Source organism: Stegodyphus dumicola, chromosome 5, assembly GCF_044657685.1.
Source record: "Stegodyphus dumicola isolate Sdum_Otavi_A_Nest chromosome 5, ASM4465768v1".
Classification (NCBI taxonomy): domain Eukaryota; kingdom Metazoa; phylum Arthropoda; class Arachnida; order Araneae; family Eresidae; genus Stegodyphus; species Stegodyphus dumicola.
The window spans coordinates 15245611-16399043 of NC_140772.1; the positions used below are offsets into that span (position 1 = coordinate 15245611).

At 33.9% G+C, this 1153433-nt stretch overlaps 5 protein-coding genes and 2 long non-coding RNA genes across 17 annotated transcripts; 2 read left to right on the top strand and 5 right to left on the bottom strand.

Annotated features, from left to right (window-relative positions):
• Nucleotides 1-187371: 187371 nt before the first annotated feature.
• Nucleotides 187372-227297, bottom strand: LOC118202894 (uncharacterized). Its single transcript, XM_035375114.2, has 8 exons — nt 227072-227297; nt 225442-225491; nt 216807-216911; nt 205016-205054; nt 204813-204833; nt 198328-198369; nt 190718-190759; nt 187372-187611 (listed from the first exon to the last, which is right to left on the bottom strand). Exons 1-8 carry the CDS (start codon nt 227211-227213, stop codon nt 187570-187572), a joined length of 483 nt encoding a protein of 160 aa, XP_035231005.1. The 5' UTR covers nt 227214-227297; the 3' UTR covers nt 187372-187569.
• Nucleotides 227298-262118: 34821 nt separating this feature from the next.
• Nucleotides 262119-277631, bottom strand: LOC118202896 (uncharacterized). 2 transcript variants are annotated; one of them, XR_004760483.2, is made up of 3 exons: nt 277505-277631; nt 267300-267478; nt 262119-262629 (listed from the first exon to the last, which is right to left on the bottom strand). It is a non-coding gene; the product is annotated as an uncharacterized LOC118202896 (long non-coding RNA). The 2 variants fall into 2 exon arrangements; XR_015041088.1 differs by lacking the exon at nt 277505-277631 and adding an exon at nt 277291-277422.
• A 19042-nt stretch (nt 277632-296673) lies between these two features.
• Nucleotides 296674-400231, top strand: LOC146997057 (uncharacterized). 2 transcript variants are annotated; one of them, XR_015041089.1, is made up of 2 exons: nt 296674-296889; nt 399600-400231. It is a non-coding gene; the product is annotated as an uncharacterized LOC146997057 (long non-coding RNA). The 2 variants fall into 2 exon arrangements; XR_015041090.1 differs by lacking the exon at nt 296674-296889 and adding an exon at nt 319788-320534.
• On the bottom strand, nt 396866-807626 carry IP3K1 (inositol-trisphosphate 3-kinase-like protein). 5 transcript variants are annotated; one of them, XM_085816461.1, is made up of 10 exons: nt 806788-807626; nt 409719-409964; nt 409507-409591; nt 407846-407992; nt 407654-407726; nt 407422-407557; nt 406418-406474; nt 403526-403699; nt 400229-400402; nt 396866-397730 (listed from the first exon to the last, which is right to left on the bottom strand). In XM_085816461.1, the coding sequence occupies exons 1-10, from the start codon at nt 806893-806895 to the stop codon at nt 397692-397694; spliced, it is 1239 nt and encodes a 412-aa protein (XP_085672587.1). In that variant the 5' UTR covers nt 806896-807626; the 3' UTR covers nt 396866-397691. The 5 variants fall into 5 exon arrangements, with proteins under 5 accessions (XP_085672587.1, XP_085672589.1, XP_035218984.1 ...); XM_085816463.1 differs by lacking the exon at nt 806788-807626 and adding an exon at nt 531165-531288; XM_035363093.2 differs by lacking the exon at nt 806788-807626 and adding an exon at nt 483785-484057.
• A 36620-nt stretch (nt 807627-844246) lies between these two features.
• Nucleotides 844247-923448, bottom strand: btz (CASC3 exon junction complex subunit). Of its 3 annotated transcripts, XM_085816465.1 has the most exons (13): nt 923019-923436; nt 910326-910442; nt 910173-910241; nt 906385-906567; nt 902240-902391; nt 900043-900207; nt 891908-892146; nt 891320-891793; nt 884803-884985; nt 883303-883443; nt 870861-871057; nt 861388-861519; nt 844247-852655 (listed from the first exon to the last, which is right to left on the bottom strand). In XM_085816465.1, the coding sequence occupies exons 1-13, from the start codon at nt 923145-923147 to the stop codon at nt 852506-852508; spliced, it is 2331 nt and encodes a 776-aa protein (XP_085672591.1). In that variant the 5' UTR covers nt 923148-923436; the 3' UTR covers nt 844247-852505. The 3 variants fall into 3 exon arrangements, with proteins under 3 accessions (XP_085672591.1, XP_085672593.1, XP_085672592.1); XM_085816467.1 differs by lacking the exon at nt 883303-883443 and having other exon boundaries at nt 923019-923448; XM_085816466.1 differs by lacking the exon at nt 910326-910442 and having other exon boundaries at nt 923019-923432.
• Nucleotides 923449-923734: 286 nt separating this feature from the next.
• LOC118191727 (RNA-binding protein 5-like) lies at nt 923735-1002381 on the top strand. Of its 3 annotated transcripts, none has more exons than XM_035362561.2 (21): nt 923735-923901; nt 935459-935537; nt 954844-954909; nt 955176-955241; nt 958684-959040; nt 968900-968969; nt 970149-970222; nt 977116-977229; nt 977542-977602; nt 977724-977783; nt 978099-978326; nt 980596-980638; nt 986979-987036; nt 987158-987242; nt 988498-988529; nt 989959-990265; nt 990381-990478; nt 997015-997240; nt 999217-999428; nt 1000018-1000046; nt 1001716-1002381. In XM_035362561.2, exons 1-21 carry the CDS (start codon nt 923897-923899, stop codon nt 1001717-1001719), a joined length of 2274 nt encoding a protein of 757 aa, XP_035218452.1. In that variant the 5' UTR covers nt 923735-923896; the 3' UTR covers nt 1001720-1002381. The 3 variants fall into 3 exon arrangements, with proteins under 3 accessions (XP_035218452.1, XP_035218455.1, XP_085672594.1); XM_085816468.1 differs by lacking the exon at nt 923735-923901 and adding an exon at nt 925015-925517; XM_035362564.2 differs by lacking the exons at nt 954844-954909; nt 955176-955241.
• Nucleotides 1002382-1010944: 8563 nt separating this feature from the next.
• On the bottom strand, nt 1010945-1124012 carry LOC118191726 (KH domain-containing protein akap-1-like). The gene is made up of 9 exons (XM_035362560.2): nt 1123840-1124012; nt 1119471-1120482; nt 1032784-1033003; nt 1028117-1028247; nt 1023263-1023440; nt 1022937-1023102; nt 1021826-1021893; nt 1018779-1018915; nt 1010945-1012759 (listed from the first exon to the last, which is right to left on the bottom strand). Exons 2-9 carry the CDS (start codon nt 1120398-1120400, stop codon nt 1012691-1012693), a joined length of 1899 nt encoding a protein of 632 aa, XP_035218451.1. The 5' UTR covers nt 1120401-1120482; nt 1123840-1124012; the 3' UTR covers nt 1010945-1012690.
• Between the last annotated feature and the right edge of the window lie 29421 nt (nt 1124013-1153433).

Genomic DNA, 1153433 nt, shown 5'->3' on the forward strand with positions numbered 1-1153433 from the left:
AAATTAAGAATTTCGGAACTTTCCTTCAACTCTTCTAATTTGGCTTTGCTTCTCTTTGGCTAATTTCCAAGTCTTAACGTGAGGGTTAATGTATTTGCAAAAACTTAAATTCACTTAATGGAACACATGTAAGTAAACAATAAGTAAAATATTTATTTGTAATTAATAGTTTATCAGCTTCATGAAATTTCAAACGATTGCAGCTATAGAATGAGCTCTTTATACTTCGACTGGCTCGACTGCTCGGAGTGGGCCCCGGATTTCTCCAGATGTTTTCTCTGGGCATCTCTGCTTTTGGCAACTGTTTTCCAGTTTTTGAACTTTAGAATGTTTAGGTCATTTTCAACACAATCGGTTCATCTCACCGGGAGTCTATCCAGAGGTCTGGTTCCCACGGGCTTTGGCGAAAGGATTTTCTTACAAACGATCTCCATGCGTTCTGGCCAAACGACCAGCACATTTAAATGTCTTCGCAGTTTGAAGAATTTTACTACATCAGGTTGTCTATAAATCTTGTATAGCTCTAAGTTATATCTTCTTTCCACGATCTACTCACGAAGACTCCGCCAAGCACGTAACGTCAGCGTCCAGGCTTCCGACGCATAAGTTAGAATAGATCTTATAAAACTCTTGTAAAGAAGTAGTTTGCTCTTTACACTACTTAAATTAAATTTCTTGAACCATGTGCACAAACAAATATTCGTGTGCAGCTTTATTAATTACCAATGTGTACGTACAAATATGGAGTGGTTATAAATTGTTGAGCGCAATTCAGTAGAACATAATATGTGAGTTAAAGAATATACATGTTTCGTATTTCACATTACTATAAAAATAGAAGTGTTTTTCAAAGTATTACTAAATATTAAAACACTTCAATTAAACCTCCCTTTCGTGTTGCATACACTGGTGCATTCGAATTCGAAAGTCTGGCGATGTGTTTCCCAGCATTTCGAGCAGTTTTACGCTTAACAATGAGCGTTATTTAATTTTGAAAACATTGTTTTTTTTCCAACTCTCGTTGAAAGATGCCTTGATGTTGTGTTTAAGAAGGTCGAGCTGGCCAAGAAATTGATTTACATACTACCCCTAAGTTTATGTGAGGAATGTTTAACGACATGTTTAAGCAACACAATGTGCAACAGCGTTCAGTTTAAGGGGGCTCATACACCTTAAACCCCTTATGATCATCGAATATGTGACTATTGCAAGAATTGGGGTATTTTATTTATTTTAAAAGCAATTACTACCAATTTTTAACAGCTTACTACATAATATAGCTGCTTTAGAAACTAGTAACCAGATAGTTTGTGTTGCCACAAATATTTTTGTAATTTAATCCGCTTTATGACAAAATATTTCGTCATGTTTCCACCTTGTGCGCGGCCCACCAGCGACCGAGCGGTAAAGACGCTGAACACTGGCATTTCGGTCCGAGGTTCGAATCCCGCGAACGGGCTGGCTGCATGGGCGTTTTCGTGGTTTTCCCAATGTGTAACGTGTATACGAGCCAGTTTCGCTTACAAAGTCCTCCACGAAGGCATTCCACCCTTCCGGCACATAGCCCTCGTGTGCTTTGCCATAATTGAATACTCCCATCCCACCTTGCGCGCATGATATTTTAAAAATGGCTAATGGTACGTACCTGAAATTTCATGGAATTCTTTATATGGGCACTGAACCAAAAATTTGATGAATATTTTAGTATTAAAAAAATTTATGCACGAATATATAAAAGATTTTTTTAATAAAATACATTTTATAAACTCAACTGCAAATAAATAAAAATTTAACATGAAATTCTTAGAATTTTTGATTCACAGTAGTTTCCAAATGATATTAAAGCTATATATTAAATATGGAATTAAATTATGCAACAGAATGTTTTAAACTGTGCACGCAAGGTGGAAACTTGACGAAAACGTTTGTCACAGAGCGGATTATATTATAAAAATATTTTTGGCAACACAAACTTTCTGATTACTATTTCAGAAAGCAGCTATATTATGTAGCCAGCTGTAAAAAGTTGGAAGTAATATCCTTTAAAATCAATAAGTTATCCCAATTCTTGCAACAGTCACATATTCGAAGATTTTATGAATTTTAAGGTGTATGAGTCCCCTTAACCCCTTCGCGCCGACTGTCACGTATACGTGCCAGCAACGAACACACTTATCTACCAGTAGACACGCAGGCGTGCCAGAGCATTGTTGCATTTTCTACCTACTGTCACGTATTTGCGCCAGTACCTTGGAACGTTTTTCAAACTATAATTTCTGCCACAAGATGGCACTGTATGTCCGTATGGTTTCAGATACGTGTACATTAGATTTTCTACTCGAAATGAGAGAAGCATGACTCACATACACGTGTTTTTGATTATATAAACAAACGGGGAACTAAATGTTTCCGAATGGCGTGATTTATGACGTCTCTTTAAATCGCACTTTACTCGCACGTGGTAGTTGTTTATTGTAAGTAGAAGTTTTATATGCGCTAAAGCGTTGAGTATTTCCGTTTACAGTTCAGTTTTTAGAAAATAATTAGATCTTGTTAGACGTGAATTCTTTCTGTTTTTACCGTTTCAATGTCGAAGCGTCGAAAATGTTTAACAGAGCATGAAATAGCAGAAATGATGCAAAATATTTCAGATATTGATTCTGAAATTCTGATATTGATTCTGAAAGATTAACTGAAAGACATTTTCCAAAACTTTGTTCAGAGGAGACCGATAAGAAAATGAGACGACGATGCTTCGTTTGTTCACATTCCCGGAAAAATCCTCCAAAACGGCAAATGAGTTATTACGAGTTCAAGGAATGTAACGTAGGACTGTGTGTAGATCCCTGTTTTAAAATTTTTCAAATGAAAAGAGAATTTTAAGTAATATATTTAGTTTTCAGATGTATAATGTTAAAAGTCATAAAATGGTGAGTAATTAAAATAAAATGTGTAAAATATGCATTTAAACAAGAAATAAGGTAATTAAAGTATGTATATAAAAATATTTATAAAGAATAAGCCGTTTAAATACTCTATAGAGCATTATTAAACAATGCGTTGATACTTTGGAAATTTCATGGATTTAGGCTTAGTAGCAAAAAAGGCTCCGGCCCTGGAGAGACGCTCGCGGAAGACACTGCCGGCCTCCGCGATAAGCGCGCGTTTTCGCTACCCGGCTCGAAGGGGTTTTAAACAACAAATTCCGAATGTCATTAATTAAAACAATAACCGGAAGTGCTTAGGAACGCATCACGAGTAGAAGTTTATGATTATGAAAATTGGTTGGAATATTCTATGTGCCACTAAACGATCCCTTATATAATTGCTATAAAAGTTAGCACATATGCCAAAACTGCGTGAGATGTCGTTAGATTTAATCTGTTCTACAAATGAACAGGACCGCTTTAGATCCTTCTCACGTTCATCGATGAAATACTTTCTGAAGTATATGACCATGTTGTAATTTACTAGGCTTCCCACTCTGGAAGAATAGTTTGCTGAATTGGTTCTCATCAACTCTAATCTGCCAAAGGATAAGAGAAGTCTCTGTTGCCAAGAAATTGACAAACTTCTCATTTAGTTTTATGGACGGCTAAGTAAACGCTACACAGCGAAAAAGTTGCAAAGTACCTTAATGCACGAGTAAACTGATCACAGCTCAGATCTGCTGCATCTTAACGAAGTAGCTCATATTTTAGACTCAAGAAGAGATTGATGACAAAAGGCAAATTGAAAGAACAGAAATGCTTTTAAAATTCCATTAGTTACTGTGGTTACAGCCGAAAACATCGCGGCAAAAACATGGCGGACGAAAACGTCGCGGAGAAAACAACGCAAGGCGAAAACGTCGTGATACAAAACATCGTGGGAGAAAACATCGCAAAGAGAAAACATCGCAGTTCTAAAACATCGTCGTACAAAACATCGTCGTCGAAAATAAAGCGGTTCGAAAACTTCGCAGTTTAAAAAAATATCGTCGTCGAAAATATCGCGGTAAAAAATAACGTATCTACAAATCATCGCATGACGATAACATCGCAGACATGCTTTTTTCAGAATGCTTTAATAACGGTAAATGGATATTCCCATAATGATTTATGAGCGCAAGATGGAAAGAAGGATAATTTTTACTTTCCTATTTTTATTAATTAATAAATTTTTGCTGAGAAAATAAAAAGGAAACTTAAGCATAGAAAATTAATGCAACTTACAGCACTTAATAGAATTTTAAACCGACATAGTTAACTAACAAAGAACATTAATAAATCCTTTTTTATAAAGTTTTTGCTGGTAATTTTTCATTAAAAGTATAATCTATTTAGAAAATGGAAGCTACGTAACTGCATGACCTTATCTATAAAAAATTGCTAATTATGAAATTATTTTCTTCACTTTTGTCAATCTAATACTCTTACAATGAAAATTATTTCTTGTTCTGCTTCAGTTTATTCTTAAGTATTAAGTTTCCTTCTTACATTTTCAGCAAAAATTTATTAGTTAATAAAAAATATGAAAGTAAAAATTATCTTTCTTTCCCTCTCGCGTTTACTAATCATTATGGGAATATCCATTTACAATTATCAAAGCCCGAAAAAAGCAGGTCTGCGATGTTATCGTCCTGCGATGATTTGTCGATACTTTATTTTTTACCGCAATATTTTCGACGACGATGTTTTTAAACTGCAAAGTTTTTTAACCGCTTTATTTTCGACGACGATATTTTGTACCACGATGTTTTCTCCCACGATGTTTTGTAGCACGACGTTTTCGCTTTGCGTTGTTTTCTTCGCGACGTTTTCGCCCGCGATGATTTTGCCGCGATGTTATTGGCGGACACCAGTTACTGTAAATATACTTTAACATTCTGAAAGATTTGAATGAAAAGAGTACGCTTGCTTATTTACATGATAAACAAAGATATGATAAATTTATTCGCATAAACATTTGTAAGTAATCAGCTTTTTAATGTAACTAGTGGCTGAACTTTTATAAAACTGCAAGTGACTTATCGTTATGTTTCTGAAACGCATTACCGAGAGTCGAGAAGGGTGTAAAAAACTCTCTGTTTCAACACTAGGCACAACCGGTGCTTACAAATCAGCCAGCATTTATGGCGAGAATTTGAAATAGAAATTCAGTCTAAATCTAAATATAAATAGGTAATAGCCGAGAGCTACGCAAAGAAGCTTAAACTCGAAGTCTCTTACAGCTTCACTAGCGTGAAATTCTATCACCAATGATAATCCAAGGCCAAAGAATAAAACTCTTATCTTAGACATAGCTCGTGGTCTTTAGCATGCAAAACGCACTCTGACTAAAATACCTCAAAACCTCACTTAAATAGACGTGAGCTAATTTGCTTTCTGGTGAGCAAACGGAAAGAGAAAAGTGACAGTAAAAATTCTTAATGTAAAATAACAGCTGGTTAAGCAAATTAAATTAAACCAAACACATTTAAGGAGACTCAGACACCTTAAAAACCATAAGATCTTCGAATACGTGACTGTTGCAAGAATTGGGATAGCGTATTTATTTTAAAAGCAATTATTTCCAACTTTTCACAGCTGACTACATAACACAGCTGCTTTCTGTAATAGTAATCAGAACGTTTGTGTTGCCACAAACATTTTTATAATTTAATCCGCTTTGTGACAAAATTTTTCGTCATGTTTTCCCTTGCGCGCACAGTTTAAAACATTCTATTGCATAATTTAATTCCATACTTAATATATAGCTTTAATAACATTTGGAAATTACTGTGAACCAAAAATTCTAAGAATTTCGTGTTAAATTTTTATTTTATTTGGAGTTTATGAAATGTATTTTATTAAAAAAATCTGTAACGTTTCCGTGCATAAAATTTTTTGATATTAAAATATTCGTCAGATTTTAGGTTCACTTAGAAAATAGTGCTCATATATAAAGAATTCTATCCAATTTCAAGAATGTACCATTAACCATTTTTAAAATATCATGCGCGCAAGGTGGAAACATGACGAAAAATTTTGTCACGAAGCGGATTAAATTACAAAAATATTTGTGGCAACACAACCTTTCTGGTTACTAGTTCCCAAAGCAAATACATTATGTAGTAAGCTGTGAAAGGTTGGAAGCAATGGCTTTTAAAATAAATAAAACATCCTAATTCTTGCAATAATCACATAGTCGAAGATCATAAGGGGTTTAAGGTGTATGAGTCCCCTTAAGCAAAACTAGTACAACTGATAATTAAATAAATTTGTATGTAAGTAAGAGGTAAAAGCAAAGCTATTATGCTTATTTTTCACTTTGCTACACTAAAATTAAGCAAATGCATTTTTATATAAATCAAAATGCGTAACCTTCTTTTCTTCAACAACAGATTATATTTTTACCAACATGAAAAAAATAAATTTAATAAACACACATGTATGACTGATTTTTTTTAGCTCACAGTTTGCAAATAAGGGAAAAATATTGAAAATATGGGATTAAATTATTTACAAAGATCATTTTACTCTGACGAAAAAGAACAATAGCGGATTCAGTTAACTGGAATTCTCGATGCCGCAAATCAGGTTAACTGGTGCTTCTACTGCATGATTGCTTTTCTGAAAGGTTTGTTTTGTATCTCGTAATGCGCTTCGGCTTTAAACTAATTACACAAAGTAAACCGTGGCGAAATTAAAAAATTAAGTTGTATTCTCTTTTATATATTTATTTTGATTAATGCAGTTTTTTTCTGTGATTTTTTTATAGCACTGGAAATCATCTGTAGTCACAGTCAAAAAGAAATAAAACTAATCTTTTCTATTTGCAAGTTTACGTTGTTTCTGGCTTGTAAAACATTTAAACAACTAAACAGAACGATTTTTCCATGTGAATTACAGTTAAATAGCAAAACATAATATGCTCTAAGTAATCTAAAATAATGCCTATCCTGTAATAACAAAAATTATATTTCAGAGTGCAAAAGTCTATTACTGCCTGAGACATTTTTAACTGCATTAGAAAGAAGTTACCTAGAATTAGAACAGTAAAAATAAGCATCGAGATTTAAATTCTTATCTAATTAGTTTTGAAAAAGAAAAAGAAAGAAAATCAGAAAGGTCTCAGATTTAACGTCGCACCAGAGCATTTATTAATGTTTTTTTTACTCTCGCTCAGCTTCGTATCCAAGTCTACTCTTGGACGCACTCTTGCTAACGATTTTTTTTCTTCCTTTTTAGCTTTATTATTAAGCATCGCTTTCTTCGCACTTATTCCATGTAAAATTCAAAACAAAATTACAAAATATTTAAAAAACTATATGTCTTTAGAATTACCGATTGATTTTTAAGGGTTGCTAAGCATTTCTGTTTTATATTCGCCATATTATTTCTTTGAAAACTCGATGCTCGAGGATTGAATATTAAGGGCTGCCATGAATTTCTTTATATTTGCTACATTATTTCTTTGAAAACTAGACGCTGGAGGATTGAATATTAAGGGCTGCCATGCATTTCTTTATATTTGCTATATTATTTCTTTGAAAACTCGATGCTCGAGGATTGAATATTAAGGGCTGCCATGCATTTCTTTATATTTGCTATATTATTTCTTTGAAAACTCGATGCTCGAGGACTGAATATTAAGGGCTGCCATGCATTTCTTTATATTTGCTGTATTATTTCTTTGAAAACTCGATGCTCGAGAATTGAATATTAAGGGCTGCCATGCATTTCTTTATATTTGCTATATTATTTCTTAGAACACTCGATGCTCGAAGATTGAATATAAAGGGCTGCCATGCATTTCTTTATATTTGCTATATTATTTCTTTGAAAACTAGATGCTGGAGGATTGAATATTAAGGCCTGCCATGCATTTCTTTTTATATTTGCTATATTATTTCTTTGAAAACTCGATACTCGAGGATTGAATATTAAGGGCTGCCTTGCATTTCTTTATATTCGCTATATTATTTCTTTGAAAACTCGATGCTCGAGGACTGAATATTAAGGGCTGCCATGCATTTCTTTATATTTGCTGTATTATTTCTTAGAACACTCGATGCTCGAGGATTGAATATTAAGCACTGCCATGCATTTCTTTATATTTGCTATATTATTTCTTTGGAAACTCGATGCTCGAGGATTGAATATAAAGGGCTGCCATGCATTTCTTTATATTTGCTATATTATTTCTTTGAAAACTAGATGCTGGAGGATTAAATATTAAGGGCTGCCATGCATTTCTTTATATTTGCTATATTATTTCTTAGAAAACTCGATGCTCGAGGATTGAATATTAAGGGCTGCCATGCATTTCTTTATATTCGCTATATTATTTCTTTGAAAACTCGATGTTCGAGGATTGAATATTTAGGGCTGCCATGCATTTCTTTATATTTGCTATATTATTTCTTTGAATACTAGATGCTCGAGCGGCCAACCTTCAAAAGAAGCTGTTATAAAAAAAATAAAAAAAGGATATAATGATTTTAATGAAAAGAGTTATTGTCATAAAAATATTAATATTTCTAATGTCTTAAGATTTAAATGCAGAAAGAATAATTAGAAAGTTAAATATGTTTACGCTTTAATGAATGGCAACACGCTGGTGCGTGGAAATAATGAAGTATTCTATTTGAAGCAGTCGCAAAACATTGCTTCCACACAGCCGAATTTGTGGATTAAAACTTAGAGTTTGACGAATGGCAACAGTCTGACGCCCTTGAAATAAAAATATGTTATTTCGAACAGTGTTGCTATTTTTCGCTTTCAAACCGCTGAAATTGTTAAAAAGAAATATTCGTTAAATTTACACAAAGTATAAAATAAAGCAAAAACGAATTCAAATTCGGGTTCCAAGATGCCCGTCTTCGGGGTGGTTTAACGAAGTGCTTTTTCCACAATGCGAGAAACGTACGTACACATTCTTCATTATTTAATCTTATCTTTAAAAAAATGACACAACATCTGAAAGGTTTAAGATTTTAAATTACGTCCAAAGGGGCGTTTTTTTAACGTTTTATGTGTTACGTTTATTTAATAAATATCATGTTTTCCGTACTACTCAAAATCTAAAATTCAGTTCAACAGAAATATCTCAAATTAATTTTAAAATGAGAGCATCTTTGGAATTTAGGATACAATGCCGCGCGCTGGAGATAAAATGTTTTTTTTTTCGTACAGCGTTGCCATTGCTCGCTTTGAAATCGTTTAGTTTTTTTTTTTTTTTTAATCACAAATTCGTTGAAGTGTTACAAAAGTATGAAATCGATAATAAAATAAATTTCAAATTCAAATTAGCGCTTCTACATGCCCATAATCTATGGAAGATTATTCAAATTTTGATGGCTCTAGGTACCGTTGTTTTATCACAATGCGAGAAACATACATACATTCATGCCAATTCGTCATTATTTAATTTCTTTAAATATAATATAGGGCGATAATATTTGGTGGAAACAATTTGAAAAGTGATTCGCCGTTTATAATTTTGAACAAAAAATGCTAAAAAAGTTAATAGTCCGTCAAGGCATATTGCCCCTTTGGGCTAAAACGTACAAAATTAGAGTAAGGCGTAAAGAAAAGCACATTTTCGGATGGTTCCATAAACTTCAGTTGAAGAATTTGTTACCTTTTTGGGTGGCAGAAGTATATATAATCAAACAGCATAATTCGTGAGACTTTGTTTAATATTTTATTCTACAGTATAAATTATTTTTTATTCTACAGTAAAAATTATTCTACAGTACAAACCTAATTTACTTAGTTTTAAATTATTTTTTCTTGGACAGCAGAAATATTCTATACTCTTATAGCGTTAGTTATACGTTAGGTTGCCTTCAATTTGTAAGTGCAAATATTCTACAATTCATGAGCTTAACTGGGGAAACTTTATACTTTCCATGTGTGAAAATCTGTCCGCTAACTATTTTTACATTTTAAAAAAACACAATAAATATAATTTTATTATAGACATATGTAGGCAGGTTCATATTATTTCTACACGATTTTCTTAAAACATCTGTTAAAAAGGTTAACTATACAATACTCTAATATATTCAGATCCTTTATTTTTTATTTGTTAATTCAATATTTGTATATGATGACTAATTATATAGCATTTATGTATTTTCACGAACGCAAGACGGTGTTTTTCTAAGTTTCACATCATCATAACTCGAAAATTAAACTTCCCTTTTCTTCTGTAGAACAGGTCTTCCGGGAGAAAAAAAGAAACGCTTTCAGAATGTCATTCTCCTAATGGAATCTAGTTCTAGCGAACTGTGTCACGAAACTGAATGATCGAAGCATTATAGATTATTTATAAATTTACGTCGTTAGGGCAAATCCATTCTTTCGGTCTTGGTATTGGCAAACACTTAGCACTCTTCAAAAGAGATTTTTTGCTTACAATAAGATTTTTTTCACTGAAAAGAATAATGATAATAAATAATTACTGAAAACGTATCAGGATTTTAGTTTGCTTCTCATGTAGCAAGGCCTTTATGTTTATGAACACATTATCTCGTTATTTTTATCTTTACTGTTATTTCTACTTTTCTTGTTTCCCCCCCCCCAAGATGTAAATTATTTGACATGCATATGAATTTTCAACAATATTTGTAACTGTAAGCTTTATTATTAAACTCCTGCACTTCGTGCAACGCGCGGGGGGAAATTCACTGCCTAATTTATAATTTCTAAATCAAATATCTGATGTGCACACCACATGACTTCCTTGTACGGAATATTAAATTATACGCACTTTTTCTTGCATTTCATTTAAACTTATTGGATTGAATTATATCTACTTCGCCGACACCGCATAAACCACAATAGAATAAATACATTCTTTAAAATTCACTCCAGTATTTGTTTACCATAGCAAAACTCTGGCGCTAGATTCACTTAACAGTATTATATTTCGTTCATATTATAACTCATAATGCACAAAATTTATATCATTTAAAGAATAGAATCATCTAATCGTTGCCACATGTTCTTATCAAATACTATAATAAAGCTAGAATGATGTATAAAAGAAATTAAGCAAACAAAACAAAAAATAAACAGTTTTTCACAGACGATTGGGTATTTCGCATTCAATTAATTCAGTTCTCACTTCGCGAGAAGGCAAAAATACATAAAAACTCAAAATATCTATATTAAAATTACGAAGTAAATCTTAAACACTTATTTCCTGGAAAAAAATTCCAGAAACGATTAAGCATGATTTAATTGGCAATAAATGAAGGCGTTATCTTTGTTGTTGCGAAGCTAAGTTTCTCTAGATTGGCAACAAATCCACTAGTCTGCTGTTTCAAATGTAAACAATCAATGGCCGCCATAAAAAAAGGCTTAGCGGCACTTAAACAACTTTAAAATTGTTGATAATTCTAAAAATATTGCATACAGATTTACTAAAGGCATAAAAACCTTAACCGGAAGATAAAAACAACATAATTCAATCATTTTTAAAGCAAAAAAATGTACAATTTACAAACACATAAGCGTAAAGAAACTGAGATCACTGAGCCGGGTAACAGAGTGGATATATATATAAATATATTTATATACATTTGGTGCGGTTGATTGCAACCAAAATACGAGGTGCACATCTACATGTTATAGCAGCCCTATATACAAAATTTCAACGTTCTGAGGCTACTCGTTTTTGAGTTATACTAGATACGTACGTACGTACATACGTTCGTACAGAAGCCACGAAAAATTCTTTTCAGAATTAAGTTTAAAGCAGTTTTATAATTTTTTTGGAGGAAACGAATCTTTTATTCTGTCCTTACGTACAGATATCACGCGAAAACATCGTTAAATTGCATTCGATATCGGTCAAAATGGTTATTTTCTTTGAAATATGCTGCCTGAAACTTTTCGCGATTACAATACTTCCTTTTCACTTCGTACAAGGAAGTAAAAATGCAATTTTTGCCAGATATATTCCGTCATTAATAGTTTTACCGTCAAATATAATCAGATTATGGATTGTATTTGCAAGATTAGCAGAGTAAATAACTTCAGACATCTAAATTAACTTTATTACAAGCACATCTTGCTGAAGGAATAATAGTCCTTAGTTCCTCAATAATTGATTTATTGAAAGCTAGGGAATCCCAATGACAAGAGAAATGGAAATGATTTGTTAACTACCTACAGCTCAGCCGTCGCCATTTCCATTCTAAATCAACAATACCTAAAGTAAAGTGCAGGAATTGAAGCTGATGAAGGAGTTTATAGCGAATGTGTTGGCAGTATCAGGGTGAGGTCTAGAATACTGAAAGGATCCCTTCATTTCCATTAAAATTCGATAGGCATTCGTAGAGCCAATCGTTACTCATCGAAGCTTACGTGACAGAAGATTATTCGCAATGGCGTAATATTCAGAAAATACGGCTATGCCCATGGTTTCAATATTAGTTATTAGCTTCGAATAGATGCTCGAGAAATGCGAGTGACTACAGGAATCTTAAGTTTCTGTAAGTTTAATGCGTGTTGTTTCTTTTTAAGGGGAGTTAATAAGTTATTTCGTGCGGAGGAGAGGTTACGGGGGCACCCTTGTATGAGATACTGCCTCGTGCACATCCCGCATCTCCTACGAAAATGGAAATACACTTCTGAGAACAATTTTTTCTCTTGAAGGAACGCTATTAAAAAGAATTAAGAAGAGTTTTGTTAAACCATTGAAACATTCGAAACGATTCTAAACTCGAATTCTGATTTACAAAATTGATGTAAATAAGATCTGTACACAAGTTTGGGTCGGATAAAGATAAAAACCTTTTTGTTATTGCAAAGTATGTGAGGATGGTCAGTCTTAAAAATAATACATTCGTGAAGAGCTTTCTGGGGAAAGGTTGTTTGTATTGACGTTTTTCATGAGAATAATAGCAAAGTGCTCGTAAAGGATCCCCTGTACGCTTACACACAGGATCGGATACATAGAGTCGTCACTAGAGTCAGCGTTGCTTAGAACTGACATTTGATAGGATGGATACCGATGATAGCGTTGACGCTTAGTATCAGCACCAGCATACGACCGATATAGTTAGTTGTTTCAAATAGGCATTTCAAGGTCGTAACGATCCTCCCTTATTTACAATCGTAATGGATGTCGTCATTACTAGAGAGAGCAAATTAGGAGTTTTTAGGAAATTGTAGAGACATTAGGTATTTTTAAAAGGCAAGCGTAAATTAATCCTTAAAACTAACCCTTTTTGGACGATCCTTAAAATCTGAACTCTTTCAGAGTTTTTGAAATACCGATTTAATTTACGTTACTAAATGAATTTATTCTTAAAATTAAACTGTCTGAAATGACAGGTAAATTGTTATGAATACTATTTACTAGTTATATTATGAAGGCGATTTTTGAGTTAACCCTTTCCATAGTCTTCAGTATTACTAGGGTTAATAAAGAAGGCTCATACACATTAAATCCCTTATGCTCTTCGAATATGTGACTGTTGCTAGAATTGGGATATTTTATTTATTTTAAAAGCTATTACTTCCAACTTTTTACAGCTGACTACATAATATAGCTGCTTTGGAAACTAGTAACCAGAACGTTTGTGTTGCCGCAAATATTTTTGTAATTTAATCCTCTTTGTGACAAAATATTTCGCCATGTTTCCACCTTGCGCGCATGATATTTTAAAAATGGCTAATGGTGCATCCTTGAAATTGGATGGAATTCTTTATATGGGCACTATTTTCTAACTGAACCAACAATCTGCTGAATATTTTAATTCTCAAAAAAAATTATGAACGAAAACATTACAAATTTCGTTAATAAAATACATTTTACAAACTCAAAATAAAATAAAAATTTAACATGAAATTTTAGAATTTCAGGTTCACAGTAGTTTCCAAATTTTATAAAAGCTACATATTAAATATGGAATTAAATTATGAAACAGAACATTTTAAACTGTGCGCGCAAGTTGGAAACATGACGAAAAATGGTGTCACAAAGCGGATTAAATTATAAAAATATTTGTGGCAACACAAACTTTCTAATCGCTATTTCAGAAAGCAGCTATATTATGTTGTCAGCTCTAAAAAGTTGGTAGTAATTGCTTTTAAAATAAATAAGTTATTCCAATTCTTGCAACAGTCACCTATTCGAACATCTTATGGGTTTTAAGGTGTATGAGTCCCCTTAACATCAACACTTGTTACCTAATAATTGATATTCTGCATGAAATTTTTAGAAATATATAAGTTGCCTCGTAGTTAGTATAATCACTTAAATTATAAATACCTCTTTCCTTGCAATGTTTTTATTTTTCTCTATAGGCTTATGCATAGTCAGTGGTTAGATATTATAAAATGAAAAGGTTCACCAACAAATATAGAACGAAAATTTTAAAATTAATGTTTTTAATAGAAACATTCTATTATTTTGATGCAACATGTTATTCGTATTTCTAATATATAGAGGCACCCATAATTGCGATTGTTTACTTATTTGCTTTCATATTTTCGGTGAGAAAGAATGGCACTTTGTAGGGAAAGTTTTGGTAATTGCGTGATATCTCGATTTTCAAATCTTAACTGATTATAATGACTGCCAAATAATTTATCTGGAAGTATTTAAAGAATTTGTTTACGTAAATTAAACAATAATCAATAACTAACGATGAAGTATTCAATAAAACAGCTATTCGAAGAGCAATAAGAGTTAGGTCTCGAAATCTTAACAAAAATTATGGAAAAGTTCCACATTAAGCCAACGCAAAGAATGGCCGCCATCTGCCAGATATTTCTGTAAAAATATAATGTTAACTTATTTCTACAAATTTTGTTTAACGTTACATATAGAAAAAATAAACGACGTGGAAAGAAAAAAAGGTTTCAATATTTTTTTTTTAAATTACGCCTTTAATTATGTACTAGTATTTTAAACTGCCAGTATGTCGAACCATTAAACTCCCACTATACGCAAGCAGATCTTACTGTATTACGAAAAAATCTGATGTATACACCACATGACTTCCTTGTACGGAATATTAAATTATACGGAATTCTTGCATTTTATTTAAACTTATTAGATTGAATTAAACCTACTTCGCCGACAGCGCATAAACCACAATAGAAAAAATGCATTCTTTAAAATTCACTTTGTTTACCGTACCGACACTCTGGCCCTAGGTTTACTTAACAGTATTATATTTCATTCATTTTATAACTCATAATGCACAAAATTTATATCATTTAAAGAATAGAATAATCTAATCGTTGCCACATGTTTTATTTAAATACTATAATGAAGCTAGAATGATGTATAAAAGAAATTAAGCAAACAATACAGAAAAGAACCAGTTTTTCATAGACGGTTTAGTATTTCTCATTCAATTAATTCAGTTCTCACTTCGCGAGAAGGCAAAAATACATAAAAACTCAAAATATCTATATTAAAAATTACGAAGTAAATCTCAAACGCTTATTTCCTCGAAAAAATTCCAGAAAGAATTAAGCATGATTTAATTGGCAATAATAAATGAATACGCTATCTTTGCTGTTGCGAAGCTAAGTTTCTCTAGATTGGCAACAAATCCACTAGTCTCCTGTTTCAAATGTATACATCAATGGCCGCCATTAAAAACAGGCTTAGCGGCAATTAAACAACTTTAAAATTGCTGATAATTCTAAAAATATTGCACACAGATTTACTAAAGGCATAAAATCCTTAACCGGAAGATAAAAACAACATAATTCAATCATTTTTAAAGCAAAAAATGTACAATTTACAAACATATAAGCGTAAAGAAACTGAGATCACTGAGCCGGGTAATAGAGTGGATATATATATAAATATATTTATATACGTTTGGTGCTGCCGACTGCAACCAAAATACGAGGTGCACATCTACATGTTATAGCAGTCCCTATATAGAAAATTTCAACGTTCTGAGGCTACTCGTTTTTGAGTTATGTGAGATACGTACGTATGCACGTACGTACATACGTTCGTACAGACGCCACGAAAAATTCTCTTCAGAATTAATTTTAAAGCAGTTTTATAATTTTTTTGAAGGAAAAGAGTACTTTATTCTGTTCTTACGTACAGATATGACGCAAAAACCTCGTTAAATTGCATTCGATAGCGGTCAAAATGGATATTTTCGTTGAAATATGCTGCCTGAAACTTTTCGCGATTACAATACTTCCTTTTTACTTCGTACAAGGAAGTAAAAAAGAACGTTTCCAAAATTCGATTTCACTTTGGGCTAAACAAGGTATTATCGTTTTTAATAAGGAGTAACATTTCATCATGCTTTAAAAAATTAGCATAATACTTAAATTTGTAAGTAAACATAAAGTTGTACAATTGAAATAGAAACGTATGTGTTTTAAAAGTCTGAAATAGAACAGTTTGAAATTAAACGAATTCACAACGAAATCCAACATTCATAGACCTTATCTTCTTCCAACAAAATTATCAATAGAAAGATGTGCAAGGAATTTGCGCAGAGATCTTAAGTACGTGATTTGCTTACTCTTAATACACACGTTTGAATGCACATGGAAGTATGTTCCATATTCGAAGAAATTTTCTCATCGAAAGCCTTATCAGTGAGGTATTGTGCTAAAAATATGTAAAAAAACTTGTTTGTTGAACTTTTGCGGTGACGAATGACTCAACCGAAAAAATATATGCTTGAGGTATCTGAACCGGAAGTGGCGAGATGGTTAAAAACAGAGCCCTGTAATATTTAGGAACCAATTATATCCTGTTGCCGCACGGGGTAATGCGCAGTCTATATTCCTTTGAAATTTAGGCGCGCTAGAAAACGCGTTTCTTTAGTCAAACTACTACTACTTCTACTACCAGATGCTGTTCGCACATTTTTCAGACGATTTTCATTGTATTTACAGAAATATTTTACCTAACATTTTTGTGTTTTAAATCTTTTGCTTGATAACCCTTATTTTTCTTTATCTTTCAACACCATGATTTTCATAACAATAAAGTCTTTTGTATTATCAGAAGAGGTACATTTCCCAGTCCTTTTAGCTTTCCTTAGACCAAGGAAAGATGTTGGTCGACGTTTGGTCAGTTCCCTTTTTAAACGCCCAAACTTGCAAAATTCCATAGGTGATACGTCAAGAGATTTATTAGGGATATGGTGTTGGTGTTGGTGTATTTAATTATGGCAAAGAACACGAGGGCTATCTGCCTAAAGGGAGGGATGCCTTTCGTGGAGGACTTTCTAAGGGAAACTGGCTCGTATACACGTTACACATGGGGAAAACCACGAAAACGCCCATGCAGCCAGCCCGTTCGCGGGACTCGAACCTCAGACCGAACTACCAGTGTTCAGCGTCTTTTCCGCTCGGCCGCTGGTGGGCCATATTAGGGATATGAGTAAAGGGTATATATAGACTTAATACCTGATTCTTGTTCCATTTTTTACAGGAAATTAACAGTGTATTTTGACGTGTGGCTATTTGCTTTGTTTCGATGCAGTTCTATTGATTGGTGATTCTGTATGTGAAGAGTAGGTATTTCATATTTGAAAATGGAGTATAAAATATGCTCTGATAGTATGAGGAGTTACTTTTAACATATTTCTCCGCTCTCTTTATTTTAATTTGCCGTTAGAGGAAAAACCAGCAACAATCATAAACTCCTTTGAAAAACCTTTCTTTGGATCCTTTGAACCATATTTGAAGATTTTATTCTACCCTTTGATGATAATAAATGGATCTCGTTTTATTGCAATCATTTAAGTACACCCAAGATTCGTTTATTGTGATAACATTTTCTCATTTTTGTCCAGATAAACGTTTCTCATAGGGAATTCCGCACCGCATTCTGCTTTCGGCGATATGTTAAGGAGAAAGACGATGCACATTACGTTTTTTCTCCTTTTTAAGATTCTGACCAGCAACAAACACTTTGTTTACAGTTAACACTGAGCATTTTAAGGATTTTGCAACTATCTTTTGACTTGGCGGATTTCCTTTTAATATTAAATATCTTACTTCCAAACGGATGGAAAAGTACCTTTCGAAATAGTCTTTTCTTTTCCCTTGGATACGTATTTGGAGCAATTTTTCCACGTAAAGCCATGCTTTGACATTTGTTTCCCTTCTCGTTTACAATATTACATATCGTAGCTTTAGATATAAAAACACCATGAGTTTCATAGCCTTTTGTAATAACTAAACACTAATAGTTTTCTTTGGAAAGAGCAAAAGTGCACAAACATAGCATTCTATCCATTGCTTCTTTAAAAGCGCCATTTTGCATGAAAACAAAAGTATCAAGTAGCAGAGGATTATTTATAAATTATTTATAAATAATACTTCAAAAATATTACTGCAAGAATTTCCAAGCAGATGATTTTTTTTCCATAGCAAAGATAAATCGTCTAAAATAGGCGTGAACGACCTCTATATTACAATTTGAACGAGAGAATTGTATTTCTTTGTCTTTGGTACCTTATTTCGAAAATAATTAAGTTGTTGGAAGGGAAAAAAAGCACGTTTTGTCTGCTAAACAAAAAACAAAATTAATTTTTTTGATTAAATTTTAAAATGATTTTTTTTCATTTGTCTAAGCACACAATTCACTTTATTTCGATTGAAATCAAATTACCGAATTAATTTTGATCTGCGTAGAACTTAAAACAAGATATGCAAAATATTTTTTCAATTTTTACGGTTCCAAAATCAAGCAAGTTATTTATCGTTTGCAAAAGCAAAATGAATAACTTGTTTTTCATCAACTGTAATATATATATGGTTACAGCCGAAAACATCGCGGCAAAAACATCGCGGACGAAAACGTCGCGGAGAAAACAACGCAAGGCAAAAACGTCGTGCTACAAAACATCGTGGGAGAAAACATCGCAACAAGAAAACATCGCAGTTCTAAAACATCGTGGTACAAAGCATCGTCGTCGAAAATAAAGCGGTTCAAAAACTTCGCAGTTTAAAAACATCGTCGTCGAAAATATCGTGGTAAAAAATAATGTATCTACAAATCATCGCATGACGATAACATCGCAGACATGCTTTTTTCAGGTTTTAATGTAAATGGATATTCCCATAATGATTTGTGAGCGCAGGATGTAAAGAAGGATAATTTTTACTTTCATACTTTTTATTAACTAATAAATTTTTGCTGAGAAAATAAGAATGAAACTTAAGCATAGAAAATTAATGCAACTTATAGCACTTAATAGAATTGTAAACCGACATAGTTAACTAAAAAAGGCCATTAATAAATCATTTTTATAAAGTTTTTACTGGCAATTTTTCATGAAAAGTATAATCTATAATTTGCATTTAATTTTTTATGCTTAAGTTTCCTTCTTAGGTTTTCAGCAAACAATTATTAGTTAATAAAATATGTGAAAATAAAAATTATCCTTCTTTACATACTGCGCTCACAAATCATTATTAAAATATCCATTTACAATAATTAAAACCTGAAAAAAGCATGTCTGCGAAGTTATCGTCATGCGATGATTTGTAGATACTTTATTTTTTACCACGATATTTTCGACGACGATGTTTTTAAACTGCGAAGTTTTTGAACCGCTTTATTTTCGACGACGATGTTTTGTAGCACGATGTTTTAGAACTGCGATGTTTTCTCTTTGCGATGTTTTCTCCCACGATGTTTTGTAGCACGACGTTTTCGCCTTGCGTTGTTTTCTCTGCGACATTTTCGTCCGCGATGTTTTTGCCGCGATGTTATCGGCGGACACCATATATATATATATGCGCAAAAGTTAATTATTGTCATTAATTAAAATACATTATTTTTAGTTTCATTTTTGTTTAGCAAAAACTAATAAGTAAAATATATTATATGAATACAAAATATTTAAGTTAATATCGAACACATATCCACATGTAGTCTTACATTTTGCAATTTTAACGATTTTCATGAAAAACATATAAACCCATCATATGTTTTGTACACATAAATTAATTATTGAGCTTCTTAAAAATACAAACTGTACTTATTACTTGTTTTGTTGTTCAAATAATATAAGATTTTATCAATCAAATTATCATGAAAGGAAATAAAGGTGGGCTTAATTTAACTGTTTCAGAAGTATGCAAAACTTTGTTTTTTCCTATTATTTCGAAATTTAGATATTTTAGGTACTCGATTTAGATATATGTTGTTATTTTAAATTGCTTTATTTAGCGTTCTAATGAGAAGAAATAATCTTTAAATGCAGAAACGAAAATTTAAATAATCTCAGCTACGAAATTTTAAATCATCGCTTATAAAATACAAAACTTTTAAAGTAATATTTATGAATTTAGATGCTTTCATCTTTGTAAGGAAAGATTTTACTTGTAATTCAATATTTTCAATTCGTCTTCTCATATCTCTCTCTGGCCTTATTTTCGTCTGCATTTATAATTCATGGTGCTTTTATTTTTGCATTCTTTCTTGCACGTTATTCTCTAAACAATTCTTAAAAACTGTTCTTAATATTTGACACTATTCATGGTTATTTTATTTAATTTGCTTAACAGAATACGAATGTTAACATTTTCATCAAGGTTCATCGGCAAGATAAAGAAGTTTCAACTTCTTAGATTTACCCAGAAATTGTTATTTTGATAGCTTTGTTGTACTTATTTTATGCATTTCCGATGCACTGAACAGAAAGGATTTTTATATGGTTATCAAGCATTTATCTTACGCTAACTGAATATTTTACTTTGAATACATATATTCAACGATTAATTTATACGATAATTATTTATCTGACGATTAATTTATACACTTAATGATAATAACTTCAATATTTAAGTTTATTAATATTGTACAAAACATTTCATTACTAAAGATAACATTGACTTTCATCGATTATTTCAAATAACATATTTATATTATATGTGCTTGTCTCTTATTTTCGACTGTATAAAATGACGAATGATCAGAGTTTACATTAATACCAAGGATGATAGGAAAATAGTTAAGCTAACTTTGGTACATTATTCAGTTCTAAAATAGTTAACTTCTGTCTCACTGTCAAAAAGAACACTTTAACAGTTTTCATATAAATAGTATACGGAATCAACTTAACTAAACGTTTCGTAGGTAATTTCAAATCCGTACTGCTGCCACCAAATTAAAAAAAAAATATTAAAAAAATAGTTTAAACACAGTACAAATAATACTAATTATAAAATAATAATAAAATGCCAGCTCTGAAATCGAAAAGAAGGGATCTTTAAATGCTGTTACGGAATTTCAAACCGCTTTTAAATTACAGAAACTGATATACGTTTTTAGATACTATCATCTTTACAGGAAAAAGAGGAAAATATTTCATGAGTGGTAAAACGTTTTCTGTTCAGGCATCTTATAAAAACATCGACCGTATGCCACCTAAAAATATCTGCTGTTTAAAGGAAACTTCGCGTTTCTTCATTCGCAAGCAGACGAGATACTTTAAATGTTGAGTTTAATCTAATTACTTCTTAACCTTACAAAATTCAGAAGTGGTTCTATAGCCCATTAAATCATCTCGAAATATAACATTACGCTCAATTTTAATTGTTCATATCCATTTAGTTATCTATGTAGTGCGTGTCGATAAAAGTAATTACTTTTGAAAACTTTCGTTTAATCTAGACATTTAACAAGATGGAGTTAAATGAGTTACCAGAGCATTAGTGCATACGTTTCTTCAAAACTCGTAAACAGCACGATTAGCAAATTAATGTGAATAATCAAACATAATTCCAGTATATTGTTCTTATCTTAAACAAAGATTTTACGCTACTATAATTAATGTACAGATCTACTAAAAAGACACTGATCGTCTGAAGGTAACATAATATTGTTTAGAAATAATTTATTAGCAAACTTAAACATATTATTAAAACAGTGATTAGTGATTATCTTGATAATTCATAAAAACTTGATTAAATGTCAAATTTTTTAAATAATATTTTTAATATGACCTTTTATTCTAACAATAAACAAGTGATATGGATTGATACTGTGATCCCTTACAGTTGCTAATGTTTTAATTAAAGCATTTGTTGCTAAAATATAAAACATATAGGCACTTTGAAAAATAATTCATTTGTGACTATAACCTGATTAAGAATTTGTTCTAAAAATTGGTTTATGAAAAAGATCAATTTTTATGGGAAGATTTCCACACTTATTGACTTTTAATGAACGATATATGTATCTAAAGTACAATTAGTCTTGACCTGAAAACGAGTTTGTTTCAAATGAAACGCTTACACCAGGGATGTCAAACTCATAGGTACACTTGGGCCAAACAAACAAGGTTTAACTTTAGGCGGGCCGCAAAAAAAAAAAAAAAAATCAATATTCATAGAAACGTAGATTTATTTCGAATAATACAATAATAAACACATATATATATCTATATAGAAAAGAACAAGAAAAATTTAATGTTTACGTCCTGATACTTGACATCTCTTCTCTGCTATTATCTTTCCTATTTCGGGAGAAATTTTGTTTGCAGTGATAACTTTCAACGCTGACCCAAGGTGAGCATCATTAATACGGTTTCTAATAGGAGACTTATTACCTTTCATGACTGAAAATAACTGCTCGCACCGATAAGTGCTACCAAACATGGAAATAATTTCATATGCGAATTTTCGAGTATTTTCAAACCTGGCTGGTAAATATTTGTAAAATTCAGGCACGCCCACTTCAATGAATTTTGCTTTCAAATTTGAGTTGCATTGAATCTCGATCACCTCCATTTGCGTATGGCTGGGTACTGAGTCAATACTTATTGAGAAAATCGAAGAAAACAAAAAAAAATTTGTCTTCGAGGGAACTAAAATAATTAAACTTCGTTTCAAATTCAGTTGTTAAATTTGCAATTTTTTCTGCGTATTTTTGATACAAACAAGTATCATCTAAACTTGATTTGTTCATGCTGCACGTCGGGGTTTTTCTTCGTCGATATGTTATTTTATTATTATATATTATTATTTGCCGATATATTGGCCGGGCCGCAAAAATATTTATTGTGAGCCGCATGCGGCCCGCGGGCCGCGAGTTTGACATCCTTGGCTTACACGAATGTAACTTGAATACATTCGAAGTAATTTTAATGATCTCGAACAAAAAATGTGTCTAAAGCAGCATTTTTTACCTAATTTATCTAAACTATACTGAATATAAATGAAATCTGTCCCTCTTTTCCTAATCGAAATAATAATTTCTTTCTAGAATTCAAAATAGTAATTTCTTTAAAACACTGTTTCCATCTTCACCATTTATATATTAAGAGACGTAAAATATAATTAATGATTTTTTTCGAAGTTTTAACTGCAACAGCCACGTTTTGACAATTTTAGGAAACAAATTCGGCTATTTAAGCTTTCAAAATGTAATAGTAAACAATACTCAAGTTACTTTAAATAAATAAATAATTAAAACTGTAAAATAACTCACATATTATTACACTGTGTAAAAATATAAATAAACAGAAACATATTAAAAAAACACATAATAAAAGTGTGTTTAGTTTCAGATTTTTATCATTTTTATTATATATTCCTAGAATGCTTAACAATATGTCAATTAAAGAAATCCCATTTTTTACACATGATTAAATTTGAATCTGTCGTCGGGTATTATCTCTAAACACAAAACGTAGTGTTATTTTCTATATATAATAGCGATTTATATTTAAAACATGTACAGTAACATCTAAGAATAAAATTTTCTGCTTAGATAATTATTTTAATCTTCTTAAGGTGTCATTAATTGCGGTATGTGTAAATATTTTCTGTATGTGTAGTTAACATACGGGTTAATAGTAAGCAGTAGTGCTAAGAAAGAGAAAATCATGCACATTTAAGAACGCTTCAAGAGTTCATTAACATAAAAGTTACATATTCTCAAAATTCAGACAAGCAAAAGAAATTTTACTTGTTTAAGACGATGAACGTATCTCATTATGCTCAGAAATCCTTAATGAATTTCTAGAGCTCGTTAGACTATGTCTTCATTAAAAGTTGCATTTATTTTAATAATCCAAAATAGATTTCTTAGTAATATTGCATTCAGTTAATGACTTGAATTTAAATCACTGACTGCAATGAATATCCAAACCTAATTTCCTTTCGATAATAATTTATATTTAAAATGATGACTTGAATTTAAATCACTGACTGCAATGAATATCCAAACCTAATTTCCTTTCGATAATAATTTATATTTAAAACTCACCCACTGGTGAGTTGTGAGATATTTTTTAAGAACAGTATATTTTCCATTCATTACTATTTAAAAATATATTTCACAATAAAACAAATTTCCAAACATTTTCTAAATAAAGCATACATAATTTCAAATCTAAAATATATAAATTGATGATTATCAAAATCATACAAAAACGAAAAAAGCTGGACTTTGGTAAAAGCCTTCACTTACCCATTGAAGATGAAAGCAGAACTTGAGGTAATCACTAATGGTAAACCTAACATTAAATATGAACATAAATATAAAAAGGATATGGATTAATCACCATCTTCAGGCACCAGTCCCTAGGATGTGTGGTCTGTGTCATGCAGAACAATGTCACCGGACGGAAACCTGGATAAGGAAGACTTTCGTCCGGCTCATGACCAGAACAGATGCTGTCCCTGGTCGGTGAGTAGCCCCTCGTACTTCTGGTGGAAGTGCAACTGCCAGAATGGTGATCATGGTCGCAAGTGCTACCACTGGCACAGCTTAATGTGCTGCTGCGACTACTGGTACTGGTACCGCAGCTGCAAATAGATCCCCTTCTGTGCATTGTACCACCGACCACAATGGAACCCTCCAGATCCAAAGGATGGCTAGACATAAAGGATAACCTATCTGGATAATATCCTCCAAAGTCGCTACTCGCGTCGTCGTCCGGATCTTTCTCGTCATCACCTCCCTCGTCGTCGGCGTCGTCATCCATTTCGTGGTGCTGTCGAGGATTGCTGTCCATATCGGACATACTTGTGAATACGCCCGGAGTATTATTAGGAACGAAAAAGTGCACTTCGGACATGACTTCGTCGAGTTGTCACCTGGTAACCCGTCTAGGGCACAACATTTTTCGTAATTCGTTCAGCAACTAAAAATTCGGTATTATCATCTTTCCATTACTACCGGCTTCGAATTTTTACTAACGTTTTATTCCTCAAACTAGAGAACACTGCAACTGTAAAATATATCGCACATAACAGGTGAATAATACTTATGTATCCGCCAGACTAAGGCATGCTTATTGAAGTCTGTAGGGCAGATAAATCGTATTCCACAACGGATGAACTATGGCAGATAAATAAAACTCGGATGTTTTATAGTATCTTGGAAGGCGTATATTTATAAATAATTTAATTAATATTCCACTATTATGCTGTCATTTAATCTACTTTCTCTATAAACAGTTGAACATATTTGGTACCTTTGCTAAGTATCAGCTGCGGAGCGAAAATGTATTTGGTAATTAGCAGCAGTAGCTAACTAGGGAAAGGAGATGAAACTTGTCGTGTTAGAACAATATCAGCTGCGGAGCGAAAATGTATAACATAAACGTTCGTTCGTAACATAAACGTTCACAAAAAAAGTTACTTCGGCGATCGAAACATCCAATATCAATATGTATCCAAGTATATGTGATAGCTTTCCTATGGTATTACCCCATGCTTGGTCTTTAATCACAATAAGCCAAAAGCAAGCCACGCAGCATTTTTCCACATTTAAGAATCTCCGGGAACTTTTACAGCAGTTGAAATCAGTAGATCCGAAAATAAAAAAATGCGGAGTTTCTTCCGCCGGAACTGAATGAATGCAGGAGTTCGCAGAAACGGAGAACTGAGAAGCGAACTTCACCCCGCGAAGGAAACACGCAAAATGATGATTTTTGCGAAGGCGAGGGTTTCGGAGAGTGGGGTAGACTGCGAACCACGTGCCCTTTCGGCCAATCAGCTGCTTTCGTAACAGCAAACCTCTCTGCTCTCACTGTCTCTATCTTCGCTCACTGAGCTTCTACGTCCCAGTCTCTCTTGGTCTTCTTATATCAATTTCTGTCACTCAAGACGCTGAGTTTTCTCAAACCTAGAGCAAACGCACTTCTGGTAAACAGAACCCGGTTATAGATCTCAAATGCCAAGCGATTAAACGGTTTAAAGTCTTCTTCCAATGGTTTAGTGCAATTACATCCAAAGGCAAGTTCCCTTTAAAAGAAAAAATGATAATTCCAAAAATATATTTAGTCTAACGCTTTTACAAAGTCACTGCCTCAGCCTTAAAATGGAATAAGCTGTTCTTGGAAATAAAATAACCTCCTAATTTACCGAAACGCGAATTAATCAGGCATTGTTTGAAATGAAATTACGGTTATTTATTGTGTTAACGATAAAACAAATATAATAATAAACCTTAAGAGTAAAATAAAACTGTCGAAATTTTTGCGAAAAATACAAAAAGAAAAAATCTGATGTGTACACCGCATGACTTCCTTGTACTGGAATATTAAATTATACGCATTTTTTCTTGCATTTCATTTAAAATTATTGGATTGAATTAAATCTACTTCGCCGACAACGCATAAAACACAATAGAATAAATGCATTCTTTAAAATTCACTCTAGTATTTGTTTACCATAGCGACACTCTGGCGCTAGATTCACTTAAGCGTATTAATAATTATATAACAGTTAACTTATATAATAATTATATAACGGAAACTAAGTTAACTGTTATATAATCCAATAATTATATAACAGTTAACTTACATATTTCGTTCATATTATAACTCATAATGCACAAAATGTATATCATTTAAAGAATTATCTAATCGTTGCCACATGTTTTATTCAAATACTATAATAATGCTATAACTATGCATAAAAGAAATTAAGCAAACAAAACAAAACAAAAACAGTTTTTCACAGCCGATTGAGTATTTTTCATTCAATTAATTCAGTTCTCACATCGCGAGAAGGCAAAAATACATAAAAACTCAAAATATCTATATTAAAAATTACGAAGTAAATCTCAAACGCTTATTTCCTCGAAAAAATTCCAGAAAGAATTAAGCATGATTTAATTCGCAATAATAAATGAATGTGTTATCTTTGTTGTTGCGAAGCTAAGTTTCTCTAGATTGGCAACAAATCCACTAGTCTCCTGTTTCAAATGTAAACATCAATGGCCGCCATTAAAAAAAGGCTTAGCGGCAATTAAACACCTTTAAAATTGCTGATAATTCTAAAAATATTGCACACAGATTTACTAAAGGCATAAATCCTTAACCGGAAGATAAAAACAACATAATTCAATCATTTTTAAAGCAAAAAATGTACAATTTACAAACATATAAGAGTAAAGAAACTGAGATCACCGAGCCGGGTAACGGAGTGGATATATATATATAAATATATTTATATACGTTTGGTGCGGCCGATTGCAACCAAAATACGAGGTGCACATCTACATGTTATAGCAGTCCTATATACAAAATTTCACCGTTCTGAGGCTAATCTTTTTTGAGTTACGCGAGATACGTACGTACATATGTTCGTACAGACGCCACGAAAATTTCTCTTCAGAATTAATTTTAAGGCAGTTTTATAATTTTCTTTGGAGGAAAAGAGTCTTTTATTCTGTCCTTACGTACAGATATCACGCAAAAACATCGTTAAATTGCATTCGATAGCGGTCAAAGTGGATAATTTCTTTGAAATATGCTGCCTGAAACTTTTCGCAATTACAATACTTCCTTTTTACTGCGTACAAGGAAAGAAAAAACGCAAGGGGATTACAGCAGTGATAGCAAATGATGTTGTAGGATTTGAGAATTACCTATCTCTGAAAGAGTACGCAATTTAATTTTTGTAAACCAGAATCTATCATGGGTCTTAAAAAATAGAACTATCCTCAATAAATAAAATCTCTAAACGACTTTTTGAAGTGAGTTGATACACTATGGCAGTTTTCAGGTTCTCTTATAAATATCGTTCTTTGAAGTCATTCTAACGTAACCTATTTCTCTCATAATGTTTCATTTTTCTGTCCTTTTTGCTTTGAATACTAATTTAATTATCGTATCTAAATGAGCTTATTCTTCAGCTTGAAAACTGCAGCAGCTTAGCTTAAACTCCTTAAAAATTGCAGGTAAATTTATGTTTCTCAATTAACTATAGTCTCTTACCTGTGCTTTTAACTTCTAGCTAATTAACCACGATTCTGAGTTATCGATGCACGTCATCTCTGGCATAGGTTCTGTAAATTAAGACTTGATTTTATCTGTTCGAGTTAAATCATTGTCGCTTATATCATAAATACTTCATTCATATCGAATACAAAAGCTGTTCTCACACAATTTTAAATGCTTTTGCTTTGCTAAGTGAGAAAATCGTCTGCCTAGAATCGTCTGCCTAGTCTGCGTTTTTTTAATTCGAACTACATTTTTAAAATACAAATTATCGTCTGCTATTTGAAAGTTTTGTTCTCATGCAAAATAGCGCTTTTAAAGGAGCAGCGGATAAAAGGCTGTGTTTATGCTATTTCCGAAGAAAATTATTGATATTTAGTGATTTAAAACCCTGTGAAAGCCGGAGTTTTTCGATGTCTAAAGATACGACACGAAATATTTTCAACAAGGAAGGAAATAAAAGCCTCAAAGTTTCGCTTCAGGTGGAAAAATTGTTCCAAATACATATAAAAGGACAAAACGGAATCTTTCGTATGTTGCAAAGGTAAGATCTTTAATCTTCAAAGTAAATCTGCCAAATCAATGGACAGTTCAGTTTCAGAATCATTTAAATGTTCCGTTCCAACTTTAAACAAAATGATTAGTGCTGATTTGAACCTTAAACAGGCGAAAAAAAACATAACGTGCATTATCTTCCTATACGATATAGTATGAGGGAACGTAGAACGTACTACATAATTCCTTATGATAAACAATTTATTTGGGCGAAAATGTAAAAAAAAATGTTGTCACGATAAATGAATCTCCATTTATTATCATCAAAGAGGATAAAAAAACTCTTGAAGCAGGAATCAAAGAATCTACTGAAGGGTTTTCAGAGGGATTTTATGGTTGTTGCTGGGTTTTCCAATAATGGTAAATTAAAAATAAAGAAAAAATATCTGAAAGGTTTCAGATTTTAAATTACGTCAAAAGGGGCGTTTTTTAATGTTTTTGTGTGCTACGTTTATTAATTAAATATCATTTTCTTCGCAGTTAAGCCATAAATTTCAGTTAAAGAGCAATATCGCAAAATAATTTTAAATTGAGGATAGCTTTAGAATTTCCTATGCAGAGTCTCACGCGCTGCAGATAAAAATGTTTTTTCTGTAAAACGTTGCCATTGCTCGCTTTGAAATCCTTGAGCTTAAGATACAATAACACGCCGAACAAATATTATTAATTTAGAAGTCAAAAATTAACTTCTATATTAATCCTTGAGTTTATTAAACAAAAGTTCGTTAAATTCTTACAAAATATGAAATCGATAATAAAACAAATTTCAAATTCAAATTAAGGCTTCCACATGCCCATATTCTATGGAAGATTACGTTATTCAAATTTTGGAGGCTCTAAGTACCGTTTTTTTATCACAATGAGAGAAACATACATACATTGATGCAGATTATTCATTATTTAATTTCTTTAAATATAATATAGGGCAATAATATTTGGTGGCAACAATTTCAAAGGTGAAATAACGCTTATCGTGAATCGACACAAAATGCAAAACGAAATTAATAGTCCTTCAGGGCAAATTGCAACTTTGGACTAAAAATTGAGAATAATATCTTAATAGACTATCTTAATAATCTATCTTAATAGACTCCTCATATTATCAGAGTTATGATTTATGCCCAATTTTCAGACAAGAAATACCTTCTGTTTACTCACAGTGTCATCGATCAGTTTAATTGCATCAAGACAAAGCAAGTAACCACACGTCAAAATCCGCTGTTAATTTCCTTGAAAAAAATGGAACTAGATTTTAGTCTGAAGGCCACGCCCTTCACAGATATCCCTACTAAATCCCCTGATATATAACCTGTGGATATTTGAGTTTTGCACTTTTAAAGAGCGGATAGTCGAAACGTCGACCTACAGCCCTCCTGTGATTTTTACTTCCTTGTACAAAGTAAAAAGGAAGTATTGTAATAGCGAAACATTTCAGGCAGCATATTTCAAAGAAAATATCCATTTTGACCACTATCGAATGCAATTTAACGATGTTTTTGCGTGATATCTGTACGTAAGGACAGAATAAAATACTCTTTTCCTTCAAAAAAATTATAAAACTGTTTTAAAATGAATTCTGAAGAGAATTTTTCCTGGCGTCTGTACGAACGTATGTACGTATGTACAGATCTCGCATAGCTCAAAAACGAGTAGCCTTCAGAACGTTGAAATGTTGTATACAGGTCTGCTATAACATGTAGATGTGCACCTCGTATTTTGGTTGCTATCGGCCGCACCAAACGTATATAAATATATTTATATATATATCCACTCTGTTACACGGCTCAGTGACCTTAGTTTCTTTACTTTTATATGTTTGTAAATTGTACATTTTGTACCTTAAAAATGATTGAATTATATTCTTCTTATCTTCCGATTGAGGTTTTTATGCCTTTAGTAAATCTGTATGCAATATTTTTAGAATTATCAACAATTTAAAAGCTGTTTAAGTGCGGTTAAGCCTAATTTTTAAATAACATGGCTGACATATTTGTTTACATTTGAAACGGCAGGTTAGTGGATTCGTTGCCAATCTAGAGAAACTTAGCTTCGCAACAACAAAGATAACGCCTTCATTTATTATTGGGAATTAAATCATGCTTAATCCTTTCTGGAATTTTTTCGAGGAAATAAGTGTTTAAGATTTACTTCGTAATTTTTAATATAGACATTTTGAGTTTTTATGTATTTTTGCCTTCTCGCGAAGTGAGAACTGAATTAATTGGAAGTACAAGGAAGTCATGTGGTGTACACATATGATTTTTAAACGTTGTTTAAGAGTAAAGGAATAAAATTGTACCTCTTTCAATACCGCAAAAGACTTTATTACTATTCTTGGAAATTACTTTGTATAAAGATAGTGAAGAATAAGAGTTATCAAACGGATTATTTAAAACATAAACCTTTTATACAAAATATTTCTGCAAATAAAATGAAAATCGTCTAAAACATGTTTGAACAGGTTTTTAACTTACTTAACCACGATTCTGTGTTATAGGTGTACGTCATCTATAGGACTGCTTCTCTAAATTAAGAATTGACTGTATCCCTTCAACTTTAATTGTTATCGCATGTATCGTAGATATTTCATTCATATAGAAGAAAACTCTAAAATTTAGGGTATATTTTATTTGTAGTTCAAATAAGTGTTCATTGTTGTGCAAATAAGAGTATTTTTTAGTCTAAAGGGGAAATTTGCCCTGAAGGACTATTAATTTCGTTTTGGCATTTTGTGATGGTACACTATAAATGTAGGTTCACTTTCAAATTGTTGCCACTAAATATTATCACCCTGTATTATATTTAAAGAAATTAAATAATAAAGAATCCCCATAAATGTATGTATGTTTCTCGCATTGGGATAAAACAACGGTACCTATATTCTACCGAATATAGTCATCTGGAAGCCCAAATTTGAAATCTAAAATTTGTTTTATTATCGATTTCATATTTTGTAACACATTAACGAGTTTTGGTTTAACAAACTCAAAAGATTTCAAAGCGAGCAATGGAACACAGTTACGAAAAAAAAATTTTTGTATCTCCAGCGCGCGGGACTGTATATCAGAAATTCTAAAGTTATGCCCATTTTAAAATTATTTAGCGATACTGCTGTTGAATTGAATTTTATGGCTTATGTGAAATCTTATACGAAAAGAACATGATATTTAATAAATAAAAGTAACACACAAAAACGTTAACACAACGCCCTTCTGTAAAATATGAAAGCTTTCAGAGTTTCTCGATTTTAAATTTATGGCAGGAATTTTGCTTTCACTTATCATATTTTATCTCAAGAGCGATTATACTAGTAAAATATAAGATAATTATTTTGTAAAACAAAATACAAAACTCTTTTTGAAAAAAATCAAACAATGGACTTGCTACTTAAACTAAATTAAATTAAACATAGAAATTAATTTTTATATGAGTTCTAATTTTGCTTCATTTTCGCAAGAATTTTAGCCCAGAAGAGGTATTAATTTCGTTTTGGCATTTTGCGTTGGTTTACTATAAAAGTCTAAATCGCTTTTCAAATTGTTGCCACCAAATATTAGAACCCTGCATTACACTTAAAGAAATTAAATAACGAAAAATCTATATGACTGTAAGTATGTTTCTCGCATTGTGAAAAAACAACGGTACCTAGTGACATCAAATTTTGAATAACGTAGTTCTCCGCTCGAATATGGGCATCCAGAGGCCCAAATTTAGAATTCGAAATTTGCTTTTTTATCTATTTCATATTTTTTAAAACTTTGACGGATTTTTAATTACAAACTCAGCAATTTCAAAGCGTTCTATTAACGTTAACCTCGAGTACATTTTTAAGCACGAATATCTTATGCGCGAGGTTTCTTTCCATACGTTTAACATTACAATGTCTAACGGTATGACTTTGAATGTCTGTATCGCGTTTTAAATAATTTTTTGAGCTCCCGTTAAAAAAACACCCCTTTGGGCTTAATATGAATTCTGAAAACTTTTTTTTTTACTTTGTTATTTACTTTTTCTGCTGAATTAAACTAAAAATTAATTTTTACTTAGACATAATCTTTAAATTTTTACAAAACGCATAATCTATTTCAATTCAACTAAAATTATGTCCAAATTCTTTTAACTTATGTCTATACGAAAATTAGTCACATAAAAGATGAGATTGAAAATTACTTATTTATTTTTCTATTTTTATTTTTTTTTCTCTCTTAAGCAAATTTACATCTTTAAAACATTTTAACAGAAAAACTGTCATATTTTTCCTCTCATAAAAATGTATTTTTAATCACGAATATTAAATTCAAAGAGCTGAAAATTTCAGTCTTTTTAAAAAACAAACGCCATGTATTTCTGTATCAATGAATACTTAGAGCTTTCCATGCAGATAATCTTTCCTATTCCAACTTTTAAAGTTGAGTTACCTGTTTCATTGCATATCTGTGATAACTAAATAAATGATACTCAAATTGAGCTGCCTGTAGTGCTGAAGATCTGGCTGTCGTATCATTAGGCGTGGGATAGAATACCGGAAACAACCTGGATGTTTGTAAGATATCTATGTGGTGCTTAGATATTCAAGAGCCGGAAGCTTTCAACAAGTCTGATGATAGGGGAAGTGTAGTGGGAGACCCCGATGCATCCGAGGATCTATCAAAATTGGGACAGTGCTTCTCCATTCTTGTGAATGGAATTCGACGCCGCCTGTTGTGAAACCTGAGTAACGTACTCGGTGATGATGCGACTTAATGACAGACGATTACTGCTCTTTCTAACAAATGCATTAATTACAAGTGTCTGGCCTGCTTAGAACATTTGTTAAATAATACAACAATCGTCGCAATTTGGTTTCTTATTTATGGGTAAAAAGCAGACTAGTCACCTCCTGTTCTTGGAAAAATATGAACACAACTTCATCAGTAAATCTCAAAGGAAAACCATAAATGATATAAATAGAAAGTAGAGTCCTTTTTTTACTTCCTTGTACGAAGTAAAAAGGATGTATTGTAATCGCGAAAGGTTTCAGGCAGCATATTTCAACGAAAATATCCGTTTTGACGGCTATCGAATGCATTTTAACGATGTTTGTGCGTGATATCTGTACGTAAGGAAAGAATAAAATACTCTTTTCCTCCAAAAAAATTATAAAACTGCTTTAAAATGAATTCTGAAGGGAATATTTCGTGGCGTCAGTACGAATGTATGTACCTACGTAGGTACGTACGTACGTATCTCGCATAACTGAAAAACGACTAGCCTTCAGAACGTTGAACTTTTGTATAAAGGACTGCTATAACATGTAGATATGCACCTCGTATTTTGGTTGCAATCGGCCGCACCAAACGTATAGAAATATATTTATATATATATCCACTCTGTAACCCGGCTCAGTGATCTCAGTTTCTTTACTCTTATATGTTTGTAAATTGTAAAGTTTTTGCTTTAAGAATGATTGTATTAGGTTGTTTTTATCTTCCGGTTAAGGATTTTATGCCTTTAGTAAATCTGTGTGCAATATTTTTAAAATTATCAGCAATTTCAAAGTTGTTTAATTGCCGCTAAGCCTGTTTTTAATGGCGGCCATTGATGTTTACATTTGAAACAGGAGACTAGTGGATTTTTTGCCAAACTAGAGAAACTTAGCTTCGCAACAACAAAGATAACGCATTCATTTATTATTGCCAATTAAATCATGCTTAATCCTTTCTTGAATTTTTTTCGAGGAAATAAGTGTTTAAGATTTACTTAATTTTTAATAATTTAATTTTTAATAATTAGTAATTTTTACTGCAGATACTTTGAGTTTTTATGTATTTTTGCCTTGTCGCGAAGTGAGAAATGAATTAATTGAATGAGAAATACTCAATCGTCTGTGAAAAACTGTCTCTTTTTTGTTTTGTTTGCTTAATTTCTTTTATACATCATTCTAGCTTTATTATAGTATTTGAATAGAACATGTGGCAACGATTAGATAATTCTTTAAATGATATAAATTTTGTGAGTTCTGAGTTAAAATATGAACAAAATATAATACTGTTAATTGAACTTAGCGCCAGAGTGTCGCTATGGTAAACAAATAGAGTGAATTTTAAAAAAGGCATTTATTCTATTGTGGTTTATGCGCTGTCGGCGAAGTAGATGTAATTCAATCCAATAAGTTTAAATGAAATGCAAGAAAAGTGCGTATAATTTAATATTCCGTACAAGGAAGTAATGTGGTGTACACATCAGTTTTTTTCTATAAATCAAAATCTGAACTATATAAAATCGCAGTCATGAAAATAATCGATGAACCATTAGAAAAATAGCGAAATTATGGTTAACTGATATTTTCATTGCCACTGCAGGCACATTATTTCTTAGGTGATTTTATTGGCTTTACTTTTCATAAAAGCCCATGTTTCTTCTATTTATTTCACATTATGAACATCCTTGCTCTTTGCTGTTTTGAATTTTGAACATTCGTGAGAGTGACACGGCAGTGCTATAAAACGTGGATTCTGCCAAAGGAGTAAATATCCTTGCTGTAAGTTGAATACATACGATTAAATGCGGCTTTCGTTAAGCTTAATAAAGTAGATGAACATACAGGGGTTGGACAAAAATATGGAAACACCTTTAAAAAAACATGCTTGTTTGCTTAATATGGTGTAGGAAACCCGTTGGCATCCAAAACAGCTTGCAGTCTTCTCGGAATGGATAAATACAGTTCCTGTATGTTTGCCAAGGGAATATTATACCATTCTTCCTGCAAAACGGTGGCAAGTTCAGATAACGATGTTGGCGGTGGATAACGAGAACGCACTTTCCGTTCCAATGTAGACCACAAAGGTTCGATAATATTCGGGTCTGGTGACTGTGGAGGCCAGGGAAGATGGGACAACTCATCCTCGTGCTCAGAAAACCAGTCCTGGACAATGTGAGCTGTGTGAATAGGGGCTTTGTCGTCTTGGAAGACACCATCACCATCGGGGAACAAAGTTTCTACCATGGGATGAACTTGATCGGCCAAAATGTTCACATAAGTCTTGGCAGTCATGTGCCCTGACACAGTTATCATGGGGCTAGCAGAGAACCACGATATGGCTGCCCAAACCATAACAGAACCCCCGCCATGTTTCACTCTTGGCAACAAGCAGTCTGTATTATAGGCTTGAGATGGCGTTCTCCAGACGTAAACTCGGCCAGACGTGGGAAACGATGTGAAAGAAGACTCGTCAGACCATATTACTCGCTTCCACTGCTCTATAGTCCATGCTTTATGACTTAAACACCACCTTTTCCTGTTACGGGCATTAGCATCACTGATGAGTGGCTTCTCAATTGCAGGCCAGCAATTCCCTGTTTATGAAGCCAGCAATTCCCTGTTTATAAAGCTCCCTTCTAATTGTTTTGGTACCCACAGGGTTCAGTAACACAACATTCATTTCAGCAGTAACTTTTGCAGCTGTGGTCTTCTTATTTTTCGTCACAATTGCCCTTAATGATCGTCTGTCACGATCACTCGGGACACACTTTCGTCCGCGCTGTTATTTAGCAGATGATGTTTTCCCGCTTTTCAAATATGCGGAATAAATCTTCGATACAGTACCTCTTGACACACTAAACACCTCGGCTACCTTGCTTACGGAAGCACCTACCATACGTGCTCCAACAATTTGCCCACGTTCGAAGTCTGTTAACTCTGACATAATGACAACCTCACATAACAGTACTCCGACAACAACTGAATTGTTTAGCACATTTACGAAGTTGTATAGGTGGCGTCAGTAGTCAAAAACGCCAGCGCCACCTACATATTTCATTAAAATCAATCTTTCTTTTCAAACATGCATTTCACAAGGTGTTTCTATATTTTTGTCCATCCACTGTATGTCAGAATATAGTACGTTAGTAAAATCACATGATGAATAACAGATGAATATACTTGACTGGTACAACATGAATCCACTTCAAAATTTATTTAGTCAGGCAGGTACTTGGCGGCGTAACAAATTATCCTGGATACTGTTCTAGATTCCTGTTACAATCTAGTTTTCCATAGCTATATTCCTCAGCAGGTTTTCAAGCCCTGAAATCATCATTACACCATCACTAGAATGATTCACCGCTGTTGGCTACGTCGATAAGCGACTTCGAGAGGACATACATTCTTCACCACACTTCAGAAAATTGCACAGTTTTCACCACACTGGAAGGTTTAAATAAAAAACCAAAAACCGTATCAAATAAACCAAACCAAACCAATCTGTTCAGTGAACCAATATAAGCCACAAAAAGAGAGCACATTTTTCTTTATATCAAGATCTATCATCATTGTTTTGGGGGCAATCTATGTCGAAGTTAAGTTCATCAACTACGAATCAAAGAGACAGGTAGCGATTTTTTCCGCAATCGTTGTCGAACTGTTCCTCACCTGTTCGAAAATACGAAAATGACCATTTCTGGATTCGTTGCCAATACCATATAATATATTTTTAAATCAAATTTTCAGTTATTTCTTTTATTTTTGCGCATGATGTATTATTTCTGTTTTACATGTTTTTAGGGCTCGTCCCACTCGTGCAAAATATTATTAAATTTTTTGAAGTTTTTTTCCTTGTTTATAATTTCTGCTGTTGTTTTTTAACCCACCTTGTATGTTTTAAAACTCTGCATATAATTTTTTATCAAATTCTGGATTAAAATTTGCGTATGGTTTTGTTTTTTTTAAGTACTGGACTAATTAATTATTTTTGCAAGTTTAGTTTCTGGATTCAATCTACTCAAAACAATTTTTAAAATTTGTCTGTTATTTTGCATTTTTTTTTAAATTTTCCTATGTTTATAATGCTAAAATTTTGCAATTTTTTGCACTGCCTACTGCAATCTGTAGGGGTTAGACTAAAGGAGACACAGATTGTTTTGATTATTTTTATGACATTATTTTTAATTTCTAAACTTTAACTTGTGTCTATATCATTCCAGAAAAGGGTCGTTTTTTTATTTGTTTCATTCGTTGCGCCAACTAACGATGACGATGTAGCGAAAAATATATATATTTCATATATCATTTTTCATGTATCATTTTCATGATTTCATTCATATATCATTTTCATGATGTAGCGAAAAATATATATATTTCATATATCATATTCATCATATATCGCGAGGTTTTAGTAAATTTACTACCTTCCCTGTTTCTTGCAGTTTACCACTGGGCTTCTGGTTTCTGGTTTTTGCATGTGGTTTATTCAGAAATAAATACGTACTGTTTTTCTAAACGTATTTTTTACCTGAAAGGGCCAATTTGCCCAGAAAGGCTATTAATTTCGTTTAGGGATTTTGCGTTGGTTCACTATAAACGGCATTTCACTTTTCAAACTGTTGCCACCAAATGTTAGAGCTCTGCATTATATTTGAAGAAATTAAATAATGAAGAACCTGCATGAATGTATATTTTTCACATTGTGAAAAAGAAGCGATGCCTAGGGACATACAGTTATGAATAGCGTTGTTCTCCGCTCGAATATGGGCATCTGGAAGCCCAAATTCGGTATTTGTTTCATTATCTATTTCGTATTTTGTAAACCTTTAACGAATTTTTGATTAACAAACTCAACGATTTCAAAACCAGAAATGGCAAGATTGTACAGAAAAAAAATCATTTTTATCTCCAGCTCGCGAGATTTTCTATCGAAAAATCTAAAGATATCCACTTTAAAATATTTTGTCATATTTCTGTTGAATTAAATTTTAAGGTTTAAGTGCGAAGAACCTAATATTTAATAAATAAAGTAACACAAAAAACGTTAGAAAAACGCCCCTTTAGACGTAATGTAGAATTTGAAATCTTTTACATTTTTTAAAATTTGTTATTTATTTATTTATTTATTATTTTTCTATTTTATTTTATTTTGTATAATATTACCTGCATATATTCATGTCCCATATGCATTTATTTTGCCCTTTTGGAAAACAAATATTGTTTGAGGGGAGAAAAAGTTATTTAACAATAAACAGTTTCCTTAAAACGGTCATTTTTAAAAATTAAAGTATGCTATTTTATTCATTCTATCCATTAAATTCACTTAATCGAGATACTACACTATCTACTTCCTAAAATTCAGACTCTTTAACTAGAATGACGTATCTAAGAAACAACTACAGCTTTAAAAATGCATAATGTGCTCACATAACCTTTCCTCAAAGTGAAACAAGTACTCTCGAAAATGATGCACGCAGCATGCACTCGTTTCGGACTCTAATATGCCTGAAAGGTTTCAGCTTCTTATATTATTAAGATCGTTTATTTCGAATGGAATGTAAGCTGCTCCGGTCATCTGCCGCATCTTCCACTGGATAATGATGTTTTTTACTCGTGACAGAACTATTGCCAATATCTGTTCGCTGTATGGGTTGGAAGATCGTTTATAAGGCAGTGTGTACATTCCAGAAAATCCGAGGATAGTAATTTATGAAAGGAAACGTAAATTGTCTGAATCCATTATTCTTTTAATACCCCTCATATATAAAGAGACACTCTCATAAGATGTCTCAGGTTTCGTCCATGGTTGGAGGACTGCCTTGTTTAATCTTTTCTCTAAATTTAGCAACAACTGATTCATAAACAATGACGAAGCACTCTGTAGCATATTTCAAAATAAAATTGATTCCTGCTTTACCTCTTTGAGGCTTTTGTCTAGGAAATTAGCCTATTTTATTGCACAGTTATATTCAAAGAGTGTAGAAAGAAGAATCTATTGAATCTGTGAAACACTTTCGTGATTTACATATTTTTTTGGGGGGGAGCTTATATTTCATTTTTATATTATTTTGTAACATTGTAAAGTCGTTAGGTTATTTTGGAGCAGGACATATGCAAAATGTGCAATTTAATCGAAATTATCAAATCTGCGCCCAGTGTGCTGATCGTTACACCACGAAGGCATGCTGGAAGGAGGGAGAAAATCCCCCTTTTAAAGGGCGACTGGGGATTAGGGGACTCAAACGCCAAATCCTAGCGGGGAAAAACTATCATCCACCATATATTAGTTCGAGCGCCACTATAGTCATTAGGATTTTTGATAGCAGGAGACTTGAAAAATGAGCAATGCCTTCGCCGAGACTCGAACCTGGACCTCTCGAATACACGCCGAGTGTGCAAACCATTACACCACGAAGGCTTGCTGGAAGGAGGGAGAAAATACCTCATAACATGTGCCGGCTAAGTGGACTGGGCACTGCGCCCGATAATTCTAATACCTTATAACATTTTTGTTAATCTTCTGTTATTCAAAGTTATCGGTAATTTTAAACTAAACTAGGAAGAAATTTATAGGGTTTTCTAACATAAAGCGTGTACTGACATTAAAAATTTGATACATTTTTTGTCAATCAGATTTTAATAATCGAGCGGCTGCGGTCTGTATTAGATTTTCGTAATTTCAGTCATGTGTAATGCAGATATTGTTAAGATTTTTTTTAATTTTCGGTGCAGTTCAGAAACAGGAAAAATCAACAATGCCCTACCAAGGACTCAAATCATGGATCATCCAGCATTAGTTGTGTGTGCTAACCACTTACGTTGTAATTTCAGGTACGGGGGATGCACTAATTTCTTAGATTCCGCCTAGCTAAAGAATTTATGAGGAGAGGCACGAAACCCAGTCGGCCAGATTTTAAACGAAGTACAACAACAGAAATACAAGGATTTATATTACACTTGTTTACTTATTTTGTGTTTGAATTTAAAATATTTTGCGGTCGGCCTAACCCGCTCTAAACCTTGTTACTTGAAATAAATCTAAATATATCATGCTCGTAGCATGTATTTTGAATACTGATGAGTAGAATTAGTGTCCGAGTACTAAGGTTAAAAAAAGCCTAAGTTAAAAAAATGATTTCGGCTAAAAAATTCGATTTTTTTTAATTGCCCAATTTGAAAGGTCAGTTTTGTAGGATTCCGAAAATGGTTCATTTTTACGTTTCTGATAATTAGATGAGAAGATATAGCCAATTAACTGCACTGAAAGTGAAAGAAGAAAGACAGGAAGTGCCATTTAAAAGGCTCAACTTAAAGGTAAACAATGTTGTTATCCGTGTTTTTTTTTTTTTTAACCTGTTTGTGTGTAAATTGTGCTAAAACATTTCATTTTAATTCTTCGTACATTTTTTTGTTTCTAGTAATAATTATTTGCCTTAATTTTTTGACCTGGGACTGGCAACATTGCGGTTTTTTGAACTGGGTCTGGCAACATTGCGATTAGGTATAAAGACTATGTTGCTGGGTGCATATATAGCAGTTTTAAATTTTAATTCAGGGTATCTTGGATTACTTCCTGTGTTTGAACATTTAGGCATATCAATTGAACAAGAAATGATTAAAAATTACTTTGGAATTGATAACGAAAGAATAAAGAACTCGAAACGTCATTCGTCGCTCATTTCGAAAATAGCCAAAAAAAATTAAAATCAAATAGGAAATCAAAATTACTTAAGTATAAAGATATGGAGGGTGTGATGTACAAATGTAGAGAATTTTAAGTGTGTAAATACAATAGAACAGTTTTTCTGTTAATGTGAAATCTTTAAATACGTTTTCTGGAAAACTAATTTTTCTAATGGTTTTACATACAAGAAATGTAATTACCCAAAATGTTCTAAAGGTATGTCTATTAAATTTCACTGAAGTTTTTTCTATATTATTTACTAGGTTTTAAGATACAATCTAAGTTATATTTATTAATTTGATTGTTTTATAAGTATTTCTATATAAAACGATAAGAAATATTTTACAAAAAACTGTGTTTTTTCATGTAATTACACATATTTTAGTAAATTTTAGAAATATCATAAGCATTTTAATTCATAACACAGATGAGTGTTGTAGTAGTGTACAGTATAAATAAAATTGAAATATATGCTGTGAAAAAAAATATACGACATTTAACATAAGTGTTAAATTCTCCTTAAAATGGTCATAAAATGGCATATATTTCAAAAATTTATGAAAATATTCCTAAATATTTACCTATTTTCATGATTTGATATCATATTTTGACTAAATAAATATATATTTCATCAGAATTCTATGTTTTTTAAAAAAAGTGCTCTGAACGTAGGCAGGTAAGATGAACAGGATACGTTTTATTTTTAGGATTTTAAGTTTTTCGGATTTAAGAAATGTATCATTGTTCTTGCATATTAATCCATGTTGTTTGCAACATACGTGGAAATATGAATACGAAGCTCAGTACAAACTTCAAAAATTTAATTGTGAAACGAAAGGACATGTAGAAGAAAATGTTATTGTGTTAAGGGAATGTGTGTTCTTGGAAATGTGGATATACACAAAGCATATTTTTGCTTCCCTTAAATAAAGCTAAGATTAATCTAAATAAAATTCATGCTTTATTCCGTAAATTAAATTAAATTAAAATAAGCTAACATTATAGACTTTAAAACCATTTGAGGGAAAGAAAACTAGCATAATGCTAACTCAGAACACACACATTCGCGGATACCGGCGTACGTATATAGTACATGCTCGGCCAACCCGCCGATCTTGACGTCATCGGCCAATCAGCGGCAACCACGTTAGCTTACCGCCGATTGACCTCGAATCAAAATTTGCATAAGGAAAACTAAATTCAACAAAGTCACGTAGAAGAAAAACAGTAGAAACTTACCCAGAGTTGCTTAGCAACGTATAAGGTAGAAAGGAGAAAAGAAAGTGTAACAAAATTTTACCTGTAATACAAGTTACTTAGTAAGCTGCTCTGTTATGCACGGAAGCGCGCTACGCAGAATTCACCAAAAAGATGTGACAGTTACATAGTGAAAATGAACCTCGGTTCTCAGAGTTAGTCTAATAGGATTATTAATTTCGCTTTGGGATTTTGTGGCTTTTCAGTTTTCAAACTGTTGCCACCAAATATTAGAGCCCTGTATTATATTTAAAGAAATTAAATAAAAAGAAATAAAAAATAGTGTAATAAAATTAATTTCGTCCAAAGAGGCGTTTCTTCTTTTTTTTAACATTGTTTTTTTTTAAACATGTTTTTTTTTAACATTTTGTGAGCTACATTTATTTATTAAATAGCATGTTTTTGCACTTAAACGATAAAATTCAGTTCAACAGCAATATCGCAAAATAATTTTAATATGAACATACCTTTAAAATTTCTGATACACAATTCCGCGTGCTGGAGATAGAATTTTTTTTTCGCTCGTAGTGTGTTGTCATTGCTCGCTTTTAAATCGTTGAGTTTGTTAATCAAAAATTCATTAAAGTTCTAAAAAATATGAAATAGATAATAAAACAAATTCCAGATTTGGGCTTACAGATCCCATATTCGGGTGGAAACGTACCTTATTCAAAATTGGACGGCTCTAGATACCGTTGTTTTATCACAATGCGAGAAACATACATACATTTATGCATATTCTTCATTATTTAATTTCTTTAAATGTAATACAGGGCGATAATATTTGGTGACCACAATTCGAAAGATAAATCGGACATTTATAGTGAACCAATGCAAAATGCCAAAACGAAAATACACTCATGTCCATAAATTAAGGATAAGTCGGAGTCACGCGGAAATCGAACTCTAAAATAAATATATCACCTGTAAATTCACTGCACACATCTTCAAGAATCATATGCAAATTTCAGGACGTAACCAGATCACACCGATGGTACGTCACAATGACGAGAGTGTAAGAGAGTGATATATGTATATAACTAACTACGATATAATAAACTAAAATAATTAGCTAACTTTATAACAAACTATAGCTAACTTTAATAACTATATAACAAACTATAACTAACTTTAATAACTATATAACTAACTTTAATAACTATATAACTAACTTTAATAACTATATAACTAACCTTAATAACTATATAACTAACTTTAATAACTAACTATATAACTAACTATAACTATAATAACTAACTATATACTTTTAATGTCTAACAATATGCGAATATTTTCAGTGTTAGGCTGCTTCGGTTGTTTGAAACAATAAGGCAATTTTTTTTAATATATCCCTGTTTAATATCTCGTAGCATTATTGTGACTATAGTAAAATGAGCAGAATCTAAGATAATATGTGACTTCGGTTAAAAAGGTCCAAGTACTTTGTAATGAAAATTATTTTGAATTACATTTTTCCTCTTTATTAATGTTAAAGTTAAAATTTGGGGAATAAAGTAAGATTCGGCAGCTATAAAATCTCATCACATCATAATTTACATAATGATATAAAAGGGCTGCCATCAAGTTTTCAGCATCCTCTATGCTTCCTCACATAATACATTTATTGTCACTTCTCAGCACGTTTTGGGAGAAAACGGTGTTTGAAGCTCCAATCAAGTGCAAGGTCAGATTGTACGGTTTTGTGTATAGTTAGCGTCATTCTTTTCCTTTTTGTTTCGTAAACCTTTTCAAGTTTGGACATTGAAAAACAAACTTTCAACAAACTGTTTACGTAGTTCTGAATCTCCTTTACTTTTATTCTGCTCTTATTTTCCGAACTCGAAAGAAAAGAACCGACCATCATGTAAATTCCCCTTTTCCTGAAACGAAGTATTGCTGAAATGTAAATGTACGAGTTTTGTTATAGTAGAGCACAAAATCACCAAATATCCAGGGTAACTCTTTTTAAGACCACAGCGTGTAGAGATGCTTGAAAATTTCCGATCGATAGGTGGCGATATTTTGCTGTTTCAATACTTATTCCTTGTAGTGTAAGTAGGAGGTTTTAAATTTTGATCCTATCGTATTTATGTCAATAAATATAACACAGTTAAAAAAATAATTATCTGTATTTGCATAGCATAAACAAATATCTGATCTGGACACCACATGATTTCCTTGTATGACCAATTAAATTATGAACATTTTTATGCTGCATTTCATTTAAAATTCTTTCCTGGAATTTCATTCAAGTTATATTTCTCATTCAACTAATTCAATCCCCACTTCGCGGAAAGGCAAAATGTACATAAAAACTCAAGACATTTTTCATTAAAAACTGTAACATGTAGAACCATAAAACATCAATTACAGTTAAAAACAATTTTCACAATTAAAATTAAAGTTTGTATGTAAAAATACGCAATTCGGGCAGCAGACAGGAAGACAGATTTTTTCCGTGCACAAAACCGAAAGTTTATGTCTGGTCCCACCCGGCAGAAAGACGCTGAAGTTGGTGCAAAAACATTATTCTACTAAGAGTTTCAAATGCAAACGAATGGTGGCCTCTTTAGGCTTAACACCTCTTGAATATATTTTTAAATATTGACAATTCTACAACTATAGCATGCAAATTAACTAAAGGCATGAAACCTTAACAGCAACATGAAAACAGTAGAATTCAATCACTTTCAAAGCAAAAACTGCACATATATAGCGTTATTGATTTGATACTTGCGTATATTCCAACGGTTTTCACACTTTTATATAATGTTTTTCATTTTATATGTGTGTTTCAAATAAATTTTAAATTAATTTACATCGCGTAGAGGAATTCTCGACATGGACATGAGTTAGCTAAATTTGGGGAATTGTAAATTCAGGAATTTTTAAATCACAATGCCCCTCCCCCCCAAAAAACTGGCACAGAACGTGCAAAAAAATGCGTATAATTTAATATTCCAATACAAGGAAGTCATGTGGTGTACACATCAGACTTTTTTCCTCTCATGCACAATGTAAAAAGCTAGGAACGCTGTATCTTTTTTCCGCTCCTATACAATGGAAGGGGAAGGAAAATAGGTTGCCATACATTAAAAAGTTCGCCAAGTGCATTATTCTTGGCGCAAACTGAAATAAAATGCGCAAAGATAAATTTTTAAATTTCTCCATAAATTTCTCACCAAATTTTACAAAATTTAACATCTAGACATAATTTGAGTCATAGAATCGAAATAATGAAAACAATTGGTATGTTACTTCAGAAAAAGTCCGGTTTTATGTCAAAATACCTATGTTAGATCAATGCTATATATAAATCTAATAGATATTCTAAGTCGCGCTTTCCAGACACGAAAAACGCAGTTTGAATTTTGTCGATCGGCCCAGTAGTAGGGGGGATAAAAACTGTCCCTGCCCCCATTTTTTTTTTTTTTTTTTTTTCTTCCAGTGTACTTACAGATGTCACGAAAAAAATTTCTTCTGCACCCACTTTAAACCATTTTAAATCCATTCTACATTTCGTTTTGTAAAAAAGAGTCATTTATTCTGTCCGCAAATTCAGATGTCATCCAAAAACATCGTTCAGATGGATTCAACAATGGTCAAAATGAGTATTTTATTTTAAATACGATGCTAGAAATTTTTCGCGATTGCAATACTTCCTTAATTTCCTACAAGGAAGTAAAAATGGACAATCAAATCATTAAAACACTTTTTATTCGCTAAATCTCGAACGCATTTCTGTATTAACTAAAATAAAACAATTTTCATTTGTTTAATGGTTTGTAGCAAAACATGTGCCTGCTTTTATCAAGGGTATTCCAGGAGAAACTATCTCTAATTCAAATCAAAATTAAGGATAAAATTTAAGATTATGTAAGTATATTTTTAAAAAATTAAGAGAAAACTTCAAAAACATCAAAAAATAAAAATTAGAAATTACTATTAATTTACATTTATCCTAATATCAAACGCATTAGCTTGCTTTTAGTTATAAGGGATTAAATAAAAAATTACTTTTAGTCCAAAGGGGCTTTTTTCTGAAGGACTATTGTTTTTGTTTTGCGATTTTGCGTTGAATCGCTATAAACGATCGTTTCATTTTTCAAACTGTTGCCACCCAATGTTAGAGTCCTGCATTATATTTGAAGAAATTAAATAACGAAAAATCTGCATAAATGTATGTATATTTCTCGCATTCTGATAAAACAACGGTACATAGAATCTTCGAATTTTCAATGACGTAATCCTACTGCGAATATGAGCATGTGGAAGCCCAAATTTGAAATTTGGAAATTGTTTTATGATCGATTTCATATTTTGTAAAACTTTACCGAATTTTTGAGTAACAAACTCAAGGATTTCAAAGCGAGTAATAGCAACAATCTACGGGGATAAAATAAAATCTTTTTATGTCCAGTGCGCGGAACTGTGTGTCGGAAATTCTAAAGATAGGCTCATTTTAAAATTATTTTGTGACATTGTTATTGAACTGAAATTTATGGTTTAAGTGCGAAGAACAAAATATTTAATAAATAAAGGTAACACACAAAATGTTAAAAAAATGCCCCTTTGGACGTAATTTTAAATCTGAAACGTTTCAGATTTTTTTTTTTATTATTTTTTTTTCTGTGATAAAATCGGAACACATATTTCTGTTCAGCTATATACTTAAATTAAGACATTGTTTTTTTATTTACTTAAAATAATGAAATTAAAAATAGAGTGCCTGCTTTAAGATTAATAATTATTTATACGAGTATAAACGATATTATTCAAAACGTATAAGGGAACTATCAACAAACTGAAATTCACTTAGATGAAAAATGAAGAAATTAAAATAGCTGAAATTCAGCATGTATGGAAAATCAGAATTTACTTTTTTTTTAATTTGTGAAATTTTGGATTTACAAATTCTTGCTAAACTGAAATTCGATGGAGATGACGAAAGGACATGTATTCAATTGAGAGCGATATTATTACGAAGAATTGTATTGGGAAATTAAAAAAGGATTTGACTACTTTGCTGAAAGTAACTGCATTCAAAATTTTAATTCGATATTGCATTCTTTGTTTAAATGTGTGCATCTGAAGTATTTTAAGCACCACGTACTTTATGTAACCTTCTACTTTATGTGGATTATGTAATTGCATTTCTACAAGCAAAAAATCTATTAAATTACCAAAACTCTTGACATAATATACTAAAACAAAACAAAATTATATAAAACAAAATTCTGAAATATTTGATATTTTAACGGTCGCCCAAAAAGGTATGTTAAAGCTCTCGCTGAGATCGCAATCTACCAATCTGTTGTTACAACTTACTCATAACAACCCTATTTGTTTTGTCTTTTTAGCTTTATTATGAAGCATAATGCAATTCAACAGCAAAATTACAAAAAAATTAAAAGCGGCATAGCAATATATGTTTAAAATTCCTGATGCAGCGTTAAGAGTTAGAATAACAATTTGCTATTTTTTTTTCAGTCTTTTAATAGTTTATGATATCAGTGTTCATTTTCCTTCTTAAGATGGCTTTACAATTTTTTTGGTTTCTTTATTATTAACGTTTTTTGTGTTTACGTATTAAATATCACTTCTGGGCCCTTAAAATTCAGTTCTACAGAAAAATCACAAAATAGTTGAAAGCAGCATATCTTCAGAATTTCCGATAAATCTTTAGAATTTCCGCGAACTGGTGATAAAAATGTATTATTCTGTAGAGTGTTGCCATTGCTCGCTATGAAATCGTTGATTTCCAAATTTCATTATTACACGATATTATATTACACATTTTTTATGTGGTACGGAATGTTTCATCTCTTGTATGAAGAAACAATTTCTGTGTGAAAATATAATTAAGTTCTATCAAACAATGTTCATCTTGTACATCTTGCTCATCAACATTTTAACTATTCAATATACCGAGAAAACATCGTAGGTTAAAAAATGAAAGTAATTAACGTTGCAAATGTTTCGAAAACTTCATTATGAAAACAGAATGCTATGTTCGTAAATAAATGAAAGAGAAAGGTTGTCAAAACAAAGATTTCTTAAAGAGAAAGGAGCGAAAATGTCTATTTGCTTTGCGTTTTTAGAAATTAAGCTTCAGCTGTTTTAGTTCGACGTCCATTAAGCATCTTTTTCCCTTGATAATTGGTTTACCTCAAATCTGCTGAGCAATTGTGATTTTCTCGTTTCAAACATGTGATATGTTCAATATATCCTCAGATAAATCCCACCGCTAGCATTAAGCGTAATAGCATGTTTCAAAAAAAGATTAGCAAGACTTTTTTCCGATTTGTTTTGCACGCTTTAACTTAGTCGATGTGTTCGTAATAAAATTCAGAGCATTCGTACAAAACTGTATTTTGTATTTAAAAAAATCTGATGTGTACACCACATGACTTCCTTGTACGAAATATTAAATTATACGCATTTTTTCTTGCATTTCATTTAAACTTATTGGATTGAATAACATCTACTTCGCCGACAGCGCATAAACCACAATAGAATAAATGCAATCTTTACAATTCACTCTAGTATTTGTTTACCATAGCGACACTCTGGCGCTAGATTCACTTAACAGTATTAATAATTATATAACAATTAACTTATATAATAATTATATAACGGAAACTAAGTTAACTGTTATATAATACAATAATTATATAACAGTTAACTTATATATTTCGTTCATATTATAACTCATAATGCACAAAATTTACATCATTTAAAGAATAGAATTATCTAATCGTTGCCACATGTTCTATTCAAATACTATAATAAAGCTAGAATGATGTATAAAAGAAATTAAGCAAACAAAACAAAAAAGAAACAGTTTTTCACAGACGATTGAGTACTTCTCGTTCAATTAATTCAGTTCTCACTTCGCGAGAAGGCAAAAATGCCTAAAAACTCAAAATATCTATATTAAAAATTACGAAGTAAATCTTAAACACTTATTTCCTCGCAAAAATTCCAGAAAGAATTAAGCATGATTTAATTGGCAATAATAAATGAAGGCGTTATCTTTGTTGTTGCGAAGCTAAGTTTCTCTAGATTGGCAACAAGTCCACTAGTCTCTGTTTCAAATGTAAACATCAATGGCCGCCATATAAAAAAGGCTTAGCGGCACTTGGACAACTTTAAAATTGTTGATAATTTTCAAAATATTGCATACAGATTTACTAAAGGCATAAAACCCTTAACCGGAAGATAAAAACAACATAATTCGATCATTTTTAAAGCAAAAAATGTACAATTTACAAACATATAAGAGTAAAGAAACTGAGATCACTGAGCCGGATAACAGAGTGGATATATATATATAAATATATTTATATACGTTTGGTGCGGCACGTACGTACATACGTTCGTACAGACGCCACGAAAATTTCTCTTCAGAATTAATTTTAAAGCAGTTTTATAATTTTTTTGAAGGAAAAGAGTATTTTATTCTGTCCTTACCTACAGATATCACGCGAAAACATCGTTTAATTGCATTCGATAGCGGTAAAACTGGATATTTTCGTTGAAATATGCTGCCTGAAACTTTTCGCGATTTCAATGCTTCCTTTTTACTTCGTACAAGGAAGTAAAAATCTGAAAGCTTTCAAGTTTTATATTACGCACAAAGGAGTTTTTTTAACGTTTTGTTTGTTACCTTCCTTTACTAAATATCATGCTTTTCGCACTTAAACCGAAAAATTCAATTTAACAGCAATGTCACAAAATAATTTAAAAAGCGCATATATTTAAAATTTCAGATACACAGTCTCGCGCGCTGGAGATATTTTTTTCCCCGTACAGTGTTTCCATTGTTCGTTTAGTGAAAGCGTTGAAATTGTTAATCTAGAATTGGTTAACATTTTACAAACTATGAAATAGATAATAAAATAAATTCCAAATTTAGGCTTTCGGATGCCGAAATTCGAATATAAGACGACGTTACTCAAAATTTAATGTCTTTAGGTACCGTTGTTTTTCACAATGCGAGAAACATATATACAGTGTCTCACAAAAGTGATGGGACACTTGTGCTTTACGAAAGGAAACTTAAAATAAATTTAAAAAAACATCTAAAATTTTTTGTGGGTGTGTTTCATACTTAAATTTAGTAACGATTATTACATAACATACATTTTCTCAAAATATTAAAATAATAATTTCATAAAAATACAATTGTTTAGAACGGAGCAAAAAATGGCTCACATAAGTTATGGGACACTTACTTTTCCATCAAATATTTATCCAAAAATTTTACTTCTTAAAATGTTTTAATATTTTGCTGGATTTCCTTTTACTTTTAAAACATGATTTAATATTCTTGGAATGGATTCGACTAATTTTTTTTGTGATTTCTGGAGTGATTTTACCCCATTCTTCTTGAAGCACCGATTTTAATTGTTGTTTTGAAGAAATGGTGTGTTTGCGAATTCTTGATTCCAATTCTTGCCAAATATTCTCTATGGGATTTAAGTCTGAAGATTGTGGTGGTGTTTTTATTATTTCAGGACAGTTATACAACAGCCAGAGTCTAACGTTCAAAGCAGTGTTCTTAGGGTCATTGTCCTGCTAGAATTTAAAATCGTTATGAAGGATCAATTTTCGTGCTGAAGATTTCAAATTTTGATTTAAAATGTCAATATACTTGTACTGATCCATTATACTCTCAATAAAAACGAGATTACCAACTCCAGCGGACGACATACACCCCCATACCATAACTCCTCCTCCACCATGTTTTACTGTTGGCACCAAGTTCTGTTTGCGAAAATTCTTTCCTGGGTTTTCTCCACACCAAGATTCTACCGTCAGAACCAAATATATTAAATTTACTCTCATCAGCAAATATAACTTCATTCCAGTAATCAGAGTTCTTATTTATGTTGGATTTTGCGAAAGCCAGTCTGAGTTTTCTATTCTTTTCACTTACGAAGAATTTTTTCCTGGCTGCTCTACCGTGATATCCAGCAGATCGAATTATGCTTCTAATAGTCTCAGGATTAACAATTATTCCATATAATGCTTGTAAATCAGCAGCAACTTTAGGAGCACTCATTCTTCGATTTTATTTTAATATTTTGAACGATAATTCGCTTTATTACATTGGATAGCTTTGATGGTCGGCCAGGTCTTCTTTTATCCTGAATCATAGGATTCCTTTTATATCGTTTAATGATATTGAAAACTGTTGAATGACTCATGTTAACTGTTTCAGCAGTTTCTCTAATAGATTTTTCCGCGTTCAATATGCAAATTAATGACTAATTTTCGAATTTCAGGCAAAGTTTCTTTTCGTTTAGCATTCATGGCTGCACAGAGCTAAAAAATACAAAAATTCCGAAACAAACTGAAGAGAAAGACTGCAAACGATTTTATAAATTATTGCCAATTGCTTTTGAGTAAAAATAAATAACCCCAAAAATATTTTTATTGCAGTACGTAGTAGTATCTAATGGTGTCCCATCACTTATGTGAGCCATTTTTTGTGCTCCGTTCTAAACAATTGTATTTTGATTAAATTAATAGTTTAATATTTTGAGAAAATGTATGTTATGTAATAATTGTTACTAAATTTAAGTATGAAACACACCCACAAAAATGTTTACATGTTCTTTTAATTTATTTTATTTCAGTTTCCTTTTGTAAAGCACAAGTGTCCCATCACTTTTGTGAGACACTGTATATTCATGCATATTCTTCATTATTTAATTTCTTTAAATATAAAGTAGGGCTCTAATATTTGGCGGCAACAATTTGAAAAGTGAAAAGCCGTTTATTGTGAGTGTAAAAAGTAAAGGAACCAACACAAAATACCAAAACTAAACTTGATCTAAAATTTCATAATGTTGTTCATTTTTGTGTTTGTTTGATTCTATTTGGTTTTTATGTATATTCTTCACGAAAAAGAATGTTCTATATCCCCCAATCTATTGGGCCGAGTGTAGAAATTTAACTTGCGTTTTTCATGTCTCAAAAGGTCAGCTTCACATAGGTATTAATCAGATATATATATAACATTGTTCTAACATAGGTATTTTGAAGAAGTTTTTTTAAAAATTAGCTCTCAAAATTTTACCTCCTCAGTGTTAATTCAATTTGGTATACATTTATTAATAGCTCTTTGTTTATTAAATTATTTGGTACCTTCTTTCACATTTCAAAATTTAGTTTCAATCCAAATAGAATTTACAGATATTTTCTAAATAAATTTTAAAATCTGTACTTTTTAGTAATTTTTATAAATTTTTAGAAAATATTTCTTAATTTTAACTTCTAAAATTCTAACCATCATTTTAAAGTGCATGTATTTTCTAGGCATACCTGCAAACAGTTAGAGATTTTTGTCCAAAATATCCTAAAATACACATGAATTTATATTGGTTTATTTAATTATGGCAAAGCACACTAGGGCTATCTGCCTATAGGGGAGGGATGCCTTCGTGGAGGACTTTCTAAGGGAAACTGTTTCGTATACACGTAACACATGGGGAAAACCACGAAAACGCCAGCCCGTTCGCGGGATTCGAACCTCGGTCCGAACTACCAGTGTTCAGCGACTTTACCGCTGCGGCCGCTGGTGGGCCATGAATTTATATATCGGTGCGTTTTCAAATTTGGCATATTTGCTATAGGTGATAGTAACACTAAATTTGGTTTCCTTTCGTGCACAATGAAAGGCAAAGGTGTGTGTGTGTGTGTATGTGTGTGTCATTATGGCAAAGCCTCTAGGGCTATCTGCCTAAAGGGAGGGATGCCTTCGTGGAGGACTTTCTAAGGTTAACTGGCTCGTAAACACGTTACACATGGGAAAACCACGAAAAAGCCAGCCCGTTCGCGGGATTCGAACCTCGGTCCGAACTACCAGTGTTCAGCGACGTTACCGCTCGGCCGCTGGTGGGCGAAGGGGAAAGGAAAATAGGTTACGTAAAATTAAGAACTTTCTGAAATCAATTATTCTCGGCGCAAACTGAAATGAAGTGAGCGAAGAAATTTTTTAATTTCTCTATACGTCTCTCACCACATTTTACATACCAGCTGACTTAGTTCACTATACTACTAAGCGTTTCAAACATAAACAAAACTGTCTGCTGTTAGGCCTAGCGCCACTTTAAAATTGTTGATTATTCTATTGCATGCAGATTAACTGAAGCTATAAAACCCTTAACCGGAACATAAGAACAACATAATCCAATCACTTTTAAAGCAAAAAAAAAAAAAAAAGTGCAATTTACCAACATATAAGAATAAAGGATCAAAGCTCATTGAACCAGGTAAGATGATGGTTATACCATAGTCCCCATGTACAAAATTTCAACGTTCTACGGCTAAACATTTTTGAATTATGCGAGATATATACGTACGTACGTGCAAACGTTATGAAAAAATTAGTTCTAAATTCGTTTGAAATCCATTTTACAATTCCGTTTTGATAAAAAAAAAAAAAAAAAACAGTCCTTTATTGTGTTCGTACGTAATGATGTCCGCAAAGCAAAAAATCGTTCAAATGGAATCGAGAGCGGTCAAAATGAATATTTTCGTGGAAATATGATACCCGAAATTGCAATGTTTCGTTTACTTTTTACAAGGAAGTAAAAAGGAAAGAAATGAATCATAGTTTTCTTGATGACAAAGTAGGCATACGTTTTCTTTGGGAAGATGCCGCCTTATGCTTTTATTAAAGCTTTGTACTTTTGCCCGAATTGCATCGTTTCTGAAGTGAAGTTTTTTTTATCCAAAGCGGATGCAAGTTTGATGCTTGAGAAACTAAGTAATAAACCACAAAGAGCTCCAAATTTTTAGAAGGATGTTTCAGTCATTGTAAGAAACGTAGAGACACGGGTATTCATCCAACTTGAACGCCATATGGCAAGTTTTAAAATAACAACATGTGTCAGCCAATGCAAATGTTTGGGTTTCTGAAGGTAAGGCTGGGCGCGGAGCCAGAATCTGATTTTTACGTGCACTTTAACTCTTTTCTGTTTTTTCTTTTCCCGCTACTCTCTTTTTTGTACTAGTCTCGACACATGAAGGTAGTTGCGAGCGAACGCGAAAAAAAAAAAAAAATGTTAGTAACAATTTTCATTCATTGTTTTAAGACTGCATCGTTTCGCAGCTGTCCATGCGGATTTCCTCAAACAGAGCAGATTCTGTGTGAAACGTGCTTCCTGAAGGCAAATACAGAGAGAGGTTCAATGGTCTGTTTTCCTAACTGACACTTGGTTGCAAACAACTTGGCTTCGTACAATTCTTATATTTCTTTGTTAATGACTACATTTCTCCCTTCACAAGAAATTAAAATGTGGATCTTTGAAGTTGATTTCATAAGAGGCAAATTTATATTTCATTTTCAAGAACAAGTACCGTTTTGAAAAAAAAAAAAAAAAATAGTAAAACAAATTTTTTCGAATCCAATTTTATTTTTACATGAAAATACATGTCTTAAACTACTTTTCAACATAGTTTCCGCCAATGATCAAACACTTGTCATAGCGGGTGACCAGTTTTTGTATACCATCGTCAAAGAAACTTTCCGCCAGTTTCGATAACCACGACTCCTCAGCATTTTTCGTGTCATCGTCAGATCCAAAGCGCTTGCCACCAAGCTCGCGCTTCATGTGCAGGAACAAGTGATAATCGGACGGCGCCAAGTCCGGGCTGTACGGCGGGTGATCGAACTGCTCCCAATGAAACTGTCGAACTAACGATTGAGTGACACCAGCAGTATGGGGCCGAGCATTGTCATGGAGCAGCACAATTCCTTTACTGAGCATTCCTCTTCGTTTGTTTTGAATGGCACGCCTTAGTTTTGTTAAAATCTCCTAATATCGTGCCGCATTAATGATTTCACCTCTGGGAAGAAATTCAGTAAACAAAACGCCTTTCCTATCCCAGAAGACAGTGCACATGATATTTTGTGATGACATTGTCACTTTGAACTTTTGTTTTTTCGGAGAATGATTGTGTCTCCACTCCATCGATTGTTGTTTCGATTCTGGTGTGAAATGACACACCCAAGTTTCATCACCTGTCACAATTTGGTTTAAAACGTTTTCTCCCTCATCACTGTACCGGATGAGAAATGTCGGGGCACTACCAAGTCGCTTTGTTTTGTGAACATTTTTGGAACCCATCGGTAACACAGTTTGCGATAATTCAAGCGGTCAGACACAATTTCGAGCAAAACAGTACGTGAATTTTCTGGAAATGCCTCTGAAAGAGTTGTCATTGTGAAGCGTCTGTTCTCATGAATTGCTTCATCAACTTTCCTTACCAAATCATCGGTGACAACAGAAGGCCGACCACTCCGAGCCTCGGCGTGGACATTTATTCGACCTGCATTAAACATTCTTACCCACTTTCTCACAATTCCATCACTTATCGCGTATTCACCGTAAACTTCTGTCACTTGACGACAAATTTCGGCCGGTTTAACATTCCTCGCGTTCAAAAATTTAATCACGGCACGAATCTCACAGTCAGCGGGAGAATTAATTGTCTTAAACATTTTGAATGTGCACAGCAAACTGAAAACACAACATAGAGCAACCAAAATGGCGACAATTGAAAGTCGGTGAACAAGAAAGACTAGTGCGCATGCGCGGGACGCCTACCACAGCGCTGCGACGGCGCTAGAATGAAACGGTACTTAGTTTCCGAATACGCTACGTACATTCTCAAAAGACTAATCCAGGTTCAACCCAAACATTTTTATCTTACCCACGCCATTTTAAAGTTTTTATTTTCAATCAGTGCTTCCCTTCGGTCCGTTCAGCAACTTGTATTCTTAAAACAATAACACAATGGATATCTTTTTCAGTGTTACCTGTAGGTGCTGATTTACTGTGCATTATTTTTTTTAAACAGGTGCTTATTTTGCTTGAAATCTGGAATTTTGTAGGTAATGAGTAAAGACCTTTCATGCATTTTTAATTATAATCAAGAACCTAGACTCTTGCCACTTCATTCCTGCCAAACTTTTAAAACCCTGCGGTTAAGACGAAATAGTGTTATCTGTGCATGCTGGATAACGCTGCAAGTACAAAACATATTGATCTGAGGATTTTTTTATGAACTTATGTAACTTCCATCTTGCATCTTTCCTTGCAGTAAGCAGCAAACTTTCATGCATACGATATATGCTAATATGTATGAAAGATCTAGTGAAAGGGTTTCGTATGATTGTTTCCAAAGCCTGCTAGGGCTATTTGAATAATCAGATAAATATTGGTGTATTTGCTAATATATTGTTTACGTGATAAGGTATGTCTCCCGCCTTCTTGGCATGCCTTCATGGTGTAGTGGTCAGCACGCTCGACCCATATTTCGAGAGGTCAGTGGTTCGAATCCTGGCGAGGGCATCGTTCATTTTTCATATCTCTTGCTTTAAAAAAAAACCTAATGTCTCTACAGTGGTGCCCGAACTAAAAAAGGTGGTGGTTGATCATTCTCCACCACCAGGAATTGGCGATTGTGTCCTCTAATCCCTATTCGTCCTTTAAAAGGGGGAATAAATAAGTTATTTCTCCAGCCTTCATAGCATGCCTTCGTGGTGTAGTGGTCAGCACGCTCGACGCATATTTCGAGAGGTCCGTGGATGGAGTCCCGGCGAGGGGATTGCTCATTTTTCATCTTTCCTGCTTCGAAATAACCTAATATATCTGCAAAGTAATCACCACTTTTTTTAAACCTGTTCTATATACATTTATCCCTAAACGCCTCCTTTCTGCCATTAGAACAAGTAATGCCCCAGACGTCTCCTTAGCTCCAATCGATGGGCGATTTTTCCCTCGTTGAGAAACTATGGCTCAGTAATTAATCATTCAAGGATGTATAGATTCCTTATGGAAAGAGTCGATATTTTTTATGTTTGATATAGCTTTAGCTTAATCCTTCCAGATGTTTTGATCCATTACGTTGAGTTTATCATTCCATTTTCAACTTACGCAATGCACGAGAGGGAGGGCCCTTAATTTACCTTAGAAATTTTATTCGAATTGATTAACTAACTGAGTGACGCAATAAACATTGTCACCAATTTTTTTCAAGTAAAAACATTAGCATATTTTATGCCCTGTTATGTATCCTATTTATGTCAGCTTACGGTCAACTTTTGTTTCTTGTTAAATATTAAGTGTTTCATCTTGTGCAAAGCTTTAAAGAAATGATGTATCTGAAATCTTTACAAAACAGGTAAGACAGAAGCACTAATTGGATCTATTTCACTATGAAGTGATCTTCACCAATAAAAAATTAAAAAATTGCCCTATTTGGAAAATGCTCTCTTCCTCAATTTCACATGGACCTGCCCGAATTTACACTCGTTGTGAATATAAGGCAACTATAAAACCTTTTCTTTATGCATATCAGCATCAACGTTTACAGTTTTCCATTTTTTCGCCCAACAGTGTATTTTAAATTGACTTAAATATCATATAGAACAGTCTCGAAGAAGTCATCGTGTCTTATATGTTGGACTGTAGTTGGTCAATCTTCGCTGATGCTTCATCTTCGAACTTCTGAAGATACATGAATTAATGGACCTAATTTAGGTTGATGTGCTAGATCATGGAGGAGAAGCCATAGTAAACGATAACAAACTGTTCATAAAAGTTCTATGTTGGACTTTAGTTGAACGATCTTTGTTGATGCTTATCTTCGAACTTCTAAAGATACATGAATTAATGGACCTAATTTAGGTTTATATGCTAGACCATGGAGGATAAGCACTAGAAAAAGATAACAAACTGTTCATTAAGTTCTATGTTGGACTTTAGTTGGTCGATCTTCGTTGATGCTTCATCTTCGAACTTCTGAAGATACATGAATTAATGGACCTAATTTAGGTTGATGTGCTAGATCATGGAGGAGAAGCCATAGTAAACGATAACAAACTGTTCATAAAAGTTCTATGTTGGACTTTAGTTGAACGATCTTTGTTGATGCTTATCTTCGAACTTCTAAAGATACATGAATTAATAGACCTAATTTAGGTTTATATGCTAGACCATGGAGGATAAGCACTAGCAAAAGATAACAAACTGTTCATTAAGTTCTATGTTGGACTTTAGTTGGTCGATCTTCGTGGATGCTTCATCTTCGAACTTCTGAAGATACATGAATTAATGGACCTAAATTAGGTTTATGTACTAGATCATGGAGGATAAGCAAAAGCAAAAGATAACAAACTATTCATGACGTTCTATGTTGGACTGTAGCTGGTCGATTTTCGTTGATGCTTCATCTTCGAACTTCTGAAGATACATGAATTAATAGACCTAATTTAGGTTTATGTGGTAGACCATGGAGGATAAGCAATAGCAAAAGATAACAAACTGTTCATGAAAGTTCTATGTTGGACTTTAGTTTAACGATCTTCGTTGATGCTTCGTTGACGCTTCTAAAGATACATGAATTAATAGACCTAATTTAGGTTTATGTGCTAGACCATGGAGGATAAGCAATAGCAAAAGATAACAAACTGCTCATGAAGTTTTATGTTGGACTGGTCGATCTTCGCTGATGCTTCATCTTCGAACTTCTGAAGATATATGAATTAATGGACCGATTTAGGTTTGTCAGCTGGATCATGTAGGATAAGCAATAAGCAATAGCAAAAAATAACAAACTATTTATGAAGTTCTAAATTTTTGCACTATAGGCATTTTACGACTTAGATTTTACTTTCTGCTAAAACTACAAAACCTAAAAATATAGTTTAACATAAAATACGTCTGTCGTGCTGGACTTCATATCCTAGCAATCCTTAAATATACTCAGAATATCCAGACAATTTGCCTTAGCTTACAGTCAGCAAATTCATGTAACGAAAGATCGCTTTTACAAATAACTGTTTAATGCACCATTTAACTCACCAAATAATCCATTAAACGTGCAGACGAGAACGGCAATTCGCATTATTTATTTTAATGCATACAGCGAAAAATGAACTAAACCTGAAGAACGTTTGAAATTAATTTAATTCTTGGATAGTAAGGATGTTGCAGTAATCATTAATCTATGCTTTCCTTGAGGGACTTGAAGAATAATTAAGAAATATTACAGTTACATTGTCGATTAATGAGTAGTTGGTAACATAGTGCCTTTTAGCGACGCATTAAAGTATACACTCATTAAGAAAACTGATAGAACTCGACTGTTATCGTTTAAAATTTAGAAGAATAGCATTCTGCATTTGAAAAGTAACATATTTGTCGGTATAGTACATTATACCGTATATTAATAATAGTTTTTAAAACATCAGAATTCTACTGAATACGCCTCTCTGGCTTAATATTGAAAAACTGTAAATTTAACCATCCTATGTTGGAGGGCTGAAGATATTTATTTTTACATTTTTTATGCTTTCTCACACCAGGAGTACATAGTCAATTCGCACATTTGTAGAGGATTTTACTTTGTTATACTGTTCAAGAAAGCTGTTCAAGAGGAATGGGGTAAAATACCTCTTCTGTTACTCGAAAAAAGCTTTATTGTCTTTGCAATTGCAGTGTTAAAAGGTAGTGAAGAATAAAGGTTATCAAATGGAACATTTAAAACACAAAACTTGAGGTACAATATATCTGTAAGTACAATGAAAATCGTCTAAAAATGTGCAACAGCTTTAGTATAAATTTTTTCAACTACCGTCAGTCACGCAAGAACAATTTTCTACAACTAGAATGAGTATTAAAAACTTAAAAACAAATGGCATAAATGTCTAACAATATGCGAGTTGTATTTCAGAATATGATGTTTGTCAACTCTGTCATGCGCTAAAGCTACTTCTGTCATGCTGTGTCAGATTCCGACACTCAAAAGATAATTTAAAAAAAAATATTTTTGGGGAAGCTTATCAACGACAAAGAAAATAACGACGAATAACGACAAAAAAATAATTTTAAGTATTTATAAGGACATAGAAGTAGAGCAAAGAAAATAAATAAACTAAAATGTAACCTACTTAAATTCATGACACATTAGAAAATCAATTACGAATTTATATTTCACTACTGAAACCAGATTGGGAAACTACAATGTCTAAGCACTTAGAAACAGTTTTACTGACAAACTCAAAAGAAGCCTTTATTTCTGAGCACTTATTTATAAATTTAACCCAACCATCGTTACGAAATTGCATAAAGTAAAATAAAATTAAATTAACTTGATATATACATATTTCTCATTTTAGTTTGGTACGTGAAAGCTGTTATAATCTAGCATCCTTAAGGCGCGAAAAGTAAGAAACGTGTATCAAATAATGTTTATAAAATAAGAAGTTTTAATTGCCTCATATTTAAGCTATGTCCCGTTCCGGTCAATAGTAAAGAACTAATTACTCTACGAATCACGCAGTCATCTCATGGCACTACCAAATGTACAAAACACCGCTTTAACTTCGGTACTTCGCTTTATGCAATGATGAAATAGTGAGTACTCTATGTTCGGCATCAGAATTTAACACCCTAAGCAATGCGCCAGTTTAAAACAACTCAGCTATCTTGAAGTTTCTGCTGTGCAATAAGCAAACATTTAAAAGTACAACTAGTCACATTTTCAATTCTAAGAGCACTCTATAGAATTTGCACTACTTCAGGAACATTTTATCTATTATGAAAAACATTCTTGGCTCATTGACCCATTCCAAAATGTATCTTTTGTTCAACAGCATTACCGCGATTGTCTACTAATGCTCTTTCTCTGACAGTCATTTCCACAATGCAGCACGCAATCACTGTTTCAGTTAGCACTATGGACAATGCTTACCCAATCAATGTCTGCCTACTTTCCGCCAAGCTTTGAACTAGATACAACTATTAAAGTACATGAACTTTTATTCTCTCAAGCAGCATTCGAGCACACAACTTCAGCGTTCTGGGGGAGATTTAAATACATTAAGAAGCTGTCGTTGGATTTCTACTTTATACGGCAACAAGGCTATAGTTGTTAAAAGATTCTTTGTATCTAGCAGACTTCACATCCTAAACAAACACGAATCTCCTTAAACTTTATGGACACCCAGAGCGAAAGGATGGATAGACAATTCCACTTGCAATAGCACAGTGGTTCCCTAGATCATTGATTGGACGGTTCAAGTGGAAATACCTAGTCTAAGTGATTATCATACTATCACTTATTCTATAGGTGTTCCCGATGCATATACTAGTAAAAGGATGTCATGAATGACAAGGTACCGGAAAGTCATCGAACGTCTGGAGCATATCGTTGTGAATCTAAATCGGTACTTCGAGTTCTGTAACAACAGAAAGACCTTGGACACGACTCTTCATCTCAGCAAAGAAAACGAAGCCAATAATTATGGGTCCCAAGTGCATTTTAAAGCGTAATCGCTGAATCAACTTATGGACCAGTCAGTGAAATTCGAAAAGAAACTGCACTACATGGAAGTGGCAATAAATAACAGACTCTCATGCAACCTCCACATAAAGAAAATCAAATTAAAAGTTGAACATATACGCTGTACCATGCACAAGGTAGGTAGCTATAATGAGCGGATACCAGAAACTTCAACATAGCTATCATAGGTAGCACCCCAATACAGTAATCATATAGAGAATTAACTCCACATGGGACCTCAATTTTAAATTGCTGAGTTTGAAAAGAGGAAATAGGCTGTTCCTGAGGATAGGACTCCTCCAGTCCTTTGAAACTGTTCTGGAGTGGGAGGGAGTCCCAGCATGCTATCTCGAGCAACTGTACCAGGTGATTACATAAGGTATAATTTTATATGCGGTTACCGTGTGGGGCACCAAACTGACTCACCGAGATTAAATGACTATGCAGAGAATACACCTATTTCTTATTAGCGTGGCATATCTCCAACGAGTTCCTTAGAGGTCCTTACTAGGATTCTCCCCCCTTAGCGCAGCAAGAAGAACCGCTTTCTAACATCCTTCATCTCCAGCATCCCCTTTTACTCATGAGCTCACTACTATATTCAAAACGAGTATGAGCATACACGGTTTTCTGATGTTTATCATCCGTTTCAGACATATTGTCAAGTCTGATGACTATCACCCATCCTGTTTGACACCCCGTACAAGATCATTTTCTCTCACTTACAGTACGCCCAAACAGAGTTCTCAGTCTATACGGATGCAACCAAGTGGACCTTTTGGAACATTCAGTGGTCTTTGTGTCATCAATCAAAATAAGGTCATATACGTTTGGAATCGTAGCCTGTGCAAAAATAACCCAGGAGCTTCGTAAGGCCAGTATCTTCTAACCTAAACAAGCAGTAATAAAACCGCAATTTTAAGTGACTCAGGCTACAGTCTGGAGGCAATTCGTACTCCAGGAGGTTAGCATGATAAGAGAAATATAAAAACTTCTGCAATATTTCTATTACTTCTTCGACAGCCATTGTCTGGGTACCAGCACACAAGCGCAAAGCAGGTAACGAACTGACAGGTGAAAACGCAAAAGTACCTGCCTTGAGCATGAAACTCTAGAGCAGGGGTTCTCAAGCAGTGGTACGCAAGAGAAAAATATGTGGTACACAAAGAAGCAAAGTATTTTTAACTACTAAATTCAAAACTTAGAACCCCAACATCCTGTTGTGTAGAGAATTGGGTTTTTTGCATAACACTCTTAAATTTATGCGATCTGAGATTTGTTCAAGAGTGGTGGTGGTACTAAAGATTTTCAATTTTTGTTTAGATGGTACGCGTTAGTCAAAAGGTTAAGAACCGCTGCTCTAGAGTCTTTCCTTCTACTTCGGTTCCATATTAAAAAAATACAATTGGCAAGACTTGCTCGAGTAATGACAACATAGCTAGAACTTTGACTTCTTACCAAGACAAACTTTTAAATTCATCCTAAAAGTTTCCAACTCCCTTATCAGCTCCACATCTGCTATCTCTCAGTTTATAGTACGGTTTTCTTTTTTATTGAAAGGCACTTGATTATACATCATTGGGCCCCATTCATCAAGGATGGGAGCATGCAAAAAATGGAATTACAAAAAGACAAAAGAATAATTACCCTCATTACAATAATAATAACTACATCAAAACTGGAAAATAGAATAACAAATTAAGCATTAAAATGACAATGATAATAATAATAATAACAAAAACAACAACAAATTAGTCTCTGAAGATACACATTGCGTTTTTTCGCTTTCTTAAGATTTAAATCAACGTTTATCATTTTGTTTACAGCAGACACCGAACATTTTAATGATTTTCCAACTGTCCTTTTACTAGGGGGATTTTCTTTTAACATTAAATAACGTAACTTTTCAATAGTCGAAGATGTCTGTTTTTTCCTTGGATACTTGTTTGTAATTTTTGTCCCACTTGAGGCTCCAACTTGACGTTTTTTTTTCCTTTCTTGTTGATGATATTACCTATCGACACTTTCGATATCACAAAACCATGACTCTCACATCGTTTTTGGATAACGGAGTATGCATATTTCTCTTCGGAAAGAGCGTAAATGTAGCCTTCGAACCACTGCTTTGTTAAATTCGCCATTTTGAATAAAAACAAAACTTTCAAGCCACAGACAATAACTTTGACTTTTAAAAACATAGTACAATTGCAATTAATTCTTTTGCAGCAAACTATTTTTTATTACCGTTTACCAAAATCGTCTAAAAATGTGAGAACTGCCTCTGTATGATTAATCTTTGTAAGTGTTAACAGCATCACCAGTCTGGTCTGGATTAATAAGAGAACACACGTGTTAGAAGGACTATGCGTGCTAAATTTTAGGCACTCATGACCCGCTTATAATATGAAGTCATGTCAGGGATGTTGGTATCTCAAAAAAATGCGACGCAAATAACGCCTTCTGCCCTACATTTCATATTTCAGGAATGGGAGAGATTCTAGTTCACTAACCCTAATTACGGCCCCCTCGCTTTATGTCTCAACGGAAACAGCCTCAAAGGTTTCCAGGTAGAGAAATATGAATGAGACAAGCCTCTAGCCAAGATTATGTTTACAACTCAGAGTTGGCGGAAACCTCATGGTAAAGTAATCTATTCAAACGAGGGTTTACAATGTTACATATATATTCAAAGCACTGCACATCTGACTGTCATCGGCGCGTGGTAACCTGAATGCTCAATGATGAGGATACATAAACCATTATGTATTCTAAGCTATATTTAAGCAATATATCTTACAAATGTTTTCTATCCAAGCGGGATTCAGTAATTATCATTACGACATTGAGTTAATTAATTAATTACATATAAGGCCCTTATTTGTAAGGTATAATAATGAAATATTTATTTATAATTACAATCTGCTGCTAATTAATTTAAGACCGAAAAGTTAGACTTATTTTCTCCTTTATTAAAATGCAGATTTTAAGGTTGTTTCAGTGTAATGAAACAAGATGGTAAGATTTACTAGAGGGTAAAAATGCGCAGTGTATACTATTTCAGAAGAGACAGCTTAAATGATAAACATAGCACTTTAAAAGACACACATGAAAACACATTAAAATTATTATGTTATGTGTTACAAAGGACTTATAAGATTCAGTAGTGTCGTTTTTACTTGTGTAAAATAGTTTCCTATTTGTCCATACATTTTACATTGTTAGTGATACAGTGTCTCACAAAAGTGATGGGACACTTGTGCTTTACGAAAGGAAACTTAAAATAAATTTAAAAAAACATCTAAAATTTTTTGTGGGTGTGTTTCATACTTAAATTTAGTAACGATTATTACATAACATACATTTTCTCAAAATATTAAAATAATAATTTCATAAAAATACAATTGTTTAGAACGGAGCAAAAAATGGCTCACATAAGTTATGGGACACTTACTTTTCCATCAAATATTTATCCAAAAATTTTACTTCTTAAAATGTTTTAATATTTTGCTGGATTTCCTTTTACTTTTAAAACATGATTTAATCTTCTTGGGATGGATTCGACTAATTTTTTTTGTGATTTCTGGAGTGATTTTACCCCATTCTTCTTGAAGCACCGATTTTAATTGTTGTTTTGAAGAAATGGTGTGTTTGCGAATTCTTGATTCCAATTCTTGCCAAATATTCTCTATGGGATTTAAGTCTGAAGATTGTGGTGGTGTTTTTATTATTTCAGGACAGTTATACAACAGCCAGAGTCTAACGTTCAAAGCAGTGTTCTTAGGGTCATTGTCCTGCTAGAATTTAAAATCGTTATGAAGGATCAATTTTCGTGCTGAAGATTTCAAATTTTGATTTAAAATGTCAATATACTTGTACTGATCCATTATACTCTCAATAAAAACGAGATTACCAACTCCAGCGGACGACATACACCCCCATACCATAACTCCTCCTCCACCATGTTTTACTGTTGATACCAAGTTCTGTTTGCGAAATTCTTTCCTGGGTTTTCTCTACACCAAGATTCTACCGTCAGAACCAAATATATTAAATTTACTCTCATCAGCAAATATAACTTCATTCCAGTAATCAGAGTTCTTATTTATGTTGGATTTTGCGAAAGCCAGTCTGAGTTTTCTATTCTTTTCACTTACGAAGAATTTTTTCCTGGCTGCTCTACCGTGATATCGAGCAGATCGAATTAATCTTCTATTAGTCTCAGGATTTACAATTACTCCATATAATGCTTGTAAACCAGCAGAAACTTTAGGAGCACTCATTCTTGTATTTTTTTTTAATATTTCGAACGATAATTCGCTTTATTCCATTGGATAGCTATGATGGTCGGCCAGGTCTTCTTTTATCCTGAATCATATGATTCTTTTTATATCCTTTAATGATATTGAAAACTGTTGAATGACTCAAGTTAACTGTTTCAGCAGTTTTTCTTATAGATTTTCCACGTTCAATATGCAAATTAATAACTAATTTTCGAACTTCAGGCAAAGTTTCATTTCGTTTAGCATTCATGGCTGCACAGAGCTAAAAAACGCAAAAATTCCAAAACAAACGGGAGAGAAATACTGCAGAAGGTTTTATAAATTATTGCCAATTGCTTTTGAGTAAAAATAAAAACCCCCAAAAATATTTTTATTGCAGTACGTAGTAGTATCTAATGGTGTCCCATCACTTATGTGAGCCATTTTTTGCTCCGTTTTAAACAATTGTATTTTTATTAAATTAATATTTTAATATTATGAGAAAATTATGTTATGTAATAATTGTTATTAAATTTAAGTATGAAACACACCCACAAAAAATGTTTACATGTTCTTTTAATTTATTTTATTACAGTTTCCTTTTGTAAAGCAGAAGTGTCCCATCACTTTTGTGAGACACTGTATAAGTTTTAGTAGTGTCCTTTTTACTTGTATAAAATAGTTTCCTATTTGTCCATACATTTTACATTCTTAGTGATATGTCGTGAGTTTAACACAGTTAAGGCGTTTGAGTACACTATCCTCTATTTCGCACAATTTTATTAATTTTATTAAAGATTCATAAGTCAGGATAAGTACGAAATCTTTATGTAACAAGTTAGAGAGATTTCTTAGCTCAGACAAAACACAAATAAAATACAAGTTAACAGTCTTTTCAAATATTTAAATCGAAATGTTGAAAAAAAAAAGAACTTACAAGACATTCATTTATAAGCTTTAAATAGCTTCAGGCTTAGGTAATATTATCAGGAGTATATTGTATAAAAGAAGGTAACATGCTGAAAAGGATGAAGCACAAGTATTAAATGCAAGCATAAAGTCTTTTTAATGCTTCTGCATCTGAACCTAGGTAAAATCATCTCTCTCTCTCGCCAATATATCGTTTGGCGTTCGTTTGTTTTTGACGTTGTCGAGTTTCATTGTGCAAAATTGACACAAATTTATTCTAACAGTTATTACACTTTAGAAATTTCTAAATCATATGCTGAAAACACTAGGGGGAATACGCGAGGGGTAACATGAAAGTAAATACTGCATATGCTGATTTTAAAGTAAATACTGCATATGCTGAATACTCCATATGCTGATTTTAAAGTCAACTCCGATTTATCGGTGTAATACGGGAGATCACGTCCATGATAAACTTAAAATTATGATTTAATGCGATGACTTTTAAAAGTTCACTCGTAAACGGAATATTGTGGGATAACTTGTTGTTAATTAACATAAAAACAATACTAACAATTTACTTATACTTTTAAACAGCAACGTTTCGAAAAGCACCTTTGTTGTATGTTGAAATATATGGGATAAGAAGAAGCTTGTAGCATGAACTACACTGGTGTGCAAAAATTAACGAGGAGACGGTTTTTTCAATATAACTTTCTACAAAAGCTTTCCAAATCAACACATTTAATACCGTAAAATCCCCAATACGTAAGGACATGAGTAATGTAAGCAACACTTACTAAAAGAAAAATCAGAGGGATAAAAAGAAGCTTTATTGAAAAAGTAGCACGGAGCGCAATGCGACTGAAGGCTGAAACATCCCTGTGATGGGTGTCCAGCAAGAAACATCCGGTCTTTAATAGGGGATATGATCTCCCCTGACTGCTAGGCAGGTTTCACAGCGTCTGCCCACGCTGAGAATGAGGGTGTCAATGAGTTGTTGAGGCATTGCTGCCCATTCGTCTCGCAGCGCCAATAGAAGCTCCGGAATCGTTACTGGTGGTAAGGTACGAGCTGCCAAGCGTCTGCCTAGAAAATCCCATACATGCTCGATGGGATTGAGATCCGGAGATCGTGCCGGCCAATCCATACGTTCAATATCCTCACTCTCTAAGAGCTGTTCGGCAGCTACTGTGCGATGACATGGTGCATTGTCGTCCATGAAAAGGAACTGCGTACCCATAGCGCCTCTAAAAAGACGCACATATGGAAGAAGAATCTCGTTACAATAACGGATCCCGTTGACTGAACCTGCGTCGAAGATGTGAAGGTCTGTACGACTACCAAGCATGATGCCTCCCCAAACGAGAACACCGCCACCTCCATACCTGTCCCTTTCAATGATGTTCGAGGGATGATTGCGGCTTCCCCGCTCTCTCTAGATGAGTATGCGATGAGAATCGCTACTCAGACTGAATCTGCTCTCATCTGTAAAGAGTACTCGTCCCCATTCATTGTTTCTCCAATTCCGGTGCTCCCGGCACCACAGAGAACGCCTTCTCCGATGGGCAGGCGTTAGAGGTACACACCGTACAGGACGTCGTGCAAACAGACCACCACCGTGCAGTCTTCTGGCCACGGTAAAACGCGATATCGGTCGTCCAGTTGCCTGTGTCGTGTGTCTAGCGATTTCTCCCGCTGTCTGCCGCCTCTTTCTTCTGGCCTGTAAGGCAATATACCGGTCATCTGCGGGTGTGGTTCCTCGTGGACGACCACTACTAAACCCTGATAGCTGTTCCTGTAGTTTGAAATTGTCTCCAAAGTCGTGAAACGATGCTGTGAGCAATTCCGAACTCTGCAGCCACACTTGTCACACTGCGGCCTCCCTCCAACTTCCCAATGATTCGATCTCGGGTAAAAGCATCCAGATGTCGTCTAACAGATTGATTATTCGCCATTTCTCGCTGAGGCAGCAACTCGGTGTGATTTTAACTGCTATACGGCGTGCAATCTCTTTGCCAGAAATACTGATCTTACACCGACAACATGCTTTATACTACTCAGACACTCTCCCATTACGTCTACCTGCATATCTGCGCATGTGCTACCGTACATCTCCTTACTTAATCTCCTGATTGGTCTTTCTGTTCGCTCTGCCTCTTCGTTCAGCTGATATGCTAATTTTTCGATTTCGTCCTTAATTTTTGCACACCAGTGTATACTAGTGAGTTGCGTAGAGTTTTTTAAATTGCTAGGAACACCGTTACAAAACGAATGCAATCTCTTCTCAACATCTCTTTACTATTGTTAACGAATACAGACCACGCCATGATCATTCTAGTGCTACTTCACACCATTAAAGAATCTTCCCTTTCAGCGCACAGGATTGCTTATTACAATGTCTTTTCATTCAGCATCTACGAGAATAAATAGTCTCATATTCTTGAGCTACCAAAGAAAAATTTCTTCAACCTTTTATTTTACTAATTTCTTTCTACAGTTCACTTTATCGCCTTAGAACCTTATCGATAGTAAATTATAGTACTAGCGCTTAAAACGAATCTGCTACTTGAAAAATGTACTGTTCTCTAGACCAGATTTAAAGACGTACCTTCCATTCGAAACATGGAATTGCTAGCTGCTTAACTACAAGAGCACGTACTCAGTATTCGATATATCCGCCAATTAAAGAGCGAAGAGTGAAAGACACGAGACTCTGTCGACAAAATCCAGGCAAGAACGAGTTGTCACTCGCTATACAGTGAAACGTCGATTTGCAAATTTGATTCTTTTCTGAAAGTCGTTCGTCAACTGAAATGCTCTTAAACATATTTCCGCAAAATGCATTAATTCGTTCCTAAGATTAATGATTGCTTATTTAAACTTTTCCAACACTACTTAATACAGTTTCATATCCTACAGTACAATTTCGTAACCCAAATCCAATGAAAAATCATTAACCATATAAACAAAAAATATCGATACAGTATAAAACAAATAAAATAGATGAAAACTGAATTCGACTTTACTGCATCTGCATGTTATAACTTGTATGCGAAATTCTCATCCAAAAACACCGATTCTTAGGGACATATTTTTTTACCGTATCTAATCGTTACTCGATTTTGCGTGAGACTTACCGGACTTTTGGGTTAATCTTTGGATTATGGTAACTTGGCGATTCTTTGGCGACCAACACTGCTACAGCAACCTTCTAGTTTTTTTTTTTTTTTGGATGTAAAAAACTAGATGTTTCGATGTAAAATTTCTAATATATTTATAAGGAATTTCCTCCCTCCTTTCTGCATGCCTTCGTGGTGTAACGATAGCAAACTTATTGCGTATTCGAGAGTCCCGGTATTAGCATTTCTCATTTTTTGTGTCTTCTGCTTGAAAATAGCCTAGTGACTCAACAATGCCGCCCGAACAGGGATGGTGGATTTTGATTCGGTGAATATTCGGATTACAGTAACTTGGCGATTTTTTGGCGAAACTTTGGCGACCAACACTGCTACAGCAACCTGCAAGTTTTTTTTTTTTTTGGACGCCATTTTGTTTTCACGAAGTAAAGGCATGTTTTTTTTTTTTTTTAAATCAACATTTCCAACATTTTTTCCAACAATCTGCTAGCCGAATTACGCTTATGCTAGAACTTTTATGGAACAAAAGTGCTTAATCATGACGAAGATTAGTTGCGAAATTGGGACAAAGGGCAGAATCGCCCACTGCTTGCCGCGTTTTTACGAATTGCTCATATACGGTATCATCCATGTACACGTCGACTTATTTTCACTTAAAAAAACATCCCAGAATTGCACAAAAATGGCACTGCGCACACTCTTGACTATATCCATGTACACTGCTAAAGTCCTACCTAGTAACCTTTATCGCCTTACCAAAATGTCGCCAAACTACCTGTTACCATATTCCAAAGATTAGCCGACTTTTGTCTAACTCAAACTTAATTCAGTCTGAGCAACCCCGTCTGACCATAGTTTCCTCCACACAGAATTCATGATCATTTGATTTGTTGCTATGTCATTTGCTGCCAAAATCACTTGTTGCCAAAGTCACTTATTGCCAAATTTTGTTAATGAATTAAACAGTAGAGAATACTGAAGCGATGTTCCCAGAAGTTACTGTGTATTAATTAAGTTGTAAAATCTCGCTCTTTTTGCTATCAGAACGTTAAAAGGATCTTACGAGATAGCCTGGCGACTTCTCGCACAAGCGCAAAAGTATACCAGCATAGAAGAAGGCTAAAATAAGCCGTTATTATTCCTCAAACTCTTAAGATAAAATGCGCACACTTTGTGCTTGCAAAAACACTGACGACTTGTGGTGAAACTTAAAAATAGTTTACAATAAATTCAAAGATCAAGAGAAGTGCTGGACTAGCAGTTTAATTTAATTCTTTAAAAACCGCAGTTTTCGCTAATGGGTATGCATAAAATACCGGACCGCCCGAAAAGGTTTTCGAGAGTCACAGTAATTTCCTCCCCTCCCCATCCATTAACGCACAAAGAAGACTGAAAATTTCAAATGTCATCCTGTCTACTTCCTAACAAATAAAGATAAGAAACCACAAATAAATCCTTTTAGGACAAGCCGTCTGCAATAAACTGATACAATGCATACCTTAGGGGATGGAAGAAGACAACATCAGAATTTCGGCCATTTTGGGCGGTTGTGGTCGATTGAATGAAAGGCCGTCTGGGGCGTTATGGTCTTCAGAGACTTAATGCTAGCTAGGCTGACTAAACAACCTATCCGGCGATGTACACTGCGAAAAAAAGGGGGGGGACAGTTCTATATCTCCCGTTCCACTGGGCCAACTGACGAAATTCAACTTGCGTTTTTCATATCTCGAAAGCGCGACTTAGACTATGTATTAGATTTATGCACAGCATTGTTCTAATATAGGTATTTTGACACAAAATCCGACTTTTTAAGAAACGGCATGTCAATTTTTTTTCCATATTTCGATTCTACGACTCAAATTACAACAAACTGCCAAGTTTTATAAAAATCGCACGAGTAGTTTTTAAAAATTTAGCTCTCAAAATTTTAGGTTCACGATGTTAATTGAGTATTAATATCTCTTTCTTTATTAAACTTATTTGATTTTTTCTTTCTCATTTCGAAAATTAGGTTCCTTCCACATAACATTCTTCCATTTTTTATGATTTATTTTTAAAATTTGTATTCTTAAAAAATTTTTGTAAATTTTTCGGAAAAAAGTTTGAATTATCTATATTTTTTTTTCCATCATCCTAAATTAGATGTACTTCTAAGCATACCTGCAAAAAATTACAGCATTTTATTCAAAACATCCGAAAACTTCCGAAGATATACGTAAATTCATATATTGGCGCGTTTTCGAATTTGGCATATTTGTTAACCTTTTCTGGCAGGTTACCTTTTAAAATCGGAGTTTTGATAAAAAAAAAAAAAAAAAAAAAAGTGTAGGCAGTCTAATTAGGCCTAGAAGAGTACACAAGTAAAATTTTCTGAAGATAGCACTTATCGTTTTAATTCTGATGAGATGCGGAGAAACAAAGAATACAGACTCTCAGTTGTCCTAGATGATCGGTGTGCCCGGTCTGGGCCCACCTAGGGTTCGCCGTTTAATTTTAGACAAGATTTCAAGGTAAAAATTTAAAACTAATATAGAATAAGGAGATTAGCATACAGCCAATAAAATAACATAAAAACTTCTTTTCAAACAATTCCTTTCTTTGAAAAATGAGGGTCTTAAAAAACCAAACTTCGCTAAAATATATGGACTGGTTTGTGTTGAGCTGCCATCTACTATACATAAAGAAGGTTCAGAGTAACCTATTAGTAACCAATAAATCCTTTTTATTCAATTTTTCTGTGCGCGCAGAAGGAAATTTTTAGGTGTGTACAGACCGGACACACTGTGCCGCAAAGGGTTAAAAGTGATAATAACATCAAATGTGCTTTAGGCACTTTGTTATTAAAATTACACTCATGTTCATAAATTAAGGATAATTCGAAGTCACGCGGAAATCGAACTCTAAAATAAATATATCACTTGTAAAATCACTACATACATCTTCAAGAATCATATGCAAATTTCAGGAAGTAACCAGATGACACCGATGGTACGTCACAAAGACGAGAGTGTAAGAGAGTGATATATAAGGAATACAGGAAAAGAAGTAAAATTGTTCGCAGGCGCTTAATAAGCATTTCAGTGCAATAACCAAATAGTTATGACACAAAGGACGCATTTGGATGATTTTTAACGTGGTAAAATTACCGGCCGTCTGGAATGTGGGCGTACCCAACTGGAAGTATCAGACGAACTTGAAATTCCCCAGAGTGTCATCTCCAGACTTTGGCAACGATTCCAAGATGATGGTAATGTGAGTAGACGTTACAGCACAGGTCGCCCCAGAGTTACAACGCCGAATGAGGACCGGTAGTTGGCAGCTACTGCCAAAAGAAACAGGCGGAGCACAGCCTCAGATGTACTTCTAAGCATACCTGCATCACAATTCTAAGCATACCTGCACGACAATTTCAAGGCAGACCGTGTACAGACGCTTAGGGCAGATTGGTCTATATGCCCGTAGACCTGTCAGTTGCGTTCCACTTACTGCAACTCACTATCGCCTGCGGTTAGCCTGGAGTAGAGAGCATGCATTTGTGGTGCCGGAGTGCTCGTTTGGGGTGGAATTATTCTGGGTTCCAGAAATGACCTGCATGTTCAAATTGGAACCATGACAAGCCAAATCTATCAGGACGTCATTCTGGAACAACATGTACGCTTGTTTCGGGGCGCCATAGGTGCACAATTTGTGTTTATGGATGACAACGCCCGTCCTCACCGTGCAAATATCGTAAGCGTAAATATGCCTTCAAACGGAGGACATCACCCGTATGGATTGGCCAGCATTCTCACCGTACTTGAATCCAGTACAGCACGTGTGGGACATGCTTGGCCGACGAGTTGCAGCCCCTCAACCTCCTCCTACATGTCTACCGGAACTTCGGAGAGCATTGCGTTTTGAGTGGTGTAATATCCCCCAAGATCAGATCGATCATTTGATACTCAGCATGCTTAGGCGTTGTACGGACTGTATTGCATCGTCTGGGAGACATACGATGTATTAACAATTATACCAACCATGTAATATTGGTTTTTCGTAAATAGGTTTTTTTTTTTTGTAAATTGCTCCAGGAAGAAAAAATCGCTATTTTTTTTAATAATATCAAACATATATCATCTTTTTTTTGCTCTCTACCTTTTGTTTAATACATAAGCTTTACATATAAGTCAAATTTGTTTTGCTTCTAACTCTTCGTTTGCCTGATTTTGCATTATCCTTAATTTATGGACATGAGTGTATTTGGAAGTAGGAACGATGTGACTTTCCGCTCATGCACAATGTAAAAAGGTAGGAATGATGTGATTTTTTTCCGCTCCGGCACAATGTAAAATATGTTGCCATTTATTAAGATGTTCGCCAAGTGAACTATTCTTGGCGCAAACTGAAAAAAAGTTCGCCAAGTTAAATTTTTTAATTTCTCCGTAAATTTCGCACCCAGTTTTATAAAATATAATACTTAGGTATAATTTCAGTCGTAGAATCAAAATACGGAAAAGATTGACATATTATATCAGAAAAAGTCCGATTTTGTGTCAAATACCTACGTTAGAACAATGCTATATATAAATCTAATATATATCCTAAGTCGAGCTTTCGAGACTTGAAAAACGCAATTTCAATCTCGTCAACGGGAGATATAGAACTGCCCGTGTTTTTTTTTTTTTTTTTTTTTTTTTTTTTTTCTGCAGTGTACTTATTAAATGGCCAAAAGAGCGTATCAGAAACTCAGCGGAACAGCGAGGACAAACTAGTAACGTACGCTGGCTACGAAATCACGCTCTGAATTAAGTGCAAGATATGTTCATTTAAATACTCAATTAACTTTAAATTTGCATTCTGGCGAGGAAATGCGAGGGGAAAAATGAGAAGTTCAGGAAAGCTGTCAAACTTAGAATAATTTGTTATGCAAACTAAGGGAAACCCTACAATGTGACCTCAAACTCCCAATGAAAGTCACATGTTACAGATATGTGCTCATGTTGCCGAATTCGAAAGTCGAGACACGGTTCGTAATCTAAGGTGCTTTTTCAAATAATTTGTTCGTGAGCCGAAAGGTTCGGGATCCGAGGATCCAATGAATTTTAGATTGGGAACTACTGTTGCAACGGTTAAGGTTTTAAAAGTAGGTAATGTGATAAAATAATTGTATCCTAGCCAGGATTTGAGCCATGGATCTCCCAGCTGTCAGCGAAAAGTGTTTGCCGCTGACATCAAAGCGTGAGGGAAAATGGACTTTCTTTATAAACTATCTGCTAAATGTTTTCTCATTCAGCAGAAATTCACTGTAATTAACTGAGAAACAGAAATACCAGAAATATATTAATTAAAAGAAGAAATAAGTCAATTGTATGATTCCTAGCAAAGGTAATTAATTATATTTGTTTCTCGAAATTTATTTTTAAAAGCTTCCATACAGCAAAGAATGAAAATAATGCTTTAGAAGATGATTTAAATCCGCTTCAATTAACAACTACGGAAATTCCACACTTATGCAATTTACAAAGACAGGAGTTCATTTAAGTTGACAGGTTTTAATTATTTTTATTCGAATTACATTAAGATTTAACATCAGTGAATTTATTTCTGACATTTCTACCCTCGCTGTTAAATACGCTTAAGTAGTTTGAGACTCTTCCAGAATTTCAGTGAGTCATTTAAGTATAAATTAAGCAATTAGGAGCTTAAGTTTTATTTAAAACATTTTTACAAGTTTCTTTTGTCGCTTTGGAAACTGAATTGATTTTCATGACACTTTTAGATAAAGATAGTTATTATTATAGCCCATTCAACAGATAAACGTTATAAAGAGGAAATGTGATTTACGGAAGCAGAAAATGTACACTATAAACTACTTTTAGTACATTTCTAACTCGTACTTTTCATGTGCTACATAATTATACATTCTTTACTTTATGTTGTAGGGTTCGACTCTTTGTACTAATAGCTATTTTATTGGGTACTACTTTGGTAGACGGTTGCACGGATTTTTGGCGATTTACGTTGGCGCAATCGTTGGCGCGATTTTTACAAACGTCAGCCATCTTGAAAAACACTGTTTTTACGCATAGTAAAGTATTCGAAACTTTAAAAAAATAAATATCGTTAAAAGTAATGGATTAATTTTTTTGTTGAAAATGTCGTTTTTTTTAAGATGGCAGGCAAGTATAAATAAATACATTTACTTTCAGTATAAAATACTAAAGAAAGGTTATTATTACTTTCATATAGCAAAGAAGAGAATAAAAACACCGCTATAAAAACATTGTGCCAACGTTTAATTAGATTAAAATATTACTGAAATTGAATATCGAATTAAAAACCATCGTACCAATATTTAAAAGAGTTAGAATATTATTAAATTCAAATATTTTTAAATACGTTATATAGAATATAAGTAACATTAAAACATATGGACAATAATTATCCCAGCAATTTTTGAAAATAGTGTATTCATTTTTTAACAAAAATTGAAGTATACAATTATAAAATAAAATAAAAGTATGTACTTACATTTTTTTGAGTCATTTAACCTGTTGTTTATTGATAAGTACCACAAAAAAAATCGGAATCATAATTTAGATAACATCTTTGAAGATATCTTTGAAGGAATTCGAAGATATGAATTAAATTTTAAAACGGCGCGGAAATGCACAAATTTTCAGTAACCAATCAGGGAGCTGATTACAGCTCGTTAATGCATAAATATTCTATAACCAATCAGAGAGCTGATTACATCACGCCTAGAATTAAAATTATTTAAAAATTCATACATAATAAAATCATTTTTTTTAAAAAATGCAAAATTAAATTGTATTTTAATATTTAAGAGCCATAAATAATGTTTAAAACATTAGATTAAATTTACACATATTAAAACCAATTACTTTTAAAGTAAGGTGACGTCATTGATTACATCATCCACAACATAAAATTTCATAAAATATGATAAACAATACACTTTTATTTCAAATAAAAATGCAAAATTAAATTGATTTTTAATATTTAGAAGCCATAAATAACATTTAAAACACGGAATTTATGCACAGTAAAACACATTATTGTTTAAATAAAATGACAACAAAGTATCTGTTACCATAAATAACTTAGCCACCAATGGGTTTACCATAAGTTGTATTACTCGCCAAAAGAAATCGCCAAAATCCGTGCAACCGTCTACCAAAGTAGCACCTTTTATTGAGTCTTTCCTGAATTCTCTGATTTCCCTCCGCGTTTCCTGGCCAGGGTGCAAATGAAGTGGAGTCAATGAGATTATTTAAATTGCTGGAATGAAAAGATTAGATAGAGCGTGATTTAGCTAGTGAAAGCGCACGTTTGATAGTTTCCAGCTGTTCATCTTAATAGCGACTACGCATTCTGGCCGTCTACTTAGTGTATTGCTGGTGTAGGATTCTGAGTCAGCCTGTTGGATTAAATTGAATTGTGTAATCTACCACTACATCTTTACCTTAAAACTGTTTGTTAAATTAACTTTTAAGATCTCACTGCAAGTGGTCGGTACTGCTTTGTACGCACTTTAACTCTTTGAAGGACTGTGGTTACCTACAGTAACCACCTTTTCTATTGAACGTCTTACTCACTCGTGTGAATGGTTTTCAAGACTGGCCGCTTCTGACGTTACCTAGTAGCTCATTAGATGGCAATCAAGAAACATAAGCCAGTACTCGTGTGCAGGCAAGCCTCTACTTGCCTGCACACGAGTACTGGCTTATGTTTCATACTCCTCCTTAAGTATGCAACTTAAGGAGTTGAGGGCTTGCATTCTCCTCCTTAAGTATGCAATCCTCCACATTATTCAGCGTCAGGTGTGCTATCCGCAACTGCTCAAGGGCAACAACGAAAAAGATTGCAACAACCGGTTTCTCGCTCTTCGGCTGCTGGCGTTCGAGGAGGTAGGACGGGCTTCGGGCTGTCCTCTTCCTGGCCGATACGATGTGCCATTTTCCTGCTTCGCTTTGCTATTCCTTCGATGCTGTCTGTCATACATGAAAATCCTTTTAGCGAGATTTTTACATGAAGATTCAAGAAAATAATTACTCCTGTTTCCTGTACATCATTGCAGAAGTAAATTTTGTTCAGCTTCTTCCTCCTTTCAAGAACTCTTCGCGCGCACGTGTTTGTGAGATCTCAAACTTCCTGATTTAAAGAAGAAAAATACCATGATTGATTAAGTATGCTTAATGACTACCATCAAAATTTGATTGTTCCTTTTACACCAAGACTTTGTTTCTAGTGGATCGAGAAAGATTGACTTTATTCTGAGTGAAACGTTAATTCTGGTGTTGCGCATCACTCGTGCTTGATGTTCAAATTTATTCGTCTGTCTGGTTGATGAAATTATTTATATGAATGCTTTATTCAGTATCAGAGATGAAGAATAAAATATAATTGATTTGGTAACATATAGTTGTCGTACTTTGGGGTAAGTACTTTGATTTCATATATCCTTCTAGATCACACATTTTGAGCTGCACGTTAGTATTTATAGCTTATTGCTACACAAAGCGATTTACCAAGTAAGCAATTCATTTGATTTACATTTGTTGATCCTTCAATTCAAAAAAACGCCATGTGATTATTTTTGGTGCTCAAATAACTCTGATTCACTACACTTAATTCTATTCCATTTTTACATTTAGCACAGCAACACAACATTTATTATAACAATTTGATGCAGCAATTCGTCTTCAAGAAAATAAGCATCAGCCATCGAAGACAACACCACGACGATGTGCGCTGTGCAGTACCAAGAAAAAGCCTGTAAGAACAGTGTGGGAATGCAGCACATGCAAAGTTGCACTCTGCTTGAAAAAGAAAAACTACGGTAAAAGTATAGTTTAGGGTACCCCTTGGCGCGATATTTGGCGGTACATGGATACCGATTTTGTGCAATTCTTTGACTCGTTATTTTGGGTTGCGAAGCGGCGATTTTTGCGCCAAAAATCGCCGCTACACAAAGGCAAAATAACAAGACAAACAATTGCACAAACTCGGTATCCATGTACACATTGACGTATATTCACTTAAAACAAAATCTCCGAAATGCAAAAAAATGGCATTGCGCACTCCTTTGACATTATCCATGTACACATCGACCTATTTTCACTTAAAAAAAATCCCCGAATTGCACAAAAATGGCATTGCGCACACTTTTAACTTTATCCATGTACACGTCGACCTATTTTCACTTAAAAAAAATCCTAGAATTACACAAACTTGCATTGCGCACTCCCTTTGCTTTGTCCATGTATACATCGATATATTTTCACTTAAAAAGTCAAAGGAGCGCCCAATTCTACAATATAGGTAAACAAAAAATACATAATCTCAATAAAATACATTTTAAACCAAACAATAAAATAACATAAAAAAGGAAAAACATGTTATACATTTAAGGACTACCAAAAGCAAATATTCACTTACCATGATTTTGGAGTTCGCTTCGTACACCCAGAGCCACGTAAAAATCAAAATATCAATCATACTCAAATGACTTTTTTCAAACCAGGTACTCTTTCTGATCGAACGCTTCACATAATGATCATCTGAACCTTACTTCCTACAAACAAATTCAAATCCATCTAACTGGTTTTTACGTTCGACTAGACGCATATCCTTCCTACATACAGGACACTTACAATGGCTACTAAGTAAACCTTTATTTATACACCAGTCAATTAAAGCTCTTTTCTCCTTTCGCTCCAAATCGTACAGAAACTTCAAATTAATCTTACTACATTCGGCCATTCTACCTTCTAAAGAATCAAACCAACACACACCACAAAAACGCTTACAAAACATCTCATGATTCAAAATTTCTCAGAATCAGGCACCCGATTACGTCACAATAGGGTTTCCATAACATTCAACTACTCAGGCTACCATAAATGAAACAACATTTTGGCGATAAATCAAACAACAACTTGGCGATAAATCAAACAACAACTTCGCCATAATACAAGGGGTACCTTAAAGTCTACTCTACCCAAAACTATTTCCATGAATGCCATAGAGACAGATTTGTAGGGATGTGTTCTGTGAACGGTGGTCACTGACACTAATCACTAGAAGTGGCCCTTTTTTTCACTCGTCTTGGACAAAATATGTGTAATTGTCGCAAATAATTTCATTCTAACACCTGATATAGTAACTAAAACAAGAGTTTTGCTGAAAACGTTAGTTGCCCCTCAAAGAGTTAAAACTCTTGCCTTCTGTTAAACAGTCTGTGATAAATAAAAGTGTCTTTTACACCATTTTCCTGGTTGTGTTCTTCCGGCTTGCGCTAGACATCTCAAGGTTTAACACTTGAGTATATCTAGTTGCCATTTTATGATACCAAAACGCACTCGATCCTACAATGTGCCATAACCGAAAGTTTTCCCGTTTTAAATTGCTACATCGAACTGAAATTGGAAATCTTTAAAAAAAATTCTGAAAGCACTGCTTTCACCTTGAAACAGAAATACCGGGGGGGGGGGATAATTAAACTGACAGTACTCACAGTGTTCTGTAGCGCGATCTATTTGCGAGAATGACGCCACATTTTGTAAGAAGACTAAACAAGACGGGAAACGAAGGATTCCGCGAAAAAAAAAATTAGTTCCAAAAGTCACCGCTGGGGAAATATTTGGCGCTGTGTAATGGAAAATAGAGTGTTAACAAATGCGAATTAGTACGGAATAAAATTACCTTTTATTATGCACATTTTCTGATTTAGTTCAAGTACAATATGGCAACACTTTTAAAAAAGCGATTTTAAAAAGCGATAAAAGACAATGCCTGGGGGAAATTTTCATGCAAGATGAAGCCTTTTCACACGTTGATGTATGGGTGCAACAGAAATTTTCACAACAGAAAGAGTCATTAGCCGCTACTTTTTAACTGCATGGCCACCTCGGTCGCCTGATCTTACCCCATGCGACTTCTGGCTATGGGGTTACCTTAAGTTCAAGGTCTATCAAGGAGTGGTCCAGGACCTGGCTACGTTGAAGGATAATATATCACGGACTGTGCGGGAGATTCCTGCAGACATGTTACTTTCTGCTGTTCTGCATACTGTGCAGAGAATGCAATATGTGGTCCACAACAACGACAGCCACACTGAACCTCATTTGAATGCAAAATAAAAGGTAATTTCCGTATTGATTTGCATTTGTTAACACTCTATTTTCTATTACACATCGCCAAATATTGCCCTAGTGGTGACTTTTGGAACTAATTTGTTTTTTCGCGGAATCCTTCATCCCCCGTCTTGTTTAATCTTCCTACAAAATGTGGCGTCATTCTCGCAAATAGATCGCGCTACAGAACACTGTGAGCAATGTCAGTTTAATTATGGCCACCCGTTATATACCAGGAAAGAGAGAATTAATGTAAATAATGATATTATTTAAAAATGATACAACGCCTTCAAGTGCTTCGAAGCAAAATGCCGTGTCAAGACTAATATCCCCTTAGAGACTAAGGTCCCTTTTGGGCTAATAAATAGCTCCATTATAATTATAATTAATTATAATATTTACTTTTTGGCTTGGATCAATTAGAAAACATATTTAGCAGTTTATTAAAATACTCTGATATGACCTCTCTGACGACCTACAAAAATCAAACGCTGAGAAAATTTTTTTTAAAAAGCACGCACAAATAAACTTCTAAATAATAGCATTTTAAATTCCAGTTTCTCGTAATGGCAGATATAAAAAATAACTCGAAACTTTAAATTTGGTAAAAGTAATAAACATTACTGCCTTCCCGAGAAAATAGCAATATAAATTTCCTGTAACTTTAGTTGCGAATCAGCGAATGCAAATTTGAATAAATCGAAGATTTTGAATCGGAATAACAAAACATATTGCACAAAATGACTTGAAAGAAATCGATTGGATGCAAATTCGACGGAAATCTTTTGTCTGAATATTCAACAATAACGACAGTTCGGAAAATAGGTTGCGATGAAAGAAGCTGAAAAGTTCAAGAATGCTTTTGTGCTGGCATAAGATTTGAAGAGAGGAAAAAGCGCTTAATGATAATTCATTGCGAATGAATTTTAATGTTGAATATTTTCCCTTTCTGTTTTTTTTTTTTTTTTTTTTTTTTTTTTTTTTTTTTTAAATACGTCCGTATTTGTGTGTTTGAAAGAAGTTGTGGTGCTAAAAATGGGGGAAAATTTATTTGTGGTGTGTTAAAAACGAAAGCACAAAGGAAGAAAACAAATTATTTTTCTGAGATATAATAGAAACTTTCTTTTAATTATCAAGAAATAACTTAAAATTCTTAACTTATTATAACTAAAAAATACATCCCCCTAAAAAAATTATAATATGCATTACGTAACATAAATAATGGTCACAACTTTAGGGGGTTCAGTCCAACTGGGATAATAGTTAACGGTTTGGTTTGGTTTATTTGGTTTACACTAGGCTATCTGCCTAAGGGGAGGGATGCCTTCGTGGAGGACTTTCTAAGGGAAACAGGCTCGTATACACGTTACACATGGTAAAAACCACGAAAACGTGCATGCAGCCAGCTCATTCGCGGGATTCGAACCTCGGACCGAACTACCAGCGTTCAGCGACTTTACCGTTCGGCCGCTGGTGGGCTAATAGTTAACGACGCTGATTTCCGTACCGAAGGGCTCGGTTCGAAACCTGGAGAAGGCATGGATGTTTGTAAAATTATAGTGTCTGTGCCGTATTGGGCACAGATGCAACAACTCCCTGGAGCCGCACAAGGCCGCACCGGGAGCTTATTCATATTCCATTCAGATCTCGGTTCGAAACCTGGAGAAGGCATGGATGTTTGTAAAATTATAGTGTCTGTGCCGTATTGGGCATAGATGCAACAACTCCCTGGAGCCGCACAAGGCCGCAGATTAAACATCTGAATGGAATATCAAAAAGCTCCCGGTGCGGCCTTGTGCGGCTCCAGGGAGTTGTTGCATCTGGATAGTGGAAGGCGTGGGACCTATGCCTGCTTACCCCTGTTAAACACCAGGCGTCTCCGTCCTCCGTCACCTGTCACCTGTGCCGCATGGGGGGCATTCTAAATATGCCATGAGCCAAAATTCCTCCCGAGAGGTTGTGATGGGAGAAGAGGGGTAGGAGACACTCGAGCCCGACTTCCCGGTGTGCTCTCCATCAGTATGGGGGCGGAACTGAGCTAAACCGCACTGTCACCTCTAAAGTGCTCAAGGCTGTTGCCAACAACACGCATAAACTTGCTCTCCTAAACCCACGAGGAATTTCGTGGGCTTAGGCTGGCATAGCTACTTTCTTTTAAAAAATACATTACGAATGCATCTCTTTCATTGGACATATAGCTCATGTCCTCTCGTTGTTGGTAGAGGAAGAAGGGAGGGGACCCTCCGAATCGCCCCCCCCGCAGGGTGCTCTCCTTCAAAACTGGGGGGGGCGGAACTGAGCAAAGTCTTACTATCACCTGTATGATGCCCAAGGCTGTTGTCAACGACAGCGCAATCTTACGTTCCTTGACACGATAAATTTCGTCGTCTTGTTCTGATGTTACGGTCAGACAAGTGAGATAAATCACAACACAACACAACTTTAGGAGGGCGATATAATACTACAAATAAAATAATTTCCATAATATATCGTGCTGTGTATGAACAATCACCAACTACAGTACTTCCATCACAGCCGGCGACGAAGTGATTAGCGCAGAAACTTAGAGATGGCCGGCGTGTCACTTACATTGTAGCATGAGTGTAACGTACGTTGACCAAGTGAACACTGGCGGCTAGGAGCGAGCGGCGATTTGAAGGCGATGTTAAAACGGAACGGAATAGAGGGTTACAACGGGGCGTATCCACTCCCATTCATTTTTACCTCCTTGTATATGAAGTAAATGAAGTATTGTAATCGCGAAAAATTTCCTGTATCTTATTTCAATGAAAATATCCATTTTGCAAGCTATCGAATGCAATTTAACGATGTTTTTGCGTCACATCTGTATGCGAAGCCGAGCTTTAAATTTCAGAGAGCTGGTAGAAGTAACAACGTGCTCACTCAAGAGCGAAATCACGCTCTGACTAACCTATTCGCTACGCCAGTTTAAATACACTTTCTTCCAATATGAGAAATAGGATTCATGAAATCTTATAACGAGAATAATACCCCCTCTAGTGCTAATGACGTGTCATTTTCAAAATTAAGTTATAAATACATTTTAGTAATATTTTACATTTCTTATTCGTGTAACGCAATTATTTTTTATTGCTCCTAATTTCCGGTACATGCTTAGTTTTAAATTCCGTACAACGTTCCGCTCCGCCTTTCCCTAAATGATTTATTTTGCATATAATACGACCAGAAAGCCCGGCGGTCATACGAAATGACCGCTGTTCTTGATATTATAAATTGATTATAGAGAGATGATTGCTAATGCAAACAAATGTTCACGCTCCCCCTGACACGCTCAATTTGCGTTCAGTTGTAAACCATCTCAAAAACAGATGATTGCGAATGAAAACAAATGTTCACGTTCCCCCTGACACGCTCAATTTGCGTTCAGTTGTAAACCATTTCAAAAACAGATGATTGCTAATGCAAACAAATGTTCCCGTTCCCCCTGACACGCTCAATTTGCGTTCAATTTTCGGCATTCGGCTGAAAATTCAGTTTAAAATACAATGTCGGAATAAAATCGGGCAAAATTTTAAACTCTTTACCCGAAAGGATATTTAGCATAGGAGTTTGGGTAAACCTACACGATGAGATGTACTACGCACAACTCGTTAGTTGGTTTCGTCTCTTTTAATTTATCAACGTTTGCAAGTTTCAAGATAATTCATATGTAAATATAGTTAAATGCATAATAAGCAACAATTGTATGAATTAAAAATATTTAAATGTTCTTAAATACCATGATAATTTAATTAAAACAAGGATAACTGCATGTATGGTATCAGTGCATATGGACTATTTGAATGCCGTGGCAACTTCACCCCATTGGCTAGTACAGTTACGCAAGCAACCAATAAACTATCGGCGACAAACAGACACTTAAGCCGCAAATAATAAAGTACGCAAGCAACCAATAAACTATCAGCGACATACAGACACTTAAGCCGCATATAATAAAAGATGATTTACCATGTGTAAACATAATTATAATAGAAATTTTAAATTATAAATTAAATTAATAATTATATTATATTATTATTATTATTATTATTATTATTTATTAATTTTAAATGTTATTAATTAAAATAACCCGAATTTAAACGTAAATTGTCTAATCATTGTCCTTACCACTTAAATACCTGCAACAGTGAGTACACAGGAATCAGTTGTACCGTTTATGGTTCCATGCCGCAGAATGATCTTTACACTTTCTTTGCATCCATATATTTTATCTTTTATACAAACCCAACTGATGAGCTGTTCGTATTTTCTATGTGCACGATGTTTAAAGCACTCGGCCATTAAAATAAAAATGTACACGACGTTGATATCTATCAATTACCAAACAAGGTTTCAAACCAAACAACATTTCTAATTGACAGCAGTTCAACAGGCTTCATCATGAATTACTACGAATTACGCTATGGTGAAATATAAATTTTCGCTTTGAAGAAAATGTGGCTTTTCCTTAGACCGTTTTCAGGTCACTAATAAAGTAATAATTTAGTTCTGCACTCTGTGTTTCAGAATTTAATCTGACCGGATGAAGAACTGACCAGGCCTTGAAAATAAACTGGAAAGGTTTGGTTTAAGACCCCTCATTCTCATCTCCTGCAATTCAGATAGGAAAGAGGATGATCAGCAAACGGATAAACGTTCACTAGTAATTCTGACGACAGTCTTCAAGAGTGTCAATCTGCATCTCGCAAATGAGAACCGTTGTCGTTTATGATGCAAGTATTGTAGATAAGACCCGTTCACTTTTATAAATATTATTGCGTGCGTACGGGTTTCGTAATAGATTGAATGAACAAGTCCGATAAAAAGTTGCAATTTATTCGTATCACAAGAAATACAGCAAAACGCAGGATTTTTGCTCAACGATATTCGTATAGTATCGCAGTATCACGCAATATAATCATTAGATATATTTTAAACTACTAAAATGTTAAATAGAACACAATCCAAAGCGCAGAGAAAGCTAATCCGATCAAAATTACAACACCTCACTAAAACAGCTGAGCTGAGATGTTCTCTCTCTGGCTTTTATAGCTTTCTAAATCGGCCTCACGAGAGAATTCTAGCAGTTTCTGGAAAGCAAAAAGAGGTAGAATTACGGTTACAGTTAACATTGCAGTCAATTATGTTTATTCAATTCTATCAGTTTCTGGAAAGCAAAAAGCGTAGAATTACGGTTACGGTTAACATTGCAGTCAATTATGTTTATTCAAATTACGGAGATAAACTTTCATTAAATGTTAAATGCACGTGCTCTTGTATTTTTATTTTTTCGGCGTAGCTTTCTCTTAAAATTCGTCACGCGCTGCATTTCATAGGGAAATAAAAAAATTTTAATTACAATTCTACTAAAAATAACCAACTAAATACAAAATCCGTAACAATATCAAACTTTGGTTTTTGAAAGTAACCGTGATTGAAACAACTTTTCTTTCTCCAAGTATTCTAGCACTTACAGTACTTCCGCATTCGCATTTCACATTCTGCTATTCGCTGTGTTAAACTTACTGTTACTTTTGCCATGTGTGGAACATTTAAATTTGTGAGCGTCAATTCAGTTACATCCTGTATATTTTAAAAACTAAATTTGATCATTTTATCCAGATACATGTGACACCCATATGCTTTGATTTCAAAAAATTAATTTTACAGAGTTATCTTTTGGATTATTCTGAGATGTCTGTTTCTGATGAAAATGGTTCATTCAACTTTAAGGATCTTACCGTAATGTCTTTCAGTCTAAACACCTTGCCATACGAAAAGCAAAATTTGCTTTAATCAATCACCTACTTGAACACTTAGATACATTCTGTGGTTTGTATTAGATCTTTAAAAAGGAAGCAAATAGGCGAAATGTACATAGAAAAAAAATAAAAATAGAAGAGAAGTCAAATTAATAACTCCTTAAGGACAATTATCAAAATTTCCTTTAAATAATAAAATAAAATACTATTATGTCTTCTGTTATAATTGTATATATCTAATAGAATATTATTACCAACTTTACAATAATTTTCCTTTGATTTCTCCATATGCATAGAATTGCAGGCAAACTGTATTCATTAGCTAACGGGTTCTGAGGCCTGTATCAGCCTTTGCTATAACACAACTTCTTAGGAAACCAGGTCAGATGTTTACGAAGACTAGAAAAACAGAACTTTAAATGGGATCAGAGGGTTATTCCGTTCGCCTTTCATTCTTTGCGTATCACAACGTCTCGTTTGGGGTTTATCAGAGTATTAAAAGTAAGCTGGCTTAGCGGTTGAAAGAAACTCATCAGAATTTCTTGGAGTGGTGATCATTTCAAACAACACAATAGAATCCCACCGTTTATGAAATCTAGTGTCAGCTCTTATTGAAGTATTCTGATTCAAAACTCTTTAGAATTCAAAGCAAGAGCTGTGGACAAAATTTAGTTCTTTATCTCGTTGAAAAGCTTTTAAAAGCATTGGTATTCTATACTATTAAACTCTGTGTACGTCTGTCTGTTTATTTGTTTATAAGATCATCTCCCCCGGAACGGCGAGGAATTGAGTTTCGGGAGAGATACCCCTGGAAGCCAGAAAATTCGTAGAAAACCATTCCGATCATTCTGATCTTTGTGCGACTTTAATCAGCCAAGATATTAATTAAAAACTCTGAAAACGCTAATTTTAGCGCTCATTTTTCCTCGTGGCAACAGTCTTGCGCTTGAAATAAGAATACTTTATTTTGAAAAGTGTTGCCACTTCTCGCTTTCAAATTGTAGAGGTTGTTAATAAAAAATCTCTAAGTTTTACAAAGTATGAAATAAAAACAGCATTTCCAAATCTTATATATATTATATTTATAATGCTCTATTTTAAATAATAAATATATTATTTATTTAAGGTTATATTCTGATGTTGAAGAAAGCACGCCATTCATGGGATGTGACATCATAGCATGTCAAAACGTTTTCGTCAATGTTTAATTAAACAGCCGATGTCGGCAATTTTTACTTCCTTGTACGAAGTAAAAAAGAAGTATTGTAATCGCGAAAAGTTACAGGCAGCATATTTGAACGAAAATATCCATTTTGACCGCTATCGAATGCAATTCAACGATGTTTTTGTGTCATATCTGTACGTATGGACAAAACAAAAGACTCGTTTCCTCCAAAAACATTATAAAACTGCTTTAAAATTAATTCTGAAGAGAATTTTTCGTGGCGTCTGTACGAAAGTCTGTACGTACGTACGTACGTATCTCACATAACTCAAAAACGAGTAGCCTCAGAACGTTGAAATTTTGTATATAGGACTGCTATAACATGTAGATGTGCACCTCGTATTTTGGTTGCAATCGGCCGCACCAAACGTATATAAATATATTTATATATATATCCATTCTGTTAACCGGCTCAGTGATCTCAGTTTCTTTACACTTATATGTTTGTAAATTGTACATTTTTTGCTTTAAAAATGATTGAATTATGTTGTTCTTGTGTTCCGGCTAAGGTTTTTATGCCTTTAGTAAATCTGTATGCAATATTTTTAGAATTATCAATAATTTTAAAGTTATTTAAGTGCCGCTAAGCCTAATAATTTTTTTGATGGCGGCCATTGCTTGTTTTCATTTGAAACAGAAGACTAGTGGATTTGTTGCCAATCTAGAGAAACGTAGCTTCGCAACAACAAAAATAACGCCTTCATTTATTATTGCGAATTAAATCATGTTTAATCCTTTCTGGAAATTTTTCGAGGAAATAAGAGTTTATGACTTACTTCGTAATTTTTAATACAAATATTTTGAGTTTTTACATATTTTTGCCTTGTCGCGATATGAGAACTGAGTTAACTGAATGTGAAATACTCAATAGTCTGTGAAAAACTGTTTCTTTTTTGTTTTGTTTGCGTAATTTCTTTTATACATCGTTCTACCTTTATTATAGTATTTGAATAGAACATGTGGCAACGATTAGATAATTATTTAAATGATATAAATTTTGTGCATTCTGAGTTATAATATGAACGAAATATAATACTGTTAAGTGAACCTAGCGCCAGAGTGTCGCTATGGTAAACAAATAGAGTGAATTTTAAAGAATGCATTTATTCTATCGTGGTTTATGCGCTGTCGGCGAAGTAGATTTAATTCAATCCAATAAGTTTAAACCAAATGCAAGAAAAAATGCGTATAATTTAATACTCCGTACAAGGAAGTCATGTGGTGTACACATCAGATTTTTGTCTTTTAGGTACTAGGGGAAAAAAACTAATTTTTCAAAAGTGTATTTCAGGCTTTCATCTCCTTTGACTTTAAGTTTCCAAACTGTTAACTTTCATTGCCTTCTATATAGGCGCCCTTTAGATATAAATTCAGCTATTTAATAGCTAAATTGCTTCAAATATTACAGTGCTAGGGATTCTTTTAAGCTTATTAATATTGTCATGTTTTCAGTTGTCCTAGTGAACGTGATTTTGTGTAAGTAAGATAAATCCGCAGATATTTAAAATTTGGAAATTTTAAGTAAGGCTTGTGGCTGCCCTCGCACATAAAATAAATTTATTCCCTATAAAATTAAGCATTGTAACATCGACAATTTCGCTTAAAATGGCGATGCATTTGCAGAAGCAATACAAAATATGCTTGAGATAAAGAAAGGAGGTCACACTTTTTTTCCTTTCCCAGATATGAAAAGTGTTGCCAAAGAGCATTTAAGGAATAATGCAATTTCCCCAGAATCTGCCATTGCCGATGAAATTGAAAACCATGGCCATAGTTTTCGAGTAAGCAACGGCCCAAATTGTCTTACCGACAAATTTCGCTTTCAGAAACACTTCAGACAGTAAATTGCATTTCCTTTTTTTTTTTTTTTTTTTTTCGCATTTCAAATCCCATCGAAGCATAACGCTTTGCACGGAATTAAATCAAGTTCCGTTTTCTTTTCCAATTCCTTGGAAGTATATTGAACATTTGTTTTCTAACTAAACGGAAGAAAATAATATTTCATGCCTCTGTTCTTGTTCTTGTCTGCTCCACGAGGAGGGTAAAAGTATTCCAACCGGAAAGAATTCTTATAAGCATTTAATTTTCAGGTAATGCTCTTCTCCACCTATAAGAGTTTCTTCTCAGATAAGAAATTCAACCACAATGTGCAGAGAATTCAAAGGTCGTTTATTAAAAACGGAAAGTATGAAGGATCTGCTCTGGAATAACAATTACTTTTCTTGAAACTTCAAACTAGCTATTTGCATGTGGGATTAAATTTACGTGAAGAGATTTAAAGGATCACTCAATTTCCAAGAAATATTTTGGGTATCCACCGGTTTTTCTTTTCCAAAGTCTATTCCTTTAATAATTTTTTTCAATATTATTCCCGCTAAAACCAATGCATTTTTAGACGACTGTTTTAATTCAAATCTTTTTAATCCAAAGGAGAATTGTCCTTGAGGGACTATTGTTTTCGTTTCGCGATTTTGCCCAGAATCACTCTGAATGTCCGTTTCACTTTTCAAACTGTTGCCACCAAATATTATCGCCCTGCATTATATTTCAAGAAATTAAACGATGAAGAATCTGCAAAAATGTATGTATGTTTCTCGCATTGTGATAAAACAACAGTACCTAGATTCATCCAATTTTGAATGACGTAATCCTACTGCGAATATGGGCATTTGAAAGCCGAAATTTGCAATTTATTTTATTATCGATTTTATATTTTGTAAACCTTTAACAAATTTTCGATAAACAAAGTCAGGGATTTCAATGCGAGCCATGTCAAAGTTGTACAGAAAAGACATTTTTGTCTCCAGCGCGTGAGACTGTGTATCGGAAACTAAAAATATACTCATTTAAGAATTATTTTGCGATATTACTCTTGAACTGAATTTTATGGTTTAAGTGAGAAGAACACGATATTTAGTAAATAAAGGTAACAAACAAAATGTTAGAAAAAAGCACCTTTGGACGTAATTTAAAATCTGAAGCCTTTCAGATTTTCCTTTTTTTTTTATTTTTCCCTGTTTAAAATCTGTCCTGCACTATTACTGTTTCGTCTACTTCACCAGAATCTAAAAAATAAATTTTACATAAAAACGTGTATCTGTAAGTTTAAGGGGAAGAGGATCAACGAGTTCAGCTTGCCGTGATAAAAGCTGTGTGATCGTCTTCCTTAAGTCCTGTTGCTATCAGCTGAAACTGTGTCTTTTTTTTTTTTTTTTTTTTTTTGAAGTAGACATAGAATACCAGAGCCAAGTTATTAGTCTTGAGATTTCAATTTGTAAATAATTTGAATCATTGTTGTATGTTCAGCCCTCAAAAAGTGGAAATTAATTTATTTGTCAGTATATAACTTCATGTTAAAGTTAAAATAAAACGCATAATTATTTTACATTGCTGTAGTTATTTAACGTAAATTTGCCAGTAATCTAAGAAGATTAAAATAATGTTAGAAGCTTAGAATACGAAGCTTAGAATAATGTTAAGCAGAATGAAACATATTCTTATATTTTAAACATACTTTATAGATCCTTTTTGATTTAATTAAATTTCGAAGACCTTTCCCTACTCTTATCAACAAAACACTATATTGTAAAAGATTTTTTTTTTACTTCCTTGTACGAAGTTCGTGCGTGCGTACGTATCTCGCATATCTCAAAAACGAGTAGCCTCAGAACGTTGAAAATTTGCATATAGGACTGCTATAACATGTAGATGTGCACCTCGTATTTTCGTATTTTGGTTGCAATCGGCCGCACCAAACGTATATAAATACTATATTTATATATATATCCACTCTGTTACTCGGCACAGTGATCTCAGTTTCTTTACTCTTATATGTTTGTAAATTGTACATTTTTTGCTTTAAAAATGATTTAATTATGTTGTTTTTATCTTCCAGTTAAAGTTTTTATGCCTTTCGTAATTCTGGAAGCAATATTTGTACAATTATCAACAATTTAAAAGCTGTTTAAGTTCGGTTAAGTTTTAAATAACATGGCAGACATATTTGTTTACATTTGAAACAGCAGAATTGTCAATTTGTTTCCAATCTAGAGAGACTAAGCTTCGCAACAACAAAAATAACTCCTTCATTTATTATTGCGAATTAAATCATGCTTAATCCTTTCTGGAATTTTTTCGAGGAAATAAGTGTTTAAGATTTACTTCGTAATTTTTCATACGGATACTTTGAGTTTTTATGTATTTTTGCCTTGTCGCGAAGTGAGAACTGAATTAGTTGAATGAGAAATACTCAATCGTCAGTGAAAATTTGTTTTTTTCTCTTTTGTTTGCTTAATTTCTTTCATACATCGTTCTAGCTTTATTATAGTATTTGAATAGAACATGTGGCAACGATAAGATAATTCTTTAAATGATATAAATTTTGTGCATTCAGAGTGTCGTTATAGTTAACAAATATAGTGAATTTTAAAGAGTGCATTTATTCTATTGTGGTTTATGCGCTGTCGACGAAGTAGATTTAATTCAATCCAATCAATGTAAATGAAATTCAAGAAAAAAATGCGTATAATTTAATATTCCGTACAAGGAAGTCATGTGGTGTCCACATCAGATTTTTTGTTTAAGTGAAAGTTTGTTAAGTGAAAAAACAGTGAAAGGTTTTGAATTATTTTACTACGGTAGTTTTTATTTTGTTCATATCCTTATATGCAGTAAATTGTCTTTCTCTTTAATTTTTTTTATTTTAGTAATGTAACAAATTAAATTTTCATTTTAAATACAGGGTGCATCAGAAAAGTGTATACACGCCTTGAACTCCCATAGAAAATTTATTTTAAACCTAAACTCCAAGAGAAGGTGTTCTGTTAAATCTTATTTGAATAATAAAGGGTTTTTTAACCCTTTAACTAAGATTTACTTCTTTGGTGTGTTCTTGGAATTTCAGACTCCTAGTTAAATGCAAAGAAACAACGTCGTCCAAAGCACACGAATGTTAAAGAAAGTGTAATTTAATAACTTTGAACAAATTAATTAGGTTTGAACCTGCATATAAATTCAGAACTCAAAGTATGTTTAAAGTAAAAGAAGACACATGCTACAAAGTAGTCGACGATATTTTTTAATTTTAAGAAAACAGATATTATACCATGGAAACTGAGAAAAAAAATAGAACGAAAAGGGACTGTTCTACATCTCCCGTTCTACTGAGCCGATTGAAAAAATTCAACTTGCGTTTTTCATATATCGAAAGCGCGATTTAGAATATGTATTGGATTTTTATATAGCATTGTTCTACTATAGGTATTTTGACTCAAAATCGGACATTTTCTGAATTTCAATTCTACGATTCAAATTATGCCAAACTACCAAAGCTTTGTAAGCATCGCAAGAGCAGTTTTTAAAAAATAAGCTCTCAAAATTTTAGCTCCTCAATGTTAACTGAATTTGGTACATATTTATCAGTATCTCTTTTTACTTCCTTGTACGAAGTAAAACGGAAGTATTGTAATCGCGAAAATTTTGAGGCAGCATATTTCAAAGAAAATATTCATTTTGACCGCTATCAAATGCAATTTACCAATGTTTTTGCATGATATCTGTACGTAAAGGCAGAATAAAAGACTCTTTTCCTCCAAAAAATTATAAAACTGCTTTAAAATGAATTCTGAAGAGAATTTTTTGTGGCGTCTGTACGAACGTATGTACGTACATACGTATCTCGCATAACTCAGAAACGAGTAGCCTCAGAATATTGAAATTTTGTATATAGGACTGCTATAACATGTAGATGTGCACCTCGTATTTTGGTTGCAATCGGCCGCACGACTAAAGCTGATACATCACATATATATACATATATATATATATATATATATAATTTATTTCCTAAACAGTATTGATTAATTGATTATATTATCTCCTAAGTTTAATTAAAGTAGAATTATTTTAAAAGTGTGCATCCATACTGGTAAGTTATATTTTGAAAGATGTTTTGAAGTAATTTGAAAGCAAAATGTTAATAATGTTTTAACGGGGACTGGAGTTAAATCATCACGAAGAATAATATTACAATTGTAAAAGTAAAAATTAAAACATGTAATTATTGTCATTGATCGGAAATTAGTTGCCTTTTCAAGGGGAACAAACCAACTCCCGTTCAATGATCAATAATTGATAAAAATACGTAAATATGAAAGTGTTTCGTCTTTACTCGAGTTATAAGTTAAAGCCAAACCGGCAATTCTAGTCAGGCCATACATTTCCGTGAATAGTTGTTACTCAAAGAACTGATTCTCATGAAGCATTTTAGTCAATTCAATTTGGAGTAAAAATCAATTACTGTAGAGAAATCTTGTAAAACTCGAGTAATCGTCCCCGACACTATCATCTTTATGTATTTGAGTACTATATTATTTGTAGAAATTAAACATTGGAAATTGTCATTATGAAATCGAAATCAAAGTAAAGTTGAAATAAACATAGAAGATTATAAAAAAGATAAATAATGCAAACTTTGCAAAAACAAATCAAAGAGAACATAAAAATAATATAAAAATAAAATAGAAAATAATATAAATAAGATCAGTGAATGTACATGAAGATATAAAGGCCAGAAAGGTATTAAGTAACTTACATTCTTTCTAGTGGGGGAGTTGGCAGTGTGTTCTCTTCGTGTCTGACTCAGAAGTGTAGGGTGTCCGAAAATTCTTAGCGGCAGTAGGGGCTTTGAATTATATCAGTCGGTAAGACTTGGGTGAAGAAATTTATGGTAGTGGGTGGGACTCGGAATTCTTGAGGGATGTATTTTGTGGAGTTCTTATCTGAGAGAGACCGTCTGTTAAGATTTTTTTTAAATACTAGTGAATGGAAATTAATTAATTTCTGGCTAATTGTCGTGTCGCAATGATTAAGAATTTAAGAAAGGAAAAAGGCATTTTCGCTATCCAAGAGCTAGTAGACAGTCTAAAGGCAGGAAATAGGCCCATTTTTTTAGTAGCAGTATAGTAACAGTATATGTCTGAAGACAATTAGCTTTTTACAATATATACAATTGAGTAATTACACTATATACAAATCTTTCAACTGACAGTCATCCAACTTATACCGCCTTCTCAGGTTTAGGAATAAATTATCATATCCCTATCAGTTAAATGATTTAGAGTGAGTATTTAACGCCTGCTCTTTTAAGGCAATGGTTGATAAATTGAAAGGGAATTAGATTATTTTTGAGAATTTTGATAAGGATCAAAATTTCGCGTTGCAAATCTATTGTATCTGTGCATATAGTTTTAATTCGTTGTATTTGATTAATTATAGTATTGTTAATTACTTTTTTGGATATGTTGGAGTTCCAATTTATTAATTTGTTAGTATTGAAATTGAAGTTTCTTGTTTTGTCAAAAAGTAAAATTTTTTTGTAGTTAATGATTTGAAGATCTAGAAAGTCTATGCTATTTTGTGAATTATTAGTTTTATTAAGTTTAAGACAATTCGGATAAATGTCGGAGTTTTCAATTTTACCAAAATTATTAATTGTAATAAGGTCATCAATAAATCTGTAGGTGTGTTTGTAGTAATTTAACTCTTGTGGTTGTAGATTTTTTTGGAAGTTAAATTCTTTGACAAATAAAAAGATATTACAGATCGAGGTGCTGGAATGTAAGCCCATTGGCAATCCTCTGACTTGTTTAAAAAGTTGATTTTGAAACTTGATGTAGTTATGAAAAAGTGTGCATTTTAGGTAGGTTTTCCATTTGTCAAGAGTCATGATATTGAGTATATTAGGGAAAAGTTTTGGTAGATCAAGTAGACTGGTATAGATTTCTTCTAGAGGAAGTGAGGTATATAAGTTTTCAAAATCATAGCAGTTAATGTTTTGGATGTTAATGGTATGAATGGTATTAATGACAGGAGTGTTATTATGAATGATCCAGCAATAGTTATGATTAGTGTTACAATCATTGAAAATAAATTTACAGATTTTATTAAGTTGAATTGAAAAATAATAGTCTATATTTTTCTTGTAATTATTAGTTCCATTAGCTATAAATCTAAATTTTAATGGTGTTTTATGGAATTTGGGAATCGCATAAAGATTAGTAAATCTGTTGTAGTTTGCATTGAAAGTAATATTGAGTTTCTTATGAAAAGTTTTAATCCTGTTTATTATAGATGTTTCTGTAAGGTTGGCTGATTGATAAGTAGTTGCGTTGAGAAGTTCTTTATGAATAATCTCAGTGTAGAATTGTTTTCATATAATGCTAAAGTTATTAGTTGCTTTATCTATTTTTGTAATAGTAAAAAGCTGTTTTAATTGACTAATATCAGATGTAAGTTGCCACCAGTTCAGTGTACTTTTAAATTTGAGGTGACTGATTTCTGTGGATATACGTTGAAGAATTTTAGCTTTCCATTTTAAGAAGGTATCTATGGGAAAATTCAGTTGATAGCTTGCTTTAACTATAAATTCGTTGATGTTGTTTTCGAAAGTCTTGTAACAGTAATTTGTAGTCATGTTTCTGACTGGTCTAAATTTTGTACCATAACTCATTAGTGTTTTTAGTTGATGGTTTTGTATGATATTCAGGTTGCCAGTAATTATGTGCTGGTGATGAGAATCTACGTAATTGCTGTAAATTGGTGTCTTACAATGTCATTCTGCAGTTTCATCTATTTCATGGTGGTTAGTAAGCAAGTTGCTTAAGGTTCTTTGATATTTAAATGCAATCATTGGTATAGTGTCAGCTGCGGGGAAGTAATCTTTACAATCTCTGATGATTCTTGAGAAATGAATATTGTCAAACTGCGGATGCAGAAAATTGACTTTAAAATAAATTTTGCGTTGAGTGAGACTATTAGAGAGTCTGAAAAGACTAAAATCAAGAATCATGTCTTTAATGATTTGTATGTCGTCGTAGCTTTCTTGAATGAATTTTTTTTAGTTTGATAAGGAATTTATTAGTACAGGAGTGTAACCAGTTGAGAAGTTTCTTGGGAAAACAGTCTGAGTCAAAAAAACATTTCAATTGTTTTTTCAATGCAAGTGTATCCAAAGTGGATAAAAATCTCGCATTATTTTTTATTTTGCTTCCTCTTTTTCCTCTCTGCGTTTTGATGCTGTAGAGTTTAAATTGGCTGAAAATAGACTTCTTAGAAGTATCTCTATGACTATGTATATAAGTGTTAAGTCCATATGGATAAAGTGAATGTTGTTTTAGTATATAGAGAGATTCCTGAAAAATTCGTGTTTTGTGATTGGGTATTATATCTAGTATCTGAAGTTGAATAGAGTTGAAGTCATGGTGTTTAAAGTGTTCTAATTCTGCTGTATTAAGTTGTGATGGTGTACTTATTTTAATGTTATTTTTTTGTGCGTTGAATTTTTTGATTTGAGCTCTATGGTTATTGATTCGAAAGTTAAGATTGTTTTTAGTCTGTCCTATATATTTAATATGTCAAGTACCGCATGTAATCATATAAATACAGTTAAATGTTTTTCATAGAAATTGTTTTTTGGGTTTACCTGTAGCAGGCATGGCGTTAAATTTTCAAGTTTGTCATCTAGTGGAATGACATTTAGTGATTTCAATATGAGTTAAACTAGCAAGATATAAAAGTAAGGAGGCTGCTAACCTTCAATACAGTAAAGTTTTTGTATAAGAACTTTAAAACTTAAAAAGGTTGGAGATAATATATAAAGTGGGTACATTAGGTAAGAGATAAATAGCGCTAATAGCTGCTATTTAGCATATCAAATGTTGTATGAACTTAAATCCATTTAGTGCGAATACAAGTTATTATTACTTGCGCAATTGCTGCAAAGTTAGTTAATAATAATTTATTTCCTAAACAGTATTGATTAACTGATTATATTATCTCCTAAGTTTAATTAAAGTAGAATTATTTAAAAAGTGTGCATCCATACTGGTAAGTTATATTTTGAAAGATGTTTTGAAGTAATTTGAAAGCAAAATGTTAATAATGTTTTAACGGGGACTGGAGTTAAATCATCACGAAGAATAATATTACAATTGTAAAAGTAAAAATTAAAACATGTAATTATTGTCATTGATCGGAAATTAGTTGACTTTTCAAGGGGAACAAACCAACTCCGGTTCAATGATCAATAATTGATAAAAATACGTAAATATGAAAGTGTTTCGTCTTTACTCGAGTTATAAATTAAAGCCAAACCGGCAATTCTAGTCAGGCCAAATATTTCCGTGAATAGTTGTTACTCAAAGAACTGATTCTCATGAAGCATTTTAGTCAATTCAATTTGGAGTAAAAATCAATTACTGTAGAGAAATCTTGTAAAACTCGAATAATCGTCCCCGACACTATCATCTTTATGTATTTGAGTACTATATTATTTGTAGAAATTAAACATTGGAAATTGTCATTATGAAATTGTAGTTAAAGAACTTAAGGAATAAAGAATCTGCATGTATGTACATACTATTTTCTCATATTTTGAAAAAAAAAACATAGGTCCTTTAGCCCTTAAATTCAAATAACGTTATCCTCCACGAGAACATGTGCATCTGTACGGAAGAAAATATTTTCATTTCCAGTGTGAAACTCTAAAGTTATGCTGTTTTAAAAAATTTTATAATTTTGCTATTGAATTAAAATGAAATTAAAATTAATTGAATTAAAGAAAATGACAGGAAGCGTAAGAGTAAAGTAAAAATGAATATACGAGTGGCATCATCTGTCTCAGGAAACAAAAATGAAATGCGGAAAAATTAAGACAAAAGAGTTCTGAAAGCATTGGAAAGAAGTAAATTGAGATTAACGTCATTACGTTTAAGTGAACGCTATGAATTCCAATCCGTTTCAGAAGATAAATTTTTGTGAAAGTAAAAGTTTGACAAGAACTCAATTTCGGCAGGTAAAGAAATATGTGACATATAAATTGGTTGTCGTTCTATATAAAATTGCTTCCCCCCACCCATATAAAACCAATGGCAAAATGATTATCGTTTTTAAAACTCTCGCAATTTTTTTACACTCCTGAAGAAACTCGATTCGTGTCTTATCAACCTCCAAATCAATAACATTTTATTCAAAATTTACATCATCCAAGGTTACTTCATGACCTAATTTAAAATTTTACAACCACGTGTTTCCTTTACAATTAAACTAAATTATTTTTCGAAATATAGTTAAATTTGAAAAGAAATATGCATGCGTGGTAAATGAAAAACCAAAAGTAAAATTTGACTTGAAGAAATATTAAACAAAGAACATATAAAAAGATATATTAAAAAATATGAAAGAAATCAGATTTTATATTACGCCCAAAGGGGCGTATTTTTATCGTTTTGAATTTTACCTTTATTTATTAAATACCACATTCTTCGCACGCCTATCTTTAGAATTTCCGATGAAAAGTCTCGCGGGCTGAAGATAAAAGTTTTTTTTTTTTTTTTTTTTTTTTTTTTTTTTTTTTTTTTTAATACAACGTTGCTAGTTGCTATTGTTCGCTTTGAAATCGTTGAGTTTGTTAATCAAAAATTCGTTAAAGTTTAACAGAATATGAAATAGACAATAAAACAAATTCCAAATTCCAAATTAGAACTTTCATATGCTCATATTACGTTATTCAAAATTACCGTTGTTTTATCCCAATGCGAGAAACATGCATACATTTTTGCAGATTCTTCACTATTTAATTTCTTTAGATATAACACGGGGCGATAATATTTGGTGGCAACAATCTAAAAAATGAAACGGAAATTTAAGTTTTTCGACGCCAAAATGCCAAAACGAAATTAATAGAACTTCTGGGCTAACGCCCTTTGGAATAATAAATTTAGATTCGTTGAAATAATAACGAAAGAATGAGTTTTCTAAATAATTTTATCAAGTATAAAAGTGTTCAATCAAATGTGTACTGTTCCACCCGAAACAACCTGCTATTCGAAAGCCCCAGAAATGTAAAAGATGACAGAGAACTTATTTCAGAATGGACACGATTTTCTAATTCCTGCAGCGTCAAAGAACAACTTTTTTTGTTTAGTTTTTGCACTAAATATCGGGAAGCTCATAAGAACAAAAGCGGGCGTTTATAAAGTCCCTTCATAAGAATCGGGGTTGAGAAACAGCGAGCTTTCTTTCATTTTTTGCGCAAGTATGACGCAAGCTCTTCAACCCAACAACAGCATGTGCAGACGACAGACTGAAGCTGAAAACGCAACAATAATCTTTCAGAAGACTAAAGAAGCGAACGATGCTATTATAAACAATCGCTCGCAAGCGCTGACCTGAGCAAACTTTAAATACTTTAAGCGAAACATTTAGTTTTTGAAATTCAGAAAACATTTTCATCGCAATTAACTTTCGCTTGCAAAATATTTCCTTTTAATTGTCTTAAATTTAAAAATAATATGCAGAAAACTAAATCCGCTTATGAAAACTTTTTTTTCCTGGAAAAATATAATTTTACGGTTTTCATATACTTCTGTTTACACTAAGTTAATAGCTTAAAATGGACATTAGTCCTAAATGGTATTTTGCGTCTAAAAACTTAAATGCATTCTATTACTTAAATGCATTCTCTTACGAACGTATGTACGAACGTGCGTACGTACGTATGTCGCATAACTCAAAAAGAAGTAGCCTCAGAAAGTTGAAATTTTGTATATAGGACTACTATAACATGTAGATGTGCACCTCGTATTTTGGTTTCAAATGGCAGCTCCATACGTATATAAATATATTTATAAATATATCCACTCTGTTACCAGGCTCAGTGATCTCAGTTTCTTTACTCTTATATGTTTGTAAATTGTACATTTGTTTCTTTAAAAATGATTTGAATTACGTTGTTTCTAATCTTCCGGTTAAGGGTTTTATGCCTTTAGTAAATCTGTGTGCAATATTTTTAGAATTATCAGCAATTTTAAAGTTGTTTAATTGCCGCTAAGCCTGTTTTAATGGCGGCCATTGATGTTTACATTTGAAACAGGAGACTAGTGGATTTGTTGCCAATCTAGAGAAACTTAGCTTCGCAACAACAAAGATAACGTATTCATTTATTATTGCCAATTAAATCATGCTTAATTCTTTCTGGAATTTTTTCGAGGAAATAAGTGTTTAAGATTTACTTAATTTTTAATAATTAGTAATTTTTAGTAGAGACATTTTGAGTTTTTATAAATTTTTGCCTTGTCTCGAAGTGAGAACTGAATTAATTGAATGAGAAATACTCATTCGTCTGTGAAAAACTGTTTCTTTTTTGTGTTGTTTGCTTAATTTCTTTTATACATCGTTCTAGCTTTATTATAGTACTTGAATAGAACATGTGGCAACGATTAGATAATTCTTTAAATGATACAAATTTTGTGCATTCTGAGTTATAATATGAACGAAATATAATACTGTTAAGTGAAGCTAGCGCCAGACTGTCGCTATGGTAAATAGATAGAGTGAATTTTAAAGAATGCACTTATTCCATTGTGGTTTATGCGCTGTCGGCGAAGTAGATATAATTAAATCCAATAAGTTTAAACAAAATGCAAGAAAAAATGCGTATAATTTAATATTCCATACAAGGAGGTCATGTGGTGTACACGTCAGATTTTTTTTAAACAGTTTTAACTGTATTTGAGGTTTTATGCTTTTCTGTATTTTAAAATTTTTAATGAAGATGTTTTGAGTTTTTAATTATTTCCTTTTGCCGCAAAGAAAGAACTGAATTAATTGAATGAGAAGTATATCTCTAATGAAATTCGAGGGAATAAGTTTAAATGAAACGGAGCAAAATGTCTGTAATTTGATAGGCCATACAAGGAAGTGATGTGGAATCCACATAAAACTTTTTATTGTTATTATACCAAAGGGGCGTCAGCCTGAATGAGCTATTACTCTCGGAACGGGATATTGCGTTTTCCAGTGTAAGGGAGGAATGGCTTTTCAAATTATTGCCACCAAATAGTATCGCACTATATTATATTAAAAAAGTAAATAATGTATAATCTGAATGAATGTGTATATTTTTCTCGCATCCTAGAGCCATTAAATCTTGAATAACTTAGTCCTCCACCTGAACATAGCCACCCGGAAACACGAATTTTGAATTTTGAATTTGTTTCATCATTTATTTCATATTTTGTAAAGTTTTAACTAATTTTTGATTAGAAAATCAACGATTTCAAAGCGAGCAACGGCAACACTGTACGGAATAAAACTTTTTTATCTGAAGCGCGCGAGACTGTTTATATGTCGAGACTGTTATATGACTGTTTATGTAAAGATATCATGTTTCCAACATCTTAAAAATGAGCAACGTCCTCGCCAGTAATCGAACCACGGACCTCTGTAATACAGCCCTGCGTCCAGACCACTATACTATGAAGGCATGCTAAGAAGGCGAGAGAAATAGCTTATAATAATATTTATTTAAGTACGCACTGGTTGTATGTGTTACTGCTTAATTTTTGGTCAAATTGCCCCCCCCCCCGCGCTACGAAATTTTAGTATAAATTTTCAACATTAAAATGTTTTTCGGAAGAACTTTTTCAAGAGGATGTTGCGAAAAATCCCACAGCAAAGCCCATAGATGAAAATTTTGCTAAACTTTACTACTTACATAACGGTAACCTCACAGAGTCTGCATTTTTTACCTCCAGCCAACTAACAAGACAAAGCAGGCAGTGTTTTGGGTCCAAAAATTCGATAGTTAGTTTTCAGTGAATAAGCACATATTCGGGACCCCATAACACATTTTAAAGATTTTTTACAGTAATATCTGTTTGTTTGTGTAAATACGTATGACGATTTTTTCATCCCCGATAAATCTCTATCAACTTTTTCTCTTTTCAAAATTTCTCTTTTTCTTATTTTATAAGGTATTTCTCCCACTTCCCTAGCGTGCCTTTTTGGTGTAGTGGTTCAACACGCTGGGCCGGTATTCCAGAGGTCCATGGTTCGATTCCCGGCGAAGGCGGTTGCATATTTATCATCTTTTCTGCTTCCAATTAACCTAATGACTTCCAGTTGACCTAATGTTAACTTAATTAAGTTAACCTATTAACTTAATTAAGTGGCGGCCGAACTAAAAGGGTTGTGGATGATGATTCTCCGCACCCAGGATTTGGCGACTAGGTCCCCTAAAACCCTAGCGCCCTGTAAAAAGGGGACTATATAAGGTATTTCTCCCACTTCCCTAGCGTGCCTTCGTGGTGTAGTGGTTCAACACGCTGGGCCGGTATTCCAGAGGTCCGTGGTTCGATTCCCGGCGAAGGCGGTTGCATATTTTTCATCTTTTCTGCTTCCAATTAACCTAATGACTTCCAATTGACCTAATGTTAACCTAATTAAGTTAACCTATTAACTTAATTAAGTGACGCCCGAACTAAAAGGGTTGTGGATGATGATTCTCCGCACCCAGGATTTGGCAACTAGGTCCCCTAAAACCCTAGCGCCCTTTAAAAAGGGGAGTATATAAGGTATTTCTCCCACTTCTCTAGCGTGCCTTCGTGGTGTAACGGTAGCACTCTGGGCCGGTATTCCAGAGGTCCGTGGTTCGATTCTCGGGGAAGGCGATTGCTAATTTTCCATCTCTTCGGCCTCCAAAAAAATCCTAATGTTTCTACAATTTAATCTTTCTCTATTCATACAAAGTGTTGATTGGTGAAATTCCACAACCGGAAGTGGTACTTTATTTTAAGCCCATGTTGTTGTTTATGTTCACTTCTCTGACGTAGTCAGCCCAAGTCCACGAAACACCTCCTGGCAAGGAGCGCTAGAATACGCCTGCCGTTGGCAACAGCCTTGAGCACCATTCAGGTGACGGTGTGATTTAGCTCACTTTCGCCCCCAATTTTGATGGATAGCATCCGGGGGGACAAGTGCGAATGTCTCCCACCCCTCTTCCCTTCCAGCAAACTACACGAGAATTTTAAATCCATTAAAGTTTTTAATGAGAAGCTACATTAAAATTTAATGCGAAGCTTTCCAATTTTAATGTTTAAGTCTTTTGTATCAATGGGTATGCTAGATTCTGGCTAAAATTGATATTCGGAAAGTAATATTTTACTTGAAAAGATATATTATGGTATAATCCAAAATTTCATGAATTTGGTTTTAAGACTCAAACATGTATATACAATGCATACATAATAATGAATGAGAACAACAATGCTATAGGTTTTGACTATATATTATAGACGGGAAATTGCACTACACTTAAAAATCTTTGCACAATTTACGAGGAAAAACATAGAATTACTATAATAAAGTTTAATCTAATATAATAGGACATATTAAGCCTATTTCTGTTATATCTAGACTGATACATACTTATATCAAACGGTAGAGCAGAATGATTTTATATCAGCATTTAATTAGCTGTATTTCAAAACTCTTGTAATGCAATCATACCAGCAAACAATGCACTGTTGATGATGAAGAGGCGCAAGAGCAAATACCAGATTCGAAAACACCCATTTTTTTATTTCTTACTGACCTCAAAATACATTGCAATCATTTCAGAGGCTGTTCACACATTTTTTAGACGATGTATATTGTATTCACAAAACTAAATTACATAAAATTCTTGTGTTTTAAATGTTCTATTTGACATCCCTTATTCTGAACTATCTTTCGACACCGCAATTTCCAGGATAACAATGCCTTTTGAAGTGGCAGAAGAGATATTCTATCCCATTCCTCCCGAACAGCTTTCCAGAGTCCTGTTAGGGTTTGGGGACAATGTTTGGGTAATGCAGTTTTTAAAAGTCCGAAAGCACAAAAATCCGTAGGTGCCACATCGGGAGATTTAGTAGGGATATCAGTGAAGGGTATGGCTTTGATACCAGTTTTTTGTTCCATTTCATTTAGGAAATTGACAGTGGATTTTGATGTGTGACTGCTAGCTTTGTCCTGATGGAGTCTCACAAATGGATGGCACTGTGGGTAAAGCGATGGTATTTCATTCAGAAAAATTGGCGATAAAATATGTTCCTGATAGTATTTGGAGTTAATCTTGACATTTTTTTGCACTCTCTTTATTTTTAACTTGCAATTATAAGAAAAACCAGCAACAATGATGAATCCCTTAGAAAAACTTTCTTTCGATTCTTTGAACCATGCACTTAAATTTTTTCTCCCCTTTTATGATAATAAATGGCTCTTTTTTGTTACAATCATTTAAATACACCCATGCTTCATCTACTGTGACAATTGTTTTCTATTTTTCTACGGACAAGTGTTTCTCATATAGAATTCTGCAGCGTGTCCTGCCTTGAGCGATATGCTTTGGAAGAAGACGATGCAAATTGCGTTTTTTCGCTTTCTTAAGATTTAAATCAACGTTTATCATTTTGGTTACAGTGGACACCGAGCATTTTAATGATTTTACAACTGTCGTTTGATTACGGGGATTTTCTTTTAACATTAAACAACGTACCTTTGCAATAGTTGAAGATGTCTGTTTTTTCCTTGGATACTAGTTTGGAATTTTTGTCCCACTTGAGTCTCCAATTTGACGTTTTTTTTTCCTTTCTTGTTGATGATATTACCTATCGACGCTTTCGATATCGCAAAACCATGACTCTCGCATCGTTTCTGAATAACGGAGTATGCATATTTATCTTCGGAAAGAGCGTAAATGTAGCCTTCGAACCACTGCTTTGTTAAATTCGCCATTTTGAATAAAATCAAAACTTTCAAGACACAGACGATAATTTTGACTTAAAAACATAATACAGTTGTAATTACTTATTTTGAAGCAAACAATTTTTTATTACCGTTTACTAAAATCGTCTAAAAAATGTGCGAACAGCCTCTGTATTTAACTGCACGAAACACTCTTATGGCTCTATTCAGCTGTATAAAACAGGCTTCAGCTGTATGAACGGGTTTGAGCTGTATGAACAGGTTTTAGCTGTATGAACAGGTCCAGTTGTATGAACAGGCTTCAGTTGAATGAATAGTCCCTGCTTCATACAACTATTTAGACGTATAAAACAGGCTTCACATGTATGAGTATTAAAAATATGAAAGGTTCTTGAACAAGAAAATTACAAATTTTTAATGAGCTCCAAATGCATAATAGTAAAAAGAACCTACCTGGAGAATGTCTCCTGCCAGAATTCATTGTGCCAACAGTCAAGTTCGGCGGAGGTGGAATTATGGTCTGGGGGTGTTTCTCCTGGTATGGGCTGGGACCCTTGGTCCCCATTCATAGTAAGCTCAACTCCGATGCCTACTGCACTATTTTGGATGACAATGTGTTTCCTACGTAATGGTAGTTTTACGCGTTGGACACCCTGTTACTTTCAGGACGACAATGCCAGTTGTCATGTTTCGACGTTAACCAAGGCTTGGTATGGTGCCAATGGAGTTCATCGAATGGACTGGCCTTTCCAGAGTCCAGACCTGAACCCTATCGAGAGCCTCTGGGACGAGTTGCATTGCCGAATTCGGGGGTGCACTACCCGTGCAAAATCGGTGAAGGAACTTCTATGTCTTCTCCAAGCCGAGTGGAAGAAAATACCACTAGCTATCATGCAAAGACTTGTGGAAAGTATGCCCCGGAGGGTCCACGCTGTAATTACCTCTCGTGGAGGCTCTACCAACTATTTATTTTGAATAAAGTTAGTTTTTCTTTTCTGCCACAGGTGTTCAAATACTTATTGGTAGTCAGTGTATATGATAGACGGGAAATTGTACTTCACTTGGAAATCTTTACAAATTTTACGAGGAAAAATATAGAATTACTATAATAAAGTTTACTCTAATATAATAGTATATATTAAGCCTATTTCTGTTATATCTAGACTAATACTTACTTATATAAAACGGTAGAACAGAATGATTTTATAGCAGCATTTAATTAGCTGTATTTCAAAACTCTTGTAATGCAATCATACCAGCAAACAATGCACTGTTGATGATGAAGAGGCGCAAGAGCAAATACCAGATTCGAAAACACCCATTTTTTATTTCTTACTGACCCCAAAACACATTGTAATCATTATTTAGCTGCACGAAACACGCTTAGGACACTATTCATCTGTATGAACAGGCTCCAGCTGTATGAACAGGCGTCATCCGTATGAATAGTGCCAGTTTCATACAACTTTTTAACAGTATGAAATAGGCATAACTCAACTGTATGAAACATGCTTCAGATGTATGAACATTAAAAATATGAAAGCTGCACAAGAGAATTACCAATTTTTCATGAGCTTCAAATGCATAATAGTAAAAAGAAGACATTTTATGCTTAGCCGAGTGACATGATAGAGCATGAGGCAATAAGCAAACAAAAAAATGTTTGTCATTAGGCCATTTGGAAGCTGTAGAGATGAAAAATTAGCAGCGCCTTCGCTGGGAAGTGGACCACGGACCTCTGGAATATGCGTCCAGCGTGAAGACCGCTACACCACTAAGGCACGCGAAGAAAGCGGGAGAAATACTTTATATACTGGGGACCTCTGGAATACGCACCGGGAGAAGTACCTTATAGGTTTACGGTAAACAAGTAGTGCTGAAATCAGATTCATTGCATTTATAAGAATACCAAGGAAACGGAAGACCCAGAATCTGACAATACCCTTCCTTTATAACTGAAAGATTTAGCGCTTTATTGTAAAACCCTGCAGTATCATAAGCTACTAAAACGGTGGTCACACATACGAAAATTAGCCTTAGTTTACAAATTGAAATTTTGCTTAAACGATTTTAAATCGTCAATGCATGATAAATATCTTGTATCCGATTTTTTGAAAAATAGCACAAAAGTCTGAAGAACGAAATTTAAAATTTTGTTTCTAATTCTAATTTTATATTTTCAAAACAAGTATTGAGAAAAATGGTATTTAAAATATTAGAAAACTTAAATACTGTAGAAGTATTTAGACGTAGAGGCCTGAGGCACATGCCCTGTTTGCTCTTGTTCAAATCACACCTTGTGTGTACCCAGAAATTTTCATTAATATAATATTTTTTTTTCTAAAGTATGTAATTTGTCAGGATGCGCTGAATTCAAAAATAATGTTAAAATTTGAGAATATACCTTTTGACTGATTCGCTCTTTTATTAACGAATAAAATTCTAAATATCTTGGTAAATTTAATCACGAATCAGAAAGAAAACGGGTGAACTCTAAACTATGTCTAATCAGATTAAGTTCTTATGTTTTAATCAAACAGTCGAAAATTAGGTTCACCAAGTATTTTGCATAATGCTTAATTTGTAATCGTTTAAAAAATAAGCATTACATATTATTAATTCCACCAAATCTTCTATCGTTAATCATTATTGATAGCTTGATTTACTTTATTTTTATCCTTTTATATTTTTATGTTTTTTACAGCAAACAAAAGATAAATACCATTGCCTGGTAAAATGAACTGAGACACTTTTTTCTTTGGTTCTGATATTAAATCCAATCTATTTAATTTATTCTTTCATTAACATTCAGATTAGCATGCAGTTCTTCCATTAACCATATTAATTTCTCTCATAAATGGCAGATTTAACCTTTCCTTAGAAACCAATATGAGGATTAATTTTGCTGTCTGATGATTTTTTTTTGCGGGGGGGGTTGCATGCAAAACCTAGAGAATATGTCAAAAATAAGTTAATGTGAATGTAGTATGGTACTTACATTGTAGAAGGAAATGATGAATGGCTTTAATAAATATGAAACTTCACCCTTTCTCGTGTCCCATTTCAAATTATAGTCACATATTACAGCTTTTACCGTTAGGTAAGTTAGCACTGAACATGCAGCAGTAGGGTGCATTGTAGCCTGGTATCGTACCATTATGATCACGACGCCGTGATACTGGAGTCATGTGATCTTACTAAAGCATTTTTGTAATTGAGTGTGGGATAGTGGAGTAAATGACTGCTTACTGCAAAAATTATTCAAAAACATAAACTCCTTGAAAAGGTTTATGTTTATAACGCTGTTGCAACATTGCAATAACAATAGTGTAGCAACATGGAGCACAGACTGGGAAATAATTCGGAAAGGCAAGAAATTTGAGACAAAAGTCTGTTTGGCTGCTACTGTTCTTCAGTTTAAACCTAACTTGCTGAAGATACAATCTCAGTTTCCTGGCCATAATATTGTCATTGCACGATACAGTTTAAACGTCTAAATATATTTCTGACTTATTGCGTAGATATTAATAATTTCATATCATAATTATTGCCAGAATAAATGGTGTGACGACCAGACTATGCGCATCGCGGACTCCCAGGTGCTTAATGAGAACTTCCTGTTTTGTTCAGAGACAAAATGGACAGCAGAACTTTGAAGGAAGGTGTAGCGGAAAACCCCTGGTGCGATTTCCGGACATAAGGGACTAATTAAACCAATTCCAGTTTTTTAACAAAACGAAGAGAGGGCTATGTGTAAAGAGCTTTTGATGCAGTAAACGAGTGAAAGTAGACGCATCCCAGCGTCGTCGCCGCGTCAGCGGCCTTTGTATGATTTATGGCTGAAATGATTTGGTTATTTTAATTACTATTCAACAATTTCTTATTAAGTTTTTAAAATAAATATTTTAAAAGACAACTGGTCTTTTCTTTCACCCAACACAAGTGTTTCCATAACTTAATCACCGGATAATAAAATTAAGTTGTTCTATTTTTTGCGAATGGCAACAGGTAAATTTGTTTACAGACAAATCGGCATCATGCGATGAAAAACCAATGTACCTTCTCTGATTAGGGCAAATGAAATCTTCAAAAAACAGTTCAGAGGCGATTCTCACATGAATTTTATAAACCTCCACCAACGAAGTAATCACTTAAAAAATGATTTAAACAGGTTCGAGAGACCGAACATGTTTTGCATGAACGAGATGCAACTAGTCCAAACGTTAGTTACAAAAACTTTCCGCCATTCCAGATGCATTTGCGCTCAGTACTAGTAAATCCATTTTCCATGTCCGCATGCAAACTGGAATTCCGAAGTCGACCGTTCATAAAGTTGTTCATAAGTACACTGCTGGCTACCCAAATTGTACCGCCAAGAAAGACAAGAGATATCACAACAAAATTTATTTAGTAGATAACATGTTGACCAAGTATCAAATGATTAAATTTATAAACTTCTGTGAAGTGTGGTTCCTTCCAGAATGAGTAGCCAGAGTAGCCGCCATTGTTGGAGATCACCGCTGCCACACTCCTCGGCATTGATTTAAAGAGACTTTGGATGTGTTCTTGGGGTATAGCAGACCAAGCAGCTTCCACACGTTGCCAAAGTTGATCTGGTGTGGCAGCTTGGGATGTAATCTGGGTCAATAGTTCAGCAACCATGGATCACATGTTTTCTATCGGCGAAAGATCCGGAAAGCGAGCCGGCTAGGGAAGCAATTCAATCTGGAGTTTCACGAAGAACCCTTGGACAATGCGTGCCACGTGTAGTCGCGAATTATCCTGGTGAAATAAAGCTGTGGGCAAGCCCTCAAGGTAAGGAAGGACAATGGCTCCAACACCTCGGAGATGTAGCGCTAGCTATTTAAAGTACCAGCAATGCGTATTAGAGCAATGCGAGAGTGATATCCAATATCGCCCCATACCATAATACCCGGTGCAGGACCAGTTGTGGAGGTGCATAATGCAGCGCTTCAGCATCCTTTCTCCACGGTGTCTCCAGACTCGAATCCGACCATCGTGCTGTTGCAGACAGAAGCGTAACTCACCAGTAAAGACAATTTCATTTTTTTTCGCCGTCCACATCCTTCTTTCATTGCACCACTGGCGGCGGAGACGTCTGTGGTTCTGCGTCAAGGATAGACGAAGCAATGGACGTCTTGCGGACTGACCACTCTGCTGTAAACGGCGTCGAATGGTACGCGCAGACGCTGGATGATGCATTACAGACTGAATGCGCTGTGCTATGGTTCGTGATGTGACTGAGGGTCCGTCACTGCCATGCGCACAATGTTTCTGCCATCACGTGAGGTGGTGTGCACTGAGGTGGATGCGATCGAACACGTAGCTCCGTCGTACCCACCTGCATCCAACGGTCACATATCCGCATTACAGTTCTTTGGTTTCGTCCAGCACGACTACCGATTTCCCTGAAAGGTAATCCACACTCTTGGTAGGCCGCTATTCTTCCTCTGTTGATCTCAGATACTTGATCACACGATGATCACTGTTTACTACGAGGCATAATTGATCGGGTTGTTTTTCTTTGAAAAAAACCACAAGAAAAACCCAATTGCCGAACTTGAAATCGTCGAAAACTCCAAGCTTCAAATAGCGCTTTGAAGTGGCGCCACAGGCGCGCGTGATGTGCCTCTGCGCTGAAATTCTAATCATTTGCATATCTTACCTCCGCTAATGCATGTTGTAAATTTCATGTTATTTGCATGCTTCCTTCAGGGTGTTGCATTTAGGGTGGCCAGCAGTGTAGTTGAAATTGACTACTAATAAATTGCAGATTTGTCAACAATTCAAATATAATGATGGAGTTGGCAGTAAGGAATTTTCTGTGTATATTCTTAATCGTATTAGTAATAATTATCAGTTTCTTCAGGAAACCTTTGTCACTGGGATACACGTGTGCATGATTTCCTTGATGACATATTCACAGATCGTTGAAATGGTGCAGGTGGACCAATTCCATGGCCTTTCAGCTCTCCGAACGTCACACCGCTGGAATTCATTTTCTTCGTATACTTGAAGAACCAAATTTATGCTGCAGCATTTCCCAGCATCGAAGAGTTAAAAAAAATCGATTACCACAGTAAAAGCTACTGTGACTCCACAAATACTTAATAACTTGTGGAGAGAAATCGAGAATGGAATTTATATTCTCTGACCTACTAATGGTGCTCATGTTTAAGTGAATTACTGTAAACTTCTTTGAAGCGCTAACTAAAATTCAGTCCGATTTACCTCTATCTCATGCTTTGTATTATTTAAAAGATTTGTATATACGGTGAATAAATTATGGAAACCCTGTATATCTTTTCATAGTGTTAAAAAACATGAAAGATGTTTGTTTCAACTATGTTAAAACAGCACCTATAACACGTATATTTTTGAATATATATATAGTACTTATTCATGTGAAAAGAACCAATCGAGGTTTATGTTTACAGGAAATTTTTGCAGTTACCACAGCAGCGTGTAAATTATACTTACTTCTCGAGAAAAAGGAAGACAAATTGTTGACCTATCCATCTTACTAAGGAACCATCCATTTCAATTTCAGCTAGCGTCGGGGAGAGTTCTATAAATAGAAAAGCTCAAGGGATGATTCCATCAAGACTGAAAACAATATCCTTCTTCGATGAGATGTCGGTTCGTGTTCTCATTTTAATCAGAGTGATTAATGAGGCCTTGAACTACCAAACTGTTAAGACTCAGACAATGTTTAGTTCGTTAATGGAGAGGTTTGAAGCCACGGTATGAGGAAGCCGATTTTCGAGTTAAATGAGAACAAACTAAACTTGATGAAAATTCAGGTTGCTATACGTTTTCGAATTCATGGCTTGCTAACAATGCATTTTAATTACAGAATAAAAAAGTGTACGTTTGTTTAGTAACTGGCATTTCTCTTCATGAAATGGCGCTAAATATTGTTGCCAAAAATAATTACTAAATACTTGAAGTTAAATTATAAAAGCAGTATTTTATATTAATACATTGTATCAATACATTCAATTCAAATTGTATCAAATTGTATCAATAAATATTGTATCAATTATAAATCATTCGCGAATATTATTTATTTGTTTTTAATTACTTAATCGTAAGTAAATTAAAAGACTTACATTACTGGGATCGAAAAGGCATCAATACTGCATAACGTCGGCACAGAGTAGAACCGAGGTCAGCATAGAATCGACAATAGTTACCAGTATATAATCTATAAGATGATAAATAAATATTGAGTGCCATTTAATAAAGGGCATGTTTATTATTATTGCTAACTCTAATCCAGTTCCTCGTGTTCCGCAAAATACATCACGAGGCTAACACTAGTAAATTACAGCACTGAGAAAATAAATAAACAAATATACAATAGTATTGCAAATTGAGCAAAAAATTATATTAAAAAATAAATAATAAGTAAAAGAAAAATAAAATAAAATTTAAAAATAATAATAATCTAAATTGAAAAAGAAATTCCGAAAAACAGAAATTGTCTCTTCAGTCGTAAAAATTTCAGTAAACATTGGTAACCAAGATACAGATACTTGCTTCGAAACTTCCTGAAGTATCTTCCTCTGTTAGACATGATGAACGTACTTAAGAAAAATATGCTTAACATCTGCATCGCCGCTACCGCAACTGTACAAAGCACTTGAAGCAACTCCATATCGCTCTAAATAGCTCCTAAAATTGCCATATCCAGACAAAAATTGAGTTACTGTAAAATATGTTGAAAGTTGACCAAATTTTATTCTGTGAAAAATTGTAGGCGAGAAAAAAACCTTTTGGACCATTGTGCTTTTGGTCAGGGCAGATATTCTGTGCTTCAAACACAGATAGCATCCTTTCTATAAAAGCTTTTCCAATGAGAAACAGAAACATGAAGATTTAAATCAATGTAAAGTTTCGTGGTTACTTTCTACAGCATCAGTCGTATCATTTCTAAAATTCCCAAAGTGTCCACAAACGTAAGCAGAATGAATGTTTATACACTGACTACCAATAAGTATTTGGACACCTATGCAAATGACGATATCTGTGGTCCTAAGATACGTCAAGGACTCCGCCGGTATATATCGTGTAGGAAACAACATCGACTTTAGTGACATGCAAGATGCCTCGCAGTTCGGAGCTCTCTGATTTCGAAAAAGGTATAATTATCGGGTATCACAAATGTGGCCGATCCTTAAAGGAAATATCTAGCGATCTGAAGTACAGAAAATCGACAGTGACCTATGTGATTAAGAAATGTAAGATTAGCGTTGATTGTCGGAATGTGCCCCGAGTCGGCAGACCAACGAAACTGGAGATAGAGATCGACGAGTGCTGTCCAGAGAAATTTGGAAGAACCGCACCCAACCGATGGTCCTCATCCGCGAGGAGTTTCAACAGGCATCTGGGAGTATTGTTTCAATGAATACCATCCATAAGGAAGCACATCTGCTTGGTTTTCATGGTCGTGCTGCTGCCCATAAGCCTTTGATCACAAAGTCCAACCGCGCTTCTCGGTTAATGTTGTGCAAAGCACATCGAAGTTGGACCGTAGATAAGTGGAAACGGGTTCTTTGGAGTGACGAATCAAGGTTCACCCTTTACCGTTCGGATGGCAGGGTCTCGGTCTGGCGTCTACCTAGAGAACGTATTCTGCTGCCAGAATGCATTGTGCCAACAGTCAAGTTCGGCGGAGGTGGAATTATGGTCTGGGGGTGTTTCTCCTGGTATGGGCTGGAACCCTTGGTCCCCATTCATGGTAAGCTCAATTCCGATGCGTACTGCACTATTTTGGATGACAATGTGCTTCCTACGTTGTGGCAGTTTTACGGGTTGGACCCCTGTTACTTTCAGCACGACAATGCCAGTCGTCATGTTTCGACGTTAACCAAGGCTTGGTATGGTGCCAATGGAGTTCATCGAATGGACTGGCCTTCCTAGAGTCCAGACCTGAACCCTATCGACAACCTCTGGGACGAGTTTCATCGCCGAATTCATGGGTGCACTAACAGTGCAAAATCGGTGAAGGAACTTCTATGTCTTCTCCAAGCCGAGTGGAAGAAAATACCACTAGCTGTCATACAAAGACTTGTGGAAAGGATGCCCCGGAGGGTCCACGCTGTAATTACCTCTTCTGAAGGCTCTATCAACTATTGATTTTGAATAAAGTTAGTTTTTCTTTTCTATCACAGGTGTCCAAATACTTACTGGTAGTCAGTGTATAAAGATAGTGCAATGTCTTAATAATAACCTGAGTTTCACCAGCAAATTTATCTGAAACATTAATTTCCTGTAACAATGGTAGTTAAAATGAGAATCACTACGTATTAAAACGCAAATTGATCTCTAACCACTACAAGAATTTTGAACTTATTTCATAGAAAGATTTAGACATAGCAGCTCAGCCTGAAACACAATTATCATCAATTCTGTACTTTTTGAAATCTCTTTCTTGATTATCTTAATACACAACAAAAGCAAGACCAACTATATCATTCCTCTCTCTTCCGTCTGTAACACAAGTTAATTTGTTCTCTTCAAAAATAGCGTCTGAATAGACAACTATTGGCATGTGATTCCTGTCAAAAAGATGCTTCGAAGAAGAAACTGGAAGATAGCCGTCAAGAAAATTTCATGAGGATGGTTTGCAAACTTCTCCTTCATCGTAATCTTGCTCAAAATCTCAATATCTTTGGGTGAAATAACAGCAATAGTAAAAAGTGCCTCAAAACTAATAGTCCTATAGCCACGAACATTTCTTAAAATAAATCTTCTTTGAATTTTCCTTAGAAGCTTGCAGTTTACTTTCTTCAGTAAAGAATTGCACCAAACTCTTAAAGCGAAGAATATAACCGGCACTATTACTTGGCTACAGATCGATTTAAAAATATCTGTTTTGACTCAATATGTGTTTTAGATATGTTAAATAATCCTGAGGATACCTTTCCGCATTTTCCTTAGAGCTGGGAAATATGACACTTGCACTGAAATGTTTTATCCAAGATAACGCCTAACTACTTTATTGGAGCAACTTCTTCAATAGGAACGTCCGCAAGAAATAAACTTATCCTGCAGTCAGTATTCTTCTTTTTATTTACCATCATAACTTTCCTTTTAAGTGGATTTAATTTCAGACTATAAAGTTTAGACCACCCCAAAACAGTATCAAATAAATATTGACACAAAGAACAAGCATCGACGGAACTTTTGCATTGAAAAATTGAAAGCAGATCATCCGCAAAAGTAATTTTGAAACAGTTCTGAAAATCAGATTGTTAACACAAAATATTCCTTAATTATAAGATTCTACAAAAAGGGTCCAGAGGCTGATCGTTGGGTACAGCCCTTTTCCAAACTATATTCTTTCGTAATATCACCTAGAGAAAGTTCTACAGAGCGAGTATACAAAAAGCCCTTGATCAGGTAGAAGGTGTTCCTGGGTACATTAAGCACGTTTTAGTAAATTTATCATTCCTGGCCTCCAAGCATTCTCAAAAGACCATTTTATAGGAAGAAACATGAAAATCGTAACTTATTTTTTTCCTTTTATCTCCCTTTACTATGTCACATAAGCACAAAAGCGCCCTTTCAGCTGAACGCTTAATTATTAAGTTATGAAAGCTCCAATTTTTTACATATTTCTATCCGTGGTAACTTTGCAGTTCTGCCTTTGGAAAGTACAATCAATATTCTTCTAATTTACTTATCTTCAACTCTTCAGTCCAGTCTTAAAATTTATAGAAATTGCTATCCTTTAAATTGATTTGAAAGCAAAATTTTTAACGTGACATTTTAGTACGTATAAATTCGAATGCAACTTTTTTATATTCATCATGTTATAGGGTATTTCTCCCGCCTTCTTCACGTGCCTTCGTGGTGTGGTGGTCTGCTCGCTGCGCGCGTAACCAAGAGGTCCGTGGTTCAATTCCCGGCAAAGGCATTGCATATTTTTCATCTCTCCCCGGTCTCAAAATTACCTAATGTCTGTACAGTGTTTTGAACCATGCAAAATCACGAAACTGTATTTAAATAAATATGAATATCTAGAATACTAGAATGCGTATTTCCCCGCTTGTGTTACTTTATACTAATCTAACATTACTTTAAACTAATCTAACATCCATGCTATGAATGTCTTCTTTACTAACAATGGATCACTTAGATGCGGTCTTAAATTGTGATGGTACCACTAACAGTGGTAACAGCGTAAGGGTTTTCTTCCTCCTTCCTTCGTGATGTACGACAAATTCGTCTACTTACGCCCTAATGTCAGGAGTTTAAGCCCTGGCGAAGACACTGCTCACTTTTTACATCTCCTGTTCGCACAAATCTAATGATTCTGAAAATGTCGCCTGAACTAAAAAGTGCTGGATTATAATTCGTCACCGTCAGTAATTGACGATTCAGTCCCATCCAGTACACCAGCGGCCGAGCGACAAAGTTGATAAATACTGGTAGTTTTGTTCGGCTTTCGAATTCCGACGAACGGGCTGGTTGCATGGAAGTTTCTATGGTTTTACCCAATGTGTAACGTGTATACGAGGTAGTTTTCTCCAGTCCTCCAAGATGGCGTCCCTTCCGTTAGGTAGATAGCTCTCCACTGGTTTGCCACAATTAAATAAACTAAATCAAACCTATCCTCGCTAATCGCCCTTTAAATGGGGGGGGGGGGATTGTAAGGTGTCTCTGCCTCCTTACGGCGTACTTTTGTGCTGTAACTGGAAAGCACATTTGGCTAGCCTGGATTTACAGTCCTGGGGATGCCACTGCTCATTTTTCATTTGTCTTGATTCAACAAATTTATCTCTACTACAGTGCATATTTTCACATCTCAAATTTTTAACGAATATCTTAAAAATATTTTTGGATAGAAGAATTTAGATATTTGTATTTCATAAAGACATGACTGCTACTAATGATCATGCTTTGTCTTGGACCTTAAACCCGCGACCATCCTTTTAGTATGCAGCTTCAAGCTGTACATTGTTCAAGATACTTTTTCCTTGTTTACATTTGGTGAAGTTGCTAGCCCATCCAGCCAGAAGATCGAATAGCCCTCATGTTCCCTGTTGGATTCATGGCAATCGCAGGATTCATTTTTCAACTTTTCCTCGTTGAAGCGCAGATATAATGATGGCTAAATATCAGCGTCTGGAAATCATAAGGTGGACGGTAACTCATGATCTTGATTTGACAGACTAGGTTTCAGGTCATTTGCAATCAGTCCTTAAGTTATAAGGTATTTCTCCCGTCTTCTTGTCATGCCTTCGTGGTGTAGTAGTCAGCACGCTCGATGCGTACTCGAGAGGTCCGTGGTTGGACTCCCGGAAAGGATATTGCTCATGTTTCATCTCTCCTGCTTCCAAAAAAATACCTAATATCTCTACAAAATGAGGGAGAACGTATGAAATTCAGGACCTTTCTTGGGGTCAGCAAATCCAACCTAGCAACCAGAAGTCTTTGAGCTCAATTTCAGTCAAGAAAATTGTTGATCTTTCAAATTTTTCCTCATGTAAATATGTAATGGTTTATAATCCATACTATCAGCGTGATTTGCACACTAAACTCCTTACTAACTAATGACTGGTTAACGGGTTGTGGGTTAACAAGACATTGTCTAAAAAAAAAATTATTTTTATCAGTAGGGGAACGATGGAAAATTGCTCGTATAAGCCATCAACGCAAAAATAAACAGTTTACAGAAAATTAAAGGAGGAATCGAAAGGTGCATAGAGTAACATCAATGATAACTGCAATAGCTGAAATACATGACATCAAAGTGTTCGGGAATTACTTTTATACAAAAAATATGTAATTTAATTTTACGAAAACGGGAATATTTAAACTTTCTTTTTGTTGTTAAGGTTATTGCGTGTTAAAAAGCAGTGACAGTGTTCAGGTTATAAGTATTGTTCTTCAACGCCATTTCTTTTCTTTACTTTTATTTTGTTCATATTTTCGTTTCTCATTGCGTGTTCCTTTTGTTTTGAATACTGATTTCATAAAGGTATCCAAACGAATTTGTTCACCCGAATAAACAGTTTGAAAACAAGTTGTTAATAACCTTTTTTCTGTTTTTTATAATTTGGGTTATTTCTTTTACTTGTGCTTTATACCTTGCCTTTAGATACACCGAATGTGGATGAACCATGGATAACGTACCCAGAATAATCTCGGTAAACTGGAGGTTGATTATACTAGCACTGCAATAATGAGAATTGCAATAGACGTAAATTTTCATCAACACGATAATCACAGTTCTTCGTATTTAAAGAATCTAATCTGGCAACTTTGTGTACTTAAAGAGAAAATGGCTAGAATACTCAAATTCAACACTGCTTTGTGATGTGTATAAAGGTAAAGAGTTATCCAAGGATGTAAATTTTCTTTTAAATACGTACTATATTTATAAGCAATTAGGAATAATCATAAGCAAAATTTCAATTCAAAAGTAGCAAAGCAGATTCTGATTTTTGAACCAGCGTAGGTCATTCACATCGCTTCGGATACGACTAAGAATTTTCGGAAGGGAGTTATAAATAAAATTGTTGCTCACGATACTATGGTCGATATCTGTCCCAAATCTGCAAATGTTAACAAAATTCAACCATTTCTAGAGTGCCAAGCTTTGGAGAAAAAAAAAAAAAAAAAGAGAGAGAGATTTTCCAGTCAAGTCAGCTTCTTCCTCGAGTTTCGCATTTCATTTATGTTAATCATAATACACCATTTTTTGTGATATTTTTTGTAAAGTTCATAGAGGAAGTACATTTTGTTGGCAACCACAGTTTTTCCTCATGTTGCAGGTAAGATAAAAAAAAAATAATTCTTCCAAGCTGAAATTTCTTGGAGGTTAGACAACCCAAAAAGTCACAGCTGTTATGAATAAGAAGATATGTTATGTTGTCACACTTTTTCAATTTGTAGAGTTTATATTTATTTTAACTAACATTTATTTTAAGTTTAAACTATCTTTCCTGTCAAGCCTTACTTTTCCCTGGAATTGCCAATGCCAGAGTATGTAAATTTTAGTAGAACGCGCAAAGTATTCAAAATAGTCAGCGGAAGTATTCTGAGTTAAATAGAAGGGAAACGAGTTCGAAAGTGTGCTTTCTTGCTTCACGAGCGGGGAGGTGGCTAGTTAGAAATTGAAGAACCATGCGTTTCGGCCTGTGTGCTTGCCTCGGCAGATAGTTAAATCTTTCAACGTAATATTCAGAAGTTTGCTGAATTATCAGGGGTATTTTAGAACGCGGTTAGGTTAGTTACGTTTAGAGAGCCTCGTAGGTAGTCACTTGTTATTATTCATTTTTAGTTTCTTATTTTTATTTTACCGCCGGGTCGGCGTAGTTTGTGAGCGTCAAGAGCACGCATCTGTAATTTCTAAAGTTGAATAAAAAGGGATTTAAACCCTTCTCAAGACTTTGTATACTTTCCAGTTCATAGCAGTCACCACTATTGTTGCGGCAGGTTGGAAGCGCGCAACATTACAAATTAATCACTTTGCAGCTCCAAAACTACTGAATATTAATATTATAGCTCGCGATTAATCGAAGACGTATTTACCTGACTGGCGGATTGACAAAGCTATGTTTAAAAAAAATGTTACATTTCTTTACTGAGGAATGCTACAAAATTACTGACGCATGAATATAAAACAAATCTGCCTGAAGAAAATACAAAAGAAAGTGAAAAGTGTGTGAGATAGCAGCAATGATAGAAAATGAATCCATAGCATTTCGGAGTAATCTTTATTTCCCAGCATTTAAAAAAAAAAAAAAAAGAAGGGATGTGTTTCTATACCTTTCCGTTTGACTCACCCGTTTTAAGAAATTCAACTTGCAGTATACATATTCCAAAAGTACGACTTAGGATATATTAATTTAGAAGTCAAACAATAAAAACCAGCGTAATATTGCAAATTTTAACAGGACTCGTTTCGATGGATGTACCAAGCCATCATCCTCAGCTGCCTAAGCGCAAATGAACGGGATAAAATATAGTGATCAAATAAGACAAGACAAGAATGGTTGGACAGGAGTTAGGCTCCTGGCGCCATCTATTGAAGAAATGAAAACTAAAACATAATTTCCTTAAAGGCTGAAGGCAAAGATGGATTGGAATTAGGGTCGTTAACTAGAACTAAAAGATTTTTTGAATGTGAAACGCCTCAATAAAATCTAATTCTCCAATAGAAGATGTTTTTTGAATAATTTTGCCTGCAGAAAAATTGAAAGTGTGATTTTCGGACCAACAATGCTGAGCAACAGAGGACTTCTGTGTTTCCTTTTTTTAACATATGCCTCATGTTCCTTAACGCGGTATTTTAAGTTTAACGCGGTCTTAGTTTGACCAATGTAAATTAAACTACTCTGGCAGGAAATCCTGCAAATACCCCAGGAATTCATATCCGGAATGGGATCCTTGAGTATGGAACTCGGAATTTTATTAATAAGAGAATAAACGACGGGATAGTTAAATTTCTGTAAAATGCGTGCAATTTATAGCTAATTGATGGAAAGAAAGGAAAGACAACAGAATTCTTATAATGTCCTAAATCAAGAATGTGTTTTTGGTTCGTCGAGATTAGAATTTTTTAACCGCTTGATTACCCCTGTCAATAGGATATATATTAATTCAGAAGTCAAACAACAAAAATCAGCGTTAGATTTACAAAATTTCACAGGACTAGTTTCGATGGTTTTACCGAACCACCATCTTCAGCTGCAAAACCGCAAATGAACAAGATAGGAAAAAATGATTAGATAAGATAAGAAAGCCTGGACAAGAATAAGCAAGTGGCGCCATCTGTTGGTGAAACGAGAACTAAAACATAATTTCTTTAAAGGCCGAAGGCAAATTTGGATTGGAATTAGGATCGTTAACTAGAACAGAAAGATTTTTATGAATGTAAAATGCCTCTAGAAAATCCAGTTCTCCAATGGAAGATGTTTTTTGAATAATTTTGGTAGCAGAAAAATTGAAAGTGTGATTTTCGGACCAACAATGTTGAGCAACAGAAGACCTCTGTGTTTCCTTTTTTCTAACATATGCCTCATGTTCTTTGACGCGAAATTTTAAGGCTCTCTTAGTTTGGCCAATGTAAATTAAACCACACTGGCAAGGAATCTTATAAATACCCCAGGAATTCATATACGGAATGGGGTCCTTGAGTATATGAATGCGATTTAACAATGTTTTTGCTTAACATCTGTACGTAAGGACAGAATAAGGACTCTTTCTCCCCAAACGAATTATGAAACTTATTTAAAACGAATTCAGAAGAGATTTCTTTTGTGCGTCTGTACGTACATAAGTACGTGTGTATGTATGTATTTATCTCACTTAACTCATAAACGAGTAGCCTCAGAAAGCTGAAATTTTGTATATATGACTGCTATAACATGCAGTTCTACACCTATGGTTTTGGTTGCAATTGGTCTTTTTTAAAACTAAATTTTATGGAAAAAATCTGATGTGTATTTTTACAGGAATAGTTTCGATGGTTTTACCGAACCGTCATCCTCAGCTGCCAAAGCGCAAATGAACGAGATAAGATATAGCGGTCAAATAAGATAAGACAAGAATGGTTGGACAGGAGTTAGGCTACTGGCGCCATCTATTGAAGAAACGAGAACTAAAACATAATTTCCTTAGAGGCTGAAAGCAAAGATGGATTGGAATTAGGGTCGTTAACTAGAACATGATCTTAAATTCACTTAGTTCGAAACAAGTTATTCTATATATATACACATATATTTGTACACATATATCATGACTTCCTTGTACAGAATATAAAATTTTGCTCATTTATTGCTGCATTTCATTTAAACTTATTTCCTCTAATTTTATTAGAGGTATATTTCTCCTTAAATTAATTCAGTTCTCATTTCCCGACAAGGCAAAAATACATAAAACCTCAAAATATATACATTAAAAGTACAAAGATATGGAAAAACACAACACATCAAATACAGTTAAAAGATTTTTTTTAAATTTATAATTAAAATTACAGTTTCTACGCAAAAGCAATTCGGCCAACGGGTTAGAAGACAGATTTTTCGGTACATAACACTGACAGTTTACTTTTGATCTCACTCGGTAAAAAGACACTTAAGGAGTAGAAAGATTTAATTTGCTGTGAACGCTATTCTGAGTCAATTTATGGGATAATTTAATAACTTAAATGATAATTCCAGAATGGATTAAGCATAATTAAATTCGCAGTAATAAAAGAAGACGTTACTTTGTTGTTATGAAGCTTAGTTTCTCTAAATTGTCAACAAATCCACTGTTCTGTTAAGTTTCAGATGTAAACAAATATAGTTGTTTTGATAAAAAATTAGGCTTATCCGCCCTTAAACAACTTTTAAATTGTTGATAATTCTACAACTATAACATGCAGGTTAAACTAACGGCATACAAACCTTAACCGGAAGATAAAAACAGCATAATTCAATCATTTTTAATGTAAAAAATGCAAAATTTACAAACATATAAGAATAAAGAAACTGAGCTCACTGAGCCGGTGTAACAGCGCGTGTATATATATATATATTGTTGCGTTTTTCCTTTACTGCTCTTCTGACACCAGTTGTTGCGTTATTTCTTTTCTTCACGTTCTTACAGGGTTTGTGTAGATTTGGAGTGAATAACGACGACACTTGATGAATATCGAAACACACTTTATTTGCCAGTATTGTCAGGACAGCTCCAAAACACGTTTTACAGTCGTCGAAGATCTACTATAAACACGCTGACACGATCAGCGACACAACCTTCAGGTTATCAGGCTATCACGGTGGAGACAGCTTCCTGCAAAGCAGCCGACTCTGCTTTCTGGAGCACAGCTCCCGACTCTGCTTGGAACTCCACGTACTCTCGAGACTCTCCACGCTACAACTCGCGATGCACTGGACGACACACAGAGCACAGCCCCCGACTCTTCGGTTCAGTCTTTCCCGGAGCTCAACACGCTGTCTCGACGATGCACTAACCGCGATACACTAACAGACTCCTTCGCTAGACTCGACGACCCACTCGGCACTCGCTGCCCAGCTGTCAACTCGATCGACTCCGCAGCGATTGACTCGCTAGACGACACACTCACTCTCGATGAGAGACACACTAACTGACTGCGGACCAGCAGGGTTTATATAGCTTTCGGCTTGTGTTCGGAAACATTGTGGGCTAAACCGGTAAGAATTTGTTCCAGAAAATTCTCCAACCGTCCATGGTATATTGCCAATTTTGTCGCCAAACGTCACCAAATGGGCTATTTCTCGCCAAATGTGGCAACTCTGCCCTCATTTGCCATTTTATGGCAACCCTAAAACTACTTTGCGTGGAAGCCATCTCACCGCGCCTATACATTTCGTAACAATATAGTATATATTTGTATACTTTTGGTACGGCCGATTGCATCCAAAAAGGGAGGTGCACATTTAGATGTTATAGCAGCCCCACATACAAAATTTCATCGTTGTGAGGCTACTCGTTTTTGAGTTATGCGAGATACATACATACGGACATACGTACGTACGTACAAACGTCCCGAAAAAAATCTCTTCTGAATCCATTTTAAATCAGTTTAATAATTCGTTTCGGTAAAAAAAGTACTTTATTTTGTCTTTACGTACAGATATCATGCAAAAGTATCGTTAAATTGCATTCGGATAGTGGTTAAAAATTGGTATATTCTTTGACATATGCTACCCGGAAGTTTCGTGGTTACAAGACTTGCTTTACTTCATACAAGGAAGTAAAAATGTTTTTTCTTCTTAATGTCTAGATAATACCTCGAATTTTTCTTCTTATTGTATTATTATTATTAACACATACAATCTCTTCGTGCACCAGAAATATACAACATGGGGCTTAAAAATATAAATAAAGCATTAAATATTACACATAAATAAAACGAACAAAAACAGAGAACAGCATTCTCGACTTCACAAAAACAAATAAGTCCACTGACCAAATCACACCAATTTTTATAGTACTTCGGCAAGTATAATCTAGAGCCATCGAAGGTAGGGCAGAGGGAAAAAATCAAATATTCTACATCTTAATGTACGTGGTTTTCCCCATGTGTAACGTGTACACGAGCCAGTTTTCCTTAGAACGTCTTCCACGAAGGCATCTCTCTCCTTAGGCAGATAGTTCTAGAGTGCTTTACCGTTATCTTAATAAACCAAACCAAACCATCTTAAGGTACGTTTTATTTAATACACATAAATTATTTGATTTTAAATTGAAACGAAACAAGTAACTTGCAAATTTGCTGTGACAAGATAAAAAAATTGCGATATTGTAAAATTTATAAAGCGAAAAGACTCAAAATGCAGTCTATGGTAAATAAAAGGAGAGAACCTTTTGGTGTCTTAAACAATACAGAAGACGAAATATATTCCTCATTAAACTTAGCTTGAAATGAAACTTAGCTTATAATGAAAGAACATCCAATGATTCTTTGGAATGCTAATATTAATATCTGTGAATAAATTTAAAGAGCCTTTAGCTAAGAAATCAGCTTTTTCATTTTCTTAGAGTCCATGATAACCATGCACATAAGCAAAACGATATCAGTTCTCCTGTTTCTAAGTGAACTGACGGTTAACAGAGAATCTGGATTGCTAATTTGCCGCTGCTGGTAATACTGAAGAGTGAAGAGTAGAAAGATATCCAGAACATACAAGGTACCTTGAGGATGCTGTCCCATTATCCTTGATCCACTAGATAACAAGATAAATACCGAGAAGTTATGCTTGAAAAACTGTGCATTCATTTCAAATACGGTGCTTAAAATAGCAAACCTCAGATTGGTTTTCAAAACGAACAAATGCAAGGCCAACCATATTGTTCATTTTACCGCCATTTGTGAAACAAGCCATATGAAAAAACTTTTCAATTGTCTCTTTATAATTGTAGAAATTTATGGGCCCCCAAAGTAGCTGGATGAGGAATATCGGGGAAATGGACATTTCCATTTATGCAGTCTTCCAAAGTACCAGTTGTCAATGTCTCGAAACTATTATTTTTTAATTCAGTTTTAAAACCAACGGGCCAAACTCCTCCAAGAATAAAAGTAGCCTCATAAGTTAACGTTCCATAACTACTAATAATACGAAGAAGAATTCTCCGTTGAATCTTTCTCAGATTCCTTTTATTAACTTGTAGATTTTTCTTATTCTCTTTGTCCAAAGTAAATGTTGAGGAACTTAGTGAACTTGTTTACTAGTGAACCACTTTGTTTTTAAATTCCGAATAAGAAATAAGAACTAAATTAGAACTAACTAAAAGAGACTTAGCCGAAGCTTATACAATTCTAACGTAGTGGGCGCTTAATTTAAACTAGCTGGCGAATATCAAAAGGTACGTATTATGTACCCTTTGATATTCGCCAGCTAGGCCGAGCGTAACAGCTTCAAAAGAGACTTCAACAAACACTGGGACCCGAAAGTTGGACGGCAGCGAACCCCATTGGCGGCTCTGGATAATGGCGGACGTGGTGCTGTACTGATTAGCCATTAAGGTAAAGGGACAGTGCCCACGTCCTCCGTCACTTATCACTTATCAAAAGAGACTTAGCCTGAAGGCAAACAAACGCTACTCAGGATTCCTAGCTCTCTCTCACGAAGTAAGTGGAAACCTTCCTTAAATACTCCTTCTAACTCATTTGTATTCAAAGCGATTCTAAAAACTTATTCTGGTAGGGACTTGTAAGTGGAAACAAGACTCGATAGGAAAGTGCATCAAAATTAAAATATACCTTACAGCCTTTTTTGCAAGAACATGTCCCCAAGCATGACAGCACGTACGAAATGAAAAGCACAATATACTGCTTATACATCAGTTTCTTGTCTTCATAGCTTACTCCAAAGTGTTTTTGGTAAATTGATGAAAACCATAAATCCTTACTTCACATTTGGTAGAAAGGAAATCGATATGCTTTTTTCATGTTAATTCCAGCGGAGAACCATCGAGTATCAAAGGAGTAATATTTTGCTGATCAAAATTTCTGGAAATAATCACAGCTTTGCATTTTGAGAGACTGAAAGTAAGTTTCGCCCAACTGGAGACTATTCAACACTGCTTGTATTCTCGAAAGAACATGAGTCAAACATCTTTCTTCGGAAAATTAAAAGTAAATCGACCGCTAATGCAATTTTTAAACATCTGTCGAGATGATTTAAAAGATCGTTTATGTTCCAAAGAGTAGGCTGGGACACAGATCCCTGGGGACAGCCTTTTTTCCAAAGAACAAATCTTTCTTCAAACCTAAGCTGAAGCTCAGGGATTTTTCTGTTTAAGAAGCTTTTAAGCAAGTTATAGATATTATGTGGTATACCAGCCTCTTTTAGAATTTTTAAGATAGATGGCCACTAAGCATTATGAAATACCATAAATCGTCGCCAAGCAAAACTATACATATTAAGTACAAAATCATCTCTCTCTATCAATCTGCAACAAAAAGAAATGACAACAAGCAGTTGCGTGCCGTCAGTGGTCTAGCCTAGTCCTGTAACAACTCAGATATTAGCACTTTCAGGCATATCTTTATCCAAAATTCGAAGGCATGATTTTACCTGTTTGAAACTGCAAAATTTGCAAATTTTGGTGTCATTTTCAACTTGCCTTAAATGACCGATTAATTGGTTACCGCCGAAAACATCGCGGCAAAAACACCGCGGACAAAAACGTCGCGGAGAAAACAACGCAAGGCGAAAACGTCGTGCTACAAAACATCGTGGGAGAAAACATCGCAAAGAGAAAACATCGCAGTTCTAAAACATCGTAGTGCAAAACATCGTCGTCGAAAATAAAGCGGTTCAGAAACTTCGCAGTTTAAAAACATAGTCGTCGAAAATATCCTGGTAAAAAATAAAGTATCTACAAATCATCGCATGACGATAACATCGCAGACATGCTTTTTTCAGGCTTTAGTAAATGTAAATGGATATTCCCATAATGATTTGTGAGCGCAAGATGTAAAGAAGGATAATTTTTACTTTCACATTTTTTTATTAACTAATAAATTTTTGATGAAAATGTAAGAAGGAAACTTAAGAATAGAAAAATAAATGCAACTTATAGATTATACTTTTCATGAAAAATTACCAGCAAAAACTTTATAAAAATTATTTATTGATGGCCTTTGTTAGTTAACAATTTAAAATTCTATTAAGTGCTATAAGTTGCAAAAATTTTCTATGTTTAAGTTTCCTTCTTATTTTCGCAGCAAGAATTTATTAGTTAATAAAAAAATGTAAAAGTAAAAATTATCTTTCTTTCCATCTTGCGGTCACAAATCATTATGGGAATATCCATTTACAGTTATTAAAGCCTGCAGAAAAGCATGTCTGCGGTGTTATCGTCATGCGATGATTTGTAGAAACTTTATTTTTACCACGATGTTTTCGACGACGATGGTTTTAAACTGCGAAGTTTTTGAACCGTTTTATTTTCGACGACGATGTTTTGTACCACGATGTTTTAGAACAGCGATGTTTTCTCTTTGCGATGTTTTCTCCCACGATGTTTTGTAGCACGACGTTTTCGCCTTGCGTTGTTTTCTCCGCGACGTTTTCGTCCGCGATGTTTTTGCCACGATGTTATCGGCAGACACCGGTTAATTAAGTTAGAATAATTCAAGGAAATAAGTTTAAACGAAATGCAGCAAAAAATGTGCACAGATTAATAGGCCTTGCATGGAAGTCTGCAAATCAGACTTTTTGAACTTTGTGTAATGTAATCCTGAATATATATATAAGCATTATATGGTTAAAAAAAAATAAAACGCTCTAAGACACGTTTTACTAGAGTTCAATGACATTATAAAGTTTTCTTATAAATATTATTCTTTATTGCCATTTTCAACTTCTTTTCTTCATTTCGAATGAGTATTTTCAGAATCTAGAACAAAAGAGCATACTCAAAATAAGGCATGAATAAACACCGTTAGAAAAGTTAAGTGGCATACTGTAAAATTTAGAAAGGGCATTAGAGAAAAATATTTATAAACGAATTTCAAAAACATCATTAAGAATCTTTAGAGATGTTTACGCAATTTGGGTTTTATTATGCATAAGAACAACTTTCATGTAATACAATAGCGTCTGCTATCACTATTATTATACCCCTACTTTTGTTTTCCTTTTTGCATTTCCATAAGCAGTTTTATTTTAAGCTCACTATCTGTAAAAGTGATTTTGCCAAGTTTCCACAATGAGCTAAACCGGAAACAAAATCTGATGTGTACACCACATGACTTCCTTATACGGAATATGAAATTATACGCATTTTTTCTAGCATTTTGTTTAAACTTATTGGAATGAATTAAACCTACTTCGTCGACAGCGCATAAACCACAATAGAATAAATGCATATTTTAACATTCACTCTATTTGTTTACCATACCGACACTCTGGAGCTAGGTTCATTTAATAGTATTATATTTCGTTCATATTTTAACTCAGAATGCACAAAATTGATAGCATTTAAAGAATTATCTAATCGTTGCCACATGTTCTATTCAAATACTATAATAAAGCTGGAATGTTGTATAAAAGAAATTAAGCAAAAAAAAAAAAAAAAAACAGTTTTCATAGATGATTGAGTATTTCTCATTCAATCAATTCAGTTCTCACTTCGCGACAAGGCAAAAATACATAAAAACTCAAAATATCTGTATTAAAATTTACGAAGTAAATCTTAAACACTTCTTTCCTCGAAAAAATTCCAGAAAGGATTAAGCATGATTTAATTCGCAATAATAAATCTTTGTTTTTGCGAAGCTACGTTTCTCTAGATTGGCAACAAATCCATTAATCTGCTGTTTCAAATGTAAACAAGCAATGGCCGCCATCAAAAAAATTATTAGGCTTAGCGGCACTTAAACAACTTTAAAATTGCTGATAATTCTAAACATATTGCATAAAGATTTAATAAAGGCATAAAAACCTCAACCGGAAGATAAGAACAACGTAATTCAATCATATTTAAAGCAAAAATTGTACAATTTACAAACATATAACAGTAAAGAAACTGAGATCACTGAGCCCGATAACAGATTGGATATATATGTAAATATATTTATATACGTTTGCGCGGGCGATTGCAACCAAAATACGAGGTGCACATTTACATGTATTAGTAGTCCTATATACAAAATTTCAAAGTACTGAGGCTACTCGTTTTTGAGTTAGGCGAGATACGTCATACGTACGTACATACGTTCGTACAGACGCCACGAAAAATTCTCTTCAGAATTAATTTTAAAGCAGTTTTATAATTTTTTTTTTGGAGGAAAAGAGTATTTTATTCTGTCCTTACGTACAGATATCACGCAAATACATCGTTCAATTCCATTCGAAAGCGTCAAAATGGATAATGTTTTGAAATACGCTGCCTGAAACTTTTCGCGATTACAATACTTCCTTTTTACTTCGTACAAGGAAGTAAAAACATGTCTTTAGTTCCGATAAAAAGAAATAAATAAAAATCTTTAGAACTCTGTCTTATTGTTGCCACTTATTTTTGTTAAATATTAGAATCCCATTTATCACAGTCATGTACTATTATTTTTAAGTTGTTAAAAACATAATTTTTACAGCACGTGAGAATTCCTAATAAACGGTCATTATTTGTAAGTCTTATAATACATTAAAAAAACATATCTTTAGTTCCGATAAAAAGAACTAAATAAGTCAGAATTGACTTTAATATGTGAAAAAACTGTCTTAACATCCAGTGTCATCCACTAAAAAATTGAAAGTGTTCATATTTTTATGATCACCCAAAAGAATTTATTTTTACGCCCTCGCTGGCGTCGCATTCTACCAGTTTGCTGTAGCGTTCACTCCTTGCTAACCCATTTTTGTCTTTTTAGCTTTATTTTTAAGCTTCATTTTCATCGCAGTCATGCCATATGCAATTCAGCACCAAAGTTACAAAAATTTTAAAAGCAGCATAATAGTGTACCTTTAGCATTCCCAATACAGCGTTGAATGTTGATTTACATTTTCGTATTCTTTTTCAAGCTTTTCTGAGTTCATATGAATGTTCAATTTTCGTAGTAAAATGGCTTGAAAAATTGCGTGTGTGTGTTGTGTTTATTATTAACGTTTTTTATGTTAATTTTATTTATTAAATATCACTTTCTTCCCACGTACGCCTCATACAGTTCAACTGAACAGCAAACTCACAAAATATTTAAAAACAACATGTCTTTAAATTTTCCAATAGACTGTCTAGCGGCGCTGTAGATAAAAATAGTTTATTCCGTACACTGTTGCCACTCTCGCTGGGAAATCTTTGAGTTTGTTAATCGAACATTCCTCACCATTTTACAAAATATAAAATATAAAATCCGAGATTAAAAATTCAGCCTTCCACGTGCACGTGTTTTGGATAGAGTACAACGTTATTTAGAATTTGATAGCCCCAGCTACGTCGTTTTTCACAGTGCGAGGAACTATATCCATGCATGCAGATATTTCATTATTTAGTTTCTTTAACTCCTTCACATCCACTCCGCCAGACCCGGCCCTACCTTGAAACAACCAGAACCGCCCGAAAACGGCCGAGATTGTAATCTATCTTTTCTTTCCTCCCCCTAAGATATGCAGTAGCAGGTGCAAATGCATTGTATCAGTTTACTGCAGACAGCTTGTCCTAAGAGGTTTTTTAATCTTTTGTTTGATCGTAACATTTCGTTGTTGATTCTTTTGTGGTACAGTGTGCTTTTAAGCTTTAAAAAGTAATAAAAGAGCAGTTTAAAAATTTAAAGATTATGTTTATTTTTAAACAATTTATTCCTTCTTATAAAATTAACGGAAATAAAATCTCAGTCGTGATCATAACAAAGCCGCTGACCTTCAGAATAGTTTTATAAAGAACGGAGTCAAAGGCTAATGTAATCTTTGTTAGAAAGTATAAAGGATGTCATTGGAAATCTTCACACCTATTTTCTGCGTTAATGACGGGAAGGGGAGGAAATTGCTTTAAAACTGGAAAAGTATTTCGGGCGATTCGCGTATTTTGAGGATACAGCTTAGCGCAGTGTCTGGATTCCAAAGAGTTAAGAGTAACACAGGGCAATAATATTCGGTGGCTATTTGAAAAGTGTTTCGCCATCTATAACGCACCAACGCAAAATTTGACTTGGAGATAAATAGCTCCTTTGAGAACTTAAAAGAATAAAAGACAGGGAAAGATAAATTTGTTACCGGCTAATCTGCCCATGGTTACTCGGGAACTGACTATATTTCAGATATAAACAACCAAATGTAATGGCTTCATTTGCAAGAACAATCATTAAACTAAGTTTTATATATGAAGCGCTATTGCACTGCATTCACTGCAGAGGCTTTCTGGAAATTCCGTAACTGTTCATCGCCATTTTCCTGAATCTCAAAAGCTAACTTGAATCACGAATTCAACCGAGTCGGTAAATCCTCTCCGATCCACAGAATACACGCTCTTACCGAGTGGGTGTATAAGAAGTGAGGAGAAAAAAAAAAAGGCCTCTTTGGTCTCCATTCTTCGCACGGGGTTGTTGAGGAATTCCGGCGCGGCCGAGAAGTTATAAATATTTTGATCCCGCGCGCCTCTACGGGAACAAGTTGGGGGCATTTCCCTCCGTCCGCCTCTCCCTTCACCGCGTCCCGATGACAGACGATTCCGATCACGTGACTGCTTTTCTCTCCATCACGTAACTTGGATTGACTCTCTCTCTCCTTTTCATTTTGCTTCGATTTCTACGAGCAAACATCTACCGGCAGGCACGGAAAAAGAAGATCGCGTAATCTTTCACACTTAGGTGCGGTCGTGGCACTTGTAGACAGTCAGTGATCGATAAGAGCATAACACTATGCATCGGTGCATATGAAATTCAAATTTGAAGACATGGGGGAAAATAAGTGAGTAAAAAGAAAAAAAAGAATAACTTCAAATCTAAAAATCTTCAGATTTCAGCTTAACAGATATTTTTAAAAAATTAAAATTAAATACAGTCAAAAGTCTTTAATCCGGACCCGTCGGGACTTCGGCGATTCCGGATTATCGACTTTTCCGGATTAAAGATCATCAGTTTAAATCTGGTAAGATGGCATACAGAAATTATAAAATTAAAAATATGAAACCGTAATGTATGAAGTAAAGAGCAATTATGATCTAAAGGGTATCAAAATTTACAAAAGAAAAAAAAGCTTAATATTTATTAGTCCAAAGGAATTTGAATCCCGAAGGACTATTAGTTTCGTTTTGGCATTTTGCGTCCGACTCATAAATGTCGGTCCACTTTTCAAACTGTTGCCACAAAATGTTAGAGTCCTGCATTATATTTTAAGAAATTAAATAATGAAAAATCTGCATAAATGTATGTATATTTCTCGTATTGTGATAAAACAACGGTTCATAAAGTCATCGAATTTTTAATAACGTAATCCTCCAACGAATATGAGCATGTGGAAGACCAAATTTGAAATTTGAAATTTGTTTTATGATCGATTTCCTATTTTTTAAAACTTTGACGAATTTTTGATTAACAAACTCAAGGATTTCAAAGCGAGCAATGGCAACGTTGTGCAGAAAAAACATTTTTATCTCCAGCGCGTGAGTCTCTGTATCGGAAATTCTAAAGATATGCTCGTTTTAAAACTATTTTGCGATATTGCTGTTGCACTGGATCTTATGATTTAAGTGCGAGGAACATGATATTTAATAAAGAAAGGTAACACACAAAATGTTAAAAAACGCCCCTTTGGACGTAATTTAAAATCTGAAACATTTCAGATTTTTTTTTTTTTTGTTTACTTTATTAAACATTTCTTTCAACGCGTGCATGCGTAAAGCATACACTAGGCATAGTCAAAATTAGAAAACTGCAACCAGAAAACTATTTGATGTGTATTCGTGATATTTATACTGACGAAGAATTTAATTTAAATCATATCAAAGACGGAGTACATCGAGATGAAATACTACATTTAGTAAGGAATTATAAGCCGAATAAAATAAAAACATCTGCCCTGAAGATAAGCATAATGCTGACAGATCAACTTCCAGTCCATTCCGCGCCGCGACGTTCCCCCTCCTCCCCGAAGAGCAGCGTGAAATTGATAAACAGATTTCGGAATGGTTAGAGAAACAAAGGATATGCCTTTATCCATTTTTTGCAGCAATTCCACTTTTTGTTTGATAGACATCGAAACATGCTTTCGCTTTGTAGATCCTTCGGCAGCTCCAGAATCGGAAATTCTTTTTGACATAATGGAAAGTTCAAGCTTACTTTTATAAAGTTGCTCTAACAGTCTGCAAAAAATAATAAGCCGGATCCAATTAGAAGATTAAGGAACAACGCAATCTGCGACATTAACTAAAAAAGATAATTAGATAATTTTAGCTTAGCTTATACCGTCCGTTATATAATAAACGCACAGCGTAAACGTGTTATGCGCATGCGTAAAGGGATTCTGCGCATGCGTTGACGTATGCGCAGAAAGTTTGTAGCTTTGAAGTCCGGATTATGGGCGTCCGGATTAAAGACTTTTGTCTGTAGTTAATTTGCATACCTTTGACTACTAGAACCTTGCAAGGTATTTCTCCCCCCTTCTTAGCATGCCTTCGTAGTGCAATGGTCAGCACGCTCGACGCCGTAGTTCGAGTCCCGGCCAGGGAATTGCTCTTTTTTCATTTCTTTCCTGCTTTTAAAAAAATCCTTATAATTGTATAAGGATCCTAAGGATCTATTCTATTCCTTATAGTCGTGGTGTAATGGTCTGAACACTGGGCGCGTATTACAGGTGACAGGTGACAGCAGGGCCAGACAATCGGACGGCTTTCAAAGACTAATCGGGTAAAGTCCAGGACCCGCTCCATCTAGAGCATAACATGTTTACAACATAAAATACCTAGAGTTGCATTACCTACACGACAGGAGAGCATTGCATGGCGACATAACATAGCTCAGCACAGACATAACATGGCATAGCATTCGACGGGACATAGTATAGAATACAGTCATTGCATAGTGACATAACATATTTACAACACTAAATACACAACGTAATGTAACTTACATGACAGGTGGATATAGTATAGCAACATAACATAGTTAAGCATAGATAAGACATAGCGACATAACATATTGTGGTTACATATTTACAACATACAATTCGCAGTGTGGCATGACCTATGCGAAAGGTGGACATTACATGATGACATATCATAGCTTAGCGTAAACATAACATGACAGAGCATTAACATTGCACCATCATGTGACATAGCATAAAATAAGGATTACATATTTACAGCATTGCATATTTACATATTTATATTATTATTACATATTTACAGCATCCGACGAAGGCGTTGCTCATTTTTCAAGTCTCTTGCTCCCAAAATTCCTAGTGTCTCAACAAGTGGCGCCCGAACTAAAAGAGGTGGTGGATGGTGATTCTCCACCACCTGGATTTGGCGACTGTGTCCCCTACTCCCCAGTCGCCCTTTAAAAGAGAGAGTATATAAAGGTATTTCTCCCGCCTTCTTAGCATGCCTTCGTAGAGTAATGGCCAGCACACTCGGCGGGTATTCGAGAGGTCCGTAGTTCGAGTCCCGGAGAAGGCATTGCTCATTTTTCATCTCTCCTGCTTTCAAAAAATACCTAATGTATCTACAGCGGCGCCTGAACTAAAAAATGGTGGTGAATGATGATTCTCCACCACCAGGATTTGGCGAGCTCTTTAAAAGGGGGAGTATATAATGTATTTCTCCCTCCTTCTCAGCATGCGTTCGTGGTGTAGTGGTCAGCACATCCGGCCCGTATTCGAGAGGTCCGTGGTTCGAGTGCCGGTGAGGGCATAGCTCATTTTTTATCTCTCTTGCTTTCCAAAAATACTTATCGCCTCTACAACACGGGTTCTTTATTCTATTCATACGTACAGATGTCACGGAACATTCGAGAGCCGTTAAAATATGATACCCGAATTTTTTTCCCTATTACAATCCTTTCTTTACTTCGTACAAAAAAGTAAAAAATCAACTGCACTTCCTGCGAAGTTCCACCATGGATCATCCAATTACAAGCTCAGTATGGTAACCATTGTAACGAACAGAAGGTCGCAAGGGAGAATTATGGTCAAATGCCTATTTTCGTTAAAATATGATGTCCAAAATTTTTCCCGATTCCAATATTTCCTTTACTTCGTACAAGAAAATAAAAACCAACCGTACTCCGTACGAAATTCGACCACTGGAAGTTCCAGCTCAATAGGTTGACAATTTAAACCAACGGTAGCTCGCATGGGGGAATGCAATCATTCCTTATGATGTTTCGCTTGAGAGACGACTTCAATGACGATACCTTTTAAAGAACATTTCGATAACCGTCATTTATCCAAGCATCGAAATAAGTGATCCATATATTTAAGAAGTATTCTTTCACAAAAAGAAAGGTTTATAGCCAGCCACTAAAAAAACGATGATGAAAAACTCAGAACTATGTGTGAAATTTCGGGAATGATACCATCCCGTGCGATTTTATTCTTACGCATTCTCTTTTTACGACGTAAATGTCTTTCATTAAGGGGCAGAGACTAATGACTGTTTGCGGAGCTCGATTTATTTTTCGGGACCATTAATAAAAGGAATCTTAATGGAGCAATATTATCATAAGAGGCGAACAAATTAGATGCTCGCCTTCCTCCTATCAATATATCTCCTCTTTCCCCTTTAAGAAGGCTGTTGCTACGTGAATTATTTCAGTTGAGAATGGATATTGCGAAGCAGCTGGAGGAGAACCATGTATTTAAAGAGGAGGAGGTAATACATATTTCCCTAATAAGGGCTGTTATTCACTCAACTTAGATCTTTAGAATTAGAAAGTGAATTTTCGAGAAGTGCTCCATGATTTAGAAACCTAATGTAAACTTACTTGTACGGCTTATTAAATAATACACATTATGATTTTTTTGTTGCATTTCGTTTAAACTTATTTACCCGAATAATTTTAAATTAATTAATCGATCTCTCAAGGCAAGTTGAAAATGACATCAAGAACTACAAAATTTCAAATTAAATATTGTTGCATTCTACCGGTTCGCGCATTTGGAAGGATGGTTGACAACATTTGATGAAGAATTAATATATAATTTATTCACTAGTATTACTCAAGTCAGTTCCAAAACCCCGTTTGTAGTCGTCGAAAAGACCACGCTGAAACAATCAGCAACACAGCCTTCCGGCTACAACAAAAATACAGCTTCACGGCAAAGCGCTAAAGTACAGCTCCCGACTCGGTTTGGTCGCTGTTAAGCTAATATCTGAGCTTAAAACACTCTTATTGAACTCAAGGTACTCTTCACGATAAGCTGCTACTCCGGGTACAGGTACGGTTTATATACCTTTTTACCTGCCTTCGAGAGCATTGTAGAGAAAACCGGTCAAAATTCGTTATAGAATGTTCTCGCTCAGTCTATGGCATATCATCAATTTTGTCGCCAAAAGGGCGGTTTCGCCCCATATCTGGCAGTCCTACTTCTCTTGCCTCTTTCTGGAAACCCTAACCCAGGGGAAGTTATCTTTTCGCAGCTGGGCATGGCGTAACAATATTCAGAACTATTTTTCTCGTACGGGAGTTAAGCTTCTTATATTAATTTTGTTTTTAATAAGGAAGGTAAAACTTTTCCAAATATAAGTATAGGAAACGACAGAATACATTAAAGGTTAAATTTCATTATTTGTTGAAAATTAATAATTATTACTTCTTTGTACTAAGTAAAAAGGAAGTATTGTAATCGCGAAAAGTTTCAGGCAGCATATTTCAACGAAAATATCCATTTTGACCGCTATCGAATGCAATTTAACGATGTTTTTGCATCATATCTGTACGTAAGGACAGAATAAAATACTCTTTTCCTTCAAAAAAATTATAAAAAACTCCTTTAAAATGAATTCTGAAGAGAATTTTTCGTGGCGTCTGTACGAACGTATGTACGCACGTTCGTGCGTATTTACGTATCTCGCATAACTCAAAAACGAGTAGCCTCAGAACGTTGCAATTTTGTATATAGGACTGCTGTAACATGTAGATGTGCACCACATATTTTGGTTGCAATCGGCCGCACCAAACGTATATAAATATATTTATATATATATCCACTCTGTTACCCGGCTCAGTGATCTCAGTTTCTTTACTCTTATATGTTCGTAAATTGTACATTTTTTGCTTTAAAAATGATTGAATTATGTTATTTTTATCTTCTGGTTAAGGATTTTATGCCTTTAGTAAATATGTGTGCAATATTTTTAGAATTATCAGCAATTTTAAAGTTCTTTAATTGCCGCTAAGCCTGTTTTTAATGGCAGCCATTGATGTTTACATTTGATACAGGAGACTAGTGGATTTGTTGCCAATCTAGAGAAACTTAGCTTCGCAACAACAAAGATAACGCATTCATTTATTATTGCCAATTAAATCATGCTTAATTCTTTCTGGAATTTTTTCGAGGAAATAAGCGTTTGAAATTTACTTCGTAATTTTTAATATAGATATTTTGAGTTTTTATGTATTTTTGCCTTCTCGCGAAGTGAGAACTGAATTAATTAAATGAGAAATACTCAATCGTCTTTGAAAAACTGTTTCTGTTTTGTTTTGTTTGCTTAATTTCTTTTATACATAGTTCGAGCTATAGTATTTGAATAGAACATGTGGCAACGATTAGATAATTCTTTAAATGATATACATTTTGTGCATTCTGAGTATAATATGAATAAAATATAATACTGTTAAGTAAACCTAGCGCCAGAGTGCGCTATGGTAAACAAAGTGAATTTTAAAGAATGCATTTATTCTATTGTGGTTTATGCGCTGTCGAAGAAGTAGGTTTAATTCAATCTAATAAGTTTAAATAAAATTCAAGAAAAAATGCGTATAATTTAATATTCCGTACAAGGAAGTCATGTGGTGTACACATCAGATTTTTTTAAAATGAGACATTGCCAAAATTTAAATATTTTTGTCATTTAAAATATTTCTGTAATTGGAAGCATATGACTACGACCAACGTTTGCGAAAATAAAGTGAAGGACTTCCAAGTTGGATGAGGTTGTGAGTATATATATGTCTAGATAAAAAAAAAATATTCAAAATAGATTCGGAAGCGATCACAATGGATATCAAAATGAAATATAATACCCGAAAAATTTCGTGATTACACATTTCCTTTACTTCGTACAAGGAAGTAAAATTTCGAGAGAAGTTTTGATAGTTGAAATATGACTTCAAAGTGTAAAAAGCAACTACAAATACAATATTACTAGGAATTTACTTAATGCTCACAAAATATAATATGCACTGATATGATGATAATAGAATACTATATAGAAATAATATAATATTAATGCTTTAATAGAAATGCTACATTAAAGAAACGAATATAATATTATATATAATACTATAATAATTGAATGCAATGTATACTAGTGTAATACGAGTATTAAAGCATTATAGAAGTCTTATGCGGCTTTTTGTTTTCGTCATTGTTGTCGCAGAGTTATATATCAAATTACAAAATACTTTTAATGTCGTAAATATTCAATTTGACATTTATAAATTTACGAACTCATTTCTGTAAAAGCCCACCAGCGGTTGATCGGTAAAGTCGCTGAACACTGGTAGTTCGGTCCGAGGTTCGAATCCCGCGAACGGGCTGGCTGCATGGGCGTTTTCGTGGTTTCCCCCATGTGTAACGTGTATACGAGCCAGTTTCCCTTAGAAAGTCCTCCACGAAGGCATCCCTCCCCTTAGACAGATAGCCCTCGAGGCTTTGCCATAATCACACACACACATTTCTGTAAAAATTAGTAAAATGGAATTTTACTACTAATTTGAGAAATAAGAATTTTCTCAAACTACAATATTTTCCAGTATAAAAGAAAAGAGAAATTAATATTAGAAGATAATATATATGTAGAGTCATTAAGTTACTTTTTACTTGAAAAATGAGCAGTGTCCTAGTCGGGACTCAAATCTAGACCTCTCGAATACGATCCGAGTATGTTACAGTTACGCCGCTGAGGCATGCAAAAAGGAGACATAAAATATCTTATATAAATCCCCTTTTTAAAGCGAAGCAGGTCGTTTCGACGCCGACGGTTCGACGCCAACGTTTCGACGCCGGGGCAGTTCGACGCCGTACGTTTCGACGCAGGGGCAGTTCGACGCCATATTTTGTTCGCATTTTATTTATTTTTAGAATAAATATGAAGTAATATAAATAAGTAATATGACTGATTTTTATTTATTGAATTAGTGATTGTTTGCATGCATATTTGAAATAAATATATGTGTGTATATGTGTGAAAGTGTTCTAGAATTTTGTTTACGTTCCAGATTAGTGAGAAGCCTTCTCGCCAACGTTAAGGCCCCGGAACATGAGGGAGGTTTTTTTTTTTATTTATTTATTTCACAAAACATCAAAAAGGCAAAATACACAAATGGTAAATAAACATATGGTTACAAAGTAGTTATATTATATTGCAGACAAATATAATTACAGATAAATAAGATTAGAGATAAATAAGATTACACATAAATAAGATTAGAGATAAATAAGATTACATCACTGAACTGTTATTATACTAATCCATTGCAAAGTTATGGGCCACACCTTTCAAGTATTCTATTATTTCTCGATTTTCAAAATCTTCAACTATTACTTTAATTCTCATATCAGCTCGCAGATACCTATTCCGCTTGTGCGGCGGTTCATCTCCACGTACAAATTGTTCATAACATTGATCAAATGATTTTTGAACACGCCTGAGACCATCCATGAATTCCCATAATGTGGTGTGCAAAACACCAAATTTATTTGAATGATGATGCAAACTTATTCTAAAAATAAATAAAAATACGAAAAGTATGGCTTCATACAAAAGCAAAAAACGTATGGTGTCGAACTGACCCCGCGTCGAAACGACCTCCTGTCGAATTGACAACGCGTCGAAACGCTGGCGTCGAACCGTTGGCGTCGAAACGTTGGCGTCGAACTGACCTGTACCGTTTTTTAAAGCGGTACTGGTATTAGCGGATTTTAATCGCCAAATCCTGTTGGTAAAGAATCAAAGGCTAATCTTTGGAATATGGTAACAGGTAGTTTGGCGACATTTTGGTAAGGTGATAAAGGTGATACTAGCTAGGACTTTAGCAATAATCTGAGAAGTACACAGTTCGAATCACAGATTATTTTGTCTCCGAGAAATGAGAGATCATGAGACATGTAATGTAACATTTTCCGGAAAACTGCAATCGTGATTTTAGCTAATAAGCACTTAGAAACAATTTCGCTGCTAAAGTGCAGAATCGTCCACTTATTTGTTTGGCGCTTTTTACAAGAGTAAGAAGAATTGGATTTTTGTCAATTTTCATTAAGTGAAAGTAGGTCGATGTGTACATGGATATAGTCAAGAGTGTGCGCAATGCCATTTTTGTGCAATTATGGGATGTTTTTTAAGTGAAAATAGGTCGACATGTACATGGATACCGTGTATATGCAATTCTTAAAAACGCGGCAAGCAGTGGTCGATTCTACACTTTCTCCCAATTTCGCACCTAATCTTCGTCATGATTAAGCACTTTCGTTCCATAAAAGTTCTAGCATAAGCGTAGTTCGGCTAGCAGATTGTGGGAAAAAATGTTGAGTAAAAAAAAAAAAAAAAAAAAAAAAAAAATGCCTTTACTTCGTGAAAACAAAATGGCGTCCAAAAAAAAACTTGCAGGTTGCTGTAGCAAGGTTGGTCGCCAAAGTTTCGCCAAAAAATCGCCAAGTTACTGTAATCCGAATATTCACCGAATCAAAATCCACCATCCCTGTTCGGGCGGCATTGTTGAGTCACTAGGCTATTTTCAAGCAGAAGACACAAAAAATGAGAAATGCTAATACCGGGACTCTCGAATACGCAATAAGTTTGCTATCGTTACACCACGAAGGCATGCAGAAAGGAGGGAGGAAATTCCTTATAAATATATTAGAAATTTTAAATCGAAACGGCATGTAATTTGAGTATTATTTGGCATTTTCTTAAAAGGGAGAATGGTTATGATTCTAAGCTCTGCATTACACAAAGTGATTACGTAATATGCTTTCTTAGACTAACATCTCTAAAATAACAACTTGGAATTCAAGCGGAGTTATTAGCTGTACTTACGGCGGAAGATATTTCTAATAATAACTCTATGATACTGGCTCAAAGATCATAAGATGTTATGTTATTCAATAATACTCCATTAGTCGACACAGGCAAAAATGTTTCTTGGGTATTTTCTCCTTACATGAAAGCAAAAATAGATGATATTTGCTCACGACATTTTTGAGACAGAACTGGTAAGTGGTAAAACTTACTTAACTAAGTACCTTATTGAAAATTTAGTCTTGTAGTACAGTACTCGCCGTTTATTAAAATCTCTTCCGTTCCATGCATATTTGAGTTTATTAAGCGGATTACTTTAATAGACTGAGGTCTGTGTATTGGAAATTGTGATTAAAGTTTTAAAATTATGTAGTAAAGTAAAAAAGTAATAACTAGCAACTAATCCAATAATTAATTGTAGAATAATAATTAAAGATTAAGGTAAAAATAAACCAATTACGCAATTTTGAAATTTCATTTTCACATTTTTATAATTATGTACTTGAAGAAATTTTTAATTTTTACAAGTAATTTTACAAGGTATTTCTCCCACTTCCATAACGTGCCTTCGTGGTGTAACGGTAGCACGCTGGCCCGTGTTCCAGAGGTTCGTGGGTCGATTCCCGGCGAAGGCGGTTGCATATTTTTCATCTTTTCTGGCTTCCAAAACCTAATGACTCTAGAAATGGCGCCCGAACTAAAAGGGTTGTGGATGATGATTCTCCGCAACCAGGATTTGGCGACTAGGTCCCCTAAAATCCTAGTCGCCATTTAAAAAGGGGAGTATATAAGATATTTCTCCCACTTCCCTAACGTGCCTTCGTGGTGTATTGGTAGCACGCTGGGCCGGTATTTCAGAGGGCCGTGGTTCGATTCCCGGCGAAGGCGGTTGCATATTTTTCATCTTTTCTGGCTTCCAATAAACCTAATGACTCTATAATTTAAGTACTATTTATTTCGTATTGTTAAATTAGCAGTTTTTCAATCGTAGTCTAATTTTCGTAAAACTTGCTAGTAGCTTTTTTTGTTTAGTCCGTTTCACTACAAGACGTTTTCTTAGAATCTACAGGGCTTTTTCTAGATTCAATTGACATTACTTTCTTCTATACCATTCAGTTTCTGAAAATTTTTAACACTTTCTATAATATCACATTCAGGCTTTGCATCTTGTGTTAACGTTGTCATCAAATGACGCACAACCTAAAAATGAATCTTCGTAACTTCCCTCGGTGATGTCCGAAACATTAGTTATAAACTGCACTTTCTCTGAAACGTCTTCTACATAAAATTTAGATTTTCCAAAACAGTTTTTAGCTGTGTTTATGAGATTCAAGACAGCCTGCTTTGACTATGTTGTTTTGACTAGTCTCACCTCTCTGAGATCTGAACAAGCCCACGAAAGTCATCACGACTAGAAGGATAAGATTATGCCTGTCATTGGCCAGAACCTTGGTCACTGTATAAATGAGACTATTTTGCTCAGTTCAGCCCCTCATGTTTGAGGAAAAACATCCCGAGAGGTGGGTCAAAGAGTTTCCCACCCCTCTTCTGCTACCACCAAATCACACTAGAGCACTTTCGGCTAGTCATACATCTAGAGTGTCCCCAATGTCTCAGAAACACTATGCATTTACAAACACTTATGCCTTCTCCAGAATTGGGAACCAGGCCACTCGGTACGGTGGTCAGAGTCACCTAACGTTTAGACGGCTGCATTAAGTACAATATGCATGATTTCTAACTGACATATCGGCTTTGTTATCACTTTCCAAATGCTTTAGAACTCTTTTGAATACAATGTGTGCGTTTGAAAGGAATGATTTTGAGCGTGGATGCTGTAAAAGATGGGATGCAGAAGTAGGTAGGTAGGTAGGTTACGGAGGACAGAGGTAAACAGGCATGTGTTCCAAACCCTCCTCTAACTACGGCAAAAGCTTCCTGGAACCACACGAGGCTGCACCAGGAGATTATTGAGGTTGTCAAAGGGAAGTGCATGGCCTTACAAGGGCATTAGTAGGGTTGTATTACAGTTTGAAGAGGCAAGCTGTGGTGTTACAGATAGTAGGTAGTTAAACTAAAAATACTTGGATAATAAGACGTACGCATAAAAAGACATAAAAATGCATAGGCAACAATACTCAAAGCACAATGCGTAAAATGCATAAACAGAGAGCACAAAAAAAAAAGGTACATACACATAGTCACTTAAGGCACAAAAAGATAAATGGAGTACATGAAGTCACATGAAAGCTGGAGCACAATGTTAGTGTAAGGCAGTTCTGTTGGATATAAATACAAGTACATCTTGAATGATGAATGATGAGTTCATGAATACTCATGTGTGCAGAAGAAGAGTGCGGTTAGATTTCTAAGGCGTTGATTATTGTAGCATCGCTAAGAACATAGATAGAAACACTGATAAAAGGCACGAGGATGTTGTAGCACTAATTATTGGGCAGTGCCCCAGCAATGAGGCACACAAGCGTTCACTAACACTGCGTAAGAAGATGTTCACATGCTGTTGAAGGAATTACACACGTATCATTATGGAGGTATAACACATTTCTCTAAGGGGATGCCACATATTTGCGAATTGTTAGTATGCCACTTTAGATTGTGGGCAGGCTTAAACACACAGTTGTGGGGAAGCCCAGATATTGTAAAATTCACTGGACTAGTCTTAGAGCTTATCGTCAGTACACCATAGCGTCATTTTAGCACGGTAGGCAAAGGTCTGTGCCCAATGCCGCGATGGTATTCATGATGCTGGAGATTGAATTAACCGCTCCTTTATGCGTTATAAGGAACCGGTGATAGGCGTTCCTATTATTTGTAGGTAGCGGAAGATGGTGTGCAGCCGTCAAAGGACATTCAAATACGTCTGGAGCAGGTCTGGTGACCCTTCTGATCCACAGACACAGATATCTGTATTTGAGATGCAGAAGTAGCACTTCTACCTCCTATCAGCTGATATTCGAGAAGGAAGTGCCTCTGAGGATTGTTTTTATTAACCTTTAAGGGGAAAAGTCTCTGCCCCTTTGAGCTTCAGTGCAGACGATTCCGAATATAGTATATGAAACTTAAAGGACTGGGGATTAAAACGGTTTCTACAGCCTTTGACAGGAGGAATATTCTGGCTCTGAATTATGATAATTTAGCACTGACAATCTTTTTCCAATCTAAGTTTTCATAAGCGGCGAAGATGACTTTAATAAACGGCGATTTTTCTATCAATGTTGTAAGGTCCCTCACTTGAAATTCTAAGCTAATGTTGGAAGTGAGGAACCTAGGAACTGATAAGCGAATAATCGCTAGAGTTCGAAGACAGGAAACAACAAGAGAGAAGGGTAAATAACCCTTTATTAATTCGATAAGATTTAATAAAACTCCGACTGGGAGTGTACAAATAAAGTCCGCACTTTGGACTTGAACTTAAAAGGCTAAGAATTAAACTAAAACTAAGATCAACTAAATAAGTATAGCCTAAGCTATCAAGGTTCAATGAGAGTTGGCCTCTTACCCTATTTTACTACGAAGCTTAGCAAGGGCCTGAGTACGGCCGAGCGTAAAACAGCTTTGAGAGAGAGCGCGGCCAAAAAGGCAGACGCGCATAGTTCAGAAACTCTGTTTCTCTCTCCGTCTCAGTAAGTAACTTCGTGGTTTAAATACCGCTCCTTCTCATTAAATATTCAGCAAATTCCAAAACTACGTTCTGGCCGGAAGTAGTAAGTTGAAGTTAAGAATTTGACAGGAAAGGAACTTTAACTTAAAATTTAACTGTTAATAAAATTAACATAATCCTTATGTTTTCCGTGCTCTTCAAGTTTGCTCCTCCAAACTAGCCCTTCATGAAAAACTAAATTATTTAAAAGCAATAGCTATCGACAGGGGCTTTTCACCCAACATTATTAATCAAGCAGTTAAAAAATTCTCATCTCAACACACTAAAAGGCACACTCTTGTTTTAGGAGATTATAAAAATTCTGTTGTCATTCCCTTCTTTCCATCAATTAGCTATAAAGTTGCACATATTTTGCAGAAATTTAACTTTCGGGTTGTTTATTCTCCCATCAATAAAATTCCGAGTTCCATACTTAAGGACCCCATTCCGGATATGAATTCCTGGGGTATTTATAGGATTCCTTGCCAGTGTGGTTTAATTTACATTGGCCAAACTAAGAGAGCCTTAAAATTTCGCGTCAAGGAACATGAGGCATATGTTAGAAAAAAGGAAACACAGAAGTCTTCTGTTGCGCAACATTGTTGGTCCGAAAATCACACTTTCAATTTTTCTGCTACCAAAATTATTCAAAAAACATCTTCCATTGGAGAACTGGATTTTCTAGAGGCATTTTACATTCATAAAAATCTTTCTGTTCTAGTTAACGATCCTAATTCCAATCCAAATTTGCCTTCGGCCTTTAAAGAAATTATGTTTTAGTTCTCGTTTCACCAACAGATGGCGCCACTTGCTTATTCTTGTCCAGGCTTTCTTATCTTATCTAATCATTTTTTCCTATCTTGTTCATTTGCGGTTTTGCAGCTGAAGATGGTGGTTCGGTAAAACCATCGAAACTAGTCCTGTGAAATTTTGTAAATCTAACGCTGATTTTTGTTGTTTGTCTTCTGAATTAACATAATCCTTACAATGTAATAAGCTGCTGATTTTAATACCCAGTTACCAGTGCATCTAAAATTTAAGAAATCTTAGCTACCACTATTTTGCAGGGCATCAGAAATTCAAAGACTTAAATATGCACCAGACAGAAGATAATTTCAATGCCTAGTTAAGCAGACTTTAGCTCTCTGACGTCTAGACCTACATGTTAACAAATTGTTCAAAATCACTCACAAGGGTAATCGACGTAGTTCGAAGGGCTTTGTTTGAAATGTTTGTTATATATCTGAAGTTTTACATTGGAATGCAACTCACATTTAATTATAATCACTAGAAAAGTGATAAAAATTCATTATTTTGTGAAATTTATACAAAAATGTAAAAGTTTTACATCGGAATTAACGAAGGCGTTCACCGTCACTGGGAAGAAAATGATGATGACGAAGGCATGTTTTTGACTTTATTTAATGTATATTAACCATAATCCTGTCCAAAGGTATTACACCTCCACCACCACAATAATCCTTTTCTCTGATGAGGGACATGTGGTATCGTGTATCAGACTTTCTCCTTGCTGAAGCTCGACTCATCTATAAAAAGCACTGTGCTCCACTGAAGTTTGTTCCAAGGCGCAAGTTGTGGTGCACCAGGCTAACGCACTCTCTTGTACGCTGCAGTGAGAGAGACGAAAGCAGTGAGTCTTCTGGCGTACAGACCTATCTCATGAAGCCGTCAGGCAATTGTAGACCGTGAAACTCGGCTTCCAATGCTAGCACATAGCTCAGATGAGAGCTGCTAAGCTGTAGCAGTTCTTCATCGCTATGCTTAGAGCGCTAAATAACTACTCTCATTCGTCGTTGTAGATCTTGTTCGACCTTTCCCAGGTCTCCTCGATATGAATACAGCATCCTAAAAATGTTTCTGCAAATTACACATACCACTGGGCGTTACACTGAGCTCCTGGTTGCGATTTGTCTACCTCCATTCTACACACGGCCCACCGGCGGCCGAGCGGTAAAGACGCTGAACACTGGTAGTTCGGTCCGAGGTTCGAATCCCGCGAACGGGCTGGGTGCATGGACGTTTCCGGGGCTTTCCCCATGTGTAACGTGTATACGAGACAGTTTCCCTTAGAAAGTCCTCCACGAAGGCATCCCTCCCTTTAGGCAGATAGCCCCCCTCCCCCCGGGGGTCGACGTAGAGAACTCTGCGAAGCTACTGGCTAGGATCTGTACCTAGGCAGTCTCGGCCACGGGGGTATAAAATTTATGAACTTGGTGGTTCTGAAGGCTCTGGGAAAGGTCACTTATTGGCCGACCCCGGAGTCTGGCACGTCCTAGCGCGGCGTGATTCTAGTAACCCGGGGGTCTCCCCCGGGGTCGCTGGGTAATGTCCCGCCGCGACGGGCTCGCCCAAGCGACTGGTAGGAGCATTAGACGACCGGTGCTGCCTGGGGCCTGTCCCCAGGTGGTGCGCTGCTCTTCTGGAGGGTAATAGTGGAGGTTGAACCTCCACGACGTGCCCAAAGGGAGAGTAGACCTGTAGTGGGATTCAGTTCCCGGAGCAGGGCAGTGCAAATCCTATAGTTAGGCAGGTAGCCCTCGTGTGCTTTGCCATAATTAAATAATCCAATCCATTCTACACACAATTCTTCATATTCTCACAAATCGCCGAAAGCCCCTCATGCGCTTACGTTTCCTTCATAATAACAGCCCACCAGCCGCCGAGCGGTAAAGTCGCTGAACACTGGTAGTTCGGTCCGAGGTTCGAATCCCGCGAACGGGCTGGCTGCATGGGTCTTTTCGTGGTTTTCCCCATGTGTAACGTGGATACGAGCCAGTTTCCCTTAGAAAGTCCTCCACGAAAGGCATCCCTCCCCTTAGGCAGATAGCCCTAGTGTGCTTTGCCGTAATTAAATATACCACCACACCACACCTTCGTAATAACAACTCTACAGACACGCAAGTGTGCGTTTACATATTCGACCCTGAATGTTTGAATAATTCTTCGGCGGCATAATTACTACCTTTGGTTTAGTACATTTGTAAAAATAGACATTATTTGCTAATTCCCTTAATTCTGTGCACGAGTGTATATATACAGTTTTAAGAATGCTTCGTTAAAACAGCAAGTCTTTGTCAGAGTCATAAATCGCTGAAGGCACTTCACGTACATAAATGCTTCTGAATGTTACTAACAATCACCTTTTGTATTATTACTAGCGGGCAAACCCGCCAGCTGAGCGGGCTGAAACCCGCTTTTCATTTTTCAATGTTCATGAGTTCAAATGTTCAATTTCGCCGGTTTTCGAAAGTTGGACCGAACTACCAGTATTCAGCGATTTTGCGCGGGCTGTGCCCGCTTTATTCACGTAAACATGCAGAAGATAGTACATAAATGATACACATGCGTAAAATCTAGAAAACACCCATGAAGTCAGCCCGTTCGCCGGGATCGAAAGTTGGACCGAACTACCAGTGTTCATCGGTTTTGAGCGGACTTCCCCCGCCTTACTCACGTAGGCATCAAGAAGATACTGCATACACGTTACACATGCGCAAAATCACGAAAACACCCATGCACCCAACCCGCTGGCCGGAATTCGAAAGTTGGAACGAACTACCAGTGTCCAGCGGTTTTGGGCAGCATTATTAAAGTATGCATCCAGAATATTCTGCATACACAACAAATGCGGAAATTCACGAAAACACCCACAGAGCCAGCCCGTTGGCTTTTATTCGAAAGTTGGTCCGAACTACCAGTGTTCAGGAATTTTACTCGGGCTGCGCCCGCTTTATTCGGTTGTGCATCCAAAAGATACTGCATACACGTTACACATGCGGAAAATCATGAAAACATTATTATTATTATTATCATTACCATTATTATTTTCATTATTATTAGTCCATAGAGGCTTTGTCCCTGAGGGACTATTGTTTTCGTTTTGCGATTTTGCGTCGAATCACTCTGAATGCCCGTTTCAATTTTCAAACTGTTGACACCAAACGTTATCGCCCTGTATTATATTTCCAGAAATTAAGTAAAGAATCTGCGTAAATGTATGTGTGTTTTCTCGCATTGTGTTAAAACAACGGTACCTAGAGCCATCCAGTTTCGAATGATGTAATCCTACTGCGTATATGGGCATCTGGAAGCCCAAATTTGTAATTTGTGATTTGTTTTATGATCGATTTCATATTTTGTAAAACTTTAACGAATTTTTGATTAACAAACTCAAGGATTTCAAAGCGAGAAATGGCAACGTTGTAGAGAAAAAACATTTTTATCTCCAGCGCATGAGAATGTGCATCGGAAATTCTAAAGATAGGCTGAAATTAAAATTATTTTGCGATATTTCTCTTGAACTGAATTTTATGGTTTAAGTGCGAAGAACGTATATTTAATAAATAAAGGTAAAAAACAACATGTTAAAAAACGCGCCTTTGGACGTCATTTAAAATCTGAAAATTTTCAGATTTTCTTTAATATTGTTATTCGAATCTATAACCAAGGATCTGCTTTGACACTGATAATAAAGAGTTATATTCTTCAATCCACTTTCAGTTTAACTCTTGGCTTAATTTAATTAAAGAATGCTTACTGGACCTCAACGTTTTTACTTCCTTGTACGAAGTAAAAAGGAAGTATTGTAATCGCGAAAAGTTTTAGGCAGCATATTTCAACGAAAATATCCATTTTGACCGCTATCGAATGCAATTTAACGAGATTTTTGCGTGATATCTGTACGTAAGGACAGAATAAAAGACTCTTTTTTCAAAAAATTATATAAATGCTTTAAAATTAATTCTGAAGAGAATTGGCGTCTGTACGAACGTATGTACGTACGTACGTAAGTATCTCGCATAACTCAAAGACGAGTAGCCTCAGAACGTTGAAATTTTGTATATAGGACTGCCATAACATGCAGATGTGCACCTCGTATTTTGGTTGTTTCGGCCGCAGCAAACGTATATAAATATATTTATATATGTATCCACTCTGTTACCCGGCTCAGTATCTCAGTTACTTTACTCTTATATGTTTGTAAATTGTACATTTTTTGCTTTAAAAATGATTGAATTATGTTGTTCTTATCTTCCGGTTAAGGTTTTTATGCCTTTAGTAAATCTATATACAATATTTTTAGAATTATCAACAATTTTAAAGTTGTTTAAGTGCCGCTAAGCCTAATAATGTTTTTGATGGTGGTCATTGCTTGTTTACATTTGAAACAGCAGAATAGTGGATTTGTTGCCAATCCATAGAAACTTAGCTTCGCAACAACACAGATAACGCCTTCATTTATTATTGCCAATTAAATCATGCTTAATTCTTTCTGGAATTTTTTCGAGGAAATAAGTGTTTGAGATTTAATTCGTAATTTTTAATATAGATATTTTGAGTTTTTACGCATTTTTGCCTTCTCGCGAAGTGAGAACTGAATTAACTGAATGAGAAATACTCAATCGTCTGTGAAAAAGTGTTTTCTTTTTGTTTTGTTTGCTTAATTTCTTTTATACATCATTCTAGCTTTATTATAGTATTTGACTAGAACATGTGGCAACGATTAGATAATTCTATTCTTTAAATGATATAAATTTTGTGCAATATGAGTTATCATATGAACGAAATATATAAGTTAACTGTTATATAATTATTGGATTATATAACAGTTAACTTAGTTTCCGTTATATAATTATTTTATAAGTTAACTGTTATATAATTATTAATACTGTTAAGTGAATCTAGCGCCAGAGTGTCGTTATGGTAAACAAATATTAGAGTGAATTTTAAAGAATGCATTTATTCTATTGTGGTTTATGCGCTGTCGGCGAAGTAGATTTAATTCAATCCAATAAGTTTAAATGAAATGCAAGAAAAAATGCGTATAATTTAATATTTCGTACAAAGAAGTCATGTGGTGTACACATCAGATTTTTTGTTTTAATTGTTACCATTTAGTTATTGCTGATAAATATGCTCCAAATATTAAATAGTTCTTAAGTGTGTTTAAGCAAACTGTAAATTATTTATGACGTCTCTTAACGAAAAATTAGTAAATTACTATTTATAATATAAATTCTATATTAAAATCTTATACATCTGTATCAAATTGTAGTTACTGTAATTTTGTGAATTAGCCTGCATATTTTTATTCATTTGTCAAAATGGTGATGAACGTAAGAAAACATTAATACTCTAAACGCACAGAAAGGTATCAGCAGATTCCCAATAATGAATTTTTTGCTATGTTCTTTCTGCATTCCTTTCTTGATTTTGCTCATGTTTAGCTAAGAGAACATATTAGTTAATTTCTTCAGAAATTGCTGCCTTTTTTTCTCAGATTGTGGCAAAGGATCATGGGAATCACTTCCGATAAAAACGCAATTTAAGTCCAATTTTATGCAGTCAAAAAAATAAAGGTTTACATTTCTATAACCAAAAAATATTTTTTTCTGATTTAATTTTTAATAATAGTTGTACTTTTTTATACTTTAATATTTATAATTACTTTCATGGCTTTTTTATGAAGGTACACATTTAATTAATTTTATGCTTGATGAGCTTGAGGGATAAAGCAGCTTGTCGAGCAGAAAACAACATCTCAAAGCATTAAAATTCAAGCGAGCAAATTAAAAAATTTCTGCTTTCTGCAGGGCAACTTAATTTATCTGCATGTTAATGCATTTTTTGTCGTTTTCTATCCGACGTTTTTAAAGATGGATATTTTTCCGGAATGCGCTTTTTAAAGACCTTCAGGCACACAGTTTGTCTTTGTATACTACTCTGAGATAAATAAAATAAACAATAAATGAATAAGCAATTAACTATTTCCATATTTTAGAGAAGGTGTAAGAATTTAACTACCAACTATTAGCTTGAAATCATGGATAACTGTCATCATATCGACAATGACATTTAGATGCGCAATCTAACTACGAATCTAAATTCTATAAGTGGTGGTTCAATAATGATTCTATGATCAAAATACTCAATCTAGTTTTTAAAAGGATTTATTAAAATACTAAACAAATTAATCTTATCTAGAATATAGAATGAAATCTAATGTTACATCTCACGAGCAGCGTTCAAGCTGCGTCATAACAAATCGAAAGTCAAGTTTTCACTGTTGCCATTCTGAGGCAGAGAAAAGTTTGTTTCTAATCAAACCGGAACATCAGTAGAGTGAAAGTTTCTAGTCAAACCGGAACACCGCTTTCAGAATAGCATCTAGGAATAATTAATAGAATCGTTTTAATTTCGAAGTAAAGTAAATGAAATATTGTAATCGCAAGAAACTTCGAGTAGCATATTTTAAATGTGTGTGTGTGTGTGATTATGGCAAAGCCTCGAGGGCTATCTGCCTAAGAGGAGGGATGCCTTCGTGGAGGACTTTCTAAGGGAAACTGGCTCGTATACACGTTACACATGGGGAAAACCACGAAAACGCCCATGCAGCCAGCCCGTTCGCGGGATTCGAACCTCGGACCGAACTACCAGTGTTCAGCGACTTTACCGCTCGGCCGCTGGTGGACCCATATTTTAAATGAAATATCTATTTTGATTGTTCTCTAATCCATTTGGACTCTAATCCAACTTTATGACTCTATCACCTTTCGTATATTATGCTGGTGATATGATCGCTACCAAATGTACACGAAACATATCAATGTACATTTATATTTTATGAATGATTTAACCAGCGAACGTTTATCTGATTCTAACGTTTCATTTTGAAGGGGCAAAAACAATTTCGAATCACTTGCTTATCGGAATCTTTTAACCCTTTGTTGCATAGAAATAATCTAGAGAAGTTAAACAAAAATGTTTGTATTTTTTCTACTAACCTCAGTAATAATAAAAAAATTAATTTTATTCAAATTTCGTTTTAAATACAGTTTGTTCACCACAGTGGACTACGGTCATTGCATTTGAAATCATTTCCTACTTTGTTTTCAGGGAACATTACCATCTTCTAAATGGTAAATCTACAACTGACATGTACATACAGATCCCCCAAAATACCTCCATTTCGTCGACTGTGATTGAATTCATTTTGCTACGATTTTGTAACCTGTACCTATTGGATTCAAATGTCAAATGTTCTAGAAATTCCTTGCCAAACATAAACATTTCCAGTGGTGTTTCGGCTTGATAAGCAGTACATTTGGGCTTCAATTCACTCTTTTTGGTAGATCTTTATCTACCCACTCGACAATTTTCTTAAACTGACATTTAAAATAAAATGTCTAAAATGACTAATTATGAATAAAAATGGCAGTATAAGAAAATGTAAGCAATATTATAATATGTTTACTGTGAGAAATGCTACTAACTTGGAAACAGAAATCGCAGCCATTTTCCAAATAGCAATGCTTTACTTAGTGATGATATACAGCCATCTAGGATCGACAGTTGAAAGTTCTAATAATATAGAATGAATAAACACAGGAATGGAATCAGTTAAGGCATTTACAGAAGAATAAACAAATTTAAACTTTTGTCTACTAGAGTGGACATGATGCAAGAAAGGGTTAATAACACTACGTGCCTGTATTTATATTATACATTTTAAAATGGTTAATCAAAGGGACGAATACACTCAACAGCCAAAACATTATTACCAGCCCTACATTTTGCGATGAACGCGCCTGGATGACATGGAAGGCACGTGATCAGTTGGAAGTGGTATTTAACTGCTGCTGGAGAGTCTGAAGAATCGTTCTTTCACTTACTTCTGTGTGTGATGGGAAAGTCTGCGGATCTAAGCGACTTTGATAGAGTACAGATTGTAATGGCTCGAAGGCTCGGAACAATTATTTCCGAAACTGCACGACTCGTGGGTTGTTCGCGATCTGCAGTTGTTAGTACGTATGAAAAGTGGATGAATGACGGTGAAACGAGCAGTAGACGACATGATGTTGGACGTCCACACGCTATCAAAGATAAAGGTCGTCGGAGACTGTTTCGCATGGTGAAGCAAAACCGGAACCAGACAGTGACTCAGCTGACAGCCGAATACAATGCAGGGCCAAGTAGAAAAGTACGGAGCACACTGTTCAGCGGACACTGTTGGATATGGGGCTACGCAGCAAACGTCCCACTCGTGTGCCTTTGCTGACCAAGCGTCATCGCCAACTGCGCCTGCGCTGGGCCCGGGAACATTGCGACTGGTCCATGGATCAGTGGGAGAGAGTTGCCTGGTCAGATGAATTACGGTTTGTCATTCATCACGCCGATGGCCGTGTCAGGATACGCCGTCTTCCAGGCGAACAGTTGCTTCCTCAATGCTCAGTAGGTCATACACAGGCTGGTGGTAGAGGTATTATGCTCTGGGGGATGTTCTCTTGAGCGTCTCTGGGACCCGTGGTTGTGGTAGAGCAGACCATGAATGCTACAGGGTATCTGAACATTATTGCGGACCAGTTGCACCCTTACATGGCCTCTGTTTTTCCAGCTGAAAATGGAATGTTCCAACAGGACAACGCCTCGTGTCACAAGGCTACAATTGTGTTGGAGTGGTTCCAGGAACATGACGCTGATTTCCAGTTAATGTCCTGGCCGCCTAACTCACCGGATCTCAATCCGATAGAACACATTTGGGATGTCATGGGCCGGCAGCTCAGAGGTCAAAGACCACCAATTTGCAATATCTCGGATTTGCGTGACCGTTGTTACAATATCTGGTACAATCTGTCTCCGGCCATCTATCAAGGACTTCTGGCATCCACGCCAAGGCGGGTTGAAGCTGTGTTGCGCGCCAAAGGTGGCCCAACTTGTTTTGACAGGTGGTCATAATGTTTTGGCTCTTGAGTGTAAGTTAAAGTCGTTCACAATTTCTTCGCGAAGAAATGGATAGATAATGATGCCAATCTAAAGTTACGTGAAAAATCAATTTTAGTATGACATAGACTTTGATAATAACTCTGATAATTTCGAAGGTGATTAGACACAAGATTTTTGTCTTCAGTAGCAAAACTTTTCCAAAAATTTTACAAATGGCACGTTTTATATTAAAATCAGTCTTCAGAGCGAAGAGAAAAGCAATGTAATATCAACCGCGGAGAAACTAGTAATGGAAAAATAAGAAATTGGTAATTTTTAAAAGATTCAGAAGAACTTAACAGAATGAACGTCAATAAATAAAGATAAACATCTGTGTGTCTGAAATGCCTCAAAAACTTAAATTTATCAAATGAACGACATTTGTCGATAATTTTCGTAGAATTATATGGGAAAATTGTTGCTAAAGGACCAGCTATGACTAGCTACCGAAAATTGGTTTATTTCTTCTTTTCGAACACACGTGAGGCTTGGTTGTAACACCAGAAAAAGCTTGAACATAAACGTTTTGATACATTCTTACATTTCAGAAAATTTCCCTATTCACATGTACAGTCATTAGGTGTTTTTTATTTTTCTGAAGCAGGAGACAGGAGACAGGTGACAGGTGAGAGCAGGGTCCGGACACCCGATCGGCTTTCACTGACTATTCGAGTATCGTCCGAATTCCGCAACTGTCCAGAAAAAGAATATTGCAAACAGGGGCAGATGGAGGAAAACAGAGGTATTGCGGATTCCTACAATAACAGTGCTTATTATACAATAAAAAGATACTTTCATCAAAAAGTGCTCTTACTATGTTGAATTACCACAGTAGTAGTACATCGTATAACATTATACAGTGCACTATTATAATAGTCGATGCATGGACGATAAATTAATACGTATAATAATAAAATTTTCTAAACTCTACAGACATTGCAGAGCGGTATCAATGCGCATTGCTAAATATATTATACAATACCTATAGCTATATATATTATACATTAATATTACATGCATACAATACACTAATACACACATAACATAAAAGTTGCATTCGATATATTGATACACTATATATTAATAGTGCACTCGATTTAAGCCATCCAATAAAAAAAGTACCTAAACTCTACAGACATTTTGGAGAGCAATACCAATGCGCATTACTATATCCTTCACCTTCGGACTTGTCAAAAATAAAAACTGCGATCAAATCTTCGCAAATTATTTCAGACAACTTAAAACATTCAGTTATCCCATCTGTTGCGAATTGTGCCAGATTATATGCTCTTCCCAAAATTCATAAAAGTGGTATTCCTTTCCGCCCTATTGTATCAAATTTAGGTACTGCCTCGTATCCATTAGCTAAATATTTAGTTTCTAGATTTTCAACTCTATTAGACAATGACATTTTCACCACAAAAAATTCAATAGAGTTTGTAAAAAAGGTTAAAAACATTTCTCCTAGTAATTTACTCATGGTTTCTTTTGATGTAAATGGTGATGATGATTCACCAATGTTCCAGTGGAGGGTGCATTAATATGTCTAGAAACCAGACTTCGCGAATTTCATTTCTCTTGCATCGAAATTGAGGAGCTAATTTCTCTCACTCAACTCTGTTTGAAACAAACACATTTTGTTTTCCATAATAAATATTACAAGCAAACTGAGGGATTAGCCATGGGAAGCCCCCTCAGTCCCATCCTGGCTGATATCTACATGCATTATTATGAATCAAAATTGTTTGAAACTTTAAACTTCCCGGCATGGTTCCGTTACGTAGACGATACTTTTACTCTGTTTGAAGTTAATAAAGATGATTTTAAGTCTATTGATCCTGCTATTCAGTTCACTTTTGAACTTGAGACTTGCAATTCTCTTCCGTTTCTCGACATTCTGGTCACACGTAACACATCCAACTTAAGTACTACGGTTTACCGTAAACCTTCATCGGTTTGCCTTCCACCACACTTTAAATCATGTCATCCGACTAAACAAAAGTTAGCTTCATTTTATTCCTATGTTTTCCGTGCTCTTCAATTTTGCTCCTCCAAACTAGCCCTTGATGACGAACTAAATTATTTAAAAGCAATAGCTATTGACAGGGGCTTTCCACCCAACATTATTAATCAAGCAGTTAAAAAATTCTCATCTCAACACACTAAAAGGCACACTCATGTTTTAGGAGATTATAAAAATTCTGTTGTCATTCCCTTCTTTCCATCAATTAGCTAATCAAGCAGTTAAAAAATTCTCATCTCAACACACTAAAAGGCACACTCTTGTTTTAGGAGATTATAAAAATTCTGTTGTCATTCCCTTCTTTCCATCAATTAGCTATAAAGTTGCACATATTTTGCAGAAATTTAACTTTCGGGTTGTTTATTCTCCCATCAATAAAATTCCGAGTTCCATACTCAAGGACCATTCCGGATATGAATTCCTGGGGTATTTACAGGATTCCTTGCGAGTGTGATTTAATTTACATTGGCCAAACTAAGAGAGCCTTAAAATTTCGTGTCAAGGAACATGAGGCATATGTTAGAAAAAAGGAAGCACAGAAGTCTTCTGTTGCTCAACTATTATTGTTGGTCCGAAAACAACACTTTCAATTTTTCTGCTGCCAAAATTATTCAAAAAACATCTTCCATTGGAGAACTGGATTTTCTAGAGGCATTTCACATTCATAAAAATCTTTCTGTTCTAGTTAACGATCCTAATTCCAATCCAAATTTGCCTTCGGCCTTTAAAGAAATTATGTCTTAGTTCTTTAAAGAAATTATGTTTAGTTCACCAACAGATGGCGCCACTTGCTTATTCTTGTCCAGGCTTTATTATCTTATCTAATCATTATTTCCTATCTTGTTCATTTGCGGTTTTGCAGCTGAGGATGGTGGTTCGGTAAAACCATCGAAACTAGTCCTGTGAAAATTTTGTAAATATAACGCTGATTTTTGTTGTTTGACTTCTGAATTAGTATTTGTTCGGCGTGTTGTTGTGTCTCAACTTATAGCTATATACATTATACATTAATAACACAAACACATGTCCATTACATTGATACATACATAACATGAAAGGTGCATTCGATATATCAATATAATTACATAATACATTATACATTAATAGTACACTCGATATATTAATAGATACAATAATAAAATTTGCTAAACTTTACAGACATATTGCAAAGCTGTATCAGTGCACATTACGCAGCTTATAACTATATACATAAATAATACAGGCACATATACATCACATTAATACATACGTTACATAAAAGGTGCATTCGATACACTAATAGGTGCACTTGATATATTAGTGCTTACAATAATAAAAATTTTCTATATTCTACAGACATGAACTATTGCAAATTGTACAACTTATAACTATATATTTCGTTATACATTATACAATAATAGTACATGCATACATACATTACATTAATATAAGATAAAATGTGCATTTCCCTATTCGATTAGATTGAGCATTTAAGTTATACATTGACATTGCATTAACTGATATAAAGATATCAATATCCATGAAGGATTAGGACTCCTATAGCTAGATGGGACGGTGTTCCGCACTGCAGAGTTCAGTGCCATGCGCTTCGAGTTTTTGCATCATTAATCGTATTTTTCTCTGTGTTAAAGGTTGCTCGACCATGAATCTTTTGTAGGTGACTGTATATTTGTAGTTGGCAAAGACTAGTGGAAGTCTCGTCAGATGATTTCAGATAATGATCAGGCTTGCCCACATCTCCACATACACAGAATCAGGAGACAGGAAAAATATGCATAGGCCTAACGGAACTCGAACCTTGGAAATCACGAACACGCTTCGAGCATGCTTCCAGGTGTACCACAAAGGCATGCGGAAAGGAAGGAGAAAATGCCCTATACACTCATCCTTTTAAAATACGACTGGGCGTAAGGGGACACAATCGCTAAATCCTGGTGGTAACGAATTATCGTCCACCAATTTTTCTTAGTTTGGGCTACAATATGCTTCCAATTACACCAAGAATGCACGCTGAAAGAAGGGAGAAAATACATCATAACCATTAATGCTAACTAAACAGTTAGTGTGATTAGTGAGCTACGATATTATGCATCTTGTACATAAAGCGTTTTATATGTAAAACAAACGACACCCGGTTATTAAGGGCTTTTATTTTGCTAACCGGTTACTCTTTTCGTTTGCACTAACTCACCCCAGAAACAGTCAAATTCACCACCAAATGCACTCATGTTCATAAATTGAGGATAATGCAAAATCAGGCAAAGGAAGATTTAGAAGCAAAACAAATTTGACTTATTTGTAAAGCTTATTTATTAAACGAAAGATAAAGAGCAAAAAAATATGCTATATGTTTGATATTATTAAAAAATTAGCGATTTTTTCTCCCTGGAGCAAATTACAAAAAAAAATCTATTTACAAAAAAACAATACTACATGGTTGGTATGATTTTTAATACATTGCATGTCTCCCAGACGATGCAATACAGTCCGTACAACGCCTAAGCATGCTGAGTATCAAATTATCGATCTGATCTTGGGACATATTACACCACTCAAAAAGCAATGCTCTCCGAAGTTCCGGTAGACATGTAGGAGGAGGTTGACGGGCTGCAACTCGTCGGCCAAGCATGTCCCACACGTGCTCTACTGGATTCTAGTCCGGTGAGAATGCTGGCTAGTCCATACGGGTGATATCCTCCGATTGAAGGTATTCGCTTACGATGTTTGCACGGTGAGGACGGGCGTTGTCATCCATAAACACAAATTGTGCGCCCATGGCGCCCCGACACAAACGTACATGTTGTTCCAGAATGACGTCCGGATAGATTTGGCTTGTCATGGTTCCAATTTCAGTTCTGGAACGCAGGTCAGTTCTGGAACCCAGAATAATTCCACCCCAAACGAGCAATCCTGCACCACCGTAAAGGTGTCGTTCAATGATGTTTTCTTGGTGGTAACGGGTACCTGGAGCTCTCCATATTAATGTCCGGCAAGAATCAGACTGCAATCTAAACCTGGACTCGTCGGAAACGATCACACAAGCCCACTGTTGCGGTGTCCACAATGCATGCTCTCTACTCCAGGCTACCCGCAGGCGACAGTGAGTTGCAGTATGTGGAACGCATCTGACAGGTCTACGAGCATATAGACCAATCTGCCCTAAGCGTCTGTACACAGTCTGCCTTGAAATTGTGGTACCAGTGGCTGAAGAGAGCTGACGAGAGAGGTCTGAGGCTGCGCTCCGCCTGTTTCTTTTGGCAGTAACTACCAAATACCGTTCCTCATTCGGCGTTGTAACTCTGGAGCGACCTGTGCTGTAACGTCTATTCACATTACCATCTTGTTGGAATCGTTGCCAAAGTCTGGAGATTTTACTCTGGGCAATTCCAAGTCCGTCTGATACTTCCAGTTGAGAACGTCCTCATTCCAGCCGGCCGATAATTCTACCACGTAAAAAATCATCCAAATGCGTCCTTTGTGTCATAACTATTTGGTTATTATACTGAAATGCTTATAAAGCGCCTGCGGACAATTTTACTTCTTTGCCTGCATTCCTTATATATCACTCTCTTACACTCTCGTCATTGTGACGTACCATCGGTGTCATCTTGTTACTTCCTGAAATTTGCATATGATTCTTGAAGATGTGTGTAGTGATTTTACAGATGATATATTTATTTTAGAGTTCGATTTCCGTGTAACTCCGAATTATCCTTAATTTATGGACATGAGTGTAAAAGGAGCTATGAAGAATGTTTGAGTATGGCAAACTTGCTTGGTGGTGTTTCTTAAATATCTCCCATTTTTTCGGACTTTTCTGTAGTATTTTATGGGCAGAAATGTTTTGAGAGTTTGAGAGATAGTCTAGGATAGAATGCTATTGTAATTTAAATTCATTAGTATTTAATTTAGCTTTTCAGCTATTTTCAATATTTAATTAGAGGGGAAGAAAGGATTATATTTTTAATGTAAAAATTTAAACCTTCAGTTGGAAACTTAGAAAATAAACTTTTTATATAAAATTATTTGCTTAGCTTTTTGGATAACTTTAGTTAGGGTATGCCGGACATCTATAAGCTTTTCAGCATTTGTCATACGTTTGATTAGACTGTCCAAGAGTACCCCTGGTAACAAAAGCTTCAATCTGAATACCTTTTGTCACTTTCTCATTTTGAAGCATGATAAAATTCAACCCTCCTGTTCCGGAGCTGTTTAAGAGTCAACAGTTTAAGATATTCACATATTTTCAATGGAACTTAAATCCGGTAAATCGACGGGAATACTACATCATCTGCTCTACTCCTTCTTTTTCAGCATAATGTGACATCAGTTCGGTGCGGTAGGAACGAAAGTTGTTGCCATCCTACCGCACATAAAAATCGCTCAGGCGGAGTTATTTACCAGCAGTTATCGCATCTCTAGCGATGAACAATAGCAAGTCTTTATGGTTATTCAAAATGATCCCGTCCAGACTAAGACTTGTATGGATGGCTTATCGTAAATGTTGCAAATATTTTTCTTTTTTTTTTTTTTTTTTTTTTTTTTTTTTTTTTTTTTTTTAAAGATTGCAATACGTTTAAATACACTATCCAAAGGAATGTTTGACGCGGTACGGAAACGAAAACTAGGCTACGGTCAGTGCAATTCCAATTGCGAAGCTCACTGCCAGTTTTAACAGGCCTTTCACGGTACGGACGCTATTTATGCAGAATTTCACCCATGGTATATTTGAATCAGGTTCGACTTCAGCATTTGCAGCGTCCAACGCCATCAGAATTTGCACCCAGATGAATTAAAACTAATGATCACTCGAAACCAAGCATATCTAGTTGTCTCACATAAGGCATGTATTTAGTTGGCGCCGTCTATTATTTGTTACTATTAGTTGTCCATTATTAGCCGCATTTTGTTGTCACTTAGGTAAACAACTTAGCAACCGCCGTCCAAAATTTAACACAATAAGGCAGCAGCCAATGTCGCTAATGCTGGGAGCTATAAGAGATCGTGACGTCATATCCTGCAGCTGCAACAAATTTTCTGGTAATTTGAGACGCAATGATATTTCAGTTCCTCTGCACAATTCTAGGCAATAAAATTTCCCAAGAAGCTGTCGCGGCAAGTTTTCGCTTCGAACTGAATACCTAGATAACCTCTTTGTGCATCTGAATTGCTGAATGATATTTTTAGCACTTTTAAGTGCCTAGGTTATGAGGTATTTCTCCCTCCTTATTAGCAAGCCTTCCTGGTGTAGCGATCAGAACACTCGGCGCTTGTTCGAGAGGTCCGTGGTTCATGTCCCGGGAAAGGCATTGCTCATTTTTCATCTCTGCAGCTTCGAAATAATCTAGCGTCTCTACAGTGAACCCCGAACTAAAAAAAGTGGTGGATGATGGTTCTCCACACCCTTTAAAAGGGGGAGTACATAAGGTATTTTTCCGCCTTATTAGCATGCCTTCGTAGTGTAGCGGTCAGCACACTCGGCGTGTATTCGAGAGGTCCGTGGTTCGATTCCAGGGTAGAACATTGCTCATTTACAACTCTTCAGCTTCGCAATAATGTAATGTGTCTACAAGGTACTTCAACTTGTTTTCGTCCAGCTCGCAATCTGACGATCATACATTTTACATAACGCTTTCTCAAGGCCATATTGTTCCATCTATTCTACTATATAATAGTACTACTATATAATAGTACAACCTGAAAACGGCAGAATTTGAGAGAGGGCTCACATATTCTCTTCTCCAAAGTCTGTCTGCGGTAATCCATATATGTTGCATGATCTAATCCCTTAAATTACTCAGTGATATTGACATTGTTCGACTTCCATGCCAAATGTCATTTATTTTATTCAGTATCACTAACGTTGTACTCATTTATAGGATCGTTCCTCTAACTTTCCACTCCAGTGTATTTAGACAGGAGATTAAAAAACAAAAAGAAAGAAAGACGAATAGGTAATTGTATACCTTTACTTAGTTTCGCCTTTTCTTAAGTCTGAGTTCACATTAACATGCATTTATTATTCATACTCATTTATAAATTACACATATATATTTTATACACATATATTACATTATATACAATATATGTACATTTTTACAAAGTCTTTGTGTTTGAAAATATGCCATATGATTTTGCTTTTCTGAAAATTTTCTGTTAAGGTAATTAGTTAAAAATTAGTAGAAGAAAAGACATAGCATGCTTATTTCTAGCATACCGTAGACCGCAATTTAAGATATTTTTATTTCCATTAAAGGTTTGGAATGGCAGCTTGTTTGGTAGCATAATCTAAACTTGAGACTCATTCTGAACGTAACCATTATATCGCTATGTCCTGTAAACATATAGCGACATACAAAGCGGTCTAAACAAACCTTTTATTAAACTTACTAATTTAACAGAAGACACTTCTTGTGCTTACAAAACCAGCCAGTGTTTATGCCGTAACTTAAAAGTAATGCATTCAAATTAGAACACAGTCAGTCTTGAGTCAGCCGAAAGCTACACAGAATAAATAACACACAAGTTGGCTCAAACGTGAAAAGAATTCTTCTTCACTGACTCGACAGCCCAGGATGGGCTCTAGGTTTCTGCAGGTGTCTTCTCCGGGTATGTCTGCTTTTGGAAATTGTTTCTAGTTTTTGAACTAGAATGCATAGGCCTAACGGAATGTTTAGGTTAGGAACTACGGAATGTTTAGGTTAGGCCTAACGGAATGTTTAGGTTAGGAATGTTTAAACTAGGAATGTTTAGGTTATTTTCAACACAATCGATCCATCGCAAGCCAAATGGCGAAAATAACGCAATGCCGCCAGACAGACCGCTACCTAAGAGATTCAAATAGTAACTTGGCCGTCAGCAGACGGAACACACTCTGAGTAAACATTATAAAAACCTTCCTTTAAATACGATCTCTTTTTGCCTTACTTGAATACGCACGAACTAAAATTTACATTCTGGTAGGAAAACTGAAAAGAAGAAAGACAGTAAAGCTTTCGAACGTAAAATAACCAGTTAGATAATCCCTTAACTGCCGCGGGCGTATCTATACGCCTTGCTCAGCCGATGCGTTAACTGCCACGGGCGTATATATACGCCTTCAGCCGATGCGTTAACTGAAACGGGCGTATATATACGCCTTGCTCAGCCGATGCGTTAACTGCCACGGGCGTATATATACGCCTTGCTCAGCCGATGCGTTAACTGCCACGGGCGTATATATACGCCTTTCCAAAATACTATCATTTGCGCTGCTACCCGTAAAATTATTCGCTTTGGAATGCAACACCACAATGACCTTGACAAAGTATACGAAGGAGGATACTATTTTAAAGAGGGGGGATTGGAGAGGGGATGTTTGCCGTGAAAGTAATGACTGCGCGGTATTGGCTGGTGCTGTTTTGAGGGTAAAACGTACTTTTTTTTTTTTTTTTTTTTTTTTTTTGAGGGGACTCATACACCTTAAAATTCATAAATTCTTAGAACATGTGACTGTTGCAAGAATCGAGATAACTTATTTATTTTAAAAGATATTACTTCCAACTTTTTACAGCTGACTACATAATATAGCTGCTTTCTGAAATAGTAATCAGAAAGTTTGTGTTGCCACAAATATTTTTATAATCTAATCCGCTTTGTGACAACATTTTTCGTCAAGTTTCCACCTTGCGCGCACATTTTAAAACATTCTGTTTCATAATTTAATTCCATATTTAATATATAGCTTTTATAACATTTGGAAAATACTGTAAACCTAAAATTCTAAGAATGTCGTGTTAAATTTTTATTTTATTTGTAGTTGAATTTATAAAATGTATTTTATTAAAAAAATCTGTAATGTTTTCGTGTATAAATTTTTTTAATACTAAAATATTCATCCAATTTTTGGTTCACTTAGAAAATAGTGCCTATCTAAAGAATTCCGTGAAATTTCAATTACGTACCATTAGCCATTTTTAAAATATCATGCGCGCAATGTGGAAACATGACGAAATATTTTGTCACAAAGCGGATTAAATTACAAAATATTTGTGGCGACACAAACTGTCTAGTTACTAGTTTCTAAAGCAGCTATATTATGTAGTCAGCTGTAAAAATGTGGAAGTAATTGCTTTTAAAATAAATAAAATATCCCAATTCTTGCAACAGTCACATATTCGAAGATCATAAGGGGTTTAAGGTGTATGAGCCCCCTTAATCTGTGTCCTCCGTTTTCGTTTACTTTTTGTAGTAGGTTCCAGGAATAAAGAAAGATATAACGGATGTTTCAAACCCATTTATTTTTTTTTTAATTATTTTTTGATGAACTGCTCGGGCTTCATATTGTTACTGAATCTAACCGTTTTGTAGATGAGTATATGAGCTAACACCTTGCAAACGGAAAACCAAGAACAAAATCATGGCATTCAAACAGTTCGAAAGAAATATATGTTTTTTAGGCATACTGATTTCACAAGGAATAACACTGAAGCCTGATATTACACTTTACTGGCCTAAAAATGACTTGATCGAAACTCCATTTCAAGGAATCTTTTTTATTATAAAAACATCAATTTTATTACACTTACATCTTTTTATTATACTTTTACTCAAAGTATTAAATTTTGTGATTCATTTTTTTTCTTTTATTCTTCATTTTGTGAAAGTAAACAGTTTTTAGAAAGTAAAACTTGCACTTATTTTCCCCCGAATACGTCGCATAACTACGCGCGCCTGTGTGAAAAGCCGTGGCACTGGCATAATTCACAAAGCCTACAGACCGTTTCTTCTACTGTTTGCTCCGATTGGTTAAAACAGGAAACGTAGGGTTACAGAATCTTGTACTTGGCGACTTTTGCTTCATCGCCTATACTATTTGTATATCGGCCTCGTGTACGGAAAAGTGTGCAAAAACCAAAGGCTAAACCGCAGCTGAACGGTAACGAGGATGGAAAAATTTCTCGGATTTCTAGATCGCCGGTTCTATCCCCGCTCGTGAACTTTTACGAACTCTGCCCTTTGCTTTTATTCTCACTTTATTGAATGACTTTGTCATTATTGGTCTTTTTGCCTTCGGGTGTGGTGTTAAAAATTTAACACCTTCATTTTCTCTATTTTTGTTAATGCTAATTTTTCTTATTTTTATGTACTGGTTTGTACTCTTTGTAGTAGGTACCAGTAGCAAGATTATGATCCAAGATCCCGAAAAGCATTTGAATAGAAACAGCGCATAATGGAATAAAATATAATTTTAGCTATACTTATTCATAATTTAGGCTAAAAGACTAGGTATCCGACTCCTTTAAATGTTTATTAAATTGATTGTAAATATTGCCTGTAAACATTTTTCTTGCAAAACAATTATCGTACTTTTAATAGTTTAAATTCAAATACAAAAAAAAAAAAAAAAAAAAAAAAAAAAAAATCTGAAATGTTTCAGATTTTAAATTACGTCCAAAGGGGCGTTTTTTAATATTTTGTGTGTTACCTTTCTTTATTAAATATCATGTTCCTCGCACTTAAACCATAAGATCCAGTGCAACAGCAATATCGCAAAATAGTTTTAAAACGAGCATATCTTTAGAATTTCCGATACAGAGACTCACGCGCTGGAGATAAAAATGTTTTTTCTGCACAACGTTGCCATTGCTCGCTTTGAAATCCTTGAGTTTGTTAATCAAAAATTCGTCAAAGTTTTAAAAAATAGGAAATCGATCATAAAACAAATTTCAAATTTCAAATTTGGTCTTCCACATGCTCATATTCGTTGGAGGATTACGTTATTCAAAATTCGATGACTCTATGTACCGTTGTTTTATCACAATACGAGAAATATACATACATTTATGCAGATTTTTCATTATTTAATTTCTTCAAATATAATGCAGGACTCTAACATTTTGCGGCAACAGTTTGAAAAGTGAACCAACATTTATGAGTCCGACGCAAAATGCCAAAACTTCCTTCGGGATTCAAATCCCTTTGGACTAATAAACTATTAATAAGATCAGTAGGTTATTTAAAATGTATTTCATTCATAAAATAAAAAATTATCAAATGAAATAAAAGCTGTTTCTGCTCGCTGTACTGAAAGCCTACAAGGTTTGTTTGGTGTTAATTACCACGCCTAGAAGGCGATTACTCGCCATTCCAAATATGACCGACAAACAGATGTTTCATCCAATGAGAGCAGACCGTAAAAGAAATGGTCTGTAGGCTTTGTGAATATGCGTGGCACTGGGAAATGGATCTTGTACGTTTTCCGCGACAGTTAAGATTAAAAATAAATGAATTCTTATAAAGTTTGAAAATTCTTTCAAAATTATAATTTTGTACAGGCATGTGCAGAAATGTAATTTAAAGATGGTATTAATGCTGTTAAATTAGTTGCCACAGGTTGAGGTAAAAATTATTTAGAATTCGATCGTTTTGACCGAATCATGCATATTTAAGAGAAGTTCTCTTTCTTTCCAATATATATTTTTCTCCCTTCAATCCGGATTTTCAGCATTATTCGAGTAATCTAAGCTATTCTGATGTTGAAAATTTAAGAATCTATCCCTTAGGCTGAATCTTCGCCTTATCCCTCTTGTGCAATGGAGGTTCGTTTCCCCCTTCTGAAGCTAGATAGAAGAGAGTGGGCGGTAATAATATCTGCTGAACTTTAATCACGAAGAAAATAACATTTCCGTGTTAGGTAACAGGAAGTTCGCAATTATTTTAAAATTCCGTCTAGAGTCAACACCGAGGCAAGCCAGCTTCTTTTATTTTATTTTATTTTTGTTAATGCTCGTTTTCGTAAAATTGGCAAAGAACTGGGAAATACTTTCGAGAATATTTTCTTTCAGATAAAATAATTGCTTTTATTTTATTTTTTTTTCTGTCTTTCACGTTGGGAAAGGTATAAAAAAGTTTCTTCTAATGTAATATAAGAAGGGATTCACGATATTAATAAAAATTCAAAATTTTCATTCGTTTTGAAAACTCACATGTTTTACCTCACACATATCGGTTTTTATGCGAGAAATTTAAATCTGTATTTTATTAGGCTGTCGTTTACCGTACGTCCAGTTAAATCACTGATAAATGACTCATTCGCTTAATCTCTAAATATAATAGAAGAAAGAGTCTGTCTGTGTGTGTGTCCGTGAGTCTTTCGTTTCTACTTTATTTTTATTCTTTGCTGAGCTTTCAAATTTTAAGATTTTTGAATGGATCAAAACAAACGATTGAAAGGATACCAATTCAGAAGTTAAACAACAAAAATCAGCGTTATATTTACAAAATTTTCACAGGACTAGTTTCGATGGTTTTACCGAACCACCATCTTCAGCTGCAAAACCGCAAATGAACCAGATAGGAAAAATGATTAGATAAGAAAAGAAAGCCTGGACAAGAATAAGCAAGTGGCGCCATCTGTTGGTGAAACGAGAACTAAAACATAATTTCTTTAAAGGCCGAAGGCAAATTTGGATTGGAATTAGGATCGTTAACTAGAACAGAAATGAATGTGAAATGCCTCTAGAAAATCCAGAATCCATCTAGAAATCTTATTCATAAAAATCTTTCTGTTCTAGTTAACGATCCTAATTCCAATCCAAATTTGCCTTCGGCCTTTAAAGAAATTATGTTTTAGTTCTGGTTTCACCAACAGATGGCGCCACTTGCTTATTCTTGTCCAGGCTTTCTTATCTTATCTAATCATTTTTCCTATCTTGTTCATTTGCGGTTTTGCAGCTGAAGATGGTGGTTCGGTAAAACCATCGAAACTAGTCCTGTGAAAATTTTGTAAATATAACGCTGATTTTTGTTGTTTAACTTCTGAATTGGTATTTATTCGGCGTGTTATTGTGTCTTAATGATTGAAAGGATATTCTGTTCATAAGCACACAATATTTTAGAAGGAACTAACTGAAATCTTTTTTATAAAAACTCTGTTAATTATAACTTACTTAGTTTATTGGAATTTTCACAAAAAAAAAAAAAATATTCTTAAATCTTCGTAGAAGCGTAAGTTATTTCCAGCTTCTGAATCACACTTTTTATCGAAAATTAAAAATTCACTTGTTTTCCCCCCGTGGGGTTGTTTTCAGCTTTTGATTGCTTTATCTGAAGCATACTTGTATGTAGTGTAAGCCTGCCAAAACAGTGCTTTAAACCATTTCAGTTTATTTATGTATTTCGACTGTAGGTTCACTCAATGCAACGTTTTTTAGTTGGAAGCACATTTGAAACTCAAAAAAAAAAAAAATATGAAGATAAATGAGATAAAAAATTTCTGCTGTCTTCCACTAAAAGAGGAAACTGGTATATTATTATAAGTAATCTGTAAAGATAAATGGAAAAAGTATTCACTTTCCGGAGAATGTAGCCTTCTGTCAACAGGAATGTCGTAAACATCCTGGGTCGCTCTTTTCTACAGATATTCACGTGCTATTCAACACGTTTCCAAGCGCCCTTGGACTATATTCTACAATCAAAAAAGCAGAAAGCGCTAAAAATGAAAGCAGCCGAAGTGTGGAAACGGCAGAAAATAGAAGAAACTTGTGCGCGCTTTCAAAAACAATTTCTTATCTTCTGCCTGGAAGATTTAATACCCAGTAACTTTAAGCAAATTTCATTTGCGAAAAAAGTTCGTTCACAGTTTTAGATTATCAGAATTTTATTTCGTGATTTTTCCTTTGAAACCCCCTTACTTAATAGGATTTTAGTAATTATAAGTTGAATATGAATTCTTTTCGCTTTATCATATCAAGCAGTGTAGGGAAATATTTTTCAGAAACAATTCACAGAAATGAGTTTTTCATGCTTTAAAAGCTTGGTTCAAAGCATCTTTCTATACACTGGATTCTCGATTAAAAGGAGTAATTCCGGGTATGATGCCCACGGTCAACTTGTAGAGATATTAATTTTTTTTAATCCCATTTGGCGCTCGCCCAGAAGGGCTATTAATTTAGTTTTGGCTTCTTGCATTGGTTCACTGTAAACGGCGTTTCACTTTTCAGATTGTTGCCACTAAATATTAGCGCCCTGCGTTATATTTAAAGAAATTAAATAAGGAAGAATCTGCATGAATGTATGTATGTTTCTCGCACTGTGAAAAAAAAGTACTAACAGCCATTTAAAAATAAATAATAACTAAATAAAATTAATTTAAATTTTGAATTAAATTTTGAATAACGTAGTCCTCCATTCGAATATGTGCTTCTGGAATCCAAAATTTAGATTTCGGATTTGGTAACACTTGTCTGGTGCTCAAAGCTCATATTAACAACAGGTGCAATCTTGCAGTGCTTGCCATGTTGAACTTCTGCGCTTGTTCTGATGTTACTGTCAGACAAATGAGTCAAATCAGTCACAACACAACAAGACTGTTTATCTGAAATTATAAAGATATGCGGTTTTTAAATATTTTCAGTCTAAATGCTCTCGAAACGTGCATGGGTGCGTAAATTTAAAAAAAAAACCCTCTCTGGACGGAATATAAAATCTGGAAGCTTTTTGTTTTTTAGGAGGATATCGAACTTCCATTTTACTGCAGTTAGACATTTATCACTATGATTTAATTCTTTCAGACTTATCACCGCAAATCGAGGAAGCTCGGTAGATATAGAAAAACCTTTCATTAAATATATTATATTATATTTCCATTGCGTTAACATTAGTTCACAAAAATATTGATTCCATTTATAATCATAACAGATTATGAAGCGTCGTGTTTTTACAAGAAATATCAATCACTGTGAGCTGTCATAACATGCAGTACTTCATTCGAAATAAGTCTCATATTTTTAAATTCCGTAATTCCTACATATTAAAAAGTCTTAAAAGATATCCTTTACATAGACTAAATAGTATTAATGTTCTATGTGTACTCTGAGAAGCAAACTCCTGTATTTAATATAATACTATAAAGTACACTGAAGTGACAATAGTCATATAATACTTCCTAATATTTTATCGGTCCTCCTTTTGCCCGGCAAAGTGCAGCAACTCGACGTGGCATGGACTCAGCAAGTCATTGGAAGTCCCCTGCAGGAATATTGAACCATGCTGCCTCTATAGACGTCCATAATTGTGAAAGTGTTGACGGTGCAGGGTTTTGGGCACGAACTGACCTCTCGATGATGTCCCATAAATGTTCAATGGGATTCATGTCGGGCGATCTAGGTGGCCAGATCATTCGCTGGAATTGTCCAGAATGTTCTTGTAACCAATCGCGAACAATTGTGGCCCGGCGAAATGGCGCATTGTCATCCATAAAAATCCCATCGTTGTTTGAGTACGTGACGTCCATGAATGGCTGTAAATGATCTCCAAGTAGCTGATGGTATCCATTTCCAGTCAATGATCGGTTCAGTTGCACCAGAGGACCGAGTCCATGCCATGTAAAAACAGCCCAGACCATTATGGAACCACCACCAGCTCGAACAGTGCCTTGTTGACAACTTGGGTCCATGGCTTCGTGGGGTCTGCGCCACACTCGAACCCTACCACCAGCTCTTACCAACTGAAATCGTGACTCATCTGACCAAGCCACGGTTTTCCATTCGTTTAGGAACCAACCGATATGTTCACGAGCCCACGAGAGTCGCTGCAGGCGATGTCGTGCTGTCAGTAAAGGCACTCGAGTCGGTCTTCTGCTGGCATAGCCCAAGGAAGACAAATTTTGCCGCACTGTCCTATCGGACACGTCCCTCGCACGTCCCACATTGATTTCTGCGGTTATTTGACGCAGTGTTGTTTGTCTGTGAAAATTGACAACTCTATGCAGACGTCGCCGGTCTCGGTCGTTAAGTGCAGGTGGTCGGCCACTGCGCTGTCCATTGTGGGATGTTATACCTGAAATTAAACACTCTCGGCACACTCTTGACACTGTGGATCTCGGAATGTTGAATACCCTAACGATATCCGAAACGGAATGACCCATGCGTCTAGCTCCAACTACCATTCCGCGTTCACAGTCTGTTAATTCTCGTCGTGCGGCCATAATCACGTCAAAGCCTCTTCACATGAATAACTTGAACACAAATGAAAGCCCTGCCAAAGCATTTATATATTTTCTACGCGATACTACTGCCATCTTTATATTTGCATATTGCTATCCCATGACTTTTGTCATTTCAGTGTATTTACGATCTAGCAATAGCCAAATCATGCCCTGTCTAATTGCATAAAATGGTTAGTGATTCTTTTCACCTTAGCTCAAAAAAAAAAAAAAAAAAAAAAAAAAAAAAAAAATAGTATTTCAAAGACTGTTCATTAAATTTGAAATGCGTATATGACTGCATTCCTTGCACCATGTCGGTATAAGAGGAGATGCTGGAAATGCTACCGCAACCACTGTCTGTCCATAGCCGAAGGTGATGCTTTACGGTTTTAAAAATGGACTGAAAAATGTTGTCACTAACCTTTGTAGTTTTATGTGAAATATTCTTATCCAGCGGTCATTCGTTGTCTTGATAAAGTCAGGAATTTTTGCATCGGCATTCCGAATGAGAAGGCTCACATTTCTTTCGTGAAAAGTTCACACGTGTACACCTGAAAAGTTACTCTAAATATTGGCATTTCCTTGGTCTACTATTGAAAGAATCACCTGTGCCTATCAGTCATGGATCACATCTTCAAGGTTGAAGCACTGAATTTCATCCTGAAGTAAAAAATAACCACTAGAAATTTTCAGGTGGATCTTGGGCTGAAGTCCAAGTCACAGGTCACGTTTGAAACTTTTATAACAGTCTTTTCCAATTTTTGAATAAAAGGGGAAACGATTTGAACAGTTTACAAAAGCTTGTTGATTGTACATCTTCCATAACTTTACCAATTTCAGAGATACAAAAATATATTTATAAAGTCTACCAGAAAGTTATATCTAATAATGTTATTCCCCCCCCCCATGTTTCAATGCACACGCACTTGTTCATTTAAGACTTATGAATGTATGATAACTCATTACATTTATGCACGTTATAGATAATTCTAATCAAATAAAATAAATGTGTCTCATGTCATTATCAAGTGAGACACGTCGTGTAAACATGGGTACCAATGAAGCTCATTTACGACACTGTATTTCTTAGGAATTCCAACAAGGAATAAACAGAAGTCAGAAACAAAAGTTGCTACAGAAGTCTTTGAAATTTAAAGAAATTTTTGTTGGAAATGCAGTTTCGAATAGAACGTCCAGGATACGGTTCAAAAATTCTGAAGCATGTGATTTCGATCTCATAATAATCCAAGCTCAGAGTGGCCATATGTAATCGATGACAATATTGTCGTGACAATTTCAAGACAAGAGCAACAACAGCAGACAAGACAACAGCAAAGATTGCAGAAAAGCCTAACTTCTCAAGAAACCATTTCATATCATATTCAGAAACTAGGATTGGTTATAAATATTCCAAATGGATGCCTCATAAGTTAAGCAAAACCAGATTGCATGACTGAGTTGTCAAATGCACATCTCTGCTTGCTCGGAACAAAAAGGAAACCATCTTGGACAGAATGATAACTGTTGATGCAAAGTGGATTACTTGCGATAATATCGATAGGAAAAGAGGTAAGCTCAGCCAACCAGCCACCTTGAACCTTTCTACACGGTGTGAAAAGGTCGCATAGAGTTTCTTTGTTCAGGATGAATGATTTCAGAGTGCAATAGTTTTCAGTCCATGAGTGAAATCCTGTTGAAATGGGGTGCTTTTGTTAATGATTCCGGTTGCAGCCTCGAATGTCGCTCCAATGGACAAAGAGATAAAAGAAGTCTTTTCATCAGGGTCAGGAGATGGACACTTTTGTTATGTACAAGTGAAGGCATTTCCCCCCTCCAAGAGTTCAGCAAGTAAACACAGTGAGGTATAAAAGGTGGTTTCCTGAGAAGAGGGGACTTCTTTCCTGCTGGAGCTATGGGCATGTTGGTCCGCTAGAACTATCATTCTTAGTATGTAATGCGATAAAGAATTTTTCCTGTTAACAAAATTCTGAAATTATGTAACTAAATATATTCAAGTCCCAGACTGCCAAGAATGGCAACTGTTAATGTTTTTATTTTATTAAAATTCAGGTATTGTTATAGCTTGAGTTAGAAGTTCATTTCAACCCGGTATTACAACCCGGGTTTGTGTAGCGGTTTCGGCCACTGCATCACAACGGTTTAATCCCAAAATAGCTAACTTGCATATCGTGCTTCTATTTATAATTGCTAACACGTAGTTGATACGCCTTTTACGAGCTCGGAACTTCGTCTGCAGTCGGAGCGTGCCGTCTTAAACAGCCCTGGATATGAGGAATGACTTACAGATAACTGGATTTGGAGGAAAGGAGCTGGTAATTTCTCCTTCTGTGCTACACTTTGATTCTTTGGCCTCTTTATTATTCCTGCACTTTATTTAATTCGTTTATCATCGAATATTTCGTTCTTGCGCCTGAATAAGAGAATGATGTGTATATGATGAGGCATCCTAGGACAGTTAAGAATACTAAAAACCTAACGAAAAGCTCAGTTCCAAAACGTGCTGTCTGCAGACGGATGATTTAAACAAAGCTATTAAAGAAAAGAAGCCAGTGATGCTCTATAGAAAGCCCATCGTATTGCGTTATGATAATGTCAGACCACATGCTGCTCAAGCGACTCGTAAATCGTAGAGCCAGGCCGAGAATTTCTGCCTTACTCACCATACTCTCCAGACCTAGAACTCACAGATTATCACTAGTTTCTCTCCTTGCAAAATTTTTGAAGGGAAATAGTTCAGAATTGAAGCAGATGTCAGCCAAGCACTACTTCAGTTCTTCGCCTATAATGGCAAGATATTTTTCAAAAATGGTATTTACGAATTACGATCATGTTGGCAAGAGGTCATAAAAAAGTACAGAAATTATATTCTACAATAAGTATTGTTAAAATTATTATTTCCTTTTGTTTCTGAAACGGACAGAATTTTGCGGTCGACCTTATAATTTTTATTGCATAGAAGTAATGAACTGCATTCATTTCAGTTCGTTCTTCTGTCCGATGAATATATTGACATTTAATCTTAAAATTAAAACACTCTTAGGTTGGTTGGACACGGAGGGGTTTTGTACCCTTTTCTAAAAATTTTTCGGATGCAAAGGACGGCACCTCTCAGGTCAGTTTTTTCGTTTCTATTGTCTGTGTTTTTTTGGTCCTAATAAAACCCTGCGACGTTTGTTTTCTTGCAAATTTACTTGCATTTTTATTTGATTACAGCACCATTCTCTTTATAAAAGTTCTATCTTCTTTAAGCTATACAGAACCAGGCCGTACGTTGTTGTAATTTTTTGACTAATAGCAGACCGCTATTTATTTTATTTTATTTTGATTTTGATTTTGATTTTACATTGTTCGGAGTTGCAATTGTTTTTAACACCCTAATGTGTTTTTCAGCAGACGCGTCGGGAAAAAGGAACAGAGCAGTGAAGCTCCAAAAAAGATTTATTCGGGAATATTAATGTTCTTTTATAAAAAAAAATTTTCGCATTAAACAAGAGCTTCAATGGTCTGTTTCGGCGAAACGCGTAATGGTATTTAACCTAGTTCGACACTCAGTTTTTTTTTCCCTTGAAAAGCCAATTGAGGGTACAAGTGGGATAATTTACCATTTTCCGGTGTGTAATTATTGTATTTTGTTTTGTTGCAATTTATGTTTTCATTTTAATTTTTGCATTTTATATATTGGCATTTTTTCAGTCTATATTTTTTATATGTATTAACTTTTCATATGTATTTTTTCCGTCAATCTATTTTTCATGTGAGTTAACTTTTCACATATCACAACGGTCAGATTAATTTTTTCGTGCATTAGCCTGTCTTCCAGCATTAATTCTGGTGGTTTTCTTCGCGTGTTTACAGTTTTTTCCAGTTTTTCCAGACAAATTTCTTCTTAGTTTATATTTTAGTAATACAGCGTTAAAATATTTCGTGGAGCTTCTGGTAACTTTTTAGCAAGATCGCTGCAATGTTTCTACCTACTGCTATTATTTCATATTTTTTTGCAGCATTATGCGCAAATTTTTAAGACCAAATAGGTCTTACGTCTAATTACTTGTTAGCTTTACAAGTTTTTTTTCAATTAATATATATATATGTGTAAGATAAAAAAAAAATGTGTGAAACAAAATCATAATTTAAACTAACTGTAAAACATTAATTCTCCCTCTCTATTCTAAAAATCGCAATAACTTCTCTGGATTGCGTCACTTCTAGATCATTCTATGTCTTGCGCAGCTCTCATGACGTAATAATTGGGAACTGAAACTACCATTGTAAACTAAAACATTTCTCTTCTATTTCTCGTAGTTATGAAAGTGCTTCCATCTTTCATAACTACGCACTTCAGCTTCTGTCTGTGCTGTGCTTGAACGCAATACCGCTACTCTATTGCAATAATATCAATAATGTAAATGTTCTTGAACAGGCACGATTAGGGTACCAAATGATATGTGGCCACATAATGTCGATTGGAAATAAAAATGGAATTAAGATCGCCTCGACTGCCAAGTTTTATTTATGAAGTGCATTAGCTTACGACGCAATCAGAATACTTCTTCTTCAATGTAGGATAACTACGCATCAACAGTGTTCCGTCTTTTCTTTTCCTTGCTTTTATTATGTCAAATATATATATATATATATGTGTGTGTGTGTGATGTATCAGATTTAGCTTAAATAATCAGACGATAGTTTTAAAAAACAGGATCCATTTATTATTATTCAGGAGATACAAAAATCAGATATCCGGAGTAAATAAAAGAATTACTAATATCTTTTTGTATGAAGTTTACTGCATCGTGACATTTAAGAAAAAGCCCCGATATTCCTTTTGCGAGTCCTTTTATAGCCTCTGGAAAGGCGGAACTTATAAAGAAATGACGTCAGCCTCGTCAGCCAATCCAGTTCGTTTTAAATATCTCGAGAACATTATATAACTGTACGTGTAGAAAAGGCGGGAAAAACAACTTGACTACGGGGCTGTGAATTTAATTCCACGTACTTTCAAAGAAGAGAACGTCGCCATTAAAAATGAAAAGAACATACAGTTAGAATTTTAAGTGTATTCTTGACTATGGAATTTTGTTATTACATATATATAATTTGTTAAAACAAAAGTGGATAAATCATTTTGGTATATTACCAAAGAAAATAAAATAAAGAAAAGAAAAATCACGTTTCGGAATAATAGATGATTTCGTCCATGATATATATTCTTTGGCGTTCGTTTATAAATCCCTACTGGCGTCATTCAAACGAACGATCTATCTTTCTTCCTCTTTTTAAGTTCGATACGGGCAGCAACACGTCCCTATTTGCAGGTAATTCCAACATTTGGATTCTAACAGAATATGAGAGATATATTCAGCGGTGGCGAGGTCAGAATAAAAATGTTCTTTTGAGTTTCGATTTGAAGGTTGAATAGGTTCTTGAATGCAAGGGACGGCTTTAGAAAAAGCTGAATGTTTTGCTATTGTGATTTAACGTCAGATTTATCGAAGTTGACCCATTTTTAGTTCCTGCTGAGTCAGGGAATACTTTCGTAAAAGTTGTTACTCTGTTCTGCAGAATCTGATGCTATGCTATGATTCTTAATATTTCAGGAATGGAGCGCAAAATGAAAATTTCCAGAATGTTATTAAGAAATATGTACTTTGTAACCATAAACGTTACGACATTTTATAAAATGCAAGTACTTAAGCCTATGCTCTGTGTTGCTTGGATTAGCATTTCTTCAAGTTTGGTAAACAGTCATATTCCTAGCTTAATACATATTAATAATAAATGATGTCAGTTTGAATAAAGATCTGTGTTCATTTCATTGTATCTAGGTTTGATTAGGACTTACGAAACAGGAAGTGAGGACTGACGACGTAGTTATGCTGACCCTGACCGTGAATACGTAATTCATAAAAAAGAAATTAAAGGTTTGGTTTGGTTTGTTTCATTACTGCAAAGAGCACTAAGGCTGTCTGCCTAAGGGGATGGATGCCTTCGTGGACGACTTTCTAAGGAAACTGGCTCGTATATATGTTGCACGTTAGGGAAAACCACGAAAGCGTCCATGCAGCCAGCCCGTTTGCCTGAACCCGAACCCAGGTCGGAACTATCACTGTTCAGCGACACGGTTCAGCGACTCTCGACCACGGATAGACAAGAAATAGGCTTTTTAAATGTGAAGAACCAGCCTTAAAATGTATTCTGTGTGAAAAAAAGATATAATTTAGATAAAAAGATGTTATTATTCTATGCATTTATAACCTTGTAAGGATTATGTTAATTTTATTAACAGTTAAATTTCCTTTCCTATCGATTCTTAACTTCAACTTACCAGTTCCGGCCAGAACCTAGTTTTAGAATCACGTCTGAATACATAATGAGAAATTATATTAGTAAAAGAAATATTGAGTTAATGGAAGTAAAATTATTATTTGCTAGCGAAGGTAGTAAGGATTATGTTAATTTTATTAACAGTTAAAGTTTGAGTTAAAGTTCCTTTCCTATCGATTCTTAACTTCAACTTACTACTTCCGGCCAGGACGTAATTTTAAAATCACGTCTGAATACAGGAAGAGCGGTATTTAATCGCGAAGTTCTTCGGTCTTAGTGAGAGAGAGATACCAGGTATTCTTTCTGCACGCGTGCGCCTTTTTAGGCTACTTTCTCGTAAGCTATTAATACGCACGGCCGTACTTTAGGCCCTTGATAGCTTCACAATCTGTTAACGTTAAGGGGCCAATTCTGTTAGAATTTTGATAGCTTCGGCTATATCTCTTTAGTTAAGATTGGTTTAGTTTAATTCTTAGTCTTTTAAGTTCAAGCCCATGTGTCAGCTTTATTGTACAACTCCAAGACGGAGTTCTGTCAAATCTTATTTTGAATAATAAAGGGTTATTTTACTCTTCCATCTTGTTGTTTCCTGTCACACAAACTCAAGCAATTATTCGCTTACTAGTTCTTAAGATTCTTCACTTTCAACAGTATCTTAGAATTACCCAGTGAGGAACTCTACAACCTTTATATAAGGGCGAGTCAAATGAAAGTGAGCCAATGCGAATATATGACAAGCAGAGTACTTTATTTAAAAGTAGTCTCCATGAACATTGAGACATTTATCCCATTGACAAATGAGCCGGGTGATCCCCGTGTCGATTCAAAAAGTCTGTAACCGACTCCTTCACGGCGTCGTCCGACACGAATCTGGTACCCTTGAAATGTTTTTTCAGTTTCCCGAAAATGTGAAAATCGCATGGCGACGGATCTGGGCTGTATGGAGGATGTTGCAGCGTGTCCCACTTGAACTTTGCCAGTTGTGTTTTAACCACAGCAGCGACGTGGGGACGAGCATTGTCGTGTAGCAAGATCACACCATTCGTCAATCTTCCAGGTCGTTTGTTCTTGATTGAGACACGTAGCCGATCCAGCGTTGCACAATATCGCGAACTATTGATAGTCTCTCCACGTTTAGCAAATTCAATCAGTAATGGCCCCTGACGATCGAAAAAAAAAGTCAATAGCACCTTTCCCGAGGAAATGCTTTCTTCGCTTTCTTCGGGGGTGGTGAATTCAAATGTTTCCACTGTAAGCTTTGCCGGCGTGTTTCAGGTTCGTAGTGGTGGCACCATGATTCGTCTCCGGTCACAATTGCAGACAAGAAGTCGTCACCCTCATTGTGATACCGGATGAGATGAGTCAAAGCAGCGCCGAACCTCTCCGTCTTCTGGCGGTCGTTCAAAATCTTGGGCATCCATTGAGCACACAAAAGCCGATAACCGAGATGATCATGAATTATGGTGTGAACCGAACCGTGACTGATGTTCACACGCTCTGCCAGTTCATCGATGCTTATCCTCCGTTCTTGTCTAATCAGCTCATCAACCTGTGCAATTGTGTCGGGGGTGATTGCAAGGTGGCTTTGGCCCGGTCTTGGATCGTCTTTGCAACTTTCACGTCCTTCTTTGAACCGTTTGCTCCAACGCTTCACAGCAATGTTCACCGTACACAGCAGTCATACGGCGACTAATTTCATGTTGGGAAACACCTTCAGCTGTCAAAAACCTGACCACACCACGCTGTTCCTCTTTTGGAGCGTCCATTATGTCACGCTACCGTCTTCAACCCCGTGTAAAAGCGCCGTAAAGAACTTTAACCTCACACTTTCGCGCCACTTTCGTAAATGAAGGCTGTCTCTGTACTACGCGCATGCGCCGCAGATGATGGACCAAACCATTCTTGCTGAGGAGGGGTTGGCTCACTTTCATTTGACTCGCTCTAATACTTATTTATTAATTTCCAAATAATAGATATGTTACGTTATGTAGAAGCGAAGAGGACACTTAATATGTACCCTGAGTAAGTAGATATTAGTCTCACACACTAAGTAGAAAACCAACAACATTTCGGATTCCTGGTGTCATGATGAAATTGTGACTCCAACCAACACAACAAGTTCTGCCACCACCGGCGTCATCGACGGCACTCTTACCTTTCAGCGTTAAATTAGCTCAAGTAAAATGCATGACTTTACGACATCATGTTTTAGGACATTATATACTGCAGTAGATACAAGCGTGATGTTCTCTCGTTACAAATCGTTTTTGCAAACATGATCTGTTTACCTCAAAATAATTAGATAAAATACGTCTCCGTTTCGTTTCTGTTCAGTTGTAAAGTCGTTGCTTCATCCCCCTGGTACATTTACAGTCAAAGGTCTTTAATCCGGACTCGCCGGGACTTCGGCGATTCCGGATTATCGATTTTTCCGGATTATAGATTATCAGTTTAAATCTGGTAAGATGGCATGCAGAAATTGTAAAATTAAAAATATGAAACCGTATTTTATGAAATAAAGAGCAGTTATGATCTAAAGGGTATCCAAATTTACAATAAAAAAGCTTAATATTTATTTGTTTACTTTATTAAACATTTCTTTCAACGCGCGCATGCGTAAAGCATACATTACGCATAGTCGAAATTAGAAAATTGCAGCCAGAAAACTACTTGATGTGTATTCGCGATATTTATAATGACGAGGAATTTGATTTAAATCATATCAAAGACGGAGTACATCGAGATGAAATACTACATTTAGTAAGGAATTATAAGCCGAATAAAATAAAAACATCTGCCCTGAAGATAAGGATAGTACTGACAGATCAAGTTTGCGCGCCGCGACGTTTCCTCCACTCCCGCAGAGCAGCGTGAAATTGATAAACAGATTTCGGAATGGTTAGAGAAACAAAGGATACGCCTTTATCCATTTTTTGCAGCAATTCCACTTTTTGTTTGATGGTAAAAATGCTTTCGCTTTGTAGATTCTTTGGCAGCTCCAGAATCGGAAATTCTTTTTGACTTAATCGAAAGTTCAAGCTTACTTTTATAAAATTGCTCTAACAGTCTAGCAAAAAATAATAAGCCGGATCCAATTAGAAGATTAAGGAACAATGCAATCTGCAACATTAACTGAAATAGATAATTAGATAATTTTAGCTTAGCTTATACCGTCCGTTATACATTAAACGCGCATGCGTAAACGTATTATGCGCATGCGTAAAGGTATTATGCGCTCACGCATGCGCAGAAAGTTTGTAGCTTCGAGGTCTGGATTATAGATCATTCCGGATTATGGACGTCCGGATTAAAGACTTTTGACTGTATTATTAAACCATGAAGAAAAACCCTGGTATTCATCGTCTTTTCCTCATAGGCATTCTAAATTGGTGAATTACGTTAATCTTTCCATGATAACAGCTTTTCAAAGTTAGGCAAAAAGAATAGCCTGAGACTGGCGTAGTTTTGAACATGTGTGAAAATTCCTTTTCTGCCGCTAAAGAACGGGAACTTAAGCTTGACTGCCATTGAAATGGTATTCATATTTAATCCAATCTAAGATAGCTTTATGGCCTTCATATAGATTTTACATTAACGTGTTTCTCTTTTGATTTGATACACATACATTACATTCCACGGACGTTTAGCAAGGTGATATCTTAATTCATGCTGAACTAACAACTCGCAACAACAATAACTAATTACTACTGCGAGCAGATGCTGTCTCCGGCCATATATAGTTTTCACCCGGCCGCCAAGATCTTTCTAGTAAGTTCTGCTTCCCAAAATTGCTGGAAGGCAATATGAGTGTCGAATTACAGTTACAGCTAATATAGTAATCACGTACATTTATTCAGTTACAACACTTATTACCCTAATACAGGGACTGGACCAAAATGTCGTCTAATGGTCGCCAAGTTTTGGCTACCTTTTCAAATTCCTCGCCAAATTTGGCGCCAAAAATTAGTTGTCAAAATCATTGTTAGCTTGGTTTCTATCTTGCAAATTTGGCAAGATAGCAATTTACCTCAATGTTAAATGGATTTGCAACTCGTATCACCTGTCAACAACAATCTGCCTAAAACATTATCAGCAAATAATGTGTAACAAATTTTAAATACTAATAAAAGCACTTTAGACATAGTGTGTCTACAAAGTTTTAGAAAAGTGCGTTAAAGAAAACAACGTTTTTAATTCTTGGCTTTCAATATACAATCCTTCTATATTTGTACAATACTTCGCTCCTTCGTAACATTTCTTTAATCTCTTTACAGAACTCGTCTTTTGGAATATTGATAAACTCTGTGGTTATAGCGGTCTTAATTTAATTAAAATTACTAAAAAAATGGCGTTTGATATGAAACTTCAATTTACGCAAAATCTAATCAGTGGGGAGAAAGGTTGAGAATTTCACACTTTTTTGCTGGAAGTATATATATATATATATATATATATTCACTCGGTTACTCGGTTCTGTGATCTCAGTTTCTTTATTCTTATATGTTTGTAAATTGTGCACTTTTTGCTTTAAAAATGATTGAATTATGTTGTTTTTATCGTCCGATTAAGGCTTTTATGCCTTTAGTTAATTCTGCATGCAATAGTTGTAGAATTATCAACAATTTAAAAGTTGTTTAAATGCGTCCAAGCCTAATTTTTGTTTACATTTGAAACTTAGCAGAATAGTGAATTAAGCCAGTTTCTGCATCATCAGTGTCTTTTTCCCAAATGGGACCTACGGTAAACTTTCAGTTTTGTGCACCGCCAAAAATCTGCGTTCTCACTCACTAGCCGAATTGCTTGTTTTGCGTAGAAATCCAAATTTTAATTGTGAATATTGTTTTCTTAATTGTTTTAACTGTATTTGGTGTGTTTTATATTTTTCTATTGCTTTCAATTTTTAATAAACATATTTTGAGGTTTTATGTATTTTTGCCTTACCGCGAAGTGAGAACTGAATTAAATGAATGAGAAATATATCTCTAATGAAATTTGAGGAAATAAGTTTAAATGAAATGCAGAAAAAATGCGTATAATTTAATATTCCGTACTAGGACGTCATGTGGTGCGTACATCAGATTTTTTTTACGAAAAGCAAACTTCCATGCCGTTGATTAAACTCTGTTGTCATCTATTATTTGACAGGTGGTTTGGGAATATGTTGAAAAACTAGTCTTAAACTGTAAATGCAAGATCCACCAGCGGCCGAATGATAAAATTTCGGTCTGTTGGTTGAGTCTCAGAGATGGAGTTGCTTGCATGGGCGTTTTCGTGGTTTTGCCCATGTGGATGTATATTTCGTGGTTTTGTAACGTGGATACGAGCCAGTTACCTTCAAAAGTCCTCCACGGGACATCCCTCTCTTTCTGAGTAGTGCCTAGTGACGAAGCACATAAGAAATAAAAACAATCTGTAAACGCATCCTGTATAACATCGTAGTGCTTTCACTGAGTATGGATTTTAAATCTGTGAACATTAATTTTATTTTAAGCATGTAGAGTCATTAGGATTTTTTGGAAGCAAGAAAGATGAAAAATAAGCAACGCCTTCCCCGGGAATCGAAACGCGGACTTCTGGAATACGCGCCCAGTGTGTAGACCACCACACTACGAAGGCATGCCAAGGAGGCGGGAGAAATACCTTATATACTCCCACTACCAAAGGACGACTGGGTTTTTAGGGGATCCAATCGCCAAATCCTGGGTCAGAAGAATCATCATGCAAGACCCTTTTAATTCGGGCTCCACTGTAGAGATATTAGGATTTTTTGGAAGCACGAAAAATGAAAAATTAGCAACGCCTTCGCTGAGAATTAAACCGCTGACCTCCGAAATGCGCACCTAGTGTGCAGACCACCACACCACGAAGGCAGGAGAAATACGTTATAAGCAGCATTATGAATTATTATTTACTTCATCAAAATTCGTAAACAGCCATATCTATCTCAAAAACAGAAAACTGTAATACCTCCAAGAGCGATCTTCCTAAAATTGCCGGAGATTAATGTGTTAACAGATTTAAAATAATAATATATAGATGTATAATATATGAACGAAGATAACTGCAAATGAATCATAATCTATACATTTCGAGTGGCACAGTTAATTATAAACTTCCCCAAGAAAATTGCTTGGCCTTAGGGCTTGCTTACCGTTTCGGGGAAAAAAAACCTTCACTTACGTGCCAAAAATTCTCATCTCTGCTCTTGGCACCTTATCTACGGATGGCAAAATATAACTGCCTGTTATGAACTCAGAGGTATTTTAAAAGCTCTGGGGTATATAAATAAAGCGGTTGATTGATAAAAAGAAAGTTATTTTCTAATGCTATTAATTCGCAACCCAGAAGGATGACGACTCGTCCCTCTCAATTTGGGAATGATTCGAGAATGATGAATGGTTCGGAACGATATTCGAAGTAAGATAAAATGCGTTACAAGGAAAGAAATACGATCGTCTTTCTAAAATCAAATGCATTCCAGAAATATAGCCAAGAATTCGGTTATGAAATCTTTGCACATTTTGAGGTCTTCGACTCTTTCGCCATGGCTCTAGAATATCTTTTCTTCCGAAGCCAAAATCTTCTTTTAGTAAGTAAGCGAAAAAATTTGCATCGTTTTACCCTATACTCGGCTGTTCATGGGCAGTGAACCCAATTTATGGTGTTTTTCGTTTAAAACTGGATAAATAATGCCCAGGTTAGGACATATATAGCTCAAAATAGGTTTGGCGAAATGTTATATTTGCAATTTTGTTCATGATATTTCCGTTATGTTAAAATAAACCTAGATATATCGCCCAAAACATGTAAGGAAAATATTTATAACGACATCATTTGCTTTTCTGTAATCTAATTTTTCAGGCTTTACCATTAATAAAAAAGCTACTTTTCTGTGAATAAAAAATCATAAGAATTTCCAGGTATCCAGCCTATCTTTTGATGGCTCGAAATCACTCGATCGTTCTTCGCTCAGTAGCGAGTAGAGCTATCATATTTACTTATATTTTATGTACTCAGGCACTGCAAATAATGCATTAAAATGAATTTTTCTCTTATATAAACTAAATCAAAATACTTTGTCATATGTTAAACGAACATAGTTTTTTAACACGAAAGTTTGAGAAAATTCTTCATTTCCATGCATAATTACATTTATTTATTTAATTATTTTGTAAACTCTTGTATTTAAAATAGGCTTATTCTCCTTCCCCCTCAAAAAAAATTAATTTATCCAATCTGTATTCTCCTAACTGATTCTTACCCTTCAAATTCATCATCTCCAGTTAGTACTAGATGATCTAGAAGTTTGTTTGCTGATCCAGAGACATCTTTATCAATATTATCTTTATCATCTTTATCAATATGCATCTTTATCAATATTTTTTGGGTATTGATTTCCAAAAATATTATTTCTTTTCCTTTCCCTCGGTCTTTAACCTGAAGCTCTTTTGATATCATTATTCATTTAATTTCAAAACAAAATTCTTTATATAAACTTTTACTCAGTAAAACAAACTTGTTATGAAAGACCCAAATAGAAACTCTCAAACAGCGTTCGATTCAGCGTGGGAATAAGAAATATCAAGTAAACAAACTACCAGCAGTAAAGTTGAGTAGTTGCCATCCTTCTTCCCGTGTAGGAAATTTAAAAAAAAGGCAGTGTAAAATATTTCTGTGTATAATAATAATGAAAATGTGAGCTCGTACACAGGGTAACCCAAAATGTAAACAACCACCACATTTCTCTCTTTAAACGAGCATCCTGTCCGATATGAACTTTCACAACTCAAGAAATAATGGGAATTTTGCAATGCGGTTTTTTGTATTTTGTTCAGAAATGTTTATAAATTCATAAAATGTAAAAATCTGAAAACTGATATTTTTGAATATTTAAAGGCCATGTGCTCCTCATTTTCCTTAGATGTGCATTGCAAGACATTATTAAAGGGCTACTACAACGCCAAAAATAAAAAATTTTTTCTTAGAATTTAGGCAAATGAAAATTCTTAGAAATTGATTTATAGCTCTCGTCTTAAATAACATGCGTAAAAAGAGAATAGTCGTTTTCATTCAAAATGATGCACGTACTTTGTTCAAAATGGCATACGTAAAAAGAGAATGAAATATTCATTTTTAATTCATGTCAAATTGAATTCAGGTAAAAGAAAGACTCATGTGAAAACAGAATTAAATGTAATTTTAAACATCATGCTTCTGTTTTTTTTTATTTTGTCATAATTCTTGTAATTATTATTTTTTAATATTCACGGATACTTGAAATATTCATACCTATCCTTATTAACTTAAGAATCGTTTTAAACCCCTAATCTCCACAACTTGGATATTTTCCTTGATAACTACAGAGAGTCTAACATGCACTGTGTTTCCGAACAAAATATTAACTTGTGGATTATTAAACATAAATTAAACTATCATATAAAGTTATTTTCAATTCACGTTAGATAATAGTCATGTAAAGTTTGATTGAGGAATAAATATTGGCGAAATAAAACTTAGCGTTGGAGATTAAATGTCTGTTTCAAAATTCTCTTGCAAATATAGATAAAATGAACTATGCAATCATCGAAAAGTTTTCATATTTAATAGTCTGCTAATTACATTATAAATATCAAAACCAGAACCCGTGCATATCCTCTTCAGGCTCTTACATACTACCTTTTCTCATAAAGTTTCAAATATGGTAATGTGTGGTAAATACAATTTACTAACAGATAGCTGTACATCGTTGAATTTGCTGCCTGAAAGTCAACGCTCTTCCATCTAACTCTTGGCCTGTATTTCTTCCAGATAACTAAAACAGTGCTGCAACAGAAAATAAAATTAAGCTAATGAAACATGACATAATATTTTAAGTTTTAAATATATGCATAACAACTACAGAATTCCTTTTTATAGTCGACAATGCATGTATAAAACGTATTAGATTACTTATTAGAAAGCTTCTCTTTCAATATTATTTGTCAGTTGCTGACAAGCGAGATACATTTGATTTTTAAGTTGCTCCATTTTGTTGAAAAAGAAAATATCCTACTTATTGTTAAGAACACTAGTCAAGCAATTATAGCAGGTGTCTAACGGTTGTTGTCTACTAGATGAGAGTAAATTCTGGCATGATTTGACAGCAAAACGAAAAACAATAATTGTAGGTTATACTAGAGATTTTTTTATTTTGATGCAAATATTCGCAAGAACAGTACGATTAGCATATGTAACCTTTCTGTGGAATAAAATTTTAAAAAATACAAGTATTTGTTGTTACTCAGTGTTAGGAGAAAACATTAACATTACTGCATTGCAAAAAGATAGAACTGCTGCCAACAGCAGGTGGTAAATATAGACCAATAAAACTGAAATCTGTGATCCCATTGAACCATTCTTGAGTTTTCAATCATCATACTTGTAATCCAAGATTTTTTATTGTATAGTTCGCTTCAGTAGAAGCATTTATTCAACAATAAATACATAGCAAGGTAAACTATAATATAAAAACAGGGCATTTTTCAAACAGCGCCATTTTGTTGATATATTTTTACGTTTCAAAAATTTATAGTTCGAGCACAAGCAGCTGAATTGCTTCTGTCAAAATATTCTTCATATTATTTGTATAGCTTGATTTTCCATAAGCTTCTGATATTCTTGCACAACATTTTGTATAATATAGCTTTATCTTCCATAACATCTAAGAACCATAATATTACTTCAGATCCTTGTTGATGCTACATAGTGTTCGGTAATAAGCTGTGGCAACGCTATGCTTCCCTTTTTCTGGCTCAAATAACTTTCTCCTAATTACAACTGTTTGAGAAGGCTTGTTCCTAGCCATCTTGAAAATTTAATCCCCAAAAGGATTTAATTTTATAGCTAGTGGAAAACACTGCAAATAATGTAACTGTAACTCACTCTAACTAATGCACTGTAATACATACCATTTTTAATTTGTAATATATATTTCGGGCTCCTTACCGCTTATCTTGCAAAATCAGGCAAAAGTTTTGTCTGTAACATGTCTTTTACAAAATATCGAGCGTTCGACAACCATTGCCGAATCTTACTTTTTTAAATTCCTACTATTAGCTCACACTCTCCCAATATGTTGTTCAAATTTTCAATCTTTAATAAAATACTTTTTATTCATCGACTTAAGTTCAAATACGTTTTTAAAATTTTCGTGGATGACACTTGATGTTAATACAGTTTTTTCACATATTAAAATTTTTAATTAAATTTTATTTTTGTATTTTATTTATTTATTTATTTTATTTTATTTTTGTATTATTTTAAAAATTTAAATTTTTAATTAAATTTTATTTTTGTATTTTATTTATTTATTTATTATTTTATTTTTGTATTTTTTAAAAAATTTAAATTTTTAATTAAATTATATTTTTGTATTTTATTTATTTTTTTTATTTTATTTTATTTTTGTATTATTTTAAAAATTTAAAGTAAAAATTGGACTTTAAAAAAAATTTTATATTACTTGTTTTCTTTATTAATAGTACTAATATTGTTTCCGTGCATTATTAATCTCTTCTAATATCCGTAACTTTAAATTTTTACGGCTATAGCAAAAATGTTTTGAGTTCATTAACTTCTAGAGTGCAATATATTAAATAGTAACGAATTCCAGAAATGAAATGAGAAAATAATGCTTCAATTGCAGAAATATTTATTCAAAGAATAAATTAAATCTTTTTTTCAGTCATATAATGTGCTGAAATCTAAACGGAAATATAAAGTGAATAATTTAAATACGTTTCGAAGAAAATAAACTGAAATCGTAAAAGCATTGCTACCGATTTATACATATGTCACACGATCAAATAATAGTTACTCAAGGGAAATAGTTATTTTAACTTGAATGTTTTAATTAGCTGCTAAATAAGCTAATAATAAGCAACAGAAATCGGCGCAATGTGAGTAAATTTTCAGAAGTGTAATTTCAAAGTTAAATAGAACTTTCCTCTTTATCTGCAATAGTGAAAAGGGAGATTAGAAACATGTCTACGAGAGGACAGTAAACATTTTTATGAGTATTTTAACTAACTGATAGAAAAGCGAAACTTATGTCACCATCTGTTGAAGTGAAAAGGAAAAATACTAAGAAATAAATTCTTCAAAAGTAAAAGAGGGTTAGAATTGTGATCATTAAAATATCTACTCATAAATAACATCAAGTCTTTAAAATATTCATACTACTATCTTAGTTAAAGCAGTAGATTTAAGGTGTATTGTTTTAAATAAATAATATTTTGCATTTAAATTCACATTCCTGCTAACACATAAAGGTGAAATGTTGTCTGTATGCTAAATCACAGAAACCGGTTGATTAATTAACTATGAATTTTTAGTGAGTCATTAATTAACAAAATTTTCCTTTATAAATTAGACATAGTTCATTCTGCCCTTTACCTCATTTGTCCTGCTAAGTGTTTCATAAAAACACTCTGATTTTTCTCTTAAAGCGGGAATAGTCTGCATTTTAGAGACAAAGGAATGAAATAAAATTAACCCATTTTATGTAAATGACAGGTAAATAATAGATTAAATAACAGATTTATCACGTATTTAATTTTAAACTTTATTAAAATTGCAGCAACATTAAACGCCCCAATAAATGAAATGATCACGTGAGTAGTTAGTGAACACAAAGCTGAAGGTGAGCAAAAAGTTTAACTCTCACTGCTCAAGAGAATATAACACTCACAGTGTTCAATACATAAAAATAAGTATATGTTTTAAGTTCAAAAGAATCATTTGCAACATTGACCGAGATACTCGCAAGCACTCTCATGTTACCTACTTTCCCGATATTTTCATTAAAATACTGTCAAGATAAGATATAGATTTTTTTCGTCTCGGAAATGGAAAACATAAGTCATTGAAAAGTAAAGAGAATTCTACTTACCATAATCGTTTTATTGAAAGGTTCAGGTTCAATATTTTCATTCTGAAAAATGAAATGAGTTCTTAAGCAGCAAAATTACTCCATGCAATGGTTTACGTTATTTCAAACATATAATAAGCAGTGATTTTATTAGTTAAAATATATTTAAGAGTATTTAAGAGAGTAAATTAATCTTTTTGGGCAATATAGAGCTATAGAAAAATGAAAATTTTAGGGCGAAAGACAATAAAGTCCCAGAAAGCTAAAATACTTTCAAATATTTCTTATAAATAAGTATTTAAAATACTAAATGTTCTTGTAAACGTTTCGCTACATTCAGTTAATTATAACCACTTTGTTTCATAACTCACTTATTTATGAAATTTTTGCCTCGATTGGCTATAGCTTATACACATAAAAAGTGAAATCCCATAACCAAGGCGATATCAGTTTTGAGAAATGAAATATAAGGAAAATATTTGTCTAGGCAATGCATTTATTTGATTAATATTTCAAATCACAGGTTGAATGTTTCATGTGAGTCACATATTTCAAATGTGGAATGGTGGGACATTATTAACTATGTAGTTGACACGATGTTGAATGTAAGCATGTAAACTCGCGTGCCTTGTGTCGTATAGGTATAGGTCGTATATGTTGTGTAGGACGGACTTCCATGGCTTTTGGTCAGTCAAATCAGCAACGGCCCATGCTGGATGTGGATGACGCTGGATTTGTCATCCTATCATGTTCCATACGTGTTCGATGGGAGAATGATTGGGTGATCTCACGGGTAAAAGCATGTCGGCATCTCTACAGCACCTTGGCTGGTAGCAGCGGTATAGGAACGAGAGTTATCCTTTCAAAAAATACCTTAGGAATATTGCTTAAGAATGGCAGCTCAACCAATACAATCTCCAGTCTGAAGAACAGGTTTGGTGTCAAGGTGTGCGGGATAACGAAGAGGAATCGCAGGAAACTCCTGATTCACCTCCAATGACTGGAGACTGTAAACTCCTGATTTACCCCCAATGTGTCTACGTCACAGAAAGCTTGGTTTCAAACGCTCAATGTAGCTTCCTTATAACCAACATGCGGCCATTAGTGGTATTAAGCCAGAAATGGCTCTCATTTGAGAACACGACAAATCGTCACTTCGTCCTCCAGTGAGCTTTGGATTTAATTTGGAATTAGTGGCATGACCGCCACAGAGAGTCTGACTCGGAACTGTCCTTGATGTAATCGATTTGTTACAGTTTTTTGTGTCAATCTGATGCCAACAAAAGCTCGAATGTGGGCTGCAGATGCAGCGCAATTTGTCACAGACGTATTACGAATACTATTGTAGTCTTTCCTTTGAGTCATGTACGTATGTAGGCACACCCCGGCATTCTTAAGACAGTACCTTCCGGTAACCACTGCTGCCAGCAGGTATGCACAGTGGATACATACCTGCCAAATCTTTCTGCCATATCGGGAAAAGAAAATCCACCTTCCCATAGCTATATGAAATGGCTCGTTCAGTCCCAGGAAGCTGCTGATAATACTCCAATCTCGCTGACACGGCCCAATCCGGAAAATAAAGAAAGCATCGTGTATTTTAAAGCAAACGTGATTTGCTTGTTCATAGTGATGCTACCACAGTTATTCATCTAGAACGAAATCTGAACAGACATTCCTAAATCTACCACAGAAGTGATGCTACCACAGTTTTTCGTCTAGTGTGAAATCTGAACAGACATCTTTCAAATGTCCTCCTAAATGTCATTTATATATTTCACAGGTTCCCAAAATTACTATGCCTATGAGACCCCTTCTTATATTAAAAACTTGACCATGAACTCCCAAGTGAAAACTCTACACTGCATTAAATGAAAACTACAGATTTAACTTTGGTGATTTGAATGATAAATGGTGATGTACAAATAAAATATAAATAAAATATTTTATTTTTTATAGTACTATTTATTGAAATTATAATGTTTTTTAAAATTACAAAACATATTAATTTTTCCCAAGGAGAAGTACGAAACTGAGGAGACGATATGAGATTATCTATGTTAGCTTCTGTGTTTTTGAACAATATTAAAGTCTCCAAGAGGACTAATTTTTAGTCTTTTTTTTATGTTTCATAAGCGCCTTAAATCCACATTCTACTCGATAGGAAGTTACGGACACCTTCCCTACAGTGACTCATAATGCAGGATGTACAATTCGTGGTTACAGCCGAAAACATCGCGGCAAAAACATCGCGGACAAAAACGTCGCTCAGAAAACAACGCAAGGCGAAAACGTCGTGATACAAAACATCGTGGGAGAAAACATCGCAAAGAGAAAACATCGCAGTTCTAAAACATCGTGATACAAAATATCGTCGTCCAAAATAAAGCGGTTAAAAAATTTCGCAGTTTAAAAACATCGTCGTCGAAAATATCGCGGCAAAAATAATGTATCAACAAATCATCGCAGGACAACATCGCAGACCTGCTTTTTACAGGCTTTAATAATTGTAAATGGATATTTCCATAATGATTTCTGAGCGCAAGATGGAAAGAAGGATATTCTTTACTTTCATATTTTTTATTAACTAATAAATTTTTGCTGAAAAAGTAAGAAGGATATTTAAGTATAGAAAATTAAGGCAACTTATAGCACTTAATATAGTTTTAAACTGACATAGTTAACTAACAAAAGTCATTAATAAATCATTTTTTATAAAGTTTGTACTGGTAATTTTTCATTAAAAGTATAATCTAAAAATATTTAGAAAAAGGAAGCTATGTAACTGCATGAACTTATCTATAAAAAATTGCTAATTATGAGATTATTTTCTTCACTTTTGTCAATCTAATACTCTTAATGAAAATTATTTCTTCTTCTGCTTGAGTTTATTCTTAAGTTTCCTTCTTACTTTTTTAGCAAGAATTGATTAGTTGATAAAAAAGTATGAAAGTAAAAATTATCTTTCTTTCCATCTCGCGCTCACAAATCATTATGGGAATATCCATTTACAATTATTAAAGCCTGAAAAAAGCAGGTCTGCGATGTTATCGTCCTGCGATGATTTGTTGATACATTATTTTTTGCCGCGATATTTTCGACGACGATGTTTTTAAACTGCGAAGTTTTTGAACCGCTTTATTTTCGACGACGATATTTTGTACCACAATGTTTTAGAACTGCGATGTTTTCTCTTTGCGATGTTTTCTCCCACGATGTTTTGTAGCACGACGTTTTCGCCTTGCGTTGTTTTCTCTGCGACGTTTTCGCCCGCGATGATTTTGCCGCGATGTTATCGGCGGACACCACAATTCGTATCTGTTTTTGTAAGCAGAATTTCTAGTATCCTTCTTCAAACACTGGTTTAAATTCCTGAGTTATGGATAATTCAAAAACTTCCTTTATTAGCATTTATTCATCTGAATTTGCGGGTCTGTTTTCAAAAGGATCATATACCCAATCGAGGATAACCAATAAAAATATCTTCAAATCTTTGGCTGGGGTCAGCATGAGATATTAAGCATTGACAATGAGCAAGCAAATTTTCATCTGGTTTTTGCGGTTTTGTAAGATTATAAATCTAAGAGAATTCTCATCTTCCCAAGTTTTCTTCGTACAGAAAACTTTTAACAATAAACTCAGATATTAATTTACATTAAGTTTAAGTAATTACCATTTTGCTTCAGATTGGTTTCGCTAAATTTGGCAAGCAAATAAGTTAGTAGTATAAGCTATGTCGTGTTCGGAAAGAACTTAACTGAGCCGCAACTCATTGTCTTTAATTTCCATTAATTCCAACACTGAATCAAAGGGCCCATAAAATGGATTCAAACATGCATTTTTAGATAACTAACGAACTTTTGTGTTCGTAAGCAATTATAATATTCGTCATTTTCTATACAAAGTTGAACAAATGTTAAGTTGTTCAATTCAAACATTATTTTCGATTATATTGACTGCTCTGATGACATAATCTAGTGAGCCATGGAAGCGTTCTCTAAGATTTTTGGTGACTAAATGTTTTCGATTAAGATTTTTGGTGACTAAATGTTTTCGATTAAGATTTTTGGTGACTAAATGTTTTCGATTAAGGTTTTTGGTGACTAAATGTTTTCGATTAAGATTTTTGGTGACTAAATGTTTTCGATTAATGATTTTTGGTGACTAAATGTTTTCGATTAATGACACAATGCATAGATCATACATTCGGTATAGCTCGTTTTATGTATACCACATAGACCCGGTGTCGTCTTTCCGTTGCCGAAGCTTCTTCAGTAGCAACGGAAAGGAAATTACTCGAAGTCATAGCTCTTATATCCAAAATGCTTTTTAATTCATTAAATATTATCTCACCTTTGGTATCAGCATCCAAACAATTTTCGAACATTTGGCATGTAACAATTCTTGGAAATTTTGTTCTTTTACAAATCTCGTATAGGTTAAAAGTAAAGTTTCTTCTCCTGGAAAAAGTTGACGCTTCATGCTGAATAGAGAATTCATATATTTTTAAGAACTCACGTGAATAATTTTCTATGCACTAAACTATTTAGCCAAACCTTTTTTGTATTATGCCATTACTTGGTGAAATTTTTATAATATCAGAAGCAAAATTAAGCCTCACAGAGCAAAATGTAATTAGAAATTTCTAATTAATTAATGTGAAGAATATTGCTTATAATTTTATCATAGCTCACAGATTTTCGGATAACTTCAACAGGGTATCGAAAATGTTCGTTTGACTTCTCCATTGCCCAACTTTTCTGGAAGAGTAAGATCTAACTTCTTTCTGGAAGTGTAGATTTCTAGAGATTAAGATGTAATAATGTGAAGTTTTGTAAGTAAACAACATGTAATTCACATATTCACATGAATGTAAGAATGAAATTATTGATGAATTCATATTTCACCGCAGATCATTAAGATAGAAGTTTGAGATCAGACCATCTCGGCCATAAGATCCCGTAACTGAAGCTCTTCTGGTCACTTGCAAAACAATTAGCCTCCTTAGTGGCAGAATTGATACGATCTTTGAAAATGGTACAGTACAACTCCAATTATTAGAACTCCGACTAGGGAGTCTTTCAAGAAAATCAATAAAGGCAGCATCAAACAAAAATTTAGAAGATGTCGTTTTCAAGTGGATTTTGCAGCAACGTTCTAGGGGAAACCCAATCTTGGGTCTGATTCTTTGTGAAAAAGCTTAGCTTAGAAGCTTGGTTGTTCATCCTTTAAAGCAAGTAACGGCTCGTTAAGAAAATTGCAGGCACGGTGTAAGGATCCTAAGTTTTACTAACGTTTATTTTATTTTAAAACTGTACTATTACTTCTTATTTTCTACTTTCGGCCAGAATTAAATGCTTTCTTTAACTTGTTTATGCAAATTGTCTTGCTAACGCCCCAGTACTTAAGTTGTGGCTTTTTGACAAGAGAGAGAGAGAAGGAGTTTTAGGAAGCAAGCCGCTGGCCACTGTAGTTTTACGAGTTTTTCACTCTGTTGGTGGTTGCCTTTAAGGCCAGAGGTTTAACCCTCTTGATATTTACAAACGTATTATAGTTTCAGCAGCTCGGCGTACTACATACGTAAACCCTATTAAGGGGACTCATACACCTTAAACCCGTTATGATCTTCGAATATGTGACTGTTGCAAGAATTGGGATATTTTATTTATTTTAAAAGCAATTACTTCCAACTTTTTACATCTGACTACATAATATAGCTGCTTTGGAAACGAGTAACCAGAAAGTTTGTGTTGCCACAAATATTTTTGTAATTTAATTCTCTTTGTGACAAAATATTTCGCCATGGTTCCACGTTGCGCGCAAGATATTTTAAAAATGGCTAATGGGTCATATTTGAAATTTGATGGAATTCTTTATATGGGCACTACTTTCTAACTGAACCAACAATCTGATGAATATTTTAATATTGAAACATTTTATGGACGAAAACATTAAATTTTTTTTAATAAAACACATTTTATAAGCTGAACTCAAAATCAAATAAATATTTAACATGAAATTTTTAGAATTTTAAGTTCACAGTAGTTTCCGAATGTTATAAAAGCTATATATTAAATATGGAATTAAATTATGAAACAGAATGTTTTAAACTGTGCGCGCAATTTGGAAACATGACGAAAAATGTTGTCACAAAGAGGATTAAATTATAAAAATATTTGTGGCAACACAAACTTTCTGATGACTATTTCAGAAAGCAGCTATATTATGTAGCCAGCTGTAAAAAGTTGGTAGTAATTGCTTTTAAAATAAATAAGTTATCCCAATTCTTGCAACAGTCACTTATTCGAAAATGTTATGGGTTTTAAGGTGTATGAGTCCCCTTAAATAAAGGCCAGTCTTAGAGCTAGGCATTTGTATACTAATTCAAAGTTAGCTTTTAGTTAGAGTTTTAGTTAGTAGTTTTATATTCTTACTTTCAGACCACAAGTGGTTGGTCTCTGTATTCCGAAGTTCGGAAGTACATGTAAAGTATTGAAAATAAAAGGTTTCGTATACCCTTCCTGCTTGTGTTGTCTACTTCACACATTCTCTAACACAGCTTGAGTAAGCTCCCTGTTCCTATTCAGGATTATTCATGTTTCCAAAGCAAATCAAGAGAAACACAAGTCCTGACAACGGTGCCTGTGAAACAGCTTACTTTGACAGAGATGTTCAGCAAGAAATGACTTTCAGCACTTGTACTTACGAGTACACTTGTACTTACTTGTACTTGTACACTTGTACGTACTGTACAGTATGCTATATAACGTGTACGTAAAAGTGTTGCCTTTTCATTTTACTTAATTAACACCACGTTTTCTTTAAAAATAGATTTTTTCTCCCATTTTCAACATACAGTACATACAGTAATTAATTACAAGTCTACGTAGAGCCTTTTTTCGGAAACATCCAGTTATCCGAATTTTTGATTATCCGAATGGAGTCCGGTCCCAATTGATTCAGATAATTCAAGTTCTAGTTTACTTCGAAAAGGATTCAGATTCCAAGGAAACCGGTCGGTTATAACAGGCTTTCAGGTTTTACACGTTTAACGTAATAACGAGACAATTTTTTAATATACGCAACGTAATAACGAGACTTAAAATAACTGCACGAAAGCTTGTTCCTTTTGGCATGTAACTAACTATCTTGTATTTAAATAATCAGTTAACTAATCATAATGTAGACTGTCATCACATGAATTACCATGAAGAAGTCATTTACACGGCGTTTAAACAATAGTGTTCTTTAGCATAAAGTAATTACTCCTATGAATTTTGAACTACAGATTTTAACGCATTCTTCTAAATTTTAAAGTCATTAAACAGTTGCTACGACCTGATGTGCATATGCATGCGTGACAGACATTATGCTCTAAAAAGAAGTATTATTGTTGAAATTGTTGATTTTTAATAAGTGAGTAGCAAAACATTAGTAAAATCCTAAACATAAACTGACATCCATACAGCGTATTAGATAAAATCGATCGATCCAGATTGCGAACCGGAAGTTTACTTAAAAGTCCGACGGAGAAGATAAGTACAAACTCAAAGCGAAAAAGAATACCTCAGTTTATTAATTGAATTCTAAATCAAATTTTCCATTAACAAATTTGCCAGAAGAATACTTACCTTCGACGGATCGTATTCATTTGAGAAGCTTCCAGTTTCCTCCTGAAAAGAATGTAAATAAGTAATTTGCATTACCCACTTAATTAAACAACTAAATATGATTTATTCAGTATGATCAGAAGAAAGTTTGGCTGCTTCCGAAAATATCAGTTAGAGTTATCTAAAAGACCTCAGCGGCTTAAAATTTAATCAGAAGTTAATCAACACGCTTTATGAAATTTTCATTCCTAATGTTACATACACTGAAGTGACAAAAGTCATGGGATAGCAATATGCAAATATACAGATGGCAGTAGTATCGCGTAAAAAATGTATAAATGCGAAGTGCTTTGGCAGGGCTTTCATTTGTGTTCAAGTTATTCATGTGAAGAGGCTTTGACGTGATTATGGCCGCATGACGAGAATTAACAGACTTTAAACGCGGAATGGTAGTTGGAGCTAGACGCATGGGTTATTCCATTTCGGATATCGTTAGGGAATTTGACATTTCGAGATCCACAGTGTCAAGAATGGGCCGAGAGTATCTAATTTCAGGTATAACATCCCACCATGGACAGCGCAGTGGCCGACCACCTGCAGGTAAAAAGACCGAGACCAGCGACATCTGCGTAGAATTGTCAATGTTCACAACCAAGCAACACTGCGTCAAATAACCGCAGAAATCAATGTGGGACGTACGAGGGACGTGTCCGATAGGACAGTGCGGCGAAATTTGTCTTTCTTGGTTTCTTGGGCTATGCCAGCAGAAGACCTACTCGAGTGCCTTTACTGACAGCACGACATCGCCTGCAGCGGCTCTCGTGGGCTCGTGAACATATCGGTTGGTCCCTAAATGAATGGAAAACCGTGGCTTGGTCAGATGAGTCACGATTTCAGTTGGTAAGATCTGATGGTAGGATTCGAGTGTGGCGCAGACTCCACGAAGCCATGGACCCAAGTTGTCAACAAGGCACTGTTCAAGCTGGTGGTGGTTCCATAACGGTCTGGGCTGTTTTTACAAGGCATGGACTCGGTCCTCTGGTGCAACTGAACCGATCATTGAGTGGAAATGGATACCTTCAGCTACTTGGAGATCACTTACAGCCATTCATGGACGTCACGTACTCAAACAACGATGGGATTTTTATGGATGACAATGCGCCATGTCACCGGGCCACAATTGTTCGCGATTGGTTAGAAGAACATTCTGGACAATTCCAGCGAATGATCTGGCCACCTAGATCGCCCGACATGAATCCCATCGAACATTTATGGGACATCATCGAGAGGTCAGTTCGTGCCCAAAACCCTGCACCGTCAACACTTTCACAATTATGGACGTCTGTAGAGGCAGCATGGCTCAATATTCCTGCAGGGGACTTCCAACGACTTGTTGAGTCCATGCCACGTCGAGTTGCTGCTCTTCGCCGGGCAAAAGGAGGATCGACAAAATATTAGGAGGTATCCCATGACTTTTGTTACTTCACTGTAAGGAGAGAGACGCATCAACCCATTTGTTCCAAAAGAAATGTTTTAAGTAATTTAAATCCATTAACCGTTAAAATTTTCCCGTTAATACTTTAATCCATCAACTGCTACTTTTCAAATTTGATAATGTTAAAGTTCATGATGACTGCTATGACCATAAAACAAGCGAATTTTTATCTCTCGGTGTTAGCAATCAAAGAATTCTTTAGGCGCAGAGAGGCTAAAATACTATATTTGCAGGCAAAAGAATAAATACGAATGTTTTAACTAACGAAAGAACGCGCTTCATTTGGAAAAGTCTATTATTAGTCATTTAAAATAATAATTCCGAATTTTTTAATGATTAACAACAAAGACATATTTACGTTTGAAGTAACGTTAATACTAAAGGTCACCTAATATAACCTTAATAAGGTCTGGAAATTAAACTTAATACATAACAATAACTAGCAAACAAATATTTAGCAGTAAATAAATAAATTCTAGCTGTCCTTATATAATATTATTATAAATTATTTAATTATTTCTTTATCATATCTATGATTTTCAAGGTACTTTTGTATTCCTTTTACTTTTATTAGTAAATGCATTTTTGTAGCAATTTTATTTATCCTGTTTGAATCTGTGGGCTTTTAAATATGCTCATCTGTGTTTATTTCAAGTATTATGTTGCAGGTTTATTAATTCTGAGTGGAAGTTCGCAACAGCGGATGCAAAAGGAGCCAGGTCAATTGGCTTTTAGAATGTCTACCATATTGAGCCTCACCGTTATTTACTCAGTTTTGATCCTTTTTGTGAACACTCCCCCCCCCGGGAGACTGATCTGTAGGTATCTTGTTCCTCTTACCCTACCATCACACTGGACCCGGGCACTTTGGACGGGTGTCTACCCTGTGGCATTTGGTTCGCGGAACTGCCAACCGGATGATCCAGGTGTTGGGTTTGGGGGCCTTGTGCAAGCCTCCCATGTGGCCTCTCTGTATAAGGGCGGACGTGGCCCTATATGCTAATTAACTTAATAGTAAAGGGGGGGTGGCCACGTTCTCCGTCACTATCACTATCACTACCCTACCATCAGCCCTTCGAGATGACTTTCGGTTCAACGGTAGTTTCAGCACCTTCACGCAGCAAAGATGTTATACACTTCACACATTTACAAATAAGTATCCATGTCTTGTCAAGGATTCGAACGAGAGCTCAAGGCTATGGCAACAAGTTCCTTTGCTTCAGTGCTAACCGTCCAGTAGTCTGAAGCCCACTGATATTTGAATTATAAAAGCAGACCTTTGGAGACATCAGATTATTTTTGAAATAAGAAGAAGTTAAAAATCAGCGACCCCTTTCTCTGGAATCGAGCCAAGGACCTCTGGAATATGCACTCAGACCACTACACCATGAAAGACCTATTTACGTTTGAAGTAAAGTTATTACTAAAGGTCACCTAATATAACCTTAATAAGGTCTGGAAATTAAACTAAATACATAACAATAACTAGCAAACAAATATTTAGCAGTAAATAAATAAATTCTAGCTGTCCTTATATAATATTATTATAAATTATTTAAATATTTCTTTATCATATCTATGATTTTCAAGGTACTTTTACTTCCCTAAGAAGGCGGGAGAAATACCTTATATACTTCCCCTTTTAAAGTGCGGCTGGGGTTTTAGGGGACCCAGTCGTCAAATCCTGGGTGTGGATAATCATTATCCCCCACCCTTTTAGTTCGGGTTCCACTGTAGAGACATTAGGTATGTTTGGAAGCAAACGTCATGAAAAATAAGCACCGCCTTTGCCGGGAATCGAACCACGGACCTCTGGAATATGCGATCATCATGCAGAACACTACACCACGAAGGCACGCTAAGAAGGTGGGAGAAATACCTTATATACTTCCCCTTTTAAAGGGCGCTGGGGTTTTAGGGGACCCAGTCGTCAAATCCTGGGTGTGGATAATCATTATCCCCCACCCTTTTAGTTCGGGTTCCACTGTAGAGACATTAGGTATGTTTGGAAACAAAAGTCATGAAAAATAAGCACCGCCTTTGCCGGGAATCGAACCACGGACCTCTGGAATATGCGATCATCATGCAGAACACTACACCACGAAGGCACGCTAAGAAGGTGGGAGAAATACCTTATAGATCAATTCGCGATTGGAACCATCTTCTAATTGGCAGCTGCGTAAACTAACCATTTCCATAATTATGGCATGTACGAAGGAATGCAATAAATCCTTATAGCCTCTCCCACTTTAAAGGACGACTGGGGAAAGACACAAAAGCGAGTGGAACGAATGGTAACGAATTATTGTCTCACATATTCTTAGGTTGTGCCAACTGTAGAGGACCATTATGTGTTTGAAGACGCAAAAATTAACAACTATACTGCGAGCTTGAGATTCAACCCTTTTATTTGCTATAACCCTTTATAACCCTTTTATTATCCCATGCCAGATATTCACCGCATGAAAATATGCGCATGGGAATGAGGTAATTTCTCATATCCGTATACCAACTGCATATGGACATTTACAGTATTTCAAGGAATAACATCACAAGAATAGTTAGATTAAGTTCGCTTAATTAATTCAGTTCGCTCTTCGTTTGACAGTTATAATTCGGCTTTTGTTCTCACTCCACCATTCTATTTTTAACCATGTATGACCAAGAATATTATGATATTTAAAACGTCATGTCTATAGGAACGTTACTGTCTATAGGATTTTGGCTGCCCTGCTCCGGGAACTTAATCCCACTACAGGTCTACTCTGCCTTTGGGCACGTCGTGGAGGTTCAACCTCCACTATTACCCTCCAGAAGAGCAGCGCACCACCTGGGGACAGGCCCCAGGCAGCACCGGTCGTCTAATGCTCCTACCAGTCGCTTGGGCGAGCCCGTCGCAGCGGGACATTACCCAGCGACCCCGGGGGAGACACCCGGGTTACTAGAACCACGCCGAGCTAGGACGTGCCTGATTCCGGGGCCGGCCAATAAGTGACCTTTCCCAGAGCCTTCATAACCACCAAGTTCATAAATTTTATACCCCCGTGGCCGAGACTGCCTAGGTACAGATCCTAGCCAGTAGCTTCGCAGAGTTCTCTACGTCGACCCCCGGGGGGTTTTACTGTCTAATGCTTTGAATTAAAGCCATGTAATTGAAAACGTTTGCGACATACACTAAATGTGCAAAACTTAAGCAACAAATTCATTTTTCAACATAAATCATGAAATTGCTGGAAAAGGTTTTTTGCGAACCAATACAATGAAGCGCCAACTCAGTAGAAAAGTAAAGCGTATGCAAATACCAAAACCATTAAGTTAGAGGATATGTCATTGCAAGCAAAACGCAGAGACAGCGCGTAGCGAAAGCCAACTTTAAAAAAGGAAAGAGAGGAGCATTTCCAGGCATTCTTCTGCAAATGAAAATAAGGTTGTACATGCAACATGGCTACAGGAAAACATCAGGATGCCTATATACACGGGTAGAATGATTGGCAAGATTGAGAAGGGGCATAGTTTCACATCTGTTGCCCAAGATTTTGAATTGATAAAAGAGTTATTTCACGAGCTTCCATTTGACAGGTATAGCTGCAAGAAGAGTTGACGGTGATCGAGCAAGATAAACAACGGTGTCTAATGACCGATATATCGCCCCTGTAGGCGAAATGAGATCGAAGCCAGACAGCGGGCAACATTGCTCAACAGTTGCGCACGGCAACCTCATAGCAGCTTCACATTGATCAGGGGCCTACATAAAGGTTACTACCTACGTAATAGCGTACGTAGAACGTACGTACTGACAGCAGTACATCGACGACGTCGTTTATAGAGGGTAGAGAGCACAAAGCCTGAAGTCTCATGAATGGAATCACGTCCTCTTTACCAATAAGATTCATATCAGTCTGATAAACAAAACTCGGTCGGGGCAGCTGATATGGAGAAAGGTAGGGACTCGTTTTCATCCCACTAACATCAGGGAAAGAGACTGTTGGGGCAGTCCTGGTGTGCTTGTATGGGGAGGCATTATGATGAACAGGTAGACGGAGCTCAACATTTTCGACAGAGGTTTGCTGACTGGAGATTGTTACTGAGATGAAATTATCCTCTCACGTACGTCTTTTCTAGGGTGCCGTTGGTTCAGACTTTGCTTTTGTGTATGACAATGCACGGGCTCATTCTGTTGAGGAGCTCCTGGAAAGTAAAGATATCCTTAGAATGGAATGGGCCAGCGCGCTCTGATTTAAATCCTATGGAACGTGTGTGTGACACATTAGGGAGGCACCTGGCAGCACGATACATAAAACACCACAAAACTGAAGCAGATGCTTCTTAAACAATGGGGCCCACCAGCGGCCGAGCGGTAACGTCGCTGAACACTGGTAGTTCGGTTCGAGGTTCGAATCCCGCGAACGGGCTGGTTGCATGGGTGTTTTCGTGGTTTTCTCCATGTGTAACGTGTATACGAGCCAGTTTACCTTAAAAAGTCCTCCACGAATGCATCCCTCCCTTAAGGCAGATAGCCCTCGAATGCTTTGCAGTAATCTAATAAACCAAACCAAACCAAACCAAACCTTAGACAATGGGAACTTTTACTCCAAGAACTGTTAGATAATTTGATGTTGAATATCGCCAGACAGTGCAACACAACCATTACAATTAGGGAAGGTGGTATCCCTTACTAAATCTCTTTGGTTTGTTGTTCTCCCTTGTAACCAGATAGTGTTTTTATCCTTTAACCATAGCACTTCTATGAATAAAGCCGTTTCCTATTCATTTTGTACTGTATGCATCTTATTCATTTTCTTGCTACTAGATTTTTCTCATCCTTTTATCCGTCTCCTACACTGTACCTCTGTAGTATGAATTTCATTGTAATATGTCTTCTGGTTGCTTGTTTGCTGAATTACGGTCAAAATCAGAAAAGTAGCTGAAGTTTTGTTTGTAATTTACGTGATCAATGTAATTTAATATAACATATAAGATAAAAGTAAAGAAAGAAATGTTGTTCACTTACTTCGTACGAATAATCCTCATACTGGAAAAAAAAAAAAAAAAAAAAAAAGGATTAATTAATTAGATAACATTATCATATAAACAAATGTTCGAAGGAAATTTCAGATTTGGTATTTCATTGTTTGAAATTCTAACTAGCTTAATTATAGCTTGATTAGGTTATTGAAATTTGAGTTTGATTAAAGAAGGAGTTTCAAGACTCACCATTAATTTCACCAAGCACTGGCAAACACAATCAGATGCCTGAAATGAAAAAAAAATATATATATATATATATATTGTTCTAAACAAGAATACGAAAAGGATTTTTACAATTTTCGGAATGAATTACAACGCTTAATAACGTTCTACCTTTCATCCAGTCTATCGAACCTTTAAAGTCATTAAATACTAGCAGCTCAATTCAGGGAACAAATATTAGCATTAGCCTGGCTGCATGGGAGGTTTCGTAGATACCCCCATGTGGGCCATTTTTCTTAGTTATTTCACCACAAAGGCATCCCTTTCCATAGGCAAATAAACTTGGAATTACTTTTCTTTAATCAATTGACCTAAACTACCGTGTATCCTCATATCCTAATAAATTTTCTATCTCATTTTGAATGTCACAGAATTCGCACTGGCTAACTATTGTGTAACAAACTTCTCCTTTTTTCCTCCAAATAATATCTCTTTTAGTTACTAAAGTAAGTAATGTAATTAGTTGTTAATACGCAGTGCGTCTACGACGTTTTAGGACTAAATTTTTAACAAATACCAATAAACTCACCGATAATAATTGGCAGCATTTAATACTATGACATTTACACTTGCTTTCCGTAAATATGGAAATGTAGTTAATCTTAGTTCCGTAAATATGGAAATGTACTTAGGAAATGTAGTTAACCGTTTCCTTTGATTCAGTCCTAGATTCGAAATCACATCACGTTTTGATGTAAAGCACAAACAACAGAAATTTACAGCCATAAGAATAAAGGCAATCATCTGCCAAAGTTCGAGGAGGTTCACGAGGGCCACAGAAGACTGCTTCAAAAATTTTAAGCAAAATCATATTGTTGAACGCTTTTGATTGGAAAGGTATAATTTACACGGCATTTTTTCCTAAGAAACACATATGCGAAATTCCATATTTGAAAGAGGGGTAACGTATACATTCCTGGTAAGAATTCAGCGCGTTAGGCTTAAAAACGCTTATCAAGTGAACGGTTTCTTTTACCACATAACTGCATTCTCGTCAAGCTATTTCTAACAAAGAAATGTATCATTGTTCTGAAACACCGCCTGACTGGACAACTGCCTGTTTTCTTAGGTGAAGTTTCACTTCTTAAGTCATAATTTTAACAGCATTGAATAAGACTTAAAAAAGCCGTAACCAGAGATTTAAAGAGTATTTCAAAAAACGAAGTTCTACGAAGAAACTGTGAGAATGTGCAAGCGAGTATAAATTTAAAATCATTCTATACTGAAAGTCCTTTAACCTTCCATTTTTCACGAACTTTGTATTAAAACTTTAATTTCAATGCTTATCCCCTCATCATATTTTTCACGTATTCAATTATTTAAAAAGTATTTCCACACAAAAAGGGCTACTTCTCCGTTCAAAGCAATCATTATAACCTTCTTGTTATTTCCCTTTCCTTCTATTTGTTACGAAACTGAGTTTAATATCCAAAATTCTCTTCTATTAATTATGAAATTGTACCATTAACTAAAAGGTTTCTTCTAATATTATAATATATTGTTGTTCTTGCACTCAAGCTGGGTCTGAATATATTTTTAAAAATAATACATGTTATTAATGTACATATATTGGACAACGAAAACGTTGCCCACCTCCAGCAGTAATATTACAAGATTAACTAGGAAGTGGATAACCTAGAAGTTAGCACAGATGCTGAAAGTGCTCTTTGTTTATTTATGTACACATTTGGACATGTCGCAGCACTCTGTCCGCCACTGATTGCCAGTTCTTATTTTCCTTGAATTCATCTGCAATATGTGGATTTTTGGTTTACAATTTTTGCTTTAAATTATCACAGAGATAAAACATCGCATGTGGAAACGTTGAAAACTGACCATAACCTCTGTAATACTTCTTTGGCGAAATGAAGCAAATCCAATGATGGAACACAGCAATAACTTTTATTTAACACTCAAAAAAATGGCGACATACAAACAAGAAGCGAAAACATATTCTCAAATTTAAAAATAAATTACATTCTTCGTGCGAGAGTCGCACGAGTCTGGTTTCAAATATTGTCATTCACAAATACCTTAATGTTCATCTATTTAAATTATTTAAACTACAATATTTTAATATTATTTAAAGCTGTTACAACCTCTCCCCCAACGGAGAGACTTTTACCGAAGGGAAAAGTTCTGTAAATTTCGAAAGCTTATAAGCTCGGCTTGCTCAATTGCTTTAAAGAGAAAAGATAACTTCTCTCATACGTTTCCAAATTTTCAGGCCGAAAATTTTTAATTTTAAACAAATATTTTTACACCACATTTAAATAGGAAGAAAATGGACAGTATTCAAATTAGTCTTCTTTTTTTTTTCTTGACGGCGCCTAGATCTCTTCCATGGCGGACCAGTTCATCGGCTATAATTCACAGCAAAGCCTTTCCTAAATTCATCTGTGCCTTTCGGATAATATTCATTTGTCATTTGCTTTCGACAATTGTTTTCTTCGTCTATTAGTAGCGGCTTTGATATTAAATCAAAAGCCGAAAGATGATGATAACGCTGCATTGCAAAATGATTCTCAATATTAATTTCTTTATCGTTTTTCAAATTTTCGTGAACATCTTCCACGTTTAATTCTGGTGATTTAACTTCTTCAAATACATCTCTGGATGCTTTATTTTCTTCCTTCATCGGTTCCAAGATCTGCTCTTCAGCTATTTTTGTTTTCCTTTGAGCTCTAGTAGAAACGGCATTAAAATGGTATCACTAAGTTTACATTCAAGTGATAAAATAAGGCAGTTCAGTGTTAACAGGAAGTAATAACCTGATATCACTAATATTATGTTCAGTGATGAACTAATAAAATAAGACAATTCAATACCAACAGGAAGTTACATTCAGTGATGAACTAATAAAAAAAGGCAATTTAATATCAACAGGAAGTAATAATCTGGTATCACTAATATTATGTTCAGTGATGAACTAATAAAATAAAAATACGCACGATTATTCGATCTGGTCGGTGCCTCCAAAATAATTAAGACTGTAATACTTCTTTGGCGAAATGAAGCAACTCCAATGATGGAACACAGCAATAACTTTTATTTAACACTCAAAAAAATGGCGACATACAAACAAGAAGCGAAAACATATTCTCACATTTAAAAATAAATTACATTCTTCGTGCGAGAGTCGCACGAGTCTGGTTTCAAATATTGCCATTCACAAATACCTTAATGTTCATCTATTTAAATTATTTAAACTACAAGATTTTAATATTATTTAAAGCTGTTACACTTCTTGCTCACAGTTTACTATTTCATGAATCCCTACAAGTGAGTCGCGTGAGATGTGGCATATCACCACATTTAATTCGAAAGCAAAGCCATCTGTTCCTGATGCTAGTGTTCTGTAAATTCGTTCAAAGATTCTAGGACATCACTGGTGGTTCTTGAGGTATCAACCGCTAGGAGTTTTGGCCTCTAGCTGGCGTGGTTCTTGAGGCATCAACCGCTAGAAGTTTTGGCCTCTAGTTGGCGTTGTGCTTTGAGGCCTTTGGTCAAAGATTCCAGATTAATCACTGTATGTATATGTAACTGGGATAAAAATGAGCCAACTATTGTTGTTGACATTGCGCACCAAATGCCAGTTTTTTGGGTCGTGAAACATTAGTTCGTGAATTAAGTTGGGATTTTCAATGGGTACCCCATATTTTAGGAATTCATGTGACTACAAAAATAAAAACCAAGATTTATGAACATGAAATGGGTACAAATGTCTATTACTGACCATAGTCAGCAACCACCTATAGTAATATATGGGTTTAGCTTTGTCAGGCTCATTCAGATCCTGCGCACATGTTATTCGGTATGGTTTGAGGTATAGAGGTTTCAGCATTCATTTTGCTCGTGATACACCGAGACAATCTTTGAGTTAATCTTTGAACTCTGCTTGCGATCCATTGCTTAATAAGACGGATGACTTCCAGCGTCCGGACTGATGAACGTCTATATGTCTTCACGACTAAACAGGTTGGATGTCATTTCTAAACCAGATACTGAATATAATATTTCGTTGGTTATTTTGAGCTTAGGTACTTGTCATCAAAGGTTGCTTGCGTTTTCTTAATTGGTCCGCTTCGTACATAACCCCCCACAATTGCTATTCCCTTTTCTAGGTAGAATATTATCCTTCTGAATCGATGTGAAAGAAGGGCTTAGTTGGAAAACAAAAGAGCCGAAACACTCCTGTCGACACCAATAGAATGACGGATCGTTGGCAGACAGACTACAGTGGCATATGGCATCCTTCAAACAGTATGGCTCTAGTACTGAAGGCGAGGTACTTACTCATAGTCCAACCTGTAACATCTGGGTAAAAACTGTGGTTATCTCAAAATTCAATTATAAATTTAAATCTAATAAGATTCATCTCGTCTGATTCTTATCAAACTTAAATCAGTTTCAGTAAATATTCATTAATGTTTAAATAAATATTTATTATAAATATAGCGAACAAATCTAATACCTCGAACTCTAATTTACATCTAAAACAAGACTGACAGGAATATTATGTGTTACTGCTTGTCTTTTATGTGCGCCCAATGCACTTTTACCATTTTTTGCTTTATCATTCAACGAAGTATCTTTCAGAGAGGAATAGTATCTCTTATCAGAAACTGTTATACCTTAGATTACGGACGAAGTTAGACAGTATTCAGAGAGCTTGGGGTTTAGCTTTAACCCGATGTTTTAGAACTGTGCCTACCGAGGCCGTCTTTGTGTTGGCTGGGCTGCCTCCTCTCTCAATTTCATACGAATTTTTTATGAGAAATTTTTATTTAGAACTGGACGAATGGAATTGAAAATGTATGAAGATTATTTAATTACAAAGAATGTTTTTGAAAAAATTAATATTCATTTAATACATCCTTCCAATAGAATTGGTTTTGTTTTTGATAAATGTAATCCAACTGTTGATGTGTTTGATATTTATATTGATATTTATACAGATGGTTCTGGGGTCGGAGGGAGCGTAGGAGCTGCTTTTATTATTTTTTACTATGAAACTGAGGTGGATTATAGAATGTTTAAGTTGAACATATATAATTCAGTTTTCCAGGCAGAAAGTGAAGCGTTCAAACAAGCCTTATTATGGATTAAAAATAACTTGTTTATACCCACGTCTGTTAATATTTACACTGACTGCGTGTCACTTCTCCATGCGCTCTCCCGCCCAGACAATTTCAATCCATTAATTGTCGAAATCAAGAGTCATTTAGAAACTTTGAGTTCATATTTAAATATTAAGCTACATTGGGTTAAAGCCCATATAGGCTTTATTGGTAATGAGAGGGCCGACAGCCTGGCCAAGTGGGCGGGTCTCAAATGTCAGTGCAATGGATATTGAAGTAACAGCTTCGAAGAGAATTGCAATTCGAAGAATGAAAATATATTACGTTAACAAATGGAAAATACAGTGGTTCTCTTCACCTAAAAACAAAGGATTTATGGAACTAATTAAAATCATAAATAAAATGAAATGTATGAACAACATTGATGTTAATCAGGTTTTAACTGGACATGGTAGGTTTCTTTTCTATTTCAGCCGATTTAAACTGCAGGAAAATAAATTATGTAATAGTTGTCAGGTTGATGGTGATGCTAGGCATTTCGTGGTTGATTGTAGTTTAACAGCCCCTATTAGACAGATTTTTAACATTACTGATTTTAATGTAAGTGTCATTAATTTTAAAGTTTTTAAATCATATTCTATTGCTCTAATGAAGCTTATAAATGAAAATAGGGCGCTGGTAGGAATCTTCTGTTAAAATTGAATTTTGTGTTTATATGGATTTTGGATATCTGCAGTGTTTTATGTTGTGAATTTGTGTTTATGGATTTTTTTTGTTTGTTTGTTAGTCTGTAATATTGTGTTAGATGTACTTATTTAGTTTTGATTTAGTATTTTTGTTTGTTGTTTGGGGGTGGCTGGGTTACTGGCTGCCCTCGTTTGTGGAGATACGGGGCCCCTTCTTTAGAGCTATGGGGACACTTGTGTCCAGGTGGGCTGAAGGGAACCTCCAATTCTTACAATTCTTACCTTAATCTTAGTGGCTATTCGGTGATATCTCTTGGATGCCGTTGTGTACTGTCCGCTCAGGCGGCAATTCCAAGCTGAATATTTAAACCTTAATCTTGATCGAGGAGATCTATATTGGTCATAAGGTCTTTACTGAAAAGGGGGAGCGGATCGTCCTCCAATCCAGCCTTAATCATGAGATGGCATGGCCTTTTATGACCATATGACCAACTTGTTTCGTTAGGTGGGTCGTACTGCACCCTTTTCTAGTACATTAATCATGAGCTTTTCCTATTTTTATATTAAACTAGTCTACATATTTCTGGACTGAATTGTAACAATCTAAATAACAGGAAAGACAACGGAAAACCTTGTAGAGTTCCTCACTTTGTAATACTAAGTTACTGTTGGAAGTGAAGAATCTTAAGAAGTAATAAGCGAATAATCGCTTGAGTTCGTTGCGACAGGAAACAACAAGATAGAAGGGTAAAATAACCCTTTATTATTCCAACTAAGGTTTAACAAAACTTCGTCTTGGAGTGTACAATAAAGCCGACATCTGAGTGTACAATAAAACCTTTGAACTTAAGAGACTAAGAATAATACTAAACTAATCTAAAGAGGTATAGCCGAAGCTATCAAAATTCTAACAGAGTTGGCCCCTTAACGTTAATAGACTGCGCAGCTATCAAGGGCCTACAGAACGGCCTAGCGTGGTAATAGCTTACGAGAGAGTAGCCTAAAAAAGCGGACGCGTGCAGCCAGAATACCTGGTATCTCTCCCCCTAAGACCGAAGAACTTCGCGGTTAAATATCGTTCTTCCTGTATTCAGACGTGATTTTAAAACTACGTCCTGGCCGAAAGTAGTAAGTTGAAGTTACGAATCGACAGGAAAGGAACTTTAACTCAAACTTTAACTGTTAATAAAATTAACACAATCCTTACCTTCGCTAGCAAATAATAATTTTACTTCCATTAACTCAATAATTCTTTTACTAAAATAATATGCATAAATAGGATTACAAACATTAAAATGTTTCCTCATATTCTCAGTAATGTTCAATAAAAGTGTTTCAGAGTTCATTCAGCAAGATCCACATTAATTTTAATCTCTTTGAATGCTAATAACAAGAACACTAATTAAAAAATGTATTAACTGTTTTGGTTTCAGACATCTTAAAATTACAGATGTTCAAAATAACTGCCATTGGCGACAGGAATTTTCGACAGGAAAGGAACTTTAACTCAAACTTTAACTGTTAATAAAATTAACATAATCCTTACCTTCGCTAGCAAATAATAATTTTACTTCCATTAAATCAATAATTCTTTTACTAAAATAATATGCATAAATAGGATTACAAACATTAAAATATTTTCTCATATTCTCAGTAATGTTCAATAAAAGTGTTTCAGAGTTCATTCAGCAAGATCCAAATTAATTTTAATCTCTTTGAATGCTAATAACAAGAACACTAATTAAAAAATGTATTAACTGTTTTGGTTTCAGACATCTTAAAATTACAGATGTTCAAAATATCTGCCATTGGCAGTAATACATCATCGGTTGGAATTTAACATAGCAGAGGATATGAATTAACAAAAGCGGTTATGAATTCAGAAGGAGGTGATGAACAGGTTATCTCACTCGTAATACCTCTGGACTTCCAGTGCCCGTTTGCTATGTGTCCATTTGCTTGTCCACACTTTGAAGTCTGTAACACTGTCCCTGCACTTCTTCAGTCGTTCGGTTGTTGTTGCATCATCCTTTCTTCAGATCACACATCTTCTTCCTCCTCAACCTTGCACGTATTCTCGTTAACTGATACACATGATTGAGGCCAAGTATCAAACTGCGTCCTTTTTCCTCTTTAGACATCGTGCACATGCTCAGTTTAGTTTTCTAATAACGTTTTAAATGTAGCTCATGCAACTTGAAAGGAAACAACTACTCACCTCAGCTATTTTAAATTCTCTAATGCCTGCCTCTTACAGGACTGTGACAAAACTAAAAAATAATAGAATTACTAAATGCGCTGACGTATGCTCAATATAGACATTGTTTTTAAATGAAAAATATCCAATCTCGTTTAATAGTTTCTCCGTTATCTACATTCAGGAAGTTTAAATATTATTTTATAACACTAAATGAATTCAGCAACTGATAATGGAAGATTTCTACCGAATATCAGGGTATTTGTTTAATCACTAATGATTATTCCTCCTTATGTCATTGCCACTGTAGTCTATGATTGCCTCTTTGATACCTCAGCAAGTTTATTGATACACCTGTTGAAATGATCGGCTGACCTTCCCGCACTGCGACATACTTTGCAAGGATAAGGGATAAGGATAAGAAACGGGGGACGTGGGCACTATGCCTCTACAGATTTCACAACTTCAGTACTGAAAAATCACGTGTTTGCTTCTACACTTTGCGCATGCTTCTTCGAGGACAAGGCCATCGAAGTTAAGCTTTGCTGACATTATATTTTCCATCAGTCAAATACATGGTCCTTCTAACATAGTATGCAGTATCTAACTTTACCTCTTTTACTTCCTTGTACGAAGTAAAAAGGAAGTATTGTAATCGCGAAAAGCTTCAGGCAGCATATTTCAACGAAAATATCCACTTTGACCGCTTTCGAATGCAATTTAACGATGTTTTTGCGTGATATCTGTACGTAAGTACAAAATAAAAGACTCTTTTCCTCCAAAAAAACTAAAAAACTGCTTTAAAATGAATTCTGAAGAGAATTTTTCGTGGCGTCTGTACGAACGTATGTACGTACGTGCGTACGTACGTATCTCGCATAACTCAAAAAAGAGTAGCCTCAGAACGGTGAAATTTTGTATATAGGACTGCTATAACATATAGATGTGCACCTCGTATTTTGGTTTCAATCGGCCGCGCCAAACGTATATAAATATATTTATTATTTGAATTATGTTGTTTTTGTCTTCCGGTTAAGGGTTTTATGCCTTTAGTAAATCTGTATGCAATATTTTTAGAATTATCAACAATTTTAAAATTGTTTAAGTGCCGCTAAGCCTAATTTGATGGCGGCCATTTATGTTTACATTTGAAACAGGAGACTAGTGGATTTGTTGCCAATCTAGAGAAACTTAGCTTCGCAACAACAAAGATAACGCATTCATTTATTATTGCGAATTAAATCATGCTTAATTCTTTCTGGAATTTTTTCGAGGAAACAAGCGTTTAAGATTTACATCGTAATTTTTAATACATATATTTCGTGTTTTTATGTATTTTTGCCTTGTCGCGAAGTGAGAACTGAATTAATAATTGAATGAGAAATACTCAATCGTCTTTGAAAAACTGTTTCTTTTTTGTTGCTTTGCTTAATTTCTTTTATACATAGTTCTAGCTTTATTATAGTATTTGAATAGAACACGTGGCAACGATTAGATAATTCTTTAAATGATATACATTTTGTGCATTCTGGGTTATAATACGAACGGAATATAATACTGTTAAGTAAACCTAGCGCCAGAGTGTCGCTATGGTAAACAAAGTGAATTTTAAAGAATGCATTTATTCTATTGTGGTTTATGCACTGTCGGCGAAGTAGGTTTAATTCAATCTAATAAGTTTAAATAAAATGCAAGAAAAAAATGCGTATGATTTAATATTCCTGTTCAAGGAAGTCATGTGGTGTACACATCAGATTTTTTATATTAGAAGATGATGTATTAAATATTCATAGCATAAAACTCAGTTGGACACGGTTATTTAATTCATTATCTTGCATTCACAAAGCATGTGATTATCTCTCAGCCTTGATGCAATGGACAATGTCCTACCTAACATTCGTAATATCCTGAAAAATCGCATTTTAAGGCTGTTGGCTTCAAATGGTTGTGAATTTTCAAACAACTGATGTATTCTCGGGTAACTTATCTCTAGATGTAGTGATATTCAGCAGCTTTCATTTATTTCTCCGAACTTCGCATCAACACATTTTATTTTTTGATGGGAATATTTAAAACTCAACTTTTTATTTATACCCTAATGGACAACAACAGCCTTAAAAATGCAATTTATCAGGAAATTGAGAATATTTAGCAAGAACGTTTACACTGCTTCATGGCAAATGTACATGACAGATGACAGCAGTTCCTTAATTGTTATGGTAAACACCTGAAACATGTTGTTGAGCTTAAGAGGTCAGATCTGTTTTTAGACAAAAAATTTGGAATTATCTAATGATGTTCTATTATATTTTTGCTGAGTACAATAAATATGTTATCCTACTTTATAAATGAGTAATATTAATAGCTGTATGTTGTACTTCAAGTTGGAGGACATTATTTGTTCTGCAAACGCTTGTTGTGTCATTTAATTTCTATAAGCATATTTAAGATCATTTTGACTTTTCCTTTTGTAAAATATTAAACATCAGGAAGTGTTTTCTGCTTCCATATTTACTAATTATGGTGCTACTTTGGTAGACGGTTGCACGGATTTTGGCGATTTGTTGGCGATTTTTCTTTTGGCGAGTAATACAACTTATGGTAAACCCATTGATGGATAAGTTATTTATGGTAACCGATACTTTGTTGTCATTTTATTTAAAAAATAATGTGTTTTAATGTGCATAAATTCCGTGTTTTAAATATTATTTATGGCTTCTAAATATCAAAAATCAATTTAATTTTGCATTTTTATTTGAAATAAAAATTTTATTGTTTATCATATTTTATGAAATTTTATGTTGTGGATGATGTCACCAATGACGTCACCTTACTTTAAAAGTAATTGGTTTTTATATGTATAAATTTAATCTAATGTTTTAAACATTATTCATGGCTGTTAAATATTAAAATACAATTTAATTTTGCATTTTTTTAAAAAATAATTTTATTATGTATGAATTTTTAAATAATTTTAATTCTAGGCGTGATGTAATAAGCTCTCTGATTGGTTATAGAATATTTGTGCATTAACGAGCTGTAATCAGCTCCCTGATTGGTTATTGAAAATTTGTGCATTTCCGCGCCGTTTTAAAATTTAATTCATATCTTCGAATTCCTTGAAAGATGTCTTCAAAGGTGTTATTTAAATTATGATTCCGATTTTTTTGTGGTAGTTGTCAATAAGCAATAGGTTAAATGACTAAAAAAATGTAAGTACATATTTTTCCTTTATTTTATAATTGCATACTTCAATTTTTGGTTGAAAAAATTAATACACTATTTTCAAAAATTGCTGAGATAATTATTGTCCATATGTTTTAATGTTAATTATATTCTATATAACGTATTTTAAAGTATTTGAATTTAATAATATTCTAATTCTTTTAAATGTTGGTATGATGGTTTTTAATTCGATATTCAATTTCAGTAATATTTTAATCTAATTAAACGTTGGCACAATGTTTTTATAGCGGTGTTTTTATTCTCTTTGCTATATGAAAGTAATAGTAACCTTACTTTAGTATTTTATACTCATAGTAAATGTATTTATTTACCCTTGCTGCCATCTTAAAAACCGACATTTTCAACAAAATATTAATCCATTACTTTTAACGATATTTATTTTTTTAAAGTTTCGAATACTTTACTATGCGCAAAAACAGCGTTTTTCAAGATGGCTGACGTTTGTAAAAATCGCGCCAACACAAATCGCCAAAATCCGTGCAACCGTCTACCAAAGTAGCACCCTAATTATTTTAAATTTGCGAAATATATCTTAAAATACTTACCTTCTCTTGCAGTTCTTCAGACGAGCAAAGCTGAGTAACTGTGTTTCTGGTATCTATAGGATCTAATTGAAGCTCTTTGTAGCATTTGTCAAGAGATCTCGTAATCTGTAATTTTAAAGCAATTATGTAAATAAATTTCATTTAATTCTTTATCAGATAACATGCAGATTTAGTATTTAGAAGCTATAAATTGTGGCACATTAACCTTTAACTGCTGTGAGCGGTCTATCCGACCGCAGGACATTTTCCATTAAGTGCTTCCACCTCTTAGAATAATTAATGTGTATTGCGATTCTTAGTACCTTCCTAAAACAGTTGTCCAAGGTCATATACCAAGTTGCGTTTGGCTAGCTCTATTTATTCTTTTATTTTTTTTAAATCCCCCCCCTCAGCGGTCTGTGGGACCGATCACAGCAGATACGATTCAAATTTCGGCCGATAAAGTTCACTTTTCGTTATTGTTACATATTTCGCTTTTTTATAAATATTCTTGAAATTGCTTCAAATGCGTGCAGGAAACGTTCTATATATCTTACCCAAGAACAATTTTAATAAATAGTTCGAAATTGGTCTAATTTAGAGTTTTCTGATGAAAGTTCCCATGATGAAATTATAGAGAGCGACCACGACACAAATTTAGAAATATCTGCCGATGAAAAGGAAACTCCGTGTTCTCCTTCTGCAAGAGATTTTTTTATTGGAAAAAATTAATTCAAATAGTCTATTCAAGTGCCCAACAAGGGTATTCGAACTCGTAGTCACAATATTATTCTTCGTTCAATCTATACAACTGCTCGTAGAACCCGATGTTGGACTATGACAATATTCTTCAGAAACTGGGATTATATGTGCAATAAATGCATTCGTATTATTTCAATCTTATCCCATTGGCTTCGAAAAGGAAACAAAAGATTTCATTAGCAATTCAGTCGGTGCAACCTCATTTAAAACGGAGGATAACTTCATCATTTTTATCTGAAGAACTGAAACTTACGATAAGAAGAGTTTCCGGAATAAATGATGATGAAGGAAACATTGCGATCAAAGACAATAAATTAGATAGAAAAAGAAAGTGCTATATTTGTCCATCGAGCAAAAAAAAAAAAAAAAAAAAAAAGGAAAACAGCTTACAAATGTAAAGAATGCAAAGAACCAGTGTGTCTAGGGAAAGTATGTATAAAATGCAGCTCGAATTATAATTTTTAAAATAAAAATTAATTTTCTATATTCTTATTAAAGCATTCTTATCGAAAAATTTTAATGTAAAATAAAAAAGTTCAATTTTAAAATTTACTTCTTCCATCCAGATACGTTAGCTAAGGAATTATTATCATAGTATATATATTTTATTCTAATGAACTGATTTAAGTATAAAAATTGCTTTATATCTTCGTGAAAAAGTTAAATATATGAAATTAAATAACATTTACTCAAATAAGAAAAGTAAAATAATATCTTATTTTGTTTATAGCAGAAGCGGTCTGAGAGACCGCTCACAGTAGTTATGCGACAATTTAAGTCACAGTAGTTAAAGGTTAATAAAGGTAAATATATTGCTTGCAAAATTTCAGGGCATGTAAAACAACTGACTTCAAATAGATATACAAACATTTAAACAGTAGCTTATCAATGGTCATTGCCATAACTGGTGTCCTAGTTACACCTCGAATCGCCAGGATTAGAGGAGATGTGAGCGCCTACTGGATGATCACTCTATCATCCCGTTCTTTCGACGCTTGTAGTCGACCACTACCATTTTGACGCTTTGTGTGGCCATGTTTTACCCATTCCTACCAACATCGTCAAACGGCAGCATCACTCAGACCCCCAAGTACCAAACGATCTTTAATTTGACCACCATGTTCCCTTTAGTCCAACCGCATGTCCTCTCTCAAATAGTGACATCCGCTCATACTGTTCGCAAACCCATCTGCGAGGCACTGGTACAGTCCACGTTAGTTGATGGAACCAGATTCTATGGAAGTTATGTCCTAGCATTGGAATTTTCTCTGTTTCTTATAGTATCCGGATGCTCCTACAATGCGCTGCTACCAAGCTAGTCAGTTATTGGACGCCAAAACTTAATCATTTGCATAATGTATCGTAAGGTGCAGGCATACGCAGTTTCGTGCCTTTCTCATGACTTCTTCCTGGGGCGTCGTTTTTACTTCCTTGTACGAAGTAAAAAGGAAGTATTGTAATCGCGAAAAGTTTCAGGCAGCGTATTTCAACGAAAATATCCCATTTTGACCTCTTTCGAATGCAATTTAACGATGTATTTCCGTGATATATGTATGTAAGGACAGAATAAAACATTTTTTTCCTCCAAAAAAAATTATAAAACTGCTTTAAAATTAATTCTGAAGATAATTTTTCGTGGCGTCTGTACGAACGTATGTACGTACGTACGTATCTCGCATAAGTGAAAAACGAGTAGCCTCAGAACGTTGAAATTTTGTATATAAGACTGCTATAACATGTAGATGTGCACCTCGTATTTTGGTTGCAATCGGCCGCACCAAACGTATATAAATATATTTATATATATATCCACTCTGTTATCCGGCTCAGTTATCTCAGTTTCTTTACTCTTATATGTTTGCAAATTGTACATTTTTTCCTTTAAAAATGATTGAATTATGTTTTTTTTTTATCTTCCGGTTAAGGTTTTTATGCCTTTAGTAAATCTTTACGCAATATTTTTAGAATTATCAACAATTTTAAAATTATTTAAGTGTCGCTAAGCCTAATTTCATGGCGACCATTGATCTTGTTTACATTTAAAACAGCTGAGTAGCGGATTTGTTGCCAAGCTAGAGAAACTTAGCTTCGCAACAACAAAGATAACGCCTTCATTTATTATTTAAATCATGCTTAATCCTTTCTGGAATTTTTTCGAGGAAATAAGCGTTTAAGATTTACTTCGTAATTTTTAATACAGATATTTTGAGTTTTTATGTGTTTTTGCCTTGTCGCGAAGTGAGAACTGAATTAATTGAATGAGAAATACTCAATCGTCTGTGAAAAACTGTTTCTTTTTTGTTTTGTTTGCTTAATTTCTTTTATACATAGTTCGAGCTATAGTATTTGAATAGAACATGTGGCAACGATTAGATAATTCTTTAAATGATATAAATTTTGTGCATTCTGATTTATAATATGAACGAAATATAATACTGTTAAGTAAACCTAGCGCCAGAGTGTCGCTATGGTAAACAAAGTGAATTTTAAAGAATGCATTTATTCTATTGTTGCTTATGCGCTGTCGGCGAAGAAGTATAATTCAATCTAATATGTTTAAATGAAATGCAAAAAAAAAAAAAAAAAAATGCGTATAATTTAATATTCTGTACAAGGAAGTCATGTGGTGTACACATCAGATTTCTTTATTTTCAGAGTGCATATATAACTTTACTTATTTGTACTTAAAGCTGCCAGAAAATAAACCGAGTAACCAAAATTTAGCCATTTTCGGAAGGGGAGAAATGAAGAAAGCACTGAAAACATCCAACCATTAATAAATATAGTCGAAAATCCGATGACTATATTTCTGCCAAAACTTTGTTCATTCCGACAGTTCTTGAGGTCGAACATCATATTCACTTTTTTCGCCTTACATTACTCACCAGGATTTGTTCAGTACAACATTTATCTTTTTCCGCGGACAAAGAAATTTCTCAAAATGATGCATGAGGTGCAAGAACGTACGCTGCGTGTCTTGAAAAATACTTCAAATTAAGAGTTTTAAAACTATTTTCCAGCAGTGAACAAAAATTTGACATAAGCATATCGATACTGATGAAGAACACTTTGACTTAAAGATATGCAAATGGAAAGTTCAGTACAGCTGATTGAAAATAATTGTGGCTATTTTTGGTTAAAAGTTATACGCTCATAATATCAGAGTTATCAGAATTAGCAAATATAATTAATCGTCAAATAATTAGTGTGAGATTCTCTGCTGTCATTTCACGAGGAGATTACGCAACGATAACAATTTACACTCGCTTCACATCTCCACGTTTGTTAATCATTTACTGAGTTATAATGCACTGCCTGAATACAATCTTGTAATGTTTGAGAAAACTGAATCAGAATATTAACGTTCCACCGTCCATCCACGCCGCCCACCCCATTTCCGAAACGGAAAGTGGAATTACTTGAATTGGGAATCTGTGAAGCAGATAATTCAATCACAGGGACTTTGAAACGCAATTAAAATAAATCCCAAACTGTATAGAAGGACGGAAATAATTCAAAAATGCAGAAATTCAAACTGAAAGCTTCCTAATTTAATTGATACGAAAGCGCAGATGTAGGGCATTTTCATATTGAAGAAAAAAAAGGACTAATGTATGCTCAACATAATACAGCATTTTTTTCTTGCAATAATTTGAAACCCTCATTGTCTCACGGTGAAAGTAGTTTCTTAATAGGATAAGATTTTTATTTCTTAGTAAATACAGGTTAATTGGTAGTATATAGAAATACAGACTGTTTTTGAAACTCGCTTAGATGGTAATTGGTTTAACAGATTCAGCAATTCGTGCTTGAATAAGTAAAGGTCAAATTTCAGATGCTGAACGAAATAATCTGAGTTTCATTTACATAATTTAATATATTGAGTTTTCTCTGTCTTCAATGTAAAATCGAAGCGTGATGTTTCTGCTTTTATTTATGTAAGCTAATATACTCCTCGTAATTATAAGTGCTGTACCTGGTCAAAAAATGAAAGAATACACAGTCGACATGGCAGCTCAAAAACCACTTTCGATCCTATGCTAATGTCGATTCTATGCAGCTATCATGAAAATATATTTATTGGTATATTTCCTTCTTAATTATGCACCGTTGCTAATCAATAAGTGCATAATATTTATAAGGGGACAATTTTTATCTCTGCTCTGGATGCCGATCCTATTCACAGGCGATTATACAGGGGGCTCCATCAAGACCGCCGAAACCCTGCACAGCCAGATTCTTCGCTTGGAATCCATTGAAAATGGCGAAAGAAGTGGGACTGTAAGACATACAGTTTTTGAGATAAATGCAAAAGAAAATTGTAATGTCATATCTGATGCAAGGAAGAAAAAAACTTTATCGAAATATGTACATCAGGTATTTGCATATATTCATGCAACAAAATGCTCAAAATGTCCACCATGCATATCCAGGCATGCATGTGCGCCGTGGAATAGCTGACTGCACACGTTGCAGCAGTGTGTTGTCTACCAAAGTATATGCAACATGAAGATGAGCATTTAAGTCACTTTCTGTAGTAACTATATCTCGATGGGAAAGCTCCTTCAGATGGCTTCATAGGAAGAAATCAAAAGGTCAAATCTGGTGATAGCGACAGCCATAAAACCTAACACCCACACCCAATCCAGTGGCACTATAACCAGCCAATTAAGAACAGAATACGTTATCACCCTACGAAGATTACTGGCAGCACTAGATGAAGCCCTTTAAATACGACTCAAACGACAGCTTGACGTCATTCTACGACACGCTTATGCATGCCTCGACATGCGAGATGCCCATTTTGAACATCATCCTATGTAAACTTATGCAAATACCAAGGTTCGTGTTTCTAAAATTTTCCAAAGTTCGTGTTAAAAGTTTTTTTCCCAATTGCATTGAATATGACGTCATAATTTTCCTTCGCATTTATCTGGAAAACAATGGGGTCGTACCAGTGCAGTTCTGTAGGTACTTCCTTGTCTTCCAAGCGAGAGTTAGGGCGGTCTTGATGGGACACTCTGCACACAGTGTGTAATGTCCTTAATGCTAAGACTTTATGACTTTTATGATCAATCTGATGACGGATCTTATGAATATTTGATCGAATTTCCTGGACTTTATGAATTCAGTCATTACATTCTGCTTATTTTTATCATTCAATTTCTTGAAAAATCTCGGAAAACAAAATTGTAGTAAAAGAAATTTTGTTTTCTAATTTTCTGTACCACTTGGTTTTTGATTTGTACCTTCCTGTTAGATAATTAAACACTCTTGGTTAATATTAATTCTATATATGTGATTTCTTTGTCAATTAATTAATTAATTAATTTCGTATAACGCACTGCATTAATGGTATTTATTAAAAAACGTTCTTAAATGTTTTATCTTTATGTCCATGTGAGAAAAGAAGAATATGTAAATATAAATTATAATTTAAATTAGCAATAGCCCCTTAATTCCTCTTTTTAATTTGGGTATTTTCCCTCTCTATTCTAAAAATAGCAATAAAATTTTCTAAACTGCGCCGCTGAAAACCTATCCTGCAATGTCATCTGGATTACGCAGAGCTCTTCGCTAATCACCGTTCAAAACTTAAACCAAAGATTCCAAACTTTGTATATAGGTCTTGGTGAAATGCACATTCACTTTCCTACCATCTGTCGCTTGCCTTTGTTTCGACATGTAATAAGTGCATATAAATTTGTGGGATTTTGTCTCACCTATAATGAGGTGAAAAGAAGAATATGTGTCATATGAAATTATTAATCAAGAAATAAAAGTTAACGTGAAGATTATCCATCCTTTGTTTCCGTCCATCTACTATATAGTATTTGTGCGAGTTATGTGTCCCTACAACATAGTGGCCGTGCTAGGAAATAGTTGGTACTTATTATCTGCAAAATTGTTACACGCACACACACACATATATATATATATTTGTAATAATAAAATTCCATAGTCAAGAATACACTTAAAATTCTAACTGTATGTTCTTTTCATTTTTAATGGCGACGGTCTCTTATTTGAAAGTACGTGAAATTAAATCCTCAGCCCCGTAGTCAAGTTGCTTTTTCCGCCTTTTCTACACGTACAGTTATAGAATGTTCTGGAGATATTTAAAGCTAATTGGAATGGCTGACGTCATTTCTTGGAAGCTCCGCCTTTCCAGAGGCTATAAAAGGACTCGCAAAGGAATATCGGGGTCTTTTCTTTAATGTAACGATGCAGTAAACTTCGTACAAAAAGTTATTAGTAATTCTTTTTTATTTACTCCGGAAATATGATTTTTGTAACTGCTATTTCTCCTGACCAATAATAAATGGATCCTGTTTTTAAACTTATCGTCAGATATAGTATATAAAGTAAGAAATTTAGAGCCAATTTTTCAGAAACACCAAACATTGAAATTCATAAATAATAAATTTCGAATAATCGTATAAATGCAAAAAAGAATTTAAAACATGTTAAAAACCTTAACACTTCAAAAAATAATACCGCAATTATTAAAAAATCAATGAAATTTAAAGAAAAAGAACATAATAGAAGAGGAATTCAATCGACTTCAATGCCACTTCGTCAGGAGAAGGAACACTGAAATCAATTTAAATCTCTCTTCCACAAAACTCCTTGCTTTTCTGTATCCAGAATTAGCCATTGAAACCATTTCAATGCATATATATATATGCATTTCAAAGTTAATGATTTTAAATTGTGTATTGGAGTCTGCTGACAAATTTAAAACATGCTATATATTGTAATAATAAATTCTATTAATGGTGATGTGGGACGAGACCTTTTAACGACTGGCAAACATGCGTCCACGTTCGTCATTAACTGATATGAATTGTGTAGATCCGATACTATTCGTTGGGTCAGTATCGATACGTCATGTCGATACTGACCCAACGAACTGTCTTGGTCGCCTGCCTCTGAGAACTGTCTGCATTAATCTTCTTGGTAGTGGTTTTACTTAAGAAGAGAAATGAAATATTTGCAAAGTTCTCTTACATATTTAAATACAAACTAAATAAAATTTTTAAAAAAATCTGAAAGCTTTCAGATTTTACATTACGCCCAAAGGGGAGTTTTTTTAAACTTTTGTGTGTTACTTATTAAATATAAGTAAAGGTACTCTTCGCACTTAAACCATAAAATTTAATTCAACAGAAATATAGCGAAATATTATTAAAATAAGCTTACTTTTAGAATTTCCGATACACAGTCTCGCGCGCTAAATATTAAAATGTTTTTTTTTTTTCCTCTCGTACAGTGTTGCCATTGTTCGCTTTGAAATTGTTGAGTTTGTTAATCAAAAATTCGTTAAAGTTTTACAAAATATGAAACAAACAATAAAACAAATTCCTGATTCAAATTTGAGATTCTAGATACCCATATTGAGGTGGAAACATGCGTTATTCAAAATTTGATGGCTCCAGGTACCGTTGTTTTATCACAATGCGAGAAACATACACACATTTATGCAGATTCTTCATTATTTTCCTTAAATATAATGCAGGGCTCTAATATTTGCTGGCAACAATTTGAAAAGCGCACCTACATCTATCTTGAACCAACGCGAAATGCCAAAACGAAATTAATAGTCCTTCTGGACAAACTGCTCCTTTGGACTAATACTAAAATTTTGTTCTTCAGTGAGTTTTAATGTAATTATTAAACCTTCCAAATCGCAATTTATCTTATATTATCTTCGATTAAATTTTCAAGTATATACTTTTTGTAATTCCACAATATTCAACATAAATTTATATTTTTTCATTGTAATTCCATTATCTGATTTTCCTCATAACTTCAAAGCCAGGTCACCAAATATTACTCTCGAATTTATATCTCATTCTATCTATAGAAGATAACTGGAAGAAGAAATACTTACCCTAGTTGGAGCTTCAAGTCGCATACAATATGCTGCTAAGTCCTGCTGTTCTGAAAGAAAACGAAACTGCTTCAAATTTCGAAACAAATATATTGTTCCTTTTACAATAACACCTCCTTTTATTAAAAATAAAATTCTAAGGCACATTAGTCCTAAGTAATAACACAGGTCAGACAAATATAAGCATTCTGACACCAGGACCTTTTATAGACTTTACCATAAATAATAACACAAGTTCACTAGCAGTAATTACAAATACATTTATCATCCAGAAAACTGCAATGAATTCCCTGTTAAATGGTTGCAAATATACCGGTACTTCCTAAAAAATATTTTTAAGTTACTACGGAATGATAGAAACACTACTAAAACAAATCATCAGCGTAAAACAAAACTGACCACTAAATTATATGTAAATAAAAATACAAATGCAAGCGATAACAGAAGTGAAAGCAAATGATATCTGCCTGATGATTTCTACTGTTAAAAAAAAAGAATATTCTAACCGACCTTTTTATGCAAGCTTGAATTCAATGACATTGTTCAAATTCTCCTGTAAATATTGTTATTTAATATCATTTATGTAACTTATTTTCTTCCTGTTTGGTAACATTTATTCTTAAGTTATTTACAGTGCGATATTTTTGTTTGGAATATTGATTTAATTTGCGTAACCAAATATAGATTTAATTTGCGTAACCAAATATTATTTCTTTGTATTGAATAACTTGAAAATACATGTAAATTATTAACAGCAATTGTCTGTTAATTATATAAATACGAATAATTTTTATTTCGCCCTTTTTCTTCTTTCGTTACCGTCTTTGACTTAACCAGAAATATAAAAGTCTTGAGAAAAATGCTTTGCAAAAGCAAGAGAAGCGGATTCTAATTCTGAAACAGCAACAGATAAATTCTTTATGTATTTTTATGGCATTTCACAGAGTTTCTAGTTTAAACTCCAAAAGGAATTTTGCTACTAAGCAAAGTTCAAGCAAAGGTAGCCAACATCTTGCCATAAAACATACTTCCCGTTTCAGATTTCTAAATCATTTCCGCTGATTTAAGTTGTTCCAAAAAATTAGTTTGTATGTACAATTTTTTTTTATTATTTATTTATTTATTTATTTATTTTTTTTTTTTTTTTTTTTTTTTTTTTTTTTGGCAAATGCGAATATATGCAAGGGATCGACTCCCAATTAATCAGGTCTTTCCAAAATAAAGCTAAGTCTGCTAATAACGGAGCAATGCAAGAATTTACTCAAACTCGCGTAAAAGAGTGGTTAGAACATTTGTGGAATAAACAAGAACAAGAACATATGGAATATGGGAGAACATATGAAAGAACATTAGAGGGAAGAACATATAGAATTCTTCCCTCTGAGCAATGTCATATGTTATCACCGCTGTTTTTCCAAACACGCATTTCATTCTTCTATTTTTCAAAGACAGTTTTGTTTTACGCTGATGATTTTCTACCGTAATTTCTTCACCATTCCGCAATAAGCACCTATAGAAAGGACCCTATTGATCCGAAACCTGGTTAATCTGTCCCAGTTTATCAAGATCTGTTTGCCTAAGAACGTTGTCAATGCCTTAATATTTCAAAATAAAGAAAAATTTAACTTACTGCATATATGGTTCTTGAAGAATTTTTTCGCGAAGGACACACACATTTCAAACTCATTTTCGTCTTTTGCCGCTGTGGTTGCCAGCAACACAAAAGCAAACAAAACTGTACGCATATTATTTGGTAACTTTTGCACTGACATAGGTAAAGTGAAGAACTAGTTAAATTCTAGAGGTTTTAATACATACGGACCAAAAACGGGAGTCTCCGTCACAAAGCATTCCATTGTATAAATGAGGATGTGGCAACCGTAATTTTGCCTTTCAAATCTCCACCATTATTATAAACAAGTTTCAGAGTTTGTTCAGGTTTGGAGGAAAAGAAATGAATTTAACCTTGTCATGACTGTACAAAGATCTTTTGAAAAATGATATGGGAAAACAGTTTTTTTACCATTCATTTTTCAGGAAATTATTTCATTTATTACAGTGCTGTAACTAACGACCACGAACTGAAATATTAAAATGTGAAACGTGCATTATTTTGCTCATTCAGAGAAAATCTAGGAATTCCGGTTTTTTTCCCCTGTTATACAAACAGTACGCTCAAAATAAGTTTCACTAGAACGATATATGTGCCGAATTTATAATTTATATTTCCAGCGAGAAAACTTGCTTTCGTCACCAGCTTATTTCGACTGTGCTAAAACCTTTTCAAGCATAAGAAATATTTAAGTTAATTATTTCAAGGAAAGAAATAGAGTGATAAACTTCAAAATATTCTTACTGAAATCCACTGAGTTGGCTTCTGTCCTAGAGTATTACACAATCCATGCAATTGGTTACCAATTCAGCAGTTTAAGGCCCTTGAAGATATTAATAGAACTGTTTTTCTTACGAGGCCGAAGCTCCTATCCATCGTGCATAATGCATGCATACTTACTAATACATAATAGAAATATAAAATATAAATCCAAATATGTGATGCAATGGCATAACACAAATACATAGTACATTCTTAATTAAATGCTAATACATTCTTGAATAAGTACTAAAACGTAACTGAGTTATAAAACCATTTTACAAAAATGATTACATCTTAAAGTAATGTATGCTACCAGTACCTGTACTTTACACCCACACACTATACATTTACCAATGCTTGATAGACCAATAACTTGTACCATATTATTACAGAAATGCATTATACAACAGGCACAAGTACAATGTTTCATCAATTTTCTTCTTAAAAAGTACTTTTACATTCCTGGGTAAATACTGATACATAACGCACATGGAATTTTTGAACAGTATATAGTACTTTATCCAATCACCTATACGTTATAATATTACTGCACATAATACCAAAAAATCCCTCATAAGTACATTATACAAATCTGTTGTACTAGTACATTACATAGTAACCAATATTTAATACAATTGCAAGTACATTACAACTAGTACATTGTAGAGATATTAGGATTTTTTCGAAGCAGGAAAGATGAAAAGTAAGCAATCGCCTTCACCGACAATCGAAACACGGACCTCTAGAATACCGGCCCAGCGTGCAGAACCACTACACCACGAAGGCACGCTAGGAAGGTGGGAGAAATACCTTACATACTTCCCCTTTTAAAGGGCGGCTGGGGTTTTTTAGGGTACTCAATTGCCAAATCCTGTGTGCAGAGAATCATCATCCAACACCCTTTCAGTTCGGGCGCCACTGTAGAGACATTAGGATTTTTTAGAAGCAGGCAAGATGAAAAATTAGCAATCGCCTTCGCCGGGAATCGAACCGCTGACCTCTGGAATATCGGCCCAACGTGCAGAACCACTACACCACGAAGGCACACTAGGAAGGTTCAGTCGCTTCCTATATGAAAAATTAAATTCGAAAGTCTTCTATGTTTATTTACTGTATGAGCAAAGCCTGTTTAATTCCATATATGTACAGTTTCCAGGTAAAATGATATTGTAGAAAACCAAACGAAATTATTTATAAATGATAAATGGATGATGTCTTCCAACGGGTATAGTGGTTAGCGCTGTTGACTGTCGTGCCCAAAGCCCCGAGTTCGAATCCCGGAAAAAGCATGGAAGTTTGTAAATGTATAGTGTCGGTGCGGCATGGCAGCACTCTATGCGGCGAGCCGAAAGTCGTCTCCTGATGTTTTGTGAAAGAGAATAGGGATGGGAGATCGTCGAGCTCTCCGCCCCACCCCCCTCTCCATCAAAACTGGAGAACAAAACTTAGCTGAATTGCACTGTCACCTGAATGGTTCCCAAGGCTGTTGAAAAACAGCTGGCTCCTTCCGAAAAAAAAATTCGTGAGCTAGGGTTGACTACGTCAGACAAGTGAGCATAAACAACACCAACAAAGGGCCATTGTCTATTATTAGTAATTACTTAATTTGAGTTCCGTAGCTCAAGAGTTCTACACGAACAGGGAATTCTCCCCTGGGGGAATTACATAACTTCAGAAGGGAATGAGGTCATCAGTCTTTTATCTAGCTGTTCAGGGTTTAATTTTCACTTCATGAATATAAAAAAAGCTACTTTTATTTACATTTTGTCATTTATCAACATTTTCAAGTCTTTTTGCAGTTTAATCAATAAAATATTAAAAAATAATTATATCTAAATACAACTGTATGTATTTTTCGAATCTTGGAAAGGCGAGTGAGAAGTGAACGTCTAGGCTCGAATCCAGGAGAATGCGTGGATGTTTCGTAATGTATAATGTGCCTGTGCGGCATAGAGGGCTCTAAATTTGCTGCTAGCCGAAAGTCCTCTCGAGAGGTTGGATCGGAGATGATTGTCGGCGAAGGAAGTAGAAAACCGTTCGACTAATCCCCCCCCCGGGGTACTGTCTCTAAAAATTGGGGGTGGAATTGAGCTAAAGCCGGGGTATCCCCCACACGGTGCTCGAAGGTCTTTCCAATGACAGGCGACAGGTGCTGACTATTGTCAAACAAGTGAGATTGGTAACAACAGCAGGAAATGCATAATTAGCTTCTATGGATCTTGAAAGAAAGGGCCTACGTACATTTTAATTAATTACTGTATGTACTTTATGTTGAAAATGGGAGAAACAAAATCAATTTAAAGGAAAAGGCAACGCTTTTACTTGCATGTTGTAAAAGCGTACTGTACAGTTGTAAGGATCCTACTAAGTTTTACTAACGTTTATTTTATTTTAAATCTTCACTATCTCTTCTTATTTTCTACTTCCGGCCAGAATTAAAAGCTTTAACTTATTAATGCAAATTTGTCTTGCGAACTCCAAGTACTTAAGTTGTGGCTTTTTGCCAAGCAAGAGAGAGGAAGGAGCTATTAGAAGCAGGCCGCTTGCCATAGTAGTTTTACTCGTTTGCTGGTTGCCTTCAAGGTCAGAGGTTTAATCCTCTTGATAATTTTAAACGTATCGTAGTGTTAACAGTTCTCTGTACTACATACGGCCTTTCTGTTAATATACGCCCAATCTTGGAGTAGGCACTTGTTTGATTAATCCAAAGTTAAGTTCAGTTAGAGTTTAGTTAATATTTTTATATTCTTACGTTCAGACCACAAGTGGTTGGTCTCCGTATTCCGAAGTCCGAAAATCATTGTAAAGAGAGAAAAATAAAGGGTTTCGTATACCCTTCCTGTGTGTATTGTCTACTTCCCAAATTTATTGAACATAGCTTTAGTACGCTCCCTGTTCCGAGTCAGGACATTTAATGTTCTCAAAGCACGTAAGGAGGAACACAGAACCTGATATAGTACTTAGAAGTGCTGAAAGTCATTACTCGCTGAATATCTCAATCAAAGTCAGCTGTTTGACTGTCGCGCATCGGCTGGACAATGAAAAATTGCATGTGGTCACAGTCGGGCTGATTCTCGCGAATCAAAATACGTTTCCGTCTTAATTTTTTCCTAAAATTCTGAAAGCGATTGGGATAATCAGCGATTCGGATAGTCGGAGTTCAGATAATAGGAGTTGTATTGTATCTCTATTACTTGCGCCTTTTCAGAAAAAGGAAGGAAAAATGAGAAGTTCATGTAATAAGAGAAAATAAAGTTCTCTGAAGAATCTAAAAAACGTTTTAACAGCAAGTAAGTAAAGAATGGGCACATAACTTAGAAGATTTGTTACTTCGTTTCTCAGAAATTAAAAAATAAATAAATAAATATGATATCGAATTACAGTAAGACCCCGCTTAACGCTGTTTCGTTTAGCGCTGTTTCGGTTTAGCGCTCTTTTATTTCAACCCGGGGATCCTCCGAAATTGTGCGCAGCGCTAGGTTTCCAAATAACATATCCGAAACAGTGTAGTTGTGTTTCTTGCTTTGTGGACGCATTCTTATCATTTGAAACATTTGTTGACATTATTGTAAGTTTAAATTTGTATAATACTATAACGATTAATACAGTGACAAATATTATGATCTTTAGTTTTTATCATGGGTGATAATAAAAAACAAGAAAAGAAAGCAACCAGAAAAAGCATTTCACTGGAAACTCAAATGCAAGTGATTAGAAGATTAGATTCTGGTGAACGTCAATCTCAAATTAGTGCTGCATTGATTTTGGCCACTTCAACAATAAGGACAATTCTTAAGAATGAAGAAAAAATACTGTCATCGGCAACTGCAACTACGTCAAGCTCTGCAACTAGAATTACCCGTTCTAGAAATAACATTATAGAGGAAATGGGAAAACGACTGTCTATATGGATTGACGACGAAATTGAACGCAATATGCCATTAAGCCAATCTATCATAATGCCTTCTTGACAAAAAAGGCAGAAAATTGGAAACCCAGAATAGACTGAATGATCTGACTGAGAATTTTATTTCTTTTTAAAAGTATATGCGTTTATATTGTTTTTATTTTTGTAAGAAATAAATGCTTGATTTTATTTTATTAAAAAAAACATTATTAAATTTAAATGCCTAACCATTTTTTATCCGTCTTTCCCTAACCCCATTATTTACATGTTAAGATAGCCTCTCTTAGCGCTGTTTCGCATTACGCTCTACTTCGATGGAACGTATCCCCGCGTTAAGCGGGGTCTTACTGTACTTCTGTTATTCATTCAGTCGTAAAGTATTCGTCACAACATTCTTGTCCCTAAATAAAACGAGTTCGAATTAATACCACAGTTAATTCGAAAGGAAACTCAAATATTGCGAAATAACGGCATTCGCTTCGAGAGTAATTAAAAAAACCATTCTTCGTGAGGAGTTAAGTAAGAAACTCAGAGAAAAAAAATATTCAAAAGCAGGAAGTGACGAAAACAGATGTATTAAGTTTTTTCAATCACTTGAGAGAAAAAATAAATTATTGAGCGACGAAACAGAAGAATAATTAGCTAAGATTAGAAGCTTTATCTCAGGCTTCACTTGCATTAGAAAGTTTCGGGTAAATATGTAATGCTCCATCTCAAAGTCATCAAATAAAGTAATTTTGCTTTGATTTTTGGAGTGAAAATTCAAAATAAATACTTTGCATGGGATTCAAGCCTCACTGTGCCTCATTATCAGATATTATGCTGATGCTGCATTTTATTCTAATATATTTTATGTAAATAAAACTGTAAGAAATTCGCTTATTTTTGAGGTGTAAATGTTAGCACATCCGTTTAGCAGCTGGAAGATTGTTGACGTAAACCTAGGTAGACAATAAGTATTCATCACATGCATTTGGTCGACTGTGCCTTTTTTCAGTAACCTTTTAAGCTTTTTTCAGTTACTTTTCAAGTGAGATATTATCACGTCCTCCTAGATGTGATTTCGTTGTTAAGTGATTAGTAGATTTAGTTAAAACTTGAAAATCCGTGATTCGAATTTCGGCAAGGATATTGTTGATTTTCCACTCTCCTTAGATTTATAGTACTTACGATCTTTGTATGTTTAAAAATAAAAATCAAGTATTCTTTTGCAATACCACGACTTAGTAACTTAGATATTAATTATATTATTAAATATTACATGTATTAAGAGTCTTCTTTGTTTGATAGAAGAGAACACAGGTATTTCTGCTACTGAAACACATTAATAAAGGCAAATTTTAAACAATATGATATAGTGATAGCATGGGTTCTCTCAAAATATTTCAAAATATGACTAATTTAAAAATTGTTTTATTCATTTTCCATTATTTCTTCTAGACGCAATTTTTAGCAGCAAACGGCAAGCGTTTTTAAAGCGAAAACTAATTTTAAGTATTAATTTTTAGACAACTCGCAAATGATTGTTTTGTCTTGAAGTTATAACTATATTGCTTGATAAATTACAATAACAGTGTAAATGTGTATAAAAATTAGTAGGAAATTATGCCAGAATTCTGTTGAAGTAAACTGATTTAAATTACATTAATAAGCAATACTATCAAAAAATGAAATATATATATAATAATAATATAAATTTAAACAAATTTAAATTTAATTTTTAACAAATACGTATAAAAGTAAAAAAGCAAATTTAAATCCTAAAAAAAGAAAAAAAGCCAAAATAATTTTTAAAAAGATGTGTAAACATATAAAAGATTTAATACTCGAACTAATCTAAAATATCATTTAAATTCAGAAGCATAAGCAAATCAAGTGCAAAATCAATCCATGAAAATAAATTTACTAATTTAATAAATTAAAACTAAATTAAACATTTTTTTAAAAATGCATATGTGAATGACCATTGAGTAGGCAGGAGACATACTTATCAAGGGGAAGAAGTTGCCTCCAAACCTAACTCTCCAATCATTCAATTCGTGTTTCGTCATTCATGCAGGCAAGGGTAAAAGTCAAAACCAAAAGTAATTTCAATAAAGTAATTCAATAACCCTTAGAAATTAACATTTAAGAATTAACATTTAAGAATTAAAGTTCAAAAAGGAAGATACTAATGAAGTCTTTTGAGAAACACATAAAGTCAAGAATTAAACTTTTTTGTTTAATTAAATTTTTTTAAATTAATTTTTTATAAAAAAATAATAAAATAATAAAATAATCTATAAACCAATGTATTTTAGAAACCCTTGTCTACAGAAACCTCCCCTACATGAATATGCATATCAATAAAAAGAAACTAAAAAAGAACTAGACATAATCCATATAAACCAATAAGAAACAAAAAAAAACTAATTACAATTTTTAAAAAACAAATATATATTTAAAAATATCATTTCATATTTAGAAAATACTTAGATACTACATAAAAAATTTTAAAAAATACTTAAAGCAAGTAAATAGTAAGTTTTAATTCTAACTTACCTACTATATGAGTGTTGGGGTCTGCAAAAGTGTTGTAAAAGAGAAGTAAGTGTGTTCTTCAAATTATATAGATGGCGCTTATGTAGGTAAAGTTGAGTGTCAAGCTGCTATCTTTGTTATAGTAAAAAATATTTTGTAAACATTAATATTAAAAATTAAATTAAATTAAATTAAAAATTAAAAATCCTAAAGGTAGTAATTATCAACTTTTAATAATATATGTACTATTAAAATATATATATATGTATTTCAAAAAAATCTGAAAAGTTTCAGATTTTAACGGTCAGCCAAAAGGGTTTGTTAAGGTTTTTTTACGCCCTCGCTAAGCTCGCAGTTTACCAGTCTGCTGATGCACTCTCTCCTATTTAACTCGGTCTTTTTTGTCTTTTTAGTTTTATCATTTTCTTCACCATCATCATTTCGTTTTCAAGCATCATTTTAAGATAAAATAAAAAAATATGCACATTACGTTTAAATCGCTTAATTATTTATATTATATATAGTTTTAATTTGGAAGATAAATTAAGAAATTTTTGCCTAATCGAATAATCACACCTGTAAACACTAGCAATTTCCCAGACCACTTGGGTGGTATTTTAAAAACTTTACGCCTCATAAACGTTGCAATATTTGCCAAGCTGTGTGGATGATAAATGTCTTGGTAGTATAGATTAACGAATGGGAGTCAAAAATTAGAATAATTCAATAGCCCAGGTTTGAATAAAAAATTTACATCACAGATTTTTTCTGCCCATTCCTAAAAATATTTTTTCCATTATTGGCCTTGCTGTGTTTGAGTTATCTCAGCTGGCATATAATAAGAAAATCGCAGAAAGATGTAGAAAAAGTATTTAATGTTACCTATAAGGATGATTTAAGCAACGAATTCTTTATTATTATCAATTCCGTTTTCAAATTCTTTTCACTAAAACGTTTTAGAGAAAAGAATTTGTAATTCACATGTTCTTTTCACTAAAATTATGCTCACAATTCGTCTTATTATTAACACTTCCAATCTTCACAGACGATTTTTAATGAAGTTATTCGAACGTCTTGCTTAAAATCTGGAATTCCTGCTAATAAGATGGAATTTCACTATCCAGTTGGCAACAGCAAAACTGAAAGGTAATACTTACATACGACTTATTTCTTTTCTGTGAGGTACTGAACTAAGTTTGTTTTGAGTGTCTGCGATTATGTTTTTGATTTATCAAATTTAAATAGGAAAGAACAGTGCTATTTCGACACATCCGTCCAGGATTTTCTACTAAGAATTATTCACAAACGAACTGTATCTGACAGTAAACATTTTAGAGGTAAGTAATTTTATTATCATGACGTAATTATAAGTATTTGGAATATTCGTATGTTAATTACATGGAATTTTATGTTAATACTTGGAGTTTTAAATATACAACAGTTGTCAAATTTAGTTCCTTTGAAATACTAGTGCATTCATTAAAAATAATAATGTGAAATTTGATAAAATCTGTAAACCGAAGTTAATCCAAACTTTGTACAAACTTTATTCTGTTACCAAAATAATTTAAGCCTTTTTATCTTTTGAATGTTTTTATTATTATTTATAAATATTTATTTTATTGAACTTTTTAATTTTTCATAAATTTTAAAATAAGCTTACCAGCAGCCGTTTGATAAAATAGCTGAACTCTGGTAGTTCCAATCTAAGTTCGATTGCAATCGAACGGGCTGGCTGCATGGGCGGTTTTGTGGTTTTTTATATGTGTAACGTATACTTATACGAATTGGTATCCCTTATAAATTCCTCAACGAAGGCATCCCTACCCTTAGGCAGATAACCCTAGTGGGTTTTATCATCAACTAAACCAATCATTAATGTAAAATAAATAGTTAACTGTTTAAGTTTTGTGAAACTTTAATAAAATTGTTGTCTATCTTTATGAAAAAGAATTTCCTTTGAATCAAACATTAAAGATAATAAGCATAATGTTTCCAAAAGAGTATTAGATGCTTTTTGGGTTCATAACTAATGTATAATTACTTGACAATATAAGAAATATGTCAGAAGTCGATTTTGAAGCCCGAATAATTGTTCAATATTTTTATAATTTGCAAACTGAAAGTGAAAATTATTATACATATTATTAAGTCATAATGCAACAAATTCTTAATCAGTAAATTAAGTAATTAATGCAACAAACACTAAGGTGAAAAAGAGGTAAAATCATTTGTCAGGATAAAATTGTTTCTATCTCATTCACAAGCTGCTTATTTATTATATAATTAGTTTTCACTAGTCAGAATCGTCCGATAAAACGTTATCAACGGATAACATTTTATCTGCTCACGATTCACAGGCATGCGCATGAGTAATTAATGATAAAATGTATACTGTGTTTTAAATAATATGCTTCGCCAAAATCCCGATGACTCTACTCCGTGCGGTTTAATTACCTCAAAAGTTACTTTTGAGTTATAGCAACCACTGTGAAAGAAAATAACCACCTCCTCAATTAATCGTCTAAGCTGATCGTCAATTGAGAGCACCCGACCGTGCTGAACATGTTGTACACGCTTTACAATTTTCTAACTGCTTCTTATGTCATTTAATGGACTGGAGCAGAAGTAAATAAACACAAACATTTATATAGAAATGGTCCAGTAAGCCATAAAATCAATTTCCAAAGCGAATGCCTTTCCTTCTTCTAGTACATTTTAACGTTACAGGTCCGCATACTTTCATCATTGATAAATAGATGCATTTCATGTTTTTTTTCCCATTTTGGCTAATCTTTGGAATATGGTAACAGGTAGTTTGGTGACATTTTGGTAAGGCGATAAAGGTTACTAGCTAGGACTTTAGCAGTGTACATGGATAAAGTCAAGAGTGTGCGCAATGCCATTTTTGTTCAATTCTGGGATTTTTTTCAAGTGAAAATAGGTCGACGTGTACGTGGATGATACCGTGTATGGGCAATTCTTAAAAACGCGGCAAGCAGTGGGCGATTCTGCACTTTCTCACAATTTCGCACCTAATCTTCGTCATGATTAAGCATTTTTGTTCCATAAAAGTTCTAGCATAAGCGTAATTCGGCTAGCAGATTGTTGGAAAAAATGTTAAGTAAAAAAAATGTTTTTACTTCGTGAAAACAAAATGGCGTCCAAAACAAAATTAGCAGATTGCTGTAGCAGGGTTAGTCGCCAAATTTTCGCCAAAAAATCGCCAAGTTACCATAATCCAAAGATTAACCCAAATGTTCTATAAAGAGATCTATACGTCTTTTCCTCGAAGTAATAATATGTACGGCTAAACATTAAGTTGAAATTTGCAGAGTTTATATAGAACCAGTGCTTAGGAAAAGGGAAATCCCTTTAAAGCCACATTAACAGCAACTGCAGAAACTGTATGCAAGAAATAAATGTAAGAGTATCTTTGGATTAAAGTAATCTTGAAACATTTTGGGTATCATATTTCAACGAAAATATCCATTCTGACTCCTCTCGAATCCATCCGAAAGGATCTGATGTTTTTGATGTCTGAACGATACAGAATAAAAGACTCTTTTTTTTTTTTTTTTTTTTTTTTTTTTTTTCAACGCGGATTACAGAATAGTTTTAAAATGATTTCATTCAAAGGCGATTTATTTTCGTGACGTCTGTACGTACGGATGTATCTCGCATAACCCAAAAACGAGTAGCTTCAGAACGTCGAAATTTTGTATTTAGGAGTTCTATAACATGTAGTTGTACATCTCCCTTTTTGGTTATAATCACTCACACCAAAAATATATAAATATATGTACCAGCTCAGTTACTCGGTTCGGTGAACTCTGGTTTTTTTTTTTTTTTTTTTTTTTTTTTTATTCTTGTGTTGTTAAATTATCCATTTTTTGCTTTGATAATGATTGAATTATGTTGTTCGTATGCGCCGGTTAAAGTTTTTATGCCTTTAGTTAATCTGCATGCAATAGTTGTAGAATTATCAACTATTTAAAAGTTATATAAATGCGATTGAACCTAACGGAACAGCTTTTCGTTTACTTTGAAACTTAGCAGAATAATGAATTAAGTCAATTTCTGAACATTCAGTGTCTTTTTGCTGCGTGGGACCGAAAGCAAACTTTCAGTTTTTAGCACAGAAAAGTCTTTCCGAATTGCTTGTTGCCCACCAGCGGCCGAGCGGTAAAGTCGCTGAACGCTGGCAGTTCGGTTCGAGGTTCGAATCCAGCGAACGGGCTGGCTGCATGGGTGCTTTTGTGGTTTCCCCATGTGTAACGTGTATACGAGCCAGTTTCCCTTAGAAAGTCCTCCACGAAGGCATCCCTTCCCTTAGGCAGATAGCCCTAGTGTGCTTTGCCATAATTAAATACACCACACCGAATTGCTTGTTTTTGCGTAGAAACTCTAAATTTAATTGTAAAAATTATTTTTTAACTATATTTGGTGTTTTACGTTTTGCTATACTTTCAGTTTTTAACGAAGATGTTTTGAGTTTTTTTGTATTTTTGTCTTGCTGTGAAATGAAAACATAAGTTAATAATTGAATGAGAAATATATCTCTAATGACACTCGGGAAAACAAGTTTAAATAAAGTGCAGCAAAAAACGTGCGTGTAATTTAATAGGCCGGTACAAGCAAATTATGTGGCGTCCACATCAGTTTTTCTCTCATAAGTTTTAGTAGTTTCCGTGCAGTTTTTGATTGCGTTTTGTACTTTTACACTCAGAGTTGCGAATCTTGTGCTCGGCGATTTTAGTTCATGCTGGCTGTCACAACACAAATGTAGCGCTCTCTATCATAAATTGCATGTAATTCTGATTTTTAATATTTGGGTAAAAGAAGCGCTAGACTCGTAGCAATGTTAATATTTGGGAAGTAGTTAGAAAATATTTTACTGTGAAATAATGGGTACATGACACTTAGTCGACAAGACACTTAACCGACACACCCGTTAGCCAACGGGACATTTAGCCGACTCGGACATTTAGCCGACCAGACACTTAGCCGACAAGGACACTTAGCCGACAAGGACACTTAGCCGACAAGGACACTTAGCCGACAAGGACACTTAGCCGACAAGGACACTTAGCCGACAAGGACACTTAGCCGACAAGGACACTTAGCCGACAAGGACACTTAGCCTACACGGATAGTTAGCCGACAGGACATTTAGCCGACAAGGACACTTAACCGACAGAACATTTAGCGGACACAGAGAGATAGCCGTCAGTACATTTAGATACGGGACATTTAACTGACAACAGGGCATTAAGCCGACAGTGACGTTTAGCTGACACGTACCCAATAATTATTTAAACTTACTATCAATTACAAAATTTCTCGACGGTAAAATCCTAGTATACGGTGCAGCCTTGGCGCGATTTTGAAAATTATCGCCAACACCCAAAAATGACCCAAAGAACGTCTATATATATACTAAAAAATTTTACATATACAATTTCAATGTACTTTAAGTATATATATAGAGAGACCCAAAGAACGTTTATATATATACTTAAAGTACACTATATACTATCACTATATGAATAGTATATACTATGTATAACTATATATATTTTTGAATACCCGTTTCTACTTGTCGTATATGTTCCGTTTTTACTGCTTATCATAAAAGTCGCCAGAAGTAGCCAAATCCCATGTGCACCGGATACTAGGATTAAACCTTTCTCGACTAAGTTCAATATTTAAGTCATTTTTTCACCTATCAGTAGAGTTAATTATTCGATTCTTAACGATCCCATATGTGCTTTTATATCTTATGAAATTTAGCGTAGTTTGGCAAATATCGTGTTGTTTGGTATATATTGGCCAAATTGCAAAAGTGTAGAAATTTCTAGTCAGGGAATATGAATTACGTAATTTTCGAAAGGAAAAAAGAATCTTTTTAGTCAAGTATGAGGGTCATTTAGTTACATTTTATTATGGGATCTGCAAAAATTGTCAGCTCGGACAAACATGAGAGGTTCACTAACCCGCGTGTGATCGCTAACACGGAATAATGCGGTGTCGATTTTCGATTCTGTGCGAGTTCCGAATGATTCTTTAGGAGAATGAACACAAAGTCACAGCTCATAATGAAATGTAGCAAGTCTGATAAACAACGAAAGCACATAGAGTCCGATCGAGAGACACCTGAAGCTGTCAGCCGTTGATGTATAAAATGTATAAAAGTAAGTGCGCAAAATCATAGCCGTGATTACATAGAATTAATGACAGAATATCTATTAGTGACAGTAAAAGAAATGCCGGTACTATTCGGTTTCGAGGGCCGTAAAAAATCGCCAAACTATTGTTGATGCCAATGTTGCCAAAAATAATTGCGGCAAGAAAGGAAGTATAATAATAAATAACTATTTAAGATTGATGTTTTAATTTAGATGAAAGGTTAATTTCATATAATACTTTTTTATTATTATAATTTATATGAAAAAGGCTAAACATAACTGAATGGCAGCATAAGAGTAAATAACTATTTCAGATAATTATTATAATTTATATAAAAATTGCTAAACATACTTGAATGGATGCCTGCATCGCTATTTCGCTACCGACTTATCCCTAAAGCATAATTTCATCTCGTTGGTTGTTCAAACGTAATTTTCTGTAATGAATGATGCCTTTTCTTTGAAAATATTCTTGGTAAAGTGCAGAATCGCTCACTTATTTGTTTGCCGCTTTTTACAAGGGTCAAAACAATTGGATTTTTGTCAATTTTCTTTTACTTTTTAAGTGAAAATAGGTCGATGTGTACATGGATATAATCAAGGGTGTGCGCAGTGCAATTTTTGTGCAAGTCTAGGATTTTTTTTTTAAGTGAAAATAGGTCGATGTGCACATGAATACGGAGTATGTGCAATTCTTAAAAATGCGTCAAGCAGTGGGTGATTCTGCACTTTACACAAAATTCTATTGCGGACTTTTCGTCATGGGCAATTCCCAAATTGTTAAATCCATAGGATATCAAAAAAAGACTTAAAATCAAAAAGGGATTTAAAAGTTAAACTGGTATTTCAATGGCGTCTTAAGAAATATAGAACTATATAAACTTACGTAATCTGAAATCAACGCTAGATTTGGAGCTTGTAAATGGGCGCGTTTGCTAGATTTGGCGGTTTTGCGCGTACATTTTTGCTGCAAATTTTTTACGGCCCTCGAAACCGAATAGTACCAAAATTAATTCAGGTGACGTAGCGCCGCAAGGGGCCTTTTGCGATTTTTTTACTTTCATAGTCATAATACAATATATGAATTGTGCTGTTTTGCACTCCTGGGATTTTCATAAAGAATTTTTCAGCAATTTTCAGCAACGTACAGCTGAATTTCAGGAATATTAAGTTCGCGGTGAATTGCCGTGTTCCTAAGCAAACATTGTCCATAAAGCTTCTTGGTACTATTCCTTTTTAAGGACCGTAAAAAATCGCCAAACTATTGTTGATGCCAGTGCTGACAAAAATAATTGCGGCAACCCTAACGCAAGAAAGGAAGTCTAATAGTAAATAACTACCTAAGATTATTGTTTTAATTTAGATGAAAAGTTAACTTAATATAATACTTTTTCATTATTATAATTTATATTAAAAAGGCTAAACATAACTGAATGGAAGTATAAGAGTAAATAACTATTTCAGATCATTATTATAATTTATATAAAAGTCTAAACATAACTGAATGGATTTTTGCATCGCTATTTCGCTACCGAGTTATTGCTAAAACAAAATTTCATCTCGTTGGTTGTTCAAAACATTAATTTTCTATAATGAATGCCTTTTCTTTAAAAAAAAATTCTATTGCAGACTTTTCGTCATGGGCAATTCCCAAATTGTTAAATCCATAGGATATCAAAAAAGGATTAAAAATCAAAAGAGGATTTAAAAATTAAACTAGTATCTCAATGGCGTCTTAAGAAATATAGAACTATCTAAACTTACGCAATTTGAAATCGGCGCGTACGCTAGATTTGGCGCGCTGTTAAATGGGTACGTTTGCTAGATTTGGCGCTTTTGCGCATACATTTTCGCTGCAATTTTTTTACGGTTCTCAAAACGGAATAGTACCAGCTTCTTCATTTAATCAACTGGGTTCCTTTGAACACTTTCGCATCATTAATAATTTTTCTTGTGTACTTAATGATATTCATTTTCCACTCTCGGTCTTCCTAATGCTTTCAAATTTCTAATACCTTTTCGTTTCATTACTATTTTACTCAACACATCCTGCTACATTCCTTCCTTTATAAAAATCGTTTCGCTTCTCCCACTAAAATTTTCTTTCTCTGGCATGAAAAATCTGAATAATGCAATAAAAACTGTTATTCTTGAATTATACTTTTCATACAAACATTGGCGGAGAAGGGTTAGTTTAGCCAATATATTTTATTTTTTTATTAAAAACAATTAGAGAATTTTTAAAACAAGCAAAGCTTTAAATTATTTGTAATCCCTATAATCGGCAGTTTATGCCACCACTCTGTAGATAAAAATAAACAACTCGTATAATATCACGGTAACTGAGCTGTTTTGAGTTACCTCTGCATCGTTTTCGTCTTTCGGAATCCAGCTTTTAACGATATGCCATATAAATCATGTGATGGTTACGGTTATATTTCAACAGAACTGATAACGTCGTGCTAGTGCGATACATCTGTTATAATCGGTATTTCGGACCCGTCTTTGTAAACATTTTTACTTAACGCTTTTCTTCATACTGAAACAGCAGAACAATACTTCGCTATCCAAATTTGGAACATTCTTCTTATTTCCTAGCAACGCATTTATAAAGGTCTAACCTAAAAAGGCAATTTTCATTGGAAGAGACTGGTTATATATTAATTAAAATGGTCAATCTCTTTCTGTTAGGCCGAGCGGTAAGTCGCCGAGCACTGGTAGTTCGGTCCGAATTTCGAATCGAGCGAATAGACTGGCTGCATGGGTGTCTTCGTGGTTTTCTCCATGTGTAACATGTATACGAGCCAGTTTTCCTTTGAAAATTCTTCCCCGAAGGTATCTCTCTCTTTAGGCAGATAGCCCTCTGGCTTTGCCGTAATTACGTAAACCAAACAAAACCCAGCCTACTTCTGTTAGATGGTCGCAGACCACGAGACACGAATTCCTGGGCCGGAAGCCTGTCTCAGATTATTAAATATACGATGACTAACGTGTAAATAGCATTTCAGGAAACAAATTTATTTCCAGTGCGGCGAGGAGTAGGAAGAATTACACTACTTTCTGACTGGAAAAGGAAATTTCATTAGTGGAAGAATCGAAACGAGAATAAAACTTGATACGAGAATGAATATAGCATCATCTATTGAGCAATGTAGGAATAAAAGGTAAAAGTATTAGTAACCTGAAAGCATTGGGAAGAGCGAGACTCATTTTCGGCTAAATATCCTCTCGGTTAATTATCCGTGTCGGCTAAGTGTCTGCGACCGAGCAATAATAGCTTTCAGCAAATACAACTTGTCTATCTTTTTTGATGAGAAAAATAACGTCAAAAAGAAATTTTTGAGAAATGTTTTCTATACTCATTATGTTGTTATGGCATTTGCTGAGCACCGTGTATTATATTTTAAAAAAAAGGTTTCATAGCATAAACAGTGTAGTAAATTTTATGAGTTTTTTATTGCAATTATTAATAAACAGCGGAAATTAATATGAATGCTAATATATATACTACTTGTATACCAAGGTAAATTTGATTTCAATTTTTAAAAATTAAAATAAGACTAAAGTAAGCTATGGAAACCAGTCTCTTCCATAGCTTACTTTAGTCTGAACTATAATTCATTTTGAAAATACATCCTTTCTCAATATAATATTTACGTTTGGCATAAAATCTTTCCAAAAATAAACCTTTAACGCATTTGGTAAAAATCTAGGGAAATGTAGATTTGTAAGCGTTCCGTGATCATAGAAGCCAGAAGGGCCCACCTGCGGCAGAGTGCCTAAAACCACTGAACACTGGTATTTCGACGCCTGACTGTGTGTTGCATTTTGTAGATTTTCTTATAATATCGTGAATATGAGTTAGGTTTCCTTACAGAGGCTTTCCCTTGGGAAAGTAATTCTTGTGCACTTTGTGTTTGTTATTCAAGCAAGCAAGCTTGTCGCTAAAACGTACGAAACCTTTTATAAGTACCGTTGAGTTACGTGCAAAACTTGGTTGTTAAAAGTAATCCAAACCATTTTGTAAAATTTGGCTCTTTTTGTTAACATGGCGCCAAATATAAAATTGGCCTCAATTCTAACTTGAGACATCTCGCGTACTTTACCATAGTTTTTTCAAACGAACCGGTACTTTTCCGTTTCGCCGGCGCAAATCTCGCCAAGCAGACTTTATTGGCGAAAACATACATTATACACATAAAAAACGTTCCAGGACGTTCTAGTTCTAAGAATTTTTTATTTTGAATGCATAGACAATTTAATATCGTTTAAAATTTTGTAAAAAGCCAATAACTAAAGACAATAAATTTGTAAAAAGACATTAATTTAAGAATTTACTATGCTTTCATGGTGCAACATCCTGATTCGCGGTTTCTTATCAAGTAGCCCGAAGTGATTTCATCTCACTTAAACTAAGCTACAAAAATCTAATTTTCTCGGTAATTATCAACATTAATTTCAAGTTAAATCTTAATTTGGAATACAAGTTTAAATGCATGAATTATTTCAATTCGTACGAATAGCTTACTCATAAATGATGTAAAACCGCAGTGCTTTACTTCGCTAGTGCATTCTCATTAGAATTGATGACCTTTGTCTTTTCGATATTTTTGCCTTCGGGTGAACGGTGTGATTGCATCCTAATTGACTTAATTACCGAGAATGGCCTTAGGGCATAAAATTGAACTATCTGGTGAAAATTCTACGTAATTGTATCGCCAGTATTGAAAGAAATAATCAATCTGATAAGAAATGGCTGCGACTTGTTTTGAAAATGAGGCGTGAAAGGTTACCAGCGAGGATATTCCGTTTGGAATCAGTTGTACCATTATTGGCGACTTTATCGCCTGAGCCGGCAAAACGGAAAAGTACCAACGAACCACACCAACTTCAGATAAAAAGAAAAGCTCTAGCGATATACAGTGGGTACAAAAAGTATTTGCACACATACATTTTTGTTCACAATTTATAAGAAAATGAATTAAGAAATACAAAAATTGGCATTTAAAACATAGAATAAGCTTATTCATTTAAATTAATTACAAAAAATATAATAATATTAATAAAAAAATATTTTTGCAACAATATTAAAATATCTTATGTCAAAAAAGTATTTGCACACTCAACTCAACTTTAGCAAATTTGAGTTTTTATGCTATTATTTGACAGTCCTCCCGCAGTAAATAACATACGTAAGACGACTATAAAAGGAGGTGTTGTAGAAACGTTATCAGTTGATTGTCGATTTCAAACTGTAATGGCACCTAAGAAAACTGAATTGCCGATTTCGTTGCGAGAAAAAATTGTTTCTCTACGTGAAAATGGCCTAAGTTATCGAAAAATAGGTAAAAAATGTACATGTTTGCTTCTCTATTGTTCGGTATGTTATAAAACGTCATAAAGAAAGAGGATCTACATCAAATAACTTGCGCTCTGGACACTCAAAGAAACTTTCACTGCAAATGAAGTGAAAACTCATAAGAGAAGCATCGAAAAATCCATTTATTAGTGCAATTACTTTAGCCAATGATGTCGCTTCAACATCTGGAGTTCAAATCTGTGCCCAAAGTGTTCGAAATGTCCCGCACGATGCACACATTTATGGGAGATCTCCAAGGAAAAACCCTCTCATAACTGAACGAAATAGATTGAAGAGACTTGAATTCGCTAAGGAATATATCAATAAGCTAATTGATTTCTGGAAAAATGTCATATTCTCCGACGAGAGTAAGTTCAATACCTTTAAATCAGATGGCAGGAAATTAGTTTGGAGAAAACCTTGTACTGCTTTTCATACCAAAAATATGTTACCTACAGTTAAACATGGAGGAGGTTCTGTTATGATTTGGGGGTGCATGGCTAGCAAAGGAGTTGGTAATTTGTGTTTCATTGATGGGAATATGACAGCTCGAACCTATATTGATGTGTTGCGAGATAACTTGCCACAAAGTGCAATAAAATTGGGTATCAGTAATTCGTACTATTTTTAGCTAGACAATGATCCCAAGCACACTGCCGGTATAACACGTATGTGGTTGCTTTATAATGTTCCCAGAAAACATACCACTCCACCACAATCACCAGACTTAATTCCTTTGGAATATTTATGAAATTCTTTGGATTTAAAAATGAGAAAAAGGAAGATTTCAAGCAAATCTGCGCTTATTGAAGAGTGATAGAATACTGATCCTACTGTTATAGAAAATTTAATTAAATCAATGTCAGCAAGATTACAAGCAGTAATAGATGCTAAAGGAATGCATACTAAATATTAGTTATTTGAAATTTGCTTATATATTTTATTTCTTTTGTATTCATGCAGTTGTGCAAATACTTTTTTGATATGAGATATTTTAATTTTTGTTACAAAAAAGCATTGTTATTTATATTATTGTAATTTTTCTGTTTGTTTTGGATGATTAAACTTATTCTGATTTGGCAATACCAATTTTTTTTATTTCTTAATGCTTCTTTTTATGAATTGCAAACAAAAATGTAGGTGTGCAAATACTTTTTCTACCCACTGTATAAAGCTTCATAAAAAAACGGCTATCCAAAAAAACACAAATAACAGCAATTCATAAGTAAGAGCGCTTGTAACATTCCAATGAAAAGTCGCATAATGTTTAATAAATTTCTACAAATTCTATTCACAATAGGAATATATAAATTAAAACTTTCCCTAAAAGGAATATGCAAATCATTTAAATGAGCATTTTCAAACCTTTCTTTTCACGAAATGTTTCGGTAGCTTCGGTATTAACAAACATAATTTCCTCTTACGGTTTTCCGAACAAATCTGTCAAAACAAAAAGGTGCGATCGAAAACAAAATTACCAATCAGTACTGGAGAATTTAATCACGACTCTTCACCATTTGGTTATGGTGAAGCGCGTATTATACTAATTTTCCACCAAAGAAAGAAAAATCGGCCCTTCAGCCAGAAAAGCAATTAAAACGCATCGAAGTGAAAATTGGTGATAAAGTCACTGAACATTGGTATTTTGGTCCGAGGTTCGAATCCCGGCTAACGGTAGGCTGCATGGGCGTTTTCATGGTTTTCCCCATGTGTAACATGTATACGAGACAGTTTCCCTTAGAAAGTCCTCCACGAAGGCATCCCTCCCTTTAGTCAGATAACCCTCGTGTGCTTTGCCATACCTGAATAATCCAATCATTTAAAAGGAACTATGAGAATGTAATGGTACTCATTTTTCCCATGTGTAAATTGTATATGAGACAGTTTCCCTTAGAACGTCGTCCACGAAGGCCTCCCTCCCCTAAAGCAGATAGCTCTCGACTGCTTTGTCGCAGTTGAATAACCAAGCCAATTTTCGGTCTTTCTGTTTAATCATAATCGTCATATAGTGCCCTCGCTCGTGAAATGTAACAAGCAGGTTGCAAGAATTGATGATGTGTCTAGCAGTTGCAGCTGGCGCTTCGTTAACCGAGAAATAGATTAAATTTAATTATTTTAGATTTCTGGCTAATCGAAATTCACTAAGCTAAATGTTATGCCTTTGCTTATGCCGTTTTCACGTACATATTTCATGTAACAAAAACGTGAAACGGATATATTTCCGAAAGTACAGCTACAGTTTCACCAGCGTTTTACAAATTCTGATGCAAGTGGAAGAAGAAATGAATTAGAGATGACACTTTTTCATTTATAAATACCAATCAAAAAATGTGCTTTTATTTTTTATCCGTAAAACCCAAGAACATCTCGTATCTAACCTTTTACAAAAACAATTGGATCTTTTCCGTTATAGAACATATCGTGCCCACAATTTTCTACAGAAAGATGCATGTGTTAATACAGTACTTCCAAAATTTTCATCGTCAACTCATTTCAACTGTTGTAAAATTATACTAAATGTAAGAAATGTATCTCTTAGGTTATTTATTTCAATTAAAAATAAAATAGCATACCAACTCCCAGTGATGGATTAACCGGGCTGCGGATTAAAAGGACCTTGTTTTAAAAAAAATTTAGTTTGTATATTGTAGAACGATGAAAAGCTTAATTTACTATACCATCAGAATAAAGAAACCTTTCTGAGAGAAATAAAAGAGGACAGTTCTTTAAGTTTTAAAGGATTATAACAAAGCACGCGAGGGCTGTCTAAGGGCAGGGCTACCGTCGAGGAGGATTTTCCACAAGAAACTAATTCGTATCCAAGTTACAAATATGAGGTAAAACCACGAAACCGCCCAGGCAACCAGCTTATACGCCTGGAATCCAGCCCAGGTATATCGAACTACCAGCTTTCAGCTACTTTAGTGCTGAATAGCATTCAAACCGGAGGATAAAATATATAGGATAATACAAATGACTGCAGATGATATCACATTATCTAGAAACTGCTTTTATAGACAGAAATACGCAATTTAATTTCATATTATTTAGAATGTGTGAACATTCCTATCATTCGTTCAAAATAAATTGTTCAATCGTAAAAATAAATTAGACGTTCGGCTATTAGTTTTCTGTTTCCCATTGAGTCCTCTCGAGAAACAAGTATAATATAAAACGGAAAAATGATTATTTGTGCTTTTTCTCGTATAGACGATTTAACTTAGATGATTAAGTGAACTTATTCTCCAAATAAAACTGCTTATAAAACCAGGTAAATTTTGCATATTATTTTCTCTGTTACTTACGTATTATCGCAACCACCTTAGTCAAAGCTTCAGAATGGCCCACCAGTGAAGTCGCTGAACACTGGTAGTTCGGTCCGAGGTTCGAATCCCGCGAACGGGCTGGCTGCATGGGCGTTTTCGTGGTTTTCCCCATGTGTAATGTGTATACGAGCCAGTTCCCCTTAGAAAGTCCTCCACGAAGGCATCCCTCCCCTTAGGCGAGATAGCCCTCGAGGCTTTGCCATACTCACACACACACACACACACACACACACACACACAAAGCTTCAGAATGCACCAAACTCTGGTAACCCCGCACAAAGCAACTATTCAGGCAACTATGCGAATGACAAATATTAATTTTCCAACATCGCCATTTTCTTATGCCGGTTTTTTTTTTTTTTTTTTTTTTTTTTTTTTTTTTTTTTTTCTGTATTCAAAGTTTCAACGGCTTTTATAGAAAAATCATTATTATTTTTGCTTAAACTCGATTTTAAAATTATTGCTTGGAGTTTCCTGTAATAGAAGATACAGATGGGAAATTTCTGAAAGAATACATTATTTTGCCACAAAATCGCTAACAAGAACCTTTTCGATTCCTTTCTCGGAGCAAACGCTATCGCTATGAAATTTCTACGACAGCAAAAACAAAAAACTGTTTATAACTAGGTCTATTGATTACCTTTCATAATAAATATACAGTTAAAACATAGAATATGTACGTATGTAATATGATATTTTGCAATAAAAATAATTGTTCTTTTTCTTCCATACGTACAGTTTGCCAAACTGCACTCCGGGGGTTGTTGCAATAATACTTAAGTACCTTTTTTCTTTTAATTACAATATAGAGTATACCTCTTTCCTAAGCCCCAGCAATGGCCGAGCGATTAAAATTGTTAAATACTGGTACTTCGTCCTGGGTTCGAACTCAGGTTGGCTGCATGGTTGGTTTTCATAGTTTTCCCAAAGTGTAACGGGAAAACGAGTAAGTTTACTTTTAGTATCTTGCACGAAGGCATATCTGTCTTTATCAGGGAACCTTAGTGTGTTTTGTTATATTCAAAATAACTACTTTCTTGTGTTTTTTAAACTATTGTAGGCTTAACCTTTCATGTTATATCAGTTATTATCCAGGTTAAACAAGAATCTGCTATTCATTAAAAACATTTTATTACCAATATTTTCATTGAAAACAATAACATTGTCATAAGAGATTAAAGCAAAACATTTAATTTAGTGGTAGCCAGTAAGTAACATTGGACATGCATATCTTTCCGTAGAAAGTGTTTAGCTCGTGTTATGGTCTCATTAATTAAAAGCTCTATAGTTTATGGATCCGTCCTCTTGCACATCATTTTATGAAAACAATTGCCTTCATGGAACAAATCAAATTCCAGAGACGGAGTTGGGAAATGAAAATTTCCAATGCTTTCTTCTTAACTAGCATGAATGTGAGACAGTTTTCCTTTGAAAATCTTTCAAGAAGTCATCTGATTCCTTAGACAGGTGGTCTTTATATGCTTTGCCATAATCGACTAGACAAGCAAACGAATTTAGCATAAAAACCATCCTTCAGCACTCCTACAAAAGAGAGGCAGAGCTTCTAAAGTGCCCAAATGTTCATTAAGTATGGCGAGGGTGGTTTGTTATTTCTGAAGAATCACGACTGGTTATTTTTGGAGATGTATCAAATAACTAGCAAGTACCCTAAAACAGTTTTCAATTAGCTTCGTTCAGTCAATTCTGACGAGGAAAGTAACAGCTACTTGTTAGCGGATTAGTAAAGTTGGGTTTGGGTTACTTGAAGTACAACAAGGGCTACCTGCTTTAGGAGGAGAGGCTTTCATGGAGAACTTTCTAAGGGAAATTGTCTCATTTCTACTTTCTGATATGGGAGCCAGTTTCCCTTAGAAAGTACTCCACGAAGGCATCCCCCTTAGGCAGATACACCACTTTCTGATGGGCAAAATCCATGAAAACCACACATGCAGCCAACTCGTTTGCCTTGGTTTGAACGTGGATCGAAATACCCAAATTCAGCAGTCTTGAACATTCGGTCATTGTTCGGGTTTCCATTTGTGGACAGAATTTTACAGAAATCTCGACTGTATTCACTATATATCCGAAGAAAACACCCAAGCAAGAAATCTGTCCTCTGAGATTCTAATGCGGACCAAACTACAAGATTTCAACCCTCTTATCTACTTATCCACTTGTGCCCCATCATTAAAGGTTATTCTTATTGCTGAATTTGGTATTTTTATCTACAGAATTTTACAGAAAGCTCGACTGTATTCACTATATATCCGAGGAAAACACGAAAACATCCAAGCAAGAAATCTGTCCTCTGAGATTCTAATGCGGACCAAACTGCAAGATTTCAGCACTTTTATCTATTTATCCACTTGTGCTCCGTCATTAAAGGTTATTCTTATTGCTGAATTTGGTAATTTTACCTATACTGCTATTCACATTTGAGATATTTCCAATTTTAGAACAACATATAAAAAACATTTTCTACAAAAATTTAACGTTGTATTAAAAGCGTTGCTTTTTCGTTCATTGCGTTTAAAATAAGCATTGTCTATAAACAGTTTTAAAGTGTGTTCATTGTGTTTAATAAACACCAAAATAATTAATCTAAGGGATATCTTTCTACATTTAAAAACCAGTTTAATAGAAGTGGAAATAATCTGATGGTGAAAGATTTTCTCTCTGGAAGCATCAAGTTGGAGCTTATATTTTGTTTACAGAGAACTGGCGAATGTTGTTCTGTAACGGGCAAGATTCAAAACTTGTGTTTAACTTCATCGCTTAAGATTTGCTTAAAATTTACTTCAAATAGCGATACGAAACAATTATATATTACGGTATTAAGTTGAGTCGGAAGTTTAGCTTAATTTTACTATTAAGTATATTATACATTTTCATTTTTTAAATATTTTCTTCAAGTAATACATTTTTAGTTGTTTCCTCTTTTACAGGTAATCTTCGTTTAAAATGAAAGTACCGAAGAGTCCTTGCCCAGAAGTAACATTTTATGTTTTTGGCATGATTAGTGTGATTATAGGTTTGGGATGTTTAATCGTTTCCATCGATCCTAAACCTTTGCCTAGTGAATCATGGAGACATTTTGTGATTGCTGGTATTATTTCGTTCATTCTTGGAAGCATCTTTCTCACTCTTGCTGCCAAGATCCCTGCTTTTGAGGCAAGAAGTTATAATCTTCGACGAGCGCGTAATGAATCCACGGACTTGTTAGATGATGTCCAGTCCATAGACTGCCGAAATTCCCCTCTTCTTACAAGACTCAAACCTGAAACGGAACAATCTGTTAAAACTGTTCAAAACTGTATGGTGTTTCAACCCTCAGCACCGCAGCAAAATATTGGACGCTTTTTTTATAAGGAAAGTGTTCTGTGAATACTCTGATAGTCATTTTGCATAAATTTTAGAAAAGATTTTTCGATTTTAGAAAACAAGCAAAAGCAAATATTGTTTTACATAATTAACAGACATATTTTATATTGTAGAAATTTTAGATATTAAATCATTTCAAAATGTGTTTTTAAAGAATATAATAAAGACTTTTAATTAATGAAACAGTTAGTATTTCCTGAAGAATACAAATTGGATTTCAAAACGACAGTTTATTAATTTGGGAGCTCTAAGATTAATCGTGGTAATACTGTAGGGCTGGCCTAAAAGAAATATACTTTCGAATTTTTATAGAAACAAGGGTTTTAATAATACGGCTGAAACTTGTTTACGTCTAGAACACATCCTGAATTTCACATTACGAACTTACATATATTCTATATGGGTGATTTTTTAAAACATGGCAAATTTCAATGCGATATTTAAATTCGTCTCAAACACGACTCAGCATATCCATGTTAATACTAGGAGCAACCCTTGTGATGAATTGTTAAAGATCTTCAAGACTTGTAGATTACCCCTGGGATATATATGTTACCGTGAAAGACCGAAATTGGAGAATGTCGACTTTCATCGGAGAATATCAACATTCACCAAATACGTCGGTGAAAGACCCAATATTTCACTACATTCTTGTATATTCGGACTCTCACCGGTGTATGTCGACAATCACAGATATGCTCTGGTGAAAGTCGAAAAGAGAGGTCATAAAGTGCCATAATAGTTTAAGTTGTTGCAATAAATAAGATTTGAATCACATAATTTAGTAAGTTTTTTACTACTGTTATTTTATTTTCTCATTTAGAACGTACTGTATAATTGAGTAAGTTTTTAACTTCTATTATTTTCCTTTCTCATTTTGAATGTATTGTGTGTTTTAGGTTCTCATGTTCTTAAGTTCTTATTTCAAGTTTCAAGAGCGTTTATTCACGACTGAATTACGGAGAAGAAAATATAGTATTGTTATATGTTCAACATTCACCATTAGTACATGGTGAATGTCGACATTGACCGGAGTAAGTCAGAAATAAGAGTATTTGGAAAATATTTCGGACATACACCAAGAGACTATGTGAATGTTGACATTCACTGGTGAAAGTCGACATTCTCCAGATTTCGATGTTTCACCGTAACATATACACTGACTTTGTATTTTACTATGGCAGTAGTATACTCTATGGCAATAACACGAGTCTTCCGGTTCCAGAACCCCAAGAAAAGATCATTCCTCACAGTTGGACCATTCCATTGGGGTTACTGGGAAATACTACAAACCTGTGAGGAGGGAGGTAATAGCTGCACTCCATCAGGCGGTTGGACCCCCAAAGGCTGCAGAGGAACCTCTGGTGTGGAGTAAGGTGATAACTCTGTACTACGTCTGATGTGGTTGGCCCACAGAGAATGGGTCTGCGTAGTACTGGTGGAGCATCTTGACTAAGAGGTCTGACTTCTGGTTTTCAAAGTTCCCACCACTCTGGTCTCTGAACGCCGGGAGTGTTACCTCAGTTGTCCAGTTCAGCAGTGGTTAAAGAGAAACTTTTTAAAGTCTGCCATCTGGGATTGGGGAAGGCTTGGAACGGCAGCATGATTGGCATACGTCTCACCTTTCGGGAGACCTTTGAATGGACATCCCATCTTTTGCCTAATACTGAGTCTTCTCATTTGGGCTCAGTCCGTGTGGTGCACGAAGGAATGAGATAGCGTAAAACGTACATAAAATCATTACCATTACATTTGGATAAAGGACAGGAACAAAATCTCAGTTCTTGGTATATTTCCGTAAGTAGTAGCACAGTTTTAAATTCGGACTTTTTGGTGGCCATTATCTACAGTCACGTTCTAGTCTTCTAAACGTGTAAGATATTCCATAATGTCTGAAACAAGATTTTCTGATTTCGAGCGGATATTCTTTGGCGGAGAAGTCTGATACGATTTTTAACCCCTTAACTGCCGCGGGCGTATATATACGCCTTGCTCAGCCGATGCGTTAACTGCCCCAGATGCGCAGCCGATGCGTTAACTTTGCGAATAATTTTAGGTGTAGCAGTGCAAAGCAAATGATAGCAGTTTGGAAGAACGTATATATACGCCTGGGGCAGTTAACGCATCGGCTGAGCAAGGCGTATATATACGCCCGCGGCAGTTAAGGGGTTAATAATCGCATCAGACCGTTATTCTTCATCTCTAGTCTCTACTTCTATATGAACTCTGTTGAATAAAAATGCGAATAAATTCTCTAGAACAACTTCATTTATTATTCTAACATTTTTCTGGCTGCTCTCGGCATTTTATTTCTTCCGTTTTATTAAATGAGAAATAAGAACACTCGCGATATTTAGCAGAATACTGCATGCTCAGAAATAAGAGATTCCTTCTATTTCGTTTTTTTGGCAAATCTAATAAAAAACTTGGTGCAAAATGCAATGCAAATTTACGAAACCGAGAATCATTGCCTCGAGAATTTTCTGCCTTGAAAGGGTTGGGGGGGGGGAAATGATGCAGTGAAAATTTAGCCTTGCTTTAATTGGTCTGAATTGACATGGAAATAAAACCATTCCTCTCTTCTCTTAGTCAAAAAAAATGAAAATCACATCCATCTTGAAGTGTGGTGAGTAAGGCTCCCGACGCTTGCGATAACCAGAGTAAAAAGTGTCATCTTACGCGATATATCGACAGACTACCGACCAGCTAAAACACAAGTACACATTTTTTTTTCACTTCAAAATGTATGATTTTCCTTATCTTTTCGTAAGAGTCTCATATTAATGCTATTGTGAAAATACAATACCATATATTAAATGAACTAGCATTTTCAATAGCCTCATCCGTTCGAATGATGTTTCTGAGAATTTTTATTGTACAGTTTGACAATCTTACGAACTGTTACAAAACTACGTTAATATACTATGAAAACGAGCTACAGAAATAACACAGATATCAAAAATACGTCATTAATAGCATAGGAAACATTCCTGCCAATTATTATTAGGATACGATAATTTTCCTTAGCAGTGACAATAATTAAATTGCCTTTCATTCACAATTTCCCCCAAGATTTGGATTAGCTTCTTAAAGTAATTAATAGAACACCGACTCCCTTTTTTTCTCTTTTTATTGATGTATTTTTTCTTTCATCAAATATTTATTTAGAGAAAACAATTACATCTGCTTGCAGAGTTTCAATCAGAGATTTCCAATGGGGGTGGTGACAGCATTATTTCCCTTATACATCCTAAAGGCAATAAGGGGTTTGAGAAATAAAAACGAGTGAAAAATATGAATGCCTCAAGGCATATACTAACAAAAGCTTAAGCATTACAAGATACATCTTTACAAGACTCATAACAAATTGTGCAAGCAGCTTCTTCGTACGTTTGCCCACAATCTGCCGGGCAATAAGGTAACTGGATACTGATTTTTGAATTGTATTCGATTCCAGGGAAACGGGCTGGCTTCATGTGAGTTTTTGTAGTTTTCTCTATGTGTGGAGTGAATACTAGCTAGTTTCCCTGATAAAGTCCTACTCGAATTCACGTGCTTTGCCGGAATCAAGTATAAACCAAAGTAAAGCAGGCTAAGTCCCTATTATATATGTGTATTTGTCGCAAGGATGGCACAAGATAGACGTTATTCCCTTGCCAATATAAAGTTTTCAAAATCAGTGTCATAGATCTGCGTTTGCAGTGGAGTTTCACTCTTAGAAAGTCCTCAACGAAGGCATCCCTCTAATCAGATAGCCTTCCAGTACATTGCCGTAATCAAATAAACCAAACCAGTGGAGTTTTACTATATTACTAATGTAACTGCAGTTATTTTGCAAGATCGGCACGCACATAGTTATAAAAATCTGGGTTCTTTGCTGTAATTATAATTACGCAAAACTATTTCTAAATTCGTGACGAAGTTTTGCAGTCAGTAATGATTAAGCGCCATGAATAGCAGTTCAGTAAGTAAATTAAGCTTTTTCCTTTTCGTCAGCAGCGAGGCGCCTGATCCAAAGGAAAATTAACCGATTTGCCGAAAAGGCCCATTTATTGTAACTATAACACGTATATATGTAGCACGTGCCTGAAAATGAAAGTCCGGGCCAAATGCCGTTACCCTCAAATCCCCAAAAGTTTGAGAAGAGGACGAAGGGATATTTTGACATATTTATAACTTAACAGGAGAAGAGGTAAGATTAGTATATTCAGGATAACTCTATTATAATACCTGGCAAAATGTAAGGGCAGGTAGAAGAGACTGAATTAAACAAATTTTGTAAGGGAATTTATGTTTGGAAAGGGCACGCAAGGAAACAACAGATAAATAAACACGAAATTTAAAAAAAAAAAAAAACATTTTAATAATTAAAATGTTTATAATAATAATTGCGCGAAAGTACGATTGCCAACAGTAGTACAAGATTCACGACTGCGGTATATGATCATTAGGCAAAAAAAAAATCAATCTGCATCGGAATCGATGGTATTTTGTGGATCATGGCCATTAACTTAGACATGCACAGATTTCTTCTTGTATGGCTATCTGAAGATCGTGATGGCCAAGATACAAACTCTGTCCGATCTAATCGTAAAGGTCTACAATCCCTTCTCTGCCCACATCATGCTGCTAGTATGGAACGATCCAATCTCCTGGTTAATGTGCTCGAATGCCTGGCAGGTCGATAGCTGTCTACTCTGAAATCATTCTCTGTATAAGTAACGCTCTTTTTCCATCCGATAGATATAATGAATTTTGATGAGGTTCGCGTTTGTGTATGATTACCACTCAAACTCGGTACTGGGAATGACGATTTACTACAGAGAACGACTTTCACCTACCTATCTCAATATAAATTTTACGTTCTGTGACTGGCGCAATTGCACTGCTCAGTTAGTATCATCTGGATTATCCCATCTGACTAAATTCCTAGATCTCTGTATAAGCAAACAGCAGCATAAAAATGGCACCAATAAAATGGCAACTCAGTTCACGTCAAATTTTTATAATACCACAGTTAAAATATTTTTTTTCTTTTGCTACGTATGCAATACTAAAAATCACTAAATTGGTTCAAATTACCTCCACAGCTCTGTAGAAAAATGTCAGTTGCAAAAATGTGACCAATTTTGTAAAGTCGCATCATAGTGAATGTTATTAGAAATAAAGTAGAAAATAACTTTCGCCATTTAAATTCCGAGACGCCCATTCTCAGAAAACCAACGTTTTAGAAAGGATGTTAGTAGCATGAGTACCATGTGAACTAAAGTAAAAAGAATCCATTAATTCCTAAGAATTAATTATAAGATATAATTCAAATTTAGGAAAACAATACTTTGTCTCTTAACATCCAAGAAATCATGTTATATTATGTTTTACATACTTTACCTAAATTTTCAAACCATATATTAGGACATTTCCGTTTAAGCTAAAAATTTTTACTGTAAATGTTACCAATAATTACCGATCATTTCCCATTTTTCTTTAAAAAAATCCTTTCGATGTCTATTAAATGCTAATTTTTACACTTTCTGTGAGGAACAACAGCAGACGAGTGTTTAAGACTGCTAAACACTAGTATTTCGACCTGAACAAGAAACTGCAGCACCCATGTAGGCTGCATGGGAATTTTGCCACCCGACTGGTGTATTGGTTAGCGTTGTTGACTTTCGTTCCGAAGGGCCCGGGCTCGAATCCCCGAGTAGGCATGGATGTTTGTAAATTGTATAGTGTCTGTGCGGCAGAGGGACACTCTAAATATGCTGTTAGTCAAAATTCCTGGCTAGAGGTTGATAGTAGGAGAAGAGGGGTAGAAGACTCTCGAGCCGAAAAAGCTTTTCTCATGCGTCGTGACAAGTTTTATTATAGATTAAATTTTGCGCAAACTGGTTTTTGATTTGCATTTACTGTTTAATAAAACCAGAGAATTTGTAATTGTACTTTTGTTTCGTTTTTATGAAATCATGTATTAATGTTTTTATTTCTTACAAAAATTTTATGGTTATATAACAGGAAAAGTAAAAATTTTCAATCTTAAATACTATTTTCTCCGTAAAGTGTAGATTTTATTGCGTGTAGAAGGAAATAAGAATAGTTTTATCCATAAATTAAATAATGTATTAGTCAAAATTTTATTTAAATTTATTAGGAGGTTCACCTTTTCATTACCGACATTTTAAATCAATGATAGGTAGTTTAAAATAATTCAGTGTATGGCACTTCTCAAACAATCACGATATGTAATGCAACTTTACACTTTTTTGCATTTCCACGTTGTTTCACTGCGCCTCGTACGCTTTACGCAAACTTTAGTAGTCCGTGCCGGCTTTTGTTATGATAGTTTTGTACCAATTAGTTTTGGAAATGGGCCCAACTTCGTCCTCGCAGTCTCTCTGGTGCATCTCCAGTGGGCCTTTGTCGTAACTTGTTATAGTTTTATTGTTCAGTTTTCAGTGATAATTCCATGTTTTAGTCTATATCTAGTTTCACGAATCTATTTCAATTATGCCCAATACGAAATTACCAACTCTTGCATTGCAGCTGTAACAAACAATGTAAAAACAATCATGTATCCGATAAGAGATTTTCACTTTTGGCCAGAACAAGACATCCCGTATCTTGTTCTGGCACTAGGTTCGCAATTTAGGCAAACAAAGAGGATCAAGTCTCCCATACGTTGTTCCTTTCGGCTTTACTGGCTTATTAGACAAAAATGAAAAACACCATTAAAGCCTTTCCATATTTAGTATCTGGTACATATACACACACACACACACACACACACACACACACACACACACACACACACCAACCAGTAAAGCAAAAGATAAGACCCTGACTAATACCTCAAATCCCTGTACATCGATTGCAAGAAGCTTCTATGGTTTTTCCATGTGAGTATGCGAATTTTCCCTTAGAAAGATCTCCAGTACGACAGTCTTAAGAAACTAATATGCTTTGCCATAATCGAAAAATCTAATCTCAGTCCTTTATATAACTGGTTATAAGAACGAAGATCGAATACTTTATTGAATATAGTGAATTAATCTAGTTCTGTTTGCCTAAAATGAGGTTTGGTTGATTACGGTAACGCCCACTAGATTTATGTGCCTAAGGGGAGGGATGCCTTCGTAAACTACTTTCTAAGGGAAACTGGCTCGTACATACGACACAAATGGGAAAAACCACGAAAGCGACTATGCAGTAAGCCTGTTCACCTGAAATTATAAACCTAAAAGGAGCATCAAGATTTTTATAATCTTAGTTTTTTTGAACTCAACAGCAAACCGAGATAAAAAAAAAGACATATTTAGCTCAAATTCTAAATTTCAGTCGATGCTGTAATCATATATAAAATTCATTTTAGTAAATCAGTAAATAAATATCAGTATCTGAATCTTTTCTGAGGGAATAAAAATACAATATTCATTACAGTTTAATATCTTTCTTTCCTTTGATTGGACTTTCAAGTAACCTGCTTCCATTAAGCAATGTAGCCAACCTTGGACGTATGGATAAGATCTTGGTATTCCAATTCCTGGCGAACGGGCTGGTTCCATGGACATTTCTGTAGTTTTTCAATAAAAGAATGTGTCTATTCACTTACATGTTCTAATAAGGCCTTCCTTCATTTAAAGACATGTTCATCCTGTCTTTTGCTTACATTCAACTAAACAAACCACACCAGTGAGTCATATTATACACCCAAATACACCAATGAGTCATTTTCTGCCTGAAGAGTTGTACACGCAAGCCTGCACAACTCTCCAGGTAGAAAGATGGCCCCGTTTGGGATTGGTAGAGTTAAAATAATTAATCCGTCAACCACTCATGTTTTAATTTAATAGTATTTGATGTTTCTCGTTTCCTGATGTGGCTGGCCAGGTTTTCGAGACTGACCGTTTCTGAAGTTCCTTTGTAGCTCACTAGATGGCAATCAAGAAGCATAAGCCAGTAGTTGATGCAGCAATTAGTCTTCAAGAAAATAAGCATCAGCCATCGAAGACAACATCACGAAGATGTGCACTCTGCAGCACCAAGCAAAAGCCTGTAAGAACAGTGTGGGAATGCAGCACATGCAAAGTTGCACTCTAATTGAAAAAGAGAAACTGCTTTCATGAGTACCATAGAGACTGATTTGTAGGGATGTGTTCTGTGAGCGGTGGTCACCGACACTAACCACCAGAAGATCATTTTTTTCACGCCTCTTCGACAAAATACGTGTAATTGTGGCAAATAATTTCATTGTTTGTAACGTCTGATATGGTAAATAAAACAAGAGTTTTGCTGAAAAAGTTGATTGCCTTTTCCTGTTCCTCAAAGAGTTAACCTAATAACTTCCAGACAACGTTTACAATTTTTAAATGAACTTTTCAGGTAACTCGATTTTATGTTCGTTGTCCATCTTTTAAGTATCTCGAACACTTAATGCATGGATGTGGTGGGTAAATTGAGAAGAATCCCGTTACAAATTGTAATTAAACAATTTGTGTACCACTGACACATTAAATTTAGATCTCCAAATCTGTAGGACAACTGCTCTACGTAAAAAAATCATTTTATCTCGCGACATAGGCAGCCATTTGAGGAAAATGTTCCACTTTGAAACACATCCAGTGATATTAATGCGATGGCATTGTCAATGCGGATTTTCAAGTTCATGAAAGTCAGATAAAAATGGCGGCTAAAACAATCTAACATATGTCCCCTCGTCGCCTTCAAACGTACAATTTACAATACCCGAGGTCCAATGAATTTAGAAAATAGGCGAAGAACACTGTATGGTTTAGCTACTTTGGACTACAAATTGATGAGTCGTAAAAATGAATTTCGGAGCATCTACAATTTCCAGGTATACTTGAAGAGTAGAGTTTTAAAAATCACTTAATATACCACGGGTAGTTCTAATCACATTAATGTAACCATTTGGCAACAGAATGATTCTTTTAGAGCTGTCCAGCCTCATGAAACTTGTGTTGAATCCATTTTAAGGCTTATTAACTAGAAGACTTCTTTTCGTTAACAAAGAGTGTTCATTCTTAATTGAATGATCCTTAAAGAAGATTACGGGGATTCTTATATTTTGAAATGTGTCCTGTTAAATGTGGATTTATTTCAACGGATCTGGTTATTAGAACGATTTTATATTATTCTTCTCTTCATGACATAATTTTAACTGACCTGAAGAATTTGGCAATTGAGTATGCAAGTCGAATTTTATGTTGTCAGAATGATCATAGAGTTTTTTAAAGGCGATCGACTTAGAAGAGGTTTGATGTTACCAAGTTACCACGGCATTTCAGAATCTCCTTCTGAGATCGACGAAAAACACACCAAAAAAATAAACGTGCGATTTAATTTCACTCTACTAGTTCCTAAATCCTTGAGTTTCAATAATACGAGCATTTCAGTATTCACACGAGTCGCACATTTAAGCTAATGTTTCAAAAGAAAAAGCAGCAGAAGTCATCGAATAGCTTCATACAGAAAATCTTAACGCAAATCTGCTGGCAAAAACGTTTTAAAAGTTATTTTAGTAAAGCGAGATACAAGATGTGTTTAATCTGGCAACTAAGAATCAGTTACCGATTTGAAAAGGAAATGAAAGACTTAAACAGCACCATTAGCATTGATTTAGTTTTAATTCAATAATAATTATTAATAATGCTTAAAATTATGCAAAATATTAAAAAGAAGTTTCATAAGTTTAAATGTTTCTTCGGAAGATATTCCGAATTCACAGCCGCTTTACTGCGTCCATGACATTTGAAATCCCAAGTTCTTCAATGGAAGATCCAGTGCAGGTTTTCGTCTCCAGTTTTATCGAAGATCGATACTTTATAATCCAGCAAAATGATCAGAATCGGACTGATCGGGAATATTTATGCGATTGTCCAAAAGAGTCACACAATTCAGCAAGATAGTCTTAATACGGTCCAGAATATTTGATTAGTTCAATGATCATCATATTAGCTTAAGAATCTCTGCTTTGCTTGACAGAAGAGCCTTCATCCAATCAAAAGCAATTTTACTTAGAACTGAGAATCCTTACTCTTTTTTAGACGAAGAATCTTTATCCGATTCAGACCTTGATGGATCCCGGTTATTGCCATCAGCATTTGGTGGACGATTTCCTGCAAGAAAATGGTTCAGTGAAAACAAAGAAAACTACTAAAATTGATATCCTGTTTGGTGATACCAGTTTTTCCAAAATTATAAATTACGTTCATACATTATAAAGTGCTTAAGTATTAATGCAATCACTTTCGTTAAAAGTTGCCAAACTCTTAACAACCATGTTCATAACTTCTTACGTAACCATATCCATTGCAAGTTACAAACTAAAAAAATAATTCACCGAATCACATTTTTCTTCTGTAGAATTATCGCACACTTGGGCCAAAGTGGTTACTCTAATACGCATATAACTTGGAAAAGCAGAGTGTAGGAGAGATTTTAAGGGGGGCTCATACACCTTAAACCCCTTAACACTCTTCGAATATGTGACTGTTGCAAAAATTGGGATATTTTATTTATTTTAAAAGCAATTACTTCCAACTTCTTGCAGTTGACTACATAATATAGCTGCTTTGGAAACTAATAACCAGAAAGTGTGTTGCCACCAATATTTTTGTAATTTAATCTGCTTTGTGACAAAGTTTTTCGTCATGTTTCCACCTTGCGCGCATATTTTAAAAATGGCTAATGGTACATATTTGAAATTGGATGGAATTCTTTATATGGGCCCTATGTTTCATCTGAACCAAAAATCTGATGAATATTTTAATATTAAATTTTATGGACGAAAACATGAGATTTTTTTAATAAAATACATTTTATAAACTAAACTCCAAATGAAATAAAAATTTAACATGAAATTCTTGGAATTTTTGGTTTACATTAGTTTCCAAATGTTATGAAAGCTATATATTAAATATGGAATTAAATTATGCAACAGAATGTTTTAAACTGTGCGCGCAAGGTGGAAACATGACGAAAAATTTTGCCACAATGCGGATTAAACTATAAAAATATTTGAGGCAACACAGACTTTCTGATTACTATTTCAGAAAGCAGCTATATTATGGAGGCAGCTGTAAAAAGTTGGAAGTAATTGCTTTTAAAATAAATAAGTTTATCCCAATTCTCGCAACAATCGCATATTCGAAGATCCTATGGTTTTTAAGGTGTACGATTCCCCTTAAGATAAGGTGTATTGAGAATACGGCAAAGCACACTAGGACTATCTGCCTAAGAGAAGGGATGCCTTCGTGGAGGACTTTCTAAGGGAAACTGGCTCGTATACACGTTACACATGGGAAAAACAACGAAAACGCCCATGCAGCCAGCCCGTTCGCGGGATTCGAACCTCGAACCGAACTACCAGTGTTCAGCGATTTTACCGCTCGGCCGTTGGTGGGCCCCCCCTTAACATAAGGAAAACTTGTTAATTAAAAACCTGGTAATTCAATTTCGAAGTAAAATTGAAACCCTTTTAATCGCTTGGTAATTTTCAAAATAAACTCGACGGCACAAACAGCCCATAGATATCTATGGCCTGCAGTGCCATGATATCCGCTTTCTAGACCGTCTGCTCCGGGGTGATTGTGCATTTCAGCCTGGACAAGTGGTCAGCTTGTCGCAGGAGCAACGGTGTTTAGTGCCCAAGCGAACTTGGTTCTCATTTTATCAACCCACTCAAGAAATGAAATGCTGAGTCAACCTTACCCAGCCCAAGGATCGAACCCCGGACTTGTGGTGCTACACTGCGACGCGCTAGCGACTGCGCCACCAGGCCTCAATTTTAAAACTAAGATCTAATTTCTACCTTCATCTAGTAAATACATAATCTTTATATAATTCATGCAAATGGCGCTGCTTTTACGAGCACAGTTTTATCACATGAGTGCTCGCGCTTTGGCAATGAGAATAGATTTGTTTCATCTTTTATTCGCAATTTTATTTTTTGGTTTGAGAACAATAAACGCAATTTCATACAATCCAGTGTTTATTAGCCTTATTTCGCATCGCATCGTCAAATGATTTGAAAGTTATGCTTTACATTTTATTTAAAGGGAGAAGTTTCATTTTATGTTCGCGCTTATGTTTGAATTATTATATACATTTATTTCAAACAAAGAGCGTCTTGACGAGTACTACATTTTAATTAGAGAATCTGTTTAACCGTGCACCAGTATAACCAGTAACTATCACAACATTGTGGCCCGGCATCCAATGGTCCAGCTCATCCGATACACTTCCACAAATGTTCCTTAAACATCTTGCTACTAAATTTCATTTGACAATATTCAGAAAGGCTTGTCAGTTCCTTCGCGTATTTCTGCAGTTTTCGGTAAAAGTTTTATTTAAAATTTCTCACTCAAATATCACTTTCTTTGTTTACTTGAAAAGTTTTCAAAATTTGATAAAAGCATTGGTAAGGAAGTAAAACAAACGTGCTACTTTTATAGTAGGAGAAAAATAATATTTTTCTCCTATTATTGATCATATTTCTTAATTAAATATTAATTGTCTAAAAAATTCATAAGAGCAAAAGCATCAGAAGAGAGAAAAATTAGGATCGGATAATAATTAAACAAATTACAAATTTGTGTTACAAATTTACAAATTTGCTATTTGAGATTACTGCTTCTAAAAGTATCTACAATTGGGCAAGTATTAAAAACTACTCAGCGTTGTAGAATTCACAACGTGTTGTACAAATGTTTTGATACAAAGAGACCTCATGATAATCCTACAATAGGACTTCAGCACATTGCTCCTAATGTAGAACTACAAAGCAATAGATAGCTATCGCACGTAATGATTAACCTGTAACGCAGTATTTGCTTCATGTTGTCTTGTACATAGTATGTAAATATTTTGAGAATTGTCCTGTAAAAAGTTCCTATGATATCCACGATCTACTGTTCACTTGTAGCAGCACAGGATTCCAGTTTGCTCACTTCAAAGGTCTTGTATCCCATGTAACTCAACATTTGTTTAAATTACGTCCCCTGTCCGGTCCTCTTGTGCCTTGGCTTAGCTGTATAGATAAATCTCTTCCAGAGGACATGTATAACAGCTTAAATATGACAGGTTTCATATCCTCATAGAGATGCAGAGCAGGACATATGTGCAGGTTTGTCTTAACTTTTTATGTTAATCGGAAAGCATCTTTCATTTTAAAATAAACACGTTATATATATTTGAAACTGGGAAAGCTAAAACTCCTTTTTGATATCAAAAACGGAAAGTCGAATTTTGGAGCCAAATTTAGTCTTACTCCACTTAAGGATAAAGGAGGAAATAATTATACTAACTCAAAGTATCCCAACACTATTTCTGTAAATAAATCGAAAATTTCACATGGTTGAAACAAACTTAAAAAGCAGTTTTCTTACACACGTTTACCCAGTGTTCCCCTTTCGCTTTTCAAAATATCGAGAACAAATTCAATATAATGTATTGCCTTTTGGACGGAAAAACCCTTATATATGCGCAATTGAGCACTTCAAATTCTATCAAATGGAAATTTTAACGTGCTTATTATTTAGCCCAAAGGGACGTTAGACCCAAAGAGCTATTATTCTCAAAACTGCATTTTGCGTCGTTTCACTTCCTGCGTTGATTAACTTTTCAAACTGTTGCGAAGAAATGTTATCGCCATGTGTTATAAAGAAAATGAATCTACATGAATGCTTGAATGTTTCTTGCAGTATGAAAAAACAAAGATACCTAGAGCCATTAAATTTTGAAATAACTTAGTCCTGCAACGGAACATGGGTACTTGGAAGCCCGAATTTTGAATTTGTTATATTATCTATTTCAAATTTTGTAAAACTTTAGAATTCTTGATCAACAAACTGAACGATTTAAAAGCGAGCAATGGCAACATTGTACGAGAAGAAACATTTTTATCGCCAGCGCGCTAGACTAGCGGGAATTCTAAAATGGGCTGTTTTTGAATAAATTGTCATCTGTTGAATTATGTGGCGAACACCGCGATATTTAATAAACTTAATACACAAAACCTTAAAAACCTCCCCCTTTTGGATATGAAATCCAAAAGAATTCAGATTTTCGTTTTATGCTTTTTAATTAGATTCTTGTTAGCCTTCAAAACTATAGTACATCGCTTTCGCATGGCCAGAGCGAGATTGTTTTTAAATTAGTTTTTCTCCACTAATTTTGCCTTGCTATGTTTACATGCTGTTCTAAAGAAAATTTTATTTGGTTTCAGAATTTAAAATTCAGTTTCTTGCCAAATACTGTTTGGAAGAGTTTAAATCTGGATTCCTGAAGGCATCTGAATACACTCAAATATTTTTTTGCGATTATTTATTTGTGTGGTATATGAAAATTTGAATCAAATTGTAACATAACTGATGAAGTTATCACTAAAATAAATAATAAAAAGGAGCTTCAATTTTGTATACCTGGCTACCGAAGACATATATAATCATCGTAAAACCTGATCACTAACTGCATGGTAACTGAATATAAACTCTAAAACGACTCCATTTTTAATAGCTTTCTCGTGAAGTTTTGTGAGATTTTTTACGAGATTTCTATCCACCCCACAAAAACAGATTTGAGTGTTTTTTCTAAATGCTTGATAAGCAGCCAGGATCAACAACTGCATCAATTATCTACATTCTCTTGGCAGAATTTTCAATTATGCTTTTCTATTTAATAGTCTAATTAGGCGTCTTTTAGAAAACTTAGTTTAAAATTTATGTATTTAAATGCTTTACATTGTCTTATGAACAAATTTTAAGTTAAACAAATTTTACTCACTAACCATTGCCATTTATCCATTGAAACAGCGTACCGATTAGAGGACAATACATAAGGACTGCTACCGCAAGCACCACAAACGTCGTGAGCAAGAAAGCTACAAAACCCTCTATATGTGATAAAACCATTCTTCCTTATGTCCACTGATACTGCTGTTAATCCAGTTACACAAAGTCGATTTGCCTGTAAAAAAGGGAATGCAGTCTTCATGAAAAAAACGTCCAATACTTTATTTGAATTTGAAAGATAAAACAGATCATATTAAGTAAAAATAACTTGAAAAATATCAAAATTATTTTACACTTCATGAGTAATGATTTGAAAACATTTGTTCATTTAATGTTTTCTTACTCTTTGTACCCACTTCAATACAAAATGCGTTATTAGGTATTAGGCTTCCCATCGCGATTACTAATTTTCCCTCTTGTAATTTTAACATTAAAGGCTTTCAAAAAGGTTATGACTATTGCAGTCAACTAACAGAACTATGTAACAAGATTGGATGAACAGAATAAAGCTTTGTCCACGCCATTCTGCAGAGACAGTTTAGTTTCCCTGCTGTGGCAGCATCCCTTGCAAGAAGAGGTGACAGTTCTGATCTATTGAGCCGATTGACTAAATTTAACTTGAGAATTTCATAGTGCGACTTAGTATATACATTAGATTTATATATAGCATTGTTCTCTCATAGGTGTTCCGATACAAAATCGGACTTTTCTATATTTCGATTCTACGATTTAAATTCTGACAAAGTTGCAAGATTTTTTAATTCGCACGAGTAGTTTTTAAAACGTTAGCTTCCAAAAATTTAGTTCCTCAGTGTTACATGAATTTGGTATATATTTATTAATATCTTTCATTAAAACCTACTTGATTCCTTCTCTCACAATTAGAAATTTACGTTCGAAAGCGTGCAAAAAGTTAGGTTTTTTTTAATTATTAATTTCCAAACATGTACGTGAATTTAAACATTGGCTCGTTTTTAACTTTGGCGTATTTGTTATAAAGAATAACTCGAAATGTGCTTTACGCACTTTGTTAAAATTATCTGAAAGAATGAAGAATGCACCTTTTTCCTCCGCTTGTGCTCAACTGGAAAAAAAATGAAAATAGGCTACTACAAATTGAGAATTTCATCAAGAGAATTATTCTTGGCACAAACTGGAAAAAGTGCACGAAGTAAAATTTTTAATTGCTCGCAGCTTCTCACTAAATTTTACAAAATTTGAATGTTCGGCATAATTTCAATCATAGAAGCGAAATATGGAAAACTCGGTATGTCCTTCCAGAAAATGTCTGATTTTGCGTGAAAAATCACCTGTTATAACAATGTTCTATATACATCAGATACATACCTTGAATCACGGTTTAGAGACACGAAAAATGATAGCTAAATTTCAGCAATCCGCCCAGTAGAACGGGAGATGAGATACTGTAGAGTGTACATCTTAAAGTGAAAGGAGAATACAAAATAAAGCGACTGGTTTGAATTAATAACCACATAAAAGGTATCCACAAAAATTTCCTTCGTGAATGACTTTCTAAAGTTCCACACAGATGAAAATGAAGCAAACTAAATAGTTTGAGATTTAGCCGACTTAGTCCTCGCTCAATTGTGAGCCGGGTTAAGAAGTTTCTAGTATTTAGAATGAGGAAGCGAGTTGAAGGGAAAGCAAAGCATCTTGACTCAAAGATTCAACCGAGAAAAGCACGAGGTGGGATAAAGCATAATTCTGTAGTTCGATTATCATAGTCAAACTTCGCATTTTGAATGTGGCTACACAATCTTTGCGCTGATTAGAAAACGCCACCAATGTCGATTGTAGAAGATGTGTGTTACAGCCTGAAGAAATGATTGACAGCAAGAGTGTAAAGGTCTCGCAGTTTCCATAGGTTATAGTTTCTGGACTAACTTTTGCAATAATGAACAGGTAAAAAACTGGGTACTATTCGGTTTCGAGGGCCGTAAAAAAATTGCAGCGAAAATGTCCGCGCAAAAGCGCCAAATCTAGCATACCCGCCCATTTAACAGCGCGCCAAATCTAGCGTACGCGCTGATTTCAGATTGCGTAAGTTTATATAGCTCTAGATTTCTTTATTATTCTAAAGACGCCATTGAAATACTAGTTTAATTTTTAAATCCTTTTATGATTTTAAATCCTTTTTTGATATCCTACGGATTTAAAACTTTGGGAATTGCCCATGACGAAAACTCGGCAATAGAATTTTGGGTAAAGTGCAGAATCACCCACTGTTTGACGCATTTTTAAGAATTGCACATACTCGGTATCCATGTGCACATCGATCTATTTTCACTTAAAAACATCCTGGAATTGCATAAAAATGGCACGGCGCACACCCTTGACTTTATCTATGTACACATCGACCTATTTTCACTTAAAAAGTAAAAGAAAATTGAGAAAAAATCCAATTGTTTTACCCTTGTAAAAAGCGGCAAACAAATAAGTGAGCGATTCTGCACTTTACCGAGAATATTTCCAAAGAAAAGGCCTCATTCATTATAGAAAATGTACGTTTGAACAACCAACGAGATGAAATTATGCTTTAGGGATAAGTCGGTAGCAAAATAGTGTCCATTCAGGTATGTTTAGCAATTTTTATATAAATTATAATGATCTGAAAGAGTTATTTACTCTTATGCTTCCATTCAGTCATGTTTAGTCTTTTTCATATGAATTATAATAATAAAAAAAAGTATTATATGAAATTAACCTTTCATCTAAATTAAAACATCAATCTTAAATAGTTATTTACTATTATACTTCCTTTCTTGCCGCGATTATTTTTGGCAGCAACAATAGTTTGGCGATTTTTTACGGCCCTCGAGATAGGTTCCTACAACAAAAGGGTTCCTACAACAGTTGCATGACCAAAGAGATTTCAATCAACAAGGAATCGGATACTTAGCTGAATTTGCAATTATTGAGACACTAGCTGGTTAACTTGAAAAATAACGCATCATTCAATGGTGCCCGACTCAGACTTCTCGAAACGATCACAGAAACGATAGCTATAGTTGATAATCTGAAGAGCCAACAGTATGAGATGACTATAGAAAGACTTCGTTCTCTGAATATCCGTTATGGAATTCAACATGTTTCCTAGAAGACCTGGTAACATTGTTGAACACGAATTCGGAACCTCTCGGGTTTAAATAAAGGCAAAAGGGCTGGCTATATGGGATTTTTGTAGTTCTTTCAGATGTAAAGTAAATACGATTTTTTCTTAGAAAGTTCTTAAAAAGGCAAAGCTCTGAGGAAAACTTTCGCAGGAGATAGATTGGATTGGATTATTGTAATTTGGCACAAAACCTGTCAAGGTTATCTGCGCCAGACAAATGGTAACAATGCAATTAGTCATTTGTAAAAACTTCTAGCTTAGGTAAAATGAGACAGATTACAGTCTATGATAAAAGCTGATATCTTTTAAAAAACAGGTTAAAGTCTATTATAAAAGCCAATATCTTTTAAAAACAAATTACGATGATGTGTTTTTCCAATTAAATTTACTAAGTCCAGTTCTGAACAATTAAAATGTTTTGGGCGAAAATAATTAAAACTCTGGCATTCCACCAAGATGTGATGGACTATCAGATCTACCTTGCAGTTTGGGCAGCTGGGATTCTCTTCTCCCTTCAGAAAATACTCATGGGTCAGGCAACAATGGCCAATTCTCAGTCGAGTCAAGAGGATATCCTCCCTTCTATTAGCCATACATGGCCAGTATCCAATGGTGGGTTTTACATTTCTCGTACTTTGTCATCCCATTGCTTCTGCCATTTGCTGAAAATTTTACTTTTGACAAACCCTTTGATGTCTGCTAGTGGAATCTGAAGATTGTACATTGTGGTTGCAGTTTTAGCTACAATATCCGCCAATTCATTCCCCTTAATGGCAACGTGTCCAGGGATCCACGAATAAAGAATCTGGTATCCCCGAATTGTTAAAGAATGATTGAACTTCAGGATTCTGGTTGCAACTGGGCGAGTACATTGAGCGCGATTTTCCAATGACATTAATCGCGGGAGATGAGTTTTTGACTTAATTATCATTATCAAACACTTACTTGGTTAAATATTGGCGAATATTTTGGCAAGAGTCCAGAGATAGCTATGTCAATAGGAAATTCGGTATTTATGTGATGGCCTTGGAGGGAAAACGAAATTAACGTGCATCAGTGTTGGCGGAAAAAACAGATTACCAACATGCACAAACAATCCAATTAATGTTTACATTACAAAATCTAACATCACGGCTTAGGTAATGCCTAAACATAGGCTCTGCTAAGTAGAACTCCGAGTGATGACGATAATCACTTCTGTGCTTTTTGTTCAGCCATTTCGCCGATCCCCATAAGATGAAAAATCGAAAATAAATATTCAGTAGTGAAGAGTCAAGAAAATTTCCCCTAGCTTGAAAGAAACAAACTACACACACATTTGCAGATCGGTGTGAATACCAGAAGGATTTTTTACTTCAAAATGGCTTGTATTTGAGGAAGTCTTTCCCCTGGTACGAAATACTTCAATTTCTGAATCCCTTACAAGAATTCTAGTCGTTCCCCTCACTGTACTAATCCTACCCCATCTTGCTTTGTTGTAGGAAATAAATTCAGCCTTAAGGTCTGGCGGAGAAGTATTTGGAGGGAAACTAATAGTACAATCATCCACATGGAAAAGGGGTTAGTGACCAATTGCCGTATCGAAGGGCCCGGTTTTCGAATCCCGGAAGAAGCATGGATTTAAATTACCTGTGCCTTTATAGGAGGCAACGTTGCCCCACGTATTAAACCTCCATAATAAAGTGACTATCGCTTTTAAGCCTTTGTAGTGACAGACGCCTATAATGATTGTCCACCATTGGAAAGAACAAAAATTTAACTGAACCAGGTGATCATAAAATTTTGCTTTCAATGAAATGCGGATTAACAGTTATTGATTTATTTTTATTAGGTATTGCTACACTTTCTGAAGAATACAATTTAAACGACAAAACATAATTAAGATAAAAAGTGTTTTAATGAAAACGCAATTTAAGTGTAAAATTTTATAATTTGAAGTCGTCCTATTGTCACTGGTTTGGCAAGTGCGCTTTGTTCAACACCTTAAAATACGCCTAAATGACTGATAACACAATCCGAATGATACTGTTTAAAGTCTTGAAAATTAAGCACATCTTGAAAATTAAGCATTTTATTACCCTATTATCGCTCACGGTTTAAGGAAAAACGTTTTGTTTATAACTGGGCTTACATGTCAGTGATAACACCGCTGAATATTGCTAGTTCGATCCAAGTCTCTACCAGTAAACTGGCTCCATAGCGGGTTTTCGTAGTTTTCCATGTGTAATGTGAATTTTAGCTTGCTTTCCTTAGAAAGTCTGCGACGAAGAAATCCCTCCCGTTGGACTCTGGTCTTTTGCTACAATCCAAAAACTAACGAACACATGAAAGTTGAATTTCCTGAACACATCCCTCTGACAGATCTCATCAACAGAACGTATAGTTAACATTCTATCAAACTATACATGATGGCATCGAAGTCTTAACAACCTCAAAATGAAATGCTAGCAATAGCTTAATGAACAACAATTTTCATTTTACATTAAGAGCTTTAAGTTACCACAGAATTGTTCTTCAAAAGGTATTTAACAGCATTAGCGCATATATAGGTAAAAATCCATATTACGATGTAGCAAGGAAAATAGCGACACAGAATAATACACTGAGCGAATCCGAGAGAAAAATAACTTTAAAGCAAGTACTGAAGTGAAGGTCAAATTAAAAACCACACCTCTTGAATTTTAGAGAAGCCCTATTCGGTGAATCTTCACATTATAGTAACTTGGCGATTTTTTGGTGAAAATTTGGCGACCAACCCTGCTAGTTTTGTTTTGGACGCCCTTTTGTTTTCACGAAGTAAAGGAAATTTTTTTTAACTCAACATTTTTTTTAACAATCTGCTAGCCGAATTACGCTTATACTAGAACTTTTATGGAACAAAAATGGGTTAATCTTTGGATTATGGTAAATTGGCGATTTTTTGGCGAAACTTTGGCGACCAACCCTGCTACAGCAACCTGCTAGTTTTTGTTTGGACGCCATTTTGTTTTCCCGAAGTTAAGGGTTTCCCCCCCTCAACATTTTTTTACAACAATGTGCTAGCCGAATTACGCTTATTCTAGAACTTTTATGGAACAAAAGTGCTTAATCATGACAAAGATTAAATGCGAAATTGGGAGAAAACACAGAATCGCCCACTGCTTCCCGCGTTTTTAAGAATTGCCCATACACGGTATCATCCATGTACACGTCGACCTATTTTCACTTAAAAAAACATCCCAGAATTGCACAAAAATGGCATTGCGCACACTCTTGACTTTATCCATGTACACTGCTAAAGTCCTAGCTAGTAACCTTTATCGCCTTACCATATTGTCGCCAAACTACCAGTTACCATATTCCAAAAATTAGCCCAAAAATGCTTAATCATGACGAAGATTAGGTGCGAAATTGGGAGAAAGTGTAGAATCGCAAACTGCTTCCCGAGTTTAAGAATTGCACATACACGGTATCCATGTACACGTCGACCTATTTTCACTTAAAAAAAACATCTCAGAATTCCACAAAAATGGCATTGCGTACACTCTTGACTTTATCCATGTACACATCGACCTATTTTCACTTAAAAAGGTCAAAGAAAATTGACAAAAATCCAATTCTTCTTACTCTTGTAAAAAGCGCCAAACAAATAAGTGGGCGATTCTGCACTTTAGCAGCGAAATCGTTTCTAAGTGCTTATTAGCTAAAATCACGATCGGAATTTTCCGGAAAATGTCACATTACATGTCTCATGATCTCTCATTTCTCCGAGACAAAATAATCTGCGATTCGAACTCTGTACTTCTCAGATTATTGCTAAAGTCCTAGCTAGTAACCTTTATCGCCTTACCAAAATGTCAAACTACCCGTTACCATATTCTAAAGATTAGCCGTTTATTCTCCTCAGACTGAATAACGCAAGGCACTAAATGAATACCTACACTAGAATATAATAATGCTTTTATAGGAGGCTTTCTAAAGGAAACAGTTTCGCATTTAAGTAATACACAAAAATAAAAACCTGTAGGAAAGTAGCCAGATTGTTCGTCGAGAACCTCCTATAGTGCTTCAGTTAAATTCGGTAAACTGGAAAGATCAGCTACTAATACATAACTTTAAACGCTTTTAAGATTGAATAGATTTATTAAAACAATTGGTACTTTTCCGTTTCGCCGGCGCAAATCTCGCCTACAGTATACACATAAAAAATATTAAAAAAATTTTAGTTCTAAGAATTCTTTTTTTGAAAGCATAAACATTTTAATATCGCTTAAAACTTTATAAAAAGCCAATAAATTTGTAAAAAGATATTAATTTAAGAATTTACTATGCTTTCATGGTTCAACATCCTGATTCGCCGGTTCATATCACGTGACCCCAAGCGATCTCATCTCACGTAAACTACTCATTAGAACTGATGAATTTAACCCTTGACTTTCCTTTTCTATATTTTCGGCTTCGGGTAAGAGCTGCGATTGCATCCTAATTGACTTAATAACCGAAAATGGCCTTAGACATAAAACTGAACTATCTGATAAAAATTATATGCCAGTATTGAAAGAAACAATCAATCTGGTAAGAAATGGTTGCGACTTGTTTTGAAAATGAGGCGTAAAAGGTTACCAGCGAGAATATTCCGTTTGGCATCGGTTGTACCATTATTGGCGACTTTATCGCTTGCGCCGGCAAAACGGAAAAGTACCAAACAATTTTATTTCAATTTAGTTACCGGTCTACGTTCAGTATTTTCTACGGCTAAGCTATAAATAACAGCGAAGAAAGCAAGAGCTATCTTGTGTAAGGTTTAGTTTATGTGATAATGGCAAAGGGAAGAAATGCTTTCGGAGAGGACTTTAAGGAAAACTGGCTCGTATACACGTTACAAATGGGGAAAACGCCCATGCAACCAGCCCGTTCGCAGGATTCGAACCTAGCTACAAGTGTTCAGCGACTTTACCGCTCGGCCGCGGTGGGCCTTCTTGCCTAAGAAAAGGGATGCCTTCATAAGGGACTTGCTAATGGAAACTGCCATATTCTTCTTACCCATTGGAAAAAATACGTGTTTACGTAAATTGGAAAAAATACGGTGAACTACCTGTTACCATATTCCAAAGACTGACAAGTCTTTGGAATATGGTAACAGGTAGTTTCGCGACATTTTAGTAAGGCGATAAAGGTTACTAGCTAGGACATGAGCAGTGTACATGGATAAAGTAAAGAGTGTGCGCAATGCCATTTTTGTGCACTTCTGGGATTTTTTTTAAGTGAAAATAGGTTGACGTGTACATGGATGATACCGTGTATGTGCAATTCTTAAAAAAAAAAAAAAAAAAAAAAAAAAAAACGCGGCAAGCAGTGGGCGATTCTGCACTTTCTCCCAATTTCGCACCTAATCTTCGTCATTATTAAACACTTTTGTTCCATAAAAGTTCTAGCATAACCGTAATTCGGCTAGCAGATTGTTAGAAAAAATGTTGAGTTAAAAAAATAAAATAAAAAAAAAGACTTTACTTTGTGAAAACAAAATGGCGTCCAAACAAAAACTAGCAGATTGCTGTAGCAGGGTTTGGTCGCCAAATTTTCGCCAAAAAATCGCCAAGTTACCATAATCCAAAGATTAACCAAATACGAAAACTGCTATGCAGCGAGCTCGTTCACCAGGATTCGAAACTTGGGTCGAATGACCTCCTATCATTTTACCACTCGGCTGCCAGCCAGCTGGAATGCTTCATTAGAAATGCATACATAATTAGTCTTTTTTTACACTATAAATTATAAAGAGCATTATACTTATTATAGACGGAATCAATTCTTAAATAGCGCATGAGTGTTACTTTTTGTATTTCAACTAAAGTTGAGAAACGAGAATGATAAAGTAATAGGATTTCTGGAGGTACTCGACCAAAAAAATTAAGGATTTAAAACAATTTTGCGAATAAAAATAGTGAAGAAATGCTTTTTTTTACCTATTTACATTAAATTAAACGAATAAAAACCTTCAAGCTACAAGAAAGTTCAAATGAATACATCATGCGGGTATCTTCATAAACTAATTAAACACATAACATACTTTAGTAAATATACAGTTTAGAGTTAGCATATATCTTACGAAAACTTACTGCCCACGTGATATTCAAGAAACAAAATGGTTTCACTTTTTTTGGAAGACCTAAAACGTAACTGTGACAATACAACAGAGCAAAGTTCGCTTATTTTGCTTATCAGCTTTTACGAAAACAAAACAGTTAAGAAGCAACAAATAACAGTAAACAGTTAAGTAAGCAGTTCTTTCCTCTATGAAAAGAATTTAATATCATGAAATTAATTTTTAGGATTTTAGGAGGTTCCTAAATAACATTCTTTTTGTATTTCAACTGAAATGCAGCAAGGAAATTTTTATTTGTGAAACTGAATAGAGATTCAATTTCTATTGCACTAAATTATTATGGTAAACCAAAGAACACGGCATTTTTATCCAATTAAAATTATATTACGCCATTGCTCCTACTGATACAAAACAATAATACTAATCCAACACATATTTACTATTAAGTTTTAATCCTAGTATCCGGTGCACACGGGATTTGGCTACTTTTGGCGACTTTATGATGAGCAGTAAAAACGCGACATATACGATGAGTAGTAAACAGGTCATTCAAAGAATATATATGGTTATACATAGTATATACTATATCGCATATACTATGTATATACACACATAGTATATATATAGACGTTCTTTGGATCATTTTTGGTGTTGGCGATAATTTTCAAAATCGCGCCAAGGCTGCACCGTATACTAGGATTTTACCTTTTTGGTTGATGACTTAATAAAAATAAGTAAATAATTTAATAACGAGCTAACGTTTGCTTACCCTTAATAGAAAAACTGATCCCTGTAACTGAAGTTTCGGATATAAGTAATGCAGACGAACGGAGTTTTACCCAATGTTTAAATTAAATTATTAACATTATTTGGTACGAGTAACAGCTATTTTCTTCACATATACATAAAATAGTTCCTAATTAAATAAATGTGAAACACTGCAACGAAAAGAAAATGATAAAAAGTAAAGTAAGCAAACTCACTTCTGGACAGGAATTTAACTCATTTAAGAAACTGTAATTAAAACGAAACGTAGTACTATGAAAACGGAAGAGAGAGTGCAAAGAAGCACCCCATATTTATAAATCTTTCAGATAGGTTACATCGTACAGAAGTTGTAGTATTTTTCTGACTCCTTGAATTTGGATTAGTTTATTTAATTGTGGCAAAATACGTTAGGGCTACCTTTGAATTTTGAAAGAACGAAAAAAAAAAAAAAAAATCTCAAATGTTTCAGATTTTAAATTACGTCCAAAGGGGCGTTTTTTTAACGTTTTGAGTGTTACCTTTATTTATTAAATATCATGTTCTTTGCACTTAAACCATAAAATTCAGTTCAAGAGCAATATCGCAAAATAATGTTAAATTAAGCATATCTTTAGAATTTCCGATATACACAGTCTCGCGAGCTGGAGATAAAAGTATTTTTTTTTATATAACGTTGCCATTTCTCGCTTTTAAAGCATTGAGTTTGTAAATCAAAAATTCGTTAAAATTTTACAAAATATAAAATCTATAATAAAACAAATTCCAAATTTGGGATTTCAGATGCCCATATTCGCAGTAGGATTTCGTCATTCAAAATTCGATGGCTCTATGTACCATTGTTTTATCACAATGCGAGAAATAGACAATCATTTATGCAGATTTTTCATTATTTAATTTCTTCAAATATAATGCAGGACTCTAACATTTTGTGGCAATAGTTTGAAAAGTGAACCGACGTTTATGAGTCCGACGCAAAATCGCAAAACGAAAACAATATTCCTTCAGGGACAAAGCCCCTTTGGACTAAAAAAAAAATAAATAAATAAATAAATAAAATCTGAAATGTTTCAGATTTTAAATTACGTCCAAAGGGTCGTTTTTTAACATTTTGTGTGTTACCTTTCTTTATTAAATATCATGTTCTTCGCACTTAAACCATAAGATCCAGTGCAACAGCAATATCGCAAAATAGTTTTAAAACGAGCATATCTTTAGAATTTCCGATACAGAGATTCACGCGCTGGAGATAAAAAATGTTTTTTCTGCACAACGTTGCCATTGCTCGCTTTGAAATCCTTGAGTTTGTTAATCAAAAATTCGTCAAAGTTTTAAAAAATAGGAAATCGATCATAAAACAAATTTCAAATTTCAAATTTGGTCTTCCACATGCTCATATTCGTTGGAGTATTTCGTCATTCAAAATTTGATGGCTCTATGTACCATTGTTTTATCACAATGCGAGAAATAGACAATCATTTATGCAGATTTTTCATTATTTAATTTCTTCAAATATAATGCAGGACTCTAACATTTTGTGGCAATAGTTTGAAAAGTGAACCGACGTTTATGAGTCCGACGCAAAATCGCAAAACGAAAACAATAGTCCTTCAGGGACAAAGCCCCTTTGGACTAAAAAAAAAATAAATAAATAAAATCTGAAATGTTTCAGATTTTAAATTACGTCCAAAGGGTCGTTTTTTAACATTTTGTGTGTTACCTTTCTTTATTAAATATCATGTTCCTCGCACTTAAACCATAAGATCCAGTGCAACAGCAATATCGCAAAATAGTTTTAAAACGAGCATATCTTTAGAATTTCCGATACAGAGATTCACGCGCTGGAGATAAAAAATGTTTTTTCTGCACAACGTTGCCATTGCTCGCTTTGAAATCCTTGAGTTTGTTAATCAAAAATTCGTCAAAGTTTTAAAAAATAGGAAATCGATCATAAAACAAATTTCAAATTTCAAATTTGGTCTTCCACATGCTCATATTCGTTGGAGGATTTCGTCATTCAAAATTCGATGGCTCTATGTACCATTGTTTTATCACAATGCGAGAAATAGACAATCATTTATGCAGATTTTTCATTATTTAATTTCTTCAAATATAATGCAGGACTCTAACATTTTGTGGCAACAGTTTGAAAAGTGAACCGACATTTATGAGTCCGACGCAAAATGCCAAAACGAAACTAATAGTCCTTCGGGATTCAAATCCCTTTGGACTAAAAAAAAAAAAAAAAAAAAAAAAAAAAAAAAAAAAAAAAAACTTAAATTAGGATTGCTTTTATACAACGTTTCTTGAAAAAGCAATGTTATTACTTTAAGCGAAATTTACACTCAGTTTATCCTTTTCTTGCAGTACAGAATACCATGTGTTAAAAGTACTATTTTCCTAAGCTTAGTTCACACAGCATCACTTGTTAATTATGAATAACTATATCAGTAGTTTGTACATTACATCAGCCAATCATCTAATAGTAGAACTTTATAAATTTTATTTAGGTTCAACTTTATATTAATACTTCGACAATGAAAGAAAATAAATTTAAAAAAAAATATTAAAGCTTTCAGATTTTATATCACGCCCAAGGGGGCGTTTTTTAACGTTGTGTGTGTTACGTTTGTTTATTATATATCATGGTCTTTTCACTTAAACCATAAAAATTCAATTCAACGGCAATATCACAAAATATTTGAAAGAGCATATCTTTAGAATTTCCGATACACAGTCTCGCACGCTGCAGATAATTTTTTTTCGTACACTATTGCCACTGCTTGCTTTGAAATCGTTGAGTTTCTTAATCAAAAACTCATAAATGCTTTACAAAATACAAAATAGATCTTAAAACAAATACCAAATGTAGTCTTCCAGATGCCCATATTCGTGTAGAGGCTTACGTTATTCAGAATTTGATGCTTCTAGGTACCGTTGTTTTATCACAATGCCAGAAACATGCATACATTTATGCATATTTTTCACTATTTAATTTATTTAATGAATATTCGTTTAAATATAATACAGGGTTTTAATATTTGGTGGTAACAATTTAAAAAGTGATTCGCCGTTTTTAGAGAATCAACGCAAAATGACAAAACGAAATTAATAACCCTTCTGGGCAAATTGCCCCTTTGGGCTAAAAATTGGTTGCGAGTTGACAAAAACTAAGATCACACTGCATTGATGAGGATCTTGGTTTTTACTTCCTTGTATGAAGTCAAAAGGAAGTATTGTAATCGCGAAAAGTTTCAGGCAGCATATTTCAACGAAAATATCCATTTTGACCGCGATCGAATGCAATTTAACGATGTTTTTGCGTGATATATGTACGTAAGGACAGAATAAAAGACTCTTTTCCTCCAAAATAATTATAAAACTGCTTTAAAATGAATTCTGAAGAGAATTTTTCGTGGCGTCTGTACGAATGTACGTACGTATCTCGCATAACTCAAAAACGAGTAGCCTCAGAACGTTGAAATTTTGTATATAGGACTTCTATAACATGTAGATGTGCACCTCGTATTTTGGTTGGAATCGGCCGCAATAAACGTATATAAATATATTTATATATATATCCACTCTGTTACCCGGCTCAGTGATCTCAGTTTCTATACTCTTATATGTTGGTAAATTGTACATTTTTTGCTTTAAAAATGATTGAATTATGTTGTTCTTATCTTCCGGTTAAGGTTTTTATGCCTTTAGTAAATCTCTATGCAATATGTTTAGAATTATCAACAATTTTAAAGTTGTTTAAGTGCCGCTAAGACTAATACTTCTCTTGATGGCGGCCATTGATGTTTACGTTTGAAACAGGAGACTCGTGGATTTATTGCCAATCTAGAGAAACTTAGCTTCGCAACAACAAAGATAACGCATTCATTTATTATTGCCAATTAAATTATGCTTAATTTCTTTCTGGAATTTTTCTGAGGAAATAAGTGTTTAAGATTTACTTCGTAATTTTTAATATAGATATTTTGAGTTTTTATGTATTTTTGCCTTCTCTCGAAGTGAGAACTGAATTAATTAAATGAGAAATACTCAATCGTCTGTGAAAAACTGTTTCTTTTTTGTTTTGTTTGCTTAATTTCTTTTATACATCATTGTAGCTTTATTATAGTATTTGAATAGAACATGTGGCAACGATTTGAATAGAACATGTGGCAACGATTAGATAATTCTATTCTTTAAATGATATAAATTTTGTGCATTATGAGTTATAATATGAACGAAATATATAAGTTAACTGTTATATAATTATTGGATTATATAACAGTTAACTTAGTTTCCGTTATATAATTATTATATAAGTTAACTATTATATAATTATTAATACTGTTAAGTGAATCTAGCGCCAGAGTGTCGCTATGGTAAATAAATAGTAGAGTGAATTTTAAAGAACGCATTTATTCTATTGTGGTTTATGCACTGTCGGCGAAGTAGATTTAATTCAATCCAATAAGTTTAAATGAAATGCAAGAAAAAATGCTTATAATTTAATATTCCGTACAAGGAAGTCATGTGGTGTACACATCAGATTTTTTCGTATAATTTTCAAAATACTACTGTTATACGTATATCCTATAAGGAGAACTCTGAGACTCTGGCGATACTCAACTGAAAAAATAACTAAATCCTGTGAACATCTTTCAGCTTGATGATCTTGAATCTAGATAATGGTGCACCAAGCCTAGGTAACTAGAAACTTCTATTCTTACATTTCATTTCATGTGAGGTTGAATCCTTGTGATACATATATCTTATCTGATGATCTCTCTAATACATATATCACATAGGATCGATATAGCTCTTCGTCGAAAATTTGCGGTATCGGAATATAACTGAATTCTCGAGACATGTATTTCCAAAATAGAACGTTCAGTCGAAAAATGAAAATCTTATTCCGATATAGTTGTCTACAAGCATTTCTAGAAAATTTTTATTATCAGGCAGTTCTTGCCGTCTTGTAAAGCCAACTTTCTATCTATACTGTAGACTGTCTCGCTACTAGATATACTCAGTAAGTTTGAACCGCTGGCCATCCACGTATAAAATGTTTTTACTTTCAAGCGGCTACCAATAGTCGCGAGCAACATAGTAGAAAAGCAAGTACACGCTTTGATTGGTATAGCTGTTAGCGTTGCCTTTTGCTAGGGTTCGAATCCTGGAGACCTCACCAACGACTAAGTCGTTAAGACCGCTAAATATTGTTAGTTCGACATAGGTTCAAACATAGGCGAACGGGATGGTTGCATGGTTATTTTATGTAGTTTTCCCTATTTGTAAAGTGAATATGCGCCAGTTTGCCTCTGAAAACCTTTTATGAAAACATCCATTCCCTTAACCCTAGCGTATTTTTATATATTCAGATGACTTCACCTCACATCTAACTTTGGAAAAATTCTAGTAAATGTACAGGGGCAGGGCTGCCAAAGCCAGGACCCTCGTCCTGGAAGCGTAATGGTATACCGCACATTGAGTTGAACAGTGTTAAACGAATGTCGCATACTGCGCATGCCCAGAAAAATATTTGGCGTAATTATTATGTTGGCGCTATTTGAAAAGAAGATAAATACGGTATATGGTAGATGTACAGCCATCTGATTGTAAACAAATCTGGCGCTTAAGTCTTCGTAGAGTATATGTGCAATGTAAAGTAATTACTGTGTTAAAATAAGGGGAAAGTGCAGAATCACCCACTGCTTGGCGCGTTTTTAAGAACTGCACATACTCGGTATCCATGTACACATCGACCTATTTTCACTTAAAAAAAAATCCCAGAATTGCACAAAAATGGCACTGCGCACTTTCTTGCCTTTATCCATGTGCACATCGACCTATTTTCTCTTAAAAAGTCAAAGAAAATTGACAAAAATCCAACTTTTCTTACTCTAGTAAAAAGCGCCAAGCAAATAAGTGGGCGATTCAGCACTTTACCCTTAAATTCTTTGAAATAAGAAAATAAAAGCGCGAATATACGTTAACAAACTAAGGGAGAAAATCCAGTTTACATTACTGAATTATAACATGTGAACAAATTACATCTAAATAACGAATTATTACACACAACATATGTTAACAAATATTAAATGCACTGTTACTGACAAATTAAAATGAAACATATGTTAGAAAAGTAAGCAAGTGCAATCTGTACGGACGTTAAAATGACTAGTAAACAAAGGGCTAATCTTTGGAATATGGTAACAGGTAGTTTGGCGACATTTTGGTAAGGCGATAAAGGTTACTAGCTAGGAATTTAGCAGTGTACATGGATAAAGTCAAGAGTGTGCGCAATGCCATTTTTGTGCAATTCTAGGAAGTTTTTTTTAAGTGATAATAGGTCGACGTGTGCATGGATGATACCGTATATGTGCAATTCTTAAAAACGTGGCACGCAGTGGGCGATTCTGCATTTTCTCCCAATTTCGCACCTAATCTTCGTCATGATTGAGCACTTTTGTTATATAAAAGCATAAGCGTAATTTGGCTAGCAGATTGTTGGAAAAAATTTTGAGTTTAAAAAAAAAAGCCTTTACTTCGTGAAAACAAAATGGCGTCCAACACAAAACTAGCAGGTTGCTGTAGCTAGGTTGGTCGCCAAAAAATCGCCAAGTTACCATAATCCGAAGATTAACCAAACAAAGTTTAACAGCATTGCATTTGTAAACATCACTCGACCACACTCGGAAGCCATGGAGATCACGAATAAGCTAGCGTTGGGTTGCTTAGTCGCCAATATTTCTCCCCGCGCCAAAGGTACACCATCAAGCATGCGCAGTAAGCGAAATTCGCTTAACACTGTTCAACTCAATGTGCGGTCTGCCATTGCGTGTCCTGGAACAATCTTTCGAAGTTGAAAATCCGGGCCTTGGATGACCCCTCAGTGGCGGCGCAGACCCCATAGTCCCTGCTCGGTTTTATACGTAGGCTTCGCAAGGGCTAAAACGTTGATACTAAGTACAAAAAAGTGTCGCTCTGTCCTCTTTGCCTCGGGGCACCACTCTCTCAGCCGCAGATAAATTCGTTTCGGTGCCTTACCTTACTCCGTCAGTCCCCGTCACTGGGACTATGAGGGCTAAACCCCCATCGAGAAGGTCACGTATATCTAACTATATCGCTTCACCACAGACAGAGGAACAGACACGACATTTCCAGTTCGGTTTCTGCCAAGCCTGAACCAACCTAAGTACAATATTCGGGTTCTAGTCCTGTGAAGACTGTTTGTATGCCTCGTGGTTGAGACTGCCTAGATACAGATCCTAACCAGTACTTCCCAGGAATTCTCCTGAGTCAATCCCCGGGGGGGGGGGCTAGTAAATGTACAGTATCTTTTGACCATGTGACCACTTAAAATATCCAAAAGTCTTCAGGACTTGTTGATAATAGGGAAAGAGAGGTAAGAGAACATTGGATCGGTCCCGCGGCGTGTTCTCTACCCAAATTAAGACGGAGAAGGGTAACTTCATATTGGAGAGTAGCCTAATTTGGACCAATTTTGTATTTTTCACTATATAGAAGGACGAAAGAAGTGCCAATAAAAGTTGAGAAGTAGAAAATAAACTCACTAAGTGTACCTACAAAATAGAACTATTTATTAAATTTTAAAAATTATTTATAACGGGGAAAATAAATTTAAAAAAAAATCGTGCCGTCGGTTCAATTTAGGAAAGCGGTTTCCTAATTTGATCCGCTACACTCATGTCCATAAATTAAGGATAATGCAAAATCAGGCAAAGGAAGAGTTAGAAGCAAAACAAATTTGACTTATTTGTATAGCTTATTTATTAAACAAAAGATAAAGAGCAAAAAAAGATGCTGTATGTTTGATATTATTTTAAAAATTAGCGATTTTTTCTTCCTGGAGCAAATTACAAAAAAAAAAAAAAGCTATTTACGAAAAACCAATATTACATGGTTGGTATGATTGTTAATACATCGTATGTCTCCCAGACGATGAAATAGAGTCCGTACAACGCCTAGGCATGCTGAGTATCAAATTATCGATCTGATCTTGGGGGATATTACACCACTCAAAAAGCAATGCTCTCCGAAGTTCCGGTAGACATGTAGGAGGAGGTTGACGGGCTGCAACTCGTCGGCCAAGCATGTCCCACACGTGCTCTACTGGATTCAAGTCCGGTGAGAATGCTGGCCAGTCCATACGGGTGATATCCTCCGTTTGAAGGCATTCGCTTACGATGTTTGCACGGTGAGGACGGACGTTGTCATCCATAAACACAAATTGCGCGCCCATGGGGCCCCGAAACAAACGTACATGTTGTTCCAGAATGACGTCCCGATAGATTTGGCTTGTCATGGTTTCAATTTGAACATGCAGGTCAGTTCTGGAACCCAGAATAACCCCAAACGTTAGTTCCACCCCAAACGAGCACTCCTGCACCACCGTAACTGTGTCATTCAATGATGATTTCTTGGTGGTAACGGATAACTGGAGCTCTCCATATGAAAGTCCGGCGAGAATCAGACTGCAAGCTAAACCTGGACTCGTCAGAAAACATCACACAACCTCACTGTTGCGGTGTCCACAATGCATACTCTCTACTCCAGGCTACCCGCAGGCGACAGTGAGTTGCAGTATGTGGAACGCATCTGACAGGTCTACGAGCATATAGACCAATCTGCCCTAAGCGTCTGTACACAGTCTGCCTTGAAATTGTGGTACCAGTGGCTGAAGAGAGCTGACGAGAGAGGTCTGAGGCTGCGCTCCGCCTGTTTCTTTTGGCAGTAACTACCAAATACCGTTCCTCATTCGGCGTTGTAACTCTGGAGCGACCTGTGCTGTAACGTCTACTCACATTACCATTATCTTAGAATCTTTGCCAAAGCATGGAGATGACAATCTGGCCAATTCCACGTTCGTCTGATACTTCCAGTTGGGTACGCCCACATTCTAGACGGCCGATAATTCTACAACGTAGAAAATCATCCAAATGCCTCCTTTGTGTCATAACTATTCGGTTATTGCACTGAAATGCTTATAAAGCGCCTGCGAGCAATTTTACTTCTTTGCCTGTATTCCTTATATATCACTCTCTTACACTCTCGTCATTGTGACGTACCATCGGTGTCATCTGGTTACTTCCTGAAATTTGCATATAATTCTGGAAGATGTGTATAACGATTTTACAGGTAATAGATTTATTTTAGAGTTCGATTTCCGAGTGACTCCGAATTATCCTTAATGTATGGACATGAGTGTAGTTTCCTAAATTGGACCATGAGCTTTCTTAACGGCAATTGCAACAAAAGAACCTTTTAATTTCAGCACTAACTCCAGCACACCGAGTATGTATCCAAGCGTGACGTTTCATGCATTGAATCATTTCTTCTTCCTTGGTTTCTTCACATAATATACAAAACCATGAATCACCAGTTTCTTTTTTATGTTTCTGCAGTTTGTTAAACTTTGGTGGCTACTACAGATAAGAACGTTCCTTCTTGCGGAAATATTTCTGCAATTAGCTTTTCAAATAAGTTTTAAGCACGCTTACGCATACTTCGTCTCGGAGACGAATGGTTGCCATTCCCGTAAGTTTTTCGAAGGGTAGCATTCTAGGGTTAATTATAATTTATCCATGAAAAAAATGTCGCTTACGAAATTGGACCGGTTCAATTTCGGCAATTGTTTTCGGTCCAACTTGAAAATTTAATGCTTGATATTGTACAGAAACGTCAAACTAACATAATCTCGCAAAATTCTAATTGCAAATTGTAGATAAATAAGCAAGTTTTGTGATGGTATAATAAGACATGTAATTACTTACGTTTAGACGAATTAACTGCTTTCACACTTATATCGAAATAACAGATTTTCTTCTTAGCCAAACGAGAAACACTTCTCTCAATGTAACCACGAAGCGTTTCTTTACAAACACAATTGCATTAACCTCTTCTACATCTACGTATAACAAAATGCCTATCTCAAATCTCGCAGATATCATCAGTCTTTGTATATCATAGCGGTCCAAAAAAGGCAACGGTCCAAATTAAGCTACCTTCCCCTACTCTCAACCTGTAAAGGGCCGTTCCCACTTGGGTTAATCTGAGCTAAGAGTCAGTTCCATGTGTCGACTAGCTACGCTATGCCTGAAGTTCAGATTTGTCAACTTGCTTCCTTATGGGAGAAAACTGGTTTTGATGATGTGTCGGCTACTTCAGTTGCGTCCGCTAACTCAGATAAACCCCAGTAGGAACGGCCCTTAAGATACCAAAGGCCTTTGTCTACAGCAGACACTATAACTTCCCTTTCAGTTGCAATAAAATTCCACATGAGTCTGCTCTGAATTGTGTTCAGATCAGGAGGACTGGTAACAGCAACAAAGGATCAGATCAGAAGCAGCAACAACAGAAACCACAGCCATAAAACTGCAACTTAATACAGCAGTCAGAACTGCACAGGCTTCTATGGATTGTCCTTCAGTTGTTATTTGAAGACCACCAACGGCCGAGTAGTAAAATCGTTGAACAGTGGTAATTCCGACTTGAGTTCGCTTCCAGGCGAACGGGTTGACTGCATGGGCATTTTCATGGTTTTCCCCAAGTGTACACGAGCCAATTAGAAAGTCCTCAACGAAAGCATCCCTCCCCTTGTGCAGATAACCTTTGTTTGCTTTGCCATAAATTAAACCAAACCAAACCAATCAGTAGTTAGTTGCTCTGTACCAAGAAATTACATATTATCCCGGTACATATCATGTTAGATATAGGCAATACACGAACTTTCCAAAGTAAAGTATAAAACCTGCGTCAGTTGGTGGTGCGCCCCGAAGCCTAAAACAGAATCCATGGCATCATTAAACAAACTGAGTAACGTTGTAAGGCTTTAGTTTAAATACTTAATTTTAATTAAATTGAAGTTTTAGAAAAGCTAAATTTTATTAATCTGACTTTTCTTATAAATGTTAAATATTTCTTATAAAAGTTAATGAGTTAAATAACATCACTTATAAAAGTGAGAAAAAACGGAATCCATAGTTGCTTTTGAGCAGATTATGAATCAGTGACGTCACATGCTCAAAATTTCTAGTAGGGAACAGCAGATTTTGTAGTGCAGAAGCTTGATGACAATATACTTTTTGGAATAAATAGCGCTATCAGGATAATAAGAAAGTGTATAATTTGAAAACAATTCAAGGGTTAACGCTGAACTTCGAACGACATTACGAATGTATATGTTACCGTGAAAGACCGAAATTGGAGAATGTCGACTTTCATCGGAGAATATCAACATTCACCAAATACGTCGGTGAAAGACCCAATATTTCACTACATTCTTGTATATTCGGACTCTCACCGGTGTATGTCGACAATCACAGATATGCTCTGGTGAAAGTCGAAAAGAGAGGTCATAAAGTGCCATAATAGTTTAAGTTGTTGCAATAAATAAGATTTGAATCACATAATTTAGTAAGTTTTTTACTACTGTTATTTTATTTTCTCATTTAGAACGTACTGTATAATTGAGTAAGTTTTTAACTTCTATTATTTTCCTTTCTCATTTTGAATGTATTGTGTGTTTTATGTTCTCATATTCTTAAGTTCTTATTTCAAGTTTCAAGTGCGTTTATTCGCGACTGCATTACGGAGAAGAAAATATAATATTGTTATATGTTCAACATTCACCATTAGTACATGGTGAATGTCAACATTGACCGGTGTAAGTCAGAAATAAGAGTATTTGGAAAATATTTCGGACATAACACCAAGAGACTATGTGAATGTTGACATTCACCGGTGAAAGTCGACGTTCTCCAGATTTCGGTGTTTCACCGTAACATATACATTCTTTATTCCAATTTGCTTTGGAAAACATATTGATTCATGCTAGTATCTAAAAGATTATTAGGTGGGTTAAATTGTGGTGTTTCTATTCTGATCCTTTAGTTATTTATATGTGATAAAACTAAATTTTTATTTAAAATCCCTGCAGAATTATTATTTATTTTATGATTTTCACTTCAGCAGCTCAAACACATGATCTTATTCTTCGCTCTGAAATTTTGTGGGTTAAGAATAAAGAAAAATTGCTGGCTTTTGTTTTACAAGTCATTTCTTTGTTTTCCTCTCATCAAAGGCCCACCAGCGGCCGAGCGGTAAAGTCGCTGAACACTGGTAGTTCGGTCCGAGGTTCGAATCCCGCGAACGGGCTGGCTGCATGGGTGTTTTCGTGGTTTTCCCCATGTGTAACGTGTATACGAGCCAGTTTCCCTTAGAAAGTCCTCCACGAAAGGCATCCCTCCTCTTAGGCAGATAGCCCTAGTGTGCTTTGCCATAATTAAATACACCATACACCTCTCATCAAAATTTTTGTATGCTTTTATAAAGACAACTACATCCTCTTTCGGTTAAACATTTTATTTAAAAAACTTGACAAATATAATAAGAAAAGAATACTTGAACTTATATGTCTGTATTATTCGATTATTACCGATGGTGTAATAAATCCATATTACACGCCATTAAGGGTAAATCAAATCGGTAATTTGTAAATTGAAATTTCAACTTCCAAATCCGCATATTCTCAGCTTCTTAACCGCACAAAATCCTCACCTTTTCATTGTTAAAAATCTTATCCGGAATCTAAGGGAAAATGTCCGGACGCTATTTACGGAATAAAAATTTTCTCCTCCGCCTCTTTCCATTTAAAAGGTTCTTATCGCTTGGAGCATTGACCCCTACCGAACCGCAGACCTGCGGGGGTATTTCCCTCGCAGAGTTTGTTCCTTCTTCGGGGGATGCGGCTACTGACCGCGGTGAATTCGATTGATTCCCAGACAATATTTTCCTTGAATTTCATAGACAGAAAGGGAAATGGATAAAAGTTAAAGTAAACATAAACAAACGTGATCTTAAAAAGAAATGATGAAGCGAGCAAAACTGAGTCTTCGCAGATTACAAACTAACAGTCATTTTATGAGGGTTAATATATGTTATTTACCTTTCAAAATAAAGATGCACTGCTTACCAGTGTAAAAAATCTGATGTATACACCACATGACTTCCTTGTAGAGAATATTAAATTATTCGCATTTTTTCTTGCATTTCATTTAAACTTCTTGGATTGAATTAAATCTACTTCGCCGACAGCGCATAAACCACAATAGAATAAATGCATTCTTTAAAATTCACTCTAGTATTTGTTTACCATAGCGACACTCTGGCGCTAGATTCACTTAACAGTATTATATTTCGTTCATATTATAACTCAGAATGCACAAAATTTATATCATTTAAAGAATTATTTAATCGTTGCCACATGTTGTATTTAAATACTATAATAAAGCTAGAACGATGTATAAAAGAAATTAAGCAAACAAAACAAAAAAGAAACAGTTTTTCACAGACGATTGAGTATTTATCATTCAATTAATTCAGTTCTCACTTCGCAAAAAGGCAAAAATACATAAAAATAATATACAGAATATCTATATTAAAAATTACGAAATAAATCTTTAACACTTATTTCCTCGAAAAAATTCCAGAAAGGATAAAGCATGATTTAATTGGCAATAATAAATGAAGGCGTTATCTTTGTTGTTGCGAAGCTAAGTTTCTCTAGATTGGCAACAAATCCACTAGTCTGCTGTTACAAATGTAAACAATCAATGGCCGCCATAAAAAAGGCTTAGCGGCACTTAAACACCTTTAAAATTGTTGATAATTCTAAAAATGTTGCATATAGATTTACGAAAAGCGCAAAACCCTTAACTGGAAGATAAAAACAACATAATTCAATCATTTTTAAAGTAAAAAATGTACAATTTACAAATATATAAGAGTAAAGAAAATGAGATCAATGAGCCGGGTAACAGAGAGGATATATTTATAAATATATTTATATAAGTTTGGTGCGGCCGATTGCAACCAAAATACGAGGTGCACATCTACATGTTGCAGAAGTCCTATACACAAAATTTCAACGTTCTGAGGCTACTCGTTTTTGAGTTATGCGAGATACGTACGTACGCACGTACGTACAGACGCCACGAAAAATTCTCTTCAGAATTAATTTTTAAGCAGTTTTATAATTTTTTTGGAGGAAACGAGTCTTTTATTCTGTTCTTACGTAGATGTGACGCAAAAACATCGTTAAATTGCATTCGATAGCGGTAAAAATGGATATTTTCGTTGAAATATGCTGCCTGAAACTTTTCGCGATTACAATACTTCCTTTTTACTTCGTACAAGGAAGTAAAAATCTGATCTGTACACCACATGACTTCCTTGCAGGGAATATTAAAATTATAAGCAATTTCTCTGCATTTCATTTAAACATATTGAAATAACAGTTAACGAATTTTGAATTAAATTTACTTCGTCGATAGCGCATAAACCACAATAGAATAAATGCACTCTTTAAAGTTCACTATATTTATTTACCATAGCGACACTTCGGTGCCAGGTTCACTTAACAGCGTTAACATTCATTTTAAAACTCAGAGTGCGCAAAAATTATATCACCTGAAGAATTACCATATGTTCTGTTCAAATACTATAACAAATCTAAAACGATGCGTAAAAGAAATTAAACAAATAAAAGGAAAGTTTTTCGCAGACGATTCAGCGTCGATTCTAATGCTCATGCGATGAAAACTGAGCTGTGCCTCCGCCAGAACTCGAACCACGGAACTCTTGAGTACGCGCCGAGCGTGCTGACCATTAGACCACGAAGGCATGCTAAGAAGGCGTAAGGAATACCTCAAAACTCGCATGGCAACTAAAAGATACAATACTCGAAAACTTTCCTCATGCTTCCCTGCATTCTACTCACTTATCAACAGTTGAGTTACTGTGTCGCCTATTATATGACTGTCAGCACTCGTATTCAATTGGTGGAATGTTCTATTGTCATTAGGCCTATCCAAAAATATCTATAGAGTATTAAAATTTGTAGCGGAATTGATAGCGTTACATCGGAAGATGGATATTTGTGATCTGTGGTTACTAAAGAGATCCTGTCAAAGCTTTGACTGTGCTGAATAGGATTTTAGCAATGTTTTATGCATTGTGATTCTGAGTTTACAGAGTATGTTTACTCTAGAAGTCAGTGGCAACGTGCTTATAAGAAGTTATTCTGATGCATTAAGCTGATAATGTAATATGTCACGTTCATAGTAGTCACTTGTGTTATTCATTTATTTATGGTTCGCTTACAATTTACTTATGTATAGTCTGCCTGATAATTGAAGGTGACACTGAGAAATATAAAACAGTGTGCAGAGTTGGAAATTTATGTGTTCATTGAAAAACATGTGCGGTTCATTTATACACAAAGCACTATTTTATATATGCTTGGCATTTTGCATCGGCTACCGGTACAAAACGCTTGAAAGGTGGGGACTAGAAAATATTTAATTCATTATACCACCCCACTCAGCCGCTAGATCTGTGCTGAGAACTTCCCGCCCCCCTTTTTTTAAATAAAATTAAATTGTTTTTAGATTTTCTCAGTTCATTACCCGGCATTCAATCAAATTGTAACCTTGCAGAAGTTAAACTAAACCTTAGAATTAAACTCAGGCATACTAAACTATTCACATTGAGGTCAATGTATACCACTTAACTACTTAAATGTTAGTCTAGCTCAGGGGTCGGCAACCTATTGAAACGGAATACGTAAAAATATGTATATATACATATATATAAACACAAATATAGTTAAACATCAATGAGAACATTGGCTTTGCATGCCTTTTGAATGACTAATTAAATCTGGTTTATAACTTGTTGATTTAAGTTTCAAGCACGACTCAAGATTTTTATTTGTTAGTTGTTTTCAAACTTTACTTTTATTATATTCATGCAAGCGAACGCTTGCTCGCACGAATATGTCGACCCGAAAATCGTCAGTACTCCATATGCCAACTTCTTCACCTCACTGTATTATTCTGGAAGACTATTCCATGCGCCCAATATGAGGGCCTCAACTCGCGGAATTTCGTTTAGAGCTGTCCACTTGTGTTGCTTGATGTGCATGCATTTCTGAACCTCCAACGCTTCCAACTTGCTCTTGAGTTCTGCGAATTTGCCATTCTACAAATCTTTGGTTTTCGAATATAGCAGTAGCATTTCCAGTGATCCAGCATCAATTCCAAAGGTCTCATTGTTGATATCATTTGTATTTGCGTTGAGAGGATTTAGTACGAACGCAAGAGTACTTTTGTTTGTTTTGAATTGCTCGAATCTCTCAGCAAATCCATCCTTCATGTTTTCTAGAGCTATGTTGAAGTAATTCGTGTCAGTAGTTGTATTGGTCTCGTCTCATTGCGATATACTTCAGATTTTTAAAATTAATTAATTTGCCGCTCTCCATGTCTTCAACAAAAATAAGTAAGTTGTTTATTTGTTTTCGAAACAAACTTCTTCTTCAAGCAAGGCGTAAGCTGGGTTTCCCTTTCCTTGCAGTTTTATATTTAGTTCATTTAGTTTTATTGTGGTGAGGCCCGGTGGCGCAGGGGCTAGCGCATCGCGCAGCAGCACCGCAGGTCCTGGGTCTGATTCCCTGGCTGGGCAAGGTCGACTCAGCCCTTCACCTCTTGAAAGGCTGAGTCGACTACCATGAAGTAGAATTTTTGCAGCCGTTTGTCTTTTTCCAATTCGGGATGGTCAATGCTTTTTGTCATTGATGAATGTTTTTATTTCAATCAAGCACAAAGCAAAACGTTGCAATACGTTACCTCTGGAAAGCATCACACTTTATTGTGCAGAAGTAGGCTCTCTATAAAGGAAATCTTCAAACTGGTGATGGGATGGGGTGTCCGCCGATAACATCGCGACAAATACATCGCGGACGAAAACGTCGCGGTGAAAACAACGCAAGGCGAAAACGTCGTGCTACAAAACATCGTGGGAGAAAACATCGCAAAGAGAAAATATCTCAGCCCTAAAAACATCGTGGTACAAAACATCGTCGTCGAAAATAAAGCGGTTCAAAAACTTCGCAGTTTAAAAACATCGTCGTCGAAAATATCGTGGTAAAAAATTGTTTGCCCTGAGAGCGATAACAATCCTACAGTTCTTCCTTTGGACCTTGGGAGGACATATATCTTCCGAAAAGGATAACTTGTGCAGTGTCTTTTATATCACAAGGCTCATTTATAACAAGTGATAAGGCAGAAGCCAGCTGAATGTCATCCACTTGCATATGTGTTACATCTTAGCAGCTCTATCTTGTACTGTTTTTGCAGATAATGGAAAATCTTTGATTTTTTTTTTCATGATTTCTGCTTTGATTTTACGAAACAGTGATCATGAAACAGTTATTCAGATGCACGTATAAAACAATTTTTAACGTATTCACCATCTGTGAATGGTTTTACTCTTTTTCGCAATTTCTAATGATACTGCAGAGCTTGGCAGATTTACATTATTAGAAGATTGTTCCAGTTACTTAGCATGGAACTTGACTGTTGTTGTTTGCTTTTTGAAGCTCTTCAAGAGCTTTTTTCGTGCGTCCCCTGTTGGATATTTACCAGCAAACTGGGTAGGTTTTGTAGTGAAGTGTCTTTTTAAATTCGACTTCTTATTGTGGGCGAGTTTTTGGTGCCAAATGAGACAAGTTGGATCTGTGTTGCTTATGTATGTAAACGACTGCGACCAATCCTGATTGAATTCTCGGTTTTCTTTTTCAGTTCTTCTCTTTTTTACTATATGCCATGCTGACGGCTGAGCTGAAAAAATGAACAATAGTTCAAATTAACAGTACAGTAACAATGGTTCAAATTTACCTCATTGCGGTCATGTTTAGCATGGCTATTTGTAATAAACGATTATGAAATAAGTTATTGAGAAATTATGTACTTAAAAATATATTTTCTTATTTTTAATGGTTTTGATAATAAATTATTAATTTCTCCGTATGGAACTGGAGAGCTGCAACTTTACATCAAAAGTGTTGCCTGTCTACACGAAGCTAGACCAGGGGTCGGCAACCTGCATCAAAAGAGCTGCACGCGGCTCTTTTGTTGCAGGTTGCTGACCCCTGGTCTAGCTTCGTGTAGACAGGCAACTTACTGCGCTTTCTTAGTCTTTCAGTTTAAATAACACCGAACTCAGAAGAAAGTTTAAATGAAGCCTTTTGTTTTCAGTTAACAAATTATACGATTCGTGTATTAACAGAACAAGTCATCGCTTATTTATAATAGCTAATTTACTCTTGGGAAGCGACGAAAGTAGAATTGACAGTACATGCCAAATAAAAAAGATAATAGGTTAATAAACGTAAAATCCGAAACTGAGTTACGGCTAAAAGTTGGCATAAATTTGTATATTTGTAAAAGATATAATCAATAAGTTGAACTACAATTTTTCAACAATAATAACTACTTATTCTTACACAAAAATCTGAACAAGTAAGAATTGTAAGAATTGGAAGCTCCCTTCAGCCCACCTGGACACGAGTGTCCCCATAGCTCAAAAGAAGGGGCCCCGTATCTCCACAAACGAGGGCAGCCAGTAAATCTGAACAAGTATCTGAACAAGAAAAAGAATGCCACCGAACCTGGATACTGATTAGCGAAGCTCACTACCGTTCGAAAAGGCCCGGGCTCTAATCCAGAAGAAGGCACAGATACTTGTAAATGTATCTGTGTAAATGTATAGTGTCTGTGCGGCATGGGGCACTCTAAATATGCGGCGAGCCGAAAGTCGGCTTGAGAGGTAGGTGGCGGAGGGAAGCGGGGTGGGAGACCTTCCGATTCTCCCTTGGCGTGCTCCCTATCAAATTGGGTGTTGAATTGAGCAAAGTCGTACTAAGAGTGTAATGATAACGGCATGCTCTCTATCAAAATTGGGCTTGAATTGAGCAATGTCTTACTGTCGCACATTTTTTATGATTTATTTTTAAATATTTTTTACAAACGTTTCGAAAAAACGTTTGTATTATAACCTATAAAATTTTTAACATCATCTTAAAGTAGATGCATTTCTAGGCACACCTGCAAAAAAAGTAGCGCTTTTTATTTCAAAATTTTCTGAGATAAACATGAATTTACATAATGGCACGTTTTGAAATTTGGCATCTTTTTTTTTAGCGATAATAAAGCCAAATGTGGTTTACGCACATCGTTAAAATTATTTGAAAATATGAACGATGACTTTTTTTCCGCTCCTCTGCAATGATAACAAGTAATATATTTTTTTTTTAAAAAGTCAGTTCCTACTTAGGTCAACAAAGAAAGATTTTAGGCTAATCTTTTTAATATGGTAATAGGCAGTTTGGCGACATTTTGGCAGGCGATAAAGGTTACTACCTAGGACTTTGGCAATAATGTGAGAAGTACCCAGTTCCAATTACGCATTATTTTGTGTGAGAGAAATGAGAGATCATGAGATATGTCATGTGACATTTATGGACGAATCACAGTTCTTTAATCGGAAAAGGGGGGGAAATTTGGAAAAATATCTGCAGTACTTTATAGCATTTTGTATTTAGCTTCAGTGTGTCGTGTGGGAATGAAATGAGACTGCGTGAAAGGAAGGATATTACAGATAAGTTTGAATGGCGGTGCAAGAAATCTGATAAAAATGGACATTTTGTGATCCACCATGCACTCAAGATTCTGTAGAAGATTAGGTAAGTTAGTATTTTTAATCATTTGAGGATATTATTTTTATGCATTGTTCTAAATATAAGGAATAAATAAATTAATATGCTATTATTGGAAAATTTTTATTAGCAATGAATTAGTTTAAAGTAATTAAGATTTTAAGTTAATTTTTATTAATTTAATGTATGTGTTTATTTATATTTTAAGTAGTGTTTTATAATTTAATTATATTTTAGTTAAATGACAGTTATTTTGTGAATTATATGTTTGTAGCATTTTGGAATACGTTTCAGTAGAAGTAAACGTGCATGGAAATAATTTAAAAATTTGACACTAAGTATTTGCAACCATTTTTAATGTTTGCGTTATAAATTCGCAGGTGACGTTTATAATAGATAATTTAGAGGGAAAAGTTTTTGGATATTTTATTTATTTTATACGTGCAAATGTTCATCCTTGGAAAGGGTATATACTTTTTCGCGATCAGGTAATTTCATATATGTCCTTTTTACCGACTTTAAAGATTCACAAAATTTTCCTGCATTTTAGTGCAAATGTTTCTAATTTATGAGAAAAAAGCAGTGTACATGGATAAAGTGAAGAGTGTGCGCAATGCCATTTTTGTGCAATTCTAGGATTTTTTTTAAGTAAAAATAAGTCGACTCTCACATGGTTACCGTGTATGTGCCATTCTGAAAAACGCGGCAAGTAGTTTGCGATTCTGCACTTTCTCCCAATTTTGCAGTTAATATTCGTCATGATTAAGCACTTTTCTTCCATAAAATTTCTATCATAAGCGTAATTCGGCTAGCAGATTGTTGGAAAAAATGTTGAGTAAATAAAAAGAAAAGAAGCCTGTCTTTACTTCGTGAAGACAAAATGGCGCCGGAAAAAAAGTAGAAGGTTGCTGTAGCAGGGTTGGTTGCCAAATTTTCGCCAAAAATCTCCAAGTTACCATAATCTAAAGATTAACCAGATTTTATTTTAGTTACTTTTTATTAACATTATTAAAATTTTTTCGTTTCTGATTTATGAAGCTGATGGTGGTCTATAATTTCTCATTCTATCCATCTTTTGCAATGCTTCATTATTGCAAGTAACTTTCCAGTCAGTTTCGAGCAGTCCAGTTCTTCAATTCACATTCAAGTAATATAAAAAAAATATTTATTCGTATATTACTATCACGTTAACATAAAAATATGAGGAGAATTTTAGCTACATAGTTGGACATTACATCCGCTTCACTCAACGCTATAAAATTCCAATTCTTTAACTCCATACGCCTTAAAAATCTTTAGAACTCTGTCTTATTGTTGCCACTTATTTTTGTTAAATACTACAATCCCATTTATCACAGTCATGCATTATTATTTATAAGTTGTTATAAAATTAATTTTTGCAGCATGTGGGAATTCCTAATAAACGGTCATTATTTGTAAGTCTTATAATAACATTCAAAAAAAACATATCTTTAGTTCCGATAAAAAGAAATAAATAAAAATATTTAGAACTCTGTCTTATCGTTGCCATTTATTTTTGTTAAATACTACAATCCCATTTATCACAGTCATGTACTATTATTTGTAAGTTGCTATAAAAATTATTTTTACAGCATAGAATTCCTAATAAACGGTCATTATTTGTAAGTCTTATAATACATTTAAAAAAAAACATACCTTTAGTTCCGATAAAAAGAAATAAATAAGTCAGAATTGACTTTAATATGTGAAAAAAACTGTCTTAACATCCAGTGTCATCCACTAAAAGTTTAAAAAAATGTGTTTGAACTCGAGTGGATGAATAAAAAGTATTTTATTAACGATTGAAAATTTGAACAAGATATAGGGAGAGTGGGAACTAATAGTAGGAATTTAAAAAGGAAAGGAAAATAGGTTATTATAAATTAAGAATTTCGCCAAGTAAGTTATTCTTGGCGGAAACTGCAAAAATTGCGCCAAGATAAATTTTTTAGTTTCTTCGTAAACTTCGCACGAAATTTTACAAAATTTAATATTTAAGCATACTTTGAGGAGTAGAATCGAAATATGGAAAACAATCGGCATGTCATTTCAAAAAAAGTCCGATTTTGTGTCAAAATACCTATGTTAGTACAATGCTATATATAAATCTAACAAATATCCTAAATTGCGCCTTCAAGGCATGAAAACGCAATTTTCGTTTAGTCAATCGGCCCAGTATAAAGGGGGTATAGAACTGCCCCCCTTTTTTTCGCAGTGTACATTAAAATCTGAACTAAATCGGCATCTGGACTGATATACAATATTGACCACTGGATTTAGGTAAATATGGCATCGACCTCTGAATTGATGGATAAAGGACACTAAAAACTAAACTGACGTACTATGTATATTGGCATATTGAATTGAGTCACCAGTCAGTCAATGAGAAGAATAGGAAACTGCCTTACATAATCCAAATTTTTGGCATCTTCTGTTTGTCAAGACATGCTTAATCTCTTTCCGTAGAAAGTGAATGGCACTTTCCTGAAATAAAACGTGAGGTTAAAGATACTTTTAACAAGCCTCTCTTGAAACTCTTGAACTCTTCAAACGCCTCTTATCTGTAGCAAATTCCTCAACTGCGCTTACAGAAGACACATGCTTTAAAGTTAGACCCCACCAGGAATGTCTTCACTTTCGCCCTCTTCAGCTATGTCAAAAGCGAGATAATACGGATATTTTCACTTTTTTCATCTCTAACTGCAAACTTTTAAGTCTATTTAGTAAAACAGAGTAGTTTTTCATTAAATGCAAAGATAACTAATAAGTGATAAGTACAATACGATCAAATTGCGATTAACCAGGAGTGTATTAACTGGGTTGCGTATTAACCGGACCCTGTCTTAAAAAAAAAAAAACTGAAGTTTCCTCATTGCAAATGATAGAAGAATTACTACCATAAATTATCACCTTAAAATCAGAACATCTGGGGGAAATACAAAAAGTAAAATAAATATTTGTTACGCCAGTAATGATAACATGATGTCATGGTATTTTGAAGTGTTCTTCTTTAAAGCCCAAAGAGGCAATTAGCCGAGAAGGGCTATTAATTTACTTTTGTCATTTTTCGTTGGTTCGCCACAAAAGCTTGAATGACTTCCCAAATTGTTGCCACCAAATACTACATCCCTGCATTGTATTGAAAGAAATTAAATAATGAAGAATCTGCATGAATGTGTGTATGTTTCTCGCACTGTGAAAAAACAACGATCCTAGAGGCATCAAATTTTGAATAATTTAGTACTCCACTCGAATATGCGCATCTGGAAGCCCAAATTTGGAATTTGTTTTATCATCTATTTCCTATTTTGTAAAACTGTAAAGAATTGTTGATTAACAAACTCAACGATTTCAAAGCGCTCGATTAACATTAATATCGCTACCATCTTCAAGCACGAATATTTAATGAACGAGGTTTCTTTTTTTCTTTTTGTCAAATATTGCTGTTGAATTTAATTTTAAAAATCTGAAAGCTTACAGGTGGTTTTTTTTTTGTTTTGTTGTTGTTTTGTTTTTCCATTTTTTTTTTTTTCATTTAGACTAGCGGTCATTAACCTTTAGAACTTCACGAAGCACTACAATGTAATTTTATATTTGGCGGACCACTAATATGAATTTTAAAAAAAAGATAAATACATTTGTACAATAATAAAATTATAAAAAAAAATCTGAAAGGTTTCAGATTTTAAATTACGTCCAAAGGGGCGTTTTTTTAACATTTTGTGTGTTACATTTATTTGCTAAATATCATGTTCTTTGCACTGAAACCATAAAATTCAGTTCAATAGCAATGTCACAAAATAATTTTAAAATGAGACTATCTTTCGAATTTCTGATACACAGTTCCGCACGCAAGAGATAAAAAGGTTTTCCCCCCCCCGTAGAGTTGTGCCATGGCTCGCTTTGAAATCGTTGAGTTTGTTACTCAAAAATTCGTTAACGTTTTACAAAACATGAAATGGATAATAAAACAAATTCCAAATTTTAAATTTGTCTTCCACATGCCTATATTCGTATGAGGATTACGTCATTCAAAATTCGATGGCTCTATGTACCATTGTTTTATCACAATGCGAGAAATAGACAATCATTTATGCAGATTTTTCATTATTTAATTTCTTCAAATATAATGCAGGACTCTAACATTTTGTGGCAACAGTTTGAAAAGTGAACCGACATTTATGAGTCCGACGCAAAATGCCAAAACGAAACTAATAGTCCTTCGGGATTCAAATCCCTTTGGACTAAAAAAAAAAAAAAAAAAAAAAAAAAAAAAACTTAAATTAGGATTGCTTTTATACAACGTTTCTTGAAAAAGCAATGTTATTACTTTAAGCGAAATTTACACTCAGTTTATCCTTTTTTTATTTAAATTTGGGATTTCAGATGCCCATATTCGCAGTAGGATTTCGTCATTCAAAATTCGATGGCTCTATGTACCATTGTTTTATCACAATTAGAGAAATATACATCTAATTGATGCAGATTTTTCATTATTTAGTTTCTTCAAATATAATGCAGGACTCTAACATTGGGTGGCAACAGTTTGAAAATTGAAACGGACATTTATAGTGATTCAACGCAAAATCGCAAAACGAATACAATACTCCTTCGGGAAAAAAGCCCCTGTTGGACTAATAATCAGCAAACTACACATATTTCGCTCATTTAGAAAAATTATATGAAAGTACAAAAATCTTAACTTCTTGTACATTAAGCTTCACATTACTGAAAAGGAACTTTACGAAAAGCAAGAACAAACCGGCAAACGCAAAGCAATATCATACTGATATTTGTTATGCCGCCAGTTTTTAATTAATTTAAACATAATAATCATCACTTACTCAGCAATGGCGCCATCGATCAACAGTTAGACAAAACAAAAATGGAAACTTCCAGTGATGCAATTATAAACAAGAATGCAGATGGTTCTCATAAAAATCCATGAAGTTGCCTATTGACACGGAGAAAAACTGTGTTCGTAACGACTAAAATAGCATATGTTTGTAATTCAAAAGGAATGAGAATTCCAGTTCGCGCTCTTATTGATAACAGCAGCATAACCATGGGTGCCAACTCTCACTTTCAAATGTCGCTAAATACATCTGAAAAAGTAGCTAAACAGTCGCTACATTCAGAAGGAATTTCGCTAAAAATAGTAGCTAAAATTTATAAAAAAAGTATAATCCATATTCCATAATAGGTTTTGGTACTCGTCATTTTTTAAACTGAATCTTCATAAAGATATAAATAATGTCCCAATTTTTCTGCGGACTATGAAAACGTTTTCACGGACCACCAGTGGTCCGTGGACTAACCGGTTGGCGACTCCTGGTTTAGACCATAATTTAACTGTAAGTAACATGGAAAATGTAAAAATTGCACAATCAAAAATAAAAAAACTCCAATCGACTTCTTATGTAAATATGAACCATTTGCTCAAGCTAAACATGGTCCTTAATGCCATTTACGACTTACGTTTTTCCTTTCTAATGCTATTTATTTTTCTACTATGTACTTGTATTCTTTTTGTTTTCAATACTGACTTACATAACTAAACGAACTTATACTATAATTAAAATGCTTAAAACATTATAATACTTGAAAATGCAATAAAACATTTGGTCAAAATTATTAATTATGTTGTCTGTTACGTATATTATGGATTGTTCCTTTATAACATTATAATACTTGAAAATGCAATAAAACATTTGGTCAAAATTATTAATAATGTTTTCTGTTACGTATATTATCAATTATTAATTATGTTTTCTGTTACGTATATTATGGATTGTTCCTTTATAACATTATAATACTTGAAAATGCAATAAAACAATTTGGTCAAAATAATTAATAATGTTTTCTATTACGTATATTATCAATTATTAATAATGTTTTCTGTTACGTATAATATGGATTGTTCCTCTTCCCTGTAGTTTTTAACTGTTCTGTAGTTTTGTAGTTTTGATTTAGCTGCGGATGTCATCTTTGATATTCCGTCAGTAAATAGAGAGCTGACTATATTATGAAAAATGCCTCGTATCATTTTTCATAATGATACGAGGCATTTTTCATAGTATCGGAGACAGTATATATCTATTTAGTATCAGAGACAGTGTATATGACAGTGTACGAATTATTTTTCGCAATTAATGTTGTCTGAAACATAAACTTTTCGAAGCCTGATCCGCCGGTACATGCGATTATCAGAAGAAAAGCTCAGTTTATCAGTCAATAAAGTAATATTCTTTATATTGTTTGTCTGGTTAGAAACGATTTATAGCCTATAATGGAAAAAGTTATAAAACACTTCAGAAGAACAAGTTAAAACTGTAAAATGTTTGAAAATTCGAAACTTCTCGGGTAAGAGGGAACCATATACCGAAAAAGGAAATGATAGACAGAAATTAACTTGTAACAGAACTGATACAGTGTATAAAACTTCAGGAAAAATTTGCTATTTTATTAATCGAAAAGAAATGCAAAAACGGAAGATATGTGTAGAAATATACAAATAGCAAAAAATTGAATCATTCCTAATTTCAATTATGATAATTTTACCTGTGTGAGTTCTTGACACCAGAAGCGAATAAACGTAGTAAGTATCGGAAATGGAATCAGGAGCTGTCACATCGGACAGTAAAATTTTTAGAATTTAGGAGACGTAGTGAAAGACAAAATTTAGAGAAGATATAATTTATATAATTTAGAGGAGGCAGCAGGTTTTAGAGGAGGAAAACTGTTTTGATTTTTGGGGAGGTTTAGACAACAGAAATATAGGAACAACAGAGACTGAACTAGGTTTCTAAAATACCTACCACCCGGCCCTGCCAGTATCTGTTCCTCTAAACCTTCCTCAAGTGAGAGTATTTTGTTACAACACCATTTCGATGCTAAGCTAGAAGCAAAAATGCAATTTTAATTTTTTATTTGTATTTCAACATAAGTGATAGCTTTGTTTCGTAAGAATTTACTTATAACACTTTGTCATTTGGTAACTGCCAAATCAAGAAATATAATTTTTCTTAAATAAAAAGAAAAAAATCTGATGTGTACACCACATGACTTCCTTGTACGGAATATTAAATTATACGCATTTTTTCTTGCATTTCATTTAAACTTATTGGATTGAATTAAATCTACTTCGCCGACAGCGCATAAACCACAATACAATAAATGTATTCTTTAAAATTCACTCTAGTATTTGTTTACAATAGCGACACTCTGGCGCTAGATTCACTTTCAGTATTATATTTCGTTCATATTATAACTCAGAATGCACAAAATTTATATCATTTAAAGAATAGAATTATCTAATCGTTGCCACATGTTCTATTCAAATACTATAATAAAGCTAGAACGATGTATAAAAAAAAAGCAAACAAAAAAAAAAAAGAAACAGTTTTTCACAGACGATTGAGTATTTCTCATTCAAATAATTTAGTTCTCACTTCGCGAGAAGGCAAAAATACATAAAAATTCAGAATACCTATATTAAAAATTACGAAGCAAATCTTTAACACTTATTTCCTCGAAAAAATTCCAGAAAGGATAAAGCATGATTTAATTGGCAATAATAAATGAAGGCGTTATCTATGTTGTTGCGATGCTAAGTTTCTCTAGATTGGCAAAAAATCCACTAGTCTGCTGTTTCAAATGTAAACAATCAATGGCCGCCATAAAAAAAGGCTTAGCGGCACTTAAACAACTTTAAAATTGTTGATAATTCTAAAACTATTGCATACAGATTTACTAAAGGCATAAAAACCTTAACCGGAAGATAAAAACAACATAATTTAATCATTTTTAAAGCAAAAAATGTACAATTTAGAAACATATACGAGTAAAGAAACTGAGATCACTGAGCCGGGTAACAGAGTGGATATATATATAAATATATTTATATACGTTTGGTGCGGCCGATTGCAACCAAAATACGAGGTGCACATCTGCATGTTATAGTAGTCCTATATACAGAATTTCAACGTTCTGAGGCTACTCGTTTTGGAGTTATGCGAGATACGTACGTACGTACATACGTTCGTATAGACGCGTCGAAAAATTCTCTTGAGAATTCATTTTAAAGCAGTTTTATATTTTTTTTGGAGGAAACGAGTCTTTTATTCTGTCTTTACGTACAGATATCACACAAAAACATCGTTAAATTTATTTGATAGCGGTCAAAATGGATATTTTCGTTTAAATATGCTGCCTGAAACTTTTCGCGTTTACAATACTTCCTTTTTACTTCGTACAAGGAAGTAAAAAAATGTCACCACTTTAATAATAAACTTCTGTAAGGGAAAACTACTCGATCAGCAATTATTTTCCCGCTTATTCTGAATGCTAGAATAAATGCCATCGTTGCATAGGTCTTCGCAAGATCAAACGAACAGATTACCATGTTTGACCCTTTGACGCACAATAATGACTGGCTCACCGTTAACCGAAATATACCCTCCCCCCAAAAAAAATGGTTTTTTTTATTGCCCAACCGGGATGATGGTTATAGCATTATGCTCATGCATGTTCATGAATGTAGTTTTGATGTTTTCTTGCATGAAGATAAGGTTGATTCACTAGGCTAATGTTAAACACTGATTTTTGACCAAATGTTTTTTTGTATATATAGTTTCATTGTTTGCATTTTTGTTTTCTTTTGGATTGTCACACGTACACCTAATACCATTGTCTTGATCTGTATAAGTTTTTGGTGTAATGTTCTTGTGTATATCTTTTATCTTTTATAGCAAAGATTTATCGTTTTGCTGGCAATGTAATAACTCATTATGATATTTTACATTTAGAGTAAGTAGAATTGTCAAAAATTTATGGGCTCATGTATCTGTATAGCGGAGGTAGGCAATTTCCTTATTGCCACTGATTTATTTTTGAAGTTGCTGTTAATAGACTACATTATTATTTTTCTTCTATTATGGTATCAAATCTGAAATATGAAATCTTCTGATTACTGTATATCATGACTATGTTACTTATGTTCTTAAGGCGTTGTATGCCACTGTAAACTTATTTTGCTTAGTGATAATAAATGGCTTCTGGAGGCAGCGGCATCCGTGTAAGGGAGCCATCATGTCAGGTAAGTAATGGAACCTCTGTTCTCTGATTAGCAGTGACTTTGACTACCGTAATAAAAGGTTTGAATCCCGGAGAAGGCACAGGTGTTTGTAAATGTATAGTGTCTGTGCGGCATGAGGGCACTCAAAATATGCAGCGATTCGAAAGTCCTCTCGAGAGGTTGAGGGTAGGGGAGGATGGATAGGGGACCCTTCTATTCGTCTCCCTGGGTTGCTTTCCTTCAAAATTGGGGGGGGGGGGCAGAACTGAGCTAAGTCGTTTTGTCACCTATCTGGTGAAACCTGTATGATACTAACACCTCTATGGTGCAATTTGTTGCCAATGACTGGCACGATCTTGTTTCCTTACCACGATGAATTTCATGAGTTGGCTCTGATTTCAGACAAACGAGATTAGGCACAGAAGCAGCAGCGACAACATGTCTTCTTCAGTGTTTCGGATTACAAAAGAAGGCTCCTCAGCGACAATGGCACGATGTTCACTTGTTTGATTATAGCAAAGCACGCGAGGGCTTTATGAAGGAAGGGATGTTTTCATGGGAAATTCTCTAAGGGAAACTTGCATATATACGCATAACACGAAAATCCGCGAAAGATCAGCCCGTTTGTCAGAATTTGAACCTGGATCCAACAGCCAATGTTCAGCAACTTCATCGCTAGTCCTCTGGTGAGCCAGAATGTACAAAATAAATATCTAGTCGATCCTTGGACTTGTACATACCACAAAGAAGCTTAAGAGATGAGACTGTGGTTGAACTGAAGCTTCACTTAGAAATCGAATCTTATCTTCAACAGAAATTATCCAAAGGCAATTAGTTCTTACAGTATCGAAAAACACTTAACTATGCACAAGTTAAAACTTACGCCAATGATCTGAAGAGATACATGTGCCTAACGAAACGTCTAGGTTAAATCTTTAGTAATATGAATGCCCCTTTCGTAAAAAGACTATCTATTAGAAAAAACAAGTTTAGATGCTCTAGTAATAAAAGTTGTCTCTTTGAAACAGCTTGATAATTCTCTTGTTCTTACTAGCCTGCTAGCAATCCATCGGATGAGACCTCTGAGCGATGACGGCTTATCCAAGCTCAAAATCGGAGACTCTCTGAATGCATGAGTATTTTTTTTTCCCTACAAGACAGTGTTCTACAGAAACTCCCGCAAAAACACATGCCTTGTTTTAGGCAGAAAGACTTAGTACGCTAACATAACATAATAGAATTCAATCTCTCTCCGATATCTCGTAAGTCAGTAACTTTATAGATATACATAGATACAAATTTAATGTGAACAGAGACAAAGAGTTTGTAAATAAATCTTACCACTAAGAAGCAACAGCAAGATAACGCTAACATTACCATATATCTCCCCATTCACCAAATTCACATTCACACCAAATACATAGAAATATCCATTAAAAAAATCCTTGGTCTGTAATATGTCTGCCGAATAAAATATCAGCCATGAATCAATTTTTTCATTGATATATTCTATCCTATACATTTCCCTCGTCTTCTAATGGCATCGTTACTGAAGTGTTCGGATAAGGATGATAACCATTATTGAAATTCTAAAAAAAATTCTATTGCATTTAAAAATTCAAGTAACTGTCAGGCAAACGAATGAGCTGATTATTCAAATCGAATTCGTTTCGTTGGTTTTAAAACAAAATGCAATACGACTTCTTTTCTCATTTGCAGGTAAGAAATGGCCGAGTTATATTTATATCTTAACGCGACGGATAGGAACCCGGTAATGAGTAGCGCAGAGGACCATTCATCTTTCGAAATCCTAGCAATTGTCCCACCGGGTTACTCGACAAACGACCTGACAAATGATCGACTCTTCTTTTTTTTTTATTCTTCTTCGTCTGTCGCAGTTGATGGCATTTTAGATTGTTTACAAGCAGGAGAGTTCTCTCCGAATACTATGGCTGATGTTCACAAATGATGTTTGCCAAGACATCGTATAACGAAGCTGCAACAAAACGGTTGTTCGAGTTGTGTTCTTGTTATTTTTTAAGATATTATGGTATTGCTGGCAGCTGGGAAGATGCTTGAAAAGAAAGAAAAAGGTACTTTATTCTGTTATTCTCTAGACAAAGGGAGCATAAAACAAAGTATTTTATGCGCTGTTAAAAATCAAACCAGAGCTGAACTAAAAACAATATTTCCTTCAGAATTCTTTGTGCTTGCATCATGCATTTTGCGTGGAGAGTATTTAATTAAATAATTAATTCTGGGTTCATTCATAAAAGTGAAAACTAATACCAACTGCATAAAGAACTTCGAAAAATAATATTTGTAGGCTGGTCATTCGATGATACGGAGACTACAATGCTATAGTTACCCAAACCTTTTTATTTCCTTATACGAAATAAAGCAAGTATTGTAATCGCTAAAAGTTTCAGGTATAGTATTTCAACCAAAATATCCATTTTGACGCTCTTGGTTCAATTTGAACGATGTTTTTGAGTTATATCTATGTATACGGACAGAATAAATGACTCTTTTTTTCCCAAAATGGATTGTGAAATGGATTCAATTCTTGGTTCAATTCGAACGATGTTTTTGAGTTATATCTATGTATACGGACAGAATAAATGACTCTTTTTTTCCCAAAACGGATTGCGAAATGGATTCAGAACAGGTTTTTTTCCTTGGCGTTTGTACGTACGTACCTATATATGTATATATATTTCGCGTAACTCAAAACCGAGTAGACTTAAAACATTGAAATTTTAAATTTAAAACTGCTAGAACATTTACTTGTGCATTTCCCTTTTTTATTGCAATCGGCTGCACCAAAAGTATACACGGGCTCGGTAAGCTAAGTTTTTTACTCCTATATGTTGGTAAATTGTGCATTTTTACTTCCTTGTACGAAGTAAAAAGGAAGTATTGTAATAGCGAAAAGTTTCTGGCAGCATATTTCAACGAAAATATCCATTATGACCGCTATCGAATTCAATTTAACGATGTCTTTGCGTGATATCTGTACGTAAGGACTGAATAAAAGACTCATTCCCTTAAAAAAAAATTTAAAAACTGCTTTAAAATTAATTCTGAAGAGAATTTTTCGTGGCGTCTGTACGAACGTATGTACGTACGTATCTTGCATAACTCAAAAAAGAGTAGCCTCAGAACGGTGAAATTTTGTATATAGGGACTGCTATAACATGTAGATGTGCACCTCGTATTTTGGTTTCAATCGGCCGCACCAAACGTATATAAATATATTTATATATATATCCACTCTGTTACCCGGCTCAGTGATCTCAGTTTCTTTACTCTTATATGTTTGTAAATTGTACATTTTTTGCTTTAAAAATGATTGAATTATGTTGTTCTTATCTTCCGGTTAAGGTTTTTATGCCTTTAGTAAATCTGTATGCAGTATTTTTGTTATCAACAATTTGAAAGTTGTTTAAGTGCCGCTAAGCCTTTTTTTTATGGCGGCCATTGATTAGTGGATTTGTTGACTAGTGGATTTGTTGCCAATCTAGAGAAACTTAGCATCGCAACAACAAAGATAACGCCTTCATTTATTATTGCCAATGAAATCATGCTTAATCCTTTCTGGAATTTTTTCGAAGAAATAAGTGTTTAAGATTTACTTCGTAACTTTTAATATAGATATTTTGAGTTTTTATGTATTTTTGCCTTGTCGCGAAGTGAGAACTGAATTAATTGAAGGAGAAATACTCAAGCGTCTGTGAAAAAAATGTTTCTTTTTTGTTTTATTTGCTTAATTTCTTTTATACATCGTTCTAGCTTGCTATAGTATTTGAATCTGCTATAGTATTTGAATCTGCTATAGTATTTGAATAGAACATGTGGCAACGATTAGATAATTCTATTCTTTAAATGATATAAATTTTGTGCATTATGAGTTATAATATGAACGAAATATAATACTGTTAAGTGAATCTAGCCCCAGAGTGTCGCTATGGTAAACAAATACTAGAGTGAATTTTAAAGAATGCATTTATTCTATTGTGGTTTATGCGCTGTCGTCGAAGTAGGGTTAAAGCAATCTAATAAGTTTAAATGAAATGCAAGAAAAATGCGTATAATTTAATATTCCGTACAAGGAAGTCATGTGGTGTACACAGCTGATTTTTTGGTTTAATAGTTATAAGGTATTTCTCCTGCCTTCGCGGTTTGCACGCTGGGTGCGTATACCAGAGCTCCGCGGTTCTATTCCCGGCGAAGGTGTTGCTCATTTTTCATCTCTCCTGCTTCCAAAAAATATCTAATATCTCTGTAAAGTTATATTAATTATTCTTACGTTCCCGTTAAGGTTTTTATTCATTTAGTCTATCTGCATGCAGTAGTTATAGAATTATCAACAATTTAAAACTTGTTTAAGTTCCGCTAAGCCAAACGACGCTGCCATTTGTTTACGTTTGGAAATTAGTAGCATAGTGAATTTAGTCAACGGTGAAATTTTCACCTGCTTCAGAGGCTTTTTGTCGAGTGGGGCCAAAAGTTTTGCGCACCGAAAAATCTCTCCTTGTGTCTAATTTTAATTAATTTAAACTTTAATTTTAATTGTAAAAATTGTTTTAACAGTTTTTAACTATTTTCTGTTTTAGGTTTTTCTGCATTTTACAATTGTTTAATGAAGATGTTTTGAGTTTTTATGTATTTTCCATTTCCTCGAAGTGACGACTGACTGAATTGATTGAATGAGAAAAATATCTCTAATGAAATTCGGGGAAATAAGTTTAAATGAAACACAGCAAAAAATGTGTGTAATTTAATAGGCCGTACAAAGAAGTCATATGGACCACATCAGATTTTTAGATTCAATTAGGCAGCCCACGGGGTGCTGTCGTTCAATACTGAGGGGGTAGGGCAGACGAATCCAACGAGACTTTTGGCTCGCTAATGCCGCCGTGCCGCAAAGGCATTACACGTTTACAATCATCCAATGCCTTCTCCTAGATTCGAACTCGGAACCTTCGGTACGGTTGTCAGAGTCACGAACCACTATCCCGTTTGGCCCAAAAGGATACAGAAAATCTTTCCAATAAAATTCTTCCTCAAACCTCAAGCATTTTTAAATGAGCCTTCGTCAATGAACTCACTGTTCTGCCTAGGAGTACTTACCAAATACATACCTGCGAATCTAATCATTATATGTCCTATGTAATAGACAATTGTGTCAATAAAAACATTTAGTTTTTCCTCATTTCTATATACACCAAAACCCTAGGCCCACTTATTTATTAAGCAAAAGAAGATTAATTCCCATATACTTCGCAGAATTCAAAGAAGAATTTTACTAAGAGTTGTGCGTGGCTACAGAACAATTAGCTATGAAGCCTGTTTCGCAATTTCAGGATTTCCTCCGATTGACCTTCATGTTTTAAATTACAAAAAGTTTAAAGATACCATCAGCAAATTTATGTTCGATACCAAGGTGTTGTTTGAAGATCTTCCTCATCCTGCCAATCATTTGCCAATTCAAACTATCATTTATGACAATTTTGTTGAGGATAATTTCCCTGTTGTGTGTTATATAGATACAGATGGCAGTAAAATTAATAATCGAGTTGTATTAGCTTATGTCGTTATCTGTTATGGTTCTGAACTGGAATACAAACTCTTTAGACTTCCCAATGAATGCAGTGTTTTCCAAGCCGAATTACTGTGCATTAGTGAGTCAATTAAGTGGATACTTAACAACTGTTCGCTAAGTGCTAAATTCCTTATTCGTACTGATTCTCTTTCATCCTTATATTCTCTTAGAAATATCTTCTCATATAATAAATTAATTGTCACTTCCCATGCTCTTCTTAAAGACCTTAATAATAAAGGTGTTGATGTTATCTTTTCTCATGTACGTGGCCACACTGGCAATCTAGAAAATGAAAGGGCTGATTGGTTGGCAAAACAAGCTACATCATCTTCAAATAATTACTCCAATGATTCTTCCCAAGTCATTTTACAAGAACAAAAGTAGGGATGATACAATACTCGAGTGGAATAAACTATACAGGAATTCTACTACTGCCTCTTTGACTAAACTATATTTTCCTTCCATTCCTCACAGACTGAATAATAATCACTTTTTCTGCAATTTTGAAGTTAGTCAATTTCTAACTGGACATGGTAAATTCAATTCATATCTGAAGAGATTTAGATTATCTAGTACAGACTTGTGTTCATGCAGTTTCTGGGGAGTGCAAAATGTCGAACATTTGTTGTTCTATTGTTCAAAGCTCAAGGAAGGACGAAAAGAACTCATTTCTATGCTAAACTCTGTGAATATTACATTTCCTCCCCCTCTTCACGTATTTGTCCAACATAAAATAGCTTTCTCTTTCTTCTGTAAATTTATCTCTTACATGTCATCTGTGAATTTGTAAGTTTATTTTATTTTGTGTTGTGTTGTTGTATTTGTTTGTTTTTTTTTTACTTACAGTTAGTCACAAAACTCTGCGTACAGACTAAATTTTAAATTAAAAAAACACTTAAAGCATAGAAAAATGTATTTTAATCATTGCATTTTTTTTCTTCTATTAGCTAAAATTGTAAGCTTAAATACAAAGTAAATAATATCAGTGTAATACTTTTTACATTTTTTCAAAAATATATTTTGTCAAAAAAACTCAAATTCCCTCCAATAAGTGTGCGTACACTTTCCAAAAAAAAAAGCAAAATATAAGTTTTTTTACATTACTTCAATACTTTGTAGGATATCCTTTATTCTTCAAAATAGCTTGCAGACGTCTGGGCATTGACTGAACTAGTTTTTCAGTGTCATCCGACGTAAATTTAGCCCATTTTTCCTGCAATTTACTAATTAGCTTATTTCGCGACGTAATATTGAGTTTTCGAATTCGTTTCTCCAATTTTGCCCACAAATGTTCGATTGGATTGAGGTCTGGTGACTGTGAAGGAGTACGCAACTGTCTTGGAGTGCGATAGAGGAGATATTCCTTCACAATTTTAGCTGTATGTTTCGGGTCGTTGTCTTGTTGGAAAATATTAAGAAGAAAGGAAAAGAAAGGTATTAGAAAGGTTTAAATTTCGGGCACTGTCTCGTAGATTTTTCTTCAGAATATCCAGATAAACATACTTATCCATGACATTATCAATAATGTGAAAATTTCCAACTCCTTTCGACGACATACACCCCCATACCATCACAACTCCATGTTTGACAGTTGGATTTAAATTTCTCAGATTCAGTTCTGTTCCTGGTTTTCTCCATACAATAGGGTGGCTATTAGCTGTAAATATTGTAAATTTACTTTCATCTGACCAAATTACATTGTTCCAGAAGTCCTGCGAAGAGTTTAAATATGTTTTGGCAAAAGCAATTCTTGTCTTTCTATTTGTCTCGGAAACGTATGGCTTAGACCTAGGTTTGCGTCCATGATAATCGGACTTTCGCAGCACTTTTCGTACAGTTTCAGGAGAAATTTCCTTGTTGCTAGTTAAAAAAATGTCTTTTGCAATGCTTGCAGCAGAAAGTTTAAGATTTTGTTTAATTAGTAAAAGAATTTTTCTTTCTTCTCTCTGCGTTAGCTTCTTCGGTCTCCCACATCTTGGTTTTACAGCAAGACTACCAGTGTCAAGATAGTTTTGAATAACTCTTTGCACACTAGAAAATGGTTTTCCAATGGTTTTACCAATATAACGAAGAGTTTTACCTTCATCTCTCAATTTGATAATTAGTTGTCTCGTAACTAAAGGAATTTCTTTATTGGTTGTCATTTTCGTCAAAGAAAATAGAAATAGCAATTTCCAATCAACGGGAAATTTGCTTCGGAAGTCAATTACCTTGAAAGTGTAACCTTCTTTGCATTCTCAAGTTTGAAGTTTAAAAGTTAGATAAGAAATCCCCTGCCTCCTTCGCGTTGTACGCAAACTTTATTGGCTTTGATTTCTGACCACTTATCTTTTAAAAATTAGTGTGCATAAATTATTAGATATGAAAATATTACAGTTAAATAATTTCAAAGTCCCTTATTGAAACTAAATATTTAAAAAATAAAACTTTTAGAAACTATCCTTTTCGCAACTTAAAATTTGGATTTGATATTACTTTTCTTGATGTACGCAGACTTTATTGACTAACTGTAAATGAAATATAAGGTGACTTTTGAGAAAACATTTTTCATTGACTTCTTATAGGTCCATTTCTGAAATGACCAAATGATTGTTTTCAGCATTTTTGCATTCAAAATTTGATGAAACTCTTATTGGCGTGCAAAAACAGACATCGAGCAAGTTACTTGTGCTTCCATAAAAATCGAATGTAAAGCAGCTGCTAATTTCACACGCATCCGAAAGCAGATATATTATTCAATTTACTCAGCTGAGTTGGTGCCATTAATCACTTAATTATGCACTCGGAGCAGTTAATACGCCATTTTTAAAGCATCGGTGGAGTAGAGCTCTTACGTACCAACGATATCGAATCGGTCGAATTAAAAGTTTTATCTTGCATTCGAGTAATGTCTGACTTCGTGAAATATCGTAAATCAAAGTGGAAGTTTAAATGGAGAGGATTACCATGCGTAATTGAATTCGATAACTCCGACCGATCGGATTAAGCTATGTTCCGTATCTTTTGCCATAGAATTATTCCTTTTTATGGGAAAAATGGCACCTGGACGAGCAACGGTTTTCCTTCGATAAAAGAGTAATGCCACGAAAGAATGAATTTTCCACACAATAACATTCTTATTTATCTTTATGAGATGTTGTACGACAACGCATTTAAAATAAGAGGAAAAAATGATTCGAAATTTCTTATTTTGGGAGGCTAAATAAAGGAGCTGATATCTTATTATTCGCTGTTTTTCAGTAGTGTATTTCATTACTGACTGTAATAACTTGAGAAAATAATCAACAGATATCAGATACTTTCGAAGGTAATTAAGTCTAGGTTTATACTATAGTAAACGTATGTAAATATTTGTGTTTATTTGCTTATGACTTAGCTTTATACCTTTTTGGGGTAGAGTAGACTTTAAGGTACCCCTTGTATTATGGCGAAGTTGTTGTTTGATTTATCGCCAAGTTGTTTCATTAATGGTAGCCTGAGTAGTTGAATGTTATGGTAACCCTATTGTAACGTAATCGGGTGCATGATTCTGGGAAATTTTGAACCATGGGATGTTTTGTAAGCGTTTTTGTGGTGTGTGTTAAAACGTTTACATGGATTTGAATGGGTTTGTAAGAAGAAAGGTTCAGATGGTCACTATGTGAAGCGTTCGATCAGAAAGAGTACCTGGTTTGAAAAAAGTCATTTGAGTATGATTGATATTTTGATTTTTACGTGGCTTTGGGTGTACGAAGAGAACTCGAAAATCATGGTAAGTGAACATTTGCTTTTGATAATGCTTAAATGTATAACATGCTTTTTCTTTTTTATGTTATTTTATTGTTTGGTTTAAAATGTATTTTATTGAGATTATGTATTTTTTTGTTTGCCTATATTGTAGAATTGGACTTTTTAAGTCAAAATATATCGATGTGTACATGGACAAAGTAAAGGGAGTGCGCAATGCAAGTTTGTGCAAGGAACAGTACTCCGACAACAACTGAACTGTTTAGCACATTTACGAAGTTGTATAGGTGGCGTCAGTAGTCAAAAACGCCAGCGCCACCTACATATTTCATTAAAATCAATCTTTCTTTTCAAACATGCATTTCACAAGGTGTTTCCATATTTTTGTCCATCCACTGTATATCGATGTGTACATTGACAAAGTAAAGGGAGTGCGCAATACAAGTTTGTGAAATTCTGGGATTTTTTTTAGGTGAAAATAGGTCGACGTGTACATGGATAAAGTTAAAAGAGTGCGCAATGCCATTTTTGTGCAATTCGGGGATTTTTTTTTAAGTGAAAATAGGTCGACGTGTACATGTATAAAGTCAAAGGAGTGCGCAATGCCATTGTTGTGCAATTCGTTTTTTTTTTAAGTGAAAATAAGTCGTTCGCAAGCCAAAATAACGAGTCAAAGAATTGCACTAAATCAGTATCCATGTACCGCCAAGTTTCGCCAAGGGGTACCCTAAACTATATTTTTCCCCATTTTGTAGTGCTACGCATTTATTATGTTTATTTATTTATTTACTGCATTTTGTGTAATTGTTTTCATAGTGTACTTATTAGAAATTTTAACGTGCTATTTTTTTAGTAAATGTTTATTTCATATTGTTGCGTACGTCCGAGTGAATGCCCACAGGTCTGAAAATAAGTTAATAAAATTTATTTGGTACTTTTCCGTTTCGCCGGCGCAAATCTCGCCAAGCAGACTTTATTGGCGACAACATAGAGTATATACATAAAAAATGTTAGCAAATGTTAGTTCTAAGAATTTTTTTATTTTGAACGCATAAATATTTTAATATCGCTTAAAATTTTTTAAAAAGACAATAAATTTATAAAAAGACATTAATTTAAGAATTTACTATGCTTTTATGGCTCAACATCCTGATTCGCCGGTTCGTATCACGTGACCCCAAGTAATCTCATCTCACGTAAACTACGCTACAAAAATTCTAATTCTCTCAGTAATTACCTACATTAAATTCAAGTTAAATCTTAATTTGGAATACAAGTTTAAATGCACTACTTATTTCAATTCGTACGAATAGCTTACTCAGAAATTACGCAAAACCGCAGTGCTTTACTTCGCTAGTGCATTCTCATTAGAATGGATGAATTTAACCTTTAATTTTGCCTTTTCTATATTTTCGCCTTCGTGTGAGCGGCGTGATTGCATCCTAATTGACTTAATTACTCGAATAGCCTTAGGGAATAAAACTGAAATATCTTGTAAACATTCTATGTAATTGTATGCCAGTATTGAAAGAAACAATCAATCTGATAAAAAATGGCTGCGACTTTTTTTTGAAAACGAGGCGTGGAAGGTTACCAACGAGGATATTCCGTTTGGCGTCAGTTGTACCATTATTGGCGAATTTATTGCCTGCGCCAGCAAAACGGAAAAGTACCATTTATTTTTATCACATGAAACACTTCAAAGTTCTGGAATTTTCCACAGAAATATTGGTATAGGTGTTAAAACTATTACAGAATATAATATCTTCAAACTACTAAGAACGTTGAACACAACGCAATATAAAGAGAAAGCTAACCCGAAAATATTTCCGATCTCATGCTGAAATAACATTAATCTCACCCGATCTTCGCAACATGAGGCGATTTCTCACCAACTTGACAATCTGCTAGATGTTTCCCGAAAACGCATTTTTTGTTGCCTTTGAAATTTTTCGAAACTTTCACAAGCTTTCCAACAATCTAATAAATATTGGTTGGATTGAAACTTACAGTCAGTTAATTCACTTTCTCAGTTCACCAACTGCCCGATTATTTTAAGCACTTACTCAGTGACTATTGCTTAACTATAAAATTAGGCAAAGCAACAATCTTGAGTACTACTTTACTATTGGACAAGTCAAATAATAATCAGTGTAATATTTGTAAATTTTTCAGCACTAATATACCGATAGTTTAACAATAGAACCTTCTTCCTCAGCCAAGGCCATCTTGAGGAGAGATCCATCCAGATAGCCTTGCCTCAATGCCAGGTGCTACACTTAGGCAACTGAGAAACGTGGTTCTATAGTTAAACCATCGAAACTATTCCTGTAAAATTTACAAAAATTGCGCTGATTCTTTTTGCTTGACTTCTCCAACTAACCCAAATGACTGCTTTACTATTTTATTATAAGTCTATATCACCCCGTCAGCCTTTAAACTTTATGCATCACAACTCAAAATAAACCGTTAAAATAAAATATAGTTATTTACACGGCTACCTGCTGGTTATATTGCGCCAATTTAGTTTTTTTTTTTTTTTTTTTTTTTTTTTTTTTAACTAAAGCGTTATTTTTAGTTGCGTCTTTAATGTTCTTTCTTACTTCAATCACGCAGCGCTTTTTCCAGAAAATTTATGTAGATTTTAAATGGCAAGCGTAGGTGTTTAAGAGCCTTAATCAGAACTGTAGAAGAGAGCGAGTGAGTGAGCGAGAAACAACGACGCCTCATTCGAAGTATTAAATTAGCTGTTAGAGGATGACTGGCGGTAAAGCTGTCTGTGTTGAATTAGCTGTCCAAATGGTAAACTGCTATTGAACTTTTAAAAGCTTTATTACCCGCTAAGAAAATAAATAAAAATAAATTAAAGGGTGTTGGAACCCCAAAATCTTCAAAAAATGGTGATTTCGGATTTTTGCATTTTCAAATTCTCTACACTTTTATCTTTCTAAAAATACCATTCTTTAATCTCTATGAAAATTAGAACTGTAAAAAAAATCTGGTTTTAATTTGTCATATACTGCTTTGATCAATGAGGATTTTACATAAAAACGCGTTTTTCTCCAAACGTGATTTTTTTATACTCGATGTACCTTTTCTCAACCTGTCTGCTCACAGGTATCTAAACTTTTTATGGCTTATTTATTAGGTTTCCTAATATTTACTGAAATGAGCTTTTTGTGATAAACTTAGAAAAAAAAATTTTTTTAATTTTTTTGTGTGAGAAAAGTGCTAAATTTTACTATGCCTAACAAAATATTCTGTAATTTACTCTAAAATTCCAAATGTTTCAAAAGCTCATTTCGGTATAATCGAATAGGTATACTTTAATTACAGAAAAAAATTTCAAGCTTGTATCTACAGCAGATTTTCAGAAAAGGTACATCAAAAATGGCCAATTTAACATTGTCGGTATAGGGGTTTCTGATACCCCTTAAATAAAATTGAACTGTGAAATTCAATTGAATTTAAATTTTATTCCACACTATCAAGCAGACTGTTATCTCGTGATCTATTTTAAGTTAACTGGAAGCTAATTTGATTTTTATTCTGTGATTCTTTCGGAATGAAGAATAAATTGAAACACAGTATCTGTGAAATCGTATTCCAGTATCTGCGAATCTCATAAAAACTCGTAATATAGTAGCTCCTGACACCTGTTAGGATTCGCTTATAGCTTTAATGTTATTTTGTTAAAACTGAGTGCTTCAAATTTAGCCGCCTAAACAGGATAGTGGTTTGTGACTCTGATTACCGTACCGAATGTCGCGGGTTCGAATCCAGGAGAAACCATGGATGTTGTAAATGTAAAGCGTCTTTGTGGCATGTGCGTGGAGGCACACTAACTATGTATATGGTCGAAAGTCCTCTCATGAAGACTTGTAATAGGAGGAAGAGGGTGGGAGATCCTCAGAACCCCGCTTCCCCCAGGGTGCTTTGCCTCAAAATTGGGGTGGAACTGGGCAAAATCTCTCTGTCACCTGCATGGTTCCAAAGGCTGTTGCCAACGAGAATCGTAATTTTGTTACTCCTTGCCGCGATGAATTTCGTGGGAATCTGATGTCAGGAAAGCAAGAACAGTCCCAACAACAACTTTAAGTTTAATACAAATGTCGTAATAAAACTCAAAAGATTAACAGAAACGCAGCTTCCCTAATTTTCCTGTAATTGCAACATACATTCAAAGCACATTAAGAGCGAGATTGAAAAATCAGTCCACCGTCCCCCCCCCTAAGTGTTCGCGAAGCAGCAGTGGCTTGCTCGAAACTGGGGCAGACTGGAGCAAAGTCGAATTCTCATCTGCATAATTCTCAAAACTCTGGCTAATGACAGACGCAGTTTAGTACTCCTTGACACGGTAATAATTCATGGAAAACAACAAAAAATTGTTTTCTTTTTCAATGGCGGGCACTTGCCTAAGCCGGCACTGGCCACTCCTAAGCAAAGAAAGTTTACGTAAAGAAGGAAAGTCTCCATAGACGTAATGTAAACCAGTTTGTCTTCTACGCCACTAGAAAATAGAGGGACAATTCGCCAAGGGATTTGGCGACGGAATCTGTTGGCGAGAATTTCCCCCTTTGTGATGTACCTGGCCGAGATTTATCACCTCCACCACGTGAACAGGAAATTGAAAAGCACGGGTTAAGATGAATCGTTCTTTGACTTTTCGCGATAATTTAAACTCGAATTTTCGTGCTTCCTTGCTTTACTAGTTGAACTTGTATTATTCATATCGCAGTTTGATGTCTGATTTTATATCCGTCAATATGTAGGGAGAAATAATGGAGTCACACAGCTTTAAACTCTTAATAAACGTGACCGTCGAACCTGTTGTTACTTCGACATCAGCTTCGAGCTTTGGCGCTTTTTGGCGACAGATATTTCACGCATGCGCAGTTGTGTCCCTTTTCGTTCGGAGGGAGCCACTCCTCCTGCTGTGAAGCTTTCTTTCTCAACAATACATATTCTTTGTCCTAAGGCCAGATGTCGTGGTCTCTTTATTATGGAGACGACTAATAGGTGGGCCACCATTGCCTCCAATGAAGGGACAGACAATTTTTCCATCCATGCCTTCTTCGGGATTCGAAACCGAGACCTTCGGTATGGCAGTCAGGCTCCCCTAACCACTATACCGTCTGGACTGACAACAACGAATTGCTAAAAATGGAATTTGGATCTGATCAGTGGTGAACTTTCTGGCGAATTTCGTGAAATCTCCAAAACAGCGCAGCATCGCCAAATAAAGTAAGTTTGTGTATTGTAATTTATTATTCATAGTGATTTAGAAATTAATTTTCTATAATATTGTGTACATCTCAATCATCAAAAATGTTTTAGATTATAAGGGGGAAAGTAGCAAGGCTCTGAAGTAATATAAGAAAGCGTTAAAAGAAATCGAACTCTAATCTTTAGTCCATTCAAAATAAAATCAAAGAGGTGAAAAATTTATAAAACTTTTATTTTAAAAGAGAGGGATGACATTTTTAAGGAAACTACGACGCATTTTCTTTAATCGTGAGGGAAAATTTAAAAACTCCCATGCAACCATTCCGTTCACCATCACTTGAACAAAGTGTTCAGCAGTTTTACCCCTGCTGAACACTATGTTCAGCAGTGGTTTGCCGGTGGCCTTGGAGCTCTAAAATCCTGTAGTTCAATTCAGTTAGCTAATTGCAATTGATATAAAATAGATTACTACTATGATAATTTTACTGCACTTCTTTTATTTTAAGCATTCAATATGTAATCAGCGTCTTTGCTATTAAATAAAATAGTACTGTCTGTATCGAGTTAAAATGACTAAAATATGACTCATCGTTCCACAGTAAAATAATTCGCAGAATTTTTTGGAATAGGATCTAATTCTTCAAAGATTAAATTTCCATCAGTTAGTTACATTAAACTTTTAAAGTTCGTCTGAATTGATAATCAAAATAATATGTTTGCTCTTTTCATGTATTATTTTATATTTTTATTGCGTGAATCGATCAGTGTGACAACTTTCTTGATTTTTAAACATGCATTCTAAAAATAAAATTTGTCAAATAACGGACCCCAGCAGTGGCCGAGTGATTAAGACCACTGAATACTGGTAGTTCGACCTGGCTTGGGTTGGATCTCATGCGAACGGGCAGGCTGAAGGGTTAGTGTTTTTGACTTTACCCATGCGTGACATGAATACGAAAGCCTTTGTGGAGTCTTAAAAAGTCCTCCACAAAGGCATCCCTTCTCTTACGCAGATAGCCTTCTTACGCAGATTTTGTGACAGTAAAATAACTAACCAAACCGGGAAATATCACTGTATTGCCAAATCTTATTGTTTTACAATTTTTTGACTATTTATCTATGTAATATTAGTAACTACTTTTTTTTTTACTATTATCTGTTTCTATTTGCGTAGATTCATAAATATTTTTTCATAAAAATTGAAGTTTCAACGTTGGAAGACCTTCGGTTAATCTTTAAATTATGGTAACTTGGCGATTTTTTGGCGAAAATTTGGCGACCGACCCTGCTACAGCAAACCTGCTAGTTTTGTCTTGGACGCCATTTTGTTTTCACGAAGTAAAGGCGTGTTTTTTTTTTTACTCAACATTTTGGGCAGAATTGCACATACACGGTATCATTCATGTACACGTCGACCTATTTTCACTTAAAAAACATCCCAGATTTGCACAAAACTGGTATTGCGAACACTCTTGACTTCATCCATGTACACTGCTAAAGTCCTAGCTAGTAACCTTTATCGCCTTACCAAAATATCGCCAAACTACCTGTTACCATATTCGAAAGATTAGCCGACCTTCCTTGTGATATCAAAATGGCATTATGTTCTTGATTTGGGTAAATTTCACTTCGACCACAGAACAGATATTGCTTCAGATATCGCCAGTGAAAATAATACAGGAATTCTCATAATATTTTTAGGAAAAAATCTTGACAGATCTTTGAAATGACAAATTTCAGATACATGAACTCGCTTATGCACACATAAAATATTTCTTATGCATTGAATCACTTTGAATTTGCATTGATATTTGTAGATATGTTCAGAAATTTAAGCGAACCTATTTTTGTTTCAGTATGCACAGTTAAAAGTTTGGAAAACTCTAATAACTTAAGAAAATTTGAATTCTCAAAACGTGTAGCATGTTTTTAGCGTGTAGCAAAATCAGGGTCTCGTAATTCATTTTATCTTGTGGAAGAATTTAAATAGGTTTCGTCAACACATTTAGAGAAGTAAAGGTATGAAATAAAATTTAAGGTTCGTTTTATTGATCGAAATTCAATAAAATGTACCTGAATAGTGGAAAACCTCATATTGAGGAAAAAAATTTAAAAAAAAATCATTGTTTCTATGCTTTTGCTTTTACTTTTTTTTTTTTTTTTTTTTTTTTTTTTTTCAGTATTTGCACCGTAATCGTTTTTTAATGATTGTTTCCAGCTTCACTTTTCCTGCTATTTTGTCTTTTAAAGATTCTTGCTTCGGTAAAATCCTAGTATACGGTGCAGCCTTGGCGCGGTTTTGAAAGTTATCGCCAACACCAAACATGATCCAAAGAACGTCTATATATATACTATAGTGTATATACATAGTATATACTATGTATATACATTGTGTATACATAGTATATACTATGTATAACTATATATATTCTTCGAATGACCCATTTACTACTCATCGTATATGTCCAGTTTTTACTGCTCATCATCAAAGTCGCCAAAAGTAGCCAAATCCCGTGTGCACCGGATACTAGGATTAAACCCTTGCTTCTTGAGTGCTTTTGTAAATCAACATTTCAATTTTATAGAACGAATCGTATCAGTCTTTCGAATTACATCTGAAGTTTCAAATTTTCAGCACCTCAGCTCCAAGATATACAGTTAGCCACAAAAGTCTGCGTACAGACTAAATTTTAAATTAAAAAAAAACACTTAAAGCAATGAAAATGTATTTTAATCATTGCATTTTTTTTCTTCTATTAGCTAAAATTGTAAGCTTGGTTGATCTTTACATTATGGTAACTTGGCGTTTTTTTGGCGAAAATTTGGCGACCAACTCTTCTACAGCAACCCTCTATTTTTTTTCCCGCCGCCATTTTGTCTTCACGAAATAAAGACATGTTTCTTTTCTTTTTATCTACTGAACACTTCTTCCAACAATCTACTAGCCGAATTACACTTATGCTAGAAATTTTATCTAACAAAACTGCTTAATCATGACAAATATTCACTGCAAAATTGGGAAAAAGTGCACAATACCATACTCCTTACGCGTTTTTCAAAATAACACATACACATATACCATGTACACGCCGACTTATTTTTACTTAAAAAAACATCCCAGAATTGCACAAAAATGGCATTGCGCAGACTCTTCACTATATCCATGTACACTGCTTTTTTCTCATAAATTAGAAAAATTTCACGAAAATACATGACAATTTAATTTTCTCAATCTTTAAACCCGGTAAAAAGAACATATATGAAATTACCTGATCGCGAAAAAGTATTTACCCTTTCCAAATATGAACATTTCCACGTATAAAATAAATAAAATATCCAAAAACTTTTACCTCTAAATCATCTATTACATTATACACGTCACCAACGAATTCATACCGCAACCATTACAAATACTTAGTGTCAGATATTTAAATTATTTCCATGCACGTTTACTTCAACTAAAACGTATACCAAATTCCTACAAACATAAAATTCACAAAATAACTATCATTTAATTAAAATATAATTAAATTCAAAAACACTACTTAAAATATTAATGAGCACATACATTAAATTAATAAAAGTTACCTTACAATCCTAATTACTTTAAACTAAATCATTGCTAATAACCATTTTCCCAATAATACCAAATTCCTTTACTTCCACCTTACATTTAGAACAATGCATAAAAATAATATCCTCAAATAATTAAAAATACTAATTTACCTAATCTTCTTCAGAATCTTGATTACGTGCCCGATAAACTTTTCTTCTTTCTGTTTCAGGATCTTTAAAATCATACTTATATTTCACAGCAAGGTACCAGGTAAAATAAATAACTTAATACAACATCTTTATTTCTATCTCGCACAACCTTAAAGAAACATTTATTACTACCCTTTTCAATACCACTAAATACCCATTTCGAATTCACTTTAGTTACGGCCATGGGATCCAAAAATTCACGAACACTGTTTCACACAACACAGAATAAAGCCAAATACAAAATTTCCAGATTTTTTCCCGATTTCCCCCCTTTTCCGATTAAAGAACCGTAATTCGTCCATTAATATCACATGACATATCCCATGATCTCTCATTTCCCTCACGCAAAATAATGCGTAATCGGAACTGAGTACTGCTCACATTATTACCAAAGTCCCAGGTAGTAACCTTTATCGCCTCCAAAATGTCGCCAAGGTACCAGTTACCATATTGTAAAGATCAACCGTAAGCTTAAATAAAAAGTAAATAATATCAGTGTAATACTTTTTACACTTTTTTAAAAATATATTTTGTCAAAAAAACGCAGAAATTACCTCCAATAAGTCTGCGTACACTTTCAAAAAAAAAAGCAAAATATAAGTTTTTTACATTACTTCAATACTTTGTAGGATATCCTTTATTCTTCAAAACACTTGCAGACGTCTGGGCATTGACTGAACCAGGTTTTCAGTATCATTCGACGTAAATTTCGCCCATTCTTCCTGCAATTTACTAAATAGCTCATTTCGCGATGTAATATTGTGTTTTCGAATTCGTTTCTCCAATTTTGCCCACAAATGCTCGATTGGATTGAGGTCTGGTGACTGTGGAGGAGTACGTAAGTGTCTTGGAGTGTGATATAGGAGATATTCCTTCACAATTTTAGCTGTATGTTTCGGGTCGTTGTCTTGTTGGAAAATAATGGTATTGGAAAGGTTTAAATTTCGGGCACTGTCTCGTAAATTTTTCTTCAGAATATGCAGATAAATATACTTATCCATAACTTTATCAATAATGTGAAAATTTCCAACTTCTTTCGACGACATACACCCCCATACCATCACACCGCCAGCTCTATGTTTGACAGTTGGATTTAAATTTCTCAGATTCAGTTCTGTTCCTATTTTCTCCATACCATAGGGTAGCTATTAACTTTAAATAGTGTAAATTTACTTTCATCTGACCAAATTACATTGTTCCAAAAGTCCTGCTAAGAGTTTAAATATGTTTTGGCAAAAGCAATTCTTTTCTTTCTATTTGTCTGGGAAATGTATGACTTAGACCTAGGTTTGCGTCCATGATAATCGGCCTTTCGCAGCACTTGCCGTACAGTTTCAGGAGAAATTTCCTTGTTGCTAGTTAAAAAAATGTCTTTTGTAATGCTTGCAGCAGAAAGTTTAGGATTTTGTTTAATTCGTAAAAAAATTTTTCCTTCTTCTCTCTGCGTTAGCTTCTTCGGTCTCCCACATCATGGTTTTACAGCAAGACTACCAGTGTCAAGATAGTTTTGAATAACTCTGCACACTAGAAAATGGTTTTCCAATGGTTTTACCAATATAACGAAGAGTTTTACCTTCATCTCTCGATTTGATAATTAGTTGTCTCGTAACTAAAGGAATTTCTTTATTGGTTGTCATTTTCGTCAAAGAAAATAGAAATAATAACTTCCAGTCAACGTGAAATTTGCTTCGGAAGTCAATGACCTTCAAAGTGTAACCTTCTTTGCATTCTCAAGTTTGAAGTTTAAAAGTTAGATAAGAAATTCGCCGCCTTCTTCGCGTTGTACGCAAACTTTATTGGCTTTGATTGCTGGCCACTTATCTTTTAAAAATTAGTGTGCATAAATTAGTAAATATGGAAATATTACAGTTAAATAATTTCAAAGTCCCTTATTGAAACTCAATATTTAAAAAATAAAACTTTTAGAAACTACCCTTTTCGCAACTTAAAATTTGGATTTGATATTACTTTTCTTGATGTACACAGACTTTATTGACTAACTGTAAGTTCTTTAAAATGTAACTACTCGTATATCCTGTTCTCCAGTTTTCAACTATTTTATACCAACAAACCTATTATTAGAAGCATTGATCTATCCATGCATGCTGGTTTGATTTTGGGTTTTATGAGATTACTGCAAAGTACTCGAGGGCTATCTGCCTTAAGGGAGGGATGCCTTCGTGGATGACTTTCTAAGGGAAACTGGCTCGTATAATACTATACACAGGGCAAAAACCGCGAAAACGCCCATGCAGCCAGCCCATTCGCGGGATTCGAACCGCGGGAACTACCAGTGTTCAGCAACTTTTACCGATGGGCAGCTGATGGGCCTCCATGAATACTGTCAAGTTAACGATTCTTCAAATTCAGATCTCTAAAAAGTATTTGTTTACTAACAGTCGTAATTCTGAATTAAAATGCTTATGCTTAATACTATTGACATAAGCATAATAACAATTAGAAGAAAATTTTAAAGGTTCAGAATTTTAAGTCGTCCAAAGGGGTTTTTTAAGGTTTTTTTTTACGCTTGCAGTTACAATCAGTTCTGCTAACCCTTTTTTTTTTTCATTAGCCTTTTTAATAAAGCATTATTTATTTATCACTTATGTTACATACAATTCAATAGCAAAGCTACAAAAATTTTAAAACCAGTATAACATTTAGAATTCCCGATTGCAGCGTTCAATGCTACCATGTATTTTTCCGTTTCCTTTAGTCATTTTCAACTTCATGGTATCAATGCTCAGTTTTGTTACTAAGATTGTTTTACATAATTTTTTATCTTCTTATTATTAACGATTTTATCTGTTTACTATTTAAATATCACATTCTTGACGCGTACGGCTCATAAAATTCGATTCAAGAGCAAAATATCAAAATGTTTTAAAACAGCATGTCTTTAAAATTTTCGATTTCTAGAGTCTTGCGCGCTGGAAATTTAATTTTTTCTGGGGGGGATGGGGGAAAGATCGTACAATGCTGCCATTGTTCGTTTTCAAATCGTTGAATTTGTCAATCAAAAATTGCTTAAAGTTTTACAAAATGTGAAATAGATAATAAAACAAGTTCGAAATTCAAAATTCGATTTTCCAGGTGCCCATGCTCGAGCAAAGGTCTACGTCGTTCAAAATTTGATGGCTATAGGTAGCGTTGTTTTTCACAATGCGAGAAAAATGCATACATTTATGCAAATTCTTTATTATTTAATTTATTTAAATGCTAGCGGAAGTATCCAATGTCATTTAATTTGGATTGAGAGTAATGCATTTAACAACAGAGGGAACGATACCACTGTAATACTTCTCTAATAACGATGCAAAAAATATGATTCGTAGTCATACATGTTTCAGTCTGATGCGGTATGGAATCTATATAAAAAAGTTCGATAGAAAATGAAGCTAATTCTCTCTCATTATATCAGCAATAATGGCGCGCAGTTTTTAATGACTTTCGTCTTTCTAATCAAATGGTCGTAAAAGCTCAAGTTCCATCCAATATTTCACCTATATTCAATTTCAGTCGATTCAATGTGGCAAAACATTTATCATAATTTATCTTAAATCAATAACGCGAACAAACACACAAACAGGCATTTTTCTTTATACAGTGGGTACAAAAAGTACTTGCACACATGCATTTTTGTTCACAATTTATAAGAAAATGAATTAAGAAATACAAAAATTGGCATTTAAAACATAGAATAAGCTTATTCATTTAAATTAATTACAAAAAATATAATAACATTAATAAAAAAATATTTTTGCAACAATATTAAAATATCTTATGTCAAAAAAGTATTTGCACACTCAACTCAACGTTAGCAAATTTGAGTTTTTATGCTATTATTTGACAGTCCTCCCGCAGTAAATAACATATGTAAGACGACTATAAAAGGAGGTGTTGTAGAAACGTTATCAGTTGATTGTCGATTTCAAACTGTAATGGCACCTAAGAAAACTGAATTGCCGATTTCGTTGCGAGAAAAAATTGTTTCTCTACGTGAAAATGGCCTAAGTTATCGAAAAATAGGTAAAAAAAAGTACATGTTTGCTTCTCTACTGTTCGGTATATTATAAAACGTCATAAAGAAAGAGGATCTACATCAAATAACTTGCGCTCTGGACACTCAAAGAAACTTTCACTGCGAATGAAGTGAAAACTCATAAGAGAAGCATCGAAAAATCCATTTATTAGTGCAATTACTTTAGCCAATGATGTCACTTCAACATCTGGAGTTCAAATCTGTGCCCAAAGTGTTCGAAATGTTCTGCACGATGCACACATTTATGGGAGATCTCCAAGGAAAAAACCTCTCATAACTGAACGAAATAGATTGAAGAGACTTGAATTCGCTAAGGAATATATCAATAAGCCAATTGATTTCTGGAAAAATGTCATATTCTCCGACGACAGTAAATTCAATATCTTTAAATCAGATGGCAGGAAATTAGTTTGGAGAAAACCTTGTACTGCTTTTCATACCAAAAATATGTTACCTAAAGTTAAACATGGAGGAGGTTCTGTTATGATTTGGGGGTGCATGGCTAGCAAAGGAGTTGGTAATTTGTGTTTCATTGATGGGAATATGACAGCTCGAACCTATATTGATGTGTTGCGAGATAACTTGCCACAAAGTGCAATAAAATTGGGTATCAGTAATTCGTACTATTTTCAGCTAGACAATGATCCCAAGCACACTGCCGGTATAACACGTTATGTGGTTGCTTTATAATGTTCCCAGAAAACATGCCCCTCCACCACAATCACCAAACTTAACTCCTTTGGAATATTTATGAAATTCTTTGGATTTAAAAATGAGAAAAAGGAAGATTTCAAGCAAATCTGTCCTTATTGAAGAGTGATAGAATACTGATCCTACTGTTGCAGAAAATTTAATTAAATCAATGTCAGCAAGATTACAAGCAGTAATAGATGCTAAAGGAATGCATACTAAATATTAGTTATTTGAAATTTGCTTATATATTTTATTTCTTTTGTATTCATGCAGTTGTGCAAATACTTTTTTGATACGAGATATTTTAATTTTTGTTACAAAAAAGCATTGTTATTTATATTATTGTAATTTGTCTGTTTGTTTTGGATGATTAAACTTATTCTGATTTGGCAATACCAATTTTTTTATTTCTTAATGCTTCTTTTTACGAATTTCAAACAAAAATGTAGGTGTGCAAATACTTTTTCTACCCACTGTATGTATGGATTTTGTAGAACTTATAAATTTTGATGAACAAACTCTACGATTTGAAAACAAGCAGTAGCAACACTTTTCGAAATAAAACATTTTTATCTCCAACGCGCAAGACTGTTGCCACTCGGAAAAATGAGTGCACAAATTAATGTTTTCGGAGTTTTTTATTAATACCTCGGCTGAGTAAAGTCGTACGCAATCGAAATGGCTTCCTACGAATTTTCGCAAACGTGAATAATGTATTTAATGTTTTGCAACGATATTTTATTTCATCGTAAAACTTAGAAATTTTTTATTAAATAAACTCTAGGATTTGAAAGCGAACAGTGGCAACAACTTTTGAAATAAAGCAGATTTTTCATCTCCAGATTTCATTGCGAGACTGTTGCCACCCGGGAAAATGATGCCGAAAATTATCGTTTTTCCAAGTTTTTAATTAACACATTAAAGGCGGGGGGTCTTGACGAAAGTATGCTAGGTAACCTCGGCGACCGCTTCGCCTCGTTTTTCGTCTTAGAGCGGGGCGATATTTTCTGTAATCATAAAAAAATTTAGACTTAAAAAAGTTTATTCAAACTCTTGAAACTACAAGAAATATTAAAAAAGAACTAAACGCTAATTACAAAAATGTTTTAAAATACATATTTATGAGAAGAGTCTAGTATTTTTTATGAATGTGATAATGTTGATAACACTCGCCACGGTGAAGAGAAGCACTGCAAAACTCGCATTTGAAGCAAGTCAACTTTCTTTTTTTATGTGCCACACAAACTACGCAGTTTCGTTGAGCATATAGCTTTTTGCCTTTATCCGAATTAATTTGTGCTTTTTGATGTCCAGCGAAAAACATCCAGGCGGATCAATTTTATATCGTGGAGTTCGTAATGCCGAGTTCGATGTACCAGGTTGTGGCTCTTCAATGTCCATCAAATCGTCTGCATATATATCTTTATTTTTACGTGAAACCATATTGAAGGATTTCAAAATTTACTGTAAGTAGAATTTGAACAACCGAACAGCTTCAAACTACAAAACATACTAAATGTAAAGTGGCGCTTGCAAACCACATTGCGCAATCCATGCGCAAGCTGCAGTCGAGATAAATGCGCAAGCTACAACCAAGATGCGCAAGCTACAATTGAGATAAATGCGCAAGCTACAGTCGAGATAAATCGTATTACTACGACTCCCGCCTTTAAGTTACAGTCGAGACAAATCGTAGCGCTACGACTTCCGCCTTTAAGCTACAGTCCATCGTAGTACTACGACTCCCACCTAGAGCTACAGTCGAGATAAATCGTAGTACTACGACTCTCGTCTTTAAGTTACAGTCGAGATAAATCATAGACTACGACTCCCGCCTTTAAGTTACAGTCGAGATAAATCGTAGTACTGCGACTCCCGCCTTTAATGTGTTAATATCTCTGATTTTAGCTCTCTTTTTTACTTCCTTGTACGAAATAACAAGGAAATATTGTAATCGCGAAAAGCTTCAGGCAGCATATTTCAACGAAAATATCCACTTTGACCGCTTTCGAATGCAATTTAACGATGTTTTTGCGTGATATCTATACGTAAGGACAGAATAAAAGACTCTTTTCCTCCAAAAAAACTAAAAAACTGCTTTAAAATGAATTCTGAAGAGAATTTTTCGTGGCTTCTGTACGAACGTACGTACGTACGTATCTCGCATAACTCAAAAACGAATAGCCTTAGAACGTTGAAATTTTGTATATAAGACTACTATAACATGTAGATGAGCACCTCGTATTTTGGTTGCAATCGGCCGCACCAAACGTATATAAATATATTTATATATATATCCACTCTGTTACCCGGCTCAGTCATCTCAGTTTCTTTACTCTTATATGTTTGTAAATTTTACATTTTTGACTTTAAAAATGATTGAATTATGTTGCTTTTATCTTCCGGTTAAAGTTTTTATGCCTTTCGTAATTCTGGAAGCGATATTTGTACAATTATCAACAATTTAAAAGCTGTTTAAGTGCGGTTAAGTTTTAAATAACATGGCGGACATATTTGTTTACATTTTAAACAGCAGAATTGTAGATTTGTTGCCAATCTAGAGAGACTAAGCTTCGCAACACAAAAATAACGCCTTCATTTATTATTGCGAATTAAATCATGCTTAATGCTTTCTGGAATTTTTTCGAGGAAATAAGTATTTAAGATTTACTTGGTAACTTTTTATATAGATATTTTGAGTTTTTTTGTAGTTTTGCCTTGTCGCGAAGTGAAAACTGAATTAATTGAATGAGATATACTCAATCGTCTGTGGAAAAACTATTTCCTTTTCGTTTTGTTTGCTTAATTTCTTTTATACATCGTTCTAGCTTTATTATAGTATTTGAATAGAACATGTGGCAACGATTAGATAATTCTTTAAATGATATAAATTTTGTGCATTCTGAGTTATAATATGAACGAAATATAGTACTGTTAAGTAAACCTAGCGCCAGAGTGTCGCTATGATAAACACAGTGAATTTTAAAGAATGCTTTTATTCTATTGTGGTTTATGCGCTGTCGGCGAAGTAGGTTTAACTCAATCTAATAAGTTAAATGAAATGCAAAAAAAAATGCGTATAATTTAATATTCCGTAGAAGGAAGTGATGTGGTGTACACATCAGATTTTTTTGGAAAAAAAGTCAGGACCGACTTTTCAGGACCGAGAAAAGAATTGCAGAAAATTTGGTGGCGATAGCTATGGTAGTGATTGAGTTATTGAACAAACACGCAGACTTTCTTATAGATAATGCAAGGTGAAAATATTTGGTGGCAACAATTTGAAAAGTGATACAACGCATTTAAGTGTTTCAATTCAAAATGCTGTTTTGAGACTAACATCTCTTTTGAGCTAGCAATAGTTCTTCTCTTCGAAAACCCATAACATCCTTTTAATGCTCGAAAGACTTTTAAATAGTTTTAAACTATCAAATAAACTAACCCTCAAAATTCAGCGGTAAATAATTTACTGAACATGCTCGGTTTATGCATAGAAATGGGATATATTTTCATTTACTGCAGTTCTGAAGAAAACTGAGTTATATTCAAGTGGATTCCCGGAAGAAAGAACTATTAATCCTTTAATTATTGAAGAAGGCTAAGTGATCTTACATTGATAGAAAAATCAATACGACTCTCTTCTAACTTCTCGAGTTCTTTTCCCTCTGCCCTTATTTAATAATGCCGATGCACTTGGCGTATATTTTCTCTGCCAGGATAATGTTTTGACCTTTAACGGCAACAAATTGCAGCTGTGAGTGATCGGCCATCGCTATGGGTTACCGTCGAAATAAGAGACTGATGACAAACAAATAATGACAACGCGACCTACACTTAGTTGCACGTGAAGTCTAGAGCCATTTTAAAATTTATTACTGTTGTTTTGGTTGATCTTTACATTATGGTAACTTGGCGTTTTTTTGGCGAAAATTTGGCGACCAACTCTCCTACAGCAACCCTCTATTTTTTTTCCCCGCCGCCATTTTGTCTTCACGAAGTAAAGACATGTTTCTTTTCTTCTTATCTCTGAACACTTCTTCCAACAATCCACTAGCCAAATTACACTTATGCTAGAAATTTTATCTAACAAAACTGCTTAATCATGACAAATATTCACTGCAAAATTGGGAAAAAGTGCACAATACCATACTCCTTACGCGTTTTTCAAAATAACACATACACATAAACCATGTACACACCGACTTATTTTTACTTAAAAAAACATCCCAGAATTGCACAAAAATGGCATTGCGCACACTCTTCACTATATCCATGTACACTGCTTTTTTCTCATAAATTAGAAAAATTTCACGAAAATACATGACAATTTTCTCAATCTTTAAACCCGGTAAAAAGAACATATATGAAATTACCTGATCGCGAAAAAGTAATGAACATTTCCACATATAAAATAAATAAAATATCCAAAAACTTTTACCTCTAAATCATCTATTACATTATACACGTCACCAACGAATTCATACCGCAACCATTACAAATACTTAGTGTCAGATATTTAAATTATTTCCATGCACGTTTACTTCAACTAAAACGTATACCAAATTCCTACAAACATAAAATTCACAAAATAACTATCATTTAATTAAAATATAATTAAATTCAAAAACACTACTTAAAATATAAATGAGCACATACATTAAATTAATACATACATAAATACCCATTTCGAATTCACTTTAGTTACGGCCATGGGATCCAAAAATTCACGAACACTGTTTCACACAACACAGAATAAAGCCAAATACAAAATTTCCAGATTTTTCCCGATTTCCCCCCTTTTCCGATTAAAGAACCGTAATTCGTCCATTAATATCACATGACATATCCCATGATCTCTCATTTCCCTCACACAAAATAATGCGTAATCGGAACTGAGTACTGCTCACATTATTACCAAAGTGCCAGGTAGTAACCTTTATCGCCTCCAAAATGTCGCCAATTGTACATTCGAAGTTGTAAACTTCTAATTTCTTTGTTACATTACATTGAGAATTATTGATACAATTTAATTTTTGCATGAACCCTTATCCTACTTTCTTTCGGTATTCAATATCAAAGATTGCGCTGATTTAATATTTAATTTTCTTTCTTTGTTCCCCAAAAAAGTACATACAGCTCCAGTTTTCAACAGTTCAGGACGTTTGATTAGCGCCTAAAAATTACTTTTTTCACGAATGGCAGATTATTGAGGCTCTGCTTGTAATGGATTGTTTTTGAAGAACTTTTAAAGGTAAAGTTAGGTTAGGTTTAATAAGTCACGGGAGCTACAAGCACCTATTCAAAAGGAAGAATACCTTCGTAAGAGAGGTTTCTGAGGAACGTTCACTGGTATTCAAGTTACAAATGGGAAAAACCACGAAAATCGACCACACAGCCAGCCCTTTTCCCTGGGCTCGAACCCAAGCTAGATCGAACTACTAATACGCAGTGATCTGACCAACTCCGCCGCTAGTGTTACTCTTAAACGTAAGGAATTTAAATGAAAAGAAATTCGCATTTTATTTAATGGTATATCGGGCTGCGTAAAGTTTCTCTCCAGAATCTTTCCTTTCTCGGTACTTTAGTTTTCTCCTCGGAATTTGGAATCCTAGCCATTCGCATAGAATGTTCTCTAACGGTCATTTAAAAACTTTTTAAAGATTTTTCCTGTTGCCATCATAAAAGAAATTACACTATTATTAATAATGATCATAATACAGTCTTTATAGCATCTTATCCTTTCAAAAGTTACGACGTTGTTCGGATACAACAGGTTCCATCCGGAACGTTACAACAGTTTTCATCTTCAAGTCATTTTTTCCAACAATCTGTAAAACTCGTCGCTCTCTATGCTTGAAGATCTTATCTCTAATTTTTGTTTTGGGGAATTTATAGCATTTCAAATCAGCGTTCTGTGGCATATGTTGCCTAAACTAAAACAGCGTTAGCATTTTGCAGTAATTTTGCAGCATTAGGTTAACAATAGTATACCAGCCCGATGTTGCCAAACGTGAATTTAATAACTTTCAAAGAGTTTGTCATAGCTCAAATTAGCTACGATTTTGACATCGAACAGAAATTTAATTAATGTCATTAATTCCTATCTTGTTCTTTGCAATGCTTTCAAAATTCTAAAAGCTTATCCTTTTTTACTTCCTTTTACGAAGTAAAAAGGAAGTATTGTAATCGCGAAAAGTTTCAGGCATCATATTTCAAAGAAAACATCCATTTTCACCGCTATCGAATGCAGTTTTTAATGATGTTTTTGCGTGACGTCTGTACGTAAGAACAGAATAAAAGAGTCTCTTCCTCCAAAAGAATTATAAAATTGCTTTAAAATGAATTCTGAAGAGAATTTTTCGTGGCGTCTTTACGAACGTACGTACGTACGTGCGTACGTACGTATCTCGCATAACTCAAAAACGAGTAGCCTTAGAACGTTGAAATTTTGTATATAAGACTACTATAACATGTAGATGTGCACCTCGTATTTTGGTTTCAATCGGCGCGCCAAACGTATATAAATATATTTATATATATATATCCACTCTGTTACCCGGCTCGGTGATCTCAGTTTCTTTACTCTTATATGTTGGTAAATTGTACATTTTTTGCTTTAAAAATGATTGAATTATGTTGTTCTTATCTTCCGGTTAAGGTTTTTATGATTTTAGTAAATCTGTATGCAATATTTTTAGAATTATCAACAATTTAAAAGTTGTTTAAGTGTCGCTAAGCCTAATTACTTTTTTGATGGCGGCCATTGCTTGTTTACATTTGAAACAGCAGAGTAGTGAATTTGTTGCCAATCTAGAGAAGCGTAGCTTCGCAACAACAAAGATAACGCCTTCATTTATTATTTAAATCATGGTTAATCCTTTCTGGAATTTTTTAGAGGAAATAAGCGTTTAAGATTTACTTCGTAATTTTTAATACAGATATTTTGAGTTTTTATGTATTTTTGCCTTGTCGGGAAGTGAGAACTGAATTAATTGAATGAAAAATACTGAATCGTCTGTGAAAACGTTTTCTTTTTGTTTTGTTTGCTTAATTTCTTTTATACATCGTTTTAGATTTATTATGGTATTTGAATAGCGGCAGCGATTAGATATTTCTTCAAATGATGTAATTTTGTGCATTCTGAGTTATAATATGAACGAAATGTAACGCTGTTAAGTGAACCATTTTCTTCGACACATGGCTCTGGGTTTGTTTTCACTTTACTCTGCCCATTAGTTTAAATATAAATTGATTGTTGCTTCTACCCTTTGCAAGCATTTTTCGTCCTTGAAGAAAACGAACTTTCAACTGTTCGCCCTCGAAATCAATAATTCTATAACCAAAATCTATGCCAGTTTAAAATTACAATTTCTGCAATATCTAACATTTAGTTAAACGTCATAGACACATATAGAATCTTCATGGTACGGAACGTTCTATAATGAAATGAAATAATGCAAGTTTATAACTTTTAACTTAAAACAACCATTACTTTGAAAAAAAATTAAAAATAATTACCCCGGCGAATAATAAAAACTTTCCTTTAGAAAGTGGCGACACTTGGAAATGTGAAACATTTTATTTCTCCTGATTTTAAATGAGTCGCCGTATATTAGTTTGAGATTGTTAAAGCACAGAGAATGGAGAACTATTTATGGCCGACAGACCTCTATTTTTTTAATAAATAACCGATTTCTGCAATTTAACTATAAAAGAAATACAGAAAGCTTTGTCGAATATTCTTCAAAGGTAGATTTTATTTTATTTTGATTCTGACTAATTTTTGCTGCTTTAAATAACAATTCTCACAGCAAGGAAGTTTTGGGTGATGAGAACTGTATTCAATGTAAAATTTATGTTTTCGAATAGCTTGAAAAAAATTGCACTAGTTTGACAATAACTTGTAACAATAACTTTAAGCTTGTAACTGTTGGATATCTCCTTAATAACTACTTCAAATAAACAGTAAGAAATTTATTGAAATAAATAATAAAGCAAGAAAGATAGTATAAATAGACGAAGGAGTGAAAAAAAGGGGTAAGGAAATATTTTCCTTAAGGGGAAATCCGCTTTGTGACAACATTTTTCGTCATGTTTCCAACTTGCGCGCACAGTTTAAAATAGCCTGTTTCATAATTTAATTCCATATTTAATATATAGCTTTTATAACATTTGGAAACTACTGTGAACCTAAAATTCTAAAAATTTCATGTTAAATTTTTATTTTATTTTGTGTTGAGTTTATAAAATGTATTTTATTAAAAAAATTGTAATATTTTCGTCCATAAAAATTTTCAATATTAAAATATTCATCAGATTGTTGGTTCAATTAGAAAATAGTGCCCATATAAAGAATTAGATTAAATTTCAAGTATGTACCGTTAGCCATTTTTAAAATATCATGCGCGCAAGGTGGAAACATGGCGAAATATTTTGTCACAAAGAGGATTAAATTACAAAAATATTTGTGGCAACACAAACTTCTTGGTTACTAGTTTCCAAAGCAGCTGTATTATGTAGTCAGCTGTAAAAAGTTGGAAGTAATTGCTTTTAAAATAAATAAAATATCATAATTCTTGCAACAGTCACATATTCGAAGATCATGAGGGGTTTAAGGTGTATGAGTCCCCTTAATGAGCCAGAAGTATCATATTCCACCAGAAACACTCACAGATCAAAGAGCAAAGCAGCGAAATCCCAACAATATAGATAAAGTCTCGTTCAACCATAACTAGCGAACTCAATAACTAACTAGCAGTCACTCACAGCCGCCTAATAGGCCTAATAGGCTTTTCTAAAGCCAAACACTTCTGGAAACTTCAAAATTACGAAATATGTTTTCTGGAAATTTCCAAAATAGTGCCAACTTAGCAACAAAAATGTTTTGCTTAGGCCTGGTAGGAAATTTCTCACGTATATCTACAGTTCTACTTAAGGTATCGTTTCATCTCAAATTACAACTGACTTAGAATTCAGATATTTATACGGTACAATAGAATCTTCTATTCTTACAATATTTTTCAGAACTCCGCTAGGTTGAATAAAAATCGCCAGATGTCGACAACTGTAAAATAATAATAATAATAGTAATAATAGTAATAATTTCATAAATGGCAAGCAAGAGAGTTTCTGCTTCTTTTTTATTCGTACTTGAGCTATCCTTACAATTCAAACGTCAAGCAATTCAAACTTAAGAGATTTATAACATATATAATGTAACAAAGGTGTATTTCAATGTAACAGAATACACTCATCCATTTTTCTAAAATAACAGTGTAGACCTACCACAAACGATTTCGATATCGTTTAGTCACAGAATAAAAATTCCAAAAAGCAAATACTTCTGTGAACTGCAAAAGTCAAATTTATTGATATTTCTAAACTTTCTAAAGAAGCTGCTCATGGCCTCCATGCAACTTCGAAAGCACAATTCAGAAAGCATCAGCACAGATGCGACCTCAGGAAGCGACTCTCTTCCGACTCCGTTGTCTTCCGTACGACAACAGTTGCAACTCTGTTGCATCCAAAGTCATATGACTGCATTGCAGGGAAACAGGCGCCATTACAAATTGTAAAATTGTTTGTCTTCCGTACGACAACAGTGGCAACTCTGTTGCATCCAAAGTCATATGACTGCATTGCAGGGAAACAGGCGCCATTACAAATTGTAAAATTGTTTGTCTTCCGTACGACAACAGTGGCAACTCTGTTGCATCCAAAGTCATATGACTGCATTGCAGGGAAACAGGCGCCATTACAAATTGTAAAATTGTTTGTAACTGGTCCTCTTGAGTGTATCATTTTTAGTTTTACGTTAGATACGCGAACTTAATCCTTCTGCTCTTCTACCGACTGGCCAGCTACAAAAAGGCAAATTATCCTCTTATCTTGTTATCTCTCCTATTTTAATTTTTTTCTCTCTCCTGTTTCCAACAGAATTTTTGTTGTAAATGGCTTGATTATTACCAATTGCCATTTTCGCCAAATATTCTAAAATAATTTAGATATTTTTTGCCATTGGCTAAGCCCGTTCTCTTTAATGTTCGTTAAATCTCGTAGAGCAAATATAGATGTAATTGATCTCCCAATGAGGAAATGGGCAGAAGCCAATATATTTAGATCCTCCATGACTGCAGTCAATAAAACGAGCTGTCTAGAATTTAATGTTCCCTCTATTTGTACAGTCAACGTTAAAACATTTCATACGTTAACTTCTGGATTTCCTGACACTCTTTTCAAATAGAATTTAAAGAATTTAACATCCGCCTCCTAGAAGCCTCCAAACGAGGAGAGTCCTGCCAATCAATATTTGCTGAGTTCATATATTTTGACACAAAGTTATCTTGCTGATTTATCAGCTTAAATAGCGTCTCCTGCTTTCCGTTTTCTTCTCCAAAGCTCTTGGCACTGTACGTGTACAATTTCCTGCATTTTCCTTTTCTTAACACCAACCGCTTGAGTGTAGTTACGAAAGTAGCTGAAGTCAAATCAGTCACCAATTTCAAATGGCTTTGGTCACACAACAAATAAAAAAAGTCGCATAAAATAGTAATATATATCCCCGGATTTTTATACTTAATATATAAAGTACCATAGAAATCTATTCCCGAAATGCTAAATGGATAATTTTGAACAATTCTATCCCTTGGAAAGTTGCCCGTTAATTGTTGTGATGACTTAGGGTTTGCTTTACAACAAATTAACATTTACGCACAACTTTTTTCTGCACAGATTTCTCCTTTTCATTACCCAAGCCTTTTCCCTTTTATAATATAAAAGAAAACTGGGTCCTGTTTGTAAATATTTTACATGATAATATTCAACTATGATTTCGGTTAACAAATAATTGGACAGTAGAAGAATTGTAATTTTTTATCATATATTATATTTATTTACCATATATCATATATCATATATCATTATTACATCACTTTAAGTCTCAAACCCACTCTCATTAGCCTTATTCATCAATGAATGGATGCAAATTACTTACCAGGCTTTGTCTACATTTCATTCCTCTAAGCTGCTTTCTGGATGCTCGGATTTCATTTTTCTTCAGTATATGTTGTACAAACACGCAAGGCACTGTATCGCAGATACAATTTTACTAGATTTGAAAGCATCAATTGACGTCTTATGAACTGTTTAAGGGGACTCATACACCTTAAACCCCTTATAATCTTCGAATATATGACTGTTGCAAGAATTGGGATATTTTATTTATTTTAAAAGCAATGACTTCCAACTTTTTACAGCTGACTACATAATATAGCTGCTTTAGAAACTATAAATCAGAAAGTTTGTGTTGCCACAAATATTTGTGTAATTTAATCCGCTTAGTGACAAAAGTTTTCGTCATGTTTCCACATTGCCCGCATGATATTTTAAAAATGGCTAATGGTACATACTTGAAATTTAACGGAATTCTTTATACGGGCATTATTTTATAACTGAACCAAAAATTTGACGAATATTTTAGTATTAAAAAAAATTATGCACGGAAACATTACAGGTTTTTTTAATAAAATACATTTTATAAACTCAACTCCGAATAAAATGAAAATTTAATATTAAATTCTTAGAATTTTAGCTTCACAGTAGTTTCCAAATGTTATAAAAGCTATGTGTTAAATATGAAATTAAATTATGCAACAGAATGTTTTAAACTGTGCGCGCAAGGTGGAAACTTGACGAAAACGTTTGTCACAAAGCGGATTAAATTATAAAAATATTTGTGGCAACACAAACTTTCTGATGACTATTTCAGAAAGCAGCTATATTATGTAGTCAGCTGTAAAACGTTGGAAGTAATTGCTTTTAAAATAAATAAGTTATCCCAATTCTTGCAACAGTCACCTATTCGAAGATCTTATGGGTTTTAAGGTGTATGAGTCCCCTTAAGTTAAAATCTATTTGGGTCGTGCTTACTACACCTGTTTTACGAATATACTCGAATTTAACAGAAAATATCTGTTCTTGAATAATTTGACTGAAACTCTTTCAGCTTTAGTGATTTCTGATGCTCTCCAGATTCTGTTAGATTTTCTTTATCTCTACAGATTCTTCGTCATGTAAAAATAAGAAAAATAAATGAATGAAAATTAATAATGAATAAATGAATAGAATAAATAAAATTCGATTAAGTTTACAATAAATGTTGCTTAGACCAAGAAAATCTTATATATATGTATTATTAATACAATTAAAATTTTTCGGTAAAAGTCTTCGTCAAGTTTCTTAAGTCCACTAGAAATGTCTTTTTGGGGGATTATAGCACCCTGAATGTCTGCATTAGAAAATCCTTATCTGGTAAGAAACTCAAATCCACTCCACAACAGATTACAGTGAAAACATTTGTCAGATTATGCTTCAAGTGAATTCAAGTCTAAAGGATTACTTTCCGAAGGTACATGAATCCATTATTCTACATCTGGCATCTCTTGAACAGTAAGAGTCTTCATCAAGTCTGTCTTCATCATTACGCTGTTGCCAAAATGTTTTTCAACTGATGAACATCCTTCTTTAACAACCATAATACAATTATGAGAAGAATAGAGAGAAGTTATGTGCAGGTTTAGAGTTACTTGAACTCTTTTCATCAGTTTCATGAGAACAGCAGCACAAAGCTCGAGACATGGCGCTGTCAGTTTCTTTACGGGTGTTACCTTGGAAAACTTGCTCAAAATCATTTTTATTTTAACTTTTCCATACTCATTTTTTACCAACCCTAGCTGCTGGGCTGTCGCGTGCAAATCTAGCTATTTTAGCCAAATAATTTATGTTTATTTATTGCAATTTGGATTTTAAGGTAAATATCCCATGCACCAGTTTTTTTCTTTCATAAAAACTGTTTCCAATAATTCCTGAAATACTTCAAATTCATCAGTAATACTTTGTACAGAAACGGCAAAATGTACTATATCTTAGATGTACTGTCACCAGGTACTGTTGAGAAAAATGTAAAATCTAAACGTTTTTTTTCTTTTAGGTGACATCGTAAATGCTTAGCCGTTTTATGAATAGGTTACGAAGAAAACTTATATTTTATTGTTAGCTTAAAAACTCGTATTTTTAGATAATTGTTGCCTGCTTGGGTAAAGAAATTCTGCAGACTTATTCAAAGAGTTTTTAAGAAATCTGGTCATCAGTAAATGGTGTCGATCGTTTTCTATTGATGTGCGATAAAGCAAAACTTGAGTGAACTGTTGCTTTAATGGTTTTATTTGCTAAAAGAGGGGGGGGAGGATTTTTCATCGTTTTGATACGTGGAAGTTGCAAATGGAAGCAATACTGATTAAAAATGATCATTGGGACTATGTAACTGGGAAAATTCCGAAACCAGAACCTGGTGATGAAGAATTTGCTAAATGGAAAACTACTGATCAAAAAGCACGAGCGGATATAATCCGATCCATCTTACCCAGCGAACTTCCACAGGTAAAGAATTGTATAACATCTCACGAACTGTGGCGTAAATTGCATTCTATTACGAATCGAAGGGACCAGCTAGAAAGGCCACAATTCTAAAAAAATTGCTTTTTACAAAAATGAGTGATTCTAAACAAATGAATGATCATCTAAATGATTTTTTCATTCTTGTGGACAAACTGAAAGAAATGGAAATAAACATTGCAGATGATTTGCTTACAATATTGCTTTTATATAGCATACAGGACTCTTATGAAAGCTTTCGAATAGCCATCGAATCTCGTGATGAACTGCCTCCGCCAGAAATGCTGAAAATTAAACTGTTGGAAGAAGCTAACGCTCGCAAAAATAAAGACGTTTATGTAGACGATCTTATCGTTTTTACCGATTCTAAGCAAACTATGAAACAATTCGCGATAGTTTAGCTTCTGCTTTCAAAATGAAAGACTTGGGAAAATTACATTATTGCTTAGGCATAGAATTTCACCAAAATGAGAATTCAATTAAAATTTCTCAAAAGAAATACGTTGATGATATTTTAAATCAGTATAATAATTAAGATCAGTATAATATGCAAAATGCTAAATCCGTGTCTTCACCTATAGATAACAGCAAAAAATTATCAAAAGAGACGAGTCCTAAAAACGAAAACGAAATCGCTGACATGAAAAATGTTCCATTTAGAAATCTGATCGGATCACTAATGTACCTTTAAGTAGCTACTAGGCCAGATATCACATACGCCGTGAATTTCTTAAGTCAATTTAACAACAATCCGGGAAAAGAACATTGGCATGCTGCGAAAAGAATACTTTGATATCTAAAGGGAACACAAGATCAAGGACTAATTTATACGAAAACAGGAAAACAACTCATCGCCTTTGTGGATGCAGATTGAGCGTCAAATGTCGATGATAGAAAATCCTACACCGGTTTTGTATATATATTAAGTGGTTAAGCCATAACCTGGGAATCACGAAAACAACGCAGTGTAGCTCTATCTTCAACGGAGGCGGAATATATGGCTCTGTCTGAGGCCGCCAAAGAAACCGTCTACCTACGTCGTTTCCTGAAGGAGCTGGGTTACAACATAGAGCACCCAACAACAATATACTGCGACAATCAAGGGGCTCAGACAATTACGAAGAACTCTGTGTTTCACTTTCGTACAAAGCACATAGACATTCGCCATCATTTTGTGCGTGAAGTATATGAACGCGGTGAATTAGATGTGCAGTACATACGTACCAGTGAAATGGGAGCTGATGTGTTAACCAAACCCCTGACTCCCATTAAACAAAAAAACTGTTGTACAATTATAGGATTGAATACTGTTTAATATGTATTTTGTTTTACTTTTCAGGAATAGGAGAATCAACGTCGAAAGGGGGTATGTTGGCAACCGCCATCGATTCCCCTAGCGCGTGCGCATGATAAGCAAGTTCTCTGCTGCGTAATAGTTATACTTAGTTAATACGTAGTTAGCCAAAAGTCAATGGTGAGTATTGCATGTAAGAGAGAAGTGCAAAGCGCTGTGTAATATCATGTTTCTACTCTGCTGTTCAACGTCTTCGTAGTTTAAAATAAATGTTTGTCATGTATATAGAAGACGTCATTTTATTCTTCACTTTTTTAACTTATATTTCTTTATTGTAAACAAAACATATAATTTTACTACGTACAACACCACAAAATTGCACAATTTCTCATCTATCTTGAGAAACATGTCGTTCTTCTCCACGTACCTTTTTTACTCTTTGTTAATGACACAGTTTGCAGTTTAATCTCTTAATTAAAATCACTTACAATTTTATCTACAACTTTAATTCAAATAGTTGCTTTATTTGGCATATGTTACCGCGCCCCATAGGCTAGCTCAGAAATATCCACGAAATCGTAGAGTTCACTTGCGACTGCCTCTTCTTTTATAATGCATTTCTCAATTTGCTGATCATTTCTAACATGCAGAGACTTCATGGCTGCCCAACCGTGACAGCGGTTAGCGAAGCTGACTGCCGTAATGAAGAACCCAGTTCGAAGTACGGAGAAAGTATGGATGTTTGTAAATGTATAGTGTCTGTGCTGGATGGAAGCACTCTAAACATGCGGCGAGCCGAAAGTCCTTTCCATAAATTGGTGGTAGAGGAAAAGAGGTTGGAAACTCTCGGACCCGTCTCCTTCGGGGTGATCCCAAGGCCAATGACAGACCCAATCTTGACCCCTTGCCAATGGTGAATTTCGTAGACCTGCTCTGATATCAGAGACCTGATCTGATGTTACTGTCGATCGGATGGAATAAGACTCAAACAGAAAGGGACAAAGACACAAACATAAACATTTGCCACTCTCTTTGAGTCTCTAACAGTGCAGGATTTACGTATAAGCTACACAAGCTATAGCTTAGGGCCTTCACTTTCTTGCGGGCTCCCCAAAAAAATAATATATAGTATAAATATAGTATTAAAATATAGTAAAACAGACTGAAAGGGTAGTATAAAAGACTTAAAGGGCCGCATATCTCAAGCCCCTTAGGGCCTTATCATGCCTAAATCTGGCTGTGATCTTTACCGGTAAAAGGGTTTTCCAATCCAGCTTCAATATACATACTTTTTGCATTAATATATTTGCTTTTGATATGATAGACCTCAACAATCTCAATGGGTTAAACATATGGGCTTTCTCTGACAATACAGTTATCTTAGTGTGCAATACAGTTATACTGACAATACAGTTATCTTACTGACAATACAGTTATCTTATCTGTTATACTGACAATACAGTTATCTTATCTGCTCTAATATCAGAAACCTGATCTGATATTACTGTCGATCGGATGGACTAAGACTCAAACAGAAAGGGACAAAGACACAAACATAAACATTTTCCACTCTCTCTGAGTCTCTAACAGTGCAGTATTTACGTATAAGCTACACAAGCTATAGCTTAGGGCCCTCACTTTCTTGCGGGCTCCCCCAAAAAATAATATATAGTATAAATATAGTATTAAAATATAGTAAAACAGACTGAAAGGGTAGTATAAAAGACTTAAATGGCCTCATATCTCAAGCCGCTTAGGGCCTTATCATGTCTAAATCCGGCTGTGGTCTTTACCGGTAAAAAGGTTTTCCAGTCCAGCTTCAATATACATACTTTTTGCATTAATATATTTTCTTTTGATATGATAGACCTCAACAATCCCAATGGGTTAAACATATGGGCTTTCGCTGACAATACAGTTATCTTAGTGTGCACCATTACATTCTCATATTTCCTTTTAAATGAAAAATTACCTTTTAGCATTTCAATGAACTCCTAATGTGTTGGTAAGTTCGGCTTTTATCAATGTGTTGACTCGCTACTAATAGGGGGGACCGGAAAGTAATGTCGTTTCTGCGCATGTCGACAACAACATGCTAAGGCAGAAGTGGAAGCAAATCCATGTCAGACACTCTTAACCAACCATCCAAGAACATTTAAAGTAGAATGGAAAAATAAGCAAAGCAGGTGTTTGAGTTCCCCATAATCTGCCCGAAAAGAACAAAGCCAACCGATCCATCACATGAAACGTATTGCTTCAACGGCACCATACAGAACCGTTTTTGATCAATTGATGAGTGGAGACAAAAACATTAAGTCCTATATGATAATCCAAAACTCAAAAGGCAGTTTTAATAGGGGTTAGAAAGGGTTTACATCCCAAAAAGGCGCTTCTGGGAGTTTGATGGAGTATTCGTGGAATTGTTCATTTTGAATTGCTAAAACCTGGACAAACTGTTAATGCAGACCTTTATTGTGAACAATTGGATGGAGTGAACCAATCTTTAATCAAAAAATATCAACCGTCAACAGAAAAGGCGTCATTCTGCAACACGACAGTGCAAAACCGCACTGTGCAAGACGAACACTGGAAAAAATGAATGAATTGGGGTGGGAGGTACTGTCATACTCACCCCCCATACTCGGCCGATATCGCAGCATTGGATTTCCATTTATTCGAATCCCTACAACATTTTCTTAGTGGCAAAAAAATTTGAAAATTTGGATGATGTCCAAAATGTCCTCTCGAGATATTTTACTCAAAGCCCAATTGAATTTTATCGGTCCGGGATTGAAAATCTGCACATTAGATGGCAAAAGGTTGTTTATAACGAGGGTGATTATATTTTTGATTAAAAATAAAAACTTGTTAAAAATGTATTCGTTTGAATTTAATGTAAGAAAGCGACATTACTTTCCAGTCCTTATTATCCATATTAATCTCATTATTGTTACTATACCACTTCTGAAGCCTCATACCTTTCATTTTTTCAAAATTTCAGTTAATTTATGTTATGCATCTTTAGCCTCCTTTGGTGTGTCAGATGCTGATTAAATGACATCTACATAGATATCAGGCACTAATGAAGCCGCTAATGAAAAATTGTCGAACTCATTTAGCTGTAATTGCCGTTAAGTTCGCATCGCTAAGTACGGAGCATTTGCGGGTCTATACGGTAACAATAACTAATTCAAAGACCGGCTGATCAGTTTCTTCTTTTCAAAGAATTTTTTGAAATTTCCTCTGTTTTGGAGTTATCCAGATCATACAGAACATTTTCTGTATATCGGCGGCTATAAATGCATATAGATATTCCTTAACCATTAAAGGAAAAATGTCGTCTTGAATCTCACTCCCGTTATACAGCGACTGTTCACACATTTTTTAGACGATGTATATTGTATTCACAAAACTAAATTACAGAAAATTCTTGTGTTTTAAATGTTCTATTTGACATCCTTTATTAAGAACTATCTTTTGACACCGCAATTTCCAGTATAATAATGCTTTTGAAGTGGCAGAAGAGGTATTTTATCCCATTCCTCCCGAACAGCTTTCCATAGTCCTGTTAGGGTTTTGGGACAATTTTTGGATAATGCAGTTTTTAAAAGTCCGAAAGCACAAAAATCCATAGGTGTCATATCGGAAGATTTAGTAGTAATATCAGTCAAGGGTTATGGCCTTGATACCAGCTTTTTGTTCCATTTCTTTTAGGAAATTTAAAGTGGATTTTGATGTGTGACTGCTAGCTTTGTCCTGATGGAGTTTCACAGATAGATGGCACTGTGGGTAAAGCGATGGTATTTCATTCAGAAAAATTGGCGATAAAATATGTTCCTGATAGTATTCGGAGTTAATCTTGACATTTTTTTGCACTCTCTTTATTTTTAACTTGCCATTATAAGAAAAACCAGCAACAATCATGAATCCCTTGGAAAACTGTCTTTCGATTCTTTGAACCATGCACTTAAATTTTTTTCTCCTCTTTTATGATAATAAATTGCTTTTTTTTTGTTACAATCATTTGAATACACCCATGCTTCATCTATTGTGACAATTGCATTCCATTTTTCTTTAGATAAGTGTTCCTCATATAGAATTCTGCAGCGTGTCCTGCGCTGAGCGATATGCTTTGGAAGAAGACGATGCACATTGCGTTTTTTCGCTTTCTTAAGATTTAAATCAACGTTTATCATTTTGTTTACAGTGGACACAGAGCATTTTAATTATTTTCCAACAGTCCCAACAGACTAGGGGGATTTTCTTTTAACATTAAACAACGTACCTTTTCAATATTCGAAGATGTCCATTTTTTCCTTGGATACTTGTTTGGAATTTTTGTTCCACTTGAGGCTCCAATTTGACGTTTGTTTCTTTCCTTGATGATATTACCTATCGACGCTTTAGATATCACAAAACCATGACTCTCACATCGTTTTTGGATAACGGAGTACGCATATTTCTCTTCGGAAAGAGCGTAAATGTAGCCTTCGAACCACTGCTTTGTTAAATTTGCCATTTTGAATAAAAACAAAACTTTCAAGCCACAGACGATAATTTTGACTTTTAAAAACATAGTACAATTGCAATTACTTCTTTTGCTGTAAACGATTTTTTATTACCGCTTACCAAAATCGTCTAAAAAATGTGCGAACAGCCTCTGTATTGCAGTGAGTTTCATTCAGTTATGGGGCAGGGAACGTTAAATACTACTAAGCTTAGTGGAACTTTCTTCAAGTCTTCACACAGTGAGGTATGATAATGATAATGAAGTATGATCCAGTCTCATTTTCTTTTCTAATACTTCATACATGTGTCCCATTTGTTCATATTCTGCTAAAAACACTTCGAATAATTTTAGGTAATCGGGATTTAAACTCAACCTTCGACACAAGACATTTAGTTTTCTTAATTTTTTCTCATTAATTGTGTAATTAAATGAATTTCATTGTGTAACTAAATGAAAAATTCTTTTTTTCATTTAATTACACAAGAAGCAATGTACCTCGATTCCCTTAAATATGAGCGATCCTTTTAATGGCATAGGTACAACATACATATTTGATTCAGGACGAGGCCAGAGGACACTCTGGTGGAGGTTCATAGCGGTTCTGACGTGCAAACCTAATTCATTCATCTCTTTTGTATGTTTCCTGGAAACGTTGTAAACACTTCACGACTCCACAAAACCGAAAACTGCGCCTTATAGGAACAGATTGTATTTTCTAATACAAATCTGTCCCGGTTGCAAACGTTTATAAACAGTTCCTGCTCCTAATAGCATACCTACTCAATCTGGAATATCAAATCTGTTCATCTGCTAATTTCACATTATGAAAATCTTGCACTGAAATTTAAAATGGCCGCGAAGGCGTTAAATTTTCAGTTATTTTTCGAATAACTAAAAAGTCCAAATTGTGTTGTCAATTCAAATAACTACTAATAAATGCTTTTTGGACTTATTCTTTCGTAATATCTTTTAAGGTCGATGCGTCATCCTGCCTGGGATTATTGCACTCAGCTACACTGATTTACGTTTTGTTTTTTTTCCATGAAAACGACTCTCACCTGTGCGTTATAATTTGCTTTCGGAAAATAAATTGTTTTGTGCTGACATATTCGGGAAAAAGCAAGAATATTTCGATGGACAATTTCACATAGAATGTAAATGTAAACATATAGCTTCTCCTTGCTTTCCTCCTTTTTAATTTCGATTATATTATGTGCTGTCACTATTAACTTTTGTTTACACTAACTTTTGTTTGTTTGTAGCTTTAAAATTCCCGCTTAAGAAATACTTTTAAAAAATTTCAGTTCAACATGTCTGAAATTTGAGGATACAAGCAACTCCGGAGAGCGTGCGACGAATTAACTCGATTATAAATACATCGAGTCGTGTAAAAATATTAACTTTCTTTATTATTGAACGATGGAAATAATACTATTACAAAACATCAGCATAAAACTAAACTTTCTATCCAAATTATAAAAGGGCAGAAATGCCTAGAAAAACAAGAGAAAGATTCTTGTTTCACAAATTTTTTTTTTAAATCTGAAGTTTTTCAGATTTTGTATTATCCCCAAAGAGTGTTTTTTTTACGTTTTTCGTGTTATCCATATTTATTAAATATCATATTTTCCGCACTTAAATCATAAAATTCGATTCAACAGCTATAGCGCAAAATAATTTAAAAAGAGCATATCTTTAGAATTTCTGATAAAGAGTCTCGACTGCTGTAGATAATTTTTTTTTGGTACAGTTTTGCCATTTTTCGCTTTGAAATCGTTGAATTTATTAATTAAAAATTCGTTAAAGTTTCACAAAACATGAACTAGATGATAAAACAAATTCTAAATTTGGTCTTCCAGATGCCCATGCTCTTCATTATTTAATTTCTTTAAATATAATACATGGCGATAATATTTAGTGGCAACAATTTGAAAAGTGATTCAACGCATTTAAGTTTTCAACGCAAAATACCAAAACGGAATTACTAGCCCTTCTGTGGCAACGTTCTTTAACAAAATTTGCAATTTAGTTTTTTTCATTTCCAATGCTGTTGATTCTTCTATTATTTACAGCGCATTATTTTTGTTTCGAATGCTGACTTGATTGATATAACTAAATGGACTTATCTTCAGATTAAATTGCTTGGAAATGTAGATATATTTCTAGCGGTATTTTTTTATTAATTATAGTATGGGTTATTCCTCGCTGCTTTGTTTTTGATCTCGGATTAATTGGGATTTTTATTTAACCAAGGACGTCGTCCTGGTATTTGTTTGGCAGATCTGTATTTGTTTGCATTTTTAAACTTCTAATACTCCGTTAAGAATTATAACACTTTATAAAACACTTTTTTAATACTTTGCGTAATAGTGTAATATTATGTGTTAATAATTAAATACAGGTACTTATGATTAAAAATAGAGAAGTTATTAGTTTGCGAAATTGCAATTCTAAGAGCAAGGTAACAAAACTGCAAATGAAAATTAAAAAAAAAAAAAAAAGGCTCTTCAGATTATTTTAGAAGATAATAGGGAATCATACCTTTTGATTCAAAGCAGATAACGCTCATTTACCTTCTCTTAACTAGCCTTTTTCCCTGGTGAAAGCGAGCGCAAATAACGTGGGATGTTTAACAAAAGTGTGTAGTAAATTTTTCCGATATCTGCCATCATTTCGTTCCCAGAGCATGTGGTTGGACAAGTAAGGCGGTAACAAAATGGCAGTACAATGTATGAAACCGTCAGAACCCTGTCATTGATGGATTTCTTCCATTTCCACCGTTTCCGCTGCCTGCCTCCATTCAGTGGAAAGAGGGAGAAACTCCAGTTTTATCGGTTTTTGCCATTTACGCTTTTACCGAAGAGAACATGATCTAGGAAATGTGCCACCCTGTAGTCTGAGAATGCAGCTGAGCAAGAATTATATCGAAACCACCAACGCATTTCTCTCCAAATGGGGATTTTAAGAAGGGAAAAAAAACCCATCGATTCCGGAAACGGAATCTGCTTATATGCATTATTACCGTATAAAGTATTTCCCCCCTCCTTCTAGCATTCTTTCGTGGTGTAACGGTAGCACACTCTGTGTGTATTTGAGAGGTCCAGATTCGAGTTTCGCCGACGGCGTTGCTTATTTTTCACATCCCCCGCTTAAAATAACCTAATGCCTCTACAGTGGCGCCCGAACTAAAGGGTGGTGGATAATGATTCTTCACCCTAGGATTTGACGACTAGGTTTCCTAATCCCCAGTCCAGTTTAAAAGGGGGAGTATATAAGGTACAGAAAGAGGCGCAGCCCCACCCCAGGGGTGTATAAGCTATTTTCTCCCTTTTTTTCTTCATGCCTTTGATGTGTAAAGGTAGAACACTCGGCGCGTATTCGAAAGGTCTAGGTTCGAGTCCCGGCGAGGACATTGCTCATTTTCCATGTATTCTGCTTCGAAAAACCTTAATGACTCTACAATCGTATTGGAATATACCGTATTTATGCGAATCTAATGCGCCATCGAATCTAATGCGCATCCCCATTTTAAAACTTTAAATAATAAAAAAATTGTTTGTCGGCGAATGTAATGCGCATCAATAGTATGATTAATTTATTGAATCTTTAGTTGCAAACAGTGCCAATTTCTGTTGCCGCCACAAGCGAACATTGCTCTCATCTACGTTGAACTCTCTCCCTGCCTTTCTATTGCCATTTTTTCAGCATAAAGAATTACTTTACGTTTGAAAGTAGCGTCATATGACATTCTTCTCTGTTTGCCCTCCATTTCGTGACTACGTACTCTGCAGTTTGTATCCTCTATGCAATAATGTGTCAACGATAAATGTAACGGTAAATGTAGTCGAGAAATACAGTAATCCATTGTTACAATTTTAATTTGGTTGACGTCATCGGCGAACTTTGCACTCGAATCTAATGCGCCATCGAATCTAATGCGCACCCCAATTTTGAATACTTTATTTGGCCAAAAACGATGCGCATTAGATTCGCGTAAATACGGTAGTAGAAATTTTTAATTCACAAAATATCTTTCATTTGTGCATTTTATATGTAACTTAGCATACTTTTCTGAATTTTAATTCAACTTCAGACCTGCGATCCTTCGGTGATTAGGCGCACCAGCGACCGAATGGTAAAATCGCTGAACACTGGTAGTTCGGTCGGGCGTTTTCGTGCTTTTCCCCATGCGCAACGTGTATACTAGCTAGTTTTCTTCAGTGAATGATCCACGAAGGCATCCCTCTCCTTAGACAGATAGTCCTCGAGTGCTTTGCTATAATTAAATTAAACAAACCTTCCGCGGTTGAAAGATGTAAAGAAATTAGTCTACGTTCTGAATTATTTTCCAAAGGTTAAGACAACATCCTAAGGAACGGCAGCAATCAATTGTAAAAATAAAGTATATTGAGAATAATTTGCTAGCAAATATTTCATCTTAATTATATTCCACATGTTTCATATTACGCTCTGCATTATGCCTAATATCTTCAATTTCTTCTCCACTTAGCAATAACCTTAGTGATGTAGTAGCCATATGCATAGCCATAAATTAGCTAGCCATTTTTTTAAGTTTGCAAAGGCAATCATTTTTTATGATTCTCACGCAGCCATTCAGTCGGTTAACTCTGTTGAACACTCATTAACACTTGAAATTTTGCAGTGTCGAGAATTCCTGAGAATTCTCACTTTAAAGGGGAAACAAATCGTTCTCCAGTAGATGGTTGGCCATTGTGGCCTTTGGGGCAACGAGCAAGCGGACTTCCTTGCAAAAAGAGTTGCCAGCTTACTACAACATCCTAATGCATGCAGCCATTTCTTATTGGAGGATTAAACTGATTTTTTTTTAAATTATTTACATTTTATATCTCACGAGATCTTCAGATTCGCACAGCCTTAAAATGGTGCAGAATGTTTAAGCCCTTCTTTTATTCCCGGTAGTCCAAGACACAATGCAGTTCGCCTTTCCGTCTGTCTACAGGACATGATTTCCTTGCCACCCACCTAAACTACGTATGCATTTCAAGCGATCCTATTTGCCCGCTTTGGGATTCTGGAGAAGAAATGGACAGGGACCACTTGCTCCGCGACGTAGTCTCTTTGTTTTCTTACAGAAAAGTCGAGGAACTGGAAGGCAAGAACGCTCCTTAGGCAATGACTTACAATTGATTGCTGCGGTCTTTTTGTTCTTAGTTTTATTGTTTGTAACCTTTGTTTATAAGATTTTAGTTCTTTGTACCTTTTTGCCTAGCCATCAGATATTTAAAAAAAAAAAACATTTATGAGAAACAATAAAGAAAGTAACCCATTATCATTTGTTGTACCGGGGCTCCCAAGACTCTAGTTACAGCCCTATAAGTGAAAGTATATAGACTCTAGTTACGATTCTATCTGCTGACTCCTTTTGTGATTCTGCAGAAGAAAGGGACCAACTGTTCATTTCTTCTCCAGAATGGTCTGGTCGTCTATTTCGAATCGAAGTCGAAATGGCGATGGTGGGTCTCTTTGTCCATTTCGAATCGAATTTATATAAATCAAAGGCTGCATTAAAAATACACGTTACATACGAATTTCATAAAAGATTGTCAATTACATGGGCACATGCAATAAAAGTGATTGTATTCAGTTGTTAATGCCTCTATTCCTCTGAGCCTGAAACTAAGAGTATTTTCTTGGAATAAATGTTTTGATAAAAAGTAATTTTGGAAGGGTTTTTTTTCCAGTATTTTTCTCTAGTAATCCCATGAGAAAATGTTAAATTCTTTTTTCCGGTTTATCAGATTGTGTTTTCTAAAATATTTGGTTTAAGAAAATAGTTTCCTTGAGAAAGGTTTCTTAAAGTGATATAGTTCCAATTTCTAAAAGTATTGTGAAATCAACGCACATGCGTTTTCTAGATGAGGGATGTATTATTATGTAATCGCCGAAAATTTCCTTCACAGGAAGTGAAAATACAACAGTGATCCTCTTTGCGAAAAGTTTTTATTTAATAATTTATTTATATGGCAGCAGTTTTCACACATTATTCTTTGAAGGAAGTAAAAAAAAAAGTAGACATCAGTATGATAATTAAATTAAACAGTTCAGTATCACTGTTCATTTAATGTTAGTAACTAACTTGGAGGTGTCATTCGATTTCATGATAATTATTAGAATATTTATATTCGTTTCATAGAATTTACTTTCTTACTTTAGATTTCTAATAGTTTCTTTGCCCCAATGGCGGGCCCTCAGCTGACTTCGGGTTGGCCACTACTATTGCCTGTAGTGATGGTCACTTTATTACGGAGGCACCTAAAGGGTGGGCCACTTTGCTTCCTATGAAGGGACGGACAGTTACAACCATGCCTTCTCCAGAATTCGAACTCGGGCCCTTTGATATCGTAGTCAGCTCCATTAACCACTGTACCGTCTGGGCGGCCGATTTCTAATACTTGAAAAGCACAATAACATAAACAATTTCACTAAAATCCTCTCGGATTTGAAGTTTATGAGGTTTATAAAGTATTTCTCCCGCCTTCTTAGTGTGCCTTCGTGGTGTAATGGTCTGCATGCTGGACGCATATTCCAGAGATCCGTGGTTGGATTCCCGGTGAAGGCGTTGCTCATTTTTCAAGTCTCCTGCTTCCAATTAGTCTCTACAGTGGCGCCCGAACTAAAAGGGTGGTGTATGATGATTCTAACCACCCAGAATTTGGGAATTGGGTCCCCTAAAAACCCCAGTCACCCTTTAAAAGCGGGAGTACACAAGGTATTTCTCCCGCCTTCTTAGCGTGCATTTGTGGTGTAGTGGTCTGCATACTGGTTGCGTATTCCAGAGGTCAGTGATTCGATTGCTATGTAACTTGTGATTTTAACTTTTAACCAGCCAACTGTTTCTGCTTTTCATACAAAGTCTCAGATTTGCTTTGAAAAATCACAGACAAATCCTTTGTTATTAACTCTTCTATACCCAGGAGTCCCTGATCAGAATTTAAGAAATGTTATCTACGCAATGCATACTTGAGAAAGAAGGAGAAACAAAGTTTTTCTTTTACACACTGCGAGTCCTTGTCAAAAATACTTGTCAGTACTACCAGAAATATAAATAATCATAAGGAAAGGCACAATGCCAAGCTCCAAGTATAGGAGATATAGGCGGCCACCCAGGAAGCCACTGAGGTTCATCTCACAAGTTGTGGGGTTTCTCTTAGTTCATTTAACCTATTATTCAAATTTTTGTTATCTTTCCTGAACTTCTCAACTTCCTCTCGCACTTCCTCGCCAGGATGCAAATTTAAAGTTAATTGAAGTGAGTATTTAAACGGGTCGCATATTTCACAAGTGCACATCAGCGTAGCCACTGAGGGAGGGGTTTCGAAAACGCACTAATGAGCTGCTATATTGCTCTTTTGACACTAAATCTCCGTGCCATGTGAGCATATGTTGTTTACGTTTTAATTTGCATTTGTTTCGCAGTTATAAATATATGGCGTAATAGTAGAAATCTTGTAGTGCTTTCGTTTTCTGAGTTTAATTAATCTCTGACATTTCACTTTCGCGATTTTTTATCACGCATTAATATTTGGATTGATGTTCACGGCATATTATGTGGATTCAGAGATTTCACTAAAATTGAGGTATTAAAATTGAGGGTCATTTCACACCCTATCTTTTAAATTCGTTTATTTCTTGTCGTTTGGAAGAAAGTTAAAGGCTCTTTTAATTTATTTAATTCAAATATTTGATACTTAACTATGGCGAAAGTACCGCCAGGCGATAAAGTGGACCAAGGACTTAGTAACAGAGTTAAATATAAAAGTTGATGCAATTATGAAATGGGAGCATAAGACGTCTCTCAAAATCAGGGAGATGGAAATGGCCAAGAGCAATGAAGAGACTTTGTTAGAATTTAAAGAAGAGCTTAAACAAATGATTGATGATAAATTAGACGGTAAAAGAAATAGAGATGACGTCATACCGAGTGGTAAAGTTCGGGATACAAAAAATTCAAAAAGAGTTAAAACTAATGAATTGGTTATAAAACCGGTTACTGATGACGTAGATGTTTATGATGAGTTAAATGCTCAAATCCAACCGCATGAAATAGGTGTTAAAAGTTTTAGTTCTTACCGGAGAAAAAAATGGAGATATGATCATCAATCTGAAAGATAGAACTGACGTTTCTATTCAAAAAAGCTATTTTGGAGAATGCGCAATTGAAAACTTTGGTCCGAACACGACGAAGTAAATTTATTAAACCAAAAATTATAATCTATAACGTTAGTGATTCAGTTAAAGAGGATCTGATGATGTCTAGACTTAAAGAATATTGTACATGCGATGGTAAATGCGTAAGATCGTTGTTTCGGATCAAAGCAAATGAGCATGAGGTTTCTCATAGGATCTACGAAATTTCTGCGATGATAGTTAGGAAGATACCTTGAGTCGCAACCGGGTCATGGTAGGCTGGAAAGCCTATTCTGCTAAGTTCTTTATACAACCAAAAAGATGTACGAATTGCTTACGCTTTGGCCATTCAAAGAAAAACTGTAAGTTTGACAAAACGTGTTCAAGATGTTGTGGAAAGCACGAAAAGAGAGATTGTCAATACGGAAAAGATATTGATTATAAACACGATTCCTTTTGGAGAGACTGCCCTTCTCTTATTAGAGAAAAAAATTTTATCAGACAGCATCTAGATTTGAATCCTTGACTTCATTATATAGTATCTGCGGTAGGGAGAGTTACTTTATTATTTTAAATTTTATACTTGGAGTTTTATTCATTTTATCCTTACGGTCTTTTAACCTACTGATCAGATTTCTGGAAATAAAATAAAATCTTTTTGGACTCTTGTGTGATTTTATTTTCAAGAAGTTATACAAGAATTTAAGTTCCTGGATATCATGGAAGATTTATTATCCTTGCCTCCAAGGTAAGTCCAGATACCTTGAGATACTGTTTTATACAGCATATATTGTTTTAAATTGTATGTATTTGATTTTATATTGTATATATTTATATTTGGATGATTTTATTCTGGATTAGGGGTAGAGTAGACTTTAAGATACCCCTTGTATTATGGCGAAATTGTTTGATTTATCGCCAAGTTGTTGTTTCATTTATGGTAGCCTGAGTAGTTGAATGTTATGAAAACCCTATTGTGACGTAATCGGGTGCATGATTCTGGGAAATTTTGAATCATGGGATGTTTTGTAAGCGTTTTTGAGGTGTGTGTTAAAACCGTTTAGAGGGATTTGAATGGGTTTGTAGGAAGAAAGGTTCAGATGGTCACTATGTGAAGCGTTCGATGAGAAAGAGTACCTGGTTTGAAAAAAGTCATTTTGAGTATGATTGATATTTTGATTTTTACGTGGCTCTGGTGTACGAATCGAACTCGAAAATCAGGGTAAGTAAATATTTGCTTTTGGTAGTGCTTAAATGTATAATATGTTTTCCTTTTTTATGTTATTTTATTTTTTGGTTTAAAATGTATTTTATTGAGATTATGTATTTTTTGTTTACCTATATTGTAGATTTTGATGCTCCTTTGACTTTTTAAGTGAAAATATATCGATATGTACATGGACAAAGTAAAGGGAGTGCGCAATGCAAGTTTGTGCAATTCTGGGATTTTTTTTAGGTGAAAATAGGTCGACGTGTACGTGGATAATGTTAAAAGAGTGCGCAATGCCATTTTTGTGCAATTCGGAGATTTTTTTTAAGTGAAAATAGGTCGACGTGTACATGGATAAAGTCAAAGGAGTGCGCAATGCCATTTTTGTGCAATTCGGGGTTTTTTTTTTTTTAAGTGAAAATAAGTCGATGTGTACATAGATACGGAGTTTGTGCAATTGTTTGTCTTGTTATTTGGCTTTATGTAGCGGCGATTTTTTGCGCAAAAATCGCCGCTACACAAAGCCAAAATAACGAGTCAAAGAATTGCACAAAATCGGTATCCATGTACTGCCAAAATTCGCCAAGGGGTACCCTAAACTATACTTTTACCAAACTTTTTTAGCTGATGGCTTGTGGTAATAATTTCTTCGCCGTTCTGCGATGAAAAATTTGTAAAGAAATATAAGGATAAAAACCTTAAAAATTAACGAATTTCTAAATTTATTTTAAAAGAACTTGAAAAAATATATAGCTATAGCTGCTAGAATTAAATTTTAACTTAATGTAGAATATATCAATAATTAGATTATCTCCTAGGAAATGTGAAGGAAAATTTAGTTAATAAGGGTGTACTATTGAGGAAGTCTAAAATGGAAATTTGTAATTAATTAAAATGGATTCGTAATTTATAAATTCTAAATTAATAAAAGTAAATTTAAACTATGAACAAAAATAAAACTGTTGTTGATTCCATTGAAAATTCCCAACTTTTCAAGGGGAATTAGAATCCCCTCTAAATCCCATTTAATTCATTACTAACTAATTACACCTTTATTAATTAAATTTTTTTTCACATTTCCTAACAGATAATCTAATCCTTGATATATATAGTACACAGAAACCATTTAATGCGTTCTTGATAAACCAAAAGTTCACAGTATTACAAATAAAGGCATCATATTAAAAGTACATACTGGATTATTTCAAATATTGTTGCTGAACGCAAACGTGTAATCATTTCCTCGCGTTTAAGACCTCAAACCTTTCTCTAACTTCATTTTTTTTTCCATCAGGTCGAATGATAGGCCCACTGCTCTATTCGCAGACGCATTTTTCTACCCACAATTCCTCCTGTTTCTCACTCTAAAAAGCAAATTACGGGCAGAAGCTAGAAGCAGCTAATTCTGTTCCTTTGAATGTAGCTATCAGTACGAGTTTTACTTAATTGCAACAAATACTTTCGTTTTAAGTTAACGGGAAGAGTAGCTCTAGATAAACAAATAAGATTGGATATGTGAGACGAAAGCCAGCCAACAAATAACTGTAAGAAAAACAAATCAATCTTTTATTTTTTTTTAGGAGTAACTAACTGTAATTACGGTTTAAAACTAAACGTTTTAAAGCATTTGAAGATTAGGAAATCATTTTCCTTGCAAACATGTTTTTTATTTCCTTGTATGAAGTAAAAAAATCTGATGTGTACACTACATGATTTCCTTGTTCGGAATATTAAATTATACGCATTTTTCTTGCATTTCATTTAAACTTATTGGATTGAATTACATCTACTTCGCCGACTGCGCATAAACCACAAAAGAATAAATGCATTCTTTAAAATTCACTCGATTTGTTTACCATAGCGACACTCTGGCGCTAGATTCACTTAACAGTATTATATTTCGTTCATATTATAACTCAGAATGCACAAAATTTACATCATTTAAAGAATAGAATTATCTAATCGTTGCCACATGTTCTATTCAAATACTATAATAAAGCTAGAATGTTGTGTAAAAGAAATTAAGCAAACAAAACAAAAAAGAAACAGTTTTTCACATACGATTGAGTATTTCTCATTCAATTAATTCCGTTCTCACTTCGCGACAAGGCAAAAATACATAAAACTCAAAATATCTGTATTAAAAATTACGAAGTAAATCTTAAACACTTATTTCCTCGAAAAAATTACAGAAAGAATTAAGCATGATTTAATTCAAAATAATAAATGAAGGCGTTATCTTTGTTGTTGCGAAGCTAAGTTTCTCGATATTGGCAACAAATCCGCTATCCTGCTGTTTCAAATGTAAACAAGAATGGCCGCCATCAAAAATATTATTAGGATTAGCGGCACTTAAACAATTTTAAAATTGTTGATAATTCTAAAAATATTGCATACAGATTTACTAAAGGCATAAAACCCTTAACCGGAAGATACGAACAACATAATTCAATCATTTTTAAAGCAAAAAATGTACAATTTACAAACATAAACAGAAACTGAGATCACTGAGCCGGGTAACGGAGTGGATATATTTATAAATATATTTATATACGTTTGGTGCGGCCGATTGCAACCAAAATGCGAGGTGCACATCTACATGTTATAGCAGTCCTATATACAAAATTTCAACGTTCTGAGGCTACTCGTTTTTGAGTTATGCGAGATACGTACGTACATACGTTCGTACAGACGCCACGCAAAATTCTCTTCAGAATTCATTTTAAAGCAGTTTTATAATTTTTTTGGAGGGAAAGAGTCTTTTATTCTTTCCTTACGTACAAATATGACGCAAAAACATCGTTAAGTTGCATTCGATAGCGGTCAAAATGGATATTTTCGTTGAAATATGTTGCCTGACACTTTTCGTGATTACAATACTTCCTTTTTACTTCGTACAAGGAAGTAAAAAGGATTGCAATCACGAGACATTTCGAGTATCATATTCCAGCGAAAATATTCATTTTGGCTGCTATCGAATACAATTTAATCCTGTTTTTGCTCGACATCTGTACGCAAGGATAGAATAAAGGACTCTTTTTCCCAAAACAAAATATAAAATTAATTTAAAATGGTTTCAAAAAAGATTTTTTTTTTCGTTGACTTCTGTACATACGTATCTATGTATGTATCTCGCATAACTCCGAGTTGCCTCGGCACGTTGAAATTTTGTACATAGAACAGCTGTAACCTGCAGTTAGCTCATATCGGCCGCAATATAATAATTCCATGAACACGGGTTTTAAAGTACGACGTCATCTTAGAAAAGTGAGCATAGGAGTAAAGCGTCTTCCCAGGAGGAAAGCGTAAATGAAAAAAGGACGTATCAATTCAGAGGAAGAAGGAAGGGAGTTAAGTTTTGGTTTACAATTATTTGAATGGCCAAGAGGTATCTGCATTAAGCGTTACGTAGGATCGCATGGTTAATTTGTATGACGCAGTTTAAACTTATAGCGCTATATTTAAGACAGAGAGAGGAAGTCCCTAAATTAAAAAATGTATATATAAAGAGGTTATAGCCAATTAAAATCCGAAGTTTGTTTTCATATTTTTCATCTTACACATATATACCGAATTGCTTGTTTTTGAGCAGAAACTCTAAATGTTTTGAGGTTTACATATTTTTTTTTGCTGCGAAGTGAGAACTGAATTATTTGAATGAAAAATATATTTCTAATGAAATTCGAAGAAAGAATGAAACTGCATTAAAAAGTGTGTATAATTTGATAGGTCGTACAAGAAAGACATGTAGTGTCCACGTGAGATTTCTTTACTTTCAGAATTATCTGTAATGAATTTTTAATCTTTCTGATATGTTCCCGGTGTCTAGCCAATTACTTAGAAGTTTTAATTTAAGAGAAAAATAGATATATATGTAGGGCAGCTTTCAAATATTGGATCTGATTTTAATGCATCTATGAAAGATAAATTAAAACTATCTGTAAAGCTTTTCAACGCGGTTCCCTGCTACTGTAGCACGTTTTACACTTTATTTTTTGAGCTTCTATATTTAGGCAACATAGAGTACTAGTGCAAAATAGACTTGCCCCTGTAACATTATTTTCCCCGCATAGCTTCGCTTTTTCAAGTTTTAATTTAAGAGAATAATAGATATGTTACGTTGAAACACCAAAATCTGGAGAATGTCGACTTTCACCGGTGAATATCAACATTCACATAGTCTCTTGGTGTATGTCCGAAATATTTTCCAAATACTCTTATTTCTGACTTACACCGGTCAATGTCGACATTCACCATGTACTAATGGTGAATGTTGAACATATAACAATATTATATTTCCTTCTCCCTAATTCAGTCGCGAATAAACGCACTTGAAACTTCAAATAAGAACTTAAGAACATGAGAACCTAAAACACACAATGCATTCAAAATGAGAAAGGAAAATAATAGAAGTTAAAAACTTACTTAATTATACAGTACGTTCTTAAAGAGAAAATAAAATAACAGTAATAAAAAACTTACTAAATTATCAAAGAGACTTTTTTTAACGTTTTGTGTGTTACCTTTATTTATTAAATATCATATTCTTTGCACTTAAACCATAAAATTCAATTCAACAGTAATGTCGCAAAATAATTTTAAAATAAACCTATCTTTAGAATTTCCGATACAGAGTCTCTCGCGCTGGAGATAAAAAAATTTTTCTTTTTTTGTACAGTGTTGCCGTTGCTCGCTTTGAAATCGTTTAGTTTTTTAATCAAAAATTCGTTGAAGTGTTACAATATATGAAATCAATGATAAAACAAATTCCAAAATTCAAATTTGGGCTTTCAGATGCCCATATGCAGTAGGATCACGTCATCAAAAATTGGATGGCTCTAGGTACCGTTGTTTTATCACAGTGCGAGAAAAAGACATACATTTATGCAGATTCTTCATTATTTAATTTCTTCAAATATAATACAGGGCGATAATATTTGGTGGCAACAGTTTGAAAAGTGAAACAGACATTCAGAGTGATTCGACGTAAAATCGCAAAACGGAAACAATAGTCCCTCAGGGACAAAACCCTTTCGGACTACAAAAAGGTGTTTTTATTGAGGAAGGATTTGATTATTACTGTCCAAAACTATTAGTGCAAAACAAACAATATATGGTGGCAACAATTTGAAAATTGGTACAACAGCCTTTTAAAGTTTTCGACGCAAAATGCCAAAACGAAATTAATAGTCCTTCAGGGTAAATTGCCCCTTTGGACTAAAAAAAAATCTGAAAGCTTTCAGACTTTATATTATACTCAAAGGAGCATTTATTTTTCATTTATGCACACATGCACGTTTCGAGAGCCTTTGGGCTAAAAATATTTAAAAAGAGTATATCATTAGAATAAATTTGGAGCTAAATCTCACAATACATCATCAACTAGGTGTTACACAAAGGTGTTAAAAAATGACATATTATGCTAGCATAATCTGCAGAATACTGTGCTGTGTATATGTTACGGTGAAACACCGAAATCTGGAGAATGTCGACTTTCACCGGTGAATGTCAACATTCACATAGTCGCTTGGTGTATGTCCGAAATATTTTCCAAATACTCTTATTTCTGACTTACACCGGTGAATGTCGATATTCACCATGTACTAATGGTGAATGTTGAACATATAAGAATATTATATTTCCTTCTCCGTAATTCATTCGCGAAAAAACGCACTTGAGATTCAGAATAAGAACTTAAGAATATAAGAACTTAAAACACACAGTACATTCAAAATGAGAAAGGAAAATAATAGAAGTTATAAACTTACCAAATTATGTGATTCAAATCTTATTTATTGCAACAACTTAAACTATTATGACACTTTGAATTGCACAAGAGACCCTTGCTTTTACAACTGCATTTATTTGTGGAACACTTCCTTTTGGAACGGCAGCGTGTACATATACTTTTCGAGCTATACTAGAGCATATCTGTGATTGTCGACATACACAGGTGAGGGTCCGAATGTACAAGAATGTAAAGAAATATTCGATCTTTCACCGACGTATTTGGTGAATGTTGACATTCTCCGGTGAAAGTCGACATTCTCCAATTTCGGTCTTTCGCGGTAACAGATATATATGTAGGGCAGCCTTCAAATATTGGATCTGATTTTAATGCATCTATGAAAGATAAATTAAAACTATCTGTAAAGCTTTTCAACGTAGTTCTCTGCTACTGTAGCAAGTTTTACACTTTATTTTTTTAGCTTCTATATTTAGGCAACATAGAGTAATATTAATTAGTTACAAAACCACTAAAAGAACTTTGTCTGCAGGGCAGCTGATTCACCACAAGCGGTATAGACATTTACCCCAGTGCAAAACAGACTTGCCCCTGTAACATTGTTTTCCCCGCAGAGCTTCGCCCTTTTCAAGTATTTTAAGTTGCATTGCACAAAAGGTGCTACAATTTCCCATATAATTTCACTAAAATTATTGACGTGTAGACAAAATTCCTAACAGTGTCAATAGCAAGATATATTACGGGAAAAGTGAAAAGGGTCCCAGAATCTTTAAGGTGAGTGTTTTAGAGATACTGTATTAATGTCTTGAAAAAGTTACCGGGAAAAAAAAGGCCAACAAAAAAAAAAAAAAAAAAAAATCTGAAATGTTTCAGATTTTAAATTACGTCCAAAGGGGCGTTTTTTAACATTTTGTGTGTTACCTTTCTTTATTAAATATCATGTTCCTCGCACTTAAACCATAAGATCCAGTGCAACAGCAATATCGCAAAATAGTTTTAAAACGAGCATATCTTTAGAATTTCCGATACAGAGACTCACGCGCTGGAGATAAAAATGTTTTTTCTGCACAACGTTGCCATTGCTCGCTTTGAAATTCTTGAGTTTGTTAATCAAAAATTCGTCAAAGTTTTAAAAAATAGGAAATCGATCATAAAACAAATTTCAAATTTCAAATTGGGTCTTCCACATGCTCATATTCGTTGGAGGATTACGTTATTCAAAATTCGATGACTCTATGTACCGTTGTTTTATCACAATACGAGAAATATACATACATTTATGCAGAGTTTTCATTATTTAATTTCTTCAAATATAATGCAGGACTCTAACATTTTGTGGCAACAGTTTGAAAAGTGAACCGACATTTATGAGTCCGACGCAAAATGCCAAAACGAAACTAATAGTCCTTCGGGATTCAAATCCCTTTGGACTAATAATGTTACTGGTAAGAAAGGAAACAGAAATAATGGCAACGAAAAAGAGAAACCTTCGACTTTCAAATTCTTGTTAAAATTGCAGTTAGCTTTTTCGAAGACGAATATAAGGCAAAACGTTCAGTTAGCCTCAGGTTAATCAAGCTGCATTTATTGTTTTTAAATAAAATATGTTTCGCGTCATTCCAGAAACAAACCCAAATTAACAGCCGATTACCCGGATGTTAGTACTAAAACACAGCAAAATTTTATACATTTCAAAAATATGATTAAACAGGAATTTCATATTTTTACTGTTAATTTTAATATTACTAAATTCCCCGATTATTTATTTGTTTATTAAAATTTTTTACCTTAAATGAAGTTTTATTCACCATAATATATTATTAACTGGCAGCTTTGCTGCCAGCCTTCGTCTGGCTTTTAAATGTACCGGAAAAATGGCTGAAGGGAACACCAAACGTTAAATTTAAAATTTTTAATTTAAAAACTGCTTAGAATTTTACTCTGCAGAACAACTTCATAAAAAAAAGTTATTACGTATAACAAAATTACAATGAAATAAGCAATATCCCTTAATGCAAATATTAATTATCCTAATAAACAAATTAACCAACTTCCCTTTGCGAAATCGTAAGAACTCAAATGGTATAAAGGAAGTTAAGAACTTTGTTTCCTAAAAAAATCACTCAAAACTTTTCAGTATCTTAAAAACAGTGAAATGAGCAATAAATAACATAGAAGAATACAAAAACAAAAAATTCTGAAAAGCAAAGTATAATTAATGATATTTTATCTTAAATTTTCAAGAGAAAAAAATTACAATGAAATAAGCAATATCCCTTAATACAAATATTAATTATCCTAATAAATAAATTAACCATTTTCCCTTTGCGAAATCGTAAGGACTCAAATGGTATAAAGGAAGTTAAGAACTTTGTTTCCTAAAAAAATCACTCAAAACTTTTCAGTATCTTAAAAACAGTGAAATGAGCAATAAATAACATAGAAGAATACAAAAACAAAAAATTCTGAAAAGCAAAGTATAATTAATTATATTTTATCTTAAATTTTCAAGAGAAAAAATTACATTGAAATAAGCTATATCCCTTAATACAAATATTAATTATCGTAATAAAAAAATTAACCAACTTTCCGTTGAAGAAAAAAAAATCATGCAAAACTTTTCAATATCTTACAAATGGTGAAATAAGCAAAAAATAACATAAAAGAAACTCAAAAAACGAAAAATTCCGCGCAGAATTTTACTCTGTAGAACAACTTTATCAAAAAAAAAACTCAATAAAAATTTATTATATATATAAAAAAATGACAATGAAATATGCCAATCTCTTAAAAACAGTGACATAAGAAATACGATGAAAAATTGTTGCCAAACCCATATTTCTAAAAAAATTAAACTATTCAAAATGATGCGATTTCAGCAAAAATCTATCAACAACAATAAGACAGAAAAATTGTTGCCAAAATCACATTTTTAAAGATGTGAGAAGTGTACTCGGTAGCTTCATTTAAAAAAAAAATTTTTAAGTACAAAATATTATCATTTCTCCAAAATTCTTTTTGTAAAAGCAGTCGCAAGGATAAAAGCTTAACGTGTCCAAAAATCTGTTGAATAAAGAAAAATAAACTGTACATTTTTCAAAATAATTTTTTTTAGAAAAATTCCCGTTGAAAAGGTGTTAAGCTCCCTTTGTTAAATAAATTCGTATTGAATCGATTTATTGAAACACGAAATTTATTTTAAGTTCGTAAAATAGCTAAGTGCCTAGCTAAGTGCAAAACATAAAATTAAAAAATTTGAATTCGAATTTCGAAAAAATCGCTTCGAGGTGCACTGGCTCTTGTCTAGATGCATCTATGTACCAAATTTCGTAGCCGTGGGTCTATTAGCTTACGCTCAGCGCTAACGAAAGACACACACACAAAGACAGACTCTTTCTTTTATTTATATGTAGAGATTATCGGCAGGGGTAATTAAATAACTTCATTCGGCCCTCTCTGTTAATATGTAGTTTGTTCATATCGCGGTTTCTGACTTGAGATATTTTCCTACATTATGGGTGCATTATGTAATATTGATGAGTGCCTACGAGTTCGCAATAGATTGAATGCCCAGGTCTAATGATAGGTTAATAACACTTATATTTATCGAAAGAAATTGCATAGAGATACTCGTACAAATGTTCACAATATCACACGATATAATGAGTATCTAGTACTTTCTGCTTCTCTAAATTACTGGAAAGCTATACCAGGGTGGAATTACGATTACAGCTGACATAGTGGTCAATTACATTTACTCAATTTCAATACATGTTACGGAAATATAGGGATCTGACCAAAATGTCGCCATATGTGGCTACTTTTGGCGATTTCTCGCCAAATGACCCGAGATACCCATATACTCAATGTTAAATGCACTTGCCCCTGTATTCTTACTTTTCCGGCATAGCTCCTGTTTGGATTTTTCACATTACAAAAGAAATACAACAATTTTACTTATAATTCTACTAAAATTACCTATCTAATTACACGATTCGTAACAATATATTTACTTTATAGTATCATTTATCGTACACATACAATTAAATTCGCTTAATGTATTATTGTTTAGTCGGTATAGTGGTCAGGGAAGATGACTGCGATGCCGAAGGGCCTGGGTTCGAATCCCGGAGAAGGCGGGGTTGTACCTGTCCGTCCCTTCATAGGAAAGACGATGGTGCCCCACCTATTAAGTGCCTCCGTAACGGCCTTATATAGATTAATGGACAGGGTTACATTTGTAATTGTTCACAATCTGCCATTGGGGGGGAAAAAAATATTGTTTAAGAAAGAACCAATTTTAAACCCAGTGAATCCTCATCTGTTGACATCTCTCAAAGATGACCAACATAAAAGTGACCTGTCTTTCTAAGAACTTTGGCAATGGTATTGAGAGTCACCGCTCTAAGACATCATCCTTCACAAGAGCCCAAGATCGTCTGAAATTATGTGAACCATCTTAGAGAGGGATCACTGATCATTCTGTACTTAACCATAGCAATTCAAGTGAAAGAAAAAATTTCCTGTTGTAGAATATAATTCTTTAATACAGTCCTTGTTATAAAAAAAAATTAGCAAACAAGTAAAATGGTGTTTTCCTTTGGAGGGATGCCTTAGTAGAGAGAAAGTGATTTCTACTCATATTAACCTTCGGAGAAGCCTGAAATTCTCGAAAACGTTTATATATAAATGTAGAAACCGGAAGACCGAATATTTCGCTATTGGTCGAATGTTTTCTTTTAATTTGACATTACCAAAGCATGAAAGTTTTCGTCATTTAAAACCCTTCTGTAACTACTGTATATAGTATATGACTGCAACCAACGATTACGAAAATAAAGGCCGGAAAATGATTTTTAAGATATGTATTTCAATGTTCTATGGCTAATCGTTTTTGAGTTATGCGAGATACACATATATACATACAACACACATGCGAACGTATGCAAACTGTGCCAAAAAAAAAGGTCAGTTCTATATCTCCCGTTCTACCGGCCCGATTGGTGAAATTCAAATTGCGTTTTTCAAGCCGCGACAAAATATATATCAGATTTATATATAGCATAATTCTAACATAGGTATTTTGTCACAAAATCGGACTTTTCTGAAATGGCATGCCAATTGTTTTCCATATTTCAATTCTATGACTCAAATTATTCCTAAGTATTAAATTTTGTAAAATTTGGTGCAAACTTTAAGGAGAAATTCAAAAATTTATCTTGGCGAAATTTTTTCAGTTTTCGCCAAGAATAGTGCACTTGGCGAACTTCTTAATTTATAGCAACCTATTTTTCTTTTATTTTTTTCATTGTAGACGAGCCGAAAAAAATTCACCATTCATACTTTCAAATAATTTTAGCAAAGTGCATATTATCGTTTGACGTTGTTATAGATTTAAAAAAAAAAAAAAAAAAAAAAAAAAAAAAAAGATGCCAAGTTTAAAAACGTTCCAACATGCAAATTCATGTATATCTTAGAAAATTTTGAATAAAAACTCTAATTTTTTCGCAGGTGTGCCGAGAAATACATCTCTAAAATGATGTTAGAAATTTTATATGTTATAATACAATTTTATAAAAAGTATTTAAAGATACAAATTTTAAAAATAAATCATAAAAATGTGCGAGTTATATTTGGATTAAGCCTAAATTTCGAATTCTGGAAGGTGGAATCAAGTAAGTTTAACAAAAAAAAAAGATATTAATAAATATGTATCAAATTCATTTAACACTGAGGAGCTAAAATTTTGGGGGTTAATTTTTTAAAAACGACTCGTGCAATTTTTCGAAAACTTGGTAGTCTGCCATAATTTGTGTTGTAGACACGAAATATGGAAACAAACTGGGATGTCATTTCAAAAAGAAGTCCGATTTTGTGTCAAAATACTTACATTAGAACAACGCTAATATAAATCTAATAGATATCCTAAGTCGCGCTTTTGGGACATAAAAAACGCAATTTGAATTTCGTCAATTGGCCCAGTAGAACGGGAGATATAGAAGTGTCCTTTTTTACTTCCTTGTACGAAGTAAAAAGGAAGTATTGTAATCGCGAAAAGCTTCAGGCAGCATATTTCAACGAAAATATCCACTTTGACCGCTTTCGAATGCAATTTAACGATATTTTTGCGTGATATCTGTACGTAAGGACAGAATAAAAGACTCTTTTCCTCCAAAAAACTAAAAAACTCCTGTAAAATGAATTCTGAAGAGAATTTTTTGTGGCGTCTGTAAGAACGTATGTACGTACTATCTCGCATAACTCAAAAACGAGTAGCCTCAGAACGTTGAAATTTTGTATATAGGACTGCTATAACATGTAGATGTGCATCTCGTATTTTGGTTGCAATTGGCCGCGCCGAACGTATATAAATATATTTATATATATATATCCACTCTGTTACCCGGTTCAGTAATCTCAGTTTCTTTATTCTTATATGTTTGTAAATTGTACATTTTTTTCTTTAAAAATGATTGAATTATGTTGTTTTTATCTTCCGGTTAAGGGTTTTATGCCTTTAGTAAATCTGTATGCAATATTTTTAGAATTATCAACAATTTTAAAATTGTTTAAGTGCCGCTAAGCCTAATTTGATGGCGGCCATTGCTCTTGGTTACATTTGAAACAGCTGAGTAGCGGATTTGTTGCCAATCTAGAGAAACTTAGCTTCGCAACAACAAAGATAACGCTTTCATTGATTATTTCGAATTAAATCATGTTTAATCCTTTCTGGAATTTTTTCGAGGAAATAAGTGTTTGAGATTTACTTCGTAATTTTTAATACAGATATTTCGAGTTTTTATGTATTTTTGCCTTGTCGCGAACTGAAAACTGAATTAATTGAATGAGAAATACTCAATCGTCTGTAAAAAAACTGTTTCTTTTTTGTTTTGTTTGCTTAATTTCTTTTATACATAGTTCTAGCTATAGTATTTGAATAGAACATGTGGCAACGATTAGATAAATCTTTAAATGTTATAAATATTGTGCATTCTGAGTTATAATATGAACGAAACATAATATTGTTAAGTAAACCTAGCGCTAGAGTGTCGCTATGGTAAACAAAGTGAATTTTAAAGAATGCATTTATTCTATTGTGGTTTATGCGCTGTCGGCGACGTAGGTTTAATTCAATCTAATAAGTTTAAATGAAATTCAAGAAAAAATGCATATAATTTAATATTCCGTACAAGGAAGTCGTGTGGTGTACACATCAGATTTTTTTTTTATTTATTTTCTTTTTTTAAAGCAGTGTACGTCACAAAAAATCCCTTTTGAGTCTATGTTAAATGCATCTTACAATCCGTTTTTTAAAAAGGAAATCTTAATTCTGTCCGTATTTACAGATGTCATACAAAAAAATTGTCTAAAGGGATTCGGGAATGATCGAAATGGATATTTTTGTTGAAATATGATACCGGAAATTTTCAGCGATTACAATAACTCCTTTCCTTCGTAGAAGGAAGTAAAAAGGCTAGAATTCACTGATCTACGCTACAAATGTAATGCATGAATGTTGCTTACAAAAACCTTTCCCTTTGCATATGCGAAAGAATTCCAATCAAGACGGACCATCTTCGCTCTACCACGAACATTCTGCTCCCCAGAGCCACATCTATTTGCAGCCGGAAATATTCTCTAGCATCTTTCCGTCAACGGACTGGCCTATAAATAGTTGCCAGAAGCAGAAATACAAGTAATATGGCGATATTTTCCTGGCAGAAAACTCGCTGTAGGGATTATGTGAGAGGGAGATAAGCAGAATGGATTCGGACTTCTCGGTTACTGTGCCTTCCCAAGGTTACAGAGACCTCTGGGAATGACCTTTGAAATAAACGGTTCGTAGAAATTCTAACATTTGTCGTACTTTTCATTTTTCTCGCAAGATTTTTAACCAAATATAACACATATTTCCATAAGCTAAAACTATTTTGAGACTTCTTAAGCTTTCTTTGCAATATTTAGTGACTCAAAAAATTGAGAATGCGCCAAAATTTTTAAATGTAATTTTCAAAGCAAATAAATAATCACTACTAAATACAAAGATAATTTTATTTCATGCACTTCATGCATAATTTTATCTATGACAGTAATACAGAAAATAGAAAGTAAAATCCTAGAAATTAAAATTACGTGTAACACTCAATTTAAATGTTAGCAGGTTTTTGCTTAAAAATTTTGGGAATATACTAAGAAAAAAAAACTTTTGTTGTCTTCGATAAATATGGAAGTATCATGTTGCACGCCCGTTAAACTTTATTATTGCTTCTAGAAGTCGTGGCAGAGATTGGACTTTCTTCTTTTCGTCAACAGAAAGGCGGTCTATTCACTGAGGCTTTAACATATCAATTGAAAATCTTCACTGTTCTAATTGTCTGTAACACAACAGTTAGTATGCACCTGCTTACACAGAATCTTTGCCAAATACATATATACTCCAACTATCGAAGGTAGAGTAGGTGACTGAACAAGATTGTGAGGAATTTCTGACTATTAGTAGTCGGGAAGCACAGAGGGGCAAATAATATGTCAGACATAAATAAATAAATATTGCTACGAAATGTACAGGCCCGGTAAGATGGCTTTCCCGCAAAGCAGATTCAGGTTGCCATAAAATGACAAGGGAAGGCAGGGTTGCCACATTTGACGAGAAATCGCCCATTTGGCGATATGCCATGGACGGATGGAGAACCTTCTGGAAAGAATTCTTACCGGTTTAGCCCAGAATGTTCTCGAACACAAGCCGAAAGCTATATAAACCCTGCTGGTCCGCAGTCAGTGAGTGTCTCAGAGTGTGCCTCGTTGAGTGGGCGAGGGAGAGTGCCTCGTCGAGAGGGCAAGTGAGAGTGTGCCTCGTCGAGAGGGCAAGTGAAAGTGTACCTCGTCGAGATGGCGAGGGAGAGTGTGCCTCGTCGAGTGCGAGATAGTTAGTATCGAGTTGGTGTCTCGTCTAGCGAGTCAATCCCTGAGGAGTCGATCGAGTTGACAGACGGGCAGCGAGTGCCGAGTGGGTCGTCGAGTTCACCGAAGGAGTCTCTTAGTGTATCGGGGTTAGTGCATCGTCGAGAGAGTGTGTTGAGCTCCGGGAACGAATGAACCGAAGAGTCGGGAGCCGTGCTCTGTGTGTCGTGTCGAGTGCATCGCAAGTTGTAGCGTGGAGAGTCTCGAGAGTACGTGGAGTTCCGAGAACGACCGAGCAGAGTCGGGAGCTGTACTCTGGTGCTTTGCAGTGAAACTGTCTCCACCGTGATAGCCTGATAACCTGGAGGCTGTGTCGCTGATCGTGTCAGCGTGTTTATAGTAGTTCTTCGACGACTGTAAAACGTGTTTTGAAGATGTCTTGACAATACTGGCAAATAAAGTGTGTTATTTGACACTTCATCAAGTGTTGTCGTTATTCACTCCAAATACGCACGAACCCCGTACGAGCGTGAAGGAAGAAAATAGCGTAACAACTGGTATGAGAAGAAAAGAAAATAAAAAAAGCAACGATCTTAAATAATAGTAAGATGAAATGTTAAAAGGAGTTTAAAAATTAAAATCCGGTGCTAACGCTACTGAGATGTAAAAAAAAAAAAAAAAAAAAAAAAGATATTAAATTATTACCTTCTAAGAAATTTTTGTTTAATAAATAAAAGTCGATAAAAAGGTGAAATTAATTTGAAATCAATGTGAGAATTTTAAAAATAGTCAGAAGCTTATAACTAAATTGCTGTTGTTATAAGAAGACCTAAAAGGTCTTTCTTATGACAAAATTAATGTAAAAAAGAAGAAGGAAAAACAAATTCTGAAAGCTTTCTGATTTTACATAACGCCCAAAAGAGGCTTTTTTTTAAAAAAAAAAAACTTTTTGTGTGTTACCTTTATTTACTAAATATCATATTCTTTGCACTTAAACCATAAAATTCAGTTCAACAGCAGTATCGCAAAATAATTTTAAAATGAGCATATCTTTAGAATTTTCAATAGAGTCTCGACGGCTGGAGATCAATTTTTTTTTTTTTTTTTTTTTTTTTTTTTTTTTTTTTTTTTCCTCCTTCCGTTACAGTGTTCCCATTGTTCTCTTCGAAATCGTTAAGTTTGTTAAACAAAAATTCATTAAAGTTTCACATAATATGAAATAGATAATAAAACACATTCCAAATTCTAAATTGGGGCTTCCAAATGCCCATATTCGGGTTGGAAACGTATGTTATTCAAAATTGGATGGATCTAGGTACTGTTGTTTCATCACAATGAGAGAAACATACGTACATTTATGCAGATTCTTCATTATTCAATTTCTTTAAATATAACACAGGGCGATAATATTTGGTGGCAACAATTTGAAAAGTGAATAGCCTTTCTGGGCTAGCGTCCTTTGGATAATGATGCAGTCAATTAAAAAAATTCAGATTAGACTGCCGTAAGAGAGCGTTTAATTTGAAATTATTCCACCAACTTACACCAGGTTTTCACAAATGTTCCTGTTATTTCTTGATAACCAAAAGTAACTTCAGTTATTGAATTTAAGTATCTTTCGAAAATCAAGAATAAGCCCCCTACGTTTTCAGAAAACATTAAAACTGATGCCAAAATGTTTGAAAATAATGATAACTCCTAATTATCTTAAATTCTTATACGATGTAGAAAGACTATGTAAAAAAGGTTAAATACTAAAAACTCTAAGGAAATTCTAAAAATTCGTACATATATTTACACAATCATTCTGAAACTGAAAATAATAATAAGATTTCTAGATTTAAAATCAATGAATTACGTCTTAATTACAGAAAAATGCAAAAAAAATTAGCTTAACCCTATTATCTATTTAATCCTCCCCCTCCCCAAGAAAAATATAACCGTTAGAAACTTTGAAGAAAAGTTAATCTCAAAGCATAGAGCTAGGAGTACAGAGGGTGTTTGCGCATTTTTAGAATGATTTCGGCAAAAAAAAAAAAAAAAAAAAATTAAAAAGCAAATGCTTTGGAATAAAAATTTCTAGCAACAGCTTTTTATTTGAAATAAGAAGTATCGTCTGCAACTTTGAAGTTTATTCTTCTTTCAAAATGTCGCATATAAACAACCTGTGGATGGAAGGAAATGTTTTTGCACTATTCGAAGAAAAATATTCCTATTCCGTAATTCAAGAACATTGTGAAATGGTGTTAAAATTTCTAACTGCAAAATAATTAATGTAATTAACAGCAAAGGGAAAAACTGTTCACTCATTACTTCTACATGGAAAGAAGACTCCAAACGAATACTCGAATAGGTACGTACTGTTTCTATTGTTTCTAAAGTTAAATCTTTGGTAACAAGAGAAAATCCACCAAAGAAGAAATCAATTGTAAAGTCTTTAAATGCATCTGTAGCAATAGTAAACAAAATAATAAACTAAGATTTGCAACTTAAAAAAAGGCTAAAAAAACATAATGTTCACCAGCTTTTGCCTCAGAAAATAAGTATTAAGAATTCGATTTTGAGTTAGCATGTTTCAAATAGTATGTCTCAATATTCACTTTGACTTACCTTCGAATTCCTAATTCCAACACACATTGAGTCAAAAATATCAACTAACTGTAGTTCAAGGAATCGAAGTTTTAGTGTAAATTCACTGTATGCCAATTAAGTAATCAGAATGCATTAAAAAAATAGAAATATTGCAGAGTTTACATTGATGCAACTTCCTGTCGTAATGCAAATACGACAGGTAATTAAAGAATAGGCTTGTAGATGTCTGTTCATGGCACAACTCTAAGAATAGAATATCACATTCCTTTTATCTCTCCCAAAAAAAACTTTCCTTTGGAAGAAAACACTTCACTTTTTGGGAAGCGAAAATAATCGCAAGGAGATAAATGCGGAGAACGCCCGGATACCCGGTTATGAGTACACTTGCTTATTTTCGGGATAGAGCAGCTTTGCAAAATACACTCATGTCCATAAATTAAGGATAATGCAAAATCAAGCAAAGGAAGAGTTAGAAGCAAAACAAATTTGACTTATTTGTAAAGCTTATTTATTAAACAAAAGGCAAAGAGCAAAAAAAGATGCTATATGTTTGATATTATTAAAAAAATAGCCATTTTTTCTCTCTGGAGCAAATTACAAAAAAAAAAACGTATTTACAAAAAACCAATATTACATGGTTGGTATGATTGTTAATACATTGTATGTCTCACAGAAGACGCAATACAGTCCGTACAATGCCTAGGCATGCTGAGTATCAAATTATCGATCTGATCTTGGGGGATATTACACCACTCAAAAAGCAATGCTATCCGAAGTTCCGGTAGACATGTAGGAGGAGGTTCACGGGCTGCAACTCGTCGGCCAGGCATGTCCCACACGTGCTCCACTGGATTCAAGTCCGGTGAGAATGCTGGCCAGTCCATACGGGTGATATCCTCCAATTGAAGGCATTCGCTTACGATGTTTGCACGGTGAGGACAGGCGTTGTCATCCATAAACACAAATTGTGCGCCCATGGCGCCCCGAAACAAACGTACGTGTTGTTCCAGAATGACGTCCCGATAGATTTGGCTTGTCATGGTTCCAATCTGAACATGCAGGTCAGTTCTGGAACCCAGAATAATTCCACCCCAAACGAGCACTCCTGCACCACCGTAACGGTGTCGTTCAATGATGTTTTCTTGGTGGTAACGGGTACCTGGAGCTCTCCATATGAATGTCCGGCGAGAGCCAGACTGCAAGCTAAACCTGGACTCGTCGGAAAACGTCACACAAGCCCACTGTTGCGAAGTCCACAATGCATGCTCTCCACTCTAGGCTAAACGCAGGCGACAGTGAGTTGCAGTAAGTGGAACGCATCTGACAGGTTTACGAGCATATAGACCAATCTGCCCTAAGCGTCTGTACACGGTCTGCCTTGAAATTGTCGTACCAGTGGCTGAAGAGAGCTGACGAGACAGGTCTGAGGCTGTGCTCCGCCTGTTACTTTTGGCAGTAACTGCCAAATACCGGTCCTCATTCGGCGTTGTAACTCTGGGGCGACCTGTGCTGTAACGTCTACTCACATTACCATCATCTTGGAATCGTTGCCAAAGCCTGGAGATGACACTCTGGGCACTTCCAAGTTCGTCTGATACTTCCAGTCGGGTACGCCCACATTCCAGACGGCCGATAATTCTACCACGTAAAAAATCATCCAAATCCGTCCTTTGTGTCATAACTATTCGGTTATTGCACTGAAATGCTTATAAAGCGCCTGCGAACAATTTTACTTCTTTGCCTGTATTCTTTATATATCACTCTCGTCATTGTGACGTACCATCGGTGTCACCTGGTTACTTCCTGAAATTTGCATATGATTCTTGAAGATGTGTGTAGTGATTTTACAGGTGATATATTTATTTTAGAATTCGATTTCCGCGTGACTCCAAATTATCCTTAATATATGAACATGAGTGTAGTTATTAACCTGTGAAAGATCTTGCTTTACAGACCATTTGGAACAAAGCTTTGATACTAAATAACGTAAGATTAAAAATCGCCTGCTTAATTCTCGGCCACAATTAAAACTGTATGTAAACATAATGCCACTTAATCTAAACACCTCCAATTAAATTTGAACGTAATAAGTTTAAATAAAATGCAGCAAAAGATGTGTATGATTTAATAAGCTACACAAGGAAATCATGTGGTGTCCACACCAATTTTTTTTTTTTTTTTTTTTTTTTTTGTGTCCGTCTTTGACTGACTATACATTTATAGCCCCCAAAAATCAGATTAAGCATGAGGTAGAACGTATAAAACTTGAATATTTGATAGAATGCGCAGTCGATGAAAATAAGGTTTAATCTACTTAAATATTTGAGTCTCCTTTCAAAACGCACAGCCCAAAAAATTGTTTTCGTTGGTGGAAACGTCAACACCCTTATACCAATCCGGTTTCCTACAGAAAGGTATGGACGCCTTTATGCAAACCCAGTGTCTTTCATAAAGGCGCCCAAGATTTATTTCATTCGCGATTAATTAATTAATTGGAAAAATCGAAACTAAAATCGGACTTATATAAGGGCGCGCTCATCTTAAAACCCTTTCAGTCCCAATTTATCTATTTATTTCAACCGACTTGATTTTTTTTATGTACTTTTGGTAATTATTGCAAAGAATTGAAAAATGTCATTTTAAACATTTTATTTTGAAAACGGGGATTCCAAGGGCCTGGGACAAATATGTTCCACTGGGTGGTAATGGTGTAGGACACATGTGTACCGTTAGTACTAAACTGTCGACACATAAAAGAAAAAAATCTGATGTGTACACCACTTGACTTCCTTGTACGGAATATTAAATTATACGCATTTTTTCTTGCATTTTATTTAAACTTATTAGATTGAATTAAACCTACTTCGCCGACAGCGCATAAACCACAATAGAATAAATGCATTCCTTAAAATTCACTTTGTTTACCATAGCGACACTCTGGCGCTAGATTCACTTAACAGTATTATATTTCGTTCATATTATAACTCAGAATGCACAAAATTTATATCATTTAAAGAATTATCTAATCGTTGCCACATGTTCTATTCAAATACTATACTAAAGTTAGAATGATGTATAAAAGAAATTAAGCAAACAAAACAAAAAAGAAACAGTTTTCTACAGACGATTGAGTATTTCTCATTCAATTAATTCAGTTCTCACTTCGCGACAAGGCAAAAATACATAAAAACTCAAAATATCTGTATTAAAAATTACGAAGTAAATCTTAAACGCTTATTTCCTCAAAAAAATTCCAGAAAGGATTAAGCATGATTTAAATAATAAATGAAGGCGTTATCTTTGTTGTTGCGAAGCTAAGTTTCTCTAGATTGGCAACAAATCCACTAGTCTCCTGTTTCAAATGTAAACAACAGCAATGGCCGCCATCAAATTAGGCATAGCGGCAATTAAACAATTTTAAAATTGTTGATAATTCTAAAAATATTGCATACAGGTTTACTAAAATCATAAAAACCTTAACCGGAAGATAAGAACAACATAATTCAATCATTTTTAAAGCAAAAAATGTACAATTTACCAACATATAAGAGTAAAGAAACTGAGATCACCGAGCCGGGTAACAGAGTGGATATATATATATAAATATATTTATATACGTTTGGCGCGCCGATTGAAACCAAAATACGAGGTGCACATCTACATGTTATAGTAGTCTTATATACAAAATTTCAACGTTCTAAGGCTACTCGTTTTTGAGTTATGCGAGATACGTACGTACGCACGTACGTACGTACGTTCGTACAGACGCCATGAAAAATTCTCTTCAGAATTCATTTTAAAGCAGTTTTTTAGTTTTTTTTTGGGGGGGGAGGAAAAGAGTGTTTTATTCTGTCCTTACCTAAAGATATCACGCAAAAACATCGTTCAATTGCATTCGAAAGCGGTCAAAGTGGATATTTTCGTTGAAATATGCTGCCTGAAGCTTTTCGCGATTACAATACTTCCTTTTTACTTCGTACAAGGAAGTAAAAATCAAAAGAAACTATTTTTAGTTTCATAACTTATGTGTGCCAAGAAGTCAAACAGTTTTTGCATAGTGGTAGATTGCATGCCACACAAATTCTTTTAGTGCTTTTTTCTTGGTACAACTGTAACACCTCCTTCTAGTGGGCCCTTCGATGGGTAAGTGATCTCCTATATTCAACAACTTGATGATGGTCTACCATATCGTAGCGGTATGGTACCATACTGTAGCGGTAGTCTACCATATTGTAAGTGATACCATATTGAAGTGGTAGTAAACGGTCTAACATGTACAGTTGTGTGTGGGGATGTTAGAAATGATGTCTAATACCAATGGTACATCAACTACCAAGTAAATTGATGCGTGTAATTCCCTCTAGGCTTCTTTAAACATTTACTGGGACTTATATAACCCATTGGGATTGAAAGGGATAATGATAGCTGCTTTTTTCAAGTAAAGAAGCTGACGTTCAGTTGTGCGCGCTTCCTTATAAGGAGCTAATTATTTGCATAAGCATTGCAATGCAATGCATTTTTATGTCCTATTAAGTACATTCAGGATGCAAATTTTAAGCCTATTTAATGCTTCCTTCATTGTTTTACGTTTCGAATGGCCAGCAGTTATTATTAAAATTATTTCTAACGGCCAAAAGGTTTCGTATACAAATACAAAGTTATGTATGTACAGGATGCAGAAAATGTTAATTGTCTAATGAAATGGGCTATGCTAAATTATACCATATTCTATGGCTAAATGAAGGATTAAAACTATGCTTGGAAAGATAATTCTATAAATCTTCATAGTAAAAATTCTATTATATTTTTTCATCTGGCATCCTTTTAAATGTGATAAACATAGGGAGTTTTTTGCAAGTATAGCACATTCCCCGAATTTCAAAATTGTGCGAAATTTGCGTTTATTTTGTCGAATACAGCTGTATCCGTTTATTTGAATTCGTGCGAAAATTGCTTCATCATCGTCGATGATTTCCTGGAGACGAGCTTTTATCGAGAGAGATAATCAGGTGAAACACCTGTAAATTTCTAAATTATGCAAGTTTGGAATTAAATTTATTTGTCATCAAGTGGCTGAACCAAAGTTAGAGAACGAGGTTTATAACAAACGCGGATTTCGTCGAAGAATTTTACTTTGTTGTTTGTATCTTAGAAGGAAGAATCAATGAAAAAGGTAATATGGGAAATGGAATATACAGAGATAAATAAAGCAATGAAAAAGATACAGTCATCAAGCGGATGTATTATGGGTAAAAAGCAGGTGCACAGTCTTAGGGTATGAGATGCGTGCCTATAATTGTGAAATTGGGAAAAAGAACTTATATATATTTTAATCATAAACTTAAAGCATCTAAAGTAAAAGTCAACTGGTGACAAAGCAGGCAATTCCTTAAAAATATTAATAATTGCATCCTTGTATAAGAGGTTTAACACAATATCTAAAAATTCAAAATTAAAACAAAAGAATTAAAGTATACAAATTCAAAAACTGAAAATTCAAAAGGGAAAAAAATATACAAGACAATAGAAATATAAAAATTAATTTCTTTTACTAAAACTCAATTCAGAACTTATCAGGAGAAAATGAATTAAAGCTTCATAAGAGTTGATTGGTATATGCTTCGAAAACGTGTTTCATTCTCCTGGTTCATTTGAGATTAAAAACCGAAAAAAAAGAAACAAATTTTCATTACATTAGAATTCATACAAAACCGAAAAAATTGAATCTCAAATGTTTCTCACTCATCCATTTCTCACTTCGCGACAAGGCAAAAATACATAAAAACTCAAAATATCTGTATTAAAAATTACGAAGTAAATCTCAAACACTTATTTCCTCGAAAAAATTCCAGAAAGGAGTAAGCATGATTTAATTCGCAATAATCAATGAAGGCGTTATCTTTGTTGTTGCGAAGCTAAGTTTCTCTATATTGGCAACAAATCCACTAGCTACTGTTTCAAATGTAAACAGGCAAATGCCACGATCAAAAAAAAATTATTATGCTTAGCGGCTTTAAAAAACTTAAACTAATTAAGTTAATTTAAAAGTTAACTAATTAAGTTAATTAGTTAACTTAATTAAGTTAATTAAGTTAATTTAAGTTAATTTAAAACTTAAACGACTTTAAAATTGTTGATAATTCTAAAAATATTGCATACAGATTTACTAAAGGCATAAAAACCTTAACCGGAAGATAAGAACAACATAATTAAATCTCTTTTAAACCAAAAAATCTACAATTTACAAACATATAAGAGTAAAGAAACTGAGATCACTGAGCCGAGTAACAGAGTGGATATATATATAAATATATTTATATACGTTTGGCGCGGCCGATTGCCACCAAAATGCGAGGTGCACATCTACATGTTATAGTAGTCATATACACAAAATTTCAACGTTATGAGGCTACTCGTTTTTAAGTTATGCGAGATACGTACGTACATACGTTCGTACAGACGCCACGCAAAATTCTCTTCAGAATTCATTTTAAAGCCGTTTTTTTAATTTTTTTTTTGAAGGAAAAGAGTCTTTTATTCTGCCCTTACGTACAGATATCACCCAGAAACATCGTTAAATTGCATTCGAAAGCGGTCAAAATGGATATTTTCGTTGAAATATGCTGCCTGAAGCTTTTCGCGATTACAATACTTCCTTTTTACTTCGTACAAGGAAGTAAAAAGGAGAACATACCTTAGAATTTCATGAGCGTGGCTTGTTGTGACCGTAATACCAACTTGTTTGGTTAGGCTGGTCGTCTGCGTCCAGTTCTGGTACCTTACAATCCCAGAGGTCTAATGGCAGCCCGTCAATCTATTTATGATGGCTATGTATTGTTCTTACTTAATTTAATAAATTTTACCACCAGAATTGTTTAAATAGGAAATTCGGCTTGCATGTCTAACCGTTTTGTTTCACTTACTCATATTTCACATGCGTTCATGTTTCCACTACAATAAGGAAGCTCCGAGAAAATCCGAAACTAATTGGAAGTGAAGGCTTTCGAAAGAAATTCAATAAGCTTTTAAAAGTATTTCGCCCTTGGAGCCGTTAGAGTTTAGAGCTATTGTTGAGACCATAGGCAATTCTGTGATTGATAAGCGGTGATAGGCGATCAATTTATCTTTCCATTCGTCTCTTTCGAATCTTCCTTAAAAATTGCCTGTCATCCCTGGGAGACATGCAGACTCCGAATCGTAGATAAGACATTTCGAAAAACCCCACTTTTATACTAAATAATCTATTGAAACTCTTTTGGAAAATAGATTCTCTTATTCCAAATTAAAGTTGCATTTGTTAGCAACTTATAGTCAATTGATAACAACTGGATATTTTATTCATACTGAATTTTATAAAGCAACTAGCAGCTACGCTGCCAGCCTTCGTCCGGCTTTTAAATGTACCGGAAAAGTGCCTGAAGGCACCAACAAACGTTAAATTTAAAAACTGCGCAGAATTTTACTCTACAGAAGAACTTCATCAAAAAAAAAATAAATAAATAAAATTTTAAGGGGTGTTGGAACCCGAAAATCTTCAAAAAAATGGTGATTTCGGATTTTTGCATTTTCAAATTCTCTACACTTTTATCTTTCTAAAAATACCATTCTTTAATCTCTATGAAAGTTAGAACTGTAAAAAAAAAATCTAGTTTAAATTTGCCATCTACTGGTTTGATCAATGAAGATTTTTACATAAAAAAGCGACTTTCTCCAAACGTGATATTTTTATACTCGATGTACCTTTTCTCAGGAACTACTGCTCACAGGTATCTAAACTTTTTATGGCTTATTTATTAGGTTCCCTAATATTTACTGAAATGAGGTTTTTTTGTAATAAACTTAGAAAAAAAAATGTGTTTCAATTTTGTTGTGTGAGAAAAGTGCTAAATTTTACTATGCCTAACAAACTACTTTGTAATTTACTCTAAAATTCAAAATGCTTCAAAAGCTCATTTCCGTATAATCAGATAGGTATACTTTAATTACATAAAAAATTTCAAGCTTGTATCTACAGCAGATTTTGAGAAAAGGTACATCGAAAATAGCCAATTTAACATTGTCGGTATAGGGGTTTCTGATACCCCTTAAAAAAATTTATTACATATAACAAAATTACAATGAAATAAGCAATATTGGATCTCACAAGACTGCTTCCGCCACATTAACACTCAAACCTGGCCTGCTCGATCCCCAGATTTATCACCATCGAGTATATCTGAGATCATTTGGGACGGCAAGTTGAACAGCCTACGAGATTGGCCGAACCAGAGTCGCGTTTACTGGAACTGTGGAACGAGATGTGTCAGGATACCATACGGAATTTGTATGCCTCAATGCCCGCTCGTATCGCATCGTATATTCGCGCTAGAGGTAGTCCAATAGTATACAAAAACTTCCATTCGTGTGTACTTTTTTGCTGCAATAAATGATCCTTTTTTCTTTGATTTTATAATCACTTACTTATATCAAAGTAGTACTTAAATATGTAAAATTTCATTTCATTCTGACAACTCTTTCTTGGTGCACAAATTTTTATGGCAATGAGTGTAAAATGGCTCGTTAATGAAAATAGATGAATGTTCTACAAACAAAACAAATCAAAATCAGTCTAACTGGAGTTAATTTACGAAAGTTGATTCGGTTAATGATTGCGATGTGTGCCCCCAAGCGATTGAGGAAGCATTCCATAATATCTCATAATTCTTAGCTAACCAGAGTAAAAAAAATCTGATGTGTACACCACATGACTTCCTTGTATTGGAATATTAAATTGGAATATAAAATTATACGCATTTTTTCTTGCATTTCATTTAAACTTATTGGATTGAATTAAATCTACTTCGCCGGCAGCGCATAAACCACAATGAATTCTTTAAAATTCACTATAGTATTTGTTTACCATAGCGACACTCTGGCGCTAGATACACTTAACAGTATTAATAATTATATAACAGTTAACTTATATAATAATTATACAACGGAAACTAAGTTAACGGTTATATAATGTAATTATTATTTAACAGTTAACTTATGTATTTCATTCATATTATAACTCATAATGCACAAAATTTATATTATTTAAAGAATAGAATTATCTAATCGTTGCCACATATTCTATTCAAATACTATAATAAAGCTAGAACGATGTATAAAAGAAATTAAGCAAACAAAACAAAAACGAAACGGTTTTTCACAGACGATTGAGTATTTCTCATTTAATTTATTTAGTTCTCACTTCGCGACAAGGCAAAAATAAATAAAAACTCAAAATATCTGTATTGAAAATTACGAAGTAAATCTTACACACTTATTTCCTCGAAAAAATTCAGAAAGCATTAAGCATGATTTAAATCGTAATAATAAATGAAGGCGTTTTATCTTTGTTGTTGCGAAACTACGTTTCTCTAGATTGGCAACAAATTCACTACTGTGCTGTTTCAAATGTAAACAAGCAATGTCTGCCATCAAAAAAAGTTATTAGGCTTAGCGATATTTAAACAATTTTAAAATTGTTGATAATTCTAAAAATATTGCATACAGATTTACGAAAGGCATAAAAACCTTAACCGGAAGATAAAAACAACATAATTCAATCATTTTTAAAGCAAAAAATGTACAATTTACCAACATATAAGAGTAAAGAAACTGAGATCACTGAGACGGTTAACAGAGTGGATATATTTATAAATATATACGTTTGGCGAGGCCGATTGAAACCAAAATACGAGGTGCACATCTACATGTTATAGCAGTCCTATATACAAAATTTCAACGTTCTGAGGCTACTCGTTTTTGAGTTAGAGATACGTACGTACGTACGCACGCACGTACGTACCTACGTTCGTACAGACGCCACGAAAAATTCTCTTCAGAATTAATTTTAAAGCAGTTTTATATTTTTTTTTTGAAGGAAAAGTGTATTTTATTCTGTCCTTACGTACAGATATCACACAAAACATCGTTAAATTGCATTCGATAGCGGTCAAAATGGATATCTTCGTTGAAATATGCTGCCTGAAACTTTTCGCGATTACAGTACTTCCTTTTTACTTCGTACAAGGAAGTAAAAAAATCTCTCCTTGTAGGGGAACGGAATGATTATGGATACATTTGATGAAATAGCTATGTTCTTTGAAAACTTGAAAGTGATAAATAATACTAAAAACGCTGTTTCTCAAACTATATATTCCATAAAATTCATAAAACTACTAATATGCCATGAAATTAAAATTTTTTAATGATTATGCAGATTATTCAGAAGTATCATCAGACGGAATTCTTCTATTCTTAGTGACTTTTGTTATATTTTAAAGGGTTGACATTTTGTTGAATATTTAAAGGGCAGGATTTAATCTGTGGGTTTTTAATCTTCATTAAGCAACTATTTGGACTCGAGCTGCGTCGCAATGGCATTTTGAAACGTTAAAATTTCTCTGTAAATTTACTCGTACTGCGATAAAGTGTTCCATAGAAGCCGAAAATCGTTCAATTTATATATATATATATATATTTAAATAAATAAATAAAAATCTGAAAGCTTTCGGATTTTATATTACGCTCGAAGGTGCTTCTATTAACGTTTTGCGTGTTACCTTTACTTATTAAATATCATGTTCTTGGCACTTAAACCATAAAATTCAATTCTACAGAAATATCACAAAATAATTTAAAAAGAGCATACCTTTAGAATTTCCGATACACAGTCTCGCGCGCCGGGTTTTTTTTTTTTTTTTTTTCTGTACAGCGTTGCCATTGCTCGCTTTGAAATTCGTTAAAGTTTTACAAAATGTGAAATAGGTAATAACACAAATTCGAACTTCAAAATTCGAGCTTCCAAGTGCCCATATTCGGTTAGAGGACTACCTTATTCAAAATTGGATGGCTCTAGGTACTGTTGTTTGTTTCACAATGCGGGAAACATACATACATTCATGCAGATTCTTCATTATTTAATTTCTTTAAATATAATGCAGGTCTCTAACATTTGGTGGCAACAATCTGAAAAGGGAAATGTCAAAATGAAATTAATAGCTCTTCTGGGAAAATTGCCCCTTTGGGCTAAAAAAAAAAAAAAAAAGAAGATTGTGTTTCAAGGAGTTTTCTCCAAATGTTATTGTTACTTAAATGTAATAATTTTTCAGTTTAAAATTTATACACAAAATGCCTCGAAATTTAACGTTTTGAAACACTTGGAATTTTAAGTTCTGATCAATCAGTTTAGGAATTAATTATGTTTTAAATACATTGACACTACCAAAAGGGAGTGCACGCTGGATTTTGCCTTATTAAAATTGACTGACGACACGTTAAGCGAGGTTCTGGCAGAATCATCGCCCCACCGTCCTCCCTTAACTCTTTCGGCGGACACGAAAATGAGACCCAAATGATATCTGTTGTAGCTAATGTTGCAAACCTGTATTTACACAATCAAGAACATTACAAAATATATTTACATTAATCCTTTCTTTATTATTACTGTAAATTATTGGAATGCAATTTTAGAATAGCATGTTCGAATTTTCGAACCAACAAATTGTTAAAACTTCAAAGAAGATCGGAAAAATTTTTAAAGTATTAATATATCAACTCATTAACGCAAAAGATGAGTTACAAAATAACATTTTGTGTGTTACCTTTATATATTAAATATCATGTTCTTCGCACTTAAACCATAAAATTCAGTTCAAGAGCAGTATAGCAAAATAATTTTAAATTGAGCATATCTTTAGAATTTCCGATACACAGTCTCCCGCGCTGGAGATAAAAATGTTTTTCTGTATAACGTTGGCATAGCTCGCGTTGAGATCCTGGAGTTTGTTAATCAAGAATTCGTTAACGTTTTACAAAATATGTAATCGATGAGCAAATTCCATATTTCAAATTTGGGCTTCCTATATTGGCAGTAGGATATTACGTCATTCAAAATTCGACGGCTCTAGGTACCGCTGTTTTATCACAATGCGAGAAACAGACATACATTTATGCAGATTCTTCATTAATTAATTTTTTCAAATATAATACAGGGCGATAATATTTGGTGGCAACAATCTGAAAAGGGAAACGGTCATTCAGAGTGATTTGACTCAAAATCGCAAAACGAAAATAATAATAATATTCTCTCAGCGACATTCTCCCTTTGGACTAATAATCAATAGAATTTGGCACTGAAACTTATTTCATATTAATTAATTGCAGGTATTGAAAACAGTGATCAGGAAGCGTTGTACTCTTCCCTTCTTGTTTTCGTATCTACACATCCTCCGTTAAAATTTTTTCCATATTCTGTAACGGTTTATAGTACTCTCTCTGTTTTCTTTAGTGACGCTTTACCTATTTGAATTTCTGCAATTAACATGTTTTAAAATGAATTATCGTTGTGTCATCCCTTGATGTACTACAGTTATACTATATATTTAATGTTTAATTTCAACTGGAGATCGATTATTTCTTAATTTTTGAGTGAAACTATAATTCCAGCAGAAGCACCAAATAAGACGACATCCAGTATTTTATTACTTGACTATTTACATTTAATTTAATAATTTATTAATCTTTTATTATTTTAATTATTATTTAGTTTACAATTTTCCTGGTTATTTGTTCATTTATTTTTGTTCCTCTTTCCTAACAATTTTCCATAGCTCTGGCGCTTCTAATTTTAGAAATTAAGCACTATTCCCTATCCATATCCATATCCATATCCAGAGACATCTTCCCAGAAATTTCAGAATTAATGGAAATTTAACTTCTAGTTCTTTAGGCTGATCCTAGATGGCGCCAGAAGAAACAACAAATTTTTTAAAGGAGAATGTAACTCTTCTTTCCAGCCTTTTGAATCCGTTTATAAACTGATTTCTATAACTTGTACCCCTTCTTTTTAAAATAGCACCTGTTTTTTTTTTTTTTTTTTTTTTTTTAATACTTTAGTGCTTACTTTAATGTAGCAAATTATGTTTTGAATTAAAAAATTCTAATTACAGCACTAGAATTGCTAACATCAGAATTTAATTTTGCAATATAGTATAGGTAATACAGAATTAAATATAATTTTCACTTAAATAGTGATGATGAAATATTTTAAATTTCTAAACTAATGATAATATTTACTTGTGTTATTTTAAAGTATGTAATAATTTTTACGTAGATTATAGAATATTCCTATAATAAATTTATAATAGTTGAAAGAATCGTAAATTTTTTAATGTTATTCATGGATTAAAACCTTGTTACAAATCTTCCGTAGTTTTTTGGCTACTGAAATATATATCAGTTAACATATATAAAAATGATATGTATATATTATTAGATTTAAGAGAAGATACTGATATCCATTTTATAATATTGTTCTTGTCTAGATGAATATTATCAAAGCTTCTTAGATATTATAATGGTTTTAACATTTTTTCAAATTAATCATTTTAAGTTAATGATTCTAATTTAGTTTCAAAAGTTTGTTTAACAATTCAAAATTTACACCAATATTGGTGTTTTTCCATTTTTTTTTTTTTTTTTTTTATAATTGAGATTATTTTAAAACTATTTAACTTTCTTACAAACTCCATATATTTTTATTCCAAACTTTTATATATTTAACTGATTTTTCAATTCTTATGCTAACTGATATAATAGAAAATACTTTTGATTTGTAATGTATCCAATTGATAATTATGAACAAATGCAGCATTTCCAAGATTAATAAAAATAGCTGAACATAAATATCAAATAAAAATTCTCGAGTTCGTTGAGGAAACCAAGCCACTGGCGCCATCTATCGATAAAATGTGAAAGCAACTATGGAAAAAAAATTTTAAGCTGAAGGCAAAAACGGATTAAAATTGGATTATATCTTCTGAATAATTTTGGTTGCAGAGAATAAAAAAATTTGATTGCTTTTTAACAGCCGTATTGGCCAATGGACGATCTTATGGTATTTCTTTTTTCTAAATATTTCCTCGCGCTCTTTTAGCATGAAATGTCAGTGCTGTCTTAGCGAAACCTTTGTATATCAAGCCACACTGAACATATAAAAAACGAAGACTAGATAAAAGCAGTATGCTATTCAAATGGTTATATCCAGTTCCGGATCTAGGGGGGGGGCAAGCCGGGGTCTGTGCCCCGGGCGGCAAATTCAAGCGTGTTACTGGATCGTATTTGGAATATTGTCTAATTTTTTATACAATATTAGTAATTTTAAAGACCACTTTTAAGAATATTTATAATTAATTACTAAGAAACATTTTAATGAAACAAACAGTTAAAAGAAAGCTAAGTACATCCGAATACGACTGTAAAGATAAGATCAGAGAGAGGACAATCGAGGAACTGCAGGCCAAAGAATCTGTAAGGTTCCTTACAGATTCTTTGTGCAGGCGTCACTGACAAGGTCAAATGACCCTATCCTCGAGGCTCGCGCCTCTGCCAACTCAGACAGCCTAAATATAATAGATCTATGGGGGTGTTGACCAACCTCATTTGATTTTTCACTACCGTTCGCTTGCCTTCCCAAAAGGCCCCTTTTATGCAAGCTCACTTCAAAATGTCTTGCCCGATCGTATACCAACTTCTCGGAATTAATTGAAGCCCCCCTCAATTCTCTAAGGAGGTAAGAAAGGAGGTTATTTCCTACCTCCATGCAATTCTCCTCGACAACTAACAATGGTCAACTTTTCAGTCCCTCACTTTAATGTAGAAAGGGTAACACACAAAGAAGAAACTATGAATTAGGAACGAATTACTTTCTTTTATACTCATATTATATTTTTATAATAAAGAATGATGAGTCAGAACTTGTTTATGCTCCACAGGAATTAAAAAATTTTCAAGTTGCAACATTTAGCTGCTATATGTTATTTTTGACAATTATATAAAGAAGAAATTTGGGACTTAAGTAGTTAAAATCTTGCAAAGCGATAGTTAATGTACTTAAATATTATCTCCCAATTCTTGAAATTAAAAGTGGTCAATTAATGTCAAAAACTAAATAGGAAAAAAATTTTAATTAAACTGAGTTATCGTGTTTCTTAAAATTACCATTCATATTTACTGATGTAATTTTAAGAAGTGTAATAACCGAGTTTAATTTGAATTTTCTCCTATTTAGTTTTAACATTACTTGTCCACTTTTAACTTCACTTTGGAGGTAATGTTTAATATATCAGTTTTGACGTATCTAAACGAGATAAATTAATGAACCTACAAGAAATTGATATATATATCTACTATATATATTAAATCAACTTATCAAATATCGGAATTAAGAGAAGATACTACAGTACTAATATTAATTTGTATTGCAGTTTTTTTTTTTAGATAAATATTTATGAATTTTCTTAGATCTTAAATTTCAAATTCGACATTTTAGGTAAATAGTTCTAATCTGATTTTAAAAGTCTTTTCATTGAATCCCAAAATTTGGCTTGTTAAACGGTTCTAAATTCATACAAATATTGTTATAATATATGTCATATTAAGCCATTATTTACTTTTCCAATTTTTAATCACTGAACTTGAAGTTACATAACTTTCTCACAGACTCCATATTTTAAGAAATATAAGAAATATTAAAAAATTTGTTTTCCAATACTTCTCTCAACGATATGCAATGAAACACGTTTAATTTAATTAAACACATAAACGTTTAATTAATCATTATGAACATATGAAACATGTTCATAATTATACAAAAATTTTCCAACTTCCTTCAATTCATCGCTTAAAATTTTTAATGTCCCGTTCACCCATTTCTTTTTAAACTTGCATTATATATTCCTTATTGCTATACATTAGAATTTGTATATTGTTGTATTGTATTCATCCAATTTGTATTTAAATGATAATTTTTAGAAAGTTCTGCATCATAACTCTAGTTAACAGAAGATGTTTCTAATGTCTTCATGTTGATGAATCGTTAGTATGCATCTAATTTTTCAGTTTAGGTTTAGGTTTCAATAAAGCTATTTTTAAAGAGAGATGACGCTGAGTTATGCTAATAATATCTCTAACTGGCGCTATTTATAATACAAGTTAACGTGATTAATAGTATAGCTCATTTACAATTTTTATAAAACTTTCCAGCCATACTGGAAATAATAGCAAATGCTCCTAATATTTTGATTACATTTTCTTCTTCCTTTATATTTTTGTGATATAATGTTTCATGATTGCATAGAGATAAATGTAATTCATTTACCAGATATGTAAATCTATATTCGGCGCACTTTTTGCATTTACTAATATTGTACCTTCTATCTTCTTTAATATATTGTTCAACACACAGCATCTCATAAGACTAATTTCAAGAGCTGTGCATTCACCAGCGATCAAGCGGTAAAGTCATTAAACATTGGTAATTTGACCGAAGTTTCAAATTCAAGAGAATGATTTGGCTGCATGACAGTTTTCGTGGCTTTTACTCATATGTAACGTGAGTAGCATATTCACAAAGCCTACAGACCATTTCTCCTATGGTCATTTCTCATTGGATGAAACATATGCTTGGCGGTTATATTTGAAATGGCGAGTTATCGCCCTGTAGGCGGGGTAATTAACGCCAAACAAACCTTGTGGGCTTTCAGTAAAGTGAGGAAAAACAGCGTTTATTTCATTCGATATTTTTAATTTTTTGAATGAAAGTTAAGAAGAATTGTGTGAAATATATATTTTAAATAACCTAATTATCTTATTAGTAATTTATTTGTATTTGAATTTAAACTATTAAAAGTACGATAATTGTTTTGCAAGAAAAAGTGTTTATATGGAAACTTGCATATGCACTTTTTCGTAATTTCTGTTAAAAAGAGCTTGTTGTGTATTTCCATAGCTCATTAATTTATACAAATAAAGGAATATTAAAAAATAAACCAAATGAAAACATTCTGTAAATATTTAAGGGCATCGGATATACCTATTCTTTTTACCTAAATTATGAGTAAGTATAACTGAAATTATGCGCCATTTCTATTAAAACGCTTTTCGGGATCTTGGATCGTAATCTTGCTACTGGTACCTTCTACAAAGAGTACAAACCAGTAAATAAAAATAAGAAAAATTAGCATTAATAAAAATAGAGAAAATAAAGGTGTTAAATTTTTAACACCGCACCCGAAGGTGAAAAGACAAATAACGACAAAGTCATTCAATAAAGTTAGTTTAAAAATAAATTCGTGCAGGGCAGAGTTTGTAAAAGTCATTAGAAAGGATAGAACTGGCGATCTAAAAGTCCAACAACTTTTTCCGTGCTTGTTACCGCTGCGCTGCGGTTTCTTCGGTAGCTTTCGCACACTTTTTGGTACATCACGCTCATATGCAAATAGTAAAGGTGATGAAGCAAAAGTCGATAAGCACAAGATTCTATAACCCTACGTTTTCTGTTTCAAGCAATCAGAGCAAACAGTGGAAGTAACGGTCTGTAGGCTTTGTGAATATGCACTTGAGTATGAGCCAGTTATCTTCAAATTTGCTCCTACTAGTGACTGAATTGAAAACCGCTGTACGCTAGGTTCACTCGCAGGCGAACAAGTTGGCTGAGGCAGATATCCTTCGGGTACTTTGCCATAACATACAAACCAAGAGCTCTTCCTTTTGTGTGAACATGTAAATATTTATACTGTTATCGGATTGTGTGAGGACGATAGTAGAGTTCTTGAGTAGTCTACATAAAGGCATTATAGTGGAATGAAATTTTAAAGTGCTAGGTTAAAATCAATGTTAATTTTGAGAAATTGGTGTGTTACTTACTGAATCCATTGCATTCGTGATTTGTAACTTGTATATATTTGTTTCAGATATTAATTAGTAATGTGTCATTCCTATTTTTTGTACTATGCTGAACTGCTTTAGTATTTAGGACTGAATCGTTTTCCATTAGTTTGGCTAGTTATTGTTGCAAATATTTCAAAACTGCATATTTCAGAGAATTTCTATGTAAATTTGATTATTACAGTGCAAAAATAGTGTGAATATGTAAATATTTTGAATATATAAATATATGTTATCGAGCTGGTTTATTATGTTATTGAGCTGTGTGAGGACGATAATAGAGTTCTTGAGTAGTTTACATAAAGGTGTTATTGCGAATTTTAATGCTAGGTTAAAGTTACTGTTAGTATAGAAAAATTGGCATAAAATTATTCAATCCATTGCATCAGTGATTTGTAATTTGCTTATATTTGTTTACATGAAATTTTTAATTATTTAATAATGTGCGATTCCTATTTTTGTACTATTCTGAACTATTTTAGTGTTTTGTATGGAATCGTTTTCTATTAGTATCATTTATTAGTATGAGTAACTATTGCTGCAAATATTAAAAAAAAATGCCTATTTCAGGAAAAATGTAAATTTGATTACTTCATTGCACCGGAGATACAGCTGCATTAGGAGGGTTCACTAGGTTTTTATCCGTGTAACTTTTAATATGTATGTCGGGCCTCCGTCCACCTGCGGCCGAGCGTAAAGTCGCTGAACACTTGTAGTTCGGTCCGAGGTTCGAATCCCGCGAACGGGCTGGCTGCATGGGTGTTTTCGTGGTTTTCCCCATGTGTAACGTGTATACGAGCCAGTTTCCCTTAGAAAGTCCTCCACGAAGGCATCCCTCCCCTTAGGCAGACAGCCCTAGTGTGCTTTGCCATAATTAAATACACCGTATGTCGGGCCTCCAGCGGCTGAGCAGTAAACTCTGAACACTGGTAGTTTGGTCAGGGGTTGGAATACCGGCAAATTTGCTAGCTCCATTGGCGATTCCGTCCTTTCACTCATGCGTTATTTGCATACAAGCCAATTACTCTTCGAAAGCCCTCAGCGAAGGCATCTCTCCTCTTAGGCAGATAGCCCTCTTATGCTTTGCCGTAAGTAAAGAAACTAAACAATTATATGTTAGTACTTTTATAACAAAAAAAACATAAAGAATTTCTTTCTATAAAATAGATTTTACATTTTATATCAAACCCTACCTATTTCTATGTTTATTAAAAAAAATTGAAATTTGTTAGAGAAACTTAAAGGAAGATAAGTGAGGGCGGCAGTTTTAAGTTTTTACCCCGCCTAGGAAAAATGCTAAGTCCGGCGCTGATCCCTCACTTAACCGTGGAGAGGTGCGAGACTCATTTGAACAAATCTAGGTAGTGATGGGTTATCACACTATTCAATCTGGGTTCACTGTAGAGTCTATACTTTTTCAGAGAATCAGAGATAAGAAATCAACTATATTTTAATACTCCTCCAAAATTCAAAACATATATCTTCCAACTGGGAATGTTAACCACTTACAGTGCAGAAGCGACATGTGGAAGAATGTGATAACTTTTGTGTGACAAACTATACTATTACAGAAATAGTCTCATATCGAGAAATCCAGAAAATGAGTGTGCTTAATTTCTTGTTATTGTAATATTCAGTTTGTTTGACATTACATGATAAAAAGGATAAACTCGTTATTATTTTAATTAAGCTTCCTTTTAAATAATACACTTACATTTCTTTAAATTCTCTGAAGAATTTAGGTTGTATGACATAGGGCATCATTTTTTTATTTATCATTTCTGGTTACCTGTGCACGATCTTATATTTTAGTGTACTACAGCCCATTACCCCTAAAATAAGATTACATTCAATATTACAAAGGAATATTTTAAGAATTCTCAGAGATTCCGAATCCCTAATTGAATATCATTAAAATGCCAATTAGCAAATTTACATTAGCACTGCCAAAAATATATATTTCCAAAAAAAAAGTTTGTAAAACCAAATTCTAAATGTAATCATAATATCACATTTTTTATATAATACAACTAATCTGTCAACAGATGTGAATATAAGAGAGCGGCCAGAGTCATAAATGAGAAGTGAATGTGTGTGTGTGTGTGTGATTATGGCAAAGCCTCGAGGGCTATCTGCCTAAGGGAAGAGATGCCTTCATGGAGGACTTTCTAAGGGGAACTGGCTTGTATACACATTACATATGGGGAAAACCACGAAAACACCCATGCAGCCAGCCCGTTCGCGGGATTCGAACCTCGGACCGAACTACCAGTGTTCAGCGACTTTACCGCTCGGCCGCTGGTGGGCGAGAGGTGAATGTAATGGCACCATTTTGTTTTTTAAAAAAGACATTTTGTCTTTTTAAAAAAGATCTCCAGGCAGCTGAATATGTATACAACTGTATTAAATTAAAATATAAATAATGCTAGTATGTAATCCATCTACAATCAGAACATAGAAAGAATGTTTACAAAAGTACTCCTAAAATATTGGCATTTTACTATAACATTCATTACTTAAATTCTACAAATGTAATTTTAAGAGTAAAGAATAGTAACTCACCTGACATACATGGGTTAAATAATTCTTAAAACGGTAGTTTAATTGGAATTTATTTTAATTTTAGGTTATTTTTGATATAAAATGTTTAATGGTCACATAAATAACGTTGTAAGCGGTCTTTTGAAATATGTGGTGCAGAATTACAGATCAACTGATAACTATAAAATATTTGAGTATTTTTCTACCTTAGGAGTACTTGCTTGAGAATATTCCTGCCATAATCAACTCATATTTAAAAATATCGGGTTTTCATGAAAGTTTTCCTGCCATCTCTAATATCGTCTGTGCTAAAAGTTTGCGTTGGTGTAGTTAAGTATATTTTGTAAAACAATTTTTGCCATATGAAAGAAAGAGACTTGCTTTAGAAGTGTGTTGTGCAATTTTTTTAAAAATAATGTTATGATCAATTACAAGGTGTCTGAAAAGGTACTATCACACTACCAGATTAAAACCATCATTTCCTTCCAGTTCTGTTGCAAAAATTCAGCCATAGAATGTCCCCAAATCGTGCGAAGAACTATGACATTCAAGAAGCAAAGTGCTCTGGCCAGCCTACTGATGTTGATGAGGCCTGCCTACAAGAAGTTGCGGAAGAAGATCAGTATGCAACCACTCGAGAGCTTGCTAAAGAGTTAGATATATTGCCATGTCTATCATTCACACTAACCACCGCATAAACTTGATGTACAAATTCAATCACTGGGTGCCACATGAGCTGACTCAAGCAGATAAGGACAGGAGTTGTTCAGGCCTGCACTAATCTGCTCAAACATCTATGCAAGGACAAAATTTTGGATCGGTTCGTCACTTGTGATGAAAAGTGGATTTACTTGAACAACACAGGCCGAAAAGGATTTGGTCTGCTCCCAGTGAGCTCGTCGGCAACAAAGCAAAGCGCGATTTGACTAACAAAATATCACACGTTTTTTTAATCTGGTGGGACTGCCATGGTATTTATTATTCACAAAGAGTAGTTGGAAAAAGGTAAAACCCTCAACAGTAAGGTGTACAATGAGATGCTACTACCTGTTGAAGCTGCTATCAAGGAAAAACATTGAATTGAGTTCCGGTGCAAAGAGTTGATGTTCCACCAAGATAATGCAAGACCACATGTGTCTACATTCATTGCCTACACAGTATACGGATTTGAATGTGATCATTTGCCAGACCATATAGCCCCCAACGTCACTCCTTCGGACTTCTACTTTTTTTCACACTTGCAGCTACATCTGCTGGTGCTATATTCCATTCTGCACAGAACATCCAAAATGAGGTTGATCTGTTTTTTTGGACTTGTGGCCACCAAGTTTCTGGGCCGAAGGCTTTGAAAAACTACCAAAACATTGGCAAAAAATCAGATTTAGGTGGTGATTACTACCTGCACTAAAGGTACTGCTTTCATTTTTTTTTTTTTTTCCCTAACTTTATTAAGAACGTTTTGTGGCAGAAAACTTTCGTTACAACCAGATACATAAAAAAGATTTAAGGAAAAGAATCTAAGCAACTAGGCAGTTATATTACTATGAATGAAGCCTCATAAAAAATTAATCATATTCAAAAGATCAATTTCATTATGCTACTGGCAAGCTAAAACTAAAAGGAGCTATGATAGGTAATTTGTATTATTAGACATTGATAAAATAATGAAACATTAAATCCATTTTTATTTCAATATTTTATTACTAATCATAATAAATAAGCTACTACATATTTACACATATGATGCTATTAACAAGCCTCAGTATGAACTGAGAAATCGAGTTACTTAAGCAGATTAAATTGGACAATCTATGTACAATTACATTTCCTTGTTTCATCAACATATTTGTTGATTAAACAATATAATACTGCTCAAACCTATATTATAAATTCACATGTAGAAAAAGAATTTCAAAATCTGACTCTTTTTAAATATTTCATTGAATTCAACAGATATTTGGCACTAATATTCATGAAGATAAACACAAAGTTTTTTATTACATCAAATAATGATACATTATGATATAATATTTTATAAACTGATATTTCTTTAGAAGTTTATCTCACAGAGCATAATAGCCATCATGCTGCTTGGAAAACTCAGACTATATCAGTTTATAAAAATATATCACAATAATATTATTCAAAAGATTTATATGTACATTTTGCCACTAGAAAAACATTATCACTAGATTTAATGAACTGAAAGAGATACATCTTTAATTGAAAGAGATACACCTTATTCTTATACACATATGAATAGAATTCCATATAAATTTAATGACTATAGAGGTATGGCACAAATATTCAGATATTATTTTGTGCATATATTTTAAAACTTATTCTAGCAGCAAAACACAAGAAAGTTAGGAACTTCAGAACAGGCGACTGACTTGTTTGCCTGCCAATTTAAACACTAAAACACCAACAATATACAAAGTCCAAAAGCTTTTCCATAAGCATATTTATCAATCATATTTTGCAACTGGACAAGATACGTAGCCTACAAACCATTGCCTTTATTTCTGGATTCTTTCAAAACCTGTAATAAAAAATTTTAAATTAATCTCAAAATTAATCTAGAAAATTAACATTCAAGTAAAGCATAAATATAAAATGACGGACTGTAAAATTCCAAAATTAAACTGTAAACGAAAATTTTAAAAATTGGTGTGGCAGTATAACTGAAGAATGTGAAAAACTGATTTCCAGGAAAAATGTAAAATACTCTTTCAAGTAATTTTTGTAATTGCAATTTGTTCAACATCTGAAATCAAAAGCCTTATTTGCTTAAAGCTTATTCTTGTGAGCATATTAGCTATTAAATAAATATACCATCTCGCAAAGAAAATGCAGAGTAGAATGTGATGAAAACTGGAAAAATTTATATGCACCGTTTGGCCTTTCTTCAAAATAATGAAAATTTTTCAGAGTTGTTAGAATATGGCAAAGCATACAAAGATTATCTGCTGCAGGAAAGAGATGACTTTGTGGAAAACTTTCTTCCAAAAACAGACTCATATTTATGTTACACATTGTGAAAGCCATAAAAATATTCATGCAATTAACTCATTCACCAGGATTCGAATCCCTGTTTAACTACTCTAGTTCAGTAGTCACTCATACCAGCAATTAGCTCGTTTTTCAGAGACATACTCCCAAATACTTTTAATTACTTCCTTAAAAAAACAAGCCTCCTTCATATACAGGACATAAATTGGAAGAATAACAGTAATCAAACCGCATGACAACTTCACATACAAGCTTAAAAACTCCCACAGGCGGATGCCTACTTTCAAATGCAGACATTTTTTGTTTTTTATCCTACACAATTTACAAGTTTGTACAACTCTTGTTTCATAATTCCATACTATTATGGAAATAGGATAAACAGCTCAGTCTCCAGTTTACATAATAAAATTCAGAATTGAGTTTTTAAAATTAAATTTCCAAAAGAAAATTGACAGACCATGTGAAACCCATCATGGTTTAAATGGTTTTAAATGTAACATATTGTAAACTACTTTCCTGTTGTTTCTCATTACTGTGACCGGCAGAGCTAGATCAGGTCCATGAGCCCATTCACCCCAAAAGAGTCCAGTACAAAAAGTCAATCCTGAATCAGATCCTGTCTGGTGGTAAGCCCCAGACAAGATAAGATGTGATCAGGAGAGGCCTGTGCAGTAGAACACTTAGTGTCTATTTCAAAGTGTTTATTACGTTCAACAAAAGTCATTGATAACAGATGGCCACTAAGGAATCTAGTAAGTGCAGTTTGATCTCGAGTATTGAGCTATTCATGGATGGTGCAAGGGGCAGCTTCTATGGTCACAGATCGGGAAAACCGGCAGCAGAAGACTACTTTCCTTAAAATTAATAATATGCAAAACTTCTGCATTTACTTGATATACCTCTAGCCTGTTACCGCACTAATTATGCTACATCAAAAACAATAATCAGACAGTATTTGGGAAACTGATAAACACTATGCATATATTTTTTTTATCCATTTATAACAACATATACAAAGCTTTTCAGAATTAATGGAACAAACTTTAAGGAGTGATCGAATATTAACTTTTGCCCAAACTAAGATAAAATATAACTATACACCCATTTCAAACCATACCAATTTGCTTCTCATTTCCTGAAGGTTCAGTACACATTTCTTGTGACATGTTCTTGCTGAAATGCTCAATTTCAAAAGAGTAGTTTTTTTTTAGAGAGACCTTCCGTTTCTTTAATATTAGAGTTGCATGCTTAAAAATTCTATGAATTTAATGTAATAATATATTTAATATTTTTTTTCATAGTACTGGTTCCTTCGTTTTATATGAAATATTTTATTCTATTTAAGATCAACTTTAATGCCTTGTTACAATTTTCCTTATCTTCAAATCACCCTTATCAGGTTCCGGAACCCACTGTGGCCAAAAGGAAGAAAGTGACTATCGTTGGCAGAGATCTTTCGCACCATACATGACAATACAACTTCTGGCCAGCTTCATTCCAGTTTTAACAGACAGCCCAGGAGATGGACCCAAGGGTATTGTTAGCTTCTTGATATGTAAGAGCTAATCCAAAAAGACAATCTACATTTAGAAACAGCAATGCCTTTCCAAGATTCAAATTCAAACTAACAAAATGATACTGCAGCCATCCCCCTTAACTGCCATATAAATCAGGACAATCTTAATAATATCTTTCTCGTCATTTATTCTGTTTTCTTAAATATTTATCTTCTATCTGACCTTTTGAAATTCCAACAGTTTTATTTAACCTTTTATAGATTTAAAACTGCATTTTATATTTTAACATGTAGTTACAAGGAGATATGCAAAGAAAGGTTTAATGGGAAAAAGTACAGTTAAATTAAGAAAATTCAAATTTATGCTTCCAAAAAACTTTTTTAAATATAAAATATATGCAAACTTTCTGCATACTAAGAAAATACATAAAGTAAATGTAGTAACATAAAACTTCATAAGTTTCTTGGATTTTTTTTCATTCAGAATTAAGAAATATAAAGCAAGTACTTACCATTATCAAGTTATCTAAACCAGTGAGGTAGCCATCTTCATGATTGCCATTACACCATCTTGACCTGTGATCAATAGAAATGCCTTCAGGCAATGGCATAGTCTTTGCAAAGTCTATCATCCAAGCACCAGCTCTTTTACCATCATGAATAATAAGAATGCTGCTACCTATCACCTGTAAATAACCTTAATTTATTACTTTGCCTTTATACATTAGTAATAATAACACTTAATTCAGATTTATCCATATTACATTCTCTTATTTGATCATATTACTACTCATACAAAATTTAACTGATATATATATATTATACCTAAATTCCTTTTAATTCCTTTCTTTCATAGAAACAATATTTCATCAGTCATATATTACGGCTGATGAAATATAGGATAATTGATTAAATAAGTGTATAATTTAAAACTAATAATAGCAATAAGAAAATAGGACAATAAGTTTTTAAGGTTAAAATCAAGCATTTTTGATTTGCTATGCGAGTAAAAATGACAAGAAACAAAATGTGTGTGTGAATGTTAGAGCAAAGAAAAATTCAAGTATATTTTTAGCTAGGATAAAAACTGCAACCTGACATTTATTCCATAACAAGTACATAACTTATTCTAATTAAACTAGTTACACTAAAGAAGGGTCTTTGTTTCATTGTTTCATTATTTCATTATAAAATTTTGTTCTAGAAAGGATAAATTTACTTAGTAATAAAAACTTTAAAAATTTCATAAAATGCAAAGTTCCTTCACCTTATGGATTTCAAATGCAATTTATCAACTTCCTATAATACTGACATAAATTCTCAATCCTTTTTACTTAGACACCATGCTAAACTAAAATCTTTTAAATTATTGAATTATTATAACTTAAACTTGACCTAACAACTGACAGATCTATTGTGATTTAAAAAATTAATGAATTCTCAGTACTTCTACACCTTTAAAAAATTAGATTATTAAATGCAAGTATTTTTTAAGCAACAAACTTCTCACATTTTTCTTCGTATCTGTAAAATTTAATGGACTAGAAATACGTTTTAAATGAACATAATTTGTCTTTCAATTAAAAGCATACAACACTGTAGCAACAGTCAAATGTAAAAGAGAGCACCACAGTTAAAAATGAGAGACATGCAAGAACAACTATAATTAAAGTTAACTGTTAAAGCTAAAAATAAAAATAAATTAAAAAAAAAATTGCTATTAGCTAGAAACCATTTTCTGTGAAATGAAAGAATTTAGTACTACTACAAAACCTTCAAAATCCCAAACTGAGTCTTGTGGTCGTCACAAATAAAGATTAAAAGGCCTCAGAAATACTCTTGAATGTACCGTAGTTTTGCTTGTTTAGTATAATAAAACTACCACTTAACAAGGTTAATAGGGAGGACAATGTCCACAGCTAACTCAAAATGGGAGTTACTCAGCAATAGTTAGAAAAATGTATGAAAGGATAGCAATTCATATTATAATTAACACAAAAATAGTATTAGCAATTTATTTGTATTGCTTAACAATTTAATTTGGGAAATAACTTCATTTGGTTGTATAAATCAAGTCAACATTCAAAACGCAGCAGATAATATTTATAATACTTTTGTGTTTTGGCAAGAATTAATGGAAAACAAAAGTTTAATCCTGTGGCCTGCATTTATTTTCACCCTTTAACAATTTATTTTGGCTAATCTTTGGAATATGGTAACAGGTAGTTTGGCGACATTTTGGTAAGGCGATATAGGTTACTAGCTAGAACTTTAGTAGTGTACATGGTTAAAGTCAAGAGTGTGCGCAATGCCATTTTTGTGCAATTCTGGGATTTTTTTTTTTAAGTGAAAATAGGTTGACGTGTACATGGATACTGTTGTGTGTGCAATTCTTAAAAACGTGGGAAGCAGTGGACGATTCTGCACTTTCTCTCAATTTCACACCTAATCTTCATCATGATTAAGCACTTTTGTTCCATAAAAGTTCTAGCATAAGCGTAATTCTGCTAGCAGATTGTTGGAGAAAAAATGTTGAGTAAAAAAAAAACATGCCTTTACTTCGTGAAAACAAAATGCCGTCTCAAAAAAAAAACTAACAGGTTGCTGTAGCAGGGTTGGTCGCCAAATTTTCGCGAAAAAATCGCCAAGTTACCATAATCCGAAGATTAACCTTTATTTTTAATGGATGATTTAACAATGTTTATATATTTCAGATTATGTATTGTTGTGAATAAAAGTAATTCTTAAATGCTGCAACATGATCTGTCTCTTATCCCATGTATTTTTCTACACCCTTTTATTTTTTACTATACACACTTTACTTTATTCTGATGGCTTATGATAGTACTTTTACCATCAATTTGCAATAAAAAACTTAACTTGGCCTGGTTAATCCAGGAGTTCACAATACAATAATAAGAAAATACCTAATTCCATCTTGAAATATGCTGTGTAAGAGGTATTTAAACTTGCCTCCCTTTCTCAGAATTAGAATATTAAAAGTTTTGATGGTTCTTTCTAATTATCCACTCCGCCCTCAAAAAACGAATGCATCAGGCAATGCATTACGTAAGCCAAAAGAGTCATGTGGCAACCCGATGCTCCAAAAATGTCTTTATGTAGCAACAGATGAGCACCTCAATACATGTAGATTCCCTCCGTTCAAATTTGACAGTCATTTTTCTGAGTATTGTTTGCTTTTGCATTGAGAATTCTCTCCCCCCCTTGTAATGAATCCAAATCAGACTGTGGAGTTCATTGGCTGATGAAAAACAAAGTGCTGCATTTCTTGAAAATATGGTGTTTTGTCAAACAGCAAAGAAAGCAAAAATTCACATTTCATGAAGTTGTACTTCTTAAATTGGCAAATTTATGGAAACAGAATACGAAAACTTTCAAGCATCACTACGCACTTGAGCAGGGCAACAGCTTGTTAAAATGCCAAGTTTGTGCACAATGCCAATTTTGTTCCATTCTGATTAACTGAAAACAAATCATTGTATAAATCAAGAGAATAACAGTGTAACAAAAAAAAAAAAAAAAAGAGAGAGAGAGAGATTTCTTGAAAAAGGTTAAATGTGTTATTATGAATGTTTCTTGCCTTTTTAATTTTATTGGTTCATTGCTCAAATCCTAAGTATGCTACCATTTATAAAATGGCCATTGCCTTTCACATAATAGATTCGTGAAAATTAGCCACCAACAACTTAGCGACTTTTCAAAAAGAGGGAGGAACAGATAATTAGAAAGTATCATTTTGATTTTCATATAAAGACTTCCTAAAAATATCTGAAAAAATAAACACATACCTCATGCTGGCGAAAGAAAGGCGACTTTTCTAATTTTGTTCTCAAATTCTGAAGTCGAGTAATCAACTGTAGCCGTATTTTCTCACTCTTATTGAAAAACTGCCTTAGCGTTCTGGAGATATCTTCTTTAGATTTTAACATTTTTAAATCTTTGGTAGGTTCTTCACCATGAACCTAAAAGGAAATAAAAATTTCAATTTAGGATCTATAATTCTGCAAAATTTAAATAAATCTTTAAGGCAATTTTAATTTTTAAAAATTACATTAGTTCATAACATCAGCAATTTTTAGTACACAAGATGCAAATGAGAATAATAACATAAGTACAACTGTATTTTAAAACTAATCTAAATACCATATCTGCACATGTATCAGCCACATATGCATAAGCTAAACTTTCTGAAATATACTTGGGGGAAAGAAATTCTTAGCATTCTAAACTGGATATGCAAAATATATATATATATATACCAACACTGCTAATTCCTGATTAATGTGAACTGCCAAGAGCCAGTTCTGTGTGTGCTAAGCATGGGTCAAATGCCTGCGAGTCTCACAGCCACATTTAAACTGCAAGTGGTGCGTTATGCAAATAAACGCAAGCAAAAATCTAGCAACGGGAAAGAAGTTCGATATAAATGGAAAAAAATCTGGCACCAATGGATTGACGAAGGGATGCTCTAGTGAAAACATCAGAAAATCAGCTATCTTTTTTCATAAAGACAGCAAAATATCTGATTGGTAGCAAATTTGTTGAGATATATTTTGAGAAATTCAGGCAAAAGGGCTTATTCAGTCCAGAGACCTGAGAAAATGTCCAAAACAAAAATTCCTGAACATGAATATAAAAGAAGTTAAAACAGAGCAAGATATTTACTGGAACAACATAAAGTTGTGATTTTGTGTCAAACATGAACAGTGCAACAGCTTCTCGGCACCAACTAAGAGAAACTGCTAGCATTTCAGAAACATTCTCAGATTTTAAAAAAGATACATACATGGCTAGGACAAATAGGCAAGGTTACAAAACTTATATTTTCTTCATTACCTCAAATGACATTCAAATAGCTGAAAAGTACATACCGATGCGAGTCGAGGGAGCAGAAAAGCAATGTTGAATGATAATAGCATGTATCACAACAGGCAGGGCCAGAATTAAACTTGATGAGACCCTAAGCTATTTGAAATACAGGGCCCTTTATAAGTCTGTTATACTATATTTTAAATTTTTGGGGGCCCCCAAGAAAGGTAGGGGTCCTAAGCTATAGCTTGTATAATTTATACATAAATCCTGCACTGACAACAGGCAGAAACAACCTGCTGGCTTACTTTTTTTTTAACAATAAAACCCTACCAAAAGAAGAAAGGCATGGAACATTGGTTCAAGTTCATGATTAGCAAGTTGCACATGGTTGCTAAAAACACCTTTGCCATCCATATAGTATTAAGGCAACTGAAGAACTCCACATGTATTGACCAAAGAGTTTGAGGTTTTGATATGCAGTTGCATCACCGATTTATGTTAGTTGCTCACAGTTTTCAAAGTCATCTGATCAAAAGAGTGAAAAATAAGATATAGGAAGAGAAAAGTGACATGATTATGACATCAGAAGAACATCAGACTGGAATGTCGCAACCACAAACATTTTCTTTTAAGGTTCATCTGCAAAGTTTCTATGCAACTCACGGTGCACACTACAAAGACTAAGGTGTTTTAGAAGAGGGAATATTCAAGTAAGCATTCAAGTACATGAGACAGCTTATTACATATGTTGATGATATTCTACAAGAAAGAAAATTAAACTATCTAATACCATGCCAAAATATAAGACTAAATATATTTTTAATTGAAAATAGTAGTAAATTAGTATACTTTTTAAATGCTACTTTGCTCATTTAAGGCAGGTATAATGTCCAGTAAATTATTTTAAAGAAAATACTGTTCCATGTGTGCATAGTAATCCAATTCAAAACTGAGATGGAGAAAGACAGTAATTTCATATGTAAATAATAAACCCCTCTCTGAATGAAAGATCATACATAATGCCACTCAAATTTGGTCTTCTAGAAACCATCATATATTCAGAAAGTTGTTTAAAACAGCAATGTAAATATACTACATTAAAAAATATTGGCCAGTATTCAATTTTTATATTGCTAGAAATAGTAATTACTTTCAGAAGCACTTTACTTATTTTAGACAAGGTGCTTGCCATAAAAGTTCTTCTTCGTATATATATGTAATAATATAATAAGTAGTCTGATATGAGAATTTTCAATTTAAAAAGCACCTGTCAATATTTAATTCTGGTAAAACTCACAGCATAAGCATAAAAATAATCACACTGAACTAATGAAAAGCTCACTCACTAAAAAAAAACTTTAAACTTTGGAAAAAAGAAAAATTATACTTTGATCTTAAAGAGTTAAAACTTTTCTAATCAAGATGCACAGATTTAGCTTCAAAGGCTTGAAACTTAAAAGTTTTCTGAAATTCCCTCTCCAGTGGGTGTTATTATAGTATTTATATTATTGACTGTTAGTGATACAGTCATCAAATGGGGCTGACTAAGAATTTCACATCATTTTATTATTACTATGCAGTGCAGAAGTTTTTCCATTAAAAATATATCCCAATATGCTAGAAACAGCCTGTGGCTGTTAAAAAAGATTGCTGAATAAAGATTATGAATTCAAAATTTTGCAGAAACATACCATGCATTGGTGCATGCTTATTACATGTCGCTAAAATAGATTTAAAAAAATTGTAGTCAAAAAAGAGTTTAGATAGGTTTTAAAATTTTATCTTACACATATTATTTATTATATTATATATATGCAACATTAATAGAATTATCAATACAGTTACTATATGCATATTAATATAATTACCTTAAATCCTTCTATTCTAAAGCCAAGTTCCGCAGAAGAACTCAGATTTTCTCGAAACTGAAAGAGAAACTAAACTTAATGACATAATACACATCTGAAATTTCAATAAATAAATTTTTGACCAGAAATTAAGAAATTAATTACAAAAGTAAGATCGAACAGTTAATTTAACAGATAAAGGAGATTCCTGTTTTAAAAAACCTGAAAACAATACGTAAACATAAAACAAAGAAAAGCAAAATTTAGAATGAAATATGTGGCACAACAGTATGTGAAAACAGAAATTCAAGATATGCAAGAACCAAATCAATCCACACATGTAGCCCAAATCATCATTAATAATCAGAGATTGCTCAGTCATGTTAGAAAAAACCAAGTATATATTTGATACAAAACACTGCTTCCTCAAAGAAAAAAAAAAAAAAATGAATCTTTTGCCTCTAATAATGAGGTGTTTTAACATTCAAATACAAGTTGCAAAATCAGCTAGCTGAATGTCCCATACAGTATTTAAATGGAAAAGACAATAGGCATGATGAGTAATTTTCAATAATCCCAGACTTGCATTTTCTATGCAATTTTTTGATGCCCTGATTTTTAGAGCAACAAAACCTCTCTAATGACATCTTAGCAGCCCTTATCTGTTTTCCATTTATAGTTTCTGTTCTATAATAGGTAATCAACCATGACTATCATTTGCAATTTTTTCTTCTGATCTTAAGTACATCAATTTCACTCAGTAGTTTTTCTTCACTTTCAAAAGCTAAGCATTTAATTCATGATGACAAGCAGGTATAGCTCCCAGAATTTTTCATTTACAACTCAGAAGCTATACCTAAGCAGATAAAGGTTACAAAAATGTGGCTAACATTGTTTCATTTTAAAAAAAAAGATCACCAGGAAAATGTTACCAAAGATAATCACACGATGCTTCACCATCAAGTCAATATGCATTTTCTGGTTTTTGAGTTGCCATTAAAAACACATTAAAGAAATATGTTTACCTGCATATATCTTAACTTGGTAATGGCTTTATTTTCCTTTTCCTCAGGCGTAGGAGCTGTAGGATCTACCTTTACCATTTTCTCATATAAATCACTTCGAGCTTTGTTATTTTCTACTTCTGATTCTAAGAAAGTTCTAAAATAAGAACATTTTTATAAGCATCGTACATAAGAGAGATAAAAAGCAAAATAAAATTTATAGAATAACAAATTCTCAAGTTCTTAACATTACCTTGTTCCCATTTTAATGTCCATCACAGCAGGATTCTTGAAATTATACAGAAGGTCTTGCATTTCAATAAAGTCTAAGCTTCAAGTCAAAGATGATACCAAAGTATGATCGATTCAATTTCAGTTTTTTATATCATGAGAACAAAGAAATTCATAAGCATAAAATTAAAATATTTCTAACAGGCAAGGATACATTCTCCATTATACTCGACATCTTTATAAAAATGTGGCACCATTGTAGCAAGAGGATCTTTCATTAGCTTTTTGTATGCTTCTATTTCAACACCATCTGGAGAACTCTTCTTCCAAATAGTTCCTGGTCCAGCAGGAGCAAATGACCCTAACAAAAAATTCAAAATATTAGTATTATTGGCAATTATAACAAGCATGGAAGGGATATTAAAAATATATAAATATGCTATTCTACTTAGCTACAAAGAGACCATCTTATAACAGTACCCCTAAAGGTGTCTGTACTATTATGCAAGTTATCTACTGTTAGAAAAGATAGAAACCTTCATGAAGATGTGGGTATGTATCATTTTTTAATTTGTAAAATACTGCCTTCAAAAAGATGCTCTCACTTTTGTGCTAGGGCATTGCTATGCAAACAGGATTTTAGTTTGCTACTGTGATTAGCAAGTCAGTGAAATTCCATGTGCATAGAGATACTCTGGCATAAAAGTATCCGTATCTTTATTAAGATGGTGTTTTAAAAGTTAGAAATTAATCTTTACAAGGCTAAGGACAATTTTATGCTCAGAGATCCTTATGAAAGTGGCCACAGTTCAGTATATAAAAAGTTCGGGTTCAGAACTATAAAAGGGGAAAAGTTAAGATTTAGAAATATAACAAGTACAAAGAACTATAAAAGTTGGTCACTTTAAACAGTGGCCAACCTGCGTAAGATGCTATCACTTTTGTGAAAGGATATCATTATGAAGGAACCTTATTACAAATACAGAGAAAAGACATTGCATTTTCTAGTTTCATAAAATCTCTTGGTTTAGTCTGGTGGTGGCGTTTTATAGAGAATAAATAACCTGTGGTCATACCAAGCACATGATATACTAAATTTCTTGGTCCAGCAATATCAATTTTTATATAACTTATTTAAACATCATGATGCAGTAACTGTTTACTACTATAGAGCTTAAGAACGATTCATATATAAAAAAACACAACTGGTGAATTAAAAAAACTGACTTCATTTTTAAAACAGGGATTTTTAACTATTTGCTGGTAGATTATCTGGAAGCAAGATGACACCTAATTCAGCATGGAGGTTGGATTACCCAAAACTGCTTATTAATAAATTATCTTTGATGAACAACATATTTTATGTATTTTAATGATTTACCACATACAGTTATAACTTTTGTCGTGAAATCATATTGAAAACTTTATGCAAGTACATTACTGCTGAGCTTTGAATAACATTCCTCTACTTGGTAATACTAATCAGAGTGATTTTTGTTTTTTTATACAAGAAACGAATGCCTAAAACTGATATTCGCAACCTACGGCAGACTTTTGCTGAATAAGTTATTTGCAGTCCACTTAAAATATTAATAAATCTTAATTTAAATAGTTCTTCAGAAATGTTAGGTGACAATTTAGAACAAAAGATGCAAGGATTATTTTTATTTAAATTATTACTTATTACCAAAATCATTTCTTGTGGCAACATAACAAAACATCACCGCGTTTTCATAATATTAAGTACATGAGGCTGCAGATGATTCTTTTTCACAATAATTAATGATTTATAGCTGCATCAATAAAAATTATGTATCATAACTAAATGGTATATAATAAGACAAAACCAATATTCAGATAATATTAAAAAATTACCTTCATGACCAGAAAGTTGCACCCAGTTATTAAGCCTGTTTTTCAGTAGAACATTACTTGCAGGAGCAGTTAAGTCAAGAGCATTCTAGAAGACATAGGAGATTTAGCATTACAGCAATTGTAAAAAAAATTTACATTTTCTTGGAAGCTAACACACAGAGAGTATTTAATTTTTAAAAATAATCAATTATTGTATATCACGCAATACTTACTAATGCTAAGAGCTGTAAAAGTGTTAAATGGTCAGGCACGTTCTTGCGAGCTTCTCCATTATCCACCGGTTCCACCACCCCATTGCTCTTAGGTGAAACACTAGCTTTTGCAGAGCCAAATGCATTCCTAGCAAACTGGTGCACTTTACTTCGAGACAATACTTTTTTATTCAGGTCACCCTCCTTTTCCTTTGGACGAAGGAGACTGGATAACTCCGCAGCCTGGTTATCCGCTTTTTTTGCGGCCTGCAAGGGAAAAAACATCATGTTAAAAATCATTTTAAAGAAAAACTGACTTCACATTTAAATTATTTTAAATCACCTTACAGACCGAAAATAAAATGTTTTGTCTTAATACAGTACGAACAACTATTAAAATAAATACAGATAATCCTATACAATTGGTTGTGGTTTATCGTATTATTATTATTATCCTATACGTTTGATTAGATGTACATTGCTCTCTTCAAACACAGAAAATAATTTAGAACCCTCTGGAATGCAGGGTTCCTTGCAAATGTAACTTCTATGATTCTATAAATCCACCTCTTATACCTGAATATTCAAACAAAAGCATTACTTTCCATTTCAAATTCTCACAAATTAAAAAAAAAAAAAAAAAAAAAAAATCAGTACAAAAATAAAGCAGCATTTTTCTTAGCAAAATAAAAAGATACATCTTCATTAAAATGGCCACCATAATCACCAAAACTGGCAAACTTATTTGCCCAGTGCATAATACACAAACCGTAAGTGTCATCAATAGCTTATGTCAATAGCCATATAACACAAATAACATGTGGTCCTACTCACAATTTCAAAATGTATGGCGAAAGAACTGCCTCTAAAGCCCTTTAAAATACTTCTAACAATTGCAATAGCATACGCTTAGTTCAGCATATTATGTTTGAGGAAAAAGAAAGTAATTCTTATAATTGATTTCAAAACTAAATTTAAAAAATTTACAAAAGTCATTTTATTAGCATAAGAATTTTGAAAATTTGATGTAATATGCAGATTGCACATAATCAGCATTAACAATTCCATTGCACCAAAAATAGATCTTTCACTTAAAACCCTTAAATCTGCTTTTAATTACTATAACCTTACTATGCAATCAAGGCATGTAGGTACTTTTACTGTGAAATGTTCTACAAATGCTATGGGCATTTGACGTAAAAAAAAAAAAATACGATTACTTAATTAAAAGATGCATATAGACATCATCTGAAAAACATCAGCTTTGTCAAATATTTAACTCATCGACTGACATCATGCATAATATTCTCTCCTATTTTCTAATTAATAAACCTTTTTGTTTCCCATTTTAATAAATTTCATAAAAAGTTCTAAACAATATTTTTTCACTATTACACAAACAGAAAATGATTTTAAAAAATATTATTTATCAGAAGCTGCTATATTTCTCCTCCGAATTACAAACTACATATATACAAGCACACACACAAAGTATTTCAGTCCAAAATATGCTAGAATTACCAGCATATATATAAAAGTAATAATCCTTTTTTCTATTTTTTTACATAAAAGTGTCATACAAAAACCTAACTTTATTGAAAAAAGTCACTGTTTACCACTCCATTTCACATATTACACTATTTTTAGGTTTCTGTTAAATTTTAAATACTTTATTTGGGTGCATTACTATTTCAAATCTTTTCAATATTTATAAATATATATACATAACCATTTTTTCGCTATAAATTAAAAGTCCGTTCGAAAGTAAACACAGCTCTTATCCAGTTAAATTTGACTATACAAAATATTTTCATATATGCCTTTTATGAAACACCTTACTCTGCATTTTGATCTACAACACTGGTTCTACTTAACTCCATAAATCGCACATTTTACTGAGTTATTTAAAATAAATAATGGAAGACTCAACTGTTACCGATGACTTAAAATTCATCAATTAAACTATACCATCAATAGACCACAGGTGGAAGGATTTTTCTAAATTTTCTTGTATTGCGCTAAAATACACGTTTTAACAGATTGCAAGAAATATTATCATTAAGTCAAAAATTATACGCAATTTGTGTGTTCAACTAAGGCCATTTAAAAGTTCCCGCAAGACAGACAGACAAAGTAGACAGATGTCTTGTTTTGCACCTGCTAAGTCTTTCTGCGCCGACGGGCGAAAAATCAAGCATAGGTGCGAAGGAAAGGTATATAGAAAGGGGGGAAATTTCGTATTTGAGGAGAGTAAAAAGGAACTTCGTACATTTTCTACAAGTTCAAAAGGCCAGGAAGAAAAGATGAGACAAAATAAAATTTAAAATAAATGGCCCAAAAATAATAGAGGGGAAAAAAAAAAAAGAGCCTATAGAAAGAAAAGGAAAAAAGTAGAAAATATCCTAACATACGATTGTGTCCATGAGTGTAGTTAAAAGGAGAAGAATCTGTCTTCATTTACAATAAATAATGTCTCACAGGTGTGTGTGTGTGTGGTGAGTGTGTATGGTAATGGTGAATAGATGTGTTACTGGGGGGGGGAAATATTGACGGTGTTAAAATGCTTCGTATCAAGGTATTTAGCATGGAATACAAAGTAATATGTATGCTTGCATCCTGAGATATCAACAAAAGTCATCAAACAAAAGTATATATTAATTTAACTAAAGTAACTTATGCTATTGTCGTTCCCAACATTTTCATGCATTTTTCAAAAAACAGCGGCAAACAAACAACATAGAACCATATACAATACAAGACCACAATCGCACACACCAAAAAAAAAAAAAAATGTATATATATATATATGTGTGTGTGTGTGTAAATTACTGAGTATATGTATTAAAAGCACAAATTAAACATAGTATTTATTAATTTAACTATCATAATTTATTACAAGATTAATTGTTTTACTATCATAATTTATTACTAGTTAATTAATGCTAGTATAACACAATGAGGCACACTGTTATTTATATAAGCTCATAGTTCTAAGAATTTATTTAAGGCAGTGAGGAATAAACCATAAGGAACAGTATGAGAAAAAAATCGGTGAGGTATAATATTATTTAAAGGCGAAAATATATTTAAACGATCTAAAAAAAAGGAATAAAAGCAAATATGGTGGAGGATGTGAGATACAGTTAAGATTTTACTTTACAATTCGAAACAATTTACATAAAACTACTAAAATACTTTAATCGGAACAAAAATATTCTATGAAAGACATCTTATGGCAGATAAGAGCTTGCACTGAAAATTTCAAATTTACTAACGTGAGAAAGAATTCAAGAAATCGCGACATTTCTTCTACGTCATAGGAAATGCCAACTAGCGATTAAAGCCGATTTCCGCTTAGCATACGGCGTTCGTTCCGCTCGGCGATAGGAATAATTGCAAAACCACAGAACTCCAAAGGAAATTATAAAACTACCTTTCGCGATGTTATGTTTCGCTTCTTCCTTCGCGTTCTTAGTATCCTTTTAACCCACCCTCCTCCTCTTTACAGAAAGAGAGAAGAAATTGCAAGAGATAAGGAAAATTAATATGTTTGCGATATATATAAAAAAAAATTAGCTCTGTTTTTAAAAGGCAAATGACGTGTTTACGTAACAGCTTACATAATGTGGAAACAAAATATTTCTGCGCATAGCATTCGTCTTGCATAAACATTCTCAACACTTTTGGCCTTATTTCGTCTTAACGTATTTTATAAAAACATTAATGGCATAATTAGAATACACTAATATACAGTTATAAGAACAGTTCATTTGTAAATGGAAAAGGCATTTACGATAGACAGCTATTCTTTCTGCAAGGAAAATTACAGAAAAACAATTCGGCGAAATTCTTGGGTGGCGTATATGTATGTGATGCTGGAAACGAGCAATTACTATTTGATAGCTATAAAATTCATAGAAGTTATTTTATAGCAGAACACATGGATATCCCGTGTGATTCAAACGTTACCTGTAAAATTTCAAATTTTTAAATCTAGCAGATTTTTCTATTTAACTCTCCATTGTAACAGGTACGGCAGATTTTTGGAATGCCAGTTAGATTTCTGCGCCCACGTGGATCATGTGTCAGTTGTCTGTAACAGATCAAATTCCTACTTTCCGGACTTCGAAATATCTTAAACAAGATACTCGACACCGGAACTGATAACTGGACCGGAACTGTATATATTATTTATTTATTTTGCATATTATCACTAAAAATTACAAGCTCTTCTGGAATAAATCTGAATGCAGCAGTCAAAAATTTCGTTGGACTACGTCTGAATGTTGCAACCAAAAAGTTAATCAAGCATTCCGCAGCCTATTTCTTTCACACTCATCAATAAGATATATACCCAGTTAGATGTGATGCGCATTAAAGAAACCTGACTTGCATCTCAACTTTTAACAGTCCAGTCTATTTGATATTTACCGCTTCACGAATCGGTAATTTTCGTGAGGCCCCAGACAACATGAGGATGAAAAACAAGCAATTGGCATGGAACTAGATGAAAAGATTTGGATTCGATGTAAAATGGGAAAGGCTTTAAAACAGACTAAGTATCATTTTTAACATTAATAATAAATCTGTGTTATTCATGACTGGCTATACACTTTATAGGCTTTATAAAAATTATTGGTACAGATGCTTTTGCTAGGAAATCATGATGTCAGCCATTAGATGGCGCTTTTGACATGCTGACGTTTCGGATATTTTGATTTCTGCGTAGAAGGAACGCAATTAAGAACCTAAATGTGTTATGTTTCCTTCCTTCTCTGAGAACTCTTAAGACGTATGCCTAATAATGGTTGTTAAAGGATATATTAATTATGTAAATAAAATGTATACTGTCACTGGCTTCTCGTTTAAATGAATTAAAGTAACTGTCATTTTGAAGAAAATCATTATTATTAAAGCATTCACTGGGAAAGTAAAATTATTCTAGTCCAAAGCGGCAATTTGCCCAGAAGGACTATTAATTTCGTTTTGGCATTTTGCGTTGATTCACTACAAGCATTGTTTCACTTTTCAAATTGTTGCCACTAAATATTATTAATATTTAAAGAAATTAAATAATGAAGAATCTGCATAAATGTATGTCTGTTTCTCGCACTGTGATAAAACAACGGTACCTAGAGCCAACCAATTTTGAATAACGTAATCCTCCTGCGAATATGGGCATCTGGAAGCCCAAATTTGTTTTATTATCGATTTCATATTTTGTAAAACTTTAACGAATTTTTGATTAACAAACTCAAGGATTTCAAAGCGAGCAATGGCACTGAAACCTTTCATACTTCTTTTTTAATCTTAAACATAATTTTGATGATGTCTTTAGATGCTTAAATTTTATAACTGATAATGCATATCAACCACAACTTTGCTCTTTCCAAGCAAATGTTGAGATTTTATAATTTTTATTTTTGTACTTGTAGGTACCACTAAACAATTTTTTGTTCATACCAGAAAATAATTCCGATTTTTCACTATGACAAAGTTACCTTGGTTTAGTTCTAGTTCAAAATGATGTGCAAATAAGCGATTTGCATAAAATAACTATGTTGCATTCCATTTTTTTTTTTTTTTTTTTTTTTTTTTTTTTATTTTTATTTATAGTACTTTAATTCTTTGTTGGGGAAGCACTCTTAGCGTTTTATGCCAGAAGATACAAGGGTAGATTTCTTTTCTTGCTACGGTGGCGTCGCAATACCGCCTTCAAATATAATTTAGGACAAATTAAAATATCAACAGCAATTCACACGGGATAAGAAATATTTAATTCTTTCAGTATGTGATCATTACAAAAAAAAGGTACTTTTCCGTTTTGGCGGCGCAGACGATAAAGTCGCCAATAATGGTACAACCGATGCCAAACGGAATATTTTCGCTGGCAACCATTTACTTTTCATTTTCAAAATAAACTGCAGCCATTTTGTTATCAGATTGATTGTTTCTTTCAATTCTGGTATACAATTACATAGAATTTTTACCAGATAGTTCAATTTTACTATCTGGTACATTCGCGGGCGGTAATTAAGTGAATTAGGATGCAATCACGTCGCTAACCCAATGGCGAAAATATGGAAAAGATTAAGTCAAGGATTAAATTCGTCCATTCTAATGAGAATGCACTAGCGAAGTAAAGCACTGCGGTTTTACATCATTTCTGAGTAAGCTATTCGCACGAATTGAAATAATTCTTGCATTTAAACTTGTATTCAAAATTAAGATTTAACTTGAAATAATTGTAAATAATTACTGATAGAATTAGATTTTTGTAGCGTAGTTTACGTGAGATGATATCACTTGGGTCACGTGATATGAACCGGCCAATCAGGATAAGGTACCATGAAAGCATAGTAAATTCTTAAATTAATGTCTTTTTACAAATTTATTGTCTTTATTTATTAGCTTTTTTACAAAATTTTAAACGATATTAAAATGTTTATATCTTCAAAATAAGAAATTCTTAAAACTAACATTCGTTAACATTTTTTTATGTGTATACTGTGTGTTGTCGCCAATAAAGTCTGCTTGGCGAGATTTGCGCCGGCGAAACGGAAAAGTACCCAAAAAAATTAGTGACAGATACAAGATCAGCGATATCATTATGCATAGTGAAAACGACGATGTTAAAAATACACACATATATATATATATATATATTAGCCAAAAAGTAATTCTTAGACCTTGGTTAGATTAAATATGCATTTTTGCTTAAAGAATTTTCATTTTAATGCATTTTAATATAACTAAAAATGGCCAATGGTGCACAATTTAATACGTAGAACACACACTAACATATAAAGCTATCTGATTATTATGTCAAACATTATAACTTCATAATTTCAATCAAAAATTACTATTTTAAGATTATTCTCAGGCTTTATTTCCTAGCTAAGAATTCATCTCTGAATCCGAGAGTTAACAACTATCATCGTCCTTCAAATGCTCAACTTGTAGTATTCCAGATTAAAGATAGTTAAGAACATAGTCAGTGTCCGTTCACTTTTATGAATACTCAATCAGGAGCAGAGGACTTCCGAACCAGGAAACCGTTTCAGCGATCGGCGAGAGTACAGTTCGTCGTGGAGTATACAGCCTATGAATTGTCCCTGACGAGACTAGCCTATTTCCTTGGCCTCATATGCAGCGGGAGGCGAACCACTTCTCTACCAAACGAGTTCCCCGACGTTCCTCCACTTTCCCGTGGCCGTTCCCGAGCTTGGCGGACGACCGACAAGCAGCTCCAACTTCTTGCGTAAGACATCGCACTGCTGTTTCAAAACGCATTCTGATTTAAGAAGTGGAAGCTCGGTTACGAGAAGTATGTGGTTCTACTCTCAAATAACACACCATTAGCAAAAACAACCAAGCAGTATTACAGACTACTGAAATACTTTTTTTAATGTCAATTGACAGAAAACATCCAGTACGAAAATTTACAGACATCAAAGAGAAAAGAATCACCATCTAACTGTAGCTCAAAATTACACTCTTAAAAACTCTCTAAATTTGATTGAAAAATATGGTTGGCTTCTAAATGACTTCTACACCAGTTCTTAAAAATCGGAATGTAGATTAAAATGGTCAGACGATAAGGTTAAATAACAAAAGAATTCTGATAATTTCAGAACTCTGGATCATTTAAGAACTAAAACTTCAAAATGTTTCACAGCATTAATATTAAAATTGCGAAGTACTTAACTTCAGAAGCTTATATATAAGATTTTTAAAATTTTCTCCAAGAACTTAATAATTTTTCGATTTTTATTATTATCTTATAGTATTTTACGGATTCACTTCGAGTAGCACGAAAGGTACACAAAGACGAAATTTTACTGTTCACTGATTAATAGTCAACCTAATACAGCTTGAAAATTTCGTCGATGTTAAATGTATACCACCATTTGGTAACCAATATAAAAACGTCAAACCAATATAAAATCAGTGTAACTGAAAATCAATATGGAGAGCATCGTATACTTGAAAGGAATACTGCAAAAAAAATGTTGTGATCATAACCACTAAAAGATAGCGCGACTGCGAAGATTTGCCAAGATCTGAAACTGCTCTATGGACTGCTGTTAATCCTTTTACTTCGTTTTCTGGAGATCCCCTTTATCATATGCATGAGAAACTGTATGCAAATTGTGCGCATGAGAACAAAAAGTCAAAAAATTATGTGCTAAACTACCTTAAATAATCGGGGATCAGTGAAACGTAAATATGCCTCTTAAAAGTCCCGCTATTTCTTTCCTGTGTTCTTGTTTCTTTCCTATGGACAGTTACATTGTTACCGTGAATTGTCTACATTGTTACCGTGAAAGACCGAAATTGGAGAATGTCGACTTTCACCGGAGAATGTCAACATTCACCAAATACGTCGGTAAAAGATCGAATATTTCTTAACATTCTTGTACATTCGGACCCTCACCGGTGTATGTCGACAATCACAGATATGCTCTGGTGTAGGTCGAAAAGAGAGGAGTATATGTACACGCTGCTATTCCGAAAGGAAGTGTTCCACAAATAAATGCACTTGTAAAAGCAAGGTGCAATTCAAAGTGTGATAATAGTTTAAGTTGTTGCAATAAATAAGATTTGAATCACATAATTTGGTAAGTTTATAACTTCTATTATTTTCCTTTCTCATTTTGAATGCACTGTGTGTTTTAAGTTCTTATGTTCTGAGTCTCAAGTGCGTTTTTTCGCGAATGAATTACGGAGAAGGAAATATAATATTCTTATATGTTCAACATTCACCATTAGTACATGGTGAATGTCGACATTCGCCGGTGTAAGTCAGAACTAAGAGTATTTGGAAAATATTTTGGACATACACCAAGCGACTATGTGAATGTTGACATTCACCGGTGAAAGTCGACATTCTATAGATTTCGGTGTTTCACCGTAAGAGATATACCACAAAAGTTGGCAATTTGCTGACGACATAAAACCCGAGTTTACATATTCCAGTTATATGCATAACAATAAATTACTTTTTAAAATACATCGCGGTTCGTTCAAAGTGACAAATCATCTCCCAAAGTTATATTAAAAACAGCTTTCAAATGGTAACCGTAGAAAACAAGTCAACATAACAGCTGCGTTCAGATGAAATGGTTCTGCGAAAAACAGGCGAAATAACAGCTGCGCTTAGCTGCCAAATGCACAACAGACAAGATACACGATTTGTTTGGGCACCGGCAAATACCTACGCTATTTTATTGCGCAACCCGAAATTCCTTTAGACGTAAAGTGTTGTTTTCTAAGTTGCCATAAATCTAAAAAATCTTAAATCTCCTTCCTGACAATACTCACGTGGAAAACAAGACGGCAGCATGTGGTGTAGATTTAACGAAACAGCGTACAGTTATTTCTTCTAAGAAATGCAGCGAATTAATCCAAATTTTCAGAAATAATTTATGAATTGATGAACAAATTAAACCTAACATCCCTTCTCTGTAGTTAAAAAATTTAGTAAAAATGAAAAGATGCATCCCATTCATAATCAACAGTTTTTACCTTTATCTGATAAATTACAATGTTTGTTTATGTGAATACGGCGAAGCCTCGAGGGCTATCCTACCTAAGGGGAGGAATGCCTTCATGGAGGACTTTTTTAGAGAAACTAGCTCGTATACACGTTACACATGGGGAAAACCACGAAAACGCCCATTCGCGGGATTTGTACCTCGGACCGAACTACCACTGTTCAGCGACTTTATCGCTCGGCCGCTGGTTGGCGTGATAATTTACCATGAAATGGCACAATAGACAACAGTAAGAATTAATTCTGGTGATATATTAGTTTGACTGTGACGCACGAAAGCTAGCTACTTAAAAAGAGAGCTGACCTAAGGGAGAATTTTCCTACATTTGCGCATACATGAGAGAAAATTCATGAAGTTTTGAAAAAGCAATATCGTTCTACTTCATGGCTTTGCACTCCCAACTGAAACGCCCACCAGCGGCCGAGCGATAAAGTCGCTGAACACTGGTAGTTCGGTCCGAGGTTCGAATCCCGCGAACGGGCTGGCTGCATGGGTGTTTTCGTGGTTTTCCCCATGTGAAACGTGTATACGCGCCAGTTTCCCTTAGAAAGTCCTCCACGAAGGCATCCCTCCCCTTAGGCAGATAGCCCTCGAGGCTTTGCCGTAATTAAATAACCTAACCTAACCTAACCCAACTGAAACTGGACTGCTTCAAAACTCGAAGGCAGTTTTACTCGTATGAGCAATATAAATTTAATTGTTTACGTATTAAGCATATGAAGGCTATTTGACCAAAATCCGATGTTTTCGTAGAAGACTTTCCAAGGAAGGTGCTCCTATTTACTTCATATATGACAAAAATGTCTTTGTAGCGAGCCCTTCGCAGAGATTTGAACCCGAATCTAATTACTACAGATTTAACGATTTTAACTACTCTGCTTTACAGAAGGGCTAGAAAATAATATATGACACTATGCAGTGAGGCATACTAGTATATCGCGTCATAATTTCAAATTCTAACTGATACGAACAGATAGATATGAGCACAACTCAAGACTGCAACGTTTCGACTTTTTTGTTAAGTACCTAGTTTGATACTAAATTACACGTTTCTATTCGATTTTGCATTCTTGCTTATGATTAATTATGTTTTAAAAAGAGATTTAAGGCAAACAGCTGAAATTTATTTTACGAATCTAAATCATACACGTTTAGTGACTCTTAACACTCATCGCCGCGGGGTTTCACTAACAAATCCGTAATTTCCGAAAACTGTCGCAAGAAAGAGCCATTTTCTTGATTGCAATACCAAAATGCCCTTGTCAATTTATAACTGTTCAATGTACCTTTAATATATTGCCTTAATTTTTTATATATATGTCAAGATGCGCGTATATATACGCTCTCACAGACATCGCAACAAATATTCTAGGCCGTATATATACGGATTTGCTGTTCAGAGGGTTTTAACCTTACAACCATGACATGTTAGAAATCTTTTGAATGTAATCTCTATATTCTCACTGAATACGCTAAGAAATTTTTAAGTATTTATTCCACTTCCGTTGAACTGATTTAATTGTTAGTTAAAACTCATCTACGAAATATAGATACAGAACAGTAGCGATTAAACTTCAACGTATTTATAATAATGAACCCGACAAAACCTGAACAGATCTTAGTCGAGACACCCGCAATGATGTATATCGAAAGAACATATTATGATCGCATTGTGAATATCATTGGTATATAATAGTAGTTTCAGAATTTTAATCTCATAGTTTGTAACTCTGCTTCTTCCTTGAATAAGGAAACTAATCTACATAATACCTAGTACAACTTTGATTCCTCAAAGTTGACTACCTTTGACTTCTCAAAGGTCATGACAACAAACCAACCAACCAATCTGGAGCAGCTGTGAATTGGCAAAAAACACGATTTGGCACGATTCTTTAAAAAAAAATTCGTGACTGTAATAATCGTATCATCCAAAAGATGTTTAAATGTTTGTTTTAAAAAATATTTAGTCAATAAAATTTTCCAAGAATATAGTGCTCCCTTGCATTTTAACGTCCGTCTTATCACCCCGGCGAATCTGTAATACATCTGATTTTTTTTTTTTTTTTTTTTTTCCCCAGTGGCTACCCAGTGGACAATATTACCCACTTTGTAAACCTATATTCTAAACTAAATGAGCTTCGAGCAAAAATAGTTACACATTTTTTCTCTACATTACGTCATTTTGCTTTTGAACCCTTCATACACATTACGATTAAATGTTAAGTTTGCAATAGCAGAATTTGAGACAGCGAATTTAAATAGTAACTTACGTTGCACGTGCAAATTACAACACATGAAAAACACAGATTCCCCATAGAATCATTCACAGCCTTGATTCTCGCCTTCCTGCATCAGCAGTTAATCTATAAGACTGCGAAAGAAGTCCCTTTACAACAAGACTTACTTTGTCAGTTGAATAAAATAAAGAATAAATATTGCCAACATGATTCCGTAGCAAGTTTTTCCCACTGTGCAATGTGCAATAATCAGGCGGGATAGTTAAATTTTTTTTTTTTTTTTTTTTTTTTTAAGATGCAACTTGTCAACTTCAGCGATTTTTTTCACTTCGAGGTTAACCATACATTTACGTGATAACTATTACACCGCAGGTTTCTTACAAGAAAAGTTCTACTCAGATATCAAATTGCAAAATGTGAAGAAAGAGGAAATTTACATTTAAAAAAAAAATCTAAAAGGTTTCAGATTTTAAATAACGTCCAAAGGGGCGTTTTTTTTTAACATTTTGTGTGTTACCTTTATTTATCAAATATGATGTTCTTCGCACTTAAACCATAAAATTCAGTTCAAGAGCAATATCGCAAAATAATTTTAAAATGAGCATGTCTTTAGAATTTCCGATACACAGTCTCCCGCGCTGGAAGTAAAAATGTTTTTTTCTGTACAACGTTGCCATTGCCCGTTTTGAAATCCTTGAGTTTGTTAATCAAAAATTCGTTAAAGTTTTACAAAATATGAAATCGCTAATAAAAGAAATTCCAAATTTCAAATTCGGGCTTCTAGATGCCCACATTTGCAAGAGGATTACGTTATTCAAAATCGGATGGCTCTAGGTACCGTTGTTTTATAACAATGTGAGAAACATACATACACTTATGCAGATTCTTCATTACATTTCTTTAAATATAATGCAGGGCGATAATATTTGGTGGCAACAATTTGAAAAGTGAAACAACGCTTGTAGTGAATCAACGCAAAATGCCAAAACGAAATTAATAGCCCTTCTGAGCTAATAATTACATTTCAGGATTACAATTTACATTTTTTTTCGGTATGCCTTCCTTCTCAAGCCATAAATGCACCTTTCTTCTTACATTTATCGTGAGGATACACCAGAGCATAGAAAGGTAAAGTCGCTGAACACTTGATACTTGGGTTCGGGGTTCGAATCCCTGCGAACAGGCTGGATGCATGGGCGTTTTCGCGGTTTTTTTCTATATGTAGCGTGTATATGATCCACTTTCCCTTAGAAAGTCCTCCACGAAGGCATCTTTCCCCCTTAGGCAGATAGCCCTAGACTGCTTTGCCAGAATCAAATAAACCAAATCATTTTTCGTATTTTTAATAAAATTCTTTACACCTTTTTCATAACGTGGGGTTTTTGAAAGCTTTTGCAACAATAATATTTGAATGGGCATACTGTTTCCACGGTGTACTTAAACACTACTATGTACACAACCGAATTATAAAAAATGGTACTATTCGGTTTCGAGGGCCGTAAAAAATCGCCAAACTATTGTTGATGCCAGTGCTGCCAAAAGTAATTGCGGCAACCCTAACGCAAGAAAGGAAGTATAATAGTAAATATCTATCTAAATATTGATGTTTTAATTTAGATGAAAAGTTCATTTCATATAATATTTCGCTACCGAGTTATCGCTAAAGCATAATGTCATCTCGTTGGTTGTTCAAACATAATTTTCCATGATGAATGACGCCTTTTCTTTGAAAACACTTTCGGTAAAGTGCAGAATCGCCCGCTTATTTCTTTGCCGCTTTTTACAAGGGTAAAAACAATTGGAATTTTGTCAATTTTCTTTTACTTTTTAAGTGACAATAGGTCGATGTGTACATAGATAAAGTCAAAGGTGTGCGCGGTGCCATTTTTGTGCAATTCTGGGATTTTTTTTTTTTTTTTAAGTGAAAATAAGTCGATGTGTACATGGATACCGAGTATGTGCAATTCTTAAAAACGCGTCAAGCAGTGGGTGATTCTGCACTTTACCCAAAATTCTATCGCAGACTTTTCATCATAGGCAATTCCTAAATTGTTAGATCCATAGGATATCAAAAAAGGAATTAAAAATTAAACTAGTATTTCAATGGCGTCTTAAGAAATACAGAACTATATAAACTTACGCAATCTGAAATCAGCTCGTACGCGAGATTTGGCACGCTGGTAAATGGGCGTGTTTGCTAGATTTGGCGCTTTCGCGCATACATTTTCGCTGCAATTTTTTTACGGCCCTCGAAACCGAATAGTACCTAAATTTATTGTCTTTTCCTATTACTAAACAAGCTTTTCATTTGTTTTTTAAAATAAGCCGCGATTGTGTAAATAATCAAAGTTTCGTGGAACTAAAAAGTAATGAATCATTTCCCCCCCATTAGTTATGAAAATTATGCAGGTGATCTATAAACTTAGTTTTAAAATTATTTTTTTCTCCTGTGAAATATATTTCATTCGACTTATAACAATCTTTTAGAATTTCATCATTACATCTTTCATTTATTATATTTATTACATTTTTAACACTATATTATTTATATAATATCTTACATTAATCCAAGAAACTCCTCCTGATTTTCAGTATTCTAGAGACACTTCCTTAAAGGGGTTTAATTTAATGTTTTTGGCAGCCGTCAGGTGATGCTTTTGGTATATTCAATTCTTAAAATACAGTTTTGCTTTTTATAGTACATAAAGAACGAACAACTGAAAGTGTTAAGGCGTACGCCTAGTAATTTTTATTCTCAAAGAATTTATATGTAAAATAAAGTGTATATATTTCTGTGCCAAGAGCATTTATTTTTTTGATAGAAAGATTTTTTTTTTTTTCCCGGGAGGAGGGGACCGAGATATCGTGGTGGCAGATGTAAACGAAATTTCCTTACAAATATCACATAAACCTGCCCTACTTAAAGAAATAACGCTGATGTTTATCTACAAGTGTTTCACATTGCTTAAAAGTTTCCAACACCGAGGAAATGTATTCAAAACAAACTATACAAAATGATACGAGAGAGAAAAACGATGTTTTTCAGGATAAATATTCAGCATGAGACTTGAAATCTTAATAACGCGTACTAAAAGCAGCAACTACATTCTGCACGTCCTCTTTTCAAGGTAAAAACATTTCACAATAGCAGGGAACATGTGTAATCATAATCATTTTCAATTAAATTTTATTGCTCCTAATTTTCTCATTTAACACAAACGACAAAAGAAATATCTATTTTCTTATATTTCGTAACATGCACTCTAAATGTCCTTGAGAATACCAAACTTTATTTTAATTAGGATCCAACGGCACAGAAACGAGGTTCTGAATTTTCTCGCTGGTGAAAATAACTGTAAATAAATATTAAATACCTCTGCAGCAACAAGAACTTTAAATAACGAAACTGGTTTAACTAATTAACAATTTGCGAAGAAAATCCATTATCGAATGACTGCTGCAGTAGTCTTAAAATTAAATCTAACAACGCTAAAAAATATCGTTCGCCATGATTAGGCAACAACGCTTTTCTAGAGTACTTGGAAATGGTAATTCTTCGAAACTCGTTCAACTATGAAAATATCACCAGATAAAAAAAAATAAATAAAAACAATTCTATATTTTTGAAGGACAAATAAAGAATATTCGTTAAGAAAGAACCAGCCCTTGCTGCCTTAACCTAGATGCTCTTTGGGCTATACTATAACAAACAGTTACAGGGTAAATTCAAAAAGACTCCACATTTTAACATAAAATTATTCACATTAAAAACTGTATTTACATTAAAGGTGCTATAGTTAAACATCTTAAATTTAGCAATTATTCAAATCATAAATCAAATAGCAACATTTAATATAACATCCATACAGAATTTGACCCATGGCAACATTAAACTCCCTACAAATAGCAATAAAGTTCTTGATGACAGACGATAATACGCCAGCATCCCCAACGCCCAAGAAGACATTATACATTAAAAAACTATCTTTTTCAAATGCTTTCACACATTAATAGCTCTGAAGCACCAAACGATCGCTCACATTGCTAAACAAACGGTATGCTAAGTATCTCTTATCAGCCAATCTCTAAACAAAGACTATGGCAAACTATCTTAAGAAATGTAATGACAACTTTAGATATGACAGAACCGACAGTTGCAACTTCGTTGTATCGTTGCTACTTTGTATATAAAACAGGCCGATTCAAACATTTGCAACACTCCTGTCTTTCTCAACTGGATTCAAAAGGCATGCCATAAACCCTGAAACTTCTTAATCCATTAATTTAAATTTTATTTTACTTCTGAACTTTTAAAACTTGAGAATTTATGTCTTGCAGCCTCCTCCCCAAACAGTGAAAGCTAACAAAGAAACGATTGGTGCATGTTTACCCGCCATAAAACAGGCCTTATGGCTGACAGATCTGTAAACGTCTAAACAAAATTTACCAGCCCATAAACCACAAATTTCAATTTAACAGGTTGATACAACATTTATATATAAAACATTATACTATTATCATTGTAGCTTAAATTTAAGGGACTATAAATAATAAGTACATCGTTGGGAATAATTACATTGGATCTTTCCCATTAAAGGTCAACGTGTGCTAAACAGTCCTCTGGAAAGAATTATGCGCCAACTTGGCACCTGCAGAATTTTACCAGCTCACTTCAACTGTGATGGTAAAATATTCCTAAACATGCAGAAAAAAATGTCTTAAATTAGCTACTTCAATAACAAGGAGCGAAATAAAGTTCCACACATTAAAAACTTTTTATTGACAATTTTACTGCGGAAAAAAAAAAAAACTGCTATAAAAGATAAGAGCACCATATTTAATTTAGCAGTAGTTGGCGCTTGTGTCTGTGCAGGCATGTGCTTTGCCCTATAACAGAAAGAAAAGCTAATACTTTAAATCTCTAAGTCGTAAATTCCAAACTGTATCCTCTAAAATCTATTTAACTAAGTTTTGTTAACAGCAGTTACCATTTCCCAAACTGAAAGCCTCAAAATTTTATCATCATCTTATCACTTTTTTTCCAGAATGATCCGATTTCGAACCCATTTTTTCAGCGCCTACAACAGCTGATAAATCTTCTTGTCCTAACTTACTGACACCGATTACTTAAGGATAGAATGAGTTAATTAGCACAACTTGGAGTGGAATACAATCATTCGACAGCAATCCAAATGTCAGGGTTCAAGTAAAAGCCCACAAAAGAAGATCTTGTTTTTGGAGGAACTTGCGCGTCTCCACCTGTCTCATTGACGAAATGTTTTTATGCGCGTGATTTATTCTATTCATCTGAGACATAAAGAAAAGTAGAGCAGCAGAGTTATTGATTACCAAACACAGTGCTCAGTGTGAAAGGATTTCTTTTAACAAATATGCAGATATTCGTATACTGACAGACATAACAATTCTAAAAAGAGGAAGAACTTTACGATTCCTGAAAGATCAGATCTCGAGGTGCGATATTCAGAAAGAAAACGTAGAACATTCGAGAATTTTTCCATAGAATGAAAAGGAAATTGTTAAACAATAATATTTTGTTTCACAGTTATAAACAAGAAAACACCATATTTTTTAGTTTCATTACCAATGCTAAATGTAGCCTTGGCGACAGATTTTAAAAACTACAGGCAAACTTCAAATTCAGAAGTCCTGTGCCAAATTTCAAATATATTATTACTTTTATAGAGCAATATTTAATTATACTTTAATTTATCTTCACCATTTTATAACCGACGCAAAATTCTTCAAGCGCCCATCTTTGGCAAGACTCTTCCTAAAAACTGGAACTTTTTTCTTATATATTTAAAATAAGATCGTTCGCTTAACTGATTGTCGGAAAGCACACCTCTTAGGCAGACAGAGCTATTTGCCTAAGAGAAAGAAGGCCTTGTAAGAAACTGGCTTGTATTCAAGTTGCACAGGAAGTAAACCAGCAAGTAAAGAGTTCAGTTGCCACAAATCGAGCGTGGGATGAATAATATTCAGTGAATTTTGAATGCTCAGTGGTCTATTAAAAACCAAGAGCTAAACACTGACCCCAGTCTCAAATCCCGACGAATAAACTGGATGCTCTTTTTACAGGTATAATGTACATATGAGCCACTTTTTATTAACAAGTCCTTTCACTACGGCATCTTTTAGGCAGATAATCCTCATTTGCTTTGTCTTTGTTAGCCCACTTATCTATTCAGCAACTGATGGGGCTTTGATGTCGGTCAAATTTATGTTCCTTCTCAAACAGTTTGCAATTCTTTAGCTTTTCCCATCCCCCGCTCCCCCCAAAAAAACTCACACAAAAAGTAAATCTAAAGAAAACTTTGAAGTCGCACTAAATGTTGTTACTTTGCTCACTCGTCTACGGTAACATATTGTCCACGAAGTTCTTCGTAGCAAGATGCACAAGATACGTTTGCCATTGGCAACAGCCTTGAGCAACTTACAAGTGACAGTACGATTTAGCTCAGCTCTGTCCCCAATTTTCATGGACACCACCCCGGGGGGGGCGTCTCCGAGGGTCTCCTACCCCTCTTCCCTTCCACCAAACCACAGGAGAGGACTTTCGGTTCGCCGTATATTTAGAGTGCTGCCATGCCACACCGATACACATTTACAAACATCCATGCCTTCTCCGGGATTCGAACAGGGATTTTCAGCGTCGCTTACTACTATACCGGTTGGGCGGCTAGTCATAACGAAATACAGGCATGCACCACTAAAAATACAATTCCAGCATTTGGACAAAATAATTACTCCAATAATGCTGTGCTATTTTTAGAAAAATATATATATATTTTTTTTAATCTTCAGTTCAAAATGATTTCGAAATCATTATTATTAATTATGAAAATGATCTAGATGAAACATTATGAATATTTTTGATGAAAACATGTAGGAACAATGGTCATCAGAATTTTTTTCCCCTCCACCTTTCTTTTTTTTCCACTATATTATATAGACCAAATTCACAACTGGCGGCTGTGTCGCCATCGTCATTTACCTTTGGAGCCAAATTAACAATTCGTTAGAAATGATTAATATACATAATACACATATGAAACGTACTTTCAAACAAATGTTAAGTTTCTTCTACTGGCATGGAAGCCGATGTGGGAATATGGCATTCATTAAAAATCTCGGTACTTACGTATTAACGCAACCAGGCCAAAATTCGCATAAATTGCGAAATTTGGCGACCCTACTTACGGCAACCCTACGTGTTATACGTAGTTTTGTAAAAAGAGCATGTGGAGATTCACAAAATTTTCCTTCATTTTCGTGCAAATTTTTGTAATTTATGAGAAAATAGCAGCGTACACGGATAAAGTCAAGAGTGTGTGCAATGCCATTTTTGTGCAATTCTGGGATGTTTTTTTAAGTAAAAATAAGTCGACGTGTACATGGTTATGGCGAATACGGTTTTCAATCAGTGCTAAAACAACAGCCAAAAGATTTCCGCCGAAAAAATAATTCTGCAACTTATTCAAATTCGAAACCGGAAGGGTTTAATTGCTATTTTATATTTTAAAACAAAATAATACAAAAAACTGTATTAAAAATTACTTGTAATTAATAAATGTACGTTTTCTTTCTATTCATACTTTTTTACTCAAACTTAGAAATAGCGCCAACCTGGTTGCGATAATACGTAAGTACCAAAATCTCTTCCGACTCTTCTCTGCGTTTCGCCAGCTTTCCATAGTAATTTTAATGACGTTAAAATCACTATGAATATAATCCAACCACGGAAGGTTGGGCGTTCTTCTGACTCAACTTCCCCATTGGTTTGTAATTAACAATTTTTAATATCGGATAATAAATATTCATTAGGTTAATGTGATCAAATTCCGTTGTGTTTATTTCAACGTATTTGATAACACTTTTTTCATACGTTTCGCTGTTACAACAATGTCGCTACATCGTCGCTGTTTACAGCATCAATGATTTTTTTTAAGACGCTCTTTTCGAATACAACAGAGGCCAGTTGCGAATCGTGTAATTATTGTGTAGGACAAGGGTTCTCAATCGGGGGCATGCAGTCAACCTTTTATTTGTTTTTAAGTATTTTAGTTTATGAATACAAGAAACTGGTTTTATTCAAGTTTTGGTACTTATCAATATTTATTACGGTCATTATCACCAATATCAGAATATTAGGGTTCAACGATTTTATTCACTTAACCACAGACTCAAATACACAGAAAAGGTTAGGTTAGGTTATTTAATTACGGCAAAGCCTCGAGGGCTATCTGCCTAAGGGGAGGGAGGACTTTCTAAGGAAAACTGGCTCGTATACCGTCACACATGGGGAAAACCACGAAAACACCCATGCAGCCAGCCTGTTCGCGGGTTTCGAACCTCGGACTGAACTACCAGTGTTCAGCGACTTTACCGCTCAGCCGCTGGTGGGCAATTCACAGAAAAGAGTTATTAAGTCTCAACATGACGACAAACATTAAGTTCCTCCACGGGCCGTCCCAAGCGATACCCCGAGTTAAAAATGAGCTTAAGATGCTCATTCTACTCTAGGGACCCCGTACGCTTACCAACAGCATTCTTGCATTCTTTTCAAGTGAAATCCTTTCATCCGGCAGATACTCACTACATAACTGACAGGGATGACCAATGAAGAGGGAGCTCGTACACCAGGAAGGTAAAAATGCAATAGTGTAATATCCCCCCCACACACACACACACTCACCGCACATGGTTGCTGCATACCTAAAATCATTGAGATTACAAAGTGCTTGAGGTAGAAAGATAAAAATCTTTTAAAGCTTCTACCACTAGGAATACAATGGGTACGAGAATTATGCAAAAAAAAAAAGATATCTGAAAGGTTTCAAATTTTAAATTACGTCCCAAGGGGCGCTTTTTTAACATTTTGTCTGTTACCTTTATTTATTCAATATCACGTTCTTCGCACTTAAACCATAAAATTCAGTTCAAGAGGAACATCGCAAAATAGTTTTAAATTAAGCATATCTTTAGAATTTCCGATACAGTCTCACGCTCTGGAGATAAAAAAAATGTTTTTTCTGTACAACGTCGCCATCGTTCGCTTTGAAATCCTTGAGTTTGTTAATCAAAGATTCGTTAGTTTCATAAAATATGAAATTGGTAATAAAACAAATCCCAAATTTCAAATTTGGGCTTCTACATGCCCATTCGCAGTAGGATTACGTCATTCAAAACTCGATGGCTGTATGTACCGTTGTTTTATCACAATGCGACAAATAGATATACATTTATGCATATTTTTCATTATTTAATTTCTTCAAATATAATGCAGGACTCTAACATTGGGTGGCAAAGTGAAACGGACATTTATAGTGAACCAACGCACAATCGCAAAACGAAAACAATAGTCCTTCAGGGTCAAAGCCGCTTTGGGCTAAAGAAATGATTCCTGCATAAAATGCTTTCACGCACTTTTCAGAACATTCTCATTTTTAAATCCACAAAGCATCCAGCTTAATTCCTCGCTGTTCTTCAATCAAACCTGTGAGGGAGATTGAGGTTCAAAGGATGGGAGGATTCATCAAGAAGTCTGAGCCTGCAAGCTGTTTGCTGACAAGAGGTTCACCATGGAACCCAAAGGTCCATTTCATCAACTCGCAGGATTCGGTTGACCTTCACCTTATTAAATGAGTTCATCGGCCCACTGGCAAGCAGCTTTCCCTTTCCACGCCTGCTCCCATCCAAGTGAAGTTCATCAATCCTTTTCACACTTTCTCAACAGAGATCTCGAGTTTGGGGTTCAGTCCTCCCAAGCGTCGAGACAAGACACGAGTCGGGCGTACCTCCAAATTTTATCTTGGAAGACAGTGCCACGAACTTCTGAATTGAAATTTTTTTTCTACATTCATTGTGAAAGGTGAAGATCTCTACCAATCAGCGGCATTCGTTAGAAAGGAAAAAATAACGACTTTAAAACTCGGTTGCAATGATAACATCTTCTGAAGAATTACACGCCTCTGTACCTACCTAGAAGGCAATTTTAAGCGTTCCTAGTTTTAGTAGTTTAAATTGCAGATTAACTTTTTTACGTTATTTTCTATTTAATCGTAATTGAAACAAAACAAAACAAAACACACACACACACACAAAAAAAAAAAAAAAAAAAAAAAAAAAGATTCATCATATAGCTGTAATTTTTCTAATTAGCAATAACCGAATTTTCCACTTCGTTAATGAAGGTGAAATTTTAAAATGAGATTCAATAGTTTCATATACATGTAAATTCTTCGAAGCATATTTCGAAATGTGCAGTTATTATGATTTCATCACCTATTCACGTAAAGGTGAAGTAATAAAAAGTTAAACACATTTGTTGAAAAATTACTTCACTTGCGGTTTATTTCAACATAATGCTATATACACATGCATTTAATGTAAATACCCGTAAATAGACTTTTGAAGAATAATAGATATTTCAACTGCACACTCCTCTAATAAAAACGCTTTTACAGAATTACAAAAAAAAAAAAAAAAAAAAAAAAAAAAGAAAGAAAGAAACAACCTGAAAGCTTTCATATTTTATATTACGCCCAAAGGAGCATTTTTTTAATGTTTTGTGTGTTACATTTGTTTATTAAATATCACGCTCTTCGCATTTATAACATAAAATTCAGTTTAACAGCAATATCACAAAATATTTAAAAAGATAATATCCTTAGAATTTCCAATACACAGTCTCGCGCTCTGGAGATGAAATTGCTTTTTCTTTCTACAGTACAGTGTTGCCAATTGCTCGCTTTGAAATCCTTGAATTTGTTAATAAAAAATTCCTTAAAGTTTTACAAAATATGAAACAGATAATAAAACAAACTCCAAATTTGAGCTTCCAGATGCCCATATTTGAGTGGAGGATTACGTTATTCAAAACCGGATTCTCTAGGTACCGTTGTTTTTTCTCAGTGTGAGAAACATACATACATTCATGCAGACTCTTCATTATTTAATTTCTTTAAATATTAATACAGGGCGATAATATTCAGTGGCAACAATTTGAAAAGTGAAACAATGCTTGTAGTAAATCAACGCAAAATGCCAAAACGAAATAATAGTAAATTTATAGTAATAAATAATAGTATAGTAATAATAATAGTAAATAAATTAATAGTCGTAATGGGCAAGTTGTCCCTTTGGACTAAATATAATTTTAATATAATGCAGGGCTTTGATATTTGATAGCAACAATTTGAAATGAAACGTAGTTTATAGTGAACCAGGGCAAAATGGCAAAACGAAATTAAGAGCACTTCTGGGCAAATTGCAAAAATTAAATAACATATTTCTTACTTTTCGAAGTTGCCCACCCCTCCAAAAAAAAAAAAAAAAAAAAAACACGCTTTTAACCTTAAAAAATTTGTGAGAATAAAGAAAGTAATAATGGATGGTAGGATACATTTTAGAATATTTTTCAGCCACGAAACAGAGGGAAAATCAACTGCTTAGCATGCATAGTAGAAGTCTGATAATTAACGATACAAGCAACGCACGGCAAACTAATTTGCAGATACAATCAGCTTAATAATAATTCATATAGCTACTAAAAACAGTATTTATTGTTAGGCTAATCGAATTAAATATTGCAATCAAGAAGAAATTTGATGATTGATGCGGGGAAGAGAAAAAAACATTGCATCGCTTACCAACTCCCGGGAGGTACAACTAAACTTCATCTTCAAGTCGTTCCACTGTTTCAGAGCAATTTCCAAATCCGCACTGTCAAATATCTTCATCGAACAATCTGCGGACTTGCACATACTAGCTTTAGATTGACAACTATCCACTCGGGAATCCACCGCTACACAACGCCAAGCCAAATGCACCTTGTATTCCAAAGCAGAATCACGCCAGCAAAAGCGTTCGTCGAAAATCTACAATTTGATAAGTTTTGTGAAAAAAAAGCTATTTTGAAACGCTACTCAGTGTTCGATATCATTTCTGCAGCGATACGTCAATATCAAACCTAACATATCTGTGCATCTGTCTCTGCAGACGACAGAGAATTCGGTCAGGGATAGATAGGACTGCTACACGTTTTTCTCAGCTTTTGATCAGAAATGTTGCCAAGCTATTCAATTACTGCGCCAAGTTGGCGACTATTATTTTCAAAACATTCTATCGAATTGAGGAAGATGCATTTTTCCGTGTGTATAACAATATGTAATAGGAAAATTGTTTTAAATATTGAAAAAGAAAAAGAAATTAATATTAAGAAATAATTCAGGTCTAAATTCTTAAACAGAACAGCTTCACAGAATTTTTTATTTACCGTAAAATATTTCTTTCATTTTATGAAAAATAAAAGGTTAGCTTTTTAGTTGAGATGTAATCTCCTATTAACTTCACGGCAGTTTTTGGGAGATATTGAAGTATTCAGTGAAGTTTAGTACGTAAAATTTTAATGAATAAATAATAAAATTACGCAATGCCTGCGATTCTTTAAAAATGTGCAAAATAGCAACATATAAGACGCTACATGGGAAAGTAATTAAAATATTACATTTCATAATACATATACAATTTTGATTACGATTATGATTTCGATTAAAAGTTTTATTGCAAGAGATTTGAATTTTTTGTAAGATTTTGACTGCAGTTTATTGCACTTCGTACGTACTCAAAATTTTACTTATGAAATTTAGCTGTAGGTGTAGATATTTAAATAATAATAAAAAAAAAAAAAAAAAAAAATCTGAAATGTTTCAGATTTTAAATTACGTCCAAAGGGGCGTTTTTTAACATTTTGTGTGTTACCTTTCTTTATTAAATATCATGTTCCTAGCACTTAAACCATAAGATCCAGTGCAACAGCAATATCGCAAAATAGTTTTAAAACGAGCATATCTTTAGAATTTCCGATACAGAGACTCACGCGCTGGAGATAAAAATGTTTTTTCTGCACAACGTTGCCATTGCTCGCTTTGAAATCCTTGAGTTTGTTAATCAAAAATTCGTCAAAGTTTTAAAAAATAGGAAATCGATCATAAAACAAATTTCAAATTTCAAATTTGGTCTTCCACATGCTCATATTCGTTGGAGGATTACGTTATTCAAAATTCGATGACTCTATGTACCGTTATTTTATGACAATGTGAGAAATATACATACATTTACGCAGATTTTCATTATTTAATTTCTTCAAATATAATGCAGGACTCTAACATTTTATGGCAACAGTTTGAAAAGTGAACCGACATTTATCCGTCCGACGCAAAATGCCAAAACGAAACTAATAGTCCTTCGGGATTCAAATCCCTTTGGACTAATAAACTGATTGTAACTAAATGTTGAATTAAATGTTAAAAATATTTTTAAAAATCTTTTAAATATTGAAATTCCTATTTTAAAAAAATTCCAAAACAGAAATATTTTTCCCATTTGTGCTTTGGAAAGAGAATTATTCAGGTGATATTTTAATTTTTTATCATCAGTCAGATTTTATTAGTGCACAAATCTCCTATCATCATCAAATCAAAGTAATTCTGTTTCACTTGAACAAAAAGCTGAGATTTTCATTTTAGATGGAAATCGGATGACAGAATTCTTTTTAAAATATTTTTTAAATTGTTGCCATTTTAAATTCCCTACACTGAAATTTTTACCTTTATAGTATTTTCTACAATATTTCAGAAACAAAACATTGAAATTAATTTAAAGTTTTTTTTGAAGGGGAGAGGTGGCATGGGACCACGAAACGCGTTATCTCATAATGTTTTTAGATATCATATTAAATGGAAAACATAACATCGTAAAAATGACTATCAGACACATGAGCATAAAATAAAACTCTTCTAGGTTAAGTTATTCGGATATGGTAAAGCATGCAAGAGCTATCTGCCTAAGAGGACAGATGCCTTCGGGGAGGACTTTATTAAGGAAACTGGAACATATTCATGTCTTAGAGAGAATCCCAACAACTAGCCCTGCAGCCGACCCGTTCGCCTTGTCGGACAAAGTCGAACTACTAGTATTCAGCGGTCTTAAGTTCTTGGCCACTAGGTGGGGCAGCAATCTGAGGAAAGTACTGAAAGAGGAGGAAATGTACAGAATAACAACAGTGACAAATTATGGCACCAATGATATCTGTGATGTGCTTTTATTTGAACAGTAGACATAGTTAGCATGTAATTCAGTTATTTAAGCATTATACAGTAATAATAATAACTTCTAACCGATTCTTTTACGCGAGTTTTCAATGTCACTGCTCCCGTTCTCTCGTAAACATTGTCTTTTACTGCAATTTATAACTCAGTTTCTTCATTTCTAATGATGTTCATTCTTCCATTATTTTACGCTGCAATTTTTAGACCAAAAGAGTTCTTAGTCACGAAACAGGATTTCGTGTTGATTAGCTTTAAATGTCGTCCTCTGTAAAAGCGTTGCTTCATTTTTTCATTCGAATTTATTGTTATTGGACAAAACGTAAAATAGTTATCCTTCAAATTTAATCTGTCTGTTATTGATTAAGAAACTAAGCAATTTGACGACAAAATAGATGCAGTTTTTAATATTATTATTGTTTTATTTTTTAATCTGACTGATGAAAAATTTTTTAATCTGGTTGATTTATCAGGAATTAAAAGGCATCTAATTTATGATATATGTAATTAAAAAGCATTAAATGTTTTTTTTAATATATAAAATTACATGATATGTTTTTTTTGCACTTTTAAAGTATAGAGAAGATACAAAACGTCCCCATGTTAGTTTAAAAGAATATTCTTGTAGTATCCTGGCCCACCAGCGGCCGAGCAGTAAAGACGCTGAACACTGGTAGTTGCGTCCGAGGTTCGAATCCCGCGAACGTGCTGGCTGCATCGGCGCTTTCGTGGTTTTCCCCATGTGTAACGTGTATACGAGCCAGTTTTCCTTAGAAAGTCCTCCACGAAGGCATCCCTCCCTTTAGGTAGATATCCCTAGTGTGCTTTGCCATAATTGAATAACCCTATCCCATGTAGTATCCTATAAAATGATACGCTATTTTTCCCTGAGACTTCTCTTTTGATAATCTCTGCTGATTAACTATATCAAATTTTAAAATAATTCTTTCGGACGAGAAGATGCCCTATAAAGATCTATGCAGTGGTTCTCAACCTTTTAACTACCACGTAACCATCTAAACAAAAATTGAAAACCTGTAGTACCACCACTACAAAGTATTACTACCACCACCACTCTTGACAAAGCTCAGATCGCATAAATTTACGAGTGTTAGAGAAAAAACTCAGTCAGGATGCTGGGGTTCTAATTTTTGAACTTAATAGTTAAAAATACTTTATTTCTTTGCGTACGACCTATTTTTCTCTTGCGTATCATCAGTGGTACGCGTACCACCGGTTGAGAACCCCTGATCTATGGTATTTTTACACGCTTACTTGCATTAATTTATATTACGTTAACTTCATATATCTGTAATTGATAATGAACTCTCTCTAAACGACCTTCCATTTTTCCAGATGATGGCGATCTTTCACGGACAGTCAGTCGTAGAATTATTTAAAAGACCTTATAAAAATATATTTATCTTTGTAATAAATTAAACTAATAGCTTATTCAAGTGACTTGATTTTATGATTCAAAAGGCGTTTAAATCTTGGGAACAATGGATCGCAAAACATTTCACTAGATACTTCCTTAAGATTGAAATTTTTTAAAAATAATAAAAGCACATCAGATAATAATGATAGTATGTTACATAATAATGCAAAAGTAAGGTAATAAAAGTAGAAATAAATCATTTGATTATTGAGTAAAGAAATTTTATCTGTCTAAATTCTCTCGTGTTTTATTTCCTTATTTATTTATTAGTCCAAAGGGCCTTATCCCAGGAGGGTTATTAATTTCGCTTTGGCATTTTGCGTTGGTTCACTATAAATGTCAGTTCACTTTTCAAATTGTTACCACCAAATATTAGAGCCCTGCGTTATATTTAAATAAATTTAATAATGAAGAATCTGCATCAATGTATGTATGTTTCTCGCATTATGATAAAACAATGGTACCGAGAGCCATCAAATTTTGAATAACGTAATTTTCCACTGAATATGGGCATCTGGAAGCCCGAATTTCGAATTTGTTTTATTATAGATTTCATATTTTGTAAAACTTTAATGAATTTTTGATTAAGAAACTCAACGATTTCAAAGCGCGCAATGGCAACACTGTACGGGAAAAAAAAAAAAAAATTATCTCCAGCGCGCGAGACTGTGTATCGGAAATTCTAAAGATATGCTCATGCGATGTTGCTGTTGAATTGAATTTTAGGGTATAAGTGCGAAGAACATAATATTTAATAAATAAAGGTAGCACACAAAACGTTAAAAAAAACGCCCCTTTGAGTGTAACGTAAAATATGAAAGCTTTCAGATTTTATTTATCATTTTTTTACACTGTACGTTTATAAAGTTTTATAACTATCTTTTTATAAATTTCACAAAGCCAGACAAACCATAATTGACAACATTTATTAAAAATGACATCTCAGATACCTTCACCTAAAATATCGTCTGTTTACGCATAGAATTTTTGGGCAATTAATCGTTTGCTTCGATTCAAGGAACGAATGTTGTCATGGATAGAAAGCACAAAATAGAAATAAAATTCTTTTGTAAGAGGGGAAAAACAGCAACGCAGACATTTAAAATGCTGTATAAAATATTATTCACTAATACAAACGATTTTGTGATGTACTCTCATGATTTCATGATGCACTATTTATTAACTCAGGAGAGGTCGTTCTTCGCGGTCTGGAAAGAATTAGAGCATCGAAAAGAATAACTGATGCTAAAAGTCATCACCTGTCTCTTCGAAAGCTGAGAGTTTCTAAAATTATCGTGGAAGATCTTGAAGGTAATAGGGAAATTGTTCTCGTTTTCTGGTGCAAGATAATATTCCGTCACAGAATTCTATTCTCGTCAAACAGTTTCTAGCAAAGGAAATGTTACAATTCTCACCCGCCTTATTCACAAAAATTGGCACTTGTAGACTATTTTCCCTTCTCTAAAGTGAAGTCTCACCTCAAAGGTTATTCCTTCAATAGCACAGAAGAGATTCAGAGAACTGTAACCAGAGGCTTTAATAGTATTTCAAAAGATGAGTTCTGCGAAGGATTCAAACTCAGCTGTATAAACGCGCCAACCATTGGGTAGATTTAGGAGAACTATATATTGAAGGTTATGAAGTAAGAATATCGTTTTCTTCAGCTTTCTATTTTATATGAACATAATCTTTAAAACTTTGTAAATGTGCTATGTATTAAAGATGGGAGGGAACTAGCAGTTTTAATTTTTTTTTTTTAATAAGGTTCAGAAATTTTACTAAGATCTAAAATCTTAATCTTATTTTTTATTTTTAATTTACCGTATTTTTAGCCCAGAAAGGGTTATTGGTCTTGAAAAATGATTTTGCGTGGCAACACTGTTCGATATAAAACATTTTTATCTCCAAGGCACAATACTGTTGCCATCTAGAAAAATGTAAGCTATTTTTCTTTCAATTTTAATTAACAAACTCGGTTCTATGAAAGCTGTGCATTGCCCCGGCGGAAAATAATTTACTTTTATCTCCCATGCACCAGCCTGTTGCCATTTAGTAAAGCCTAAGATATTTTCAAATTTAATTGAGAAGTTTATTGAGCATTAAACTAAGTGACTTAATACACACGGTTCTTAAGAATATTTTCCAACTGCTTTATAATGTGATTGATTTAATTAAACATGCGTTAAAATCATGAGATAACTAATTTGAAATATTCAATATTTTAAGGAAATTCAATAGCGGGACTCATTAAAATCACTATGTACTTTTTCTTTTTTTATGATAATTATTTTAAGCGACTGGCCGCGCGAGCGGTTTGTTTTTATAGAAGTAATATAACGAATACAAAATTATATATGGCAACTTCTGACATTCTGTCGGAAATTCTAAAGATATACTGTTTTTGAATATTTTGTGATTTTGCTGTTGAATTGAGTTTTATGTTATGTAAGTGCGAAGAATGTGATATTTAGTAAATAAAGTTAACATAAAAAGGTTAATAATAAAAAGTAAAACAAAATTTGTTAATCACCTGACTAAGAATATTGAATGTTGAAATGATAAACTGAGAAAAAACTGAAAGAAAAATTTAAATATGTATGTCAGCGTTTGACACTGCATTGGGAATTCTAAACTATGCTATTCTAAACTATACGGTTCTATGCTTTTTTTCAAATTTTTGGGATTTTGTTGTTTAATTGAATATGGAATAAGAATGGAATTCTGAATCTTTACAAATCTTTTGGACGACTGTTAAAATCTGAAAACTTTCGGATTTTTTTTCCCTCTCTTCTTTCCCTTATATTGAATCCTTCTTGAAGGCTATATTCAATAGAAGTTCAGAGGCCGTGTTAGTAAATATAGTAATTTCAAGCAAATTAAATTATACAGTATAATAAAACATAAAATGGTAAGTATAGCTTGAAATCAAATTTTTAATTCCTAAATATTCCTAAAATTTCAGCGATTGTGGAATGTGAATAGGTTATAAATAAAAACAAGTTCATACAATACAAGTCCAAAATTAAAATGTATGAAGAATATAACATTTCTGAGGAAAAAATAATAAATATTCTGGGAATAATTTATTCAATTTACCAAAGCATTTACAGTCATAAGACATAGCATATGCCATAAGTTAGTGACAGTTAGATAATAACATTAACTTTCGAGAGAAAAAATAAATACATATGCAACTCATGAAATAATAATTAAGAACTCGAAATTTAAAAATGCGTAATTAGATATTTTTTTCATGCTTTCAGGCTCCTGTAGGCCTAAAAGTATGTAGGCTTCCTAAAGCAAGAAAAGAAGCTTTAATTTTTTTTTTAATTTAATATTAAATTTATACTGAAATAAAAATTATTGATTTCTATTTAAGTTTCAGTAAAACTATTCTTTGACTGTTTTTTTCATTTTTAATTTCTAGATGACGCTCGTCCTTCACCTGCCCTTCGATTCACAACAAAGAACTTTCAAAACAAGAACTAAGGAATGCAGCTAGGTAACATACATTGAAACAAGTAGCCAAGAAGATGCACTACTCGCCAAGTATAGCAAACTCGAAATTACTATTCTAGGGCCATTCAACCACTGTCTCGTCTCCATTGGCGGGCGTTGCTTTGACGTCATTTGAGTCAGGATGTGGGTGAGATACTAACCAGGATGCAGCAAAAATCGACGAATCGTTGGAAAATGCGGCGTTTTCTTTTCTTTTCGAATTTTTCTGCTCCACTGAGAAACTCACGATGAGTCAAATCACGCGACGGTCTTTTAGTGACCGACGCGTTGCGGATTCGGAAGCGGACACTGGGGGTCGCGAATTGAGAACAGGTGAAGTCACTAGTTCCGCCACAGAGTGTTCCAAGAGTAATCGATTTGATATATATCTGCAAAAGAATGCAGAAATCCTGTTAGTTGGATGTCCTTATAACTACTACGAAAAAAGGATTCTATTCCTGCGTGAATTTCAAAATTATATTTCTATAATTCGATGGAACATTTTTTGCGTTCTATGCAAAGTTTCACATGTGTTTTTACAAGGTGCACAGTTTATGCTCAGTGTTTCTTATTGATTTACTTCTAAACTGTTTTAATATGTTTAAAAATATCTGATGTAGACACGATATGACTCCCTTGTAAGGCTTATTAAAATATACATAATTTATGCTGCGCTTCATTTAAACTTATTTATTCAATCAGTTTCATTAGAGATATATTTCTCATTGAATCAATTCAATTCTGACTTCGCAGCAAGTCAAAAATACATAAAAACTCAAAACATCTTCATTAAAAATTGTAAAATACAGAAAAATCTAAATTATCAAATAGAGTTAAAACAATTTTTTTTTTTTAATTGCAATTAAAATTACATTTTATGCACGCAAACAAGCGATTCGGCCAGCGGGAAGGAAGAGAAAATTTTCGGTACACAAAATTGAAAGTTAAATTATGGTTCCAATGGGCAAAAAGAGACCGAAATTGGTGCACTAACTGACTTAATTCACTATTCTACTAACAGTTTAGAATGTGAAAAATCGTGAAAAATCGTGAAAAATGTGAAAAAGCCACTCTTTAAACTGTTGAAAACTATATAACTACTAGCGGAAATAATCGATGCTAGTTATGTTAGATTGAGAATAATGCATCTAACACCAGAGGGAATTATATCCCTGTAATCCTTCTCTAATAACGATGCAAAAAATACCATTCATAGTAATACATTTTTCAGTCTGATGCGATATGGAACGCACGTCAAAAATTTCGATAGAAAAATAAGCTAATTCTCTCTCATTATATCAGCAGCAATGGCATGCAGTTCTCAACGATTTTCGTCTTTCTACTCAAAGAGGCGTAAGTGCTCAAGTTCCATCCAATATTTCAATTACATTTCAATTTAGTCGATTAAATGTGGCAAAAAATTTATCATAATTATCAGAAATCAATAACGCGAACAAACAAATAAACACGCAAACGGACATTCTTCCTTATATATATATAGGCTTTGTAAAACTTACAAATTTTTTATTAATAAACTTTTGCAGCGATTTGAAAGCGAGCAGTAGCAACACTTTTCGAAATCTCCAACGCGCGAAAATGTTGCCACTCGGAAAAATGAGTGCAAAATTAGCGCTTTAAGAGTTTTTAATTAATATTTCGGCTGATTAAAGTCGTACGAAGATGGAAACTGCCGAAATGGCTTTTCACGAATTTTTCGAATCGGGAATAATGTATTTATGTATGCAATGCTATTTTTATTTCATCGTAAAACTTAGAATTTTTTTTATTAACAAACTCTAGAATTTGAAAGCGAGCAATGGCAACAACTTTCAAAATAAAGCAGATTTTCATCTCTAGCTTGCGAGACTGTTGCCACTCGGAAAAGTGAGTGCGAAAATTGTCATTTTTCCGAGTTTTAAATTAATATCTCTGATTTTATTTTATTTTTATTTATTTATTTTTTTTTTTTTAATTTTTTTTTTTTTTAATTATTATTATTAAAATAGACTTCGACCTTTTCCAGGACCCAGAAAAGAATTGTAGAAAGTTTAGTGACGATAGCTATAGTAGTAACTAAGTTATTAGAGGGCAAACACACAAGCTTTCTTCTTTATACGTATAACACTGCATGTAGATAAAGGTATAAAGGTATAAAAATCTTAACCGGAGCATTAGAACAAAATAATTCAATGACCTTAAAGCAAAAAATGCACAATTTACCAAAATACAAGAACAAAAAAACTGAACTCACCGAGCAGGGTAACGGAGTGGGTAACAGAGTTTTTTCAGAGTTCTGGGTAACAGAGTTTTTCGAAAATCTCTTCTGAATCCATTTTACTATCCGTTCTGGAAAAAATACTTCTTTATTCTGTTCGTACGTGCAGATGTGACTCAAAAATATCGTTCAAATGGATTCGAGAGTGGTCAAAATGGATATTTTCGTTGAAATATAATACAACATTTTTCGCAATTACCATATTTCATTTACTTTTTCTTTCGCTTAAAAAATTCACTCACTGTTTTTCTGCTGTAGGCTGAAAATTCGAAAATTTGTTTTCTTATTTCGTATCTAAAATTTATAATTACAGAATTTAAATTTCTTAGCCCAAGGGGCGTTAGCACAGAAAGGCAATTAATTTCGTTTTGGCATTTTGCGTCGAAAACTTTAAATGTCCGGTTCACTTTTCAAATTGTTGCCACCAAATATTATCGCTCTATGTTATATTTAAAGAATTTAAACAATGAAGAATCTTTATAAAGCTATGTATGTTTCTAGCACTCTGATAAAACAACGGTACCTAGAGCCATCCAATTTTGAGTAACGTAATCCTTCACCGAATGTAGGCATCTGGAAGCCCAAATTTGGAATTTGGAATTTATTTTATGATCTATGCCATATCTTAAAAAAAAATTAACGAATTTTTGTTTAACAAACTCAACGATTTCAAAGCGAGCAATGGCAGAACTGCATGGGGGAAAAAAAAAAAAAAAAAAAAAATCTATCTCCAGCGCCACCAGCCGCCGAGCGATAAAGTCGCTTAACACTAGTAGTTTGGTCCGAAGTGCGAGTTCCGCGAACGTGCTGTCTGCATGGGCGTTTTTTGCGGTTTTCTCCATGTGTAACCTGTATACGAGCCAGTTTCACTTAGAACGTCCTCCACGAAGACATCCCTCACCTTAGGCAAATAGCTCTCGAGACGTTGCCCTAATCACATAAAAACAAATCTGATGAAGAAGTTATGTATCTTAGTCTTAAAAAAATAGTAGAATGTTCAGAATTTACATCCAAAAAGTTTCAACCTTCTCGGCTTTTTACTTTTTTTTTAAAGTTTTGTCGATTAGCAAAACATTGAGAATGTATAAGGAAGCTAAGAAGATAAATCAAAGGACTTTTATTTCGCACAGAGGCAACATTTGCCAAAACCAATTTCTAGATTCTTTACCTTCTTTTCAGCCGTCAGTTTTACCAAGACAGGATTTTCTATGTTAACTAAAAACATACACATCTTTTGAGGTATAATAAGAGCAACAACACCTGCTATCGATGAGCAACTGCCAACCACGTGATATCATTTAAAATACATTTTATATTTTATTAGCGCAGTAGTGCAGCATAAATATCAATTATCGGAAAAAAAAGGTTGTTTTGAAACATTAAAAAATGTTTGGTTAGATGTCGGCAAACATTGTTCGAAACGGTTGGAAATGAAGTACAAGTGTAATGCGCGAAATTCTTAGAAAAGGATTTACCTAGAAACTCGATTTTGTTTTAGAATACCTTAAAAGACACAAATTATTTTAATTTTATTAAAATTTTTTTAAATGTGGGGCTGTAATTTTATCACGGGGAGGGGGAAGGAAAATTCTCGACAAGCAGTGAAGATTCGCAAAAATTCGCCTATGGAATTACACTAACAATATCGCGGTTGGAAAATTACATTTACACTCATGTCCATAAATTAAGGTTAATTCGGAATCACGTGGAAATCGAACTCTAAAATAAATATATCACCTGTAAAATCACTACACACATCTTCAAGAATCGTATGCAAATTTCAGGAAGTAACCAGATGACACCGATGGTAAGTCACAATGACGAGAGTGTAAGAGAGTGATATATAAGGAATACAGGCAAAGAAGTAAAATTGTTCGCAGGCGCTTTATAAGCATTTCAGTGCAATAACCGAATAGTTATGGCACAAAGGACGCATTTGGATGATTTTTTACGTTTATTATTTTTTAGAATTATCGGCCGTCTGGAATGTGGGCGTACCCAACTGGAAGTATCAGACGAACTTGGAATTGCCCAGAGTGCCATCTCCAGGCTTTGGCAACGATTCCAAGATGATGGTAATGTGAGTAGACGTTACAGCATAGGTCGCCCCAGAGTTACAACCCCGAATGAGGACCGGTATTTGGCAGTTACTGTCAAAAGAAACAGGCGGAGCACAGCGTCAGACCTGTCTCGTCAGCTCTCTTCAGCCACTTGTACGACAATTTCAAGGCAGACCGTGTACAGACGCTTAGGGCAGATTGGTCTATATGCTCGTAGACCTGTCAGATGCGTTCCACTTACTACAACTCACTGTCGCCTGCGGTTAGCCTGGAGTAGAGAGCATGCATTGCGGACACCGCAACAGTGGGCTTGTGTGATGTTTTCCGACGATTCCAGGTTTAGCTTGCAGTTTGGTTCTCGCCGGACTTTCATATGGAGAGCTCCAGGTACCCGTTATCACCAAGAAAACATCATTGAACACCGTTACGGTGGTGCAGGAGTGCTCGTTTGGGGTGGAATTATTCTGGATTTCAGAACTGACCTGCATGTTCAAATTGGAACCATGACAAGCCAAATCTATCGGGACGTCATTCTGGAACAACATGTACTTTTGTTTCGGGGCGCCATGGGCGCACAATTTGTGTTTATGGATGAGAACGCCCGTCCGCACCGTGCAAACATTGTAAGAGAATGCCTTCAATCGGAGGATATCACCCGTATGGACTGGCTAGCATTCTCACCGGACTTGAATGAACTAGAATACGTGTGGGACATACTTGGCCGACGAGTTGCAGTCCGTCAACCTCCTCCTACATGCCTACCGGAACTTTGGAGAGCATTGCTTTTTGAGTGGTGTAATATCCCCCAAGATCAGATCGATAATTTGATACTCAGCATGCTTACGCGTTGTACGCACTGTATTGCATTGTCTGGGAGACATACAATGTATTAACAATCATACCAACCATGTAATATTGGTTTTTTGTAAATAGGTTTTTTTTTTTTTTTTTTTTTTTTTTTTTTTTTTTTTTTTTTGTAATTTGCTCCAGGGAGAAAAAATCGGAATTTTTTTTAATAGTATCAAACATATAGCATCTTTTTTTTGCTCTTTACCTTTTGTTTGATAAATAAGCTTTACAAATAAGTCAAATTTGTTTTGCTTCTAACTCTTCCTTTGCCTGATTTTGCATTAACATTAATTTATGGACATGAGTGTATATATCGGGTGGGATACCAGAAACGAAGCAATGACACAAATAACTTACACAATATTAAATAAAAATTACATTACGCATTTTAATTGAAATTTACTTTAACAAACCAATCAAATTCTGGAAAAATATTCAAACCATTACTTTAGTCTAAGATTGGGATTTAATTGAACAGTGTACACATTACACTGTACATACACAGATTTTCATCGTTCAGCAGCGTCTTTTTACAAAAAATGGTGATTCCGTATCAAAATTATTTGTCGGCACTGAGCGACAACGAAAGCAGGCATTCAGCTTCATTTAGTTTGGAATTCGTTTAGATTGGAATTTGAAACAAAATTATTTTACACCACGTTTTTTTTTTTTTTTTTTTTTTTTTTTTTTTTTTTAAGAAATTCTGTCATGAAGTAATATAAAAATGTTTTAAAATAAAAACAACTTGATGATTGTAATAAAAATTATAAGACAAGAAAGTCCGAAAATCGCGTATTTGACACTCGCGGAAAAAAATTTGATATTTATGATATTTTAGAAATCTAAAATTCATGGAAATAATCGCAAAAATTCCCACCCCTCATCGATTTATTATTTATTATAACATTGATGCACTGAACTGTCTTTCTGAAATTTTTTTTTTTGATGTAGTTGTAGTTAGAGAGATTCTCTTAGTTAACTTCTCATTTTAATGAATTCTAATTCTTTCTAGTTCTCTAAGTTAACTTCTCATTTTTAATGAATCCTTTTATTAGACACACATAATCGTTCTAAAGTTTTAAATGAAACATTAAGTATATTAATGTCATATTGATTCGAAAGATGGGGAGGGGGGAATTGAAGATTTGAGTTAACAATTATAGCAAAGATTAATACATAATGGAATTAAATCCTTGATTTACTGATTTATTCGACATTCGAGGAAAAATCTAATATTCGCCAAATCTTAGAAAACTTCTTAAAATTCGCAGAAATAATAAAGGAAATTCGCTCACCGATAAAGTTTCTACTTTACGCATAAGCAATCAAAACGTTCTCCTTTCTTACTGAATACGAGATATCCCATTTCAGTTTTTTCCATAAGATTTCTGGAAATGGCAACACAAATCATTTCACTTCAGGCTTTTTCCTTCTTTGTGTAAGTGTTTGCGATGAGAACGTTAACAATGGCACCGTTTTAACCTTTCTTTCTCATCGATTAAAAATTATTTATTTTTTAGGAAATAATTAGCTTCTCACCGAAAAAATTCCGAGCGCAAAAGCAGAATAGCTTAAAATTGTACTGCACATTAAATCATTTCTGTTTCTTGGACATCATATGCTTATCGGCTAGAATTGGTTACTTAAGAAGCAGAAACTCAAAGATAAGATTTGCATATTTTAAATTATCCGAAATAAATTATGCAAGAAACTAGGTAAACCGAAAAACAAGGGAGCACTTATTTCAAACAGAAAATGAGGATATGTCTACTGTTTGAATTCCATTCAGTAATTTTGTTTGATGGTCCCCAAAAAATCCATTTTTCAATACATGGCTCAACATGCTCTTTGGCGATGAAGTACACATTTTTAAAAAATTGATCAGTAAAATAATGAATCCACTTTATTAAAAACTGTGATAAAAGTTCGACTTTCGTATTCTATGGTGATATGAATGAGATTTAATGCCAATAAAGTCCTCAAAGTCTTTCATTTTTCGCTTAAGGTGTAGAATTTTCAAAATAATTTAGAGCGAATTATTCCTCAGAAATCTACATGAATCTACCTTTTCCCAAAATAACAAAATCGAAACGTCAAATGAAAAAGTGTTTTCAAACTTAATGTACTAGATATTACGTGGTCTTTTTTCAAAATCACAACAGGGAAATGTGAAATGAAGGGTTAATGGGTTATTCAATTATGGCAAAGCCCACGAGGGCTATCTGCCTAAAGCGAGGGATGCCTTCGTGGATGACTTTCTAAGGGAAACTGGCTCGTATACACGTTACACATGGGGAAACCACGAAAACGTACATGAAGGCAGCCCGTTCGCGGGATTCGAACCTCGGACCGAACTGCCAGTGTTCAGCGGCCGCTGGTGGGCCAATGTCAAATGAAAAAGTGTTTTCATGCTTAATGTACTAGATATCACCTGGTCTTTTTTCAAGATCACAACAGCAAAACGTCAAATGAAAACATGTTTTCGTTGTTAATGTACTAGATATGACGTGGTCTTTTTTTCAAGATAACAACAGCGAAATGCCAAATGAAAAAGTGTTTTTTTACTAGGTATTATGTACTAGGTATTATGGCTATGTGGCATTAAATTTGTATTAACCCTTTGCGGCACTTAAAAATTTCCTTCTGTACGCACAGAAAATTGAATGAAAAAAGATTTACCGGGCTCACCGATAATCTAGGAAAACTGAGAGTTTGTATTATTTGCTTCTCCACATCTCATCGGTCAGTTCATTGACACCAATGCTCGTTTCAGCACTCTTTTCGAAGCTCTATTCAATCAGTGTGCCCACTTTGGGCACACCCACAGAATTAAAAGATAAGGGCTATCTTCATAAAATTTTACCCGTGTACTCTTCTAGGGCTAATTAGACTGCCTACATTTTTTTTTTTTTAAATCAAAACTCCAACTTTAAAAGTTAGCGTGCCGAAAAGGGTTAAAACATTTTCCGAAACGTAAGGGACGAAGAATTATTTCATATGTCATTCAGAGTCCCTTGACCCTTTGCTCAGATTTCCAAATTTAGCATTACCCTGAAATGGGAATTATTCTTAGTTACCTCATCGAGAGAGGCTGAAATTGGACTATTTTTTTAAAAAACCTCATCTAAGATGCAACCTGTGAATGGAACTGCATACTTATCAGCAGCGGCCCTTGCTGCAGGAAACTATTGACAGGTATAAATAAAACTTTTGACAAAGCCACAGTTTTGTCCAACTTCATTCCATCTTTTACCAAAAGAATATATACCGAGTATGAAGAGCTATTTATTCCTCTTGCCGAAAATAAATAGTCACTTGTATGACTAACGTCTACAACACACGTTTCGAAGAAGGCAAAAACAGCCAAGTTGTTTCTTAATGACGAAGCAGATTTCACACATTACCTCGTGTTCATCGTAGTGTTCTTCAGAAATGATGTCATTGCAAACACTACTTAGAAAGACTCTTGTGAAATATTGATATCAAAACAATTCTCTTTTAGAAAAACAACAAAAAAAAAAAAAAAAAAAAAAAACAGTAAATGATTTTGAACTACACGTAAAATGTGGCATTAGAAACATCTTTTATTATTTACAGTAAAACTGCAAATATTCAAAACTATCAGATGAATGGATATACATAAATGGGATTTACTTTACAATAGTCAATTTAAGTGTATTACTAAAAATAAAATTAAGATTTAAATTATAAATCTGGGCGGCCAGGGGTTTTGCTAAGAAAGCACAAATTTCTCAAAACTACTATGAGAACAAATTATTTTTCTGATTTTAATGTAAAACCTCTACTGGTATTTCATACCTGGATTTGTTTTCTTTTGATATATTGCCTTAATTTCGTTGACATATTTTAATATGCACGTATATATACGTTCTTACAGATATCGCAATAAATATTCTAAGCCGTATATATACGGCCTTGCCGCTTAGAGGGTTTTAAGAAGTGCATTTATTACTTTTAAATCACTCAATTTGTCAAGGCATACAGTTAATACCTCGTATTATGTCGCATGGTAACATTCTGCAATCTGGTTATTTGCGAGGCTGCATGGAAACTAAATTTGCAAACGGTTTTTACATCCTCTCATACCTGCTCTCTGTCCTAAGTGGTTAGCATATGTCCAACTATAGCAACTGCAAAGATCCAAGGTTCGGATCTAGGCATGAGCGCAGTTGATTTATCACGTTCTTTGCCTTTAAAGAACCTAAAAGGAGGACTCTACAGTAACGTTTGGAATAAAGATAATATGATAGATGATATCTCGTCATCACTTGGATTAGGTCGATAGGGTCACGTGCCTCTCGACAGCCTCCAAGTAGGGCGAGAATGTAAGGAATTATAACATTTTCCGGTACGTGTTGTAAATGGATGGTTTTTGCCGCAAGTCATTAGCACGTCCAGCTAGCAACTGGAAGATCCGTGGTTCGAATAGCGTCGAGGGCGTTGTTGGAATTGGACAAAATGAAAGATCTTCAATGTATTGCTGGATGGAAACATTTCCCAAGACTTACGAAATGAGGAATACATTAAAGCATAATACAGTGTGATTCAGAATTCATCATTAATATTTGGTGGGGAGGTAGAGGATAGGAAAAGAAGGAGATTTCACATAGGAATGCATGGGCGCATATGCCATGTAGTAGGGCAAAATGCCCCCAGTTCAATGATGGAAAAAACACATAAAAAGGAAGTAGTAAGAAAAAAACATTTATTATCTTACACGTAACATTTCTTTGCATCGGTTTTACAGACTTACAAGAGGTGCTCGAACTGCTGACCATGTGCTAGACTGCATGACTCACAACGGCGTTGCATGGACAACCGGACCTTCTGGAATATGCCTGGCATTTACATGCATATCTGCAAGTTCATTCCACGAATACCGGTTCATGTTACTTCTGCAAAGTCACCAAGTCGAATGACGACTGGCTGCACATTTCAAACAGCTGTGCTTATGTATGGAAGTTATACACACACAGCGCCCTCTACACCACCATGCGTTCTTCTGCTCCCATACTTTCCTATGTGAAATCTTCTTTTTCTATTCCCTACCTCCCCACCAAATATTGACGATGAATTCTGAATCACTCTGTATAAAATATAATGGTGGAAAAGTTTTGGAAGGACTACATTACAGATGTTTTTGAAGATAAAATTTAAATTTAATAAGCGGATATATCATTTTAGTCAATTCGTTTAACTGATTACGGTTTAGTTAAAAGTTATTAATCATGTGCAAGTTCTGTATTACAATTATCTTCATACACCTGTCAGCCGGAACTATGGATCAAGCAAGAACTATGGGTGTCTTCATATGTCATGCATTTTAGGTGATCGCCATGAAACGAAAGTTGCTGCGATCCTGTCTAGATGTCCTATCAGATGCAGATTAGATGTGATATCGACTGTTAAACCAACGAAAATAGCATCAGTGGTAAAAATAAATTAGGTTTAACATCATAAAGATAATGATTGATTGAAATAACCCAGTCGTAGCAATCACCTTCCTAAGGTGATCTCTAAAACATCATTTACCTGTGATACTGATATGATTTCTGATATGTTGCACACAACCTCTCTAAGGCGACTACTGTAACAGCTTTACATATTATTAAAATCTTGTAGTTTAAATAATCTAAATAGATGAACATTAAGGTACTTGTGAATGGCAATATTTGAAACCAGACTCGAGTGCCACGTGCGACTCTCGCACGAAGAATATAATTTATTTTTAAATGTTAGAATATGTTTTCTCTTCTTGTTTGTATGTCGCCATTTTTGAGTGTTAAATAAAAGTTATTGCTGTGTTCCATCATTGGAGTTGCTTCATTTCGCCAAAGAAGTATTACACTATCCTAGAAAAGACAAACATGATTTAAGTCTTCTTAGAGAGGATTCGGTACAAATCTCTTTCTTCATTCCATCATATATAGCATACTGGCACTTTTGAAAAATTGTTTTGATCACATTTGAGATGGGATCGGTAATGTAAATATTGCCTAAGAATTGAAAAAAAGTTGTAACATAAAGTATCCTACGTACTGATTACCGCCTAAGTCTTGGTCCTTAAATTTTATGGGACATCAAAGAAGAATCCCTGATTTCTCAGTCTTCTTTTTTCTTATATAAACAAAGATAATAGCCGAAGGGTCCTTGAAATTAAACTAGAAAACATAAATAAACACTGATATTGAAACACACTTCTCTAAAATAACTGTCACGACAGAAAACAAATATCACTCAAGTATTATAGCCCAATCCAGCATCAACAAACGCCTATTCATATGTTTTAAAGATCTGGAACAGATTGATACTGATTGGAGTTATTCATTTGAATCGTATTTCCATTCCTGTGTTTTAATTCTATCAAATCCAATCCAGCATCAACAAACTCCAGTTCATGTGTTTCTAAATTCAACATCAACAAACCCTCAGATTGTTTTGACTTGATAACGGATGGTACGAAAAGGTTATAAACACATTAAAAACATGAATAGAGTTTTTTGTATTCACTTCAATAACATATAACGTGGTTTGAATTCTGTAAGTATAGAATGCATTGAATCTGGGTTCCTAAATCGCAAAATTAGTAAAGTGTTTTTGCTTCTTTCGTTACCGTTGTCATGGAAAGGAGGGGAAGGAAGGAACAAGCTTTTAGATGATTTTCGCCTTTGTTTTCTTAAGCGATTTTCCCCTAGATATATTTGTTTTCTTTTGGCCAATTTAGTGCCGGAGGTATTTTTAACTTATTTGGTAAGGAAGGAAGCGAATAGAGTTAGTGAGGGCTCAGTTTGCAAAACAAGATTTACGCACGAGTTTAATCATCAAGTTAAAAGTCAAAAAAAAAAAAAAAAAAAACAAGCCAGAAAAGAAAAGTTTCTATACTTTTTACATACTTTGAGAACTGAAATCTTCATTTTCAAGGTTATTCGTTTCTTGTTTCAACGACACATCGTAAAACTCAAAGTCTTTCATTTCTTCTACACTCTCTTATTTCTGAAGTCTTTTAAGTTGTGCTTCAAAGGTGAGTAGTGTTTTAAAGATTTTATTGTGTGTGTTTTGAAATTTTTAGATTATGCACTGCATCTAACGAAAAACGAAAAATGGTAATGGCTAATAATGTTGTTTCTAAGGAAGAATGCTTTATGGTGTTATTTCTGGAAATTCTCCGAGTTTTCGCTTATTCAAGCTAAATAATGCTACCAAATTAATTTCAGACAAAGACTCGATTTTAAACATCACCAAATTTTGCTTTACTAAAATAAAGATTGCTTTGGCATATTTTCAAAGTAAACTTTTTGTTTAATATTTCACTTTCGGTAAACCGGTAGATTCCATCCTTTTTTATTGATATTTTATTTCGTAATTATTTTTAAACATATTCTCACAGCAAGGTTTATCAAACTGTTTAAAGACTGCCAAAATATGTTTTTCGGGGCAAGGTTTCACTAAAAAAGAAAATTCAGTTAAAGGGAAAATGTTGACTTATCACATTAGACAAAATTAGCAGTTCTCAAGAGAAAAAAAAATTGTTTTCTTAAATTATCATTGCCAGTGACTGGTGGAAAATCCACTGATGAAGCTGATATATCATGCAGGCATTATATTTTAAGAGGGCTCATTGAAATCTGTAAGCATTCCAAGGTTACATCAGAACAGAATGTTGAGATGATATTCTAAACTTATTTTTCAACTAAATACGACGACAATCTACCGCAAAACGAGTGGATAAACATATTATATTGTTGCGTTTTTTTTTTTTTCTTCTAACCCCAGTTGTTACGTTATTTTCTTCCTTCACGTTCGTACGGGGTTCGTAGATTTGGAGTGAATAACAACAACACTTGATGAAGTATTGAAACACACTCTATTTAGCCAATATTAATCAGGTCAGCTCCAAAGTCACGTTTTACAGTCGTCGGAGATCTACTATATACACTCGCTGGAACAATCAGCGACACAGCCTGCAGGTTATCAGGCTATCACGGTGTTTCACTGCAAAGTTTCACTGCAAAGCACCAGAGTACAGCTTCCGACTCTGTTTGGTCGTTCTCGGAACTCCACGTACTCTCCACGCTACAACTCGCGATGCCCTCGACGACACACGAGCACAGCTCCCGACTCTTCAGTTCAGTCGTTCCCGGAGCTCAACACGCTCTCTCGACGATGCACAAACCGCGATACACTAACAAACTCCTTCGGTGCACTCGACGACCCACTCGGCACTCGTCGCCTGGCTGTCAGCTCGATCGACTCCGCACGGACTGACTCGCTAGACGAGACACACACTCGATGAGAGACCTACACTGACTGACTGCGGACCAGCAGGGTTTATATAGCTTTCGGCCTGTGTTCGAGAACATTCTGGGCTAAACCGGTAAGAATTTGTTCCAGAAGGTTCTCCAACCGTCCATGGTATATCGCCAATTTTGTCTCCAAATGGGCAATTTTTCGCCAAATGTGCCAACCCTGCCATCTTTGCTATTTTATGGCAATCCTAAAACTGCTTTGCGGGGAAGCCATCTCACCGCGCCTGTACGTTTCTTAACACTATGTTAATAGTTGGCTGAGTGTTCAGTTTCTGGCCGTATGGCATTTTCCTTACGTGTCAGTTAATTAGCAACCAGTTTCTCTGAGAAAACTATACAAGAATGTATCTGTCCTAAGCTTATTGCAGTAGCCGAGTTCTGATTCTGATGAATTCTGATATCTGAATAAGATATTTCAACTCTGGAGTTCAACTCAGGCTCATATCCTGAAGAAGGGCCTAGCCGCCGCATATCAAACGCAGGTACTTTCCATCAGAAAATATTCCGGAAGGCATCCCTCATCTTATGAAAATAGCCCTCACGAGTTTTTGCCACCATCAGTTAGCCAACCACATGGCTAGGATTACAGGAATTTAGATTTCGGGACTTTGAGGAGTTGAAACTGTTTTCTCTTTGTTTCGAGAAACTACTAAAGATTAATAAGCCTCAAAGATATGCCTCTTTTTTCTCATGTTATTATAGATTTTTTTGTTAAGAGTATTTGTCTTGATCTCTCGGATTACTTTTGATTAGGTAAGCTGCGAATCTATATATCTACTGAGGCTGTTCGCACATTTTTCAGACAATTTTGGTAAGCGGTAATAAAAATTCGTTTGCTGCAAAAGAAGTAATTGCAATTGTACTATGTTTTTAAAAGTCAAAATTATCGTTAGAGGCTTGAAAGTTTTGTTTTTATACAAAATGGCAAATTTAATAAAGCAGTGGTTCGAAGGCTACATTTACGCTCTTTCCGAAGAGAAATATGCATACTCCGTTATCCAAAAATGATGTGAGAGTCATGGTCTTTTGAAATTTAAAGCGTCGATGTATAATATCATCAACAAGAAAGGAAGAAAACGTCAAACTGGAGCCTCAAGTGAGACAAAAATTCCAAACAAGTATCCAAGGAAAAAACGGACATCTTCGACTATTGCAAAGCTACGTTATTTAATGTTAAAAGAAAATCCTCCTAGTCAAAGGACAGTTGCAAAATCATTCAAATGCTCGGTATCCACTGTAAACAAAATGATAAACGTTGATATAAATCTTAAGAAAGAGAAAAAACGCAATGTGCATCGTCTTCTTCCAAAGCATATCGCTCAACGCAGGACACGCTGCAGAATTCTAAATGAGAAACACTTATCCAAAGAAAAATGGAAAACAATTTTCACAATAGGATGAAGCATGGGTGTATTTAAATCATTGTAACAAAAAAAAGAGCCATCTATTATCATAAAAGGGGAGAAAAAAAATTAAGTACATGGTTCAAAGAATCGAAAGAAAGTTTTTCTAAGTGATTCATGATTGTTGCTGGTTTTTCTTATAATGGCAAGTTAAAAATAAAGAGAGTGCATAAAAAATGTCAAGATTAACTCCAAATACTTTCGGTAATATATTTTATCGCCAATTGTTCTGAATGAAATACCATCGTTTTACCCACAGTGCCATCCATCTGTAAGACTCCATCAGGACAAAGCTAGCAGTCACACATCAAAGTCCACTGTAAATTTCCTAAAAGAAATGGAACAAAAAACTGGTATCAAGGCCATACCCTTCACTGATATTCCTACTAAATCTCCCGATGTGTCACCTATGGATTTTTGTGCTTTCGACTTTTAAAAACTGCATTATCCAAACGTTGTCCCAAAACCCTAACAGGACTCTGGAAAGCTGTTCGGGAGGAATGGGATAGAATATCTCTTCTGCCACTTCAATAGGTATTATTATCCTGGAAATTGCGGTGTCGAAAGATAGTTCAGGATAAGGGATGTCAAATAGAACATTTTAAAACACAAGAATTTTATGTAATTTAGTTTTGTCAATACAATATACACTGGTGTGCAAAAATTAAGGGCGAAGTCGAAAAATTAGCATATCAGCTGAACAAAGAGGCAGAGCGGACAGAAAGACCAATCAGGAGATTAAGTAAGGTGATGTACGGTAGCACATGCGCAGATATGCAGGTAGACGTAATGGGGGAGTGTCTGAGTAGTGTAAAACATGTTGTCGGTGTAAGATCAGTGTTTCTGGCAAAGAGATTGCACGCCGTATAGCAGTTAGAATCGCACCGAGTTGCTGCCTCAGCGAGAAATGGCGAATAATCAATCTGTTAGACGACATCTGGATGCTTTTACTGGATGCATCTGGCTAGAAGACTGCACGGTGGTGATCTGTTTGCACGACGCCCTGTACGGTGTGTACCTCTAACGCCTGCCCATCGAAGAAGGCGTTCTCTGTGGTGCCGGGAACACGGTAATTGGAGAGACAATGAATGGGGACGAGTACTCTTTACAGATGAGAGCAGATTTAGTCTGAGTAGCGATTCTCATCGCATACTCATCTGGAGAGAGCGAAGCAGCCGCAATCATCCCTCGAACCTCATTGAAAGAGACAGGTATGGAGGTGGCGGTGTTCTCGTTTTGGGAGGCATCATGCTTGGTAGTCATACAGACCTTCACATCTTCGACGCAGGTTCAGTCAACGGGACCCGTTATTGTAACGAGATTCTTCTTCCATATGTGCGTCTTTTTAGAGGCGCTATGGGTCCGCAGTTCTTTTTCATGGACGACAATGCACCATGTCATCGCACAGTAGCTGCCGAACAGCTCTTAGAGAGTGAGGATATTGAACGTATGGATTGGCCGGCACGATCTCCGGATCTCAGTCTCATCGAGCATGTATGGGATTTTCTAGGCAGACGCTTGGCAGCTCGTACCTTACTACCAGTAACGATTCCGGAGCTTCGATTGGCGCTGCAAGACGAATGGGCAGCAATGCCTCAACAACTCATTGACACCCTCATTCTCAGCATGGGCAGACGCTGTGAAACCTGCCTAGCAGTCAGGGAAGATCATATCCCCTATTAAAGACCGGATGTTTCTTGCTGGACACCCATCACAGGGATGTTTCGGCCTTCAGTCGCATTGCGCTCCATGCTACTTTTTCAATAAAGCTTCTTTTTATCCCTCTGATTTCTCTTTTAGTAAGTGTTGCTTACATTACTCATGTCCTTACGTATTGGGGATCTTACGGTATTAAATGTGTTGATTTGGAAAGCTTTTGTACAAAGTTATATTGAAAAACCGTCTCGTCCTTAATTTTTGCACACCAGTGTACATCGTCTAAAAAATATGTGAACAGCCTCTGTATGCGGTCCATAGCACCAGTCTGAAATATATAACTGATACTGATTTCCACTATATATTAGCATCGATTTTCAAATTATTGGTTCCTGCTTCGAGCTGAGTTCCCTTTTGTAATTTTTTGTTTCTACTTTGAATTAATATCGATTCTGTAATTTTTGTCTGTTTGCCTTTATTTTGCTATCATTTTGGATTTGAAGTAGCTGCTTGTTTCTGACGTTTTGTTCTAACAGACCTGCATTGTTTTTTCTGTTGTTTTTACTTCAAATTAACATTGATACTACAATGTACTTTTTTTATTTCCACTTCATTTTAATATCAGTTCCACTATTTTTTTTTCTATTGTATTTTAGAGATAATTACACCATTAATACCCTTTTTTAACATTTTTGGTGTAATTCGAATAAATATCGATTCTGCAGAGTTTCATTTCTATTTTTAGTGAGTAACACTACAGTTTTTGCTCTACTTAGCATTAACTTCGATTCTATAACTTGTTGAATCTACCTTTAACAAGCTTATTTTCGCCTTTAAGTGATCGTATTAATTTTACTCAACAATTTTTTTTTTTACTTTTAAATCTACAGCCAAAATTAAAATCGATTATTTAATATTTTTATTTCTTTATTTTCATAGTTTTTACGAGTTCGTTAATCATTATTAATTAACATGGAACTTTACAAATTTGTATTTCTTAATTTACCTGCGCGAATAAATATCGATTCTATAGCTCTCTCGAATTAATACCAATCTCATAATTTTTTGTTTCTGTTTCGTTTCAACTGCGGTTCTGCGTGTTTTTTTAACTTCTGTTCGTAATTAGCCTTTTTTAAAATTTATTATTATTATTATTATCTTGGTGAATTTTGAATTAAACATGGACTCTGCAGTTTTTAATTTCTATAGCATTTTTTTTCTTGTTTGTATTTCTAAACAATACCCATTTTTTCCCTGCTTTTATGAGATAGAAATAGTACTGATTTTGCAACATTTCGATTCCATGTGTACAAGATCGTACTAACTTTATTGAACAGTCTTTCGTTTCTAATTTGCATGATCCAATTAACATCGATTTTGCAAATTTCTTTTGTTTGTTTTACCACACTGAAGCCACAATTTTTTTTCTCTTAACTTGCACTAATTTTTACAAACTATTAACTATTATTACTTAGTACTGATTTCTGCAATATTTTTTATTTTAATTTAGCTCATCGAATTAATATCAATTCTACAATATTTTTTGCTTTATTTTAATATGGAATCTTCGTATTTCTTGTTTATATTTAAACTTAAAACGGATACTTTCTCTCTAGATATATAGATATTATTTGCAAATATTTTCTACTTCGAATTAAGATCGAATCTGCAGTGTTTATTATTACTTCGAATTAACAACGATTCCGCAGTTTCCTCTTTTTATTTCGAATTAGTGCAAATTCTATAATTTGTTTTGTTTACGTTTTGTTTTGTTTTTTGATTGTTTTTCCCTTGTTTCTTTAATGAAACTGAAATTACATTAATTCAACAACTTTTCTTTCCCGCTTTTATGCTTTTAATTTCTTTTCCTCTCAATTTTCGAGACCGAATTAATATCGAATCTCCAGTTTTTTATTTCTTTTTTTGCACGATCGAATTAACATCAATTCTACACTTCCCTTTTCTTAATTTATTATGATTTCTACAGTTTTGGTGATTTATTACTAATTATCATCGATTTCTACAGACGTCATTGACATTTTCATTGATTAATCAGACCAAATTTATATCGATTCTACAGTTTTATGTTTCATAATATACGTAAAAAGATTCATCATCGATTAATATTCTTTTTTTCTCCCCGACGATTACGCGATTCAGCTGTCACCTTAATCACGTGTAATTTTCCCTCATGTAACGGTAACTGCGGAACTGTTCTGAGAAGAGTTTCTTCTGGAGATACGAAACACTTGCCGGTTAATTTGAAATGCGGTTAATTTGAAATTTACATTACTAGAAGCATTACTAATGTTCCAAAATTGTTAAGATTAATTATGTCACTAAATAACTGCATTAAAAAAATGAGGGGGGGGAGAGAGAGGTAAGCAGCTACAGTGTACTGTATTTTTCAACGGTGCATCTTTGAGGAAGTTGCACTGTGCATCGGCGGTCGCCTTGCTGCGCCGCGGTTTTTGCATGAACGAGAGCTCAGGTCAAACGAGAAATAAAACAAAAGCCACCTTTTTATAGTAATACACACTACTCGCGTTGTTACTTCCGCAAGATAAGAGGGCATCCGTTTCCGGGCACGGAAAGTAAGCAAACAGTTCACCGGTGCGTAGATTAATATGCAGGCAAAGGGTGACTTTCTTTGCTTTCAGTCGGATATTTGATTATTTTTAATGAGCATAACAAATATCCGACACAAAGCCAGTTAATTATTTTAGTATAACGCATATCACTGTAAGTTTTGTTTATTATGATATAAAATAAAATGTTTATGTACCATAAAATATAAAATATTATCTTTTTATATAAAATGTTTTCTCTCGCTCCTTTCCCCATAGAATAAAGATAATTTTAGTCTATCAGTCTATTTTTTTGGCAGGACCCAACATTCAGGTAGGGGCGTTAGAAATGGCTTCGATCAAACCTAAGAATTGTGTAGTAAATATTTGACGTAAAATAAAATACACTGCTTCCAATAATCATTATTTGCAGTGTTATTTTAACCTCAGTTAAGGGATATTGTTGGTTCGGTATGAAATATCCATATAATCGGCAATTTTTATAACAACATGAAATGAGAAGAGGTTAAAAACGCAACCTATAACGTTTTACAAAGTTGGGAATGTGCCAATTTTGTCAGAGACGTCGAAACCTAAAGGCGTGAAAAGCGACCTGCACCATACTTTCTCTAGGAGGAGGTTAAAAACAATTATCACAGGTCAAATGTTTTGTAACAGTGAATACGATATCACAGCAAGATTACTTAGCTGAATCGTTAGGCTGGAGGGCCATCGGTCGTTAGAGGTTGTAGTGGAAACGTCAGGAGATTTTCAAAGTGTCATTTCCAGATTATAGAATCGGTTTTTGGAAACTGGAAATGTTCGCCAAAGATCGGAACGAAATCATACATCTGCAATAGCCCAAAATGAGGATCGGTATTTGGCACTAACGGCCAGAAGAAACCGCACTGCGAACGCCACTTTCTTGCAACAGTACATTCGAAGAGATACTGGTACTAGAGTTTCGACTCAAATTGTTCCAAAGAGAGTCCACCATAAGAGTTTGTATACATGCAGACCTATTGCTTTTGTTTCGCTGAGATAGGACCATCGTGCTGCCCGCAGAAGATGGGGACACAAGCATCTTAAGAGGTTATCACACATGGCTACAGTCCCTGCTAAACGGGACTTTTCTGAGAAATGAGATTCTGGTAGCACTGGTTTAAACGAGTGGATTCCTAGAAAAAAGAGCCCCGTCTGAAGCGAAGTCCCGCCTAGTTCAGGAAACAATGTTGCGGATTCGCGGGATTTTTTCAAACCTTACCGAAAATGTCTTGGCTGAGACTTCAGTCCCGGGTAGAGACAACCAATCAGACAAAAGTTCTGCTTCTGAAGCCTCACGTGATCCCAATCTGAGCGATAATCGATTAGTGTTTGGCGTTCAAGTCTTTGTAGTAAGTGAAAATGGTAACCTATCTACGTGGGTTTCCTGGAATTGTGGGGGTTCTGAGAATTGTCCCTTTCGACGTCAAGTCCCACGTAACCGAAACATAATGTGATTGGGACTTGAGAGGAAGACGAGATGAGTGGAGCAACGTGCTCTTCCCGGACGAGCCCTGCTTTACTGTACAACCTGACAATAAGCGGGCTATTATCTGGAGAGAACCTAAATAGCACACAGAATACTCCTGCATTTGTGCATCGAAGTGCCCGATTTGGCGAATGAGGAGTGATGGTCTGGACCGCTATTTTTATCAATGGCCGCACCGACCAGCACATTATCAGGAAGGAGAACTAATGGCTCAGCAGTACGGGGTGGGATCCCCAGACCTATTGTGGTCCTTTACGCCGCAGGAATCGAGGTTGATTCATTCTCATGGATGATAAAGCCAGGTCGCATCGTGCTCAGCTGGTGGACAATTTCCTCTTCGATGAAGCAATCCTTCGAATGGATTGGCCAGCATGTTCCCCAGATACGAAAGCAATAGAACAAGTTTAAGCCATTTTAGGGGGAAGGGTTGCAGTCGCTTATGACCCCCCAGAAACAATTAAGCAGTACAAAAGCTCTCTTCAAGAGCAGTGGGAGAGAATACCCTAATCTCTCACTGATAACTTCATTGATTCCATCCCTCATCGACGTGCAACATTGCTTCCGGTCAAGGGAGACCCTCTTATCGAAACTCATTTATATCCGAGAAATCACATATTTTATTTGCTTGTATAATATGCACAAATTACGCACTTTTTTACCGACAAATATTGTCAATAAAATTAAATTTTTCCTTGTTTGTTGCTTCTCTTTCTTTTCTCATATCTAACAATACCTATACATCGTATATCAATTTCAGAAACATTTCCTCATGCGCAGTTTATGTCCAAAATCATAGTGCCCTCTTAATTGTTTTGAGCAGTGTATAATGCTTGCCATTAAATTTGCTGTGCTATGAAGAAAAGTAGTTAGCAAAATCGTATTTATTTTACAAATATATTGTAATGGAAGAATGAAATGATATAATTTTGAGGTATAGAATACCATATCAGAAATCAGTACCATAAGCATCTGTCCATGCAGCTTTAATTCTATACTAGAGTTTATTTAGCGCACTGATTGTTGGGTTTGTCCTACCAGTTCCTCTGCAAACACTGACCAAAAGTTTTCAATTCATGAGACATCTGGAGAATGTACCGGCTAAGGCAGAAATCAAACACCTTGTATATTGGGGTATAACCCCTTGTAGAAATATGCGTGCCGTCTGTAGACCAGATTGGTCAAAATGAAGTCTCGCATACTTCTATTAAAAGGTGAAGCGACGGTGGCTCCAAAAATATCTCACATACAAAAGCTTAAAACTTCAGTAATATAACTGTGACTAATCGAAGTATCGAATATGAGAGCTATAAGTGAATAGAATATGTATCCAGTGGTCACTTATTATTAATCCAGGAGCTATTTCGGTATGATTCCGAATGTAAAGCAAGCTGCCAACTCAAAGAAAAGAAAGCTTCCAATTTCTTTGCTTTGATTTCTTCAGTTCAGTTCTCAACGCAAAGCAAGCCCTCAAGATAAAGCAAGCTCCTATAAATTCATTCTCTTCGAAGCCGCCATATAGACCAGGTCACCTGTACTGGTGGTAAATATTTCTGAACTATATCTCCATTTGTGAGTGCAAAAACTATCTTCATGACTCTATAAACTCAATTTTCTGAGCATTTTGTAAGGTCACATAAATACGTTTGACTGCGTTTACTGTATTTGAGTATGTTCTATCTTTTCCGTAAGGTATGAACTTCACTTGATGTTAATGCCACGTAAACTGTGTATGACAGAAAATGTTCTAACTTAGTGCTGATGACTATTAAGGAAACTGATTTGACTTTGTAAATCCTATATATTTTTCGCTTTTATTTATACTTTATTCCTTTTAAAAAATATATGTTGCATATTATGTATTAACTGAGTATGTTGCATATTATGTATAACAGAGAAACTGCTACTGCGCACTTGACAATTGCTCACTCCTCCTCCCTTGTACCTCCAATCCGCACCCGATTCGGGTTTACAGGATGGACATTAATCGTCAAGCGCCCTTGGAGACCTAATATCAAAGAGCCGGAAAATGTCGTGTAGGTAATACGATATTTCCGGTACTAGGAACAGAGGAACTAGGAACTTGCCGCCATACAGGGATACAGTTCAACATAATGCTGAGTCACGCTATTAATGCGTCCATGTGCGTCGTTGAACATCATTGTTGTTGAACATCATCTCTGGTTCATGTGCTGTACATCATCGTTGAACATCATCTCTGGTTCATGTGCTGTAACGTCAATGAAAGTTGAAACAATAGTCTCGTGTTGCTAATCTGTGACACTATGGTGTGACGACATCTGCGATGTGGATACATGGTAACACACCCAGTGCCCTAACATGATGTGGCTGTACGATCCCTGACAGCAGTGTGGAAAAGATGTTACATCGTTTCGGCCAACGGCGAGTGACAGCCATTGGAATCCAGCACGTTACTCTGTGCGACCCTCCTCAACCAACAGTAGCAGATTATCACAACAGATATTCCACCTTGACCAACTCGAGCAACAACTACACACGATACAGTGATCCACATTCACAATGGGCTAAGCGAATCTTCCGCGGTCGCATTGAAAATTGGCATTTTTTTCAGTTTGCTTTTTTTATGCTGCTTCGAGATGCCTTTTCATGTAAACATTCACATGGTATAAAATGCTAATCATTCGTTATCGCAACATATCCTTGCAAATTTCAGGTCTGATGTGCGGTTTCTTCACAGTGCAGCAATTCTCATGTCCAGCAATGCACTATTAAGAAATATATTTTATATTTTAAATGCTCAATTTTATTTCATTTTAAAGCAATACAATTTTATGATTTTGATATATCTTACGCCATACTGTCTTTTCCCCCAGTAATACTTTTCCTGCAAAATGTCATTAAAGAAAATGCTAACGAAAATGAGATCTTGGAAATACTTTCGACACTGAACAAAAAATAAAGATAGTCAAATGGTGTCAAAATACGCTGTCAGGGAGTTATGATTTAAGCTTTGCAATCGCGAAAGACGTCATATGTATTCACGAATGACGTTGTATATGACGTTATACCATCAGTTTACTCATACCCGATCTTGATTCGTAAGTTTCGGTATCACGTATCGCATATCGAAGGTTTTATTGCTTAATTTTGCTGACATGACAACTTTTATTACGAATGCTTTGATTGCACAAAATAAATAGACATCTAACTTAATTATATATAGCTTCTACTCCTTTTATTCTGACGCATCTAGACTACGTTTAAAAACAAACGGAGGCTAATAGGATTTCTTTTGGTTGTTTGATGTTACTTTAATATTATCCAAAGAATTAATTTGTCAAGAGAAAGGTTACGATTATAGCAGTTTCAGATGAATTCCTCCTTCCTCGTTTCATAGTTTGAATTATAAAGCTTATCAATAATTACATCATTTTTCAAGATAATTCCCTCAAACAACACCAGTGAAAATCCAAATTTAATAACGGCTCTCTGATCAAATCAATTGCTCAGGACGAAGAAAACCCTTGTCTGTGATGTGTCGCGTCATATACGAAGCTCTGACACTCTTACTGTGCCAGAAAGTGTCTATTACGGCCCGTCTCACACACTATTTCCGGTTGCAGTCCATTGATCAAATTTAAATCCAGATCTAACTACTAGTGTTTAGTGGTCTAACCAATCAACTACTGGTGGCTCGAATTTTAGAAACAAACATTACGGACATGGTGTAGCATAAGCTACATGCCGCCAAAAGAACCACTTATGTCATCTTTCATTACAGTAGATTGCTTTGAGTTTTTTTTAAAATTCTGACTTGTGTATCATATTTAATCATATAATAATTAGTTAACTATATTTAATTGCATGGCAGCTATATGCTAATTCTGCCAAAAAAAATTTTCCATATCTTTAAATAGATTGTAAGCCGTATTCTCTGTGCAACTGAAATATGTTTAGACCGTTATGTATGAAGTATTTAAAAGTCATGATTCATTTCTAATAATTCGGAGATGCTCAGTTTGCAAATTTTAAATGAATGCAAATCGTAGTTATTGAAATTATGGTTGCGTACAGCACAATCGAGTTAATGAAAGAGTTATTTATTTTCACCGTTTAAGCTGGGAGCAACTGAAAAGTATCTTGAATAAAAAAAGGAACGACAAATTTCAGATTTTTGAAATTAAGATTATATTTTATACAAAGTTAAAACGTGTAGGAAAATATTATTCAATTTATTCTCTTGCGATATGCACATTTAAATTACTACATACTTTTTGGTCTATCTTACAACAATTTGCTAAGGCTCTGTTACATTATTTCTTTAGAAACTGACTTCAGCAGTTTTTGGTTGATGAGATTGCGAAAAAAAGAGCAGTCATTCATAAGTTCACTAATGTACCCCTTCCTGCCTCGTATCTTAAAGCTACACTCTGCATTGAACTCTGTCTAAGCAATGGCAGACCTATTGGAACTTGGCCATTACAGGCAGAGGACAGCACAATTTCTAATGTCGATCAGAACTTAATTAGTGCTCTCCACAGTTTACCGAATATTTAAGAGGCCACGGTTTATATACACTCTATAACAAAACAAACAAAAAGAAATCGATGCACCAAGAAGGAATGGTTGGCGAATAGGATAGAAAAAAATTGGCGACTAGGAAGATTATGTACAGAATGGAAAATGATTAAAATTTCAGAACACTTGAAAGATTTATTTCAGAGTTACGTAGTTACAAAGTAACGAGCTCAATAAGGTGTTGACCCACTACCTCTAGCCTGGATACAAACTGCCACACAGCGTGGCATGGACTTATAAACCTCTCGGATGCTTGTCAAAATTGCTCCAATTGTCCTTCTAGGTCATGAACATTCCCTGGTAGATGCAGTAGCTTTCTTATCATATTCCAGACATGTTAGATGGGATCTGGCTGGCCAAGGAAGTGTTTGACAAGCTGCATATTTATAGTAAGCTGTATGACACGCTGTGTAGTTTATAGCAACACGTGCGGTATGTGGTCTGATATTATCTTGTTGAAAAATAAGGCCAGGGTACTACAAAAGGAACGGTAGCGAAACAGGTCTCAAAATATTGTCGATTCGCCGCTGTGCTGTAAGTGTGTTTCTAATGACGACCAAAGGAGTCCGACTATCAAAGAAAATGGCACTCCAGACTATAATTCCTGGTTGAGGACCTGTGTGGCGTGCAGTAGTGAGTGAGTGAGTGCACCGCTATGATGGCTTCCGACCACGGACATGAACCAAACGGAATTATATACCATCACGGCAGGGAAGACTCCAGAGTAACAAGGTTGAATATTATAAACTAATAACAGTTTTTACATATTGTTAACTGCAAGGCACTAAGCGTTATTCTGGTTATCTGCTTTAAGTTCTGAACTTTTGAAACATTATAATATTATCCACGGTTGTTTCTGCTTAGGCAGTGTCCTGAGATTTTCTCTATTTTATCAAGGGCTATTCTGTTTTTGAGTGTGTTAGTCGTCCACATTGCCCAGGCACAGTCCGCTGGTTTCTTCAAGTGCCAGGTTCTTGTATGTACACAATGGAAGTAATAATGGTCCGTGTCGCCTTCCTCTCCGCATTCGCAGAAAGGAGTATCCCTAAGTCTGAATCTGTTCAGGTATACTGGGAATGGTCCATGACCTGTCAAGAACTGTGTTAGGCTAGCACAGTGGGTCTTTATTTCCATGTTAACTTTTGGCAGTAAGCGAAATGTCCTTCGTAAGCGAAATGTCCTTATGATCTCACTGATTACTTCGATGTTGGATGAGGCAGTGCTATTCACCATAGGCGAAAGTGTCGTAGGACGAAACACCTTGTTACATGTTATCTTTTGAGTAGGTCCAAAGGCTTTAGTGACATTACTACAGTAAGTTCTCCATGAGATTAACTTGGCCTCTTTAATTTTTCTTTTATATAAAGCTCTGGCTTTATTGTATGTTATCATTTTGAGTTGCCGTAGATATGGATCTACCGTGGATTGTGCTTTTCTGCGAAGTGCTCGAACTCTGCTCCTCTCTGTGTTAAGCTCTGGTGACCACCAGGATATCGAGTGTTTTGCCTTTACAGATTTCAAACGATATGCTTTGTGGGCGGCTTGCACTATTTTTGTAACTAGTAAGTCGTAGAGATTATCTAAGGAGTTTCTGTCCTGGCAGTTGTTGAAATCTTTGATAAATTTCTCTACATGCGCTCGAATGTGTTCCCGTAAAACGGAATGTCCTCCAAATGCCGTTTTGAATCTTTTCTTTATTATGTAGTCTATAGGAGTATCCAGCCTGTAAGTAATAATTTTGTGATCACTGAGTGACGGCAGGTCCAATCTTGTATGTACAATCTTGTATGTCCAATCTTGTATGTACGGAGTTGTATTGGGAGTTGATATTGTTAGATCTGGCCACCCTCGAGCTCTAGATGTTTCAAAGGTAGGCGGTGAGTTCTGAGCGTTGATGACAATGAAATGCTTACTGTCCAAGAATTCGAGTACCGCAATTCCCCTTCGGTTCTCCGAGTCAGCACCCCATAGTTGACTGATGGCGTTAAAGTCTCCTGCTATGATACAGTGGGATGCCCCAGTTAGAAGGTTAGAATTAAGTTCCTCTAATAGAGAGGTAATATCTTCGCTCGGGGGTAGATACACAGCAATAATATCAATGCTGCAATTACTAGTGTCTAGTCTGATGGAGACTGTATGCTCTGTGATTTTCATTAGGAGAGGGGAGAGAGGGCCACTGCAAATAATCGCAGCTAGCTGATTCTTTGAGAGAAACGTTCTGCTGTGTGTTGGAACACTAGGAATCACTCCGTTGTAAACGTATGGCTCTTGGAAGATTCCGACATTGGCAGCAGTATGTGTCATTACTTGCAGCGTATTTATGGTTGCTGCATAGCACTTCTGCAAGTTACACTGTAAAAATCGAAGACCTGTTATATGTTTGTTTAGTGTCATCTTGGCGTGCAGTAGTGGAAGCGGGATCGGCACGCTGCTCTGGGCGTCTCCAGACACGTCTTCGATAATCGTCACAACACAGCTGGAAGCGGAATTCAATCCTAAACGTTGCCAGTCAGCATCATTCTAACTTGATCGAGCCAAGCACCACTGTAATCTGGCTCGACAGTGTGCAGGCGTGAATGGCAAGTGGCGTTAAGTGTCGGTACGAGGGTAGATTTTATCAGCCATCTGTGAATGGCTATGAAGAACGAGCAATTCTCCGATTTGCCCAACCTGTCTCTTTCAGTCCAATGATACAACCTCTTTCAAACTCTTATAGTTTCTCGTAATGAGCTCGAATCCTGCGTCGAGGCATTTTTTCAATCGTTGAAAGGTATCCTAAATCGCAGTGCAACAGAAATTTTTAACAACACTTCAAGAACAGCTCCTTATATACATCTGCGCACTTCCGATGGGCTGGAGATCGCACTATTCAATCATTGGACAGCCAAATTTTAATCATTTGCATATTTGGTTAAAACATTTACACGTACGAAATTTCAAAGCAATCGGATGATTCATTCTTGGTGCGTCGATTTTTTTTGTTTTTTGTTTTTTGTTACAGAGTGTATTTCCTACTTGCATCGTTTTGGCCTCTTATTGCATATTGCATATACTGATGGATCAAAAATTGAAGGAAAAGTTGGATCAGCAGTCTATTTTCATTTTGCCTCTTCAAATATCGTCAAATGAAAAGGTCATTTCCATAGTAACAGTTTCTTTTCAGACTGAATTGTCTGCCATAAAGTGACTGGGTGAAGGTACTTTGTTCAATTATTAGTTTACATACGTTTCCAACAAGATAAACGAATTGCCGAAGAGTATTTATTTTGTGAATATCTTCATGATAAAGTAAATGAAATTTTCAAAGTAATTGACAATTTTAAGTCTGAGAATGACATTCCTTGGAATAAGTGCATTGCCATATGCAGTGATGGAGCTCGGCTTTTAATAGGAGAACGTTCCGGTGTTATTTCTCAAATAAAGAACGTCGCACCTGAAACTAAATTTACTCACTGCTCCATTAACCGGGAAGCTTTAGTAGCCAAAACAAACCCGAAAACCTGAAAATTGTTGTGAATCAAGCTGTGAAAATTGTTAATTTTATTAAAAGCGGAGCTTTAAATTCAAGAATATTTACGATTTTATGCCAAGACATGGGCAGTGAACACGAAACGCTTTTGTTACATTCCGAAATAAGGTAATTGTACAAAGGCAAAGTTTTAAATCTTTTTGAACTTCGATCAGAAATACAAGTCTTCCTCTGCGATTCAAAATTTGAATTGCAAAAATATTTATTGAGTGAATTATGGTTAGCTTGTTTAGCATATTTAGCTGATATTTTTGGAAAGTTAAATGAATTAAATTTAGGATTATAAGGTCAAAGTATTATTTTATTTATCATTAGAGATAAAATAAATGCAATCATAAAAAAAAAATCGAATTAATAATCAAAGAATTGAAGAATAATATTTTAAGCTTTTTACCATTTTTAGAAAGTTTTCTAAATGAAAATAATAGAAAAATAAAAGAATTAGCATCCGATATTAAAAATCATTGTTTTTAATTGATAAGTTTGTAAGGTATTTCTCCCACTTTCCTAGCGTCCTTCGTGGTGTAGTGGTTCTGCACGCTGGGCCGGTATTCCAGAGGTCTGTGGTTCGATTCCCGGTGAAGGCGTTTGCTATTTTTCATCTTGCCTGCTTCTAAAAAATACCTAATGTCTCTACAGTGGCGCCCGAACTAAAAGGGTTGTGGATGATGATTCTCCACACCCAGGATTTGGCGATTAGGTCCCCTAAAACCCTAGTCGCCCTTTAAAAATGGGAGTATATAAGGTATTTCTCCCACTTTCCTAGCGTCCTTCGTGGTGTAGTGGTTCTGAACGCTGGGCCGGTATTCCAGAGGTCCGTGGTTCGATTCCCGGCAAAGGCGGTTGGCAATTTTTCATCTCTCTGGCTTCCAAAAAATCCTAATGTCTCTACAAGTTATTTCAACGTGTGTTTCCCTAGGATTACGAAAAAAAAATTGTGTAATATAGAAACTTATAAATACATTTTGTTCAAATGTAAAATAATCCATTTTGTTCAAACGTACCTGAAATTTTATCTCGTGAAGAAAAAGGACAGTTGGTAAAAATTTCATGTGATCGAACTCTAACTGAAGATTTCAAAAATAAAAACATAACTTCTGGCTGAAGCGTAAAAAAGCGTTTAAAGGCATTTCAAATAAAGCTATTACATTTTTATTGCCTTTTTGTATAATCTATTCGTGTGAACATCGATTTTCTTTCATGTTATATTTGAAAAATAAATACAGAACAAAATTGAAAGTGGATCCTAATTTGCGTTTAAAACCAAATGAAATAAGACCAGACGTAAAGCAAGTAATATAAAAAAAATTAAGTCAATTCCGATTAAGGCAACAAAGAAAAATTAAAAAAAAAATAAATAATTAAATAATTAAAAAAATAAATAAAAATTTTAAAAAAAATTTTCAATTAAAAATTTTGTATCACCCTCTACAAGTTAAAAAAATGTATTTGAACTTGAGTGGATGAATAAAAAGTATTTTATTAACGACTGAAAATTAATTAATTAATAATTAATTAAATAAAAATATGTTTTCAAGTCAATTCCTACTTAGGTCAACAAAGAAAAAATTTTAAAAATACAAAAAAAAAAATTTAAATACAAAAAAATGTTTTTTTATTTTTAATATGTGAAAAAACTGCATTCACATTAAATGTCATCCACTACTAGTTTAAAAAAATGTATTTGAACTTGAGTGGATGAATAAAATGTATTTTATTAACGACTGAAAATTAATTAATTAATAATTAATTAAATAAAAATATGTTTTCAAGTCAATTCCTACTTAAGTCAACAAAGAAAAAATTTAAAAAACACACAGAAAAAAAAATTTTAAATACAAAAAAATGTTTTTTTATTTTTAATATGTGAAAAAACTGTATTCACATTAAATGTCATCCATTACTAGTTTAAAAAAATGTATTTGAACTTGAGTGGATGAATAAAATGTATTTTATTAACGATTGAAAATTTGAACAAGATATAAGGAGAGTGACAGCTAATAGTAGGAATTTAAAAAATTGATCTGGCTGTATGATTTCGCAAATTTCGCACTAATTTCGGCCAAAATTTTGCACTAAATTTTAGAATTAATGTATTATAACTTAAATTTTGATAATTAAAATGGCAACCAATTTTTAATCTATTTTTATGCGTGCATATTTAATACAAATAGCCAATAGTTTGTGCAAATGGCAGAATGTAAATATTTTTTAATATTTCTATTGAGAAATTGGAAAATAATCATTGTAATTAATCATTAATTTTCAAGCAGCTTGGTATATAAAACTGTTGGGTTGCTCCACGAAATTTCATTTAACCATTTTCATGAATCGTTTGCTTATGTTTTTAACCCTTTTCAAAAACTTTTGATTCATAGAAAAATGTCTGTTTTTCATACAGCTTTAAAACTCGACGCAGTTTTGTTTCTTTTGGAATCACAGTAAAAAAAATTGTACTGTTTCGATTTTAATAGCTTTCGTTTAATGAGGTACCATTTTATTAATATTCTAGCATTTAAATTCAAACTGTTACAGTTTGACGAAAATGTATTGCTGTTAGCGTGTCTCCTTGAAAATTTTGCATATTTATCTTAAACTAGCAGCTACGCTGCCAGCCTTCGTCTGGCTTTTAAAAGTACCCGGAAAATGGCGCGAAGAGAACACCAAACGTTAAATTTAAAAACAGCGTAGAATTTTACTCTGCAGAAAAACTTCATAAAAAAAAGTTATTACGTATAACAAAATTACAATAAAATAAATAAGCAACATCCCTTAATACAAATATTAATTATCCTAGTAAATAAATTAACCAACTTCCCTCTGCAAAACCTTAAGAACTCAAATGGTATAAAGGAGGTTTCCAAAATTCTTTTTGTAAAAGAAGTCGCAAGGATGAAAGTTTAACGTGTCCAAAAATCAAAGAAATGTAAACTGTACGTTTTTAAAAATAAACTTTTTTAGAAAAATCCCGTTGAAAAGGTGTTAAGCCCCCTTTGTTAAATAAATTCGTATTTAATCGATTTATTGAAACACGAAATTTATTTTAAGTTCGTAAAATAGCTAAGTGCCTACGTTTCATGACGATGCGAAAATGGAGTGTGCAGAGTAAAATCTCGCTTTCCTATAGCCCATTATGTCTCAAAATGACGCGATTTCGTCACAAAACATAAAATTAAAAAAAAAAAAAAAATTCGAATTCGAAAAAATCGCTTCGAGATGCACTGGCTCTTGTCTAGATGCACCTATGTACCAAATTTCGTAGCCGTGGGTCTATTAGCTTACGCGCAGCGCGAACGAAAAACACGCACACAGAGACAGACTCTTTCTTTTATTATATGTAGAGATGGCTTGTTTTTATTTGGAAAGTTTTTTACAAGTATTTAGGCAACTGAAAATTAATTAAACATTCATTGCTTTTACATAAAAAAATAAACGTAATGTCTTTATTTTTCTATACAAATTAGGAAAAAGAAAGGAGTTATTATTTTACAATCACAGGTTTTGTAGAAGAATATTAAATATCCATGATGTTAAACATGTCATGGGATGAATATAATTTCTCCCTTTAATCCTATATCGATTCACGTTGCTGGCATCTTGCCAGATTTCTGTTTCAAATATTAATTTCTAGAGATACAGAATAGAAGCGTGACTATCATCGATCGGTTGATGAGGGGGATCGAGAGTAGCACACGCCCGTCATTGAGTATTCTTCTTTCCCGATCGCGTCATGCGATCAAATGCAATTGCACCGCTCATTTACAATGTAATAGAAAACCCACCACTAACGTAATTGTCGCAGCAATCAGTAGTATGACCATCATTGAAGCGTAGCCGACGATCGGGCGCACATTCTTCTTTTCGCAGAACATTCCCCGCGTTGAAATTTGTGTTGTTTCATTGTGTACAGTATACGTGAATGGTTCACTGAATTTTTTTTCATCTTTTCCGAAATGCATAGCACGAAAGAGCGAGCGCTTTGTGTGAAAAGGAACTGCGTCACTGCCTATTGAAGCAATAAATCGATACCTTGTGAAAAATTATTGAGAAAAGTCAACAGACAGGCTTAGAAAAATTGAAATTCACGGAAACGGTCTTACGCAAAGAAAGGAACAGGGCAAATGACCCGTGTCCTAAAATACTGTTTAATCTTTAAAAATACTACACAGTGCGTCGTCTAAAAAACGTATAAGTTAAAGAATAATTTTTTTTCTTTTTAACAAATTCAAAAAATTCTTTAAATTATATTCATCCTATGACATAAATACGTTATGTCATAGGATGAATATAATTTAAAGAATGTCGTACGATAATTGGAAAAACTATATTCATCCTATGACATGTTTAACATCACGGATATTTAACATTCTTCTACAAAACCGGTGATTGTAAAATAATAACTCCTTTCTTTTTCCTAATTTGTAGAAAAAGATAAGGAAATTACGTTTATGTTTTATGTAAAAGCAATGAATGTTTAATTAATTTTCAGTTGCCTAATAACTTACCTCGGAATACTTGTAAAAAAATTTCCAAATAAGAATAAGCCATTATGAATAAGAATAAGATGAAGCCATTTCCAAATAAAAATATGAATAAGAAAAAGCCATTTCCAAATAAGAATAATATGCACAATTTTCAAGGAGACACGCTAACAGCAATACATTTTCGTCAAACTGTAACAGTCTGAATTTAAATGCTAGAATATCAATAAAATGGCACCTCACTTAACGAAAACTATTAAAATCGAAATGGCTAAATTTTATTATTGTAACTTCAAAAATTCTGGTAATTGACAGCATTTATTACAAGAACATTTCAACTTTTCCTAAATTATCGTGAGCTTTTAGAAAAAATGTTCTATGCACTTTTTAAGGTAATTTTTCCCTCCTTTCCTGCATGCCTGCGGGGCATAACGGTAGCGTATTCGAGAGGTCCAGGTTCGAGTCCCGGCAAGTAAATGAGCTAGAAGGGGTGTTTACTTTGTTATTAATACATAGACTGTGAACTCCATATTTTATGTAGACAGACTTCTGAAAGGTTAGGTTATTTGATTACGTCAAAGCCTCGAGGGCTATCTGCCTAAGGGGAGGGATGCCTTCGCGGAGGACTTTCTAAGGGAAACTGGCTCGTATACACGTTACACATGGGGAAAACCACGAAAAAAGCCATGCAGCCAGCCCGTTCGCGGGATTCGAACCTCGGACCGAACTACCAGTGTTCAGCGACTTTACCGCTCGGCCGCTGGTGGGCACACTTCTGCAAGGAATTCAGAGTGTAGAGGTTATTTTAAGTTTCTAACAGTTATTTTAATTTTTAAACATGCTTTAGTGTCTATTCTCTTTTCACACCTGTCAACAGGAGAAATTCTCCATACTCAATGATTCTGCATTAATGTCTGACGGCTATCGCAAGTCAAAACAGCCGGAGTCCATTGGTATACAGAATTCAGAAACAGCTTCTGACAATGCCTATTTCGCAAAGACCCACTTTAAAATGGGTTCCCGCTCACACAGGGATTCAAGGCAATGAAGCCGCTGACCTACTGGCCAAGCAGGCAGCCAACTGTACGGATATAATAGAAAGACCAACTAAACTTCCTTGGTCTCATATTAAGCGAACAACTTTGACAAGTCTGCTACAAAATTGGCAAAGTAGATGGACAGAGGCAGAGGTAGGACGAAGGACATTTCGCTTACTGCCAAAAGTTAACATGGAAATAAAGACCCACTGTGCTAGCCTAACACAGTTCTTGACAGGTCATGGACCATTCCCAGTATACCTGAACAGATTCAGACTTAGGGATACTCCTTTCTGCGAATGCGGAGAGGAAGGCGACACGGACCATTATTACTTCCATTGTGTACATACAAGAACCTGGCACTTGAAGAAACCAGCGGACTGTGCCTGGGCAATGTGGACGACTAACACACTCAAAAACAGAATAGCCCTTGATAAAATAGAGAAAATCTCAGGACACTGCCTAAGCAGAAACAACCGTGGATAATATTATAATGTTTCAAAAGTTCAGAACTTAAAGCAGATAACCAGAATAACGCTTAGTGCCTTGCAGTTAACAATATGTAAAAACTGTTATTAGTTTATAATATTCAACCTTGTTACTCTGGAGTCTTCCCCGCCGTGATGGTATATAATTCCGTTTGGTTCATGTCCGTGGTCGGAAGCCATCATAGCGGTGCACTCACTCACTCTCTTTTCACACTTATTAATCGCTACCAAAATCAATTTTTAGTATCATCCTGCATGTAAATGAGAAGAGGTATTTAAAGGAAGGTTTCGCTTGCTTCAGCAGAACAGCTTAGGAGTCGTTGGTGACGCCCGTTTGCCGTCAGTTTACTTCGTTGTTTAAAGCTAATTACTTTCGGCCGTATTGTATGTGCCAGCTGATAGTCACCGGTTAATTTAATGAAGGACCAACTACATTAGATAATTTTGTACAACTTCGGCTAAATTCAGGTTAACCCTTCTCTGGACTATTCATTTAAGCACTTGGACTATGCAATATGTCGCTACATATTTCTATAAAATTTCTACTAAGTTAACATATTAGCATAAGTAGCTAGAAAGCTTACAAGTGCGTTAGCCTGAAAAAGCTTATTCGAATACCTGGTTTCTGCTGCAAGACAATGAATTACCATCATGCAATTCTATTCTCAGCAAGCGAAAATATGAAAGTGTCACATTTCCAAATCAACCCTTTTATTCACCAGATTTGGACACCGCAGACTACTGTCTGCTTTCTAACGTGAAGTGTCACAATGTAGGGTTTATATTTATTTTAACTAACATTTATTTTAAGTTTAAACTATCTTTCCTGTCAAGCCTTACTTTCCCCTGGAACTGCCAATGCCAGAGTATGTAAATTTTAGTAGAACGCGCAAGGATTCAAATTATCAGTGGAAGTATTCTGATTTAAATAGAAAGGAAGCGAGTTCGAGGGTGTGATATTCTTACTTCACGAGCGCGGAGGTAGTTGGCCAGAAATTGAAGAACCCCGTGTTTCGGCCTGTGTGCTTGCCTGGAAGTAGTGTTAATCGTTCAAGTGATCTTCAAGTTTGCTGAATTAGCAGCGGTATTGTAAAACGCGGTGAGTTAGTTATCTTTTAGAGAGCCTCGTAGTTAGAGTCTTGTCTTTAGTTTCTTTTCAGGTTATTATTTTTATTTGACCGCCGAGTTGGCGCAGTTTGTGAGCGTCAAGAGCACGCACTTGTAATTTATTACGTTGAATAAAAAGAGACTTAAACCCTTAACAACACTTTGTCTTTTATCCAGTTTTCACAGTCACCTCTTGGTTGCGTGCAAGTTGGAGGCGCGCAACGCTACAACCTCAAAAGCCATTATTTTAAAATTAAGAAATTCGAAAAACCATCATCAGGGACTTTAATAAGATGTTAACTTGATGTTAACAAAAAAAAAAAAAAAATTGAATTTTACAGAGGAATCAACCAGCTATATGAAAGTATCAAGCACACCGCAGACATACAAAAATTGCGTACTGAAGTCTAATATGTAAGAAAGTAGTTTTCTTCCATTTCGATTTTGTGCGACTGAACCGGTTTCTCTCAATAGACTATTCATGAAGGCATGCCTCCACTTAAGGGGGCTCATACACCTTAAATCCCTTATGAGCTTCAAATTATGTGACTGTTGCAAGAAATGAGGTATTTTATTTATTTTAAAAGTAATTACCTCCAACTTTTTACAGCTGACTACATAACATAGCTACTTTGGAAACTAGTAACCAGAAAGTTTGTGTTGCCATAAATATTTTTGTAATTTAATCCGCTTTGTGACAAAATTTTTCGTCATTTTTCCACCTTGCGCGTATGATATTTTAAAAATGGCTAATGGTACTACATACTTGACATTGGATAGAATTCTTTATAGGGACACTATTTTCTAACTGAACCAAAATTCTGATGAATATTTTAATATTAAAAAATTTTATGCACGAAAACATTACAGATTTTTTTAATAAAATACGTTTTATAAACTCGACTCCAAATAAAATAAAAATGTAACATGAAATTCTCAGTTTTTTTGGTTTACAGTAGTTTCCAAATGTTATAAAAGCTATATATAAACTACGGAATTAAATAATGCAATAGATAATTTTAAACTGTGCGCGCAAGGTGGAAACATGAGGAATTTTTTTTTTCACAAAGCGTATTAAATTACAAAAATATTTGTGGCAACACAAACTTTCTGATTACGATTTCAGAAAGCAGCTATATTATTGCAGTCAGCCATAAAAAGTTGGAAGTAATTGCTTTTAAAATAAATAAGTTATCCCAATTCTTGCAACAGTCACATATTCGAAGATCATAAGGGGTTTAAGGTGTATGAGCCCGCTTAAACAAAAAGCAATTCCGGGTAAATAAATCGTTTAACTACTATTTATTGATAGCTGAAGGTGTTCTGTAGTACCGATATTAATGAATCAATTCGATGGTTTCTACAGAATTTTAGGATTTTCGAAGCTTGGAATTGTTATCGGAATTTGAACCAAGGGCTTTCTAGTTGCCAGACAGATATTCTAATTCTATTCACTTAAAGCAGGACAGTACGCATGAGGAAATGACATAATTCTTTAAAGTCTTTCCCACTGAAAAGACGATCAGGGAGAAGCACAAGACCCAGTCAATCAAATATAAGTGGTGACGAATTATTATCCTCCACTTGTTAGCCTGGAAGGCACATTAATAAACATTAGAATTTAGAAGTCAGAAAGCATAAAAAATAGCTGAGCCTTCTTTGGAATTCAGACCATGGAATTTTTCATTTACCAGTTGCATGTGCTAACTATTTACATCACGAGAGTATGTACGCCATAATTCATTACAAGTTATGCCATTACTGTAAATCTCATGCACACGTTTTTGGAGGGGGAGACAGAAAACAAAAGTAACTACGTTATAACGAATTGTCGTAATCTTAATCTGCCCCCTTTTTTTCAGGATTCATAAGAAACAGTTGAGTACAGAATCAGCATTTAGCTGGAGGCGTAGTCTTTCTGTACTATACCATAGGCGTAGTCTTTCTGTACATTTTACACTCAATCTTATTAACAATTTAAAAAAGAAATGGAAGGAAGGAAAATTTCAAAGGATACAAATTTTAACTTCTCACCAGAAGATATGTTAAGGTTTTTTATGCTCTCGCTGAACATCGAAGTTACCTGTCTGCTCTTCTGCTCTTGGACTCACTCCTGCTAACCCCCCTTTTTTTTTCTTTTTTGTCTTTTTAGCTTTAATCACCGCTTTCTTGGTACATACATAAAATTCAAGAGAAAATGGGATACTATTTAAATACAGCATATGCTTAGAATTCCTGCTAGAATGCTAGACATTTCCGTCCTTTTTTTTTGGGGGGGGGAATTCGCTATTTTATTTCTTTGAAAACTATCTGCTTGGGTGGCCATCCGCCTAAAACAGTTATCATCGAAAAGAGGAAAAAGTGTATAATGATTTTAATGAGTGCAAGCTAGTGCCATTTTATAAAAATGTTTAATATTTCTAATTAGACATCTCATGATTTAAATGCATTTTTATTTAAACCAATCAGATTTAAAAGCAGAAAAATATTTAAAAAAAAAAAAAAACTGTGTTTAGTGCTTTTTTGTTATTAGTTTGCTACTCAGTAAGAGAAAAATTAAATTCGAAAGTTAAATTTCTTATGCTTTACTCAATGGCAACACGCTGGTGCGTTGAAATAATAAGTATTCTATATGAGATAGTGGCAACTCATTGCTTTCAAGAAGCCTAATTTGCGTATTAAAATCGAAAGATAAATATCTTACATTTTGCCGAATGGCAACAGTCTGGCGCACTGGAGATAAAAATACGTAATTCTGAACAGAGTTGCCACTTCTCGATTTCAAATCTCTGAGTCTGTTAAACAAAAATTCTTTAAATTTGTACAAAAAATATGAAATAAATCGAAAACAAATTACAAATTCGAGTGGAAGACTACCTGTATTAAAAATTCGGTGTCTCTTTATGCCGTCGTTTTTCGACAATGCAAGGAACATACATACAGATTTATTCATTATTTAATTTCTTTAAAAATAACACATGGCGATATCATTTGGTGGCAACAATTTGAAAAATGATTCGAATACAAAAGTTACACGAAAAAGAAAGTGAGTTTAGAGACTAATAGCATCTTTGGTGTTAAAGGGTAAGGTGATCTTCTGTCCAAGTTCACATCAATTATTGAGCAAAAGAATCTGCTATAAATGTACTTATATCCGCTATAAATATCGAAAGTAATTAGGAATATCGCAAATGCTACTAATGATAGGTTAGAACACAGGTTTTATTCTTAAGAACACAAGGTTTTTCAACCTTAGATGATTTTCATGTAAGAAATGGAAACAATGCTTCCAAATGATGCTTTTTTATTCCTAAGAACCGATCTTCAACTGGAAAATATCTAGATATATAGTAATGACAAGATCGAAGGACACGATCTTTCGTTACTATGATGCCAACAAAGAAATGATAAATACAATCATGTATTCAGACCACGACTTAGTAACTGACTTGAACGATTGACTGACGAGGAAATACTGCAAGCTCTCGAGACAGTCAACGAAAGTGAAAATGTGTTAAAGAAAGTGAGAATACTCTTATAACACAAGACGTTGCAATCGATTTACAGACGGAATTACTCTGAAAATTCACGTTAATTCTAAGAAAGAAATTCAGGTACGAAGTTCCTTAATTCCTAATTGATTGTTGAGTATGATGTCAGAAATTTCAAAGTAAAATTATTTCTTAAATTTTGGAAGCTTACTGTTATTTTACAGATGTATACATTTTTTTAAACACTGTCAGTTTAAGAGAGGTTCTATTAAAACTAGTACTTTCATTTAAATTATATATATATATTTTTTCAAGACGCTGTTGCTTAAATTTTCTCAAAAGAAATTAAACTTTTAGTGCAATACCATTGTAATTTATATGCTTTCAAATGAGATAATTTCATTTTGATTAAATTATAGATTTACTTTTAAGATACCAACTTTCACATTGTTCTCGGCGAATTTGGGATAGCAACTTTGTTATATACTACCAATTAGTTTTAGAATGCGCTTTAATAATTTTCTTCGTGCATTGCCATTAAAGATATAAAGTAAGCGTTTTTTACATGTTCGAAGTTAATAAATACATATTTCTGGTGATATCGTTAAATTTAATATTGCTAACTCAAGCATCTTCAGATACTCTGAAGCATTCTCTAACAGAGAATAATTTCAAGTTGAAGATTTTTTTTAACAGCTTGAGCAAAATCTTTTTAATGAGTCAGAAATCATTTTCACACATACGTCTGCAAAATTTTATCGCAATTCTTTTAGCAATCATCAGCAAATCTGCTGAAAAATAATTGACAAAATTTATAACTATATCTCAACTTGCTTTTCTACAGTATCATCTTTTTACGGACCAAATTTTTTATGCTTTTATCAGTTTGGTTTGATCCAGTGAACACCATCCAGTGAACATTGTCATAGATAGAAAGCTGAACAAGGCTGAGCAAACGATTTCATAGAAATGACAGACATTAATCCTGATCTTTCCAAACAAATTATGACTGGATATGAAATATGATACAATGCTAATGACTCTCACAAATTTCGAACGAAAACCATGTGATGGTTCTTGATAAGTATTAGTTGTTCCTGAGGGACAGACGGTCATGTTCTTTTGTTATGAATACCTAAATGGGCAGTTTTAACACAATACAGCGCATAAAGAAAGAAAAGCCCAATCAAATAACTATCGCCTGTTTTTAAAATAAGCACTTCAAGGCCGTTGTGACCCTCCCTCATTTGCGACAGTAACCCGTGCCATTACCATTCAGCATTTATTTTCTCACATCATTTGAGCTTGTAGTTCAAGTCAACATTCATTCACGCGCTTTTCATGACGTGAAAGACGCTAAATAGAAATTAAATGGGGAGAAAAAATTACGCGTCTCCAGCCATTCTGCCACAGCTGTCGCTCCCATAGTTACGAGGCAAGACGAGCGGAGACAAATGACCCTGTATTTTCTATTTTAATGTAGCAGGCTATAGCCTCTGGTGCACGAGAATGCGCCGTCACACAATTCTATTCTCATCAAGTAGTTTCTAGCAAAGAAAATGTGTGAAAATTCTCAGTTATCACTCCTTACTTACCAGATATGACACCTGAAGACAATTCTTTTCCTTAAAGTGAAGTCTCATTCCACAGGTTATTATTAATAGCGCTGAAATCATTCAGAAAACAGTAACTTGAAATTTACACAGTACTTCAAAAGATTAGTTCTACGAAAGAATCAAGCAACTGTATGAACGCGCCAGGCCTTGTATGGACGTAACAGGGTTATAAGGCTAAGAAATAGGCTGTGGTTTTCGTAAAACTTCGATTACGCACGAACTTAGTTCTCAGTTTTCGTAGACGCTCATTTTATGAACATTTCGAAGCGTCATACTGAAATTTCTCCTTAAATTTAAGTTCATTATTTAAAAAAGCATTAATAAAGCAAATCATATGAAAATAAATGTATTTGTATTTATTGAAGAGCACAAAGGAATTCGAAAACAATATTCAAATGAATTCCCAGACTAAATTTAATATCTAATAATATTAAAACGCATTTTCATACTCAGTAATTATTTACTAAACGATATCATACAAAAGGGGGAAATAATGTGTTCGTTTTATAACAAAAGCATTAAGGTGCACATTCATTATTTAATAGGATTGCGGTCATATATGTTATTTTTCTATGAATTTTTACTGCTGACGCATCATGAATATTAACTAAAGGAAGAATAAGCTAAATATTTGTTAAAAAATAAAATTTTTTTGGTTAAAAAAATACAAAACTAAGATCTGAAAGGTTTCAGATTTTAAAGGCTGCCCAAAAGGGTATAATAAGGTTTTCTGCGCTCTTGCTGAGCTCACAGTCTAGCAGTCTGCCGTTACACTCAGCCCTACTAACCTCTTTTTTGTTTAGCCCAAAGGGCGTAAGCGCAGAGGGGATATTAATTTCATTTTGGCATTTTGCGTGGAAAACTTTAAAAGTCTGAATAACTTTTCAATTTGTTGCCACCAAATGTTATCGCCCTGTATTATATTTAAAGATATTAAATATTGAATAATATGCTTAAATGTATGTATGTTTCTTGCACTGTAATAAAAACAACGGCGCCTAGAACCATCCAATTTTGAATAACGTATGTCTTCACCTGAATAGGGTACTTCTGGAAGACCAAATTTGGAATATGTAATTTGTTTTATTACCATTTTCATATTTTGTAAAGCATTTATGAGTTTTTGATTAAGGAACTTAAAGATTTCAAAGCGAGCAATGGCAACACTGTACGGGGGGGGGGAAATAGCTCCAGCGCGCGAGACTGTGTATCGGAACTTCTAAAGATAGGCTTATTTAAAAATTATTTTGCGATATTGCTGTTGAATTGAATTTTATGGTTGAAGTGCCCAAAACATGATATTTAATATCTAAATGAAACACACAAAACGTTAAAAAAACGCCCCTTCTGGGAGTTTCATTTATTGATTTATTTTGGTCTTTTTACTTGTGTTGCAAAGAAGCATTTTCTACGCATTTACGCCATACATAATTCAACAGCAAAATTGCAAAAATTGCAAAAGCCGAAAGGCAATGTACGTTTAGAATTCACGATGCAGGTTTATATGCTTGGCATACATTTTTCTGTTCCTTTCAGTTTTTTTCTTGCTTCTTCATATCAGTGTTCAGTTTTCTTACTAACATGGCTTTACTAAATAATAATAATAATAATAATAATAAAGTTTTTTAATTATTAAATTTTTGTTTGTTTACTTTATTTAGTAAAGACCACGTTTTTGGCGCGTATGCCACATAAAATTCGATTGAACAGCGAAATCTCAAAATATTTAAAAACAGCATACCTTTAGAATTCCCGATAGATCGTCTCGCGCTGGAGGCAAAAACATTTTTTTTCCGTACAGTGTTGCCACTGCTCTCTTTCATATAGTTGAGTTTGCTTATCAAAAATTCGTTAAAATTTTACAAAATTTGAAATAGGTAATAAAAAAAAAATTCGAAATTCAAAATTTGGGCTTTCAGATGCCCATGTTCGTCTGCAGGACTACGATATTCAAAACTTGATAGTTCTAAGTATAGCCGTTTTTTTTACAATGTGATAAACATACTTATATATATGCATATTCGTAGATATTTTCCTTTAAAAATAATACAGAGCGATAATATTTGGTGGCAATAATCTGTAAAGGAATACGTCATTTATTGTGATTCAACGCAATGTTGAGACAAAATGTTGAGACTAATAATAACACTAGAGACTAACTCCCTTTTAAGCTAATAAACAATAGAACAAATATCTTAAAGAATATGATAAGAGCTGCAACCAATTGATTAATTTTTATAAAATTAATACTTACTATGAAATGTTCTGCAACGCAAATGACATTTCCCGAGAAATAGCCAGAATTCTTCTGCCTGGTGCTGAAAAACCTGTCGAAATTCTTACCAAACACGAAATCTAACATAACAAAATATATCAATCACAGACGATTTTGGGTAAATTCACACTTTTTTTTCGCTTTTTCTTAAATACTTTTCCGATCTTCTTCACAACAAAACCCATTTTGAAACAGACATCTTAAAAAATCTTGTGAAATGCTAAGAACACGCAACTAGCTGAATCAAAGGACTGATTTAAGGTGTTTCGTGACCTTATAAACTCTCTGAAAAAGATATAGATACGTAAGAACAATGCCGAACCTTTACCATACACCATTAAAGGCCATTTTCGGCAAAGATAATGGTAATCTCTGAGGAGAATTTTGTTTTTTCTTTGGAAACGCTGCCGATTACAAGAACAATAGCAGTTATTTTCTTTCAGGTTACTTTAGTTGAAATAAAAATTGCGAAACGTAAGTTGTTTTCCGTAATAAATTAATAATGTAGATTACTTTGGTAAGAAGGGTGGGAAACAAGTCGAAAAAAATCGCGTTTCAGCACCAAGAAGAGGAAATAATTGTTTAATAGAATGAAACTTCGAGTTTAATTACGTTGCAATTTTGATTTCCTTCTTTCATTCTTCTTTAATTATGATCTTGAATTGTAATAGCTAGACAATCGCTGAATTGCTTAAGGTAATTTTTTATTTAACATAAACAGAAACATGACCTGGCTTTAAATCATTTTAATTCTCAGTGCTATACTATTTTAAATCACTATTACATTATATTTATCCTATATTTCTGAATATATGCCGATTCATATATAAGCCGAGAAATAAGATTTTGCTGGAAAAATTCAGCCAAAATTCAAACCGAATTAAATCGAGCTATAAAATCAGCCATACATATTGCAAAACGCGCGAATAATTAGTTAATCATAATTTAGCATCTTAGAACCATCACGTCATCCGAAGGTAATTTATAGTCATTCTGCTTTTGCTTGGTTTAGTGAGTTAGTATGGTTTGGCTAGGGCTATCTGCCTAAGGAGAAGGATGCCTTCGTAGAGAACTTTCTAAGAGAAACTGGCTCGTATTGGGCGTTACACATGTGGAAAAACACCAAAACGCCCATGCAGCCAGCCCGTTTTCCTGAAATCGAATTCCTGTTAGAACTACCAGTGTTCAGCGATTTTACCGCTCGGACATTTTTAAGTTTTCACTGTCAATCTCCATGAGAAATATAGGTGTAGAGTACTGTAAAAAAGTTTCTAAATTCTTTCAAACTTTTGGGCAACAGCCTGGTGAATTTTATTTTGGTTTTTCATTGGGGTAACAATTTTCCCCAGATAGTCCCAAAGTTTTTTCGCTTTTGCTTTTACGAATAAATTATAATTTTTTTATTTCTAGTAAACAGTTAAAAATGCTCGCACAAATAAAGGACGGCACATTGTGTTAGTTTTAAAATAAAAGTCCTCGCTTTTGCTGAGCAAGTTTGTGGGCAGGATTGAAAATTATATTACCTACGAGGAGGACAACAACGATAATCAGTACGATGATTATTGATGGAGGATAACATGTTCACCCAGACTTACCTCAAGCAAAGTTTTCCGAGAATTACTAATAAATTCCGAGTCGCATATGAAACGTGACTTAGTATAGCAAATAAAATAAAAATGATCTTTTTCAATTATGTTACCTATTACATCAATTTTATCATAAAATTATTAGTAAATCATTTTGAACTGGTATACAAATTGACTCTCAAATTCGGTAGTGGAAAATTTGCTAAACGTTCTGGGTTGATAAGCGGAAATATACAATAATTGATTACGATCATATAGAACTAAAAACTGAATTGTTTGAATGAGAAATACATCCCTAATGAAATTCGAGGAAATAAGTTTAAACGAAATGCAACACAAAGTGTGTATAATTTACACAAAAAGTGTGTACACGGAAGTCATGTGGTGAACACATCAGATTATTATTATTATTATTATTATAAGGGCAGAGTCCCGATCCTCCCAGCCGGCACAAGCCGGTCGTATGATCCAAAAATGGGACTGCTCAGAAAGAAAAAAATATAAGAAGAAAAAAATCTAATGTGTACACCACATGACTTCCTTGTACGGAATATTAAATTATACGCATTTTTTCTTGCATTTCATTTAAACTTATTGGATTGAATTAAATCTACTTCGCCGACAGCGCATAAACCACAATAGAATAAATGCATTCTTTAAAATTCACTCTAGTATTTGTTTACCATAGCGACACTCTGACGCTAGATTCACTTAACAGTATTATATTTCGTTCATATTATAACTCATAATGCACAAAATTTATATCATTTAAAGAATAGAATTATCTAATCGTTGCCACATGTTCTATTCAAATACTATAATAAAGCTAGAATGATGTATAAAAGAAATTAAGCAAACAAAACAGAAAAGAAAAAGTTTTTCACAGATGATTGAGTATTTCTCATTCAATTAATTTAGTTGTCACTTCGCGACAAGGCAAAAATACATAAAAAGTTAAAATATCTGTATTAAAAATTACGAAGTAAATCTTAAACGCTTGTTTCCTCGAAAAAATTCCAGAAAGGATTAAGCATGATTTAATTGGCAATAATAAATGAAGGCGTTATCTTTGTTGTTGCGAATCTAAGTTTCTCTAGATTGGCAACAAATCCACTAGTCTGCTGTTTCAAATGTAAACAATCAATAGCCGCCGTAAAAAAAAGGCTTAGCGGCACTTAAACAACTTTAAAATTGTTGATAATTCTAAAAATATTGCACACAGATTTACTAAAGGCATAAAAACCTTAACGGGAAGATAAAAACAACATAATTCAATCATTTTTAAAGCAAAAAATGTATAATTTACAAACATATAAGAGTAAAGAAACTGAGATCACTGATCCGGGTAACAGAGTGGATATATAATACGTTTGGTGCGGCCGATTGCAACCAAAATAAGAGATGCACATCTACATGTTATAGCAGTTTTATGTACAAAATTTCAACGTTCCGAGGCTACTCGTTTTTGAGTTATGCGAGATACGCACGTACGTACATACGTTCGTACAGACGCCATGAAAAATTCTCTTCAGAATTAATTTTAAAGCAGTTTTATAACTTTTTTTGGAGGAAACGAGTCTTTTATTCTGTCCTTACGTACAGATATCACGCAAAAACATCGTTAAATTGCATTAGATAGCGGTCGAAATGGATATTTTCGTTGAAATATCCTGTCTGAAACTTTTCGCGATTACAATACTTCCTATTTATTTCGTACAAGGAAGTAAAAAAAAACATAAAAAGCCCAAAATCTGAGTCTCAGAGCCGAATTCCAACTCTATCTTTGTTCGTATTTATAATCTTCATTATTGTCTCTGCAAAATCTTTCAAATTTGAGTAGTTACTTTTAAAATGTTCTTTAAAATTTTTTCTATATTCCTCTCTTGCACTCCGGGTAAGCGTACATTCATCGACGAAGTGCCTGGCGTTTCCAAACTTACCACAAATTAAACATTAATCATTATTCTGTAGATGGAACCCATTGAAATAAGCCGGTAAACGCCCATGATTAGCCAGTACCTGATTTATATCAATATTATTTATGATGTTCATCTTCTTGTTTAACTTTATATTTTTCATTCATTCTTTTTTCATACTAGACGACTCCCAACAAAAATTCCATTCTGTATAAATGCAGTTTTCCATTTCAGCAATGGTCATTTTTCTTGAATCTTGGATATCAAAATTATCGGTCCCATCCCCAACTGCCGCCGTTTTAGCAAGGGTGTCCGCTCTTTCATTTCCGACAATTCCACTGTGTGATTTCACCCAGTGTAATTTAACAATATGTTTTCTTTCAGCCTTTTTAAACAAGTCTTTTATTTCATTAATTAGATTGACGATTGATATTTTGTGACGGAGAGGTCATAATGAAGCAAAAGGACGTGTACTATATCTTCACAATAAAGCTAAAAATATGCCGAAGGATATAAACACTATTTATGCCCACTGGGGTAAAAATGGCGCTGATTCCTCGAGCTTCAGCTCAGCCTTCTGATTTCGTGTTGATATAGAAACTATTGTTTGTCGACACTTTTATATCTCCTTCCGAACATTGTGTCTTCCGAGTTGCTTTACCTCTTGTCTCTACAAAGAGACGACCTTCAAGGCGAAAAAGGAGGTTTCTCAACCAAAGAGATTAATTTGACTGATAATTGTGCGATAGTGTCATGTTATGGGGACTAAAGACCTTTAAAAATGTACTCAGTTTCAACAGGAGTGAACCAGAATCCGGTTTCAGACTTTCGTTGTTTTTTGATGGAAATCGTAATTTCTGCCGCGGCATATCTGAGATAAATTTCAGATAAATTTTTAAGGTTAAGCCTAACATATTATCTTCAGTCTGTTCAATCTTCCCTTGCTCTGTTGAACTAAACAGAAGTCTAAAAAAAAACCGGAAAAGAAATAAATAGCTTGTACTGGTTAAGGCAAAGTATGCCGCCCAACCTATATAGTCGTTGCGTCGCTGACAGCCGCGCCGAAAGGGCCAAGCTCGAATCCAGGAGAAGACATGGATGCTTGTAAATGTATAAAGTCAGTGCGGCATGGCAGCAGTATAAATATGCGACGAGCCAAAAGTCCTGTCGTGTGGTTTGATGCATGGAGGTAGGAAAGGGAGGAGGGGCCATTCCGCGCTAGAAGTGAAGCACTGCTTTGAAGCTTGGGTCACCAGACGGGGTGTTTTTTGTTTACATTCAGAAGCTCGCTTGACAAGATTCTGATAGTATTTCGACACACGACAGTTCCATAGAAATCCAAAAAGGGACACTCTCGCATGAAAGAAACATTCATAGTGTGATGGATAATAGCAATTTGTATAGTTTACTGACATTTACGCAAAAATCACATCTTGGTCATTTTTCGATAACTAACAACAGCGATTTTGATTATGAATTTGTTTTATAAAATTCTAAGCTGTTGCACTACAAAAATAAAGATTTTAAGAAAATTGCTGAAAGAGATCTGCCAGAATTTATTTTCTAGAAGATTTGAAAAGTTTGAAACTTCATGGCTAAATGTAAATATAAAATTATGTATGTTAAAATATTTGTAATTAGGCACATAGGTCAGATTAAGTTTTTATTAAATAGAGCAACGCATGCAAGGGCTATCTGCCTAAAGAGAGAGATGCCATCGTGGAGGAATTTTGAAGAAAACCTGACCTTTGAGTGGGTGTTAAAAATAATACTTATAATTTTCATTCAAATTATATTCATATATATTTTTTATGTAAAACTTTCGGGTGTGTGCTAAATTAGTGTAAATTACTTTACACGAAAAATATAGTGAATGGACAGAAATTAAAGATTTGCACATGCCGGAAATGATGAATAGGAAATATGTATGGGTATTTATGCATGTGCTTGCAAAAAGCATGTATCTGCCTTTGACAAAATACTTAAATAATTCATTAAATTATTTATAAATGTATTTGAAATGAAGAATTTATTCACTTATAAACAACTGTGAAAGTACTGTGAAGAAATCTAATGATTAAATGTATCTAATTTATAATGATTATAAATGTTATCTAAATATATAATAAACTTAATATTGAATTGTAAACATAAATTGAAATCCTGTTGACAAATACGTTATAAAACTATTTAAGCCAGAATTGTTCCTATTGGAAAGCAATCTGTTAAAAGGTATTGTAAAGCAAATGCTATGAGATGCGCACTTAAGAACGTAATAAAGAGTTTTGGATTATGTATTGTTGAAATGAAGGGTAAAAAAAAAATCTGATAAGTATAATTAAAAGAATTATTCCCTTTACATTTTATAATAACTCAGTTACAAGTTTTAAATAATACTTAAAAAAAAAAAAACTTATTTTATTCCCTTTCAGGAATGTTCAGAGAAAGTCAAATACTATTTAATACCTATTTAATTATTAGGAATTAGCGAAATACTTATTTAAGGTATTTCGCTAATTCCTAATAATTCTCTAATTTAAAATGAACCGAATAGAGCATTAATTATAAATTGACTTACATTTTTCGATTTAAAAGAAGCCAAAAAATCATGTCATATTTAAGAAAGTATTTTAGGAAGAAGCTCTATAAATAGAAAAGAAATAATGCATAATTTTAATATTAATAATACTATAAACTTTGATCTTAATTTTTTTTCCTAATGTAATTAACGAAAACTTGTGAAAATATTTCATTCAAATTAAACCATTCTGAGAAAACTGTCCTGTGAAAAGTATAGCATTTAATTCCGTTCAGAATGAAATGTTGTTTTCACATACTTAGGACTCTGAAGTGTTGTAGAAAAAGAAAATATATACATTTATATGTATATTTGCGACGTAATTACAAAATATTTACACCCGAACGCGCCAAATCCCATTGAACTCAATGGTAAATGACCCAATGTTTTGGTCACCACGTAGGGATCGCCGGTGTTTCAGAGCAGGGTACGGAGAAACTTGTTTAGGGCGACTCCTTCTTACTTCCTACCTCCATGGTATAAAGTCAGTGCAGCATGGCAGCAGTATAAATATGCGACGAGCCAAAAGTCCTGTCGTGATGGGAGGGGGTGATCGGACCCGTTCCTCCGTCGGGGTGCTCTCCATCAAAATTGGGGGCGGAACTGAGCCAAAATGCACTGTCACCTAATAGGTGCTCAAGGCTGTTGCCAGGGACATGCGTCATCTAGCGCTCCTTGCCACGAGGCGTTTCGTGGGCTCTGGCTGACTACGCCAGACAAGTGACCATAAGCAACAAGAACAACAACATGATACATTAGGCAACTTTTTAAAAAAATGACAAAGGTAAAGTTTCAAATACTGCATTTGCTGAATTTAACACTCTTTGGACTAAAAACTGAGGCTTTCACACTATGCGGAATATACAGGGGTTGGACAAAAATATGGAAACACCTTTAAAAAAACATGTTTCTTTGCTTAATATGGTGTAGGAAACCCGTTGGCATCCAAAACAGCTTGCATCTTCTCGGAATGGATAAATACAGTTCCTGTATGTTTGCCAAGGGAATATTATACCATTCTTTCTGCAAAACGGTGGCAAGTTCAGATAAAATGTTGGCGGTGGATAACGAGAACGCACTTTCCGTTCCAATGTAGACCACAAAGGTTCGATAATATTCAGGTCTGGTGACTGTGGTGGCCAGGGGAGATGGGACAACTCATCCTCGTGCTCAGAAAACCAGTCCTGGACAATGTGAGTTGTGTGAAAAGGGGCTTTGTCGTCTTGGAAGACACCATCACCATCGGTGAACAAAGTTTGTACCATGGGATGAACTTGATCGGCCAAAATGTTCACATAAGTCTTAGCAGTCATGTGCCCTAACACAGTTATCATGGGGCTAGCACAGAACCACGATTTGGCTGCCCAAACCATAACAGAACCCCTGCCATGTTTCACTCTTGGCAACAAGCAGTCTGTATTATAGGCTTGAGATGGCGTTTTCCAGACGTAAACTCGGCCAGAAGTGGGAAACAATGTGAAAGAAGACTCGTCAGACCATATTACTCGCTTCCACTGCTCTATAGTCCAGGCTTTACGACTTAAACACCACCTTTTCCTGTTACGGGCATTAGCATCACTGATGAGTGGCTTCTCAATTGCAGCACGGCCAGCAATTCCCTGTTTATGAAGCTCCCTTCTAATTGTTTTGGTACTCACAGGGTTCGGTAACACAACATTCATTTCAGCAGTAACTTTTGCAGCTGTGGTCTTCTTATTTTTCGTCACAATTGCCCTTAATGATCGTCTGTCACGATCACTCAGGACACACTTTCGTCCGCGCTGTGATTTAGCAGATGATGTTTTTCCACTTTTCAAATATGTGGAATAAATCTTCGATACAGTACCTCTTGAAATACTAAACACCTCGGCTACCTTGCTTACGGAAGCACCTACCGTACGTGCTCCAACAATATGCCCACGTTCGAAGTCTGTTAACTCTGACATAATGCAATGACAACCTCACATAACAGTACTCCGACAACAACTGAACTCTTTAGCACATTTACGAAGTTGTATAGGTGGCGTCAGTAGTCAAAAACGCCAGCGCCACCTACATATTTCATTAAAATCAATCTTTCTTTTCAAACATGCATTTCACAAGGTGTTTCCATATTTTTGTCCATCCACTGTATCCATCCTCTTGACATGAGAAGCAGTCTCTTTTGAAACTGAAAAAGGCTTAATGAAAAGTGATACAGTTTTCTACAAGTATGCTCAAATAACTGCAGTGGATATCAAAAACAGCTTCTCTCAAAGTAAATACTTAAATACTAACAGTAGAATATCTTTCACTTTTGAAAACATCAAGAAGCATTTAATTTCAGTGAGACTTTTATACATTTGTACATAAAATCGAAAGTTGTTTGGGTTTAATCCACTTGTCTGCTAATTGCGTTTTTATGTTTGGGGGGGAACACTTTTTTTTATATTTTTTAAAGGCAATTTTTCCATTTTAAATGCATTTTAAGGACATTTTTAGTGAATTTTTAGGTCATCAAAATCGAGGACCTAGTTATAATTACAACGATCAGATACAGAATTAAACCTCCCTCTTTGTTTTCACAACCTAAAAAATTTTGTTAAAATTTTCTTCTGTATTTTGATATGGTTCCTAGCATTCTCCGTATTCTTATCAGAACTTCTTTAGTTGTACTTTTTCTTCATTAGTGAGATGAAAAAAAGAATGATTTGTGTTTCTACCATCCATTGAAATACTAGTATATTATACTGTACAATACAGGGCTTAAATTCAGTGGATCCCCGATCCGGATCACCTTAGTTTTGGGATAAATAAGATGAAGCTAGGCACTTTATTAGCCCAAAAGAGGCTATTAATCTCGAAATAGGATTTTGCGTCGGTTCGCTGCTGTAAACGGCGTATCATTTTTCAGATTGTTACCACCAAATATTACCGCCCTGTATTCTTTTTAAAGGAATTAAATAATTATGAATCAGCATGTATGTATGATGTTTTTCGTATTATTGAAAAAAACAACGGTACCTAGAGACATCAAATTTTGAATAACGTAGTCCTCCACTCGAACATGGGCACTTCGAAGTCCGAATTTTGAATTTGTTTTATTATCTACTTCGTATTTTGTAAAACGTTAACGAATTTTTCATTAAAAAACTCAACGATTTCAAAGCGAATAGTGAACAGTGAACATATGATCCATCGGGAATTCTAAAGATATACTGTTTTTAAATAGTTTGTGATTTTACTGGTGAATCGAATATTATGTGGCGTAAGCACCAAGATCGTGATACTTAATAAATAAAGTAAACACACAGAACGTTAATACTACTAATAAAAAGTTTTATAAAGCCGTCTTAGTAAGAAAGGTGAACATTGATGTCACGGACTAAGAAAAGACTGAAAAAAAAAAAAAAAAAAAAAAAAAAAAAACCAGCAGAAAAATATATTCCAACACCTAACGCTGTATCAGGAATTCTAAACATATGCTATGTTTCTTTTAAAATTGCTATGTTCGTTCATTTTAAAATTTTTGTAATTTTGCTGTTGAACTGTGGCGTAAGTACGAAGAAAATCATGCTGAAAAATAAAGCTAAAAAAAAAAAAAAAAAAAAAAAAAAAAAAAAAAGAAAAAGGGGGTTAGTGAGTGTAACAGCAGACTTTTAGACTGCGAGGTTAGCGAGAGTGTAAAAAAACCTTAACACACACTTTTGAGCTACTGTTAAAATCTGAAACCTTTCAGATTCTTTTAAAAATTTTGTTTATTATTTTTATTTACACTTATTTATTTATTTTGTTGTTCACCTTTTCTGATGGTTTTCCGTAGGGCTACAACCGTTCTACATATTTTTAGAAATTAAGGCCTGGTTATAGCGGTCTTACCGCTTGAAGGCTCGAAAGCAAACACACATAAAATTTAACTGAGAGGTCTATAAAAAATTATGTTTAGTAGTGCAACTTCTTGGCACAGAATCGTCACCAGAATACGAAGGACACTGGTTATCGATATATGACAGGTACGATAAAAGAGAAATTTCGATAATGATGAATGAATATCCTTTTGTTATTTAAAAACAGCCGTTTCAGGCATTCGATAGTCACTGCATCGAACTTCCTGGCACAGTAAAGATTGTATGTTTGTTCAACCCTCTGTCATGCAGGCTTTTGCCAGTGTTGGTTCGATGCAGTGACTATCGAATGCCTGAGACGGCTGTTTTTAAATAACAACTTCCTGGCACAGAATCGTCACCAGAATACGAAGGACACTGGTATCGATATATGACCGGTACGATAAAAGAGAAATTTCGATAATGACGAATGAATATCTATTTGTTATTTAAAGACAGCCGTCTCAGGCATTCGATAGACACTGCATCGAACCAACACTGGCAAAAGCCTGCATGACAGAGGGTTGAACCAACATACAATCTATACTGTATTAGCGCAAACAACACATATGAGTAAAAACGGCGCATGATCAAGTGGATAAGAATTTGATTACATGGTTATTTTTAGGGTACCTGCATAAGATCTATACTCGTCTAGAATCGAAACTGGTTTTTGACGTGCTGTATTGATCCTGTACTGGTAGAAAAGTTGTCTATGCGAATAGCCATCTCTGCTTGCGGGATTTTAGAAACTCAAGTACAACACAAAATACTCATCTATGGGCTCGGTTCCGCAAATGGGAATTCTAACCCCACGCGCTAACAGATAAATTCACTCACCAAATCCACAGGTTGTCCAGTTAGCCAGCTCATCTTCTCAGACTAGCACGATGTACTGGATGGTTGCAATGTTACTCTTTCCAAACTACAAATTCACTCCAAATTTCAGAAATCCCATACAGTACACATAGTTCCTGGGAACATTGCATCTACGTCACAAAGTCACATTCGTGGACGTAAGAAATAGACCAACACAAATGGATTTTTCTTCCTCGTTTGACGCATTCCCGGCTGCCCGCTTGACCACATCCGGAGGAGCAGGGGCGACTTGCAGAAACTTAACAATGGTTAGCTATTGCAGCGGGCATAATTGTCAAGAAAAATCTGGTTGTAGAGCCTCATTTCACAAATTAGAATTTCTACATATTTTTATTCTTGAAACCGACATTGATTTTTAAAAATTTAGCGTATTTGTCAAGCATAATTAACGTTCCAAATAATTATAAAGCTGTCGCATGCTTTCAGGCTTCCAGATTTTTTGGCTTTTCCTATGCTGTAAGGAAATTGTAACTAATTCTTTTAGAAAATAATATTTTAAATCTGAACTAATAGGAAATTTAAAAAAAAAAGCAATTTTCTCTTACAATTTTTATGCTTTTTATTGGTGTATATGTTACGGTGAAACACCGAAATCTGGAGAATGCCAACTTTCACCAGTAAATGTCAACATTCACATAGTCTTTTGGTGTATGTCCGAAATATTTTCCAAATACTCTTATTTCTAACTTACACCGGTCAATGTCGACATTCACCATGTACTAATGGTGAATGTTAAACATATAACAATATTATATTTTCTTCTCCGTAATTCAGCCGCGAATAAACGCACTTGAAACTTGAAATAAGAACTTAAGAACATGAGAACCTAAAACACACAATACATTCAAAATGAGAAAGGAAAATAATAGAAGTTAAAAACGTACTTTATTATACAGTACGTTCTAAATGAGAAAATAAAATAACAGTAATAAAAAACTTACTAAATTATGTGATTCAAATCTTATTTATTGCAACAACTTAAACTATTATGGCACTTTATGACCTCTCTTTTCTACTTTCACCAGAGCATATCTGTGATCGTCGACATACACCGGTGAGGGTCCAAATATACAAGAATGTAGTACAATATTCGATCTTTCACCAACGTATTTGGTGAATGTTGATATTCTCCGGTGAAAGTCGACATTCTCCAATTTCGGTCTTTCACGGTAACATATATAAGTAAAAACTACTAAAATAACTAAAAATGAATTTTTGAAAGTTTTTTTTTAAATTCTAAATTTTGTTGTTTTTTAAAAATTATAGGTGAATATTGTAGCATAATTTATATAAAGAAATTTTATTTCAATTATATTTCATAATATACCATATAGTAACAAAAACTTTTGATACCTTAATAATTTTTATACATTTACTTTAATGTTAAAATTGTATTTAACTGTAACAATTAATTGCGTTAGTATTTTATAGTGATTATTTTTTAAATTTAGTACTAGTTCTGCATAAGATTTTTATTTCTGCGAATTTAATTTATTAGCCCGAAGGGCCAGTAGCCTTTCTAGGCTACTGTAGTTTCGAAACGGCATTTTGAGCTGTTTCACTATAAATCTCCGTTTCACCTTGCAAATTGTTGCCACCAAATATGATCGCCCTGTATTATATTTAAAGAAATTAAATAATGAAGAATATGCACGAATGCACGTTTGTTTCTCGCACTACGAAAAAAATGACGGTATCTAGAGCCACCAAATTTTGAATTATGTAATCCTGCACTCGAACATGGGCACCTGGACAACCGAATTTCGAATTTGTTTTAATCCATTTCATATTTTGTGAAACTTTAACGAATTTTGGATTAAAAACTCAACGAGTTCAAAGTGAGCAATGGCAACACTGCACAGAAAATAACATTTTTATCTCCAGCGCGGAAATTCTAAAGATATGCTGTTTTCAAATATTTTGTGATATTGCTGCTGAATTGAATTTTATGTGGCTTACAAACGAAGAACATGATATTCAATAAATAAAAGTAACACTAAGCTAAAAAATTCCCTTTGGGCGTAATGTAAAATCTGAATACTTCCAGATTTTATTTTATTTTTATTTTTATTTATTTATTTATATTTTATTTATTTATTTATTTATTGTTTTGTTTTCATTATACTCAGAAAAGTTTATGCTCTGAATTTTATGAATTATTAAAATAAATAATCCTCTTGTAATGTTAATAATTAATGATTAATGTAATGCTAATAATTAATCAAACAAATGATTGTTTTGTAATGTTATTATAATTTTAAAAACCACTGCCTGAAAATGCTTATAAAATTTAAAAAAAAAAGATCTTCTTTAATTTTACCTTATTTGTTTCAAAGCATCATTAATCAACAATCTTATTTACTTTTACTTTATTTGTACGCAAAAGTAAGTTCATAATTTTTGTGCTTAGAGTTTTTACCGTTTTACCAAAGTAAAAATGTTTATACAAGAATTACGCGTGAAAAACATGAGCAAAGTGCAGTAAAAAGTGCTTTAATGAGATATATTAAATCTGATTTACAAAAACTGATACTTTCATAACCTCATCACTTATACAACGTATCACATTTAATAATTAAAAACAGTTATGTGATACAAACGTCATAGGTTTCAGTGTTAAAGTAAACCAGTTCGTCCCTACTCCTTCTTGCGGACATGTGAGTGACACGCGCTCGGCCACTGGGTTAGTCTATGTCTTATAATGTCCATCTGTGACCTGCATACAACTTTGCAATAATATCGCACTGTGACTTGTATATGAATTTGGCAGTGCAATCACAGCAATGTTTATATGACTTCAGAAGCGGCAAACTCTGTTCACCAAAATGAGTTCGAAGGACACCTTCGTGGAGGACTTTCTAAAGGAAACTGTCTCATATACACGTTACACATGTGGAAAACCACGAAACCCGCCCATGCAGCGAGCCCGTTCAGCGGGATTCGAAACTCGAATCGAACTATCAGTGTTCAGCGACTTTAACGCTGGGCCGCTGGTGGGCCGTCTATGGGAAAGGGAAGGTGCAATGATAACGAATGACGTTACAGTATTTCGATGCTCCTTTCATCTATACTAGTACTTAATTTAATTGTACATAATCTAAAATATATAAACATTAAAAATAAATTTCTGCATCGTAAAAATTAAATTAAGTTTATAACCATTAATCTTCTGTTTTCCATCAACATGCAAGAAGTGCAACAGTAATGTAAACAAAAACACTGCTATTTTTGTCTTGAAGGCATTCTTTTTATTTTGAATGCTCATTTAGTTTATGTAATCAAATACACTTACTTTGCAGATTAAACTGCAGAAAAACATAGGTAAATTGTTGATTGTACTTTTCTGCTTAGGTATAACCTATTCGTATCTCTTTCTTGCGCTTTTTTTAACCACCTTCTGATTTTTCCTTAACCGTTTGATGTCATCATCGATATTTTCTCGGTTTATTGGGAATCGATTGTATTTTCTTAAAATTATAAAGGTTCATTAAAAATAAAAATTCGAATGTAGTGATGAATTATGATCTAGTACTTACGCGGGGATAGTTGAATTTTACTGTGCTCTCTGATGTAATGGGTTTGCGCACCTTCTTTTAGACCCTTAGACCTCTCCCTCAAGCATTTTCTGTCTGCTACCTTTGTTTTCACTGATATTTAAATAATGGCAGATATTGAATACTTTCCCACAAGAAAATTTATGATTCATTCGAAACTATAAATTCTGGTTCTGTTAATGGATGAGGATTCGCCTTTGCAGCGTCCTTCAAAACTGACTATACACAGACAGGTTTCGGGAAGAGGTTACCGAAGAACAAGGTCGGCAGTTTCTTTTACACAAATTTAATATGCATTTTATGCCACCGTTTGGATAACAAAAACATAACAGTTTGCGTCATTTTCTATGATATATGCAGATGTTTTGCATAGGAGATGCCTTTTAACCATCTCAATTTATTCGCAAAGGTTCTGAATGCAGTAGCACATGTTGTTGAAATTATGCAAAGATAAGGTATAAAAAAGTCTGATGTGTACACCACATGACTTCCTTGTACGGAATATTAAATTATACGCATTTTTTCTAGCATTTCCTTTAAATTTCTATTCGTGGAACGGGGTTTGGTACACCAAGGTGCTTGAGCAATGGCTCTACCCCTTGTGGAACAGTTTAAGAATTGCGAATAGTATGATGAAATAACCTAAAAGGTATCTAAGGTAATTTTTTTATAATAAAGTTTTTAAAGTGAATAATTAATAATTTAGAATTCATATTTAAGCCAGAAGTTAGGTAATGATAATTAAAGTATTAAGTGATGTCAAATGAATGCAGGCCAGAAGTCGTCGAGCTGGTCAGAGTGTAGATAAAGGCAAGGTAAGGCAAACACTGGTAATTTGAATCCGATGCGTAAGATATAAATACTATGAACGTAAGACTAAAACGAATGCAAAGCAGATACAATAACAGAAGGTTAACATAAACTGTAAAGGTATTATCATAAATATTACATAATATATACCATTTAAACTTTATTTTATTGAATTAAATCTACTTCGATAGCGCATAAACCACAAAAGAATAAATGCGTTCTTTAAAGCTCACTATCTTTTTTTACCATAGCGACACTCTGGCGCTAGGTTCAAGTAACAGCGTTACATTTCATTAATTTTTTAACTCAGAATGCACAAAATTTATAGCATTTAAAGAATAGAATTATCTAATCGTTGCCACATGCTAAATAAAATCAATCCCATGCTAAATATATTCAAATACTATAATAAAGCTAGAATGATGTATAAAAGAAATTAAGCAAACAAAACAAAAAAAGAAACAGTTTTTCACAGACGATTGAGTATTTCTCATTCAATTAATTCAGTTCTCACTTCGCGACAAGGCAAAAATACATAAAAACTCAAAATATCTGGATTAAAAATTACGAAGCAAATTTTACAAACTTATTTCCTCCAATAAATTCCAGAATTGATTAAGCGTGATTTAATTCGCAATAATAAAAGAAGGCGTTATCTTTGTTGTTGCGAAGCTTAGTTTCTCTAGATTGGCAATAAATCCACTATTCTGCTAAGTTTGAAATTTAAACAAATATGGCCGCCATGGCAAAAATAATTAGGCTTAGCCGCACTTAAACAACTTTTAAAATGTTGATAATTCTACAAATATTGCATGCAGATTTACTAAAGGCATAAAAACCTTAACCGGAAGATAAGAACAACATAATTCAATCATTTTTAAAGCAAAAAAATGCACAATTTACAAACATATAAGAATAAAGAAACTGAGATCACTGAGGCGAGTAACAGAGTGGATATATATATATATATATATACCTTTGGTGGGGCCGATTACAACCAAAATACGAGGTGCACATTTACATGTTGTAGCAGTCCTATAAAATTTCAACTTTCTGAGGCTACTCGTTTTTGAGTTATGCGAGATACGTACAGACGTCGCAAAAAATTCTCTTCAGAATTCATTTTAAATAGTTTTATAATTTTTTTTAGGGGGGGAAAGAGTCCTTTATTCTGTCCTTACGTGCAGATGTCACGTAAAAACATCGTTAATTTGCATTCGATAGCCGTCAAAATGGATATTTTCGTTGAAATATGATATCCGAAATTTTTCGCGATTACAATACTTCGTTTTTACTTCGTACAGGGAATTAAAAATCAGTATGTTCTTGTTACGTTATATTTTACGTCTCGTATTTTAAGGAAAGTTTAAAGTTCTTTTACGCAAAATCATTTTTAGTTAACTATATTTTTTATTATTATTTATAAATATCAGACGATTATACCCTATTAGCTTACCAATATTTTTCAGGAAAGTCGTTATAAATCATTAGATAAGAAGCATGAGCTAAAATTTTTTAAATCCGAGTGGATCAGTCTCACTCCGGTGTGGAATAGAACTTCTCCTTTTAAAATAAATCCAGATTACCCCCAACCCCTTTCTCCATGGCTGGGTTGGGGAACAGGTTTCATAATTTCTTTAGGTGTTGCTATAATCCCTGAAAGACATGAACCTAGTCTAGATCAGCGTTTCCCAAACTGTGACCTGCAATCTGTCATTAAGCTTTCTGCAAAAAGTTATGAAACTGAAATCAGAGAACAAACAACAAAACATTGCGGCTTTTATGCGTTTAACTTTTTTAAAACCCTTCAGAGGTTTACGGAAGTAAAATTTCGCTAGAGGGATGGCTTCCCAGTTCAGTACACACGAACATTTCTAACAGCTCCTGAAAACTGAAATATTCAGTTTCAGGTTGGTATTATAATGGAAGAAAAGGAGTCAAGTTACAGATAGGGTCATTTAAAATTATAATCAAGAAACTGGATAGAATTTTAATTTGCCGGTCTGAGGCAAATTTTAAAAAAATATATATATTTATATTTTCATCTCCTTTTCTACTTTGTTTAAATATTTTTTTTCCTTCCTTTTTTTTCAAAGGACTGAGTATCCTTTCACTTTCTCTACTTTTGTTCTACAGAACATAAATCGACGGAAATAGCAAAGCACAGATAACTTTCAATCCGTAAAAATCCGTAAAATGTTCTGCGGAGTGCGAAATGTTAGAAGATACAGAATGGCTTTCGGACTTTTCACAGATCTACTTTGTCATAGGAGCAACTTGAATGTCAAGATGCGAGGTAAACGTAAATTTATCGACAACATCTGGGCCCATCTCAAAGCTTTTAATCTAAAACTTAATCTGTTTGCTGGGCAGCTAGCTAAGAACGATTTATCACATTTCCCGAGGTTAAATTCAGTACATGAATAAATAAATATAAATGAAGAAATAAATGAAGAAAAGTTTAATAAAATAATAATAATGAAATAATGATAAATGAAGAAAATAATAAATAATAAATAAATGAAGAAAAGTTTAAGAATTATGAAGATGGCTTGAAAAAAACTGCATTTTGTGTTCGAACGCAGATTTCAAGATTTCAGTGGCATGCAAACAGAGTTGTAAATTTCTACCATGTCTTTCAACGTAAAAAGTGAAGCAGATTTGCAGCTTGAATTAAATGAGCTGTTTCTAAATATGCTGTTATGTTAGAGTTTTACAAATCATTATCGAAAGTACAGTGGATGGACAAAAATATGGAAACATCTTGTGAAATGCATGTTTGAAAAGAAAGATTGATTTTAATGAAATATGTAGGTGGCGCTGTCGATTTTGACTACTGACGCCAACTATACAACTTCGTAAATGTGCTAAACAGTTCAGTTGTTGTCGGAGTGCTGTTATGTGTGGTTGTCATTGCATTATGTCAGAGTTAACAGACTTCGAACGTGGAGCACGTATGGTAGGTGCTTCCGTAAGCAAGGTAGCCGAGGTGTTTAGTGTTTCAAGAGGTATTGTATCGAAGATTTATTCCACATATTTGAAAAGTGGAAAAACATCATCTGCTAAATCACAGCGCGGACTAAAGTGTGTCCTGAGTGATCGTGACAGACGATCATTAAGGGCAATTGTGACGAAAAATAAGAAGACCACAGCTGCAAAAGTTACTGCTGAAATGAATGTTGTGTTACCGAACCCTGTGAGTACCAAAACAATTAGAAGGGAGCTTCATAAACAGGGAATTGCTGGCCGTGCTGCAATTGAGAAGCCACTCATCAGTGATGCTAATGCCCGTAACAGGAAAAGGTGGTGTTTAAGTCATAAAGCCTGGACTATAGAGCAGTGGAAGCGAGTAATATAGTCTGACGAGTCTTCTTTCACATTGTTTCCCACTTCTGGCCGAGTTTACGGCTGGAAAACGCCATCTCAAGCCTATAATACTGACTGCTTGTTGCCAAGAGTGAAACATGGCGGGGGTTCTGTTATGGTTTGGGCAGCCATATCGTGGTTCTCTGCTAGCCCCATGATAACTGTGTCAGGGCACATGACTGCCAAGACTTATGTGAACATTTTGGCCGATCAAGTTTATCCCATGGTACAAACTTTGTTCCCCGATGGTGATGGTGTCTTCCAAGACGACAAAACCCCTTTTCACACAACTCACATTGTCCAGGACTGGTTTTCTGAGCACGAGGATGAGTTGTCCCATCTCCCCTGGCCACCACAGTCACCAAACCTGAATGTTATCGAACCTTTGTGGTCTACATTGGAACGGAAAGTGCGTTCTCGTTATCCACCGCCAACATCGTTATCTGAACTTGCCACCGTTTTGCAGGAAGAATGGTATAATATTCCCTTGGCAAACATACAGGAACTGTATTTATCCATTCCGAGAAGACTGCAAGCTGTTTTGGATGCCAAAGGGTTTCCTACACCATATTAAGCAAAGAAACATGTTTTTTTAAAGGTGTTTCCATATTTTTGTCCAACCCCTGTACATTTCCCAAATTTAATATCTCACGCCCAGAAAATCAGTGCTACGTTTGTTTCATCTTATATATGTGAAGAAGTGTTTTCAACTATGAACCTTGTAGTATTGTGTGGCCCCAACTTGTCAGCAACTGTGGTAGTGACTGCTATGAACTGTAAATTTACACAAACACGTGAGAAGGGTTTAAAGCCCTTTTTATTCCACTTTAAAAATAACAGCTGCGTTCACTTGACGTTCACTACGCCGACCCGCCGGTTTAACAGACACAGAAATGTGAAACTAAAAAAATAATGACTGGATGAATAAATAACTAGATCACTACCTACGAGTCTCTGAAATCTTAACTAACCTAACCGCGTTCTAAAATATAGCTGAGATTCAGGGAGTTTACTGATTAAGCAGTTGAAGGATTCAGCAAAAACTGCCGAGATAGGCACACAGGCCCGAAACGCGCGGTTCTTAAATTTCTACCCGGCAACCTTCACGTTCGCGATTCAAGAAGCACACTTACAATCTCGTTTCGCTTCTATTTAAACTCAACTTACTTCTGCTAAATTTGAATATACTGCGCGCTCTACTACAATTTGCATCCTCTAGCATTGGCAATTCTAGGGGAAAGTAAAGGCTTGACAGAAAAGATAGCTTAAACTTAAAATAAATGTTAGTTAAACTAAACATAAACCCTACAACCTTAGAAAGAATTATTTCAGAAATAGACTGGAAGATGAGCATTTAGCCTCGTTCCTTAGAATCAGTACATCTCACTTCGAACCTCAATGTAAGGAACTTTTAAAAACTCAATTTCATTCATCTCATTATTTAAACTGTAATACAGTAAGACCCCGCTTAACGCGGGGGATACGTTCCATCAAAGTAGAGCGTAATGCGAAACAGCGCTAAACGAGGCTATCTTTACATGTAAATATTGGGGTTAGGGGAAGATGGCTAGGAAATTGGTTAGGTATTAAATTTAAAAAGCATGTTTTTTTAATAAAAATAAAACCAAACATTTATTTCTTAAAGCCCAAATTAATACCACATTATTATTTCTTGCAAAAATAAAAACAAAATATAAATAACAAAACGAATATTCTTAAAAAAAAAAACAAATAAAATTCCAAGTCAGTCATATTTAGTTAACCTTCCGCGTTTTCGGTGTTCTGCCTTTTTGTGACAAAAGCATCTAACGTTGTTTGCCTTTTTCTTTTGCGTTGTTCTCTTAAAAGTTCTTCATAAACGGATAGAGCATCTCTAACACCACGCCTTACTTTTGAGCTCCTGTCAAAATTCGGATCATTTTAAATGAATTGATCCATTATTTCAGTTATGGTAGACAAACTCCTTTTTACAAACGCCATCGAAAGTTCTTTTTGCTCTTCTTCTGAATCACTGCTGTCAACATTTTTGTTTTCTTCTTGTTCAGTTAATTCCTTGAGCTCATCATTAGAAAGACTAGCCGCTGCTTCTTGAATTATTTCTTCGACATCTTCCACATTTACCCCTTCAAAATATGTCTGTACAATACCGCACCAAACAAGAAATACAAGTACATTCTTTCGGATATGTATTTGAAACCTATCGCTGCATAATATTTCGAGGAATCCCCGTATGCTGCGAGCGATTTCGTGGAATCCCCGGGTTGAAATAAAAGAGCGCTAAACTGAAACAGCGCTAAACGAAACAGCGTTAAGCGGGGTCTTACTGTACTTGTATATTGTTTTTAAAATTTTAGAAAAATTAATCTTGGGCCGTCAAACTTTTTTTTTTTTTTTTTTTTTTGATTTTTGGCTCGCGATCGAAAAAGTTTGTCCATCCCTGCCCTAACCCTTGGAGGGTTCAAATAACTCTTAAAATAAATATAAAGAGAAAACCTAAAACAAAGTTATTGAAATCGTGCATATAATAAATAAAGTAAAGTAGCATTATGCCATGTGATTTAATGCCATGTGATTTAATACATTTCTATTAGTGTTTGTTCTCTGCGCCCGAAATAAGAAATGGACATCGTGTGACTTCCTATTAAATTAGATGCGTTTTTGCTGCATTCCATTTAAACTTATTTCTTCGAAATTCATTAGAGATATATTTCTCATTCAATCAACAAACAAAGCAAGTCGAAAACAACTTAGTACCAAATATCGTGGGAAAAAGAAAGCAAGAAGAAAACATTGCTGTTCTAAAACACTATGGTATAAAACGTTGTCATAAAAATTACCGTGGTAAAAAATAAAGCACTTAATAAATCATAGTCTAAAATAAATAGAAAAGAAAAGGCTAGTAACCGCATAAGGTTACTAAAATTAAAACTGTTTAGTTAATTATCAAACTGTAAAATCAGTTTGTTCCCCTTTGTTAATCTGATATTCTTTTAGTGCAAAGTAAATGTTGCTTTGTTTCAATTAATTTGAATATAGGTAACCTTATGCAGTTTCTCATCTTCCCTTTTCTCATATTTTAGACTATATTTTTCATGAATAACTGCCAGTACAACTTTATAAAAGAGAGATTAATTAGGTGACGACTTTAATAGTTAAGTACATAAAATTCTATTAACTGTTACATGTAGGACTAATTCTCCTCTCATTTTCAGTATATGAATGCTTATGTTTCAATCTTGCTATTTTAGCAAAATATTGTAAACTAATCAAAAAATATGAAATATAGAAACAAAAATATTTCTCATTCTTTCTTCCGCTCGCAGATCATAATACGAATAATGATTTACACTGCGATATTATCATCATGCGATGATTTGTAGGTGCTTCATTTTTACCACGATTTTTTTCCCAACGATATTTTAAAACTGAAATGTTTTTGAATTGTTTTATTTTCAACTACGATTATTTATACCACGATGTTTAATATTTCCGATGTTTTCTCCCTTTTTTTCTCCCACCATGTTTTGTACCACGACGTTTTCGCCTTGCGTTGTTTTCTCTGCGATGTTTTCGGCAACGATTAATTTTAGACAATAAATTTCCAGCCAGACACTTAATTTCTGTTTAATTTTTTAATTTACGATATAAATATTTAGAGACGTAGCCTCCCCATTAATTTTTATAAACCTCTGTAGTAGGCTATGCATTGAGACGTTTTCGCCTTGCGTTGTTTTCTCTGCGACGATTTATTCGGCCATGTTTTCGGCAATGACTAATTCTAGACAATTACTTTCCAGCCAGACACTTAATTTCTGTTTAGTTTTTTAATCTATGATATAAGCATTTAAAGCTGTAGCCTCGCGATTAATTTTTATAAACCTCTGTAGTAAGCTATGGATTGAGACATGAGTCACTTTGACGACGATGCTATTTGATCTATTTCGTTTTCGACCAATAAGTGGTATACGGGGGCAGCTTCGGTTATACAGTGGATGGACAAAAATATGGAAACACCTTGTGAAATGCATGTTTGAAAAGAAAGATTGATTTTAATGAAATATGTAGGTGGCGCTGGCGTTTTTGACTACTGACGCCACATATACAACTTCGTAAATGTGCTAAACAGTTCAGTTGTTGTCGGAGTACTGTTATGTGAGGTTGTCATTGCATTATGTCAGAGTTAACAGACTTCGAACGTGGGCAAATTCTTGGAGCACGTATGGTAGGTGCTTCCATAAGCAAGGTAGCCGAGGTGTTTAGTGTTTCAAGAGGTACTGTATCGAAGATTTATTCCGCATATTTGAAAAGCGGAAAAACATCATCTGCTAAATCGCAGCGCGGACGAAAGTGTGTCCTGAGTGATCGTGACAGACGATCATTAAGGGCAATTGTGACGAAAAATAAGAAGACCACAGCTGCAAAAGTTACTGCTGAAATGAATGTTGTGTTACCGAACCCTGTGAGTATCAAAACAATTAGAAGGGAGCTTCATAAACAGGGAATTGCTGGCCGTGCCGCAATTGAGAATCCACTCATCACTGATGCTAATGTCCGTAGCAGGAAAAGGTGGTGTTTAAGTCATAAAGCCTGGACTATAGAGCAGTGGAAGCGAGTAATATGGTCTGACGAGTCTTCTTTCACATTGTTTCCCACTTCTGGCCGAGTTTACGTCTGGAGAACACCATCTCAAGCCTATAATACAGACGACAAAGCCCCTGTTCACACAGCTCAGTCCAGGACTGGTTTTCTGAGCACGAGGATGAGTTGTCCCATCTCCCCTGGCCACCACAGTCACCAGACCTGAATATTATCGAGCCTTTGTGGTCTACATTGGAACGGAAAGTGCGTTCTCGTTATCCACCGCCAACATCGTTATCTGAACTTGCCACCGTTTTGCAGGAAGAATGGTATAATATTCCCTTGGCAAACATACAGGAAATGTATTTATCCATTCCGAGAAGACTGCAAGCTGTTTTGTATGCCAACGGGTTTCCTACACCATATTAAGCAAAGAAACATGTTTTTTTAAAGGTGTTTCCATATTTTTGTCCAACTCCTGTACGTGTCAGTGTTCAGTAGTTTCTCTTCCTTTGCGGAATTAACGGTAATGAAAAGGTTAATTTATTTCCTGAAGGAAGCCATAGTTATACAAGATCTAAAAAGAACATTAGCTTCTACTATCGAAAGTTCTTTAGAAATTTAGCTTACAAGCATACTTTTCATACATAGTCATTGCAAACTTCTAATTAAAAGACTTAGAAATGTTCTTTGCATGAAACCGTCTGTAATCCTGAATTCCCAAGGATATGCTGCTGTCAACAAAGCCTACTAGCTTGTTTTCATAGATCTGAACTCGTCGGTTCCTGAGCTTCTACTGTTCTACACAACCAGGGATGGCTGTTTGCTTCAAGGCGTATTTCGCACTATTTCATTTCGGCTGTCTTGTTTAAAAATCACGGAAGCCAAAAATCTAATGACCTTGTGGTCAGTTGAATAACATTTGTAAATAAATAAATTGTTTCCCTTTTCATTCAAGATTAGCTTCTTTTTTTGTGTCTTAAATGTTTTGAGGTGCGGTAATGGATTTTACTTTGTTTTTCTAAATTTTGTATTGCAGTTACATCACCTCGCACGATTTGTCCAAACGAATGGTCACGATAACTTAAGAACTTCAAAATCAATTCTCCAGCACATTTTTTCACTATATATTTCGTATTCATTCTTCACAGTTTCCTTGACAAAATTCTAAAGCTCTGTTATTTAATTTTTTAGAATATCACTAAAGAAAGCATTTAAAAATAGAAAAAAGTGGTAAAATTTATTAGACGAGCAACTAAAATTTAGAACAGCAAATGACGAAATATTACAAAATATTAAAAACTCTGGCATGAAGCTGCATAATACAGACGTTAAAAAACACTTTTTTATTTATTATGCTCAAGATTTAAATATAAGTGCAGTAGATTCGCAATTTTATGGATTTCTCGTTGACGAATTACGTGATTTTATGAATTATCAAGTTAATTCCGGAAAATTTTTGACTTTTAATTGCATTTCCATTTATGGACTCTTACTTTAAGAACTTCATATGCGTCAACAAGATTTTGTTAAATCGAGATTCTGTTGGATATTATATCTGCTGAATATTAGAATTTGTTAAATCGAGACTCTGATGAATATTAGAATTTATTAAATCGAGATTATTCAAATTTACGAACCTTCTCTTTCAAGAACTTCTTTTTCCAGTCAACAGGAGTTCGTATAATCTTCGTTATAAGAAGTGCATAGTTAATTTTAACGAACGATTTTACATGCCTTCAGTTTACGAACCATATAACTTTACGAACTCACGCTTTGATCGGGAACGTTTATGGCCTATTCAGTGACATTCCCATTCATGAACTTTCAATTTCAAGAACTTCTTTTGCAGTCGGTAGATGTTAAATCGATAGTATATTGCACTATTATTAAGATGTGCTATAGTTTGTGCTTAGCTACAGATGTGCTTAGCTATAGTTTTAACAACAACTATAGCTAATACTATACTTCCGAATTTCTTCTATCACCGTTAGTTTGGCATACACGGCGTGAGAAGAAAGCATGCATTGGATATTTCTGCTTGTTTTTCTCTATATTATTAATAAATTACTGATTAGTTAAACTCGGTTATTAACTTTTACCTTTAATTCGAATAGTTGGGTATATTCTTCTCATAATACTCGACTCTTTTATATCATTTTTCATGTTTCACTTTACTGAATCTTGGTAGTATTATCAGGTTCAATGTTCCGTCTTACTTTCTTCGGGAACATGCAAGGATCTGACTCGGAACAGAAAGCTTACTAAAGCTATGTTCAATAACTGTGGGAAGTAGACAGGATACACAAGAAGGGTATACAAAACCCTTTATTTTTCTCTATTTACAATAATTTCCGTACTTCGGAATACAAAGACCCACTACTTGTGGTCTAAACGTAAGAACATAAAAGTATAACTAAACGCTAACTTAACTTTGAAATAATAAACGTGGAAGATTGGCCTTATATTAACAGGAAGCCGTATGTAGTACAGAGAACTGTTAACACTACAATACGTTTAAAATTATCAAGAGGATTAAACCTCTGGCCTGGAAGGCAACCAGCAACTGAGTGAAACTTCTAAGGCAAGTGGCCTGCTTCGTCTAACTCCTTCCTCTCTCTCGCTTGGCAAAAAGCCACAACTTAAGTACTTGGCGTTCGCCAGACAAATTTTGCATAAATAAGTTAACGCTTTTAATTCTGCCCGGAAGTAGAAAATAAGAAGTGATAGTAAAGATTTAAAATAAAATAAACGTTAGTAAAACTTAAGATCCTTACAGTATGAAGTTTAGCGTAACAATGGCTGCGATTAATGGCTTTATTAATCGGTTTTTAATTTTCATTCCAGTCATTCTGAAGCTGTGTAAGGGGAGGGACTCATCAGTTCGCTAGCTACTAATGATTGGCTATTTATTTTATTAAAAAATTTTAATAAATTTCTAGAAAAAAGTTTTGTCGATGAACTGGCTATATCAGAAATGTAGTTGCTCGAATTGTTCATATGCTGCCCTTGATAGCATTACGTGTATAATTTCACCAATCATTGATTATATTTATTTTTATTTCCACATTGTTTCTATCTTTAAATTTCCAATTAGGAAAAATTCGTAATCTTCTTTTTTGTTTCGGGGAGGGGGTTATATCGATGTATTATTTTTGGTTGTTATTTCAGCATTATTCACATGTGCAATTATTCTTGTAATTTATTCCAGTATGTTACGTATTTTGCTTTTATTCTCATGTCTACACATTATTACTGCTTTTAGTCTCACAGTTTTATGAATTGATGACTGATCAAAAGTGATGGAAATTCACATTATTAAGTAATACGTTTAAAACTTACGTAAGATTAACTTAAATTTGTATTGTTAACAAGCATGTAAATTGTTCTTAAACCTATCAATCTGCTGCAAACAATTTAATGTAATTTGAAAGTTACATTCAATCTCTTAGGACTAGCAATCACTCATGGAACTGGTGACAATTAGGATAGATCGATGATTAACATAGCAACATCGTTAATAAGACGATCAACATGAGATACCTCCCATCGATGAATAGCGTGTTAAAATGTGCGACGTCAAATTGGCAAGATAACAACTGGTAGGCAATACCAGATTATATCTTAGATGGCGCAAAAGAAAGGCTGTGGGATGCCTTTGACGTCAAAATCCTTAATCTGCACTACAGAGTAAACGTTTAAAATATTGTAGTACCTCTTAGCTAGAGGTACTAAAATATTTTAAATATATAAATAAAATTTAAATATATATAAATTACAAGAATATTTCACATGTGAATAACGCTGAAATAACAACCAAAAATAATACATAGATATAACCCCCTCCCCGAAACAAATAAGAAGTTTACGAATTTCTCCTAATTGGAAATTCAAAGATAGAAACAATGTGGAAATAAAGATAAATATAATCAATGATTGATGAAATTATACACGCGTGCTATCAAGGGCAGCATATGAACAATTCCAGCAACTACATTTCTGATATAGCCAGTTCACCTACAAAACTTTTTTCTAGAAATTTATTAAATTTTTTTAATAAAATAAATAGCCAATCATTAGTAGCTAGCGAACTGATGAGTCCCTCCCCTTACGCAGCTTCAGAATGACTGGAATGAAAATTAAAAACCGATTAATAAAGCCATTAATCGCAGCCATTAACTAAACTTCATACTACCTAGCTAAACTTCATACTACCAAGATTAAACTTTAAAGATTAAACTTTAAACTAAAGCTAAACTTCATACTACCAAGATTCAGTCAAGTGAAACATGAAAAAAGATATAAAAGAGTCCAGTATTATGAGAAGAATATACCCAACTATTCGAATTAAAGGTAAAAGTTAATAACCGAGTTTAACTAATCAGTAATTTATTAATAATATAGAGAGAAACAAGCAGAAATATCCAATGCATGCTTTCTTCTCACGCCGTGAGTCAGCTTTGTGAAATCCAGGATCTGAGAAGAATTTTCAAAATTCTTTCTTCACCCGGAGAAGAAAGGAAAACAAAAGACTTCTCATACTCGTCACGACTTCCCTATAGTACTATAACATCGGTGAGAAAGCTCATTGTATGAATCGAATTAAACATTCAGTTTTCTCAACAGTGGGTGGAGATGTCACAAAAGTCAAACTGTTTCCATCCGGTGGAAGAGTTTGGAATCTCAAGAAAGGGCGCATAAAGAATGTTGAATGAGGCGGTGGGTGCCCCTTTCTCACGCAGCGATGACAACAGAATCGAAATTCAAGGCTAGGAAGCGTAGGAAAAACAACATACGCGCCATCTGTTCACCATTCGGGGTTGAAGAATATTACCATCGCGATGGAATGCAGATGGCCTTTTGTTTCCAACGTCACTTCCCACTTTAGAAGCAAATGATGCCGCCCAATTAATGTGCGCACTCCCATGCGGAATGTGCACTTCTGACTCACAAAACGTGCGTAATTTTCATCATCGCAAACACGGACATGCTTTCCAAACGGAGGCAGCATTTTATCGCTGGCGGATCTCTCGTGACAAACAATAGCAAAGTGATATATACTGCTGGATCGCTATTCCGTCTGATGCGCCAAATTATGACGGTAAGACAAGAAATATTTGTCAAAAGAAGGAAAAGGACCCGGATGCTTTGTTTTCGGGATAAAGCATCCGGGTGGTGGCTTTATTGCCATACCAGCCAACTATATTTTTTGAAAGAATACATCTGTAAATTATTCGTATACTCTAGTACGAATCACTGAAGCATTAATTATTAGTCCAAAGGGATTTCAATCCCGAAGGACTATTAGTTTCGTTTTGGCATTTTGCGTCGGACTCATAAACGTCGGTTCACTTTTCAAACTGTTGCCACAAAATGTTAGAGTCCTGCATTATATTTGAAGAAATTAAATAATGAAAAATCTGCATAAATGTATGTATATTTCTCGTATTGTGATAAAACAACGGTACATAGAGTCATCGAATTTTGAATAACGTAATCCTCCAACGAATATGAGCATGTGGAAGACCAAATTTGAAATTTGAAATTTGTTTTATGATCGATTTCCTATTTTTTAAAACTTTGACGAATTTTTGATTAACAAACTCAAGGATTTCAAAGCGAGCAATGGCAACGTTGTGCAGAAAAAACATTTTTATCTCCAGCGCGTGAGTCTCTGTATCGGAAATTCTAAAGATATGCTCGTTTTAAAACTCTTTTGCGATATTGCTGTTGCACTGGATCTTATGGTTTAAGTGCGAGGAACATGATATTTAATAAAGAAAGGTAACACACAAAATGTTAAAAAACGCCCCTTTGAACGTAATTTAAAATCTGAAACATTTCAGATTTTTTTTTTTTTTTTTCTCTTCTGTTTGATCTGCTGATTTTTTTTTTCCAAAAATAAAATGTTTAAGCTATCGTTTCATGCATCTAGCTTAAAGAATTTTAAGTTTTCATTCCAGTTGCTTTTACTCTTTGGTAATAACTTTCCTAGGCTGCCAGAATACGTTCGACTTGTATCTAAGAACCCAGTAGCACAAAAGTGACAATAACAGACGAATAAAAAACATCTAAAGTATTCAGTGACACTTCAGGCTTGAAGTTGTTCAACTAAGATGATGCGATTAACACAAAACTCAACGTCTCTTCTTGTGGTCTGAGAATACAAAAATTTCACAGCTACTTACAAATCGGTTATTAAAGACTAAGATCCTGGTTTCTAACGTGCTGTCTTTTGCATAACAAATGAAGGCTAACTCATCAACAATCAACAAAGTACTCCAGTAGGTAGAACTTAGCAATTGAGTTCCGCACTAGGAACTCAATTGCCAAGGCTCTTTCTTTCTAAACTTAGATTATTTCTTTTTATTTAAACCAACCTGGCTTGTGCTTTCTAGTACAGTAGATGAAGCACTTGAAGCTCAGGAAAGATTCAACATAATAAATAACGTGTTAATTAAAATTTTGCAAATTAAATTAATTATTAATTTAATTAAAAGTTAATTAAAACTTTTCTTGCGTGTAATTTGAAGAGCCGCATAGACAGAGAAAGCAACACAGTTTTTTGTGCGTTTGTGCACAATGATTAATTTTAAGTGATAAAAAAAATGTATTGGCCGAGCAGTGCACATTCATTTACAAATTAAAACCTTGCAGTAGATTCGCCACACAGCACATTTTAAATGTTATCACTTATTTATTAACAATTTGTAGTGTCTGTAATTTATAAGGAAATAAATGAAAGACATAATCTTTTACATGCCAAATTGGCAAGCATATTCCATGTACAGGGTGGTCATTAAAAAAACTTTACTGATTATATGAACCCCTATCGGAGTATCCGCTCAACCAATCGAAATGAAATTTCATATATTGCCATTTGTCAGAATTGAAAGATGTCGTGAAACGTGAAGTTACACAGATTCCTCCTGCGATATTACGTTCGTAATTGTTGTCAACAATGCAGTGCATTCTCGTCTGCGAAAAGCGTTGAAAATTTGTAACTCCAATAAAAGTTTTTTTTCCTCTCCTCTCTTGCGTTGTCATTTGTCCTTTGCAATGCCCTTCTTTGAAAATATTTAAAGCCTCAAGTTTCCTAAAGTACGTTCCTAAAGTATGTGTATGCTGTAATTGGTTCTTCCTTCTTATAAACTAAACAGGAGCCCAATTCCTAAAGACAAGCTGTGTTGTTCACCTTCGGTACTTTGGGTAATTTATATCTTTTCGACACGTTGTAGGGTTTATATTTAAGTTTAAACTATCTTTCCTGTCAAGCCTTACTTTCCCTTGGAATCGCCAATGCCAGAGTATGTAAATTTTAGTAGAACGCGCAAGGATTCAAATTGTCAGCGGAAGTAATCTGAACTGTAATAATAATCTGAACTGTAACAATCTGTAAATAGAAGGGAAACGAGTTCGAAAGTGTGCTTTCTTGCTTCACGAGCGTGGAGGTGGATAGTTAGAAATTGAAGAACCACGCGTTTCGGCCTGTGTGCTTGCCTCGGTAGATTGTTGAATCTTTCAACGTAATATTCAGAAGTTTGCTGAATTGTCAGCGGTATCTCAGAACGCGTTCATTTTTAGTTTCTTATTTTTATTTTTCCGCCGGGTCGGCGTAGTTTGTGAGCGTCAAGAACACGCATCTGTAATTTCTAAAGTTGAATAAAAAGGGATTTAAACCCTTCTCAAGACTTTGTGTACTTTCCAGTTCTCAGCAGTCACCACTATTGTTACGTGCAGGTTGGAAGCGCGCAACATTACAACGTAATACTTCTTTTATCTATTAATAAGCCGCATATATTTTCTTAATAGTATTTAGCCATTGCGGATTGGCAACTTTAATTATGTTGTGAAGGTAAGAGAAACAGAGACTCCCATGGTGACTTCCACTAAGAACATACATTTAAAGAGAAAATTCTCATTTAAATAGTATTTACTAAAACCGAAAGGAAATAGCCTTAAAGAAACTGTAGAGTTTATCAGACTAATTACAATAAAAATAGTGATGTATTAGAATAAATAAAATCTGATGTAGACACCACATTACCTCCTTGCATGGTCTATTAAATTAAATACATGTTTGCCGCATTTTATTTAAACTTATTTCTTCGAATTTCATCACAAATACATTTTTCATTCAAATAATTCAGTTCTCACTTCGCAACAAAGCAAAAATACGTAAAAACTCAAAACATCTTCATTACAAATTCAGAAAAACAAAGAACACCAAATACAATTAAAACAGTTAAAAAGAACAAGTTTTACAGTTAAATTTAGAGTTTCTCTGCGAAAACAAGTAATTCGTCCAGCGTGCAAGAAGACAGATTTTTCGATGCACAAAACTGAAAGTTTACTTTTGGTCCCAATCGGCAAAAAGACGCTGAAGATGAAGAAGCTGACTTAATTCACTATTCTACTTAATTTCAAATGTAAACAAATGGCCGTTCGTTACGCTTAATTCGCCACTTAAACTTTTAAGTTGTTGATAATTCTACAGCTATTGCATTCAGATAAACTAAAGGCATAAAAATCTTAACCGGAACGCAGAAAATGCACAATTTACCAACATATAAGAATAAAAAAACTAAACTCACCCAGCAGAGCAAAAGACGGGAATATATACGATTGGTGCAGCGGATGGCAACAAAAAAAAAGGGTGGGGCACAACTACATGTTATAACAGTCCCATATACAAAATGTCAACTTTTTAAGGCAACTCCTTCTTGAGTTATGCAAGATACATATGCGTACGTACGTACGTACGTACGTACAAACATATGCGTACGTACGAACAGACGTCACGGAAAAATTTCTTTTGAATCCATTTTAAATCCATTTTACAATCCTTTTTGGCAAAAACAATCCTCTAGTCTGTCCGTATGTACACATAGATGTCACGCAAAAACATCATTTTCTAATGGTTTCAAGAGCAGTTGAATTGGATATTTTCGTTGAAATATGACACCCGAAATTTTTCGCGATTACAGTACTTCCTTTACTTCGTACAAGGAAATAAAAATGATAAACACAAGAGTCGTGTAAAATATTCATCATTCAAGTTTTCTTTCTCTTTTCTAAATTCATTTTAAAAATATTTTTTGCATTTAATAACTCTGGCATTAAATACCAACCTTTTGTAGTACATCTGAGAAACTTTGTTCATTTCTTTTACATTCTTGTAATGGGATTTCATGCATAGATTATACTTTCCTGTTTACTGAATCAAATCACCCTAAACCTTAGGAAACATCGTTCATTGGTCGTCCTTGATCCTCCGAGAGCGAGTCCGGTGCAATTGTAGAACGACAATAGCTATTAAAATCTGCGAGGTCAGTTGGACTATCAATAACAACTAAATGTATGCAGTCGCTAATTTTATGATCCGAAGTTAACGAAAGTGCCCAGCATCAAGAACATCAGGCATACTTTCATCAGCGAAACGGAAGGACGATTTGCAAGTCTTTTCACTGACTTTCTGTGATGACGTACGCATATTTGCTGCAAGACGTTGATGTTGTAAACGATCTGTACACATGCATTTTTATTTATTTGCGTCACAAGGTGAAAATATAGTAATCATTAAATGCTGTATTCGCGATTGTTTTGAAGAGGATATCGCATTTTAGAATCAAGAATCATTGAGAATAAGTAAATGAAAATTTTCTCCTAGAAAATGTTAAAAATGTAAAGTTGAAAAGAGATTTGTTCCGATATGCAAGATGACGAAACGGACTTCTCATGAATTATAGATGGTTACATGGTTTCAGTTCCCCTTGATAAGTCTGGATCTTTCTAAAATATAACAGCAATAGATCTCTTACTTTACATTATTGTTTTGCATTTAAATTGGCAATTCCAATGTATTTATTTAACAATTCCAATTAATAATTACTACGACAGTGCACATTTGCTTTCTAAATTTCACTTCATTTTTTCTGGGAGATAATTTTCATTTATATATTCTCTGTGTTCTTTATTGAATTAAATATTACCTTTTCAACAGCAGCGTACGATTTTATAGTTCCTCTAAGTTAACTTTTGGTAATAATTACAATATTTTATATCTTACATTGTTAAGTTATATTCTAATTGTTTAGTTAGTTGATTTTAATTAATTTAGTTAGTTATTAAATAATAATTAATAAAAATTATAATAATTGAAATAGTATTTAATATTTATATTCAATTAACTATATTAAATTTAGTAATAATTATGATATTTTATATATTATATTATATTAAATTTAGTAATAATTATGATATTTTATATATTATATTATATTAAATTTAGTAATAATTATAATCCTCTTTTAATTTAGTAAATTAGTAAATAACCATTTAATCAACTTTTTTAGCCCAAAGGGGCAATTTGCCCAGAAGGGCTATTAATTTCCTTTTGCCATTTTGCGTTGATTCACTATAAACGGCGAATCACTTTTTAAATTGTTGCCATCAAATGTTATCGCCCTGTATTAATTTTAAAGATATTAAATAATGAATAATCTGCATAAATGTATGTATGTTTCTCGCATTGTGATAAAACAACGGTACCTAGAGCTATCGAATTTTGAATAACATAATGCTCCTGCGAATATGGGCATCTGGACGCCCAAATTTGAAATTTGGAATTTATTTTATTATGGATTTCTTATTTTGTAAAATTTTAACGAATTTTTGATTAACAAACTCAACGATTTAAAAGCGAGCTATGGCAACACTGTACGGGGGGGGAACCTTTTTATCTCCAGCGTACGGAACTGTGTACCGGAAATTCTAAAGATATGCTCATTTTAAAATTATTTTGCGATATTGCTCTTGAACTGAATTTTATGGTTTCATTGCGAAGAACTTGATATTTAATAAATAAAGGTAATACACAAAGAAATCTTTCCGATTTAAAATTTTTTTTAAAACATTTTTTTATTTAGATATCAATTTTCTGTTTATATTCAGGTTCGTAAGAGTCTCGGTTTTCCGTACCGCTAACTTCAGAATTAAATATTGTTGCCAATACGCAGTGGTTAAATATGTTTGTCTTTTTTGATATAAGATAGTATTCGAAGAAAGAGGCTAGATTTAATTTCTTTAAATATTGATTTTATTTATTATTAAATATTGATTGGCTTTAAATATTGTTTTAAATATTATATTCGAGTACGTAAATAATTGAATGTTCCGGAATATGCAAGAAAATATTACGGAAATATCTTTAATTTCGTACATAAATGAACTTTTACAAATAGGATAGAATCTGATTTTCTGTTCACTTTGGGAACAAGGATCGTTATGAACAGGGAATTCTGTGTCACGTCTTTCTGAGTTTTCTTCACATTTTGCCCTTTCTAAATTTTATATTGGATTTGAATTGTTTGCACGTAAACTAACTACCAAAATATACCTATACCTTGAAAAACCGTTTAGTAAAAAAAAAAAAAAAAAAAAAAAAAAAAAACTAGACTAGAAACTATTATATTTTTTAGATACATAAAGAAAATAAAATCAGTACAAGAGAAGAATTGGATTAAGCTCTATAGTCGTAAAAAAATCCTAAAATTTAAATTTTGAATTTATTAATATTATTTAGCCAATTATTAATCAAGTTTTCCAGTTTTTCCGGCAGAAAAGTCTGTATAAGTGCTAATTAGGATCTTTACGAGTGCTAATAAATCATTGTTTGCTGCCGCTATAAACAGGCTTTCTTGTCGAGTGGAACATAAACAAACTAGTCATAAAATATATAGAACTCAGTGTCTGAAAAATGTGTCGGAAAATAATTTTATTAAACACGCTAATCTCACATAAAATCAATATTAAAGACAGTGATATATATGTTCGTGATGTACCAGCTTTAGTCGTAGGTTAAATTATCTGACGATAAGTTTAAAAAAAAAACAGGATCCATTTATTATTATTCAGGAGAAATAGCAGTTACAAAATCAGATATCCGCAGTAAATAAAAAGAATTACTAATAACTTTTTGTATGAAGTTTACTGCATCGTGACATTTAAGAAAAAGCCCCGATAGTCTTTTGCGAGTCCTTTTTATAGCCTCTGGAAAGGCGGAGCTTCCAAGAAATGACGTCAGCCTCGTCAGCCCATCCAGTTCGCTTTAAATATTTCCAGAACATTCTATAACTGTACGTGTAGAAAAGGCGGGAAAAACAACTTGACTACGGGGCTGTGCATTTAATTCCACGTACTTTCAAATAAGAGACCGTCGCCATTAAAAATGAAAATAACATACAGTTAGAATTTTAAGTGTATTCTTGACTATGGAATTTTATTATATATATATATATATATTATTTACTAAAGAAAAAATTAGGGATATAGATACACCATATATATATATATATATATATATATATATATATATATATATTTGCAGTTATTAACGATCCTTGTTACTATAAAACGAAATCGTTGATGCTCGAGTAGAAAATGTTAAATAACATCAAATAAAATACGTTCTAAATATATTATATTTAGAATGTATTTTATTTGAAATACGTTCTAAATGTATTATATTTTTGTTAAAAATCTTATTTGCATATGCATGCAAGAAAAACTTGCCGTTAAACTTTCCATGCATAATTTTCTTACCCGGACTTTTGCAAAGAAAGCACAAATTTCCCAGAAATACCACGAAAAAAAAGTTAAATTTTCTTGATTTTTATCTCAAAATGTCCCTTGTATTTTATACAATTATACTTTTAATGTATTGTCTTAATTTTGGGGACATTTTTTAAGATGCACGTTCTTTCAGACATCACAAAATATATATACCATATATATGCTAGGCCATATATATATGGCCTTGCAGTAGAGTGCTTGCCAATAAAAGTCTGGACTAATCTAAAACTGTTTTTTGACTAATCTAAAATTTTAGAAAAACCTCGAGTGTTACTTATTCTAAATTTTTAGTCCAAAGGGATTTGAATCCCGAAGGACTATTAGTTTCGTTTTGGCATTTTGCGTCGGACTCATAAATGTCGGTTCACTTTTCAGACTGTTGCCACAAAATGTTAGATTCCTGCATTATATTTGAAGAAATTAAATAATGAAAAATCTGCATAAATGTATGTATATTTCTCGTATTGTGATAAAACAACGGTACATAGAGTCATCGAATTTTGAATAACGTAATCCTCCAACGAATATGAGCATGTGGAAGACCAAATTTGAAATTTGAAATTTGTTTTATGATCGATTTCCTATTTTTTAAAACTTTGACGAATTTTTGATTAACAAACTCAAGGATTTCAAAGCGAGCAATGGCAACGTTGTGCAGAAAAAACATTTTTATCTCCAGCGCGTGAGTCTCTGTATCGGAAATTCTAAAGATATGCTCGTTTTAAAACTATTTTGCGATATTGCTGTTGCACTGGATCTTATGGTTTAAGTGCGAGGAACATGATAGATATTTAATAAAGAAAGGTGACACACAAAATGTTAAAAAACGCCCCTTTGGACGTAATTTAAAATCTGAAACATTTCAGATTTTTTTTTTTTTTTTTTTTTTTTTTTTTCGTGTAAGAAAAATTCCGAAATTCTTTCAAATCACAGATATTATCCAATCTTTCGAAAAAGTAAAAGAACTGAGAGAAAGTTTCATCGACCTGCCGCTAAACATATTCGCCAATAGAAAAAAAAAAAAAAAAAAAAAAAAAAAAAAAGATGCTGAATTTCAGTTTAAAAAGATCAAGAAGAAAATATTTTACGCCCTGAAATATCTTGCTTCTATTATATTTTGGGAAATGTACGTAAATGTTTTTTAACAAATCACCATAACTGTCCGGATATGGAAGATGACGAGATTTCTTCCTTCTGTGACCCTTTCTCGTGGTTGATGTCGGTACTGCGGTGGGAAAAGAAAAGTCATATAGAATATATCCTTCCTCTACGTTTTATTCCGTGTAGTAATAATTCCTCTGCGACACACTGAGGAATTATAGGACTGCTTATATGGCAGAAGGAAACATATCAGCTTATCGTTTCTCATTTTCTGTTTGTCTTTGAGTAAGTTACTTAGACGAGAATTCAGAAATAAGATTTATGAAAATATGCAGATAAAACGTTTCACAATTCTTATCATTCTAAAGAATGAATTAAATGGCTTTCAAGTACCCAAATAATTGAATTTTACACTTTTCCAGCACGTAAGGCTATTACGTTATACAATCGGGGGTAATAATACTAATTTTATACAATTAGTGCTTCTTATTTTCAGAACCGTACATCAGCTTTTTCCTGCAGATTTTCATAGATTATTTAATATATGTTTGAATCTCGGTGCTTTTCCACGAACTTGGAAGAACACCCTTGTTATTGTGATACTCAAGAAACAAACTTTTAGTGTTCCACATGTGAATAATCTTATGTGTATCTGTCTTCTTTCTTCTTTAGGTAAATGTTTTGAAAAACTAATTACTAACATAATTACTTGGCATCTGTATAAAGAAAATATTCTTAGTGCTGACCAATATGGCTTCATTGCTCAAAAATGTGCTGAGAATGCCCTTCTGCGTCTTAGCGACATTGTACAGAGGGGCAAGACTAGAGGTTTTGTACAGGTGGATCAAGATGTGTAAAGAAGGTCAGTTGATTGACACGATGCACTTTTTTCTGACCTAAAGTTCGCCAGATCTGACCAAAGTGTAAAGGTCGGTTATCTTCATTGTCCAGTAAAAGCATGCATCTCGATTCCATACCATGTTCCCAGTTCCAGTGGTTTGGCCACTTAAAGATGTCAAGCCGCTAAAAACGTACAAGTGCATGGCTTTCAAGTACCCAAATAATTGAATTTTACACTTTTCCAGCACGTAAAGCTATTACGTTATACAATCGGGGATAATAACACTAATTTTATACAATTAGTGCACCTTATTTTAAGAACAGTACAAAATGATAGGGACAGCCTTCTACAGAATTTTAATCCTCTTGCTGTTAAACTTTAGTTTATTTGATTTCCTTGCAACAATCTAAGCTGGTTTAAAAAAAAACTAGAATTTAGAAGAAATTAGAAAATAGATAGTCATCTCCGAATTAACTAAGGGCAAACTAATCGCCCGCAGTTAATTCGAAGTGACTGTACTCTGTCTAAAAAAAGATAAGTTTGTTTTTTGAGGAAAGATGAAAACATTGCAATAGTAAACAATCAAAACAGTTTACGGAAAGCAAAGCACTGTACGAAAAGTACAATATAAAGTGTACGGAAGTAAAAGAAAAATGTATGAGATTACAAGGCAGTGATAATGCCAAAGTATTTGGGAGTTGTTTCAGTCCCCAAAACAATGCAATATAAATGTACATAATTCAGAATTTATGAACCAAGTATAATAAAAAAGAATCCCAACTAACTTTTTAAGAGGTTCGTAGTGAATGGCATTATTTAAGCTTTCTTTTCAATAATATTCTTTAACAATATTAAGTTTCTCCATTTCTAATGGTGTTTACACTTCCGTTATTTACATAGCGTCCCTCGTCGGTTTAATTTACGAATCTAAACGAACTCCAGAGATCCACTTTTAAGTCCCGAGTGATTCTCCAGAGCTAAACTGCTTGAAAATACAGGAAAATTTGTTAACAGTATTTTTCTGTTAATTTTAATGTTAGTTATTCGTCTTACGGGTATTGTTTAAACAACGTCGGAACAATTATGTGGTTTAATTAACCTAAATGTCGTTACCAGTATAATCCCTGCAAATAAGAAGTTAATTGTAGTATGAATATACATATATATCATAAAACTCCGAATATACGTCATATAGAATATACATAGATATAGAATATACGAATATTTAGATATAGAATATATGTCATATAGAATATACATAGATACAGAATATACGAATATTTAGATATAGAATATACATAAATACAGAATATACGAATATTTAGATATAGAATATATGTCATATAGAATATGCATAGATATAGAATATACGAATATTTAGATATAGAATATATGTCATATAGAATATGCATAGATACAGAATATACGAATATTTAGATATAGAATATACATCATATAGAATATAGAATGTACGTCATCAGATATAAACTCCCTTTTAGCTACAGACGAAATAAACGGAATAATATTAAAAAATATTTGTTATCACTTCTGCGTCCACTTTCTGCCTTAATCAATGAACCTTAATCTAACCATTAAACTATTTTCGTTACTTCTGAGGCATTTCTCATTATGAGACATCAGTATGCTTTTCTTGCAGAGTTTTGCTGCGTGTTACATGAAACAATATTGCTCTTTTTTGTTCTTCATTTCTATGATGATTATTTTCATCTATTTACAGTTAATTCTTTTTGTTTCGAATTGTTTAAGTTCTTGGTTTAGATACAAAGGGAAGAGAAATCTATTCAGAATCATAACATTTAAATGAATCTTTAAATTGCATAAATAAAACAAAACGTAATGTCCATGGCTAAACGCATGTGTTAAAGCCTACAAGCAAATGTACGCTAGGCCATAAATTACGTTATATAAACCAGAAAAATTAGAGCCGTACCAGAGAGCCCGGATTCGAATCCCGGAGGAGGCTTGGACGTTTGTAAACGTATACTGTTTGTGCGGCATGGGGGCCCTCTAAATATATGGCAAGCCGAAAGTCCTCTCGAGAGATTGTGGTAGGGGAATAGAGGTGGGAGACCTTCTGCACCGTTCCCCGAACTGTCACTTGTATGGTACCCAAAGCTCTTGTCAACGATAGGCGCAATTTTGCCTCCTTGCCACGTTGAATTTCTTTGGCTTTCTGTGACATCCTACAAGCGAGATTAGTTACAACACCAACAGAATACTTACAACAAATGAAAATTATTGCCTTAAATTCTTCATCAGTTATTGCTGAATCAAATTCCCCATTGATTGTCATTGAGAATTTTGGGAATTCAAAAGAAATGTATTGCCAAAGATAATAACGCCATATATAATAAAGACGCAATGAAGAAATATTCCTGAAGAGAATACAGAAAGTTAAGTCTGAAATAACTCAAATAAGCAACTGGTTTATGTTACACGACAATGCGTCACATTAAGCAGTTCTGCAGTATCTAAAAGGAGAAAGTAACCTTTCTCAGTGCGCCCTTACTAGTTTTGGTCACCAGTTTTGGTATCTGCAGAATACTCTCTCTTTCCTAAAACAAAGTCTCATGTCAAAAAAGTCTATTTTAATAGCACTGAGAGGCTCAGAAAACTGAAATAAGAGATTTAAAGGGCCCACCACAGGCCGAGCGGTAAAGTCGCTGAACACTGGTAGTTCGATGTGAGGTTCTAATCTCGTAAACGGATTGGCTGCATGGACGTTTTAGTGTTTTCCACCATGCCTAACGTGTATACGAACCTCTTATATATATATATATATATTTAAACAGATTTAAATTCTAACAATGATATTGTAGATTAGTTCGAGAATTAAATTTTTACATGTTTGCATATTTTAAAATTATTTTGGCTTTTTTCTTTTTCTTTTTTTTTTTTTTTTTTTGAATTTAAATTTGCTTTTTTACTTTTTACTTTTATACGTATTTGTTAGAATTTAAATTTGTTTAAATTTAAATTTCATTCTCTGCAGCAATGGCGCAAAGAATATTTAATTAAATATGTATTTAAATTTATTTTTTTAAATTAAACTCAATTTATTCTTATGAAACAATATATTTTTCTAAATAATATTGATTAATTAATTATATTATCTCTTAAGTTTAATTATTGTAGGATTATCTTAAAAGAGTGAATCCATACTAGTAAATTATATTTTGAAAGATGTTTTGAAGTAACTTTTGAAAGTAAAATGTTAAAATTATTTTAACGGGGATTGGAATTAAACCATGAATAACAAAATTTCAATTGTTATAGGAATAAATTAAAGGCAAGAATTAAATTAAATGCATGTAATCATTGTCATTGATCGGAAATTAGTTGACTTTTCAAGGGGAACAAACCAACTCCCGTTCAATGAACAATAATTAATAAATAAATACGAAGGTGTTTCGTCTTTACTCGAGCAATAAAGGCTAAGCCAAACCGGCAATCCAAGTCAGGCCAAATATTTCCGTGAATAGAAGGGATTATGAAGCAATGCTGATATGCAAAGAACTTATTCCTATTAAGCATTTTAGCCAATTTTTTTTTTTTTTTTTTTTTTTTTTTTTTTTTTTTTTTTTTACCAATTCCAATTCAATACAAAATTAAACATTGGAAATTGTCTATGTGAAATAGAATTCAACGTAGTTGAAAAAAAAAAAAAAAAAAAAAAAAAAAAACTTAGAAAATTACAAAATATAGGATAAATAATGCAAACTTTGTAAAAACAAATCAAAAATAATATAAAAATAAAAACTATAATAAGAATTTTCGGAAACACTACACTTCTGAGTCAGACGCGAAGAGAACACTTTGCCCACTCCCCATTAGAAAGAACGTAAGTTAATTAATACTTTTTCTGGCCTTTATATCTTCATGTACATTCACTTTTCTTATTACATTTTTTATTTTTATATTATTGTTGATTTGGTTTCACAAAGTTTGCATTATTTATCCTATATTTTGTAATTTTCAATTTTCTAATGTTTTTTTTTTTTTTTTTTTTTTCAAATATGTTGAATTCTATTTCATAATGACAATTTCCAATGTTTAATTTTTACAAATAATATTGAACTCAAATGCATAAACACGAGGGTGTCGGGGCACGGTTACTCGAGCATTATCGAAATTTACTGCAGAAATTGGTTTTCACTCAAAATTGAATTGGCTAAAATGTTTAATAGGAATAAGTTCTTTGAATATCAGCATTGGTTCATCATCCCTTCTATTCACGGAAATATTTGGCCTGACTTGAATTGCCGGCTTGGCTTAACCTTTAATGGTCCAGTAAAGACGAAATCCCTTCGTATTTATTTATTAATTATTGTTCATTGAACGGGAATTGGTTTGTTCCCCTTGAAAAGTCAACTAATTTCCCATCAATGACAATGATTACATGCATTTAATTTAATTCTTGCCTTTAATTTATTCCTTTTACAATTGAAATTTTTTTATTCATGATTTAATTCCAGTCCCCGTTAAAACATTTTTAACTTTTTACTTTCAAGTTACTTCAAAACATCTTTCAAAATATAACTTACTAGTATGGATTCACTCTTTTAAGATAATCCTACTATAATTAAACTTAGGAGATAATATAATCAATTAATCAATATTATTTAGTAAATAAATTATTATTAACTTACTTTGCAGCAATTGTGCAAGTTGTAGTAACTTGTTTTCGCACTAAATAAATTTAAGATCATACAACATATATATATATATATATATATATATATATATATATATAATCGAAATAGAAATTGAAAAGCTAACAAGTCATGTGACTTACTTCGCGTGTAGGCTGTTTTTTCACTTTTCCAAGTTAACATTTTTTTAAAAATTACTTCTATATGTTAATATTTTAAAAAATACTGCGTTGAACTATTTCATGGAGCCACAGCTCCTGGTAACTTTTTAGCAAGATCACTATAATATTTCTTCCTATTATATATATATATATATATATATATATTGTTTCAAAAGAATAAATTGAGTTTAATTAAAAAAATTAAATTTAAATACATATTTAATTAAATATTCTTTGCGCCATTGCTGCAAGGAATAAAATTTAAATTTAAATTCTAAACAAATACGTATAAAAATAAAAAAGTAGAAAATTAAATTTGTTTAAATATATATATATATATATATATATTATTTTATAAGAATAAATTGAATTTAATTAAATAAATTTAATTTAAATACAAATTTTATTAAATAATTCTTTGCGCCATTGCTGCAAGGAATTAAATTTAAATTGAACAAATTTAAACAAATTTTAATTGAATGATTGGAGAGTTAGGTTTGGAGGCGGCTTCCCCTTGATAAGTCTGTCTCCTGCCTGCTCAACGGTCATTCACTTATGCATTTTTAAAAAAATTGTTTGGATTAATTTTAATTTGCTAAATTAGTGAATTTATTTTCATGGATTGGTTTTGCACTTGATTTGCTTATGCTTCTGGATTTAAATGATATTGTAGATTGGTTCGAGAATTAAATCTTTTATATGTTTGCACATTTTTTAAATTTTTAAAAAAAAATTATTTTGGCTTTAAATTTGCTCTTTTTTTAATTTTGGCTTTAAATTTGCTTTTTTTTTTTTTTTTTTTTTTTTTAATTTTGGCTTTAAATTTGTTTTTTTACTTTTATACGTGTTTGTTAAAATTTAAATTTAAATTTGTTTAAATTTAAATATATATATATATACTATATGGGATGGTTTTCTGGAAGATGAAGCCATGAAACCAATTCACTTTTTGGTCATGGCCGAAATGTTACAGAGAGTTGCAGCTCGCACGCAAATAAGATGCATCATGGAAGATAGCTTGAAGATGTTGAATAAATGGAAAGATGGAGTTGGCCGAATTCAATATAATTTTATTATGGGATAAAAAAGCACTGTCTCATTTCCGGAGACAGAATAATTACTTCATACAGGGTTATAACTGCAGTATGCACCCCACAATTTTAAAAACTTAGCCCATCTTCAGACACTGATGATGCAGCGAACCAAGCGAAGTCTGCAAGCTAGAGCAATGGCAAAAAAGCAAAACAGAGCACGTAGTAAGCAGCTGGAGTATGTAAAGGCTCGGATCCATTATTTTAACCGCACACAGCGATTGAAGAAAAGCTTTCGAAATGTGGAAATACTGCAGGCGTCATTGCAGATGTGAAGGGGGTTGTTTTTATACTTTAAACCAGAAATTTAAATGTCTAACGTCAACACTTTGTTAGTGATTGTCTTTATTATTTTGTATTTTACAAACACACACATATATCTATATATATAAAGAAGAAAGTCTGTGTATTTGTCCTCTAATAAATCAGTTACTACAATAGCTATCGTTGCCGAACTTTCTACAATTATTTTCTGGGTCTTGGAAAAGGTCGACGTTTACGTTTTTCCAAAAACAAGTAGCTAAAATCAGAGATATTAATTAAAAACTAGAAAAAACGAAAATTTTCGCCGTCTTTTTTCCGTGTGGCAACAGTTTTGCAAGCTGGTGATGAAAATCTGCTTTATTTCGAAAGTTGTTGCCACTGCTCGCTTTCAAATCCTAGAGTTTGTTAATAAAAAATTTATAAGTTTTACCATGAAATAAAAATACTATTGCTAAACATTAAATACATTATTCCCGAATCGAAAAATTCGTGGGAAGCCATTTCGACTATTCCCATCTTCGTACGCCTTTAATCAGCCGAAATATTAATTAAAAACTCTGAAAGCGCTAATTTTCGCACCCATTTTTCCGAGTGGCAACAGTGTCGCGCGTTGGAGATAAAAATGCTTTATTTCGAAAAGTGTTGCTACTGCTCGCTTTCAAATCGTGGAGTTTGTTAATCAAAAATTTATATGTTTTACAAAATCTATGCATATAAAGAAGAACGTCTGTTTGCGTGTTTGTTTGTTTGTTCGCGTTATTAATTTCTGATCAATTATGATCAACTTTTTGCCCCATTTAATAGACTAAAATTGAATATAGGTGAAATATTGGATGGAACTTGAGCTTTTACGACTATTTGATTAGAAAGACGAAAATCATTAAAAACTGAGTGCCATTGTTGCCGATGTAATGAGACAGGATTACAGAGGTATCGTTGTGTCTGTTGTTAGATTCGATTCATTACTCTGAATCTAACTTAACTTGCATCGGGTACTTCTGCTAATATGTAATAAAAACAAACACTCACTGTAATGAAAGTAAAAAATATTGATGTTGTAGAAAAACTGATTGCACAGATACGTAGAAATATTGATGGCATAGAAACGTAGATTGTAGATCCATAATGAAGAGATAACTGGCAGCCGAGGCAAATTAAATATTCATCTTTATTCCAATAAATAGGTTGCGGCCACAAACAACTTGACACACTACTTGTGCCTATTTCAAAACGTTTACATTTTGATAGCTTTGTAGTTAGAAGAGAGCAGCAGGCAGTAGTTCAGATTGGCCGAAGTGTAGAAAGCGTGTGTTTTGTGTTCAGGATGAAATCTTAATTCAGAATAAGTTAGTTTATGTTGTCAATGCGTTTGATGAGACAATTAATACTGCTGTAAAATAATCATTGCCTGTTTGTGTTTCAGTTGGATTTACATCGCCAGCGTTATGTAAGAATCATGTGACGTGGATTAGTCTTCAAATGACGCAGTGCAGAGAAAGATTACTATTTTTAAAATTTATATAAGAAATATTGCTTAAAAATAATAATTAAGAGAAAGGTATAGTTAACAGGAGTGAATCCAACAGCAAACTGATAACACATTTAGCAATACGTACGGTATTATTTGGGCTTGGGTGGGAAGTGATGTCGCATTCCCCATATAGCCCCGACCTTGCACCATTGGATTGTCATCTATTTCGAAGTTTACAAATCTTCTTAAATTGTAAAAATGTCAGTAATAACGATGACCTTAAATCGCTCTTAATTGAGGTTTTTGCTGATAAAGACCAGAAAGTCTATGAATGATGAAGTTACCAGAAGATGACAAAAAGGTCGTCGAACAGAATGACAGATATTTAACCGATTAAAGTTCATTTTTTGTGCCAAAACAGTTAAGTTTTATTTCACAGTAAAAAACGGAAATTTTATTTTTGCCAACCCGATATATCTAGTACTTTTTGTGAATCCCTCGTGTTTATTTCGTTTATCGTTTAGTACTTCATTCCTTCCTTGCAACAATAATGAAACTATCATGAGAGAGTTAGATATATGAATTAATATCTCATTTTCAGTGCGGTAGAAGTTAGTATTTAATGCACCAAATCAATTCTAACTGCACTAAAAAATTCCTCAAGTGACACTTTTATTAACATTAACGATATGGCCTGTCAAAAAAAAGTAAATTTAAATTTACAATGCTATTTTGGGCTGAATATGGCCTTCGTCTTCTAGTTTTATCAGTGTTTAAATTAAATAAGAATTATCATGAAATGTATTTTGATGTCTTATGTTGTTATAAATAAGCTCAAGTAAAAAGATAAATACCGTCTGTAATATAAAAATAAATATTTGTAAACGTAAAAAGTATATATCTAGATGAGAGAGTGTAAATGTTTTCGAAAATGAATGCCTTGAGAGTAAAATTCCAAAACGAGACGTTGGTTAAACAGTTAATCATCTATGTTGCGCTTTTAACCAAGATTTTGTAATGAATGAATATTGAAGATCCTATACTAAAATATTTTTCTAACTGTGAAGAAAGCAAAATCTTTCTGCGTTTACATTATAATACCTTTTGTGGTAAATTTCTAAATCTTATTCAAGAAAACAACTAAGATCTTTGTAGAGAGTGGTATTTGTTTAGGACAGTGAAAAAACATAAAATACCAAGCTTTCATGATTTTTTACAGAATGAAGTTTTTTAATGAAACATTGGGTAGGAAACAAATGTTTTCTAATTTAATAATATTAGTTACAGATGTATTTTGCATACCTTATTCATCACCAGTAACTGAATCAATACTTCCAATGATTCAGAATGAAATAAGAAATCAAATAAAAGCTTACAAAACTCCTCGAAATTAACTTTATTTAACCCTCAAAAGAATAAAAGTTGAAGACATTCGTCGTCAAAATGATTTTACTTATTTGTTAGCATTTAAATAATTTATCAAATCCATGCTTCCGATGTTTTTCTTGTGTGCACGAATATATGTAATATGAAACATTATATTAAATAAAGGAAATATCTATATAGAAATTTCATTTGAAATAAAGCGGAATATGTACACGTAATAGTAGGAAATTAATTAATTAAAAATGTGAGCATAACAAATGGCTATAGAAGGCTGGGTCTTAATTTTTTTTACTTTCATTTTTCTCGAGCGTATGTTAATTTAACGATTTTAAGTTAACTTCATCAATGTCAATAAGAGAGGACTATCGCGAAATGCCCTAAAGAGACTAAAATAAAATAAAATATAAATTTAAATACTTTTTCCCAGATCTAATATCTTTTCCCTGCACAAATTAATACGAGATATTTTCATGGGTTATAACTTCATCCCTGCCTAGAGAGCAACATCTGCTGAAGAACAGTGGTCATTGATTCTTCATGGCTCCACGCCATGATTTCCAAATTTTTAAACTGAAAAAAGTTATAATAAAAAAAGGAGAGACACTTACCTCTGCAGCATTGCCCATAGAAGATGGACTAGCGTGGAGAACAATAATCCGAACTCACGTTCTGCACAGAGCAAAAAACGGGGAAAAGAAAAAACTGAAAGCTCCGCTCGATCGAGGCGCGGAACTGGCATAATCTCAAAATTTTTTGGGCCGTTTTGTTAATTCGATAATTTTTTTGTCATATTTGTGAGACGGAAACGGCTGGAGCCCGGCCACGACTCAACAGCGGAAACCATTAAGTATGGCGCGATACAAGGGCGAATGTTTAAACATTTCAATCGGCATTTGTCACTCATGTCAAATCGGCTGACATGCGACCACGGTCCTGACACTAATGGATAGCAAATAAATCTCGATAACGAATCGACTTCTTTCATATTATGACAACACAAGATAAGCCCCTATGGGACCTTTTTGAAGCCATTGTTCTGTTCGAAATGGATTGTCTCATGTGTGGTAACAAAAAACTGCCAGAAATCTCAGTTTAAGGCTACATTACTGGATCGAATTCTTAGTTTTATAATCTACAATTGTCGAATCAGCGAGTTGGTCAACATACATTATCAGTAAAACCTTTTTTTTTTGATAGCAACGCATTAATTATTTTATTAGAGCATTCGAATTACATTAGATGCTGTTTCCCTGTTTGCTTTCAAATGCAGAGACTCTTCCTCATATATCTGAGTAGGCCCCTATAAGTTTTGTTCACTCGCTGATATTTTTACCGGAACGATATTTTCCGAAGTTCTCACTTTTTTACAATCTCTTCACCAGTTTTTAGTCCAAAGGGATTTGAATCCCGAAGGACTATTAGTTTCGTTTTGGCATTTTGCGTCGGACTCATAAACGTCGGTTCACTTTTCAAACTGTTGCCACCAAATGTTAGAGTCCTGCATTATGTTTGAAGAAATTAAATAATGAAAAATCTGCATAAATGTATGTATATTTCTCGTATTGCGATAAAACAACGGTACATAGAGTCATCGAATTTTGAATAACGTAATCCTCCAACGAATATGAGCATGTGGAAGACCAAATTTGAAATTTGAAATTTGTTTTATGATCGATTTCCTATTTTTTAAAACTTTGACGAATTTTTGATTAACAAACTCAAGGATTTCAAAGCGAGCAATGGCAACGTTGTGCAGAAAAAACATTTTTATCTCCAGCGCGTGAGTCTCTGTATCGGAAATTCTAAAGATAGGCTCGTTTTAAAACTATTTTGCGATATTGCTGTTGCACTGGATCTTATGGTTTAAGTGCGAGGAACATGATATTTAATAAAGAAAGGTAACACACAAAATGTTAAAAAACGCCCCTTTGGACGTAATTTAAAATCTGAAACATTTCAGATTTTTTTTTGGGGGGGAAAGCAAGAGAGATAAAAAATTAACAACCGCCTTCGCCGGGAATCGAACCACGGACGTCTGGAATACCGGCCCAGCGTGCAGAACCACTGCACCACGAAGGCACGCTAAGAAGGTGGGAGAAATACTTTATAAACTTATGCTATGCTGATTCTAAGCTGTGTCAAATCTATTCCGGGCCATTTCAATGTTAGTGTCAATTCTATGCAACAGTTGATTCTGCACCGTGTTTATTCTATGCCGATGTCGATTATATGGAGTGACAATCCCATGGTGTATCCATTCTACGTTGTGTTGATCCTAAGCACAGCGTCGATCTTATGCCATATTGATCCTATATTGTATCTATGCTAAGTCTGTGTCAATCATTCACAATATCGGTTGTGTGCCTGTGATAAACGTGTATAAATCCTTGCATTCATTACTGGGTACATCCTTAAAAAATTTCATTTTTAGTGTGTTGATCAGTCATTAATGAGGTGTTGACCCTATAAGGTATTTCCTCCCTCCTTTCTGTATGTCTTCCCGGTTATCTGTTCGCGCTGTTACCATTTACACTCGGCGCTTATTCGAGAGATCCAAGTTCGTGTCCCAGCGAGCGCATTGCAGTTTTCATGTCTCCTGCTTCTAATGATTCTACAACCCTATGTTAGAAACTAATGTCGGGATTCCACAACCCTATGTTAGTAACTAATGTCGGTTCGCCGGTTCTATGGCAGTATCCATCTTCTGCGGTGTCTCTTCCACGCCGCTTCGATGCTGTGCAATGTCAGTCCTATGCAGCATCGATTCTATGGTGTCGATCAAATACATAAAAGATTATTACTCTGCTCTGTGATGAAAGTCTACTAAAACTTCCAAATCTTACCCAGATATAAAATAGTATTGATATTTTCTGCAAGTAATTAACTAGGCATTTGTGCCCCTTGAAATAATTCTTTACATTTGGATTTGGCAATGAATTCGTCACCCGAAAACTAAATCTCGAGAACAAGTTGTCACATTTCTTAATGCATAGGCAGTGACTCCATAAGATTGCTCTCTGTCTATTTATTTTTCTGCGCCTCTCTCTCTTTTTTTTTTTTTTTAAACTACAGCCTTAAGCAAAAATTACTCGAGAACCTAAAGACAACAGTGTCAAGTACTTACTCTAACATCACTTTTAACGATGGCTTGTCTGTTTTCGAGTGCAAATGCACCCAACGGCGAAAACAAAATTGCCGAAGGAAAAAGAAAAAAGACAGGCGCGAATTTAAAATTGCACAGAAGTGCTCGCTCGAATTGCGTGCTCTCCTCGATGGATTCGAGAGCGTGCCAAGAGAAAAAAAAGCGCTGAGAAGATGACGTGCACTTCAGTGGCCTGAGAATCTTAACGGACTTTTCAAAAGAAGAGCTCTTGAAACTATTCGGACGGTTATTCCACTTTCGTTAAGCCCATCAAGATGTAAACAAGCTTCTTGCGATTCTCAACTCTTTACGTTGCTAAATCAATGACAAAAAATTATTTTTAGGATTAAGATAATTGAAACATCTGCAGAAAAAAACCTAAATAACCCATCCAGTTGCACTCTTGAAATAAGCGGCTTCTTATTGAAGGATTTTCTTTTAATAAATATATTGATCAGGGCAGAGACCATTGTTAGAAATAGCTATAAACTGCACAGAGCTGGAGCAAATTAAATATAGATGCAACAAAACAAACCCTCAAACCATGCGTCTCTTTCATAGGTCGATTTTTATACAAGAAAAGAAGCAAAAAAATACGGGAATTTATTTTTCTAACATTCTTGTTAAGTCTGTCTATGTTGTTCCAATCGTGCTTATGCTTTATATTTTTTGCAACGAGTTGTAGGCTATTTCCTCGCTGTAAAAAAAAAAAAAAAAAAAAAAAAAAAAAGAGCAAATTAAAAGGAGATGGTGCAAAATTTCTAATGTTGCCAGTATAATGTTTTTAGGCAAGTTCAGTCTATGCAGCATATTACAGCTACCTTAAAAGAATTTCAATGCGTAAGTTCAAACAATGAATTTTAACGTTCGAAAACATTGTGTACAATACTGTGAAAACTGAGAACGTTCGAGAATACATTTATGTCATTAATTTTTCTCTTAACTAAGTTGGATTGCTTATAATAAAAATTCTTTTGATACGTCTGGGCGTTTTCCAAAGTTAAAACACAATAAACATAACTCCTTTTTCTTAATGAATTTCGAAATTTTCATGCTAATTTGGTGCCTCTTCTATTTGTCCCGGCTTCAGTTAACACACCCAGCTGCCACACAGAAGATATGTGTTCGAATATGGAAAGAGCACAGTAGACGTTTTGGGTTTTTAATTCGAAATATCATATCTGATGGTCTTTGCTGAGTTGAAATTGGCCAAGATGTAAAAGGAAGAGGAAAAGATACTGTCACACTTAAAGCCATTGGCAGGGAAAGAAATGTGAATAAATGGGAAGGTAAATGTGAATATATTCGGCATAAAACTAATATTAGTACATAAGGTAAGAAAGTATCGCATCTCACCGTGCATGCTTTTGTGGTGTAGGTGGTTAGTAAGTCTAGCTAGCATGTAGAAGATCCATGGTTCGAAGTTTAGAGAGGGTGCAAATGATGTTTTACACTTCCTTATTTGGAAAAAACTCTAACAATCTCTATAGGCTTTACACTGTTAAAATAATTTCTCAGCTCCTCTTTGTTGATAACATCGTTGCGCACTCTGATGCTGTAAAATGCTGCATAATGCTGGCTATCCTTCCTTAAAGTATTCATAAAGCCAGTACTGACCACTGCAGGAAACATAATCTTCAGTGAATCCTGGTGTTTAAATGTATTGCTGCAAATCTTAAATAATATAGAGAGCAACTGAATAATATAAAGAGAAATGGCTTTTAATTTGTGTATTTCTTTTCTTTATTTGTAAAGAAAATTAATATTTCTAGACTACGTCATTGCTAGATAAATCTATGGAGCATGGTTTGCGTAACGCTGATGACGTAGTTAGTTCGGAATGTAAACTCTTGAGAACTGAAACCTTTCTAATTTAAACCATAACCTTTCTCTCAACAGACCGCCATACTGGATAAATGTTCACTATCGCTTCGGCCACTCTTCTGTGGACGCCGTTTTACTGTCCTCTCTTCCCATCACAGCAGAACCAAAAATGTAAATGTACTTGAATAGGCACGATTAGAGGGCCAAGTAAATTGTGGCCACAAATGTGTACTGAAATAAAAATGAATATGTAATATTACTCCGCTGCCAAGTTTCTCGATCACTACAGGTTTAACATTTTAGCATAGTACGCAATCATAATTCTTCCTCTTCAATATGCCATCTACGTGCTTGGTCATCAGCACTTTTGCCTTTCTACGTCTCGGTGTTCCAACATCAGTACTTCTAAATGTGTTTTTATAAGATATACGTATGTACTGAAAACAGAAAAAGAAGTAGCAATGTTGATGACGTAGAGCGTATATCCATATTTGAAGAGGAAATTTGGCAGCCGAGTAAGATTAAATATTCAACTTTATTTCAATCGAGATATGCAGCCACAATTTACCTGGTATTCTAATCGTGCCAATTCAAGTCCATTTACATTTTTGATACTGCTGCGATAAGAAGAGAGCGAAGGAAAAAGGATCTTATTAGGAAGAGAGGTAGAAGCTAAACGGCGCAATTATCCAGTATGGAGGTTCACCAAGAGAAGGTTTTGGTTTAGATTGCTTATTAAGAGAAAAGTTTCAGTTCTCGAAATTTTGAGTTCAGGTTCCGAATGAGCTTACAGGGGCGTAGCTAGAGGGGGGCATCTGTCCCTGGGCGCAGAATCCACGGGGCGCCAAACTGATGTTACGACATTTTAGAATTAAATGTTTTCCATCCTTGGCAAGCAGTAGGGGGCGCGAAATCTTCAGTTGTCCCTGGGCGCTGAAAACCCTAGCGACGACTCTGATGAGCTACGTCAGCAGCGTTACGAAAGCCATATGGCATAGATGTCATAGATATATTATATATCTATGACATCTATGGCTTTTATAACATATGGCATATCTATTTTATAACATTGTAAGAATCCTAAATTTTACTAATGTTTATTTTATTTTAAAACTGTACTATCACTTCTTATTTTCTACTTCCGGCCAGAATTAAATGCTTTAAATTGTTTATGCAAATTGTCTTGCTAACGCCGAAGTACTTAAGTTGGGGCTTTTTGCCAAGAATTAGGGAGAGAGAGAAGGAGATTTAGGAAGCGAGCCGCCTGCCACTGCAGTTTTACGAGTTTTCACTCGGTTGCTGGTTGCCTCTAAGGCCAGAGGTTTAGCCCTCTTGATATTTGACAAACGTATTGTAGATTCCGCAGGCCGACGTACTACATACGTACCCTTTTTAAATAAAGGCCAGTCTTAGTGCTAGGCATTTGTATACTAATTCAAAGTTAGCTTTTAGTTAAAGTTTTATATTCTTACGTTCAGACCACAAGTGGTTGGTCTCTGTATCCCGAAGTTCGGGAGTACCTGTAAAGTATTGAAAATAAAGGGTTTCGTATACCCTTCCTGCTTGTGTTGTATACTCCGCCCATTGTTGAACATAGCTTGAGTAAGCTCCCTGTTCCTATTCAGGACACATCATGTTCCCAAAGCAAATCATGAGAAACACAAGTCGACAACATATACCTTTTTTTCCTTTTCCGCAACTCTGAGCCAGTTCTATTTACGCCCTCTAAGATTTTACAAAGAACAGCTTCTTTTGTACCGCCATTTTGGATTGACGATCACCCTGTCCTCATTGGTAATAATTTTTACAGACCGCGCTCAACCATTGACACTCCCGCACACAAAATATAACAGAGTAGAACATTTTGAACAAATGTTAAAATACTTAGTTCTGCTATTAGACACTTTTAACATTATCGCATACTTTTTCCACGAAATACAAAATTTCGGCTTCTTCAGAGCAATTTGAATTCCACTTTCTTTACCAAAAACACAGTTTGGTCATCTTTAGAATTCAGTTAGATTACGCATAGAAGGTAGTGTTAAGATTTCAGTAAGTTTGCATTTTTCAATTATTGTTTGAAATATGTTTTCAGTTTTTAGCTGTTTCTGCTATGGGTCACTTGATTTGACTTTTCAAGGTTACCAAGGTAATTAAGTTCAAAGTAACTAAGATTTGACTTTTTATTTATAGAAATCTCTATGTACAGTTATTCGTTTTCTTGGTATTAAAATTTTAGTTTAGCATAATCGGGGACCTCCCAAATTTTTAGTTTTGTTTTAAATGACTGTTAGTTTTGTTCTTTATTTATACTTGCTTTTGAATTTCGGATTAGCATATACTGGATTTAGACCAATTTGTTTTTTTTTTTTTAATTTCAATGTACATAATGTGAAATTCTATGGTTTTTTAATTGTCATTTTGGCACAATGTTATAGAACTAAACATATTAATCGACTTTCATGAAGTTTTAATTATTTTGTCCCGATGAGTTCTGAATTCAGTGAAAGGAGATTAATTTTTATTTGTATAATTTTGTATATTTTCCCTTCCGCATTTTTATTTTTCGAATTCTTTCTTTAACTAGATTTGTTTTGATATTGTGTTAAACCTCTTATACACGGTTGCAATTATTATATTATGGAGAAATTGCTTTGCTTTTATTTGCTAGAAAGATAGATATGGGAAACGAATGTAAATTCTCGATGTTTACTTTGAACATTGAATTCATTAATTTTAAAGTTTTTTTCATTGTATTTCTTTACAAATTATATGTATATGTAATAATAAAATTCCAAAATCAAGAATACACTTAAAATTCTAACTGTATGTTCTTTTTATTTTTAATGGCAACGTTCTCTTATTTGAAAGTACGTGGAATTAAATCCACAGCCCCGTAGTCTTCCCGCCTTTTCTACACGTACAGTTATAGAATGTTCTCGAGATATTTAGAGCGAACTGGATTGGCTGACGAGGCTAACATCATTTCTTGGAAGCTCCGCCTTTCCAGAGGCTATATAAAGAACTCGCAAAAGGAATATCGGGGCTTTTTCTTAAATGTCACGATGCAGTAAACTACATACAAAAAGTTATTAGTAATTCTTTTTATTTACTCCGGATATCTGATTTTTGTAACTGATATTTCTCCTGAATAATAATAAATGGATCCTGTTTTTTAAAACTATCGTCTGATTATTTAAGCTACGACTAAAGCTGATACATATATATATAGAAAGATAGGTAGATCGATAGACATAGATATATATAGAAAGCTATATTATATATATATATATACGTATAAAAAGATAGATAGATATAGATATATATCTATAGAAAGAGAGATAGATAGATACAGAGAGATAGATACACTTCTTCTAGTAAAATATGTGTAAACAGATTATAATGAGAACAAATAATTATTCATAATTGAATTAATTCTAGAAGAAAGGTCTCAGCAGGTAAACAAACGAATCGACTTATTTTGCAATTAAATACACGTACAAAATCTATTTTGCAAAAAATGATGAAGCATTTACTATTTTATGAACTATTTTATTGTAGCATATATCAATAATTTGTGCAAATGTAACTTGCTTTTGAATAATAAAATATATTCAAAAACAGCAAAGCAAAATATTACTCGAAGCATTCTAAAAATATCTTTGAAAAGGACGCTTTCATTATTTTGAGAACATGTAGCTTATGATATGGTATTAAATTGAACCTCAGACATCGAAATCATGCTCTGTTAGCTTCCAGATATTTCTGCAGCAGCTGGAAGTTAATCTCGAGAGCCACTTCATAACGTCTTTCTCTCAGACAAGAAAAATTGCTGTCGGTTAAGTTAGCCTCTCACTTTGCTTTGTTGAAAAAAATCCAGGCGGATTAGATCTGAAGGTCACAAATGACAGGATATTACATATTGCTATCCAATCCCCTTCTGACTTTGAAATACGTGAGTAGATAATAGATATACAATGGTTTTTCATCACTTTCTGAACTTCTTGTATTGCCTTCAAGTAACTGAACATACAGTGGTTGCCAAAATTCTGGACACTTTTGGAAATTTTTAGGTTTTTGAACTTTGTATGCTTATAGAAAATGTTACGTTTCGCAAAACGCAAACTTGTATATATCATTTTAAAGAGAATTTATTACTGAATTCAATACAAAACACAAACTTCAATTATTTGCAATGCAAAAAAATGTACTTTAATATAAATAAAAAAGCACAGTTATGAAGTGGTTTGTAATGTCTAGCTTTCCTGGCCAATCACCACTGTTCTTGCTATTAAGAAACTCAAACTTCCACTTAAATTGCTGGCAATTACAGAAGCTGCAAGGGAATATTTTTCTACTGTGGAATTTTGGTTTTTGAGCAGGAAAGATTTTATCGGGAAAGGAATTTGTGTGACGAAAGCTCACACAAATTCACTGTTCTTGTTCAGTCAAATCACTGTTCTTGTTTAGTCAAATCACTGTTCAGTTCAATCACTGTTCTTGTTCAGTCAAATCACTGTTCAGTTCAATCATTGTTCTTGTTCAATTAAATGTTAGTAACTGCCAGTAGAAGCTGACATCATGTTTACACTTGATACAATTCATTATTTTGCTTTGTTCTGTAGAAGGAGGACATGTTTCTTATACACTGCAATTACAAGTAGGAAGTTTTGTAAAAATTTTTAATATTTAGTCAAGAAGCAATGACATCAAATAAAAGAGTAGATTGGGCACCTAGAAAGAGATGTAATATTATTGTGTTACGAGAAAGGGGTCTTTCCTATGCTGAAATTGCAAGACAGGCGGGTGGTTCAGTGACTACATCTGGAGTCCGAAAGTTTTGTTTACGATATCAGGAGACGAATTCAATAAAAAACAAAGAAGGAAAAGGCCGAAAAAGGTGCACCACATCTATTGATGACAGAAGAATAAAACGACTATGTCTCCAAGATAGAAAAATGTCATCAGCGGCCATCAGAAGTGATCTGAATGATGCTGGTGTTTCTGTCAGTTCAAGAACAATCAGGAGAAGATTAACAAATGTTGGACTGAGAGGTAGAATTCCACGAAAAAAGCCTTATATTAATTTTCAGCAACGAGAAAAAGGACTACAGTGGGCAAAGGAACACATTAATTGGACAGATGATCAGTGGTCACAAGTTATATCGAGTGATGAAACTAAGATATCGTTATTCTGTAGTGATGGGCGAAAATATGTAAGACGCAGAAGAGCTACATCCTGACTGCATTCAAGCAACTGTGAAGAACCCAGTTATTGTTATGATTTGGTCATGCATGTCAGAAAATACATTGACACTATTCTAGAACCCAAACTTCTACCTTCCATCAGAGATCTCTTTCCCAACAATGCTTCGTTTATTTTTCAGCAGGATTCTGCTCCTTGCCACACGACTAAAATATCGAAAGAGTGGTTTCGTGCAAAGAGCATTAAATTGTTGTCATGGCCAGGAAACAGTCCTGACCTCAATCCTATCAAAAATTTGCGGCACCGTTTGAAACCTCTTGTCCGAATGAGGCGCCCATCAAATAAAAGGGAACTAATTGAGGCTATAATTGTTTCCTGGCATCATGTAATAACGAAAGAAGAGCTTAAAACTCTTGTCAGCTCAATGAAACGTCGATGTGAAGCTGTAATCAAAAATAAAGGGTATCCTACTAAGTACTGTTAACTCACTGCAATCATCACTGTCTAATTTATATCGATAACTATTATCGTTTAACTTTTTTTTTATTACAAATGATTCAATTTTGTATTTTGTATTGAATTCAGTAATAAATTCTCTTTAAAATGATATATACAAGTTTGCATTTTGTGAAACGTAACGTTTTCTATAAGCATACAAAGTTCAAAAACATAAAAATTTCCAAAAGTGTCCACAATTTTGGCCACCACTGTATTAGCGTATCATAAATAGTGCCTGTAATTGTTATAGTCGCTGTGAAAAACGATAGATGAACATATCAACTGAATCCTCTGTCTGTTAGCCCCCCTCCATAAATACATGTTATAGCTAATAAAAATGCTTAAAAAAGAATATTGTTCATTTTAAAAATACTAAATACCAGCGTGTCGTTTTCTAAGCGCAGTTAATTAGTCCAATAAAGCTAAAATCAAAGTTTCTGAACATTAGATATTATAATGGGTAATTACAAACACAAGACGTATAATAAAGCAGAAGGAAATGTGGAAAGTTTCGATTTGGAACGTGTGGTTCCTGAAGTAATTCGCAGCCTTTGAATAGAAACATGCACTGTAAGAACAATGTCATTTACGAAGAGATACCAAATTGGTTGCAGAACTGACAGCCATTTTCACAAATAATAACCACAGCTAAAGATACACAGGATGATTGCAAACTGAATGTCAGAAAACCAAATCACATTGTGACCAATCTAATCCCTTGTTATAGAGTGCAGAGCTATGGATCTGAGCTTTCGGTACACAAATTCCTTTTCTGATAAAATGTAATTTTCAGATGCTTTCCTGCTCAAAAACCAATATTCCAAAGTATAAAAATTATTCCCTTGCAGCTTCTGTAATTGCCAGCAATTTAAGTGGAAGTCTGAGTTTCTTAAGAGGACTGTGCCTTGGTCGCTCTCAGAAATGGTGGAGCTCATTATTTGGACTTCATTGAGAGCTTTCGATTTAAATCAAGAAGAAATTACAATCCAATGTGAGCACAGTTTGAAGTTTCCCAATGATACTTTCTAAAATTGTGGTGATCAGAACCCGCAGCAAGGAAGAATTCGACCAATCAAGTTTCAAATCCAAAGGAATCTATCAGTCTAATCATCGATTACAAAGGAGGGGTTCTCTCTTCCTTAACCTAACGGAAGAAAAATTTTGTTTTCGTGATGTAGAGAAAGAACCCAATGAGAGAGAGCATACTATTTTAATAGGTGTGCTCTCTACTTGCAGAGATACTTTTTCGTAAGAGAAGAATTCTCAGGCTAACGTCGAACCCAAACCGGAGCTGCGAGCTTAGCTGTCGCAAGAATATGTTTTGAGAGCCCTTTGTTTGGCAAAGGCCCTTACTAAGTTTTAACTTTGCTTTCTTCTTAAACCACCCCACTTTATTTTCCTCTCATTATTTACAAAGCAGATAAAGAAATGTAACGTAAAGTGCTATTTAATGTTTGTAGTCAACCCCACCCTCCCTCGATTGAATATTATTCACGGTGAAGCAGGGCATCTTTGTGTGAAAGAAGTTCACTTAATTAATTTTCCATTTTAAACTGACCATTTCAAATTTGTCAAATAATTTCGCCTGCAAATCTTTACCTGCATGTGAAAGGTGGTCCACAAGTAGGTGGCCCTTAACTTTTAAAGAAGTACTCTGGTGCCCCTTAACTTTTAAAGAAGTCAGCATGAAATAAAAACACATAGCTTACTTTGTAGCATAAACAGTCCTTAATATCGGTTTCTCATTATATGATCAACTTGCATGCCCTATTCCAGACATGCGAGTTTTTATGGTCCATATTCCAGGCATGCAAGTTTACGTCAATATAAACCTGTTATCCCAAAGACACAGTTTTCCATGATTTTACACATAGTTAATAAATAACAGCGGTAAATTCCTCAGTAGTCACATTCTTCAGGTCCTGAAGGGTATTGATGTTGCGGGAAAAATTTTATTCTTTAAACATCCCTACAAGAAAATGTCTGGTGCGGTGAGATCAGATAAGTGGATCTGCCATTCAGTTAACCGGTGACGTCCGATCCAAATACCTGGCCCAGTCAATTCCGTACAGTTGTAGTATAGTTGGCAAGTAAAGATTAAACAATATCCTCAATAATCTCGGGGTAATTTTCACGATTGACTCCAAAGAAGAAATTGCCAGTCACACCTTGGCAAGCATCACCTCCCCATACCATGACGCCGAGATTTTTATTATCGTTCTTGAATACCAGATATGGATTTTAATCAGGCGAGTATACGCACTTATATCTGCATACACTACTACAGAGGTGAAAGTCCACAAGAGGTTCAGAAGCCCACGTCGTACTTTGTTCCACCTGTGGGTCCTCTTCCAACTTGGGGAGCCACCCTTCAGCCAATTGCGGGTGACATCAGGAACATATTCGTTTAATATGTTGACATGTCTCGGATGATATAGTTTCAATTTCCCATCTTTGAGCATTCGTTGTAATAATGTTCTGAGAATTGCCAGTGTTACAACAGACGGCTTGTTGATTTGGATTCGTAGAATGACGACACTAACATTCTGTAACAGTTCCTTGTTCTCGGCCATGTCGACAGTTTGATCTCCCTGCATGCGGCATATCCAGTGCGATGCAAGTTGCATTGAAGCGTTTGTTTAAATGTGCAGTAGTCTTCGGCTTTAGTTTATCTGGTCCATATTTCAGGCGTTGTCGGTTACCGAATATAATTGCGCCAGAAAAATTCTGCTAGTCGCCATTTCAGAAGTTCAACCAGTACGGAGAAAAATGCATTTTAGGGCATTACAATATGATACGTGTTACTTATTAAACCCATAAGAAAACACACTTCTGCTAGAAATAGATTCAAACAGTGATCTTATGGGCCACCGTTTATCATTAATTCTCTTAAAATTCTGCGCAACCAAATTTTGAGGCATTATAGGGGGAAAAAAGGTTTCAAGCAACTGTGATGCAAAACGTGCTACAGTCTCTCTGAATCTCTTTAGGATGCAACAGCCCCTTTCTAAATAATTAAGATATATTTACGTAGATGAAGAAATAGATGTATGCTTATAAAAGTCTCTGATACGGAAGTGTATGGTTCTTTGTGGAAAGCAATTTTTTAAATTCATTACAAAATATATAAAAGAAAAAATTCTAAATTTAATTTACAGCACTCTTTTAAATTTCCTCTTTAATATAGCTAATTTTTTATATCCTAAAAATAGTTAAATACATGTAATAAATACACGTCTATTGCATTATCTCAAAATTAATCCTAGTCAATTCTTAAATCACGCTCATGACGCATATATTTACAAATCTCAAAAACGAAACCAAAGTCTTTTTCTTAGTCGTAATGATACATTTTCAAACAACCAATAGAAATAAAGTAGAACCATAACACTATTCTTAATCCAGCATCCATATCATAATCTTCTCTCGCTTCCTTCCGTTTATCTTCTGTGTTCATGTTCGTACGGTGCTCTTTTGGTAACATTAACAGAATGGTAACATTAAAAGACGAGAAAAAATATCCTTCAAAATAGCAATGTAATTTAGCTAGTTTAATATAAAAATATAAAGAACTTATCAATAGGTTGTTTTCACAGCATTTCAATTTGGAAAATGCAAAAACGTTTGTTTAAGAACTATTCATATTTCTGGAAATTATTTGACTCATTCTGTACTCCTAATCTTAATATTCGGAAGAACATTAGAAGAGAACATTGCAGAGTAAAATTTTAAATTAGCCAATAAAAGTAATTTTAATTTGTCATAGATGTTTCTAGGAAGTTCTTTGTTTTAAAAAAAAGTACTGCAGAATTTTTTCGCTTCTTTAGAAGAAAGACTTGTGTCTGATCGCCCTTCGATAGAGTTATTCAAAATATACGTTAAACTCAGGCTGCATTTTAGCTAAATTTGAAATGGTTCACTGAAATCGAAGCCAAGCTGTTTGTCGATTTAACCTCTAACTTGGCGACATTTCTCTGTCACTTGGCAATATTTAAAATATACTTTGTTTGACGACTTTAGTTTAACAAAATTATTCTATTGATGTTTGATCATATTAATAGTATTGTTTATCATAATAAACGATGTATTTTCATCGTTTTCGTATAGAAACCGGGGTAGTTTCGGCAAACCGACATCAATATCCGAATGATAACATTAATCGCGATTATATTAAGCAGCGTCGACTGTACAATGAATGAATGCTTAAAATATGAATTACTTTTCGCTTTTTGGTAACCATTCTATGTACAATTAATCCATTTATCGTCGAATCCGGGAAATATTAGCATAAGCATACGTGAGGAGAATTAATCAACCTGAAGTGCATTTTAAGTTAATGTAGGCATGCTTCTCATCAATGAATTGTGATACAAATCTTGTTTCTTTAAAATTCATCAATGAATATATGTTGTTAGAGAATCGTAACAAGTCGCGCATAGATATTTATCATATTGTCAGTATATAACATATCTTAATTAGGGGAAAAAAGTTAATAAGCTAGGGATCTGTCCTATAGCAAGTGAATGGTGCTTCTGGCTTTCAACAGAAGTGAATGCACACACGGAGAAAGAATAACGATCTGTGTCTAAAGTTTTAGGAGCAATTCGTTAACAAATTCCAGAAAAACCTTTCAAAGGATAATTAACAACATTTATTATTATGACATCTCAGCTTGCTACTTACGGGAAGAATTTTTTATCTACTTAAACATTTGCTTTGATTCAGTGAATCTGGGTTGCCGCGGGTTCCGAACTGAGCAAAGAATAATAATGAAATTTTGCTGTAAAGAATGTGAACCAGCAATGGAGACATTTGAGATGTTGCGCAAAGCATGAGGTATCAACAAGACATTTCGTTGGTATAAACGATTTCATGATGGATTCAAACATCTTGATGATGAATCCAAGGGGGGTAGCCCTTCGCAGACTCCAAAGGATAAAACATCGAAAACTAAAAATGGAAAACGAAATCGAAAACAAAAACAAACGAACATTTCGATAAAACATTAAAAACGTTCAATAATTGTTACTCCAAAACCATCACCTCTCTTTTCAAATGATAGTTGGTGAGCCTAACATTAGTTAATAGACTAATGAGAAGTAGCTCATAAAATAGCTGCAAAACGTCTTTTTTCAAAAAAAAAAAAAAAAGTTAAAGCTTTTCCGCTTTTTTCGTTTTTTTAACGTTTCGTGTGTTAACTTTATTTATTAAGTATCATTCGCACTTAAACCATAAAATTCAGTTCAACAATAATATCACAAAATAATTTTAAAAAGCATATCTTTAGAATTTCTGATACACAGTCTCGCGCGCTAGAGATAAAAATGCTTCCGCCCTCCGTACAGTGTTGCCATTGCCAGCTTCGAAATCTTGGAGATTGTTAACCAAAATTTCGTTAAAGTTTTACAAAATATGAAATAGATAATAAAGCAAATTCCAAATTTGGATTTCCTGATGCCCATATTCGAGTGGAGGACTACGTTATTCAAAATTGGATATCTCTAGGTACCGTTGTTTTTTCACAGTGCGAGAAACATACATGCATTCATGCAGATTCTTCATTATTTAATTTCTTTAAAAATAATGCTGGGTTCTAATATTTGGTAGCAACAATTTGAAAACGTCGTTTATCGTAAACCAACGCAAAATGGCAAAACGAAATTAATAGCCCTTCTAGGAAAATTGCCCCTTTGGGCTAAAAAGAAAAATTTGAGCCTTTTTTCCTGCTACACGATAATGTGTACATACAGTTTCATTCTTTCTCGTTATGGAAAGCGTTGCAATTTTCATCTACACCGTGCATTCACCAGATTTGACACATGCAGGTTAGTTTCTATTCTCTACAGCGAAATTTCACTTCAAAAGGAGATTCAGAAACTCCTAATCGAAGACTTAAACATAATTACGGAACATGAGTTTCATGAAAAAAATCTAGCAACTGCAGCTGCCGAAATCAGCTGCTTCATGAACGTGCCAAGCTTACAGGGACTCTGTATTGAAGAATCAGAATAGGAATATTGTTTTCTTCAACTTTCGAATTTCGTATGAGCCTTAGTCCCAGAATTTATTATATTGCCCGTAATTATGCGCATTGGCAAACAAGCAAAACAAACTTACGTGTATTTTCAAAATGTGCAATAATCTTCATTTTTACTTCCTTGTACGAAGTAAAAAGGAAGTATTGTAATCGCGAAAAGCTTCAGGCAGCATATTTCAACGAAAATATCCACTTTGACCGCTTTTGAATGCAATTCAACGATGTTTTTGCGTGATATCTTTAAGTAAGGACAGAATAAAAGACTCTTTTCCTCCAAAAACACTAAAAAACTGCTTTAAAATGAATTCTGAAGAGAATTTTTTGTGGCGTCTGTACGAACGTATGTACGTACGTGCGTGCGTACGTACGTATCTCGCATAACTCAAAAACGAGTAGCCTCAGAACGTTGAAATTTTGTATATAAGACTACTATAACATGTAGATGTGCACCTCGTATTTTGGTTTCAATCGGCCGCGCCAAACGTATATAAATATATTCATAAATATATCCACTCTGTTACCCGGCTCAGCGATCTCAGTTTCTGTACTCTTATATGTTTGTAAATTGTACATTTTTTGCTTTAAAAATAATTGAATTATGTTGTTCTTATCTTCCGGTTAAGGTTTTTATGCCTTTCGTAATTCTGGAAGCAATATTTGTACAATTATCAACAATTTAAAAGCTGTTTAAGTGCGGTTAAGTTTTAAATAACATGGCTGACATATTTGTTCACATTTGAAACAGCAGAATTGTAGATTTGTTGCCAATCTAGAGACACTAAGCTTCGCAACACAAAAATAACGCCTTCATTTATTATTGCGAATCAAATCATGCTTAATCTTTTCTGGAATTTTTTCGAGGAAATAAGCGTTTAAGATTTAATTCGTAATTTTTAATACAGATATTTTGAGTTTTTATGTATTTTTGCCTTGTCGCGAAGTGAAAACTGAATTAATTGAATAAGAAATACTCAATTTTCTTTTTCGTTTTTTTTTTTTTCGTTTCTTTTTCGTTTTGTTTGCTTAATTTCTTTTATACATCGTTCTAGCTTTGTTATAGTATTTGAATAGAACATGTGGCAACGATTAGATAATTTAAATGATATAAATTTTGTGCATTCTGAGTTATAATATGAACGAAATATAATACTGTTAAGTAAACCTAGCGCCAGAGTGTCGCTATGGTAAACAAAGTGAATTTTAAAGAACGCATTTATTCTATTGTGGTTTATGCACTGTCGGCGAAAGTAGGTTTAATTCAATCTAATAAGTTAAATGAAATGCAAGAAAAAATGCGTATAATTTAATATTCCGTACAAGGAAGTCATGTGGTGTATACATCAGATGTTTTTTCTGCTATTCACCAGATTTGACACAAGCAGGTTAGTTTCTAATAGACAAATAAAAGTAATTTTAATTTGAATTCTCTAGAATAATTCTCTAGAATTAAATCATAGAATCTCATAATTCTCTAGAATCTCATAATTCTCTAGAATGAAATTTCACTTGAAAAAGAAATTCAGAAACTCGTAAATGGAGACTTAAACGTAATTACGGAACATGAAAAAAATCTAGCAGCTGCCGAAACCAGCTGCTTCATGAACGTGCCAAGCTTACAGGGACTCTGTATTGAAGAATCAGAATAGGAATATTGTTTTCTTCAACTTTCGAATTTCGTATGAGCCTTAGTCCCAGAATTTATTATATTGCCCGTAATTATGCGCATTGGCAAACAAGCAAAACAAACTTACGTGTATTTTCAAAACGTGCAATTATCTTCATTTTTTTTTCTTAAGATATGCATTTACCTCTTCGTTAGAGGACGATATTGCGAGTGGAATAAGAATGAAGCCCCTAGTGTTTGTGTTGAGCTTGAAAGAAAAAGGCCGACTTTTTAACATCGGCTTGAAATTCGTGATTTACTAACCAGATAGGTGAGGATTGATGGAGAGAAAGGAAGAAAAGACGTTCTTCGGAATCAAGGCCAAGCCTCATCGGAAAATGAAACTTGGCAAACATTTTGGGGACTGCACCTCTCAACAGAAGAAATAAATTAAACTGAGTGGACCAGAGATAAGTGTTGTAAACACTCGAGATAAGCCTTTTAACGAGTAAGGGCGAGAAAAATAAATCTTCTGATTGCTGAAGAGTCGTGACGTTGGATGCTGACGCACGACTTGAAGATCTTTGTTAAGTTGTGGTAAATGCGGTGTTTTTGTGCAGAAAGCCGAGGATTATGGAAGAATTTTTTTTTTTCTTTTCTTTGCCATTTTTTTTTCACACAATGCATTTTCAGTTATTCAGAAATATTAGTAATGTTTTTGATAGTTCTCCGAGAAATCCATCGCTCTCAAACATTTGACGTAATTTCAGTTAAAATAAAAAGAACTAAAACGTTTATTTATGCTTCGGATTTAAGTTGTTAAAAATAAAATGTTTAACTGAAACTTAACATCCGCTTCTTGCATCTTGCTCATGTAACCGTACTAGCGGAAGTACCCGATGCCAGTTAAGTTAGATTGAAATGCATCTAACGGCAGAGAGAACGATACCACTGTAATCCTTCTCTAACAACGATGCAAAAAATACGATTCATAGTAATACATTTTTCAGACTGATGTGATATGGAACCCACATAAAAAATTTCGGTAGAAAAATAAGCTAATTCTTTCTCATTATAATCAGCAACAATGGCATGCAGTTTTTTAATGATTTTCCTCTTTCTAATCAAATGGTCGTAGAGGCTCAAGTTCCAGCTAATATTTCACCTATATTCAGTTTTAGTCGATTAAATGTGGCACAAAATTGATTATAATTGATCAGAAATCAGTAACGCGAACAAACAACACACAAACAGACATTCTTCTTTATATGTATTGATTTTGCAACACAAATTTTTGATTAATAAGCTCTGCGATTTGAAAGCGAGCAGTAGTAAGCATTTTTTGAAATAAAACATTTTTATCTCCAACGTGCGAGACTGTTGCCACTCGGAAAAATGAAATTAGCGCTTTCAGAGTTTTTACTTAATAATTCGTTTGATTAAAGTCCTACGAAGATGGGAATAGTCAAAATGGCTTCCCACTAATTTTTGGAATCGGGAATAATATACTCAATCACTACGCAATTGCCGCGGAGGGGTTTCTCCTGTCCCTTCCCCAGGTAAGCGAGCAGTTGAAAGAAGTTTTCGTCCCTCTAGCCCCGTTCACATGCAACGCTCCTTCGCACAGCTGCCGTTAGCAAGAGGAGAAAAAGGAGACGGGAAAGAGTTTTGCCTTAAGGACCCGTTCAGAAGACCACCGTCTTTCTACCCTTTACACCTAAGCCTCTGTGAAGAATCACGTCTCCAAATTGGCAGATTTCTAATACTGATTACACATTTTTAACGTTGTTTACTGATGTTAATTTTGTAATCTGAACGTTCGCAACTGGTACCTGAACTTTAGATTTTTTTCAAATTTAAAGTTGAAACGATTTTTTGCAAATATTAACAAATAAACTGAGAATCTCAGAATATTATATTTTTTTGCACCATAACACACTATTATAGTTTTTTGCACCATAACACACTGTGGAGGGGAAAAATTTAATGAAATTTTTAGCAAAACTTTTTTAAAAATATTTTGGGAGAATTTTTGAAAATCGTTCATATTTTTAGACTTTTTGACGCCCATTAATTTAAAAATTTCATATCTAAAAATATATCGGTTACAAACTTCCGACATTTTAACAGCTTATAAAACAAACTTTTCGCATTTAAAAAAATGATAAAGGAAATTAATTGGAGGAATTTTTTACTTTTTTGAAAGATATGCAATGAAGCAAAATGGGAAATATTGGTTCTTCTTGGGCATCAATTCGAAACAGCGGTTTCAAAGTAATAATCTCATTATACCACACTATTTTTATGACATTATTTATGCTATATACTCGTAAGTTGTTATTGTTGCCAGTTGTGAGTTCAGCGTGAGATTGAAGATATTTCTGAGTTAACTTTCTCTTAAGATGCGTTTTGCATCCCGTTGTGTTTAACGTTCTTATTAGATTGAAGCATAACTACCGATTATACTTAGTGATATTCTAAACACTTGTACGAGTATTTCTGTGGAAAATTCCAGAACTTTGAAGTGTTTCTGTTGATAAAATTAATTTAATTAAGCTATCATCGGATTTGAGTCCAATGATAATCATTTACGAACTATTATCAATCTATTAGAAACCCGTACGCACGCAACAATATTATGATTAATCAATGTATTAAAATTGTTTTGAACGTGTTTTAAAAAACAAAAACAGGTAAAGGAAACTTCTGCTTGCGTTTTATGAGTTTGCAATTTTTCTGGCCACATAAGGTTTTAAAAAAAAGTATTGTAATTTATGTTTATATTTACCAATTGAATAAATAGCACTAGGTTTGTTTTATATATATATATATGTTTATTAAAATTCAATAATAAAATTTTAAAGATTTGAAATGATTAAATGTCTGTTTAGACAGTTTGTATTCTTTAAACTGCAAATGCAAACTGAGAAACCTTTTGCATTTTTTTTTTTCAATAAATCCTTTTACTTAAACTCCTAAAACATATACAGGTATGGACTAAATTTTTTATTATTTTTACTGCTTATTTAAAATCATAACTTTTATAGAAACAAGGATGGGTTTTGCAAAATACTGAAAGGAAAATTATTTGAAATGAAAATGTGACTGAGATCATATTTGTTTTAAAGATTTTAGATAAAATTATATTTTTATTTTTTTCTCAGAAACTAATTCATTAATTGCAAAATCATTCCTTGAAGTTATTAAGAACACTCTAATAAATACAATAAAAAAACTGGGGGGAGACATTGAAAATTGTAGGAGAAGAAAGACCTTTTAATTGTAAAATTTTTCTTCAAAAATTTAAATTAAAAAAATTACTAGCAAAAACTTTTTTTCATCTTAAAATTATTTTGTCTCACAAAACCATTTAATAATATTCATAAAAAGTAGCTGAAAATGCTTAAATGTTTTTTAAAAAAATCATTCAAAAGGTACCGAGTCCCTTGTCGCGCTGAAGCCGATATGCATTTGTCTTAACTTTAGTTTTAATTTGAACGATATTTCTGGAATACCTAGCATCAGATAACCTTGTCTGTATTTGTCTATAATTTCCGTATCTTGTACAGTTCTATCTAATTTTTGGGGGGATGCTATCACATCCCCAGACATCTATCAGCGCGATTGTTTCGCTGACAGTCCAGCGAGCAGTAACTAAAATTAAGTGAACCGCGCAGTATAGTACGGGAAATCTCCCCATTTGCCCTGTTCCCGAGAGGTAAGGAACATTCAACCAAGTTCTACCTCCAATTCGGCGAGGCAATTAATGCTTGTCCCATGTGAACGGGACACGTTTGAAGAACCGGTTTTCGCTACCGGTCGAATCTGCTCTTGTGAACGGGGCTATTGTGTAGACTTCTTATCGATCTCCTGGCTCTTTAAACCCTTAACGGTTATTGTTCTTTTATTTAACGACGCTTACTCTGAATTAAGAATTAATTCATATTTCTTAACGATGGTGTGGAGGTTATTGCTAATATTAGCAAAGGTACTCCATAAGGCAAAGGCAACGCCTCGGTCCTTGGTCCTAACTGCTCGGTCCCTTTGGGCTAAGAAAATATACGAGTTTGACCAAAAACAGGCAAATCTTTAGAGCTTGCATTAAAATTCGTAAGACTGGTCTGAAACCAAAAATTAATTTTAAATGTTGCACAAGAACATAGTGCACAAAAATTTAATTCGTTAGTAAAGAACTACAGTGGATGGACAAAAATATGGAAACACCTTGTGAAATGCATGTTTGAAAAGAAAGATTGATTTTAATGAAATATGTAGGTGGCGCTGGCGTTTTTGACTACTGACGCCACCTATACAACTTCGTAAATGTGCTAAACAGTTCAGTTGTTGTCGGAGTACTGTTATGTGAGGTTGTCATTGCATTATGTCAGAGTTAACAGACTTCGAACGTGGGCAAATTGTTGGACCACGTATGGTAGGTGCTTCCGTAAGCAAGGTAGCCGAGGTGTTTAGTGTTTCAAGAGGTACTGTATCGAAGATTTATTCCGCATATTTGAAAAGCGGAAAAACATCATCTGCTAAATCACAGCGCGGACGAAAGTGTGTCCTGAGAGATCGTGACAGACGATCATTAAGGGCAATTGTGACGAAAAATAAGAAGACCACAGCTGCAAAAGTTACTGCTGAAATGAATGTTGTGTTACCGAACCCTGTGAGTACCAAAACAATTAGAAGGGAGCTTCATAAACAGGGACTTGCTGGCCGTGCTGCAATTGAGAAGCCACTCATCAGTGATGCTAATGTCCGTAACAGGAAAAGGTGGTGTTTAAGTCATAAAGCCTGGACTATAGAGCAGTGGAAGCGAGTAATATGGTCTGACGAGTCTTCTTTCACATTGTTTCCCACTTCTGGCCGAGTTTACGTCTGGAGAACGCCATCTCAAGTCTATAATACAGACTGCTTGTTGTCAAGAGTGAAACATGGCGGGGGTTCTGTTATGGTTTGGGCAGCCATATCGTGGTTCTCTGCTAGCCCCATGATAACTGTGTCAGGGCACATGACTGCCAAGACTTATGTGAACATTTTGGCCGATCAAGTTCATCCCATGGTACAAACTTTGTTCCCCGATGGTGATGGTGTCTTCCAAGACGACAAAGCTCCTGTTCACACAGCTCACATTGTCCAGGACTGGTTTTCTGAGCACGAGGATGAGTTGTCCCATCTTCCCTGGCCAGCACAGTCACCAGACCTGAATATTATCGAACCTTTGTGGTCTACATTGGAACGGAAAGTGCGTTCTCGTTATCCACCGCCAACATCGTTATCTGAACTTGCCACCGTTTTGCAGGAAGAATGGTATAATATTCCCTTGGCAAGCATATAGGAACTGTATTTATACATTCCCGAGAAGACTGCAAGCTGTTTTGGATGCCAACGGGTTTCCTACACCATATTAAGCAAAGAAACATGTTTTTTTAAAGGTGTTTCCATATTTTTGTCCAACCCCTGTATATCTTGATAATTCAGGGGAAAAAACGATCAGCTATCTATTGATGAAATGGATATTCCTCCATGTCCATTTCTGCTTCGTTACTTCGTGACCATGTTTGCTCCATCGCTCCCTTTCCATTTGTTTACACGCAGATGTTTTTTAAGCACAGTAAGATGTTTTCAATAGCTTACATTCATAGAATCGGCAATACATAGAATCTGAACGGTACAAATTGCATTACATAGACACAACACCGATCCTGCCATGTGTTCGACAATAGTTACCGTCCTATAATAGATCCGATAAAAGGCAAATTTTGATAATTATGTAATACAAAGTAAAACATTAATACTTAGTGTGCTGGTATAGGGTTGACAACTCATAAAATTGATACTGGCATAAGATTGACAAGTCGTAGGATCAAATACCGTCACACAAGAGAAAAATTGCATAGCCTGAACAAGCTTATAATTAGCAATGGGAAAATTGGAAAGAATAACTAAAAGAGAAAGAATTTGATTAAATTGTTAGACTTTAGATACTTGACAGGATCGACAGCAGCGTAAAATTGATAGTGATGTAAAATCAAAACTGGTTTCAGAGTTGACACTTCTATTGTGTGCCAACAGAGTAGCTTTCATTAGATGTCATTATTTAGCAACATAATGCAACACGTCTTATGGAACACTCCTCGTAATTTAAGGATGATTGTTCTTTTAAAATTGTTAAATTAAAAAAAAATCACCTAGACAGGTAATGTCTTTAAAGTGACTTTAAACTAATGACATTAATTTTTCACCGCCTAGAAACTCACATCGAAAGTTTTTTTCAAACAGTTGCCAACAAATATTATATTTAAAGAAATTAAATAATGAAGGATCTACATGTATGTTTCTCGCATTATGATAAAACAACGGTTCAAATTCGTTCGTAACGGTACCTAGAGCCATCAAATTTTGAATAACGTACGTTTCCACCCGAATATAGGCATCTGGAAGCTTAAATTTGGAATTTGAAATTTGTTTTATTATCGATTTGTAAAATTTTAATGAACTTTTGATTTACAAACTCAACGATTTCAAAGCGAGCAATGGCAACACTGTACGGAAAAAATTTTTTTTATCTCCAGCGCGCGAGACTGTATATCGAAAATTCTAAAGATATGCTAATTTTAAGATTATTTTGCGATATTGCTGTTGAAATGAATTTTATAAGTTAAATGAGAAAAACATGGTATTTAATAAATAAAGGTAAGACACAAAACGTTAAAAAAACGCCTCTTTGGGCAACATGTAAAATCTAAAAGATTTATTTATTTATTTATTTATTTATTTTTTCTAGTCCAAAGCGGCTTTGTCCCTGAAGGACTATTGTTTTCGTTTTGCGATTTTGTGTTGATTCACTATAAATGTCCGTTTCACTTTTCAAACTGTTGCTACCAAATGTTAGATTCCTGCATTATATTTGAAAAAATTAACTAATGAAAAATCTGCATAAATGTATGTATATTTCTTGCATTGTGATAAAACAACGGTACCTAGAGCCATAGAATTTTGAATAACGTAATCCTCCTACGAATATGAGCATGTGGAAGACCAAATTAAAAACGGAATTTGTTTTATTATCGATTTCATATTTTTTAAAACTTTAAAGAATTTTTGATTCACAAACTCGAGGATTTCAAAGCGAGCAATGGCAACACTCTACGGGGGAGGGATCCTTTTTACTGTATCTGTAAAACTGTACTGTATCTGCGGAACTGTGTATTCGAAATTCTAAAGATATGCTCATTTTAAAATTAGTTTGTGACACTGCTATTGAACTGAATTTTATGGTTTAAGTGCAAAGAACATGATATTTAATAAATAAAGGTAGCACACAAAACGTCAAAAAAAAAAAAATGCTCCTTTGGACGTAATTTAAAATCTGAAACCTTTCAGACTTTTTTTTATTTAGTACTAACTTTAGCGAAGAAGATCTAAAATTTTAAACTGATTACCTGAAAGAGATCATAATAGTTTAACCTACTGTAATGATCTATTATTTGATGGTTCATATAAATTTAAACTAATATAGATAATTAAAAATTAAATACACTCATGTCCATAAATTAAGGATAATTCGGAGTCACGCAGAAATCGAACTCTAAAATAAACATATCACCTGTAAAATCATTACACACATCTTCAAGAATCAAATGCAAATTTCAGGAAGTAACCAGATGACACCTATGGTACGTCACAATGACGAGAGTGTAAGAGATATAAGGAATACAGGCAAAGAAGTAAAACTGTTCGCAGGCGCTTTATAAGCATTTCAGTGCAATAACCGAAACGTTATGACACAAAGAACGCAATTGGATGAATTTTTACGTGGTAGAATTATCGGCCGTCTGGAATGGGGGCGTATCCAACTGGAAGTATCTGACGAACATGGAATCGCCCAGAGTGTCATCTCCAGGCTTTGGCAACGATTCCAAGATGATGGTAATGTGAGTAGACGTTACAGCACAGGTCGCCCCAGAGTTACAACCCCGAATGAGGACCGGTATTTGGCAGTTACTGCCAAAAGAAACAGGCGGAGCACAGCCTCAGACCTGTTACGTCAGCTCTCTTCAGCCACTGGTACGAAAATTTCGAGGCAGACCGTGTACAGACGCTTAGGGCAGAGTCTATATGCTCGTAGACCTGTCAGATGCGTTCCCCTTACTGAAACTCACTGTCGCCTGCGGTTAGCCTGGAGTAGAGAGCATGCATTGTCGACACCGCAAGAGTGGGCTTGTGTGATGTCTTCCGACGAGTCCAAGTTTAGCTTGCAGTCTGATTCTCGCCGGACTTTCATATGGAGAGCTCCAGGTACCCGTTATCACCAAGAAAACATCATTGAACGACACCGTTACGGTGGTGCAGGAGTGCTCGTTTGGGGTGGAATTATTCTGGCTTCCAGAACTAACCTGCATGTTAAAATTGCAACCATGACAAGCCAAATTTATCCGGATGTCATTCTGGAACAACATGTACGTTTGTTTCGGGGCGCCATGGGCGCATTTTGTGTTTATGGATGACAACGCCCGTCCTCACCGTGCAAACATCGTAAGTGAGTGCCTTCAATCACAGGATATCACCCGTATGGACTAGCCAGCATTCTCACCGGACTTGAATCCTGCAGAGCACGTGTGGGACATGCTTGGCCGACGAGTTGCAGCCCGTCAACCTCCTCCTACATGTCTACCGGAACTTCGGAGAGCATTGCTTTTTGAGTGGTGTAATATCCCCCAAGATCAGATCGATAATTTGATACTCAGCATGCCTAGGCGTTGTACGGACTGTATTGCACCGTCTGGGAGACATACAGTGTATTAACAATCATACCAACCATGTAATATTGGTTTTTGTGAATAGGTTTTCTTTGTAATTTGCTCCAGGGAGAAAAAATCGATAATTTTTTAATAATATCAAACATATAGCATCTTTTTTTGCTCTTTACCTTTTGTTTAATAAATAAGCTTTACAAATAAGTGAAATTTGTTTTGCTTCTAACTCTTCCTTTGCCTGATTTTGCATTATCCTTAATTTATGGACGTTAGTGTATATGATAAAATGATTTTTGTCTGCCTTTAATTATTTAGTCGCTAATAATTCATTAAGTTTTTGAATTCATTTCGTTAATAAATTAAGAAAAGGTAAGTGACTGCGCAAGTGTTCTTATCTTCTTAGCTATCGTACCTTCTTATCTATCGTACCTTAAGATCGTACCTTCTTAGCTATCATTAAGCTAAAATGATTTTACGAGATAACCTGGCAACTCCTCGCACAGGCGTAAAAGAATACCAGCTCAGAAGAAGGATAATTATTAAAATTCCTCAAATTATTCGTCAAACTCTTAACATAAAATACACGCTTTTCGTGCTTAAAAACACTGACGACTCTCTGTGAAACTTAAGACTAGTTCACAATAAATTCAAAGATAAAGAAAAGTGATGGACTAACAATTTAATTTAAGGCTAACGAGGCTGACTCAACAACCTACCGGCAATGTAAAGAAAAGAAAAAGAAAAAAAAGGGGGGTGTTAAGAGAGACAGTTCTATATCTCCCGTTCTACTGGGCCAATTGACGAAACTGAGTATTGTTCTAACATAGGTATTTTGAGACACAAAATCGGACGACTTTTTCTGAAATAAAATACCAATTTTTTTTCAATATTTCGATTCAAAGACTCAAATTATGCCTAAATATTAAATTTTGTAAAATTTGGTGCAAAATTTACAGAGAAATTCAAACATTTATCTTGGTGTATTTTTTTCAGTTTTCGCCAAGAATAATTTACTTGGAAAACTTCTTAATTTATAGCAACCTATTTTCCTTTTCTTTTTTTCAATGCAGACGAGCGGATTTTAACACGCACTTTGTTAAAATTATTTGAAAATCCTCGTTCATACTTTCAATTAGTTTTAATAAATTGCGTGTTATCGTTTGGCGTTATTATCGCTCAAATAAAAGATGCCAAATTTCAAAATGCTCCAATATGTAAAGTCATCTATATCTTGAAAAATTTTGAATAAAAAGCTCTAATTTTTTGCAGATGTGCCTAGAAATACAACTGCTTTAAGATGAGGTTAAAAAGTTTATAGGTTATATTGCAAAATCTTTTCTAAAATTTATAAAAAAATATTTTAAAATACAAATTTTAAAGATAAATCCTAAAAAATGTTCGAATTATATTTGGATTAAGCCTAAATTTCGAATTCTGAAAGAGGGAATGAAATAAATTTAATAAAAAAGAGATATTAATAAAAATAGTATAACAAATTCAATTAATATTGAGGAGCTAAAATTCTGAGAGCTAAATTTTTAAAAAGTAGTCCTGCGATTTTTCAAAACTTGGCAGTTTGGCATAATTTGAGTCGTAGACTCAAAATATGGAAAAAAAATTTTGTCGTTTCAGAAAAAGTCCGATTTTGTATCAAAATACATATACTAGAACAATGCTATATGTAAATCTAATACATATCCCAAGTCGCGCTTTCGAGATATGTGTTATAAATTGATAGTTCGCGCCGTTATGTGGCGCTCCGAACGTCTTGTCTCTGTTGATATTTTGTAACTTAGTTTGATGGAAGAACGAAGGTGTTAAGCCTAATAATCATGAAGGCGTTTGCCTAATAATAATGCTTGTAACCATTATATTATATTGCAAATAAAATGTGTGTGTATTAATAACGAAGCGGATTATCACTTATCTCTGGAATTAATGCTCTCTGACGGTAACCGGAATTAGTTATTACAACAAGAAAAACGCAATTTGAATTTCGACAATCGGTTCAATAGAACGGAAGATATAGAACTGCCCCCTTTTTTTAGCAATGTACTTATTAAATAGCCAAAAACGTGTAAGAATTGTAAGAATTGGAAGCTCCCTTCAGCCCACCTGGACACGAGTGTTCCCATAGCTCAAATTCTTACAATTCAGCCAAAAACGTGTATCAGAAAATCCTCGTGAGAGGAAGGACAAATTAGTAACGTACGCTGGCTAGCGAAATCATGCACTGACTAACTTTCTCGTTTCGCTCGTTTAAATACTCTTCTTCACTTTAACTAAAATTTGTATCCTGGCGAGGAAATGTGAGAGGAAAATGAGAGTTTCGGGAAAGGTACCAAAACTTAAAATAATTAACTAATTAAAAAAAAAATCTGAAATGTTTCAGATTTTAAATTACGTCCAAAGGGGCGTTTTTTAACATTTTGTGTGTTACCTTTCTTTATTAAATATCATGTTCCTCGCACTTAAACCATAAGATCCAGTGCAACAGCAATATCGCAAAATAATTTTAAAATGAGCCTATCTTTAAAATTTCCGATACAGAGACTCACGCGCTGGAGATAAAAATGTTTTTTCTGCACAACGTTGCCATTGCTCGCTTTGAAATCCTTGAGTTTGTTAATCAAAAATTCGTCAAAGTTTTAAAAAATAGGAAATCGATCATAAAACAAATTTCAAATTTCAAATTTGGTCTTCCACATGCTCATATTCGCTGGAGGATTACGTTATTCAAAATTCGATGACTCTATGTACCGTTGTTTTATCACAATACGAGAAATATACATACATTTATGCAGATTTTTCATTATTTAATTTCTTCAAATATAATGCAGGACTCTAACATTTGTGGCAACAGTTTGAAAAGTGAACCGACATTTATGAGTCCGACGCAAAATGCCAAAACGAAACTAATAGTACTTCGGGATTCAAATCCCTTTGGACTAATAATTTGTTGTGCGAAATAAAGGGCAACCCTACAGCATTTCTTTAAAAAATTTAAAGAAAGGTTTAAAAGGTAAAGTATTTCTGAAATATCGCAGCTAAGCTCCTCCGGGTTGTTTATCTGAGGCAAGTGCCTCGCTTGTTTCACCATTTCTTTGACTCTGTTAAAAGATTTGATCCCAAAATGAAAAGCATTTTGAAACATTGTTTTTATTGGCTGAACTATAATAATTCGGAATAAGTTTATAAGGTATCAGAAGTGGGCGCAACCCAACCCTTGTAACCAAACAAGTTGGTCTTATGGTCTATTTTCTCCCTTCTTCCAGCATGCCTTCGTGGTGTAACGGTAATACACTCGACGCGTATTCAAGAAGTCCAAGTTCGTAACCCGGCGAGGGCATTGCACGTTTTTCGGATTCCCGGCATAAAAAAACCCCTAATGACTAGAAGTTTTAATAGTATTTTACATAAAGTTTAATATTTCAAAAGATTTTCATTAATAAATATGGTATATTCCTTCGTGGAGCGCCCACCAGCGGCCCAGCGGTAAAGTCGCTGAACACTGGTAGTTCGGTCCGAGGTTCGAATCCCGCGAACGCGCATGGGCGTTTTCGTGGTTTTCCCCATGTGTAACGTGTATACGAGCCAGTTCCCCTTAAGTCCTCCACGAAGGCATCTCTTTCCTTAGGCAGATAGCCCTAGTGTGCTTTGCCATAATTAAATACACCACACCACCAAAGCGCCCACACAGCTAACCTGTTCGACGAGGTTTGAGCTTAGGTCCAACTATCAGTATTCGCTGGACTTATCCCCTCGCCCACGGGAGAATGCCTTAAGAAACGTTTATCACTTTCACAGGTGATCAAATATGAAGGTATGTATAGACCGTACACATCATGAAAAATTTCACTTCAGTTCACATTTCATTGCGATTACTGTAAAACAAAATATCTTTATTCGTAAAATAAATATTGATAGACTATCCTCTGCACATTCCCTGAACTGTGATTCGGCAAGAATGAGCAATTCAAAAATCCTCATAATTTCCAACGTAGAAAGCAATCTTTCAATCAGCAGACGAAACAAAATTTCTCTTAGATTGCGGAATACAATGAAACAAGTAAGCAAACCTTCTACAGAAAAACAACCAAATCTGCTTTCCTTTTTGAAGATTCAAGTTTTGTGTATTCTCTGCCTAGATGTCAATCAACTTGTAAATTTGCGGTGATATTTTTTATTCCGTCCCGCGTACGTGAGGCTCATCATATCACCACTTTCCGAAATAAATCTTAAAATTCAAATTACGTCACCGCCACTCATGAACAGGACTTTCCTCGACTTAGTTCTGAAACAGAAACAAATTGCGGTTTGGTTCTGGTGAGATCAAAGCGTCCATTATTTGGAGGAAAAAGAAAGCTTCCGGCCATTTTCGATGAAGAGGGGATAATTAAACTGTCGCCTTCGGAGGAGATTGCTATAGGGGTATTGTAAATTTAGTTCTCACTTAGCTGTAAATGGTATACATTCTAAGAAACCTTTTTAAAGCTAAAGGCCTTTTTAGAATTTCTTAGCTGGAGAAACTGGGAATGAAAGGAATAAATAAAATATGAAAAAATATTTTTCACTGGAATAAAAGAAGAAAGATCGCTCTATCTTTTCTCATAAACGAAGAAAAGGAAAAAAATTAGCTTCCGCTTATAGCTGTTATTAACAATTTAATACGGCCAAAGTCGAAATAAATTAACGTAATTAAAACGGCCAAAGTCGGATTAAGTTAACGTAATGTAATTTAATCTGATGATAGTGCACAGGATGGACATGCTTGTGAGTGTTGAGTTGTTCAGAAAACATAGCTGGCCAGTTACATTATCTTCTCGGGCACAGCCCCCTGAGGAGATGGTACGAGATATCTATGTTTCTCGCGTTGTGAAAAAAACGACGGTACATACATCCATCAAATTCTGAATAACGTAGTCCTTCGCCCTAACATGGACACTTCGAAGCCCGAATTTTGAACTTCAAATTTGTTTATTATCTATTTCACATTTTATAAAGAATTTTTGATTAACAGAATCAACGAATTCAAAACGAATAATGGCAACACTGTGTCAAGAGTACTGTTTCTTCTAATTGATTTGGGAAACATTACTGGACTCCTGAGTGGGAACAGGAAGTTTACTTAAGCTATGTTCGGGTGGTACGATGAATAGACAAACAAGTTAAGAAGGATTAGCTTGCCCCTTTATTTCACACTGCATACAAGCGCTCCCGCTCTTCGGGATACACAGACCAACACTTTGGGTCTAAAACGTAAAAAAATAAGAAATACTCACTTAAAAATTAATTTAACTAAGTAAGAATTAAACTTAAATGCTTCACAGACACTATTAACGCGAAGATTGGCCTTTTGACACTACGTATGTAGTGAGCTAAATGCAAATACTACAATACGTCTAGTATATCAGCAGGAACTAAGTTCTGGCCTTAACTCTTTGCGGTACAGTGTGTCCGGTCTGGACACACCTAAAAATTTCCTTCTGTGCACACATAAAAATTGAGTGAAAAAAGGATTTATAGGTTACTATAGGTTACTCTGAACCTTCTTTATTTATAGTAGATGGCAGCTCAACACTCAACACAAACCAGTCCATATATTTTAGCCATGTTTAGTTTTTTAAGACCCTCATTTTTCAAAGAATATCTTCCAAATTTTTTAAGGTATAAAAGGAATTGTTTGAATAGAAATTTCTATGTTATTTGTTTGGCTGTATGCTAATCTCCTTATTCTACTCGTATATTAGTTTTAAATTTTTACTTTGAAATCTTGCCTAAAATCGAACGGCGAACCCTAGGTGGGCCCAGACCGGGTTCACCGATCATCTAGGACAACTGAGAGTCTGTATTCTTTGTTTCTCCGCATCTCATCGATCGGTTCATTGAGAACAGTGCTCGTTTCAGCACTCTTTTCGAAGCTCTATTCAATCAGTGTGCCAATTTGGGAACACCCATCCACAGAATTAAAACGATAAGTGCTATTTTCACAAGATTTTACTTGTGTACTCCTCTAGGCCTGATTAGACTGCCTACTTTTTTTTTTTTTTTTTTTTTTTTTTTTTTTTTTTTTTTTTTAAATCAAAACTTCGGTTTTAAAAAGGTAGCGTGCCGGAAAGGGTAAAAACAGACACAAAGTGACTGAGCACGTGCGTAACAGGGCAGAAGGAAAGCTCTCTCTCTCTCTCTTGCCTTGAAGCCACTTCACTTCTTAAATACCTTTTATAGTTTGCAAACTCATTAGCAGAAAAATCCTACTCGCGTTTATGCTGGCCGAAAATGGAAAATAAGAGAGCATATCAAAGTTTAAAATAAAATAAACGTTAGTAAAACTTAAAAATCCTTATAACTGTACGGGAAAAAATAATAATAATAATAATAACTCTTATGCGAGAGGCTGTCTCTCAGAAATTCTAAAGATATGCTGTTTTTAAATATTTTGTGATATCGCTGTTGAAATGGTGTGGTGTTGGTGTATTTAATTACGGCAAAGTACACGAGGGCTATCTGCCTAAAGGGAGGGATGCCTTTCGTGGAGGACTTTCTAAGGGAAACTGCTCGTATACACGTTACACATGGGGAAAACCACGAAAACGCCCATGCAGCCAGCCCGTTCACGGGATTCGAACCTCAGACCGAACTACCAGTGTTCAGCGTCTTTACCGCTCGGCCGCTGGTGGGCCTCGCTGTTGAAATGAATTTTATGGTTTAACTGCGAACAGATATTTAATAAATAAACATAACACACAAAACGTTAATAAAACTCCTCTTTGGGTGTCATGTAAAATCTGAACGCTTTCAGATTTTTTTTTTTTTTTTAATTTAAATTACGGCATAGTGCCACTAATTTTTACCACCTTATACAAAGTAAAAAAAGGAAGCACTGTATTTGCAAAAAATATCAGGTATCACGTTTCAACAAAAATATTAATACTGGCCGTTTCCGGACCCATTCGCACGATTTTTTTTTTCGTGACGTCTGTACGTACGGAGATAATACAGGACTCCCCCCCCCCAACAAATTCAAAAAGGAATTTTTTTTTTCGTGTCATCTGCACGTACATAGTACCTATGTACGTATGTAAATCGCAGGACTCAAAAACTATTAGCCGCAGAACGTTGAAATTTTGCATACGGAGAAAACATAACATCTAGTTGTGCCCCTCCCTTTCGTTGCAATTAGCAAAACTCAAACGTACATATACATATTCGCCTTCTTACCCGGCTTTAAGGTCTTTCAGTGGCCTTTATTTTCGTAGTCGTTGGTCGTAGTCATATACTTCCAGTTACAGAAGTGTTTTAAATGACGAAATTGATCTGGATATTTAATTTCAAAATTTGAAATTTTTTATGTCATTTTCAACTTGAAGGATTAATTAATTTGGAATAATTCGAGTAAATAAGTTTAAAAGAAGTGCAACAAAAATACATAAATATTTTAAATGACGAGAATATTCAGGATTTTACAATACCAAATTTTTAAAACAAAATTAATTTGGGCCAAATAATGAAAGCTGACTTTTAATGCGGTTCCTCTATTTATATTTGGAAAAGCTTTATACTCGTTATGAAAAAATGACATTATAAGAAGTTTGACTCTCGTAAGATTAAAATGGACCGGAATACTTCATTTCAAAATTTTAAAAACGGTAAGTGCGATTATCGTTTATCTTATCGTTTTTAAATTTATATTTTATCACTTATCGTTTTTAAATTTTTTTAAAATTTTTCAAGTTTTAGATGTCATTTTGAAATTACTTTGAGGAATCAGTTAATTACATTATGATAATTCGAGGAAATAAGCTTAAATGAAGTGCAGCAAAAAATGTGCATAATTTAACAACCCGTATGAGAAATCATGTGGTGTCCACATCAGATTTTTACTTTTACTTTCGGGATTAATTTCCTAGTCTGTACTTTGTGATATAAGCTTCCTTTACAGTGCCTAGTTTATGGCCGCTTTTAGATTAAATTGAATTTTTCTCTTTCGTTTTCATGAATATATATAGCAAATATTAACTTATTATATTTATAAAATAGCTTTGAATTAACATGCACGAAAGAGAAGATGTCGGGGGACACTTTACTCAAGTACATGATAATAAATTTTACTACCTATTAATTTAACGGAACTACTACATTCAAAATGAATTCTTTATAGTACTCTGCTTAATTTGGCTATAATATCTCGAGATTTCTAAAAAATCCATTAACTTAACGAAATTTTTTATAGTACGTCACTTTAATGGAGTTAAAACTCGATTACAGTTTTGGCCTTAACTTAAATTACCAGCTTGGCATCATCATTCTTACTTGAGTAAAAGCCGAAAAACGCATTTATTTATTAATTATTGTTAATTGAACGGGGGTTTGGTTTTTTCCCTTTGAAAAGTCAATTTCTGATCAATGACGATAATTACGTGGTTTATTAATTTTCATATTAAAAGTTTGCTTTTCTATTTTTCATGATTTAAATTCAAGTTCCATTAAAAATATTATTTTCAGGATTAAATTTCATACTTCTGGGTTACTTCATTCAAATACATTTTATTAACTTTATATAAGAAGATAATGTAATCAATCTTACTTTAGTAAATGAATTATTATTATCTTACTTTCCAGCTATTGCGCAAGTATTAGGAAATTTATTTCGATTTCAATGAATTTCAATTAATCAATTCAATATATATATATAGATATATATACGCGCGCACCACAGACACCAGAGCATAGATACAAATGTTAGAATCTCAAAGAAATCTCCTACTTGTGCTCTTAAGTAACTTTTAATATTTTCGTATTAATATTTAATAAATAAAAATATTTTACTTTAATTTCGAACTTTCCACTTATATTTCTACAGAACATGGGATTACTTTAATATATATGTGAAATGGCACGGAAAAGAAAAGAAAATGTCTGCTTTTATGTCCGAACTGGTAAAACTGTTTACTGCATTTTTTTGGTGGTAAATAAATAGTCCTTTGCTTTTAGACTTTGTTGTTGGAGAAAAAACACGTCCTCATAAACTTAGAATCTAAAATTAACCTAAAAAGAATATAGAAATGTTTACATTTTCACCACATTTCTATATTCTTTTTAGGTTAATTCTTTTTAGGTTTTGATTGATCACCACATGCCGTGCATTGAGCTTTATTTAAGAACAGGTGCTCTCGAATGTTCGTTTCCTGGTCGAGATGTCCAAAAATTTCCTCTCCATAAATAGATACTGCCTTCAAAAAATCTTAAAAGGAAAATGTCATAAAGAAGATTCACAGTTTTGCACGATTTTCACCGCGCGATAAACATGTTATGCGTTGCTTATTATTTAAGGAATTGAAATCAGAAGAACTTTTCAAAACGCATTTTTTAACTTAGCTAATTTAATGTGAAGCAAGCTGTTATATGACCTTAAATTAAATATTCTAAGACTTCTATTCGACTTCTACAACCTGTTCATACTTTTACACGTAGGAAATCTAGTTCCCTTAGAGAGCATACTTTAAAAAGACTATTGAAGAATTATCTTCTCCCCCTGCGAAACAAAATAAAAGTCATTAAAAAAAGAGTGTATAAGACCCTTTTATTCGAACACAAACTTAACAATTACCCAACTTGCGTTTACAGGCAAAGCACTTCTGGCTTACTACGTAACGATGAATAAATTCAAAATGTGGTAGATTAGCCAAACGGCTCACAGGATAATTTAACTCACAGAAAGGCTCTGGTTTCTAGATAACCGGCGAGACAAAGCTAAATGGCTAGAGCCATTCAACCCTACTAAATCAAGTAGCTAATAATCACGGCACAACGTGGCCTGGAATAGGCAGACACTGTCTAAAACTATCTTCCGAAACTCTTGCTTAAATAGCACTTCTTTCTACCTTAATTAAATAGCACTTGTAGGGACATTAGGTATTTTTTGGAAGCCAGAGAGATTGAAAAATATGCAACGCCTTCGCCGGGAATCGAACCACGGACCTCTGGAATACCGGCCCAGCGTGCAGAACCACTACACCAGGAAGGCACGTTAGGACGGTGGGAGAAATACCTTATACTCCCCCTTTTAAAGGGCGACTGGGATTTTCAGAAGACCCAGTCGCCAAATCCTGGGTGAGGAGATTCATCACCCAACACCCTTTTAGTTCGGGCGCCACTGTAGACATATTAGGTATTTTTGGAAGCCAGAGAGATTTAAAAATATGCAACACCTTCGCCGGGAATCGAACCATGGACCTCTGGAATACCGACTCAGCGTGCAGAACCACTACACCACGAAGGCATACCAGGGAAGGTAGGAGAAATACCTTATGCACTTCTTCCTACCTTGCTTAAATAGCACTTCTTTCTACCTTAATTGAAAAGAGATAATAGGAAAGTGCCACTTTTAAATGAACTGTTAAAAATAAATAGATAAGCTTCACACATCCTACCAACAGGGTTCCAAATATATACATTAACATGTTATACATCCCCTCCTCTTCGAGTATACTTTACTGTAAAAACACATGTGTGTAGTTTATTCTATGACGAGTGTTTTTTATTGTACAGAATTCTTAGGAATTCAACCAAGATCTCTTTTTACGACCAAGTTGTTAAAGTATATAAATAATTGGGAAGTACACAAGTGGTTGAGTTGATAAGACAACTGAACACTTGTAGTTCAACACATATTCAATTCCTGGCGAATGGACTGTCTTTAGATATATTTTTATTATCCCCGTTTGTGTAACGGGAATACAAACCAGTTTCCATTAGAAAGACTTCTACGAAAGCATCCTTTCCCTAAAATAAATAGCTCTCAAGTACTTTTCTTAATCGATCAAACAGAAATACCTAAATAAATAGTTATTCTAAATTAAAGAAAAAAGTGTGAGGGCAGTCTGCCTTCGAAAGGTTGTTCTTAGTACAGGAATTTAAACACTGGCTCTCATTTACGTTACACATGTAGCAAAAAGAGAAAGAAAAATTACCGAGCAGACATCCAGTTTCATTGACTTGTTTAATTATGGCAAAGCCCTCGAGGACTACCTGCCTAAGGAAAAGGATGCCTTCGTGGAGGACTTTCTAAGAGAAAATGTTTCGTATAAGTGTTACACATAGGGAAAACCATCAGTTTCACTGGAAATCGGCTGGATCTCACATTAACTGCGAAATAAATATGCTGTAATTTACGTTCAGAAAACAGATCAAATGTGCTTCAAATTTTATAAATTGAAATTAAGCTGACAGTTTTGTCTTTAAATCCACTTATCCACATTTTAAACAAAATGAAGATACAAAAGGGAAAGAAAATTAAATTTGAAGCGGAATTTTTTTTAAGCTCCCAACAGATTCAATTAAAATGGTTTGCACGGATATGTTTCAATTTAACGGCATATTATTTAGTTAATTTAATTAGTGTCACATTATTAGAACTTCTCTAACTACTGTATTTAAATATTAATAATAATAAATTCTGTAGTCTCCCTTTTAACTCTCAGACCGCCACAGGGTTCACAAAAAAAAAAAAAAAAAAAAAAAAAAACGCATAAAATATCCGTGCTTGAACATGCCCGCGATGTTAATGTTAATGGAACGCTTTGATATCGTTGCGTTTTATAATCAAAAATTCGTTAAAGTTTTACAAAATATGAAATAGATAATAAAGAAATTCCAAATTTGGGGCTTCCCGATGCCCATATTCGAGTGGAAGACTACGTTATTAAAAATTGGATGTCTCTAGGTACCCTTGTTTTTTCACAGTGTGAGAAACACACACACATTCGTGCAGATTCTTCATTATTTAATTTCTTTAAATATAATGCAAGGCTCTAATATTTGGTGGCAACAACTTGAAAACTGATTCATACTTTTATAGTGAACCAACGCAAAATGCGAAAACGAAATTAATAGTCCTTTTGGGCAAATTGCTCCTTTTGGCTCAGGTAATTCCAAAATTGCACAGCACTCCATCACGCTGAAAAATCATCTCCGTTTTCAAACTTCGCATATAGCATAAGTATATTATCTCCTTTAAGCCTTCTACACTGGCAATCATAAATTAAGGAAAAATCACAAAAATTACGATTACTGAAAAAGTTACATGTAGAATTTAATGAAACTTACCCACAATATACAACACATAGTAAGGTATCAAATTACATAAAACGAAATTACCAGACAATTATGGTAGTATAGAAATTAGCACATGTATACAATGAACAAATCGAAGATGTCAGTTTGCTACAGTAAAAGTACCTTCAATATGGAATATACGAGTAATCGCCTCTAGAAGCAATACAGCACATTCAGCGATGTGTGATGCTTTCAATTATGCGGTCTATCAGTTCCAGAGGAAGCGAGATGCTCTTGCAAAGCAGTTGCAAGCGCGGCAAGGGTCTGAGGGGGCGGATTGAGAGCAGCTAAACGTCTCCCTAAAGCATCCCAAACGTGCTCGATAGGATTCAAGTCCGGGGATCGAACTGGCCACTGCATGCGCATAATTGTTTCATGTTGAAGATATTCATATACGATGCGAGCCCTGTGTGATCTTGCATTGTCGTCCTGTAACAGGAAAGCATCGCGTATTACCCCGGCATGTGGGCGCACATAAGCATCAAGGATGTCATCTCTATAAACATGAGCATTCACGGTTCCCCTTGGAAAAGCATATAGGTCTGTGCGTCAGCCCAAAGAGATGCCACCCCAAACACAGACACTGCCTCTTTCCGTATGCATCTCTTTCACGGATGTTTGACGGATGAAAACGGGTTCCAGGTTCTCTCCATATCAAATAATACCTACTATCGCGTTCTATACTAAACCTAGATTCATCCGTAAAGAGAATAGCCATCCTTTGCTCAGGCATCTAGTGGACATGTTGTCGTGCCCATTGCAAACGGTCCCTCCTATGGCGTGATTTGAGCGGCAAGCAAATGGTTGTTCGCCTCGCATACAGACCGCCTTCGTGAAGCCTTTTACGCACAGTTGACGTTGACACCAACCTTCCGGTGGCTGCAGCAAGGGAGGATCTAAGAGGAGTCGGAGTAGCGGTTCTATTCCTGAGTGCACATAATGTCAAATATCTGCCATCGGCGCTCGTCGTAGCAGTTGGCTGTCCTCGGCTGAATCTCCTAGGTGCCGAATCTGTGATTTGAAATTGCCTCCAAAGTCTATGAACCACAGAAGGACTGCCATTTAGCCATCTGGCCACTTCTGTTTGACTTTGTCCTGCCTCTAGTCTCCCAATGGCTTTCTATCGTAGTTCTCCAGGCAAATGATGCCTGGAGATCATTGTTACGAATCGGCTATCTCAGATTTCTGATGTCACTATCACAGTGAAATATGTGGGCTTGCTCTCAGACATGGACTTTTATGCTCCTCGCAGATGACGTATTCCGAGTGCAGCGCCACTAATTTGCATATTTGAGTTTTACTCAGCTACGCTTACTTGGCAACATATTCAAATTTTACGCGGTTTGGTTTATTTTTGAGGGAGTTATCGCTATTTTTGTGATTTTTCTTTAATTTATGATAACCAGTGTATTACATTAAAACATTCATTAAGCATTCTTTAAATATTCCATTTCTTTTAAACTCCAGCGCAAGGTTTCACTAAGAAAGCCCCAAATTTCAAAAAAATGCTATGAGAAAGAGGTAGTTTCTTGATTTTAACGCGAAAATATCCCTGGTATTTTATACCTGCATTTATGTTCTTTTACGTAGCGTATTCGGAAACTAAGTACCGTTTCCTTCTAGCGCCGTCGCAGCGCTGTGGTAGGCGTCCCGCGCATGCGCACTAGTCTTTCTTGTTCACTGACTTTCAATTGTCGCCATTTTGGTTGCTCTATATTGTGTTTTCAGTTTGCTGTGCACATTCAAAATGTTTAAGACAATTAGTTCTCCCGCTGACTGTGAGATTCGTGCCGTGATTAAATTTTTGAACGCGAGGAATGTTAAACCGGCCGAAATTTATCGTCAAGTGACAGAAGTTTACGGTGAATACGCGATAAGTGATGGAATGGTGAGAAAGTGGGTAAGAATGTTTAATGCAGGTCGAACAAATGTCCACGCCGAGGTCGGAGTGGTCGGCCTTCTGTTGTCACCGATGATTTGGTAAGGAAAGTTGATGAAGCAATTCATGAGAACAGACGCTTCACAATGACAACTCTTTCAGAGGCATTTCCACAAATTTCACGTACTGTTTTGTTCGAAATTGTGTCTGACCGCTTGAATTATTGCAAACTGTGTTCCCGATGGGTTCCAAAAATGCTCACTGATGTTCACAAAACAAAGCGACTTGGTAGTGCCCTGACATTTCTCACGAGGTACAGTGATGAGGGAGAAAACTTTTTAAACCAAATTGTGACAGGTGATGAAACTTGGGTGTGTCATTTCACACCAGAATCGAAAAAACAATCGATGGAGTGGAGACACACTCATTCTCCGAAAAAACAAAAGTTCAAAGTGGCAATGTCATCACAAAAAATCATGTGCACTGTCTTCTGCGATAGGAAAGGCGTTTTGCTTACTGAATTTCTTCCCAGAGGTGAAATCATTAATGCGGCACGATATTGTGAGACTTTAATAAAACTAAGGCGTGCCATTCAAAACAAACGAAGAGGAATGCTCAGTAAAGGAATTGTGTTGCTCCATGACAATGCTCGGCCCCATACTGCTGGTGTCACTCAATCATTAATTCGACAGTTTCATTGGGAGCAGTTCGATCACCCGCCGTACAGCCCGGACTTGACGCCGTCCGACTATCACTTGTTCCTGCACATGAAGCGCGAGCTTGGTGGCAAGCGCTTTGGATCTGACGATGACACGAAAAATGCTGTGGAGTCGTGGTTATCGAAACTGGGGGGAAGTTTCTTTGACGATGGTATACAAAAACTGGTCACCCGCTATGATAAGTGTTTGATCATTGGCGGAAACTATGTTGAAAAATAGTTTAAGACATGTATTTTCATGTAAAAATAAAACTGGATTCGAAAAAAAATTGTTTTAGTATTTTTTTTTTTTTTTTCAAAACTGTGCTTAGTTTCCGAATACGGCTCGTAACATATTAGCTTAATTTCGTGGACATATGACGAGGTTTTATCGCAAAGAATGATGATTAGTTCTTGTTAAAAGTTAGTAGTTTTTAATAAACCTTTTAAATACGATTTATCAATTTATTTATTTTTTGTGTGTGTATTCATGGAGTTTAGTATTCTACTATACGCAAAGACGAGAATTCGTATAAAAGCATCCGAATGCTATACAGGTGTTAGTTAATTAACTTATACTGTCTCTGCTCAAGGGCCACTGTAGGGACTTTTAAAATTTTCAAAGCAAGAAACATGAAAAATGAATTTCGACACAAGGATATTATAAAATCTAAAAGATTATGGCACTTTAAATACATAAGCGACTGAAACTGCCAGATCATTGGCTATGGGAATCGCAACAAAACATCACGAATTGTACTTTCAAATTATTTTCAACTCCAGCTATAACAAGTCAGCCTATCTCCAGAATAGATATTGATTGCAAGTGGCAAATCAAAAGAATTCATACTAGACTTCTCAATACCTCTCAATAAGATGCAATTTCCTCTACTATTGATTTACAAAATTAACTTGATTACATCAATGTTTCTTTTTATAGCTAGTTATAATTCTGTTTCTCTTATTGTTTGAGAAATTATGTCTGGGATAATTCATGACCTTGGTATTATTGATAAATGAAATTTCCTTGTATCAAAAGCATAATTTGTTTGTTCAAGCGATGATTATCAAATTATTTGCTTGTCGTTCCCACAATTACGTAACAGAGTTTTAATGGCTTGTTTTTCTTCTTGAGTATCTTTGCTTATGAAAACTTACATTACTCCTATACCATCGTTTTAATGTGAAAAAATAATAAACTGACTTGGGAATTTTAGTATTAATTATGCGGCACACGTGTAATAAAAGCCCTTGAAGGTCATGTTTTTGCAACGTGAGACATCTTGCAAAAAATTTTTTAAATTTCATGTAGTGCAAGTTCCTCTCACATGGGCATATAAAAATTCAGATGATTTTTATTTTTCCCCTATCTGTTAATTATTTTCAAGGAAACCCGATTCCATCTGCAAATGACTATCGCAATCATGCCATTAATAATGACGTAGCACTAAAAGTCCATGCTTTGTGTTTGAACAACCTAATATCAAATAGTGTCATGGTAAAGGTTCCTTGAAATTACCAGCCTGTTAACTGAAGCAATAAAATGGCCTTTCCTTCTGCATGTTTAGAAATTGTTAGATAATATAGATGTTTTACGTTTTTCCATAAAAGTTTATTTTTGATATGGCAACAGCAATTTCAACAGCCGACTCTAATACTTACATTTGATATAAAAATAAAAGACAGTGCTTACGAATTCAGTTGTTGCTGAAAAAATAGTCGCTGAAAAGTGTGGCGAATTCCATTCCATAATGAGAGGGAAAAACCTGGCGGATCTATGCAAATTTGTCACAATATGAAACACAAGAGAACATAAACGATGCAATAAGGACAGTTACTAGCTTCAGAAAGCATGCAATACTGAAAACTATAAAGGCAAATCAGCTGTAAATCAGTTTTCTTTATGAGCTAACTATGGTGGAAGTAATGTAGTGTTGCATATATATGTTACCGTGAAAGACCGAAATTGGAGAATGTCGACTTTCACCGGAGAATGTCAACATTCACCAAATACGTCGGTGAAAGATCGAATATTTCTTTACATTCTTGTACATTCGGACCCTCACCGGTGTATGTCGACAATCACAGATATGCTCTGGCGTAGGTCGAAGAGAGAGGAGTCTATGTACACGCTGCCATTCCAAAAGGAAGTGTTCTACAAATAAATGCAGTTGTGAAAGCAAGGGCCTTTTGTGCAATTCAAACTGTCATAATAGCTTAAGCTGTTGCAATAAATAAGATTTGAATTACATAATTTGGTAAGTTCTATTATTTTCCTTTCTCATTTTGAATGTACTGTGTGTTTTAAGTTCTTATATTCTTAAGTTCTTATTCTGAGTCTCAAGTGCGTTTTTTCGCGAATGAATTACGAAGAAGGAAATATAATATTCTTATATGTTCAACATTCACCATTAGTACATGGTGAATGTCGACAGAACTAAGAGTATTTGGAAAATATTTCGGACATACACCAAGCGACTATGTGAATGTTGACATTCACCGGTGAAAGTCGACATTCTCCAGATTTCGGTGTTTCACCGTAACATATACACAGCACAGTATTCTGCAGATTATGCTAGCATAATATGTCATTTTTTAACACCTTTGTGTAACATCTAGTTGATGATGTAGTGTGAGATTTAGCTCCAAATTTATTCTAATGATATAATCTTTTTAAATATTTTTAGCCCAAATGCTCTCGAAACGTGCATGTGTGCATAAATGAAAAATAAATGCTCCTTTGAGTATAATATAAAGTCTGAAAGCTTTCAGATTTTTTTTAGTCCAAAGGGACAATTTACCCTGAAGGACTATTAATTTCGTTTTGGCATTTTGCGTCGAAAACATTAAAAGGCTGTTGTACCATTTTTCAAATTGTTGCCACCATATATTGTTTGTTTTGCACTAATAGTTTTGGACAGTAATAATCAAATCATTCCTCAATAAAAACAACTTTTTGTAGTCCGAAAGGGTTTTGTCCCTGAGGGACTATGGTTTCCGTTTTGCGATTTTACGTCGAATCACTCTGAATGTCTGTTTCACTTTTCAAACTGTTGCCACCAAATATTATCGCCCTGTATTATATTTGAAGAAATTAAATAATGAAGAATCTGCATAAATGTATGTCTGTTTCTCGCACTGTGATAAAACAACGGTACCTAGAGCCATCCAATTTTTGATGACGTGATCCTACTGCATATGGGCATCTGAAAGCCCAAATTTGAATTTCGGAATTTGATTTATCATTGATTTCATATATTGTAACACATCAACGAATTTTTGATTAAAAAACTAAACGATTTCAAAGCGAGCAACGGCAACACTACAAAAAAAGAAACATTTTTTATCTCCAGCGCGAGAGACTCTGTATCGGAAATTCTAAAGATAGGTTTATTTTAAAATTATTTTGCAACATTACTGTTGAATTGAATTTTATGGTTTAAGTGCAAAGAATATGATATTTAATAAATAAAGGTAACACACAAAACGTTAAAAAAAGTCTCTTTGGACGTAATTTAAAATTTGAAACCTTTCAGATTTTTTTTTTTTTTTTTTTGTTGAAGAATTACGCATGTTTTACTATTTAAATGATAAAATAATTTATTATCTACACATATTTCCTGCTTTCATAATATACCCAATTTTTTCATCATAGTTTTCGGTATTTCTTCTCAACTCTACTACTTCGGTAACTCGAACTCGTGTTATTTAAAGATCAGCTGTAAATATTTCCCGATACTTCTTTCTAGAGACTATAATCGAATTAACAATGGCGATAATGAAATCAAGTTCAAAGCAACAATACGACTTCCTTTCAGCAAACTGTGAAACGAACTATCTAGAAATATCACTATCTTTTTCTGTATTTGCATTACGTTATCTGTAATCGTCGTTTCGAAATGTACACAAATTTTCAGGTAGATTATTTAATGTTAGGTATCATTGCTTTATAGACTAATTTTAATCTAATTTGAGAAAAAGAATACTTGTTTCTCTGTTCGACTGGGTTATTTTCGTGACATTACAAACAATATTAAGAGAACTTTTATCTTATTTTTCAATATTTCATTCCGTTTAAACATGCTTCCTTAAATTTATAACCTTTACAATAAACGATACCCTATAATTTTTCTGATTGACTATGGAAGAGAAAATTTGGAACGTTTCATTATTATGTAGTTAACTGTTCGTAGTTATCTCTTCACTGCAATTAAACAAAAAAATCTGATCTGGACACCACGTGACTTCCTTGTACGGCTTATTAAAATGCACTTTTTTTTTGTTTCACTTCATATAAGCTATTTTCCTCGTATTAGTCTAACTTAATTAACAGATCCCTCGAGGGAAGTTAAAAATGACATAAAAAAACTTTGAAATTAAAAATTCCGGTCAATTTTTCTCGTACGATAGTCAAACGTTTTATAATTTTTTTTTTCATAACGAGTATAAAACTTTCCCATTATAAGAACTGGAAGATCATATTGAATATCGAAAATTAGTTTTTTTAATTTGAATATTGTTACGAAATGTACAATCGCGGTGAGATGCGGTGAGATTCCCCCCCCAAAGCAGTTTTAGGGTTGCCATAAAATAGCAAAGGAGGGTTTAGTTGCCATATTTGGCGAGAAATTGCTAATTTGGCGATATTTGGCGACAAAATTGGCTATATACCATGGACGGTTGGAGAACCTTCTAGAACGAATTCTTACCGGTTTAGCCCAGAATGTTCCCGAACACAAGCTGAAAGCTATATAAACCCTGCCCTCCTTTGCCATTTTATGGCAACCCTAAAACTGCTTTGCGGGGAAGCCATCTCACCGCGCCTGAACATTTCGTAACAATATTACCGAAACTGTCATTTTAAACACTTCTGTAATTGGAAACATATGACAGCGACTAACAACTGCGAAAATAACGGCCGGATAATGATTTTTAAGCCGAGTAAAGAGGTATGCATATATATAGGAAGGTGCACAGCTAGATGTGATAGCAGTCCCATATACAAAATTTCTACGTTCTTTGACTAATCGTTTCTGAGTTATGCGAGATAAATACATACATATATGCATACAAGCTGAGGTAAAAAACAAATCCGTTTTGAATCCATTTTACGATCCGTTTTGGAGAAAAGAGTCTTTTATTATGTCCGTATGTACAGATGTCACGCAAACAAATCGTCCAAATGGATTCAGAAACAGTCAAAACGGATATTTCTGTTGAAATATGATACCCCAAATTTTTCGCAATTACAATACATCCTTTACGTCGTATAAGGAAGTAAAAACGCAATTCCAGTTGTACACCCGATATATTGGGCATTTTGTATCAATGTTCCCGAAACAAGTACCAAAACGTATACGTGAAATAAATAACATTGCATTTGACAGATATATTACGTCATGGAAACTACAGACTGCAATCAAAAACAAGAGATAGTACGAACAGTAAATAAGCATACGTGAGAAATGGTACGAACAGATAAGAAATATTTCTTTGGGTTTCGGTAATATACGTGTGTTTCGCACGAAAAATATGTTACGCTGCTAATACCGAAGACAAAAGTTTTCAAGCTGAACCGAGAAGAAAATAAACACATGTTTTTAAATGCTTGTTCAATTTATCACACTTTTCTTTTCCGCTTGAAATATTTATCATCTCAAAATACTGCACTGTATGCACGTATCTGTATAATAATAAGCTACAGAATTTTAATATTTGTTCTGTAAATATAAAATTATTACGCCGACCTTTTTTTTTTCCGAATATTTTGTGTACATTGCAATTTACATAATGTAAATTGTTCAATCGCGAGCAAACTGCTTTGGGCGGGAGAAGATTTAATGAATTGAGTTACGGGAAATCAAGCGAGGGCTATCTCCCTAAGAGGAAGAATACCTTCCTGGAGAATTTTTTAAAAGAAACTGGCCCGTGTTCACACTAAGCATGGAAAAATCGCGAAACCTCCAATGCAGCCAGCCTTTTCGAAAGGATTTGAGCCTGGATCGAACTATCGGTGTTCAGCGCCTTTACCACTGCTGCTTGGCCAATCTGCTTCAGGATCAGTGATATTTTTAAGCTTAGAATTACATACTTTGCATAGCCTTAAATTAGTTTTTTTTATTGATTATATTAAAATACCGGAGGAGGAGGATTATCTGCCTAAAGAAAGGGATGCCTTCGTGGAGGATATTTTAAGAGAAACTGACTCGTACTCATGCTACACATGAGGCAAATCACCAACATTAATATTCAACCAGCCAGTTCTCTGTGATTTCTTAACCGACCGAACCAAACTACTAGAGTTCAGTGATATTACCGAATGGCCGCTAATAAGCTGTCCTTAAATTAAGATCTAAGATTCTAAACTTTCTTAATTAGACTCAGTTCTGTCACAGATCACACCCTGTTTAGTATAAAAGGTTCAATTTAGAATCAGAACGTTTGGTTTTCATTGCGAATTTCATTGATTTTGTGGTGAAATAGAATTTGAATTGATTAGATTACAGTAAAACAATTGAAGTAAGGCAATAATAGTAAGCAATCTGCCCATGGGATGAGATGACTTAACGGAGGGTTTTCGAAGGACAGTTTGCTCATATTTACACCAAACATGAAACAAAAGCATGAAAACTCCTGTTACACAGGATTTGAACCGGGTCAAACTATTAATATTCAGCGGTTTTATCCGTTCGGCCACTCATGGGTGAGGGGCTGAGAAAAGAAACTCATATTTATCCGAGTTCGTTTGTTATTAAGGTGTACTTTTTAAATGCTTTAATGACAAAAACTGATATTATTAACATAATATAATTTCATTGGTTTTTAAGAATTTTGAATGTTTTTGATGAAGAAATTCGTAGTGTTCACATTCCGTATTTGATAAAAACTTTTAATTTTGCTCCCGGTTACCTGCGATAATTAATAGCAATAGCAGAATTAATATAACAATCTCAAAACTGCTGCCGGCAGGAAAATACAACACTATACAGTCAACTCCCGATTTTCCCGAGTAATATCACGGATAAAGTCTACGGTTAATTACTGGACATTCAAGAAAATACAAAAAGACGAATAACCGCTATTATAAACAATAGAAAATTTCTTTGTACTTTCAAGAAGTTTAATCTTATTACGTAAATTGAATTAATATGCAAATTGAATTACGTTTAATCTTATTACGTAAATTGAATTAATATGCAAATTGAAGTTTAATCTTATTACGTAAATTGAATTAATATGTAAATTGAATTAATATACAAAAAGAAAAGAACACACCGTAAATAATCAAAGAATGACAATGCAGCGGCAGCGCCAAACAGGCGATACGGACTTAAAAACTGTACAGAAAAGCGCCAATTGGCGAAACAGTAAACCCGTTTGGCAAACCTACAGGCTGACGGGGAGAGAAAAATTTTCCCCGGCAGTCAAGTGGAACTACTTCAACAAATGTGTGCATCTCTGTTTTCGCCGAGATATGTGAACTTGTGTACTCGCATCTGTACTGTGCTCTGAATTTCTTAAGACGTTATAATGTACCCGGCAACTGTTACTTTTCCTTATTAAATTTGATTATTAATTGTAACATGTCTATCTTAACTAAGATTTCGGCTTTCCTAGTTAATGTTAGGGATATTTTCGTATGCACGTGTTACTCACACGTACATCAACAATAAAGAAACAAGGCTATAAACTGCTTTAAAGAATAATATTTACAAGAGAACTTCAAAATTCGATGACTCTATGTACCGTTATTTTATGACAATGTGAGAAATACACATACATTTACGCAGATTTTCATTATTTAATTTCTTCAAATATAATGCAGGACTCTAACATTTTGTGGCAACAGTTTGAAAAGTGAACCGACATTTATCAGTCCGACGCAAAATGCCAAAACGAAACTAATAGTCCTTCGGGATTCAAATCCCTTTGGACTAAAAAAAAAACAACTGTACTTAGAGATAGCAAATTTTGAAAGCATAGTCCTCTATTCGGATATGGGCTTCTGGAAGACCAAATTTGGAGTTTGGAATTTGTTTTAATATTTATTTCATATTTTGTCAAACATTAAAGAATTTTTTATTAACAAACTCAATGATTTCAAAGCGAGCAATGGCAACATTGTACGAAAAAAAAAAAACATTTTTATCTCCAGCACGCGAGACTAAGTATCTGAAATTTTAAAGATATGCTCTGTTATAATATTTTGTGATATTGCTGTTGAATTGAATTTTATGGTCTGAGTGCGAAGAACATGATATTTAATAAATAAAGGTAACATACAAAACGGTAAATAAACGCCCCTTTGGTGGTAATTTAAAATCCGATAGCTTTCAAATTTTTATCCGTTCGTTTATGAGTACTAACCAGTTTAGGGTAGTGCTCGCCAATAAAAGACCGAAAGGGATGGTCGTTTTATTGTGGAGGCTGCCACCGTTACTTCCTATAAAGGGATAGACAATTGACATGTATGATTTCTCCACGATTCGAACCTGGGGCCTTCGGTATGGCAGTCAGAATCGCTAACCACTTTCGCGTCGGCTCCTGCCAGAATTTAAATTCCTAACTCGCGTGATATTCAAATGAATTAAAAGGAAGATAGTATTTAAGGGAATATTATAGAAGGCAGAATCAGAGCGTGCAGAACCAAATTACTCGTTACTTGAATTGTGCAGCCATTAGAATAACTTATTTTTACAATTCAACATCTTTGATTTAAGCCATGATTGCTGGCTATACTTTGTAAGCACCAATGGCGCCATCTGTTAACTTTTATTTGAGTTAAATAAATGGTCCTTTACACCAGTTCTCAGTGTGTGACATACAAGACATAGTGCTAAGCCTCTTCTAGTCTTCAAATGTTTCGTACATAGCACGTTTCCGAAGGAAACGGAACGTTACACTCTAGAGAATGTTTGAAAATTCGATATAGATTTTTACTTCCTTGTACGAAGTAAAAAGGAAGTATTGTAATCGCGAAAAGCTTCAGGCAGCATATTTCAACGAAAATATCCAATTTGACCGCTTTCGAATGCAATTTAACGATGTTTTTGCATAACATCTGTACGTAAGGACAGAATAAAACACTCTTTTCCTCCAAAAAAACTAAAAAACTGCTTTGAAATGAATTCTGAATAGAAGTTTTCGTGCGTCTGTACGAACGTGTGTACGTACGTGCGTACGTACGTACGTATCTCGCATAACTCAAAAACGAGTAGCCTCAGAACGTTAAAATTTTGTACATAAGACTACTATAACATGTAGATGTGCACCTCGTATTTTGGTTGCAATCGGCCGCGCCAAACGTATATAAATATATTTATAAATATATCCACTCTGTTACCCGGCTCAGTGATCTCAGTTTCTTTACTCTTATATGTTTGTAAATTGTACATTTTTTGCTTTAAAAATGATTGAATTGTGTTGTTTTTATCTTCCGGTTAAGGGTTTTATGCCTTTAGTAAATCTGTCTGCAATATTTTTAGATTTATCAACAATTTTTAAATTGTTTAAGTGCCGCTAAGTCTAATTTGATGGCGGCCATTGCTCTTGTTTACATTTGAAACAGCTGAGTAGCGGATTTGTTGCCAATCTAGAGAAACTTAGCTTCGCAACAACAAAGATAACGCCTTCATTTGTTATTTAAATTATGCTTAATCCTTTCTGGAATTTTTTTCAGGAAATAAGCGTTTAAGATTTACTTCGTAGTTTTTAATACAGATATTTTGAGATTTTATGCATTTTTGCCTTCTCGCGAAGTGAAAACTGAATTAATTGAATGAGAAATACTGAATCGTCTGTGAAAAACTGTTTCTTTTTTGTTTTGTTTGCTTAATTTCTTTTACACATCGTTCTAGCTTTATTATAGTATTTGAATAGAACATGTGGCAACGATTAGATAATTCTTTAAATGATATAAATTTTGTGCATTATGAGTTATAATATGAACGAAATATAATATTGTTAAGTGAATCTAGCGCCAGACTGTCGCTATGGTAAACAAATACTAGAGTGAATTTTAAAGAATGCATTTATTCTATTGTAGTTTATGCGCTGTCGGCGAAGTAGGTTTAATTCAATCCAATAAGTTTAATAAATCCAGTAAGTTAAAAATGCGTATAATTTAATATTCCGTACAAGGAAGTCATGTGATGTACACATCAGATTTTTATTTTTAAATTTAAAGCTGACATTTCTTCTCATATCTTTGTTCATCGGTAAAATTAAACATCGCAATGTTTCGTTCTTTCCGAAATAACATAATTAAAAAAAAAAAAAAAAACCGTTCTATTTTGTTTTAGCAATTATGCCGTTGCTTAACATAATTGTAAAACAACAAATTTAATAATATGTCATTGTTAGAAACCCTCACATTTCAAGGAATGATAAGATCGTCTTTTTAAAGCAAACAAAACTTTAAATGAACTGAATGCAATGTTACGCCATGTGGATATATCGAAAGACCTCAGGAAATAAATGGTGATGTTGAAAATTTAATTGCTATGCTGTCGAACTTCAATAAGCAATTTTTTTCCTTTGCTATATTTTTTAATCTTGTGGAATGAAAATTATAGTGACACAGAATACATATGATTTTTTTTACTCAGTTTCAGTTAGCTGCACTAAAAAGTGAAAAATGACAATTTTTCAGTTATCTCTATAGTTTAGGTTATATGCGAAAAAAATTAAATCCTGTAGCGCTCATGCAGTAATATTATTCAAACATTAACAGAAATTCGAACAATAATAGATTTACAGCGTAAAAAGGACATTCATTGCATAAGAATGGTTACATTCAGTGCTATTCAAAATTCCTCTTCTACAAATGCGATCTAAAATATCTGTTTGTTAGCAACTCCGTGCTTTGCTTCTAGTCACATATGATAAAACGTATCATATGATAACTAAAAAATCTGATGTGAACACCACATAACCTCCTTGTGCGGCATATTAAATTATACATATTTTCGATGCATTTAATTTAAATTTATTTTCTCGAATTTCATTATACATATGTTTCTCATTCCATAAATTCAGTTCTCCCTTCGCGGCAAGGAAAAAGTACATAAATAATAAAATTCAAAACATCTTCATTAAAATTGTAAAATACAGAAAAACATAAAATACTGAATAGAGTCAAAACAGTTTTAAAAAATTTACAATTAAAGTTATAGTTTCTACTCAAAAACAAGTCAATCGGCCAGTGGACAAGAAGGCAGATTTTCGGTGCACAAAACTGAATTTTTACTTTTGATCCTAGCAGGCAAAAAGACACTGAAGGTGCAGAAACTGATTTAATTCACTATTCTACTAAGAGTTTTCAAATGTAAACAAATGGTGGTTACGTTAGGTTTAGTGGCACTTAAACAACTTTTAAATTGCTGATAATTCTACAACTATTGCATGCATATTAACTAACGACGTAAAAACCTTAACCAGGACATAAAAACAACATAATTCAATCATTTTTAAGGCAAAATATGCACAATTTACCAACATATAAGTAAGTGGGTATAAATTTTTAGTAATGTACTTTTTCTAATAATATATATGTCCATATATATATACCTTGACTTCTTTAGTATTGTTTGTTGTTTTTACATGATGTATCTATTTTACTCAGGAACTACAGTGTCAAATGCACTTTTTAGCTATAGCTTTTAAACATTCGTCTTCTTCGCAAATATACATATATATATAAAGGTCTTTTTTAGTTTGTTCTCCTTTCTTTAATTATACATATATATATATACGTACGTATCATACATACATACGTACGTATGTTGTATCATATCATACGTACTTCACGATACATATGTATCTCGCATAACGCAAGAATGAATAAACGTAGAAAGTTGAAATTTTGCATATGGGACTGCTATAACATGTAGTTGTGCAACTCCCCTTTTAGTTGAAAATCGGCTGTATCAGTCGTCTGTATATGTATATATTCTCACTCTGTTACCTGGCTCGGTACCTGAGATTTTTATACTTATATGTTGGTAAATTGTGCATTTTTCGCTTTAAAAGCGATTGAATTATGTTGTTCTTATCTTCCAGTTAAAGTTTTCTTTATGCCTTTAGTTAATCTGCATTCAGTAGTTGTAGAATTTTAACAATTTAAAAGTTTAAATGGGGAATTTAGCCTAACAAACCGCCATTTGTTTACATTTGAAACTCAGTGGTGAATAAAGCAAACTGCATGTATTCGTTACGAGTAACGGGTACATCGGTTGACTCGAAGTTCCGAAGTGGATTAATAAATTAAGTCAGTTTCTGCAGCTTCAATGCCTTATTACCAAGTGGGAAGTAAACTAAGAGTTTACTTTTGTGCAGCGAAAAATCTGGCTTCTTGCCGCCCGCCGAATTGCTTGCTTTTGCATAGAGACTCTCATTTTAATTGTATATTTTTTTTACTGTGTTTAACTGTATATGGTTTTTTATGTTTTTCTGTATTTTGCAATTTTTAATGCAGATGGTTTGATATTTTATTGATATGTATTGTATGTCGGTAACGCTTTTTGTGATGTTGTTCTAAAATGTATCAAAAATTTAAAGCTTATCATCGTATCGAAGTATTTTTCCCTCTTCTCGTGAAATTCGACATATCGAGGAGCGGCTGCATTGAGATAATAATTAAATAAAGAAATTAAATACGCTTCTTTGATTTAATTTGACCGAGCATAAACTGGAATTTAGAAGTAGATTTTGGCTGACTTTAAAACGACACAAGAATTCGAGAGACAACGGCAAGCACATTTATCTACACAACCTTCAAATATCAGACGACTATCTAAGAAAACATAGTGTCGAAAGCAAGCCACATATTGACGTCATTCACGTTGTAAATTTAGAAACGCCATCGTCATTGCGGCATATATTCTTGCATATCTAGTGAGACTCCATCGGAATGAGGAAATGCTATTACATACGCCAAAAACCTGCTGCTGAGATTTAGAAATTCTATCAGATACAGGTAAAGTTAACAGACATAAACGCTAAATAATTTAAAACATAATCTGCTATTATTTTTGCAAGTTCCATGAAAATTAAAACTGGATTTCTGTTTTCATGAGCTTAATACACTTTCATACCACAGAATAACTCTTAAAGCCATGGAAAACAATAGATTTTGATCAAATAAAATCTCTTACATTCAGTGATTCTTTTTTGCTACAGTTAAGTTTTAAAGCACAACGTACTTTTTTCCCCAAAATATTTCAGCATTAGGGGTTGAAATACTGGTAAATCGAGAAAAATAACCTAAATGTTTTACCGATAAAGTTAACTGATAAAGCAATGTTACCGGTAAGGTTAAATTAATGTTACTGTTTTAAAGTAATGTCGATAAATCGACATAACTTTAAATCGATAAATCGATATTTCTTTAACAGTAATTCCGTAAATAATATTTTTAATATGATTCATATATTCTTCTTAATTCTGGCAATACATGTGCTAGAAAATCTTCCATATATATCTAATGCAAATTTTCCCATCTAATTATATATTTTTCTCATACGATATTAGCGTTATAACTAATAAAACCTGATACTCTTTGACGTAAAAATGCTTAAGTACAATGCTGGTATTACACTGAAAAGAACATATCGAAATACAGTTTTAAAGCAATGAAGTTGAGAATGCTTTAAAACATCTATAATAGGAAAACAAAATTATTATTTTGATGTTTCGCAATATCTTCTTGATCTGGACCTCAAAAATTTAGAATGGCATTTTAATAAATGTAGTAAAACTGCTGTTACTTATAAACCTATAAAAATTGCCTTAATATTAGAAACTTAATCCTGCATATGCTCTGTAATACTGACACTGCTTCAAAATATCGATGGTAATCTTCAAGAACTTTCCGTAAATAACATTAACAAAAAATAAATAAAAATTTGAAAGCTTTCAGATTTTATATTACGCCCAAAGAGGCTTTTTTTTAACGTTTTGTGTATTACCTTTATTTATTAAATACCACGTCTATTTCATGATCAGCACTGCACCTTAATTTTTTATCGGAGACAAACACTTTTACTCGTAACAGCATCTCTCTTTGCTGTTTTTTTAAATAGCCCCCCCCCACGATGAATCATAATTTTGAATTAAATGTGGACGTTGTCGTTGGTATTATCTTAGTAAATTGAAAGTTAAAAAATCCACTTCCTTTTTTGCACCTTTTTTTAATTCTTTAATTTTTATCTTGATTCTTTTGGAAAATTGCCATATAAAATGGCACACGCACGAATTCTTAGCGAACAGTTTAAAATTCCCTTTTCTTTTAACGAAGAGATTTCTAAAAGAATGCGGATTAAACGGTCATATATTTCTACTCTAATTTGGTAGTTCCTTATAATTAATGCCTGATAGACGAAAATAATTCAAACTCATAGTAGTATATTCATGTATTGAGAAAGATAGAAGAAATTTATGAAGACTAGAAGTTCACAGAACAAAAAAATAATAAATTTATTTATCTAATACTTATAAGGAATAGCCTATCACAAGAAAGCAACCGGATACGAACATTTTACGATAAATCATTCATATCATTTCTTTGATCCGGATACTGGATGTCATACTCATTCTGTTAAGTGCTTGCGAGATTTTACAAAATGGCGGAGTAAACACGAAAGAGGCGCACTGACTGTCAACATTACTACTCGTATTTCGTTAAATTCATGTGACATCACTTATGTTCTGCATGAGATGTTCTTTGCTATTTTTAATTTTACATTTCCTATTTTAGTAATATAAAACACTTTTTAACACAATATTTCTAAATTGCTATTATTATTTTTTATTTTACTGTATTTCAGGTTTGACCATTTTATTTAGTCCAATAATACGCAATGAATGTGACTTTTCCGTATTTTTACTTCCTTATACGAGGAAAAGGAAGTATCGTAATTTCGAAAAATTTCGGGTATATATTTCAAAGAAATTATCCATTTCAGCCCCTCTCGAAATCGTTTGAAAGATGTTTTTGCATGACATCTGTCCGTACGTACAGAATAAAAGACTGTTTTCCCCCAAAAAGAAACTGTAAAATGGATTTAAAGGGGATTCAGAAGAGATTTTCCCTTGACGTCTCTACGTAAGTACGTACGTATGTATGTACGTATCTCGCATAACTCAAGGAACAGTAGATCCTTTAATAAAATTGCATGCAATATAGTTGTAGAATTATCAACAATTTAAAAGTAGCGAGTTAAGGCCTAAGGAACCGCCATTTGTTTACACGTGAAACTCAGTAGAATAAAGAATTCAGTTTTTTGTACTTTCAATGTGTTTTTCCCGACCGGGGCTAAAAGTAAACTTTCAGTTTTATGCACCGAGAAACCTGCATTCTTGCCCGGTGGTCGAATTGCTTGTATTTGCGTAGAAACTCTTAATTTTTAATTGTTTTAACAATATTTCGTGTTTTATGTTTTTCTATATTTTACAATCTTTAATGAAGATGTTTTGAGTTTTTATGTATTTTTGCTTTGCCCCAAAGTGAGAATTGAATTAATTGAATGAGAAATATATCTGTAATTAAATTCGAGGAAATAAGTTTTAAATGAAATGCAGCAAAAAATATGTATAACATAATAGGCCATGCAAGGAAATCAGGTGGTGTCCACATCAAATTTTTTATTTTCTGTTTCTCAGATGTAGGAAAGAAGTAAATCAAAATGCGCGAAAATCGGTGGTATGGCCTTTAACGAAAGACTATCGAAATGTTTAATCATTGCCATTTTCTTTCCGTATTGATTCCACGAATGATTGAGGGCTGAATATTGGACCGCTGAATATTGGAAGTTACATCTGACTTCGATCCTAAACAAAGAGGCTGGCTGCATGGGTTTTTTTTTTATGGTTTCCCCATGTGTAAAGTGAATACGAGTAGAAAGTACTCCACAAAAGCATCCATCCTCTTAGGCAGATAACGATGTGCAAAGAACGTAACCTGTTTCAGTATCATATGACGAGTTTTAATTAATAATTTGATGTAGTACAATTGCAACAAATACCTAGAGCATGTTATGCATTTTCAAGTAACGCCTACAAATTATATTTAAAAGGCATGTTGGGTTACTTAGCGAACTCGAAGGGGGCGCTAAGCAAAATAAAATTCGAATAGAGGACAGGGAGCCCAAAACGAATGGGAAAATATGATTTAGTAAGAGCGATATCTTAAATTTTTCTACAAAGTTTACTAGCATAACTGATGAATATCAGTTACTGTACCACCAAATTCAAAATAATCACTCACTATATGTGTAATATCAGTCATTGTATTAATGGTATTCTACGACTTATGCTTCCATGTTTAGATATAAATTTTCCTCCCTATTCCATGTGTTGAAACTTGGCAAAGCCTCGCTTTCGAGTACGAATAGCCAGACAAATTACGCAACAAAATACTTAAAAAAACTGTTGTTCCGCATAAAAGTTATATGAATCGTTTTAGTAGCAAACAAATGAAGAAGAAGGCACTTTTTTTTCACGTTTAACTTCGAAAAGAGCGCTTCCACAATTATCCTATGACTCTGCGTGGGCAAGCGTCACGGCAATTACAGCAGCAGACATAACAGTCGTGATCGTCAAAGCTATTTCGAGAACGGTATTGTTTGCACTGCTTCGTTTCCGGGCCATTGGGTCACGCCGGCTTTGTCTCCGTAAAATAAGCACTGGATGTGGAATTCGAAAGGAAAAAAGAATGCGCAAGAGAAAATGAACTCTGCATTCTGAGGCTTTTGCATGCAACTTTTACAACGTATCCTTTTTGTAACGAGCACTGTGATATTATTAAAGCAAATTAAAATGGCGCTGTAATCTGAGTTCATATTTTAAGCTAACAGAGAACAATTTCATGGCATTCAATACTTCAAGACAACGATCTCTGAAAGCAGCAATACTTCTGATTAGAATGCCGCATAGGGTTCGATGCCACATAAGATGGGAAGCATCTCAATCGGCACAGAAGCTCAACATGATTCAGTGCCGCTATCGATACCATGCCAGTATTGATCTTATGCCAGTGTACAAACCTTGTTTACGCCACGCCAATATTGATTGTAAGCCGGTGCGGAATCTGTGCTGATGGTTTAATACTAATTTTCCTATCGTAACGTGGTTAATGCAGTCCTGGTTGACCGAGGGATGAGTATTTAGCTGACTATATTTAGTATACCGAATAAATTTTATATTAGCTGACTACATTTAGTATTATTGACTATGTTTAGTATACCAAAAAAATTAATATTAGTTGACTATACTTTAGTATTATTGACTACATTTAGTCTACCGAAAAAAATTAATATTAGTTGACTATACTCTAGTATTATTGACTATATTTAGTATACCAAAAAAATTAATATTATATGACTATATTTAGTATTATTGACTATATTTAGTATTATCTATATCTGAGTATATATAATGCATTATTGATTGGGAGTTGACTATATATTTAGTATACTCCTTGTCATACTTTTGCTGAATCCGAGTATGTATGTACACTGCTCAAAAAAAAAAAAAAAAATGGGACAGTGCTATATCTCCCATTCTACTGGGGCGATTGACAAAATTCAAATTACGTTTTTCATGTCTCGAAAGCGCGACTTAGGATATATATTAGATTTATATATAGTACTATTCTAACATAGGTATTTTGACACAAAATCGGCCTTTTTCTGAAATAACATACCAATGTTTTTACATATTTCGATTCTACAACTCAAATTATGCCAGAATACCAAGTTTTGTAAAACTCGTACGAATAGTTTTTAAAATATTAGCTCTCAAAATTTTAGCTCCTCAATGTTAATTGAATTTGGCAAATAATTATTAATATCTCTTTTTTTATTAAACTTTTTTGATTTTTTCTCTCACATTTCGAAATTTTGGTTCATTCCAAATAAAATTTACCCATTTTTTGCGTTTTATTTTTTAAATTTTTATTTTTAAATAATTTCTATAGCTTTTTCGAAAAAAATTTTGAATTATAACCTATAAAATTTTTACCATCATCTTAAAGTAGGTGTATTTTTAAGCATATCTGCAAAGAATTAGACTTTTTTACTCAAAATTTTCTAAGATATACACGAATTTACATAATTTCGCGTTTTGAAATTTGGCACCTTTTTTTTGAGCGATAATAACGCCAAATGTGGTCTATGAATTTTTGTTACACTGAATTGCCACAGCTATTTTTAACCTTAAACTTCAAGTAAAATTTTACGGAGAATTAATTATATGACATTTTTTCCCTCAATGATGCGTAATAAATATTTATTAACACTATATGAAAGGCTATTTTTTTAAATTATAGATGATATTATTCAAATTTTTAACTATTTTTTTTTTTAAATTTCTCTCGTATCTTTTCTTTTTTTAAAAAATTTAAGAGTAAATTTTTACCTTCGGCGTTTTATCGTCTGCTACTTTACTTCGTTTAAATCGAATTGTCTAAAACTGAGAATTTTCGTTTGATATTTATTTGAATTTTATGACATTAACTGCATAATTTATTTCTAAACAAACTGTTGCTTTTGAAGTGTCTGAAAGAGCGGCTGATACTATTATCCATATTTTTAAAGCACAATATATTTTTATAGAAACATAATATTTAGAATAATCATTTTTTATAAAAGACAAATTACGATATAAACATACAACCCTCTAGAGACTGAATTAATGGAAGTTCAATGGTTATGTAGAAATGATCTGCAGCTACTTAATGGCTGGATAAGTCAGCAGATTCTGTGGACAAGTAAGAATAATTATACAAACGACACCAACATTCTGGATTCAATAAACAACGAGGATACGATGTTTACTAAATGAATTTAAGAAGTTTTAAAACATAAAAAATCAACTCATTTTTTTCCTAAAATGTATTTTTGTGCGTAGCGTATTTTCATTATATCCTTAAAATTCTAATTTAGAATGTAATTGTCAAGAACTGAATCCTAATCATCAGTAATATAATAAGTAATTATTACTGTTATTAATAAATCCTTCTTATAAAGTAATTGCAAATATTTCAAAAAACTTTCTGTCTGAATGCAAACATTTTTCTATGCAAATATTTTTAATTTTATATTAATCAAGATTGCACACCATATTGCTTATTTCCACTTCAATTCTTACCGTCAGTTCTAGTAGAATTTACAAATCAATTATATTTAATTAAGGATTGAATTGGATTATTTAATTATGGCAAAGCACACGAGGGCTATCTGCCTAAAGGGAGGGATGCCTTCGTGGAGGACTTTCTAAGGGAAACTGGCTCGTATACATGTTACACATGGGGAAAACCACAAAACCGCCCATACGGCCAGCCCGTTCGCGGGATTCGAAACTCGAACCGAACTACCAGTGTTCAGCGTCTTTACCGCTCGGCCGTTGGTGGGCTATTTAATTAAAGAATGACCATCTAAGTTAAGAAACAGCGTACCGTAACAACATTTCAATTATTGGTTCCGTATCTTTCATGTTACTCCCGATTGGCTAGCTACATGATTTTTAATGAGTATTCGGATTTTACTAGTAACTTCACTTGGAAATCGAGCTTAAACTAGGTTAGTTGGTCATTTGAACATAGAAAGAACATGGGAGCTATTTGATTAAGATGCTTTCATAGAGAATCTTTGTAAAGAGAACCTAAAAAAACTACGAAAACCAACCATGCAGCCTGGGTTAGACTGAGCAGCAAACAATTAGTATTTAACAATCTTTTCTTTTTCAAATGCTAGGCAACTGATGAGGCTCCAATTAAATCTCCAATTTAATATTTTATTTGTAAATATTTAAAATATTGTTGTATTCTTTGACACAAAAAGCAGAATTTAAGTTTTGTTAACTCGTTAGTAAACTACCAAGCCGTAGTGCAAATGAATATTCAATTTCTTTGGCAATAATTGTATTCACTTAATATTCTTGGAATATGAGCTAAAGAAGGAACGTTCTCGGAAGATTAAAGAAGTGTTTAAATCCAGTGATATTAGGTTTGTCTTACAAGCTCAGGATCAAAACGATTCTGCAATTGCCCGAGTAGTTGACTTGTAAATGGATGTGAATTAAGCAGATGACTTTTAATCTTACGTTATTCAGCCAGAAAACGTATTCCAAATGTTTTGTATTGCATGACAATGCATCTTTTCATTATTCAATAACAAGTCGGAGAACCGCTTGTGTTCGGAAAATAAGTATTATATTCAATCGTCCTGCATGTTCTTCAAATTTGTCTTCTTGTGATTTTTTTTTTCTTTCTCAAAAACTAAAGTTGCCTCTCAAAGGAAAGTTTTTTGACATTGAAGAGACAAAATTAATATGACATCTACTTTTAGAGGCATGTCAAAAACAGATCTCTACAAACCTTCTCTTCCATTACATGTTGTGCAGTCAGACAAAAAGTTACATCAGCGTAAATTCTATAATCTATTTTTATTACACTCTGATTACTTTATTAACATACAGTGAATATATACTAAATCTTTAGCTTAAGTAATTCGGAATTTTTGACGGAATTGTTGTCAGAACTAGGACTTAGAAGATAAGTCAAATTAAATATTTCGATAACCCAGTAAATTTAAGTTCGAAATTTCAATATTTTATTTTCGGAGGGAGGGGAAATGTTTTCAGTTTTGGTCCATTATACTAGGTATATTTGCTTCGATTTTTTATTTTTCCATAAAAGCGAAAATTTTACGCATGGTATACATATAACGCATAGCTTCAAATTAAAATTTAATAATATACAGAGTGGTTAAAATTAAAGTTCCACATTGAAACGGTCATAAAAGGAAAACTACTGGATCAAATGTTATCAAACTTGGAAATCGTGTAAAGGAGGTCATGGAAATTTATTTTCCGCGAAAAAAAGGAAGTTCGAAACCTCACCACCAGGGGGGGAAATGGCGCTGTATGCAATATTGTTAAACGAAATATGGGTCGGAATCTAACTTAACCTTTTGTTAAACGGGTTTAATATGTTGTATACTCTTAATAAACTTTGAAGTAGGCAAATTATTATTTAAAGACGTTAAATTCGATAAATGTCGAGTGCGCCATCCCTGTAAGTGAGAATTTCGTCCGTGAAAACCACGAATTAGCGATTAGAAAATGTGAGATCGCAAATCACTCTCACAAGTGCGTACAATCTGGAAATCATTTTCTTACAGATCGCTAATTTGTAATTTTTTAAGCCTGAATTTGGCACTAAAACATGAAGATACTGATTCAAAACGCTTTTAATCGATTTGGGCCAAAGAAATATCTCATGTTATCTATCTAGTTCCATTGCATTCTCCTACTGCATTCGATTGCATAACAGTCATTTCACACCGTTTACTGTTGAATGACAGCTAGTTTTATAACTGAACCATTTTTTTCTGAAGAGCAGTCGACAGCTGGACCACTGCGATTGCAGCTCACTTAGAGCCAATATTAAAATGTTTCGTGATACATGAACTGCAGTAACGTGGCATTTTAGATACTACGATTTTTATGCAGGGCTGAGCACCACCTCAAGAGTGTCGCATAGTTACTTAGGCAACATTTCACGAATGAACGTCTTATAGGCCAACACTTACCCTCTTCCCACCAGACCTCAACTTCTGTGACTTTTGTCTATGAGGTTATCTCAAAACCACTGTTTATGGTGATAATCTAAACAATTTGGCAGAAATGAAAAATGTGATACACTGATAACATTCCTCCTGATATGCTATGTGTAACGTGTATACGAGCCAGTTTCCCTTAAAAAGTCCTCCACGAAGGCATCCCTCCCTTAAGGCAGATAGCCCTCGAGTGTTTTGCCGTAATCTAATAAACCACACCAAAACCAAACCTGATATGCTAAGAGCTGCTGTTGAGAATGCAGTAACATGATTTAACTTGCTTTCGGAAAATGCTGGACGCTACATTGAACATGCTTTGTAACACGTTTCGGAAAATATTAAACACATTTTAAACAGATGTTTTCGTGTCTTATTTCATTTAACAATATTGTATACAGCGCCATTTTTCCCCTGATGGTGAGTTTTTGAACTCTTTTTTTTTTTTTTTTTTTTCGCCGAAAATAAATTCTCATAACCTCCTTTACACGATTCCCAAGTTTGATAACATTTGGTCCGGTAGTTTTCCTTTTATGACCATTTCAAAGTGGAACTTTGATAATAACCACCATGTAAAATAAGCTTTAAAAGTCTGACAGTTTGGTTCAAGTCCCAACTTTAAAAAATATATATATAAATATAAATTTTTATATTAATTCTCTTAGAAAGCATGTTTTAAGAAGCTAATATTTCTCTCGCGTTATAGATTGTATAAAAAAACATGATCTTTAATATGATTTAGATTGTTTCAGCCGATATAAGAATCGGGTTACTCTGTGGTACAGAATAAACCCTGCTGGACTGTTTTATTTCTTTGTCATTTAGCAAAAATCTTTTAATTAAAATATTTATCCTTTGGACTTCGCTTTAAACTTTATTTATAGCTAAAATGACTAGAAAATGAAAAGCTGTCTTTATCTGAAACGCAATTCATATAATTGATATTTTAAAAAATTGACAAGAATGCAAAATGTATGGAAGTCTAGCAGTCGAAAAATCTTAATTTTCTTGTGTGAGCACTGAAAATAACTGTAGAAGGAAAGAAGAAAATTAGGGAGAAAAGTAAGCAAAAATTTGCAGGGAAATTTGGCTGTCAGACGTACCAAGATGTTGAAAAAGTTGGACGCTTTCGAATATACTTTCAGGATACTTCAAAGAATTTAGGTGTTCAAAGAGAAAACACTTGGACGAGTACACCAGCAAATTACCATCAATTGAGCTTGTGTTAACAGAAAAGACAAAACGATATCATTGCAGATTAAAGTGAAGAGCGACTTGTTTTAAACTATATGGTTGTGTAAATTACGTTATAGAACATCATATCGTATCATAAATGGTGAATCCCATGATTTCCTCAGTCGAATTATTTGAAGATTCAGGAGTTTATCCAGTGATGTATGTGGATGTCACTTAAAGATGTTTTTTTCCCTTCCTGATGAAACAACAGCCGAGCGGTAAAGTCGCTGAACACTGGTAGTTCGGTCCGAGGCTCGAATCCCGCGAACGGGCTGGCTGCATGGGCGTTTTCGTGGTTTTCCCCATGTGTAACGTGTATGCGAGCCAGTTTCCCTTAGAAAGTCTTCCAGGAAGGCATCCCTCCACTTAGGCAGATAGCCGTAGTGTGCTTTGTCATAATAAAATAAACCAAAACCTTTTGATGAAACCAGTCTTTCCTTTCATCTCATAGCTTCAAAATGTTTAGCCTCTAAAGACTGATAAAGGCTCTGACGAAATATTTCGTGAAGAACTTTCTAAGGGAAACCAGCTGTCTTACGCGGTACACATGAGAAAATCCACGAAAACGCCCATGCAACCAGCCCGTTTACCGGGGTTCGAACCCCGGAGTGAACTACCAGTGTTCAACAACTTTACCACTCGGCCGTTTGTGGGCCTTTATGAAATGGAAGGCGATAACTTTATTTAAAATGATTGTCAGAAATACCAAAATGTTTCGAAAAGTTGGATACTTTTCAATATACTTTCAGAATGCTTAAAGAAACAGAGAAGAAAAATAAATTTTTTCGTAAAATTTAGTATTCGTATTTTTTTAAATTTAAAACTTTTCAATCTTATGATATTTGATTCTTGCGATTTCAAAAATAAAATATTTGACTAAAATATGAATAACATTTTAAGAAACCAAATGTAGGATAAAATTGTGTAAAGCAATGGGCACAATGATAAAACTGTTTAAAGCAGTGTATGCAAGTCATCCGAAGTTAAAATGTCGGTTATACATCTCTCTTATTTATATATATTTTTTCTGAACGGAACATTGAAAGGCGTGTAAAACTGTGCTTTACTGTATTTTCTCTTTTAATATAATATGCAGTTTTCAAACGCATCGTAGTCTGGGTTACAAAGTATTCTTCCGAAAAAAACGCAGTTCAAATAAATAAAATCAAATTCTGGAAAATTGATATTAATAAATATATTTAAAATGCTCAGTTCTAAGGAATAAATAGAAAATTTTAAAACAATTATCTGAAGAGACAATGCAACACAAACAATTAAAATAAAAGTATAAAAATTTAAAAATGACCTAAAATAATAGCTATGACGAAAAATATATATATAAAGAAAAATATTTGAAAAAAAAAATAAATAAACGCTGCACCTTTATTTACGCAGTTCGAATAGGTAAATAGAAATTTTTAAAACAGTTATTCGAAAAAAAAAAAAAAAAAAAGTGCAACTTAAACAATTAAAATGAAATTTGAAAAGAAAAAATTACTTAAAATAATAAGTTATAATTAAAAATATAATATAAAGAATATTATTTGGAAAAAAGGAACAATGGTGACTTTTTTTCCTAAGGAAACTAGGTTGCCATATATTAAGAAGTTCGCCAAGTGAAGTATTCTTGGCGCAAACTGACAAAAAAGTGCCAACATAAATTTGTGAATTTTTCCGTAAATTTCGCTCCAAATTTTACAAAATTTCATATTTAGGCGTAATTTGAGTCGTAGAATCGAAATATGTAAAAAATTTGGTATGTTATTTCAGAAAAAGTCCGATTTTTTGTCAAAATACCTATGTTAGAATAGTGCTATATATAAATCTAATATATATCCTAAGTCGCGCTTTCGAGACACGAAGAACGCAATTTGAATTTTGTCAATCGGCCCAGTAGATCGGGAGATATAGGACTGTCCCATTTTTTTTTTTTTTTTGAGCAGTGTACGTATAAAGATCAGAAACTGAAGCCTATTTAATTAATAAGAATTATTAATATTGCGCAAAATGCTACCAAATTAATTAATTAAGACAGAGATAAAATATATAAAAATATCTAACAAAAATGCACAAATTAAAAACAAACTGAAGCAAAAGCTTAAGAGGTAAAACTGAAATGAAAGTAAATTAATGCAAAAATAAAACAGTAATTATTAGATAATAAATAGTAAATAACAGTTGATACTGCTTTGGGAGGGGGATCTTTATGAAAGAATAGCTGAAAGAATTATCAATAGAGCCACATTCCTGAATTGTATCTAGATGAATTTCAAAAGAATATAATAAAAAAATTCTTTTATAATTTAAAATAAAAGTATTTAAATGAGAATAAATTTAAACAAAAAATAAAGTTTTAATTATTAACCCTTTTAAAGTGATATTATATATTATTTATCTGTTTCGAGACAATGCTACAACTGCCCGAGATTGCCAGTATGTTGTTGCTATTACTCAGGAAACATTCCATGCTATAACTCAGACGATTTTAACTGAAACGTTAAGCGATTTTTGGGTTTGATGGCGTAAACGTTTTGCCGATTTATTAACAATGAGTAAAACTTTCTTGACCCTTTTACTCATTTCATACTGAGATAAAATGTCATCTTTCCACACTTTATTTCAATGAAGTGAAAACTTTGGCTCTTGCCAATAAAAAGCCATCTTTGGTAATATTAATAAATTTTAGTTAGAGTTTAGAAACACAAACATATAACTTCACCGTCTTAATAAAATCTACTAGTACAGATTTCTATATCAGATCTTTAGATCATCTTCTGATATTGCCATTCCGGAAAAGCATAACTTTGTTTCCTTAAGTTATAATTAACGATCTTTACATGACTTTAATCAGATCTTAGAATATCTTTTTATTCTGCTGTTGCCATTCCGGAAAAGCATAACTCTGTTTCCTTTATTTATAATTCTCGATTTTTACACAATGAATTTTAGGAAAGTTAATGAGAAGAATGAAGCAACGAAGAGATATATTGTTGAAAACTATGAAAATGGAATGCATATTCGGGATTTAGCTATTGCATACCATATGCCGAGTACGATGATGTTCCAAACTGCGGAAAACAAAGACGATAACTTTGTGATTAAATCGACTAACGTTGAGAAGGGAATAAAACTGAATACCAAACAAAGGTCAGAGACGTTAGAGCATGTTAAAAATGCCTTTTTATCTGGATAGAAGAGAATTATTTATGCATTATTTATGTTCAGTATAAATTTCCCCCATTGCATTTGTATTTTAGTATTAAATAGCGTTACAGGATAACAATAGGATTTTTTATAAGAACAGATTAGTTATTTTCTCTTTATTTCTTACTGGAAGAGTTTATTCGGTACACATTCAAAGATCTGGAACGGATAAATGACATGTATTGAGGTACCACTCTACCTACATACATATCTACATGTACTACCTACATACATATCTACATGTACATATCTACATGTACTGATAACCATGATACATAACTGAGTTTGTCGTTTTTTTTTTTTTTTTTTTTTTTTAACATGCGTGTAATGTGATCAGTTATTTATTTGTAGTGACTGTGCCCTGTACACTTCATAATTTGCGTCAGCTTCTTATCACACGCTCCGAAATGGCACATTCGATTAGATAACAGTTCCGAAAATAAAGTTACCACAGTGGAAGATAAGTGATAACTTAACAGAGAAAGGTACATGGGTAAACATAATAATAAATCAAAGCAAAATATGCCCGTTATTTTTGCAGGAGATCATTTTTTATGAACTGCGTTAGAAAGGTCATTTGAATCTCAAAGTCAAGAACAATAACAATCGAGGAGTAGAAATCGAGACTCAGAAGTACACACCCAATTCTTGTGGATTATCGGACTTTATTTAAAGCATCGATTGTTTCCTAACATGAGCGTAATCGCTCACAGGGGGCACTGAAGTAATCTAGGGGACAAGCTATCAGGTGTTTGCTGCCTCCTTTCTGCAGCCCTTCACGGTGTAACGTAGCACAATCGGCACGTATTCGAGAAGTCCAGGTTCGAGTCCTGGCAACGGCATTGCTCATTTTTTATGTACTTCCGTATAAAAAAGAATGCAATGTCTCTACAGTGGTTGCCAAACTAAAAGGTGGTGTTTGATGATTCTTCACCACTACGATTTGGCGATTGGGTCCCCTAATTCCCAGTCGCTTTTAAAAGGGGAAGTATATAAGGTAAAGCAATCCTTAAGAACCATGCAAAATTATCCCAGAACTCAGAGACCAAAAACTCTATACATTTTTAATGCAATACATAAAGGCTCCGAACTTAACTACTCTAAACAGCCCTGCAGTGCTAATGCTGAAGAGGGAAACTGGAACAAGAATTGACATGTTGAGACCAGATTTCAAAAGAAGGGTGGAAGAGTGAGTTTGAAAAGGAACTATGAGTTCGTAGACCAAGGATTTAAAGTTGGTGATAAAGTGACAGTAAGAAATTACTGCCAGGGCAACAGGCGACGGAAATTTGGGAACATTATACTATAAATGTAGACGGTCAGCTATGCAGGCGACTAAATGAGTGATGGAGGAACCATTAATCATGATGGCTGCATACGTCATCCTTCAGCTTTTGCGATTTTCAAAGAAGCTGATAAGAGTGGAGTCCTAGAACCATCCAAAGATATAGCCACCATATAAAGGAGTCCGTGCCATCTTCCGATTCCAAGGTTTTACAGGGAGTTTCATCCACCGAACCTGATACAACCAGGTTGGCAAAGACATCAGCTAAGCCACAAGCTTTGTGTCAGTTCACCAGTAACCTACAAGCCTTAAACAGACTGAATTTGGGATAAAGGGGAGGGATGTGCTGTTCAAGTTTACAAGACTCAATGTTTATTAAGCAGGAGGAGACTCTGAAAGTTGGCCGTGGAGTTGCACGCGTTTATGTGCAGTGAGGATGTTTTTTTGTATAAAATAAAGTACCTTGTAAAGTGTATTTTCTCCCTCCTTCCAGCATGCCTTGCTGGTGTAACAATAGCACACTCGGAGCATGTTCAAGCGGTCCAGGTTGGAGTTCTGGCGAGGGGCATTGCATATTTTTCACGTCTCCTACTTCAAACAACCTAATGATTTTATAGTGGGGTCCGAAGTAAAAACAAAGATGGTGGATAATGACTCTTTAACACCAGGATTTCGCGATTGGGTCCCCTAATCCCCAGTCTCCCTTTGAAGGGGGAGTATAGAAAGTATTTTCTCCCTCCTCTCTGCATGCCTTCGTGGTGTGACGGTAGCACACTCGTATTTGAGAAGTCCACGTTCCGAGTCCCGGCAAGCACATTGCACATTTTGCATGTCTTCCGCTTCAAAATAACCTAATGACTCTACAATCCATTGCCCTTTTACTGGGGGGTATTAAAGAACAAATAGGTTATAAGAACATACTTGGAAACTTGAAGTTGCTTAAAACTTCTTTAAAGAAGCATTTAAACATTCACTTCATTATACAAATACGCTGATGGAATATGAAATTAAGACACCAGAGGAGTGAAATGTATGCAAAACCTTTGCCTGTGTAACATATTAATTAATTCGAATGTTACAAAGTCAGAGGTTAAAGTACACACGACAAAAGCCAATTCAAATGCAAAATGGTGGTACATCAATAACCGCTGTAGTCGCAACGATGCTGAATGCAAGCATGCAAATGCGCATGTATTGTGTCATCCTGGTGTCGTTTGTCATTTTGTAGGTTAGAGTTCCACAGCTGGCGCACTTGGTCAAATCAGCTACGAGAGTCCTGGTTATGGATGGCGCTGGATTTGTCGTCCAATCATGTTAATACGTGCTCGATGGAAGAAACGTAGGGTGATTTTGCAGGCAACAACATGTCGATACTCTGTAGAACACGTTGGGTGATAGCAGCGGTATGGGAACGCATGTTATCCTGTTGAAGAATGATTGCTCAACAATGGCAACACAACCGTTGCCATCACCAGTCTGACGTGCATATCTGCTGTCAAGGTGTGTGGGGTGACGGTGAAAGTGCTCATTTACTCATACAGCAAAACGAACGGAATCCATCTCTCGATGAGTTTCAGTGCAATAGTAACGAAACGTAGTTTCTAATAACCAGCAAATTCAAAATGATATCATTAGAAGGTGCTTTAAATGTGTACATGCCGTCAGTTGTTGAAGTAGAATAAATTTCGCTAGTTTAATTACATGAATGAAAAACTGTTAATAAGAAAGTAAGACGATTTAAATTGATAACACTACTCATGTAGCATCTGGAATCGAGATAAGAGAGAATGGACTGGGTATTTAGAAATGGGCTTTACGTAAATAACAAAGAATCTGCTTGTGAAGGCGTATTTCCCAACAGAGCTGGAAATGAGTTTAAATTTCTCACACTGGATTGTTAAAAACTAAAAGGATTCAAAAATGTTTCTTATTACCTTATCAAACATTTTGTGAAACTGGAGTTGCTGTTGTTCTTGTCGTGTCCATATTACATGGCATAATGGTTGCCAAAGCCTACTCCAAAGCGATGGCGGACTGTTATTTTCCATCTCCATTTTGAGGGAGAGCACCCCGACGTGGTGCTCCGGGGGTCTCTCACCCTCTACCCTTTCACCAAACCACACGAGAAGACTGCCGACTCGCCGCATATTTAGAGTGCCGCTTTGCTGCACGGACTTTATACATTTACAAACATCCATGTCTTAGACTTGAACCCGGGCCCCTCGGTACCGCATCCGGCTTCCCTAACCACTATATCGTCTGGGCGACAATTGGAGAAGTTTATGACAGAAAAATAAACAGGAGGTTAAGAGCGGTGAGTTTAGCGTTTGCCGAGATAATGCCTGTAGATAATTCAACTTGGTTCTTAAGATCATTCCACCTGGGAAGACAGACTGAACGATGACGAAGACGATGATGATTATTACCTCTCATTTTCGTCCTATAAAATTAGAATTAAAAAAAGAAGGTTTTTATAGTGGACGACGCAGAATGCCAAAGGGCTAACTGCCCCTTTGGGATAGAAAAAAAAAAAAAAAAAACACGCAACATTAATATATTTAAACCACGAAAAAAAGTTTATAGAAAGGTCAAATATATACTTTTCTAAATCAATTTAAATGAAAAAAATAGTAAATATTTAGGTTATTTCGTGGAACACTTTATATAGTTCGCTCCAGCGATTTCTGGTGCATTGAAAACAAACTAGAGAAGGAGAGGCCTTTGTAAAAGATTTTACGCGGAGCATCTAATTTTGTAAATCGCACCTGGCGCTATCAAAGAGGCTAATCACATTTTAATTTCTTCACACCATCACTGATCAAGAAGCATTTCTAAAAAGTGTCTCTGCATTAAATTTAAGCAACAGAGTTTAATTATAATCCAAAATGACGAGTGGTGGTAATAAGAACTGACAGGCTACCTATATCAAGGATAACCTAGAATTACAAAATTTCGGCCAATTCTGCTCTCCAATGAATTTGGTATATTAGAGATAAAATGATTTTAAGGTTCATTCCTGGTTTTGTAGTTGCACAGCTATTGAGCTTCTCAATGCATTAAACTATTTAAACAATATGCAACTGCATTATTTTTTATTTCCTTGATTGAAAAAATAGTAATGTCCAAAGATGCATAAAAGTACACAGCGCAGAAAAAAGGGACAGTTCTATATCTTCCGTTTTATATCCCCCCTATCGACGAAATTCAAATTGCTTTTTTCATGTCTCGAAAGCATGACTTAGGATGTATATTAGATTTATATATAGCAATTGTTCTAACATTTTGACCAAAAATCGGACTTTTTCTGAAATACCATGCCTTCTTTTCCATATTTCGATTCTACGATTCAAATTATGCATAGGTATTAAATTTTGTAAAGTTTGGTGCGAAATTTACGGAGAAATTCAAAAATTTATTTTGATCAATTTTTTTTTCAGTTTGCACCAAGAATAATTCACTTGGCGAACTTCTTAATTTATAGCAACCTATTTTCCTTTCCTTTTTTTCATTGTAAACGAGCGAACAAAAGTCATCGCTCATTTTTTCAAATAATTTTAACAAAGTGCGTAAACCACATTTGGCGTTATTATCGCTCATAACAAATATTCCAAATTTCAAAACGCGCCAATATTCCAATATAAATTCTCGTTTATCCTAGGAAACTGTGAATAAAAACTCTTAATTTTTTTGCAGGTATGCTTAGCAATACATCTACTTTAAGATGATTGTAAAAATTTTATAGGTTATAATACAAATTTTTTTTCAAAAAATTTATAAAAATTATTTAGAAAGTGCAAATTTTTAAAATAAATCATAAAAAATGGGCGAATATTATTTGAAATGAAACTAAATTTCGAATTCTAGAAGAAGGAATAAAGTAAGTTTAATAAAAAATAGATATTAATAAATATATATCAAATTCAATTAACATTGAGGAGCTAAAATGTTGAGAGCTAATGTTTTAAAAACTGCTCGTATGATTTTTACAAAACTTGGGAGTGTGGCATAAGTTGAGTCGTAGAATCGAAATATGGAAAACATTTGGCATGTCACTTCAGCAAAAGTCCGATTTTGGGCCAAAATACCTATATTAGAAAAATGCCATATACAAATCTAATATATATCCTAAGTCGCGCTTTCGAGACAGGAAAAACGCAAGTTGAATTTCATCAATCGGCCTAGTAGAACGGGAGACACAGAACTTCCCCCACTTTTTTTTGCGAAGTGTACATTGTTTCTAATTCTTTCTCAAATGAAAAGCAGTGATTAATTATTGTATTTGAGAAGCACAGCTGTAACTGAATATTGATGTGATATTGCAAAGTTAATTTGTAATCACATGTTTCCGCTGCAAATTCATTAACGCATTCAAGCTTCTGGGAACAATAGCGCTTTTAACTATTATCGACGTAATCGATAGAAATGTCACCTTCACTCGGTCATCTCCCATCCAGCACAAATGGTTATTATGATCACAGTGCAGCATGCTCCGAAGTTTTTAAGAAAATTTTGCAGATGTGTTCTACCACGGTCGTAAAATTTCAATTAAACTGCAAATGTTACGTTACGAATACTTGTTTAAGCAATTCGTTGGAAATAAATCCAGTAAGTCTTTTACAGCTTCAGTTATTTGGCTGAATTAAATTTTGCAAGGAATTGTAATATTCTCCATGCGCACTATCGTGCTGTAAGTGGTTATCACGACGAGGTTGCATTTGGAAGATTCGTAGTAGATCGAATCCCGACTCTGATTTTCATGTTTGATTTTTTTTTTTTTTTTTTTTTTTTTTTTTTTTTTTTTTTTTCGTATTTCTGGCTTCAAAAACCCAAACTAATGATCTCTGCAGTTACTTCTTCTGAACTAAAAAAGATTTGAAAATAATTTTTCATCACTTGTATTTGTTCCACTGCATCTCGTGCCTTTCCCCCATTCGTCTTTTAAGGGGAATCATACACCTTAAACCCCTCATGATCTTCGAATATGGGACTGTTGCAAGAATTCGGATACTTTATTTATTTTAAAAGCAATTACTTCCAACTTTTTACAGCTGACTACATAGTATAGTTGGATACTAGTAACCAGAAACTAGTAACCAGAAAACTAGTAACCAGAAAACTTTGGAAACTAGTAACCAGAAAGTTTGTGTTGCCACAAATATTTTTCTAATTTAATCCGCTTTGTGACAAAATATTTCGCCATGTTTCCTCTTTGCGCGCATGATATTTTTAAAATGGCTAATGGTACATACTTGAAATTCGATGGAATTCTTTATATGGGCACAATTTTCTAACTGAACCAACAATCTGATTAATATTTTAATATTGAAAATTTTTATGGACGAAAAACATTACAAATTTTGTTACTAAAATACATTTTATAAACTCAACTAAAAATAAAATAAAAATTTAACATGAATTTTTTAGAATTTTAGGTTCACAGTAGTTTCCAAATGTTATAAAAGCTATATATTAAATATGGAATTAAATTATGAAACAGAATGTTTTAAACTATGCATGAAAGTTGGAAACATGACGAAAATGTTGTCACAAAGCGGATTAAATTATAAAAACATTTGTGGTAACACAAACTTTCTGATTACTATTTCAGAAAGCAGCTATATTATGTAGTTAGCTGTAAAAAGTTGGTAGTAATTGCTTTTAAAACAAATAAGTTATCCAATTCTTGTAACAGTCACCTATTCGAACATCTTACGGGTTTTAAGGTGTATGAGTCCCCTTAAGCGGGTTGTAATGTAAGTGATTAGCATATTCAGCTGGCAGTGGCAAGACTGGGCGCATGCAGAACCTGGAAGACTATCTGATAAATGCTTCCCAAAAGTCAAATTTAATTGACTCACCACATAAAGTATATCTCCCGCCTTCGTGGTGTAGTGGTTCTGCACGCTGGGCCGGCATTCCAGAGGTCCGTGGTTCGATTCTCGGCAAAGGCGATTGCTCCTTTTTCATCTTGCCTGCTTCCAAAAAATACCTAATGTCTCTATAGTGGCGCCCGAACTAAAAAGAGTTGTGGATGATGATTCTCCACACCCGGGATTTGGCGTTTGGGTTCCCTTAAAACCCCAGTCGTCCTTTAAAAGGGGAAGTATATAGTGCCTTCCTGGTGTAGTGGTTCTGCACGCTGAGCCGGTATTCCAGAGGTCCGTGGTTCGATTCCCGGCGGAGACGATTGCTCATTTTTCATCTTGCTAGCTTCTAATGTCTCTATAACCAAATCTTCAAGTATAACATTGTGGTATATCTAGTGTATATACTTAGTGTATATGATGTCATACAATGAACTTAAGAGTGGATTAACCAGGCCTATCTTATAGTTACGTTTGTTTATTGTAGAAGGATAAAAAATATATTTTCACGAACTTTCAACGTGAAACAAAACTGTCTACCATAAATATGAGCACTGAAAAGCAAATTCGCGGAATAACTATTGTGATAGGCAACGGTGGCATAGCATTTCGAACTTGCTTTTATCCAAAACAGTATGTAATTTAATTACACGTAATACGAAACGCATAAACATCATACAATAAAAGTTCCTTCTTGATTTACACGAATTTGAACTCATTTTTCAAGCTATAAATACCGTTGATTAATACCTTTTATAACTCCTTTTCTTTTCTAATCATGTGCATTCTTCTTTTATTCTCAATTGTGTTCATTTTGTTCTCACTGTTGGCTTAATTTACCATGAGAAATATTTTAATTAAACCAAGACTGTTTATTTTCCATATTGAAGTGCTTAGAAATACAAGCAAATTGTTAACAGCATTCTACTGTTAATTATTGTATCTGTTATTCCTTTCCATTGTGTTATCTTAACTATTCTTGGATTAACCATGACTTTTGTGTTAACCATGAGCGTCGTCTTCGTTATTACCATGTAAATCAGGAGTTCATTGTATGCACATTTGAATGACTTTTTTTTTTTTTTTTTTTTTTTTGTTTGTTTTTTGTTAATTGAATTATTGAATTATCATGCAAGGAAGCGCTATCGAAATCCTCTTTCTATTGAGAAAGTTATCCGTAACTGACAATCCAATTATTGCGCAATATCCAGCGAATTAACACAGTTTGTTGCTCTCATGCCGATTATTGCGTATTAAAACTATGTTACGCAGTGTCACCCATGTTCATCAGAAGATATCCACGAATAATGAACGCAAAAAGAAGAAGGAACATTTTCGTTCAAAGCGAGAGGTTCACTTTGGATGACGGCCGAGTTTCCGATGCGGCTTCGGACTGGGTCAGTAATGACGTCAGTGGCCGAATTTATATTTAGAGAGGGAAAGAAAAATGTTTTCCGTGATGGATGTAAATAGAGCATTTCTAGTTAATTGCGAACAGCAGGTTTTGATGAAAATACTCAGCAGCACGTCTGCTTCCAACCTGTGTATTGTTTAGGAAGTACTTTGCGATCATTTTTGAATCCTGTACTCGTAACATTCATTTTTTCGATGACTATAACTTTTAAATATCTCATCGGCGTCATTTAAACTCTGCTTTGCAATTGTTTAACAACAATTAAAATTTTATGTGAAGCTATGTTATTTTTATTCCGGTACTTTTCCGTTTCGCCGGCGCAAATCTCGCCAAGCAGACTTTGTTGGCGACAACATACAGTATACGCATAAAAAATGTTAACAGATGTTAGTTCTAAGAATTTTTTATTTTGAAAGCATAAACATTTTAATATGGTTTATAATTTTGTAAAAAGCCAATAAATAAAGACAATAAATTTGTAAAAAAGACATTCATTTAAGAATTAACTATGCTATCATGGTTCAACATCCTGATTCGCCGGTTCGTATCACGTGACCCCAAGTGATCTCATCTCACATAAACCACGCTACAAAAATATAATTCTCTCAAGAATTATCTACATTAATTTCAAGTTAAATCTTAATTTGGAATACGAGTTTAAATGCAAGAATTTTTTCAATTTGTACGAATAGCTTACTCAGAAATTATGTAAAACCGAAATGCTTTACTTCGCTAGTGCATTCTCATTAGAATGGATGAATTTAACCCTTAACTTTGCCTTTTCTATATTTTGGACTTCGAGTGAGCGGTGTGATTGCATCTTAATTGACTTTAATTACCGCGAATGATCTTAGGGCGTAAAATTTAATTATCTTTGTAAATAATCTATGTAATTGTAAGCCAGTATTGAAAGAAACAATCAATCTGGTAAGAAATGGCTGAGACTTGCTTAGAAAATGAGGCGAAAAAGGTTACCAAAGAAGATATTCCGTTTGGCATAAGTTGTTCCATTATTGGCGACTTTATCGTTTGCGCCGGCAAAACGGAAAAGTACCCATGTACGGAAAAGTATTTATGCTCCTTGTTCCCTATTGCTTTTATTTAGAAGTTACAATAATTACACTTTAAATTAATAAGAAAGTTCTATATTTACTGAAATGCTCTTGAAGTGCCCACACGGTGTACTGGAATTGCTGTTGCGTATTTTCCTGATCAGAAAGGGTCTTGGTCAGATCCACGAAATTATTATGACCAAGAGGAAGAAATTTGTGCAGGCTTGAGAACTTTATAGGTGAAATTACGAGTTTGTCCACTTCCGTCCTAATTTTAACGGAGAACACTATACGGAATGAATCCAAGGAACTCCAGGCTCCACCGGATTGGCTAAGAGACTTTCGGTTTGACGGAATTTCGAATGCCCTGTGCATTATTTGGGATTCGAGCCCAGGCCCCATGATAAGGTAACTGACACCACTAACCATTATACCGATCAAGGCGGTGTACTGAAAGTTAGGCGATTCCCGATACTCTTCCATGAATCGAGTGGTTCTAGTCGAGTCATTTCACCATCCATTCATGACATAGGATCTTATTTCGAGTTCGTATACCGTATGTTTATTTAATTCGAAAACAAATACATGCGAATGACGCATCTGAATTGTGATAAATGACAGAATGAGCTTTTGCAAAAGAAAATAAATACAGGAAAACAAAAGAAACTAAATACAAAAAAATAGGTTTTCATATTCGTCAAAGTAACCACAGAAAATTTTCTTAGCATGAAAAACAGCATAGCTAATGATTGTTGGACTACTAATATATAATTTATTGATAAGGTTAATATATCATTAGCTGTAGACATAGTTTATTTATGTAGGGGTTGCTTGTGATCTGAAAAGTATTTAAAGGAAAACTGAATATTAAAAAACTATGAATGTTTTAAATTTCTTAAATATTCTCTAAAAGCTGAGGAAAGCATTTTTTCTGTGTTATAGAAGGCTGTTAAATACAACAAAATTCCAGTCACTGGAGCTCTAGGTATCTATTTATCCGGATCTCTTGTGCTTTCTTCTTGGACATACAAATTTTTAAATAAATTTAATACATGGAAAGGCAGAAAAGACTAATATTTTTTTAATAAAATAATACACTGCTGGCCACCGTAAATACAACACCCTGAAGGAAACAAGCAAATAACATGAAATTTACAATATGCATTAGCGGAGGTGAGATATGCAAATGATTAGAATTTCAGCGCAGACGCACATCACGCGCGCCTGTGGCGCCACTTCAAAGCGCTATTTAAGGCTTGAAGTTTTCGATGATTTTAAGTTCGGCAATTGTGTTTCTCTTGTGTTTTTTTTTTTTTTTTTTTTTTTTTTTTTTTTTTTTTTTTTAAAAGATCAATTATGCCTCGTAGTAAACATCGTTTGATCAAAGAGGAAGGATAGTGGCCTACCGAGAGTGTGGATTATTTTTCAGGGAAATCGGTAGTCGTGTTGGACGAAACCAAACATCTGTAATGCGGATATGTGACCGTTGGATGCAGCAGTGTGCGACGGACCGACGTGTTCGATCGCATCTACCTCAGTGCACCACTTCACGTGATGACAGGAACATTGTGCGCATGGCAGTGACGGATCGCTCAGTCACATCAGGAACCATAGCACAGCACATTCAGTCTGTAATGCACCATCCACTGTCTGCGCGTACCCTTCCATGCCGTTGACAGCAGAGTGGTCTGTCCGAAAGACGTCCATTGCTTCGTCTACCCTTGACGCAGAACCACAGACGTTTCCGCCGCCAATGGTGCGATGAAAGAAGGATGTGGGCGGCAGAATGGAATGAAATTGTCTTTACTGACGACTCACGCTTCTGTCTGCAACACCACGATGGTCGGATTTGAGTCTGGAGACACCGTGGAGAGAGGATGCTAAACAGCTGCGTTATGCAAGCCACACTGATCTTGCACCGGGTATTATGGTATGGGGCGGTATTGGATATCACTCTCGCTCTCCTCTAGTACGCATTGCCGGTACTCCTCTAGTACGCATTGCCCATATTCGCAGGTAGGATTACGCCATTCAAAATTCGATGGTTCTATGTACCGTTGTTTTATCATAATGCGAGAAACATACCTACATTCATGCAGATTCATCTTTATTTAATTTCCTTAAATGTAATACTGGGCGATAATATTTAGTGGCAACAATTCGAGACTATTATCCCACTCGGCATTAACGTCTTTCTCGGGCTAATAAAAATTAGATGACGCCAGTATTAAGTTCTGAAGATGTCCTCCTCAGTCCACAGATTGCTCGAATCAATTAGCGAAACTTTGCATAACGTATCAGCATTTCTCCCGGTATAGAAACTACCTCACGTTGAATGACGACCTTTAATTTAGGTAAGAAAAGTGTTTTGTCGACGTACAGATTGGATTTTAAGTAATTCCATAGAAAGAAATTTGAATATTGCCTCATCCTTTGAAACTACAAGTCAATTCGGTTTATGCCACTTCTGGAAGAGTAGTGCATCTTTCTGTACTCACTGTTACTGTCGAAATCCTCTTACTCACAGAAATACGTTCGATCAACGCAAACTTTGACCCTCCTCACAGCATTATAACTCTCGTTGTAAAGTGACCTCTCATTAAGTTGTGCCACTCCAACCTTGAGTAGACCTAGGATGACATATCAAAGATCTCATTTTCACAACTTAATAATGGCGTAATTCTTATTAACCCCTTCGCGCCGACTGTCACGTATACGTGCCAGCAACAAACGCACTTACCTACCGGCCGACACGCAGGCGTGCCAGAGGATTGTTCCATTCTCTACCGACTGTCACATATTTGTGCCAGTACTTTGGAACGTTTTTCAAACTATAATTTCTGCCACAAGATGACACTGTATGTCCATATGGTTTCAGATACATGTACATTAGACCTTCTACTCGAAATGAGACAAGCATGACTCACATACACGTGTTTTTGATTATATAAACAAACCGGGAAATAAATGTTTCCGAATGGCGTGATTTATGACGTCTCTTTAAATCGCACTTTATTCGCACGTGGTAGTTGTTTACTGTAAGTAGAGAAGTTTTATTTGCTCTAAAGCGTTGGGTATTTCGGTTTGCAGTTCAGTTTTTAGAAAATAATTAGATCTTGTTAGACGTGAATTCTTTGTTTTTACCGTTGCAATGTCGAAGCGTCGAAAATGTTTAACAGAGCATGAAATAGCAGAAATGATGCAAAATATTTCAGATATTGATTCTGAAAGATTAACTGAAAGACATTTTCCAAAAATTTGTTCAGAAGAGACCGATAAGAAAATGAGACGACGATGCTTCGTTTGTTCACATTCCCGGAAAAATCCTCCAAAACGGCAAATGAGTTTATCACGAGTGCAAGGAATGTAACGTAGGACTGTGTGTAGATCCCTTTTTTCAAATTTTTCGTACGAAAAGAGAATTTTAAGTAATATATTTAGTTTTCAGATGTATAATGTTAAAATTCATAAAATGGTGAGTAATTAAAATAAAATGTGTAAAATATGCATTTAAACAAGAAATAAGATAATTAAAGTATATATATATAAATATCTATAAAGCATAAGCCGTTTAAATACTCTATAGAGCATTATTAAACAATGCGTTGATACTTCGGAAATTTCATGGATTTAGGCTTAGTAGCAAAAAAGCCCCCGGCCCTGTGGAGAGACGCTCGCGTAAGACACTGCCGGCCTCAGCGATAAGCGCGCGTTTTCGCTACCCGGCTCGAAAGAGTTAATGCTTTTCATTAACCGCGTACATTAAAGTGTAATGCTTCAAACTGAATAAGAATGAGTTCTTTGTGTTTTAATGTATTATTTCATTTTAATAACTGTCAACTGTTTCTATTTCTTCACGTAAAATCGACGACGGTTTTAGACATTTCATTACAAAAATTGATTAATGCATATTTTTTGGCCAACTTTCGTAATTTACGTCAATGAGCAAACATAATATTTTCGTTTAACAGAAAGAAACTGTGCATTTCATATTACGTAGGCAGCCGTACTATATGATATAAAGGAAAGCAAAGCTGTAGCCTGCGACCTTCCGTGGTGCTTTTTCCACAGCAGCAATGCGGCTTTCGCTTCGATAAGTACGAATTGCAATTTATAAATCCATCTTATAAACTATCTTTTACATGTTCTTAATTTAGACAAATTCTGGTCCGAACGAATATTGTGACTTGAACCAAGACATGAGCAATATTTAACTTGACTTCTCAGTAAAAACTCTCACAAATTAACATAACAGATTTAAAACAAGTATTAAGATTTTCTTTCTGTAGAGATTCAATTCTATTGCATATAAAATAATGATTAGGAAATAGCCATTTGTGAGTAATTAATGCGTGAAAAAATCTGATGTGTACCCCACATGACTTCCTTGTACGGAATATTAAATTATACGCATTTTTTCTTGCATTTCATTTAAACTTATTAGATTGAATTAAACCTACTTCGCAGACAGCGCATAAACCACAATAGAATAAACGCGTTCTTTAAAATTCACTCTATTTGTTTACCATAGAGACACTCTGGCGCTATGCTCACTTAACAGAACTCAGTTATTATAACTCAGTTATTATAACTCAGAATGCGCAAAATTTGTATCATTTAAAGAATTATCTAATCGTTTCCACATGTTCGATTCAAATTCTATAATAAAGCTAGAGCGATGTATAAAGGAAATTAAGCAAACAAAAGAAAAAAGAAACAGTTTTTCACAGACGATTGAGTATTTCTCATTCAATTAATTCAGTTTTCACTTCGAAAACCACTTTAATTCAGTTTTAATTCAGTTTTCACTTTTAATTCAGTTTTTCACTTCGGTGGCCCACCAGCGGCCGAGCGGTAAAGACGCTGAACACTGGTAGTTCGGTCTGAGGTTCGAATCCCGCGAACGGGCTGGCTGCATGGGCGTTTTCGTGGTTTTCCCCATGTGTAACGTGTATACGAGCCAGTTTCCCTTAGAAAGTCCTCCACGAAAGGCATCCCTCCCTTTAGGCAGATAGCCCTCGTGTGCTTTGCCATAATTAAATACACACATAAATACACACAGTTTTCACTTCGCGACAAGGCAAAAATACATAAAAACTCAAAATATCTATATTAAAAATTAGGAAGTAAATCTTAATCGCTTATTTCCTCGAAAAAATTCCAGAAAGGATTAAGCATGATTTAAATAATAAATGAAGGCGTTATCTTTGTTGTTGCGAAGCTAAGTTTCTCTAGATTGGCAACAAATCCGCTATCCTGCTGTTTCCAATGTAAACAAGAGCAATGGCCGCCATCAAAAACATTATTAGGCTTAGCGGCACTTATACAATTTTAAAATTGTTGATAATTTTAAAAATATTGCATACAGATTTACTAAAGGCATAAAAACCTTAACCGGAAGATAAGAACAACATAATTCAATCATTTTTAAAGCAAAAAATGTACCATTTACAAATATATAAGAGTAAAGAAACTGAGATCACTGAGCCGATTAACAGAGTGGATATATATATAAATATATTTATATACGTTTGGTGCGGCCGACTGCAACCAAAATACGAGGTGCACATCTACATGTTATAGCAGTCCTATGTACAAAATTTCAACGTTCTGAGGCTACTCGTTTTTGAGTTATGCGAGATACGTACGTACGTTCGTAGAGATGCCACGAAAAATTCTTTTCAGAATTCATTTTAAAGCATTTTTATAATTTTTTTGGACGAAAAGAGTGTTTTATTCTGTCCTTACGTACAGATATCACGGAAATACATCGTTAATTGCATTTGAAAGTGGTCAAAATGGGATATTTTCGTTGAAATATGCTGACTGAAACTTTTCGCGATTACAATACTTGCTTTTTACTTCGTACAAGGAAGTAAAAAGGGCTATCGCTAATTTTACAGACTGAGAAAGGAATAACAAAGATTTTCTGTTATTCTTTATCATTGCGTGAAGTCAATTAATCAAGAAATCAGAGAAGAATACAAATTATTTTTTGTTGCTATTTTCCCCATCATAACATCTCTTAATTAAATCAAATATTTTTTTTGCTCTATATATCGCCCTAACATCTCTCTGTTAAGTTCAATAAATTAAGATAAAAATGATTTTTTTGTTCTTGATTCATTGATTCATATACTAGTGAATTTCAAATAATGGATAGGCTCAATATATTATGAAACATGTATGTACTATGGCCAATGAAAATTATTATGAACTATATGTATGTATTATGTAACAGGCTCAATATATTATGTACTATGTAAGCATGTATATGTATGAACTACGTATGTAAGCATGTATATGTATGAACTATGTAAGCAAGTATTATGAAATATCTATGTATTATGAACTACTTGTATATAAGCATGTACTATGAACTATGCAACTATGTAAGCATATATTATGAACTATGTAAGCATGTATACAGGACCAATGTATGCCCTTATAGGCCCCATGAGGTGTTGCCCCGGATAGTTGCGGAACCTGGACTAGACCCGAATAGTCTTAGTAAGCCGCACGGGTGTCCAGATTCTGCTCTCAACTCAACTCAAACTCAAATAATGGATGATAATGTTCAATTAATGAGATATTTCTTTATTAAAATTCATATGCGACGGAGGTATCTCTAAGTTTTGATTTCGTCAAAACGAAAATTACAGCAATTTACATTTATCTCATTTAAAAATGTGCCGGGTTGTTTCTACATTTGATAACGATCATTATTTCAGGATGTACGCACTTCCTATTCGAATTTTGAGAAACAAAAAATCTAACTGAAGAGATTAAGTGATTTCTGCGAATACTGACAAAGATACTGACACATGTCTGACTACAAAACCACCTGAGATGTAGTATATGAAAAAAATATAATCAGTATCTTTCGAAAATGTTTGCAAAGTTACAGCAGCTCTCACTGCGTTATTTCCTTTCAGTCATTTATTAATTCTGGGTAACAGATACAGTTATAAGATAAAACTCAGTTTAGCTTAATCTGAACGCTTGTCTAACTATATGAACTGGGAACTGTCGTTCTATCTTTGCTTTTCTTCTCCACAAAACACTGAATAAATACAACTAAGAAATTATTAATGGCTTCAAATCAGAGTACAGAACTAAGCTAACTAACTCGAAGTGACTTGCATTTCTCGCTGAAATGATAGGCAACAATGAGTTAAAATATGTACAGCTCAAAATTTTAAGTTTAGATCTTAAGTGTCTGGATCCTAAGTTGTGTTGTGTAGCGAAATTAATTAATGCCTTAATCAAAATTAATTTATTTGTATTCCAAATTTTTCTACACAGCGTGTATTTTATTTAATCTATCTGTTAAACATTTTTCCTTAATTGGGGTTTTTGTAACTTAAGATTCGACATTTTTTTTTTCCTTTGAGAACATACAGACTCCCCGTGCACCACATATGTACAACACGGGGCTTACAGAAGTAAGTTAACTAGAACATTAAAGGTTACATGTATAAATAAACATTAAAAATTACATCCATAAATAAAGTCAACAAAAGCAGAGAACAGTAGTCTGGACTTCACGAAAACAGATACGTTCACTGGCCAAGTCACTCCGAACATTTTCAAATCGTTCTGTAAGCATAATCTAGGGCCATCAAATGTAGGGCACGAGAAAATCTAATGTTCTACATCCTGAGGAACTCTTTTTGAACATTCACATAAATTGTTTAATCGTAGATTAAAACGAAACAGGTAACTTGCAAATTTACCGTGATCAGATAAAAACTGAGACACTTTAAAATTTAACGAGAGGAAAGACTCGGAATTCAGTCTATGGTAAATAGAAGGAAGGAACTTTTTGGTGACTTCAGCATTACAAGCTGAAATGTATTCCTCATTCCACATAGCTAAAAGCTTTTTATAATGAAAGGACTTCCAATAACTCTTTGGAATGCTAATGTTGATATCAATGGGTAAATTTAAGGCATCTTTAGCTAAGAAATCAGCTCTTTCATTTCCGTAGAAACCATGATGAGCACGCACATAAGCAAAGCAGATATCAATACCTCTAATTCTAAGTGAGTTTTGTTAAAGAAAATTAAAATTAAAAGAAAGGGATTATCTTCTTAATTCCATTGTAATGGTTACGATTAGTCTAAATTCTTAAAGTTATTATTTTTCCTTGGTGTAACTAGCTTATTATTTGTAGATTCTCATTTACTGTGCAATATCGTGGTTAATTTATGTGCAATAATATTATCATTTATATGTGTCGGTAAAATATATGTCTTATGAATCAATAGAAATTATCCTAATGTGACAACCTGATATTGATAATTCGCAATGAAAATAATTTGTGTTAGGAGAGGTGAAGTGTGCTACAATATTTAATATTCCTCTTTACCTCCCGGGAGTATCAATAGTATATTCTAATTGTTTAATTTAACATTAAAGGTAGAATAAAATTCAATTTTTTGTATTGAATAAATTTAATATATTTTTTTATATTGCCTTGTCTGCTTATGCATGATTTCCATCAGCTATCATTTGCGTTGTTAGGGGATTTTAGTTGGAGATGAAATTACACAACGCAAAATTCATTACTTAATTGATATTTCTCTAATTTAACTTGTTTTGCTTCTTCTTCATTTGAAGCACGCAACAATGGTGCCGTGAAAAGGCACCACACAACAGTTGCGCGATGAATAATCAGTTAACCCTTTCAGTCCCAATTTGTTTTGTGTTTCAGTTGACTTGATTTTTTTTATTTACTCTTTGTATTTATCACAAAAAATAGAAAAATATAATTTTATCATTATCATTTGGGGGGAATTCCATCGGTCTGGGACAAATATGTCCCACTGGGGGTAATGGTGGGACATATGTGTCCCATTAGTACAAACTGCTGACACATAAAAGAAAAAAATCAAAAGAAACTATTTTTATTTTCATAACTTATGTGTGATAAGAAGTAAAACAGTTTTTGCATAGTAGTAGATTGCATGCCAGAGAAATTGTTTTAGTTCTTTTCTCTTGGTACACCTGTGACACCTTCTTCTAGTGGGCTTTTCGATGGGTAAGTGATCTCCTGTATTCAACAACTTGGAACTGGGTGATGGTCTACCATATTGTAGTGGTATGGTACCATATTGTAGTGGTGTTCTGCCTTATAAAATTTTGCAATGGGATGTTAGAAATGATGCCTACTACCAGTGGGACATCAGCTACGTAGTAAATGAGTGTAATTAATTACCTCTAGGCTTCTTTAAACGTCTACTGGGACTTATATAACCCATTGGGACTGAAAGGGTTTAAGGGAAACTCACTAATTGATTAAATAAAGCTCATGCCGGACAGTAGCGGAGAAGCTATTCTATGGCAGTTTTGGTCAGGCTAGTCATTCTACGTCTGGCTCAGTAGCGGAAAAGCTATTCTACTATTCTACAGCAGTTTTGCTATGGCAGGCTAGTCATTCTACGGCTGGCTGAGTAGCGGAGAAGCTATTCTACGGCTGGTTCAGTCTCATTCCTATCTCAAATTCCTGCCATTTACATTCTGATGGAGTAAATGAAACAGTAGGAGTATAAGACGGTTTCTAACATAATAAAGTGTCAACTAAAATAAACCTCACACAATCAGCTCCCCATACAACGGGATGATAGCAAGCACAGCATCCACCAATTTAAGCAAAAGCGTCGGTTTCAAGGGCTGTTAAAAATTCGCAGAAAAGCTGGGTAACGGATAATTATACTAACAGAAACACTTACTTATATAAACAGAAACATATAATTGACAGAAAAATATTACTAACGGTGTATTTGTATTTTCAAGCGATTTTATCTGGAGAAATTCATTTGGTTTCGTAAATTAAATTAGTATTCACAAAAAGACTCGAAGAATATATGGCACGGCATTTTAAAGATGTTTGATATCGTCGTGAGAAATTTTTTGACAAAATTTTCTTTTTTAAATATAGACTATATAATCTTGATTATGTAGAATTAAATTACTACTGTGGATAAAATAACTGCCAAATTTTGTGTAATTTGTTAACGTTGCTGATATTCCACTCACTTTTCTTTTCCTTTTTTACATTTTCCGTTGACAGTTCTATTTTGCACTAATAGTTTTGGACAGTAATGATTTAATCATTCCGAAATAAATAAACTTTTTTCTTAAGATAAGGCCCGGATAATCTGCGAATAGTTACTGGAGAACTCCCCATAAAGCATTTCCTATCCAATAAAGAGATATACTACATGGGATGATACTCACATCTTTTGCACCTGTTTTAAGACCACATCTTTTGCACTACTTCGCTAGCTGTAATTGTTACTCACACAGGTTCTTAAGCAGGTACTCCTGTGAATGAGCATGGTGAAGATCGGATAACATATGCATCTGTCGTTGACTTAAAGCTAAAAGAATGAGTAAATAGTATAGCATTCTGCCCAACTTTATCCTAAGGATTGATCAAGAGCACGGAACTTCGTACCTAAGGACTCTTATTACAGCCTCTCAAAAAGCACATCAGGATGACAAAATGCATCAGTCCACATAAACACTGCAGTTAGAAATTTTCATACACTACTCAGGGCTTTTGAAAGTATCCATTACTGATTACTCTACCGATTAAGCAGTGAGAATTTACCTTGCAGAATACAGCTATTCTGTGGTCAGAATTCCTTAGTTGATTGTTGATACAGAAATCTAAGCATCGGGATTGTGTACAAAACGATTTTAGACAAGTGATCTATATATATCATAAGTACACAATAAGAATAAAGTGCAAACTCACCTAACTCAAAACGTAAAGAGTGAGAATAAAGTGTCTACTCAGCTTGGGTTTGTAAAGAAGGTTTATGTTTCCAGAAGTTTTTTGACAACAAAATTTTAAAGCTGTTTATAATATCTTTAAAAAAACACATTATATTTTTATCAGCTACTTTTTCCAAAATATGACGCTCTTAAAATATTGCATAAATGGGCATTTTGAGAGATGAATCCAGTAAGATTCTGCACTATTAATGTTTAGATCACGTAATGTATTGCACAAAATATAAACGGAATTTATATCTGTATACGGGTGGGTCTTTTATGAAGGAAGTTTTCAAAGGAGTAAATTGTTTTCATCCTGTTAAAAAAAAATTTTTTTTTGAGACGAGGAAGTAAAATATAGTTCCGTAAAAATGCAAAGCTGACCCAAAGAATTTTCAGAATTTTTTACTTAAATCACTTTACAAGGCATTTTTTCTTCCTCATTTCTGCAGGTCTGCGGGGGTAACGATGGCACACTAGGTGCGTGCGAGAGGTCCAGGTTCGAGTCCTGGAGAGGACATTGCTCATGTTTCACGATTCCTGCTTTAAAAAAGGCCTAATTTCTCTATAGTGGAACCCGAACTAAAATGGTGGTGGATGATGATTCTTCACGGCCAGGATTTGGCGATTGGGTCCCCTAATCCCCAGTTGCCTTTTAAAAGGGGGAGTATATAAGGACAGGACAGGACAAAGTGTGGGAAGCACCAATACATCGACATTGGCAGAACTGGTGTCGCTCCTTCACACTAACCGTCTTGAGAAGAACACGTCCACAGGGCGTACTTACGCCACGCATCGGTGTTAATTGAAAAGTTATCATTAGGACATAGAAAACTTGTGTTGCAGAGCATGGTCGTGAGATACAACTCTGCGTGACAGGACCGCTTCCGCCCTAGGTTTTGCCTTTCGGAATTGAGTATCGTCCCGCACTTCTTAACAATCTACCATGTAGCGACCCCCACAGAGCAAGGGCAGACAAGACAGTACCAGTACGGTCTCTGCCGAACATTACTCTGTCCCGAGAGCCCTCAGGCCTTCTGTGAAGTCTGTTTTTATACCCCCGTGGTTGAGACTGCCTAGGTACCGATCCTAACCAATACTTCCCAGGCATTCGCCTGAGTCAATCCCCGGGGGAAGGCCGGGAGATACAGGTACAGGTAGAAGCTAGGCCAGCACCTCCGTAGTACCACAGGTAATTGAGGTATTGCTGAACCTAGCTAACTGTTAAACTTTCCACCCCAATTTTGAGGGAGAACACCCCGGGGGGGTCCGAGGTTCTCCCGCCCCTCTTTTTTTACCATCAACCACTTGAGAGGACTTTCTGAGATAACTGAGTTCTGCTATTAATAGTGTACACAAATCATATTAAGAAAAAGACTGTCCTTGAAAAGTTCAACAACAGATGCTTCCAAAAGCCTAAATGTAAGAACAAATGTCTTTTCTAAGGCGGAAGGTGTAATAAGCAAGTCTTTGGAGCTCCCGTCCATCAGCATTGCGTAGATAAATGAATACAGTTGCTGATGACAATGACATTACAATACAATACCACAATCTCCCTCCTTTCGGCATGTTTTCGTGGAGTATGGTAGCACACTCGGCGCGTATTTGAGAGTTCCAGGTTCGAATCCCGGCGGAGGGCACTGCTCATTTTTCCTGTCTCCAGCTACAAAATAACCTAACAATTCTACAACTTTTATCTGATAAAAGAACATCCTTGCTTATTCAGCGGTATGGTTTTGAAATTTTAACATTTTTAAAGATAGAAACAGTATTTGTAATTTGAAAATAACCTAACGATAAACGGTACCACTTAGAAACTTGCAGTCGCAAGTCAACATAAGCAACTGTCTTTAGTAGTATTGGCATTATGTCCCCCTCGATCGCCACAAAAGAAATTCACTTAAGAATACCTCAAATAATTTTGATTATATGAGTTTATTTTTAATTGAGTTGGTTATGGGATATACATTTTCTCGCTGATATGTATCGTATTACGTTACCCTAATTAAATTCATGACTTGAATCATGGGTCGACAACTCAAAAGATGTTTGGCCGTGAAAATTTTCTGAAGCTCTCTGAATAGCAGGTGATTAATTGAGAAATCTCGTAGACTTTTACATTCGTTCGAAATTTAGAATTTTAAATGTTTTCTTTTTCGGGTATATTAATTTTACTTTGCCAACAATGTGGGTAACATCACTAGATTATGTTGCATTAAGCACATATTGAGAGACAAAACTCGATCATTCTTGTCAGGTGAGATCACGAGTTCTTCGATACAAATCGCAGTCAAAAGAATTTTCGATTTTCAATAAAGGATTACTAAATTGATTCTGTCAACTAGTTCTCTATTCTATTCAATCAGGACGGTCTCAATTTTCTCCGCCTTTCCTTATCGAAAAGGAAAGAGAAACCTGATTCTGTGATTACTTTATATGTTATTCTCTAAACTGTTTCGAATATTTTTGGTAAAATATTACTTTATTTTCGCTATTCCACATTCTGTTTCACCACTATGAAAGTACTTTAGTAAAAATAAAAATTTGATAATTTGTTATCTATATGTAGAGCTTATGATGATTTTCAAAGCAGGACACCTGATTAATTTCTGTGAATCCACCGGGACTCGAATCAAGGAAGCTCCATTTGCTAGTTGGACGTGTTAACTACTTACCCTTCGAGGCAGGGGATGGTTAAATGCAAGAATTCCTTGCACTTCCTTCCCAGTTCCCATGTAAAGGGTGACTGGGGAGAAGTACGAGATCCAGTGGACTAAATACAAGTGGTAATTAATGATCCAGCATACGTTTAAGGGGGCTCATACACCTTAAACCCCTTATGATCTTCGAATATGTGACTGTTGCAAGAATTGGGATAACTTATTTATTTTATAAGCAATTACATCCAACTTTTTATGGCTGACTACATAATATAGCTGCTTTGGGAACTAGTAACCAGAAAGTTTGTGTGGCCAAACATATTTTTATAATTTAATCCTCTTTGTGACAAAAATTTTCGTTATGTTTCCACCTTGCGCGCACAGTTTAAAATTATCTGTAGGATTATTTAATTCCATAGTTTATATATAGCTTTTATAACATTTGGAAAGTACTGTAAACCAAGAAAACTGACAATTTCATGTTAAATTTTTATTTTATTTTGAGTCGAGTTTATAATATGTATTTTATTTAAAAAATCTGTAATATTTTCGTGCATAAAATTTTTTAATATTAAAATATTCATCAGAGTTTTGGTTCAGTTAGAAAATAGTGCCCATATAAAGAATTCCATCCAATTTCAAGTATGTACCATTAGCCATTTTTAAAATATCATGCGCGCAAGGTGGAAAAATGACGAAAACTTTTGTCAAAAAGCGGATTAAATTACAAAAATATTTGTGGCAACACAAACTTTCTGGTTACTAGTTTCCAAAGCAGCTATATTATGTAGTCTGCTGTAAAAAGTTGGAGGTAATTACTTTTAAAATAAATAAAATATTTCAATTCTTGCAACAGTCACATAATTCGAAGCTCATAAAGGGTTTAAGGTGTATGAGCCCCCTTAAGCTGGGCACCATTATAGAGACAGGTAGAATTTTCAAAGCCAGGAAACATGAAAAACATTTCTAAATTCGACTCATTTCCCAATTACTAGTTGGACATGATAATAATTATTTTGCTAAGCGTGTATGGGTGACGGGATAATTTCTTAAAGGTTTAACTACAGTTTTCTGTTAAGTGAAAGATAAATTCACATATAAATGCTAAACAAAAAAAAAGTTTATCTTCCACTTGCTGATTGGATATATTTTAATATATAGTTGCTTTACAAGTACACTTCAAAATTTTTGCACGAAATGAATTTTAATAGCGCAAAGTAATGAAATATTTTGACGATATTTATTAAGCTAGTAAAAGTTGTTAAGTGCAGCAGTCGGTTCCTCCCCTTCCCATTTTACATTTCTTGAAATTTTCTTTTTTCCTTTCAGAGAGCAAGAAAGATCTGGTGTTCGTTCTTGGCGGGAAGTGACATCAATGCTCACTTCCTCGATAATGCGGCACGCCCCACTTCCTGCGCGACCCGTATCCTTGAACCTACGTTCTAAGATAAAACCCCGTACGTCAAAAAACAAGCAAAAGCCGCGCATATTCTAACTTGGGCTGAGAAAGCATTTCGCATTTTAAGAACTGCATCAATTAACTTTGAAAAACAAAAAGAAAATAATAATAAAGAAATGGAGAAATTAATTATGCCCCTTTTTCTTAAAATATTGAAGAAATTGCATATAATAGCCAAAATCACCTTTAAAACGAATATATACAGAATGTCTTTGTAAATCTTTTAAGATTAATTTTGCTTAAAATCTAAAATTTAAGAAAATAACATTCTTTGCCTTCAGTTCACAATTCCTGTAAGTCTATGCAACACTGGGCACATTCCTACAACTGGAGCTTCATTTCTTACTAAAACTCCTCTTTCTGAATGCTGTACGCAGGTCACTCTAAAATACACTCATGTCCATAAATTAAGGATAAATCGGAGTCACGCGGAAATCGAACTCTAAAATAAATATATCACCTGTAAAATCATTTCACATATCTTCAAGAATCATATGCAAATTTCAGGAAGTAACCAGATGACACCGATGGTACGTCACAATGATGAGAGTGTAAGAGATATAAGGAATACAAGCAAAGAAGTAAAATTGTTCGCAGGCGCTTTATAAGCATTTCAGTGCAATAACCGAAACGTTATGACACAAAGAACGCAATTGGATGAATTTTTACGTGGTAGAATTATCGGCCGTCTGGAATGGAGGCGTATCCAACTGGAAGTATCAGACGAACTTCGAATTGCCCAGACTGTCATCTCCAGGCTTTGGCAACGATTCCAAGATGATGGTAATGTGAGTAGACGTTACAGCACAGGTCACCCCAGAGTTACAACGCCGAAAGAGGACCGGTATTTGGCAGTTACTGTCAAAAGAAACAGGCGGAGCACAGCCTCAGACCTGTTACGTCAGCTCTCTTCAGCCACTGGTACGACAATTTCAAGGCAAACCGTGTACAGACGCTTAGGGCAGATTGGTGTATATGCTCTAGACCTGTCAGATGCGTTCCCCTTACTGCAACTCACTGTCGCCTGCGGTTAGCCTGGAGTAGAGAGCATGCATTGTCGACACCGCAATAGTGGGCTTGTGTGACGTCTTCCGACGAGTCTAGCTTGCAGTCTGATTCTCGCCGGACTTTCATATGGAGAGCTCCAGGTACCCATTATCACCAAAAAAACATCATTGAACGACACCGTTACGGTGGTGCAGGAGTGCTCGTTTGGGGTGGAATTATTCTGGCTTCCAGAACTAACCTGCATGTTAAAATTGCAACCATGAGAAGCCAAATTTATCCGGACGTCATTCTGGAACAACATGTACGTTTGTTTCGGGGCGCCATGGGCGCATTTTGTGTTTATGGATGACAACACCCGTCCTCACCGTGCAAACATCGTAAGTGAATGCTTTCAATCGCATGATATCACCCGTATGGACTGGCCAGCATTCTCACCTGACTTGAATCCTGTAGAGCACGTGTGGGACATGCTTGGCCGACGAGTTGCAGCCCGTCATCATCCTCCTACATGCCTACCGGAACTTCGGAGAGCATTGCTTTTTGAGTGGTGGAATATCCCCCAAGATCAGATCTATAATTTGATACTCAGCATGCCTGGGCGTTGTACGGACTGTATTGCATCGGTTGGGAGACATACAATGTATTAACAATCATATCAACCATGTAATATTGGTTTTTTGTAAATAGGGTTTTTTTTTTTTTTTTGTAATTTGCTCTAGGGAGAAAAAATCGCTAATTTTTTTTAATAATATGAAACATATAGCATCTTTTTTTGCTCTTTACCTTTTGTTTAATAAATAAGCTTTACAAATAAGTCAAATTTGTTTTGCTTCTAACTCTTCCTTTGCCTGATTTTGCATTATCCTTAATTTATGGACATGAGTGTATTTGAGAAAAAGGCACGCAATATGCTCTAAAAAACAATTATTTGTTAGATATGTAAATTTAAGAAGGGAAAATGCAGCTGACCCAAGAGTATTATCAGGTTATGATTTTCTAAAATTTCAAAATGGAGGTAAATCAAAAGCATGTCTTCATCATCTACAGTTAGTATACGGAAATGAAGTTTCATCTCGTGCCACTGTATTCAGGTAATTTAAGGAATTTCGTAGAGGTCGAAATTTTCTAATTACTTTGGACTATTTCTCAACAAAAAGAGAAGGATGTACTAGGTGTTTTCTCCCTCCTTTCTGCATGCTTTCTGATGTAACGGTGTCAGGACTTGTGTTTCTCTTGCTTTGCTTTGGAAACATGAGTGGGCCTGAATAGGAACAGGGAGCTTACTCAAGCTATGTTCCGGATGGTGTGAAGTAGACAACACAAGCAGGAAGGGTATACGAAACCCTTTATTTTCAATACTTTACAGGTATTTCCGAAACTTCGGAATACAGAGACCAACCACTTGTGGTCTGAACGTTAGAATATAAGAACTACTAACTAAAACTCTAACTAAAAGCTAACTTTGAATTGGTATACAAATGCCTAGCACTAAGACTGGCCTTTATTTAAAAAAGGTACGTATGTAGTACTCCGAGCTGCTAAAACTAGGATACGTCTACAAATATCAAGAGGGCTAAACCTCTGGCCTTAAAGGCAACCAGCAACCGAGTGAAAACTCGTAAAACTACAGTGGCGGCAAGCGGCTTGCTTCCTATAACTCCTTCTCTCTCTATCTCTTGGCAAAAAGCCACAACTTAAGTACTTGGCCGTTAGCAAGACAAATTTGCATAAACAAGTTAAAGCTTTTAATTCTGGCCGGAAGTAGAAAATAAGAAGTGATAGTACAGTTTTAAAATAAAATAAACGTTAGTAAAACTTAGGATCCTTACAACGGTAGCACACTCGCCGCATATTCGAGAGGTCCAGCTTCAAGTCCCGGCTAGGGCATTGCACATTTCTCCACTTTCCTGACATCAAAGAATATCCTAATGATCCTACAATTTCTTTTGAGCTATGGGGACATTTGTGTCCAGGTGGGCTGAAGGGAGCCTCCAATTCTTACAATTCTTACCTATACATTATAAGGCCAATTCTATGCTACGCATGCGCAGCCTGGGCGTGAGCCTCAAAGACAGTTTTCAGGATGGCAAACTTCAAGTAGTACAGAATAAGATTCTGAGAGGAATTGCCAGTACATGATCAGAAACGAACTGATCCATGACGATTTGAAAATCGACCCTGAAATGGACCACATTACTAAACAAGCGTTTCTTCAAAACTGGGCTTAATTGTGATGCTGCACATTTTTTAGACGTTCTTGGTTACCAAATAATTCCAGAAGATAGTTTAATCAGACCATTTGCTACTCACATGCTTAGAGATCGCAACTTCGTAACCTAGCTTTGACTACCAACAATTACTTGTTTCCTTATACGGTGTGACTTCAGCCTCTCGTCACTGTCCATCAGACTGGCACACATGAAGTACCGGCCCACTTTTACCTCACTTTCTTGACCATTCTTGGAGCTTCATCTGCTACCTCGTCGAAGTCACGTGCCCTCAGAGGCTCAATTTGCCTATCTAGCTCATTAAAGCTCCTTTTGGAGCCATATAAGCAACTTCATAATCCGCATCGAAATTCTCCCTTTGGTTAAGAGCACACAGGAAGACCTTTGCCAGGTTGTGGTCCAATTGACCATCCGGATAATGTTAATCAATGGTAATCTCTGTACCTACCAAATGCTATAGAAGGAACTTGACATTGGATTCACTGCTAACTTAACATTGGAACTGCATATCAAAAAATTAGTTTGTAGTTACGTCCTCCATAAATTAACAGAATGGCCAAACCACGTAGCGTGTCAGGATGAATAAAGAAACCCTAAATGGTAGTGGATACCGCATTATTTCTAAAATCATAACTATTAACCTTTCGAAGACGGGATGGCCATTATAGTGGCCATAGAGTCCTCTCTTTGAAAAGACGGGGTTGTCCACTTTAGTGGCCATGTCTTTCTCCCACATTTTCCAAGCTGAAAAGTGGGGTGAAATGTCAAATTGGACGTCCCTGGAGTTTTAACCACTTATCTCTTTCAAAATTCTTCCTTTTGTGACATAGATGCACCCCTCTGAGAATCCATTAAACTACACACAAGAATCTTTGTTGCGAATAGGAGGTAATTTCTTAAAGGGGGGAAAGCATTCGGTTCAAGATTCCCCGTCCTTTGGTAGCTTTTATTGCTACCAAAGCCCCGGCCTCAAAAGGTTAATGAAACTTACAATTATTTTTTTGACATTCCAACGCACTAAACATAAAATTTGGGTCTTTTAAGATGCCCACTAACAACAATGGTGAAAAAACAGTGAGCAGTGAAAAACGTAATGTATCCATTTTTTTCCCCCAGAAGTACAGGATTGATTAAAGCCGTCAAGTTAGAGAGACAGAAGACTGTTACAGCTAAATGGTACACCAATAAGTGTCTTCTGAAAAGTCTTCGAGAAAGGATAATAGGGGACTCATGATTCACCATGGTAGTGCATCTTCGCATTCAGGACGACTGACTGTTGAATCTCTTGAAGAAAACACAACAGAGTGACAGAATATACAACCTATTCTCCTAATTTTCCTATGTGTGACCTTTGGTTTCTTTTAAATTTAAATCACGTAATCGTCTTTTTACATAAAATGGTCACTAATGAAACTCTAAAATCATATTTTTCATCGATTCCAAGAAATAGATGGCTTGAGACATTTAATCTTTGGAAGATTCTCCTGCAAAAGTGCGCTGATGTTGGATATTTTGAATACGTCTAAGATTTGGCATGTTTAATCTCTACCATTTAACTGTTTCACAAAAATTACAGAATGACCCTTGTACAAACCTCTTGTTACAGTTATAACGTTATTATTTAAGCTGACCAGCTATTTATAACTTCATTCAAATGTAAATGAGGTAGATAGTATTTAAGTTGAGGCTTTTGGGTTGCAAGACAGAGGGCGTTTCTGCCTCTCGAGGTCACGTTATATTAGTTCAGCCATTCGCGATAAGTTTGTAATTATTCGGCTTTGCGTTACTTGCTGCTTACATTAAAATTGTTACACCGGTTAGGGCTTTTGCCAGCTTCGATTTAAATATTATTGTGTAGTCTTTGACCTACGATTTAATCTAAATTTGACTGTTGCGTCAGTTTCATCACCGCAAGCGGTTGTTGTTTCGTTAAACACAAGGCATGCTCTTATGCTCAAAGGTTGTGTATAAGGTTAAATAAAAAGGTTGTTTCAAACGTTTTCAGGTGTCTGTTATTACCTGTTATCTGCTAATAATTTGCTCTAGTTTATGCTCCTATAGAAAGTCCTATAATGGTTTTCTGACTCTCTAAATGAACTCTAAATGGTTTTATGAATGTCCAGTGTTACTGAAATAACTTAGCACGTCCTACTCTTTCTACAAGTCTGTAAAACCTGATACTCAAATACCCAGAATTATTATATATATTCACTTATAAAACTGTTCATTTATACTAGCCCTTTGTACTGATCTGGTGTGCATTACCCGAGAAAGTGGCTAGTTAAAAGAATTCGAAACAGTTCAGTTTTTAAAATATAGATATGAAACAAAATATGTTACAGATATTAAGGTCTTAGCTTCAAGATTATATATATGTAATAATAAAATTCCATAGTCAAGAATACACTTAAAATTCTAACTGTATTTTCTTTTCATTTTTAATGGTGACGTTCTCTTATTTGAAATAACGTGGAATTAAATCCACAGCCCCGTAGTCAAGTTGTTTTTCCCGCCTTTTCTAAACGTACAGTTATAGAATGTTCTGGAAATACTTAAAGCGAACTGTAATGGCTGACGAGGCTGACGTCATTTCTTGGAAGCTCCGCCTTTCCAGAGGCTATAAAAGGATTCGCAAAAGGAATATCGGGGTCTTTTCTTTAATGTAACAATGCAGTAAACTTCATACAAAAGGTTATTAGTAATTCTTTTTATTTACTCCGGATATCTGATTTTTGTAACTGATATTTCTCCTGAATAATAATAAATGGATCGTGTTTTTTAAACTTATCGTCTGATAATTTAACCTACCACTACATCTATGATTCTTCACCAATCTATTTATTGCGGACAAAAGCTGGTACATCACATATATATATGTACCATCTTCCATCTAAAATCTAAGACATTTATATGTTTGATAAATTATATATATATATGTAACGAAAACATCTTAGATATAATGATGTAGAAGCACTGATAGCATAGAATAGATGTTGATCTACAATAAAGAGGAAACTTGGCAGCCGAGGCAGATTAAATATTCTTCTTTATTTCAGTCGATGTTTGAGGCCACAATTCACTTGGCACTCTAATCGTGCCTATTCAAAAACATTTACATTTTTGATGTTGTTGCGATAGGAAGAGAGCAGCGTCTTCAGGAAGTCTTCGCGAGAAAAGAGGTAAAAGCAAAAGTGCGCCGGTATTCTAATAAGGCAGTTAATTAAGGGTAAGGTTTCGATTTAAGTTTCGAATTAGCTACGTCATCAGCATTATGCAAGACATATGACAGGGACTGATCTAGAAGTGAAGCAGTCTAGAAAAAGGCATTACTATTTTTAAACTAGAGAGGAGAAATTAAGCGGACATTGTTAAATTAAATTACAAAGCTGATTCGCACATTTCTTATCTTACATGTATATATAATAACAGTGCGAATAACAGGTTATTTAGCTTAAATAAACATATCAAATTAAATGAAGATGTTTGCAGATTCCCTTTCAGCCTCCATTAAATAAAATAAAGTGTAGAACGAAAGGACACTTTTGGCACCAATAGCTTCTCCTTTCTCCCAACTTTTGGGCAAGCGCATCATTTCACGTTTTGGCAACAACGTGGCGAATTTTATCTTGGTTCTGAATTATGATAGCGCGAACTCTTCTCCAGCAATCGCAAGATTTCTTTCCTCCTCATTTTGCCCGGACCAATGGTGTCAGCTTCGAAAGATGCCCCGACGAAAACTGCATTTTCTGCTATTTTTAAATTAAAAGTTATCACTTTTGTTGAGCAATGCTGTGGATGGAACTGAAAATGATATTAGCTACGGAACCAATGACACTTGGTTTAACGATGAAAATGGTGGACGACCACATTTAACCAGGATTTGCCTTTAACAAAGAGAGTAGTGTGGCGTATTTAATTACGGCAAAGCACACTAGGGATATCTGCCAAAGAGGAGGGATGCCTTTCGTGGAGGACTTTCTAAGGGAAACTGGCTCGTATACACGTTACACATAGGGAAAACCACGAAAACACCCATGCAGCCAGCCCGTTCGCGGGATTCGAACCTCGGACCGAACTACCAGTGTTCAGCGACTTTACCGCTCGGCCGCTGGTGGGCTTAAACAAAGAGAGATCTCCGAGATTTGTTAGAAAATTCCGACTTGGACACCTATGTTAAGAAATTCGATTCATGTATATTAAAATCAAATAAAATAAAAATAATATTTTTCCAATTATTTAACCTATAAATAAATTTTAATTTTCGAATTATTTGTAAGTTAATTTGGTACTATTCGGTTTCGAGGGCCGTAAAAAATCGCCAAACTATTGTTGATGCCAATGCTGCCAAAAATAATTGCGGCAACCCTAATAATTGCGGCAAGAAAGGAAGTATAATAGTAAATAACTATTTAAGATTGATGTTTTAATTTAGATGAAAGGTTAATTTGATATAAAGGTTAATTTTATATGAAAAAGGCTAAACATGACTGAATGGAAGTATAATAGTAAATAACTATTTCAGATCATTATTATAATTTACATAAAAATTGCTAAACATAACTGAATGGATGCCCTCATCGCTATTTCGCTACCGACTCATCGCTAAAGCATAATTTCATCTCGTTGGTTGTTCTAACGTAATTTTCTATACTGAATGATGCCTTTTCTTTGAAAATATTCTCGGTAAAGTGCAGAATCGCTCACTTATTTGTATGCCACTTTTTAGAAGGGTAAAAACAATTGGATTTTTGTTAATTTTCTTTTACTTTTTAAGTGAAAATAGGTCGATGTGTACATAGATAAAGTCAAGGGTGGGCGCAGTGCCATTTTTGTGCAATTCTAGGATTTTTTTTCAAGTGAAAATAGGTCGATGTGCACATGAATACCGAGTATGTGCAATTCTTAAAAACGCGTCAAGCAGTGGGTGATTCTGCACTTTACCCAAAATTCTATTGCCGACTTTTCGTCAGGGCAATTCCCAAATTGTTAAATCCATAGAATATCAAAAAAGGATTTAAAATAAAAAAAAAGGATTTAAAAATTAAACTAGTATTTCAATGGCGTCTTAAGAAATATAGAACTATATAAACTTACGCAATCTGAAATCAGCGCGTACGCTAGATTTGGCGCGCTGCTAAATGGGCGCGTTTACTAGATTTGGCGCTTTTGCGCATACATTTTCGCTGCAATTTTTTTACGGCCCTCGAAACCGAACAGTACCGTTAATTTCAAATTCTTATAAAAGCGGACCCGCCAAATTAAGTAATAAAAAATTTGTTAAGTTCAGTTACTGGATTATAGTTATCATTTCTATTCACTGGCTTAATATACTAACATAGTACGTTTTAAATAAGTATAACGTTACTCAGCTATTGCCGCACATCACTTTATATAACATCATGTGCTTAAAATAGTGAAACGTACAAGAATAACATCATAAAGGCGGGAAATGTATCTAACCCACCCATTCAGAACACTGCTTGCAGAACAATATTTATTTCAGTCACAAAAGAGTTACGACTTTCTATCCGTTTTTGTTGAGGTAGCTGAACAACTCCAAACGGGAACTGAGCTCATTGCTTCAGCTGGACAAGCAGAATTGTTTGAACAGCTGTGTTAACATGAGGTCGAACGCCATGAATTTGATCTCCATGCCATTCTGATTCCCGAGCAATGATGCAAGAATGAATAATGCCTGAATGGAATGCAACTAAACGCAACAGACATCACTTCTTGAATGATTTTTTATAGTTTTCGTTTCGTTGGCAAGAGAAAATATACATAAAAGATGATAGCATTTCTTGGGTTAATTGCTAGTTTAGTATAGGCGATATTTTAGTTCACGTCGTGAAACATCTTATTTACTACATTAAGATAAATGATCAACAATATTTTATGATTTAAATCTGTATAAACAACTGATTTTAAACTGCCATTCTGAACCAATTGTGCCAAACTGCTTTCAGCCGAACCGAGGTTCTCCAAAAAATTCATCTGATGATTCAGCAAGTCAAAATCAAAGTTTGGAAGAATTTTTCAAACCCGAGGAACATTAAACTAGCCATTTTAATTAATTGATTGATTGGTGTTTTTACTTCCTTGTACGAAGTAAAAAGGAAGTATTATAATCGCGAAAAGGTTCAGGCGGCATATTTTAACGAAAATATCCATTTTGACCACTTTTGAATGCAATTTAACGACGTTTATGCGTGATATCTATACGTAAGGACAGAATAAAAGACTCGTTTAATCCAAAAAAAATTATAAAACTGCTTTAAAATTAATTCTGAAGAGATTTCTTCGTGGTGTCTGTACGAACGTACGTACGTATCTCGCATAACTCAAAAACGAGTAGCCTCAGAACGTTGAAATTTTGTATATAGGACTGCTATAACATGTAGATGTGCACTTCGTATTTTGGTTGCAATCGGCCGCACCAAACGTATATAAATATATTTATATATATATCCACTCTGTTACCCGGCTCAGTGATCTCAGTTTCTTTACGCTTATATGTTTGAAAATTGTACATTTTTTGCTTTAAAAATGACTGAATTATGTTCTTTTTATCTTCCGCTTAAGGTTTTTATGCCTTTAGTAAATCTGTCTGCAATATTTTTAAAATTATCAACAATTTTAAAGGTATTTAAATGCCGCTAAGCCTTTTTTTTTTTATGGCGGCCTTTGATTGTTTACATTTGAAACTGCAGACTAGTGGATTTGTTGCCAATCTAGAGAAACTTAGCTTCGCAACAACAAAGATAACACCTTCATTTATTATTGCCAATTAAATCATGCTTAATCCTTTCTGGATTTTTTTCGAGGAAATAAGTGTTTAAGATTTACTTCGTAATTTTTAATATATATATTTTGCGTTTTTATGTATTTCCGCCTTCTCACGAAGTGAGAACTGAATTAATTGAATGAGAAATACTCAATCGTCTGTTAAAAACTGTTTCTTTTTTGTTTTGTTTGCTTAATTTCTTTTATACATCATTCTAGCTTTATTATAGTATTTGAATAGAACATGTGGCAACGATTAGATAATTCTATTCTTTAAATGATATAAATTTTGTGCATTATGAGTTATAATATGAACGAAATATAATACTGTTAAGTGAATCTAGCGTCAGAGTGTCGCTATGGTAAACAAATACTAGAGTGAATTTTAAAGAATGCATTTATTCTATTGTGGTTTATGCGCTGTCGGCGAAGTAGATTTAATTCAATCCAATAATTTTAAACGATATGCAAGAAAAAATGCGTATAATTTAATATTCCGTACAAGGAAGTCATGTGGTGTACACTTCAGATTTTTTATTTCTATAATTATTATTGCTGATATTAAGCTGCCAATCTGAACTAATCGTGCCAATTTGCGTTCAGCTGAACCGAGGGTCTCCAAAAAATTCATCTGATGAATTCAGCAAGTCAAAATCATAATTTGGAAGAATTTTTCAAACCTGTGGAACATTAAACTAGCCATTTTAATTAATTAATTGGTTGGTGTTTTTTATTTCTATAATTATTATTGCATAGAATAACACGACTTATGAATAAAATTGTAATTAAAGACCGTACTTACTCGAGAATATGCGCACCCTTTTTACTTCCTTTTACAAAGTAAAGGAAGTATTGTAATCGCGAAAAATTTCGGGTATCATATTTTCAAAATCTAAACCTAGGATTGGAAATCTAGACCTTCCTTTTGCTAGTAGAGCATGTTTTGCTATTATACCACAAAGGCGTCCGGTAAGTACCTTTTGCTAGTAGAGCATGTTTTCCTATTATACCACAAAGGCGTCCGGCAAGGAGAGAGAAAATACCTTACAAGAACAGCTCGAAGTTTACCTGAATTTTTATATTTCTATTACTGAAGAATGGCATGGTAAGCTAAGAATGTTTATATCATAAAACAATTTCTTTTTCATTATTCTTTCTCTTTTCTTAGCTCATGTCTCGTTTATGTCATCGCAGTATCTCACGAAAATATGACCAGCCTATTTATATACTTCTTTCTTTGTCTCTTTTTTACTTCCTTGTAGAAAGTAAATAAAGTATTGTAATCACAAAAAATTTAGGATACCGTATTTCAACGAAATTATCCATTTTGACCGCTCTCGAATCCTTTTGAACGATTTTTTTTTCAGTGACATCTGCACGTACGGACAGAATAAAAGAGTCTTTTTTCCAAAACGGATTATAAAATGGTTTTAAAATAGAGTTAGAAGAGATTTTTTCGTGACATCTGCACGTACGTATGTATGTGTCTCGCATAACTCAAATACGAGCCACCGTAGAACATTGAAATGGTACTGCTATAGCATGTAGTTGTGCACCTCCGTGTCTGGTTGAAATCGGCAGCACCAAACATATGCATATGCTATATACCTTCTCTGTTACTGTGTTACCAACTCTGTTTCATGTAAAGTACGTTTCATGTAAACGACATTTCATATGACGCCCAAACTAAAAGTTTGATGCACAAATATTCTTGAAGCATCTGCATTTGGTCCAATGCGTCTTGAAGTTTTCTCTGTCACTCTTTATGTGGAAACAGAATGTAAGAGATTATCACAGTTATCCTTACGCGTTCTCTTGGTTTAATAAGTTAACATATCCAGATAACATGTGGAGTGTCCATTGTTCGAATTCCAGAGAAAGATCAGTTGTTTTTTCGTGTTGCCTTCCCCGCCCCCAAATCTCTAATGGTCTTCATAAAATTGAACTCGATTTCACTTAATCTAAATGCTAGGCTAACATTCTAGTTTCTCATATGAATTTTCTTACTGGCTTTAATTAACAATACTAGGGCACTAATTGAACATTATAGAAAAAAATCTGATGTGTACACCACATCACTTCCTTGTATGGAATATTAAATTATACGCATTTTTTCTTGCATTTCATTTAAACTTATTGGATAGAATTAAATCTACTTCGTCGATAGCGCATAAACCACAATAGAATAAATGCACTCTTTAAAATTCACTATATTTGTTTACCATAGCGACCTGGCGCTAGGTTCACTTAACAGCGTTGTATTTCGTTCATATTATAACTCAGAATGCACAAAATGTATATCATTTGAAGAATTCTCTAATGGTTGCCACATGTTCTATTCAAATAATATAATAAATCTAGAACGATGTATAAAAGAAATTAAGCAAACAAAACAAAAAATAAACAGTTTTTCACAGACGATTCAATATTTCTCATTCAATTAATTCAGTTCTCACTTCGCGACAAGGCAAAAATACATAAAAGTTCAAAATATCTATATTAAAAGTTTTGAAGTAGATCTTAAACTCTTATTTCCTCGAAAAATTCCAGAAAGGATTAAGCATGACTTAATTCGCAATAATAAATGAAGGCGTTCTCTTTGTTATTGCGAAGCTTTGTCTCTCTAGATTGGCAACAAATATACTACTTTCCTGTTTCAAATGTAAACAAATATGTCCGCCATGTTATTTAAAAATTAGGCTTAACCGAACTAAAACAGCTTTTTAAATTTTTGATAATTCTACAAATATGGCTTGCAGATTTCCTAAAGGCATAAAAACCTTAACCGGAATATAAGAACAACATAATTCAATCATTCTTAAAGCAAAAAATGCACAATTTACAAACATATAAGAGTAAAGAAACTGAGATTACTGAGCCGTGTAACAGAGTGGATATAATATAAATATATTTATATACGTTTGGTGCGACCGATTGCAACCAAAATACGAGGTGCACATCTACCTGTTATAGCAGGCCTATATACAACATGTCAACATTCTGAGGCTATTCGTTTTTGAGTTATGCGAGATACGTACGTACGTACAGACACCACGAAACATTCTCTTCAGAATTCACTTTAAAGCAGTTTTATAATTTTTTTGGAGGAAACGAGTCTTTTATTCTGTCCTTACGTACAGATATCACGCAAAAACATCGTTAAATTGCATTCGATAGCTGTCAAAATAGATATTTTCGTTGAAATATGCTGCCTGAAACTTTTCGAGATTACAGTGCTTCCTTTTTACTTCGTATAAGGAAGTAAAGATGAAACTAAAAATTTATAAGACCTTCAACTCAAAGCACAGAATTGAACTAACGAATTCAGACTTTCTTCCATTTCTCTCGAGAAGGGCAGACAACAATAAATTTAAATTGTGTGCAACTCAAACCCTTAAATTTCGACCTTAGTACTTAATTTCACGAATTCTGTTTGATACTCACTTCTCAACGGACAGAAATGTCGCTGTCATTGAGCACAATCAGAGAAATTTCGTTACAGCCGCCTGAAGTCAATAGTCCTCTCTCTCTCTTAAGGGGACTCATACATCTTAAAACCCATAAGATGTTCGAATAGGTTACTGTTGCAAGAATTGGAATAACTTATTTATTTTAAAAGCAATTACTACCAACATTTTACAGCTGACTACATAATATAGCTGCTTTCTGAAATAGCGATCAGAATGTTTGTGTTGCCACAAATATTTTTATAATTTAATGCGCTTTGTGACACCATTTTTCGTCGTTTTTCCAACTTGCGCGCACAGTTTAAAACATTCTGTTTCATAATTTAATTCCATGTTTAATATGTAGCTTTTATAACATTTGGAAACTACCGTGAACCTAAAATACTAAACATTTCATGTTAAATTTTTATTTTATTTTGAGTTGAGTTTTTAAAATGTATTTTATTAACAAAATTTGCAATGTTTTCGCCCATAAAATTTTTCAATATTAAAATATTCAACAGATTGTTGGTTCAGTTAGAAAATAGTTCCCATATAAAGAATTCCATCGAATTTCAAGGATGTATAATTAGCCATTTTTAAAATATCATGCGCGCAAGGTGGAAACATGGCGAAATATTTTGTGACAAAGAGGATTAAATTACAAAAATATTTGTAGCAACACAAACTTTCTGGTTACTAGTTTCTAAAGCAGTTATATTATGTAGTCAGCTGTAAAAAGTTGGAAGTAATTGCTTTTAAAATAAATAAAATATCTCAATTCTTGCAACAGTCACATATTCGAAGATCATGAGGGGTTTAAGGTGTATGAGTCCCCTCAACATACATTTCTACTTCTGTTTAAAATTACTCTTGTTTACACGTACTGGCTAAGCGAAACAGTAGGGCAGATTTAGTATAAGAATAAAATAATGTTAAATAAAATAAATCTTACATGTTCACAGTTTTTATTAATTTATCGTGAAATCACTTTGGATACGCAGTGATGATATGTGTTGTCATTAGAGAACTTCTCTTGCTCTTGGGAACGAGCCCCAGTATTCACCGTGTAAGCGAAGAAAATGCTCAGGAAAGACTCTTTAAGGACACACACACCCTTTTTCGGTTTATCTGTTTGTTACTAAACGTGTAAGAGTAAATAGTTATTTTTGACTGCGAAATGCGGAGAGAGTAAGACGCTTTCGAAAAGCATCAGCAAAGCTGCTGTCTTTTTCCTTCTGTAATAATGTTGTAATGTCTCTTTTTTAATTAACCAAGAAAGCCTGTTGAGTTTTTAAATAAATCAAAAAGACAAGCATGGCTAGGTATTTCCATCCCGAAAGTTCGGCGAAGTTACAATGTGCTAGAATTATGACTGATGTTTTCGAAAATGGATTTTGTGATTATATAATACGAAAAAAAAAATCTGAAAACTTTCAGATTTTACATTACATCCAAAGGGACTTTTTTTTCAACGTTTTGTTGATTACCTTCATTTATTAAATATCATGTTTTTCACTTCTAAATCATAAAATTCAGTTCAACAGCAATATCGTAAAATAATTTAAAAATGAGCCTATCTTTAGAATCTCCGATACACAGTCTCGCGCGCTGGAGATAAAAATGTTTTTTTTTTTTTTTTTTTTTTTTTTTTTTCGTACACTGTTGTTGCCATTGCTCGCTTTGAAATCCTTGAGTTTGTTAATCAAAAATTCGTTAAAGTTTTACAAAATATGAAATACGTAGATACGTTATAAAACTCGTAGATAATAAAACAAATTCCGAATTTGAGCTTCCAGACGCCCCTGTTCGAGTGAAAACGTACGTTATTCAAAACTGGATGACTCTAGGTACCTTTGTTTTATATCACAATGCGAGAAAAATGCATGCATTTATGCAGATTCTTCATTATTTAGTTTCTTTAAATATAATACAGGAGTATACAACGCGAAGATGACATCCGTCGTATTTCGTGTACGGAATTGAACGTCATTTCTGCGGAAATCAGTTACATTGGCATACAAGGCCTGTTGTTCAGTACATATTATTTTCTTTTGTTACAAGATATTTTGAATAGCACAGCATTACATAAGAACACTCTTATAACATAAATCAATATTATATATAAGTGAAATTGTATTGTATGTATACACATATATGCATTTGGCAGTGCATTAAGGGGGCTCATACACCTTAAACACTTAATGATATTCGAATATGTGACTGTTGCAAGAATTGAGATATTTTATTTATTTTAAAAGCAATTACTTCCAACCTTTTACAACTGACTACATAATATAGCTGCTTTGGAAACTAGTAACCAGAAAGTTTGTGTTGCCACAAATATTTTTTTAATTTAATCCGCTTTGTGACAAAATATTTCGCCATGTTTCCTCTTTGCGCGCATATTTTAAAAATGGCTAATGGTACATACTTGAAATTTGATGGAATTCTTTATATGGGCACTATTTTCTACCTGTACCAAAAATCTGATGAATATTTTAATATTGAAAATTTTTATGGACGAAAACATTACAGATTTTTTTAATAAAATACATTTTATAAACTCGACTCAAAATAAAATAAAAATTTAACATGAAAATTTTAGAATTTTAGATTCACAGTAGTTTCCAAATCTTAAAAAAGCTACATATTAAATATGGAATTAAATTATGCAACACAATGTTTTAAACTGTGCGCGCAAGGTGGAAACATGACGAAACATTTTGTCACAAAGCGGATTAAATTATAAAAATATTTGTGGCAACACAAACTTTCTGATTACTATTTCAGAAAGCAGCTATATTATGTAGTCAGTTGTAAAAAGTTGGAAGTAATGGCTTTTAAAATAAACAAGCTATCCCAATTCTTGCAACAGTCACATATTCGAAGATCTTATGGGTTTTAAGGTGTATGAGTCCCCTTAAAAGAATACTACATTTGGTGTGTATTTAAGTCAAATCAATAATACAGGACTTTAATATTTGGTGACAACAGTTTTAAAAGTGAACCGACATTTAAAGTTTTCCAAGAAAAATGCCAAAACGAAATTAATAGCCCCTGTGGGCTAACTCCTTTTGGTCTAATAATCAATTGTTTAGTCAATCTGAAATCAAAACATTACGTATTAGATTCTAGAGCAACTTAATAAGGTGGACACAAGGAAATAAAATTTCCAAGTGCGTATCAAAAATTTGTTAAATTAACGCAAAATCGGGGATTTCTATTGAACGGGATTCTTTTATCAGACAACATAATATAGTTCCTTTCCTGTTTGGCTTTCGTTTTACGATCACTGGAAAGTGTACTACTCGCCACAATATTTTTAACGACGTTCTGAAAACGTGACCTCATTTTCCTGTTTATTACCGCTACCGAATGATTAACTTTTTGAACCAGCAGCTGATATCCTTTGCAACAGATAAAACGCATCCCATACTCAGAAAAGTCCAATTGTTCAGAGAAACACCTTAAAATTTGAGACAGACGCAAACAAACATCAGCATTAGATCTGCTTCATGTTGACTGGCGATCGTACGAACGGTGTTGATTCAGACAATGTTGCCGGTATAAGCAACCCACGAAAACAACTTCACGTTTGATGCATTGTGAGCAACAGCAGCCTCCACTGTTAAGATTAACCGACGTTAAAGTACTAAAATAAATTTTCGATTTCAATCTGAAAAGTAAAGTAAAAAATATCCGCAGCTGTGACCTGCGTGAAAAAAGCAAACAGCTCGTAACAACCACTAACATCAAAAATATTTTCAATGGTACGTTCTATGTGTAACTGAGCAAATATTTTAGTTTCCAGTGTAAATACATCTTAAAATCCACTTAAATATAATTTAAATAACCGATTAGAGTGCATTCCCGTAACATTTTATCAAAGTTGTTTTTACCAAAGTTTTGCAGCAGTTTTCTACACGAGTTCGACATGATTTGTAAGTAATTCGACTGAAAAAATAATATTGTTACGTTATTTCCTTCCTTTACGTTCGTACGGGGTTCGTGTGGATTTGGAGGAATAACGACAACACTTGATGAAATATCGAAACACACTTTATTAGCCAGTATTGTCAGGCCAGCTCCAAAACACGTTTTACAGTCGTCGATGAACTACTATAAACACGCTGACACGATCAGCGACACAGCCTTCAGGTTATCAGGCTATCACGGTGGAGACAGCTTCCTGCAAAGCAGCCGACTCTGCTTTCCGGAGTACAGCTCCCGACTCTGCTTGGTCGTTCTCGGAACCCCACGTACTCTCGAGACTCTCTACGCTACAACTCGCTACATTCGACGACACACGAGCACAGCTCCCGACTTTTCGGTTCAGTCGTTCCCGGAGCTCAACACACTTTCTCGACGATGCACTAACCGCGATACACTAACAGACTCCTTCGGTGCTCTCGACGACCCGTTCGGCACTCGCTGCCCGGCTGTCAACTCGATCGACTCCGCAGGGATTGACTCGCTAGACGAAACACCAGCTCGATACTGACTAACTCGCACTCTAGACGAGGCACTCACACACTAACTGACTGCGAACCAGCAGGGTTTATATAGCTTTCGGCTTGTTTTCGAGAACATTCTGGGCTAAACCGGTAAAAATTCGTTCCAGAAGGTTCTCCATCAGTCCATGGCATATCGCCAATTTTCTCTCCAATGTCGCCAAATGGGCGATTTCTCGCCAAATGTGGCTACTTTGCCTTCCTTTGGCATTTTATGGCAACCCTAAAACTGCTTTGCGGGGAAGCCATCTTACCGCGACTGTACATTTCGTAACAATATGATAGGTTAAATCACTGGAAAAAGTAAAAAAAAATATTGTTTTCATAGCATATTGTTTATGATATGACTGTATGATGCTGGTTCATTTTGTAGTATCCTTTTATTTATTTCTTTTAAAGTTGTAGAGACATTAGGTTATTTCGAAGCAGGAGATATGAGAAGTGAGCAAAGCCTTCGCCGGGAATCGAACCACGGACCTCTCGAATACGCGCCCAGCATGCAGTTCAATGCACCACGAAGGCACGCTAGGAAGGCTGGAGAAATACCTTATAAAGTTTCCAGAGTCATTTGGAGTATATAGACTTATTATAGATAAGTTAATCATGAAACGACGCATAATCAAGCTGTTAAAAAGAGCTTAACAAATTAAAACTTAAAATTACATCTTTTATTGCAGTTGCAGACAATGTCGGAGCAAATATGCACCAACAGATACATTAATAAAATTTTTCAATATATGTATCCGATTTAGTATTTTCAAGAAATTCTCAGAAGTCTCAAAGCCAGGTGAATGTCCTGACGTTCCCGTTCAATGTCTTAACTCGAAGCTTTAAAGATCTGATGCGGACGCCACAGGACTTCCTTGTACGGCCTATTAAATTATACACATACAGGGTGTCCGTAAAAGAATGTCCGAGTTTTAAAGGTATATTACAGTAGTTTATTTTATACTAAATATAACAAATCATACATGAAATTGAAGGAAAACTAACCTAGTTTTTCCTATAAGTGCTCAATGTGTGCGCCTTTAGTGATATGGCACACATCCAAACGAAAATGCGCCCACCAGCGGCCGAGCGGTAAAGTCGCTGAACACTGGTAGTTCGGTCCGAGGTTCGAATCCCGCGAACGGGCTGGCTGCATGGGTGTTTTCGTGGTTTTCCCCATGTGTAACGTGTATACGAGCCAGTTTCCCTTAGAAAGTCCTCCACGAAGGCATCCCTTCTCTTAGGCAGATAGCCCTAGTGTGCTTTGCCATAATTAAATACACCATTACACCATTACACCAAACGAAAATGTAATTCTTCCCATACTGTCTGCAGCAAGTCCGGAGTAATGGAAGCAACAGCCTGTGCAATTCTACCTTTCAAGGTTGGTAAATCATAGGGTTGGGACCCGATCTTTTACGAAGAACGTGGAACGTAGACCCGATCTCTTACGAAGCCCCAAAGGAAGAAATCACAAGGCGTGATGTCAGGTGAACGAGGCTGCCAGGACTCTGTCGTCTAGACCGTGACGCCCAATCCAATGGTCAGGGATTTCGACGTTTAACCAATCTCGCACAAAGAGATTCCAGTAAGGAGGGGCTCCATCTTAATGCCAAATAAAGTTTGCAGGTTCACTTTCTACTAATTGGGGAAAGAGCCATTGTTGTAGCATATCCAGATAAGAAACCCCTGTTACTGTAGCTTCAGCGAAAAAAAAATGGTCCGTACAACTTGTCGTCGTGAAAACAGCACAGTAAACGTTTATTTTTGGAGAATCTCTTTCGTGTTGTACAAGTTGATGAGGATTTCCTGAACCCCATATACGAACATTATGGGTCCTTCCCACTTGTGTGAAACGCCGACTCATCACTGAACACCACATTATGCAGAAAGTCATTGTGCCGTTGAAAAACTTCACATGCAAAACGAAATCGTACTGCACAATCATTTGACTTTAATTGCTGTACCAACTGTAATCGGTATGGACGCAAGTGTAATTTTTTTTTTTTTAAATCGTCTAGACTGTCGTCTTTGGCAACTGTAGTTCATGACTTGCTTTCCGAACAGATTTCTGCGGACTACGACGGAAAGATTCTTCGACACGTTCCACAGTCTCTACAGAAACTTTGGGTCTTCCTGACCTTTCACCTTTACAAAGACATCCGGTCGTTTCGAATTTTCGATACCATCGGCGGATATTTCTGTCACATGGAGGATAACATTTAAACTTTAATCGAAACGCACGTTGAACGGCAATTACCGAATCACTTTTAGCAAATTGTAGAACACAAAACGCTTTACGCTCAGAAGTCGCCATTTTGAATAGATAACGCTGCAACTGTGAAAACGATGCAGCGGTACAAGCGCATGCGCTTATTTGAAACTGCTGAAGTTACTCTTTATTCGTCATCTTTAACCTCAACTGTCGAACGATTACAGCTGATACTATTACAATTTGAAACTCGGACATTCTTTTACGGACACCCTGTATTTTCCTGCATTTCATTTAAACTTATATCCTCGAATTTCATTATACATATGTTTCTTATTCAATTCAGTTCTCACTTCGCGTCTAGGCAAAAATATATAAAAACTCAAAATATCTTCATTAAAAATTGTAAAATTCAGAAAAACACAAAACACTAAGTATGGTTAAAAAAAAAAAAAAACATTTTTTCCTATTAAAATTAGAGTTTCTATGCCAAAACAAGCAATTCGGCCAGCGGGTAGGAAGGTAAAATTTTCGGTGCACAAAACTGAAAGATAACTTTTGCTGACACTGTATGAAAAGACAGTGCCTGAACTTACTTAATTCCTTCTTTTACTAAGAGTTTCAAATGTAAACAAATGGCAGCCTCGTTAGGCATAGCGCCCCTTTTAAATTGTTGATAATTTCTACAACTGCAGATTACCTAAAGGCACAAAACTTTTATCCGGAACATAAGAACAACATAATTCAATCACTTCTAAAGTAAAAAAAAAAAAAAAAAAAGCACAATTTAGCAAAATAAAAAACTAAGCTAACCGAGCTGGCTATCAGAGTAGCAATATTTTTTTATATATATATATTTATTTATTTACAATTAATGCTGCTGATAGCAATGAAAAAAATAGCAACAAGCATCCATAAACCCAAGCATTAGTACCCTCTTCATGCAAGCAAGCTCGCATATAAAGGATGTAACAAACTGTCATCAAAACATTTATAGAGAATCAACGCAAAGATTGTATTAATTTTCAGATCATTTAACTTACGTTTCACTGGTAAATGAAGAGTAAATGTTTTTCTGTTTAAATTTTTATTATGTAGCGTTAGATGAAATATATCGTGAAGGAACAGAAACAAGGAAAAGAAAATTACAAAAGTTACTTTGCAATTTTTTTTTTTTTTTGACGTCAATAAGACATCAATAAAATAGTCTATCCATTTCCTTGACATCAATAAGGCGTCTAAATAAATACTAAATGTAAAGATAAAGCAAAAGATTTTCATCTCGCATTTCATATCGTATCATGACAAGAATAATTTTTTATCGATACTTTTTTACCCCTTAATTTTTTTTTTTCGTCCAGCTTCTTCACAAGCGGCCCGAATTTCCTTTTCACCGAACGGCATCAGGAAAAGAGCGACGCCTGGCGGTCATCAAACAAAGAACACATCATTAGAGAGAGATCTAACACTTCCTCATTTGACTGTGACGACCTTGCAGTGGCTTTAATGAGAATTCAACACTTGTAATCGATACTCCGACGGTCGGATTTTATTTCTTTCGCCAAAAATGATTAACAGAAATTAAAAACATATGTAAACAAACATCAGAGCTTGAATACGTAGACGCAAGTGTGAGAGATTAATATTAATATTGTTGTCATTTAGAAACTAGTCATTAAGTTTACCAGACTGGGATTATGGTTTGGAACCAAAATACAAAAGCAAGAGGGCGGGGGGGCAGCTGTAGGGTGGCGCATAGCTAAAGTTTTAACTTACACATATCGAATAACACTTCTTTTCCAAATGTTATTTATTTATTTATTCCGGTTTTTAAAATTAAACGCAATTTATAGAAATATGTTGGCATTACATTTTAAGAATAATATCTGGCAAATTATAGCCTCGACTTGATGTGTTCTTGCAAGGTTAAATTCAGTTTCGCTTAATTTAAATACTAGTCTAACCTTCTAGCCTGTCAGAATTGTTATCACGGTTTTAACAAACAAAAATAAATAAAACAACTTTAAAATTTATTCTTAACTTCAAAATCTGAAGTACAGAACTAAACGAACACAAATTCACTTTTCGCAGGAATAACATCAAATTATTTACAGTTCAGAGGTTAAAATGTAACTTAGCACATGGCTTTGTTAATTTCACGAACTACTCTAAATATTCGAAGCAAAAGAGGGAACTCATCAACTAGTAGAAATATTGCTCACGTCGGATACAAACAGATGAGTTTTCTTCTACACTGGTTATCATAAATTAAGGAAAAATCACAAAAATCACGATTACTGAAAACGTTACATGTAGAATTTAATGAAACTTACCCGCAATATACAACACATAGTAAGGTATCAAGTAACATAAAAAGAAATTACCAGACAAATATGGTAGTATAGAAATTAGCACATGTATAAAATGAACAAATAGAAGGTGTCAGTTTGCTATAGGAAAAGTACCTTCAATATGGAATATGATCGCCTCTAGAAGCAATACAGCACATACAGCGATGTGTGATGCTTTTAAGTATGCGGTCTATCAGTTCCATAGGAAGCGAGAGCCATTGCTCTTACAAAACAGTTGCAAGCGCGGCAAGGGTCTGAGAGGGCGGATTGACAACAGCTAGACGTCTCCCTAAAGCATCCCAAACGTGCTCGATAAGATTCAAGTCATGGGATCGAGCTGGCCAATCCATGCGCATAATTGTTTCTTGTTGAAGATAATCCTCTACGATGCAAGCCCTGCGTGATCTTGCGTTGTCGTCCTGTAACAGGAAAGCATCCCCTATAGCCCCGGCATATGGGCGCACATAAGCATCAAGGATGTCATCTCGGCAAACTTGAGCATTCACGGTTCCCCTTGGAAGGACATGGAGGCATGTGGTCCAGCCAAAGAGATGCCACCCCAAACACAGACATTGCCTCTTCCGTATGCATCTCTTTCACGGATGTTTGACGGATGCTAACGGGTTCCAGATATCCTCCATATCAAATAACGCCTGCTATCGCTTTCTTGACTAAACCTAGATACATCCGTAAAAAGAACAGCCCTTCATTGATCAGGTGTCCAGTGGGCATGTTGTCGTGCCCACTGAAAACGGTCCCTCCTATGGCGTGACGTGAAAGGCACGCAAATGGCTGGTTGCCTCGCATACAGACCACCTTCGTGAAGCCTTCTACGCACAGCTGACGTTGATACCAACCTTCCGGTGGCTGCAGCAAGGGAGGATCTAAGAGTCGGAGTAGCGGTTCTATTCCTGCGTGCACATTATGTCAAATATCAGTCATCGACTCTCATCGTAGCAGTTGCCCGTCCTTGGCTGAACCTCCTAGATACCGAATCTGTAGTTTGAAATTGCCTCCAAAGTCTATGAACCACAGAAGAACTCACATTTAGTCATCTGGCCACCTCTGTTTGACTTTGTCCTGCCTCTAGTCTCCCAATGGCTCTCCATCGTAGTTCTGCAGGCAAATGATGCCTGGAGTTCATTGTAACGAATTGGCTATCTCAGATGTCACTATCACAGTGAAACATGTGGGCTTGCTCTCAAACATGGACTTTTATGCTCCTCGCAGGTGACGTATTCCGAGTGCAGTGCCACTAATTTGCATATTTCAGTTTTAACACGGTTTGGCTTATTTTTGAGGGAGTTATCGCTATTTTCGTGATTTTTCCTTAATATATGATAACCAGTGTATATGCTCGGCTGGAATTGTAGATCCTCTCTCTCAATATAGACTATTTTTTCTATTCAAAATTTCTTTCATTTAAGTATACTCGTAGAATATACAGGGTGAATCTGAACAGGTGATAGGTGACGGAGGACGGGGACACCTGGTGTCTAACAAGGCTAAAGCTGGTATATGTCCCACGCCCTTCACTATCTTAAACCGGCAACTCCCGAGTCCCAGGAGGTCTGCCACGGGAATGCATTTGCTTCTGTGTGAAGTCGCATGAACCAACTGGGACCTGGATGATGTTACATGAATGCATTAGCTGCATGTATCTGAACAAGAGGTCAAAATTTTAGGGGCTGATAGAAGGTGACATTGGAAATAAATGGTATAAAAAAGGGTCGGTCTTCTCACCCAACGGCATTTTCTACCGTGTATGCCGACAATATTGCTGGTTAAACGAACCACGAAATTTCCAGGGCGATGGATTGGTCGAGGTGGTCCCATAGCTGGCCACCAACATCACCGAATCTCTCGTATTTGGGCTTTTCCTGTGGAGTCACATGAAAAACCTAATCTACGAGTGCCCATTTGAAACCAACACGGATGGATCTAATCCACCAGGATCGCCGCTGTTGCCGGCGTTGTTCGGGAAATGCCTGGTGTCTACACAAATAAGCATCAGTCCTATCCTGCAGCTGTGAAGCTGGCATTACAGCTGACGGAAGGTCTTATGAGCAACTTCTGTGAGCATGTTATGTTAATAAAATGTTTTCAGAATTATCTCCTCTCATTCTCGTGTTAATTCTTTAAATGTGACAGAGGAAAACTACCCTTTAACTTTGTAGGGTTTATATTTATTTTAACTAACATTTATTTTAAGTTTAAACTATCTTTCCTGTCAAGCCTTACTTTCCCCTGGAATTGCCAATGCCAGAGTATGTAAATTTTAGTAAAACGCGCAAAGTATTCAAAATAGTCAGCGGAAGTATTCTGAGTTAAATAGAAGGGAAACGAGTTCGAAAGTGTGCTTTCTTGCTTCACGAGCGTGGAGGTGGCTAGTTAGAAATGGAAGAACCACGCGTTTCGGCCTGTGTGCTTGCCTCGGCAGATAGTTAAAGCTTTCAACGTAATATTCAGAAGTTTGCTGAATTATCAGCGGTATCTTAGAACGCGGTTAGGTTAGTTACGTTTAGAGAGCCTCGTAGGTAGTCACTTGTTATTATTCATTTTTTTCTTATTTTTATTTTATCGCCGGGTCGGCGTAGTTTGTGAGCGTCAAGAGCACGCATCTGTAATTTCTAAAGTTGAATAAAAAGGGATTTAAACCCTTCTCAAGACTTTGTCTACTTTCCAGTTCATAGCAGTCACTACTATTGTTGCGTGCAGGTTGGGAGCGCGCAACATTACAACTTCTCACCGCTTGTGTTCCGACCCTTCATTTCTGTGACGAATATTGCTCTTATCACACCCTAAAGTTTTGCACTCTTGTTCAGATTCACCCTGTATAAAACAGTGGGAATGTAGGAAAGCTTTTAATATAAGCAAAAATATATTAATTAAAATAAATCTAATATTTATCCAGGAAATTCTCCGTAACACTTGCTAGAATTACGGATCCTAATTTTTGATTTGCTTGCCGAGTAATAACTTTTGAGCTTCGACGCTTCTTTGCGTACCACCTTTTATTTTAAGTAGCTCAAAAGAAGAAAAAAAAATCTGAAGCTCTTAAAATTGGTAACTGGGATGGCCCATTTAAATTCGAAAATAAAATTTATGCAATTGTAAAAAACTTATTATTTCAAGAGAGCCATTGCTTATATTATTATCATTTACGTGTTTCGCCCTAAAGCACTACTTCCTTTCTTTTCACCATCAACGGAACAGCTGGCCCACTGGGTTAGGTGCTTTTCAGCCTGTTGGATCCCGTCGATGGAATTAAAAATAAATATATGAATAAACATAAACAAAAATCTTAGTACTGTGTCCTCCGGGGATCGGCCACGAAACGAGGAACATTGAAGTAAGGACCAGAGCATGGAAAGAAGGTGCCTGGTGGGGACTGCTGAGACTAAGCGGAAAACTTTTCACTATTATCGTACATGTTAGGCATACAGTTATATTAAGGATGTCCCATACGGGGATTAAAGTAAATGATACAGCGGATACGATTGCGAAAGGCGCAGCCAATGAACCCCACGTGAGTAGCATTGGTGTGCCCCTTCCGCACTCGTATCTTAAAACTACTCTCAAATGTGAACTAATGAAGCAGTGGCAAAACTACTGGGAGACAAGCACTACGGACAGAAGACTGTATGATTTCCAACCAAAAGTTAACCACAATTTAAATAGCAGTTCTTCGCACCTCACACAGTATCTGACAGGGCATGACCCATATATATCCTATCTTCACAGATTTCGCCTAAGAGACAGTGACCAATGTATTTGGCCCACCAGCGGCCGAGCGGTAAAGACGTTGAACACTGGTAGTTCGGTCTGAGGTTCGAATCCCGCGAACGGGCTGGCTGCATGGGCGTTTTCGTGGTTTTCCCCATGTGTAACGTGTATACGAGCCAGTTTCCCCTAGAAAGTCCTCCACGAAAGGCATCCCTCCCTTTAGGCAGATAGCCCTCGTGTGCTTTGCCATAATTAAATACACCAACACCAATGTATTTGTGGCAGTACTGGTGACCCATATCACTATTTGTTTGACTGCTCGCACACAGGGAATTCACATTTAAAAAGACCAACTGCAATCAATATGCCGGCATGGTTCAAGAACACAATTCAGTATAAATATGCACTCAGCCGCATTAGACTGCACTACCATTGCTAAAAGTATTGCTGACAACCTTGAGTGACTTCTTTCCTTGGACACCGTGCCGTCAGCAGCCTGCTCTGTACATATATTAACTTACTTAATGTCTTGCGTTTTTTTATTTTTGCTGTTTTTAATTATATTTAATATTATGATTAATCCAGAACTCATTTAATGTATTCCACAATTTGTAATGTATTTGGTCATCTTTACATCTGTACCCTAAAGCACTACTACACGAAAGAGAAGGATGCCTTCGGAGAGAGGACTTTCTAAAGGAAACTGGCTTGTATTAAAACGTTACGCGTGGAGAAAACCAGACGCCCATGCAGCCATCCCGTTCGCGGGATTCCAACCGAATTACCAGTGTTCAGGGAATTTATCGCTCGGCCTCTAGTTGGTCGAGCGGTAAATTCCCTGAAGTTATTCCTTGTCGCTGAAATTATTAAACCCAACGACAAAATGTTGGAGTACTAGGGGCGTTTCGAACATTAAAGAAGTTTCGGTGCACTCGTTGCGTCAAAATAACAGAGGATTCTTTTTCAAAGTAACTTCCAGCAATTTTTAATTTTGTTTAGACGCTAACATTTCCATCACAAAATCATCTAATGTCGACTATGCATGCAGTTTCAAAAAGTAAAAGAAGAAAGATGACACAACAGATAAATTATTTACTGCTTAAATCGTGACGGTAATTTTGCAATACCGTATAGGTTTAAAAATGTTTTTCACGTTCACATCATCTGAAAAACTCCAGTAGGAATGGAATGTATCCCGTCAAAGTAAAACTCTTCTCATTGTTACAGTCGTACTGAAATTCTTTATAACGTTGTTTGATAGCAGCAGCTGTGCCCGAGTTCTCACAGGAAAAACAGGTACTTTTTGTTACTTGCTTTCGTGTTCTGAAATGAAAATTCGAGATAGAATATTTTCTCCATTATGGCACTAAAAACTGGAGTTATTAGGCCTACGCGGTGAATATTTACGTACTGTAAAAACTGACTTTGAATCTGGCATGTCATTGTCAATTTCTACGGTTATGACTCGCATCAAAGCAATACGAAAGACAAGGTACATTCTAAATTTTGATGTTGCAATCAAAACAGATATTGTTTTAGACGGCAGGGTTAAAAATTAAGAGTTTATATAGCCTGGAAACAATAAAGCACAAGTCATGAATATGATTAATAATTTTTCCATCCCCATTTTACGAATTTCGTATAACGTAACATGAAAATTTTGAAGAAGGAAGCTTTGCCGGAAACATAAGATTACAGGGGCAAGTCTGTTTAACATTGAGTAAATGACTATCCAGCTAAATTGGCCAGATATCGATAAACTGGCGATGGTTTGGGCCACCAAGTTGAGCGAAAAATCGCCAAAAGTCGCCAAACTTGGCCACAACTTGGCGACGTTTTGGTACGGTCGCTGTATAACTAAAACTGGTAATGTACTTAAATAACTGTAATTGATCCCTATGTGCAACTGTAATCGTATCCGGCCCTTACATGTACCTTTAACCGTATATGCCTTCCAGTAATTTCGAGAAATAGAAAGTACTAGAGATTTTTTGGCGGCCAGGCGAAAACTCTTAAGACTGGAGAGAAAGCAATTGCTCTCAGTTGTTTATTTACAGCTGAATTCGGAATACTGAGACATCCATGAGAGATTCACTTTTTAGATGCCCTTTGCATTGCGTTGTGTTTAACGTTCTCAGTAGTTTGAAGTGCAACTGTTGATTGTGCTCTGTGATACTGAGAACCAGTTGTACGATTATTTTTGCGGAAATTTCTAGAAATGTAAAGCGTTTTTTTTTGGGGGGGGGAGAATAACTTTTTTGAGGATAAAATAAATTTTATCAAGCTATCATCAGTCCTGTGTGCATTGAATCTATTACGATCCCGTACACAGGCAGCAATACTTTATTTCAGCAAAAAATCCGCTATTTACACAGTAGCTTTAATTTTGACATGACATTTTCACTAAGCTTAGAAAATATGGGCCTACCAATGACCGAGCAGTAAAAGTCGCTGAACACCGGTAGTTCGGTCGGAGATTCGAATCCCGAGAACGAGCTGGCTTCATGGACGTTTTCGTGGCTTTACCCTGTAGAGTCATTAGGATTTTTTTAGAGGCCAGCAAGATGAAAAATTAGCAAACACCTTCGCCGGGAATCGAACCACGGACCTCTGAAATACCGGCTCAGTGTGCAGAACCACTACACCACGAAGGACGCTAGGAAAGTGGGAGAAATACCTTATATACTCCCCTTTTTAAAGCGCGACTAGGGTTTTAGGGGACCTAGTCGCCAAATCCTGGGCGCGGAGAATTATCATCCACAACCCTTTTAGTTCTCTAAAAAAATCAGAGTCATTAGGATTTTTTTAGAGGCCAGCAAGATGAAAAATTAGTAAACGCCTTCGCCGGTAATCGAACCACGGACCTCTGAAATACCGGCTCAGTGTGCAGAACCACTACACCACGAAGGACGCTAAGAAGGTGGGAGAAATACCTTATATACTCCCCTTTTTAAAGGGCGACTAGGGTTACAGGGGACCTAGTGGCCAAATCCTGGGTGCGGAGAATCATCATCCACAACCCTTTTAGTTCTCTAAAAAAATCAGAGTCATTAGGATTTTTTTAGAGGCCAGCAAGATGAAAAATTAGCAAACGCCTTCGCCGGGAATCGAACCACGGACCTCTGAAATACCGACTCAGTGTGCAGAACCACTACACCACGAAGGACGCTAAGAAAGTGGGAGAAATACCTTATAACCCATGTGTAACAGGTATACTAGCCAGTTTCCCTTAAAAAGTCCTCCACGACGATATTCCACCTCCTCCTAGCTACTAGCTTTGGCGCAATCGCATAAACCAAACCAAACCTTACAAAATATGATACTCATACGCAACTACTCATTGCTTACATGAATACAGAATTACGCAGATTGCTATAAATATTGTTCCGTGCATATGCGTTCGTAACAGATTGAACGCACATAGGTCCGATGATAGGTTGATAAAATTTATTGTATCAAAAGAAACACTTCAAAGTTCTGCAATTTTCTGCAAAAATAGTGGCATAACTCTTTACTGTGTCATAGAGTCCAATCAGTAGTTACACTTCAAACTGCTAAGAACGTTAAACACAAGGCAACGCAAAGCGTATCTAAAGAGCGAAACCAATCCGGAGATATCTCAGTACTGCGAACTCACGCAGAAATAACAGCTAACAACTGAAAGCACACGGCTGCCGAGAAATGCGTAGTACTTCTCGAAATTACTGGAAGGCATATGAGGGCCGGGTACGGCTACAGCTGCATATAAATCAATTACTATTGTTTAATTACAATACCTATTAGGGTGATATAAGGTCCGGACCCAAATGTCGCAAAATGGTCGCCAAGTTCGACGGATTTTAACGTTTTCTCGCCAATTTTCGCGACAAAAATTAGTCGCCGAAACCGCTGCCAGCTTAGCGATATCTCGCCATTTTGACGAAATAGCTATTTACTCAGTGTTAAGTAGACTGGCCTCGGTATTCGTATTTTTTTCGGCAGAACATCATCTCGCCAGATTTTCATGTTACACTATACAGGAAAACACACCAATTTCTCGTATAATTTCACTAAAATTATCCATATATGTACAAAATTCATAGCAATTAAATAACTCCCACATTTAACAAATCGAAATCATCTTAATGAATGCTTCGATGCAGAACAACAGTAGGTACAGGTAATGAAATTTTACTTTTAAATTGGACAGCAAGAATCAATTTGCAATTTTTACGACAAAAGGCACAATTTTCTACATGAATTTCAAAAAACTAAAACCATACTGCACCTTTATAACAGAAAGATCGTATTCTCTGTGCGTCCTTTCGTGTTGTAAGTCTAGCTAACTTCTACAAGATCCGTGATTCGAAACCGGGTGACATCACAGTTGATTTGTCATACACTGACTACCAATAAGTATTTAGACACCTGTGATAGAAAAGGAAAACTAACTTTATTCAAAATCAATAGTTGGTAGAGCCACCACGAGAAGTAATTACAACGTGGACCATCCGGGGCATACTTTCCACGAGTCTTTGTATGACAGCTAGTGGTATTTTCTTCCACTCAGCTTGGAGAAGACATAGAAGGGCATTGTCGTCCTGAAAGTAACAGGGTTCCAACCCGTAAAACTGCCACAACGTAGGAAGCACATTGTCATCCAAAATAGTGTAGTAGGCATCGGAGTTGAGCTTACCATGAATGGGGACCAAGGGTCCCAGCCCATACCAGGAGAAACACCCCCAGATCATAATTCCACCTCCGCCGAACTTGACTGTTGGCACAATGCATTCTGGCAGGAGACGTTCTCCAGGTAGAAGCCAGACCCAGACCCTGCCATCCGAACGGTAAAGGGTGAACCTTGATCCGTCACTCCAAAGAACCCGTTTCCACTGATCTAGGGTCAAATTTCGATGTGCTTTGCACCACATTAACCGAGCAGCGTAGTTAGACTTTGTGATCAAAGGCTTATAGGCAGCAGCACGGCCATGAAAACCAAGCAGATGTGCTTCCTTACGGATGGTATTCATTGAAACAATACTCCCGGATGCCTGTTGAAACTCCTCGCGGATGAGGGCCATCTGTTGGGTGCGGTTCTTCCGAATTTCTCTGGACAGCACTCTTCGGTCTCTGTCTCCCAGTTTCGTTGGTCTGCCAACTCGGTGCACATTCCGACAATCACCGCTCACCTTCCACTTCTTAATCACATAGGCCACTGTCGATTTTGGGTACTTCAAATCGCTAGATATGTCCCTTAAGGATCGGCCACATTTGTGATACACGATAATTATACCTCTCTCGAAATCAGAGAGCTCCGAACTGCGAGGCATCTTGCATGCGACTAAAGCCGATGCTGTTTCCTACACGATATATACCGGCGGAGTCCGTGACGTACCTTAGGACCGCAGATATCGTCATTTGCATAGGTGTCCAAATACTTATTGGTAGTCAGTGTATTACCTGCTCCAAAATATCTAATGACCTCTACAGTCTTTGCAAACATGTAGAAATAATTAAAGTTTTAGAAACCAGAAGAGTGAATAATTTCGTTCTTTTCCCCTCTGACTACAAAAATTCTTTCTTTGAAAGCATTTAGTTATAAAAAAAAAAAGCAATTATCGTTGAATTCCTACTTTTTAGGTTCAAAAAAGACAGTTTTTATGACGAAAAATATCCCCTCTAGAAAATTTTTTTTTTAAAATAGAAAAAATAATCTTTCTTAAAGACAAGGGAAATTAAAAGAACGACATTTAACTAACATGGTTAATTAATACGAAATTAATACGAAAAATTAATTTGAACACTTACGGCACCAGATGGTTATTCACGGGGTTCAAAACCTTCAGAAGTAATTTTCTGATACACTTACCTAAGCAAAGAAAAGAAAAAACGCTATTAATGAGTATTAGTAACAATAATAACTATTAATAATAACCATCCGGTGGTTATCAATATTATATTAACAAACACCAATAAATAGTAAATAGCATCAAAGGGAATGTGTCGTTTACACTTGAGGCACTGTTGGAACTTCCTAGAATGACTTATTTCCATAATGTTGCATATCTTTTCATCTAATTAAGTGTTATTTTAAATATTTAAAAGGAATATTAAATGAAAAATCAAATTCTCTTGTAGGGATTCAAACTACGGTTCTTCCACTTTCAAAATGAGCGTATTAAACTTATACCAAGAAAAGACGTAAGGGGGACGTAAAATTCTCTTACATTCTTACACTTCTTTTAAAAAGCAACTAAGAAGAGGTACAATAATCAGTCACAGAAATTCCGTTGGTACGGGGAGTTATTGACTGCAACATTTTAATTCTAGCGCTACTCTACATAAGCTGGAAACGTGTGAGACATCAGCTGTAATCCTGCCTGGATTCCAACCATGTTGTCTTTCATTTCCTGGAAGACTACTTATACCACGACAGCACGCACGGAGGAATGCAATTAATTATGCATTAATTATGCATTAATTAATAATGCACGGAGGAATGCATTTTAAACTTCATTACTATACGTAATGGATCTGCAGAGCTAAGAAACCACAAACACTAATCATTCATAAAATCGTTTCACAGAAATGAACAAAACCAGCGATTCTCAACCGATACGCAAAGAAAACAAAGCAAAACAAAAAAGAAACAGTTTTTCACAGACGACTGAGTATTTCTCATTCAATTAATTCAGTTCTGACTTCGAGACAAGGCAAAATTACATAAAAACTCAAAATATCTGTATTAAAAATTACGAAGTAAATTTTAAATACTTATTTCCTCGAAAAAATTCCAGAAAGGATTAAGCATGATTTAATTCGCAATAATAAATGAAGGCGTTATCTTTGTTGTTGCGAAGCTTAGTCTCTCTAGATTGGCAACAAAACCACTATTACGCTGTCTCAAATGTAAACATCAATGGCCGCCATCAAGAGAAGTATTAGGCTTAGCGGCACTTAAACAACTTTAAAATTGTTGATAATTCTAAAAATATTGCATAGAGATTTACTAAAGGCATAAAAACCTTAACCGGAAGATAAGAACAACATAATTCAATTATTTCTAAAGCAAAAAATACACAATTTATCAACGTATAAGAATAAAATTAAAAAATTTAAAAAAGAACTCACTGAGCCGAGTAACAGAGTGGGTATATATATATATATATATATATATGTCATAATAAATGCACAAAGGAAAAACGGAACAGTTTAGATGCGTGATTAGACCCATACTGAAGAAGAATTTGATTGCGTAGTATGCTAGTAATGCTAACTTGGTAATATCTAAAGAACTTGGCAGTCGAAGCAGTTTTAATTCCATTTTTATTTCCAATTGATATTTGAGGCCACAATCACTTGGCACTCTAGTCGTGCCTTTCCACAGAAGATTTACATTTTTGATATTGTTGGGATAGAAAGCAAGCCAGCGAAATTCCATCTTAGCAAAGTAGAGATCAAAAGCTGAAGTGCGTAGTTATGCAAGATGGAAGCACGCGAAGAGAAAAGTTTTGGTTTACAAGGACAGTTTCAGTTCCCAATGGTAACGTCATCAGAGCTGCGCCGATCATAGAGTGATCTAGAAATGACACAATGCAAAGAAGTTATTACAATTTTAGAATAGAGAGGAAAAATTAATGTTTATAGTTTAATCTATAATTTTGATTCATATATTTTTATCTTACATATACATATATATATATATATATATATATATATAGTTTTGGTGCGGCCGATTGCAATCAAATAGTGAGATGGACAACTACATGTTATAGCAGTCCTTTACATAAAATTTCAACATTCTGAGGCTAATTTTTGAGCTATGCGAGAAACATATGTAGATACGTTCGTCACAAAAATCACTTCTGAATCCATGTTAAATCAATTTTATAATCCGCTTGGAGAAAAACAATCCTTTATTCGGCCCTTACATACTGATGTCACGCAAAAACATCGTTAAATATGCATTCAATAACGGTCAAAATGGATACTTTCGTTGAACTATGACACTCGGAATTTTTCGTGATTACAATACTTCTTTTACTTCGTACAAGGAAGTAAAAATGAAAACTAAGAGACTAAAATATTTGCATTTTCTAAAAATTCTATAAATAGGCTGCCTACCGATCACCAATTTGTATGATCGCTGAGTACTGGTAGTTGACTGAATACTGATAAAACTGAGTTTATATCCCGGCAAACCGGCCTGCTATATGAGAATTTTGTGGGTCTTTCTCTTATTTAACGTGAAAGCAAGCCAATGCCCCTCAGAAAATCCTTCACTAAGGTGTCTTCTCAATTTCGGCAAGTGTTCTTAATGTAATTATAATAGTTCAATCTAATCCAATCCATAAATATGCCAATATAACTGGAAAAAATCTCTGCGCATTTGGCTAGATGAATACGCTATGAGTATGACCCCTTTTCTGAAGTCCATCTTTAATTAAAATCTTATTAAGTTTCGAAGTTCCATTAAGTTTGATTAGCTGTCTTTCCTCCATTGAACACAATTACTAGAGCGAGATACCGTCGTCTTGGGATGGGGCAGTCAGAAGACGACCTTGGGCTAATCACCTAACGCGAACATCTCCCGTAATTCTAAAACTACACACGTGATTGATTATTACCAAAGCAGGTGAGGACATGAGTAAATTATTGTATACACGGAGGTAAAGAACCTGAGATTTAAGATAAATTCTGAATCTGCAGTAAACCTAAAACTTGCTCTTCAGACAGTATGAAAATATACGCATGTTTTCGGTGTAGTTAAACGTGTTATACGTTCTTTCTGAATAATATATGCATGTATAACAATATACGCCGTGAAGGCAGAATGGTTGCAAAAATATTTAGGTCCATAAACGAATCCTATGCTTTTTTTCTGGTGTGGCATACGTGCCTAGAACTGCAGTTCAGGCAGCATAGATCCGAAAATTTATTCTCATCATTTTTAGCAGATAAATGCAGACGTTTTTCCTCCAATTATACACATATATATTTTCGAAATCTTGCTACCTCACGTCAAAAGACATTTACTTGTGGCAAGAGATCATTTAGTGACATAAGCTTTGTTTTGGTTGCGAGTTAAATGATCTAAGTCGGAGGGTCTCCAACTTTGCACCCGCCCGTCAGGCGCCCGCTGTTCTGCGACAACAATAAATAAATTATGTAAGTTTTCAACCCTCCGAGCGTTACGAGTTTAGCCCTGAAATTTCAAATGTTCAAATTGAAATTTCAAGTTCTTCAAAATGTCATGAATAAGTGGCATTTTCTTGATTTTAATTAAAAAATGAATCTCTCATTTTTGTACCTTGATTCATTTTCTTCCAAAATACATCAAAACCGAAATCAAATACATTAAAAGCTAGCAGAAATTTTCATTTGTAATGAATATAGAAGGCAGCCTTCTATACGGAATTTTCCTGCCGTAACGCTGAGAGGGTTCTAAATGTTATATATATTTTTATAATTATAGAGAAATATAAGCGTATTTAATAAAAAAATTATTTGTTTATAATTATATGGTTATTATTTTAAATGAGCTTAGCAGATGTCCTGGTCTGACCAAAAAATTGTGGCAGTTTGAAGGTGTGGTCCCGGGTAGTTTGTCATTTTGTCCCGGTTATTTGTTAAAATTTAAAAATGTCAAATATGCATACATTAAACATATTTGTAGTGCCTATTCGTACTGTCTTACTTTGCATATCTTATCGAATTGCATAAAAAGAACTGAACTGAAAGAAAAACTACTGCTTCTAGATAAAAATTCAAATCTTATACAGCAAATACGAAAGCGTATACGTGTGTTTAGGCGAAGCCAGCAGAAAAACAGGCTTTATAAGCGCGTGGAGGGTAAGAGGAATTGCGTTCGGTAGCACAACTCGGCGAATTTCTTGGGGTCATCTTGAAGCAATCGGTTAAATTCACATCGGAACAGTAAAAATGAGTAACCACCAACGTTTAGATGATGGATTGAGGTGACAAATTGTGGGGAGGCTAGAGGCAGGCCAATAGCAAGTCCATATATGAAGAGAGTTTAATTTAACGTCCAACGTCGTGTGTAACCTATGGAAACAGTTCCGGGATACTGGATCTATCGAGAGAAATCCTGAGCAAGGTCGTCCAAGAGCCACGACGGCCAGAGAAGATCACTATTTGTCCATTTTAGCAAGGCGTAACAGAGGGGCTACAGCTTCTCAGCTCTCTCGGGACATGTATGCAGCCACAGGAACTCATGTAACAACGGTGACTGTTTCCAAAAGACTGAATGAGAGAGGGTTGTTTGCCAGAAGACCAGCTGTTTGCGTCCCGCTCACGTCTACGGACAGGAGAATCCGATTAGCATGGTGCAGGCAGCATAGTGATTAAAGTACGAAGCAACGGACGACCGTTGTCTTCACCGACGAGTCCCGTTTTATCCTAAACACCGATTCTCGACGTATTTTCATATGGAGAGAGCCAGGGACACACTTTCTACCCTCCAGTGTCCGCGAAATCAACAATTATGGTGGTGGCGGTGTAATGGTCTGGGCAGGCATCATGTTGGATGGCCGCACACTTCTCCACGTCTTTGACAGAGGCCCTGTGACTGGTGTGAGGTATAGGGATGAGGTCTTGGAGCCCTATGTTCGCCTTTTCCGGGGTGCAATGGGCCCCGAGATCATCTTACAGGACGATAACGCGAGGGCACATAGAGCACATCTGCTCCAGGAATTTCTCGAGAGTGAGGATATTCGCCGGATGGATTGGCCAGCCAGGTGTCCAGACCTCAACCCCATAGAGCATGTGTGGGACACTCTGGGGAGAGCAATTGCAACTCGTAATCCCCTTCCGAGGACTATCCAGGAACTGAAAACAGCGTTGCTGAATGAGTGGGACCAATTGCCACAGGCACTGATAAACTGCCTTATTTCCAGTATGACATCACGCTGCGAGGCCTGTATGGCTGCAAAAGGGGACCATACCCCCATTAACCATTTCTTTTGTGTATTCTGCAACCGCTGTCTCAGAGCTTCAAACTCCCTTGTGTGTTACACACGAACATGTGTGTCTATTATAACTATTGAATGTTTATTTTGTTTGTATTGTATCAACCTACAGTGGATGGACAAAAATATGGAAACACCTTGCGAAATGCATGTTTGAAAAGAAAGATTGATTTTAATGAAATATGTAGGTGGCGCTGGCGCTTTTGACTACTGACGCCACCTATACAACTTCGTAAATGTGCTAAACGGTTCAGTTGTTGTCGGAGTACTGTTATGTGAGGTTGTCATTGCATTATGTCAGAGTTAACAGACTTCGAACGTGGGCAAATTGTTGGAGCACGTATGGTAGGTGCTTCCGTAAGCAAGGTAGCCGAGGTGTTTAGTGTTTCAAGAGGTACTGTATCGAAGATTTATTCCGCATATTTGAAAAGCGGAAAAACATCATCTGCTAAATCGCAGCACGGACGAAAGTGTGTCCTGAGTGATCGTGACAGACGATCATTAAGGGCAATTGTGACGAAAAATAAGAAGACCACAGCTGCAAAAGTTACTGCTGAAATGAATGTTGTGTTACCGAAACCTGTCAGTACCAAAACAATTAGAAGGGAGCTTCATAAACAGGGAATTGCTGGCCGTGCTGCAATTGAGAAGCCACTCATCAGTGATGCTAATGCCCGTAACAGGAAAAGGTGGTGTTTAAGTCATAAAGCCTGGACTATAGAGCAGTGGAAGCGAGTAATATGGTCTGACGAGTCTTCCTTCACATTGTTTCCCACTTCTGGCCGAATTTACGTCTGGAGAACGCCATCTCAAGCCTATAATACAGACTGCTTGTTGCCAAGAGTGAAACATGGCGGGGGTTCTGTTATGGTTTGGGCAGCCATATCGTGGTTCTCTGCTAGCCCCATGATAACTGTGTCAGGGCACATGACTGCCAAGACTTATGTGAAAATTTTGGCCGATCAAGTTCATCCCATGGTACAAACTTTGTTCCCCGATGGTGATGGTGTCTTCCACCACGACAAAGCCCCTGTTCACACAGCTCACATTGTCCAGGACTGGTTTTCTGAGCACGAGGATGAGTTGTCCCATCTCCCCTGGCCACCACAGTCACCAGACCTGAATATTATCGAACCTTTGTGGTCTACATTGGAACGGAAAGTGCGTTCTCGTTATCCACCGCCAACATCGTTATCTGAACTTGCCACCGTTTTGCAGGAAGAATGGTATAATATTCCCTTGGCAAACATACAGGAACTGTATTTATCCATTTCGAGAAGACTGCAAGCTGTTTTAGATGCCAACGGGTTTCCTACACCATATTAAGCAAAGAAACATGTTTTTTTAAATATTTTTGTCCAACCCCTGTGTGTTCACACCAAATTTTATTAAAATCTGTCCAGTAGTTCTGGAGATCGTAGATCAAATACATAAATTATCTTAATTTCTTACACTAGTGTAGTTAGTGACGTTGACTATCGTATCGAAGGGAATCAAGTTCGAATCCCGACGAAGGGGTAGTTTTTTGTAAACATATAGCGTCTGGGCGGCAAGGGAGCACTCAAAATAAACAGCAAACCGAAATTATTTCAAGAGACTTATGACAGGGAAAGGGGAATGGCAGACCCTCGGTTCCTCCCCAGGGTGTTCTCCCTCGAAATTCCATCCGGGTCCACCAGTGGCCAAGCGGTAAAGTCGCTGAACGCTGGTAGTTCGGTCCGAGGTTCGAATCTCGCGAACGGGCTGACTACATGAGAGTTTTCGGGGTTTTCCACATGTGTAACGTGTATACGAGCCAGTTTCTCTTAGAAAATCCTCCACGAAGGTGTTCCTGTCTTAGACAGATAGCCCTCGAGGCTTTGCCATAATCACACACACACACACACCATCCGGGTAGAAGCTTAACAGTTAGCAAGGCCTTACGATACCTAATGCGCCTTGATGGAGGCACCGGTATCGCCCTTGTCTGCATCTATGCTACTAAACTGTATATCACTGTTCTCAGTTGGCGCCATACACAGAGCGTAATTATTTGTCCTGCACTGTGATATCATTGCAACGAGGAATCCCCCTTTTAATGGGGATTAAACATCATTGCTCAAATTCTACTTCACTGTTTTTATATTCTGATTCTAAAATGAGTGACTCAGGTAAAACACAAATAACCCATAATTTTAATACTGACTGGGAGGAATCATACTGTTTCTCCAATTTTAAAGATAAATGTGTTTGTTTTTTGAGCGACAGTGACATTAAAGTACCAGAAAAGCATAAAGTTGAGCGTCACTTTCAGATAATTAAAGCCACTTTTAATACGACCTACTCACTTAAAACTGATGTAACAAGGAAGAAAATAAATCAGCTAAAATCAAACCTGTTTGCCCAACAAATCAGTTTTCACTAAACCTGTGATGAAGTGTAAAAATGCCATTAACGCTTTCTTGAAAATTTCTCACATGCTCGCAAAGAAGAAAAGCATTTCCAAGAGCAGGAATTGTGAAAAGAAGCATTTTTAACCGATGCCATTTGCTTATTTGAGAGATTTTTCTTGTACAGGTAAAGTTATGTCAGCAATACGAGACTTTCAGGTGTCAGATTGCACTTTACAAGAAGAATACATGCCATTTCAAAAGATATGCAAGCTCAATTAAAGCATGACCTGGAAATATGCGATTGGTTCTCATTACAGTTAGACGAACCTACAGATAGATCAAACACTGCATAGTCAGCAATTTTGATGAGAATGGTATTTAGTAACTTTACTGTGAAAGAAGACTCGTTGAACAGATTCCTCGCGCAAGGACGAATAAGTGCTGAGGATATCTACAGCATATTTACAGCATCTGTAAAATCAATAGACATGCTTCTGCACAAGCTGTCGGCGATACCCCTATTAGGACATCAGCAGTGATTGGTAATACCTATGCATTTATTGTCCTCTGCAAGAAAGATAAATCTTTTCTAAACTTATAACTGTATCATCCACCAGGAAGCTTTATGTGATAGAATATTGTGTTTCGGACACGTCATGAAAATACTTACAAAAATAGTAAAACCCCTACTAGAAATCCCTAAACATCCTGATCTCGTTGTGCTAACTGAAATAAGTTGGCTCATTATAGGCAAAGTTCGTGCGAGATTCGTAAATTTAATTAAAGAAATAAAACATTATTTCAATACCCATAACCAAAATTCTACTGAATTAGCGGACTTTCGTTGTTTGGAGGATTTAAGTGTTCTTACAGATATAATTGAGAAACTGAGCCATTCAAACTCAGAGCTACACGGAAAATACGATCATATTGCTTTAATGACAGGGTCTGTTAAGTTTTTTAATGCTAAACTGGTTATATGGATATCACATCTGCAGATGAAGTCATTTGTGCATTTCCCAAATATGAAGAAATGATAGGGGAAGCCGAAGTTGATTTATCATCATTTGTTATCAACCTTCAGATACTTCAAGACCAGTTTGAAAAACGATTTGAACAGTTTAATAATATCCAGCCAATGGTCAACATTTTCATCAATCCTTTTACTTGACAAGTAAATGGAACCGAAATACTAGTGCATACATTGCAGAGTTTATTCTAGCAAGAACAGAAGAATGGGTGTTAGAAATTTTGGATCTTCAAAATGGCATTGTCCTAAAAGCCATTGTATCAGATGGGAACAACTAGAATATAAATTATGAAAACAAATATTCATTCTTGAAAAGAGCATCATACAAAACAAATTGTTTTTTGATTCCACATACTTCGGTGAACCATTGTTTTCAATAGCGATTATCCCAAAATCAAAGTACAAATCTCTACTTGCAGACGAAAATCTCGATGATTACTAACGAGCAGGAATCGATACTTTCCTAACTCTGAAGCTATCTTCGATGAAATTCAGTGCCAAATATCATACTGATTTAACGTTATAGCATTATGTTTTTATAAAGAATATATTTTTATACTAACGAATTGTAAATCAAAGAATTTGTAAACTTTTGTTTGTATTATTTAGCAATTATTTATTTTACATAAGACTACAATCTTATGTATTCTTATAATTTAAAATTATGTTTTGGAAATAACGTTTTTAAGGCATACTATGTGTATTATTAACTACTTCAAGCTTTAATTTACCTTGAAAAAATAAATGTGCTCTCCGTCTCACCGGTATTCTAGAATGTGCTCTAAGGTATAAAAAGGTTGGGTGTCTGATATAAGTGGTCACTTGGGGAAATATATTTAAATTCAAATTTCACACATATGCGGGATCACCTCAAAAATTCGGAGTGTAACTTTGTAAGATTTGTGTTAGCCCAAGTTTTATTTTTATGTGAATTCTTATCTGTACTTTTGATTAGGTAAACCTTCACCAGGATGTAAATTATTCCAGATTAATGGGAGATGGATTAACCGTGCCCCCTATTAATCGGGTCTAAAAACGTTAACCTTATTTATTGCGGAATGATGGAAGAACTGGGATCTCAACACCGTAAAATAAGACTCTACGAATCACAGAAAAAGAAAAGTTTATATTGGTAAGCCTGACTATATATTCGAAGGGGGAAACTGTAACTGTAAACGCCTTTTTTTATTCGACTTTGAACTCTGTGACACTGTTAAAATTCTCTTATAAATATTGTTCTTCAATAACATTCTCCATTTGCCTTTGGCCTTTAAAGAAATTATGTTTTAAATCTGGTTTCACCAACAGATGGCGCCACTTGCTTGTTCTTGTCCAGGCTTTCCTATCTTGTTCATTTGCGGTTTTGCAGCTGAGGATGGTGGTTCGGTAAAACCATCGAAACTAGTCCTGTGAAAATTTAAAAAATTAACGCTGATTTTTGTTGTTTGACCTTCTGAATTAGTACTTATTCCGCGTGTTATTGTGTCTTAACATTCTCCATTTCAAATGATGTTTGTTTTTCCTTTATTTGCTGTCAGTTCTTTTCCTCTTGAAAACTGATATGATTTATTTAACTAATCAAGTTAAACTGTTTGAAAATATGTGTAAACTGTTAACATTATTTTTTTGCTCATTAAAACATAGATTATTATCCCACACGGGACGTTAATCCCGAATGGGATATTAGTCTTGCAACGCCATTTTGCACTGAATCATTATAAACGGCGCAAATTGGTTCCCACCAAATATTATCGTCTGAGGTGTCAGATTATTGTTATCCTTCAGCAAAATTTAAAAAATGATACTTTAAATAAATCACAAGTGTACGAGCAGTTTCCAAATTCGATAACGGCGACATATCCATTGAAGACTGCTACGACCTGGAAATCCATTGATGAGCAGACATCAGGAAAACATAGAGAAAACGCAAAAGGCTGCTAATGATGATTGTAAAAATATCATTCACCATACTTCTGGAGAAACACTGGCCATCCTACAATTCTTTGGGAAGAACGTGCTTGTGTCTTATTCATGCTGCACATTATAACTCATTCTTGCTTGGTGCGACCTTTTAGTCTAAAAGGGAAGTTTGCCCAGAAGGACTATTAATTTCGTTTTGGCATTTTGAGTTGATTCACTACAAGAATTGCTTCACTTTTCAAATTGTTGCCACCAAATATTATCGCCCTGTATTATATTTGAAGAAATTAAATAATGAAGAATCAACATGAATGTATGTATGCGTGATATCTGTACGTAAGGACAGAATAAAAGACTCTTTTCCACCAAAAAAATTATAAAACTGCTTTAAAATGAATTCTGAAGAGAATTTTTCGTGGCGTCTCTACGAACGTATGTACGTACGTACGTATGTATCTCGCATAACTCAAAAACGAGTAGCCTCAGAACGTTGAAATTTTGTATATAGGACTACTATAACAAGTAGATGTGGACCTCGTATTTTGGTTGCAATCGGCAGCACCAAACGTATATAAATATATTTATATATATATCCACTCTGTTACCCGGCTCAGTGATCTCAGGTTCTTTACTCTTATATGTTTGTAAATTGTACATTTTTTGCTTTAAAAATGATTGAATTATGTTGTTCTTATCTTCCGGTTAAGGTTTTTATGGCTTTAGTAAATCTGTATGCAATATTTTTAGAATTATCAACAATTTTAAGGTTGTTTAAGTGCCGCTAAGCCTAATAATTTTTTTTTCTTTTTTTTCTTTTTTTTTTTTTTTTCTTTTTTTTTTTTTTTTGATGGCGGCCGTTGCTTGTTTACATTTGAAACAGCAGAGTAGTGGATTTGTTGCCCATATAGAGAAACGTAGTTTCGCAACAACAAAGATAACGCCTTCATTTATTATTGCGAATTAAATCATGCTTAATCCTTTCTGGAATTTTTTCGAGGAAATAAGTGTTTAAGATTTACTTCGTAATTTTTAATACAGATATTTTGAGTTTTTATATATTTTTGCCTTGTCGGGAAGTGATAACTGATTTAATTGAATGAGAAATACTCAATCGTCTGTGAAAAACTGTTTCTTTTTTGTTTTGTTTGCTTAATTTCTTCTATACATCGTTCTAGCTTAATTATAGTATTTGAATAGAACATGTGGCAACGATTAGATAATTCTTCAAATGATATAAATTTATATACATTCTGAGTTATAATATGAACGAAATGTAAAGCTGTTAAGTGAACCTAGCACCACAGTGTCGCTATGGTAAACAAATAGAATGAATTTTAAAGAGTGTATTTATTTTATTGTGGTTTATGCGCTATCGACGAAGTAGATTTGATTCCATCCGATAAGTTTAAATGAAACGCAAGAAACAAATGCGTATAATTTAATATTCCGTACAAGGAAGTCATGTGGTGTACACATAAGATTTTTTTCTTTTCTTAGACAATGAAAGCTGTTAAAAAGCATTTCAGTGATATGGGTGAGATTAAAGAAAATATATTGATTGCGTTTAATAATGCGTGTTAAAAGTTTGAATTATTTCCATGTTTCCGACTGTGGATGTAATGTTGGGTACTGTGGATGTAATGTTATGTACACATAAGATTTTTTTCTTTTCTTAGACAATGAAAGCTGTTAAAAAGCATTTCAGTGATATGGTTGAGATTAAAGAAAATATATTGATTGCGTTTAATAATGCGTGTTAAAAGTTTGAATTATTTCCATGTTTCCGACTGTGGATGTAATGTTGGGAAATATGCATCGATGCTGATGAGGCGCTGAAGGGAACTAAATTATTAAGGTATACTAGAACTGCTAATTGTTTAAAAATTATTCTAGTTATTCTGGGGCACAAAAATGTTCTTCTTCTAATTTTCGGTTTTGTATGAAGTTAAATCTAACACGTTGTTAACTCACTGTGCACGTTACGAAGTTCACGCGGATATCATCGTTCCTTCCTGATATTCAAAAACGTCAGGGAAATTCAAAAATGATAGGGAAATGTGCAGAAATTAGTTAAATTTTATTTTACGTAAAAGAGAGAAAGCGCGCTTATGATAAAGAAAGGGGAATTAGATCATGGACGGCAACCAAGTACGTCATGAATTTTTCTTTTTAACAATGACATCATTTTCAACGATATCAGAGTTGAGTAATTGATATAATGTCAAACATAAATTTTTAAAAATCAACTGTTAATCAGCATTGTTTTATCAAAGGAATGCAAACCATATTTTTGAACTTTGGAACTCATTAACTTTTATTTGCATGTTAAAAAATCTCTCTTTAAAAAATTCTGATAGCATTATCAAATAACCGAATGAATTTACCAAATGCCGACAGCAAAAAGTGCAAGTGTTCCGTAATTCCGCAGTAGAATAAGTAGAAATTTTTTACTCAGCCCTGCACGAATTCTTCGTACACTGATAACAGCTAAGTGAAAGATCTTGTACAAGCGAAACTCCAACATTCTCTTTTACGACGATGCGAATTTTTCACCTAGAAGTGGATGCGAAATTTACGTCTAAAAAAATAATAATAACATTTCCTTCTATGTTAATAAGAATTTAACGTTATTGACGACTTTCACACTCATAAAAGACGACACTAAAAAAATTGAGCAGAATATACTGTTACGTTTTCCTCCTCACGTTAAAAGTTCGTGGAATTGGAGTGAATAACGGCGACACTTGATGAAGTATCGAAACACAATTTGTTAGCCATTATTAATCAGGACAGCTCCAAAAACACTTTTACAGTCGTCGAAGAACTACTATAAATACGCTGAATCAACGACACAGCCTTTAGACTATCGGGCTATAACGGTGAAGACAGCTTCACGGCAATGCACCAGAGTACAGCTCCCGACTCAGAGCTTAACACACTTTAAGGTAAAACTCGACAATGCACTAACTCGCAATGCACTCAACCAACTCAAACAGAACATGGGTTACTTTTATCAATCATCCGATGGCATTTAATCACTTGGCACAAGCACAGACACTCATTGAAGTTACATCACCTGACTCTTTAAGAGAAATTTTAGGATGTTTAGAATGATGTTACCCGGTATTTTTGGTAGAGATATTTTCCACTTATCTAGTGGCTTCGACTGATTTGGTTTACAAATCAAATCACTGGAGTCTCATCTTAGGATCCCGGATTTGACCACCTTCTAAGCAGGTTACCTTTTTACAAACTCTTTGTTTTTTAATTATACAGTAAGACCCCGCTTAACGCTGTTTCGTTTAGCGCTGTTTCGGTTTAGCGCTCTTTTATTTCAACCTGGGGATTCTCCGAAATTGTGCGCAGCGCTAGGTTTCCAAATAACATATCCGAAACAGTGTAGTTGTGTTTCTTGCTTTGTGGACGCATTTTTATCATTTGAAACATTTGTTGACATTATTGTAAGTTTAAATTTGTATAATAATATAACGATTAATACAGTGACAAATATTATGATCTTTAGTTTTTATCATGGGTGATAATAAAAAACAAGAAAAGAAAGCAACCAGAAAAGGCATTTCACTGGAAACTCAAATGCAAGTGATTAGAAGATTAGATTCTGGTGAACGTCAATCTCAAATTAGTGCTGCATTGATTTTGGCAACTTCAACAATAAGGACAATTCTTAAAGAAAAAATACTGTCATCAGCAACTGCAACTACGTCAAGCTCTGCAACTAGAATTACCCGTTCTAGAAATAACATTATAGAGGAAATGGAAAAACGACTGTCTATATGGATTGACGACGAAACGCAATATGCCATTAAGCCAATCTATAATAATGCCTCCTTGACAAAAAGGCAGAAAACTGGAAACCCAGAATAGACTGAATGATCTGACTGAGAATTTTATTTGTTTTTAAAAGTATATGCGTTTATATTGTTTTTATTTTTGTAAGAAATAAATGTTTGATTTTATTTTTATTAAAAAAACATTATTAAATTTAATGCCTAACCATTTTTATCCGTCTTCCCCTAACCCCATTATTTACATGTTAAGATAGCCTCGCTTAGCGCTGTTTCGCATTACGCTCAGGTAAATGTTTCAAATGTTAAAATTGCGTCCACAAAGCAAGAAACACAACTACACTGTTTCGAATATGTTATTTGGAAACCTAGCGCTGCGCACAATTTCGGAGAATCCCCGGGTTGAAATAAAAGAGCGCTAAACCGAAACAGCGCTAAACGAAACAGCGTTAAGCGGGGTCTTACTGTATGAATGATTAATTACTGTACTTCGATGGAACGTATCCCCGCGTTAAGCGGGGTCTTACTGTAGTTTATTTTTTAAATTATACTGTTTTGTAGAAATAATCTTCGTTTAATTTATTTATCGGCTGCATGTCTTCTGATTATCACTTAGTGAATTTGTAAATATTATCCTCATCATTCATCTCTACAGATAAGAATCGAAGTCAAGCAGACAAAATGGAAGTGAATGAGAAATCGTGGTTCTTCATAATCTCTCTTAAATCCCTTCTCAACCACTTGCCAAGAATGAACGTACAGTGGGTAAAAAAAGTATTTGCACACCTACATTTTTGTTTGCAATTCATAAAAAGAAGCATTAAGAAATAAAAAAATTGGTATTGCCAAATCAGAATAAGTTTAATCATCCAAAACAAACAGAAAAATTACAATAATATAAATAACAATGCTTTTTTGTAACAAAATTAAAATATCTCGTATCAAAAAAGTATTTGCACACCTGCATGAATACAAAAAAAATAAAATATATAAGCAAATTTCAAATAACTAATATTTAGTATGCATGCCTTTAGCATCTATTAGTGCTTGTAATCTTGCTGGCATTGATTTAATTAAATTTTCTGTAACAGTAGGCTCAGTATTCGGTCACCCTTCAATAAGGGCTTGTTTAAGGGCAGATTTGCTTGAAATCTTCCTGTTTCTTATTTTTAAATCCAAAGAATTCCACAGAATTTACAAAGGATTTAAGTCTGGTGATTGTGGTGGAGCGGCAAGTTTTCTGGGTACATTATAAAGCAACCACATACGAGTTATACCGGCAGCGTGCTTGGGATCATTTTCTTGCTGAAAATAGTACGAATTACTGATACCCAATGTTATTGCACTTTGTGGCAAGTTATCTCGCAACACATCAATATAGGTTCGAGCTGTCATATTCCCATCAATGAAACACAAATTACCAATTCCTTTGCTAGCCATGCACCCCCAAATTATAACAGAACCTCCTCCATGTTTAACTGTAGGTAACACATTTTTGGTATGAAAAGCAGCACAAGGTTTTCTCCAAACTAATTTTCTGCCATCTGATTTAAAGATGTTGAACTCACTCTCGTCGGAGAATATGACATTTTTCCAGAAATCGATTGGCTTATTGATATATTCCTTAGCGAATTCAAGTCTCTTCAGTCTGTTTCGTTCAGTTAGGAGAGGATTTTTCCTTCGTGATCTCCCATAAATATATGTGCATCGTGCAGGACATTTCGAACACTTTGGGCACAGATTTGAACTCCAGATGTTGAAGCGACATCATTGGCTAAAGTAATTGCACTAACAAATGGATTTTTTGATGCTTCTCTTATGATTTTTCGCTTCATTCGCAGTGAAAGTTTCTTTGGGCGTCCAGAACGCAAGTTATTTGATGTAGATCCTCTTTCTTTATAACATACCAAATAGTAGAGAAGCAAACATTTACTTTTTTACCTATTTCTTGATAACTTAGGCCATTTTCACGTAGAGAAAAAAAATTTTCTCGCAATGAAATCGACAATTCAGATTTCTTAGGTGCCATTACAATTTGAATCGGCAATCAACTGATAACGTTTCGACAACACCTCCTTTTATAGTCGTCTTACATATATTATTTACTGCGGGATGACTGTGAAATAATAGCATAAAATGCAAATTTGCTAGAGTTGAGTTGAGTGTGCAAATACGTTTTTTGACATAAGCTATTTTAATATTGTTGCAAAAAATGTTTTTATTAATATTATTGTATTTTTTGTAATTAATTTAAATGAATAGGCTTATTCTATTTTTTTAAATGCCAATTTTTGTATTTATTAATGCATTTTCTTATAAATTGTGAACAAAAATGTATGTGTGCAAATACTTTTTGTACCCACTGTATGCTTCTCAAAAGAAGGCAAACTATTCAACTGGCTCTAAGATTTGAGCTACTATCCCGTAAAAGACTTGAGAGGATAACAGGACCATGGCCATACAGAAGCGAGAAAAAGCAAGCTCTCTTCTTTTTATTCTAAACTGCAACCTATTTACTTCATTGTTTTCGTAAGTTTTGATCAGATCGTCTTCGAAACTCAAAATCCAAGCAGATTTGCCATCATTTCTGCACAGAACCTGATGAGGATCAAGGTTAGATCTTAGGAAGAATATGCGTTTCAGCTTAAATACTTCCTTGATACAGTTCCTTAAGATCACTATTAAAAGATCCATAAAAATAACTTTCCTTCGATTTACGATCATTTAATTCATTCCACGTTGCTTTTTCCGCCAAGAATGGAACGCATGATACAAAACGACATCGTTAAAACTCTTACTAATAGTTTTATCCTGTGACTCAGAATCGAAAGTTGGACACATGCTTCACCTATTACTGAATTACTGCTTGCTTGCAGTTCCAATTACTGGAGTGCTTTCAACGTTCCTGATTCTATTTCAGAGATACAGAAGTGAAATAGGCACCAAGCGAAGCGATTAACATCGATTAGAACAAGAATGGTTTGCTGTGCTTCTCATTACACTCATTGTGTAAAAAGGCATCAAAGGTTAGCTGAGGGAGCAAATGCGACCGTGACCTTGTCGCACGGAACATTCCTCTCTTTTCGCTTCATTTTAATGTCACGAATTTCGGAAGATTTTCCTCTTATTGAGGGATTCTTGACACAACGTGACAAGCGCACGCAGAAGGAAAAGTCAACGCTGAACTTTTTCCCGCTCCCATACCGCTTTTAACCACTTTTTTCATCATAATTATTTATTTATGTCCAGTAATGAAAATGGAAACAGAAGCACTCATAGAAATAAAAGCTATGAAAATGTCTATCATAATATTTATGTACAGGCGAAACTCGGAAAAGCGCGTGATGCGTCCTCGGGTTAGTCCGACGCATGTTGCCAACGGTGATTTCTGTTAATTAATTAATTAATAGACTAGACGCTATTCGTTGAAAACTATCAGATTTAAATTTAGACAAAATTTAACTTTAGATCTGAAACTGGCTTTAGCGTTTTCAAACTAGGGACTGGTGTCCAGTGGCTTTCGAAATGTACACGACTTTCCTGAAGTCCAGTTTAAGGCTAAATTTAAATTTCAAATTGAGTTGTTCCTCTTCCACATATAGTTTATAACATATTAACTATTACAAAGTGAAATATACTTACAGTTTTCATCCAGATCTCTGCTCAACTACGCTTTTACATTCCATAATGTCTTGGGTGAAAATACCAATAATTGAAATATATTGGCACAAAGCAACAGGCTGTAAAGCTCTTTAGGTACATTTAGATTTTACCATGTAATCATGTATGTGTGCATATCCATCAATGTTTGTGTTTTTTTACATAAAAACAATACTCTTGCAATTGAATATTCACATGTCATTAGATTCTAGATCCCATTTTAAACGGATTCTTTTTTTTAGACTAATCCTACACGGAATATTAAAAAATATTCAACAAGATGATTTTTTGCATAAAATCTCAAACGCATTTCAAAGAATTTTTATTTGTTCGAATAGCCTAAGAAGCACATAAAGAATAAAAACAAAAATGCCTTCATGAATCATATGACAATCAATGCCATTTATTGAAATCAAAATCTGATATGTGCAACACATGACTTCCTTGTACGGAATATTAAGTTATATACACTTTTTCTTGACTCTTGCTAGGTTCACTTAACAGCGTTACATTTGATTAATTTTATAACTCAGAATGCACAAAAATTATATCTGAAGAGTTATCTAATAGTTGTCACATGTTCTATTCAAATATTATAATAAATCTAAAACGATGTATAAAAGAAATTAAACAAACAAACAGTTTTTCACAAACGATCCAGTATTTCACATTTAATTAATTTAGTTCTCACTTCGCGACAAGGTAAAAATACATAAAAACTCAAAACATCTATATTAAAAATTACGAAGTAAATCTTAAACACTTATTACCCCAAATAAATTCCAGAATGGATTACGCAAGATTTAATTCGCAATAATAAAAGAAAGCGTTATCTTTGTTGTTGCGCTGAATAGTTTCCCTAGATTGGCAACAAATCCACTATTTTACTAAGTTTCAAATGTAAACAAATATGGCTGCTATGGTAAAATAATTAGGCTTAGCCGCCCTTAAACAACTTTTAAATTGTTGATAATTCTAGAAATCTTGCATGCAGATTTACCAACATATAAGAACAGAAATAACTTTGAGCCGAGTAACAGAGTGGATATGTATATACATATATTTATTTATATACTTATGGTACATTTATTTTGATGCGGCCGATTGCAGCTAAAATGGGAGGTGCACATCTATATGTTATCGCAGTCCTATATACAAAATTTTAACGTTGTGAAGCTACTCGTTTTTGAGTTATATGAGATATACATACATACGTACGTACACACAGACGCCATAAAAAAATCTCTTCAGAATCCATTTTAAATCAGTTTTATAATTTTTTGGGGGAAAAAGCGTTCTTTATTCTGTCCTTACGTATAGACGTCATACAAAAACATCGTTAAATTGCATTCGATAGGGGTCAAAATGGACATCTTCGTTTAAAATGATACTCGAGATTTTTCGCGATTACAATACTTCCTTTTTACTTCGTACAAAGGCAGCAAAAAGGATAAAAAATAAATTTTGAAAAATTAAATTAATTGGAAAGAACATCGGGGATTGAGTCTTTAAGCAAAATCGGACAGTTTATGACCGTCAAAACAAGGCTTACTTCTTCAATACTGTAATCTTTGAGGTGTCCTCCATGACAATAAAGGCATTGTTGCTATGTCCAAGCTACACTTGTCATGATGCGATGAAAAGTGCCTTAATGAGCATTTGCGCTCTCCTGAGAAACTGCCCGTTAAGTGTGTTAATATCAAGTAATGATTGAAGTACTAACTATCAAGTAATAATTGAAGTAGTAACTGTCAAGTAATACTAGTCTGTTAATAGCAAGTAATGATAGACGTGTGAATGCGAACTTGAGCTTTCAAAATATTCCCATAAGTAACATGCTATCAAGTAATAAACTGTTAATATCATGTAACAGACTATCAAGTAATAATACTCTGTTAATATCAAGTAATGATAAAAAAGTGGATGAGAAATTGAGCTTTCAAAATATCTCCATAATAAGTAACAGACTATCAAGTTATAATCTGTTAATATCAAGTAAAGATAGAAGTGTGAATGAGAACTTGAGCTTTCAAAATACCTCCATAATAAGTAGCAGACTATCAAGTTATAATCTGTTAATATCAAGTAACAGACTATCACGTAATAATCTGTAACAGACTAGTAAATAATAATAGTAACACAGCATTCACACGATCAGTCTATAACTGTAAAGAGAGCTTCACAGCAAAACACTAAATACAGCTCCCGAATCGGTCGATCGCTTTCGAAGTTCAACATGCTCAAGATGTTCTTCACAATAAAACTCATGATACTTTCAATGATGCACTGACGATGCCAGAGCTGTAGAGTCAGAATTGGAGTTGGGTAGATTTTTGGGTAAAAGGAGTTGGAGCTGGAGTCACTAAAAACACGTCGACTTTAGTTTCTATTGGACAGATTCAATTTAAAATAAAATTAAAGTGAATTGAAAAAAAATTAATGACAAACTGAGTTATTATTTTTATTTATGGACTTTATGCATTAATAAATAGTTATTTTCTGTTTTATTTGCATATTAATAAATAAATATTAAAGAAAAATTTAAAAAAAAAATCTGAAATTTTTCAGATTTTAAATTACGTCCAAAGGGGCGTTTTTTTAACGTTTTGAGTGTTACCTTTATTTATTAAATATCATGTTCTTTGCACTTAAACCATAAAATTCAGTTCAAGAGCAATATCGCAAAATAATGTTAAATTAAGCATATCTTTAGAATTTCCGATATACACAGTCTCGCGAGCTGGAGATAAAAGTATTTTTTTTTTCTATATAACGTTGCCATTTCTCGCTTTTAAAGCATTGAGTTTGTAAATCAAAAATTCGTTAAAGTTTTACAAAATATAAAATCTATAATAAAACAAATTCCAAATTTGGGATTTCAGATGCCCATATTCGCAGTAGGATTTCGTCATTCAAAATTCGATGGCTCTATGTACCATTGTTTTATCACAATGCGAGAAATAGACAATCATTTATGCAGATTTTTCATTATTTAATTTCTTCAAATATAATGCAGGACTCTAACATTTTGTGGCAACAGTTTGAAAAGTGAACCGACGTTTATGAGTCCGACGCAAAATGCCAAAACGAAAGCAATAGTCCTTCGGGACTGAAATCCCTTTGGACTAATAAGGATGGATGTGATAAATAGTTTGCTATGCCATCAATTTTTTCCTTTAGCATCTATTACTTTTTTATGTTAAAAAAATAAACTGTAACCAATACGTAAATGTTTATATATATATGAGGGAGTCAGTGTCGTTCATTTTCCAACCAACTCTACAGCCCTGTTCGATACACTAGACTGCTATTCCACAGACAAGCAGAGATTATATACCACAGACGGGCAGGGCCAAACTGGTAAGAATTCAGTCCAGAATGTTCTCCATCCGTCTGTGGCATGTCACCAAATGGGCAATTCCGTGCCAAATTTAGCAACCCTGACTTACCAGTCTGTTACAAATATATCAAGTAGGGATAGAAGTTGTAAATGTGAACTTGAGCTTTCAAAATATTTCCGCTACAAATCCTTTTGCATAAAGGTCCGAAGAACTGAATGAAAACCATCCAACCGACAAAGAAGTGGCTAGGGAATGCAGAACACATTTTTTAAAGAAGCATTTGAAAGCTCAAATTTTCACTCATAAGACTTAAAAGTACAATACGGCACGATAAGCAGACACTCTATATCTCATCATGGCAAGCGTAATTAGCAGATTGCAAAAATACTTTGATTGTCATAGAAAACATCTCCGAGACGCTGTAGTTAAGAAGACAGGCCTGGTTTATGAAACCAAGACATTGACTTATCTGAATCGTGTTAGATTAACCTTATTTAATTCATCGCATATATTAGAGTCATGGTCTTTTTTCCCTCTCCAAATCGCCAAATACTTGCTTCTCAAGCATTTGTCGGGAATGGATCGGATATTTACTCGTTTCGTTTCCCAAGAAATCTGATCAAGGTGTGCCCTAGACAGTCATTACACTCACGAGAAAGAGGGGAAAATGCATACAAACAAACAAGTCTTTTGCGGGTTCCGATATGCCCCCTGAATTTCGTCAAATTAGCAATCAGCCTTCATCCTTCGTCGATGGCTTTAAGACCAATTTTTAAAGAGATATTTGGTTATGAAATCACTTTGAAGCACACCGGTTGCTAAGCTCATTAGAGATTCGTTTAAAGTTTCATAGAATCAATAAGAAATAAATTGCATAAGTTTCCTGGCATGTTTTCGCACTTTAGAGTTAACGACACTGCTTTTCTCTTCTCCGTTATGACACTTTTTTTCCTTTCATTCTTCAGCATGCGGTGAGGTGACACAATATGCAGTTTCCGAAGCCAACGAACAAAGAGAAAGAGCTTTAGGAATATATTGCAATAAGTTAAATTTGCATGCATGAAAAATTTGTCAATTTTTTTAAGCTCAATATGTTGGGCTGTTCGGAAAGTAATTTTTCCTTTTCCCAACAGAGGACTTAATTGTATTTTTCCACAGCCAACTTCACACTTAAGCCGCATAATGATAATATATTTTGACAGCTTTTATATAAGCGATAAGCAACGGAGGACGTGGGCACTGTCCCTTTACCAAAAGGTTAATCGGTATAGCACCACGTCCACCTATATCTAGAGCCTAAAGAGGAATCACAAGACGCCACGCACCAGGCGCCCGAACCCAGAGCCAAATTCAACCCGGGGGCAGTCCAACAGACCAAATGCCCACAAAAGACAGTCCCAACAACCGCCCAGGCCCCACATTTATTAAATAAAATAACAAAAGCATGCGGGGCCAAAAAGGGGGAGTTTCGACAATAAGCAAAAATTTTACAGAGGTGTAATACACACAAATATAGAATATACATAAGCTAAAGTAGAGTCTGCTGTTGGGCAGCCCAATAATATACAATGAGTAAAATATAGACAGTAGAATTAGACTTAATGAAATATAACATAAAAACAGAGAACATAGTGACATAATGAATGTAAATGATTACAGCAATACACAGAGGATATTCCAAAAGAAATAAAAATAAAAGAATACAATAGCCATCAGTGTGTGACTGTAAGTACTGATACGTGGGAAATGCGTAAAAAGCATTCAGAATTCGACTTAATTCAGAAGACTAACAACTGGATCGGGATACATTGCATAGCCAAGTACATATATTTGACAAAGCAACATATTGAAAGTCAGTGTAATAAACTAGATATTCGCTATGACAAAGTCATGTTACAATACCGCAGGTAGTGATGTGATACAGAAGAAGTAGGTAGCGTACAATATAGTTCGATCTCGATACGCATTCAATCCCTATAGTACAACAATAGTTAGGAAAAAGGAATATGTTATACAAAATATATTTAGCATGCAACTGTGTTTAAGGTATACAAAGGTCGATACATTGGTTACTAGCAATTATGGTACAGGATTCGTACGAAACTTAGTAACAGAATGCAATAGCGATACAATACAATTGATCACGTGGTAATGTGGGAAAAACATGCAATAAGGCTAATTATACGCAAGACCTGTTTGTGAAAAAGTTGGATTGAAAGCAGCATTTCTGGTGAAAAGTGAAAAGCAGCATTTTTGGCATATTTTATTTGGCATTTACATTTTTACGATTGAAAGGGTAAAAGTGCTATTCAAGCAAAATATATATATATCCGATGTGTTAGGAGAAGATGTATTGACAGAATGCCAGTGCCAAAACTGATTTTCAAAATTTCGATCTAGCAATTTTGATCTTGATGATGCACCACGTTCTGGAAGAGCAGGTGAAGTTAAAGAAGAGCTTAAGAACATAAGGAACCAATACATCGAACTTTGAGATTAAACCTAGGCGTTTTAAATGATCATGAACGGTCGAATTCGATAAATTTAATCTCCCAGCGATATCACGAGTTATTATTCGCTGGTTTGCATCAATTAATGCCTTTATTGTGTCTAGAGTTGTAGCTAGGGTTTTCAGCGCCCAGGGACAACTGAAGATTTCGCGCCTCCTACTGCTTGCCAAGTATGGAAAACATTTAATTCTAAAATGTCGTAACATCAGTTTGGCGCCCCTTGGATTCTGCGCCCGAGGACAGATGCCCCCCTTGCCCCCCTATAGTTACGCCCCTGATTGTGTTTTCATTAGCTTCAACTGGCTTTTCAGAGCATGGTGCATCTTCAAGATCAAAACTGCCGGAACAAAATTTTGCAAATCAGTTTTGGCACTGGCGCTCTATTAATACATCTTCTCCATACGTACCGAATATTTTTTTCTTGCTTGAACAGCGTTTTTAACTTTTCGATCGTAAAAAAGTAAAATATGCCAAAAATGCTGCTTTTCACTTTCCATGTTTGAAAGGGCACCAACCAAAAACTACTGCGTAGAATCAATCAAACGTTTTCACAAACAAGTCTTGCTACATCAGCTGTTAAAATATATAATGATCAAGCGGCTTAAGTGTGAAGTTGGCTGTGAAAAAATACAATTAACCCGGCGGATGGCGCACCAAGAAAAGTTACTAGAACGGGCGCGTGGGGTATCACATACCCCAATATTTAAAATACAATAAAAATAGTATTATTTAGTTTTAAAACTGTTTTTTCTTTTGTTCTCGTGTATTATAAATAAGTGAATAATAATTGGGTTTCAAAAAATTTATTTCCGAAATAATCTTAGAGTTAAAATTAAGATAAACGAAAATAATAAACATCATGCCTCTAAGTTTCATTGCATCTCTAACACACCATGCTTTTTTATTTCTTCACACTTTGAACGACATACATTCATGTGTTCTTGGCACAGAATATTTTCACATTTTAAACATTGCATTCACGTTCTTCTGTCCTTGGCGCGAGGGCAAAAAATTTAACACATCTTTCATACTTAGTTGTTTCTAATTTCATGTATTCGTTTTAATTCTTCATCGAAACTTCTGCTTTTGTTTTGCATGCAGTACGTCAATTTCTTGGAAAAGTATTAATCTCTGATCTTTGTTCAATACTTTTTTTTCATTAATTGTAATGCTAAGTCCTTCAAAAACAGACTTCTGTTTCTTGTTGGTGGATTAGCAGTTATATAATTCAAGCATTTTATTATAGCAACATTCAGAGCAGGAAAGAAAATTACCATTGGCCACCTTCTCGTTATTCTGGCAATTGAATAACTGGCTGACATTTCATCCCCCATATCCACTGCCCCTTTAGTCATATTATTAAAACATATAATTCCTCACGTTTTATTTTCTCCAATAGTATCATCTATAGTATGATCGTTATATAATGTTATAATGATCGTTATATAAAGCATAAGAACAGTTTTTCCTTTTTTAGGAACATCAGGAATTAATGTTTTATCTTTTTCGAAACCAAAACATTGTAGAAAATATTCTTAGTTTCATCTTCAGTTTCCGAAATGCAATCTTCATCGCTTTCAAATATTTCTAATAAATCTCGCATGCGTTGCATCTCCAGTTCATAGGGACTCATTCTTTTTACCATAATGCGGTTAGAAATTTTCAAGAACTTAATGTCAAGTACTTTAAAATCACTTGCGAGTAGAAATATTTACTGCTACACTCCAGAAATAAATTTCTGAACTAAATATTCAGTCAGAAAAACACTTACACGGACAGGCGCGTGGGGTGTGTTCCTTGTTCCAACAAAATACCGATAAATCTTTTTCTGGCATCTCTAAGGCAAAGAAAATGCGGTTCTGAAAGTCAACCACAACTAGAAACTCAGCTACTGAAAGCAGCACAGAATTTCAGTTTCACAAGTTAGGAATATTCCACTTTCATGTAGGGTTGGGGTTATGATACACCCCACGCGCCTTCCCGCGGGTTAAATGTTGGGAATGTTGGGAAAAGAAACAATTACTTTCCGAACAATCCCAAAAGAAACAACTGATAATTTCTTTTGCAAGCATGATTAGAATAAGAATTATTTAAAATACTATCTTTGTACAGTATTCTCGTTATAAATTCTTCGCCATTTCACTTGCACAAAGTTTAGGTGTATCACTAAAGAGAAAAAGTATACTATAACTCCAATTATAAGGACTCCAAACATCCGAAAATTCCACTATCTGGGTACTCTTGTTCCTTTCTATAGGCCAAATAAAATTCATTTTTTTTTTTTAAATTCATTAACAGGTTCTTCATTTTTTGTTCATTTTTAATGTCACAGGAAGATAAACAGTAGAAAACATAGCTTTTGTTTTTAAATGGTACCATGTAGAGCTGCTTATACAAATTGAATGTTCAAACAAAAATTGTATAATATTATATTTGCTTATAATGCTCGCCAACAAAATGGCCTGAATACTGTAATGAAAGAAAGTAACGTAGCATAGATATAAGTAGAAGAAACTCCAGTGTTTAAAAAGTGATAAGCTATTTAATCGCTTTAAATAGTTTACCACTTTTCAAATTGTTGCCACCAAATATTATTTCCCTGTATTATACCGGGTGATCAAAAAGTCAGTATAAATGTAAAAACTTAATAAATAATGGAATAATGTAGATAGAGAGGTAAAAATTGACACACATACTTAGAATGACATGAGGTTTCATTAGAAAAGCAACAATTAGAAAAGCAATAATCTGATCAGGAAAGCAATAATTAGCATAACAAATTAAGACAAAGCAAAGATGATGTTGTTTACAGGAAATGCTCAATATGTTCACCATCATTCCTCAACAATAGCTGTAGTCGAGGCATAATGTTGTGAACAGCACTGTAAAGCATGTCCGGAGTTATGGTGAGGCATTGGCGTCGGATGTTGTCTTTCAGCATCCCTAGAGATGTCAGTCGGTCACGATACACTTGCGACTTCAGGTAACCCCAAAGCCAATAATCACACGGACTGAGGTCTGGGGACCTGGGAGGCCAAGCATGACGAAAGTGGCGGCTGAGCACACGATCATCACCAAACGACGCGCGCAAGAGATCTTTCACGAGTCTAGCGATATGGGGTGGAGCGCCATCCCGCATAAAAATCGTACGTTCCAGCAGGTGTTTATCAGCCAGGCTGGGGACGATGCGATTCTGTAACATATCGGCGTACCTCTCACCCGTCATGGTAGCAGTTACAAAACCAGAATCACGCATTTCCTCGAAAAAAAAAGGCCCGATAACAATTTTTTTTTTTTTTGGTTCTAATAAAGCCCCATGTCATTCTAAGTATGTGTGTCAATTTTTACCTCTCTATCTACATTATTCCGTGCTTTATTAAGTTTTCAAATTTATACTGACTTTTTGATCACCCGGTATTTAAAGAAATAAAATGATGAAGAATCTGTATGAATTTACGCTTGTTTCTCGCATTGCGAAAAAACAATGGTACCTAAAGACATCAAGTTTTGAATAACGTAGTCCTGTACCAGAACATGGGCACCTGAATGTCCGAATTTTGAATTTCGAGTTAGTTTTATCATCTGTTTCATATTTTGAAAACCTTTAACGAACGTTTGATTGAAAAACGCGACGATCTGAAAGCGATCTGTGACAAAGCTGTACAATATAAAGCATCTTTATCTCCAGCGCTCGAGAGTATCTATCGGAGATTCTAAAGATATGCTGTTTTTAAATATTTTTTTGTGATTCTGCTGTTGAATCGAATTTTATGTGGCGTAAACACCGTGAACGTGATAATTAATAAATAAACATACAAAACGTTAATAATAAAAAGAAAATAAAAGTTTTGTAAAACCATCTTAGTAAAGAAACTAAGCATTGATATAATAAACTGAGAAAAGACTGGAAAAAAAAGTGTTATGCTGCTTTTAAAATTTTTGTAATTTTGCTGTTGAATTGCATATGGCATGAGTGAGAAGAAAATGATACTTAATAATAAAGCTAAAAAGACAAAAAATAAGGGAAGGTTAGTAGGATTGAATTTAACAGCAGACTGGTAGACTCTGAGTCCAGCGGCAGCATAAAAAACTCTAACACACCCTTTTGGGTGACCGTCTGAAAACGTACATATATATATATATATATATATGATGTACCAGCTTTTGTCCAGAATAAATAGATTGGTAAAGAATCATAGATGTAGTCGTAGCTTAAATTATCAGACGATAAGTTTAAAAAACAGGATCCATTTATTATTGGTCAGGAGAAATAGCAGTTACAAAATCAGATATCCGGAGTAAATAAAAAAGAACTACTAATAACTTTTTGTATGAATTTACTGCATCGTTGCATTAAAGAAAAAGACCCCGATATTCCTTTGCGAGTCCTTTTATAGCCTCTGGAAAGGCGGAGCTTCCAAGAAATGACGTCAGCCTCGTCAGCCATTCCAGTTCGCTTTAAATATCTCCAGAACATTCTATAACTGTACGTGTAGAAAAAGCGGGAAAAACAACTTGACTGCGGGGCTGTGGATTTAATTCCACGTACATTCAAATAAGAGACCGTCGCCATTAAAAATGTAAAGAACATACAGTTAGAATCTTAAGTGTATTTTTGACTATGGAATTTTAATTATTATATATATATATATATATATATATATATATATATATATATTGGCATTTTTTTTTAATTTTAAGGTTGCTCGTGTTTGCGTTGACTAAGGGGATAATTCATCAACATGTTAAGATAATTCTATGTCGTCATTCCCTTAAGTTAGCAACTTTAGTTAGTTAAGCATTCGCTTAGGTTATTTCAGGCACAGAAGTCATGAATTAACCCCACAAAAGTGACTGCTTTTAAGAGCATACTACTAATGTCAGAATAGTAGCAGTCACAGTCTGCGTTTTGCAACAACGAAATTTTAATTGAAAACGGACTGCATTATTCAACTGAGCCGTTTTCTTTGAAAGTGGTTAAGTGCATTCTCGACAAAATGTTTATTAATTGTTGTTGTTGCTAATGATCACTGGTCTGACGCAGTCAGCCTAAACCCGCGAAATTTCTCATGGCAAGGAGCGTTAAATTACACCTGACAATGAATGCAATCTGCTTTGAGCTTTTTATCTAGAAACAATCACTCCCCCCCACCACCCCAAAAAAAATCTTTCCGAATTGTCATTATTAACAATATAAATTTACGCAGTAAACAAAATTACAAGTGCAAATACTTTGAAAGTGATGCCAAGGGCATTTTCCACAAAGGCATAACATTTAGTTCAAAAATTAAACTACATAAGTTCTCTACTTCGTTTTTTTTATGTGTGGCAACACTGATAATGACATAAAATTTTTCATTCGTTCACTGGAATAATCATTTAGTTTAGAGCAGTGGTCGGCAAACTTATTAGCCAAAGAGCCAAATATGAACATTACAACAATTTTAAAAAAAAATTGGGAGCCAAATCTGCTTGTTTAGTAAAATTTTATTACACTAAATAAATAAAACTAAATTTAGTACTTAATAAATATTTATTAATGCGAACAATGTGCTTGCATCTCCTTGGAAATTTGAGTAAGTCAGGTTTGTATGTTGTTGTTTTTTAATTTTAGGCATGATTCCAAGTTCTCATCAATACGACGACTTCTCAGTTTACTTTTGATAATGTTCATGCTTGAAAAAGATTGTTCGCATATATACGTAGAAGCGAAAAGGGAAAGAACAGCAAACGCGAGCTGTTTCGGCTGATCGTAAGAGTCAGGAATACTATTCCAAGCGTTGAAAATGATCATGTCTTCCTTCTCCAGGTCATTCAAAGCAGACCACTTGTGTTGGGAACTAAGACCACTTGTGTTGGGATCACATTTTTTCTTCTCCAATATTTCCAATTCAACACAAAGACGTTCGAATTTAGAGCTCCATATCTCCTTGTTTTTTAAATCCAGCAATTGTTTTTCAAAGCTACCAATGTCAATTTCAAAAGGAGAAAATTTCAACTCGGTTATCGTAGCATTAAGAGGATTTTTGACAAATGCTGAAGTTGCTCTGCTGTTTTTAAATTCCTGAAACCTGCTGAGAAATGCTTCCCTCATATTTAAAATTATTGTTTTAAAATGGTATTTATAAATAGAGGAATTATTTTCTTGGCGATGCGTCAGCAGGCTCGGTAAGTGAAACAGTGTTTCCTTTCCAAAATCCTGTGCAAAAATGGATTATTTGTCTTCGAATGTTATTACTTCTTCTAACATCGAAAAATTAAGTTTCCTTTCCCTTGTAGTTTACGATTAAGCTGATTTAGATGAGACGTAACGTCTACCATGAAATAAAAGTTTTGGATCCACTGATTGTCTGTTAGTTCTGGATAGTGAACGCCCTTCTCAAGGAGAAATGCTTTAATTTCCGGAAAAAGTGACGCGAAACGTTTTAAAACTTTGCCTCTTGATAACCAATGTACCTTGCTATGAAGCAGAAGATCAGCGTACTCACTCTCCATTTGAAATAAAAATTCTTTGAATTGGCGATGATTAAAAGCTTTAGCTAAAATGGAATTGATAATGGTAATCACTAATTCCATAACTTTACAAACTTCTTCCGAAAATGTTTGCGCACAAAGCGCTTCTTGGTGAATGATAGAATGGTAAACAGGTATCTCGTGATTAATTTTTTCTTTCAAAATAGCAACAACCCCTTTTCTAACGCCGGTCAATGCTTTTGGCCCCATCTGTTGAAATCGACACAATTTTATCGAGGGGAATATGATGTTTATCCATACACTCAGTTAGAGCATTGGCGATATCTTCTCCACGCGTCTGACCTTTCAGTGGCAATAATCCTAAACGTTCTTCTCTAGGGCCTGAATGAGACAAAAATCTTACAAAAAGTGAAACTTGAGCTGTATCATTTATGTCACAAGGCTCGTCAACTGCTACTGATAAAGCCGAAACCAATTTCAGATCTTCGATATGCTGGGTGGTTATATTGGAACACATTTTAATTGTTCTATCTTTAATGGCTTTGGCAGACAATAGTAACTTTTTAATTCTTTTCAGAATATCTGCTTTGTTCTTAAAATCCCGAAATAACTCTTCGGATGCATTTATAAAACAATTTTTTATGTATTCGCCGTCTGTGTACGGTTTTCCTCTCTTAGTAGTCTCTTGGCTACAAACAAAACTTGTCATATTAATATTTCTGGAAGGTTGCATCCAGTTATTAAACACAGAAGTTGACGACTCTTGACTCTTCTGAAGTTCCTCAACTGCTTTCTTCCTTGCATCACCGGTAGGATATTTAGTGCTAAATGACGCGTGCTTTCTTGTAAAGTGTCTCTCTAAATTTGACTTCTTGTTATGCGCGAATTTCTCTTTATAAATAAGACATGTCGCAAGTCCATTCAAGTTGTGAATAAATGCAAAATTCTCTGTCTACTCAACTTTAAATGCGCGGTTTTCATCTTCCCTTTTTCTTTGCTTTTTTTTTTTTCATAGCCATGTTAATTGGGGTGCCTATAAAAGCATTCCAAATATATTTCCTAAAGCCACCAGTACAAAATTATTATCATTATTATATCGATGAAAATAAAAATTTTAAAAAATCTTTTTAAAAATACAATTTTATTAATATATGTAACTGCACTAAAAAGAAAAAAATAATTTTTTCCATCATCAGAATAATAAAACTTTTAATATGACCAAAAATGGAAGAAAACTTCCAACATTTGGACAAATAGAAGTTATCGAAATATCGATTACAAATTTTGTACCGGAACCACAAACATACATATATACTCTGAAGCCGCACTTTGCCGATCACTGGTTTAGAGTATAAAAAGTATAAAACTTAATAATGGGTACATTTGGGAATATAGCACCTTCATATCCTCATGCCAGGCCTATAAAATCCGAAAAATTCAGCGATATGATAGATCTGTTACCTTATATTCCTCCAATACAGCATGACAATTTTCAAAACGTTTCTCATAATGATAAAAATTTTAAATGGCATATATTAATATAAAGCTGTAATTAAACTAATTTAAATGACATTATCTGAAGAAATGTTGAAATACAACCTTTCTTTTTACATATTTGATAAAAATTTCATAAAAAATTTATTTGATTCAGTTGAAATCCCATATTTAATATTTCCCATATTTTTATATTTGTATGATTTTCACCTATTGTTGGCTTTAAAAGTAGTGTAAGTCCATTTCAGGTCATCCAAAATATAAATTTCTTTTAAATAATACTTTAAAAACAATCACATTATAAATTTATATTAATTTAAAATTTAAAAAACTCCCAAAGAAAGCATGGCTGTAATATTGTCTGTCCCTTTATAGGAGGTAAAGGTGATCTTTTATTAGATTCCTCCACAATACAATTGCCCCCCCCACTTCTGACCTTAGAAGGGGCCAATGCCGTTATACGTAAGTGCCAGCCTTTGGGAAAATAATATACTATTTTAAAAATAAAGAAAATCTGAAGGGTTTCAGATTTTAAATTACGTACAAAGGGGCGTCTTTTTAACATTTTGTGTGTCACACATTTATTAAATATCAAGTTCTTCGCACTTAAACCACAAAATTCAGTTCAAGAGCGATATCGCAAAATAATTTTAAATTGAGCATATTTTTAGAATTTCCAATACACAGTCTCACGCGCTGAAGATAAAAATATCTTTTCTGTACAGCGTTGCCATGGCTCGCTTCGAAATCCTTGAGTTTGTTAATCAAAAATTCGTTAGAGATTTACAAAATAGGAAATCGATTATAAAAAAATTCCAAATTTCAAATTTGGGCTTCCAGATGCCCACACGCGCAGTAGGGATTACATCATTCAAAATTGGATGGCTCTAGGTACCGTTGTTTTATAAAAATGCGAGAAACATACATACATTTATGCAGATTCTTCATTATTTAATTTCTTCAAATATAATGCAGGGCGATAATATTTGGTGACAACAGTTTGAAAAGTGAAACAGGCATTCAGAGTGATTCGACGCAAAATGGCAAAAAGAAAAAAATCTTTAATTTGCGTTTAATAACACAAAACGTTATAAAAACGCCTCTTTCGGAGTAATATAAAATCTGAAAATTTCAGTTTTTTTTCCATTTTATTTTTATGCCATTTTTAATTTTTTCCTATTTACCCTTAATTTAACATGATTTATTAATACTTTTATCGATCTCTTTACGTTGCATGTAATATTCATAATACACTATTTTATTGTTATTTAATATTTTTTCAGCACTCTTAACGCCTGCCTGTGGCTGATCTGCAAAACCACTGAAGATTGATAATTCGGCTCGCATTCAAATCTTAGCGAAAGGGCTGTTCACATGGGAGTTTTTTTTTTTTTTTGGGGGGGGGAGGGTTCTATTGCATAACGTGAATAATTGCCTGTTTCCCTAAAAGTTCCTTTACGAAGGCATTCCTTCTCTTTAGCAGGTAGCTCTCGAATGCTTTGCCATAATCTAAATAATTGTTAACTTCACCGCTGTTGATGTCCTTCTGTAAATCGCGGATATTTCTAATTTTAGAAACTGGGCCTGGATTTAGAAAAAGTTCAAACTGTCACTTTCAGCCGAGCAATTATAATTATAAAGCAAACTACAATTACATAGGGTAAAAAAAAAGAAGAGAAAGGGAGGGGGGAAAGAAAGAAAAGATGAAGAGTCTATTGTATATCTACAACAGATGTTAGGCGTCCTCTCTTCGCATTCCCGCACATTTTTCTTTTTCTTTTTTCTCTTTTTACGTAATTTAATGAAGAGCAGATGTTTCTTCGTGCGTTCCATTCTTGTCTTCAGGACGTGAATAAAATATTTTGTCTATTTTTAGACACGATTTTTCTCTTCTAACAATTTTAGCTCCAACTATAAAATCTTATATCACTCGCTGGTTAGGATTTCAAGCTACGAAACGTTTTTAAGCTGAATTTAATCCGGCAGTACAAATCTAAAAGTATTCCTCTCATTCTAATAATAATAAATAATAATAATAATAATAATAATAATAATAATAAAGAATACTTCAGTTTTTAAGACTCTGTTAAAACAGTAAGTTTGTGTATTATGGAAAGATAAAATAAATTACTATCACAAACAATCAGCATAAAACAAAACTGTCTACAGAACCTGATTTTCGCAAGGTCAAACGGCACACGTTCCCCAGACCTCGTCTAAAGGAGCCTCCAAATCTTCCCATTGTATTAAAATATGTAAAACTTTCTATTTCATTTTTTTATTTTTAACTTTTTATTTTACTTTTTTATGTTTTTAAACTTTTTATTTTTTACACATTTTTATTTCTAATTGTAACTTTTAAAAACGTACAACTGGACTCACGAATATAGTGTTAAATTTCCTTATTTTAGTTTCTGATTCCTCCTATAGAATGCCTTTGTCTCGACCTAAATACTATGAAATGGTCTGGCAGAAGAAATAATTACTTCTACGTTTGTAACATACTGAATTTCTTAATTCTACATTTCTTACTTATTCTTGATTACTGAACTAAAGTAAAGAAATAAAAATAATAAATAAAATAAAAAAAATAAAGCATTACTTTCCTCTATAACTTAATTAAGCTTTGTCGTAAAAATCTACAAGAATTCTTCAAGTTCATCCGCTTTCTTTTCTCCAGTTTTTTCAGAAAGAAAAAAAAAAAATGTTTAAAATGCATAATTTTATTTGTTCAACGCTTACTGATATACAAACAAATTTTGCAAAATCGCATAATAAACTAAAATCATAGAAACAAATTTAAAAAATCTGATGTGTACACCACATGACTTCCTTGTATTGGAATATTAAATTATACGCATTTTTTCTTGCATTTCATTTAAACTTATTGGATTGAATTAAACCTACTTCGCCGACAGCGCATAAACCACAATAGAGTAAATGCATTCTTTAAAATTCACTTTGTTTACCATAGCGACACTCTGGCGCTAGGTTTACTTAACAGTATTATATTTCGTTCATATTATAACTCAGAATGCACTATGTCTATGTCTATGTCTTATCACTTAGTAAGAGGCAATCGACCATTAACGGCCTTTACCAATATATGATACTTGACTTTTAAATGCTTGAAGAATCGAGTAAGTTGTATCCACTAATATGGAAGTACTTGTACACATGCTGTGCTAGAACTCGGAGATTACTAGCGACGGAGGCTCCTGTGCCACCGTCCGTAGAATAAGTAAACTTTGAACAAAAGAGGTGCTCGTATAGCGCCATCTATTAGTAGTGATCAAAAGCATTTTAGTCCAATGAAAGCATTTTAGTTCATAAAAATTATTCTTTTGATAAGCAATAATTGACAAGTAAAATGATGAAAAACACAATTTGCAGTACATTGAAACGTTTCACAAGAGTAAAAACTATTTACACACAAAGTCTACCCGCTTTGGCAGAAACAAAGTCCATAGTGCTTTGTAAATTGATAAGTAAATCTATAAGTAAAGAAAATGAAGTAAAATCTTGGCTAACTAAGAAGAAAACGAAAATATATACATTACCACCGACTATTATGGTGAATAGTGCGGGGCCTCTTGTGGCGTTGTTCAATTGTGAAATCATAATTTCCTAGTTTTTTGATGATATTCTTAGGATGACTGTCACATTTCATAAAAAAGTTATGAAAATCTTTTAGAATTTCAGAATCCGTGGGTTTAATTTTTAAATCATTGTGAAGAGTGCTGTTTCGTATGAACCAAAGCGCAAAATTTATATCATTTAAAGAATTATCTAATCGTTGCCACATGTTCTATTCAAATACTATAACAAAGCTAGAACGGTGTGTAAAAGAAATTAAGCGAACAAAACAAAAAAGAAACAGTTTTTCACAGACGATTGAGTATTTCTCATTCAACTAATTCAATTCTCACTTCGCGACAAGGCAAAAATATATAAAAACTCAAAATAGCTGTATTAAAAATTACGAAGTAAATCTTAAACGCTTATTTCCTCGAAAAAATTCCAGAAAGGAATAAGCATGATTTAATTGGCAATAATAAATGAAGGCGTTATCTTTGTTGTTGCGAAGCTAAGTTTCTCTAGATTGGCAACAAATCTACTAGTCTGCTGTTTCAAATGTAAACAATCAATGGCCGCCATAAAAAAAGGCTTAGCGGCACTTAAACAACTTTAAAATTGTTGATAATTCTGAAAATATTGCATACAGATTTACTAAAGGCATAAAAACCTTAACCGGATGATAACAACATAATTCAATCATTTTTAAAGCAAAAAATGTACTATTTACAAACATATAAGAGTAAAGAACCTGAGGTCACTGAGCCGGGTAACAGAGTGGATATATATATAAATATATTTATATACGTTTGTTGCGTCCGATTGCAATCAAAATACGAGGTGCACATCTACATGTTATAGCAGTCCTATATACAAAATTTCAACGTTCTGAGGCTACTCGTTTTTGAGTTATATGAGATACGTACGTACGCACGTACGCACATACGCTACGAAAAATTTTCTTCAGAATTTATTTTAAAGAAGTTTTATAACTTTTTTAGAGGAAAAGAGTGTTTTATTCTGTCCTTACGTACAGATATCACGGAAATACATCGTTAAATTGCATTTGAAAGAGGTCAAAATGGGATATTTTCGTTGAAATATGCTGCCTGAAACATTTCGCGATTACAATACTCTCTTTTTACTTCGTACAAGGAAGTAAAAAAAAAAGAAAGAAAGAAAATATTTTTATATTTAAATAATTCTTATTTTAAATCTTTGAATTATAAGGTTTTTCTCTAAAAACACTTAATGCAAATTACATGCATCAATTGCTAATTTGAAAAAAATTGGACGGAAAGGTCCTCTAATTTTTTTCAACGTAGCCTTTGTGTAAGGTTTTTCTTAGTGTTTTCAGTTTGGTAAATCGAGTCTTGCTGTGCACGGAAATACAAAAAAGGAAAAGAAAAGTGCATGATATAAAAACACTGTTTTATACCATGCACTTTTCTTTTCTTTTTTTGTGACAGTGATGGCACTGTTTGGCGCTCATTAATCGAGTAGGTTTAATGTTTTAAATACTAACCACTTGAAAGGTTCTGTTTGAAGCATTAAACTTGGGGTGATTAATAATTTTAATTCTTCTTAATTTGTTTTATATTTAATTTTTATCATTTTTTTATTTAATTACTTACTTCAGCTTTACATTTTTCAGCTATTATAGTACTTTAGAAGATAAATTTACAACTCGGGCTTAAAAAATTTTTTTTCACTTACAATTACAATTACAAAAACAATTCATTTGCCCTACACATTTTTTTTTTTTTTTTTTTTTTTTTTTTCAGATAGGATAACCTATTTAAAAAATTTCTTTTTGTACTAAAGATTTCACATAATTTATTGTAACATTAAATCGTTATTATTTAGTTATTCATTTTTTTTCATCAACATCTTTCAAGGTCTTATCCACTCCTCAGAGTCTATATCATCCATTTTAGAGGCTCCTGAGAGTAAGTTGCCTGTATTTAATTTACTGCAAATATGAAATAATTGACAGCACAACCCATTTGTTTTTGGAATTACTAATACAGAGTTGTCAGTGTATTCTTCTTGCCAAAAGCTGCTATGCAACAAGCAGGTTAAGAATCACAATGTAGGAATAAGTAACTATAGAACATTCTCTAAAAACTGGCTCTCGTGTGCAAATTCCTTTTATTCCCGTCGATGAACGCGTGCCAAACTCTTCGGTCAATTTATGTACGCCATGTGTTCCGGAACGATCTTTCGTGTCACAGCAATAAGATTTGGCCCGGGGGCATCTTCTCGGATTGACGTCATAAATCCGGCCGAAACTGGTTCTCAGCACACTGGGTGCAGGCTGCAGAGTAAAAAAAAAAAAAAAAAGGCGGAGAAGAATCTGTTGTAATATAGCCGAAATTCTTCATCATTCTGAATCCAGATAAAAGTGCCACAAAAGTAACCCTAATACAGTTACACTAAAATTTATAGCAAAATGCGTTTAAGAAATTTTTCCGCTTAAGAAGTTCAGTTCGCGAAGTGTCATATACTTTCCTATTTTGAAAATGCTAAATTTTCTCGCATAATACGTTTTCTGTTGAAAGATTTTCCCGCTTAAGAAGTTCGCACTAATCTTTAGAAAAACTTTTCCTTTTTTCGAAAAATAAACTTTAAGTCTAAACGTATAATTTGCCCAGATGGGCTATTTGGCATTTTGCGTTGGTTCACTATAAAAGACGTTTCACTTTTCAAAATGTTGCCACCAAATATTAGAGGCTTTCATTAAAGGAATTAAATAAAACAGCATAAGTATATTTCTTGCACTGTGAAAAAACAACGGTACCTAGAGCCATCAAATTTTGAATAACTCAAATATGGGCATCTGGTAGACCAAATTTGGAATTTGGAATTTATTTTATTACCTATTCCATATTTTGTAAAACTTTAACGAATTTCTGATTAACAAACTGAACGGTTTCATAGCGAGCAACGGCAACACTAAACGAAAAAAAAAGAAAAAACAAAAAAAAAAAAAAAGTTATCTCCAGCTCGCTTATTTTGTGATATTGTTGTTGAATTGAATTTTATGGTTTAAAAGCAAAGAACTTGATATTTAATAAATAAAGGTAACACACAAAAAGTTAAACAAACGCCCCTTTGGGCGTAATATAAAATCTGAAAGCTTTCAGATTTTTTTTTTTTTTTTTTTTTTTTTTTTTTTTTTTTTTTTTTTTTAAGAAATTACATAAGAACTCCGAATTATTTGGGACCAGACCCCATTCGGATATTCAAAAATTTGGATAACCAGATTTTTTTCCGAAGAAAGGATCTAAGTACACTTTTTCTAATTACCGTATGCACCGTATGTTGAAAATAGGAGAAAAAAAATATTTTTTAAAGAAAAAGAGGTTTTTAATTAATTAAAATGAAAAAGAAACACTTTTACATACGGCCGTTACATGCTTTAAAGAATGACCAGCCAAGCTTCTGAGCTAAGATCTTAGCTTTTTCACAAAGAATAGGACCCGAAATTGGATTTTCCATAGAACATTGCTTCAAAAACCACTTGAAAACGACATCTTCTAAATTTTTGTTTTTTGCTACCTTCATTGATTTTCTTGAAGAACTACCATCTTCGTATTCACGCAGCGACACGAAGTTTAAAAGTGTTAGGTTTGCTCTTTTTAATGTCCGAAGTCGTTGATTGTCCAACACTATGTTTCTGTCTTCAATTTTTTCTTAAATTCTGAAAGCGATTCGGATAATCAGCAATTCGGATAGTCGGAGTTCGGATAATTGGAGTTATACTGTACTATTAAATCCATTTGTTTCGTTTGTTTGTACTAAAAACAGTACGTTTCTAGAACAGCGGTGGCATTTTTTGTATTGTCGTAAATGCCTTTTGACGGATAACATGCCACTTGATATCATCATAATAGTTAACAAAAACCTTCGGCGAATTAGTCATTTAAAAAGGGGACTCGTACACCTTAAAACCCATAAGATCTTCGAATACGTGACTGTTGCAAGAATTGGGATAACTTATTTATTTTAAAGGCAATTACTTCCAACTTTTTACAACTGACTACATAATATGGCTGCTTTCTGAAATAGTAATCAGAAAGTTTGTGTTGCTACAAATATTTTTATAATTGAATCCGATTTCTGACAAAATGTTTCGTCATGTTTCCAACTTGCACGCACAATTTAAAACATTCTGTTGCATAATTTAATTCCATATTTAATATATAGCTTTCAAAACATTTGGAAACTACTGTGAACCAAAAATTCTAAGAATATCAGTTAAATTTTTATTTTATCTGGAGTTGAGTTTATAAAATGTATTTTATTAAAAAAATCTGTAATATTTTCGTGCCTAAAATTTTTTAATATTAAAATATTCATCAAATTTTTGGTTCAGTTAGAAAATAGTGCCCATATAAAGAATTCCATCCAATTTCAAGTATGTACCGTTAGCCATTTTTAAAATATCATGCGCGCAAAGTGGAAACATGACGAAAAATTTTGTCACAAAGCGGATTAAATTACAAAAATATTTGTGGCAACACAAACTTTCTGATTGCTAGTTTACAAAGCAGCTATATTATATAGTCAGCTGTAAAAAGTTGGAAGTAATTGCTCTTAAAATAAATAAAATATCCCAATTCCTGTAACAGTCACATATTCGAAGAGCATAAGGGGTTTGGAGCAAAAAGTTATAAAGTTTCGATCCATTTCCTTTCATCTTTCTTTTATATATATATATACATGGAAAAAAGAGAATCACTTAGAACATGAAAAAGAAAACTTTAAAATCCCCTTCCTTATCTCTTTTAAAATGGTATCACCTATTTCTGAGATATTAAATATTTTTTTCAAAATTAATTAACGAATTTAATGTTCATTAATGAATAAAATTCTCAATCAGTGAAAAATTTCACTAAAAACATGTTTAATGTCTATAAAAATTTGCAGATTCTTCTTTATTATTTATTTAAATCAAATTTAATGAATTGAAGTGTAAGACAATTTATTCGAAATTAAAATGAAATGAATTAAGTTTTAAAATAGTAATTTTATACACGCTAATTAAAAAATTCGGTTTAAAAATAAAAATTAATTAAATTAATTTCGAAACAATCAGTAAAAATATAGATATAAGTATTATGTCGTTAATGAGGTTGTAAGGCATCTTCTGTCTGCTTACGGGGCCCACCAGCGGGGGAGCGGTAAAATCGCTGAACACTGGTAGTTTTGTTCAGGATTCGAATCCCGGCGAACGTGCTGGCTGCATGGGCGTTTTCGTGGTTTGCCTTATATGTAACGTTTATACGAACCAGTTTCCTTAGCAAATTCCCAAGAAGTCATCCCTCCTCTTAGGCAGATAGCTCTCGAGGGCTTTGCCATAATTAAATAAACCAGACCAAACCTCCATATGCAGGCGCGTCTGTTCGGCAGACGGAAGGTTCGGCGTTCGAGTAACGCCGGTAGCACTGCGAAGCTCCTCGGTCGCCTTGCTTCTAAGAGTTCTGAACGATTCTGCAAAGTGTTTTGTAAATGACCACAATTTGGGGGGAAAGAACTTTTTTTTACTAAATAGTTTATTTTTAGTACATGTATAATCTACATACTTTTGACTAAATAAAAAATGGAAAAACAAAAAAAGTTCATTTTGAAAAAATGAATTCATTGGCAGTTAGAATGAACGCTGGCAGTTAGTTTAGTTGGGAATGCGACGCAATATCAGCATCGCGCAGAATTGACAGTTTCATATCAACACACCATCGAAACAGTAGCTGAAAACTCGGCCTGGGGCAATTTGCGCCGAAGGACTATTAATTTCGTTTTAGCATTTTGCTTTGAAACCTTTATAGAGCTGTATCAATTTTTAAAATCGTTGCCACCATATATTATCGCCCTCTCTTATATTTAAAGAATGAAGAATCTGCATAAATGTATATATGTTTCTCGCATTGTGATAAAACAACGGTACCCAGAGCCATCAAAATTTGAATAATGTAATCTTTCATAGAATATGGGCATGTGGAATCTCTAATTTGAATTTGAAATTCGTTTTATTATCGATTTCAGATTGTGTAAAACTTCAACGAATTTTTGATTAACAAAATAAACGATTTCAAAGCGAGCAATGGCAAGGATGTACGGGAAAAAAAAAATTATCTTCAGCGCGCGAAATTCTGTATCGGAAATTCTAAAGATATGCTCATTTTAAAATTAATTTGCGATATTGCTGTTGAACTGAATTTTATAGCTTGAGTGCGTAGAACATAATATTTAAAAATAGAAGTAAAATACAAAGCGTCAAAATACCGCCCCTTTAGACGGAATTTAAAATCTGAAACTTTTCAGACTTTTTAGTCCAAAGGGATTTGAATCCCGAAGGACTATTAGTTTCGTTTTGGCATTTTGCGTCGGACTCATAAACGTAGGTTCACTTTTCAAACTGTTGCCACAAAATGTTAGAGTCCTGCATTATATTTGAAGAAATTAAATAATGAAAAATCTGCATAAATGTATGTATATTTCTCGTATTGTGATAAAACAACGGTACATAGAGTCATCGAATTTTGAATAACGTAATCCTCCAACGAATATGAGCATGTGGAAGACCAAATTTGAAATTTGTTTTATGATCGATTTCCTATTTTTTAAAACTTTGACGAATTTTTGATTAACAAACTCAAGGATTTCAAAGCGAGCAATGGCAACGTTGTGCAGAAAAAACATTTTTATCTCCAGCGCGTGAGTCTCTGTATCGGAAATTCTAAAGATATGCTCGTTTTAAAACTATTTTGCGATATTGCTGTTGCACTGGATTTTATGGTTTAAGTGCGAGGAACATGATATTTAATAAAGAAAGGTAACACACAAAATGTTAAAAAACGCCCCTTTGGACTTTGGACGTAATTTAAAATCTTTTTTTTTTTTTTTTTTTTTTTCTTTATTGTCCTTACACTGAGTTGAAACTACGATATTTACGATATCTACCATATATACTACCATATTCGTATAATTTATCAGGCATTAAGCAAAAATCGAATTCCATATAAAAACATTTTTTCTTTTTCGATTACATAAAACATTTGAAATACTGGTAATTCGATTTGGAGTCTAATGTGGCAAACGAGGTGGTTCCTTGGGAGTCTTTGCTATTTCCCCCGTGTTTAACGTAAATGCGAGACAGTTTCCCTAAGAATTTTTTAGTTTATTTTAGTTACGGCAAAGCACTCGAAGGCTGTCTGCCTGAGGGAAGGCAAATATATCTACATCAACAGTTATTATCTTCATCAACTGTTACTTATCATGTATATCGTGGAAGGCTTTCTAAGTTAAATTGGCACATGTACACGTTACATATGAGAAAAAACACGAAAATGCCAATGCAGCGCGCTTGCTCGCGGGATTTGAACCCCTGGACCGAACTACTAGCGTTCAGCGACTTTACCGCTCAGCCACAGTTTCCCTGAGAAAGTCCTCCATGAAGACATTGATTCGCTTACGCAGATAACTTTATGTCTGCTTCAGTCTGCTTTCCCATAATCAAATAATCCAATCCCTCTTTATGATCCGCTATTGCTAAATAGAAGCGTAGTCGAATTATGCGCCAGTATCGATTCTATACTGTGACGATGCTACGCAATGCCGATCCTGCGCAACGTCGATTCTGTACAGCATGAATTCTACGCAGAATTGATTCTATGAATTTAAGCATTCCACAACCGAGTTCAAATCCTGCCACCCTGACTTGCTGCATAGATGTTTTGGTGATTTTCCTAATGTGTAAAGTGAACACTCAAAAAGTCCTCCACGAAAGTATCCCCTCCCTTTAAGCAGATAGTTCTCACAAGCTTTGCCATACTTGACTAAACGATAAGAAATAATTTCATTTAGCAGCTTTCAGTTAATTTAGCGGTATTAAGTTTTACCCCACTAATTTAATACGGAACTCGTTTAACGAGAAAAGAGGAATTCTCTGGATATTGTAACTCTTTCGTAGCAACGAAATTATACAAAAACGTAGCATGCAAACGAAACGAAGCATAATAGAATACGAATGCAAAAACCAATTAGTACGTAGAACTGGACACGTGCCCTTCCATTCACTTGTGTGTGGTCATTATTATCTACATCAACTGCTACTTATCATGTATACTTTTGCTTTGTTCTTTCAAGGAGTGCGATGACGTTTCGAAAGCAGATTGAAAAACGAGTAATGGTCTTGCGAGCCCAGCGGTTGACCCCGCGATACGGATTGACGTCAACCGAAGCACGTGACACAAATTCTACTGCTGTAGGTAGGCCACATACACGAAAGCTGAAATGCCTACGGAAAAGGAGTGCGCACGTAAGGGCGATCCGAAAACACGCAAAATCTTGCCTTCGAGAACGGTCTGTTTGAGGGATTGCACGTTAGTAGGTACTGTTGGGGGTGACATCAAAAATCTTTTTATTGAGCCTTAAACAAGGCCACCGAATTTATTCTGAAATAAAATCGGCCGCCGCTCTTAATTAAAGTTGTGTAGCAAGAAGACCGCTTCCCATTCCTTTATCGTTACTTTTCAGAATTCAACTATTTCAGTTTCAAGGAAAGTACATTTCCGGTTTCTCGTTTATAGTCAAAATCTAATATGTTGTTCTCAGTCAGGATTGTATATGCATCGTTATGTGCATATATGAGTTTGAAATAGCCAATTTGGTAATTTTGGGTTTATACATCATAATGAATTTTTTCACGAAAATCCGTTCAGAGCTTCAAGTGAAGTATCACTTCTAGTTTATCAATTTTAGCCACAATCTAGTACGTTTTTCCCATTGATACATTTGAGTTTTAGTTTTACATACTAAAACTCAAAAATTTTAGATTATATTATAACATAAATTTTCATTAAAAACTCTTATGGGCTGTTCAAGTAAAGTACCACTTCCGATTATCCATAAAAACAGTTATGGGCTTCAAGTAAAGTACCAACTTCTGTTTGTCCATTTCTACAACAAATCTCTATGTGAATGCAGAAAGCTTAAGTACGAAAAATAAAAATTTTTGGAAGTTTGACATAGTAATTTTCACAAACGACAGAAAAAAAAAAAAAAAAAAACTGAAATTTTTCAGATTTTAAATTACGTCCAAAGGGGCGTTTTTTTAACGTTTTGAGTGTTACCTTTATTTATTAAATATCATGTTCTTTGCACTTAAACCATAAAATTCAGTTCAAGAGCAATATCGCAAAATAATGTTAAATTAAGCATATCTTTAGAATTTCCGATATACACAGTCTCGCGAGCTGGAGATAAAAGTATTTTTTTTCTATATAACGTTGCCATTTCTCGCTTTTAAAGCATTGAGTTTGTAAATCAAAAATTCGTTAAAGTTTTACAAAATATAAAATCTATAATAAAACAAATTCCAAATTTGGGATTTCAGATGCTCATATTCGCAGTAGGATTTCGTCATTCAAAATTCGATGGCTCTATGTACCATTGTTTTATCACAATGCGAGAAATAGACAATCATTTATGCAGATTTTTCATTATTTAATTTCTTCAAATATAATGCAGGACTCTAACATTTTGTGGCAACAGTTTGAAAAGTGAACCGACGTTTATGAGTCCGACGCAAAATGCCAAAACGAAAGCAATAGTCCTTCGGGACTGAAATCCCTTTGGACTAAAAAAAAAATCTGACACAGACAGACAAACATTCTTGTAAAAACGCGTTACGGAGACCCTAATTCGTGCTTATCCATTGAAAACTTACCTATCGAATTTTTGGACAGAAAACATTACTTCACTTACCTACGTATAGACAGTGAGCGGCGAGAGATTTTATTTGAGAAAATGTATTCATGCGAAAAACATACATACATTCATGCAGATTCTTCATTATTTAATTTCTTTAAATATAATGGAGAGCTGTAATATTTGGTGGCAACAATTTAAAAAGTGAATCGCGGTATTATAGTGGACGAAGCAAAATGCCAAAACGGAATTAATAGTCATTCTGGGCAGATTGCTAAGAAAGCCTTTGGGCTAAGAAAAACTGAAGCAAAATAAGAGATTTCTTTTCGAAATAAGCTTTCATTTCTTTCAAAATTTTGATTGATGCATAAATCCTTATTTTGGCTATCATAAAGTTGTGGCCAAATTTATTATGAGACTTATGAGTGTTTTTGAGCGATTTCCAGAAAATTCGGAATTTCTGATTAAGAGAATTTATTACTTTCTGCATTTCCGACCAATGTTCAATTAATATGGAATTTACAAACCTAGTATCAACAAATTAAAAATTAAAAAAAAAAACTGAAAGGTTTCAGATTTTAAATTACGCCCAAAGGGGCTCTTTATTTTTAACGTTTTGTGTGTTAATTTATTAAATATCATGTTTTTTGCACTTAAACCATAAAATTCAGTTTAACAGCAATGTCGCAAAATAAATTTAAAATGAGCCTATCTTTAGAATTTCTGATACAGAGTCTCACACGCTGGAGATAAAAATGTTTTTTTTTTTTTTTTTTTCGTACACTGTTGCCATTGCTCGCTTTTAAATCGTTGAGTTTGTTAATCAAAAATTCGTTAAAGTGATACAAAAAATGAAATTGCTCGCTTTTAAATCGTTGAGTTTGTTAATCAAAAATTCGTTAAAGTGTTACAAAAAATGAAATCGATAATAAAACCAATTCCAAATTTCAAATTTAGGCTTTCATATGCCCATATTCGCAGTAGGATTACGTTATTCAAAATTGGATGGCTCTAGGTAACGTTGATTTATCACAGTGAGAGAAACATACATACATTTACGCAGATTCTTCATCATTTAATTTCTTCAAATATAATACAGGGCGATAGTGTTTGGTGGCAACGGTTTGAAAAGTGATATGCCGTTTATAGCGTTCCGACGCAAAATTTCAAAACGGAAACAGCAGTCCTTCATGTGTTTATTAGTCCAAGTCCCTTTGAACTAATAAACACTATAAAATAAGCATTCTAAAAATCACATTACCATTTTTCTCCCTGTCCTATCCTAATCAATATTAAAGTAGATGACGTAGATAAAAAGTTAAGACATTCTTGAAGGGCTCCCATGTTAGAAATGTTTGAGGACCCATACACTGCAAGAAGAACTTGAAGGACCCCTTGAAATTAGAGGCCCGGGTCACGCACGCATTTACTTCTGCGGAAGTCAGGCTGTTATTATTCCACCTGCACAGCTTCTCGTTTTAAACTAACAAACACGGCTGTCTATATTACCAAAGAAGGAATATGGATATGTAACGAGCAGAAGCCCCGAGGCGCTGTCAGTAGAAGGCAGCGCCACTAGTTGTGTCCTTGGGACGGAGGAAGGGAGTGTTTAAAACAACGCATTCGAAGGCTTTTCGTTCTTTATATTTCTTTTTAAAATTTACTTAGTTGTAATGAGAGTAAATTAGCAGTGTCAGAATTCCAATCAGACGTGTGACGTCTGTCTTAGTAAGTGGCCTATGGTAACCTTATATACAAATTAACTAAGATGATACGGATGCAATAATATATCTAGGCATTCTTTAGATGCTTTTGAAATGATGCAGACGTGTTTTTCATTCATGTAAATTTCTTTTAATGGCATATCATAAAGGATACGGATTATCATACCAAAAGATAAAATGAATTATGTTTCGAAGTGATACGGATTCTTTTGTTTTCGCTTCGACGAGCACGCATGATATTCAACCTGTTCTCTGCAATAACACTCCCAATCAACATGGGGCACATTAACTGGGTTCAGTTAAAAAAATGTTCTTTGCCTATTGCAGAAGGATGGAAAAATGACGATTTCAAACAAGAAAAAAAAAATGTTTGACAGGTTTCAGATTTTAATGATCGCTCAAAAGGGCGCGTTAAGGTTCTTTTACTCTCTCGCTGAGCTCCCAGTCTACCAGTCTATTCTTGCATTCACGCCTTATAATACATTTCTTTTGATCTTTATTACTGAGCATCATTTTCTTCGCACTTACGTCATATACAGTTCACAGTTCAACAGCAAAATCACAAAAATTTTAAAGGAAAAATAGAGCATACGTTTAGAATTCTAGATGCAACTGTTCGTATATATATATGTATATATGTGTGTGTGTAATAATAAATTTCCATAGTCAAGAATACACTTAAACTTCTAACTGTATGTTCTTTTCATTTTTAATGGCGACGGTCTCTTATTTGAAAGTACGTGGAATTAAATTCACAGCCCCGTATTCAAGTTGCTTTTCCCGCCTTTTCTAAACGTACAGTTATAGAATATTCTGGAGATATTTAAAGCGAACTGAAATGGCTGACAAGGCTGACGTCATTTGTTGGAAGCTCCGCCTTTCCAGAGGCTATAAAAGGACTCGCAAAGGAATATCGGGGTCTTTTCTTTAATGCAACGATGCAGTAAACTTCATACAAAAAGTTATTAGTAATTCTCTTTTATTTACTCCGGAGATCAGATTTTTGTAATTGCTTTTTCTCCTGAATAATAATAAATGGATCCTGTTTTTTAAACTTATCGTCTGATACTTTTGAGCTACAACTACATCTATGATTCTTGACCAATCTATTTTAATCCGGACAAAAGCTGGTACATCATATATATATATATATATATATAAACCAGTCTTCTCTCAGTTCATTATATCAACGTTCAGTTTTTCTTACTAAGATGCCTTTACAAATCTATTTTTTTCCTTTTATTATTAATGTTTTACGTGTTTAACTTTTACGTGTTTAGAAACAGTTTAGAAGAAATTAACACGTGACGCTTACGCCACATAAAACTCCATTCAACAGTAAACTCACAAAATACTTAAAAACATATTTTTAGAATTTCCGAAAGACATTTACGAGTGCTGGCGATTAAAACTCCCCCCACCACCACCACACACACACGTATTAAAAGGAATTGAAAGACTCACTCTGTTACTAGGCTGGATGAGCTCAGTTTCTTTCATTCTTATATATAGATAAATTGCGCATTTTTTTCCCTTTAAAAGTGATTGAATACTTAGCAGAGTTGTGAATTAAGTCAATTTCTGCACCTTCAGTATCTTTTTGCCGAGTGGGACCAAAAGTTAACTTTTGGTTAACATTTTTTTTGTGCACCGAAAAATCTGCCTTCTTCGCCTCTGGCCAAATTGTTTGTTTTTGCTCAAAAGCTCTAATTTTAATTGTAAAAAAAATTTTTTTGAACTGTTTCAATTGTATTTGTGTTTTATATTTTTCTTCTGTTTTCAGTTTTTAATGAAGATGTTTTGAAATTTTTATGTATTTTTTCCTTGCCACGAAGTAAGAATAGAAGAATTAACTGAGTGAGAAATCCATCTCTGACAAAATTCGAGGAAATAAGTTTAAATGAAATGCAGTAAAAATTGTGTATACTTTAATATGCCGCGCCCACCAGCGGCCGAGCGGTAAAGTCGCTGAACACTGGTAGTTCGGCCCGAGGTTCGAATCCCGCGAACGGGCTGGCTGCATGGGCGTTTTCGTGGTTTTCCCCATGTGTAACGTGTATACGAGCCTGTTTCCCTTAGAAAGTCCTCCACGAAGGCATCCCTCCCCTTAGGCAGATAGCCCTCGAGGCTTTGCCATAATCACACACACTTTAATATGCCGCACAAGGAAGTCATGTGCAGTGAAGTAGCGAGTATAACTGGCGCCCATGACAAAATACCTTTTTGGCGCCCCCCCCCCAGAAAAAACATAATGATATGATCAAAATCTTGTTTGGAGACCATTTGGCGCCCCGCTGCGAGCGGCGCCTCGGGCATCATACACCCCCTTGACCCCCTCCTCGCTACGCCGCTGGTCATGTGGTGTCCACATCAAATTTTTATCCTTACATAATCTACCAGTATGAATGCTGTATGCTTAGATGCTGCTAAACTCCCTTTATAACTCACTAAATTAGAGTATAAGAATTACTAGTAGAATTACTGTATCACAATATCCACATATTTAGCTGCATCTGTCGAGTGAAATCCGATCTCAGCACGTGTGATCAACATAAAGAACCACTTTTGTCCAAAAGGCATTTTTATGGAACTCATCTTTGATTTTTTTTTCTAGAGCGTTACGCCTAAGGACATAATGACATGCAGATGATCAGCACAAAATGAGCGATGCGTGATTTAAGGGACAACATAATAAAACTGTTTTCTTCCTTGCGAGTTTAAAAGCTCCATCTGGAAATGCTTATTACGATTGTCTCGTGACCCTGGCGCAATTAGCATTGACGTCAATGTTTTTTTTTTTTTTTTTTTTTTTCCCTTTCGTTATTTTTAGTTTGGGGTCATGCGCAAAGTCTTTGTGTAGGTCAGACCCTCGCTTGGGAATTATTTGTACAAAACTTTCGATACATTTTCATGACATTGCATCATGAAGTTGTTACTTTTTTCACTTGTCTGGTAGTAATATCGGATCAGTCTACAAATTTTATACCGTGAGCAAGAGATACTGTCTGTCTACGAGAAAAGCTCCCTTCACAGTGTTTGGCGGGTGGCGATCGCTATAGCAACAGCGCTAGTATATTTCAAACAGGGACGAACCAAGGGTTGCTTTATTGTTATTTTGTTTTTGGCCACTGTTGGCTGAGGGGGAAAGAGTTTAGCAATCGTCTTCAAGACACCCCTACGAAAAATGAGTCAAGGCTCGTTTCTACGGCAACAGATAGCTGCAAACTAACTGGCGAGAGCTTTTCTTGTGATAGACAGACTGTAGGTGCTACATCTATCATTAGATATACATAATAATTTCACCAGCTACAACCCAGTTATGAAAGAGAAACCTCGATAGACGGATCCAGAATCTTCCTCTGCCAAAAGCTCTTGAGAGGACTTTCAGCTCGACAACATTTTAAGTGTCTCCAAACCGCAAAGATCCTATAATCTTACAAATTTCTGTTCCTACTCGAACCCAGGCCTATATATGGCAGCCAGCTTCCCTACCACCACATCCAAAGAGCTGCTGACAGCAGTATTTTCAACTTTTCAGGGGGTAGAAATATTGTAAATAATCGCATTCTCCTCCTCTAGTTGCGTGCCCTTATGGTGCAAGTGGTTACTACGCCCGGATAGCAATTGGTAAATTCGTGGTTCGAATCCCGCTGAGGAGAGGAATCTTCCGTTTCCTGACTTTGAAAAAATCTAATGTGGACACCACATGACTTCACAGTACGGCCTATTAAACTATGCACATTGTTTGCTGCATTTCATTTAAACTTATTCCTTCGAAGTATTCTAACTCAATTAACCGATCCCTTAGGCCCATATCACACGGCGTTCGTTTCACACGAACAACTGTTTCGGACAATTTTTCTGTCTGGTTTACTATTGAAAGAAAGCAGATGCGTAGCTAGGGTTTTCAGCGCCCGGGGCAACTGAAGATTTTGCGCCCCTTTCTGTGTGCCAAGAGTGGAAAACATTTCATTCTAAAATTTCATAACATCAATTTGGCGCCCCCTGGATGCTGCGCCCGGGGACAGCTGTCCCTCCTTGCCCCACCTTAGCTACGCCACTGAAAGAAAGACGTGCGACTTTTTCCTTTCCAAAAAAATTGTAAGGTGTACGTTTTCAACCAATCAGCTATCAGCTTGTTTGTAATGGGGAACCAGTTTCCCCTGTAATGCCCAAGCGATCTATGGTGATTGGCTGTTGTGACAAAGCAGAAAAATTGTCCCAAACGGTTGTTCTTCCGAAACAAACCGACGTGTGATAGCAGCTTTAAAAGGGTACTTGAAAATGACACAGAAAGTTGCAAATTTTGAAATTAAACAGCCTGGTCAATTTTTGTAGTACGGGAGTCAAACTTCTTATAATTTTATTTTTTCATAACGAGTATTAAACTTTCTCAAATATAAGTATAGGAAGTTTGGTACTGCCGATAGCAATAAAAATGGGAGATGCACAGCTAGATGTTATAAATGTCCCATAATACAGAATTCCAACGTTGACGGCTAATCGTTTTTGAGTTATGCGAGATACATACGTACGTATGTACAGACGTCACAAGAAAATCTCTTCTGAATCAATTTTAAATCCATTTTGCAATCCGTTTTGGAAAAAAGAGCCCTTTATCCTGTCTTTACGTACAGATGCCAAGCAAAAACGATTCGCGGCGAAGGCGTTGGTAATTTTTCATCTTGCCTGCTGCTTCCAAAAAAGTACTTAATGTCTCTACACACTAACAAATTAAATGCTCTAATAATTGAGTTTTTTACTTAAGTTCGGTGACTTGGTCAAGTTTCTTTTGCAAATGTTGGTATTGAATGCCATTTATTACTTGGTTTCTACAATTCTAAATATGTTTACTTTTTCCCGTTATAAACCCCGTGTCCTTTTTATTTTGAATTTACGTAAACAAAGAAACTTACTTTCTCATTAACGTATGTACTTGTAAATTATTAATATTATATTACTTAAAATATCTCATTAATGTATACACTTGTAAATTATTAATATTATATTACTTTATATATAAGATAAACTTTTTTTTTTTTTTTTTTAGGATTTTTAAGACGTAAAATGAATTGAAAGCAAATATTTTAAAATCTTGTTTCTCAAAAGAAAAAGAAAAAATTAGGTAGGTTATTTATTATGTTTACATTTGTTCTGTATTAAGATATTAAAATATTTCTCATTTTTCAATACCTGTTATAAAATCTTCTCAATATTTTATTTAAGTTTTCCAAATTTAAAATCCTAATTGGCTTAAACCTGAAGATGTTTTTTTTTTTTTTTTTTTTTTTTTTTAAATCCAAAGGAGCAATTTGCTCAGAAGGACTATTAATTTCGTTTTGACGTTTTGCGTTGATTCACCATAATGTCGGTTCACTTTTCAAATTGTTGCCACCAAATATTAGAACCCTGCATTGTATTTAAAAGAATTAAATAATGAAGAATCAGCATAAATGTATGAATGTTTCTCGCATTGTGATAAAATAACCGTACCTAGAGCCATCAGACTTTGAATAACGTACGTTTCCATCCGAATGTAGGGATCTGGAAATTGGGTCATATTTGTTCCCAGCCGAAATATGGGCATTTGATATTTGTTTTATTATCCATTTCATATTTTGCAAAACTTTAGCGAATTTTTGATTAACAAACTCAACGATTTCAAAGCGAGCACGAACAATGACAACACTGTACGGGGAGGAGGGGGAAAACATATTCATCTTCAGCGCGCGAGACTGTGTATTGGAAATTCTAAAGATATGTTCATTTTAAAATTATTTTGTGATATTGCTGTTGAACTGAATTTTATGGTTTAAGTGCGATGAACATGATATTGAAAAAAAAAAAAAAAGGCCACACAAATAATGTTAAAAAAAGCCCCTTTGGGAGTAATGTAAAATGTGAAAAATTTCAGATTTTTATATTTTTCTAAACTTTTTTTTTCTGTTAATTATGATGGGGATTATACCTCTTTCTTGTATTCTCTTAACTACTCTAGGTTAGTTTGTTTATTGTTCGAATGATTACGCCAAAGCCTCGAGGGCTATATGCCTTAGGGGAGGGATGCCTTCGTGGAGAACTTTCTAAGAGAAACTGGCTAATATAAACTTCACACATGGGGAAACCACGAAAACACCTATGCAGCCAGCCCGTTCGCGAGATTCGAAACTCGGACTGAACTACCAGTGTTCAGCGACTTTACCGCTCGACCGCTGGTGGGCCCCATAGCTGCCCTAGGATTAACTGTGAGTTTAAGTAAAACGTGAATATCCATAGCCGGTATTTATCCTGGTAATGCCGCCCAGACGGGAAATTGGTTAGTAACTCTGACTATCGTATCGAAGGTCCCGGGTTCAAATCACGGTCAAGGGGAGGATGTAATTTGTTCGTTCCTTCATGGAAAGCAACAGTGATCGACCTATAAGGGGCCTCTTTAGTAGGCCTACTTCTGGCCTTAATAGTGGTCAACGCCTTTAAACGGATATAGGCCGCTATCGAAAATATATATATATCCTGGTAACATTTGCTTAAGAAAAATCCGAATTATGTGTGCAGGCGCATGCAGAAAACAGTGATTTATATTTAGAACCCATTTTTCATTTTTAAGAACGCGAAAGTGAAATATGGAACTATGAAAAATGAAACAAACAAAAAAAAAATTCCCGGATTTTTTTATTTATGAAAAACAAATTCTGCTTAGCTTCTTTCACATTTAATTATGCGGAAGTACAAAGTTAAGCAGAATTTTCTTTTGAATTTATGATACAAACTCCTGGAAACAACTCTTTTGCGTAAATATTTCGCTGGATAATAAACAGTGTTTTTGAAAGAAAAGAGAAAGGCACACTTTTAGGAAATAAATAATGTTTGTTGAACACAAACGTGTCTGTTCTGTGGAATTCCGTGAAGAATGTGTAATTCGTACAGTCGGATCTTTTAACACACATATTTTTTTAAATCACTTGTTTTCGAGAACAGACAATGAGATTAATAAAAAAGACGAATTCAAATAAATGAACCAAAGATGAAATATTCGAACTTAAATGAATAAATAAATAAAAATAAAAACAAGTATTACTTTTAGAAAAGGAAGTGATAAACCGAAAGATAAAAATCACGTAGACAGATTTAATATAATAAAAAAATCTGAAAGGTTTCAGATTTTAAATTACGTCTAAAGGGGAGTTTTGTTAACGTTTTGTGTGTTACCTTTATTTATTAAATATCACGTTCTTTGCACTTAACCCGTAAAATTTAGTTCAAGAGCAGTATCACAAAATAGTTTTAAATTGAGCATATCCTTTAGAATTTCGGATACACAGTCTCACGCGCTGGACAACCCACCTTGCTCGCTTTGAAATCCTTGATTTTGTTAATCAAAAATTCGTTAAAGTTTTACAAAATATGAAATCGATAATAAAACAAATTCCAAATTTCAGATTTGAGCTTCCACATGTCCGTATTCGGTAGAAGATTACGTTATTCAAAATTAGATGGCTCTAGGTACTGTTTTTTATCCCATTTTGAGAAACATATATACATTTATGCAGATGCTTCATTATTTAATTTCTTTAAATATAACACAGGGCGGTAATATTTGGTGGCAACAATTTGAAAAGTGAACTAATGCAAAATGCCAAAACGAAATTAATAGTCCTTCAGTGTAAATTGCCGCTTTGGACTAAAAATTATTGATTCATTCAGTTAGAGTAGAATTAACTAGTAATGCATAATTACATCCTTTCATTTATTAAGCATAGGTAGTGTAAAATAAGTTACTAATTTGGTAATCGTTTTATTTGACCTCCTATATAGTACACACTGTATCCGTCGATACACACTGTATCCGTAAAAGTCCTTATATACACATTATTTTCGTAGATTTTTGTCATAGACATTTACTTTCAGTTAACAAAAGTATTTTAAATGATGCAAATATTCATGGTATGCCATCTTCAAATAAAAAAAAAATAGCTTTTAATTTGACCCTCAGTCCGCATATTAATGTTTAGTAGAAGTTATGTATACTCATTTTAAAAAGTAAAACACACACACACACACAAAAAAAAAAAAAAAAAAAAAAAAAAAAAAATTAAAAACAAAATCTGAAATGTTTCAGATTTTAAATTACGTCCAAAGGGGCGTTTTTTAACATTTTGTGTGTTACCTTTCTTTATTAAATATCATGTTCCTCGCACTTAAACCATAAGATCCAGTGCAACAGCAATATCGCAAAATAGTTTTAAAACGAGCCTATCTTTAGAATTTCCGATACAGAGACTCACGCGCTGGAGATAAAAATGTTTTTTCTGCACAACGTTGCCATTGCTCGCTTTGAAATCCTTGAGTTTGTTAATCAAAAATTCGTCAAAGTTTTAAAAAATAGGAAATCGATCATAAAACAAATTTCAAATTTCAAATTTGCTCTTCCACATGCTCATATTCGTTGGAGGATTACGTTATTCAAAATTCGATGACTCTATGTACCGTTGTTTTATGACAATGTGAGAAATATACATACATTTATGCAGATTTTTCATTATTTAATTTCTTCAAATATAATGCAGGACTCTAACATTTTGTGGCAACAGTTTGAAAAGTGAACCGACATTTATCCGTCCGACGCAAAATGCCAAAACGAAACTAATAGTCCTTCGGGACTCAAGTCCCTTTGGACTAAAAACTTTGTACGACAAAAAACATAGATGTTTTGTAGAGACATTAGGTATTTTGGAAGCCGGAGAGATGAAAAATTAACGCCTTCGCCGGGAATCGAACCACGGATCTCTGGAATACCGGCCGAGCGTGCAGAACCACTACACCACGAAGGCACGCCAAGAAGGTGGGAGAAATACCTTATATTTTAATCTAAAAATTTCGAATTTTTGATATAATTTTTGGCTTACTTTGTCATTTAAAAGTTAAGTTAGATTATTTCGAAGTTCATATTATTCTCTTTAATATCACTCTGATATCATTTTGCTATTTACAAGTGTGTGATATTCTTTAATTTATATTTTTGCTATACTGATATGCCGAAAGAATTTCCACACGGGTTTTTCTAAACGTTAAAAATACGTTACTGATATTCACGTTAACTTTTAGTAGACTAGAATCATAATTTAATAATAATTTTTAAAAAAAATTTAAACTAGAAATATTTTTTTATTTTTAGTTTATACAAGTAATATTTATTACGAGATGGGTAAATGCTTAAGTGCGCCACTGTTTTCTAGAACAGGAAAGTAATAAGACTTCGTGAATAAAATACGATACCCATTTTGAGAAAGATGATAAACGGGCAATCGGTAACATCGCTGAACACCGGTAGTTCGTATCGAATCCCAGTAAACGAGCTGGTTGCGTGGTTATTCTTCGTGGTTTTCTCCATGTGTAACGTGGATATGAGCAACTTTCCCTTAAAACGTCCTCCAGAAAGGAATCCCCCCCATAGGCAGATAGCTGTCGAGTTGCTTTGTCTCAGCTAATTAACCCAACTTAACTTAATCATTTTGAAAAAAAGTCTATTGATGAAAACTCTTCAGGATTTATTGACATACAAACCTTTTTCTAAGCTGACATTTCATGTCTAGTACAATTATTACTTATTAACAGCTACGCGGCCAGCCTTCGTCTGGCTTTTAAATGTACCTGAAAAAATGCCTGAAGGGAACACCAAACGTTAAAATTAAAACAACTGCGCAGAATTTTACTCAGAACAACTTAATAAAAAAATTAAATAAATTAAAAAAACACAAATTTAAAAAAATGTATTAAATATAACAAAATTACAATTACAATGAAATAAGCAACATCCCTTAATACGAATATTAATTATCCTAATAAACAAATTAATCAACTTCCCGTTGCCTTCTCTCAACAAACGTCCAGTATTCAAGAGAAACATTAAATTTAAAAACTGCACAGAATGATCGCCCTCATTTTTCCAAGTGGCAACAGTACTGATTTTCTAGTCAGCAGTCTAGTATACAATTGAATGAAAAACTGTTGCCAAAATCACATTTCTAATAGAATGAAACTGTTCAAAATGATGCGATAAAATCGAAAACATAAAATTAAAATAATAATAATAATCTGATTCGAATTTGAAAAACTCGCTTTAGGTGCACTAGCTCTTGTCTAGATGCACCCATATACCAAATTTCGTAGCTCTGGGTCTATTAGCTTACACGCAGCACGAACGAAAGACAGGCAGACTCTTTCTTTTATTATATGTGGAGATTGCATTATGTACAATTGCAAACATTTCGTTCTTTAACTTGAATATGATCTCAAGCTTTAAAGTCAAATATGCCGGTCACTTTTCGTCGTACGGCAATCCTACCTTTTCGTGGTTGTATTTGAAATGTACAAAAGCTTGCATTAGACATAACTCTAAGGATCGAGTGACCGTATTTTTTACGAAGAGAGGTTCGTAATTTTTACGAAACTAATTGCAAGACGAGAAAAACCTGAATATGTGCGTCATTCAAAATACACTCATGTCTATAAATTGGGGATAATTCGGAGTCACGCGGAAATCGAACTCCAAAATAAATATATCACCTGTAAAATCACTACACACATCTTCAAGAATCATATGCAAATTTCAGGAAGTAACCAGATCACACCGATGGTACGTTACAAAGACGAGAGTGTAAGAGAGTGATATATAAGGAATACAGGCAAAGAAATAAAATTGTTCGCAGGCGCTTTATAAGCATTTCAGTGCAATAACCGAATAGTTATGACACAAAGGACGCATTTGGATGATTTTTTAGGTGCTAGAATTATCGGCCGTCTGGAATGTGGGCGTACAAAACTGGAAGTATCAGACGAACTTGGAATTGCTCAGAGTGCCATCTCCAGGCTTTGGCAACGATTCCAAGATGATGGTAATGTGAGTAGACGTTACAGCACAGGTCGCCCCAAAGTTACAACGCCGAATGAGGACCGGTATTTGGCAGTTACTGCCAAAAGAAACAGGCGGAGCACAGCCTCAGACCTGTCTCGTCAGCTCTCTTCAGCCACTGGTACGACAATTTCAAGGCAGACCGTGTACAGAAGCTTAGGGCAGATTGGTCTATGTGCTCGTAGACCTGTCAGATGCGCTTCACTTACTGCAACTCACTGTCGCCTGCGGTTAGCCTGGAGTAGAGAGCATGCATTGTGGACACCGCAACAGTGGGCTTGCGTGATGTTTTCCGAAGAGTCCAGGTTTAGCTTGCAGTCTGATTCTCGCCGGACTTTCATATGGAGAGCTCCAGGTACCCATTATCACCGAGAAAACATCACCGTTACGGTGGTGCAGGAGTGCTCGTTTGGGGTGGAATTATTCTGAGTTCCAGAACTGACCTGCATGTTCAAATTGGAACCGTGACAAGCCAAATCTATCGGGACGTCATTCTGGAACAACATGTAAGTTTGTTTCGGGGCGCCGTGGGCGCACAATTTGTGTTTATGGATCACAACGCCCGTCCTCACCGTGCAAACATCGTAAGCGAATGCCTTCAATCGGAGGATACCACCCGTATGGACTGGCCGGCATTCTCAACGGACTTGAATCCACTAGAACACGTGTGAGACATGCTTGACCGACGAGTTGCAGCCCGTGAACCTCCTCCTAAATGTCTACAGGAACTTCGGAGAGCATTGCTGTTTGAGTGGTGTAATATCCCCCAAGATCAGATCGATAATTTGATACTCAGCGTGCCTAGGCGTTGTACGGACTGTATTGCATCGTCTGGGAGACATACAATGTATTAACAATCATACCAACCATGTAATATTGGTTTTTTGTAAATAGGGTTTTTTTTTTTTTTTTTTTTTTTTTTTGTAATTTGCTCCAGGGAGAAAAAATCCCTAATTTTTTTAATAATATCAAATATATAGCATCTTTTTTTGCTCTTTATCTTTTGTTTAATAAATAAGCTTTACAAATAAGTCAAATTTGTTTTGCTTCTAACTTTTCCTTTGCCTGATTTTGCATTATTCTTAATTTATGGACATAGTGTATATTTGGCACTGAAAGTTTATATATTGTTATGAAATGTGCAGTCGCGGTGAGATAGCTTCCCCGCAAAGCAGGTTTAGGGTTGCCATAAAATGGCAAGGGAAAGCAGGATTGCTCCATTTGGCGAGAAATAGTCCATTTGGCGACACAATTCGCGATATGCCATAGACGGATGGAGAATCTTTTGAAACGAATTCTTACTGGTTTAGCCCAGAATGTTCTCGAACACAAGCCAGAAGTTATATAAACCCTGCTAGTACGCGGAGAGTCAGTCAGTTAATCCGTGCAGGGTCCATCGAGGTGATAGTCAGTGAGTGCGGAGTTGGTCGTCGAGTGCACAGAAAGAGTCTTTTAGTGTATCGCGGTTAGTGCATCGTCGAGAAAGTGGGTTGAGCTTCTGGAACGACTGGACCGAGGAGTCGGGAGCTGTACTCTAGTGTATCGGCGAATGCATCGCGAGGTGTAGAGTCTCGAGAGTACGTGGAGTTCGGAGAACGACCGAGCAGAGTCGGGAGCTGTATTCTGGCGCTTTGCAGTGAAGCTGTCTCCACCGTTATAACCTGGAGGCTGTGTCTCTGTTTGCTTCAGCGTGGTTATAATGGTTCTTCGACGACTGTAAAACGGGTTATTGAAGCTGTCTTGAATAAATACTGGCCAATAAAGTATGTTTCGATACTTCATCAAGTAGTGTCGTCGTTATTCACTCCAAATCAGCACACCCCGTACGTACGAACGTGAAGGAAGAAAAATAGCGTAACAATATCTACGACGGCCGATTGTGAAAATAAAGGCTGTATAAGAACTTTTGTGAGCACTTTGTATGATCAGAGTATTGACTGACATGTGACATGTGTGTTATTTGAATGCAGTTCTTATTTAAAAGAACTGTTATTGACAGAAAGAATGTGCCTACTTTTACTTTTTTTAGCTACGCTATTTAACCATCGAGCATTCATGAAGCAGGATTCTGAAATTTTGCAAAGCAAGTACATCTTTAATATATCGTTATTATTTTGTTTATATTTTTATGACATGTCTATAACAATTCAAAAGCTATTTGTTTAATAATCTTTTTTTCTAAATGATCAAAGTCATCTTTTTAGTCCAATGGGGAAATTTGCCCAAAAGGGCTATATGAATTTCGTTTTGGCATTTCGCTTTGATTCACTATAAACGGCGTTTTACTTTTGATATTGTTGCCATCAAATATTAAAGCCCTGCATTATATTTAAAGAAATTAAATAATGAAGAATCTATATGAATGTATGTATGTTTCTCACGCTGCGAAAAAGAACGGTACCTAGAGCCATCTAATTTTGAATAACGTAATCCTCCACTGTCAGATTATTTATTTATTTATTTATTTGACGTTTCCAAAAATATTGAGCATTTCTAATTGAAAAACCTTCTTAGTATTATTAAGCAGTGGTACATTATATCCAGTAATAGCTCGGGCAGCAAATATTCAGCACAATATAGTATTTTGATTATGATAATCGCTACCATGAAACACGCATGCTAAATTTGGATTGATTTAGTATTTTCGAAATAGGGCGGATAGACTGAATAAAGCAGAGAGGAATTTTTTCGTTCTTAAAAATACCTCGCGTATTTCTTACAGATTTCAAAAAGCACAGATTAGTTTGGTTTATGTTATTATGGCAAGGAAAGGATACTTTCGTGGAGGACTTTCTAAGGGAAACTGGATCGTATACACGTTGCACATGGGGAAACCACGAAAACCCCCATATAGTCAGCCCGTTCGCGGGATTCGAATGTCGTATCGAACTACCAGTGTTCAGCGACTTTACCGCTCGGCCGCTGGAGAGAAAAAGCACAGAATTAGGATTATTTTTAGGAGAAAAAGCACAGAATTGTTTGATTAAACTGTACTAAATGCTGCTCATTTATTGGTAAAAATACAAATACCCTCAAAATTTAAGTTTGCTTTCTCTCTTTACATATATTACTTGTTTATGTGCATACGGGTTCAATGCATACATAACCGATGAGCTTAAGGGGTATCAGAAACCCCTATACCGGCAATGTTAAATTGGCCATTTTCGACGTACCTTTTCTCAAAATCTGCTGTAGATACAAGCTTGAAATTTTTTCTGTAATTAAAGTATACCTATCTGATTATACTGAAATGAGCTTTTGAAACATTTTGATTTTTAGAGTCAATTACAGAATATTTTGTTAGGCATAGTAAAATTTAGCACTTTTCTCACACAAAAAAATTTTTTAAATTTTTTTTTCTTAGTTTATTACAAAAAACTCGTTTCAGTAAATATTAGGGAACCTAATAAATAAGTCATAAAATGTTTAGATACCCGTGAGCAGTAGCTCCTGAGAAAAGGTACATCGAATATAAAAAAAAATCACGTTTGGAGAAAAACGCGTTTTTATGTAAAAATCCTCATTGATCAAAGCAGTAGACGACAAATTAAAACCAGATTTTTTTACAGTTCTAATTTTCATAGAGATTAAAGAATGGTATTTTTAGAAAGATAAAAGTGTAGAGAATTTAAAAATGCAAAAATCCGAAATCACAATTTTTTGAAGATTTTTGGAGTTCCAATACCTCTTAATGAAATTCCTTTTTTCCTGAAACACTTTACAGTTCTAGAACGTTTTACACAAAAGTTAGCGAAATAGGCATTTACCATTTACCTCAATGTTAAATGGACTTACCCCTGTAACGCTGTTTTTTCGGCGATGCCTCGCCTTTTTAAGGTCTTCAATGTTATATTACACAATAAGTTCACTGAAATTATTTACATGTATACAAAATTCATAGTTTTGTAATAATGTAGGTCAACGGCACCAAATTCAAATTGCCCGCGGGACACATGCACGGTCTGAAAAACAGTTGACGTGAGGAAATTTGTATTTAACAAAATTTTTTAAAAAATTATGAACAAAATAAAAAAGTACTTTAAACAAATTTGAAATTTCTCTTAATATGTATTTATCAAAATATACATAAACAATAATAATAATTTATTTCTATATGAAATGTAAAGTTTGGTACGTGCAAGACACTTTTATTGGTTACATTTTGTAATACAAATGCACTGACAGTTAAATATTAAATTTTCAGACTGGTGTTTTCTTCAAATAGTTCTAACACGCTCAATTAATCATTGAATAACTTCCTTTGCCGACGAAACGGTACAGTGGTTAGGAAAGTAAAACCGCTGAGTTGGCTTCCGACACAGGTATAGATATATCCATGCAGAATTGGTTACCAACTCGGCGGGAGTCAACCACTAGCTACCAGGCCGCAGCCCTGGACATCCCCGGCTGAGCAGACGACATTTATAAAATGCAAAAAAGAGATATACATATGCATACAAGGCACTTGAAGAAGGGTACAACAATGTACAAAGAAATGTATATATGTGCATACAAGGCACTTGAAGAAGACTACAACAATGTACAAAGAAATATATACATGTGCATACAAGGCACTTGAAGAAGAGTACCATCAAAATATATGTGTATACATATAAGTACAAACTCATATACAGATATATAGTACACACTTACATACATAGATATTCCGAAACAAATAAAAGTATACATACTCTCACTCATATTGATATATACACCCCTACATATACGTTATCATGATAGTTAAAGTGGTTAGGGAAGCCTAGTGCGGTACCGAAAGCCCTGGGTTCGAATCCCGGAGGAGTCATGGATGTTTGTAAATGTATTGTTACGAAACGCCCAGCCGCGATAAGATAGCTTTGCTAGAAAATGGAAAGAGAAGTCAGGGTTGCCACCTTTGGCGAGAAAATTGGCGATATGCCATAGACGGATGGAGAACGTTCTGGAACGAATTCTTGCTGGTTTAGCCCAGATGGCTCTCGAACGCAAGCTATGTAAACCCTGCTGGTACGCGGAGATAAAATTGATAGTCAGTCAGTGAGTGCTTTATCAAACTGCTTTGGGGGTCAAGATAGCTTCACCCCCAAAGCAGTTTTAGGGTTGCCATAAAATGGCAAGGGAAGACAGGGTTACCACATTTGGCGAGAAATCGCCCATTTGGCGATAAAATTGTCGATATACCATGGACGGATGGAAAACCTCCTGGAACGAATTCTTACCGGTTTAGCCCAGCATGTTCTAGAACACAAGCCGAAAGCTATATAAACCCTGCTGGTCCGCAGTCTCAGTGTGTGCCTCGTCTTGCGAGCTGATAGTCAGTCATTGAGCGAGTGTCTCGTAGTCTAGTGCCGAGTTGGTTGTCGAATGCATCGCGAGAGTCTCTTAGTGTATCCCGAGTTACTGCGTCGTCGAGTTTTATCTTAGAGTGTGTTGAGCTCCGTGAAAGACCGAGCCAAGTCGGGACCTGTACTGTAGTGTATCGTCGAGTGTATAGCGAGTTGTAAGGTGGAGAGTCTCGAGAGTACGTAGAGTTCCGAGAACGACCGTGCAGAGTCGGGAGCTGTACTCTGGTGCTTTGCCGTGCAGCTGTCTTCACCGTTATAGCCTGACAGTCTGAAGGCTCTGTCGCTGATTGTTTCAGCGTGTTTATAGTAGTTCTTCGACGACTATAAAAGTGTTTTGGGAGCTGGCTTGAATAATACTGGCTAATAAATTGTGTTTTGATACTTCATGATGTGTCGTCGTTATTTCCTCCAAATCCACGAAACCTTAACGTAAGGATACATGAAGAAAAACGTAACAGTATGGTGTCTTTGCGGCATGAAGGCACTCTAAATATATGGCGAGCCGAAAGTCCTCTCGTGTGGTTTGTTGACAGGGTAGAGGAGTGAGAGACCGTTGAACCCACCCCCATCCCTTCCGTCGTGCTCTACCTCAAAATTGGGGTAGAAAGTAGAAGTCCAACCTCCTTGAGGCAACCATTCTTTCATGGAATATATGGACAAGAAAACAATATAACTTACTTTAATTTATACTGAAAGAGATTATGAAAACTTTAAACTTTCAGAGAATATTTTTCAAACAGGTCAAAATTGGAGAATAATTAATAACAGCTTCATCTCTTTCTATTATTTATTGTTTCTTCTACGAATAAATAAAAATACGCATGTTTTTATGTAAATAAGTATAAACTTCTTTTATTCTTGCTACAACTTGGCACTTGATAGTGCTTCTAATTTAATAAAATTCGTAGCCTTGGAAAGAAATTATTAGAAATTATATTCATCATGGATTGTAGATGTTCAAGTTTCCCCCCCCCTCGAACAAAGAGATTATTCTTAGGACAAAAATTCTTAGCCGAGCTTATTTATTTTTTGATAAAGTAGAATTAAAATTTAATAAAATTTACATCGTCAAATTTTTTAATAAGACTTACTATATCACGTAGTAAATCAGTTAACTCCAATTATAGATTTTTCTGTTGTCTACGTCCTGATTCACGTTAATGGATGGGCATTTATTAATGAATAGGTTATTAATACGTTAATATTTATTAATGGTAACTCAAATTATGCAAATACGGCTTTCAAGTAATTAAAATTTTGAAATCTTTTTAACAGTGAATTTGCTAGAAATTCATAAATGAAATGTCTTTAGGGGGCGTTAAAATCGCTTCGGGAGCGATTTTAGACCACTGATGTAGATGACGACGACGCTATCATCTACATCAGCGGTCTCAAATATGTTAACATCTATGACGTCATCGACTTAAACAAGTGCAGCTCGTTCATGAAGAATTAAACGTAATTGTGGGCCACAGTTACATTTTATTTCTTGATAAGTTCGAATCCCGGAGGAGTCATGGATGTTTGTAAATGTATTGTTACGAAACTCCCAGCCGCGGTAAGATAGCTTTGCTAGAAAATGGAAAGAGAAGTCAGGGTTGCCAAATTTGGCGAGAAAATTGGCGATATGCCATAGACGGATGGAGAACGTTCTGGAACGAATTCTTGCTGGTTTAGCCCAGATGGCTCTCGAACGCAAGCTATATAAACCCTGCTGGTACGCGGAGATAAAATTGATAGTCAGTCAGTGAGTGCTTTATCAAACTGCTTTGGGGGTCAAGATAGCTTCACCCCCAAAGCAGTTTTAGGGTTGCCATAAAATGGCAAGGGAAGACAGGGTTGCCACATTTGGCGATAAATCGCCCATTTGGCGACAAAATTGGCAATATACCATGGACGGATGGAGAAACTTCTGGAACAAATTCTTACCGGTTTACCCCAGAATGTTCTCGAACACAAGCCGAAAGCTATATAAACCCTGCTGGTCCGCAGTCTCAGTGTGTGCCTCGTCTAGCGAACTGATAGTCAAGATAGATTGTCAAGATATAAAATGCTTGCTTTTTTATCGGAAACGTTTTCCGAACACTGAAAGAAAATATTAAAACATTAATGACAGCTGCGCCAACTTCATGCATCTCTATCATCAATTTTTAATTTATTACGGTATTTTATGTTTATGTTTAGTTACTGTGATAATTTAGAAGCTAATTTAGTCGGTGGAATTCTTTTATTATTCACAGAACGCTTCTGATGATGATGCACACATTTTGGTTCTCCACAAAACAGTTTCTTGACACAAACACAGTTATATGAAAGAAAAACCGACTTCACTTAATTATCTAAATCGATACTTTTAACACTTTACTAACTAAATCGATACTTTTAACAATGTCGCCCAGCCGGCATAGTGGTTAGCGACGCTGATTGCCGTACCGAAGGGCTCGGGCTCGAATTCCGGAGAAGGCATGGATGTTTGTAAATGTATAATGTCTGTGCGGAATGGGTCACTCTAAACATGCGGCGAGCCTAAAGTCATATCTCTGGAGATGCTGGTGGTAAAAAAGGAGGGTCGGGAGAGGTAAGAGACCCTCGCATCCGTCCTCCCTGTGGTGCTACCGTTACACCACGAAGGCATATAGAAAAGGAGAGAGAAAACGTCTTATATGCTTATATACTCCCCTTATTAATGGGCGACTGGGAATTAGGGGACACAGTGTCGCTAAATCTTCGTGGTGAAAAATTATCATCCACCCACTTTTTAGTTCGAGCGCCGCTATAGAGTCATTTAGAATAATTTCGATGTCAAGACATTGGAAAAATGTGGAATGCCTTCGCCGGGATTCGAACCTGGACCTCTCGAATACACGCCGAGTGTGCTGCCGCTACACCAAGAAGGCATGCAGAAAGGAGGGAGAAAATACCTTATAAAGTCACAAGCAAAAACAAATACTTATAATATCTTAAGAAAGTAAGTTCAGAGTCGTAATTCAGCGCCCAGGGACAACTGAAGATTTCGCGCCCCCTATTGCTTGTCAAGGATGGAAAACATTTAATTCTAAAATGTCGTAACATCAGTTTGGCGCCCCTTGGATTCTGCGCCCGGGGACAGATCCCCCCTTGCCCCTCGTTAGGCCCCTTTCAGCATTAGACAGCAGTCTTGTAGATCATAGAAGAATGCATAATTTCCAAATAAAGATTTGCCTAACAGTCATGCAGTTATAGTTTCACTTTGTTTTGATATATTAATTTGAGTTTCTGTTCCGAATGTTCAATATTATGTTTACACAAATTCCTACTTCATTAGCATTATGTAAGAATTATACAAATAGGATTAATTTTGAAATGACAGATTAGAGAGATAAAAAACAGAAAGTATTTTCAGAACTGAAAGGGAGAATAACCAAATTAAAAGGAAAGTTTAAGGGTTATTGGCAAATTAAAATTAGTATTTTATTTTGCCTTCTTTTTTACCTTACAAACCTTAAGATAAAAAGTAGGTAAGATGTTAAAAAAATTATTTGCCAAGATATAAAATGTTTGCTTTTTTATCGGAAACGTTTTCCGAACACTGAAAGAAAATATTAAAACATTAATGACAGCTGCGCCAACTTCATGCATCTCTATCATCAATTTTTAATTTATTACGGTATTTTATGTTTGTTAAGACATAAAATGTAAATGTACTGCTTCTAATTCTCCGTGAATCAGACGTCCTTTTTAACATCTATGACGTCATCCACGTCTAATATTATGTAACGATAAAGGGAAATAAATACTGTTGTTGTACCAAAATAAATAATTATTATTATATTTATTTGTCTATGATTATATTATCATTGCATAATTATTATTAGTATCAGAGATGTTATTAGTCTGCAAACTTGCTTTTATCCGTATCATTCTTGATCTCGAATAATCACTTTTCCAACTGTTGCCACCAGATGATATCGCCATGTATTATTTTCGAAGAAATGGAATAATGAAGAATCTGTGGTAACTCTCTTGATTGTTTAAGTAGGGATTAAAAAATTAATTACGGAATTAAATTTATTTAATTAATTAATTACGGAATGTTAACCGGAATTTATATTTATATCTCTTAAATGTGATATCGGATATTAATATCAAGTCATAAAAAATTCTTTATTGTAAAGTAAGTGTTAATTTTTCCCCACTTTTGATCAGTAAAGTACAGATTATCATAGAAGAACAAAGAAAAGTATCCAATCAACTTTGAAGCATCTATTATTTATGATCATAACCGAACAACAAAGAGAAAAAAATGAGAGGAAAAGAGTTGTAAAACGATTAAGTGATTGTTTTCGTGTTAGCAAAACAAGAATCGTTATTAAAAATGAGGATGAATCCAGTAGTTTCGAGACAAAATTAATTATTTTGAATTAGCTGGTTCGGCAAATTTTAACATATTTAGAACTCATTCCGAAGAAGATGTAATTTCCAGCGGATCGTCATCTTTGATACGAAATAATACCGTGCATGTAAGAGAAAAACATCCACTCTTCATGTTTTTATTTAATCAAGAAAAGCATGCCAAGCACCAATCCGACTTGAATCGAGAACGTTAATGAACCCCATTCACCCCGACAAAAAAAAAAAAAAAAAAAAAAAAAAAAAAAAAAAAAAACCATCAAAATGAAAATCTGAAAAGTTTTAGATTTTAAATTACGTCAAAAGGGGCGGTTTTTTTTTTTTTTTTTTTTTTTTTTTTTTACATTTTGTGCATTACCTTTATTTATTAAATATCACGTTCTTCGCACTTAAACTATAAAATTCAGTTCAAGAGCAATATTGCTAAATAATTTTAAATTGAATATATCTTCAGTATTTCGGATACAAAGTCTCACGCCGCTGGGGATAAAAATGGTTTTTTTTTTTTTTTTTTTTTTTTTTTTTTTTTTGTACAACGCCGCCATGGCTCGCTTTGAAATCCTTGAGATTGTTAATCAAAAAATCGTTAAAGTTTTACAAAATAGGAAATCGATCATAAAACCAATTCCAAATTTCAAACTCGGGCTTCCAGATGCTTATATTCGCAGTAGTATTACACGTCATTGAAAACTGAATTGCTCTAGGCACTATTGTTTTATTACAATGCTAGAAACATACATATATTTAATTTCTTCGAATATAATACAGGGCGATAATATTTGGTGGCAACAATTGGAAAAGTGAATCGACATTCAGAGGGATTGAAGGAAAATCGCAAAGCGAAAACAATAGTCCCTCAGGATCAAAGCTTCTTTGGACTAAAGGCTGCAGTCGAATGTACAAAAGCTTATAATTAAACTTACAAAACACATCAAATGATGCTAAGCAGCCATTCTACGGACAGAATATGTCAATTTTTTATTAAAAACATAAAGAAAAGAATTCAGTGAAAAGATGGGGGCGAGGGGCACCTACATTAGGAACCCTACATCCATGTAATTTATTATTTAACAAACGTGATAAAAATTTTAAAATGTAAAAAAGTAAGGAAGATAAAAGAAAATAAAAGGATTTTAAACATTAAAACTATGTTATTTTCCTTTCGCAGAGAATTTGGATTGTCATAAAGTAATTTGAAGAATCCCTAATAAGCTTGTTTCTTTCATGCTCAAGTTCTTCATGTTTGACTGTTGTAGTAAAAGCCCGAAAATTCGTCATTCAATGTTTCGGCCACGAGATAATCCGACGCGAGTGTATTCGATAAAGTTCTGTTTGACAAAGTTATGAGAATATATGTCATTCGGAAATGATTGGAAGCAGTTGTCACTTACTTTGGGGATCACATTTTTATGAGTATAGCTTTGCTTCTGAAACTATGGGAAGCCATTGCGGAAGAGGGAAAAAGGTAAGCAAATAAAATAACTAACAAGTAAAAATTCAATTCAACAACAGTATCACAAAATATTTAAAAACAGCATATGTTTAGAATTTCCGATACGCAGTCTCGCGAGCTGGAGATAAAAATGTTCTTTTTTTCATACAGTTTTGCCATTGCTGTCTTTAAAAATTCGTTAAAGCTTTACAAAATACGAAATAGACAATAAAACATATTCCAGATTCCAAATTTGGGCTTCCAGATGCTCATATTGGAGTAGAGGACTACATTATTCAAAATTTGATGTTTCTAGGTACCATTGTTTTTTCGCAATGCGACAAATGTACATACATTCATGCAGATTCTTTATTATTTAATTTCCTTAAATATAATACAGGGCGATGCAATTTGGTGGCAACAATTTTATAATTTTATAACAAAGCATATAAATATTTCGACGTAAAATGCCGTTTCGACACTAATATGCCATTCCTGACTAACGTCCCTTTTGAGCAAGTAAAATAATTAATATTTCTTTTATTCAAAGTGAATAAAGTATGGAGAGATAACTAAAGATTTAACGAATTTTTTAATTAATGGTAAATAGTTAAATAATAATATAAAATATCGGATTTCATCTTAAATGGGGCTATGGCTGGAATTACTGTTTCATTCATAAACTAAGAAATAGTGGAACCGACCTCCGGCTGAGTTTAACCACTGGATGTACAGCATAAAGTATTATATGACTTCAGGTGGTGATAGAAACGAAGACAATTCTTTTTCTAGCACAGCAATGTAGAAATGTATAACGGTTAAAGTGTCGCTAATGAGAATAGAGAAAAAGATAGAAAGAGTATGATAATATCAAAAAAAAATTTAAATGGAGAATTGTAAGCATGAAATCAAAGACAGGAGTTCAACACTTTCTAATCACGATCCCCTGCCGATGTAATTTAGTTGTCATACAGAATGTCACAAGGAAAAATATGGCCCCGAATCCGAGAGCAATCGTTTCTAGACTAACTTAAAACCACAAAGTAAAGAATAAATAATAAATCTATTCCTATTCTCCTCAATGATGTTTACACAAGACATTCGATCTCGGAAAGTCTTCATAGGTACGGTACATATCAAAACATACGGTGCATATCAACAATACGGTACATATCCATTCATAAACTGATTAAGAATAATAAATTATTGTTATTCTGCAGTTTTATCCTCTGATATGTTTTATTCATTAAACCTATTCGTAAATTTACTCCGTTTAGAGTTTCGTTTAAAGTTTTTCATTTTCAGAGTACATTAAATTATGTTTGCGAAATTGTTTTTACCACGTTAAGTAGATCGTCTGGCAAATTTGATAATTCGGTATTACAGATTTCTCGAACTTGCTGGAACTTTCACTGTACATAACTTTGTCCTCCTGTAAATGGAATGTGCGTATCTAGAAAATCCAAACGTTATCATTTAACGCATTATCTAGAGCTTAAAATTCTTTTCCCAAGATCCTTTTCGTTGTAGCATGCAATTAAAAGAGAACAAACATGCAAAAAAGAACAGAAATTACAAAAATGTGCTTGTAGAATAATTTTTAGGATAAAATTTTCTTCTAGAATTTGAAACAGACGATCTCATAACTGCGCAAGAATGTTGACAGACAAATATACTACTAAAGGAAAACGCATTATTATTTTTTTTTTTAACATGCATGTTGTTTCTACCGGTGTCCGTACATGGTATTAGAATGTTCAGCTGAGAGACACAAACGTAACCGTAACATCCATAAATCGTAATGACTGCATATTTCACCGTGAAATTAAATGGAGAATTTCATTCTCGCTATACGTATTTTGACCGAATTTTCAATATTTATTGATAGACTGGTGCTGCCATCTAGAGACAATATATGAAAATAAACATCGGAAGTGTAGAACAACTTCAACAGTAACTTTAGCGTATCAGAAATTATTGCATTAATTGTTCAATTTTTTCGATGAATTAAATTTTGCCACGTTTATATACATATATTGCATGTTACTAGAATTTATGTGAAAATTACAATGAATGAATATAGGAGAAATAATATGTTCTTAAAGATGTCTGCTGCTAAATTACCTAAAGGAGGGAAATAATAAAGTCAAATTTCGATTAATTGGGTTGGGGACTAACCGAGTTTTGCTTAAAAAATTAATTTTGTTTAGATGCTTATGTATTATCGCAGCCATTCTGACGTAATTTTGTAATTTTTTGCAGATGAAATTGAAAGATGACATAAGTCAGTTGCAAAAATTTACTTATTACATACATATTTTACATTTTAATAAGGTATTTAATCTAAAAATCAGAGAATAAATCCACTTACACGCTGATTTTTCTTTCTTTTTTTCTGAATCAAATTTCATGGTGATCACATTAACAACAGAATTAAAACAATTGTTCCTTTTAGTGATTTTGCAGCAAAATACTGCATTCCTGCCAAAATTTTACTGCAGTTCCTTCAACTGAGAGCAAATTCTACAAGCATCGATTTCTAAATAGATTTTTCAGGTAAAAGATATCATGATTTGTTAATGAAAATTGCTGGAACTTGGAATACAACAAATAGAAGGCATACGAAAATGGCGACATTGCTAAATTGAAGAATTGTCACGAGTATGCTTGCTGGAAGAATTGTTATACCTTATACATTTAGTTGCATTTATCTGAGTTTGGTACATTTTGAAAATTTGGAAATTTCTGAGATGGTTGTGATAATACGTAAGTACTTTTGTTTATTTCGGAACGATGGAAAAACAGATGTTACAAATTATCAGCTAAAAGAAAACTGTCTAACGAAAATACAAAAAAGCAAAATGCGTGATAGTAACAATATTAGTAAATGATATCATAAGGTATTTGGAAATTGTTTTTATCCATGAAACAGCACTTATTTAACTGCCGGTAATCCAGAAAATATAAACGTTATTAAATAAGCGTTAAAATTAAACATAAAAATAAATCAAGTACACAGCCATTAATCTTCGCTACATAATACTATTCTTTAATGTCATCTGTAACTTAGTTTTTTTCTCATTTCTAATGATGTTTTCTTTATTTTCCCGTTATTTGTAATGCATTTTTTTATTTTGCATTTTGATTTAACTTACAAAAACAAATAAACTTATTCTATAGTTATTAAAATGCTTGAAAATATGAGTCAACTGCTAATAGCATTTTGCTTAAATATGAGTCAACTGCTAATAGCATTTTGCTTTTAACTGTAACATGGGTTACTCTTAATTAAAATAACTAATATGTGAAAAAAAATATTAATAGTTTTCATCGAACTGCCAAAAATACTTTTGGAGTAAGCTACGAAGTCAACGCGCCTTTCATTTCGCACGGCTCTCGTGCTTGGGGACATCTTGTACAACGTCTTGCAAGGCTAACAAAAGAAATCTGAGAAAGATTCAACGGAGAGTTCTCCTTCGTATTATTAATGGTTACAGAACTTTAAGTTATGAGGCTACTTTCGTTATTTCAGGAGTTCCGCGTATTTATTTGGAAACTGAATATAAGAATTATATTTTTGAAGCAATGGCAACTGATACTTTGAAAGTGTATAAATGAAAATGTCCCTTTCCCTGATATTCTTCATCCAGCTACTTTATAGTCCATAAATTTCTGCCATTGTAAAGAGACTAGTTTACAGATGGCAGTAAAATTAACAATAAGATTGGTCTAGCATTTGTTCTTTTTGAAGACCAGTCTGGGTTTTGCTATTTTAACCACCATATTCAAAATTAATGCACAGTTTTTCCGGCAAAACTTCTCTCTACTTATCTTATCGTCAAGTGGATCAAGGGTAACGCAACAGCATCCTCAAGGTACCTTTCATGTTCTGATTCTCTTCCTTCTTTTCACCTTCTGAACAATATTATAAGCAACGACAAACTATATCGAAACACTCTTAGCTAATAGTTCGCCTTAGCAATAGAGGAATTGATGTCCGTTTTGCATATCTACGTGATTATCAGGGGTTCTATGGAAATTAAAGAGCTGATTTCTTATGCTGGAAATGCTTTAAATTTACCCATTGATATCAATTTACTGGAAGTCCCTTTATTATAAGAAAGTTTTATATAAATGGAATGAAGAATAAATTTCATTATCAGAGCACCAAAATGTTTTTTCTTTTTCTTCTATATACCATGACTGCATTCCGACTCTTTCCACTCTATTAATTTTAAAGGTATCTCAGTTTTTATCTGGTCACCATAAATTTGCAAGTTACCTTTTTCTTTTATATCTAAAATAAAATAATTTGTTTGGGTGTTAAAAAAAGTACCTTAAGATGTGGAACATTTAATTTTTTCTGTCCTACCTTTGATGTAGATTATACTTGCAAAACAATTTGAAAAAGCTTGACTTGACTTGGCGAAGCTAATTTAAAGGCTCGGGAACTCTCCGGCTAGAATTAAGATTTATAGTGGATACCATTTAATAAAATTACTGCTTTATAAAACCAACCACTTGTTAAAATCAAAATCCAAGGAAAGCAGTCAAGTGAATGCAATATCATTATAAACTAATCGCTTAATATAATTAACGCTACCACTTATAAAAATCAAATTGCTTTTAAAATTGTCAAGTCAAAATCCCAAGTTGGGGTTTCAAGTTTAGTGATATTGTTCAAAGTCGATTCACTTTCGCACTTGGAGGTGTAAATGCTAGAATATTATTATCTGGAATTATCACAACACTAGGCCTGTGTTTTATTTCTGGTCAGTTGTTGCATTCAAGGTCGATTCACTTTTGCACGTGGAACTGAAAATGCTAGAATTTTCTTATCTGGACGAATCATAGGTAAGAGAGAGGTTACAAAGGGTGTGCCAGAACTGGCTCAGATCATTTGGGGGAAAGGAGAATCATAAGAAAAAAGACGTGAGGGAGAATCTGTATAAAAAATTGCCCCCACCCCCTCTTTTTTTTTTTTTTCCTCACACAGTTTGTTTAGTTCACCTATCCACATCGTGCTTTTGCTGTTTGGTCATGCCTCAAAATGTCCAAACACAAGAAGTTTAAGCTTGAAATAAAGAAGAATGTTGAAGCAATATGATGCTTTACTAAAATGCAACCAACGTGAAGCTATAAGGTATTCCTCCCGCCTTCGTGGTGTAGTGGTGAGCACACTCAGCGCGTAATTGAGAGGTCCGGGGTTCGATTCCCGGCGAAGGCGTTTGCTCATTTTCCATTTTGCCTGCTTCCAAAAATACCTAATTGTCTCTACAAAGCTTCTGTAAAACTCGAAATTTCACAATCTGCATTATGCGTTGTTGAAAAGAAGAGATGCAATTTCGAACTGATGGTAAGAGACAATGTCTCATGCAAGCGGAAGCTAATTAGAAGTATACCGCTGTAGTCACTGCTCCCTTGGAGTGATTTTGAAACACCAGGACAACACGGCGAGAAATTCTGTATCAAAAGGCAACAAAATTCGCCAAAATGCTGGGAAAGGAATTTGTCCTACCTTTGATTGGCTCACAAGATGAAAAGAAAGAAACAATATCTTTTTCACAAAATTACATGGAGAGAAACAGAGAAACAAAATGCAGACTCTAATGAAGACGATAATTGTATAGAAAAGAATTTAGATGGACTTTCGCAAAAATACAAACCGCATCAAATTTTTAACACTGATGAGTCTGGTGTTTATTATCGAGCCCCACGTCAGCATACTTTTTAATGTTTAAAAGTGAGTCTTCAACTGACTTTAAAAAAAGTTAAACAGCGTGTTATTAAAATGTAATATGGACGGAACAGTTAAAAAGACTCTATTAGACATCGTCGCAAGCAAAAACCCTCGTTGTCTGAAGGGTGTCAAGTATTTGCTTGCGACTTATTACAACAGTAAAAATGCTTGGATGACAAGCAATACTTTTAGAGATTTTCTTACGAAGTTTGTAAGATCCAGCCGTGTCCGGTGGCGTAATTAATAGACTCAGATTTATCTTTTAATTTATTCACACCATCAATGTAAACTATATACACTTTGTACAAATAGAAATATATAAAATAATAGAATTGTTAAATTTATAAAATTACCCACTGAGCATACTGAACATTCGGCCTCTCCCACCGAACGCCATTCTCCAACTTACCGTTTTTCCGCCTAGAGGGCGCTACTTATTTTCAGGGTTACAGTTTCGGAGGGCCAGGCACTACAAACTTCATCAAGAAAAAGTGCCGCTCTTATTAGATAACTGCGCTGCCCATCCAACTGATCTCACGTTGAAGAACATAAATTACTTTTCCTCCCTCTTAATAGTATAACATCCATTCTTCATCAGGGTGTTATGAAAGCATTCTAGAGTCATTACAGGAAGGAAGTGGTTCGAAATATTATTAATGAAATTGATACGACTGATGCAGTTTGTTCTTCGAAGGCATTGCTAAGTCTGTTTCTCTCTTAGATGCCATGCATATTATTTTAGATGAGTGGGATTAAGTAACTTCGCAAACGATTTCAAATTGATTTAAAAAAGTCGATTTCCATCCAAAGCAAATTTCTGGAAACTCTTAAGATGTGCCAGAAGACAAAGGTGACGATGAAGAAATGCATGATGGGATCTTCCTCGAATATTTGGGAATCGATGAAAATATCCAGATTTGCTACGTAAAGGGTGATGCAGAGATCATTGAAGTTATCAGAGAAAACAAAGGAATTAATGAAAATGAAAAGTGAGTCCGAAGACGAAATTCCCGTTCCTGTACACCAACAGCAGAGTTTCGACAAGCATAAAAAGTTTTGAGAACTCTCGTACTTAAAGGTGGAGGTACAGAAAGTTACAAGCAATGTTCGTCTCTTGGAGTGTTGAAAAGTTACTAACAAGAAATATGCTACAAACTTTGCATACATTTTAAAATAATGTTTGATAAAAAATAATCAAAATTTTGTATAGTTAATTTAAGTGTTCTTGGTAATTAGAACTTTGGGGAAAAGTCTAGGAACTATTCGCTGGTCTTCTTACAACTATAAAGTCCAAGGAAGGATTAAAATACCTTTTTATTCACTCAAAGAAATATTTGACAGATCGCCTCTCTGAGGCTTACACGAAAACCTCCACTTAACTTAAGATAGAAAATAAAGAACTAAACTAATCTAACTAATTAAAATTTAGCCGAAGCTGTACAGAAATAACTAACAGAGTTGGCTCCTAATTAAACTTCATCAACGAGTACCTAATAGGCACACAAGACCACTGCCGAACGTAGTAAGACAGGCTTAAAGCAACGACGTTGCAGAACACGCTGTATTGAGAAATTCTTAGCCCTTCAGCGGAAGTGACTGAACTTCCCATTAAATACTGGTTTTACCGTATTTTCATAAAATGCGATACTGAAAACTCATTATGGTAGGGAGTTGTAGGTGGGAAACAAGAATTTAAAGGAAAGGGTGTAGAGACATTAGGATTTTTTCAAGGCTGGAGAGATGAAAACTGAGCAATGCCTTCGCCAGGAATCGAACCACGGTCCTCTAGAATACCAGCCTGCAGAACCCCTACACCACGAAGGCACGCTGAGAAGATGGGAGAAATACCTTATAAGTGTTCCAAAATTAAAAATAACAATTAGAAAATTAAAATGATACCTATAGTTTTATAAAAAAAAGTGTATGTAATATGTAATTTACATATTAACCAGCATATCGAAAAGAGTATTTATCTCAATAGCAGGATCATATACAAGAAGAGAGAGATTCAGGTGCAAGGTTTATCCTAAGTTTTTAACAGTTATTTTTAAGTTAAAGCTCCTTTCCTATCCATCCTAATTTCAGCTTACAATTTCCTACCAGAATGTGTTTTTAGAATCGCGAGTAATGCAAAAGAGTAGGAGTAGTCTTTAAGTCGAAGTTCCACTGACCTCGAGAAAGAGCATCAGAGTTTCTGACTATATCGCGCGTTTGCCTTTTGGCCACATCTATTTAAACTGTTACTACGCTCGGCCGTATTACGGACTCTTGATAGCTTCACTACCTAATTCGATATTTAGGGGCCATCATTTGTGGTAGCTTCGGCTGCATCGCTTCAGTTAAGCATTAGTTTTTATTTTTACACTTTAAGCCAAAGTGGAGGCCTTGCTGTACGCCTTGAGAAAGGGGCCGACTGTTATTCTTTATTTTGAGCAATAAATGGTAACTAACCCTTCTTGAGCTTTACATTTCTGTTACTGAACTTAAGCGATTATTCGCTTAGCTGTTCACTAAGTTCCTCCACACTTAAATTGTAGATAGAAGGGAGGAACCTCACACAGGTATGTGTACATTTCATTCAAAAAATTTACTGAAATCTTGGAGAAATCATTAGTTATATAATTTATATATCATTAGTTACATAAAATAAGTCTATTTTTTTTTAATTTTATTTTTATATACGCCCTCCCCGAAAATATTGAGCCTTGTATGTCCCTGTTGAGATATTTGTAATCGCATTCTTATTGGTTAATGTCCACCTGTCACATAGGTCATGCCACACTGCGAATTGTATGTTGTAAATACAGTGGATGGACAAAAATATGGAAACACCTTGTGAAGTGCATGTTTGAAAAGAAAGATTGATTTTAATGAAATATGTAGGCGGCGCTGGCGTTTTTGACTACTGACGCCACCTATACAACTTCGTAAATGTGCTAAACAGTTCAGTTGTTGTCGGAGTACTGTTATGTGAGGTTGTCATTGCATTATGTCAGAGTTAACAGACTTCGAACGTGGGCAAATTGTTGGAGCACGTATGGTAGGTGCTTCCGTAAGCAAGGTAGCCGAGGTGTTTAGTGTTTCAAGAGGTACTGTATCGAAGATTTATTCCGCATATTTGAAAAGCGGAAAAACATCATTTGCTAAATCACAGCGCCGACGGAAGTGTGTCCTGAGTGATTGTGACAGGCAATCATTAAGGGCAATTGTGACGAAAAATAAGAAGACCACAGCTGCAAAAGTTACTGCTGAAATGAATGTTGTGTTACCGAACCCTGTGAGTACCAAAACAATTAGAAGGGAGCTTCATAAACAGGGAATTGCTGGCCGTGCTGCAATTGAGAAGATAATGCCTGTAACAGGAAAAGGTGGTGTTTAAGTCATAAAGCCTGGACTATAGAGCAGTGGAAGCGAGTAATAGGGTCTGACGAGTCTTCTTTCACATTGTTTCCCACTTCTGGCCGAGTTTACGTCTGGAGAACGCCATTTCAAGCCTATAATACAGACTGCTTGTTGCCAAGCGTGAAACATGGCGGAGGTTCTGTTATGGTTTGGGCATCCATATCGTGGTTCTCTGCTAGCCCCATGATGACTGTGTCAGGGCACATGACTGCCAAGACTTATGTGAACATTTTAGCCGATCAAGTTCATCCCATGGTACAAACTTTGTTCCCCGATGGTGGTGGTGTCTTCCAAGACGACAAAGTCCCTGTTCACACAGCTCACATTGTCCAGGACTGGTTTTCTGAGCACGAGGATGAGTTGTCCCATCTCCCCTGGCCACCACAGTCACCAGACCTGAATATTATCGAACCTTTGTGGTCTACATTGGAACGGAAAGTGCATTCTCGTTATCCACCGCCAACATCGTTATCCGAACTTGCCACCGTTTTGCAGGAAGAATGGTATAATACTCCCTTGGCAAACATACAGGAACTGTATTTATCCATTTCGAGAAGACTGCAAGCTGTTTTAGATGCCAACGGGTTTCCTACACCATATTAAGCAAAGAAACATGTTTTTTTAAAGGTGTTTCCATATTTTTGTCCAACCCCTGTATGTAACCACAATATGTTATGTCGCTATGTCTTATCTATGTTTAACTATGTTATGTTGCTATGCTATATCCACCTGTCATGTAAGTTACATTACGTTGTGTATTTAATGTTGTAAATATGTTATATCACTATGCAATGACTCTATTCTATACTATGTCCCGTCGAATGCTATGCCATGTTATGTCTGTGCTGAGCTATGTTATGTCGCCATGCAATGCTCTCCTGTCGTGTAGGTAATGCAACTCTAGGTATTTTATGTTGTAAACATGTTATGCTCTAGATAGAGCGGGTCCCGGACTATACCCGATTTGTCTTTGAAAGCCGTTCGGGTGTCCGGCTCTGCTGTCACCTGTCACCTGTCACGTCCGATGCATTAGCTTTATGTCAGGACCGAATTATTCTGAAACTTCTTTGTTATTTTTGATTGGTTGTTTATTGTGTCTTCTTTATGATTTGTTAAACCATAATCTGTTGTAAACGTTTTCACTTTTCTCCAAGATCTCCAGCAGATTCTTCACTTCCCCAAGCCATGTTTTTGGCTATTTTCTTTCTTTTGAATGCTGATATCCCATCTTGGGATCTACTCATGTAAATCTTATCACCATGTCCATCGTGAAATCATCTCAGGTTGCAGGGAAGTACTGCTGCCGCAGTAGAAACCCTGCATAATCACGTTCGTATCAAAGTTTTCCCTCTCTGTGTGTATTTCTCTGCGTGTACCTCTGCGTATTGCTCTGTAATAAATATTTGTTTTTCGAACCACGGAATTTTCAAGGTTCAAAAGTCCCTAACCGAAACGAAATCCTGCGTGCGCTCCAGCACAGCATGTAAAACTCAACCATTCCATTCCATTGACGGAAGACGCGAAACTCAACCGCTTTACAAAATCAAATAAGGTAGGAACGGGCGTCCTCATATTAAGCGGTACCCTCTGTATCTCAAAAACTGAGAAATACAGAAGGCGCACTTTAAGTTCTGATTGTACCGATCTGAAAGCTACTTTTTTACTTTGCTGACCGGAACAGCAATAAATGCTTAGAGCGCATTTGACTTAGATAAGCTGTAAGTGGTACAGGACGACTGTACAGAGGTATTTCTCCCGCCTTCTTAGTATGCCTTCGTAGTGTAGTGGTCAGCAAGATCGACGCGTATTCGAGTGGTTCGCAGTTTGAGTCCCGGCGAGGGCATTTCTCAATTTTTATCGCTCCTGCTTCGAAATAACCTCTATAGTGCCGCCCGAACTAAAAAAGGTGGTGGATGATTCTCCACCACCAGGATTTAGTTTAATAAGACACTTACCGCAATAATATTGGAATGAATTTAGAACTATTTAATTTAGCGTATTTTTAAATTTAACAAAGCGAATTTTTGAAATTAAATTACATCTATTTAAATATTTAAATAAAATGGTAGATATGAAACAAGTTAAAAACCATTACACTCTCTAAGAAGATTTGTTAATATTTATCTAAGAAATTAGAAAAGAAAACTAATATAAGCTGTATTACAAGTTAATATTAAAGTCCCATTTATGAGGGTAGATGATTTTTGTAGCAACCATGTTCCTCTTTAGAATTCAAGTTCTTAGAAAAGAGGTGAAAGCAAAAGCAAAGTCGTGCAGTTCGTACTTTCTCGAATGTTTTCTTTCTTGAGCTTACCCTTCGTGTGTTAAGAATATGGGAATGAAAAAGTTGATTACGACACTCATGTTCATAAATTAAGAATAATGCAAAATCGGGCAAAGGAAGAGTTAGAAGCAAAACAAATTTGACTTATTTGTAAAGCTTATTTATTAAACAAAAGGTAAAGAGCAAAAAAAGATGCTATATGTTTGATATTATTAAAAAAATTAGCGATTTTTTCTCCCTGGAGCAAATTACAGAAAACACCTATTTACAAAAAACCAATATTACATGGTTGGTATGATTGTTAATACATTGCATGTCTCCCAGACCATGCAATACAGTCCGTACAACGCCTAGGCAAGCTGAGTATCAAATTATCGATCTGATCTTGGGGGATATTACACCACTCAAAACGCAATGCTCTCCGAAGTTCCGGTAGACATGTAGGAGGAGGTTGACGGGCTGCAACTCGTCGGCCAAGCATGTCCCACACGTGCTCTACTGGATTCAAAGCCGATGAGAATGCTGGCCAGTCCATACGGGTAATATCCTCCGATTGAAGGCATTCGCTTACGATGTTTGCACGGTGAGGACGGGCGTTGTCATCCATAAACACAAATTGTGCGCCCATGGCGCCCCGAAACAAACGTACATGTTGTTCCAGAATGACGTCCCGATAGATTTGGCTTGTCATGGTTCCAATTTGAACATGCAGGTCAGTTCTGGAACCCAGAATAATTCCACCCCAAACGAGCACTCCTGCACCACCGTAACAGTGTCGTTCAATGATGTTTTCTTGGTGGTAACGAGTACCTGGAGCTCTCCATATGAAAGTGCGGCGAGAATAAGACTGCAAGCTAAACCTGGACTCGTCGGAAAACATCACACAAGACCACTGTTGCGGTGTCTACAATGCGTGCTTTCTACTCCAGGCTAACCGCAGGCGACAGTGAGTTGCAGTAAGTGAAACGCATCTGACAGGTCTACGGGCACATAGACCAATCTGCCCTAAGCGTCTGTACATATGCCTTGAAATTGTCGTACCAGTAGCTGAAGAGACCTGACGAGACTCTGAGGCTGTGCTCCACCTGTTTCTTTTGGCAGTAACTGCCAAATACCGGTCCTCATTCGGCGTTGTAACTCTGGGGCGACCTGTGCTGTAACGTCTACTCACATTACCATCATCTTGGAATCGTTGCCAAAGCCTGGAGATGACAGTCTGAGCAATTCCAAGTTCGTCTGATACTTCCAGTTTTGTACGCCCACATTCCAGACGGCCGATAATTCTACCACGTCAAAAATCATCCAAATGCGTCCTTTGTGTCATAACTATTCGGTTATTGCATTGAAATGCTTATAAAGCGCCTGCGAAATATTTTACTTCTTTGCCTGTATTCCTTATATATCACTCTCTTACACTCTCGTCATTGTGACGTACCATCGATGTCATCTGTGGTTACTTCCTGAAATTTGCATATGATTCTTGAAGATGGGTGTAGTGATTTTATAGGTGATATATTTATTTTAGAGTTCGATTTCCCCGTGACTCTGAATTATCCTTAATTTATGGACATGAGTGTATTTAGTATCGTGTAACTGGCCCATTGATAGTCAATTGCACTTATTTGAATTATTATTTCTTTGTTACTTGCTTTGAATTTTGTGACTTGCTTTGAATATGTTATTTTAGCAGAATTTCCCTGGGAATCCCGCAACCAATGCCATGTCTGCTTACAGCTCATGTGACAAGCTGTCACGCCCCTTTCACCATCAGCTCCTGTCCTCTTGGACCTACGGTTCAGACTCAGTCTACCTTCTGCGCCCTTTGTGCAATCACGTGATGACAGCCGGAACAAATCATGCATTTTGCTTGATAATCACGGCAAAAGAGGAACTTGGAACCATTGATAGACTCCTTTAATTCAATTTCGTGGAGCTGGTGCACTACCATAGTAAATCTTACTGACAGATAACTTCCTTCCTTGCAAGAGTTACTGAGTAAATGTATGAGAATTGTTACACGTGTTTCTTACTTCATTAGGAACACTGCACTTCATAGAGATTTCAAACTCCAGCAACTGAAGAATCATCTGCATAAATTTAATTAACTGTTTTTCCAGAAAACTAGAGGCTGTGAAAGACTCATTTACTATCAAGTCCTTGATTATGAAGCTATAATCAAATATTATCCATTAAGACCCATATGCTCAACTGGAACTTGCAGCTGGCCAAACACTTTATTTCTTCCTTCTTTTCAGTTCCCTTCCCTAGGGATATTCAGCTCAAATGTTTCCACTGCCAAAGCTAATATGGCATAGCTTGAGTACATTAGCAAGCACTAGCCATACTCACCCCTATCAAGATAAAGTGGAAGATAGTTTTTTATATGTATTTTAAATCAAGATTTAAATACTCGATGTTAGATACTGAATTAAATTTATATATGATATATCTAATAAATTATTTTTAAACTACATGGTGCATCTACAGAAATAAAATACCACTGAAACACCTAATGTAGAATTTGGTACGGACAGTCTCGTTAGACTTGAATTATTTATTAGGTTCAGAGAAAGCCACCATTTTTAAAAACTGCTGTAATTCTAGACACAAGGAATTCGGATATTCGAAGTTCTACTTACAAATCAATAGGCAACAAAAGTGATTAATGAATCAAAATCATAATGTACCATCAAGGAGAAAAGGAATTTAAAAATTGATCCGTACAGCTTTAAAAATGAAGCAAATCTGATATACATATAAGGAAAAGGGTTTAAATTTAACTGTTTGATTTATTTTATTTTTGAAGCAAACATTTATTTTATTTCCACGCTAGACAGGTCCCCAAAGTGGCGAAACTTTTGTGCCACTTCTCTAGGTGGAATTGCTGTTGCTTTATAGTGCTGTTTGTTCCTTAATTCTCAGATTTCTTTATTCTAGAGACTCACTAGAGACGTTTTTTGTTCTAGAAAGGTCTAGTTCGACCGTCTCAAACGCAACCTTGGCTGGCATGCTGCCAAAACACATCGACTCATCCAAAACGAGCGTTATTACTTGCCGTGACGTGAAAGGTCACTTGAAAACCTTCTCTTATTCGGGAAGAGAGAATTGATATGTTCGAGGGAAGGAAAGTCCCCTTCCTTCCACTCTGTTTTGAGAATAATTCGGCCCAAATGGCGCATACGAGCTTGCGCTCATGGTCGCGGATGAGGCGGTCGAACTATGCCGTATTACATGCTCTATAATGAAGCCATACGACCAGTGCAAGATTTACGTATAAGCTGAATAAGCTATAGCTTAGGCTCCCCCCCCGAAAAATTGTAGCATGTCCCATATAAAAAAAATTGACTCATATCCCCCATAAAGGGCCCCATATCTTATATAATTTAGGATCTCGCCAAATCTAAATCTGGTCTTGCATACGACGAAACGCTATGGCATCATACCCGGAGTTATGACTTGGGATGCCAATGGATTTTACTTTGCATACATCTGAAATTAATTGCCTGCACACTCAGAAACCACCGTTACATATATGAAATGTAACAGCCTTTTATTTTCCATTACTTTGAAGGCTTGCCTGCAGCCCAAATCCAATAAGAGACAATATGCAGCAGGAGACAATACACACATTTTAATCACTCTTCATGGTCCACCAAATCGTAGTGGTCCCTTAGCACACTCGTTCTTCAGATAAGTTGCCTACAGAACACGTCTGGTCGGTGACTTAACAAAGGAGTCGCCCAGCATACACCATATGAGACTATACCAGTGAAATTTAGTAGCGTGTGGAAACAACATGAGCAGATAAATCCTAAACGCACATCCAAAGTCTTTTTCAATGCAAGTGTTGTACGGATTTACAAGTTTGCTGTATCGAAGGCTAAAAGAATTAGAATATCGTTTACTTTAGTTTTTGATTGGGCACGAACATAATCCTAAAATTTTATAGGCACACTTTGTATGCAGGGCGTCCGTTTTCTAATTGCCGTGACCGCCATATCGAACAAGGGCTTTTGCAGGAACGGCAAAGTCAGCCAAAGAGTTCAAAGATTGTCTGCAATCTTAGATCAGTTCAAGGAAGTGATAACCGATTATCTCTGATACTTCAGTTAGTGATAATATTTGGCCAATATTCGGTTACTTAGCTGAGTCGTAGATAATTAAAAATTTCCAGTAAAAACCCACCTGAAGGAGTTATTTTTAGCTCACTCATGTCAGGTGATGTGTTGAAAACATTTAAAGTGGCGCATTCCTTTATCTCTTACAGCGAGTGGTTGATAAAATTTGACTTTTGAAAGAAAGATTGCACAGGTTATCAAAAGCTGATCAAAATCCTTTGTTTACAGCGTCACCTGTTTTCTTTTTTATATTTTGTTGTTTTGTGTTTTTATTCATCGAAAATGCTTAATCTGCGTAAACTCACCTTTGCTTCATTTTATTTTTTAAAGCTGGAATTACGCTGCAAGCTTAGACAAATCATTAAGAACACATATGTTTTTTTTTTTTTCATGAATTTGTCAACAGTCAAAACAGTATCAAGGATTATTTCATCTAACGAATGTCAGAACTGCGTCATTAACAGTGGATATTTTTAAGCATAGATCACAAAAGCTAATTTAGAATGTCCTCCACCACCTTTGTCGGTTTAGTTTGGCTTAGTTTATGTCATTACGGCAAAGCGCACGAGGGCTATATACCCTGCAAAAAATGCCCCATAGAAAACAGTAAAACTTTTTATGGGTACCCATAAGATTTTATGGGTTTTTATTGACTTTTACTGGTTTCTGTGGGGTTTTTTTACTGGTTTCAAAATGACCCATAGAAACCAGTAAAATTTTCTACTGGTACCTATAGAATTTTTGATGGTTTCTACTGACTTTTACTGGTTTCTATTGATCTCTGTGGGTTTTTCTTACTGGTATCAATTGCAGTGGCGTAGCTAGGGTGGGGCAAGGGGGGACATCTGTCCCTGGGCGCAGCATTCAGGGGGCGCCTAATTGATGTTACGGAATTTTAGAATGAAATGTTTTCCGTTCTTGGCACAGAGAAAGGGGCGCAAAATCTTCAGTTGTCCCCGGGCGCTGAAAACCCTAGCTACGCTACTGATCAATTGACACCCCATACAACCAACATTTCAATGGCAGAACTTTGTACTGGTTTGTATAGGTTTATATTGACTTTTACTGGTTTTCTTACTGGTATCAATATAATAATAAATCTTCTGTTGGTTTATATGGTTTTATGCTATTTTTTTATCTGACGTTAATAGACTTCTTGTAAACAATAAAATTAACAGAATGAAAATATGATCTCTTTAAGACCATCAGAGTAACCTGGAAACGCAAGTGGTCGTTTTAGAGAGGGTTTTTATTAAATATGCTTATTTATTTGATTTAAAAATTTATTTGATTTAAAACAATAACAGTAATCATATACACCACACACAACGAGGTCTCTCTAAGGCGACCGGCCGCCTATGGGGAGCGATGGCTTCGTGGAGGACTTTCTAAGGGAAACTGGCTCGTACACACGTTACACATGGGGAAAACCACGAAAATGCCCATGCAGCTAGCCAGTTCGCGGAATTCGAACCTCGTACCAGACAACCAGTGTTCAGCGACTTTACAGCTCGGCCGCTGGTGGGCCCTTGTCGGTTTAGTGGTTAGCATTGCTGAATGTCGTATTATAGGACCCGCGATCGAATCCCAGACAAAGAATAAGTGTTTGACACTGTATAGTGTAACTGTAGCGTGAGGGCACTTAAAATACTAACAGGTCTAAAATGTCCTCAAGAGGATGGTTGTAGTGGAACAGAGGTAGAAAACCACTGGATCTGTGCTCTGACATTTCTCTATAAAAATTACAAGGGAGCTGACCAAAGTCGGGCTATCTTTCTTAAGCTGCATATGACCTTGTCCAAAGGCAAGACGTCATTTGGAGTGTCATCCAAAATCAAGAACATCTGCAGCACCTACTTATAAGGTATTTCTACCACCTTCTTAGCATGCCTTCGTAGTGTAGTGGTCAGTACGCTCGGCGCGTATTCGTGAGGCCCGTGGTTCGAGGCGTTTCTCATTTTTCATCTTTCCTGCTTCAAAACTGTCTCTGCAAACTGACGGAAAGAGTAATAAAATTATTTCTTAATAGGCTGAAAATGACTGCTTTAGACGAAAGCTATTTTTCTCAAACGCAACATCAACAACATAATTTAGGTAGTCCTAAACATAAGAAAAACTTATTATTTCAATGATGGCCCCTTAATGTTTTTAAATGATTAGATTTCTAGAAACATTTTGCAAATCATGTTTGAAGCCCGGTTCGATTTCTTGGAAAAAAAGTACCGTATACAGGAAATGTTAAGATAATAATACTAGTTAAGTATTTTTTGTTACCAAACTAATTTCTAGCGTGTGTTTGCAACAGTAGATGGCGCTACTGCCTCATGATTCAATTATGGTTGCTATGGTAACGAACCTTTCAAGTATGTGATTTATGTGTTCTATTCTTTTTTGTTTTTTACTGCTGTATGTGTAACCAATAGTTAATTGCTGTTAACAGACGATGTCAGAATCCAATGGCACAGGCATAATCGATGATAATTAAACTTTATATTAATAATGACTGTGAAAATTTGATAACCTCTTTGTTGTTGACAAGGCATGATAAGTACCTCCGAGTGTTCGTATCTGAGCTGTAAGAAAAGATCTTCATGTGGTAGATGACATATACTTTTAGTATTTTGCCTGCACTTTCACTCCACTTACACATCACATAAAGACACCAGAAGAAAAAATATATTTAGCTGCTATTCTTTGGATACTATAGCACACACTGTCTTCTTTCCTTTTATTTTCTGCTAGGTGTAAAAATAAACAAACAGGTCAAAATCTTCTTAATCTTTTTTCCTACATACCTGTATCAAACAGGAGAAGACAAAAGCTCTGAAAGGATTCAGATTTTAATCGTGTCCAAACGAGTTTGTTAAGGTGTTTTTACGCTCTCGCTAAGCTTGCAGTCTACCAGCCAGCTCTAACAAGTGCTAACAAATTTCTTTTTATCTTTCTAGCTTTATTATTAAGCATCATTTTCTTCGCACTTATGCCATATGCAATTCAACAGCAAAATTACAAAAAAGCAGCACAGCAATGTTTAGAGTTCCCGATGCAGTGTTGAGCGCAGGCATATATTTTTCTACTTTCTTTTAGTCTTTTCTCAGGTCATCATATCAATGTTAGGTCTATAAGGTCGTGGACGATAATTTGTCGCCACCAGTATTTAGAAAGTGAATCTTCTAATCTCTAATCACCCTTTGAAAGGGGAAGTATGTAAGATATTTTCACCATCCTTTCCGCATGATTTCGGGGTGTAATTGGAAGCAGATTCGACGCGCATTCGGAAGTCCCGGCTAGGGCACTGGACATTTTCCTTGTCTCCTACTTCAAAAATATAACCTAATGACTCTGCATCAAACCTTTAGCATTAAGTTGCTGATTTGCTTAATTCTATTTATACATGTAACATTATAATTTTTTTCAGGAATCAAAATAAGGAGTAATGCTTATCAGATTCATAAATATTAAGCTCTATGATGTTAAATTATAGTTAACACTGAGCTAAAAAAACTAGTTAAAGATTTATAGTTTCTGCTTCTACTTGGAATATGATAGCGAATTAAATTGAAGAGTTCCATAAGGTTTCAGAACGATGCCTCAAAAGCGGCCTTCATGAATGAAACACACGTTTTTCTACAACATAATTCCCTTCATTTCAGTTTATTTAAAGTATCAAGCTATCCAAATAGGTGCTGCCATCATCAATATTTCATTTTTAAAATTCTGTGAAACAGCATTTGCAAACTCACTGTCGACAGTTTGTCCCTGGCCCATTCTAGCGTATTGTATCTTATCCTTGTCGAGTAATTATTATCTCATAAAATTTACCCTTTTTTTTTAAGCGAATGACCTACATCCGAGTGAAAGTTATCACCTTTCTTATCAGAAGCCGAACTGCAGCTTAAATGTAAACTGCAGGTAAAGAGTAAAATTTATGACTCATATATGACCTTTCTGCGATCTTCATCAATGAGGCATTCTTTTGCACTTTTGTATGGGGAATTTCAATGCATATATTTAGAGTCATAAAATTAATAGCGACGAGGAGATTTCAGATTTTTTGCATGAATAATTCTTTAAATATCTCTCAACTGTTGTGTCGCGCCGTTCAGTTCTGAAGACACCACCCCTTCAAGTGCGGGAAAAGTCTTCCTCCTTAAAAAGCGTGTATCTTATTATTCAATCAGGCTTTGAAAAATAATGCTATAGCATATGGGACAGTTTCATCACGTTTCGTATCATAAGAGTACCGACAGTGTTACTTTCTACTGTTTGAAAGGACAAAAAGTCTCGAATAGGATACCTAGGCATGGCCCGCACGTAGTGAAAATCAATTTTTAATTTGAAAAAATCTGATGTGTACACCACATGACTTCCTTGTACGGAATATTAAATTATACGCATTTTTTCTTGAATTTCATTTAAAATAATTGGATTGAATTAAATCTACTTCTTCGACAGCGCATAAACCACAATAGAATAAATGCACTAATTAAAATTCACTATATTTGTTTACTATAACGACACTCTGAATGCACAAAATTTATATCATTTAAATTTATATCATCAAATTTATATCATAGAATTATCGTTGCCACATGTTCTATTCAAATACTATAATAAAGCTAAAACGATGTATGAAAGAAATTAAGGAAACAAAACAGAAAAGAAACAGTTTTTCACGGACGGTTTAGTATTTCTTATTCAATTAATTCAGTTCTCACTTCGCGACAAGGAAAAAATACATAAAAACTCAAAATATCTGCATTAAAAATTACGAAGTAAATCTTAAACACTTATTTCCTCAAAAAAAATTCCAGAAAGGATTAAACATAATTTAATTCGCAGTAATAAATGAAGGTGATATTTTTGTGTTGCGAAGCTTAGTCTCTCTAGATTGGCAACATATCTACAATTCTGCAGTTTCAAATGTAAACAAACATGTCCGACTTGTTATTTAAAACTTAACCGCACTTAAACTTTTAAATTGTTGATAATTGTACAAATATTGCTTCCATAATTACGAAAGGCATAAAAACCTTAACCGGAAGATAAAAACAACATAATTCAATCATTTTTAAAGCACAAAATGTACAATTTACAAACATATAAGAGTAAAGAAACTGAGATTACTGAGCCGGGTAACAGAGTGGATATGTATATAAATATATTTATATACGTCTGGTGCGGCCGATTGCAACCAAAATACAAGGTGCACATCTACATGTTATAGCATCCTATATATAAAATTTCAACGTTCTGAGGCTACTCGTTTTTGAGTTATGCGAGATACGTACGTACGTACGTACATACGTTCGTACAGATGCCACGAAAAATTCTCTTCAGAATTAATTTTAAAGCAGTTTTATAATTTTTTTGGAGGAAAAGAGTCTTTTATTCTGTCCTTACGTACAGATATCACGCAAAAACATCGTTATATTGCATTCGATTGCGGTCAAAATAGATATTTTCGTTGAAATATGTTGCATTGAACATTCTGCTTCTATAGTGATACCACTTTGCACAAATAATATAAAAATTAAAAAAAAAAAAAAAAAATCTGAAAGGTTTCAGGTTTTAAATTACGTCCAAAGGGGCGGTTTTTTAACTTTTGTGTGTTACCTTTATTTACTAAATATCATATTCTTCGCACTTAAACCACAAAATTCAATTCAAGAGCAATATCGCAAAATAATTTTAAATTGAGCATATCTTTTAGAGTTTCCGATACGCAGTTTCACGTGCTAGAGATAAAAATGTTTCTTCTGTACAACGTTGCCGTTTCTCGCATTGAAATCGTTTAGGTTTTTTAATCAAAAATTCGTTGAAGTGTTACAAAATATGAAATCGACAATAAAACAAATTACAAATTCAAATTAGGGCTTCCACATGCCCATATTCTATGGAAGATTACGTTACTCAAATTTTGATGGCTCAGGTACCGTTGTTTTATCACAATGCGAGAAACATACATACATTTTTGCAAAGTCTTCATTATTTAAATTCTTCAAATATAATACAGGGCGATAATATTTGGTGGCAACAGTTTGAATAGTGAAACGGACATTCAGAGTGATTCCACGCAAATTGCGAAATGAAAACAATAGCCCCTTTGGACTAAAAGCAGATATACTATAGAATACACACGCATATGCATATTTATCGGCGATTTTTAAGTTGAAACGGCTTTCTGTTTGAAGGATTATTCAGATATGAAACTGTATTACCTGGTTAATAATTAAATTGTTGCTGTAAATAAGTGCTTGAGAGTTTTCATGTATAATCATTCAAAACGGTTAGAAAGCAAAGGGATTTTCGGAAATCCTACTGAATATTTCATCCTAGAATATAATTTCACAGAATGGAAAAAAAAAAAAAATAATAATAAAATAAAAAAATAAACTTAAAAAAAAAAAAAAAATCTGAAATGTTTCAGATTTTAAATTACGTCCAAAGGGGCGTTTTTTAACATTTTGTGTGTTACCTTTCTTTATTAAATATCATGTTCCTCGCACTTAAACCATAAGATCCAGTGCAACAGCAATATCGCAAAATAGTTTTAAAACGAGCATATCTTTAGAATTTCCGATACAGAGACTCACGCGCTGGAGATAAAAATGTTTTTTCTGCACAACGTTGCCATTGCTCGCTTTGAAATCCTTGAGTTTGTTAATCAAAAATTCGTCAAAGTTTTAAAAAATAGGAAATCGATCATAAAACAAATTTCAAATTTCAAATTTGGTCTTCCACATGCTCATATTCGTTGGAAGATTACGTTATTCAAAATTCGATGACTCTATGTACCGTTGTTTTATCACAATACGAGAAATATACATACATTTATGCAGATTTTTCATTATTTAATTTCTTCAAATATAATGCAGGACTCTAACATTTTGTGGCAACAGTTTGAAAAGTGAACCGACATTTATGAGTCCGACGCAAAATGCCAAAACGAAACTAATAGTCCTTCGTGATTCAAATCCCTTTAGACTTTAAAAAAAAAAAAAAAAAAAAAAAAAAAAAAAAAAACTTAAAATTTACCTTTTAAATTTTTTTTCCCTAACTCCGTAATGAAAACTCGAAAGAAAAGGGATTATAAGAGTGAATCATGAAGTGCCATTTCGAGTGCAAGTATTCTAACGTCAGCAGGAAGTTGTTATGAAACATGTTTTGCAAACATACAATCGAATTAAACTTATCGAACTTGAGATCAACAGAAATAGATAGTATCTAGCTTTTAATTTGCAGTTGCGGTTTTGAAATATCCGGAAAATTTCAATAGAGGCGATGGACTGATGTTTGTGACAATCGAAAGAATGTTTTCTGCACACATTGTTTTACATTCTCTTTCTGTGTTTCCGTTTACAAGTAGCTTTCTTTCGTTGTTTTTCCGTTTACGTACAAGTCAACCATATCTGTAATTCTGTTTGTATGCTATACATTATCCTGGATAGCACATTGTTAAATTTGTCATGAAAATTACGACGTGAGTAACTCTTCGGTGAAAATTCATTTATGGCGTATTTGCGAACTCAGGAAAACACTTTTTGCAAAGGCTGCAATAAGTGGCATATAACCACAGCCATATTAGTCCCCTAAGCTATTTGAGATATGGAGCCCTTTATGTAATAATATATTTTAATACTATTTATACTATGTTTTAATTTTTTGGTAGCCCCCAAGAAAGTGGGGCCCTAAGCTATAGCTTGTGTAGCTTATACGTAAATCCGGCCCTGCATGTAACACAGGACGCGGGCGTGTTAGGTCAGTTTTTGCATCTGGCAGACTAGTGTGTACTTTTAGAAGACAAGCTTTAGAAAACAGAAGATTTCAGTTTGAAATTTTGCAGTTGGTACAGATTTAACGTAATTTTCTCATTAGATGGCGCGGCTAATCTTTGGAATATGGTAACAGGTAGTTTGGCGACATTTTGGTAAGGCGATAAAGGTTACTAGCTAGGACTTTAGCAGTGTACATGGATAAAGTCAAGAGTGTGCGCAATGCCATTTTTGTGCAATTCTGGGATTTTTTTTTAAGTGAAAATAGGTCGACGTGTACATGGTGTAATACTTCTTTGGCGATATGAAGCAACTCCAATGATGGAACGCAGCAATAACTTTTATTTAACACTCAAAAAAATGGCGACATACAAACAAGAAGAGAAAACATATTCTCACATTTAAAAATAAATTACATTCTTCGTGCGAGAGTCGCACGTGGCACTCGAGTCTGGTTTCAAATATTGCCATTCACAAATACCTTAATGTTCATCTATTTAAATTATTTAAACTACAAGATTTTAATATTATTTAAATCTGTTACAACCTCTCCCCCAACGGAGAGACTTTTACCGAAGGGAAAAGTTCTGTAAATTTCGAAAGTTTATAAGCTCGGCTTGCTCAATTGCTTAAATAGAAAAGATAACTTCTCTCATAAGTTTCCAAATTTTCAGGCCGAAAATTTTAAGTTTTAAACAAATATTTTTACACCACATTTAAATAGGAAGAAAATGGACCAGTGTTCAAATTAGTCTTCTTTTTTTTTCTTGACGGCGACTAGATCTCTTCCATGGTGGACCAGTTCCTCGGCTATAATTCACAGCAAAGCCTTTCCTCAGTTCATCTGTGCCTTTCGGATAATATTCATTTGTCATTTGCTTTCGACAATTGTTTTCTTCGTCTATTAGTAGCGGCTTTGATATTAAATCAAAATCCGAAAGATGATGATAACGCTGCATTGCAAAATGATTCTCAATATTAATTTCTTCATCATTTTTTAAATTTTCGTGAACATCTTCCTCGTTTAATTCTGGTGATTTAACTTCTTCTTCAAATACATCTCTCGATGCTTTATTTTCTTCCTTCATCGGTTCCAAGATCTGCTCTTCAGCTATTTTTCTTTTCCTTTGAGCTCTAGTAGAAATGGCATTAAAATGGTATCACTAAGTTTACGTTCAAGTGATAAACTAATAAAATAAGGCAGTTCAGTGTTAACAGGAAGTAATAACCTGGTATCACTAATATTATGTTCAGTGATGAACTAATAAAATAAGACAATTCAATATCAACAGGAAGTTACGTTCAGTGATGAACTAATAAAATAAGGCAATTCAATATCAACAGAAAGTTATAATCTGGTATCGCTAATATTGCGTTCAGTGATGAACTAATAACATAAAGCAATTTTAAATTAACAGGAAGTAATAATCTGGTATCACTAATATTGCGTTCAATGATGAACTAATAAAATAAAGCAATTCAATATTAACAGGAGGTAATAATCTGGTATCACTAATATTATGTTCAATGATGAACTAATAAAATAAAAATACGCACGATTATTCGATCTCAGTCGGTGCCTCCAAAATAATTAAGACTGCAATACTTCTTTGGCGATATGAAACAACTCCAATGATGGAACGCAGCAATAACTTTTATTTAACACTCAAAAAAATGGCGACATACAAACAAGAAGAGAAAACATATTCTCACATTTAAAAATAAATTACATTCTTCGTGCGAGAGTCGCACGTGGCACTCGAGTCTGGTTTCAAATATTGCCATTCACAAATACCTTAATGTTCATCTATTTAAATTATTTAAACTACAAGATTTTAATATTATTTAATTCTGTTACAATGGATGATACCGTGTATGCAGGATAATGGATAGCATTATCCTGGATAGCATACACGATTATATCCAGGATAATGCTATCCATTATCCTGGATAACATACACGGTATGGATAATATTCTTAAAAACGCGGCAAGCAGTGGGCGATTCTGCACTTTCTCCCAATTTCGCACCTAATCTTCGTCATGATTAAGCACTTTTGTTCCATAAAAGTTCTAGCATAAGCGTCATTCGGTTAGCAGATTGTTGGAAAAAAAAAATGTTGAGTTAAAAAAAAAATGTTTTTACTTCGTGAAAACTAAATGGCGTCCAAAAAAGAACTAGCAGGTTGCTGCAGCAGGGTTGGTCGCCAAATTTTCGCCAAAAAATCGCCAAGTTACCATAATCCGTAGATTAACCGATGGCGCATAAGGTACCAGAAGTGGGCGTAGCTCGACCCACCTAACCAAACAAGTTGGGCTTATGGTCATAACAGGCCACGCACAATATAGAGTATAAGGTATTTTCTCCCTCTTTTTTTCATGCCTTCATATTGTAATGGTTAGTACATTCGGGCTATTACGTCTTATTAGATCTGTTATTCTGCAACTGAGCTTCATGCATGAATATCTCACGTATGCGACATCTCCCAAATCACCACATACATATATATGTGTGTGCATTACAATGCAATACAAAAGTAAGAGTAAAATTAAAAATGTAGTAATTCGAAAAGTATAGCTAACAGCACGATTACACAGAAATAAATTAATTTTACTCCGGGGTTTCTAGTACATTTATCAAAATCCAAATGCCGTAAATATTGTAACTGGAAGTTTGTAGTAAAATATAAAGAAGTTTATAATAATTTTTACTTTCAAGTATATGCATTTATTCTATATGTGTAGAAGAAAAGCTTAATAAATAAATAAAAACAAAATTATCATTATTTGTTCTCGAATTTTGTCCCAACTGCGAAGTTTTCGTAAAGTTACTAAGAGGTTAATTCAATATGTTAGAATTATTTGAAACAAACGCCAGTCGGAAAATTTAGTATTTGAGTATCGGTACGTTTGAATTACCAAATGTAATCAACCGAAATTTCTTGCAGATACCAACCTATAGATTTTAGACGGAAAATAAATGTAAATTTGAATTGTTTCTTTGCGTCATTTTTATTACTGTTTCTATATGTTTTAAAAAATAAATTCAAAATTTAACTTAAAAAACTTAATTTGTTTAAAACAAATTCTGCTCCGTCAGCTTCTTTTTCAAATCATGTATTCGTCCCGCCCCGTGCAATCTAATTTTGAAACCTCGAATCTAGGAAGTACAATAAAATAAAAAGTATGCATAAGGTATTTTAGTACATATTGTTTTAAAACAAAAATGATGTACACCTAGCTAGTTTTAGAACAAAAACGGAAACAATATGAGATTGAGGTAGTATTATATTTCGAGGGAAAAAGTAAAATTTATCTATACATCAATCGCTGAATAAATGTTTCATACAGTAAAGTAAAGTAAATATTAATAATGATGCATTTTTACCGAACGTACATAATCTACTTTCGAGTTATCGCTTAGATTTATACAAAGACATTAGTAATCCAAATGCCGCCAGAAAAATATTATGGCCATTTACTGTGTAAACGTCGTACAGCACGCCAACCTCAAATTAACTATATGTATGAATTACGCATACTTTAAGGATCATACAGTGAATCATGAAATTAGCCAAGCAACTACCTGGCGTAGATTTAGTCAAGAACTCAATCGATTTCGAGAGCAAATAGGCACATGTCCCTCTTCATCAAGAATAAAGATATCTGGAAGATCATATATTGAATTCTTATTGGGTTGTTGCAAATCAAATGGTCAATGAGACTAATCGTACGAGATACTTGTTAGCATGTGGAATTCCTTAACATCAAATGCTGGATTCAATGCTTAACTAATAATATTGTAATAAACCATCAGTTCTCAACCGTCACTCAGCAGCAACAAGTACGAAAATTTGACATGGAAGGATTGAATAAGTCAGTCGTTAGAATAAGGCAAGCGATTCGGAATGTATTCCTCCATTTCAAATAGAAACAGACAAGATCAACTTTCTGAAATTTATACTGACTGTAAGTGAAGCATGTATCCTATTTAACAATCATAAGCATTCAATGCAAAAGCAATAGCTGAGGTTGAACAAAGTGTCACACAAAGAAACTAATGCTTACCACAGTGATCCTCCTCTGGTGTTATGCATCTAATTTCTTCCTCTAGGTCAAATCGTAAAATTTTTTATTTTCCGAAATTCGCATTCCATATTGCTTGGATAAGCAAGATCATCAAAAGAATTAAAATGTATTATATTTAAAAATCCTATGTGAAAAACCTTGCTTCCGCAGCCACCTCGAGAACTAGTCAAATGCTGACATTGCAAAGCAGTTCGAATATCAAAATCTCTCGCACGAGAGCTCTTTTGCAACAGCAGTATGATATTCGATTGCCATATAACAGACTCAGAATCGAATTCTAAGGTCATTATCAACTTCAAGGGCACGAGAAACTCGTGCGCTGCTGCCCTTCTCATTGGTTCTAATAGATGGCGACACGAGCATGCAACTATATATCAAGCAGCACCAACTACGCCCCACATGGCCAAAGCGCTCTTCATACACGCTTCACCTCAATCCTAATGGCGACACACATGCCAACAAACCAGGTTCTTTCAACCATACTCGATGATACAAGAATGGGTGCAACTAGGCACGCCTACACACCGCAGCCACAGCCTATCAACACAACGATCAATCCCATCAACGGACTGGGCTCGTAACCCATTCACAACACAGGTTCAATTCACAACTCATGTTGGACGTGGCAAAAGCTTTTGACCGCGTCTGGCATGACGGTTTGCTTTACAAGCTCATCAAACTTCGAATTCCTCGTGAACTGATACTCATTAGTAGATCTTTCCTGGAACATCGAACGTTTTCAGTGAGGCAAGGTGATATCAGCTCTGATCCTCATCTTATACTTGCTGGAATTCCTCAAAGAAGCATTTTAGGTCGGATATACTACTTAATTTATGTGCACGACTTTCCTAAGTTCTCCAGTGACCACAATTTCCTGCTCTCATGCTACGCAGATGACACTGCGCTCATATAAAAATCAAGAAAACCGGACAACGCAATCCTTCAGTTACAACGAAAAATGACAGAAGTAGGAAACTGGTGTCAGACGTGGGGAACACACATAAATCCTGATAAGTCCCAGATCCTCCTCATCAGAAGATACAAGCTCAGGGATAGTATTAATAACTCTGTTTATCTCTTCGGAAAACAAGTTCCTTTCGTAAACGCTGCCGAATATCTGGGAGTCACCTTTAATAGATCCTTCACTTGGTCAGCTCACATCAATACTACCAGGGGAAAAATCTACGCTATCATGCGGAAACTCTATTTTCTACTCTCAGAAAACTCAGGACTCAGCATGACCAGGAAAAAGCGTATTTATACCACCATCATCCTTCCCATCTTTTCATATGCCTCGCCTGTCTGGGCAAATGCAAAACGTAACGAAATTAAAAAACTGCAAACCATACAAAATAAATATTTACAACTAATTACTGGAGCACCTTACTTCATCAGGAACAAAAATCTTCATAGAGATCTGAACATTGACTGCGTTAAGACCCACCTCAACAAACTGAACGAAAGTAAAGTTTCTATCAAAAAGCCATCCATAACCACTTTGTTGATTTTTCTGACGTGCCAAACTATGTAATAATCGATGACGACTACTTTGCTCGGCCCTTCACAGCTCATGTCTTTAATATGTTAAATCAAAACAGCTAAAACTATCTCTTCCCACGTCGGACTTTAGACGCTTTCTCCACACAAGTTCCTGATCTGCTTCTTAGTCACTTCATATTTTCACAAGCATCGAACATCATCAGAGTACCGAACGGATAGAGCATAGACCTACAGATCCGCAGTTCGATATTCAGTGGGTAACGACATTTGGAAGTACTGGTCATTTCAACTTCTACCGTTTTCTCGAACTTAACTACATTATTACGACGTTTTGAAACTAAATTTGCATTTTTCCTGCTCTTGGAATATTGTTATTAAATTTTAAATAGACCACTCAGCATCCCTCTCTCATCTATGGCACCGCCTATTAGAACTTAGCTATATTCATCCTAGCCACTAATATGTAACTCTGAAATTCCCTCCAAGATCTGCAGCAGATTCTTCACTTCCCCAAGCCATGTTTTTTGGGCCATTTTCTTTCTTTTGAATGCTGATATTCCATCTTGGGATCTACTCATGTAAACCTCATCACCATGCCCATCGTGAAAACATCTCAGGTTACAGGGAAGTACTGCTGCTGCAGTAGAAACCTTGCATAATCACGTTCGTATCAAAGTATCAATTCACAACAACAATCGTTTCTCTTCATAGCGCATCAGAAATGTTTGGAAGGGGAGCGTACAGCGATCTCGAAAGCTAATCAAATGCTGACATTACACAACAGTTCGAATATCAGAATCTGTCGCACGGCAGCTCTTTTGCAACAGCGATATGATATTCGACTGCCACATAACAGACCAAGGATGGAATCCCAAGGTCATTATCATCTTCTAGGACATGCAAAACTCGTGCGCTGCTGCACTTCTTTTTACTTCTAATGGATGACGACAACAGCAAGCAACTACATACCACGCAGCACCACGAGCATACCACCACTTGATTTTGACGCTTGTTTATATATCTCGAGAAGTCCCTGATTCGATTTCGAATGGTTAACAAGTATACCTAGAGGATTAAGAAGAACAATAATATAATTGAGTGCAGAAAACCAGCACTGATTGAAAAATATTTTATCTTAGCAAAAACGCTTTCAGCAATTCAACACTATCATTTTCTGCAATGAATTGAAAGGCAAGCACTAAAAACAGAAAGAGAGATCAATGAGTTTTCGTTTTAACAAAAACAAGCAGCGGCAACAGAATTCCTCTGTGTATTTCAATGATTTAAAATTTGAATGATTTTTACCACTCTTCTATAAACAGATCAGTTCTTGATTTGATTCCGTTTTTTATTCCTAGATGGCACTGTTATGATTTGTTACCTTTCGTTATTTTTTATTTTCCCTTTCGTCGTAAAGGGCGCCTTTGTTAACTGGTAATATGTCCTCGAAAGTTCACTAATCTTTCTTTCTGTTTGTGGCCTTTTCCTTTTATTCGTTTGCAGATAAAGACGGCGGTAATGTTCAATCGCTGACAACACTTCTGATTTATGTTTGTTAACAAATATATTATTTCTTTTCTCTACTAGAAATAAAATTCTTATAATTTTACCATAATAATCTCATTCTTAAATGACTTTTTATTTTCCTGTACCTTTTATTGAAGGAAATATTTATTTAATATCAGGTCTTCTTAATTTTTCATAGTTTTGGACTTGTATCTAACATTGCTTTCATTTCGTTCTTCTTAGGAGGCATTCAATTGACAAAGGACACTCCAATTCCTACAGATTCAATTATAGATTTTCCGAAACATTATTTTCACTATCAGGTGCACAGAAGCAAGAAGCCATTTGAGATACCCTTGAGTCTATTTCCGATATTAATCAGATTTAAAACGACTATTTCCTTTTTCCTGTTCTATGATAAAAGACAATTCAATATTTCCCATTTTTCGTAGCTCTTGACCAAAATTTTCTTATTGCGTGACTGCGCGTGTTTGACGAGACAGTAGCAAGATTTTATTTTCTTTGATACGGAGATTATTAGATTATTGCTTTTGAATTACTTTGTCATCATAATTTAGATTGAGTCGAATGCGCAGTCGATAAAATGTTCAAATACAAAGCGATGAAACAGCTGGGGGCGAATTTATTGCTTATTACATTTCATTTCCCTTTCATTTTTATTTGCATTTAGAAAATATGTATGAAAGTTGAAATGGCGAATTATTATTTATTTTCAAAATGTTTTACGCTTTAAATAACATGGTGCTTTATATTTCAAATAGCACGATGTTTTATATCATTATCTGTTGTGTTTTATATCATGTTGTGTTATATATTATCTGTTGTGTTTTATATCATCGTGTGAATTAAGAACGATACAATCTTCTGCATCAATCTTGATTCCCACTGGCTTATATAGGATGAATCTGAACAAGAAGGCAGAACTCTAAGGGGTGATAGAAGGCAGCTATACGAGCAATATTCGTCATAGAATATATGGTCGGAACTCAAGCGGTGAGAAGTTAATGGGTAGTTTTCCATCGTCACATTTACAAAATTAATACAAGAATTAGAGGAGATACTTCAGAAAACATTATATTAACAGGAATGTAATTCATGCACATGCTCAAAAGATCTTCGGCCAGCTGTAATGCAGACTTCTCACCCGCGCGATAGGGAATGACGCACATTTGCGAAGACACAAGTCACTTCCCGTATATCGCCGGCAACAACGACGAACCTGACGATTAGAATCCATATTTGTTTCAACGGGGCATTCGTAGATTAGTCTTTTCATATGGCCCACAGGAGAAATTTCAAACGCGAGAGATCCGGTGATCTTGGTGGCCAAGCTATGAGACTATCTGGACCAATCCATCGCCCAGGAAATTGCATGGTTCGTATAAGCAGCAATATTGTCGACAATCCTCGGTAGAAAATGCCGTTGTGTGCGAGCACCGAGCCTTTTTATACCATTTATTTACAATGCCGCCTCGCAGCTCGGCGTTTGCCTTCCGACCACACATTCTATGACGAATATTGCTCGTACAGCTGCCTTCTATCCCCCCCTAAAGTTTTACCATTTTGTTCAGATTCACCCTATATAAAATTGTCAATAGGTACTGAATTATGTTTTCAATATAGATTTTAATTCATACTTTGTGGCAATAACTTTCAAGTTTACATTTTTAAGCTTGAACACTGTCCAATCTTTAGAAGCTAAACACTGTCCTATCTTGGAAGTTAAACACTTCCCAGTCTTCTTTATAATTCACTCTACATGTATTCGTTCATACCAGAAGGTTATGGAATTAAGACTACGCAAAAGATAGTTTAAAAGGTAGGGAAGTTAACTGCAACTTTATGGCTAAGGGTGTAAAAATACCTTTAAGGCGATTAAATTCTTATTTTTATTCCACAAAATTACTTCATGTCGCATGTATTGTGGGACTTCGGAGTTTTTTAGACGATTATTAAACACCAATTTATAAATGTGCAGAGGACATTTACCATGTTTGGGTGATTATTAAACACCATTCTATAAAGAATAAATTCTTTTAATAAATAAAAATACATACATAGTGTTAGAAAGACATTAATTTGAGGGATGAACAGTGTGTACACGAACTTGCCAAACAGACGGGAAAAGTTCTTTTTTGCAGTCCTGTAAAGTCGAGTTTCCTAGCGCGTACACGCTAGGAGGAGAATGTCATTACCCATAATGAAACAATGTGGAGGGAAAAGTAAAATCCCACAAATAAGGCACCTGTCAATTTAGTTTATTTTGTAAAACAAGAGCAGAGTTTAGAACAAATGTAAATGACTTTATTCTGAAAAATGTATAATTATTGAATTGATTTGTTGAAGCCATTTTATCCAAATGATAAACCAGCAAAGACTATTACGGTCTGAGAATTTGGCAGAAGATGATACTGAACAATAGTCAGAAGACTATGAGCAAAATTATCAAACACTTTTAAGAATATTCCTGTACAAAACTATTTATTTTGCATTCCGTATGAAGAGTTTTAATAAAAATTTGATATAAATTAGTATTGATAATCAAAGTAACTCACGAAGTTTAGAGAAGAGGGAAACGTTTTTATGTTGATTTTACTTAGTCACTTTCGCTATTTCTAGCTTTCGAAATCAAACTAAAATTTTAATTTATTTCTACATATTGGATCGTTCAGTAATGATCTGAATTAAAACGAATAAAGTAACAGATCATACTTTAATTGTCGGAATACATATATAAACATTACAGGTAATTCCCACGCAAATGGACGAATGTTTTCATTGCCAGAACGTTTCCGCTTGGCTGCAACAAACCGTTTAAAGTACTGAAAACCAACTCACAGACAGTCTAACAACTCCTCCTACCTAGGAAATGGTAAACACGCAGGTCCTCCTTCATCTTATTGGAAAGTGCATAGTCCTATGCAACAGTTCCGGTACCACATTGGTGTTTCTGCACCTTATTGTTGTTTTAACTTCCTATGTACAATATAATATAAAGCGCCGCCCAGTCAGTATAGTGGTCAGGGAAGCTGAATGCGATGCCGAAGGGCCTGGGTTCGAATCCCGGGGAATGAATGGTTATAACTGTCCGTCCCTTCACAGGAAAAGCGATGGTGGCACACCTATTAGGTGCCTCCATAATAAAGAGACCACCACATCCGGCCTTGTATAGATTAATGTACTGGGCTACATTTGTAATTGTTCACAAGCTGCCATTGGAAAATAAAAACATATATATAATATAAAGCACTCACAGCGGAATGCCCACATGCTAAAAGACAAACTTTAGAAAATTATTGTTCATTGCATTTTATTTCAGACTTTACTGTAGAGACTATTAGGCATTTTGGGCAACGAAACATGGTAAATCAACTGTGTCCTTGCCAAGATTCGAACCATGAGTTCTTTTAGTGTTAATTGGATATGCTAACTATTTACACAACGAAACAACGCAGGGGAGAATGCAATAATTCCTTAAAATTGAAAACGGCTTCCCTGTTTTTCTATTATTATAAGAACATATCTCAATAAACTCTGAGAAATACCTCAAGCATAAAGTTTGCGTTAATAGCTGACTTTTATTGTTATTGTCATATTATAATAATCGCAAATCTAAATCACTCTATTGCAAGATCATTGGTTTTTTGCGATACAGTGATTTACACTGAAGTGACAAAAGTCATGGGATAACAATATGCACATATACAGATGGCAGTAGTATCGCGTAGAAAATGTATAAATGCGAAGTGCTTTGGCAGGGCTTTCATTTTTGTTCAAGTTATTCATGTGAAAAGGCTTTCACGTGATTATGGCCGCACGACGAGAATTAACAGACTTTCAACGCGGAATGGTAGTTGGAGCTAGATGCATGGGTCATTCCATTTCGGATATCGTTAGGGAATTCAACATTCCGAGATCCACAGTGTCAGGAGTGAGCCGAGAGTATCTAATTTCAGGCATAACATCCCACCATGGACAGCGCAGTGGCCGACCACCTGCACTTAACGACCGAGACCAGCGACATCTGCGTAGAGTTGTCAATGTTCACAGACAAGCAACACTGCGTCAAATAACCGCAGAAACCAATGTGGGACGTACGAGGGACGTGTCCGATAGGACAGTGAGGCGAAATTTGTCTTCCTTGGGCTATGCCAGCAGAAGACCGACTCGAGTGCCTTTACTGACAGCACGACATCGCCTGCAGCGACTCTCGTGGGCTCGTGAGCATATCGGTTGGTCCCTAAACGAATGGAAAACCGTGGCTTGGTCAGATGAGTCACGATTTCAGTTGGTAAGAGCTGATGGTAGGGTTCGAGTGTGACGCAAACCCCACGAAACCATGGACCCAAGTTGTCAACAAGGCACTGTTCAAGCTGGTGGTGGTTCCATAATGGTCTGGGCTGTTTTTACATGGCATGGACTCGGTCCTCTGGTGCAACTGAACCGATCATTGACTGGAAATGGATACCTTCAGCTACTTTGAGATCACTTACAGCCATTCATGGACTTCACGTACTCAAACAACGATGGGATTTTTATGGATGACAATGCGCCATGTCACCGGGCCACAATTGTTCGCGATTGGTTAGAAGAACATTCTGGACAATTCCAGCGAATGATCTGGCCACCTAGATCGCCCGACATGAATCCCATCGAACATTTATGGGACATCATCGAGAGGTCAGTTCGTGCCCAAAACCCTGCACCGTCAACACTTTCACAATTATGGACGTCTATAGAAGCAGCATGGCTCAATATTCCTAGAGGGGTTTTCCAACGACTTGTTGAATTCATGCCACGTCGAGTTGCTGCACTTCGCCGGGCAAAAGGAGGACCGACAAAATATTAGGAGGTATCCCATGACTTTTGTCACTTCAATGTATATATATATATCTATATATATTATTGTATGAATTGCGGTATATAGGTATATTGCGGGTAGAGTGATTGAGGTAGACATAAGGGCGACTTGAATCCCGTTATTTTGGGAATCGTTGGGAATAATAAATCTCACTACCCAAGATAGGTATGAGCCAATGGACATTGCTGGCTGAAGGTTTGAATTGGGTAAAGCTACTAAGACTCTGATTGTAGTACCTTCATGAACTAAAAGCACTTAAAATCCCTCCGTCAAAAAACTGTCTATAGAGGTTGATGACAAGCAAAGATGATACAAGACCTTTAAATTTCCTCTCCCATCAGTTCTCTATCAAAACTGGTACAGAATTGTGGGGAATCATGTTATTAGCATTAGCATCTTGAGATGTGGTAGTAATTTTCTTTCTTTTCTTTTTTTCTTTTGTGGTAGTAATTTTTACACTGAAGTGACAAACGTCATGGGATAACAATATGCACATATACAGATGGCAGTAGTATCGCGTAGAAAATGTATAAATGCGAAGTGCTTTGGAAGGGCTTTCATTTTTGTTCAAGTTATTCATGTGAAAAGGCTTTCACGTGATTATGGCCGCACGACGAGAATTAACAGACTTTCAACGCGGAATGGTAGTTGGAGCTAGATGCATGGGTCATTCCATTTCGGATATCGTTAGGGAATTCAACATTCCGAGATCCACAGTGTCAAGAGTGTGCCGAGAGTATCTAATTTCAGGCATAACATCCCACCATGGGCAGCGCAGTGGCCGACCACCTGCACTTAACGACCGAGACTAGCGACATCTGCGTAGAGTTGTCAATGTTCACAGACAAGCAACACTGCGTCAAATAACCGCAGAAATCAATGTGGGACGTACGAGGGACGTATCCGATAGGACAGTGAGGCGAAATTTGTCTTCCTTGGGCTATGCCGGCAGAAGACCGACTCGAGTGCCTTTACTGACAGCACGACATCGCCTGCAGCGACTCTCGTGGGCTCGTGAGCATATCGGTTGGTCCCTAAACGAATGGAAAACCAACGCTTGGTCAGATGAGTTTCTTTATCGGCTGGAGAGCTTTCCTACCAGTCATTTTTATTTGGCATAAATGTCTCCTCTGCGGTATGTACCTATACGTTCTTTATCGATGCAAGATGTTCGAAGGGAGGAAGCAGAATTTACCAAAAAGTGATCCAAAAAGAGCAGAGAATGTTTTTTCCCCCACTAGCTGGCTTTAGCCCTTTATAAGCATTGGCCGCTAGGCCGTAAACAGTGATCACTTCATTACGGAGGCACCTACCCCCACTGCCTCCTATGAAGGCACGGACAAATTATACCCATGACTTCTCCGGGATTTGAACTCGGATCCTTCGGTATCCCTGAAAGCCGTGGAATCCTAAGTTTGGTAACTGCAAGACATTTTTGTTGGTTACACTTTGTAAACATACCAAGAACTAAATACTACATTTTGTGACTAATATTTATTTAAAGTAATTTTAACGTGTTTAATTAATCAGTAAATTTAATATAAATTAAAAATATACAAATTATGAAAATTTTCGAAGTTTTCAATTAAAACTTCCCAAGCGGCATAAAATTTGAGAATAAATAATGACAACTTAGTGTTTTCTTCTTATTTAACAAATTTTCCTTCGACGCAGGAATAAAAGTTGATATGTTTGCAGGTAAATAAATATAAACTTTTATTTTTTACTACAGCTTAACTCTTGAATGCGTTTCGATTGTTATAAAGCTTCAAAGAGCAATTACTTAGCAGTTGAAAGTATCTCATCACGGAATTGTAGATGCTCATCGGTGAATGGGCTTCTTTTCTCGTTAATTTTTAACTGCGAAAAAAATATATTGGTATTAAATGTATTCCAGTCAAAGCGATTGTTCTTAGTGCAAACTCAGCGTATTTATGTTTTGACAAGTACAGGTATAGATAAAACTATGGGGAACACCAGCGATGTACCATGGGTCAACTGGTAATGCCTTCCCGTACTAACTAACCCTTAAAAAAAACTGCAAGCTTTATAAAAGTTTGCAAACAAAGGTTGAGAAAATGAGCAACTGAAGCTTTTCAAAGGATCTAGAGCAGCAGTTTTCAACCTTTTGACTAACGCGCACCATCTAAACAAAAATTGAAAAACTTAGTACCACCATTACATTTTGCAGTGATTCTTTTTCAATTTCTCAATAAAAATATTTTAAAAAATATTTTGCCACTTGCACAAGCTCTTGGCCATTCGTATTAATTAGGCACACATAGAAAATATTTGATTCAAAATTGGTTACCGTATTAATTATCAAAATTTAAGTGATAATGCTTTAATTTTAAAATTTAGTGCGAAATTTAGGCCTGTTTAAGGGAGATCAATTTCTTCATGTTTGACCTTATTTCACTTCGTTTTAAGCGTAAATTAGGATGCACTTTTAATTTTCGGCTAATCTTTGGAATATGGTAACAGGTAGATTGGCGACATTTTGGTAAGGCGATAAAGGTTACTAGCTAGGACTTTAGCAGTGCACATGGATAAAGTCAAGAGAGTGCGCAATGCCATATTTGTGCAATTCTGGAATGTTTTTTTAAGTGAAAATAGGTCGACGTGTACATGGATAGCCTGTATGTGCAGTTCTTAAAAACGCGGCAAGCAGTTTGCGATTCTGCACTTTCTCCCAATTTCGCACCTAATCTTCGTCATGATTAAGCACTTTTGTTCCATAAAAGTTCTAGCATAAGCGTAATTCGGCTAGCAGATTGTTAGAAAAAAATGTTGAGTAAAAAAAAAAAAAAAAAAAAAAAATATGCCTTTACTTTGTGAAAACAAAATGGCGTCCAAATAAAAACTAGCAGGTTGTTGTAGCAGAGTTAGTCGCCAAATTTTCGCCAAAAAATTGCCAAGTTACCATAATCCAAAGATTAACCTAATTTTCTTTGGCATTTATTTTTCAAATATAACATGGAAGAAAATCCGTGTTCACACAAATAGGTTCTGCAAAACGGTGATAAAAATGTAATAGCTTTATTTGAAATGTCTTTAAATTCTTTTTTCGGTTCAGCCAAAAGTTAGCAAGTGTTATTTTTTAAATCTTCAGTTAGAGTTCAGCCACAAGAAATTTTTATCAATTTTTTTTTACGAGATTTTTGAATTTAATACTTAAAAATACGCTGTTTCTTTGCATACCACCTAATTTGCTCTTGCGTACCACCAGTGGTACGCGTACCTCCGGTTCGCTGATCTAGAGTTTAACTACACTCATGTCCATAAATTAAGGATAATTCGGAGTCACGCGGTAATCGAACTCTAAAATAAATATATCACCTGTAAAATCATTACACACATCTTCAAGAATCATATGCAAATTTCCGGAAGTAACCAGATGACACCGATGGTACGTCACAATGACGAGAGTGTAGTGTGTATATGTGTAATTATGGCAAAGCCTCGAGGGCTATCTGCCTAAGAAGAGCCTTCGTGGAGGACTTTCTAAGGGAAACTGGCTCGTATACACGTTACACATGGGGGAAAACCACGAAAACGCCCATGCAGCCAGCCCGTTCGCGGGATTCGAACCTCGGACCGAACTACCAGTGTTCAGCGACTTTACCGCTCGGCCGCTGGTGGACTGACAAGAGTGAAAGAGAGTGATATATAAGGAATACAGGCAAAGAAGTAAAATTGTTCGCAGGCGCTTTATAAGCATTTCAGTGCAATAACCGAATAGTTATGACACAAGGGACGCATTTGGATGATTTTTTACGAGGTAGAATTATCGGCCGTCTGGAATGTGGGCGTACCCAACTGGAAGTATTAGACGAACTTGAAATTGCCCAGAGTGTCATCTTCAGGCTTTGGCAACGATACCAAGATGATGGTAATGTGACTAGACGTTACAGCACAGGTCGCCCCACTGTTACAACATCAAATGAGGACCGATATTTGGAAGTTACTACCAAAAGAAACAGGCGGAGCACAGCCTCAGACCTGTCTCGTCAGCTCTCTTCAGCCACTGGTACGACAATTTCAAGGCAGACCGTGTACAGACGCTTAGGGCAGATTGGTCTATATGCTCGTAGACCTGTCAGATGCGTTGCACTTACTGCAACTCACTGTCGCCTGCGGTTAGCCTGGAGTAGAGAGCATGCATTGTGGACACCGCAACAGTGGGCTTGTGTGTTTTCCGACGAGTCCAGGTTTAGCTTGCAGTCTGATTCTCGCCGGACTTTCATATGGAGAGCTCCAGGCACCCATTACCACCAAGAAAACATCATTGAACGACACCATTACGGTGGTGCAGGAGTGCTCGTTTGGGGTGGAATTATTCTGGGTTCCAGAACTGACCTGCATGTTCAAATTGGAACCATGACAAGCCAAATCTATCGGGACGTCATTCTGGAACAACATGTACGTTTGTTTCGGGGCGCCATGGGCGCACAATTTGTGTTTATGGATGACAACGCCCGTCCTCACCGTGCAAACATCGTAAGCGAATGCCTTCAATCGGAGGATATCACCCGTATGCACTGGCCAGCATTCTCACCGGGCTTGAATCCAGTAGAGCACGTGTGGCACATGCTTGGCCTACGAGTTGCAGCCCGTCAACCTCCTCCTACATGTCTACCTGAACTTCGGAGAGCATTGCTTTTTGAGTGGTGTAATATGCCCCAAGATCATATCGATAATTTGATACTCAGCATGCCTAGGCGTTGTATGGACTGTTTTGCATCGTCTGGGAGACATACAATGTATTAACAATCATACCAACCATGTAATATTGGTTTCTTGTAAATAGGTTTTTTTTCGTAATTTGCTCCAGGAAGAAAAAATCGCTATTTTTTTTAATAATATCAAACATATAGCATCTTTTTTTGTTCTTTACCTTTTGTTGAATAAATAAGCTTTACAAATAAGTCAAATTTGTTTTGCTTCTAACTCTTCCTTTGCCTGATTTTGCATTATCCTTAATTTATGGACATGAGTGTATTATAGTGTATCGTGGAATCCCACCGTATATTCCGCATCCTGTATTTATTGAGAATAATGATTTAGGACATAAAGAGATTCTAACGCACATCCTAAAATTCACAAATTAAATTGAAAACATTTGTTACATCTGTTTGGATGTAACAAAAATAACAGATAAACATAATAAGTAACAGATAAAAATAATGATATAAATATAAGTACAGGGAACACAGTGTTATAATGAACATTAATAATGCTACTTAGGAGGTGTTCACGGGGTTATTACGATTATAAAGGGTTATTCCAGTTTATAAAATTCACAAGTGGAATCCTTTCGAACATATTCACAGTGATACAAAAGTTTAAATTTATGCAACATGAGAAACTTATATTTGACGAAGATCCAAGCCGTAGGAAGAGAGTCGTTGCATAATTTTTTAATCTTCGGTTACTAATGTTTATCTTTAACTATAAATCTTTGGAATGCCAGGAGATCACTTTGTGACGATTTTGTGTGATTATCCTCAATTTATAAGGTATTTTCTCCCTCCTTCCAACATGTCTTCGTGGTGTAACTGTTAGCACACTCGTCGCGCTTCGATACAACTTCGAGTCTTGGCGAGGGCACTGCTCATTTTTCACGTCCCCTAATTCAAAATTACCGAATGAGTCTACAGTGGCGCCCGAACTAAAAAGTGGCGGATGATGATTCTTCATCACCAGGATTTGGCGAATGGGTCCTCTAATTCCCAGTCACCTTTTAAAAGGGGGAGTATATAGGGCACCAGTATCGGGCCAAGTCCACCTAACCGTTTCAAGGACGGTCTTGTTTTCTCCATTCTTCCAGCATGCCTTCGTGGTGTAACAGTAGCACACTGGACGCGTATTCGAGAGGTCCAGGTTCCAGTCTTGCTCATTTTTCACGTCTCCGGATTCAAAATAAACTTAACCACTCTAGAAGTGAAGATAAAGAGAAAATGTAATGATCGAATGTTCCCTGTCCCCCCCCTCTGTAAATATGGGTAACAGGGAACTTCTGATCATTACACTTTCTCATGCCCCTTAACTGAAGATAATGGAAAGTACGAATAAAAGTTAATAAAAATCTGAATTTTAAAATTAAGATTTATATCACATTGTAAACTATTTAGCTGTATTTGTAGATTTTCTAGTGCGTTATATATGTCTGTTTTTAATGGAAATTGGACTGGGATTGGACTGGGATGGACTGGGACAAACAGTTAAAATCTTGAAATTTTTGCAACAAATGTATTCGCATCGCCAGTTTGAGACCACTACATTGCGTAACAGAAAACATCATATGTTGGTGTGCTATTTATAAACTTTGATTGCATACGCAAACATACATATGCGATGCAAACATAACAGCCCAAAAGTTGTAGTTTACACACGTTCGCCGTGTAATATCATACAATCAAACAGTGAATCCTTGCAAAGCGGCAATTCTATTCAATAAGCAAAAGGTGAAACATATTATTTTGCAAATTTGCATTCACGTTTCGTAAAAATGAACGCCCACGCAGCCTTGGTGACGTCATCATTGACGCACATCCTTTCTTGCCTGACCCAATTACCGATAGCAGGGGTCTGTCCCTAAGTTCGGAGCTGATTCGGGCAATGTAATAGAAAAAAATTTTGTGAACCTCAGCTTAAAGACTCTGACCGAGACCTGAAGGAGGCAGCCATTCACAAAGAGCTCGCAGTTTTTCTTGTAAAAACAGAGTATAGAATTCTGATGAAATACTTTACTTTTTGCAAAAAGAGAAAATCAAAATAATTAAGCAAGCAAGAAAGATAATAAGCAAAATAATTAAGCATAAGCAAGAAACATTTTAAAATAAAAAAAAATCATTAAAATTTATAAATCGCAAACTAACACAGAAATTAAATAAAATAATGAGTAATTTATATTCGGCATATTTTATACCAGAAGCTACCACACATGATTCTCTTCTTGTTTCACATCTGTCGATCTTCGAAAAAATACGAGCGATGAATTTTCAAAAAAAGCGTTTATTGCCTAAGCTGTTAAATTCACTTAAAGTTTTCCCATTTAAGGAGATAATCATTAAATCTGAAATATGTTTTATAGCCAAAGAATATCTTAATTTGATGAAACAATTTGATAACCAAAGACTTTTTTTTCTTTTTACTTCTTTGTACGAAGTAAAAACGAAAAATTTTCAGGCATCATAATTTCAACGAAAATATTCATTTTGAACGCTATCGAATGCAATTTAACGATGTTTTTGCGTGACATCTGTACGTAAGGACAGAATAAAACACTCTTTTTCACGCGAAAAATTATAAAACTGCTTTAAAGTGAATTCTGAATACATACGTATCTCGTATAACTCAAAAACGAGTAACCTCAGAATGTTGAATTTTTGTATATATAGGACTGCTATAACATGCAGAAGTACACCTCGTATTTTGGTTGCAATCGGCCGCAGCAAACGTATATAAATATATACCGTATATATAACATACGTATATATACCAAACGTACTTCTAACCGGCTCAGTGATCTCAGTTTCTTTACTCTTACATGTTTGTAAATTGTGCATTTTTTGCTTTAAAAATGATTGAATTATGTTGTTCTTATCTTCCGGTTAAGGTTTTTATGCCTTTAGTAAATCTCTATGCAATATGTTTAGAATTATCAACAATTTTAAAGTTGTTTAAGTGCCGCTAAGACTAATACTTCTCTTGATGGCGGTCATTGATGTTTACGTTTGAAACAGGAGACTCGTGGATTTATTGCCAATCTAGAGAAACTTAGCTTCGCAACAACAAAGATAACGCATTCATTTATTATTGCCAATTAAATTATGCTTAATTTCTTTCTGGAATTTTTCTGAGGAAATAAGTGTTTAAGATTTACTTCGTAATTTTTAATATAGATATTTTGAGTTTTTATGTATTTTTGCCTTCTCTCGAAGTGAGAACTGAATTAATTAAATGAGAAATACTCAATCGTCTGTGAAAAACTGTTTCTTTTTTGTTTTGTTTGCTTAATTTCTTTTATACATCGTTTTAGATTTACTATACTTTTTGAATAGAACACGTGACAACGATTAGATAATTCTTCAAATGATATAAATTTATATGCATTCTGAGTTATCATATGAACGAAATGTAACGCTCTTAAGTGAACCTAGCACTACAGTGTCGCTATGGTAAACAAATATAATGAATTTTAAAGAGTGCATTTATTTTATAAAGAATTTTAAAAAGAGTGCATTTTTTTTATAATGAATTTTAAAAAGTGCATTTATTCTATTGTGGTTTATGCACTAACGACGAAGTAGATTTAATTCAATCCAATAAGTTTAAATGAAATGCAAGAAAAAATGAGTATAATTTAATATTCCGTGCAAGAAAATCATGGGATGAACACATCAGATTTTTTTTAAACATTTTACAAAAGAAATTAAACATTTTGTAGCTGCTGTTTAAATTTTAGTTTATCTATAATGCGTCGGACCCGAACTTTAAGAAATCACACGAGACCCTAATTATAAAAAAATAAATAAATAAATAAAAAGACTAACAGAGTCGAACTAAACGTAGGTCAGAGATGATTACAGCATATAAGACAGGTGTTTTTCTTCAAATGCAAATGTAACAAACAAACATGGAAAACATATATATATATATATCTGTTGTAGACACCACATGATTTCCTTATGCAGCCTATTATATTATACACATTTTTTGCTACATTTCATTTAAACTTCTCTCTTCGAATTTAGTTGGAGATATATTTCTCATTCAATTAATTCAGTTCTCACTTCACAACAAGGCAAAAATGCATGAAACCTCAAAATATCTTTATTAAAAATTCAAAAATGTAGAAAAATATAAAACATCAAATACAGTTAAAACAATTTTTAAAAAATACAGTTCAAATTAGAATTTCTACGCAAAAACAAGCCATTTGGCCGACGGGCAAAAAGGCAGATGTTTCGGTGCACAAACTGAGACTTTATTATCGGTCCCACTCAGCAAAAGGCAAGTGAAGGAGCAGAAACTGCCTTAATTCACTATTCTGATAGGTTTCAAATATAAACAAATATGGTTGTTATGGAAAAAAGATTAAGCTTAATCGTACTTAAACAACTCTTAAATTATTGCTAATTCTACAACTACTGCAAGCAGATTAACTAAAAGCATAAAAAACTTAACTGGAACATAAGAATAACGCGATTCAATCACTTTTAAAGAAAAAAGTGCACAATTTACCAACGTATAAGAGTAAGAAAACTGAACTCATCAATTCCGGTAACAGAGTGGCAATATATATGTTTGGTGCGGTCGATTGCAACGAAAAAAATGAGGTGCAAAACTAAGCAATCCCATATACAAAATTTCAACGTTCTACGTCTACTCGTTTTTGAGTTATGCGAGATACATACGTACGTACAGACGTCACGAACAAATGTAACATCTTCTGAATCCATTTAAAATCCATTTTATAATTCGTTTCAGAAAAATAGCCCTTTATTCTATCCTTACGTGCAGATGTTACGCAAAAACATCGTTCAAATGGATTCGTGAGAGGCCAAAATAAATATTTCCGTTGAAATACGGTACTTGAAATTGTTCGCAATTACAACACTTCTTTTAAGGCTCACCACTGGTAGTTCGTTATGAGGTTCGAGTCTCGACGAACGGGCTGACTGTATGGGCGCTTTCGTGGTTTACCCTATATGTAACGTGGATGGTTACAGCCGAAAACATCGCGGCAAGAACATCGCGGGCGAAAATGTCGAGGAGAAAACAATGCAAGGCGAAAACGTGGCACAAAACATGGCGGGAGAAAATAAAGCAATGAGAAAACATTGCAGTTCTAAAACATCGTGGTACAAAATATCGTTCTTGATTGCATTTGGACAAGATTTTGCTGATTGTGTCGAATGGAAAGAGAGTGACAACACGCGACAGCTCGCTTATACTCTGTATCAGATAAAAGAATGTCTGGAACAACAAAGGGAAAATATGAAGAATCAAGATGGTAGAATGAGATATTTCACTCAGCCGCCATCAGTCGGCGAAGAAAGATGAAATGAAAGAAAATAGACCAGCAATGTGAAAAAAAAGTTGGATCAGTAAGGTAGTAGGTACTTCAAACAATTAACAAAATGTTAGGTTAGAATATCTGAAGGATATTTGTGTTTTGCTCTAGGAAAAGGTGAGCATCGCAAAGAGCTGATACAGCTGTTTGGATGTAATAGTACAGAAAGGAAAAAATTTGTTGCAAGTTTTTTGATATAATTTTGTATAGTATCAATTTGAAGATCTCTGTGAATATATGAATTTGGGATGAACCAGGGTGCATTCATAATTTCACGAAGGGTTTTATTTTGAATAACTTGGATCTCTTTTATGTCTTTTATCTTTAGCGGCGTGTCCCCATACCGAACTGGCGTAAAGTAAAGTAGGTCTAAGGATGGACTTGTATAAAATAAGCTTGTTGTTGATAGTCAAATTGCTATATCTGCCGAGGAAAGGACGCATAGTAGCTATTGAAATATTGAATTTCCTGACAGTTCCGTGTAAATGTTGCTGAAAAGTGAGTTTTTTGTCAAGTGTGACTCCGAGATACTTCACTTGATTCGTCCACTGAATTTCGTCGTCAAAGAAGATGGGATTAGGCGTTTACGAAGTATTATAGAAAGACTTTATGGAATTATAATTAGCTGGCAACTTAGAATATTAGCATCAGACTGTTATGAAGTGCTAGGATCCAGGCGAGGTTCCTCTTTACGTAGTGTAATAAAGCGTTCCATCGGAGTTCGGTTCTGTGACTATGTGACAAATTATGAGACGACATGGGTAATGTTCATGTCCGGCGGGAGATGCAGTGGCTGAAAACATTGCGGCAAAAACATCGTGGACGAAAACATCGTGAAGAAAACAACTCAAGGCGAAAACGTCGTAGTACAAAACATCGTGGGAGAAAAGAAAGCAAAGAGAAAAACATCGCAGTTCTAAAATATCTTGGTACAAAATATCGTCCTCAAAAATAAAGCGGTTCAAAACCTTAGCAGTTTAAAAACATCGTCGTCGAAAATATCGTGGTAAAAAAAAAGTACCTATAAATCATCGCATGACGATAACATCACAAACATGCGTTTTTCAGGCTTTAATAACTGTAAATGAATATTCGCATAATGATTTGTGAGCGCAATACGGAAAGAAGGATAATTTTTACTTTCATATTTTTGTTAAATAATAAATTTATAAAAAAACAAAACAAGAAATTTAAACAAAAAGAAAATAATTTTCACTGTATGAGTATCAGATTAACAAAAATGAAGAAAATAATCTCATAATTAATTTACCACTTTTTTTGAAGATAAGGGCATGCAGTTACTTATTTTCCTCTTCTAATCTTTTTTAGATTATACTTTTCATGAAAAATTACCAGTAAAACTTTATAAAATATAATTTAATAAGGACCTTTGCTAGTTAACTAATGTCAGTTTAAAATTCTATTAAGTGCTATAAGCTGCATTAATTTTTACGCTTAAGTTTCCATTTTACATTTTCAGCAAGTATTTATTAGTTAATAAAAATATGAAGGTAAAAACTATCCTTTTTTCCATTTTGCGCTCATAAATCATTATGCGAGTATCCTTTCACAATTACTAAAGCCTGAAAAATGCATGTCTGCGATGTTATCATCATGCTATGATTTGTACTTTATTTTTTACCACGATATTTTGGAAGATGATGTTTTTAAACTGCGAAATTTTTGAACCCTTTTATTTTCGACGACGATATTTTGTACTATTTATGTTTCAAAACTGCGATGTTTTCTGTTTGCTTTATTTACCCACCATGTTTTCGACGTTTTCGCCTTGCGCTGTTTTCTCCGCGACGTTTTCGTCCGCGATGTTTTCGGCGGGCACCAACGTGGGTATAAGTGAGTTTTCCTTAAAAATCCTAAAAAGACCTCCAAGGGGTTCCCGCCTTATAGTGCCTATGGCGGAGCACGTAATAAGTTAAAAAAAAATTTAAAAAAAAAAAAAAAAAACTTTATTTCGTACAAGGAAGTAAAAATTGTTATCGTGAAACAGAACCTATAGAATTTTGAAACAGAACTTTAATACGAAATTAAATTTAACATTTTGACTGTTACTCTTTATATGGGAAAAGAGATAAAATACTGTTTTTAATCTCACAGCGAATCATGTTTTGAACTCATAAAAATATGATAAATTTTAAAACTGACGAGCGTCACAAATATTGAGTGAATTGTGTCTCGTATCACAATTTGCGTAAACTGAGACTTAGTGAAGAGTAACATTATCTTTTAGTGATTAGATTACATTAATTCACATTTCTGTTCGATTCTTATTCTGATAAAGAAGTAGTCTTCTTAAATGCAGTTGTGACACATGTCTGGAGATTATTTTAAACTAGAAATGTATTGGACAATTTATAATATTTTACTCCGAAATACCTAGAATATGAAAAATTAAACACACTTTTTTATTTTCTATAAGAAATTTATAAGAATTTTCTCAATGAGCATGAAACACTAATCATCTAGTGCACCATGCCGATCTAAAGTAACACTTGTTTAATACTAACTAGACTTGCGGGACCCGTCATTTTGACGGATTTTGCACTTCATGACTAAATTACAAAAACCATTATTTTTATAGCTTTCTAATTTATGCCGATACTTATCAACGTAATGAGACAAATACATACCCAAATTTATTTCCTCTTCAGCCCTTTAATTTCAGAGCTCAGTATGTTGTATTCTTATCTCAACGGATACTCGTCAAAATAACGGGTAAACTAGATTTAAGTTAGTCGTAAACTAGTTTCATAGTTAAATTAATTTAAGTTAGTTCAAGTTAGTTTAAGATAGTTTTATAATTTTTAAAAAATTTTTATTCATAAAAAAACTATGAAAATAATTTCTAGAAATAGTTTTTTATGAAATTATTTTTCTGTGACAAATGTAACAGTAATTAGAGCATTAGATGCTAAATAAAAATCATACTTCAAAGCAAATATACCAATATCAACGCACCGTAGCTCGCTAGTGCAAGGGATATGTCACGTGTCTATACATGCCTAAAGCGTAAATCTAAGGCTTTAGGCTCAAAACTACGGAAGGATTCACAGTCATTAAGCTCCAGTCAATGTATAGTGTTGCGAGGCCCCAACTTGTCAGCAACAGTAGTAGTGACTGCTATGAACTGTAAATTACACTCGTAAGAACTTGTAAGAAGGGTTTAAATCCCTTTTTATTCTACTTTATAAATAACAGTTGCGTTCACTTGACGCTCACAAACTACGCCAACCCGGCGGTTTAACAAAACAGAAATGTGAAACTAAAAATAAATGACAGGATGAATAAATAACGAGATCACTACCTACGAGGCTCTAATATCGTAACTAACTTAACCGCGTTCTAAGATACAGCTGAGATTCAGCAAGCTTACTGATTAAGCAGTTGAAGATTCAACGAACTGCCGAAATAGGCACACAGGCCGAAACGCGCGGTTCTTAAATTTCTACCTAGCAACCTTCACGTTCGCGATTCAAGAAGCACACATACAATCTCGTTTCCCTTCTATTTAAACTCAACTTACTTCTGCTAAAAATTTGAATATACTGCGCGTTCTACTACAATTTACATACTCTGGCATTGGCAATTCTAGGGGAAAGTAAAGGCTTAACAGGAAAGATAGCTTAAAATAAATGTTAGTTAAAATAAATATAAACCCTACAAATGTATTAAATTAAACCCTACAAAATTTAGTACTTCTAAATTTTGTTTTTTTATCACACGCATATGTATTATATATGTGATTGATTCTGTAGTAGAACGCAGGCGGTTGAATCCATAATAAACAGCGAGAATTTTGATGGCTTAGAAATGTTGATCCATAATGAACAGGGAATTGGAGGCGAAGGCAGATTAAATCTTCATTTTTTTTATTTCAGTAAACATGCTGCGGCCCCAATCAAGTTGGCACATTAATTGTGCCTATTCCCAAAAGTATACATTTTAGATAAATTTGCTGTAAGAAAGAAGGAGCAGACAGACTACAGTCATAGACGAAAGCGTTAGAAAGCAAATGCGTTATATGTTTAGGGTGAAATCTTGACTGAGTTAGTTTTAGTTCTCAATGCGCATTTTGATTGGATAGTTGCAAATAGAGGTTAATTTTCTTAGAATAAGGAAGGGAATTTAATTTTTTACTCTGCTAATTTAATCTTTTACATATTCTTTATTTTTCTTATATATATATATATATATTATATATACCGTGGTGGCCAAAATTGTGGACACTTCTGGAAATTTTTATGTTTTTGAACTTTGTATGCTTATAGAAAACACGTTTCGCAAAATGCAAACTTGTATATATCATTTTAAAGAGAATTTATTACTAAATTCAATACAAAACACAAAATTCAATTATTTGCAATACAAAAAAAGTTATATGTACTTTAATATAAATAAAAAAAAAAAAACAGTTATCAAGTGGTTTGTAATGTCTAGCTTTCCTGGCCAATCACCGTTCTTGTTCTGAGAACCAATCAAATGTTAGTAACTGCCAGTAGAAGCTGACATCATGTTTGCACTTCAAACAATTCATTATTTTGCTTTGTTCTGTAGAAGGAGGACCTGTTTCTTATACACTGCAATTACAAGTAGGTATTTTTGTAAAAATTTTTAATATTTAGTCAAGAAGCAATGACATCAAATTAAAGAGTAGATTGGACACCTAGAAAGAGATGTTATGTTATTGTGTTACGAGAAAGTGATCTTTCCTATCCTGAAATTGCAAGACATGTGGGTGGTTCAGTGACTACGTCTGGAGTCCGAAAGTTTTGTTTACGATATCAGGAGACAAATTCAATAAAAAACAAAGAAGGAAAAGGCCGAAAAAGGTGTACCACATCTATTGATGACAGAAGAATAAAAAGACTATGTCTCCAAGATAGAAAAATGTCATCAGCGGCCATCAGAAGTGATCTGAATGATAAGAATAAAAAGACTATGTCTCCGAGATAAAAAAATGTCATCAGCGGCCATCAGAAGTGATCTGAATGATGCTGGTGTTTCTGTCAGTTCAAGAACAATCAGGAGAAGATTAACAGATGTTGGACTGAGAGGTAGAATTCCACGAAAAAAGTCTTATCTTAATTTTCAGCAACGAAAGCAAAGACTACAGTGGGCAAAGGAACACATTAATTGGACAGATGATCAGTGGTCGCAAGTTATATGGAGTGATGAAACTAAGATATCGTTATTCGGTAGTGATGGGCGAAAATATGTAAGACGTAGAATAGGAGAAGAGCTACATCCTGACTGCATTCAAGCAACTGTGAAGAACCCAGTTAGTGTTATGATTTGGTCATGCATGTCAGCAGATGGTATCGGTCGCCTTCATGTCATCGATGGGACATTGAATGCCAGAAAATACATTGACACTATTCTAGAACCAAAACTTCTACCTTCCATCAGAGATCGCTTTCCCAACAATGCTTCGTTTATTTTTCAGCGGGATTCTGCTCCTTGCCACACGGCCAAAATATCGAAAGAGTGGTTTCGTACAAAGAGCATTAAATTGTTGTCATGGCCAGGAAACAGTCCTGACCTCAATCCTATCGAAAATTTGTGGCACCGTTTGAAAACTCTTGTTCGAATGAGTGAGTGAGTGAGTGAGTGATTATGGCGCAAAAACCAGAGATGATTATGACGCGCCAAACACAAGGTGGGATGATTACACTTGATGTCATTAAAATTCAATAAATATAAACAAGTAGATAAATGCATCAAATCCAGAGGATGAAGTCATATAAACGCAAGTTAAAAGCACATATTAAAATTCAAGACACAGTCTTCGAAATAAATTACATTAGGTAATAAAAGCCAATCTCTTTTAAATAATAAAATAAATTACAATTGACCTCTCTTCCGATTAAACGGTGGAGAGGTAAGTCACAGCTATTAAAATATTTCTGGCGAAGACTATTAAAACATGGACACTCAATTAAAATATGACGAACAGATAAACAAACATTACAATTAAAACAAACAGGCTCATTTTCAGCTTTGAGAAGATAGTTACGTGTGACTCTAGTGTGACCTATTCGGAGGCGAGTCAAAAGAACGTCCTCCTTACGATTTCCAGCAAAATCCCAATGTTCAATTCTAGGCTTCACGTTTCGCAACTTGTTGTGATGCTGAACATCCCAAATTTGCTGCCATTTTTTCCGCATCTTCCCCTTGATTACACAGCAGATGTCTCTATAAGGAATAAGGCGAGTGGACGGTTCAACAGCATATTTGGCTGCGATGTCTGCAAGCTCATTTCCCTTTATTCCTGCATGTCCAGGGACCCAGCAGTACAGGACTTCATATCCTCGAATTGTTAAATGTCTATGAATTTTGAGAACATCCACTACCACAGGATTCTGCGTGTTGGGGAAAGCTTCCAAGGATTTAAGAGCACTATACGAGTCTGTATAAACTATGAACTTTTTGTGGCAGAGCTTTGAGATGTACGAAAGACCGTAATATATTGCAGTTAGTTCAGATGTTAGGACTGAGAAAGCATGGTGCACGCATCGGCCCTCAATGTAATCTTGAAATACAAAAGCCATCCCGACATGATCATTTGACTTTGATCCATATGTGTATATCGGATGATAACTGCTATATTTGTGCCTGTGCTCAGCGAAGAGTTGTCTGTAAACGATCTCGTTAGTGCTCGCCTTTACGTGATGTTTGAAAATATCGAGAAGCTGGATCCGTGCATTTTCCCAAGGTGGAATTTCAAAATTCTGTACTGCTTGAGGCCACATATCAGAGAGGGAAAGTTCCTCAATGACAGGGCGAACTCTTAAAGGAAAAGTAGGAACACAGGATGGACGTGTTTCATATAATGTGTTACACTCATTATCGAGTAAGCACAGCTTATTGGGATGTTCAGGTTGGGATAGAATATTAAAATATTGCAAAAGGGACAATTGCTCACGCCTCAGATAAAGTGATGGTTCGTTAGAGTCAACATATAGGTTCTGTACAGGAGAAGTCCTGAAAGCTCCTGAACAAATCCGCAGACTTTGATGGTGAACAGGATCCAGTTTTAACAAAACAGATGACCGAGCGGATCCATAAACAACTGAGCCATAGTCCAGTCTAGAGCGGATAAGCGCTCTGTAAATGCGAAGCATAGAGCAACGCTCTGCACCCCAGGAGGTGTTCGCCAACACTTTTAAAACATTTAATGTTTTTAGACACTTCTTTCTCAGGTTTAAAACATGAGAAAGGAAGGTCAATTTTCGGTCGAACGTCACTCCTAAAAATTTTACTTCGGGCGCAACTGGAGAAATTGTACCATTTAGATATAACTCAGGTTCAGGATGGAGACCTCGCTTCCTACAAAAGTGTACGCACACAGTTTTCTGTTTCGGAAAAGTAAATCCCTGTTTGTCTGACCATTCTTGGATCTTATTCAGAGCCATCTGCAATTGCCTCTCTATGTATCTCATGTCTGCTCCTCGACAGCTAATCTGTAAATCATCTACATATAGTGATCCCAAGATGGTGGGAGGAAGTTCTTTTAGTACAGAATTTATTTTTAAAGTAAACAGGGTACACTGAGCACACAGCCTTGAGGCACACCCTCTTCCTGTTGAAAAACATCCGAAAAAACAGAGCCAATTCTTACTTGAAAAGTTCTAGCGTTCAGGAAATTCTGAATGAAAATTGGTAGGTTGCCGCGCAAGCCACTCTCGTGAAGATCGCGAAGTATACCGTATCTCCATGCCTTATCATAAGCTTTCTCTATATCGAAGAAAATTGAGACAAGGTGATTTTTTCTTACAAAAGCTTTTCGAATGGATGTCTCTAAGAGGAGCATGTTATCTACAGTTGTTCTCCCCTTTCTAAAACCACTTTGATAAGGCGATATAATATTATTCTTTTCCAAGAAGTAGACTAGGCGGCTGTTTACCATCTTTTCAAACAGTTTGCAAACACAACTGGTAAGGGTAATTGGCCGATAGTTCGAGGGATTCTTCGGGTTTTTCCCTGGCTTCGCAATAGGAATGACAACAGCTCTCCTCCATGCACTGGGAAATGTACGCTCCTTCCACACTCTATTGTAAAGTGTGAGAAGGGCACTCAGTGACTTATAGGACAGATGCTTTAGCATTTCATAATACACGCCATCTAGACCAGGACAAGACCTATGTGTCTGCAACAAAGCTCTCCTTAATTCAACCATAGTAAAGTCTCTATTGTAAGGCTCAGATTTGGAAGAGTTGAATGCGATGGGATTTATTTCAGAGTGTTGCTTGATAGAGAGAAATGCAGGTGAATAGTTTCTGCTTGAAGAAACGGCAGCAAATGTCTCACCAATAGTATTTGCAATTTCTTCTATGGAGCTAATCACTCGGCCATCTTTTTCCAGAAAGGAAAGTGAGTGGTCTTTATACATTCCACATGCTGTTCGAACTCTTTCCCAAACCCGCTTACTAGGCGTAGAGGATGTTATTGAGGACACATATGAAATCCAGGAATCCCTCTGGCTCTGCCTTCTTACTTTTCGTGCATTTGCTTTGGCTCTTTTAAAGGCTATGAGGTTTCGCAGAGTAGGATATCTACGAAAAATACCCCATGCTTTTTTCTGTTTTTTCAGTGCTTCATGACAGTCGCGATTCCACCATGGTTTCGTATATTTAAGCATTTTTCCTGATGTTCTAGGAATCGAAAGCATAGCTGCCTGAATAATAATATTAGTAACATCTTCCACAGCGTCATCGATATGCACATCTTCTACCATTTCCTCTGTGAGCTCTGCGGAGGAAGAGAAGATTTCCCAGTCTGCCCTGTCCAGTATAAACCGAGGGAGTCTCGACATGGGGTTTGCTCCTCTTCGTGTAAGTGATACAAAAATGGGATAATGATCGCTGTTGTACAGGTCATTTCCGACACTAAAAGTGCAAAATGGCAACAGAGATGGTGAACAGATGGCAAGGTCGAGAGCGTGGAATGTCCTTGAAGGCTCATGGAAGTAAGTATTCTGCCCATTATTCAGGAGACAAAGGCTATGATCTTCGATCATCTGCTCAATTTGTCTTCCTCGGCAATTTGTGTCTCTACTACCCCAGAGTGGATTATGGCCGTTAAAATCTCCTATTATGATAAAAGGCTCAGGCAGCTGCTCTATTAGATTATTTAAATCTTGCTGATCAATATGCTCATTTGGAGGCAAATACAAGGAAATGACTGTTACAACAATATCAAGATTTGTTTGAGTAGTGACAACTTGGAGGGGGGTCGTCAACGGAAATGAACTTGAGGGGTAGTCCAGTGAGGTGAGGAGACCTGTACCTCCACTGGCACGCTCACCTGCAAGGTTATCCTTCCTGACGAAAGAAAACCTCCGAAGTTTTGCTTGTTGTTCCGGTTTTAGATTTGTTTCCCGTATTGCGAAGCATACAGGTTGATGAACATTGATTATAGCTTTGATGTCGAGCAGATTTCGGTGGAATCCGCGACAGTTCCATGATACGAGGGTGGCCATTATGAAAAGTTTTTGTTCTTTCTGTGCTCTTGTTTGGTTTTTCGTGGAAGTAGATGCTTGGGAACTTCCAGACCCTCTTCTACTTCCATACCGTCTGAATCCGCAGATTCAGAAACCATTCCATCAAGAGAGCTATTGCTGGAACTTCTATTTTTATTTGTTTCTTTTCGTGTGGTAGTTTTGGGTTTCCTTTGAATTACTATTTCTTTATTTTGTACTGTATGGGTTGGGTTTTCTTTCTTTTTGTTTGTAGTCTGTTGAGTTTTGTTTGGTGGAGTCTGCATACTAACTGATGTTTGGGTGGCAACTGTGCGAGATCTTTTAAGAGCATTGGCGTAAGATGTATTTGGTCGTAGCTGTGTGCTTTGGACTAATCTTCTGGCTTCGGCATATGAGATGTTCCTCGTAACCTTTGCAGTCTGCACTTCTTTTTCCAATTTCCATTTTGGGCAGAGGCGTGAAAATGCTGGGTGCTCACCCTTGCAATTTATACAAAGAGGCGCAGCGGCACAATTTTCAGAATCATGGCCAATCTGTGAGCATCGGGCGCATGTGAGGCTGCCACGACAAGACGTCTTAGAATGGCCGAAACGCTGGCATTGGAAGCATCGCATATGGTTGGGAATATAAGGTCTTACGGGACAATTTAAATATCCGGCCTTAATATTCTTAGGCAGATCAGGCGTGCTGAAGGTAAGGATCACGTGTTTCGTATCGATCAACTTACCATCCTTACGCATCTTGATCCGCCTAGCACCGCAGACATTTTGGTCGGATAGCTCGAAAGCGATCTCTTCTTCAGGAACATACAGAAGGTCGAATTCCGATATTACGCCACGACAATAATTCAGTGTCTTATGTGCTGTTACAGTGACATTCGCTTGCCCAAGTTTAGTTATTTGAAGTAAAGAAGCAGACTGGGTGGCTGAGATTGTATCAATAAGCAAGTCTCCGGAGCGGAGACACTTTATATTTCTCGGCTCACCAATACAAGAATGAATATATTTATTTATTATGAAAGGAGACATCTTCTGCAGCTCGCCAGAAGGACTAGAAATGACTAGGAAACGGGGACTATTGTTATGAATTTCCATTTGTATCTGTGCGTAATGTTTTTGCAGTAGACTTTTCAGAAGTAGGTTCAGTGACTGGTTTAGCAGTAGACTTTTCAGGACTAGGTTGAGTGACTGGTTTAGCAGTAAGCTTTTCAGAATTCGGTTGAGTGACTGGAGTGACTTCAAAATCCTTTATAAGAAAAATTTGAGGGTTAGCCATCATGAGGAAAGAAAAGATTCGGGTCCGACGGCCCCGCCCACCACGGAGCTCTACAAGGGAACACAGATTCCTGTGTTAGGGCTAGCCGGACCTATACGCAAACTGAAGCCCCACAGTCGGCTTTCCCGAAAGCAGGTACTCCCGAGAGCTTGACCCCAAGCCACTGACACAAGGACTAGTGACCAGCCGATTGACACCCGTGAGGACGACTAAGGTGCCTCCCGTTTAGCTGAAGCAGAGGCCAAAGTAGTGTGTTGGGGACAGTGCCTCGCCCCTCAACTACCAGGACCCTCCTTTCCAGCGACACGGGTCTCCACGCACGGCAAACACGTGGGCAGTTTTCTCGCCACTCGAAAACTAGATGCAAGGACTGCTCTAGTCTCTCGTGACGAGCCCCAAACTCCGTAGAGAGAAACCACGAGGGAGAAGGGAAGAGAAAAAGTTCCAGCCAAGAGGAGAGGAGATGGAAAAGAGGATAGATCACTGCGCTCCAGGATCGTGACACCCGTCTCACCAAGAAGATGATCCCCTGAAGGGCTAGGGTACCTCGGGATTGCCACACCCGTACTCACAAAAGTGAGCCCCCTGAGGGACTTGTTCGAATGAGGCGCCCATCAAATAAAAGAGAACTATTAGAGGCTATAATTGTTTCCTGGCATCATGCAATAACGAAAGAAGAGCTTAAAACTCTTGTCAGCTCAATGAAACGTCGATGTGAAGCTGTAATCAAAAATAAATGGCACCCTACTAAGTACTGATAACTCACTGCAATCATCACTATCTAATGTATATCGATAACTATTATCGTTTAACATTTTTTGTATTACAAATAATTGAATTTTGTGTTTTGTATTGAATTCAGTAATAAATTCTCTTTAAAATGATATATACAAGTTTTCATTTTGTGAAACGTAACGTTTTCTATAAGCATATAAAGTTCAAAAACATAAAAATTTTCAAAAGTGTCCACAATTTTGGCCACCACTGTATATGTATTATATATATATATTGTTACGAAATGTACAGGCGTGGTAAGATATCTTTCCCCCCCCAAAGCAGTTTTAGGGTTGCCATAAAATGGCAAGAGAAGACAGGGTTGCCACATTTGGTGAGAAATCGCCCGTTTTGGCGACAAAATTGGCAATATACCATGGACGGATGGAGAACCTTCTGGAACGAATTCTTACCGGTTTAGCCCAGAATGTTCTCGAACACAAGCCGAAAGCTATATAAACCCTGCTGGTCCGCACTCTCAGTGTGTGCCTCGTCTAGCGAGCTGATAGTCAGTCATTGAGCGAAGTCTAGCGCCGAGTTGGTAGTCGAGTGCATCGAGAGTCTTTTAGTGTATCGCGAATTAGTGCATTGTCGAGTTTTGTCTTAGACTGTGCTGAGTCGAGAGCTATACTCTTGTGTATCGTCGAGTGCATTGCGAGTTGTAGCGTGGAGAGTCTCGAGAGTACGTGGAGTTCTGAGAACGATCGAGCAGAGTCGGAAGCTGTACTCTGGTGCTTTGCAGTGAAGCTGTCTCCGCCGTTATTGCCTGACACTGTGAAGGCTGTGTCGCTGATTGTTCCAGCGTGTTTATTGTAGATCTTCGACGACTGTAAAAGTGTTTTGGAGCTGTCCTGATTAATATTGGCTAAATAAAGTGTGTTTCGATACTTCATCAAGTGTGGTCATTATTCACTCCACACGAACGTGAAGGAAGAAAATAATGTAACAACTGGTATCAGAAAAAAACGTAACAATATATATATGTACGTTTAGTATCGCAATAAAAAAAGAGACGTTCACAACTAGATATAACATCTAGCAGTCCCATAAACAAAATTTCAACGTTCCACGGTCGGTCAATCGTTTTTGCGTCATGCGAGGTACATACATACATACATACATGCATGCATGCATGCATACGAAGATGCGTCAGGAAAAAGAAATCCCTTCTGAATCCACTTTAAATCCATTTTACAATCCATTTCAAAAAGAGTCCTTGATCACGCAAAAAAATTATCCAAGTGGATTCGGAAACAGCCGAAATGGATATTTCCGCTCGACTATAATACCCGAAATTTTTTGCGATTACAATACTCTGTTTACTTCGTACAAGAAAGTAAAAATAATTCCCGCTGTTGTTAGTAATAAAGTAAGGTTAAACATAAATCACTTTTAAAAGCACTGTTTTAGTAATCTTCCAGTACTTAGATGGCTTCTTGTCTTTGCACTGTAAATAGAAATTTAGAACTCTAAGAAAAGTAGACAAGAAGCAAAGGTTAATTTTAATTTTACTGGTACTATGTCTAGTCAGTACAATTGAAATTCAATGAAACTTGTGTCGCTATTTGCAAAATTTTTCGAACACATTTCTTTTTAAATATATAACACTTACAACAAAAGCAGTTAAAATTATTTATGCATAGAATGGATTTAATGCTTAAATAATTTGAGTCTACCTATTCTGAAGTTTCAAGAATAAGCGTTAGCAAATATAAGAAAACACTAACCAAAACTCAGATCGGAATTAAGGTGGGTGGCTAACGAAATTAATTGTTTTCTTAGTCCTTTGCCAAAATTCTCTCTTTCTTAAATTACACATTCCCAAGCTATTTATATGTTCATCTAGTTTACATTTTGGTGAGACTGACGAAAGAAACAGAATTTAAAGTAAAGAATTAACATAAACATAAAACGTTATTCGAAATAAACCTTGAAATGCTACCATGTATCCACCGTTAACTTTCAAAACTAGAAAAAAGAAAAAAAAAATCTGAAAGGTTTCAGTTTTTAAATTACGTCCAAGGGGGCGTTTTTTTTAATATTTTATGTGTTACCTTTATTTATTAAATATCATGGTCTTCGCACTTAAACCATAAAATTCAGTTCAAGAGCAATATTGCAAAATAATTTTTAAATGAGCATATCTTTAGAATTTCCGATACACAGTCTCGTGCGCTGAAGATAAAAATGTTTCTTCTGTACAACGTTGCCATTTCTCGCTTTGAAATCCCTGAGTTTGTTTATTAAAAATTCGTTAAAGCTTTACAAAATATACAATCGATAATAAAACAAATTCCAAATTTCAAATTTGGGCTTCCAGATACCCATTTTCGCAGTAGGATTATGTCATTCCAAATTTTACACATATCGAGGCATACACAATTACAGTTATATAGGGCCGGATACAATTACTGTTACATGAGGATCGAACCAGTTACAGTTACATAGGAATCGGACTAAAATGTCTCCAAATGGTTGCCAAGTTTAGCCACTTCTGGCTACTTTTCTCCAAAATCATCCCGAGTTAGCTTAGAACTATCTTGCTAATTTGGAGACATAACCATTTACCTGAGTGTTAAATGGGCTCACCTCTTGTAACCTTGCTTTTCTTGCGAAGCTTCACTTTTGTTGAGACCTTTCACGTGATATTATACTAGAGATACTACAATTTACATATAATTTTACTAAAATTACTTACATATATACAAAATTTGTTACAGTACATATATTTATAACTAGAACGCCCGGCGGTCATACGAAATGACCGGCTGTCCTAGATATTATAAATTGTGATTAAAAGGATTTGTGAAAAGGTGTCTGCTAATTTAAACTGAATTACCCAGGGCAGACGGCGAGGAAGCCCCTTTGCTTACTGCCCCACGGGGTGCACCCTTCTACTTGCTTAATTGTTTACAATAGAGTGCAATGAAGGAAACCACTGGCAGTACATTTCTTAAGAGCCACTGCTAGCTCAATCAATAAAGGTGATTTAAATAATGAAATGTTAATTTACATGTCAAAGATCTCTTTGTACACAACATTTCTTGGGTAGATCTTTCCGTCATTTTTCAGCTCACCTTCAGTGGACCATCCATTATTTTTAGTTTTACGTCCGTTCTTTCACGAACTCTTAAACAGGCAACATAAAGTTGACCGTGTTCAAATGTAGGCTCAGGTAAAAATATGCCAACACGCTTAAGCGTTTGGCCCTGAGACTTATGGATGGTCATAGCAAAGGCGAGTTTTACAAGAAATTGTCTACGTCTCAAGTGAAACGGGAACCCTGTGCCGTGGCAACTTCAGCCCGTTGGCTAGTACAGTTACGCAAGCAACCAATAAACTTTCGGCGACAAACAGATACTTAAGCCCCATATATAGTATATGGGGTGAAGTAACATCATCTCCTCCGAAACGGCTGGCTCCCGCGCTTAGCGAAGCACATTGTTGGATTCCGCAGGTCCGTGGCACGCCATTTTGACCATTCGCGTCTTCTTGGGACTTTAATTAGCCTAGATATTAATTAAAAACTAATTTTCGCCTACGTTTTTCCTACATTCTCCACGTTCTTTCTTGGGTTTTTCCCTATTAGAGGGATTTGGCTACGTGCCAAATTCTTTTTTCTCGAATATCCACGAAACAGCGCCGAATTGAAATTCGAGACGCGTATCCTCGAATTCCAAAAAATTCTCCGAATCCATCGATACCGTTCTCATCTTCGTACGACTTTAATCGGCCGAGATATTAATTAAAAACTGCGGAAACGTTAATTTCCGCGCTCATTTTTCCGAGTGGCAACAATAAACTATCGGCGACACACACTTTAGCCGCTTATATAATATATAAAGATGTATACATTGTTACAGGATTTTATTTTTATTGTAGTAGAAAGTGTACTACATATATGATGCAATAGAGAAATTATGTTATTATGGCATAATGGCCGTGGAAACATGCTTATTAATTACTTTAATACAATCGACTCCCTCTTGACAGGGGGAGTATTAACGGGTTGCTCATTAATCAAGCCCTAGTAAAAAATAAACGAGCTTGTTTATATTTCTCAGATCATGAGCGTAAAACAAAAGTGCTCACAGAAAATGCGAATAATAAATCTAAAATATATGCAACTACAAGAGCAGTGATAAAAGATGATATCATAGCACCTGGGAATTGATTTTATCTCCAACAGTGCGTCATTTAGTTATACATAATCCAGAATATATAAGCACGATACAGTTAAAAAAATAAAAAGGGTGTTGACCATCTTTTGTACGCGAGTTTGAATTCACAGGTATTGTTCAAATTATCTTGCAAATATTTTTCTTAATTTTATTTATGATATAGTTTGTTCATTTCTAATGACATTTATTCTCCCATTCTTTAAAGTGGGTTCTTTTTGTTCTAAATATTATTTAAATTGCGTAACCACGTCAACTAACTATCCGGATTAAACTGCTTGAAAATACCGTCAATTTTAATAGTAATTTTTTTAAAAATTTTAGTATTAATTATTTCTCTTTCTGTGTTTTCATTAGCGTCGGATGAACCGTACTTTCAAGTTAACCGTGGACATAATGCTTGTAATTATCTCTACAAATCTGGAGTTAACTATGTGCAGTTTATGTTAATTAGCCCATTTTATTATAATCTGGATCTTTAACTATTACTTTTCGTTTTTGTTAGCTCTCACCAGGATGCTAATGATTTGTAGCTATTTAAAGCAGAATTCTTGAAAGTTCCAGGGACAGAGCTTTTGGCAGCAATGCTCCCAGTTTTACTTTCTCTCGCCCATCTCTGCTAAGTTACTATTCTTTCATTAGCTATTTTTTAACCGAAGTTAGATCGCGTAATTAGAATTTTGATCCAACGTTTAGTTAGGCTATTTACATTGTAGTGTCTGGCTACGAATCTATTTAATTTTATGTTATTTAATACACACAAGGGACGGAGTTCAATTTGTATGTATAAGCTTGCAGAGTCGTTAGGTTAATTGGAAGCAGAAAAAATGAAAAATATGCAACCGCCTTCGCCGGGAATCGAACCACGGACCTCTGGAATACCGGCCCAGCGTGCTACCGTTACAACACGAAGGCACGCTAGGGAAGTGGGAGAAATACCTTATAAGCTGTGCAATTATTAGTTTTAAACTAAAAATGCTATTTAAAACCTTATGTATAGTACTTTCACAGACGGAACAATAAATAGTTTGTCAAACTAAGTAGGATTTCGAAAACTTACTGATCAAATTTATAAAGGAAAGTACCGTACGACAATATCCGAAGCATCATGAAAAATAAACTTTTTTTTAGTTCTTAAAAAAATAGAATAATCTTTAAACCTATTCATTATCAATATTTTTCATTCTTTAAACCATTTTTATGCATAATCTCATAATTATCGAGACATCTGGCGTAACGCAGCATCAATCTTTTTATCTCTTTCTCGCAGTTTGCCTGCCTATTATTGCAGTCAATGTTCCATTTCGCATTTCTCTTCGTTGCCATCAAACAGCAGTCCGGCAAGAAGCATCTTCCAATATGATGAAACAGCACTCGTTGCTGCCACCTCTGTCGGAAAGAAGATAATCTATTTGTTTCCAGCCAAATAAGCATAATGAGAGTTAGAATATAAGTAGTAACCCGAAACCTAGGTTTCCCACGAAGCAATACCTCGCTATGAGTCAGCATTCCATGCTTCGTGTTTTGATGCATCTTTTTTCTTTTACAAATCTCACAGGACATTTCTAGGTTTATCAATTTGCGCAGTGGTAAAAATTCTGTATTGATCCTTAATTTCATGCACATGATCTTTATTGAAATAACTTAATTGAATTTTTTTTCGGGAAGGGAAGATACGAAGGCAACTTGAGACCTCTTCCCCCCCCCCCAAAAAAAAATCGAAAGATTAAATGTCCTCCATTTAATAGAGCAGTATATTTCACTTTTCGCGTTGCATCCATGTTATTTAAGAAATCATCGTTCTTATAATCAGATTATACAGTGGTGGCCAAAATTGTGGACACTTTTGGAAATTTTTATGTTTTTGAACTTTGTATGCTTATAGAAAATGTTACGTTTCACAAAATGCAAACTTGTATATATCATTTTAAAGTGAATTTCTTACTGAATTCAATACAAAACACAAAATTCAATTATTTGCAACACAAAAAAAGTTAAACGATAATAGTTTTCGATGTACATTAGATAGTGATGATCGCAGTGAGTTATCAGTACTTAGTAGGGTACCCTTTATTTTTGATTACAGCTTCACATCGACGTTTCATTCAGCTGACAAGAGTTTTAAGCTCTTCTTTCGTTATTACATGATGCCAGGAAACAATTATAGCCTCAATTAGTTCCCTTTTATTTGATGGACGCCTCATTCGGACAAGAGTTTTCAAACGGTGCCACAAATTTTCGATAGGATTGAGGTCAGGACTGTTTCCTGGCCATGACAACAATTTAATGCTCTTTGCACGAAACCACTCTTTCGATATTTTGGCCGTGCGGCAAGGAGCAGAATCCTGCTGAAAAATAAACGAAGCATTGTTGGGAAAGAGATCTCTGATGGAAGGTAGAAGTTTTGGTCCTAGAATAGTGTCAATGTATTTTCTGGCATTCAGTGTCCCATCGATGACATGAAGGCGACCAATTCCATCTGCTGACATGCATGACCAAATCATAACACTAACTGGGTTCTTCACAGTTGCTTGAATGCAGTCAGGATGTAGCTCTTCTCCTATTCTACGTCTTACATATTTTCGCCCATCACTACCGAATAACGATATCTTAGTTTCATCATTCCATATAACTTGTGACCACTGATCATCTGTCCAATTAATGTAATCCTTTGCCCACTGTAATCATTTTTTTCGTTGCTGAAAATTAAGATAAGGCATTTTTGGTGGAATTCTACCTCTCAGTCCAACATCTGTTAATCTTCTCCTGATTGTTCCTGAACTGACAGAAACACCAGCATCATTCAGATCACTTCTGATGGCCGCTGATGACATTTTTCTATCTTGAAGACATAGTCTTTTTATTTTTCTGTCATCAATAGATGTGGTGCACCTTTTTCGGCCTTTTCCTTCTTTGTATTTAATTGAATTTGTCTCCTGATATCGTAAACAAAACTTTCGGACTCCAGATGTAATCACTGAACCACCCACCTGTCTTGCAATTTCAGGATATGAAAGACCACTTTCTCGTAACACAATAATATTACATCTCTTTCTAGGTGTCCAATCTACTCTTTTATTTGATGTCATTGCTTCTTGACTAAATATTAAAAATTTTTACAAAAATTCCTACTTGTAATTGCAGTGTATAAGAAACAGGTCCTCCTTCTACAGAAAAAAGCAAAATAATGAATTGTTTCAAGTGTAAACATGATGTCAGCTTCTACTGGCAGTTACTAACATTTGATTGGTTCTCAGAACAAGAACAGTGATTGGCCAGGAAAGCTAGACATTACAAACCACTTCATAACTGTGTTTTTTATTTATATTAAAGTACATATAACTTTTGTTTTTTTGCAAATAATCGAATTTTGTGTTTTGTGTTGAATTCAGTAATAAATTCTCTTTAAAATGATATATACAAGTTTGCATTTTGCGAAACGTAACATTTTCTATAAGCATACAAAGTTCAAAAACATATAAATTTTCAAAAGTGTCCACAATTTCGGCTACCACTGTATAAATATTTAAGGTTTCGGAAGCTGGAAAGGTTTCGCCGGGTTGACAATTCCTTACATTCTTCCGCCCCCACCCACTTAAATGATGACTGGAAACAGGCGTGAGACTTACTCGAACAAATTCGAATAGTGACGAATTATTCTCCACCTCATTTTAATTCATTAGGCCTCTTGAGATTTTAAGGCTTTTCAAAGCCGAGAAGTGTGAAAAATCAACTACGCTGTCCCTGAGACTCAACTCGCGAATCGTCTACTTGCTAACTTGATATGCAAATCTATTAAACCACGAAAGTACGAGGGGGAATGTGATAATTCCTTACATTGTGAGAACCGTTTCTCTTTCCCATTACCTTTAAAGAACGAAAGGGGATCTTTCGACGGAATAAGGTTTTCTTTACGGCGAAAATTATGGAAAGTTAAATTTTAAGGAAAAGTCTAAAAGAATCATTCAATCTTCTGGGGAATTCATTTGATAAGCACTCATATCGAATCAGGAAATTAACTACGGGAAACATTAAATGGTTATTTTACTTTTTAAAAAAATTCAGTACAATAGGTATGTTTGAAGTACAAAATTCTGATTTCGTGACCTGAATAATAAAGAACAACGTAGCTCATTTTAAAATGCTATTGTAAAGACCGAGCTCGCGTTTCTAGTTTTTATTGAGTACGATAATACTGCATAAAAAGGCCACACTGTTATTTTGTTATTGCAGCGTTATTTACTTGAAGCTATTTTTATGAAAAAGAGTTAGCGGTACATCATTTTATGTGAGCAGATGAATAATGTAATGGAGACAGAATTGAATTTTTATTTGGATGAATGAGTTAAGATAAAAATGTTATAAACAGAGAAGGAAATATGCGGAATAAATAAGAATTTACATCACTAAGATATTATAATTTTCAAAGAACATTTTAATTGCAACAGCATTGCTAAATCAACTTTATAAACAGAGATAGATTCCAAAAAATTCAAACCTCAAGTTTTATGTTTTTAAAAATATTTCTTTGCCTGTGAAAATTTAGTTACAAGAAAACTTGTGGAAGCTACAAAACTGCAAAAGGCAACACACATGAAATATCATCTATTCCCTCACCGGGATTCTCCAAATGATAACTGGACAACCATGGAACTTCCAGTTATCATTTGGATATTTTAACAATTCATACAACAAAATAATGCATGGGGATGTGTTATTTCGTTATATCCTTTCTCACGTTGTAAAGACATTAGGTTATTTCGAAGCAGACGAGATGAAAAATGAGCAACGCCTTCGCCGGGAATCGAACCACGGACCTCTGGAATACGCGCCCAGCGTGCAGACCACCACACCACGAAGGCATGCTAGGAAGGCGGGAGAAATACCTTATAACGTAAAGGACAACTTGGGAAAAGAACGACAGCCAGCAGGAGGTCATGAGTCCACCTCATTTTTAGCTAAAGCACTATTGTAGAACCCTAATGTTTATGAAAATCAGGAAATGGGATAAAAAAATCCCCTGTGCTCTCGCCAGAATTAGAGCCGTAAGTCTTCCAATTATCATTTGAGGGTGCTAACTACTAGCATTTCAACAGCGTGCCTTGGGTATATCCTTATACCTTTTGTACAGTAGGCAGTGTGTCGAGTAACGGGTACAATTGGCATGGTGTTGATGACAATTCAATATGCATCCAGTGTATAAAGCCTATCATGTGTATAATTTATCCTGTATAATGCAATACCTGTGTATAACTAATTTCCTGTGAATAATTTAACCCGTATCGTGCTTATAAACCCCTATTGTGTATAATGTTCCTATGTATCATTAATTTCCCCGTGTATAATGCAATGCGTACTCAGTGTATAATGATAATATAATGCGTATCCTGTGTCTAATGCAAATCCTGTGCAAAATAACCCTTTTATAATCTACCAATATAGGGTTTATTAGAAAAGGATTTTAACGTAATAAGTTGATGTGAAATTAATGTAATGTTAGGGTAAGGTATTAATTTGATATGTAGTAAATAATGCAATGTGTAAATCATGTATCGTAATATATAATGTAATATGAAATTTAAGATAAAGGTGGACGTGGTGCTGTACTGATTAACCCAAATAGTAAAGGGACAGTGCCCGCGTCCTCCGTCACTTTTCACTTACCTTTTGCACAGGCGTCGAAGGTTAACTTCTTTATTCTAGGTATATAAATATTAGAATTTCTGAAACACCGTTAAGTAGAGGTGGCGAGGTTTCCTAAATTTCAGTTGTATCTATAAGTGTTACGGTCGAAAACATAGCTGTCAAAAACGGTACTGAGGAAACAACGTAAGACGAAAACGTCATCATAAAAAATGTTGCGGAAGAAAAGAAAGCAAGTTGAAAATATTGTAAGTCTTAAAGGATCGTGGTATGCCGTCGTCGAAAATAAAGCGCTTCAAAAGCTTAGCAGTTTTAAAACAATTATTTAGAAAAATCGTGGTAAAAATATAAAACCTACAAATCATCGCATAACGATAACATTGCAATGTTCACGCTTTAAAAGCTGCAAATGTATATTTCTATAATAATATGTGCTCGAAAAAATGAATTAGGAATATTTTACCTCTGTATTTAGTTTTTTTTTTTTTTTTTTTTTTTTTTTATATATATATATATATATAAATAATTATTTTCTGCAGAAACAGCAAGAAAATAAATTTAAACACTCAAAAACTGAAAATCTGTAGAAAATTAAGACTAGATATGGTGGTTAATAGAATTTTATACCCATATGGTAAGCAATTAAAGGTCCTTATTAGCACTAAGGGCGTTAGCCCAGAAAGCTATTAATTTCGTTTTGGAATTTTACGTTGAATCACTATGAACGAAGTTTCAGTTTTCAAATTATTGCCACCAAATATTATCGCCCAGTATTATATTTAAAGAAATTAAATAATGAAGAATCTGTATAATTTATGTATGTTTCTCGAATTGTGATAAAACAACGGTATCTAGAGTCATCAAATTTTCAATAACATAATTATCCACTCGAATAGAGGCAGTGGAAGCCCGAATTCGGGAATTCCACATTCGGGCTTCCAGACAGCCGAATTTTGAATTTCCTGTATTATCTGTTTCATATTTTGGAAAACTTTAACGAATTTTATTTTTGATTGACATAATAGATGATTTCAAAGCGAGGGAGGGCAACACTGTACGGGGGGGGGAGAAGAGAATTATGTCCAGCACGCGAGGCTCTATCTCGGAAATTCTAAAGATATGCTTTTTTGAAATTATTTTGTGATAGTGCTGTAGAATAGAATTTTACTGTTTAAGTGCGAAGAACATGATATTTAATAAATAAAGGTAACACACAAAACATTTTAAAAAGGCCCTTTTGGGCGTAGTATAAAATCCGAAAACTTTCAGATTTTTTTTAATTTTCGTTTTAGACCAAAGTGGCTTTATCTCTGAAGGACTATTGTTTTCGTTTTGCGATTTTGCGTTAAAAACTTTAAAAGGCTGTATCAGTTTTCAAATCGTTGCCACCAAATACTATCGCGCTGTATTATATTTGAAGAAATTAAATAATGAAGAATCTGCATAAATGTATGTTTCTTTCATTGTGATGAAACAACAGTACCTAGAGCCATCCAATTTTGAATGACGTAATTCTACTGCGAATATGGGCATCTGAAAGCCCGAATTTGAAATCTGGAATTTGTTTTTATCATCAATTTCCTATTTTGTAAAATTTTAATGAATTTTTTATTAACAAACTCAACGATTTAATAACGAGCAATGGCAAAACTCTACGGGGGAAAAAGCCTTTTTATCTCCAGCGCGCGGAACTGTGTATCGGAAATTCTAAAGATAGGCTCATTTTAAAATTATTTTGCAGCATTGCTGTTGAAATGAATTTTATGGTTTAAGTGCAAAAAACATGATATTTAATAAAGGTAATACGCAAAACGTTAAAAAACGCCCCTTTTGACATAATTTTAAATCTAAAATATTTCAGATTTTTTTGATTTTATTTATTTATTTATTATTTTTTAATTTATCACTTTTATACAATTCTCATTGATAATTTTTTATGCAAAAATGAATCGAAAAAAAATTAGAAAAGAGAAGAATAAGTAACTTCAGGAGATTGCTCATATTAAAATCGTTTTCTTTAACTTTGTTAAAAATATTCCTCGTTCCTTCTTGCGCTCGCAAATAAATATCTGAATATATAACACATTTGCAGATTTTAAAGCCTGAAAAACATATGTCTGCGATGTTATCGTCCTGCAACGATTTTATTTTTTACCAAGATATTTTCTACGAGGTTGTTTTAAAACTGCGATGTTTTTGAACTGCTTTATCTTCCACGACGATGTTTTATATCTTTGTGTTTTAGATTACCATTTTCGCAATTAAGCACGAATCTAACAAAACTTTTAATTTAACTTAATTTAACATAACTTAATAACACATAAAAGAAGTAAAACTTAAAAGCTTTTCATGCTACTTCTTATAGTACAATTAAAAATTAAAAAATACTTCCACTTCTCCTTATTCAAACTTTCGGAAACTCTAGTACTTAAAGCAGTCATACATAAAATCTAACCTTTAGTTCTAAACTTGATTCCACCATTCAAATTCCACGTTTCTAATAAATTTCAATCAGATTTTTCACATGTCAGCTGGGTGGAGGATCAGCATCTCAGGCTAAACATCTATACTGGATACTTGTCACAGTACTTTTCTAAATTAAAATATTCGTTCGCTATTTAAACTCAAATTAATTTACATTATGGGAAGGATGCGGGAAGATGTAGAATTTTTAAAGAAAAAGAATTAAGGTAAATGCATTAAAAAAGAACTTTTATACGTAATCAAGAGTTCCAGGTGAAATTCAATGATACTCAATTTTATTCATGCCGAATAAATGACGGCTATTATGCAATTTGCTTCGCGTTCCGAAGCAACAGTTTTAAGTGAAGAAAACATTTGAAAACTTATAAAATGATTTACTCAGCCAGCTTAGAAAATTGTAAATTAGGTATATGATGTCTTAGCGTCAGTTAGGATAAACCCAAGGTAAACGCCAAAATATGAGCTCTTTTGGAATCATATAATATATAAATTCCCCTGCCCCCACCCAAAACAAATTACAGTTTATATTTGATTTTGGAAGCCTATTATTAATACACGATAAAAAGAAGTAATGTCATTACGCGATCTCTTCTGCGTGAAAATTCAGTAAAATCTACATTTAGTCTTATTCTTGCATTCATTCAGCTTACCGCGATAAGACATTTTCTGAAGAGATGCATTTGGAAGCAAATATTTTGGTTCAAAGGAATTCATTTTAAATCGTTCTATGGTTTGATTTGCACCTCGTGTAAAGATTATTTACGAATTGCATTTTAATATGCATATAAATTATCGCAGTACCATTAATAAATATAAAAAAACTTACAAGCATATAAAAAAGCGCTATTTTAACAAAAGGTGCAATAAACGTTTTATTGGAGAGATGTACGTAAAATTCGAAGCACAAAAAAAAAAGTAAATAATTTGGTTTACACATACTGTACGTAGATGAAACATTACTTCCCACAAGCAGGTATAAGCGATGTACCATTGGTCAACTGGTAATGCCTTCACACATTAACTTAAGATTCTAACCTATGTACTTTTCAGTTACAGTTAAAGTTGAAAAATCTTAAGAACTGGTAAGCGAATAATCGCTTGAGTTCGTGAGACAGAAAACAAAACTTGAGAGATTTCAAATTGATTTCACAGAACTCCTTCTTGGAGTTTTACAATAAAGCCTCCACTCGGGCTGAACTCAGGAACTAAGAAATTAAACTTAACTAATCTTAGCTAAAAAGATACAGCCGAAGCTATCAAGATTCTAACAGAGTTGGCTCCTTAACGCTAACTAATGGCGAAGTTATCAAGGGCCTAGCGTAATAATAGCTTAAGAGAGAGAGTAGCCTGAAAAGGCGAACGCGTGCTAGTTAGAATCACTGGCTCTTTAACGAAGTCAGTAGAACTTCACAGTTAAATACTTCTCCTCATTTGCATTCAAATGCGATTCTAAAAATACGTTCTGGCCGAAAGTTGTAAGCTTGAAATTAAGAAATGATAGTACAGTAACTTTAACTCAAAATTAACTGTTAGATAAATTAACACAATCCTTACAAACTCTTTAAATAAAAAATCTGATGTGTACACCACATCCTTGTACGGAATATTAAATTATACGCATTTTTTCTTGCATTTCATTTAAACTTATTAGATTGAATTAAACCTATTTCGCCGACAGCGCATAAACCACAATAGAATAAATGCATTCTTTAAAATTCACTTTGTTTACCATAGCCACACTCTGGCGCTAGATTTACTTAACAGTATTATATTTCGTTCATATTATAACTCAGAATGCACAAAATTTATATGATTTAAAGAATTATCTAATCGTTGCCACATGTTCTATTCAAATACTATAATAAAGCTAGAACGATGTATAAAAGAAATTAAGCAAACAAAACAAAAAAGAAACAGTTTTTCACAGACGATTGGGTATTTCTCATTCAATTAATTCAGTTTTCACTTCGCGACAAGGCAAAAATACATAAAAACTCTAAATATCTGTATGAAAAATTACGAAGTAAATCTTAAACGCTTATTAAAAAATTCCAGAAAGGATTAAGCATGATTTAAATAATAAATGAAGGCGTTAACTTTGCTGTTGCGAAGCTAAGTTTCTCTAGATCGGCAACAAATCCGCTATCCTGCTGTTTCAAATGTAAACAAGAGCAATGGCCGCCATCAAAAACATTATTAGGCTTAGCGGCACTTAAACAATTTTAAAATTGTTGATAATTCTAAAAAATATTGCATACAGATTTATTAAAGGCATAAAAAACCTTAACCGGAAGATAAGAACAACATAATTCAATCATTTTTAAAGCAAAAAACGTACAATTTACAAACATATAAGAGTAAAGAAACTGAGATCACTGAGCCGGGTAACAGAGTGGATATATATATAAATATATTTATATACGTTTGGTGCGGCCGATTGCAACCAAAATACGAGGTGCACATCTACATGTTATAGCAGTCCTATATACAAAATTTCAACGTTCTGAGGCTACTCGTTTTTGAGTTATGCGAGATACGTACGTACGCACGTACGTACATACGTTCGTAGAGATGCCACGAAAAATTCTCTTCAGAATTCATTTTAAAGCAGTTTTATAATTTTTTTGGAGGAAAAGAGTGCTTTATTCTGTCCTTACGTACAGATATCACGGAAATACATCGTTAAATTGCATTTGAAAGAGGTCAAAAAGGGATATTTTCGTTGAAATATGCTGCCTGAAACTTTTCGCGATTACAATACTTCCTTTTTACTTCGTACAAGGAAGTAAAAAGAACGAGAAGTAGGGGGGAAAATGGAAAATAATTGCAAGTTTCATAAGAATTTACAAAAAAAGGGTTGAGAAATTGGAAAACTAAAGCTTTCCGAATGGTCTAGAGCAGCGCTTCTCAACCTTTTGACTAACGATTACCATTTCATTTTTGACTAACGATTAATAGAAAAACTTCAGTGCCACTGTAAGGATCTTAAGTTTTACTAACGTTTATTTTATTTTAAATCTTTACTATCACTTCTTATTTTCTACTTTCGGCCAGAATTATAAGCGTGAAGGAGTTTATGCAAAGTTGTCTGGCGAACGCCAAGTATTTAAGTGTGGCCTTTTTTGCCAAGCAGAAGAGAGGAAGCCGTGAGTTCGAAGCAGGCCGCTTACCTTAGAAGTTACGCAGTTGCTACTTTGCCTTCCAGGCCAGAGGTTTTAATCCTCTTGATAAATTAAACGTATTGTAGTGTTCACAGTCTCTGTGCTACATACGCTTTCTGTTATTATAAGGCCAATCTTATTCTAAAGTTAAATTAGAGTTTAGTTTTATTTTGATATCTTTTAAGTTAGACCCCGAGTGGAGGGTCATTGTATTCCGAAGTACGGAAGTCATTGTATATAAAGAAAAAAATAAAGGGTTTTGTATACCCTTCGTCTGTATCCTGTCCACTTACTACAATTAGTGAACATAGCTTTAGTAAGCTCTCTGTTCTAGTCAGGTCATTGTATGTTTCCGAAGAAAGTTAGAAGAAACATGGAACCTGATAGTGGCGCCCGACGAAGAATAACCATGGCCGAGTTTCAAGAAGAACCTGTGCTGCCTGCAGAAACAGCTCAGAATCCAGAAATGCCAGCTGCCGCCCTGGAAGGATTTGGGTATATTGTCCAGACCATGCGCGCTTCGATAAAACCAGAAGCAACGTTTAATGGAAACTCACAGGTAACCAGTTTTTTGGAAAAATTGGATGACCACTTCATGCTCTACCCCGTGCACGAGTTTCAAAAAGTTACCTTAGCTACCAGCGCTTTGAGGGGCCAAGCGCTTAACTGGTTCAAATGTATCGGCAGAAGTCTCTTGGGTCAAGCAGGAAGTCCCACCTATACCTACGAAAATTTCAAGACTGCCCTACTAAATGCCTTCCCTGTTGTAAGGGATCGTGCGAAATTAGAAACAGAACTTTTCAGTATATATCAACAAAGAATGGAAAACCTCTCCAGGTTTATTTTAAGAAAAATTCACGTTTTCAAGCTCTTGTATGGAAACCGTCCGGATCCTGAAATAATTCAAGTGATTTTGCCGAGGTTACTACCCCAAGTGCAAGACTTTATTGAATTGAGAAATCCGACTACACTGGAAAAATTATTTGAGCTAGCAATCCAGTTTGAAAGTAGAAGAACGGCGGACGTCGAAAGAAGACGCCAATATCAACAGCGAAACCAATTTGGTACGCCAAGACTACAGCAAACTCAAGCACATGGCTACGGAGAAAAAGCGAATCAGTGGGCAAGGAAACCCGAGCATTCAAAAACAGCCGGCGAACGTCGACAGTTCAATAGCAACCCAGGAAAAAAGTCTCAAGGCCAGTGGAGAAAGAAGGAAAGCACCGAAAGAAAAAATAATTTAAACTAAAACGGATTTCTGCTGACGAGAGGGTGCGGAAATCCGAAGGCCACGAAAACCCCTCTTCCTACAAGTTAAATACAGTAATGGTGAAAAATTTAACTCTTCCGAAGATTGAAGTCTTGGTAAATAATATCCCGGCCACCGCACTCCTGGATACCGGCGCGCAGTGTTCCTGTGTGGCAGAAGTCTTTTTTAGAAAGTATTTTCGCAAATACCGCATATATAATGCGGATAATACAACAGTATTAGCGGCGCAAGGAGAACAATGTAAGTGCGTAGGTAAAGTACCTTTGTACATCCGTATCAAGGACGAACAAGTAAAGGTGATGTTTTTTATAGTAAAGAATTTGCAAGCACACTTAATACTAGGAATAGACTTTCTTTCAGACGCACAAGCTACACTGGATTTTAATGAAGCGTCTCTTAAGCTGACGATGAAGCCAGTGCGTGTAGAAAAGGTTGAACCGCCAAGGGTAAATCTCGACCACCTGCCTAATGACGAGCAAGATAGAATCCGACAAGTGGTAAGTGAATTTGCTTCCTTATTTAGTGATATTCCAGGATTTACCCAGGTTACTAACCATAGTATTGACACCGGAGATGCATTGCCGGTTCGTCAAAAACCATACCGGTATGATAAGAATAAGGAAAAAATTATAGAATGGCATATTACCGATATGCTACGTAAAAAGATCGTAACGCCTATCTCAAGTAGTTATGCTAGTCCGGTGGTTTTATGTAAGAAAAATAATGATTATCCTTTGGAGCATCCAAAAAGGTGGAGATTCGCTATTGATTACCGTAAATTAAATTCCATAACGAAATATCCGGTATATCCGTTACCGATTATAGAAGAAATTTTAAGGAACATAAAATCAACCAAATTTATGACAACTTTAGACTTAACGAATGGTTATTTTCAAATAGGGATCAGGCCTGAGGACGTGCCTAAGACTGCTTTTATAACCAAGTCTGGCACTTATGCATTTTTGCGAATGCCGTTTGGCCTTTCAGGCGCCCCAGCAACATTTCAGCGATGCATGGACATTGTGTTAAGACCTGTTCTCGGAAAGTCCACATTTATCTATTTAGACGATATCATTATTACTAGTGATAATCTAGACCAACATGTACAGGATTTAAGACAGGTGTTTTCTTTATTAAATGAGGCCGGTCTAAAAGTTAATGTCGAAAAATGCAAATTTGCAGCCCCTGAATTAAAATATTTAGGTTACAAAATATCGCAAAAAGGGATCGAGACAGATGAATCAAAAATAATCGCGGTACAAAAGTATCCCACTCCAAACACGGCAAAGAAGCTCTCTTCTTTTCTAGGACTTTGTTCATATTATAGGTCCTTTATAAAAGATTTTGCGGCTATCGCTGAGCCATTGTTAAAATTAAAAAGGAAAAAGGCAAGATTCTCGTGGACGGCCGAAGCCAATAGTGCTTTCGAAAAATTAAAACAAGCATTAACGCAAGCCCCTGTGTTGAAATTTCCTGAAAAGGATGAAAATTTAGAAATTTCAGCGGATGCTTCGGATTATGCGGTAGGAGCGGTACTTTCGCAAAATCAGCAGCCAGTAGCATTTTTTAGCCGAACTTTAAATCAAACACAAAGAAACTATTCCGCGACCGAGAGAGAGGCACTTGCAGTTCTGTTAGCAGTGCAAAAGTTCCGAGTCTATTTTGGAAAGGCGCCGATAACAGTATATTCTGATCATGCGGCGGTAACTAGATTGTACTCTGGAAAAAATTTATCCCCAAGGTTAATAAGATGGGCACTCAAGCTGCAAGAATATAATCTGGTAATCAAGCATACCCCCGGAAAGGAAAATATCGTAGCAGATGCCCTGTCACGAATTAAATTAGACGAACAGGGTAATACCGTAAAAGTTGCAATGCTGACAGCGTGTACAATAAATTCCCGAGAAACTGTAATAACCGAACTGGGTAAGGATCCTGAGTTTGGAAGTATTTATGAGTATTTGAAGGATCCTGAAAATTTTAGCCACCAAGATATTGTGGCGATAAGAAATAGGGCGGCCCATTACGAACTAATAGATGGTCTATTATTTTATACAAAAACTACGAATTCCAACAACGAATTTCGACCTGTTATCCCAGCTAGTCTTAGATTAAATATCCTGCAAGAGCTCCATGACAGCCCTTTAGCTTCTCATGCTGGTATTCGAAAAACTACTCAACGCGTACGCGAGGCAGTCTACTTTCCTGAACTGCAAAAGTTAACAAGGGCGTATGTCCAGTCCTGCCCAACATGTCAAGCCGTTAATTATATTAATTTCCGCCCGGCCGGGTTTCTAAATAGTATTAAATCCGAATTTCCAAATGAAATAATCGGTATCGATTTATTGGGCCCTTTCCCAAAAAGTCAGTTAAACAAAAGTCGCTATCTCCTTGTTATAGTTGATCATTTTAGTAAATGGACCGAAATTGTTCCCTTAAAACGAGCCTCCGCGAAATTAGTTACCGATTCTATTTTAAATAAATATATTTTAAAATACGGGGCGCCCCTAAAAGTTATATCGGATAATGGTCCTCAATTTGTAAGTAATATATTTGAAGACATGTGCCAAAAACTGGGCATACGTCATTTAAAAATGGTCCCGTATCGGCCGCAATCAAATATAGCGGAACGGGTCAACAGAAATATAGTGAAAATTATCCGTAGTTATGTTAAAAATTTTCATAAAAGCTGGGATAACTATGTCAATGAATTTGCTTTCGCCCTTAGGACCGCAAAACATGATACAACGGGCAAAACTCCTGCTGAGTTATTTCTAGGCAGAAAGATTATAACACCGTTAGATAAATTATTTTATGTGCAACAAAGAGCCCCAGAATTTAAAATGGGTGATATAGAAAAACTAATTAAGGAAGCAAAGAAGAATACGGAAGTAGCACAAAGAAAACAGAAGCTCTATTATGATTTGAAACGACGGGGAGTAACTTATAAAGTAGGGGATGAAGTACTAAAAATTAAGCATTCACTTTCTTCAGCACCAGAAGATAAAACTGCCAAATTTTTCCCACGCTTTGAAGGACCATATGTTATAGAAAAAATAACTCACGCTGTTGTAGTATTAAAGGCAAGAAATGGCGAAACCTGTTCCGCAAACATTGACCAGATAAAACCATTCTATGACCGTAATAAAATGCAAATCTTTTCAGATCTTTTGCAGGATCCGGTACGGCAGACACCGCAGGTACAAGTTCCAGAGGTGGGAAAACGACAAGTACAAGGGCAAGCCAATGAGAGACAGAAGCAAGTGAAAAGAAAATTGCCCCGCGGAAAAATTGAAGGTACAAAGAAAAAGAAGTCGTTCCACCGTCCAAAAAACAGAGTTCACGAACACCCCCAGAATGAAGAAGGGAGAAGGACGACGTATGTGGAAAAGACCGGGAGAAAGGACGGCAACTATAACCCGGCTGTGAAACGGAAGATTGACTCATCCGACAGAACTCTCCGCAGCAAAAGTCGCCGAACTGCGGAAGGGCCATCAGCGGCGGAGGAAAAAGTACAAGAAAAATTTGAACGGCCAACAACGAGGTCCAAGCAGGATCACGACAGAAGTTTCCCGGTTCCACCAAGACCAGCTGCCTTCAAGCGGCCAAGACCACAAGCAGAGGACAGAAGGAAGATGTTCAAGGGTGGCCGTAGTGGTGAAAAACGGAAGCTTCCAGAGGAAAGCACTGAAGGGCGAGCCCGTACAAGAAGGAGGATCAACCAAGCTACGGTTTGCAGCACCTTTAAAGACTGGGCCCAGAAAAGGATGTCTGAATATTACAAAGATAAGTAAAATTTTGTGTTACTTTACAAACTTAAGTTAATCTTTCATTCTTACTGCAAGTGGCAGATTTGAAGAAGTTTTACCTCATGCGAGGTCTACCTTTATCGCCAAAAGGGCGAGAAATGAGTTGTGACCGATTTTCTTATTATGTTTTTCAATTACTCGCGCGTAAAACTAAAGTTGATGTATAATAGCGTTGTATAAAGACTTAAATTGTATAAATTTTATTTAAAACATTCTAACAAGAAAGAAGTTTTAGTCTGAAAGACTTTTTGAAATGTAGTATTATTTCAATGTAGAAAGAATTGGCACTTGCTTTGAAAAGAATAGAAGTTAACAATGTACTACTAATGTATGTTTTCAAATGTGTAAAATTAACGGCATCTTCATATGTTCTTGTATACATGTGAACTGTTATTTTGAATGTTTAGAAATACCGTGATATGGTAAAAGTGAAAGTAATGTTAAAAAAATTTGTTATTCGTGTGACTGTAAAGATTAAATCATGCTGAATATGTGTTAAAGGTTGAATGATGTAGTTAGGCTCTCTGACGCTACACTTTAGAGTTAGCTACTTTCAGAATAGTACCTCAGGGTCTAGAGTTGAAATTAGGGTGTGTTAAGAGGTCTCGTATGTTGAATTTTAACACGTTAGTGTTTTGATTGTAGGAGGAAGTGTTGAACACATAGACAGAAACACATTCGTGTTTGGTGTTTTTACAACACATGTCAGAGAGCACGGGGAGAGATAATTAAAATAGTCATGAATGAAATAAGAATGTTAAGAAAAGTATATTCTATATGTTATTTACAATGTCATTCTGTAACATTTCATTAAACTAGTTTTCCTTCCAGATCTCTGGAAGGAACCAGAATTGAATAAAGCTCCTGTTTTGATGCAGTACAGATGAAAAAGAAAAAAGATTGTTGTATATTCCGGGAGCTGCTATTGTAACAAATTTCTTTCTTTTAAAATTTTCTAGTTTCTAGCTAAGTTATGTTTGTAAAAGTTTGGCCTCGCGTTAGTTTCTAGAGCTAAAAGTTTTCAACAAGGTCGTTTTAGACCTCAGTTTCAAACTAATTAACTCTGGCGGGAAGTATGTAAGGATCTTAAGTTTTACTAACGTTTATTTTATTTTAAATCTTTACTATCACTTCTTATTTTCTACTTTCGGCCAGAATTATAAGCGTGAAGGAGTTTATGCAAAGTTGTCTGGCGAACGCCAAGTATTTAAGTGTGGCCTTTTTTGCCAAGCAGAAGAGAGGAAGCCGTGAGTTCGAAGCAGGCCGCTTACCTTAGAAGTTACGCAGTTGCTACTTTGCCTTCCAGGCCAGAGGTTTTAATCCTCTTGATAAATTAAACGTATTGTAGTGTTCACAGTCTCTGTGCTACATACGCTTTCTGTTATTATAAGGCCAATCTTATTCTAAAGTTAAATTAGAGTTTAGTTTTATTTTGATATCTTTTAAGTTAGACCCCGAGTGGAGGGTCATTGTATTCCGAAGTACGGAAGTCATTGTATATAAAGAAAAAAATAAAGGGTTTTGTATACCCTTCGTCTGTATCCTGTCCACTTACTACAATTAGTGAACATAGCTTTAGTAAGCTCTCTGTTCTAGTCAGGTCATTGTATGTTTCCGAAGAAAGTTAGAAGAAACATTGAACCTGATACCACCACCACATTCATAAAAGGAACAGAATAAAAATTGGTTACCATTTTAATTATCAAAATTTAAGTTATAATACCTTAATTCTAATTAATTGCGAAAAAAAACGCCCCTTTGGAAGTAATTTAAAATCTGAAACCTGTGAGATTTTTATCTTTTTATATATTACTATTATTATTATTTTACTTTTCAAATGTACACAGGGTACATAACGTCCCTATGTTAGCCTAAATGCATATTTATCTAGTAGCCTATAAAATATTTCGCTTTTCTACTTCGGCCATCTCTGTTGATAATCTATGTTAACAAATCATGTTAAACTTTAAAAAAATCCTTTTAAACGACTGTTAAATTCTGAACCCTTTGAGTTTTTTAAAAATTATTTGCTTAAAATTATGTTTTTATGTATTTTTATTTATTTATTTAGAATTTTTTGTATGATAATAATATATTATTTATAATCCATTAAATTTAACTTTGAATGTGGAGTCACTTCTTTCGCTTAAATAGTATGTTTGCAGGTATCTAGACAACTGTATTTATGGATATTAAAGCAAAAGAAATAATTCACAGTAGAAAAAAAGGTTTTTCCCATAAAACCATGGTAATTTTTTAGTGATATATGCAGAATTTCATTTATATACCGTTGCATCATCTACAGCTTCATAGAAAGCCTGCTGCAGAATGTAAACAAGTATTTCTAGTATAGTATTATGGATCAATTTACTCACTTTATACTTTTTTTTTTTTTTTTTTTTTTTTTTGTTGTTGTTTATAGAAAATTTTGTTGAAAGTAACCTGATATCTTCCCTTAAATATATAGTAACTACTTATAGTATCCACGGTTGAAGTAACCTTGTAGCACTTTTCAGTGAATATCTATTCCGATAGCGGTGGTTCGAAACAAAGTATACTAATTTCGATTATTTACATTATCTCTTAAAATTTATGTGATAAAATAGCACCATTCAGTAAAATATGAGCGTAATTGAACAGATAATATGTAGCTAAGAGTAATTTTAACGGGAAAAAAGTAAAATTTAGTAAACGGTTGCGGCTTAAGTAATTAAAACTCGTGAAACTTCGATGACCTAAAACTTGCATGAAAAATTTCGCGTTCGAAGATTTTTATTACAAGGGGCGCTTTTTTAACATTTCGTGGGTTAACTTTATTTATTAAATATAACGTTCTTCGTACTTAAACCATAAAGTTCAGTTCAACAGCAATATCGCAAAATAATTTTAAAATGAGAATATCTTTAGAATTTTCGATACACAGTCTCGTGCGCTGGAGGTAAAATTTTTTTTCCGTGCAGTGTTGCCATTACTCACTTTGAAATAGTTGAGTTTCTTAATCAAAAACTCATAAATGCTTTACAAAATGCGAAATAGACAATAAAACAAATACCAAATTTGGGCTTCCAGATGCCCATATACGGGTAGAGATGTACGTTATTCAAAATTTGATGACCGTTGTTTTATCACAATGTGAGAGACACACATAGATTTACACAGATTATTCATTATTTAATTTCTTCAAATATAGTACAGAGCTCTCATATTTGATGGCAACAATATAAAATGTGATTCGCCGTTTATAGTAAATCAAAGTAAAATGCCAAAACGAAATTAATAACCCTTTTGAGCAAATTGCTCCTTTGGGCTAATAATGCAAAACTAGTAAGGAATTTGGTAAAAACTATATTGTAATTAATTGTAATTTAATAAACAATCAAATTCTGGAATCACCGTTATTTTAAATGAAGATTATCCTTTAACTGAACAATGATTTTGTGCATTATTTCATTATACTGCACATAAACAGATTTTCTTTAATAAGTAGCATGTTTTTAATAGGATCGTTTGGCCGGAAAGCGACTTTAATTAACTTTGGGAGACGTCTTTTTATGGTATTCCAGAAGATTTTCTAAGCATAGAGTAATCAAAAATTTTACTTTTTTAATTTCAATTTTGGAATGGGATTACTTTGCATAGTATTTCTGTAGAAATTCTAATGGAAGCTAACATAATCATTAAATATAAAACTAATATAGCATATAAAGGAAATTGGAAAGAAACACAAAAGATGTTTGGGAACTTATTCGCCGTTCATAAAAACATTTGCTATTTAAGAAAACCTTGAAAATTCTTCAAAATTCTCAAAACTGATTGTAGAAATTCGCTAGAAGATAATCTTACTGCTATAACTGTAGTTACATGAGTAAAGATAGAAATATTATACAGTGGTATATACGAAGAAAAGGTAATATCAGCTAATTTAGTTTTTATGATGATTTTAAATTAGAGAAACGTTTTATATATTAAGAGAAAATCTAAGAGCTGAGTGGAAAGCATTATTCCAACTTGGTCTTTGATATTAAGTCCATAGCAATTTTTGAACATAGCATTTCTCTTTGTGGAAAAGAGTCCATGAGAGACCAGAAGGAAATGTGAGAGAATATGACAGAGACTGAACTCTAGCTAATGTTCTTTTGCGTCTGTTAAACAGGAATTCAATCTGACTCTTACAGAACACTTTCCAAAATAAAACTCTGCATGATTTCTGCAAAATATTTTATTAACTTAAAAATAGATTTTCTATTTTAATTAGCATTTATCTATTAGTAAAATATTATAGTAGTAATATGATTCTTGTGGTAGTAAGTTCGTAACTTATAATGGATATTTATTCAAAAAAGACGGTCGAAACAGTTTATAACGATGCAGAATATCCAAAAGTGTAAAAAAATATCAGAGGTCCAAGAATAAAAAAAACTAAGCTGAAGAATGAAATATTTATTGCTTTAAAATTTGGTACTTCAGAAATTTTAAATTTAATATTATAAACAGAATGTGTCAGAGATTCATATAAACACCAACTAAACTTAGAAGGATAAGATTTGAATAACGTGTATCATCAGCAAATATTTAAGCTCATTTGGATTAGTAAAGACAGACGGTTTCGAAATGAAAACGTTTTCCTTTTACAGATTACGTCCAGTGACTTCTGAACCATTTGTTTTCTTGAAATTTTATTTAATTTCATTCGATTGCAATTTTTTATCAAATATGAAATTAAAAACTAGCATTTCAACGAAGCATCTTAAATAATTAAGGTAATCTTTCTATGCAACGAAATATTGCTAGTAGAATTCAAATTCTCTAAACTGACTGGGATTACAAGTCATGGAATATTCTCGAAATTCGGATAAGAAGATTTACTTCTATTATATAAATATAGATTGACTTTTTGGATATCACGGAATTTTATGTTTTTGTGTATCTGTATTTAATTTTAACGAAGATTACACTGTTAAAGAAATTATTACTAACTTTTCCTAAAACAAAAAGACGTTTTGTCATCAAGAAGAAGACGATACACGTAATACAATGTATATCGAAAAGCTAACAGAAAGTAGCATTTCAGTTACACTGCATGCTGTACAATAAAAGTTCCTTTGGTGCAGAGGAACTGACAAAACCTCATTCTGCTAATTGGGTCTATTTTTATCAAAGAAGCACTTTTTATGGTTAGCAATTATACGTGACATAAGCAAAGAATTATAGGTCTAAATACAGTGTACTATTATAGGGTGCATATTTACTGAAAAATCTACATGCCATGCAGCCTGATCTAAATTAAATGAATACTAAATTAAATGAAATTGTGTACCATAGTATGCCACCATTTTTACTCTATTTAAAGTAATGAGTCAATAATTAACAAGCTTAACTTTACTTGGTTTGAAAGAATGACAAACGATCTGAAATTTACTTGTCGATCTTTTTAACCAATTAAAGAACTTAGTTAGTTGGAATTCCGGATGACTGGATATCTTGTATTTGTAGGAAATTGCTTTCTTACCTGAATCATACATGGCACAAAGAAACAGCTATAGGTAATAGGTGGAAAATCCGTCATTTTCACCAATCCACAGGCACCTTCCATCTCGGCGTTGTTGGATGCTGTCATACACAAGTTTTAAAATCAGTAACCGAATTAGTTTTCCAAAGAAAGCAATATGTTCCGAACCAAGATATATAAGCTCTCGCTAAAATAACACAGATTCAAAAGGTATATCCGTCATATATCCTTCAACAACATGAAATAATCCACTGATCAGCTGTGAGTGAATATTCTTTGCATATAGGTAGTCAAAATGAGAAATGGAATTTGCATAAACTTGTTAAACGCTCATAAGCTTAATTTCTAGCTAGCAGCTTTTATGACTTGTGTTATCATTGTCATCCATTCTTGAATGGTAGCAAGGAACCACATTCTGTTCTTCTGATAATATGGAGAAGATGCAAATAAATGAAGAGAGCAATTTAACAATTTCCGGTCGCACGTTTCTTTGTTAAAATTTCCGGATAGTAAACGGAGGTTTTTAAGAAAGAATTACTTTACTTATAGACTTGGGAACTAAAAGTGAACTTGGCAACAAAATCCTGTTCCAGTATGCTGACGAGTCTCCCGAGAATGTCACTGCGACTGTGTTTCTCGCTTGAGACCGAAGAAGCGTTTGAGACAAATGCCTCAGCAGAGCATTTCTAGGAGTGATAAGGACGGTGGAGGAAATCAGTTTTTTAGCGAGTGTTTCAATGTAATCGGATAACGGCTCTCCTCTGTAAATAGCTGCGAATACATATACTCGAGTGGCGATGAGGCGGGACAGTAGCTAGAATGACGTAATACACAAAACAGGTATACAACTTCCTCTTGCATTCCACTTCAAAAGCGGCGGAAACGATAATATTCGGGATCAGAAATGAAAGCGAGATGTTCTTTCAAGCTCTGTTCGGCTTCTCCCGGTTGCTCTTATTGTCGATCTGCTATCACATGCTCAGAAGCAAACTCTTTTTTCCTAATCGAATTTATATCAGGAATTAATTATCTCTGAACACGTAAGTTCACGAATGACGATAGCAGTCAACACTCGTTTAATCGGGGTAGTCTATTAAACGGGCTGAGGACTTACTGGGCACTGTTAAAAAAGTCTGAAAGGTTTCAGATTTTAACGGTCTCTCAAGAGGGTTTATTAAAGTTTTTCACGCTCTCGCTGAGCACGCAGTCTACCAGCCTGCTGTTACACTCATACCTACTAGCCCCCCTTTTTTTTTCTTTTTGCCTTTATTATTAAACATCATATTCTTCTCATTTATCACTGCATTATCACCATTCAACAGCAAAATTACAAAAATTTTAAAAGAAGTATATATTTAGAATTCCTAATGCAGCGTTAAGTATTGGTATGTATTTTTCTGCTTTTTTTCACACTTTTCTCAGTTTAATGGATAAGATGGTTTTATAAAAGTTGTTTTTGTCTTTTTATTATTGACGTTTTGTGTGTTTTCTTTATTTATTAAATACCACGTTCTTGGATAAAATTCGATTCAACAGCAAAATCACAAAATATTTAAAAACGGCACATATTTAGAACTTCCAATAGACAGTCTTGAGAGCTGGAGATAAAAGTGTTTTAATCCGTAGTGTTGCCACTCTTCGCTTTGAAATCGTTTAGTTTGTTAATAAAAAATACATTAAAGTTTTATAAAATAGGAAATACAGAATTCGAAATTAAAAATCCGGGCCTCCAGGTGCACATATTTGGGTGGAGGACTAAGTTAATCAAAATTGGATGGCTCTAGGTACCGTCGTTTTATCACAATGCGAGAAACTACATACGTACTCGCAGATTCTTCATCATTTAATTTCTTTAAAAATAACCCAGAACGATAATATTTGGTGACAACAATTTGAAAAGTGATGTATCTGTTTATAGTGAACTGACACAAAATCCCATTTCGAGACTACGACTAATAATAAATAAAGCCGACTAATAATAAAAAATTGTTAAGCTCTTTTAATTCAGTACAATACAAAAATTACTGTCCAGAATTACCCATGTAAAAAAAAAAAAAATGTCTTGCGAAAAATATGAAAAGTAAACGAAACATACGTAAGGGATAATTATCATACATGATGTCTACCAGGTCAATCCTGCCAAAAATGTTTTGCTCGACTATTTTACGCGAGTTTGAACTTGCTGACATTGCTCAAATTATGTAGTAAGTATTATTTTTAATTTTACATCTTAATTACTTTCTTTCTACTAGTGTTTATTCTTCCGTTATTCTTTTTGTTTAAAACATTGATTTAACTTTATAACAAATGAGCTTATTTTCCATTAAACTGATCGACAATGCAGTTAAATTGTAAAAAAATATGTTTTTTCGATTGCAAGACGAGTTATTTCTTTTTCTCGTGGTTTTTTTAATTGCCTTCAGACGAATCGCGCTTTCGACTTAAACGTAGACATCGCCCATTTGTATTCTAGTTAATCGGAAGCTAAATGTATATGTTACCGTGAAAGACCGATATTGGAGAATGTCGACTTTCACTGGAGAATGTCAACATTCAATACGTCGGTGAAAGATCGAATATTGCATTACTTTCTTGTATATTCGGACCTTCACCGGTGTATGTCGATAATCACAAATATGCTCTGGTGTACGTAGAAAAGGTTAGGTTAGGTTATTTAATTACGGCAAAGCCTCGACGGCTATCTGCCTAAGGGAGGGATGCCTTCGTGGAGGACTTTCTAAGGGAAACTGGCTCGTATACACGTTACACATGGGGAAAACCACGAAAACACCCATGCAGCCAGCCCGTTCGCGGGATTCGAACCTCGGACCGAACTACCAGTGTTCATGTAGGTAGAAAAGAGAGGAGTATATGTACACGCTGTCATTGCAAAAGGAAGTGTTCTACAAATGAATGCAGTTGTAAAAGCAAGGGCCTCTTGTACAAATCAATAACAGTTAAATACAATAATAGTTAAAGTTACAATAATAGTTAAAGTTGTTGCAATAAATAAGATATGAATCACATAATTTCGTAAGTTTTTAACTTCTATTTTTTTCCTTTCTCATTTTGAATGTACTGTGTGTTTTAAGTTCTTATATTCTTAAGTTCTTATTTTAAGTCTCTTGTGCGTTTTTTCGCGACTGAAATATGGAGAGGAAAATATAATACTCTTATATGTTCAACATTCACCATTAGTACATGGTGTATGTCGACATTTACCGGTGTAAGTCAGAAATAAGAATTTGGAAAATATTTCGGACATACACCAAGCGACTATGTGAATGCTAACATTCACCGGTCAAAGTCGGCATTCTCCAGATTTCGGTGTTTAACCGTAACATATGTTATTTAAAAATACACAAATATTTCTGCTCATTATTTAAAGGTTGATTCTCGACACTCATTTGCTGTTTCTTCTTCCAAAAATTCATTTAGGAATGGAAAGATTATCTTCTATCAGTGCAATGTATCGCACCAATGCCATCTAACACCCAACCATCTACTGTTTTGCTAATTCTGCCCGTTTAATACTTTGCATGCGTTTCTAGAAAAGAAAGCGTCAAATGAAATAACAAAAAAATACACCATTCGCCTTTTCTTGACGCTGTGGTTCGGAAAAGATTATGACGGATTGTGACAGACCAATTAAGTTACAGTCACATGAAGCTACATCAGAAGATTATGTTTAATTAATAATTAGGTCAGAAGTTAAATAGGAAGGATTTTGCCGAAAGATCAGCCTTTTATTGAGTGTATAAATAAGTTTTGAGGTATTTAACATAAGATGGCGTTACTAGTATTAAATCCTATCGGACAATCTTGTAACTATCGGACAATCTTTTACATTCATGTTAAAGCGCCAGCATTTCCGTCTAAAAATTGGTCTGTTTCATTTCGCTTAAGTATAAACAAAAATTTTTCTTTGTGCTCAAACCATGTCAACATTTGTACCAACAAAATAAAATTTGCGGAAGGGCTTCTTTTCTGTTTTAATTTAAAGCAGCTGATGGACACCAATTACTGTGTGAAGCCATATGGGGAACATACTTCATCAATAAAAACATGTGACCAGTAAAATTTGAAGACGCTGAGTTGGAGGGGTTATTGGACTAAGATTAATGCCAAACTCAAGAGGAGATCGCCAAAACCTTGGGAGTGACTCAACAAGCGATTTCGAAGCGTCTCAGGGCCACGGGTATGCTGCAAAAACAAGGAAATTGGGTTTCGCATGAACTCAAGCCAAGAGATGTCGAACGCCGTTTTTTCACGTGCCAACAACTGCTCCAAAGACAAAATTGGAAGGGTTTTTTCGCATTGAATCGTGACGAGGGACGAAAAATGGATCTACTACGACAACCCAAAGCACAGAAAATTGTGGTGTAAGCCCGGCCATGCATGAACTACAATGTCTAAACCGAATATTCATGGCAAGAAGCTAATGCTGCGCATTTGGTGGAATCCGCTCAAAGTGATGTATTATGAGCTACTCCAACCTTACGAAACCATCACTGAGGAACGTTACAAACAACAGTTTATGCAACTGAGCGGAGTACTGAACTCTAACGCCTCCAATATGCCCAAAGACATTAGAAAGTAATCTTTTAGCATGACGACACTCGCCCACATGCTGCAGAAGTCGTCAAGGAAACTTTGAAGGCGCTTCAATGGGATGTCCTACCCCACCCGTCGTCACCAGACATTGCTCCTTTCGACTTCCAGCCGAGCAGCACTTCACTTCATACCGAAGAAACCCAAAATTGAGTCGGTTCTTAGACCGCCTAAAAAGACGAGAATTTTTTTAAACGCGGAATCCGTATGTTACCTGAAAGATGGGGGAAACTCGTAACTAACGATGGCAGTACTTTTGAATAAAATACGTTCTTCCATTTTCTCTGAATAAAGCTTCAAAGTTACCCCCCCCCAAAAAAAAACGCTCTAACGCTCTAAACTTATTTGTACAACTTTTCTTGGAGTTGACCGCCCGATGACGAAGTGGCTAGCGCGTCGCCCAGCGTGCAGAACCGGCCCAGGGTGCAGAACCACTACACCACGAGGGCACGCCAAGAAGGTGGGAGAAATACCCGGTATTCGAACCCGTTCCCTTCGGCACGGCAGCCAGCGACGCTAACCACTGTAGCGTTGGGCGGCTCGTATATCTATCTAAGACAGTATAGTTAAAGAAATTTAAATTGTGTTATCTTATCGAACCAGGGTTGTAATGTTTTTTCGGTTATATTTGATTGTACAAAATGCTTATTTGGAATAAAGATTTAAAAAGGTGTGTTTCTCAGGCTTGTGATTAATTATTCAGCACCAAAAAATTTCTCTACACAATATTTTTAATCTCAGGTAACTGTAACAAAATCGAAAAATAAAACCTATGTTTACGCGCTTGATTTTATAGCATTCTGTGTAACATACTCAAATGAAGATTTTTATTAGCCACTTTATATAACTGAGTTAAATTTTGATACGTTACTTACATATTTTCAATTTACTCTTGTAGGACTTTACCCTCTGGTGATTGTAAACCATCGCAATTAATTTCACTAAGCAATGTGTACCAAATATAAAAATTAATGTAAATATATATGTGATGTACCAGCTTTTGTCCGGAATAAATAGATTGGTGAAGAATCATAGATGTAGTCGTAGCTTAAATTATCAGACGATAATTTTAAAAAACAGGATCCATTTATTATATTTTAGGAGAAAATAGCAGTTACAAAAATTAAGATCTCCGGAGTAAATAAAAAAAAATTACTAATAACTTTTTGTATGAAGTTTACTGCATCGTTACATTAAAGAAAAGACCCCGATATTCCTTTGCGAATCCTTTTACAGCCTCTGGAAAGGCGGAGCTTCCAAGCAATGACGTCAGCCAATCCAGTTCGCTTTAAATATCTCCAGAACATTCTATAACTGTACGTGTAGAAAAGGCGGGAAAAACAACTTGACTACGGGGCTGTGGATTTAATTCCACGTACTTTTAAAAAAGAGGCCGTCGCCATTAAAAATGAAAAAAACATACAGTTAGAATTTTAAGTGTATTTTTAACTATGGAATTTTATTATTACATATATATATATATATAACTATTAAGCACCAAGTATAAATATCTAAACATAATTACATGTGCTGGAGCTTCTGCAGCGAACAAACTAACAATAATTATGTCTACCTACAATATAAGCCTGGCCTGGCAGTATCTCTCAATGGAGTTATCTATGGATGGAGTTTTCAAACAGAAAGATATACCTAAATATAAGCAATAAAATTTGAAATGCACTTATCATTCTCTTTCCTTTATTTTCGTCGAAACAAAAAGTCACTATAGTTTTTTAAACGCTGAGAAATATTCCGAAATTTTGAAAATATCTCAGTATATGTTTTCAATTCTACCTCATAACGCTAATATTGAATGGATATTTTCTCTATTGAATGTACAGTGGACAGACAAGCGAAATCGATTGGACATTTCAGTCGCAGAGTCCATTCAAGTGCTGACGAATTAGGATTTGAACTGCCAAGAATTTCATGGATACATTATCTCCAAACCAGAAATATTAAAGCAAGTCGGGTCAACCAAAAAATATAAATAAGTGACACATTATTTATAATTTATAATTGATTATTTATAATTTATATCGTTTTGCATAAACCATTACAACATGATAATTCTAACCATTTATGTATTTAATATATATACACATGTGCATATATTTCTGTGATTTAGATTTAATTGTATTAATTTAAATTGTATTGTTTTGTGAAAATAAATGAGAATGAGACTGATGCGTTTTTGTCTCGGTTTGGTGTTTTCGAAATATGGTCACCCTAGATAATTCCATAAACGTTAATATCATAGATTTGCTTCTAAAATATTTGAAACTTAAGACGAATGATATCGCATTGACCTTTAAAGAAATCTAAAATACTGTGCTTTCATATGCTGGCCTGATTTAGAGCAATGTCTTTCCATTAATCTGATTCGATTACGAATTATCTCTGAAGGAAAAACAGAAGCAAGTGCTTCTTTTCACACGTGCAGGTGCAATTTTTCGGGAAGCCTCCCTTTGCGTCAAAAGACTTAAACACTCCCTCCGAGAAGGAAAGGTGGAGAAGACTTTTAAATCGGAGTATGATTTAAGAAGATACACGACAATAACTAGAGTACAGATTAAAAAAGCCTTCAGAAATACACCGTGCCTATGATACTCCATATGCGGCCTTTTATTTTCGCAAGCGTTGGCCGTAGACATATACTCCCAGTTACAAAAATGGTAAATGACTCATGTGTTAGAGTTTTGCTATTTTTACTTCCTTGTACGAAGTAAAAAGGAAGTATTGTAATCGCGAAAAGTTTCAGGCAGCATATTTCAACGAAAATACCCATTTTCACCGCTATCGAATGCAATTTAACGATGTTTTTGCGTGACATCTGTACGTAAGAAGAGAATAAAAGACTCTTTTCCTCCAAAAAAATTATAAAACTGCTTTAAAATGAATTCTGAAGGGAATTTTTGTGGCGTCTGTACGAACGTATGTACGTACGTACGTATCTCGCATAACTCAGAACATTGAAATTTTGTATATAGGACTGCTATAACATGTAGATGTGCTCCTCGTATTTTGGTTGCAATCGGCCGCACCAAACGTATATAAATATATTTATATATATATCCACTCTGTTACTCGGCTCAGTGACTTCAGTTTCTTTACTCTTATATGTTTGTAAATTGACATTTTTCTGCTTTAAAAATGATTGAATTATGTTGTTCTTATCTTCCGGTTAAGATTTTTATGCCTTTCGTTAATCTGGAAGCAATATTTGTACAATTATCAAAGCTTGTTTAAATGCGGTTAAGTTTTAAATAACACGGCGGACATATTTGTTTACATTTGAAAGAGCAGAATAGTAGATTTGTTGCCAATGTAGAGAGACTACGCTTCGCAACAACAAAGATAACGCCTTCATTTATTATTGCGAATTAAATCATGCTTAATCCTTTCTGGAAATTTTTCGAGGAAATAAGTGTTTAAGATTTACTTCGTAATTTTTAATACAGATATTTTGAGTTTTTATGCATTTTTGCCTTGTCGCGAAGTGAGAACTGAATTAATTGAATGAGAAATACTCAATCGTCTGTGAAAAACTGTTTCTTTTTTGTTTTGTTTGCTTAATTTCTTTTATACATCGTTCTAGCTTTATTATATTATTTGAATAAACCATGTGGCAACGATAAGATAATTCTTCAAATGATATAAATTTTGTGCATTCTGAGTGATAATATGAACGAAATATTAAGTGAACCTAGCGCCAGAGTGTGCTTTGGTAAACAAATATAGTGAATTTTAAAGAGTGCATTTATTCTATTGTGGTTTATGCGTTATCGCGGGAGTACATTTAATTCAATCCAATAAGTGTAAAGGAAATGCAAGAAAAAATGCGTATAATTTAATATTCCGTGCAAGGAAGTCATGTGGTGTACAGATCAGATTTTTAATTTAAAAAATCAGTTTTATAACAGTTTCGCAAACTAACTTTTCATGCGACATATTTGATAAGAGCTTAACCTCCAGTCTGAAATATAAAACTGAAAATGTTTGTTGAAACTGAAAAGCTGACCGAGATTTTTAATTTTAATATTTTATATTAAATTAATATAAAGTTCAAAATCATGCTTAGGGTTCGTATACAAACTGACGAGTGAAATATTTAAACTTGTATGCAATTAAAAATGAAATATTAATTTAGAAAAACAGGTGACAGGTGACGGAGGACGGGGACGCCTGGTGTTTAACATAGGTAAACAGGCGTGTGTCCCACGCCCTCCCCTATCTAGGAATAACAACTCCCTGGGGCCCCGTGAGGCTGCCTCGGGAGTTTATAATACAGATCTAAAGATCAATACATGGCCAAACAGGGGCTGAGGATTATTGTTTGACAATGGTTGCGTGACAATAACTTTGTGGGTGTGCATGGCTGTTGGAATAACACAGATACATAAAAATATACAAAACAAATACAAGAATAGATACATATACAATTTATAAAAATATACAGTTTAGAAAAACATTGTGGCTTTCCGAAAGCTTCATTGAGAGATCTTTTTTGTCAGAAGGCGTCTCATTTATTTATTATTTTATTATTTAAAGAGAGTGCCTTTAACATGGTGCAGGGGATATCAGCTTTGGATCCAACCTCAATGAGCCCAATGTTTTTTCAATGACGATTCAAGATTTAACGTAGAAACTGATTCTTAACGTACCTTCACCTGGTTTATGGTTTACTGAGATTACGGTAAAGCACACTACGGCTACCTGCCTAAGGGAAGGGATGCTTTCGTGAAGGTCATTCTAAGGGAAACTGGCTTGTAGACACGCTACACATGGGGAAAACCATATAAACGCCCGTTCAGGCAGTCCGTTCGCAGGGTTCGAATCTCGGACTGAGGTACCAGTGTTCAGCGACTTACCGCTGACGGTCCACCTTCATCTGGAGAGACCCGCTGGTTAGCCACGTTTATCTGGAAAGAACATAGCACAAGATAGCATTCTCTAAGTATGAAAAAAAAATTTATCCTTGTTTGGGCAGTGATTAAGTTGGAAAGCCACATACTATTCCATGCGTTTGATAAAGATTCTCTGACTGTTCAGAGATATAGAGAGGATGTCTTAGAGAGCTTTGTGCGACCTTTCAAGGGTATAGCAGATGACTTTTAGTTTTCTTCGATGGACGATAAGGCTTACACCCATATGGCTCAACTGATGGACGAATATCTTAGAAGTGAGGATATTCGGTGTATGGATTTGTCAGCCAGACTTCTAGATCCAAACCTACTGATTAAGTATGGAACGCACTTTTAAGGGGAACTGCAGTTCGACAACAGCTTTTCAGAAACATCCAGTAGCTAAACTGTTAAGGCCCGTTCACACGAGTACGCTCGAAACGTAGCTGACGAACGCGCTTTTACGTTACCAGCGTAAAAGCGTCCAAACGAGTACGCTTGCGAAGAGTGCGTTTAACCAATAGAATTATTTTGCGCAAAAATCACGTGACGCTGTAATATAGCGTCAACAGAGCTGTATCTTATTACTTCGCTGTCCTTCTGTATGTTTGCGGCAAGTTGTCCGAATCAGATGATTTTTTTTATAGCTGAAACTTTACTATTATGTGCAATTATTAAGCAGAGGCAAAACCGCAAAAAATGGCAAGAATGAGTCCGAAAGATTTATTTAGAGCGACCTGTTCAAAGATTTTTTTTTTTTTTTTTACTGCCTTGTTTGCGAAAGAAATATCTGGAATTATTAAATTCCTACTATTAGCTCACACTCTCCCTATGTCTTGTTCAAATTTTCAGTACATAAAATGCTTTTTATTCATCCACTCAAGTTCAAATACAATTTTTTAAACTTGCAGTGAATGACACTTGATGTTAATACAGCTTTTTCAGATATTAAAATTTTTTTAATTTTTAATTTTAAAAAATTATGTTTGTATTTTTATTTATTTATTTATTTATTTTTGTATTTTTAAACTTTTCATTGTGGACCTAAGTAGGAATTGACTTAATTTTTTTTTTTGGGGGGGGGTATATTACTTGTTTTTTAATTCCTTCAGGATGAGTATCGACCAGTTTGACAGACTTGCAGATTCTATATCGTATGAAAGTTAGGATTTATAAAATTGGTTTGTAATACAGTATATAAAGAGAATTAAATTATTTAATTCTCTTTATATACACCATCGACCATATAATAAAACCAACTTCATATTTTTTTAACTCGCTGTCCCTTGGTCTTTTGTTTTTCTTTTTATTTATTTTTGAATTTAGAATGAGGTTCAAACTTTGGACAGTTTATGAGAAATTATGTGCATGATAAAATATGCAATAAAGTAAAAATAAAGAGAGAATTTATAGATAATATGTGATAAAGAGATGCAGATATATTTTTACATAAAGATTTCTATTTGCACTGCACATTTTTAAACTAAATTAAAAACAATAATAATAATGAATAAAATAAGAAATAAAAACAGTAATAATAGGTAAAATAAGAATATAATGATTCATGATTAAATATAAGAAACACGTTTCAAAATGAGAAAAGCTAACTTAATTATACCGTCTACGGGTGAGGTTCGAACTTGCCACCTTTCCATTCCTCCGCCAACAAAGCAGCGCGCTGACCACTCAGCTGTCTGTGATAACATTGTTTGTGAAAAATAATGTAACAAGTAGAAGTCACTACAAAGGTCATTTAATTAAACTTAAATAAATGATTGCTGTATGACACAAGTTGTAACTTTCCTCCAAAATTTCGTAATTGTATTTTATTGAATACTCTTTCACAGTCAACTGCTTTATTTTAGGAGTTATTATATTGCTGAAGTTAGTTTTTGGTATATTTAATATTGGGATATTTATAGAGCTTTTTATTACTCATGATATAGCCAATATTTATAATAATTAAGGAGAATTTTGTAAGGCAGAAACTTTGATTTCGTAGAAACTGTAATTTATTTAGGCTCCTATTACTTACGGTGTTATAAATAGGTGAAGCATATGGATATAGTGGTCGGATCATTGCTTTATAAGTATACAGTTTTCCCCTTTAATGAGAATTTTAAATTTATACTAATTTGTACGGCTTGAGAAATCTGAAGATGGCGTGAACAATGCTGATTATTTTATTGCTGTATACAGTTATATTTCTAAGCAAAAACTCATCTCTGTGTGGCTCTGACGCCATATTGAAACGGGTAAGCAAGAAGGTTTTCTGATTATGACACGTGATAAGAACTCGGTCGGCTATTGGCTATACGCGCGCGTCGCGGGCGTAAAAGCTGAACAGGAGCGTACTCAGTTTTACGTCTTCTGCGTCCTGCGAATTTACGCCGGTGTCAAAAAAGTTACGTCAACTACGTCGGGAGCGTCCTCGTGTGGACGGGCCTTTACGGTGCAGGAGTAGATGTGGCTGCCACAGGGACTCCTCAACTGTCTTGTCAATAGTATGAGACTCATTATGTAATCTGTATATATCTGTTAAAAGTTACCATATCTCTTATTATCCTCATTTTAGACATCACCTTGTTATGCCATTTTTGGGCATTCCTGCTTTCATAGGTATTATTAGTTCCAATCATGAACGGATACTTTCACTGCTGTATGGCATTAACTGCTTACACATATTATTTTCTATCCATACCAAAGTTTGTTAAATTGTGCCCATTACTTTTTGAAAATTCAAAAAATGCTTCGTTTTTCTTAATGTTTGAACATTATGCGTAAATACGCAGCTTGACGCTTTCGTTGTCAAGAAAACACAGCTCACTCTTTACATACGTAAGTTCAGTTTACGCTACATGTAAAGAGATACCTGCGCTACAAACATAAATTTTTTAGAACCATATTTAATTAAATTCAGAAAATAAGTTTGCTTTGTAAAGTTAATGGGATTCTTTTCTGAAGTTGAAAGGCTGTTGCACTTTAATCTATTCAATAGGCACGATCCTGTCTTCACTTTCACTTTCATTTTCGGACATTTGCTGCATCTCGGGAGGAAAATGTTCTACCATTGCAACGTTTGAATGAAATTTGGTTCTTTGAGAGAAGCGTAGTTTGAGAAATGATGGACGACAACATTAGTCTTATACCTTTAGTTAAAATATATGTCTACTTGTAGGTCGGGGTTAATATGAATGATATATCTGATGTTTAACCTTTTCACTGACATGAGATTTTTTTTTTTTTTTTTTTTTTTTCAGGCGTCTTTGGCAAGCGATCGAGCTTCATTTGTTATCCAAGCCTTTCACTGGCAAGTATTCTATAGAAAATGTGGAAAACTTATAGAAATGCTTGTCTGGAATAAAGAAATATTTTTGATAAATTCAAATTATTTACCTATTTCATGCAAGAAAAGACAATTTTTCTGGTACCCTATTGCGATGCGAGAAACTATATTTAAACATTCATCACATTTCTTACAGTTACGCTTAGCAAGAAATTAATACCAATAATAATAATAATTAAACGTTTATTCACTAAATTAAAACTACGTTTAAATTAAGATTAAATGTTTTAATTAAGTAAAAGGTTTCAACTGGCGATGAATTAAACGCTCAAAATGTTTTTAACTAACTATAAACATTAAACTCAAGCTAAAATGTAAAACTCAAAACTAAATGTATAAACGTTTAAAATGTTTTAAATAACCACAAAACTAAACGTTCAGAATTAAATCTGTAAACTGAAACTTTTTAACTAACTTTAAACTAAATGTTAAAAATTAAACGTTCGCTACAGCTCGTAGTTTACAACAAGAAATAAAACAACTTACCACTTCTTGAGGATGTAGAAGTGCATCAAGTTAAGTGCACACATGTGTAAGCAAATATCAAGTTAAAGACCCTCGGATCCGTTCCTCCGTGATACTCTTACACATGGCGAAAACGCCCATGACGCCAGCCCGTTCGCGGGATTCGAACCTCGGACCGAACTACCAGTGTTCAGCGTCTTTACCGCTCGGCCGCTGGTGGGGAAATTAGAGGCGGAACTGAGCAAAGTCGGACTGTCACCTGTATGGTGCCCAAAGCCCTTGCCAACGACAAGAGCAATCTTGCCTCTTTGCCTCGATGGATTTCATGAGCTTGTTCTGAGATCAGACAAGCGAGATTAATCACAACAACAACAGCAAATGTCAAGTTGAATGCCTAGTAACCGATCTTTTAAAAACGTAAACACAATCTATGGTATTTATAGTGATGAGTCGGTATTACCGAACCGGGTATTTTGTAACGGGTACTTAGTTGTAACGGGTACTGAAAATCGGTACATCCAAGTACCTGTTACTTCAGTACCAAAATCGGTACTTTTCGGTATTCGTTACTCTGTACCGAAACGGGTGCTTTTCGGTATTCGTTACTTTGTAACGAAAATATGCGCCTCTTCTCGGTATTTCGGTATTCGTTACTGGAGGATCGATGAGGGTTCAGCTCACTTCGGTTTTGGTACGAGAACAGTAGTATCTGGTTGTATTTGCGAAATGGTGATATGCGCTCCTAGTGTCCATGAATGGTCTGCTCCTCAGACACTTCCGTAGTTGACATGTTTTCTGATATTCAAAATCTTACTCCGTACAGATAAAATCAAACACGGTGACGTGGCAGAGTTCCTTCAGTGCGCAAAATCGTTAGCTGCGTATTTCGGTACTCTAAATCGTTACTAGGGCACTTCGGTACTCCAAATTGTTACTAGGGTAATTTGGTACTCCAAATCGTTACTAGGGTACTTCGGTACTCCAAATCGTTACTAGGGTACTCCGGTACAGCAAACCGTTACTAGGGTACTACGGTACAGCATACCGTTACTAGGGTACTACGGTACAGCAAACCGTTACTAGGGTACTACGGTACAACAAACCGTTACTCCGGTATTTCATTGCTTGAAATCGGTTTTCGGTACTTTTCAAAGTAACGGTTACTTGAGTAACGGGTATTTTGTACCGGGTACTTGTCTGTACACGTTACTCTCGTACCGGGTACAAGAATGTACCGAAGTTGCCCATCACTAGGTATTTAATTCAGAAAGAAAGCAAAAGGAAGTCATGTGGTGTCCACATCAGATTTTTTTTTATTCTGTTTCTTTTCCCTACCATTCTTTCTAACTACTTTACAGTGTGACCCAGGCTTAGATATCGGTGAATGCATTAACTGCATGGATTTTCGTTATTTTGTTCATCTGTAATATGAAAATTAATTAATTTCCCATAGAAAGCTCTAAAAAAATCATCAGCCACTTTAAAAAAAACAGCTCTTGTGAGCTGTGTTTCAATCACTTCACCAATCATTTAAGTATATAGTGATAGGAGTAATGAATAGTTGGTAATTAATATAGAACTAAATTAGGAAAGAAATGTTTATTCATTCAAGTCAACGCAATTCCAAATTATTCCTCATATTAATGTAATTTTTTTAAAAAACATTAATCAATTTTATTTATTTATTAGCCCAAAGGGGCAATTTTCCCAGAAGGGCTATCAGTTTCGTTATGGCATTTTGCGTTGGTTCTCTATAAATCTCTGAAACACTTTTCAAATTGCTGCCACCAAATATTAAAGCCCTGCGTTATATTTAAAGAAATTAAAATAATGAAGAATCTACGTGAATGTAGGTATGTTTCTCGTATTGTGAAAAAACAACAGTACCCAAAGACATCAAATCCGAATAACGCTGTCCTCCACTCGATTATGGGCATCTGGAAGCCCAAATTTGAAATTTGTTTTATTATCTATTTCATACTTTGTAAACTTTTAACTAATTTTTGATGAACAAACTCAACGATTTCAAAGAGTTTCCATTATTAATAACATCGGATGCATCTTTTTAAGCACGGATATTTTATGCGCGAGGTTTCTTTTTAGTCCAAAGGGATTTCAGTCCCGAAGGACTATTGCTTTCGTTTTGGCATTTTGCGTCGGACTCATAAACGTCGGTTCACTTTGCAAACTGTTGCCACAAAATGTTAGAGTCCTGCATTATATTTGAAGAAATTAAATAATGAAAAATCTGCATAAATGATTGTCTATTTCTCGCATTGTGATAAAACAATGGTACATAGAGCCATCGAATTTTGAATGACGAAATCCTACTGCGAATATGGGCATCTGAAATCCCAAATTTGGAATTTGTTTTATTATAGATTTTATATTTTGTAAAACTTTAACGAATTTTTGATTTACAAACTCAATGCTTTAAAAGCGAGAAATGGCAACGTTATATAGAAAAAAAATACTTTTATCTCCAGCTCGCGAGACTGTGTATATCGGAAATTCTAAAAATATGGTTAATTTAACATATTTTGCGATATTGCTCTTGAACTGAATTTTATGGTTTAAGTGCAAAGAACATGATATTTAATAAATAAAGGTAACACTCAAAACATTAAAAAAACGCCGTTTGGACGTAATTTAAAATCTGAAAAATTTCAGATTTTTTTACTTTTTTTTTTTTTTTTTTAGTCCAAAGGGATTTGAATTCCGAAGGACTATTAGTTTCGTTTTGGCATTTTGCGTCGGACTCATAAATGTCGGTTCACTTTTCAAACTGTTGCCACAAAATGTTAGAGTCCTGCATTATATTTGAAGAAATTAAATAATGAAAAATCTGCATAAATGTATGTATATTTCTCGTATTGTGATAAAACAACGGTACATAGAGTCATCGAATTTTGAATAACGTAATCCTCCAACGAATATGAGCATGTGGAAGACCAAATTTGAAATTTGAAATTTGTTTTATGATCGATTTCCTATTTTTTAAAACTTTGACGAATTTTTGATTAACAAACTCAAGGATTTCAAAGCGAGCAATGGCAACGTTGTGCAGAAAAAACATTTTTATCTCCAGCGCGTGAGTCTCTGTATCGGAAATTCTAAAGATATGCTCGTTTTAAAACTATTTTGCGATATTGCTGTTGCACTGGATCTTATGGTTTAAGTGCGAGAAACATGATATTTAATAAAGAAAGGTAACACACAAAATGTTAAAAAAACGCCCCTTTGGACGTAATTTAAAATCTGAAACATTTCAATTTTTTTTTTTTTTTTGTAATATTGCTGTTAAATTGAGTTTTATGATTTATATGCAAAGAACATGATATTTAATAAATAGAGATAATACACTAAACATTAAAAAAACGCCTCTTTTGGCGTAATATAAAATCTGAAACATTTTTCAGATTTTTTATTATTTCACATTTTTATACCAAACTAATTTTACTAATACATGAAAGAATATTTGGTACTATTCCCTTTTGAGGACCTTAAAAAAATTGCAGCGAAAATGTATACGCAAAAGCACCAAAATCTAGCAAATGTGCCCATTTAAACAGCGAGCTAAATCTAGTGTACGCGCTTATTTCAAATTGCGTAAGTTTAAACAGTTCTATATATCTTAAGACGCCATTGAAATACTAGTTTAATTATTAAATCCTTTTTTGATATCCTACGGATTTAACAATTTGGGAACTGCCCATGGTGAAAAGTCTGCAATAGATTTTTTCCAAAGAAAAGGCATCATTAATTTTAGAAAATTATGCTTGAACAACCAACGAGATGAAATAACTCGGTATCGAAATAGCGATGCAGGAATCCATTCAGTTATATTTATCCTTTTTTATATAAATTATAATAATGATCTGAAATAGTTATTTACTCTTATGCTTTCATTCAGTTATGTTTAGCCTTTTTTATATAAATTACAATAATAAAAAAAATATTATATGAAATTAACCTTTCATCTAAATTAAAACAGTAATTTCAGATAGTTATTTACTATTATACTTCCTTTCTTGCGGTAGGGTTGCCGCAATTATTTTTGGCAGCACTAGCATCAACAATAGTTTGGCGATTTTTTACGGTCCTCAAAACGGAATAGTACCGAATATTTTTGTCTTTTATTTATTTATTTTTCATGTAACAACAGTAACCAGAAAATTAGCTAAGATACCAAGCGATTGTTTCGAACTATATGGCGCATATGGCTTAAGAGAAATCAAAAGTAAATCAAGTATTGGATTGAAGAAGGTAACATAACAAATCGGCTGAGTTGCAACTCATATCATCCCATTTGACAGTTATTGAAAACGAAAAGCTTTTAAGTCCGTCGAAGAGATGGATTAGAGAAGATGCTATGAAAGACAAACCGACGAGCCCGTAAATGCACAAATTACATTTGCTGGATGTAATCAATCGATTATTAAGGAGGAAAATCTTTTTTTCTTATTTTTGAGAACTTTTCTAGAAGTTAATCATGACTGATTTGCAGGAAGAGTGAATAAATTAAGGACCTTTCACATATTTAATCGCACAATAACTGACAAGACATCTGAGAAGGATAACCAAAATGAATGTTAATTTAACTCTTCTGATAATTAAATGGTGTGGTGTAGAGCAGGAGTGAAATTGATCAGTTCGTTTCGAAGGGAATCTGATGAAAGTTTGTATAAAGGAAATCATCGCGAATATCATTCACCAAAGAAAGTGAAAGTATCACTTAAGGAACACGACATTTATTTATTTATTACTTCTGCTACTTCCCTGTTCAATTAATTTTAACATTTAAGAAAGATACTACTTTCAGAAAATCGCATCTGATTAATAATAAACAAATTTCTGTCAATCAAATGCGGCATAAGAACTTCTTATATAAGACGGAGCATAATTAGCTTCAGGATTTAAATGATAATTTTTTCCATCCTATTAGCCCAAAAGAGCTATTAGTCTCGAAATATGATTTTGCTTTGTTTCACTTTTCATTCGAGTCCATTGCCACTCGGCGAAATGCAAGAAATTATCTTTCAAATCTAATATATTTGTTATTAAATAACAATGTAAGTTATTTAAAAGCAATAAATACAGTTCTTTTTACTTTTTAATCTAATTGATCTAAGCAAAAATACATTTAATTCATAATATTTCTAATTTAAAACATTAAATATTTTTATAGAATTACGCTATATTTTCACTTATAAGATATACAGAAGATATATAATGTTCCCATTTTAGTCTGTATTCATATAGTACCCTATTCAAATAGTATTCATAAGTTATAAAATGTTTTGCATTCCACTGGTCCTCGAACGCCCGTTAAAATCTTAAGCCTTTCAGATTTTTTATTGTATTTTTCTCTTTTCCTTTTTAGGACTGTAAGCCAACTCACAGATATTCAGTATGTAATGGAAAATTTCAGTGTCAAGCAAAGGTTTTAATCTTTTCAATTTTATTCGAGTTGCCAAGCTTGCTATTCCACCTGGAGTTTGGACGCCCGTTAAAATCTTAAACCCTTTCAGATTTTTTGCTTACCCTGCTTTAAAATATAATACCTAATTGAAACCCTGCTTTAAAATATAATACCTAATTGTGTTTTTCTCTTTTCCTTTCTAAGACTGTAAGCCTTAGATATTCCGTATGTAATGGAAAGTTTCATTGTCAAGCAAAGGTCCAAAATTTTTCAATTTTTTTTTTAATTCGAGTTGCCAAGCAAAGGTGTTAAAATTTGAGTTGGCAAGCCTTGAAAATCAGCATATTGTAATTTGATTGATCAATATTTTATTTTTTGCAACAGAAAATGAAAATATATGCAAAATTTTAATTATAATATAATTTAGGGTAATCCTAATAAATTGAAATGTTTATGGCAACAATTAGAGAATAATATACCAAAATTTAAATATCTGTGAAAAATAGAAAGAATGTTCAATGTTAACGAAAGAAATGCTCCATGTAAACGGAATTATCTATATTTATCTGTGCAAAATTTAGAGCAAAGTTTGAAATTTCTGTACGCTTTGTAATGTATTATGTATAATATATACATTATATGGTAATGCACTGAGTTACAAATAAGCGCAATCGGAAGGTCGGGAATTTGGGCCTGGAGAGAGCATTGCTCGTATTTCACGTCTCCTGCTTTAAAATATAATACCTAATTGTTTCTAGAGACCTAATAAGACATAATAAAAAGCAGACTTCCTTTCTTTTACTTTTCTCTTTTCTTCAAATGATGAGACACTTAATACCACCGCATTTGTCAGAAATCGCCGAACCGATAATTCATTCAGTATCTAACATGACCGAGAACGTTACACAGCTTACGCCATTAGGAGTAATCTGATATTACGTTCGCGAGAAGACGAAAAGATACATTAACAAGCAAGCTTCACACGAGAGTCAGACCCTCATTTTGCAAGTCAAACTAGCAGTCAGTCTGCGCTAATCGCTATAATTCCAACGGGTCGGTAAAACAAAACTAAATATCATTCTTCGGACTGAAATATAAGTGCATTTTTATTGTATTTACGTATTATCGCAATTACCTGGGTAGAAGTCGCCAAATTCTGGAAACCATGCACAGAAAAGTTCTTTGAATAGCCATATAAATTGTAAGTTGCAATCCAAAAAGTCACCGAATCATCTTTTCCTATCATACCACCGAATCATCTTTTCCTATCATACCACCGAATCATATCGCTAAACTGCGTCAAGGTGGGTTGCGCTGATACGTAAGTAACTTTTTTATTTTTTCTTTTAATTCATTAAGTCATTTTGGTTAAATGCGAACAGACCATAAAAATTCCTCTTCTGTGTTAGGATCTGCATTTTGACAAGGAGATTTTCATTAGATGCTGAAACTTTTCCACGGATTTTTCTCTTCCCAAGGAAACTAAGTCATTCATTCTTTATCAGGTATCAATATCAGTTTTACTAATTGCTAATTAAAATGTGGCAGTAATATTTTTTTTATCAATAGTACTAGTGTAAGAATGGCTCTAGTGTAGAATTGGGTGCCCCTTCGATTAGCAACAATTTTATTTTTTTAATTTTGGCGATGAAACCTCAGTTCTGGTTACCATGATAGTTTTAACTGTGTTTTAGCTTCCTGATTTTATTTAAATGAAAATAGATTGACGTGAACATGGACAAATTTAAGGTAGTGCGCAATGCCTAGTTTGTGCAATTCTAGGATGTTCTTTTAAGTGAAAACAAATCGATGTATACATGAACACAGAGTTTGTGCAATTCTTTGACTTCTTATTTTGGTTCTGTGTAGCGGCCATTTTGAAATTGTGCCTTCCTGGCGCCGATCTTGGCGTCAAAAAAGAATCGCTAAGAAACAAGGGGCACCAATTGTAAACTTTTACCTTTTCTGTTAATATTAGGGTGAAAATGTGCTTTAGCCCACTGCTTGGCGATTTTCAGTAGTGGCGATGTTTTGAAGATCGCCAGCAAAATCTCAGAATACGTTGCATAAACAAAGTTGCGAAGGCGGAGCTAAGTGACGTCCATAAATGGGTGGGACTAAAATTGTGACGTCACAATGTATTCTCTACAGATATAGAAATAAGTATAATAAATTCTTTATATTTTAAGTTACAATAATGCAGTAAGTGAATTGTACCAGTTATTCAAACGGTAAACAACGTCGCAGTCTCTTATATTTGTATTTCATACAGCTTCAGGATTTTCAAAGATTTTTAAGCTTTAGAATTTATACAAATAAAAAAAGATTTTTTATTAAATGTATTGAGGCAATTATATCAGAATGTTTCAAATTATTGCATGTCTTTTAAATAAAATAGTACATATTCCAATTTGTGTTAAATCTATTAATATAAGAGCTCAACAAATTTCAAGACTTACCCCTTCGATGATTTTCTTGATGCTGGATATATTCCGGATAGCTGCTAGAAAAAAAAAAAAACTAATGTCTTCTTTTGTGAATGATTCAAACCGTAAAATAAATCATACACATGACTTTGCTTTTTCTTGGTTTTATGTTGACGTAATATTACTTACATTTTTAGTTTCAAAGGATAATCATTTAAAGAACAATATCCGATTACAATAACTACCAAAAATCGAGTTCAAGTTCTTAAAAAATGCTAGTTCTACGGTTTTCGTCTGGTTTCTCTCTGTTGCCAAAACGCTCGAATCAATAACTATTTCCTCCCCCCCCTTTTTTTTCCGGAGCAGTTGCCAACAAATTTAAATTCATGTTATCGAACATTTTAATTTTATCATTTTTACAAATTACCTTGCTGCTATGTAACGACACAATCCCTTACGTACTAGTAAGTAGACAATCTTCATTATTTTCTAAAAATATTAAACTTTACATTAATAAAAAAAGAAAAATATTTGGTATTATTCCGTTTTGAGGGCCGTAAAAAAATTGCAGCGAAAATGTATGCGCAAAAGCGACAAATCTAGCAAACGCGCCCATTTATTTAAACAGCGTACGCGCTGATTTCAGATTGCATAATTTTATATAGTTCTATATTTCTTAAGACGCCATTGAAATACAAGTTTAATTTTTAAATCCTTCTTTGATTTTAAATCCTTTTTTGATATCCTACGGATTTAACAATTTGGGAATTGCCCATGACGAAAAGTCGGCAATAGAATTTTGAGTAAAGTGCAGAATCACCCACTGCCTGACGCGTTTATAAGAATTGCACATACTCGGTATCCATGTGCACATCGACCTATTTTCCCTTAAAAATAAAAATCCTAGAATTGCACAAAGATGGCACTGAGCACACCCTTGACTTTATCTATGTACACATAGACCTATTTTAACTTAAAAAGTACAAGAAAATTGACAAAAATCCAATTGTTTTGACCCTTGTAAAAAGCGTTAAACAAATAAGTGAGCGATTCTGCACTTTACCGAGAATATTTTCAAAGAAACATTAATTTCTTCATTCATTATAGAAAATTACGTTTGAACAACCAACGAGATGAAATTATGCTTTAGCGATAAGTCGGTAGCGAAATAGCAATGCAGGCATCCATTCAGTTATGTTTAGCAATTTTTATATAAGTTATAATAATGATCTGAAATAGTTATTTACTTTTATGCTTCCATTCAGTCATGTTTAGCCTTTTTCATATAAATTATAATAATAAAAAGTATTATATGAAATTAACCTTTCATCTCAATTAAAACATCAATCTTAGATAGTTATATTTCCTTTCTTGCCGCAATTATTAGGGTTGCCGCAATTATTTTTGGCAGCATTGGCATCAACAATAGTTTGGCGATTTTTTACGGTCCTCGAAACCGAATAGTACCAAATATTTTTATTGCATATCAACATCATACACAGCTTTCATATCACTGTTTCTTAAATTCTTAAATCACGTCATATTCTATAGTCATACTAGAATTCTACACGTTCTACAAATAAAAAAATCTAATTTCTCACAATGAAAGAAACTAAACACTACAAATTTAGAACATTAAAACAACGCTTCACACGCACACACACATTATCAATGAACACATATTATCAAATGCAAAAGCGATAGCAAATACTACGTATTAAAATAACAAAGTAAAAGTTATTTATAGGGTCAAAGTTTATAGTTTTGCTACTATTGAGTAGATCGTCGGATTATCGATATTTTTCGGAAAGCATTAGCAACATATCAAAAACAAACAATTAAAAATACAATTTAAATACAAAAAAGAAAAAGATGTCTAAAGTATAACTTGCAATTAAAACAACAATACAAATTTAAAGTACAGACATTACATTACTGCTCGGTATAATATACAGCCTCGCTTTGCCCATGTGCACAACGATCTGTATTCGCTCGAAAAACATCAAAGAATTGCAAAAATTGGTGGTGTCGATACACATCGATCTATTTTTACTCAAAAAAATCAGAGAATTGCACAAACTAGGCATTGCGCACTGCCTTGGCTTTGTCCACGCGCACATCGATCTATTTTTACTTAGAAAATATCAGAGAATTGCACAAACTCGGCATTGCGCTCTACTACATATGCTTTGCCCGTGTACACATCAATCTATTTTCACTTAAAAAATCAGACGCCATTGAAATACAAATTCGGCATCGCGAACAAATTCGGCATCGCGAACAAATTCGGCATCGCGAACAACCTCAGCATTGCGCATTGCATTGCCTTTGCCCATGTAAACATCGATCTATTATCACTTAAAAAACGTCAGAGAATTGCACAAACTCGCCATTGCGCATTGCATTGGCTTTGCCCATGTACACATCGATCTATTTTCACTTAAAAAAATCAGAGAATTGCATAAACTCGGCATCGCGCACAACCTCGGCATTGCGCACTACATTGGCTTTGCCCATGTACACGTCGATCTATTTTCACTTAAATAACATCAGAGAATTGCACAAAGTCGGCATTTCGCACTACATTGGCTTTGTCCATGTACATATCAAACTATTTTCACTTAAAAAATATCAGAGAATTGCACAAACTCGGCATTGCGCACTGCATTGACTTATCCATGTGCACATCGATCTATTTTCACTTGAAAACACATCACAGAATCGCACAAACTCGGCATTGTGCACTACATTGGCTTTTCCCATGTACACATCGATCTATTTTCAGTTAAAAAATATCAGAGAATTGCACAAACTTGGCATTGCGCACTGCATTGACTTATCCATGTGCACATCGATCTATTTTCACTTGAAAACACATCACAGAATTGCACAAACTCGGCATTGTGCACTACATTGGCTTTTCCCATGTACACATCGATCTATTTTCAGTTAAAAAATATCAGACAATTGCACAAACTCGGCATTGCGCACTGCATTGACTTTTCTATGTGCACATCGATATATTTTCACTTTAAAAAAATCAGAGAATTGCACAACCTCAGCTTTTCCAATCTTCTAGGATTAAGCCAAAAAGATAACAAAATATTAAAAATAAGCAACTTTAAAACGAAGCATACAAGAAAAATTGTTTCACTTACCCTTTTCAGGAAAAATGCAGTCTTTTTAAGGGTTTTTATATCTCTATCTTCTCTACATATAATAAAACAAAGAGTCTGTCTGTGTGTGTGTCTTTCGTTCGCGCTGCCCGTTAATAGACCCACGGCTACGAAATTTGGTACATAGGTGCATCTAGACAAGAGCCAATGCACCTCGAAATTCGAATTCGAATTTTTTTAATTTTATGTTTTGTGACGAAATCGCGTCATTTTGAGACATAATGGGCTAGCGAGATTTTACTCTACGCACTCCATTTTCACATAGTCGTGAAATGTAGGCACTTAGCTATTTTACGAACTTAAAATAAATTTCGTGTTTTAATAAATCGATTAAATACGAATTTATTTAACAAAGGGAGCTTAACACCTTTTCAGCGGGATTTTTTCTAAAAAAGTTTATGTTTAAAAATGTACAGTTTATTTTCCTTTGATTTTTGGAAATGTTAAACTTTCATCCTTGCGACTGCTTTTACAAAAAGAATTTTGAAAAAATTATAATATTTTGTATTTTTAAAAAAATTTTTAAATGAAGCTTCCGAGTACACTTTTCACATCTCACATCTTTAAAAATGTGATTTTGGCAACAATTTTCCTTATTGTTGTTGGTAGAATTTTGAAGAAATCGCATTATTTTGAATAGTTTCATTCTTTTAGAAATATGGGTTTGGCAACAATTTTTCATCGTATTTCTTATGTTACCGTTTTTAAGAGATTGGCATATTTCATTTTATTATTAGTCCAAAGGGACTTGAGTCCCGAAGGACTATTAGTTTCGTTTTGGCATTTTGCGTCGGACGGATAAATGTCGGTTCACTTTTCAAACTGTTGCCATAAAATGTTAGAGTCCTGCATTATATTTGAAGAAATTAAATAATGAAAATCTACGTAAATGTATGTATATTTCTCACATTGTCATAAAATAACGGTACATAGAGTCATCGAATTTTGAATAACGTAATCCTCCAACGAATATGAGCATGTGGAAGACCAAATTTGAAATTTGAAATTTGTTTTATGATCGATTTCCTATTTTTTAAAACTTTGACGAATTTTCGATTAACAAACTCAAGGATTTCAAAGCGAGCAATGGCAACGTTGTGCAAAAAAAAACATTATTATCTCCAGCGCGTGAGTCTCTGTATCGGAAATTCTAAAGATATGCTCGTTTTAAAACTATTTTGCGATATTGCTGTTGCACTGGATCTTATGGTTTAAGTGCGAGGAACATGATATTTAATAAAGAAAGGTAACACACAAAATGTTAAAAAACGCCCGTTTAGACGTAATTTAAAATCTGAAACATTTCAGGTTTTTTTTTTTTTTTTTTTTTTTTTTTTTTTTTTTTTTTTAGTAGACGGTTGCACGGATTTTGCCGATTTTTCGTTTGGCAAGTAATACGACTTATAGTATACCCATTGCTGGATAAGTTATTTATGGTAACCGATACTTTGCTGTCATTTTATCAATGATGTCACCTTACTTAAAAAGTAATTGGTTTTATTATTATCTATAAATTTAATCTAATGTTTTACACATTACTTATGGCTGTTAAGTATTAAAGGTAGGGTACGAACTGCGCCAAATTTGATCGAAGACACCCGTCCCCCTCTTATTTAACCCACGAACTGCGCGACGTTTCCTGTCCCCTATTTCTTTCCAAGAAGATTGGGTACTACAAAAAGACATTTAACGCCATTAATGAGACATTCTATTGAGACTGCAAGCCTTTGTTTTCGTTTATCAATATTGTAAAAATTGTGCATGCAAAACAAATATTAATTTAAAGTCTGGCGTGTGCTAAAGTAAAAATAAATTTCTTTTACACTCATTTTAAAGTTTTATGATGCTTAAAGCAATGATGAGCCAGATCTTTTTTATTCTCTGTAAGAATTAAAAACTTTCCAAGTTGTAGATTTTAGTCGCTGATATGTATATATATATATATATAAGTTTTGAATAGTAAAATTGATACATTAATGACATACACAAAACTGATACATAATTAACCTATCAAATATCGGATTTGTAGCTCACCTTAAATAAGTTTCTTGTCTAGATAAATATTAACAAATCTTCTTAGATAGCAGAATGGTTTTAACTTTCAAATTTACCATGTTAGGTAAACAGTTCTAATTTAATTAAAAAAATTCCCTGTATTAAATCGAAAAATTGGACTTCTTAAGTCGTTCTAAATTCACACTAATATTATTGAAATATACTCCCGTATGAAGCTAAGTACCCATTTTCAGTCATTGAAGTTATTTTAAGGTTATTTAACTTTGTTACAAATTATATTTTAATACTAGAAACGTTTAAATATTTATTGTTTTTCACCTGATGTACTTTGGCATACATTTAATTCCTAGTACACATTTAATTAATTAATTAATAATTATGAGCGTCCGCAGAATTTTCATAATTAACAAAAAAAAAAAAAAAAAAATTCAAACTCCCTTACACTCATATCCTGGGATTTTCAGTTCCCTTTTAATCCATTCCTTTTTCGCATATTGTTGCACTGTACTCAAGTTTTCATGTATGTAGAATTTATATACTTTGTATTGAGTTTATGCCAATTTATATTTAAATGATAATTTTTACAAATTCTTGCATCACAACTCTAGTTAACAGAAGATGTTTCTAACACCTTGGCAAAGCTTAATCTTCAGCATGTAGCTTATTTTCTAACCTAGGCTGAATTATTTGTAAAATTAATTACTTGAATTTATTTGTTAACAAAGATGGTCGCTAAATCACGCTAATAATATTTCTAACTGTTGGAATTTATAATGCAACGAGTTTGTGCGATTTATAATACAATTCATTTATAATTTTTTCAGCAGTATTGAAATTAATAGCAGATACTGAAAAGGTTATACATTTAGATTACAATGATTTAAATTGCCATTGCCTTCTTCACTCATGCTTTTATGCTACATTCCTAATATTTGATAATGGCATACAGCTAAGTTTAACTCATTCATTAAACATGTAAATCCCTAATTCAGGCCCACCAGCGGCCGAGCGGTAAAGTCGCTGAACACTGGTAGTTCGGTCCGAGGTTCGAATCCCGCGAACGGGCTGGCTGCATGGGCGTTTTCGTGGTTTTCCCCATGTGTAACGTGTATACGAGCCAGTTTCCCTTAGAAAGGCATCCCTCCTCTTAGGCAGATAGCCCTAGTGTGCTTTGCCATAATTAAATACACACACACCCTAATTCAGCCCACTTTTGTTCTTACGTGTGCTGTATCTTCTATTTTCTTTAATATATTATTCAGCCTAATTTCAAAAGGTCTTACGATCAAGCGGAAAAGTCACTAAACATTGGTAGTTCGACTCGAGTTTCTAGTCCCAGTGAAGTTTATATGGATATCAATAAATTAAGGATTATTTCTCCATCTAATTTTCTTAACATATTTATTCCAGAATTTTCTTTTCACACTGTAACTTTATGAGTTTTCTATAATCATTCAATTTCTCTAGCCGTAGCAACTTTGCATACCTTCTGACAAATAGTTATATTTTTAACTACTGTATTTTAATTCTTTTTGATTATCAGTACATTATTCAGTTGTTTCACAAGTGCAACTTTTATTTGATACGCAAATCTACGTAAAATAGCATTAAAACTTCAGTTATGCGGAGCTCCTGATCGATTGCTTGTTTTAGATTAAATGAAATTAAGCTTAATGTTACTGTTAATTAACTAGCTTGTTATTAATTTAATTTTACATTTCTAATTAATTATATGTTCTGATATTTCCCAGTATATTACTCAAATTTTTGCATCCCAGTTTTTAATTTTTGGTTAAAAAAATAAACTTTTATTTATTGAGAGGCCTGATTCATTATATTAATTTTCAGTATTATTTATCTAATTCCTCTCTTCTAGATAAATTTTAGAAAAAACTTCTTAGCATAATAATTTAAATTTATTTACAATTTATACGTCAGTGTTCCAAATGCAAAGTAATGTTGTTATAAAGTAATGTTGCTATAATAGATTTCATGCTAAGCTTTTTTAAAATTTAACTAAATTTAATTTCTGCAAACATTTACATGATTACTTTAACAAAAAATATTTTTAGCACACTTTGATATGGAATAATTTTTTGCACGCTAGTGAACTCTATTAAATTTTCCGGTCTAGTTCAGACATCTTGACTATTATTGATGTAATTTATTAAAAATATAATTTTTATGCTTTATAATTATTTAATTTATGATATTATTATAATAAATGAAAGATGTTTGTAACGCTAATATGTATGTTTACCAATACCTTTTATTTTCTTTGTTAGCTCTCGCATTTATTACTGTTATTCAAATAATTAACCTGCTTGTTAGATATTACTTACTTGTTCTTGTGACATGTAATTCTATTTATTTATTTTTATTTTCCTCTTCGCTACAATTGGCTTCGAAAAGTTAAATTGTAACCCTGTAGGCAGCAGGGGGAAGAAATTTTGATTTGCGCAGTTGGACTATAGCTCGACCCGGGGATGACTGTAAAAACCGCGCCAACAATTGAGCCAATGTAAATCGCCAAAAATCCGTGCAACCGTCTACCAAAGTAGCACCTAATTTTTTCCTCTTGAAAATCTCTACATATAATAAAACAAAGAGTTTGTCTGTGTGTGTGTGTCTTTCGTTCGCGCTGCGCGTAAGCTAATAGACCCACGGCTATGAAATTGGGTACATAGGTGCATCTAGACAGAGCCAGTGCACCTCGAAGCGATTTTTTCGAAATTCGAATTAAATTTTTTTAATTTTATGTTTTGTGACGAAATCGTGTCATTTTGAGACATAATGAGCTATAGGAAAGTGAGATTTTACTCCACTCCATTTTCATATCGTCGTCAAACGTAGGCACTTAGCTATTTTACGAACTTAAAACAAATTTCGTGTTTCAATAAATCGATTAAATACGAATTTATTTAACAAAGTGAGCTTAACACTTTTTCTAAAAAAGTTTATGTTTAAAATGTACAGTTTATTTTTCTTTGATTTTTGGACACGTTAAACTTTCATCCTTGCGACTGCTTTTACAAAAAGAATTTTGGGAAAATGATAATATTTTGTATTTTAAAAAAAAATTTTAATGAAGCTTCCGAGTACACTTTTCGCATCTCACTTCCTTAAAAATTTGATTTTGGCAACAATTTTCCTTATTGTTGTTGATAGATTTTTGATGAAATTGCATTATTTTGAATAGTTTCATCTTATTAAAACTCCATTGGGCTAAAGCCCATATAGGCTTTATTGGTAATGAGAGGGCCGACAGCCTGGCCAAGTGGGAGGTCTCAAATGTCAGTGCAATGGATATTGAAGTAACAGGTTCGAAGAGAATTGCTATTCGAAGAATGAAAAAATTTTACGTTAATAAATGTAAAATACAGTGGTTCTCTTCACCTAAACACAAAGGATTTATGGAACTAATTAAAATCACGAATAAAATGAAACGTATGAACAATATTGATGTTAATCAGGTTTTAACTGGACATGGTAGGTTTCCGTTCTATTTCAACCGATTTAATCTGCAGGAAAATAAACTATGTAATGTCAGGTTGATGGTGATGCTAGGCATTTTGTAGTTGATTGTAGTTTAACAGTCCCTATTAGACAGATTTTTAACATTACTGATTTTAATGTAAATGTCATTAATTTTAAAGTTTTTAAATCATATTCTATTGTTCTAATGAAGTTCATCAATGAAAATAGGGCGACGGTAGGAATTTCAATTTTAACAGTAGGTTCAATTTTAACAGTAGGAATCTTCTGTTAAAATTGAATTTTTATTTATATGGGTTTTAGATATCTGTGGTGTTCTATGTCGTGAATTTGTGTTTATGGATTTTTTTGTTTGTTGGTTGGTCTGTAATTTTGTGTCAGATGTGCTTACTTATTTTTGTTTGCTGTTTGGGGATGGCTGGGTTACTGGCTGTCCTCTTTTGTGGAGATACGGGGCCCCTTCTTTTAAGCTATGGGAACACTCGCGTCCAGGTGGCCTGAAGGGAGCCTCCAATTCTTACCCCTCTTCCTCATTATGTATTCAGCCGTGATTCTAAAACTACGTTCTGGTCAGAAGTGGTAAGTTGAAGTTAAGAATAGATAGGAAAGGATGTTTAACTCAAAATTTAACTGTTAATAAAATTAACATAATCCTTAAATCCTTTTGTCCCGAGTTTTTCCACCATAGGAATCTTAGGAAATCACGATCAGATCTTTGAACAGATATTTGAAGAAAAGTACTTTTAATATCTGAGATAATCCCTTGCCTAAATTTAAGAAGCAAACTAGGTATTAATTCAATTAAATTTTGACCTTTTGCTAAACAGTCGTTAAGTGACAGAAAATTCTTTTCCTTGCATGAAACGTCAAATACAGGCCTTACTGCTGTTGTAGAGTTATCTTTGAAGACCGGTCTGTGGAGAAGATAATGATTGTTAACTCGTTCCTCTTCTGTTACTTCTTCTATTACTCCAGATTCGAGCCACTCTTCGAACACTGCATTATATGTTTCAAATTTATCTTTCAGCATGAGCTTCTTTGTCGTGGAAATCAATCGTTTTTCGGCAACTTCTCTGTTACTTGGTAAAAATTATTTAGCGTTGATCGAAGGTAAACTGACTTCATATCGATCATCCACCCCCTCTTCAGAGTCTTAAAAAAGTGATCCCACACTGCTTCGTTTTGAATCAGTTTTATTTTCTTTAGCATCTGTAACTCCCAGTGCTTCTAGCTTCCACAAGTTTTCTATGTCATTGCTGTGAATCAACATCGACGTTATTGTTGATGACATGGACAAGCAGTTTCTTTCTGAAACGTTATCTTTTATCTTCCCCATCATTGTCCATCCAAGTAGTTATTCCACAGCAGTCGGCCTTTATTCTAATTTCTGAATTCTTCCGGTTAACACAGCTCCTGCGACGTCAGCTCCAATAAGAACTTCTATTTTCAAATCCTTTTTTCCTACATCAGATGCATGGATATTTTTTTGCCTTAGTTCTTCTATCCATAGTGCAGGCTGTAAACTGACTACTGGTCCACAAATCTTCGACTGTTCTAATAAGATTAGTCGTCTGGAAAAATCACATTTTAGGCTTCTAACGTTCACTTCATAGTGTTTGTTAACTTCTCTCTTTGTTGTTACTCTCCCAAAAAGTGCATGAATTAAAGATTCAGATCCAATCGCGTGGTACCCTATGTCTACAGCAGTCTCCTTTAATATGTATGAACGTTGCGATCCTGTGTCAATAACTGCCCTTACTGTCTTCTGCTTTTTGTTTGCGTCGAAATTAATTAATAGTATTTGAAGAAACACTTCATCTAGGAAATTGGTGCTCGCAAGTGATATGTTTTGTGTTTCATCTTCTTTACTCTTTTCAGTACCACTGCTCTTTTGATTGGTGGGCAAATCCGGACACATGACACCCCAATGTCTTTTTGAGCATATGAAACATCGTACATTTGTCTTGCATTGCTTTTCTCTGTGTCCAATTTTGAGGCAGAAGAAGCACCTCTTCTTTTTCTTAATATGCAAGAATTCTTCTCACTATGATTGGTTGCTTTATTATGGCCTGAGAATAAATCATTCGCTGTAGGCATGAAATTTTCGCTCTGGTACTTTTTATCTCTTTCATTTTCTTTCTTGGCACCCGAATCAATTTAATTTAAATGCAGCTTTTGCCAAAGAAATTCTCTGGGTACTTTTCCGTTTCGCCGGCGCAAATCTCGCCAAGCAGACTTTGTTGGCGACAACATACAGTATACACATAAAAAATGTTAACACATGTTAATTTTAAGAATTTTTATTTTGAAGGCATAAACATTTTAATAGGGTTTAAAAATTTGTAAACAGCCAATAAATAAAGACAATAAATTTGTAAAAAGACATTAATTTAAGAATTTACTATGCTTTCATGGTTCAAAATCCTGATTCGCCGGTTCGTATCACGTGACCCCAAGCGATCTCATGTAAACTACGCTACAAAAATCTAATTCTCTTAGTAATTATCTACATTAATTTCAAGTTAAATCTTAATTGGAATACAAGTTTAAATGCAAGAATTATTTTAATTCGTACGAATAGCTTACTCATAAATTATGTAAAACCGCAGTGCTTTACTTCGCTAGTGCATTCTCATTAGAATGGATGAATTTAACCTTTGATTTTGCCTTTTCTATATTTTCGCGTTCGGATGAGCGGTGTGATTGCATTCTAATTGCCTTAATTACCGCGAATTGTCTTAGGGGATAAAATTCAACTATTTTGTAAAAATTCTATGTAATCGTATGCCAATATTGAAAGAAACAATCAATCTGATAACAAATGGCTGCGACTTGTTTTGAAACTGAGGCGTAAAAGGTTACCAGCGAAGATATTCCGTTTGGCATCAGTTGTACCATTATTGGCGACTTAAGCGTTTGCGCCGGCAAAACGGAAAAGTACCTTATGCAGCTTTTGCCAAAGAAATTCTCTGCTCTCCTTCCACTTCATTCTTAAAAAACCATAATAATTGTTTCAATTTCTCAGAGTGAGAATTTTCTGCTTTAATTATTGATGCATGATTTCTAAGCCAAACTCGTAAAATTTCCTCCGGAATGCAGGATTCCACGAGCGGAAACAGCTTTGAAGCGTATTTGTCGCTTGTCATTCCTGTTGACTCTAACGAACGCAAATACGACTCTAACTTGTCATACAATTCTGATATACTGCATTTTCCCTTTTGATCAGTAACATTTTTAATAATCAAACCTAATAATTTCCGAACGTAGAATTCTACCAGCACCTATTTTTTAAGCTTTCTATAACTTTTTCATAATTTTCAGCAGTTGCAGGGAAGCTATTTACAATATAGCGGGTACGGTCGCTTTTGAATTTCTTTATCTTCGTGTATTCGCCAAAATTGTCCCCAAAACGGTAACCAATCTTTAATTTTGCCACTAAATTGCTTTAACTCTATTTTAGGTAATTGTTCGAATTCAACAGCACACTGCCAATGGATTGTATCGTTTGCCGACTGAAGAATAATTCCGTTTCTACTCGTATGAAATCTAATTTTTCTTTGTATTCTTCAACTTTCGCCCATTCATTTTCAAACTGATAATTTGAAGAAAATTCTGAATTTAATATTTGAATATTAAATGCATTAAGTTCAACACATAAACGTAACAAGTTTTGTTTTCACAGATTTTTCATCAGGAATTTCCTTTTCTAATTCCTGCAAAATTGCATTAATTGTTTTCGTAAAAAACGCTCTGACAAGTTTTCGTTTCTCAATTAACGATTCCATTTCAATAAAAATAAATTCAATATAAAGTCAAATAAAATTAAATTCGGGTAAAACTAATAAAATTACCTTGACTTGTTTTACTGATGACTTCCGCAGTCACCAAAATTGTTCGAGATTTGCAAGAACCAACACTTCTCTTTTCTCCTAATAAACTTTAAATAAAATAACTTTACACCTAATATTCCAAAGCATAATATTTATTTTCAAAATCCGTAGAACTACAACAAAGATCAAATGGTTGCTACTCTTACAGTTACAAACTATGAAAGAAAGATAACAACTGAGGCTGGGTTCTAACAGTAATATTTGCTACATATGCCGTGTGATGGTAGGCGGAACTTCCAAATGTGATGTCGATTTTATCAATGGATACAGTTTGGAGGGTAATTCAGGGCGGCATCCAGATGAATTTACCTTTCAGTTGTTGAGCCAAATCTTTTCGGATGATGGTAACATTGGCTTCTGTGTCGATGGTCATATTACAAGGAACTCCATTGATTTGTACCATGATGAAAAGTCCAATACTGCCGCCCACTCATCGCAGAAATCCGAAGCACCTTAAAATGGGGCTTGTCATTATCTGGCAATCTCTGCCTGTGAGATGGCCACTAATTAGTTTCCCTCCTTCTTGCTGGGAGTGGTTTCAGCTTCCGTGCTCTCAGGTGTTCTGCACTTCCTTCACACCGCAATTCCAGCACTTTAGGGTCAGTACTGTCACTCACGTCTCAAGACATTAACTTGTCTGGTTAAATCATCTACATGAGTAGTCACTTGATCTACTGGGTCCTGGACTTGAGCAGCTCTGACTGGGTGTCAGTCTCTACGTGTAACTTGCTGGGCTGCCTCAAATTTCATTATGTACATTAGAGTGCTTTTAAATCTTTGACATCCACAGGATATTCTGTATGTCAGGATCATGGATGGCATTGATGAGGTTCTGTAGGGATAGGATTTCCCTTGTTTCTGGTGGGCAGCCCGAAAAGACGAGATGAGACAGCCTTTCAACATCTGCAGTGAGCTCTTGGAAGCATTTCCTTGGGCTTCTGTCGGTGAGATTTTAACAGAAACCTGCTTATAGTCTTTTTATGCACTTTTTGCCAAAGCATAGCTTAAATGTGCCGGATAGAGATTTGAAGTCTAACATGGCAGAGTTTGAAGGTTTTCAAGCAGAGTTTGAAGGATATCTGCTGGGTCTGCTCTCAGAGAAGCAGCGAGATGGCAGGCTTTAGCCTGGAAAGCCCATCCATTCATATCCACCAATGTAGAAAATTGTGTCTCATACACTTGCTAGCTTTAGAGAGGGCTGGGACGATTTATACTCGAATTAAAAGGTGTTAGAATTATGATCAGTTGTCGTTATGGATTTCTTTCAACTTCCTTGGTGACAGCAGCAGACACCCTGCCATAAATTTGTTGCTCGACTTGTTGAATGGCAGAAATTCTTTCTCGAATTTCTCCAGCTTCGTTTTCAACTGTGTCTATTCTGCTTTCCACAGCACAATCTTTTTTTTTCTATCATGGCATTAATTTCCCTTTTCATTTCTTCTTGACCAGATTTCGTCACTACTTGCCCCATTTTCATCTCTTCTTTGAATGCAGCAAAAACTGCCACACGCCGCTTTAATTGCTTCTCAACTGCTGTTGTCACTGGCATTCAATCCCACTTCTGATACCCAAATCAGATATTGTTGTTGATATAACTGTTGTTGATTTTACTTAAGTTAGATCAAGCCCTCTAAAAATCCCTTAACCACCTCTGTACAATGGTGATAACAAGTTCTGATCATAAATGTGGGTTCGGTCATTATGACCTCAAATTGTGTATTTTAAATTAACAGACTACACAAGAAAGCTGGTTGTTCGAGAAATAATATTCTGCATTCATAGCATGAATTTAGATTATATATTTAATATCAAACTGTACAGAACATTAGATTTTTTTTAACACAAGACATAATTTTAACCCTATAGTGCTATAAAATACATTAATTTTATTTTTAAAAACGACCTCTCATTCACAGCCTTGAAAATGTCTTCAAAAAACTTTCTCTTATTTTAGAAACTATGTAATTAGTATAAATATACCATTTATACCTTCAAACATTGTTCGTAAATAAATTTGTTGAATCACATTTACATCAGATGCAGCCTTCTCTCTCTCTCTCTCTCCAAAAAAAAAAAAAAAAAAAGAGGGGGGGTTTGCATTACATCTAAATTCCATTACTTGAAGTTTTTTCAAATGAGTATCATAATGTTATATAATACAGTCATTACAATACGAATACATATTAATATGTTCAGCATTCATTTCATTCAATTTTAATATAATTTATACACTGACTACCAATAAGTATTTGGACACCTGTGATAGAAAAGAAAAACTAAATTTATTCAAAATCAATAGTTGGTAGAGCCTTCACGAGAGGTAATTACAGTGTTGACCCTCTGGAGCATACTTTCCACGAGTCTTTGTATGACAGCTAGTGGTATTTTCTTCCACTCGGCTTGGAGAAAACATAGAAGTTCCTTCACCGATTTTGCAGGGGTAGTGCACCCCTGAATTCGGCGATGCAACTCGTCCCAGAGGTTCTCGATAGGGTTCAGGTCTGGACTCTGGACAGGCCAGTCCATTCGATGAACTCCATTGGCACCATACCAAGCCTTGGTTAACGTCGAAACATGACAACTGGCATTGTCGTCCTGAAAGTAACAGGGGTACAACCCGTAAAAGTGACACAACATAGGAAGCACATTGTCATCCAAAATAGTGAAGTAGGCATCGGAATTGAGCTTACCATGAATGGGGACCAAGGGTCCCAGCCCTACTAGGAGAAACACCCTCAGACCATAATTCCACCTCTGCCGAACTTGAACTGTTGGCACAATGCATTCTGGCAGGAGACATTCTCCAGGTAGACACCAGACCCAGACCCTGCCATCCGAACGGTAAAGGGTGAACCTTGATTCGTCACTACCCGTTTCTACTGATCTACGGTCCAATTTTGATGTGCTTTGCACCACATTAACTGAGCAGCGCGGTTCGACTTTGTGATCAAAGGCTTATGGGCAGCAGCACGACCATGAAAACCAAGCAGATGTGCTTCCTTACGGATGGTATTCATTGAAACAATACTCCCGGATGCCTGATTCATTGAAACAATAATAACTCTCCTTGCGGATGAGGGCCATCGGTTGGGTGCGGTTCTTCCAAATTTCTCTGGACAGCACTTGTCGGTCTCTATCTCCCAGTTTCATTGGTCTGCCGACTCCGGGGCATATTTCGACAATCACCTCTTACTCACATAGGCCTCTGTCGAAATTGGGTACTTCAGATCGCTAGATATGTCCCTTAACAATCAGCCACATTTGTGATATCCGATAATTATACCTTTCTAGAAATCAGAGAGCTCTGAACTGCAAGGTATCTTGCATGCGACTAAGGCCGATGCTGTTTCCTACACGATATATAACAGCGGAGTTCGTGACGTACCTTAGGACCGCAGATATCATCATTTGCATAGGTGTCCAAATACTTATTGGTAGTCAGTGTATAAGGCATCAATGACAAAAAATTTACTTATAATTAATATTCACAATGTGAAAAATCATATTTTATGTAAAATATGCTAATGCTAAGAATTCAATTTTAATTTTGATTCATACCAGTCAAACATACAATTCATTTCAATGTATGACTAAAATGAGAAAAATGTGCAGCTATCTGTTTCAAAGTATTTAAAAGATAACAATATTCTTTTCAGGGAAGACTAAGCAAATATGTGAAAAATGTACTGAGGGAAAAGTGCACAATGGTCTCTGAAATATTTCATTTTATTATGAAGTCAAAAACTATAATAAATTAATCATCATATATTATAAACACGCATATAGAAATGAAACATGTTTCCAGCAGACTACAATTAGCTTGCATTCAAAGTCTTGCATAAGCAAATAAATACAGTCAGTATTTGAAAAAATACAATTCATTAAATAAATAGTAAATAACCTATACAAAAGCCATTTCATAAAACCAAATTAAAGCACTTTGGAAAGTTCAACAACAAACATTTTTTCCCCATGAGAAAGAGAATATGACCCTGAGTGCTTAATGCATAATAAATAAATAGATAACAAAATTGCCTACAACTTCTCGCCAAAAAACATAAGATATTAAACAACTCAGGCATGCAATCTGACTTGTTCCAACTCGTTTTAAAATAACTTTACAATTACTGGGATGCATAATTTATATAGATACACACTACACACATTGAAAACAATGCTCTTATACAACAATAACAAAATATAATTTTTATGAAAGATTCTACCTGAAAAGCAACAATAATTAAAGATGCATAAGCAGATTCTATATGCTTCAAAATCACAAGATTACATGAAATACATAATAATTTTAAACTTTATAAAAGTACTCAAAATTGGATTCAAAGAAAATCTCTATTCAGAAACAACATATTGACTTAAATGATTACAATGATTAATCCCATAAATTTTGTTCCTATTCTTTAATACAGGGGTAGGCAAACTACAGGCACGGCCAAATCCAGCCTGCGGGTGATACTGTTTTTTACATGAAAAATATATCTTATTATGTGCATTATGCAATGTCTGATAGTTGAGTTGAAAAGGTTGTGAATAATGACCGCGAGTGGTGCTACTATCGTATTTCCCCATTTGTCATTGTTTTTGAAAGTACTCCCAACAGGGGAATGTTTGTGCATTGTGTGCCCCACTAGTGTATTGAAAGTTTTGCTATAGCACATGGGGTTTTCAACCAGTGGTACACAAGAGAAAAATGCAGTATGCAAAGAAGCAAAGTATTTCTAAGTATTAAATTCAAAGATTAAACCCCAAACATCCTGACTGAGTTTTTTCTCTAATTATTTATTAAAAATTTATGCGATCTGGCCTTTGTTCAAGAGTGGTGGTGGTAGTAGTACTTTGTAATGGTGGTACTAAAAGTTTTCAATTTTTGTTTAAATGGTACACGTAAGTCAAAAGGATGAAAACAGCTGCTATAGCAGTTCAAGCAGTATTGTATGTCAAAATACTCTGTCATACTTCATTCTTTTTATTTTATTCATTACCTACCATTACCATGCCACTCTTAAAATCAAATAAGAAGAAAAAAGGAGATCTCGAATGCTATGAAATTTATTTTGTCATAGAATTAAATGACAAAGTTTTATACTTTATATGCAATGATATAATAGCTGTGCCAAAAAGAGTACAATATACATCATCATTATCAAACTAAGCACGTGAAGCAGTATTCAAACATCACAGAAAATGAACAATCATTAAAACTGGAAAATTTAAAACAGAATGCATCATGACAATGCAATTTATTCATACAAATAAAAAATTATAACGAGGCAGTAACTAAATTCAGCTTATACGAATAGTTCATTTAGCCATGATAGAAAGCTATTTACCAATGGTGAATTAATTAAATCATGTTTGCTTGTGCCACATGAGCCAAAGAAATCTGCCACGAAAAATAGATATGTTTTGATCTTTCAGTCTTTTCAGCAACAACCATTAAATGACTTGAGGACATTAGAAGCCCCATCAAGAGTCAATTAAAGGATAAGGCAAAAAATTTCAAATGGTTTGCGTTAACTCTTGATGAGTCGACAGATACAATCTGCATTGGAATTGGTTAAAAATGTGTCATAACTGATGGTGGAAAAAATATGTGTGGAATGGGAAAGGGTTAAATGGACAAAATTTTATGGCTAGTGAAGATACTAAATGTTTAAAACTCTGGCAGTTCATTGCCTTATTCACCAGCAAGCTCTTTGTGGGAAACATTTATATCTGTCATGTTAATAAACTAGTTGCATCAGTAGTAAACTTCATTTACTCATCTGGACTTAACCATCACCAGTTTCATGTATTTTTATTACAGTTCGAAGCTGAATATGCTTTATCATACAGATGTTTGTTGGTTTTGGCAAAGGAAAAATTCTTTGAAATGAGAGAAGTCATAAATATTTTTTTAATTAAAAAAAAAAAAAAAACTGCCCACAGCCTTTATTATCGAACATCAAATGGCTACAGAAATTAGCTTTTGCCACAGATGTTGCAGTATATCTTAACGAATTCAATTTAAAATTGAAGGGAAAAACGGTACTCTTATGAGAAATATATTTTAATCATAAAAGCATATTGGTGAAAATTTGCATTGCTTGAAATACAAATAACATTAAACAAAAACTTCAAATATTCAGAGAAATTTACATTACCAAAAACATTTGTGTAAGATATATTTTCTGAACTTATACTACAGTTAGAACACTGTTTTTTGAATCTTGATGCAAATGCAAAAGATATTTTCATGTTTCAAAATGGATTTGACTGTATAATTCAGGATCTTCCATCAGAACTTTCGGAAGACAAATACATTCAATTAAAACCATACACACGGGAATAGATATTATATTTGGGAGTACTTACGAATGCGAAAAGACATTTGCGAGAATGAAGTATGTAAAATCGCAATTCAGATTATTATTAACAGATGATCTTTACAACTTTAGGGTAGCAGCAAACAATTTTAGGGTAGGAGGTACTAACTTCGAACTCCAGTATGATGAAATATTATTCTCAGAAAAAACAATTATATTCTTCACATTACAAATTTTAATCTATTTAACGTTTTTTTAATATGTAAATATTTTTTAGGTGTTATGTATGCTATTATGTAAAAGTATCACTTCATAATTAAAAAAATGAAAATTTTTTTGCTCTAAGAGAAAATTACCCATTCATAGCTTCAAATTTGTTACTTGGCACACTGAGCCTGAAATTTTTAAAATCCTTTCAAAAAAGGTTTGCCGACCCCTGCTTTATGACAATAGACCAAGAGAACAGCAAAAATCTACCTAATGGACAGGGATTAACTATGCCTGCAAGCATACTGAGATGAAAATTCACCTAAACTGGATGATTAAACCCTAAGATGAAAATTTACCTAAACTGGACACTAAACAATACAAAAGATTCAGTTTCAAGTATACTTTTAAGCATCTGAATACATCATCAATGAAACAAATGCTTTTTTTCTCCCATTACCCTTTTCCCCAATATCAAACATAAAATTGCTCTAACTGATCACTGGGTAAGTTAAAATTTTAACAGTTAAGTTTTAATTTTAATTTCTAAACACATAAAATTATGCAAAACATATCTTAAGCTGCACAAGGTTACTTTGAATACAGTAAAGTATAATAAATTTCTCAGATACATAAATAACGGAAATATAACTTTCAAAGGTGTTAAACACCCGGCATATTAAAAATCACATTTTTAAACACTAAACCAATATAAACCCTGCATCTAGCTACAAAGAAAAATTTTTTCCCTTACACATTTTAAAGTACAAAAAAAGTTTTCTTTTCTTTCTTTTTTTTTTTTTATCTGAAATATACCCTGCATAAAATAACTGTCAAATTTAACATGCCACATAATATAGATTAAATCCAAAAATTTCAAATGACAGATTTATTTTAATATACCATATCAGAAAAAATATATATTTGTTATAAAATGCACTGCTAATTGTAGACAGTAATATCAATCTCCTAGTGCTAAAATACATATATTTACAAATTTATTTAAACTGTACACTGTTAAATTTAAAAGTTCTACTCCACCCCAGCCTATGCAGAAAAGATGATCCTAAGTTTAACATTAAAAATGACTGTTTCTGCTCTTTAAAAATTAAGATAAGAACTACAACATATACTACAACATGAACAATGCTGAAAATACGGTTAAAAACTTAAAACCCAACAATGAAAGCAGAAAATCTAAAATCTGTTGGAAATCAAAATTTCCAGTGTCCCATACAATAAATGGACAGGAAGGCAGTAAAAATCCTGTAAAACATGGATACACCTTGTTCTCTAAATTAAAAAATCAAGGTAAGCAAATTGCTTTTCTTTATTTCTAAAGGTAATGATTATTTACAGAATATACCAGAAAAATTTTAAACTCAAATGGTCGCAAAAAGATCTTTATAGCCTAAATCAGCATGTCGATAGAATTTTAACTGAAAACTAAACAAGATTATTGAAAATCTGCATTTAAACAATGAAAAGAGTTTTATAAAAATTTTCTTATTTATTCTATAATTTCAAGGAGCAGTAATCATCCTCTTTATACAAATGCAAATAGAGTAAAATATGACTGAAATATGCTGCAATAATGTTAAATTCATTCTTTCAATACATTTTCAAATGTGTAATGACAATATAAGTTTTAAAAAGTTTTTATACATTAAGCAATAGTGTTTATCTCTGAAATGGTACCATTCCAAGAAACAAAGAGTAATTAAGAATTTTTGAAAACAAAAATTAGTTTTTATAGAGTACCAAAATCAAAGTTTTTATTTACACTTAGTCAGCAAAGTTTGCCAAAATCTTAAAACCAAAATTTAGGCAACAAAATAATCTAAGGCATTTAATCAAATTGAATTATAAAATAGCATTTTATACAATTCAGGTATCCATGAAACAATCTGTTCTATTTATAGACTGAGTACAGCAAATGCTGCAACCTTTTAATCTACGAGATCCTTCTCCTCCCTAAACAAGCTCTCAAGTAGAATGCTTTGGTAAAAAAAATTTAATATAATTACATAGATTGATTATACATATTTTTTTTTTTTTTTCAATGAAAGCCCTACTGTAAAAAATAATTTATGAAACATATAATTTTACAATGACAGAAAACAAATTATAATTACAAAATTGGATTAAAATTGTCTGACAATTAAATTATGAGACTGATTTTATTATGGTCAAAATGGTAAAGCAATATGTATCAAGAAAATATTCAACCTTCATCTATAACCAGACAACAATCCAATGACACTCTCTATGTAGGATAGGAAATAAGGCACAATTTTCATTAATTAGAGAATGAAGAATGTTATATACATAACAAGGAGAGAAGACAGAACATTAAATTTTGTTTTAAATGTGAGAAAAATACCACGGAGACTGAATTAATGAGACAAGCGTATAGATATACAGTCAAAAGTCGTTAATTCGGACACCCATAATCCGGAATGATCTATAATCCAGACCTCAAAGCTAAAAACTTTCTGCGCATGTGGCGCGTTGACACATGCGGATAGGCGTTTACGCGTGCGCGTAAGACCTTTTACGTCTGCGCAACTGCGTGGCCGCAAGTGCAGAATACGTTTTCGCGTGCGCGTTTTATGTATAACGGATGGAATAAGCTAAAATTATCTAATTATCTATTTCAGTTAATGTTGATGATTGTGTTGTTCCTTAATTTTCGAATTGGATCCGGCTTATTATTTTTTGCAGACTGTAAGAGCAATGCTATAAAAGTAAACTTGAACTTTCGATTATATCAAATAGAATTTTCGATGCTGGAGCTCCCAAACGATCTACAAAACTAAAGTATGTTTCGATGTCCATCAAACAAAAAGTGGAATTGCTGCAAAAAACGTATAAAGACATGAAGAAGGTGACAGAGAGGTTAGTGAAAACGAAAAAAATTCGATTGACAAGTTAGTCGGTATTCTCGGCACAGCTATTTTTAGCTTTGAGGACTTGAACAGCGGAACTTGATTATGTTTAATAAGCAAAAGATATTCTTCAAACGTATCAGAAAAATAAAAAATACTCTTAAAGTGAATTGCTGCAAAAGATGAAAGATAATATCTTTGATATGATGCAACAAATAAACACCAAAGTTCTAAATAAAAGTCGACATCATCACCAAAAGAAACTCGTCTTCAAAATCAAAAGTGATTGCGATTTTGGCATTCTATGACAGCAATGCAATTACTTATTCACCATAAATTCAAGGTACAGATTGCTAACATAACTTTTTTATTCACTTATTTATTTCCTTATATTTTGAAATGCCCATGGGAAAGAATTCTCCGAGTCTAATTTAAGTATACAGCATGTGGCAGTTAAATTCTTCCTTGGGATAATATATTGGATAACTGATTGTAAAAGAACTTTTGTCAACCATCCACACTATTCAGATTCATTGTACGGTTCAGTTACTAAAACTAAAGTTATTAATGAAAGAACTCCTCTGTGATGACAATGAAGATATCACAGGACTTGTAACTTTGAATCTTTGGACAATATTACAAATTTTGCAAAGTAATTTCAGGCTTTATTAGATCATGTCAATTGCTGTACTAATTCAATAGGTATGTACTTTGAATAAAAATATCCTTCCCATTTATTTCATTATAAACTCAGTATCATTATTTAATTGTCAGACTGTGCATAAAACAACACAATTCAATCAATTTCTGTCTTAGAGTTAATAGAATTCTGTCTAAAAGTATCATACACATAATATAATCAAACAAATAAATATTGAAAAACACGATTTTATTTTAGAGACAAAATGACCACTCTGTTAAGCAAATTAAGAGCAATAACAGAAATTAAAATTTATGTCTCTCACATATGAAATTGAAACCATAGGTAAGCTTTCTGACATTTATTTTATACTTACAAATAGCAAGTACATAATTAAAAAAGATCATAAATTATGCTTTTACACCAATGCATAACAACAAACTTTCCTATTAATCCATTAACTCAAGTATCCCATTTATACAGTTTATTGCAATATGGTCAACTTTATGATCACATGCTCCATTTAGTAAAATAAAGATCAACTAATTTCCCCCATCACTTATCTAATAGAAATGAAACTTTGTAGGTTACTGCAATTATTTTAATTACAAAATAAAATAAAATAAAATCTAGTGCAACCACCTTTACAAGTCCAATTCAACTCACCTGAAATAACGAATAAACAGCTTGGGCAATTTTTATTTGTCATAATTTTATAAGCAGAAGTATACATCCTAATACTAGTCCTCTGTTAAAAAGATGCTGGATCAACCAATACTTTTGTGTGTCAAGTTTGCAGCATTTCATAAACCGACTTCGAATTCATTAGACTGATAAATATTACACAAGATTATGCTACACATAAGATGAAGTTAAAAAAAAAAAAAATTTCGAAAGAAATTGAAGATGACTCTGTTAAGTCAGTAAACTGGCAGATGATGATAATTAAATTATCCACTTATCTATGATACTGATTATAATATTGTGGGTAATATGAATATAGTTACACCACAAAAAGAATAGCATGATAATAAATTATTTTAGTACAGTTTCAAAAACTTTAAAAATCAAATGAATTCGAAGGTGGATTATTAAAACACACAAAGTAGGCTCAAATATTTGAAATAAATAAATAAATAAATAAAGGTTTGTTATAGAGCATTAACAGATAAACTTAAATATCTCCAGCTCAAATATTCAACAATTTTTGAATGACATATATTTCAATAAAAAGATATCAAAAGTACTTGAAATATCACATTAAATTATTAATATTTTATTACATTAATCTGTACTATGTTTTGTAATTAATTATTGATTGTAAAAAGGTTTAATAAAAGCACTCAGATGCATTTAAATGATCTATTTATATTTTATTCCACATGATGATTTTTCTTTATTTACTATTTTAATGTTTCGCTGCTTCATCTACTAATGAAAAAAATATATTTTATATAAGTGTACAGCATCTTATATACAAAACAGTATTTTTTAAGAACTATTAATAACTTAATTAAAAATATGTGACATTGTTATTGATATTATTAAAGACAAGCCAAATTCTGAATTTCAAGTAACTGCTTAATACAAAATGTAATACGAGTATTGATGGATTAGCAGTTAAATCAAATATTAAATTGCTACAAAAAATATCACTGAAGCATTTTCCTTAATAAGTAGTTGTAGCATAATAATGTCTCACAATGCAGTTACTTCAGGTTTGGAACATAAACATGATTATTTTTTAGTGCATCAAATTTTTAAGTGTATTAAAATTCACAACTATACAAAAAATAGCAGAAATGTCACAAACAATGGTAAACAACTGTATATTGCTGCAGCAGAGAGCACCATCCAGTTGAAGGTTAATAGATGTAACACAAAGTAGTTCCAAAATAATTCTTAAATATTAACTTTCCACTCCAACTGATGTTTGCATTTGCGTGGAAGGCTCAGTCCTTAATGATGACATCTCTACATTTACAGGATCACTAGAACTGTCAGAAAAATTTCGATTGCTGCTGATCTGAGGCGAGTCCTGTTTGTCAATTTTTTTAGTCTGAAAAACCAGATAACAGAAGTCTTTTGTTAATAAAATCATATGCATAATGGCGTGCATTTAATGCTTAGAACTCATACATAGTAAGTATTTTCTTATTAGCTGAAAGCTTTAAGTTCTGAAATTTATCACAAATAATAGCAAATGTCACATAAAACAAGACAACCCTCTGTTCAGAAAATTTGTGAAAGAGTCCACATTCATGAAAATTATAACAGTTTATTTTAGCTGCTAGAGAGTATTAGTATACTCTCTTCAAAAGAATATATATCTGGTAACATATCAAATGAAGTAACATCATTTGGGACAACATAATTCACATTGTGACACAAGCTGAGTTAAAGCATCTTCGACTCAATGTTACATTTCAAGTAAAGAAGCTAAATTTCATTGATCAGAAACAGATCTCTGCAATGACACCAATGAATCCAGGAATAACAGCAAATGTGTGTTCTGGAAATGTCACTTTGAAGGTGACTACCTCCCATTTCAAACCGAACTGCAGAGGAAGCATTATCCACAAATTCTCTAAACACAGATGTAGTCATGCAATATATACAATTATATATAGTTATGGTTTAACTGATAAATTATACATGCAAAGAGATTATCAGTAATAAAAAGCAAATCATTAAGTTTTTGTGCAATATACTAAATTAAACACTGAAGTATTAATTAAAGCAATGCAAAACAGTATTCTATACTAGAGCAGGGCTTCTTAAACTTTCTTCAATCACGACTCCTTTTTATCACTGAGATTTTTTTCCTGACCGCTAGACCTAGATATTAAGGAAAATTTTGTGGGACCCCATAAAGCATTGTGCAAATTTGACACAGGCGTGAGTGAAACTGTTAATTTTTTCACTTGTACTGTTGCAGTTTTAGGTCATTAACTTTGATTTCTAATTTTAATACATAAAACAATATGAAAATTTTAAATAAGCAACAGATGAAATGGCAGTGAAAGCAAGTAAAATGAATGTTTCCTTTTCGTTTTTTCTTTGTCTGTATTGTCTTATCTTTATCTATTTTCAGATACATTGTGTAAAAATATTTGGTAACTGTAAAATTATTATAATATAATAAGTTAAAGAAATATCAAAACCACTAAAATTTTCGGCAACCTCCAGTTTAAGAAACTCTGTACTAGAGTAATATCAAACTTTTCAATGTTTGTGTAATAAGAGCATAACTGTTAATTACTTAATAATTGTAACTTAATTAATATTTATGCATAAAGATAAAAGTATATATGCAGTACAAAGTCCAAAAATCTAGAATACCAGACCTCTAAGTCTAATACTCACACTTCTTGCAATTTTTTATTTTAGAAAGGAGGACTGAGATAATACAAAAAGAAAGAAAAAAAAAAAAAAGATGTGTGTGTGCTATAAAAGAGACGGAGCACACGAGATGTCCTAAATGCTACAGAACATATCTGAAGAGCCTGGTGATGAATAGGATCTAGTTTCGATAATACAGAAGGCCATGCTGAGCCATAAATCACTGAGCCATAGTCTAATTTAGAGCGATTGTGCCCTATAATTACACAGTAGCAATTCTCGATCTGCATCCCAAGAGGTGTTCACGAAGACTTTGAGAAGATTATATAGAGATTTGAGAAAATTTAATAGAGTTTTGCAGCACTTTTTCCTCAAATATAGGACATGAGGCACAAAAGACAGCTTTTGGTCGAAAATCACTTCTAAAAATTTCACTTCAGATGTCACTGGTATTAGTGAGCGTTCAAGGTAAAGCTTAGGCTCAGGATGAAGATTTCGTTTTCTACAGAAGTGCATACAAACAGTCTTCTTCTATTTCTAAAAACCAAATCCATGTCTGGATCCTTTTCAGAGCAATTTGCATCTGTCACTCCACATATCTCCTATCTGCACCCTGACAACTGATCTGCAAGTCATCAACATACAATGAACTCGAGACTGTAGGAGGAAGTTTCTTTAAAACAGAATTTATTTTCAAGTTGAACAAAGTAACACTTTAAATCCACTCTTGAGGCATACCCTCTTCCTGTTTGAAACTGTCTGACAAAACAGAACCAATCCTTACTTGAAAGGTTCTATCCCTAAAAATATTTTGAATGAAGATTGGCAAGTTGCAGCGCAAGCCACTGGCATGAACATCTCATAAAATACCGTACTGCCATGTCTCATCGTAAGCCTTCTCGATGTCAAAGAAAACTGATAAGAGGTGGTTTCTCTTGACAAAGGCTTTCCGGATGCAAGTTTCCAGAAGAAGGATATTATCAGTTGTCGTTCTACATTTGCGGAAACCACTTTATGAGGAAATTACATTGTTTCTTTCCAAGACTAAGCGATGGCTTACCATTTTTTCCCAGTGCTCTGCACATGCCACTCGTAAGAGCATTTGGCTGATAGTTAGAAGGATTCTTCGGGTCCTTCCCAGGTTTAGCTATGGGAATGACTACAGCTTTCTTCCATGCACTGGGAAAGGTATGCTCCTTCCACACTAAATTGTAAAGAGTGAGAAGGGCAGCCAACAACTTACAGGAGAGATGCTTCAGCATTTCATAGTTGACACCATCTGGACCCGGACTGGTCCTGTGTGCATCCAATAATGCTCTCTTCAATTCAACTATAGTAAAATTGCCATTATAAGGCTCCAAGTTGGAAGAATTAAATACAAGGGGAGCTTTTTTCAAGTGACGCTTGGCAGAAAGAAAAGCAGGCAAGTAGTTGCTGCCGTTTGAAACAGTAGCAAAGACGTCATCAATGGTATTTGCTTTTTCGTTTGCAGTGCTAATCATATGGCTGTCTTTTTCCCGAAAGGAAAAAGATTGGTCTTCATACAACTCACATGCATTTCTCTTTCCCATACTCATTTATTAGATACACAGGATGAAATTCCAGATGCATAAGACATCCATGAATCTCTTTGGCTCTTATGCCTAACTTTCCTTGCATGTGCTTTTGCTTTTTTGAAGGCTAGAAGGTTTGACAATGTGGGATATCGAGGAAAGATACCCCCAGGCTTTTCTTTGTCTTCTGAGAACTTCTTGGTAATCCCTGTTCCACCATGATTTGAAAATTTTGGTAACCTTGTTGATGTATACCACAGGTAAACAACCGTATCAGTAAAAGCTTTCACAGCATCATAGATAGGCACATCTCTTTTACCATTTCTTCTGTGATATCTGCAAGGCAGAAGAAGAGTTTACAGTCTGCCTTATCAAATATAAATTGAGGGGATCTTGACAAGGGAGTCACTCTTTCTCGAGCAAGAGATATAAAATCGGGAAGTGATCTCTATTAAAGATCATTTCCTACACTAAATGTGCATAAAGGCAACAGTGATGGTGAGCAGATTGCAAGATCGAGTGCGTGAAATGTTCTTGTGAGTTCATGGAAGTAGGTATCCTATCCATTATTGAGCAGACAAAGGCAATGATCTACGATCATTTGCGCAATTTGTCTTCCTCGAGGATTTGTGTCCTTACTTTCCCAAAGCAGACTATGGGCATTAAAGTCACTTCACATGATAAAAGGTTCAGGCAGCTGACCTATTAAGTCATCTAAATTTCGTTGATCAATATGCTCGTTTGGAGGAAAATAGACAGCACAAACTGAAACCAGAAACTTTATATTTATTTGAATGCAAACAGTTTGAATGCTTGTTCTTAAAGAAAATGAATTGGAATTGGAGGGGTAATCAAGTGAAGTGAGGAGACCAACACCTCCACTTGCATGCTCACCTACAAGATTGTCTTTCCTGATAATCTTGACGGTGCTGTGTTTTTGTCTTTTGTGCAAGCAGGTGTCTTGGAATATGAAGTCCCTCTTCCACATCCATATCAGAGTTTACCTCTTCTGAACTAATGCTCCCAAAGGAGCTCGCGCTCAGATTTCTCGGAAGTACTGAGACTTTCTTTTTCTCATTTTCATTTTCCAGTTGGTCGTTCTTAGTTTCTTTATTATTGGGGTTTTTAGGTGTTATGATGATATTATAGACTGGCTGTTTATTTTCTGCAGATATTATCATTTGTGTCCCTATGGATTTAACAGATTTTATAACATTCGCATATGACTTCTTGTCTGGCTGCGACTACAATTCTTCTCGCCTCTGAATATAAAATATTTTTTGTTACTTTGACAGTTTTGTCGTCTTTTTCAGATTTCCATTTTGGGCAAAGTTGAGAGAATGCAGTATGTTCCCCTTTACAGTTTGCACATAGTGGTGGGGCATTGCAGTTTTCACTGCCGTGGCCTTCCACAGAGCAGCATGCACACATGACTTTCCCACGACAGGAAATTTTCGAATGGCCGAAATGTTGGCACTGAAAGCAATGTAGGGGGTTTGGTACATAAGGTCTTACAGGGCAGTGTAAGTATCCAGTCTTAATACTTTTAGGCAGATCAGGCAACTTAAAGGTCAGGATTATATGCTTTGTATCAATCAACTGACCTTCTTATGCACCTTGATTCGCCTGGCAGCACACACATTTTGCTTATACAACTCAGAGACTGTTGCCTCTTCTGAAACAAAAAGGAGGTCTCTGAGATAACACTTTGAGAAAAATTGAGTGTTTTATGAGCTGACACTTTAGTATTCATTTGCCCAAGTTTGTTCAATCCAAGAAGTGTTGCAGATTGAGCAGAAGAAACAGTTTGAACTAGAAGATCTCCAGAGTGCAGCTGTTTGATATTCTTTGGCTCTCCGATGCAAGCTTGAACATATTTTTGAATTAAAAATGGAGACAGCTTCTGGAGATCACCTGTAGAGTTCTTAATGACCAGAAAACTTGTTAGACTTGCAGAATTTACATCAAGATTGGCATTATCACTTGTTTTGACTTTTTTAGAGGTATAATTGTGTTCATTTGAAGTATGTAAATTTGACTGAGCCATAACTGAAAGAAATAAAGATTTGGGTCCGACCGCCCCACCCACCATGGAGCCCAACAAGGGAACGCAGATTCCTGTATTAGGGCTAGCTAGACCTATATGCAAACTTAAGCCCCACAGTCAGCTTTCCCGAAAGCTTATTCTCCAAGCCACCGACCGCAAGGACTAGTGACCAGCCGATTGACACCCGTGAGGATGATAAGGTGTGACCAGTTTAGCTGAAGCAGAGGCCAAAGCAGTGTGTTGGGGACAGTACCTTACCCCTACAATTAGGGCCTTACTACTAGGACCCTTCTTTTCAGCAACACAGGTCTCCACGCACGGCAAACACGTGGGCAGTTTCCTCACCATTCAAAAACTACAGTCAAGGGCTGTTCCAGTTTCTCATGACAAGCCCCAACCTCCGAAGAGGAAAACCACAAGGGAGAATGGAAAGAAAAAAAAGCTTCAGCTCAGAGGAGACGGAAAAGAGGATAGATCACTGCCGCTCCAGGATCATGACACCCGTCTCACCAAGAAGATGATCCTCTGAAGGGCTAGGGTACCTCGGAATTGCCCCACCCATACTCACAAAAGTAAGCCCCTGAGGGAGGGGGTTAGGTGTGGTACTTTCTCATAAACTCCCTGATGGAACTGTAAGGGCAATTGCATTTGCTTTCAGAATACTTAAAGAAACAAAAAAAATATTCTCAAACTGATAATGAAGTCTTGTCAATCATTTGAAAAAAAAAAAAAAACCTGTACTTAAAAGGCAGGAATTTTATGTTATAGGATATTGAAAATACTTCTAAAACCTATTTTGAATGCGCAAAAATACATTAGATCTTCCAAAGGTAAAGGTCCATCATTGGAAGTACCTGAGAGCTCCAATGAAACATATTCACATCGATTATGTAGGACATATTTTTGATAACAGTCGATGCTCACTCAAAATGGCTAGAAGCCTACCCAATGAAATCAAGCTCAACGTTCAAAACAATAGAATGTTTATGGGACATTTTGCATGAATTGAATTACCAATATTGTTAGTGAGTGCCACAATTCACACAGCAGAATTCACACAATTAACAGGCCATAATTAATTTCAGGTGAGTTTAAGATATTCCTACGAAGTAATAGAATCAAACACAAAATCACAGCACCATTTAAGCCATCTAGTAACGGGCAGGCTAAATGGTATGTGTTCACAGTAAAGCAATCCTTACGAACCATGCAAAATTATCCCAGAACTCAGAGACAAAAACTCTATACAATTTTTAATGCAATACATAAAGGCTCCGAACTTAACTACTCTACACAGCCCTGCAGTGCTAATGCTGAAGAGGGAAACTGGAACAAAAATTGACATGTTGAAACCAGATATCAAAAGGAGGGTGGAAGAGCGAGTTTGAAAAGGAACTATGGGTTCATAGACCAAGGATTTACAGTTGGTGATAAAGTGGCAATAAGAAATTATTGCCAGGGCAACAGGCGACGGAAATTTGGGACTGTCCAAACCAAGAATGGACACCTACATTACACTATACATGTAGACGGTCAGCTATGCCGGTGACTAAATGAGTGATAGAGGAACCATTAATCATGATAGCTGCATAAGTCATCCTTCAGCTTTTGCGATTTTCAAAGAAGCTGATAAGAGTGGAGTCCTAGAACCATCCAAAGATATAGCCACCAGGTAAATGAGTCCGTGCCATCTTCCGATTCCAAGGTTTAACAGGGAGTTCCATCCACTGAACCTGATACAACCAGGTTGCCAAAGACATCAGCTATGCCACAAGCTTTGTGTCAGTTCACCAGTAACCTACGACCTCTAAACAGACTAAATTTATGATAAAGGGGCAGAGATGTGCTGTTCAAGTTTACAAGACTCAATGTTTATTAAGCAGGAAGAGACTCTGAAAGTTGGCCGTGGAGTTGCATGCGTTTATGTGCAGTGAGGGTTTTTTTTTTTTTTTTTTTTTTTTTTTTTTTTTTTTTTTTTGGGTATAAAAGTATAAAATAAAGTACCTTGTACACTGAATAAAGTGTCTTGTGAAATAAATATATGATGAAAACACAATGAAAGGTATCATCAATCATCTTCAAGATTTCAGATATGTCAGAAACTACAATTTTATGTATCAGAACCCTTCAGAATTTTAAAGCATGAGGCAAAATATGGTATGTAAAAAAATTCTTAGATGGAGAATTCTCATGGCTACTCGAAAAGCTTATTGAAGTAACCTTTTTAAAAAGCCTTAATGTTGAGGTCATTAAATAGGGGGATTAAGAACACAGAGAAAAACTGTAAAGTGATAGAAACAGGTAAATGTGTTGCAGCATCTGCTGTGTTTTCTGTTGTTGTAATGATGACTGAAAGGAGTAATAATATGCTCTACTTTCAGAAATGAACAAATTAATCTCAAAATTCCAGTGATAGGAATTTGGAATATGTTAATACCTGACTGCAAATGATTCAAGCATTTAACAACAATAGTGGAGATGTCCTTGACAGTGATTTACCTCCACTTACTTTTTATGTTGAGTAAAAGAAACTAATACAAATAACTTTTTCAATAAACTTTAATTATTTTTTTCTCTTCATTTAATTTAAATAATGTTAATGGATGATGCATGCTGAAATCTTTACTGTGCACTTAGAACAGTATCTTTACTTAGGACAAGTAAGATATTGTACAGTCGTAATATTTTCCCGATATAAAATGTTTTGCATATGTTTTCTTTAATCGTATTAGCTTTTATTATTTCTGTAAATGAACAGCAGATCAAAAGCTTTTAAAAATTGCACAGTACACAAATCTCAAAATACTACATTAGATAAAAGAAAAACTCAGAAGTTTAATATAAACTGTTTTGCATACGTTTTCTTTAACCACATTAGCTTTTATTATTCCTGTAAATGAACACCAGCTCAAAAGCTTTTAAAAATGGCACAGTACAAATCTCAAAATACTAGATTAGATAAAAGGAAAACTCAGAAGCCCTCCTATTAATTTTGATAAATATTTAACAACTTAAAAAAAATCTTAATAATTTAAAAAAAAAATGTTAAATGAAAGCAGACAGAATTAACTCTGTGACCAAATATTTGGCTCCAAAACCTAAATTTCTAGAAAACACTAGAGGTATTTATTTTCTTCATGTGAATTACAAAACACTGCTTCTATTTTACACTTGGACACATTGCATTAATTATTTCAATGGATTATGATATGTATGCAAATGCATTTAAAAGTCTAAACTGTTGGGGATGGACAGACAATAAAAGGACATAATGCAGCTTTATTATTACTGGTTGTTTAAAGTTTCAATATAAATACTATTCAGTTAATGACATCATTTTTACTTTTGCTGTTATGTATGTGGGTCAGTTACACTACATGAGAACCATAATATGGCAGGCATTAATTTTGGAATGGCACCTTCAAAAAGACTAATTACAAATATGCTTCAATTTTTAGACTAGAAAGGGAAGATAGTTAAATTAAAAAGAATACTTTAGGTGAAATTGCAAATTAAAATTTTATCTTACACTCATATGCATATCATGTAAAAGAATATATTTGAAAGGCAGGTGTCTTACTATTTGATTATATAAATTGATGCAAACTAAATTAATTTTCATGGGATATACTGCTGAAACATTTCTTTACTGGATTTTTTTTGCTAAAGACAGTGAGTTACAGAGAATTTTTTGAGTGTTCCCTAAGCAAATTTTCAGTCTTCTACCCACTGCAGATGGCCAATGCATGATAGAAGACCATACTTTAATTACATAAGCAAACCTCCTTTCTCATCTACAAATGGTTAATTAACAGAAATCAAAAGGCAAAATATTTCTAGGTAACTTACCTCTCGCTCAGGAGGTGGCAAAATGGGAATAGCTGCTTTAGGTCTCTTTTGAACAGTTGGCCTGATAGGAGGTGGTTGACTGGGTGGATAATAATAAGTAATTCCAGTCTGAAACATATCACTTGGAGGTGCCTAGAGACAATTAATATATATATAATTAACCACATCATTCATATTAACTTTTCAGGGGGAGGAGCACTTTTGACTTACTATACAAATATAAATATTACAGATTTTGCTCAAATTTTATAATACAATATTAAGGGAGTAAAATAATAGAAATCTGCATTTAAACTCAAAACTGTCTGTGACAAAAGTGATTACATTCAATTTTTGAATACACTCTGTTTGACATTTCTTTAGTAGAAAACAGGACTTTTTATTTATAATATTTTTGCCATATTATTTGACATACTCAGAAGTATTGATGTCATATATGATACACAATTTGGACGTAAATTTTGCTGCATAAAAAATGAAGTAAAATAGCTGATGATAAAATGGCAAAGGTGAGAACTTGCTCTTACAAAACAAACAAAATAAATTAATAAATAATAAAAATAATAAATAAATAAATTTGGAAAACTCTGATTAATAATTTTTGTTACTTTTAAAAAATAGCTTTTCATACATTATTAATAAATACACTTATTATGCATCATTAACCCTTTGCACTCGGGGCCTTTTCCATGCAGTGCACCAGATACTCGACACGTTTCACAGCCCTTATTGACCCATTTCTTACCAAATCACTATACACACAAATTAATGTATAAAATTTTTACATTTTAACATTTTATATAGAGAGTCACATCTCGACTGCAAACGTTAATAAAAATGAGAATAAAGATATTTCATATGAACAATCCTCAATAAAAGCTTATATAGAAATTTAAGACTCAAAATAACTTGCAATTCACTTAAGATTGTGAAAAAGAGAAAAAGAGGTAAATCACATCTGACATTATTGCTTAAGCCAAATTTCAAAAGCTCTTATTTTTTTTTAAGGTATGCATAGAAATACATCTACTTTGTGATAAAAAAAAACTTTACAGGTTATAATTCAAGCTTTTTTTTTGGATTTATAAAAAATTATATAAAAATACAAATTTTTTTAATAAACCAGAAAAAAAAATGGTTTGAATTTAATTTGGATAAACCTAAATCTGGAACTATGAAAGAAAAAATTAAATAAGTTTAATTACAAAATCAAAATTCTCAAAATATATGCCAAATTCAGTTAACATAGCAGGGTTAAAGTTTTGATTGCTAAATTTAAAAAAAAAAAAAAAAAAAGTTTCTATGATTTTTTACAAAACTTGTGCTTTGGCATAATTTGAAGAGTAGAATCGAAGTATGGAAAAAACTGACAAAGCATTTCAGAAAAAATCCAGATTTGTGTCAAAATGCATATACTAGAATAATGCTTTCTCTTTGAAGACATGAAAAAAGAAAGTTGAATTTCATTAAAAGGAAATGTAAAATCGGAAATACAGAAATGTCTCCCTTTTTTCAGTCAATGCATGTCTGTTGATAAAGAAGAAAATAAAGTTTAATCATTTTGGTAAAATGTTAAGAATTGCATTATAGCTTTAGCTAAGGGGGGGGGGCAAGGCAAAGCAAGTGAAAAAGCAAGTTTTTTAGGCAATAATTTAGTCTTTAATTGCTCTTATCACCATATAAAAAGACTTGGAGTCCTTATTTTAACAAACCCTTATCAATACTGTAGACACAAAATGTAACATCTACCTGCATCTGAAAAGCACGTTCTTCAGCTATCTCTGATTTGTGAATTTCACTGGTAACATTTTAAGTACAGAACAGAGATAACCAACCCATGATACACATGCAGCCAGCCCTATAAAATTTTGTGGCCTGTACTGGCACAACTTATGTCTGTGAATCTTTTTCCAAAAAGGAAAGGCATCCTTAACTGACGAAAATCTGTGACATCAGTTATGATGTGCTAATACAAGTATTCAGATTGACTTGAAAAAGCTAACTGAAAGAAAAACTCAAAATGGGTTGGACGAGGGATACTCAGGAGGCTTTCAAAACAGTAAAAAAGAAAGGAGTTTGCAAAACATTTTGATGCATTAATGATTCAAAATTACCCTTAAATTGGCAACCGATGCATCACCAGTGGGATTTGGTGCAGTACTTTCTCACAAACTTCCTGTTGGAACAGAAAGGTAAATTGCATATGCCTTTAGAACACTGACTGAAATGGAGAAAAAGTGTTCTCAAACTTATAAAGAAGCATTGTCAATTATTTAGGAAACTAAAAAAACTTTTCTGTACTTAGAAGCAGGAAATTCATGTTAATTACAGATCATAAACCTCTTGTTGCAATTTTTGGCTCAAAGAAAGGCATGCCAGTTTTGGCAGCAACAAGACTCATACACTAAGCCTTGGCTTTACAGTCATTCAAATTCAACATTATTTACCGCAAAACAAGGTAATGCTGACTTTCTGTCACGATTACCAACAAACTCAGAGCAAGTTCCTATACAGGATGATCTAAATCTTTTTCAATTACAGCAGATTAAAACACTTCCAATCATTGCCAGAGATTTGACTAAAGAAACTGAAATTGATGCAGAACTCAGCCCTCTGCAACAAATATTTCAAAGCAGTAGTGAATTGAAAGGAAGGCAGTTCAAAGCAGTAGTGAATTGAAAGAAAGGCAGATGGCAGAGTCTCCAAGATGGCTGTATAATGTATGCCAGCAAATAATATAATGTATTCCAAAACGATACCGAGAGAATGTTTCGAAAAAGTTGCAAGATGGACACTTTGGTACTGTAGAGATGAAAGTAATTGCTAAATCTTACGCATTTTGAAATGGTAAAGATAAGGGATATCGAAAATAGCTTCTAAAAACTAATGAATGTGCAAAACATAAAACAGATCCTCTGAAGGTAAAGGTTCATCATTAGGAATACCTGAGCAATAATGGAATGTATTCACACTGACTATACAGGACCTATTTTTGGGTGTATGTTTTTGATAATTGTCGATGCTCACTCAAAATGGTTAGAAGCCTACCCAATGAAATTAAGTTCAACTTTCAAAACAATAGAATGTTTATGGGACTTTTTTGGATGAATTACCAATATTGTTAGTGAATGAAGTGAGTTTAAGATATTCTTACAAAGTAATGGAATCAAATAAACAAACAAAACAAAACAAAAAACCACAGAGCCATTTAAACCATCTAGTATGGGTAGGCTGAATGGTATGTGTTTACAGTAATGCAATCTTTAAGAATCATACAAAATTATCCCAGATTTCTGAGACAAAACTCAGTACATTTTTAATGCAATATAGAAAAGCTCTGAATGTAACTACTCTACAGAGCCCTGCAGTGCTGTTGCTGAAGAGGGAAATTTGAAACAAGAATAGACTTATTGAGACCAGATCTTAAAAGGAGAGTGGAAAACAGAGTTCGAAAAGGAACCTACGAGTTCGCAGACCGAGGATTTAGTGTTGGCGATAAAGTGGCTATATGAAATTATCACCAGGGTGATAGACGAGAGAGATTGGGAACCGTCCAATCCTAGGATGGACAGCTTCATTACACTATAAATGTAGATGGTCAGCTGTAGTGGCGAAATGTCGACCAGATGCATGATGATGGAACCATAATTGATGATGGTTGCATACGACACCCGTAGCTCTCTTCCAAAGAGCCTGATATGTGTGGATTTCCAGAACCATCCAAAGATAATAGCCACCAGATAGATGAGTATATGTTGTCTTCCAAGCCCACCATTTCACCGGATGTTCCATTTACCAAACCTGCTGCTGATACAACCTGGTTACCAAAAAAACCAGCTGTGCCACAACCTTTGCGTTGGTCCACCATAATTTGATGAACCCTCAAATAGACTGAACTTGAGATAAAGGGGGAGGGATGTGGTATATCAAGAACTTAATTGTAATTGAACTTAGACTTGGTGCTTGCCAAGCAGCGCCAAGTACTTGGGAGTTGTATGTGTGTATGTGAGTTATGATGTGTTTTGTATATAAATAAAGTGTCCTGTAAAATAAATACAGTCAAAAGTCGTTAATGCGGACTCGTCGGGACTTCGGCGATTCCGGATTATCGATTTTTCCAGATTATAGATCATCAGTTTAAATCTGGTAAGATGGCATGCGGAAATTATAAAATTAAAAATATGAAACCGTAATTTATGAAATAAAGAACAATTATGATCTAAAGGGTATCAAAATTTACAAAAAAAAAAAAGCTTAATATTTATTTGTTTACTTTATTAAACATTTCTTTTAATGTAAGTTGTTTAAGTTGCTTCGTTTTTTATGTGATAATACATTCTCTTTAATTCTATAAACAGACATAATTTCTTGTTCAGTTACAAAGTTCTGCTGTTCAAGTCCTATAATTGCTGTGTCGAGAATACCGACTAATTTGTCAATCGAAATTTTTTCGTTTTCAATAACCTCTGTCACTTTCTTCGCTATCGGAAGCGAATTATAATGACGAGGAATTTGGTTTAAATCATATCAAAGACCGAGTACATCGAGATGAAATACTACATTTAGTAAGGAATTATAAGCCAAATAAAATAAAAACAACTGCCCTGAAGATAAGGATAGTGCTGACAGATCAACTTCCAATTCATTGCGCGCCGCGGCGTTAAAGATAAACAAAGTTTAGATAAACAAAGAATATGCCTTTATCCATTTTTTGCAGCAATTCCACTTTTTGTTTATGGACTTCGAAACATACTTTCGCTTTGTAGATCCGTTACATATAGCCGAATCCAATTCGAAGATTAAGGAACAACGCAATCTGCAACATTAACTGAATTAGATAATTTTAGCTTAGCTTATACCGTCTGTTATACATTAAACGTACATTCGTAAATGTATTTTGCGCACGCGCACACGCATATTCGCAGCCGTAAAGGTCTTACACGCATGCGCAGAAAGATTGTAGCTTTGAGGTCCGGATTATGGGTGTCCAAATTAACGACTTTTGACTGTAGTGTCTTGTGCTGCAAATACATTATAAAGATATAACAAGCTTCCATCACTTCTTAAGAAAATTGGAGCATTTTGTAACAAAACAGAGTAATTGCTTTAGTCCTTCTATATGCAATTTTTTTTTCTATGGTTAAAGTGGAGCAACAATGATGACTGAAATAAAGAATTCACATGGTTAGCACAAGCAATTAGAATACTGTGATTCACTAGAAATGAAGAGAATAAAAAGTCTGCAATTGTAATAGAACTGTCTTCTTTTTTTTTTTTTTTTTTTATGAAAAATTAAGATGCTGCCTTTAAAGCAAATTTGTTTTCAATTAGTCCCGGTATTTGATACATTGCACGAGCTACCTGCAGTTGTCATAACTGCCTGGCTGAAAATTCACCATTGCACAAGAATACAATGATTTCTGAAAATTTTACATAAAGTAAACATGGCTGCTCTTTACCACAAATTTTTGCCTCTTTAAAGTGACATGATAAGTGTATTTATCAAAACAGTTTTTAATATAAATATATATAAAAATCGTGTACGCATTTACAGATTCAACAAGTTAAAGTTTGACATAGCTCATGTGACATTTGCATGCAAGGTCTATGCAATGGATGAGTTGATCTGACATATTGATCGTAACATCACTGTAACTGTTGGCGCTGATATGATATATGACATATCGGTACAACCATAAGCTTTGATTTTTCACTTTAAAAATGTGCATAGCAAAATTATGCTATTCAAACTCGGTATTTTCCATAACACTTTTTTCACATCCCATAATCACATCACAGTAGAATCAGTAATAATTATAGAAAATCTGTTATAGTTGGTATCTCTATTTTTATCACAGCGGTTTTTCTTTCTGATGAAATAATTATCTTTAGGATCCTTCTGAATCTGTCAATAAGTCTGCTTTCCTCTCACGATTAAATCTTACAGGTACTTCAGGTAGTTTTTGCCATGAATATTGTATGCTGTCATGTCTTCAAACATAGTACTTCTCAATACCTGCAATAATTTTGTAACTGAGGTTATAGATGCACTAATTAGCTGGGCACAAAAAACCTGACTTGTTAAGAATTCAGTCAAGTTAGTTATTTTTCTTTACTAGGAACCAAACTTTACAAACCATAACTGAAATTCGCAATTTTACACTGCCTTAACAATGGGAGAAAAATAATCACATGAAAAAGAAAAGAGAAGACTACTTTTACAGTTTACTGCGCAATCAATAAAAACAAAATTAGCATTTTTAAAGCATAATGTTTCCTTTATTTTGGACAACCCTATATTTGTACATGTATAATGTTTTACACACGTTTTCATATAGGTAGCAGATAATATTTACTCAAACATGCTATTTATGCATTTGTATATATGTCATATTTTCTAGCAGATAGTGGGGAAAAAAGTTAAGATTATGGCTTTGACTGATTACAGCTTCTGCTATTACCTTACATCTATTGCTACAATAATTCTGTGATTCACTAGAAATGAAGAGAATAAAAAGTCTGCAATTGTAATAGAACTGTCTTCTTTTTTTTTTATGAAAAATTAAGATGCTGCCTTTAAAGCAAATTTGTTTTCAATTAGTCCCGGTATTTGATACATTGCACGAGCTACCTGCAGTTGTCATAACTGCCTGACTGAAAATTCACCATTGCACAAGAATACAATGATTTCTGAAAATTTTAAAGTAAACATGGCTGATATATAAGACAACTATGGTATACAAGTTATCTCCAGTTCTTGTATTACAATTATAAGCCATACATCAAGAACAGAGCTGAAATTTGAAATATTTGTTGATCTATACTTTTATCTAGCCCAACAACTACCTACATAAAAAATTTTATGTTGATTACTAAACTGATGCTTGCATAAGTAAAAGGAGAATGGATACTGCATTTCTCTTTTATATATTTGTAGAATTTAAGTGCAAAGTAATGCCTATGATTTTCCATTCTGAACTAAAATCTCTACAGTCCGTTAATGGTATAAGTAAACCTATATTTAAATTTTATCACTCATCAAATGTGTGATGTATCTCTACAATGAAGTTTTTCAGCTATTAAAAATTATATTACTACAGTAAGATTTGATAGAGAAAAATGGATTCATTAAACACACTTTAAGTGGTTATTGCATTGCTATCTTAACAATTAATCAAATTTATAATACACATATAATATTGCAGTAAGTTATTAAAATAAATCCTTTTTTTTTACATATATTACATTCACACATCAAATTTGTCAAAAAAATATTAATTTGCAGAATGCAGACACACTCTGAATATTCTTGTGAAATGCATACACATTCTGAATATTCATCCTAGAAAAAATAATAATAAACTAATTCTTTTTAACTTGTAGAAGGTTAATATAAGCAAAGTTTTCTTAAAAAATTTAGCAAAAAAATGTGTTTTCATTGTTATTAAGAAACCATCCTAATCTTGTAATTGTTAATTTTAATTTTATGCAAAATACAAATCACAGTATAATACTTCATTCATTATTATTAGTGCATGCACATACCATAAATATACTTGCAATACAAGTTAATTTAGATCTTAATGTAATTTTGCAATTAACTGACTGAAAATATTTTGAAAAACAAATATAAAGCACGTGTGCTCTAGCAGGAAAGAATTTTAAACCAACATGCAACAAATTAATTCTCTCTCACGTGCAAAATTAGTTCACTAAATTTAAAATATCAAAAATTCTCCACTGTATAGAAAATAAAAATAATGTAACTCAGTATTTTATGCAATATGTAATTTTTAGTATATATATATATTAATGAATTTCATAATTTTCAATTAATTTTTTAATAAACTTCTCAAGTATGAAATTACAAGTGCCAATGTGACACCACATGTTGATGTACTTTCCTTGTTTCATACAGAGATTTAATAAATACTTTCATGAGTATCTTTAGAGAAAACTCTAATGAAATAATTTTAGCTTCTTACAAACAACATAAATGGCTTTCTTCAATTATAAAGTCCAGTACAAAAAGTGTTTAATCAATAATAAAGAAAATCGCATCAGAAAAGCAGATTTAATTCATACATAATGACTTCTCTACATTACTCTTTTTATCTTATTTGCACATAAAGATTTTATTTTAATTAATATGAATGTAAAATTTAATGTATTATTTACATAAGCTAAAAAACTATTTTTCAAAACTGAGAATTGTAAAATGAACCCCGCTTCCAAACTGAACTATTACATTTCTGTATCATATGTGTATCCATTATCAAAAATAAAATTTATTATCATGTTCCATTCATGTATTCTAAGCCAAAAAGCTGAACCTGTGGAAGCATCTCAAAGAATGTAACATGAAACAAGAATTTCTCTAGTGTGCTCAATAACTTACAGGGGCTGGACAAAAATATGAAAACATCTCATAAAATGCATGTTTGAACTGCATGTTTTACAAAAGCTGTTAGTGGCACTGATTTGTTTGCTCACTAACGTCACCTGTACGATAGAGTGTCATTCGTTATCGAGACAATGTTTTGTACAACTGTGAATGCATTATGCTGAAGCTAAATGAACTCAAATGTAAAGCAGCATAAGCAGGGTCAGGATAAGCATACCCTCCATAAGCAGGGTATTTTGGTGGAAGTTGCAATTCAAAAGCCACTTATCAGTGATCAAAATGCCTGTAAGAGGAGAAAGTGGTGCCAAAGTCATAAAACCTGGACTGTAGAGCAATTGAAGACTGTCATTTGGTAAGATAAGTCTTGCTTCACGTTGTTTTTGACTTTGAGTTTACATGTGGCGAATGCTGTTCCAAGCACATGACAGAGACTGTTTGCTGCTGAGAATGAAACATGGCAGGGGTTCAGTCATGGCTTGCGAGGCTATATCATGGTATTCCATGGAACCCATCATCACTATGCAAGGTCACATTACTGCCAAGGATTATGCGACCACTGATAATGTCCATCCCATGGATACAAATTTTGTTCCCCAATAGTAATGCTGTATTCCAAGACAACAGAGCTCTTGTTCAATCAGCGCACAATGTCCAGGACTGGTTTTCCAAGCATGAGGATGAACTTTCACATCTACCATGACACCACAGTCACCAGATATCAATACTGTTGAGCCTTTGTGGTCTATTTTGGAGAGAAATCTGTGTGAGCATTATCCACCGCCATCATCGTTTACTAAACTTGTCCAAATTTCTACAGGAAGAATGGTACAAGATTCCCTTGCAAAGGATACAAGACTTCTATTTATTCATTCCGAGAAGACTGCAAGCTGTTTCGAATGCCATCAGTTTTCCAACACTCTATGTATTAGTCTCAATAATATGTTTTTATTACGGTGTTCCCATATTTTTGTCCAACCTCTGAAATTCTTTCTTTATGAAATTTTAAAATGTACCATTTCATAATTCACATAATTATCTTACAGAAAGTGTTTTGGATATAGCCACTTACTGGTGGAGGAGGTGGTGGTGGTGTTGCATACTGTTGATATGCAAACTGATGATAACCTGCTGGTGGGGGTGGAGGAGCAAAATTCATTATGCTTGGGCTTGGTGTTATGCATGGTGGTGGAGCCAAGATTGGCTGGCCAGCTGGAACTGTCACTTGAGGAAATAATCTAGGAGGAGTTGTGACGGGCAGTCGTATACCTTATTATACATAAATGGTATTAATCAAATTTAATATCACATTAATGTATGCATTCAAAATTATATCAGATTCTATTCATTAATTTATTAACAATATCACATTTAGTTAACTAACTGCAAGTAAATCTACAGTTATGTATACATGGAATGCTCAAGTGGCTAGCAAAGAGCACAAATACAATTCTAAAAGCAAACACAATGAACAGTGAGGCATTAGAGGACTTGTTTTTAAAACAAATTCACAATTTTTCAGATTTATACAATCAAGTAATATGTACACGCAAGAAACAGGCACAAGTTTAATAAATTCAATGAACTCAATCCAGTTAAAAGGCAAAGATAAAAAGAAATCAATTAATCAAGTAAATTTTTCTTTAACTCCAATAAAGAGGCTTGATACATTTCAGCAGAATATGACAAGGTTTTCTATCTTCAAAAGCAATTTATATGTCATCTTTCCAAATGAATCAGACATATTTAATTGACACTAATGACTAACAAAAGTTGAATTTTATTAAAACGTCTTTTATCCATTAAAACAGTCAAAATACTTAACTATTAAAACTATCATGCCACAGCCAGAAAGGAAAACACATGAAAGCAAGAGCAGCTGGAAAGTGCCTAGCCTTGTATCGCAGAGACTGCTATATCGAATAAGGCAATTCTGAGTAATTAACAGAGCTACTATACCAAAAATAACATATGCAGCTACATAAGCAGTATTCCTCATATTTTGTTTTCAACAATGCTACTAGTTTAATGCTAAAAAGAAAAAAAAAAAGTGATCCTAGGCTTTATTATGTTTTTGCATGATTTATCGCTCAAATATTAAAATGAGATTATTCAATTTAAAAGTTACCAAAATTAGCATTTCTCTAGATGAAATATTACTTTTAGCGTACTGCTTGCAGTGCAATTACAAAGGCATCATTTTGCTGATATTTTATCCTTTTATTTTCCTTTTCATAACATCTTTTAAAGATTTTACTAAAAACTGTTTATCCCACCTATAAATTGAAAAGATATACAAGAAATTATGCATTGCTTATACATATTAAAATAAATTTTCAATGGAAATAATAAATAATATTTGATATAAACAAAAGATTAGAAACTTATGCCAGCCTATTTTCCTACCCAATGTAATGAATTTAAATTAAATCTATAGCACATTTTTAAATAAATCACTATTTGTCTTGCAAGGAATTCAAACAAGTATTGTACTAAATTATTGTGAATTTTTTTGTATGTGAAAATATTACCATAGCAAGAATCCACTTATAATTTAGAATTTCGGAGTCCTAACGGAGTATTTTTAGTGGAGATTCCCACCCTCACTTTAGACTAGCTTTTCAGACAGTTAATGTTTCAAAACATTTGCAAAACAACTTTTCCTACTAGGTCATATTCCATCACATATCATATAAGTGGAACTTCAGAAATTATTCCAGCATTATGTTGTTGCATGACACTTTTTAAAGAACAGAAACGTTTTACATTACTGCTCCCAGAATGCTTTTATAAGCCAAAGCAAATAGAAATAGCATGTACCCAATCTAAACTAGAAAAGAGACTTGGTGCAAAGATCACATGTATTGTAAACTGTAAACATAACAAAGAAGTTTAGTGGAGGAAGATGGGATTTAAGTTACACAGGTATAAAGCATAAGGATAAGTGACAAAGATGAATAAAATACATTAACACAAGCAAATGCAATGATACAGTGGCTTATATTAGGCTTTAAAATTACTGAGCATAAAAATTAGTGCTTTTTTTTTTTTTTTTTTTTTTACTGCAAACTATAAATAACAAAGCATTTGTTTGTTTGTTTATTTTGTGCTATGATATAAACCCTATATACTTTGAATATATACTTGGTACACTATTAAATATTATTTGCTAAAAATAGGTTCAGCTTGTTATTCTTGAAAACACTAAAAAATTCTATTACACCATACTATTATTATTTATATTATGCATAATTTAAATTAAAGGGTATTCCTAGTTCTTAAGTCTTTCATTTTTTTGAATTGAAAAAGTTAACATACATATTATAGGCATTAGCTTTTAAGTGGTATTAAATATATTTTAATAAGACTGAAAAATATACTAATTTTTTTTTTTCAAATATCAAGAAGAGAAGTATGAAATTTATGGGCATTGAAACAGTAATTTAAAACGTTTTTTCAACATATCTGTTGCTTTCAATAGTGATAACATTGTGTCTGATATAAAACAGTTTTCCCAATCAATGAGCTTCAGTATTATAAAATAATCTTCAATTATTATAAATATTACATAATAATCTTCTGCATTATAAAAATCATTACTGAAGAGAGTTACGTTAATTATTTAAAGAACCATTTTATTTGAATTTCTTAACAACAATTTGTAATAACTGTTATTTCATATAATAAAGTGCCTTAAATTAAATTAGTTTCTAATATCCAATAATACACTGATTGCAAAGTTTAAGTCTACTTAATGTTACACACTTATTTGAAATTTAGAGAGAAGAATTTTTTTAAATATTTTTTTAATCATGTTGTCACCCTACTTCAACATGCAAACCTTTAATGAACAGATGCACTTAATGAGATGGTCGAATCTCAAATTATTCCATTTTCTAAACATTTACGTGTTTCAAGAATGAGTTCATATCCCCGGACGATGTTTTGAAGGGATAATATCAAGCAATATGTTTATGTATGACAAATATTACAGATATAAATAATTTAGACAATCTGAGAAAAAGATAAGAAAGAAAAAGAAATTTAAGATAAAAAGTAGTAAAAATAAGCAAGAAAATATCACTGACTGCAATTCCATGAGAGCTCAGTCTAACTTTATCAAGTAGGTCCTGTTAATAGCAAACATAGCAGAAGTTATAACATTTCACATGGAAGATGGATGGTTTGATCAGTAGGAGAAAGCCATGTTTCTCCATGGCTTTCATGGGAATATAGTGGAAGTTGCATTACTTATGAGACTGCTATGCAAGAAACTTTTGGAAGTTTCCATGAAAGCCAATTCAAGAGTAAGTAATGCAAGAAATATTTTTGACTTGCAAAACTGAAAGTTAAAATGCTTATCCCAATAACAGAATGCTACTTGAAGACCTTTCCAACTATCTTCAATGTTTTATACTGCATGTGTTCACTTATTTTGAATTTTCAAGACGTGAGGGTTTGCCCTATGTATGAAAAACACATTACAGGATATTTTGCAAATGTCCAATGTATAAACATCTGGATTCTGTCTTCCACAAATGAGAACAGAATTTTATTTACAAGTTCAAAAGAAATCAGAAAAGCATACTATTCCAAACATTTAGAGAAAAAAAAAAAAAAAAAGTGATGAGTTTAGAGATGAATGGGAGCCAACATGTCCTTTGTTTGAAATCAAAGGAGACGAAGGAAAATCTCTCATAAGTGATGTCATTGACAGTAGAGTGATAAACAGGAGAAACAACATTTTTCAGAATAGAGAGGAGCTGAGACGTTGAACGTGTAGCACGTATTTTCGTGGCGCTCTTACTCTGATCTGATACTAACCTAGTTCCGTAGGCGATCAGTAATCGTAATTTTTACTGAAGTTTCTGTTACCTTCGGGTGACAAAAATGTCGTTTTTTAGGACTGAAGATGATGATTTAAATTCTGAATGCTGTTCAAGATCCACAAGGTCCTAACCAGCAAAATGGTGCAAAGATGATTTTGTCAAGAAGGGGAAGATAAAAAAAGACCCACCCAGACTTGACATGGATACTGACCTGACGAAAAACTTGGAAAAAGAATGAATGAATCACATAAAAGAGCGAGGAATTGAGGATTTAATGGACAAAATGAGTCGTAAACCCCGAGCAACGCTGATGGACTTGCAAGACACTCTACACGCCAAGAAGCTGAAATGTACTGATAACCCCCGGCCGAACCTGAAACCAGATGGATACTGATAAAGAACCTGATGAAGGATGGATAAAACCTAAAAATCCTGCTAAATCTCCAGAGAAAGTGGAATCTACAAATTTCACGTACGAAAACCGTTTTGAACAGCCCAAAAGGAGAAATGTTAATAAAGAAGGAGGAGCTACCTTGACGAAAATGCCCCCACCCATTGTGTTTCGGCGAAACTCCACGGAATGGCTTAAGTTAGACGAAATTTTCCAAACCCATTGTACAGATGAATACGATGCTAACCTGAAAATGAACAGTATCTATGTTTATGTTAAAAATGACCTACAAACCGAATGAAAAAAGTGTTCCTTTTCATACTTATCAACTGCCAAGTGAGAAGAACGTTAAAGCAATCATGAAAAACATTTCAGAAACCATCACTGAGAAGGCGATTTTCAATGACTTAAAGCGCAGGAAGTTCCCAATTATTAAAGTCCAGCAATTTACTAGAAACCGACATAGAATTACTGAAAAACTACCCATCTTCTTCATGGAGCTACTAAGAAACGAAGCTGGAAATGCTATTTTCGACCTTAACAACATGTTCAGTTTCAATGTGAAGGTAGAGAAGTTTGCTCCTAGGAAGCATCCGATGCAATGCTACTGATGCCAGGATTACGGCCATATGCAGCACCTCTGTAAAAATCACAGTACCAAAATTTGCCCCAAAAAGCCTGAGGATACTTCCACCTGCTCTTTCTGTGGACAGGGACACGTGAGTAGTTACCGTGGTTGTAAAGCATACCAAGAGAAGTTTGAAAGAAAAGTTAAGAATCAGACACTCCCCCCCACCAAGCTGGACGAAGGAAGAATTCCCCAATCTGAAAAACTCTGATGAAAACAACACTAGCAAGGAAGTAAACACAACTGCCAAACCTAAGTACAGTTAAAGGTCAAAGGTCAAAGACTTCAAATCCTGAAGGAAGCAAACGCAGTAACTAACTGGTTATTTGATAATAAAGTGCAATAACTCCTGAACAACATTCTTATATTTATTGATAAAATTCGCCAAGCCAGGACTGTAGCCAATAAACTTTCCGCAGGTTTCAAAGCTGCAATGTATTTAATGAGAATTGCAGAAAATGAAAATTGAACAGTATTCTGAGTTAAGTCTCATTTTTGCTTTATCTTTATGAATTATTTAATTGTCACCAGTATTTTCTTATTGCTCACCAGCTCGTCGGTTTCACTGACCTGCAGTTATTTTTAGTTGATTATCTTAAAATGAGTGTCTTCATCAGCTTTTCCATTTCACGTTTATCTTCGAAGATAGGTGTTTCACATGTTAATATTTAGTTATTTAACCTCATTCAAGATCATTACCTGGTTCTTTTTGTGAACTTTAGAACTTTTTAATTTATTCTACAAGGGGTAGAACCTAGGCTCAGGCATCCTGGTGTAGCAAACACCGTTCCACAGAGGAGAATTTTTCAGAATTTTTTAAATGGCAGGAGTTAGGAATAAATGAATGGCATATGGAACAGAATTATAAAATTTTTTACTAACTTTTTTATGTAAATAATCAAATTGAGCACGTGATGGCAAGGTGACAGGTTTACGAAAATCACTCATGTGAAATTCCTTACTTGATCTTATGACCAGTGCATCCAAGATACAGAACAGTTAAATTCAACTCAAAGTAAATTTTATATTAAAAGTGTTCAGAGTTAGGGAGGAAAAGTCAGAGAGTCATTAGGAAGCTTGTCTCACATGTGTTATGAACAAACTGTACTCAAAAGTGCAAATTAAACATTCATAAAATTCTATATTCAAGATTATGCATATAAATGCCAAAGCTTTCTTTTTGCTGGTACAAATACTCATAGAAGAAGAAATATCTTTGTTTGCCATGAAACTTGATTAGTCATAACCGTACTTGTATTTAAAAATCAGTATAATAGAATTCACAACGCTTCTTAAGTACTCAGATGCACTCAATGCAGCAACATTTGCAAGATTTTAACATTTAAAGAAAACATGACAGAATTATTTGGATTATTTGGATTTATAAATTATTTTAGGATTGAACTTCGCTCTAGTATAAAAGAAGAAAATGAAAAAAATGTTTAACATCATTAAATTGCTGAGATAAAAACTACAACTTCCAATTTTTAGAAGCCAAAATTACCATTCACATTAATTCGCTCCTCAGTTTGGATTCCTTTAAAGAAGCTTAAAACATTTTCCTGCATTACAATCTTACGAGCAAAGTAGCTTCCACTGCATTCCTGTCAGAGGCATGGAAAAATATGCTTTTTATTTATTTATTTATTTATTTATCTTTATTAAGTTCCACATCTCTTCTTCCAGTTAAGCACTCAAACTTCCAAATAAAGCACTACAACTTTCTACTGTATCCATTGATAATGAAACTACATTCAGGATTATAGTTGTGTTTATTTGTGCTAATTTTTATGCTGAATTTTTTTTTCATTTGTTTATAATGAAATTGCACAAAGTTATTTTATTCAAGTATTAGATGATTAGCAAAGAATGAGAATTCCACAAAGATATAGATAAAAGAATTATTATTTTAATTGTAGTAATACGAGGGCAAGTTGAAAAATAAGTTTCCCCTGTCGACTGTGGTCAGAGTTGTGTATGAAAGTCAAAAAATAGAATGAGACATTAAAGATATGACATACCTTTATTTTTCCACATAGGTAACAAGTATATTGAGACATTTGTCATATCGCTTGATAAGCTTCAAAAAGCCCTCCAGGAAAAAATCAGGGCTTTGCATATGGAAGAAACGTTGAACGGCTTGTTTCACTTCAGTATTGCTTTCAAAGCGCCTTCCCCCCAGATTTTTCTTCAAAGCCGGAAACAGATGGAAGTCGCTTGGTGCGAGATCAGGACTGTATGGTGGATGGTGTAGGCGCTCCCAACCAAGAGTTGAAATATGGTTTTGCGTTGCCGTCGCCGAATGTGGTCTGGCATTGTCATCCAACAGCAGAACGCCAGATGTAAGAAGGCCAGGCCGCTTTTTCCGAATCGCCTCTTTCAATTTCGACAGGGTGTCACAGTAGCGCATAGCATTGATGGTTCCAACCTCCAAAAAGTCCAGCAACAAAACTCCTTGGGCGTCCCAGAAAACTGTGAGGAGCACTTTACCTGCAGAGGGAGTTGTCTTGAACTTCTTTCGGACAGGTAATGACGGATGTTTCCACTCCATAGATGCGGCCTTCGATTCTGGCGTGAAATGGTGGACCCACGTTTCATCCCCCGTCACAATCCGAAACAGAAAGTCATTTCCATCTTCATGGTAACGCACGAGATGTTCCAGGCTGACCCCCATGCGTTGTTCCTTGTGTGTCGAGGTCAATTGTCGGGGCACACATCGTGCTGACACTTTTCTGTATCAAAGAATGTTGTGGATGATGTTTTGAGCTTGCTCATGTGAGATTCCAAGTTCTTCCACTACTTCATCGATGGTGATACGCCGTTTCGCTCTAATCATATCATCCACCTTCCTGACATTTGCATCTGTAGTGGCCGTGCGCGTCCGTCCAGCTCTCGGTATGTCCTCCACTTGCTGACGTCCATCACTGAATGTGCGACACCATCTCCGCACCATTTGCTTCGACATCACACCTGGCCCATAGACTTCCACGAGGCGGTTATGAATTTCTGTTCCTGATACTCCACGTGCCCATTCATAGCGGATAACCGCTCTCACTTCATCCTTTGACCACGAATTCAAAACGCACCTTCTCTCCATACCTACCGGGGCTCAAATGAGAGGCTGGTCTCCTCTTTGGCAGGCACTGCAACAGTGCCATCTGCTTGATTTGCAGCGACCTCTACCTAATGGTGTATCGGTGACTTGCGCGTTTTCCTGCTGTGTCGCCTTTCGCACATAGCCGTTCAACGCTTCTTCCATATGCAAAGCGTGAATTTTTCTTGGAGGACTTTTTGAAGCTTATCAAGCAATATGACAAATGTCTCAACGTACTCGTACAAGAATAATAAAATAAAGGTATGTCACCACAGTCGACAGGGGAAACTTATTTTTCAACTTACCTACGTAACAACTTTAAATTTTTATGTTTTTTTATAGATCTGTTTTTATTTATTAAAAAAATTTAATATTTTATTGACTTTTCGACAAGTTAGTGTATGCAAGCAAAACTGCATCAAACATGAACAATTCACTTGTACTCGCATTATATGATTAATTTGCTAGCCTTTTAAAAAGCCCACAATACTCAAAAATATAATTTTAATATTAAACAGAATAATTGTTTTGATTTAAAACAACCATAACATGCCTTACTTTACAACATGAAAAGGGGGGAAATTAATGCTGCTCTCAAGCAATGAAACACATGAAAATGCTATTAATTATAAATAAGCATTCCTTTTTATAAAAGCTGATCAAAACATCAAAATTAATACACTTTAACGAAAAATAAAACCAAAAAAAGGGGGAGGGGGCAAAAATAAAACACTAGCCAGGAATTAAGAAAATCATGCTAATTAATTTAATATGCATTAATTATGCATTAAGAAATAATGCATAATTAATTACTATTATGCAATTAAATTCTAAAGAGCATTTAAAGTATTTTCATAAAATAAAATAATAGCATATCAAATATATAAAAGTTTCTTTACAAATACTTCTATGTCAGTAGAAAGACTGTTCTGATAAAATACATCACATAAAAAATACTTTTCGCTAATAGCATAAGCAGTATAATGCATACGATATTATTAAGGAAAGAAGGCAAATAGCTCTTTATTTTCAAGCTAAATCTTCACTGGGAAGTTAATTTAACAAAATTCAAGTTCAATAAACAACATAATAACAGATATTAAGGATATAAAGGCAATAAAGTTAAAATTGTTCAGCTACAAAATTTATGACATGAGCCACTGGGAATAAATGTTAAATAACAAATATTCAAGATACATGGGGAAGATGATCCTTAGTTTTTGTAGCTATAAAATTTATGACAATCTAGAAAGTAGATATTTTCTTTTGCTTTCCATATGATTAAACAATGATCCTCCTTTAAATTCAACAATAGCAGTTTGTTAGCCAATACTGGTAGCATCTACATGTCTTTATTATGCTTATTATAAGTCAAGCATTTAAATTTTATTTACAAAACTTTAACAATGGGGTTAAAATATTATGTAATTATAAATATTATCTGTATCTATTATAAATCCAATTAATACCATGTATACTACATATTTCATAAAAAGATAGAGTGGGAAATTGGGAAAAAAATCTAATTACTAATAATTCTAATTATTTTAATTACATAGATTACAAAACTCAAATGTATTCATGGTATTATAACGCAAGACATAATGAGCTGGGATAACTCTTCAACCCATCTTTTTTACCCCACGTGCAATAAACCGAATTACATTTCATCTTTCATTACTTGCAACATTTTGCCGATACATAAATCATCTCATGGTATTTTTACACTTTTTGGGGTTTCTCACCATTTCACCCAAGTTCTTCCAGAAAACGATGTTATTTGAACACACTCTTACGCAAAAAACGCAAAAAATACGCAAAAAACAAGTGTTCACTGCTAACTCAATTATATATTTTGACCTGGCAAGAAAATACAGCACCTTACAGCTTAAAAACCTACTTAAAAAGGCAGTGGCCAGTTCAGCAAAATCCACTCATTTTTAAACTTCAGTGTAATATGCATCTTAAGCTGCATGCTTGGAACAATGATTAGATTCATATTTTTACTGGCATAGAAAAACATTGTCGTATTTTTCAAAAGCCAAATGATGAAAATGATGCTCAGTTCGATGATGACTGACACAGAATATCTTATTTTTTGTACTCTTCTGTGATCATGACTAGAGTCATTGGCAAACATTTTATTAAACTCGCCAAGAGATTGGCTCATATGAAGTTGTCAATGCTTACTTTTAAAATCATTACAAATATTTACTTAAAAAAATAATGCCTTTTCAAAATTGGCAATGAGAATACAAATTCTAAAGATGCAACGGTCGCTTGTGTTTTTATTATCGTCTTTACCATGGATATGAAAATTTGGAACTGACCTAATAATGAAACATCTTCCATACAATTTCTCCAGGAACAAGGAATTATTCACTCTGAAAGAAATGAAAAACCATAAAATGAAGCTCTTCTTTAATTTGATAGAAACACCAAAAATGATGTGCGGGGGGGGGGGGAATCTTGTTCTGAAAATTGGTTTTGGGTTTCTTAACAGAATTAGTTTCTTAACAGCAATTTGTTTCATTTATGCATAGCATTTAGAATTAACTTCCACTGAATTTTGTCAGCATCAACTTGATATGAATCACTGCGCTGTTGTTGACTGTGACAGTTACATAAGAAAAGTCTGCAGCCATGCATTAATGTCTAGACTGTCAGTTAAAATAGGTGGCACTCATAATATTGTTGAAGTTGACGAAAGTCTGTTTTCGCATCAAAAAAGCAGTGCTGGTCGCATTGTTCCACCTCAGTGGGTGGTGGTGGGATTTGACGTGAAACAAAAGAATGTTTTTTAATTGCTGTGCCTAACTGCTCTGATAAAATTTTGCTTGAAGTTACCGGGGAAAATATTACTGATGACACTATAATATACTCAGATTGTTGGAAAGAGTACAACATCGAAGAATAAAAGGAGGCCGGATTTGAATCTTTTTGCATTAATCACAAATATAATTTTATCGATCCCGATAATGGTTGTCATACACAAACCACTGAAAGCTTATGAGGTTGTATAAAATTGTGACATAAACTTCAATGTGGCACTGACGATTTTTGATTCTTATTTAATCTAGTTTATGTAACAGCATTAGCTCCCTTATTTAAATGATATCTGCAGTTTTATGTGTTAATTCACTGATTTTTTCCCCTTCTAATTTCTTTAGCAATTTGTTTAATTTACATTACAAATTTCTAATTCCTAATTTTATAAATATCTGTTATGTTACTTTTCCTCTGGATTTTTCTTCAAATTAACTGTATCGTAAATATTTTGGCAATTATTTTTATGCTTCAAAATTTTTGCCAGATCATTAGCTTTCGGCAATATCTGAATCCGGTCCCAATAACAGACCAATTCAATGTAATGTGCATCTTAAGCTGCATGCTTGGAAGAATGATTACATTTATATTTTTATATGATATCAAAAAACTTCTGTCATATCCATTGAAATCCAAATGAAAATGATGGTCAGTTACACGATGGATGACAAGGAATATCAGATTTATTTTTCAAAATTTGTTCACATTTTCCTCTATGACCAATTGCAAGCATGTAACAGTTAAAAAAATAAAATTACTTATGAACCTTTCATGAAGTGTCTTTAGTAGTCTTCACAGTTAAAAAAATAAAATTAATTATGAACCTTTCATGAAGTGTCTTTAGTAGTCTTCACAAGTGTTGAGTAGCCCATACAAAGTATGCTTACAAAATAAGCATACTTTGTTCTGGCATCAGACACAAATCACAATTATTTAAAACAGACGCAACAGGCAAAGGAGCAAAAAGTATGCATATTTTTTTATATTATCACAGAAAAGAGGAAGTCATCCTTGTTCACGAATATGAGGGAGTCTGGAGGGAAGTTTCGAGTGATGAGAACACAAGGAACTATGCGAAATGCATGATCAAAGACCTTCTGAAGAAATGGAAATCAGATCAATTCTATAATTCTTGAAATAAAAATTCATTTAAATAGAAGTGAAAAGAGATCCACATTTGACAAGAGTGGTAAGGTGTGATGAAGAAAGTGACTGATATGTTTAAAAACAATGCCAAGCACTATTTCAGAAAATCCTGAAGAGGAATACAATTTTTAAACAACTTCTCGAAAACTGGATCTGCATTGACATCAAACGTAGATGTGCATAAACATAAATGACAGCTGAGCTTTCAGCTTTCAATGGAAGACTAGAAAGACTCAGGATAAACTAAAATAGAAGACTGAGAAACTGTGCACATATGCAAATGTAAATATTTTTATAACTAATAAATAAATTAGTGAACTCCAAATATTTTTAATATTCTCTGAACTTTTTTATGATATTAAATGATTTTGGACTTGGCTTGGGAATGGATTAAAATTATTCCCATTGTAAGCAAGCAAAGAACATCCCATATAATGAATAATTATCATTACGAAAGGTCCCACTATACAACATTTTTTTTTAGGACCTCTGTTCAGTCCCAAACTTGAACAATTAGAAAATGACTGCATAATTATCAAAACACAATACATAGGAATATATAATTGCACAAACACAATATGCAAATTCACATATACACACCATAACTGTCAGTATAGGGAGTAGGACCAAAGGTTTGATATGCAGATGGGTTCATGATGGGAGGACTGGCTACAGTTTGGCTTTGAGTGCTAGGAGTAGGAACACCTGTGTCTGAAGGGGCATACAATGCAGTCTGATATCCTACCAAAGAAAACACAGATAAATGTATAATCAAATCAAAACATTTACATGCCATTTCTAGAGAAAGAAATGTGAAACAATATTCCCATCTTAAAAAATAAATTACTTTTCATCTTTTAATAACAATACAAAAAGTTAAAAAAATACTCCTCAATTACAAAACTAATATAACAAATTGCATTTTAACTGGATCACTGAAATTAAAATTTTAAAAAAAATTGATACAACGAATGAAAATCATAGCAGAATGCATCTCAAGTTTTTAAATGCACTTTTTTTTCCAGTTGCTAACAAAAACATGTGCATCTTCATTTTCCACATTTCACTTCACTTTCAGGCTCATCACTTGAACAGTGATATAAATTTGCATTTTTGCAGCATGCAATGTTATTTTAAAAATCTGGAACTTATTTATTTACTTTTTAAATGAGAAGAAATATTTAGCTGTACAATGCTTATAGCAGTTTCAACTTTTTACACAAATTAGTAGCTATGTACAATCAATCCCTGTTATCGGACAATCCAACAGATTACTCTGCTTGTTAGGTCAGACTTTCGTGGATCTGAACAATTCCTATTTCCCCAAACATATTGGTTATTAATTTACTTTTAAGATGCTATCACTAAAGCTATCATGTCACATCCAAATTTTTAGTGAAATTAAAATTATTCATTCTTCAAATGAAAAACAGGTTTTTTGGGGGAGGGGGGTCCAAATTCTTTTTCTACACCGCAATCATATTAATCTTCTTCCCTGCGAAATCATCAAATCAGTTAGCATTTGCCAATCCAGAAGACAAAACAAATGTTAGCTAGCCATTATTATTATTCCTTGTTATTTTCATTTCCTTATTATATATACTTTCCACATTCTATTGCAGCTTCTGCTATAATCCCCTCAAGTAAGGAAAGAAACTAAAAATTCTACTGAACTCTTAAACAATTTCCTGATTGAGGCAGGTTAGCCCTTGTGTTGACCACAAAAAGGAATTCAGTTACAGTGAAAATTCCAGATGTGAGTGCAAGGAAATTTCTCAGGAAGTGTATGTTTTGATGGAAAAAAATTTTGTTTGAAGGAAAAGGTCTTTTGAAGACTCTGAATATTATTAAAAAAGACATACCGTCTATAAAAATAAAAAAAAATAATAAAAAAAAAAAATAAATAAATTTGTACATAGGATTATCATTAGTTATTCCAGAAAATCTTTACAATTCCAGATAACAAGTCACTCTGCATCATACATTTTTCCCTCTCTAGCCTTAAGAATCTTAACAACATTCAACTATATTTGAAGGTTGATACAAAACATCCTAGACACTTCTTTTAAAAATCATTAAAGCAACAATATGCTTACAAACCTGCATCATAATATGGAGCATGTGGTGGTGGCACAGCTTGTTGAGGTGTTTGGTATGTTGTCGTTTCCGGCATACTGCGCTGCCTCAGAGATGAGTAGCGCTTTGGACGACCAGCAGAATCACCAGCACCCTTCAACCCTATGCTCGATACTTCAGTGCCATTTAGGTTATTAACCAAGACTCCTAAAATTTGAAATTACAGTTACCAAAGGATATATTGCTTGATTAGAAATATATAACAAATAAATATTTAAATAAAAATTTTTTGGACAATCAAAGATGCAACAACTTCAACATAAATTAATCATACATACCTATATATAATCTTTATATATAAAAAATATTAAGAAATAAATAAATGTAAGGAAGGACTATTAAGAATATCGCTCCTAGGCTGCAATGATTTAATTAAAAATAATTATAATTAAAGGGAAATACTCCTATTAAATTTCTTAAATTTCAAATTAAATTAAGAGAGTTAAGAACATAAAAGAATTAAAATATAATGGCTAAACAAATTCCAATTTACAAATTTGTAATTTTTTATGGAAAAATTGCTTTCCTAGCAATCGTCAATAGTTAGTGGATATGCATAAAATTGTGATTAAAATTTGTTAAAGAGAATTAAAGCCATATAAAGAAAATTACTTTAAAATGAACAATTGAAAAGCTAGTGAAATAATACCGACTCTTTAAGGAGAATTAGTTATTTCACACTCCAACTATTCAGACATTGTGTTTCGTCCTTTTTATGCAAATCGAAAGTAGAAATGAAATGAAATGTAAATATTTAATTTCCCAAATTGAGCATTCTTATATGCATATCAAGAATTTCCCTACACTACGTAAATTAATTTAAATTATTTGGAATGTAAAACCTTATTCAAACGTAAAAACACTTTAGAACAAAATGTGTCAAATCAATGAGATGAGGAAAACATGTAGAACTAAAACATTATAATGCAAATGTAAATAAAAGAAGTATATGCAATATATAAAAAAATATTTAATTAAATGAAAATGTTAAATTTAAAAATTAATTAGGCCAGAATAATTTTAAAAACAAAAAATTTACTCTGTACATCATTCTACTAACTGAAATGAATGTTGCATTATTCTCTATCCCAAGGGCAGGTGCTTTGTTTGTTGTTGCCAAGTTTACGAGAATAGCATAAATTAGGTTGGTGAAACTTGTAATTATGGCATGACTAGAAAGTGCAAGTAGCTATTAAATCGAATAAGTAAGCAAATTTTAAAATTTCTGGCTGAAAGTCATGAAACAGAAAAAAGAGTAAATGTTAAAAATCTTCAAGCGAAACAAGCTGTAATTGTAACTTAAGAAAATAAATTGGCTCTGAGTAGTAAAAGCTTAGAAGGCAGAAAAATAACATTAAATTTTTTTATACTTTGTACTACTTACATATATAAATCTTCCAGTCTAAGACATCCAACTTTATTCTCCTTATTAAAGGTTTTGGATACAGCCTTTCTATATTTTATGCTAAAAGATTAAATTTAATGCCTGCCTTTCTGAGATTCTCTCCTAATTCATTTTTAAATTTAACATTTCATTTAATTAAATATTTTTGATACATTACATATACTCCTTTTATTAACATTTGCGTTATAATGTTTTATTTTCACATTTTTACAAGTTTTTCTCATCACATTGATCCGATACTTATATTTTGTTCTATAGTGATTTTGCACTTAAATAAGGTGTTTAATTCCAAATAATTAAAAGTAATTTACATCGTGTAGGGAAATTCTTGATATGAACATGAGTATGCTCAATTTGAGGAATTAAATATTTACATTTAATTTCATTTCTACTTTCGATTTTCATATGCATAGCAAAGACGAAACACAATGTCTGAATGGTTGGGAGTGTGAAATAAGCTAATTACACTTGAAGAGTTGGCATTTTCTCACTATCTTTTCAATTGTTCATTTTTAATTAATCTTCTTTACATGGCTTTAATTCTCATTAACAAATTTTTATCACAATTTTATGCATATCCACTACTATTGGCCATTGCTAGTAAAGTAATTTTTCCATACCAATTTGACTTTTACTAGTTAAGACTTGTAAAAAAAAATTTCTTGCCCTCTTAAAATTAAAAAAAATTTTAACATGACTTAAAAATTATGAATTTGTAAACTGGAATTTATTCAGACTTACTCTTTTACTTGCTTAGCTCTCTTAATTTAATTTGAAATATAAGAATTATATAATTATAAGAAATATATTAATTGTAATTATGTTTAAACTTTATATATACAGTCCAAAGTCTTTAGTCCGGACAACCATAATCCGGACCTCAAAGCTCCAAACTTTCTGCGCATGCGTCAATGCATGCGCATAATATGTTTACACATGCGCGTTTAATGTAGAATGGACGGTATAAGCTAGGCTAAAATTATCTAATTATCTATTTCAGTTAATGTTGCAGATTGCATTGTTCCTTATCTTCTAATTGGATCCGGTTTATTATTTTTTGGACTGTTGGAGCAATTTTATAAAAAGTAAGCTTGAACTTTCGATTATGTCAAAAAGAGTTTCCGATTCTGGAGCTGCCAAAGCATCTACAAAGTGAAAGCATGTTTCAATGTACCGCTTCTGATAGTGAAGAAAGTGACAGAGAGTTTATTGAAAACGAAAAAATTTAGATTGACAAATTAATCGGTATTCTCGACACAGCAATTATAGAACTTGAAGAGCGGAACTTTGTAACTGAACAAGAAATTATGTCTGTTTATAGAATTAAAGAGAATGTATTAGCACAAAAAACTAAACTTAAACAACTTACATTGAAAGAAATGTTTAATAAGGGAAACAAATAAATATTAAGCTTTTTTTTTTGTAAATTTTGATACCCTTTAGATCATAATTGCTCTTTATTTCATAAATTACGGTTTCATATTTTTAATTTTATAATTTCTTCATGCCATCTTACCAGATTTATACTGATGATCTATAATCCGGAAAAACCAATAATCTGGAATCGCCGAAGTCCTGACAAGTCTGGATTAAAGACTTTTGACTGTATATTACATGTGTGTGTGTGTGATGATATGATCTAGTGTTTCTTGCAGTAATTTGATGAGATGAGTGGACTAGGGAAGGCATTATTTTACAGTCTTGAATGGACTGAGGATTAGATCACTGAAAATATCAATTACATAGCAGAAGATGCGGAGAATTTTTGAAGAATCACAAAAATCACTTAATAATCCAAATATCTCCTTATTACTTGTTGATTAGCCTATGGCAATGTACATCACAATGGGGTCAGTCTTATCCCCATAATTTTGATGTCTCATTACATTTTTAGAAGCAGCTTAGCAACAGACGTCTCCTTAAGCTAGCACGCGTAGGCAGAGAAAGAAAGAGGGTAGTTAGGCTACAATGGTATTTATAGTAAATTTTTTTGTTAATCTGACTGGCTAAAACTTATAGGCAATGCAGAAGTTTAAGGTGACATAATGTGGAATTAGTTTTCATATATGACATAGTTTCGAGAAATTTATTTCTAGAGAGGAAGTACCCAAATTAAAAATGAGCAATTAAGAGGCTTTTTAAGTTATAATTTTGATTTGTATATTTTTTTATCTTTGTAATTTGAAACATGCAGAAATTTTAAAAAAAAAATTTCAAATTAATTATTGCTGATTCCATGCAAAATGGCTCACTTTTGAAGGGGTGTTAGCGGATTTTGATAAAATCGCCAACAATTAATAAAATCATCCACCTGAATCATGATTTGCCTTCCCAGTCTACTTGAATGAAAATTTGTTTTAATACTATCAAATTAATATTTTCACTTAATTAAGTCAATTTGTCAAATTTATTCCCAAGTAGATGATGAAAATACTCTGATGCAATTCTGATTCCTAAGAAAAATACTCTAAAAATGGATTAAATCCCTAAATATATTAGGAAAGAATATGCAAATAATCAAATATAAAAAATATCTGAAAATATAAAACATAACATATTTACAACAATTTTTTTATACTAAAAATTATAAAATTTTGTCCTATGAAATAAAATCACAAAAATAAGGTGAAAAATTCAAATAATTCTTTAAAAATATTTAGCTAACTCCAAAAACTATAACCTTACTTGTGTTAGCCAATTTGTTTGAACAAATTTTTTGGAAGAATAGGCTTTGAACTGTTTAAGACAACATTAATGGCAAGGAAAAATTCTACTTGGCATCTAATTTCCTAATTCTTTATTTGTAGATGAAAATGATGACAAATTTCCAAAAAAGAATATTATTGATTGGAAAAATTCTATTTGTATACAATTTCCTAGTTCCTTATTTATGGATGCAAGCTGGTGAGAAAAAATTGGCAAAAAAGAATATTATTAATTGGACTGCAGACAAGCAATAGTTAAATATTGGGACTGAATTTGGTGGGAAAAAAGTGTTCTCTAAGAATCATGAAGAGTGAAACTGAAAATGGCACACTTTCACAACCGGAGTTAGTTCTAGAACCTTAGAAATGAATATTTTGATATGTGGAACTGCAAAATGAGAAGAAAATGTGTAATTATCAAACTGTATAAAATAACAGCACTGTTTAAAGAATAAATAAACCATACTGGTAATTATTGTATATGTAATGCAAATTCACATTTTTTTTTTTTTTTTTTTTTTATCTTACAGTAAATGATAAAAATATACAAGACTATTTTCTACTTTCTCTTTTGAAAACTGTACCTGTTCATAATAAATCTAAAATGCATCATTTCAAAATAAACCCTGCTCACAATGATTCTTATATAACACTCATGACAAACAGACATTTACAAAACGCTTTAGCCAATAATGATTTTAAATTTTGGTACCAAAAACTTTTAGCAGATAATATGTATAAAGCTGAATCAAAATAAAATTATTCTGAACCATGTTTCTAATTGTAGACACATTGTATTCTCTCTTTCAATTTTCTCTCGATAACCTTGCTTGTTCCTTTGTCTTCAGATATCTTGCTTACTTCAAAAATGCAAAAATTCATTAAAGAACAACTAAGATTTTAATGCCAATTTATTAAATCTGTTTCAAAAATATGATGATAAAGATAAAAAAGGAATTAATCAACTGGCCATGACTGCAAGTAACTGTCTTCAACATCTAAACCAGCGGTTCTCAACCTTTTGATTAACGTGTACCATCTAAACAAAAATTGAAAACCTTTAGTACCACTACTACAAAGTACAACTACTACTACCACTCTTGAACTAAGCTCAGATCGCATAAATTTACAAGTGTTAGAGAGAAAACTCAATCAGAATGTTGGGGTTTTAATTTTTGAATTTAATAGTTAAAAATACTTTGCTTCTTTGCATACCACCTATTTTCCTCTTCCGTACCACCGGTTGAGAACCCCTGATCTAAACCATTTCATACTTGACAATTCAAAAATCAGTTAAAATCAGAAGATTTTTGAAAAAAATTCAGAAAGGAAAAAGTGAATTCTACAGAAAAAACTGATATGTATGTGTATTTTGAAACAGCAAAAAAACTATCATCGTAAAACATCATAAATCTGGCAAAGTGGACAAATGAAATTAATTTTAATCTATTTTCAATGTCTTTTCCTCTCTTATTTTCATGCTATTACATAATTCCCAAACTCCGTTTACTATCATTTAAGATATATATTAACTTACTTAAATTTCAGGTTCAAGATATTCAGAAATCACCAAAATGACATATAGATATTAAAGCATGACAGAAGGAAAGTAAAATGTTTTATTTTTACTGTTATTTTTTTAAATATGAAGTTTTAATATAATACCTTAATTTTAATGCTATCTTATTTATTAAAAAAGTCATGAAATTTGCAAACACATAAAGCAATTTTTTTTTAATACAGATTGGTCTTACAATCACAAAATCACGATACCTACCACATTTAGAGAGGAATAGCAAAAGAACTCACATTTCAAAAATGATAAAGCTTTGAATTTGATAAGGTAAAAAGAATAAATTTAAACGGTAGCCTAAATGTTTGCCAAAATTCTGTACTTTAAACACAGATTTAGTAACAAATCAGCAAATTTGCAAAATTTTTGTCCCTTTACAAAAAAACTAGAAAAATTCACAAAAAGGGATTTTTATGTCACAGATTGCAAAACTTGAACAATTTATGACAAAACTGCAAGAATTTGTAAAATTTCATAGGTATGATATATAAATAAAGGATTTAAATTTGCTTATTTAAACTAAAAGGAAGACTTTAATAGACTGATCCTGAGAGTCAATATGGCAATTATAAAATGTAAAAACACAAACATACAGTAAAAATGCATAAATATCTAAACAAATAGTGAAAAAAAAGTTGACTGTAAAATTCAAGTCAAAATGGAATATTTGCATTTAAAATTTCATCACAAAAATTTTACCCCTTTCCCCCCCAAAAAAAAACCATAATTTCCATATGGAAACAGAATTAACAAATGAGGTACAATATGCATTAAAAAATATACTATTTGAATACTAACCATTAGTGTCACCTGGACGTATAACTTCCGAATTTATATCATTACACGAATTACTGACTTCCTCAATGGACAAATGTTCCATTTCTGAATTAAGGGCATTCACTTTATTTTCTAAGAAACGAGGAGAAATATGGCGCATATTCCCCCGTCCTCTTCTACTGTATTCTCCTCTACCAGTTCCTCTGCTTCCTCGAGGTATGGGTTTTCTGCTTCCTCTTTCGTGGCTGCCCCTAAAAGGTGAAGTTTTACCCCGCCTTGGAGGAATATCTCGTTCTAAAGAGTTCCTACCACTTAGATTTGAGTTTTCAAAAGTCAAAGTCCTCACAGATTTATTTTCTGTAATTTCAGTAGAATTGTTTTGTAGATACGTTGTCCTTTCTGGCAATGGTTCAACTGCACACTCAGCTTCTTTAGTGGGCAATGCTGGAAATTCTTTATTATTAATAACAGGAACACTGTCTTTACTCTCAGTATCTGAAATATACAAAGAAACCATCGAATGAATAAACAATAGGGATGCTGTCAACTTTAAACTTCATTCTACTTTAGTTTACTTATGTGGTATAAAAAAATATTTGCATTAGCAACCTTGGTGAGTATCTTCTTCAGCAGTAACATCTTCAACAACTGAAGTACTTTCGTTTTCACTTTTGTTCAAATTCTGTGGATTGTATCTTCCCCGTCCCCTTCCACGAAATCGTGAGGCACCTCTGAAACGGCCTCGAGATCGACGGCCCCTGGAAATCCCTCTTGGAGAACCCTTGAATCTTTCTCTACCATAAGCAGTAACATCTTCCCAATTTCTTTCATACTTTGTAGGTCCTCTCCTGAAATATAGTGGTTTTTAAAAAAAAAGAAAACAGTTTAAAAATCAGTATTAAAAAGCACTCACGACTGTCAATTAAATTTTTAAAAGAACAATTATATGTTTACAAATAGTTTTTAATACATCAGTTCTTGAAATAGTGATACATATTTTAAACACTATTCATTTAAAAATAATAATATTAAAACACAAATGAAGTTCTAGACCTTTTTAAACACCTTGGATGTTTTCAATTGTAAGACAAAACAAAAATAAAATTTTTCTAAAAGTAAGAAATATGTCTCTTACACAAGTTATTTCAATTAAAAAAAAAAAAAAAACTAAAGTAGAATGAATATTTCAGAGAGTTTTTCATAGGCAATACTTACTTTGAAATTTAGGGCACTGTTATAAGTACATAAAAGATTTTCGAAGTGCAAAATTGTCGCAAAAGAGGGGACCGTTAAAATTTTACATACTTTAATTTTTTATATATGTAATGAATTTTACTTAAAAGTACTCTTTCAAAATAAATTTAAAGCCATTTTTTACATCTCTGGTGCTCTCTGTTACTTCATAAATACAGTAAGAAAACCATTCTGGCAATATTTAATATTTTAGGGAAATCTCATTCTATAAATATATTCTGTCACAAAATATATATATATATATATATATATATATATATACATGCACCCAGAAGAAATTGAGCCACAATCATGAAACTCGGCAGGAATGTAGTTTAGTAAGAGATGTGCAAATGATTTAAATTTAGACACAAAGGAGGTAAGGATAAAGTGTGCTATGTGCCTATGAGATGCACAGCTAGGAGAGTTTAAAAGCATGATTGCTCCTGCCATAGGGCTATTCAAATGAATCTGTCAACTTGGATGGATGGTATTGAGATGCCTCCCAGATGTAACTGATGGCAGTACGAACAGTTGTAGGACTTCAAGAAGGGACATACAGTAGACTTCACAGAAGCAAGTTGGTCAAATAGGCATATTGGCCGCTACCTCGACGGAGCAATATGGTAGTTGCTCGATGTTGGCGACAAAGGATTATGGAAGGGATAGTCTACCATAGCAGAAGGTCAGGGAATTCCAGAAACACAAAAGAGCAGCCACTTCTGCACCAACGATGTCCCTAGCATTGATTCAACACCATTTACCACTTTCCAGGCATCCGGTGGTATCAAGGGAAACCATTCGGAGACAAATGGTTGATGTTGGTATATGCTGCCGACATCCATTAAGACGCCTACCACTGATCTCACGCAGTATCCATTATATTTTTGCCAAACTCGAGCAAGGTGAACTGTGACCCACTGGAGGCATGTGATCTTCAATGCTGAATCCCAATTCAGTCTCAATGCTGATGACCAACGCACAAACATGTGGAGGCAGCCGGGCCAGCTGTCCGACTGATTTGTTGTCGAGCGGCATATGGCAATTACATAAGGTGTGATAGTGTGGGGGAATGATTTGTTAGGACACGTGATCACCTCTAATCATTCTTCAAGGCATTATGATGGCTTACAGTTACATGGACATTTTAATGCCAGTTTTACTGCCTACGTTATCAAGTCACCCAGGTGCCATTTATCAATAAGAGAACACTCGTCCTCATACGGCTTGACTCTCCCAACACTGTTTTCAAGGATATGACGTATTCGCAAGGCCTGCCAGGTCACCAGAACTCTCGCCAATAGAGCATGTTTGAGACATGCTTGGAAGAAAACTGCAGGCGTCCCAGAATATTGGGAAATTAACTACCCAGTTGCAAAGATTATGGCATGATCTTTCGCAGGTTGTCATAGGTGACCTACTTGATTCTATGCCACACCGTGTTTTGGCTTATATAGCTGCCAGAGGTGGCAATACTACTTACTGATTTGTAACCTTTCTCATATCATAACTTCTTAATAAAACAATCTTTTGTTCTGAATTTGTAATCATTTGTTTATCTCCTCATACACTACACACAAGCTGTTTCGACACAGTATTTCATTTCCATCCGGGTGCATACATTTTTTGTGACAAGAGTGTATTTAACAAACTTCTTGAATTTGTTCATAAGAAACTGATTTGGGTTATTTAACAGCTCCTATCAATAAACCATATGTCTTAATTTAATAATTTATTGTATCTAATGCAGGTTAAAACAAATCGACAATCTTAAGAATAAAAATTTAAAGCATAAAACCATTCTATGTGTTAACAGCTCACTAAAACTATGAAAAACTTTGTAGCATTAATAATCTGAAATTACTGAACATAATTAAGATTATTAGCACACTGACAGTGTTTAATGAACTATAGCTGCAAACGTTTTGTAGTTTTCTTGCTTGTGTTTATGTTCTTTGTTCAGAAAATTATTTGAACTATGTGAATCGACTGGTCGTATACCAAGTTTGCATCAAAGTCAGCATTCATACTATGGCTATCAGCATTATAGGTGTCATATTTCACACAGATAAAGCTTTAAATTATCTAAGCTGATGAAAGTCAGAGAAGAGGAACTTTATACATACTTTAACCCATCGATAAGTACTGTTGAACATACTTTATTGGACAGTGATAAATTTCCATTTTATTATGTTCAATTAACATTTGTAGGGAAAACATGCATTGTTATTGTCCCAGAGCATCTGACAGTAATATAAAAATTCTTCCAATTTCACTATCAAAGTTAGAACATTTTTTAGACCTAAACATGAAGGCAGTCTATAAAAATTGGAATGACATCATATACTGTATTTGCCGGCATATAAGATGCACTTTTTTTTAAATAGGTCTGAAAAACAAGGTTGTGTCTTATACGTCGATATTCAATTTTTGATTACATTCATTTCTAGAAATTTCCTCTATTCGGAGTTACACGATTTTTTTCTTGTTTATTTGCGGAGTGTGGGAATATTACAATTATGTAGAGTTAAGTAAATGCACATGTGCTGTCATCGACGATCACAGTTGGGTTCGTTTAACATCCAATTTTTGTGAACGACTTTTAAGTGTGTGAAATTTGCACTGTTGAATTTTCTTAAATTTGTTGGCAAGTTATGGCTCAAAAACAATGTCAGAATTGCTATAACAGCATGCAAAGCTGGATGCAGTCTTCAAATTTTGAGGTTACACCATCAGGAAGAAGGAAGAGGCCTAGCATTTCGCAAGTTTGTGGATGGGTCAAAGTTCATGGGATGCTGTGAAAACAGAGAGAGTGGCTAAATCATTTAAGAAGTGTGGCATTAGTAATGCACTGGATGGTACAGAGGACAATTTGTTGTATGAGAACTCAGATGCTGATTTAGAAGACATTTCAAGTGACTCCCTATTTAGCTCTGGTGATGAGTGTTTGACAGGGTTCATAGCCACATTTTAATTAAAAAAATAAGCACCTATAAGCACTTTTCAAGCACATTTTAAGGACAAAAAATAAGCACCTATAAGCACATTTTAAGGAAAAAAATAAGCACTTGTCTAATTACATTATACACAACTGCATAACCTTAAAAATTAGACTTGTAATTTAAAATATGAGAAATGCAGCATTTATTAAGAGAGAATAAGCATTACCTGAACCATGGAAAATAATCACTTTTTTTTTTTTTTTAATTTTAAATAACAATTCAATTTAAAGAACTAGTTTACAATGAGAGAGAAAAAAAACTATGCAGAACTAAACTATTTTACAAGATTTAATGATGAAATTTCGGTTCAAAATAGAGAAAATAAATAATAATAAGGAATATTTATTGTATTCGCTTGGAACCTAATAATAAATACAATTTATTTTTCCACTCATACTGATATTTAAATAATTTAAATCTAAATTCTGAACATTTTCTAAATTTACATTGTATATCAGTTTTCCCTTAAAAGATATTGCAAGCAAAGTAATTTAAGTAAAAAGAGGAACATTTCTGAAATCAGAAGACAGAAATTTGCTTCATGCAGTAAATTAACAGTAAAAGCTTAACTAACCCGCATACTTGGAAATTTGCGAATATTCGGACAGTCGAGCGTAACTTGAAAAAGAGGAGCGGGGGGGGGGGGGGGTAGACTGTAGCCGCTCTTTAGATTTTTCCGCTAAATAAATGCTTTTGACATTTCGACATGTGCATCATATAAAAATAAACCAATGGAACTGAAAAGTATTCTGCTTAGTAAGCACAGTAAAACTCTTTTAAGTGTTCATAAACAAATCTCGGACAGAACATCAAAATTAATTATCTCTGCAAAATATCGCAAACGTTACTGCGCAATACGTGCGCCATAATTCTTCCTTACGTGATATTACGCAATCAGAATAAACAGCTGCCGGTATTGGGAGAATAAATAACTGGGGTGTTTTTCATTCTAATTTTCAACAGACGGCGTAAATTTCCGAAACAGAATCATTCTTCGCTTGGGTTGGTAGACCGCAGAACTTTTAGTCCTATTCAATCCAGATTGGAAAGTGACAAAAAAAAAAAAAAAAAAAAGGTCCGTTGCTTGTTTTGCAGCGAACTGTAACAGTTTCAATATTCGAGATTTGCAGAGAAAGGGGAGAACCTCCCAATCTTCGTACTGTATAATGTATTGGCCAAAAAAATTCAATTATTTTGACTATTCGATCACTTTCCCTTTTATTTAAGCCATTCCGAATATTATTCCTTAGAAAGCTAATTTGTGCTAAAACACAACCATTTTTGGAAGTTTACTATACTTCAGCAGTTACTGCAACTATGATATTATAAACATTCATACATATGCTCATAATATAAGCATAATGATCATAATAAACATGAATATGAACTGACCAAGCAGAATGAGAATGCAAATTATTAAGATCTTGATAGAAATTCAAACGTGTGCAGTATTTGGGTGAGAGGAAAAGAATGCCGAATGTACTGGAATTTTCTACTGCTTTCGCAATTCTTTGACCAATAGAACGACGGGCACCTGTCTGTAATCTTCGTGCACTCCAAAGGTTATGTTAATGCAGAGAAAGGGGTAAAAGCTATTTCCGGGAGTATGATTCACCATCTGACGTTGCATATAAGGAAGAAAAGTTGTTTATTTAGTTTTGGCTTTGTTACGGGGAAAAAATGTGTGTTCATTAAAAACAAAGGATTAAAAAAAAAGCACTAAAAACAAAAAAATAAGGGCTTTAAAGAAAAAGTAAGCACCTATAAGGGCCTTTATATTTTATTTTTAAATATAAGCGCTTGTAAGGACCGCTACGAACCCTGTTTGAGTTTTGACAAAGAAAATTAAATGCTGTTCTTTCCCAGATAGATTGGATATTTGCAGAAAGCATTACTTTGTATTTGTATTTATATTTAAAATACTGTAAATTCAATAAAATGATCATTAATAAAAGATTTATCCTTCAAAAATCTGTATAAAAAAGGGGGGTGTCTTATACACCGGCAAATATGGTACTTCACTATGGTTGGTCAATTTGCCCTTTTTCTTAGTCAATCCTGGCATAAAGATGAATATTTAGAACTTTATGACCAAATCTTTATCCCAGTTTTGGCTGGCATAGCAAGGTCTATTGCCTAGCAACAAAATTTTGCTTATGCCATCAGTCATCATTATATCATAATGTAGAATGCATCCTTTATTGATAACTTTACTTTTTACCTCAACAGGGATTTGAAAGAATGAACAACTTTAAAATATGAATGTGTTTCCATACACGTGGATTTTGTGTCCAGGTGCTTAAATGTTGTACTGTTTCATCCAATTTAAAATTTCTACCACAAAAATTTCAGCAACATTCCAACACTTGTGCATATGCTTTATGTGATTTGAAGACTCACTTGCATTGTATACCCATGTGAAGCTTTTGACATACAACAAAACATTTTCCTAAGATATACTCAAGCTTTATTATACTACACATGCTGATGACAAAGCTGGAACACATCCAACTTCAGTACTACAGTTTACCATAAACCTTCATCGGTTTGCCTTCCACCACACTTTAAATCATGTCATCCGACTAAACAAAAGTAAGCTTCATTTTATTCCTATGTTTTCCGTGCTCTTCAAGTTTGCTCCTCCAAACTAGCCCTTGATGAAGAACTAAATTATTTAAAAGCAATAGCTATTGACAGGGGCTTTTCACCCAACATTATTAATCAAGCAGTTAAAAAATTCTCATCTCAACACACTAAAAGCCACACTCTTATTTTAGGAGATTATAAAAATTCTGTTGTCATTCCCTTCTTTCCATCAATTAGCTATAAAGTTGCACATATTTTGCAGAAATTTAACTTTCGGGTTGTTTACTCTCCCATCAATAAAATTCCAACTTCTATACTCAAGGACCCCATTCCAGATATGAATTCCTGGGGTATTTATAGGATTCCTTGCCAGTGCGGTTTAATTTACAGTGGCCAAACTAAGAGAGCCTTAAAATTTCGCGTCAAAGAACATGAGGCATATGTTAGAAAAAAGGAAACACAGAAGTCTTCTGTTGCTCAACATTGTTGGTCCGAAAATCACACTTTCAATTTTTCTGCTGCCAAAATTATTCAAAAAACATCTTTCATTGGAGAACTGGATTTTCTAGAGGCATTTCACATTCATAAAAATCTTTCTGTTTTAGTTAACGATCCTAATTCCAATCCAAATTTGCCTTCGGCTTTTAGAGAAATTATGCTTTAGTTCTGGTTTCGCCAACAGATGGCGCCACTTGCTTATTCTTGTCCAGGCTTTCTTATCTTATCTAAACATTATTTCCTATCTTGTTCATTTGCGGTTTTGCAGCTGAAGATGATGGTTCGGTAAAACCATCGAAACTAGTCCTGTGAAAATTTTGTAAATTAACGCTGATTTTTGTTGTTTGACTTCTGAATTAGTATGGCATCAGTAGCTTAACTTTTGTTCAGCCATTCTTATCTTAACTTATCACTATATCTTATTTGGCTCATTTGCACTTTTGACAGCTGAGGATGATGGTTCGGTAAAATCATTGAAACTAGTCCTGTGAAAATTTGCAATTATAATATTGATTTTTGTTGTTTCTAATTATAACATTGACTTCTACGTTAATATTGGTTCGGCGTGTTATTTTACTCTAATTGCATACGTATATGTTAAAATGGAAAAGGTATGAAATTATCAACTTAATTATAAGATAATCAGATATGCATTTCAATGCTCGGCCTTTGATAACAGTTTATTCATCTCATATTGGTGGCATTTTTAAGTCAAGAGATCTAAGGACATGCATCATTAGTTCATAACTATGCATTTTCCCCCTAGTTATAGAGGCTTAAGATGGAAAATTTCATTTTGTGGTATTTACAAAATAAAAATCAAGAAAACAGCAAAAAGTTTAATTTCAAAAGAATAAATAACATTTTTGCAACATTTATTACATCTTCAGGAATAAATTACATTACTGATTAAAAATTATTTAAGAAAAATTTAAAAGATGTTAATAACAACTAGGCACTACAAAAGAAGATATTAAAAAAATGCATCTTAGTCATAGCATAATAGCAAATGAAACTTAACATATTGTTAACAAAGAGCAATTTTGAGAAAAAAGGGGCTAACAATAATAAAAAATTTTAAAATAGATAGAAAATTTTACACCTGCAACTTCTTAACAATATTTCTTCTATTAGGTTCCTAATCAAGAACAGATATACTAATAGTGCACATATATATATTAAAATACAAATATTTTGTGAGAAGTGATTTTTCTGAAATTCATGGTAACTAGCTCCATAAAAAAAGGGCCTATGAAAGTGGTTAGTGTTTCTGAAAATATAAACTAACATTGGAAACAACATTATTGAACATCACCTCTGTAATATGACCACCAATGAAGAAGATCAAAGTAATCTAGAACTGTTAGTGATCCTCTCAAAAAGAGTTCATTGCATCTTCATTAATAGGTAATAAATAAATCTTACCCATATCTCCTTCGTCTCCTAGCTCGTGGAGGACCGTCTTCATTTCGAATGTCATAACCATAGGTTTCTATCAGTTCATGCTTTGATTTAGGATATTGTTCCTCTTCACAAAATCTATCATGTCCCCATTTCCCTTCATCCAACCAAAGCTTTTTTTTTCGATCCCTTTACAACAACGAAAAAAAAAATTAGAGAACAGTATACTCATATAAATGTTCTATCTATGAAGTATTGTAAATAAAATTTAAAAAATATATTATCACAAAATTAAGCTGGAAGAAGCCATGATACTTGGGTACTAACCAACAACTGCCGATACACTACCAACAATCAACTGCTGCTCTTAGGGATGAAATACATTTTTGACTTCAATAGACCAAAGAAATAGTTTTTTATTTGTTTATTTATTTAAGTTTGGCACTGCTTGGTAATTGCATTAAATAGCTAATCTCTGTCTCCATTTCAACTCAGCTAAATAAGAACACTAGTGATTTCCCTCCACTAATTAATTCATACATTTTATAAGTAACAGCACATTTTTATTATACATATTTGGGCCATGTAAAATTTCATTCCAAGAGATTGAAATACTCATCATTTCTTGAGAAAATATCAAATGTTTGGGAATAATGGATAGCTTCTGTGTTATTTCTTTGTAAATCTAATATCAACAATGATATAACATGCAGCAAAAAGAAACATGAGATGAAAAGGTGTTGTCCTGAGAACTTCCGCAAGAAAAGAATTACCCCCAATTAAAAAAAAAAAAAAAAACATAGAGTGAACTGGCATTAATTGGTCTGAACTTTGAAATAATTAAAAAAAAACTGCATCATTCAATGAAAGGCAGCAACAGCTTTTAAAATTGTCATAACTTTCACAGACATGCAAAGTCAAGGATTGTATTGTGGTCGTGTATCTGTAGATACTTGCTAATATCCAAGCATCAATGTTATAAATTAGCTTACTTTTTATAGCAATTTTTCATATGAAGACATTAAGAAATGTTAAACTACATAATACCAATAAAATATTAATTACAAGACATGTTAAATATTTATCCTGATATCACACCAATATTTATTAATCAGAAAGCAATTATCTTATTGAATTACTTAGACCAGGTATAAGAAAATGATCATTCACCTACACAAATAATACTAAAAAACTACTAGCACTTTTATGAACTTATCATTGAATGTTGACATGAATGTAGCAGTTTATTGCAGCAAATAAATAGCTTCAGTTAAACTTACCAAAACATTATCATATTATTCTAGCAAATTCCTTACAGCCACATTAAAATTATCATTTAAAACCAAAACATAAAACATCATGTCAACAAACTGCACGAGTAAGGGGGGAGGAATCCATTCAGAACAACTACTTATTATGTAAACTTCTCATTAATGAATACAACTACAAAATTATATACCTCATACTGTAATACAGGTATTGAAAATTTGGACCTGATTTTAAACATTTTTATTTCAAAAAATTTTGGAACAGCTCAACAATTTTTATGGTAAAATACACATGAAAGTTTAAATCTTTTTACCATAAAAGTTTCAATATGAACCATACTGACTGCCCTAGAGGTATCCAAGCAGTACTTTGTTTCCATCTACATTTGGTAGACCATGCCTGGTGCTAAGTAGCAATAGTAACAAATGATTATTTTGGTCAAACAGTTAAATCTCATAAAATTTCGTCCAAAACTGAACTGAATAATTATAAGAAGATTCATTCCTGCAAATCATAATACACACTGTAATTTTTATTGCACAATCAATAATCTTCCTGCCAATCAACTAGTTAAACATACTGCTATCATTACTATTGAGCAAAGTTTCTACATGTGTCAAAGTTACCTCATTTATTCTTACAGTCAAAACTCAAATATTTGCTAATCATTTTTCTATAAAAACTCAGAATATTAATTTACAATGGAGTACAGTAATCAGGTCTACCTTTTTTATGAATGTATACTTTTAAGAAAAGAAGTAATTATAAAAACAAATTTCAATAAAATGAGTAACATTGCCTAGATAGATTCAAACATATCATGCTTACCAAACCAAACATAAATGAATGAAATAAGTAAGAGTTCTTAAATCTTTTGATATTAAAGTATTAAAATTAAAAATCAAATCAGCTTTGCTTCTTAATTCTTAATGAGAACATGCATTTTAAATACCTTAAAGGTTCTTCCTCTTTTTCCTTGGGATCTTCATTATTCCTATCATCATGCTCATAAAATATACCCTTTTTAGGTATATACTGAGGATTCCTTCTGTCTTCATCATAATCTAATTCTTTCTCATGAACAGCATTAGAAGGAGCACATTCCTGAAATAAAAAATATAATACAAATAAAATAATATGTTAAATCTATTTTATTGCATTTAAGGCATAACATAAAGATATTTTTCTTTATATTTTTTTCAGAATTTTTTTAGATCTTTCTCCACAAATCTGTACTACTACCATATTACTCTGTACCTACACTACTGTGCCGGTCAACTGAATTTGCCTCAGGCAGAAAATTTAAGAGAACTGATATCTGATGATAATGATAAAGATCAAGCCTAAATTGAAGAATTAAATGTTTTGAAATATCTGTAAAAAGAAAGCAAACTTTTGTACACTGCGCAAAACAAAAGAGACAGTTCTATATCACCCCTTCTACTGGGCCGATTAGCGAAATTCAAATCGTGTTTTTCATGTCTCGAAAGCGCAACTTAGGATATATATTAGATTTATATATAGCATTATTCTAACATAGGTAGTCTGACACAAAATCGGACGTCTGAAATAACATACAGTCAAAAGTCGTTAATCCGGACTCGTCGGGACTTTGGCGATTCCAGATAATCGATTTTTCCGGTTTATAGATCATCAGTTTAAATCTGGTAAGATGGCATGCAGAAATTATAAAATTAAACCATAATTTATGAAATAAAGAACAATTATGATCTAAAGGGTATCAAAATTTACAAAAAAAAAAAGCTTAATATTTATTTGTTTACTTTATTAAACATTTCTTTCAGTGTAAGTTGTTTAAGTTGCTTCGTTTTTTATGTGATAAAACATTCTCTTTAATTCTATAAACAGACATAATTTCTTGTTTATTTACAAAGTTCCGCTGTTCAAGTCCTATAATTGCTGTGTCGAGAATACCGACTAATTTGTCAATCGACATTTTTTCGTTTTCAATAACCTCTGTCACTTTCTTCGCTATCGGAAGCGAATTATAATGACAAGGAATTTGATTTAAATCATATCAAAGATGGAGTACATCGAGATGAAATACTACATTTGGTAAGGAATTATAAGCCAAATAAAATAAAAACATCTGCCCTGAAGATAAGGATAGTGCTGACAGATCAACTTCCAATTCATTGCACGCGCGCCACAGTGTTAAAGATAAACAAAGGATATGCCTTTATCCATTTTTTTGCAGCAATTCCACTTTTTGTTTAATGGACTTCGAAACATACTTTTGCTTTGTAGATCCTTTACATATTAGTAAATATATATCAGAAATTCTATTTGACATAATCGAAAGTTCAAGCTTACTTTTATAAAATTGCTCTAACAGTCTGCAAAAAATAATAAGCCAAATCCAATTCGAAGATTAAGGAACAGCGCAATCTGCAACATTAACTGAATTAGATAATTTTAGCTTAGCTTATACCGTTCGTTATACATTAAACGCGCATTCGTAAACATATTTTGCGCATGCACACACACATATTCGCAGCCACACACATATTCACACGCATTTCGATTCTATCACTCAAATTATGCCTAGAAATTAAATTTTGCAATTTTTGGTGAGAAATTTAAAAATTTATCTTGACAGATTTTTTCGATTTGTGCCAAGAATAATTCACTTGGTGGAATTTTTAATTTATAGTAACTTACATTCCTTTTTTTCATTGATGCACGAGAGGGAAAAAACGGTCCATCGTTCATTCTTTCAAATAATTTTAACAAAGTGTGTAAACCACATTTTCGGTATTATCGCTTATATTAACTATGCCAAATTTCAAAATACCCATAAATGTAAATTCACATATATCTTAGGAAATTCTGAATAAAAAAACTCGAATTTTTTGCACATATGCTTACAAATATATCTATTTTAAGATGATATAAAATATTACAGGTTATAATACAAAAAAATTTTTCAAAAAATATATAAAAATATTTTTAAATACAAATTTTTAAAACAAATGAAATCATAAAAAAATGTGTGAATTATATGTGGAGTAGGCCTAAATTTTGAATTCTGGAAGCATGAATCAAGTAAATTCAATAAAAAAAGAGATATTAAATATATATCAAATTCAATTAACATTGAGGAGCTAATTTTTAAAAAAGTACTTATGCGATTTTCACAAAATTCGGCATTTTGGCATAATTTGAGTTGAAGAATCAAAATATGGAAAAAATTTGGCATGTCAGATCAGAAAAAGTCCGATTTTGTGTCAAAATACCTATTATAGAACATTGCTATATATAAATCTAACACATATCGGGCTTTCAAGACATGAAAAACGCAAGTTGAATTTTGTCAATTGGCCCCAGTAGGAGATATAGCACTGCCCTCCTGGCAGTGTACATGAACAGACATACTTTAAAAAAAAATGAATACAATTTCACAACTAAAAAAGGGGGGAGAAAGAAAAAAAAATGTAATAGTTAATATTTTATTTTTAAAAAATTATTTTGAAACAAGACATATAGAGTCTGGCATTAAGCTTTTATCAGTACTAATTCATTATTACAAATATCTTAATATTCATTTTGCATAACTTAAATCATATTATTAATTAATTTTTATTATAATAAATTTTTTGTAACATGAAGTCTAAATCACATTTCAGTTGAACTTTCCACAAAATCCCGATCCCTTTCGTAGTGTCTGATATTCTCTCCTTTCGTGTTTCAAAAGGAAAATGTATGTAGCACTCTTTGATGATTTTCAGCCACAGGGAATGAGTCAGGGTTTGAATAGGAACTGATTAACTGCACAACAGATGCAGACATGCATTTACCTCTAACTAAAATATATACTAAAATCGCACTTTGTAGTAGAAGTGCACCTTGTTCTGCGGAAGAAAGGCATTTCAAAGTACATAAATTTTATATATAATTATCCTACACTACTTATGTTTGCATAAATTTATCACTTGTGTTGAACACTGCTACCTTGTTCTGTGGATTATGAAAAATTAAGAAGCAAACCAGTACATCTGGTGACAGGAGCATCCAAAACGGGAAGAAGGTAGGCTTATTTCAATTCTCAGTGTTTCATTTCTTTTGTTCTCGGATGGAAAAAAAAAAAAAAAAAAAGATAAAATGCTTGCAATAAAAGAAAAAGAAAGGAAGATTTAATATTTGTCATGGAAAAAGTAGGCAGACTGTTCCCATACTTGACTGTACCAGATCTAAGAGTACCTATTTTGCAAAGTTCAGAGTGCAAAAATGCTCCAGGTTTCTCTCAACAAATTTTGAGAAGTACAGTGTCAGACAGATATAAATGTGAAAATACATGTCTTTAAGAAAAATTAAGAGTGCAACATGAAGTCATTTGAATAGGAATTCTGACACAGAAATCATAAAACACCTTCACATAAACATAGAAGATACGATTAAAAGTATTCAGATATTAACAATTCCTGCAGCACAATGGACAGAGGCCTGGAATTTATTCTTTATCTTGCTAGAGAAAGCTTTTGAAATTAAGAATGACACCAGATTTTTTTCGAGTAGGACAATTATACCCTAGTTTAAAATACGTAAATTTATATTTTATAAGATCCAAAACATCCAAAATTCCACATAATAACATCCAAAAATGATATGTATAATATATATACATATATTATAGTTATATAATTTTAATAGAAAAGATAATTATTAGGATATTTCTGAAAATACTTTACACAAATCGCATTTGGGATATTAACTACATTGAAATTAATTAGAAGAATAGGGACCATCATTAAAGATTTTTGTCCTGGGCCAAAAGTTTAAATCAGCCCTGTTAGAATTAATGCTGCATAAGCTTTAACAGCTTCCAGAATTTATGTTGAAATTCTTTTAAGGGCTTCAACCACTTTAATTATCATTATACACATTCTACAAGTGAGTATACTTAACTTGGACACAAATTAATGATACTAGGTGTGCATTAAAATGTTTCAAATGAAAATGATACGCAAAGTTTATTCAATAAATGAAACTCTATAAAATTAAATTTCATACAAAGGAAATTTAATTTTATGGTCAGTCAATCAATGCTCGATAAAAAGAACGCAAACACACCCTTACCTCACCATCACCTTGCTGTCTTTCCTCTTCAACATAGTCTTCATCTTCAGATGCATCATCAGGAGGATCTCCACTTAAAAAATCTCCCTCAACATCTTCTGTCTCAGCAATATCCTCCTCACCTCCTTCTTCATCAACTAATTCAGAAAGAGATTCTTGATCCTTGAACCTCGATTCTCCATTCTATACAATAACAAAAACCATACACTTAACTATAATAAACAGACAAATACTATATGCTTCTTATCCCTAAATTTAAATGCGAATCCCAGTTGACCTAATTTAAATCAAGTATATAGTGAAGCTAAAAAATAGTCACCTTCTGAATAATTAGATTAACCGTACCACATTAAAAAAAAAAATTGTTTGTTTGTTATAATAAAAAATCCACAACAGCATGTAAATTTAATGGAATACAATCCAATTAAACTGCATTTAATTGCACATGTTAATCATTCTGATTGAATTACATACAATAATAATTTACTTGTGTGTAATCCAATCAGAATACATAAAACAAAATTAAGACACAATAACACGCCGAACAAATACTAATTCAGAAGTCAAACAACAAAAATCAGTGTTATATTTTCAAATTTTCACAGAACTAGTTTCGATGGTTTTACCGAACCATCACACTCAGCTGCAAAAGCGCAAATGAACGAGATAGGATATAATGATTAGATAAGATAAGAAAGCCTGGACAAGAGACAAGCTACTGGCACCATCTGCTGATGAAACCAGAACTAAAACATAATTTCTTTAAAGGTTGAAGGCAAAGATGGATTGGAATTAGGGTCATTAACTAGAACAGAAAGATTTTTTTGAATGTGAAATGCCTCTAGAAAATCCAGTTCACCAATGGAAGATGTTTTTTGAATAATTCTGGCAGCAGAAAAATTGAAAGTGTGATTTTTGGACCAACAATGTTGGGCAACAGAAGACTTCTGTGTTTCCTTTTTTCTAACATATGCCTCATGTTCCTTGATGCGAAATTTTAAGGCTCTCTTAGTTTGGCCAATGTAAATTAATCCACACTGGCAAGGAATCCTGTAAATACCCCAGGAAATCATATCCAGAATGGCGTCCTTGAGTATGGAACTCGGAATTTTATTGATGGGAGAATAAATGACCCGAAAGTTAAATTTTTGCAAAATACATGCAACTTTATAGCTAATTGATGGAAACAAAGGAATGACAACAGAATTTTTATAATCTCCTAAAACAAGAGTGTGCCTTTTGGTGTGTTGAGATGAGAATTTTTTAACTGCTTCATTAATAATGTTGGGTGAAAAGCCCCTGCCAATAGCTATTGAAAGGGGCTTCCTTTTGTAAACTAGCCTTTCCAAGAATTAAGATTTTTTAAAATACACATACGTTCTTCAAACATAAAAATAGCTGCATACAAATGAGAAGTAAAAAAAGCTACAAGTTATCTTGTAGTCAGTGTCCTGAGCATAAACACAAATATTTAAGTTATGAAATGGTTGGCAAATCAATATGTCAAAGAGATACTACTATATATTTTTCAAAGAAATTTTTTATATATTAATCAGTTACTTTCAGAATAATTATCAAACATGCTAACGGTTATCAAATTCTTCAACAATCACTTGCCTAATAATTCATGATATCTCATAACAGCAGTAACAATAAATGCCATCTATTTTTTTCAGCTGAATTTATATTATGTAAACTCTAGCTTAACTTGAATTTTATCCAAGTCAAATTTATAAACTGCTTTCATGTAATTTTGTAAGAAACCGCAATACTCATCATATGTATGTATATTATTTAAACAGTACACTTTATAAATGGAACACTAACCAGCCATATTTTATTGAATATTTAATTGTAATACCTAAAAGACTACAAAAACATACTAAAATATCACTTTTCAAATAAAAAAAAGTCTTGGGGCAGCTAATTTGACTCTGCAATGGGAGACCTAGCATTATGGGCAAATGGCAATAGATGGACTGACATTGTATTGATGTTGGCCATGGCTACACTTTTTCCCTTTGAGTGGTTGTGTAGGAGTTAGCATTTTTCGATATGACCTAAAAAATAAGTGAAGCCCCAAGACATATTTGCTTGGAGTAGGATGTTGCTCGTACGGGTTTTCTTTTGTTGGCATATAAGCCAGAAAGGGTGTAGTAGACTTCAAGGAACTAAAAATCAGTTAGTACAGCATACTATACTCTACTGCACTTTCTAATTTGATCTAAATTATTAGTTTTTGCAGGTGATCAGTATATTTACTATTTTTTTACCAAAATTAAAGTTTGAATTTTCAATTATGTTGAAAAGAATTTCCAGTTCTGGAGCTGCAACAGAGTGAAAACATGTTTAGGTGTCAATAAAGCAAAAAGAGGATTCACTCCGTAATAAATATATAAATGTAAGATAAAAATGTATGAATCAGAATTATAATATAACTATAAACATTAATTCTTCCTCTCTATTCTAAAATCGTAATAACTTATCTGCATTGCGTCATTCAAACTAATCATGCGATCTTATGTAACCGTTAATACCAGATGCCTCTTGACGACCAATCACCGAATTGTAAACCAAAACTTTTCTCTTTGCGTGCCTCCATCTTGCATAACTACGCACTTCAGCTTTTGCTCTCTACTGTGCTAAAATGTAATTTCGCTGGCTTGCTTTCTATCCCAACAATATCAAAAATGTAAATCTTCTGTGGGAGTGCCAAGTGATTATGGCCACCAATATCAATTGGAAATAAAAATGGAATTAAAATCGCTTCTACTGCCAAGTTTTATTTACGAAGTCAACACATTAGCTTACGACGCAATCAGATTACTTCCTCTTCGATATAGGATAACTACGCATCTGCAGTGCTCCGTCTTTTTCCTTTACTTTTATTATGACATAAATAAATAAAAAATAAAAGTAAAAAAAAAAATTTTAAGGTTTAAATGGCATACCTGTCTCAAAATTATGTGATGAATATGGCACTGAAAACAAACAGTATACGATATAAGAAAACAGGAGCATTCTACATTTTTTGTAGATCCTGATGCCCCACTGATAATCAATAACAGAAAAATCATTAATTTTGGTAAAAGTGACAATTATTAGAAAGTAAAGAGTGAATGGGTGAGACAGCATCGCCACAACTGGATGCCACTGATGGGTCCAATGCTAATAACTAAAGTCCAAATATTCCAAGAGAACATGGGCTTAAAAACTAAGCTCACACATTCAACAGGTAAGTAAACCATATTACGAAGCAATTAAAAATTTCAAGTGAAAAAGCTTCAGCTACTACTGAAACAGCTGAACAATTTGAAGATGAATTCAACAAATTCATTAATAATGAAAAGTTATCTATAGAACAGATTTATTAATGCTGATGAAATTGATCGTTCCTGACAATATATAATACCCAAACTACTTTAGCAACTTCTGCGACCTCCAATAGTGTCAATGATTCCAGAGAGAGACAATTTTATATCATACCCAAAATACTTAGCAACTTCTGTGACCCTCAATGGTGTTAACGATTCCAGAGAGAGGCTAACAATTTTGCCATGCGCAAATGCTGCACAAATGTAAAGACTAACGAAAAGTGTTTAACAAGAGCATTCATACTTTCATTCGGATAATTAATTGCAGTTTTAAACTACGGTAATAAATTCAGAAAGTGACAGATCACAAATACATTTAAAAATTTTTCATCAAAACACTTTATTTTTAAAATGTTATTCTAAAAGCTAAATTCCTTCTATAATATATCCATGTTTAAAAAAAACAATTCTTACAGTTTTATCCTCTTCTTCGTCTTCCGCACTTTCATATTCTGATCCGTCAGCTAGTTTTGATGTAGCATCCTTAAAAAAGAATAGATTTCAAGCACCGTATAGAAAAACATGACAAAATACCAACAAAGCAGTTAGTTTTCTATATTTACATACCTTTCTTTTATTTTTTAATATGGCTGCATCATCTTCCAGTTCAGAATCAGTTTCAGAAAATGAATGTTCCTCCAATGTGTCAACAGACAAAACGCGCCTCCTTCTCCTTCTACTAAACTGCATGAAAATGTGTACGTTCATTTAGCGATACTAGACTTTACAATCGACAGAATGAAGATCAATTAGATATGTGGGGAAATTCTTCAGTATCTGCCCCATTAACTTAATAAGTAAAATAAAATAAGATACAATTAAACAGCAGTGGATTTACGGTTACTTCTTAAAATATAGTAATTCTCTATCATGACACCTTATTGAAAAAAATTACAGGAAAAAACAGCAGAAAAACCATACTTTTTTTATATTTTTAATTTACATTAACTGTAAATTAAAAAATGCATCAACACTGCTGAAAAAAATTGCTACTATATCTATTTTTTAAATAATACAATAAATGTATTGCTCTGAAGAAGTAAAAAATTGATATTTGAATATTAACCAACACCTGCCAATACACTACTAACAATATATTGGTGCTTTTTGGCCATGAAATACATGGTGTGCCATAAAGATATTACCACTTAAATGAATATAATAGTTTTTAGTGCAAGTTACATGTAGTATATAGATATAGCAATGATACAAAGTGCTTTGCATGTATGTATTCATTTCACTTCACTTGATTTAGTAAAACATCTTCAACCCGGTCATGTTTCCATTGGATCACACTATCTAAGATGTGAAAACAACAAACCTGGACAGCATCATACTGGCAACTAGTTGACAAAGATCATCAAGATCTCTCGGTTTCCACAGCATAAACACGGTCCTTTACCATCCCCATAACTAAAAATCATTAGGCATGATGTAAGGAGATATTAAATAAGAAAAGCAAGTTAATAATGGCAACACTATGTGTGTTAATGAGGTTTTGTCTTCAACACCAGCCTGCAAAGTATATGGAACATACTACAAGATTTCCCTTCAAACTGTCATTTATGTCATTTATGTAACTGTTATGTTATGCATCTTTATGGGCCATCCTGTGTCAATAAATCAATTAAATGTCTTTTTTGAATGATGTGATTGTATGTAGAACATATAACTAGATTTCCCCTCAAACTGTCATTTATGTTAACCGGTAGAATTGCTGTTACCATAAATCAATTAAATGACTTTTTTGATTGATTGTATGTCCGTACAGTTCTCTATCCTCATTTGAAATTTACTAAGCAAGTAATTTCTCTTGAATCAATTTCTAGCTCTCATCCTACCATTTTGTAAGCATTTGTTTAAGCTTATATTTCCATAATGCATCTTCCATCATCAAGTACACTGCATGAGAATTGGAGCATTTATGATTTTTTGGTAAAATATCACATATTGGAAAAGACGGATTTACAGGAAGAAAGAATGTGGGGTAAATCTTTGGATTATGGTAGCTTGGCGATTTTTTGGCGAAAATTTGGCGACCAACCCTGCTTGCTACAGCAACCTGCTAGTTTTGTTTTCGACAACATTTTGTTTTCACGAAGGCTTTTTTTTTTTTTTTTTTTTTTTTTTTTTTTTCCAACATTTTTTCCAACAATCTGCTAGCCGAATTACGTTTATGCTAGAACTTTTATGGAAAAAAGTGCTTAATCATGACGAAGATTAGGTGCGAAATTAGGAGAAAGTGCAGAATTGCCCACTGCTTGCCACATTTTTAAGAATTGCACATACACGGTATCATCCACGTACACGTCGACCTATTTTCACTTAAAAAAACATCCCAGAATTGCACAAAAATGGCATTGCGCACACTCTTGACTTTATTCATGTACACTGCTAAAGTCCTAGCTAGTAACCTTTACCACCTTACCAAAATGTCGCCAAACTACCTGTTACCATATTCCAAAGATTAGCCGAATGTGGATATGTGCTTGCTACTGGCCCAGAGCTGACACAAAAAGCCATTCTCACCAACCTTTAATTCACCCCACCCCCCAAACAAAAACTAAGCTAAAAGAGAAGAGAAGAAAATTTTTAAAAATCACATCTTTCCAAAAGGATCCAGAGCAACTTCAAGGATTGATGCAATGCTCCTAGGAAAAGAGAATCATGCGTGGTATTACTACCAACATACCACGATAGCAAATACCAACTAATAACTAAGTACAAAAAATTTATGAATCCAACATTAACGCAAGATCTCAATTAGTAAAAGCACAGCTAAGGAAATCAACTCCTGTAGACCTTGAAACAAATTAATTCATGAACTACTTCAAAGAATCTTTAAAATGACTCCAAAAACAAAAATGTATACTGTAATAACTCACTCAAATAATACTCCACACTGATGACTGATCTTAACAGAGATACACGTTTTCAGCTATTTCCATTAATCTTATTTACTTTAGTTGCCATAAAATTACAATTAAACTGTACACAGTACAAAGTCCAAAATCCAGACCTTCAGACTGACAGCCAAAAAATATATTAATAAAATAAACTATAAAAATAAAACTCTTTTCTTATAAAATCAAGGAATGAAATATTTAATAGTTGATAAAATGTAAACCTGATATTTCCACAACTGAGATTCCTGCATATCACTTTCAAATATTTGCTGCCTAGGAAGTTGCACCATAACCAATAACAACACATTGACTGACATCATATTGATGTTGTCCAGGATCACAATTTTGGTTCGAGGTTTTGGTGTTGCCTATATATTTGCTGCCCTGAACAATCTCTGCTGGTCCTCTATTCTGCTGCCTGGTATCTCTCTAAATTCTAAAAATTTTGCCAGCCCTAAATTCTGCTGCCCAGTGCCTCTTCTAAATTCTAAGAACTTTGCTTTCCCTAATTTTTGTTCTTCAGTACTCCTTTAAATTCTAAAATTTTTGCTGCTAAGTGTGGCTTCATTGGCTCTGGCATCAGTTTCATTGGAGAATTATTTTTCAGTATGATACAAATAACTGTAATGTTCCTATCTCTATATGCCCTCTTTAAACTGAAGATAAAAAATCTGAAATTGACAAAGTCTTGATAATGCTGGATCTTCAACTTTGTACTGTATTACTTAAATCCACAGCTGTTATTAAAACATGAAATCAAATAATTTATACTGTATGTTAAAACAAAATAATAACTGAAGTCATTCATAGCAACCATAATATATTTTCCTTAAGTCTTAGATTCATAAAATCTAAAAACTGCCAAAATGATTTTTTTAAAAAAAATTATTACAAAATTTTAAATTTTTGATTTTTTAAAATTTAATATTTTATTTCTTATGTTTTCTCACCTTCTAATATAAAAGAAAATCATTAAAATAGACTAAAATAAAAAATAATCATTTCAAAAACTAAATATTATCACAATAAAAAATGACAAAAATTAGGGGACAGACACTAAGGAATGTTTCTATATTTGTAAAAAAGTGGGTTTTGGAAATACATTTTTGAGGCTATGTTTAAAAATGCAGTTTAGAGAGAATCATTTATATCTCCAGCTTATACAGTTATTAATGCATACAAATTATTAAAAGAAATCAACAATGAAATTTAATGGTTTTTAATGCATGCAGTTTTTCTGGTACTGCATTAAGGGTTTTTAATGCACAGAGTCATAATGACTATTTAATTTCCTGAAAACTTTTAACACATTTAAATAATATTCACACTAAATTTTGAACATCTGAAAACTGAAATACCTCATTTACAAAAATGTCCAACATATTTGATAAATTTTAAGATCAGAAGATAATGCATTATTTTTTAAATTGCAAATGCCAGAAAAATCTACCAAAAATACAACTTCCCCCCCCCCTAATTTATTTAGAAATAAGACTATTTATACTAGTTTCTTTTTAAGACCAAAGAAAAATTATTTGCAATAATTCAATAATTCAAATGATTAACATATATAATTTAAATGAACTCTTTGAAATTCAGACCCTTCGCTAAGCTGTATCCTCAAAATATCTGAACCGGCCAAAATACTTTTCCGATTTCACAACAATTTCCTCCCCTTCCTGTCCATTAACGCAGAAAATAGGTGTGAAGATTTCGAATGACATCCTTTGTACTTTCTAACAAAGATTGCATTAGCCTTTGACCCCGTTCTTTATAACCTATTTTGAAGGTCAGACAAACAAGCCTTTCTGGCTTTGTTATGATCCCGACTGAGATTTTGTTTACTTCCCTTATTTTTATAGGAAGGAATAAATTGATTAAAAATAAATATAACCCTTAAATTTTTAAACTGTACTTTTATTGCTGTTTAAAATTTATAATAAAATAGCTCTGGTTTAAAGAGTAGATATTTTGTCATAATTCTGTTAAGTACCGACATATTCCTGCGTTTTTACAAAGGACATAAAAATGGATCCCGCTAAGCAAAATGCGTATATTTATTATTATCACGTGCAACGTAAATACAAGCCAATTTTCGTTGGGAAAATCACTCCCATGCCTTTGTCAAACCTCTTGTACTTTGCCGTATACAACAGGCTACTTTAACACCCCGTCATGAATATAATATAAATAAATAATTTTCTTTTTTATAATTTCATTTTTACAGGAATTTATTGCTTTTTTCTTTTATTGAATAGAGGATTAAGATTTCACTTCATCTACTTTCTTTCTTTTCACGTTAAGTTGCTATTTTTTAGTTAATGTGGTGCGTTATTTTTTTATTTTAGTTTATTGCACTTTGTTTTTCCTTTTCCAAAAATAATGAGGGTCTTTTCATTTGTTAATCGGTTGTTTGATCCCATCTTTGTGAGCAATAAACCTTAGTTTATAGACTTTTTTACGATTTTATTTATTGTGAGAGTTTCAAAGCGTGTTTATAAATGTCATTGTTTTTCCATGTTTTCATTAACTTAGTTATATATGCATATTATTTCTTCATATGTTATAGGTAAATATGCATATGTATATTTATCATTCATACATATTTGTAGCTAGATATATGCATATATAAATGTGTCTCTTGCATAAATGTATCTATATTTATATACATATTGCTGTTCATTCCACATTCATACAAGTTTTCGTGATGGTGCAATAACATTTTCACTTTTTTTAAATTGGATACTGTTCTGTAATCGGAACCGGATCAGAAATATATGAGTGTATGCACGTGTGTATGTATATGCATATATGTGTCTCTCTATATACAGACGTACATTCCTACTTACAGTATATACATGCATACATCAACATACACATGCATCCTTACATTTCTGAATCCAGTCTTAATAAGAGAACTGTACCTGAAATTGTATGGCCCTGAACTGTAATTCGAAGCCTAAAAGCATGTTTCGCACAAGCACATTCTGCATATATCACACTCCGAAAAACTTTCAATATACCTCTCTGAGTTTGTCTTTTTTCCTAATTCTTTACATCGAACACAAGTGCGTTTACGACCATTAATTTTTCAACATTTGTGATCATGAAATGCACTAGGCGAAAACATGACTGAGGTTCATTTACGAAATGAATTTTTCGAAGCGGATTCTTCAATCAGTTCTAATTTGAAGTCATATAGCTGCTGTGGTCGCTTTAGGATTGGATAGTTAGTGACTCTATGAACTATAAAAGCGTTATTCACAGCTGTGTCTAAAAGGAACCAAAATATGTACATCCACCATTTCGAGGATTTTCTAGAAGCTCAGTAATATTTTCGATGCTGATCTGCTAGATCTACACCTCCCATATTTTTATTGTACTTGACAAATGCGAGTGGACATGGAACTACACTTTTTTCGGAGCCTTTTCTTCTTGTAGGAAAACATGGTTCATTTTTACAGTTTGTGAAAATGATATGTATCAATTTTTTATCAAGCCAAGATGAATAAAGTAAATTCGGCAGGCTTTTGCATTGCATGACTAAGCTGTCGTATTGATTTCCCACCTTCATTTGCTTGATGTTCTCGGGCATGTTTTTCCGATTTGTCATCACAGTTCCACATGACAATTGTCCGGATTTATATAACTCGGATATCAAGTCTACGCTGGTGAAAAATGTGTCAAAATAGATTTCATGGCCTGTTTTTATGTGCTTTTATTTAGTGCATAACTACGTCATATCCTAAACCCTTTCCTGACCTTGGTATCTGATCTCTTTTACCACAGTAAAGTTCAAAGTTGTAAGTATATCCTAAGCGAGATGTGCAGAGCATCCATATCTTTAATCCACGCTTAGCTGGTTTCATAGGCATATATTGCATGATCCCTAATCTACCTTTAAACTTAATTAGCGCTTCGTCAATTGACACTTCAGCATAAGGCGCAAAATGTTGCTGAAATTTGTTTCTGAAATATGAAATGACAGGCTCTAATTTTTGTGCATATGTAAAGTTTTCTTCACTATTTTTAACTTCAGTTTCCCTATCAGACAAATGAAAATAATGCTTGATTTCCAAAAATCTCTTTCTGCTCATTATTTTCTTCACCATTTCATTTCCAAGCATTGTGTTATTTGACCAATAATCACTTATTCTTGGTAATTTTACAACACTCATTATGAAGGACTGTAATGAATGCCCATCTTTCTTTTATGGATGAAATTTTTTCCCATTGACGATCAACAGTGCCACGCTTTCTTGCACAGAATTCAACATATTTATTTGTATTTGTGAGAATTAATTCACAAATTTCATCTGTAAGAAACAACTTTACATATTGTAAAGGTGACGCACCAACAGGTAAATCATGAATTGGTGCCAAAAAGCTGTTAAATGGAGACAAATTACGGCATCATTATTAACATTAGTAGACCAGGTTTTTACTGGATTTCCGTTACAATTTTCTGAAACCTCTGCTTCCAGATTTGTTCTATGCTCATCTTCATCTTCTGCTATAAATGATTCTTCTTCATTATCACTTATTTCATTTTCTATTTCTTTCCTATCGCCGTCTTCTGTCTGACTCATCTGTATCATTAAAAAGAATACCCTAATTTCCGGAAGAAATGCCGCGGCGTTTACGTGTTTAAAACTTAAATTTTCAGCGGGTGCGGCGTTTCTACCCATGCGGCGTTTAGGTGCACTAAAAATAAAATATTTCCTATGATGGTCATTGTGCATAGACTGGTGTTTTCCCACACAAAAGACCACTCAGTTGCTTTTTGCGAACGTTATTTTGTTTACATTCTTTCCCTTGAACGGACCTACATGCCTTATTCACCCTAAACGAGATCTCAGAACAATAACATCCTTCCCTCTTTCAAATCAACATTCTCATCAGTTTGAATAGTCTCTCTAATCTGCCATTCGATGAATCTTCCAGGACCCATTCTCTCCCCACCCCTGCCTTTTCTGCAATTTTTTCAAAGGCGGACACGACTCCACCTGCCTCGCAATAACGAACTCTGACGTATTTCCCGTTCAGCATGAATGGATTTTTCTTGGCATTCTGCCAGATACAGATCCTATCAGTTTGAGTACAAGTACTTGTTGGATAGTTTTTAAGTAATAAGGCAGCAGAAAATTTTTGAAAATGTCCCTAAACGGCACAGAAGCTATACTGCTGGTTTTAAGCTTAATGTAATTTCACATGCTGAACAAATTGGAAATTGAGCAGCAGCTCGAGAGTTTGAAGTGGACGACAGATGTATTCGACGTTGGAGAACTGAAAAAGAACTTCTTAAAAATATGCCACAACAGAAACGAGCCAAAAGAAGTGGTACTGTAAGGTGGCCCAATCTAGAGGACGACCTTGCAAACTGGATAAAGGAGCAACAAGGAAAGGGAATGGCAATTTCGACTGTAAAAATTCGCTTACAAGCAAAATTTATAGCAAAACGAATGAACATAAATGATTTCAAAGGAGGTGTAGCAGATTTATGAAAAGAAAAAATATTCCTGTGCATACTAGCACAACACTCGGGTAACAATTACCAATGGACCGGCAGGATAAAAAGTCATCTTTTCTAAAATATGTGACAGCTATTATTGACAAAAAAAAACTTCTTCGGTCACAGATAATAAATATGGATGAAACGCCATTAGCTTTCAACTCTACTGCAAACAAAACTGTTGATGAAACTAGTGCAAAATCTGTATCTGTGTTTATGACGGGGCATGAAAGAATGTTATTTACATGTGTGTTATTAGCTTGTGCCGCAAACGGTGACAAGCTAAACGATGATCATTTTTAAATGAAAGACTATTCCGAAGGAAGATTTTCCTAATGACGTAATTATTTGTGCAAACGAGAACGGCTAGATGTGTGAAACAATCATGCATGAGTGGCTACAAAAAGTTTGGCAGTGTCATATGGGATCTTTTTTCCAGCCAAAGGGGTTATTGATAATGGATTCCATGCATGCTCATTTCTTTGAGTCAGTGAAAACCAGATGTCAAAAATTATCTACGACCGAAGCAATAATTCCTGGTGGTTTGACAAAAATCTTACAACCGTTAAATTTGTCAGGTAATAAATCCTTCAAAGCTGAAGTCCGAAAGCGGTGTGAGTGTTGGATGAGTGAAGGATTGCATACGTAAACCAAAAGCGATAAAATGCGTAGAGCATCTTATGAAGAAATTGCCAAGTGGGCAGGAAGTGCATGGAAATCGGTAGAAACATCGTCAATAATAGCAGGGTTCAAAGAAGCTGAAATTATATCCTTAGATAAAGAGACTGTAAACCAAGAGGATGAATGTGACGATCTGGAAGACTGCAGACTTAGATCAGGATTTACTAAATCTTTTTAATTCAGATAGTGAAGAATCAGATTTTGATGGCTTCATATGATGTATAGTTTGCTTTAATTCGTAAGTAAAATTTAAAATTTCCTTTTGTCATCCAAATTTAATATTTCGTTGTTGCAACATTTTTTATAATATAGTCTGAGTTTTACAAATATGGACTTCTTTAGTGGGTAAATATAGGTATATACGTGAAGGTAAATATATTTTCCACATTTCTTACCTTTAATTTATTTTTGAGTTATGGTTTCATTTCATGCATTTTTCTTAACTGGTATCAGGACTTAGGTTGAGTTTTTGCATCTATTCAGCCCACGACAATGTCACGCGCAATTTAATCTGTTGTGGCGTTTACGCTGATGCAGCGTTTCTGTGTAATTTTAATTTTTTTCCCGCCATTTTTTTCGAGTGCGCCCTTTACGCTGATGCGGTCTTTCTTCCGGAAATTATGGTACACTCAATTTCTTGTGACTGAAGACTCATAGTTTGATTTCTGATTTCATCTATTAGTCTAAGAATGCGTATTTTTAACAGTCTGAGTTAAAAAATATATTTTAGAAATGTATACTGAGACTCATACGGTACAAAGTCTTTAATCCGGACTCGTCGGGATTTTGGCGATTCTGGATTATGGTTTTTTCTGGATTATAGATCATCAATTTAAATCTGGTAAGATGGCATGCAGAAATTATAAAATTAAAAATATGAAATAAAGAGCAATTATGATCTAAAGGGTATCAAAATTTACACAAAAAAAAAGCTTAATATTTATTTGTTTACTTTATTAAACATTTCTTTCAATGTAAGTTGTTTAAGTTGCTTCGTTTCTTGTGCTAATACTTTCTCTTTAATTCTATAAACAGACATAATTTCTTGTTCAGTTACAATAACGCTGTTCAAGTCCTGTAATTGCTGTGCCGAGAATACTGACTAACTTGTCAATCGAAATTCCTCGTTTTCCCTAACATCTCTGTCCCTTTCTTCATGCCTTTATCCCTTTTTTGCAGCAATTCCACTTTCTGTTTAATGGACATTGAAACATGCTTTCGCTTTGTAGATCCTTTGGCAGCTCCAGAATCGGAAACTCTTTTTGACATAATCGAAAGTTCAAGCTTACTTTTTATAAAATTGCTCTAACAGTCTGCAAAAAATAATAAGCCGGTTCCGATCAGAAGATTAAGGAACAACGCAATCTGCAACATTAACTGAAATAGATAATTTTAGCCTAGCTTATACCGTCCGTTATACATTAAACGCATGTGCGCATGCATAGAGGTATTATGCGCATACGTAAACGCTATGCATGTGCAAAAAGTTTGTAGCTTTGAGGTCTGGATTATAGATCATTCCGGATTATGGTCGTCCAGATTAAAGACTTTGTACTGTATGTACTTAGATATATTTCATGTAAGGTTTTTCATCGAGTATGGACTAAATAACATTTTTTAGCATCAGACTGATGTTTAACCTTACATTTACACAATTCAAATTTAAAGGGTCTTTCTTCACAGTATATAGCCTAAATGCTATAAGATTAGAATAGCATTTAAACTTACTTTTATAATACACGCATGAGACTTTTCGCTAGAGTGAAATAGAGTACGAGTTTTGGGATGTCTGATTACCAATCATGGCGGTACAATATTCAACTTCTATGCAACAGACCCCAGTTTGACTCCCAGTCATTTACTTTTTACACAGACATAACGCCCTTGTGACACAGTACTTCCCGTTTTTGTTAACAGATAGCAAAAAGGCAGCAGCAGAAAACTAATAAATGGCCAGGTGTCCTATATTTCTGACTTGGAAATGATAAGAGCACGAATCTCCATCCAACCTTGGGAAAATCACAAACAATGTCATACACATACTGCTCCCTCTCCGAATGCAACAAAAAGGCTCAGCTACATATTTACAGCCACAGAGCACCAATGCATAACCAACAACATCAGAGCCCACAGTCTAAGTTCAACAATGATGACCTATAGCATTCTCTGGTACTGCATTAATGCTGGCAACATTAATTATGGACGTCCGGATTAAAGACTTTTGACTGTATACTGGAAACGGTATGCTTTTTGATGCAAAATATAAAGATCTGTCCCAATCAATTCAAGTTGTGATGTCACTTATCAAGCTCCTGCTAAAACAAAGATATTGTCTGATAACAGACAATTTTTATACCTCAGAATTGGCAGACATGCTTTTAAAATTTCAAACAGACACTTATGGAACTTGTAGTGGCCTAGTTATTGCATGAGAAATAATTATTTTTATTTCATATATTTGTTCATGTGTTTAATTATTTTATAAAATTAACTTTAATATTTTGTTAATATTCATATTTATATTTCTTTTATGCTGAATGGCAACAAGTAGTTCCTATTTATATTTAAATTTCTTTATGCTGAATGGCAACTAGTTCTTATTTCAAAATGTTGCTATTCTAGTAGCGTCGTATTTTGATAGCTGGAAAATAAAAAGCAATAAACTTAGCTATTTGTTTATAATTTATGCTGTTCCTAATCATAACTTAATTTTAAACATAAGTAGCCAAAGGCAACAAACTGTAAAACTAAACTAAAAAGAAATGCCTCAAGAATTAGTAAAAAAGAGAATCGCAAAAGGTGAAAATGTTGCTTTTCGTCGAGGTAAAGTTCTTCCCATGAAGTGGAAAGATAAGAAAGATGTTACCATGCTATCTACAGTTCACACAAATGACATAGTAGATGTACAGTGTCATAACAAAGCTTTTTTAAAAAAAAAAACCTACAATTGTCACAGATTACAATAAAAATATGAAAGCGGTAGATATTGTAGACTAGTATCTTGGAGATTATTGCTCGAAAAAAAGGAAAGAAATATAAGAAAATATTTTTCCATTTGTTAGACCAAACTATTTTGAACTTGTATCTTATTTACAAAAAACAGGGCGGGAAAAAAAAATCCCATTTGATATTTCGTTTATCTTTAGTAGATGAACTTAGTGAAATGTATCAGACTCCATTTCAAAAAGAGGCCGGCCAAGCTTGGAGGATAATCCAAACCATTTAATTGAAAGACATTTTGTTAGACAAATGCCAACAACTGATAAGAAATGGCAACCATCAAGAGAATGCAAAGCTTGTTGTTCTAGAAGAGATGAAAACAATAAGAGATGTAGAAAGGAAACTCGGTACTACTGTCCAGGTTGGCCTTTGCATCTCATGCTTTGAAATTTATCACACAAGAAAAAATTACTAAGCTTTGTTAATATTATGTGTAAGTTTAATAAAATTCTTGTTTAATGTTTAAAAAACATATTTCTGAAATTCTCCTGGCTTACTTGAAAACCAACATTCAGTCAAAACACACCTGAATGTTGACTTTTCCTAAAATATTATATTTTAAAAATTTCAAGTTAAAAAAAGTCCAGAAATTGAAAATGAATGCATACTGATATATGTAAATAAATTAATGTATGAATATATTGCATATAGGCCTTTTTATGACCGTTTTCTTGAAAATTATCCGATCGTTAAGGGGTTAATACTACTACCAAAAATTCAAACTAAAATCAAATTTCAAGAAATAAAATTATAATAAACCAACTTGAGACATTTACAGAACTCATCACGAAACCTTAAATAATCAGAAATACAATATAATGCTGATAATCTTGCAAGAATATCAAAACATAACTTACAACAATATTCTACTATAAGTTAAAAACAGATGACTATAGATACTATAACTGAAGATCTTACAACAGTATCAAAAAACTAAAAACAATGCTCGTGCTCAACCGATCAGAAAAAAGACAGAGAACATTAAGTCTTCGAAAAAACTTTTAACACCGAAATTTTCAACATTATTTAATTTTTAACGCTGAAATTGTTAAGATGCTTTAACTTAAATGCAAAATGAAGAACTCTAGTTTACTCCACTTTTCAATTTTTATAACATATAGAATTCATCTAATCCACTGTAGCATTAATATAAAATATTACCTTTTCCGGTGTTCCTTTTACACTACTTTCAGTATCATTTGTACCCTTTGCTTCTCCGTCGGATTCAGAAAAAGATCCCTCTGAATCGTCATCTGATTTCATTCTCCTTCGCCGATGCCCGTCAGCCATAAAAATTTTCGAAGCCAAAGAATTAGTTTCGCCTTTCAAGTTCCTTTCACTATACAACAGACTGAATGGGAATGCAAACACGCGAAACGCAACAAAAATTTTAAGTCTTTTCTACAGTAGGTAACAAATTACGAAAACATGCAACTTTTCGTCTCTCAGACTCATGACTTATTGTTGCCAAACATACAATCATAATAAAAGCATTTTGGTAAAGAGATTAAATTACTTTCTGCTCAATCAACCATCAATGTTTAATCTTACTAAAGAAATTTTATATTAGAAAAAGCGAAGAGAAAAAAATGTATGTGGCTTGGATGCGCTCAGATGGTCAAAGTGTATTAATTCCTCCCCGAACATTGTGTACAGAAAGCTTTTGTTTAGTTTCATGCGTTGATTTATTTTGTTAATGCTTCTGCTGTTATTGAATAATAAAAATTTATGTTGTAAAATAACCTATTATAGATCCATCTTAATTCAATCTTTATTTAATATTGTTTGTTTATTATTTAATTTCGTTATTTTGAAATCTGAAAAATTTAATTGACATACCTCAGCTATTGGCAACAAGCATAATTTGCGCCATTGCGAGCGTTGATAATAAATGCGTTTCGAGTATTATAGTTGTTAAACGCTTATTTTCTCCCCCCCCCCCCTTTAGTTGTACTTTGTTAAAATTTCAAGGATCTGTTAAAATTTAATTACCATAAACATTTTATAAATAGCATCCGATTGATTGTTTTGGTGTAATTATGGGGTATGTATTTTGTGTAATGGCATTTGTTGGTATGAAATTCGGTTCTCTGTTGTATAGCTTGCAGTATCTTAAAATTTGAATTTGATAAGTATTTGCAAGTCATTTTAAATTGTAGTTTTTAGTTTATTAAATCGCATTGATCATTTATCATATGATCAGTGCAATTTTGTTTTTGATTAATGAAATTAGTTTTGTGTTTTTAATATTCTATAAAATGGAAAAATGGGTAATTTTTGCATGCTGTTATAATTTTAATTTTGCATAACATATGCTTAGATTGGAATGTAAATTATGTAGGGATTGTGATGACCTAATACAAGTAATTAATTGCGGGTTTTCTTCCGGAGAGGATCCGTTGGCGGCGAAGCGTATTTACTCGCCAAGCTCGTCAACGGCTAATCGGCCATGAGTTTAGCGGTGTACAGTTACGTTACAAGATATTTAAAAAGGTTAACCATAATACAAACCGTAAACTGAAAATCGTATACAAACCGCGGTTAATAGCAATGAAAGGACTGGATATTATGTTCCCATAGATCCCCTAACTCCATATTCCCTCTGGCTTGCAGTATGCCATTTCCTGTTTGTAATGAAAAACAGCCTGTTAACGAATTTCCGCGAAATGCGTTGATCGTAATTGACTGTTTATTAGCTATTTTGGTGATACATACATGTCTTCTCCATTTAAAACAGAACCAGATCATATTTGCAGATCACAGCAAATAATGAGTCTTTCATGGCAAAGTTATCAATTTGTTGAAAAATAACTTAGTGAAATTCATATCTTTCTTTAAATATGCTTTAAGAATATAAAATTAGAAAATATTCCTGTTTTTAACAGTGCAGTTTCTTGGGAAATTGTCAAAACACAAGAGAAACAAAAAGGCACTTTTACTACTTGTACCTTCATTACATAATTTCAAAATGCTTTCCAAAGTATGAGTGAAAATAAATTCTCATCACATAAATGAAATAAACAATGTTTTCATTGAAATATAAACTATTGCAACTGTTTGACTAGGTAAAAAATAAAGTTTGTATAGGAATAAATTATATTCTGCTCTGACTTACTTATGCATGCATAGATAAGTGTGTGCTTATGTGTGCATGTGTCATAAAATAAAAACTAACATATCCACTATTTTTATTAACAATCATGCTAACCTCAGAAACAGTAAGGGCAGAATTTAACTTTTTTGCATGTAACTCTAACAAGCATACTATGATTCATTACTTTCCAACTGATGTTCTGTGACTGAATTCTGGTAGTTTGATTTAGGTCCTAATCTAAAAAAAGACAGCTAATTGCATGGGTGTTTTCACGGTGCTTCAATATGTTACAGGAATGCAAAGCCAAAAATCCCTTATAAAGTTCTCCTCAAAGGCACACCTTCTCTTACGCAGATATTTTTTGCATGCTTTGACATAATTAAAACACACCAAACCAAACGGATACATGCCACCAGCAATTTTAAACTCAAAATATTCCTTAACTAACCCTCAAACCCTAACCTGATTTCGGTTATTGTTATTGGAGAGCTATGCTGAGTGATCAGTGAATAAGAAAAAAATTTCATTGAAAAATCATGTAGGAATAGTTTTGTATAAATTATCATGTAAGTGTGATATTGCATATATTTATTATATGATTACTTAATTTTTTTGTTATTAATTATTTTTATTTTTTTTCTTATTACGTGCTCCGCCCTTAGGCACTCCACGGAAAGGGAGGGATGCCCTGTAGAGGTCTTTTTAAGGGAAACTGGCTCGTATCCATGTTACACATGGGGAAATCACGGAAACGCGCATGCAGCCAGCCCGTTCGCCGGGACTTGAACCCAGGATCGAACTACCAGTGTTCAGCAGCTTTTACTGCTCGGCCGCTGGTGGGCTCATTAATTATTATTAATGATATATTTAGGCACAGTATTTCTTTTAAATTCATCTTCTGATTTTAAATCTATTTTGAATTTTCAAATCATAATTTTATCAAATAAGTTACTGAAAATGTAGTCACAATCTCACTCTATCAAATCCGAAAGTTGAGTTCAAGGATGGACAAACTATGGCCAGTGAACAACTACCTGTTTAAAGCTTCTATATAGATCTATATAGATATTCTATTCAGCAAATTATCAAAATATATTTAGGATTTTACTATGCAATACATAATGTATATTGTAAACATATATTCATTTTTGTTTTGGCTATACAATGTATACTGTATTTGTATAAATAAAACGTAAAGGAATATCACGTGATTTGCGCATAACATGAGTTCACATAGATATCTGTTATCTCACTTCATCGACATGTATACTGTGCTCATCGACTTTGTTACATCATGAACACAGATAAGTATAACAAGATTTAGATCTCCCACTGAAAATTCCCCAGAAAGCGAGAATTACTGATAATGTAATGAAATGAAGAAAGGTAATCTTTTTTTTTTTTTTTTAATGTGGAAATTTTAACTATTTTCAAGTGGTCTGTTTAAATTTCCATTGAACATTAAACCTGTGCTTGATGTAACCATGAGGCTTGGGAATAGTATTCAATCTTGTTGATGTACCCACAGGGAATTACGAGATTTACTTAAGCCCTTAAAATCTGAATACTTGCATGTGCTGTATTATACAAAACAAAAGTAAGATGGCTTAGTGCAAGATGTGTTTTCGAGAAAGTTTGGCAACTGATTAACGAAATTGTGCCATTCTTCAATGAGAAACATTGTTCTGTAAAGTGTGAAATTTTAAAATATATAGCATCAATTAATTTAGAAAGCAATCACAAAAAATCAGAGTCATATTTGCAAATTTTCACAGGACTAGTAAGTGATTAGTCACAGGATTTAATTTATATTGATACAGCATGGTTTTCAACTTAGCATTTTTCACATTTCTTTGTCATATGAACAATTTAAATGTCAAAATGCAATAGTTATGAAGATAGCCTGAAAAAGAAACCTGCATTTTGAGTTTAAACACAGATTTCAATGCAATTCAAATGTAACTAGAAATTTTCAGCATGCCTTGCAATATAAACTATGAAGCCGTGAGACCACATTTGCAACTTGAAGTAATTTAGTTACAGTCTAACAATCACTTGAAGCAGTTGTTTCTCAGTGTTCCAAAATTACAGTTGTTCAAATCATTATATAACTACATGGGAATAACAAAAAGTAGTAAAATTTATCACAGATCTGCACACGTTGGTTGACTCTTTTCTTTTGACGATATTCTTAGCATATGCTAAGAACATGATGCTGTTACAAAATGCTGGTTATCAAAATTAATCTCCAAAATAGATAACTTATTTATTTTGATAATTTCAAAATATTTTTCTATTCAACTACATAGAGATAATCAAATGAAGAAAATTCCCAAAGCCTGTGGAAACTATCCAACATTACAAAAAAAATCATAAAACAACAGTCTCCTATTCAACTTATATAAACAAAGTAATTGTTCAACTTTACACAATCCTAAACAAGTCTTTTAACTGAAGACTAACTTTATATCACTGGTCAGTGCAAAGTTTTGTAAATGCGTATATTACAAATATTTTCAATAACACATTAAAAACACTTAAAAATAAATAGCAATGTCTCCGTAAAATAATGAAACAAACATGAATGCCAAAGTGAAGACTAGATGTCATGCCATAGTCATTTGAAATAAATTGTATTGATACACATTTCACTTTGGAAAGAAGAAAGTCCATCTCTGAAAAGATGTTTGGAAACTTATAAGAAATGATCAGCAAATTTACCTTAAAATGGATGTAAATCAATGCTGTATACATTACTGCATTTTAAAATATCCAAAATGAGAATGAAAAAAGCAATATTTTCATTGATTTTTAGGAAATAGCATATGCTGTTGACAAATTCATATGTAAACTAGGATAATTCTAGTTCCAGGATATCGCTGAAATTATTTCTCCTTAAAACAGATGTGAGAAAAAACCAGCACTTGCAGCATTCTAGACCTTTCATCAGGCCTGATGAAATTAAACGCAGCAACATCATTTTCTTTTGAATGATGCATTCAGGTGTATGAGAAAGGCAGATGGAACACTTCTCAGAATGTTGTATCATAAATGAGTCATAAATGCTTTGCTTATATTATGCCAAGCAGTAATAGCTTTAGGGGCCATGACAGTGTGATGGCCCAAGATACTGAGTACTGAAGATTCAAACTAGGGTCAAACTGCCAGTATCCAGCAACTGTATTGCTGAACTGCTTGTCAACTTGAACAAAAGTATGAATAACTTGTTAGTGAAACCCATAACGTAAGAAAAACGGCACACTTGATAAAATGTTCAAGATTAATGGTCAATGTTGTTATGAATCCCATGGTTCTGACATGTTTTAAATATACTCCTTCCACACGGATAGAAGCTGAATGATCATTGTCCTGCTTACTACAGATATAACCTTTCAATGTATAATCTGAAGGAAAGTTTAGGTTATTCGAATATGGCAAAGCATACCAGTTGTTGACCTGAAGAAGGATGCCTTTATGAACATTCTAAGGGAAACTGGCTTGTATTTGCATTACATATGAGGAAAACTAGAAAAATCAACCATGCAGCCAGCCCTTTAACCATGATATGAACACAGATCAAACTATCAGTATTCAATGGTCTTAAGCACTAGTAGGAAAAATCTAACAAAATGCTTGCAATATCATGCAATCAGAAATTCACTAAATGTTGCACAGCAGGATTACTTTTTCAAGTGTCGAGGATGAGAATACTTAATTCTGTTTTGTTTATATAGGTATTTGGTCATGGTATTATTCATTACATATATTCTCTGTTGTTCATACAGATACTAATATTTTAGTACATTTAAAAGTGTCTTTTTATTAAGTGCTTTGCTTGTCAATATTCCCAAAATTGTGTTTCATATGTTAAGTGCTACTGTACATATAATAGATTAATGGATTCATTACAGAATAATACATTTCAAATATCCATTTTATGCAAGCAATTTTCAAAGTTATTTTTTGAATTTACTTGCTGATAGCTTAAAATATTTTATTTTGAAACAACTGCCTTTTTCACAATAAACTGGACATTGCCAAGAATCTTCAATAATATTCAAATCCTTTAGAGTAGCATTGTAAATAAAACTATAAGAACATTATACATTTTGTTATCTTTCAAAAGTCAAACTTTGATTAATTACTCAAAGCAGTGGTTTACTAACTTTGATGACCAATAAAAAATCTTTAAAAAAAAATTTTTTTTTAAATCTCATCTCAAAGAACCAATAATACTTTTTTTTATTCATTATTACTTCTTTATTTCTTTCTAATCATCTATCATATATAAACACCTAGCATCTTCTGAAAGGTAATTGCTAAGATACATTAAAAATATGTCAAATTTTTAAGCATGAAAAGTGATGTAATTCCTATTATTTTAGATAAAAATAAGAGTAATAAAAATAAAAACTTTAGTTAATTATTTAAGACCTTATATTATTGCGGCCCACGTTAATCATGTTTTAGGACTTGGGTACCCTATGGTTCTGAGTGTTTAGTCTTTTAATTATTAAGAACACAGTCATACTACTCTAAACAGGCGTGTTACCAATTATCAATAAGCCCCCCCCCCTCCGCCGCAATTTCACCTGCTCATCCGGTAGTGATGCATCACCAGCCAGCGGCAAAACGGAGCACGCACAAAACATACGAGAATCAGGTTGCTACCTACGACCACCGAATTCGCCGGGTTACCAACTTTGAACTGTTATCGCCAATTTTAGCGATGTTTACATTTAACGGATCCTCTGCGGAAGTGCTTCCTTAATTGCTAAGCTAGGAAATGGCTACCAAAAATACGTTTCTAAATTTCGTTAACATTCGATTGTTCTTATTTCGTATGAAAGCCTAAGATTCAGGCGTTTGTACTTTGACGTTTAGATGCTCGAGTTTTGCATCGGTAGTAGCATCTAAAATTTATGTAATTCCGTCATGTTTTATTTCTTATTATAGTAAAATGAATGGCTAAATAATCTTTCTAAAAATTATAGAAATTGTTGTAATCAGTTATAGATCTATTGCCTCTAGTGTAGAATTCGGTGGCCCTTCGATTAGCAACAGATTTTTTTTTTTTTTTTTTTTTTTTTTTATTTTGGCAATGGAGCCTCATTTCTGGTTACCATGATAGTTTTAACTTTGTCTTAGCTTCCTGATTTTTTTTTAATGAAAATAGATTGATGTGTACATGGACAAGGCAGTGCGCAATGCCTAGTTTGTGCAATTCTGGGATTTTGTTTAAGTGAAAACAGATCGATGTGTACATGGACACAAAGTTTGTGCATTTCTTTTACTTCTTATTTTGTTTTTGTGTAGTGACCATCTTGAAATTGTGCCTTCCTGTTGCCGATCTTGGCGTCAAAAAAGAATCGGAAAGAAAACTAGGGACACACAATTGTAAACTTTTACCGATCTGTTATGTTCATGTGAAATTTATTAGAGTGTTCTAACGGCAAACTAAATATTATGCTAATCTTAGGATGCTTATGTATGTTATTAAATGCAGAGCTGAATTAGCCATTAAGCACAAATATGCATGTGCTTAGGGCATCACAAAAATTTCCCAGTGCCAGGTTTACCATGAAATGTATGGTGCATTTAAATAAGAATGGGGGGGGGGAAACTGGTGTAAATATATGTAGGGACAATCAAAATCTTTTGCCTCTAAAAGTCTTAATCCGGACAAATGCAGATCAGAATGGATGTAACTTAATGTTAAAAAAAATTTTGAATTATTTTGAACTTGAAAGTAAAAATTGTCATGTTGAAAGCGATCACCACGTTTAGTTACTGAAATTGCTAATTAACAGTTCTATAATGTGCAAATTTTGAATAACTCTAAAAGTGTATGTTGAAACTGCTTTAATCTCTTCGCTTCTAAAGTTGAGCAAACAAAGTTTTCCCAATTGCTCGTGACCTTGGCACTGAACCCAAGCGCATTTTGCAATTAAACGTAACATGCAAAAATAATTCGGTTGATCTTTACAATATGGTAACTGGTAGTTTGGCGACATTTTGGAGGCGATAAAGGTACCTGGCACTTTGGTAATAATGTGAGCAGTACTCAGTTCCGATTACGCATTATTTTGTGTGAGGGAAATGAGAGATCATGGGATATGTCATGTGATATTAATGGACGAATTACGGTTCTTTAATCGGAAAAGGGGGGAAATCGGGAAAAAATCTGGAAATTTTGTATTTGGCTTTATTCTGTGTTGTGTGAAACAGTGTTCCTGAATTTTTGGATCCCATGGCAGTAACTAAAGTGAATTGGAAATGGGTATTTATGTATGTATTAATTTAATGTATGTGCTCATTTATACTTTAAGTAGTGTTTTTGAATTTAATTATATTTTAATTAAATGATAGTTATTTTGTGAATTTTATGGTTGTAGGAATTTGGTATACGTTTTAGTTGAAGTAAACGTGCATGGAAATAATTTAAATATCTGACAATAAGTATTTGTAATGGTTGCGGTATGAATTCGTTGGTGACGTGTATAATGTAATAGATGATTTAGAGGTAAAAGTTTTTGGATATTTTATTTATTTTATATGTGGAAATGTTCATTACTTTTTCGCGATCAGGTAATTTCATATATGTTCTTTTTACGGGGTTTAAAGATTGAGAAAATTTTCGTGAAATTTTTCTAATTTATGAGAAAAAAGCAGTGTACATGGATATAGTGAAGAGTGTGCGCAATGCCATTTTTGTACAATTCTGGGATGTTTTTTTAAGTAAATAAGTCGACGTGTACATGGTTTAGTGATATTTTAATTAAATGATAGTTATTTTGTGAATTTTATGTTTGTAGGAATTTGGTACACGTTTAAGTTGAAGTAAACGTGCATGGAAATAATTTAAATATTTGATACTAAGTATTTGTAATGCTTGCGGTATGAATTCGTGGTGACGTGTGTAATGTAATAGATGATTTAGAGGTAAAAGTTTTTGGATATTTTATTTATTTTATGTGTGGAAATGTTCATATTTGGAAAGGGTAAATACTTTTTCGCGATCAGGTAATTTCATATATGTTCTTTTTACCGGGTTTAAAGATTGAGAAAATTGTCATGTATTTTCGTGAAATTTTTCTAATTTATGAGAAAAAAGCAGTGTACATGGATATAGTGAAGAGTGTGCGCAATGCCATTTTTGTGCAATTCTGGGGATGTTTTTTAAGTAAAAATAAGTTAGCGTGTACATGGTTTATGTGTATGTGTTATTTTGAAAAACACGTAAGGAGTATGGTATTGTGCACTTTTTCCCAATTTCGCAGTGAATATTTGTCATGATTAAGCAGTTTTGTTAGATAAAATTTCTAGCATAAGTGTAATTCGGCTAGTAGATTGTTGGAAGAAGTGTTCAGTAGATAAAAAGAAAAGAAACATGTCTTTACTTCGTGAAGACAAAATGGCAGCGGGGAAAAAAATAGAGGGTTGCTGTAGGAGAGTTGGTCGCCAAAAAAACGCCAAGTTACCATAATGTAAAGATCAACCAATAATTCCTATAAAATCTCCTTTTTATTATGATATTTCAGTTTTTGTATATATTACGTAAATAATGGGTTTAATCCTAGTATCCGGTGCACACGGGATTTGGCTACTTTGGGCGACTTTATGATGAGCAGTAAAAACGGGACATATACGATGAGTAGTAAACGGGTCAATGTTTCCGATAGGACAAACAGAAAATGTGCTTAGTATATCGTACAGCAGTAATTACTTACAAAATTTTAAGCCACTTGCTCTGTATAAAAAGATTCTAAATTACGAATGTGCATTGTTGCCATGGCATACTTTACTTTCACAGAATAAAATAATAATAATCATCACAACAATCTTAAATCTAGAAATTCTATTTAATAAGTTTTTGTAGCATTCTCTGTTCCAGCATATCAAATATGAAACAGTGGGCCATCAGTGACATTTTGTTTCCTTGTCATATGTGATAAGGTAGGCCCACTGAATGAAATGAAATCGTATCACATATGATAAGCTAGGAGAAGAGAAAATTTATTTTTACTTACTGCGTTTAGGTGGCATTTTCCTAATATAATACAAATATCTTAATAGCCGTGATAATGAGCTTGTTAAGGCTTAGTCAAAAAATAAGTGAAACAACTTCGGGATAATACAAAGGGTACCGTTCTCTCGACTCTAACCTTTCCTTTTAGTTTTGCTTCTATTCCATTTATTTTACCTAGCATAACAGCTACAGCTTCAGTCTGTCTTCGGCTTGTAGATGCCAACTGATTATCATACAGAAAAGGGACTGATATCCAAGATGCAGTATCAGGGTATGCACTAGTATCATGATCAGTGACCAGAAACCCCTATAAGTACTTACAACTGGGGCTATGACTAACCAACAGTACATTGATGCAGTTTTACTACATGATGATTGTCTTTTAGCTTTCAGTGATAAATTTTATGTTTTAATGTAGTGCTAATTTACTATATATGCTACAATATCTGGAATATTTTTTATATTTATTGTTGAGTGGCTTAAAACTCTTCCAAAATTGATGAATTGTCTACCGATGACCATTCTTCGAAATCAAAAATCATTTGAATCCTGTCTTCGACTACTATTTATCTGTTTTTCCAATTACGTTTTGAAAAAGGAATTAAAATTTGGAATTTGTCTTCAATGGAAGATCCTGTAGTAGAGTATTTTCAAAGTTATGGGATCCTGGCATCAAGAAAACTGCAATGTGATAAAAACTGTGGCTGTACAGTATAAAAAAATTATAGCAATCAATTTAAGTTTTTAATATGTTATGTCTGTTTCTTGTATATGATTATCTAACTAATTAAAGAGCAATCTGTACCTTTAAATTTCTGCAAGAATGAATGACGCAAGTTTAGTGAGATCTCTGCCAGTTTTTATGATTTGCATCATATTTGTAATTGATCATGATACACTTTGTCTTTATGTCTGAGTGCCTCTTCCCCCCCCCCAAAAAAAAAACTCGAAAAATTTAAATGTAGGTATTTGAAATTCAAGTTGATAGCAAATAAAAAATCTCTCTCTCCTTCCCCCCCCCCCCCAAATTGTAGACTGAAAATTTTTTCCTTTCATTCATCTGGCTTTTGTACTGTAAATTGCATTTGTGCTCAATTATCTGCACTTATTCAGATTTGGCATTTTCCAAGGTTTCTGAATAATCAAACTTTAATCATTAATCCTAAATCAGTAGGCACTGCTTAGTAAGTATGCAGGTCAATAAATATTTCTTTATTTGTTTGCAAATCAGTATAAATTTTTGTTTTGTTTGCTTTATTACAAATTCGAATCTTGCAAGTGATCAAAACATTTTTCTCGTGTGACATGATGGTAATATTTTATTCTAAGAACACTACTTTTTTTGTGGAAGAAACATGCTCTATAAATAAAATAGTAGTTCTGTCTATTACAGGGAAGAAATACAGAAATTTTTCTTTTTCAGACATTGCCAAAGACATCATTAATTATCATAAACTATTTTCAACATATTATGTGTTCTATCAGAAAATTATATTTTATATGAAAAATAATAATAAATAAAAATGAGCAATATAACAAATATTTTTTTCTATTTGTGCAGTTTCATTGGATAATTTCGTAATATTTCACTTGAGTTTTTTTTATCCTCAGCTATCTTGCTTTAAGCATAGTCAAAAGTCTTTAATCTGGACCTCAAAGATACAAACTTTCTGCGCATGTGCATAATACGTTTACGCATGCGCGTTTAATGTATAACGGACGGTATAAGCTAGGCTAAAATTATCGAATTATGTATTTTAGTTAATGTTGCAGATTGCGTTGTTCCTTAATCTTCTAATTGGATCCGGCTTATTATTTTTTTCAGACTGTTAGAGCAATTTTATAAAAAGTAAGCTTGAACTTTCGATTATGTCAAAAAGAGTTTCCGATTCTGGAGCTGCCAAAGCATCTACAAAGCGAAAGCATGTTTCGATGTGCCGCTTCCAATAGTGAAGAAAGTGACAGAGAGGTTATTGAAAACGAAAAAATTTCGATTGACAAATTAGTCGGTATTCTCGACACAGCAATTATTGTACTTGAACAGGGAACTTTGTAACTGAACAAGAAATTATGTCTGTTTATAGAATTAAAGAGAAAGTATTAGCACATAAAATGAAGCAACTTAAACAGCTTACATTGAAAGAAATGTTTAATAAAGTAAACAAATAATTATTAAGCTTTTAAAAAAAAAATTGATACCCTTGATATTGCTATTTATTTCATAAATTACGGTTTCATATTTTTAATTTTATAATTTCTGCATGCCATCTTACCAGATTTAAACTGATGATCTATAATCCGGAATCGAAGTCCCGACGAGTCCAAATTAAAGACTTTTGACTGTATTAATATTTTTCTATTATTTCTTCTTCATACTAATAGAACTTTATATTGTGTTTTATCATTTAATTATTTCTCTCTGAATAAGTAAAGTTTATATAAGTTGCTTTGAATTTAATTAAGTTATTTTTTTCACAGCAGTAGGAACAGATCTGGCCGTTTTGATAGAGAAGAGAGAAGTCGAGGTACCAGAGATGACTCATATAATTACCGAGAAGTATGTTTTTTCTAGTGAAGTATTTTAAGTTTTTAACATTCTATCTGTAACATTTAATAGATTGTAATAGGGTTTTTTTTGGGGGGGGGAGGTAATAACAGAAGGATTAATTTTAATACATATAAAATTAAATATCTTATGTGCAAAGGGTATTTAGTCTGCCTTTTAAAAAAGTACATTTGATGTAATTTTTTTTATTTATCATAAACAGAGCAGTTTGAGTTTTAAAATGAGAATGCAAGATTCTTATTAGAAAGCCATTAGAGACATTGCCTACAAGTGTATTAAAATAATGAGAATAAAATATTGTATTTACTCATTATTCCAATTCTTATTTTCCTCTCCCAGCTTTTTCAGCAAATGTTATACATATTTTTGTTTGGTGTCAGCAGCATGTAATTTGGGTAAACAAAACAAAAAGAATAGTAATGAAGGTAATATCTTAACTTTTAAATGCTTAGTATAATAATAGTAGTGCTAAGGTTAGATTTCTTCTGTCCCTCTGCTGTTCCTTGGAGAAACTTAAAATGCTTCTTCCTGCATTATGTAAATGAAAGAAATTAGGAAAAAATAAGCAGTAGTGCAATGTTAGCACTGTTGAAAACACATAAATCCCAACCTTCTCAAACTAATTTTAGTGTACACAAAAGTGAATTATATCTAATCCTGCATTCATATATATTTCATTTTCTTCCTTCACCTAAAAAAGCGGAAGAAGCATAATTGTAAGGGGGATAAAAATTAGAATTCTTATTTATTTATATATGTAAAAAAAATTATGAAAACAACTTAATTGATTTAGAATATATTTTTTATCATTTCTGCAGTAAACTGCAAAATAATTAATCCTCCTTCCCCAGAAAGCATCTTCTCCATCTTCATTATTATTAAATAATGAAGGATCTGTATGTATGTACGTATTAATGCATGAATGTTTCCTCTCATTGAAAAAATTATATATGCGTAGTTATTCCTTCACTTGAAAATGTGCGCCTTAATGCTCAAATTTTTAAATTGGAAAAAAAATTATATATGCGTAGTTATTCCTTCACTTGAAAATGTGCGCCTTAATGCTCAAATTTTTAAATTGGAATTCGTTTGTGTATTCTGGATGAATTTAATTAATTTTTTATTAACAAACTCTGCAGTTTAAAAGTTAGCAATGACAGTACTCTTCAAAATAAAGCATTTTTGTCTCTACTGTACAAAATGTAAGATATTTATCTTTTTGATTGTAAAAAACAAACTCGGCTATTTAACTATTAGTCAGTGTGTTGCCATTGCCTGAAATAAAATACTTTTATCTTCCATGAGCTAGCATGTTACTCAGTAAAACTGAAGGCATTTAACTTCCAAATTTAATTTGTTATTGATTAAAAAACCAAGTAGTTTAAGACCTGTAAATGCAGTTCCTAATAATATTTTGTTTCCTACTTTTTAATCTGATGGATTTAAATAAAAATGCATTTACATCATGAGATGTTTAATTAGAAATATTATATATTTTTTATGAAATTACACTACCTGGAATCGTTAAAATTATTATGTATTTTTTCTTTCTCGTGATAACTATTTTAGCTGGCTGCACATAGAATTATTTTAGGAATTAAACTAGTCCTTATCTACAGTTAAGGAAATAACCTAATACATTTTATGTTGCCATGAGACACACTGGAATAGGCAATCAACATGTTTTGGAATATTTTTTAGCAAATCAAGCTGCATATTTAACCCTCCAAGTGGCCAAAGTTTTTGCCCTGAAAGCCTAAAATTTCCTAAAATGCTTTTAAGTGGTGGTTTGTTAATTATAATTCCAAAATAACGCTCTCACTTTGAACCCGGACTCCTTTTCTTCTAATATACATCCTACTTTATTTGTGTTGACATAATGCAGGATGCACATCTGTGCACTTAAAAGTATCATGACAAATATTTTTGAATGTATATATACAGCTCAACCACATGAAGGGTTAACCTTCCAGCACACACGTATGCGCAAAATTTACGACAAATTCAGTTTTTAATGCACATTTTTCGCATATCGAAGCTGAGACGTCTGAAGGTCATTTCTATTCTTCCTTTCTAGACTTTCCCACATCATGGAATGTGCCAACAGGAAGTCATTTGACTTTTTTTTTAACTGGCTTTTGTGCTACGTGGTTATGTTTTAAAATTCGGAAAATATTTTTTTTTCTCAAATATTTTGTAATTTTGTGTTATTAATTGGGGTGTATTATTTTAATTTAAATACATTTGACTCTGTAAATATTATATCGGTTTTCATGGTAAAAAAAATATGTGCAACCAGCTGATTTTGCTTGGATTCTTCAAGAATTATCTGATGAAGAAAAGGAAGACAAGGAAACCTTTGGATGGGAGAACAATAGTGATTTCCATTCCTTATTTTCTTTTATTTCTATTTTTTAGAAATTAATAAAAACATCAAAGTGCGTTTTTGTAACCAGTAAGAAGTAAATATTTATATTAAACCTCCTAAAACAAGAGTGTGCCTTTTGGTGTGTCAAGATGAGAATTTTTTAACTGCTTGTTTAATAATGTTGGGTGAAAAGCCCCTGTCAATAGCTATTGCTTTTAAAAAATTTAGTTCTTCATCGAGGGATAGTTTGGAGGAGCAAACTTGAAGAGCACGGAAAACATTAACTTTTGTTTAGTCGGATGACATGATTTAAAGTGTGGTGGAAGGCAAACCGATGAAGGTTTACCGTAAACCGCATTACTGAAGTTGGATGTGTTATATGTGACCAGAGTGTCAAGAAATGGAAGAGAATTGCAAGTCTCAAGTTCAGAAGTGAACCGAATAGCAGGATCAATGGAATTCATTTTTCAAAGAACTTTATTTAAATCATCTTTGTTACCTGCAAACAGGGTAAAAGTATTGTCTACGTAGCGAAACCATACCGGGAAGTTTAAAGTATCAAGCAATTTTGATTCATAAAAATGCATATAGATATCAGCCAGGATGGGACTGGGGGGTTTCCCATGGCTAATCCCTCAGTTTGCTTGTAATATTTATTTTTAAAAACAAAATGCGTTTGTTTCAAACAGAGTTGAGTGAGAGAAATTAGGTCATCAATTTCGATGCAAGAGAAATGAAATTCGCGAAGTCTGGTTTCTAGACATCTTAATGTACCTTCCACTGGAACATTGGTGAATAATGAGTTTACATCAAAAGAAACCATGAGTAAATTTCTAGGATAAATGTTTTTAGAGTTGAAAATCTGGAGACTAAATATTTAGCTAACGGATACGCTAATTATGTTTTAGTTCTGGTTTCAACAGATGACACCAGTGGCTTATCTCCTGTCCAGGCTTTGTTATCTTATCTAATCATTATATCTTCTCTCTTTAATTTGTGCTTTTGTAGCTGAGGATGATGGTTCAGTAAAATCATCAAAACTAGTCCTGTGAAAATATAATGCTGATTTTTGTTGTTTGACTTCTAAATTAATAATTTTAAGCTGTATTTGGTGTTTTATGTTTTTTTGTATTTTACAATTTTTAATGGAGAGGTTTTGAGTTTTTATGTATTTTGCCTTCCTGCAAAGTGAGAACAGTTTAAGTGAATGAAAATTTCAAGGAAATAAGTTTAAATAAAATGTAGGAAAAAATTTGTATAATTTAATAGGTCTCTGCAAGAAAGTCATGGTGTCCACATCAGATTTGTATGGTTAATGTTCTTCTTTATGGAGTTTTCTTCCATCATCTTCAGACCAATTTGAGACAGTGCAAATGTGGATGTCCTTTTTGGGAGGGCTATGGGGAGAGTACAAAATGATATTGAAGAACATTTCATTTGTTCATGTTAATTGTTTCTGCATTTAACATTATATATTTACTTAATTTGCCATAAAGTAAAATAAAAGCAATTTGTTATTTCTGGACATAATGGTATTTTGGTAAAAAATTTCTTCCAGTTTTTATGCAGTGAACTGTACATAATGAAAGATGAATGACTGAAGTGTTTGTTACGTTAGCAGCTGCCTACAAAGTTTAAGAATAAGAGGTTAATCTTTGGAATATGGTAACAGGTAGTTTGGCGACATTTTGGTAAGGTGATAAAGGTTACTAGCTAGGACTTTAGCAGTGTACATGCATAAAGTCAAGAGTGTGCGCAATGCCATTTTTGTGCAAATCTGGGATGTTTTTTTAAGTGAAAATAGGGTGATGTGTACATGGATGATACCGTGTATGTGCAATTCTTAAAAACGCAGCAAACAGTGGGCGATTCTGCACTTTCTCCCAGTTTTGCACCTAATCTTCTTCATGATTAAGCACTTTTGTTCCATAAAAGTTCTAACATGAGCATAATTCGGCTAGCAGATTCTTGGGAAAAAATGTTGAGTTTAAAAAAAAAAAAAAAAAAAGTGCCTTTACTTCGTGAAAACAAAATGGCGTCCAAAAAAAAAAAAAAAAAAAACTAGCAGGTTGCTGTAGCAGGGTTGGTTGCCAAATTTTCGCCAGAAAATCGACAAGTTTCCATAATCCGAAGATTAACTGAATAAGGATTTTAGTATTAGTTCGAAGAAAGTCTTTTGCTTTCTGATTCAACAGAATGCAATGCAAGTGGAGATAAGCTGAATAATGTTTTTTCGCAACAGATAACCTATCCTGTATTTAACTTATCCTGAGCATGAATCATGTGATTTGGCCTTGCTTGATGAGATAACCTATCCTGTATTTAACTTATCCTGAGCATGAATCATGTGATTTGGCCTTGCTTGATTGTCATTCGTAGGTATGTGATGTAGAAAAATACGTAGAGATCTAAGAGCTGTTGCTTCATAGAAAAATGTAAAGCCAGTTGTGCACATCCGTTTCTAAGCAATATATCAGCAGAGCAATTCAGATGTAGAGGATATACAAAATGTCCTTAACATAGGCATCACATTGAAGGCCCTTTGGTTTTTTGGTCTTTCATGATGCCATGTTTGCAACGGTAATGATATTGTAGAGAGATGGTATTCTGTCGTTGAACAGCGAGACTGCTACTTCCAATCATACAAAGAGAAAAGACAGTGAGCACGCTACAACAAAATTTATGTTGCGCAGCATCAGTGATAATGTAGACTATTTTCTAATTGAATTTTGTTGTTTAATTCAGTTTTTATTATTATTTTTCCCTTAAATAATTATGCTAATTTGCTTTTTTCTGAATGGTATGGACCAAATTTCTGTTTCAAAAGCTGTCTAGACTGAAAGATGTGAAAGTAGATTTCATTGTATGTGCACAAAATTATATATTTATGTTATGATAAGCAGGGGATGAAGTTAGAGGCTCACAAATGAATTGATTAAATTATTGAAAATGAAACTATTTTCATTAATTAGTAATGTAGATTGCTGTATGTCAGGAGTAGCCAAACTGCAGCTGACAAGCAGCATGCAATCTTTTGTCTCCTTAAGTCTGGCTCTTTAGCAAGAAACAGTTTTTTTTTTTTAATGTATATTAAATAATGTAAAATGTATTTTGAAACAAATTACGAAAATACATTTATTGGTCAGTAATTTAATATTTTAAATGATTTCAATCTGATCACTGCGAATCATCAGAGTAACAAACAAAATTGTAGTAAATTCTGTTTCTGCGAATTATTCTCATATCCGTATTACCTTTAGAGCAAACAATGGTGAAACAACACAAAATAAATACAAAAAGCATTTAAAAATAATGCACTTTTATTTTTTTTTCTCCCTCAAATTTATTTGAAAGCAGGTAGAATTCTTAACACTCATTTGCTTCCCAATGGCTGTGATCTCTCGGAAGATTTCTGTTACATGTCGATTACTACTCTTATTTTGTTCCCAAATGGCGTGGTAGCCACTGAGGAAATCTTGTTCAAAGAAGGGGGATGCTGTCTATGCAATAACTATTTTGATTTTGGTAAGAATTTAAGTGGTATTTATGTACAGGCTTTGTAACTTGGTGAGATAAGAGTTCCGACTCATACTTGATCAGCAAATCTACATTCCCCTGTACACTAATGTTCAAACTGAATTGTCCACCCCTCAGCAAATCAGTAATTTTTTTATACAGTTTTTTCACAGTGTACCCAGTATTGTGTTGTAGTCACACATTTTCCATGTATGACACTTTCATGATGCTGGTAATCTTATACAGTCAAAAGTCGTTAATCCGGACTTGTCGGGACTTTCGGGGATTCCGGATTATAGATCATCAGTTTAAATCTGGTAAGATGGCATGCAGGAATTATAAATTAAAAAATATAAAACCATAATTTATGAAATAAAGAACAATTATGATCTAAAGGGTATCAAAATTTTTAAAAAAAAAAGCTTAATATTTATTTGTTTACTTTATTAAACATTTCTTTCAGTGTAAGTTGTTTAAGTTGCTTCGTTTTTTATGTGATAATACATTCTCTTTAATTCTATAAACAGACATAATTTCTTGTTTATTTACAAAGTTCCGCTGTTCAAGTCCTATAATTGCTGTGTCGAGAATACCGACTAATTTGTCAGTCGAAATTTTTTCGTTTTCAATAACCTCTGTCACTTTCTTTGCTATCGGAAGTGAATTATAATGACGAGGAATTTGATTTAAATCATATCAAAGGAGTACATCGAGATGAAATACTACATATAGTGAGAAATTGTAAGCCAAATAAAATAAAAACATCTGCCCTGGAAGATAAGGATCGTGCTGACAGATCAACTTCCAATTCATTGCGTGCCGTGTCGTTTCCCCCCCCCCCCGCAGAGCAGCGTGAAATTGATAAACATATTTCGGAATGATTAGATAATCAAAAAATATGCCTTTATCCATTTTTTGCAGCAATTCCTCTTTCTGTTTAATGGACTTTGAAACATACTTTCGCTTTGTAGATCCTTTACATATTAGTAAATAGATATTGGAAATTCTATTTGACATAATCGAAAGTTCAAGCTTACTTTTATAAAATTGCTCTAACAGTCTGCAAAAAAAAATAATAATAAACCGAATCCAATTCGGAGATTAAGTAACAACGCAATCTGCAACATTAACTGAATTAGATAATTTTAGCTTAGCTTATACCGTCCGTTATACATTAAACACACATGCGTAAACGTATTATGTGCATGTGCACACACATATTCGCAGCCGTAAATGTCTTACATGCACGCGTAAACGCCTATGCATCAGTGCGACGCATGCGCAGAAGGTTTGTAGCTTTGAGGTCCAGATTATGGGTGTCCGAATTAACGACTTTTGACTGTACAGAGATAATCATTTACTTCAATTATGATTGCCTTCACCAACATTTTTGGAACTACGAGGCGAATGGACTTCTCCACTGGATTGGTATTGATTTCAAATTTTTTTCAAAGTTTTGTCAATACTGAATTTTCAAGACTGACAGCTTTTCTTTTCACCTTCACCATAAACTCGTGTTTCAATAACGTTGCATCGAGTAGTGAAGGATCTATAATGTACAAATTTTTCTTTCCTATGAAGCTTTTTTCAAAATATGATATATTGATGATGGAGAAATTTTTGTGGCTTATGGTGTTTTTTCACTTGTTGCTCAAAATTCTTTCTTTCTAACCAGCTAGCTGTAAGTGTCACAATTTTTCCGTCTCTCTTACTTTCAGTATTCTTACAGAGTTGCCAACTCTCCGAATTTAGGTGGGAAATTCCCGATTTTCGACCATCCTTCCGCGAACTCAATGTGCAACATATTTCTCCCAACTTTCTCTTATTCTTAAAATTTCTTACGATTTTTATGTAGCTTGGCTTAATACTTCGTTATTTGCATCGCCAAAAAAGTGATTTGAGGTGTCTGAAAGCATCTTGTTTTTCTCTAGACTGCAGAGAAAACCAAAGTAGTTTTATCAGTGAGAAATTGGGACGCACTTTATGAGTGAGAGCATGTGTCCAAAAACATCATATTCCATATCTCCAATTAGCATCGAGTGCCACTGTGTGTCATCTGGCACATATTACCCAATGAGCACAAACAAGATTGAGGTTCTTATTTTGCTCATCTTGTCGCTAACCTGTGTGAACGTACATGCTTTCAAGAAATAGTTTCAGAAATTACAACATTTCGTATTAGTTACGTCTACGAAAGAGGTAAAATACTCATGTATTTTTCAAAAATCGTACGCAGATGACTTTCCTTCTAATATTTCCTCAAGGAAATGTAATGCATTTGCGATGTGTACCGTTTGTCATTGAGATATTCCGATTTCGCATGGTGGAAGGGCTGATGTTCTGAAACATGTTCGTACACGAAAACAAAGGGGCAACATGAAACTGACTATTGAAGAAAACAAAAAGTAAATTTTTTTCTGTGGAAACAAAGAACCAAAAAGTTATTAATACCGAATCTTCTGTGTGCATTTAAGAATTAGTAACTGAGCTTTTAGATATTAATTAGTAACGATTTGAAGGTAATTCATTATTAAAAAGTATATTTTTATCATTTAAAAATCTTTTTGCCGTTGAAAATAAATATCCTGATTTCTAAAAAAAATTCCCCGATTTTTGAGTGCTATAGGTTAGCAAGTATATTTGTCTACGCCTGAGGTATATTATTTCATGAAAATGAACAGCCCAGCAGAACTGCTTCAGGTTAATCACATCACATTTCAGGCAATACTTTGTGAAATTCTTTTGAAATTTTGCCATGCATACTTTTGTTTTAATGTACCAGTTTTGATTTCTTACATGCCACAAATACTTACAGACCCTCTTCAATTACTCATAACTTCTAAGCATTCTAAATTCAAATAGGCACTTGCTTATTCTTAAATTTTCAAATGTGAATAATGTTGTAGGGTTTATATTTATTTTAACTAACATTTATTTTAAGTTTAAACTATCTTTCCTGTCAAGCCTTACTTTCCCCTGGAATTGCCAATGCCAGAATATGTAAATTTGAGTAGAACGTGCAAGGATTCAAATTATCAGCAGAAGTATTCTGATTTAAATAGGAAGGAAACAAGTTCGGTGTGTGATATTCTTACTTAGCGAGCGCGGAGGTAGTTAGCGAGAATTGAAGAACCCCGCGTTGCGGCCTATGTGCTTGGCGGGAAGTAGTGTTAATCGTTCCAGTGAGCTTCAAGTCTGCTGAATTAGCAGCGGTATTGTAAAACGCGGTGAGTTAGTTATTTTAGAGAGCCTCGTAGTTAGAATCTTGTCTTTACTTTCTTTTCAGGTTATTATTTTTATTTGACTGCCAAGTTGGCACAGTCTGTGAGCGTCAAGAGCACGCAATTGTAATTTATTACGTTGAATAAAAAGGGACTTAAATCCTTCACAAGACTCTATCTTTTATACAGTTTCACAGTCACCCCTTGGTTGCATGCAAGTTGGAGGCGCGCAACGTTATAATGTATTAAAAAATATTTTAAGGTAGCAAAAAGTAGCACAAGGAAATGAAGTCGAAAACAATTCAAAAAATCGCATAGACATAAATTTTCATCAAATTTGCAAAAATACATCAAGATCTGGCAACAAAGTAAGCATGAATTAGGGCCGCCATGATTTGTTTATACTATTTTTAAAATGATGCTAGTGTGTGTGACTTTTTTTTTCGTATGATAACTTTCACACCAAACTTTTAAAATCTTCTGTTTTATGTATTAAAGCTTTTTGCATTCAGTTGATTAGATTTGGGGTAAAATTTGAAGTGGTACTTTGCTTGAAGCCCATAACATCTTTTAATAAAAAATATGTTAAAGTATAATCCAAAACTTTTTCAATTTTGGTATTTAAGACTTTGGTACTTATATATTATCCTGTCGAACTGACATGTAGTAAAATTTTGCGCCAATTAATGGATAATCACTTATCTTTAAAATTCAGCAGTAACAGTTGCCAATAGCCGACAGTTGCCGAAATTTCGTGCTATGGCTATTGGAATAATATGAAAGTGCCAAGACTTTTATATTATAACAACATTTTTTTTTTTTTTTTGGTTAAAATTATTAAAACTAGAAATGATAGTCTACTTGAGGCTGTTGACAGATTTTCATAAAAAATATTTTATGATTACAATCCAGAACTTCTCAGATTTGGCATTTAAAACTCATATATGCATCTGCATGTAGAATCGTGATTAAAAGCATTTTAGATTTTAACTATATCTGACAAACCAAAAGTGGTAGTGAGATTTTTTAACCCTTTGACGCGCGCGATATTATTTTTATAATTTTTTTTATTAAAAACTCTAGAAATTGAATATTATGATCCTAGAGACAAATATATGAATTTTAAAAAATCTACTCTTGCCCATTGTTCTGTGGGTGGTGGTTGCACTGTGAAACCACCGCGCGTCTAGGACTTTGAAACTTACTGATGTAGTAGGGAAAAAAACTTACCATTTTCCGCGTGCGTTTCCAATAAATGACGAAATTTACGGATTTAAAAAAATGTATGTAAGAATTGCATTATATATAATTTTTTTACATTATTTTACAAAGTAAATCGTCAGAAAAAATTAAAAAATAAACATTTATGTAATTTTTCTATAGCAGTGAAAATATAAGTACCTACATTTGGATAAATGGATTAAAATCCTCAAATAAAGATAAAAAAAAAAAAAAGAACTCGGTGGGTTTTTTTTTTTTTTTAATTATTTATTTATTATTTCAAAGAACAAATTTTTTTGTGACACAGTTCAAAGCATGTTTTGTCTCTTTGGTACATGCATAGACCCACATTGCGCGTTTCGCACATACATCTTGTTCTATGAGGTTTCTTCCTTGTGCTACAAAATGTACACTGCCTGGATCTAAATTTCACTGGTATATGTCCAGTGTTATTTAGTTTCTTTTCATCTGGCACATGAAATTTGTGGTTTTTTATGTTAATGGGGAGGGACTTGGTCTTTTTGGCTTTGTACGGATCAATCGTTTCCCCATTCATACTGATGCTAAAGCAAAGTTTAGAGTTTGAAAAAAAATTAAACATTTAGCAGTAGTAGCAATAAAAGCTCCCTGAGATACCATGTTGTGCAGACATTGAAGACAATAAAAGGTTTTGAACTTAATTTATTAACAATATAATAAAGAATAAAAACACAGAAAATAAATTTCAACAATATCAGAGTCTTAGGAAAAATATAATATAACCATCATTCATCAAATAATATTTTTACCTCTCCAAAACACTGGCATTCAATACAAACAAAAATGTCCTAAACATTAATTATGCGGCCTAAAAATGAAGTTGGCTACACATTCAAAACGTCCATGATCAATGGTTGAGAAAACACCTGAAAATTTAAATGAAGTTCTTGAAAGCACTTAAAACCGGCCTAACTCCGTTTGCACGAGGAATCGCCGCTCACGTATTTTAAATGTCGCCTTTATTGAAGAACATGGATGCCGCACCCGGCAGTCATTCACATGGTAGCCTCTGGAACAATCATCTTATGGATATGAACCAAGGAACTTTTTCCGGAACAATCATCTCGCGGACAGGCACCAAGGAACTTTATTCAGGAACAGCCATCCCGCGAACCGGAACCAAGGAACTTTATTCACCGGACTGCATGCATCCTTCTGAAGGGGCTGGAAATCGCTTACTCAAGTTCCAGGAAAGCAGGAACTAGAAGGGTTGAGCCAGAGCGACGCGAGATACTTATAGCAGAAGTAGGAATGACGTCATCTCACGGCAACCAATCAGCTATCGGCTTTTCAGATGACGTAACATCCCGTTTCGTTTTTGCATCTCAATTAGGTTGAAACAGTCCGTTCTCAATGCAAACAGTGGCAGCAAGAAAAAGAAGTAGAAGTAACTACTATATTACATTAAAATAAGAACTAAACTAAATAAACATTTCAAGGAGGAGAGATGATGCAGTAAAAGGTTTAAAATAAGCTATATTTTCCAACACATACTTATTTTATTTGTATTTTGTCCCAAAATATTCAGAAAATATTTTAAATTTAAATTAAACTTTTATGCAATTTCTACTTTTAATTATAGCAAAGTATATTTACATTAAATTTAAACCACAGGAAATAATTTATAAAATCACAATACTAGCTTGGGGAGCAAGTGTGTTGATGTCAGAGAAAAGTTTTTGGAAAAGAAAGACCTTTTTACTGGGCAAGTGTATGTATTGTTTAGTAATAAAGTAACTCTGTAGTTTCAAAGCCCTTTATCTATATCCGGGTAAAAAAAAAAAACATTCCTATTTGAAAAGCAAGCGAACGCCAGTGGTTTCAAGGGGCGACCACTGAGCCTCTAGAGGATTGTAAGCATTGTAACACAATGCTCTAGTGGCGCAGTGGTTGCTCCCTGAAACCACATAGCAAATGCCAAACATATAGAGGGTTTTTTTTTAATATATGCAGTTTAATTATTGCAATTTTTTATTGTTTATGATAGAAATCATGATGTGCGATGACTAACTTTTGAAATTTAAAGTTGTTTTTATTAATAAAAGGAAGTTATTTTGTCTCATCGAAAATGAATTTTAAAAGGCATCTGATCTGAAGTATTAATACCTAAAACATATATGATTCTACAGTCATTTTGTGTTATTTAGATGTAAAAGATTAATAATCAATTCATTTTCACTGAAAAATATCGGGAAAAAGAGGAGAAAAAAAATTCGGAAAATGGTGGTTTCAGGGCGCGACCACCATGCGTCAAAGGGTTAACAGATTTTTTCATGGGAAAATATAGACCACTACAATAAGAGTTTAATCTAAAATAATGCAGTACATATTAAGGCTACTTCTATTATATCTAGATGTGATATTTGTTTTTATCAAATCCTAGAAAAGAGCAATTTTTGTAACAGTATTTCATTTGCAGAACTTAAAACTCTTGTAAAGCAAGTATATCAAAAAAATGTACTTGTTGCATTTTTACATTGATGATGATAAGGTACAAGGGCAAATACCAAATTTGAAAACATCTGCTGCTTATCTTCCTACTGATCCCAGAATGCACAGTAGTAACTATTCAGCTGTAATTACAAAATCCAAAGAATAAGGAGCATTGTTTACTGGTACCTGAATATTGTGGGAAAATATGTGCTGATCAAAATTCCTTTAAGCTTTTTGATACTATTGAAACAACATAGAAGGAAATTAAATTATGGTATTTGCTTCAAAGTAAAAGTATTTAATCCGGACTCGTCAGGACTTCGGCGATTCCCGATTATAGATCATCAATTTAAATCTGGTAAGATGGCATGGAGAAATTATAAAATTAAAAATATGAAACCATAATTTATGAAATAAAGAGCAATTATGATCTAAAGGGTATCAAAATTTACACAAAAAAAAGCTTAATATTTATTTGTTTACTTTATTAAACATTTCTTTTAATGTAAGTTGTTTAAGTTTCTTCATTTTATGTGCTAACACTTTCTCTTTAATTCTATAAACAGACATAATTTCTTGTTCAGTTACAAAGTTCCGCTGCTCAAGTCCTGTAATTGCAGTGCCGAGAATACCGACTAACTTGTCAATCGAAATTTTTTTGTTTTCACTAACCTCTCTGTCACTTTCTTCATGCCTTTATCCATTTTTTGCAGCAATTCCACTCTTTTTGTTTGATGGGCATCGAAACATGCTTTTGCTTTGTAGATGCTTTGGTAGCTCCAGAATCGAAAATTCTTTTTGGCATATTCGAAAGTTCAAGCTTACTTTTATAAAATTGCTCTAACAGTCTGCAAAAAGTAATAAGCCGGATCCAATTAGAAGATTAAGGAACAACGCAATCTGCAACGTTAACTGAAATAGATAATTTTAGCTTAGCTTACACCATCCGTTATACATGAAACACGCATGCGTAAACATATTATGCACATGCGTAGATGCATGACGCATGCGCAGAATGTTTGTAGCTTTGAGGTTCGGATTAAAGACTTTTGACTGTATTTATTTTAACTATAATATAAACTGAGGCTTCTTAATTTTTTTGCATGACCCCGGATTTTAAGTATAGAATAAAGATACAAAACAGCGTACACATGAAAGTAGTTTTAGGATTTGTTTCAAGTATACAGAAATTAATGATAGAAACTCACAGTTTAACAACATGGAGGTTTTTTTTTTTTTTTTTTCCCCTCTTCCCCCTGCATGACAAAAGAATAAATCTTGTGCAGTATTTGACCCTTGTAGATAGAAAGCATCAATATTTTTAACATTGAATTATATTTGTATTTAATAAGCATTAAAGCTGAATTGGTTCACATTAGTATGTGGCAGAAAGAAATTTAATTCGGTTTTAAAAATTGTGGGAAATTCAGTCAAAGATTTTTGTGGAAACTCAAGTTTTGTGTCACTCAGTAGCTCAACAGCTTCCTTTTGGGCTTTAATGGCAGATTAAAGCCCAAACTTTCATGTGTACAAAACAGCGTACACATGAAAGTAGTTTTAGGATTTGTTTCAAGTATACAGAAATTAATGATAGAAACTCACAGTTTAACAACATGGAGGTTTTTTTTTTTTTTTTTTTTTCCCTCTTCCCCCTGCATGACAGAAGAATAAATCTTGTGCAGTATTTGACCCTTGTAGATAGAAAGCATCAATATTTTTAACATTGAATTATATTTGTATTTAATAAGCATTAAAGCTGAAGTGGTTCACATTAGTATGTGGCAGAAAGAAATTTAATTCGGTTTTAAAAATTGTGGGAAATTCAGTCAAAGATTTTTGTGGAAACTCAAGTTTTGTGTCACTCAGTAGCTCAACAGCTTCCTTTTGGGCTTTAATGGCAGATGATTAATGTCATTTAATATAATTTCTTAAAAATTCTTACTAATGGCATTTCTTTGAATTCATGTATCTGAATACAGTACAAAGTCCGAAATCCGGACTCGTTGGGACTTCGGTGATTCCGGATTTGGAATTTTTCTGGATAGTAGATCATCAGTTTAAATTTAGTAAGATGGCATGTAGAAATTATAAAATTAAAATATGAAATCATGATTAATAAAATAATGAAGTATTTATGATGTAAAGGATATCAAAACTTACAAAAAAAGCTTAATATTTATTTGTTTCCCTTATTAAACATTTCTTTCAATGTAAGTTGTTTAAGTTTAGTTTTTTGTGCTAATACTTTCTGTTTAATTCTGTAGACAGGCATAATCTCTTGTTCAGTTACATTGTTGAAGTCCTGTAACTGCGTTCCGACTAACTTGTCAATCGAAATTTTTTTCGTTTTCAGTAACTTCTCTGTCACTTTCTTCTGGATCTAGAACTACACTACAGATTTCATCATTCAATAATTGATTGAGGATTGAGAAGCATTGTCATCACAATGAAAAACATCTTTTATATCATCTTAATTTATTATCGCTTCTCCACATTTCTTTACAAAATCCGTTAATTGGAAAATATCACCTTTGTTTTACAATATCCCAAAACCTTTAAAATTAGCGGCTATCATTATCAAATTTAATTATCGTTCACTATATACATGTAAGATAACAATGTATGAATCAGAATTATAATATAACTATAAACATTAATTCTTCCTCTCTATTCTAAAATCGTAATAACTTATCTGCATTGCGTCATTCAAATTAATCATGCGATCTTACGTAACCGTTAATACCAGATGCCTCTTGACGACCAATCACCGAATTGTAAACCAAAACTTTTCTCTTCGCGTGCTTCCATCTTTCATAACAACGCACTTCAGCTTCTGCTCTCTACTGTGCTAAGATGTAATTTCGCTGGCTTGCTTTCTATCCCAACAATATCAAAAATGTAAATCTTCTGTGGAAAGGCACAACTAGAGTGCCAAGTGATTGTGGCCACAAATATCAATTGGAAATAAAAATGGAATTAAAACTGCCTCGACTGCCAAGCTCTTTAAATACTACGCAATCAAAATTCTTCTTCAGTATGGGTCTAATCACGCATCTACAGTGTTCCGTCAGTTCCTTTGCTTTTATTATAACAATTAACTTGTAATTAAATGTAATGCACATTGGAAAATTTTTCTTTTTGAAGGGGGGAAATATGTAAGATAACAATGTATGAATCAGAATTATAATATAACTATAAACATTAATTCTTCCTCTCTATTCTAAAATCGTAATAACTTATCTGCATTGCGTCATTCAAATTAATCATGCGATCTTACGTAACCGTTAATACCAGATGCCTCTTGACGACCAATCACCGAATTGTAAACCAAAACTTTTCTCTTCGCGTGCTTCCATCTTTCATAACGACGCACTTCAGCTTTTGCTCTCTACTGTCCTAAGATGTAATTTCGCTGGCTTGCTTTCTATCCCAACAATATCAAAAATGTAAATCTTCTGTGGAAAGGCATTACTAGAGTGCCAAGTGATTGTGGCCACAAATATCAATTGGAAATAAAAATGGAATTAAAACTGCCTCGACTGCCAAGTTCTTTAAATACTACGCTATCAAATTCTTCTTCAGTATGGGTCTAATCACGCATCTACAATGTTCCGTCTTTTCCTTGTGCATTTATTTTGACATACATATTTGGCTATGCTTCATGAGCTTGGCGACTAACGACAGGTTGTTCCATTAAATTTTATCTTGCTTCTATCGCGCATTGTGACAATTAAGCCTAAATTGTATTAGTTATTCATTATACTTATGTCTATTTCTTGCACAGATCTGAATAAATAAATTTCCACATATACTTAAGCCCTTATTAAGTGCAGCTGCTAGATATCTTACCGCCTGATGCAGCCTCAGTGGGTCCTAAATTCTGCAGCCATACCGAGACCTGGCGCTGGTTCTGGGTTTATGTGAATAACAAATCAGTTATTCCTAATTCAAATAGCCCTAAATGTAATCTTTGGGTCTATGAGTATCATCAACAAAATCTATTTTTAGCGCATTTAACAAAAATCTGTATCGCCAAGCGTAATGCCAACATAAAAGGTTACCATACTCCTTTATTATTCAATTACTAACATAAAAAATTGCTTAGGCATTGCTACATGAGTCATTATCCAAGTTGTCATGTTTTGATAAGCATGCGGTGATGAAAGGAAAGTATAATAAATAATGATTCGCCAGGTTGGCGTCAAATGAACGATGTGTCTATGTGGAATGTTTTGGTTTGAGATACGCAGCAACAGAGCCAAATTACTGATCTTACAATTTTATGCTAAAATGATTGTGTCTTCAATAACAAGGTATTTTATTTAGTGTCAAAGGGAAATTAAGAATCAGAACTTTCCAGATGTTTTATTATGCACGGGGGGGGGATTAAATGCAAATGCATAAATGTTGTTGAAAAACATTTTTGGTGATTTTGAGGTCCAGATTTTAGATCATTCCGGATAATGGATGTCTGAATTTCGGACTTTGTTCTGTATATCATAATTATAAAATACTAAGATGAAAAAAGTATGTAGATTTTCTTAATCACAACAATAACTAATCTTTTACAATTTGTTATGTAAATGGTATATCATCTCAATGCAAATGCTACGCGTTGCCTTACACGATTTTCGCGCAGCAGAGCTTTCCCCCCGATGTTGGGCTGAAGAGGGAATTTTCGGAAAGTGCCTTTTGATGCTATTTCCCTCTTGGCATCAAAAATTTCCTCCCGAGGATATGGCGATTTTTCGTGATTCAAGATGGTGGAAAAAATCGCACTAAGTGCCGCTTATCTGAGTTTTCCCAAATGCTGTGTTGCAGAAATTTACTCAAATATTAATTTCTCACAAAGTGCTTGATTCACTTTCAGATGACGTAGCACTTTGCTTTGCATATCAGAAACTGTTTGATCACTGTGGCTTGGATTATGCTAATTAGGCTTATCTGTCACACATTCCCTGGTAAAGCAGATGGTACATATTATCACTTTTTACTTTCATGAATAAGGATATAAATAAACTTTTCACCATATTTTTTCTTGTTTCTTGAAAAACATGATTAAAATTTGGAATTTTTCTTCAACAGAACAATAAATAATATATCATTTTCAAAGTTGTGGGATCTTACCATCAAAAAATGACATGATGGATCTATTCATTCATGTTATATATTTCTGTTATTGTTGCTTGAAAAATTGCATTTACATTTTATATTTTTTACATTTTACTGTGTACGATAACAGCTATCATTTTTATGATTTTAAGGTGCTTGAATGTTCTTTATTTGTATAAATAACTCTTTGGTCAAGTGTAAATACAAAATATCTGCGGCCTATAGGTCTTGAAGAAGGATGGTATTTAGTGAAATTTTACGCGGAGTATATTTCTTAAATTCACGCGGAGTTGAAACTTATTTTAAGGACATCAAAGTGAGTGAAGCTGCGGGTAAAGCTAGCTTGCATAATATTTCAGTCAGTAATGTTTTCAGATTTTGAGAACCGAATCTTAATATTAACCAATCAGGATAAAGTTAAACTGAAACTCTCATTCTGAATTGTGTGTTCATCTTAGACACATAGCATTCCTGCTCATGCGTGTTCTGCCAACATGTCGCCATTTACTTCTGTTTGGTCACTTGTACTGTCATATTGATATAAAAAGGCAAAAATGTGATCAAGATTGATCATACAGAATATGCCATTGCTGCTATGTAAATCAAGTTAAGAATAAGTTTCTTAAGGATTGTTTTGTCCTGGAAAGAAATGTGTTCAATTGACCATGAATGCTGCTTTGTGTTTGTGTTAACTTGCAAATCATCACATATATTTGCATGTACTTCCATGTCTGAAGAATGTTTAATTTATCTTCTTAGAATTTTGTATGATTTATGGTTTTGATCTTGCAGTAAAAACGCATGAACATTTACCTCTTATATATTTTTTTGGAATTCATTCCCCCATCCCTTTTATTGGTAATTTTCCTCTTTCCTATGTGGTTGTCTTGCTTTGGTATTTTTGCTATTTGACATCTCGGTTTATAGGTATTTTGAATTTCTTAAACATATTTATAACACCTGAATCATTAACCTCTGTTATGTATTTCTTGGAATTGAGTAGCATTCCCATCCCTTTCACTGGTAATTTTCCTTTTTCCTATGTGGTCTTCTTGCTTTGGTATTTGTTGCTATTTCACATCTCAGTTTATAGCTGGTTTGAATTTTTTAACATATTTATAACACCTGAATCATTAACTTCCATTATGTATTTCTTGGAAATTAGCACCATTCCCCATCCCTTTTATTGGTTATTTTCCTCTTTTCTAAGTGGTCTTTTTGCTTCAGTTTATAGTTATTTAAAAAAAAAATTAACATATTTATTCCCAGATGTTTACATTTTTACTTTACGCCAGTGAGTTAAAAGTTTCCACCTACTGTCAAAGTTATTATTCGAACATTTAATTTCATGTCTTAAAAAGTATGTAAGATTACTGTTATTTCTTAGGGTGGTAATGGAATATCTGACAATATGGGAAGTTCAAGGCAAAAAGTTCCTCTTCTACAATTTACTGTAAGTACTATTGCAGATTCTTATTATTTGAACCTTCATCGCTTTCTAACTTAAAGAGTAGTTTTTTCCTTAATTTTTAAAAATTTTCCCTCTCATTCAGTTTCTTTGTATTTAATCTTTCTGTGATGCTTATCATTGTAAAATGATATTTTTTCTATTTCAAAGGTCTTCTAGCTCAAATTTTAGTTGTCTGCTTTTTAAAGTAATTTCTGATTTTCTTAACAACTGAATTGAATGTCATAGTATAAGATATTTTCCATTTTCAGACCGACATAAATCCGGCTATTTTTTCTGGTCCAATTCCTCTTCCTCTGAATCCTTCATCTAATAGAGTAAGTTCTGTGCTTAAGATTTACTTGTTTTTTATGGTACTTGTTGGGCATTCGGTGCCTGCCAATAAATAGCCAAAAATATCATTTATAGCACTGATTCTTTTAGCTCTGAGAATTTAACAACCATAGAATTGTTTCCAGATTCTTTACAAAATTGAGCTTTTTGTTTATTTTTCTCTTCTTTTTAATACCTTCTCCCCCTTTTTTAAATTTCAGTCTCATTTTCAATTCTGAGATTGCATTTACATGCAAACAATAGAAACATAATTTTGATCAGCAAAATGGAGGAATAAGTGGCAGTGTGGTACAGTTCCTCATTGTTTGTCTTCTTACATATTAAGAATGCATACTGTGGTTAAGATAAGCTGAAAAAAATTTTAATCCATTTGATGCCATTTTGAAATGTGAATGCGAAAACAAAATCTGACAGAAATAAATTTTAAAAAAAACTGGATTTCATCACCGTAAAGCATCAATAGATCGATTAGATTATTCAATGGTATATTGGCAGTTACCGAACAACTAACAAGTACCTTTTTTGTTTAAGATTGGTGTGGTGATCTTAGTAATCTTAGTAATCTTAGATTTAATCAGTATCGGCATGTATTGGAAAGGCCAATTTTGGCTAAAAATGCCAATTTTCTTTTGTTCATTCATTGGATCGATTGATTATTTAGCTTTCCAAAAAAGGTCTGTGTCTGTTTCTATGTTAATTAGAAAGAATTTTTATAAACACGAAAAAATGGGAAATGTACATTTTAAATCGGCGAAAGTCTTCAGTCAAAGAACAGAAATGGGCATGAACAGTTTTTTTTTTTTTTTTTTTTAAATATATATATATATAATTTAAAAGGCGGAGAAAAGAGAGGAAAATAAAAGAACCTTTTCTATAATTTCTGCAGCAACATGAAATTACTTCAAATAAAATGCAATATTTTTATTGTTTGCATGTCGATATCGTATGCTTCTCACTAGCATACGAGGTTGAATTAGATTTATATTAGTCTTTGATTATTTTTACTAACATTTGAGTTAAAAGTCTAGTGAGAGATGAAAAAAATCGAAGTAAACATAAATTTCTGAAATGGGTTACAAAGGAAGTAAAATGTGATGTTAATAAAGCAATTAAGTGGACTAAAACTAAAAGGTTGCTCATCGACAGATGAATTTGAAAGTGGTTTGTGATGTGAAAGGTATATGTTTAAATAGTGTTAGCAAGCATGAATGCACAGGTCATATTCAGAAGTGCTGTTCCAGGTGTAGAAAATTAAAGGGGGGAAGGTCTTGTTTGACTGATCAACGATGCTCACTATCTTTTTTTGTCTTTATTGACAAACTTCAAAATTACTATGGAGTTACAACCAGGAGCAATGTATGTAACTTAAAGGAATAGAAAGTACCATAATTGCTCCATTTTTTCACATTTTCTTTTAGTGCAAAATAACCTATGCATGGTCAGTGTCCAGTTGGACAAGACACATGGTGTAAATATCAGCGAGCTGCATCAGTTGTATGCAGACAAATCCAAAGGACTGCCCAAGAATGTTACTCATAGTCTTAAGCCTGTATACAAAAGCTATATGAGCAGAAACTCTTATAAAAGTGCTTATAAGGAAAGACAAAATGCGAACAAAAGTTTAAATGGTATTTTTTGGAAATTTATGCCAATAGATGTGTCTGTGGAATTAGGGGCATATATGGCTATTATACAATTTAACAGAGGGTTTTGAGATTTACTAGGTATTCTAAATTGTATAGATATACAGTATGGTGTATATGAAATCAAAGGATTTAGTAAGCTCGAGATGGAGCAAATAAATGAATCAAAGTGTCATTCATTACCCAGAGTAAAAATTGCCAGAAAAAACAAACAGGCTGAATTTAAAAACCAAAACAGATAAAGCTAAGCAAAAGGAAGGTGGGACCTATAGATTTAAGGAGCTTTAAGTATCTGGATGAAAATTTAATAATAAGAATATAGCATCTTGAACTTTAAATGCATCTGCTTACGTGGTGCAAAGATAGATCTAATTATTGTTATTTTATTTTTATAAAACATTGTATATTTGATCTGTATAAAGTTATTTAGAGAATGACAGACCAGAATATTTATATGTTCAATATTTTTGAAATTGCAGCCTCTTATTAAAATAATGACATTGTGAATTTGTTGAAAAATCTCATATAAAAACTTCAATATTCTGATTTTTTTTTTTTTTTTTTTTTTTTTTTTTTTTTTCAAGATATCCTTAAAATTATACCTCATTCTCTAGATAAAATGATGTAATTTATGGTATTACTTTTTTATATATAACTGCAATAATTTTTCATGTGGGATGTTTCAAATTGTTCTAAAATTTGCTTAAAATTTCACATATATTTAATATTGTGTGCAGGATAATAGTATATATTAGACTTTGATATTCCATAATTAATATCTGTAAAAAAGAAATGAAAAAAACTATATATAGTGTATCCATACTGTGTTTTCGAGGGGAAAAAGTGCTCCGAATGTGTTTGGATACTAAAAGATTGGTGTGGTGATGTTAATAATCTTAGATTTATTCATTCTGTAAAGCATCCAGTTTATAATAGTTTGAACTTGATGAGCATTTTTTCTTAAGCAGCTCTATTAATACCTGAGTGCTGTATCTTTGAAAAGGAATTTCATTAATGTAAAGTTGTAAAGAAAATCACATTAATACAAATAATCTGTCAAAACTGAGAAAAATTATTATTATTTTATTTTTATGAAATACTGTATACTTAGTCTGTATATAGTTATCTAGTAACATACAAGAATATTTATATGTTAACATAACCAGTCTTCCATGAACATGGTTAAAAACTAGAGCAATTAAACATTTAAAACTTATCTACCAGTGGGTAAAAAACAAATTATTTTCATTCATTTAAAAAACAAATAGTAATCATTCATTTTGTTTATTAAACCAATAATTGGTATATAAGTAAGATAAAATTTTTTATTCCTTTTAATGAATAATGTGTCATTTAACTGCCAGTTTTACAGTTTTTTATCCTCAGTAGTGTAACTGTTTGTCATTATTAAGAGCTTGTAATTATTCAGGGGGGGGGACTTTAGAGATGAAATTTTGTTTACTTTGAGATATTGTGCTTTTTTTTTTTTTTTTTTTTTTTTTTTTTTTTTTTTTTTTTAATTAGTTTGGGAGAGCATTGGTTTCAGCCATTTTACATAAATTTGCTCAGTATATTGTTAGCAAGTGTAATACCTAATCCTTCATGGAGGGTTTGTTTCAATAAATAAAAAACTGGCATCAGTCTAAGCATTATTTTTGTCTTAAAGTTAAATTTTATTACAATGTATGTTTTCACATTTCATGTGTTATATGATCTATAGCTTTGTTTTCATTCTCAAAAGTATACATGTAAATATTAAATCTGAAATTGTTAAATTTTATAGAATCAGTTTGGTGGAAATTTTCGAAATGATAACTATGGTGGTGGCTCAGAAAACTCTCATGAACGTAAATTCAGTCGCAGAGATTCATATGGATATAATGATGAAGAAGAGAGGAGACCAAGACGTCATGAAAGAGATCGTTATGACAGAGATAGAGATTACGATAGAGGTCGAGATCGTAGTCGTGAGAGGGATAGGGGTCGGGATCGCGTTCGGGAGCGATCTTATGATCGAGATGAAGATAGAAGAGATCGAGACCGAGACAGAATGATGTCACGAGAACGTGATTGGAGGGAAGAGATTCCTAATAATACTCTGATGGTACGAGGATTAGATGTTAGTGTAACAGAATCAGAAGTAAGTGATTGAAACAAAAATTTGCTTATATAGGAAATTTTTTCAAATCTTTTTATTTTGTATCTACTTATTAAAACCTGTCTTTTTTAGATTTGTGTTTTCTGTGTATAATCTCTGCATGTTTAAATAACTGTGTGTATTGAAAACTCAATTATCCATCTCCTCTCTCTCTTCCTCCCCCCCCCCTCAGCCACTCGTATAGTTCATTGAATAAAAAGAATCACCAAGAAAACAATTAATAAATAAAAATCTAAAAGATTTCAGATTTTAAATTACGTTCAAATGGGTGTTTTTTTTTTTTTAACATTTTGTCTGTTACCTTTATTTATTAAATGTCACGTTCTTCGCACTTAGATCATAAAATTCAGTTTAAGAGCAATATCGCAAAATAGTTTTAAATTGAGCAAATCTTTAGAATTTCTCATACATAGACTCACGCGCTGGAGATAAAAATGTTTTTTCTGTACAATGTTGCCATTGCTCGTTTTGAAGTCTTTGAGTTTGTTAATCAAAAATTTGCTAAAGATTTACAAAATATGAAATAGATAGTAAAACAAAATTCAAATATTGGCTTCCACATGCCCATATTCACAGTAGTATTATGTCATTCAAAATTCGTTGGTTCTATGTACCATTGTTTTATCACAATGTGAGAAATATACATATATGCAGATTTTTCATTCTTTAATTTCATCAAATATAATTCAGGCCAATAGTATATGGTGGCAACGATTTTAAAAGTGATACAGCCTTTTAAAGTTTTTACTGCAAAATCACAAAACAAAAACAATAGTCCCTCAGGAACAAAGCCCCTTTGGACTAAAGATCTATAAAATTCTGTTTACCTGCCACTCAATTCTTTCATTTTAGACTCCTTCTTTTTCTTAAAATGGTGGCAACAGTTTGAAAAGTGAAACAGACATTTATAGCAAAAACAATAGCCCTTCAGGGACAAAGCCCCTTTGTGCTAATAAGTTTAAAATATTCATAATTTTAGCCTTTTTATACAATAAAATGCAATTGTTCTGTTGCTGTATTAAGAATAAAAGGCTAAAATATTAATGAGTATGATATTGAACTAACATTACACTGAAAGTTTGGTAATCACAGAACATAATGTTCTAATCACATAGCATTCCATTCTTTAATATAATTTTAACAAGATTTTGTATTGTCTGATGTAATAATAAAAGTGTATGTTCGTAAAATGCGTATCTGCACTATGGCATATATTTCAAAGCTTTGACAAAATTAAATAACCTGATATTAAATAAATTACCAGAATTTAAAAGTCCTTTTATTATAATAGCTTTTTTAATGCATTTCTGAGTATTTTGATTCTTTCTTTCTCAGTAAATTAAAAAAGTACTTTTTGCATCTAGAAATAATCTGGAAATGTAATTTTATGATAATGTTTATAAATTTAACTGCTATATTATCCTCAAAATTAAACTAAGTTTTATATTAATTCTTGCTCAAGAAGATGCATTAGGCCTCTTTTTAAAAAGATTTTTCATACCCAACAATGCATAAAATATATTTACTAGGTACTATAATATTACTTACATTTATTCATTTTGCATTTGCTGATTTACTAGAAACTTCATAGATTCATGTACAAGCATCTGCATTTATTCGTCATTCACTGAGAAAATTTACATATGTTAAAAATTACAGACGTGTTGTCTTTTTCTGAGGATCATTTTCATAAAACTCAAGTCCCAAATTCAGATCTGAATTTCTTGCATTTCTATTTCCTGTAGAACCATTGGTCATAATCTCATATCTAGCAATAGATCTATTCCTAAATAAGCCCTCCTTGATCATGTAGTCTGCAGTGGCAATACAGCTATTGGTGATTTTAACCCTTTAACTGTCGAGTTATTTTGATGATTTGGGTACACAAATTGTCAAATTTTTTTCAAATGTTTAGTACAAAATAAAATATACTTAGGTAGTTAAAAATTGATATTTTGAAGTATATGGGTAAAATTTTTGAAGTTTTGTAGCCACTACGTATTTGCTTGAGGCGGCTGCCACTCAACATGGCAGTTGTAAAGTTCGCTTCTAGTAGAGCATTATTATTTTATAAAAATGAAAGAAAATGAATTATTTTCTAAAAAATAAATAAATGAAAAAATAAAGAAAAGTGAATACGTATTAGTAGTTCAGTAATTCAGTCTTGTGTGGTACAACTAGAAACACTTTTCCAAGCACAAACCAACTCCACAATCACTACACCAGAACCGTGTTTCCTTCCTTATCTTTTTCCCATTTTTATCCTTTTTCAAATAACACACTTTGCACTGTCTTGTAGGCTCACGTTTCACAGGAGTAGAAGGAATACAGGAAATAAAATGTCGTTCAGTAAGATGGGCAGGGTTATCTATTGTAGGTGTTCTGCCAACTTCTTTTGTCCAGAAGCTGCATCATCATATTTATGTAAAAGCTCTTCTACAACTTGGATTCGAAATTCTAAAAATGTAATACGTTTCCCAAATACATTTTTATAGAGTAAATATGAGTTCCAAAGTACCTTGTCTAGTAAATGTAAAAATATCTTTTTATAATATTTTTTCTGACGTTTTCGGATTTTTGGATGAAAGGATATTTCCTGATCACAGCGATCTACACCACCCATAGTTAGACTGTAGTCAGAAACAATCTTCGGCTTGAGTATATCTTTTTTTTTTTTTTTTTTTTTTTTTTTGAGTCTGACCATGGAAATATCATGAATACTGCACATCAGACACACATCTTTCATCTTCGGTTGAAGAATCTAAATCATCTATATAACGTTTCAAAGAACTGGACGCCATTTTACAACAAAAAGATCCTGTGCACTTTGAACCAAAGAACTTATAACCTCTGACCTTTGAAATCTTCAGTAAAGGGCTGTCATCTATTGAATTGAGCGCACATTAACTTTTCCCGAGATACTGTCGGGTTTGACAAAGAAATGAAGCCGAAATAAACGTCTCCCGATATATATTCGGGTATAACAATACGATGCACTCAAAAAAAAAATTACCCCGAGTAATACTCGGGGTGACATTTTCGAACACCAGTGCTGTGCCCGAGATTAACTCGGGCATGACAGTTAAAAGGTTAATGCCGAGAAGTCTTCACCCACATCACTACCAGAAAATTTCCATGCTGATTTCTCTCTATTCTATTTTCGATGTAGTTATTGATTTTCAAGTGCAAATGGCCCTTGAATGACTTTTTTTGTTGTAATATCAGAAGTCTAAAGACAAGCAATCGTTTCTATACAATTTTTTTTTTTTTTTTTTTTTTTTTTTTCAAGGAAATGCTGTTAGTCCTTGGCTAAATCCCAGATTACCAGACCTATTTGGTCACCTCGTAGAACAAATAGTGCTTGAAACTTGTTCAGTCTTACCTATCTATCTTGTATTCGTTGCTAAGAATAGTGATAATTAGAGGCAAGTCTTTCTTTCCATTCAGGTGAGTATTCAAAATACAGGTAACCACATATATGTGTGGAATTAAGGGGAGGGTATAGATTGGCAAGACTTCCTGCTGATGAAATGTCTTTTGAGATTTTTGATCTAAGAACATTGCAATTTTATATGTAGAAATCATGTTAGAAAGAAATTTCATTTAAAAAATTTGATGTGGTCGACTTAAGGGCAAGTGCACATTGAATAGCTTCAATATCTTTTAACTTGAATACTGTTATCTTTTTAAAGACAGTTAAGTTAGTATTGTTGAAAGGAGCTGTCTGTCCTCTGTTATGATGCTTTATTCAGGGAATATATCTACAGTACAATTGCAAGAATAAATGCTTGAATGTGATGCTCAGAACTTTTGCTCTTTTTTCTGTAGTCCATTCACAGATGATCTTGCAACCCAGAAAATAACAGTTGCAGACTCTATCCACACTTAGTCTTAGCATTTCCCTTTGTCCACATGTTAACTGAGGTTAATCATAATTTTGTGGCCATTTTTTGAAATGTATCATCTCTTTTCAGAAAACTATAATTCATATCCTGGAAGTTCTCTAGGATTGCTTTCTTATACTTGATAAAATAGTCCTTTCTTATATTTTCTGATTATTTGCAGGCCCACTGAATAGATGTGAACATGTTGACAACTGCTTTTTCTTTGAGTTAATACACAAAAGTTTCAAAATGAGGGCTTAATAAGAATTCCTTTCAACAGCAGTCTGTTGATAAAGTTAAAAAAGGCAAGAAACATCAATAATAAAACATTTTCCTTTTTTCAAGAAATTCTTCTTTTTTTGCAGTGTTTTCCCTGAGTTTACAACGATTTGTATTTACTAAAAAAGCATCAGAGAATTGTGCAAATTCTGCATCCATTGAATTATCAACTAAAACAGACATGTGCTACTTTGGTTGCCGCATAAATACATTCAGTGGAATAATGAGTTACCAAATAACTATTTTGGCTGCGTGTTGAATGAATACCTCATGAATACTTTTTCATGTTTATCGTCGGAGATGAAGTATTTTCTTTCTTTTTGCACTCATCTTCTGTGAAGATCCAGATATTATTTCCTTTAATAAATACATTAAATGTTGTTTTAACAGAAAACTTACAAAGATGGGAACAAGAATTTTTAAGAATTATGAAGTTATTAAGGATCAAAATAACAATATTCTGTTTAAATCTATTATAAATCAAGTGATAATTTGAAGAATTACTGGATAAGAGTCACAACAAAAACTTTTAAAAATGATGGACTGTGCAGAAATTACAAAAGGGCACAAAATTCAGAAAATGTTTCACATGAGTGCAGTAAGTGTGTGCAACACAACAACATGACAGATTCTATTATAAAGATTCCTATTAATCACAGCCTTGTCCATTCATTATCAAGTGTTCGTGTGGGTTTTGCACATTTTACTTGGTCATTCTGCAATTGTTAAGACATTTGTAATTGCATTCTTATCGGTTAAAAAGAAGTATAGCTTTCTGTCACATCCGATGCATTAGCTTTCTATCAGGTCCTATGTATTCCGAAACTTAATCCCATTCTATTTGTTTATACTTCTGTATGTTATTTTTCATTGGTTGTTTATTGTGTCATGTTTATGATTTGTTAAGACATGATCTGTTGTAAAGTTATATATATATAACCTCTGTAAACTTTTTCACTCTATGCGTGTATCTCTGCTTATTACTCTGTAATAAATTTTTGTTTTTCGAGCCACCGCATTTTCAATATTCAACAGCAGAGGATGGTTCATCAAAAGTTAAAATGCACTGCTGATCTCTGTTTCCCCCCCCCATTGAACCTTCTATGCCAGTGTCATAATTTATCGTTCGTGTGATTTTGTTTTGGTTTCTCGTGAATGATGTCTTTTTCAAGAGGAAGTGAAAGGGAAGCTTTTGGTGTCACGCCATTTGATGGGGTTAATAACTTTACTCTTTGCTGTCGAAGAGTTCAAGCAGTATTTATTGCAAAGGAATTGGATACATTTTTGGAAACAAAAGCAAGTACGGACAGAACTGCAGATGTTTTGAAATCAGAAAAAGCTTATACCTTAATTCTTGCGCTTTTAAGTGATAATATTATTGCTTCTCTTCAACGTGAAGACACAGCATGTAAAGTATGGAAGAAACTGCAAGCTACATATAGTGCTAAAGGAGCAGTGAGTCAAATTTTAGTGCATAAACATTTAGTTACTATAGGAAAATCTAGAGATGTGTCAACGAGACAACATATCGACAACATAATGAACTTAGTTAATAATCTATGCATCTCAGGATCTGTTTTGAAATCAGAAAAAGCTTATACCTTAATTCTTGCGCTTTTAAGTGATAATATTATTGCTTCTCTTCAACGTGAAGACACAGCATGTAAAGTATGGAAGAAACTGCAAGCTACATATAGTGCTAAAGGAGCAGTGAGTCAAATTTTAGTGCATAAACATTTAGTTACTATAGGAAAATCTAGAGATGTGTCAACGAGACAACATATCGACAACATAATGAACTTAGTTAATAATCTATGCATCTCAGGATCTGTTTTGAAATCAGAAAAAGCTTATACCTTAATTCTTGCGCTTTTAAGTGATAATATTATTGCTTCTCTTCAACGTGAAGACACAGCATGTAAAGTATGGAAGAAACTGCAAGCTACATATAGTGCTAAAGGAGCAGTGAGTCAAATTTTAGTGCATAAACATTTAGTTACTATAGGAAAATCTAGAGATGTGTCAACGAGACAACATATCGACAACATAATGAACTTAGTTAATAATCTATGCATCTCAGGATCTGAAGTAAGCGACTTTGATGTTATTATTTACATTTTATTAATGTGATTGCTGAAGGAATATGAAAATGTTAAGGCATCACTAGAAAATCAACCAAGTGATAATTTGAGTTTGGATTTTGTTACAAACAGACTTATTGATTCTGAATCCCTTATGTTAAATTGCAAAAATAAAAATAAGTATTCTAAACCAAATATGGACAACTCTGTTTTTATTAGTCCTCGTAGATAACTGTTTTGTACTTATTGTAAAAGAAAAGGACATTCTGCTAAATTCTGTAGTAAAAAGAACTGCGTCTGCCATAGCTTTGGGAAAACTGGTCATTTCAAAAAGGAATGTTTTGATAATTCTAAAAAGTGGGCAAATTCAAATAGTAATAAGTATGCATCGTCTGCAATAAATATCTTGTATAGCTGGAAATCTTGGGCGTGATCAATTTATTATTGATTCTAGTGCAACTTCTCACAAGGAATTGTTTATCTCAATTAAGTCTTAAGACTGGAACTCTTAAATGCACATCTTAATTGGCGGTTTTAGAAGTGGAAGGCATTGGTGATATTTGCTGCAAAACTAAGAATGGTGTTAAAATAATGTTAAAAGAAGTTCTTTACGTTCCAAAATTAAACGGACAATTTCTGTCAAAAATATTGAGGCAACAGGTTTGAGCGTAATTTTTAAAAAGGAGATAGTTTACATTGAAAACAAAAACATTTTAGATTTGGATATTTGGACAATATTTTAGTGATTTTTCACCAAACCTATATACAGCTTTATCATTAAAGAATGATAATTTATGGCACAGAAAATCAGGACACTGCTGTGATCAAAAATTAAAACTTATGAATCTTCCTGCAAAAGAGACTTTTTGTGAAGTATGTGTTCGTGCCAAACAAAGTACATTGCCTAGTAAGGGTCCTTGTATAAAAGAATCCAAACCATTTAACTATACACACTGATATATGTGGTCCAATAGAACCTCGCACACTCCAAGGAGAAAAGTATTTCATGACTGTAATTGATGACTACTCGCGATTTATGGAAGTAAGACTGCTCGAAAGAAAACGTGACATTGTTGATGAACTTGAACTATTCTATAAATTGAATCCAACTGTCACAAAACTGTGCTGTGACAATGCCAAAGAATATGTCAGTGGAGAACTTTATGAAGTTGCTAAAAGAGCAGGTGTAAAAATAGGTCCTGCACCTTCCTATACACCTTTTTTAAATGGTGTTGCTGAAAGAGCAAATAGAAATGTACTGGAAAAAGCTAGAACAATGATACTTGAGGCAAATTTACCAAAATTCCTTTGGGGTGAAGCAGTACTTACGGCTGCTTATATAAATAATCGACTCCCAAATAATTCAATTGACAATCGTGTTCCTTATTTTCTGAAGTACAGTGTGAAAATCCTGATTTGACAAACATGCATGTATTTGGCTGTGATGCTTATACTCCTGTGCCACCATCCCAAAGAAAGAAACTAGATGAAAAATCTGTCAGAATGATATTTGTAGGTTATTCCACAATGAAATATCATTTCCAGAAACAAGACACATCATTGTTTCCAGAAATGTTAAATTTAATGAAGAAAAGAAGAAAGTAGAAAATCAAAAATACATTCCCTATAGTTCTGATTTGAGTGAAAATGACAATGATGACATTAAAAATGAAGACAAATCAATTTCACATACTGATAACGACGAATTAAATGCTTCAAATGAAAAGGCGGGAACAGAAAAAATCTTGAAGAGAAAAGAAACAACCAGTTAGGTATCCTAATCCTGAGACTTACCAAGTGATGTTTGCATAACAAGACACTCTGACATTTGAAAATATTCTAAATCTACCAGAACTATGGAAAAGAGTATGGGCGAGGAAATGAAATCTATGGAAGATAACGACGTCTGGGATCTGCAAAATTTACCCGCCATTTCCTGCAAATGGGTTATACCTAAAAAATGAGATGAAACGTACAAAGCCAGGCAAGAGTCTTAAACAGTCTCCTCGACAATGGTATCAGAGATTTCTTAATTTTGTTATTAAATTAGATTTTAAGCAATTGGACTCTGAACCATGTATTTTCATCAGAAATCTAAATTGTAAGAAAGTAATTATGGCTCTTTATGTGGATGATTTATTAATTGCTGGTCTGGATGTAAAAGAAGCAAGTATTATAATATCATTGTTATCTAAAGAATTTCAAATGTCAAAATCTAAAAGTGTCTCAGAATTTTTAGGCATTAGACTATTGTTTGAGTCCGGTTGTTTATATTTAGATCAGAAACCATATATTGAAAAATTACTTGATAAATTTAAAATGTCTGATTGTAAAACTGCCCAAACTCCCATTGAACCAAAATCTACAGCAACTGATTTTCAGAAAGGAATTGCATTTCATGTTCATACAAAGAATTAATTGGATCTTTACTTAGCATATATTACAAGGCCAGATATTTTGTTTTGCAGTAAATTGCTTAAGCCAACTGCAGGAGCATCCTACTGATGTTGCCTGGTGTGCTCTAAAGAGAATTCTTAGATACTTGAAAAACACCTTAAATTTAAAATTGATATACAAAAAGGGTGGTTTGGAAAGGGCAAACTTATGTTTGTATGTAGATGCAGATTGGGGGGGGATGATACTCAAGATAGGAAATCAATTACTGGTCAAACTGTCCTATTATGTGGTGCTGTAACAAGCAAAAGTGTATTGCACTTTCACCAACAGAAGCTGAAATAATTGCTTTATGCAGAGGTATTCAAGATGTTTTATGGATAAAAAATGTAGTAAATGAAATTTCCAGTGTTAAAAATGTCTCTATTTTTGAAGATAACCACTCATGTATTAAAAGTATTGTTAATGAAAACTTTTCAGATAGGCTGAAACATATAGATATAAAATTAAAAGTTCACTCATAAGACTGTTAAAGAAAATAATATTAAAATTTAATATGTACAATCAAGTTTACAAATCTCAGATATGTAAACTAAGGCTCTGTCCAAAACAAAATTCTATGAACTATTGTCATTAAGCTGTTTAAAAATTGTGTAATTCTTCTATCTTTTCTATAATGTGCGATTAAGGGGGAGTGTTGAGACATTTGTAATCCCATTCTACTTGTTTATATTTCTTTGTGTTATTTTTGATTAGTTGTTTATTGTGTCTTGTTTATTATTTGTTAAAACATGATCTGTTGTAAAGTTATATACATAACCTCTGTAAACTTTTTCACTCTCTACGTGTATCTCTGCATTACTCTATAATAAATTTTTGTTTTTCGAACCATGGCATTTTCTATGTTCAACAGAAATAAATCTGGTTCAACAGCAATAAGCTGAATATCTTAACTAAGATTTATTTTGGTGATTATGCTTATAATGAGCATCGTAAAAAGTCATACTAGGGCTTGGTTTTCTGATTGAGTCTCACTTTCAGATAAACTCAGTATTTATAAGAATTAAATGCTGCAGTATTATATTTTGTTCAGTGTATATAATTTATAGTATTTTGAAATGTATTTTATGAAGTACTTTTATTTAAGGCATCACATTATTAGTGAATAATGAATGATATCTAAAACAATCTCCCCTCTCCTAGATTCGAGAAGAAGTGTTAAGATACGGGCTTGAGCCGAAAGATATACGTTTAATAAGGGAAAAAGGAACAGGTGAGGATTTGTTTCCTTTTTTTTTTTTTTTTAAGAGCTTTTAAAAGTCATTTTGTTTTCAGAATAATTAAATGTGAATATAGTTTTGATTGATTTTAGTTATCATTTTTGATTAAACAAATGCTTTTCTTTCTTTATAAGCAAATGATATTCTTCTTGCATAAGCAAATGATCGTCTTCCTTTATAAACAAATGATGGTGTTGCTTCATAAGCAAATGATACTTTTCCTGCCTTGATCTCACTGTTAAAATTTAACTTTATTTCGTTACCCAGTTTAAAATACAAGATAAATATTAAATATTTACTTTATTTTGTTTCTGTGTATTATTCCCCCCTCAACAAACTGCTTCCTTCACATTTTGCATTATTAAAAAAGTATGTAGTATACATATATTTTATTTTTACTTTCATTCAAGTATTTATTTTAAATTCCATTTTTTTATTTAATAAAATGGTATGTGTTTTGCATTAAAAAAATTTCCAGACTTTCTCTTTGGCAACTTAATTAAAAGCTAATGAATAATATTTTAAAAGCATAGCAAGTATAACTTTAAAAAATATTATTTCACAGAATGTTTATTCCCATATTATAAATGTATTACTTTACATTAAAATTTGATATGTTTTTGGACTGCAATTAGTAATTTACAGTTTTCCTCTTATCATTCAAGAATTTTGTACATTGTAAAAGTTTTTGAATTAAGTACTTGAAAATATCAAAATATTGTATATTTAATTTTCTTGAATGCTTTCTATATTTTGCATTTATTATTTTCTCTTTGTAGTGATGTATATTTGATTTTTGTTATGCATTAAATCTAAGATTTGAAAAATGCAATATTTTGTATTTTGCAGCTGTAATCATTCATTCTTTTCCCAAAAAATCACATTGAAAATCAGAATTTATAAGAAATTTGTGATTAGTATAATACAAGAGCTTACGCCATAAAGCGCTCTTATATTCTGAATTCTCTTTGTCATGAGAATAGTTTAAAATCTGCTTTTTACATTATATCTTTGAAATGTAAAAACAAAGTTCAGCTGTATTTATATATTTAGATATTACTTTTTATGTGTGTCTGGTAAGTTTAACAAAAAGTACTTAGTACATAGACCTTTGTTGTATCTATAGTAAATGAATGTTGATGTTTTATATCACTTTATACATGGTGTTGTAGGTGCATCTCGCGGCTTTGCTTTTGTGGAGTTTCAGTTACTATCCGAAGCCGTACGTTGGAAGGAACTTACCAAGGTTTTGTTGCTGCTATTTATTACTACTCTTATTTTGTAATCACACAACAACTGACTTCCTATCCAGTTCTTACTGTGGGGTTACCAACATTTTCCCCAAGAAGAAGAATGCTGAATTTGGGACTTGACAGAAATCCATACAATAAAGAGATAATTTTAAAATTTTCTTCTGTATATGAAGGAGTGTTACATTAATTTATAACAGGGTTTTCATGGCAAGATTGCACATTGCATTGAAAATACATATCTTCAAAAATTTCCCAGTGTATATGTATGCATACAGTGCTTAGATTATGAGATAAGATTTTTCAGTGAAATTCTAAATTCTAATTCGATGGATTGTTTATATTAGATTCTAATCTTCACAGCTCTATAAGGTTTTGATTGTCTGTTCCCATTCGTAATGTAAACGTAAACCATTTTTCTTTTGAAACGTTCTCTGGCATTTGTTTTTACATAAGTAACCAGTGGCTGCTTTTGCATAATTAAATCAATCAGTTGATTAAAAGATAGGGAGAAAAACTTGGCATTTAGAATAAATTATAGCTTAATTTTCAGTTTCTAGATTTAGATTCTTATATATTAATTTTGAGAGATAAAAAGTAAAAATATTATAATCGAACTATGCCAAATCAGTTCTATATGTAAGGTCAATAGGACTAAATATTAGTTTAGGAGTCCTGGAGATTTGTCTCCAAAAATGATTTGAATATTACTTTCTATGTGCATCTGTATAGATGGGTAATGTTCTGTCTAACCACTCTAGCAGTTATTCCCCCGTAGTGTCCTTGTTTTTAATTCAAAATAATGGGGAGGAAGTGAAATTTGCAAATACTTTTTATTTTATAACAAAGATTTAGAGTCAACATGCATAGATTTCTAGCTTAAATTTTGGCTTTCATGTACAGGTTATTTAAAAAAAAAGATATATTATTTCTAGCATTTAGTTTAAAATTATTTGCAGATGCATTTCACTGCTATTCAGAGATTCTGGCAACACCAAGAAATACTTGAGGTAGTACAAAGATATTTATTAAAGAGAATATATGATGTAAAGTATAAATAGTTAAAATTTCAGCGTGAGAAAGAACATGATTTATACTTTATTTGTCTTCTTTTAGGCTTGATTTATTGTACATAACATAGTAATCATTGATACAAATTTTGAGTGGTTGTCTGTGGAATGATACTGCATGCAAATTGAATACATATCTACAATTATCAGTTGTAGTTATGTGAGATGTCATCCTACATATATTTTCTTTAAGATTCAAATTGGACAACTGTATTGTCCAAGAAAGAGTTAACACTTGATGTTGACACAAGAAATATTTAATAATGCATGCAACATTCACAGTAGCAGTGGTAAGGCTTTTTATTCCAGTATTTGATACATGTAATGCTGATTATACGTAATGTCTGCAATTTGTAGAAGACAAGAATCTGGATGAAACATAACTTCCCAAATTATGATGATGTCAGGAGAAAATAATTTGTTCCTATTGACTCTTCTATTGTCTGTCTTCTTGACACCATTGCATTTGGCATTGATAAGAAAAGGTCAACTGAAGTCATAAAAATGAGCAATAAACTGCACATCCTAGTGTAGCAAGCATTTTTATACAGATCAGAAACCTAGGCTGTCGTCCATTGTTATGCTAATTCTATAGATTCATCACTGTTAAGCACAGCTGATGTCTCTTTTTGGTCCATCATGCTTATTGATATTCCAGTCTCCTCTCGTTGATATGAACTTTTTTCATTCATTGTTCACCAAACTTGCATAGTTGTACATGAATCTCATCCTTCATGGCATTGCAAACCATCATCTGCCAGTTTTATGATTCTTCCTTTCTAGAAGCCTATCAGTTATTTATATTGTTGTTTCACATTGTGTTCAGACATGTTTTCATACTGTCAGTGAAATAGCAATGGATTTTACCTTTGTAATGATTGAGATTATACGTTAACAGCCCTCTTTTATTTCATTTGAGTTATATTTCAACCTGAGTTATTTATGTATTTTGTTTGCATAAGCAGCTGAAGTTTTCATTTTGGAATTATTATTTCCATTTCGTATGATAACTAATCTGCATGCCAGATTTCAGACTTAATCCAGTTTCTCTCAACAGCAGTGTATTCCATTTCTGGTCTTCAAATCCATTCATTTAAAGTATTTATTTTAGAATTACATTGAATGTACTAATATTTTAATTAAATGCCTGAAAGGCTTTGCCATTTGATTCCATAATTAAGATATAAGATTCCGTAAGAAGAAGACAACAAATTCTTTTATGCACATAAATTTACTTGTGCAAACCCAAAAGTAAAATTGATCAGTGGAATCAAACTACCTGACTGCTTCTAGTTTCCGCTGAATTTTATTCTAAATGCACAGTGCTGCTGTAGAGGAAGATTCATCAAAAAGTGTCAAACATGCTTTTGAGATCACCCTGCCAAAAAAAAAAAAAAAATTGCAGAATTTAAAAATGGACAACCTTTGCCCATTATGTGTGGTTTCTAGTACTGTATGTGTATGCAATATATCCATTCAGAATTCTTACAATAAAATAACTTTAAAATTTCTTTTATAAGTATATCCTCGTGCCTTTTAATTTTTGTCAATGTATTAAAATATTTGAAATATATTTAGTTATCATATTAAATATTTAGTACTTATGCTTAAATGAGAAATCTGTTAAATTAAAGGCAAGAGGAAAAAAACATTTTTTGATTTTTTATTTCTGAAATTTCTTAGATTTGTATTTTCAATGATTATACAATTTTGTGCCTCTTATTAGAAAACCCTGTATTTTTTTAATATGTACTAGGAATCTGAAAAATGCAACCTACTTCTGTTTTAATTTCACCCAATAATCAAGTGTATTGTAAGTGAAATGCAGATTCTTCGAAATGTGTATGCATTGTAAATCTTTTGATGTAGAATTAAAATTTTGGTTAGGTTCATTTAGTTCCCCAAAATATGCAGTGTTAGGGCTTCCAAATTAACTGTGGATCTTTTTTTAATAATACTTTAACCTGTAAGTAACTAAATCATCCATGAAAAAGTTGTAGCTATTAATTATTTAAAATAGGTTTTGTTCTATTATAGAACAGTACTTTGAGTGAAGAGTTATAGTATTTTTACTATAGTAATGGATTTAAAATGCATTTTAATTTGAAGAATTAAAATCTTTCCCCATCCTCTCCACAATTCAATAACATTTAAAAGAGAGAGAGAGGTATAAAGAGTGTGCTTTTCATTTACATGAAAAGAAAATTTGCATCTCAAAATTTATCTTTTTTGTAGAGATTTGTTCTCCTCTGATTTTCAGTCAATTATTATATGTATTTTATTTATGCCACTCCACTGAACTTTGTTTCATTATAAAAGGGAATTATTTTTTATGCTTATAGATAAGCAGATTTTTCTTGCCTTTCCAAAAAGCAAATTCTAATATTAATTTAATAAATCATTGAATAAAATTTCACAAAAAAAAAAAAAAAAAAAAAGATGAAGTTGTTTTTTACCCAATTTACCAGTTTGGAAGCCCTGTGTAGAAAGCTGCTTTGGATAACCTAAAGTGGGACTTAATCTGAATCCTTAAATTTTCAAATTTTAAACTACTCCATTTATTTTTAGAATACTTTTTTTTTTTTTTTTTTTTTTTTTTTTTAGTGTGGGCCTGTAGCTGAGAATGTGTACAGAAATCAGATAATTTTAGGAGTTTGTAAAATAATATAACTATACAAATGAACTGATTGTATAAATTAAGTCCTCTGCTCTCAGAATTTTATACATTCCTCCTCTCCCCTCCCCCCTTTTTTTTTTCAAGGATATGGAGTACTTTGTATTTTCTTTTTGTATTGTTCTTTCATTTTGTGATGTTAATAATAAGTTTTAAATGCAGTTAATATTATTTTTAATCCAACTCTGATCTTTATGTAATCTCATATTTTGTAGAGTAGTATTGTAATGAATATTACATGTGTGGCATTATATTTTTTTTTTTTTTTTTTTTTGCAAGGGGTAATCCTGGTTTCGTTTAGCAGAAAACTTTTATTAGTGAAATACTATGTTAGAAAATAAAATTGCATTAATTAAAAAAAAAATTTTTGGTCACCCCCCCTAAAAAGGCATATTCTTCAAAAAATTTACTGTGATGTGTATGTATATATATGTAATTATTTTATACATATATATATATTGTTAAAAGTAACATAGTGTTTAAATATGGGTAGGGAAGGAAAATAGCACAGCTGATTACAATTTAAAGATGATTTCCTATAGTTTGCATTTCTGTTCATTGGTAGGTAATATAGTCTGTACTTTCAGATAGCTGGATCTGATTTTAAGCACAAGTCTAATAAAAATAATAAATAAATTTTTAGTTTTTTTTTGGGGGAGGGGGATAAAACTATATAGATTAAATTGTCAAACATGAAGCTGGAGGATACTTTTTTCTTAACTGAAGTATTACTTATTATTCTAGTAGTGGAAGTCTTTTTATTGTGTTCTGCATTTATTTAATGATTTGGAAACTATAAGACTGCATAAATGTATGCTAAAAATTAGTGCAGTTATTAGGCTTTTTTGATTGGTTTTTGAGTCATATGCCCAAATTTTTCTTTCTTGTGTTTGTGTCCTACTGACGGCATTTTTTTTTTTTTTCTCCCAGTTTAGATATCATGGTTTTATGTGTTTTGCTTTGAACTGTAAATTTTTTAATAAGGTGAATTACTTCAAATAAGTACTTTTAATCCTACAGTACACTTCTTTATTTTTAATCTGAGAGTCTGAGGATGTTCACAACCAGTTCATAAATCAGAATTTTAGAAAAATACAGTAGACTCCCTATTAGCCGGGTCGCAAAAGTTAGTTTGTTGTGGAATAGCAGAAAATTGATGTCCCAAACCTTCATCATGAAACAAAATAGTCTCTCCTGAAATTGCAAAATAGAAATGAAAAATGGATAACAACATTAATAACTGCAAATGATAACATATTGAGAGTTAATTTAATCAAAACAGCATGTAATTAAATACTTAATCTGAAATATATAAACATCATACAATAAAAAAAAAAGCAAAATTTTTACATGACTTTGAATTCAATGAGATTGTTCAAGTTCTGTCACATAAATATGTCCTTTAATTTATGACTTCTTCATTGCTAATAATGTTTATTCTGTTATTTACAATGCATTCTTCTACTTTTAAATACTTTGAACTTACAATTCCATATTTTTCACATTCAACAACTTTAATGATTAACAATATCATTCTGTTAAGTATGTGATAGGTTATTCTCTCATCTTATGTTCCTTCAACTGTCCTTCAATTAATGGAGATTTTGCGCTATCCATAGGCATCCCCAGTAATGCCCCCATTTAATCGGGAGTCGACTGTATTATCCTAGAATTGTAGGCAATTAACTCAAAACTAACACAAAAACCAGGATTTTGAATATGTCTTCCCCCACCCACCCACCCCCTCTTCTTCTTCTTCTTTTTTTTTTTTTTTACAAACAGTCTCTATTTGTAAAAAGCAAATTTAAAGTTAATTTAATTTTAAATGAAATTGAATTACAAATAAATGATTAATTATTGCTAACTAAATTTAACTTTACTATATTCTTTTCTCCCCCCCTTTTTTATTTATTTAAATTTTTAGACTGGAGTGATTCTCCCCCCCCCCTTTTTTGGTATTAATTAGATAATGAACATTTTCAGCACAGCTATTAGTAGTTTTTCCTTGTCCCCCCCCTTTGTTTTTTAGCCATTTAGTAAAATTAGAATAGCTGAGTAATTTATTTAGAGGACATTATTTATTTTTCCTTGGGAGTAAGTAGGGTAAAAGCATTTTTATTGTCTGCGAATAATCATGAAGGGAGCAATTTTGTTAATGCTGAGCTGATTTTAATAGTTCAAATAAAAACAGTTTCAGTTTGAAAATTTATGTCAAATCAGTTTTCATGCTGTGGTACTATACCTGAGCATTCTGTTATTTTAATGTTAATTTCACTTACAATCAGTATCTTTTAAATCATATCTTTTCAGATTTTTCTTAATATTAACATGTTAATCAGAAATATAGTCTTTTTTATCATTTAAACTTTGCTTATGTAATATGTTATTTCTAGTGTGATACAGAATTTTAATTATTTTTCTGTGCGTGAATGATATTTGGTAAAGGTTTTAGAACTAAAACCTCTTATGTTAATCATAACTCTTAGTAAATTCTTCCAACTAACAGTTTTAAATTGACATGCCTACAGTATTTCATTTTTGTAATCGTGATAATTTTTTATAAAATTTTTAAGGCATTTAAGTCTGTTATTAAAGAATGTTTTATATATTTACGAACTAAGGATATTTTAAATTTTGCCGCTTTCTAAAAGTTGTGTATTAAAATCATATATGAGAAAAGACCAAATGCTAATCCATTATTAAGTATTAAAATATTACCGAGTTAAATATGGTAAATAGTTTCCCATTTTATTAATGTTTTGAAATTAAGAATATATTAAAAAAATTTAAAAATTGGAAAGTTTCCAAAATTCCAAACCTTTTTATAAGATCAGGTTAGTCTTATGAAAATTTATGATTTGTTAAGTTTTTTGGGGCTAGTTTTCAGAAAACTGGAAATAAAAGTAAGTTTTCCTCAATCCGGTATTTCGAGTATTCCGAAATTTTTGCTGAGTCGGCTTGGTTGTCGAAATTCGCCGTTGCATGTTGTTCGTCTTGCCCTATCTTTGTATTCGTGGATGTTCCGTCTTTCCGTCTGCAAAGTTGGTACCCTCCTTGACGAGAGTTATCGGTTTTCCGGAATTTTATGAAATTATTTTGTAATACTGTGATATCTAATTTTTGTATTTGTTTTATGATTTTGCAGGGTACTGTGATATTCCGAGGAAGTAATCGAGCTAGTCTCCATTATAGTATCCCCAAGGATTTACTTGGTGCTGATCGTTATATGTTAAACAAAGCTGATTGGGATTGTCCAAAGGTAAATTTTTAATATGTTTATTTGAAAATGATGTTACAAGCATGTCCAAAATTACAATATAATATTCAAAAGCACTTTAGAAAAATTTTAAAATAACTCGAAGTGCTTCTCAATGTTGAAAATTGCTGTGATTAATTCAGCTTTTATTTTTATTTCAATCCATTTTTTAAAATTTTAAACATTCTTCCTCCTGTATATTTATAAATTTCCTCCTGTATATTAGTAATTGTAATTAGCCTGATGTAGTCCTTTCAATGTACAAATAATTCAAACTTTATTGCCATATGACTTTCATAAATTTTGTTTCTTTAGTGTGGTATGAGTAACTTTAAAAGAAGAGATTACTGCTTTAAATGCAACTCTGCCAGAGAAGGTAAGTATGAGAAAAGTTTTTGACCTCACTGCCTTTTCTAACTTTTTATGTTTACCTACTTCTCATTTCTAATTAATATAATCGTTTAATGACAATACATATATTTTGAAAACTTTTATAGAAACATTTGAATGGCAGCATGGTGACTGTTACAATGAAATAAGTAGTACTCCATCAAATAGTAAGTATTTCTGGCATTTTCTGTGGGAAAATATTCTTGCATTTATATGCCTTTCTTTTAAAGTATTAATTGAAAAAAGTAGTTAATGAAAAGTTTTAAGAAATGTGTTTTGGAAGTATACTGCATTAGATTTGTTTTGCCAGTGAATCATAAAAATGTCTCTCTCTCTCTCTCTCGTGTTCATCTTTTTAAAAAGAAGGAAAACTCTCTCTCTCTCTTTTTTGTTTTGTTACCTAATTTATAGTATTTGGATAATTTTATCACTATGTTAAAATTTTGTAAATTTTTATTTATTTTATATATTTGTAATTATAGCTTTGTTATTTGGAAATCTTGATGTGTTAACTACTGAAGGAAGAGTCCTAGCCATGTTGGGTCAATTAACAACACTTCCAATAAAAAGTCTTCGCGTAGTTAAAGATTCTCTTACTAATACATCTCGAGGCTATGCATTTGTTGAACTGAATTCAACATCTGAAGCCATACAGTTATATGAATTGCTTCTGTCTATGGCTGGAAATTTTTATGTTGATGGCAGACAAGGTAAGAAACAGCCACATTTGAATTTTAATCTGTTAATTTTATGATATCTTCTTCCTTTCTGTGAGTATCTGAGTTTCTTATGCACTAACCAAATCTTTTTCAGGAAGTTTTGCAAAAATAATTCAAATTTTGCTATCAAAATTGCACCAGATTTGGCACTTTGTTGCCAAATCTTTGTAAAAAGCAGATACTTTTGGCAGAAATTCAGGTTATCACTTGAATTCATTCTTTATATTACATGCTTGAGATATTCTTTCCCTTTTGTAATATCATTTCTTTAGTTGCATCTCTCTGAAATTGGCAGTTCATCATGATTTTGATGATTTTAAGATTAAAAAGATTTTGATACAGTGGTTTGTTTGTTTTATGACGATTTTTTTAACATACTTAATATTCTTATTGCAGTATCATTATATATATATATTTAGAAAAAATAACATAAAAATAAAACTTTTTACATCTGTTATGTTTTAGTATACCTATTTTTTCATTTTGACTGCTTTTTAATATTTTGATTCTGAAATTTAAGTGGGATAATGTTATAAAGCACAGTTTTAGAGTAACCTTTTATAGCAAAAAAAAATAAGTGTTATATTGAAATGAATGTCTAATTTTCAATTTTTTTATGATAAGAATTATTCGTGGTGTAATTATTTCAGAATATTTGTTAGTTTTCTCTAAATTTCTTTTCAGAATTTTTTGTAAACTCATTTGAATTAAATGAAGCCACCTATAATAGATTTTCGAACTAATAATGGTTTTAGTTTATGAAGTAAGAATTATATAAATTAAAAACAAGTTATTCAAGAACTAAATTAGTGTTAAGCAGTATTAATATAAGAAATTAAATATCTAATTGTTTGGAAATGAAGATTTTAAATTAGCATTTCTTACACACTTTCAACTCATTTACAAATATTGCCTTGTGTAATCAACCATAAAAACATACACTCTTACATGCCTAATACTGTTCTATAAAATAATGGAAAGTTAAAACTAATATATTTTTCATAATTCTTAATTCAATATTATGATCTTATGTAAAATAAAACTTTAAAAAAAAGTTGGTTAAACAATCCTTTTTTTTATTTTGTTATTCTCTTCATCTACAAGCTTTCCTCCCCCCCCCCAAAACGTAAGAATCCAAAATTCATTTTCTGAAACATAAAAAGCAATGCTTGCTTTTTATTAACATTTTTGCATATTGTATGTAGATACAATTATTTGGTAGTCTTTCATTACTTGCCCAGTCGTCCCACAGTTGCATTAAATAATAGCCATTTTTAAAAATGGTGGCTTGCTGAAAATTATATAAAACAGCAGTGAAATTAAAAACATGAGAAACATCCATAATGAAACACTAAAAATTGCATAAAAGAAACGATGTAACAAAGCTCTCAAAATTACATAAACCCGCAACAAGTTAATAGCATTAAAAACACAGCAAAGACCCATGATAAAACACTTAACTTTCCTTTTTCCAGGCTTCTGTATGTGCACAGCAATATATTTTAATATTTTTAAAAAAATGTTAGGGAATTGCAGAATTCTTGGCATTGCAGAGTAAACTAGCACTGCCCTCCTTGTACACATCAGCTTGTTTTAACTTAAAATTATCAGAGAATTGTACAGATTAATGTCATGGAATGCACGTACCTATACTTTTTACTGCTGGATTAAATGCCATATTTCTGAAGAAATTCAACATTTTCTTCTTCATTAGTAGGCAAACTCTGCATTACAATTCCTTACAAGAAAACGAAAAAAAAAAAAAGAAAGAAAGAAAAAAAAACTACATGCTAATTACAGCAAACAGAAACCACAGACATGACCCTCTAATTTCAAAACTATGCACACTGCCACTGAGATAGACAGTGGCATTATGTGGATTACCAGTTTTTTATAAAATTCTATGTTGCCTACTTTGGTGACAAAGCACTCTCCTAGGTGATTGTTATCTAGTTCGGGTAGATAATGTGATAGTGCCTATTATTTTGTCATTTTATTAACAGGAAAATATTATGTAGCTATTTTTAGATTAAAACTGAAAAGTTGTTTGTTCGTATTTTTTCATCAGCTAATGTTCTGAATGAAGTAGTGTTCTGTTTAAAATTTTTAAATGAAAAGCATAGTAAATATGTTATGTTAAGTTTAATACTTTGCAGATAGGATATGCATAATCATTATTATAAATTTAAGAGTAGCAATAATAATATTTCAAATATATTGGATATTAGTTACATTTATTTGTACATTAATTTTTTTTTAGTGACAGTTTCTTATGCCAAGAGATCATTAGCATCACGAAACAGGTAATTAATTTTCTCGAATAAATGTAATTCTAATGTGTGAGTAATTATTTCTAATGTTAATTCAAGCAGTATGACTCAGAAGTTTGTTTTTCTTCCGTGTTCTGCATGTCACTGAATAGCATCATAAGTGCAGAAAAATTTGAATTTAAAAAAGCTTTGAAATCCCAATTGGTTTTGTATGTACATTGAAGTTCCCAGTACTTTATCATAGTCCCATTTTATCAAGATGGGGGGGGGGTGTTGGATTTTCTGATTTAATGCTAGGCTTATAGTGTATCTCCATAGAAAGCGATTTGCCTTGCAGGTGCGATGAATTGTATCACTCGACTCATGACAATGCAGTTTGTTGCAAATCTTGGTTTGGGGATAAATGTGTTTGAACTTTAGCTAAGCACTCAAGCATATTACAGGGCACCATGAATGATAATTGGGAAGAAAGGCCATTTAAGTGCAGTGTGAATCTCACTTAGTAACAGAAGCTTATCAGTGATTCTTAGCCCTTTTTTATATCATCGTATACTTATAATAATTTAAAAATTTGAACAGAAGATAAGAAGATAAATTTTAAAGATTACTTGATTATTTGATTGATGTGTCCATAATATATTATGTAAAAATAACATATAATAATAATGATATTTAAGGAAAGTTATATAGAAATTCAAAATAAACAAAATTGTTATTTAATGATGAATTATAAATTACATTTAGCGTGAAATATGAGGTTAGTGTTTCTTGATAGCATCATTGGGTGTAAAAAGGGAAATGTTCTTCTCATATCGTGATCCAGATTTTAATCCAAATTCTCACAAATAAGATGTGAAGAATTGTAATAACATACGTGAAGCTTTTTGTGGTATTGTCAGATAATTGTATCTTAAGATTAGTTCAGTCTGAAATGTTTCTTTTGAATGTTTTGAAATTAAATCTTAGTTATTACACACCAAAATTAGTTCTTCCTGTACTTTCATAGTTAATTCATATATCAGTGTGTCCTTTATCACAAATAGATTTCGAACCAAGTCAATTTTTTTTTATTTGGGAAGTAATGAATGATTCTTTGCTCTAGTATTATCAAATGATCAATAACTATTAACTATTTTAAGAATTATTCTTTAACAGTCTTTTGGAATTAACTCAGACTTTTCCAAAATACCATCTTGTGCTTTATTCCTCAACCCCCTCCTTCTCTAGATCTTTAAAATATATCGGTTACGGTTAAAATATTTCCTTTCTATCCCTGTATGCTTGTATTGATGTTAAAGAATAACAGAAGTATCAGCAAGTTGGGTTAGCAGACCATTGTCATCTAATAAATTGACAAGATAATTATTATCTTGTTTAACAATTACCTCATATTTTAATTCAAACATGCGTCATTAAACTCTCCCTCTGGGTGAGTGAGTGAGTGAGAGATTATGGCACAAAACCAAAGATGATTATAGTGCGCCAAACACGTGATGGGGTGAGTACAATTGAAGAAATTAAAATACAATAAATAAAAACAAGTAGACAAATGTATCAAATCCAGAGGATGAAGTCATATAAACACAAGTTAAAACCACACATTTAAAATTCAAGATACAATTTTTAAAACAAATTACATTAGGTGATAAAAGCCAGTTTCTTTCAAATAATAAAATAAATTACAATTGACCTCTCTTCCGATTAAACGGTCGAGAGGTAAGTCACAGCTATTAAAATATTTCTGGCGAAGACTATTAAAACATGGACACTCAATTAAAATATGACGAACAGATAAACAAACATTACAATTAAAACAAACAGGCTCATTTTCAGCTTTGAGAAGATAGTTATGTGTGACTCTAGTGTGACCAATTCTGAGGCGAGTCAAAAGAACTTCCTCCTTACGATTTTTGGTTGATTTCCAATGCTCAATTCTAGGTTTTACATGTCTTAACTTGTTTTGAAGCTGAACATCCCAAATTTGCTGCCATTTTTCACGGACTTTTCCCTTGATGACACAGCAGATATCTCTAAAAGGGATAAGGCGACTAGTCAGTTCATCAGCAGATTTGGCTGCAATATCTGCAAGCTCATTTCCCTTTATTCCAGCATGTCCAGGAACCCAGCAGTACAGGACTTCATATCTGCGAATCGTTAAATTTATATGAATTTTCAGGACATCTACTACCACAGGATTCTGAGTTTTGGGAAAAGCTTCCAAAGAATTAAGAGCACTATACGAGTCTGTATAAACTATGAACTTCTTGTGGCAGAACTTCGAGATGTACAAAAGACCATAATATATTGCAGTTAGTTCAGATGTTAGGACTGAGCAAGCATGGTGTAGGCATCTGCCCTCAATGTAATCTTCAAATACAAAAGCCATCCCGACATGATCATTTGACTTTGATCCGTCTGTGTATATCGGATAATAACTGCTATATCTGTGCCTGTGCTCAGTGAAGAGCTCTCTGTAAACGATCTCGTTAGTGCTCGCCTTCACGTGATGTTTGAAAACATCAAGGAGCTGAATCCGTGAATTTTCCCAAGGTGGAATTTCAAAATCCTGTACTGCTTGGGGGTGCATATCAGAGAGGGAAAATTTCTCAATGACAGGGCGAACTCTTAAAGGAAAAGTAGGAACAGAGGATGGACGTGTTTCAAATAGTGTGTTACATTCATTATCAAGTAAGCACAGCTTATTGGGATGTTCAGGTTGGGATAAAATATTAAAATATTGTAAAAGGGACAAGATAAAGTGATGGTTCGTTAGAGTCAACATATAGGCTGTGTACAGGAGAAGTCCTGAAAGCTCCTGAACAAATCCGCAAACCCTGATGGTGAACAGGATCCAGTTTTAACAAAACAGATGAGCGAGCGGATCCATAAACAGCTGAGCCATAGTCCAGTCTAGAGCGGATAAGCGCTCTGTAAATGCGAAGCATGGAGCAACGCTCTGCACCCCAGGAGGTGTTCGCCAACACTTTTAAAATATTTAGTGTTTTGAGACACTTCTTTCTCAGGTTTAAAACATGAGAAAGGAAAGTCAATTTCTGGTCGAACGTCACTCCTAAAAATTTTACTTCGGGCGCAACTGGAATAATTGTACCATTTAGATATAACTCAGGTTCAGGATGGAGACCTCGCTTCCTACAAAAGTGCACGCACACAGTTTTCTGTTTCAAAAAAGTAAATCCCTGCTTGTCTGACCATTCTTGGATCTTATTCAGCCACCTAAAAGTGTTTTACAATTATCAGTGTTTGACAGTTTACAACCACCAACTTCGAAACAATATGATAATTTTCCTATGCAGATGTAAATCGAGATTTTAAAAAAATTGTTATTTGCAATGAACTGTATATTTTTTGGCAGAGGAAACAGCTTTAATTGTACTGTGCTCGGGCTCGTTAGCTGATCGCTAACGTCATCATTATCACCGTTAAACTTTTCTTAATCCATTTTAGGAATTCTTTTTTAATTAAAATAATTTTGTCAGAAAATTATTAAAAGTGACATGTATTGCCATTGAATCTGTTTAATTAAGTTTGACAACTCAATATTGTAACCTAACCATATGCACACATCAAGCTGGTGACTACTGTTTGTTTATCACAAGGTTGGCTCTTAACCTCTTCGAGCTGGGTAACGCAAACACGCGCTTATCGTGGAGATCGGCAGTGTCTTACGCGAGCGTCTGTCCAGGGCCGGGGGCTTTTTTGCTACTAAGCCTAAATCCATGAAATTTCCGAAGTATCAACGCATTGTTTAATAATGCTCTGTAGAGTATTTAAATGGCTTATGCTTTATAGATATTTTTATACTATATACTTTAATTACCTTATTTCTTGTTTAAATGCATATTTTACACATTTTATTTTCATTACTCGCCATGTTATGAATTTTAACATTATACATCTGAAAACTAAATATATTACTTAAAATTTTCTTTTTCGTATGAAAAATTTGAAAACAGGGATCTACACACAGTCCTACGTTACATTCCTTGCGCTCGTGATAACTCATTTGCCGTTTTGGAGGATTTTTCCGGGAATGTGAACAAACGAAGCATCGTCGTCTCATTTTCTTATCAGTCTCTTCTGAACAAAGTTTTGGAAAATGTCTTTCAGTTAATCTTTCAGAATCAATATCTGAAATATTTTGCATCATTTCTGCTATTTCATGCTCTGTTAAACATTTTCGACACTTCGACATTGGAACAGTAAAAGCAGAAAGAATTCACGTCTAACAAGATCTAATTATTTTCTAAAAACTGAACTGCAAACCGAAATACCCAATACTTTTGTGCAAATAAAACTTCTCTACTTAAATAAACAACTACCACGTGCGAATAAAGTGCGATTTAAATAGACGTCATAAATCACGCCATTCGGAAACATTTATTTGCCCTTTTGTTTTATAATCAAAAACACGTGTATGTGAGTCATGCTTCTCTCATTTTGAGTAGAAGGTCTAATGTACATGTATCTGAAAGCATATCGACATACAGTGCCATCTTGTGGCAGAAATTATAGTTTTTACAACGTTCCAGGATACTGGCACAAATACGTGACAGTCGGTAGTGAACGGGAAAATGCTCTGGTACGCCTGCGTGTCGGCCGGGAGGTGAGTGTGTTCGTTGCTGGCACGTAGATGTGACAGTCGGCGCGAAGGGGTTAATAGATAGTCTGTGGCTCTTGATAGATAGTAGCTGTAGAAATGAGTAGTCGTCTTCCCCCATTTTGGGGGGGGCTGGCTTATAATATTGCTTTTCAGTTTGCTGTCTTGATGTGCTTAATCACAAATTGAATTTCTATTTTAACATTTGCCAAAATAAAAAAATTAAATTAAAACATTAACTTGGCTCGTCCCTATTTGAAATACACTAGCCTTGTTGCTATAGCAACTGCAACCAACTAGACATAATGGCAAGAGCAATTCTGCTGGTGTACTGGCTGTAGTATACTAAACTAGTATACCAATCATGTCGGATAATATTAGCATTGGGATTAGGGAAGAATGAGAGGAGATTTATCTCCCTCTCTCTGCTATACATACACTACACATTTCGGACTTTCTTCCCAGTGTGTAGTGTTCGTTGACACGACAGGTGTAGCTTTGTGTGGGTTAAATCCAGTACTGTAATACTTACGTACATTTCAAATTTGCTGTTTTGTTTTTCATTGGACACGTTTGAGATTAAAAGTTCTGCATTTTGGTTAAATTGATCAGTTTAAGAATGAGCCAAGTCGTGTTGTGTTCAGCCAGTCCCCGCTAGGAGGTTAGAACTGATTAAAACTATCTGTATTTTGTTGCTTATAAATAGGTATTTGCAGTGGTATCTCGTGACTTTAAGATGTAGGAAAATCATATACTCACCATTATAAGAAACAAAAATTGTATTGCGTAAGAACAGTCACAATGTATGTAAGTGTTTACAATTACATATATTGGGAGTAATCACAGTATATATATAATATTGTGAGGGGATGCAAAATAATTTATTGTATGCATTCATAAAATTTTGTGCCACACTAGTGCAGCAACATATTGAGATTAACTGTGTTAGATCCTGAAAATTTGCAGAACTGCATCAAAAACATGTGTCGTAGAAGAAAGTGTTTAGAGAGACATGTTGTCATATAGATTTGTGTACTGAAGAACATTGTAGTTATTTCTAGTATCTTCTATAAAAGGATACATTTTGTTCACTCTTGTTGCAATTTAGAAAAAAAATTTCAAGTTAATGCTTACATCTAAAATAAAATAAATTAGCAGCAAAGTAAAAGTGTGGCCATTTAAAACTGTGGTATTAATAATGATTACCACACTATTGATGGTGTAAGCTTGGCAAGATGGACATGCAGGTGATCTTCTTTTTTCAAAAAGTGTACATCTTGATACACAGCACTGCTATTTGTGCTCATGTTCAAAACCTATCTCAGAGAGAAATGTTGACTCTAGTAGAAAACCAAATCTAAATTAATTAATAAGAATTGATTAAGTAAAAGCTGAATACTCCATCTACTATAATTGCAATTATAAATGAATAAAAGTGATAAAAACCATGCAGCCTTTTAATTATGTATGCTTTTATTAGTGTGCGCTTTCATCAATGTGGGTATTTGTCATGTGCACAATTATCACAGTGGTTTTTTGTTGGGGGGGGAGGGTGTTAGGGAACCAAAATGAACGTACCGTGACTAACACAAGTGGTGCTATATTCTGTGTTAACATACTATCTATAGAATAACTGTACATTAGCAATACTAAAAGTGCACTTTTATTTATAGAAATAATTATACATTTTCCTGCTATTAATGTAATACTGTTTGATTGATTAATGTAAATACTTACTGTGAGTTTTGTTTGCAGTTCTGGCAGTGCCAATGCTGCTATTGTAGCCCTTGCTGCTGCTCAATGGACTAATCAGGTATTTAAAATGATTTGTAAATTAAAACCATTACTTTTATAAACTTTGTGTATGATTTAATGCCATTTAATTAGTCACTTATGTAAATGTAAAATTTTTCCTTTGATACTTATCAAATTAGAAACAAGAAGATTCATCATATGATCAGTATTATGGTGTTACAGCATCAGCTGGTGGGACATCTGCATTAACTGACGGCTCACAAAGTAAATGACATTTTGAATAATCATTACTGAAGAAAACACTAAAGCAATTTTATATTGATAATTTAAATTCATCTGCCAAACTAACTTTTTTTTGCTTGTGAAGTGTTGTGTCTATATTTTGTCTTTTTATCCATTACCGGAAATAAAATACTTAAACATTGATATGTATTTTAAAGTTTCTTAAAATCTGGTTTAACGGAATTGTTTCGAGTTTTTACAGTAGTCGACTGATCAGTTTTAAAGACATTTTGTTAAATTCAGTAACATATCAAAGGTGCCAACTTTCTCGGTGAAATAGGTAGACTTCTCATTTTTCACCGTACTTCTCAATATTCCAGTAAATCACTTGATTATTAAAAGGCAGTGCTGTAAAGAAGTTTTCACTACAAATTTTTAAAAAGAGCTGAGGTGTGACATTGCCAGCGTATGAAATTTATATTGTACATATTCCTCAGCATGTGTTTTGTGATTAATTGTTAATCAATCTAAATTGTTTTAATGAATGTTTAATATGTAAATATGTCCATTTAATTTGTTATAAATTTGTAAATCGTGTATTACCAAGTTATGATTATATGCAGATTTATTATTTATATTATTTTCAATGTGTTTAAAGCACTAAATAAAAACTTTCGCCACACTCAAATTTTTTAAGAAAATTACAAAATATAATGAAATTCGTCTCCCTCCCCCAAAAAAGAAAAGTGTTAATTTGATATATTTTACATTAATCACATTGTAATTAGTTTAATAATCCAAATCATGCATTTTAAATGGGGCTGTTTCTTATAATACATGATTAAGTGAAGGAATGAGTGTCTTATAATTACATTGACACTAAATGTGAAATTCTCCCAGTTTCTCGTATTTCAATAGTGCTATTTACAATGCATTAGAAATAATTATAGCTTATTTATTTAAGCATTTAAATTAATTTTAATTCATATTAGCTACATTAATAGTAATTAAAATTTATTGAAATATATATTTATTCATATATTTTAGGCTTTTTGAAGGAGTGGAATGTTTAAGAAAAAATTAATTATTTTTATTGGGAGTGCTTGTTTTAATTTGCATTTCTCATTTCATTCGAACATTTTAGCTGGGTGATGCAAAGAATCACTCTGTTATTAGTAATTTTAGACATTATTAAATTAGACTGGATCTTTTATCACAAGTTTTTTAAAACATGAAACTTGCCATTTTTGTACCCATTCTGATTTTGCTTTAAATAAGTTTTCTTTCTTCTATATAGAGCAGAACTTTGATACTTCTGTTCCCAATCAGGTATGTTTAAACATTAATTGAAAAATTTCATATTAAAATATATTTACATTATATCTAGGAAGATATTTAAATGGATGATATATTAAATTTTTTTCAGTGAATTATGCTGTAGTATTCATAATAAAAAAAAAAAGCTAACTAGATATTGCTGTGTTTTCTTATCAATTATTTGAATTAAAATATTCTTTTCAAAATAAAACTAATAGAGATCATATACAACAAGATTTCATTTTATGAATTTAAAATCTTCATTCAGTGTAAGTTTATACTACTCTTCTGAATATCACAGCTACTCAAAGTTTATAACTTATCACTTTGTAATATATTTTGCTTTCTGAAGATTTTTTAAATATTGAAAAATTGTATAATAGATGTGCATAACTAATTCTTTAAGAGGACATTTATATTTGGGGATTTTGGCTTACTGCTCTTAATTCTAATACCAGTAATTCACTACCAGTGGGTCATACATGTCCTAGCAAATATTTTAAAAATTGTAACAAGACAGTTTTTATAATGAACAGTATTTATATTGATTTGTTCAACTACTCTTAGGTTAAAGGGGGGGAAAACAGATTTCATTGCTGCAAATTCTCAGAAATCTAAACTATTGGCTAATATGCTTCTCAAATAAATATAAATTTCTGTTTGTTTAGAGAAGATTGAAATAATCTGGTGTTAATGGGAATATGCTATGCTTCGGACACCTTAACCCCAATTAAATAGATGATGAAATCTCTGATTTGATTTTTGAAATATAAAGGGTAAATTTATGCGAGGAAACGAGCTTTTAAGTGAGCATTTTTATAAATTGGTAGGTGCTCGAATTAAATGATATGTAAATTATTTTCAAAACCATAATTTTCTGTTGAAGCTTCTTTTTAGAAAGGTTCTAACTACTATTCAAATTCAATCAGCTCAGAGCATCCGGGTAATTAAAATGAAGACATGACTATATAAGAATGATCCTGGTGGTTGAAATAATACAGCTGTTTATATGCCACCAGCCTCTCAAGGACTTTCGGATTAATAAATTTTAGATGCTTCAGTTAAACTAAGACACTGTATTCATAAATATATCTGTACCATATCAGGGCTTCAAAGCCGAGCCCATTAATAGTGAAGCCAGCTTCCTGTAATCATGATTTGAGGCCTTATAAATATGTTGAATTTTTTTAGTAAGGCATACTTGCTAATAATAAAATTTTTAATTTGTGTTTTACTTTATAAAAATGGATTTGGAAAAAAAAAAAAAATGTGTTTCAGTTTTTAAAATGCAATAGAAATTCACCTTTTCCTTGCATATGTCGTAACTCTTAAGACTCTTTATAAGAATTCTATACATATCAGCTCCAGAGGTTAGTTTTATATACTAGTATATTACCTGTAATCTGAATTTTTTTTTTTTTTTTTTTTTTTTTTAATATAGGCACACATGGCAAGTATGGGCACAGTAATAGTAAATGGTGTTACATACTACAAGTACCCATTACCAGATATCTCAACATATCAGTATGATGAATCATCCGGTTACTATTATGATGCAACAACGGGCTTGTATTATGATGCTAATTCGCAATATTATTACAACTCTGAGAGTCAACAGTATTTATATTGGGATAATGAACATCAGACATACCTACCTGTCCCAACTTCTGGTACGAGCACAAATTCTGCAGAGATTTCGGCTCAGTCTACAATAACTTCTCCCCCTACTGCGGCTTCTACAACCCAAGGTGGCTTGTCTCTTCTTTTATTTATTTTTTTTTTTTTTAATTGTCATACCTTTGAATAATTGAATTGCTTAGTGCCTTAAAAATTTATTACAGTTTCTTTTTTATTCGATTTTAGCCAGTTCAACGTCTGCTGAAACAGAAGAACAAGAAAAAAATAAAAGTAAAAAAGAAGAAAAACTTGATAAAGTGAAAATAGCAAAGAAGATAGCCAAAGTAAGTTAAGTTATTGCACTATATGCACTTGAATGCAATGTATTAAATATTTCTAGCTATTATTTTGTCAGTTGCCATTAGTTAAATTATTGTAATGTGTGCTTGTGCATGTTAAGTAATTATTACTGTTATTTTATGAGTTTTCACATACTTTTATTTTGAGAATAAAGCATAAGTTTATATCAACCAGTGATCATATTTAAAGAAAACTATATTGATTTCATGTTTGCAAATTACAGTAAGAAAAGGGTTTGTAGGGTTCTCTTAAAAGTCCTTAAAAGTTCCTTGGTTTTTTTTTTTTATTTTTTTTATTTTTTTCGAATCGATTTTTCGTTCTTAAAAGTCCTTATTTCAGGGTTCATGCAGTCCTTAAAATCCTTAGGCGTCCCCCCCCAATAGATTTTTGGTCCTTAATTTTAATCATCTGAAATTTCTGTTTGATTTTATAGGACTGCCATTTTTGAGTGTAAATTAGCATTTTGGAGGAATATTTTTTGCAATTCTCTGACATATATGGCTATCTTTCGAATGGGTTATAATTTGTTCTTATTTCTGATATAAATGGTGGAATACTTGAATTTCTAAGTAAGAAGTGAAACATAAGCATTTTGAAATTCATTTTTTCTAATGAACAGCTCTTAAACAACTTTTCGCTTCTGGTGATGTGAATTCTTTTAATAGTTCTAAGTTTGGCGACTTACCAACATTTTGGCAATTTTAAGCTCAATTTTTATAGAAAATTTTTAATTCCGAGATCTAGAAATTTTTCGATGTTTTTTTTTTTTTTAAAAAAAACATTGTAACATTGATAAATTTCAGTAAAATAATGGTAATATATTGAAATTAAATTTTTAAAATAAAACATCTTTCTGTTTCACTGTCATATTCTAAAATTCTATTTTGGAAACTTATTATACAATATTTGAATCCGAAAAATAAACACGTTATAATGCTATAAAGCACAATTTACAAAACAGTTCTTACTAAAAGCAAAATTAACTATGTAATTAATTAAAAAGTCTTTTTAATTTTTTCACAGTAAGAGTTTTTCCCATGTAATTGTATCCTTTTTTTCCCCAAAAAAATATTTCTGGCTTTTTGCTATTACAGAACTGGTAGTAAGGATAATTTTTCTTTAGGATTTTAAACACTGCAACTTGGAATGTTTAGAAGAATTTGAAGGCAAGATTTATGTGACAAAATGAAAACTGTGTCCCTGGTATTAACACGTAATAGATGGATTTTACAGAAAGTATGCAAGGAATATCTTTACTTTTTTGGAGAACATCCTGGAAGAACAATGAAAACATAATATTTGAAAGTTCTACTTATGATACTAGAATCTTTTTCTTAACATGTTTATCTTCCCTTTATTTTTCTTTGCTTTTAACTAGACTGAAGCCTGGAAAATATAAGAAATGCTTCTAATCTTATCACGTGGACTGGTGTTATGGAAAGGAATTTTTTTATTAATAAAAATATTGAAAACTGACAATTTAAAAGATTTATCTAATATGCCTTAATGCATTAGGCAGAGCTGGCGCTAGGCATTTTCCCACCTGATGCAATCTCTATGGATCCTAAATTCTGCGGATGAATTTAGTTATGACATTTCTAGATTTTGCTGCTTGGTGTGTCACTAAATTCTAAAAATTCTGCCACACCAACTCTATAACCAGCCCTTTTATGATTTCATATTTATTCAGAATATTCATATTACAAAAGAAATGAAATTAGCAGCTTTTTCTATACATTCTAAAATGCATTTAGTTTTTTAGAATAACATAAATCTTTAATTAAATCCAAAAGTTCTAAAATGAAAAGCAAACATATTGAAGAAAGAAACTGAATACAGAAAGAAAAGGAAAATTATTCTTCAAAAATATGTACAGTTATTATTATGGAAATTAACCAATTGTTTATAATTACAGCCTTAACTATAACTTCCCCTTTCGGTTTTCTCATCAAAATGCCATTGGATATTTTTTAAACTGAGGTTTAGGATTGTGAGACAGAGTGTGTTTCTGGCCTCCTCTTGCACGCTTGCTTCCTACCAGCTCTGGTAATTTGTAATTATTCGTCTTTGCGTTATCGCTGCCGACATTTGAATTTGTTACACGATAACTACATTACGAGTTTGTTGCGATGTGTTATTGAGCCATCTTTGATTAAAATTAAATTGTGTAGTCTTTGACTACTAGTCCACATTCTTAATTTGAATTGTATTGTTCCTGTTTAATTGGATCACCATAAGCTGTAGTGGATTTTGCTAGCATAAGAACATGTCCTTATGTTCTAAGGTCTTTTTAAGTAAGAGGTTTATTTAAACCTTTATCTGACTTTGCAGTTACTTTCAGACATAGCGATAATTTGCTTCATGTCTGTCAGGGGTTTGGGACTATTTAACTTTTATCAGATCAAGTGAAACCTCATAGATACATAGTCGAGAGATTGACAAGTTAGGAGATAAAACACACAGAAACTAGTATGAATATTGGTTTGCATATAGAAACAAATTTCTGATTGTGAAAAAAAAGTGCTTTGAGAAGGAAATTGATATAAATTAGCCAGGAATGTCTGGAAAGGCTTCAAATTAAAAAGATGCATAAATATTTTGTTGAGTTGTTTTGTAGCTTTTAATGTGACGTTATTTTAATATTGTTTAAGAATTAGTGTCATAAATTATTAGGGAGACAGGTAAGTAATGTCGTTTTCTTACCTTAAATTCAAATGAATAAATTTTTAACAAGTTTTTATTTTTAATCAATAGTATAATCACCCTCGTTTTCAACAACATTTTGCCATATAGTTTGCACATTTTCAATTCCGGACCAATAAAAATCAATTGGATTTTGAGTAAAATATCTCAAGATGGCATTTGACATCATCCAGACTTTCAAATATTTTAGCACTAAGAAAATTTTGTAGGGATTGGAATAAATGCATATTCGAGGGTGCGACATCAGGCAAGTTTGGTGGGTGAGGCAGTACCTCCCACCCAATTCATTAATTCTTTCCAGTGTTCTTGCACAGTGTGGTCTTGGATTCCTGTTGCAGAACACCTTTTCTGTTGACGTTGGATATTTTTCGATTAAAGATTGGTTCACAATAAAGGTCTGTATTAACAGTTTGTCCAGGTTTCAGCAGTTCAAAATGAACAATTCTGCGAATCCTCCACCAAACACACAGAAGTGCCTTTTTGGGATTTTGTGGTGATTCATTTGGAGAGAGCCACTGCCTTTTGCATTTTGGATTATCATATAGCTCCATTTTTCATCTCCAGTAATCAAACAACCAAAAAAATGGTTCTGTATGGTTGCCATTAAAGCACTACGTTGCATGTGATGGATCAGTTGGCTTTCTATTCTTTGAACGGATTATGGGGGACCCAAACACCTACTCTGCTTATTTTTCCAATCTACAAAAAATGTTCTTAGATGGTCAACCAAGGTTGTTTAAGGGTGTTTGACAGTTCCTCGATTGTTTGACATGGATTTGCTTCCACTTCTGCCCTTAGCATGTTGTTGGTCTTCCTGATCAATAGGAGTCAGAGAGATCAGAATTATCGGATTTGAACTTGGAAAATCATCTTTGGCATTTATGAACCTCTAACGCATGTGGATAAACATCGCAGACGTTTTTGGTCGCAACTGTTGCGTTAACACCCTTGCAAAACTCAAAAAGCATTCAATGCCAGATATGCTCTTCTGGTATTTGGCTGGCCAAATTGCAAAAAAAAAAAAAAAAAAAAAAAATTTAATATTGAATTATTAAGAAATGAGCAAGTAATCACAATAACGTTAAAATGACTTTAGCTTGCCTTCGAGATAGACAATGAGCTGACATATGACAATCAAATATCAACATGCGCAGAAATGACATTACTTTCTGATCCCCCTGGTACATATATTTTAAACTGTGACATGTTAATAGATTGTAATTTTAATGGTGCTTTTTTGACAAATATTTTTTAATAAATTCAATAGTAGCTATTTGAATCTATAATGACTAAGAGTATCTAATTACCCAATTTAATTATTTGTAACGAACCGGTCACCATTAAAAGTTATCTCTGCATATTAAAGGGAGTTATTGCCTTTTATGAATCTTTACCATGGGCACAAGATACAGCACAAAAATGTAAAATTAATGCAAAACTTAATTCTTTGCATCTAGTGAAACTTTAAACTATACAAAATAACTTATCACCTCTGGTGCTTTAGTGGCTAATTAGAACCTTAAAATACATTAACTGGGTTAGAACCTCAGGAACTCTACACAAAGTTATGACACTAACTGCGTCAGACAGGCAGAGCACAACTAACTTTCAAAACTTGCCAATCGGGCCTAGCTTTCAAGTTTGTTCTGATCAGCAGACCTCACTCTAGGCAAGCAACAGCCAGTCTTCTGTAACGAATCATGCTGATCATGATTTTACTTCCCATTTTAACCTATGCCATTTGATACAAACTCTACCTGCTATTTACTAAACCTCTAAACTGAGCATATATATGTCAAAATGAGATGTAAAAGAAAAAAATCAACATAAAGCTAACTGTAAGTAAAATGTAAATAAAATGTCACTAATCTTCTTTCAAATATGTCTTAACTTATCAAAAGAGTAAAGTATTTAATGCTACCTGATAAATTTTAAAAAGTTGATTTTATTTTCAAATTTGTTTTATAATTATGTTTAATAATAATGCATTCTTTTTGTGGATCTATTTTATTCCTAGGATGGTATCACAAAAGTGAAGTTAGGCATAGCTAATATCTTTAATTGAATTTATCCAGTTTTCTCATTTGTTGATAGGTCCTTAATTTTTTTTTCATTTTAATGGTACTTAAATGTACTTAATTTCCATGTGCAGAAATGTGTACAAACCCTGAAGAACCCAACTATCCAGCATTCAACTGGAATACTTTTTATTTTACCCCCTCAGCAACACCTCCAGGTTGTACATTACTGGCTTAGTATTAGGTCTGACTGTCTCAGCTCTTGGTACGTAAAATACACAGCCTCTGTTTCTTACAGTCTGCAAGGGCAGATTGTCCTGGCACAAACCATCTGAGTGGGTAGGGTGATGGTCAGACTATGGTTTTTCAGTTAGCTGCCTCACCTATCATGGTCTCCATGTACCCGGTGTAGTGGTTATGGGAAACCGGTTCAGTGTTAGGTGTCAAAAGAGAGTTCAGTTTTAAAAATCCACCTTCTATCAAGTGAGTTTAATAATACTCTCTCTAGGGGGCTAATTTTTGTAAAGAAGGATAAGTTAACTGCTATTTATCTCTCTATTCCTCACATTTTGCAAAATAAATAAATATTAAAATTTGGGACTTATCTACAAAAGAAGTAAGTGTGTTACTAGGCATGATGTGCAACTCTATTTAAAAACGGTTAAATAGTAGTAATGCAATGGGAAAGTTATAATGAGTGATTTGATTTTTGTTTGTTATATCCATTATTTATATCTGAATAAAGAACAAACTTTTCCTTCAGATTTTCTCAGAATGATTAGCACAATTTTTGCAGCATCTTCATCAGCTTTCATGGTTGAACAAAATTTCATAATAGAAATAAGATATTTTTTATGTATCCAGCTTTCAGTATTTCCTGAGTTTTCGGATAGTTAAGCTTCATAGTGACATTTTTTCCTCTGTATTTGAAAAAATTTTAAGAGGTTAATTATGAATATTAATCTATTTTTAGAATATAGGTTACCTCCACTTTGCAAATCAGATAATGCAAAGTGAAGCACTGTTGATTCGTATGAATAGAGTTACCTGTCTGAAACAAAATTGCATATGTTTATTATATTTTCATTCAATATTTTTTAAATCATTTCTGCATTAAAAATGAGATTAAAATTCTTTTCATGATGATCATAAAACAAATGGTATTTGGTAAATATGGAATATAAAACATAAGTGGTTATTGGGTATATGAACAACAATCTTGCTTGTGCCTGTTCATGATTTTTATTATTATTATTATTATTATTTCCAATAAATATTGTTTGGGTTATACATTCAAACTGCTGTCAAACAGATTATTCCATGCAACTTGTCTGCCTTCAGATAACGTTTGGTTGTTCATTTTGCTGATCCCTGCAGGCATTCTGTTATTTGCATATGAATGCTAGTCTCCAAATTAAAGTTAGCACATGTTAAGAGAAACCGTCATAAAAAAAGATAACATTTACAAAAAAAAAAAAAAAAAAAAAAAGACAGGAAAAAGAAATACAGGTCTTGTCTTTATAGAAGAAGCCAGGTCAGCTTCTAGAGTTTTTGAATGCTTGCAAGATTTAGTATCAAGATGTTTTTGGCAATGAATCTGTGTTTTTATTATTATTATTATTTATTTATTTATTTAAGGTGTATGAATCAAATATCCATTTGAGTTAAATTATACTTGCAATGGAAGATTATTTAAATTTTAAATATGTCATTTTGCCAGTTTAGTTAGTAAAAGAATTTTTGTGAAAAATATTACTTAAATGCAGTGTATTTTCTAAATACTTATTTACTTATTTTAGGACATGGAAAAGTGGGCCAAAACATTAAATCAGAAGAAAGAAAATGCGAAATTGGGCATAGTTGCCAGTCCTCCAATTACTGTAACTCAGAGCGTTGCTATTAGTAATGATATATCCAGGCATTCAGCTGCTGCTGATGCTGGCTTTGCTATTCTTGAAAAACGGACTACACTTGCTGAGCGAAATGCACTAATGGCTGAATTAGATAGCAAATTAAGTGTATCAGGTATGAATGCTATTTAAAATAATAAACTCTTTTTTCTCCTTTATTTACTGTTTATTATCTAAGCATATTAGTAGGTAACCCACAGTAAATCAATAATCATCTGCAAGTCAGTATGTTTATAATACACTCTATTGCAAAAAAACATGTGCACCCAGGAAAAAATTGACCCTCAACTATGAAATGCTGTAAGAATTCAGGAACCTGCAGTTTTATTTTAATGTGACCTCATCGCAATAAAGATGTTAAAAATTCACAGCAAATGCAATACAGTATCTCATTTTATTAACTGAAATGAAAGCTAATTAAGTGTTTACTTTAGCTATTTCACAAACGTTCATTTCTTGACTCTGTAGTCATCTATATGTCTTCGGCAGGATTTGCTTGGAAATACTGAAAATTTAGCAATTGAATAAAAACAGTGAAGATTAGTTTTTTCAAAAGAGAGTTGAGTGACTGTATCTCAGTGAAAATTTACCACAAAGATAGAGGGTACTTAACATATTAATGCAACCACCTTCACTCAATTAAGCGATTTTTTTTTACAGATGAAATGATAAATTTACCTTTAGAAAAACTGAAAAAGATATATTTTGATGATATTTTTAAAAGACTAACAATTTATATTTACCATGCATGTTTAGAAGACAAACAATCAATATTTATTGTAAATCGACAAATATTATCAACATATCAGAAAAAAACATGTAGCAATTTAAAATAGAAATTTTAATTATTTAAAAAGTGTTATATGACACATTAAAGAACAAAGCACCGCATTTCTCAGAAATTGTTTTGTATTTTTCCCCCGCTTTTCTTCTCCTTATGAATATATCAATCTGTTTTCTTTTAAAAAAAACTGAAAATTATACAAATCGGGCACCGTGCTCAACCTCAGCTTTGCGCGTTGTCTATTTGTCAGCAATTCACGATTAGTCGTGTTGCAAAGTACTCTGACTGCTCACAGCTATGTTGACAACAATTTGCAGCCAATTGTACTGCCTATACTAACAGGTCAACCAGGTTGTTTTTTAGCAGGACAACACTTGGCCACATCAGCATGACTTTCCTAACGTCTTTGATGTGTTAATATCCGTGACCTCCCTGCTGGGTCTTCAGGCCTGCCCCGTATTGAACATTTTGGGACATGTTAGGTAGGCAAATTCAGCTATATAAATATGTCCCAGCTTGCTGACCATTTGTGGCATAATCCATCATCAATCCATCATTGGCAACTTCATAGACCCCCATGCCGAACTGAGTATTACCTTGTATAACTGGTAGCTCTTTGCATTGCTACTTGTTTATAAAACATTTTTTTCATCCCAGTTTTTTGATCATTTTTTTATCTACTTGAGCACTGTGCTGCTGCTGAGTTTCGTAGTTTGGATCAATTCTTTCTGGGTGCATGTGTTTTTATGGAAGAAAGTGTACATAAATTGATAATCAACAATAACTCCGTTTACATAGTATAATAACAATGCTATTAATGGATACCTTTAAATGAGTATTTGAAATTAAGAAAAAATATAATTAGAATCTGTAAATATGTTACTTGACCAAAAAAAAAAGTCACACTGTAAAGACGCAAACATGTTGCCATGTGAGCACATGTATCTCTTGATTATGCAAATTATTGCATTTGCAAACCATTTAAACATCTAACATGCAAGATGTAAGCAGCAGTGCGTGAAACCATCAGTTTGAGCAGCATCATGATTACAATAGAGGAGCTTTTGTACTCTTTCTAGAGATTATGGTTGTCATATTGATGGAAATTTATGTTCTGTAATTTTGGTTTTACTAAGAGGTACAGTGCTTTTTGCCCATAGTGTGGTGGAACCAATTTTTATTTTTTATATATTCAAAAATATATTTCAGTGAATGGTTATATGAAGTTTTTAATATTTTAAATCTCAACTTTATCACAAATTAAAGGGTATCTTATCTGTAAGTTACATTTTTTGTACTTATTGCAGCGACAAAGACTACTCTTGTTTCATACGGTGATGACAGTGACTCTGATACAGAACCAGATTCATCTCAGCCTGATGTCAAAAAACCTCAGAGTAACAGAATAGATGAATCTAAATTTGTAGATCTGTCTAAAATGGCTTGCCTATTATGTAAAAGACAGTTTCCCAGTAAAGAAGCATTATCAAGGCATCAGCAGTTATCAGACTTGCATAAGGTAGGGAAAATTTCACTGTTAAATTGAAATAAATGATATTGTACTGTATTAATACTGTATCATGTTTAAATAGTGTATTTAGGTACGAAAAACAAACTAATTGTTGAAATTCTGCATATATTTACTTGTTCCTAATTGGAGTTTTGTTATATAGCTTTGGGGGAAAGGACAAACTGTATTTATTTATCCGGTGAATATATTGCACACAATATAATAAATTTCTCTTGAATTTTTTTATTTATTATATTAACTAATAAAGGTACCTTCCTTTGCACCGAATATCTGTTTTTGGAAAGTTTCTGTTTCATTTCTGTACGCCAAAAACCGTGTATTCCTTTAAACCTTGAATCATTGTAAAATCTTTTTTTTTTTTTTCCCCCAAAATTGAATGGCCTAAATTTATATAAGATGATAGAGGGAAATTTTATATATTATGATTAAGGGGGAAATGGAGAGTGTGAAATTCGATATCCAAGCGTATTTGTAATTTTACATCATAGTGTTAAAAATTAAAATTTTTATATAAAAGTCCTATATTATTAGTTTTTATGTGAGATGTATTCTAATTATATTGATCTTCTTCTTTCAGAAAAATTTAGCCAAGATTTCTGGAAATACGTAAGTTTGGTTTATTTAAATTTAAAAATAAACCTTTTTTTTAACAATGCAAATTTTTATTTAATTTGTTACAATTTAATTTTTTATATAATTTATTAATTATTATTAATTAAATTAATTAATTAATTATTAATTAAATAAATAACAAATTTAAATAATAATTTGTTACAATACCAATTTAAATGTATTACATTTTTAAAATGTAATACATTTAAATGTAATTTTAAATTGAATTTATCGAAATACCTCACATCTGTGCTAAATGCTAATTTCCATAGTCATTTGCTAATGAATATAAGAGCAAATGAAGTTATTCATTACAACTGGCTCAATAACACATGTGGGATTAAAGTGCTTTCCACAAAGAGCTGTATTAGTAGAGGTTTTAAATATGCAGCATCTTCGTAAAAAATTTGTCTGCCTACTACACCTGTTCCACATATATTTTTTGCCACCATCAGTTAGTTGTGACACATTTTAACTTATTTCATTGCAAATTGTATTGTGTTAGTGTTTTTCAACTTCCTTGAAGATATCTTCAAGTGTAGTTGTTCTATGCAGTCTATTCATAGAAGATAATTTGCAAATTCAGCATTGACCCCTCAAATAAGCACTGAAAATTGGGCAATATCAGTAATATGTGTCAGCTTATTAAGAGTTAACTGAAGCCATTTGAAATTTTTCCCCTTATCTTTTAATTGATTTTTGATGTGGCCTCTGATGTCCACATCATCTAACAGTTATAACAGCATACTTAATTTAATTAATCCACCATCGATAAACGGTTTCCCTTTTGTGGCTAATAAATGGACTATTTGCCAGCTGACCTTATTTACTATTTCACTATCATTTTTACCACAAAAAAAAAAAAAATGGGATGACACATTCTGTTTTAAACTTCCCAATTTTAATGATCATTCATTTTCTGTGAGATCTGAATACCATGTCCCATGTTTAGTTTGATGTATACTGTACTCTTTTTGCACGGCTAATTGCATAAAAACTTTGAAATTAAATAACTGGCACGACATTCGAGGTGTACTTTTCTCATTTGAATTTGAGAGTGAGATGTTAATGGCATGTAATGAATAAACTAACAAAACAGAAGAATGTATAAAACCCTTTATTTAATCATAAAATTAACAAATGACCCAACTTGGGTTTGGCTTAACAGAAATACATAATAAATAGTAATTTCAAGATGTGTAGGTTAGCCTATTGGCTCACAGAGTACTTTAATGTGCAGGGAGAGCTTTGATCTGAAGAAACTGGTGAGACAAGCCTAAAGGCAAGAACATATCAACGGCATTAACGCAACTCGTAAATAATCACAGCACAACGTGCTAAAAAATCGGACTTAAAAAAAATGAATAAAAAGTGAAGGCGAGCCCGATTTGGCCCTTGCACCATACTTTTCTGACTCACCGTAGCTGTATATTTTTTTACTTGTTTTTAATGAAAACTAATTTTCAAATATTTTTTAAAAGGTTTTTCACATCTGCAACTAAATTATGTATCTGTACAATTCCTATATATATTATTATTTGTTTAGTATTTATTTTGAATTATATTTTAACATTTATATTCTCATTTCATATATATATATTCTCATTTCATATATATATATTCTCATTTCATTTAATTCTGATATTCTCATTTCATTTGACAGGTGACAGTGAAATGCATCTGTATAACAGGACATAGGAATAAATACATAAACAGTGATGTAGCTGTGACTGTTTTAACCCTCTATCAGGCACTGTGAACTACTATATTCATGTATGACATTCATGTATTTAAATTGAAAGTAACATGCGAGTGTGCTTTAGTATTTAAAATGAAAACAAAAATATATCTAAACAGTCTCAATTTACAAACTAAATGTAAAATAAAGTACCTAATTAGCAGATTTAATAATACTAGTGTACTTGAATTTATTTTTGGAGTGTCTGAAAAGTCTTAACTGTATTAAATCACAACTGTGACTGGCAACTGTTTACAATACAATAAGAGGGTTGTTGTACTGAAGCAACAAGTCATGATATTCAATCCTGATCTTGGATATTTGCATATTTATGCATAATGAAACAAATTAGTTGTGCCTGGCAGAAGGTTATATCTAAGAGACACAAGAACTCTCAGGCTTACTGTTCAAGATGGAATTTAGAACTAATCGTGTGATCATCACCACCATATGTTAGATGTGATTGAAAATTCTAATGTGATCATTTTGTTTTTATAGCATTATTTCATGTGACAAAAAATTTCCTGCTGATTCTTGTTGATGATTTGATTTTATTTTTTATTCATTTTGTAATTAAAAGAATACTTTGTATGTTTTTGCGTATTTATTGATGGAAGTCAATGTATCATTGAGAAGAATGCAAAGAAAACTGGTAATTAAACTTTAAAATGATCATATAAATTTGTAGGCATCATTTCAAGCTAATTAACATATAATTAATTAGTCATTAGTGTAACAATAATAATCACTGAATACTTTAATAATGAGGATCATGACATTTTATATTGCGTCACTTAATTCTGGTACATGGCAATTAGAAGTATTAACATTTTGGTGTAGATTTATTACAAAAAGAGGTATGTGGAATTGCTGTCGGACTGGAAAAGAAATTTTCGCAATGCATTATTTTGTGTGTGCACTATTTGTGGGACTTTGTCTCAGGTTGGTTGATCTATGGGCAAACACACCATGAGATGCAAGAAATCTATCACTCAGAGAATTGTTTTGAAAGAAAGAAATTAACTATTATGCTGATAGTATAGAAGTATAGTATGAAGGGAATATAACAAATTTTTATTTAAGGAAGAGAAATATTGTGTTTCTTGGCTTAAATTGGTATTCTTTATTCTGTATCCATGCATTTATTTATCATGCTTCCATACATTGTGTTTATTCAGTATTTATTTCTTATCTAATATGGAAAGTTTTGAGCAAGTTATGTAATTTTTCATAATTTAATCTTTTTGGATTCCATTTCAGTTTCGGGTTAAGAATTTTGTGTAATTATGTGTATAGAAACGAGAAAAATTTAAAAATCCTTAAATATTATTGGGTCATCCGAAAAGTTCTGCAGTTTTCTTTTATGATAAATATTTATGAAACAATACAAAAATATAAACTTTCATTGAATGACATAAGAAACGAACGACATTTTATTCTATGACTTTTGCCAGCTTTCAGTTAGCTGGAAAATTCCTTTTTTTCTCAAAAAAATAATAATAAAGTCATTAAGCTTATTTATAAAGAAATTACTGATGTGCTGTTTCTGTTAAACAATCTCCAAATAATTTAACTCCTAGGCCATTGGAGAATAGAAACATCTCAGCTCTGTTAAGTTTTTGTGTGACATTCATTGTTTTGTTTGGGTCAAGCATCTTATTGCAAGTGAATTGTACTTTTAATGACAGTAATGAGCCATTACTGTTTTGCCTTTTTCCACATTTTTATTTTGCATACTTTTTCATTTACTGAAGACGATAAGACAGTATTTTAGCGGGAAATGTCATTATTCTGACTCACAAATTAATATCTTTGAAGTAACCAATTAACCATTAAGCTACCGTGCATTGCACAAATAGCCACTGGTCTTGCTCATAATTTTAATTCTGTATCATATCATGCAAATATCTGAAGAAAGTCAGATTTCACTTCAGCTAGAAAATTTAAGTAATATTTTACTAACGTAAACCTTTAATTGCATTTTTAAAGAAAATTGCTCAAATTCAATGTTTCAGTAAAAATTTGAATTTCTGTTTGAAACAAGCACGTTCAGACATCATAGTCGAGGATGTTTTCTATTTTTTGGACATTTTTCAAACCATTTCTAGTGAAATTTGATTGTTTGCCAAGTAGTGAAAATTTTTCCTAATTTTTCACTTCCGAAAATTAGCAAAAAGTTTATTAGAAGAAAATTAGTATTTTCGCTTTACACTTTTATATCTTACGTATGCTCAATTACAACAGGGTTCGTACGGTCCTTAAGAGTCCTAAGTTTTTTTAAATCGATTTTTGGTCCATAAAAGTCCTTAATTTCGGCCAGAATCGTCAGAAGGTCGATAATTTTTAATTATCTGAAATTTCTGACTATTTTTACAACTGCCATTTTGAGTGTGAATTAGCATTTTGGAGGAATACTTTTGGCAATTCTCTGATCAATATCGTTATCTTTTGAATGGGTGAATGCTTTTATGGGTTATAATTTGTTCCTATTTCTAATATAAAGGGTGGGATAGAGTTTCTGAGCAATTGTGAAACATAAAGTGTTTGAAATTATTTCATTTTTTCTAGTTAAGAGCTCTTGACCCTTTCGTGGGCCATGGGAAGATTACTTCCCACCTACGTGATCCTGGGAAATACACCTGTGGGAAGCACGAAACCCACTATAATATATTGGCTTTGGTATTATAATGTTGGGAACTGTAATTCCCACTTTAGTATTGTGCTGCCATCTGTGTTCAATCGATTGAAAACAGAATTGCCACATTTGTTTTGAAAGTTCGAACGCGTTGTGCAAGATCTGTTCCACCGAGACACCTGTTTTGATTTGACATTTGCATTGCTATACGATTCTGCTACAACTGTAAGTAAAACACCGTTTTTATTATAATAATGTTCTCTTATTTTGTATATTTCTGCAGTAACTATCTAATATTGAATAATAAATAATGGGGGAAAAGTGAAAGTGCTATTGCATTGTGTATGAAAGCCACGTGCAATAGGTATGTTGGGAAAATTGGAATATTTTTGAAAATATCATTCAATTCTACTGAGAAAGAAAAGGATTATATTGGCATGATTTTTACCGAGGAAATTTTGCAGAATATTGTTGACGAAACTCGTATGCAAAGCAGCCTAAGAAAAGGAAGAGATTGGGTCATACCACAAAAGACATTATCCTGAACTGGAAAGAAATCACATAAGAAGAATTGAAAGCATGGGTAGGTATGCATATACTCATGGGCATACATCAATTGTCTGAGCTGAAAAACTATTGGAGCACAGACCGTATTCTTAATGTTCAATCAGTAGCAAGAATAATAATCGCAAAGAGGTTCAAAAAAATAACTGAGACTTTACATGTAAACGATAACAGCACAAATCCATGTGGGCAAGTTAGGCATGATAAACTCAGACCAATCCTCTCACACCTCAATGATTCCATACCTAACCATAAAGTCTACGAACCTTCGTTATTCCATACCATAAAGTCTACGAACCTTCGTCAACATTATGAATAGATGAATGTATGATAGCTTTCAAAGGGAGAACTTCATTGAAGCAGTATATGCCAATGAAGCCTATAAAAAGAGGTTTCAAGGTGTGGTGTTTAGCAGACTCTAAGACTGGATATATTCAAAAATTTGAAATTTATTGTGGAAAAGAAACTTAAGGATAAAATATGGAGTTTATGGGAAACAAACTGAACTAACAGAAGATGTGAAACAGACAGATCATCTTATAGCCTATGATAATTCTTTGACATCTTTTAGGCTTGCAAAAAGTCTACTTATAAGTGGTCTGTTTTCTGTGGAGACTGTGAGGCCGCAAAAGAAGCAATAAAGTGGATAGACAAAAAGACTGTTACATTGTTGACTATTGCACACAATTCAATGATTATTACATCTGTAAATCGTACACAAAAGGACAGTACTAAAGCAGAAGTACCTTGTCCTAAAGCTGTCACCGTATATAACGATATCATGGGAGGGGTTGATTGCTTCGATCAAAGAAAAGAAAGTTACCAAATAGGAGGAAGATCTGTAGAAAGTATCCAACATTGTATTTTTGATTTTCTTATTGACCTTGGCATCGTAAATAGTTTTATACTGTGGCAAGTAAACAAGAGAAACAGAAATTTAGACCAGCTAACATTCTGTATAGCTCGTCAACTAATAGACGGATATTCCTCAAAAAAGGAAAGGCCGTCCTGCTAGCTTCCGAGCAAAAACGTGTGCAGTTCCAGATAATATACGCTTAGCCAATGTGGGAAATCATATGCCGAAGATGGTTTCCAACTATAGACGATGTAGCACAAAGGCCCAAGAAAAGAGGACCCGATATATGTTTGCAGTATGTGATGTACCCTTGTGCATCGCAATATGTTTCTCATCTTTTCACGGCAAATAATCGCCTTTAAATTGAATTTTCTCTATGACCATAAAATGTCCCGTGGGAAGTATACTTCCCACCCCTAGAATTTAAATGTAAACAAAAAATTTGGCAAAATAAAATATATTCCCTTAAATGCTATTGTTAGTTGATAATAAAACATAAAAAAACAGGAGAAATTCAAAAGAGAAATAAATGGCCCATGAAAGGGTTAAACAACTTTTTGCTTTTGGGGATGTGAATTCATTTATTAAATAGCTCTAAATTTGGAGTCTTATCAACATTGGCGATTTTAAGATCAGTTTCTATTGAAAATTTTTAATTCCGAGATCTGGGAATTTTTCAACGTTTTTAGAACATTGTAACATTGATAAGTTTCATTAAAATAATGGTAATATATTGTAATTACTTTTAAGAAATAACATTAAAATAAAGCATTTTTATTTCCTGGTAAGAGTTTCCTCATGTAATTGTCTCAGAATATGCATCAGTTTTCTCTATAAAATTAATTTTAGACATTTTTTATCTTTTTTTTTTTTTTTTTTAAATATTTCTGGCTTTTTTGCTGTTACTGAATTGCCAGGGGTAATTTTTCTTTTGGATTTTAGACATTACAGCTTGGAAAGATTTGAAAGCAAGATTTATAGACCCACTATTCTGGAAGATTCCAGAAAAATGTGGTAAAATGAAAAATGTCTCCATGGTATTAATACATAATTTCTTACAAAAACATAATAGTTGAATATTTTAGTTCTGATACTAGAATCTTTTTCTTAATATTTTTATCTTCCCTTTATTCTCTTATTCTTATATTTTTCACTAGACACAAGCATAAAATATCAAAAATGCTTCTAATCTTATCATATGGACAGGCATTATAGAAAATAATTTTTTTATTAATAAAGAAATTGAAAACTAACAATTTAAACAATTCATCTAATATGTCTTAATGCATCATACCCACCAAATTGTGCTGCTTGGTGCCTTTGTAAATTTTGCTTCCAATGCCTGTTCTAAATTCTAGAAGTTTTGGCATTTCTAGATTTTGTTGCTTGATGTGTGAATAAATTCAAAAAATTCTGCCACACCAGCTCTGTAACCGGACCTTACCATAAATATTGCATATTTCTTCTGAATGTTCCTATTACTATAAAATTAGCAGCTTTCTCTATACATTGTAAATGCATTTAGTATTTTTAGAATAACAGAAATCTTTAATTAAATCCAAAAACTGTAAAATGAAAAGGAAACGTGAAAGAAAAAAACTGAATACATTAAGAGAAAGGAAAATTATTCTTCAGAGATATGACAGATATTATGTAAATTACCTAGTTGTTTACAATTTCAGCCTTTACTATAATTTTCCATTTCTATTTTCTCACCAGAATGCAAATCACTTAAACAGGTTTTTGGAGTGCAAGAAAAGAATGTCTTTCTGACCTCCACTTGCTCCCTGCATTAGTTCCTGCCAGCCCTGATAATTTGCAATTATTCGTCTTTACATTTTCGCTGCCGATGTTTGAATTTGTTATGACAATAGAGTTACTGAGTCAGCTTAAAATGAAATTATATAGTCTTTATGATTAGTCCATATTTTTAGTTTGCATTTGATTCTTCTTGTTTAATCACATCACCATGAGCTGTAATTGTTATGTTCTTCTTTTTAAATAAGAAGCTTATTTAAATCTTTGTAGTTACTTTCAGATATAGCGATAATTTGCTTCACATCTGTCCGGAGGGTTTTGGACTATTTAACTTTTACCAGATCAAGTAAACCCTCATAGGTATATTGTGGAGAGGTTGACAAGTTAGGAGATAAAGCACGTAAAAACTTGCGAGAGCATTGGTTTGCATATTGAGACAAATCCAATTTTTAGAAAAGATGCTTAAAGAAAAGGCAATCTATAGAAAATAGCCAAAATGTTTGGGAAGGCTTCAAATTAAAATGAAGGATAAATATTTTGTTGAGTGTTGTTACAAAACAAATGTTTTACAGCTTTTAATGTGTAATTATCCTAATATTGCTTAAGAATCAATGTCATAAATTACATGTATTTTAAATTGTGAAATTTTATTAGATTTTGATAGGGCCTTTTTTTAACAAATATTGTTAAAAAATAAAATTCAATAGTGACCATGTTAATTACTTATAACTAACTGATCACCTTTAAAGATTATCTCTGCATTTTAAAGAGAGTTATTGCCTTTCATTAACCCTTACCGTGGTCACAAGATAAAACACAAAAATGTAAAAATTCATGTAAAACTTATTCTTCGCATCTAGTGAGACTTAAAATAATGCAAAACAACTTGTCACCTCTGGTGCTTTAGTGGATTATTACGACCTTAAACTATATTAACTGAGTTACAATCCCTGGAACTCTACAAGAAGCTACGACATTAACTTCATCAGACAGACCTCAGCTAACTTTCAAAATTGCAAACCGTGCTTACATCAGGTCTCTCCTATGCAAGCAGGAACAGCAACAACAGCCAGTCTTTTGTTTTGGATCATGCTAATTGTGATTTACATAGGTTAAACTATGCCACTTGACATAAAATCTACTTACTATTTACTAAACTCATAGAGTGAGCAAGTATGTGACAAAATGAGACATTAAAAAAAAATCAAAGCTAACTGTTAGTAAAAACCTAAATAAAATGTCACTTATCTTCTTTCAAATATGTCCAGTTAGTATGAGTGTAAAATATTTAATGATAAATTTCATAAACTTCATTCTCAAACTTACTAATAATAAGTATATTTAATACTAATGCATCATACTTATGAATCTATTTTATTTTTAAAATGGTATTACGAAAGTTCAGCATAGATAATATTTTTAATTGAATTTATTCAGTTCCCATTTGCTTATAGATCCTTAATTTTTTCATGAATGGTCCTTAAAAGTACTTAATTTCCGTGAGCAGAAATGTGTACGAACCCTGTTACAATGATTTAATAAAATTAGAAAGTAAACGAATATTTCCTGAAAATTCTATGCATTTTCTTTTCCGATGTTTACTTGAATATCCTCATTTTTAATCCTTTTTCCTGTATTACTGCTATATTTTTTAGTATAAAATCTTGAAATTTTCAGTTTCCAAGGAATATATTTTTTTAACTTCTTATCGATAACTTTTTGATGTTTTTCTTTCCTTTTACATTGCTAATCATGATATTTTCAGTTATTTCCTTGTAAGGACTCGGGGGGGGGGATTTTTTTATACACTTACTACATTGTTAGAGTTAATCTATGAAAGATTCAGCTTGAATGGAATTTATCTGGGTATACTATTGCGATAGATTAAAGTTTTTCCAATGCTGATGTATTAGTGTGTAGGTAATGAAGATTTTAACCCACTTCATAAACATTTTGAATCTTTTCTCCAAGTTATCACGGACTTGCATTAACCCTAGTTTAAGGAACATGCTACTTCGTACATTTAGAAGTAAATGCTTCTAGTGTTTAAAAGTCTGCTGAAAGTTATAAAATATCTCAAGGAAATTGAAATAGTTATTACTTCTGTTAAAAAAAGGTGCCAGAAAATTTAAGTAGTTTTTGCACTTGCAGACATGCGAGCAATTTAATTGGCTATTGTCAAACTAATACTACAAAATATGAGCGTAAAGTTCTCCCAAAATAATTCCACTGTGCAGAATTGCATTAATTCATGGTTTGCAATCAATGATTAGTGATCTGGTTTAAGTATTATTTAATGGTTAGGGAAACTGATTAGAGTATTTTTTCTATTTATTAGAAAGTACAAATAATAAAACTTTTTTTTTACATGAAAGTATTTTGAATCATTTGCATTTATGAAATAGTAACTGAAGATATTAGTTACTATTTAAAGTTAATTCATTATAAAAAGATATTTTTATTTTGAGTGGCATAGTGAAAACTGCTTCACTTTTTACTCTGACCAAATACTGATGAAATGAAAGGCAATAGCTGTGATCATCAAAATATCACAAAACCCATGACCATAGAGGGAGGGCATGAGTTTGCATAAGATGTAGTGTTAAAATTTCGAAAACACATTTCTAGGATACTTTTTAATTTTAAAATATTGACTTCAAATTGATATTTGTAAAAGTGCTAATTTTTAGTTAATAAAATAATTTTTCTTTAAATAAAGGGGTTTAAGTCAAAGTTTACATCCTTTTCCAGCATTAAATTTCAATAGTTTCCCTTAAAGCATCATTAATACAATGAGGAACAGCTATAGCACTGAATATTTCCTCAAACTACTACTTCATACAGCAAAATAAAGTGCTTGATACTAACATTGATTAAAGGTGTAAAAAATACTGATTACTTTCAGTTATTGTATGAATATTCACATTTTATAGGTGACTAAAAACTTTCATAGTCACAAGTGAACATGGGAACAAAATACTTTTAAAATTATTATTATTCAATAGTAATGAAGACGATGACAACTTGCAGGCTTTTTCTGATATATTAGCAGCATAGATATACTGATTTGATACCTAGGAAGGAATACTTCAAGATATATACTCATATTTATCCATGAATACTTTCCATTTGTTATGTTCCTACTGTAATTTGATCCTTTAGAAAACAAATTCTTCACCTAAATTTTTTTCTCCTCTATTTTTGTATGATAAAATTAGAAAAAGGAGAGGTAAATGCGTGAGTGAATACCTTAAATGAAAGTAAATGACAAATTCTCACTTTTGAATGGTTTTCCACCTTTTTGTAAATAGAAAGTAATATCTTAATTGTATTATCAAAAATAAATGGCAAAAATGAAACAAATTTTATTAATTTCGAAAATGTCAAAATACAAATTAAAATGCAACCAAAATGTATTACTTCAGTAACCATAAGCAAACCTCCCAAACATATTACATGGTCAATTTCTTATTTACAATGCAATTACTGAGAGTTATTCAAACATGTAATGCATCTACATCTCAAAATAGAAAAATCCATTAACAAATGAGTTTAAAAATTATGTAACATAGCAATCATTCAGTTTACAGAAGGAAAAATACAATTCACATTTTCACAAAACACTCAAATTCTCAAATCTAGCACTAAAAATAGAGCATGCAGTATATAAATTGCTTTTAAACAGCTGATTTGATACCATATATATTATATATGTATAACAGCTTGCGCACTTTTAAACATAATCTTATCAAAATTTTTCAAGTGTTTTAACATATGTGAAATTAAAATAATGAAAATTTCAAATTTTTGGGTACACAAAATTAAATAATACAGAAGTGTATTTTTTCTTCTGCATATATGTTGAAATTTAAATATTTCTTTTGGTGTGATAAATTTACTAGGAACTTTAATACAGAGTTATAACGTGTACATCTCAACACTATCGAGCAACAAATGTATGAAATCCATGATGAAGAAACAGTCCATAAATTATTTTTAATTAATATTAGAACAAGAGAATTTTACAACCAATTTCTCATTTCAAATCAGTATTGTCTGAAAGTTAATATGTTTTCCATAAAATCTATCTTAAGTGAGAGGTATGTTTGTGTTCATTCAGTTTAAAAACAAAGTACTACAGACTGCAAGATTATTCCTAAAATATCAAAGCATTGAATATAAATAAAGCTCAGTTTTGGAAAAATTACCAAACTGATTGCATGATTAACTTAACAAAGATTAATTTATCTTCTGTTAAAAATCAACGAGTCATTCACATGAATTTGTACGCACAGTGAAAACACAAAAGAAAAAAAAGTTGAGCAGCATACCCAAACATAAATGTCAAAAAAATATGAAATTGAATATTTATACAGAAACAATATATACAAATCAATATATTTGATTTTATTATGCAGTCATGAAATATCACCACACTTTTCACAGCTTAATGTACAATATAATCTGTCTCATGAAAATATCAAATCACTTTACTACACAGCTAAAGTCACAAAAAGGAATCTGCTCAATATGCACTCAAATTTTTTTCAAATCAAACTTTTACACAAATAATTAGTAATCAATTTAGATTTAATCTCAAACTGGAGTTTCTTTTCAAAATTTGAAAAGCCAATTCTTAATAAACAAAGAAAACTGAAGATTAAAATTTTTTATTAAAAAAAAAATTCTCAAAAGCAAAAAAATGCTCATGCTGAAATTTAAATACAGTTCAAAATTTTGATTACATTGCTTAAAATTATCAAGAACTACTGATATAAAAACTCAACAAAAATGCAATAAATGCAGTCAAATGGTAATGTCTTTTTGATATAAAACTACTCTTCAAAGTACAGAAGAAACCCATTATGTGTACCAAATAAACAAATTAAATACACATACTTTAATATGATTAAATAGTCCAAATTTTCAAATTGCTAAAAAAAAGGACAACTCACCAATCCCAAGCAAACGATTCTTACGTTTGAATACAAATACATACTTAACACTGATAAAGCAAGATATATAAGAATTTCATTGCAAAGCAAATTTTATTTAACTTAATGAGTTTCTTCTGCAGATAGACGACTTTAATGAGGAGAATAAGCTATCCATCTTGCTAGACCTCTCATCACCAATTCCCGATTGATGAATATACTCTGAAAAAAAATATAATTTCAAAATATAAAACTGTATTAAAATGTAACATAAAATATCAATACACAATATTTGAGAGGAACTTTATAAATTCAGTTACAAGAGTAGATCAATTTGAGCCACAATATACATTCCTATTGGTGAATTAAGCTAATAGATTTAATCTTGGAAAATCTTTCAATGACCTTCTAATTACCCAAGTTTCTACAAATTAAACTTTAAAAAGATCAAAGAACACTTTTCCAAAACTACTTTCTACCTTTTGCTAATAAACATCTAAGGAAGTCAAAGGTCAATCACTTCTTCACTCTTCGGATCAATCAAGCCATACATGTGTATTTGAAAATATTTATTCTTATGCAGGTGAGGTGGTATATATGGTCCATTTTAAAATTTTGCTTACATATGCTCTCCCAAAAGAAAATTCAAGATAAATTAATATTTAAAGTTTAATTTGAGCAATGCACTGCATAAAGATGATTATAAATATATTTCTACAATTTAAAATATAAAAAAACCAACTGAAATTTTTAGATATAAATTTAACAAATCAAAAATAATTTGTCTTCCACTTCATGTCAAGTCCATTACCTTGGGATTATTCAAAGTAGTCAACCTTAGTTTTACTAGTTTATCTAAGTTACTGAATACCTACTTCCCCTTTTTTAGCAGAATTACAAACTAATTGTGGGTAAAATAATCTCATAGGCATTCACAATTTTTGTGTTCCATACTAGCAAGGCAGCATTTAGATAAATGTATTACAAACTGGCAAGAATGAATATACACTGCTCATCTCAGATTACCTTCTCTTCTTTGCACTTGATGATTAAGTGGATGAACTGTCAACCTGAGTGTGACCACATGCACCTTCTCATTGCCAAGTGGACACATGGCTTTGCTGCCCGAAAACGGATGAAGACGGTCATCTTATTTTCTCAAACAGCTTACTTTGACTGAGATATTCAGCAAACAATGACTTTCAGCACTTGTAAGTACTCTACGGTATGCAACATGATGTATACGTAAAAATGTTGCCTTTTCATTTTAATTAATAAAAACCTCTTTTCTTTAAAAATATTTTTTTCTCCTATCTTCAATCCATACAGGAATTAATTAAAGTGTATGTAGACAAGCGATTTGGATAGTTGGAGTTCTACTATAAATACGTGTATCAGTGGCGTATCTACTGTACATACGTTAGTAACTGATGGAAAGATACCTTTAATGTTTTTTCACAAGACTTGATAATAAAATAGACAAAATGCATTTTTGAATTTTCAGTCTTATTACAATAACAGTTTTCATATTTTATGAAAATAAAAGAGCACACCAAGGGAGCAGAGATCTAGATAGATAGGTCTAAATGCATACACTATTCAATCTCTTACTTCTTATATTTTTAAATTCTCATAACTTTCATTTCATACATGCAAATTAGAAAAAATGATAGCTCATTTCATCACACTTTGTTTTCCATAATCTGTTTTATTTGGCCTAAAAAGTGTTTTAAATTTAAAACTTCAAGAAAGAAAACATGAAAATATTAGTAATTTTAATTAACATTGCATTTTTTTTAATTCTCTAAACATTGATTAATCTCTTTATTTCCCCTATTAATCTGTTGTGAGGTATAATAAACTGATACCCTGCAAACCAAATTTAATTGTAATATAATGCTTCTTTTTTTTTTTTTTTTAAATTTCTTGAAAATTCCCAAGAAATAGATTATGAATTTTTTAACCTCACCACACAAAAAAAAAACCTAATGACATACAATATGCTGAATGAGAAAAAAACTGGAGTAATCATATAAAAAGGATAATAAATATACAAAAACTGTTTATCTGTATACAATTTAAAAATGATATGGAAAGACTATTTTATACTGAAATTCACACACCTAAATCCAGGAACGGACTTTCGTAAGAAACATTAATAGCACTGCCACTTACATGATATTTTCATGTTTTTCTAATTGTTGTAAACTGTGATAATGCTAAGATTTTGTATGTCACATCAAACATAACAGTGAAAGTCATGTGTATAAATTTTAAAAAGAAGTTCTTACATTTAAAGCTTAAAAAATATCAATTACATATACTTTCATTAATATCTAAACTAACGACAACATTTTAGCCTAAGTGTTTTAACCACAATAATGTTCACTGGGACCTCAAAATAAATTTCTTGTACGATCATAATAGAAGACAAAACTATACTATTTCAGTTTGAAACAAAAATGTGTGAAACTTTCTGCACCTGTAACTTTATGAATGAGGTTTTCATTATAAATGATTCTAGCCATTTAACACAGATGAATAAAGTATTTAGGTTAAGAACTGAAACGTTTTGCCAACAGACAACTTTAGCTGTACAAAATAACTGTGTATATCGAATTTCACAACCATACATTTAATTTGGAAACCAAGCAATCTTTTTTTTTTTTTAACTTGCACCAGAGCCTAGTCTATGTCAAGTAGCTCAATAAAGCACAGAGAGAAGTAAAATGTTAACATCTGCAAAATTACTATTTGCAACTTCATTAATATCAGGGCAATTAACTGCAGACATATTTGCTAGTAATGTCAGCCAGGCCACATAATGGCGAGTTTACGAATACCATACGATGGAGATATTTTTGCAAATAGTCATGGCAGTTCTGAGAGAAACATTTTTTACAACAACAGATTTTTGAGGGTTATATGTGGAAAGAGTTTTCAACATGGAACACCATAACTTCTTCTCAACCCATTCTTCAAAGAAGTTTTTCAGTGATCCAGTTTAATGCTGGAAGTCTAATGATAGTAAAAAATCAACAATCAGAACCAGTTTTTTGCTAAGCCATCTGCCAGGTTCTTTCCAATAATGCCACAACGGCTGGAGATTTATTGTGAAGTGATGTTATCCACTTCCCCAAAAAAGTCGAGAATAGTCTGGAAGTCAAATTTTTTTTAAGTCAATAAGGAAAACAATATTTGATTCAATTCTCTTGCCAATTTCCTCTACAGCTAAAGGAGCAGCAGCTACTTTGCCATAGTTATTGTATAATTTACCAACAACTCAACTTGAAAAAACTCGATCTTACATTTATCAAGACTCTTGACCAAGGTTTATCAGAAAACCAGGTAAAATTTTATCAGGACCACAGCTTAGGATGGGTCACAGCCATGGGTAAACTGTACATAAATGTATGCAATTTCCTTTATTCTGAGATAATTTCGACTGACTTAACTGTATCAAACTTATCAAACTCATTTATGTTCAGCCAAAGATATATATAACCAAGTATATTTAAAAAAATACATGGGTTTCCTCCAGAGCATGACAAAATATTTTAGAATAATGTCTCGTGCTCCATTACAGGCTGAAGCAATCATTTTCCCCTCACAATCCCAAATTATTTAACATTTGTGACAGACTTTAGTTAAGTTGTTGGTCAATAGATGGTGCCACTAAACTATAAATATTGCTTAGGTAATAAGAGAACGCTGTATATGTTCTTTAGTGACTCCGTAGCCAACTTAAGAGTTAACTCTCCTTATGAATTTTTTTACCTTTTGATTAAATATTTTTTGCCAAATTTGGTTCTTACTGACAAAAATATTTTGGTTTTATAAATATGAATATTAGGTTTTTTTACAATCAATAATTAAAAAATAGCAAATTTTTGGCGGATAATTAAAAAATAATTTCATCCTTAAACAGTTAAGCAAGTCGGTGAATATCTTAATTCCGTTTTATGCTTTCTTAACAGGTGGTCTATAGTTGTTGATACCAATATAATATATACGAGGGCCATCCAGGAAGTAGATTACGTTTCCGTCTGTGTCCGCTAGGGGCGGGGCTAGCGCGGCCATCTTGGAGTCAGAGCGTTGCGCAGCTCAGTCTGCATCTAGCCGTGCTAGTGAGCGGTTCGTGCTGTGCTCCGTTCAGATACTGTGACGGTTTGAAATGTCTGCGTTAATTGAAAATCCCGCGAGCTGCGAGGTGCGCTCAGTAATAAGGTTTCTGACTGCAAAAAACTGTAAACCGATAGAAATCTATCGGCAGCTTCGTGAAGTGTATGGGGACAACATTATCACTGAAGGTGGAGTGCGTCAGTGGGTCATAAGATTTCAAAATGGCCGAACCAATGTTCACGACGAAGATCGAAGTGGGAGACCCAGCATAGTGACCGCCGAACTTCTCGAAAAAGTCGATGCTAAAGTCCGTGAAAATCGAAATTTCACAATAACGGAACTTTCTTTGAGTTTTCCACAAATTTCGCGAAGTTTGTTGCACGAAATCATCAGCGAAAAGCTTGGTTACCACAAGTTTTGTGCAAGATGGATTCCAAAAATCTTGACAGAGGACCACAAAAATCAGCGAATGGCTGCAGCGTTGAACTTTTTGGACGCTTACCATAAGGATGGTGACTCTTTACTCGGTCGCATCGTTACTGGTGACGAAACATGGGTGAAACATGTGAACTGTGAAACGAAATTGCAATCAATGCAGTGGGGGCACACAAGTTCTCCCCAAAAACCCAAGAAATGCATGCAAACAATGTCGGCAAGGAAGATGATGGCGACTGTTTTTTGGGACAGAAAAGGTGTAATTTTGGTGGACTTCCTGGAAAGAGGCACTACAATAAACTCTCAAAGGTATTGCCAAACTCTCCAAAAACTCAGAAGAGCAATTCAAAACAAGCGCAGAGGAATGTTGAGCTCTAAGATCTTGTTGATTCACGACAACGCCCGGCCCCACACGGCAAATGTCACTCGTAAAGTTCTTGAATCTTTTAAGTGGGAGTTGTTTCCTCATCCGCCGTACAGTCCCGACCTGGCACCGAGCGACTTCCACCTATTCCCAGCAATGAAGAAGTGGCTGGCTATGCAGCGTTTTGATGACGACGCACAGCTGCAATAAGAGGTAACGAAGTGGTTGAAGGCGCAGGCGGCCGAATTTTTCGACGAAGGAATTTCCAAGCTCGTACATCGCTACGATAAATGCCTTAATTTGTATGGTGACTATGTAGAAAAGTAGTATTTGAGTGTGGCTTTCATCTGTATATAATAAAATTTGTTTCCTATACTTTGTTTATTTTTTTATTCCAAAACGTAATCTACTTTCTGGATAGCCCTCGTATTAAAAGCTCTTGCAATTTCTCTGAAGTAATGAGACCATTTTCCAGAAAAAAGGCTTTACTTCTTTTCTCTGCCTGATCACTGATCTCAGAGAGAAAACAATATTATCTTAAAGACATTTTTATGATAATCCAAGCCCTTTACAAAAGTTTGCAAAGGGGAAAATTTTGCTTCAATAGCCGATTTTAAGATGGCTCATCTTTTACAAAGCTCAATGCACTCAGACTAGCTTCCACTCTATGCTAATCTCAACTCACTAGATTCCATTCTATGCCAATCTCAACTCACTAGATTCCATTCTATGCCAATCTCAACTCACTAGATTCCATTCTATGCCAATCTCAACTCATTTTTCTTTCCATCACTCTAAAATGGGGGAAAACTGTTCACATGCCCTCTGGGAACACATTTTTCTGCACATACAATGATGATTTCTGTAAAATTTCCAGTAATCCTGATAGTATTACCCGATCTAAAAGAATCAGTCATCACATAATCTGCCAAATGCTGAATTTAATCCAATCTGCTTTTATCAAGTTCCAGCTAATAAATCTCAATTCTCTAGGTTTGCTTCGTCTAATAGGTAATAATGCTGAAAGCAGCCTTCGCCCCACTCCATCAGAAGCAAGTAAGAAAATGGTAGCTACAGTACAAAAAATTTAATTTTGTATGATAAACACATATCATGTTAATAACCTACACAAATGCATTTTAGAGAAAATTACACACTAGGCATCTTTTCGACTATTCAGCGAGATAAGATCATGAAAGAGATACAAATAACAGCTCTTTTGATAAATTATGTGCAAAACACTACTTATTTAACATGAAATAAACATTTCCCTGAGATTAAGAATGCATATGCTCAGGAATAAAATGAAGTATTACTTACAGTAGCTCCTGTGATTTTGTATAAATGCACATATGGGACTCTATTCTCTGCATAGCCAACAATGTAACCTTGAACAATCTGTCCTTGCGCCAGTTCCTCAAATGCAGCTGTTACCTCTGGAGACCAACCATTTTCACCTAAAAAGTAATTTTAAAAATATTTATGATCCAACTGAAACTAAATTTAGCTTCATTTAGTAGTTTTTCCCCCCCCCCTCTCTTTTTTAATAGGAACACAAATGTAATTTAATATTAGGCAAAAAAGAAACCTCTGGCATAGATTTTGAAGTAATCTTGGACTCCTGCAGCAGGAAGGGGATGGGGAAGATTTTATTTGGGCTTGTTAGTATTTAAAGATAATGCCCACAGTGGAATTACTTTAAAAATAATTTTATGCTCTTAACTTAAAAAAAAAAAAAAACTAAATAAATACACTACTTTAAAAACCACCAAAAGTGAGAATTTCTGCAAATTGAATTCCTATACTAACTCTGCCATTATGTTCTTCACATGCACAGTTAAATTAATAATGCTACCAAAAAGTGCTTTAAATGAAATTCTGGCTTTATTAAAAGAAAAATTTCCTGTTCTTTAGCCAACTTTTTCTTTATCCTATTTGCATTTTCGACGGAAAAATCATATGATATTTCAATGTACTTTCCACTTAATTTTCCCACTGAAAACACAAATTCTTCTTCAAAAGCTTTAATTGTCTCATGGGATACAGAAAATTTTCCTTTGTTGATACAGTCAAAAGTCGTTAATCCGGACTCGTCGGGACTTCGGCGATTCCAGATTATGGATCATCAGTTTAAATCTGGTAAGATGGCATGCAGAAATTACAAAATTAAAAATATGAAACCGTAGTTTATGAAATAAAGAACAATTATGATCTAAAGGGTATCAAAATTTACAAAAAGAAAAAACTTAATATTTTACTTTATTAAACATTTCTTTCAATGTAAGTTGTTTCGTTTCATGTGATAATACTTTCTCTTTAATTCTATTAAACAGACATAATTTCTTGTTTAGTTACAAAGTTCCGCTGTTCAAGTCCTATAATTGCTGTGTTGAGAATACCGACTAATTTGTCAATCAAATGTTTTTGTTTTCAATAACCTCTGGGTCACTTTCTTCACTATCAGAAGCGAATTATAATGACGAGGAACTTGATTTAAATCATATCAAAGACGGAGTACATCGAGATGAAATACTACACTTAGTAAGGAATTATAAGCCAAATAAAATAAAAACATCTGCCCTGAAGATAAGCATAGTGCTGGCAGATCAACTTGCGTGCCGCAGCGTGAAATTTCGGATTTCGAAACATACTTTAGCTTTGTGGATCCTTTACATATTAATAAATATATATCGGAAATTCTATTTAACATAATCGAAAGTTCATGCTTACTTTTATAAAATTGCTCTAACAGTGTGCAAAAAATAATAAGCCGGATCCAATTCGAAGATTAAGGAACAACACAATCTGCAACATTAACTAAATTATAATTTTAGCTTAGCTTATACCGTCCGTTACACATTAAACGTGCATGCGCACAAGCATATTCCTGGGCGTAAAGGTCTTACGCGCTCTCGTAAACGCCTGTGTGCATGCGTGAATGTGACGCATGCGCAGAAAGTTTGTAGCTTTGAGGTCCGGATTATAGATCATTCCGGATTATGGGTGTCCAAATTAACGACTTTTGACTGTATAACATAGTATTGGTTAAAATGAAATTCTCTTGAAAAACTTCCAGATTAAGCATCACAGTATTTCTCACGTGGTAGCATGTTTTGCTCTTATTTATTTATGCATTTAACAAATTCCATTACTTTTTCATAATCACAGTTTTACAGGATTTATTAAAAATTCTGTAATGCCCATCATTTTAAATTTAAAAATTAAAATAAAGTTAGATCAAAGAGATATAGGAGAACATCAGAGCAATTACTCTTTCCTTTATACAATAACTCAAAGCATTTTTAACTTCATTACTTATGTGTTTCAAGTTGTTAAGCATGAATTTCAACATATCAACTTTCATAACAAAGAATTTCAGTATAATTTTTAACACTAATGACATATGAGAAAAACTTCAGTTCATTTCCTGAAAAATTTGCATCTGATTTTAAACTTATGAGAATTTTTCTAACAAAAATATCACAGTTAAAAACATTTACATGGATTATGTGAAAATCAGCTCAGCTTTATCATCATGCAGATATATATAGATCACACTGATATGTTTGAGTTTAAAATTAACCAAAATAATGATTATTGAAAGAATCCTTATTCTGGTAATGATTATTGAAAGAATTAAAGCAACAATCCAAAAAACGATTATTGAAAGAATTAAAGCAACAACAATCAACATAATATTAATAAACTTGCAGGACTATTTTTGAACATTTAAATTTAGAACCTCAACTCCAGAAATGCAAATGGCAAAGAAAAGCCAGTGATGAGATAATTGATAAACCAGTGATTTAGAATGAGAGAAAGGAAGTCAACTGTTTAGAGCTAATCAAATTTGAATAAAAATTACATTCCAAATAATGGTTATTGGAGGAGTTTAAGCAATAATAATCAGTGTAATATTTATAAATTTGTAAGACTTGTTTCGAAGGTTTAAAAACAGAACCTTCTTCAGCTGCAGAAGAGCAAGTGATTAAAAAAAAACCCAGTGATAAGGCAATAAGAACGATTACTTTTTCTCCTCATCTCTTGCATTACCGTATATATGCATTCTGCTTATAGAAAAATCAACCCAATTATCTGGTCTTCCCCCTACTTAGTACGGAAAACTGAAAGTGTATCATATTTCAACTCATGTGTAAAGCAAGTAAATTGCTTTACATGCAAGTACTTCAACTCAGCATGTAGCGAGGTGAGATAAAAGTTACATATGCACTCGGTAGCTTTCCTGTTTGAACTAAAAACGTTTTACACATTTTGGGGCAGTTATTTTTTCCGATTGCACAGAACATTTTTTTGATAGCTGACTTTTAAAAATCTTTTAAAAAATATTAAAAAAAATAAAAAATTACCATCAAGGAAAGTTACACTTCCTAAATAACACTCTGTAGCTTGAAATGGCACCTGCATGAAATCAATTCTGAAAGATAAAAGAAAAATTTATTACAAAAATAGTTTACATGATATACATTAAGATTGCTCATATTATTTTTGCTAGATAAAAGTTTAATTTTAAAATTTATACAAAATACTCCATCACTGTTAAATATCTGCATAGGTCCTGATACCAAACATTTTCCTCAATCAATACAAGAAAGTTTACTGAAAATATTTGTTACAAGTTGTGTTGAAAGTTTGCCGATACGAAAATTCAACAAATCAAGGAGGGATCTTACAAAACTGGTAACACAGAATTTGTAATTTTGAACTAACTAAATGAAAATAATGCTAATATGTGTATAAATTCTGGTCTCCATTTTTATCAACATTGTAGAAATTCATGATATTCTTGTGCTAACTCAACAGATGGGAGTTCATTAAAAGATTGTTGCAAATACTGAGATGAAATCTTAACCTTTTCTAAAGAATGAATCTGAAAATAAAAATACTATTATTTTCTTAAACAGAAATCAAATATTTTTATATGTTGTGTCAATCTAACTTTTTACATAAAAAAGATCTGCAGTTATCCAAATAGGAAGCTTGCCTGTTTTCTAATAATTCATGAGATCAATTTTGAGACACTCAGTGTGATATTCTGAAATATAATTGGAAATGAAAATTAATAAATGCAGTAGTCACCAAACTACAGTGGCCTAAAATACTGAGAGCAGTTTAAATTATACTGAGGAACAAAATTAATAAAAATATCTAAATATTATAATCACATATACCATCAAAACTTATTCGATAGGTCACTCAGATAGAGTCCACTCTACTTACTGGTAACCTTTTCTCTAATCTATTCCTATTCCATTTTCATGTACTGTATAATGATTATGAAGTCGCTTTTGGGATGATGAACTTAATGAACAAGTTACATTCAAATTTGTTCAAGTTGCATACACATAATTTAGGTACGAAACTTTCATGTTAAAATAATTATCTCCAAACAAATTTACAATAAAATAAAACTTGAAAAGGATATATAGAAAAAACAAAATACAAATAACAAGATATTACCTGATCTGTCGTAAGACAGTACGAGGAACGATTGCATATCCTCCATAGTCTAAAAACTTCAGTCTGCATTCACCCGTATCTTCGAAAACCTCATCAATTTCTGCTCTGTACCAACCATCTAGACCTGGTACAGAGCAGTCACTAAGTCTAGCTACACATACATAACCTGTAATTGAAATATAAATAATAAATAGCATTTTATAAATAACAAATAATGAAATATAAATGATAAATAACATTTTGCTAAGAAAATAAATGCATCCAACATAATTTAAATTCCTATATTTAGTTTAATTCTCAGCAAAAAAGAGAGTATAAAAACAAACCTTTTGCAAGGTAACTAAGGGTTGGCGTATTTGTCTCTGAATAAAAAGCAGTCATCTGTTGTGTCATAGCTAGTAGAGAATGGAAAGTAGGATGAGTAGGTTGCTGAAGGAAGAAGTGCCCAGCATTTACAGTTGCACAAAGCATTGCTTCAAATGAACCACCTTCAGGAAGACTAAGCTGGAAAAAAAAATATTTAAATTTTATACAACTTTCCCACACAAATATCTCATCACAAACTACTAATTTTTCACAAAATTTAACAGGAAGCAAAATGCCAACATTCATTCATTATAAAAAGCATTTACAGTGATCATTTACATGAATTTAACAGCATTTGTTGCATAGTAATTTTAAGAGAATTTAACTCAAAAGTGGTACGCCTAATAATAATTACAACAATAGAAAAATTAGAAAAAACAACAAAGAAAGAGAAATTATCTGGTATTTTCTTCCAACGTCAATTATCCTTCGCTTTATTTTCCCAGCTATAAACAATAAGAAACTGAAAGGAGACTTTTTAATATAGTAAATGTGTGTAATACAGAAAACTAAAATAAGGATTTAAGGGTCTGGTGTTGTGAGTGTTTGAAGTTGTAAATAAAAAAAAAATCTACTAGAATTTGGCCCTTTATAAAACTTTTCTTAAAGAATAAATAAAAATTTAAAAAGGACACAAAAGCAATTTCCTTTTTGATTTTTTTTTCCCAGAGAAATATATATTAAACATACTAAATCAGAAATCAAACAACAAAAATCGGCGTTATATTTTCAAATTTTCACAGGACTCGTTTCAATGGTTTTACCGAACCACCATCCTCAGCTGCAAAAGCGCAAATAAACGAGATAGGATGTAATGATTAGATAAGACAAGAAAGCCTGGATAGAAAATAAGCTAGTGGCACCATATGTTGATGAAACCAGAACTAAAACATAATTTCTTTAAAGGCCAAAGGCAAAGATGGATTGGAATTAGGATCGGTAACTAGAACAGAAAATGTTTTTGAATGTGAACTGCCTCTAAAAAATCCAGTTCTCCAATTGAAGATGTTTTTTCATGGTTTCTTTTGATGTAAAATCATTATTCACCAATGTTCCAGTGGAGGGTGCATTAAGATGTCTAGAAACCAGACTTCGTGAATTCCATTTCTCTTGCATCGAAATCGATGAGCTAATTTCTCTCCCTCAACTCTTTGACACAAACACATTTTGTTTTCCAAAATAAATATTACAAGCAAACTGAGGGATTAGTAATGGGAAGCCTCCTCAGTCCCATCTTGGCTGATATCTACATGCATTATTATGAATCAAAATTATTTGAAACTTTAAACTTCCCGGTATGGTTCCGCTATTGTAGACGATACTTTTACCCTGTTTGAAGGTAATAAAGATGATTTAAATAAAGTTATTTCAACAATGAATTCTACTGATCCTGTTATTCAGTTCACTTTTGGAACTTGAGACTTAAAATTCTCTTTCTTTTCTCGACATTCTGGTCACACGTAACACATCCAACTTCAGTACTACGGTTTACCATAAACCTTCATCAGTTTGCCTTCCACCACACTTTAAATCATGTCATCCGACTACACAAAAGTTAGCTTAATTTTATTCCTATGTTTTCCGTGCTCTTCAAGTTTGCTCCTCCAAAAATTTTTATGTAATACAGTAGTACCTCCTGCAAGGGACATCTCCTAATTAAGAGGCAATTCTGTTGGTCCCAGTCCCATTAAATAGGGAATGTAATGTATTTACCTTTTACCAAGGGACATTAAAAATCAGTTTCAAAAATAAGATAGAAGTAGAGAAATGAATAAAAATAGAAATACTCTTTGTTAGTAATCTTTTGCGGTTTCATAGGCAGATTTACACTCAGTGAAAGATAGTTTTGTGACAAAGGAACAATCAAAATTTTGATTTGTGCAATCAAAAAAAAAAAAAAAAAAAAATACTTCACATTCACTGAATTAAAAATCCAGTTATTCTTTCTACAGTTCTCAGTAGGGAGAAGAAAACAGTGTCAGCAAATTGTAAGGCAATCCATAAGAGGACCAATGGGAAAGAAAATATGGTGAGATGACTAGGCCACCAGCCAAGGAACATGAATCTCAGAATGTGGTAGAGTAAAAACTTCTATCATTCTTAGTTCCTGCGCCACTAGGAAGACAAAGACGTGCAGTTTTGTACTTGTGTGTTATTTATCACAGCTTCAAAGAGGAAAAGATTAACATTCAAACAAAAAAGTTGAATTAATTCATATAACAGAAACTGAAAAACTCAGTTTGAGAGATTTAGAGCTAAAATTTGGAATAAGTAAAAACCAAGTAAGTCATCTGCTAACGGATAAAAAAGAAAATTACTATGAATTACTAATTCAAATGACTATTCCAAGACTGTAAAATTTAGAAAAACAGAAGCATAGAAATTGATACATTAGTGTTCAGCTGGTTTTGTTCTGTAAGAGCAAACAATATTCCTGTAAGTGGAGTGTTATTGCAAGAAAAGCCAATAGAAGTTGTGGAAAGTCTGTGACTATAGAACTTCAAAGAATGAAATGATTGGTTAGACAAATTTAAGCAAAAACATGACATTATTTTTAAGACTATTTGTAATGAAGAAAAGTTAGTACATGTAACAGACTGGATAAAAAAGCTAAATGAAATTTGTAAAGGATAAGAGGCTAAGAACATCTACTAAAGATGAAACTGGATTATTTTATCACATTTTGTCGAATAAAACTCTATGCTTCAAAGCAGGAAACTCTGGTCATAAACTCCGAGGAACATCTCACTGTGTTACTTTGTTGTAACATTGAAGGAGAGTTTGAACAACTACTTGTAATTGTGAAAACCAAAAAAAAACCAAGTGCTTCACACACATCAGTCCAAAATCTTTATCAGCCCAATGGCATACCATAAAAAAATCATGAATGAAGCAAAGCATAATGTTAGAATGGTTGATTGCTCTTGATAAAATACTGTCTAAAAAAATAGGAAGATCCAGCTATTTCTTGACAATTTTCCAGCCCATCCACCAAATATTATGAACAAGCTGAAATCAGTGAAATTACTGTTTTCCCACCTAATGCAGCATCAGTATTATAGCCTTTGGACCAAGGTCAAGGTTAACAAGGTATAATTAGAAGCTCCAAGTTTCATTACAGAAAACTGTTTTTACGGCATTTTCTTTGTCAAACTGCTTGCAGAAACTGTGATCAGCTTGCAAAACGTTTCAATGTATTGAATGCCATTCAGTGGATAACAAAAGCTGCTAAATCGATATCACAAAGTTGTGTTTGGCACTGTTTTAAGAAAGCATGCTTTGAAATTCCGAGTGCCCTCAGTGAAAATACTACTGATGAAAATGAATTGTTTCAACTTGTCAAAATCAGTGACAGTACTCAAATACAAGAATATTTAAAAATCGATGAACACTTGTATACTGAAGAGATCAATGACAACACAAAATCTTATTTCAACTACAGTGAGATGATGCAAGCCTTAAAATAATAAAAATAGCTTGACAAAAATAGTTGGAAAGCAGTGAGGAAGATTAACAAAAGACAGACAAAAAGTGATATAAAAACTATACAGATGCCTAAAAATACCCAATTAGATCTCCCAATTAGAACACAATTCAGTATTTGTTTTCATGTGCATAGTTATAATTTAACATTTCACATGTTCGATTTATTTCTATTAATGTGATATTCTTTATATTAATATATAATAAGAATTAGTATATTAAGTAACTTCAAAACGTGGGGTCATTATTTTTGTAAAATTGCGCTTGAGTGCTGAAAATCCGTGGGCCGGAGGTGACGTTACATTTTGCAGGGTTCGGTCTCCTGACTTGCACTTCATTCTGTGCATGCTGGTTCTCAATGGGTTAATCACCTGGTTTTGTTGTTTTAAATTAATTTTCTGCACACTTATTCATAAAAAAAAACATGAATTATTTTATATTTGCATTAAACGCATTATTTTTATATCAAGTCACAATAAAAAATTTTAATTCCTATACTTTCCTGATAAAGTGGCAGGAATTACTGCCAGATGATACCACTGGTGAAAAATGCATCCTATGATATAATGACAACACTAGTGATACATTCATACTTGAAAACGTAATTATGGTTAATTGAGCAAAGTCTTATTATTATGAAAAATTCCTTTTCCTGAAGGGATTTAATGGTATATTTCTCATCACTTAACTATTAGGGATTTAATGGTATATTTCTCATCACTTAACTATTGCCAAAATTATAAAATTCACCTGAGATACACTGTCAAAATCTTACATGGAAAATATCTCCGAATCAAAATATTTTCAGTTTACAATGTTTAGAGTGCTCTTCGTGGTTCAAGATTACTATCTTTGGCATGCTTGTGCACATCTTGGTTTTTGCACCATAAACAGAAGATTTTTAAAATTTAAATTACTGAAGTCTTGTTAAAATAGCACAAGATTAATCCTCCGCTAGAATTTAGAAAGTATCACAGAAGCAACAATAATATATGGTAAGTTTCTTAAGTACTCGATGAGCCAACCTATCTCTGGTAATTTGCAAATGTTGCCGAAAATCAGAAAATCTATGCACATTTCACCATCATTCTTCTTTTATTATACAAATATCCTTAAACCTAAATGTTATAATACAGACCTATAATAAATTTTTAGTTATTTTATTGTTGAACAAAATAAATTAACGAAATTTTTAAAAAACAAAAGTTTATAAACAATGTACAAGAAAATGAACTTTACCACAGAAAAAACAATAAATAAATCATGAATACAAAATCTGTTATAATCACTGTGAATAATTTGACTTGAATAAAATAACTAAAAGCACTTACCTTCCAACCTTGAGGTAACTGAAATTCAAATGGCATAACATTTATTTGAGCTAAAGTAACAGAGGGATACAGCTCAACAGGAAAGCGTTTACGAATAAGTTTTAATGCAGCATCGATTTCATCTTGGGTACCTAAGGAAAGAATATAAGAAAATTTTAAAATATTTTCTATGAGAAAGGGGAGCAAAAGCTTAAATATGCTTTAAGGTTTCACCTTCATAAGTTTAAGAATTAAGGGAAGACATCAATACTTTTAATGCTTTAAACTATACACATGAAACATTTTTACAGAAAAATTCTCATATTTTAGTCAAATTCATCTATACTACAGATTCCAATGTCAGTCTGAAGTTCAATTTAATCTTTTACACAGCTTTCACATGTTACTAACATGGCACAATACATGCCTTCAAGGTCACTGGCGAACGATTCCAGCACCATTACTAGATTACTGTTGACACACTGCACTATATTTACTTAATCGCTCATTCTTTTCCCACATGCCTCACAAGGCCTCTTTTAAAAGATCCATACTGTGTATATGAAAGATAAAATTATATGCTAAGGACAATTTAATTTGTTATAGTCCCACTTCTTTTTAGTTTCTGTATTTTCCTTTTTCATCCTAAAAACTAATTAACTGCTTACAATAAATCACTCTAAATAGTATCATTTCAAAATTCTGAAATTTATCATATGATTCTTATGTAATACGCATAACGTAGATATTTAAATAATATTTCAGACAAAATGATCTCAAATTTGGGTACCAAAACTTAATCTACAGGAACAAACATCAACTGACACTAAATCATTCTGTACCAAATTTCCATCTTAGACACATATATTATTTCTCAGGGTGAATTATTTCTCATGCTGTCACTCTGAATACTTCTTTGCCTTTCATTACTATCAACATATTAACATATGCCGCTCAGTCTGTTTTCAAATATATCTTAAAAAATCTATAAGGTACCAATGTAATTCCTCAAGAACAGATTCATTTTTTGCGGCAAGTTATTTGTAGTTCCATGCGTCAAAAATAAAAAAAAATGTTTTAGCCTAGATGAGAACTACTATTTTTATGCATCAACGTCTAAATGATTACATTTTATCAGAAAAGAATGCAGGACTGTTTGATGAGCCTTTTTGTCAAATAAATATTTTTATGCTTCACGCCTCAATAGAAAATTTATCTATGGAACTGAATTAACAGCTGTCCTAAATAATACGATGAGTTCAAGTGTCCTCATATACCATCAGATAAAAAAAAAAAAAGAAATGCAAAAAAAGATCCATTATCATCATCTGTGATTAAATACATTAAAGATCTGATAATCCAGTGCTTTCAAAATTCAGCATTCCAGTGTTTCAAAGATCAACCTTGATGTTTACTAGAATGCACTTTTTCAGCTGCCAGTGGGATGTTTTCTCACTTGCACTTGCACTTTTCATGATACAGTTCCTCATAAAAAAAAAAAAACTCAATACTGTGATCTTCAAGTCAACAAAATTACACTTTTTTTCTATAATACAAAACTGATGCTATGCAGTAGGTTTTTAAATTGTCAAAAAGTAATAAAAACACAATTAAATATGTTGAATTAAAACCTACACCACAAATGGTTTAGTCCCAGATGGCACTATCACCGAGTCTTTGTTTATGTTTGGTTTTGTATCGATTACTGGACTTCATTTCAAAAAGGCGCGTCTTGGGTTAAGACAAAGAAAGGGAGGTGGTGGACATGGCTCCGACACTCTTGACTTGATGGTTGGAGGTATGCTGTTCAAAGCTCCTGCTGTTTTTGGAAATGCTGTAACATTTTCTTATGTGCACAAGCAACTTGCATAAATAAATTCTAATGTTAATCTGTATAATGCTATATCTTATTTTATGAATATTTAACAATCATTCTAATATGGACATAACATATAATGCTAAAGTTTCTTTCACAGGTGGTAGCATGTACATAATGGAAAAAATACTTACATTTCTATAAATTTGAATCTGATTCCGTTGAATATATAAATTGCTTAAAAATATGTAATCATTTTCATAATTTCATTTAATAGTTTGGAATTCATTGACTTTGTAGGTTAATTTAATTTTATATTTTTGCTTGTTATATACACTGAAAATCTTCCATTACTATGGAATAAGCAATTTATTCATTAATTAATGCAGCTAGAAATGTTTTAAGTAATCAGAAAATTGCTAATTATTTTTTCCTACTGAATTATAAATTTGAATGTGTAATGCTGTTTTTATGAAAATATCAAATTAAAATTTTACATCATTAGAAATTTAAATTTCACTATTTATGTTGGATAAATTTGACAGAAATTAAAATATTTTTTTTCAAATATTTCAGTTCCAGAAGATTAGTAAAATTTAATGTATTAATAATTCTTGATTATTGTTAAAACTTTTGAATTATGATAAGACTAAATAAATTTGGAAAAATGAATACTCAAATAATATTGAATATTGCTACAAAAAATATAAAAATTGTGTTTTTGAGTATTAATATAGAAATGTTAAATGTTTATGGTATTAAATATGGTTACAATAAATATAGAAACATTTATAAAATTGAATAAAATTTAATAAAATCATTTATGTGCAATTAAAAAGTAGAATGTATAGGAAAAAGTAATTTGAAATTATGGACAGTGAATATTATAATTGAAGTCCGCTAACGCGTCGCACAGTAGCACTGCAGGTCAGCGTTTGATCCCTGGGCTGGGCAAGGTTGACTCAGCCTTTCATCCCTTGAGTGAGTACATAAAATGAGTTTGCTTGGGGAGTAAACGTCAGGGGTCCTGCGACAAGCTAACCACTTGTCCAGGGCATATGTTCATGCACCCCAGGGCCCACAGTCAAGAAAGCAGACATCATGGCACTGAAGGCCATAAGGCCTAAGGGCTATTGTGCCACTGAGTTTAGCTTTAGAATATTATAATTATATAATGAATAACTGAATAAAGAATATTGGTCAGTGAAGGTTACATAATGAACTACTGAATAAAGTATGTGTGTATGTGATTATGGAAAAGCCTCAAGGGCTATCTGCCTAATGGGAGAGCTGCCTTTGTAAAGGACTTCCTAAGGGAAACTCACTCGTATACACATTATACATGAGGAAAACCACAAAAACACCCACTACTGAATAAAGTAACTTGCAGGTAACAGTGTTTAAGGATTAGTACAGTCAAAAGTCGTTAATTCGGACACCCATAATCCGGATTGATCTATAATCTACAAAGTGATTATCTACAAAGCGAAAGTATGTTTTGAAATCCGAAATCTGTTTATCAACTACACGACGCAGCGTGCAATGAATTGGAAGTTGATCTGTCAGCACTATCCTTATCTTCAGAGCAGATGTTTTTATTTTATTTGGCTTCTAATTCCTTATTAAAAGTAGTATTTCATCTCGATGTACTCCGTCTTTGATATGATTAAAATCAAGTTCCACGTCATTATAATTCGCTTCCGATAGTGAAGAAAGTGACCCAGAGGTTATTGAAAACGAAAAAATTTCGATTGACAAATTAGTCGGTATTCTCAACACAGCAATTATAGGACTTCAACAGTGGAACTTTGTAACTAAACAAGAAATTATGTCTGTTTAATAGAATTAAAGAGAAAGTATTATCACATGAATTGAAGCAACTTAAACAACTTACATCGAAAGAAATGTTTAATAAAGTAAACAAATAAATAATAAGCTTTTTCTTTTTGTAAATTTTGATATCCTTTAGATCATAATTGTTCTTTATTTCATAAATTACGGTTTCATATTTTTAATTTTATAATTTCTGCATGCCATCTTACCAGATTTAAACTGATGATCTATAATCCGGAAAAATCAATAATCCGGAATCGCCGAAGTCCGGACGAGTCCGTATTAACGACTTTTGACTGTACTACAAAATGTAGTACCTCTAATTGTGTCTTTTATCTTCTTATACAAATAGAAGTTGAAGGCTAACATTTTTAGAAACGAATATAATATTCTCATAGAATTTCATTATTATCATGCAATGTTTTAATGCAGTTTCCAAAGGCCAGTTACTTTAGACAAGAAATGGAGGTCTTTTCTACACAATGCTCTATCAGCCATTATAAAAAAAAAAATTTAAGAACAGCATTAAAAACTATGCTTTCCCACAGAAGGTCCAGCACAGGAGATCTTTCTTTGTACTTGTACATGAAATATACACACACATATGCACCACACATATACAAAAAGGATAATAACAAATGCATTTCATTTAATCAAACTAAATTATTATCTGCAGTAATTTGAATTTCTTATTTAAAATGCTGATAATATTTTACAATTCTATCTTCCATAATATGAAAATAATACAAATATAATCATCACACTAGCATGATCAAGAATGCACTACAATAAGCATATAATGTGAAAAGTACATTTACAGTAATTAGTGATGCTTAGGTAACAACTAAGATAAATTTACACATAAAATAACAAATTTATCTGCAACTCAGAAAACATACAAAGCACATGTACAACAAAGTTATAAATAAAGGTAGTATTAATAAAGAAAAATACGCCAAATAAACAAAAGTCTATCTAGAAATAATTGTATACTGAAATTTGCTCAAACAAGTCTGGTATTTTAAAAAGATGTTCTTACCTGTAACAGAACATACTTTCTTTTCAGAAAAGTATGGATGGCGTTTAATCAAAATATTTGCATTAGTCTCTTCCTTTATATAATTAACATGTCTTCCATTTCTTCCTATTAGCAGCCCACATAACTCTTGCAATATTTCAAATTCATATACCACATAAATTTGCTGAGGCTCAAGAACAAATTGGAACTCACTCCCACCTTTGCCACTGTCATTTGAACCCTAAAAAATAATTTAAAATTATCAGCACAGAGAACATGTCTATGAAATACATACAAGGAAAAAGATTTTCTTCACAAAATGACAAATGGATAAAATAACAAAGGAAAAATGAAATAAATTCATTTGTTTTGGGACATGAAATGAAGAATTCGTTCATTTTCGGATATACATTGGATAACTGCTGATAGGCAACACTATCACCCACTGCAACCGTAAAATGAAAAGAAAATTGGAAAATTTGGAATAAGTGCAGGATACAGCAAGAAGAGGTATGCATGTGAAAAGTTTTATTTCCACACCTGTTCATCATGTGACAGCTGATAAAAAATTTAAAGGATTTGATGCATGTGGGCAGTTATTACACCAAGTGAAAGTTTTGCGTAAAAGCTACAGCTGACAACTGTGAACATTTTGCTATATCTTTCCAACGTCACTTAGATGATTTTATGCATGGGTTCACTGTCAAGATCGACGAAGGCAAAAAATAACTGATGTTGTTAGGGAGTTCAACATCACCCACAGTATTGTTTCATGGCTCTGAAAAGCACTTAAAAGAATTGAAATGTGTAGGGGGAGGTCATGTTAAATGTACAACTCCTTCAGGAAACAGGTATGTTACTCTAATGGCAAAAAGAAACTGCTGCATCACAGTTCAGAAGGTGTTGAATGAATTTCTTGCTGCCAATAGTAGATCTCCTGAAAAACTGTTGTCATACATTTATGGGTGAAGAAGGACTCTATGTCCAAAGATATACTGTGTGTGTTCTAATGAACAGCCAGCACCAGTTATTGTCAATTGCAATGCTCATGACACCTTGCAATGGTGTCCTGAGGATTGCAATTGAAATGAACCAGACTGGGCTTGTATACCGTTCTCAGATGATAACAGATTCAGTCAGTCATTGGGCTGCAGATGTTAACAATTCTGGTGTTAGTGTGGTCCTGCTTATCATCCAGAAAACACCATGGAAAGACACCGATATCCAAAATTCAATATTAGAAGCCACCATCACATACGCCCCTGCAGGTGGTTGCAACTAGGACTATGCTGGCCAGCGATACATTGATGAAGTTCTACAGTCTCATGCTCACCTTTTCCGGGTGCTTTCTGTTTTCATGGACAATAATGCACTACGTCACTGAACACTTGCTGTTCAGGATTATCTAGACAGCAAGAATGTTCAGTGCTTTATACAGTCAGCACCTTCTTTAGATCTATTTTTTAAACCTCATTGAGAAAGGTTTCAGATGGTCTAAAGAGGTAATTTTGCTGGTCAAAAATACCCTGCAAGGAACAAGCACATCTTCATCATACACTGACAAAAGAGTGGGATAAATGTCTCAACAGCTGCTGGATAATGTTTTGCAAAACATGACTGAATGAGGAAAATTGCATCATAGTTTACTGTGGACAAATCCTGTCTTGATAATGTCTAATAAATACAAAAAATTACTGTATTAAGTAATAAAGTGTCTTCCTTAAGAATTTACTCAGATCAGAGAGGAGGAAAGCAGCCTTGTTGGAGTTTTGCCATGAGGGTAAATGGGGCATGTGCCCTAGACCTCCATTTTGAAAGTGGCCTCCAAATCCTTCTACAGTGTTCAAGACAAAAATATTGTGCATTTTTCAAGTCTAGGTTTTACAGTTATAAAATTAGAAGCAGAATTAACATGAATGATTCATACTTAAATTTGTCATATCTTTCTTCAAAAATCAGATTCTAAGCCCATAAAATTACTCAGAAATACATTACAGGAAAAAAAAAAAAAAAAAAAATTAAGGCTTAAAACTTTAACATTCACATATTGCTGAATTAAGAGATGACATAATTTTTTAAACAATTAATTCCAAGATTAATTTGTGTGATGGTAAGGATATAAATATGAGAGAATGGCCAATCAAAAGAAATTATCTTTATTAAATCTATCTTTTATTAAATCTATCTTTTATTAAATCTACTAAAATGATAAATAACTGCAGTAATTTGGTCATATCTTTATAATTATTTATTACCTTATTTAAGATTTACAGCAAAGCCAATAAAAATTCTTTAGCCACCCCCTTTTTTTAAATTAATTTCAGAGAAAAACAGGATCCTGTTTTAAAGGATGTAAGTTTATATTTGAACAACGCATATTAAACTGAAACTATGAAAACAAAATTAAAAAAAGAGATAGGTACTTTGTTTAAACAACTGAATGAAAAATATTGAATTACACAATTATTTATGAAATACTTCAGATGTAATAACAATTTACATCAGTGAAACATATTTTATATGAAATAATCAGCATCAATGACACTCTAGAACACTGCAAAACCTATAGGGAGGAAGATCTCTGAAATATGGTTTTGTCCCAGGCTTCCACTTCTATAAATTGGATCCTACTTAAGGAGGTTGTCATAAAGAAAGTGATAACCATACTGCATTTTACAGTGAATGTATTATTCGATGGACAATGGCTAAAAATTATAACTGCTCCCATTCATCTAGAATTTAAATAATTCATACCTCAACAATATCATCTTTCCTCTCTTAAAAATACTCTACTTAAAACATATTCACCTTATAGTCAAGAATGCTGTGTTAACCTTCTCACTGACTATTTCCAATTTATCAAGTTCATTGGGGCAACTTACATGCACTTCTTTAAAAAAAAAATCTCCTAAAATGCAATGTTTTGGGGACATATTTTAAAGGGGGGGGGCTTTTCAGTTATCATTTATTTTCAATTTTTAAAACTAGGTGAATTTTTTATTTCCATGCCTCTCACGCACTTTCAAAATTTTCATAACGTTTCTTTATGATACCATTATCACACAGTAAAGGAAATCAATTTTATGATTCAACCTGTGGAAATCACAGCCAGCAGGGCATATTCAGAGAAAAAAGCCATTATACGATAGAACACTTTAAACTACATATAATAAATCGATTTTCTATACATCGGCAATCCCGATACTATCGATGCCGGATACAAGTGGCATTCCACAGGAGATCAATCACATCGAAGAGTTTTAGCGATCACGCTGCCATTCACTGGGAGCAAAAAATGCTGCCGAACGCTTATTTTTTCACATATGTTTTAACGAAAGATGTCAAATAAAAATAGAAATGGATTACTCATTCAACAACATAAATTAAAAGAAAAAGAAAATAAAATACTTCAACAGAAAAAGCGAAGGGAAGAAGAGGGTTTACGTGATGTAATACTTCTAACTTCTCGTTCTGGAAAATCGTGACGAAAAGGTTGCAGGCCAAGAAGATCCGCTGCCAAATATTACATCGACCCCAGGTAGAAAGAATGGGGGGGAGGGGGGAAACAGAGGAGAAATAAATAAAAGAGGTAACATCCCCAAGAAGCTTTAAATATCCCTGTTAAGTTGTACAACTACTTTTCTTTCACATAAATATTTGAATTCAGATGCACTACACGACATTCTGGTACGTATACAAAATAATCAGCGCACTAACGATCAAGCGAAATTTACATACACAATCTTACATTGATGAAATAAATTTCAGAAAGGCTAGCCCTTCAGCAGACGCAGTGTGGTCCGTTTACTCGACAGGTGCAGCAGAGCCACTATCTACATGTAAATCCCAAGCTCTTTCAGCTTGTAAATAATTTTCAGTCGATAACGCGTTGTTTATCAGTGAGAGAACACATGAAAAAAGCTCGTTTTTAAACAGTACGAGTATACTCGTCATGCGTATATCATGTTAATGAAATGGAAAAATAAGAGGAAGGTTTATTTAGTAAGTACTGTACACAATGACAACGTAATAGAAAGAGAGAAAAGAAAAATAATAACAAAGAAACCGGAGCTAGTGACTGATTATAAAAAAAATGGCTTGAGTGGATATGAGCGATGGAATTATCATAGCGTACTCCACAGCAAAAAAACGACTCAAAAAGTACTACAAAAACATATTTCTCCATTTCTTAGACATTATGTGTCTGAATGCATTCACATTATATTAAAAAATAATAGACCTTATCGCGTATCAACTTTTTGCTCAAATTTATTGAAAACGCTTTTGCGACGTATCCTATCGAAAGAAAGAAATCGACACAAACTCGGCCATTTAAGACCTAATATAAGCCAATTAGGCGGGAATCATGTTCCGAATTATATACCAGAACATCGAAAAAAAAACCCTACGCGAAGGTGTTCGCATTGCTACAAACGTAAGATCAGGAAGGAATCGCGTTACTGGTGTTCGATTTGCAAAGTCCCATTGTGTATAATACCCTGTTTCGCTGAATATCACTCCACAGCAGGAATTTAAATTCTTGCTTTTATATGTATAATATTTAATTTATTGCGTTTTTAGCTTAATATGTATGTAATATATGCTTATGTTAACCAAATAAGTAAATATTAGTAATAAAATTTGCAATTTTTATAAAATAAACCCATCTTTTTCATCCAATATCTTACACCAGGGCAACTTACTCTGTGATTGACGAATATACTCGTCATGGCTCGATTCTACGGACACAAAACGGTGCGCACTCTTAAACGAGGGCGCTACAGTTAACTGGTTAAATTTACAAAACATGATGGGATGGTCAAAAGAATCCCATTAATCACATCGCACATAGTTCTTTGTTTCTTGAAAAAGCAAATAAATTTACGCAAGCACGAAAGAGGACGGGGGGAACATATTTCGCAGGTGTTTTATTCAATATATTATGCTAACTGTTGCAAGGACAACAATTAAATAGGGTACAGGATTATTTTCGTTTGAATTATGATTAATTCGTTGAATCTCGTTATAACGAATCTTCGTATCGAAAGGAAAAACGAACGTTAAAATGAACAATGTTTTCAGTTTAGAATACAACTACACTAATGTCGAGTTTAAAATTAAACAATCTTAAACTGGCGTCAATTTCGAATAAACACTACACCAAAATTTTATCGAAATCCCAAAATGTTTTGCATCTTCAGAGATGGCAACTACCTCTAATCATCTCCAAAATCGACAATTTTATTCAATCTATAAAAATCGTAGTTTCCCCCCCCCAGTTTTATACTGTAAAATTTCTGCACTGTCATTATAATGAAATTTTCGTTATAATAGATGGTTGTTATAAGAAGCATCAGTTATAATACGATGGTAAAACATTTTAAAAAGCATGTTAAGTTTCTCTTCAAATTCAACGCTTTACATTTTACGGTAGACAATTTCAAGAAACCGCAAAATTCCATATCAAGTGTGAAATTCGTCCCAATTTTTTATTTGTATCAGGACTAGCCAAGTACGAATATGCAACACTTCAAGCAGACGAAAAAGCATGACGTTCCTTAATTGCAAATCCCCTCCACCCCGTAGAGATACGGGTCAAAAGTGTGGAAAAAATCCCTCCCTTCTTTTTCTTCTGAAGTCCGCTCAGTAGATCAAGGATTAAATGTCTACGGCATCTAACTTTTCTCGCCCTGTGCTTTCTTTTCAATTTCGGTATCAGCCACTAAGAGGTGCAGTGACACTGACCGTCTGCTATAACGCGGTCAAAAAAGCCGAGGCAATTTGCATATTATTTAATATTCCTATCAGCTTTCCTTTAAGGAAGTTAAATGCTCATTAGCGCGGGCAGAACCCCAGGGCGAAAAGTACGTCTTCGACGGTATTGTGAAATACGCAGGACAGGAAACAATATTGATACGAATTTTGTACATAGATAATTTTAGTGAAATTGTTAATTTTTCTGTGTAATATAGCATGAAAATCTAGACAGAGGATTCTCAGAAGGAAAAATAAGAATATAGGAGCAGTCTATTTAACACCGAGTAAATGGCCAACTCGGTAAATTGGCGAGATAACGCCAAGCTGGCAACGGTTTTGGAGACTATTCGGACATTTCGGTTTGGTGCCTGTATCTCCGAATAGGTATTACAACTGAATAAATGTAATTGGTCACTATATTAGCTGTAACAGTCGCTGGCCCTCATATGTCTTCCAGTAACTTCGAGAACCAGAAAATACTACAAGAAATATCTCGGCGGTTGGGTGAAAACTATACAATAACTGGGTACACCTGCCCTCAGTTGTTAGTTCAGCACTTATTTGAATAGATATAATAAAACTATAATTAATACCAAATTATAAATTTCATATAAATTTTTATCCATACTTTTGTTGAACAATACTGTTGCATAATAGACTGAATGCACACAGAACTGATTAACAGCTTGATAAAATTTATTTTACCGAAAGAAATACTTCACAGTTCTGTAACTTCCCACAAAAATACTTGTACAGCTCGTCACAGTATCACAGAGTACAATTAGTAGTTATACTTCAAACCACCAAGAACGTTAAACACAAGGCAATGCAAAACGCATCTACAGAGCACACAGAGCACACAAGTTAACACGAAGATATCTCAGTACTCCGAACTAACGCTGAACTGAACAATGGTTTTCAGGTGTTAGATAGATTTCCCCCAAGCCGCCGAGAAATCTCTAATAAACTCCCTTTCTCAAAATTACTGGAAGATGTATTAGGGGCGGATACGATTACAGTTACTAACCTAGATTAATCACATTTATTCAATCACAATACCAACAAACAGTGATTTATGGAATGGACCAAAATATCGCCAAATAGTCGTGAAGTTTATCGAACAAAATTAGTCACCAAACTATCTCGCCAATTTAGGGAGACAGCCATTTGCTGAATGCTAAATAGAGTTGCCCCTGTATTCTTACTTTTCCCGAAAAGTATTTCTTTCATCTTTAGATTTTCATGTTACATTAAACACCCCCCCCCCAAAAAAAACTTCACATATAATTTCACTAAACTTATTTACATTGGTTTAAAATTTGTAACAATTTTTCTTAATTTTACTCATTTTTCCAATAAAATTATAAAGATGAGATTATGCAATTCCATCAAATTCAAATAAATTTTATTACTATTGCTCAATGAATTTTTGGAGAAACACTACATACTTGCAAAGATCAAAATTACAAAATTAAGCACGTTTATAATCAGACGCTAAAACTTATAAAACACTAAAACTGCTTCCATAAATTTTCCACTGATACTCTTAATTCAAGAACTCACTTCGACATTCATTTTCACAGACCACATACAAACCGGTGAAAGAAAAAAAAAAAAAATTAATCAATGCACACTTTCTTCGGGACAAAATACTGTTAAGAGATTTTTAATAAGAAAATTTTAAAGTTTAATGAAGCAAAGAATTGGGGGGGAAGGAGAAAGACAAACTATAAACAAAAACCCAATGGTGGCAGAAAAACCATAACAAGGATGGCAACATAGATTCTCCAGAGTACAACGAAAACTTTGTTTCAACAAGTCGCATCATATGGGTTCCATAACTGTCGATAACAGCCTGAGAAAAAAACCCGGTTTTGTATTTGTTTTAATGGTTACGACAACCGTTGCGTGAAAGATTATTTGCGGATGTTCAACAATTTTACTCTAATTTAGCGCGCTCTGTTTTCCACGAGTCTTCTACCACGTCGTTCAGACAGAAAATATCATTCTCGTCATGCATGAAGAAGAATCGAACACTATCTCTTTTCGAAAAAGCGTAGTCCATTCATAAAACAGGTTTCAAAGCGGCGATTCACGACGCGACAAACGCTGGCTAATATCAGCAACATACTATGTTTTGAGATTCCTTCTTTTCTAAAACGGATCTAACCAGGATCTTAACGCAGAAGAAGAAAATGGTTCTAAATTTATAGCAGATAGTAAAACAGGCAAATTTTAACAACGAAATTTGTTCTCATGAAATCTAATTCTATTTTAATTAATACAAACAGTTTTAGTTCTTGCGTTTTATAAACGAAAATAAAATCCCTTTGAAGTTAATTTAAGTAATTATTTGAAATTTTACTTAAAAAAATTAGCATTGCCATATGTTAAGTTAGAATACAGAGCCACCTATTGGATAAGGAGAGAAACTCCCACTTGGCCATCTAGATTCGGCTAAGCAACATGCCAAAGCATGCATTAGATCTGAATGTAGTTAATTACTGTAAATAAATTAGTTAGTTCTTTTGCTATACAGTCCACTCATTAGTTTAGAATCATAGTACACCATAGTAACGTGATGCATCTGGCAGCAGTGGCTGATGCTGCCCGCAGGCTGACTGATCAAGTTCGAAGACAATACAGCAGCAAATGGACGAAAATTTTGACATTATTTTCAGAAAACTAAAATTTTACATATCGCAAGTAACATGCCCGTATTCCATCGCTTGCAACAGAACCAGCTATAAATGACAAAAACATAATAACAATACAGGAGAATGGGGGAAAGAATCGGTCCAGTGGCAAAGCTTTAGAGGGTACTTCGGCAAAGGTTGACCAAGTTTCAAGAATTTCCCGACTGGAAAAACTTGAATGAATAATAGCTTGGTTTGAGAAACCAATTGGTGACGAATGATTTTTAGGGTCTGGTTATGACGAAGCAAGCAAGAATTATCTACGTGAAACTGGTTCGTATTCACGTTACACAACCGAAAAAACAAAGCGCAGATGTAGCCAACCCATACACTTGGAATCGAACACGAAGTTCAACTACCAGCCTTCAGGGACTTTACCGCTCGGGCACTGGTGGACCCTTTTCAGATCTGGAAAGAAGTCAATAAATTAACAGGGAAATGAAGACCGAGAAATTACGAATGAGGAACTGGATCATCCGACAGTGAAAGCAGCTATAACGAAGAAGCTATAGTGAGCCACTGTAGTGAAGACCATTAAGTGCCTTACAGAAAGTAATACTTTGCTCAAAACGTCTAACTGAAAGCAATTTTATTAAATATTTCTGATTAAACAAAATTTTTATTTTATTGTAGCTTATTATTATTGATCTGATATTTATTATATCTTCTGATACAATAAAAGAATCAAAATGACACTTTTTCAAAAATGGACACCTTATCTCTTTAGCAAGCGTCAGCACGAAGTAGATTTGGTGTCTAGTCGCGTATATAAAATTCAAAATATTTCTAGACATGTTCTGCGACTGATTGATCCTCAAGTTATTAAAAAGTTTACAATTAGTTTGGGCAACGTCGCTCAGCAAATTACGACTATATGTCCAAGGTCAATCAGGAAGTCTATAAGCGGTTGCTTTCATAAAAGGGGTTTGCCATGAATGGTTGTCTTCTTTCAATGTTACATAGTTAAATAAGGTTATTTATTATGGGTAAAATACAAGAACAAGAAACTGAGTAGTAACGTTACATATACGGGGAAGCGGGGAACGAAAACTGTGATCCACCTGGTTATGCCTCAGGAACCGCATCTAAAGACTATTAAAATTACTTGGGTCAGTGGTAAATCTGTTAAAATGTAGTTTTAAATCTACCACTCCGATGTTTGTTCAGCCAGAATAAACTTCCCACAGGACACCTTTAAACCAGTGCTGTTATAAAAGTGCAGCATTTTTACCACTTTTCGAAAAGCCACAAATCTTCGTAATGGTGCTCCAGCATAAAAATGACCGCATCCGTAACATCAGTTTTCTACCTTGTAAGTGGTAACCTTCATAACAATTTGGACCCCTCTATGTAGAGACACTATCGGGGTATCCCTATGAATATTTCTGCAGTTGAATTAGCGCTCACACACATATAGGCACTGTACTTTTCTGACACATTTATCAAAAAAAAGCTGTTTCACTTATTTTGATTATTCTAAAAGGTGCAGTACGTAAGTTTTAAAAGTAGATAGATCAAATTTCATGTTGGGCAGTGGGGGATAACAAGAATTTTACCAAAAATATTTCATAATACTGTGAGCATTTTACGAAAATTGAAAGATCAAGAAAAATTCTTGTCGCTAATGGTTCAAAATCATCTAACGGCAAGTTCCAATGTAAATAAATTATTCTACCACGTAGCATAGGCATTATAACCAAATAAATTTTCAGTTACCACTGGAGCACTCCGGGAACACTCAGCAGGTATCGCTGTTAATGACGGCTTCCTTAGATGTCTGAAAACTAGATTAAGAAAGTCAGACAAAGGTGAGCATTTTACGAAAATTGAAAGATCAAGAAAAATTCTCGTCGCTGATGATTCAAAATTATCTAACGGCAAATTCCAATGTAAATAAATTATTCTACCACGCAGCATAGGCATTATAACCAAATAAATAATTAAAAAAACTGTCAAATTGACGAACTTCCTCAACTGATAGAAATAGGCTTATGTTAATCATCTGTAATCATACGTTTAAGCAACTGTACAGAGTTACAAAATTTACGGCACGCTTCATCACATTCCGATTATCTGGCGTCAAAAAATAAATGAATCAACCCTCCGCGATGTTTGGACAAGGCTAATTAATGAGCGAAGCAAAATGTTTGTCAGAAAACAAAAACAAAAAAATCGCGTTACGTAATTTGGACGTTCAGACAAATATCATGAAGCGGAACAATAAACACCTTTTGCGCCAAGCAGCTAAAATTGTTTTAAAATTCAGAAACATCCTTCCTGGAAAAGCGATGAGTTTACCTTTAAAAAAAGGCAAAATTGGTCGCGCAATCTTTCATTCGAATTAATTTCCTGAACACCCCTTCCCCCCCCCTCAAAAAAAAAAAGCAGCGAGAATAACAATGCACGTTATGTCAACATTGCTCAAATATTTTCATTGGGTTGTCATTATCGAACAGTGACAGAACAGCCTAATTCGTTAATTCTAACAAAACGAAGAAAGTATAGTTGACTCCCGTACGCGTATTGGCAGACCGCACATTGAGTTGAACAGTGTAAAACGAATGTCGCATACTGCGCATGCCCAGAAAACAATTTGGCGTAATTACTATGTTGGCGCGATTTGAAAAGAAGATAAATACGGTATATGGTAGATGTATAGCCATCTAATTAGAAACAAATCTGGCGTTTAAATCTTCGTAGAGTATAATGTAAATTAATTACTGTGTTAAAATACTATTTTTTGCTGTACTGCTCAAACAACTAGAAAGCTGAAATTATTGCGAAGTAATGTGAAGCAGTGTTAACATTCAAAATGTAAAATATAATGAAATTCTGCACATTCCTTTGGAACTGTACAAATTTTCGTTCAGAAAGAGACTGAAATTTTAGGATATATTAGTTGAAAATTTATTCATTATACTTTTAAGCAATAAAAACAATTCAGGATTTAACGTACGTTCCATTCGTACATACATAAAGAAACTCTGAGGAATATAACAAGTGCTTGCAAAATAACACTGAAGAAATTTTACAATTCCTTAATGCTAGTTATTAAATTCTTTGAAATGAGAAAATAAAAGCGCGAATATACGCTAACAAACTAAGCGAGATACTCCAGTTTACAATTACTGAATTATAACATGTAAACAAATTACATTTAAATAACGAATTATTACGAACATATGTTAACAAATATTAAATGCGCTGTTATTGACAAATTAAAATGAAACATATATTAGAAAAATAAGCAAGTGCAATAGGTATGGACGTTAAAATAACTAATAAGCAAAGTTCCACAACAGTTTTAACCATCACTCGACAGCCATGGAGATCACGAATAAGCTAACGTAGGGTTGCTTAGTCGCCAATATTTCTCCCCGCGCCAAAGGTACACCATCAAGCATGCGCAGTAAGCGAAATTCGCTTAACACTGTTCAACTCAATGTGCGATCTGCCATTACGCCTCCCGTACAACGCGGGGGATTATGTTGATATAATTTTATATACACAGAGGATTAGTCAAGGACATAATTGCATTTTTCTATTTGTAAAGCATATATGTAATACTACAAGCTTTTAAAATAGTAAAGATCACATTAGTTGTGAAATATATTATGAATATACGATTTGAGATTTGTGCTGTGCATAATTTGGCAACATTCGCTACCATGGCATCAGCAGCATTTTTAGACAAATAAAGCATCTCGCGACATCTATGAATGCAACTATGAACTATACGCCAAAGACACATACCAAATATTCACTAAATGCGAGATATTGCAACTGGAAAAGACAGATGCCTATAAACAGTAACTACGTTTTTGTTGAAAAACAGAAACACCATGCAGTATAGTTAATATATAGGTACACGTAAAACAGGTGGGTGGGGTACCAGAATTTCAATATGCTTTTAGTCTCAACGCATACGCTGTCATCCTTGCGCAGGGGCCATGCTACTTCGCCAAAATTTTGATGGGGAATGTTCAGGGGAGGAAGGACTAAGAGGATGCCATCCCTTTCCACAATACCACTTTCGGCTGGCCAGTATTTTAAGAGCCAATCGCAGACACCAACAAACATCCATACCTTCTCCGAGAACCGAACCCAGGGCTATCGATATGGCAAGTCACCACAATACCGATCAGTCCACTAACCACTATACCGGATCAGTAATATACGCGGATTTGTTTAACACTTGCCAATATAAGTACCATTTTGTATTTAAGCTTTGTGTGTGTGTGTGTGTGCTATACTCCTACTTCCGGAATCACATCACTTACATGCGATTTTAAAAAACAAGAACATAGTACATATGCGATTTTAAAAAACAAGAAAATAGTACATATGCGATTTTAAAAAACAAGAACATAGTACATATGCGATTTTAAAAAACAAGAACATAGTACATATAGTTACATTTTAACGATGGAATAGTAACAACAAATTTACTCAGTAAAATGGTGTGATAATCTCTGCCACTTTCGTAACAGGTTTAGAGGTACTGAGTGCTAAAGAATTTACTTCCTTTCCATCATCGATTGTTTCGTAGCAAATTATTTCTGTAAATAGCCCATAAAAAACTCATTATTGTTGCCATCCGAAACACAAGATTAATTAAATAATATGAAATACAAAAATAACACGATGCAATAGTTTTAAGTTTCTACACTACGATGGAAGTTTTATTTTCTACTGCAGGAGATCTCATGTAATTTCTCATTAAACAAAAGATTCTTAGAGATTACTTTTCACATAGTTCAGAACTAATAGCTTATAAATTTCTGGAAGATGTATTTGGAACCACTTACGGAAAGATAGCCCGCAGAATTATAGACCAAAAAAAAAAATTGTCATTTTTGCGGTAAAATAACAGCAAGTATATTGCTTTTCACGGAGAATGCATTTCTTTTTCGTTATTCGCACAGAGAAAGCAAGAAAGGTTTGAGAAGCAGGTGCAGCAACAATACTTTTAAGTGTTATTGACCCTGGCGGTTGGCTGCTAAATTCACCGGTTTGAGCGCTTTTTTGCTTATTCTTTACTCCAGATCGACTACATTGCGATGTTTAAGTTCTAGGTTATGACAGCAGGTATTTGCAAACTGGATGAGAACTAATCTGACAACAAGAACAATCATAATGTCGAGCGAAATCAAACGGAAGACCGGGTCGTTTATTTCAATGCCAATTTCCGTTACGTCTGAGTGATTAATGGCCCGTTTAAATAAGTGCATCGAGTTTTTACTCAAATGTAACCAAGGTTCGATCATACGATTTTCAATACGACAAAAAGATTTCTTGAGGGAAGCACGGGAGGGTGAATTATCTGAAGTCCAGTGGATGTATCAATGTAATTTTAAGCTTTAAATTTCTGTTCAAAGTTTGAACATCCAACTGTTAATTTTTAAATGCTTTAAAGCGGCAAAAAAATTTGCCCAAGTTTTCACCAACAATGCTGGATAAGTGACGCTTATTAATAACGCAACACTTCCTGACAATTTTTCAAACACTGCATTAAAATCTGAGGAGCATTTACATTGCTACGAATTTTGTATCTACATAAATAACTTTAGTAAAATCATACATGAAACTGTAGCATTTTTTCCCCTTCATATAACATGATACGAAGCTCTGCCGGGAAAATAAGATTACAGGGGCAAGTCTATTTAGCATTGAAATAAATGGGTATCTAGCTAAATTGGCGAGAAATCGCCAAAAGTCCAAACTTGCTACCATTCGGCGATATCTGGGTTCAGACCCTGTATAACAATAATTAGTATTGTGATTAAATAAACGTAATTGATCCATCTATGTAACCTATCCAGCCCTCATACGCCTTCTAGTAATTTCGAGAAGTGGAAGGTACTAGACATTTCTCGGCGACCGGGGGGGGACTACCACCTTTCTTAGTTTTTGCGTTCAAAATCCACTACGGAATACTAAGATATTTCCGTGTAAGTTTCGCTATTTAGACGCGCGTTGCATTGCGTAGTGTTTAACGTTCTTCGTAGTTTGAAGTGTAACTACTTATTGTGCTCTGTGATACTGAGAAGTTCTGTACGAGTACTTCTGTGAAACTTCTAGAACTGTTGAGTGTTCCTTTTGGTAAAACAAATTTTATCAAGCTAATCGATTCTGTGCGCAATTCAATCTATCACGAACGCAATAAATAATGCAACAATATGAATTCGGAAACCATTTGCGGTGGAAAATGGCTGCGAGTAATTACACTTAAATTTTCTCATTTATTACTTTCACAAAAAAGAAAATGAACTGTATCTCTCTCAGATAAAGGCTAACATTTACCGTGTTCACGACAGCTATTCATGATTCGATTCATCGATTCTAACCTATGAATGAATCTCAACAAACAGGAAAAATATATTATTGGCACATAATATTGGTTAGTCTTTCTTAAGGGTCATTTATGTGGTGAGAGGTCACTAAGGATCGCATAAACGTGAGTCGGCTGCGATATTACACATCGAAAGATCATAATCTAGCAACTGTCAGATTTGAGTATTTGAATCTCTTACGTGATTTCTGCATTTCTGAAATATTTCTGAATTATAAATTTAAAAAAAAAAAAAAAAAAAAACTTAGATCGATAATTTTTTACCTGTAGTATAATTGAAGATACTGATTTAAGTGAAAAATTTTAAGCCTTTTTTCAGCAACACGCCACACTAGATTAAGATTTAACCCTTTGTCTACCAACCTGAAATACATATCCAACTAACAGTTTAAAAAATGACTGCTGGGTTAAAAGGTCCTTACAATCTCCTGAATGTTGAGGATCATCTTCCAATAGTCGGAAAATCAAGACGCCACACTGTGCTCGTTGTACACAAATGAACGCGGAGAGAAGAACAAATATGAGTTGTCCCACGTGTAATGTTGGGTTATGCAAAGAATGCTATACCATACGATGTAAAATCTATTTCATATACAGTCAAAAGTCGTTAATTCGGACACCCATAATCCGGAATGATCTATAATCCGGACCTCAAAGCTAAAAACTTTCTCCGCATGCGCCGCGTTGACACATTCGCATAGGCGTTTACGCGTGCGCGTAAGACCTTTACGACTGCGCATATGAGTGTGCGCACGGGCAGAATACGTTTTTGCGTGCGCGTTTTATGTATAACGGACGGTATAAGCTAAAATTATCTAATCATCCATTTCAGTTAATGTTGATGATTGCGTTGTTTCTTAATCTTCGAATTGGATCCAGCTTATTATTTTTTGCAGACTGTAAGAGCAATTTTATAAAAGTAAACTTGAACTTTCGATTATGTCAAATAGAATTTCCGATGCTGGAGCTCCCAAAGGTTCTACAAAACGAAAGTATGTTTCGATGTCCATCAAACAAAAAGTGGAATTGCTGCAAAAAAAAAAATGTATAAAGACATGAAGAAGGTGACAGAGAGGTTAGTGAAAACGAAAAAATTTCGATTCACAAGTTACTCGGTATTCTCGACACAGCAATTACGGGACTTGAACAGCGGAACTTTGTAACTGAACAAGAAATTATGTCTGTTTATAGAATTAAAGAGAAAGTATTATCACATAAAACGAAGCAACTTAAACAACTTACATTGAAAGAAATATTTAATACAGTAAACAAATAAATATTAAGCTCTTTTTTTTTTTTTTTTTTTTTAAATTGGTACCCTTGAAATCATAATTGTTCTTTATTTCATAAATTACGGTTTCATATTTTTAATTTTAGAATTTCTGCATGCCATATTACGATATTTAAACTGATGATCTATAATCCGGAAAAATCGATAATCCGGAATAGCCGAAGTCCCGACGAGTCCGGATAAACGACTTTTGACTGTAATAAAGTTTTCCAGAATAATAGGTGTGCTTACAGAAAGTCGATCATTACGTGTGCGACATATGTGTCCCACCATTAACTAGAACTTAACGACTGGGACATATGTGTCCCAGCCTTTGGCTTGAAAACCGCTTGTCAAAAAAATCCCAAATGCTAAATTTACCTTATTTGTGACATATTTGGTTCACTTGGATAGAAAATAGAGTAATTTTTTTTAATGCAAAGGATTAAAATCTTATTTTGTCACACGCGAATGACTTAAGGATTAAAAACAGCTTTCCCTTCATTACCATTCACTCTCTATGTATTTCGGTTTTTTAATGATAGATGGTTCTAGCATCGTTCCGATATTACTGAATAATTTCGTATGTCTGGATCAGTTTTTGCCATTCATTAAATGACTCTTTAACCCTTTAACTGTCAAGTTATTTTGATGATTTGGGTACACAAATTGTCAAATTTTTTTATTGCAAATATCAAATGTTTAGTACAAAATAAAATATACTTAAGTAGTTAAAAATTGATATTTTGAAGTACATGGGTAAAATTTTTAAAGTTTTGTAGCCACTGCATATTTGCTTGAGGCGGCTGCCACTCAACATGGCAGTTGTAAAGTTCGCTTCTAGTGGAGCATTATTTTCTAAAAATGAAAAAAATTAATTATTTTCTAAAAAATAAATAAATATAAGTGAATACCTATTAGTAGTTCTTGTGTGGTACAACTGGAAACACTTTTCCAAGCACAAACCAACTCAACAATCACTACACCAGAATCATGTTTCCTTCCTTATCTTTACCCCATTTTTTAAAATTAAAAATGGGGAAAAGATAAGGAAAACGTTTTCAAACAGCACATTTTGCACTGTCTTGTAGGCTCACGTTTTGCAGCAGTAGGAGGAATATGGGATATAAAATGTCGTTCAGTAAGACGGGCAGGGTTATCTATTGTAGGTGGTCTGCCAACATTCTTTTGTCCAGAAGCTGCATCATCATATTTATGTAAAAGCTCTTCTACAACTTGGATTCGAAATTCTAAAAATGTAATACGTTTCCCAACTACATTTTTATAGAGCAAATATGAGTTTCAGAGTACCTTGTCTAGTAAATGTAAAAATATCTTTTTATAATATTTTTTCTGACGTTTTCGGATTGTTGGATGAAAGGATATTTCCTGATCACAGCGATCTACACATCTCATAGTTAGACTGTAATTAGAAACAATCTTCGGCTTGAGTATATCTCCATTTTTTTTTTTTTTATTTTTGAGGCTGACCATGGAAGTATCATGAATACTGCTCATCAAACACACATCCTTCATCTTCGGTTAAGAATCTAAATCATCTATATAACGTTTCAAAGAACTGGAAGCCATTTTACAACAAAAAGATCCCGTGCACTTTGAACCAAAGAACTTCTTCTAACCTCTAACCTTTGAAATCTTTAGTAAAGTGCTGTCATCTATTGAATTGAGCGCACATTAACTTTTCCCGAGATACAGTCGGGTTTGACAAAGAGATGAAGCCGAAATAAACGTCTCCCGATATATATTCGGGTATAACAATACGATGCACTCAAAAAAGATTACCCCGAGTAGTACTCGGGCATGACATTTTCGAACACCAGTCTCGGGCATGACAGTTAAAAGGTTAATGGAAGTAACTGGGGAGATGGCACGACGCCAATGTCCAAGAAAAGGCCATCAGACACAAATACCGGCACAAAATTTAAGAAGGGAACAGAAATGTTAAATACCGATATGTATAAATATACATAAGTCAAGAAAAGAAAGGGTGTTGTTTTCAAATCCAGAATAAATGCAAAGAACTACTACTACAGAAATTCATAAATAAATTTTTAAAAAAAACCGCACATAATTATTTCAATTCACAGTTGTGTTGCGATTCCTTTCCAGCTGCAGCTGACAGAATTTCAACAAAATCACTTCTTTACACTAGAATGCAAGTATGAACTATCGAAAAAATGATTGCACGAACTCTTTGAACAGCCACAGGTCAATAAACTTTTCACGACACCATCTGTAAATGCACAGCCATTTCGATGCTCCAGTAGCAGTAAAATACAATTTTATGCTACGATTTGCCGTGTAATCCTTCAGTACAGATATTTATATCCCAGAATTTAAGAGCGCCTCTTTATTTGGCAAATGCAAAATTGCGTTATACGTATTCATACTCTTCCCTTCCAAATAAAATTAGCACTTCAACAAAAACGCAACTGCAAATATCGAAGGGAAAACTGCTGGTTCATCCTTCCCGCTTATTCACAATGATTTCATTGCAAAGTTATTCGCGATGTGAACAGGATACTTAAATTGGTACACAAATACTACTGGTGTCCCGTTAACCTTTTGAAGACGGGATGGCCATTATAGTGGCCATACAGTCCTCTCTTTGAAAAGACGGGGTTGTCCACTTTAGTGGCCATGTTCTTTTCCCCCATTTTCCAGGCTGAAAAGTGTGGTGAAATGTCAAATTTGACGTCCCTGGGGTTTTAACCACTTATCTCTTTCAAAGGTCTTTCTTTTGCGACATAAATTCACCCCTCTGAGAATCCATTAAACTACACACAGGTATCTTTGTTGCAAATAGGAGGTGATTTCTTAAAGGGGGAAAGCATTCGGTTCCAGATTCCCAGTCCTTTGGTAGCTTTTACTGCTACCAAAGCCCCGGCCTCAAAAGGTTAAGAGAAAAGTACTTATTTCATTCTCTGTGGTCACAGTTTAAACACGAAGAAACACAAGTTAATGCAGATTAATTCGCTAAATTTTCATGTCAGCTCATACTACGAAATATTGCTTTATCTGCGTTATACCCCGGACCGAATTACCAGTGTTCAGCGACTTTACCGCTCGGCCGCTAGTGCCCAATATTCAATGGCGTCATCATTCATGAGAACGGCCGTCTGATGCGGCATGACGCTCTGCACAATACGCAAGAGGACTATGTCATAATTCCTCACACACGATGGCAAATACCGGCTGGCCAACCTCTGGATTTCGAGAGGGCAATAGAAACGGCCAGCCTTCGTACACCTGTGATTTCAAGCGAAAATGTAACAATTCTCGCTATTTATTTTTTCATTATTAAAGAAAAATACTCGTATGTCTTTCTATGCATCAACAACGTGCTACTGTCTATATTTTCAAATTATTGAGTTTCTACCTTATTTGGTATTTGTGGATCACATTGTATTTACATATTCATAGCACTACACAGGATGAAAAGGAGAGGCGGAAATGTTCGCTATACACAGGAAAGCGTGAGAAAAGCGAAAATTATCCTACTCGCATCAGATTATGAATGATGACGTTGTTGTCAGTAAACAGACGCGCAACGCTTTACTGCTATTACTTTAGTTAAAATTTCGATTTAATTATAATTGCAGAAAAGTCGCCCAAACGGAACAGTGGTCAGGGAAACCTACTGCGATACAAAAGGATCCGGGTTCGAATCCCGGAGATGGCATGGCTGTAACTGTCCGTCCGTTCATCAGAGGCAACGGTAGCCATCTATTAGTTGCCTCCACAATAAAATGGCTACCACTTCTGGTCTTAGGAGTGGCCACTGTCGAATAGGAAAGCGCCCGTAATTAAAGAAAGAATAAAAAAACGACAGCAGAAAAATGCGCCCTTACGCAAGTATATACGTTTATTAATGTTGTATAGTAATCATTCGACATGAATTAGTTTTGAAATACACTCATGAGAAAAATTTATAGTTTTAGAACAAAAAGGGAAATTAAAAAGACGACTTAAAACTGTAAGCTATCACAAATTACAGTTGAAATTTTTGTTTTATATAAATATTGCTGCATGCATACGGATTTGTAAAAGTAGAACTTTCCACAAAAATACTCGTACAGCTCTTCTAAGTATCACAGCATACAATAAGTAGTTTCACTTCAAACTACTAAGAATGTTAAAACACTGTGCAACGCAAAGCGCACCTAAAGAGCGAAGCTCGCACGGAGTTACCTCAATACTCCGAACTCACGCTCAACTAGACAACTACGAAACTGATGCTCTCTCGGGACGCGTAATGGCAAACCGCACATTGAACTGATCAATGTTAATGAATTTCGCTTACTGCGCATGCTCAGATAACAGAATATCAACCATACACCGCACTTCTCTTCTTTTAGAATTGTGCCAAAATCGTAATAGCGCCAAATTCTCTTCTGAGCATGCGCAGTACGCAAAATTCGTTTAACATTGATCAACTGAATGTGCTGTCTGCCATTACGCCTTATATAGTTACGGACTTATATAGTTCCTCCTCCCCGAGCGGCGAGAAATCTGTAGCACCTTCCACTTCTCGAAATTACTGGAACGTACGTTAAGAAAGCCGGATACGGTTACAGTTACACATGAGGATCAATTATATTTATTCAATCACAATACCAATTACTGTTATATACAGACCGGATCAAATGTCGCCAAGTTTGGCAACGTTTGGCGATATCTCAAATTTAGCGAGAGACCCATTTACTCAATATTAAAACATACTCGCCACTGTCTTCTTATTTTTCCGGCATAGCATCGTCTCTTTAAAGCATTTTTCTGTTACATTATACAAATACTACTATTTCACATATAATTTCACTTGAATTATTTACATATATACAAAATTAGTAGCAGTACAAACAGTTACCGCGTGCTTTAGTACTGCTTTGGAATAGGATTTTGAACTGCATGAATCATGCATTAAAAAGCAAAACAATCCATACCAATTCAGTCGCAAAATTTCTGCATAAACGCATCGAAAAAACGCAGTAATTTTATGAAATAATTTAAACCGATAAGAACCAAGAAAAGTAATTCGCAATAAAGAATCCAGAGCAACTTAAACTCTTAAGATATGAACTAAACTAATCGGTGAACTAAACTAACGCGCAGTAAGAATACTTTTTTCTTTTTATATCCCAAAGGGGCAATTCGGCTAGGGCAAATTCCCAAGGGCTATTAATTTCGTTTTGGCATTTTGTGTTGGTTCAAACGACGTTTCACTTTTCAAACTGTTGCCACCAAATATTACAGCCTTGCAGTATATTTCAAGAAATTAAATACTGAAGAATCTGCATGAATGTGTGTATGTTTCTCGCATTGTGCCAAAAAAAAAAAAAGTACCTAGAGACAACAAATTTTTAATAATTTTTCACTCGAATATTCGCATCTGGAAGCACAAATTTGGGATTTGGAATTTGTCTTAATTTATTATTTCATATTTTGTAAAAGTTTTTGAGGTAACAAACTTAAATATTTCAAAGCGAACAATGGCAGCACTTTACAGGAAAAAAATTATCTCCAGTGCGCAGTGCATTGGAAATTCTACAGGTATGTTCTTTTTAAATATTCTGTGATGTTGCTGTTGAATTGAATTTTACAGTTAAGTGAAAAGAACATGATATTTAATAAATAAACGTTACAAACAAAACGTTAAAAAAATGCCCCCTCTTGGACATAATATAAAATCTGAAAACTTTCAGTTTTTTGTTATTATTCTGAATTCAGTTAACAGCATTCTCAATTTCTCTATGTAAAAATGGAAAAATTAAGCCATAAGCAGCGCACAAACAACGAAATTGAGAAAAGGCTGCAGTGCTACGAGAGAGAAGGAAATAGCTGGAAATTTAAAAAAAAAAAACTAAGAACAAAAAGAGTAACAATATAAGAATACAGATTGTTAAATCTGGGTTAAGTATGTAATCACAGAATTGCTGTTATATGCAGAGTCAAGACCGGTTATGTATACCGGCATTACGTGGTCTCAATCTCCACCCTGCCTGGAAGGGTTTGCGTCTGAGGACAGTGGCCTTTGTCTGGTCAGGAGGCGAACCACATAGTTTTATGAATGAAAAATAACACTAGCCCGGCGGGAATGAGATTGTACGCATATCGCGATAAAAAATCGACTGGCTGTAATAAAATGAGAAAATGCAGGTTTAATGAGTTTCCTTTTTGAATGTTTCCATAAAGCTGGTACATTAACAATGGACTAATTTCACTGTAGAAGACCTTCAGACATGATAAAATGAAAGCTACACCATGGTTTTACCAAGGCAAATTAATAGCCATAAAATCATTAAACTATAATTTACCAATAGCAAGACCTTTAAATGTGCTCTAATTAAAACGTTGCATCACAAAAGTGATGAAGTTAAACTCAATGTGGTTTAATCTAAGACTATACGATGAATTATCGTCTCTTCTTTTCAATTCAGCGCCAGAACACTAATTAAAACAATGTAAAAACACCGAGTTATTACAACGATGTAAAATGAAAGAACTAAATGATTTATTAGATAGAACTTCAGCTTGAAGTTACAGATTACCAGACATTTTGCTCTTGATGAGTTCTGGCACAGCTTAGGTATATAAGAGAACAATACAGAGTAGTTAATTCGGAAGTATATATAAAGCAAGTATCAGGCAATCATCTTCCTTCTATATGATTCCCGATTATAAGCGGCATTTCAAATGATTTCGACACATCCGTTTATATAGGAAGGTAACTTCTGCACCACTGCCTATGCTCAAGAAAAAGCTGCTGATATCGTTAGAGTTTAATATCGTTAGAGTTTTTTAGCCCAAATGGGCCACAAACCCTAATAGCCACAAGGGCTATTAGACTTGAAATGGTATTTTGCGCCGAATCACTTTTCAAATTGTTACCACCAAATATTATCACCCTGGATTATATTTAAAGAAAATGAATCGACATGAACGTACGTATCTTGCAATGTGAAAAAAACAATGGACTACGTTATTCAAAATTTGATCTTCCACCCGAACATCCGACCTTGGAAGACCGAATTTGCCTTATTGTCTATTTCATATTCGGTACGAGATTAACGAACTTTTTGATCAGCAAACTCAACAACTTCAAAACCAGCAGTAGCAAAACTGTAGGGAATAAAGCATTCTTATCTCCAGCACGCGAGACTATCTATCGGAAATTCTAAAGATGTCCTGTTTTTAAATATTTTTAGTCCAGTGTGGCGTTAGGCTAAACGCTCTCGAAACGTGTATTATGTCTGCATATGGAAGGGGAAAAAAAAAAGCCCATTTAGACGTAATATAAAATCTGAAAAACTTCCAGATTTTTTTTTTTCACATGAATTCAGATTAACTGAAAAGATGCATTCTCTCTAGAGCGGTATTTGAAAATGCTTTACTGCATGCATGCATGGGTATGTACATCAAGACTTGCAGTACTGCCTAATAAGTGAGCGAATTCTTAAGAAGGCTCGCTAGGTGGTCGTGCTTCAAAAAGTAGATAACACATCTGAGGTAGCGATTATATTTTGTAATAATGCAAATCAAACAACAGTTCCCGCCTCAGTTGGAATGATAATTCGTGTGAATCAACATAAAGTCTGTACAGGATTGTAAGGAAGGTTCCAGAACAAACCCACAGAGCCTGATGATGAACAGGATCTAGTTTAAATAACACTAATGGCAGGGCTAAACCATATACTAATCCGTACACTACTGAACCATTATCCTGTGTACAGAAAATAAGCGCTCTGTCAATATGAAGCACTGCAACGCGTTTTGCGCTCCAAAAAGTATTCGCCAGCGCAAGCGAATTTTAACGAATTTTGTACATATACGCATAATTTAGGGAAATTATCGGTCTAATTGTTGTATTTTTCTGTATAACGCAAGGACTACCATTAATGTTATCGCAATTTTCCCCTCAGAGCAGAAATATCTCAAACCAAACACGACAAAAGCAGATTGGGTCAAATATTAAGCAGGAACACCGATTTTGATGTACTAAGGCGATGAAATGATATAAATACTGCAACCAAACCTTCAAACCGGATAGCGCGAAATGTTGATTCAAATATATACGGATTTGTTTCCTGTTTGGAAGCAATCGAGGTGTGACCACTGCCGGAGGGCTATCTTATCGCACAGACGTAAACACTTACAAGAAGTGATACAGCAAAGGGGTGAACAAAAAAGGGGGCCTGGACGCAGAATGTTTTATCTGCGAAATTTCATGAATCTCTAAATTACGCTATCGTATTACAAGTAATCAACGTTTACAATATTTCATGTCTAACGTCCATTACGTTTTAAACTTCTTCTTCAGCTATTTATTTGGATAAAAAATGATTAAAATTTTCTGGGAATCAGAAATGTAACAAAAATCTGAATTTTTAAGGACTATTCCGGCTTTTTTCCTTGAACAGACGCATTCCTTGATTTACAATTTTCTTAAAAGAATAAATCAATATTTTTTAAGTGTCCCATTCCGTACGAAGTTGCGTAAAAACTACTATTCGTTTAAAAAGGTACGGTGGGTTTTTTTTCTCCCCCCCCCAATTCCTAGAAAGTCTGTGTAAAAATAAATAACTGTAATTTAAAATTTTCATAATCCTAAGAGATGTCTTTTATGTCAAGAAATTAAACATGTTAAGCACCTGTTTTAAATATCCGTTGGAAAAAAGAGCTGAGATTCAAAATACTATTCAGTTTAAGTCTCGTAAAATCGACTTTTTCATTGCGCGCAAAAAAGAATTTAAATAATTCTGATGATTTGTCCGCGACAGTTTGCACGTAAAACCGGTATTACCTGCCCTTCCTCTTTAACATGTTATCTTCAGAATTTAAAAAGCAGTTGATTAAAAGGAATTTTCTTTGTATAGGTTACGTGTAAAAGTTAACATTTTAATTAAACTAATCAGATGAATAAAATTTCAGAAGCACAAAAAAAAAAAAAAAAAAAAAAAAAAAGCAACCTTATTTGATTCGTTACACAAAGCGGTTTAAAACAATTACTTGAAAAATATTTACAGTAATCTTTGCAAACTTCTTGTATACAAGCATTACAGCAATTTAAAAATACATGAAGAATAATTACTATCCCCAAAATAAAAAGATTAAACTATCTCAAAGGTCATGAAAAAACCAGTTTTCGAATTAATGGAAGCAACACAAAAAAGCACAATACGAAATTATCTTTCGCCTTTGTAAAATCGCTGTCATCAAAAAGATCGCAAAAGCGAAAGAAAATTCATAAATGAAACAGCATTACGAAGAACCATAAAATTTCCGTGACTAGCATTAAAGTTCGTGCGAAGATTCTACGTGCATTGCAAACTGATTTAGTTTCAGAATAACGTAACACTTTTTTTTTTAAAGGACAAAGATGTCTTATGCATTACTCCAAAACACAAGTTGATATATTTACTAGTCCTTGAAATCGAAGTAAAAGTACTCAAAAGAGGCTCCGGTTCGTTTATTTAGTATATATCTGATTAGCAGTCAAGTAGCACAACTGGAAGCATTACATCTGATATCAATCCAACAAGGTGTGCTATCTGGTGATATCTCTAATCCTTGTCTTTTAAAGACTTGGCTTGATCTTGGGTAAGTTGAGTTAGAAGTTCGTCTTTTGAATATGGAACGCTATTGTCGGATTGTCTATATCTCTTATCAAGACCTCTTGTACTGCTGGAAAATCTATACATCAACGAAACTACTCTAACTTCGTATGGAATTATCTTCTGTGAACGGAAGCCTACACAATAAATAATCCCTACTTACGAGTTCCAATATCTTTGATGTCACATTAACCAAAAAGATATTTTCCCCTCCATAAAATATCAGAATTGTCAGCGTTCTGTTACTCTATGATTCATAAGAAAAGATCCATCGGAAATTTCTCCTCGAACGCAGTCCATAAAACAAAATCGACGATTACATTTTCGACGTTTTCCATATCAGTGCTGCGTATTTCCTAGGCACTACCCGAAGCATTATAAGCAAAGTTTCTCTGTAATGCCGTCATTTTTAGCCCCTGGAAAAACAGCCTGTAACACCGGAAACAGACCAATGTTTCTACATGATTATTTTTGTAACTTTTTTTTCTGATACCAATTGTTGCGTTATTTTCTTCCTTCACGTTCGTACGGGGTTCGTAGATTTGAAGTGAATAACGACGACACTTGAAGTATCGAAACACACTTCATTTACCAATATTAATCAGGACAGCTCAAAAACACTTTTACAGTCGTCAAAGATCTAATATAAACAATCATCTAATATAAACAAACAATGGAAAAAATCAGCGACACAGCCTTCACACTGTCATGCAATAACGGTGGAGAAAACTTCACTACAAAGCACCAGAGTACAGCTCCCAACTCTGCTCGGTCGTTCTCGGAACTCCACGTACTCTCGAGACTCTCCATGCTACAACTCGCGATGCACTCGACGACACACAGAGCACAGCTCCCGACTCTTCGGTTCAGTCGTTCCCGGAGCTCAACACACTCTCTCGACGATGCACTAACCACGATACACTAAAGACTCTGTCGATTCACTCGACGACCCACTCGACACTCCCTGCCTGGCTGTCAACTCAATCGACTCCGCACGGACTGACTCGCTAGACGAGACACCAAATATCTCGCGCTCTAGGAGGCAAACTAACTGACTGTGGACCAACAAAGTTTATATAGCTTTCCGCTTGTGTTCGAGAACATTCTGGGCTAACCCGTAAGATTTCGTTCCAAAAGGTTTTCGATCCGTCCATGGTATATCGCCAATTTTGTTGCCAAATGGCAACCCTGCCTTCCCTTGCTATTTTATGGCAACCCTAAACTTGCTTTGCGAGAAAGTTATCTCGACGCGCCTGTACATTTCGTAACAATACCAAGCCATAAATTCTGCTTCACTACTTTATACACCAGATACTGTTAATCATAATTTTTATATCTATTTTCTGAGCACATGCCTTCTTTTGTATTTCATTAGTTACTCACGTCTCAATAACCTAGATGATCTGCATTTATAATGTTCATATATTAATCAAGTATCGTATACATATCCAATACTTTCATAGCATTCAATATGTGCCTTTTATACTACTATACTGCACACTTAATGCATTTCCATATGTAGGTAAGTAAAAATGTATTTTAATCATACCCGTGCATTCTCCTTGCTAATATCAATATACACACCTCATATTTTATAATTTGTACATATTACTTTTCCTAATTATTTAACGTTTATATTCAAAGTCTGTGTTGTCTTACTGTCATATACAAGCAAGTACTATTTACCATAGATTATATCAACACTACCATGATTCTATCGTTCTCCTTAATCAGTCTACCATGTAGAATATATTATGTATATTTTAATATATAGTTTAATTTAATAATCCTAATGCTTAGGAACTAATTGTATATTATCAATGTATGGTATTTTATATTTTTTCATCTATCCCCATTGTATGTTTTTATCTACCATGTATGCACCACTTTTTCATTGCAATTTTTCACTAGCTATAGTTTTAATATCATCTATGCATGCACCATTCACCTTCGGTCTTATCAGTTTCTGCGAACTCTCTGAATAGTGGATTCTGCACACTGATAAAGGATATAAATGAGTCAGAATACTCCTTATCCTCTTATAACGCCAAGACAAAAAACGACTCCGGCAGTATTCTGTTCCGTAATACAAAAGTAAATACCCACAAAATGATTAAAAAGTAAATTTTTCGTACGAAGCGCACTTAAAAGCCTGTTTATAACGTTCTCAATTATTTATAATCCTTCTCAAATCACAGATATGCACATTTCTATAGATATAAAATAGAATAATATCATTCTAAACCTTGTAAGGATTATGTTAATTTTATTCACAGTTAAATTTCAAGTTAAAGTTCCTTTCCTGTCAAATTCTTAACTTTAACTTACTACTTCCGGCTAGAACGTAGTTTTAGAATCTTGCTAAATATTTAATGAGAAGGAGCGGTATTTAAACTACGAAGTTACTTACTGAGTCAGTGAGAATCAGAGTTTCTGATTTATGCGCGTCTGCCTTTTTGGCCACTCTCTCTCTCTCTCAAAGCAGTTATTACGCTCGGCCGTACTCAGGCCCTTGATAAGCTTCGTAGTCAAATAAGTTAAGGGGCCAACTCGATTTGAACCTTGATAGCTTCGGCTATACTTCTTTAGTTAATCTTAGTTTTAGTTTAATTCTTAGTCTTTTAAGTTCAAGTCCAAATGCGGGCTTTGCTTGTACACTCCCAGGCGGAGTTTTGTTCAATCTTATTGAAATAATAAAGGGTTAGTTACCCTTCTATCTTGTTGTTTCTTGTCACCGAACTCAAGCGATTATTTGTTTATCAGTTCTTAGATTCTTCACTTAGAACATTAACTTAGAATTCCAAAGTGAGGAACTCTACAACCTGATTTACTATTTCTACATGAAAAAATATTCTATGCATAGATAATACGCAATAAAATTCTCATAGAATTTCGGATTATAAGTTTTAGACATGTATTCTAGAAACAAACCTCATTTTAAATGCAACAGTCGTCAGCTTTTGAACAAAAATGCTTTTGAACTTAAAGCAGTTTCTTACTATCTTATCCAAGCAGTTGTCTCTAGCAAAAAAAAAATCTGCGTAACAGCTTCATCAATCACAAAAATGAGATACATAAACAGCAACTCGAGGTCCGGATCATCCTACAAATTCATTAATAACTTATCTTCTCTGTGTGAGTTCCCCAAAAGATCTCTTGAGCATTATAACACTCCAAAAATTGTTTACTGCGATAGATCATTCAGATTAATTTACAAAAAATACAATAACAATTTATCCAGTTCGCACGTAAAGGAAACTGCGGCTGCTTCATAATGGTGCCGCGGCATAAGGACGAACTGAAGGTCAGTTGAGGCACCGTCATGCCGATCCGGCGTTTTTCATAAAAGTGAGCATCTGTGTTCCTTCACAAAAATTAGTCGGACCAGCTTTCTGGTAAAGCAGATTTCAAACACTGAAAAAATTACAGCAGTGGTTTCCAAAACCAGGGTAATGAAATAATTTTTACCGACGGGTGAGAAAAGATATCTGAACATTTTTTGTTTTGCTTAACAGTTTGGTATATTTATTTAAATTATGAAATAATTATTGATTTAATTTGCTCGTGAAAATTATTAATATTTACTTAATTATTAATCAGTCATAACATTATTTCCATATGAACTATCATCATACTCCTCATTATTTCATATTTTCCTTATTTCTCTCTCATAGACAGCAGCTATTTCTCGAAACAACTTTTTTCTAGACAGCTCGTAATTTCAGAAAAATTTCAGAAAACAATAGAAAAAAGAAAATATTAAGTAGAGGGGGGGGATTCGAAACATCCATTTATTAACAATAAAAAATGCTTTCTCACATTTGAAATCGACATGAACAGTGATAGCCGAAAGAAAATCGAACGAAATATTTAAACTATTAGTTAGAACGTGTAAAAAATTTAATATTTGATAGAATATTGAATATTTAAGATTTTTTTTATATATACTATAAATTTGCGGTCTATATTCATTCCATCAAAGAAAGAAAGATTAGTTCTAAAACAAGTCCAAACCTCACGCTCAATTTTAGAATTAAAAGCATTACAACTTAAATTTTGATAATTAAAATGATAACCAATTTTTAATTTAATATTTTTTATGTGCGCACATTTAAAATAGCCAACAGGCTGTGCAAACGGCAAATTTTTTAAAAAATATTTCTTAAGAAGAAACTGAAAAATAATCATTGTACTTCATCATCATCTGTAGTGGTGGTACTGGAGTTTTTCAATTTTTGTTTTGATGGTCCGCGTTAGTGAAAAGGTTGAAAACCGCTGTTCTAGAGACTAAAGATTTAATTGCAGCCATTTTCTTTCGAATACGCTTTTACAATCAAATCTCAACGATCCGGCTGGCTGCCGTTACAGACTTATCTCGAACTCTTACGCACAGCGCCTTTGTTTGATCAGTTGCCAACGGAAATAACATTTACAGCCAAAAATAAAGATATTAGATATTAAAAAAAAAAAAAAAATATTGCTAAGGCCAAGCACAGAATTAACAACACAGTAGCAGAACGACCTCTTAACATTTAAAACCTTAATTTCTGTTGCATTTTCTTACAGATGCAATCCAAACATAAATCCTTTATTAGATAAGAGAACTGTTTCAGCAATCCTTTGTTTATTATGATTTTTTATTTGTGGACATCTCGGCAACTTGCTGAACTTGCTTATCTAAGCAGTCAGCAGAAATAAAAAAAAAGAAAAAGGTTTCGAAAATTATCAAAACTTACCGTTTTCTAACTACTGTTCACACTTAGAGATCCAATTTTAAAAAAGTTTTCATAATTACATTCCTCCCTCCTTTTTTGAAAGGAACTAAAAAAAGCACAGTTGCTACATTCCCTGTTAATGGCAAAATAAGAGAGTTGCATATTATATCGTAAGACAACTAGTTAAAACTTGGAAGATACTGGATCCATCACTACTTCAAATGTGATTGTATTTCTTGTGTACCTCCATCACAAGAGGCAATATCGTAAGACAATTAGTTAAAACTTGGAAGATACTGGATCCATCACTACTTCAAATGTGATTGTATTTCTTGTGTACCTCCATCACAAGAGGCAATATCGTAAGACAACTAGTTAAAACTTGGAAGATACTGGATCCATCACTACTTCCAATGTGATTGTATTTCTTGTGTACCTCCATCACAAGAGGCAATATCAAATCTAAAATAAGCTGTAAAGGTAGCCTACAAACCCGGGGTTTGTTAGTCTCGCCTTATGTATATATTATCGCTACCTATTAACAATTATTACGCAGGCATTTTAATACTGTGCAATATTAATATCATTCAAACCAGGACTTTTCAAACACTGAACTTTTGTACTGTTCACAATTTTCGAATTCATGAGATATTTCATAACAACATGTATACAATTTTTATTTCACTAGAATGAAACTGGCGGAGGAATGGGAGTTTTTATAATGAATGCCAAAAAGAAGACCGAAATATTAACGAATCGCATTTAAAAACATTGTTTTATACGAAATCTGGGCGTAATTAAATCGAAATATCAGCAAGGCATCATTCATAAGGCATACAGTTAAAACTTTTACGAGATGACGAAGGTTTCGAATTATATACGAGATGACACAGTTTTCAAATCATAAAGTGAATAAGACTAAACGCGTTCTACTTCCTTGGGATTTAAGCACATAATTTATTAGACTAGTGTTCTCGAAATGGAAAATTTATGAAAAAATATCTGTATTTTGATTACTCGTAGAGCAGAACTAATTTTTAAAACCATTCGTTTCATTAGAATAGCAGAAATAAAAAATAATAAATACATAAATCCTCCCGTACCAACCAACTCCCTAAAACAACCATCTCGAAACCGAACTTGTATTACCGAGAATAAAGGGCATTATTATTCAACATTATCTCTCTAAGACTATTAAAATGGCATCATTATTGAACATGTGTGGAAATTATTTTGATTAATTGATAGATGGCGCTAAACGCGACGCTGCCTTCTGAATTTCGATAGACTCTCCATCGGCAGCTTGATAGATGCATGTTTGATGCTTTGCAAACTATTTGATTAGGAACACTTTGAATTTGTTCCTATTTGAAAGATTTCGTTTGCGAAAGCACATAGATTTGTTTGAATACCGAACCACCGAATGCTATGATTGATGATCTGTAAATATTGCACATATTAAAGGTTACATTTTAAAAGTGATTGATGTCGATTTATAGCAATCTTAGAATACTTTGAAACACCATTCTCTCTCTAAGACTATTAAAATGGCATCATTATTGAACATTCCTTCTTTCTAAAACTATAAAAATGGCATCATTATTGAATATTCTCTAAGACTATTAAAATGGCATCTTTATGAACATTCTCTCTCTCTCTCTAAGACTATTAAAATGGCATCATTATTGAACATTCTTTCTCTCTAAGACTATTAAAACGGCATCATTATTGAACATTCTTTCTCTCTAAGACTATTAAAATGGCATCATTATTGAACATTCTTTCTCTCTAAGACTATTAAAACGGCATCATTATTGAACATTTTCTCTAAGACTATAAAAATGGCATCATTATTGAACATTCTTTCTCTCTAAGACTATTAAAACGGCATCATTATTGAACATTTTCTCTCTCTAAGACTATAAAAAATGGCATCATTATTGAACATTCTCTAAGACTACTAAAATGGCATTATTATTAAACATTTTCTCTAAGACTATTAAAATGGCATCATTATTGAATACTACTTCTCTGAGGCTATTTCCACCGAAGATCAAAATCATTTGGTACCGTGAGTGATCGTTTTAGAGATCATTGAATAAAACCACACGGAAGGAACTAAAAGCAATGCAAATTGGGGGGGGAGGAAAAGTTTATATATGCTGTAGCAGACTTCGTAAAGTATTTGGACTTAAATGAACTTCTGAATTAATTGTGCGTCAGAAAACATCATTCTTTTGCTAATGAGCTGCTTTCTAACTCCCTTTGTAAAACACGAACAACTGCAATGCTTAGCATCACGCTTTGGCTGTTGAAACACAATCAGAGAATAACAATTGCACATGTTCATTTCCTCATGCTTCATGGTTACTGATCTTAGTTTCTTACCGAAGAATGGTCAAGCAAAAGGTTTTTACATTGTAACCCCATATAACTGAAAGACCGCATGACAATCGCCATCAAAAATATCTTAGGCGATATGTTTTGACAATTTAATGAGCAGTTTCTAGTGCTACTCAAATGAAAAAAAAAGATGAGTCATTTGAGACAACTCTCAAATACTAACCAAGACATGGCAGTTTGAAATAATTGAATAATAGGTAAAATGATAAATAAATTAGAAAAAACTTTTTAAATTTTTGAAAGTAAATTTATACTAATATAGCAAACATAAACTTTTTTAATTTTTAAAAATATATGTTTGCTAATGGTTTAGTTTTCGGTATATGCTGCAAACGCTGACGCAGTCTACATATATATATAAAAAATACACCTACTTTCTCTCTCCCTTTCCCCCCCCCTACTCTAACTGTTCGTGTTTCACAACGTATATCACAAGGCTTACACAAGTAAGTTATAGCACAAGCAAAATAAATGGATTGGATTGGAATATTCAATTATGGCAAAGCACACGAGAGATATCTGCCTAAAGGGAGGGATGCCTTCGTGGAGGACTTTCTAAGGGAAACTGGCTCTTATACACGTTACACATGGGGAAAACCACGAAAACGACCATGCAGCCAGCACGTTCGCCGGATTCGAACTTCGGGCCGAACTACCAGTTTTCAGCGTCTTTACCGCTCGGCCGCTGGTGGGCCAAGATAAATGAACATACAGGGGAAAAGATTATTAAAAAAATAATAATAATAATAATAATAAAATAGAGGGAAATCGGCAATCTAAATGGGGAATGAAATTCCGAAAAACTGATTGTCTCTATAGTCCGTAAAAACCCAGAAACAAATTGGTAGCCAAGATACAGACAAGTGCTTCAAAATTGCATGAAGTATCCCCCTCTGCTGGGTATGATAAGAACATTGCTTATCTTCATCGCCGCAGCTGCATAATGCACTTGAAGCAAGTTCAATCGCTTTAAATAGCTCTTAAAATTGCCATTGCTAAACAAAAATTAATTTAAAATCTGTTGAAAACTGATCAACTTTTCTGTGAAAAAATGTAGGAAAAAAACCTTTTACTCCATTTTGCTTTTGATGAGGCCAGTATTCTCTGCTCCAAATACAGATAGTATCATTTCTACAAAAGCGCTTTCAATGACGAATAAGAACATGGAGATTTAAATGAATGATAAGTTTCTTGCCTAGTTTCGTTGGAGGATCATTCCTCTCATTTCTAATATTTCCACGGTGTTTCACACAAATGTAAGCAATATGAATGTTGATATCAAGCTCTTGCAAGGTCTTAGTTAATAACCTGAATTTCAACATCAAGGTTGTCTGAAACACTAATTTTCTGTAATAATTGTGGCGAAGAATGAGATTCATTACATACTAAAACGTGCATCGATCTCAAACCACTATAAGAATTTTGAATCCATTTCACATCAAAGTTTAAGCATAGCAATTCAACCACAAAAAGAGCACTTGCCAATAATTCTACACACTTTGAATTAATCTTCATACACAACTACAGCAAGGCCAACCTTATCATTCATCCTACTTCCGTCTCTAAAACAAATTAATTGGCACTCTTTAAGAATAGCATAGGAATAGCCAATTGACATAAGGGCTCCTGTTAAAAGGATGCGGCAGAGAAGAAACCAGATTGACGTAAAGAAAATTCGATGAAGAGTGCCTGCAAATGCAATTAGGATTTAATTTTGCATTATTAACTTAGTAGCATTCAATATATGGTAGTGCCTTTATAACTTTTTGAATTTATTCTAACAAACCTAACAGAAAATACTTTATTCTGATGACCTATAATGGCACATACATATTTAAGGTTTTATTTAATAAATATATATTAAGATATTAATTACTGCATTTCATTAATATAAGAGAGCGTTCTATTGACTTCAATGCATTTACACGAAGGCCTATGCTTATCTTTTTCAAAAATTCTAGATCTGGTGATTTCAATCGCATTATGACTTCACTCACACTTCCCTCACATTTGAGAATCCTTCAATTAGATACTAACTGCGTAAGTTCTATAATGAGTAGATAGAGTGGATTTACCAGAATAGAAAAATACAGCCATCTTTTACAGCAAAGTTTTTAAGTTATCTAGCATGAAAACAAACAACGACGAAAGAAACATTTCCAGAAATCTTAAGCAAATTTTACGTAATTAGCCTATATGCAACACTGCATCTGACTGGTTGACCTACACGAGAGGAATTCTTACCATCTTGAGGTGTTAGCCCAACCTTTGGTCTCTCGCGAGTACATTTCCAAAACATCAACATTTTTGTTAAACTTATTTCCAATCGGTAAAAGTTTACAATTGGGTGCCCCTTGTTTATTGGCGATTCTTTCTTGACGCCAAGATCGGCACCAGGAACTCACAATTTCAAGATGGCCGCTACACAAAACCAAAATAAGAAGTCGAAGAATTGCATAAGATCTGTGTCCATGTGCGCATCGATCTGTTTTTACTTTAAAAAAAAATCCTACAATTGCACAAACTAGGCATTGCGCACTGCCTTAAATATGTCCATGTGCGCATCAATCTATTTTCATTTAAATAAAATCGGGAAGCTGAAACAAAGTTAAAACTATCGTGCTAACCAGAAGTGAGGTTTTATCGGCAAAATTTTAAAAAAATTGTCGCCAATCGAAGGGGCACCCAATTCTACATTACAGCCTTCAAATCTTATGTGATACATCTAAAATATTAATTTCGGCAAGTGGGTTTGAGATTGATAATATTGATTGAACTTTATGGAAATCAGAGAAGCGGAGTTCAAAATTATATTTCAGTGCATTTAGGTTTTCCGAGTATTTATCTGTTTCGATTGCCTCGTGGTTATTAATATGGCTTGATAAATTCAGAAAAATGGGTGAATTTTTTTTTTTTTTTTTTTTTTTTTTTCCATCTAATTTATCCACAAATTTAACTTTATCTGAAAAGCAGTTACAGTCCCAGTCAATTGAAAAAGGGTTTTTTCTTTTCCCTGCAGAATTTCGTTCAGTTTGTTCAGTTTAGCTGTTATATCTGTGAGAAGACACAGATCAGATAACCAATTATCCAGACACAGATCAATTTTTTATAACTTTCGTTTCCAGATTCCAAAAACTGCTTTATTGGCGAAAGAAATTCTACAAACCTTTGAAGTACTTTTCCCCTGCTGAGCCATCTAAACATCGTAATGGAGCAATTAGATTCCATGTTCGCCATCAAATTCATCAGTCAGCAACCAATTATTCTATAACGTCTTGCAAGACATCTCTTATGACTGTAAATGTTTACCATATTTTAACCATTAAGAAATATAAATAAATGGTTATTTTTTAATATATATATATATTGTTCGTGGTACCTAATCGGGCTGGCGAGCACACGGTTGGGCAGCGCTGTGTTAGATTATGATAACATTCCTTAGGCGCGAGATGCCTTCGTGGAGGATTATTATGAAAAATGGGCTCACATTATACATGGAGAAAACCACGAAAACTTCCATGAAGCCAACGTTCGCCGGAATTTAAACTCGAGTCGAATTACAAATGGTTAGTGTTTTAACACGCGAGAACGCGCGTCGGGTCTGCGAGGCCCGGTCGTTACAAAAACGTAATACAAAAATTTCTCCCTTTGGTGAAATTTTTCGACCTTCTCAGTAGCTGCGTTTAAGGTCATGTACTTGGCATTCACAAGCATTTCCGGAATTTAACCCTTCAATCTTATCTCAGAAACTGAGTAACCGGGCTTCCCAGGCCCGAGGCGCGCGCTCGCATTGTCATTTGAAATTGTGAAAGAGATCAGGCAGTTGCAAAAAGGTCTTGCTATTTGAGTTATGACGATGAAATGAAAAGACTACAGAAACTATTAGCCGAGGTGTCGACTGATAAAGATACAATTAATGAAGAGGACTGAGAAATAGTTGGTGAAGAACAGTTTCGTGATCCCGAATCGAATTCTGAAGAGGCATTAGACTCAAGCGATGAATCTAGTAATGAATTAAGTAATTTTGTGTCCGTCAGCGAATTGTTATCTTGGCAAATATAATGTAACAAAATGGAATAAAAAAGAACCAAGACTTGCTGTGAGAACTCTTGCTCACAACGTTGTGAGAAAATTGCTCGGAAATGTTTGTGAAGCAAAATTTGTGTCCTCCCCTATGAATTCTTGGCAAATGCTTATGGATAAAATAATAGTAAAAATTCTAAGTAGATTGTGCAAACATTTATGTTGAATCCACTGCTATCAAATTTGGAAGATAGCGAGATGCTCGATCCAATATTATTACAGTAACCAGAGCATTTATCTGTCTTCTTTATTTTGGAGTACTCCACAAGGCTTCTCACGTAAATGTTCTCTACCTTTGGGTGACTGACGGAGCAGTGCTTGACATTTTTCATCGAACAATGTCTAACAAACTTTTTTTTATTTCTAATGAGATGTTAGAGATTTGATGACATAAGAAATCACCTTTCTAGAAGGGAAGTAAATAAAATGGCTCCGATAAGATATCCTTTGAAAAGTTCGTCACAAATTTGCTGCGCTATGGGCGAGAAAAATGTTTTTGGTAAACACAGCATGATTATTTGCAAAAAAAAAAAAAAAGTGAAATGCAAGTTTTATTTTGAATTTATTGCTGTAAAAATTTAATATTGCATGAATTAATACTAAATTTAATTTGCGCTCGAAATCAGTTTAATTTTTGTTGTTAATGATAAATAAGTTCAGTCTTAACTCTTTCGCATCGAGAGACGATGTTCCAAATCTGTTTTCAACAAACATCGAAAACGCCAGGGTTTACGAATTTGTCTTGGAATAGTTTTCCTTTCCCCCTTGCTGCTCTTGGAGGTTTTTCTGCGGTTTCTTCCATTGTGTGCAGTTTCACCTTAGGGCCGGATTGCACCTGCGAACGTCAATAGCTTTCCGTATTTCTCCTTTATTTGCTTCAAAAGAATGATTGACATGTCTTTTAACAACTCGAGAAACCAATGAGCCATACACTAACGTGGAGGAGAAAGAACTAGGTAGAAAATAAACGAGGTGTTGGGGCGGTTTGCCGTTGCCTGAATGGACGGGCGTTACGGGCGGCTTCGATGCGAAAGAGCTAAAGTTGTTTAAAATACAATTTTATTAGACTTATTAAATTAAAAGTATATTTTTACATCTTATACACTTTGTTTTTATTATTTAAATGTTTTTCTTCAATTACACAAGCAATTTTATTTTTGTTTTGTTAAGAAATAACGCTTCGGGCCTACGGAGACCGACGCGCGTCTTCGCGGGTTAACAGCTGAGCCGCTGATGGGCACAAAGGCACTTCTGAGAACGTAACCAAAATATCAAAATAATAATAAAACATTTTTTGAAGAAACAAGTATATCCAATGTTCTTGATTACGCAAACAATTCATATGCGATGATAACGGATAATAACGATCTAAAGTCTCGGCAGCACTCACGCTTATTTAAAAACGTCGATACTTCAGAATTTAATTTTGAAACGAAAATCTTGTACTTTTTATTCTTTAATACATCCTTTTAAATTTTACAGTAAGGGATCTTTAACGGTAATCAGGATAACTTAGATTTCGTCTTAAAAAATTCACCTCTTAAAAGCTTTTGTTAAAATAAGAAGACTGCATAAATATTTCTTTATTCTTTATCCACAAAATGCTGTGCAAGAATTTACGCCTTATAGTATCTTGCAGCTGCTCTGATACACTTTAATCTTTTCACATAAATCGGTTTTCCTTCCAGTTTAACACAACCGTAAAAGCACCATCTGTAGGCCTGCCTAGCACCAATTGAATGCTGCTAAAAAGAGATCAACAGGTTGACTACTAACTTTCTGGAGCCGAAACATGTGAGAAGTTAATTGTGCTCTCGCCGGGATTCGAACCACGGATTCCAGACTAGATGGGAGTGCTAACCATTTACACAATAGGACGCATGAGAAAATGCGATAACTCACTTCAAATAAATTTTGCAAATTTACATAATTCTCTTTTAAATCAATGCGTTCACTTGCCGAGATATGTCGTTTCCTTAAAAGTACTGCAAATGAGAAGAGTATTTTCAAGGCCATCATTCACAGACATATATTGCACGATAATCATGTCTTACGGTGTTGGTGTGTATTTAATTATGGCAAAGCACACGACGGCTATCTGCCTAAGGGGAGGGATGCCTTCGTGGAGGACTTTCTAAGGGAAACTGTCTCGTACACACGTTTGGGGAAAACCACGAAAACGCCCATGCAGCCAGCCCGTTCGCGGGATTCGAACCTCGGACCGAACCACCAGTGGTCAGCGACGTTACCGCTCGGCCGACGGTGGGCTCATGTCTTATGGAGACATAACTTTGGAGAATGGCTAATTGGACATTAATCGTACTCAAATTACATACAGAAAAAAAAACTTTAAAATTGTCACCAACTCCTTGCGGCGACAGAAATCGAGACGAAACTACCATCGTCTATTTCTTTTATCTACTCCCCCCCCCCAGATGATCAGCCATAAAGTTTAGAGATTTTATATTTATCATTCCAAAGACAATTCATGCACTCATCACGAACCACGATCCGCGCAAGAGAGTTCATCTATTTCAAAACAGTCTCTTGATCCGATATGTCTCTCACACTAAATAAACATGCGATACACATTTCCTTAGTCCGTACCTGCACCTATCATTATCTAAGCATGTACCCATGGAGAAAACAAAAGCTTGCACAATGTTACATAAAAACAAGTCAAAGAGAAGAGACTGATAACTTCAGACGTCAAAGACTTCAATTTGCAAACGCCGTATATGAAAAACGCCCAGGTGTATGGTCACACGCAGAATTTCCTTGAAAAACTGATAACTTCCTTTGTAGGGATAAAATTATCTTTGCAGCATGTATAACCGTTATGTCCACCGTGACCTATTTCCTCTCAATCCGTTTCTGAAGAGCAGCGATAAAAGATGGAGATAAGAGGCATTACAAGCATTACAAAATCAAGCGAATAAAAAGAAATTAAGATTTCCTCATCTGCGTTTAATCAAGGAAGATCCTATTACGACGATGTAGTACATTTTTCAACTCGGCCTTGAACAAGAGACATGAAATAAATCTGCACAACACACAGATCTGAAGAATGATAATAATCTAATTTCAATAACGCATACTCAATGGCCGACCTACCAGAATTCAGAATATTTATTATAATAACATTTTAGCAGACTGTATAAAAAATTACGTACAATGAATGCGTATTAATATTGACAAAGCAATGAAAAACTCTCAAGATATACGTAATGGACGGGTAGGAAACTTCGAGCAGTTTACTTTCTGTGCAAAACACAATAGTATCTTATCTTAACAAGGATAAAATGCATGTTACTTCTTTTCAACACACGGGCAATGTGTTAATAAAGCCAAGGCCACTTCATTAAAAATCTACAAAGTGTTACAGTTTTATTTGTTAAATTTTCAAATCAACCAAGCATTAAATTTTCTGGAATGAAAATTCGATTGCGTTTATAAGTAGGTAGTAGGTATGATATTCTTAACACTCATCCTAAAATAAAAAATCTAAAAGGTTTCAGATTTTAAATTATGTCCAAGGGGGCGCTTTTTTAACGTTTTGTGTGTTACCTCTATTTATTAAATATCATGCTCTTTGCACTTAAACCATAAAATTCAGTTCAATAGCAAGGTCGCAAAATAATTTTAAAATGAGTTTATCTTTAGGATTTCCGATATACAGTTCTGCGCGCTTGAAATGAAAAGGTCCCCCCCCTCGGATAAAGTGTTGCCATTGCTCGCTTGTAAATCGTTGTTGAGTTTTACTACTCAAAAATTCGTTAAATTTTTACAAAATATGAAATCGATAATAAACAAATTTCAAATTTGGTCTTCCATATGCCCATATTCGTAGGAGGATTACGTCATTCAGAATTCGATGGCTCTATGTACCGTTGTTTTATCACAATGCGAGAAATAGACATACATTTATGCAGATTTTTCATCATTTAATTTTTTGGTGGCAACACTTTGGAAAATTTGGTGGCCAAACATTTGGTGGCAACACTTTGAAAAGTGATTCGCTGTTTATAGTGATTCAACGCAAAATCGCAAAACTAAAACAATAGTCTTTCAGGGACAAAGCCTCTTTTGCACTTAAAAAAAAAAAATCTGAAAGTGTTCAGATTTTAACGATCACTCAAAAGGATTTGTTCAGGTTTTTTTATGCTCGCAGTCTACTGTTGCAATCACTCCTGCTAGCACCATTTATTTCGTATCTGCATTATATACGATTCAACAACAAAATTACAAAAATTTTAAAAGCACCACTGAGGCATATGTTTAGAATTCCCGATGGAGCGTCAAGTGTTGGCATACTTATTTTGGTTTCCTTCTTCAGACTTTCCTCAGTTTATTACATCAATATTCAGTTTTCTTAGTAAGATGGTTTACAAAATTTTTATTTGTGCGTGTCTTTTTTATTATTCACGTTTTATGTGTTTATTTTATTTATTAGTTACCACGTTCTTCGCATTTACTTCACATAAACTTCAATTCAACAGTTAGATCAGAAAACATTTAAAAGCAGTGTATATTTAGACTTTTTGACAAGCAGTCTCGCGCGCCGAAGATAAAAATATTTTATTAAGCAGTGCTGCCATTGCTCGCTTTCAAATCGTTGAATTTGTTAACACAAAATGATTAAAGTTTTATAAAATATGAAATACCAAAATTCGGACTTCCAGGTGTCCATGTTCGGGTGAAGGACAACGTTATTCAAAATTTAATGGACCTAGGTACCGTCGTTTTTCCACAATGCGAGGAACATACATACACACATGCAGTTTCTTCATTAATTAATTTCTTTAAAGATAAATACAGGGCGATAGTATTTGGTGGCAACAATTTGAAAAGTGATTTTCTGTTTACACGACGCGTTCACACGACGGGAAATCCCGTTTCGAGATTAACAGCCCATTCGGGCTAACGCTCCTTCGGGCTAAAAAGAAAAAAAAAAAAAAAAACTTAAAGCCCAACGGAGCCCTTTTTCCCCTCCCCATTTACACACATACACATTTCGAAAGCATTTGGGCTAAAAATATTTAAAAACAGCATATCTTAAGAATTTCCGATAGACAGTCTCGCGCCCTAAAGATAATTTCCCCCCGCTTCCATACAGTGTTGCCATTGTTCGCCTTGAAATCGCTGAGTTTGTTAATGAAACATTCGTTAAAGTTTCGGAAAATCTGAAACAGATAATAAAACAAATTCGAAATTCAAAATTAGGGCTTCCAAGTGCTTATGTTCGGATGGAGGCCTACGTTATTCAAAATTTGATGGCTCTATGTACTCTTGTTTTTTCACATTGCGAAAAGCATACATACATTCATGCAGAGGCATTACTTAATTTCTTTAAATATAACACAAGGCGATAATATTTAATGACAACAATCGGAAAAGTGAAATTGACAGTTATAGTGAACCAACACAAAATGCAGTTTCGAGACTAATAACCCTTCTGGGCCAACGCCCCTTTGAACAGAAAAGAAAAAAAAAAGTTCCATGCGTAATGATGTTTGAATTTTCATCAAGAAACTAAAGAAACTATAATTAGTAAATCACTATATAAAAAAGCACATCACCAGACGCTTATGAATAAATAAACAAGAACATCATTCCCTCTTGAAAAAAAAGGTTAAAAATTCTTTTTCCCTGCAATATGGTTTCAAGACAGTTTAAAATTAAACATTTTTCTTCCCTGAAATATGGTTTCAAGACAGTTGAAAGTTTAACATCTTTGCATTTTTAATCCCGTTAAGAAGACACGCGAAACTAACATTATGCATCAACCAGCTAAAACCCGGAAAAAAAATTACTGTAGTCAGTGTTGCAACTTACAGGCCAAGTCAGTCTAGTTCACTAACGATGTACTTAGTGGAAAATGAGGTCACATCCATTTTATATTACTAATAAAAAAGGGGGAAATTAAAAAATTTCACGGTATTAAGAATCATATATCTCCAAGACAATCTTGAAATAAATGGGTACAGTTGCAAATTGAAGTAACACATGAACATTTAAAATCATTTGTCACTGCTATTCTAATATACTACCACTACCACCAACGACTGTGCAAAACAAAAGTAATTTGAATACTCTCACAACTTAGTGAAATGCAAATTAATAATCAACCATTTTCATTGGTGAAGGCATCGACATTTTATTCTGGAACTACTCGGGGACGGTACAGTGTTTGAAGCATATAGGATGTAATGCCCCTGAAAAGATAGAACACATTTCAATCTTCAGTTCACAACGGTACATGCAGAAAATCAAAAAATAATGCGTTCACTACACTTAAAAGATCCTGGAAGCGGAACCAGATAAAGAAGCTGGCTGATACCACCAACGGGCCTGGAACATTGATCTTAAGAGGAACTAAATGCGCCAAATGTTAATAAAAGCTGCTTTCCATATTCCTATGCTACTAAAAGAGACACAAATGCGCCTTTCACCAGACACGCAGAAATCTATTCACTCGCCTGACCGTGCATGTTATCAGGCGAATTTTAAGTTTAGATAATTTACTAACCCCCTCCCCAAGAAACCCAAGAAGAATGAAACAGTTTTAACCATAAGGTTGAGCCACTGACGAAAGAAGCAAATTTCTGGAAAAAATTACTTTTGATACTATACTCCTCTTCGAAATTATATCCCTTCAAAAATGCTGCAAGACACATGTCTAGTTCCAGCTATTCTTTTCTATTAACAATCCAGATGGTACAAAACTGATTTCTAAATACAAAACAGGGACTTTCCAAAACATCTGTTCTTTACAAAGACCTGTTGATACACTACTAAGGCAATGTGACACAACAGCAATCCAATTTAAAACCTTAATTTAAAATCCGAAGCTTAACTAACCCAAACATCCGTATTTTCAATAGCTTTGCTATCTCGAAGGATTCGGAAGACAAGCTTGAGGAGATTTACTACATTTTATTTGTCACAGAAGTCATGGTCTGAAAAGTGGCGGTGGAACAGCATAAAAGTTTCATTCGAAATCATTCCTACAGTACGACGGATAGGCACAAATGAAAAGTACACAAATCGAAAGATCAACAACCCTTCTACCAGTGTGGTGCGAAATGAAAAGTTCTCCAAGAAGTATGGGGTAATGAACGACCAACTTAAGATAACCAATGACAGCGACCAGTCGGACAACTCAAGTAAATAACAATGATTAGACTTAAAAATAAATGAAGACTCCAATATTTATAAGAAGTTCAACCGCTTTAGATACCGAAAGCAAAACAAGTTCGACGGGGTCTTTCAACCCAACTTTGATTATTCGCAATTTCATTGCAATCATTCAAATTCCAAAGTAGTAAAAAAGTGCTCTTGACAGACCTTGAAAAACTAGAATTGCTATATCTGTACAGTTAATTTTTGAAGATCAGGCTTTCGGGAGGTAAAACAGGTTATAAAAAGAATTGAGAAATAACTATAATTCTACCATTTAAAGTATGTTGTCATCTAAAGAATTCTTCTTTAGTTTTAAGTCTATAACTATTTCAAAAATTTATTTGAAATAGTAATTATTTTGCATTTTACATATTAAATTTATCTGAAATACCTTTTATTTTATAAAATTGCGAAATTTATTTTTACAAATTAAAAGAAAATTTTTGAAAAAGCGTTGAACTCCCGACAATATGTTCCATACAAAAATACAGGAAACTGCTCTTGTTACGACGTACTTTCCTAGGACGTTTTACCCTTACCACGTACTTTCCTAGGACGGCTACTCTCGGAAGTGATCAGTATTTCTCAGAACACTGGTAATGAACATCACTTCTCTAAGAGGACCACTTCCACGAAAGACCTATGTCATCTAGAATCGAGGATGATCGCCTTATGAAGGGTTCCAATTAACTTCAGATTCCTATAAAAATAATCAAAACTCACGATCTTTTTTAATTCGATAATTTATATACATAACAATGTAATAAGGATTCAGGTGCATACTCCAGTGAGTAAACTAAATGGAGCACTTGTATTGCAGCTTTATTTGGCACAAACGTTATGGGCCAGGGTCCATCCGCAAAAATTAAATCAGAGCCACGATCATCATTATACCAACTTCTTTACTAACGAACTAAGCGAAAGAATATATATAAAGCTCAAGATCCTAACCGAATTTTTAGCTTTTAGTAGCATTTTAAAGGCTTGCTTGAAAATGAAAGTTTTAATTTCAACTGTTTCACTCTGGTCGAACTACACAGGTATTTAATGTTTCAGATCGTTGATATCCGAAACTCAACTTCCATGCATAGTTTTCGTACAACTTTAGATATTTAAAAATAATAATAATAATAATAAAATGACGGCAAACAGTCATTTTTTCGCAGTTGTAACATTGTAACAGTTTCGATTCTTTCATTTTTTCCCTTCACTTCGCAAGCGCAGAAAATCTTAACGAATTCATCAATTAAAAAACATGCACACCTATCTCCTTTTACGCTTGAAATACCACGATAAGCTCATACCTGTTTCTGCAAAGGGCTAAAAACGCATCATTTGAGATACTGTTGATGTAAATAAATTTCCCTTAAACAGTACTTATATGTGCAGAAAATATTAATCCATACTGGATCACTCAGAAATTTCTGCCTGAAAATGTAGCACTTTACCGATAACAATAATATGAGGTTACAAAACAAAATCATCTGTTTTCATCACTAACTGAATCAAGTTCAGTAGGAATAAAACAACCATTTTAGGCTAATCCATTTCTTCATCAGAGAGAGAATTCATATAGAGCTGTTAGAAATTTTCCCGCCATTTTTAAAAATATTGATTTATCAAAGGCGATTAAAATTTTCTCTCAAGTAATAAACAGGGCAATAACTGATACTGAAAGATATTGGGGATTTATTTTCCCCAAAAGAACAAATGCACATGCCACTTCTATAGAAAGGTTTCAGCTGAGTCAGACCTTTGAATGTCCCCAGGGAAACCTTCAGAATCCAAGGTCAAAAAAAAACTTTGCAAGCTAATTTCTATTTAGAATGTTTATCTATTTTATACATAAGTAACATCTGCTTCTATTATTGCCAAGGAAACACCACATAGAACATCAAATTCTTTTACTCGGAGAACACTATTTAGGAGGTTGTGTAGCATTTTACTTTTGTAATGCAGTACAAAAGATACTCAAAGAAAATTCCAGAATAATCTATTCCTGAACCTTTCCATACGTCACTAACGTCATTGTATTAATAGTTATTGTTCGAAATTGGTTTGAAGGAATGTGATCCATGAATTGGGGGAGTGACAAGCGAAAAAACGTTGGGGGATAGGACCGTTGTCATGTTCACAGGACACATATAAAACGCAAATAAAATACATTAAAAAGATAATTTTTTTTTCATGGATATTTTTATTTCTACAAACAGTCAGAAATATATACATCTGTTTCGAAAAAATATAGATTTTAACCCTAAGTAACGGCTCAAAAATAATTAATTTCAAAGTTATTTTTTAATGAAATTAATTACGACAGGCCCTTTTTTTAGCCTGTACATGAAACTTGAAGGGAATTATACCAAAGTTTATCAATGTTTTACCTTTCTTTTCCATTTAATTAAATTTAATTCAGCCGTCCTATATTTAAGACAGCGGTCCAATATGGTTTAAACAATCAAGTTTCTTATAACATTACATTGCATACAGAAAATTAAAAGCCAAATATAGAGAACGCCAAAAATGCTTCAAGAAATTGATTTTAATTGTATGATGCGACATTCCTAGAATAACTTAATCCCTGGAGTAATTGCTATTAAATTCATAAGAGGTACTATAAGAATTGCTACGGTTCATAAGGTTAATTTACTAACAGAATACACTCGAAGACGTTTTGCTTTCGCTCGAAGCCTTAGAACTGGTTTGTATTTGACCCTTCAATTCCAACATGGGTCACCTATGACCTTGAAAGGTTAAAAAATTTGTAATCTCGCTCCACTACTTCCGCAGGTGAAGCCGATTTGGAGAACATTTATAAATCTTCAGCAAACTGAAAGTGGCCGATTATAACTCTCAATTTCCGATGTTCTTTGGATAATGCCTTCAAAGTCTAGAATCATATACAGCCCGATTAAGATAGTTTGGCACTGAAGGCATAGCGCATTACTGGCCTTTTCTTTTCCGGGGGGGGGAGGTTAAAGACCACTTTATTAATTTCTACGATTGAAAATTATACAGAATTACTTATGATTCAGGGTTCTTTTAATTACATTGTAATTCTTCATACCATTCCAGGGTTCCTAGGCTGTAATCGCGAATTCATATGAAAAATCACTCTGATACATCCAGCCTCTTCTCTCCTGCGGACACGCAACCATTAAAGTATGCTCGAATGGAATATTCAATGATTACAAAAAGCACTAACTCCCAATTGTACAATTATCGACCTTTCAGATACTGACCGAACACTGCTGGCCCACCAAAGGCCGAGCGAACATGACCCCTGAACACTGGTAAATCGAGCTAGTTCAAATCCCGGATTAGCTGCATTACCGTTTTCCGAGATTTTCCCACGTGTAACAAGAATACGAGCCAGTCATCCTTAAATATCCTCCACGAAGACATCCCACCCGGCTGGCAGATACCCCAAGTGTGCTTTGTCGTAAAGAAAAAAACTATTTCAAAATTCCTTCACTGAAATAAAAACACTTATGAAAATACAAAATTTTTTCACTTCTATTTAGTAAACATATCTGACTTATAGGAAAGGAGGAATAATTGTTCGAGTACTCGAAAAGGTTGTGATCCCAATTTAATGAAGGGATTTAAAAGTTTTACTAAACATCATTAAAAACTTAATAAAACATGGAAAAACAATATGAATTTCAAAAAAAACCTAACAGTTAATTAGTATAATTTGGCTGTAACATGCAAACTCTTTGCGATCTTTTAATTTTCATTTTAAAAATTTTTATGAATTTTTTATTTTTTATTTTTAGATCCTCAAATAAAAAAAAAATTATTTTTTAAAAACCAATGGCGGGCCCTCAGCCGACTTCGTCTTAGCAAATACTGAGGTCAGAAGTGGCGGTTAATTTATTATGGAGCCGCCTAACAGGTGGGTCATCTTTGCCTCCTATGAAGGGAGGGACAGTTACAACCATGTCTTCTCTGGGATTCGAACCCGGGCCTTTTCGTATTGCCGTCGCCTCCCCTAGCCATTATATCATCTGGGGGGGAGCATAAAAATATAAATTTATTACATCTTCAAATACATAAATTCTATTATTTTAAAGCAAGAGGCACCTGTCTAAAGAAGAACCTATCAATCTTCTCCAACCTTTATCATTACCACTTCGGCTACTTCACATATGTCAACGAACTAAAGCTATACATATACCTTCAAGACCACCTGGAGTTGATGCAAAACTTGGAAGACAGCCATGTTCAAAATTCAAGGTCACACAACTATTTACGCGCAAAAATAAGTCTGCTACGTATACACAAAGATAACTGTGATACAATTTGTATACAAGTCTGCTCCACTTTCCGAAAGCAGAACGATCTTTTGGAACTTTTCCTAACCTCCAATGCCATAAAGTGAAAGAACAATTATACCTAATTTATATTGAAAAATTTTCCATAAAATTTCCAAAAAAAGCCTCTAAACGCATAAACGTAAATAACTTACAACCCGATGTAATGAACATATACGACACAGATAATCAAATAAACATAAATGATAAGCTGTAATACTTTTCAAGGCAATAACCTTTTCCCCGTAAACATTAATGACTGTTAAGACTATAAACGTCAATTATGTAATAACTGTTACACCTAATTACATAATGACGAGTTCTGTTCAAATTTCATATATAACGACGGCTTCAAATTTTGTTAGTTGAATATATGTAAAATTCTGATTTCATGATTTGTAAAATTCCAAGTATCTACAGTTATTAGTTCCACGTAATATACGCGGAACTGGATCTGCAAACTTTTATTGTAATTCTATTAAATAAATACCCGATTGACCTGCTAGCCAAACCTTGCCTTTGGGCTGTGGTTGGCTAGGTAGTAGATAACTTCTGGCTGGACATAATGGCTTGAAGCAAAATAGCATATCAGCCGTCCAATCAACGGTGTTAAAAACACTCCATTAGTTCGGGGAATTAAGTTTCACTCCTCCAGCAATGCGGTCTTCAGAGTATTTACATCTCTAGAGCTCCGTTCACATGCAACGCTCCTTCGCACAGCTGCCGTTAGCAAGGGGAGAAAAAGGAGACATGAAAGAGTTTCGTCTTTAGGACCCGTTCAGAAGACCACCGTCTTCCTTCCCCTTTACACCTAAAGCCTCTATGAACAATCACGTCTCCGAATTGGCAGATTTCTAATACTGTTCACACATTTTTAACGTGGTTTACTGTTGTTAATTTTGTAATTTGTACTTTCGTAACTGATATCTGAACTTTCGTAATGGTTCCTGAAAAATATATGCTTTTTAATTATTATTATTATTATATAAGCTATTATTTAGTTCACTCTTGGTGCTTGTCGCTATGGTTAAAAGATGGTAATGAATTTTTAAACTGCTTCCCGATATGATATAGAACTCAAACTTTGTACATACACTGCTTGTGGATGTGGTGTCACGCTTTTGATTTTTAGAGGATTAGATTTTTTTTCAAATTTAAAGTTGAAACGACTTTTTGCAAATATTAACAAATAAACTGAGAATCTCAGAATATTATAGTTTGCACCATAACACACTGTGAAAGAAAAAAAAATTAAATGAAATTTTTAGCGTAATTTTTTTTAAAAATATTTTGGGAGAATTTTTGAAAATCGTTCATATTTTTAGACTTTTTGACGCCCATTAATTTTAAAATTTCATATCTAAAAATATATCGGTTACAAACTTCCGACATTTTCACAGTTTATAAAACAAACTTTTCGCATTAAAAAAATGATAAAGGAAATTAAATGGATGATTTTGTACTTTTTTGAAAGATATGCAATGAAGCAGAATGGAAAATATTGGTTCTTCTTGGGCATCAATTCGAAACATCGGTTTCAAAGTAATAATCTCATTATACCACACTATTTTTATGACATTATTTACGCTATATAAGTTGTTATTGTTACCAATTGTTAGTTCAGCGTGAGATTGGAGATATTTCTGAGTTAACTTTCTCTTAAGATGCGTTGTGTTTAACGTTCTTTAGATTGAAGCATAACTACTGATTATACTTAGTGATATGCTAAACACTTGTACGAGTATTTCTGTGGAAAATTCCAGAACTTTGAAGTGTTTATGTTGATAAAATAAAATTAATTAAGCTATCATCGGATTTGAGTGCAATGACAACTATTAAAAACTATTATCAATCTATTACAAACCCGTACGCACGCAGCAATATTATAAGTAATTAATGTATTAAAATTGTTTTGAACGTGTTTTACAAAACAAAAACAGGTAAAGAAAAATTCTGCTTGCGTTTTATGAGTTTTTGCAATTTTTCTGGCCACATAAGGTTTTAAAAAAAGGATTGTAATTTATGTTTATATTTACCAATTGAATAAATAGCACTAGGTTTGATTTATATACATGTGTGTATATTGAAATTCAGTAATAAAATTTTAAAGATTTGAAATGATTAAATGTCTATTTAGACAGTTTGAATTCTTTAAACTGCAAATGCAAACTGAGAAACTTTTGCACTTTTTCCAATAAATCCTTTTACTCCTAAAACATATACAGGTATGGATTAAATTTTTTATTATTTTTACTGCTTATATAAAATTATATACTTTATAGAAACAAGGATGGATTTTGCAAAATACTTTCGGAAAAAATTATTTGAAATGAAAATGTGACTGAGATCATATTTGTTTTAAAGATTTTAGATAAAAGTGTATTTTTCCCCCCTCAGAAACTAATTCATTAATTGCAAAATCATTCCTTGAAGTTATTAAGAACACTCTAATAAATACAATAAAAAACTGGGGGGAGACATTGAAAATTGTAGGAGAAGAAAGACATTTTAATCGTAAAATTTTTCTTCAAAAATTTAAATTAAAAAAATGCTAGCAAAAACTTTTTTTCAGCTCAAAATTATTTTGTCTCACAAAACCATTTAATAATATTCATAATTATTAAATGGATGATTCATAATTATTAAGTAGATGAAAATGCTTAAATTTTAAAAAAAAATCATTCAAAAGGTACCGAGTCCCTTTTTGCGTTGAAGCCGATATGCACTTGTTTTAACTTTAGTTTTAATTTGAACGATATTTTTGGATTACCTAGCATCAGATAAACCTTGTCTGTATTTGCCTATAATTTCCGTATCTTGTACAGTTCTGTCTAATTTTGGGGGGGATGCTATCACATCCCCAGACATCTATCAGCGCGATTGTTTCGCTGACAGTCCAGCGAGCAGTAACTAAAATTAAGTGAACCGCGCAGTATAGTACGGGAAATCTCCCCATTTGCCCTGCTCCCGAGAGGTAAGAAACATTCAACCTAGTTCTACCTCCAATTCGGCGAGGCAGTTAATGCTTGTCCCATGTGAACGGGACACGTTGGAAGAACCGGTTTTCGCTACCGGTCGAATCTGCTCTTGTGAACGGGGCTTAGCAGGAGAATGTCTCTGTGCATCCTGCTTTTCCAGTCCCATAAATTCGCTATCGGGTTAAGATCATGAGATTTTGCAAACCAAGGTATTTGCTCAATGAGGACCGGCATTATCGCACTTAAATAAAAAAATGAACTCAGAAACTTCATAAAAATACTTAAAAACAAAAATAACCATATGCATCTCAGAAAAGACTTACTAGAGGTTCTAAGACCTAATCTCGATATCTGGCCGTTCACAGATAAGCTGTTAAAAAGGTATCAACAGCTTATCAAAAGGCGTACGTCCATAGTATTCAAAAGGCGTACGTCCATCGATCAATATTCCATCCCATACCATCACACCAGCATTATCGAAATGGTCACGTCCCATAAGGTTCGAAAGAAGATTTCCCATTTCCGACTTCCTTTAGATGTAAAAACCATTAAAATCAGATGTTAAACTAAACCTTGACTCGTAAAAAGAACATGGGACCGTTGGCGTTCATTCCAGTTTTGATATTTTCTTTGCACCAAAGAAAGCGATTTCTCTTTTGTTGTGAAGATAGCTAAACGTATACCCTTGGCTTTCTAGCATACATGCCTTCTTCATTAAGCCTTCCGTATACAGTTTACCGTGAAACAACAGTTCCAGTGGTGGCTGCAAGCTCATAACTTAAATGCCGAATAGAATACTTCCTGTTACGTCGGGCAATTACTGCAAGATGTCGATCTTAAAATGCAATTGCTATCTGTTTCCAACCTTGCCCAGTTCTCCTTAAAATAATTCTAGAGTTCTTAAATTGTTTCCATACCGTAGAGATGGTCCGTCTTAAAACATTTACGTATCTCATTGCCTTTCATGATTGTCTGCCCTGCTTCTAAATGGCCGACGATTCACTACTTGATAAGACTCTTTTAAATGATACTTCGGAGCCTAACAAACCATTTTGAGTCTTTACACACTAAAACCAAATTGCAAAAATTCACTCATATATTTATTTTGCCCAAAGCGCTTGATTCACAGTCAGATGACATTACGCCTTGATTTGCAAGGCGATTGGATGATGCTATTTGGACAAGCCTATATGGCTTGTCTTTCACACATTCCATGTAAAAATCGGTTACATCGATTGAATATTGCATGGAATATTACTATTTTGGGGTATGTGTTTAAGATAAATTTGGACATGCGTGTACAGACGTTGACGGGACACTGCTAAATGAAATGCTTAACATGCGCTTCATTAGAGTGACAGAAACCACGAAGCGACTGTACCGTACCGCTTTCTTCTTCGCATTTGCATTACAAGACTGAGTAAAGGAGACCCTTTGCTATAATCCTTTGATATAAACATTATAGTCAAGATCGAATGATGAGGACATCTGCCACGGAAAGAGCGGTAAACTAAACTCAATCCAGGTACAAGACTATTTCTCACCATATTAGTATACATCAATCCAAAGCGCGGCATCATGCATACAGCGTTTGCATCTTTTTAACAACACATAGTCGCTGATCCCAGATTAACCTTCAGTGGATAGAATTTTCAAGTTTCTTTTTGCAAAAGTGATCATACAGAAAAAAATCTGCGTAGATTTCTTCCCCGATGAAGTAATGGCTAATCTTTGGAATATGGTAACAGGTAGTTTGGCGACATTTTCGTAAGGCGATAAAGGTTACTAGCTAGGACTTTAGCAGTGTACATGGATAAAGTCAAGAGTGTGCGCAATGCCATTTTTGTGCAATTCTGGGATTTTTTTTTTAAGTGAAAATAGGTCGACGTGTACGTGGATACCGTGTATGTGCATTTCTTAAAAATGTGGCAAGCAGTTTGCGATTCTGCACTTTCTCGCAATTTCGCACCTAATCTTCGTCATGATTAAGCACTTTTGTTCCATAAAAGTTCTAGCATAAGCGTAATTCGGCTAGCAGATTGTTGAAAAAAACTGTTGAGTAAAAAAAAAAATGCCTTTACTTCGTGAAAACAAAATGGCGTCCAAACAAAAACTAGCAGGTTGCTGTAGCAGGGTTGATCGCCAAAAAATCGCCAAGTTACCATAATCCGAAGATTAACCGAAGTAACATTTTAATTCCTTATGGTGGAACACCTAATCGCTCTTGTACGGTTCTTTACAGTAGTGATATCCAGAAAGCTTGACTATAACTTGAGCTAAAACATCTTCTGCGTTTGAAAAAAAAATTCATAGCTGTTTTAATTCTGAAGGGGGGCGAAAGACTTCAAAATCCAACTTCCGAAAAAGGCAAAAGAATTAAATTCCTTCATGCATGGAATTTTCTCAACAATAGGAACGTTCTCCACCTTTTTGGATAAGAAAACATGCATCGTCGTTCCTACAAACAAGTTCCCGCTTTTTCAACAACTTGGTTCTCTATCAGATTCTCCAATGCATGACCAGGGGATAAACATGCGAAGCAGGTCACGCAGCCTGCTGGAAAATAATTACCCTTGCTTTTACAACTTAAATGTAGCCATTGTTCAGTTTGTGTTAACGGAAGGTTAACCAGCGATGGTAGAATTAGATGGTTCAGTTACTAAGTTGTATTTCCGTCAATTTAAAAAAAAATATATTAAGTCTCTTTATGGCCAATTAACTGTCGTCCACATTATTAAAAAAACAAATTGGGTAAGATTTTGCATTTCCTACTACCAACACACCAGCCAGTTCAACTGCACAATTTAACCAGTTCAAAAAACCTACGTAAACGATCAGCCGGTTATTAACACTTACTTAAGTCTAATGTGTATCCTAAAACTTAACCACATGCAATGGATTCTTGTTTTCTCTGAAATAAGCTGCTACGTGGATTCGTTCGTTAATACACGGTCTTTTCAGGCATTACTCTGTAAACTCTATAAATCTAAACTTTTGGATAACACTTTCAGTATTTTATTACAAAAATTATTAAAAATAAAATACTATAAGCTGAAAAATATTATTTGAGACTCTTTCACTTCTTCAGAAATTCATTCTCCAAGACAATTACATCTTTCTTTTTTTCAAATTTTCAACGCTCGCTTTTCAAACTGCACATTGTTTGAGATCATTGGCTCCTGAGTTACTTGAGAAACTATTTCTTGATATATATGACTTGCATTTTAAAAACTGCTGCAAGTCGTAAATCTCCCCCCCCATTAGGGCCATCAGCATTACACCATACTTAAATTCATCATTTAGTATCCTGCCACATACGACATCTTCGAAGAGCTAAAATTTTTAAAACGGATATTTTTTAAGCACCATTTACTGCACTAATGACGATAAATTTTAACGCTAAAGATTTAATATAAACACACATGTACAAAATTTTTCGGGAAAAATCCCCTCCTGCTTTCGAAACTGATAAGTAAGCACACTTCAATGTTACTTAAGCCTGAAATATTATTGACTTCAAAATTTGATAACAGCAGTTCAAACGTAAGCACATTTCCATGTTACTTTTAAATCTGAAGCGTTATTGAATTCAGAATTTGAATACACAGCAATTCAAACCTTAATTCTTAATGTAATTTTCTTTACAATCTTAAAAGAAAGTGATACATCAGAGTCGTAATCCAAAAGGTAGTTTCAGTAATAAAATTTAAATTTTTGCTTTATATACATATGTAATATTGTGGTCATCAATTACACTCGTAAAGTTCGTAGTTCCTGTTTTAGGAAACTTTTTTTTTCATATTTGCGACTTCAGGGACATTATAGCCCATTAATCAACAAATTTAATTAACACTTAGATTTAAATATCGCTTTGGACAGCCTTTTCTCGAGAGGAGACTACTACGCGATAATTGATATTATATTATCTAGCAGCGAGATTTTAAAGTTATGAACGCATAAACTGGTTTAGAAGGTAACATAAACAAGAACTTCAGAATCCAGGATGCTCACAATATGTATTAAAATATTTTACATTACGTGTTGTATGGGAATTTTTGTAACAACGACCGAAAATGCAAGGGTACAACATAGCACGAGTTAATTTTCGCCCACATAGAGCTCAAGCAAAAGGTCTAGTAAGATAGCCCATTGTTCTTTTAGCAAAGAAAGAATCGTTAGATAATGTCAATATTTCTATTTCCGGAAGTCACCCTCTCGGTAACAGTGTGATGACTGCATTACAGCTACAAATTGAATACCACTAAAGTAACAGAAACAACCAAAATTGACGAAGATGGGAGATCTTGAAGCAAATTCTTCACCTCGGAATTAGCTCAGAATGCTATACCAAAGAATATGATGTACATAGACTAGAATAGAATGTGTACATAGAATGTATGTACATAGACTTTCTTTGGCTTAAAGCAGGCCTAAACAAATGCTGGTACTTTTCCGTTGCGCCGGCGCAAACCATAAAGTCGCCAATAATGGTACAACTGATGCCAAACGGATTATCTTCGCTGGTAACCTTTTACGCCTCATTTTCAAAACTAGTCGCAGCCATTTCTTATCAGATTGATTGTTACTTTCAATACTGGCATACAATTACATACATTTTTTACCAGATAGTTCAATTTTATGTCCTAAGACCATTCGTGGTAATTAAGTCAATTAGAATGCAATTACACCCGAAGGCGAAAATATAGAAAAGGCAAAATCAAGGGATAAATTCATCCATTCTAATGAGAATGCATTAGCGAAGTAAAGCACTGCGGTTTTACATAATTTCTCAGTAAGCTATTCGTACGAATTGAAATAATTCTTGCATTTAAACTTGCATTCCAAATTAAGATTTGATTTGAAATTAATGTAGATAATTACCGAGAGAATTATATTTTTGTAGCGTAGTTTACGCGAGATGAGATTACTTGGGGTCACGTGATACGAACCGGCGAATCAGGATGTTGAACCATAAAAGCATAGTAATTTTTTTTAATTAATGTCTTTATTTATTGTCTTTTTACAAAAATTTAAACCATATTAAAATGTTTATGCCTTCAAAATACAAAAATTCTTAGAATTAACATTTGTTAACATTTTTTTATGCGTATCCTGTATGTTGTCGCCAACAAAGTCTGCTTGGCGAGATTTGCGCCGGCGAAACGGAAAAGTACTCAAAATATTAACACCCAAGTTACACTTTTCCAAATGAAGGTTTTTGAGATTAGCCATAAGCCCGTGTACAGTGAACCCATTAATTCAAAATTTTTTACTTCCAACAAAACGCTGAAGTGTCGAAAATCTCAAATGGAAGGATTTCAAGAAAAGTCCATAATAATAATAGTTTTCAAATGAAAAACAAAATATAAAGCGCTAATGAATGGGATTAAGTTCTGACCTTTATAAATACAGGAAATCCAAGTAGTTCCTTAATAAACAAAGAAATTTTTAACATCAACTATGCAACTAATTGCAAGCTAAACATGCCATATTTTAATGCTGAACTAGTCGCATCACAAAATTTACTATTTAGTGCAAGAACTTCACTAAAAAATGCCTTTAAACTTTGATTACAAAAAAATAACATGTTTTGCAAAAAAGCGCTCAAAACGGTTCCGATCTTAGAAAGCGTTCCTTTCGAGGAGGACCTTCTAAAAGAAGGTGGCTCATACTCACATGAGCATAAACAGACCTCATTCAGTCGCAAAATGTCAACCACTGAATCCACGCCACATTAAATCAAGGTTTGGCTTGGCATATTTGACTATGGCGCCGCTTAGACAGGAAAGTGGTTAGCGACTCTTAACCACCCGCTAGTGCCAGTCATTAAAACATATATGTAGAGAGATTTGATTATGGCAAAGCACTTGAGGGCTATCTGCCTATGAGAAGAGATGCTTTCTAAGGGAAACTGGCTCGTATACACGCTACACGTGGGAAAAATCACGAAATCGCCCGTCCGGACAGCCCGTTCGCCGGGAATGAAACTCCGGACCGAACTACCAACATTCAACAACTTTACTGCTGGGCCTCTTAGTGGGCCCGTTAAGTCAGATAAGAGCTGTGTTACTTCTTGTTCAACTTTCCGTTCGTACACCCCGTTAGCTGGGAATCAAACTCCGGACCGAACTATCAACATTCAGCAACTGGCCCGTTAACCCTTTGACGCGCGCGATATTATTTTTATAATTTTTTTAACTAAAAACTCTAGAAATTGAATATTATGCTCCTGGAGACAAATAATATATGAATTTAGAAAAATCTACTCTTGCCCATTGTTTTGTGGGTGGTGGTCGCACTGTGAAACCACCACGAGTCTAGGACTTTGAAACGTACCTAGGTATTAGGGGGGAAAAAATTTACCTTTCTCCGTGAGCGTTTCCAATAAATGACGAAATTTACGAATTAAAAAAAAATGCATGTAAGAACTGCATAATATATATATTTTTTACATTACCTTACAAAGTAAATCGTCAGAAAAAATTAAAAAATAAACATTTATGTAATTTTTCTATAGCAGTGAAAGTATAAGTACCTACATAGCAGTGAAAGTATAAGTACCTAATAGACGTTTGGCTACATGGATTAAAAAAACTGAGTAAAATAAGGATAAAAAAAACTCAGTGGGTTTTTTTTTTTTTCCCCAATTTCAAAGAACAAATATTTTTTGTGATACTGTTCAAAGCATGTTTTGTCTTTTTGGTACATGCATAGACCTACATTGCACGTTTCGCACATGTATCTTCTTCTATGAGGTTTCTTCCTTGTGTTACAAAATGTACACTGATTGGATCTAAATTTCACTGGTATACGTCTAGCGCTATTTAGTTTCTTTTCATCTGGCACATGAAATTTGTGGTATTTTTAAGGTAATGGGGGGTTGGTCTTTTTGGCTTTGGTACGGATCATTCGTTTCCCATTCATACTTATTTTATTCGTATTTCGTCTCAAAATATTCAGAAAATATTTCTAATGTAAATAAAACTTTACGCGATTTCTATTTTTAATTACACGAAAGTATATTTACATTAAATTTAAATCACAGGAAATAATTTATAAAATCACAATACTAGGTTGGGGAGCAAGTGTGTTGAGGACAGGGAAAAGTCTCTGGAAAAGAAAGACCTTTTTACTGGGCAGGTGCATGTATTGTTTAGTAATAAAAGAACTCTGTGATTTCAAAACCCCTTATCTATATCTGGGTAAAAGTAAACATTTCTATTCAGGGGCGTAGCTAGAGGGGGGCATCTGTCCCCGGGCGCAGAATCCAAGGGGCGCCAAAATGATGTTAAGAAATTTTAGAATTAAATGTTTTCCATCCTTGGCAAGCAGTAGGGGGTGCGAAATCTTCAGTTGTCCCTGGGCGCTGAAAACCCTAGCTAGGACTCTTTTTCTATTTGAGAAGCAAGCAAACGCCATTGTCAAGAGCAGTGGTTTCAAGGCGCGACCACCGACCTAGAGCAATGTGACAATGCATTGTGACAATGCTCTAGTGGTCGCGTCCTGAAACCGCAAAGCAAATGCCATACATATAGATGGTTTTTTTTTTTTATATGCAGTTTAATTATTGCTATTTTTTATTGTTTATGATAGAAATCATGCTGTGCGATAAATAACTTTTGAAATTTAAAGTTGTTTATATTGTTTATATTAATAAAAGAAAGTTACTTTGTCTCATTGAAAACGAATTTGAAAAGGCATCCGAGTTTAAGTACTAAGACCTAAAACATGTATGATTCTGTAGTCATTTTGAGTTATTTTAAGGTAAAAGATCAGTAATCAATTGATTTTCACTCAAAAATTTCGGAAGGAAGAGGAGAAAAAAAATTCGAAAATTGGTGGTTTCAGGGTGCGACCACCGCGCGTCAAAGGGTAAGAGCCGTGTTACTTCTTGTTCAACTTTCCGTTTGTCTTACTAGAATACAATTTTGTAAGATTCAAACGAGCAGGATTTTCCACTAAGCACTAAATTACATTGATATCACCGAATAAATAAACTTTCAATGCCTTCCAATAGCATTTTTTTTTTCCCGACAGCTCTGATAATTTGAGATTCCAATGCAAAACAGGTAGTTGACATTATTTCTTATCATCGGAAGGAAGGTATTTCAAAAAGTTTTTCGAAAGAATACACGGATGAGGTCCTCTTACCAATATAGAATATTTGTTGTAAATATAAGCAGAATGAGGTTGTCCGGCTTTAGATCATGGTTTAAAAAAAAGTTCTGTTTGCAACCACAGCAGGTGTTACAGAGGGATAACAGCAAAGCTGGGAAACGACAGACGTGCAACAGTGAACACTCGTGCAATTTTTATATTACTTGGTTCTTCATTAAATGGGAAAGGAAAAGTTTATAATTGATATTATATTACATATGCTGAAAAGCAGATGTGCAACTAACTTTATATTCTTTCTTCCTAGAATCACTCCTTTACAAAGTTTGCTGCTCGTGATTTTCCTGCGTCCAGAACTTAAAAATGTTGCTGAATTTTCTGTTAAAACAGAACCGATTTTTCTCGTGAAATAAAGAAAAGGGGAAAAAAAATGGGTTTCATGAATTTGATTTCAATTATAGTGAATATCCCATGAGGAGTATGCTTTATGTCACCAAGAACAACCATGGTATTTTTCTCTCCTTAAATTATTCATCCTAACACAGAATTTATTAAAGCAAGTCTAATATTTCCATACTGTACATTTACTATATATAAAAAAAAAAAAAATTGCTACAAACTGACCATTTTATTACATATAAAAATATGGAAGGCACAGACGATGCCTATTAATGGGCATTACGTAGTTTTAAGACTTTCTTCATTTTTGTCCTTCGCATCCTCTCTTTAACAAATCGCTCAAGTATGTTTTTCAGCCACGACCGAAAACGACGAAGATAACCTGTTGAATAACCACATAAAAAACATACACAAGACTTTTACGCTATCATTAATTAACCTTTCCTACCTAAACGTAATATAAATTACAGCTCAGGAGTAGATTTTCTACTCTATATTTCATGAATTTTATTTACGCCGTACGCGTTTCTCAGGGTTTGCACACATTTCTGCGCATGGATATTAAAGTACTTTTAAAGACCATCAATGGAAAAAAAAAAAAAAAAAATTCAGTAAAAGAAAATCTGAAAGATTTCAGATTTTAAATTACGTCCAAAGAGGATTTTTAGTCCAAAGGGACTTGAGTCCCGAAGGACTATTGCTTTCGTTTTGGCATTTTGCGTCGGACTCATAAACGTCGGTTCACTTTTCAAACTGTTGCCACAAAATGTTAGAGTCCTGCATTATATTTGAAGAAATTAAATAATGAAAAATCTGCATAAATGTATGTATATTTCTCGTATTGTGATAAAACAACGGTACATAGAACAATCGAATTTTGAATGACGTAATCCTACTACGAATATGGGCATCTGGAATCCCAAATTTGAAATTTGGAATTTGTTTTATTATCGATTTCATATTTTGTAAAACTTTAACGAATTTTTGAGTAACAATCTCAACTATTTAAAAGCGAGCAATGGCAACGTTATGCAGAAAAAACATTTATATCTCCAGCGCGTGAGTCTCTGTATCGAAAATTCTAAAGATATGCTCGTTTTAAAACTATTTTGCGATATTGCTGTTGCACTGGATCTTATGGTTTAAGTGCGAAGAACATTATATTTAATAAAGAAAGGTAACACACAAAATGTTAAAAAACGCCTCTTTGGACGTAATTTAAAATCTGAAACATTTCAGATTTTGTTAGCCTTTTTTTTTTTTTTTACCATTTTGTGTGTTACCTTTATTTATTAAATATCATGTTCTTCACACTTAAATCATAAAATTTAGTTCAACAGCAATATCCCAAATAATTTTAAATTCACCACATCCTTAGAATTTTCAGATTTGTACTCACGCGCTGGAGATGAAAATATTTTTTCTGTACAACGTTGCCACTGCTCGCTTTGAAATCCTTCAGTTTATTAATCAAAAATTCGTTAAAGTTGTACAAAATAGGCAATCGATAATAAAACAAATTCCAAATTTGGTCTTCCAGAAGCCCATATTTGCAGTAGGATTACGTCATTCAAAATTGGATAGCTCTAGGTACCATTGTTTTATCACAATGCGAGAAATATACATACACTTACGCAGATTTTTTATTTTTTAATTTCTTCAAACATAAAGCAAGACTCTAACATTTGGTGGCAACAGTTTGAAAAGTGAAACGGACGTTTATAGTGATTCAACGCAAAATCGCAAAACGAAAACAATAGTCCTTCAGGGACAAAGCCCCTTTGAACTAATAAATTTGTACGTAGGGTGCATTACTATTAAACATAATCCAATATTTAGACCAATTGTAAATTATCTTAAAGCTTTATATATTTATAAAGCTTTAAGATAATTTAGATTAACTGTATAAGTAATATTAGATGGAAAACCTTGTCCTTTGTTGACCGACATTTTCTCTCCATTTTTAGTCTGCTTCTAAGAATCAATGTGCCTCTTCTGCGTAATCAAAAGATTACCATCGTCTCGTCTACAAACCAACGAAGCGTATCAACAAAATAGTCCATCGCACATTTGCTCGATCATAAAATGTGTTCAATACTTTTCAGCATGAAACAGCGACAGTTTCTAAAGCAAATGTGTTATAGATTCAAGTTCTTAAAAAGCAAGTGCATCATTTTGTGTTCTCTTTTCATCGCAGATCACAATTTTGGTTCGAGTAATGGTTATTTACAAACTGTAAAGGCCTGAAATCAATTGGTGGATGCAAGCTAGCCGAAAATTTTAAAAACGGCATTTCACCAAATTATACCACCTTTGTTTCGTTGTTTGTTTTGTCGAGTTTAAGGCAGACGTAACATTAAGACATTATTTCCGAAATGAAAAATAAATAAAAGAATTGAGTTATACGTAATAAGAATGTGCTGGAGCTGCAAATATGAATTAGAACATCAATACAATACAGTCCTAGTTTAGTACTTTGAGAGATAACTACCACTCGTGGATGAGATTCCAAAATGATATTTTTTTAATGAAATTTTGCAGATTTCAGTCTTTTTAAACGACTATTCTCACTCACGAAGTAGTTCCTTTCTCCCCCCTAAGAATTCATCCACTGAAATAATTTTTTCGTAGAGTCATTCTTACATAATTCTAGATCAGCTCTTTCTCCAAATTACGTTTCTGAATTCGCAGCCGATTTAGTAGCACATAATTTGGGGGTTTTCTTTATTTTTCGTATGATCCAACGATCTTCAGAATGTCTAATGATTTTTTTTAATTTATTTATTTTTTACTATTATTATTTTCATGGTATTCGTCTTAGTCGCTTACAATTTCTGCAGTATCCCTTACCGAAAACTCATTTTTGAAGTATTTTCTTATTCTTTCTCTTCAAATTTCCGAAGACCATCTATCAAGACTACCTTCCCATCCTCAACATAACGTAAATTAAGAGGTAAAGAACAAATTAAACTAATATCTCAATACAAGTAAGAACAAACTGGATAAAAAAAACTGAAATTTTTGCTTTAAAAATTATATAATTATTCGACTTTTAGTTTTCACTTTTTATAAGTTTACCGGTGGCTAACTCTCCCTTTTACTTACAATGCATCAATATGGATTTAAACGTTGATTAAGGATATTTTACATTTTATTTAAATTCTTTCTTATGCTGAAAACTGCACCCTATGTTTGAAGTGGACGCCTCATGACTTCCTTGTACGATGTATTAAATAACACACATTTTATGCTGCGCTTCATTTAAACCGATTTCCTGGAATTATTCTAACTTTACTACCCGATTCCTCAAGGTAAGTTGAAAATGACATAAAAAAATGCAAATTTTGAAATTACCTATTCCGGTTAATTTTTGACGTATTGGATTTCAAACTTCTTAAAATTTTATTTTTTCATGACGAATATTAAATTTTACAAGATATAAGTATCGAAACTTTAAGATCGCATTAAAAGTTAAATTTCATAATTTGCAGAAAATTTTCTTTTTTTAATTTGATACTTCCAAAATATGAACATTTTCGTTATTTAAAGCAGTGTTCCTCAACTGGATTTACTCCAAGGACCGGTGAAATATTTCGGTAGGTTCTCGCGGACCGGTAAGTTTAATAATTCGACGCACTGGCACAATTTTTTAACAAATAGCTGAATATTTCGCAGACCAGCAAATATTTCCTGCGGACCGGCGGTTCAGAAACACTGATTTAAAGCACTTTCGTAACTGGAAGATATGACTACGACCAACGATTACGAATATAAAGGCCAGGTAAGGACTTTACGCAGGGTAAAGGAGTTGATATATATATATGTTACCGTGAAAAACGGAATTGGAGAATGTCGACTTTCACCGGAGAATGTCAACATTCACCAAATACGTCGGTGAAAGATCGAATATTTGTTTACATTCTTGTACATTCGGACCCTCACCGGTGTATGTCGACAATCACAGATATGCTCTGGTGTAGGTCGAAAAGAGAGAAGTATATGTACACGCTGTCATTCCAAAAGGAAGTGTTCCACAAATAAATGCAGTTGTAAAAGCAAGGGCCTCTTGTGCAATTCAAAGTGTCATAATAGTTTAAATTGTTGCAATAAATAAGATTTCAATCACGTAATTTGGTAAGTTTATAACTTCTATTATTTTCCTTTCTCATTTTGAATGTACTGTGTGTTTTAAGTTCTTATATTTTTAAGTTCTTATTCAGAGTCTCAAGTGCATTATTTCGCGAATGAATTACGGAGAAGGAAATATAATATTCTTATATGTTCAACATTCACCATTAGTACATGGTGAATGTCGACATTCACCGGTGTAAGTCAGAAATAAAAGTATTTGGAAAATATTTCGGACATACACCAAGAGACTGTGTGAATGTTGACATTCACCGGTGAAAGTTGACATTCTCCAGATTTCGATGTTTCACCGTAACATATACACGCACACACGTTTGGCATTGCCGATTGCAATAAAAAAGGGGGAAATGCACAATTAGACGTTATAACAGTTCCATATACAAAATTTCAATGTTCTACGACTAATCGTTTTTAAGTTATGCGAGATACATACATACACACGGAATTACGCACTTACACAAGTACGTATAGATTTCACAATAAAATCCATTTTACAGTACTTTACTTAGCACAAGGAAGTAAAATGTTTCGCCGTTTATAGTGAAGCGACGCAAAATCTCATTTCGAGTCTCACAGCCCCTTTGGGGTTAACAATAGTAAAGCGTTTTATAGCTCCATGAGAGATATAAAGTTTTACAAAAGGCACCGAAGTATTAACTTCGCCAAATTCATAATGACACATAAATAACAAAATCCTTAAAATTTTAGAACACTCTTTGAGCTCTTCCACCCATACTGAAGTTTCAAAAGTGCCAAAAATAAATTTTAAGGCGATAACTCGATTAACAAAACTTTGAACTCAGTTTATTTAAAAGCAAAACTGAATAATGCATTATATCCTTGGCACGTTCGTTTACCTCAATCTGCAACTCCAACTCGGAGTTCACAGAGAATTTGAAGGCACAAATTTTGTTCGAAACAGACAAGATGAAAAAAAAAAAAAAAAAACGCAAATGTTACAGTGCTTCCGTTTCTTTTTAGCCTTCCCACTCATTCCTGAATTTTGCGAATTTCCTAATTGCAAGAAAAATTACTGGTGATCTTCAACTGATACTCATGACCTATTTCGAGTAAAACACTTAAAAGATTATCAGCATTAATCCATAAAAGAACACAACACTTTACCACAACATGTACCGAACTGATCCACTTCCTGATAACATTATCGCAAGCACAGAACAATAAGAACATCCCGAAAATAGTTGCAAAAATTTGTTTTTCAACAACATTTAAACAAAACTCACTAAAGAGGTTCCTGACGACCGATTGGCAAAGACTTCTAAATACTCATATTAACGATCAGTTCAAATCCTGATGGACAGGATAGCTTCAAGGACGTTTTCCTGGCTTTCCCAGGTGTAAATGTAAACATGAGACACTGCCTTGGAAAACACTCCATGAACGCATGTCTCTACTTCAGCAGATACCCTCAGGTGCTTGACCATAATCTAAAAATTAACACTGAGAGTACAATTTTGCCAATCACAGTCTTTCAAGATTTACGGCAAGGAATGACTCCGTAAAGGCCATTCTACGAAACTGGTTCGTTTTCGAGTTAACTCACATAGTTAAACCTTTCAATCGCCAGAATAACCTCAGATGTCATCCTGGGTAAGATCAGTGAAAACTGGCGAGTCTGTGCCTAACGAAATTAATGATAGCGTGCAATATTCTCATATTCATATCGGGTCGAAGCAGCAGTATTATGAGCAGTAGATGCGTAGATTGCAATATTCTTTTGTTGCATTCCACAAACAGACAATTAAGCCTTAAGTTTGCTTAATTTCTGAACCCATGAAAGAAATTATGAAACATAATTTAACACTAAAGGAAATATTTTTTCTAATTTTTAAAATGTAACATAGTGCTAGCTTACCTTCACACGCAAAAGCATGTTTATCTTGCGCAATGTGGAATTGATAATAGCTATTGAAGAACGAGTCATTCGAATAGAATTCATAAGCACGCATGATGATGATTTTAATGTGCACGCTTCCTTTTACAGCAAAACGTGGCAAAGTTTTTTTCGCTTCGAATATTTCGCTGTTTCCCTTTAGATGTGTCATCACTATTCTTTTCTATACATATACTCCTTACGAGCGTGCAAAACGAAAGGAAAAAATATTTTCGTAACATTGTGATTTTGCCAATAATAAAATATAGCTTTGATGGTCGAAATTCCCCCCCCCTCTCCAAAAACGGAGTAAAAAAGCTAGACTTAATTCATCTTACTTCTATAAATTAAATGTCGCGTGTTCGCATAAAATTGTTAAAATTCTAAAAAAATAAAACTTCCTAATAAACTTATGCACAGATCTTCGCCACGAAAAATTATTTCTAAGAGACGAAATAAAGAAATGCTTGTAAAAGAAAGCATACTGAAGATGCCAATTCGGCAATAAAGATTAAGCTATGTTTAAAAAAACTGGGATTTTGTCCACAGGCTCCCTGCTTTAAAAACACGATCACACTCACTTTAGGAGATTTCTCAGAAGCAAACAATGCATTTTCTGTCTATTGATTCTCATGTTTTCCTTAGTTTTTGGGAGAGAGCCTACCATCGGCCGAGCGGTAAAGTCGCTTAACACTGGTAGTTCGATCCGAGGTTCGAATCCCGCGAACGGTCTGGCTGCATGGATGTTTTCGTGGTTTTCCCCCCCATAGGTAACGTGTATACGAGCCAGTTTCCCTTAGAAACTCCACGAAGGCATCCCTCCCCTTAGGCAGATAGCCCTCGAGGTTTTGCCGTAATTAAACAACCTAACTTTAGTTTTTGAAAATAACATTAAAAACGAAAAGTTAAAATATCACACGAAAGAAATGAAACAGTCACAAAATATTACTCTCTCTAAATAAACAAATATTTGGATTTCGATATTTATTTTAACTATTGGACTTAACGAAATTTGTCCAAGAAAAGGACACGAATTCACACGTATCTACGGCAACGAGAATAATATATCTAATACCCACGGTAAAAAGAATCTTGCATATAACTAAAGCAATAAATTTGGAGCGGGAAACGCGAAGGGCGGTCGCAAATTAAGTACTGAAAATTCTTCGCGGCTTGGGAATTTACAAATATTATTTTTGGAAAAATTTCGCTCGGGATAAGGCTAAACCAAAAGCAGTAACAAACAACTAGTGTGCAACTAGATAAAAATTATCGTACAAATTTCTTATTGCAATTTACATTAACAAACCAGCTGCCCAGACGGGAAAGCGGTTAGAGACTCAGACTGCCGCACCGAAGGTCCCGGGTTAGAATCTCGGAGAAAGCAGGTATGTAAATCGTCTGTCCATTCATAAGAGGCAATAGTGGCCGCCTGTTAGGTACTTCCATAATAAAATGACCACCGCTTCTGGCCTTAGTAGTGACCAGAGTCTAAAAAAAGCTAGAGCTCGTCATTAAATATGTATATATGTTACGGTGAAACACCGAAATCTGGAGAATGTCGACTTTCACAGGTGAATGTCAACATTCACATAGTCTCTTGGTATATGTCCGAAATATTTTCCAAATACTCTTATTTCTGACTTACACCGGTCAATGTCGACATTCACCATGTACTAATGGTGAATGTTGAACATATAACAATATTATATTTTCTTCTGCGTTATTCAGTCGCGAGTAAACGCACTTGAGACTTGAAATAAGAACTTAAGAACATGAGAACCTAAAACACACAATACATTCAAAATGAGAAAGGAAAATAATAGAAGTTAAAAACTTACTTAATTATACAGTACGTTCTAAATGAGAAAATAAAATAACGGTAATAAAACACTTACTAAATTATGTGATTCAAATCTTATTTATGGCAACAACTTAAACTATTATGGCACTTTATGACGTCTCTTTTCGACTTTCACCAGAGCATATCTGTGATGGTCGACATACACCGGTGAGGGTCCGAATATACAAGAATGTAGTCCAATATTCGATCTTTCACCGACATATTTGGTGAATGTTGATATTCTCCGGTGAAAGTCGACATTCTCCAATTTCGGTCATTCACGGTAACATATATACAGTGAGTCCCAAAATTGAGGGTACACTTAATGCTAACTTAATTTGTAGGCTATTAAGAATAGAAATTATTATGCAAGTTTTCCTAGTTTTGTCCCATTAAAAATATACATTTTTCTTCTTAACTACACAAAAAATAAGTTATAATACTCCGTTAAAAAATACTATATTACTTAAACGAAAATCTTCAACTTCTGAAAGTCACAAAATTGAGAGTACACTTCTTAAATGACTGTGTAAAACTACCAGTAAAATTTTAAAAATAATTTGTATCTAAGATTTATACAAAAATACAACCTTTTAGTATCCAAATATTTAAAATTTGAGCTTACTAACTTTCTGTGTGACAAATATACAAGAATGTAGTGAAATATTCGGTCTTTCACCAACGTATTTGGTGAATGTTGATTATTCTCCGGTGAAAGTCGACATTCTCCAATTTCGGTCTTTCACGGTAACATATGTACTACATAAACCAAACAAATGCTGGAAATGTATTCAACATTGTAATTTTTGATAAGAAGAATTACCATTTATTCGGATGATATTTTTATACATTATATAGCATTCGTGTATAGACTTTCTTCATTATATACAGCATTTTTATTAGGCGACTTCATAAACTTGAGCAAATGACTTTTTCACGTATTCCAGTCCAAGACAGCTTACGGTACTTCAGTCTTCTAGGGTGGAATTTTGGTTTTTATTTAAATACAGCAAAGCACACTAGGGCTATCTGCCTAAGGGGAGGGATGCCTTCGTGGAAGACTTTCTAAGGGAAACCGGCTCGTATACACGTTACACGAAAACGCCCATGCAGCCAGCCCGTTTGCGGGATTCGAACCTCGGACCGAACTACCAGTGTTCAGCGACTTTACCGCTCAGCATTTTGGAATAGGATCACTCTGCGATGTACTTTTGTGGAAATTCGAACGGAAAATAGCATGAAAAATTATTTACACATTAAAAATAGTCTAATAATTATAAGAGATATTTTTAAAACTGGAATAAATCTGATATTGGCGGGTTTATTAAACATCCGTGAAATCTTGCACATTCTGATACATTTCAGGAAAATAAAAGCGGAAAATTGCGCAGTGGTAAAATTATTCCCCCCTTTTGGGAGAGGAATCCGGTTGTGTGGAAGACTAGGAAGGAACAATCTTAAAAAAAGAAAGTTAATGAGCACCCGGGGGAACAGAAGTTACAGAACCTTGCATCCATAATACAGCAAACTCGCTATTACACAAATAACGAGTTCATTCCAGGACTTTGAGGACTTGGGAGGGCGGTAATTCATCAAGGTTACTCATTTTAAAAAAACGCCATTTTTTAAACAGTAAACCATATCTCACTACACGAAATCATTACAAAATAAAGTAGGTCACTATAAAAATCCTTGAACAGGCAAAGTTTTTGTAAAGAATAACAAGTACTTGGCAGCGACATAGCCAAATGCCCCAGGAAACTTATCTCAAGATTTATTCTATTACATTCCGAAAAATTTTGTTATACATATTCATCATCTCACAATTTCTGAACAAACGACTGCGTAGGTTTTGAAGCAGTTTTTACGATTATAAATTTAATTTAAGAAAAAATTTAAGTTATCTATTATGACAAAGCATTCAAAGGTTTTCTGCCAAAGAGAGGAGAGGTCACTTAAATGAACTGGCTAAAAAATTCCCTTTTAGTTTGGGTGAAATGAAAACAGAAGGTTATCAACTTGCTTTTTTACAGCTAGCATGTACTCACCCCCAAAACACTGTTACTTCAATATGAAATATAGACTTTTGGAGAGAGATCACTTTCATACACTGTTGGGCGAAGCTGGAGAGATTTATGAAAAGAATATATATAAATTTATTTGGAAGGTAAGGGGGTACTTGCGCATCAACGCAACCACCTTGGCGAAATTTGGCAATTTTTTTATTTTTTTATAGATGAAAAGGTAAAAGTTACTATCGGATGCAAGCTGATGGTTTTCCGGGTTTTTTTTTTTTTTTTTTTTTTTTTATTATTCCCAAACTATCGATATAACGGAAATCTGTAAAGATTATCAACATATGAAAAGAAAACCTACTTTAGCAATTTAAAAATACAAATATGAATTAATGAATAAGAATTACGTGATATAATAAAAATACAGCACTTGCATTCTCATTCAAAGCTTTCTTTTTTTTTATTATTCTCCCAAAGTACACAGCGATCCGTTTTCGATATTTTTGAAAGATGGGGGGGGGAGAGAACTGGCGGAGACTCGGCTTCCTGCAACCGGTAACAGCGGCTATCCAGAAAAGGCATTTCCTCGATGTTCCCTAAGGTTCTTATATGAGCCTTAATGTTCCCTTTAAGAAATTTTCAGGAAAATTCTTTTATTTCTGTAGAAATTTTACCGCAGTTTCTTCCATTGCTCATGGTTTAAAAGTTTAAGGCAACAAATATCACGATTTGTTAAATAAAAACCGTCTGAACTTTGAATACAAGGAAAAAGAAGGCATACTAAAAATGGCGCTGCTTGACTAAAACGATTGTTACGAGCATGGTTGTCAGAGTTTGGCGCATTCTACGCGTTAATACGGAAAAAATATTATAAATGAAGACTGCATCTTTAGAGGTGCAGTGTACCAGTAATGAAGCTAAAACTGCGGAGCCATTAATTTTGTCCTACTTATTTAAACGTTTGTCTCAAGAAAGTTAAGAATCGCGAATGAAACTGCATGTTATGCACAAGGGCAAACATATATTGGACACCGATCCACATGGAGAATTTTCTAGTTTTGGTTTGGTTTAATTTAGTATGGCAAAGCACACTAGGGCTATCTGCATAAGGGAAGGGATACCTTCGTGGAGGACTTTCTAAGGAAAACTGGTCCAGATACACGTTTACACACGGGGAAAACCATGAAAACTTCCATGTAGCCAGCCCGTTCGCCTGGATTCGAACCTAGGTCCGAACTATGAGTGTTTAGCGATTTTACCGCTCGGCCTCTGGTGGACCCCAGAATCTTCTAAAATGAGTAGCTAGAAAGGAAAAATAATTTTACAGCGAATTCATTCTGTTCTGCTAGTAAGGCACTGCAAGAAACCAAAAAAAAAAGAACTTGCAAGAAAGATCGGGAGAGAATTAAACCGAAAGCCAAATACGACTAAAAAAGATTACATATTTAATAAACCAAAATATATTGACAATTCTCTAAATAATCAGCGATATGTTATGCTTGTTTATATTCGCATAATTTCATCGACAGTTGATAGTCATCTTTCAATATCCAAACTGTTACACACATTCCTTCACATGATTTACTAATAAAGTAACACTTGACTAATTCTTGACAAAGTTTGTTCATAATAACGACTTTTGAGCTCTTACAGTTTTACCTCCGAATATTTTACCGCGCACCCCCCAACAAGGTAAGAAATTATATTAGTTGGGTCGAAGTCGAGGTCCTACAGCGTCATGCATAGAGCTGCAGACAACGGTTCTCAGCTATCGTCTTAGTTCCTTCGGCTGAACTTTCTGATGGCCGAATCCGGGCTCAGAAACTGTTGCAAAAGTCTACAATCACGGAAGGATTTTCATTAAGCCATCTGGCTGACTTTGTCCAGCTTCCAATTTTTCAGCTGTCCTCGAAATGCAGTTCTCCCGATCAATCGTTTTTGACCGACTGAATATTTTGTATTTCTTATTCCACAATCACATCGGTAATTAAAACGTAGCGTTGTAAAATGTGTGTTTTGATTAATACCCCATGACGCAAATTGGTCGAACCTCCAGTATTTTGCATACTGTTAATTTTGTTTAGCACCATTTCCTTCAGAACATAATGAAAAGTGATTAAAACAAATTACTTAGAATTATAATTCATTTCATATTCTTACAAGATTTTTGAAAAAAAGCTTTAAAAATCTGGATGCAAAACACAAAAATTTCTAAACAACATCTCGACTGACTGACTTTCTTTTACTTTAGTTTTTGTCAAATCAACAGCCCCTCATTTGAATGCCATACGATTTTAACAAAATACTTTTCTAGAAGATTAAAAGACACAAGGGATAAAGATTCACTACCCCAGTTTCTCACGTTCAACATTACACTTAAAAGTATTTAGTTGCATTATTTTTACGAATACACTAATTTAACTGGCATACAAAAGGACCAGCCTCATCGAAATTACATACCTTAAACTTCAAAGCGACCACTACAAATTTTTGCACACAAAAATCGATATTTATTTTTTTACTATTCATTTACGGAAAAGGGCATCATCTAAAAATGTATAGCTTTATTAATCACAGTCGCTATACTTAAAAAGCAACTGCTAATCATTAATAGTTAAATAATTTATTATAAAAAAAATTCGACTAATCTCTAACTAGTTGCTTCTAAAAAGTTATAAAATCATGATACGAAATTTTCTTCAAGAAAGGAAATGATTGCCAGCAGCCAAACGGTTTCAGAACAATACCACCAGAAACAAACTTAGCTGCAATGGATACATCATCAAGGCAGTCTCAAGGTACTACGACAAATGTGTATAATCAAAGTCTCCATAAATTACAGCATGACGCATACGGGCATTCGCAACTTGTGCCACGTCTCAAAGATCAACAATCCAATTTGGATAACAAGAAAACAGTAACGTGTCAACCTCGTAGCAGAGAATCATGCAGGTGTAGCGCGTCTTTATTAGCACAGGTTTTGATTTTTAGCTCAGATTCGTGCAAAGACACATTTGAATACCACTCACCACCTGCACCAACATTCTGCATAGTTGACTGCGTGGCGTTAACTCAGAAAATTCTTATTTATGGACATCCAAACCGCTGCAAGAATGGCAGATTTCCGCTCAGATCTTTTCATTTGATGTTCGCCTTCTTGTACGCGCGACTGAATCGGTTTCTATTCTTCGAATTCACCTTGATGTTTAAGGAATACATTACAGGTTCACCGAAGAGAGATAGAAGCTGTTTAAAGAGTTGTATAAATACAATAAAAAAGCTCAAAAATCATAAACTCAGTCAAATCGATGCGTTTAACAGTGTGCAATAGATTACACATTAAATGTGTACCACAGATGTCTAAACTATGTAAATAAATAATCAAAGAGCAAAACATAGGTCACCTCTAACAATTCTGGTAAGTTCATAACTTACCAGAGTTAAATATGTTTCGCATTCAACTCATAAACATGTGTTTCACTGAAATAACATGTACAGTAAGACCCCGCTTAACGCGGGGGATACGTTCCATCAAAGTAGAGCGTAATGCGAAACAGCGCTAAACGAGACTATCTTTACATGTAAATATTGGGGTTAGGGGAAGATGGCTAGGAAATTGGTTAGGTATTAAATTTAAAAAGTATGTTTTTTTAATAAAAATAAAACCAAACATTTATTTCTTAAAGCCCAAATTAATACCACATTATTATTTCTTGCAAAAATAAAAACAAAATATAAATAACAAAACGAATATTCTTAAAAAAAACAAATAAAATTCTCAGTCATATTTAGTTAGCCTTCTGCGTTTTCAGTGTTCTGCCTTTTTGTGACAAAAGCATCTAATGTTGTTTGCCTTTTTCTTTTGCGTTGTTCTCTTAAAAGTTCTTCATAAACGGATAGAGCATCTCTAACACCACGCCTTACTTTTGAGCTCCTGTCAAAATTCGGACCATTTTCAATGAATTGATCCAATATTTCAGTTATGGTAGACAAACGCCATCGAAAGTTCTTTTTGTTCTTCTTCTGAATCACTGCTGTCAACATTTTTGTTTTCTTCTTGTTCAGATAATTCCTTGAGCTCATCATTAGAAAGACTAGCCGCTGCTTCTTGAATTATTTCTTCGACATCTTCCACATTTACCCCTTCAAAATATGTCTGTACAATACCGCACCAAACAAGAAATACAAGTACACTCTTTCGGATATGTATTTGAAACCTATCGCTGCATAATATTTCGGGGAATCCCCGTATGCTGCAAGCGATTTCGTGGAATCCCCGAGTTGAAATAAAAGAGCGCTAAACCGAAACAGCGTTAAGCGGGGTCCTACTGTATTTATTGATATACGGCAGGTTTTAAATCAAAAGTATACAAGAGTCACGGCCAAATTATGGGTCGCACGACAGTTGCGGTTCTTTGGCTTCTTAACCTATTAACTGTCATGATCCTCATTTGGAGATGTGTCTTAGTAACGGAAATCTGATAACTTTAATTACATTGGCAACAATAGTTACTTTTTTAACATTGTTGTTTAAAACCTTTGTCGATCCCCACATGGGGCTCACGGCAGATTCCACTTATATTCCCATTTCCAGTCTCTATGTGAATCTAGACACCCAGAAATAAATGTAAATTGAAGAGAAAAAAAATTTGGCAGTTAATGGGTTAAATGCGATTTGCTGCCATCAGACGGTAGTTCTTCAAAGTAGAAGTTCATTTTGAAATATAAACCATACAATGACACATTTCTTTATTACACACAAATTTCTCATATTATGCTTAAGAAACCTATTTTAAGGAGGAAAAATCGCTTCCACATATGGGCTCTTTCAATTTGGAGAAGTTTTATACCATTTTGTCACAATGTTTTGCAACCACCGAAAGTAATATGTTGCAGTTAACACTTTGGTACTATTCGGTTTCGAGGGCCGTAAAAAATCGCCAAACTATTGTTGATGCCAATGCTGCCAAAAATAATTGCGGCAACCCTAATAATTGCGGCAAGAAAGGAAGTATAATAGTAAATATCTAAGATTGATGTTTTAATTTAGATGAAAGGTTAATTTCATATAATACTTTTTTATTATTATAATTTATATGAAAAAGGCTAAACATGACTGAATGGAAGCATAAGAGTAAATAACTATTTCAAATCATTATTATAATTTATATAAAAATTGCTAAACATAACTGAATGGATGCCTGCATCGCTATCTTGCTATCGACTTACCGCTAAAGCATAATTTCATCTCGTTGGTTGTTCAAACGTAATTTTCTATAATGAATGATGCCTTTTATTTGAAAATATTCTCGGTAAAGTGCAGAATCGCTCACTTATTTGTTTGCCGCTTTTTACAAGGGTAAAAACAATCGAATTTTTGTCAATATTCTGTTACTTTTTAAGTCAAAATAGGTCGATGTGTACATAGATAAAATCAAGGGTGTGCGCAGCGCCATTTTGTGCAATTCTAGGATTTTTTTTTTAAAGTGAAAATAGGTCGATGTGCACATGGATACCGAGTATGTGCAATTCTTAAAAACTCGTTAAGCAGTCGGTGATTCTGCACTTTACCCAAAATTCTATTGCCGAGTTTTCGTAATGGGCAATTCCCAAATTGTTAAATCCGTAGGATATCAAAAAAGGATTTAAAATCAAAAAAGGATTTAAAAATTAAACTAGTATTTCAATGGCGTCTTAAGAAATATAGAACTATATAAACTTACGCAATCTAAAATCAGCGCGTACACTAGATTTGGCGCGCTGTTAAATGGGCGCGTTTGCTAGATTTGGCGCTTTTGCGTGTACATTTTCGCTGCCCTTTTTTTACGGCCCTCGAAACCGAATAGTAACAACACTTTTTTCACGTGAAACTATCATTGGTGATAATTCTTTAATAATAATAGGCAGATATCTTTATTTATTTCACCAGTGGTTAAGCGTCTTGAAATCCGAGATCGCAGGGAAAATGGACTTCTCCACTGGATTGACAACGAATGGATGGCCAGAGTTTTTAATTGGTGTTTTCTCGTCCTTTGAAATACACAATATCAAATATTAGTGTGTACTTTTTAATGTGCTATATTTATGATTTAAGCGGTCACTTCAGAAACTGCATACTTTTCCCCACCTGGTTTTCAAATGGCAAAGTTGGTACAAAACGAGGGAGAAAATCGCGAATAAATAGGGTATATTGGTAACGCCGTAACTTTAAGACTGCATTTTAGATCGTTAATTTGCTCACGAAACTAAAAATTATAGTCATAACTGCAATATACCTACATCTAAAGTAACACAAATTATGCAACAGGCCGAAGTTATTTAAACAATATTTTAATATCTATCAGAAGTAAAAAGATTTTCTAAATGTAGTAGCAGATTTTCTCCGTTCCACAATAACGCGGCAGTCTGGTTCAGAACAGGGGTTCTCAAACACAGAATGATTCTATAGTTTCAGGGGAGGATTGCGGTCAGCATTTATTTTACCTATTAAATAGTTTATAAAAAATTACTTTTAATCAAGTTTTGGTATTTATTATTTTCTGTATTTTTCCCCCCTCCATAAAACATATTACAAAATACACGTATATTCACTTTTGGAGTCTGAGAAAAGAGAGGGGAATGATTGTCTAGCAATGGTGAAAGGGGGCAAAAAAATTGAGAAAATCATTTCTAGAAAGATGGTGCGCTCCACCTTGATATTTACAGCATCAACTCACTTTGACTAGCGTATTTTTTTTTTTTTTTTTTTTTTTTTCCCTAAAAGTAATAAATATCTGGTTGTAACGAAAGTTTTTCGCCAAAAAAACGTTCTTAACAAAGTTAGAAAGAAAAAAAGAACATGAAAGCAGTAACTTTAGTGTGAGTAGTAATTACCACCCAAATCTATGATTTTCTGTGAACATTTTGACAGTTTTTCAAAGGCTTCGGACCCAGAAACTTGATGGCAGCAAGTCTAAAAACAGATCAACCTCATTTCGGACGTCCTCTGCAGAATAGAAGATTGCACCAGTAAAATGCAACTGCAGGTGTGAAAAAAGGCAGAAGTCCGAAGTAGGGATGTCGGGATGTGGTAAAAAAATCCCATTCGAGTTCGTACAGCCGGTGAATGCAGACACGTGTGGTCTTCCATAATCTTGATGGAACAGTACCCTTTTGCGATTGAACTCAGTTCCACGCGTTTCCTTGATAGCAGCGTCAACACGGACAGCATCTCGCTGTACACCTTACTGTCGGGGTTTTTTTATCTTTTTCGATCTGGTCCAGAATTTTGTCCCAACGTTGATATTTGAGCATATTAGTGCAGCCCCGAACACGTCTGTCCTAATCTGCTTGAGTCAGTTCATGCGGCACCCAGCGATTGAACTTGTACATCAAGTTTATGCGATGCATAGCGCGATTAATGGACATGGCACTAACATATACTGCTCTTCTTCCACGAGGTTCTCGCAAGTGGACCCCACCGACATCAGTAGGCCGGCCAGGGCGCTCTGCTTCTTGCATGTCATAGTGCTTGTTTTTGAACGTTTGGTATCAAACCTTCACAGTGTCATATGATATAACATTAGTACCTAGAGCTGTACACAGTGTTGCCAGAAATTTTTCAACTAAAGTAGCAAAAGAAGTCTAAAAAATTCGCAGATGATGTCAGAGATCACGTGATTTTTGTGACGTCATAGTTACTTCGATCCTTAGTCGTTTTAATTATGTATCTTATCTTTAACGAAAATTTTAAAACTGTATTGCTCATTTTCATTTGTTTAAATATCCATTCCTTTTGTAATTAATTCTCATTTAATTTAGATTTCTGTTTCTAAACTAATTTGTAAGATAATTAGCGCTTTTGTACTAAATTTTTTGAGTTGGCAGTTAATTTTTTTTTAACATCCAGTGTTGTTTTTTTTTTCCCCATTAATTGTGAACATTTTAATTCAGGAATGCTTTGCAGGGAGTTTCCCGTTATGGGTGGTGGACTCATTTCAGGTTCTGATTACTTACGCCTTGTTTGTTCTTTTACTGCTAAATTTATTTGTGTTGTTATTTAGAAAAATGAAGTTGCTTAGATTTTTAAGTCATTTGAATTCCTTAGTTTTTAGCAATATTATAATGAGGAGGATGAACTTTCTTTCTCTGTTTGGATACCTAATATACGGTACACAACCTGCAAGTTTTTTTGTTTGATTTCCTACCACCATAGAACTGAGGGCGGACTGTCTCAAAAAGAAAATTTATCAAACATTAAAATCTTAATTTTTAGTATAAAGTTCTTTCTCTGTTTGGGTACCTAATATACGGTACACAAGCTGCAAGTTTTTTTGTTTGATTTTCTATCACCATAGAACTGAGAAGGGACTGTCTCAAAAAGAAAATTGATCAAACACTAAAATCTTAATTTTTAGTATAAAAGTATATAATTCTGTGTTTTACAAAGTATTTTACGATATATTAAAAAAATCTTTGAAGTCGCAAAAACTAAAATTTTTGTAGCACAAGTTAGTCAAAAGTCGCAACTTTGCGAAAAATATCACGATTTGGCAACACTGGCTGTACACATGATTTGGCGACATTCTGTAGCTGACTTTTTGCAACAGAACTGAGAGTAAATGACAGTTTTAATCTGTTAGCGGGATAGTTCCATTTCAGACACCTTGTACTTAATAACAATATTTTTTTACAAATTTCACAATACAGTGTTCTAAAGCAAATCTCTTACTTTCAAAAGCCAAAAATAGTTTGACAAAATATGTTTAAATACGCCAACGCGAACTGTTTGCACAGACGATATTTGCAGTAGCGGAAAAATTTCGTTTAAGCCCGATATATTCTTTAGATCAGTTATTTCAATAAAGGAAGAATGTTACACAGAGAACAATTTAAAAACTTTTCATTGAAAATGCTTATTATGAAAACATGAATATTGTTACAAGAGGTAATAACATATTTAATTTTAACACTGACTAACAAGGAATAATAGCGCGTAAGTTCTATAGAAAATTGACTAGCGTGCGCTGTCCTATAACGGAAAAGATCTGTAGTATCTGCTACGTACAATTAAGGCCCCCCCCTGGTGGTTTAAGTTAAATAAGCTTATCAAATTAATGACGATGGCATAAATGTGAAGAAACTGCATATTAAATTCGTTAAGTGTTAAAATTTGTGGAACACTGATATAAAACAAGCAGGGCAATTAATTCAAAATTGGACTAAATTCAATCCCTGACTTTGGGTTTGCATATATTTTTATAGAAATGTACAATTTCTGCACATCAGTCTAATGTTGAATTTTGCCTATATACACGTAATTCTGTATCTAATATTTAATATCCTCCTCCTAACAGGATTAAAAAAAGCCGTAAAAACTACGTAAGCCTTTCAACAACATCGCTTAAAAAAAAGACGGGGAATACTTTTTGTTTGTCCAGGTGAGACAAATAGATTCCAACCACATGGAGATAAACATACCGGTACGCTTCAAGGCTATGCAAAGTTTACATCGACGCCATATTTGGCCACTACAACTGAATTAACCTATAATTAATTTGTACCTAGAAAATTCTCTAACAGCATGGCAGTCGCTCACCATTTCGTACTCATTTCTCATTTATGGAATGGACGTGGTGCAATACCAAATTTCTCTCTGAAAATGACACAAAAACCATGCCGGAGATTGGAATTTCTGCCAAGCAAAATAAAATTAATTTTATCTAATAAAATGATACATCTGACATTCAATAAGACATTTATATTTACGAGGTGAAACGGATTATTTAAATATATAGCAATGCAAATATGAGCTAAGTGTGTAAAGGTAAGAATCCTAAAAGTACAGTAGCTTTTATTGACATTACCAGTATGAAAAACTGAAAACATCATGTCGCCAGTCAGCTCATCCACCAGCAGTTGTGTTGAGTATAAAATGGCAGTATTTGTGGCTAATAAGCCCACTTGCATTCAGTATTTATAAATTTTATACAGGCAATAAAAATTTTTAATAGGAAGGTAAAAGTCTTAAAATCCGTTAATACAAGGCTACCTTGGGCAGTTGATACCTCATTCAATTATTAGAGCTTTAAATTAGCCTTGTTGGTTAACTGATTATCAAAAAGCACACAAGTCTTAGGAGGAACACCTTTAAAGAAATTTTTACAGAAACTTATTCATAGAGAAACCATATGCAAGTGACTCATGTGCATAAAATTAAACCCAAGACAAAGCCATTATGTTTGTCTATGTAATTTGTTTAGTGAGTTTATCCATTATGATGGTCCCACATTTTCAATTAGAATTTCAAACTTCAGATATGGACAACTTCGTTTCTGACAGTTAGTCGATACTGACAATTGCTAGCTGGATGTTACGCTAATTATGACAAAATTCTCAAAGATTATCTTCCTAAAAAGGGATGCCTTTATGAAAGATTTTCTTAAGCAAACTGGCACACATTCGTATTACACAAAGAGAAAAACCCAGCTACCATGCAACAAGCAGATTTCATTTTATACATACTATCAGTGCTGGGCTTGGCTTAGTCCTGGTAATCTTACATAATGAGATGCCAGAAGTCACAATTCAAATCACATTAATTTTTAAGGAAAGCTTCTAGTATATTTTTATATCACCTAAAGTTCAACATGCATTCATGGATTTTCCTTTTTTATGGGAGATTGACTCACTTACACTTTATACATTGAAAAAAAAAAAAAAATCCTCACAAGCAACCTGTTCCCCAATATTTTTTAAAAACCTAGGGGCTGAACTATCAGTTTTCAGATGCCTCATCCCATAGGCCGTTTATAGGCTTGTGAACTGAAAAATGCTATAGTAACATTAAATTTTAACTTGTAATATAAGATGTTATAGTAGTCTCCAAAACGCCAATATATTATTAAAGGACAAGCATAAAGTAATATAATAAATGACAATGGAAACATTCAATAGTTTTTATAGGCTTCACGAATTCCCAATAGTCTTTTCATTAAGCAGTAATGTTAAGAAGTATAGCTAAAACTTATATCGATGATGCCTGATGCACCTGACTGCATAAAATTGTTTCAATTGCACCAAATCTCAGGAAAACTACATGGAGCTTTTACTAAATGCCCCAATCATTAACCTTAATGCTATGTATGTTTTTCCATGGAGGTTATATTAATAGCCAGGTGTTCATGCCAGCTGTCAAAGACTTGATGGAATTGAAGACCTGTATAAACATATTATCACTCAGGTGATTAAAGCAGCAATCCTGAAGTAAATACAAGCTTGTACAAGTAGATATTTGCTATGCTTCAAAAGACAGACACATGGACAATCTGGAAGATCTTTCCATAAAGATGTAATGGCAGACTGAAATTTTAGAAACATAATTCATACTATATTTTTAAATCCATATTAAAGCAGCATTTTTAAAATGCAACCACTTTTACAAAACACAAGAGATATGTAAATAAATCTTAGATGGACACAGTACTTTATAGATTGGACTAGATTTATTAGCTTATAGCTAAAAAGTTGAGATATCTATTTATAAAAAGGATGCCTTAAACGAAGAATTTCTAAGGGAAACTGGCTTTTATTACACCTGAGGAAAATAAAAAAAAATATGCATGCCGGTATTTGAACTTAAGTTGCACTATTAATGTTCAACTAAGCTGCTAATGCATACAATCCAGCTTCTATTATAAATTTTCAAACTGACACAAAATTATTAACAGATTAAAAATATTTAAAAAAACATACATAGGAACACTACAAATCTCGGTTGATCTTTACAATATGGTAACTGGTAGTTTGGCAGCATTTTGGAGGCGATAAAGGTTACTACCTGGGACTTTGGTAATAATGTGAGCAGTACTCAGTTCCGATTACGCTTTATTTTGCGTGAGGGAAATGAGAGATCATGGGATATGTCATGTGATATTAATGGACAAATTACGGTTCTTTAATCGGAAAAAGGGGGAAATCAGGAAAAAATGTGGAAATTTTGTATTTAGCTTTATTCTGTGTTGTGTGAAACAGTGTTGTTTAATTTTTGGATCCCATGGCCCTAACTAAAGTGAATTCGAAATGGGTATTTAGGCATTGTGATAAAGAGAAGTTTGCTTTTTATTTAGCGGAGGAAGTATGGAGGAAAAATTCGCAGAAAAAATCTTTCAATAATTTTATTGAATGAATTAGAAAAGTGTATCCGCCACGTAATCAAGATTCTGAAGAAGATTAGGTAAGTTAGTATTTTTAATTATTTGAGGATATTATTTTTATGCATTGTTCTAAATGTAAGGTGGAAAGGAATTTGGTATTATTGGGAAAATTGTTATTGGCAATGATTTAGTTTAAAGTAATTAGGATTGTAAGGTAATTTTTATTAATTTAATGTATGTGCTCATTTATATTTCAAGTAGTGTTTTTGAATTTAATTATATTTTAATGAAATGATAGTTATTTTGTGAATTTTATGTTTGTAGGAATTTGGTATACATTTTAGTTGAAGTAAACGTGCATGGAAATAATTTAAATATCTGACACTAAGTATTTGTAATGGTTGCGATATGAATTCGTTGGTGACGTTTATAATATAATAGATGATTTAGAGGTAAAAGTTTTTGGATATTTTATTTATTTTATATGTAGAAATGTTCATATTTGGAAAGGGTAAATACTTTTTTGCGATCACGTAATTTCATATATGTTCTTTTTACCGGGTTTAAAGATTGAGAAAATTGTCATGTATTTTCGTGAAATTTTTCTAATTTATGAGAAAAAAGCAGTGTACATGGATATAGTGAAGAGTGTGCGCAATGCCATTTTTGTGCAATTCTGGGATGTTTTTTTAAGTAAAAATAAGTCGACGTGTACATGGTTTAGTGATATTTTAATTAAATGATAGTTATTTTGTGAATTTTATGTTTGTAGGAATTTGGTATACGTTTAAGTTGAAATAAACGTGCATGGAAATAATTTAAATATTTTATACTAAGTATTTGTAATGCTTGCGGTATGAATTCGTTGGTGACGTGTATAATGTAATAGATGATTTAGAGGTAAAAATTTTTGGATATTTTATTTATTTTATATGTGGAAATGTTCATATTTGTAAAGGGTAAATACTTTTTACCGGGTTTAAAGATTGAGAAAATTGTCATGTATTTTCGTGAAATTTTTCTAATTTATGAGAAAAAAGCAGTGTACATGGATATAGTGAAGAGTGTGTGCAATGCCATTTTTGTGCAATTCTGGGATGTTTTTTTAAGTAAAAATAAGTCGGCGTGTACATGGTTTATGTGCATGTGTTATTTTGAAAAACACGTAAGGAGTATGGTATTGTTCACTTTTTCCCAATTTTGCAGTGAATATTTGTCATGATTAAGCAGTTTTGTTTGATAAAATTTCTAGCATAAGTGTAATTCGGCTAGTAGATTGTTGGAAGAAGTGTTCAGTAGATAAAAAGAAAAGAAACATGTCTTTACTTCGTGAAGACAAAATGGCGGCGGGGAAAAAAAATAGAGGGTTGCTGTAGGAGAGTTGGTTGCCAAATTTTCGCCAAAAAAATCGCCACGTTACCATAATGTAAAGATCAACCCAAATCTCTTTGCAATTTAATTTTTTTTAATAAAATCAAATGACTGTAAAAAGATAACATGTTGACATAAGTCTTCTGAACTAAAGCTATGACATTCTGAGTTTTGTGACAAGATGCTACTGCAAGGAAAATAAATTTAAGCCTTTTTTTAGGGGAAAAAAGGAAGCAATTACAAAATATCCTAACAAAATACTCGCATAAAAATTCATTTCTCAATATAATCTTTTAATTTATTAAACACTTGCCCCATGTTTTATCAGTCCTCTAATACCAGCTTCATAAAATTTTCTGGATTGCTTAGCCACATAAGGTTTTCAACATTGTCATCATGTGCAAAGCCTCTGTCTTACTTTTCTAAAGATAGCTCTAAGACTTTTTTAGCAGACCGAAAAGGTACTGTTTTTGCTATAGTGTACAGTAAATTTCTCAATCTCAATTTCCTCCCAACCTCTGTGCTGTTGAGTCTGCTTTAATCTGAACAGAATGGCCAATTTGGTTTTTATTATAAACTTTGCAGGGCCCATAAAAAATCTGACCCACTTATACATGGTTTTACATTAAAAACACTATTTTCCATAAACAGAAACATTCCTTTATGAATATCTTTACTACAAAATCCTTCTGCTCATCCTCCAAAAAAAGGGGATAATGTAAGTCAGGCCAGGGCTTAATTTCTCAAATTAGAAGTGCCAGAGCCCTACGCAAGACTGTCAACAGGGAGGAACAAAAGTAAATAAATAAAATGACTAATAAAATAATTAAAGATTAAGGTAATTAAATAATTAAAATAAAAAGTAAAGAGATAAAACTAAAATTTAATAAGCGATTTTTTAATAGAATTTTATTGTAAAAAAGAAAATTTTTGAGATCAAATTTCTACTAAAATTGTTATTCAGTTACATAAAAGAAGTGCCAGCGCCTTCATATTTAGGGCTCCCGTGCGCTCCGCCTAGCATTATGATTTATCTTAAAAACTAAGAAGTACCGGAGCCGGGCTCCGGTGCAATTTAAGCTCCGAGTCAGGCTGCTCTTCTATAGTCAAGCGTCCCATCAAAGCATTTTTGAACTGAACTATGAATAAGCAACTGATACTTTTTAACAAAATTAATAACATGAGCTAGGGTGGTTCTTAATGTTAACATTCATGAAAAGTGCTAAGCACTATTTTCAAACATAACATGCCAATTTATGATTTACTGAATGATTTTAGCTCTTACTGGGAAAAACATAATACAAATACCTTGCCATTTTACCTAATCTTTTTTATTTAAAAAGTTATTTCCGCAACTTTTCAAAAATTTTAAAAATTCCAACTTATAATAAAAACTAAAAAGAAATGTTCGATTTAAAAACTTTAGCAGCATTATCTTTAAATGCTTATATCATGATTTTCAGGATCAAATTTAGTATTACAGACTTAACTTTACAATAGAGTAACAAAATTATCCAGATTTTTAACAGTTTAGGCACTAAATTTTGCACTTCCTTCCATCTATGCTGAAAAATGTTTCTTAGCAACCACGTCACAAACTAATAAATACTGATTATTTTGCCTGATTATCCTAATTTAATTTCCAGAAGAATACATTCTTTTTATTGCTGGTCTAGCTCACCAAAATATTTACTGGAAGCAAAACATTTCAATACTTTTAATTATCGAAAACACTAGAGCAACAAATTAACCCTAAAAAATTCTATCTTGTATAATCTATCAAAAAATCTTGTACGCATTACATAAATGAAAATCATAAGAAAGAATGCTATACTTCTTATTTTTAGAATTTAAATGAGCAAACACAGATGGCAAAAAATTATATTTAGGTTAAAAGCATACAAATAGGCACATCCCAAATTCTAAATTATCCTTACTGTATTAGAAACAGATTATAACAGTAAGCAGCATTCAAGAATTATTTGCTAAAAGAGAAATTTTCATGAACCCTCTAAGGGAAATTGTCTCTCATTTATGCTTAGTTTGACCGTCTGAAACGCAACCATGGCTGGCATTCTGCCAAAATACATAGACTCATCCAAAAGGGGCATTATTATTTCTTGTGAGGTAAAAGGTCACATGAATATCTTCTTTTCTCCGGAAAGATAAAATTTATATGCTCAACGGAAAGAAAGTCCCCATCTTTCCACCCTATTTTGAGAATAATTTGGTCCGAATAGCACATGCATGTTTGCGCTCATGGTCGCGGATGAGGCAGTCAAGCTATATAATAGAGAGAAAAAACATTAGATACCAGGATGGAGCAAAATAAATTACTGATATTTCATAAACTTAAAAATTTACCCAATAACTGGACCCTTTTTGAAAATTTTAAACACAAGACATGGCACCATAAACTCAGGAAAAAGTATATCTTACATTAACAGAGATTTTATATAAAATATTTGATATTTCACAGATGAGATTAAGATCCCTTTTTGTCAACAGCATCCCCCCCCCTTCCTGAAAAGAGTGCATCGATATCAGTTACTCTTACAACCGATAAAATTTTATATAAAATATGCACTAAGGCTGCTTTATGTCCAATTTTAAAATTTAAAAGATCAATCAATTTTGAAACTTGAATTTTCTACACACCATCATGCACTTCTAAATTTTTACCATTCTCACATAAAACATTACCAAATAAATGTGTCATTTAGAACAAAAAAATTACCTACAACCTACAAGAGACTTGATCATCTACACAAATATGCATGTGTTATCTGGACTAATATATTTGACAAATAGGATGCAAGGGACCCACACAGAGAAGATAACAATCAGGTTCTCAGTTTATCCATTACGGCTGAGATCTCTTACCTAATAACTCTGCCGGACAAATTTAGATATTTTTAAGAATACCATTTAGAATTGTGCAAGTGATGGTCAAAAGATTACATTTGACTTACAAAATCAGACAGACTCCTTAAAATTTTTTTTCAAAGAAAAACTAAGCAAATACAAATTTAATTATTATTCAAGAACCACTACATTAAGATTCCTCAATTTCATAAATTATTACGAAAAGAAGAAAAAAGGAAAATTACATGATACAATTAAATCTACAACTATCTTTAGCATGAATTTTCATACCAATTCTAATACAACTTAAGTTTTATGACAAGTACTATTCGTCTCCATTTTTAAGAACTTCATCTGTCCTAATTTTACACTAAATTACCACTTATGTATTATTTCGTTTATATATATATATATAATGTAATCTGACTGCTAAAAGCAGAATCTTAAGGAGAATTTTTAGTTTACAAGAAAATTACACTTAAATAAACCATTTTACAAAAATTAAATTCCCACAAAAAATAAAAGTTTGCAAAACTTACCACACTGTCGCAATATTTTGCTCCTGGACTTTCAAGCATGTCTCCTTGTATTTCTGCAGCAGGACAATCAACAGGCAATATCAAAGGTTCACTAGTGTCCGTGGACATATTTTCAGCAAGTGATGTATCATTTCCCAAATCATTTTGCACAACTTGCTGCTCAATAGTTAAAGAGTTTGTATCAACAGAATTTTGCATAGCATCTTTATCATTTTGCTCTTTGACAGACTGAATACAATTTTCCTGACAGGAAGATTTATCATCATTAGTCTGACAGTCCTTTTCTGTTTCACCATTTGAAGACGTCATAAGAGTACTTGATTTAAAACAAGAATCTGAGTCCTTTTCTGCACCATTTGGCAAGACTGATAATCCATTACTGTTCTCCATCTTGGAGGAAGCTTTGTCGGTGACATGGGCAACAACTTCATCCTTGTCTGAAACTCCTTCATTGAGGCTGAGAGCTTGTATTCCATTGGTTAATTTTAAGCTGCTATCTTCAGCTGTGAGAGATGAAATATCTTTTCCACAACCATTGGTTATGTGATCACCAGACAGGCAGATGCTTCCATTCTCACGAACTTTAGACTTGCTTTTTTTCTTCCCCTTAACTTTAGAATGCTGCTGTGATGATACACCATTAGAATGTTGAGACTGCTTTTCTGGTGCAGTGGGTGCTTCTTTCAGTTGCATCTCAGAACAGCTAATATTTTCTTCTTCGGGAATTCCCTCTTCGTTTTTTAGTTTCATGGGATTCAAAAACTGATACTGATCTCCTTGACTCGGTACAGTGTTATCTTCTACTTGAATGGCTTTGTTGCTTCTCTCAGTGATAGAACGTTTTCTTTTTAAAAACCAAAGAACACTTAAAAAACCAAAAAATGAGGGGATAGTCAAACTGAGGAAAATCCGCGAGGTGTAACCGGCCATGTAATCCGGCCACCCACTCGCTGCTGGTTGTTTCTTCTCTCCTTGCACAGATGTCACAGAAGCTATTATTTGCAATGCAAATCTATTAAAAAAGTTAGATTCAATGAGAATTTTTTCAAAACTATGTGTCATGTAAACATTCTAAAATTTACACACAAAAAACTGTAAATTTAACACTTATAATATGGATGATTTACAATATAACTTAACTAACAGCATATTTTACACACTTATTTTACATTAATTCTAAATGAGATATTTAGTATTACGAACTAAACAAACATGCTTTATTTAAAATTACTATTTTGATTAAAATTAATATTAAAAAAAGAAATTACTGAAAGTTAATTACAAAACTTCCAACTGTAAAAATACTATATTTAATCCCTCAAATAGATGTCATTAGTTAAAACACAAATAGAGGCTCTGACAATCATATTTAGTAATATTTGCATGTTTTTACATATAAAACTGACATTTTTTACAAATCAGAAAATCAGCAAAAGAAGAGCAACTTTTAAACAAAATGCTTTTTTTATGCTAAAAGCCCTTTAGATAGAAGACAATTAAAAATCTTACAATTTTTAGAAACCTGTTTTGCATTGAATGGCATTATATAGCAATGCTATTCATATTTTGAATAATTACCACAATTATGATTAAATTTTAATTTTAATTTTTCAACTCGCACGGCACACAAGACATTAGGCACTCGGGGAAATCTCTGTACATCTTTAAATTCTGTTGCTCAGTAGATCATAAAATTCAAAAATTATGCCAGGCCTAATTTTTTGACTAATTTTGCTGCTAAACCATTACATACAACGAACTATTATTTCACTATTAACAACTCAGCCATGAACTAACTTTATGGAAAAACGTAACTTAACTATTTCATTTTAACAAATATAAACAGGGTAAAATTATATTTACGGGTACCCCTGGCGAAAATTGGCGATACATGGATACCGAGTTTGTGCAATTCTTTGACTTGTTATTTTGTCTTTAAAGCCAAACTATCAAGTCAAAGAAGTGCACAAACTCAGTATCCACGTACACATTGACCTACTTTCACTTAAATCGCAGAATTGCACAAACTAGGCATTGTGTACTCCCTTGAGTTTATCCATGTACACATCGACCTTTTTCACTTAAAAAAATACCACTGAAGTGCAGAAACTTGGCACTGCGCACTCCATTGACTTTGTCCATGTACACAACAATATATTTTCACTTAAGTCAAAGGAGCACCCAATTCTAGGTAAAAGTGCATTTATGGAACATTCAACTACTCAAATTACCATAAATGAAACAGCAACTTGGCGATAAGACAAGAGATACCCTTTAGTCCAACTCTAACCATAAACAGATAACACGTTTCATCTACTACAATTTTATTTTTACAACCTTTTACCACAGTTTTTAATTTCCATTCAAAGCAGCAATTCAGAGTGAACAAAACAGTTTCATAAATTCTTTTTAAGATTTCTGATTATAAATTTATGTGCCACAAAAGTCACAAAGTCAGGCTTCCTGTTCATGAAAGTTTATAAAATATTAAAGATTCATACAATATGTAACAAAAAAAGTTAATCCATAAATTTTTACTATAGTACTTCATATAATAAAACACTGTTCAGGTAATTTGGACAAAATTTTCTAAATATGTCAATAAAACCCATAGATTACAAATAAGAAATGGATAGTTCCTTGTTAAAATGGTAATCATATAACATTTCAGTAATATCTAAAATTAATACTCTGTAGATTAGTGATTAAATTTGCCAATTTTGATGACTAGATGTGGTGGCTGCTTTAACACATAGTTACTGAGAAATGTATTCCTTTTGATTCAAATTACTACTATATAGTCCTTGAAGTAATTTCTGAACTAAATAACTTTTTTGAATCTAGAAATTATCAATTCACTCAACTCAAAATACTTTTGACTACACTAAAAAATTACATGTAGAGAAAGCATTACATTACAAAGGAATACAGCAATTTAAAAATAAATTTATTTAAAGACCTACAAAAAATTTTAAGACATAATAAACTTACTTTAGATTGGAACTGCATATGAGTTTTTTTTAATTTAAATAATTTATAATACAACAAGATTTCAAAAATCATATCTTTTATTAACATTAACATAACAGGAAACATCTGATATGTTTAATTTAAAAGCAAGTGTTAAATACAGTTTTTAAATCAGCGTTTTCTCTAACATAATCTCATTATTATTCACATTTATTAATAAACCATAATTTTATCTCAAAGAAATCTATTATTTTAAGGATATGTAAAAATAATCCAATGCTATGTTTAATAATTAATTTCTATGTTACCTTAAATTTTCCAGACAGGTTTTTCAGAAAATTATATACACACTAAATCTGCAAATTAATTTATCTATTCACTAGAAATAAAATACATAAAATAACTATGATTGCAGTCAATAGCTAAACTTTATATTAAACTATATATCATATTTCTATATGTCTATTGCTTATATCTAAGCAAAATTCTATCTTATCAAAGTCTGAATTATGTCTTTTCAAATTTTAGTTCGCAAGCTTCTTTCACCTCTAGCACAATGATATCTGCCATATGGAGTTTTAGATTAAAAGATATTTAAAATAATTTCAAAAACAGAGAACACATTATGAAATTTAAGCAAAAGTCAAGCATAAAATTTTTAGTTAAAAAATTATCTTTTTTAGTTTATGAAATATAAAAATAGACAGGCCTGACACAGAATAATAAAATTTTTTTTAAGTTTCTGAAAGCTTCATACATGAAATAAAATACATTTATTAACCTAAAAAAATGTCTGCAATAGAGTTAAAATATTTTTAATGAAACATACGCTGTACATAATTATTTTTTTTTTTTGAAAATTAGACAAAGGCCTTAAATTTAGCACTAATATACTACACAAAATGTTAAAACATAAATCATGGTAAGCAGGAATAAACAAACTGTACAATGAAGTTCAAGTCAAGAAACTCAGCGTGCTACATGAATATATAAATATTTCTAGATATATACACATCTTAAACAAAATTACGCGCTACACTTGGTCATAGGAGAACAGTCGATCAAAATACTAACACTATTACTCATTTGAAACACCAAATGCAAACGTAAAAACAAATGTTTACACTCTAATTCAATGAAATGCTAACGAATTTTCTAGATAAACAAAGTACAATTGCCCTGTAATTCTTGTACAGGTTTCTATTTCTAAAACTAATTAACACATCAGAAGTGTTTATAATGTGACACAACAATTATTTAATACCTTTACAATTACAGCTGATTTTTGAGGGAATGTTTAAACTAAGCAGCGTACGTCGCATCTAATAACTACAATATGGTGGGTTTAAAAATCAACAAAGTGCTCTCAAAACAAAATGAGAAAAAATAATTTACCAACCTTAACAAATTGACTCTTTCTTAGATATGTCTTCAACAATCTCCTGTTTTCACTTTTGTACTATGATATGCAAAATTTTGCTACAAAACGATGTTTTTTCCGGCAACATAAAAACATTACTTCCCACGTGGACGAACCATACGCCATGAGTAGCTACACTACAAATGCCGAGCGAACAAAAAAATATTTGCGTCTCTTACTGTTACCGGAGTTCGGTTGTCTTCTTCAGTCGATCAGTTTATATTTTCTTTTCAAGCTTATCGCTGATTTGGACAAGGTTCGGAGAACAGCCTTGGTTGTGCCAACTTGGCTTAAGGCCGTTTTGGCGTTAAGGCTGTTCTCCGAACCTTATCCGCTGATTTGAACATGTTATCATTTAGCAGGCGTGTTTTCTAAATATTATTTATCTCTTACATTTTTCGAGTTATTCCTTCATTTCTATGCTAATCCTTCTTTGCCATAAAAAAAGTTTGGAGATAAAAATAGTCTACTGCGAAAATGAAGCCCACATTTTGGGCTTCCATCTCGACGATCCAGCCACCGTCGAGATGGAAGAACCGGTCGTTTTTTTCCGATCTACTCGACAAAGAGCGAGTCTCGTGTCATTGTCTCGATCCTTATGGATAAGGCTCCTCTAAACCAGGCTGAATCACCAACTTTTCTCTCTTGGCGAGGGAGAGAACGCGCTACCAATTTTGGCGCGTTTATCGCACACACTGGCTGAATGTCTGCTGTTTTTTTAAAGATTTATTTTATAGACGCGCGGCATTCAGCGCACATAAACTTTTCGGATAATTTATTAATTCTCGAATAGTATATAGACGTTTTCACTTAAATAAAAATTTCGCGTATATTTTGTAAACATATTCAAAATAACTTATTCTTTAGATGTTTCAGTTTTGTTAGCAGACTAAAATAAATAAGATATGAATAAAAACTTTCAATAGTGTCAAATGGGGAAATAGTTAAAGCGTAGAGTGTGCAAATAAATTTATCTTAATGACATTTTAACAAAAATTTCCATAAAAACACTGTAAATTCATACTAAAAAATAACTTAAGAATATGTTGTAATTTTAGTCTGAGGTATATGGAAATAATTGTGCAAGACTCTGAAGAAACACTTTCTTTTAAATGTGTGAAATATTTCATAACATATATGGAAGAAGAAAGTACAGCATTCTGTGTTTTGGATGATTTTCACCAAATGTAATATAAATACGAACTAGAAACCGTAATAAAAAGTCCTTCCTCTCCAATCAGATCACCTTTGTGTTGCGTTGTATTTGTAATACTTCTAAAAATGCAATTTTTACCTAAATTAAAAAACATTTATTCCATAAAAGATAATAAATTTAAACATATATAGAATGAATTTTGTAATTTGAGTTATGTTACAAAATAAGTCATAGTTTATATATTTTATACTAATAATTTAGATAAAACCTGTCCAATTTAAGAATGTGTGTTAACCACATTCTTAAATTGTAAAAGGACAACTTAACCCCACGTAATTCATTTCAAAGCATAAAAGAAAGCTTATTTTCTATTTTACACAGCAACAGCATTTTCATGCAGTCAAGGTTTTTTAATTGCTAGTTATTATACATAATACTTAATTTTTAGCACATTCTTATTAGAAAGCATAACTAAGAAACTTCTTTTTAAAGCACCACAGTGATTGCAAAGAATGTCGTTAAATTTACAAAAGTATTGAAGATATATTGAACAGCATTATAACAAGAAACTACTGTACAAAATATGTAAATTTAGCATAATTTCGTTTTTAGTATTTGCATAGTTTCCTCCAAATGAACCTTAATGGGAAGTTATCTTGCGAAAATTTAAAAGTATTAAAATGGCCTCTATTTAAGATGTAACTGCATTTATAATTATTTTGTAATTGTGAATAGATTATATTATTGCAATTAGATTATGCACTTACATATTTGCATAAAGTAATGAAATTAAGAGTTCACAGATACAATGTAATATAATTACAATGCAATTATCTAAATTGTAATTATAATCACTTATTTAATACCACAATATTATTACAATCACAATGTAATTTAAATTGGGTACTATATTTGTATACCCTCCACTCAAAAAGAGGTACTGATAAGCCTGGAAGTTATTATCAACAAAAAGCCTGTTCAGGACAGTTTGATGACAATTTCCACCGGGCGAAAAGTACATTCTTAAGCCCAGGCAAATCATGACAATAAAAATCATTTAGTCTCATGATTCACTATATTTCAAACCCTAAATTTGAATTCTGCACCAAATTATTTACCTATATTTTAACATACTTTATGAATTATTAGAAGCAAATATCTTCTAAAAATAACTGTAAAATATTTGTATCCATTAATTGATTCAGATACACACTTTTATTATTTAAGTATATCAAAATAACAGTTTCATGTTCCTGAAATACAAAAATTATGAAAAAAGTTAAAAGTAATACTCTTAGAAGCATATGATATTAGTCACCAGCTGCAAAATAGTTAATTTTTTGTCCTAAATACAAGTTTATTACACAGTAGTCAAACATGTAACTTAATAACATGTTATATAAAAAATTAATGATAATAAGTTTATCAGAAATGAATTAATTCTGCAAATAAACTTTCTGCATTTGAAAATTTTCTACACCTGAGGGGAGAAAGAGATCTAGTAAAATTAGATTTATTATAACTTCAGTTGGACCAAATACCTTCTCTCTATATATATGCATCACTAAAGAAATAAATAAAATTATCATGCTTAAAAAACAGATGTACCATACCAGTTTTTATCCCCTTGTTACCCTTTACATTGAGAAATAACAAACAGTACAACGCTGAAAAATACTATCCTTGAAATTTTGTTTAAATTTCAAGGATGCACACACACTGTCTTTTTATTTAAGCATTACACTTCAAAAACAGATACACATACCAATTTATTTTCACTAGCCTTTATACTGATAACATGCCATATAAAAATGAAAAGAATTATCCTTGAAATTTAGATAAAATGAAGTAACACAATGGGAAAATTTATGCACACGGACATCTTTTCTCTATTGCATGTTGTCTGACATGATCCACAAGTGCCTAAAAATGTATCCAAAGAAACACATTTCAATATTAACAAAAAATTGTTTACAGATTAAAATTCATTTATTTCATACCAGTATTATAAAGATCATGCATGAAACAAATCTGCTTTCCCATACTTTTAAGTAAAACTTAACTGAAATTTTATACTGGAAAATATGCTATATTTCTATACATTAGAAACAAGAAAATAATACCATAATAATATACTCATAGCCTAGCAGAAAGTAACATATATAACATCAAACACAGAAATTTATATACTCATAGCCTAGGAAAAAGTAATACATATTACATAAAACACATAAATTATTTAATATAAAACATACATACCTTCTAAAATTATTTTACTTTTTGTTTCTTATTGGCCGATACTGATGAATATGAAACGTTATGGGCTGTTTTGTTGATAAGATGCTGTGTAAGGCCTTTGCATCTAGTAATAAAAAAATTATCAATAATTACTTTCTTAAGATTACAGCATTCTGGCATGGCCACATGCGTACATTTATCAATTATTCTTTCAACTAATTTTTTTGTGATGGCTGATTGTAAACGAAGGAGTACATCTTTACATTTTTGAAATTCTCGTTCAGCTTCCCTACGTATTTGATACATTCCTGAAGAGATGACCTTCAGTCCACCTTTATTGCTATGTTTTGTAAGAATTGTGCGATGCTCGGGTATGTCAGGTTCCAGCATGTCCTCTGAAATGGTCATAGCTGTTTTACAATTTTCACATATGCTTTTTTTTTCCAACAACTTATTATATATGGCTCCTGCGATGTAATGTATATCATTTTCTTCCACAGCTGGGGGCAAGCGACGTTTCACTGCCACTGCAGAAGAGGTAGATGGCACTACAGAATTGGAGATAGGATGCAAGACCTCCTTTCTGATAGCAACCTCTAATTCAGAAGCATCAAAGAGGCTGTGGTCACTTTCAGAACAATAATTTGGATTATTGATATCTGAAATGAACTGTGATAGGCACACTAATTTCAGTGCTCTCTTGGCTTGCAAAGCAGTAGGCTTTGCACTCGACTTTCGTCTAATCTGTGAAAAGGCATTTTCCAGCGCATCTTGTGTCAACCTGCCTGGTAAGAAAAATATAAACCCCTCGGAAAATAATTCTTTTGAGAGTTTCACAGCACTCAATGTGCTCATAATAATGCCAGTTTGAAATGGCTTCCATGCTTTCCCAAACTGAACAGTTTCAGTCACATGAATGAATTTCAATAAAATATTAAATTTCTCATCTTGATTTTTGATAGTGATGCCTTTTTTTGGATGCCTTGCAGTCATAAGTGTAAACCATTCTGCTACAAGTCTCAGCCACCATGCAGAAGTTAATGCTTCTTTTGCAACTTGGTGTAAAATAACTGCTTTTTCAATAGCAGCAGCTGTTTTTACAGAAAACAATTGCACAGCAGATGCCACATTCATCGAGGAAAAGTGTGTTGGGAAGAGATGAACTCTGTTCAAGTGATGTAGAGATCTCAGGGCAGCATCTGATTCTATCTCACTTGACCAGAGTCGTTTCACATACACTGAAGATACTATCCTCGATGGCAAAGCATGCTGCTGGCGAAATTCCTCTGGTAATATTATAATACTTGAAAGAAATGCATTTCTCATGTTTTTAATGAGATGTGGTACACCTGCAATACTACTTGAAAGAAATGCATTTCTCATGTTTTTAATGAGATGTGGTACATCTGCAATACTGTGAATGAAAACATCAGGTCCTCCAATATTGTAATTTGTCTTCCTATCTGTCCTAGAGACAGATACATCCAATGACGACCACATTGCTCTGTTACTGCTTCCCATATATGAAACAGAGGCTCTTACAGTTAAACCTATTTCTGTAGCTGCTACTACAGTTCTATGAATTAGATCTTTCATGTCAGAACCTGATGTTGAAGGCCCTGTTAATTCATTGGCAACAATCTGTTTCCATGATGTTTTAAGGCCTCTAAGCATTACAATAGTGTAATGCTTAGCAATTGCAGGTTTTCCTAACGTAACATTTCCAATGAATGACTTAGACGATGTATCAAAATCTTGATATGAAGCTATTTCCATTTCGTCAACTAAAAGGCAGCAGTTCCTATCAAGAGCATCCAATGAATGAACTTTTGTCTTGAGGAAAAAAAAACAAATTTTCTAAAATGCCGAAATTTATTTTTATTTCCCTAATCCTCCTGTTCAAGGTACTGTACGATGGTGCTGGATATCCAGTACTTCTGAGGTAATTATATCCATGTTTGCCCAAAGCAAATCGCATCTTCAGTCCTTTTATAATGGACTTTTCTGACCAGTTCCTTTTTGACTGCACAGCAAGGGCTCCTACTTGCTCATCGGACAAAAATGATGTCAATTTTGCATCTTTTTCTTGAAGCTGTTACTCAAGGAATTCTATTTTTTTTTAACAACTCTTCATTTGAAGCAGGTAGAGTTTCCTAAATTCAAAAAGAAATAGTAAACATGTTATGCTGTGATTATTTTTTTAAACAATGGTTGGATGAATTAATATATTTGTAATAACAATGATTTTTTCAACAATTTTTTTGGAGAATATTAAATAATTTACCACTTCAGTATTTGGCTTAGGACATCTTACTTCTCTTATCCTCTTGTCAGTTACAGAAAATGGTGGATTTGGAATGCTAAAGAGTGTTGGTACTGCAGTTTTTCTTAGTTTTTTTCTATCTTTGCATAGTGACTCAAATTGAGATTCCTCAAAATGATCCTGTAAATATATAAAGTAATAAAAAAAAAGTATACAAAATAAATAAAAGTACAAAAAACAAACCACACAGTGAGGTTGTGCCAAAGGCAACAAGCATGAACTGTAAGTAAGGATAGGCAATAAATAAATATGCAGGTAATTAAATTAGGCCCAGTATTATAAAAAACTGAAACAATAAACAAACCATGTCTAACATATCAGCAGCAGCATCTTGTAAGCTTGGGCAGAATTTAATTATCCAATATTTATTTTTTGCCTATAATTTAAAGTGTTCTTTAGAACATTATCCAAAAATTAAATGAAGTAGTGTTTTGCTATAACATTAAAAACAACTAAAATAAAACTTTATATTTCTTGCTATAGTGCTCTTACAATAGATGAGAAAATAAGAGTTCACTTCACCCAACTTTTAAAATACTAGGCCGATAAATACATTTATAATTAGATCAGACTATGATTCTTGTTATAATTGTAGTAATGTTTATTGCTCTAATTGAAATATTTAATTTTTAATTCTCTAATCATTCAAAACATAGCCCTAATTTCGGAGCACAGTGCCAACATGCATTTTAAAAAGCATCAAGGCCAGTTTAAACGACAATTTTTTTAATTACATCGGCACAGACATATCCAATTAAAGTTATTAAAAACTCTAGAACGTAGTTCAGTAGCTTTCTGAATTTGTAGGCAATTTTTTATTTAGAGATGACAACACAAAATAACGCTTCAGAAAATATTATTTATCATGTATAAAAATCTGTTTTGTAACACAGATCAGTAATAACTGTTTATCAATGTCATGAGGCTTTAATTTGACGAGATCACATTCTTTAGAAGTATCAAATTCATGAAAGGATTTTGGCTTGGCCTTTGAAATTCATCATTACAGGCAGATTTATTTGATTGTTATGCATGCATTAAACACTACACATGCATTAAAAACACTACACATGCATTAAAAACACTACAATTATTTTTGAAAAATACACATGCAGTTTCACAAGTTTTCTGTGCTTATTTGAATGTTCTGCATTCATTTCTAAATCTTTACTCCATTGCCAAATTGTATAATACTGTGATTATAACTATATGGTACTTGCAATTATTGATTAGATTATATATATTTTGTCTCATACTATTCAATTTATTCTACTGACATCAGATGTCAATGTCAAAATTCTGGAAGTTATTTTAACCAAGAAACAGTAGTGGACACCGTGCATAAACAACTCATCTAACTTTTTAACAACAGTGATTATAAAATAAAGAAAAAAAATATATATCATTCCAACGATATTGCAACTATAGTATAATGTTACATATATCTTTAGCAAACATTCAGATTTTATCTTGACTTTCCAAATTATTATTTATTTTTTAATAAATTTCAATATGCTAATGATTTTCATGTTACATTAGTATAAATTCCACAATTAGCACAGGAAAACAAAATCTGCGCTTTATATTAGAAGAGAAATTTCTTTTCCACATTCAAAACATCCACATTGGCGATGTTTGGCGACGGGTACATTAACCCTAGACTAATTTAATTATAGCTATTATTACAGAAATTAGCAGATACTCAGGTTATTGTACACAAGAATTTCACTTTACTTGCACATTATAAACATCAGAGAAGATATAAACTCTAAATGAAGGCGTAATTAACATTATACTTACTAAACAAAGTTCAGCGCCTGGACCAGGTTTCCAATTGTCTCTTCTGCAATTATTTACCCATACTTTTCTTCTTTCTTCATTTTTAGGAAATTTTACCAATGTATGACCTTTCCGTGAATGATTTGAACAATTAATAGCTGCACATCCGCCCATTTTACACAAAAAAACACAAAAAATTGTTGCACCGTAACTACACAGCCGCCATTAAATCTCCCACTTGGGATCGCGAATGCCTGATGATTCAGCCTGGTATATAGGAGCCTTAAGGCACTGGTCAGACTCGCTCTCCCGCTTACTGTCGAGTGAATGGAGAATGTTATATATGTAACTGTAACTGTATCTATTATTATGTTTAACCATAACTGTAATATAGAATAGTAGATGAGTAATGTAGAATAAACGATGTTTGTGTACAACTTGTAATCATAACTGAGCAGTACCCAACACATATAAAATACAACACATGGCGCAGCCCGTCGTTGATTAAAAAAAAGAAAATCTTTTTTCAAGAACCATGCAGCCTCGGTAAAGATGTTCTAAACAAAAACATCATGGGAAGTTGTTTACTGTGAAATCGAAACTTATATCGCTGGTAAGTGAGTTGTTTATTTTTATTGGAAGTGGCTAAAAATACGTATATATAAACTATTTAATGTCCTAAATTAAATATGGATGGATTAAAGCCACCAAGTAATCTAAGTTTCGAAGGAAATTTAAGCGAAAATTGGAAGAAATGGAAACAAAAATTCCAAATTTATATGTTAGCGTCTGGTGGTATTACTAAATCACCTGAAATTAAAGTAGCTATTTTATTGCATATAATTGGTGAAGAAGCACTTGAAAAATTTAATACTTTTAATTTAAGTGAAGAAGATAAGAAGGATGTTGACAAAGTAACTGAAGCTTTCGAAAATTTTTGCATACCGAAAGCAAACGAAAGTGTTGATAGACATATATTTTTCTGTCGAACACAACATGTAGGTGAATCGTTTGATGATTTCTTAACCGATTTAAAGAAATTAAGTAGCAACTGTGGATTTGCAGAATTAAAAGATAGTTTAATAAGGGATAGAATAGTAAGTGGAATTCTAAATAAAAATCTCAAAGACAGATTATTAAGGGAAGATCAGTTAACATTGGAAAAATGTATTAAAATGTGTAAAGCTTCTGAATTAGCAGAACTTCAGCTGAAAACTTTAACTGAAGAAAATAAAATAGAAGCTATCAAACGTAATAAATTTCGACCTTCAGAAGAAAAAAGTCAGCCTTGTAAGAAAGACTATCATGTAAAACAAAGTACTAAATCTTCTTCAAACTATCAAGGAAATAAGTACAATAATCCAAAACCATGTAGAAAATGTGGAACTTTTCATAAGTTATACAACTGTCCTGCTTATAATAAGATTTGCTTGTACTGTAAAAAGAAAAATCACTTTTCTAAAATGTGCACTTTTAAAAATGTTAATGTTGTACAGAATAATTTAGAGCATGAGTTACATAATAATGGTAATGAATATATTTTAGGGTCAGTAGAAGATATAAATCCATTTTCTAAAAATAAAACCGAATGGTTTGAAAAACTAAAAGTAAACATATCTAAATATTTATTTGTTAAGTTGGATACTGGAGCTCAGTGTAATGTGCTACCATTGCCTAAATTTAAACAATTAAATTTAAGAGAGAAATGTTTGACTAAATCAAAAGTCACTTTAAATAATTACAATGGTACTACAATTGATGTAGTTGGAAAATGTAAATTATTATGTGAAACATCAAAAGGGAACAAGGATGAAATAGAATTTCAAGTCGTAGCATGTGATAAAAATGTTCCAGCTATTTTAGGGTTACCTACATTGCAAAAATTAAACCTAATACAAAGGATTTGTACAGTAAATCCTGATTCTAATGAAAAGTTACCAGAACTTTTAAAAGGATATCAAGATTTGTTTAAAGGAACTGGGAATTTAACTGGATATACATATCATATTAAATTAAAACCAGGAGCTGTTGGTAAAATAGAACCCTGTAGGAAAATTCCACTTAGCTTATTAAATCCATTAAAAAAGGAATTAGCAAGAATGGAAAAAGATGGTATTATAAAGAAAGTTAACCAACCAACAGAATTCGTGAATTCATTAGTGGTAGTAAGGAAAAAGGATGGAAATTTAAGAGTGTGTTTAGATCCTCAGCACCTTAACCAAAATATACTGAGAGAACATTATCACATACCAACCTTTGAAGAAATTTCATCTCAAATGACAAATGCAAAGGTCTTTAGTATTTTAGATGCAAACAAAGCATTTTGGCAAATTAAACTGTCAGATTCAAGTTGTGAATTTACTACATTTAACACTCCGTTTGGTAGATATTGTTTTTTAAGGTTGCCATATGGACTGAGTTCATCACCAGACAGAAGTTTTTCTGAAATTTTTAGTGATTTAGAAGGAGTTCAAATATATATAGATGACTTATTAGTTTGGGGTAAAGATAAAAAAGAACATGATTCAAGATTAAAGAAGTTGTTGGACAGAGCCAGAGAAAAGAATGTTAAATTTAATTTAAATAAATGTAAATTTGGGCTGAATGAAGTGAAATATATGGGACATATATTTTCTAAAGATGGTTTAAAACCAGATGAAGACAAAATTAAGGCTATTCTAGATATAAAACCACCAAAAAATGTGAAAGAATTAGAAACTTTCCTAGGAATGATTACATATGTTTCTAGATTTATACCTAATGTATCAGAATTGACATCATGTTTAAGAGATTTGTTGAAAAAACAAGTTATCTGGAACTGGAATGCAACACATGAAAAAGCATTTAGAAGACTAAAAGATGTCTTGGTAAATAAACCAGTTTTACAGTATTATAATATAAACATGCCAGTAGTTTTATCTGTAGATGCATCTCAAGAAGGACTAGGAGCAGTCTTACTGCAGAATAATTTACCAGTGGCATATGCATCTAAGGCATTAACAGATACACAGAAGAATTATGCTCAAATTGAAAAGGAAACTTTAGCTATTGTATTTGCGTGTGAGAAATTTCACCAGTATATATTTGGAAAAAATATTACTGTGGAAAGTGATCATAAACCACTGGAATCAATTTTTAAAAAGCCATTAAATAAATGCCCTGTAAGACTACAAAGAATGCGTATAAGATTACAGCCATATCAGTTTGAGATAAAATATAAACCAGGAAAAGAACTTTTTATAGCGGATGCATTATCAAGATCATTCACTGATAAAGGATCTGATTTCTTTGAAGGAGAAATAGAAGCTCATGTTGGATTAGTTGTAGAATGTATACCAATGTCTAATGGTAAAATGGAAGTTTTTCAACTGGAAACAGAAAAAGATGAAGAACTACAAGTTTTAAGAAAATTAATTAAAACTGGATGGCCAGATGAAAAATGTATGGTTCCAGAACTGGCAAAACCATATTTTAACTTCAGAGAAGAACTATCAGAAGCAAATGGATTAATATTTAAAAATTCCTGTGTTGTTGTACCAAGAAGTTTACGAAAAGATATGTTAAGCAGAATTCATTATGGTCATTTAGGAGTAGTAAAATGCAAGATCAAAGCAAGAGAAATATTATATTGGCCAGGAATGTCCAAAGAAATTGAAGATTTGGTACTGAATTGTCAGACATGTTTAAGTTTACAAAAAGCTAATACTAAAGAACAAATGATATCTAAAGAAATACCTAATGGTCCATGGGAAGTATTGGGAACAGACCTCTTTTACTTTCAAGGAAGGGATTATCTAATAGTTATAGATTATTTTAGCAAATATGTTGAAATTGGACATTTGGAAGATTTGTCAAGTGTAGCAGTGATAAAGCAATTGAAATCAATTTTTGCAAGACATGGTATTCCGAAAATAGTATATTCGGATAATGGTCCACAATATAATTGCAGGAAATATAAAGATTTTGCAAGAAGATGGAATTTTGAAACCAGAACTTCAAGTCCAAAATACCCACAGTCTAATGGAATGGTTGAAAGACATATTCAAACTGTCAAGCGAATGTTAGAAAAAGCTGTAGTTGACAACAAGGATCCATATTTAGTTTTACTGGAATATCGTAACTCTCCTATTTCAGATGAAATTAAGTCACCTTCAGAATTGATGTTTGGAAGAAAAGTAAATGGATTGATGCCTATAAAAGAGAATTTTGTCCAAGCTAAACGATATGAAGACCATAAACAACATTTACTGAAGAGACAAATCTTACAAAAAAGTTATTATGATAGGAATGCAAGACCATTAAAACGACTGAAAACAGGAGATCATGTTTACATAAAAGAGAAAGGGAAAAAACTAAATGAAAGAGGGAAAATTATAGAAGAAGCAGAAAGACCACGTTCATATAGGATTATAAGAACAGATGGAAGAATTGTAGAAAGGAACAGAAGAGACCTTCTTAAAGGAACTAATCAGGAAGAGTTTGCAATACAAAACAACTATGAGAATGAAGTTATAGATGAGCCCGAGATACATGAAAATAGTAGGAGCACTTCAAATTTAGATGTGCCTGTAAGTCCTTCAAAATCTAACAGAAGTGTTGTGTCACCAAATAGCAAAAGAAGTATAGTATCATCAAATTTTTCAAATGGACATAACTACGTCACTCGATCTGGTAGGACTGTTAAGAAACCTTATTATTTAAAAGAATATGTTTAATTTTACTACTATTATTATTTTTTATAAAAAAGGGAGATGTTATATATGTAACTGTAACTGTATCTATTATTATGTTTAACCATAACTGTAATATAGAATAGTAGATGAGTAATGTAGAATAAACGATGTTTGTGTACAACTTGTAATCATAACTGAGCAGTACCCAACACATATAAAATACAACACAGAGAATCCCGACTGGTTTTCCGACATCGATCTCGACCGGTGTCCAGACTAGACCCTTTTATCACACCATGAAACTTTCTTACAGTAAAAAAACTATTTACGCGCGTTTAATTTTAAGTAAAAGCTGACCTTAGAATACGATTTGTTTATAAATAAGATGTAAATGAATTTGTGGGAATTTGACGCAAGTTTTATTATCTCATAGAACAAAAAAACAAAAAAAGTCAGAGTTGTTTGACAGTTTTCTAGCAACAATGGAAAAATTACGCATTCGATAGGGATAGGGTTCACGCCCAAGAGTCCCTTGTCCCGAAGTATTACTTCATGGGTCACACTTCTCTGACGAAAATAAAAAAAAAGCAAAGTTGTTGAGCTGCTGAGTGTGAAATAAGAATAATTACAATTTATTTGACATATAAAAGCAGTGTGAATTATTAGGACATTATAAAGGCGTGTATAAGAAATTACCAAATAAGTATGCAAAGGAACAATACAATCCTTTTAAACAACATACTAGCGTCAAAGAAAATTAGTATCAAAAATATAGAAAAATTGGATATTCTTTGTAGAACAGCCTTAACTCAAAACAAGGGAGAAATAGCTTGTTATTCTCCGAATGCTACTCAAAACATTTATTAAAAATAGCGAAAATTAAATATATCTGCGAAGGATTCTTCCATTAAAGATTTATACAGGAATATTAAACACTAACAATATTTATTTAATAGGGTGTGGGGAAATTATCAGATTTCACCTTAATATAATTGTAAGTGCGTCAAGAACAGAATATTCAGTGAATATTTGTATTCATGCATGGCGAAGCTTGACTCATTACCACGACTTCCGGAATTTGCGTTTGCAAGGGCCTGGGTCTTTTCAGAATTTTTATTTCTAATATTAACCGGAATTTTTTGGACATTTTTAAAATTTCTCTGCGCGATCCCCACCACAGCTACAACAAGTAAGTTTGAAATAAACTTAGCCTGCCAATCTAAATTTTTGTGTGGCAGTGATCCCTTGATTCATCTCGGAGTGAGTGAGTTTATACTCGCCCAAGGAATGATAAAAATACTGACATTTGTAGCACTATGCAACACCGCCTTTGAATTTACGCGGTTACACAGAAACTGCAAAATATATCTGTTAGTCTGAAAAGACATGACGACTTTTTTCTACTTTCTTCAAAGGTCCCTTATTTATATAAAGAACAATGAGCAATGAATCTTGTATTACTCGTTTTATTCGATAACTGTTTGCTTGCTTTTCATGAGTTTCGTAGTTCCACATTCTCAAAAGAACCTAGCTTTATCAGCGAAAAGCTGAACAAGATTCTGAATTACGGCCTTATCTGAATTGAATGTTATACCACAAAAGGCTTTTCGAAGAAATCGCAACAACTGAAAATCGAAAGGCACAAGATCAGGCGAGTATGATATGCGTGGCCAACGTTTCATTCGAACTCCAAAAATTTTTTCAGCTGATTAAAATCGTGTGTGGTCTCGCGTTATCGAGAGGGAATGCAGTTCATATATATTACTAATGAGCTCTGGAAGTTTCTGGAAGATGAATTCGTTCAAATTGTCCAGTTGGTGACAGCACACATTCGAATTGCTTTGTTGGCTCGCTGGTAGAAGCTTGGAAACAAGACCATTCACAAGTCTGATAACCCTACAAAAATTATTGAAGTTTGTGTAGGCTTCAGTTTCTTAGAGGGAAGTTTTAGCACACTTTAACACACTTTGATATGGAATAATTTTTTGCACGCTAGTGAACTGTATTAAATTTTCCAGTCTAGTTCAGACATCTTGACTATTATTGATGTAATTTATTAAAAATATAATTTGTACGCTTTATAATTATTTATGATATTATTATAATAAATGAAAGATATTTGTAATGCTAATATGTATATTTACCAATACCTTTTATTTTCTTTGTTAGCTCTCGCATCTATTACTGTTATTTAAGTAATTAGCCTGCTTGTTAGATATTTTTTACTTGTTCTTGTGATATGTAATTCTATTTATTTATTTTTATTTTTCTCTTGGCTACAAATGGCTTCAAAAAGTTAAATTGTAACCCTGTAGGCAGCAGGGGAAGAAATTTTATTGGCGCAGTTGGACTATAGCTCGACTCGGGGGGGATTTTCATTAGCGCAATTGGTGTACACCCATAAACGAAAGTATGCGTATTTCCAAGAATTTTTGACGTCACTGAAAAATCGACTAGTTTTGCCATTCGCCTGGCAAGTAGCAGTTCCAGCGTTTTCAAGGTGAGTCACGGATATTTGGCAGCTGATTGTTGTGCTTGCTGTGGATATTTTGTTAATTTCATGAAATATGTCTGGAAACTTACGTGAAATCTTTAATGGATGAATATAATTTATCGGCATACTGTATTCGATTGTTACGTTTTAAGAAATATCGGATGAACAATTAAGTACTGAAGTGAAAATAAGTAAAATATGAAATCTTGACGCTAATAAATGTTATGCACTCATTGCAATATTCAGTGGCAGTTCGCAAGATGCACCCAAATTTAAAATCATTATAGTATAATTTTTTTTTTTTTTTTTTTTTTTTTTTTTTTTTACTAACATAGCGTCTTTCAAAAGAAAGCACCTGTAGTATTTTCAAATGATAAATTCAAATCAAGGGACCAGAATTGCAGAATCTCTGTGTACACAAAGATTATAAAATGTTCAGAAGATTTTCTTATTAATTAATATGAAGGTTAACCAAACAGCTTAATAAATTTTTATGCACCGTTTAATAAATTAAAATTTCTTGTGCAATTTACTCATTATTTAAAAAAAACTGATAAATTAAAGCTTATTCATAATAAAATATAAGCAACTTCATCATTATCAAAACACATCATTACTTTTATGATACAGTGAAATGCACTGAGGTTCTTGACTGTATGATATTGTTTCCTAAATGTATTGATATATTCTGTTGGATAAAATATTAAACCTTGAATACAAATACCAGAATTCCTATTAAATGTCTTAAGAATTTCCATATATTTCCGTTTGCTCGTCAATATTTGCACATTAATTTTCCTTAAGGAAAAAAAAAATGATTCAAATGCTGTCAGCATAGGTATTAAGTGTTTAAAAGTACAAAGAATGCTAAAAAAATATCGAATAGCCGAGCGCATAAGAAATGCAGTTCATGGTACAAAAGCCAAATGAATAGAAGAAGAAAGTTCCGGTTTAAAATTATAAGAATGGTCACATTATTAGCCCAGAAAGGTATTAATTTAATTTTGCATTGGTTCACTAGAAAAGTCTGAATCACATTTCAAATTGTTAACACCAAATATTAGAGCCCTGCATTATATTTAAAGAAATTAAATAATGAAGAATCGGACGCTTCTCACACTATGAAAAAATCTGATGTGTACACCACATGACTTCCTTGTACGGAATATTAAATTATACGCATTTTTTCTTGCATTTCCTTTAAACTTATTGGATTTAATTAAATCTACTTCGCCGACAGCGCATAAATCACAATAGACTAAATGCATTCTTTAAAATTCATTCTATTTGTTTACCATAGCGACACTCTGGCGCTAGGTTCACTTAACAGTATTATATTTCGTTCATATTATAACTCAGAATGCGCAAAATTTATATCATTTAAAGAATTATCTAATCGTTGCCACATGTTCTATTCAAATACTATAATAAAGCTAGAACGATGTATAAAAGAAATTAAGCAAACAAAACAAAAAAGAAACTTTTCACAGACGATTGAGTATTTCTCATTCAATTAATTCAGTTCTCACTTCGCGACAAGGCATAAATACATAAAACTCAAAATATCTGTATTAAAAATTACTAACTATTGAAAATTAAATTACTAATTATTAAAGACTAAATTATTAAAAATTAAAGTAAATCTTTAACACTTATTTTCTCGAAAAAATTCCAGAAAGGATTAAGCATGATTTAATTCGCAATAATAAATGAAGGCGTTATCTTTGTTGTTGCGAAGCTACGTTTCTCTAGATTCGCAAAAAATCCACTACTCTGCTGTTTCAAATTTAAACAAGCAATGGCCGCCATCAAAAAAATTATTAGGCTTAGCGGCACTTAAACAACTTTTAAATTGTTGATAATTCTAAAAGTATTCCATACAGATTTAATAAAGCCATAAAAACCTTAACCGGAAGATAAGAACAATGTAATTCAATCATTTTTAAAGCAAAAAATATACGATTTACAAACATATAAGAGTAAAGAAACTGAGATCACTGAGATCACAGAGTGGATAAATTTATAAATATATTTATATACGTTTGGCGAGGCCGATTGCAACCAAAATACGAGGTGCACATCTACATGTTATAGCAGTCCTATATACAAAATTTCAACGTTCTGAGGCTACTCGTTTTTGAGTTATGCGAAATATGTGCGTACGTACATACGTTCGTACAAACGCCACGAAAAATTCTCTTGAGAATTCATTTTAAAGCAGTTTTATAATTTTTTTGAAGGAAAAGAGTCTTTTATTTTGTCCTTACGTACAGATATCACGCAAAAACATCGTTAAACTGCATTCGATAGCGGTCAAAGTGGATATTTTCGTTGAAATATGCTGCCTGAAACTTTTCGCGATTACAATACTTCCTTTTTTACTTATTACAAGGAAGTAAAAACAAAGGTACCTACTACTATTAAGAACATAGAGTGAATTAGAGTTTCAGAAAGCAGGGCTTTCTTTTGCTGTGCATCTGGTGAAGACCATCGTAAAACAAAGGGAGTAGTATGGGCAAAATGAGACGAAACCAAGTCAAGTGGCTGCTATCAGTCGACGAATAAGATGCGTTTCTGGTGGGATGTCCAAATCAGTGAACGGAAGAGTCTAGTATGAGTAAAAAATCTTAAAAATGGAGAGTGCCAGATAGATACTTATGTTTTTCTCTGGGAAATGGAAAACATCTAAGAGTTGATGCAGTTGTTGAGCGACATCAAATTCTGAATAACGTAGTCCTTCATAGGAATATGAGCATCTGGAATTCCATATTCGGAATTTGCTTTATTATCTATTTCATATTTTGTAAAACTTTAGCGATTTTTTTTATTAACAAACTTAACGATTTCAAAGCGTTCCATTAACATTAACATGGCGTGCATCTTCAAGCACGGATGTTTTATACGCGAGGTTTCTTTAGATATCTTACTTGTATTATGTTGCTAGCGTAGCAACGCAAAGACGTTACAATGTCTAACAGTATCTTGCGTCAAACGACTTTGAATGTCTGTATCACTTTTCAAGTCCCGTTTTGAATCCCCCTGGAAAAAACGCCTCTTTGGGAGTAATATAAATCCGGAAGTTTTCAGTTCTTTTAGCCCAAAGGGGCTATTTGCCCAGAAGGGCTATTCATTTTGTTTTGGCTTTGATTCACCATAAACGACAATTCGCTTTTTAAACTGTTGCCATCAAATATTAGAGCCTTGTACTATATTTAAAGAAATTAAATAATGAAGAATTTGCATAAATGTATGTCTGTTTCTCGCATTGTGATAAAACAACGGTACCTAAACCCATCAAATTTTGAATAACGTACGCCTCCACCCTAATATGGGTATCTGATGGGGGGTATATGACATTTCGCCGTCGCCGTTTCACCGCAGCCGTTTCGCCGTCGGGATGTTTCGCTGTCGGGACGTTTCGCCGTCAAGACATATTTTCTTCACAATACAGTAAGACCCGGCTTAACCATGGAGGTAGGAAGTAAGAAGGAGTCGCCCTAAACAAGTTTCTCCGTACCCTGCTCTGAAGCATCGGCGATCCCTACGTGGTGACCAAAACATTGGGTCATTTACCATTGAGTTCTATGGGATTTGACGCGTTCGGGTGTAAATATTTTGTAATTACGTCGCAAATATACATATAAATGTATATATTTTCTTTTTCTACAACACTTCAGAGTCCTAAGTATGTGAAAACAACATATTTTTAAACAACATTTCATTCTGAACGGAATTAAATGCTATACTTTTCACAGGACAGTTTTCTCAGAATGGTTTAATTTGAATGAAATATTTTCACAAGTTTTCGTTAATTACATTAGAAAAAAAAATTAAGGTAATTCGATTTTATTCGGTTAAGGTACAAAAATTAAGATCAAAATTTATTGTATTATTAATATTAAAATTATGCATTATTTCTTTTCTATTTATAGAGCTTCTTCCTGAAATACTTTCTTAAATATGACATGATATTTTGGCTTCTTTTAAATCGAAAAATGTAAGTCAATTTATAATTAATGCTCTATTCCGTTCATTTTAAATTAGAGAATTATTAGGAATTAAATAGTATTTGACTTTCTCTGAACATTTCTGAAAGGGAATAAAATGAGTTTTTTTTTTTTTTTTTTTTTTTTTAAGTATTATTTAAAACTTGTAACTGAGTTATTATAAAATGTAAAGGGAATAATTCTTTTAATTATACTTATCAGATTTTTTTTTTATCCTTCATTTCAACAATACATATTCCAAAACTCTTTATTACGTTCTTAAGTGCGCATCTCATAGCATTTGCTTTACAATACCTTTTAACAGATTGCTTTCCAATACGAACAATTCTTGCTTAAATAGTTTTATAACGTATTTGTCAACAGGATTTCAATTTATGTTTACAATTCAATATTCAGGTTATTATATATTTAGATAACATTTATAATCATTATAAATTAGATACATTTAATCATTAGATTTCTTCACAGTGCTTTCACAGTTGTTTATAAGTGAATAAATTCTTCATTTCAAATACATTTATAAATAATTTAATGAATATTTAAGTATTTTGTCAAAGGCAGATACATGCTTTTTGCAAGCACATGCATAAATACCCATACATATTTCCTATTTATCATTTCCGGCATGTGCAAATCTTTAATTTCTGTGCATTCACTATATTTTTCGTGTAAAATAATTTACACTAATTTAGCATACACCCGAAAGTTTTACATAAAAATATATATGAATATAATTTGAATGAAAATTATCAGTATTATTTTTAATACCTACTCAAAGGTCAGTTTTTCTTCAAAATTCCTCCACGATGGCATCCATCTCTCTCTTTAGGCAGATAGCCCTTGCATGCGTTACTCTATTTAATAAAAACTTAATCTGACCTATGTGCCTAATTACAAATATTTTAATATACATAATTTTATATTTACATTTAGCCATCAAGTTTCAAACTTTTCAAATCTTCTAGAAAATAAATTTTGGCAGATCTCTTTTAGCAATTTTCTTAAAATCTATATTTTTGTAGTGCAACAGCTTAGAATTTTATAAAACAAATTCATAATCAAAATCGCTGTCGTTAGTTATCGAAAAATAACCAAGATGTGATTTTTGCGTAAATGTCAGTAAACTATACAAATTGCTATTATCCATTACACTATGAATGTTTCTTTCATGCGAGAGTGTCCCTTTTTCGATTTCTATGAAACTGTCGTGTGTCGAAATACTATCAGAATCTTGTCAAGCGAGCTTCTGAATGTAAACAAACAACACCCCGTCTGGTGACCCAAGCTTCAAAGCAGTGCTTCACTTCTAGCGCGGAATGGCCCCTCCTCCCTTTCTTACCTCCATGGGCTTAACGCGGGGGATACGTTCCATCAAAGTAGAGCGTAATGCGAAACAGCGCTAAACGAGGCTATCTTTACATGTAAATATTGGGGTTAGGGGAAGATGGCTAGGAAATTGGTTAGGTATTAAATTTAAAAAGTATGTTTTTTTAATAAAAATAAAACCAAACATTTATTTCTTAAAGCCCAAATTAATACCACATTATTATTTCTTGCAAAAATAAAAACAAAATATAAATAACAAAACGAATATTCTTAAAAAAAAAATAAATAAATAAAATTCTCAGTCAGTCATATTTAGTTAGCCTTCCGCGTTTTCGGTGTTCTGCCTTTTTGTGACAAAAGCATCTAATGTTGTTTGCCTTTTTCTTTTGCGTTGTTCTCTTAAAAGTTCTTCATAAACGGATAGAGCATCTCTAACACCACGCCTTACTTTTGAGCTCCTGTCAAAATTCGGATCATTTTCAATGAATTGATCCATTATTTCAGTTATGGTAGACAAACTCCTTTTTACAAACGCCATCGAAAGTTCTTTTTGCTCTTCTTCTGAATCACTGCTGGCAACATTTTTGTTTTCTTCTTGTTCAGTTAATTCCTTGAGCTCATCATTAGAAAGACTAGCCGCTGCTTCTTGAATTATTTCTTCGACATCTTCCACATTTACCCCTTCAAAATATGTCTGTACAATACCGCACCAAACAAGAAATACAAGTACACTCTTTCGGATATGTATTTGAAACCTATCGCTGCATAATATTTCGGGGAATCCCCGTATGCTGCGAGCGATTTCGTGGAATCCCCGGGTTGAAATAAAAGAGCGCTAAACCGAAACAGCGCTAAACGAAACAGCGTTAAGCGGGGTCTTACTGTACTGTATTTTATCTTACCGTATTAAATTTATTTAGTTTAATAATTCTGTTTACCTTTTACCTCTTGTATACTTAATAAAGGTTGCTTTTAATATATATAGCTATTTATAAGTATGAGATATAAAGAAATTACACGTAGTTAGTTGTAAAATTATGTCAGTATCAAAGAGAACTGGGGCTAAACTTCTGATATAACAAAAGATATATTATCGATTTTAAAATTATGCGGGTACAATATTTACATGATTCATGAAAATTTCTTGAAATTTTAATCTGCTAGTTCAGAGAAATCATTTAAACAAGCAGGAAGTTCACATTTTTATGAAATCTCAATGGAAAAAGGAATTACTTTGGAATCTTACCAGTACCTTACTCTCTTAAAATTAATGTCTCATGTGTAACGGTGTATTTGCATAAAACTGTACACAAAAGCATTTTATATATTAATTTACATCAAATTAAATTAAATTACTAAACTGAACAGAGTTATTAATTTAAATCAACATAATATGGCAAGATATAATACAGTCGTGTAAAGAAAAATATGTCTTGACGACTGAACGGCTGCGGCGAAATGGCTACGGCGAACAGTCCCATTCCCCATCTGGAAGCCCAAAGTTGGAATTTGTTTTATTATCTATTTCATATTTTGTAAAGCATTAATGAATTTTTTATTAAGAAACTCAACAATTTCGAAGCCAGCAATGGCAACACTGTACGAAAAAGAATTTTTTTTATCTCCATCGAGCTAGACTGTGTATCGGGAAATTCTAAAGGTATTCTCTTTTAAATATTTTGTGATATTGCTGTTGAATTGAATCTTATGGTTTAAGTGCGAAGAACATGATATTTAATAAATAAAGGTAACACACAAAACGTTAAAAAAAGTCTCTTTGGGCGTAACATAAAATCTGAAATCTTTCAGATTAAAAAAAAAAAAAAAAATTAATTTTGCTTAATTTAACGCTGGATAGTTCGGTTCTACTGTAAATGCTAAATAAGACAAAATACATGTGCTTCTCGTTACTTTTGTCCCCCTCCCACGCCAGAGGAATACGATTCATTGTTCCAATCTAAAAAATTTTGCAAAAATTGCAAAATTGAACAATGCGCGCATTTCCTATCAGTCTCGAAGTTTTCAGATTTTATATCACCTCCACGCTCGTGAGATTCTTATACTTTGCAAATGTGAATGTTTTAATTCGCTCCCTCTCACCATAATATTTAGGAAACCACTTCTTTTCTTTGATTACCACGACTGAATCTGGAGATTGAAGAGGTTCATATTTTGCAAAATATGGTCATGAGAAAATCACACGTTTTGAATGAAAATCGTTCAAAACCTGGGAAGAAATTTTGTAAATAATTTACTGAATCAAATAAATAATGTTAATAGCAAATAAAAAACTGAAACGTTTTGGATTATATTTTAATATACTGTATTCCCTTTGTAAGAAAAGTTGCAAAATGTTTTAATGTCTTTAAATGTTATTACAGACACAAACCCCCTTTGGAAGTACCCTATATGCTTGTTTTAGTTTAGAGGAGACCCTATCTATTACAACGGTTGGCGTTACCCTGGTGGTCTGCACTCTGGGCGTGTATTCCAAAGGTCCGTGGTTTGATTCCCAGCGAAGGCGTTCGTTTCGAAATATTCTTCATCACAGATGCTCGAGGGATGTTTCAGCCCGTTATCGGTTCGCAGGATTCTGATTTGGATGTGCTTTTAAATACATTATCAAGGCACAGAAAATGTTTCAACACACGTCCATACCTTCTCTTTTTTGCTAATTTGTAAAACGTAGTGTAGGCCTCCCAAGGGTAATCTTTTAAATTTATATCGGTCAAAAGGTGTATTGAATGTACACTTTCTTCATCAAGCTGAATTTGCCAAAAAGCAATATTAGCATCTAAATTAAATTTCAAGAAACACTTGTAGAAACTGTAAAAAACAGCTCAATTAGAAGGCCTGAAAATAAGCACTTACATAAAATTCTTGTGTTACCATTTTTGAACATGGGAAGAAGGTGAAATCAGCACAAAGCTCATATCAAATTCCGAAATCAGGAATGGATGAAGCAACCACCAGTCAGGGGGAATACGGTCAACATTTCGAATGGAACAGTATGGATATGATCCCGGACACTATACATTCACAAACATCGATACCTTCCTTGCTTTGAAATAATAATTTTCCTATGCTCCTCTAAACGTCATGCAGTCACAGAATCGTTTCCAAATGCAGGCTCAAGTAAAAAAAATGCCAGCAAAATTTTCATGCAATATATATATATATAAATTTTGAATTTTTTGTATAAAACGGCTAATTATTGGTACTTAATTTGTCTTCCTTTTTACATATGTTTTGGGTTTCAGGAATTATCCGGGGCTTTACAAATGAGAAGAAGGAAGGCTGCTGAATTTAGAAAGCGAATGACCCACGTACTGTCCACACCTTCAAATATGCTTTGAAATTTTTTGTATGATTTTTGAAATAAAATATATTTTAATTTCGTGTGCTTCTCTTGCATATAAAGTAGATTTTTATTTTCTGCCATATAAATAAACTGAGAGGAATAAGTGTCTTGTTGCGAAATACCCAGCTGCGGTGAGATAGCTTCCTCGTAAAGCGGTGCTGGGGTTGCCAGATTTGGCGCGAAATCACCCATTTGGATGACATTTGGTGACAGAATTGGCGATATGCCATAGACGGAGCGAGAACATTCTAAAACGCAATCTTAGCTGTTTTCTTGGGAATATTCCCGAGGGAAGGTTAAAGCTATATATAACCTGCCTGTACGCGGATAGTGTAATGTAGCAGTAGTGTCTTGAGTTCAGAGATTAACTTGAGAGCGATCGATCGAGTAGGGAGCTGTACTTTAGTGCTTTGCCGTGAAGCTGTCTTCACCGTTATAGCCTGAAGGCCGTGTCGCTGATTGTTTCAGCGTGTTTATCGCAGTTTTTCGAGGATTATAAACGTGTCTTTGGAACTGTCCTCTGTAATACTGAGGAATAAATTGTGTTTTGATTCTTAATCAAGTGTTATCATCAATTACTCCGAATCCACGACCCGTAGAAAGCAACAGTATCACGAATTATGATTATAAAAGTATCTAATTTAAGCTAGTTTAACTAAGCTAACTATACGTAACATTGAATGGGTTCCCTTTTCTTGACATTTCCTGGTTATTCAGTTATTTTGATAAAAGTACCAATTTTGCCAAATCAAAATCGGCTAATCTTTGGAATATAGTAACAGGTAGTTTGGCGACATTTTGGTAAGGCGATAAAGGTTACTAGCTAGGACTTTAGCAGTGTACATGGATAAAGTCAAGAGTGTGCGCAATGCCATTTTTGTGCAATTCTGGGATGTCTTTTTTAAGGGAAAATAGGTCGACGTGTACATGGATACCGTGTATGTGCAATTCTTAAAAACGCGGCAAGCAGTTCGCGATTCTGCACTTTCTCCTAATTTCGCCCCTAATCTTCGTCATGATTAAACAGTTTTGTTCCATAAAAGTTCTAACATAAGCGTAATTCGGCTAGCAGATTGCTGGGGAAAAAATGTTGAGGGGGAAAAAAAAAAAAAAAAAAAACATGCCTTTATTTTGTGAAAACAAAATGGCGTCCAAACAAAAACTAGCAGGTTGCTGTAGCAGGGTTGATCGCCAAATTTTCGCCAAGTTACCATAATGCAAAGATTAGCTAAAAACTCTAAATATAATTATTTACTAATTAGCCATAAAGCGTTGTACATAACCTTTAACAATATATCAGAAATCTAAGCATATTTTAGTAGATTTATTCCCTTCCCATCAATTAGCGTCTAATGAGTAATTGAACATATGAACTCTTATAACTCCACTCACTAGTCATATATTATGTTGCATCAATATACTCATAATAAGGAATAACACTGACTCTTTCACGTACATGAATACTCTGCACTCTTTCAAATACATGGAAAAGTACAGATGACTGCCATTTACACATGTGTCTCCCATTTATCAGCCGGCAAATGGGAGACACATGTGTAAATGCCACCCATGTATACTTTGCTGTAGATTTGAATGAGAGATATCTTGTAACCGCACTGCACTATGTTGGTAAATGGGAGAAATCTTGTAAAACCACTGCTTATCTAGAAGAAACAAGGAATAAAATTGGATCCACATCAAGGATAAGATAGGAGGAAAAGTGGACAAAGAAAATCCCCCTGTGAAGAATTTAGTCAGATTGCAATTATGGTACACAATCATTCCTTGTAGCTATCTATAAGTTAAGCACATATATTTACATACTTGCATTTCAGGTATTTTGAAAGGAAAATAAGTATTCTGATGAAACTTTACGGAATCATTTACCTTTTACATTTCTGAGGTTAAAAAGAAGCATTTCTTCTGCATACAATTACTTTCGAAGGAGACAATGAAAATGTCAGTTTCGGTGGCCTTGCTCAGAAAACTGTTCTTAACCTTTTGAGGCCGGGGCTTTGGTAGCAGTAAAAGCTATCAAAAGACGGGAAATCTTGAACCGAATGTTTTCCCCCCTTTAAGAAATCATCTCCTATTTGCAACAAAGATTCTTGTGTAGTTTAATGGATTCTCAGAGGTGTGCATCTATGTCGCAAAAGGGAGATCTTTGAAAGAGATAAGTGGTTGAAAACCCAGGGACGTCAAATTTGACATTTCACCCCACTTTTCAGCCTGTAAAATGGGGGAAAAGACATGGCCATTAAAGTGGACAACCCCGTCCATTCAAACAAGGAATACAACTGCCAATATATTGGCCATCCGTCTACAAAAGGTTAAACGGAATGTAAATTAAGATTTGATAGGTCCTATGCCATATTATGCAAAATTATTTGCAGCTTGGGGCTGAAGCACTTTAAAGGGACATAGATAGTATAATTCTCAAAATTTTTATTTTCCAATGCACAGAAGAACTCAGGCACTTCTGTGAATTTGTTGAAATCAATTATCCAAAATGCTGATCCATAGCCAAACCAGTTTTGCGTAACTTTATTTACAGCAGTCGAAAGTGTCACACTATGTTACTTTCTGCTTTGAAGACTTACTTGGCTTACAAAATCTATCTCTACATTGAGATATTTTTTGTGGGGGGAGGGGGGGAGATAATGAACCTAAAAACTATCTAACAGTTTCAGCACTGAACTTTCTAAAACGCTAATTGAAGAATAAATTTATGATCTTAAAACCAAAACAGCCTTTGAAAGAGCATTCAAAGGAAAATGAAGGTTTTCAGGAAAAACAATAAGGTTCTACGAAGTGTGCATTGACTGTCTGAAAAAATTAATAATCCCTTTGGAAGAATTTCAGTGCTTACAAAGGAATAAACTTCAAAATATCAAAGACGTCAAGTCTGGTGAATTATTTCTCATCAGAAGTACTTTAAAATGAAGGTATGATCATAGACTTTGAAACGTTTAGGTCAGTTTTCCACCGCTCAAAAATATGTAACAACTTCTGGTATATATTAAAATTTCATTCTTAATGAGGAGTGGTGTACATATTTCAAACCAGCAATAACATTGAAACATCCAGTGAAATTCTTAAAATTTGTGAATTATATTTTTTACAGTGATCGGAAAAATGCCCACAGGACAAATGCTCACAGAATAATGCTCACAGGTATAAATACTCACAGGAAAAAAGCCCACAAGGAAATATGCCCACATAGAAAAAAGCTCACGTGGAAAAATGCTCACTTAGAAATATGCTCACACGGGAAAAAAGCTCACATGAAATATGTTCACATATGGACAAATGCTCCCATTAACCTTTTCAGGGAAGGTAAATAAAAGCATGAAAACTGTAGTAAAATTTTGCATGTACCGTATTCAGGGAAGGTAAATAAAAGCATGAAAACTGTAGTAAAATTTTGCATGTACCGTAATATTTTATACCACTGCTCCTGTACGGCATTTTATTCCTGTTACTGCCAATAATTAATTTTTGTTTCTTTACTCTATTTTTGCATGCTTTTGATGTGCATCGATAGAAATTGATGTTTGAATGTAGTTATTCAAGTTTAGAGCCAAAAAAGTTGCAAACTTTCTACAGAAATTTAAAATTTTAGAAATAAAACATTTTTAGGCACTTTGATGATGCCTCTCAGTTGAACATTGTGAAGCAGCCTTCGAAAAATCTCTTAATACCACAAATTGTTGCGAAGGCTCTCATAACGCACTAAATTAATTATTTAATTGTAGCCATCCCAATATGTGGTTTTTATTTGACGAGCTGAAAAAAGATTTAGCCTCTCAACGTTTGTTATTAGCTAATGTAAATACAGAATGTACTGAAGTAAAAAAAAAGAAAACATGAAAACTTTTACATTTGGTAATCGTGTATCATGTAAGAAACTAAGATGAAATCGATGATAAAATTAAATATTTTACGTAATTTAAATAAAATAATCATTCTAAATTCTCATTCATTATTCATTATTCTTCTTAAATGTTTATATTATAAAATGTGTAACTTATATTTATTAATTTTTTTATTTTTTTAACAATTAAAATTGTAACAATTTTTCACTGTATTGTAACAATTTTTCACTGTTCTGTTTCAATTTTACTTCCTTTCTCCTCTCCTTTTAATTCAAAACGGCCCATTTGTTAATCTTATATAGCAACTGAATCTACACATAAGTTATAAAGTAAGTTATAAGTATACAAAATTTCAACGTTCTGAGGCTACTCGTTTTTGAGTTATGCAAGATACGTACGTATGTTCGGACAGACACCACGAAAAATTCTCTTGAGAATTCATTTTAAAGCAGTTTTATAATTTTTTTGGAGGAAAAGAGTCTTTTATTCTGTCCTTATGTTCAGATGTCACGCAAAAACATCGTTAAATTGCATTCGATAGCGGTCAAAATGGATATTTTCGTTGAAATATGCTACCTGAAACCTTTCGCGATTACAATACTTCCTTTTTACTTCGTACAAGGAAGTAAAAAATGGAACCAGCAAGCAGAATCGAGCTGATAGATTCAGTACTGAAAAAAGTTACTGGCCCGCCATTTCGCCGAAAGCTCTGCGTTTCCTGGAATGACCCTTCCGGTTAAATCTATCATCATATCTACCGTTAAATCTGTCATCTCTTCCACCTAAATAACTTATCAGCATATCTAGCAAAATAATTTTTCGACCAACGTATGACTTTCACACTGTTAACTATAAAATTTCCCCCAAAATACAGTAAGACTCCGCTTAATGCTGTTTCGTTTAGCGCTGTTTCGGTTTAGCGCTCTTTCATTTCAACCCGGGGATTCCACGAAATCGCTCGCAGCATACGGGGATTCCCCGAAATATTATGCAGCGATAGGTTTCAAATACATATCCGAAAGAGTGTACTTGTATTTCTTGTTTGGTGCGGTATTGTACAGACATATTTTGAAGGGGTAAATGTGGAAGATGTCGAAGAAATAATTCAAGAAGCAGCGGCTAGTCTTTCTAATGATGAGCTCAAGGAATTAACTGAACAAGAAGAAAACAAAAATGTTGACAGCAGTGATTCAGAAGAAGAGCAAAAAGAACTTTCGATGGCGTTTGTATAAAGGAGGTTGTCTACCATAACTGAAATAATGGATTAATTCATTGAAAATGATCCGAATTTTGACAGGAGCTCAAAAGTAAGGCGTGGTGTTAGAGATGCTCTATCCGTTTATGAAGAACTTTTAAGAGAACAACGCAAAAGAAAAAGGCAAACAACATTAGATGCTTTTGTCACAAAAAGGCAGAACACTGAAAACGCGGAAGGCTAACTAAATATGACTGACTGAGAATTTTATTTGCTTTTTTTTAAGAATATTCGTTTTGTTATTTATATTTTGTTTTTATTTTTGCAAGAAATAATAATGTGGTATTAATTTGGGCTTTAAGAAATAAATGTTTGGTTTTATTTTTATTAAAAAAACATACTTTTTAAATTTAATACCTAACCAATTTCCTAGCCATCTTCCCCTAACCCCAATATTTACATGTAAAGATAGTCTCGTTTAGCGCTGTTTCGCATTACGCTCTACTTTAATGGAACGTATCCCCCGCGTTAAGCGGGGTCTTACTGTACTTCAATTATGCAATCATACAAACCCCTGCAGTTGAGGCAACAGCCTAGTGACTATTAACTGTTCACGCGGCTTCCTTCCATATAGCAGTTTTACGTTCTAAATTTTCTGTAAAACAAACGACATTAAATCTTTCCATATAAATTCCGACTCTAAATGATCTTTATCTCTTACTGAAAGAAAATCTTTAAACACCGCCTTAAACGTATTAAAATTATAAGTCTTATCCCTGGAATAACCTAATAAATTTTTTCTGCTATCTTTAAACCAGCTCAGCGTCTACCCTTGCAATCCTGACCCCATTATACCGAACTTCTGCTATTGATCGACCGGGTATAAGAGAAACGATCCTTCAGCCCTTTCACGAGGCTGAATACCGAAATCCTTTCGTCGAAATTAACGCTGGCTTTCGTTGATGCTTGCATGGCATCTAACAATACACCATGTATTCAATGGACTTCAACATATGACTTGCTGGCATATTATGCTTCAATGACGTGCTCACGTATTACCAGCCTGCAACCATGTAGAAGTTATGTTAACTATCTCGAAGCTTAATTTGATATGCACACTGGGCGCCACAATACGATTATACTACT

What these genes read in the sequence shown, in the direction of transcription:
- LOC118191726 (XM_035362560.2), bottom strand. Translation starts at nt 1,120,400, where the DNA reads ATGGCCGGTTACACCTCGCGGATTTTCCTCAGTTTGACTATCCCCTCA. An exon ending in AGTTACCTCAAGGTTGGAAG is followed by an intron (nt 1,023,441 to 1,028,116) that starts GTAAGTGCTTTT and finishes TTTTTTTTCCAG; the next exon opens with CTTAGTCTTCCTGAAGGTGG. An exon ending in ACTGTCTTACGACAGATCAG is followed by an intron (nt 1,021,894 to 1,022,936) that starts GTAATATCTTGT and finishes TTTATCTTTCAG; the next exon opens with AATTGATTTCATGCAGGTGC.
- IP3K1 (XM_035363092.2), bottom strand. Translation starts at nt 433,277, where the DNA reads ATGTGCAAGTCCGCAGATTGTTCGATGAAGATATTTGACAGTGCGGAT. An exon ending in CCAAGTTAAGATATATGCAG is followed by an intron (nt 406,475 to 407,421) that starts GTAAACATATTT and finishes TTTCTCTTTCAG; the next exon opens with TTTCGAGAAAATCTGAGTTC. An exon ending in CTTTCTTTCGCCAGCATGAG is followed by an intron (nt 400,403 to 403,525) that starts GTATGTGTTTAT and finishes GGTTATTTACAG; the next exon opens with GTGATAGGTAGCAGCATTCT.
- LOC118202894 (XM_035375114.2), bottom strand. Translation starts at nt 227,213, where the DNA reads ATGTCAGTGCAAAAGTTACCAAATAATATGCGTACAGTTTTGTTTGCT. An exon ending in AGTGCTTGGTGAAATTAATG is followed by an intron (nt 204,834 to 205,015) that starts GTGAGTCTTGAA and finishes TTTTTTTTCCAG; the next exon opens with TATGAGGATTATTCGTACGA. An exon ending in CTTTCAATAAAACGATTATG is followed by an intron (nt 187,612 to 190,717) that starts GTAAGTAGAATT and finishes TTTCTGTTGCAG; the next exon opens with CACTGTTTTAGTTATCTGGA.
- LOC118191727 (XM_035362561.2), top strand. An exon ending in ATGCAACTCTGCCAGAGAAG is followed by an intron (nt 977,603 to 977,723) that starts GTAAGTATGAGA and finishes AAACTTTTATAG; the next exon opens with AAACATTTGAATGGCAGCAT. An exon ending in TAGCAAAGAAGATAGCCAAA is followed by an intron (nt 990,479 to 997,014) that starts GTAAGTTAAGTT and finishes TACTTATTTTAG; the next exon opens with GACATGGAAAAGTGGGCCAA.
- btz (XM_085816465.1), bottom strand. Translation starts at nt 923,147, where the DNA reads ATGGCTGACGGGCATCGGCGAAGGAGAATGAAATCAGATGACGATTCA. An exon ending in ACGAAGAAGAGGATAAAACT is followed by an intron (nt 906,568 to 910,172) that starts GTAAGAATTGTT and finishes GTTATTGTATAG; the next exon opens with AATGGAGAATCGAGGTTCAA. An exon ending in ACGTCCAGGTGACACTAATG is followed by an intron (nt 884,986 to 891,319) that starts GTTAGTATTCAA and finishes TTCAAATTTTAG; the next exon opens with GAGTCTTGGTTAATAACCTA.